The sequence below is a fragment of the Kogia breviceps genome, chromosome 13, assembly GCF_026419965.1.
Source record: "Kogia breviceps isolate mKogBre1 chromosome 13, mKogBre1 haplotype 1, whole genome shotgun sequence".
NCBI classification, from domain to species: domain Eukaryota; kingdom Metazoa; phylum Chordata; class Mammalia; order Artiodactyla; family Physeteridae; genus Kogia; species Kogia breviceps.
In genome coordinates, this window is record NC_081322.1 from 5,270,293 (window position 1) to 6,423,725 (window position 1,153,433).

Sequence of the window (1,153,433 nt, forward strand, 5' to 3'; positions counted from 1 at the left end):
GGCTAGGAGCTGGTGTCTTTAATTACTGGGCTCTGGGTGAGCCTCCCAAAATATGTGATTCTAACACAGGATGGCTTTTCTCACATATTTAGTTTTAAAGATTTGTCCTGAAGGGCAGAATCTCTGGGAGACTCTATTAGTTTCCTAGGGCTGCCATAACATATTACCATGTACTTTATGGCTTAAGACAACAGAAATTTATTCTCTCACAGCTCTGGAAGCCAAAAATCTGAAATTAAAGTGTTAGTAGGCTGCAATCCCTCTGAAGGCTCTAGGGGAGAATCTTTCCTCACCTCTTCCAGCTTCCAGTGGCCCAAGCATTCCTTGACTTGTGGCAGCATCACTTCAATTTCTGCCTCCATCTTCACATTCTCTTTTTCTGTGTGTGTGTCTCTGTGTCCTTTCTTCCTATAAAGACACCTGTCATTGGATTAAGATCTAGGATGAGCTGATCTCCAGATTCTTAATTTGATTATATCTACAAATAAAGTCATATTGGGAGGTTGTGGGTGACTTATCTTCCATAACCCATTATGGAAGCTGATCTATAGATAAGTAAGAAATGTTTTTTCATATACTTAAATATCTATTAGTGAGAAAAATTATACTGTACTCTTTCAATATCATAATTTAAAACATAAAAACTTATCAACCCATGATATTTAATGAAAGGAGACATTTACATCTTGAGTTGATTCCTAGTCACAGTATAAGTAAATACAATTTTATTAGCATGAAACAAATTTTGTTTTAGAGAAAGTTGATACTTCAGAATTGTGAAAATCAGTTTCTTATACTGGGATATTGGGATAATCTTGTACCCTAAAAATAAAAGCAAAGTCAGAAAATGTCAGAGGTAGTTTTATAAAAGAATTTAGTTTAATGTTTTCATACTGGGTCATAGCTATATTATTATTATTAAAAGTTTTTACATTGTTCTCATTTGGGTTCAGTCAATTGTGAGATCAGTGACCTGTGAATATGAAATACAACCAGAGAATTTTTAAATAAGTGGAAATTTTCTATAACATAAAAAGGAAATTGAAGAGAAAAAATTGTTCCCTTCAATTTGAGGATTCTTTTTTGTATTTTCCAAATAGGAAACCTCAACAAAAATTGCCAACTTATGAATAAAAGGAAGACATCTCATTCCTAATGTGATGAGGCAGAAGAAAATTTTAAATAAAAGAGTAACAGAAAGGAGAAAATTATTGCATGTGTTATTTTTGTCTTTAATAGAGCAGAGAGTCTTCAAGTGCAAAAGAGTAAGAGGAGGGGGAAAGAAAGAGGGAAAAGTATGGAGGTAGGAAGAGAGAGAGAGGGAGAGACAGAGAGACAGAAAGACAGAAAGAGAGCAGAGAGATGGGGCAGGGAATGCGGGAGAATGTTTTGTGTCACATTCAGCAATGTTATGTTTGCTAATCCTCTTGTAGCCTAGTAGGAAATACTTGTGTTTCTCTTCCCCAAGAAGGAAAACTAGCTAAAAGGGAAGAAGGCAGTAAAGACTAGAACACAGAAGTGGGGAGCGTCATTTGTTTGTAAGTCTGACTACCCTCCTTTTTGATTCTTTCTCCACCAATAAGTTCCACATAATCAAAATCTTACCCTATCTCATAGAACTCTTTGCATGTAAACTCTAGGAATTAACCTTTTGGAAAGAGAATATTGGGAATCGCGTGCTCTTCCCCAGCGCTGGCTTTTAAAATGTCTAATAACCTAATTTAACAAAGTCACAGATGCTCAACTCACATTTTATCTGGACCCCCATTTTCCAGTCCCCTGCAATGAGAAGGGACCATGCAACTAGTCCTGGCCAATGAGATGGGAGCTGAAGCAATAAGTGTCATTTCTCATCCGAGGCAGGAAAAAAAGCCCTCATGATTCTCCAGTTCTGTTCTTATACCTTGAGGGTAAGAAGAAAAGTCACGTGTTATTAACAGCAGAGCTACACGTTTTACACAGCCTGGATTTCTGAGTCACCACATTTAGTTTGTACACTGCAGAGTTCTAAGGCCCTACGGTACATTTTACATGAGTGAAAAATAAACTTTAGATTTTAAGTCATCAAGATTTGGGAATGGAGTATAGCCACAGTATAAACCTATCTTAATATGTCTAATATTTCTAAGCTGTTTGGGATTTGCTGAAGTTAGCCCTTAATAGATGTGAATCAAAATCGAAAGCTACAAAGTAGGCAGCCATTAGATAAATTTGCTTTTTAAAAACTTCACTCTCTTTGATGCTTTTGGATATTTCAGTTACTGTTAAAAAGAAAAACATTCTTGTGATTCTGGACATGGTTATATTAGTAATAATTGTATTCAATTTTACTAACAGGAAGGTCTGTGATTGCAAATTCCTCTTATACTTTTCTCAACCCTCATTAAGTGATTTTCTGCCACTTTTTAAAAGTTGTCTGGGAAAGAATAGAAATCATAAATTTCTTGATATCAAAATTTTCTTCCGGATATTTATAAATACTATATAGTAAACCTCATAATCTGGCATGGCTGGATGGTATTTTTAGCACAACCAAAGTTTAAAATCACATAAAAGTTTTTTTTTATCTTTGATGAACCTAATAGGATGGATTTGGGAAAATCACCAAAGCCCTGACCCACCCATAAAAAATCATTCTCCTTTTTCATGGGATTATATGAGAATTATAGACTATGGTCATTGTTCCTGAGCCCTGTGGGCCATTTAAGTGACTGAGCCCCTTCTTGAATAAATTTTTGTTATCTGCATTGAAATATCACCCATTAGACATCTGGATAGAAAAGGGACATATGACCCACACCTACCTACTTCTAACCAGTGAAGATTACTAATATTTACCAAAATAACTTGCAACCTTAATGTGTTTTGGGTATTAAACTGCACACGTACCTCAAAGCAATGATAACTACTTGTTGTACAGGCTCTCTTAGTAAATATTGGTAACCTCCACTGGTTAAAGATAAGTAGGTCAGAGCTGTATATACTTTTCCTTCCAAGATCTCTTGGTTAGATGAACGTATATCTCAGACTAAATTCTCCCAGGCAGGAAGAAGAACATTCTGTCCTATAGGTAATGGAAGGCCCTCACTCCTATACACCCTTATAATACTGTTAAATTATCATTTAAACAATTGTTAAAACAATTGTTAAATTGTTAAATTTAATTGTTTAATTTAATTGTTAAATTGTTATAAATTGTTAAAATTAAATTGTTAAATTGTTAAAACAATTTAACACTGTTTTCAAGAAGTTATATTATCAAATAGGCAGGTGCCAATTTTAAAGGGCATCCCCTGCTGCTTCGTGTAGACATTATGAACGGGAATCAGGGTGAGGTGTGGGAGGAGACTATCCCTTTGCTTCTAGAATTCTTCTAGAGGCCCCCAGCATCTTTTTTTTCTACTGATGACATATTACAAGGACTGGAACAATATATACTTGTATTATAATCCCAGAAGTTAACGTCTGTTGTGGGATTTTCTTTTTGCTGTGAATGTCAGGAAACAGTAACCATCTCAAGCCTTTTAGACTAAGCCATGAATTAAATTAAAAAGTCCACAGCTAACTATATTTATATGCACATTTCCATGCCTTCAAATGTACCAATAATTGTCATTCTAAAAAAGTGTTTTATTCATTTAAATGAGAAGTGAATGGAGCTTTTGGAGACGCGAGGACTTCTTATTCCAACAAAAAAATGTTATTTCTGAAAGATAAAAGGAAAATCAGTAAATCCATCATGTGTGCTCTGAAAGGGCCTCAAAAGCTACATTCCCCTGCCAGGTGGATGACTGACCCAATACTGACTGTATCTATGGATTGCCCTCTTTTGCAGGAGAATTAAGGCAATATGGTACTAAAATGAATAATTAATCTTAATTAAGCTCCTGGGCTGGTAATTAGTAGGCACTAGTGGTGGCATGCTCTTCATTATAAACAGGCACATACGTGCACGTTCATTTATTTTGGTTGCCTAGTGCTTTTTGCAGAAAGACAGGGTAAATAACCTGGGGAAATTAGTAGCCTTTTTGACTTTGCCTACCTCAAGTCAGCAAGTTAGTTTCGCTGTTTAATTTCAGTTGAGGTCAGAATACTGAGGGTGAATTTAAAGATCAAGGAGAGAAAATTTTCATACAGAATATTTAACAAAAGAATAAAACCAACAAACTTTATCCTATTGCTATCCCCATTTCTAATTTGCTCCTGCCTCGCCCCTGCCTCCACCCTGTACTCAAACTACTGATAGCTCCAGCTCATTATAACCTGAGCTTCCCTTTCCCTTTAAGCTTTCATTCCCTAAGAAGTGAAAGATGATCAGAGACCACTGAGAAACAAGGAAAGCGCCATAAATAGGAGCATATGTTTTGTCGCATGACCTGGTCCTGTTATTGAAAAGGAGGTTCTTGGTAGATGCAGGTCTCAACAAAAAAAGAATCTTTCTCCTGATGTGTTCTCTCTCAAGAATGGAAGGGAAGATTCCATTCCCTTTTAACAGGCTCTCTATGACTACTCTTTAAAGAGAAAATCGTAGGGCTTTTAATAAAAGTCCTTTCAGTTTCCTTCCCAAACTGCATCTGTTGCTTTTCCTATTGCCTGATGGATCACAGTTTATTAAAAGGATTCTGTCTACAAAGGATGAGAGAATTATAAGGCTACTTCAGGACCTGTTTCTGGAGGGGGCAAGAATGCCATAAACCAGTATCTCTCTTCTATTTTAACTTGATTCTACACTTCAAGTTGAGTCTCCTTGAATCAACAATAATGAAATAAACAGACTTCTACATTCTGAAGAAAATCATTCCAGTTAAGGTCTTTGAAAGGTGAATAAAATTATAACTAGAATATATTTATAATGTGCAAAGCGTTATATATACATATATGCAAACATATATCTGTATAGATAGGTAGCTATTAATAATTACCTAGTAAAGTAAGTTATAACCAACAGTTGATTTTGAAAACATGAAAAACTATAAACATTAATATAATAATAAAAGAATAAGAGCTAACATTTTTGAACTGATATATATAAACCAACTACAATTTTGGGTGCTTTATATGCACAGTTTCATTTAAACTTCAAAATAATGCAATTAGTGGATATTTTTATTTTCTTAGTCTTACAGGTGAGGGAACAAGACACAGAAAAGTTAATTAATTATATAGAATAGGGTTTAATAAATACTTGTTTTTGATTGATCGAATTAACTCTTTACCAAGCAGGTTTATTTAAGCATGTACTTATATATTTATATTCTATTTTAAGTGTACATTTACATTATATATTACTTATGTTTTATATATTATATCTAAATATATGCTTTCATATTGTTATATATTTCTCTATATTTAATTAGATCTCTAGTTGCTAAATAGTTAATTCAATCAATGAAAAATTAGTATTTATTAAACTCTATTCTACATAGTTAAATAACCTTGCTGTGCCTTTGTGTGTGTGTGTGTGTGTATACACATACACACACACACACACTAAGTAGAGAATATATAAAGATATATTTAAATATTTATATATACACACTAAGGAGAGGGAGAGAATTCTCATGTCCACGAGTGTCTTGCATTTTACACATCTTGCAAGTTTGCCCCTTTTATTCTGAACTCTTCTTTTCAAGGATGTCTGTATAGTAAACAGCCTTTGACGGTAGAAATAGTGTCTTTGTCTGGACCAAAGGTAGGCTGGCTTACAGCCTTGGAAGATAGAGATAGTGTTATCCTCCAGAGCAAAGGACTGCATGCTGTCCATTATGAAAGATTCATATTCGCTCAACTCTGGGTTCCTCTCCTGTAAGGCAGTCCGTAATGTGTGCCCGTATTACCTCAGACTCTTCACATCAGTGTGGAAATTAAGTATCATGCTGATACTCTCACTACTGATAGTGGTACAAATAAGTCCCGTTGCCTCTGACCCAGGTGTCTTGTGTCTTTTGCCGGCATCAATAAAACTGTAAGAGGCTAACTTACTAGCTTACAAATGAGGTAAACCCTCAGACCCTTCATAGGTTCTTTCCTGCTTTCTGATACACAGATATATTGTGCCTCCTTTCTGATCTTTCTCAAGGTTCCCAAAGTAGCAAAATTCACTTACTGATACTTTTATCACTTTTTAAAAAATCCCTACCAAACGGTAGAAAGGACAAACAGAGGGGAACATAAGAGGGGGATATAACAAAGGGCTCAAGAAATGACATCTTGGTCTAACAGAGACACACAGACTCTGTGACTCTGCTTTGGGTGTCTTACCCTGTATTACACGCTCTGGGAGCATTTAGGACTGACTAATCTGCTAACAAGACCCATCTTCGCCTAAAAAGCTCGTCTATCCCGCCTTCCTTCTCTAAGAAGGCCCTGAATATTTCCGCCTTTAAGCATAAGCCGCCAGCATGGATCTAACATGGTGATAGAAAAACGGCTCTTTAAAAGAGCTGTTTTAGGGCTTCCCTGGTGGTGCAGTGGTTGAGAGTCCGCCTGCCGATGCAGGGGACACGGGTTCGTGCCCCGGTCCGGGAGGATCCCACGTGCCGCGGAGCGGCTGGGCCCGTGAGCCGTGGCCGCTGCGCCTGCGCGTCCGGAGCCTGTGCTCCGCAACGGGAGAGGCCACAACAGTGAGAGGCCCGCGTACCGAAAAAAAAAAAAAAAAAAAAAAGCTCTTTTGTTGAACCATAGCAGTTCCCCGGAAACCAAGTAATAAATGCCACTCTTTTTTTATGGCTAATGAAACTGATCTCCTTCTTAACCCCTGTCTTTCATAATCCTAGGTGTATTAGAAAAATGATACTTCTAACAGCAATTGCTTTTTTTAGGTTTGTAACTTACAATAACAGGTGCCTTCTATGATCATGTAAAGATTATTTTACTTGAACCAAAACATCACTATGATTTTTAAGGGTGATAATATTTAAAGATAATGGTAAATATACATAAGTCTCTCTAGCTGTAGGAAACAGACCTTTAAAACATTTAGGAAAATTCTATAGTAACTTTCATGTTTTTTATTTAGACCTGAGACAGCTGGTTTATTTTGGGTTTGTCTGCATGGGTTGATTTAACTGTCTTAATTGAAGGCCAGTGCTCAAGTTTTCTGTACCCTCTGCACACCTCAGATGATCATTGACTTGTGAAGCACTCTCATCTTTTTCTGGAGGTTTGGGTAAAATGTGTCCTTGCTCTGTTAGCAAAGGTAACATAGGTAGGACAATGTCTGTTGTTCTAACAAACCAACATCTGCATTTCAGTGCCCTAAACCAATAAATATTGATTCTTCACTGATATGAAGTCCTATGCAGGTGCTTTCAGTTGGTGGGGTAGAGAATTCTACTGCATACGGTCATTCAGGGACCCAGAATATTGGAGATTGTACAATCATCAACACACGTCTTCTAAGATCATCCTGGCTGGATACTCAGCTGGCAGAGAGGCAAAGCAAAAATACAAGAACTATTCGCACTTCAAAACGACCTTGACCCCAAAGTGTCATATACTACATCTGCTCATATTCCATTGGCAGGAATTCATTGCAAGTCCCTAGTGATGTGTAAGGGTGACTGGTGAGTAGAATCCGTGATGGGGCAGTCACTTCTCAAAAATAACTTCAAACTACTGAATTGGGTTATGGCTCTTTGACGGAAGAGCTGTCCCTGCCTCATTCCCCATTCTTAGCAATTACTTCTCAAGCCACCTTTAGAGACCTCTCAATACTTTAATAATGTATTCATTTTATTCTTAGGAAATACTGTGAATGAGCCTGTCAATCATTCTGTAGAAACACCGATTCATTATACTACAAATAAACTATAAACTTACACAGGCTTACACTGGTTATGACCAATGCAGTCACAGTGGAGCAATCTGCACAAAACAGGATGACCTGTGATACTACTTTCATGTACCCTTACCTGTAGGAGGCATGATCTGAAGTCCATAAAGTAAATATGTATTGCTAACCTTGTTTATATAATATATCCTTCTCTAAAAAATAATTCTAAAAAAATCCTTTCTAGTTATCAATCTGTTTTTTTCAGAACAATAAGCTAATGTACATTTTCAAGAAAGGAAAGGGAAATCAGTAGAGTATATTCATTCATAGAAAAACATAATTTCGTTCTCATGGTAGATAGTTATTAACTACTGAGTGAATCCGTTGTGTTTTACAGATGGGGAAACCAAAACTAGAGGTTCAAGCTGTTGCTCGTGATCGTGCCACCTATGGTAAGATAAGATCTGAGAATTAGCTCTTCCAGCCCTGTGCTTGCTCTGAATACAGCTGACATCTTAGGCAGCTTAAGGCTGTCTAGGGCCGCTGCGGTGGAGCCCTCAGGTCTACTCTATGGCTACCTCTGAGTCTCTGTATTGTAGGTTACAATGAATTAGAGTGCCATCGGCTATGAGGATTAAAAATAATAATGGGGGCTTCCCTGGTGGCGCAGCGGTTGGGAGTCCGCCTGCCGACGCAGGGGACGCGGGTTCGCGCCCCGGTCCGGGAAGATCCCACGTGCCGTGGAGCGGCTGGGTCCGTGAGCCATGGCCGCTGAGCCTGCGCGTCCGGAGCCTGTTGCTCTGCGACGGGAGAGGCCACAGCAGTGAGAGGTCCGCGTACCGCAAAAAAAAAAAAAAAGAAAAAAATGGATTTTTGTGGGAAATGCTTTTATTGTTCATCTCTTTTCTTGCTATTCAACAAAATCTATTAAAAAATGAAGAGTGTAAAACTCACAAGAGAAAAGAATATTCCAGATAGTCATTGCCGTATGCAAACGAATACAATAGCAATGGTTTCTCTTCCAGTAGTAGGTGCTTTACATAATGTTATATCAAGGAATCATCAAATAATCCTTTGCAGTACATACTGGCAGCACATATTACCTATTTTACAGATGAGAATATAAGTAACCGAGTAAATTAGGGACAGAGTTGGCATTCATATTGAGGCATGTCTCATTCCAGGCCACTCCCTTTCCCACACTCCTACTTTATTCTCATGCATTTCAGAGGAGAACATGCAGCTAATCTGGTGTGTGGTGCTATTCGTGGGAGATTTTAGGCATACTGGAGCAATGACTGATTGTTGTGCATGCAATTAAATTTTTGGTGCTGAGGCTTGAATTGACTGCGAAAGTACCTGAAACCTTGAAAAGCTTGTGCTTTAGAAGGTGCCCTTTGACTGCCCGTATGTGGTAATACAAAGGTATGAGATAATTTTTAGGATAAACCGTTTAAGGAGGTAGAAATGCCGTTCAATTAATATGTTCATTCGCATAAGAGAGCTTTCCTGAAAGCACAACACAATTTCAAAAGTTAAGTTTTGAAAAGGATTCAGAGTAAAAGAAAGATACAACATGAAAATGATACCTGTCAAAATTCAATTTTTGGAAAACTAAGAATTGTCATTACGGTCTTGAGAGTAACTCCCTTTGGCCAGCACCTTTACTTCCTACTTACATTAGTTCTTGATATTCTACTTGCAATCATTTGTCTACTATCTGCCCAGGTAGACTGTAAGCTGCATGAGGACAGCAACCAGGTCAGTGTTAGTCATCAACAGCCCTGCCTCTGGCACAAGTTTCTTCCTCATTTATGTTGGCTATTAATAATACCTGCTAGATGAATCGATGGACAAGGTGCTGAAACTCATGAAAAGTATTTAAATAAATTAATACAGGCTAATGGTAAAAATTCAAGCAACACAAAAAAGTATAACGTACTTCCTCCCAGGTTTCTATCACCCGAGTGAATCCCCCAGAACACTTGTTCATCATTTCTTATAAAATTTTCTGAGCATTTATAAGCATGCAGTTACTTCTCTTTTTTTTTATTGAAGTATGGTTGATTTACAATATTATATGAGTCTCAGGAGTACAGTATAGTGATTCTGTATTTTTACACATTTACTCCATTAAAAGTTATTACAAGGTAAAGGCTATAATTCCCTGTGCTATACAGTATAAGTCAGACAGAGAAAGACAAATACTGTATGATATTACTTACATGTGGAATCTAAAAAATAAACGAATGTATATAGTAAAACAGAAACAGACTCAAAGATACAGAAAACAAACTAGTGGTTACTAGTGGGGAGAAGGAAGGGGGGAAGGGAAAGATAGGGGTATGGATTAAGAGATAGAAACCACTGTGCATAAAATAGATAAGCTGCAAGGATATACAGTACAACACAGGGAATATAGCCAATATTTTGTAATAACTATAAATGGCATATAACCTTTAAAAATTTTGAATATTGTCCACCTGAGGCATATAATATTGTATATCAACTATACTTCAATTTAAAAAAAAGAAATAGGTATAAGCAAAAAAGGAAAAGGATATACAGGTAAGCAACAGAGATATAATGTATTTACTTCTTGGTACACTTAATTACCAGATAAATATAGTGACTTGCAATGTAAATATATTTATTTGTTTATATAGTATCAAATCAACAATCAATGTTCTAGACAAAAGATGTACAGTTTGGTTGAATTCTTCCAGTCCCTAATAAGTCATAGTCTACATATTTCTAAAAACAAAATCTTTATATCAACTCATTTGTTTATGATTTATCTCTTTCTTATAAAGGTAGTAAGCCGAAGGTAGACCAAGACAATTGCATTTCAACATTAGTTGAGCTTTCAGGTTGTTTGGAGTCAGGAGAAATAACAATAGACATAAAATTTTACACATGGCTTACAACAGAAGTTCTTGATTGTAGTTCTTCTACAGTTTTAGCAATGACCAAGAAATTTATTGTATCTGGGTCATGTGGGCGTAAGCAATGGGTTCATTAACTAACAAGTAACCCAGTCGATGCAAACAATTCTGGCAAAAGGAGCCACAGGAGGGCGCTCTGACACTGCACAGATCTTAGTGGACTTCCTTAAGTCGAATCGTATCATTTGGTATTAGGCAATTTAATTTTTTTTTGTGTGTATAGGAATATTTTTATGAATTATGACTTAATATAATAGGAGAATCAGTTGTGACCTGGAAATTTTTGTTCTACATTGGTATAATGAGGTATGGAATTATTTCAACAGAAACTAAACTATAGATATAGGATCAGTATTATCTACTGACATGTAAAAATATATGTAGAAAAACTGTATTTTTCCTTATGAATGTATAAATGCAACCACAGTAGAATTCATCTTATAGCATAATGTAGCACATTTCATAATCTATAGTAGTTGTACACAAAACATTCTTTGATGCACACCCAGATCTGAATCATGCTGGTCTCTTTTTATAATTCTTTTGTTTGTTTATTTGTTTTTGTTTTTTAAAACATCTTTATTGGAGAATAATTGCTTTACAATGGTGTGTTAGTTTCTGCTATATAACAGGTGAATCAGTTATACATATACATATGTCCCCATATCTCTTCCCTCTTGCATCTCCCTCCCTCCCACCCTCCACATCCCACCCTTCTAGGTGGTCACAAAGTACCAACCTGATCTCCCTGTGCTATGCGGCTGCTTCCCACTAGCTATCTATTTTAAGTTTGGTAGTGTATAGATGTCCATGCCACTCTTGCACTTTATCACAGCTTAACATTCCCCCTCCCCGTATCCTCAGTCCAAGTCCATTCTCTAGTAGGTCTCTGTCTTTATTCCCGTCTTGCCCCAGGTTCTTCATGACCACTTTTTTTTCTTTTTCTTTTTTTTTTTTAGATTCCATATATATGTGTTAGCATACAGTATTTGTTTTTCTCTTTCTGACCTACTTCACTCTGTATGACAGACTCTAGGTCCATCCACCTCACTACAAATAACTCAATTTCGTTTCTTTTATGGCTGAGTAATATTGCATTGTATATATGTCCACATCTTCTTTATCCATTCATCTGTTGATGGACACTTAGGTTGCTTCCATGTCCTGGAGATTGTAAATAGAGCTGCAATGACCATTGTGGTACATGACTCTTTTTGAATTATGGTTTTCTCAGGGTATATGCCTAGTAGTGGCATTGTGGGGTCATATGGTAGTTCTATTTGTAGTTTTTCAAGGAACCTCCATACTGTTCTTCATAGTGGCTGTATCATTTTACATTCCCACCAGCAGTGCAAGAGTGTTCCCTTTTCTCCACACCCTCTCCAGCATTTATTGTTTCTAGAGTTTTTGATGACGGCCAATCTGACCGGTGTGAGATGATATCTCATTGTAGTTTTGATTTGCATTTCTCTAATGATTAATGATGTTGAGCATTCTTTCATGTGTTTGTTGGCTATCTGTATATCTTCTTTGGAGAAATGTCTATTTAGTTCTTCTGCCCATTTTTGGATTGGGTTGTTTGTTTTTTTGTTATTGAGCTGCATGAGTTCCTTATAAATTTTGGAGATTAATCCTTTGTCAGTTGCTTCATTTGCAAATATTTTCTCCCATTCTGAGGGTTGTCTTTTGGTCTTGTTTATGGTATCCTTTGCTGTGCAAAAGCTTTTAAGTTTCATTAGATCCCATTTGTTTATTTTTGTTTTTATTTCCATTTCTCTAGGAGGTGGGTCAAAAAGGATCTTGCTGTGATGTATGTCATAGAGTGTTCTGCCTATGTTTTCCTCTAAGAGTTTGATAGTGTCTGGCCTTACATTTAGGTCTTTAACCCATTTTGAGTTTAGTTTTGTGTGTGGTGTTAGGGAGTGTTCTAATTTCATACTTTTACAGGTAGTTGTCCAGTTTTCCCAGCACCACTTATTGAAGAGGCTGTCTTTTCTCCACTGTATATCCTTCCCTCCTTTATCAAAGATAAGGTGACCATATGTGTGTGGGTTTATCTCTGGGCTTTCTATCCTGTTCCATTGATCTATATTTCTGTTTTTGTGCCAGTACCATACTGTCTTGATTACTGTAGCCTTGTAGTAGAGTCTGAAGTCAGGGAGCCTGATTCCTCCAGCTCCATTTTTCATTCTCAAGATTGCTTTGGCTATTCGGGGTCTTTTGTGTTTCCATACAAATTGTGAAATTTTTTGTTCTAGTTCTGTAAAAAATGCCAGTGGTAATTTGATAGGGATAGCATTGAATCTGTAGATTGCTTTGGGTAGTAGAGTCATTTTCACAATGTTGATTCTTCCAATCCAAGAACATGGTATATTTCTCCACCTATTTGTATCATCTTTAATTTCTTTCATCAGTGTCTTATAGTTTTCTGCATACAAGTCTTTTGTCTCCTTAGGTAGGTTTATTCCTAGATATTTTATTCTTTTTGTTGCAATGGTAAATGGGAGTGTTTTCTTAATTTCACTCTCAGATTTTTCATCATTAGTGTATAAGAATGCCATAGAGTTCTGTGCATTAATTTTGTATCCTGCTACTTTACCAAATTCATTGATTAGTTCTAGTAGTTTTCTGGTAGCATCCTTAGAATTCTCTATGTATAGTATCATGTCATCTGCAAACAGTGACAGCTTTACTTCTTCTTTTCCTATTTGGATTCCTTTTATTTCATTATTTTCTCTGATTGCTATGGCTAGAACTTCCAAAACTAGGTTGAATAAGAGTGGTGAGAGTGGGCAACCTTGTCTTGTTCCTGATCTTAGTGGAAATGGTTTCAGTTTTTCACCATTGAGGATGATGTTGGCTGTGGGTTTGTCATATATGGCCTTTATTATGTTCAGGAACGTTCCCCCTATGCCTACTTTCTGGAGGGCTGTTATCATAAATGGGTGTTGAATTTTGTCAAAAGCTTTCTCTGCATCTATTGAGATGATCATATGGTTTTTCTTGTTCAATTTGTTAATATGGTGTATCACATAGATTGATTTGCATATATTGAAGAATCCTTGCATTCCTGGGATAAACCCCACTTGATCATGGTGTATGATCCATTTAATGTGCTGTTGGATTTTGTTTGCTAGTATTTTGTTGAGGATTTTTGCATCTATGTTCATCAGTGATATTGGCCTGTAGTTTTCTTTCTTTGTGACATCTTTGTCTCGTTTTGGTATCAAGGAGATGGTGGCCTTGTAGAATGAGTTTGGGAGTGTTCCTCCCTCTGCTATATTTTGGAAGAGTTTGAGAAGGATAGGTGTTAGCTCTTCTCTGAATGTTTGATAGAATTTGCCTGTGAAGCCATCTGGTCCTGGGCTTTTGTTTGTTGGAATATTTTTAATCAAAATTTCAATTCCAGTGCTTGTGATTGGTCTGTTCATATTTTCTACTTTTTCCTGGCTCAGTCTCAGAAGGTTGTGCATTTCTAACAATTTGTCCGTTTCTTCCAGGTTGTCCATTTTATTTCCATTTAGTTGCTTGTAGTAATCTCTCATGATCCTTTGTATTTCTGCAGTGTCAGATGTTACTTCTCCTTTTTCATTACTAATTCTATTGATTTGAGTCTTCTCCCTTTTTTTCTTGATGAGTCTAGCTAATGGTTTATCAATTTTGTTTATCTTCTCAAAGAACCAGCTTTTAGTTGTATTGATCTTTGCTATCATTTCCTTCATTTCTTTTTCATTTATTTCTGATTTGATCGTTATGATTTCTTTCCTTCTGCTGAGTTTGGGGTTTTTTTGTTCTTCTTTCTCTAATTGCTTTAGGTGTAAGGTTAGGTTGTTTATTTGAGACGTTTCTTGTTTCTTAAGGTAGGATTGTATTGCCATAAACTTCCCTCTTAGAACTGCTTTTGCTGCATCCCATAGGTTTTGGGTCATCGTGTTTTCACTGTCATTTGTTTCTAGGTATTTTTTGATTTCCTCTCTGATTTCTTCAGTGATCTCTTGGTTATTAAGTAGTGTTTTTTTTTTTTTTAAGTAGTGTATTGTTTAGCCACCATGTGTTTGTATTTTTTACACATTTTTTCCTCTAATTGATATCTAGTCTCATAGCGTTGTGGTCGGAAAAGATACTTGACAAATTTCAATTTTCTTAAATTTACCAAGGCTTGATTTGTGACCCAAGATATGATCTATCCTGGAGAATGTTCCATGAGCACTTGAGAAGAATGTGTATTCTGTTGTTTTTGGATGGAATGTCCTATAAATATCAATTAAGTCCATCTTGTTTAATGTATCATTCAAAGCTTGTGTTTCCTTATTTATTTTCATTTTGGATGATCTGTCCATTGGTGAAAGTGGGGTTAAAGTCCCCTATTATGATTGTGTTTCTATCGATTTCTCCTTTTATGGCTGTTAGTATTTGCCTTATGTATTGAGGTGCTCCTATGTTAGGTGCATAAATATTTACAATTGTTACATCTTCTTCTTGGATTTATCCCCTGATCATTATGTAGTGTCCTTCTTTGTTTCTTATAATAGTCTTTGTTTTAAAGTCTATTTTGTCTGATATGAGAATTGCTACTCCACCTTTCTTTTGATTTCCATTTGCATGGAATAACATTTTCCATCCCCTCACTTTCAGTTTGTGTGTGTCCCTAGGTCTGAAGTGGGTCTCTTGTAGACTGCATATATACGGGTATTGTTTTTGTATCCATTCAGCCAGTCTATGTCTTTTGGTTGGAGCATTTAATCCATTTACATTTAAGGTAATTATCAATATGTATGCTCCTATTACCATTTTCTTAATTGTTTCGGGTTTGTTCTTGTAGGTCTTTTCCTTCTCTTGTGTTTCCTGCCTAGAGAAGTTCCTTTAGCATTTGTTGTAAAGCTGTTTTGGTGCTGAATTCTCTTAGCTTTTGCTTGTCTGTAAAGGTTTTAATTTCTCTCTGAAATATGAAAGAGATCCTTGTTGGGTAGAGCAATCTTGGTTGTAGGTTTTTCTCATTCATCACTTTAAATATGTCCTGGCATTCCCTTCCGGCTTGCAGAGTTTCTGCTGAAAGATCAACTGTTTGCCTGATGGGGATTCCCTTGTGTGTTATTTGTTGTTTTTCCCTTGCTGATTTTAATATTTTTTCTTTGTATTTAATTTTTGATAGTTTGATTAATATGTTTCTTGGTGTGTTTCTCCTTGGATTTATCCTGTATGGGACTCTCTGTGCTTCCTGGACTTGATTAACAAGTTCCTTTCCCATATTAGGGAAGTTTTCAACTATAATCTCTTCAAATATTTTCTCAGTCCCTTTCTTTTTCTCTTCTTCTTCTGGGACCCCTATAATTCGAATGTTGGTGCATTTAATTTTGTCCCAGAGGTCTCTGAGAGTGTCCTCAATTATTTTTATTCTTTTTACTTTATTCTGCTCTGCAGTAGTTATTTCCACTCTTTTATCTTCCAGGTCACTTATCCATTCTTCTGCCTCAGTTTTTCTGCTATTGATCCCTTCTAGCGAATTTTTAATTTCATTTATTGTGTTGTTCATCACTGTTTGTTTGCTCTATAATTCTTCTAGGTCCTTGTTAAATGTTTCTTTTATTTTCTCCATTCTATTTCCAGGATTTTGGATCATCTTTACTATCATTATTCTGAATTCTTTTTCAGGTAGACTGCCTATTTCCTCTTCATTTGTTTGGTCTGGTGGGTTTTTACCTTGCTCCTTCATCTGCTATGTGTTTCTCTGTTTTCTCATTTTGCTTAACTTACTGTGTTTAGGGTCTCCTTTTCGCAGGCTGCAGGTTCGTAGTTCCTGTTGTTTTTGGTGTCTGTCCCCAGTGGCTAATGTTGGTTCAGTGGGCTGTGTAGGCTTCCTGGTGGAGGGGACTAGTCCCTGTGTTCTGGTGGCTGAGGCTGGATCTGGTGGTGTGTTTTGGGATGTCTGTGGCATTATTGTGGTTTTAGGCAACCTCTCTGCTAATGGATGGGGCTGTGTTCTTGTCTTGATAGTTGTTTGGCATAGGGTGTCCAGCATTGTAGCTTGCTGGTCGTTGAGTGGAGCTGGGTCTTGGTATTGAGATGGAGATCTCTGGGAGATTTTCACCATTTGATATTATGTGGAGGTGGGAGGTCTCTTGTGGACCAGTGTCCTGAACTTGGCTCTCCCACCTCAGAGGCACAGCCCTGACGCTTGGCTGGAGCACCAAGAGCCTGTCATCCACACGGCTCAGAATAAAAGGGAGAAAAAAAAAGAAAGAAAGAAAGAAGAAGATAAAATAAAATAAAGTTATTTCAACAAAAAATAATTATTAAAAAAAATTTTAAGTAATAAAAAAATTTAAAAAAAGAAAGAATGAAGAGAGCACCAATCCAAAAAGCAAATCCACCAATGATAACAAGTGCTAAAAAGTATACTTAAAAAAACAAAAACAAAAAACGGACAGACTGAACCCTAGGACAAGTGGTAAAAGCAAAGCTATACACAACAGAAGCATACACACTCCCCCAAAGAGAAAAATATTTATATATCATTGCTCCCAAATTCCACCTCCTCAATTTTCGATGATTCGCTGTCTATTCAGGTATTCCACAGATGCAGTGTACATAAAATTAACTGTGGAGATTTAATCCGCTGCTCCTGAGGCGGCTGGGAGACATTTCCCTTTCTCTTCTTTGTTCACACAGCTCCTGGGGCTCAGCTTTGGATGTGGCCCAGCCTCTGCGTATAGGTCGCCGGAGGGCGTCTGCTCTTTGCTCAGACAGGACGGGGTTAAAGGAGCCGCTGATTCGGGGGCTCTGGCTCACTCAGGCCGGGCGGAGGGAGGGGCACGGAGGCGGGGCAAGCCTGCGGCGGCAGAGGCCGGCGTGACGTTGCACCAACCTGAGGAGCGCCGTGCATTCTCCCGGGGAAGTTGTCCCTGGATCCCGGGACCCCGGCGGTGGCGGGCTGCACCGGCTCCCGGGAGGGGAGGTGTGGAGAGTGACGTGTGCTCGCACACAGGCTTCTTGGTGGCGGCAGCAGCAGCCTTAGCATCTCATGCCCGTCTCTGGGGTCTGCCCTGATCGCCGCGGCTCGCGCCCGTCTCAGGAGCTCCTTTAAGCTGCGCTCTGAATCCCCTCTCCTCTCGCACCAGGAAACAAAGAGGTAAGAAAAAGTCTCTTGCCTCTTCGGCAGCTCCAGACTTCTCCCGCGCTCCCTCCCGGCCAGCCGTGGCGCACTAACCCCTTCAGGCTGTGTTCGCGCCGCTAACCCCAGTCCTCTCCCGGCTTCCGACCGAAGCTGAGCCTCAGCTCCCAGCCCCGCCCGCCCCGGCGGTGAGCAGACAAGCCTCTCGGGCAGGTGAGTGCTGGTCGGCACCGATCCTCCGTGCGGGAATCTCTCCGCTTTGCCCTCCGCACCCTGTTGCTGCGCTCTCCTCCGCGGCTCCGAAGCTTCCCCCTCCGCCACCCGCAGTCTCTGCCCGCGAAGGGGCTTCTAGTGTGTGGGAACCTTTCCTCCTTCACGGCTCCCTCCCACTGGTGCAGGTCCCGTCCCTATTCTTTTGTCTCTGTTTATTCTTTTTTCTCTTGCCCTACCCAGGTACGTGGGGGAGTTTCTTGCCTTTTGGGAGGTCTGAGGGCTTCTGCCAGCGTTCAGTAGTTGTTCTGTAGGAGTTGTTCCACGTGTAGATGTATTTCTGATGTCTCTGTGGGGAGGAAGGTGATCTCTGCGTCTTACTCTTCGGCCATCTTGAAGCTTCCTCTCATACCAAGTTTTCTATAATTCTTTTAAAATTTCTCTTGTTATATGTGGACCTGTGAAGGACTGCTCCTATTTTAATTTAAAATTTACATTTTTTTCAAGAATGTGTTTCTAAAACCATAATAATGGAATGTGTCTAAACGTGTTTGGGTAGTTTGATTGGTGTCTGTTTGTTGCCTTTGCCTGATCTGTATCTTTGACTAAATAACAGTGGTTTTCAAAGTGGTTCCCAAACCAACAATATCAACACCACCTGTTATCTTGTTATAAGTTCAGAATTTCTGGTCTCACTCTGAGTTGTTAAATGAGTATCCACTTTTAAAAAGGTCCTCAGTTTGATTAAATATACATTAAAGTTTGAGATGTACTGCTGCTGCTATATCACTACTCACCTATACCTGAAGAGCTCCTTGGTTTTGGGTAGAGTTGATCATGTTTTTTCCTGGCACCACAAAGATGGCATGTGACCCAGCCTTGGCCAATCAGAGCACCACAATTGTAAGAACTCCTTGCTTGATTCAGAGATGCTTAGGCCACCCAGCCCATGCAAATCAGTATCTCCCAGGAAACCTTTGCCAGGGCTCTCAAAAACAGCTCTCTTTCTATTAAGTTGCTCAGCTTTCAAAATTAGGTTCCATAATCCCAATGGCCAATATTTCATTATAAAGGGAGAGCCCGCCTGAGAATGAAGCCAACACAGAAGAAATTAAAGCCAAGAGATGAGGAAGGAGCAATGGGCTAGACAGAAGAGAAAGAAAGAAAGGGGAAGATAGCAGAAGGGAAGAGGAAGCGGGAAGAAAGATGTATCATTAGGCTCTGGAAACTCTCTGCGCCTTAAGCCAGCATCGCCTATGGGATTTCTGAATTACATAAGTCATTAAATTCCACTTCTTAAGTTACAGTTGGCTTTCTGACACTTGCAGAGGAAAGTGTCCTAATTGTACAGATGATAAAAGTGTTTCTATGAGGAATTTAATTACTAAACTACCAGTCAGCAGTCTCCTAGTGTGCCTTACATTTAGAAACATGCTTTAATTGTCAGCCTCATCCTAATTTATGCTCTAATGTATTCAACAAAGCAAGATCATGTTTTACGTTCTTGAATCTCAAAACATGTGCTTTATCCTTAATAATTAAAAATGTGGTTGCTGGTGATCTTGCTGTAATGGCTGCCTTGGTAAGGATTGACAAAAATGCCAGGGATTAGTGTTTTCACTTGGTTAATAAAAATCTTTAGCCTGGGGCTTCCCTGGTGGCGCAGTGGTTGAGAGTCCGCCTGCCGATGCAGGGGATGCGGGTTCGTGCCCCGGTCTGGGAAGATCCCACATGCCGCGGAGCGGCTGGGCCCGTGAGCCGTGGCCGCTGAGCCTGCGCGTCCGGAGCCTGTGCTCCGCAACGGGAATCTTTAGCCTGAACTAATTCTTATTATCTTCATGATTTTTAATTGTCTTAACACTATCTAAAAACCTGTTTCATGATATTGACATACTACAAGTAAATAGATTTAAAGAAGCAGATGGAAAAAACAAATCTTCCTTTCCTTCCCACACTTCCTATTCCTTGCTTTCTCCTGACTCACTTCCCATCTTTCTCCACTCCTCATCCTTTCTTTCTTTCTTTTTACTTTTATTCCTAGGCCACATAGTGGGCATCCTCAAATACCAAATTCTGTTTTTTAACCAAATTATAATTAAACAGTTTTTCATTTTTCCTACACTATGAAATTCTAGTTATCAAATTGTCCAATGGATGTTAGATATTACATGTCCTTTTCCTGGGAATGTTCAAATAGACGAAGCTTTGCAAAGGAGAGATTAGTGTTAATTAATACATTTACATTATTGAACTAATGTATTAATTTGGAACTTATGCTGTAGATTCTTAAATTGTTTAATTTTTACATAACATTTTCACAAAAGTTGATTCAACACAAAATAGCAAGTTTCAATATGCCACAGATATATATATCTATTTAATAATAAAACACATATATATTTTCCATAATAAAATACATATATATTACTATAGTAAGCCAGACTTTTGAGTGTTGAGTGAGGCCAACAGCAGTTATTAGTTCCGGAACCTAAAAAGAGAAGGTCTCCTTGCCTATATCCTATAAATCCATTTTAAGTTAGAAATATATTCTGGAGAGGAACAACAAGCACTATTTTTCATTTAGTTAGTCAAGAAGAATTTACTGAACACTTGTAATGTTTTAGGTCCTGTGGTTAGAGCTAGGGACAGCAGATAGTTAAGTCATTGTTCTTTCTTCTAAAACAATGTAATATGTTAGGGGAACTGTTGGGGGTTGGACAGGTCTGGGAGGAGGAGGCCTTATAAGTCTTTCTGGGGATTTGTATCAAAATATCCAGAAGCTTGGATTTTCTCCTTTCTCACCTCAATCTAAGGATGTATCAAAATTTGGAGTGGTCTTCCTGAAAAAGTTTTCCAAGACCTGGGTCCTTCCAGTATACTCCAAACTTGCCAGGATTCTCACCTACTTGTAACCAATCGATGGTGTTTCCAAGGTGTTCTGGGAGCAGAGAAGAGGGGGCAATTAGTTCTGTGCAGAGTGGAGTTGGAGAACTCAGAGGAATTTCTAAATTCTATTATGATTATTACTCTTGTATTTGAAGTGGGCCTTGAAGGATTAGAACAATAAAAACAGGTGGAGGGCTTCCCTGGTGGCGCAGTGGTTGGGAGTCCGCCTGCCGATGCAGGGGACGCGGGTTCGTGCCCCGGTCCGGGAAGATCCCACGTGCCGCGGAGCGGCTGGGCCCGTGAGCCGTGGCCGCTGAGCCTGCGCGTCCGGAGCCTGTGCTCCGCAACGGGAGAGGCCACAACAGTGAGAGGCCCGTGTACAGAAAAAAAAAAAAAAAAAAACAGGTGGAGAAGTAAAGGAAAGAGCATTCCCACCTATGGAAATAGAGACATAATGGTTATTAAACTTTTTAAAGCTTTTATCATTTGCCATGCAAACTCTTCAGGTCATAGACAAGAAGATAAAGGACAGGGATTACACGATTTTCCTATGGTTTCATAAGAAATGAAACATAGGGCTGGTAGGTGAAGTCCAACTTTCCCGTCCAAAAAGTATGTTCTAAACCTCCGCACTTGGCTTCATAAAGGTTTAAAAAACATAAAGCTCAATGTGCCAGGGTTGATTTTTGCTCTTTCACAGCTTACTATCTAAATTAAAGCACTTTCCTCAAAAATCTATTTCTTTTCTATGCCATATTTCTTCCTCATAATGAGTTCTCTGTGTGTATGTGTAGTTCTCTGTGTGTATCACCTTGTGTGTACACTTACAAATGTATACATGTATGTTTGTGTGTATTGTGGATAGGAGCTCCACAACCTGGGTGTCGACCCTCTAGTTGCTTCTGTCTGGATGTATTCTATTACCAGGCAGATGGTGTGTTCTTGACAAGGCACATGCTATGGGCTAGTGCATGGACAGATGTTTAGCAGTTTATCAAACTGTGGATGAATGAACACCAATGAAATGATCGTTCAGAATGAAAATTTCTTTCCAAAGAAAGAAAGTCGGGTGGTTTGGTTTTTTAAAACAGATTTTGATAGGCAGTATCTACTTTGTAGAGAAAATAAACATCTGTTCTCAAAATGTTTTTTCACATGTGAAAGTCATGCCAAGGAATCTTTCTTTGCTCTCATTCTTCATAAGCTGCTTTATTCAGTCCCAAATTCCTTATCAAAATCCCCTGACGTTTTGGTATCCATCCCTCAATTTTATTGCATGCAAACTTGAAAGGACAGAGGAAATTTCAAATATGAATAGAAAAAGGGTATGTGGTGGTTAAAGTATGCCAGACATCTTATTTAGCCCTCTTTGGAATTTCCACCTCACTGCTCACTGAGACTTGGGAAGAGGCACGTTTCACCCAGCTCGAAAATTCCACACTCTGCCTTGATCACCCACCCTGCTCTCTCTCTGTCAGACAGAGATGGCTCTAAATGCAGTGAGATATGATTTAAAGGAATGAGCAGTGATATTTTAAAGGATTTTTTAGAGACGGAAAATAATCTGTACATTTATTGTAGCCAAATATTACATTCAGCTCATTCAAAAATAATTCAAGTTGTTGAATAATTCATAAAAATAATTCATACCGTAATATATGCTAAGGTCAAGGAGATACATGAGAAATCCTCAGTAAATGTTAGTTATGTAAAGTGAAGTTATTTGTACAGCTTTCATTTATTTGCACTTCCATTCCCACGATGGAAACATTTGATATCATAAGTAAGTTTAACCTTTCCATTTTGATCAGGTTTTCTTTGGGGGGCAGGGCCATCTTGTATTTTCACTTCCTGCTTGGTTATTATATTATCTTTATAGAACTCACATGAGAAAAAGGATTGTTTTGCCTAAATTGACTTGAAAAAGGTATTTTATGCTGCTTTCCATACAAATATGGTTAAAGGCTAAGCTATTTCAAGGAAAAGGGCAAGGACACATATAGCCTCGAATCCCAGTTGAGAGAAAAACCCTGTTTCAGTGGAAGTAGTTCATTAGTATTCCCCATAAATATTATCACTAAGTGATATTAGATCTGTTAAGTTATGCATTTTAAAAATTCTACATGTGCTTCTTTTTCCATTTAAAATTCTGGCATGTGCTGTTTTTCCATTTGCTTCCACAGGATACTTTCCCTTTGGAAGTAGATTTGTGGTCAGTGAGTATCTTTTCTGTTTATAGAATTCTGCTTTCTCATGTAAATGGCTTGCACTAATGAAAAGCAAGGCAGTTCTACTTCTATGCAGTAGAGAAATATGAGAAATTTTCTAGGGACAAAACAGAGAGAGGAGAGGCAGAATAGGGCAGAAATAAATAGAAATTCTTTCTATTTATTTATTTATTGTTAAATGTATTTTTCTTTGACGTATAGTTGATTTACAATGTTGTATAGTTTCTGGAGTACAGTAAAGTGATTCAGTTATATATATATATATTCTTTTTCATATTCTTTTCCATTATGGTTTATTACAGGGTATTGAATATAGTTCCCTATGGTCTACAGTAGGGCCTTATTGTTTCTCTATTCTATATATAATAGTTTGCATCTGTTAATCCAAAACTCCCAGTCCATTCCCCCCCTCCACACCCCTTCTCCCTTGATAACCATAAGTCTGTTCTAAATAGCCATTTCTCCAGAGAAGACATACAGATGCTCAACAGGCACGTGAAAAGCTGCTCAACATCTCTAATGATTAGAGAAATGCAAATCAAAACTACAATGAGGTATCACCTCACACCAGTCAGAATGGCCATCATTAAAAAGTAACAAATGCTGGAGAGGGTGTGGGGGAAAGGGAACCCTCCTACACTGCTGATGGGAATGTAAATTGGTGCAGCCACTATGGAAAGCAGTATGGAGTTTCCTCAAAAAACTAAAAGTAGAACTACCGTATGATCCAGCAATCCCACTCCTGGGCATACATCTGGAGAAAACCATGATTTGAAAGGATACATGCACCTCAGTGTTCACTGCAGCACGGTTTACAGCCGCCAAGACATGGAAGCAGCCTCAGTGTCGTCAAGCTGATGCTCATAATTGTTCATTTATTCTTGACATGATCGTTTCATTGGTTTTGAGAGCTGTGGTGTTATCAGTTATTCCAACAATTTGGCCAGAGTCCTCTTAGTAGATAAAATCCTCTAGAGTCCTGTTCACACTGCCTTTTGTTCATCTGTAGCTATGTTCCTTGTTATTTGATCAAACTATTTTCTCAAGGCATTGAGCATTTATATATGCAGAAATAAATATAAGCATTATTAGACCCAGTCCCTACATGTATGTGTTTGATCTTATGACTTATGCCATTTTATTTTTTAATTTTTATTTTTATTTTTTTTGGCCGTACGCGGGCCTCTCACTGTTGTGGCCTCTCCCGTTGCGGAGCACAGGCTCTGGACGCGCAGGCTCAGCGGCCATGGCTCACGGGCCCAGCCGCTCCGCGGCACATGGGATCTTCCACGGACCGGGGCACGAACCCACGTCCCCTGCATCGGCAGGCGGATTCTCAACCACTGCGCCACCAGGGAAGCCCTGCCGTTTTAAATTGAATTCTTTTTCAGTCATAAAACTGAAGATTTACTTTAGTAAAACATCAATAAATAACACAAATACAGAAGAAGAGAGGTTAAAGGGGAAAATAGGGATTGCAGAAAATGCTTTCTCAGTGTTTATTCAAAATAGACTTTTTAGTTTAGAATACTTTTAGATTTACAGAAAGCTTGTGAAGAGAGTACAGGGAGTTCCCATATACCCTACACCTGGGTTTCTCTGTTGTTAACATCTCATACTACTGTAGTGAATTATTTATCACAACGAATGAACTGATATCATTACATTATTATTAACTAGAGTCCACACATTTTTCAGATTTCCTTTTTCTATTCCAGGATCTATTGCAGGATGTTAGAGCCATCTCTGACAGAGAGAGAGCAGGGTGGGTGATCAAGGCAGAGTGTGGAATTTTCGAGCTGGGTGAAACCTGCCTCTTCCCAAGCCTCAGGCTACCACATTACATTTAATTGTGATGTCTCCACACCTCCTTTTGGCTATGCTAAGTTTCTCACTTCTCTCAGAATCGGACTGCAGTGATGAGTTTTGGGGAGGTGTATGGTCAGGGCACTCAAGATGGCTGGTCTCTTGCTGGCTGTACATCCTCTGCCCAGCCAGTGCCTGCTTCACCTAAACCCTATGCACACGACTGACCTTCCTACGAACTTACCCCACGCCCCAGCTGGTGCTAATCTATCAAAGGGGCTGCGAAGGGCACGCACTCTACTGGTTTCCCTGGTAACTAATGAGCCCACCTGACATCAATTCCCCGGTAATCCCTCCTTCCTCCGGTGAGTTAAGCCTGCTGCCAAGTCCTGTCCGCTCGCCACTGCAGCGTGGAGAGTGGGGTGTCGCTCTAGGACCTTGCTTCAGACAGGTAAGCGCCCCCATCCATTAAACCATTGAGGTCTCTGTCACTGACTCAGCTCTCTCTTTGGTCTTGAAGCTGGGTAAGCACAGGCCTTGTAGGCCTTCGGGGTGCAGCCCAGCAATTGGCAGAGAAGCCAGGAGACCAAGGAAACTCCCGTGAGCACGGAAATGTTGGGAGATACAGGACGGGGAATGGAAAGTTGCAGAGACCTTCCACTAACACAGGGGGCCCCAAAATTCCAGGGGTAATCCCAGAAGTTTCAGGGGTAATGCCGGGGTGGCTGTCCACTAAAATATGGGGCCCAAAAGTTCCAGGGGTGATCCCGAAAGTTGCGGGGGAAATCCTGGGGTGGCTGTCCACTGGTATGTGGGGCCTTGTGGTGGCTGTCGTTGATGAACGGGAGCTGCCAGGAGATCTGGAGATCAATGGCCTTAATGGCTCAGATATTGTATCCAAGTGAGACGTTTGTAATTGGTTAAGCTCGCTTTCTATTTATAGAAGGAATTGGTATTTCTCTTGTGCTTTTGAGATGTAAATGATCTACCTGGGTTCTTTGGAACTTTAATCTTAAGTGGAAAGGAGAAAAAAGAGCTTTTAGGTAAACTCTATAGAAATATAATTACGCTTTGGGAATGTCAGTCTAAATTAGTCTCTCTAGATTTTGGTAACTTGAAACTAAGCTAAGTTAAATAAAGAAAATTCATTAACTCAGGAATCTCAATACTTAGGGGATGTCTCGAAGAGAAAAATCCACCAAGGCAGAGTCTGATAGCAGGCCTTTGGCATGTCCTTCCCGGCCTTGAGAGGCCTTTTGGGAATTCAGTCTGAGACTCCTGAGGAGTTCCCCCTCAGCCAGTTTGGAGGAGCCTCTGCGGTCCATTGACAAGACTTATTTTGCAAACAAATCAGTTTTGATTTGGCTGTGTTTGGTGGAGACGAGGAGGGTAATTTTAGCACGATCTTATGTTTCAGTGGATGTTAAATTCTAGTGCTGTTAATTGAGGTCTGTATTTATGAAAGTTATTGTGTTAGCCATACTTTTACCCTGATGCTCTGGATGGAGAGAAAATTATCTAGTGACACTGTCACAGAGTATCACTGTTAGGGGAACCGCTTTCCGAAACTGCGCGCCCTGGCCGGGCCCAACAGTAACCACTTGCGTAAGTTAACACACAACAGGAGGTCCTCATAAGGGAAGCGGACCTAACAACCTACCACCAACTGGAAGAATTCGGGAAAGGTTAAAAGGAGAGAGGAGATGCCAGTCCATATGTCCTGGCCCACGTGTCAGTATGTCAGAAGGACCCCCGTTGGTAAACATCACTGTACAGCTGGCCGCCCACGAGCCCCCTGGGCTATGCTATGTGGGTGGTATAGGCTGGCTTCTGGACACACAAGTCCAGCTAGTGGGATTAACTGTGTTTTGTTTGGAAAGACCTACTAGGTCCACCCCTAATGGCACTCAACGTAACATGGGGTGGCAGACCTATACTGTGACTGCTGGCTCCTGGCTAGGCCACTAGAATGTTTCTTTTAAAGCTGGGCCTTCCCCTCCCCATGCAGGTGGCTCTGGGTTTGTGAAAATCCGGGGTGGCCTTGCCTTCCTTATAACCGGACTGGTCACTGCTGCTATTGACTCCCTTTCCATTGACCCGGTAAGCGCTTGGCTCCAGAATTTGCCCACATCCTGGCAGATGACTGTTCTGAACGTACTAGATGTCTTACTCGTGATGCTCTCTGGCTGCTGCTGTCTGTAGTGTACTTACGGTGTCTGGTTGCAGTGCCCCTACAAAACCGACCCCGGGGATATTGCGGAAGAGGGGTGGACCAAGATCATAAGGGTCAGTCGTGCAGGGTATATAAGTGTGGAGTTCATGGTCAGGCCACTCAAGATGGCTGTCCTCTTGCTCTCTGTAACCCCCCTGCCCGACCAATGCCTGCTTCACTGATACCCTATGCGCATGACTGACCTTCCTACCCACTTGTCCCAGGCCCAGCTGGTGATTGTTCTTATCCAAGGGGCTGGTGAGGGTGTGTCCCTCTACTGGTTTCCCTGGTAACTAATGAGCCCAGCTGACATCAGTTCCCCTATAACTGGTAATTTCCCCTTCCCCTCCAGAACCAAGACTGTCACCTTGTCTTGCTTGCCTTCTGGGAAGAAAACCACAGAGTTAAAGCACCATTCTCATCACAGCATATTAAGGTAATATCCTATCAATATGACTATCACTCTTGATGTTAACCTTGAACTCCTGGCTGAGGTAGTATTGGTCATGTTTCTCCATTGTTACATACTCTTTCCCCCCCCTTTTCCACACTGTACTCTTTGGAAGGAAGTGACTATATGCAACTCACGCTAAGGAATGGGGAGTTCTGTTCCACCTCTGTGAATGGTATTATATAAATTATTGCAATTCTTCTGGATGGGAGATGTATCTGTTCTACTGATTTATTTATTCAATCACTCGTGTATATCAATGTGGACTCATGGATGTTTATTTTACATTTTGGACTGTTATCCAATTCAAGTTTATTTGTTGTTCAAGTGTTCTAGCTTTGGCCATTGGGAGCTCTTTCAGTTAATTCCTGTATCCCTTTGACATAACATCATTGGGGGTTTTTGGTTTGTTTGACTGGTTTTTTTTTTTTTTTTTTTTTTTTGCGGTATGCGGGCCTCTCACTGTTGTGGCCTCTCCCGTTGAGGAGCACAGGCTCCGGACGCGCAGGCCTAGCGGCCATGGCTCACGGGCTTAGTTGCTCCGCGGCATGTGGGATCTTCCCGGACCAGGGCACGAACCCGTGTCTCCTGCATCGGCAGGCGGATTCTCAACCACTGCGCCACCAGGGAAGCCCACTGGTTTTGTTTTTTAGGGGTTTTTTAGCACTACAAGATGCGCCAAGTGTATCTTATATATCCACTGACCCAGTCCTCCAGGAAGGCATTTCTCTAAGGGTCCCTACTTCCTTTTACTGGGAATCGTATTAGAATCCAAGATCTGTGTCCCAGTTTGCTCATTGCAACTCGACTGTCAGTACCACTAGGCCCTCTCAGCTGACAGAGCAAGGAAATATATGTGTGTGTAGTGATACTGTATACACACATATCTGTAAGTATTTATATTAAGCTAAACATGAGTTCATGCTGACATGCTCAACTCTAATCTCTTACCACATGGGTCATTCTAGACTTCTCCCCTTTTGCTTGTCCGTAACTCCCCCTCCAACAGTAAGAAACCTGGCCCCTAACATCTGCCATCTTTTATACTCTCTTGATGACTAATTTCTTAATAAGTCTTGAAATCAGAGAATGTGTTGTGGTTCTTCAATATTTTGTTGAGCCTTTAGATCCTTTGCCTTTCCATATAAATTTTAGACACTATGTTGATATCAGATTTTGATAGTGATTGGGTGGAGGAAACAGATTAATTTGGGAAGAAGTTTCATCATAAGACTATGGAGTCTTTCAGTGCAGGAACATGGAATATCTCTCCATTTATTTAGATATTTGATTTCTTCCATCAGGGTTTTAGATTTCTGCATATAATTTTGTACATGCTGTTACATTTACACCTAAGTACTTCATTTTTGGTGCTATTGTAAATATTTTTTAATTTCAAATTACAATTATTCATTGCTGGTATACAGGAAAGCAATTGAGTTTTGTATTGATGTGTATGTTGTGCTCTTGCTATATTTGCTTATTAGTTCCAGGAGTGTTTTTCTGCAGGTTCAGTGGAGATTTCTATACAGTCATGTCATCATCAAAGAGTTTTATTTCTTCCTTTCCAATATTTTCTTGTTGTATTGCACTTGCTAGAACTTTCAGTATGATGCTGAACAGAAGTGGTAAGAGAATCTCTGCCTTTTTCCCAGTCTTAGTGGGGAAGTATCCAGTCTCCTATCATGAGCTACCATTGTTAGGTGTAGGTTTTGTGTAGATATCCTTTATCAAGTTGAGGAAGTTCCCCTCTATTCCAGAGTATTGAAAGTTTTTATCATGAATGGATGTTGGATTGTGTCAAATGCTTTTCAGCATCTTCTTTTTCTTCTTTTGCCCACTTATGTGTTGGCTTACACAGGTAGATTTTTCAAATGTTATACTAGCTTTAGGTACCTGGAATAAATCCCACTTGTTCTTAGTGTATAATTCTTTTAATACATTGTTAGATTCTATTTACTGATGTTTTGTTGAAGTTTTTGCATCTATGTTCATGGAAGATACTGATCTGTTTTTTTTTTTCTTTCCTTGTAATATTATCTGCTTTACATGTTAAGGTAATTTTATTTTCAGAGAATAAATTAGGAAGTATTCCATCTGCTTGTATCTTTTTGGAAGAGATTACAGAGAATAGGTATTGTTTCTTCCTTAAATACTTGGTGGAATCATCAGTGAAAACATCTGGGCCTGGTAATTATTTTTAGAAGGTTTTAAAATATTATTTCAATTTTAATATGCATAGAGTTATTCAGGTTATCTATTTCTCTTTGTATGAATTTTAGTTGTTTGTATCTTTCAAGGAAATGGTTCATTTTTTCTACATTATCAAATTTGTACAAATAGAGATTTTTGTAGTGTTTCCTTATTATCATTCGTGTTGTTCCCTTTTTCATTTCTGGTATTGGTAATTTCTGTCTTCCCTCATTTTTTTCTTGGTTGGCTTGATTAGAAGTTTATCAACTTTGTTGATTTTTTTCAAAGAACCATATTTTTAAAGCAATGTTCTCTGTTGGTTTCCTTTTTTCAGTTTCATTGATTTCTACTCTGATTTGCATTACTTCTTGCGTTTTCCTGCTACCTAAAGCTTAAATTGCTATTCTTTCTCTAATTTTCTAAAGTGAAATCTAGGTTGTTCATTTCAGATCTTTCTTATTTTCTAATATAAGCATTTAATGCTATAAACTTCCTTCTATACACGACTTTTGCTGCATCTCTCTAATGTTCATGTTGTGTTTTCATTTATATTTGGTTCAAAATATTTAAAAAATTGGGGGGGGACTTCATTTTTTACTCATAGGTTCTTTAGAAGTATGTTATTTAATTTCCAAATATTTGTGGATTTTCCAGCTATCTCTCTATAATTTATTTCCACTGTGGTTTGAGAACATGCTTTGTATGTTCTTTCAAATTTGCTAAGATGTATTTTAACGACCTGAATTTGGTATATTTTGGATAATATTGCATGTAATCTTGAGAAAAATGTATATTCTGCTATTGAATGAAGTATTGCATACATGTCAATTAGATCAAGTTGATTGATAATGCTGTTTAAGTCATCTGTATCCTTAGTGATTTGCTGCCTGCTTGATCTATCAAATAGTGAAAGGGGTGTTGAAATCGCCATTGAGAATGGATTTGTCTATTTCCCCATTTAGTTCTATCAGTTTTTGCCTCGTGTATTTTCATGCTCTTCTGTTAGGTGCATACACAATTAGGATTACTATGTCTTCTTAGAGAATTGACTCTTTATCATCATGTAATGCTTCTATTTATCTCTGAATCTTTTCCTTGTCCTGAAGTCCTTTTTGTCTGAAGTCAATATTGCTTTCTTTTTATTAGTATTAGTATGATGTAGCTTTTTCTATTCCTTTACTCTTAAACTATTGAAATATTTGTTTGTTTGTTTTCTTGCGGTACGCGGGCCTCTCACCGCTGTGGCCTCTCCCGTTGCGGAGCACAGGCTCCGGACGCGCAGGCTCAGCGGCCACGGCTCACGGGCCCAGCCGCTCCGCGGCACGTGGGATCCTCCCGGACCGGGGAACGAACCCGTGTGCCCTGCATCGGCAGGCGGACTCTCAACCACTGCGCCACCAGGGAAGCCCCAAATATTTGTATTTTAAGTAGGCTTAACCTAAATGGGAAAAAATTTGAAAAAGAATAGATACATGTATATCTATAACTGAATCACTTTGCTCTACACCGGAAACTAACACAACATTGTAAATCAACTATATTCCAGTATAAAATAAAAATTATAAAATAATAAAGTAGACATTTACAGACAACATGGAGTGGGTCATTTTTACTTTTAAAACCACTCTAGGGCTTCCCTGGTGGCGCAGTGGTTGAGAGTCCGCCTGCCGATGCAAGGGACGCGGGTTCATGCCCCGGTCCGGGAAGATCCCACGTGCCGCGGAGCGGCTGGGCCCGTGAGCCGTGGCCGCTGAGCCTGCGCGTCCGAAGCCTGTGCTCCGCAACGGGAGAGGCCACAGCAGTGAGAGGCCCGCGTACCACAAAAAAAAAAAACAAAAAACAACACTCTAACAGGGATGAAGTGAGAGAGTGGCATGGACATATATACACTACCAAATGTAAAATAGATAGCTAGTGGGAAGCAGCTGCATAGCACAGGGAGATCAGCTCGGTGCTTTGTGACCACTTAGAGGGGTGGGATAGGGAGGGTGGGAGGGAGATGCAAGAAGGAAGGGATATGGGGAGGTATGTATGCATATAGCTGAGTCACTTTGTTATACAGCAGAAACTAACACAACATTGTAAAGCAATTATACTCCAATAAAGATGTAAAAAAACCCACAAAAAACACTAACAACCTCTGTTTTTCAATTGGTTTATTTAGACTATGCACAATTTATGTGAATTTTAATTGGATTAATACCTACCATATTTGAAATTCTTTTTTATTCATAGCATTTATTTTCCCCCTTTCCTCTCTGACTTCTCTAGTTTTAATTGATCAATATATATCATTTTATCTCCTATCTTAGCATATTGATTATATTAAAAATTCACTGATTGCCCTACAAGTTACAATTTACATTTTTATCTACTTTAAGTCCAGTTTCCAATAATACTATGCTCAAAGCAAGTATACTCCAATAAAATTTAATTTTTAAAAAAGCAACTATACTACAATAAAAATTAATTTAAACAAACAAAGAAAAACAAAAACAAATAATACTTTACTCTTACCAAGTAGTTTAGGTACTTAAAAAAAATTGTTCTCAATTTCTCCCTGCTTCCTCCTGTGACGTTGCCGTCAGTCATTTCACTCATTTATAATCACCTAATACATTGTTATTATTATTGTTCTTAAAAGTATCTTTTAGATCAAATAGGAATTAGAAAAAAAGATTTTATTTTACCTTTATATGTTCTTTCTTCAATGCTTTCCTTTCTTTATGTAGATCCAAGTTTCTGACCTTTATCATTTTCCTTCTCTCTGAAGACATTCTCTTAATATTTCCTGCAGAGTAGGTTGGCTGGTGATGAATTCCAGTTTTTTGGTTTTTTGTAAATTTCTAATTCACTTGCAGAGGATAATTTTGATAGATACAGACTTTTAGGTTTTTGAGGTTTTTTTGTTTTATTTCAACACTAACTCACTCTCTTCTTGATTTCGTGTTCTGTGATGAGAGGTCCACTATAATTCTTATCGTTGTTCCTCTTAAGTAAATGCTTTTCCCCCCTTTTCTTTTTATGAGTTTTCTTCTTCTTTTTTAATTTCCTGTGGTTTGAATATGACATAGCTAAATGTAATGATCAGAACCGAAGGAAGGAATATAGAGCCTCTCATTTGAAGAGTAGGTCATTTGTAGAATAAATACTTGAGGAGAGATGGATTTATGGAAACTGCATTGTACGACTCTTGCAGGTGTCATTCATGCGAAATGCTATGGGATTGACGTGTCCTGGACTTGTGGCAAATCTGGGGAGATAAGACTCATTTTTCCCAGAAATAGGACTGAGGAAGAAAAACAAAGAGAGTGGAAAGATTCTTATTTCTGTGTATCCTTGGGAGAGTTATTTCACCTCTGAAAACTGTGTCTCATTGTCTGGAAAATAATACTCAATACCCATGTTTATTTTGAAGATCATAATACTATATAGACATACTGGAAATAAAGCAGCTGACACATAGTATTGATTTAAAAATTTAGGTTTCTCATCCCCCCCTGCCTCTTCATTCAATTTTTCCTCTTTCTCTCCTTCTTTCTCTTCATCTCTTCCCTCTCCTCCTCCTCCTCCTCTTCTCCTCCTCTTTTCTTTTGCCTCTCCTTCGCCTCCTCCTTCCACTTCCCCCTTTTTTTTCTCTTCCTGCTCCTTCTTTTCCTTATCCTCCTGTTCTTTCTTCTCCTGTAACCTAAAGCACTGACTCTTCTTATCTGGGATTTAACTAGAGAGATATTGTGTAGACTAGAAAGAGATCCCATGTGGCCAGACTATGCAGTTAACCATATAGGGGATAGGTCGAGTAAAAGCAACTGAGAGAAATTAGCCAGACATTTACAACTTGTGCCGGGGTTGGAGGGCGGGAGTGTAGTTGTCTCAAGGCAAGCGGGTGGATTGGAATAGGCTTGGCAAATTAGCTGACAAGGCATAAATAGATTTTTGAAGTTTGTCAGCATGTCTGGGATTACACTCTTTAGATCTTACTGACTTACTGTTATTCACTCTGGGAGTTCCAGCTTGCTTCCAAAGAGAAAGGACACAGATTGGAGCCAAAGTGCTGGAAATGGGGTCAGGGCAGCGTCCTTGTATGTCCCAGTCAGGTGGTGGCATTATAGTAAAAAATGATACAACTCTAAGGAGCAGGTGAATCTCAGGGTGGCAGCGTCAGAGCTACTTCGTAACCTAAAGATTGGTCTGTTTCTGGTAGTTTTAGGAGGCTGTGTTTGGTTTTGTAATGAGTAATCCCCTACGGGAAGCAGGAACATAACCTCAACTCCGTGTCTAAATTCTGGATCAGCAAATGGCACTTGTTTCCTTCTGAAACCACAGATATGGAAAAAAATTGAGAGCTTCCTCTAGGGATGAGACTTGAAAAAAAACATCTTTAGAGAACAACGGGCATGTTTTCTTTGTCTCTAACTTATGTGCTCAATTCTTGATATGCTTTAATGACGTCATTTCATAGAACATTCTTGTCTGACACTTGCTCTCAGCCTTACCTGTATATTAGCATACCCTGAGAGACTTTTAAAAAATACCAGTGCTTAAGCTGATTTAATTTTTCTGAGGCATTGGTAATTTTTTAAAATTAACTTTTATTGGAGTATAGTTGCTTTACAGTGTCATGTTAGTTTCTTGCTGTGCAGCAAAGTGAATCAGTCATATGTACACATATATCCCCTCGTTTTTAGATTTCCTTCCCATTTAGGTCACCACAGAGCATTGAGCAGAGTTCCCTGTTCTATACAGTAGGTTCTCATTAGTTATATATTTTATTCATATTAGTGTATATATGTCAGTCCCAATCTCCCATTGCATCCCAGTCCCCTTTCCCCCTTGGTAACCATAAGGCAATGGTAATTTTTTAAAGCTCCCAGTTGAATCAACATGTACCTAGGGTTGTAAACTACTGCCTTACACACTTAGAAACGTGTTCCCATGTTTCTACTGGAATTTTAGCCCATTGTCTCTTGGTTTGCCCTTTGTGGCAATAAAGGACATCTGGCCACTGGCATCCTAGAACAGTTCTCCAAATGTTTGAAAGTAAATCCACCCCTCAGGCACTTCCCTGAGCTAAATCAACCTAGTGCCTTCACCTCACGTCTTAGAAGCCTTTCTATCCTTTTCATTATTTTTGTTAAGTCTCATGAGGAATTCTTGCAAGTTTAAATCTCTTGGAAGGCAAAAGACAAAAGTTTAGGAAAAAAGTAGGCTTTACTGTAATGATAGTGGTAAAATTTATTACCAACTCACACCATTATTCCCTGGTCACAACATTCTTAGAGTGTATCAATAGTTTCTATTTTTGAAGTAGTTCTTGTCTATTGGTGTCTAATATAATTCAGTTTTTCCCAAAACATATGTTAGAGATTTTCCTAGTATTTTGAAGCCTTCTGTTGAGAAGAGACCACTTATACATTTCATTAAATTTGGGGGGATAAGAGAAGGCACTGTTGAGCAGTAAGTCTCAAGGAAAGATTCTATGGAAAGCCCATTTCTATCTTATTATAGCAACGTTTAGGTGTACTGGATTACTGCTTTAAATTCTGCCTGAAGCTTGTCAAATGGAAGTAAAAGCTAGGCGGGAAAAGTATCTTAAATTTCAACTATTGAGCAAAGAGTACTATTTCCCCCCAAAGCAATGAACCATTTAATTTCTACCAATGTAATCTGAGGGAAAAAATATCAATAGAAGAAACTTAGAAACCAGAATATGCATTCAGCCTTCAGAGACTCCAAAAATTCTGGTTCAGGGAAATCAGAAAAGAAATCCTCTCAATACGGCCTTGATTGAATTTTTGGCCTTTATTTACAAATTAAACTTAATTTGACAGAAGATTGGCAAGGACACATAGCTCTTTTAGGAATTCAAAATCTGCTCCAAAATCAGCATAGCACTATGTAAACTGGACAAGCCCTGTACTATGAAGGGGTAAAGAGATTTATCCTAAAATAAAGAGTGGATGGTATTTTAAGATGCCACATAAATGACAGTTACAACTGACTATATGTTAGGTTTTAGGCAAGAGATCAAATAAGAATTCCTACCTGTGAGCATGCACACTATACACTGAGAAATAAATTTTGTTTATTTTTTAGATCAGCCCTAAAATCGAACTTTCGGAGACTGGGTGGTGACACAAAGTGCCTCGAAGAATCATAGTAAATTTTAAAATAACTAATGACAAAGAAATGTTATTGAGCACATAATAAGAAAAAGTTTTAAATTAGTCCATATCTATTTCTGTCGAGGAAATATTAGTTGGGCCCGTTGAGGCAGATTGAACTGGAAGAGGATTTTATTTAATGTGGGGTCTGGGTTGCATGGGGGAAGGCATACAAACTGATTTTTATGACCTATAAAATTAAGTTGTAAAAGTTACTGAGGTCAGTATTGACTGAACAGATAGTATTTTGAGGGTCATCTAAGATTAATTCTCATGTCAGTAACCTGCCATTTGAATTTTTTTTTAAAAAAAAGAATGGTTGATCTTAATATTGGTGATTAAAGAGTCAAAAAAGTATCATCTACCTAGAATGCTCTCCATTGTGTGACGTCAAACTGGTGCTGATGTCAAACCTACTGTTTTAGATTCCCTGGGATGGAAAGTTTCAGTAGACACGCTGAGGAAGTTATTCTTGGTCCTTTTCTCTGAGAACAGTCTCCCATCCATAATGGTTGGTCCACAGGGACCATAGTTCTCTCACATCACCCTGGTTCTCTGGCAACATCAGGTTGTCCCTGACTCACCTTGGTTAGTCATATTATCTCAGGAATGTGAACCGAGGGACAGAGCCTGGGCCTTGGATGCTGAGTCCCCTTAATGGCAGTGCTCTAGGGAGAGACCCACAAACTCTTGATGCTATGAGCCCTAGATCCAGTTTCATCCTTTCTCAAGAGTTGCTTCTTCAATATTTAAAAATTTTTTCTTACCATGAATTTCCTTTTAATAGTGAAGATTTCTCATGCTGTATCTGTTATTTTTTAAAAAATTCTTTACTAAGTAAGCAATCATGACATTAGAGCTTAGGAAAGGCTTCAAGGAGTCAGCTAGTTCAGCTCCTTCATTGCATATGAAGAAACTGACTTGAAGTTTTTGAGTTAATTCTAACATCTACAAGAAGTAGAGATGAGGGATGAGAGCTTGGTTCTTTTGCTGAGTGTTCCATTCTAGTTCCTGTGGTTTACCCAGGTTACAACAAAGACTTATGGAACACAGGACAGCCTCTTGGTCCACATATTATGATTCCTTCTCCTCATGCTAAATTTCTCACTTTTCATATTTCTTAATTTTTTTATTGTTTTCACTTTATGACTGAAGCAAAAGAACCGAGGATTTTCACAAACACTCTATCTAGAAAAAACCCAAAATTAAGTCTCATAGATTATTATTTGTAAATAAAATATATTTGGATAGGGAGAATTCAAAATTATAAATTAATCAATTAATTCAAAATTACTTATTACATCTTTAGCGTGTACCAGGCACTATTCTAGTGTCTAGGGGATACAGTGGTGAATATAGGTAAATCTCTGTCCTCTTGGAGTTTCTATTCTAATAGAGGAAAAGACAATTATGAAATGTATATAAAATATACAGTCTACTACATTGGAGTGAATACCAGGAAGTAAAATACAGCAGGAAGGGAGATAGGCGCGTGTGGTGTGGTATGGCAATTTTAGAGAGGGTGGCCTCACTTAGAAGATGACTTTTCAATAAATCCTCAGAGAAATAAAGTAACGAGCTATGCAAATATCTGGAGACAAGCAAACCAGAAAGCGAGAATAGCATATGCAAAGGCCCTGAGGCAACACCATATCTGATTTTTGCCAGAGACATGGCTGGTGCAGAGTGAATAAAGGGGAAAATCATAGGAGATGAGTCTAGGAGACACAGGTCACATAGTGCCTTATATTCGACTGACTTTGTCTTTTACCCTGATGCAAAACCATTGTGGGGACTGAGGAGAGGAGAGGTGTATTTTTACCTGCCTCCCTGTGGCTGCTGAAGTCAGAAGCAGGGAGACAAGCTAGGGAACTTGCAATATTCCAGGAGAAAGATAATGATGGCAGCAGAGCAGTGAGAAGCAGGAAGATTCTGGGTGTATTTGAAAGATGGAGCTGACAGGATTTATTGATGAATTAGATGCAGAGTATGGGAGACAAAGAGGAGTTAAGGAGACTTCCAGTGTTTCCACCCAAACAACTCAAAACCAGAATGGCCATTTACCAATAAATCCCCTAAGATTGAAACAGATTCCAGAGGCAATGTAAAATGTAAAAATAAGACTGTGATGTAGGGTGCCAGGGATTAAGGATATTCCAAGAAGGAGTTTCTTTAGTGTCTATCATGTGCTCAGACATCACTGAGTGTGTACTGTAAACCTGTGTCTGAATGTGGGTATGTTTTTACCCCAAATTCTCAGAGACATTATAACCGTCCACAATTACTCATCAGGACATCCTTAACCATCTTTCCAGGCAAGGTGAATTGCATGCATGCTTGTGACTCGGACACAGTGACACTGTCCATTTTTTCCTGATTTTCCTATCCAAAGGCTTGGTTTATGAGTGAAACTGATTGTTCAAATGTTAAATTTCTTGTGGCCGGGACTGAATTGGGATTTTTTTTTTTTTTTTTTTTTTTTTTTTTGCGGTATGCGGGCCTCTCACTGCTGTGGCCTCTCCCGTTGCGGAGCACAGGCTCCGGACGCACAGGCTCAGCGGCCATGGCTCACGGGCTTAGTTGCTCCGCGGCACGTGGGATCTTCCCGGACCGGGGCACGAACCCGCGTCCCCCGCATCGGCAGGCGGACTCTCAACCGCTGCGCCACCAGGGAAGCCCTGAATTGGGATTTTTAAATGAAGTCCTAAGCACAGTCTTGTTACAAGTGCTTCTTGGGTGATTAATCATTGTATTTAGGACGAAAGTTTATTCTTTATTGTTGTTTTGCCAAATATAGCAGAAAAGCGTTTGACTAATACATAACAGAAAACATAAGGCATCAGAGAAATTGATTTAAATTCAATATGTTCTCATTTTTGTGCCAACTTCAAGTATGCCTGTGAAAGTGAAAATTTTCTTCCCAAGTTAAACTAATTTCAGGTGAGAGATTTGTTTTCTCTCACCCCAATAATGGACCCTCTGCTCAATGGCCTTGGCTTTCTGTAAGCCCCAAAGAGCACAGTACCACCCATTAAGAGAGCAGGAAGGAGTATTTCTCTCTTGTTTAGAAACATTGCCCACTTCCAATAAGTGTGAGCCATTCTTTCTTTCTGTTTCCAATAACTCTTAAAACCAGTTGGTCAGTTTTTGCAGAATGAAGCCATCTTCACGGCTGTACATTCATTTTTGGTGTTGGAACACGAGTAGGACCCAACTTTTCCAATTTCCTAACAAAACAACAAATTTGTTCCTTTCACTGAAAAAACGAGGAAGACTTTTCTTTTTGTATTGTTGTTTGGAAAGAGCAACACTTTCCCATCTGAGTTTCTTTTAACTAGATTCAAGAATCATCGTATTCATTAATTATTTACTCAATCCTTCCCTCCTTCCTTCCGTAAGCACTTATTAAACATCTACTAAGTGCCAGGCATTTGCTGGATACTGGCAATAAAAAAATGAATAAATCAAGGTCCACCTTTAAGCAATTTACAGTAAAAAAACATAAGCAACTAAGTACAAAATAAGTGACACCAGTATTTCTCAGCAGGGATAATCTCCCTCTGAACTTGCTGCTTCCACTCCTGTCCCCCTCCAGTCTCTTCTCTACATAGTGGCCAAAGTAATCTTTTAGATGGTGTAATTCTCATGTCCAAAAACTTCCTATGGCCTCTCATCACACTTAAATTCTGAAGTCCTTGGTAAGGTCACCACCGTATGACGGCTCAGCCATCTCTCTGAACGCCTCCCCCACCATCATGGTGCTCAGGACACATTGACCTACTTGCTCTTCTTAGAGCTCCCAAACACGTTCCTGCCTCAGGGCCTTTGCATGTGTTTCTGCATGCAAAGTATCCCTTCAAGTGTCTGCTCAAACGCCATCTCCTCAGCATCCTTCCTTGATTATCCCATTCCTTTGTATATAACAAGGAAATCAGGGAGGGTCTCTAATGATGTTACACCACTTTATTTTAAACGCCATTTATCACCACTTGACAACGTATTTATTTCTTTATGGCATAAACCATGTTCCAGATTTTAAGTGTCATGCAGGAAGGAATTTTCTTTCTGTTTTGTTTATATTTACGTTCCCATACTTTAGAGATAGGCCTGATAGAGAGGAAGTACTCAACTAATACTAGTTAAGTGGTGTCACAAGTTATGGAAGCACAGATGGGTGAGTGGATTGAGTGGCAAGCTAGGGAGTTCAGGGGATAATTCACTGAAGTCGCATGTGAGTGGGGCATAAACGATGAGCAGAGATTTGATTGATGGGGAAGGAAAGAAAGGGAATGTCTTGAACAATATATGCATACGAAGCAGGTACCCAATAATGTGATGAATTAAATTAACTCAGAGCTTGGTGTGCTTGGGGGAAACTGTGTATCCAGAAGATACAGACAGGGCATTCGTTACTGTTAGAGAAGTGACAGAACAGTGGAGTTTCTTTGAGGTTAAGCCTCAGGGAAAACCAAGAGAGATTCTAACTCCGGATAATGCCTTGCTTTAAAACAATCTGTCCTTTCCCCTAGCCTTCTTACTGATGACAAGTATCTCCACGAAGAATTTGCATTCATCTCTAATGAGTTTATGGTAATTAGTGGTTTTAAGGAATAAGCTTCCTGCCATTCTATTATTAAAATTATCTGTAAGCAGGCAGGTGTACTGTCTGCTCCTACGGGCTTGAAATTACATCCTCTTTATCTTTCCTTCCCTCTCAGCTCCAAGCACAGTGCCTGACACGTGGTTAGGCGCTCAGTAGGTAATGACTAGAGCCGAAGTTTAAAATGTTTTATTTCAAATATAAATACTGGTTCTGCCACCCACCTGTATATGGCGTTCCCCAGGGACGAAAATAGTTATTCCTTCTTAACTCTGTGTCAGGCATCTAACGGAATGTCTTTCATTTATTCAATTAACACATGTTTCTGAGGTCTGTGTAAGTTAGGCACTGTTTACTGTGTTTTCTATGGGACATAAGTCGACGAACAAAAAACCCAAACCTCTTACCTCCAGTGTCTTCTATTCTGATGGGAATAGACAGGAAATAAAAAATAAATAAATAACATATGTGGTGTGTGAGAAGCCGATACATGTTAAGAACACTAAGCAGGGGAGAAGGTTGGTGATGTGGTCAGGAGGAGGCTTGCAAGTTCACAGAGCGTGGTCCGAGCGACCTCGGAGAGAAGACAGCATTTGTGAACAGACCTCAAGAAAGTGAGGTTGTAGGTATATCTTTAGCCATTTTCAGTTGCCTGGGTTCTGATGGATATTTAGGAAGAGGAAATCTCCAGATATGGAAAGCAACAAGTAGAGACGACTTGAGGTGAGGGTGTGCCTGGAATGTTCTCGAACAATAAGGAGGGCTGCAGCAGCAGAAGTGAGGAGGAGAAGGAGAGGAAAGAGGTCAGAGAGACGATGGGCGTTCAGAGAGTAGAGCGTCTTGCGGGTGGCGCAAGGATTCTGGCTCTTGTTAGAGTCTGTCTGGGGCTCTGGAGGATTCTGAGCAGAGTAGTGGCATTATTTGACTTACACGGTTACTCTGACTTCTGTGCTGAGGACCAGGCGTAGGTGCGTGAGGCAGGACTGAGAAGAGTGAGTGCTCATGGGACGCTGACCAAGCCACATCTCCACCAGAGGTGGGAGACGGCTTGTGCACGTGAGCGGGCTTCGTGACGGGCTCCTGAGTTCCAGAGCTCTCTTAACTGTAGTCTCTGGACCCTGAGCTGCCTGCCCTTTCAAATCGCCAGAACCTCTAGCCGATCCTGAGCTTTCTCTCCTGAAAGCTGAATTCTGGCAAGTTTTGCCTCGTACGTCTAAGACATCTTTTTTTTTTTTTTGACAAGAAGGTAGGATTTATTGGTGGGCGTGAGTAAGGAGGGGACAGCGCCAAGGCTCTCCCGAGCTCAGGGCCAGCCATGTGTCCAGAGGGGGTCACGATTAGGGATGTATCCGACCCCACAGCCATCGGGGATGAGCCGCTTTTCTGCCACCATGTTTTCAAACTCGTCTGCATTAAACTTAGCAAATCCCCACTTCTTGGAGGTGTGGCTCTTCTGGCGGCCAGGGAGCTTGAACTTGGCCGCGCGGAGGGCCTCAGTCACGTGCTCCTTGTTCTGCAGCTTGATGAGGATGGACATCATGACCCGGTCAGTGTGGACCCTGGCCGCCGTGCTTTCCAAAGGCACCGCGCACACCTGTCTGGAGCCTAGACTGGGGACAGCATGCCGGTCCCGAATGTCCACTGGAAAGGGCTGTCTCCAAGGTCCCTTAGGGCAACCCATACAGGCAACAGGCTGCACACACTATACCCAGGGGGCTGCTCTTTGCAGCCGTTGCGCACAGGGCCCCCCCATCGGGGAAAAGAGCGCAGTCAACTTCATCGGCTGCCAACACCTAAGACATTTGTTACTTGACATTTGTTTCCTTTGAGTGTGGGCAAGGCACATTGGATTAGCAAATTCCAATGTACTCATTGTACATTATCTCTCCTAAGAAAAACAGATGGTTGTGTTATTAAAAAAAAAAAAAAAAAGAACGATTTTAGAAAAATAACCAACTGTGAATGAAGGCGTGTCTGAGGATAACCTAGTGCCGAGGGTGGGCCTTATCTAAACTTGTGAAACTGTCCACATTTGCCCGGGGCTCCTGCTCCTGCTTTTCTCTTACTCGCTTCTGCAGTGAGTCTCCTGGCCGCTCAGGGCTCGCACGCCTGGGTATCTCCACCTTCCTCACTCTCACGTAAATCCACACGTTACAGCCCCCTCTTTACGCCCTGTGCTCCGCTAGGTGCCCAAGCGTTGAGATCATTTTCTCACGAGATACGGCTCAAGGAAAATGACTGCGTTACCGCTCTCAGACGACGGCGTTCCTTCACCTCGTTAAAATGCCTAGTATATACGTGAGCAGGTTGGTCGCAGGTAGTTTTGATTTAGAAAACCTGTTGACACCTTTCAGATCAGCTAGAAAGGAGACGCCCACTCGGACCAAATGAATGGCCATTAGCACCCCTGGGACGACTGTGCCACCTAGGGTATCATTTTAAAATGTAGGGTTTGTTATTCTTCAGGTATGAGGAGGCCGAGAGCTCAGAGGATGATAGTTCTTGAAAAGACAGATCATTAAAGTCTCAGGTGCCAGGAGGAGAGGGGCCCGCGCCGTCCCCTGAGCACGTGTGGAAGCCGCGGGGCGAGGTAGGAGGCTGAAGGGGTGGGGAGCGCAGGGCGGTAGCCTCTCCGGTGGGCAGCACGGTAAGCATGCTCAGGATTGGTTAGTTTGGGTCATTTCAGCAGGCTCTGGGGCCTAGGGACTGTCCCTAGTTGTCTGGCACCTGGCCCTGGAGTGATTGGGGCAGGTGGAGGGTACCCAGAATCTAAGAGGTCTGTGAAAGCCCCTCCGGGAGCGTTGGGGTATGGGGTTTGGATCGGATGGTTTGCACATGAAAGCTGTGCTCTCAGCCCAGTAGTTCCCTCCCTTTAGGAATTGGCTAGCCCTGGCAGGGACAGCCTCTCCAGGATCATCAAGGGCCCAGATGGCAAAGATTCAGAGACATGGTAAATAGAGACATCGATGCGTATGTCCTGACTTACTGCATGTCTCCTGGGCCTAATGACACACACCCGAGAACGCTCAACGGAAGAAAACATCAAGTGGATCTTCCCGGAGAGTGAACCACGATAAGCAAAGCAGACGTACTGATGAGGTTGTCTTTATCTATTTTTGGCTGTACCACACGGCTTGTGGGATCCCGGCTCCTCAACCAGGGATCGAACCCGGGTCCCTGGCAGTGATAGCGTGGCGTCCTAACCACTGGATCGCCAGGGAATTCCCCGATGAGGTTTTAAATTTCCTCTAAATTTCACTACAAGAGAGATTTTTCAGAGGTTTCTGATTATAATTATACTATTTTTGGAACCTGCCAGGCTGTAAACCTCTCTACTTGGAATGAAATCCTTAAAAGGATCTTTGACCTACTCATGATGGTAGACAAATAGTTTTGTCCACAACAGAAGTCTAAGCAGTTTCTAACTCATACTTGGACCTAAAAGTTACGTGTCCTCTAAAAATCTCTTCGTATAGAAAAAATCATTGCAGATAATACTTCAATTACACTAAAGTGTTCTGTAAAAATGTGGCAGAAGACCACACTGCAACTGCATTTTAACTCCTCCCCCTTGATGTTTGCTGAGAAGCTTGTGATTTCTTTATTTCTCTGAACAATATCCAGGCAGCTTCATGAGAAAATCCATTAAGGCCCCTAAATTTGCATTTGTATAGCAGTTTCTCAATTGTTTAACATGGTATGGAGGGAAACATTATGACAGCTGCCATGCACCCCTAAAGAAACACTGTGTTGGAAAGTAAGAGAGGTCCGTGGAGGATGTGGATTCACTTGAAAAAATCAGCTGCGGGACCTGCCAAATTGCTGCTAGCTATCGCAGACACGATGCTCATTAAGAAGCCCCATTGGCTCACGATTTATTGATTAGAGACCAAATATCCTGGAAGACTCATAAATTACTCTTTAAATGGGCTTTTAAACATCCCTCCTACATCCCACCAATGGATTATGCTTCAGATACATTTGCAACTGACTTAATCTATGTGAAAATTTATCTGTTCTTCCTATCTCATTACTTAGATTGTTATATAAAAAGAATATGTAGCTGGAATATATTTAAACAACAGAGTTTTTGTTAACAAGATATTATCAGTCCTATTAAATTCTAAAAAAAGATTTTCAGAGAGATGTTATTTCATTCAAATCTAGGTTTTAATATTTGAGTGATTTGCTAAAATGCTTTCTGGATGTAGGGGTTAGGGCATTCACACGGGTCAAGCTATGGATATTTTTATTCTAAAATAGGCTTTCTTTAATTTGGAGGAGAAACAAAAATCAAAGTATCAGAATTTTCTCTGCCTCCCCAGATATGGAGGATATTTAATAGTTTCTGCAAAAGCTTGAATCCAAAAAACTGTCAGCATTCTGTGCATGAGGCATGAGAATTAAAGAAACCAACAGCTGGTTTCCAAACAGTCTAGATAATTGAAACTAAAATGATTCCATGCTAGCAGTAAGCTGGACATAAGTAGAAAACTAAAACAAAATAAAGAACAGATGGGCAAACAACATCATGTAAACAACAAACAACGGTAATTTTTAAAACTATGAAGTTAAAAAATAGCTGTATATGGGCTTCCCTGGTGGCACAGTGGTTAGGAGTCCGCCTGTCAATGCAGGGGACACAGGTTCGATCCCTGGTCCAGGAAGATCCCACATGCCGCGGAACAACTAAGCCCGTGAGCCACAACTACTGAGCCTGCGCTCTAGAGCCCGTGAGCCACAACTACCGAGCCCCCGTGCCACAACTACTGAAGCCTGCATGCCTAGAGCCCGTGCTCCACAACAAGAGAAGCCACCACAATGAGAAGCCCGCGCACCTCAACAAAGAGTAGCCCCCGCTCGCCGCAACTAGAGAACGACCGTGCGCAGCAACGAAGACCCAACGCAGCCAAAAATAAATAAATAAATACATTTATTTTTAAAAAAAGAATTTCCTTCCTTTAAAAAAAAAATAGCTGGACATAGACTTAAGTAGGTAGAACAACTGAAAAACTGGAAGATGATAAAGCTGTAAAAGCGTCTTCTAAGTGTCATTCATTTATTCAAAGACAAACCCTCATTCAGAACAATACTATCGATGGCCTTTGTCGTGTCAGACGCTGAAGAAGCAACGGCAGTCTAGCCAATGTTTTCTTCATCATGGAATGTAAAGACTAGTTTGACAAAACAAAGGTAAGATACAACAAAAGGACGGCATGAGCGAACATTAAGGATGAAATACTTTGGGAGCATATAACTGGTCCAGAGGACCGAAGATGAAGACTTGTTTCCTGAGGCAATAGCATTAAACAGAGATGTAGATGAGACCCTGGCGGTAGAGACTGAGCGATGCCGTAAGACAGAGGTGGTGGTGGTAGTAGTGGCTGTATTGGGTGGTTGGGGAAGTGACTACAGGTAAAGGATACAACAGCAGAACACAAGCTCTGAGGTGAGGAAAAGGACAGCAAGTCTTCAGAACTGAATGCCAGTCAGCACTTCCAGAGAACAGTATGCAGACCTGATGAGCAAAAACTAGACCATGTAGAACCTTCAAGCTCTCAGTCAGGAGTTCCAACTCACACTAAGAGAAATGAGAAGCCATCGGCGGCTTTTAATGAAGAGGTTTTAAATCTATACTTAAAACTAAACAAGTCAGCAAAAGAACCATGTTGGCAGTAGCATGGAGGCTGGCTTGCAAGGCAGTCATAAATGGGGGGTAACTAGGTATGAGGTTATTTCGTTAAATTATGTAAGGGATCAGGGGTGTTTTTTTGGACTAGGCTATTGGAAGTAGGGTCCAGGACCAGAGAAACATAGAGGAAGTGAAAAACCATAGCACCTGGACATTGACAGCATGTGAGTAACAGGAAATAGGAAGAATCGGGAGAGATCCTTAAGTTTTTAAATTGAGCAAACGTACAGTTGTTGGAGGATTTATTGAGGTAGGAAACACTGGAGGAAGAATAACTTATGGAAGAGTTCACGAGTTCTGTTTTGGACATGTTGAATTCGAAGTGTCACACAATAGCCCTGCGTCACGACTTGCAAGCTGTTAACTAGGTATAGTGTAAAAGGTGCAGTCAGAAGAGAGGTCTGGGCCCCAGTCAGCATGGGCTGGATTGTGTGACAGCCGAATTTCAGGAAATTAGAGCGAGTTTTATTTCTTGCTTTTGCCATGTGTCCATTGTAGATCAAGAAGGGAGTTTTCCAGACCATTTAGACACCAGGCTGACCGAAGCCTTAGTTTGTTTTCATGCTGCCACCTCTATTGGGAGCTGCAGCTCTGACCGTGGCAAAGGCAAGAGAGCACATAGAAGGCATATCAGCTCAACTGTGTCCTGTCCTGACGTGACACTTGTCACTTCCATTTACCTTACGTCAGCCAAGGCAAGTTATATGGCCTCTGCTACACTTTCCAATTATTTTCTAGGCAGAGGAAGAGATCCATACATTTTTTGGTGAGTGCTAGTGATGGCTACCACAGAGCTGATGATGTCATTTTAGGTGTTCGTAACATATGGCCCATGTAGTGAATACGTATCATGTGTGATGCCCCAATATTTTCCCTAAATTTTGGTAACTCCTCATATTATTAATCTGTCTTCACAAGACAGAGGACAGACTATTTATATTCCAGACCCCCTTGGAGTTTTAGAGGCGGGCGTGCGACTTAGATTTTCCCAGTCATTTGAACCCACTTGAGGTTTGCATTAGAAAGTTAGCATTGTGAAGAGGGGACCGTGAAAGGAAGAATACACACTCTAGCACAGTGATGACAGAGACGTTGGTTCTTTCTGGGTGTGGAGGAAAGGAAGGTAGTGGAGCATCAGGCATCCAATCCCGAGGGCGCTCAGTCCCCAGTGGCATGGCCATGGTATCTTTTCCAGAGGCGCCCCTGTGGTGCAGTGTCATTGCTCCTGGATGGGTAGCTTCAGAATCGGATCCTCTGACTCTTCCCTAATTTACATTAGCTCATAAGTTCCCTTTAAAGATCCATTTTCTCTTTAAATCAATGAGAATATTTTACAATACTTGCAATTACAAGCCTGACCAATATGGCATTCGATTCCAGGAAAGGCAACAAGCCCTCAAAGAAATGGAAGTCGGTGAGTGGGTTATTCAACCTGGTTGAGCTTTTGGGTATTGAAGATCTAGCTAGTCCAGAACCGGGAACTCTGGTGGTTGATGGCAGAGCAAGTAAAAAAGGCACTTCAATCATCCTCTACAATGAAATGGCTTTTGAAGACGAGACTTTGGAGAAACATGGAGCTGTTGATAAAGAACGAGTAGGGAAGACTAAGGATTACAAAGAAGAGAAGGAAGCCTGGCTGCTTCTAGCTGTCCTGGGGGAGCTAGGGACAGAAAATGACAAGATCAGAGTTTGAAATTCTTGGCTCAAGGCAGATGTGAAGAGAATCAGGGACTTGCTGTGTCTGTCAAAAGTATTTGTTGCAGCGGCAAGATTGACATAGTTAAGAATCAAACATCAGGGCCGATGCTCTGGGTTGCTGAAACTCAGATTAGCTTGAATTCACCTCTTAGTCAGACTCCTTAGTCATAGCATGGCGCACGGAAAACATTTGGACACTAGCATCAAAAAGAAGGCATTTGGGGGAACCCTAAAGGAAGAGAAGTACCCAGGCATTTTGTTGAGTCTTGGACACCAACTCTGAGTTTATACTACTGGCTGAGCCACTTCTGTAATTCACCAAAAATGCTGGGTTTATTGGGGGTCAGGTGATTAGCGGATGTCTCAGTCAGCTTGGTCTACTGTAACAAAATACCACAGCTGGGTGGCGTACACGAAAGATTTTTTTCTCCCAGTTCTGGAGGCTGGGATACGCAAGACCAAGATGCCAGTAGAGTCAGCCCACCTTCAAGACTCATCTAAACGCAATTACCTCCCAAAGGCTCCACCTCCCAATGCTGTCACATTGGGGTTTAGGGCTCGACATAGCGATTTGGGGAGGGACACAAACGTTCAGTCCATAGCAAGGGAGGTTGGGCACGAATATATTTCAAAGTAGGCCCTGTGGGTTTGCAAACATCCTCTTGCTATTTCCCTAGTTCCCTGTGATAGTTGGAATAAATACAATCAGTTACTGGAATGATTTGCAGATTGGATTCATAACGCATGGAGCAAGCTCTATTATGGCTGTGGCTAAGTAGAAGTTCCTGGACCCATTCTTTGCCTTCAAATTTTAAAATTAAAAACCAAAGTGTTATCATATCTCAGGTGGAATTATAGGGATTTATATTCCTACCAAAGTAATAGTTGACACTAGACTTTCCTACATTTAATTAGGTATTAATTCTAATTTCAACTACTGTTTTAGGCTCAGTCTTATTTCATGAGGAACATTTTAAAAAACAGCCTTGGAATAGCACCTGGAATGCAGCTATTGATATGGTAAATACCATTTCCTATCCTAATAACTAGAGAACAACAGTAACGGTTTGCTTTCACCTGGTACAAACAGCAGTACATCTTTACTATCTTGTCTTCAGAACTGCATTCTATCTATGCCTCTGTACCATAATTTATTCTAGGGGGACCTTGATCTTCTCACAATGTCAGGGAGCATCAGCCAAATTCACTATATTGACAACATCATGAGGAAAGGAATTTGAAAGCAAGTACTCTAGATTTTGGGTGGACAAGTTTTGTATGCATGCTAAAGTTCGGGTAATAAATACCACGGAAATACAGAGGTCTGCCACCTTAGAAAAGTTTCTGATTATCCTGTGGTATAGGACGTGGTACGATATACTATTTGAAGTGAGAGGCAAGTTGCTGTACCTTGCCCCATAATTCTCTAAAAAAGAAGTACAGTGAACTTCACCACATTTGTGTTGGCTGCTTGATTGATTCGCCAAGGGACCCTAAGGACGCCATTTTTTTAAGGGAGTCTCAGCAAGAGAAGGCTTTTTAGTTGGACCACACGCCATGGAAGCAACCCTCCAATGGGCCCTATGACAACCAATCCGATTGTGCCCAAAGTATCTGTGGCAGAGGAGGTGTTGTATAAAGCGTGTGTCAGGTCTTACTAGGAGAATCATAGTATAGGTGCCCAAGGTTTTGAAGCAAAATTGCAACCTCTTTGCCAGTAACTCTTTCCGTTTGATTAACAGTTTTTGGTCTTCTGGTAGAAACAAGATCACGATAGGCACTGAACAGCTAGCAATAGAGCACCAAATGGCCTGATCTTATATTCATAAACTTGGTGTTACCTAATAGTCCAAGCTCTAGAACTGATTACGCCCAGCAGTAACCCATCAATTAGAAATCATATATACATGTTTGACCTCAAGCAGGTCCTGAAGGACAAATAAGTTGCATAAACACATTCGTCAATCAAAAATAAGAGAATCTGGAAATTGAAGTGTGGCCAAGATGGCAGAGTAGGGTGTCCCTGACCTTAGCCCCTCCCATGGGCACACCAAAATTACAACTATTTACAGAGCAGCTATCTATGAGAATGACCTGGAGACTAGCAGAAAGGATTTTCCACAACTAAAGATACAAAGAAGGAACCACAACAAGATGGGTAGGAGAGGTGGAGATGCGATATAATCAAGACCCCCCCCCCCCAGGGAAGGATAATGGTAGGATAATCACAGTTGCAGAGGTTCTCCCCAAGGAGTGAGGGGTTTGAGCTCCCCAGCATGGGGGGCCTGCACCAGGAAGATGGGTCCCCAGAATGTCTGGCTTCGAAGGCCACTGGGTTTTGCATGCTGGAGAGCGATCCCTATCAAAATATCAATGGCATTTTTCACAGAACTAGAAAAAAAAATTAAGTCAGTTATTCTTTTATTTTAAAAAGGGCATCAAATGTAGCCACAAAAAGACAAATAAAAAATAAACAAAACTGGACAATAAAGTGATAAACACAGTTTTTAATCAATATACTATATAATACAGCATAATTATTGCAATAGGGAAGGGGGTTCAGGGTAAATTAAACTCAACGTCAATGTTTACAGACGTGGCTGGGCAGAAGAGCAGATGATGGAGTGAGGTAGGGGCCTGGAGGAGGCCTGAGCAGAGCCAGGGAAGAGGAAAAATTGCAAAGGGTCGGTCAATATAAATGCACTGAGGCCAGCTGTGGCAACAACGAAGCCCCAACGCGGCCGAAACCAAAACATAAATAAATTCATTAGAAAATATATACAGGATACATTAGAAACAACATATATGGAAATACCTCAGACATTCAGACACGTACTCACAGCCTTTGACTCTTTCAGCAAATTTAACTTAATATCCATAGATTATTTACTTTCTCTGTGTTACCTCCATCGCTTTAAATTTTAGACTACTTTCCAGATGCCATAACTGGTACCTTTCACCATAGTGCCTTTGGATGTGAGACCTCCTATGAAACTAAGTTACTGATATCCTCATCACTCACCTAGCGCTAGAAAGTAAAATCTTAGCGTGTGTTGAGAAACACAGTTCCGTTTGTTCATTTGTTTGCCTTGTTTGCAATCATCTGAGGTTGAACGCTGGTTGATGGGTTTGTTATGCAGTGGGCCACGATCGCCCACCCGGAGCTCTAGAGGCACAGTGATCGATACTAGCGACACACCTGAACGCAGCGGTAACGTCTTGTGTAAGTTGGCCTGGACTCTCCAGTTGGTCCCAGTATCAGTGACGAGATGGCCATACGAGATTGCTGAATCACTGGAACAGGATGTGCAACCCCAGTTTAGTATTTATTTTGTGGGAAATATTTATGACCTATTTCCCTACATTACTCAGAAGGCACAGCGTCGATTATCCACACCAAGACATTTTCATACAGGTTGACCCTTGCCCTGCGTACACTCCTCGCGTCACACACAGCCCGTCCTCGGTCTTCCCAGCGCCCAGTCGAGGGGCGCCTGTCTATGAAGTGGTCGCCCAGCGGGGGGGAATCACTTCCCGCTGTGCCACCACCACGGCCCGCGCTGAGTTTTATCACAGGGCGTGCTCATCTCTGTCCTACCGACAAAGACGGTGGCGGGTATCTTACATCTCCATTTCTGCAACTCTGGATGAGGGCTGTGATCCGTCTTCTGTGTCCTGTACCCACCTGCTGAGTGTGCCTGGAGAAAATCACACAGGAAGGCCTAATCGTGCTGTTATGTTTTCACGGTTACCAACTTCAGCGTAGCTGCACACTGAACCTCTTCTTTTTTCCCTCATTCTGTACTCAACTCTCATCCTCGGGCACTTTCTCAAAGCACCTCTTCTCTCCTCGGCATTTTGACCAAATTCTCCTCATTTGCCCTCATTCTCAGCAAATAACTTTATCTTGTACTTTCGACAGAAATTAGAAAAAAAGAGAAAGAAAAAGCCAGAGATTCTCTTAAATTCCTGCTAGCAAACATAAGCCTGTCCATCTACAACTATCTTCTCCTCTTTATCAATTTTATAATGATAAAGTTATGCTGGCCTCCTCCCATCAACGGTGATGAGGTTGCTGACATTTTGTTTCACGTCCTCTGGATGTCCTCTCTCCACTGTCCTCAAATGTTTCCAGATTTCCACACCACAAACAAACAGACAGCCTCCCAGGGTGCCACATCTTTCTCATTAACTTAAATAATTGTCTGTGGTATCTACTGTTATTCCCCTGTCATCTTCATTCTCCTCAATTCATATTAGGAAATATTACCTCTCTGATAGGGTTCTCGTGACGATGCCGTGTGACAGGCAGGTAAATAGCACAATAAAAGACTACTGTTATTCCCCATTACTCTTTCAGGACACCCACTTCAACAAGGACGGCCACTCGCCTCGGGAAACACTCTCCTTTCTGGACACAAGGCCCCGTGCTCTTCCCGTGGTGTCCCCACCTCCCCAACACCCCTATATCCTCCTCCCTTGCTGGCTTCCCTTTCTCCACCTGAGGAGTCACCGCGAAGGTCCTCAGAAATCTACTCTCAGGCCTTCTTTTCGCTTCACACAGTCTCTCTCTCTCTCTCTAGGAGAGAGATTTGTCCCCATGGTTTTAGGGAGCATAATTTTGCCCTGTGGGTCAGAGAGCCTAGATGAAAACACCTGCATATCAACCAGCTTCAGCAGAAAAGGAATTTATTCATGTTAGAATGCTCACAAAATCTGGAGGCGGGTGAGAGAGACAGTCTGTAAAGCTAATCCCAGAAACAGTACCCATGCTGGGAGAAGATGTGTTAGTGAAAGTGCTAGAGACGCCTCTGCGGCATGGGGGGCTCTGCCACTGCGCTTCCCCCTGCACAGCAAGCGCCTCGCATTTCTCACGTATGCATCCAAGTCTCTCAAAATTGTGTCTGATTAGGGGGACTTAGGTCACACGTCTGCATCTGTCCTCACTCAGACAGCAAAGAGTCAACAAATGTGAGTTTTCTGATTCCTAGCTGGACAGGATTCATAATACAGAGATTATAAAAAATAGGGAGAGTATTCTAAGACATGAGGTGACCCCAAATGGCAAAATCCACAGCAGTCCACTCTTCCTGACCCGACATTAATAGCCTTCTTTCAAAATTAATCTTCCAAATAGCCGCATGCCACCAGCCATCCCATTGCAACTACCTATAAACAAATATATCATCACCTTCTCGAGAAGGAAGCGTTTCGTCAATCGTAGTATCCATAGGACCAGTGATTTTCATGACAGTTGGCCCACTGCTTTATTTCTTTTACTGAAAAATGAGTTCTCAAAGAGGCAGAACTGTTATGTGCAAAAGTCTTAACACTAAATATAATATTTCATAAAGTCTGTGAATGGCGGTGCTGGAGGAAGGAGAATGAGCGTGGATGCAAAAATAAATCCAGGGGCTTCCCTGGTGGCGCGGGGGTTGAGAGTCCGCCTGCCGATGCAGGGGACGCGGGTTCGTGCCCCGGTCCGGGAGGATCCCACGTGTCCCGGAGCGGCTGGGCCCATGAGCCATGGCCGCTGAGCCTGCGCGTCCGGAGCCTGTGCTCCGCAACGGGAGAGGCCACAACAGTGAGAGGCCCACGTACCGAAAAAAAAAAAAAAAAAAAAAATTAAGCATTTATCCTACCAAGGACAAATTTCTATTCCATAATGGAAGCAGCCTTGCACAATTAATTGACCACCCCAAACTGGATAGCTTCCCTGTGGTACAGAGCCCCACTGGGGGCTGAGGATTGTCTCCTGATGCAGAAAAATCAGGTAATCAGCAGCTGTGGTGTCCAGGCCAGCCCTGTCGTGGGGAAATCCATGGAAATCCACTGTCCCTGGCACCGTGGTCACTGTATCGCTGAGTGTTCTGGGTAGGTTCTGGGGTGACAGGGAAGGGAGCAGACTTTCATCCATCGGGAAGGTCATTTCGTCCAACTGGTTACCCAGAGCCTCTTCCACGGTGGGGGCCTTTCACAGAGTATTCGCTCGGGATACGTTTGAGAAATAAGGCCATAAGATCTAAGCCCAAACTTCCTTTTCACCAACACTTCAAGTTTCTTCCATCGAGTGCCAGACCAACTAGTCAAAACGGTTGCTTATCACTCATGAGTCAGCCCTCGGCCACCTCTCTCTCTAAGCAGAACACAAAATATGAACTTGAACTTCTGTATTTCGAGAGGCTATTCCTTTCCTACTGTCTTCCTGGCCGCCCCCCCGGGTGGGTTTAATGTGGCAGATGTCCAGTTCTGATGAGCGCCGCCATGTGGCGCCACGTGAACTAGGCTCAGATAATTTCCTTCTCAGTCTGGTTGTTACAGGACCTCCTCATGAGATATGGAAGTAAGCCGATGGGGAACGATAGTAGAAAACCAGTGCGACACTGGGATTATGACATGACAAAAGTTCTCTCCTTGACCAAACTCCAGCCAGTCTCCTCTGACCCCTCTCTTTGACAAAGCCTCAACTTTGGCCAAAAGGACTGCAGACTCTGAGAGCAAATTATTTAGTTCATCACCTACACAAAAGCACACACACACGCACACCCCACATTAAAAGACTTGAACAGCACTAGCATAATTTCTAACAGCTCAAGGCTGCATCCCTAGGATGACCCTAACCCCCTAGGATGAAAGAAAACTCAAGGCTGCTCAAGGACTATACTGTGTGTTCTAGCCAATACCTCATCAGGTAGGCCTCTGACTTTCTCAGAGCATTGGCTAAAAAGAGCTTACAATGCGAATCCTCCCCCTACTCCTTTGAGATATACAGGTATCTCCTTTAACTTTCTCTAGTCGTGGAGAGCAGGGGCTACTCTTCATTGCGGTGCGTGGGCTTCTCATTGCGGTGGCTTCTCCTGTTGTGGAGGACGGGCTCGAGGTGCGTGGGCTTCAGTAGTTGTGGCAAGTGGGCTCTAGAGCGCAGGCTCAGTAGTTGTGGCACACGGGCTTAGCTGCTCCACAGCATGTGGGGTCTTCCTGGACCAGGGCTCGAACCTGTGTCCCCGGCATTGGCAGGCAGATTCTTAACCACTGCGCCACCAGGGAAGTCCAATCCTATATTTTCACACTTGCTTTTTTTTCTTTTTTTTAACAGTGAGAATAGATCACTTTCATTGTTAGTATTTAGGGAATACTTAATGAGTGTTGTAGCAGAAAATGAACGGACTTTAAATGTAAAATGTTACAAAGTTTCTTGACTTCTCAAATATTATAGAATTGCATGTAGGATTAACATTTCTTTCCAACAAATATTATGTAAATTATTATATCATTCAAAACAGAAGTTGTAAAGGAGTTAGACTTTGCTTTATAAAACTGTTCCACAGCAAACTTTGCGCTTATTTCATATTAACTGAAGGGTATATTTATTTATTCTCAATGAGCTCCTCCTTGAGATTCTGATGGAGCTCAGTTTCACCTCCTTGGATGCCCAAACAAGTTCTTTGCTCACTAACTCAGGGTAATATAGGGTCAGAGTGTCACTCCATAGGTCAGCTAGTGACCCTGAACTGTGGCCAAAGTATATGAGCTGCCTGTTTCTTGGTATGAATAGACAAATGAGACTTAATCAGGCATGGTAGAAAGCAGGCTTAACCTAATTTACTTTATGTGAAAATAGAAATTATTCATTAAATGCCCTCAGTATCTGGTTAAACAGACACTATAGTGTACAATTTGCTTATTTTTTTCTTTTCAACTTGAAAAAACTAAAGAATCAAATTCAGTGTCATCAAAAAACAACGCTATGTATGCAGATTTTGCACTTTGGTTATATTAGGGCTGTTTTTGTTCTGTAGGTGCACAGAACTGGATTACTCATGATCCTGGGGTCATGATACGCTCTCATTGTTGCTCCATTCATATCCTTCTTTTCCTTTCCTTTCTTCCTTTTATTTCTTCTGTTAGTTATCTTCTCATAATGAAAGATTCATAAATCTAAAACAAAATCTAAGAAGTCCTTCATAATAGCCTACGTATAACCATACGGTTTATCTCAGCTAAAGTGGTCCCCAGCCTTCCGCGAACTTGAAGTTAGCATTATTCTAAATCATACTTCATTATTCACTAAATTTCCTTTTTATATAGTTTACCATATCTATATGCATTCATGAAAAAAATATTTTAAAATTATTTTTAATTCTGTAAAAAAAAAATGTTTTCATGCTATATGTAATCTTTGGGATTGATTGATTTTTACTTCATTCACATTGCTGAATATCACTATAGTTCCTTCGCTTTAACTGAGTGAAGATAGCACAATTTATTCACCCACTGTCTAATTTATGAGCATTTGGGATTTTGATATTACCAGCAGTGATGCTATGAACATTCTCGAATTAATACATGTTCCCTTTTGCACATGTGCAGAGGTTCCTTCCAAGTATATACTTCGAAGGGCAACTACTGCATCAGAGGATACTTGTATATATTTGCTCTGAATATTTGTCAGGCTTTAGCTTTCAGGATTTAAAACTAAATCAAGCTAAAATAAGAAAGGGAAAAGCATCGACTTTCTTCTTTAACGGTGTTTTGAAAATAATATGATCTCTTTGTCTTGGAAAAGTTCAATAGTAAATGAATGTAGAAAAATCACGGTGGGCTTACTTGTACTTTGAGAAGCTCATGGTCATGATGCTCTTTGCTTTTTTGTAGTTGCTGAGCAGTAATTCACCTTAATCATACATCAAGTATCATACTGACATAGTTATGACCCAACATTTGGCAGATATATGATGCTATAAGGAGTCAGACAAGGAGCCATTATATCTAGAAATATTTTAAATATTTACTCCTGTATAAAGAACAACTTTCAGGAAAGAAGACCTCTATATTCATAACTATATAACTTCTTGCCTCATTAACATTTATTTTAGCATTTTAGATTTTCAATATTTGCTAAAACGTGATGTACTAAATGCTTTTTGCGTTATCTCTACCCACTTAGCCATTTTCACAGTTGCCAAAATGCCAGTAATTTTATATTCAAAAATGAATCTGGTGAAAGTCAAGTCGTGTTGAATATTCTTCCAGTGGGATCAAAGCTAGTTCTTGCTACGTAATTGCCTGTTCAGAGGTGTACTCTGCTTGTAAACACCGTCTTTATCATAGATGCTTTCTGACGTTCTAATGGATTTTCCGTAGTCTGTCTCAATAGCAGCATGACTTGATGAGAGTCCTTCAGACTGTTACTGAATCCTGCCATCATTGATCACATTTACTGCTATGCTTCCCTTGCCCCATTTTGAGAAGAAAATAGAGATAAAATATTTTTTCCATATAATCTCTTTGACCGCACACTAGCATTAGCTTTGTACTATCAGCAGAGGTATCCAGGAGCAAGAAGGGAATTACCTGTTCTTTGAATGATTCAAGGTTTAAAGCAGCCAAAGTAAACAGTGATTGTAAGAAGTGAAGCAAAAGTAAACTAAGCCCTTCTTTCATCCTCCTTATTTTTGTCCCCATTTTGGTAGAACCCTTCTTCATTCTCTTGAGCTGGCGAGAAGTAGAGGTCCTAATGGAGGACCCTCATGTAGTTTCAAAAGTGTAGAATCATGCAGCAACCTGTGCGGGAATGCACTGGCCACCTGGTCCTTCCTTCCCACCACCAAAAGCAATAGGAATTATCAAATGATCAAAACATTATAAAAGCAGATCAAAACATTATAAAAGCAGTAGAAAATACTAAACAAAATCCTGTCATATTTGTTCATTTATTCAAGTCAATCACAATATTATGAGCCAAATATGAAAATCCTATGACCTTCTTCCCACTATGTCCAAGCAATACACGTAACTTCCTTTAAGACATTCTTTAAACAGTACTTTCTTTTAGATATTAAAGGTAAAGAAATATATGACACTTTTGTCATTGACAGTTGCACAACTCTTGATGAAGAACTGTTCTTTAGTAACTTAGCTAAAAACAATAACCACTCATGGTTGTCAAGGGTGGAAAAGGTTTGAAGTTTCTATTGACAGTCTATATGTAACATGCTGACAAATGAGTTGGGACACAAAAGTTCATTTATAAGGAGGCTAACTGGAAAGTGGAATATATTTTACGTAAAAATTCTGCTATATTACACGGAGATAAGATTTTTCCATAAGGACCCAACGTCAGCTTAATCTAAGATGCAGCTAATGTACCTTGTACTGTGAGTTAACCTGTAATTACTCACAATTGGTAATATTCTTTTTTTTCCCTGAGGAAATCAGTTACTGAATTTCAGCTCATGCTTTTATTTATATGTTTTATGAGTTTTTATTTATATGACAGGGATAGAATGATACCCTCATCTTTTAACTCTAAATACTAGAACCTGTCACATGTGTAAAAATACACATCGAGGGAGGACTTCCATGAAGACAGAAAAGAGACAGAACTTCCAATGCTGGGCAGTCACATTTAGTCATCAGGGGTAGGAGGTACCTTGCACAATTGTAGTCGAATCGTTTATGCGTACATTCAGAGAAACACATTTTCCAAGCAGAAATACAGACATTCTTTGTACTTTCCACTTGAAAACTGAAACACAGACGCTCTATATTGCAAGGAGAAACCAAGAGTGTTAAATTACTTGTCCGAAGTCACACGGTGGCTGGGCCAGTGACGGCGCTCCGTCCTCTGTCCTTCCATCCGCTCCCCAACACGTCCCCCCGCATCTGTGCCTTCCACAGCCTGTGCCTTCCCGGGCTTCACTGCTGCCTCCCTGTGGGAAAAATACAAACGCTCTCAAATGAAACTGGGTGCTGTGAGAGCTGATGGACAAGGCAGAGCGCCAGTCAAGTCCCTATATCTCTTTTCCCAGGTCAAAGGACCACGAGTCAACAAGAACTGCCTGAACTTTTGGGGGGAACATGTCACTGAGATGCTTTAAATTATTTATTTATTTATACCTCTTTTTTCCTGTCATGTATAGAGTTATAAAGACATTTTCTTTCTACTTCATAGGATTGTTTAGAAATGTCAAATACTGCCAACAGGCTCATACTCATCAATTTCAATCATGAAACAGAGATATTTTTCTTTACACTTACAACAGAAAAGTATGATTTTGGAGCCAGTATAGAGAAACTGTGCTTCACATGTATTATTTATTTCCATGTCTAAGACTTAGGAATTAACAGTAATCCATATACGGTTGTCTGATCTTGATCCTCGCATTTTGAAAGATTTAACCTCCTTTATCCTCGGGACGTGTTACTCATACTGGCTTACAAAACAATCAGATTACTAGAGCAGAATTTATATCCATTTCATTTAAATAAATGCCACCGATTGGATATCTCTGGTGTCTCTCTGAACTTCTTTTATTCTTCCAAATATAAAGGAATGTTTCAATCATCCCATCCCAGTTTTACTTAATGAAGTGTAAATTGCCCAGCCCTGTAATTATCACAAGCACATGCTGTGTATGTCTAAAATGAACTCCTAAAAAAGAGTGCACACTGGAGTTTTACTGTCAGGGTAACTTTATTCTGTACACTTAGTTTCCACTTTTGCAGAGCACATGGCAGCTGAGGGCAGCTGAGTGCTCAGAATGCAGGCTCTTGACTCAGTGGCTCGTTGCCTCTTTGAATCTTGGCTCTTGTTTTTTTTTCCCAGCCTTGTGATTATGAGCTAGTTACTTACAATATACACAGAGCATGTAAGCAATGCATGCACTACTTACATGCTCTCAGTTTCTCCTTGCAATATAGCATGTAAGGAATGCATTCCTAAGTATATTATCATCCAACTGGGGATGACAATATACTTACCTCATAAGGCTGTTAGAAGGATTAAGCAAAGTAAGAAATGTCAAGAATTGAGTGGAGTGTCTAGCACACACCAGGGGTTCACTAAATGCTGGGTAGTACAACCTGCCTTAATGAAGTGGTGGTGCAAAGACACACGGATTAGATGATCTGTATGGAAGAGACTCTAATTAAAAGGAAAGTATGTCATGAGCCAAAAGCTCCTACTAGCCTTAGAAATTATTTTTAACTTTTCACACGGAAATAATATCAGTATATTCATTTGGAGTTGGAGACATCCTCACATTTCTATAGTAACTTCTAGCTCTGTTTTTTTGTTTGTTGGTTGTATAATGGGAATTGCTGTATTTTCTCAGCCCGGTCTCTGGAACTCTCGCCTAGATTTTATCAAGTTGTGAGGTAAGATGCGTAGCCAGCTGTGGCGGGCTGCGCTTCTTGGTCACGAGCCTCTGTGGAAGGGGACGGACCACACATTTTCATGGACCGTGGTCGCTCCCAGGAGAGTGCCCTGGCTCTGGGGTCCTGGCAGAGGGGAAGATCATGTCAGGGTCGCTCCAGGACCTGCCCCCCGTCCTCGATGCAAGTTAGGTATCAGCACTTAAGGACCACGAGGTAAAATGTAAGAAAGGATAGTTTGTTTTTAAAACAAGAGACTTAGTTTCAAGAGGTTTGGATCTCTTTTTACGAAATGAATGTTGAAGTCGAGTGTGAGTTTGAAAGAGAAATAAGAACACATACGTCCTTCTCCACGCTGGTGGAGTGTCTGGTGTTTCTGGTGTTCCTGAAATGATTAATCACTCATGAAAATGTCTTAGCAAGTCGTTACAGCTAAAAGGAGTGATGGTTCTGTTCCCTCATCACATCGGGGGTGCTGTCCTTAGGTCACTCTGGAGGTTACAGTAACGTGGTAAAGACTCAAAGTGGTGAAAATAAATTAAGCACAAGAGTTGAGAACAGGCGACTGTTTATTATTTATTTATATATTTACATCGCATCATATTCCAGGATTGAAAGAAGACAGAATTTCGTCTCTAGGGTTGAGAAATAGAATCGTATATTTATAACTAAACTGTATTTACTGTATGTACAAAAACAGAACTCCTGGAATAAGAGAAATATTCTGATACTATTTGGGATGCCCAATATCTTGACTTAAAAGTAACATCCTGTCTGCATCTCTCTGCATGCTCCATACTAGGACTAATGCAGAAAGCTGTAATTAGTTTATATCTCTTAAACTCAGATTATAATAATTTTTAAAAATACCACCAACAGAGTATTTTAGTGAAGGAACTAAAAGCTAAGTGTAAAGATGCTCACTTTTAAAGTGCTATTAAGGTTGATATGTTTATAAATCTGCTACTCATTTTAAGTAAATCATGAATAATTTAGGTTCCCCAAATCCTCCTTTGAAATTTTAAGGCACTCATTGGGGAAGTTTAAAAATTCAGTAAAGTAATTTGGGATGAGTGAATTTCTACTTTCTGAATGATATTATATGTGGTAAGCTCTCCTGTTCAGTAAAAAACAATGATTATGGCAGTGGTTCTTCTTATTTTTTAATTTTTATTGGAGTAGAGTTGCTTTACAATGTTGTGTTAGTTTCTGCTGTACAGCAAAGTGAATCTGTTATACATATACATGGCAGTGGTTCTTTTTTTTTTAATGAAAAATTCTGTTTGTTTATGGAGCAGGGAGAGAGTGCAGAGGAAATGTTTATATTATAAAAGTGCAAACAACTTTAAATGCAACAGTAGATTTCACAGCTCTTAAAATGTCCTTTGACCACTTTATTCTTTTTTTTAACATATTTATTTGAGTATAACTGTTTTACAATAGTGTGTTAGTTTCTCCTTTACAACAAAGTGAATCAGTTATACATATATATATGTTCCCATATATCTTCTCTCTTGCATTACCCTCCCTCCCACCCTCCCTATCCCACCCCTCTAGGTGGTCACAAAGCACAGAGGTGAACTCCCTGTGCTATGCTGCAGCTTCTCACTAGCTATCTAATTTACATTTGGTAGTGTGTATATGTCCCTGCCACTCTCTCACATCGTCACAGCTTACCCTTCCCCCTCCCCGTATCCTCAAGTCCATGGTCTAGTAGGTCTGTGTTTTATTCCCATCCTACCACTAATCTCTTCATGACATTTTTTTTCTTAGATTCCATATATATGTGTTAGCATACGGTATTTGTTTTTCTCCTTCTGACTTACTTCACTCTGTATGACAGACTCCAGGTCTATTCACCTCATTACAAATAACTCAGTTTCATTTCTTTTTATGGCTGAGTAATATTCCATTGTATATATGTGCCACATCTTCTTTATCCATTCATCTGTTGATGGACACTTAGGTTGCTTCCATGTCCTGGCTATCGTAAATAGAGCTGCAATGAACATTTTGGTACATGACTCTTTTTGAATTATGGTTTTCTCAGGGTATATGCCTAGTAGTGGCATTGTGGGGTCATATGGTAGTTCTATTTGTAGTTTTTCAAGGAACCTCCATACTGTTCTCCATAGTGGCTGTATCAATTTACATTCCCACCAGCAGTGCAAGAGGGTTCCCTTTTCTCCACACCCTCTGCAGCATTTATTGTTTCTAGAGTTTTTTATGATGGCCAATCTGACAGGTGTGAGATGATATCTCATTGTAGTTTTGATTTGCATTTCTCTAATGATTAATGATGTTGAGCATTCTTTCATGTGTTTGTTGGCTATCTGTATATCTTCTTTGGAGAAATGTCTATTTAGTTCTTCTGCCCACTTTTGGATTGGGTTCTTTGTTTTTTTGTTATTGAGCTGCCTGAGTTGCTTATAAATTTTGGAGATTAATCCTTTGTCATTTGCTTCATTTGCAACTATTTTCTCCCATTCTGAGGGTTGTCTTTTGGTCTTGTTTATGGTATCCTTTGCTGTGCAAAAGCTTCTACATTTCATTAGATCCCATTTGTTTATTTTTGTTTTTATTTCCATTTCTCTAGGAGATGGGTCAAAAAGGATCTTGATGTGATTTATGTCATAGAGTGTTCTGCCTATGTTTTCCTCTAAGAGTTTGATAGTGTCTGGCCTTACATTTAGGTCTTTAACCCATTTTGAGTTTAGTTTTGTGTGTGGTGTTAGGGAGTGTTCTAATTTCATACTTTTACAGGTAGCTGTCCAGTTTTCCCAGCACCACTTATTGAAGAGGCTGTCTTTTCTCCACTGTGTTTCCTTCCCTCCTTTATCAAAGATAAGGTGACCATATGTGTGTGGGTTTATCTCTGGGCTTTCTATCCTGTTCCATAGATCTATATTTCTATTTTTGTGCCAGTACCATACTGTCTTGATTACTGTAGCCTTGTAGTATAGTGTGAAATCAGGGAGCTTGATTCCTCCAGCTCCATTTTTCGTTCTCAAGATTGCTTTGGCTATTCGGGGTCTTTTGTGTTTCCATACAAATTGTGAAATTTTTTGTTCTAGTTCTGTAAAAAATGCCAGTGGTAATTTGATAGGGATTGCATTGAATCTGTAGATTGCTTTGGGGAGTAGAATCATTTTCACAATGTTGATTCTTCCAATCCAAGAACATGGTATATCTCTCCACCTATTTGTATCATCTTTAATTTCTTTCATCAGTGTCTTATAGTTTTCTGCATACAAGTCTTTTTTCTCCTTAGGTAGGTTTATTCCTAGATATTTTACTCTTTTTGTTGCAATGGTAAATGGGAGTGTTTTCTTAATTTCACTCTCAGATTTTTCATCATTAGTGTATAAGAATGCCAGAGATTTCTGTGCATTAATTTTGTATCCTGCTACTTTACCAAATTCATTGATTAGTTCTAGTAGTTTTCTGGTAGCATCCTTAGGATTCTCTATGTATAGTATCATGTCATCTGCAAACAGTGACAGCTTTACTTCTTCTTTTCCTATTTGGATTCCTTTTATTTCTTTATTTTCTCTGATTGCTGTGGCTAGAACTTCCAAAACTAGGTTGAATAAGAGTGGTGAGAGTGGGCAACCTTGTCTTGTTCCTGATCTTAGTGGAAATGGTTTCAGTTTTTCACCATTGAGAACAATGCTGGCTGTGGGTTTGTCATATATGGCCTTTATTATGTTGAGGAAAGTTCCCTCTATGCCTACTTTCTGCAGGGTTTTTATCACAAATGGGTGTTGAATTTTGTCAAAAGCTTTCTCTGCATCTATTGAGATGATCATATGGATTTTCTCCTTCAGTTTGTTGATATGGTGTATTACATTGATTGATTTGCGTATATTGAAGAATCCTTGCATTCCTGGAATAAACCCCACTTGATCGTGGTGTATGATCCTTTTAATGTGCTGTTGGATTCTGTTTGCTAGTATTTTGTGGAGGATTTTTGCATCTATGTTCATCAGTGATATTGGCCTGTAGTTTTCTTTCTTTGTGACGTCTTTGTCTGGTTTTGGTATCAGGGTGATGGTGGCCTCCTAGAATGAGTTTGGGAGTGTTCCTCCCTCTGCTATCTTTTGGAAGAGTTTGAGAAGGATAGGTGTTAGCTCTTCTCTAAATGTTTGATAGAAATCGCCTGTGAAGCCATCTGGTCCTGGGCTTTTGTTTGTTGGAAGATTTTTAATCACAGTTTCAATTTCAGTGCTTGTGATTGGTCTGTTCATATTTTCTATTTCTTCCTGGTTCAGTCTCGGCAGGTTGTGCATTTCTAAGAATTTGTCCATTTCTTCCAGGTTGTCCATTTTATTGGCATAGAGTTGCTTGTAGTAAACTCTAATAAATCTTTTGTATTTCTGCAGTATCAGTTGTTACATCTCCTTTTTCATTTCTAATTCTATTGATTTGAGTCTTCTCCCTTTTTTTCTTGAGTCTGGCTAATGGTTTGTCAATTTTATTTATCTTCTCAAAGAACCAGCTTTTACTTTTATTGATCTTTGCTATTGTTTCCTTCACTTCTTTTTCATTTATTTCTGATCTGATCTTTATGATTTCTTTCCTTCTGCTAAATTTGGGGTTTTTTTGTTCTTCCTTCTCTAATTGCTTTAGGTGCAAAGTTAGGTTGTTTATTCGAGATGTTTCCTGTTTCTTAAGGTATGATTGTATTGCTATAAACTTCCCTCTTAGAACTGCTTTTGCTCTATCCCATAGGTTTTGGGTCGTCGTGTCTCCATTGTCATTTGTTTCTAAGTACTTTTTGATTTCCTCTTTGATTTCTTCAGTGATCACTTCGTTATTATGTAGTGTATTGTTTAGCCTCCATGTGTTTGTATTTTTTACAGATCTTTTCCTGTAATTGATATCTAGTCTCATAGTGTTGTGGTCAGAAAAGATACTTGATATGATTTCAATTTTCTTAAATTTGCCAAGGCTAGATTTGTGACCCAAGATATGATCTATCCTGGAGAATGTTCCATGAGCACTTGAGAAAAATGTGTATTCTGTTGTTTTTGGATGGAATGTCCTATAAATATCAAGTAAATCCATCTTGTATAATGTATCATTTAAAGCTTGTGTTTCCTTATTTATTTTCATTTTGGATGATCTGTCCATTGCTGACAGTGGGGTGTTAAAGTCCCCTACTATGATTGTGTTACTGTCGATTTCCCCTTTTATGGCTGTTAGTATTTGCCTTATGTATTGAGGTGCTCCTATGTTGGGTGCATTAATATTTACAATTGTTATATCTTCTTCATTGATCGATCCCTTGATCATTATGTAGTGTCCTTCTTTGTCTCTTGTAATAGTTTTTATTTTAAAGTCTATTTTGTCTGATATGAGAATTGCTACTCCAGCTTTCTTCTGATTTCCATTTGCATGGAATATCTTTTTCCATCCCCTCACTTTCAGCCTGTGAGTGTCCCTAGGTCTGAAGTGGGTCTCTTGTAGACAGCATATATATGGGTCCTGTTTTTGTATCCATTCAGCCAGTCTGTGTCTTTTGGTGGGAGCATTTAATCCATTTACATTCAAGGAAATTATTGATAAGTATGTTCCTATTACCATTTACTTAATTGTTTCAGGTTGTTCTTGTAGGTCTTTTTCTTCTCTTGTGTTTCTTGCTTAGAGAAGTTCCTTTAGCATTTGTTGTAAAGCTGGTTTGGTGGTGCTGAACTCTCTCAGCTTTTGCTTGTCTGTAAAGGTTTTAATTTCTCCATCAGATCTGAATGAGATCCTTGCTGGGTAGAGTAATCTTGGTTGTAGGTTTTTTTCCTTCATCACTTTAAATATGTCCTGCCACTCCCTTCTGGCTTGTGGAGTTTCTGCTGAAAGATCAGATGTTAACCTTATGGGGATTCCCTTGTGTGTTATTTGTTGTTTTTCCCTTGCTGCTTTTAATATGTTTTCTTTGTATTTAATTTTTGACAGTTTGATTATTATGTGTCTTGGCGTGTTTATCCTTGGGTTTATCCTGTATGGGACTCTCTGTGCTTCCTGGACTTGATTGACTATTTCCTTTCCTATATTAGGGAAGTTTTCAACTATAATCTCTTCAAATATTTTCTCAGTCCCTTTCTTTTTCTCTTCTTCTTCTGGGACCCCTATAATTCGAATGTTGGTGCATTTAATGTTGTCCCAGAGGTCTCTGAGACTGTCCTCAGTTCTTTTCATTCTTTTTTCTTTCTTCTGCTCTGCAGTAGTTATTTCCACTATTTTATCTTCCAGGTCATTTATCCGTCCTTCTGCCTCAGTTATTCTGCTATTGATCCCATCTAGAGTATTTTTCATTTCATTTATTGTGTTGCTCATCGTAGCTTGCTTCCTCTTTATTTCTTCTAGGTCCTTGTTAACTATTTCTTGCAATTTGTCTATTCTATTTCCAAGATTTTGAATCATCTTTACTATCATTCTGAATTCCTTTTCAGGTAGGCTGGCTATTTCCTCTTCATTTGTTAGGTCTGGTGTGTTTTTATCTTGCTCCTTCATCTGTTGTGTGTTTTTCTGTGTTCTCATTTTGCTTATCTTACTGTGTTTGGGGTCTCCTTTTTGCAGGCTGCAGGTTCGTAGTTCCCTCTGTTTTTGGTGTCTGTCCCCAGTGGCTGAGGTTGGTTCAGTGGGTTGAGCAGGTTTCCTGGTTGGGGGGACTAGTGCCTCTGTTCTGGTGGATGAGGCTGGATCCTGTCTTTCTGGTGGGCAGGTCCCCGTCTGGTGGTGTGTTTGGGGATGTTGGTAGCCTTATTATGATTTTAGGCAGCCTCTCTGCTAATGGATGGGGCTGTAGACCTGTCTTGCTCTTCGTTGGGCATAGGGTGTCCAGTACTGTTCGTTGCTGGTCCTTGAGTGAAGCTGGGTCTTGGTGTTGAGATGGAGATCTCTGGGAGATTTTCTCCATTTGATATTGTGTGGAGCTGGGAGGTCTCTTGTGGACCAGTGTCCTGAGGTTGGTTCTCCCACCTCAGAGACACGGCCTTGACACCTGGCTGGAGTGCCAAGAGCCTTTAATCCACATGGCTCAAAATAAAAGGGAGAAAAAAGTAGAAAGGGAAGAAAGGAAGGAAGGAAGGAGGAAGGGAGGGAAGGAAGGAAGAAAGGAGGGAAGTAGGAAAGAAAGGAGGGAAGAAAGGAAGAAAGAAAGGGAGAAGACAAAATAAAGTAGGATAAAATATAGTTATTAAAATAAAAATAATTATTAAGAAGAAAAATTTCTATTAAAGAAAAAAAAAAACAACGGGTCGGTCTAACCCCAGGACAAATGGTGAAAACAAAGCTACACAGACAAAATCTCACACAGCTGCACCCACATACACACTCACAAAAAGAAAAAAGGGGAAAATAATAGTATATCTTGCTCCCAAAGTCCACCTCCTCAACTTGGGATATTTCGCTGTCTATTCAGGTTTTCCACAGCTGCAGGGCACTTCACGTTGACTCTGGAGCTTTAATCCGCCGCTTCTGAGGCTGCTGGGAGAGACCTCCCCCTCTCTTTGATCGCACAGCTCCTGGGTTCAGCTTTGGACTTGGCCCCGCCTCTGCGTGTAGGTCTTCCGAGGGCGTCTGCCCTTCGCTCAGACAGGACGGGGTTAAAGGAGCAGCTGACTCGTGGTCTCTGGCTCACTCACGCGGAGGGGAGGGAGGGGCACGGATGCGGGGCGAGCCTGCGACGTCAGAGGCCGGCTTGACACTGCGCCGTGCGTTCTCCTGGGGAAGCTGTCCCTGGATCCCGGGACCCCGGCAGTGGCGGGCTGCACAGGCTCCCGGGAAGGGCGGTGTGGAGAGTGACCTGTGCTCGCACACAGGCCTCTTGGTGGCAGCAGTAGCAACCCTAGCGTCCCACACCCGTCTCTGTTGTCTGTGCCGACAGTTGACAGTCGTGGCTTGCGCCCGTTTCTGGAGCTCCTTTAAGCGGCGCGCTTAAACCCCTCTCCTCGCGCACCAGGAGGCAAAGAGGGAAGAAAAGGTCTCTTGCCTCTTCGGCAGCTCCAGACTTCTCCCGGACTCCCTCCCGGCCAGCCGTGGCGCACTAACCCCTTCAGGCTGTTTTCACTCTGCCAACTCCAGACCTTTCCCTGGGGTCCACCGGAGGCTCAGTTCCCAGCCCCGCCCGCCGAGGCGGGTGAGCAGGCGAGCCTCTCGGGCAGGTGAGTGCCGGTCGGCACCAATCCTCTGCGGGAGTCTCTCCACTTTGCCCTCCGCACCCTGTTGGCTGCGGTCTCCTCCGCGGCTCTGAAGCTCCCCCCTCCTCCACCCGCAGTCTCTGCCCGCGAAGGGGCTTCTAGTGTGTGGGAACCTTTCCTCCTTCACGGCTCCCTCCCACTGGTGCAGGTCCCGTCCCTATTCTTTTGTCTCTGTTGTTTCTTTTTTCTTTTGCCCTACCCAGGGACGTAGGGAGTTTCTTGCCTTTGGGGAGGTCTCAGGTTTTCTGCCAGAGTTCGGTGCGTGTTCTGTAGGAGCAGTTCCACGTGTAGATGTATTTCTGATGTCTCTGTGAGGAGGAAGGAGATCCCCGCATCTTACTCTTCCGCCATCTTCTCGCTCCCCGGCAGTGGTTCTTAAACATTGGTGGAGGGCTTGATCCAACACAGATTTCTGGGCTCTACCCCAGCCTTTCTGATTCTAAAGTAGGTCTGGTGTGGGACCCTAGAACATGTACTTCTAACAGCTTCCTAAGAGTTGCTGATGCTTGTGGCCTGGGGCCCACATTTGAGAACCACTGCTTTACATCAGCGACAACTGAGGTTAATGTTATCACCATAAATCTGGTTGCTCAAATGGATTGGCTATGGAACACTTAACAACTACGGACTAAAGTACAACAGAAGTTCACCAACCAGTTAAGCAGCTACAAGAGAAATTAGATTAAAATATCAAGAAAATATTACAAATTCAGAATGTACACCTATGAATTATAAAATGGAGTTTGATGTCTTGAATGTTAGATTCATATTTTCTGTTTACAAGCTTTACTTCCTGTTAGTAGTTGATTCTTAAAACAACTTAGAGCACTTTCATATTAAATGAAAGACAAATAAGAGGCCAACGTCATTTCCTATGTGTCAATCATATTCTATAATATTTAGACAATTCTTAAAAGAGTAGCCCATTCTTTGGCCAGATAAATTTAGTGCTGTCCAATTCTGTAAATAATTTTAAAAGAATAAGTTGACTTTCAAAAATAATAAAAATCCTATATCTTTTTTTTTTTTCAATATTAGGTAAATATCATCACCCTAGTAATCTCCTTCAGCAAATACAAACTGACTTTTTATTTGGTTGTTATATTGACTGTTGGATTGTTACATTGACTGTTAAAAGAAATTTCTGTTTTACAACCATGATAAAAGGTAAAGTTTAGTATGCTTTTCATATGTGCAAATAATTCATTTGTACAAAGTTGGTGCTTAATAGTTGATGAATAAATGAAACCACATTATCACAAACCAGAGCCATCAATATTTTTTAAAAAATCTACAAATGTACATAAAAATATGGAAACGTGAAAGGCTTTTTTGCTTGCCTCTTTAGGAATATCCTGCCCTTATTTATAGGATGACAACAGACATGATTAATCAGTACGACAGGTTGTGAAAGAATTGCATCTATTTATAGATCCAAGAACAAAATAATCAGATTTGTTTCCTCTCACCACTGGGCTGAGCACTGCACCCTGACAGTCCACCTACCCCACCTTTAGAGAGAGCTTTGCACTTTTTACAACATTATTGTTGGAAGATGCTCTATAGCATATCTAAAGAGTCTTGACTATGGTAAAATGCTACAATCCAGAAAAGGACAGCTGCTCAGCATGGGTTGAAAAATCCAAAATAAGCTAAAAATGAACTGCCCCACTGTAAGAGTTGTAGTTGAGCGCTTATAAAGCTTTGATGACAATCGCAAAGAAGTGGTATTTGTGAAAGTTTCATGAAGTGCCAGGACAGCTGATTAGGGGAGTCGACTGCAAAGACAGAATTTCTGGGGGTGAAACCCAAGTCTTCCCTTCCTGCTTTGCCTGAGTTCCCCATCTCTAAACCGGAGGTAACAATGTTACCTATCACATAGAGTTGTTGGGGGGATCGAATGAGTAAATATACGTAAAATGCTTAGATCAGTGCATCTATTTATTACATATATATGTATACTACATATAATAAATACTATATGAGTGTAAGCACTTAACATTTTTATTATTTCCTCCATTTTTAGGAGTGTTCTATGGTCATTATTTCCCGTCCTATCCTACATCCAATTTCATTGCTGCCTAAATGCTAACGTCTCCATTATCATTACCCCCCAAGTCTTAATTGCTACACCATTCTTAGATACTGTTAATTCTAGCTTAAATCATTCATTCATTCATTCTCTGTCTTTCACCATTTTACTGAAACACAGAGATACAAATGTCACATTTGATCTTTTTCACCAGCAGGCAATTTAGGCCTCAGTACTATTGGGTTCACCAAGAAGTTAGTTGGGTCAACTTTTCAGCCAGCCCAATACATACACTGCACAGTTAACAGTGTTATAGACCTCAACACAGGAAATGAAGGGTTAGGTATTGTAGAAATGACCGAAGTGAAGTGTTTACATAAACGTAATACCAAATAGAAATAAAATGTATCTCCATATTGTACATTAATGGTGACCCCAACATCTTGTCTCTTCTTCTGTAAAAAATACATTTTCTAGGCTAATTTTCAGGCCATGAAGCTTTGAAGCTTTACTGGAATTATTCTTAGGGTCACTATGTTGTCTGACTGCAGTGGAAAAAGGGCCGCTGCTGTTGCTTGTATATTTATCCACCTTGTCTACTCATTATGGAAGAGAGATGATGGGGTGGTGTTGTGGGTAGTGAATTTGTACAAATCTTCAGAGACGTTCCCAGGAATCAAATAAATAATAGGAAAAATTCCGTCTAATTCAGGATCGGGAATATCCTTTGTGTGCTCAACTAGGAAGTGCGGTGGAGCAAATTATCTGCCCCAACTCTTTAGCCTCTTGTGTATCCACACCCTTTGACACGTAACTTTGCAAGTCTTCCCGCTCCAGGTGGAGGGTGCTTCCCTGTCTCTTTCCTCTGGGCTTGACCCTTCGAAGTACGTGGCCCGGGCATGTGGGCAGGAGTAACCATGTGTGATTTCTCAGCCTAGCCCTTTTGCTCTTGCCCAGGGTAAGCCCATGTGGAAGAGAACAAAGCCCAATCTATAAAAAGGAACCTTGCCCAGTGGGAGCTGCCCACAGAGGCGTTTTCCAGCAGAGCCCAGATGAACTGACCCTGAAGCAACCCATAGACATCTGAGAAGAAACACTTATTGCTGTATACCATTAAGATTGTGTGGTTCTTTGTTACGTAACAATAGCTGACTGATACATTTTGTTTCAGTACTATAAAAAAGGCTTTATCTTTTCTAGTGATAGAAAGCTAGAAATAACTCCACAAATGTGTGTCAGATAATGATCCGATTTTATATAAATTGTTTTTTAATACCAGTGACATTCAGGAATGGTAATGAACTTATAAACAATATCACATACAATTAATAAAGCAAATTTGTATTTGTTGTGCCCTAAATTGCACTATAGGAAAGTAAATAATGTGTTCTCATTAAGTTAGTTGGTTAAATGAAAGTCAATGAAACTGTGTGACTGGAAAATTCAACCAATACGTTCATAAGTATAAATATACTTTTAATAAATATAAAGTATATTTCTAGACAGATGTTAGACTTAATTACACATAACAACTACATTTTAACGATAGGAATATTTTATATAATCAACAGAAACAAAACAATTTGTTGAAAATCAAACACAGAACATTTTTAACAACTAATTAGTATTTTCAAAAGGACTTGACAAATATGTTGATTATATGAACTTAAAGGCCATTAGGTTTACAAATGTTAAAAACTTTTCTCCTTCTACATGAGTCCCCTCTCAGACAACAGAATGTTATATAAGTGAAACTATTTAAGAAAGAAAAGTTTTTAAAAATCTCATTTATAACCACTTATTTTAAATGCTCTATTGATAAAGTAACAAAACATAAGATCTCTTCTGTTACCTTTTAGCATCTATTACATGAAAATCTTTTAAAATGTAACTTTAAAATAAAAGACAATTAATGGTCCATTTTAGAGAATAACAGAGCTAGACTATATTGAGTAACATATTGTAAGATATTGTTCCATAAGAATAAGGAGGGCATTCTCAACTGAAACTGGCTGATTTTAGTATAGAAATATGACTCAATCTTTTATACACAATTTAAGACTATTAAGTTGAATTAATGATTCTATTTAGAGATGCATTTACAATGCTCATTTAAAAATATTCTTGAAAATCTGTTAAGCCCAAGATCTTCATATATTCAGGCTTAGTGTGCTGCTGATATTTGGTGAATTGCTAAGGGAGTGAGTTATTTTCAACAGTTCCCATCTCTGCTGAGTTCAAGAGGGTGCCCAGTCTCCATAAATAAAAAGTAAATAAAGGAAAAGCATCAGAGAGTTGCAAAATAGTTTCATCAAGCTTCTGAAGAAATTTCTTGATTTCTTGGTCCTCATGCCCTATTCTTGAAGCGTTGCCTTCTTCGGTTTCCTTCTGAAGAAGTTGTTCCAGAGCCCAGAACACAGAGAAAATATTTTCATAGCGTGTCACGTCGTAACTGGCCTGCACCTACAGATAAACAACAAACTAATGAGAACCTACCGTAGAGCACAGGGAACTCTACTCAGTGCTCTGCGGTGACCTAAATGAGAAGGAAATCCAAAAAAAGAGGGGACACATGTATATGTATAGTTCATTCACTTTGCTGTACAGTATAAACTAACACAATGTCACCACAATACTGTAAAGCAACCGTACTCCAATTAAAAAAAAAACTCCCTTAAAAAATATTGGTTGTAGCTCAGATCAGCCAAAAGCCAAATAAAGAGATCAAATTTCTGAACAAAAAGTAAAATACTTGACTTAGTTAACACCCTCTATCCTCCCGTTCCTTTGATTGGAGTGGGGGGAGAGAGAACAAAAGAGAACATTTCCTCTTCCAACCTTGGTGGATGACTTTTTCTCCTTATGGTTTACAAAGTTCTGAATCCTTTCTCTACGGTGCTGCTGTAATTCGTTACTGAGACGTATCTGCAAATACTTGGCAGAGAGTCTGACACACAACAAACCTTGTGTGTTGAATTCAACGTTTCACCAAAGACTTCCAATGCCTGATAACTCCTGTCAATGATAACAAAAGGATCTTTGGCAGCAGGATTTTAGGAACATGTGTCGAAGCATAACTCAGTCCTAAAGCAGTTAGGGTTATGACCTGTAAGCGGCTAGACGGGATCTCATCCTTAGGCTACACAAACTGGGGAGGAGGAGGGTTAGACTGGGTGCAGTCAGATACGTGGTCATGAGAAAAAAGGTAGATGTTTCTTGTAGAAGTTATTTGGCCTAGATGGCCGAAAGTGAGGAAAATCAAAGGAAGGCCTAAAAAGTGCGCGATGGAAAGCAGAACATGAGGGGATACAGGAAGCATGTAAAGATATAAACTGGCTTTATCATTTGCTTGTTAAGAAATATGCTGGAAACATTCCAACAGATTTATCCACTGTAATGACACATAAATGAAGAAGCATTCTTTCAGAGCCCAGAGGAATTATCTTCAAGGTTGTCTGATAAAGGAATCAAACATACACAGATAACTGATACTTTCTTCTTCTCCACTGAGGTATAATTGACATCACATTAGTTTCATGTGTACAGTGTAGTGATTCAATATTTGTATACGCTGCAAAACGATCATCACAATAAGTCCATTAAAAATCCATCAGCCTACGTAGTTACAAAATTTTTTTTCTTGTGATATTTTAAGATTGACTCTCCTAGCCACTTTCAAACATTCAGTACAGTGTTAACTATAGTCATCAAGTTGTACATTACATCCCCATGACTTATTCATTTTATAATGAAATCTGCACCTTGTGACTCCCTTCACCCATTTTGCCCCCTACCCTCACCTGAGGCAACCCCCAATCTGTTTTCCATATCCAGGAGCTCAGTTGTTTGTTTTTCGGTTTCACGTACAAAAGGGATCACACAGTGATTATCTTTTACTATTTGACTTATCTCACTTAGCGAAACGCCTCAAGGTCCGTCCATGTGTTGCAAATGGAATGACTTCATTCTTTTTTTTTTTTTACAGCTGAATAATAGTCCATTTTACATACATATATATGTGTGTGTGTATATATATGTGTATGTGCACGTGTATATATATATCCCACCTTTTCTTTATTCATCCATTGACGACATTTAGGTTGTTTCCATGTCTTCGCTATTTGGCTGTTGTAAATAATGCTGCGGTGGACACAGGGGTGCAGTGCATATATCTTTTCTAATTAGTGTTTCAAATTAGTTAACACTAATACTCAGAAGTGGAACTGTTGGATCATACAGTAGTTCTATTTTTAATTTTTTGAGGGATCTCCATACTGTTTTCCATAGTGGCTGCACCAGTTTTCATTCCCACCAGCAGGTGCACAACGGTGCCCTTTTTCTCTACATCTTCACCATCATCTGTTATTTCTTGTCTTTTTGATAATAACCATCCTAACAGGCGTAAGGTGATATCTCATTGTGGTTTTAAGTTGCATTTCCCTGATGATAGTGATATTGGGAATCTTTTCACGTACCTATTGGCCATGTGTACATCTTCTTTGTAAAAACGTCTATTCCGCTCCTCTGCCCATTTTTAATTGGATGGATTTTTGCTATTGAGATATATGAGTTCTTTGTATATTTTGGATATTAACTTCTTAACAGGTAGATGATTGGCAAACATTTTCTCCCATTCAGTAGGTTGCCTTTTCGTTTTGTTGACGTTCTTTGCTTTGCTGAAGCTTTTGAAAAGTTTGAAGTAGCCCCAGGTTGATTTTTGCTTTTGGTGTCAATCCCAAAAAATAATTGCCAAGACCAATGTCAAGGCACTCACTGCCTGTGTTTCTTCCAGGAGCTTTATGGGTGTAAAGCAGGCAGAGTATGTCTTGGTCCCTTTCCATTTGCTTGGAGAATCTCACTTTGGGCATGTTTAGCTCTGCTTCCAGGTGGGCTGGGGTTCCCTGTAGTGTCCCATTTCTCTACATTGTTTGGGACTTTGCTTTTACCAGAATTTATCTGTCTTGGGTTCCACCTTTATCCCAAATGCCTATTCTCATGATATTAACTGGATAAACTCTTTTGCTCCAAGATATTGACATCTCATAGAACATTAACCTGAAACTAACTCCTCCACTTAGAGACAGTACACATTTAACTTACACCCCTCAGCAGCCCTTCCGCTCAACGTGACTCGATGGCATGTCTGTGGGGGGAGGTCTTTCCTCTGGTTCCCAAATTTTATCACACTGGCAGCTGCCTGCTCTGCCTCCTCATGTGTTCAGACACTTTCTGAAATAGTGCATAAGCTGAATAAAAACTAACATAAATGGAATTAAGATGACAGCTGATACCCTTCTACTATATTTTGGTGTAATTTTTACATTCTCACTGTCAAATTAGACTGAACCACACCAGTGCTGGAAAATCCCCAACACACATGAAACATACTCACCTGGAAAATGCCCACGTGTTTTGCCTGAACACCTACCAGGAAGACTGAATGAAGCCCAGTACACAAGCATGATGGCTCTGCACATCCAACAGAAGGCTATCAATTTGTCTATCTGGGTCTTTCTGAACTGAAGGGCCCCTGAGAGGCAGCTTCGATAGTCCCATGACTACTTCTTATACCTAATCCCATTTTATACAGTAGGGGACCTTCAGAAGAGGAAATACTTTCCTGGTAGGAAAATCACCATGTATTTTTGTAGGTCACTTTTAGAATTAAATATTTCTTATGATTATTTTTCTATTTCTGAGTTGGGCTTGAGAAAGTCAAAGTATCCAAATATTTGTTTAAATAGTAAAAAAAAAAAAATATTTCTTTATATGCTGCAAAATTTTACTTCAAAAGTTAGATCATGAAATTAAGGCTAGAGACAAATGGTGCCAGTTTCCTAATTGTTGTTTCAGTTGAAATTCAGTCAAGGTTAACTTGATATTTTTATAAAGACGTATTATCCTTGAAGCAGACATATCTACTTGCTTACTCCATACCCATTTCTCCCTCATTTTTCATCAACAGAACCCCAGTTTTGTTCAGAATGATAACGGATCAACCAAAAATGTATATTTTCCAGTCTCTCTTAAGCTAATTCTGGTCAAAGAAATGGAAATATAAGTAATTGGGTGGGGCTTCTGGGAAAAAGTGCTTTAATAGCAGGCAAAGTCTGGTGGAATGCACTTTTGCCTTCTCTCTTCACCATTGGTCCTGCTTGGAAATACAGATGTAATGCTTGGAGGTCCAGCAGCCTTGTTGTGAGCCTGAGGATGAAGGCTGCCCGTGGATAAGTAGAAAGGGCCAGATTCTGGATGGCACTGTGCAGCTCCATATACCCACGCAGGACGCCTGTACCTGTACCTCCCTGCACTGTGCTGGGGCTCCCTTCTTCCATTTTGGTCTTTTAAAATCGGAAGCTTGAGGCTTGATCTAGGCAGGAAGGAAACTCTTAAGTTTCCTTTGTCTTGGAAAGGTGCTGCTTGCTGCTGTCTCTGACACAGAAGGGACAGAGGTGGCTAAAGGGACAAAAACAGTCACAGTCCTTGGCAGCTGATCATGTAGCAAAAGGTACTGTACGTTTAAGGTGTGGCTTGTAGTTTGGATGCTTATATTTAATGCTGAAAAATATGAAAATGTAAATAGTTCACTAAATACAACACTGACAATTTAAGTGTGCTAACCAAGGGCATGCAGAAGTGCAGTCTGAGGGCTTCCCTGGTGGCGCAGTGGTTGAGCATCCGCCTGCCGATGCGGGGGACGCGGGTTTGTGCCCCGGTCCGGGAGGATCCCACGTTCCGCGGAGCGGCTGGGCCCGTGAGCCATGGCCGCTGAGCCTGCGCGTCCAGAGCCTGTGCTCTGTAATGGGAGAGGCCCGTGTACCGCAAAAAAAAAAAAAAGAAAGAAAGAAAATTGCAGTCTGACTCTTTCAGAAATAAGCATGCTGCTATGGAAAGGGTAAAAACACAACACGACATTTTTCTTATTGCTCCAAATGCAAGAGATGAAGGAGAAAACTGGATCATTAAAGGGCAGAAAACCAAGTCAAAGAGTATAGGTGCATGGCCTAAATGTTCAATTAAATGTTCACGGAATATAATATGCCATTGGCTCAGTATCCCACATGCCAGATTTTATTAGGCAGAAGCAATAAGTAAGATACAATTAAAACAAGCAGTTTCTAAAAGAATGAATTCAACACAGTACTGTAAAGGAAAAGGTCAGTTATCTACCTGATAATTAAGTGAAAAAGCTTACCCCTAAGTTTTAATAACTTAGCCTTTTTTTATCTACTAGAAGGCAGTAGATTTCAGTCAAGGAGCTGAGGAGGATGAAAGTTAACTCTCCAGCAGCTGTTTACTAAGCAGCTTGCAGCTTCTGAAGCACACGAGAAGGTACTGAAAGAGCCCAGTGCAATACTGCATGCAACCATGCTAGCAGCAGTGCCTGAGAACAGAGTAGGAGAACCACGTGCATATTATATATCATCTATATAAAAGAGAAATCACACACACACACACACACCAATCACACACACACACATCAATCACACATACACACAATCACACACACAATCACACACACATCAATCAATCACACACACACACCAATCACTCACACACACACACACACACACAATCAATCAATCAATGAACTTATGGTTGCAATAGAACCCTGGCAACCTGGGTGCCAGACCCATACCGAGGGAGTGTAAGGCAAAAGGCTGAGTGTAGTTAGTTAATTAGGGAAGACTTCCTAGAGACGAATTGTGAGCCAAGGCCCAAAGGGAGTGAGGGGTATAGACTGGTGAATCACCTTTTTTTTTTTTTTTTTTTTCCAAATCTGACCTCTTTTTCTGAGTTTGTTTGTTGGTATTTTTTGAAGTATAACTGACCTACAATACTGTGTTAGTTCCTGTTACACAGCATAGTGATTTGATATTCCTATACATTTCAAAATGATCACCACAATGTCTGCTTACAGTATCTCACTCACTATACAATGATATTGTATAGTTATTAACTATATTCCCCATACTGTACATTTCATATCCATGACTCACTTATTTTGCAACTGGAAGTTTGTACCTCTTAATCTCTCTCACGTATTTCTTTCCTCCCCACCCCTTCTACTCTGGCAACCACCTATTTGTTCTCTGGATCTATAACTCTGTTTCTGTTTTCTGTTTGTTCATTTGTTTTTAGTTTTTTAAAGATTCAACATGTAAGTGAAATCATACAGTATTGGTCTTCCTCAGTCTGACTTTTTTCACTTAGCGTAATACCCTCTATGTCCATCTATGTTGTCACAAATGGCAAGATTTCATTCTTTTATGTGTTAGCAATATTCCATTATATATCTATATCTACCTCTATCACATCTTCTTTATCTGTACATCTACTGAGTGAATCACCTTTTGATCAAAGTGTCAGGGCAAAAAGAATAAAAAGGATTCAGCGGCTATTAATCCATTTTGCTTTAACAGATAATGGTATAGTTATCTGCCTAAAATGTTGCATCCTAGAGACTGGTTCTAAGGGGCTTATTTGTAGGTAACTAATTTGTAGGTAACTTAGATGAAAAATTCCCAACTATTAAAATTACTAGCATTTAGGATCTTGATATTTTGCCATGTTTCCAGTGGGAAGTAGGAAGTAGTTTAATCTTTCAGTATAAATCTGAAAGATTTATACATAAAAATATCAATGAAAGGAATAGAGATAACAGAATTTTTCAAAAATCTGTCATAATTAGCCTTGTTTAAAGATGATGGTTTTCTCATTACCTACGTTTCTCAAATCTGTTTCTTGAGGCTGAATATTAAAAACACAGCACAGGGTCATACATTTTCAAAGAAGTATTATCTATTATCATTTATCATCATTATCATCATCGTTATGTTTTTACCCAAAGTGAAAAAGATATCATCCCTATCCATAAGGGCCTTTGAACCTAGAGGAAAGCTACTGGTGTTATTCAAGTACTGTACTAAGGTGAACTGCTGGGGGCGTTTCACGTCCGCTGTGAACTGTTCCTGTAGACACGTGTAAGAACCTGAAGATGCCCCTTCATCTACTTGCCTCTACCAAGAAAATCCTTCATGAATAGCAGTCATCTAGCAGACAATTCCTTTTTGCATAGAAGGCTGGTAACAAGGAACCTAAATGTGAGACGATTATTTTAAAGTCTTTCTGATATTAGAAGGCCCCGAAGTAGGCGTAGGTGTGGGTGAAACACGGCATCTTATAGGAAATATAAAAAGGTCCAGTTATTTGACTAGTGTGAGATGAATCAACTTGTTCATCTATTCTCTTGGTAGGCTGGTAAAAATGACCTTCTAAGCAGTACGCCCGTTTGGTGACTAACTCAATAACGTCACAGATTAAACCCCGAGTGCTTTACATTTTATATTTGCACGTTTCTCTGGGGAAATCGCCTGGGGTTTGACTCCTATTCATTCTTTTTTTGGTCATCAGAATAGCAGATTGTTGGACACAATAATAAGATAGATCCCACGTCAATTTTAATTCTCAAATCTCTTCATGTAAAGAACAGAGAGTTCCGCATACAGGGACAAAGCATTTCTTTGTTCTATGAGATCCCCTGAGTCAACGTGAAGTAGCTTTATCCTGCACCCCCACTGCTCTCTTAGGATCTGCGCCCTTAATTATGGGGTCATCAACCCCACTCAGAGAAACTTTTTCACTACTTTATACCACAATATCAAACCTAGTCTCAGGCTGGAAATGCCTTTCAAGCATTTTGAGAAGCAAACAGATCATTTACTTGTCTGGACTTCCATCACAGTAGTTCTTGACCAAGCAGTACAAACCGGATGACTTTGTTATTATTATAAGAGTCTATTAAGTGAAAGAACAGGGCTCACAGACTGGAATGAAAGTAGCTGAATTCATGAAGGATGAACTCAGCTGCGAATACTTAGTTAGCACTTTATGACGTCATGTTTCTGCCTGCCTCACGCACCTCCTCGCTTGTCTCAGTCCTGTTACAAGCACTGATTGGGTCCCTTCAAGTGCCAGCCCCCACGGTGAGTGCTGAGAGCGCAGAGGTGACTAGGACGGGATCCCTACCTGCAGGAGAGCTCCTCGCTCGTATGCATCTAGGGAGACAAAGAAGTAGAAAATAATGGCAATGCAGAGTGCGTGCCCGCTGTAAGGGCCACAGAGGAGCGCTAAAGATAGCCGAGTCACGTGTGTGAGAAAGACAGCTGAAGGGCAGGAAATGAGTTAGTCGTGGACGGTCACCCGGTGGGCTCGGCTCCTTCTGGATGGGATGGCAGGATTCTTTTGGAGAGATGACTGCAAAGTTATTGTCAGCACCTCTTTGGCTTCTACCACGGGGCTCTCAGTCTCTGGTCGTCCGGTATGCACTGAGGCAGGGGTAGGAGCAGAGAGCGTAGAGGGGGCGTTGGGGGGTGTCAGCACTCTCCGCGACAGCTCACTCGGCACAGACCCCGCCTCTCAGCCTTCTTTAAGGCAGTGGAACCAGACCCATCTGACTGGTGCATGCAGTCAAAGGCCAAGTCAGGTCTATATGCTAAGAAAATCTTAAAGACTGTGCTGGGTTCCGTGAGGTCTATAGTCACTTACATGGCTGACACTTATCTTCCGGAAGGAAGGCGCGGAGGACAAGAGAAATGACAAAAGTGTAATTCTGGGGAGAGAATGCACTGCTAAGTTACTAAGTTAAGCCACCACCGCCATGCAGTTCAGACACCGCGTGAGTAGAAGAAATCAGAGCTGGTGAAATGTCTGATGTATATTAGAAACAGAGATCCAGATGGCCATTATTGATGGCAAACGCATGTCCAAATAGCCAGTGGGGATAAAATCAACAAGAAACTTTCTTCTTTAGGACTCTTAATAAAGGCTATCCAAGACAGCATCAAAACCTGCACAAGCAGGCAGGAGGAAGGAACCAGATTTGCTGGAGTAGAACCGATGACGGCCCAGACTAAAAAAGAATCTCCTAGAGGCTGCTTAGCTAAGCTTTGATAAATGTGCCAAAGTAAGCAAGAAACGTAGATATATTTTTAAGAGCACTGGATCCAAAGCCCAAGATTAGTGACAGCAAGGGGGTGGACTCATAATACTTCTGTTTGGAAACTGAAAGCTAACTTTGGCCTCAGATAAATCTACTAATTATCTCCCAAAGCACAACTGAACGGGCTTGTATTTACAGAAATTAAAAGCCAACACATTTGTCCCTTTTTCTTCCTATTTTAAACATGTGTCACCACTGATTCAATGAAATCATTTTATCAGAACTAGCTTTCAAAGGCTAAGTGAAACTGCACAACACCCAGGAAAGTCTGGAAACACAAAAGAGAAAAAACTGAATGTGTTCTCACGAACATTTATTGACATAGAGACTGTGTCTATAGCAAAGGGAGTACCGCATTTCTTGTTCTTTTGTTCTTTTTTAAAAATCAACTGACCACCATTTCTCTTTTTTAAAAAAATCAGATTTTTTGAGATATAATTGACATACAGTAAAACTTACCCTTTTTAAGTGTTTGGTATCATGAATTTGATAAGTTACTTTTAAGAACAAAGAAGTGTCCTAATAGAAATAATCTTTGAATAAAAGAAAAAGCAATCATGCTCCAGACATGTGATATTGTTTAACAACATTTTAAATGTTTTGCTACCTTCTAGTTGATTTTTTATTAAAAAATATATATTTAGTGGTTTTTTTTACTACTATATGAAATACTTCTATAACCATGATTATAATAACTATAATTTGTTACTTGAAGATACTCTAGAGAATTTTTTTAAAAGAAAAGATCCATATGTAACGCAGAAAGTTTAGGAGAAGGCACTAGACTTCAAACCATGAGACAGTTATCTGGTTTGACTATTTTCATTACCTTTGTGCTGAGAGGCTGCTGGAGAAATTTATCTGTTACAAAAGTGCTAAGTGGTCCTACAGAAAGCTTTGGTATGTTAGTGCTGGTGAAAGTCGCTACCTGATGACAAATGTAAAGAAAGGAATATAGAACCAGAGGACCTAACCTTCCGTGTCTCCTTCAAAGAACATCTCCTCAGTAGCTACAGCCAACTGCATGCTGAGATGGAGATTATAAAAAGATGACTAGAAGTATGGCTTCATATCCTTTAGGCATCACGGTTCAAGGTAGAATTACATATGGGAATAAGCATAATACAATGGGATGTATATTGTAAGAGTGTTATCGTATTTGCATTGCTCCTGGATGAGTTACAGTGAAAAACATGAAGAATGCGCTCAGCACATAATCTCAATGGAGAATGCTAAATGCCCTGTTTTAAACTGGCAATGGCTTACAAGGAAAATTAAATACGTTATGGGGAATTAAGATAACTTAAATGCACTGAAAATAAAACAAGTTGGGAGAACAACTCAGTATACATATATTAATACACAGGTTATAAAAGTGTTTCTCATCTTTTTTAGATACATGTTGCAAAATGAAAATCAAGTATTCTGAGGAGTACCCACATTTATAAGACAGATCAGTTAGTTTGCTTAATCAGCACCGTATGGACTTGGTTATATGCTTTATAAGCAATTATTTTCAGGAAAAAAAAAAACGTTCCCAAGTAAGTTGACTATCATTGGTTAATTTCAAAGAAATGTTTAAAATAAACACCACATTTTAAATGTAACTGTATTTGTTTCTGAATTTTAGTCTGAAATTACAATAAATTTTACCTTTTTTAGAAACTAAACTATGCTGCTAACATTGGAAAAGTGATTGATTCTTTATTCAAACTTAACCCCAAAATGTAATATCTGGATCTGATATAAATATGACATTAAAACTTTAAGATGATACATTTCACTAATACAACCAAAAAACTCTCCAAATACTTCAAGAAAGTGGCTTCAGCAATGAAAAATGAGTATTTCATTCAAAACTTTTTCATACTCTAATTTATCATGTAAGGAAATACAGCAGTTTATTGTAAAATGTTCCACTTTGGGGGAATAAGAAGCCAACGTCTCCGGATGTCTAACTTCCAGACATCAAGTGTCTTGGAATTTGCAAACCCCGAGACAGTGAAATGTCCACCAGGAGACAGTTCCTGGTGGACTGCGCATGTGGCTCTGCAGGAGGGTCTCCGGGTCCTCACTCAGATCCTCTCAGCCCCCTTCAGGGGCTCATTCTGAAGGTAACAAGGACAGAGGAGGAAGTCCTGCTAGAGGAGAGGAAAAGAAGGGAGAACTGACAGCAAAGGAGAAACTATAAAACTCAGACTGGGTCTTCTAGAATGGAAAAGGAGCTCTGGATGTTTGAATGTGCCTCCAAGGACATAGCTAACACTGCCCAATTCAAAAGCAGATGATGGGTATGACAGATGTATAAATGATGCTTGATTCATTCAGTTTAATAACTAGAATTTACTACAGCATTCCATTAAAATGTTAAAGTTTAAAAAGTATCTTATTCATGTGGGAAATTTTCTTACGCAGAATAGTTAATTTTTGTAGTGATTTTAGATGACGTGATGTACCACCAAATAACGTTGCTTATTTTAGCCTAATATGTTCCTGAGCATTACCCACAGAAAATTAGTACAAAATAGTTATTCTTGGCAAGTATACTAGAAAGTTTAGTGGCAGTGTCTTCTCAAAGATACATTGCGTTTTAAGAAAACTCAGAGATACCATATGCTAACACATATATATGGAATCTAAAAAAAAATAATGGTCATGAAGAACCTAGGGACAAGACGGGAATAAAGATGGAGACCTACTAGAGAATGGACTTGAGGATATGGAGAGGGGGAAGGGTAAGCTGGGATGAAGTGAGAGAGTGGCATGGACATATATACACTACCAAACGTAAAACAGATAGCTAGTGGGAAGCAGCAGCATAGCACAGGGAGATCAGCTCGGTGCTCTGTGACCACCTAGAGGGGTGGGATAGGGAGGGTGGGAGGGAGGGAGATGCAAGAGGGAAGAGATGTGGGGATATATGTATATGGATAGCTGATTCACTTTGTTATACAGCAGAAACTAGCACAGCATTGTAAAGCAATTATACTCCAGTAAAGATGTTAAAAAAAAAACCTCAAGAGTACCCAAACTATATACACAAATTATTTTAGAAAAATTGTGCATGTATACACATACACACATATATGTTTATATGTGTGTATACAATTGCATATAATATGGACATAATTATTTTAATGATTCATGAGTATGTATATAATATCTTTGCAGCAATGTTTTATATACATATATACAAGGTATACATATATACATATATACAAGGTATATATACAAGGTAATTTCCTTCAAGCAATTACCTTGAAGGAAAAACCTGCATAGGCTTCCATTAAATAAGAACTTTGGTTTAAAGGTATATTATTTTTCATAAAAGTGTGGGGAAAAACGTTCAGTAAGCACATATTGTATAATGAGGCATCTGTCTGATCTTTGTCCTTGGAATATCCTGAGTGAAAGGAGTGTCTTTGTTATGCATGGTGGGCCCTTGGCTCCTACCTGACATTATGCTAATGAGATGAGTCAGTAAGGGGTTGGTCACCTGCAACACCAACCATGTAATCAAAAGACTGAGGCTTTGAGCCAGCCTGACCTCTGGGGAGTTGGGGGTGGGGGTGCTGGAGACTGAGTTCAATCATGTGGCCAATCATTCAGTCAATCACGGCTACATAAGGAAGTCCAATATAAACTCTGGAAAACGATGCTGAGTGGAACTTCCCGGTTGGTGAACACACTGATATACCTGGAGGGCGCCGCACCCTGATTCCAGGAGGGGAGGGCACATAAGTTCTCTGCCTAGGACCCTCCCAGACCTCACACTGTGTGTCTCTTCCTTTGGCTGATCCTGATCTGTATCTTTTATGATGAAATAAGTTTAATACTTTCCTGAGTTCTGTGAGTCATTCCGTTAAGTTTTCAAGCCCAGGGGGGGAGTAGGAACTCCCCCACCTTTGTAGCCAGTTGCTCAGAAGTGCAGACCCCTGAACCAGTGGCTGGCATCTGAAATGAGGGCAGTCTTGTCGGGGACTATGTCTGTACCCTGCGAGGTCTGCACTAAGCCCAGGCGGCTAGCTCCAGGACGGAACTGACCTGGAATACACCAGTTTGTCCTGAAGTTGAGGCAAGTTACACGAAGGTATTCAAAACATCTAAGAAGTCACAAGAATGTAAAATAAACTTCCCAAGGTTTCTTCCTCATCTTTCACACTTGTTTTTACTGAGGTATAACATATAATATTAGTTTCAGGTGTACAACATAATAATTCAATATCTGTATATATGTGAAATGGTCGCCACAATAAGTCTAGTTAACATCCATCACCACCATACAGTTACAAATGTTGTTTTCTTCTGAGGAGGACTTTTAAGATTTACTGTCTTAGCAATTTTCAAATATGCAATACAGTATTATTAGCCACAGTCACCACGCTGTATATTACATCCTCATGACATGTATTTTATAACTAGAAGTCTGTCCCTTTTGACCACCTTAGCCGATTTCACCCATCCCCACCCCCCTGGCCTGTTGTATCTGTGAGCTTGCTTTTTTCGGTTTGCTTATTTTGTTACCATCCATCACCATACAGTTGACCCCCTTCACCCATTTTTGCCCACTCCTAACCCCCTTCCCCTCTCATAACCACTAACTGATCTTTGTATCTATGAGTTTGTTTTTTTTTGTTTTGTTCTTTTAGATTCCACATATGAGTGAAATCATATACATTTCATTTAATATAATAACTTCAAGGTCCATCCACGTTGTGGAATATGGCAGGGCTTCATTCTGTTTAATGGCTGAGCAGTATTCCACTGGACTCATATACCACATCTTTATCCATGCATCATCCATCAGTGAACACCTAGGTTGTTTTCCCTATCTTGGCTCTCATGAATGATGCCGCAATGAACATTGGCATGCGTGTATCTCTTTGCATTAGCGTTTTGTGTTCTTTGGATAAACACCCAGAAGTGGAATAACTGGGTCATTCTTTATTTTTCGAGGAATCTCCGTACTGTTTTCCACTGTGGCTGTACCAATTTACAGTCCTTCCAAAATGTACAAGCATTCCTTTTGCTCCACAGCCTACCAACATTTGTAATTTCTTGTCTTTTTGATAATAGTCATTCTAACAAATGTGAGGCGATCTCATTGTAGTTTTGATTTGCATTTCCCTAATAATTGGTGATGTTGGGCATTTTTTTCATGCACCTGTTGGCCATGTATATATCTTCTTTGGAAAAAAGTCTACTCAGATCTTTTGCCCATTTTTTTTTTTTTTTTTTTTTTTTTTTGGCGATACGCAGGCCTCTCACTGTTGTGGCCTCTCCCGTTGCGGAGCACAGGCTCCGGACGCGCAGGCTCAGCGGCCATGGCTCACGGGCCCAGCCGCTCCGCGGCACGTGGGATCTTCCCGGACCGGGGCACGAACCCGTGTCCCGTGCATCGGCAGGTGGGCCCTCAACCACTGTGCCACCAGGGAAGCCCCTTTGCCCATTTTTAATCAGATTGTTTTTTTGTTGTTGCTGTGTTGTATAAATTCTATATATTTTTTGTTGTTGCTGTGTTGTATAAATTATATATATATTTTGGATATTAACCCCTTAACAAATATGATTTGAAAATATTTCTGATTCAGTTGGTGGCCTTTTAATTTTAATCATGGTTTCTCCTTCACTGTGCAGAAGCTTTTTAGTTTAATGGAATCTCATGTTTATTTTTGCTTTTATTTCCCTTACTTTTGGAGCTAGATTCGCAACAGCATTGCTAAGACCAATGTAAATGAGTTTCTGCCTATGTTTTCTTCTAAAAATTTTATGGTTTCTGGTCTTACATTCAAGTCTTTAATCCATTTTAATTTTTGTGTATAGTGTAAGATAGTGGTCTAGTTTCATTCTTTCACATGTGGCTGTCCAGTTTTCCCAACACCATTTACTGATGAGATTGTCCTTTCTCCACTGCACGTTCTTTGCTCTTTTATTGTAAATTAATTGTCCATACATGTGTGGGTTTATTTCTGGGCTCTCTATTCTGTTCCATTGATCTGTGTGTCTTTTTTGTTGCACCAGTACAATGCTGTTTTTATTACTGTAGCTTTGTATTACAATTTGAAAAACACGGAATATTGTATCTCCAGCTTTGTTCTTTTTTTCTCAAACTGTTTCGCCTATTCAGGGTCTTTTGTGGTTCCATGTGAATTTTAGGATTATTTGCACTAGTTCTGTGAAATATGTCATTGGAATTTTGATAGGGATTGCACTGAATCTATAGATTGCTTTGGGTAGTATGGGCAACATTTTAACAATATTAATTCTTCTAACTGAAGAACGTGGAATACCTTTCCATCTACTTGTGTCTTCTTTGCTTTCTTTCATTAGTAGCTTATCATTTTCAGGATACAGTTCTTTCACCTCTTTGGTTAAATTTATTTCTAGGTATTTTGTCCTATTTGATGCCATTATAGATGAGATTTTCTTAATTTCCCATTCTTATAGTTCATTATTAGTATATAGAAACAACATGATTTCTGTACATTGCTTTTGTATCCTGTGACTTTCCTGAATTCATTTATGAGTTCTAACATATTTTCTGGTGGAGTCTTCAGGGTTTTCTATACGTACTGTCACCTACAATGACCTACAAATAGTGGCAGTTTTACTTCTTCCTTTCTGATTTGGATGACATTTTATTCTTTTTCTTACATAATTAGTTGCAGCTAAGACTTCCAAAACCATATTGAACAAAAGTGATGAGAGTGGGCATCCTTGTCTTGTTTCTGATCTTAGAGGAAAAGCTTTCAGCCTTTCACCTTTGAGTATCATGTTAGCTATTGGTTTTTCATATATGGTCTTTATTTTGTTGAGGTACATTCCCTCTATACCCAGTTTGTTGACAGTTTTTATGATAAATGGATGTTGAATTTTATCATATGCTTTTTCTGCATCTAATGAGATGATTTTTACTCTTCATTTTGTTAATTTGATGGATCATGATGATTGCTTCACAGATGTTGAACCATCCTCGTATCTCTGGAGTAAACTCCACCTGATCATGTTGTGTGAGCCTTTAAATGTATTGTTGGATTCAGTTTGCTAATTTTTGTTGAGAATTTCTGCATCAATGTTCATCAGGGATATTGGCCTGATATTGCTCTAACTAAGTGACAAGAATACAAATAAATTTTGCAAAATGTTCACCTCATATTTCATACTCTTGTGACCTCACATGGTACTGTTTAATTAGGTGCCCCTTGCTGTTTCAAACCCTTCCACACCATCACTTAGATGTCTCTTCCTCCAGCTCAAAATCTTTCAATTAGATCAAAACATGACATAAGCAGTCCAAAAGGTAAATATTTATAACTAACAAAGGTAAATATTCCCACAATATTTATGTCTGCTCGTTGTTCTGCTTCTCTGGAGCTTTTCTGTTTTTCATCAATAATAAAATCTATGTCATTCTAAGGCACAGCTGCCCCACCAGAATAGCTTTTCTGGGATAGTGGAAGTACATCGAACAGTTCTCTTTGCTCTGGGTTTGCTCTAGACACTTTCAGGGTCCAAATATGGATTCTGGGGGATCGAATGTGAATGGAGAGACAAAACCAGAAGATCAAGACCACACTCAAACAGATTTACTTGCTTTTCCTAATGAAACCAAGGTGTAAAAGCAGTGGCAAAAGGCCCCCAATGTGGAGAAATCAAATTAGTTATGTTTCTACAAATTTGATTTAAGCTATTATTCAACATATACAATGAGTCAGACAGAAGTCATTAGAAAGAAAAATTTTTATTTCCATTTGCCATGATTTTAGACAATAAAATTTTAAAATTAGTGTACTTTGTCTAGTGTTTTTTGCTGAACACTAGACCTAGGAGTTTTTTCCAGAAGAAAGAGTTCTGTCATTGGAGAATTTGGAAAACAGTATATACTACAACTCTCCTCTCCAAATTCATATTGAAATTTTTAGAAAGCTTCAGCAAATTAATCAGTTTAATACAGCATTTTGAACATACAACACTTTTAAATTTATTTCATGGAGAATTAGCATTCTGCAGAACATATTGTTGACATTAACAGATGACAATAAATATCTGACAGGCTTTAAAAGACAGTAATGGAATCACAGGAAAATATATCTAGCTATTTTCAAATGTTAAAGACAAATATGGGATCATACTTGTCTGATATCAGTAAATATATTTATTCCAAAAACAGAAATCATGTCCATGGGCTGCATTTAATTTTAATGGAAAATTTCATATAAAATCGATTTGATTTTCTAAGTGTAGACTTTGTATTTTCTAGTGCAGAGCTAAAGGACCACTTCACTAAGGTGAACAACTCGGAAAGGAAAATTTCTATCCATTTGCCTGGAATTGTTTTTTTTTTTTTTAAGAGGAATCCATTTGTAAGCTTTCAAGCATTTTTCTCATGTTTCAAAAAGACATTTACATTCCCCCAAAGCCAGCTTGTTTCTGAAGTGTGCAGAGAAGGATGCGTGGTGTCTTCTTTCATAAGTAGTGTCACCCAGAAGGTCAAGAACACTTTGCTGAGTTCTTTGCAGATTCTTTCAGAATAAGCAGAAAGAACAGTGGAATTCTTTTCTTTTTGTTCATACTTTTATGTTTAACATAAATCTTTGGGAAAGGTGGAATGCTGTCCCTATTAATTTTTCCCCCAAAGTTACAATGATTAAAACACATTCTTTATGAAAAATGGCATAAGTATAAAAATGTATAAGTAATTAAAAAAATATCCAGAATACTACTACCAAGAGAAACACACAAAGTTCTTGCCATGATAGTCATTATACTCTTGCAAAGTATACATAGACATTAAATGAATGATTACCTAAATAATCATTCCAATTGTGTTAAGTGTTGCGATGGAAAAATGTAGTTCTTTGAAAGCAGAAAGACCTCCACTTATTTATGTCTGTTGTTCTGCTTCTCTGGAGCTTTTCTGGTTTTCATCTATAATAAAATCTATGTCATTCTAAGGCACAGCTGCCCCACCAGGATAGCAGAAGTACATCGAACAGTGTCTGTTCTCTTTGCTCTGGGTTTGCTCTAGACACTTTCAGGGTCCAAATATGGATTCTGGGGGATCGAATGTGAAGCCTCAACTACTCAGGGAAGAGCAGTCCTTAAAACAGACCCTGAGGCCCTTGTTCTCATGAACTTCCACAGATCATTCCCAGCATGGCATGTCCTCGTTGTACAGATCGAATCCAAGACAACTTCTAAAGTAGCAGCAGAAGTCTACACTGAAGATGGCTACAAAGGTCACTGGTAGGAGGGCGTTCTTCTCTCTTCAACCACTAATGGGGCAACTGCAGCATGTAGAGAGGGACTTCTCAACCTTTATATGAGACAAGGATGCTGTTTACTGTGAAATGCTGTGAGGATGCTATGAAAGGATGCTGTGAAATGAAAGATGTAAGCTTGCATGGCCTGTGTGTTCTCAATTCAGCCTTGGCGCAGTTTCAGAGGATACCCAGAAGCTCGATTTAAAGGCGGAATAAAACACTTATGCTTAATTTCTAGTTTGGCTGAATTTAAGCCTTGTGATTTGGTGTTTTAGGTGTCATTGATGTGCATGGTGTTTTCTCCACATAATACAAGACAGTCCCTACGTGTACTTTTCATGTCATCATTTCCTAATTCTAAATGTTTGACTCAGTTTTAGAGACATAAAAACAGGCAGTTGATATTGAAACTTTAAAAATTTGATAGCCTATAAATATAAAACAGCATCACATTTTGTTTAATACATTTACTTAATATGAGGAAATATTATATACATATTTTCTTTTGAATCCAAAAGAAATGAGATGTTTTGTGTGTGTGTTTGTTTTGGTTAGTTTTCCCAGGTTACTCATGTTTAAAGGGACATTATAGCCTTGTCATGCCGAAGGAATATCTGGTATCCTGAAAACTTCTATCCTCAGTATCACTGAATAAATTTGGATTCTGATTGTTTTTAAATGTTGACAATTGTAGAACAGATATTTAGGTCACTGACTGTGGGAACCTCATGAGATTTCAAATGTTTTCCACCTTAAATGTCTATATGTTGCCACATCATACAGATTCTTACACAAAAACCTGGAGTGTAACCTAACCTTTAGGAGGTCCAGACCTAGACCTATATCCTTGTTGTATTAGGTTAAGTCATATCAAATTTTCTATATTTGGCAGTTGTGACCTACAAAAACAGCAGTTTTATATGGTTCAATGTAATACTATATGTTTGTATCCCTATACCAGTAAATAAAATTTACTTTAATGGTTCATTTGATTAAGAACAAAATGAAAAGACAACCTATGGACTGGGAGAAAATATTTGCAAATGATGCGGCTGATAAGGGCTTAATTTCCAAAATGCACAAACAGCTCATGCAGCTCAGTATCAAAAAAACAAACAGCCCAACTGAAAAACAAGCAGAAGACCTAAATAGACATTTCTCCAGAAAAGATATACAGATGGCCTATAGGCACATAAAAAGATGCTCAACATCACTAATGATTAGAGAAATGCAAATCAAAACTACAATGAGGTATCACATCACACTGGTCAGAATGGCCATCATTAAAAGTCTACAAATAACAAATGCTCAAGAAGGTGTAGAGAAAAGGGAACCCTCCTACACTGTTGGTGGGAATGTAAATCGGTACAGTCCCTATGGAAAACAGTATGGAGGTTCCTCAAAAAGTAAAAATAGTAAAAAATCATAAAAATATGATTCAGCAACCTCACTCCTGGGCATATATCCAGACAAAACTATAATTCGAAAAAATGCATGCACCCCTATGTTCATAGCAGCACTATTCAAAATAGGCAAAACATGACCCTGATACCAAAACCAGACAAAGATGTCACAAAGAAAGAAAACTACAGGCCAATATCACTGATGAACATAGATGCAAAAATCCTCAACAAAATACTAGCAAACAGAATCCAACAGCACATTAAAAGGATCATACACCATGATCAAGTGGGGTTTATTCCGGGAATGCAAGGATTCTTCAATATATGCAAATCAATCAATGTAATACACCATATCAACAAACTGAAGGAGAAAAACCATATGATCATCTCAATAGATGCAGAGAAAGCTTTTGACAAAATTCAACACCCATTTGTGATAAAAACCCTGCAGAAAGTAGGCATAGAGGGAACTTTCCTTAACATAATAAAGGCCATATATGACAAACCCACAGCCAACATTGTTCTCAATGGTGAAAAACTGAAACCATTTCCACTAAGATCAGGAACAAGACAAGGTTGCCCACTCTCACCACTCTTATTCAACCTAGTTTTGGAAGTTCTAGCCACAGCAATCAGAGAAAATAAAGAAATAAAAGGAATCCAAATAGGAAAAGAAGAAGTAAAGCTGTCACTGTTTGCAGATGACATGATACTATACATAGAGAATCCTAAGGATGCTACCAGAAAACTACTAGAGCTAATCAATGAATTGGGTAAAGTTGCAGGATACAAAATTAATGCACAGAAATCTCTGGCATTCTTATACACTAATGATGAAAAATCTGAGAGTGAGATTAAGAAAACACTCCCATTTACCATTGCAACAAAAAGAATAAAATATCTAGGAATAAACCTACCTAAGGAGACAAAAGACTTGTATGCAGAAAACTATAAGACACTGATGAAAGAAATTAAAGATGATACAAATAGGTGGAGAGATATACCATGTTCTTGGATTGGAAGAATCAACATTGTGAAAATGACTCTACTACCCAAAGCAATCTACAGATTCAATGCTATCCCTATCAAATTACCACTGGCATTTTTTACAGAACTAGAACAAAAAATTTCACAATTTGTATGGAAACACAAAAGACCCCGAATAGCCAAAGCAATCTTGAGAATGAAAAATGGAGCTGGAGGAATCAGGCTCCCTGACTTCAGACTCTACTACAAGGCTACAGTAATCAAGACAGTATGGTACTGGCACAAAAACAGAAATATAGATCAATGGAACAGGATAGAAAGCCCAGAGATAAACCCACACACATATGGTCACCTTATCTTTGATAAAGGAGGGAAGGATATACAGTGGAGAAAAGACAGCCTCTTCAATAAGTGGTGCTGGGAGAACTGGACAGCTACCTGTAAAAGTATGAAATTAGAACACTCCCTAACACCACACACAAAAATAAACTCAAAATGGGTTAAAGACCTAAATGTAAGGCCAGACACTATCAAACTCTTAGAGGAAAACATAGGCAGAACACTCTATGACGTAAATCACAGCAAGATCCTTTTTGACCCATCTCCCAGAGAAATGGAAATAAAAACAAAAATAAACAAATGGGACCTAATGAAACTTAAAAGCTTTTGCACAGCAAAGGATACCATAAACAAGACCAAAAGACAACCCTCAGAATGGGAGAAAATATTTGCAAATGAAGCAACTGACAAAGGATTAATATCCAAAATTTATAAGCAACTCAGGCAGCTCAATAACAAAAAATCAAACAACCCAATCCAAAAATGGGCAGAACTAAATAGACATTTCTCCAAAGAAGATATACAGATTGCCAACAAACACATGAAAGAATGCTCAACATCATTAATCATTAGGGAAATGCAAATCAAAACTACAATGAGATATCATCTCACACCGGTCAGATTGGCCATCATCAAAAACTCTAGAAACAGTAAATGCTGGAGAGGGTGTGGAGAAAAGGGAACACTCTTGCACTGCTGGTGGGAATGTAAATTGATACAGCCACTATGGAGAACAGTATAGAGGTTCCTTAAAAAACTACGAATAGAACTACCATACGACCCAGCAATCCCACTACTGGGCATATACCCTGAGAAAACCATAATTCAAAAAGAGTCATGTACCAAAATGTTCATTGCAGCTCTATTTACGATAGCCAGGACATGGAAGCAACCTAAGTGTCCATCAACAGATGAATGGATAAAGAAGATGTGGCACATATATACAATGGAATATTACTCAGCCATAAAAAGAAATGAAACTGAGTTATTTATAATGAGGTGGATGGACCTGGAGTCTGTCATACAGAGTGAAGTAAGTCAGAAGGAGAAAAACAAATACCGTATGCTAACACATATATATGGACTCTAAGGAAAAAAATAAATGTCATGAAGAGATTCGTGGTAGGATGGGAATAAAACACAGACTTACTAGAGCATGGACTTGAGGATATGGGGAGGGGGAAGGGTAAGCTGTGATGAAGTGAGAGAGTGGCAGGGACATATACGTACTACCAAATGTAAAACAGATAGCTAGTGGGAAGCTGCCGCATAGCACAGGGAAGTTCACCTCTGTGCTGTGTGACCACCTAGAGGGGTGGGATAGGGAGGGTGGGGAGGGAGGGTGATGCAAGAGGGAAGAGATATGGGAACATATGTATATGTATAACTGATTCATTTTGTTGTAAAGGAAAAACTAACACACTATTGTAAAACAGTTATACTCCAATAAAGATGTTTAAAAAATAAAAAAATAATAAAAATAAAAAATATATATATATTAAAAAAAAATAGCCAAAACATGGAAACAACCTGAATGTCCATTGACAGATGAATGGACAAGGAAGAAATGGTATGTATATACAATGGAATATTACTCAGCCATAAAAATGAACGAAATAATGCCATTTACAGCAACATGGATGGACCTAGAGATTATTATACTAAGTGAAGTAAGTCAGAAAAAGAAAGACAAATGCCATATGATATCACTTATATGTGGAATCTAAAATATGAAACAAATGAACATGTCTATGAAACAGAAATAGACTCACAGACCTAGAGAACAGACTTGTGGTTGCCAAGGGGGAGGGGTTGGGGGAGGGATGGATTGGGAGTTTGGGATTATCAGATGCAAACTATTATATACAGAATGGATAAACAACAAGGTCCTACTGTATAGCACAGGGAACTATGTTCAATATCCTCTGATAAACCATGACAAAAAAGAACATGAATAGTATATATATGTATAACTGAATGACTTTGCTGTACAGCAGAAATTAAAACAACATTGTAAATCAACTATACCTCAATAAAAAATGAAATAGAACAAATAAAATAACAAACCTCTGATCAAATATCTGTAGGTCATCTGAAATTAAAACATCCACTCTAAATTGACTATTTCTGACTTAGCTAGCTAATGGTCAACAACTAATTGCATGAAACTAACTTTTAAAAAGATTGCCATCTAAAGATTTCACCATGTCCCTTTAAAATGTATTATTATGCTTACCTTTTCTGAAGACTTCTATGCTCATCTCCTATCTATTAATTGTGCATTTTAGAAATCTATTTCAAATCATTTCCAGTATTCACTAGGAGAAGTCCTATGATGATTATTTATTGTTGAACACTTCAAGTTTGGAATACTGACAATCAGTTAATTTACTAATTAATTCCTTTTTATTTGTCACCTACAGGTAGAGCCAGGCTTTCGAATCAGGGGGTTATTTATCCTAGTAGGGTGTGTGCGTGTCTGTCAGGGGTGGTGGGAGAGAGCACACGTGAGCAAGAGAGCTATAAATGACAAAACACAGGCAGAAGCCCATGGAATCAGCTCTTCTCCGCCCAGTGACACAGCAGTGCTGCCCAAGATGACCGCTCAGGGCCCGGTGCAAAGCAGTCTTTCAAAAGTGGTCACAGCAAAGGAATTAATTGTTTGATGCATTTTATTGCTACGTTGCTATATTAAATTTTAATTATTAAAGACTGAGGATCATTAAATGCTCTCTTTCCACTGCCTTACATCAGGTTCAACATATTATGACTTCACCTCTACTTCACAGTGAAAGCAATAATGCAGTTTTCAAAAAAGTCGTACCATGGATTATCTTTTCCAAGCAATCTTCTGATTCTCACATTTTTTTTTAATGGTGTTTCAATAAGAATAAGAGATTTTTGAGAGGAGGGAGAATCATTCTCACATTTTTCCAGTGCCTTTTCCGATGCTCCTTACCCAGTGAGTTTTCCAGAAAACGGGGCTGGCTACTCGGTTTCTGGAGCACAGCATTTTCAGCTCTCCAAATCAAAACCAGCAGGGGGACAGACCGAGTCAGTGCTTCCCTCGGTCACAGCAACTGATAGTTTCAAAACACTCATTTTTCAAATGGCTAGATTTGCCATTTCTGATAATCAGTATTTAAGATGGTTATCCATGTCCTGAACTATAAGCCAATCTACTTGACTATGTATGTGAATTTAAAAGGTTAGCAAACCTAAGCGTGAGAGGAATTCTTCCCTTGTCAGCCATCAACTGTATGACACTCAGGGGAAACGGCATAATTTCTTTCCTTTTGAATACTGGCATTTCAACCGTCGAAAGACTATCTTCCTAAATATTTGGCCAAGGAAATCTGAGCAACGCCATCTGCTAATGGGCTCTTATCAATACAACCTGGAAGAATCATAAGAAACTTAGAAGGAAAGATATATTTTTTCTGTTTGTAGCTCGTAACACTAAGAGTTAAGTGTGATTCCGTTTTATTTGCTTCAGACAAAAAATAAGTATATATATTATATATATAATTACTTATATATTATATATATGAATATGTAATATATATGAACAACATGAATAAATAAGCAGTTAAAAGCAAAGTGGGTATTTCTAGGATTTCCATCAGAATGTACTTTAAAACTCCATTTTTTCTTAAATGTTCCACATTCCATCCTGAGCCTTAAATCAGTGCTGCTTCGTAAGTAGTATCCATTATACAAAAGATTAATAGAGTCCTTGTACTAATGGGCACGACCCTAGTACTTGAAAATTTCACTGTGCATCTCCCTTTTCTTTTCTTTCTCTTCCTTCTTTCTCTCCTCTTCCTCCCTCTACTTCACACTTTTTCTATTTCTCTTTCTAATTTGAGAGGCACTGCCTGAGACATTTTGTCATTGAAGTTGTTACGGTATTTTGTCTCGTATTTTGCTAAGTCGTTATGTTTTATATTTTTAATGGCTTTAACTGATCAGTAAACAGATTGTCTTGGCAGCAACACTGTGGGGTTGCTATTACTGGACATGGTACGAGGAGAGGTAATATTGAGGAGAAGGCAGAGGAAACTAATATTTATTGTCAGGCTAGGGGCCTGACATATGAATTCTTATTTAAATCACACTGGGTTAGGCAGTTAGTATTATCATCGTTATTTTATAGATCAAGAAACAGTGCAACTGACCTGGGTCATGATACAGCTGTGATCCTCTCCAGGTCTCTATGGCTCTGAAGCCTGTGTTCTTTTATATCCTAAACTCCAGTATCTGGTGTCATCACATTGCAGAAAAAGGATTTGAAGTAGATAAATTACCTAATCTCTCTGGATTACAGTTTCTTTGTCAAAAAATGAGGATTTCCATTCAACTATCCCTTGAATACTGTGGTTTGATAACTTCCATATGGACTAGTCCTCCCCAAAGTGCCCAGATTAAGTGGTACATGCATCTCTTATGCTGTATGACTGGCATTTTATCATGAAATACGTAATTCAACGCAACTGTTAATTCTTTGCGCAGTCTTAAGATCTGTTAAATTCTGTTGCCACAACAGTATTACAACATTTATTTAGTATAAAACTATATGGATCAGTATTAATCCAGTGCTTGTCATTTAGTATAGAAATCCCTTTCCAAGATTCTGAATTTCTGAACTTTTGAAGCCCTAAAAATCACTGACAATGGTTAAAACTACTCTTTGTCCAGTTTGCAGACCATTTGCAAAGCTTGTTTCACAATTTCAGAGATGTATAATGTGGTTGAAAGGCTCCTAGATCTTTTGCAGTCATGTCAAATAGAGCAAAAAACTACAGCTATTGCTAAACTACACTTTGTTCATACTTATCACACAGTCAGTTATTCAAGGAGTCATTCATTCACATAACATTTCCTAACTGCCTATTGGCCACATAAAATTCAGGCCTCTATGTAGTAGTGAACCAAAAAGATGTAGAATGTGCCTCGTGGAGTTTACAGTCTAATAAAGGAGAAAGAAAAGAAACAACTAAACATGCACACACACACACACACACACAGTGATCAGGGCTCACAAAAGACAATTTTACCTTCCTGTGTAAACATTTCTCCTGAACGTAACTTTTTATGTTATTGTGTAACATCTGTATCTAAATCTACAAAATTAAATTGAAATTAAAATGAGTATATTCTCCAGCATGATTATAATTTCTCAAGGTTTTTTTCAAAGGACTTAGGGTTCTTTCTGGTCTTTTTTTTTTTTTTTTTTTTTCTAATAGGACAAAAGAGCACCAGATGTCAAAAGCTTCCAATCCTAGCTCTGACTTTGCCACTTGCTCGATAAAGTCCTTTGTCTCCCTTGAGTTTTGTCTCTTCATCTGTAAAAAGAAGGGTTGGCTGTGAGGTATGTAAGTACTTTAAGCCATCTCCAGCTGTAAATTCTATGATGATCACAAACGAGGTAAGGCTCTGTCTGAATGTTAAGGAATCCAACTCATGGTGTTAAGTCTACAGATATGAAAATATGTATAGGAGGTGTGTGATTATGACTATAGAAGTCTTCTTTAAACAGAATTCATAGGCATTTGCCAAAAAAATGCTTAATTAACTAATGAAATCTCCCTCAAAGGAAACCTACGGTTTTGAACTTAATCTAAAACGATGGTATTTCAGTAGTTAATTTAAAAGGAAGAACTAGTTTCAATAATTTATTATCAGAAAGCTATATGCTAACCAGATATTCACTACAAATTCAGGACACATTTTAGAAACTACACTTCCCTGCTGTAAAAAAAGAACTTTTAATAATGCAACTACCTGACGAAAACGAGCATGTCGCGGCTTCATTCAGTGTGATTACAGTTTTGCTGGCTCTGTAACATTCATGTTTGTAAACTGTTTGAATGGCGTGTAATGAATGATCTGTTTTCTCCTAAAACTCTCCCTGAACCTCTCTGGTAATGTCAAACCCCCCCCCCCCCCCCCAAAAAGTCGTTTCAAAATTAAAGGCAGTCAAATTAAAGCGGCATCCATTTAACTTCACAGTTTGGGCACACGGCTTTCGGAAGTGAGGTGATATTCAGCCGTATTGCATAACTCACTCTACACTTAACTGACGATTCTTTTGTTCATCCCCCTTGGCATTTAAAACGTGGGTTTAACACGCGTCATTAAAATGCTTACTACATTCGAAGGGAACCAATTTACCCGTGTCCCTTCTGTCTCTCCTCACCCCCTCTGCCTGCAGCCCGCGCCCGTTTCCTCTCCGGGCGATGGCCGACCGCCCTCAGAAGCCTCCCCGCGGAGCAGTTCCACACTGAGCCCGGCCTGAGCTCGGGGCCCTCACCGGGGGGCGCGGCCGGCCGCGGGGCGGGGCGGGGCCTCCACCAGCCCCATAAATCCCCACTCGCCAGGTACCCACTGCGTACCCAAGTCCCCCGTCCACGCGGCCACTCACGTGCTCGCCGAATAGCCACGCCCAGCGCTCCGCGCCTCAGGACTTCCGTGCCTGCTGCTCCCTCTCCCCGACAGTCCCCTCACCGAATAGTCGCAAGAGCCCATCCCCTTGCTTCATCCAGCCTGGTGTTCAGATGTCACCTCTGCGGCGAGGTCCGCCCTTCCTAATGACAGGGCCCCATTCCGTTCCGTCTCCTCACTGCAACTTACTTTCCCTCGCAGCACTTACGATGGGACGTTATTTATCTGTAGCTTTTTTCTCACGTCAGGTCCGGGAAGTACTTTGTCTGGCTCACCGCGCAGTATTCCCACCGTGTCAGCTGGCCTCCGGTACGGAGTCGCCATTCAGAATATAAAAGCTGAACGGGGGACTGACTTTTCTGAGGACCTCCTCTGCCTAAGGCAGGGGTCCCCAGCCTCCGGGTCGCGGCCTGGGAGGAACCGGGCCGCACAGCAGGAGGCGAGCGGCGGGCGAGGACCGAAGCTTCATCTGCAGCCCCGCATCGCCCGCATCGCGTCGCCGCCTGAAGCCGTGTCCCACAGTCCCCGCATCGGCCCCTTTCCGTGGAAACGTTATCTTCCACAAAGCCAGTCCCTGGTGCAGAGAAGTCTGGGAACCGCCCGCCTAAGACACTGGACTGGGCCAAGTGGGAGATGCAGCCAAGAGGAGGCCGCGCCAAGCACAGGGCTCCTCTTCAGTTGCCAGTACCTGCTTTTCCACACCGGGCGCCACACTGCGCTCCATCCGGGCACTGCTGGTGGGGACCTTGGGATGACCCCAGAATCAGGGCAAAGGTGAACACCTACTTCATACGTAGCCTAGACACTAATCCAGTCTTCGATTCTTTCTCTCGAGAGTTTGCCCAAGAGCTCTGTCGTTTGACTTAAAAGACAGGGGACGAGAACTTGAGAGGTGGCTTCTTACCTTCCTTCCTTTCTCATTACCTTCAACATCTATACTTTTTCCACTTTTGAGTAGAAATCACATAACTGTTCTTTTGGAGAAACAAGGGGGCATCGAGAGGAGAATTTATTGCACAGTGCTCTAGACTGTGCCCTTAATAGCTTGTTTGTTTAATTTTGCAAAGTAAAAAAAAAATAGTTTTAAATACACACACACACACACACACACACACACACACACACACGCATGGACATGGAAGACTTTATTTACATATATATTACTGCTGGTGTGTAATGGTTTAACCTACCCAAGTTTTCCTTTTCTTCAAGTATGTGTAATGCTGATCTGTTCACAGAAGCCCTGCAGTCTGATTGCCAAAAGCACATAATATCAGTGTCTGAACATAACTAGGGAAAGCAAGGCAAACTGATCAATGTTGTGTATCCTGAGTTTTCTTATATAATCTAAAAAATTAAAACTACTGTACTTACTTGCCTAATTAATGAAATTAGTATAATATTTGTAACCAGAAAAATGCTACTTCTACTCGACAGTTGCGTATCTTTCCTGCTATTGGCAACTTTTCTTTTTAAATTTTTCCTGCACACGTGCCTAGGCTTCTGAAACTCACTGGCCACAAAACATGTCCTAGAGTAGTGTTTCCCAAGCTGTGTTTGATTAAAAGGTGCTTCATCCCTCACCTCTGTGCTTTGTGACCGCCTGGGGGGGTGGGATAGGGAGGGTGGGAGAGAGGGTGATGCAAGAGGGAGGAGATGTGGGAGCATGTGTGTATGTATAACTGATTTAGTTTGTTGTAGAGGGAAAACTAACACACTATTGTAAAACAATTATACTCCAATAAAGATGTTAAAAAAAAAAAAAAAAGGTGCTTCATCCCAAGAAAATAAAAAGATTTCATGGTCAATAAGCTTGGTAATATTCATAGTAAAGGCTCCGATAAGTTCTTCAGCAAATACATATGAATAACTTTCTTTTCCTATACTCTTATTTTGAATGCCTTATTCACAGAACAGCAAGATCTAGTGAGACAATGATCTGTGGGGTATTGATTTGGGAAATGCTAGTTTCCAAGCCTTTGGGATCATACTCCTCTTTCTGTTATCCTTCCCCTTCTTTCCTTCTCCCAAGTCTTTGCATCTGCCAGGACACTACCCGTCACTTAGAGCCCACTACAAACATCCTCCTGGGGGATTACTCTGCGTTCCTTCCTCCACCCTCTCTGTCCTTCCCTCCAATAATTATTTTTCCCACATCCACTGTGTACCAGGCTCTGTGCTTGGCTCCCACGATGTAAGATCAACACACTGATTACCCTTGAGGAGTACTGGGGATGTGGAGGAACATGGAACCCCAGCTAAGCTGATAACTGGGCTGAACAAGGATGCATTAGGGAAGTGATCCAGATAAAAGGGGATACAGGACTGTATGTGTGTGTAGAGGAGTAACTGGGGGAGGGTTATCGGGTGCACGTGACACATTCTGTGCAAAAATAGCTTGACCTATAGGAATCTGCAGAGTTCCCTGCCCTCTCTAGAACCCAGGGAGAAAGTAGGGAGGTGGGTTGCGAAGGAGAATGATAGGAAGGTAAGAATTAATGTGATCACAGAGGGCTCTGCATGTTAGGCAATACTGAATTTATCCTCTCAACCAGAGGTTCTCAACCTGGACTCCGCTTTTGCATTACCTGGAGCTTTTAAGAAATGCTTATTCATGCACCTGGCATCAATTCAGGGGGCATCGAGAGGAGAGTCTACTGCATAATGCTCTAGATTTTGTCTTTAACAGTTTAATTTTGCAAAGTTAAAAAAATAAGGTTCTATGTATCTTTTTTGGCATGGAAGATTTATTTTATTTCCATGTGTATTATTGTTGTTATAAAATGGCTTAACATGCCCAAGTTTTTCCTTTGTTTTTAAGTATCTGTATCGCTGCTCTGTTCACAGAGGCCCTGCAGTCTGACTGCCAAAAGCACGTTATATCACTGTCTGCGGTAGGGCCTGTTTTTCTGTTTTGTTTTTGAAACTTCACAGGTGATTTAATATGCAGCCAGAGTTGAAACTGCTGTTGGATGCCTTGGAAACTTTGAAAGCTATGGAAAGATCTTGAAAAGTATGAAACATGATCAGATTTCTATTTCAGAGATATTACTTTAAAGGAAAACAAAAGACGTCTATGATTACAGAAGGATATTTAACCCTGAGAATCCCTGGCACGCAGGAGCCATCCAAGAAACATTTGGCGCAAGAACACACAGGAAGCGAACAAAACGTTTGTGGTAGACGCTGGAGCCCTTGCTCTCCAAGCTGGTCAAGGGAGGAGAGGCAGCGACAGGAAGAGAGCTCTCTCATAAGGAAAGAGAGCAGGACAGCGTTGGCTCAGATCTGACCCTTTTTGTCTAAACGTTTCCCTAAGGGCTGTCTGGTACCCCGGGTAGGGGCCTGAGGTTGGAATTAAACAGACCTGGTTTCTAATTCCTACCTAACACATACAACTGTTTACTTTTGGATGAGTTATTTATTCTCTTTAAGCCTCAGCTTTCATATCTGTAAAATGGGGATGAAGATAAGACAAATGAGGTAATGGTTAAGAATCATTTAGTCTAACGCCTGATATAGAATGAAAACTCATTAAGTGTTCACGGAAAAAAAAACACAAAACCTTATGATTGACACGTACTTCCTGGGAATGCATCAAGGAATTTCTCCCCTTTCTGTTCTATGTGTAGCCACCAAACACACCAACTATAAAGAGAAGTTTCACCTACCAAGGATAGCTGTTAGCATACCCTAGGCATATGCTTAGTCTTTCTTAAAGCAAACATCTTGGGATACCAATATGGCAACACAGAAACATGTACATAGCTCAAAACTTTGCCCAAATGCATTTCTAGGTGAACAGTGAATGAGTAGCATGGTATAGAGAGATTGTGGAAGGCCTGGAGAGGTCAGGCCAGTAGATGGTATGGCAGGCTGCAGGACCCAGTATCAAAGGGTCTAAACCAAAGAAAGCTATAGAGAATACGAATATTATAAAACTTTGCGGCTGTTTTAATCATTATAAAATGTCAACCTCATAGAAAATATAGTATTTATTCAATTGTCTATGAAATATTCACAAAAGGTGATCATATATATTCTATATGATTCAATATATAAAGTAAACACAAAAAGAAATACATAGGCCTCGATCTAACCAGAACACAATAGAAACAGTAATTAATAATAAAAATATAAATAACCAAAAATAATAGTTAAGATTAACTAAATACTACAACTACTGCTTTGGGCATTTTATATGTTTTTGTTAATTTAATGCTACCAAACACCCCTTGAAGTATTTATTACTATTGTCTGCATTTTACAGATGACGCTTAAAAAAGATGAATGACTTGTCCGGCTAATTAGAGGTGAAGACAGCACTGAAATTCAAGAAGTCTTATGTCAAAACTTTCAGTTTAACCACTATTCTACACTGCCTCTCAATCTCTTGGAAATGAAATTTTCTTTCTCAGAATGAAGCTTTAAGTTAAAATAGTTTTTTTTTTAAACAAAAGAAATACAATTCAAGAAAGAAGAAAAAATAAAGTCAAAAGCAGAAGTTAATGAACTAAAGACTGAAAACCAATATACATACCAAAGATTCAACATGGTTTCGTTTTTGAGATGTGCACAATAATAACAAATGACCACATACTCTAATTATAGAAAAAATAATTAGCAATACTGCTTCTATTAGCAAGAGTAATGACAATATGAGAGCCAAGTGTTACGCAGAATTTACTATGTGCCAGGCACTGAGCTAAGTGCTTCAATTTGTACTACATCAATTAATCCTCACAACAAACCTTTATGAGAAATACTCTAAAAGAACTCTTTTTACAGATGAGGAAACTGAGTCTCAGAGCAGTTAATTGACTTGCTTAAGTTCACCCAATTACTAAGTGCCTGCGTCAGCTTTTGAACTCATGTCCTTTTGATTCCAGAACCCCATCTCGTATGATTATACATGTAGCTACTCAGAGGAAACAAATATCTAAAATTAAGAACAAGAAAGTACATGTAACAAAGTAAGTGAAGAATGTTAAAATGTATTAGAGAACACTAGGAAAAAAAAATTTTGTGGCACAGAAGTCAAAATCTCTATTAAATGACTGATTTTTACCAGGAAAATGGTATTGACTCAAGCTGATGTAAGAAGGAGTTTAAAAATGCAGAACCATAAAAAAATGGGAGCTGCTGTTTTAAAATAAAACAAAACAGAAACCTTGCAATAAAAGAACCAGGCCTAGATAGTTTTATACGTAAATTTTATCAAGCTTTAGGAGGCAGATAATTCCATTACTTGTAAATCTCTGCAACCCATCAAAAGGGCACTAGGGAACAAGACAGACAAACGAAGATGGCATTACAGAGTGTGAGGTAGACAATGAACGGTTACAATGAAGTCACTTTAAGCCTAGCTCTTGCACTCCACACTCCGAAGCCCTGAGGGGCCAATGCAGAAGACCTTGATTTAAGGTTGGAGATCAAAGGGCATTCCCCAAACCACATGACATGCTCCTGGGCTCTGTCTCTAAATGGCTTATCATTAGTCTGTTTCCCTTCTCCATGTCTCCATTTCTCAAATAGTTCCCAGTGTTAATTTCATGAAGCCTGTCCTTCCTGATACATCTGGGTAACCCTTCATGTGTACAATGGCATAAAGAGATGGGGTTTCCTGGGAACGTAAGACAGGGATACCCAACAGAGTCTGGGGAGAGTCAGGTAGGCACCTGAGTTGAATTTGAAGGATGAGGAGTCAGCAAAGAGAAGGAAGGCTGGGGATAGGGAATGACATTCTAGCGGCGAGGGAGTAACCAGGGCAAGGATGTAAGAAAGAGAACACCGCCTGTCAGTACACACTGTGCCAGACTGGCTGGAAAGGCCAGTTCACACAGCGGCTTGGCTATCATGCGAGGGAACTTGGGTTTAACCATGGGACTAATGAGGTGCCGGGGAATGGATGCAGCTGCAAGAGAAGCGCTGTTGACAGAGCCCTGTGGGAGCTGGGTGAAGAACTGATGCCCAGGGTAAAATTATGAGAGTAAGGAAATCCTATTAGGAGAGAAATAGCAACTTCTTCTCCCAAGAATACAAAGCGCCTATTTTGAATTCTAATTCTTTGTTAAAGTTATAGTTAAGCCAGCTGTCTCAATTACCACCTCCTGATTCTACTGAGATGAGTAAACCATTACAGTTATGTTTCCTTGACAGTGTGATTTCTTTCCAAAGGGAGAGCGGGGAGACTTTTTGAAACTACCTTCTTAGTGATGGCAGAGTTTTTCTCCATTGTATCTTAGCAAAACAGAAAGTCTTTTAAAATTCATCTGCTTTGACCTCTCCCAAGAAGAAAGCTTACTAGTTAAGGGCCCTGAGTTTGGAGTCAGACAGACCTGAGCCTTACTATCCGTGTGACCTAAAGCAGTTTATCCACGCTCTCTGAACCTCAGTTCCTGAGCAGTAATGCGAAAATAATATATATCTTGGGGGGCTTGTAATGTTTAAATGCAGTAATTTTCTTAAGTACTTAGCACAAGTCCCACACATAGGAAGGGCTCAAAAAATAACAGCAGCTATTATTATTATTATTATTATTATTATTATCGAGGTAGCATAGGTTGATACCTAAAATCATGAGGCTTTGAAATTAGTAAGGTTTGAATTCCAGCTCAGACACCAAGTTTCTGATCTCAAAAGTTATTTATCATCTCATCTGCAAATTGGAAAAAGAATTATACCTACACCAGAGGGTTGTTTTCAGGGTTAAATGAGACAATGTAACTCAGGTGCATCTCTGGGCTGGCACACAGCAAGCCGTCAGGGTGTGTTTACACTACCACGTTCACCACCACTACCACTACCCCTGTCATTAGTAACCCCTTCTCGGCTCAGTCGTGAGTATAACAGGCTAGACACAAACATCTTTACATGAGCTACTGAAATATGGCTATTACTGGGGCAGACATGTATTTTGGCCCAAATTACTTCCTTTCTTTCCTCCTTATCTGTGTTTATAACCATGTGTTTTATAGTCTTTAAGGAAAAATAATACTTTTTTGCCTCTCTAAAAAAGACATACCACATGATCCATGAAAGAAATAATTGGTGAGCTGGAGTTTATTAAAATTAAAACCTCTGCTCTAGGAAAGACAATGTCAAGAAAAGATGGCAAGCCAGAGGCTGGGAGAAAATATTACAACTGACACATCTGATAAAGGACTGTTATCCAAAATATACAAAGAGCTCTTAAAACTCAACAACTAGAAAACAACCCAATTGAAAAATGGGCCAAAGATCTTAATAGACACCTCACAAAAGAAGACATGGCAAATAAGCACAGGAAAAGATGCTCAACATCATATATCATCAGGGAAATGCAAATTAAAACAACAAGAGATCGTTATGCACCTAGTAAAATGGTTAAAATCCAGAACGTTGACAACACTAAGTGCCGATGAGGAAGGAATTCTCATTCACTGCTGGTGGGAGTGCACAGTGGTACAGCTACTTTCAAAGACACTTCAGTGGTTTCTTACAAAACTAACCATATCCTTATCACATGATCCAGCAATTGTGCTCCTTGGCGTTTATCCAACGGAGTTAAAAACTTGTCTACACAAAAACCTGTACACAGATGTTTACTGCAGCTTTATTCATAAATGCCCAAACTTGGAAGCAACCAAGGTGTCCTTCAGTGAGTGAATGGATAAATAAACTGTGGAACATCCAGAACATGGAATGTTATTCAGCACTAGAAAGAAATTAGCTATCAAGCTACGAAAAGACACGGAGGAACCTAAATGCACATTACTAAGTGAAAGAAGTCAATCTGAAAAGGCTACATACTGTGTAATTCCAAGTATATGACATTCTTGACAGGGCAAAACTATGGAGACAGTAAAAAGATCAGTGGTTTGGGGAAGGGGAAGAGATGAAGAGGCAGAGCACAGAAAATGTTTAGATCGTGAAACTGCACTGTATGATGCTACAATAGCGGGCACACGTCATTATACATTTGTCTAAACCCATAGAATGCACAACACCAGGAGGAAATCTTAATGTAAACTATGGACTCTGGGTAATAAAGATGCGCTAGTGTAGGTTCATCAGTTGTTACCAACGTACTACTCTGGTGGGGGCACTAATAATAGGGGAGGCTGTGCCTGAGGGGAGCCAAGGGGGTATATGGGGAATCTCTGCACCTCCACCTCAATTTTGCAGCGACTGTATAACTGCTCCAAAAATTAAGCGTATTGTAAAAAGGCGTGCACAGTATAATGGAGATTTAGAGAGTGCAGATTAACAGACAATAAATAAAAATCATTCATAATCCATCACTCTACAATTACTGCTGACATTCACACTGTACTGTACATTATTTCACTCATTTTCACATTTGTTTCTGTTGTTTTCTTTTTTTAAAAAAAAGATTATTTCTAGACAAAAGTCTTATATTGAGCATGACGGCCAAGGCTTTCATCTCAAACACTGAAGCAAACAGTTGGGGTGAGTGATACCATCTCTCGTTTAGATTTAAAGGGTAAATTTAATAGCATGTCTTTAATAGAGCAAATTCTCAAACAAAAACCTTAACTAGAATCCAAAGGATTTAGAATCCTCACTTAACTGCCCCCTCCCGCTTCCATGCTGTGCTTTTAGGAGAAATATTAAAATAAGAGTATGAAAAAGAACACATGATTTATTTTTTAAGAGGAAGTTCACGGTCACAAAGAATCACTATTAATGCAGTCTCTTTAGTTCAGCTGAAGCCCAAGGACAAGTGATATTTACCAGCATCACACTATTCAAGATTATCTAGAAAACATTTAATTATGTTGAATTGATTCATAGTTAAACATAAAATCCAATTAACCAGAATAGCCCATTACTTGGATATTCCAATAAAATATTACCTAGTCTTTGAAGAATGAGAGTCATCAAAAATGGATCTTCTTTAACATAGCTACCTTTTATATTGTACTTTCTAAGACTCTCATTATTTCATTTGCTAATCTTCTAACAGAACCTATTTATTTATGTCTGTGTGCCGTGCAGCTTGCGGGATCTTAGTTCCCTGACCAGGGATTGAACCCATGACCACCCCCCCACCGCAGTGGAAGCAGGAGTCCTAACCACTAGGGAATTCCCTAACAGAACCTAATTTAGACCCTGAAATAGAAAATTCCTGAGACACACATTCAAGGATTCAGGCCAACCTTCGGATTTAACTCTTCTGGAAGAGACTGAGCTTTTAGTACTTTGAGGGAGAATAAGAATTCTGCAGACCTTGATCTGTCACAGAGTTTCAGTATAGTTTTCAAAGCACCCAGATACACACTGTCTCATGTGCTTTTCACAGCCATTTAAGTTATGTAGTGAAGATATTGTTATCTTTCACTTACAACAAAGACACAGATTCAGGGATATTAAACGGCTTTTCTCCTATGGGCACAAAACACTGAAACTGCTGAGTTAGCACAGCATTCCTGTTTTTCCTACTGTGAAAGTGAGCAACCTTGGGCATGTCACAGAATCTCCTTGGAGTCCTTCTTTCACTAGTAAAATGCAGGGATCAGGCTAGACGACCTTTTCTTTCCCACCCAGCAGCATGATTCTGTGAGCTACCACCGTCCACAGCACAGTGCTCTTGGGCCCTAACAGTTAGGTAGTAGGAAACCTTATTTTGCTGGAATTAACCTTTCCTACTGGCTTTATTGATCCATTTTCCTCTCAAAGTGTGGCTCACAAACTCCTGGGGGCTGAAGACCCCTTCATAGTGTCTGTGAAACTTAAAAGCTTTCGCACAGCAAAGGATACCATAAACAAGACCAAAAGACAACCCTCAGAATGGGAGAAAATATTTGCAAATGAAGCAACTGACAAAGGATTAATCTCCAAAATTTATAAGCAACTCATGCAGCTCAATAACAAAAAAACAAACAACCCAATCCAAAAACGGGCAGAGGAACTAAATAGACATTTCTCCAAAGAAGATATACAGATTGCCAAGAAACCCATGAAAGCATGCTCAACATCATTAACCATTAGAGAAATGCAAATCAAAACTACAATGAGATATCATCTCACACCGGTCAGATTGGCCATCATCAAAAACTCTAGAAACAGTAAATGCTGGAGAGGGTGTGGAGAAAAGGGAACCCTCTTGCACTGCTGGTGGGAATGTAAATTGATACAGCTACTATGGAGAACAGTATGAAGGTTCCTTAAAAAACTACAAATAGAACTGCCATACGACCCAGCAATCCCACTACTGGGCATATACCCTGAGAAAACCATAATTCAAAAAGAGTCATGTACCAAAATGTTTATTGCAGCTCTATTTACGATAGCCAGGACATGGAAGCAACCTAAATGTCCATCAACAGATGAATGGATAAGGAAGATGTGGCACATATATACAATGGAATATTATTCGGCCATAAAAAGAAATGAAACTGAGTTATTTGTAATGAGGTGGATAGACCTGGAGTCTGTCCTACAGAGTGAAGTAAGTCAGAAGGAGAAAAACAAATACCGTATGCTAACACATATATATGGAATCTAAGAAAAAAAAATGTCATGAAGAGATTAGTGGTAGGACGGGAATAAAACACAGACCTACTAGACCATGGACTTGAGGATATGGGGAGGAGCAAGGGTAAGCGGTGACAATGTGAGAGAGTGGCAGGGACATATACACACTACCAAATGTAAAACAGATAGCTAGTGGGAAGCTGCCGCATAGCACAGGGAGTTCACCTCTGTGCTTTGTGACCACCTAGAGGGGTGGGACAGGGAGGGTGGTAGGGAGGGTGATGCAAGAGGGAAGAGATATGGGAACATATGTATATGTATAACTGATTCACTTTGTTGTAAAGGAGAAACTAACACACTATTGTAAAACAGTTATACTCAAAGATGTTAAAAAAAAAAGTGAAAAATCCTGATTTGATCAACACATTTCTTTCTTTCATAGGTGAGTTACAGAGAGAGAACAATGGATAAGACATTTTCACTAACCTCAGTACATTAAAAAAAAAAGCATGTAAATGATATTGGATTCTAATTATTTCCAATAAAATGTGTTAATATCTATCATATAGAGACAGGGGTGGGAAGGATTTGCGTGCTCTTGCCCTTGGTGATTAGAGAAGACTTCCAAGAAGGCATTAGGTTTCAGCAGTTGTTCAGAACAAATATAATTTTACTTGCCACAGGGAGCAAAAACAAAACAATCAGGAAAGGATACATTATTGAAATACATTTGGATTTTCTCATGACACTGAAGTGACTCTGATCATTTCTTTTCAGTACTGATAGATCTCAATCCGACAGCCGTTAAAACTGCAGTAATACATTCTCCCGCTTACGGAAGAAAGATATAATTAATCATATTTAATTGACATTTTATTGCTAGCCTAGCCAAGTACAGTGGAAATAACTGGCTTTATTTTCTGTACTTACTCAAAACTTCTCTTATATTAATTGTACTGTAAGGCACAGAACTGTTGTGACAGCCACTGTTCACCTGGTCTCCCCACAACTTTTTGCTCCTGCATATAACGAATGACTCCATATACCACCTCAGAACTTGTAGAAAGAGCCCCACTGATGCTTTTATTTAAGCGCATTTACATTTTTTAAATTAACTTTTCAAAATAAATGAATAAGGAAGTGTTCCCTCTCTCCTTTCAACTCCTTATAAGGGCACAGACCCTTTAAAGGTGATAGGAATTCTTGTTAAAAATGACTTCCCCAAGAGTCCTCCAGTTTCACACTAAAGAATCTGTGATGGGAAAAGAAACTCCAAGCGAGAAGCTGACTGAGCAGAATAGAGAAACATAATCCATAACCTCCCCCTACATTCTCCCGTGCTTGCCAAACAACAGGCTGGGGGCTCAGGGGGCACTGGTGCCATGTACATGGCAAGACGTGGCAGAAGCTCTGGAAACTGTCAGTGCTTGGCACTCTAGTCCTACTGTTTCTGGTAAACTCATCAAAACGCTATGGTCAAGGCTACCGGAGTCCGTGTCGGGTCAACAGAAAAGCACTGACCACAAGGTGCCACAATCCGCTCTCCAGGACAGGAGTGGGAGGGGTGTTTCTCCCGTCATCGAGGGCACTGACCAGGGACAAAGGACACAGGCAATTGTGGGAAAATTCTGGTCAGATCCAATGATAATTTTCTCATTAGATGATGAGGGAAAAGGAAAAAGGCAATGAAGCAAACGAAAATATAGATCCCATGAGAAACACTGAGGTGACACAAGAAAAGGGATAGCATCCTAAATACAAGGAGGAAGAGCACGACGGAAAAGACTTACTAAGGAGACCAGAGTAAACAGAGGGAAGCGGATGTGGTAAGCTGGATGGCTGGCAAGGATGTGTATCATTATGAGAGGGGGAAGCCAAGAGGAGATAAAAAGGCAAGCATATTTAACTACGGAAAGCATATAAAAACTGAAATAAAAATGGAATGTGGTGAAATGATGAAAATTTATGAGAATTAAAACTCCAAAAGGAAAACTGAAATCCACCATTGAAGATAATAAACTGAAGAAGCAATACTACAGAAAATCAAATAAACAATGAAGGAAGAGCGTGAAAAGTTCTACTTGATATATAATGGGTAAGGACAAAGAAATTAAAATAATAAGAAAATATGATACATACAGAGAATGTCAACTATAAACTACAATGACTGGTCTTTTTGAAGACATATTTTTCAAAAATGTTTCCTTGAAAACATTCTCAATGAAAATCTATACAGTTTTATTTTTGAACTTGAAAAATATTATTCTCAAGGCCATTTAGAAGTATGAACAGGAAGAACACCTAATAAAAAGTAGTTATAACAATTGGGTATTAAAATATCTAATAAAGCTAAGGTAACTAAGTTAATGTGGTGGTAGCATAGGCACCTACAGGTTAGATTACTAAACAAATGCTGCATGTGAAAACAAAGTATAAACTAAAGGAAGCATCACAAACCAAAGGAAAGGCGTTAGAGTGATTCAACAAATAACTGGGAAGTTGACTTCTTTTTCTACTTAGAGCCTCAGTTCACTCTATGCATCAATATATTTTCCAAATATATTAAATAAAGGTAGGAAACTAAGATATGAGATGAATCAATTTTCAGCAATATGATGAACCAGGCTACCGAATTAACCCTCATGCTACAGAATACCTAAGAGCATTAAATAAATACATTCCTCCTCACAGACCCATACAGACACGCAAACCTAGAATTAACAAGAGGAGGAGAGGGGCCGAACTGTCTAGAAAATAAGGATCAGCTGTGGGAGTCGGAAATAACAAGAAAGAGCAACACGAAGAGCTGATCTGCCTGACACTGCTGAAGCTGTGCTACCGGGGAATTTACCAATTCCTTGCTGACAAACATTTTGGGTTTTACCCGGCTACCTCCACACAGGATGGAAGACAAAGGCTGCTGCCTGTACAGGGTGAGATTTTGGAACTGAGGCAACCACACGAGGCTGAAGCCATCAAAAGTCACCGTAAGTAGGTGAACTATGAAAAAAAAAAACAAAAGGAGAGTGTGACATCTTCTCTGCTTCACTTGGTTCCCAGTGGATAAGACAAAAGGAAAAAGAATTTCTGAAAATTCGGAGTTGTAAAGTAACCCTCACGCAGGTTGGAGACGAAGTTCACATCTATTTTAACATTTATATGGACTGTCTTATTCCTTGAAGGTTAAGTAGTCATAGGTCCTAAAGCCACTTGCATGTATTGCTTTGTCCAGGAGTCTAGGGAAGGGTGTGGAGATCTTGGCTTCCCTTTCATTTTTTACTATCCATATAATATAAATATATTTATGGATTATAATAAATCCACATAAAATAAATCTACATAATAAAATATAAAACCATTGCCTTTAACTTCCTTCCTCAACATGTGGCAAGGAGTGGGCGATAGATTCAGGCATCATAAGTATTGTAAATATAACAATAAATATACTCTGATAAATTCACTGCATATTTTAAATTTCTGCATCAAAAAATTTACCAAATTACTGATTTCTGTGTAATTATTTAGTGTTTTGTATTTGTCCCATCATTCTTTAACATAAAGATTTCAATTTACAATACACACTTCTGAATTAATAAGCAAAAATTTCGAGAGCTGAGAAAGCTTGATTAATCATGGAGAAATGACTAGCCTAGATCTTCAAGACAGGAAATTAACTCCAATGTGTTCATGTATTGCTAGAAGGCTTCTGTTAGGTTTTCAGGGTTTGAAAGACTGTGACCTTTCAAGGTAGACAGATCTGCTTTGCAAGGGTGTGAAAATACTCAGAAATTCCACATTTAAATTTTAGGACATGGCTTTGTGATCACGAACTCTACTCTTAAAAGAATTATTCATATCATGATTCAAAAAGTTATGAACAATGATTGTGTCAAGAGAAACACAAACAGAAACAGATTCATGATCCATTCTAACAAGCATCAGTAACGTCGCTATGCTTTGTGTGGGCATCTGCTCTATACAACCCTTGAGATGTTCTCCAAACTAAAATGGTAAAATGGCCAGAAAAGTGGAGTGACCATGATGCAATCTGTTTGAAGAACACCCATAAACCACATGTTGGATTGGCTACCACACTGAGTCTTTGATTCAACTGAAATATACCTTTATAAAAACATTGTCTTTCTCAGCTGTCTTGGTTCCATAAATAATTCTAGCACACCGAGGCCTTGGGAACTTAACAGCCAGTTGGGAGGAAGAAGACAAAGCTGCTGGTACTTACTGGGGATATGCCCCCCGGGAGAAAGACAAGAAGCTGATGACTAGGCCTATCTCCTCCTCAGGTGGACCTCCTGGTATCTGCTAGTAGGGGGAAATTTTATCTATGGAACATCCTTAGTTGGACATTCCTAGCAAAAGAATTACTTATTTAAATGGACCCAGAATCTATGAGACATAGCTCCTTGAAGATGGTCATACAAGCTGTAAAATTCTCCGGGTTGTAAAATGGAGATGCTTAACAACTTAAAGCTCCCTCTGTGTGAGACACCCCACAAAATCTCACTTGGGGACCTCATCTACTGTTCGAGGATAGAGAGACACATCTCCCAACAAGGACCCTGGGAAACACAGAGAATGTCTCGCATCTCGTTCTGATTCACCTTTGCCCTGTGACTTTCTATCTCTTTGAAACAACTAGTTAAGCTGGTACTGAATAAGGTCTCTCTGATTCATAGGATTCAATCTGACGATACAATCACAAGTACGGGCAGCGATTTTGCCTGGATAAGCGGATAAGCCTGACCCTCACTGAACCTCTGTATTGTCTACTTTCTGCCTTGTTTCTGGACTCTCTATTTCTGCCTCTGACTTTACTTGAAACAACATAGAAACGGTCTTTCTATTGATTTCAGTTTCTTCAAAAAATACTATCTTTGCCACCTTCCTACTTATTCTCGCCTCAAGACAACCGGTTTGTTAATGAGGCCCAAATTGGAGCCAGGACTGGAGTTAGGATTCTTCAACATTCATGTAAAGTATAAACTAAACAGTTATGCCTCTTTTTCCATGTTGCCTTTCTGCATTAACAAAACACTCCACTTTTGTTAAAATTTAAAAATAGAATACACTGATAAACCAGCTTTCAGTAGTATAATATTTTTGTAATGCCTGATCAAAAGGATGGTTCTGTGAGAATCAGGTACCATCTAGATATCTAGACAAACCTATAACCTTATTAATAAAATTCTAATAAATAAGACAGAAAACTTACTAAAAACACGTGTATTGTTTTTTATAGAGATATCCACCCCGTGCATTCTCTGTAACTATTTGTGTACTGGCTGGCTTTTCCTAGATGGCAGCTGCTTGAATTCTATCTGAAAAGAGGAAGAAAGCCATTCAAAGAAGGAGTTACAAAATTTTCCCCCACAAAATCCCAATGGCATAAGGATAAAAAAATTAAAATCAATGTCTTGATTTTGTTCTCTGTTTTGAACAGCCAAACAATGCAGGCCCTTAGAAAATCAATATGTCAGCAGTCTATGGAATCCTATGGGAGCCACCTTGTCAAAGTTATTTTAAAAACAAATAGAAAATCAAGGTGATTACGTCACAAGGTGGTGAATACACAATAACTGTGGTGAGAAGATTCTGTCACTCCAAAAATGAATGACAGACACAAATTCTTAATTTTAAACAATTGATAAAGACTCCAACAGGAGAATACAAAAACCAATTTGTCAAGATAGTAGGACAGCTTTATGCTCAGCATCATGTAAACAATTTTTTCAAGACCTAAGAAAACTGCATTCAACTAAGCACAGCTATAGAAAAGGATAACAAAATAAGAGGATACAAGCCCACTTTATCATAAATCTGGTTCACAGAATACAGATGAAGGATACATTAAAATTGACACAAATATATTATCTACTATAATTTTTACCTCTACAAAATAGGTGAGACAATATACATATCAGATGAAGACAAGTTAAAATAAAAACTGTGTCAGTGAAATACAAAGAACTAAGGTGGGCAGTCAGTGGCTTATTTACTTTATAACTGGAGGTTTATACCTCTTAATCTCGTTCACCTATTTCCCAGCTGCCCTGGCAACCACCCATTTGTTCTCCGTATCTATAAGTCTACTTTTGTATTGTATTGTTTGTTTTTTAGATTCTCTATATTAAGTGAGATCATATGGTATTTGACTTATTTCACTGAGCATAACACCCTCTAGATCCATCCATGTTGTCCTAAATGGCAAGATTTCTTTCTATTGCCAAGTAATATTCCATTGTAACAGCTATTTTAAACAAAAAATATACGTAAAAGCCCTGGAGGAGTATGAAATGTTTAGAATAGTGTTTGATATACAGTAGGGCTCAGTAAATATCTACAATAGTAATTATTATTGAATTTCCACTAATTATCTAAAACAGGATCTCTTCTGCTTCTGATATACAAACACATTGGAAATTGAATCAGATTCATATACACTGAATTATATATATTTATAGCTTTTGACTTAATGACCACTTAGAAAACTTTTTATCACTAAAAACTAAAATAGTTTTTCATAAAGTCCTTGGTGACATCTTTGCATTCATTACGATATCAACAAAGAAATAAAGTCTTTAAAGTGAGCTAAAGCACTCACTTTATAAAAGCACTGAGAAAATTATTGTTATAGTTATTTTGGATTCAGCAGAAACTCTTAACTTTCAAATAATGTATTTTAATTGAGGCATAGTTTACACACAGTGGAATGCCCAGAACTTCAGTGCCTACTTTGATGAGCTGTGACATTTGCAGGCACCCTTGTAAGCACACTCTAGTCCTTCCCGCCCCTTTTTAGTCAATCTCAGGCCCAACTTCGAATCAACCACTACTGTGGTATCTTGTGCCATACATAAATTTTGCCTGTTTCAGAACTTATTAGAAATTTAGTCAAATCATATGTGTTCTTTGGGGTCTGGTTTATTTTTCTTAGCCTAGTATGTTGCAGGTTCATTCACGCTGTTGTATGCACCACTGACTCAATACATTTTATGGTTGAATAATATTCTATTAAGTATGTTTAAGATAATTTACTTATTGATCCTACTGTCAGTGGAAATGAGTCATTTTCAGATTAATACTCAAGATTAAAGACACTATGAACATTCACAGACAATTGTTCTTGTCACCATAGCTGCTGAATTGCTAGGCCATGTGGTAAGTGTACGATTGGCTTTCTGAGGAACTGCCAGTCTGTTTTATATGCTCACTAGCAATTTATGACTTCCTACAACCCCAGTAAAATTTGGTATTGTTAGCCTTTTAAATTTTAGCCATTCTTGTAACTGTCCATTGTATTTCTCTTCTGACTAATCAGACTGCACATTATTCATGTATTTACTGTCCATTAGTATATATTTTTTCATGTGTTTAAATCTTTTGCTCATTTTTTTATTGACTTGTTGATCCATTCTTTCCTGATCGAATTACCTTAAGATATATATACAACCAACTGGCTGTTATGTGTGTGCTCTATTGCAGGATTATCTACTTGGTAGCTTTTTGGTAAACTCTAGGATTTTCTCTGTTCCTGGTCATGTTGATTCTAAATATAGTTTTACTTCTTCCTTTCTCAAAGTACTGCAGCCTTATTGCAATGGCAAGGAGGTCCAGTACAATGATAACTAACCCTTGTTTCTCATCTTGGGGGGAAAGCATTTAGTCTTTCACCGTTGGTATATCTGTAGGTTTTTCATAAAAAACAAAATTTCTTAAGTTGGCAAAGTTTCCTTCTATTCTTACTTTTGTATTTTTTCTAAAAAATCATGAACGGGTCGTGAATTTGGGCAACTGATTTTTCTGCATATACTCAGATAATATGGGTTTTCTGTTAATATTATGAATTATATTGATTGTTTATGAATGAGAAAACAACATTGCATTCCTGGGATAAATATCACCTGATGATCATGTAGGTTTTTTTATATGCTGCTGGATTCTATCTATTAATATGCAGTAAGGATTTTACTTCTGTGTTCATCTGAGATATTCTGAGTTTGTTTTTGTTTTTCTTTGTAATGTCAGTCTGGTTTTGATACTGAAGTACTTATGGTCTCATGAAATGAGTTAGAAATGTTCCCTATTTTTCCATTCTCTAAACAGCGTTTGTGTAAGAGTGCTATTATTTCTTCCTTAAATGCATGATCATTTGGTCCTGGACTGGCCTTTGTAGAGAAGTTTATAAATTTAAATACACTTTATTTAATCAGCATAGGGTAATTTAGGTTTTCTATTTCTTCTTGAGTCAGTTTTCATAATTTTCAAATTTCAAGGCATGTGTGTGTTTAATCTAAATTGTTGAGATTAATGTCAAAATTTTTTCATATTTATCTATTATATTTTTAACAGCTTTATTGGTATACAGTGCTTTTATATTTATGTTGAAATTTCCTATTTTCTCCTTATTATTCATATTTTCCTTTTTTTTAACTGAATGAAAGGTTCCTTAAATTCTATAATGCTTTACAATTTTCAAAAGTTTCATACACATGATTTTATGTAATCCCATAATAACCCTTTCTTTCCTCCTACCCCTATACTGCCCCTACCCCTTCCTTCTCCCAATTGGTAACCACTGGTTTGTTCTCTGTATCTGTAAGTCTTCTTCTTTATTGTTTTATTCACTAGTTTGTTGGGTTTTTTTTGGGGGGGGGTTCTTTTTTTTTAACATCTTTATTGGAGTATAGTTGCTTTACAATGTTGGGTTATTTCTGTATAACAAAGTGAATCAGCTATATATATACACATACCCCCATATCCCTTCCCTCTTGAGTCTCCCTCCCACCCTCCCTATCCCACCCCTGTAGGTGGTCACAAAACACTGAGCTGCTCTCCCTGTGCTTTGCACTAGCTATCTGTTTCACATTTGGTAGTGTGTATATGTCAATGCTACTCTCTCACTTCGTCCCAGCTTACCCTTGCCCTTCCCTGTGTCCTCAAGTCCATTCCCTACGTGTGTCTTTATCTCCTGTGCTGCCCCTAGGTTCATAGGAACCTTTTTTTTTTTTTTTAAGATTCCACATATATGTGTTAGCATATGGTATTTGTTTTTCACTTTCTGACTTACTTCACTCAGTATGACAATCTCTAGGTCCATCCACCTCACTACAAATAACTCAGTTCTGTTTCTTTTTATAGCTGAGTAATATTCCATTGTATACATGTACTACATCATCTTTATCCATTCATCTGTTGATGGACACTTAGGTTGCTTCCATGTCCTGGCTATTGTAAACAGTGCTGCAATGAACATTGTGGTACATGACTTGTTTTGAATTATGGTTTTCTCAGGGTATACACCCAGTAGTGGGATTGCTAGATCATATGGTAGTTCTATTTTTAGTTTTTTAAGGAAACTCCATACTGTTCTCCATAGTGGCTATATCAATTTAAATTCCCACCAAAAGTGCAAGAGGGTTCCCTTTTCTCCACACCCTATCCAGCATTTATTGTTTGTAGATTTTTTGATGATGGCTATTCTGACCGGTGTGAGGTGATACCTCATTGTAGTTTTAATATGCATTTCTCTAATGATTAGTAATGTTCGGCATCCTTTCATGTGTTTGTGGGCAATCTGTGTATCTTCTTTGGAGAATGTCTATTTAGACCTTCTGCCCATTTTTGGATTGGGTTGTTTTATTGATATTGAGCTGCATGAGCTGCTTGTAAATCTTGGAGATTAATCCATTGTCAGTTGCTTCATTTGCAAACATTTTCTCCCATTTTGAGGGTTGTCTTTTCGTCTTGTTTATGGTTTCCTTTGCTGTGCAAAAGCTTTTAAGTTTCATTAGGTCCCATTTGTTTACTTATGTTTTTATTTCCATTTCTCTAGGAGGTAGGTCAAAAAGGATCTTGCTGTGATTTATGTCATAGAGTGTTCTGCCTATGTTTTCCTCTAAGAGTTTTATAGTGTCTGGCCTTACATTTAGGTCTTTAACCCATTCTGAGTTTATTTTTGAGTATGGTGTTAGGGAGTGTTCTAATTTCAGTCTTTTACATATACCTGTCCAGTTTTCCCAGCACCACTTATTGAAGAGGCTGTCTTTTCTCCACTGTATATTCTTGCCTCCTTTATGAAAGATAAGGTGACCACATGTGTGTGGGTTTATCTCTGGGCTTTCTATCCTGTTCCATTGATCTATATTTCTGTTTTTGTGCCAGTACCTTACTGTCTTATTTACTGTAGCTTTGTAGTATAAGCTGAAGCCAGGGAGCCTGATTCCCCCAGCTCCATTTTTCTTTCTCAAGATTGCTTTGGCTATTTGGGGTCTTTTGTGTTTCCATTCAAATTGTGAAATGTTTTTTTCTAGTTCTGGGAAAAATGCCACTGGTAGTTTGATATGGATTGCACTGAATCTGTATCTATAGATTGCTTCGGGTACTATAGTCATTTTCACAATGTTGATTCTTCCAATTCAGGAACATGGTATATCTCTCCATCTGTTTGTACTGTCTTTAATTTCCTTCATCACTGTATTATAGGTTTCTGCATAAAGGTATTTTGTCTCCTTAGGTAGCTTTATTCCTAGGTATCTTATTCTTTTTGTTGCAATGGAAAATGGGCGTGTTTCCTTAATCTCTCTTTCAGATTTTTTATCGTTAGTGTGTAGGAATACAAGAGATTTCTGTGCATTAATTTTGTATCCTGCTACTTTACCAAATTCATTGATTACTGTAGTAGTTTTCTGGTAGCATCTTTAGGATTCTCTATGTATAGTATCATGTCACTGGAAAAAGTGACAGTTTTACTTCTTCTTTCCTAATTTGGATTCCTTTTATTTTATATGATTGCTGTGCCTAACACTTCCAAAAGGATGTGGAATAACAGTGGTGAAAGTGGGCATACTTGTCTTGTTCCTGATTTTAGAGGAAATGTTTTCCGTTTTTCACCATTGAAAACGATGTTGGCTATGGGTTTGTCATATATGGCCATTATTATGTTGAGGTAAGTTCCCTCTATGCCTACTTTCTGGAGAGTTTTTTTTTTTTTTTTTTTATCGTAAATGGATGTTGAATTTTGTTGAAAGCTTTTTCTGCATCTGTTGAGATTATCATGTGGCTTTTATCCTTCAGTTTGTTAATATGGTGTATCATATTGATTGATTTGCTTATATTGAAGAATCCTTGCATTTGTGGGATAAACCCCACTTGATCATGGTGTATGATCCTTTTAACGTGCTGTTGGATCCAGTTCTACTAGTGTTTTGCTAGAACTAGTAGAATGAGTTCCTCCCTCTGCTATATATTGGAAGAGTTTGAGAGGGATAAGTGTTAGCTCTTCTCTAAAGATTTGATAGAATTCACCTGTAAAGCCATCTGGTCCTAGACTTTTATTTGTTGGAAGATTTTTAATCACAGTTTCAATTTCAGTGCTTGTGATTCATCTGTTTATATTTTCTATTTCTTCCTGGTTCAGTCCACAAGGTTGTACTTTTCTAAGAATTTGTCCATTTTTTCCAGGTTGTCCATTTTATTGGCATAGAGTTGCTTGTAGTAATCCCTCATGATTCTTTGTATTTCTGCAGTGTCAGTTGTTACTTCTCCTTTTTCATTTCTAATTCTGTGGATTTGAGAGTCTTCTCCCTTTTTTTTCTTGATGAGTCTGGCTAATGGTTTATCAATTTTGTTTATCTTCTCAAAGAACCAGCTTTAGTTTTATTGATCTTTGCTATTGTTTTCTTCATTTCTTTTTCATTTGTTTCTGATCTGATCTTTATGATTTCTTTCCTTCTACTAACTTTGGGGTTTTTTTGTTTTTCTTTCTCTAGCTGCTTTAGATGTAAGGTTCTGTTGTTTATTTGAGATTTTTCTTGTTTCTTGAGGTAGGGTTGTATTGCTATGAACTTCCCTCTTAGAACTGCTTTTGCTGAATCCCATAGGTTTTGGATCACTGTGCTTTTACTGTCATTTGTTTCTAGGTATTTTTTGATTTCCTCTTTGATTTCTTCAGTGATCTCTTGGTTATTAAGTAGTGTATTGCTTAGCCTTCATGTTTTTGTATTTTTTACATATTTTTTCCTGTAATTGATATCTAGTCTCATAGCATTGTGGTCAGACATGATATTTGATATGATTTCAAATTTCTTAAATTTACCAAGGCTTGACTTGTGACTCAAGATATGATCTATCCTGGAGAATGTTCCATGAGCACTTGGGAAGAAAGTGTATTTTATTGTTTTTGGATGGAATGTACTATAAATATCAATTAACTCCATCTTGTTTAATGTGTCATATAAAGCTTGTGTTTCCTTATACACTTTCATTTTGGATGATCTGTCCATTGATGAAAATGGGTTGTTAAAGTTCCCTACTTTTACTGTGTTACTGTCAATTTCCCCTTTTATGGCTGTTAGCATTTGCCTTATGTATTGAAGTGCTCCTATGATGGGTGCATAAATATTTACAAATGTTATACCTTCTTCTTGGATTGATCCCTTGATCATTAGGTAGTGTCCTTCTTTGTCTCTTGTAATAATCTTTATTTTAAAGTCTATTTTGTCTGATATGAGAATTGCTACTCCAGGTTTCTTTTGATTTCCATTTGCATGGAATATCTTTTTCCATACCCTCAACTTCAGTCTGTATGTGTCCCTAGGTCTGAAGTGGGTCTCCTGTAGACACTATATATATGGGTCTTGTTTTTGTATCCATTCAGCCAGTCTATGTCTTTTGGTTGGAGCATTTAATCAATTTACATTTAAGTTAATTATCAACATGTATGTTCTTATTACCATTTTCTTAATTGTTTTGGGTTTGTTTTCATAGGTCTTTTCCCTCTTTTGTGTTTCCTGCCTAGAGAAGTTCCTTTAGCATTTGTTTTAAAGCTGGTGTGGTGGTGCTGAATTCTCTTAGCTTTTGCTTGTCTATAAAGATTTTAATTTCTCTGTCAAATCTAAATGAGATTCTTGCTGGGTAGAATAATCTTGGTTGTAGGTTTTTCCCTTTCATCGTCTTAAATATGTCCTGCCACTCCCTTCTGGCTTGCAGAGTGTTTGCTGAAAGAGCAGCCGTTAACCTTATGGGGATTCCCTTGTATGTTATTTGTTGCTTTTCCCTTGCTGCTTTTAGTATTTTTCCTTGTATTTAATTTTTGATAGTTTGATTAATATTTGTCTTGTAGTGTTTCTCCTTGGATATATCCTGCATGGGACTTTCTGTACTTCCTGGAGTTGACTATTTCCTTCCCTATTTTAGGGAAGTTTTGAACTATAATCTCTTTGTATATTTTTTCAGACCCTTTCTTTTTCTCTTCTTCTTTTGGGACCCCTATAATTTGAATGTTGGTATGTTTAATGTTGTCCCAGAGGTCTCTGAGATTGTCCTCAATTCTTTTCGTTCTTTTTTCTTTATTCTGATCTGCGGTAGTTATATCCACTATTTTATCTTCTAGGTCACTTATCCATTCTTCTGCCTCAGTTATTCTGCTACTGATTCCTCCTAGTGAATTTTTAACTTCATTTATTGTGTTGTTCATCACTGTTTGTTTACTCCTTAATTCTTCTAGGTCCTTGTTAAATGTTTCTTGTATCTTCTCCATTCTAGTTCCAAGATTTTGCATCATCTTTACTATCATTACTCTGAATTCTTTTTCAGGTAGACTGCCTATTTCCTCTTCATTTGTTTGGTCTGGTGGGTTTTTACACTGCTCCTTCACGTACTGCGTATTTCTCTGTCTTTTCACTTTGCTTAACTTACTGTTTGGGTTCTTCTCCTTTTTTCAGGCTGCTGGTTCATAGTTCCTGTTGTTATTGGTGTCTGCCTCTAGTGGGTAAGGTTGGTTCAGTGGCTTGTGTAGGCTTCCTGGTGGAGGAAACTGGTGTCTGTGTTCCAGTGGATGAGGCTGGACCTTGTCTTTCTGGTGGGCAGGGCTGGGTCTGTTGCTGTGTTTTGTGGTGTCTGTGAACCTAGTATGATTTTAGGCAGCCTCTCTGCTAATGGATGGGGTTGTGTTCCTGTCTTGCTAGTTGTTTGGCATGGGGCGTCCAGCAGTGGAACTTGCTGGCTGTTGGGTGGCGCTGTGTCTTAGCATTGAGACAGAGATCTCTGGGAGACCTCTCACCAACTTATATTATGTGGGGCTGGGAGGTCTCTGGTGGTCCAATGTCCTGAACTTGGTTTTCTCACCTCAGAGGCCCAGGCCTGACACCAGGCCAGAGCAACAAGACCCTGTCAGCCACACAGCTCAGAAGAATAGGGAGAAAAAAATGAAAGAAAAAAATAAGAATAAGAAAAAAAAATTTTAAAGATAAATAAAAATTATTAAAATTAAAAAATTATTAAAAGAAAAAAATTAAAAATAATTTTAAAAAAAGAAGAGACCAACCTAACCAATAAACAAATCCACCAATGATAACAAGCGCTAAAAACTATATTAAGATAAACATAAAAATCAGAAACATGTCAGTCTCTGACAGCAAGCCTCAAGTCTACAGTTGCTCCCAAAGTCTACTGCCTCCATTTTGGGTTGATTCATTGTCTATTCAAGTATTCCACAGATGCAGGGTACATCAAGTTGATTGTGGAGATTTAATCCACTGCTGCTGAGGCTGCTGGGAGAGATTTCCCTTTCTCTTCTTTGTTTGCACAGCTCCTGGGGCTCAGCTTTCATTTTGGCCTTGCCTCTGCGTGTAGGCTGCCCTTCGGCTTCTGTTCCCTCCCAGACAGGATGGGGTTAAAGCAGCAGCTGATTAGGGGGCTCTGACTCACTCAGGCTGGGGGCAGGGAGGGGTAGGAATGCAGGGCGAGCCTGCAGTGGCAGAGGCCAGAGTGACTTTAAACAGCCTGAGGTGCACCGTGTGTTCTCCAGGGGAAGTTGTCCCTGGATCACGGGAACCTGGCAGTGGTGGGCTGCAGTCTCCCGGGGGGTGTGGGCAAGTGGACAGTGACCTGTGCTCGCACACAGGCTTCTTGGTGGCTGCAGTAGCAGTGTTAGCATTTCATGCCTGTCTCTGGGGTTCGAGCTGATGGCCGCGGCTCGCGACCGTTTCTGGAGCTCATTTAGGCAGTGCTCTGCCTTCTGTCGGCAGACAGAGAAGGAATCCCTTCTCCTCGTGCACGCTGAAACAATGGTCTCTTGTCTCTTAGGCAGGTCCAGACTTTTTCCTGGACTCCCTCCTGGCTAGCTGTGGTGCACTAGTCCCCTTCAGGCCATGTTCATGCAGCCAACCCTAGTCCTCTCCCTGGGATCTGACCTCCGAAGCCCAAGCCTCAGCTCCCAGCCCCCCACACCCTCCGGTGGGTGAGCAGACAAGCCTATCAGGCTGGTGAGTGCTGGTCGGCACTGATCTTCTTTGCAGGAATCTCTCCGCTTTGCCCTCCGCACCCTGTTGCTGCGCTCTCCTCCGCGGCTCTGAAGCTTCCCCCTCCGCCACCTGCAGTCTCCGCCCGCGAAGGGGCTTGTAGTGTGCGGAAACTTTTCCTCCTTCACGGCTCCCTCCCACTGGTGCACGTCCCATCTCTATTCTTTTGTCTCTATTTTTTCATTTTTCTTTTACCCTACCCAGGTATGTGAGGATTTTCTGGCCTTTTGGGAAGTCTGAAGTCTTCTGCCAGCGTTCAGCAGGTGTTCTGTAGGAGTTGTTCCACATGTAGATGTATTTTTGATGAATTTGTGGGGAGGAAGGTGATCTCCACATCTTACTCCTCCGCCGTCTTGAAGGTCCCTCCCTGTTGTATTTTTTAGATTAAGTTATATCATATCTGTCTTTCTCTGTCTTATTTCACTTAACATAATCCTCTCCAAGTCCATTCCTGTTGCTGCAAACAGCAAAAGTTTATTCTTTCTTTATTGCTGAATGGTATTCCAGAGTGTGTGTGTGTGTGTGTGTGTGTGTGTGTGTGTGTGTGTGTGTGATCACATCTTTATCCATTCATATCTTGCTGAACACTTAGGTTGCTTCCATAACTCAGCAATTATAAATAATACTGTTATGAGCTTTGGGGTGCAGGTCTCTTTTCTAATTATTGTTTTTCAGATATATACCCAGGGGGTCATATGGTAGTTTTATTTTTAGTTTTTTAAGAAACCTCCATACTGTTTTCCATAGTGGCTGCACCAATTTACATTCCCACCAACCATGTACGAGGGTTCTCTTTCCTCCACATCCTCACCAACATTAGTTATTTGTTGTCTTTTTGATGATAGCCTGTCTGACATGTGTGAGATAATATCTAATTGTGGTTTTGATTTGAATTTCCCTGATGATTAGCTATGTTGAGCATCTTTTCATGTGCCTGTTAACCATCTGCATTTCCTCTTTGGAAAAATGTCTATTCAGTTCTTCTGCCCATATTTTTATTCCAGTCGTTTGGTTTTTTTGATGTTGACTTGTATGAGCTGTTTATATATGTTGGATATAACCCCTCATCAGTCATATCATTTGCAGTTTCTCCCATTCTGTGGGGTTTTTTTTCATTTTTCTTTTAACACACACATATGTGTGTGTGTGTGTGTGTGTATGTATGTATATATATATATATATAAATAGCTGTCTTTGTCCTTATATGCTTATTCCATTTTTTCTGTCATTTCTGGTTCTGTTTCTATTAACTGATGCTTTTTCTCATGGCTATGAGTTACACATTCTTTCTTTTTCACTTGCGTGATTTCTGAATGGATGTAGACATTAATGATATCATATTGTAAAGCTTCTGTATTATGTTGTTCCAGCAGGCAGCTAATCTAGCTGTGAATCAGCAAGAAATCTTCAAGGTGTGTTTCCAAGCTCTGTTAGAATCCCTCCAGCATAGCCTTTTCCTAGAACTATAAAGTACTATACTGCTAAGTTGTAACATTTTGAGGTCTCTACTGAATGCCTTATTAAGTAAGGTCTTGCCATTATATCTGGATAGAATTTGGATGGTCCCAAGCACTGTGTGAGGTCTGGCCATTATGTAGCTCACAATTTCTTTGTAATGTTTCTTTCCTGAGTAGTTTTTCTTTGCTTGGCCTTGTGAAGTGTCCTCCCACACATGTGCAGCTTAGTATTCAACAAATGATCCAGAAAACCTCTGCTCAAATTTCCTGAGTTCTTCTTTTCAGGGTTTTCTTCTCTCCATGACCCCGACCCAGAAATTCTCTGCATCAGTTCTCTGGAACTCCAGTCTCTGCCCCATCAGTTCAGTGAGACTGCTGGGACTTGGCTGGGCTTCACCTGTGCCACAGTCCAGAAAGGGCCTCCAGGCCAGAAGTCAAGGCAATCATGGGGTTCACATAGTTTGCTTCCCTTATTTCAGGAATTGCAATTTTGCACTGCCTGTTGTCTGAAATTCACTAAGTCATATATTTGTCCAGAGTTTTAGCTGTTTACATTGGGAAGGCTACTCTGTTAACAATGAACTTTATGACTTTTAAAATACTTCTTAATAAAACTTCCGAGAAATTTTATTTTTAAAAAATAATTAATTTTATTATGCTTTTTCCAAAAAATCATCTTAATATGCAAGTTTGAGATGCAAATCACTAGTAAGAGTTGAATGCAGTTAATGCAATAAAGTCAACTTCTGAAATGTTTCTCCATGAATCAATTTCAGAAAATAGTTAATGTTAAGTTTTATATCAGAGGTCAAAATGTATACAGCAATGACCTATATGTCCAACAATAAGACTATGTCTAAGAAACATAAAGAAAACTGGAAAGTCCAAAAATATGTAGTATGACTTTAATATTTATATTTTTATTTATAGTTTTTTTTGCATAATCCATATTATATATAATATATATTACTGTTTATATCTGATGAAAAATTAAATCATTTAAGCCTGACATTTATAATAGTCAGCTAACATCTAATATTAAAATAAAGCTTGTCTTCTTTCCTTGTTTGTACATCTGCCTCTCCCATTCCACAGTACTTTTCCCTGAGTCCCTGTTCTCTTTCTGACTATGATTTCATGATTGCCATACAGTTATATTCCCCTAATTTTTATGTATGTCCCCGCCTTTCCCTCAAGCTTTAATTTCATATTTCCATCTGCCTATATTTAGATTACTTCAATGTTTCCTCATATTCAATATATACAAACTCAATTTTTTCTGCTCACAAAGAAGCATTGCTTCCCATTTACCTAATTCTTCTTAGTGATATTTTTCTTATCTCTTAGTTTTATAATATTAATTTTTGCACTGATTCTTCTCTCTCCTTCACATTAAATCTTTTCTTGAGTCCTCTGGATAACACTTGTTATATACAAGTGGTTATTTCTACTCCTGCTTGTGGAAGCCTTATTACATTGCGAGTCCCGAATAAATAGCTTCCCTGCATTCATGCCCTTTGCCCTGTATTCCCTCCTAATCTGATGCCATCTCTTACCACCACGTTACTGAATTTCTGAGCTTTACATGTGATAGACTCCTTGGACTGACTATATCATTAGTCATTCTATCATCCTTTGAGAGTAAAGAAGCTGAAAAAGCATAAAACTACATTTTCTATACATCCTTGATGCTAGAGTTCTGAATATGTTGTTGGCTTAGAAATAAATGCACTCACAAAAACTGAATTAGTTGAAACGGAATCACATAATGAGACAGGACAACACAGGGTATATATCTGGCTGTTGTACATTGTAGCAGGACTTCTTTATGGACCCTGTGTCTGTAGTAGTAGCTCCTTGAGTCAGCAGGCAGCTTCCTGGTTATGATGGCAAAGGCAGCAATTCCTTTGGAGCCTATTCCTATTCAGCTGGGTAGTTGCAGAGGTCATTCATGAAAGTACGGCCTAGTCTCTTCTTCAACAATTCCAGAGCTATTCATGTATCCTTTTCTGCCTAAATTGACTGGAGTGAATTCTGTTATCCATTGTTAAGAATGCTGATGAATAGTTTTCTTGTCTTTAAACAACGATACTAATATCTTGAAGGGTTACTAAAAGGACTGAATGGGACAATTCGGGTAAAGCATAACACATATTACCCGCCAAAAACTAGTTATTGTTGTTGTGTTATTGTTACTCTTATTCTAAAGTGGCTTAACAATCAGAATGCCTGGGTTTGAATTATGGCTCTTAGCATATGTTCTTTCTGCAACCTTGGTCAAGTTGATTAACTGCTCTAAGGCTTGACTTCTTTATCTATAAACTTGGTAAATAATATAACTACTTCATGTATTTTGGTAAAAATTAAATAAGAACATGTAAATAAAATTTTCTTTTCTGTGTTTTGTTATTCTCCACACAAATCTGATTCCATCAAACTAATTTCCCACGTTGCTTCCTATTTTTAATGCCATGACATCACCTTGTCTCCTCAGAATTCTGGGCACACTTTTTAAAACTAACACCCAGTCTCTCAACATTATGTATTCCCTCCTTTTCAATTCAAATCCATTTTTCAAGCTGTTCCTTTTTCATGAAATCTTTTCAGGGACTTGCAACCTACCTTGATCACTTCCTTGATCTTGGAGCTCCTACAAACGGCACCATGCATTTTAACACTTCCATTGTTTTTTTTTCCACTAGTAAATGTGCCTTATTTCTTTCTCAAATGGATTTTTATAGCTCCTTGAGATCAGTAACAACTACTTTTTTTTTTTTCTGGTACGCGTGCCTCTCACTGCTGTGGCCTCTCCCGCTGCAGAGCACAGGCTCCAGACGCACAGGCTCAGCGGCCACGGCTCACCGGCCCAGCCGCTCCGCGGCACGCGGGATGCCCCCAGACCGGGGCACGAACCCGCGTCCCCTTCATCGGCAGGTGGACTCCCAACCGCTGTGCCACCGGGGAAGCCCCAGTAACAACTACTTTTTAAAAATATATCTCACAGAGCTCTTACAAGGGTTCACCATTTAACAGTCACTTGAAAAACTGCTGACTAGATGATTTACCATGACACTGAATGAATTCAAGTAGATTATATAATATTTTGGAATATGTTATTAAATGTAGAGAACTTAGATGTAACAACTTGGTTAAAAGCATTTAATATTATATAAATATATATATATATTTCTCTTATTAATTTTTTCTCTTTCCCCAAACATTTCTGTCTCTGATTTCCTTTATTTGTGTTTAATTCTAACCACAGAAACAATAATATTAAGTGAGCTGAGAAAGTGAACACATAAGTTGCCACTGTCAACATTAAAACATGGGAATGACTTCTGTTCCTTAGACACATTTGTCATCAGTGACATGAGATTTTGCACAGATAAAAGAGCCTTGTTTTCAACCTTGGATGCACACTGGAATCATCTGGAGAACTTCAACAATACCAACACCTGCGTCTTAACCCCCGAGACCTCCATTTAATTGAATTGGCAGATGGCTTGGCAATGGAATATTTAGAGTTGGCCACATGCGTGTCATGAGCAATTAGGAATAAGAACCGCTGGTCAGAGGCCGTTCTCCATTTACCATCCTCTCCTGCTCACTTTCCTCTCACTGCTTTGCTTTAGGAACACACTGCCTTCTTGGAGAGGTTTAAGGCCATTCCTTTGCCATCACTAGTGACACCTTTGGCACATATATACCAGTAAGGATGATAAAATGGCATTATTTTGAAAATTATGTTCTGAAAATATCTGTCTGTAATTTCAGCAGGCAGCAACAGTATTCATGTACATTAGAAGTAAGGTAACGACTAAAATATCAGCCTGGCAAAAAGAGACGGGAGGAGAAAGGGAAAGAAAAGTCCACAGCTGCATTAACCACAAAGGAAAGTTACAGTGTCAAGTTACATGTACCTGATTGGTGGTGCCCAGATCATCAGCGAAGCTGTTTACTTCTGACAGAAGCAGAGGTATTATAGATTTTCTCAACAGGCTGCAACTTCCCAGGGTGACCAGACTCTGAGAGACATAATGCTGCACCTGAAACTAAAGATCAAAATGAGTAGGTTTCTAATTTCTATCAAGTTAGCTCAAAATACATTTAAACACGTGTCTTTAAGCACTTTCTAAAATTTACTGTTGAGCTCCATGCTGCAGGGAGTACCAAAAGTGTCAACGTAATTCTGGGTCAGTCTCAGGCAAAACTGTGAAACAGACAGATTATCATAATAGAAGTAATGACATTTTATAGCAGTTAATATTTTGAAATGTGCGACGAGGTGCTAAAATGGAAGTTTTAGCTGAAGAACCAAAAGATCATATCATTTAGATGGAGTAGATACAGAATGAATCAAGATGATAAAACAAGACTCTCAAGCCCTTGCCCACGAAAGATATTGGGTGGGCCAAAAGGTGCCTTCTTTTTTTTAAGTAAAAATAAGACACAGCTTTCATTTTCCCCAAGAACTTTATTGAACAACGTATTCACCCTTTTGCTCCACTATCGTCTGCCATTTTTCAGGCAACTTCATAATTCCATCTATCCAAAACTTTTAATCTTTTTGAGCAAAGAACTGTCCCAGGTACCTTTTACAGTCTTCCAGGGAATGGAAAGTTTTTTCCATTAGGAGAATTTTGTAAAGACCTAAATCAATGGAAATCCAAAGGTGCGATGTCTGGTGAATACGGCGGATGAATCAGAACTTCCCAGCCAAGCTGTAACAATTTTTGCCTGGTCATCAAAGAAACGTGTAGTCTTGCGTTATCCTGATGGAAGATTATGTGTTTTCTGTTGACTAATTCTGGACACTTTTCATTGAGTGCTGCTTTCAGTTGGTCTGACTGGGAGCAGTACTTGTTGGAATTAATCGTTTGGTTTTCCGGAAGAAGCTCATAATAGAGGACTCTCTTCCAATCCCACTATATACACAACACCACCCTCTCCGGATGAAGACCTGCCTTTGGTATGGTTGGTGGTGATTCATTTCACTTGCCCCACGATCTCTTCTGTGTGCCACATCGTTGTACAGTATCCACTTTTCATTGCCGTCACAATTTGTTTTTTAAAATGGAACGTTTTCATTACATTCCAGTAGAGAATCACATGTGGAAATATGGTCAAGAAGGTTTTGTTCACTTAACTTCTGTGGAACCCAAACATCAAAGCGATTCACATAACCAAGCTGGTGCAAATGATTTTCAACGCCTGATTTGGATAAGTCGGATTTGAATATGTCGGCTATCTCCCGTGTGGTATAATGTCTCAATTATTGTTTCGATTTGATCACTATCAACTTCAACTGGTCTACCCGACCGTGGAGCATCATCCAGCGAGAAATCTCCAGGAAAAAACTTCGCAAACCACTTTAGACACGTTCAATCAGTCACAGCACCTTCTCCACACACTGCACAAATCTTTTTGTGTATTTCTGTTGCATTTTTACCTTTCTTGAAATAATAAAGCATAATATGCCAAACTGTTGTTTTTTTTCCTTCCATCTTCAATTAAAATGGATACACAAAAATTCACCAATTTTGATGTCTTTTTTTTTTTTTTTTTTTTCCGGTACGCGGGCCTCTCACCGCCGTGGCCCCTCCCGTTGCGGAGCACAGGCTCCAGACGCGCAGGCGCAGCGGCCACGGCTCACGGGCCCAGCCGCTCCGCGGCACATGGGATCCTCCCGGACCGGGGCACGAACCCACGTCCCCTGCATCGGCAGGCGGACTCTCAACCACTGCGCCACCAGGGAAGCCCCTGATGTCTTCTTTTTAAAAGCACGTTGATATGACACCTGTTACATACAGTCTTAACAAAATTGTTTCGAATTAAGTTAAAGACAACTAAGTGCTACTAAAGCCCATCGTACAGAAAAAATTCAAACGAACCTTTTGGCCCACCCAATAGATATGGAGATATAGAGGTAGAGGTGGATAAACAGGGTGAGAGGAAAAAGTTTGAAGACATTTTTTTTTTTTTTTTGTGATGTGCGGGCCTCTCACTGTTGTGGCCTCTCCCGTTGCGAAGCACAGGCTCCGGACGCGCAGGCTCAGCGGCCATGGCTCACGGGCCCAACCGTTCCGCGGCATGTGGGATCTTCCCGGACCGGGGCACGAACCCGTGTACCCTGCATCGGCAGGCGGATTCTCAACCACTGCGCCACCAGGGAAGCCCTGAAGACATTTTTGAGGAGAGTCCCACCTCCACGTTGCAGAGGGACAGGTGTGGGTGTGGGCATGGGTGTTTATTCTCCACTAGTCCAAAGTCTAAAGTCACAATGTTTTAGAGTGAGGAGAAAGAAATGTGGGACTCTGAATTTTCATCTAGAGTCAGCAAAAGAACTCGTCATTAAATAAATTTCAAAGGATTGTGGGAGACAATAAACTATATCCCCTATAGTTAGTAGGAGAACGGCCATTTGATTATAATTCACATTAAGTTGCATATAACTCATATCCGGAATTTCATTAAACCTTTCCTTTAATATATCTGGGAGAAATGAGGCTTCATGGAGTATCTCAAAACACAGAAACAGCATCTGCCTTCCATTGTTCTCTATGGGCTTAAAATCAGATTGAGGAGACACTGCTTTTATATGTAAAATGTATAAATGACAATGCTTAAATAACTAATGCCATATGAAACTAGGAAATGCCATCTGTGTCCTTTACGATGTATACTTAATATAGATATTTCTCAAACTGATATTTTAATAATATACTTTAACTTTAAAAGTTAATCAGGGCTTCCCTGGTGGCGCAGTGGTTGAGAGTCCGCCTGCCGATGCAGGGGACGCGGGTTCGTGCCCCGGTCCGGGAGGATCCCACGTGCCGCGGAGCGGCTGGGCCCGTGAGCCATGGCCGCTGAGCCTGCGCGTCCGGAGCCTGTGCTCCGCAACGGGAGAGGCCACAACAGTGAGAGACCCGCGTACCAGGAAAAAAAAAAAAAAAAAAAAAAAAAAAAAGTTAATCAGTAACACTAAGAAAGTGAATGGATTATAGACTTCATAAGAAATTTCTATTATAAATCTGGACATGCATAACTAGCTGTTAATAATAATTTCTGAAATCAACTTATCGAATTTAAAACTAAAACCACATCAGTTTATTATCATAGAAAATCATAGTTATTTATCATTGTTATTTCCTAACAATGTAATTAGCTAAGACTCCCATCTTTTGTAACTCTCCAGTATGACTTATTAGATGTCACATGTTTTACAACATTTTAATTTGTACCTGAAAAAAGAGTACTTTTACCTCAGCTCTAAAAAACTTCGGTTGAGTATTCCATTGATGCTTTAATTGTTTATTTATCTTTCTTCCTCAATATTTAATCTTTAGGAGATAACTTAAAGAGAAGGAAAATTTCACCATAGACGGAAAGAGACTTTACGGAATGGGGATGAAACGGAAGTGTGACCCAGGGCAGGCTGCAGGCTCTGGAGCCCACCCGAGCCAAATCCCAGCTCCATGCTTACTAACTTGTACTAACAACTTACTTCACCTTCTGTGTCTCAGCTTACACATCTGCAAAACGGTGACTGGGACAGCACCCACTACATAGAGTCGTGCATATTAAGTTAGACAGCAAAACTGATTAACACAGTGTCAAGCCCCTAGCAAGTGCCCAGTAAGCGTTAAATGTTATAAGGTAGGATAATAATGTAAAGGCATTGAAGGTTATACGTGTAATTCACTGACCCTTAAGAAGTTAAATACCAGAAATAAAATCCATTTGTCTAGAGTTAACACAGTCCTTTTAGAGGACATTGCTGAGACGGAAAGTTCACCACGAAGAGATTTTTCCACAATACAGCTATGAAATGTGACTGTCTCCCCAATATGACTGAGGTTCAAGCGAGAGCAAAGACTAAGTATAGAGCCATTAAGGTGATTTAAAATTCTGTGAATATTGTTATAAAATGGTCTCTCTTCTTCCTTACATTTTTTTTTTTTTTTTTTTTGTGGTACGCGGGCCTCTCACTGTTGTGGCCTCTCCCTTTGCAGAGCGCAGGCTCCGGACGCCCAGGCTCAGCGGCCATGGCTCACGGGCCCAGCCGCTCCGCGGCATGTGGGATCTTCCCGGACCGGGGCACGAACCCGTATCCCCTGCATTGGCAGGCGGATTCTCAACCACTGCGCCACCAGGGAAGCCCCTTCCTTACATTTTAATTGTCACTCGCCCTTCTGTAAATGCAGTGGAACTTGGAGAGAGGCTGACGTGAAGGCCCGGGCTCACATGATGCATGAGGCAACTGCAGCGGAAACCACGGAAGGACGTGCCGCACCCACACCGTCATTTTCTGCTCTAGCACATCTTGCTGCCTTTCAGGGACAGAGGAGCTAGAAATACATTTCCCCAGATTCCGCTGCAGTTAGGATTCTGGATGAGGCTTGAGTTCTGCCCATTGGAGCACTCATTTGAGAACCGGATTTGGCAGCGCATTAAGGAAGAAGAGAAGCGGCCTCAGGGCACGCGTTTTGCTGGCGCGGACTGTAGCAGAGGCGGCACAGTTCTGGCTTATCCTGCAGCTGGTCCAGAGGCTTCCTGCGTTTCCAGGTTCTTAATCCTAGTAGAAGCAGCGGGATGCTATCTTGGTGACCCACGGGTTTAGGGAGTCGTTGCTGTAAACTCAGTCTTCGCGAAGGTGCTTGGATCTATTATACCCACCTGGAGGATTCACAGAGCTCAGTGCCACGTTGAAGTCTTGAAATATTCAGGGGTGGAAATTCCTATCACATGCCCAATAAATTTGCCTCTTTGACCCGTCCAGGACATTGAAGGATCTTGGAGGGTAACCGTGAATTATCACAAAATTAAGCGGGTGGTGTTTGTAATGACACAGTGCTAATTACTGTTCCAGATGTAGCTCCCTGCCTCGGATACATATTAGACAGGTCTTGATCTGGGGGGTTTGCATTCACCTAGGAGACAGCAGGGCACTTTTCCTGTCCTGTTAAGGCTATGTTAACTTGCTGGCTCCGGGCCATTATTTAATAGTTCATAGAATTCTGATCATTGAAACCTTCCACGGGACATCGTGCTGATAGGGCAGGGGTTTCAAGGGCCCTGGTAAATCACATGCATTGCAGAGAGGGAACCCCAGAATTCAGGTGCCTGATACACTTGGGCAGTTTCTGGGTCCTAGGCATGTTGGAATACACCCCTGAACTGAAAAACATGTTGCTTTAGATGTACTTACTATCACTAATAAACAGATACAATGCTTGATGGGTCTCTGGATACTTGAGGCAACATATATCTCTTTGGTTTTCTACTCAGATGCATATATTGAGAAACCACAAGGCTGTGAACTTTGAGAAGGGCCCAGAGGAGCATATTAAGATCTCTAGCTGGTCTACGTTGGGGAACAAGAGGCTCTGCCACATGGACCTTATGACCAGTAAGAGCCAACATTCCCGGAGCTCATCAGCTACACCTGTAGCTGACCCTGATGAGACAATCACAAGGGCCGGGCGGGCACTTGGGTTTGGGAAGAAAGTCATAACTTTCTTGACAAGTAAATATTACCCTTTATAGAAAAAAGAAAAACTCCTTGCTTATGCTGTTTGGCCCCAGTAATGACTGAATGAGTGCCTGATAGTGGGACACCAAGTGACTATACGCCCAGAGCTGCTCATCTGAACTGGGTGTTACCTAAGGCTAGGCATACACAGCAATACGCCATCATCAAGCAGTTGTACTAGATACAAAATTGGGCTCAAGCAGGAACTAAAAACAGAAGTAAATTTTCCTTGAACAGTGAGTTCCCACTAGAATACCACTTCTTATAAGGCTGAGTGATAGGAAACTTATGTTCTAAACCAGTGACCGATATCTGATGCTCTTTTCTCCCACATCCAGAATATACAGGTTCAGGAGCCAAGGTATGAAAGTGAGACTGGGAACTCTCGATATTACATCTAATGATTTATTGGCAAAGTGTTATTCCCATCCTTGTGGCACTGGATTTTTTTTTTTGTGTGTGTGTGTGTGTGGTATTGGATTTTGTCTTAGAGGTCTACATAACCAAGTGAAAATGGTTCCGACCGAAGGACCGAACAATGGCTTTGTGAACTGGAAGCTGAGATTTCCACCTGGCTACATGGATTTCTTCATGCCACTGTACCAATGGCAAAAAAAGAAGCCAACCTGTGTTGGCTGGTGCAAGTGATCTCTATGGTGGAGGAAAACAGGCATTTACAATGCCATGTCAGCAGGGAAGATTACATCTGGAAGCCAGGGATTGCCCTCTATTTCTGACACGTCCAAGTGGCAGAAATAAATAGAATACCACAGCAACCTCATGACGCAAGATGAGCAAAAGGCCAGATCCTTCAGGGATGAAATTCTGGGTAGATCAACTAAGTGAGGTTCTGGCTGAGGACAAAGGGAGAATGTAACTGGCAGTGGAGGAAGAAAATCAATACAAATTATGGACTTACAACCAGTTATAGAACCGAAGGCCATGATGGGTTACTTCATTCCTTCTTTGTGGGTATGTGTGTGTGTGTGTGTGTATTTTATAACTTAGTCCATGAATTACAAAGTATCAAACTAGCATTGTGACTGAACTAGCATAGGGATGATCATCACGACACGCTAGATCACACGAAAAGATCAGGGTTGAATCCTTCCTTTTGATAAGAGGTCTGCAGATCTTTGCTTCTTTCGAGCACTGGTGCATTGTGTTTTCACAGCACACTGCTGTTGCTATTGAGATTTGGTGGAAGTTTGAATATGGGAAAAAGGGAGGGTGTGAACACTGAACAATTAGAGGAGCAGAGTCCACAGCGGGTAGACGGGGATCACCGCTCAAATATTCTGCAAGCCTGCTTCCGGTGCTAAAGGGGCTAAAACTCTCTTTTAGAGAGGGTTCTGGATATAATGTAAATGTCTGTAGTCACTCGATCTTATGTAAGACAATAGTCAGAATTACTTGAGGGGAAAGGCAGGTTGCAGGGCATCCCTTTTGAAGGACGACACGGTTCCTAGAAGATGCAGCAGGATTCTGCAACAGATGGCAGAAGTCTTCCTGATTCAGGAGATTCCTGATGATGATAGAAGTGCTATCGATCTGGGACTGGTAGCTTTGGAAACTTCTACCTCTGTGTTGCCTCGATCGTGGCAGAAGCAACAGCAACCCTGATTCTGTGGCATGGTTTACAAGAAGAGATTTTAAGACAAATTTCAGGACTGTGCTTAATGTGAGCACTGATCCCAAAGATACAAATTCAGTAGAGAAAGAGAAAAGAGTAAAAAGAGCCAAGCAGAGATTCAGGAACATGTGAAATAAAAACTCAAGGCAGGTGAGCTCAGGAGCAGAATGCAGATGACTGAGGAAAGAGTCTATGTACTTGAATACAGGTCAGTAGAACTTATGCCTGAGGAATGAACAGAACCTCAGGGGCACATGGGACAATAGACACAGGTCTATCAAGTATAATTGGGATCCAGAAGGAGAAATGGGTCAGAACAGGCAGAAAATGTTTGAACAAATAATGGCTGAAAGCTCCCTGAATTTGGCCAAAGACATACATTAAAGAATCTCACTGAACCCAAGCAATAAATATAAAAAGAAAAAACAAAGCCTAGGCATATCAGAGCCAAACCCTTAAAACTGTGGATAAAGAGACAAAGTTGACAGCAATCAGAGAAAAATGACACCTTACAGGGAACATAATACAAATAACTGTGGACTTCCCATCAGAAACTAATGGTGGTTAGAAAAGACTAGATTATTATCTTTAAATTGCTGGGAAAAAAAAAAAAAAAAGAAATGTCAACCTAGTATTCTATATCCAGCAAAAAATCCTTCAAGAATGAAGGTAAAATAGATATTTTCAGATAAAAAGTAAAAGTAAGAAAACAGGTAACCAACAGAGCCACAGGATAAGAAATGCTAAGATAAATTACTCTTTTTCTTAGTAGAAATGATACTAGTGGAAAAATTGAATCTTCATGAAGAAATGAAGGGCATCAAAAATGGTAACTATTTAGGTAAACATAAAAGTTTATTTTCCCCTTAATTTCTTCAAAATACAAGTAAAAAATATACAAAATTGTCTTGGATGTGGATGTAATATATGTGACAATTATAGCATAAGAAATAAGGGCATGAGCCAATGGTCAAGTTATCGCCTCTCAGCTCCAAATTCACCCTTCAATGTATGATCAGCAATAACGGACACCATTCTTTTAAATATCTCTCCTGTACATGAGCAACACAGTAGGCTTCTCAGCAGAGGATGCTGAGAAAGGATTAACTGCAGGAGAAAGGAGGTTTCCTGCTGTTTCTGGCTGCTGCACAGCGGGCCGGCGGCGTGGATGGGAGGACATCTGGTGGAGCTCAGCCCCAGCGGCCCATCCAGAACATCCGGTCCCCTGAAGACCTTGCAAGCTCACCCTAGCCTGGCGATAATCCTCCCACAACCCTCTCTCCACAGAAACCAGCAGCCTGAAGTCCTCCTGCCCTGGATGCCTGCTGCAGGCATCAGGGTGGCTCGTCTACAGCCAGAAGGTTCCTGCCAAGTTGATCCTTCCTCTGTGGCTTTCCTGTGACCTGGAGGGTTTCCTCTGAGCCCCCACTCCCTGTGTACACTCACTCCACTAATTGCTGACCACCTGAATCCTGCTGCGTGAAAATACAACATATCGACCCTTGTGTAATACAGCTGAAGACGCTCTTGGAGGCAAATTTAGGGGGAAAGCACGGGAAGAAAAGCCTAAATTGGATCGTTCACTATTTCTTACCTTCATTCATCTGGAAAGCAGAAGCTAAGCTGCCTTTGAGGGCCTTAGAGATTATATTGCCCACCTCTCATCAGCCAACAATGACTTTTGCAATTTGATCTTTTTCTTGTTTAGATAACAGCTCTCCATTTGCCACCCTCCCCCAACAGCCCCTGGCAACCACTAATCTACATTCTGTCTCTACCCTGTCTCTATAGATTTATCTATCTGGACATTTCATGTAACAGAATGATACTACATGTGGTGTTCGTGTCTGACTTGTGCTATTTAGAATATTTTTTCGAAGTTCATAAATTCTGCAGCATGTATCAGTATGCCGTTCTTTTCAATGGCCAAATAATTGTCCACTGTATTTATGAATATACCATTTTTGTTTACCCACCCATCAACTGACGGACATTTGGGTTGTTTCCACTTTTTGGCTATTAGAAATATTGCTGCTATGAACATTCACGTACATGGTTTTTTTTTTTTTTTTTTTTTCTGCGGTATGCGGGCCTCTCACTGCTGTGGCCTCTCCCATTGCGGAGCACAGGCTCCGGATGCGCAGGCTCAGCGGCCATGGCTCACAGGCTTAGTTGCTCCGCGGCATGTGGGATCTTCCCGGACCAGGGCACGAACCCGTGTCTCCTGCATTGGCAGGCGGATTCTCAACCACTGCGCCACCAGGGAAGCCCTCACGTACATGTTTTTAGATAGATACATGTTTCAACTCTCTTGAACACATACCTAGGAGTGGAACTGCTCAGTAACATGATAACTCTATATTTAACTTTTTGAGGAAATGCCGAACTGTTTTGCAGAGTGACTACACCATTTTATATTCCCACCAGCAATTACAAATGATGAGTTTCTCCACGTCTTTGTTCCATCCTCATCAACACCTGCTCTCTTTTTCACTCTAGCCATCCCACTGGATGCGAAGTAGTACCTCATTGAGCTTCTGCTTTATAACTCCCTTACGGACTAATGCTTCTGAGCATTTTTCATGTTGTTTATTGGCCATCTTGTATATTTCCTTTGCAGAAATATCTACTCAACTCATTTGCCTATTTTTATTGGTTTATTTATCTTTTTTTATTACTGAGTTTCAAGAGATCCTTATAGAGTCTGGCTATAGGTCCCACCTCAGATATATGACTTGCAAAAATTTTCTCCAAATTCTGTGGGATGTCTGTCTATCTTCCTGTTATCACACAAAAGCTTATTTATTTTTTTTCTTTTGGCATCTCTGTGTTTGGTTTCACATCTGAGAAACAAATGCCTAGCCCTAGGTCAGAAATAATTACTCCTATGTTTGCTTCTCAGAATTTACAGTTTTAGTTCTTTAACCTATGATCCATTTTGAGTTAGTTTTGGTATATGGTCCATTTGCATGTGGATATCCAGTTGTTCCAGGACCATTTGTTGAAAAAACTATTTTTACCACACTGAACTGCTTTAAGTACCCTTGTTACAAATTTAAGGGTTTACTGACAGAACCTCAATTCTATTACATTAATATATATATGTATCCTTAACCCTTACTCTTTGCTATAGATTTGTAGCAAGGTTTGTATTTAGGATGTGTGAATCCTCCAACTTTGTTCTCCTTTTTGAAGATTATTTTGGTTATTCTGGGTCCTTTTCATTTCTATGTGAACTTTAGTGTCAGCTTGTCAATTTCTGCAAAAAAATGTGGCTGGGATTTTAATAGGGATTGTGTGGAATCTCTAGATCAATTTGGGGAATATTACCATCTTAATAATATAATCCCTGAACGTGAAATATTTTTCTCTTTGATTTCTTTCAACAACGTCTTGTAGTTTTTAGCAAGGATATCTTGTACTTCTCTTGATAATTTATTCCTAAGTATTTCGTTATTTTCATTCTAATATAAACAGAATTATCTTAATTTCGTTTTAGAATCAAATCACTTTTTTTTTTTTTTTTTTTTTCGGTACGCGGGCCTCTCACTGTTGTGGCCTCTCCCTTTGCGGAGCACAGGCTCCGGACGCGCAGGCTCAGCGGCCATGGCTCACGGGCCCAGCCGCTCCGTGGTGTGTGGGATCCTCCCGGACCGGGGCACAAACCCGTGCGCCCTGCATCGGCAGGTGGACTCTCAACCACTGCGCCACCAGGGAAGCCCTCAAATCTCTTTTTGAATATGTATTTTATATATAACTTCCCTTAATATATATTTTTCTTAAACATGTGTAAGAAACTTGGGTGAGAAACAACTAAATTATCAATACATTCTTCCTATAGTATATAAATCAATAAACCTAAGAATTGTGCGTGGGAAGCAAAAAATAAAAACATACAGCATCTCCTTTGGTTCCCTTTTTGCTTCAAAGAAATTAACTTCAGCCATTAAAGATAGGAAATGCAATTTGTAACAGAATTATATCATCAAAGTGGTACTGCTGTGTAGCATTTTCATGAATATTTGGGATATACAATACTATGGATTCTGTAATCATCTCTATATTCTCTAAAACGTCCATCACATAACCTTTCAGGAGGCTCCCATAACTTGGGGTGTAACTTGCCTATCCCTCTGCTGCTGCTATAGCTACTACTAGGATACTTACAACTGTAACTACTACTATCCCCACCTCTGAGAGGTGAGATAATCTGGTCACTGAGAGTTCAGACTCTGAAGCCAGACGCCTGTTCAAAACTTGACTCTGCAAAGTACTCCCTGTGTGACCACTGGGAAGTTACCACACTTCTCTTCACCTCAGTTTTCTCACTTGTAAAAGGGGGATAAGAAGAGTTAAAATTCCATAGGCTTGTTTTGAAAAATAGATGAGTTAATACACATAGGTACCTGTAACAGTGCTTGGCACATAGAAATGCCCAATAAGTAACAGCTATTTTCAACTCCAAGAAAAGAAGATAACAAAATGCAAGTATGGAAATGTCTTTTTTTCATCCCACCTGCAGCTTTGTGAAGCGCTTACATCTCCTCTACCCTATGTCTTCTCTCAAGGAGGAGAAGGGCAGGAATGACTGGGTTCTGGACTGAAGTGCCAAAGAAGGAACAGCTTGGGTAAAGAGATAACAGGATCTGCGCCTTTGGCGTTAGCTCTCAGGGAGCATCACCTCTTTGTGACTGCAGTGATAAGAGACTCTCAGAGGGTGCCTATCTCCTGACCAAGAGTACACCCCAGTTAAAAAAAGAAGAAGGGAAAAAGGGTGACAATTAGGAGAAACGAGGTATGGTCAAGAAGGCCCAGATCAAGCACTGTTGTTGGCCAGAGATATGCACATATGCCTGACCCAGGTACATCCCAGTCCTTTAAGGCAACGTTACAGGTAGGCGTTCATTATACTAGGGCTTTTGCTCTAAAGACAGTGCATAGGTCTGTGGGCAGAATTCTGGAAATCTTCTCCTCAGAGGTGCCACTAAGGAGAAATCTACAAACTAGAGCTTAGCAGGTTTCCAAAGGAGGGAACTAGTGTTGGACAAAACTGGTCGGCAGGAGGGATAACTCCAACGGAGTGTGTTTAGAAAGACATTACAATGCAGTAATTGTAGACAAATTCAGACCGTGTCAGAAGAACAGCAAGAAGTGACAAGCACCCTGGCAATCAAGTTCAATAGAAGAAAGAAGGGTCTGAGGAGAGGTCATGTTTGAAAATCCATGATCAGCCGTACACTGCAGGATCTCAGTCTTGAGGATAAAGTAAGAAATTGGAAAGGCTGACAATGGGAACCAAGCTGAGAGAAATAAGACAGGAACTCAGTTCCCATGCCCGCCAGACAGGGGCAAAGCACAAAGTATGCTTACCGGGATTAGACTGTGGGGTCTGCAGTTCTAGAAGCACTACTGATTTGAGATGAAATTATCCAGGGCTCCTCGAATTCTTGCCATGGAACAGCCGGGAGCCCAGGGCTTGAGGAAGAGTTAAGCACACAGATATGGGTCAACTGACTGCTGGGGAAATAGGTAGAAGGGGCAAAGTCCCACTTATGTGAAGACACTCAAATACTTCGTGTATCATGGAGCTTCAAAATAAAGCAAGGCTTTAAAAAAAATCAAAAGGTAGGCAAACGGTTGATTAAGTTTAGGGCAAGGAGGATAAAGAAGGGGCGGTCTCACTGTAAAAAATGGTGGTACAGGGCTAACAGATGACCCAAAAAAACCCCTATGCACTTACTTCCCATTTTTCCCATTCAAAGGAAAAATCTTCAATCTGGAGATAATAAAAAATAGTATAAATAGAAGATAATATAATGCAGAACTAGAAGTTCAAATTCAGTGATTACTGGGTAGAGCAGATGTAAGTGCTTTGTAAAGCTGCAGATGTGATGAAAAAAAAAGACATACTGTGAGAACTGAACTACTTGAACTGAGCTCAAAGTTTAAAGAATTTTATCCTAAAGTATACAAGGTACTTGTAGATGTGACTGATAATATATTCATGATAACTGTTGAGAAATCAGAAAAAAAGGCCGTAAGGAATAGAAATGGGCAAGTGACACATGGATTTAAAAAAAATATGAGAGTAGACGTCTCGATTCATAGAATAATACATATGTGGATACTGGGACAATTCTAGACATTAATATGCAGAAAATTTTTGACAACTAAGAGAAGCATACAGAGTCCAGGAGAAAAGTGCATCAATTAACAAATGTCAGGCACACTAACCTTAATTCCTGTCCTGTTATGATGGAGTTGCTATACTCAATGAAAACAAGTCCCAGACATAGAATGTATTGATTTCAACAAAGCCTCTGAGCAAGCCTTTAGGATTTCTTGTGGATATAATAGGGGCCGTATGAGTTTCAGGCTGGTTGAATGAACTGCATATGAACTGCATGTGTGGATTGTAACTGCAGGGGCTCCTCTAACCCCATGCCACAGTATTTGGTCCTTTGGTCACATTTTTAATGAATAATTTGAACAAAATCTTGCAAATCAAAATTTAAACTATGCAATACTAGAAGAGACAGCTAGTGCTGCGGTAGCAAAATCAAGATTCAAATGAACTCCCTCAGCTACAATAACTAGCCCCAATTAAGTGAAATTTAATAGGGATATGTGAAAAGTTATATTTATTTAAATTCCTATAACTGCTGAAAACAAGAATTGTAACTATAGATATTGAAAATATCTTTTTTTAATAGGCTAAGTACCTACTCAGGTTGGTGCTAAGGACAATTAACATTCAGAAGAATCCAAGAGGTCCCAAAAGGGAACAGTGGTACCTTCATAAAGGTCTTCATATTTCCTATAAGATTTCTCACGTAGGCTCAGACACGGGATAGGCAGTGATTTCTGTCAGACTTTGTCATTTTGTTCAAGCCAATGTGACTGAGAATCTGGAAAGGTCTGGGTCCCTACCCAATAAACTTTAAAACAGCCATCTGCCTATATGCAGAGCGGATCTTGCTTATTTATGACCAACTTCTCAAAGGCAGCAGATTAACTGAACAAAATTTCATTTCCTTATCACCGGGGACTGTGTGACATTTGAATGGAAGTCAAAAGTAAATAATAATAACATGGCATTTTATATGCTCAAAGGATCTGAGGGGGTTGTAGAAGTTCTATGCTTTGTCATTTATTCAAATGGTTCCTATCCTTGAGTCACTGACATGTGTTTAAAGATGTACATGCTAGCAAGAGATACATCATATCACACTTCACAAAAGAATACCAGCAAACATGTGAGTGCTAGCAAGTTCACGCTGAATTCTGGGAAACAATCTGAAGAAAACAGTTTGAGATCAAAGGTACATAATTATCACTGAATAACCAAACAAGTAGTTGAGATTGGTTATATGGAAGGACTGCCTTGGATATGCATTAGGATGCTGAACCACGCCTTCTATTTCTATGATATCTATTTGTATAACTCTATTAATGAAGGAGACTAAGTTAAACTAACTAAAAATGTCTATTAGAACAACAAGAACTATGCTAGTTTCTTCTGCCTAAGAATTTAGGCAGAAGAGTTGAGATACTCCATTTAGTATCCTGACAACACTGATAATGGCATTCCTCATTTTTAAAAGAATTTGAAAAATGAGGCAATTAAGACTCAAAAATGTTAAGGTTACATGGTGAGTGGCAGAGTCTAGTATTAGATTCAGATTTTTTTTTTCAACTTGAACGCCTATTATCTCTCCTGCCAGTAAAGTAAAACTTACAGGATAACATGGCAACAGAGTAGCAGAAAATAATATCAGTAAAAATATACTGCAATTTATTAAGCTTTTATGTTGCATTATGCACAGTGTTTAGTGTCTATATATTATACCATTTAATCCTCAAAACAATCCTAGGAGGAGGTATAATCTCAATCTAAATAATAGGAATACGGTTGAGAGAGAGTAATCTGCTCAAAGTTAGATCAAATACACATTAGAATCAGAATTCTCTAGTGCTCTGAACCATTGCATACCTAAAGCTGTCATATCCCAATCTCTCATGGAGGCATAATTAATCCAAAAGCCCCCGAGAGCATTCATGGAGAATGTTCAACCACTTGCCATATTTTGATAAGAATGTTATTACCAATTTGAATTAAAGATACAGTTGCTGGACTATAAAGTATCGATTTCTGTTACTAGACCAACAACTGTAAGGGAAAAGAGACTCAAATACACAGGTACAGATGGTATCAGCCCTAAATCTGGGTGGACACTGCACTGATTATTGTTTCCTACTTCCTGAAACATCTAACGTTGTATTTCACCCCTTTATTTCCCTAGTATTCTATAGTTAACATGCATGAATTGTATAAAACAAGAAAACCAAAGTCTATGTAGAACAAAATACATATATTCTAGGGAATGTTACTCCAGGAAAGCTGGGGAAATAAACAGGTATGAAAACCCTCTTCCCATAAATGCTACAAGCACACCTATGACACTTCTGAAATAACCAAAATATTCAGCAATATAAACTGTAGCTATTAATATAAATCTAGATTATCAGAATGGAGGTGACCACAGTAGTCAAGCAATTTAGAGGTAGAAATGTCCAGAGAATTGACCTCTGGAACTAACCAAGGCTTTACACAAACCATATGAAGGGCCCTGCCACCAGCCTAGCCCTCCAGGACCTGAGCAGTGCCCATCTGTGGAAGAGAAGCGGCTTTACAAAGATCTTAGAACTTCAGCGCAACAAGAGTGAAGGTATGCAATCCAAACTCAATTGAACGTAAATCACAGTAAAAAATTTTCAAGGATCTCACTCATATGAAAAAATATATACTACAAAAGTAAATATGTTGTACAGTTTAGAGTAAAAGTTACTGCTGCAATTAATTACATAAAATGATTTTTTTTAAACAACTGCATGTGTTAAGATTTCCTTTGAGGTAGGAGATTATTCATGAAAATGCTTTGATTCTAAAAAATAGGACACAACAAAATTAAAGCTATAATAGTCAAAAGTAAATGGTCATACATTCATTCATTCTTCATAGCGAACTATGACTGACTGTAGACCTTGTGCAAATGACTGAGCTAGTCCTCACGGTCACTTAGAATTCAATAAAGAATAAAATAAGATTACTTTTGCTTTAGTGGTTACTTCTGCCTATGGTGGGCAAGATAATTTAAAAAGCTTTCAAAACGCAATCTGGGGCTTCCCTGGTGGCGCAGTGGTTGAGGGTCCGCCTGCCAATGCAGGGGACGCGGGTTTGCGTCTCGGTCCGGGAGGGTCCCACGTGCCGCGGAGCGGCTGGGCCCGTGAGCCATGGCCGCTGAGCCTGCGCATCTGGAGCCTGTGCTCCGCAACGGGAGAGGCCACAGCGGTGAGAGGCCCGCGTACCGCAAAACAAACAAACAAAAAAACAAAATGCAATCCGATTTGATTCTGATGTGAAAGAATTCTTTTCAAAAAGTTTAAAACGTGACTCCTACAAATTTGGAGTGAACACATCAGTGGTGTATTTGTATCATTAATGAGGGTAAAGAACATTTGAGGAATGGAGCATTGACTTTAAAGAAAAAATACTGTAATAAGACTGCAGGGTTAGATACAAAACTGGTTAGTACCTTACAGAATAAACCCCTAACGTAACCTCCAGGCTAATCTTTTTCTTTTCTTTTTAGAAGGTTTGAGAGAGTTTATGCATTTATGCCTTAACACAAATGGCTGTGCCTAGTAGGGCTTATCTTTTCAACTGTACAGAATCATTTGCATCTATACTAGACAAGAATCAATGTGTTTATACGGAACTTTACAGAGTCAGGGCTCTGATGAAGTACATTCCCAGACATTTCAATACTCCTTGGGTTAGCCTATTAGATAAGGCCCTAGTATGTCACTAAGAGGATGATGAGCCAACCTCTTGCCTTATTTCTAGCTCTTGATAATGTATCTTAACACTAGATAAAGCAGTATATTTTAATGCATTGTTGAATTCTTAAGAAAGAAAGAGGGATCCTCAGAGGCGAAAAGACAAAGAAGAAATAAAGAGAAACAAGATGAAATCAGACAATTAACTTTTAGAAATGGATAAGCTGGGGCTGCCTTGTCAGTAAACAAGTACTAACTGCACAGAATTCTCAACTAATGACTGGGCACTTCTGACGCAAGGGAAAGCCTGAGATTCCCTAGATTAAGTCTAAAGGGCTAAAGTACTAATGAAAGCCTTCCTGGGAAACATCTACTAGCAAAAGAAACTTCCAAATTAGTAATAATAATACCAGTGGAAGAACCAGTAATAATCACCTCTAAGGACGTGCAAAGTCAGCTATGTCTACATGGGGTCTGCAGTTCAAATTTATACTACTGAGTATTCCAGGACCCCAAGCTGAGAAAGTCAGCTAATTTCTTCTGGCAACTAGAAGATGCAAATATGAAAACACTTTTTTTCTGGCCTTTACTGAGATATAACTGATATATAATCTTGTGTACATTTCAGATGTATAATTTGATGATTCGATGCACTTACAGATTGTGAAATGATTACCACTGTAGGGTTAGTGAACACCTCCATCACCTCAAATAATCACCATTTCCTTTTTTGTACTAAAAGTTTAAGATCTACTCTCTTAGCATCTTTCAAGTACATAATAGAATATGATTAACTATAATCACCATGCTGTACATTAGATCCCTAGAACTTGTTCATCTTATAGCTGAAAGTCTGTACCCCTTGACCAACATCTCCCAGTTTCCTCCACCCAACCAACAGCCCTTCATAAACACCATTCCACTCTCTGTTTCTACGAGTTCAGCTTTTTTAGAATTCACTTATAAGTGATATCATATGGCATTTACCCTTCTCTGTCTGACTTATTTCACTTTGCATAATGCCCTCAAGCTCCACCCATGCTGTCAAAAATGGCAGGATTTCCTTCTCTCTTGTGACTGAATAATATTCCATTATATGTACATACGCCACATCATCTTTACCCATTCATCTACAGACAGACACTTACGTTGTTTCCTTCCTTATCCTGGCCATTGTGAATAATGCTACAATGAACACAGGAATAAGGATATCTCTTCGAGATCCTGATTTCGTTTCCTTTGGATATATAAGCAGAAGTGGAATTGCTGGATCATATGGTAGTTCTGATTTTAATTTTTTGAGGAACCTCCATACTATTTTCCCTACTGGCTGTACATTTTACATTCCCACCAACAGTGCACCAGGGCCCCTTTTCTCTACATCCTCATCAACATTTATCTCTTGACTTTTTTATGACAGCTGTTCTAAGAGGTGTAAGGTGATATCTCCTTATGGTTTTGTTTTGCATTTGCCTGTTGATTTGTGATGTTGAGCATTCTTTCATGTACCTGTTGGTCATGTTTATGCCTTCTTTGGAAAAATGCCTGTTCAGTTCCTCTGCCCATTTTTAAACAGATTTTATGTTTTTTCATTATTCAGTTGTACAAGTTCTTTATTTTCTCCCATTCTGTAGGTTGCCTTTTCATTTTGGTGATTCTTTCTTTTGCTGTGCAGAAGCTTTGTAGTTTGATGTAGTCCCACTTGTTGAATTTTGCTTTCATTGCAATGTGCTTTGGTGTCATATCCAAAAAAATCACTGTTAAGACCAATGTTAAAGAGCTTCTTCCCTGTTTTCTCCCAGGAATTTTATAGTTTTAGCTCTTATGTTTAAACCTTTAATCCATTTCAAATTAATATTTGTGTGCGGTATAAGATAGGACTAGGGATCTGATTTCATTTTTCTGCATGTGGTTATCCAGTTTTCCCAACACAATTTGTTGAAGAGACTATCCTTTCCCTATTGAGTGTTCTTGCCTCCCTTGTCAAATATTAGTTGACCATATATGTGGAGGATTTATTTCAGCTCTGTATTCTGTTCCATTGGGCTATGTGTCTATTTTTATGTCAGAACCATACTGTTTTAATTACTATAGCTTTGTAGCAGGGTTTGGAAATGTGTGATGCCTCTAGCTTTGTACTTCTTTCTTAGGATTGTTTTGGTTATTTGGGGTCTTTTGTGGTCCCATAAGAATTTTAGGATTGGGGTTTATATTTCTGTGAAAAAAGCCATTTGAATTTTAATAGGGATGCCATTCAATCTATAGATGGTTTTGGGTAGTATGGACATTTTAACAACATTAATTTTTTCTGACCCATGAATATAGAATATTTTTCTATTTATTTGTATCTTTAATTTCTTTCTCCAACATCTTAAGTTTTCAGTGTACAGATTTTTCACTTCCTTGGTTATACTTATTCCAAACTATTTTTTTGTTTAATTTATTTCTGGCTGTGTTGGGTCGTCATTGCTGTGAATGGGCTTTCTCTAGCTGTGGCGAGCAGGGGCTACTCTTCATTGTAGTGCATGGGCTTCTCATTGTGGTGGATTCTCTCATTGTGGAGCACGGGCTCTAGGCACACAGGCTACAGTAGTTGTGGTGTACAGACTCAGTAGTTATGGCTTGCAGGCTCTAGAGCACAGGCTCAGTAGTTGTGGTACACGGGCTCAGTTGCTCCGTGGCAGGTGGGATCTTCCCAGACCAGGGCTCAAACCCATGTCCCTAATATTGGCAGGCAGATTCTTAACCACTGTGCCACCAGGGAAGTCTCCAAAGTATTTTATTGTATAATACGTTTAGGAGTGTTCCAGCCTCTTCAATTATTTGGAAGACTTTGAGACAGATTGGCATTAATTCCTTAAACATTTGGTAGAATTCACCAGAGAAACTACTACAAAATCACTCTTGAGGAAAACATTCCCAACTTAGTTCTTCAGGATACACACAGATTAAATTCAAATATGGGCTTATAATAAAAACTGACCAAATAAACTTGAAAATAAGCCATCATCCATTAAACAGCAATTACAACCTAACAAATTTGGATCTCTGAAGACTTCAGACATAATTAGATTTATGAAATATAGGCTATAAAATAACTATGAATGAAATGAGATTTGAAAAAATAAAAGTAATTGAAGCTTAAAAATATTAAAATTATACACAGTTAATGAGAGAAATAGCAGTTTAGTCACAGTTAAAGGGAAAGGTGGTAAGTTAAAAATGGATATAAAGAAATCATCCAGAATATAGAAATATAGAAAACAGAAGATTTTTTTTGGCCATGACACATGGCTTATGGGATCTTATTTGCCTGACCAGGGGTTGAACCTGGGCCACAGCAGTGAAAGAACTGAGTCCTAACCAGTGGACTACCAGGGTATTCCCAAGAAAGGATGTTTAATATGTGAATAGAGATTAAGAGACATAGAGAATAGAATGACAAGATATATGTTTATAGAGTTTTGCTTTTTTTTTTTTTAAGAGAGAAATCTGGACAGGAAACAATATAGGAAAATATAAAGGAAGAAAGTTTTCCAGGCATAAGGAACAACAAGAATTTATAGATAAGGGAAGCATAATGTATACTAACAGAAAAGAACAGACTGACAACATAGTTCCACAATAGCAACAATTAAAGCCGTAAGTCTTTGGTATATTATCTTCAAAATACCTAGAAATAATTGTGTACCTAGAAGAACTATTCTTCAAGAACAAAGAGAAAATAAGACAATTTTAATGACTAAAACATGATTTCAATCCTTAACTGTACTGAAGGGACCTCTGAAAGTTGGACTTAAAGAAAAAGGAAAATGGTCCCAGGAGTCTCTTTTTGTTCAGTATTCTGAAGAGGTCTGTTTCCCTTTTCTTATGTCTATTTATTTTAAAGTTTTTTTTAGACATACTTTTATATTCATTTTAACCTGCATCAAAAGAAAGCTTATTCCAATACTGACATCCGTTGGATGTGTTAAGTACAGCCACACACTGAATAGTGAGAAAAGGGATAACATGATAAAAAAATAAATAAGGTTTATGCTCTCAGAAAGCTCAGTAAAAAGCAAACCCAAACTTAAATAATACATGGAGGACATAAATGAAGAAAGGAAAATAAGAAAAGCAGGTATATATAAAGGTTAGATATTGTGAAAATCAGACTTTCTTGAAGAAGAAAATAGAACAAATGAATCAGAATAAATTCTCAAAGCTCAAAGTAAATAAATCTTCCTAGAAAAAGCAAAAGATCAGATATAGGAAACCGAAGGACCTCTTCTTCCAAACAAAATCAATACACTGAAACCAACACCAAGATATGTGCAGGAAATATTAAATCCCAGTTAAAAAGAAAGGCCCTTATTATTTCCTTCCTAAGGCAGTTGTTGGATCTCTTTAATGGAGGAAAGCTACCAGCCAATTTGCAGTTCTCGAGCATCACTTAAAAGTATTTCCCACATCACAGATTAATGTATTCATGGGGGAAGACAAGGGCAAAGTGAAGAAAACTTTGGATGGAAAGAACTTGGGGTGATCAATGGGTAATCATAGACAGTCTTTTGGGGAAGAGCCTGGACTCTAGAGCCGGGGCTCGCACCTCTTCATTCTCTGATCCATGAGTAAAGCTTTCCTTTGCTTCTGAACCGAACTTGGTCTCATTCTACTGATGCAAGCGACACCAGACAGAAGGACCAACTCAAGAGGATCCCATTAGACCACTGCATTTATTTTTCTCATGTTTGTTTTTCCCTTCTGAGAAGATCTCTTAACAAGCATGAGCACCAAAAGTACTTGTTTTTGGCTTTAGTCTTCACTAGCTCTTTAAAAGAGCCATTATAGGGGAGAGACCTTCAAAATGGCGGAGGAGTAAGATGTGGAGATCACCATGCTCCCCACAAATACATCAAAAATACATCTACCTGTGGAACAACGTCTACAAAACACCTACTGAACGCTGGCAGAAGACCTCAGACCTCCCCAAAGGCAAGAAAATCCTCACATACCTGGGCAGGGCAAAAGGAAAAAACAGAGAGAAGAGAATAGGGACAGGACCCACACCTCTGGGAGGGAGCTCTGAAGGAGGAAAAGTTTCCACACACTAGGAAGGCCCTTCACTGGCGGGGATGGGGGGAGGCTTCAGAGCCACGAAGGAAATGCAGCAACAGGGGTGCGGAGGGCAAAGCGGAGAGACTCCCGCACAAAGGATTGGTGCCGACCAGATTCACCAGCCTGGGAGGCTTGTCTGCTCACCCATCAGGGCAGGTGGGGGGGTGGGAGCTGAGGCTCAGGCTTTGGAGGTCAGATCCCAGGGAGAGGACTGGGGTTGGCTGCATGAACACAGCCTGAAGGGGGCTAGTGCGCCACAGCTGGCCGGGAGTGTGTCCAGGAAAAAGGCTGGACCTGTGGAGAAGCAAAAGACCTTTGTTTTGGGGGTGTGCAAGGAGAGAGGATTCCTTCCCAGTGTGCCCACCGAAGCAGAGCACCAACTAAGTGAGCTCCAGAGATGGGTGCGAGCTGTGGCTATCAGCTTAGACCCCAGAGATGGGCATGAAATGCTAAGGCTGCTGCCACTGCCACCAAGAATCTTGTATGCAAGCACAAGTCAATATCCACAACTTCCCAGGAGCCTGTGCAGCCCGCCACTGCAAGGGTCCTAGGATCCAGGGGCAACTTCCCTGGGAGAACACACAGCGTGCCTCAGGCTACTGCAACGTCACTCTGGCCTCTGCTGCCTCAGGCTTGCCCCGCAGTTCAATTTGACAACTGTACCCCTCCTTTCCCTGGCCTGAGTGAGCAAGAGCCTCCTAATCAGCTGCTGCTCTAACCTCCTACCGTCTGGGTGGGTAAGACTCCTGCGGGCAGCCTACACACAGAGGCGGGGCCAAATCCAAAGCTGAACCCCAGGAACTGTGCGAACAAAGAGGAGAAAGGGAAATTTCTCCGTGCAGCCTCCGTGCAGGCTCAGGAGTAGCAGATTAAATCCCCACAATCAATTTGATAAACGCTGCATCTGAAGAATACCTGAACAGACAACGAATGTTCCCAAAATTGAAGTGGTAGACTTTGGGAGCAACTGTAGAGTTGGGGCTTTGTCTTCTGCATCAGATTTGTTTCTGACCTTTTATTTATCTTAGTATAGTATTCAGTGCTTATTATCATTGGTGGATTTGTTTATTGATTTGGTTGCTCTCTTCCTTTTTAAAATACATATATTGTGTGTTTCCTTTTTCTCTTTTTTTGAGTGTGTATGTGTAAGCTTCTTTGCTTGATTTTGTCTGTATAGGTTTGCTTTTACAAACCTAGGGTTGTCCTAGGGTTCTGTCTGTTCTTTTTTGTTTGTTTGTTTCTTTTCTCTCTCCCTTTTCTTCAGAGCAATGTAGCTGGCAGGGTCCTGGTGGTCCAGCCAGGTGTCAGGCCTGAGACTTTGAGGTGGGAGGGCCACATCCAGGACACTGGACCACCGGAAACCTCCCAGCCCCATGTAACATCAATCAGTGAGAGCTCCCCCAGAGATCTTCGTCTAAACACAAAGACCCAGCTGCACCCAAGGGCCAGCAAGCTCCAGTGATGAACGCCCCGTGCAAAACAACTAACAAGACAGGAACACAACCACACCCATTAGCAGAGAGGCTGCCTAAAGTCATACTAAGTTCAAAGAAACTCCAAAACACATCACTGGACATGGCCCTGACCACTAGAAGAACAAGATAAAGCCCACCCAGCAGAACACAGGCACAAACCCACTGGGGGAAGACACAAAAAATAACGGGAACTATGAACTTGCAGCCAAAAGGAGACGCCAAAAACAGTAAGTTAAACAAAAGGAGAAGACAGATGTATATGCAGCAGATGAAGGAGCAAGGTAAAAACCCAATAGAACAAACAAATGAAGAGGAAATAGTCAGTCTACCTGAAAAAGAATTCAGAGCAATGATAATAAGGGTGATCCAAAACCTCAAAACAGAATGGAGAAACTACAAGAAATGTTTAACAAAGACCTAGAAGAACTAAAGAGCAAACAAACAATGATGAACAACACAATAGGTGAAATTAAAAATACTCTAGAAGAAATCAAGAGCAGAATAACTGAGGGAGAAGAACGGAGAAGTGACCTGGAAGATAAAATAGTGGAAACAGCTGCCACAGAGTAGAATAAAGAAAAAAAGAATAAAAAGTATTTAGGACAGTCTCAGAGACCTCTGGGACAACATTAAATGCACCAACATTCAAAGTATAGGGGTCCCAGAAGAAGAAGAGAAAAAGAAAGGATCTGAGAAAATATATGAAGAGATTATACTTGAAAACTTCCCTAATATGGGAAAGGAAATAGTCAATCAAGTCCAGGAAGCACAGAGATTCCCATACTGGATAAACCCAAGGAGTAACAGGCCAAGACACATATTAATCAACCTATCAAAATTTAAATTCAAAGAAAAAATATTAAAAGCAGCAAGGGAAAAGCAACAAACAACACACAAGGGAAACCCCATAAGGATAACAGCTGATCTTTCAACAGAAACTCTGTAAGCCAGAAGGGAGGGGCAGGGCAAATGTAAAGTGATGAAAGGGAAAACCCTACAATCAAGATTACTTGATCAAGATACCCAGAAGGGAAGAGATATGGGAACATATGTATATGTATAACTGATTCACTTTGTTCTAAAGCAGAAACTAACACACCATTGTAAAGCAATTATACTCCAATAAAGATGTTTAAAAAAAAAAAAGATACCCAGAAAGCATCTCATTCAGATTCGACAGAGAAATTAAAACCTTTACAGACAAGCAAAAGTTAAGAGAATTCATCACCACCAAACCAGCTTTACAACAAATGCTCAAGGAACTTCTCTAGGCAAGAAACACCACAGAAAGAAAAGACTGACAATAACAAACCCAAAACAATTAAGAAAATGGTAATAGGAACATACATATCGATAATTACCTTAAATGTAAATGGATTAAATGCTCCCACCAAAAGACACAGACTGGCTGAATGGATACAAAAACAAGACCAGTATATATGCTGTCTACAAGAGACCCACTTCAGACCTAGGGGCCCACACAGACTGAATGTAAGGGGATGGAAAAAGATATTCCATGCAAATGGAAATCAAAAGAAAGCTGGAGTAGCAATACACATACCGGACAAAACAGAATTTAAAATAAAGAATGTAACAAGAGAAAAAGGAGGACACTATATAATGATCAAGGGATCAATCCAAGAAGAAGATACAACAACTGTAAATATTTATGCACCCAACATAGAAGCACCTCAATACATAAGGCAAATGCTAACAGCTATAAAAGAGGAAATTGACAGTGACACAATAATAGTGGGGGAGTTTAACACCCCACTTCCACCAATGGACATATCATCCAGACAGAAAATTAATAAGGAAACACAAGCATTAAATGACACAATAGACCAGATAGATTTAACTGACATTTATAGGACATTCCATCCAAAAACAGCTGATTACTCTGTCTTCTCAAGTGCACATGAAACATTTGCCAGGATTGATAACATCTTGGGTCACAAATCAAGCCTCAGTAAACTTAAGAAAAATGAAATCATATCAAGCATCTTTTCCAACCATAACGCTATGAGATTAGAAATCAATTACAGGGAAAAAAACAAGGAAACACAAAAACATGGAGGCTAAATAATACACTACTAAAAAAATCAAGAGATCATTGAAGAAATCAAAAAATACTGAGACAAATTACAATGAAAACACGATGATCCAAAACCTATGGGATGTAGCAAAAGCAGTTCTAAGAGGAAAGTTTAGAGCAAATAAACTAAATCTAACCTTATCAAATAAAAAATAAAAAACAAATAAATAATCTAACCTTACACCTAAAGGAACTAGAGAAAGAAGAACAAACAAAACCCAAAGTTAGTAGAAGGAAAGAAATCATAAACATCAGAGAAGAAATAAATGAAATAGAAAACAATAGCAAAGATCAATAAAACTAAAAGCTGGTTCTTTGAGCAGACAAACAAATTTAATAAAACTTTAGCCAGACTGATCAAGAAAAAGAGGGAGAGGACTCAAATCAATAATATTAGAACTGAAAAAGAAGTCAGACACCACAGAAATACAAAGCATCCTAAGAGACTACTACAGGCAACTCTATGTCAATAAAATGGACAACCTGGAAGAAATGGACAAATTCTTAGAAAGGTATAACCTTCCAAGACTGAACCAGGAAGAAATATAAAATATAAACAGACCAATCGCAAGTAATGAAATTGAAAGTGTGATTTAAAATCTTCCGACAAACAAAAGTCCAGGACCAGATGGCTTCACAGGTGAATTCTTTCAAACATTTAGAGAAGAGCTAACACTTATCCTTCTCAAGCTCTTCCAAAATATAGCAGAGGGAGGAACACTCCAAAACTCATTCTATGAGGCCACCATCACCCTGATATCAAACCAGACACACACATTACAAAAAAAGAAAATTATAACCAATATCACTGACGAATATAGATGCAAAAATCCTCAGCAAAATACTAGCACAAAGAATCCAACAACACACTAAAAGGATCACACACCATGATCAAGTGGGATTTATCCCAGGGATGCAAGGATTCTCCAATATCCACAAATCAATCAATGTGATACAGCATATTAACACGCTGAAGAATAAAAACCATATGATCATCTCGATAGATGCAGGAAAACCTTTTGACAAAATTCAACACCCATTTATGATAAAAACTCTGCAGAAAGTGGGCCTAGAGGGGGCCTACCTCGACACATTAAAGGCCATATATGACAGACTCACAGCAAACATCTTTCTCAATGGTGAAAAACTGAAACCATTTCCACTAAGATCAGGTAAAAGACAAGGATGCCCACTGCTATTATTCAACACAGTTTTGGAGTCCTACCCATGGCAATCAGAGAAGAAAATGAAATAAAAGTAATACAGATTGCAAAAGAAGAAGTAAAACTGTCACTGTTTGCAGATGACATGATACTATACATAGAGAATCCTAAAGTTGCCTCCAGAGAACTACTAGAGCTAATTAATGAATTTGGTTAAGTTGCAGGATACAAAATTTATGCACAGAAATCTCTTGCATTCTTATATACTAACAACGAAAGATCAGAAAGAGAAATTAAGGAAACAATCCCATTCACCACTGTAACAAAAAGAATAAAATACCTAGGAATAAACCTACCTAAGGAGACAAGAGACCTATATGCAGAAAACTGTAAGACACTGATGAAAGAAATGAAAGACAATACGAACAGATGGAGAGATACACAATGTTGTTGGTTTAGAATAATTAACATTATGAAAGTGACTATACTACCCAAAGCAATCTACAGATTCAATGCAATCCCTATCAAACTACCAATGGCATTTTTCAGAGAACTAGAACAAAAAATTTCACAATTTGTATGGAAACACAAAAGACCCCAAATAGCCAAAGCAATCTTGAGAACGAAAAACAGAGCAGGAGGAATCAGGCTCCCTCACTTCAAGACAGTATGGTACTGGCACAAAAACAGAAATATAGATCAATGGAACAGGATAGAAAGCTCAGAGATAAACCCACACACATATGGTCAACTTATCTTTGATAAAGGAAGCAAGACCATACAAGGGAGAAGAAACAGCCTCTTCAATAAGTGGTGCTGGGAAAACTGGACAGCTACATGTAAACGAATGTACTTAGAACACTTCCTAACACTATACACACAAAAAAAACCTCAAAAGGATTAAAGACCTAAATGTAAGGTCAGAAACTATGAAACTCTTAGAGGAAAACATAGCCAAAACACTCTATGACATAAATCATAGCAAGATCCTTTTTGACCCATCTCCTAGAGAAATGGAAATAAAACAGAAATAAATGAATGGGATCTAATGAATCTTAAAAGCTTTTGCACAGCAAAGGAAACCATAAACAAGACGAAAAGACAACGCTCAGAATGGGAGAAAATATTCACAAATGAACCAATGAACAATGGATTAATCTCCAAAATATACAAACAGCTCATGTAGCTCAATATCAAAAAAACAAACAACCCAATCCAAAAATAGGCAGAAGACCTAAATAGACATTTCTCCAAAGAAGATATACAGATTGCCAACAAACACAAGAAAGAATTCTCAACATCATTAATCATTAGAGAAATACAAATCAAAACTACAATGAGATATCATCTCACACCAGTCAGCATGGCCATCATCAAAAAATCTACAAACAGGGCTTCCCTGGTGGCGCAGTGGTTGAGAGTCCGCCTGCCGATGCAGGAGACACGGGTTCGTGCCCTGGTCCGGGAAGATCCCACATGCCGCGGAGCAACTAAGCCCGTGAGCCATGGCCGCTGAGCCTGTGCGTCCGGAGCCTGTGCTCCACAACGGGAGAGGCCACAACAGTGAGAGGCCCACATACCACAAAAAAAAAAAAAAAAAAAAAAAAAAAAAAAAAAAAAAAAAATCTACAAACAATAAATGCTGGAGAGGGTGTGGGGAAAAGGGAACCCTCTTGCACTGTCGGTGGGAATGTAAATTGATACAGCCACTATCAGAACAGTACGGAGGTTCCTTAAAAAACGAAAAACAGGGCTTCCCTGGTGGCGCAGTGGTTGAGAATCCGCCTGCCGATGCAGGAGACACGGGTTCGTGCCCTGGTCCGGGAAGATCCCACATGCCGCGGAGCAACTAAGCCCGTGAGCCATGGCCGCTGAGCCTGTGCGTCCGGAGCCTGTGCTCCGCAACGGGAGACGCCACAACAGTGAGAGGCCCGCATACCGCAAAAAAAAAAAAAAAAAAAAAAAAAAAAAAAAAAACGAAAAACAGGGCTTCCCTGGTGGTGCAGTGGTTGAGAATCCGCCTGCCGATGCAGGGGACACGGGTTTGTGCCCTGGTCCGGGAAGATCCCACATGCCGCGGAGCGGCTGGGCCCGTGAGCCATGGCTGCTGAGCCTGCGCGTCCGGAGCCTGTGCTCCACAACGGGAGAGGCCACAACAGTGAGAGGCCTGCGTACCGAAAAAAAAAAAAAAAAAAAAAAGCAACGAAAAACAGAACTACCATATGACGCAGCAATCCCACTACTGGGCATAAACCCTGAGAAAACCGCAATTCAAAACGAGTCAAGTACCATATTGCTCATTGCAGCACTGTTTACAGTAGCCAGGACATGGAAGCAACCTAAATGTCCATCAACAGATGAATGGATAAAGAAGATGTGGCACATATATACAATGGAATATTACTCAGCCATAGAAAGAAATGAAATTGAGTTATTTGTAGTGATGTGGATGGACCTAGAGTCTGCATACAGAGTGAAGTAAGTCAGAAAGAGAAAAACAAATACCATATGCTAATACATATGTAACATAACAGAAAAAAAACAAATGGTTTTAATGAATCTAGGGGCAGGACAGGAATAAATATGTAGAGGCAGAGAATGGACTTGAGGACACGGGGAGGGGGAAGGGTAAAGTGGGATGAAGTGAAAGAGTAGCATTGACATATATACACTAGTAAATGTAAAATAGATAGCTAGTGGGAAGCAGCTGCATAGAATAGGGAGATCAGCTTGGTGGTCTGTGACCACCTAGAGGGGTGGGATAGGGAGGGTGGGAGGGAGGAACAGGAGGGAGGGGATATGGGGATATATATATACACATATAGCTGATTCACGTGTTTTACAGCAGAGGCTAACACAACATTGTAAGGCGACTATGCTCCAATAAAGATATTAAAAATAATAAAAAAATTTATAAACAGAAGTGCCATTATCAAAAAAATAAATGGTTAATCATAATATCCACATCACATTGAATTAAGAGTAGATTAAGGAGTTAATTTTTTAATCTTAGGAATAATACCAGAATGTAATACTAATATACATTAGAGTTCTGATCAGGTAATAATTTTTCTAAGTTTTGAGCAGTAATATGATTAAGAGAAAAAAAAATCACCTATATAAAATGTTTAAGCTACAGTACCACAACTTTAAGTAAACTAAAAGTGAAAAAAAAATTGTGAGAAAAAAAATCTACTACACATGAGAAAAGAGTTAATGGTGCTAGTCAAAAAGCACTTAAACCAGTTAAAACATTATTGAGTACCCAATGATCAACAGCAAAATATTAATAGATAATTCATACAGAAGTAAACAGAGATAATACACCCTACTACATATAAAACAGATAACTAATAAGGACCTACTGTATAGGACAGAGAACTCTACTTAGTACTCTGTAATGGCCTATATGGGAAAAGAATCTAAAAAGAGTGGATATATGTATACGTATAGCTGATTCACTTTGCTGTACACTTGAAACTAACACAACATTGTAAATCAACTATACGCCAATAAAAATACAAAAAAAAGTAAACAGAAATAGTAAATACAGTAAATATATATAAAAAATGTTCTATACCTCAATATAACCAAATTTAAATTTAAAAAGGTATCACACTCATTAAATTTGAATATAATACTTAAATAATGTGAATGAATGAAAATACTGTATATTTACACTGAAACTGTATTTTTTAAACAGCTAAATACCCAACAATGTAGGAACAGTAAGATTAGGTTGTATCCACTAAATAAGTAGCATAAATATTAAAATTATATAATAACAGAATACTTATAATACACAGCAGAAAAGTATAAAAAATAATGGTGTAAAAAACTGATGGTTTTAAAAATAAATTTTTAAGATGTGTGTATATTAACAATGACCAAGAAGGAAATTTTAAGTTTCTAAAGAAGAAGGATTGTGGAAATTAATTCAGTGTAATTTGAGAGTTGTATTGATGTTGATATTTCTGTTTAAAAAGCTCAAGAGATCATGAATTTAAGAAACCAATTAGATTGATATAAATGTAACTCATAGGGGCTTCCCTGGTGGCGCAGTGGTTGAGAATCCGCCTGCCGATGCAGGGGACACGGGTTCGTGCCCCGGTCCGGGGAGCGGCTGGGCCCGTGAGCCACGGCTGCTGAGCCTGCGCGTCCGGAGCCTGTGCTCCGCAAAGGGAGAGGCCACAACAGTGAGAGGCCCGCCTACCACAAAAAAAAAAAAAAAAAAAAAAAAAAAAAAGTAACTCATATACTGCTATACATCTGAGACATATAAATTTTTACCATATGAAAGATAAGACTCCTATTTTGACAGATCCTCTAATGCTTTCCAAATACGATATAAAGGAAAATTAGATATAAAATAAACTTTTCCAGGGACACTGATTATAAACACTAGTTTCAAATGAAAACTTAAGGCAGTAAACATACAAAGTACCAAAACATAATGAAAGTCCTGAAACACAGGCTACGCAGCAAAGTAAATTTTCCAGACTAGTGGGTAGGTGGCAGAAATCATATTGAAAAAAAAAAAAAAAGACAAGCTCTAATTTAATAAAACTTTGAAAAAGCCTTGTTCTGTTGGTTTCAATGACTTGGTTTATAGATTGTGATGAGCAGGTCCTTACACACTGGCTAAGGGCTCTGCAGCCCATGAGCAATGAGGTTCAAGTCATTATCAAGACGACAAGGCCAGTAAACAGCAGGAAGAAGGCCCTGCCCGAGTGAGGGACAGGAGCACTGCCTAGTGCAGCCCTTAAGAACATGGTAAAGGCACGGGATATGTGAGATCTCTTCCCGTGTTACCTGAGGTCTGGGCCCTAAAAGCCAGCCTGCTTGCATTGTTCTGGCCTATTTCAGGGAGGAAAAGAAAAAGAGTGAAAAAGTAAAACCGTTTTTCGAGAAGAATCAAAACACTGTCAGAGTAGTTAAGAGTAAGACTAGAGAAATAAGAGGTTGTAGAGCCTACAAAGGCTGAGCTAATTATTGCTTTGACTATGGCACATGGCAAACTTCCTTTGAGATGGTACAGATTCATGGGGAATGAACAGAGGGCAGGCCAAGTCCAGAGACAACCCAGCTGGCCATTAATGACAATCAGAACTCAGGTCTGCAGAGGTGTAAACAGAACGGCAACTCTGATGAGGATTCAGTATCGGGCGGCTAAGGTTACCCTGGATGTAAGAATTGAAATCTAGGGATCCTAAGCTCAAGGATGCTCCTCACCCCTCAGAGAACTTTAGCATTCATTCCTCACAAAGGGAGACATCTTTCAGAAGGATGCAGGGGACCGTCAAGAAGGACAACTTAACCCACAGGGTGTGAGGAAGTGTTGCCTTTATTGCCTATCGTTTTTTCAGTACCTGAGTTATACCAAGGATAATATACATACAGTAATAATAAAACTGAGCTACAGATAAAATGCTGGAAAGCAGGAATATTTTAAAAAGTAAAAACAAACACACACACACACACACACACACACACACACACACACGCGCGCACACCAGTGTCATCCAGCAACAAATACAGGATGAATTACAGCTTCACTCAATAACATGATCAGATCTTACAGACACAACATTTTTCTCAACACATGAAAGACTATTTATGGTATTTTATTTGCAAAAAGTTCAAAAACAGACAAAGCTAAACTATATTCTTTAGAAACACATGCATAGGTAATATAATTATTTCAAAAAAGAAAGTTATTGGTGTAAAAGTCAGAAAAGTGTTTATGTCTGGTGGGGAGGGGGTGCCAGTCAAATTTTATTTCTTGACCTGGGGTGGTGGTTACATGGGTGTTCATTTTCTAACCATCTGTTAAAATGTGAATGTTTGTGTGTGTGGGGGGGTGTGTGTGTGTGTATGTGTGTGTGTGTGTGTAGCAAAGCACTTTTCTGTATATAAGTTATTTGGAAAGAAGAGGCCTAAAATTTAATAATGCCCTCATCATACTCTTGCAAATGCAAGAGAACATGACAGAAACTGAGCCCAGGAATGTGTGGGTCCATATAAAGGGCCAGCCACTAAGAAGCTTGGTAGAAGGCCCGGGCCTTTAGCACATTTGACAGAGAATCTTCTTGTGAGGTGACACTGAGCACCTCTTTAATGAGGAGAGTAAAACAGGAGTCCTGTCTAGTAAACTCAAGTAGAAAACCATATGGGAAAAGCATGTACAGATTTGCTGTTTGGGTGTACACTCTTTGGGATACTTCTGAGAGATTTTTCCCATGGTCCGAATTTAGAATTTTGGCCGACATGGTGTGGTTTCACTTAGCCACTCCACTGTCCCTTCACCACCCCACAGGGAAAGGGAGCAACTAGGTATTTGTTTACAGCTGGAACACAGTCTAGCTCTTTTTAAGACTCCACCCATCTTTTAATCAGCATTCCCTGTAATTGGCCCCTTGTTCTTCGATAGATGACACAACAAAAGATAAACTGATAGTGATTATAAGAAATGGAAGCGATGTTGGCTTCTCTAAGGTACTGATAACTTCTTTTATGTATCCAGGATGGAGCAAAGTCAGAGTTTGGGGTCAAAGGTAATAGCAGTAACAGTCTGGGAGGCTGTGTCAGGAGAGGCGCATGGGAAAGCCTAGGATGATTTCCTCTGACTCCTGGGGCTTGATATGATTTTGTTTCTCCTCATCTGGGTCTCCACTTTAATTTGGTCTGTGGGCTGATTTCTACTGAGCTGAAGGAGATTCATTGTGCATCAGAGGCCAAAACTAATATCCAAGTGTGCCCTCACTATGGACAGGACTGCTCAGAGCCCTATAGGGTGTCTCCATAATACCTTTTAGGTCACGTCTTTGAACACTTTAAGTATGGAGCTAATATTTTATGACCAAGACATTTTTATTAACAAAAAGTGTTACTGCTTCTTTTTCTTAGTGGTATTTTAGACTATGAAATTCTCTTTCTTATTTATAAAAGTTTGCTTTGTTTTGCTCTTGATTTCCATTTATTATTGTGTAGCAACTCATCACTTATTCCTTTCCATTCTCAAAATTTCTGTATACTATCTTGCTGTCTTCATTAGGTAGCTTCAGTTTTATTGTTTCCTCCTTAGCCATACATAGCAATGTGCGTTGTTATTCTCCCTTCTGAAGGCACTTAACTGTAAATACAATTAACTTCCTAAATAATATAAGTAGCTGAATTAAGCTAAAATACTACCTTGCCTAGATGTTTTAATACATTGTCAACCTGACTTTGGCTTCTTATTCATTCTCTTGTAAGTAGATATTTTAAATTATTAATAGTAAATATTTAAACTACTGTTGGCAAATTTTGAGCCTAAAATTGATCATTTCAGAATTAAATAACCCATATCCAATTCAATCCAATCCAATATGATTTTGTTATTTAGAATACTAAATCAAAGCTTTACATCAAACAAGAGCCAAAGATGGATTGTCAATACAAGTACTCTAACATGACTTCAAGTAAGCATTTAAACAGTTTATTCCCTAAGTGATGTTTTGAGCTGTAAACTTATTGCAATTGTGAATACCAACGCTTGGAATACTCTAGTGTTTAATGTTCAATTCCACTTGTCCTAATGAAATTATCACCATCATCTGAATACTGTCATCATCATATTTATCTTTTAAAGACTACATTTGCGGGCTTCCCTGGTGGCGCAGTGGTTAAGAGTCCGCCCGCCGATGCAGGGGACGTGGGTTCGTGCCCCGGTCCGGGAAGATCCCACGTGCCGCGGAGCAGCTGGGCCCGTGAGCCATGGCTACTGAGCCTGCGCGTCTGGAGCCTGTGCTCCTCAATGGGAGAGGCCACAACAGTGAGAGGCCCGCGTACCATACACACAAAAAAGACTACATTTGCTTACTCCTTCAGGCTATAATTCATATAACAGATCTTTTTCACAAAAAAATAAAAGACTCTACTTATTACCTGGTTAGAGACTACAGAGAATAAAAAATAAACATTAACTTTGTTATTCAATGTAAACTCTCAGGCACCATTATAATTCTGTGCATTATTACAGATCTTCCTTGACTTACAATGGGGTTATATACCAATAAATCCATTGTAGTTGAAAATATCATTAAGTCGAACATGCATTTAATATACTAAACCAACCAAACATCATAGCTTATGCTAACCCACCTCAAACGTGCACAGAACATGTGCATTAGTTTACAGTTGGGCAACATCATTTAACACAAAGCCTGTTTTACAATACAGTGTTGAATATCTCATGTAGTTTATTGAATACTCTACTGAAAGTGAAAAACAGAATGGTTATATGGGTACAGAATTGTTGTAAATCACTAAGAACTTCAACAAGGAGAAAATATGAGAAAGTTCATAACAGAAGTCACAGACCTGAAGAATACAATAACTGAAATGAAAAATACACTAGAGGAGTATATGAACCAGGAAAGGATCATGAAGGCAGAAGAACTCACCCAATCAAAGCAAGGAAAGAAAGAAAGAGAGGGAAGGAGGAAGGGAGGGAGGGAGAAGGGGGTGAGGAAGAAAAAAAGTGAAGACAGCCTAAGGGACTTATGGAACAACATCAAAAGGACTAACTGTCAAATTACAGGAGTCCCTTAAGGTGAAAAGAGAAAGGGGCAGAAAACTTATTTAAAGAAATAATGGCTGAAAACTCCCATAACCTGGAGAAAGAAAAAGACATCCAGATCCAGTAAGCTCAGCAAGTCCCAAATAAAATAAATCCAAGAAGGCCCACAACAAGATACATTATAATGAAGAAGTCAAAATTCAAGGACAAGAAGAGAATCTTAAAAGTAGAAAGGAAAAAACCATCTTGTTACATACAAGGGAATGCCCATAAAACTATGGGCAGATTTCTCAAGAGAAACTTTGCAGGCCAGAAGGGAGTGACACAATATATTCAAAGTGCTGAAAGAAAAGAATTCCAACCAAGAATATTCTACCAAGCAAAGATAAGAGTTTTCCAGACAAGCAAAAGCTAAAGGAGTTCATCACCACTAAGCCAGCCTTACAAGGAATGTTAAAGGGATTTCTTTAAGGTGACTAGCTAATAAGTAACAAGAAAATATATAAAGTGTAAATCTCACTGATAAGGTTAAATATACAGTATATATAGTGTATTAATCACTTATAAGGCTAGTATGAAGGTTAAAAGACAAAATTAGTAAAAGTAACTGTAATTACATACTTAGTTAAGGGATATACAAGGTGAAAGGGGTAAAGTGAGAGTAGCACTGACATATATACACTACCAAATGTAAAATAGTTAACTAGTGGGAAGCAGCAGCATAGCACAGGGAGATCAGCTCAGTGCTTTGTGATGACCTAGAGGGGTAGGATAGGGAGTGTGGGAGGGAGGCTTAAGAGAGAGGGGACATGGGGATATATGTATGCATATGGCTGATTTACTTTGTTGTAAAACAGAAACTAACACAGTATTGTGAAGCAACTATATTCTAATAAAGATTTATTAAAAAAATGTAAAACATGGTTGGGGGAGAGTAAAAATGTAGAACTTTAGAATGTGTTCAAATTTAAGTTTTTTATGAACTTAAAATAGACTTTTATATATATAAGTTTTCATACAGAAGCCTCACATTAACCACTAAGGTAAAATAATGGATAAACAACAGACAATGAGAAAGAAATCTAAGCATACCACTAAAGAAAGTCATCAAACCACAAAGGAAGAAAACAAGAGAAGAAGGAACAGAGAAACTGCAAAACAGACAGAAAACAATGAACAAAATGGCAATAAGTACATACCTATCAGTAATTACTTTAAATGTAAATGGACTAAATTCTCCAAACAAAAGACACAGAGTAGCAGAATGGATTAAAAAAAAAACAAGACCCATCTATATGCTGCCTATAAGAGACTTACTTCATATGTAAGAACACACACAGACTGAAAGTAAAAGAATGGAAAAAGATATTCGATGCAAATGCAAACCAAAGGAAAGCTGGGATAGCTACACTAATATCAGATAAAACAGGCTTCAAAACTAAGACTGTAATAACAAAGAATGGCATACATAATAACAAAGGGGTCGATCCAAGTACAGAATGTAACATTTGTAAATATTTATTCATCCCATATAGGAGCACCTAAATATACAAAGCAAATATTAACAAATCTAAGGGAGAAATAAACAGTGATACAATAATAGTAGGGGACTTTAACACCCCACTTACACCAATGAATAGATCATCAAGACATTAAATCAATAAGGAAACATCACATAATAATAACACATCAGAACAGATTAACTTAACACGTATATACAGAAAATTCCATCTGAAAGCAACAGAATACAAATTGTTCTCAAGTGCCCTGGAACATTATTTAGGATAGATCATATGATAGTCCAAAATACACGTCTTAACAAATTTAAAAAGAATGAAATCATATCAAGCATCTTTACCATTGTGGTAAAGATGGTATGAAACTAGAAATCAATTAGAAGAAAAAACTAGAAAATTCATAGATATGCAGAGATTAAAAAACATTCTACTGAACAATCAATGGATCAACAAAGAAACCAAAATCAAAATTTAAAAAATCTGAGACAAATAAAAATTGAAATACAATATACAAAAACTTATGGGATGTAGCAAAAGCAGTCCTAGGAGGGACATTCATAGTGATAAATGCTTACCTCAAGAAACAAGAAAAATCTCGAATGAACAACCTAACTTTACACCTCTGAAAAGCAACTACTCAGGGAAAACATAAAGAAAAGAAAACTATAAGTAATATGTTTTAGCTCTAACTTCACAGAAAAAGGTTGTTTGTTATCATTACATAATACCCCCCCCCTTTTTTTTTTTTTGCGGTACACGGGCCTCTCACTGCTGTGGCCTCTCCCGTTGTGGAGCAGAGGCTCCAGACGCGCAGGCTCAGCAGCCATGGCTCACGGGCCCAGCCGCTCCACGGCATGTGGGATCCTCCCGGACCGGGGCACAAACCCGTGTCCCCTGCATCGGCAGGAGGACTCTTCACCATTGTGCCACCAAGGAAGCCCTGTAATACCCCCTTTTGAACAAGAATGAGATATATTTCCATACACACCTCTCAGGATTCTAAAATGCACAATTTCATAGAGTGTAAGAGTTATTAACTGCCTGCAAAAAGATCTGAGAAATCAAGTACACACATTAAAGTTATTGTGAATGTCCAAAAGTAGCAAAAATTAGCTAATTGTTGCATATCCTTACTTGCATACATAAATACTATTTTAAAGATATTACATAGGCATTTTTACCAAATATATCTTCATACTGCTAAAATACATTATTAAGATTTACTCCTAAGGTGACTTATTTTAAATGCCCTTCTATAGAATATTTTGAAATTACTTCACCATCTCTAAAGCAATAAGCTTATCATAAACAATAGCATCAAAATACACTGTATAGAATTCATTATGCTAGATAGCATAATCCTCTGTAGATTAACTCATTCAATCCTCACAGCAACCTTATGAAGTAGATATGATGATTTGCCCCTTTTACAAGATTAAGGAATTGAAGTTCAGAGGGTAGAAGTGACTTTCCCAAGGTCACACAGTAAACAAACGGTGAAGCCAGGATTCAAACCCAGACCGTCTGACGTCTGATACAAGAGTCTCTTTTCTTAACTACATGCCAACCTACCAAATACATATGTATGCTTGAACAGATTTGTTTTCCAATACTGGAGATGCATCTATAAACAATGGAATGGTGTCTCTGATACCTATTTACACAGCTTTAATCAATTGTTAAAAGATAATTAGAGTACAGCTGAGCTTTAATTAAACACTCTTGAATATCCAATCATGAAATCAATTTCAATATAAGCAGTTCTGATTTTAAGTAAATAGACTTTTTTTCCTTTCTCTTCCTGCTCACAGCAAGAGATCTAATCAAGAAGATATATTCAAATGCATTAATTTGGAGACAGATCATGGATTGTTAGGATATAAAAGGAAACCATTTGTCACATCCAAAGTACAAACAGGGATAGATTCTGCTGCTTGTGCACTAGAAAAAAAAATGTATTTCATTTCTAGACCCTTCCTTTTATATTTTGTGACCTATTTATGTATTGACCTTTGATTATTAAGAATTCAGGGTGTCTATGACTTGTATTTTCCCTTTGATAGCAGTCAGACTCTACTAACGGGGCCAAAGCTAAAAAGGCCCCCCAAAATCTGAGTTTTAATTACTTTTTTACATTATAAAAATAAGGGCCTAGGAGCTTCATATAAGCTTTACATTAACAATGATGTTCAAACAGATGCTTGTGAAATGTACTAACTTGCCTTTACCTTTTATTCACTGGCACTAGGCAAATGCCTTCTTTACCTCTTGCCAAGCTCATAAACAGCTGTATTCCTATGATCATACTCCTCAAGACGCCTTCCCTGGCAGCAGCTGGCCTAGAGATCAGTGTCCAATCATGGTGTACGGAGACACACTGCTCCCATTCCCTTCCTTCCAGAACAGTTACCGTTCTGAGGCCAAAACAAGGCTGCCAGAGTCCCGAACAGGTGGGCTGAAGGAAGATTTGGAGATCCACTCAAGTGTTAACCACAGAGTTTCGCTGCTTGGCACTAAAAATGGTAGACCATCTGCCAGGTACACCTCCACACACATTTTGTCATGTTTCTCCTCACCTGGGAAGATTCGGTGGACATTAACGAGATATTCCACATCTGATCGCAGGCCACATATACAAGCTGGACTTGCTCAGCATGCACTGATTTAGCTCACTCTAACTTACATTCATTTACGCATGCCCAGCAACATGGCTCTTCTACTTGGCAGGTGTTACATTTCTAATGTCACCAATTGCAATTGCATATGCTATGAGGGAATTCCTTCCTTCCTTCCTCCCTTCCTTCCTTCCTTCCTTCCTTCCTTCCTCCGTTCCTCCCTTCCTTCCTTCCTCTTTTTTTTTTTTGGCACAGACTGTAAAGGCAGCAAATACCATCGTGTCATACAACCAGAGCTGCCAGACTTAGCAAATTAATAGAGGAAACCCAGTTACTTTGAATTTCAGGAAACAAGGAATCGTTTTTTTTTGTATAAGCATGTCCCAAATATTGCATCTCATTTGGTAACTCTACATGCAACCTGATTATCTGAATTTGATAAAAGATATTTAAACCCTGGTTAGTAGGTCAGCTTGATTTAACAGAAAGACTAGTGGTCAATAAGTCAAAAGATGGGTTTCTCAGCCTCATTCCACCTCCTCCCGTATGCTAACTCTCACTTTATCCCCTCCCTCTGTGAACTCCAGTGTTCCTTATAAAATAGGCTGAATGATGCTTTTCCTGTCAGTCTTACAGGGCAGAAAATCAACTAAATGAACAGAAGAAAAAGAATTCTAAAAATTGAATATAAGACAACCTTATCTGTGAGACATTATTAATCAGTATGTTTTTAATAAGAATAGTTGACATATTATCTTTCCACATAGAAACAATTCATCACTTACCTGTTTGAAAATAAAACTATCACATTAATTGTTCAAACTACTTCAGTCTGTTTCTCTCCAAACCACGCCATCAAACTACTGTTGTAAAGGTCACAAGGGCCTCCTTAAGTAAGCCAAGTAAATCCCAACCCAGTAGTGTCCATTACTTATCTCTGTTCCCTTCGTTCACTACAACTTATTACAATGGGTGAAATTGTTTTACGTGTTTATCCACCGGCGCTAAGCGCACTGCCTGGCACACCAGAGGTGTTCAATAAATATGTTAAGTAAACAAAGGTCACTAATTGGTCCTCATCTTGCTTGTCCTCTGTAGTCGACACGAAGATGGGTCCCCAGATCCCTGTCCAATGAAACAGCTGTTGCCCCAGCTGTCAGGAATGCTCTTGGCAGATAGCCTTCAGCTGACAGGGGCTTCAGACACTGCCTCAGCTACAGGGAGCTACCTCACCCAAAGTATCACCCCTTCTCTGGGTGCCCACACTCCAGTGGGAATACAATGACCTGGCCTTTTGGCCCAACCTGGGAGAGCTCTGAAGGACCATCCTAGCTCCGGAGCTCCGCTGAGGGGTCAGCCAAGGTTGCTGTTGGGCCTACGCAGTGGCTCCCCTTCTCCTGATAATCCTTCTCCCTAACTTTCTCTTCCACAGACTCTGATCCCGAAGACCTCCTGGATAAACATCCTGCACATTACACTCCTTCTCAAAATTGGCTTCCCAGAGAATTCAACCTGTGATAGTCTCACAATAGCTTCTAACAGAGATGAAACTCCCTCTTAGAAACAACCTCCTCCCAAGATTTTCATCTTTTGCCAGTTCTCTTTTCCCCTCTTACAGACATGAAGGTGCCAGAATTACCAGAGCCAGTCCTCCTGGTTCTCTTGCTTTTTATTTTTTTTTTAAATTGTTTTACATTCTCTCTTCAGTTGATCTCAACCATTTCTATATTTCTTGATGTTAAGGGTTCCCACACAGATCTCTAATCCGCACTGCTCCTCTGAATTTCACGTTCGTACACTTCACCTCAATGGCATCCCATTTGGAACCGTCACCTGGAAGCAGGGACACCCTTGCTGCCTTTCAAGTAATTCTTCACAGGCCAACCACTGATCTTTGAAAAACAAGTCAAACCACATTATTCTTCTACTTCAGTGGCTTTCCATTGTATTTTTAGGTAAAAATTCAAAACAGTTTCCATGACCTAAAAGGAAGCTGAATGCTTTTCATATCAGTGAGCATTTGCTTTTCATAGTCAACCGGATTCATAATTACCCAAACTGGGATGCTTTAGAGAGTGACACAGGGTGCTATTAACAATTACTCCAAGACAACAGACAACAAGCAGAACAAGCCCAGGCGATCGGAGACGTATGTTCAGTCTATGTATAAGAGGTCCACCACATTGTTTTCAAACTTTCTGAAGTTAGAGAATGCCTACAGCTAGTTTTAGTGTTCTCATGTTCACAGCTCTTAGTACTCATTTAGGTCCCCAATGCAGTAGCTACATACATTCTGTGTGTGAAACCATAAAGCTAAGACGTCTCATGGAGACGTGGTGTTTAACACAGCTGGTGCTTCACAGCCTTTGGTGCTCTTCAGCATCACTGCTGGGACATTTTCAAAATGTGTGACTGTAGGATCTTTCCAGAACCACAAAATCAAAACGTCTGGGGATAGGGCCAGGCATGTGCATTTTGGAAAACCTTTCCAGGGCGAGAGCCATTGCACAACTCTATGACTGTCAGCAAGTTAAAAGGCAAATACACTAAAACTGATGGTGAACCCTTATCTGCAGTGAGAGTATTACTAGACTTAGCAGTACTGATTACACTCAGACTAGTGCTTGGTTTTGCTTTAGAATACTCCAAAAATAATAGTATTTTTTTTAGGAGTGCAGAGAGATAAAACATGATTGGCAAATGTTGATTACTGTTGAAACCAGGGGCTCATTACATGGCTGCCCGCGCTTACAGTAAGTCCCCTACATATGAACCTTCAAGTTGTGAGCTTTCAAAGATGCGAACGTGTGTTCGCATGTCCAATCACATAAGTTAGTTCACGTGTCTGGTGTATATTGTCACGTGTGTGCATCCTCTACAAGCGGTTGTGCTTTTGTGTACTTTACTGCACAGTACTGTAGAGGGCACAGTAGTACAGTATCTTTATTTCAAGTCCAGGACATCCAGAAGCAGCGGTGATGAGGCTGGTACTACTGTACTTTTCAAGGCACTGCACTGTAAGATTAAAAATGTTTTATTTTTTGTGATTGTTTGTTTTTTATATATTATTTGTGTGAAAAGTATTATAAACCTATTACAGTACGGTACTATATAGCCGATTGTGTTAGTTGAGTACCTAGGCTAACTTGGTTGGACTTACAAACTGGACTTATGAACACGCTCTTGGAATGAAACTCCTTCTTATATAGGAGACTGACTGTACTTTTGCATATACTTAAAACTTTTTTTTTTTTTTTTTTTTTTTTTTTTTTTTTTTTTTTTGCGGTATGCGGGCCTCTCACTGCTGTGGCCTCTCCCGCTGCGGAGCAAGGCTCCGGACGCACAGGCCCAGCGGCCACGGCCCACGGGCCCAGTCGCTCCGCGGCACGTGGGACCCTCCCGGACCAGGGCACGAACCCGTTGTCCCCTGCATCGGCAGGCGGACTCTCAACCACTGCGCCACCAGGGAAGCCCATATACTTAAAACTTTTGATAACTAAATGCTTAAAAGATAAGATCCATTAGTAAAAACAAACAAATGACTGATTTACTAAAACGAACAAGCGAAGTCCAGCTATTTCTATTTCCCAAATAACTTTAATTTAGACCCTCTCTTTACTACCTCTCTTTCCCCTATCCTTATTTAAGGCTTTTATTAACTCTCACCTGAAATCTGAATTTACTTTTTAACTCACTCTAATATCCCATAATGAATATGGTCATTCATTTACTCATTCATTCTTCAAAATGCCTCTATGAAGCAGCATATCTATTTACAAAGAAGTAGGATATGACAAGAAGCTACTCTCCTCAATGCTGCCAATGTGATAAGTCATAAATCCGATGAAGCCATTTCCCAGGGAAAAAAGAAAACAAAACTACCATCTGTGAAAGAGGTGGGCAAACCTTTACTGTAAAGGGTCAGATAATAAATATATTAGGCTTTGTGGGCCATAAGAGCTCTCTTGTAACTACCCAATTCTGCCCTTATAATGCAAAAGCAGCCATAGATAATATATAAACAAATGCGTTGATGTGTTTCCATAAAACAAGGTGACAGGCTGAATCTGACCCGCTAGCATAGTTTTCTAACCCTGACCTGTATTAAGTAACCAAATTTCTTTAAAATAATAATCTAAGGTACTTCATGACTACCCCAAACCACAGTTATAGTTGTATTTCCTACTACTACCCCATGTCTGGAAGCTCACATTTTTTATGTTGCCACAGACTTGGGTAACTCTTTGGTTGAGCACATATTAATACTCCAATACCCAGAACAAATATAACTCTGTAGGTGAATCCTGCCCCATATTTTAAACATTCCTTGCATTTTGGTAGAGTTAACAGCACCCCATAAATGTATATATAAAATGCTGTGAAAGTACTTATTACATATTACAGATTCTCTGAGTTCTTATCTCCACCATCACTGCCCTGGTTAATCTGTAATCATAGGGTCTCTGAAGGGAATTCCTGGGTGTTTTAAAACATCAATAAATATAGAATCATGGACAGTACCGCTTCAGCCTCTCAGAGTAGATACTGCACTTCTTCTAGGAAAAGACAACCAAACAGTACTGATAAAATTGAACTTTATTTCTCTTTCTTAAAGTCCAAAGCAATATATATGCAGAAATAGGACTTCATGGAAATTAACAGCATGACTCATGTGCACTTTATGTATGTGCTCTCTAAAATCACTCCTTTAGTCCTCTTTTTTTTTTTTTTTTTTTGCCAAGACCTTAATGAGGTTTCTGAGCATGTTTTTTCCTCACACTCAGTAACCTGAAACAGGCCAGATGAAAGGTACAGTTCGAGTCAGCTTACTCATCCCTCTTCTCTTAGCAAGAAGCATTCCTAACATACCAGGAAAAGGAGAAATCATTTTATTTTTAGGGATCTCAGGAGAAAGCGATTTTACAACCTCCTCTGGTAATCTGTTCTAAAGCTTAACAAATTTTGCTGTCAGAAAACAATCTTCCTGAGTCCCTTATGCTACAGAATAAAATGATTTTTTCTTGCTCTGTTCTTGGGGGAAATGGAAAACAGCTTATATTACCTGTGTAAGAGACCTGAATACGTTTAAAACCTGTATGAAATTATCATCCCTAAGCTATCTGCCCTCATCCTTATAGAATTTTTCATTTCTTGAAGCAATAATCCTGGTTCCAAACTGCAAGGTATTTGAAACTTAATTCCAAATATTTATTTTTCTTGTCTAACGTACTGGTACTAAGTAACAGCTTATACTGGCTTTCTTTCCCTACATTTTATAAAAATAAGAATTATTCATCAGACTGTAAATTTCTGATTATTATTTCAGAGAAATTTTTAAATTAGAATTTAAAATTCACCTCATATCTTTTGCTTAGCCCCTGAGCAATAATGTTCCCCCAGCAAAGTTTTTTTTATAACTTGAGAAGATTCTTCAAATATCCATTTTTGTATAATAATATCTAACTGAAAATAAATGAACATAGCATTATCTAAAGTAGGTTTGAAAGCACATGAAGTTATAACGATTCACCTTGAATAAGAAAAACATATAGTGGTAATGAAATAGTTTGCAGAATACTATTTCATTCATATTCAAGACACCATTGTTTGAGTTCATCAGAAAGCTAAAGGGATGACAGAGGGAAGGAATTCTTATTTGTGTCTAAGTCTTATCATTCTTCTCTACTTATACTTTACTTTTCCAACCTGAAGACATTTTCTTTATCTTTCTCATCCAAGATCAAAATATCTTCTATTATTTTACTCTACTTTATTGTATAATAACAAAAGTTACAAATAACACACTGCTCAACAGGATTTCAAAGTGTTTTATCATTACAATGTCATATGCCTAATAGTGATGCTGAAAGTACAGATAAAGCCTGCTGATCGATGACCCATAAAATATATTTGATTGGCATATTATACCAATATTAAGATCTATAGGATCTTATAGGATCTCTATGAAATAAAATTGACAGATTCTTCTTATCGTAGAAGACTAGAAAACTATCATAGATCAGTGCCTCTCAAGCCTGGATATACTTCAGAATCACTTGGGAAGCTTTTAAAAGTGGATTGATACCTGAACCACATCACCCAGATATTTTGATTTGTCTGAGATGCATCCTGGACATCAGTATGTTTAAAAATTGGCCAAATAACTCGAATACACAGCAAGGGGTGTGAACCACCGATGGAGCTACACAACAGAGAAAGCACTATATTAAAAAATGGAAAAAGAAAGGAAGGAAAGAAGGAGAGAAAGAAAAAAAAAGCAGAAAGAAATGGTCTGGTAGAAAGGGGCAGTGTGCTGAACTGAATAGCCAGGCCAATGAGAAATGAAGTTGTCAATGGCTAGTTTCTCTGTCTCTGCTGGGAACCACTGCCTTTATTATAAGTTTCTACTTTTCTGTTTACTCCATTCTCCTCTGTAAAATCTGGATGCTACCATTTTCCCACAGCTCAACATTCTGATCAACCCTTGGACTGTATAACCCTAAAGTTCTAGCGTTCACCATCAGCTGACTTCAGTATCTTGTTCCAGTTCTAAACTCCTGGAGAGCAAACCTGTCTTTACTCACTTGAATTAAGCACCCTCTCCTGGTCACCTTATTAGTTGTAACCAAGAAGGAAGCAGGTACAAACATGGCCACCTACACCTATCCATCACCATGATCTGTGGATAGGGGAAGATTTGCTTAAAGGATGTTAGAGAGATGAACTAGAATCTAAGGACTGTTTTCCATTCTGAATATATTATTATATACATTATTATGTATTTTATTATTATATATATTATGTATAACATATTATTGTATATTATTATATATATATATAATATAGTAATTATATATATTCAGGTTTAGCCTGAATAGGTTTGTCCACTTTGCCAAACTTTGCTATTTATGGCTGACTCTAAAACTCAGAGAGTGCACAATATGCATGATCACCTTGAATTTTGCAAGCTCAAACTGCAATGTTCCCAACTAGTCCATCTGTAGTTCAGCATTCCCCAGGGTCAACTGTCTCTAGCTTGATTCTTTGGCTTTTATTTCTTTTGCTTATATTCTCAGTTATTACACTCCTACTAACTGCATAAAATCTAGTCCACTAAAGCTGGAATGCAACCTGAATGGCTGTAATTTTGGTACACCAGGTGAACTAACGCTCAAGTAGTCCCATTGACAGCACAGATGATAGAATATTTCCATCATTGCAGAAAGTTCTGTTGACAGTGCTGGAATCCTGTTCTATTATCCAGGCATCAGTATTTTAGTGTATTGTAGGTTTTCTGTGCTGTACGTAGGTAGGCACAATTATTTTCTTCAATTTTCGTTTTGGTTACCGTACCAGAACATAATGAACATACATAATGTTTTAAATGCTTGGTCCAGATATGATCAACTCCTGATTATTTTGGCTGTGTTGGGTCTTCGTTTCTGTGCGTGGCCTTTCTCTAGTTGCGGCGAGCGGGGACCACTCTTTATCGCAGTGCGCGGGCCTCTCACTGTCGCAGCCTCTCTTGTTGCGGAGCACAAGCTCCAGACGCGCAGGCTCAGTAGTTGTGGCTCACGGGCCTAGCTGCTCCGCGGCACGTGGGATCTTCCCAGACCAGGGCTCGAACCTGTGTCCCCAGCATTGGCAGGCAGATTCTCAACCACTGCGCCACCAGGGAAGCCCAACTCCTGATTTTTTGTGTGTGGATATCCTGAGAGCTTTGTCCAAAAAACTGTCCAATTCATCAGCACTGTTTCCGATAGAACATGTGACCAACCTGACCGTCTCGTACCTTGGTTTAAATTGTTTCCTAGAAAACTATAGCTTCCTCATGTTTGGAAGCTTTAAATAAAAACGTTTTTAAAGAAAGCTTTAAGCAAAAACACATCTAAAATAATAGCTAGGAAATAACCAGTCATATTATTTAACAGTCTTTTCAATACTCACCATATATTCTTCCCAAAGTATCACAAGTCATGGCTACCTTCCTGCAAGTAGAATGAAAATGTCATACTATTCTAAGTCTACACTAAAAACCAGAAGTTTTCTTTTTACATATCTCAAATGTAATATATAACAGATGCTAATGTCCCACTTTCAAGTTGGTTTGTAGCTTGGAAATATTGCATGGGATTTCTACCACCTACATATTTCTTTTTTAAATTATTGAAGTATAGTTGATTTACAGTATTACATTAGCTTCAGCTGTACAACACAGTGATTTAATATTTTTATAGATTATACTCCACTTAAATTTATTATAAAATATTGGCTACATTCCTTGTGCTGTACAATATATCCTTGCAACTTACTTATTTTATACATAGTAATCTGTACCTCTTAATCCCCTACCTGTATTTTACCCCTCCCCCTTCTTATATCCAGAATAATGTTCAGAAACTTGCCAACTTGATTTCATCAATAATAGGTAAGTGAGATCACTCTGAACAAAAGTGTCAAAAATCTATAGATCCCTAGTGAATAATTTAAATTATGGAAAAAGATAACACATAACCTGTATATTCTGAAAGGTAAAAAGAAACTACTTAAGAGGTAAGTGAATTTGGTTACTCATTGTTAAAGCAATTTCTTCTAAAACATATAAGAAGTATATTTTGAGCTGAATTTTTTTTTACCAATGTGAGTGACTGATATCTTCCTATTTTGAATTTGGTAACACCATTAACCATGTCAGAAATAAAAACAAAATAATACTACTAAAACAGTAAAGAAATATTTGTAGAAAACTGATACTAAATGAAAAGGCATACATATGGTAAGTTAATCACAGACAATTTTAAAAAACTGATCTAAAACTGAGGAGAGGGGTTGGAGCAAATCAGTGAGACTAGCCTCATTGATTTGAACATGCAAGTAATGACTATTAAAGACAATTTTATAAAATTCATAACTGTCTTAGTATCAAAATAATCATTTTTATCCCAAACAGTTCTGTTAAAGACATAAAATATTCAATCCACACTCCCTTACCACCATCCCCAGGTAACCACTGGCCTCCTTTCTGTTACTATAGTTTTGCCTTTTTCTAGAAATTTCATATAAGTGGAATCATACAGTATGTAGTCTTCTTCTGTATGGACTCTTTCACTTAACATGATGTTTTTAATATTTATCTATGTTGTAACATACAAGTAGTTTGTACCTTTTCATTGTTTAACAGTATTTCATTGTATGGACATACCACAATTTGTTCATTCACAAGCAAATGTACATCTGTGCTGTGTCCATTTGGGGCTTGTTATGAAAATTCACAAGCAAGCACTATTATGGTCTAGCATATAGCCTATGGTCATGAATGTATGAGGTATACTTAAAAAGAATGTGGAGTCTGCTGTTGTTGGACGGAGTTTTCTATATAAGTCAGTTGGGGTTGGTGTTTGATAGGGTTACTGATTTTCTACCTACTTGTTCTATCATTTATTGCAGGAGGAGTATTAACTTATCTTACTCCTTTTAATTCTGAAAGTTTTGTGGTTCTGTTATTCAGTGTGTATACATTTATAAATGTTATATCTTCCTGATGTACTGACACTTTTATCATTACAAAATGTCCCTCTTCTCTTTAGTATTATTCTTCCCTTAAAGTCTATTTTGTCTTACATTAATGTACCCACTCCAGGTCTTTTATGCTTACAGTTAGTATAGTGTATCTTTTTAAATCTTTACTTAAAAACTATTTATGTCTTTGAATTTAAAGTGCCTCACTTATATTATAGATAGCATATAGTTGAATGCAACATTTTTGTCTAGTCTGATAATCTCTTAATTAGAATGTTTAGTCCTTCACATTTAATGTATTTAAGGTTATTTATTAATATTTAATAAATTTATGTTCAATGTTCAATATAGTTAAATGATATTAAATATATAAAATAAATTATTATTTAATTAACTATTCAGATGTTGGGATTTAGTACTATCATCTTGCTTTTTTTTTTTAAACATCTTTATTGGAGTATAACTGTTTTACAATGGTGTGTTAGTTTCTGCTTTACAACAAAGTGAATCAGTTATACATATACATATCTTCCCATATCTCTTCCCTCTTTTTGATTTATATTTGTCTCATCTCTTTTTTTGTTCTACTATTCCTTCTTTATTGCCTTCTTTGTGTCAAATGTATAGTTTTTTATTTACCTGTCAATTTTTTAGTGGCATTTATGTGTTTGTTTTTAGTGTTATACTGAAAATTATAATATGCATCTATAACTCACCATGATCTCCTTCAAGTTACTACTGAAATTTCCAGTACAATACAGTAAGCTCCCTCCAGTTTAGCTCCGTTTCCCCCTTCTTGTACTATTGTTAAAACATACATATTTACTTACATTAGAAACACATTTATAGTATTTTGTACATAGGTGTGTGTTTATAATTTTTACTTTACTGAGTCATGAACAGAAGAAATTAACAGAAGCAAAATATAAATATATTTCCTCACACATTTGATACTTCCAGTACTCTTAATTCCTCCTAGGATCCCAGTTACACCTGTAGTCACGTCCCTTCAGCCTGAAGAATTTCCTTTAGTGATTTTTTTTTAAATTGAAATATAGTTGATTTATAATATCATGTTAGTTTCAGGTATATGGCACAGTGATTCAGTTATTTCTTCAATTTATATTCCATTATAGGTTATTACAAGATATTAAATATAATTTCTGTACTATACAGTAAATCCTTGTTGCTTAGCTATTGTTTGTATCTGTTAATCCTATATTCTAATTTGTCTCTCACTATGCCCTACCTTTGGTAACCATAAGTTTGTTTTCTGTGTCTGTAAGTCTGTTTCTGTCTTGTATATAGACTCACTTGTATTATATTTTTTGTTTGTTTGTTTTTTGTTTTTTGTTTTTATTTTTGGCGTTACGCGGGCCTCTTACTGCTGTGGCCTCTCCCGTTGTGGAGCACAGGCTCCGGACGCGCAGGCCTAGCGGCCATGGCTCACGGGCTTAGTTGCTCCGCGGCATGTGGGATCTTCCCGGACCGGGGCACGAACCCGTGTCCCCTGCATCAGCAGGCGGACTCTCAACCACTGCGCCACCAGGGAAGCCCCACTTGTATTATATTTTTAGATTCCACATATAAGTGATATGATATAGTATTTGTCTTTCTCTGTATGACTTACTTCACTAAGCGTAATATTCTCTAGGTCCATCCATGCTGCTGCAAATAGCAATATTTAATTATTTTTAGGGGCTGAGTAATATTCCATTGTGTATATATATATATATATATATATATATATATATATATATATATGTATGTGTGTGTATACACCACATCTTCTTAAGCCAACTGTCTGTTGATGGGCACTTGGGTTGTTTATAGTTTTTGTTTTTTCTGTATATATAGCCAGGAGTGGAACTGCTGGATCATATAATAGCTCTATTTTTAGTTTTTTAATGAACTTCCATACTGTTTCCCAACAGTGGCTGCACCAAATTACATTCTCATCAACAGTGTAAAAGGGTTCTTTCTTTTCCACACTCTCTCCAGTCATTCTGACAAGTGTAAGGTGGTACCTCACTGTGATTTTGATTTGCATTTCTCTAATGATTAGTGATGTTGAGTTCATTTTCACGTGCCCGTTGGCCATCTGTATGTCTTCTTTGGAAAAATGTCTTATTTAGATCTTCTGCCCATTTTTTGATTAGGTTCTTTTTTCAATGGTGAATTGGATGAGCTGTTTGTATATTTTGGATATTAACCCCTTGTCAGTTGCATCATTTGCAAATATATTTTCCAATTCTGTAGGTTGTCTTATTGTTTTTGTGGAGGTTTCCTTTGCTGTGCAAAAGCTTTTTGGTCCATTCAGTAATTCTTGAAGTACAAGTATGCTAAAAACAAATTCTCTCCATTTTGCTTTATCTGTAAACATCTTTATTTTACTCTCGTTTTTAAAATTCTGTTATTGCCTAGATATAGAATTTTTGTTGTCAGCTTTTTTCATTCAACACTTTGACGATGTCATTCCATTGCCTTCCCGCCTCTTATTTTTGATGAAAAGCCAGATGTTCATCATGTCATTGTGTCTTTCTTCTCTTGCTGCTTTAAATATTTTTCTCGTTGACTTTGCTGACAGTAGTTTGACTATATTGGGTCTATGTGTGTTTTTATTTATATTTATCCTATTTGACATTCAGTGAGCTTCTTCAATCTGCAAGGTAATGTATTTTTCATCAAATTTATATTTGTTTTCTACAGAAAGCCTCCATTAGCAGAAGTAAGAAGTGGTTCCCCAAATTTTAACTGGAATCATTTATGAATTGATGAATCTAGTAACCAGAACACAAATCTTGAACAAATACACATAATTACAAATCAACTGGAGAGAACTGACATCCTTACCATATTGAGTTTTATTATTCATGAGTATGGTATAGTTGTCCATTTATTTTACTTCCCTTGTTAATGTTAATCTTTCTTCCACAGAGATCTTACATAAATCTTCTGTGTTTCTTCCTGTTTGTTTTTTGTTGCTATTGCAAGTGGACTTTTTTCCTATCCAATTTGTTAATTAATCATTACTGGTATAAAAACCTTTGAATCTGAATAATGATTTTACATCTAAGAACCTACTTAAATTCTGACTTTACATCTGAAAACCCTGTTAAATTCTAATATTTCTAATCTGTACATTCTCTTGTATTTACTACATAGATTAATCATATTAACTACAAATATGGACAGTTTTACCTCTTCCCTTCTAATCCTTAGTACATATTTCCTTTTCTTGTCTTACTACATTACTTAGCACCTCCACTAAAATGCTGTATAGAAGCAGTGATACTATTTCTTATTTTAAAACAGGCATGTTTGAAATTGATTATCAAATACTTCTACTTATAGCAATGTTAGAGTGTTTATTAATATAGATTTATTAACAAATTTTTGACTGGAGACATACTACAGTCATAGGCATTAGTTTCTGCAAAAATCCCCTAGTCAATAACATGTTAAGGGAGACCTTCAAGATGCCGGAGGAGTAAGATGTGGAGATCACCTTCCTCCCCACAAATACATCAAAAAGACATCTACATGTGGAACAACTCCTACAGAACACCTACTGAATGCGGGCAGAAGACCTGAGACTTCCCAAAAGGCAAGAAAATCCCCACATACATGGGTAGGGCAAAAGAAAAAAGAGAAAACAAAGACAAAAGAAGAGGGATGGGACCCACACCTGTGGGAGAGAGCTGTGAAGGAAGAAAAGTTTCTAAACGCATATATGTGGAACCTAGAAAAATGATACAGATGAACTGGTTTGCAGGGCAGAAATAGAGACACAGATGTAGAGAACAAATGTATGGACACCAAAGGTGGAAAGTGGTGGTGGGTGGTGGTGTGATGAATTGGGAGATTGGGATTGACATATATACACTAATATGTATAAAATGGGTAACTAATAAGAACCTGCTGTATAAAAAAATAAATAAAATAAAATTCAAAAAAAAAAAGAAAAAAAAAAAGTTTCCACACACTAGGAATCCCCTTCACTGGTGGGGACGGGGTGTTGCGGGGGAAGCTTCAGAGCCACGAAGGAGAGCACAGCAACAGGGGTGCAGAGGGCAAAGCAGAGAGATTCCTGAACAGCGGATCAGTGTCAACCAGCACTCACCAACCTGAGAGCCTTGTCTGCTCACCCACCAGGGCGGGTGGGGGCTGGGAGCTGAGGCTCGGGCTTCGGAGGTCAGATGCCAGGGACGGGAATGGGGTTGGCTGTGTGAACACAGCCTGAAGGGGGCTAGTGCTCCACAGCTAGCTGGCAGGGAGTCCAGGAAAAAGTCTGAACCTGCCAGAGAGGCAAGAGACCTTTGTTTTGGGGTGCATGAGGAGAGGGGATTCCTTCCCCGTGTGCACACAGAAGGCAGAGCACCGCCTAAGGGAGCTCCAGAGACGGGCATGAGCTGCGGCTATCAGCACAGATGCCAGAGATGGGCATGAAAAACTAACGCTACTGCCGCTGCCACCAAGAATCCTGTGTGCCAGTGCAGGTCACTATCCACTCCCCATGGGAGCCTGTGCAGCCCGCCACTGCCAGGGTCCTGAGATCCAGGGACAACTTCCCTGGGAGAACACACGGGTGCCTCAGGCTGGTGCAACGTCACGCCGGCCTCTGCCCCCACAGGCTCACCCCACATTCCAATTATGACTGCAGTAACACTTCCCCCCAACAGCCTGAGTGACTAAGAGAGCCGTAATAAGCTGCTGCTTTAACCCCCTCCTCTCTCGGCAGGTAACAGACTCCAGAGGGTGGCCCATATGCAGAGGTGGGGCCAAAACCAAAGCTGAATCTCAGGAGCTATGCAAACAAAGAAGAGAAAGGGAAATTTCTCCAAGCAGCCTCAGGAGCAGCAGATTAAATCCCCACAATCAACATGATAAATCCTGAATCTGGAGAATACCTGAATAGACAATGAAATGTTCCCAAATTGAGGCAGTGGACTTTGGGAGCAACTGTAGACTTGGGGCTTGCTTTATGCGTCTAACTTGTTTCTGGTTTTATGTTTATCTTAGTTTAGTATTTAGTGCTTAATATCACTGGTGGATTTGTTTATTGGTTTCATTGATCTCTTCCTGTTTTTTTTCTTTTTTTATATATAAATATATATATTTTTCTCCTTTTTCTCTTTTTGTGAGTGTCTACGAGTATGTTTCTTTGTGTGATTTTGTCTGTATACGTATGCCTTTATCATTTGCCCTAGGGTTCTGTCTGTCCGTTTTTTTGTTTCTTTTTTTGTTGTCTTTTTTTTCCCTCCTTTCTTCCTTTTCTTCTGAGCCTTGTGGCTGGCAGGGTCTTGGTACTCTGGCTGGGTGTCGGGCTTGAGCCTTCGAAGTGGGTGGACCGAGTCCTGGACACTGGACCACCAGAAACCTCCCTGCCCCACGTAATATCAATCAGCTAGAGCTCTCCCAGAGATCTTCATCTCAACACAGACCCAACCCCACCCAAAGGCCAGCAAGCTCCAGTGCTGGATGCCCCATGCCAAACAATTAGCAAGACAGGAAAACAACCCCACCCATTAGCAGAGAGGCTGGCTAAAGTCATACTAAGTTCACAGACACTCCAAAACATACCACCAGACGCAGAACTGCCAACCAGAAAGACAATATCCAGCCCACCCACCAGAACACAGGCACCAGTTCTCTCTACAAGGAAGTCTACAAAAGCCACTGAACGAACCTCACCCACTGGGGGCAGACACCAAAAATAATGGGAACTACGAACCTGCAGCCTGCAAAAAGGAGATCCTAAACACAGTAAGTTAAACAAAATGAGAAAACAGAGAATTATGCATCAGAGGAAGGAGCAATGTAAAAACCCACCAGAACAAAAATATGAAGAGGAAACAGGTAGTCTACCTGAAAAAGAATTCAGAGTAATAATAATAAAGATAATCCAAAATGAAAGACACAGAATGCAGAAAATACAAGAAACATTTATCAAGGACCTAGAAGAACTAAAGAGCAAACAAAAAATGAAGAACAACAAAATAAATGAAATTTCAAATGCTCTAGAAGGAATTGATAGCAGAATAACTGAGGCAGAAGAATGGATAAGTGACCTAGAAGATAAAATAGTGGAAATAACTGCCACAGAGCAGAATAAAGAAAAAAGAATGAAAAGAATTGAGGACAGTCTCAGAAACCTCTGGGACAACATTAAACATACCAACATTTGAATTATAGCAGTTCCAGAAGAAGAAGAGAAAAAGAAAGGGTCTGAGAAAATATCTGAAGAGATTATAGTTGAGAACTTCCTAACATGGGAAAGGGAACAGCCAATCAAGTCCAGAAGCATAGAGAGACCCATACAGGAGGAGAAACACACCAAGATACTTATTAAGCAAACTATCAAAACTTAATTTCAAAGAAAAAATATTAAAAGAAGCAAGGGAAAAGCAACAAATAGCATACAGGGGAAACCACATAAGGTTAGCTGATCTTTCAGCAGAAACTCTGCAAGCCAGAAGGGAGTGATAGGATATATTTAAAGTAATGAAAGGGAAAAACCTACAACCAGATTTATTCTACCCAGAAAGGATCTCATTCATTTGACGGAGAAATTAAAACCTTCACAGACAAGCAAAAGCTAAGAGAATTCATCACCACCAAACCAACTTTAAAACAAATTCTAAAGGAACTTCTCTAGGCAGGAAACACAAGAGAAGGAAAAGACCTACAAAAACAAACCCAAAACACTTAAGAAAATGGTAATAGGAACAACCACATTGATAATTACCTTAAATGTAAATGGATTAAATGCTCCAAACAAAACACAAAGACTGTCTAAATGGATATAAACAAAAGACCCATATATATGCTATCTACAAGAGACCCAATTCAGACCTAGGGCCACTTACAGACTGAAAGTGAAGGAATGGAAAAGGTATTCCATGCAAATGGAAATCAAAAGAAAATTGGAATAGCAGTACTCATAATAGACAAAATAGACTTTAAAATAAAGACTATTACAAGAGGCAAAGAAGGACATTACAGAATGATCAAGGGATCAATCCATGAAGAAGATATAACAATTGTAAATATATATGCACCCAACATAGGAGCACCTCAATACATAAGGCAAAGGCTAACAGCCATAAAAGGGGAAATTGACAGTAACACAATAATAGTAGGGGACTTTAACACCACACTGTCACCAATGGACAGATCATCCAAAATGAAAAAGAATAAGAAAACACAAGCTTTAAATGACACATTACACAAGATGGACTTAATTGATTTTTATAGGACATTCCATCCAGAAACAATGGAATACACTTTCTTCTCAGGTGCTCATAAAACATTCTCCAGGATAGATCATATCTTGGGTCACAAATCAAGGCTCGGTTAATTTAAGAAAACTGAAATCACATCAAGTATCTTTCCTGACCACAACCCTATGAGACTAGATACCAATTACAGGAAAAGATCTGTAAAAAATACAAACACATGGAGGCTAAACAATACACTACTAAATAACCAAGAGATCATTGAAGAAATCAAAGAGGAAATTTTAAGAAACCTAGAAACAAAGGACAATGAAAACACGATGACCCAAAACCTATCGGATGCAGCAAATGCAATTCTAAGTGGGAAGTTTATAGCAATACAATCCTACCTCAAGAAACAAGAAAAATCTCAAATAAAAAAACCTAACCTTACACCTAAATCAATTAGAGAAAGAAAAACAAAAACCTCTACAAAGTTAGCAGAAGGAAAGAGCATAAATAACATATCAGGAATAAATGAAAAAGAAATGAAGGAAACGATAGAAAAGATCAATAAAACTAAAAGCTGGTTCTTTGAGAAGACAACACTGATAAACCATTAGCAAGATTCATGAAGAAAAAAAGGGAGAAGACTCAAATCAACAGAATTAGAAATGAAAAAAGGAGAAGTAACAACTGACACTGCTGAAATACAAAGGATTATGAGAGATTACTACAAGCAACTATATGCCAGTAAAACGGACAACCTGGAAGAAACTGACAAATGCTAGAAAGGTACAACCTTCTGAGACTGAACCAGGAAGAAATAGAAAATATAAACAGACCAATCACAAGCACTGAAATTGAAACTGTGATTAAAAATCTTCCAACAAACAAAAGCCCAGGACCAGATGGCTTTACAGGTGAATTCTATCAAACCTTTAGAGAAGAGCTAACACTTATCCCTCTCAAACTCTTCCAATATATAGCAGAGGCAGGAACACTCCCAAACTCATTCTACGAGGCCACCATCACCATAATACCAAAACCAGACAAAGATGTCACAAAAAAAGAAAATTACAGGTCAATATCACTGATGAACACAGATGCAAAAAACCACAACAAAATACTAGCAAACAGAATCCAACAGCACATTAAAAGGATCATACACCAGGATCAAGGGGGTTTATCCCAGGAATGCAAGGTTTCTTCTATATATGCCAATCAATCAATGTGATAAACCATATTAACAAACTGAAGGAGAAAAACCATATGATCATCTCAACAGATGCAGAAAAAACTTTTGACAAAATTCAACACTCATTTATGACAAAAACCCTCCAGGAAGTAGGAATAGAGGGAACTTACCTCAACATAATAAAGGCCATATATGACAAACCCACAGCCAACATCTTTCTCAATGGTGGGAAACTGAAACCATCTCCTCTAAGATCAGGAACAAGACAAGGTTGCCCACTCTCACTGCTATTATTCAACACAGTTTTGGAAGTTTTAGCCACAGCAATCAGAGAAGAAAAAGAAATAAAAGGAATAAAAGCAAATAAAAGGAATTGGAAATGAAGAAGTAAAACTGTCACTGTTTGCAGATGACATGATACTGTGGATAGAGAATCCTAAAGATGCTAACAGAAAACTACTAGAGCTAATCAATGAATTTGGTGAAGTGGCAGGATACAAAATTAATGCACAGAAATCTCTTGCATTCCTGCACACTACTAATGAAAAATCTGAAAGAGAAATTAAGGAAACAATCCCATTTACCACTGCAACAAAAAATAAAATACCTAGGAATAAACTTTCCTAAGGAGACAAAAGACCTGCATGCAGAAAACTATAACACACTGATGAAAGAAATTAAAGATGATACAAACAGATGGAGAGATATAGCATGTTCTTGATTTGGAAGAATCAACACTGTGAAAATGACTATCCTATCCAAAGCAATCTACAGATTCAGTGCAATCCCTATCAAGATATGAAATGCAATTTTCACAGAACTAAAACAAAAAATTTCAGTTTATAAGAAAATACTAATGACCCCGAATAGCCAAAGCAATCTTGAGAAAGAAAAACATAGCTGGAGGAATCAGGCTCCCTTACTTCAGAGTATACTACACAGCTACAGTAATCAAGACCGTATGGTACTGGCACAAAAGCAAAAATATAGATCAATGGAACAGGATAGAAAACCCAGAGATAAACCCACACACATATGGTCACCTTATTTTTGACAAAGGCAAGAATATACAATGGAGAAAAGACAGCCTCTTCTATAAGTGGTGCTGGGAAAACTGGACAGCTACATGTAAAATAATGAAATTAGAACACTTCCTAATACCATACACAAAAAGAAACTCAAAATGGTTTAAAGACCTAAATGTAAGGCCAGACACTATAAAACTCTTAGAGGAAAATATAGGCAGAACACTTATGACAAAAATCACAGCAAGATCCTTCTTGACCCACCTTCTAGAGAAATGGAAATAAAAACAAAAATAAACAAATGGGACCTAATGAAACATAAAAGCTTTTGCACAGCAAACGAAAACAAGACAAAAACAAGACAAAAGACAAGCCCTCAGAATGGGATAAAATATTTGCAAACGAAGCACCTGACAAAGGATTAATCTCCAAAATTACAAGCAGCTCATGAAGCTCAATATCAAAATAACAAACAACCCAATTCAAAAATGGGCAAAAGACCTAAATAGACATTCTCCAAAGAAGATATACAGATTGCCAACAAACACATGAAAGGATGCTCAACATCACTAATCACTAGATAAATGCAAATCAAAACCACAATGAATTATAACCTCAGGCCAGTCAGCATGGCCATTATCAAAAAATCTACAAACAATAAATGCTGGAGAGGGTGTGGAGAAAAGGGAACCCTCTTGCACTGCTGGTGGGAATGTAAATTGATACAGCCACTATGGAGAATAGTATGGAGGTTCCTTAAAAAACTAAAGATAGAACTACCATATGACCCAGCAATCCCACTACTGGGCATATACCCTGAGAAAACCATCATTCAAAAAGAGACATGCACCATAATGTTCACTGCAGCATTATTTACAATAGGCAGGACATGGAAGCAACCTAAGTGTCCATCAACAGATGAATGGATAAAGAAGATGTGGCACATATATACAATGGAATATTACTCAGCCATAAAAAGAAATGAAACTGAGTATTTGTAGTGAGGTGGGTGGACCTAGAGACTGTCATACAGAGTGAAGTCAGAAAGAGAAAAACAAATACCGTATGCTAACACATATATATGGAATCTAAAAAAAAATTTGTGATGAACCTAGGGGCAGGACAAGAATAAAGACGCAGACGTAGAGAATGGACTTGGAGACATGGGGAGGGGGAAGGGTACACTGGGACCAAGTAAAAGAGTAGCATTGACATATATACACTAGCAAATGTAAAATAGCTAGCTAGTGGGAAGCAGCTGCATAGCTCAGGGAGAGCAGCTCAGTGGTTTGAGACCACGTAGAGGAGTGGGATAGGGAGGGTGGGAGGGAGATGCAAGAGGGAGGGGATATATGTGTACATATAACTGACTCACACTGTTATACAGCAGAAACTAATACAACATTGTAAAGCAATTATACTCCAATAAAGATGTTAAAGAAATTAATGTGTTACAATTTATTAAGATTGCCTCTTAAGAAAGATGCTGATAATTTATTGAACATATATTATTCTGTATATTCTACAATCAAGCTTACCATTATTACAATTTTCTCTTAATGAGAGTTTGTTGATAATTAAGTAATCACGCATGAACTCACTGTCAGTTGTCACCGTGACAGTCACTCAAAATTCGGTTAATTTACATATTCCTCATAAAAAAATCCTTCTCTCCACTATTTCTCCCTTTAGTGAATTGTCTCCCACAGTTCCAATTTTAAAAAAAATTAAGGAAACAGTTTAACTGAATAGTTCCTGTACGTTTTTGTGTTTGTTTGTTTGTTTTCTACTTTGCAACAGAAATAGTGGATACTTGAAGAGCCATTTCGGTTTGTTGAGTAAGAGACATCAAAGGCAGAAACAGGATGAAATACTGGCTGTGCATCAGATGTTTTCGTGCCTCTCATTGAAAAGTAAATAGGCCACAGGTACTAAGATCCTAAACCTGTGTATCTAATGGGAACTATGAGGGCGATTCTGAGGTTTAGTGAGGACTGGGGATGTCTGGGCAAACCAACGAAGCTGATGGTGACTTACATCAACTGCAGGAAGAATGACAGCTCCTTGCTCAATTTCCTGCTTTCTATCCAGCTGCTTATTTCTCCACTTTCTCCTAATCCATTTCCTCCAAGCTACATCTGCTAGGTTATTCTTACCCTAGGGCCAAAGGTCTTCCTTATAAAGACAACTGAAAAGTCTACTCACCTCTCCTGTCCCCAAAATACAAAACTAGTAATTTCTCCCATATTCTCACAAAAATAAACTAGCAGATGTCCAGTGGAACATGCATACACAATATCTTGCTTTTGCTTGTCCATTCTACCTAAGTCCTTTATAGAATCATGTAGCAGAGTCTGATAAGAATGAAGGAAGGAATAGTGAAATGTGAGAAATTTCTAGCCTGTGTCCTACGGTTTTCCTTCTCAGTGACCTCTTATCCTACTTGCTGTGCCTTCCCTCATTCCTTAGAGTTTACTGCAAATATGTAAAGTATGATACCTCTGGATAGCAACTTAGGCCTATTACCCCCAAGCTATGATCCCTAGTTGTGGTTTGCATTGAAACAAATATTCACAAGGATTTTAATGATGAATTGGCTTTTATGTATCATCTCTCACTCCAGAGAGAGCTGCATTAATAATAAAATAATAGAATTTGCACAAAGCTTCAAAAATTTACAAACTGCCTCTACAAACACCGTTTTATCCTTCTCTAATCCATTTTCAAATGATAAAATGCAATGGCACAGAGGTTACATGACTTTCTGAGAAGTGACAAACTCTCTCACTTCCCACTCCAAATCCCTAGTGACTAGGATCCTATATTCTATACTAGCTTAACCCAAATGTTTATCTGTTGGAGAAACTGTAGAGCCAGTATGTTATTCATAAAGGTAACTGGGAGAGAAGGAAAAAGTATGGACAATTTCTAATATGCCTCAATCCTGAGCCAGCAATGTGCCTTGCCACTGATATCTTGGAAATTGTGGATAATTACCTCATTAGAAAGTAAGAGGAAGAAGTAGGATTTATGAGTTGCCTAGAATGAAAACTTAACAGGACCCAGATGGTGGGCTATGCTTCCTCTTCTATTTATCATGGGGTATAAAGGGAGAAATAATGCATATAAATATGGTACTCTGAAAAAACAACCTAGGGCAAGTCAATTTAATTCAACATTTACATTTAACCATGCTCGGCATCCAGTCGTTTGCTGTTACTTACCAGGTTGCAAATTTTATAAGAGCTTCTTAATAACCCCTGTGATTGAACTTTTGTTCTGCCAGCTTTAACTGACACTCTTGCACCTAAGAATGTAGTGTTTCTTCAGCATTAATTCCCTTGGTATTTAATTAATTCATGGAGAATGAAGCCTCATGTTCACAAACTTGAAACGCATCAAGGGCATACATTAATCTATTTTTAAATAACATTTGTCCATGAACAGAAAATCTCTCCTGGTTGCTGACTCAGGTTTTGTCAACGCAGTAGCTGCCAGAACCAACCAGCATGGGATGGCTCACAGTGGCTGCTTAGTAACAGCTTTCACTAGACGACACACAAACACAGCGTTGAGAGATCAGTGTTCATTTCAGCATCCGAAAACGTCGGGACCCACACCCCATCATCTAAAAAAAAAAATGTATCTGATCAGTTACTAAAAGGTGTGTGTGTGTGTGTGTGTGTGTGTGTGTGTTTGTGCACACGCGCCTGCATTTTGTTTTTTAAATAGACCAGCCCTCTAGCTCAATGGTTCTCCATCATACTGAGCGTTAGAATAATCTGTGAAACTTTTAAAGACATCAGATGCCCCAAATTCCATTTCAGTGGGTCTGGCATGGGATTCAAGCACCAGTATTTTTTTAAAAAACAGGTTAAGGACCATTGTTAATTTCATGTCAGTCAGTAGAAATTATTTGAAGGTGAATTCTACACTCAAGTTCTCTGTAATTCTGTCCAACTTGATTTCTCTCACATCAATTATTTAAGATTAGTTTGCTATAAAAAGGGAGTTTCAGTATTGTTTCTAGGAAACTCATCTCTTAGCAAAAGACTGAAACTAAGCATTAGTAAACATATTTATAAGTAACTATGTATAAATCTTCATTTAAATGTAGCATGTAATAGTGTTTAAGTGTTCATATCTTATTTTATTATTTGATTTTACTCTGAAGCAATGAAAAGATCAGACTGATGGTATTTACTTTCTAGTATTTTCCTCAATCGTGTTCTTTCTCAAACAGTTGCTTTGCATAAAATCACAGAAATATTCATGAAAATGGCTAAAATAAAAGAAAGTAATACTTTGGATAAAAATTTATGTCATATTTCTGAATAACTCTCTTCCACAATACAAGGTAAGACTCCTGGTGAAGGAAATTAAGAGACCTTTCTAATAAGCCTTTTCTGCTTTCAGTTATCTGAATACATATTATTGTTATATTTCCTGTTTGCCTTATGTTGAGAGATCAGCTTCATCAGATTTTTTCATGGCTTTTATTAAGACTCATGGAAAAAACTGAACGCATCTGAAAAGTAAACCAAGCTGTTTATCATTGAAGGAAGGTGTTGGAAGCCAACCTGGAGCCTCTGTGCCGTGACAGGGTCATGGAACAACACCAAGACGGCGCTGCAGGGCAGTGCTGCGCCCAGGAAGCTGACTACATCTCCTCTGATCTGCTTTGTAATTTTGTGCTTTTGCCTTGAAAAAGTACACGGGGGATTTGCCCCCCGTCCCAAGCTTAACCGTGTCAAACGTCCTCTTCCCCCTCCCAAACCAAAACCTACGAATTGGGACTTTTAAACAACAGCCCTTGGCTGGTGGGAGAGAAACACACAACCTGGAAATGTAGGGTTGTTTCTATGGAAAACACCAATAATAGAAAAACAATGGCCCTACATGGGAGTAATAAATGATTATGGGTATTGTTGGTTCTTGTATAAGGATAAATTAATCATACAGAGTCGACTGCCAACATTGGAATTGTTGACTCGTCTATTCAGACAAGGCTTCTTGCCCAGAGGAACACAGTGATAGATTAAATTGTGAAATATATTGTAGATGATTTAGGGGTACATTGTTAAAACTTGTCCATGCGGACCTCTGGGACACATAGGAAAGTTCAGGAAACTTCCTCCTCCACAGTTTCTTTTAATGGCTTGTTACATATTAGCTTGGCTTTGTTATTAGTATGGATTGAACCTACTCTAAGAAAAAAACAATGATGTTTTGAGAACCTTTAGAATTATTTTAAAAGTACATCTAGAAATATTAGGTACAATCTATTATGAATATCTTTTGAGGTTTTAGTTAAACACCTGATGATGTAATCACTTAGGGTATATAAACCTGACTGTAAGAAAATGAAAGAGAGAGACCACGCTTGTACATACACAGTGTTGTTGATTTATTTAACCTCCCCTCGCCGACGCTGTCCACCCCTCGGGTATTCCTGGACCTGCAGGAGCTGGACTCCCGCAGGAAGGCTGGGTTTTTTAAAAAATTATTTTGCCATTTTCCCCTTTTATACCCTTAGGTATATACCTATCACAGACTAAGGATATATTATTACATATATGCTCACCTGTACTCCAATTCATCCAACTAACTCCTTCTCTTAGATGAGCCTAAATTCATTGTTCTGTGATTGCTAGGGAATAGGTTGGAGGAAAGCCCCCATCCTTCAGACAGTGATCCCAGGAATGTACATGAAAGCTCAAGGCTTGTTTCCCAGACAAATACATCCCATGGTTTCCCTTGAAAGTGCAAAGCTGCAAGGGACAGCAACACAGGAGTGACAAGAAAACAAGAGATTTACACAGAAATATAATGACTCCTTCTGAGTTTCAGGTAGATGCCCTAAGGAGAAATAAAGTCCACTAAGATGCAGGCTTACTACTGTAAGTGCTATACTAACTCAGCAACAGACTGATAGGAGTTTGAAGTTGCTAGGCCTGTTGGTGAAAAACAGTAAGCAATTTTACAAATGTTCAGTAAGTTACTCATTCAAAACTCATAATTAGTTTGTTACTTTTATGTGCAAAGCAATGGATGAGCAATGGTCATGCTTCTAGTTCAGCCACAGCTACATACAACAACCCTTTTGTTTATACACATGATAATAAATGGGCTAAAACTGTCATATTAGAGAACTGGCCCCAATCTTCCTTCCAATTTCAGGTGCGCCCTGTTCCTTACCCCTTGAAGTCAGCCTGTGACTTCTCTCCTCTAGACCTCTTCCCTTATCAAAACAAAAAGATTCAATATCATTTGGCCAAGATCTCAACTTCTGTGGTATGAACTTTCCCACATAATTCTATGTATTTGTATTTTGTGGTGTAAGAGTGTTTGCCTCCTGTGAAAAGAATTGCAGACAAAACCGAAGAGATGAAAGTTTATCAAATTGGGTATTTTAAGCACATGTAGTTTACTTTACAACTCAGTAAAGCTGTTTTAAAAACCTGAGTAGATGAAGATATTTTTCTGAGATGGAAATCCTTTCCCTTATCGTAAAATTGTGTCTTAGGCTGATACTGAAGATTCATCTACTTCCATGGTTTTAGGGTATTTAGACCAAAAGGGACTCAGACTTCCTCCTCATTTCTCACCTTTCCCTTAAGGCTAACCAACAACTCCCTAAGGGAAATACAAATGCCAGAATCCAGACCATATTCATAACATTCCTCCCTCTCCATTTCTGTCTGCCTCCTGAGGGCTAACACACAGCAGCTACACAATCCATGCATGTGGCTCCAAAACCCTCAGGGACCAGGGCAGACAGAAGGTGAAGCTTCTCCTCAAACACTTCTGCGCTCAGGGTATGGGGAGGAAAGAGATTCTCTGAGCTTAGAGGACACACACCACACCACACCACTGGAGCACAGGTTACTAGGAGCTGTGCATAAGCAAAGCACAGCTTTGGGACGGCAGCCACTCTCTTGAAGAAGAACAGAGCCTGCTGAGCAGGACCTCCTGGGTCGGATCCAGGGTCTGCCTAGCTCTGTCTATGGAAAAGTCCTTATACCTCTTTACGCCTCAGTTTCTCCATCTATAAAATAAGAATAATAAAAATACCTTTCCTGGGTTGTTATAAGGATTGCGTGAAATGATCTGTGCATAGAACTTAGCAAGAATTCAATAAATATAGGACTTCATGACTGGGGAATTAGAATCAAAATTTATTTTTTAATTCAGTGCACCTCACACTTTAGTATGTATATGAATCACCTGGGGACTCTTGCTAACGTGCAGAATCAGATTCTGTAGATCTGGGACGGGGGTTGAGAGTCTGCATTTCTAACAAGCTCCCAGATGATGTCAGCATGGCTGGTCCCTGGACCACACTTTGAGGAGCAAGGCTTTAATGCATTTAGGAGCAAGCATTCATGTGCTATGGGGGAGAAGAGCACACAGTATTTGGAAAATCTAACTGCACTGATGTGAACAGATCAAAGGCATTAGGAAAATAACACAGAAAAGGGAAGGCAATGTCTGTCCAGCTCTATAAAAACAATCTCGAATTATCACACAACACAGTATCAGTATATTTTTTTACCATGATTTACCTTAAGAGTACATTCCGCATATAAATATTAATCTTCAAATGTGATGATTACTTCAGCACATTTGGTGATTCTGGCATGATGGCCTTGGCATATACTTTTAACAGAAGGAATACTGGCTACTCATTCATTAATTATTCAGTTCAATAAGACTATAGTAGAATTAGAACCATTTAATTCAATTAGACTACAATATGCCAGGGACTGTGCTTAGCCCTCAACCTAGTTTCAAGCACAGAACTGAAAGGTCATGATACACAGAAAAGAGATGAACAGTAAGCCAACATTACAAGTGAGCTAGAGAAGCAGATGAGCAGATTTACATCTATATAGCCTGAAAAGAGCAACCGTGAGAGGGTCACAGAAAGCACCTTGCTTTGAGCTGAAGGGGTTGAGGTTGGGCTTAAGGAGTCTCCGTTCCTTGCAAGCTCCCAAGAATGCCTGTTACTTTCCAGGGCACATCCCTATAAGGTGACTACTACCTAAAACTCTAACTCCCAGACGTCCCCAAATAACTTCAAGTAGCTACCATGCCATTCCAAAATGGTCATAGGTGTTTCTTCGTTAGGACGTAATACTTCTTGTTTGAACGTGCTAAGAATTCTTCCTATGAACATGAACAACTAGAGCCAGCTCAATGCCATGTTCTTCTGTTGTTTGTTTCTAAGAGTTTCTGAATAAAAGTGTAGAACTAAAGACTTAAAGTGTGGAAGTAAGGGGGTGTGTGAAAATAGCATTTGACAGAGAGAACTGAGAGACAGAGGCCCAGGAAAGTGGCAAATTGTGACCAACAGAAAGACAGCTGTGGTAAATGTCAACATCTTTCCTTACACACTAGTCACAGAAAGAGCAATCGACAGGTTCCAATCATATATACATATATTTTTTTATTTTTAAATTTAACTTTTGCCTCTCTGCCTGCTCTCTGAATCCACCAAATTGTTTTCAGGAACTGACTTTCGTATTAGACGCTTTCCTCAGACATCTGCTAATTCTGCTTCATGAGAGCCACAACTGGAAGCTCCCATTTGTGGGTGGGGTTGGTGCACTATAAGCTTTAGTACAGGATCTACTGCTGTTTCCTTTAGGGAAACTTTGATTTCAGTGCATGCGTGCTTTTCCTCTTGGCGTGTTCAATTTCCCCAGAAAAGATTTCTCATTTGCTGTCTGAGAGGTAAAGGTCTTGTTGCCAGTGTTCTAGAGCCAAATGGGAGACGAAAGTTGGGCAAGTGTCAGCAACTGTACGCGTAGGTTTATTTAATCCCCATTTAAAAAGGGTACCTTTACCCTCAACTCTGTCTAATTTCCAGAATAAGATGCCTTATCATTATTATTACTACTACTATTTCCAGAGAATAAATCCCCAGGCTTTTTCCAGCCGTGGGGGTGGTGCAGCCCTGCCATGGGTGGTAGGGGAGGGGATCCAGGGCTCGGATGCTTCCAAAGCACGCCTCTGACCAAACCTCCTTATTTTACCTACTGTCACCTGGTCTCCACGTCCTCTTCCAAAGGTAACTAGCAGAGCTAATTTCTGAGTCTTTGGCAAGTCTACTGTGTAAACTAGTCTGGATAATAGCTTTCTCAAATGCTCCTTTACAATTCTGTTTCCTTGGATCCACTAAGGCATTTCCCAATTGTCCGAGTCTTCTCCAGCTTCTAACAGTTCGTTGCTGTTCTCTGGTTTCCCACTTCCCCCATATGCTTATGCCTTTAAAAAGTCCTTGACTATTGTTTTAATCAGGGGGGAAGCCAAGTTACATGTCTGTCCTCACTCTACCAACTTTAAGGAGAAATCTTCCAGTGCATACTTTTGCCCCCAGTATGTATTTTTAATCTGTATAACTCTTTTCACGTCCACCTCCACCAACCTAGTGTAAGCCGTCATCCACTCTCACCTGGACTGCAACGGGGCCTCAATGGTTTCTCTACCTCCACCTCTTGTCCCCCTTCTAATCAATGACCTCAGAGGTACTCAGAGTGGGGTTCTGAAACCTAAAGCAATGACTTCCATTACACAGCAAATAAAATCCAAACTCCCTGCGGCAGCCTATCCAAAAGATGCTGCGGGCTGCAAGTTGCAGAAAACCCAACTCAAACCACTTTAAAGGCTAATGAAATGCACTGACTCCTGGGAGTGGAGATCCAGAGGCTGAGGAGGCTGCTCTGGCTGCTGACCGGCTCTGGTTGGAGTTCCTGTGATTTTTCTGGACTTGGCCCTCCTTTATGTAACTACTCTGCCCTTCGGATGCCAGCAGGATGATTGTGAGTCCCAGCTTTACATCTTCACAAGACAGTAGCCAGAGGAAGAGACGGAGAATTGCTTCTAGGAATCTCTCAGAGAATGAGAAGAAACTTCCCCAGAAGCCCAGAGAAACACATGCATGGCCTGTACATAGATAGGGATAGACATTTTAATAAAATCAAAGGGTAATAAGAGTGGAAACGAATAGTGGGTAGGTGCGGTAGGCTAGAACATGGCCCTCAAAAGATATCTACATCAAGTCCCTGTAACCTGTGAATGCCACTATCTTATTCAGAAAAAGGGTCCTTGCGGAGGTGATGAAGTAAAAGGATCTTGAAGAGAGAATCCTGGATCGTTCAGGAAGTCCCTAAACACCATCACCGGTATCCTCATAAGTAAGACGCGCAGGGAGCTTGGACACACAGTGAAGAAGGCAATGTGAAGATGACAGAGAGCAGGACGCGGCCACAACCCAGCAATGCCAGAAGCCACCAGGAGCTGTCAGAGGCAAGGAACAGACTCTCCCCTAGCATCTCTAGACAAAAACACCTTTATTTCAGACTTCTGGCCACCAGAACTGTGAGAGAATAAATTTCTGCTGTTAAGCCTTCGAGATTATGGCAGTTTGTTTCAGTGGCCCCAGGAGATAAACACAGTAGGCGTCCTACCAATCCATTACAGTCCATACTTTCCCAAACTCATTACGCAGCTCTCCGCCCTTCCCTCTCTCAACTTGAGCACATGCCTCCTTCCGATCACTCACCCATCCTGTCTCGGGGGCACATGCTGCGACCACTGTCTCAAAAGTCCTTACTCCAAACTCCCTCTCATTCTACTTAAAAGCTACTTCCTCCATGAGGCCTTGCATATCCCACCAATTTAAATTAGATCTTTTCTTTTATCCTCTCCCATTGCGCCCTGCTCATTTCTTTTCAGCATACCTGTTACATTAGTTTACAGTTTATGGCTAGCTCGATTATGAGCTCCCTAAGTCGGCGACTGTGTCTCATTAGTCAACCACAGTATATCCAGTATCTCTGACGGAATCCAGCCCATTAGAGGGGTCCCGTGTTTCACATGAGAGACCTCACACTCAAAAAATACCATGGGAAAAACAAATACATGAGTTAACGGTTAATTATATGCTCAAAGTAAAATGTTCTGCTTCAAAGTCATCATTGCATATAAATAAAGGAGAAGCAATTTAATGTTCTCAGAATTCTTTGATTTTTCCAGGTCTCACATTTGATAGCTATGACTTCAGCTTTTCCAACCCTTATGAGTACTGATAACTAAGTGGGGTGGGTACTTTAAGCAGATTCTGAACTCAGTGGGAAAAATAAACTAAAAAAAATGATAGCTTCAAATTCCTATCTATAAATTTATAAAGAGCAAAATTTAAATGTATTTCACAGAACTTATTAAAACAGGAAGATATTTTAATTTTTATGTAGACACAAGCAAAACCACATAGTTTATATACTCAATTAGAAACTAGTGCTGTACGACTCAATATACAATCATAAAGTCTCCAAAAGACTGTTATTTATAGCCAATAAAAGAAAAGGGAACAAGTAACCCTATATTATAATGCAGAGCAGTAGTTTTTTTTTCCATTTTTGCTTTCTATAAACATAAACCTTTGTACAGAATAAAATGCAGCAACTTACCCAAGCAAACTATACATATTCTTCTTATAAAATTGATAGAAATATTGCTAAGGTCTTCGATTTCCAATGAATATTATTTTATCCCATAAATTGAAGTAAGTTTACCTCTTTTGCATTTAGGACAAAAACATATGGATAATTTTTTTAAATTAATGATGAAAATAAGATATAGTAGAAAAGGGGAAGAATTTGTGGTCACATCTATAGGTTTGAGATGCAGGTGTTCCATGGCTGGTTAATTAAGTAACTTTACTGACTCCTTTAACCTACCTATCCTCAATCTTTTCCGCTATAAACTGAAGACAGTAATAACAGCCACGACACAGAGTTGCTGACAGAAGAGATAATAAACTCCATGTGAAACTGCTTCACAAGCTATGAAGTATAATATGAAGATAGACTGCTGTTAATTATCTTAGGAAGAGATAAACTATACCTTGAAAGTAAATTGAACCAAGTTCTGCTCTGTCTATTCCTGTTTCCTCTGAATGAGTGCTCCAAGTTAAACACTACTTAGAAGATCCAAGGAATGTCTGATTCATGCAGTGGTCAAATGAGTATTAAGATTTTAGTTTATGACACAACTTGTTTCAGTAAATGCTTATTAAACTACAACCGCAGGAATATTAGCCCAGAATTTTTTTTTTTAAACACAGCTCTGCAAAAAGATGCAAAGGGGCATGGAGGCTTAAACTTAGACATAACTTCTGTTTCTCCAGGAGTGTCCAAAAAACAAGCAGACTGTGAGTGGCCTTAAAACTCCAGGAGGCAAACTTTAAGAAACTGATGAACACCTATGACAAAATCAGAAACAGCAGGTAAGAAAAGGAGCAGAAGCCTATGTCATTACTACAACGATGCCCTAACTCACAGCAAAAAAAAAAGGTAAAACAAATGCTGCTACCTAGACAGAACTATAATAAAAAGTTAATAGGTTTTACTGGTTGATACGATTGTGGCATGATTGAGTTTTAGATAAAACTAGGAAACACCCATTGGTGAAAAAAGACATCTGATTTCATGAACCGTATCTTCAGATTTACCTAAAAACTGCCTGAAGGCCACATCATTGGTGATCTAAGCAAAAAGGACAGTCTGAGGGGAATCAACAGCTAGCAAATCTGACAGCAGAAACATAACCCAGACAGGAAGGGATGGGTGAAAAGAGTAAGTGAAACCAAGACACTCAAATAGTTAATTTACAATGGATTTTCTTTTAAGATTTTTTTTTTTTTTTTTTTTACGTGGACCACTTTTAAAAAAAATATCTTCTCGGAATATAATTGCTTTACAATGGTGGGTTACTTTCTGCTGTATAACAAAGTGAATCAGATATACGTATACATTTATCCCCATATCTCCTCACTCTTATGTCTCCCTCCCAACCTCCCTATCGTACCCCTCTAGGTGGACACAAAGCACCGAGCTGATCTCCCTGTGCTGTGCGAGTGCTTCCACCAGCTATCTATTTTATATTTGGTAGTGTATATATGTCCATGCCACTCTCTCACTTCGTGCCAGCTTACCCTTCCTCCTCCCCATGTCCTCAAGTCCATTCTCTATGTCTGAGTCTTTATTCCTGTCCTGCACCTAGGTTCTTCAGAACCTTTTTTTTCTTTCGATTGCATATGTATGCGTTAGCACATGGTATTTGTTTCTCTTTCTGACTTACTTCACTCTGTATGACAGTCTCTAGGTCAATCCACCTAACTACAAATAGCTCAATTTCTTTTCTTTTTAAGGCAGAGTAATATTCCATTGCATATATGCACCACATCTTCTTTATCCATTCATCTGTCAATGGGCACTTAGATTGCTTCCATGTCCTATCTATTGTAAATAGAGCTGCAATGAACATTGTGGTACATGACTCTTTTTGAATGACAGTTTTCTCAGGGTATAGGCCCAGTAGTGGGATTGCTAGGCCATATGGTAGTTCTATTTTTACTTTTGTAAGGACCTTTTATACTGTTCTCCATAGTGGCTGTACCAATTTACATTCCCACCAACAGTGCAAGATGGTCCCATTTTCTCCACACCCTCTCCAGCATTTATTGTTTGTAGATTTTTTAATGATGGCCATTTTGACCGCTGTGAGGTGATAACTCATTGTAGTTTTGATTTGTATTCTCTAATGATTAGTGATGATGAGCATCCTTTCATGTGTTTGTTGGCAATCTGTATATCTTCTTTGGAGAAATGTCTATTTATGTCTTCGCCAATTAGTGGATTGGGTTGTTTGTTTTTTGATATTGAGCTGCATGAGCTGTTTGTATATTTTGGAGATTAATCCTTTGTCCGTTGATTCGTTTGCAAATATTTTCTCCCACTCGGAGGGCTGTCTTTTCGTTTTGTTTATGTTTTCCTTTGCTGTGCAAAAGCTTTTAAGCTTCATCATGTCCCATTTGTTTATTTTTGTTTTTATTTCCATTTCTCTAGGAGGTGGGTCAAAAAGGATCTTGCTGTGATTTATGTCACAGAGTGTTCTGCCTATGTTTTCCTCTAAGAGTTTTATAGTGTCTGGCCTTACATTTAAGTCTTTAATCCATTATAAATTTATTTTTGTGTATAGTATTAGGCAGTGTTCTAATTTCATTCTTTGACATGTAGCTGTCCAGTTTTCCAAGCACCCCTTATTGAAGTAGCATCTTTTCTCCAATGTATATTCTTGCCTTCTTTATCAAAAATAAGGTGACCATATGTGTGTGGGTTTATCTCTGGGTTTCTATCCTGTTCCATTGGTCTATATTTCTGTTTTTGTGCCAGTACCATACTGCCTTGATTAATGTAGCTGTGTAGTATACTCTGAAGCCAGGGAGGCTGTTTCCTCCACCTCAGTTTTTCTTTCTCAAGACTGCTTGGGCTATTTGGGGTCTTTTGTGTTTCCATAAAAATTATGATATTTTTTGTTTTAGTTCTGTAAAAAATGCCATTGGTAGTTTGATAGGGATTGCACTGAATCTGTAGATTGCCTTGGGTAGTAGAGTCATTTTAACAATGTTGATTCTTCCAATCCAAGAACATGGTTTATCTCTCCATCTGCTGGTATCATTTTTAATTTCTTTCATCAGTGTCTTATAGTTTTCGGCAAACAGGTCTTTTGTCTCCTTAGGTGGGTTTATTCCTAGGTATTTTATACTTCTTGTTGAAATGGTACATGGGAGTGTTTCCTTAATTCCTCTTTCAGATTTTTCAGCATTAGCATATAGGAATGCAAGAGATTTCTGTGCATTAATTTTGTATCCTACTGCTTTACCAAATTCATTGATTAGCTCTAGTAGTTTTCTGGTAGAATCTCTAGGATTCTCTATGTATAGTATCATGTCATCCGCAAACAATGACAGCTTTACTTCTTCTTTTCTGATTTGGATTCTTTTATTCCTTTCTCTTCTCTGATTGCTGTGGCTAAAACTTCTAAAACTATGTTGAATAATAGTGGTGAGAGTGGGCAACCATGTCTTGTTCCTCATCTTACTGGAAATGGTTTCATTTTTTCACCATTGAGAACAAGGTTGGCTGTGGGTTTCTCATATATGGAGTTTATTATTTTGAGGTAAGTTTGCTCTATGCCCACCTTCTAGAGGGTTTTTATCAAAAACGGGTGTTGAATTTTTTCGAAAGCTTTTTCTGCATCTATTGAGATGATCATATGGTTTTTGCCCTCCAGTTTGTTAATGTGGTGTATCACATTGATTGATTTGCGTATGTAGAAGAATCCTTGCATTCCTTGGATAAACCCCACTTGATCCTGGTGTATAATCCTTCTGATGTGCTGTTGGATTCTGTTTGCTAGTAGTTTGCTGAGGATTTTTACATCTATGTTCATCAGTGATACTGGCCTGTAGTTTTCTTTTTTTGTGACATATTTGCCTCATTTTGGTATGGGGGTGATGGTGGCCTTGTAGAATGAGTTTGGGAGTGTTCTTACCTCTGTTATATTTTGGAAGAGGTTGAGAAGCATAGGTGTTAGCTCTTCTCTACATGTCTGACAAAATTTCCCTGTGAAGCCATCTGGTCCTGGGCTTTTATTTGTTGGAAGATTTTTAATCATAGTTTCAATTTCAGCACTTGTGATTGATCTGTTTATATTTTCTATTTCCTCCAGGTTCCGTCTTGGAAGGTTGTGCTTTTCTGAGAATATGTCCATTTCTTCCAGGTCGTCATTTTATTGGCATGTAGTTGCTTGTAGTAATCTCTCATGATCCTTTGTATTTCTGCAGTGTCAGTTATTACCTTTCCTTTTTTCATTTCTAATTCTATTGATTTGAGTCTTCTCCTTTTTTCTTGATGAATCTGGCTATGGTTTATCAATTTTGGTTATCTTCTCAAAGAACCAGCTTTTAGTTTATTGATCTTTCCTATCATTTCCTTCATTTCTTTTTCATTTATTTCTGATCTGATATTTATGATTTCTTTCCCTCTGCTAACTTTGGGGTTTTTTTGTTTGTTTTCTCTAATTGTGCTAGGCATAAGGTTAAGTCGTTTATTTGAGATGTTTCTTGTTTCTTGAGGTAGGACTGTACTACTATAAACTTCCCTCTTAGAACTGCTTTTGCTGCATCCCATAGGTTTTGGGTTGTTGTGTTTTCATTGCCATTTATTCTAGGTATTGCTTGATTTCCTCTTTGGTTTCTTCAGTGATATCTTGGCTATTTAGTAGTGTACTTTTTAGCCTCCATGTGTTTGTATATTTTACAGATTTTTTCCTGTAATTGATATCTGGTCTCATAGCGTTGTGGTCAGAAAAGATACTTGATACAATTTCAAGTTTCTAAAATTTACCAAGGCTTGATTTGTGACCCAATATATGATCTATTCTGGAGAATGTTCCATGAGCACTTGAGAAGAAAGTATATTCTATTGTTTTTGGATGGAATGTCCTACAAATACGAATTAAGTCTATCTTGTTTAATGTATCATTTAAAGCTTGTGTTTATTTTCATTTTGGATGATCTGTCCATTGATGAAAGTGGAGTGTTAAAGTCCCCTACTATGATTGTGTTACTGTCAATTTCCCCTTTTATAGCTGTTAGCATTTGCCGTATGTATTGAGGTGCTCCTATCTTGGGTGAATAAATATTTGCAATTGTTATATCTTCTTCTTGGATTGATCCCTTGATCATTCTGTAGTGTCCTTCTTTGTCTCTTGTAATAGTCTTTATTTTAAAGTCTATTTTTTTTTTTTTTTTTTTTTTTGCGGTACACAGGCCTCTCACTGCTGTGGCCTCTCCCATTGCGGAGCACAGGCTCCGGACACGCAGGCTCAGCAGCCATGGCTCACGGGCCCAGCCGCTCCGCGGCATGTGGGATCTTCCCAGACCGGGGCACGAACCCATGTCCCCTGCATCGGCAGGCGGATTCTCAACCACTGCGCCACCAGGGAAGCCCTTAAAGTCTATTTTATGTGATATGAGAATTGTTACTCCAGCTTTCTTTGCATCTTTTTCCATCCCTTCACTTTCAGTCTGTATCTGTCCCTAGGTGTGAAGTGGGTCTCTTGTAGACAGCATATATATGGGTCTTAATTTTCTATCCATTCAGCCAGTCTCTGTCTTTTGGTTGGAGCATTTAATCCACTTACATTTAAGGTCATTATTGATATGTATGTTCCTATTAACATTTTCTTAATTGTTCTGGGTTTGTTATTGTAGCTCTTTTCCTTCTCTTGTGTTTCCCGCGTAGAGAAGTTCCTTTAGCATTTGCTGTAAAGTTGCTTTGGTGGTGATGAATTCTCTTAGCTTTTGCTTGTCTGTGAAGGTTTTAATTTCTCCATTGAATGTGAATGAGATCCTTGCTGGGTAGAGTAATCTTGGTTGTAGGTTTTTCTCCTTCATCACATTAAATATATCCTATCACTCCCTTCTGGCTTGCAGAGTTTCTGCTGAAAGATCAGCTGTTAAGCTTATGAGGATTCCCCTGTATGTTATTTGTTGCTTTTCCCTGGCTGCTTTTAATATTTTTTCTTCGTATGTAATTTTTGATAGTTGGAGTAATATGCCTCTTGGCATGTTTCTACTTGGATTTATCCTGTGTGGGTTTCTCTTAGCTTCCTGGACTTGATTGACTATTCCCTTTCTCATATTAGGGAAGTTTTCAACTATAAGCTCTTCAAATATTTTCTCAGTCCGTTTCTTTTTCTCTTCTTCTTCTGGGACTCCTACAATACAAATGATGGTGCGTTTAATGTTGTCCTAGTGGTCTCTGAGACTGTCCTCAATTCTTTTCATTCTTTTTTCTTTATTCTCCTCTGTGGTAGTTATTTCCACTCTTTTATCTTCCAGGTCACTTATCCGTTCTTCTGCTTCAGTTCTTCTGCTATTGATTCCTTCTAGAGAATTTTTAATGTCATTTATTATGTTGTTCATCGTTTGTTTGCTCTTCTGGTCTTCTATGTCCTAGTTAAATGTTTCTTGTATTTTCTCCATTCTAGTTCCATGTTTTGGATCATCTTTACTATCATTACTCTGGATTCTTTTTCACGTAGACTGCCTATTTCCTCTTCATTTGTTTGGTCTGGTGGGTTTTGACTTTGCTCCTTGATCTTCTGTGTATTTCTCTGTCTTCTCATTTTGCTTAGCTTACTGCATTTGGGGGTCTCCTTTCGCAGAATTCAGGTTCATAGTTCCTGTTGTTTCTGGTGTCTGCGCCCAGTGCGTAAGGTTGGTCAGTGGGTTGTGTAGTCTTCTTGGTGGATGGGACTGGTGCCTGTGTTCTGGTGAATGAGGCTGGATCTTGCCTTTCTGGTGGGCAGGGCTGCATCCGGTGGTGTGACTTGGGGTTTCTGTGAACTTATTATGATACCAGGCAGCCTCTCAGCGAATGTGTGGGGTTGTTTGCCTGTCTTGTTAGTTGTATAGCATAGGGTGTCCAGCACTGTAGCTTGCTGGTCATTGAATGGAGCTGGGTCTTAGCAATGAGACAGAGATCTCTGGGAGAGCTTTCGCTATTTGATATTATGTGGGGCTGGGAGGTCTCTGGTGGACCAATGTCCTGGACTCGCCTCTCCCACCTAAGAGGCTCAGGCCTGATACCCAGCCGGAGCATGAAGACCCTGTCAGCCACACAGGTCAGAAGAAAAGGGAGGACAAAAAAAGAAAGAAAGAAAAATAAATAAATAAATAAATAAAGTTATTAAAATAAAAAATAAAAACAATATTAAAAATAAAATTTAAAAATAAACAAAAAAGAATGAAAGAATAGAGCAACCAAACCGATAAAGAAATCCACCCATGATAACAAGCACTAAAAACTATAGTAAAAAAAGAAAAAAAAATGGACAGAAAGAACCCTAGGACAAATGGTAACACAAAGCTATACAGACAAAAATCACACAAAGAAGCATACACATACTTACTCACAAAAAGAGAAAAAGGAAAAAATATATATATTTTTTTTAAAAAAAGAGAGCAACCAAATCAATAAACAAATCTACCAATGATAATAAACTGTAATTACCAAACTAAGATAAACAAAACCAGAAACAAATTAGATGCAGAAAGCAAACCCCATGTCTACAGTTGCTCCCAAAGTCTACTGCCTCAATTTTGGGATGAATCGTCATCTATTCAGGTATTCCACAGACGCAGGGTACATCAAGTTGACTGTGGAGCTTTAATCCGTGGCTCCTGAGGCTGCTGGGAGAGATTTCCTTTTCTTTTCTTTGTTTGCACAGCTCCTGGGGTTCAGCTTTGGATTTGGCCCTGCCTCTGTGTGTAGGTCGCCTGAGGGCGTCTGTTCCTGCCCAGATGGGACAAGGTTAAAGTAGCAGCTGATTAGGGGCTTCTGGCTCACTGAGGCCGGGGGATGGAGAGGTATGGAATGCGGAGTGAGCCTGCGGCGGGAGAGGCCGGTGTGATGTTGCACCAGCCTGAGGCGCGCTGTGTGTTCTCCCAGGGAAGTTGTCCCTGTATAACAGGACTCTGGCAGCAGCGGGCTGCACAGCCTCATGGGGTGGGGTCAGGTGTGGATAGTGACCTGTGGTTTCACACAGGATTCCTGGTGGCTCAGCAGCAGCCTTAGCATTTCATGCTGGTCTCTGGTGTCTGTGCTGATAGCCGTGGCTCATGCCTGTCTCTGGAGCTCGTTCAGGCAGTGCTCTGAATCCCCTCTCCTCGCGCACCCTGAAACAATGGTCTCTTGCCTCTTAGGCAGGTCCAGACTTTTTCCCAGACTCCCTCCCGGCTAGCTGTGGTGCACTAGCCTCTTCGGGCTGTGTTCACACAGCCAACCCCAGTCCTCTCCCTGGGGTCTGACCTCGGAAGCCTGAGCCTCAGCTCCCAGCCCCCACCTGCCCCAGCGGGTGAGCAGACAAGCCTCTTGGGCTGGTGAGTGCTGGTTGGCACTGATCCTCTGCACAGAAATCTCTGTGCTTTGCCCTCTGCACCCCTGTTGCTGCACTCTCTTCTGTGGCTCCGAAGCTTCCTCCCTGCCCCGTTTCCACCAGTGAAGGGGCTTCCTAGTGTGTGGAAACTTTTCCTCCTTCACAGCTCCCTCCCAGAGGTGCAGGTCCCATCTCTATTCTTTTGTCTCTGTTTTGTCTTTTGCCCTACCCAGGTACGTGGGGAGTTTCTTGCCTTTTGGAAAGTCTGAGGTTTTCTGCTAGTGTTCAGTAGGTGTTCTGTAAGAGTTGTTCCACATGTAGATGTATTTCTGATGTATTTGTGGGGAGGAAGGTGATCTCCACATCTTACTCCTCCGCCACCTTTAAGTTCCCCGCTATGTGGACCATTTTAAAAGTTTTTATTGAATTTGTTACAACAGTGCTTCTGTTTTATGTTTCGTATTTTTGGCCACAAGGCATGTGGGATCTTAGCTCCCCAACCGGGGATTGAACCTGCACCCCCTGCATTGGAAGGCAATGTCTTAACCACTAGAGCACCAGGGAAGTCCATACAATGGATTTTCTATAATTAAAATAGGAAGAAAAATCCATGATACCTGCTAATAAGCTCATCGGTCAGCGGGAAGCCGTGGCCATTGGAAGGGTAGTTAGCGACACCACGAAATGAGGCCCTGATGCCTAGTACATGGAGGTGCTTCAGGAATGCCATTACAGTGTCAGTAAGACAGAGCTGCTCCTCGGGAAGGTTTTATACACAGAAAAATTTGATCAAAATACAGAAGATGGTATTTAAGTATATAGGGGTATACGAAGTATAACTTGTCATTTACTTTCATTCTCTTATTTTCAGTTCAGAAAATACTTCATTTTGCTCCTGGAATGAGCTCAGCATTATATCATGAATAGTAGAGAAAACAGGATATGGTCCTTCCTCAGGAGAGCATACGATACCTGATATTATGCTAATAAGCACTTCATTTGCATCTACTCATTGAAAATTCCCAACAGCCCTATGAGGTAATCACATTTACTGTCCCCATTTTATACATGTGAAACTCGATATCACTTATCTAAGGCCAGTGCTAGTAAATAAAAGTTTGGGCATGCTAATCTAAGCTGTTAATCTCTGTGATAAAAACATTTGACAGGTTTAATAAAACATTAAAAACATTCAAGCCATACTAGATAAACTGAAATAATATAGCATATGGCAAACTGAAAAGTGAATTATGTAGACAATAATCACTACAGAAGTTCAGAAGAGAGGCCCATTTCAGGATCAAATTGATAAGAAAGGATTTATGAGTGAAGTAAGATTTGAGTCATGTTTTGAGGTATTTATATGGGTGGGGTGTGCAAGTCAGTCTCAATGGTTTTCCCAGATGTTGTTTACTTTGGGGATCACAGCATCATTTCAGAATCACATGAAAAGGATGAGCGCCCTCCTAGGAAAAATAGCACATGCTCCTACACACAAAATTGTGCACATGATTTTAAATTGTACACCTTATACCTCACGGCTGCAGAAGAAACTCAAGTATTTAAGAAAACAATACAAGAACCTTCACTACCTGGACCTTCTCATCACGTTAGGCGCATGTCTTCCAAAGCTCCACTCCTTCCCAACCGAACCCCCCAGTCTGCAGCAGTTCCAGCGCTCTCCAAGCTTTCCCCTGCCTCAGTGCCTCTCATCAAGCAGCTGGCATACCTCCCCCAAGTTATCTTTCAGGGGGCCCTTCTAAATCTTGCCCATATTTCCAGGTTAGTTCAAGGCACTGGAAAGTCTCAAATATGAAAAACAGTGATCAACTGAGATGGGGAAATCAAGACCAGAAGAAAATAGAGGCAAAGCAGGGAACAAGGAAAATATAAAAGTTTTACACATTATTGTACATAAAACAAGAACTGGGAGCTATGAAAAGGAACAATCAAGAGAACAGGAACTCATAGAAATGAAAAATATTTCAGCAGAAATAAAAATTCAATAGAATGGCTAAAAGAAAAAGTTGAGGAAATCTCCCAGGAAAAAGAAAAAGAAAAAACAGTACAAGAAAAAAAAAGATAAGAAATCTAGAGGATCAGACCAAGAACTGTTCTAGAAAAAGGATACAGAGAAGATAAAAGGCAGAAATATATGAGAAAAACTATTCAAAAATTTTTCAGAACTGAAAGATGGAATCTCAAATTCAAAGACCCACCAAGGACTCAAGAAAAAGACCCACACTGAGGTACATCATCCCGTAATTACAAAACAATGGAAACAGGAGAGATCCTAAGTGCTTCTGCAGGTGTGCGAGGCTGAGGGATAGATCACGTTGAAGGAATTACAATCAGAATTACACTGGAAATCTCATTAGAAAAACTGGAATCCAGAAGTTAGTAGAAAAATGTTTTAAATTCTATGGAAAAAATGATTTCCAACCAGAAAATCTATCCTAATCCACCAATAAAGTTTAAAGTTGGAATAAAATATTTTAAGCAAACAAATATTTTTAAAGTTTACATCCCAGGAATCCATTCTAAATGAGCTTGTAAACAATGTGCATCACCTAAACGAAGTTATAAACTAAGGAAAGGAATATATGAGATCTAGGGACTCAGAGAACCAGCACAAAAAAGCAGCAAAGGGAATTCCCAGGGAGGTGATTAAAAGAAGTCCATGGAGTAAAGCTGATCAGAAACACAAGAAGCCCAGCCCAGATGAGAACAGGAAGATGAATGGCTCCAGGAGGTGTATCTTAAAATAAATAAAAGATGGAACTGATAAATGACTTAATTTGTTTGGCCATACTGAGAGGATGTTTACAACCCTGTCAAAGTATCTGAAAGAAGCATCAATTATAGGTATGCAGAAAACTAAGCAAGTAGAAAAAAAATTCCTAAGGAAAAAAAAAGCTGTAAAAAAAAGGAAATGAAACCATTGTATATTAGATGTGTTGGTGTTAAAAAGTACATATTTATAATAATATAAATATGCAGTAACATATTTATAATAATACAAATACGTCATGGCATGTTTATAAATAATACAAATACGTCATGGCATGTTTATAAATAATACAAATACGTGATGGTATGTTTATAAATAATACAAATACGTGATGGTATGTTTATAATAGTACAAATACATCTTGGCATGTTTATAATAATACAGATACATCATGGCATGTTTATAATAATACAAATACATCATGACATATTTATAATAATATAAATATGTAATACTTATTCAACCAAAACTATGACAAAACTATGATTGAGGAGTATGATTGGAAGAGAGCAGCCACATATGACACAAATTTTTGTCTTCTATGATAAAAAGTGAACAGATAAAGAAGAAAATAACCTGAGAAATAGCAGCATAAGCCTTTTGTTTAAAAGCACAGGTGTAAGTGGGGGCAGAACAGGAGTACAGACCTGGCCATGGTGGTCTCGGGTGGGACAGAGAGCTAGCTCTTTGTCATCATAATATGGAATAGTATGTATTTTAAAAATACATTCACAGGTTTCCACTTCTGGAAAGTGGACTTGTGCATCTCTCATCCTCTCACTAAGTACTAAAAACCCTACGCATTATATTTAAAACACACCCAAGAAGACTGACAGGTGGACAGGCTATGAACCTTAGGACCAAAAGAAGGACTAGGTGGTGAGTTCTCAGGTTTTCTTTTCCTTTTTTTTTTTTCTGTAATTACTTTGTTTTTTGTTTTGTTTTTTTTAATTGAAGTATAGTTCATTTACAATGTTGTGTTAGTTTCAAGTGTACAGCAAAGTGATTCAGTTATACATATATACACATGTACATATACCCATATATATATTCTTTCTCAGATTCTTTTCCCTTGTAGGTTATTACAAAATACTGAGTATAGCCCCCTGTGCTGTACAGTAGCTCCTTGTTGGTTATTTTATATATAGTAATGTGTATATGTCAATCCCAAACTCCTAATTTATCCCTCCCCACCTTTTCCCTTTGGTAACCGTAAGCTTGCTTTCCATGTTTATGGGTCTATTTCTGTTTTGTTAGTAAGTTCATTTGTACCATTTATTTTAGATTCCACATATAAGTGATATCATATGATATTTGTCTTTCTCTGTCTGACTTACTTCACTTAGTATGACAATCTCTAGGTCCATCTGTGTTGCTGCAAATGGCATTATTTCATTCTTCTTTATGGCTGAGTAATATTCCATTGTGTGTATATATGCATATATATATATATACACACACACACATATATACCACATCTTCTTTATCCCTTCATCTGCCAATGGTCATTTAGGTTGTTTTCATGCCTTGGCTATTGTAAACAGTGCTACTATGAATATTGGGGTGCATGTATCTTTTCGAGTTACGGTTTTCTCCAGATATATACCCAGGAGTAGGATTGAGAGGGTGTGGAGAAAAGCGGGAATGTAAATTGGTGCAGCCACTATGGAAAACAGTATGGAGGTTCCTCAAAAAAACAAAAAAATAGATCTGGTTTCCTTTTTGTCTCGTTTATCCCACATTCGAAACTAAAAAGGCCAACAACCCAGAAATGCCAATGGGTATGGACATAAACAACAACAGTAACAATAAGAGTCTGCTCTCCTAGCCAAAGGACAGAAAAGGGGCATCCTAGCAAGATGGAGGGCTTGAAAAGATAACCTCCCTAAAGCTGCCCCACATCACAGGAAAAGACTGTGGCCCAGCCCCCTATGGGAGCAAAGGCCACGGGAGGAGCCTAGACCCCACCTGCACCAGCTACAATGAGACCCCCAAACCCACCCCACCAAGCACCGCACGGAGCCCTGAGGACACAGAGTGAGGACAGCCTGGCACCGGCCCAGAGACTGGATTCTGACGGAGGATAAATCCGAGTCAGGAGCCCCTGCACGGTGAGACGTGTGCTGCGGTGAATTCATGGGAAGGGTAATTAATCAGCCAAAGGAAAGGGAGACGGAGGCAGGCGACGAGGGAAGCTTCTCCAGGGAGCTGAGCCTCAAGCTCCGTCTGGAAAGCCTGGTGGAACCGGCTGGATAGCGGAAGGGCCTGGCGGGTCCTGCAGCACAGAGGGCAGGGACAGAAGAGCAAGTCCTCGGACAACCACAGACACGTCTGCCTGGCCGGGGGAAGAAGGGTTAGGGTGGAGTGGAGAGGGGTAAGGCCAGAGAGGCTGGATGAGGCCGTAGGAAAGAGCCCCACGGGCCGCGACGAGGCGTGTGGCTCCTCACGGATCCAGGGGGGCCACTGCCGGACTCCCAGCCGCGAGGCGGGGGATCAGACGGGGGTCAGACGAGTCGGGACTCTGGCAGGACGGGGTGAGCGTCAGGGAGCCGGCAGCAGGTGGGAGGAGGACTCTGTAGGCGATGCCTGCAGACACCTGGGTCAGCCCTCCGGATTAGAGGATTGTGGGGAGAGAGAAGGGAGCGGGCAAGCACAGCCACAGGCCATCCTCATTCAAGGGGCTGGTGTGCACGGCACCGCTAACGAGTTTTCTGAGCCTCATCTTTCCTATCTATCAAATGGGAATAAGAACGGCAACCAGACGTATCTCACAGAGTTACTGTATACAAATGGGAAACACAGCTTATTACGTCCTATTGCTGCTGTATCAAACTACCAGAAACTTAGGGGCTTAAAAGAACATACAATTTATTCCGTTACAGTTCTGGGGGTCAGAAGTCTGAAGGGGTCTCACTGGGCCAAAGGGAAGGGGCTGGCAGGCCTGCGACCCTTGTGGAGCCCATTTCCCTGCCTTCTCCAGCCTGCATTTCTTGGCTCTCGGCACCCCCTCCTCCATCTCTACAGCAAGCAGCGTAGCATCTTCAAAATTCTCTCTGATTTGGACACGGACTCTCCTGTCAACCCTCTTTCACTTACAAGCACCCTTGTGGGTACTGGACCCAGGTGGGTCATCCAGGAAAACTTCACCCCAAGGTCAGCTGATAAGCAACCTGAAATCCCACCCACCTGCTGTCGTGTAAGGTAACAAATTCACAAGCTCCAGGGTTAGGATGTGGACACCTCCAGGGGACCATTATCCTGCTTACCATACATACAAAAGATTCTAATTTAATGTCTATTTGATAATCAGTATTTTTTTTTTCAATTTCACAACTAATATGTCTAAGAGTTGTTTTATGGTTAAAAAAATAAGAAATCTGAAGAATATGCGTTCTAAGTAACTCATTATTATGTCTCTAAGATTTAGCAATGTATGCTAAATATCTAAAAAGCTCAATAACTATAGGTTTTGATATTTAACTTACTATAATCATTCCCATGTCTTTAAAACAAATGAAAATTTAAGACAAAGATACCACTGCAAAATCTAAATAGAACTATAAGCATTCTAGTGTTAAACTTCCATGATAGTAGAAATAGGTGGCCATACGATGCTAGGATTAGCTCATGCTGTTTCCAATCATAGAAATAAACACGTTCTCAAGTGTGGACGTACAGGAAAGGTCAGTTTGTCAGTCAAACAAAGGGTATGAAATAACTCAAAGGGAAACCTTCCTGACCCCAAGCAAGTACCCAGAGGAATGAGGAAGGTGCCATACTGGAGCCTGTAAGTGGAAGACAGTCCAACCCAAGTTAAGTCACCATTGCATCCCAGGACCCCTAGAACAGCCCCAGTCTGTCAAATGTCACACTATAGATTATACCTTCAAGTCCTACCTAATGGTTATCCTAAAAATATAATACAGACATGGAACTAAGATAACCATTCCTAAAAAACTTGTTATTAAATAAACATAACATAAAGTTCCTTAAAAAAAAAAAGCACAAAAATAAATAGGATTTATCCAAATGTAAAAGAATCACAAATCATATAGTTTCCCCTAAACTTATTAATAATTTCAGCCAAGCTAATATCAGAGAATTACTCAAAATAATTTCTAAGATATCTCATTTCAATCTCCTATTTCTTGAACATATGTGTGTGTATATATATATATGTGTGTATATACAGCTCTAATATAACTGATATTCATCATGATGACCTCAAGATTTTGAAAGATACCAAGTTCTTATTGGTATCATTAAAGAAAGACTAAGTTATGGTCAGAATAATTTTACTACTGAATGTGTTGAGAGAACATGTTGAATATTTATGTAAAACCTGACTGTACGTGAATTATAGATACAGGAAATCCCTCAGTCAGAATATTAAGGTATTCATACCACACCTTTTCCTATCACATTGCACAAACGTAGGTTCACTTTAATGAAATCAATAGCAGGGCTCACGTTTTTAACCAGTATAATTTAATTAAACACTTCCAATCTATGGAAACAAGGTTTTCAAAAGAAGTACTTTTTTCCCCTAAACTAGGATTTTTTTTAATAAATCAAGAATAGTATCAATAAAAAACATAATAGTAGGAGCTATCCTATATTTCATGTCAGAATATATTCTTTCCTGAGATTTTGTTTATTACTCAAGGAAAGCTAAAAAAACACAGAAACGCATTTATAAAGAGTAATTGTTAGTCAATTTTTCTACTGAAGAAGTTTTTTGAACATATCTGGAACAAGAGGACAGTGGCAATAATAATGATGGTAGTCATAACGACTAAAGTTTGAATGATTTAGTCTAAGATGCTTTTGCGGGGCTTCCCTGGTGGAGCAGTGGTTGAGAATCTGCCTGCTAATGCAGGGGACAAGGGTTCGAGCCCTGGTCCGGGAAGATCCCACATGCCGTGGAGCAACTAGGCCCGTGAGCCACAATTACTGAGCCTGCGCATCTGGAGCTTGTGCTCCGTAAGGAGAGGCCGCGACAGTGAGAGGCCCGCGCACCGCAATGAAGAATGGCCCCCGCATGCCACAACTAGAGAAAGCCCTCGCACAGAAACGAAGACCCAACACAGCAAGCATAAATAAATAAATAAATAAGATGCTTTTGCTGGGGAGAAGAAAAATCCCCAGAGATAAAGTCATTAAAACTTATTTATGAACCATCATCCTAACTGTGAATGCAGTGAGCGACTTTATGATCCTACTTTCTCTAAATGGCAGCAATGATCCCTCCAAGAAAAGTAGAGGTAATTTCAAGCAGAGGACAGCTTAACCTTCCCAGACAGACACAGGACTGAGAAAACGATTAGGTATCGGCTAAACAACAAAGCTGCTCATTTACTCATTCTTCCACTGCTGACCAACTATTCGACAATGGCTTGTACCATGATAAATGGTATGAAAATACACTTCAGACCCACCTGTACCATCACAAGTTTCTTCTACACATATAGTTCCCAGTTCTACTCTTGTGTAGGCCAATCCCTCAGTGAGAGAAAGACTAGACTGAAAAAATATTTGCATCATCTGGTAACTGATAAGGAATGTGAATGCTGGTATCTGGCAGGCTCCAAGTCACACAACACCTGTTTAAAGTAGTTTTAAAAGAAGAAAGCGAACATATGCAAGAAAACAGATTTAGGAATATTAAGTATTCGAGGTATTTATTGATGGCTAAGAAGCTGATTATATATCTCAGATAGATATCATGGAAAATCTGATATGTCATTCCTGATTGACCATATTAGGTAGATAAAAAATTCAGTTTCCTAGACAGAAAATTCAGTATCTTTCAAAATGCCAAAAGCTTAATGGTAAAGTTTTCTATACTACTGATCAAATCATACCTTAATAGAGATGGAAAGAACAGATGGACATGCAAGAAATTAGCTTTTTTTTTTTTTTTTTTGCGGTACCCGGGCCTCTCACTGTCGCGGCCTCTCCCGTTGTGGAGCACGGGCTCCGGACACGCAGGCTCAGCGGCCATGGCTCACGGGCCCAGCCGCTCCACGGCACGTGGGATCTTCCCGGACCGGGGCACGAACCCGTGTCCCCTGCATCGGCAGGAGGACTCTCAACCACTGCGCCACCAGGGAAGCCCGAAATTAGCTTATTATAAGTTCAATTTTGTCAGAGTTTTGAAAATTCAGGTAAAGCTGATATTGTACAAAAACTCTGAGCATTAGATAATGACACTGGGAACAAACATGAGACAGAGAGGTATCGAAAAAACAAGGTCCAACAACCTGGTGAACCTTTACCCAATGAAATGTAGTAAACAAGTTAAATGGACCTTTTGGTCTCCTCTGATATTTTTAGTAGTCAATTAAAAAAGATTAAAATATGAAGGCATTTACAACCATCCCAAAGGATCAGACAGTGAAGAAAATAGGAACTAATACCAAAAAGAAACTCTCCATTATGTCTCAAGAGCCAAACAACAAAACCACCTCAGTGTCACCTGTAAGAAAAGAATCCCTGAGTCAACTTTTCTAAGCCATTTTAAGTAAATAAGAAAAACAAAAACCCAAACAATGCTATATAGTATCCGTTCCTCAGCCAATGTATTCTATTAACCCACATCTGCAGTGGGTCCATGGGGTATTATGCCACTTACAAGGGAAATCCTAACAGAAGAGAAGAACATTCTTTGACCTCCAGGCATCTGCTAGTCAATGCCAGAAAAAGAACAAACTCAATACAGTACAGGTAATCCATCCTGAGGAATTTAATGGTCATAGATGTTACAGACTGGAAAACCATAAGTGTAAGTGGTGTTTCGAAAAGCATTGAGACTTTTTGAGCAATAGGAAGTAAATGTAGGCAGGGGAAAACAAAAGAGAAGTATCCAGGGCTTCCCAGGTGGCGCAGTGGTTGAGAATCCGCCTGCCAATGAAGGGCACACGGGTTCAATCCCCGGTCCGGGAAGATCCCACATGCTGCGGAGCAACTAAGCCCATGCGCCACAACTACCGAGCCTGCGCTCTAGAGCCCATGAGCCACAACTACTGAGCCTGCGCTCTAGAGCCCATGAGCCACAACTACTGAGCCTGCGCTCTACAGCCTGTGAGCCACAACAACCGAGGCCGCGTGCCACAAGTACTGAAGCCCACGTGCCTAGAGCCCGTGCTGCACAACGAGAGAAGCCACGGCGACGAGAAGCCCGCACACTGCGACGAAGAGTAGCCCCCACTCGCCGCAACTAGAGAAGGCCCGCGCGCAGCAACGAAGACCCGACGCGGCCAAAAATAAATAAATAAATATTTTTAAAAAAAAAAAGAGAGAGAGGGGAGTATCCAAAGATACCAATAAAAAAAAAAAAACAGGGAAGGTAACTCAAAGTGGAGAAGCATAAGCTCGAAAGCATAGGCATCTATGGAGAGAACAAAGCTGTGGCATCAGAGGCCACAGCTGGGCCGTGAGGACCCAAGCAGATGTTGCTGGGTCAGAACTCCAGGTGGCTGCAAAACAAGGTCCAGCTGGAGACTGAGCCACGAGGCCAAGGGACCAGAACCCAGTGGGTGGGCTCACCCAGACTACGGACATGGTATTTCATACACAGAAAAGATGTATTACTTACCCGATTGACACGGCTGCTCCTCAAAATAACCTGTAGCAGGGTCTTCTCAAATTCTTCCAACTTCTCGGAACACTTTTTAAGAATGTGATTAGATAAGTTACAATCACTGATCAGTCTAGCTAAAGTATCCACAGCTTCGATCCAAAAGCTTGAACAAGGAAGTTTGGGTTCTCGGTAAAAAGTGATCAAGCCGTCCAGCAACTGAAAAACAGAATCGGATACTATGGAAGAGGCGTTTTCAAAGTGGCTTAAGTCTGTCTTCAGACTCTCTGACTCGGTCAAGGTCTTTAGTCCAAGCAGATGTTGCAAAAACTGCATGTGAGAAGACAGAGGCTTTTCCAGAGAAGCACAAGGTCTGTTCAAAATGGACAGTGGTGGGAAGGGGGTGGAGATGCAGCTCTCCCCAGAATGCTCGGTCATCTCTGAAGGTTCAGTTCTCTGATCAATTGATAAACCGCACCCAGAATCTTCCAGCAGAGTCGAAGTGCTTTCAGAACTTCTAGGTTCCTGAGCCTGCAACTGGGAAGATGGACCTCCTGAAATAGAAAGGAACAGAAGTGTTATCTTTCTGTATCTAACAGTTCTTTTTTTTTTTTTTTTTTTGCTGCACTGCACAGCATGTGGGATCTTAGTTCCCCAACCAGGGATCGAACCTGCATCCCCTGCTTTGGAAGCACAGTCTTAACCATTGGGCCACCAGGGAAGTCCCTAACATTTCTTCATATAAAAACTAGACATTGATTTTTCTGACTTAAAATACTAAATGAAGCATGAAATATGTATTAAACGTTTGAAAAGCAGTAGTATAAAAATTGATAGAGGAGAAACTGAATGAAATTGCTTAGACTGACTGCAGACAAGGTCTTTATCTGGTAGAAAGCACGGATGATTCACCCATGTTTTGTCAAGTCACTATCTCCCAGTCAAGGCCATGCTTGAAAGATACAGAGGAGAGACCACGAAACCTGAAGGTCACTGTCTGGTATAGATTCCAACAGGTACCTGCAAAACAACAGGTGTACGTAAGATAGACATATGCTCAGGGCGCTTTGAAAATATGAGAAACACTGAACAGCCCACCCCAGTTAGATCAGTGCCTCCTGGAAGAAGTGATGGTAGAACTAATTTATAACACATAAGCAAGAATTCCAAGTTTAAAAGTTGGGGGAATGGAGGAAGAGAAGAGAATTCCATCTACCAAAGGGTACGCAGAAAAGCACTGTATATATAAGGACCCACCAGTAACTTCACGTTCCTTTTACAGAAAATATAAGGCAAGATACTAAGTTGGAGAAATACGTAGAGGCCGGTCACAAAAGATCTTAAAAGAGATAGTAAGGACCTCAGAATTTATATGTAGAGTGTAGAGTGAGTGTAATTTGGAAAAATTATCTATATACCCACACATATATCTAATATACAAAAATAAATATATAAACAATGTATATATGTATGTGTACTTATTTATAATTATATCTATGTATGTGTGTGTGTGTGTGTGTGTGTGTGTATGTCACAGATCCTTGAAACTATATATATAACCACCAGAATTTTCTGACATCAGCTGAGACATACTGCGGCTCAGGCTTAACTTAGTAACTTTAGGTCATTCTGTGACAGAGATGCATCGTAGACACAAAAAGGCTGTTGTTTGTAAAATGATTATCAGTAAAACGTACACACAAAATTCTCACTGAACGTTCTACAGCACGTGCATGTATCGATGCAGCCACGTTTGAGAAATACCGATGTCAGCAGCGGCAGCAGGAATAGGACGATAAACAGTATCACGTAGGAAAGTGAAATGGCCGCATTTTCATTTCACAGGTCACTCTGTGGGCTCTGTGAAGAGCACACTGGAGAAGGACCCAATGAGACTCTGAAAGATCAGTTCAGAGTCACCCCTAGCAGTGCTGGTATCAAGTGATGAGAGAAATGAAACAGGCAGTTCCAGTGGAAGACTGGAAAGGACACACAAAGGGAAGCCAGCTGACTGACTGACAGGCATTAGAGTAGGGTAGGAATAAATGCATCCCGCGGTTCTGAGTTAGCCGGCTGGGTGGATGACAGTGCTACCAACTGATGAGGAAAAATGCAAACAGAAAAATGGCTTAGGAGAGACAAAGAGAAGCTAGTCCTGGTCATGTAAACTTGGAAGCAACCAGAGGAAATCTAGGTGAAGATATTCACCTGGAAATTGGCCACATGAGCCAAAGGATGGGGAAAAGGTCTAGGCTGAAACTACGGTTTATGAGTCATCGGTGTGCAGGGGGGCTCTGGAAGGATGAAAATGGTCATGATCCCTCGGGGAGACGATGAGCAGTGACCAGGGCAGAGGCTCCGAGAAGGGACCCCGAGGAACATCCATCTGAGGGCTGAGTCGAGAAAAGACACTCATCAGGGAGGCAGAGGAGGAACAATTAAAGAGGTACAAGAAGAATAGAAACAGCAGTGTCATGGAAGGCTAGGGAATAGTTTCAAGGAGAATTACATGCAGGAGGGAAGTCCAATAAAATAAAGAGCTAAAAAAAAACGTGTCGGAATTACCAGCTAGGAAATCACCAGCGGTCAAGCCCAAAGCAGCTTCGGTCAGTCAGGGTGGCGGGCGGAAGCCACAGAGAGCGGACTGAGGAGTGACGGGGGAAGTTACAAAGACAGTGCAGAGTGGCGAAGGCTTCCGAGGACCTGGATCGGGACGGCGTGACACGGAGAGTAACTGCAGGCGAACAGGGCCGGACACCCTGGGAGAAACGTGAGCAATTATAGATTATGAAGAAAAAAGCTGGAGAAGCAAAAGCTGGAGGCAGGAGAGAAAATAGGCGGGGCGTGAGTCGGCCGCAGGCGGAAGGAGACCGAGTCGAGGACCCGTGGATGGGTTGCACTTACGGATGAGGAAGGCGTTGCCACCCCCCACCCCACCCCCAGGCTGAAGGAAATAGGATGAGAACGTACAGGGATGTAAAAATACCCCTGGCACATAGGAAGTCACAGGAGATCTCACCCAACAGTCTTTAACATTTTTTTTTATGTTGGAGATGGGGGACACTGGTTGAACAGGAGAACAATGGCAAAAGCAGCATCCTCTCCCTGCCCCGCCACAGACTGGAAATCTATCTAATTTACTGCTTTTTTTTCCCTTCAGCAAAATGAGAAGCTGATGAGGCAGAATCAGAGGATTAAGCTTTAATTTAGCGTGCACTCATTTAACAAGTGTCTACTGTGACCACTACAAATGTGCAAATATGCGCTTGGGAATTATCCCTACACTATCTGCCCTCCAAGTTAGGGAGGCGGCGCAGCACATTCTCAGATGTGGTGGTACCCAGAGCAGTGGCCGGTCAGCAACATGTTTAACGACATGTGGCTCTTTCTATATTAAAACAGGCAGACAACACGTTCATTTTAAGCCAACAGACACTTTCTTTTTCTTAAGAGCAAGGAAAAACATTTGAAATAACTTCTCAAGACATCCACCTCTCTCTTCACACAAGTAAAACAGCGGGTACTACGGTAATTATTCAGGTAGATTACATATTTCTTTCACAAAATTCAAAGAGGTCCTCCACTAAGAAAGTGAACATAGGGCTTCCCTGGTGGCGCAGTGGTTGGGAGTCCGCCTGCCGATGCAGGCGACGCGGGTTCGTGCCCCGGTCCGGGAGGATCCCACGTGCTAGCAGAGCGGCTGGGCCCGTGAGCCGTGGCCGCTGCGCCTGCGCGTCCGGAGCCTGTGCTCCGCGACGGGAGAGGCCGCAACAGTGAGAGGCCCGCATACCGCAAAAAAAAAAAAAGAAAGAAAGTGAACATACGTTTAAATACTTTATTAACCTACTCAATTTTCCAGCAAAGTAAGCTGAACTTCACAGGTGATGATTTCAGGGGAGACTCATAAAATGAATTCTCCCAACAACTGAGTTGGGAAGCAAAAGCTGCTTTCTTGTTTCTGCTTCTCACTCACTCCTCACTGGTGCGCCTTCGGGCAAGTAATCATCATGCCGTCTCATCTCCAGGTGCTCACAGGTACAAATCTGAAGGGAGTAGTTCTAACCACACCTGGGCTCTGGTGATAGGAATACACAGAACCAAGTACCGCTGCTCCTCTCTGGTTTGTTTCTGTGTCCTCAGGAAGGAGTGATAAGGCCATATGCTGAGGATGAGAAGGTGAAGACCACACGGAGAGCAGCCTCTCGGCGCCCTGAAGGGACTCAGGGCTCCGCAGGAGAGGACCATGAGGAGGTGTTACACAATGAGGCTCACAGCGCTGAAGTCATGCTACCAAATCGAAGAAAAGAATCAATATGCACATTTCACTTTACAAACTAGCTCCGGGGAATAATTCAACTGTTCAGAGGAACCCTGGAAAGTATGCTGTTATCCCTAATTTACCAATAAGGACATAAACACAGGTTCAACTTGATGAAGAGGCCTGAGAAAAGCCACACAGTGAGCAAGGAAAACCAAGTCTTCTGTTTCAAGGCTTTCCAACCACGGCAAAGAGGCCTGTGTGTTTCCATACCAGCTCCTGTACATTTCCACTATGGCATTCATCAATTTCTTTTTTTTAAAAAAAGAAATTTATTTATTTATTTATTTATTTATGGCTGCATTGGGTCTTCCTTCGTTGCTGCACGCGGGCTTTCTCTAGTTGTGGTGAGCGGGGGCTACTCTTCGTTGCGGTGCACGGGCTTCTCACTGTGGTGGCTTCTCTTGTGCAGCACGGGCTCTGGTCACGTGGGTTTCAGTAGTTGTGGCACGTGGGCTCAGCAGTTGTGGCTCACAGGCTCTAGAACACAGGCTCAGTAGTTGTGGTGCATGGGCTTAGTTGCTCCGAGGCATGTGGGATCTTCCCGGACCAGGGCTCGAACCCGTGTCTCCTGCATTGGCAGGCAGATTCTTAACCACTGCGCCACCAGGGAAGCCCCTATCAATTTCTGTGTGTTATCCACTTGTTTCTGGGCTCCTGAATGGCAGAAGTCCTGTCTCTTGTCATCTTTGTGGTCCCCTCCCTGAGGAATGTTATCATTTGTAGAAGACACCTTATCAGGGGAAATGCTTTGGGCAACAATCTGCTGCTGGCTGAGACAGACCTCCTCTCATCCCTCAATATTCACAGTGCACCACGATCTTACACCAAACCGCGACAATTACATACACGGATAAGAGAAATCAAACAGAACAGATAGAAAGACAGACAGAAAGAATATGGTTATTACAATAATAACTGATAATGTCTCAGAGTACTTGCTAACAAAAAGCCAATAATTTACATTCCATAGTATCTACTACTTCTGGTAACCAATAACCAATTAATTTCCTCTTCTATTTGTCCTCAGTGATGAAACTGTGTAGAATGCAAACAGCATTAGCACTGGAAACCAACACTTTCAGGGTGGAAACCCCTCACTGCCTACTAAATAAAGTAAATAATAGCGGGCAAATATTCCTACTGTATATATTCTTATAAAATGGAAAAGACAAACGGGGGGGGAAAGCTTTCTTAGAGAGGATTAAACATTTTCAGTGACACTGAATATAATAACAGGTTATAATCTTGCAATAGTCATAAATGAAATATTTATTCATAAAACAAGATTTTTAAATATCCACCCTTATTTGGGTAACACAGAGCATGGAAACAGAAAAGGATCCCTGTCTCTTTAAATGAATCTTACATAACCACAATCAGATTTCACACATTTGCTTGGATGACTTTTCTCAACATGAATCGCAAAGCATGGCTAACAAAGCATCATACCCAAAGGCGAGGAGAGAAAACGAAGCCATGCTCCTGCGACTTTTTGCAATTCCTGTTGTTCCAGGAGGGATTAAGGTACAGCAGAAGTCAAATGATGCTTCTTTCTTAACTTCTTATTGGGCTGAAGGGACTGAAGACTGTAATTTTCCTCCAAGTCACTGGATATGATCTAATTAACACGTGTTATTAGATTTAAAAGAGATAATAAACTACACACACACACAAACTGATCAAGCACAGTCCAGTACATATGAAATGCAAATATTATCTATTATTGCTAAATGATTATAGATATCAAGAATCTAAATTATGCTGAAGTGTGGGGCTTCCCTGGTGGCACAGTGGTTGAGAATCCGCCTGCCGATGCAGGGGTCGCGGGTTCGTGTCCCGGTCCGGGAAGATCCCACATGCCGCGGAGCGGCTGGGCCCGTGAGCCACGGCCGCTGAGCCTGCGCGTCCGGAGCCTGTGCTCCGCAACGGGAGAGGCCACAACAGCGAGGCCCGCATACCACAAAAAAAAAATTTAAAAATAAATAAATAAATAAATTATGCTGAAGTGTGAAACCATATACAAAAGTACATGAAATAAGACAGCAATTAAAACTACAGATTCTGCCTAAAATATTCTATAGTCTCTCCCGTACACTGGATCCCACAGACCTTCTATTCCACTCTCCTGGACCCTAAACTCTTCCATTTTCTTGCAGTTGTTAACTTCCACTTTAATCCACTTACCATTGCAGAGTGGATCGTGAACACACTTAACAGAGCCAGTGCCCTCTTGCCACACATCCCGCCCTAGAAATGCTCACCCTTGAACAGTAAATATATATTCTGCTGCCCCCCCCAAAATATTCATACCCACATCAATTTTTCATGCCTCTTCTCATCCATTTCCACAGTTCCTACTTCATTTATAAAAGAACCAGCTGTTTAAAATGCATCTTTACACCTTGCAAAGCCCATGAACTCTATGTTCATAAAACTGAACAAGTCATCTTCACACTCTGCACACGCAAACAACACAATTGATGTTTCTCCTACGTACTATGTATGTCAGCGGACAGCAGGACTATTCCTCCAGGCACCAGGCCTGGGGAGGGGGGCCATCCTCACCCCCGTCTCTTTCCTCCACACACACACACTGCCACGCCACACTCTGTTGCTTCTACCTTCCGCACGTGTGTAAGTCAGGACAAGCCAGAGAAACAGAACCAATGGGGTAGACAGAGAGACAAAGAAGTCAATGTATTATGAGGCATTGGCTCACGTGATTATGGAAAGTGAGAAATCCCTAGATCTGCAGTCAGCAAGCTGCAGCCCCAGGAGAGCTGGTGGTATGAGTTCCCGTCTGAAATTCAGAGGGTTCCAGACCCAAGAAGAGCCAAGATTTCAGTTCAGTTTGAGCCCAAAGGCAGGAAAATACAGACGTCCCAGCTCAGAACCAGTCAGGCAGGAGGACCTCTCTCTCAGGCAGCATTTCTGTTCTACTCAGGAGGTCAACAGATTGCATGAGGCCCATCCACACCAGGGAGGGCAGCCCACGTTACTGAGTCTGCCGATTCAAATGTTAATCTCAGCTATAAACACCGTGACGGATGTACCCAAAATAATACTTGACCAAATAGGTAGGCAGCAGTTCTCAGTCTGTCCTTCTTTAGTTCCTTCCGCCATAACCACCTCTTGCACTGAATAATGCAATACGCTTGCCTAACTGACCTACCCGTCTCTAGTTCCGCCCTGTTCTACACCGTATTCTGACTGGCCCTCATGAGAATAACCCCACTAAAATACTAGTTTGATCACAACCATAACCCCTTCCACAGGTTTCCCTTACGTTCCGTGATGGAGTCCTCTCAGCGCCTCTGCGTGGTCCACGAAACACCCCTGCCACTATGCCAGCTGCACCTCCATCCTCACTCGTATTTACACGCAAGCAGTATTAAGCCACTTACGGTTTACCAAGCCACACCAAGCTAACTCAGGCAACCATGCGTTTGCACCAGGTGTTCTCACCATCTGGTGTGTGCTTCTGCTGTGACCCACAGATGGACGGATTCTGCAAACCCTGCTTGAAGCCTCTGCTGCTCTCCCCGGGGAGGGGAAATCACTCCCATTCTGGGCTCTCTCGCACTTTGCTTCTATTACCGCTCATCGAACTGTTTTTACTTTATTAGAGACTCACTAATGGAAGGGAGAGATTCTTGAGGACAGACACAGAGTTTACCAATCCAGGTATTTCTGTTGACTGATGCCCGCCCTCCCATATGGTTAGAAAGCGTTTGCAAACGTGTTGAATATATATATATTAAGAAAAAGTAAAATCAAGTAGCGTCTCTTCAAGTACACTAAAATGTCATCACAGGTAGATATGGTTTGTCCCTAGTATGATTCCTTAAGTTTACTTATTTCTAAGATTAGTTATCTATTTTATACATATTAGTGTATATATGTCCATCCCAGTCCGCCAATCCATCCCACCAGCACTCCCCTATACCTCCCGCCTTTGTGTCAAACATTTGCTCTCTACATCTGTGTCTTTATTTCTGCCTTGCAAACCGGTTCATCTGTACCGTTTTTCTAGATTCCACATAAATGTGTTAATATACGCTTTTTGTTTTTCTCTTTCTGACTTACTTCACTCTGTATGACAGTCTCTAGATCCATCCACATCTCTACAAATGACCCAATTTTGTTCCTTTTCATGGCTGAGTAATATTCCATTGTGCATATGTACCACACATCTTCTTTACCCATTCATCTGTCGATGGGTATTTAGGGTGCTTCCATGACCTGGCTATCGTAAATAGTGCTGCAATGAACATTGGGGTGCATGTGTCTTTTTGAATTATGGTTTTCTCTGGATATATGCCCAGTAGTGAGATTGCTGGCTCATATGGTAATTCTATTTTTAGTTTTTTAAAGAACCTCCATACTGTTCTCCATAGTGGCTGTATCAATTTACATTCCCACCAACAGGGCAAGAGGGTTCCCTTTTTTCCACACCCTCTCCAGCATTTGTGGTTTGTAGACTTTTTGATGATGCACATGCTAACCATTGTGAGGTGATACCTCATTGTAGTTTTGATTTGCATTTCTCTAATAATTAGTGATGTTGAGCAGCTTTTCATGTATTTCTCTGTATGTTTTCTTTGGAGAAACGTCTATTTAGGTCTTCTACCCATTTTTTGATTTTTTTTTTTTTTTTAAATATTGAACTGCATGAGCTGTTTATACATTTTGGAGATTAATCCTTTGCCCGTTGATTTGTTTGCAAACATTTTCTCCCATTGTGAGGGTTGTCTTTTCTTCTTGTTTATAGTTTCCTTTGCTGTGCAAAAGCTCTTAAGTTTCATTAGGTCCCATTTGTTTATATTGATTTCTATTTCCATTTCTCTAGGAGGTGGGTCAAAAAGGATATTGCTGTGATTTATGTCATAGAGTGTTCTGGCTATATTTTCCTCTAAGAGTTCTATAGTGTCCAGTCTTACACTTACGTCTTTAATCCATTTTGAGTTTATTTTTGTGTATGGTGTTAGGGAGTGTTCTAATTTCATTCTTTTACATGTAGCTGCCCAGTTTTCCCAGCATAACTTATTGAAGAGACAGTCTTTTCTCCATTGTATATCCTTGCCTCTTTCATCATAGATTAGTTGACCATGGGTGCATGGGTTTCTCTCTGGGCTTAATATCCTATTCCATTGATCTATACTTCTGTTTTGTGCCTGTACCCTATTGTCTTGATTACTGTAGCTTCGTAATATAGTCTGAAGTCAGGGAGTCTGATTCCTCCAGCTCCATTTTTTCCCCTCAAGACTGCTTTGGCTATTTAGGGTCTTTTGTGTCTCCATACAAATTTTAAGATTTTTCATTCTAGTTCTGTAAAAAATTCCATTGGTAGTTTGATAGGGATTGCATTGAATCTGTAGATTGCTTTGGGTAGTATAGGTATTTTCGCAATATTGATTCTTCCAATCCAAGAACATGGTATTTCGCTCCATCTGTTTGTGTCATATTTGATTTCTTTCATCAGTATCTTACAGTTTTCTGAGTGCAGGTCTTTTACCTCATTAGGTAGGTTTATTCCTAGGTATTTAATTCTTTTTGTTGTGACAGCGAATGGGATTGTTTCCTTAATTTCTCTTTCTCATCTTTCATTCTTAGTGTATAGGAATGCAAGAGATTTCTGTGCATTAATTTTGTATCCTGCCACTTCACCAAATTCATTGATTAGCTCTAGTAGTTTTCTGGTAGCATCTTTAGGATTCTCTATCTATAGTATCATGTCATCTGCAAACAGTGACAGTTTTACGTCTTCATTTCCCATTTGTATTCCTTTTATTTCTTTCCTTCTCTGATTGCCGTGGCTAGAACTTCCAAAATTATGTTGAATAATGGTGGCAAGAGCAGACATCCTTGTCTTGTTCCTGATCTTAGAGGAAATGCTTTCAGTTTTTCACCATTGAGAATGATGTTGGCTGTGGGTTTGTCATATATGGCCTTTATTATGTTGAGGTAGGTTCCCTCCGTGCCCATTTTCTGGAGAGTTTCTATCATAAATGGGTGCTGAATTTTGTTGAAAGCTTTTTCTGCATCTATTGAGATGATCGTATGGTTTTTATTCTTCAGTGTGTTAAAATGGTGTATCACATTGACTGATTTGCATATATTGAAGAATCCTTGCATTCCTGGGATAAACCCCACTTGATCATGGTGTACAATCCTTTAAATGTGCTGTTGGATTCTGTTTGCTAGTATTTTGTTGAGGATTTTTGCATCTATATTCCTCAGTGATATTGGTCTGTAATTTTCTTTTTTGTAGTATCTTTCTCTGGTTTTGGTATCAGGGTGACGGTGGCCTCCTAGAACGAGTTTGGGAGTGTTACTTCCTCTGCAATTTTTTGGAAGAGTTTGAGAAGGCTGAGTGTAGGTCTTCTCTAAATGTTTGATAGAATTCACCTGTGAAGCCATCTGGTCCTGGACTTTTGTTTGTTGGAAGATTTTATTCACAGTTTCAATATCATTACTTGTTACTGGTCTGTTCATATTTTCTATTGCTTCCTGCTTCAGTGTTAGAAGGTTATACCTTACTAAGAATTTGTCCATTCCTTCCAGGCTGTACATTTTATTGGCATAGAGTTGCTTGTAGTAGTCTCTTAAGATACTCTGTATTTCTGTGGTGTCTGTTGTAACCTCCCCTTTATCATTTCTAATTTTATTGATTTGAGTCCTCTCCCTCTTTTTCTGGATGAGTCTAGCTAATGGTTTATCAATTTTGTTTATCTTCTCAAAGAAACAGCTTTTAGTTTTATTGATTTTTGCTATTGTTTTCTTTGTCTCTATTCCACTTACTTCTACTCTGATCTTTGAGATTTCTTTCCTTCTACTAACTTTGGGCTTTGTTTGCTCTTCTCTCTCTAGTTCATTTAGGTGTTAGGTTAGATTGTTTATTTGAGATTTTTCTTGTTTCTTGATGTAGGCTTGTATTGCTATAAACTACCCTCTTAGGACTGCTTTTGTTTCATACCGTAGGTTTTGGATCGTCGTGTTTTCATTGTCATTTGTCTCTAGGTAAATTTTGATTTCCTCTTTGATTTCCTCAGTGATCACTTGGTTACTTAGTAAGATATTGTTTAGCCTCTATGTGTTTGTTTTTTACGGTTTTTTCCCTGTAACTGATTTCTAATCTCATAGATTTGTGGTTGGAAAAGGTGCTTGATGTGATTTCAATTTTCTTAAATTTACCGAGGCTTGATATGTGACCCAAGATGTGATCTATACTGGAGAATATTCCATGTGCACTTGAGAAGAAAGTGTAATCTGCTGTTTTTGGATGGAGTGTCCTATAAATATCAATTAAATCTATCTGGTCTATCGTGTCATGTAAAGCTTGTGTTCCCTTATTAATTTTTTGTTTGGATGATCTGTCCATTGGTGTAAGTGTGATGTTAAAGTCCCCCATTATTACTGTATTACTGGTGATTTCCTCTTTTATAGATGTTAGCATTTGCCTTATGTATGGAAGTGCTCCTATGTTGGGTGCATATATATTTATAATTATTATATCTTCTTCTTGGATTGATCCCTTGATCATTATGTAGTGTCCTTCCTTGTCTCTTATAACATTCTTATTTTAAAGTCTACTTCATCTGATATGAGTATTGCTACTCAGCTTTCTTTTGATTTCCATTTGCATGGAATATCTTTTTCCATGCCCTCACTTTCAGTCTGTATGTATCTCTATGTCTGAAGTGGGTCTCCTGTAGACAGCATATAGATGGGTCTTGTTTTTGTATCCATTTAGTGAGCCTATGTCTTTTGGTTGGAGCATTTAATCCACTCACATTTAAGGTAATTATTGATATGTATGTTCCTATTACCATTTTCTTAAATGTTTTGGGTTTGTTCTAGGTCCTTTTATTCCCTTTTGCTTCCCACTTAGAGAAGTTCCCTTAGCATTTGTTGCAGAGCTAGTTTGGTGGTGCTAAATTCTCTTAGTTTTTGCTTGTCTGTAAAGCTTCTGATTTCTCTGTCAAATATGAATGAGATCCTTTCTGGGTAGAGTAATCTTGGTTGTAGGTTAGTACCTTTCATCACTTTAAATATATCGTGCCACTCCTGGCTTGTAGAGTTTCTGCTGGGAAATCAGCTGTTATCGTTATGGGAGTTCCACTGTATATTATTTGTCACTTTTCCCTTGTTGCTTTTAATAATTCTTCTTTGTCTTTAATTTTTGTCAATTTGATTACTATGTGTCTTGGAGTGTTCGTCCTTGGGTTTATCCTCCCTGGGGCTCTATGCACTTCCTGGCCTTGGGTGGCTATTTCCTTTCCCATGTTAGGGAAGTTTTCAACTATAATCTCTTCAAATATTTTCTCGGTTCCTTTCTCTCTTTCTTCTCCTTCTGGGACCCCTAAAATGCAAATGTTGGTACATTTAATGTTGTCCCAGAGGTCTCTTAGGCTGTCTTCATTTCTTTTCATTCTTTTTTCTTTATTCTACTTTGCAGCAGTGATTTCCACCATGCTGTCTTCCAAGTCACTTATTCGTTCCTCTGTCTCAGTTATTCTGCTATTGATTCCTTCGAGTGTATTTTTCATTTCAGTTATTGTATTGTTCATCTCTGTTTGTTCTTTAATTCTTCTAGGTCTTTGTTAAACATTGCTTGCATCTTCTAGATCTTTGCCTCCATTCTCTTTCTGAGGTCCTGGATCATCTTCACTATCATTACTCTGGATTCTTTTTCTGGAAGTTTGCCTACCTACACTTCATTTAGTCATTTTTCTGGGGTTTTTATCTTGTTCCTTCATCTGGTACATAGTCCTCTGCTTTTTCATCTTGTCTGTCTTTCTGTGAATGTGATTTTCATTCAACAGTCTGCAGGATTATAGCTCTTCTTGCTTCTGCTGTCTGCCCTCTGGTGGATGAGGCTATCCAAGAGGCTTGTGCAAGCTTCCTGATGGGAGGGACTGGTGGTGGGTAGAGCTGACTGTTGCTCTGGTGGGCAGAGCTCAGTAAAACTTTAATCAGCTTGTCTGCTGATGGGTGGGGCTGAGTCCCCTCCTTGTTGGTTGTTTGGCCTGAGGCAACTCTGCACTAGAGCCTACAGGCTCTTTGGTGGGGCTAGTGGCAGACTCCAGGAGGGGCTCACCCTGAGGAGTACTTCCCAGAACTTCTGCTGCCGGTGTCCATGTCACAGCGGTGAGACACAGCAATGCCCCACCTCTGTAGGAGACCCTCCAACACTAGCAGGTAGGTCTGGTTCAGTCTTCCCTGGGGTCACTGCTCCTTTCCCTGGGTCCTGATTCGCACACTACTTTGTGTGTGCCCTCTAAGAGTGCAGTCTCTGTTTCCCCCAGTCCTGTCAAAGTCCTGCAATCAAATCCCGCTAGCCTTCAATGTCTGATTCTCTGGGATCTCCTCCTCCCGTTGCTGGACCCCCAGGTTGGGAAGCCTGACATGGGGCTCAGAACCTTCACTCCACTGGGTGGACTTCTGTGGTATAAGTGTTCTCTAGTTTGTGAGTCACCCACCCAGCGGTTATCAGATTTGATTTTATTGTGATTGCGCCCCTCCTACCGTCTCACTGCAGCTTCTCCTTTGTCTTTGGAGGTGGGGTGTCTTTTTTGGTGGCTTCCAGTGTCTTCCTGTCGATGATTGTCCAGCAGTTAGTTGTGATGCCAGTGCTCTTGCGAGAGGGAGTGAGTGCACGTCCTTCTACTCCGCCATCTTGAACCAATCTCTAAGTTTATTAATAATCACTCACTTGTACATTGAACAACTTAAAAGTAATGTTTACACCACCTGGTGGACAATTTGGAAAAGCTATTTTAAAATGAATTCATCTTCTAATAGACAATTTTCAGTTTAAAGCAATTGTTTGACTTCTACCTCCTTTAGCATATGACAAAGCATGTTTAAGAAATTCTGACCAAGAAAAGGCTGCAGTTTTGTTTAATCCCTCTCTCGAAGCCTGCATTACAATTCTAAATTTGAATACACCAAGACAGGCAGTAATATCAAATGCATGAACTTATAAACTAATGAAATAATTGTCTTAGCTGGACTGTCTTCACTGCATGAGAGTCACAAAACAAAACAGTATATTTGTGTGCCTGGCTGGTTCAGGACTACATGACAGTACAATTCCTCGTGCCTTCGGATGCTCAAACTCTGGACTTTCCTGGTTATCCCCATACTCTTTCTCCCAAGTCATCCTCTAGTTCCCAAATTAAACCATCCTCATGGCTGTGCCTTTGGCTTTCCCCCTCTGTTCTAACTTCCTGGACATCCCCACCTTTCCTACAGCCTCAAAGAATTCCTTTGGGCAGATGATTCTCAAATCTCTATCTCCAATCCTACTCCTCTCCCAAGCTCAAGCCCCTAGGTATCTTGATGTGACTTGACCTCTCAATATTAAACCACAAATGTCCAAAACAAATCATCACCTTCACCTACACTTGGTCCAGCTTCCAAACAATGGTGCTACGACTTTCCAGTCTCCAATGTTTGAACCCCAAGAGTCAACTCTGACTTCTTCCTTGACCCCCCCCTTTACATTCCACTGACAAATAACATGACCCTGCCTCACCCTCTGCTCCTTGGAATCACTAAGTTGGTTCCCCTTTTAGGGCCTTTGTGCTAAACATTTGCTCTGCCTTGGTTGCTCTCCCCACAACCCATCCCTAATTTTCTCAAGGCTGGTTCCTCCTTATCATTCAAGTGTCTGTTTAAAGTCACTTCTTCAGGGAGGCCTTCCCTGACCACTCAATCTAAAGATGTCACCAGATCAGCCTCTGTCACATCTCCCTGTTTTAATTCCCTGAATCTCCTTGTCACTGCCTGATCATTTCCTGCTAGTAAAATCTGTCTCACCCACAAGAAAGTGGGCTCTATGAGAGTCTTGGACTGCCTGGTTTACTGCCATATCCCAGAGCCTGGAATACTGAGTAAGAGTTCAATAAATATTACTCAGTAATAAACAAAAATCTTTTTATATCACCTCTTTATTTCTATGCCAAAATAATTACCTGTCAGACGTGGGTTATGACAATGATGTTTCCATCTCCAATCTCTTCCCTCCCCAAACAATTCTAAACATGGCAGCCCATTTACGTTGCCTGAATATTATCCCTCAGGTCACCTAGAGGAATCACTTTCAGAAAGTATACTGCTTGGCACGTGCAGAGCACACACCCAATAAATGTTGGTTTCTCTTCTATTCTCCTGCTGGAAAATCTCCAAAGGCCCCTTACTGCCTATAGAATAAAGTACGTTTTCCACTGGCTGACACACCTCTACTTAATAGGCTCCAACCTAGTTTTTCATCTTATTTTCCAGAATACCTCTTCATGCTCCACATGCCCTAGTCAAATTAAACCATTTGCCAGTAGTAGATTCTTGTGTCCCTAATTTACATGATTCCTTCTTGCCTGAAATACTCTAGTATCCATAGCTTTCTAAATCCTACCCACCCTTCAAGGTCAGCAACTTCCTCCAAAAAGACATTTAAGAGTCCTAGTTCTCTAAGACAAAAAAAAAAATCACTTTCTCTCTCCTCTGAACATCAGTATCAATCTCTGAATCACAGTCTCACTGGGTACAATAAGTGATACGATTTTGTTCCCAATAGACTGAGCAGGGCTCAGACCTTATCCCTCTCTGTAATCTTCACTTTGTTTGTAACTGACAGCGAGTGAATAAAAAGGGGCTGATTAAATGAACAAGAGAATTTCTCGAAAGAAAAAGAATTACTGGGATGAAATTAGGAGCTGATAAGAAGAGGTGCCTTCTCTTTGGACGCAATCATTTAGGGGTCAGAGATGTGCAGTATAGGGAAAATGTAGAGTCCTACTTCCTAACAAATGGGAAGTGTGAGGCTGAGAGATGGAGGATACTTCTACTGATGCCAGTATCACAGCCCCATAGAATAACTGAAAACTATGCAAAGCCAACTCACTATCAAGTGAACTGATGACTCTACTGGCATAACTTCCACTCATCAGTGTGTGGGTGTTATGACACCACGGGGAACAGGCAAAAATAATAAAATGACTGAAGTCAGCAATATACCACATTCACTGGCCTCCTAACACCGTGGATGCCAAACCACATAGCTCTCTACCATCTCACCGCTGTTACCTTTCCTGTTGAGATCCCACATACCTGCAATCTCTCCTTGACCAAGCCTCTTCCAAGAGAATTTGCCTGAATTTGTCTTCCACCAAACCGCTGTAAGCACTGCTTTGAGTTCAGCTCTTGGCCTCAGGGCTCCCCCTGCTCACAGGGTACACTGCTGAGATGGCACCTTGAAGCTGGCTTGGTCCCCTAGCCTTCCTGCTACACAACTGAGATTGACATTCATTTCCACCAGATGTGTCCGCTTCACTCTCTTTACCAGAAAACAAAAGCACTGAGATCTTTTACCCAGTTCAATGTTTCTACAACCATAAAGGGAACACACTAAACATAGGCCTTCCTAGGTACGGTAATCAGTCTCCATGGGAGGACTCTAGGAACCTGGGTTTTACATGAACATCTCAGACGAGTCCCATAATTGTGAAAGCTTCAAAGGCACTGCTTTGCTCTGCTTCCAAATCATGCACTCGGCCCGCTCCATTAGTTTTTTGCTAGGCTCAAAGCCTCCTGCGTGGGTCTAAGAAGTTACACTGAACTATCTTACAGCAGTGGTTTTCAACCTTGCTGCACACTACAGTGACGTGCATACTAGGCCACACCCCATGCCAAGTACATCAGAATCTCCAGGGCTGGGGACCAGATATTAATATTTTTTAAACCTCCCCAAGTGATTCCAGTGTCAGGAACATGACCTTAGATCAATTCATGTTTGTTCTGCTTTCTTAGGAGAGCAGGGGAGTGGGCTGGGCCCCCTCTGTGCCATCTCCACCCCTGCCTTCCAACCTCCTAGAAAGGCCTTTCTCCTTCCTCTCTACACGTTCATGTTCACTTCACATTGAACCTTTCAGAGTTTAGCTCGGATGCCACTCCCTTTTCAGGGTTGACCTTTGCCACAGAATTTTCTCTTTTGTAAACAGAGAGCTTCATATAGCTTAGCTGTCTGCTTCCTGCCTTATCCTAAGACAGTGGCACCTGCCTTATGGACCGCAGGTCCATATGGATTCTACCCAGCAGCCCTGCCTCTCCTCCCATTTATGTTCTCCACATACCAGCCAGAGCAAGAAGCTTAAAACTCCTGCTCAATACCTACCAAAGGATTCCACCCTACTTAGAGTCCTACGCACTGGAACAAGCCCGACATAACCTGTGCTCCTGCCCTGCCTCAGGCCTCCTCCCACACCCTCTATTCCTCACTCTGCTCCCCAGCCATGCCATCCACTTTCTGCTCACTGAGTACACAGGCTACTTCCTGCCTCGGGGCCACCTGGATGACCCTGCTCCTTCAGGAGTCAGCTGCATCGCCTCTCCTTCTCACGAGGTCTCAATGACAACACAGTCAAACTCAGCAGCCCTGCCCCAGCTCCAGCCACTACATCACTTCAACCTGGTTTAGCATCTCCACAGCTTTTAACACTCTCGGAATTTTTCTTGCTTATAGGTTTACTTGCTACTGTCTGTCCCCCCCCCCCACTCCATAGGAATATAAATTCTATTTCTTCTGTTGTTTTCATCACCACTCCAGAATTTAAGTTTCTGTGGAATAAAGAAATTTATGAATTTATCAATGAATGAATAAACATGAATAAATATAACTTAAAACAAATTTATATACATCACATGTAGTATCTTTACAAGTGACTATCTCAAGAGCTCTTGCCTCTCTAATCATACCATAAACTCATTATGGCACCAAGTAAACCTCTTCTCCTTTTCCAGCCTGAAAAGTCAAGCATTGTACTGAGCAAATATCATCTTTAGTATATACAAGTAGATATTTCTTGCTATTTTAGAAGATCCTCTGCACTGTATTTTAAAAGATACGTGTTTTTCAGCATATTACACTTTCTTCTCAAGTGCTCATGGAACATTCTCCAGGTTAGGTCATATCTTGGGCTACAAATCAAGCCTCAGTAAATTTAAGAAAATTGAAATTGTATCAAGTATCTCTTCCAACCACAATGCTCTGACACTAGACATCAATTATAGGAAAAAATCTATAAAAAATACAGCCACATGGAAGCTAAACAATACACCACTAAATAACCAAGAGATCACTAAAGAAATCAAAGAAAAACTAAAAAAATACCTAGAAACAAATGACAATGAAAAAATGACAACCCAAAACCTATGGGATGCAGCAAAAGCAGTTCTAAGAGGGAATTTTATAGTAATAAAATCCTACCTCAAGAAACAAGAAACATCTCAAATAAACAACCTAACATTACACCTAAAGTAGTTAGAGAAAAAAGAACAAAAAAAACCCCGAAGTTAGCAGAAGGAAAGAAACCATAAAGATCAGAGCAGAAATAAATTTTAAAAGAAATGAAGGAAATGATAGCAAAGATCAATAAAACTAAAAGCTGTTTCTTTGAGAAGATAAAATTGATAAACCATTAGCCAGACTCATCAACAAAAAGAGGGCGAGGACTCAAATCAACAGAATTAGAAATGAAAAAGGAATAGTAACAACTGACCCTACAGAAATACAAAGGATCATGAGAGATTACTACAAGCAACTATATGCGAATAAAATGGACAACCTGGAAGAAATGGACAAATTCTTAGAAAAGCAGAACCTTCTGAGACTGAACCAGGAAGAAAAAGAAAATATAAATAGACCAATCACAAGCACTGAAATTGAAACTGCGATTAAAAATCTTCCAACAAACTAAAGCCCAGGACCAAATGGCTTCACAGGCAAATCCTATAAAACATTTAAAGAAGAGCTAACACCTATCCTTCTCAAAGTCTTCCAAAATATAGCAGAGGGAGGAACACTCCCACACTCATTCTATGAGGCCACCGTCACCCTGATACCAAAACCAGACAAAGACGTCACAAAGAAAGAAAACTACAGGCCAATATCACTGATGAACATAGATGCAAAAATCCTCCACAAAATACTAGCAAACAGAATCCAACAGCACATTAAAAGGATCATACACCATGATCAAGTGGGGTTTATTCCAGGAATGCAAGGATTCTTCAATATATGCAAATCAATCAATGTGATAAACCATATTAACAAATTGAAGGAGAAAAATCATATGATCAACTCAATAGATGCAGAAAAAGCTTTTGACAAAATTCAACATGCATTTATGATAAAAACCCTGCAGAAAGTAGGCACAGAGGGAACTTACCTCAACATAATGAAGGCCATATATGACAAACCCACAGCCAACATCATTCTCAATGGTGAAAAACTGAAACCATTTCTGCTAAGATCAGGAACAAGACAAGGTTGTCCACTCTCATTACTATTATTCAACATAGTTTTGGAAGTTTTAGCCACAGCAATCAAAGAAAAATAAATTAGGGGATTCCGAATAGGTAAAGAAGAAGTAAAGCTGTCACTGTTTGCAGATGACATGTTACTATAGAGAATACTAAAGATGCTACCAGAAAACTACTAGAGCTAGTCAATGAATTAGGAAAGTAGCAGGGTACAAAATTAATACACAGAAATCTCTTGCATTTCTATACACTAACGATGAAAAATCTGAAAGAGAAAATAAGGAACAAATACAATTTATCACTTCAACAAAAAGAATAAAATACCTAGGAATAAACCTACCTAAGGACACAAAAGACTTGTATGCAGAAAACTATAAGACACTAACGAAAGAAATTAAAGATGATACCAGCAGATGGAGAGACATACCATGTTCTTGAATTGGAAGAATAAACACTGTTAAAATGACTACTACCCAAAGCAGTCTACAGATTCAGTGCAATCCCTATCAAACTACCAATGGCATTTTTCACAGAACTAGAACAAAAGATTTCGCAATTTGTATGGAAACACAAAAGACCCCGAAAAGCCAAAGCAATCTAGAGAAAGAAAAACGGAGTTGGAGGAATCAGGCTCCTGGACTTCGACTATACTACAAAGCTACAGTAATCAAGACAGTATGCTACTGGCACAGAAATAGAAATATAGATCAGTGGAACAGAACAGAAAGCCCAGAGAAAAATCCACACACATATGGTCACCTTATGTTTGATAAAGGAGGCAAGAATATACAATGGAGAAAAGACAGCCTCTTCAATAAGTGGTGCTGGGAAAACTGAACAGCTACATGTAAAAGAATGAAATTAGAACACGCCCTAACACCATACACAAAAATAAAATCAAAATGGATTGAAGACCTCAATGTAAGAACAGACACCATAAAACACTTAGAGGAAAACATAGGCAGAACACTCTATGACATAAATCACAGCAAGATTCTTTTTGACCCGCCTCCTAGGGAAATGGAAATAAAAACAGAAATAAACAAATGGGACTTAATGAAATTTAAAAGCTTTTGCACAGCAAAGGGAACTACCAACAAGATGAAAAGACAACCCTCAGAATGGGAGAAAATATTTGCAAACCAATCAAGGGATAAAGGATTAATCTCCAAAATATATATAAAATATATAAACAGCTCATGCAGCTCAATATTAAAAAACAAATAACCCAATCCAAAAATGGGCAGAAGACCTAAATAGACATTTCTCCAAAGAAGACATACAGATGGCCAAGAAGCACATGAAAAGTTGCTCAACATCACTAATTATTAGAGAAATGCAAAGCAAAACTACAATGAGGTATCACTTCACAACAGTCAGAATGGGCATCATCAGAAAATCTACAAACAACAAATGCTGGAGAGGGTGTGGAGAAAAGGGAACACTCTTGCACTGCTGGTGGGAATGTAAACTGATACAGCCACTATGCAGAATAGTATGGAGGTTCCTCAAAAAACTAAAAATAGAATACCATACGACCCAGCAATCCCACTACTGGGCATATACCCTGAGAAAACCATAATTCAAAAAGAGTCATGTACCACAATGTTCACTGCAGCTCTATTTACAATAGCCAGGACATGGAAGCAACCTAAGTGTCCATCAACAGATGAATGGTTAAAGAAGATGTGGCACATATATACAATGGAATATTACTCAGCCATAAAAAGAAACGGAACTGAGTTATGTGTAGTGAAGTGGATGGACCTAGAGTCTGTCATACAGAGTGAAGTAAGTCAGAAGGAGAAAAAAACAAATACCGAATGCTAACACATATATACGGAATCTAAGAAAAAAAATGTCATGAAGAGACTAGGGGTAGAACGGGAATAAAACACAGACCTACTAGAGCATGGACTTGAGGATATGGGGAGGGGGAAGGGTAAGCTGTGATGAAGTGAGAGAGTGTCATGGACATAGATACACTACCAGATGTAAATTAGATAGCTAGTGGGAAGCAGCCGCATAGCACAGGGAGATCAGCTCGGTGCTTTGTGACCACCTAGAGGGGTGGGATAGGGAGGGTGGGAGGGAGGGAGACGCAAGAGGGAGGAGTTTTGGGAACATATGTGTATGTATAACTGATTCATTTTGTTGTAAAGCAGAAACCAACACACCATTGTAAAACAGTTATACTCCAATAAAGATGTTAAAAAATGCGAAATATTTTTGACCTCATAATCAATTAAATCAATAAATAGCATATACATGTATCACTGTCATCACTGTTAAATAAAAAGTTCTTTCTTCAAACCACCAAATTTCAAAACGTTGAATCCAACTTTGAGCACTCTCTTTTTCTTCTCTCCTTACAGCCAGTTATTTGATAAACTGTATTTTTTTTGTTTGTTTCAAAATGCATCACTTTGCCCCTTTTCATTCCCTCTTCCAGCATCCTAGGCCATGATCTTCTCATTGCATGCTTCAAACACTACCATCTTCTGCTACCAGGCTTTCCTGCCTTCAGTATAGTTTCTCCCCCTCTCCTGCAATCAATAACTTGCTGCTGGACTAACACTAGTCCTAGTGCATAACTTTTAATGTCTCCTCATTATTGGAAAATAAGGCCGGAACTTCATAAAAGCAATCATATATTCTGGTCCTGGACACACCACACCCACACCACGGGATGTTCTTTTCTCCCTGGGTTGTGTATTCCCATTTACTGAAGTTCTACGTGTCCTTCAAGGCTCACTCACATGTTCTCTCTTCCCTTAAGTGTTTCCTAATCACATTATACCAGTTACTTTTCTATTATTATTCACGAAACTCACTGCCTACTGCTTGTGGATGCTTCTTTCATATATATTCTACTTCTCTAGGCAAAGATGCTACTGAACAAAGGACCTCCTGGTCACTTGAATATGTGGACAGTCAACAGTTTCCACCTTGCATGACCTCTCTCACCTCATACATTTCCTCATTCTCAAATTACTCTCTTCATTTGGTTTATGTGATATTAACTTCAGATTTTCTCAAAACTAATTAGCCTCTTTTCTCTTTTCTATTTGCCAACTGCTGTGGTTTGAATGTTCGTGTCTCCTCCAAAATTCATAGGTTGAAATCCTAAGCCCCAATGTGCTGGTTTAGGAAGTGGGACCTTTGGGAGGTGATAAGGTCATGTGGGTGTAGCCCTCATGAGTGGGATCAGTGCCCTTACAGAGAGGCCCCGGAGAGGTCCCTCAGCCCTTCCACCACGTGAGGACACAGCGAGGAGGTGCTGCCTGTAAAGCAGGCAGCAAGCCCACACCAGACACCAGATCTGCTGGTGCCTTAATTTGGGACTTCTGAGCCTCAAGAAATGTGAGAAATCAACGCCCGCTGTTTATGAGCCACCCAGTCTGTGGTATCTTTGTTATAACGGCCTGAAAAGTCTAAGACACCAACTTTTACTCTCACCATTGTTCTCCATCCCAGCTGAGGCTAAGCCGTTCCCCTCTGTTGCCCAGTTCACTGCAGTGCCTCTCAGTGGGTCTGCGCCCACCCAGCCTCAGCCCTCTGCAATCTGCCTCAGGCTGAAGCCCAGTCATCTTCTCCCACAATCATACTGTGTCACCCACCTGCCGAAAATACCTCAATAATGGTTTTCCAAGTATCCAACAGCGTCTCTCAGAATGGGATCTAAGCAGTGACTTTTTTCAAACTCTTCAGGTGATTCTAATGTGCACCCAAGTTTGGAAACCACTCCCCTAACTATATGTACCTCCACACCTCTGTGTTTTGTTTTGTTTTTATCTGGAACATTCTCCTACCCCTTATAAGCCCACCTATCCTGACTACTATTCAATCTTCAGATCAGATTTTAATCTAAATGCCTTCTCTGATGCTTGGATCAGATCAGATTCCTCTGAAATGGGCTCCACAGGACCTGTTATTACACATTAACTGTCTCCTCTTTGTGACTGTAAACTCCAAACATCAGTCTTACACTATATCCTAAGCACTCAACACAGTGCCAGGCACAAGGTGGGTGGTCAGACGTCCCTGCTAAATGGATATTATAACAGCATTACAAGAAAAGGGTTAGGAGAGCTCAGAGGTGAAAAGATTATTTCATCATGGAATCACATAAATTGTTCTTTTCTTTAAAAACTCACAAGACTATCTGAAAATATGAATAACAGCCCTAGACTGACAGACAAACCAGAAATAGAAAAACACTGTAACTGGCCAATTTTGAATTTCATTTCACTGTGGAATAAGACAGTTGAAGGATGACATAATAGCTCATCATATGCCTTAAGTATGTGAACTAATTATAGGCTTGTTACAAAGACCAAGAGTCATTCACATGCCACTGTCTGGAGACATATGCATTTTCAGAGCTAACATTCTTTTTTTAAGTACAATCTATCTGCCAGTAAAGTCCCAAATGACAGCTCTGTAAGAACATATGGACATGGCCAAAAGTCACATACTTAATTCTGTAGAGTCTGTTCCCTAGTATAAGGAGACAAAGTAAAAATAGCCTTAATTCTGATAAAAGAGGCACAACCAGAAAGAGCTCAAATAGTCAATTATAACAATGTCAGTTACGATTAAAATATATTCTTTGGTAAAAAGGAAAGCTCAGGGCTTCCCTGGTGGCGCAGTGGTTGAGAGTCCGCCTGCCCATGCAGGGGACGTGGGTTCGTGCCCCGGTCCGGGAGGATCCCACGTGCCGCGGAGCGGCTGGGCCCGTGAGCCGTGGCCGCTGAGCCTGTGCGTCCGGAGCCTGTGCTCCTCAGCGGGAGAGGCCACAGCAGTGAGAGGCCCGCGTACCACAAAAAAAAAAAAAAAAAAAAAAAAGAAAAAGGAAAGCTCAAAGTCAGTTTTCTGCAGACAGCTTATTGCTAACCAAGCAGAACTCATTTCCACTGCTCTTTACTCTTGTGATATTCCTGAAAATAAAGTCCACTCTCAGGAGTTCTGGTTTCCATAACTTGCAAGGCTGAGTTATAAAGCAGTACAGCACAGCTTTAGTATTACAGTTCATCCGTCCATCACACCCACTGTAAAACTCAGTGGTCTAGGAAATTAAATAAACTTGACCAAAAGTGCAGCATAATCTCTTGCCATTAAAAAAATGAAATGAACACACATTTTTCAGGGAGAAAATAAACCAACCTAAGTATACCCTGCCTTGCCAGATCAGAGGATTTCACAGAGCTTACACTGTATTCGTTTTAATTCATCAGATATGTGCTGGGTGCCACAATGTGAAGGCACTAGACTAAGGGGTGAGAGGACTCAAAGGGTAAAAGAAGGCAAGGCCTCCTACCATCAGGCAATGAGAAAAAGGCGGGCCAAGAACAAGCTCTACCGCAGGCAAAAACGCATCACTGTCAAACTGAGGTCCGTGTGATGCTACAGGAACCTGAAGGAATCGGTTCTGACTAGGCAGAAGCCAGAAAGACTGCATGTGGTACGAGTGTCGGGGATCGCAGAGCTTTCCCCAGGGAGCCTTTTGCACGAGGAAGGAGCACGGAGGAAGGGCACAGAGGCAGGTGCGTGGGCAAGGGCTCTGTGAAGGCAGAGCTGGAGCAGAGGGAACGAAGAGGCACGTAGAGACGGGCACGTGGGGCTGAGGAAAACGTCCGGGCTCACGACAGGAGGGGACCGGAAGTACATCTCTTCCTACACAATGGAACGCTCTCGCTGCTTACAAACTGATCTTAACTGTGCCTTAGGAAAAACTGCGGCGGTAAAGTGGGTGGTAGATAACCTACAACGTGCAAGGAGAAATGAGGTTTTCACAAAAGACAGAACTCACGGGGCTCCATGTGGAAGGAGTACACTGAAAATTCTATGATTGAGAAATCATAGAATTCATCATAGAAATTCATCATAGAAATCATAGAAAACAGAAGACTAGAAAGGAGATTGGAATTTGTAATAACAATATAGAGACAGGGCAGAGAATGAAAATCCAGTTCCATTAATGTAACTCCCAAAATAATGAAACAGGGTAACAGCTGAATTCCTACAGAATGTTCTAAAGAGTTTACTTACTCCTAACAGAATCAGACTTCCAGGCCTGCAGCACACCAAGGAGCTTCCACTTTTGCTACCGGACCAAAGTGAAAACATGGCAATGATACCAATCATTCAATTTCACTCCTGGGAAAAAGAAGACTTACACACACCCTTAAACCTCTGTTCTTTCCTTTCCCACCGGAATAACCTGCTAAAAAGCTAGATTCAGCTCTCTGCAAGACAGAATTAAACAATAACATTCTCAAGTCAAAAAACAAAACACAAAAAAACAACAAACTTAAGTTCTTCTGCTGTTAAGGAATCAGTGACAATTCCCATCAGACTATAGAGCCGAGGAAGAAAACTAGTATTTATTTTCTTTCTATGTGTCAGCAAGCTTGGGGCCAAGCATTCCCCATCAAACCTCACCACTGCCCATCATTCTCCTCCTCCTCCTCCTCCTCATTTTACAGAGGAGCAGAGTGAGACTCACAGAAGGAAAGTGAGTTGTCTAAGGGAACTTAGCCAATGTCGGTAGAACTGAGATTCAACCCAGATTCCTCTAATTCCCAAATCCATGCTCTTTCCAGTAAGCCCTCCATCTCCAGAAGTTGTCCTCAGCAACCTTCCCGCCATCAATAATACCTCCTCTTCCTGTGCTGGTTCTTTTTTCATTCATTTATGTATGTTCATTCTTAAATTAATCACTGAGCACCTGCTAGGTACCAGACTTGCATGATGACCACTCATTAGTGTATTCGGGTGTTTTACACTAAGCATGGTGCTCTAGGCACTGCCCTTTTCCTTATTCACAAACAGGTCAGAATGGATGCCAAAATCACATCATTTCCACTTGCATACAAGATGCAAGTGGTAAACATAAATCTGGTAAACATAAATCCATGCTATTCAAGCCACCAAAAGTCAGTGTCTACTACCTTCCAGTAAATATCGAAGACTTTAGCTAGTTGGGGGGAAAAAAGCATTTACTTCAGAACTATCTGGAAGATAACATCCTAATTGATTAATTTTCGTAGCCGAGAATTCTTGGTAAAATTGTTCACAGCGTTAAAAGCAGCGTTAAAAGCAGAATATATGAATTAAGACCATGCTGCCACAACGTTTTTAGTGTAATTTTAACTAAAGCATTATGTAGTTGTGTGCATATATATATTACTCTATTAATTAAATAGTTATTTATGAATCATACAATAGAAAACATCTCTGCACCAACTGGTATAGGGTTTCTCAGTAATATAACACAGTATTGCTAAGATTTCATCTCCAAATGTTAGTCAAAGGGAGGAATAATACTTAACTCTTTCCTAAAAGGTATCTTAACTCATCATGAACTGCTGAGTATTACTGCTAATTCAAGGACCCTGAACAGTACAGTAATTACAGCAATAACCTAAGAAGGAGCATTTTAAAAGCATACCACAGATTGTTCAATGACTCATAAACTAAAGTGAGCAAATAATACTGGAGAAAGAGCAGAAATACAAGTATTCCCTAATTTAAAAATGATATGCCTACAATATCGCTTTGGAGCTAGAAAAAGCTGTCTACTACTATCACTCTCTGCCCTTACAGAATACAGGAAGAGGAGATTGAAAAAAAGTGCCATTTCATTTAACAGTTGCTCACCATCCACACCAAAGAGCTTGCGAACTCCACCCAGGGCCCAACCCCAATCCTAGTCAGGTCACCAGAACATCCAAACACGCACACAGGCAACTGGACAGCCCTTCCCCCAGCTGCCTACACACCCACCATCCCCTCCACCGGTACCACCCATGCTCCCAAATATCTCATAATTACAGTAAATCAGTGTGGACTAAATCTATCACCAGGTAACTCCCCCAAAGGGCCAATATCAGTGTGTTCTACTCTTTCTAGTCAATAACTGCAGCATTCCACAGAGAATATGCCAAGAAAACAGGGGCATTAAAACTACATGGGGGCTTCCCTGGTGGCGCAGTGGTTGAGAATCCGCCTGCTGATGCAGGGAACACGGGTTCGTGCCCTGGTCCGGGAAGATCCCACATGCCACGGAGCGGCTGGGCCCGTGAGCCATGGCCTCTGAGCCTGTGCGTCCGGAGCCTGTGCTCCGCAACGGGAGAGGCCACAACAGTGAGAGGCCCGCGTATCGCAAAAAAAAAAAAAAAAACTACATGGGATTAGTAATGAAAACTGGAAACAGGGGCATTTGGGTTGAACACAGAAAATAAAAGTTGGCCTTAAAGCAGTGTTTCTCAATCTTGGCTATACTTTAGAATAACGTAGGGATAGTGAAAGAATAAGGATACCTCAGTCCAACCCCTAGAGATTCTGATGTCATCCGTCTGGGGTGCAACCCAGGCATCAAGATACTTTCATAGCTCCCAGGGGATTTGAATGCAGGGGCAGGATTTAAGCCACTACCAGGAACTCTGGCCTGATGTCTACCAGCTCTGAAGAGGAAAAGCCTTTCAGAAATTCTCTTAAAAATAAAAACAAATTTTAAAACTGTACATTGCACATCTGATTAAACATACTTTTCTTTTTTACACAGACCTGTGGGTACAAAAGGCCCAGTGCATGTAGCATTTGCTGTCTATAAGGGAAGTGAGCAGCTAAGCTTGTCATCAGTGTTCACTGTCACAGATGCCTGTGCACGGACTAAGTGCTTCTTTAAAGAGAAGCTTCGGAAGGCCTGGAAAAGTACAGCTCACTAAGGCACAGAGCCCTCCGGGCCACCTCCTCTGTCTCCCTCACGCCGTCAGACATGAGAGAGCTCCGTGACCACACAGAACAGCCACCAGCACGGACATGGCCTACTTTGGACCAACTCCTGCCTGGAAATTACAGATATGAGGAGACGCTCTGTGGTTCACAAGGGAAAAACTAACCAGATCAGGAGAGACACGTAATAAAATACACAGACAGAAATAACTGCCGAGTTAGGAAAGGCATAATGATCAACAAAATTAAATATTAAATATGCAAAATGACATCTTATCTGTATGACCTGGGTTGGAGAATAAGGGTCATTCCAACAAAAATACTATTTTAGATAAAGAATGGACAAAATCACTCCCTCCTGCGAGAGCACCAGAATCACAACTAGCTGCTGGACAATCATCGACAGGAGGACACGGGAACTCACCAAAAAAGATACCCCACATCCAAAGACAAAGGAGAAGCCACAGGGAGATGGCAGGAGGGGCGCAATCACAATAAAATCAAATCCCATAACTGCTGGGTGGGTGACTCACAGACTGGAGAACACCTATACCACAGAAGTCCACGCACTGGAGTGAAGGTTGTGAGCCCCACGTCAGGCTTCCCAACCTGGGGGTACAGCAACAGGAGGAGGAAATCCCAGAGATTCAGACTCTGAAGGCTAGCAGGATTTGGTTGCAGGACTTCAACAGGACTGGGGGAAACGGAGACTCCACTCTTAGAGGGCACACACAAAGTAGTGTGCACACAGGGACACAGGGAAGGAGCAGTGACCCCACATAAGACTGAACCAGGCCTACCTGCTAGTGTTAGAGGGGCTCCTACAGAGGTGGGGCGTGGCTGTGTCTTACCGTGAGGACAAGGACACTGGCAGCAGAAGTTCTGGGAAGTACTCCTTGGCGTGAGCCCTCCCAGAGTCCACCATTAGCCCCACCAAAGAGCCCGGGTAGTCTCCAGTATTGGGTCTCCTCAGGCCAAACAACCAACAGGGAGGGAACCCAGCCCCACCGGTAAGCAGACAGGCGGATTAAAGTTTTACTGAGCTCTGCCCACCAGAGCACCAGCCAGCTCTACCCACCACCAGTCCCTCCCATCAGGAAGCCTGCACAAGCCTCTTAGATAGCCTCATCCACCAGAGGACAGACAGGAGAAGCAAGAAGAGCTACAGTCCTGCAGCCTGTTAAACAAAAACCACATTCACAGAAAGACAGACAAGATGAAAAGGCAGAGAGCTATGTACCAGATGAAGGAACAAGTTAAAAGCCCAAGAAAACAACCAAATGAAGTGGAGACGAGCAACCTTACAGAAAAAGAATTCAGAATGTTAGTGAAGATGATCCAGGATGCCAGAAAAAGAATGGAGGCAAAAATCAAGAAGATGCAAGGACGTTTAACAGAGACGTAGAAGAATCAAAGAACAAACAGAGATGAACCGCACAATAACTGAAATGAAAAATACACTAGAAGGAATCAATAGCAGAATAACTAAGGCAGAAGAATGGATAAGTGACCCGGAAGACAGAATGGTGGAATTCACTGGTGCAGAACAGAATAAAGAAAAAAGAATGAAAAGAAATGAAGACAGCCTAAGACACCTGTGGGACAACATTAAATGCAACAACATTCGCATTATACGGGTCACCGAAGGAGAAGAGAGAGAGAAAGGACCCGAGAAAATATTTGAAGAGATTATAGTCGAAAACTTCCCTAACATGGGAAAGGAAATAACCACCAAAGTCCAGGAAGCGCAGAGACTCCCAGACAGGATAAACCCAAGGAGAAATACGCCGAGACACACAGTAATCAAATTGGCAAAAATTAAAGGCAAGGAAAAATTATTGAAAGCAGCAAGAGAAAAATGACAAATAACATACAAGGGAACTCCCATAAGCTTAACAGCTGATTTCTCAGCAGAAATTCTACAAGCCAGAGGGAGTGGCATGACATATTTAAAGTGATGAAAAGGAAGAACCTACAACCAAGATTACTCTACCCGGCAAGGATCTCAGTCAGATTCGATGGAGAAGTCAACTGCTTTACAGATAAGCAAAAGCTAAAAGAATTCAGCACCACCAAACCAGTTCTACAACAAATGCTAAAGGAACTTCTCTAAGTGGGAATCAAAAGGGAAGAAAAAGACCTACAAAAACAAACACAAAGCAATTAAGAAAATGGTAACAGGAACATACATATCAATAATTACCTTAAATGTGAATGGATTAAATGCTCCAGCCAAAAGACACTGGCTCTCTGAATGGACAAAAACAAGACCCATATATATGCTGTCTACAAGAGACCCACTTCAGACCTAGGGATACATACAGATTGAAAGTGAGGGGAAGGAAAAAGATATTCCATGCAAATGGAAATCAGAAGAAAGCTGAGTAGCAATACTCATATCAGATAAAATATACATCAAAATAAAGAATGTTACAAGAGACACAGAAGGACACTATATAATGATCAAGGGATCAGTCCAAGAAGAAGAAACAACAATTATAAATATATATGCACCCAACATAGAGGCACCTCAATACATAAGCTATAAAAGGTATAAAATACAAAAGCTATAAAAGAGGAAATCGACAGTAACACAATAATAGTGGGGGACTTTAACACCTCACTTACACCAATGGACAGATCATCCAAAATGAAAATTAATAAGGAAACACAAGCTTTAAATGACACAACAGACCAGATAGATTTAATTGACATTTATAGGACATTCCACCCCAAAACAGCAGATTACACTTTCTTCTCAAGTGCACACGGAACATTCTCCAGGATAGATCACATCTTGGGTCAGAAATCAAGCCTCAGTAAATTTAAGAAAACTGACACCATATCAAGCATCTTTTCTGTCCACAACGTTATGAAATTAGAAATCAATTACAGGGGGAAAAAAAACGTAAAAACCACAAACACACGGAGGTTAAACATTACGTTACTAAATAACCAAGAGATCACTGAAGAAATCAAAGAGGAAATAAAAAAATACCTAGAGACAAATGACAATGAAAACACAATGATCCAAAACCTATGTGATGCAGCAAAAGCAGTCCTAAGAGGGAAATCTATAGCAATACAATCCTACCTCAAGAAACAACAAACAGCTCAAATAAATAATCTAACCTTACACCTAAAGGAACTAGAGAAGGAAGAACAAACAAAACCCAAAGTTAGCAGAAGGAAAGAAATCACAAAGATCAGAGCAGACGTAAATGAAAGAGAAAACAATAGCAAAGATTAATAAAACTAAAAGGTGTTTCTCTGAGAAGATAAACAAAATTGATAATCCATTAGCCAGACTAATCAAGAAAAAGAGGGAGAGGACTCAAATCAATAATATTAGAAATGAAAAAGGAGAATTTACAACAGACACCGCAGAAATATAAAGCATACTAAGAGAGTACAACAAGCAACTCTATGCCAATAAAATGGACAGCCTGGAAGAAATGGACAAATTCTTAGAAAGGTATAACCTTCCAAGACTGAACCAGGAAGAAATAGAAAATATGAACAGACCAATCACAAGTAATGAAATTGAAACTGTGATTAAAAATCTTCCAACAAACAAAAGTCCAGGACCAGATGGCTTCACAGGTGAATTCTATCAAACATTTAGAGAAGAACTAACACCCATCCTTCTCAAACTCTTCCAAAAATTGCAGAGGAAGGAATACTCCCAAACTCGTTCTATAAGGCCACCATCACCCTGATACCAAAACCAGATAAAGATACTACAAAAAAAGAAAATTATAGACCAATTTCACTGATGAATATAGATGCAAAAATCCTCAACAAAATACTAGCAAACAGAATCCAACAACACAGTAAAAGGACCATACACCATGATCAAGTGGGGTTTATCCCAGGGATGCAAGGATTCTTCAATATATGCAAATCAATCAATGTGATACACCATATTAACAAATTGAAGAATAAAAACCATATGACCATCTCAACAGTTTCAGGAAAAGTTTTTGACAAAATTCAACACTCATTTATGATAAAAACTCTCCAGAAAGTGGCCACAGAGGGAACCTACCTCAACATAATAAAGGCCATATACAACAAGCCCACAGCAAACATCATTCTCAATGATGAATAACTGAAAGCGTTTCCTCTAAGATCAGGACTGAGACAACGATGTCCACTCTCACCACTGTTATTCAACATAGTTGTGGAAGTCCTAGCCATGGCAATCAGAGAAGAAAAGAAATAAAAGGAATACAAATTGGAAAAGAAGAAGTAAAACTGTCATTGTTTGCAGATGGCATGATACTATACATAGAGAATCCTAAAGACGCCACCAGAAAACTACTAGAGCTAATCAATTAATATGGTAAAGTTGCAGGATACAAAATGAATGCACAGAAATCTCTTGCATTCCTATACACTAATGATGAAAAATCTGAAAGAGAAAGTAAGGAAACACTCCCATTTACCACTGCAACAAAAAGAATAAAATACCTATGAATAACCTACCTAGGGAGACAAATGACCTGTATACAGAAAACTATAGGACACTGATGAAAGAAGTTAAAGATGAGACAAACAGATGGAGAGATATACCATGTTCTTGGATTGGAAAAATCACTATTGTGAAAATGCCTATACTACCCAAAGCAATCTATAGATTCAATGCAATCCCTATCAAATTACCAATGGCATTTTTACAGAACTAGAACAAAAAATTTCACAATTTGTATGGAAACTCAAAAGACCCCAAATAGCCAAAGCGATCTGGAGGGAAAAAAAACAGAGCTGGAGGAATCAGACTCCCTGACTTCCAACTACACTACAAAGGTACAGTAATCAAGACAATATGGTACTGGCACAAAAACAGAAATACAGATCAGTGGAACAGGATATTAAGCCCAGAAATAAATCCATGCACCTATGGTCAACTTACGTATGACAAAGCAGGCAAGGATATACAATGGAGTAAAGACAGCCTCTTCCATAAGTGGTGCTGGGAAAACTTGACAGCTACATGTAAAAGAATGAAATTAGAACACTCCCTAACACCATACACAAAAATAAACTCAAAGTGGATTAGACACCTAAATGTAAGACCAGACACTATAAAACTCTTAGAGGAAAACATAGGAAGAACACTCTTTGACATAAATCACAGCAAGATCTTTTTTGATCCACCTCCTAGACTAATGGAAGTAAAAACAAAAATAAACAAATGGGACCTAATGAAACTTAAAAGCTTTTGCACAGCAAAGGAAACCATAAACAAGATGAAAAGACAACCCTCAAAATGGGAGAAAATGTTTGCAAATGAATCAACGGACAAAGGATTAATCTCTAAAATATATAAACAGCTCATGCAGCTCAATATTAAAAAAACAAACAACCCAATCCAAAAATGGGCAGAAGACCTAAATAGACATTTCTCCAAAGAAGACATAGAGATGGCCAAGAAGCACATGAAAAGCTGCTCAACATCACTAATTATTAGAGAAATGCAAAGCAAAACTACAGTGAGGTATCACTTCACACCAGTTAGCATGGGCATCATCAGAAAATCTACAAACAACAAATGCTGGAGAGGGTGTGGAGAAAAGGGAACCCTCTTGCACTGATGGTGGGAATGTAAATTGATACAGCCACTATGGAGAACAATATGGAGGTTCCTTAAAAAACTAAAAATAGAATTATCATATGACCCAGCAATCCCACTACTGGGCATATATCCAGAGAAAACCATAATTCAAAAAGACACATGCACCCCAATGTTCATTGCAGCACTATTTACAATAGCCAGGTCATGGAAGCAACCTAAATGTCCACCGACAGACGAATGGGTAAAGAAGATGTGTGGTACATATATACAATGGAATATTACTCAGCCATAAAAAGGAACAAAATTGGGTTATTTGTTGAGACGTGGATGGACCTAGAGACTGTCATACAGAGTGAAGTATGTCAGAAAGAGAAAAACAAATATCGTACATTAATGCATATATGTGGAACCTAGAAAAATGGTACAGATGAACCGGTTTGCAGGGTAGAAATTGAGACACAGATGTAGAGAACAAACGTATGGACACCAAGGGGGGAAAGCAGTGGGGGTGTGGTGGTGGGATGAATTGGGAGACTGGGTTTGACATGTATACACTAATATGTATAAAATGGATGACTAATAAGAACCTGCGGTATAAAAAAAATAAAGATAAGAAAATTGAAAAATTCAACAACAACAACAAAAAAGAAAATATCTCAAAAAAGAAAAAAAGAATGGACAAATTATACTAAATTCCAGGGGAAGTTCTAGATATAATCTGTTACTAGAATAACAAGGGAGGGAGGAAAGATGCTTAAATTCTGCATATTCTGTTTTATTAATAAGTTAGAAAAATTCCAAATACAATTAGAAGTATGTAGAGGGATCAGAGGCATTACTTAAATTTTTACCAGTTTCTTGTTCACCAAGTGGTTATTTTCAAATTGATACAAAATGTTAACATTTTACTTTTTCACCAAGTGGTTACTTTTTAAATTGATACAAAATGTTAACATTTTGTCTGCATTACATTACATTTTACACAGAAAAATCCCATCTTAGCTGGAAAATTATTTCTGCTACAAATATTTACAAGCCTAATCAGAGTCAATAATTTAAAAATCAAGCCAAGGAACATCTTTGAAAATCGACTGTGTGAAGATGGTACTGAATGAAGCACCAAGGGAAGACACGAACGCAACTTAGTCTTTGTTCTTCGTGTGACATTAATTAAAAGAGTAACGAGGAATGTTTAGAGCTGGGCTTTGAAAGCATAAGAACTGGCTTGCTCTGGCAGCAATCTTTTTCTTGTTTACGTCAAAGCACAAAACTTGGCAGAAGTTGTCTGGATGAATTAAAAACACACAGGCAAAAATATTTCTCTCTGACTCAGAGAAATGGGAGAGACCGGAAACAAGAAAAATTATCACAAGCTTACCATGAAATAACTACAATGTGACAGGACGGATCTGCTGGCAGATGAGAGCAGCTCCCAGCCTCGGGGTCCCCTTCAGAGCGCACACCCCAGCCAGGCACTCGCCCATGGATTTAATTTTCACACTAACTCTAAGAAAGGCTTACAAGAAATTCAATTTTTAAAAATCACAGAAATGAGGTCTCTAAAACAGGAGATTCGATTGAAAAGACCACAATTTAGGTGCAGTATGAGAAATATGTAATGATGCCCTTCTTCCTGAATGAGGGCTGTATCTCCATATTCCATTTAGGAATTCATTCAAATTCATTTGATGACCAGGTTACCTGGTTCGGCCCTTAGGATCACCCAGAATACAATGTATGTACCTGTGTTTATAGTTGTACATGTGTGACAGTCTTTATTTATGACTCAGTGTTTTTTGTCTTGTTGCTCCACCACGCTAGCATTCATTGTTGGCAATATAGTTCTTTTGAGGTATGTTACATTATATTCTTTTTGAAGGATTGGTAAAATATTATCAGAATTTAAGGTTTTCTACTAGTTTTTAGAATACAGTATATTGCTTCTCCTATGCAATATTTTCCCCTACAATATATCTCCAAAATTACTTGAAATAGATATAAGAAATATTTTCCCCTGCAAAAACGGGAGCTGTCTTATACAACTGTACATCTTATATACAGAAAACATGGCATATATTCAGGATAGCACATAGGATGCTTATGAGGAAGAGAAGAGGGAAGTAGGATGGAGGGAGGAGGAGAGGAGAGAGGGGTAAAGAGGGAAGAGAGAAGTTCTCCTAGAACAAGAACATACAATACTCATTCCCTGTATTCCCGTTATGCTTACATACGTATTTCACTGAACGGTATGGAATAGTATCAAACACGGTTGTTAGAGTCATGTTAATATTACTATTTTATATTTTTATTCATTTTCTCTAGGTTCTACTACCTGCCTCAGCTCAATCAGGCTCTAAACGAACATTTTCTCAGTTCTTTGGTGACTGAGGGTATCAGCTGGTATTAAGGAATCTTTCAGAGTCTTGCCAACAAGTCTCTTGATGTGTGGCATTCGGATGGTTTGACCCCTTTTCTGGAGGGGTCTCATTATGCTCCCTGAACATATATTTCACGTTTATGTGTTTAATTCAGTGGTTCTCAAACTGCAGTTTTCATCAGAATCACTGGGGGGCTAGTTAAGCCACAGATGCTGGCTCTCCCGCCAAGGTTTCTGACTCAGGTCAGGGGTGAGGGTCTGTAAATCTGTCACATCTCCACCTGATGCTGACACAGCTGGTCTGGGGACCATAGTTTGAGAAATACCTGTTTAGGAAAACACCTTCAAGCACTAGAAAGGCGGGGCTCAAGGATCCTACAGGAACCCCACTCCATTCACAATCCATTTAACCTCAGGCAAGTTAGCCAACTTGCCTTCCTCAGTCCTTTATCTATACAACCAAAGCAAGAGGTAGGGAGGGCTCAGACCACAGGTGAAACAGCAGGGAAAGAAATGTGAGAAACAACACAACCGGAAGTCATTAGGAAGCAGAGGCGCTGGGTGGGACGGGGGAGCCTCAAAGGGAAGGAACTCCTTGAAGAGCTGCCAGGAATGACTCAGAGAAACACAAATCAAGGGGCAGCGACTCCCTCCTTCGGAAGAGAGGACGGCTCCTTTTTGGGGCCCAGGGCCCGTCCCTCGGTAGCTCCGTGTGTGCTCTGTAATTCTTCTGGGTCTAGGGCCCCAAGCCACCTAGGATTCCTTTATTATCTTCCTTTTGTATCTTCCCCTTTCCTCTCTCTGCTAATTCCTTCCCACCAAAGTACCAGTGGGCTAATGTCTTTTCCATCCTAAAGAGAAAACTTTCCCTCCACCTTGCACGCCCTGCCCCCAACTGCCAACCTATCACTTCTTCCTTCCCAGACAAACGCCCCGCCAGAGATTCCCCAGCCCCGCGGCTCCTTGCACTGCGGTCTTCGGTCTTCGAAGCAGCGGCACCGACGTCACCGGCAGCCTATCAGAAATGCAGGATCTCAAGCCTACTCCCATCTACCCTCGGCATCTGATCTCCCGGCTTCCATCATGGAATTGATATCATTCCATTAATTTTCCCACTCCAAACTGTAGTCCGCAGCTACCTACCTGGATTCTCTTCACTGCACACTGAACTTATCTAAAAAAATAAATTTTAGGATGTTTAGGATCCAAGTATTGAATCCAAAATCCTCAAGGTACTTTCATATTTCTAACAGAATCTTGAAATTTGAAAACGAACTGCATTCAAAAAACACAAATAAAAACTGCAAAAAGTTAATATAATCCTAAACGAAAGGACTAGATTAAAATTTGCTACGGGTTAAAGTGTTCCAAAAAAAAATCACGATGAGCAAAGACCTAGGAACACCCAAGTACTTTGAGCAGTTTTAGCTTTCGTTCCGCAGAGGGGCCCTCAGCATTGTCACTCTTTGCCTATTCTGTTCAGATTACATGACTCTGTGCCTGCACGGCTCCCTCAGAGGAGGAGCCCTGATACTCACCCTACCTGGGCGGGTTCCCTCCCCTAGGATGCTGGACCTCGCTCCCTGAGGCTCCTTCCATCGTTACAGGGGTTTCGCAGATCTCCAGAAACGACAGATCAGCAAGGCCGCTTTGTTCGAGGTATTAACGCCCACGTAAACCTTTTCTAAACAACACATCCTCCAAAGAGAAACCACGTGTGTAAAAGCCTCGAGCTGAGACAGAACACGGTGGATTCAAGGAAGTGGAAGAAATTTTGCGCGTCGCCGAGCAGGACGTGGAGGACACAGTGCTGAGAGGCTGGGCTGCAGACGGAAGCAAGAACCACACTGTGGAGAGGCTTGGAGCCCGTTGTATGGGTTGGGGACTTCATCCTAAAGTAAGTGAGAGGACCTGAGACTAGGCTGCAATATGGACTTGAACACAGCAAGGCTACAGCCGCAGACATGGAGTCCAGTTGGGATTTTTCAGACAAGAGCAAGACAGTGGTACTGGGAATGCAGAGAAGTGCAGGGAATCCAGAGATGCACCGCAACTAGGGCATCACCTGGACATGCCAGATACCTACCTGAAACCCAGCTTAGGCTGCATCACACGGTGACATTGAGAGGCTGGTGCAGGAAGAGCACAGGAGGACGGACGGCCTCCACCTGGGACACTGCACATGTGAGAGGCCGGGCCGCCTTGCCTAGGCCCAGCCTCTGGGGCTCCCCCAGGCCTCGTCCATGTGCCCGGACCTGTTCGGCCCTCCTGACTCCCTACCTCCACCATTCCCAGCAGAGCCAGCGCCTGTGATGATGAGGAAGGTGTTCACATTTCTAAATTATCGCTGTTACTGTTAAAGCCATTTGATACTCTGAGCTTTGTCAGCCTTAACTTTAATTTCTTTGCATGTTGACAGTGGTCTCTAATGTCAAAAGTTTAATTCAGTTTTTATATATAATGAGTAAAGCATTTCTAACGTACAATTATAAATTGACTTTAAATTATTTTACAGACTTCCATTAGAATCCATACTAAACTAAGGGCATATTCTCTGATGTTTATGTACATTATGCATGTGTGCTTTAAAGCAACTGCCATTTTAGGCAAATTCCCATTATTATTATATTTGACAATTTATATCATAGGAGCTCACGTGAAGAAGGAAATGCTATGCATTCATGGTCTACGCTCTTTCAGCATCTGCAAAACAGGGAAGGCCCCAACATATAAATGCTGAGCTCCACAACTGTGTCTGCAAGGCTGTTATTTGTGGTGTCTCCCCGTTACGCGGTCTGGGACAGGGTGAGAAGGCAGGGAAGGGACAGAGGCTGAGTAGGCGGGACCACACGAGTGGCAGCCGGGAGCCAAGACAAGCTCCGAGCAGGGTGGTGGCGACGACCGGCCCCCGCCTCGACACCTCATCAGCACCCGTCAGCTGAGAGCCTTTGCCTGAACGAACGCAAAGTTACAGGAAATGAGAAGTGGGGTCTGGGGTAGGCGGTGCTGCAGCAATGGGAACAGCAGAGGACGCTGGACAAACTTGAACAGTGTCAGCAAGAAGGACGGGGAAGCTTCCACAGCCATCCGGTTTGCTGGTTGCTCCCCAGGTCCCCAAACTGAGAAGAGCTGAGTTCAACCTGATCTGACGGCGCTGCCCTGCCCACCACGCTCACCGGCCCCAAGCCCGTGACACCTGAGTGCCAGATTCAATGAGTATTTACTAAATAAACAGACAAATATCAATGAGTTAATTTGGTGTGATTTTCTTGTACTTTTTTTACTTTAGCTAGTTGCTAATCCAGTAACCTATGTGTCACTTATGAAGATACTGAGTGCCTACGTTGTAGGGGAAAAAGCATATGCCTGACAGCACATCCATCTCTGTCCCTCCCGTAAACGCCAAAGCACTGTACAAGTCTCACAGCAGCCGTCCAGATCCCACCAGCACATTCACACACACACTCAAAGCTTAGATCTAAATCTGCTCACTAAAGTCCTAGGCCAGTCTTCCCACGAACTAGGCCCTGTGCCTGTCGTCACATCCCTTTCAAACCGTGGTCAACATTTAAGAAGAACCACTAATGTCTTCCTGGCCAATCTCTATGCTCTGTGTCTCCCTCAACTACCTACTCAGACCCCACCTAAATCCTCGCAACATTCTAAGGCCATCATTTTAACAGGAAGCTGTTCTAGATAAAAGAACACTTTTTTCTCTCTCTCTCATTTTCTCCCCTATAAATCAAGAAGATTCTTGGGGGAAAAAACAGCTCTCTAATTTATTCATTATCCCCACCACTTCCCCACTCTTTTTTTTTGCGGTATGCGGACCTCTCACTGTTGTGGCCTCTCCTGTTGTGGACCATAGGCTCCGGACGCGCAGGCTCAGCAGCCATGGCTCACGGGCCCAGCGGCTCCGCGGCATGTGGGATCCTTCCGGACCAGGGCACAAACCCACGTCCCCTGCATTGGCAGGCGGACTCCCAACCACTGTGCCACCAGGGAAGCCCTCCTCACTCTTTAAGTTAGGATGTGTTCAGTTACAAGGAAGAGAATTACGTGAATAACATTGACTTAAACCATTATTTATCTTAAAAAAATAAATTCCTAATAAAGTAATCCTAGAGTTGCTTTGGCTGCTCAGCAATGACAAGAAGGACCAAGGCTCTTCTTCCTCCTGCTTATCATCCTCACCATGTTGATATTAATTTTTCAATATTGCCACATGGTGGTGAAACGGCTGCCGCAGTTCCAGGCATCACATCTTCATGTGGCGGTGCCCATACAGGAAGCAAGTGGTTGAGGTAAAAACATTTTAAAATTGCTATCTTTCACAGGCCTCAATCTGTTTATACAATGAGGTGAATCTTTACCAAAAGCTCTAAAGATTCCTCTTTAGCTTCCACTGCCCAACCATAGAACAATACTGGCAAAACAGGTCTAAGCCTTTCATAGATTAACCCACTAGGCATGGGCACATGTCTGTCAAAACAAAATTGGAGTGTTTTAGTAAAGAAGAAGGAAGCTCGGGCTTCCCTGGTGGCGCAGTGGTTGAGAGTCCGCCTGCCGATGCAGGGGACACGGGTTCGTGCCCCGGTCTGGGAAGATCCCACGTGCCGCGGAGCGGCCGGGCCCGTGAGCCATGGCCGCTGAGCCTGCGCGTCCAGAGCCTGTGCTCCACAACGGGAGAGGCCACAACAGTGAGAGGCCCACGTACCGCAAAAAAAAAAAAAAAAAAAAAAAAAGAAGAAGGAAGCTGGCTATTGAGTAGACAGCTGACCTGCCTGTCACACATCACCCAGAAGGTTTTAAGAAATGTGACACCGGATGTCTGGGCTTCTTTCATCCATTCTCCCTCCCTCCCTCCCTCTCCTCCCTCCCTCCATTCCTTCCTTCCTTCCAACCTTGCTCTACTAAGAAGCATTCAGGTAAAATTAAAATGTGGCATGATTCCAAGAGCAAGTTCTATTTATCCCTTCTCTATATAGTCTAGCCCCTTAATAAATACAATAAAGAAGAGTATTTCCCTTTAAGAAACTACAGAAAAATAAATCAGAATAAAGAAATAGCTGAGTTCCTGAAATGCTGTATAAACCATACCATACTTCCTTATTTGTTTACTTTGCCATTTCAGCTCTGCTTCATCTAATTCTGGGTTGTTCGGTTGCTTCAATGGATAGCTGACGCTGTAGATTAAGTTCGCCAGCCTCTCAACGCATCAGGAAGGACTCCCAGGACCCGCGCGCAGCCCCACCTGGCCGAGCCGCACGCAGCCATGCTCTCCGTCCGCGTCCCGCCCGCCACCGTCGCTGACCCGCAGCAGCAGCAGCAGCAGCAGCAGCATCCCCTCCAGCTCTCGCCTACGAAGGGGCTCAGCCTGGCGGACGAGGAGGACACGCCCCCGTCCCGCAGCGGGACCCGCGCGCTGGCCAGCAAGACCGCGAGGAGGATCTGGCAAGGAGCCCGCTGAGCCGAACCCTAAGCCACCTGCCCCCAGTGCGGAGGAGGAACCACTTCTGAAAGAAAACCCCCGCCGCTCTGTCATCTTTCCTATGGGACACCGCGGTATTTGGCAGATGCATGAGAAAGCTGAGGCTTCCTTCCGGACAGCTGAGGAGGTGGACCTTTCCAAGGACATTCAGCACCGGGGAGCCCTGAAGCCTGAGGAGAGGCATTTCACGTCGCGTGTTCTGGCTTTCTCTGCAGCAGCAAGTGACGGCAGAGCAAATGAAAACTTGGTGGAGCGGCTTAGCCAAGAAGTTCAGACTACAGAAGCCCGTTGTTTCTATGGCTTCCAAACTGCCACGGAAAACATACATTCTGAAATGTAGAGTCTCCTCATTGACACTTACATTAAAGATTCCAAAGGAAGGGAATTTCTCTTCAACGCCATCGAGACAATGCCTTGTGTAAAGAAGAAGGCAGACTGGGCCTTGTGCTGGATCGGGGACAGAGAGGCTACGTACGGAGAACGTGTCGTAGCCTTTGCCGCAGTGGAAGGAATCTTCTTTTCTGGTTCTTTTGCATCGATGTTCTGGCTCAGAAAACGAGGCCTGATGCCCGGCCTCACACTTTCCAATGAACTTATTAGCAGAGACGAGGGTTTACACTGTGACTTTGCCTGCCTGATGTTCAAACACCTGCTACACAAACCTTCGGAGCAGAGAGTCAAATAATCGTCAATGCAGTTAGGATAGAACAGGAGCTCCTCGCAGAGGCCCCGACAGTGTAGCTCATTGGGATGAAGTGTGCTTTGATGAAGCAGTACATCGAATTCGTGGCAGGCAGACTTATGCTGGAGCTGGGTTTTATTTAGCAAGGCTCTCAGAGTAGAAGATCCATTTGACTTTATGGAGACTATTTCACTGGAAGGGAAGACTAACTTCTTTGAGAAGAGAGTAGGCGAGTATCAGAGGACGGGAGCGATGTCCCGTCCGACAGAGAATTCCTTTACCTTGGATGCTGACTTCTAAGTGAACTGAAGATGTGCTCTTATTTTGCTGATTTTTCTTTTTTTTCCTTCTCATCAAAAGAGAAAAAAATCCGCTGCTTGAACTGTATTAAGCAGCTACACCATAAATCGCCCATAAAGTTCATTAATGGCACGTTTAAAACTGTGTAGCTACCTCAAAATCAATCCCGTTAATGCTAGTGGGGTCACCTAGATTGAAAGTGTAGACAGAAGCTACTCGGATTCTTACGAAAGATCTTGTCCATGTCTGGCATTTGCAGGCAGGCTGGCTGTACACGACTTCCCCCTGGCTCTTAACAGCACCTTCCTTGGCCTCCAAGTGTGGGGAGGCGAGCGAGTTTGATCCAGCAGGATTAAACAGTCACTGCCACAAGGCAGTAGGAAGGCCTCAGACTCACTGCTGCAGATTTTAAAGCAGATTTTAAAGTTTACTTACGATTTGTATATAAAACTGGCACTTTGCACACAAATAAACATAGTTTTTACTGTCAGGGTGAAGGCTTGATTTAACCTAAATTTGTTGGTTTCTACATCAAATACAAAAGTATTCTGTTTACCACTAACGGGAGCCAATTCAAGATTTACTAGGTGATCAAAGTAGGTTAAGCCTGTGTAAACTAAGGGTGTTATTTTTATTCTTTCTTTTCTTTGATGAATCGAAGAGCTTTTTAACTCAATCCTGTGCACACTTAGGTATCAGTATCAGCCGGGTGGTGCCACATAGAACACAGGTTGGTTTTGTGTTCTGCAGCCCATGTTGAGTATCGCGGGATAAGAGATGTGGAGAAAGGAGACTCTTAACTTAGGTCATTAGGAACTGAAGTGTGATCCGGACTCACTGTGGGTAACCTGGGTGTGCATGAGGGGCGGTATCATTTAATTTCTCAAATTGTCTGTCCCCCAACTTCGAGTTAGTATGAAAGATTCCTGAAGAGTTTTCCTAGCTGGGATCCAAGGTATTAACTTTGTAAAACGGTTTTCAAATCATCCTTGAATGAAAGGACCCACGAAAGATCTTTCTCCTATTAAGTGGTAAAACCAGGACTGAAATTGCTTCTCCTAAAAGTTGAGTGTTTATTCTGATTTTGTTTAATTTGTGTGTAAGTAGGTACCGTTGACTTAACCATTTGTACTTGACTTTTAAGTTAGAAAGTTGTTCTACTATATTTTTTTATATCATATCTGTAGTTCATACTTTGAAATAATTGCCCAGTATTATTTTGCAGTTCGTAATTGATTGAGTGGATATTGTTCAGTGCAATTGCTCCTAGGATTTGCCTAAATGTGGACATCATCTACTGGATTCTTAAACTTCAGTAGAAAGCTAGTGTTGTGTGAATAATTAATACATGTTCCACTCAAATATTAATTTCAGGGGCTTCCCTGGTGGCGCAGTGGTTGAGAATCCGCCTGCCGATGCAGGAGACACGGGTTCGTGCCCCGGTCCGGGAAGATCCCACGTGCCGCGGAGCAACTAAGCCTGTGAGCCATGGCCGTTAGGCCTGCGCGTCCGGAGCCTGTGCTCCGCAACGGGAGAGGCCACAGCAGTGAGAGGCCCGCGTACCGCACAAAAAAAAAAAAAAAAAAAAAAAATTAATTTCAGGAGAAAGTATAAACTTAATAGATATATTTAATAGGGCTAGTTTGAATCAATCTGCCTTCATGTTCCCTCCCCGCTCCGAAAAAGATGTTACGTGGAAGGTAATGCGTGACACACACCGACCCTTTGGCCACGTTTGTTAACACGTTGTGTTGTGTGTCAGCTGACCACTGGCCTGTTCCACTGTCAGTTTTCTTCATTTATTGTATTAATATAAATGGTAAAATAAGTCAATTTAAAAATGTCTGTAGTATGGGACCCTTTTCTACCTTTTAAATTATTGTTATAAAGTTAATCTAGATTTTACAGTGGTCCTTACACTTGTGCAACACAAAAATAAACACTTTGCCTGGCGTTGTCAGGTGCAGGTGGCACTTGGAAGCAGATTTTAGGATTCTACCTCCCATTAGCTGTGTGATACAAGCACTAGCTTCTGCCAGCTAAGATTCGGTTTTTTAATCTGTTTAAAGGGAAACAGATTTCGTCTAAAGCGTTTCAAAGTCCTGATATTGAGTACTGCACAAGCGTCAATGATTTAAATAAAACTGTTCTCATGTCAAAAAAAAAAAAAAAAGAAAGGAAGGACTCCATTCACCATTTTTTGAGGGCCTGTGGTCTCTGAACACTGGAGAACATGCATGTGTAAAGAAACACATAATATAAATACACAAAATATAAATACACCTATAAAATAGTTTGATTTTCAGCGATGGAGTTTTCTTAGAGCAAGGCGTGTCAGTCTTTCAAGTCATACATCTCTAAAAACCAACTATGTTCCTCCTTTATTTTCCTATCAATCTAATACCCCCCCCCTTTCTTAGGTTTTTTTCTTTTCCCCTTTAATACTGACTCTATTTATCTGAATCTATCCATTTATTCTTCATTTTTCAAGTTTAAGCTAACACATGGAGAGTCAGACTACTTCCAAACATCTGCACTGAAACGCTTTACCTGCAACTCTCGCTGTGAGTAAAAGAGATTTCAATCACATGATATTTGAAAATTCCTCTCACAGGCACCGTAAGTGAAAGATTTCAGTGTAAAAACAAGTCACCCTGGAGGCTCTCACCGTTAGGTCCACTCACGTGCCAAACAAATCACACACCCCACCATATCGGTGTTGCGAACAGACCCTTGATGGTAAACAACAGTTCTGATACCACGGATGTCTGTGATATTCACAGTTCAATATTACTGGGAATTTTTACATGTGTGCCATGGTATCAGTCATATGACTGCACAAAAAAAGTTAAAAATAATTATGTTTGCCATTCACAGATATTCTCAAAGAGGCCGTTGCCTGGAAAGACGAGAGAGACTAAAATGTGGCCATACATCACGTAACACTGTTGCTGCTCGCACAGTGATGAGATTTAGTAACACCGTGGGTGTTGGGTTAGCGGGGTTTTCCGGAACCTAGCAAGCACCCTACTTCCACCCATGGCGGCACTACACCTGCACACCTAACATGACAGCCACACGCTTCCCCACGGCTCCCTTCCCCTTCCCCCCTTGCAGTGCTGGAACCTGTAGCCTCCCTGTCAAAGCTGCACCCTCCCTGTAGCCTCACCCACAGTGATAACCTCAATGTCACGTAAATACCAAGAAACCCTTACTGTCCGTCTGTATTTCCAGTCCGCTCATCCCCTTTGAGATTTAGGACAATACTTCTACCTTCCTTCTAGGTAATGCCTATATACTCGGGGATACGTTCAGAACCCTCTCAGACAGACCTGGACTCAACCTGTTATCCCATAAGCTTTTTTTCTGTGTTCACTGTCTGGATGCAAAGCGTCGCAATCAATTTAATGAACAAGAACTAGAAAGCTCAATTATCCCACACGCCTCCAGCTCCCTTAAAACCCCGTCTTAACTCACTCACAAACGTCTAAAGTTTCTGCTCTGAAAGTGTGCCCTTTGGTTCTCCCCATCACAGATCTAGCTCAACGCGTCACTCTTCACGTGAGCTGGCTGCCTCCTCGCCTCCAATCACTGCCACAGCCAAAGCATCCTCTACGCTCCACTTCGTCTGACAGATATGGATGGCGCACCTTCCTGTGAGGCAGGCTTTGGGCTGGGTCTTGAGTAGAGAGTGGTGGGCGAATCAAAGACCCTCTCGAGCCTCAGCAAACCCAGACTCAAGTCAAAGACATCAAGCAGCAGCCAAGTAAGCAAACAGATACATAACCCATGGCGGGGGGGTGGGGGTGGGGTGGGGTGTTTAGGTAAAAAATAACTGTGAGTGGTGCCATACATGTAGTGATCGCTGAGCAGGGGTCACTTAGAATAAGACCTCTAGGAGGGAAGAGGCAGCCACACGTCAAAGAGACGAGCACGGCAAGGATCCGAGGCCAGAAGAGCCTGCACAGGCTGGAAGGAAGCCCAGGGAGACCGGAGCTGTGTGCACAGCGGGGAGGCTACGGGCGTGCAGGGAGGGCGGAAGTGAAATCACCATGGCGTCCAGAGCCACAGCCACAGGGGGCAACCTAGTGCGAGGCACGACGGGAAGTCGGGGAAAGGCTTTAGGCAAAGGAGTAACACGATGCCGTTTACGTTTTCAAATAATGGGCGGAGTTATTACGTTTCAGAAGCACAAGGTGAGGGTCAGTCCCCTGAGCCAGAACGGTGAAGGGCTCCCGAGGAAGGAGGCGCCCACGTGCTCTGGTTTGTCCTGGCGGGCCCTGGTCTCCCCTGCTGTCCTCGCGTCATTATTACAGCCCCCCTTTCACTCCCTCCCACGGGTTCCATGGAGATCACACGTTGTTTGGCCGCCTCACTGATCAGGAACATTCCACGGGCTGACGTCCAAAGCCCTTCTGAACCTGGTCCCCGCTCACCTCTCTGCCTCTCCCCGTCGGATCTCTACCTTAACGGTGTTCCGGGCTCTGGGAGGTCCCGCCGGCCACGGTGAACGGGGCACATAGTCTCCCGGCTGCCCAGCCCACCCTCCTGCCTCCTGCTGCAGGCTCTGACCACCTTACTATTGCGGACAGGCCCGCAAGGGCCAAACCTGGGAAGCCTTTCCAGAAACCAGGCGGAATGAATGGCTTCCTGCTCCGCGCTTTGCCACTGTCTCCGTGATAACGTTCATCACGGCGGGGTTAATCATCGACAGGTCTGTCTCCCCTGCTGGAATGGTAAGCACTTCCCGGTAAGGGCAGCACCCCTCTCCATGTGTTTTTGGGTCCTCACCACCCACTGCATGCCTGGTCCAGAGCTGGCACTTGATAACAGGGCTGCTGGATGAATGATGTAATATAAAAGCAACATAAAATACAGAGTGCAATCATATGGATGAGTGGGATTTTTAAATTAATTTCTCCAGTAAACTTAAAGGATTATTGCCTTTGCATCTAGACAATTTATTCTCCAACTTCATCCTCATGTGTAATGCACCCCATCCATTAGAAAGGAACAGTAAGTTTTTCATGAATGATTAGAAGCAAAAACTCTTTATAGGGTAAGAAGATGAAGTCTAATTTTAGGAAACTAAACAACGGTGTCTTGGTAACAAACCTCTAAATAACTGTGAAGCTGAAATACAACATGCCCAGGTTCCATCCACTCACCACTCGCAAATGATCCTGAACAAATCCTGCTCAGGAGAAGTTTTTGACGTAACTGCACAACTTCAGCTTCCAGGGCTTTGACTTTTGCTCTCCACTTTGATTCCTGCCCAGACAGCATCCTTGCAAGATGCTCTGTGTATTCTCTGCTGCTTTTGTCTGCTGGTTTCGAGTGGATAATGGCCAAGGCCAGAGCCAGCTTCGAGGTTCTCAGATACCACGCTTCATCATCCATCCTGGCTTTTGTCCCTATCATGTAATAAGAAAAATAAGTTACAGAAATTCCTTGCAGTACATTTCATTTGCTCAAAATTGATTTTGCAGAGTAACACTAATTAATACGTTTACAACGTGAAACCAAGTAGCAGAAAGATATCTCACGAACTGAAGACAGTTTGAAAAAAAACACGCAGAAGAGTAATGCAAACACATGCACATTAAGTGTATTAAGATTCAAAACAGTAGGTGAGGATAATCCGACAATTTCTTGCAATGCAAAAAACACAAATTAATTCATTTAGTGGTTTCTAACCAGAGACACACACTGAAATCTCTGAGGGAGCTTTTTAACATATATACCTGGTCTCATCCCTCCAAAATTCTGAATCGGCAAATCTGGGGTAGGACTGAGGCTTTTATATCTTACAAAGAGTTCACCGTGTAATCAGAATCACTAAATTATATCCTTCGTTTAAATGTAAGCCCTTCTACTCCTCTAATCCACTCTAAGTCTTGAAGTCAGTGCCCCCCAATCCTGAATTCCTTAGTGAACCTTTACCCACTATTCCTGCTTCTGACCAAGCCCCTCTAATCTATATTTAGAACAATCTCTCAAATACTTGCATCATTTTAGCTGTGACTCCACACCTCCAAAACTTTCCAACTGCCACCGTGAGGATACTTTTCCAAACCAACACTGTACCACAGTCTGATATTATGAGGACAACATGACACTACGTTCATTGGTTTAATACCAATGAATATTCACTGGTTTAATACAAATGAAGTATAAGCCCCTGTGGACCTCCACCGTGCTTTACCGAATTTAGGGGCTTTGCACATAAAACATGCTACATAAACATTTTTAATGAACGGTTAAAAAGTACAATGGAGCAGAAAATGCAGGACTTGTAGCTGCCACATCTACATACTAACATAATTTCAAATTCCACACTTCCATCTTCATTTCCTTCAGTTTCTCAAGGCTCTTCTCCACCATGGTTGGATCACAGTCATACAAGTAGATGTACACAGCTCAAGGTCATTCCCATTCACTTCTCTGCTCGTGAATTTTCCCCAGTTATGACGCCCTGACGGTCTTACAGCTGCCAAGGCCCTGTGTACACCTTTCAAAGAGCGGCTTGAAAGGCTGCATATACAATCGTACCAGATGTATCCCCACCCTCCACGATGAGTACCTATCTGATATCCTATAAATTTTCACTGAAAATATACAATCTAACAGGTAGCATAATGCTGTTTTATTCTACTCAGAGATCAACACAAGAATGTGTGTACAGTATGTTCACTACGGGATTATTTACAATATTTAAAACTGCGACCAACAACCAGTTGAGTACATAATCATATACCATACAAATGATAACTGCATATCCATCACATACTGAATTTTCAGAGATATTTTTATTAGCATGGGAAAGTGTCAATGATGTGCTGAGGGGAAAAACAGTGAGCTCATGAAATTATAAGTAAAACTCAGTTATGTACAAAAATGAAGTAGGACTTCCCTCTACTGTAGAAGTATGACTGATTTTTCTCATATTTCTCTGAATTTTCCTGATTTTCTGCATTGAATATGTATCTACTATAATCATAAAAAAGATTATAAAAAATGGATTTCTAAAAGCAAAACACAGCTGCCATTTTCCAAACGTTTGCAGCTGGAAACACACCAAGGACCAGATACCGTTAAGATGGACAAACCAGTAAGAGTTACAGCCCCACTTATTTCAGCTTTCACGGCCACCGCTTCCCTTGGCGGCTTCATCCCCGACCTGTCGGCTCGGCCACGGGGAGCAGCAGGACCCACCTCTCAGCCCTCCACAGAGGCAGGCTGTGCGAAAAGCACGCAGGAGTGGACGCCTCTCCCCGACGAGGGTTAATAACACTTATACACGACAGCGCTGACAGAAGATGACAACGGTAAGAGCAATAATAAGTGACCTATTTAAAGTGTTTCTGTTAGAAAAGAATCTGACATTCAATTATGAATGGTGGGAATCTTGGCTAAAAAAAAAAAAAAAAAAAAAAACCAGTTTATGAGCGTAAGAGGACAAACTCCTCTGATAATAAAACACAGCAAACTCCCGTCATTTTGCGGAAATATTTAATTAATTGATTCAAGCAAGCTGATTAATTAAATGTTCTGATTTTTAAGTCATCGTATGTGATTTGTTAATAGTCTTAAAACCATGCTGGGTTATCAGTGAATGGAAAAAAGATCGAATTATAAAGTCCTTCTGGGTCATAAATATCCCAGGGTCACTTTTCTGAACATTAATCAGAAAGAAATGTATCATAAATAAGCAGAATATGACTGCTAATAGACATCTGTGGTACAGACTTCTATGGTATAAATCACACTCAAAACACACACAGAACTCCAACCTACACCCAAACAGAGCAAGCTTTTAAACTCCTTCCTCATGTTTGTTTGGGGTTTTTTTTGTATGTGTGTATTATAAATATATGCCTTCTTTATTTTCGGATAGCATTCCTAGCCTCAAAGTACCATTTGCAAGGTGAAGATACTTCTATTTCCCCTAAAATTTCATGGAGAAAAACAGGAGCTTCCTAGATATATCCTCTGTTTAAGTGAGAAAAAAAATCAGCAGTAACTTTCAGAAAGACTTTTGTAAATTCCATTTATGCTCAAATAATTATACTAAATAATTAAAATAAACATTTAATGTTCCTCAATAAGGTATTTAGTGTCTTTCAATTCTTAATAGCTTAAAATATAAAATTTTAACAGTCTTTTTAGAATAGTGCATTTGATCAAATGCGCTTTCTTTATCTTGCATTTGGGAACAGTCCTCACCATAACGAAGTCCCCCACTGGGCTACGGAAAAATCTAGTCATTTTCCCTCTGTCCTCTACTCTCCTTCAGGCATGCGTGCAGAAACAGCTACTCAGCAAACAGTATTTTAGCAATTTTTATCTACCCTATTTCTGCTACCCTCATTTTCCCCTACTGAACTTAAATTTGTTATCAACTAACCAATTCTCTGTACTGTCAAAACTGTTTTTTTTTTTTTTTTTTTGCTGTATGTGGGCCTCTCACTGTTGTGGCCTCTCCCGTTGCGGAGCACAGGCTCCGGACGCGCAGGCTCAGCGGCCATGGCTCACGGGCCCAGCCGCTCCGCGGCACGTGGGATCTTCCCAGACCGGGGCATGAACCCGTGTGCCCTGCATCGGCAGGCGGACTCTCAACCACTGCGCCACCAGGGAAGCCCTGTCAAAACTGTTTTAAATTATAATCCTGAATTCTGAAGTTAGTTCATCTCCAAGATCACTGACAAAAATTCTATGAAGAGCCCCAGATCACTCATATATAAGAGTAATGGAAGTTTAAATTAGATAACCATTCAGGAAAATATTTTCCTAATATGTACCAAACATCTTCAAAACATTTATCCCCCTTTGGCCCAGCAATACAAGTCATAAGATTTTATCTTAAAGAAATGACCAGAACTACAATAAAACTTTATGCCCATAGATGGTCTTACAGGATTATTTATAACTACCAAAAGAAAACAAAAACAAAGCAAAACAAAACCTGTCACCAGCTTGAACATCTAACAATCGAAATGTATTAATTAAATTGTCACATATTATACAATTTAATTGAAAATGGTTTTGACAACATTTAAAAGTATGGGAAAATATTTCCCACATGATGTTAACTACAGATTCAAATGTTAACTACTAAACGCAAAACCACAATGAGATAACACCTCACACCTGTCAAAACATCTATCATGAAAAAGAACACAACAAATGTTGGCAGGGATGTGGAAAAAAGGGAATCCTTGTACATTATTGGTGGAACTGTAAATTGGTGCAGCCACTATGGAACAGTATGGAGGTTTCTAGAAAAACTAAAGATAGAACTATCGTATGACCCAGCAATTCCACTCGTGGGTATATATACAAAAACAAAAGCAAAAACAATAATTCAAAAAGATACACGCACCCCAATGTTTATAGCAGCATTGTTTACAATAGCCAAGATATATGGAAAGCAACCTACGTGTCCATCAACAGATGAATGGATAATGAAGATGTGGTACACACACACACACACACACACACACACACACAATGGAATACTACTCAGCCATAAAAAAGAATGAAATTTTGCCATTTGCAGCAACATGGATGGACTTGGAGGGCATTATGCTAAGTGAAGTTAAGTCAGACAGAGAAAGACAAATACTGTATGACATCACTCATATGTGTAATCTAAAAAAATACAACAAACTAGTAAATATAACAAAAAAGAAGCAGATTCACAGACAGAGAAAAAACTACTGGTTACCAGTTGGGGTAAGGGGCAGTATAAGGGTAGGAGAGTGGGAGGTACAAACTATTGGGTGTAAGATTGGCTCAAGGATGTATTGTACAACACAGGGAATAGAGCCAATATTTTGCAGTAACTGTAAATGGAGTGTAATGTTTAAAAACTGTATAAAAATAAATAAATTTTTTAAAAGTTAAAGTAAAAAGAGTAAATGCAATAAAATCAGAAAAAGAAATGAAATAACCACACATTAAACATGCTCAGAAATGTTTCACTGTCCAAGTGCTTTCAGAATTGAGGAAACACAGCCAATGGAATGAGAATTCTGCCTCCTAGGTTTTCTAGTCTCCCTTCCTGATCAGCCTTCACCAAATTCTACTAATGAAACCAAGTCCCCCTAAAACGGAGTTCCCTTACTCAGTTTATTACTAATCTCTCTATCCAAATCTTTATTCCCTTTCTTGTCCCCTCTGACCTCCGTCCTGTGCTAACTGAGCACTAATCCATCAGAGTCAGATGACTAAGATTGCTGCTGCCAGTAACAGCGTTGATGTCCTGACATCACTCTAACAGTTATCATCATTAACGTACAGACTCAGGTTGTTTCTCCTAACGGGCCCCTAAGCCGTGGACCCCCTGTCCAGAGAATAATAAACCAGAGTCATCCTGACCCCTGAAACTATGAGTGAGGACCAAGAAATAGCACAGAAATGTCACAAAACAATGACTGATCCCTGCACCTTCATTCTTTGCCTTTAAAACATCCCTAACCCAAAGACCAAGCTAAAGTGGATCTGAGGCTTGTCTCCCATTCCCTTGCCTGGAGCCCTGCAATAAATGCTGTGCTTTCCTTCACAACCTGGCGTCAGTAGATTGGTTTTGCTGCACGTCGGGTGAGTGGACCCAAGTTTGGTTCGATAACAGGCCTGTGGACTTCAGATCTTACCCTGTCCATAGGAGATGCATGTCCTTTCGTTAGATGTGTTTTGTGTTCCTTCTAGTTCAAAGTACACAGTGGATTCTGGAGGTAGTGGGGGCAGAGAAACTTTCCAGTGTGACTAAGCAGCAAGCTACTAGCCACTGTACCCCCAGTGCCGCGACGGCTGACTGGCTCATAGCAGGCATTCTACTGAGTACCTGAAGGACTGAGTGACTATATCGGTGCGCGTCAGGCACTCACAGAGGGCTGCTTGGCCAGCTCTTATCCCCTGCCCTCAGCTAGTCTTTGTTAATTACATACTAGGGAGAATGGCACTGCAGGGAGAATGGATTAGGAGGGGAATTTAATCAGTTAACCTGAAGGTCACATCTGTCTCTCTTCACTTTACAAAGCATCCCTTCTTGACTACCTCCAATGAGTCTACTCCCTCTAAACTTATGCCTTTCTAGAGTATACCCTTAAACTTTCACCATTATAACTCGAGTAAAGAAAGTACAAGACAAAATCTAGTTCATACACAGGTTTAGGTCAGAGGGTAAGCTATAAGGAAGAAAACCAGATTTTATCTCATGTAAACCCTAAGATAAATACTTGCTTTCCCAGTAAAGCAAGAAACTGAAGAACATTGGCTGAACATTCCCTAAATGACTGAGCTGACTACGGTAAGACTAGCCTGGATGTTGGAGGAGATCCCGAGGACCATAACGCCATATGCATTTATCAAATACCAGTCTGGAGACAGCTGGCAATGCCAGAACTGTAAGACATTACAAGACTTTTTCGATAGGTTCAGTGAAGTTTGGACAAGGCTTAACACGCACTTTTTAGATCAGATCCAGCTGACAAATTCTCTAATTGCGCTTATAGTTTCAGTACATACTGTACTGTGAATTGGTCTACAGATGAACATCATGTGAAATTTTACATAAAAGAATCAGGAGTTCCTCAAGATTTCAAATCCCTCCACTTTAATTATTAAGGGGGTCTTTAAAGCCTTCTCAGCAAAGAGTCTGTGTGTAACAAGAGGCTTAGAAAGATAAAAGGATACTTGCTTTTTCTCTTTCTGTTTCATTCCCATCATAACAGGCCAACCACCTGTAATCTTCCTCTTGTTGAAAGAATTAATTAAACATAGATTTAAATTGTCTACAGAGTCTCTTAACATGGTTTTCTTTTCATGTAACCCCCCAACTCTCACCTTTTGATTCCTCAATGCCTCTTTTTTGTCATAGAAAAGATTTTCTCTGGATTCCGGCAAGAAATACTGCAGAATTTCACACAGGAAAAGTGCATCACACACATTTCATAAGTCAGCAAAAAGTACACTGATTCAGAAATGTAGAGTCACGGATATTCAGCACAATCAGTAATCATCTTCCACTATGCAAATCCACAGAAGGAATGGGGATCTGATACGTACTATTAACACGTATTTAGAAAATAAATTGGAAGAATTACAGGTATTTCCTAGTCCCTAGCTACTTCACACACTGATAAAGACATAATCCTTATCACAAAAACAATCATATCGTTCTATTAAAAAGTCTGATAATCTACGTAACTCAAATTCACAAGCTGCACAAATTTAGAATCTTTGTTAGTCAGAAAATGAGGAAGACTGCAGAATGAAGCCAGAAACCAAAGAAACCACCAGAAGAGGCAACTGAGAGAGGATCAGTCAACCCCAGGAGAGAGAGGGGGGTAGCTGGGCCCACTGAGCCAGGGCCTGAGCTTCAAGGAAACCAGAAGACTAAAGAGGGAAGACGGTGAGCACAGAGTACCCTGCAAAAGGGGAAAGGCCCTATCCAAAGAAGCCCCCGTCTGCAAGTGACACATTAGGAAATACGATGTGTTTTCACCGCGCCGTCTTAGACTTCACTTGTGCACTTGACATGTGAACTCAAGGAAGCACAAGCAGCAGCACGGAAACATTTTCTTTAAGGCTCATCTTAGCTCTGAAGAAGTGCCCTAATTCCCATCTATCTCACTCATGTGAGTCTCACCAAGGAGACCACCACAAATTTCAAAGAGCAACTGACAATGCTCCATGGCCTCATTTCACAAGTAAGTCTTTATTAAGTAGAAAGTTCTTTTACTTTCTACTTAGGTTTGCATTTAAAATATTGATAGATTAGAGCTCTACTTTTTTACTTGCCTTAGAATGGCCCACAAGAAAGGGAGACCGTTTCACAGATATTGAGCACTTTGATGCTAGACATCCTCTGGCACTTGATCTTCTTTGCCCTTTTGTCCCTTTAAACTCAGCCCCTCAGCTTGCTGCAGACAACAAAAACAGAGGCAATGTAGCCCTTGCTGTAGGGAAGCCATCACTCAGGACTGGTCCTCATGCTTTCCTCTACAGTGTGCATTTCTACCTGCTCCTGCCCAGACTCTCAACCTAGTCCTATTGTTCCTCCAAAATCAGACAGTGACAAATATCTGTATCAATACACTGCTCTTCTCTACCAAGAACCTGTCAATGCACAGGATCCATACTGCTTCTCCTCTTCCCCTCTGAGTACTACTGTAGCCCTTAGCCAACGGAGGGACACCAGGAGCAGCAGGCCATTCCAGAAGATCAGCATGCAACCCTCTAGGGGAACGAGAGACAATAAGGCACGTGTCTCTGGGTACCAGGTGAGGGTATGGGGCAGGAATTGGTTCCCGGCTTTCCTCCCATCATTGTAACCAATACCTAGCTCTACCCATGTAACAGGAACCTTTCAAGGTCAGAGGCATCAGCAATCCTGTGGCCTAACAACTGCTGTCTAATTTCCCCAGGCAACTATACCACACTTTCCAAACTCCCTATTTCTTCTACCATCAGAACTTGCCTTCCTCCTTAAAATTTAGATGTGACTAACCTTGAGATTACCAACCCAAACAAAGTCATGATAGCTAAGAACTGGCCTCATGATGACACCATGTGTGAACCTTGGTGCCCATGGAAAATATAGGCAGAACAACAGCAGCTGCATAGGCATCTTCTTTTTATTTTAGTAATATCATTTGTATTAAGAATTTCTAGAACCTCTTTTATTATGCTATGCTATGGCCATGAAAGAGGCCTTTTACTGAAAATAATATCAACTACTTCATCTTCTAAATGGTATACTCCAACAAAAACTAGACTTAGCTGTATCAGGAGTTCAGTTTTACTCCAGGGTAATCAAGTTAAGTCATTTGTTTAAAACCATAGGAATTTCCCAAAGTAACTCAGGCTGTAAAAGAAATTCAGATCTTTAACTCATCATGGTTTCTGTATCTATTTGTCCTTTCAATTACTATAAGAAAATTGTAAGATTTGGGTTTTACTCCCTTACTAATTTTTCTGAAATAAAGAAAATAAAGGAGGATCATTAATTTACACATATATTTGGCAATTTATCTCAAAGTAAAACTTTTACCTGGATGCTCTACCTATTTTATTTGATTTGTGCCCAAAGGGCTAAATTGAAAATACGTAGGTTAAAGCAATTAACTATTTTCAAACAAATATGGGCTGAAAGTAACTGAAAATGCAAACAGTAAACATAAGAAATCTGCAACAGGTATGTTAATGTCAGACAAAAGAAACTTCATGACAAGAAAATATTACCTGAGATGTAGAGGAACATTTCATAATAATTTTTAAAGGTCAATTAATCATGAAGATTAACAATCCTAAATCTGTATACACATAAAAGCAATAACAGAACTTCCAAATATATGAAGCAAAAATTGAAAGTACTTAAGAAAGAGAAGGACAAATCCACAATCATATGTGAAGATTTTAACACATTTCTTTCAGTAATTGGTAGAGTAACTAGACCTTGAATAAAATGATGATTATATAAGACTTGAAAAATACTACCAACCATCTTGAACTCACTGGTATTTATAGAACATTATGACTTATAAATGCAGATGTATGCATATTCTTTGCAAGTTAACATGAGACGTTCAACAAGATAAATCATATGCTGAGACAAAATAATTCTCCTTAAATTTCAAGACAGAAATCTTACACAATAGGTTCTCTAACCGTAAGAAAAACAATTAGAAATTTTCTAGAAAAATCTCTCAACTATTCGGAAAATAAACAATACATTTCTAAATAAAATAGGGGACAGAAAAAATTGTAAATGTAATTAGAGTACTTTGAAAGCATATTTCAAACTGAATAATAATGAAAACACGGCATATCAAAATTTGAAGGAGGAAGCTAAAAGAGCCTGTAAAGGAAATTTTATTCTAAATAAATACTTATCTTTATAAAAGAAAAGGAGTTTAAATTCAATGACCTACATTTTTCCACCTTAGAAAATTAGAAAAAGAATAGCAAATTAAAACCAGAGGAAATAGAAGGAAGGATGCCATAAAGATATAATCAGAATGCAGTTAAATAGAAAATAAACAATTTTTTAAAGGCAAAAGCTATTTTTTAAAGATTAATAAAATTGATAAATGTATAGAAGAATTATGAAGAAAAAAGAGAAATAACACCAATCATATCATGATCAGGGGTAACAGAAGTGATTTCATTATATATCCCTTCAACCATTAAAAAAGCAAAATTATGAACAATTTATTTTAATAAATTTGAGAAGTTATGATGAAATAAATACATCTCTTGAAAAAAGATACACTGACCAACACTGATAAAAGAAGGCAAAGAACTTTGGGGAGCCCTATACCTATTAAAGAAATTCAATGTTTATTAAAACCCTCACCCTCACTCATACAAAAATTCCATTCCCATATGGTTTCACTACTAGATTCTAGTTAACAATGAAAGAATAAATTGTACTAAGTTTATCTCTTTCAAAAACTATGGGAATTCCCTGGAGGTCCAGTGGTTAGGACTCTGCACTTCCACTGCAGGGAACATGGGTTCAATCCCAGGTCAGGTAACTAAGATCCCACAAATCGTGTAGTATGGCCAAAACACACACACACACATGCACGCACGCACAAAAACAAAAAACTAATGGAAGGAGGGTAGAACAAACTTCATAAACTCTTTCTGTGAAAAACAGAAGAGAAAACACCACACATTGTTTTATAATTTGATATGTATACTGGTATAACCCTGATACTAATATTACAAAACTATTACAGGGGAAAAAATAAACACTACAAACCAATATATGTAATGAACAAAGATTCAAAAATCCTTTACACAATACTAGCAAATCAAACAGCAATTTATAAAAAGAGTAATCATCATCACCAAGGAGAGTTTTTCCAAGAATGCAAGATTACTTTAACATTTAAAAATCAATCACTGTAATTCAACATATTAACAAAATACGGTATTGTAAAAGCAACTTATGATCATCTTAATAGTTTCATAAGAAACATTTAAAAAATGCAAACTGATTCGTGATTTTAAAAAGTCTTCATAAACAAACAAAAACAAACAAACAAAAGAATTGAACAGAACTTACTCACTGTGATAAAGTTCTACAAAAGTGCACAGGAAATATCATACTTAATGATGAAACACTGAATGCCTTACCACTAAGACTGGAAACACAACAAGGATACCCACTCTCCTCAACTCTATTAAATACTTTACTGGATATAACAGGGAGTAGAATACAGAAAAGAGTAAGAAGATATATAGATTGGAAATAAAGAAGTAAAATTCTACTTATTAATATAGAGCATGAATGTCTACAGAAAACCCTCAGGAAGATGAGAACAAACAATTCTTAGAATTTATGAATGAATTTAGCTAGGTCTCAGGACACAAGGTCAATATGCAAAAATCCGTTTAAGTCAGAATAATAATAATGATGATGATGATGAATAAATTTAACAGCAGATGTGAAAGATTTCTACCTTGAAATCTATAAAACATTGTCCAGTAAAATTGAAGACCTTAATAAATCAAGAGATGTACAATGTTAATTGACTAGAAGACTTAACATTACTAAGATCTTAATTCCCCTCAAATTGACCCATACAAACAATCCTAAATCAAAATTCTAATCAACTACATTGTAGAACTTGATAAATTAATTCTAAATTTTATACTGAAATTTAAAAGAAAAACTAGAATAGCCAAAATAATCTTGAAAAAGAAGAAAGCCAGACAAATCAAATGGCTTAACTGCAACACAAGATACAGACAAAGCAATCAAGACAAAGCAATCTGTGGTATTAGAATAATGATAGACAAATATATCGATGGAACAAAATAGCGAGTTTAGAACTAGATCCACATTGTTAGAGTCAATTCATTTTTGACAATGGTAATTGGGAAAGTAAAGTCTTTTCAACACACAGTGCTAGAACAATTAGTTAAAAATATGGAAAAAAGGAACATTGCCATCTATTCAGATCTTACACAAAAATCACATCTAATTAAATCACAGGCCTAAACATAAAAACTAAAACAGACGAAAACAGAATGAACTAGGGAATGAGAAAGATTATTGATAAAAGTCATAAAAACCCTGATCACTGAAGAAACATTGATAAATTAGACATCATCAAAATTAAGTCTGCTACTCATCAAAAGGCATAATTAATAAAAGAAAAAGCAAAACCACAAACTAGGAGGAAACATTCACTATATATTTACCTGACAAAAGACCTGGATACAACTCTATAAAGAACTGCTAAAAATCCTTAAGGAAAAAGAAAAGCAACCCAACTAAAAAAATGGCCAAAAGACATAAACATATATCATAAAAGAAGCTAGAGAAATAGTCAATAACCACATGAAAAGGTATTCAAAGTTTTAAGTTATTAGAGAAACACAAATTAAAATCACAGTGAGATACCACTTCACATCCATAAGAGCTAAAATTAAGAAGTGCATGAAGTAATTGAGGCTCTCATACATGGCTGGTGGAAATGTAAAATGGCTCAACCATTTTTGGAAAAGGTTTCATAGTTTCTAAGAAAACGGAACATATAATCTCCCTATAGCCCAGGAAATCCACTCATTTATTTACCCAAGAGATAATATAAATACATGTCACAAAAGACTTGCACAAGAATGTTCATAGCAACTTTGTTTGTAATAGCCAAAAACTGGAAGTGGCCCAGGTGTCATCAGTAACAGGAGGGAATGAAACAAATTCTGGCATATCCATACAATGAAATACTACTCAGCAATAAAAAGTAATGAACTACAGATACACTCAATATCACGAATGAATGTCAAAATATTACACTGTGTGAATAATGAAAACATACATAGAAGTATACATACTCTAAGTTTCCATTTAAATGAAGTTCCAGAACACTCTTATCAATGGTGGAAAAAATAACAATAATGTTTCCTCTATGAGATGGGGAAAGGGATTAACCAGGAAGAATAATGAAGGGATTTTCCAGGGTGACAGTAATGTCCTATATCTCATGGGGCTGATATACACGGGTGTGTTAATTTATCAGAGCCACCAATGGTACTCTTAATCTTTTCCATTTCCTTGTACTTAAATTTTACCCCCATAACACAGGGGATTTCTAGCAAAGATGGAGTTTAAAAGGAGCAGATTTACAGTCCACCTTAAACAACTAGACAGCAAAACAAAACTGGACAGAAAGCACGCAGCGCTCTAATTTGCTAGAGAAGGAAACCAAGGTGAACCCCACACTGCACCAGCTTCTCGCCTGAAGGCCGTTTCCAGGCCACAGTGCAAGGAGCTGGAACCCAAACAGGGCCTGAATGTCTCGGAGAAAAGAGCAGACTGAGGTCGGCATTCAGAAGCCAGAGATACAAGAACTGTCAGGGCAGAGTCCCGCAGAGGAGGGAGCTGCACAGAGAGAAAGCTCTGGAAATCTGCACAAGGAGTCCCTCAGAATGTCAGCTGCTTATTTGTGCATGTGTGAAAGCAAACTATCCAAAGTCCAGGGCTTCCAATGTTTTTCCACTTACTGGTAAGTAACAAAGGCAAATCCTTCAAAAGAAGAATATGAAAAATATGAAAATATCGTTTTAGACAAAAACGATAGCACTCCACTTTGACCGTGTGTGGCCATCACCGTGGGCAAAACATCTAATAAAAGAAGGTCAAGAAGAGGCAACAGATGAAAAGGCAACCCACGGAAATGCCACAAACACAACGCAGTCCAAGAAATAACAGAATTGGTGCTTCCTTCTCCTTTATCCTATTTCAGTAATTCTTACACTTGAAGCTGCCTTGGAATCACCTGGAAGCCTTGTAAAACACAGATCCCTCGGGTCCACAACAGGAGCTTCTGATTTAATAGGTCTGGAGTTGGCCTGATAATCTGTATTTCTTACATGTTCCCAGGTAATAGCGATGTCGCTGGTCTGAGGACTGCACTTGGAGCATCACTACCACACTCCATTCCTGGAATAATACCACTTTCAAAAGTCTGTAAGTACTTTCTCTAAGCAATGCTCCATTCCAAAACTGTTATGACGTTCAGCCCCAAAACAAGAATAAAGCAAACAATAAAAAGCACTCATATTTTAGGTAGTTTCATAGTTTCAAAACGTCTGTTTTCTTGAGGGGAAGGGGTCAGGGAGAGAGAGAGAGAAGCATAATTCAATCTGGCAAGAGACTTAATCAGAGTCAGAGCACAAAAGATGATACCCATGAGGTCATCATAACCTCTGGCTCCAATCCAAAAGCTCTCCAACGCATACTCAATGGGTCTCTAAGAAAGAGAACGCCTGGAATACTGAAGCCAACATCCAACTACATCACTGCTTTATAGCAAAGCCCAACAAGATCATTTGGGAATCTTACTGAGGGCCTCATTGGGGTTTTTCATCCTCTTCTGAAATCCAGTAGTTGTTTAACTTTTACCGTTAATGGCAAATCATTACAACAATTACAACCATTTCATAGTAAACTGTAGCTATACGTTATGACTGATGATTTTTAAAAAAGGAGATAAAACAAGTAACTGAGACACGATAGATAAATTCAGACACGTCAAGAGATACACCAGTGGTTTTTATGAGCATCTCTCCTTACAAGACTTCACACGTGTGAACAGTTTCACTAAAGACAAGATTTCAGGAGTTCTGGACACTGAGCATTAAATCTTTGTGCAACTAAGATCAAACTTATCAAAAAAGATGATGAGAAGTAAGTAGAAAAGCGTGAGAAGGCCACGAGAACAGCCATAAGAATGAAACACTTCAGGGCCACGCCACCAAAATTATATCCAAAGCCTCTTTTTCCTCCTTCATTACAGCTAGCAATGGCCCATCTGAATTACTTATGGTTCCTATGAGCTTTCTGTACAGGAAGGAAGGTGCACATGTGTGAATAAACACTTTGCCATAAATGAAAAATGTTTTATTAATAAATAGACTGATAATTCTGTAAATATTGAGGTTTTACCATGGTTTCCCCTCCCTAAGCTCTCATTTCATAAAATGAATTATTGAGTTTGGACAGAACATTTATATATACAGTAGTAATGGTACAGTGGTGGGCTCCGTTTTGAGTAAACTGGTATTGATAAAAGATATGTCAAACTGCACTGAGCCAATTTTGACTTTTTTAAAAATCATGCTTGTCATCTTTACATTTAAGGATCACTTTTAAATTAAATTTCCTTCCCTCAATATGGAAGAATTCTTAAATTAGACACATATGGTATAAATGATAAAAGAGAAAATGACAAATTTTACTACATCAAAAGTAAGTCTGTTCATAAAAAGACACCACAAAAAAGCAAAAAGGTAGCCCACAGTCTAGGCAAAGATATTTTCAACACATATAGTCAATAAAGGGTAGATATTCATAACATATAAAAAAGTCTATAAATCAATAAAGAAAAAATCATCCACTAGAAAAAATGAGCAAAAGAGATGAACAAGCAAGTCACAGAAAAGGTAAGAAAATGGTCTGTAAACATATGAAAGACTTGCACATATTACACAAAGAGATATGTTCAAAACTGTTTATAACTTCATTGCTTGTAATAAAAATTATAAACTAAATATCTGCTAATAGAAAAATAGCTAAATAAATTGTGATATACTAATGCAATCAAATACTATTAGGTGATAAAAACAAATGAACTAAAGTTATACACATCAAAATGAATTATTTCATAGTTAAAAGAAAAAACAAGAATTAAAAATGCATATAACTTAATATAATTATTTCATATAAAGAGTACTATATATTGCTTAGAAATATAACCATATGTAGGAAAATACAAAGAAATGCATGGGGTGATGCATTCCAAATTTAGAACTACGATTACTCGTGCAGGGGAAGGTGAAATCAGAAAGAGGAAGGGTTTTTTTCCTGCCTTGCAAAGATCTAGTTTCGTAAGCTGGAAGTTGAGTACATTGGTTGGTGTTTGTTGTTATTATTCTTTATGTCTTTTTGTATGTCTTAAAATGTTAGAGTATATATGTATTTCGAAGATTATTTTCTGCTGGAATGATTGAATGAACTTACATGTGAGTTAAAAACAATGGTTCCAAGGTGAGATCTGAATAAAGCATTCGTGTAGTTAACATAGTCAAGACCAACCCAACTGCTAAAAGAAGGAGAAGCATCTGCTGTGGGTGTCACCACAAAACATGGAAAGTTGTCTTCGTAAAGCACTGTTCTCTCTTGCAGCAGAATACTACCTTTCAGTTCTTCCTAAACACCTCTCTGAACGCTGTTTCTTCCACTTCTATACAGAAGACACCATTAATAAGCTAATATTGTCTGCTTCCACTTTTAGAAGGCACAAGCAATAAGTTATATCAATTTTCAGAAATGAACTACATCGAAAGTATACACACACATATTTGAGCTATTTTTTAAAAGCATCCAAAACCCGTTTAAAGATAAACAAGGCTATAATTTGTTAGGGTGCAGTGCATAAAATTCTTATCAGAATCTGAACACTAAAGGATACAATATGCTGTGGCAAAAAGCTTATTCAGCACTTAAGGGATAAGCCAAAGTCCACCTCTTCCAGGAAGCCTTCCCTAATCAATTCAGCCCATAGTCATTTTTTCTTTTCTCAGCAGTTGTTGGAGCACTCATCACCTGAACCACTGATTCTGGCTCTTAATCAATCACCATCTGCTTTTCTTTTCTCTCTGGTAGGATTAAGTTCCTTGGGAATCAAGGGCTATGGTCTCCTTCCCTTTCTTCACTCCTCCACCAACACCCGCAAGAGGGTCCAAATAAGTAGGTACACATTTTCTCAAATGAATTATACAGCAGAGGGACTAAGAGCCAGATGTCAAAACAGAGGATTTGCATTTGCCCTTTACCAGCTGAATGACAGAGTAATTTCTACATCTCGCTTCATCCATAAGATGAAAAATAAATTAGTAACATTCTCATAAGACTGTCTTAAAGACTAACGTAAGTCATGGTTGAAAAGCACATGCAGCAGTATCTGGCACTCACGGCATGGTAGGACTCAAAGAGTTGTTAGTTATTTTTATCACTACTAGTACTGGTACTACTATTGCAGCTATGCTACTGCACCACTCTTTATGTGGAGGAAAAGAAATGAGCCTTGGAACCACCTAATTCCTAACGCTGTGTTCTCCTACCCCATTTTATCAGCTTAACCATGACATGGATCAACGTCTTCCCTGACACCCAATTAATAAGCATGAATCCAAACGCAGTTCTGGTGTAACTAGGAAAACAATTATTCAATTCTGTGCCCAAATGTTCACTTCCCTAGACAGGGGTATTCATTTACTTAACAAAAGCTTCCACCGTGATTGCTGCTATTGATAAAAGTTTATACTGACCTTGTATCCACGATATATTAATTTCGTTTAATTTCAATATCCGTTATAAAATCATAAAGACATTTTCATGCCTTTAGTACAATACAGATTCTTCTATAACACCCCCCCCTTCCCATTTAAAACAGAATGTAAACAAACAACTTGTTCACTTGGTCATTATTCTCCCATGCCAAGTATATTTGCAACGTTTGGTACTTAGCAATGATAGATTAACAGCATTCTGCTGAAAGCTCCTCAGTGATTAAAATACACTATAGAGCAAATTAAAAATTAGTTTAAATAAGCAGCTGCGGGATTTTTCAGGCACTCTGACCAAACATTATTCTGCAGCTTTAAATTCAGGACAGTTTGACTCAACACTAACTGCTGACAGCATTATTTGATCTGGGTAGACATGCAAAAATGTTCAACAACAAAAAAGTGTGTGTCAATAATTCACAGCTCTAGAGTCAACTCTCTGGTGGAAGGAAAGTGGATCTTTTTATTTTTGTTTCCCTGTACCCCAAGACTTTTTTTTTTTTTTTTGCTGTGAGTTAATTCTTCCCTCTTGAGTCTGCCAGGAGTCAGATCACCTGCTACAATCAGAGGTTCCGTCCAGGACAACCAGGCAGCCAGCTAGCTCAATGTGCAAGTCTCTAAACCACCAAAGACAGTCATCAGTGTGGAAATGGGGCACTCCTTGCACTTCCAGTTACCAGGAGCCCACCACCTCCTTCACGTAGATGAATGAAGTTTTCCCAACCCAATCCCGAGAACTCTATCTAGGCAGAAAACATGTTTCTAGACTCTGTTCATGCAGGAAGGCAAGCTAAGACCTCAGCACCCTTCCGGTCCCACTTAATCTCCCATTTGTAGGATTCTAAATGCATTTGCATTTGTGCCTCCCTTGCCCTGTTAATTCCCCTGCATCCAGTAACTCCAAAAACCATATTAACACAGAAACAGCCAACAAGTGGCAGCTGTAAGACACACTGTCAGTCAGAAACCGGGATGATGAGCAGCTACAGTGAACATATAAACAGAAAACTGAATGATCTGTTGTTACTTTAAAATAAAAATTTGTAAGGGGGCTTCCCTGGTGGCGCAGTGGTTGAGAATCTGCCTGCCGATGCAGGGGACACGGGTTCAAGTCCTGGTCCGGGAAGATCCCACATGCTGCGGAGCAACTAGGCCCGTGAGCCACAACTACTGAAACTGCGCGTCCAGAGCCTGAGCTGCACAACAAGAGAGGCCGCGATAGTGAGAGGTCCGCGCGCTGCGATGAAGAGTGGCCCCCGCTCGCCGCAACTAGAGAAAGCCCTTGCACAGAAACGAAGACCCAACACAGCATAAATAAATAAATAAATAAATTTTAAAAAATTTTGTATTTACCCATCAAACTGTGACCTTGAGTCATTAGAAACTGAAGCCAGTGATTAACTACATTTTCTTCATTTTCAGTAACATGTTTTAAGTTGAGAATTTTAATATTTCACTCCAGGAGTCCAGCTCAGATAACTGTTCTGTGAGAAAATACCCTCGAAGCACAAGGAAATCAACTGACAAATTAATTTATGAAACTGAAATATTAGAAGAGCAATTAATAAATTTGCCAGCTGTACTTTTATTCTGTTAAAAAAAACTAAGAAGCACCTCACTGGGCTTTTTGATGGTAAGACCACATGAGAAACATAAACATGATGGTAATTCATTCATTTATTCACCAAGTTGTTTTTTGTTTTTGTGGTACGCGGGCCTCTCCCGTTGCGGAGCACAGGCTCCGGACGCGCAGGCGCAGCGGCCACGGCTCACGGGCCCAGCCGCTCCGCGCACGTGGGATCTTCCCGGACCGGGGCGCGAACCCGCGTCCCCTGCATCGGCAGGCGGACTCTCAACCACTGTGCCACCAGGGAAGCCCTCATCAAGTATTTTTTATGACCTGCTCTGTCCAGAGAACATATAGCAGTGATGAAAACAGATGCATTCTTGAGCTCGCATTTTTTGCATTCTGGTTGGGGGAGTCACAAAATAAATACATGTAAAATAGATGTACATTGAATTGTCATAAACAAGCTGAGAAAACTAATGCAGGCAAGATGGAGAGAGAAGGTAAGGGATTAGTTGCCATTTAAAATACAGCACTTAGGGCTTCCCTGGTGGCGCAGTGGTTGAGAGTCCGCCTGCCGATGCAGGGGACGTGGGTTCGTGCCCCGGTCCGGGAAGATCCCACGTGCCGCGGAGCGGCTGGGCCCGTGAGCCGTGGCCGCTGAGCCTGCGCGTCCGGAGCCTGTGCTCCACAACGGGAGAGGCCACAGCAGTGAGAGGCCTGCGTACCACAAAAAAATAAACAAATAAATAAATAAATAATAAAATACAGCACTTAAGAAAGGCCTCAATTAGCAGATGACTATTGAGGGAGCAAGTCATGCTGACGCAGAGAGCGTGAAAGAGGGGGGCCGAGGAGAGGCAGGGGCTGGGGTACACAGTGCACTCTCCCCAGCACCAGCTTATCTGACCCCCATAATAACGCTGTATTTTAGGGCTGTTATCATGCCGGTGTTACATCAGGGTCTGAGGCTCAGCTATGTCACCACCTGCCCGAGGTCACACAGAAAGCAGCAGTGCTGACACCTTAACCCAGGGGTTACAGCTCAGGCCAGAAGCTTTTCCAAGGCGTCCAATTCCGTTACTACAACTTGTCAGAAACGACCGATTAAACTAGGATGTCAGAAGGGGCGACTGTCGTGGTGAGGGCTCTAGGGAACAGCAAGCGGAACTGAAGAAAGAAGCCTCGGAGAAGCCCAGCAACCGAAGGGCTGCCAGACAGAAGAGGAGAGAGAGGTGTTCAGCACTTCGCCAGAGGGCCGAACTAGGCCCAATACCTGGAAGTTAGAGTCAGACAAATTTCCAATAATTAGATGAAGAAGAGATCTAGCGGTAGGAGCTGTCCAACGATGGAATGGGTTGGCTTGTGAAGTTATGAAGCTCCAATTACAGGAGTTACTCAAGCAGAGGCTGAACGGCCACCTGCCTGAGATGAAGACAGATTCTAGCACCGATGTGAAGGCTAATGGCCGATGGCTTTTCCAATTCTGAGTCTGTGATTATACAAGCACCTGCGCAGTACAGTGTGGCAATGAGAAGTTCTAGCTGTGAAGTCAGGCAGCTTGGTTAAAATCCAGTCTCCGCCCCTTATAAGCTTTGTACACTTAACCTCTATAAGCCTCAGTTTGCTTATCTGAAAAAGTAAGCAAATAATAGAAGCTACTTCATAGCGGTTTTTGTGAGAATTAAATGAGATAATCCATGTAAAGGACTTAACATGGGGCCTGGCACCCAATCAAAGGTCAGTAAAGTTTAGCTTATACAGACATGTATATATGGGAGCATGTGTATAAAAAATAAATAAATATGTATATAATGTGTACAAATTTGTTTTTATATTTCTGTTTTTACTCATATTCAGTGGCAAGAAGAGTTCAATGTCCAAAGCTGAATTGTTACAGCATATTAAATGACAGCATGATGATACTAACCATAATAGTTATAATAAACATTTAAACAGTCAGCTTCTTAGCATAATCATTTCATATTAGACCTCTTTTAAATACCAGGAAATATGCAGAAACATTCATCTTTTAAACATCTGAGGTGCCAGTTTAAAACTTATAAAAGAAAACATCAACATTTTCTCAAATGAAACGACTATTAAAAATTCGGTATTTTAGCATAAGAAAGAATATCTAACAACCTGCACCTGTATTTAATATGCATTTATATGCAAATACGTGAGTGTGCCAGTGTGTGTGCGTACACACAGCTACACACACATACACTCTTACACATGCTTTCTGTTTTCAAATTATAAACTAGTAAGCCCACAGTTACTTTTAAATTACTTATTAATAAGCAAAAGGATTCCAGACATTTCTTATCAGGGTCAAGTATGTGTCTGTATTAATAGAAAATGAAGAAGAAATAACCATTGAATGTTGCATCTATATGCTAGAATCTAGAGGTGCTTCCAGATGGCAGAGAGTGAGTTATAACTTTAGATTAATTTGCCATCACTCTTTTGTCATTCTGGATAAACTCACATTTACTATTCATTGAAAAAATATTCAAGAATGGAGCTGATTGATAAAAGGAAGCCTCCACTTTAGGAAAAACTCAGGCAATGTTTTATTTCTTCACTAGGGTACTCAGTGCTTTTAGAAAGTGATAGCATGATACGTTACAGAGAGTAAAAAAAATACTTTCAATGATAGTGTTCGTATGATACAACAGTATATGTGTGGCTGTACACCCACCATCATACTGGACCTCCTGCTGACGTACCTGCTCTTAAATTCCTGCTCCATCAGCATGCACACAGAGGCCCAGGGAGTAACTTGCTCAAAGCCACACAGGAAGAAATGAAGATACACTCTGACTCTAAAACCTTTCATCTTTCTGTATTGTCTGCCATGTGGGTACATTAAGTTAACATATTTGGGCACAGATAATCGATATTAATAAATGCATTTAGCACCAAAACTCTGTTGAATCTATTTCCTGGACTCTTAAGAGCTTGGTGTCAGAAGGGATGATGCACTCTGTCACCCAAAGACAGCGTCAGGAATCCAACCCAGTCTCCACGAACAGTACCATATGGAAAATGTGGTGACCTAACCATCAGTTCTTAGAAATTCCTGCCAGACACTCTATAATGTCTGCTTTTATTAATCCCAGGTCCACCCTTAAAGCAAAATAATATAAAGTCCACTTTCCCAAATCACCCTTCAAGGATCTGAAGTGAGCAATCACTGTCTCCCCTTATAAAATCCCCCAGACCCTCTCTCATAACATCGTTAACATTTAGCCTCTTTTCATTCTGGCAGCCTCTTCTGGCTGTTCTTTGACTTGTCAAAATCCCTCTCCAGTGACACTCAGCGCTAAACCTCCAATTCCGCGAAGAACGTAATCAGTTACAACCCTTGAACCTTTCTCTTAATGTCACCCAAGATGGTATTAAGTTGTTGAACTGTCGGGTCTCAGTGATGGTTCAGATGGACATAATGGAAAAACAATTAAAATCTTTTTTCCAAAGTTGCTTTTAAGCTAGATCTCTAGTTGCATAACTGATTCTGCTGAGAACCAAAAACCTGACTCGTCTCCAATGCCCGTGGGCAATCTAGCCACAGAGCAACACACCGTTCTCATGACTGTGAGCCTCTTCCGTGACCCATGATGTTCACTCTCGGACAGAAACGCCCTTCCCCAAGCCGCTGTCTGCAGACTCTCCGCTCACCCTGCACTGCCTTGTTCAGCTGCCTGGTAGGAAGTCCTCTGGATTCACCCCTCCTTCCTTCCTCACCCTGGGCTACCCTCTGCTCCTTTGCCTGCATTCCCACAGCACTCTGGAAACACAGAAGCTTGTTCTTACCGCAAGGTAGGATCAACAGCCATCGGGGGGCCCCGCTCCCCTACTAGAGCAGAGAGGGAGCTCGTCAGACGTGTGGACTCTGCCCTCGTGTATTGTTTCCAGCGCTGGGCTCGCTGGGACAATCACGCCACGCTGTACGTGAATAACTACAGAAAGGGTTAGAAGTGGAACAGTTCACAGGAAGGAGAGCTAAGACAGGAGAAGTTCAGGAGACTTAGCTACACGGAACTGAGGGCCTGCTTGGATATATGGACAAAGGAAAAGATGTCGGCAGAGGGGAGAAAGCCTGGAGCATGAAACATGAGGAAGCATGAAGGCTGGAGCATGAAGCCTCAAAGGGAAATATAAACACCTCTTGGACACCTCTGCACACCAGACAACACACATTCACTTTACAGCCAGTACCTCGTGTAATGACCTCAGTTAATAATTCTGTGATTGCATAAACAACAAGGTCCTACTGTATAGCAGAGGGAACTATATTCAATATCCTCTGATAAACCATAATGGAAAAGAATATATGTATAACTGAATCGCTTTGCTGTATGGCAGAAGTTAACACAACAGTGTAAATCAACTCTACTTCAATAAAATTAAAAAAAATAATTCTGTGATGTAGAATTTAGTATCACTTTTTGGAGCTATGGAAATTGAAGTTCAGAGGGTAGCTTTCTCAAGGATATCCGGTTAACAAATGGTAGAACTGGACTTTTAAATATTTCTCTCTCGGCACGCACTCTTTCTACAACGCAGTTCTGGATAGCACTGGGCCTCCCTGGACTGCGCTGTGTTCCTGCATCTACCTTCACACGCATCTTAGCTTATCACCACAGCAACACACACACACACACACACACACTGACAGGCCCACTAACTCCATAAGCACTGCTAGATAAGGGATTTTTACCCCCAAAGACAGCCCAGTGAGACAGGAAAGAGCAACACTGCATATTAATCAACTCTAAAACACCCCATCAGAAATAATTTCAAATCTGTCTTCGAGAGGCAAGGATAACATAGGGAATAGGAGAGCAGGTTCAGGAGCCAGGCTTCCTAGCTCTGTCCTGTACGAGCTGTGTGACCTCAGATAGGTTACACAACCTCTCTGTGCCTCAGTTTGCACATCTGTAAAAAGGGGCTCCAAAGAGTACTCAACTTACAGTTACTGAGGAGATGAAATGAGTTAAGGCACATGACCCTATGAACTCTGTTGGGCACACAGGAAACACTCAATTCAACGCTTGGTCCACCCGAGACTAGTATGTGGCCATGAGTCAATCCCAGGCCTACTGTCTCCAAAGCCTGTGCCTCTGCATGGCGTAAATCTAGTAAGAGCTCAAGGAAAGAGATGCGTGTGAACCGATGTGAACAGGAGACGAACAGACCTCTGGAGCCAGTGTGGAAGATCCGAAGGATGAGTAGGACTCAGAAAGGCAAAGAGGAGGCAAAAGAGCACCCCAGATGGGGTGAACAGTACAATCAGCCAGCCGATAATGGCATATATGCATATATGTGGGAGAGTGCATGGACCTCTTTGACTAAAGAATAAGGTATTTTAGGGAAGAAAAGGAGATAATATAGAATAGGGAAGTTGGGATCTTGAAGGTGAGTTAGAGGAGTCTGAACTTACTGCCGTGGACGGCTGGAAACAGGCATGGTCTTCTGAGCGGATGAGTGCAATGGTCCCAGTGATGTTTCCGGAAGAGCATTTTGCTGGGTAGGAAGGACTTAGGGACTGTTGACGCCCCGCAGGGAAGAAGGGATGGAAGGAGAGGCAGGCCAGGACACTAAAGTGTGCACACGGAATATGACGTGCCCTGAAAGATGTTTGTGACATGGTAGGGCTTACTGCCAGATTGGAAAGAGGGAGACAAAGCGAGGGGATACTTGAATATGACTCCAATATTAGGCCAGCAATGTGATGGACTCCAATCAGAAACTCATACTAAATTACTGGAAAGTAGAAAACATACAAAATAACGTTGATAAAATATTTACTCAGACCACTGGAACTATTCTCGGAAGCTGTTTCCTTAATTCTTTACTGAACCTTCACTTTTTAACAATGAGTGATGAAAAGGAGGTAAGCACATTAATAATTAAAGAAGCCAGCTTCCTGCCAAGTAGTTTGAATCAGTGCCTTTCTCAGTGATCTTATGCAGTAGTCACATGCTGGGAAACTGGGAAATTGTCTATTATTTATCACTAAAGATTTTTACATTAGCAACCTAGTATGAAATGTACCTTCAGGGTCTTTGAGCTGAAACATTGCTTCATTTGCTATCCGCAACGATGCTGTAGTTACTTGCCTGTTTTTGGTTTGGGGAAACTGATTTTGATGAAGAGTTTGTGGGTAATATTTGCAATTTTTAAAATCTGTTCATTATATAGATGAAATAGTGCTTAGTAACTGTCAAATAAATAGATGAATGATGGATGGTGGATACTTTTTTTTTAGTTAAAAGACAAGACAATCATAAGAGTGGATGCTTTAGGGGCCATATTTATTTAAAAAAATAATTTTTTAGAAAGCAGCGACCTTTTGAGAACTACATAAGTGTTTTGTGCACTGTCATAAAAAGGCAGATTGGCATGAGAAACTTATATTCTGCCAACTAACATATAACACCATTTATCGGTTATGCCAGGCATTGGAAATAAGGATGTCCCTTCCCTCAGGAGCTTTCTTTCTGGGGCAGGCCACTAAATAAGAAAATAAATAAAATACCAACTAATGCATAACAACTTTGGATAAAGTATAAAACAGTTCAGAAGAGAAAGAAAGTAGGTTTCTCTTACCATTGTTGCAAGACATAAAAATAAATGGGTCATAAACAATCAGCAATTACAAACCCATTTGGGGGAGGGTTGTAAAGAATCATCAGTATGTTCTGTTTGTCTTTTTAATCTTTCAAGAAAAGGCTATTCATGAAAGTAGGAGGAAGGCGTGGGAGTAGGGGCCATCAGCAAGCAGCCTCTGAAATATATTTCCCAGAAATTATGAAAGATTAAGAAAGTCACATCGCCCTCTCCAACAATCAAAATTACTTTCTAATGGGTTGTTGTCATTCTTTTATTCATCCGAATTAAACCAAAGCATACATTAAATACAAAAGGATTTATTTTCCAGAGCTCTGTCAGGGTGAAAGCCATCTAATCAAGAACGAAATGGGGAATATGAGCTCACTGAATAAATCAGAAGGAAGAATTAAAGAAGCTGACAGATATTTTGGAGGCCAGTTAAAAGATAAATTGGACTTTCATTATAAAAATTGACTTAAATGAATGATACACTTAAGAACCTACTTCAGAACATTTCCTTAAAGTCAATTTGATGATCGACCCCAAGATACTGCGTTTCAATATATTTTGGCATATTTCCAAAATGTAAGAGGCACAGTAACGGGCATATACACAGTAAATGTCCAGAAAATAAAAGGAACGAAATACTAAAAAAAAAAATCTATGAGTCTGCTGATATCTGTTCAGATTTGAAACCTAAATAAAGTTAGGCAAAACACTTTAAATACTGCCTCCAAAGCAATTAAAGGATAATTAAGGTACATTTGACACCTGAGGAAAAGCAAAAGAAAACAGAAGAGTAGACACAGCCCTAGAAAATCTATAATTTATAAACTACTTTACTCTCTTGATGGCTAACCTGTAAGGATAGATAAATCTAATAACAGGGACAAAATTAAGCCTTCCTCAAAGACATCAAAGTTCATATGACATATGATACTTAAATCAGCAGACGTGGGGCATGGAGAGGGGGGTCGGATCTGTTCCCCTTATATTTCCAGGCAAGGAATGAGGAAATGTAGATCTTCTCATAATCACTGGAGGTAGTAAGCCTCCCAGATAAAATTATCATGTTCGTGCTCACTCAGCATGATCAGACGACACACGAGAAAAGAGATTCTGTTCTAGGCACCCTGCTTTTAAACAGATAGAGCTGGAAAAGGAACTCGAAACCGGCTGTCTGAAGAACAGAGGAGTGAAATGTAAATTGGACTTGTTCCATGAAACCCCAAGGAACAGGACAAGGGCAGGGGCTGGAAGTTGTGTATACATATTCTATCAGTCATGTGTCTAAAGCTGTGTGAGAGAGCCTTAGGAGGAGTGAGTTCCCTGTTGTGGAAGGTATTCAAGCACAGAGAGAGATGACAGGGATGGGGCAGAACGCACCCAAACTCTGAACAGAAAAGTTAAATGGATCACCTTCCAGGACAACTTTCACCCTGAGATCTTGTGATTATAAGAAATAGAAGCCACAGTCGCTGACTTTGGGGGACTCAGAAGTCATTCGGTGACAGTGACATACAATAGGTGCCTTTGAAAAAAGTGTGAAGGATGCTATACCCATCAGGGTCCAGGCAGAAAGCTAATGGTACCTCAGTTTGGGTAATATGATGAAAGGCTGATAAAAGAGACCATTTCTAAAGGCGTGGGCAACCTAAGGGGGTAACCCAATGTGCTAAGGGTCAGAAATAACAGCAGTGGGCCAGGGGGATCCTTCACTTCCCCAGGGCCTAAAGGGAAGAGAGGGAGGAGGGAGAAGTTACCAGAATGGGGAGAGACAGCACAGTGAGGACAGCAGCCCCTGGCAGGAGCTGTGACTTTCCATCCTAGGACCAGCCTCATGACAGTAGAGGGACCAGGGGCTGGTGAGAAGCTGCAGGGTGGAGGGGCGGGGAGGAGATCTGCAAGGCCAAACAGAAGGCATCCAGCACAAATGCCAGCAAAGCCACAGGAAACAGAGCAGACGTGAAAGCCCTGGACTGAGGAAGAGGCTGGACCGCCTTCTCTCTCAGGTCCCTTCCAAAGAGAACAACATGCATTTTTACCGGTGGGGAGTCACAGACCTGTGTTCTTTATCATCCTTTTATAGCGCCGGCTCTTTTTCATTCTTCAGGCACCACCACCACCACCCCCGCCCCCGTGGATTTGTTTTCTGAACTAAGCACTCAACTGCAATATATTTGCTCTACCCAAAGTTGGTAGTGCCATAGAATACATGTTATAGGACCTGAAAATCTGAATATAGAACCATCTAGCCTACCTTAGTTGGGTAGTTTTCCATCTGATATCCTTGCTACTCACTCCTTTATTCAACAGATATGTTTAATGATCTCCTATCTGTCAGGTGCTGTGCTACACCTGGAGACACAACAGTCAACAAGAAAAGTCCATCACTGTCTTCTTAGAGCTTTCAGCTGACTATCAATCATTCCAATCTACAACACTCTCTGTTCAGTAAAGCAATCTCGTAAGTGCTGTGCATCAGACGTCGGCAAACTATGGCCCACAGGTCGCATCTGGGTGGCCTTGCTTCCGTCAGCCATGTTTTATTGAAACAGCCAAGTCCACTAGCCCATGTGTTGTCTATTGCTGCTTTAGTGCTACAACCTCAGAGCCGCTACAGGTAGATTGCAAAGCCTGATATGTCACTAACTGGTCCCGCACAAAAAAAGTTTGCCAACACCTGCTTTAAATAAAACCTAATGTTTTAAGGACAAACATATTAAACGATACATACTGTGGCTCATAAAACATCCCTGGGGGCCCTAGTTACAAACCAAGTCATCAGGAGGGGGTTTGGCTTCCTGCAGGGTTGCATTTCTATGGTTTTAAGTTTTGTTTCTTTTATTTTTTCTTCTTTTATTATAAAGGCAGATAACAAAAAAGTGTCATGGGGCTAATGTCTTCTATTAACAGCTAGCCTCCTTCAGATGAAGCTCACATTCTCTTACGTTATGTCTAGTCTTTTGACTGATCAGAGTTCTTCCACATCATGGAAGGCCCAGTTTTACAAAGATAACCTTTTCCCTGAATCACACCAAACAAAATTTAACAGGGGTGATTTTAGGCTCTCTTTTAAACTGAACAATAAAATTGATTGTAAAAGCACTTAGCCAACACTCAAGTGCTATATAAAGGCAAGATCATAGCAGCAATGGTACCTTCACTTCCCTGGAGAGAGAAACATGAGTGGATATGCTTATTCCCCAATCACTTGACGCAGAGAGCATTAAAATTGTAGATGTAAGAAAAAAAAAAAAAACAACCAAATAACTAGCTTTCATTGGCTGTTACCAAAAATTCCTAAGAAGAAGTGACAGGATCTGTGCTTGCTGTGGTCCCTCCAAAGGATGTTAAAAGGCTCAGTCCCAAAACCCTTTTCATCCCCTAATGGGAATCAATGTAGCATGAATAAAATTAAATGGCCATTTAGTTCATGTTTAGTCACTATAACGAAGCAATAGCTGGCTTGAGAAAGATCCTTGCCAAGCCTTGGTTCTTGAAACTTTTCCCACCCGCTAACCCACTGATAACATACATTTCAAGTGTCAAGAGAAGGGAGACTGAGCCCACTAGTGAACCAAGAACCGGGAATAAGATGATGACAGGAGACAGCACGGGTAAGGCATGGCTGATCTGGTAGCCAGGGGGGATTCTGCTAGGTACCAGCTTAAGCATTCTACCTTGAAAAAGGCTTCCTTGATACCCTCAGACCACATCAGTTCCCTTTAATACATATGCTCTTAACATTCCATACTCTTGCATCGCAATTGCAGCTGGGTAATTCCTTACTGCATTGATCGTTTGATGTCAATGGCCCTCAGGGGCAAGTGAGTTCCACTGAGCTCATGACCTACCCGTGCAGAGCAGAAATCACTACCATGAACAATCAACGAGCACTGAAAAAAAACACTAGCTGGCTGACCTGACGAATGAATGGATGGGTAAGCAAGCTGGATCCCAGGCACTCTGCTAGTATATAAGAACGCCTGGTCGTCCTGTGACATGCTCCTCAAAACTAACGGCCAATGTCTCCTGTCCTTACAGACCCTGAGCTAGGCTCTAGGAATACGCGCGAACTGCCTACCAGCTCCTGGTAGCTTCACCCTCCGCCATCTCTTCTCTGCTCTTTCCATCTCTTCTTCTGTCCTGACTTCTATCTCTCAATATATAATCACGCTCAGATTACTCCCAGCTGTAAAAAAGAAGGAAAAAAAAGCTATCCCATCACCCCCCACCCCACCCAGCTGTTGTTACTAAGGCTGAAAATGACATCATCACAGTGGCCAAACCTGACGCCTACTTATCAACTCTCATTCCACTTCTCTGCAGCCCTGACCCTAAGACCACGCCTCTATTCTTAAAACGCTTTGCTCTCTGACTTTAGTGCCACTATTCCCCCGATTCTCCTTTTATACCAAGCCTTGTCAATTCTATAACCCGACGTATCTAAAAACGTGTCTACTTTTTCCCTCAAACCATTAACACCTCTTGTCTTTATGACCGCATAAGGCTGCTGCCGGACCTCTCAGCTCCCTTCAATCCATTCTGCACAGTGAAGTCATATGTTCAGCTCAATAATGCTCCAAAGTAATTTAACTGGTTCTATTAAGTTGTGACTCTGACCCTCAGCTTCAAGTGCCTTTGGACAGCAGAGTTTAATGTACATATGACATACACAGGCCCCATGAAAGAGCTGAAGTATTCAGTCCGAGCTTCACCACAATATCCAGTGGATTTGTAACATCTTTACATACGTCAAAACATATTTAAGGTAACGTTTTCTAAATCTTAACAAGGCCTCCAAAATACCGGTTTTGGAAAGCTGGTTCCAAATACTAGTATTCCCACCATCACCCAAGAAAGAAACAATAAAACCCTCACTCAGGGTCATCAATTTGTGCACCTGACCTTCATTCCCAAATTTTACCTCTGATTTTTGTCACCTGTCTTCCATTTCCCTGCTCTTAAAGTCATCCAGATTATGCATGTTCCAAATTACAAAGGCTCTTTATTGCACTTGATCTAAAACCCTTCTAACGCAGTTAAGTCTTCACAAAGAAAAACAAGTAGAAGGGTAGATAACACAATTCTCTGCCAAGTGACTGCGTCTCATTGCAACCACATGGTACACTGTAAATCTCTCGATTTTAAGGAGAAAAAAGGCAATGCAAACAATCCCAAGAAAGTGATCAACGTGTGTGTAATTAGACACAAATATTGCTCTTGAAAAATACATCCTGCTCATGAACACAGTCTATGTTATCCTGGGTTTTTTCTACATTATGAGCATTTTGTGAATATTAAACAACGGTGTCTTTATAATTTATGGATCCCGATGGAACTCAAGTCCAAAACGTGTTTCTGCACTTCCATAATAAAAAGCCTTTCATAATTCAGTACAAACCACTTTCCCACCTTATTTCCTGCCACTTTCAACGCTGTAGTTACACTAAAATTTTTCTCCACGCTTCTTGCCTTTACTCTTACCCTCCGTTTCATCTGTAATAGGGTCCCCATCTCTGCCCCTATTTCCCAAATACCTTGTACTTAGGCCTCCGTTAAGGTGCCATCGTCTCCAGGAGGCCTCTTTGTCCCGCAGCATTTTATCTGATCCTCCTACTGCAAGCCCGCCCTGTTCCCGAATGTCTCCTATCTCTACGTCCATCTCCAGCCCAGGCCTGCGAGGTCCCTGAGCGAAGAGGCCATGAGTGTCCCATCTTTGATACCTCCGGCACTTTACACGGTTCCTCCAATACAGTGGGGGCTCATTAAACGACCCACCAATGGTCTCCAAGCACAAGCCTCTCCTTCCCCAGGAAGGAGCCATCTTGGTGGTCAAGCCAGGCTCGAACCCGCCCGGAAGTTGGAACACACCTCAGAAACCCACCAACTTGGGGGCCCAGGCCTGAGTCTAACGCCAGAAGCTCCAGCGCACAGGCGATCGACTTGATTAGGTAGAGAGAGACACCCACGGTATGTGCTGAGCTCCCCGCGGCTCTGTGAACAGCGCGAACTCCGGTGGGAACCCACGCCACGCGCCAGAGGTGAGAGGTGCCTCCCCACCTACCTTCTTGGCTCCCGCAGAGAAGGGAGGGCACCCCCGGCGGGGAGCCGGTGCAGGCGGGGAGAGGGGCGCGGGGGCGAGAGCTCTGCGCCATTCCCGGGCGGCGGCTCCCCGGCCGGACTGAGAACGCCGCCCGGCGCCGGCTTCCGCCCTCCGGCGGCAGGCGGGGAGGGCCTGGCCACGCGCCCCACAAGGCCCCGCGGCGCGCTCGCCCGTCGGCGCCGGGGCTGCGGGTGCGAGGGGCCGGTTCGCGGCAGAGAGCGCGCCTCCTGCGGGGTGGGAGCAGGCCCGCCCGGCCGAGGGCCCCGCGCTGCGAAGGCAAGGGAAGAGGAAAAGCCAGGCGCTTTCCCCAGGAGGGCGCCCCCTCGGCTTTATAGCCGGAAGGGGAACTCGGAGCCTCAAAGGAAGGCCAGAAAAAGAAGGAAAACGTCCTCTGCGAGATTTCTGGAAAGAGGTACAATGCTTCCACTGGGGGGCGGGGGAACTTCGACGACTGAAGACAGCATGAATTCTGAAACGACTTTTCTTTTTTCAGAAGTGAAATTAACCTTGGATTTCTTCCCCTCAAAATGTGATTATTATAGAGTGATTTTGCTCGCTTTTCACCTTTCACATCGTATTTTTTATCTATATTGTCTTTTTTTTTTTTTCTTGCCTTTCGTCGTTCAAAAATTCTTATCCTGAGGACAGATTCTCCGTAGGCTTCTATAGTGTTACCCACTTGCTTGCTATTGGGTGGAAGTCTCCGCATATAGTTATAGAATAAAATACAGAGCATGTCTACGTGAAGATCTGTTTGGCTTATTTTACTAAATGGATGAACCTTCTTTATTAAGACATCCATTTGCAGCCGATCCATTATTGAAAATGTCTTTAAAATGTAAATTTCTTTAAAATATTTGCATTATTTTAAAAAATAAAATTGTGAAAATGGTAGTAAACTGTTCTATCAAGAAACAGAGAAACTTCCTCAGTAATTTGAGGGCCAACACCCATGTACACAGGAGAAAATTATTAGCTCTGGATTCAATTCAGTAGTTCAAGAAACATTTATTATGTTAGGTCCTAAGTATAAATAAGAAAATCCTTGTTCTGAGTGATCTCACCATGTAGTAAGGGAGCCAGATTTTACAGTCAGGGTAATGACTAGCAAACACCTAACACATTTTAATCCTCACAGAATGTTTAGAGGTCACAAGTACTGTTTTCCAGTCTTATTTTACAAGGAGGAAACTGAAACTAAAATTTAGATTGGTTCACTCATCCAAGGACATTCAGTTAATAGATGGTGGAGCTGGACTCCCACCTCACTCCCTCTTACTACAGTGCGTGAACTTAATCCCTTCACTCTAGCACATCCAGGAAGTCAGATCACTCTCTAGCTGCTGCCCTTTAATTTCAGCCCCTATACAGAGTGTTCCATCTGCTAGAATCTTAATATTCTCAGTGGTGTCTGAGGCAGCAAGCTCTACAATGCTTTTAACCGTTCGTCAGACTTCTTGGACCTAAATCTCTTGGTTAGGCTTCTACCTGATCACCTTCACACCTGCTTTAATTTCATATCCACATTTGTCAACACTCACTATTCCATCGCCCACATTTTCTTCAGGTTGATCTAACAGCATAACATAATTTTCAGCAGATTATGATCTCATGATCATTAGAATTAATATCCCACAGAATCCTACATAGCATTATCTTTAATAGTTCAGTTACTCTTAACGCAAAATTAGTCATTTGTTCTGTGGTGTATATAATTATTAGCACAGTCCAGATGTCATCTTGCAACTTTTCCCCTTTTTTTTTTGTCAATATGGTTGTTATCTTTGCTTTAAGAAGAGTAAAATCCATAAAAGTTTCCAAGTGTTTAGCACCAGTAAGCTACATCAGATGCATGAAAAAATAAAAAGTATGTTATTTAAAAGCACTTAATTTTGAATCTCAAAGTTTAGGATTCTAGAAAAGAGGAAAAATTGAGAACAAGGCTGAGGAAAGGAAGCTTTTGTATCTATGAATTGCATCTCTTTTCAATCTACCTAAAATGACATACTGTAAAGATAATTATTCCCCAAATTAAAGTATGCTACCCTACCTAACTATTTATATTTGAGAAGAATTTTTAAAGTATTTTTAAAGAGATTTTTATTTAGGATTTATAGAGAATCTTTGGTTTTAAAAGAAACATACCAAAAACCAAAAATCTATTTGTAAAGTGAATAATTTTTTTATGTGAAAACTATTTCCTAATTTATGTGATTGTAAACTCAATTTTTAGCATATTTTATCTTCTCAGAGCAGCACATTAGTGAATTTTTGTGCTTTTTTTAGATGAAAAGTTTCACAGTTTTGTCACTTTAAATAATGAAAAGATACACAAAATAAATTAGACTAATCCACCAGAATTCTAAACAGGACAGAAGGCGTTTTAGGTCTGTTAGGAAATAAAGGTACTCTATTAAGTATTCAAGTAAAAAAGAAACTTGGGCTCATCTTGGAAATCACTTAGGTATGTTAACAATTTGGAAAAGGGGTTTTAGAGGCACTATATATAGAAAGCGTTCTGGGGAGATGAAAGAGAGCTTGCAGAAGTGCAGATTGCTCAGTTGCTGCCGGTTCATTGTGATTTTCTGAAAGACACGCTAACAAAGAATGTTAAGGCAAAATAGGTGCTATGAAAAAAATGTACTTTCAAAGCATTAATTTTATATAAAAGAAATATAGGAATTAGGCAGAAATATCAAGAAACACTCAGAATGAATTCTGGTAAGGTCAACCATTAAAAATGCAAACAAAATTAATTTAGTAATGGTAACATTTTAAAGTGACAATAATTTGGTCTCATTTAATAACAGAAGTTATTCATCTGTGTCAAACAGCCTGGATAAAATACTATGTTAAAGAAAGGAACATTAAGATTATCTGAAAAAAGTCATACTCAGGGAAGAAAAAATGCACAGCAGTGGCAAATCTAGTGGAAGAGTGTGGATCTGACCATGGAGATGCCACAGTAAGAAATGAAAACCGTCTGAGTCAGAAAGATAGGTATTAAAAATACTGAGGAATAGAGAAAAGCGCATCTCATATTGTTTTATCTAACAATACATCTGTTTTATCCTTAATTGAGATGAATTTGTCTTTTTTTTTTCTTTGAACATTGATAGGAGGCATCGAGTGTAGTGATTATGGGCATAGCTCTGAACTAAGACTGCCTGGTTTCAGCTCCTAGTTTTACCTCTTAGTAGCAAGTGACACAGGATAAATTGCTTGACTTTTAAGATTTCAATTCCCTAATCTATAAAATGGAGATGATGACAATTGCACTCATAGTAAATGATATAATTTATACATAACAGTTCAGTCTGTCGACTGAAAAAAATGCACAGTCTAAAAGCTGAGAGTTATGTATTATTCCGTGGACAAAACTGAGGACTTAAGCCCGGGACACGGCATCTCAGATAGCTCTGAGGGACTGCTCTGAAGAGGCAAGTGTCCGGTGAAGGGGAGCCAGGATACATAGGAGTTTTTGCAACAAACACCAGGTAGTCAGAACATCAAAAGATTACTGCTAATTAAGGAGAAACAGACATCTCAAGTTAAGAAATTTAGTGCTTTTCTATGTATGGGAAGATGCAAGAGTTGGGGCTCTCTGAAATCACTCCTTTGATATGCGTCTCAGCTGTCTGGGGCCAGTATCCTGTGCTTTCTCACCCTGAGTCTCCTCGGGGTGCACTGTTGTCGGGGTGCCTGCAGCAGCTGACCGCTAGATAGGGGGGCATCCTGCCTCCACCCTGAGTTCCCTCAGGGCTCACCATCAGGGCGGCTGTAACGTGATGGCTTGATGGCTGCAACATCCTTTGCTTACGGATATAGCAGGCTATATTTTTCATTCACAAGTCTTTAGCACACACTAAGTTTTACATAAATATTAGCTATTATTACTACCTGAATTCTGACCTCCCTTGCATACTGATTTTTTTTTAGCAACTCAAATATAAAAGTAAATAGATTACTGTAGTTCATATTGCTGTGTTTCTCTGACCATTAGCAAAGGAGTATAGCTACTACTATCCATAAGAAAACCCTCAACTGCTTTTATCCCCAGGAACAAGAATTCGTAAGTAAATTTGGGTCTCCTAACAGAACACAAATTTTCCAATAAACTTTTCCCAAACACTTTCCTATGCACTGAGCCTCCCAAAATCACATAGAAAACCACTGTCTTTGAGCACATCTTTTAAAATAAGGTTTATTATAGAAAGGTGCGATAGAAATTGAAAAGATATTCCAACCAGCCAAAGTAACCTTCTTCATAGTGTCAACTAAAAAATTATTCACAACCTAAAAGTTGAGAGTTATGTTTTATTTGGCGGAAATTTTTAGGACTTCGAGCCCAGGAGGCAGCATCTCAAGTAACCCTGAGAGAGCTGCTCCTACCGAGGAGGTGAATGGGAACCAGATGATAAAGAAGTTTTGCAACAAAGGGCAGGTCTTCCGAACGTCAGAAGATTATTGTTAATTTAAAAAACCTGGTATGTCAAGTTAAGGAATTTAGCGCTTTTCTCTGTTTGGGAAGATGCAAGTGTCTGGGCTCACTGAAATCATTCCTTTCATAGGCATCTCCGCTATCTGGGGCCTGTATCCTGTATTTTCACATCCTGAGTTTCTTCAGGGCTCAACATAGGGAGTAGCTGCCGTCTGATGGCTGCTAGATGGCAGGTATTCTTTCCTTCCTGAGTTTCCTCAGGGCTCCCTGGCTTACGTTGGAGGGCTGCAATCACTGATGACTGTGACATCCTTTGTTTCCTGATACTGGCAGGCAATATTCCATTTATCAATAGTGTCCTTAAAATGTAAAATTTAAAGAGCTGTGTAAAGATTATCCAAAATCCAGTTTTTATTCAAAGGGAAGTTTACATAACCAACAGTATCAAATTTTTTATATGACATGCAGCCCAAGAGAAGAGAAAGAATCTACACAGTTATGATGTGTTGAAGACAAATTGTACACATTATTTTCTGCTTCGACTTCTGTCTTTTGAGTGTTTATTTGGGTACAGACCTCAGCCAAGGCTGTTTAAGCTGCACATCTGGAATGTGCACGCACTAACAAGTAACCACAATATCTATTGTTTATTGATGCTTCCCTCTTTGCTGAGGTCTTTGCATGCCTCTTCTCATGTAAAGCTCACCACAACTCTAGGAGATAAGTATTCCTATTTTCTTTTGCCTCCATTAACAAATCACAGAAGGTGAGGAACATTCACAAAGTCACCCAAGCATTTTAAGTAGCAAAACCGAGGCTCCAACCCATTTCAGACACTCCGAGTAGTCACTTTCAGCCTCAGGTTTATTTCTTCCAGCTAAAGCAAATACCCCTCAAGCTCCTCCCCAACCCGTCCCTCCCTGTACCACACACACACACATAACTCACACACACACTGAGATTTGTCGACTTTTGTCTATCTTCAAAGACTTAGTTCAGGCCAGGATTTCTGATGATGCACCTTCAGTGCCAAGTGAACCACAGTTGTATCTCCTGACAAACTGAGACTAACTGTACCCTAAAATCATATTCCTTTGTATTCTACTAGTTAGCCAGCAAATGATCTTGTATAAAGGGTTATTCATTTGATTCTAATGGTATTGCCTTATTACATCAGAAGGAATTTGTGTCACAAATGGTGACAGACATTTTCTACTTAAAGCAATAAACATCTGTTATTCCTATTGCTAACTTGGAGCCAGAAACATGCAGTTTCTACTTTCACTGTTGACGGGATCTGTGATATCCTGAAACAGACAGTGGATTGAGAGAGCACCTGGGATTTCATCTGTATTCTGCCATTTATTGCACTGTGACCCTGGGAAAATCTCTTTACCTCTCTGTAAAAGGAAGGACTTGGGCAAGATGACCTCAGAAATTCCTCTCAGCCCTGAAGTTGTAATTGTGTCCAGACCATATTATTAATTTTCAATTTCTGAAATTGTCATTTATCCTTCTGCATAACCTCCACATTTCCCACCATTTTTCTAGAAAAAAGAAAAAGTATTTCTGCACTCCCTGTTTAAAAAAATGTCACATATGACCTTATTAAGAAAAAATGGATACATGTGTAATACGGATTGTGTATAGAATTTAAGTACGTTCAATTTGTTACTAATCTTCAAGTGTTTGGTATATCGCTTCCAAGAATCAGGCTGCCTTAGCTGCTCCTGGAATATATAACTTGCCAGGGGGCCTTGGAGAGACTGAAAACCCTGTATTCATTCCTTGGTGGCCCGTGCTGGTTAGGCTCCTATGAGGTGCCATGCAAAACACTGGGCAAAGAATGTAGAAATTGCCATTAAGGAACTCACAGTGTCTCCGGGACGCAGACAGTTAACAAACATCACAGGGCAGCACGTGTTTTAATGATGGCCAACACTGGATGCTATGGGAAATATGGGAACAGACACCAGACTTACTTAGGGGAGGGAGTTAGGAGTGGCTTTTTAGAAGACGTGATGTCAAAGGTGAATTCTGATAAGATGAGTAAAGTTATGACAAGGGAGGATAAACAGTGTTTTGGGAGAAAAGTGCCCGGTCTCAGATCCCAGGACTAATGGAGTCTGGTATACCAGGATGTGTATCAAAGTAGATCTACTGGTAATTTTTAATTGCTTCCTCTTTAAAACAAACAAAAACACTTTCCAGTTAATATCCCTGATGTACATTATCAAAATGAACTGAGCTGTGCTGGTAGATTAGTAACAACTGAATATTTGTTTTCTTACCTCTATATACTACTTAACTCCCTGCTGGAAAAGCTGTCTCCAGTTGTTTATTGTGAAAAGACCTTTGGCCTTTTGTATGCTCTTCAGAAATTATAGTATTTTTACTTATTCTATTCTTACCTGTCCTTCCAAGTTGTACTCCTCAGGCTGAAAATCAATAGCTTTTGTTCACAAATAATCATTCATTTTAAGAGTTAAAACTGAAGATCTGATACTGTATCTTGAGATAACAAAAGCTCTTTGTCCTCAGTGATTTCACTATTTGATTATCTTTTAGACATGCTATGCTTTTGAGGATTACTTTCTATACCATCTAATGCCTCGTCCAGATAAATTTTAAAATCCCAGCTGGAGGTGAGTGTTTGCCTGCACGGTAGACTCACAAGAGGCTTATCGTCTCCATCCTTTTCTTACTCTAGCTTCAATCCATCCTCAAGCAAATCCTCTCCTTTTGTTTGTCTCTTGGTTTGATGGGACAGATGCAGCAACAGCAAGAAAATGTATTTGGAAGAGCTAAAACTTGATTTATAAATTGTCCTGTGCTAACACTTCATAGAGTCGCCATGTCTTTGTGCATTAGGTAAAGAAGCCTCTGCCATCCGTAATGGTCTCTTCCAGTTCTGAGTGACGTGGGGTACGAACGAGCCTTGGCTGTGATCCCTGTTTTACATCTTTACTCCAGCATCTCTAGAGGTGAGAGGGGTAAACCATACAAAAATGTTCATTAAAATCTTTATGCATGTGTCTTAGAATTAAGAAGGAGTAAGAATATTCTGGAAGCTACTTTTAAAATCAAATCTGTGCAAATATTAATATGTCAATGTGCTGCTTCAAGTAAGAGTTCTGTCTTTCAAAAATGCCTAATTTCCATTCAAAATATTCTGACGAAGTAAAATGGAGTGATTCCCAATATAAAGTAATAAAGTCCTTCAGGTTTTTTAATAAAAAAGTAAGAGGAAATGACAGTGGCGGTTGAAGAGGATGGTAAGAGAAAGTTATGATATTAACAACTCTTTTATTCTGTGTTCATTATGTTAATTCTCGTCCAAATATATTTAAGATATGACTAATAGGAGAGAAATGCTTTAAGAGAACAGTAAGGGAAATATGGAAAATGCTTCTTGAAATTCAATCCTGCTTTAAGCTTGAGGCACATAGATCTTCTATCCAATTAAGTGTTCATTCCCGTAAATGAGTTAAGAGTTTCAAAAGTACTGGAGCTTTTCAGCACTGTGGTTAAAAGTGCAAATTCTAGAGTCAGACAACTTCAACTCCAATGCCAGCTTTTCTACTTACTGGCTGTATCACCTTAAAAACCTAGCTTTTCCACCTCTCAGTTTTCATATCTATAAAATGAAGATGATAATAGGTTTATTGTGAAAATTAAAAGATACTTAATTCACTTGAAGCACATAGCAAAGAGTCTGGCACACAGAAAATGTCCAGTATGTTAACTATTATAAGCAGATAAATAAGGCTTGTTAATATCTTTACTATGCTCAAGATTGCCTACAGAGTGATTATGGTGCTTGTTCAGTAGAGCCATCAGTGGCATGTGAGTATGTGTCAGGGTGAATGTATGTGAACCAGCGGAGCTGGTAGGTAATATCATCCCTATTTGCAGGCCATCTATGATATTCATCTTAATTTTGCTGGGCAACACATTTGATTGTGATTTTTGTTTATTATGTCCACAAACCCAACTTATTTTAGAAATTTGGATTTGAAATATTATTTCTAAATGTCGAACAGAACAACAGAAGAGAAATTAGGTACAAATGTTCTGTACTTCAAAAATTATCGCCAGAGGCATATTACAACTACAAGCAGAAAAATTGCTGTATTAACTATTCATAACACATTAAGGTTATATATCACCTAAGTAGCTAATTAATTTACTTAATCAATCTAAAATACAGAGATTATTAACGGTGAAATATGGTTATATAACTAGTCATTTTTAATATCAAAATTGATAAGCTATAATTTCCTCATTTGTAAATTAAGATAAAATATACATAGTCAAAGAAAAATGTTTCCATTAAAACGTAAAAAGTGAAGACAAAATAAGTATATGCTTTAGGGTGGTGTCCTGCACATGGTAGGTGGTTAGTAAATATTTGCTAAATTGAACTGAGATACGCAAAATGAGGTTCAGAGTAACCAGAGTAGATTGAAAAGCAAAGTCAAGAACAGAGATTTAAGGGTAAGAGCCTGTTTGGGGAAATTTCAAAACTGGACCCGTAACCTTGGTCCTGTGGAGAGCACTGAAATTCCAATTAAATTTCTAGTTTTGCAAAGAAAGCCAGCTGCATTCAGCATGTATTATTTTAACTTTTCAACAATTAACTGTGTTACTTTTAATCATGCGTTTTCACCAGTCCAGGTTTCCATATTGCCTCATCTTTATTATTATTATTTTTTTACATGGATCATCATAGCATGTTTATTTTTAATAGACAGAATTGTAACAACCTCAAGCACCCATCAGCCGGCAAATGAATAAACAGACTGTGGTACACTCAATACAGCGAAACACTCCTCAGCAAAACAAAGTCATAAACTATCGATACCCACAAAAATATGAGTTACTCTCAAAATAATTACATTGAGTGAAAGAAACCAGACAAAAGAGTCCTCACTGTGTGAATCCATTTATATAAATTTCTAGAAAAAGGCAAACACATCTATAATGATAGAAAGCATATCAGTGGTCACCTGGGGATGTGGAGGGGTGGAATGTGGGGAAAAAAAGGGGGCTTTATGAATGAGGCATAAAAACACTTGCAAGTGAAGGATATGTTCCTTTTCTTGATTGTGTTGGCAGTTCCATGGGTATATGCATATTTCAGAACTTAAATTGTGTTCTTTAAGTATGTGCAGTTTACTGTATGTCAGTTATATTTTAACAGAACCATATAGAAAGGCTAAGAACAGACGTTTGTATCAACAAATAAATGTACCAAAGAACAGAAAAGTCAAGTATAGTATATTCTCTGTCAGTTGAATTTGTTTGTTTGTTTTTGTTTTCTTTTTTTTCACATTTTTATTGGAGTATAATTGCTTTACAATGGTGTGTTAGTTTCTGCTTTATAACAAAGTGAATCATTTATACATATACATATATCCCCATATCTCTTCCCTCTTGCATCTCCCTCCCTCCTACCCTCCCTATCCCACCCCTCTAGGTGGTCACAAAGCACCAAGCTGATCTCCCTGTGCTATGCAATTGCTTCCCACTAGCTATCTATTTTACATTTGGTAGTGTATATATGTCCATGCCACTCTCTCACTTTGTCCCAGCTTACTCTCCCCCCTCCCCTTGTCCTCAAGTCCATTCTCTAGTAGGTCTGTGTCTTTATTCCCGCCTTGCCCTAGGTTCTTCATGACCAATTTTTTTGTTTTTTTTTTTAGATTCCATATATATATGTGTTAGCATATGGTATTTGTTTTTCTCTTTCTGACTTACTTCACTCTGTATGACAGACTCTAGGTCCATCCACCTCACTACAAATGACTCAATTTCATTTCTTTTTATGGCTGAGTAATACTCCATTGTATGTAAGTGCCACATCTTCTTTATCCATTCATCTGTCAATGGACACTCAGGTTGCTTCCATGTCAGGGCTATTGTAAATAGAGCTGCAATGAACATTGTGGTACAGGACTCTTTTTGAATTATGGTTTTCTCAGGGTATATGCCCAGTAGTGGGATAGCTGGGTCGTATGGTAGTTCTATTTTTAGTTTTTACGGAACCTCCATACTGTTCTCCATAGTGGCTGTATTAATTTACATTCCCACCAACAGTGTATGAGGATTCCCTTTTCTACACATCCTCTCCAGCATTTATTATTTGTAGATTTTTTGATGATGGCCATTCTGACCAGTGTGAGATGATATCTCATTGTAGTTCTGATTTGCATTTCTCTAATGATTCATGATGTTGAGCATTCTTTCATGTGTTTGTTGGCCATATTGCCTCATCTTTAAAGGGGGATGGCAATAATGTCTGTGCTGTTGTGAACCCCCTGAATCAGGGGTACCTGATGGTGTTTGTCAACAAGCACAACCCAGGGCCTGTATCACGCCTCCTGAATTGAAATCTCAGGCTGGGCCTGGGGAGCTACAATTTCAGAAGCCCCCATGTGGTTCTTAGGCAGAATCAGCCCTGAGAGTCCCTGGTCCTCAGAGTTTCTGTTAATGACGGGGTGAGAAAAGGTACAAAGACATCCTTTCCTCTTGGAACAGAATTCAGAGACCTAATGCTTTGCTAAAAATTAAAAAAAAAATCATAAAAATACCTCTATAAATGGAAGTAAAAATAAATGATAGTATATAGTAAACTATTATTTACTGCCTCCCTAATCAAGGAAAAAGTAATGAAAAATAATATTTTCTTGTGTGATTAGTATATTACAGGTTTAGAAGTTTGTGGTTATTTCTTAAAATCAGGCCTCATATTACCCGCCATTCATGCCTTTGCTACTGTGTCCGTATTTTTAGTTTTCAGATCCATACAGAGCACATGCTTTGTGGCCAGACATTGTCATAAGCACATTACAAATTCTAACAAATTTAATAATCAAACAGCAGATATGCTGCTTTTTTGATACAATACAGGTTTCCATTCCCAACATATATTCATACTGGCTTATCAAAAGAAGTATTAATAGAAAATGCACTTTCTTCACACAGTATTCTGTCTTCAAAATAGGAATATGAGCAGAAGAATGCATTTCTGTTTGAATCAATTCTCTGGCTATTTGGCTACCTTGTTACAGTAAAAGTGAAAAGGCTCACACAAAATGATTCATTACATGCAGAAAAGAAATCCAAAGCTACAAGGGAAAAATAATTCAGAAAGATTTAATCTCAGAATTCATTTTCTAGTAGAAATTTTTTAGAAATTGCTGAGATAATTTAATGCTCCTAAATTTTCAATAATAAATGCTTTAAATAATGATTTTATGTGAATTTTTAAAATTTCTTTTCTTTTCAGAATAGAATATACTATTCACTGGCTCAGCTCCAGAAAAAATAAGGGAGAGTCACTTTTCCTCAATACAGCAAAGGCTTTGAATACAGTTACAAAAATGCTGCACACTTTTAGGGAATCTGACTACTTTTGAGCAGTAGAATATGAGGAGAAACTTGAAAGTGAAAAGAAAAATATTATAGTTTTGAATTAAATCAAAAGATTTTTCTGCTGGCAAGTTTTTCCTATCTCCTTATAATAGAAATATATCTGATTTTTCAGAACTTTCAGTGCCTATGTCTATTATCTTTTTACAAAAGACATGCTTGGGTATTTTGTTCTAATAAATGTCTTAACTGGAGTCTGAAAATCAGGTAGGTTTTTTGTTTTTCGTTTTTTTTCCCCACTTTCTTTTTTTTCTTTCTTCTTTTTTTCTTTTCTTCCTGCTAGTTCTATTGCCTCACAAGTCATTTGGCTCTTTTGATCCTCACTTTATAATCCTATTTATTCACTGATTCAACAAATTATAAGCTTAATATGTGGCACTATATTAGATATAGTCTGTTTAAAAAAAAAAAGATTCATTCCTTCAAAGAGTTGATCCCTCAATACCACAAACCCTTCCAGACATTGCTTTACATAAATCAGGTTGAACCAATCAGGTTCCAGGAACAAAATATCATATTCTAGTCAATGCTGCTTTTATTCCTAGCACTAATACGATGTATAACTCTGCCATGAATTTTCATATCCCATGTCCATGTGTTGAAATTCATTGATTTTCCAAACAACACCCTTATTTTGTGTGTGGAAAATGTCTCTCAAAAGCAATCAGTATTCCTTACTTAAAGTCTCTGAATGACCTGCAAACTGGCAAACTGCAACCCATTGTGTATTTTTTTGGAATTTTGACATGTAATTAATATATAGACGGGGTTTTTAGCCATCTAAGCACATAATTATAAACACTTTTTAATCTATGTTACCAGTCTGTCACTTAAGCTTATTTTCCATCAGTAAAAATACTGCTATTTCAAAATTAATGATAGCTCTTAGATAGCCTCATCCACCAGAGGGCAGACAGCAGATGCAAGAAGAACTACAATCCTGCAGCCTGTGGAACAAAAACCACATTCACAGAAAGGTAAATGAGGTAAAAACGCAGAGGGCTATGTACCAGATGAAGGAACAAGAGAAAACCCCAGAAAAACAACTAAATGAAGTGGAGATAGGCAACCATCCAGAAAAAGAATTCAGAATAATGATAGTGAAGATGATCCAGGACCTCAGAAAAAGAATGGAGGCAAAGATTGAGAAGATGCAAGAAATGTTTAACAAAGATCTAGAAGAATTAAAGAAGAAACAAACAGATGAACAATACAATAACTGAAATGAAAAATATATTAGAAGGAATCAATAGCAGAATAAAAGGCAGAAGAACAGATGAGTGACCTGGAAGACAGAATGGTGGAATTCACTGCCATGGAACAGAATAAAAAAAAAAAGAATGAAAAGAAATGAAGACAGCCTAAGAGACCTCTGGGACAACATTAAATGCAACAACATTCGCATTTTAGGGGTCACAGAAGGAGAAGAGAGAGAGAAAGGACCCGAGAAAATATTTGAAGAGATTATAGTCAAAAACTTCCCCAACGTGGGAAAGGAAATAGCCACCCAAGTCCAGTAAACGCAGAGAGTCCCAGACAGGATAAACCCAAGGCTACACATGCTGAGATGCATAGTAATCAAATTGACAAAAATTAAAGACCAAAAAAATAATTAAAAGCAATAAGGGAAAAATGACAAATAACATACAAGGGAACTTCCATAAGGTTAACAGCTGATTTCTCAGCAGAAACTCTACAAGCCAGAAGGGAGCAGCATGGCATATTTAAAGTGATGAAAGGGAAGAAACTACAACCAAGGTTACTCCACCCAGCAAGGATCTCATGCAGATTCAATGGAGAAATCAAAAGCTTTACAGACAAGCAAAAGCTAAGAGAATTCAGCACCACCAAACCAGCTCTACAACAAATGCTAAAGGAACTTCTCTAAAGGGGAAACATGAGCAAAGAAAAGGACCTACAAAAACAAACCTCAAACAAGTAAGAAAATGGTAATAGGAACATACATATCGATAATTACTGTAATGTGAATGGATTAAATGGTCCAACCAGAAGACACAGGCTTGCTGAATGGATACAAAAACAAGACCCATATATATGCTGTCTACAAGAGACCCAATTCAGACCTAGGGACACATACAGACTGAAGGTGAGGGGATGGAAAAAGATATTCCATGCAAATGGAAATCAAAGAAAGCTGGAGTAGCAATACTCTAAAATAGACTTCGAAATAAAGAATGTTACAAGAGACAAAGAAGGACACTACATAATGATAAAGGGATCAATCCAAGAAGATATAACAATTATAAATATATATGCAACCAAAATAGGAGCACCTCAATACATAAGGCAACTGCTAACAGCTCTAAAAGAGGAAATCGACAGTAACACAATAATAGTGGGGGACTTTAACACCTCACTTACACCAATGGACAGATCATCCAAACAGAAAATTAATAAGGAAACAAGCTTTAAATGACACAACAGACCAGATAGATTTAATTGATATTTATAGGACATTCCCTCCAAAAAACACCAGATTACACTTTCTTCTCAAGTGTACATGGAACATTCTCCAGGATAGATCACATCTTGGGTCACAAATCAAGCCTCAGTAAATTTAAGAAAATTGAAATCATATCAAGCACCTTTTCTAACCACAACGTTATGAGATTAGAAATCAATTACAGGGGGAAAAAATGTAAAAAACACAAACACATGGAGGCTAAACATTACATTACCAAATTACCAAGAGATTGCTGAAGAAATCAAAGAGCAAATCAAAAAATATCTGAGACAAATGACAATGAAAACACGATGATCCAAAACCTATGGGATGCAGCAAAAGCAGTTGTAACAGGGAAGTTTAGAGCAATACAAGCCTACCTCAAGAAACAAGAAAAATCTCAAATAAACAATCTAAACTTACACCTAAATGAGCTAGAGGAAAGAAGAACAAACAAAACCCAAAGTTAGCAGAAGGAAAGAAATCATAAAGAGAAATAAATAAAATAGAAGGAAAGAAATCAATGGCAAAGATCAATAAAACTAAAAGCTGGTTCTTTGAGAAGATAAAAATAATTGATTAACCATTAACCAGACTCATCAAGAAAAAGAGGGAGAGGACTCAAATCAATAAAATTAGAAATGAAAAAAGAGAAGTTACAACAGACACCGCAGAAATACAAAGCATCCTGAGACTACTACAAGCAGCTCTATGCCAGTAAAATGGACAACCTAGAAGAAATGGACAAATTCTTAGAAAGGTATAACCTTCCAAGACTGAACCAGGAAGAAATAGAAAATATGAACAGACCAATCACAAGTAATGAAATTGAAACTGTGATTAAAAATCTTCCAACAAACAAAAGTCCAGGACCAGATGGCTTCACAGGTGAATTCTATCAAACATTTAGAGAAGAGCTAACACCCATCCTTCTCAAACTCTTCCAAAAAATTGCAGAGCAAGGAACACTCCCAAACTCATTCTATGAGGTCACCATCACAAGGTAAGAATGAAAAAGAATGCAATAGTTACGCAATCTGAAAGACTGACTGGCAATGAATTAATGATTACTTTAATGGGAAACATTATGTTTACATAGATATTTTAACCACCCTGAAGTTTGATAGCATATATGGCATGAAGGAGAAGTTTTTAAGAACCAAATTGGTAACATTAAAATATGTGTGAAGTTTTCCCAGCAGTTGCTTCATGGAGCAAGGGATAGATTTCAGAAGTTTCCCTAAGGGAAAAGTAAATTTAGCCAAGTGAGATGAAAGAAAAATGATCATTGGTTGCACCTGATTTGCTTGCTTAAAGTCAGTAACAATAATGGGTGGGAAAGATGAGAAGAGAAACTGAGTAGAATTTTTTTTTTCTTTATGGACAGTCAAAAACACAACCTTGTTCATCTGACAGCTGAAAGGAGAAGTCAGATCTGGAAGTGTAGAATTAATGTGGGCCCTGTTCAGTTGTGATGAAAACAAATCAAATGATAGAAAATTGTAAGCTTCAGTTTAAAAGATTCCATTTAAAAATTTCAGTTTAGAAGATCAGCTGTCACAAAATAAACATCCACATTAAATAATGGAAAGAATAGCAGAGATGACTAAACAAGAGAAATTAAAGAAAAAGGAAAGACAAAGATTGTGGGAAAGAGTTTTTAAATTGTGTCACAATTGAAGTCACAATATTCGAAATCAGAATAGTTGGGATCACTATTTGTTAAACTTGTTACTAATGATCTTTTTATAACAACACAACACCTATTTAAAAGTTTTATCACTGTAATAGTTGCCATTAAAAACCAATAACTTCTTTCTTGTCTGATAAAATTTTCTTTGGAAAAAAAAGACATTATAATTGTTTGTTTGCCAGTATAATAGACTCTTTTAATGTTTATATTGATCAAATCACATAAGTTATCAAAGTTTTCTGCAGAAGATATTTCTTAATTTATGGATTCTAGTTTATGTTAAATCTTGTCATCTTAAATAAAATTTCCAAAGAGCAGATAAATATTCTATTATTTCAGATTGAAAGCAAACTACTAAATTGTTTAAAAATATTTTTACAGGGGACTAGAAAGTTCAATCTGTGGAGTTTTATGAATTTAGCCCTTTTTGGTTAACTTTATTAGATTGATGGGGAAAACAACACTCAGACAACCCCTGTGGCAGTGATTATGGATTTAATATACTATATTAGTTGAATATTCCAATACGCCACACAAGTTATTAACAGCAACCCAGAATGTAATATCCCTGAAGTACTGCTTCAGTGATTTTTTTTCACATAAAAACTTTATGAACTTCAAAGTAAAACTGATATGTTATTGGCACTTTCTTTCCTCTAATGTAAGTATTTGGGGGAAAAATCAAGAGACACAATTTAGAATGTAATACAGTAAATAAAATTTGCAAAAACTGGCAACCCTAAATATTCAAATGATGCTAATCAGTTACTTGTTTATAATGGTAATAATGATAACTTTAAAAACAAGTTTATGCTTTCACATTTTTCCCATTTGCCTCCCACACATCATTATCGTACTTGTTTTACACATAGGAAACCAACGTGTCAAGTGATTTGTCCAAGGTCATTCATACATTTTCAAATTAAACAACTTACGTTGTTTGCAAAGTGATCACTCAGGGATTGTAATTAAAAACACTCCTCAATGGATATGAAAGTCCGTAGTTTGATTACATACTTCTATCCATATTTCCTCCTGCACAAATAATTTAGGCATCTCACCACAGCAACCTACTCTGGTAGCAAGAGAAGGGAAAGCCAGTTTCAATGGTAATTTTAACGGCATAGTCCTGAGAAATTCCATGTGTGATGGTGTTTCCTAAATTAATGGAAGATGACAATATTTCATCAGTTAGTGCCTGTCAATTCCAGAATGTTCTGTCTTGCCCTTTTGAGATGGGGTAGGGGAATATCTTAGCCCTTTGTACAGAAATTCTTCTATAATCAGAGCTAATGGCTAACATTGATTCTGGAAAGCAGTAGGACATACATATTTGCTTTGCCTCTCAAAATAATAGTTATATTGTTTCTTTTTTCTCCTTATCATATTTAATTGAAATGTATTTGAATTTTAATTTAATAGAATTGTCATTCAACATATTATTACTGATGCAGTAATTCCACATCCAAGTAAATAATCAAATACGTGGGCACTGAAGTATTTTTGTACCCTCATCATAGCATGTTGAACAATGCAAAAAATCCTAAGTGTGTTACACTCGAGAGTGGTTAAATAAATCCAGGAGCCCTAAGACATAGAACATTATTGCACCATTAAAAATGATTTCAAAATCTTTTTGTGATATGGAAAAATTCCTAGATTGCAGTATTGGAAATGAAAACCAGGGCTCCAAAGGAAATATACAATATGACCTAAATCATTGTAAAAATTATGTGCATAGAATAAAATACTAGAAGCACTCTAATGAAAATAGTAGCTTTTTCTGAGTGGTAAGAATTGTAAATGTTCATCACTTTCTTCTCTGTCCTTATCTGGATTTCCAAATTGCATGGAATGGGTATGCATTTATTTTATAATCAGAAACACACTACTTTTAAAAAATGACTATTGCTCTTGATATTAACTTTTAAAAAGTAAATCAGTGTTTTTCTGCTAGCATTCGTATTCAGAACCAGTCATTTCTGTGACTACACATAATTTTAGTTCCTTCTGAATGTGGAAAATGAGAGACAATATCAAAGAAAGCCATAATTGTTGTTATTTTTGATAAGATCATTTCATACTTTAATACTTCTTGAGCACTTTCAAAAAACATGGGTCTTCATAAAGTCTGTGAAACATGGTATGAATGATGTACAAAAGGAAAAAAATGTGTTTAGTATTGAGAGAATAGAGAGTTCATGCTTTCCTACCTGAGTTACTTACATAGTTTAGTTTACAATATGTTTTGTTGCAAGGACTGAAGGAAGGAATTTCATTTTACAGTTCACATAAAACGTAAGAGATTTTGAAGTTTTTGGAAGAAAATCAACTACTAGAAAAAATGATACAAGATTGCATACAAGTGATTGAGTAAACACTTTTATTCCTCCCTGCAAAGATAAATTTTATATTAATGTGGATGCACTGTAAATGTCAACTTGACATTCTTTCATTGCTATATTAGTTTCTTGATGTTGCCTAACAAATTACCACATGCTTAGTGACTTAAAACAACAGAAATTTATTTTTTCACGGTCCTGGAGGCTGGAGTATTGACATCTAGTCTGCAGCGCCATGCTCCTTCTTAAGGCTCTGGGGGAGATCCTACCTTGCCTTTCCCCAGTTTTTGGTGGTTGCCAGCAACTCTTGGGGCACCCCTTGAAGTTCACTGGTTTACAGCTTTATCACTGCAATTTCTGCCTCTTTTTACTCATGCCGCTGTCTTCCCTCTGTGTCTGTCTGTGTCCAAAATTTTCCCTTCTGTGTACCCACAATAGTCCACGTCATCTAAACTTGATTACATCTGCAAAGACCCTATTATTGCCCAATAAGGTCACATTGATGGGTACCAGGAACTATGACTTCAACATATCTTTCCTGGGGACACAAATCAAAACTGTACTCCTTCTCTCTTTTCTGTCCTTCTGTCTTTCCCTCTCCTTCCTCCCTCCCTCCCTTCCTCACACAGATTAAACACTTTCTTCTCTTGTCATCCTTGAACCTACAATCTCCCAGATGTATTGATACCTCGTTGACTGCTTTCACTCAGTCTCCTTGCTAGAGCCTCCTTTTCTGGTCAGCTCTCAAAATTTGCTGAGTCCAGCACTTGATTCTTAGCTTTTTTACATTTAGAATCCTTAGATTTTTTCCCTAGATGATCTTATCCCATTTCTAGGCTCTAAATAGCATTTACAAAACCTTGTAATTTAGAATTGCTTAGGACTGGATATCAGACCATCTAACTCTGCACTACTATGCACCCATTCCCTAGATAATGTTATTAATTTCAGGCTTTCAGACATTATCTACTAGCAAAAAATTCTCAACTTATCCATCTCCAGTCTGGTTTCTGAACAACAATTCTTTTTCCCACCTGCCTACCGAGCATCTCTGTTTGGTGTCTCGCAGGCATTCAAAACAAGCATGTTCAAAATTCATCCTGAAGGGCTCTACCTCTCATTCCTAAGAGGTTTCCTCCTTTAATGTTTTCCATCTCAAGAGTGGCTTCCACTCAGTGGCTGGTGGTAGGAGTTGGTCTCACTTAGTTCCGACTTTAACCCCATTTCTCCTGGTTTGTTTGTAAGTCTTAGTGGAGAAGAAGAAACCCCAAGGAGCCTAAACACAGTGACCAGAGAGGTAAGAGAGTGGAGAGTTACAGGGGTGAAGGGAAAGGTGTCTTAAGAAGAGATTCATCAGCTGTTTTAAATGGTGCAACATTCCTTACAATGAAAACATTTTTTAAAATTTTCTTTAAATGGAACAATGTGGAAGTCAGTGTTTACTTTAAAAGGTGGGCTTTTAATGGAGATGTTGGGATAAAATATATCGAGGCATAGATGGAGAACAAGGAAGTGGAGACAGATGGCATCTAAGAAGTTTAGCTATGAAGGCAAGTTGAAAGTTAGGGTGATGGCTTGCTAGGAGGTATGGTGTAAGGATATATTTGTTGTTTATTTGTTTTTATTGTTTTTAATTTGAAAGAAAGCATATTTGAATGTTGATAGGAAAGGCCCAGTAGAGCCATCAGAGAATGATTTAAAGGCAGCAGGATACTTGATGGAACAAAAATCCTAAGAATGCAGATTAGGGTGGAATGCAAAAATATATGACAGATTTGACCCCTGGCTGAAAGACCTGCACCTGTAAGATTGAGATAGAAGACTCCTTACCCTGAAATAGTTACAGGTTCAGATAAATGTGGATGGAAGTGATAAGAAGATGAGAAAATTTCTGATGTCTTCTATTTTTGTTGGGGAGTGTGAGGGAAGGTCATCCACTGAAAGTGATTGATAAGGGGTGGGGCATGTTGCTTGTGGGGAGTGAAGAAGACGGGAGATCGTTTCCTTAGAGATTGGAAGAGTAATTAGAGAAGCATGGAAGAGTATCTGGCAGTATTGGGCTCAAATTGCAATTGGTAATCATGATTTCAGGGTAATATCAACATGCATGTTTTTAAATATATTGGTGTGACCTAGCCTGCTAACATACCATGTAGGTGTCTTAAGGAAGTTGGAGAGGTAGTATAGTAGCCTTGACAACAGGTACGCTTTTGTCATAAGGCCAGAGATACCAGAAAAGTTGGGCCAGGAGACTGTCTTTGGGCAGCAATGACTCGTGCACACCCAGTGGGGGCTTGCCACCTCACCTCACCTCATTTCCGGCTTTCCTAGCTTGTTCACCTCCTTCCAAATGACACATTTTTTTTTTACTTTGGCCTGGGACCCCTTATGTAACACCAAGTGGCTTTGCCTATCTCTACTTTATTCTGTTATGGGCAGATTCGTAATAATTCTCACATGGCAATCTCAATCTTCTTTTCCACATTCTTGGAATATATCATTAGCATGATTAAGAAATGTCATAATTTCTTAGTTTTCCCCTAATTTTACAATGATTTGTTATTTTCAGTTTGTGACCATTTAATGAGAAGAAAGGTAATAAAGATAATCTTAAAATTTACAGGTGATATATGAAAATTAACTTCAATTGTTTTCCTTAACATGTATCAGCAACTTCTAGAGAAAAACTTTTGAATAACTTACTGTTAATTAGCTCAGTTTACACAAGTAAATATACAGTACTCTTAACTACAGAACAAGTCACATCCTCTTAATTAGCCTGGTTTATACGAAGTAAACACACAGTACTTTGAACTGTAGCTGTAATAGTTTAAAAATGAAGTGTGACTATATAGCATTTCATCCTTTGAGTTTCCATACTAAAATGCTGAATAAAGAAGTTCTGAATCCTCTTCTCCCAGTTTATCAAACTAGTTCCAACCAAAAGATTTTCAAAAATCCACTTTACAAAATTTAGTGGTCAAAGGAACATGCTAAAAATCACTAACTTGACCAGGGACAGATCTCTGAAAGTCTTTTGCAGAGGCCTAAAGAATATTTCTATATCTTTTAGTCTTATCTTGCTCTGTTCCTTAAATCAATTCAGATATTTTTATGCTCCAGTTATTTCTTTCCCGGATACATGTTCAAAGACTGTTAAGTAGAAATCGTCCTTTAAACATTCTCTTCTAGAGGCAACCACGAGACCTAATTTCTGATCTTTTATAAGGCCATTGCTACCAGCTAGGCCAGAAGTAGTCAGTGTGGGTTCCCATTTCCACCAGTGACCTCAATACCAAGTTTTTGCACTCTGCTACCTTAAGGACAACAAAATTATAGCAGTCATAATGATAATGATGCTACTTTTCATTGAGCACCTGTGAATCAAGAACTTTCCTTGCACTGTTTCATTTAATTCTACTTAATCCTCAAAGCAAACCTTTCTGGAGTTCAGTGGCAGCATAGGCCTGGTAGCACAACTCTCAGAGACTTCTGGATAAACGTTCATCATTCTAGTTCCATACCCGGGAATTCTTGAATCTGCCTGGACCAGATTCTGTTAGCCTAGGAAGGCTGGTAATAAACGATGGGAAGTTCATTCAAGACTGACTGTGTATCACACATAGAATAATTCTTGGATTGGTGAGGGGTATCTGGCTCAGGTAACAAGATTTTCAGCATGTCTCCAGGCAAGGCTATTTGTAGGATGACCCCAGTCTTATATATGTAAGACCACATCTGTAAGAAAACACTGAACACTCAACCTCTAGAGGTTCTGATGTTACTTCATTCCCTCACTGCGTTATCCACCCCGTATATGCATCCTCCTACCAGCTGCACCAGCACCATGTGGTTGATCATCCTACCTCCAGGGTGAAGCCTCTTCCTCTGCCTTGGATGATGTATCCCTGCCAGGTATCGTCACCATACTGCTTCCTTCTGTATCCTTCAGATGAGAAAATTCTATTTGATGAGCCCAGTGTTTTCTCTAATTAGGTCTTTCCATTAATCTGAGCCTACTGTTAGCATGTGTATGTAGAATGGTTACACAGCATAACTATCCCTCTTTTTACTAATTAAAGGGGAAAAAAAAACCTGGAAGGCAGCATGCTTCTGTAAAGTTACAGGTCATCCAGCACTGAAACAAAGGTCTGTGTGGTTTGAATCACTGGGACTGCAGGGTGATATGATGAGACCATGGGAACCTCACTACTGAGGTATCATGAGGGATCACTCTAAGTATACTTTACATCTTAAAGGAACACTCATAGATCTAAAAGAGTGGCTCTAACCAGGGAAAATTTTGCCTCCCAGAGCACACTTGGCAATATCTTTAGGGGGGTGCTTCTGGAAACTAGTGGGTAAAAACCAGGAATGCTGCTGAGTATCCTACAGTGCACAGGACAGTTTCTTACAACGAAGAATTATCTGATCTAAAATATCAGTAATGCCAAGTTTCAGAAACCCTGCCCTAAAGATTTTTGGTGTTCTGTAAGATACAACAATACTTTGAATATTTGTGTTGAATATTGAATATTTGTGAGGCAGGTGCACTTTATCTCTGACCACTCCTCACCTCCCCATCTGGACATCTCTGCTGGGAGTGCTGTTCTTTCCTCATCTCTCTGGGACAATAGGATGAGTCTCACTTAAAAGTATTCACATTCATGTACTGGATGTTTATTTTTTAGTATTTATTTTTACAAATATTTTTTAAAGTGACCATAATAAATATGTTTTTTCAAACCCTTCTAAAACTATATGTGGAAAAAAATTAATTCAAATTCAGATGTTTTCAGTTTATAATCTGTGGCTCTTCTTTTGTTCCAAACATATAACAATAGTGGGTAACATGTAAAAAGAAAACTAAAAATTCATTACTGTGTTTAAAATAAAATTAATACCTTCATAGATCAGAAATGAGAGGAATCATACAGAGATAAGTGTGCTACTTTCTTACCAGTACAGAAATAAGCGGAGTTGAAGAAAAATTCTAGCCTTGCAGAAAGAAAAGGAGATTACAAAGTCTTCAGCCCCAACAATAACATAAAAGCATGCTGAAAAACAAAAAATGAGCAAAGGACTTGCATAAACATTTCTCCAAAGACATTACACAAGTGGCCAATAAGCACATGAAAAGATGCTCATCAACATTAGTCTTTAGGAAAATTCAAATTAAAACTATAATTAGATATCATCTCACAACTATTAGGATGGCTATTATAAAAATAAAAACAGAAAATAACAAATGTTGGCAAGGATGTGGAGAAATCCTTGTGCATTGGCAATGTGAAATGTGGAATGTAAAATTGAAATATGGAATGGTGAGAGTGTAAAATGGTACAGCCACTATGAAAAACAGTATGGTGGTTCCTGAAAAAAAAATAAACATAGAATTACCATATGATGCAGCAGTTCATCTTCTGGGTTTGGGTTTATAGGCTCCAAAATGGAAAGCAGAGACTTGGTTGGTCGTAAATCCATGTTCATAGCAGCATTATTCCCAATAGTCAAAAGATGGAAGCAACCTAAGTGCCCATCAACAGAAGAATGGATAAACAAAACATAGTATAGACATACAATGGAATATTATTTAACCTTTAAAAGGAAGGAAATTCTAATATATGCTTCAACATGGATGTACCGTGAAGGCTTATACTAAGTCTTGAAATAAGACGGTTACAAAAGGACAAATATTATATGATTCCACTTGTATGAATTACCTAGAATAGTCAAATTCACTGAGGCAGAAAGTAGAATGGTGGATGGCTGGGGCAAGGGGAAGTGGGGAATGGTGAGTTATTGTCTAATGGATACAGGGTTTTAGTTTGGAAAGATGAAAAAGTTCTGGTGATAGATGATGGTGATATACACTGCAGTGTGAGTATCCTTAATGTCGCCGAACAGTACACATACAAATTTAACACATACAAGGTTAAAATGGTACATTTTATGCTATGTATATTTTACCATACAAAAAAGTTCCCAGTCCCAAACTAGAAACAACCAAAATGTCTGTCAACACTCCAATGGATAAGTCAATTGTGGTACATTCATACAATGGAATACAATACAGCTACAACACGACAGCATGAATAGATTTCAGACATAATACTGAGTTAAAGGAGCCAAAGAGTACATACTGTAGGATTATACTTCCATTTATGTGAAGTATAACTTCATATAAAACTAGTCTATGGTCATAAAAATCAGAGCAATGTTTACCTTTTTGGAGGACATTGACTGGGAAGGGGCACTAGGGAAATTCCTAGGGCTGGAAATGAGGTACATCTTGATCTGTGTGGTAGTTACAGGGTGTCTGCATATGTGTACTTTATTATATATGTTATACCTAAATTTTAGTAGAAAAAAAAATCTCACCACGTAAGGCTGAGGATCTAAGTCAGTGTCACTTTCTGAAAAGAGTTATGTGACATTCTTATACTCATGAAAAAGTTGGAAAGACCTACACCTGACTTTGCCTGATACTATAATTAAAGGAGCTGCTGGCATGAGGAGGTGGCGTTGAAGCCAGTACACAAAGATGCAAGAAGAAGTAGACACTACTTGAGGCCAGGTTATTCCACTAGCTTGGTGATGTACAGGCAAAATTCCCAGTGTCACTGGAGTGGTTGCCCTGCACCATACACACACACACGTATATATGTATATATATATGTGTGTAACAGCAGCTATAATTTAAAACTTTAATGTATTTTTGCCTTTCTGAGTAATGACCTCCTACCATCTCCGTCCACCCTAGAAATCCTTTTGCAAGGAGAGGGTGGAAAAGCTAGAAGAGATTAGAATTTGTTATGGAGTATTGCCATGAGAAAAAGGTAATACCTTCTACATCTCAAAGTCATTTTTTATACATACGATTCAAGCTGAACTTGATAAGATTAATAAAATAGAGATGCTATGACTCCTGATATTTTGCTCGGTATTTCATGCCAAGATGTTATTTTGAATATATGCCACTTTTTTTCCCCCAAATATGAGGCTCCCACAATTATAAAAGCTAAGGGGAATTGTCTGCCCAATAGGATGCTGGTAAAAGATTGGGTATTCATAGTCAGAAGGTGTGAGGAGAATTTCAATAACCTAGGACTAGTCGGTGTTTTATGTTGTCTTCATTAGCCCTTAATGCATTCATTTATTGCCTCCTTTTTTTGTGGCAGTGATGTCTTTGGGCTGACTTTCTGAGAGTCAGCAGTATGAAGAGCCATTCACAATAAGGTAATCTGCTTCCTAAGGGAAGCTGAAGAGGGTAGAATTTAATATACGTAGTATGTCTTTAATTTCAAAAGTCAGAAGGAACAATATTGAAATATTCAAATAATTATTAGCTGATACTTTTGTGCTTTATACCCCACATAGGAATTTCATAGCTGGATGCTGTGAGATTGACTGATTAACTACCAGATTTTATCAATTCTAAGATGCATATTAGAAAATATTTTAGCATCTTTAAATTTAGATGCATGTTAAAATCCTGGTATTTTATGATCGTGGTCAGCTAATTAGAAGTCATGACCTTGTTATATAAAATTCTTCAGGAAATACCAATATCAAAGGCACTTTGCTCAATGAAATATGATAATTCACAGTGGCATGTAGAGTGCCCACTATGTGCCAGGTACTATGTGAAGTGCTGAGAGTAAAGAAAAAGGCAGACATAATCCCCGCTTCCCATGGAGTTTACAATCTGTGAAGGAAATAGTTAACAAACAGTATTAAAATAAAGAATAATGAGTGCTATAGCAGAAAAAGCATAGTAAAAATTATTCTGTATGTTACTGTGAGGGTGTTTGTGATGAGATCTACATTTAAACCGGTGGATTTTGAGTAAAACAGATTGCCCTCCGTGATGTGGGTGGGCCTCATCCAATCAGTTGAAAGCCTGACCTGAACGAAAGATAGACCTCTTCTGAGCAAGGGGAAATTCTGCAGTAGACAACTTTCATACTTGAACTGAATTATGGGCTCTTTGCTGGTTTCCAGCCTGCTGGTCTGCTCTACAGATTTTGGTCTTGCCAGTCTCCATAATTGTATGAGGCAGTTCCTTAAGTAAATCTTTTTCTCTCTGTATATACACATATTATTGACTCTGTTTCTCTGAGGAACACTGACTAATACAGCAACCTATTCCCTCGGTCAGGTGTCCTTATATCTAGCAAATGCTGTGCTGCATTTTGTAACAAATATATGTTAATACTTCCATATTTTCTTCCTAAAATTTAACAGTAGACAATATAACCTACCAAAACAAATGATAAAAGTCAATATGATGTTGTAACTGTACCAAAAGTAAACATAAAATGAAATATACTTATAATAAGATATTTTTCACCATGAAAATTCACAGTCTTGACTACCCTAAAAGACAGAATAAAGTAGGTAAATGCTTGCAATGATTTACAATAAGTATAGCTGAAAGATAAATAAAAAGGCCAGAAGTTATTTTGAGCCAGAAACACCAGTAAATGAAGAATCGAAGGTTTTGGGTAGACCCTAAAATAAAAACTACAGTTAGGAAAGGGTTAAAAAAAAAAAAAAAAAAGACCTGAGTTATTGCTCTATGATAAGGAAAGAGGTTAAATAACTTTAACTGAAGTAAGAGTAATGTTCCAAACCAAATTGGACTATTGAAATAACAGAAATGAGAAAATATGATACTCTCATATCATAAATGAGCTGGGTCATATTTATAAAAGTATTGTATCAAAAATATTCTATATGTTATACACATGTTATCACATAAAATACATCTTTACCAAGAAATTCACTAATTGCTTCTAGTATTTAATGAGATCTTGAAAATCCTATTGGCGTTACAGAGAAAAACAAAAATAAAACATAAAAACCCCACCTCTTTTAAAAACTGGTAGAGAATCCTGAATCCTACAGACATCATTACAGATAGTAAAAAAGCTGGTGTCTAGAAAAGATAAACATCTTTCACATCTCTCACCAAAAAAAAAAGGCTTATTTTTTTCTAGATGTGCTATGTATAACATTACTCTTAAATATATCTTCTATAAAATTTCTCATGTAAATAAATCATAAGAAAGTTAAATTTTTCATTTTCAGAGATAGAAAACAAATTAATTAGAATTTAAATTTATTTTGCATGGGTGATTTTGGTTATTGTTTTCTTCCAAGCAAACATGAAATGACTATATATTTACATACTGGATATATTCAAACTTCTCTTTGTGTCCTTTATTAAGCACACTTGTCTAGGGCAGAAATTTTGCTCAGTTCTTTCCAATTCACAAAATCTTCTCTTAGCATTAACTATGGCAATGAATAAATCATTTATAATATCTGATTTACAATGCCCTTCAAATTGTTAATTTAAATTGGAGTTCTGTTAGGTAGTTGATTTCTGTGGTTTCATTTTCAGATGGTATCAACATATGGACCAAATAATGAAGTAACAGATTTAGTGATTAATAGAACTATTAATAAGGTATGATTCACCACTCAGTGATTAGATACATTCTTTTCAAGAATACGTCGGCACAAACACTCTGGACTTCAAAAGACTGTTTAGATTAAGAGATATTTCTAGCTAGAAGCACTTGACGAGTTCATTCCTGTTGGAGGATCAGCTGTGACATGGTTCTGAATTTGCTGTTAGTAGGAAAACTAAATTGCGCTGAAGGAGGAGTCCAGAGAAGGACAGTGTATTTCTCAGGATTCATTCTTTGGCAAATAACAGAGACCCAACTCAAACAAGTTAAAGCAAAGCCGGGCTTCCCTGGTGGCGCAGTGGTTGAGAGTCCGCCTGCTGACGCCTGCTGACGCCTGCTGATGCAGGGGACACGGGTTCGTGCCCCGGTCCGGGAAGATCCCACATGCAGTGGAATGACTGGGCCCGTGAGCCATGGCCGCTGAGCCTGCGCATCTGGAGCCTGTGCTCCGCAACGGGAGAGGCCTTAGCAGCGAGAGGCCTGCGTACCGCAAAAAAAACAAAAATAAAAAAACAAAATCTACTTGCTGACACAACTAAAATATCTAGAGTTCCAGGGGCTCATCATCAGAACTCCTCTCCTCTCAATTTTTTTTCTAACTTGCACATCTATTGTCATTTTAAAAAATTCAAGTATAGTTAATTCACAATATTGTTATTTTCTGGTGTACAGCAAATTGATTCAGTTATACATACATATATATATATATATTCTTTTTCAGATTTTTTTCCCTTATAGGTTATTACAAAATACTGAGTATGCTACACAGTAGATCCTTATTGGTTATCTATTTTATATATAGTAGTGTGTATATGTTAATCCCAAACTCTAAATTTTGATTTCTTGCATGTGGCTCTACTCTCGGAAAAGCTTCTTCTTATAGTGACATGTCCACAAGCAACTCCATGCTGATATTCTCATAACTATGCCCTTGCCCTGCCAACAAAGTGAGAGACCTCTTTCCTCACTGATTTCAGCAGAGTCACGTCAAATATGTATCTCTGACGCATAGACTGTTTCCAGAAAGATGGAATATGATGATCGTTCAACTTGGTCACATGTCCGTTCCCGGAGTGGGGACTGGAAAAGGGGCGATGGAAAGAGTGGGGCATAGGGTCAGGCCAACCTAAATGATACAGACTGAGTGTGGGGAAGGGACAGTTGTCAAAGGAAGAGCCAAGCGTCCTCTGTAGACACAGGGAGGTTGGGTAGGTGAAAACCACCGGTTGGCCACGCTCATCTCCCTCTCAGGGCTTAGAAAGAGGAGAAGATGGGAAAAGGGTTAGAGAGTAGGAAAAAAAAAAAAAAAAAAAAAGATGAGAGAGAAAACCTCAACCTCCTAGCACAATGGGTGGGAGTTGTCTGAGAAAATAGTTCTGAAACCCAGTTTGGCAGAACATGTCAATAAGTCAAGAGACAAGGTGTTGGGGCAAGGAAAGTGACTTTCTTCTAGAAAGCCAGCTAACCGAGAAGATGGCGGGCTAGTGTCCTTAAAGACCATCTTAACATCTCGGCACAGGCAATGGGCTTTAAAGGCAGAGTGAGGGGTGCGCGAGCAGCTTGTGAGAGTTCTGGGATTGGTTGGTATCAAGGTGAATAGTCGAGTGTCACCAGTCTTCTGGTTCCAACCGGTCTGGGGTCTACCTGCTCGTGGTCAGCAGTTTTCATCTGGTTGGGGTCTGCTTCCTATAAAACAACTTAGGAATGTGTGTCAGACCTTCAGCTACATCTTTCAGGGAATTTGGTGACCTGGCTATGTGGCTGGTTTATCGTCTAAATTGTCACCGGTGTCCTGATCCAACAGCTGTTCTTTGTTTCTACATCTTCATGTTCCCTAATCATTAACTCTTGAACCAGCTTTTGACCCTCAGGGGAGGCCTGGGAGACTAAAGCAAAAGCCTTTTACTTCAAAGGATAGGGACACAGGGGCTGGTATACGGTTTCAAGGGTTCAGTCCCCCCTTTTCTTTGATATTCCTCAGTTTTGAGGGGAACGGGTTTGGAGCAAAAAAGGGAATACAGTTTTGTATGGAGAGGTTAATCATAAACTTGGCAACGGAACTCTGTGTCAAAAGCAGGCTTAATCAGCTCAGAAACAAGGAGCATGGGAGTGAAGTTCCCGGAGGAACTAACTTCCATTCCATACAGTCAATGTTGCATTAAATGTGGATGTCACTTTTCACAGTGACTGCCAGGACTTCAGGAGTGGAAATGGCTGTTAGCTAAATTATTTGAGCTTCCTGCAAACTCACACTTGCCAGATTATGTGAATGATGGCTTCCAGTTTTATGGTCCAGAGAGTAGTTCCAGTTTTTTCCTCAGTTTAGTATAATTATAAAGCAACCTTCATCTCTATGTCTCCTATAATGTGATGAGAGGCTAGCATGATTTTACTGGGCAGATCCTATATTACACTTTTGTACATGTAATCCAGAAGAATAACAGGCATCTGCTGGAAGAGTGAAACAGAATCCTGTAAGAAGTAAACACATTCCATTGGTTGTGTCATTGAGTTATTAGGGCCATGTATCTGTCTCCTGCAGGCTGACTAAACAGATTTTATAAACACCTTTGCTGTAGGCTACTTGCAGCCACATGCCAGCCTGTCTTAAACTTTCATGTTCTATTTAAAAACTTCCAAAAAATTTTTTCTGAGCCTGAATCCCACTTCTCTACTAGTCTATGTGTGCCTGTGTAGCTCTCTCACATACATACCAAGGACTCTAATTTGGTAGAGAATATTACAATGAGAAGAGAATGGACAGTTCTATCAAGGCCAGAAGCTCAGCCTCCCAGACCAGGGAGATTTTCAACTACACTGCCTTGAAAGTCTAGACAAGCCATAAAAGGAAAATAACAATGCATTTTTCTTAATATACTATCAGCATCCTGTTTCGTTATGGAATATGTGTGGAGAGCAACAAGAAATATTTTCTAATTAAATTTTAACAACATTTGCATTGTACTTTGGAAACAAAATCAAATATTTGTATCATGTGTGGTATACATATAGCATTTATGACAGGCTTTTTATAGAGGTTAATTATTTTTATAATCAACAAAGTTCTGAGTCCAGAAATTTTAGTGGTAACTCAGATACATATCAAATTTGAGTTATAAGATCATTTAAAAGTTGAAAACTTTTATTTTATATATGCATATTTAATGAGGGAGAAGCTAAGTTATTACCTTTTGTAAATACTCCTAGTTAATAGTGATGATTTTAAAAGAAGAAATTTGCTGACATAATAAATAGTTTGTTTGTGTATGATCAAAGTATTTAGTCTGATTCTACCAGCTGTATGACCTGGACAAGCCACTGAACTTCTAGGGCCTCATTTTCCCATGAGAGACTTGTATTGTATCATTTCTGTGGATCTCTGGAACTCTAAAATTCTAATTTCCTAAAAATGAGAATGTCTCTTGTTTAACCTGCCGCTAGACAGAATGGGATTTTAATAGTTCTGATCAGATAGATATAGTATATCATGTTTAAAAACAAAAACAAAGTAAATGTGTAAAATGAGAAAAGTTTCTCCTGAACTTCTGGTAACTTTCATCATCTTGAATTTGCTCCCTGCAGGAGGGAACAACTATCGATTTAGTAGCTTGTAGACAAATTTCACGCTTGGCATCTCTGCCCCTCATCTTGGTATCTAAAAATTTAAACTGTATTATTTATGAATATAGTTTAAGTTCTCAGATGCAGCTGAAACCAAACTAATGTCTGGAGAAATAATGACATTCTTCATCTTTCAGAGTTTCAGGCAAGGTGTTTTTTTTTGGTTTTTATTTTCTTTTAACATTTTTTTATGGTATAGTTCTGAGCCATATACAAAATTCAAGAGACTTCCCCCTTTCCTAAGGACTGATCAAATCTAGACTGACAATCCCTAGGACTTCCTTGCAACAAAGTGACCTTTTCTGTGTTCCCATATAAGATGAAGCCTTATTTCTCAAACATCTCCATAGGTTCGTGTAAGGCAAAATCATAGCACAACTAATAAAGACAATTTATCTCTAAATGGATAAAATATGTGAGAAAAATCAAGGTGAGAAGGAAAATGGCTCTCATACTCTGGGCTATGTTGATTCCTTCTAAGGAAAGCTAAAGTCAACCGATAATTTATCCATAGAAACCTCACAGGACTAAAGGCCTTATAGAGTAAGAGTGACACTAATAATTTTTCTAGACTTTACCACGTTCTGCTGCAAAGCATCTATTATGGACAGTTGCTACACAGTTGGTTGATTTAAGACTGGTTCTATACCTTTTATTCAGTTTCCCCAGGGCTAAATTACATACTAAGCTATATTTCTAGGCAGGACATAAGCACAAAATTTACAGATTTCATACATTAGTCATTACTAAATTTTGGAATCTATTCGAGGTAAATTTGATACAATCCAAATGATTTGATTTTGTGACGACTTTCCCCACTTATTTTAGATAATGCAAGGAACAAGGGGTGGGCTGTGATATTTAGCTTTCTATTACCTGTACTATTTGAAAGCATGAATATTTTTTGTGGAGACTGGTCAGGAGAACAAAGGTTGCAATTTGTTTTTCAATAATTGTGTTACTCATGTTAAATTTGCCTTTCAATTATTGCTGCATTTAAAGGTTTTTGATTGTCCTAGTGATATGAAAAAAAAACAGAATGCTATCCATACATAACCTTTGTAAAATTGTCACAAACTTTATAAATCAGATAACATTAATAATGTAAAGTGATGTAAATTCCAAGAAATTTTGTGTACACATTGTGAAGTGATTACCACATTCAGGTTAATTAACACATCCATCACCTCACATAGTTAGCGTTTTTCCTCCCACTGTGGTTGGCACTAGCTCTATCCTAGGCTAAGCCCTAATTATCTCGCGTTTCACTCTTCTTTTTTTTTTAAACATCTTTATTGGAGTATCATTGCTTTGCAATGGTGTGTTAGTTTCTGCTTTACAACAAAGTGAATCAGTAATACGTATACATATGTTTCCATATCTCTTCCCTCTTGCATCTCTTTACAGAGACTTTCCCAACCGCTCCTCCTGCCTCCAATATCCGCTCTTCCATTTCCTTCTGTAGATTATTGTCAGATCAGTTTTCTTTAGGACTGTTCTCAGTATGTCACCTCCTACTTGGAAGCTTTCCTTACTGCCAACTCTGTTAAGTCCCAGCAGCTCAGTCTGGCATCCAGTATCTTCTATGATACAGCCTTCTGCTACCTCTCTCACCTTACTATTCTGTTCTCTTGTCATCCTATACCCCTTCTCTCTATGTGCCCCAACATCATAACAATGCCATAGTTTTCATCCAGATGGTTAAGAACTCTCTCTTCTCTAAACTCCTGTAAAACTTGTGGTTTGTTCTCCTTTGGGACTTGATTAGACACTGACTTATGACAGCACATTTGCTATAATGATATATTTTTCTTTAACTTGTAGATTGTGATGTGTGGTGTGTCTCCTTACTCTGTTAAATGTTAAGCTCTTTGAAAGAGAGAATGTAGAATCATATCTCCCAAGGTTCCAGGCTAATCTAATTAGTGGATTTTGAGATATCAGCTGAATTAATGAAGTTAAAAGAGTAGACTCAATATTTTAAATTACCACAGTATGCATAAACAATACTAAAAGAATGTACAGTAAAATGTTTGTTATAGTTTTCACAAGGGGCAGAGCTGATTTATTCATTATTCAACAGTATTTGTGGGGTGCTAACTCTGTTCCTGGCACAGTTCTGGTTCTAAGCATACAGAGAGAGAAAGTTGGACTAAGTCTCTACACTCGTACAACTTACATTAAAGTAAATGGAGACACCCACACGAAAAACAAAAAGTGGGTAGGGGATAAAGAAAGAAGACATAAGATAGACTAAGTACTATGATAAGAATTAAAATGGTATCATATAATAAAGAATGGCTTCTTAAGTGCTCTAGACTGTGGTCAGGAAAGGTCTCTCTGAGCGGGTGTCATCTGAGATGAGTTATGATAAGCCATCCCAAGATTTTTTTAAAGAACATTGCTGGCTATAGAAACAACTGCTATTGCAAAGAGGCTACATGGATTCTGAGTGTGACATATTCAAGGAAATAAAAGAAGGCTGCATTGATGAGGCCTGATAAGGTTAGGAGGTGGGCATCCTCTAGACTGTTTTGAAAGCCAGGATAATGAGTTTAGATTTTAATTTCAAATGGAATTTTTACTTTTAAGAAAGGTGTGTGACTGATATGATTAGACTATTGTTTTTTAAAAGATTCCTCTGATTTTGTGAAGTAGACTATGGGAGGCATGGAGATTGTTGCAGTGGTCTAGGTATATAGGTTATGGAGACTTGGATCATGATGATTGTACTGGAGAAAGAGTGAGATGGAGATGTTCAGGAAATATTTTGGAGATTGACATGACAGGATTTGATTAGAGATTAGATATGGATCTAGGAAAAGGGAGTAACCAAGGATAAATCCTAGGTATTAGGCTTGAGCTGGAATGGAGGGGTGAGGATGGGTTGTATCACTTTTTGAGATGGGGAAAATTAAGGTAGAGTAAGTTGAGGGCGGGGAAGGAAATCAGTGTTTCTCTTTGGTACCATTTAATTTGTGATGCCAATTAAGCATCCAGCTAGCGATGTATTATAGGCCTTTGTTTTCGAGTCCAGAGTTCTGGGAAGATTGGGAGACCTCAGTGCTATAGATAAATATTTTGGAGTTGTTAATGTGTAGATTCTATTTATAGCCATGGAACTAGATGAGATCACCTTGGAAGACTATATAGAAGAAAAGAGAAGCAGAGGAAGGGGGGTTTCATTAAAGACCCAGAAGGAGAAGAGCTACAGAATTTCAGAAGGAGCACCCTAGGCAAATTGAACAACCAAGAGAGTGTGATGTCATGAAAGAACATATTTCAAAAAGGAGAAATGCTTAATGATGATTTTATTTTCTGTTGGTGCTTTCCTGTATTTCTCAAAATTTTTTCTTTCAGTGTAGTGAATATTTGGAGCATCTCCCTAACATATATTTCTAGAAAGTTGCCGTGTGGTTTGGATGGACTTGACCCTACCGCTGATTTCCAGAGTGTGCCTAGATCGGTATATGCCACTGTTTCTCAATGCAGGTGCTGTTAGTATTTTGAACAGTATAATCCATCATTGTGTAAGACAGTCGTTCAGGAATGGCAGGCTGTTTAGCTTCCTGCTAAATTCTACTAAATTCCAATAACACCCTCAGTCATTTTGACAATCAAAAGAACATCTTTATAACAATATAACTTGTATGGATTTTTATGTTATGAATGAGCCTGTCTGTATATAGAGATGTACTAGAATGTTAAACTGGTTTATATAGTTTGTTTGTCCATTCATTCATCATGCACTTATTGAGAGCCTGTCATGTCTCAGCCATTGCAATCAGTACAGGGAATACAAAGATGCTTCAGACGCATTCCCTCGGGGAGCTCGCAGTTATGGATCAGACACAGAGAAACCAATAATAACAATATAATGTGATGAGTGCAGTTGAAGTTGTGTACCCATTATGGTAGTGCTGGAAAGGAGAGTGATCAGTTTTATCTGAACGTCTAGAGAACTCAGATTTCAGCACTGCTCCTTCCATTCCCTGATAAAAATGCCTACACTGTTTATACAAACAATACACTTTTGCTGACCTTCTGGTTTCCTTCCAGGAGTCTAGAAATGTGACACGTGCCAAGGTGCTAGGTAAGGGGTGCCTATGTACCAAGCCCCCATTAAAAATTCTGGTACTGAGTTTTTTAACGAGCTTCCCGAATAGACAATATTTCACATGTGTTGTCACAACTTTTTGCCGGGGATTAAGTGCATCCTATGTGACTCCACTGGGAGAAGACTCTTGGAAGCTTGCACCTGGTTTCCTCCAGACCTCACCCCATGTGCCTTTTCCCTTTGCTGATAGTATATCAGCAAGCTGTATATATATCCTAACCTTCTATCCTTCAGCTGTAATAAATCACAACCATGAGTATGACTATATTCTGAGTTCTGTGACTCCTCCCAGCAAATCAACCTAAGGGTAGTATTGGAGTGACCCAGGACAGGATATATTTGGGGAGTTCATCTTTGGCAGAGGGAACAGTATTGGGTCAGAGACAAGAAGACTCAGAAAGAAGCAATGTATATATTGGGAATTGCACCTCATTTTGAATGATTCTGCTAAGATGGGGAGATCACTGTACAAGAGACCAAAGATGACCTTAATCATTATCTGGGTATTTCATTATCTGTCTTTTTAAGAGCTTTGGCTAGTCTGATTCTTCTTTGACCATGCCACCTTAAAATCTTGATGTTTCTTACAGGGAATGAAAACAGAGAGGTAGTAATAGTCCAGCTAAAGTCATGGACCCAACTGAAATATCACTGCTTTTATGAAAATTTTTCTGATTGTTACCAGTAAAAATGAAACCTGTCCATAGTCTTGTTTTTCAAGATATTTATTATAAAATAAGCTTCCTGAGAGAAGACTTATGTTTCATTTGTTTTATTTATCCTCAGTGCAGTGCCAAGGATAGTGTTTTGTCAATAGAAGACATTTAATGAACATTATGATCCTTTATGAGATTATGGGTTTCTTACACGATGGGACCATATCTTATTCATCTTTGTATCTCTGGAATCTAGTACAATATCTGGTTTACATAATCCATTCTTTCATTCTCAGGATACTTATTGAGCACTTCTTGTGTGGCACACACAGTTCTAGGTGCTTATAAATAAATAGCAAGCTAGGTAGCAGGGCTAACATGTCACATGGTAACTGGATAAATGTTTGTTGCATTCAGTTGTATTTGTCTGCTCTTACATAAGTCAGCCAGAGTACTCTCTCCCCACACGCTTGGCACTGTGAAAGCTGTACCTTTCTTTATCCTCTATGTTGCTTGCTATACTCCTTTATCAATTATTCCGGTTCTGAAACCTATAACAACTGCTGATCTTGTCATTCAGAGAGTTTTTTTTAGAAATAGCATAACATATGTGGGATCGACATACACTACTATATTTAAAATAGATAACTAACAAGGACCTACTGTATAGCACAGGGGACTCTGCTCAATATTCTGTAATAACCGAAATGGGAAAAGAATTTGAAAAATAATTGATATATTTATGTGTATAACTGAATCACTTTGCTGTACAACTGAAACTAATACAACATTGTAAATAATCTATACTCCAATATAAAATAAAAATTCAAAAAAAAAAGAAATGACATAAACTCCCAGTCTAAAACAGTTCTAACCAAAGACACAATTTCATTGACCAAGATGGAATATGACAATTATAAACTAAAATGTGTAACTTAGATTATATGTTCCAATGAGGGCAAGGATTTTTATTTGGTTTTTTGACTTCCATATTCTCAGAATTTATAATAGTGATTGGTATACAGCAATTGCTCAATTAAAAGTTGTTCACCAATTAGTGGAATAATTATGTTTGTATCCAAGCAAATTTTTATCAATGAAATATTACTTAGAATGATTTTTTTCAGGAAATACTATTAGTCATGAAAGCCAAAACATACAGCACAATGTAAAAAAAGCTGAAAACCTCAAGGTGATTCTAAAATGAAAAAAAATTTCCAAAGATGGGAGGCAGACCACTTAGGCTCCCAGTACTTTGCCATTAACTTGCAATAATATGACCTTTGGTCATTTTGAACTTTCTGAACCTCAGTTTTCTCTTCTGTGAATTAGAGGTATTAAAAGAGATTTCTAAACTCTCTTTCAACGTATTAAATCTGTGTGATTGTTTAAAAGGAAAGGTATCTCATTGGAGTTATGTAAAACCTAATTTGATTAAATTTTAGACTAATTCCATCAGTTGCTGGTCATTTTCTCATATTCAAAATTTACTAATGTCTCAGAGTGGGATGACAGTGGTGGATGGGCAGGCAGTGATACAAACAATGCTATGAACTTACAATGTTATAAACAGGAAAAACTGTTTCCACCAGATGAGGCTTTATCAGAAAATAAAATAAAGAGCTAGGCGATGGGAAAGTAGGGAACACAATAGGATGATGCATTTAAAAAAATAAATTTATTTACTTATTTATTTTTGGCTGTATTGGGTCTTTGTTGCTGCGCGCGGGCTTTCTCTAGTTGGGGCAAGTGGGGACTACTCTTCGTTGTGGTGCATGGGATCTAGGCACGCAGGCTTCAGTAGTTGTGGCATGTGGGCTCAGTAGTTGTGACTCACGGGCTCTAGAGTGCAAACTCAGTAGTTGTGGCACATGGGCTTAGCTGCTCAGTGGCATGTGGGATCTTCCCGGATCAGGGCTCGAACCCGTGTCCCCTGCACTGGCAGGCAGATTCTCAACCACTGCACCACCAGGGAAGCCTGGATGATGCATTTTTTATCTTTGTCTTCTATGATGTATTTGAATTTAGGTTGTGAAGAGCAGGAAGAAGGTTAGATTGACATAGACTGATGTAGGAAGACTGACTTTCTTTTCCAAAAAATTTATCATAGAATTTCACATTTCTAATTGATAGTAAATTTATTACCTATATTTTTAATAGTGATATGTCTTAGATCTATTACTTATATGTTGTTATAATAGTTTCCAGTAAAATTGTATAATTTCATAAAACAGTGTATTTGATGCAATAAAATGAATACCAGTGATATTTAATTTCCCTCTGTGCCAAGCTCTCTTGAGAATTAACACATGTAAAACACTATAACACATAGCTCACATTATTGAGGATTGCCATGGGATAGGCTGCTCTTGTTGTTTATCTAAATATATAATTATCCAGGGTTTTCATTGGGAATTAGAATTCTTGGACAAAAACAGGTATTTACCGTGGAGTCTGAATTAGGCAGACAAGTAGCTTAAACAGTAAGCAGTCTTTTCAGATTGATTTTTTTTTTCCCCCTCATCAAGAGTCTGTGCCAATGGGACTTCCTTGGTGGCGCAGAGCCCATCTGCCAACACAGAGGACACGGTTCAAGCCCTGGTCCGGGAAGATCCCACATACCACGGAGCGGCTGGGCCCATCCGCCACAGCTGCTAAGCTTGTGCTCTAGAACCCGTGAGCCCGCGTGCCACGGCTGCTGAGGCCTGTGTGCCTGGAGCCCGTGCTCCGCAACAGAAGAGGCCACCGCGGTGAGGCCACACCACAACAAGGAGTGGCCCCTCTTTGCCATAACTAGAGGGGGCCCGCGCACAGCAGTGAAAACCCAGTGCAGCCCCAAAATAAATAAACAAACAAATAAATGTATTTTAAAAAATAAAAAGGGAAGGCCAAAATTATTTTTAAAAAATTAAAAAAGAGTCTGTGTCACTGATGTCTGGCTTTCCTCAGGATTCATGTCATGAAATCTTTATCTTAAGAAATACTTGTTAAAAATAGAAAGTATTTAATATGCATTCTTATCATATGATGGCTATAATGTAGCACCAGGCATTAAGTTATATCTGCCCATAGTTTATTTATCCGAATGTAAGTTCTTAAAGGACCTGATTCTGTAAATATGTAAGAATATTATAAAGTTTATACTTGGGCTAATTAATACTAGCCCAAAATTAATATTATACTTTGGGCTAATTAATGAAAGGAGTGGAGGGACTTGTATAATTCTTCTAAGTCTTCTTTTAAAACTAAAAGAAAAGTTTATGACTACACAAGTGTGACCTCTTAAAAACTTCATAGCACTTACTTTTTGAAAAAAACCCTGTGATTTGTAAGCAACAACTATAGTAAAACTAATTTTAAAACACAATTTTAAATAATTCTAAGTTCAGTGTATCATTCATGAAGCTCTCTGTCGTGAATTTTCCAAGCATTATATATGAACCTAGTCACCTTTGTCCAAATGCTCGATTTTGATGTAACTCTGAAATACTAATTATTGCATATTGATTTCTTTAGACATCCCCTTGATTATTGATTCATGTCATTTCTCAAGGAAATTATGTCATCAGAATTTATATTTCATATTTTTCCATTCAAATTTTTCAACCATAGTCCTCTTGCCACAAAATTATCTCAAAAAAAAAAAAAATTATCTCATTTAATACCAGCATTCTCTTTTCTGTTTATGCAGTACCTCAAAGAATTCATCCAGCCCCAAGTCTTCAACTCTAACCTCTAAGCTAGTTATCACCAAATTCATTCAGTTATTAATCCCATTAATTGATATTTATTGAGTGTCTTCTGACCTGTTAGGCACTGTGCTGAGTACAGTGGTGAGATTCTCTGCCCTCCCAGACTTTCTTCTTGTTTTGTCATTCATTATTTCATTCAACAAATATTTAATGGACTGCTATTTTGTGCCAGGAAAAGCACTAAGTGGAAGGAATGACAACTTCTTGGAAAAGAGAGAAATGTAAACAGATAATTTCAGCTTCACGAATTAAGTGCTATTATGATAAAGATGTTTTCACAGGAAGCTGTGGGGGACTGATGGGCATGGAGGTTCAAGAAAAGGTTCTGCGTTCTTTAGTGTCTTGCCTAGGATATCAAACTCAACCCAGTTGGCATGGTTTCAGTTTCCCTAGACGTTGATCCTGAGGCAAGGATTCAAGTGCAAGTAATTTATCTGGAACACTGGTAATGAGCAGGGAGTTAAGACAGGGAAGAGAAGGAAGCCAATATAAAGTGTGTATGATCAAACCAGGTACCATCATAGGCAGCTGGGACTCAATCCTTCTAGGGAACTATGAGAGAAAGTGTGATACACAACTGGAGTTACCCTCCTCCCTCCGCTCCAGGGTGAGGAAGCTGGTTTTTAATCCATCAACCTCCTGCCCATCATTGTCTGCTTCTGGCTTTCCTTATGCATGACTGAATGTACTCCTGCGTTTAAATAAAACCTTTAGATCAATAAGTGCAGATATTTGCATTAAGCAGTCCCCACTGTGTATAAATGAATGTCGCAGGCATAAGCACTGGGAGCAACACCATCTGCTAAACCAGGTAATTCAACAGAAGGAATTTAACACAGGAAATTGAATACTAACTTGTCAGAATTGCCAAAAGGACAAACAGGAAAAGGCGAGGTGATATAAAATGTAGCCACTACAAGAAGTCACTTTAACCCCTCGACTAGAGGAACACAGGGAAGAGTGTCTGAACCTAGGAGCCAGGGCTGTGTCGCAGAAGTTGGAACCACTGAGGAAACATAGCAGCTACTAGAGACCTTGACTGTAGAAGAATAAGAGGAAATGTTACCCTGGTATCATCCATCCTTGTGTTCTCCAATATCTTGCCAGTTTCTCCAGTATCTTGCCAGTACTTTCCATTGGCCAAACCCCACATAAGAAAACTTAGTCAAAGGGGCCTGTAAGTGTGGCTTGAGGGATCAGGCCCTTGTAATACACAGCAAAATAGAGAAGGGCAGGGGATAGACCTCAGGGCCAGTAGGCAAATAACCACCAGCACAGGTTTCTTTAGGATGTTGCCTAAGCAGAGTTTTCAGGATTTCCCTGCTCCTAATTTTATTTTGCACTGCTGGCCACCAAATTAACTCTCTTGTGTTCAGGGTAGTCTCTTTCTTAGTCCAAAAGTAACAGTATGTTAAGGTTGTTTTCCCAGTCTACAGTCTTCCTTTCTACATTCTAATTATCTTTCAAAGTCTAGGTTAATTCCTTCCCCAGATATTCCAGTTGGCAATGATGTCCCGTTCTCTGAGGGTGTGTGTGTGTGTGTGTGTGTGTGTGTGTGTGTGTGAGAGAGAGAGAGAGAGAGAGAGAGAGAGAGAGAGAGAGAGAGAGAGACTTTTCCATGCTGTCAGCACTGGTTCCTGTTTAATAAGTGTTTTAGTTGCCCCTCCCCCGCCTCCCTGGAGGGTAGGGACCTGTATAAGTTAAGATGATGTTATACTGTTGGATAGGAAAGCAAAAATAGAACTGACTGTTTTTCTTTCTCATGGAAACATGGATCATTCTTGCTGATAGGACAGTGTCTCTCCATCATCCGGGATCTGTAACCTAAGTATATTGCTTCCACTTTCTGATCTGAGTTGGCTGCCGTGGATCTAACCATTATGCGGCTGTCCTAGTTAGTGGGGTGGAGACCATGGGAAGAGAAGGCCAAGACTCCTTCTGTCAGATCCCTTCAAGGCTATTACATATCATATCCACCTATAATGACATAGTTACACGTGGCCGCACCTGGCTGCCAGAGAGTCTGGAATATTGCTTATTCCACGTAGTCCTTTATGTTTTGGTGGGTCCTTTAAGAAGCAAACACCAAGATGGAAGGAGACATGCAAAAGCTTTACTAAGGGGAATGCCCACGAAGGCTAAAGGAGAGAGAGGGTAGGAGAAGGCAGGGAAAGCTTTCAATCACAATTGGTGCAGGCCTGACGTCTGTGAAAGGGAAGGCGTTGGATAGAAAGGACTTCATACTGCAGGGAAGCTCTGAGAAAGCTCAGCCAGGCCTATCAGAAGCCCCAAAGCAAAGACTTCCCAGTAAAGACGTGCTACGTTGGGCAGGAATTACCCAGCTTCTGTGCCCCCACTGTGCTCGATGCTCCCAGCTGGTTGTGTCAGGGAGGGAGACACAAGGGCACGTCGCCAGGTTGTCACGCCAGGTGACCGTGAACCCCTTGCTTCTATTGCTGGAGAACCTCCACAGGACCCTTCCTCACACTTCTTTCCTACCCTGTTTCCTACCCCATTAAAATTATAGTCTATGTTCAATATCTTGTAGTAAGCTATGATGGAAAATAATCTGAAAAATGTATATATATAACTGAATCATTTTGCTCTACACCTGAAATGAACACAATATTGTAAATCAACTAAACACCATTAAAAAGAATTAAAATATTCTATCAATAAAATTACGGTAAAGCTATAAGCCACAAACTAAAAGATATTTATAATACAAATAGCTAACAAAGGAATAAATTCATATATATATGTATATTCAATATAATGTCTATGAGTTAACAAGAAAAATACAAACATTACAGTAGAAAATGAGCAAAAGATATGGTCAGACATTTTATAGCAGAGGCAAAAAATGGTGCTTAATCATACAAAAAAGATGTTCAACTTATTTAGTAATTAGGTAATTTAGTAATTAGAACTATAGCTGCTATGATCTTAGTATTTCGTTCCTCCTCCAATTCATATGTTGAAGCCCTAACCTTCGATGTGACAGTATTTGGAGAAGAAAGCTTTGGGAGGTAATTAAAGTTACATTAGCTTATGAGGGTGGGGCCCTTATTATGGCATTAGTGGCCTTATAAGAAGAGGAAGAGAGAGAGAGATCCCCTAGCTTGCAATGTGAGTACATAGTGAGAAGGTGGCCAACCAGAGAGAGCTCTCACCAGAATCTGATCATGCCAGCACACTGATCCCCACACTTCATGACTGTGAAAAATAAATTTCTGTTTTAAGCTGCTCTTGGGCTGCACCCTGCAGGCCTACAAGGCCTGTACCTGCCCATCTTCAAGACTGAAGACTTGGCGGACAGGAGACAGGCAGGACGTGGCAGCTGTTGGCTCATTGGTTACCAGGGAAACCAGCAGAGGGGCATGCCTCTCATGACCCCTTTGATAAGCAGAGTGGAGAGTTCTGATCTAAAGTTAGAACAGTCACTAGCTGGGGCAGGGGCAAGTACGTAGAAAGGTCAGTCGTGTGAGTAGGGTGTAGGTGAAGCAGGCACTTGTCCAGCAGGGGATGTACAGAGAGCAAGAGAACAGCCATCTTGAGTGGCCTGACCATAGAGCCACCCAGTATATGGTATTTTGTTTTGGCAGCTGAGGCAAAAGTATAGATGAAATTGTATCGTACAGCAGATTGGCAGCTATTAAAAAATCAGATCATATCATGTGTATTAGCCAATTTGTGGATTGAAAGAACTCTCATCCACTGCTAGTGGGGGGGGAAAGTGTGTTATTCCCTAGAAAATTTAAATATGCAAATATCCTACACTTTACTCCTAGAAATCTACTCCAGGGGAATGCTTCCAAATGTGCACCAGGAAACAAGGACATAAATGTATAAAACAGCATTGTCCACAAGGGCCAAAAACTAGAAGGAGCCTGAATTTTTTGTAACAGCAAAATTGATATATTATGATACATTTATATACAATAACACCATACTACAGTGAAAATAAACTATAACCAGTCAACAGAATGAATATCAAAAAAATGGTATGAAATGGAAGATTTCTTACAATATAATTTCATCTTTATAGAGTTCAAAAAAACAGGGAAAACAAAATTTTATTTTAATCTGTGTTATGGAGGCAAAATTTACATACAATAGACTGCATATATTTTAAGTATAAAATCTGTCAGGTTTTGCCATATGCATACACCTGTGAAACCATCACCATAATGAAGACAGAGAACATAGTCATCACTGCCAAAAGTTTCCTTCTGTCCCTTTGTAATTCTTCCTGTTCATCTCCTTCTGCACCATGTCCCCACATTCCTAAGTCACCACAGATCTGCTTTTTATTGCTATACATTAGTTTGCCTTTTGATATAAATGAAAGCATGCAGTATGACTTTTTTTTTTTTTTTTTGGTCTATCTTCTTTCACTTGGAATAATTATTTTGAGATCATCCATGTTGTTTACTCCTTTTTCTGCTGACTAGTATTCCATTATAAGGATACACGACAATTTATTTTATCCATTTACCTGTTGGCTGACATTTTGATTGTTACCCGGTTTTGGTCATGGCAAATGAAGCTTCTCTGAACATTCCTGTAAAGTCTTTGTAAGCACATGTATTTCCTTTTATCCTCAAATGAAATGGCTCAATCTATGCTAGGTGTGTGCTTAACTATTTTTACCACATCTTCTTTATCCATTTATCCATTGGTGGACATGCAGGTTGCTTTTGTATCTTAGCTATTGTAAGTGATGCTGCAATGAACATAGGGGTGCATATATCTTTTCTAATTAGTGTTTTAATTTTCTTCAGGAACAGAATTGCTAGATCGTATGGTAGTTTATTTCATCGTAGTTTTAATTTGCCTTCCCTAATTTTCATGGTGACTGATGATATCAAGCATTTTTTCATATGATTATTTGCTACCCGTATACCTGTTTTGGTGAAATATCTGTTTGAAACTTTCGCCCATTCTTAAGTTGTTTTATTTTCTCTCATTGTTGAGATATAAGAAATATCAATGTGTTCTTAGATTATAGATGAGAGTTTTCAACCAAGAAATGTAAATGGCTTAGGAGTGATTTAGTGCAACTCACTGCATCGGTATACAAATTATAATTATACAAAATGAGGAGTCATCTTTACTCAGAAATTTGAAAGTCTGCTAGTGAAAGCATTAGTACACAGCTAAAACCTCTGGCTTTTAATTGACTTGATCAAAGCCATTTAAAGGAATACAAAATAAAGTATAAAGAACCAGAGAATCACTTAAAAGTTCAAACAGTAAGAAAGAAGAAGTTTATGTGCAATAAGCACCTTGAAACTATAATAATTAGTCTTGAGTTAACAGCTGAGCAAAAAACTGAACTTGAACCTGAGACAAGATAACTGCACCTGATTTCCGTGAAAGCAATTATATTCATAAAAAGGGTTTAAAATGAATTTTGTTCTCCAGTATTTACATACAAAAAAGACTAGAAATCTTTATGTTGCTGTATTAGCTTAGAGATATAGAGCTCTTGAGTTTCTTAAAGGAGATTAAGAGAAAATTCTTTGAAGAAACTCTAAAGAGGATTTGGAAATAACCCCAAGATATGAAGTTATATGTTCTTGGGATTCCATTGAAGAACATACCTGGTAAATCCGTCTTGTTAAGATAATGGGTCTGGAAACATTAAGTCTAACACAATTTTCAGTCCTTACTTTCTGTTCTTTCCTGTATAGGGCAGACTAAGAATAATCTGTAATCCCTTCCCTATTATTGTATTTATAAAGATAACAGGCCATCATGCTTCCCTCTCCTAATCAGGCCAGGTGTGGGGATGGTAGGCTTTTGTCTAATTCTCAGGTCTGAGCTGGGAAAGTTCATTGATGACAAAAGGTTTTGATTTCCCTTATTCACTGTAGAACTGTTTACTGTAAAATAACCTTTATAATTGAAATTTAAAGAGCTTTAAATTTAAAAGGCTTTGTCTAGCCTTAAGAAGATAAAGCTTAGAGAAGTGATACAATTTCATTCTGAAGTCTATTCAATGACAGTGGTTTTTAGCTCAATGAAAGGTCAGGGCAGAAGGTATAGACCAAAAGAACAAGTAAGATAAATGTAGGGTAGATGTTAGAAACTTTTGGATTTTGATTTGGGAATAATTAGGATTTATTTGCCAGATGTTTGCTCTTCTGAAGCTCTTTAAGGAAAGGGCATCGAATAATTGTTTTCCTGGGAAGGCTGGAGTGCAGTCTTTGCTGGACCAGAGTAAGCAGTGACTAAATAATAAATAATGCTATTCTTCTGAAGTTGAAAAGTCCTGCATCTCCCTATGTATTATCTATTTATCATCTCTCCCTCTCTCTAACTCTCTATCTTTATCATTATCATCTATCATTTACAGTTTTTAATAATTATAAGTGTATGTTATAAGTCTGAATATGTAAAACTTACCCAGTGAGCGGTAAGAACACCCCTGCAAAATCTAATTCTTCAAATTATATATTTGAAGATTTACACTAGCCTGAATATTTTGATGCTACTTGTATGAGGGTGTGAGTTAATACATGTATATTTGTTTTGAAAGCATCATATCAAAAAAATCCTGTTCCATCTAGCTAAGTGGCTACAAAAACTAACAACTACAACAAAGTCCCTAATTACGCTGGTGAGGAAACTTGGAAGGGGCCAGAGAGTTTAAGGAATATAAGGAAAGTATTGTTTCAAACTTGAATCACTAATTGATCTGTCTGGTGAATCCCTCAGTGGGTCAGACTTTAACCTGGAAGGTGATAATGACTTATTCCTCCACAAGTTTAAATATTTACTGTTTGGCAGAAACTAATAAAAGATCTGCCATTATAAGGATGTTTAATGTGACCATTAAGAACCTCAGCTCCCTCAGTGCCTGACTCTGGCAGGTAATCTGCCCAAGTATTAAAAGTAGGCACATTTATTTAGTTTTGCCTGTTGAGTCTCATATTTAACTTTCAATTTCATTGCTGACATTTTACCTTCAGTCGTAACACAAAAACATTTCAAGCCCTCCATTACCAGATTCAGTTTAGTTATTGTGCTAAAATATCAGCAGTATGCCAGCTACTATGACCATGTAATTGTTCAAAGATAGCTAGTTACTGACATTTCTGTATCACAAAAAAAGAGAAATTTTTGTTGCTTTGTTTTATTTCAAATAGCCTTAGCAGCATCTTGCTTCAGTATAGCCAATGAATGTTATTAAAAAGCAAATTCTAAACATGCCTGTGTGGTGAAACCTCCACAAAAATCTGAAAGGACAGGGTTCTGAGAGCTCCCGGGTTGGTGAACATGGGGAGGTGCTGGAAAAGTGACGTCTGGAGAAAGCAAGGGAGCTCTACCCCTTCCCCCGTACCCTGCCCCATGCATCTCTTCTATTTGGCTGCTCCTGAGTTATATCTTTTTATAATAAATTGATAATCTAGTGAGTAAATGGGTTTTCCTGACTTCTCTGAGCTGTTCTAGAAAATTAATCAAACCCAAGGAAGGGATCACGGGAACCTCTGATGTATAGTCAGTCTGTCAGAAGCACAGGTAACAACCTGGGCTTCGGACCAGCACCTGAAGCGGAGGAAGGTCTTGTGGTACCAGGCCTTTTACCTGTGGAATCCGACTCTATCTCAGGGTAGGTAGTGTCAGAATTGAGTGGATTCTGGGACTCCCCGCTGGTGTCTGAAAATTGCTGTTGGTGTGGGGAAGCCTACACACACACACACACACGCACGCACACACGCACGCACACACATACGCGCACGCACACACACACACACACACACACGCACATTGAAACTGGGTCCAGGTTATGGAGCCATTTCAGGTCCTGTGAGGAATCCAGAGCAGTGTGGAACATGGTTTACAAACAGGTCTAAGGTGAAACCTCAAAGCATTTTCATTTAAAAATGCTAGGCCATGTAAATGTCTACATCTACGCTGATGTGATCCTATTCAGTATGTAATTTAAAGGTGGTATCAATCCCTGAACTGTTACAATAAAGGAAATCAGTCCATCAGCGGTAGAATATACTTATTTTCAGCAGGATAATGGGAGTAACTGGCAAAGTCAGACACGACAGAAATTTGGACACTAACTGAGCTTTCTAAGGTCCCCAAAGTTAGTGTGGCCTTAGAACTTCCACAGGGAACCTTGATCAATTCACCTACAATAACCCTCCGGCCCTGTAGCTGTGTTATAAGATCTCTGCATGGGAGGAAATCTCTACTCAGCTTATTTTCACAGTATAACAGAAACAATTGAGATTAAAACAATAATCTTATCCCAAGGGCAGGAGGGGCCTATTGATTACAACAGACAAATTAAATTGTTAGCAGATTTTTTGTAGGATTCGATGTGTGACATTAGTATTGAATGCTTCAAAAATGACATTGAAATATACTAGTACTATACTAATGTACTTGCCCTGAAAACCAAGAAGATAAAACAAAAAATAATCTCTTTTTGTAAATGACGACAGTATTTTGAGTTGTTATTAGTCTAGAGTTATGTATGTAATTCAGATGCATAGAACTTACCACCACTCGGCTTTCGGTGCAGGCTTCTGTCTGTTTGATAGAGGCATGAGCAATCTGTGTTTTTACATGGCTAATGACAGTTTCTGATATTCCGTTATCTAAACTGTGCTTACCCAACCGATCCATTGTATTTAGGTGAAAAAAAAAAATCAGCTTCCATTTCCAAATTAAAGACAGAGAAGTTAAATTTACTCTGTGAAAGCAAAAGAGAAAAAATATTAATAATAATAAATAAAGTGCTGATGGGTTTGGTCCTTTAAACTGAATTACCGTCAGAATTAAAGATGAGAAAAGAATATACATGGTATTCCGTCTGCCTGGAATCCCTTTCTAGGAACCCTTAGATGGCAGAATCTGACCAAAACGTAAGGTGCAGATTAAAAATAAATTCCTCCATGAAGTTTTCTTAACATCTGCTAGTTTTTTTTGTTTGTTTGTTTTTGTTTGTTTGTTTGTTTTGCGGTATGCGGGCCTCTCACTGTTGTGGCCTCTCCCGTTGCGGACGGAGCACAGGCTCCGGACGCACAGGCTCAGCGGCCATGGCTCACGGGCTTAGTTGCTCCGCGGCATGTGGGATCTTCCCAGACCAGGGCACGAACCCGTGTCTCCTGCATCGGCAGGCGGATTCTCAACCACTGCGCCACCAGGGAAGCCCAACATCTGCTAGTTGTTGACTGAAAAGCAATGCACAACCTAAAAGTTGAGAATTATGTTTTATTTGATGGACAAAACTGAGGACTTAAGCCCAGAAGATATTCTATCAGATGGCTCTGAGGGACTTCTTCCAAGAGGCAAGGGAGGAGCCAGGATACATAGGAGTTTTGCAATAAAAATCAGGTAGTCAGAGCATCAAAAGATTACTGCTAATTAAAGAAAACCAGACATCTCAGGTTAATGAATTGAGTGCTTTTTCTACGTTTGAGAAGATGCAAGGGTCTGGGCTCACTGAAATAATTCCTTTGATATGCACCTTAACTATCTAGGGCCCTTACCCTGCTCTTCTCCACCCCGAATCCTCTTAGGGTACATAGGGTACTGATATGGCAGGCAGTAGTTTTCATCCACATAGAGTTAGATACTTTTCCTTCTTGTTCATGAATTCATATTGGGCTCAAATGGAGTTTAGAGATATCCGAAAGTATTTGGTAAAGTTTTGGGTGAAGATGGAAGAGCAGGTTTGCTTAAGCATTTTATGCTGTATATTAGTTTCCTAGGGCTGCATTAAAGTACTGCAGACTGGGAGGATCGGAACACCAGAAATGTATTCTGTCGCAGTTTGAGGACTAGACGTTCAAAAGCAGGGTGTCAGCAGAGCCACACTCCCTCTGGGACTCCGGATAAAATTCTCCTTTCCCAGCTTCTGGGGATAGTCGACAGTCCTCAGCATTCCTTGGCTTGTAGCCTCATCACTCCTGTCTCTGCCTCTGTCATTACGTGGCCTGCTCCCTGCATGCATCTGTCTCTTCACAAAGCAGTCTTCTTCTGAGTCTTCACACCGTCTCTTAGAAGGACACCAATCATTTTGGATTAAAGGCTCATCCTATTCCGGTATGATCTCATCTTAATGGATTTTATCTGCAGCAACCCTATTTCTAAATAAGGTCATACTCTGAGGTATTTCGACATATCTTTTGGGGGACACAGTTCAACCCACAACAGGCCAAAAGGAAAGGGTATGTTTTGTTAGGGATGGGAAGATACGTGTTTTCAGTCTTAGATATTGGCCCTTTAGCATAGCTCTTGGATTTGCTTCTGAACTCTGTGAGGAGAAGGCCTGTAGGTAGACACGCGAGGGGTGGAATTCACATGAGGATGGATATCTGTGCGACATGGGATGGATCTGAGAGTCTGGGGAAGTGAGGGTGGCTAGGGACAGAGTATCTAAGAGAAAAGACCTGGACAGAGAGAAGAACCCAGAAATCTGTAGATGGCCCCCTGGAGTATTCAGCTGAATACTGATTAGCTCATATGTATGAGGAAACTATCTAAGGCTAGAGAAAGAAGCACCTGGAATGATTACAGATAATAGTGCACTACAAGAAATGTTTAAATGTCATCCTTCAGGCAAAAGGGAAATGGTGACCCATGGAAATACAGATCTGCACAAAGGAATAAGGAGCTCTGAAAATGGTGTTTCTAAGGGTAAATATATTAAGGTGTTAAAATTATTGTTCAAATCTCTTTAAAAGATAATTGTTTAAACAAAAATAAATACAATGGGTAGAGTTTTCTGCTAGAGAAAGCAGTCATTAAGGACCCTTTGCTTTTAAGTGGGTAGCCCTGAGAAACTGGAGAACTTATGGATGATAAAAAGTAGATAACTCTTTACTTACGGGTGTCAGTGGAGACTCAGCCATAAATTCTGGTGGCAGATTGTCTTTATACTAAGGGACGTTAAGGGCTTGCCAAAAGTTTGCCCCTGACAGAGTAGGACTGCAGCCCTGATCAAAGGCTTGAGTTTTCCATTTCAACCTTGAAGCATGCCCTTACAGCACTTTTAAACTCCTTTCCTGGGCAAATTTGGGAAATTGAGACTACTTCACTAACGTAAAGTAGTTTTCAGCTGTTCTCCCATGAGAGATCTTGTAGAAAGATGTTTGTGAAGAACATTTTCTAGGTGCCCTTATGGTGACCTCATTGGCAAGAATTATGGAAGATTATTCAAATAAATATAAATTTGATAGAAATATACACTCTCAGAAAAGAACAGATAAGAAATTGGGAAAATGGAATTTCAAATCTATTTGAATCCTGAGAACCAACATAAAAATGACGCCAAGTTTTTCATCCAAACAGATGTTTATGTTAGGAAATCAATAACCGTTTAAAAATCTTTTTTAAAAAATGGGGGGGAAGGGGTAGGAGAAAGAAGATGAAATCAAAATAAAATCATGAAATAGAGTTTTTATAATAGAAACCCCTGTAGTATTGTTTTAATCACATATTCAATTGATGATGTTGACTTTCAATTAGAAACTTTTTTTATGAGGAATTGAACTATTTCTATTTCTTTTCTTATCTCTTGATTCTGCCTGAAAGCATAGATGATAATTTCATAGTAGTGCTGTAAGAAAATCAGTTTTAGAAATATTCAACATTTATCTCTGAGATTAATTTGGAGTTTATCAGTTTCTAGACGTAAGATCATACGAGTGGTACTGAATCCTGTATCGTGGGAGTGTGAACTGCAGTGGGGGTGTGGCAGTTGACTGCCACACGGTGCACAAGGGCATGTGAGCACTTGATTCCGTGGGCCCACAGTTCCCTCTTTGGCATTGGCATCAATGTGCCACTTGACCCGGAAGTAAAAGAATAAGTGTATTGCATGTTTCTGGAGCATCGATTTACTCAAAATCTGGTGGGGTGAAGTGTTAGGTGTAAAAAGTTTAAAAGGTTAATATTATAACAATTACGATTGTGCTACCGAGAAATGATATTTATGGTAACATTCGGGTTTAAGTACAGTGGAATCTGGCAGCATATCATAAAGATCTGCTGTGGTAGCTGTTTGCTCTTGTTTGCTTTTTACAGTACTTTTGAGAGAAACAATTTGGAAGTCTGTTGTACATAACAGGGTCTGGATTGAAGGGAAAGGGTCTAGGTTTGTTTCTTTATTATAAAATAAGGATAATACTTGCCCGGCGGCTTAGCTTTCCAAGGGCATTTTCAGGTTGAAAGATTTTAGCTGTGAGGGAGGTGAGAGAAAACCCCAAATGGAGGTGCTGGGAATTGAACCCAGGGCCTTGTGCATGCTAAGCACATGCTCTACCACTGAGCTACACCCCCTCTTCCTAGAGGCTGTTAAACAGCACCTTATAAGTGATAACAGGACTCCTGAACTGTAAGGGGAAAAAAAAAAACAACAGAGATGATAAAATCAAAAGAAGAAAAAAAATATTCTGAAGGTTCATGAACAATCCTCAGATTCAGGGAAAAGCTCAACTGCTTTTCTATTAGATTTCTCCATGATCACCTAGTACTCAACTGGGTGCTTCTCTCACCATAGGCTTCTGAGCTGTTAGAATCCTACCCAGGTTTTCTGGCTACTTTTCAGAGTGTAAATGTTATTTCTGTCTTGAATATCTTCCTTTCAATTCTTAGAACTTCTCCTTCGACTACTTCTTCCTCTCCGAGAGACAGTTTCCAATTTCAGCTAGTATTACTGAACTTGACCTACTCTGCTGGCCTCATGGCAAACAATAACAACAAAGAAACAAAAAACTTACTCTCTAAATCACTTCCTGAAAGTACGCCCCAATTGCAGACTTGTCAAATCTTTGCTTCTATCATTGGTCTTCAGATTAGACTTTATCTTATGAGCTGTTCTTACGTCTGTACAACTTCCATCCTCCTGCAAGGTCATAGCCACAAACGGCCAAATTGACAAAGCACACAGTCTAAAAAGAACCCTCTGAATAGAGTATGCCATTATGATTTTCAGGGGCAAATGAGGCTCAGAGACTACAAGATGATGGTTTTAAGCTAATAGATTTCTAAAGTTCATTTGTGACTTAATCATTTAATCACCTTCCAAGGCTGATGGTACAAAGTTGAAATTTGTTTGGTGCCTAGGACCTATCACAGCTTAAGCCCTGTCCACACTTCTAGCCTCATCTCCTGCCTCTCTGACCATGCTATTTTCTTGGCAGCCCAGATCTGCTTCCCAAACAGACCACAACCTACCATGGCTCCATGCTTTTGCATAGTTTGGTTATTTTCTTCCTTAAATTACATTATTAGCAAATTCAACCTTCAGCTCAGGTGTTGTTTTTACTGTGAAGCATTTTCTGCCCCACTCTTCCTCAGGCCCACTGAGACCCTCTTTTCATTTTTGGATATAATATATTCATTATATCATGATAAATTATTTTTATAACTACTGTATTATTGAGATACTGAGATACGTAAATACAATAAAATCCACAGATCTTATATGCAGAGTTTAATGAATCTTGATGACACGTGTATACTTTCTTAACCACCACTTGTATCATGATTTAAAATATGTCCATTATTCCTCAAAGTTCCCCTTTTCCAGACAGCCCTTCCTCCCCTACACCTGAAGGGAAATGCTTTTCCGATTTATATCACCATACTATGGTTTTGACTTTTTTAAAACTTCATAGACGTGGAACCATTAGAACATATACTCCTTCATGCCTGGCTTCTTTGGTATATTAAAGATTCTTACCCATGGTTGTGTTTACCAGTAGTTCATTTCTTTTTTATTATCAGAAGTATTCCATTGAATATGTATACCGTAATCTATTTGCCCATTCACTTCTCTTGAGTATTTGAGTTGCTTTTATAGTGTGTGGATACTATGTATACTGCTGCTATGAACATTCTTGTACAGGACTTTCTGTAGACACATGTTTTCACTGGTATTGAGTAAATAACTAGTAGCGGACACGCTGAGTCAAAGGGCAGGTGTATATTGAATTTTATAAATAAGGTCCAATTGTTTTCCAAACCGTTTTACACTCCTACCCAAAAATCTATGAGAGGCTTGCTTATGCCATATCCTTCTCAACACTTAGAACTGTCATTTTATACATATTTTAAAGTTGCACATACTTAAAGTATAAAATTGATGTTTTGACATACGTGAACTATGAAATTCTCACCACAATCAAGATAATGAGCATATACTTCATCCCTCAGAGTTTCCTTGTGCCCTTTTGGAATCCCATCCTTCCCCTCTCCTTCCCCTCCACTGCCCTTGAAATTATTGATCTGCATTCTGTCTCTAAGCTTTGGTTTGCATTTTATAGGATTTTGTATAATAGAATCATACAGTAAGTATTTTTTTGGTCTGGATTGTTCACTCAACATAATTATCCTGAGATTTTCCTATGTGATTACTTGTATCAATATTTTCTTCCTTTTTCTTGATTAGAAGTATTCCATTGTATATACTACATATAAAATACCTTTGTATATCCATTCACCTGTTGTTATACATTTTGATTATTTCCAGGTATTGGCCCTTATAAATGAAGCTAAAATGAGCATTCACATATAATTCTTCCTATGGATGCATATTTTATCTTCTTCTGTGTAAATATGTGGAAGTGGAATGGCCGAGTCATACAGTGTGTTTTTCTTTTAACATCTTTCTTGGAGTATAATTGCTTTACAATGTTGTATTAGTTTCTGCTGTATAACAAAGTGAATCGGCTATACATATACATATATCCCCATATCTCCTCCCTCATGTGTCTCCCTCCCACCCTCTAGGTGGACACAAAGCACCGAGCTGATCTCCCTGTGCTATGCGGCTGCTTCCCACTAGCTGTTTTACATTTGGTATTGTATATATGTCCATGCCACTCTCTCACTTTGTCCCCCTCACCATGTCCTCAAGTCCATTCTCTTCGTCTGCGTCTTTATTCCTCTCCTGCCCCTAGGTTCTTCAAAACCAAGTTTTCTTTTTCTTAGATTCCATAATGTGTGTTAGCATACAGTGTTTGTTTTTCTCTTTCTGACTTACTTCACTCTGTATGACAGTCTCTAGGTCAGTCCACCTCACTACAAATAACTCAATTTATTTTCTTTTAATGGCTGAGTAATATTCTATTGTATATATATGTGCCACATCTTCTATCCGTTAATCTGTCAAAGGACACTTAGGTTGCTTCCATGTCCTGGCTATTGTAAATAGAGCTGCAGTGAACATTGTGGTACATGACTGTTTTTGAATTATGGTTTTCTCAGGGTATATGCCCACTAGTGGGATTGCTGGGTCATATGGTAGTTCTATTTTTAGTTTTTTAAGGAACCTCCATATTGTTCTTCATAGTGGCTGTATCTATTTACATTCCCACCAACCGTGCAAGAGGGTTCACTTTTCTCCACACCCTCTCCAGTATTGATTGTTAGTAGATTTTTTGATAATGGCCATTTTGACCGGTGCAAGGTGATACCTCACTGTAGTTTTAATTTACATTTCTCTAATGATTAGTGATGTTGAGCATCCTTTCATCTGTTTGAGGGCAATCTGTATATCTTCTTTGGAGAAATGTCTATTTAGATCTTCTGCCCATTTTTGGATTGGGTTGTTTGCTTTTTTGATATTGAGCTGCATGAGCTGCTTGCATATTTTGGAGATTAATCTTTTGTCAGTTGCTTCATTTGCAAATATTTTCTCCCATTCTGAGGGTTGTCATTTCATCTTGTTTATGTTTTCCTTTGCTGTGCAAAAGCTTTTAAGTTTCATTAGGTCCCATTAGTTTATTTTCGTTTTCATTTCCATTTCTCTAGGAGGTGGGTCGAAAAGGATCTTGCTGTGATTTATGTCATAGAGTGTTCTGCCTATGTTTTCCTCTAAGAGTTTGATGCTTTCTGGCCTTACATTTAGGCCTTTAATCCATTTTGAGTTTATTTTTGTGTATGGTGTTAGGGAGTGTTCTAATTTCATTCTTTTACATGTTATCTGTCCAGTTTTCCCCGCACCACTTATAGAAGAGGGTGTCTTTTCACCATTGTATATTCTTGCATCCTTTATCAAAGATAAGGTGACCATATGTACGTGGGTTTATCTCTGGGCTTTCTCTCCTGTTCCATTGATCTATATTTCAATTTTTGTGCCCGTACCATACTGTCATAATTACTGTAGCTTTGTAGTATAGTCTGGAGTCCAGGCGCCTGATTCCTCCAGCTCCATTTTTCTTTCTCAAGATTGCTTTGGCTATTTGGGGTCTTTTGTGTTTCCATACAAATTGTGAAATTTTTTGTTCTAGTTCTGTGAAAAATACCATTGGTAGTTTGATAGGGATTGCATTGAATCTGTAGATTGCTTTGGGTAGTAGAATCATTTTCACAGTGTTGATTCTACCAATCCAAGAACATGGTATATCTCTCCATCTGTTTGTAATATCTTTAATTTCTTTCATCAGTGTTTTATAGTTTTCTGCATACAGGTCTTTTGTCTCCTTAGGTAGGTTTGTTCCTGGGTATTTTATTCTTTTTGTTGCAGTGGTGCATGGAATAGTTTCCTTAATTTCTCTTTCAGATTTTTCATCATTAGTGTATAACAATGAAAGAGATCTCTGTGCATTAATTTTGTGTCCTGCTGCTTTACCAAATTCATTGTTTAGCTGTAGTAGTTTTCTGGTAGCATCTTTAGGATTCTCAATGTATAGTATCATGTCATCTGCAAACAGTGACAGTTTTACATCTTCTTTTCTGATTTGGATTCTTTTATTTCTTTTTCTTCTGATTGCTGAGGTTAAAACTTCCAAAATTATGTTGAATAATAGTGATGAGAGTGGGCAACCTTGTCTTCTTCCTGATCTTAGAGGAAATGGTTTCAGGTTTTCACCATTGAGAACGATGTTGGCTGTGGGTTTGTCATCTATGGCCTTTATTATATTGAGGTAAGTTCCCTCTATGCCTACTTTCAGGAGGGTTTTTTTTTTATCATAAATGAGTGTCGAATTTTGTTGAAAGCTCTTTCTGCATCTGTTGAGATGATCATATGGTTTTTCTCCTTCAATTTGTTAATATGGTTGATCACATTGATTGATTTATGTATATTGAATAACCCTTACATTCCTGGCATAAACCCCACTTGATCATGGTGTTTGATCCTTTAATGTGCTGATGGATTGTTTGCTAGTGTTTTGTTGTGGATTTTTGTGTCTATGTTCATCAGTCATACTGGCCTGTAGTTTTCTTTCTTTGTGACATCTTTGTCTGGTTTTGGTATCAGGGTGATGGTGGCCTCGTAGAATTAATTTGGGAGTGTTCCTCCCTCTGCTGTACTTTGGAAGAGTTTGAGAAGGATAGGTGTTAGCTCTTCTCTAAATGTTTGATAGAATTCGCTTGTGAAGCCATCTGGTCCTGGACTTTGTTGGAAAATTTTTAATCACAGTTTCAAATTCAGGATGGTTAAAAGACAAAAATAGTAAAACCATCTCTATCCACAATAAGTAGTTAAGACACACACACACACACACAAGGATGTAAAATATGACATTGAAAACATAAAGCCTAGTGTAGGGACTAAAAATGTAATGCTATTAAAATGTGTTTGAACTTCAGAAATCATCAAATTAAAATAAACAACATATATATATATATATATATATATATATATATATGCTTTTATCTGTGAAGCTCATGGTAACTACAAACCAATAACCTACAATAACCTATAGTGAATACAGAAAAAATAAAGTGAAAGGGATCCAAACATAACACAAAAGATAGTCATCAAATCATAAGAGAAGAGAACAAGAGTAGAAAGGAACAGAGAAGAACTACAAAAACAAGCAGAAAACAGTTTAAAAATGACAATAAGTACATACCTATCAATAATTACTTTAAATGTAAACGGAATAAATTTTCCAACCAAAAGACAAAGTGGCTGAATGGATTAAAAAAAGACCTATATATATGCTGCCTACAAAAGACTCACTTCAGATCTGAAGACAAACAGCCTGAAAGTGAGGGTATATGATAAGGTTTTCCATGCAAATGAAAATAGAAAGAAACCTGGGGAAGAAATACTTATATCAGACATAACTTTGTTTAAAATCAGACTGTACAAAAAAGGGCAATACATAATGATAAAGGGATCAACCCAACAGCAAGATATAACACTTATATATGCACACCACATAGAAACACCTATATACACAAGGCAAATATTAGCAAACATAAATGGAGAAATGGACAGTAAAACAATAATAAAAGGAATTTAACACCTCACTTATTTCGATGGACAGATTACCCAGATAGAAAATCAATAAGGAAAAACTGGCTTAAGTGACACACTAGAGTGGATTGACCTAACATTCAAAAAGCAGAATATACCTTCTTTTCAAGTGCATATAGTGCAGTGTTGGTAGCATAATGGTGAGCATAGCTACCTTCTAAGTGCATGTGCAACAATCTCCAGGATAGAGCACATGCTAGGCCACAAAAGAGGTCTCAATCATTTTAAGAAGATTGAAATTATACCAACGTATTTTCTGACCAAAAAGGTTTAAGACTGCAATAAGAAATTGCAAAAAAAATACAAACACATGGAATCTAAACAATATGCAACTAAACAACCAATGGATCATTGAAGAAATAAAAGGAAAATTTTTTAAAAACCTGAATACAAATGAAAATGGAAACACAACATGCCAGTATTTATATGATTCAGCAAAAGCAGGTCTAAGATGGAAGTTTGTAGCAATACAGCCTACCTCAGGAAACAAGAAAAATGTCAAATAAACGATCTAACCTTATACCTAAAGGAACTAAAAAAAGAACAAACAAAACCAAAGTTAGTACAAGGAAACAAATAATAAAGATCAGAACAGAAATAAATGAAATATAAACTAAAAAAAAAGAAAAGGAAAGAAAAGATTAAGGAAACTAAGAGCTGTTTCTCTGAAAAGAAATAAAATTGATAAACCTTTAACCAGACTCATCAAGAAGAGAAGAGAGGGTCCAAATCAATAAAATCAGAAATCAGAAATTCCCTGGTGGTCCAGTGGTTAGGACTTGGTGCTCTCACTGCCAGCAGCCCAGGTTCAATCTCTGGTCAGGGGAATATGATCCCACAAGCTGCACAGCACATCCCACCCCGCCACACACACAGACAAAATAATCAGAAATGAAAGAGGAGGAGTTACAAGCAAAATCACAGAAATACAGGGGCTTCCCAGGTGGCGCAGTGGTTGAGAATCTGCCTGCTAATGCAGGGGACACGGGTTCGAGCCCTGGTCTGGGAGGATCCCACATGCTGCGGAGCAACTAGGGCCGTGAGCCACAACTACTGAGCCTGTGCATCTGGAGCCTGTGCTCCGCGACAAGAGAGGCCACGATAGTGAGAGGCCCGTGCACCATGATGAAGAGTGGCCCCCACTGGCCACAACTCGAGAAAGCCCTCACACAGAAACGAAGACCCAACACAGCCAAAATTAATTAATTAATTAATAAACTCCTACCCCCAACATCTTAAAATAAAAAAAAAAAAAATCACAGAAATACAAAGGATCAAGGTGATTACTGTGAACAACTGTATGCCAACAAGTAAATGCCTACAAATTAACAGTATGCCAAGACTGAATCAGGAAGAAACAGAAAACATAAACCGATCATGAATTGATTAAAGAAATTGAGTCAGTAATCAAAAAAAATTCCCAACAAGTAGAAGTCCATGACCGGATGGCTTCACTGGTGAATTCTACCAAATATTTAAAGAAGAATTAACAACTATTCTCCTCAAACTAATCAAAAAATTGAAGAGGAAGGAATGCCTCATAACTCATTCTGTGAGGCCAGCATTACCCTGATACAAAAACCAGACAAAGACACCACAAAAAAAGAAAATTCTAGGCCAATATCACTGATGAACATATGCAAAAATCTTCAATGAAATACTAGCACACTGAATTCAACATATATTAAAAGATTCATACACCATGACCAAGTGGGATTTATACTCGGAATGCAAGAATGGTTCAATATCTGCAATTAAATCAACATGAATCACCAACTTAATGAAATGAAGAATAAAAACCTTGTGATCACCTCAGTAGAGGCAGAAAAATCTTTTGACAGAATTCAAAATCCATTTATGATATAAGTTCTCAACAAAATGGAAACAGAGGGAATATACATCAACATAGTAAAGGCCATACATGACCATGCATAGCCAATATCATATTCAACGATGATAAGCTGCAAGCATTTCCTCTAAGATCAGGAACAAGTAAAGAATGCCCACTATTGCTTCTTTCATTCAACATAGTGTTGAAAGTCCTGTCCAGAGCAATCAGACAAGAAAAATAAAAGGAATCAAAACTGGGAAAGAAGGAGTATAACTGTCACCATTTGCAAATGATATGATATTATACTTAGAAAACCTAAAGCCTCCACCAAAATACTATTACAGTAAATGATTTCAGTAAAGTTTCAGGATACAAAGTTAACATACAGAAATCTGTTGTGTTTCTATACAGTAATAAAATATAGAAAAGAGAAATTAAGAAAATAATAACATTTATAATTTCATCAAAAAGATAAAATACCTAGGAATAAATCTAACCAAGGAGGTGAAAGACTTGTATTCTGAAAACTGTAAGATATTGATGAGAGAATGAAGACAACACAAACAAATGTAAAGATATATTGTGCTCATGGACTGGAAGAATTAACATTCATAAAATGACTATACTACCAAGGCAATCTACAGATTCAATGCAATCACTATCAAAATACCAATGACATTTTTCACAGAACCAGAACAAATAATACTAAAATTTGTATGGAATGACAAATGCCCCAATTAGCCAAAGCGGTCTTGAGAAAGAAGAACAAAGTTGGAGGTGTCATGCTCCCTGATTTAAAATATACTACAAAGCTACAGTAGTCAGTATAGTATGTTATTGGCACAAAATCAAACACATAGATCAATGAACAGAATAGAGAGCCCAGAAATAAACCCACATCTATATGGTCAATTAATCTATGAAAAAGGAGGCAAAAATATTCAGTGGGCAAAAGACAGCTTCTGCAATAAATGGTGTTGAGAAAACTGGACAGTTACATGCAAAACAATCAAACTGGACTACTTTCTCACACTATGTACAAAAATAAACTCAAAATGGATTAAAGACAAATATAAAATCTGAAACCATAGAACTCCTAAAAGAAAACATAGGCTAGTACACACTTTGACATCAGTCTTAGCAATATATTTTTGACCTGTCTCCTCAGGCAAAGGAAACAAAAGTAAAAAATAGACAAATGAGACCTAATTAAGCCTAAAAGCTGTTGCACAGCAAAGGAAACCATCAACAAAATAAAAGATATACTACTGAATGGGAGAAAATATTTGTAAATGATATGACTGATAAAGGGTTAATATCCAAAATACATAAACAGCTCATAAAACTCAATATCAAAAAAATAAACAATCTGATTGAAAAATGGGCAGAAGACTTGAATAGCCATTTTTCCAAAGAAGAAATAGATGACCAGCAGACACATGAAAGGATGCTCAATATTACTAATCATCAGGGAAATACAAATCAAAACAATGAGATATCATCTCACACCTGTCTGAATGGCTATCATCAAAAAGAAAAGAAATAACAAGTGTTGGTAAAGATGAGGAGACAAAGGGATCTTTGTGCACTGTTGGTAGAATTACAGATTATTGCAGCCACTGGAAAACATTGTGGAGATTCCTTGATAAATTAAAAATTGAACTGCCATACAATCCAGCAGTTTTTCTTCTGAGTATTTACCCAGAGAAAACAAATGAACAAACAAACAAACAAAAATTAATTTGAAAAGCTATATATACTCCTATGTTTGTTGCAGCATTATTTATAATAGTCAAGATATGGAAGCTACTTAAGGGTTCATGGACAGATGAATGGATAAATAAGTGGTATATATGTATTTATACTGTATATATAATGGAATATTACTCAGTCATAAGAAGAATGGCACCTTGCCATTTGCTACCACATGGATAGATCTAGAATGTATCATGCTAAGGAAAATAAATCAGACAGAGAAGCCAAATAGCATATTATCTCACTATATGTGGAAGCTGAAAAAAAAATAAAGGAACAAGGAAACAAAATGAAAACAGACTCATAGATACAGAGAAGAAAAGAATGGTTGCCAGATGGGACTGGGGTGGGGAGTGGTGAATAAAATAGGTGAAGGGGATTAACAGATACAAACTTCCAGGCATAAAATAAATAAGTCACAGGGATGCAATATACAGCATAAGGAATATGTTCAATACTATTGTAATAACCTTCATATGGGGATCAATTACTTATCATGGTAATCATTTCATAATGTGTTTAAGTGTCTAATCACTATGTTGCACACATGAAATTAATATAATATTGTACATTAACTAGATTACAATAAAAAGTGTGAGATATTTACCATGCCCCTCTAATATGTGAAATTTGAACTCCAAATGTTATCTCCTTAGTTGGGGCGACAGGATTGATATTTCTCCTGAGCTCTTTCAGCTTTCCAGGTATTTTCTTCTTGGCCTTAATTTAGTTTCCTTCTCACATGTACATTTCAAGAATCAGGCAAGGATTTAAGAAAATTTATATGCAGATTTTGGGTTCTCCTCTCAGTGTTTTTTCCCTTCAGTTTCCAGCCCCTCTGGCAGCTCAAACACTTCAACAAATGTTTCTTCAGGCTAATCATACTGCTGCTGTCTGCTGAAGTTTATCTGTCTCATAGGATAAAGAATACAGATCTTGCTTAAACACAACATGATTTTCTTCTTTCACATGTGGACTCTCCTCAATTTGATTACCTCCACTGCCATCAAAAGTTCCTTTTCTATCTCATCAAGAGTTAGTATTTGTTATAGGCAGGAGGATTCATCCCATATATGCTACCAATCCATGACTGCACTCAATAATATATTTTATTTCTTTTTTTCCCCCACCCTCTAAACTCTTAATACTATGAGGGGCAGCATCTTTATTTTTGTGCTTAGAACACTTTGTGACATCTAATGGATACTCAGTAAATACGTGTTCATTGAATGATGATGACATTTTTGACCAGGTACATTGAAATGGTGAACTCTGAAGGCCAAAATCACCTAATAATCTATGAACCTTATGAAAGGAAGGAATTTTCAATAGATTGAAAGATAAAGTTTTACTTCAGTATTTGTCACACTATGTTTGAGGTGAAACATCTGGATATTTATCAGTGCTGACTATGAATTCAATGTTGTTAAGGAAAGAAATCTATATCTTTAGCAATGCACTTGTTCTGTTTTGTTCTGTCTCTCAGAGTACTCTGAATTCTACTTACAGGAAGTCCAAATTTCCCCAATATCTACCAGTAACATGGCAATAAAGACACAAAAATAATTGTATTTTCATTTAAGGAATACTCCTTATCCTATCTGTAAGCAAAAGCAGTAGATTCCAAGCATGTTTAATTTAAAAGATCTTTTTTAGCTAGTGCTTTCTCTGTGAATGGCTGCTACATTCTGTTGCTTTCACAGCAAATAGCCCAAACTCAAATGCAAACTCAAAATAACCCAAACTCAAAAGCCTTTATGTCCTTGTCCATAGCATATGGTGTTTTACTTAGCCTTGTTTTTTTTTTCTTTTTCCCCCCACATAGTAGCAGAGATATAGTATAAGACAGGGTTTTCACATGCAAAGGAAAAGATTAATTTTGTGAAAGAGAAATTCAAGGGCTTTTGTGGCCCCAACAATCACTATTGTCTCCTGTTGATGTCTGAGCCTGAAAAAGAAACTAGATAATATATAGGGCACCATGTGAAAAGATGGGTAATATATAGGACACCATATGAGACACAGTTTCTGTGTCTCTGTCAGGACAGTGAACTACAAAATAAATGACATTGGGGTGAGTTCAATGTGATCCTCAGTCAACTGTTTCCAATGGGAAAGAATTTAAAAGGAAAAAAATAGAAATCAAAAGAACAAGAAAAGCTCCTTCTAGAAAACACCTGTCAAAGAAAATGTACCTCTGAATATATTCCTTTAATCATTTACTGAAAAAGAACAACCTGTGTGCCAAAAAAGACTTAATACAGAATACAAGCCACAAATACTACCTACTGAATCAACAATTGTACCTTCTTATGCAGGGTTTTCAGAGAAAACCTTCTGTCCCCTCTGAAGGACAGCAGATAAGAACAAAAGGTCATGCTCTCCTTTTGAAGGAATATCTGCTCTCTTACTACAGTGGGAAGGACTTATTAAAATAAGTTTATCTCCTAAAGAGGTATGAGGACCCAGTTTAATTAAATATTTGCATTTAAACATTTCCTCTCTCCCTTTTAAAGATAGTTTTTATAGAGCAAAGGAAACTATTTTAAAAAACTTTTTTATGAACAAGCTAGCATTTTTGTTCAATGTATTTTAACTAACATTTGTTGAATACCGACTTAGGCATCTCAGTTGCTGTAAAGATAAATAAGCACAATTCCTGACCTCAAGCTAAATGCCATACGGGATAGAATGCAAGCCATATTATTTTAAATGCCATTCTATATACAAGATTCTATATATATGTTGTGGAGGGAGAGCTGAAATCCAGTTAGGAAGCTAGAAAAAAATTCATCAAGGATGCAGCACTTGGGATAAAACATGACAGGATATTAGGTTTGGTTCATGGGAAGAGAAGAGAAAGATCAAGTTATAAAAGTAGGAGGATGGGCCTTCCCTGGTGGCGCAGTGGTTGAGAATCCGCCTGCCGATGCAGGAGACACGGGTTCGTGCCCCGGTCCGGGAAGATCCCACATGCCACGGAGCAACTAAGCCCGTGAGCCATGGCCGCTGAGCCTGTGTGTCCGGAGCCTGTGCTCCGCAACGGGAGAGGCCACAACAGTGAGAGGCCCGCATACCGCAAAAAAAAAAAAAAAAAAAGTAGGAGGATGACAGGTGTATTCGGAAAACAGCAAGTGAACTGGTCCTGCAAAGAAGCGGGAGCATAAATTACATGCGATTTCCACTAGAGGCTTTAGTCCTTCCTGTCATTCACCTCAAAACTGCCCTTAGCATGATGTCCCATCCCCCAAACAGATCCAGCGCCTCATCACATCAACTGAAACACGAAATTAAGTGAAGATTTACAAGGGGAGGTGAGGAAGGGGGTTCCCATCACACAAGTCAGGGAATTAGTCAAATTCCCCAATAGACAATTCTGGCTTTCCCACTAAGTTCATCTCCACCTGTTGCTACCACCTCTTCTCACCCACACCCTGCATCACCCCATCTTACCCCTTTTGGGTCAAGTTTCCTGCAAACCAGACAGTTTCTTCATCATTCTAGGCCCTTGTTGACTTGTTTCTCTGCTTGAATTTTCTGCAGCCACGCTAAACCTTTGGCCCCCATTATGCTCAGGCTGGCATGACCACTGCAGAAAGAGCAGAGCACAGCGACTTTATTTAATGGATCCAGGGGTGGGTCAGCTTTACTTCATGTGTTGCTTTGCTTATTTGAATAATCTGCCCTACAGAAGACTGGCCATTTTTTTCCTACTCTGTTCATCCTATAACTGGCTGTAGGGCATGCAGTAGCCTTCAGGGGTTGTGTATTCTTGTGAAACATGTATGTATCCGAATATGCCTAATGATTTGCTGTGAAATTAGATGAATTTATATTGCACTATAGTGCAATGGTTTTCATGAAAATCACAGGACGTGTGATCTCTTGCATTGGAGGAAGTATTTATTTCTCAATATAAGAATGATTATGGGGGCTTCCCTGGTGGCGCAGTGGTTGAGAGTCCGCCTGCCGATGCAGGGGACACGGGTTCGTGCCCCGGTCCGGGAAGGATCCCACATGCTGCGGAGCGGCTGGGCCCGTGAGCCGTGGCCGCTGAGCCTGCGCGTCCGGAGCCTGTGCTCCGCAACGGGAGAGGCCACAACAGTGAGAGGCCCGCGTACCACAAAAAAAAAAAAAAAAAAAAAAAAAAAAAAGAATGATTATGGATTCTGAGGGTCATTGATATTATGCCATTGGTCTTGAGCGTTATCAACAAAGGCCACAATGTGATGCGCTAACATTTGTTTAAAATATTCATCCATGACTAAGTATCAGTTCCTTTCCTTCCAGCAGTTTGTCCCAAACTAAAGCATAAAATGTCACATTATTGATGTGGCATTATCAGCTTTCATTGTGATTGACCTGTTGTCACACTGTTTTGTAACACAACTGGTTGCTGTCAATCAAAGTCACTAACAGAAACCCATTAAAAACCTAGGGAACAATTGGCACCAGCAAACAACCATCTGGTACACTCTTCACTTTGAAGATGAACCTTGTGGTTATTTAAAAATGATTAAAGTTTAAATGTGAATTTTTGCTATATTGAAGTCTTTGCTTGATCCTTGAAATGTTCAGCATTTTGGGGCTTCCCTGGTGGCGCAGTGGTTGAGGGTCCGCCTGCCGATGCAGGAGACACGGGTTCGTGCCCTGGTCCAGGAGGATCCCACAGGCCGCGGAGCGACTAAGCCCGTGAGCCATGGCCGCTGGGCCTGCGCGTCCGGAGCCTGTGCTCCGCAACGGGAGAGGCCACAACAGTGAGAGGCCCGCGTACCACAAAAAATGTTCAGCATTTTGGTAGTTCTTTGAGGTAGGTAAAAATGTTTGGGATTTTTCTTTATGTGAAATTCATATTTTTAATATAGGAGTTTTACTTGAGCTGGTGACCCATACCAGGAGGACAAGAGCTCAGGGGACATCCATGACTTTCCACTGGAAAAGGGGAAGCTCTTGTTTTTTGGGGTTTTTTTAATAAGCAGATATTCATTTTAAATTATTATTTATTTATTTTTGGCTGTGTTGGGTCTTCGTTTCTGTGCGAGGGCTTTCTCTAGTTGCGGCAAGTGGGGGCCACTCTTCATCGCGGTGCGTGGGCCTCTCACTATCGTGGCCTTTGTTGTTGGCGGAGCACAGGCTCTAGATGCGCAGACTTAGTAGTTGTGGTTCACGGGCCCAGTTGCTCCGCGGCATGTGGGATCCTTCCAGACCAGGGCTCGAACCCGCGCCCCTGCATTGGCAGGCAGATTCTCAACCACAGCGCCACCAGGGAAGCCCCAGGGAAAGCTCTTCTTGATGAGAATGAGAGACACAGATATATAGAGAGACAGACAAACAAGGAAGAAGAAGAGAGGGAGAGACTGAGAAACAGAGTCCAAGACAGAGAGATCCTTTGGCTAAACTACAAAAAAAGAAAAAAAAAAGGGGGGGGGGGGCGAGGAGAATACCCAGCAAAAGTGGAGCAAGGACTCCTGCTGATGCCCTGAGAAGCGAGCTGTGTTTCACAGCTCAGCTGTCATCTGGTTTCTGAAAACTGACCCTTGACCTGCTGCACTGCTTTCTGCCTGATGTGTCCTGGAGTTTCTACATGAATTCTCTTCTCTGGATTCCTCAACACTGCCATTTCTGCCACAGCCACTTTGTCTAGAAGTGACCTTTATGTGTCTGAGTCTTTGAAGTCAGTTCCCTGGGTGTGTGAAGAGAAAGTAAGGAGAGTAGTGGGTACAGTTTAGGGTGAATGTGATAGAAGATGGAGTGTCCACTGCTGCTTTCTCCCCACTCCCTCACTAGACAAGAGGTCGTACTTTGTCAGGATGGTTTGGTGTTAGGAGAAACCTCTATTTCCATGAAACTAGCAAGCAATGACTTTCCCTTTTCTCTTTGCCACTCTTCAGTGTCTTGGGCATTTTCCCTGATTGGAAGTCCTTCTGCTTCCATGGATATAAACCCCCTGATTTTCCTTTCTCCTAACAGTACCTTCTTGTACCCTAAAGAAAGGTATCTGGATTGGTCTTGTATTCTCTTTGTTTCTCTGTCTCTTTTTTTGAAATCTCACCAACCTCATGACTTCAATAATTACTCCTATGCAGATATCTGCTTAAGCCTTGAACATGCTCTTTTATGCAGAAATACTTGTTCACAATTTCTAATTTTCCAGTTCTTATTATGTAGGGTAAAGTCTGAAAAAATTGTACATATTAAGAGTTATATAGTGACCAATAAAAATAATAAATCTCCATTTTAATTGCTTGGTCCATAGCTATTTTAGAATCTTTCTCTTCTTCTTTTCAAATTACTTATTCCTCTGGATAGATAAGATTTTAATACTTAAAATCCTCTTTCAATCGAACATGGTATCCTAAAAGCTAGAGATGAAAAATATTCATAAAGACTTCACAAATTCTGTGGCCATTCCTACAGTGAATTCATTTTAGCACTTATTTCAACATTTTAGAAGTACGGCGTTGAGTAAATGTGATCCTTCAGCTTAATTTTCCAGTTTTTTTTTTTTTGTTTTACATACAAAGATTTAGCAAATGCTTTACAACACCTCACTCAATATTTCATCACAGGTTTGTGTGACAAGTCTGATAAAACATTATATTACTATGCATAATAACATAGAACAAATGACATAATTTGTATCCTGCCTAGTTTCCCCCATTTTATAGATAGGAAAACAATACAACATGAAAACTTGAAACTCAGAGAAGTGAATAGGTTTGTCCAAAATTACACAGCCAGTAATGATGACTTTAGGACCAGAATCCCAGTAATCTAAGACTCCAATACTTGTTTGTTTGATTATACAAAACACACTTTTCTGAGTGTTTTCCCAAAGATTTTATCAATATCTATGGCTCCCCTCTGTTTACCTGATTCTAATGTTCTCAAGTACTTTCCAAGAGTTCTTTGAAGGAGAAAAAGTAGACTAGAAAAGAAGAGGGGAAAATGGGAGGCCTGAGAAAATTTACCCCCAGATTAAAATGCTCCATAATGGCTACTTCTGTTGAGAGCCATTTCTAACACCTTCTTCTGTAAATATGGCTGCATTTGAGCCCTTTATGTTACCTTGAAAAATATGTTTCTTAATATTTAAAACATATTTACATAAGTATTTTTCTCTATATTTGCTACCTGGCTTTATTTATATTTGCATAATTTGTCACATTTTTAACTTTAAAAACTACTCATTCTCTTTTCAGCAGCACATGATTAAGGTCATTTTGCAACGAATTCACTCAACACAGTGAGATGTGTGCTATCTGGACGTTTTTAATGATAAAGCCTGCATGCTTTTAATCTGTGTTTTAATTGTTTTATTTTTTTCTCTCCATGTTCTCCATTGCCTTAAAATCATTACAGTTGTTTTTCTTATTAGAATTTTATACTGGGCTTCCCCGGTGGCGCAGTGGTTGGGAGTCCGCCTGCCGATGCAGGAGACACGGGTTCACGCCCCGGTCCGGGAGGATCCCACATGCCGCGGAGCGGCTGGACCCGTGAGCCATGGCCGCTGAGCCTGCGCGTCCGGAGCCTGTGCTCCGCAACGGGAGAGGCCACAGCAGTGAGAAGCCCACGTACCAAAAAAAAAAAAAAAAATTATACTTTTTCTCTCCTTACTTGAGTCATCATTAATCTCACCTTCCTCATTTTATTTAAACTGGCCTACGTCCCTTTAAGGCACTTCTTTTAAAAGATCCTGACACAATTCCATCCATACCTCATATCACAATTGACCTCACAGTTTTTAACAGGCAAAAAGTATCCCAGTTTGCTTAGGATGTTTTCCTCTTTTCTTCTACATTTCAAACACTTTCTTTTCTTTTTTTAAATGAGAATTTTTTTTACTTTTTCCATGTTTCCTTGGCAGAAAAAAGCAGAAAGACTGAAAACAGTCCTTAAGCGTTCCTCTAGTTCAGGCTTTTGATTTACAGGCTGTGCTGCTTCTACACTATGGGGATTTAAAAAAACTCACATCCTGTCTGACTCCTGTCCTGTTAGGAGAGCCACGCTTCTCAGATGCATGTGCACGTGGAGAGCCGCAGCCAATGTAGCCCTTCCTCTCCCTGACACCAAGCACTGACCAAGCATGTAGATTAAGTAATAAAGCAGTAGGGCCCCAAGGGCAGTGAGAGGGCTCAGTCTAGGTCTCACATTGGGAATTAATGACCCTGTGGTGCTTGTGTGATCAGACGTCCTTCATCATGTGATGTCCTGGCTCTTTGGTTTGCTGGGTACTCTCCTTTTCTTTTCTTTTTTTTTTTGTAGTTTAGCTGAAGTACAAAGGAAGAAGGAATTTATATCATCCCTCCCTCCATCAGCTTTACCAGCAGGTGCAGGGGTAGCTATACCTGGGTGTTCTCCCTCATACCTTTAGAAGATGGTCTCTTCATCCTTTCTCTCACCTTAATATCACTGCAGATGTTGGTTCTTAATTTAGGTGATGCCATTTCTTTTCTTTTAGGCTCTAAGGATGCTTAATTAGATTAACGAATGACTACACTGTTCTTTTCCTGGAATGTTGTATTAGGAACTAGTGGTCCAATGAGATCTACATGCTTCCATTTGGTAGTATATTGAGGAAAACAAGAGGTCAGCTTAGGCACATAATAATAATTTGTTATTATCTTAAAAGGCTAAGTGGTTCATCATGGTTAATTATCATTTCATATTTGAACCTGTTAATTACAGATTGTGTTGTCCTTGGTACTCTTGTCCAAAGTATTTGCTTTAATTTTTGAATTATGCTCAAAATTCTTAACACTTGAGATTGCTCGAGACCCACTTAATGTTTTGTAATTTACCTTAGAATGGACATCCACTGCATTACATCCTAGTCCTTTCACTCTTCCATAATTCCATGTTCCAACTTCTCTCAGCCCAGACATGGCCTGGCTTGACTGAGAAGATGTCTCAGTGCTGAAGTTTGTGGTGAAGTCATTGAAAACCCTACACCAATTTACAGTTCAAAAATATTCAACTATGTTGTTAGAGACGCATTCAGGCAGTTTTCGTTTGAATCCATTGTTAGTAATGGCAAGTTGTTAGACAAGCAATCTTCTTGTTGTATAAAATTAGACCAGGGGTTGTTTCTTGATAAGAAGGATGGGGCAACAAAGAACTAACTGAAAAAGAAATCTTTTTCTTGTTGGGAAAAAAATGTATCCTAAGGAGGATGGTGAACTAGAAGGGAATTATCTATTTAGTGCCAATTCTCTGTTTTGTTTTGGTTTTTTGCTTTTGTTTTTCTTTGTTTATTACCTTTCTGTGCTGAAGAGAAAAGAAATGAGTCTTCAGGTCTGTTAAGGAGTGCAAGAATAAAGAAACTAAAGTCACTAAGTAAGTTAACCCATTTATTGAGTTCCTACTGTGTTCTGGGGAGCAGTGTCATTTGCTCCCTTACCCAGCCTTGGCAGACAGCAAAATGTAATGGAGGCTTTTAATGTTGAGCAAAACAGAAGATAAAAGGCAAACTAATGGGAATAAATTTTCAATTCAATTTACAACATGTAGATTAAGTAATAAAGGAATATGCTAATGGGGGTATGTGTGTAAGACTATATTTTTTAAAAACTGATAATTAAAAAGTTAGGTATTAGTAAGAAAGGGGCAGATTGTATTAAACCATTTAAAAAGTAATGTTTGCTTACAAAAATAATTTCACTTGAGTCACTGTTAATGTGTTTATGGTTTTAATTTGAAAAGTGGCAGATAAAATAAATCTAGTTTTCTTAGTAATACGTGTATTGTTTTACTATAAGACAATATCACCACCTGAGGATAATGTGCCTCTGAGTCCAGATCAGTGATGATTTTTGCCACTGAGAAGTGAAGAGATTATTTTCTGAAAGCTGAAATAATAAAGTATAGAATCACTGACATTTTTGTATACTTAAGCTCTCTCTTTCTGATTAAGCAGTGGGAAATTGGACAATCGACATCAACCCCCTTTTCCTGATTTACTTTAGAAATGGACAAAATTCCCACCATTAACATTATGTAGATTGAGTTGATTTCAGCCATTTAGTAGTTATCTAGACCAGTGCTTCCCAGTCTTTTCCCACAACTGGTGTGGCATGATGGGGTATGAGAATATCATGGCCAGAGGTCAAATTCATAGCATCTCCAATCCCAGGAACCAACCTTGGACACCTCAAACTTTAGGGGATTAATGTGTCATCACCTATGTAATCTTTTTAAGAACAAGAGTATCAGAGAGTTCTTACCAAGATCATGGCACACACCTAGGCAAAGCTAGATTTATTTTGATGGGCTTTCCCCCAACCTGTACTGCTTAAAGCAGGACTATATATCCTGAGTAATAATTATAGAGCACATGTCCTTGATGCCAAATCTTGACAAAGTTTTTGAAAGATAACCTGCTTCCCTTGGAAAGCTGAAAGTGGCATGACTATCCAATTCTTGAGGATATTTTAATCCTGTGTTTTTAAAAATTTTATTTTATTGGAGTATAGGTGATTTACAGTGTTGTGTTAGTTTCAGGTGTACAGCAAATTAATTCACACAGAGAAAGACAGTATCATATTATATCACTCATATGTGGAATCTAACTAAAAAATGATGTAAATGAACTTATTAATCCTGTTTTGAAAAGCTTCTGGGGAAAATACTTTTAATGACTTCAATATTTGGCCAGAGCACCATAGTAGAGCCCACAAAGAATCTAGATTTGATGTTTTATTTTGTTGAGTATAAATGTTACAAGGTAAATTTGACTTCACTTGTTCCCCAGAAAAAAATCACTCTTGGGCCATTGTTATCAGACTGACTTCCAAAAGTAGCCCCCAAATCAGAGAAGAAATATCTTGATGAGACATAAGTTGGAAATACATACTAGAAGCTTTAAGAAATACAGAAAATGTTGATAAGTCTAAATTTTCAGAATACTTTTCTTAAAAACAATTGGCACAATTAAAGATCTAAATGGTAAATATCTGTAGACTTTTGTTTCTAGTACATGGAGCATATACATTATTTTTAAAGCCCTTGATATAGTCACCAAATGTGATCATACATTAGGTCACAAAGAAAAATCTCAATCAGTTTTCTCAAAAAGAAATTCTCTAATCACAATACAATAAATTTGTTTTGTAATCTATGAGTCAAAGGAGAAATCAGAATGAAAATTTAAAACAATATTTTGAAATAAATGAAAATGCAATGTAGTATAGCAAAACTTGGGGGATGAAGCCAAATGATTGGTAAGAAAGAAATTTATAGCCTTCAACTCATATGTTAGAGAAAAAGTGTATTAGTCAAAGATTAACAATCCATCTGTATAGGCTAGAACTATAACAGCTAATTAAATCCAAAGAATGTAAAAGGGAGAGAATAATTACGATAAGAATCAATATGACTAAAATAGAAAGTGAACTTCTACCACTTTAAAGTGAACAATTCAGCTGTAGGGTATTCACGATGTTGTGCAACCACCTCCTTTATCTAGTTCCAAAACATTTTCATGCCCCTAAAAGGCAACCCTGTACCCATTAAGCTGTTGTTCCCTATTCTCACCTCCCTCTACCCTCTGGCAAGCCCGAATCTGCTTTATGTTTCTATGGATTTACCTATCAAATGTTAATCAATGCCATTCATGATATTAACAAATAAAAAAAGAAAAAGAAAATGCTTAGATTTTTAAATAAAATCATTTACTAAATTTAAATACCTATTTATGATAGAAACTCATTGTAGATTAAGAACAGAAGAGACCTTCCTCATTCTTACAAAAGATATCTACAGAAATCTTCAGGATACACCATGTTAAAAGATGATATATTGAAATATTTCTTCCTGAGATCAGAAACAAGAGAATGATGACTTTTATCACCATTTGAATGGAATATTATATGAGAGGCCCTGTAATATGCAATAATGCAAGCCTTTGAATAAAAGATATTGACAGTACATTTATCTGATGAAGGGCATATATCTACAATATAGAAGTAAATTCTATGAATCAATAAGATGAAAAATAAACAAAACACTTGAATAAGAATTTCACAGTGAAGATTTCTAAATGGCCAATAAACACGTGAAAATACACTTGGATCTATTAACCATCAGGGGAATGTAAATTAATTCCATGGTGAGGTACAACTGCTTTCTTGCCAGGATGGCTTAAGAAAAAATAATACTAAGGGTTGCTGAGAATGTGAAACAATCAGAACTCTTATACATTACTGATGGCTGAGAAAATGGATGAAGTTTGGAAAACTTTGGTTATATACACATTGATAATGACATAAACTCCACTTCTAGATATAAAGGCAATATAAATGCATGTATGTGCACCAAAAGCATGTATTATTTATTCACTATAGCTAAAAACTGATAAAAACTTAAATGCCTATTAGCAGTAAAGGAACAAAATGTTGCTGTATGTAGCAGCATGGATGAATCCTGCAAGCATAATGTTGCACAAAAATAGCCAGATATTTTTTTTAGACAGATTTTATGATTCCATTTATATAAATTGAAAAAATAAGCAAAACTAATCAATGGAGGTAAAAGTCTGGGTGGTAGTTCACACAGAGGAGAATGGCAAGAATAATGATTGGGAATGGTTATGAAGGAGACTTCAGATAATTCTATTTCTTGATCAGGTGGTATGTAGGTATGTTCACTTAGAAAACTCATAAAGCTGAACATTTATAATTTGTGTACCTTCTGTAATATATCATACTTTAAAAAGCTACTTAAACTAATATTTTCTATGCATCAAAAATAACCAATCAAAAAATATTGTGGTAAAAGGAATCCATTCACAATAGCCACAAAACATGTATGAAGAAAGCTAATGTTACATGTGCAAAGCATATCTAGAGAAAACAATAAAATTATATTGAAGCATGTAAAGTAAAACAGGAATAAATAAACACTGAATCCACAATTTTCTTAGATGAACAAAACAGAATTGTTAGCTAATTAATGCACTCATATAAATAAGACCCCCCAAATATTATTTTCATGGAACTGTCCTATTCTTAAGTTCATGAGTAGAAGAAAATGCTCATAAACAGCACTTTTTTTTTTTTTGGCAGGAAGAGAATGGGTACTGATCTGCTCTCATCAAAATATAAAATACGTTTAAAGTAATAAATACAATATTTGCACACCAATAGTCAAATTAACAAAAGGGAATAATTTCTTAAAGAGAGATACAAGGAAATTTATAATAATAGTGTTCTTTCAAATCCATGTATAACGCATTCAACACATGTTGTTGAGATAACTATTATTCATGAGTAAAATATTAGGTTAACACTATTCCTTACATCACATATTGAAATAAATTCAGAAAGAATTAAAGAACTATATGTAGAACAAAGGATACAGATTAAAAACTTACAAGGACTTTTAAGATTTGGTCTTTGGTTAAGTCTAGTCTCATCCTCCACAATCGTGGCTCTTGCACATTTCTGAATTTCTCGTGGTTCCTCAAATATTTTCTTTAACCTTTACCCCTTTGTCTTTCTTTTCTCTCTCCTCTCCCTAACTCCCACTCATCCTTTAAACCTTAATTTATAAATGGCTTCCTTCTGACATTAAGAAGAAGGAAACATCCTTCCTATCAATTATTTTAAGACAGCCCACGTTTAACCATTTCCCTGCTTTCATTTCACGATGTCTTGTAGTTTTCTTTTGTTCTTGCTAGGGACAGTGTGTCTTTCATACTCTTGTTTTTCTTTACGCATTTCTATTTTCTCACTTAGTATCGTACATAACTTTGTTAACTATTCACAATTCATGAAGTGCCATTCTTTTGTAAAATATGCGGGGTTATTTTTAGTCATGTCCCTACACCCTGCAAAGCATTTCCTAATGTAGTATTTTTCTGAATTTATTAGAAAATTCTCCATTCAAAACTATCTCAGTAGAGAAGCAAATGAAAATGATTCTCTATGTTTAATTATAGGTTTGTGTCTGGGGTTTAATTTTGTTTGTAAGTATGCAATGAGTATATTGTATTACCTGTTATGAATTTGTGCTTTCTCAAATTTAATGCACATGTTTTCTGAAGAGCAGGAACTGATGACTCATTATTTCTGTGACTTGTATTTCTGTGGTTCTCATTTTCTCTGAAATTCGGTGTCTTTATCTTTAAGATAAGGGGTTTGGGTTTTCATGCCCTACATAGCTAAAATTCTAGAATCATTGAGTGTAACAGAAAATTTATATTCCACAATGGGGACTTTAAACCCAGTTAAGAATGCAGATTATCTGTGTGTATATGTTTGACTCCATCACATAAATTATGGTATTGCCTAAAGAATTTGTTAGTTTTCCTTGATTTGTGGTGAAAAATATTGTAGATATATATGTTATGTATAAAAATACAGGAATTTCCCAATAATAGCAGGTAGATGTCAGGAAGCATTAAACGTGTCTCATACATGCCATGGTTAACCTCTTTTGAAGGTGTTTCATCAAGGACACATAAAGTTTGCTCTTGAACCATGAATCAGAGAAAATAAAAAGAGATAGGGGAAACCAAGTACTTGTAGTGGTTAAAAGCAGGTTGATTCTCTAATTGCAGTGAAAATAAAGCTTCAGCATCATTTTAAGTTTATAGTTTCCTCATGGTTATTTATGCAAAGGAAATTATCTCTATAAATTTACTTCTGATAATGTTTAATAAATTAACCAAGTAGCGGTGTGATAAAAAAAGATGATTAGGGAGTAAGTCACAAAATTATTTTATGAAAAATATTTCTGTAAGTGAACAAAATGAATATGAAATGGACCTCTAGGCAAAGTAAGAATTGTGATTTATTTATACAGGATTTCATATGTTAGCTGTTGTTAATAATCTCAAGAGATAAACTGAGGCTACTATAATGGTCTTTATTACTTCCCATTCTGGAGCAAGAATTGTCTGTATTTGGGATTTGCTAATACAGAGCATCATCACCTCTGTCCACCTCCAAATGATACAGGACTTCAGGCCACAACGTCACCTGTTGCGGCTGTTTGCTGGGGCTTCTTAAATGCAGAGAGGCCAGACACATCACCAAGAGCTGCACAGAGCCTCAGGGTCCTCCCAGGTAACATTCCAGCAAGCCCAGATTCTGCATCAATTTAGTAGAGCTATTTCACCAAATTTTCAATGAAATCCTAACCCCTGTATGTGAACATCATTATTGCTTTGGTTTAAATATGCACTTGAATACCCCAGGCACCATCAGTGGCCTTTACAGCTTCTGGGTGCTGCTGCCACCTGGTTCCACTTGCTTCTCTGCTACAAAAACAGCCTCAGTCAGTGGATGGTGTGTATGTTCCCACTGCTCCCAGTATTCTTGTTTCTGGGAGTCCTCCCACTCTGTGGTTTCTGGCCAGTGGTGTTTGGATAAATGTTTAATTACTGGCTCTCTGAGGGAGGTGGGGGAGCCCTGATCTGTAGCATTTGCCAGTTTTCATGGTGTAAATACTCCACCATGGCCAATTTCAACCCAACAAAGTGACATCACAGTAGATCTTAGGATGAGATGCACACAATTGGCCCTGAGAGCTGATACACACTGGCTCCAACACACTGCTGCTTTTGGCTGTTGCTTTTTTTTTTTTGACTAAAGCTTTACATTTTCTCCTTCATCCACTTAAAACTACTTATTGTCCTCATTAATAAAGCATTGACCACTTAAAACTACTTATTGTCCTCATTAATAAAGCATTGGCCACTTAAAACTACTTATTGTCCTCATTAATAAAGCATTGGCCACTTAAAACTACTTATTGTCCTCATTAATAAAGCATTGCCCAGTTCTTTCTATTTATAGTCCTCCTGCTGCTGCTATTCCTCTTCTGTCTGCTCCTAGTTCTCCTCCTCCATCTCTCCCTTTTCTCCTTATCCTTTTCCTATATTTAGAATTTTGGGGGTCAGAGAATATTTAAGTGGTACCACCCATTATCTCACTCAGGGGTGTATATTTTCACTCACCACCGTTTAAAAGCACAATGCGTGACTTTATTTATTTATTTATTTATTTTTTGTGGTACGTGGGCCTCTCACCGTTGTGGCCTCTCCCGTTGCGGAGCACAGGCTCTGGATGCGCAGGCTCAGCGGCCATGGCTCACGGGCCCAGCCGCTCCGCGGCATGTGGGATCCTCCCGGACCGGGTCACGAACCCGTATCCCCTGCATCGGCAGGCGGACTCTCAACCACTGTGCCACCAGGGAAGCCCACGATGCGTGACTTTAAATACTCCAAGGTGAATTTATTGCCCATCCTGAGCACACCTCCAGAAATGAACTCAAAGGAAACATGGATCAGAATGCACCGCCTTGGGGTCCCCCCTGCATTTAAATAGATGGCACCTTGCCCAATCCTTTTCCCACATGGTTATGAGAGAGGCAAGCTCAGTTACAGACAGTCGTGGAGCAATGCTCAAAGCCATTTAAGTAATTATATCTTTTGCTTATTGATGCTTTCTTTGCTGTCTCTATACTAGACCTTGGAGCAGGAGTAGAGTGAGAAGAATATCAGTGGAGCATATATATAGTTAATTTATTTGCTTATTTTATTCTTTTCCCTTAATCCAGGTATTCTAGCCTTAGAAAGCCTTGGCTCATCAGAAAAAAAAAAAATTCTGATCCTGAAGACTTCATCTCCTCTTACCTAATCAGTGGTAGATTCATAAAGGTTCATTACAGTTGGTTATTAGGAAAGGGAAAGGGGGTTGACCAGAGAAACAATAGAAATTTCTGGAAGTGTGAGTGCCTGTTTGAGGCTGCTGATCATGATTAATTTAGAGTGATACAAATCTATCCTGCAGGCATGAATAAAGGTAGGGGTGGGGTAGTAGAATTCATCCTAGTTGGTGCAACACATGTCAGCATGCAGGTGAGTTATAGTGATGAGACAGTAAACTTGAAGCAACTCTAATTTACATGAAATATATCATCTAAAACTTTAATATTTTTGTTATGACCAATAACACATTACCAAGTCAAACAACAACAACTGCTAATAACTAATTGTTATTAATAACACATTATTTGTGCCATCTGGCCTTTCCACTCCAGTGCTCAGTGGGTTTTGATGAACATGGCTCAGCATTGCTCTACTAGACTGAAAGTTTGAATCTGAGTCTTTTCATACTTAGTACTGTTGGTCCTACTACACCATAGTATCTTGCTTGTGGATTCTTTGGCTTTACTTTATTTCAGTGTATTTGGAACTATAATATTTTCCACTCTCCTTTGTTAGGGAACCAACGGAGACATTGACAGTCAAAAATCTCTGTTATTGGTGCTTCATTTCCTTACTGTCTACATAAGCAGCCTGGAAGACCAAAGATATTTGGCTACGATATACTTTCCCTTAATGAAGGTCACCAAGAAAACTCACAAGATCTTCCTTTACGTTTTAAATTCCGGAGACGCATGAGACAGTTGTGAAAAATCACTTTAAGTCTGCACTGTTATTAAAGGCAAAGGATGAGGGCATCTAACCAGACTTGTCACCATCATCATAGATGTCAACATCACGCTAGGGCAGAGAGTAAAGGCAGAGAGTTAATTAGGCTTAAAGGCAGTTAGGGGAGTAGGGAGATTTTGTATAAAGCACAATGGCTTTCACTCAGATTGTCCTCATTCTGAAGTTTTAGGGTTTAAAAAGGACTGCAATGTAGGGAGAGTGAAAGTTCTAAAAAGCTAATTAGAGCACTAGGGTACTCCGCTTTGAGGCATATGGTGAGCAGTTAGAGTTGAGGAAAATGACAGCACACACCCAGACCATCTGAGTCAACTTTTGGGGTAAACTTCTGTAAATAAGAGCAACACAGCTGCGTGTGAGGGTCTCCCTTGTCTGGTACACCATGGGGCAGCACAGAGAAATCTAGCAGTGCTGGGTGTCAGACTCTGGGAGATGGTGTCTGGCGTGGGCCACAGAACTTGTATGCTACATGGCTGGGGAAACATCACCCCTCCCCTGGTGTGATCATGGCTTGGGACCCAACAGCAGGATGACGGCAGAATCTTGGCTTCTCTTCCTGTTTTACCTGTTCGCCTTTCTTGGTTGGAGTGAACAAGCTCCAACCCTGGCATGGTCAGAAGGCTGAGTCCCAAACTGTAGGTTTTGTGGGCCAGTGATTCCCAGTCCTGGTTCGCACGTCAGCATCGCAGCACCAGATCAGGGCAGGCTGATTTGACCCCTTGGCTGCAGCTGGTTCTTCTGGTGCTCTGCGGGTGCTCTCCAGGTCACACAGGAGAGAATCAGTCTTACCAGGTTGACTCTTACCTCTATCCCAGCCCATGCAACACAAGAGAAAGTCAAGGTGCTTTTCCCACTTGAAGTCTCTGTCAAAATATAATGAGGCTCAGAACGCTCAGAGCAGCCTGAGTGTCTAGTTGGACGAGCTTATGTGCAAAGTGGAGGCCAGGTATTGCCTGTGCTGCATATTAGCACCATTGCCTGGCGTGATTAGAACCTTTGATGGCTGCAGGGGTGTCTGAACAAACAGCTGAACGATGTGAAAGTAGAAACTTCATGGGAATCGGATTAAAGTTGGACCCATGAGAGGAGAGTGATAGGAAAGAAGTGGTGGTGGTTTTTGTTCCTTTTAGCAGTACTTGTTTAAAAAAATGATGTGAAGGAATTCTTTGATAAATAGGTTTTTAAAGTTAGAAAATAAGAAAAATACATTTTGATAAACACAGAGAACAAAAAGCAGTTCTAATGGAAGCACTAAAACATAATTGTCCAGGAGAAAAACTAAAATGATTACAAGATTAGGGACTTGATCTACCTATTTGTACCTATTTATATATGTCTATGTATCTAATACCTGTACATCTATATACCTATATATCTATATCTATATCTACATCCTCTATATCTATATCTATATATCTCTCTACATACCACCAAACACCTTAATTTTGTTTGGAAATACTCATTTCTTTCCAAATGCCACCTCTGCGATGTTACAAATAGAACACACAGGATTGCTTTCAGTGCCGCTGACCCCAACGTTATCAATAAATTTAACCTGTAAGGAAAATTTACAAGGCAATACCTGCAGGCGTTCACCTTCTCTCTTGACTCTCTTCAGAAACAAGCCTTAAGCACCAACCCTAAACACTCATTTTGGCTTCCTGGCTCCCCAAGGGGCCCATGTTTCCACTGTTCAGATGTTGCCCAGGGTAACGTACTGAGGGAAAAAAGAACTCACTCTGATGGATTTGTCACTTCGCCACAGAAGGTACTCATTCTTCTGGATTTTCAAACCTGTTGGGCTGTCTTATCCAAGCTGTGAGCAATCATACAAGAGTGACCTCAGTTCTGTCAGGGGTCACTACCTCCAAACAGTGAGAACAACCAATTTCTTGGACTAAACCTGTATGACTGGCCAATACCATCTGTTTTTTGAAAGAGAGAGACAAAGTTTTGACCGGGATAGTGAGCTTGTGACCAGAATCCTGGCTCTGGATTGTCTTTTGTTTCCACGAGTACTGGGTGAAGTACTTGTTATTTTTATTTTTGAATTTGGACATTGAGGCACAGTAAGGAGATGCTGGAAGTTGGTTCAATCTCCTTTCAACCTTGTTCAACCAAGTCACTTTGATCAAATCATTTTGACCTCTCTGAGTCAGAGCTTTGAAATGGGGGTAAATATACTTTATCTGGCAGATGGCATCCTTTGAAACATAAAGCCTCAGAAAGTAAAGTGTAAGAACTAGTGAAAAAATCCGGGTTTCTTTTCCTTCTACTTCATTCAGTTTATTCTCTTCTAGTTGGCCCTCTTGACTTTCAAGGTTGGTGGCATCCTACAAACATCACGACAACACATATCCTTGGAATAAATATTAGGTGACACAATCTTAAGGTCAAAACACCTTTATGACTGGATTTTTTGTTGGGTTGTTTTAAGTTCAAAATTTCCAGTTTTAAATAAGTCATACACAGTAGTAGTCCCAAAGAATAAAAGAGAACAGAAAAATTTAAAAAAGGATCTTTGAGAGAATGAGCTAGAAAATCTATGTCATCTTTCCTGCTCATGCACTTTAATAGTAGCAAAAATAGCCTGGGCTTTGTGAAAGGGGAGATACCACGCTATGCCTTCATTCTATCTGGGACAGTTACTCATTAATTCCCTAAATATTCAAGGAGCTCCCACGTACTAAGCACTGTGCTACACACGAGAGGTACAGAAATGTATGAGATCTGTGTCTTCTTTCCAGGAGCTCACAGCCTACCCAGCAAGTCACTTCCACAAGTAATTTATTTATTTTTTTAATTTAATTTTTATTTTATACTGGAGTATAATGGGTTTAAAATGTTGTGTTAGTTTCAGGTGTACAGCAAAGTGATTCAGTTTTACATATGCATATATCCACCCTTTTTCAGATTCTTTTCCCATATAGGTTATTACAGAATATTAAGTGGAGTTCCCTGTGCTCTACAGTAGGTCCTTGTTGATTATATCTGTTTTATCTATAGTAAGGTGTACATGTTAAGCCCAAACTCCTAATTTATCCCTCCCCACCCCCAACCACCTTTCCCCTTTGGTAACCATAAGTTTGTTTTCAAAGTCTGTGAGTCTGTTTCTGTTCTGTAAGTAAGTTTATCTGTATCATTTTTTTCAGATTCCACATATAAGTCATATCATATGATATTTGTCTTTCTCTGTCTGACTTACTTCACTTAGTATGAAAATCTCTAGGTCCATCCATTTTGCTGCAAACACAAGAAGTTTAGACCAGAGCCCTATGTTTAAAACTTTCCAGATTGTTCTTGGGCTGTTTTCATGTTTCCCTGGCAAATCAAGCTTACTTTGCTGTAGCCCTCACAGGTACACTGAGTGCCCCTATTGGCTGAGCTTTCTGTTAGGCATCAAAGAGAGACCAATGAGAAGAGTTAACAGTACCTTCCCCTTCGTAGGAGTACCAAATCCTCCAGTTTAGACTTTTGACCTCCTTCTTCCATATTCTCCTGCTTTGGCCATTACTGTGGTCTCAAGAGCAATATTCTGCCTGGATCAGTTGATTTAAACTATACTATTATTCAGTCTCACAAAGGAGAAAGAATACTTATTAAAAGTAACATAGGGCTTCCCTGGTGGCACACTGGTTGTGAGTCTGCCTGCTGATGCAGGGGACGTGGGTTCGAGCCCCGGTCTGGGAGGATCCCACGTGCTGCGGAGCGGATAAGCCCGTGAGCCATGGCCGCTGGGCCTGTGCGTCCGGAGCCTGTGCCCTGCAACGGGAGAGGCCACAATGGTGAGAGGCCCGCGTACCGCAAAAAAAAAAAAAAAAAAAAAAAAAAAAAAAGTAAAAGTAACATAGAATCACATTACAGAACCATTAGTTTCAATCTTCTTTACTACAAAATCTTTTTCAAGCTCCACTAAAAGTAGTAAAATAGGTTGCTGAGTTATACCTTCTTTCCAACAATCATCAGTTAATTTGCGCTAGAAAAACAGATATTTAACATATTCTTTTATTAAAATTTTACTGTACACCTGCTATCTGTGCCCAAACGCTTTGCTGGGCACTCAGGATTTAAAGAGACCTCAATTTCATTTCCTGTTCTCCAGGGATTTATTAGGAGAGATGGAGAAGTAAATGAAATTCTTAGGGAATGAGGTTTAGAGGAAATAGGAGAATTTCTATGTGGGCTGTCATATTCATGCACATTTATGATCAATTAAGATTTAACCCATGGATGTCTTGGTAGTAATATCAAGCCCAAGAGACAATATCTAGAAAAGTTCTTATATTTTGAGCCACTTCTCCCTTTTGGCTGTAACATAGAGACTTTTTCTCCCTGGCAGTTTATATAGATTTTCAACGTAGTGGATTTTCTGTTAAAAATGGCCCTGGTTTGTCATAGACAAAAATGTACATGTCTCTGTAGGAAATTCTTTCAGTGACTGAAATAAAAACCAGTGCAGTCCTGTTTCATTACTAGTCTGTTGTGCATTTCACTTCTGCCGCTCCCTCAAATACAGTGATATTCAGCCTGTTTTCTTTGAAAAAACTCTCGATATACCATACCACTGTCCCTCTCCTGCAGGTTGAGGAGGTTTCTGCAGGTTTCTCATTCTCCAGTGTATTGTTTCTCTTGGATAATGACGGCTGTATACTTTGTGTTTTTCAAATTCACATTGCTTGGAAGAATGCACATTTCCACTTTCCCATTTTTGATTTGGTGTCTGCAGATAATATGAAAAGCAATTGGATGTTTTAGGCACACAGTAAGATTCAGTGGCATGGCTTTGAGTTAAAATGTTTTCCCTCTCCTTTCTGAATCATGCTTCTCTTGGCAGTCACTAAGATTTGATGAGGAAAAGATGCTGGGCAGCCCTGAAACTGACTGGTACTTTGAATGACTAGGAATGAAAAGTGACAGTTCACTGATCTTTACTGTCTGGAGGAGCTAGATCACTAGACATGCCAAGTCCCTTGAGGAAATGCAAGTCCCTCTCAAACATCATTCCCACCCTTTTTCTGCTTTGGTATCAAGAATGCTTATAAAGGGGAGATTGATTCAAGTTGGGGGAGTAGAAGAACGTGCTCTCACTCCCTCTCGCGAGAGCACCGGAATCACAACTAGCTGCTGAACAATCATCAACAGGAAGATGCTGGAACTCACTAAAAAAGATACCCCACGTCCAAAGACAAAGGAGAAGTCACAATGAGATGTTAGGAGGGGTACAATCACAATAAAATCAAATCCCATAACTGCTGGGTGGGTGACTCACAGACTGGTGAACACTTATACCACAGAAATCAACCTATTGGAGTGAAGGTTCTGAGCCCCACGTCAGGCTTCCCAACCTGGGGGTCCGGCAACAGGAGGAGGAATTCCAAGAGAATCAGACTTTGAAAGCTAGTGGGATTTGATTGCAGGACTTCGACAGGACTGGGGGAAACAGACACTCCACTCTTGGAGGTCACACACAGAGTAGTGTGTGCATCAGGACCCAGGGGAAGGAGCAGTGACCCCATAGGAGACTGAAACAGACCTACCTGCTAGTGTTGGAGGGTCCCCTGGAGAGGTAGGGGGCAGCTGTGGCTCACCCTGGGGACAAGGACACTGGCAACAGAAGTTCTGGGAAGTATTCCTTGGTGTGAGCCCTCCCAGAGTCCACCATTAGCCCCACCAAAGAGCCTGTAGGCCCGTGCTGGGTCTCTTCAGGCCAAACAACCAACAGGGAGGGAACCCAGCCCCACCCATCAGCAGACAAGCAGATTAAAGTTTTACTGAGCTCTGCCCATCAGAGCAACACCCAGCTCTATCCACCACCAGTCCCTCCCATCAGGATGCTTGCACAAGCCTTGTAGATAGCCTCATCCACCAGAGGCAGACAGCAGAAGCAAGAAGAACTACAATCCTGCAGCCTGTGGAACAAAAACTACATTCACAGAAAGATAGACAAGATGAAAAGGCAGAGGGCTATGTACTAGATGAAGGGACAAGATAAAACCCCTGGAAAACAACTAAAGGAGGTGGTGATAGGCAACCTTCCAGAGAAAGAATTCAGAATAATGATAATGAAGATGATCCAGGACCTTGGAAAAAGAATGTAGACAAAGATCAAGAAGATGCAAGAAATCTTTAACAAAGAACTAGAAGAATTAAAGAATAAACACCTAGAAGAATTAAAGAACAAGCAAACAGAGATGAGCAATACAATAACTGAAATGAAAACTACACCAGAAGGAATCAATAGCAGAATAACTGAGGCGGAAGAATGGATAAGTGACCTGGAAGACAGAATGGCGGAATTAACTGCTGCAGAACAGAATAAAGAAAAAAGAATGAAAAGAAATGAAGACAGCCTAAGAGACCTCTGGGACAACATTAAATGCACCAACATTCGCAGTTTAGGGCTCCCGGAAGGAGAAGAGAAAGAGAAAGGATCTGAGAAAGTATTTGAAGAGATTATAGTCAAAAATTTCCCTAACATTGGAAAGGAAATAGCCACCCAAGTCTAGGAAGCGCAGAGTCCCAGGCAGGATAAACCCAAGGAGAATCATGCCAAGACACATAATAATCAAATTGACAAAAATTAAAGATAAAGAAAAATTATTAAAGGCAACAAGGGGAAAATGACAAATAATATACAAGGGAACTCCCATATGGTTAACAGCAGATTTCTCAGCAGAAACTCTACAAGCCAGAAGGGAGTGCCATGGTGTATTTAAAGTGATGAAAGGGAAGAACCTATAACCAAGATTACTCTACACAGCAAGGATCTCATTCAGATTCAACAGAGAAATCAGAAGCTTTGCAGACAAGCAAAAGCTAAGAGAATTCAGCACCACCAAACCAGCTCTACAACAAATGCTAAAGGAACTTCTCTAAGTGGGAAACACAGAGAAGAAAAGGATGTACAAAAACAAACCCAAAACAATTAAGGAAATGGTAATAGGAACAAACATATCAATAATTACCTTAAATGTGTATGGATTAAATGCTCCAACCAAAAGACACTGGCTCTCTGAATGGACAAAAACAAGACCCATATATATGCTATCTACAAGAGACCCACTTCAGACCTAGGGATACATACAGACTGAAAGTGAGGGGATGGAAAAAGATCTTCCACTCAAATGGAAATCAAAAGAAAGCTGGAGTAGCAATACTCATATCAGATAAAAATAGACTTTAAAATAAAGGATGTTATAAGAGACAAGAAAGGACACTACAAAATGATCAAGGGATCAATCCAAGAAGATATAACAATTGTAAATATATATGCACCCAACATAGGAAGACCTCAATACATAAGGCAAATGCTAACAGCTATAAAAGAGGAAATCGACAGTAACACAATAAGAGTGGGGTACTTTAACACCTCACTTACCTCAGTGGACAGATCATTCAGACAGAAAATTAATCAGGAAACACAGGCTTTAAATGACACAATAGACCACATAGATTTAATTGATATTTATAGGACATTCCATCCGAAAACAGATTACACTATATACTCCAGTGCGCACGGAATGTTCTCCAGGATAGATCACATCTTGGGTCACAAATCAAGCCTTGGTAAATTTAAGAAATTTGAAATCGTATGAAACATCTTTTCTAACCAAAATGCTATGAGATAAGAAATCAATTACAGGGAAAAAAAACCGTAAAAAACACAAACACATGGAGCTAAACAATATGTTACTAAATAACCCAGAGATCACTGAAGAAATCAAAGAGGAAATCAAAAAATACCTAGAGACAAATGACAATGAAAACATGACAGTAAAAACCTATGGGATACAGCAAAAGCTGTCCAAAGAGGGAAGTTTATAGCAATACAATCCTACTTCAGTATACAAGAAAAATCTCACATAGACAGTCTAACCTTACACCTAAAGGAACTAGAGGCAGAAGAACAAAGAAAACGCGAAGTTAGTAGAAGGAAAGAAATCATAAAGATCATAGCAGAAATAAATGAAATAGAAACAAAGAAAACAATAGCAAAGATCGATAAAACTAAAAGCTGGTTCTTTGAGAAGGTAAACAAGATTGACAAACCTTGAGCCAGACTCATCAAGAAAAAGAGGGAGAGGACTCAAATCAATAAAATTAGAAATGAAAAAGGAGAAGTGACAAAAGACACCGCAGAAATACAAAGCATCATAAGAGACTACTATGAGCAACTCTGTGCCATTAAAATGGACAACCTAGAAGAAATGGAAAAATTCTTAGAAAGGTATAACCTTCCAAGACTGACCCAGGAAGAAATAGAAAATATATAAGGAAAAGAAATGGGACCTAATGAAACTTAAAAGCTTTTGCACAGAAAAGGAAACCATAAACAAAATGAAAACACATCTTTCAAACCAGATCAACATGCAATTTTTTCTCTTTTGTCTGTGCAATGTGATTTTGCTGGGCTGAATCAACAAAGGCAAATTTTAAAAAGTTTCCTTTTAAATTCAATCTTCCTCTTTATCATTCAAAGTAATATTTTTGTCTAACATAACTCAGTTCTTTCCTTTCCCTTCCCTTCTTCCTTCCCCCTTTCCTCCCTCCCTCTCTCCCTCCTTCCCTCCCTTCCTTCCTTCCTTCTTTCCTTCCTTCCTATTTTTCACCCAACTTTACTGAGGTACAGTTTACATACAATAAAATTCACTCATTTCAAGGCATAGCTTGTTGAGTTTTGGCAATTTTAAACAGTCATGTAACTACCATTACAATCAACATATAGAACATTTTCATCACTATAAAAAAGTATTCCCATGCTTTTTTGTATACAATCCCCTCTCCAAACCCCTGGGCTTAAGCAGCCTTTGATCTGCTTTATGATATTGTAGCTTTTCCTTTTCTAGATTTCACATAATTATTGTCATACATTATAGTCTTTTGTTTCTGGCTTCTTTCATTTGTCAAAGTATGTTAAATATTTATCCATATTGTTGCATGAATTGATAGTTCATTCCTTTCTATTGCTAATATTCCATAGTATAGTTATACCACAATTTGTTTATCTGTACACTAGTTGATGTGTATTTGGTTACTTTAAGTTTTGGCTGTTATAAAGCTTTTCTGAACATTTATATAAAAGTCTATCTGGATTTTTCATTTTTCCTGAGTACATACCTAGGAGTGGAATTTCTGGGTCAGTGGAAAGAACACATTTAGCTTCATAAGAAACTGCCAAGCTATTTTCCCAAGTGGCCTCTCTTTTTTTTCAAGCCCGTCAGAAATTTTGAAAATTCCAGTTTCTAACATACTTGTTAACACTTGGCAGCATTCATTAGTCTTTTAAATTTTATTTATTATTTATTTAGGCTGTACCAAGTGGCTTGCAAGATTTTAGTTCCCCAACCAGGGATTGAACCCAGGGCCAGACAGTGAAAGCACTGAGTTCTAACCACTGAAATACCAGGGAATTCCCAGTCTTTTTAATTTTAGACAATCTAGTGGGTATGTAGTGGTATGCCACTGTTATTTTAATTGTACTTCCCTGATAACTAGTGATATTGAACATCTCTTTATGGGTTTACTGTTTATTTGTAAATCTTTTTATTTGAAATGTGTTCAACTATTTTGCTCATTTTTAAAAACTGGGCTGTTTTTCTTTTTATTATTGTGTTCTAAGAATTCTTTACATATTCTGCCTAACAGTTCTTTGTGAGATAAGTGTTTTGCAAATATTTTTTCTCAGTTCATGGCTTCTCTTTCCATTTTTTAAACTGTGCCCCTAGAAGGACAAAAGTCTTTTAACTTTGACAAAGTTCACTTAATCTATTTTAGTATGTTTCATGATTTTTTTCCTGTTTAAGCACTCTTGCCTAATCCAATGTCACAAAGATTTTCTCCTATGTTTTCTTCCAGAAGTTTTATTTTAGATCTTCGAATGAGGTTCATGATCCGTTTGACTTAATTTTTGTGCATGGTTTGAGTTCATGTTTAAGGACAACTTTTTTATATATACAAAATCACCAGCTTTTCCAGCATGCTAGTTGAAAAGACTGTCCTTTTCCCATTGATTCCCTTGGCATCTTCATCAAAGTCAGATAACCTTGTAGGCATGGATCTATTTCTTGGCTATTTTATTCCATTGATCTAAATGTCTGTAATTATTCCAATAGCATATGATCTTGATTAGTGCAGTTGTGTACTATGTCTTGAAGTCTTCCAGTCTTGTTCTTTAAAAAAAATGGTTTGGTTATTCTAGTCCCCTTGCCTTTCCATACAGATTTTGGAATTAGTTTGCCATTTCTTCAAAAAAGCCTACTGGCATTTCTATTGAGATTGAGGTAGAATTAAATCTAAAGCTGAATTTGAGGAGAAAGATAATTTTAACCATAGTGAGTTTTCCTTAATTACATTTGCTGTCTTCCAAATTACTCCAGGTGACACTTTTGTCAGTTTCTGGTGCTACTTAACATAAATAACTCTTTTTAAGCTTATCTATATAGCAGCCTCTTTATTGTGTCTCCAGCCTCGACAAACACTTCTCTTGCTAAGGCCACGTTTGAGATTTTTACAGATTCAGCACTCTGTGTACCAAATTTTGTCAGTTTTCTCTTTCTGAATAACAAAACACCAAACAATTTAGTGTCTTAAAACAGCAACCATTTATTTACGTACGTTTCTTTGGGTCATTGTTTTGGGCTGTGCTCAACTGGGTCATTGCTTTGGGTTCTTCTCATCTCAACTGGAGTTACTCAGGCAATCGGTTATCTGGTCCCTCAGTGGGGGCTGAATGGTCACATGGTTGGCATTTAATGTTGGCTGACAGCTGGGTTGCCATGTACTCTCTCATTCATAAGAAGGTTAGATTGGGCTTCTTCACGTGGTGACAGCAGCATTCCATGAGAGAGCAGAGGCCATGCTGCTTCTAGAGACAGAACTCCCACAGTGGATCTTCGGCCACATTCTATTGGTAAAGCAAGACACAAGGCCCACCCCAATTCCAGAGGGAAATAGACTCTGCCTCTTAATTGGAGGACTAACAAAGCCACGCTGAAGAGAAGTGTGATGCTGGAATGAGAAGAATAATTGCAGTGACCTGTGCGAACAATCTACTAGAGAAGCTTGATAAATATGTTTTGGTATAAGGGAAATAAGCTAACACTTAAGTATCTAAAATATAAATTAAACTATCTAGCCAGTATAAACATCATTTTAGATTTGATTGATAAACCTAATGAAAAAAATCTCAACCACTATATAGTTTTTTTTTCTTAATATATACTTCCATTTCATTATATGTGGCTTCTGAGTAGCACATTGGCTATTTTATACTTAAAAAATTCTTTCTATAGCAGAACACTTTCAAACTTTCTAGAATGAAATATTACCTTAAATTCCATTACATATATTTTCCAAGAATGTTATTGGTGCACAATGCAATGAATGGGACTTAAAATAACAGAAATAACATGACTTCAGTGAAAAAAATTTAAGGAGCGTACTTTAGTAAGAAAAAGCTATTGAAAACAGAATTTGTACATTTTCGTTTAAGTGGTTATAAACGTATTGGCTTACATTATTTAGAAATATCTAAGGTCTATAAGATAAACTAGATTGAATAGTCAATAAGTAAAGGTTTTTAATAAGCCATTATAATTAGAATATTTTCATCAAGAACAGGCCCTCTGTTGTAATTCATGGTTATTATTATGTACATTACTCAGTGGAAAATATTTTATGTTCTGTAATAAAAAATTTTAGCTTTGCTAAAATTGATGAAAAATTCTTTTTCATCTTTTATTGCATACTTTTAACAACCATCAACTGACTCAGGAAAGGAAAGGTAGCATTTTTTACTTGACTTATTATACTACCTATAACCCAAATTATTTTCTTAATGATTTTTAGTGTTGGTTTTTTAATTTAGGTTTTTGAGAGTCTAACCATGTTAGGCTCAGTGGAATTTGCATAGATATTGGAAGAAAATTAATATTCTCAATTAATTCACACTTTTGGTCAAAATAATGTCAACATTTTCTATATATTAATAAGTTGATTTCAGTTTCATTTTGCTTATTACATTTCTTTAACACTTATAAAAGGTCTATTTTTATCAGACTAACTCTGCTATTAATTTTTAGAAAGATAAGTGGCATACTGTCTGTGAATTACATCTATATTTTTAACAAATATACCTATAATTTAATCACAAACTATTTTGTCTTAATTACTTCCTGTTTTTTGACCTTAGAATGCAAAAGCTTAAACTCTAATATTCTCTCAGTAATAAGAACAAATATAAAAAATAATCCTGATACTTCTGGAAGAGTCAACACATCTTGTCACAAATTTTGAATTACAGAGTTCAATTCATCAACTTTAGGCTCTGATTTCTATAGCACAACCAAATAATAGTAACTATTATAAACAAACCTTATAATATTTTAATAGTATGATATATTATAAAATTCCTTGGAAACAGTCTAAGATATGATTTCAGTAATAGATGCTTAAAGTCTAGTGTGGAAGAAATTCAGTTCATGAGAAATTACAGCCAAGTTGGTCCTTTGAAGTGATGTGGTAGTTTGCATGGTTATGTTAAAAAAATAAGGACAGTATTTTAAATTAATTAAGACTAAAATTAATGGCCAGAGTTTCTACTTAATCTTCCAAATTTAACACACATCTGCACCATGTTAGCTTCATGCCCTTAATTGTTCCTGATGTTCTTGTTCATACACTTATTGGCCTGATATGTAGCCAAAGCAACTTGGACATGTTTTTAGTATCATGGGATAGTTTAATTTATGTTTCTTGAAGGTTCAAGGAAATTGGTGGCAGCTGCTTTTCAAGCTATACTCCCTTGACGTAGCACACTTTCTGCTTCCAAATTCTTGACTTGCAGTCTTTGGCTATAGACACTGGCTTCCTATTTGAAGGGATGGTTTCCAAAGTGTCAGACTCCTGATTAATTTATATATTGCTTTATTCAGATGTCTTTTCAGATTTTTCATCTCACATGATCTAATCTTATTACTCCAAAATCATGAAAATATTCCTAACCCACTGAAAGGATTAATGTGTGAATCACTGACTGTGAAACATAGCATATATATATATATATATATATATATATATATATATATATATATATATATATATAACCTCACTGAATACTTGACTCATAATAGACTAACTGTCCATCAATATAATTCTGCTCTATTAAGTTATTACTGAGAAACATCAAATGGCTTAAATCTTGTGTCAGAAATACAGAGGTGGTTTCATGGCTCCCAGGAATATTCTAGAACTTTGGTAACTCTTCAGCAATCACTGCTCTAACAGCTAAGCTTGTCTGCCACCTGGGCAAATTCATGGCATGGAAGGAGCAGTCATTGCCCCTTCCATCCCCACAACAGTCATTTCCAATCAATCATGGCACTGTCTCTGACTGAGCCCAGAAACAACCACGGAATTCTCTGAAAATACAGTGTTCCAGGAGCCACAACCAATTGATTTGAGTTGGCATGAGATTTGAAACCTATTTGTCATTTTCGACTTAGTTTAGCAGACTAAACGTTTTGCAACCTTGACGCAGCTTAGAACCTTGTGTATAATGACACATAATAACTACTTGTCAATTGATGTTTTTGAAAATATTATGAATATAGATTGTGACTATTGTTATATTACTCTGATAATATCAAAGATGAGTCCTTGGAGGGGAGAAAGTTTTTGCCTAGTTCAACATATTTGTAAGAAATAGAGAATTGTTATTTTTAGCTATGTATTGCTCCATTTTGTTTCAAAATTTTGCTAATTTAAAATGTGTGTTTTCGGGCTTCCCTGGTGGCGCAGTGGTTGAGAATCCGCCTGCCGATGCAGGGGACACGGGTTCGTGCCCCGGTCTGGGAAGATCCCACATGCCGCGGAGCGGCTGGGCCCGTGAGCCATGGCCGCTGAGCCTGAGCGTCCGGAGCCTGTGCTCCACAACGGGAGAGGCCACAACAGTGAGGCCCGCATACCACAAAAAAAAAAAAAAAAAAAAAAAAAAAAAAAAAAAAAAAAAAAAAAAAAAAAAAATAAAATGTGTGTTTTATCTTGCTCATACTTTGGATAGTAAAAAATATGAGCTGTCTTCGTGGTATCTAGCAGATGTACCCAAATCCCTGCACTGCTGCAAGTTGTGTGACTAACTGCAAGTTGTCTCCTTCAATTAATTAGCGGGAAGTTGATGACAGCAGTTGTCTTTTTGCTCCAGTGAGGCAATCTTTCAGGATGAAATTCTGGCGATGTTACCATGATTAATAGCAGACTTGTTTTTCTGCCTCTATTTACCTATTGTGAGGGACATTTGGGTTCATTAAGGTTGAGTTTCTACATAAGCAGCAACTATCGATAAGTCTTAAAGTGACATGGATTTCAAGCAGGGCTACATGGCTATGGTGATGTGCTTTGTCCAAAACAGCAGGTCAAGTAAGTGCCCTGGCTGCCAGCTGGTGAGATGCGAGAGGCAGATCATTATGCTTTTGTAGTGGTACCTGTCTATCTCTCTCCATTTAAAAATCAGAATATTATTTTTCAAATTGGATAGGTAGATGGCTGGTCACCTTATAGATTTAATCCAGTCCCACATGAGAAATAACTTTAAAGATGAATTCACCAGGTACAGTTATCAACGAGATGTTCTTCATGCAAGAAACTGATGCAGGGTTAGGAGCAACAGGTCTTGAATGTAGCAATAGGAGGAAACAAAACAAGACATACACACATAAACCAGTTGGTGGTGTTAAGGAGGAAAGCTATGGTTTCACTATTACTTTATTCAGTCACATGTAAAAGGCAAATCTAAGATGCAGCCCATCTTATCTAATCACCTAGGACAGCACAGTGGAAGTTTCCACAGCCAACCTCAGCATGAGAATTGGGTGATACCTGTAGGATTCCACATGGAATCTGGAACTTTTCTTTGTTTTAGATATTAGAAAAAGGCATTGGAAATAAAAGAGCTAGCCATAAATGGAAGGTAGGGACATCTTATATGGTTTAGGAGCAAATATTCTCCTTGACTATCAGTTTCTCCTAGCCTGCCATAAAGAGTCAACTGCCTCGGAAAAATTACTTTTAACATATGGGAACAAGGAGGTTTCACAACTTCTGTGTCTTTGGTTTAATCATAAAACCTACCTAGTAAACCCATTCACTACTGAAATCGTTTTCTAATACGTTGCTACAGATTGTTGATTCATGTGTTTTACTGTCTCCTCTCCTTTGTGGGTGAACAATTGGTTAATTAAAAAACAAGTCGTATAGGACAGGTAAAATTTGCTCATTCTACAGTGGTGTTTGGAGGTTTTAATGACTTCTCATAGTTGTAATACAGTACAAATTAGAATATATTTACTACCACAGCTTGCCTATTTCATAGCAGACTGTTTTCTCTCTGAAGGTAAAATTCAGACATTTTTCTCACAGAAGCTCATGCATATGTCCTGGTAAATATTTTTTTCTTATTTTTTATTTTTATCTCTCTTTTTTTAAAACTGAATTAATTGTGCTGCTATCACATCATCTTCAATATAGCCCAACACGAACTTATTTTTCATTTTGAACTACGATCATCTCTCATTTCCTGTCTCTGTCAGTGGTACAAACATTTCTCCATGTATCTGAGTTTGAAATTTTGTTATTTTTCTTTCACTGGTAATTATCTATTGTCTCTCATTCTACTCTTAGCACTCTTGTCTCAGTTTGAAATAGCTTCCTCATTCTCTTATGTATTTGTTACCATCTGGCGTACATATTACTTGTCTCTCCCAACTAGATTATAAACTCTTTGAGTGCCAGGACCCTGTCCATGTTTCATACCTCTGTATTGCAAGGACAAGAACAGTGCCTGGCACACAGATATTTATCATTCAATGAATATGTGCTGAGGGACTTCTCTGGTGGTCCATCGGTTAAGACTCCACACTCCCAATGCAGGGGACCAGGGTTTGATCCCTGGTCAGGGAACTAGATCTCACATGCCGCAACTAAGACCGGCGCAGCCAAATGAAAAAACGTTTTTTTAAAAAACAGATAATAAATAAATAAATATGTGCTGAAAGGGTGAATGAAAAGTAGGTCATCACTGGATAGTGGTTGAACCCAAATCTGAATTCTGTTCTGCATTCACTGTCTCCCAAATACAGTGGTTTTCCCTTATCTGCAGTTTCGTTTGCTGAAGTTCCAGTTACCCATGGTCAACTGCAGTCTGAAAAATATTACATGGAAAATTCCAGAAATAAACAATATATAAATTTAAAGTTCTGCGCCATTCTTAGTAACATGATGAAATCTCACACCGCCCCTTGCCCCCCACATCCTGCCAGGGATCCCGGACCACCTACATTGTCTGCTCCTGACATCTAACCATATGTCATGGATCAATGACCCAGGATCACCCAAAGCAGGCAATCCTCTGAAGCATCACCAAAAGGTCAAAAGTAGCCTAATGTTACATCACAATGCTTACGTCATTCATGTCCCTTCACCTCATCACGTAGGCATCTTATCATCTCGCATTATCACATGAAGGCCGTACAGTACAATAAGATAATTTGAGAAAGAGATCATATTCACATAACCTTTATTACAGGACACTATTATGATTGTTCTACTTTACTATTAGTTATTATTGTTAATCTCTTACTGTGCCTAATTCATAAATTAAACTTTATCATAGGTTATGTATGTATAGGAAAAACCATAGTATATATAAGATTTGGTACTATCCACGGTTTCAGGCATCTGCTAGAGATCTTGGAATGTATCACCCGTGGATAAGGGGGGACCATTGTATTACTTAAATACTGATTTATGACATTCATCTTAGAAAGTGAAACTCCTTTTTGATTCTAATCGTCTGTTACATTAAATATAAATATGTACATATATATTATTTTCAGCTACTTTAGAATTATGTCCTCACCCCACTTAGTCAACTTAATTTTCTTTTCTTTTTTAACATCTTTATTGGAGTATCATTGCTTTACAATGTTGTGTTATTTTCTGCTGTATAACAAAGTGAATCAGTTATACACATACATATGTCCCCATATCTCCTCCCTCTTGCGTCTCCCTCCCACCCTCCCTATCCCCCCCCCTCTAGGTGGTCACAAAGCACAGAGCTGATCTCCCTGTGCTATGCGGCCGCTTCCCACTAGCTATCTATTTTACGTTTGGTAGTGTATATATGTCCATGCCACTCTCTCACTTTGTCCCAGCTTACCTTTCCCCCTCCCCGTGTCCTCAAGTCCATTCTCTAGTAGGTCTGCGTCTTTATTCCTGTCCTGCCCCTAGGTTCATCAGAACCATTTTTGGTTTTTTTTTTAGATTCCATCTATATGTGTTAGCATACGGTATTTGTTTGTTTTTCTCTTTCTGACTTACTTCACTCTGTATGACAGTCAACTTAATTTTCTACTGCTCCTCAACCACTTAAAAAACTATGATATTGGGCTTCCCTGGTGGCACAGTGGTTGAGAGTCCGCCTGCCGATGCAGGGGACGCGGGTTCGTGCCCCGGTCAGGGAAGATCCCACATGCTGCGGAGCGGGTGGGCCCGTGAGCCATGGCCGCTGAGCCTGCGCGTCCGGAGCCTGTGCTCCGCGACGGGAGAGGCCACAGCAGTGAGAGGCCCGCGTACCACAAAAAAATAATAATAATAATAAATAAATAAATAACTGTGATATCATTTATACGTGGAATCTAAAAAAAATGATACAAATGAACTTATTTACAAAACAGAAATAGACCCACAGACAGAAAACAATCATGGTTATGAAAAGGGGAGGGGGAGGGATAAATTAGGAGTTTGGGATTAAAATATACACACTACTATATATAAAATAGATAACCAACAAGGACCTACTGTATAGCACAGGGAACTCTACTCAGTATCTTGTAGCAAACTATAATGGAAAAGAATCTAAGAAAGAATATATATATGTACACACACATATATATCAATATATGTAACTGAATCACTTTGCTGTACACCTGAACCTAACACAACATTTTTCAATTAAAAAAAATAGTGTCCCCACTGTCCAGAGAACACATCATGTTTAGCCACACCGTTGCCTATGCTCTTTTCCCCTAGGACTGGAATCCTCTCCTTTCTGTGTATTTAAGTTCTACACAGTCTTCTAGACGCAAACCACTTCCACTAACTATGAAGCCTTTTTGCACTACTCACCGATTTCTCTTCTGAACTTCTCTGGAGTAGACACTCAATGTTATATAAATTTTAGCACTGAATTATATTATGACATACACATTACTCACTGTAAAACAGTATGCTTATCTCATCTCCCTTTAGATATTATTTCCTTTAGGCAATACTTGCTAAACGTCAAAAAAGCAATCAAAATTCTGGGCTGAGAAATGCACAATAAATCACCAAGAGATGGACATATAATACATCCATATTTTTATCCACTAGTGTTCTCTTACATTTCAAGTCTGTATATTGAAATACTACTGTATGCTTATTTGTAGCTGAGTTCTTGCTGATGAACGTGTACAAAAAATAATTTATTATGTCATTTCCTCAATATTTTTCTCTTCCTTTAAGTTTAGAATATCTTAACTATATTATTGTTCATCTGCCAGGCACTCAACAAGACATTCCCAGGGATACCTTTGGCCTTTTCCCATTTCTTTGACTCCTACCAATCACCTCCCAAATTCTATCACTTCTACCTTGGGAATCTGTGATAATTATAATATGATAAGAAATATATATTTGATCTTCATCCCCAGTTTCCTTCACAGAGCTCCTTATAAAACATTTAGAATTTCCTGAGTGATAGAAAGAGCAACCTGTTTTATAATTTATAATAAACCCCTTTCAACCACATCTGAGTTTATGTTAATGAAATGACTCTTGAAGGATGGGGGCTGCTTGCTAGAAGAATCAACCATGGATTAGAGGGCTGCAAGTTTCAACCCCATCCCTGACCTCTGGGGAGGGGAGAGGGACTGGGGATTGAGTTAGACGTCAATGGCCAATGATCTAAATTGTGCCTAAGTAATGAAATTAACATAAAAGCTCTAAATAAAGAGCTTTGGAGAGTTTTGGGGTTGGGAGGATGGGATACCCCAAATTCCACAGAGACAGAAACTCCTGTGATTGGGACCCGTCTAGACCTTGCTCTATGTACCTCCTCATCTGGCTGTTATTTTTCTTCTTCATAATATTCTTCATAATACACTGGTAAGAGCAAATAAAGTGTTTCTCTGGGTTCTCTGAGCCATTATAGCAAATTATCAAAGCTGAGGAGGGAGTTGTGGGGACTCTTGATTTGGACAAGTTGGACAAAACTGTGGGTAACCTCGGGACCCACCACTTGCGTTTGTCATCTGAAGCGGGGTGCGGTCTTGTGGAACTGAGCCCTTAACCTGTGGGTTCTGCACCAACTCCAGGTAGTTAGTGTCAGAATTACTCAATGTGAGGAAAAAGGCGACACATTTGGTGTCAGAAGTGTTGTGTGTATAGAAAGGGTTTTCTTTTAGAAGCACTCTTAACTGTCTTTCTTTCTCTCCTTTCCGACTTACAGTGCTAGTGCAGGCTTTATTATATTTTTTTCTCACCTGTTTAAAACTTCCTCAGCTAGGGGACTTCCCTGGTGGCACAGTGGTTAAGAATCCTCCTGCCAATGCAGGGGATACGGGTTTGAGCCCTGACCTGGGAAGATCCCACATGCCGGAGAGCATCTAAGCCCGTGTGCCACAACTACTGAGCCCACGTGCCACAACTTCTGAAGCCCGCATGCCTAGAGCCCATGCTTCGCAACAAGAGAAGCCACCGCAAGAAGCCCACGCGCCACAACGAAGAGTAGCCCCCGCTCGCCACAACTAGAGAAAGCCAGCATGCAGCAATGAAGACCCATTTTATTAATTTAAATAAATTAATTAATTTTTTTAAAAAAGAAAAAAAGAACATTGCAATGGGAAGGAAGTCCCCTCCCCTTAAAAAAAAAAATAAAGAACTTCCTCAGCTAGTGTTTAAACTTCTAAGCTTGCAAATGCCCCATTCTATCTTCATATCTCCTCTCTCATCATCCTGTCAGGTTATGCTGATCTCAGAGGAGAACACCCCATTCCCAACACACTATGATTTTTTTGTCAAACCATGCATGCCTTTGCTTTTCTATCCTCTAGTTATCCCCTCTACTTTTAAAAAATTGTTAAATATCTGATTTAAGATGTATCTAAAACATATTCTCCTCAGGGAAGTTTTCCCAGATTCCTTTTGAATCAGAGCCCGATATATGGTGCTGTTTCTCTCTTAGTCAGGATTCACAGTTCCAGGAATAAAAAGGATGAAAACGGGAGTGGTACCACCTACTATGACCCTTAGTGACCCATTAGCAAAATTTTTGCTTCCCGTTCCTGTGACTTTATGCTCTTTTGGCCTAGAGGTATTGGTTCCAGAGGGAGAAATGCTTCTACCAGGAGACACGACAAAGATACCACTAAACTGAAAGTTAAGACTGCCTGCTGGCCGCTTCAGGCTCCTCATGTCTCTGAATCAATGACATGGAAGGGAGTTACAGTGTTGGTTGGGGTGATTGATCCTGACTACCAAAGGGAAAGTGGGCTCCCACTCTATAATGGAGGTAAGGAGGAGTATGTCTGGAATATAGGAGATCCCTTAGGGCGCTTCTTAGTATTACCATGACTGTGATTAAGGTCAACGGAAAACTGGAACAACACAATCCAGGCAAGACAAGCAGGGATAGACCAATCTTGTCTGGATTGGGCTGTTGCAGTTTTTCAGACAGCACTGTACCATTTCTCCTGAAAAGCTTTGGTGATCAGTGTTGTAGTATCCATCTTGGAGAAACTTTCTGTGCTAGAATTTTATAGCCACCAAAAGCAAGGAGGTAAGGTGCTTGCTAGGATCAGCGATCTTTTTTGCCTGAGGGAATCCTGCTTGTCCTTGGGGGGTTTCAGTATTTAAGGAAAACCGTCTTAGGCTAAATGTAAAATGGGATGTAAATAATTTTCTGCTTTTTTTGTGAGTCATATTTACTTTGTAAAATATTACATTCTAAAAAAAAAAAAAAAATTAGTAATCATCCAGACCCTTCCAGATTGAGGGTTTGGGTCACCCCACCAGGTGAAGACCCATGACCAGCTGAGGTGCTTGTTGAAGGTAAAGATGACGCAGGCTGTGTACTCGAAGAACGTAGCTGTAGATACCACCACATGATCAGTTACAGAAATAAGGACTGAAATTGTCATGACCATTTCTTCCTTATTTTGTTATGATTACATTTGTGTGTATATACGAAACCTTATGGTCCTTCGTCTCCTCCATGTCCTCTGCCTGCCTTTTGTCTGTACAAAATCTTTAGCCAAAGAATAAGTTTAATCAGAGAAGTGAGAAAATGCAAAAGCAAAGGAAAACAGTCAAACAGGACAAAATAACAATAGTTTAGTCCTTAAACAAAGTCAGGGACTTTAGTTCCTTCTCAGGGGCTATAGGTAATATTCTGAGCCATAACCTGAGCTGTTTTATAGATACTAAAACCCCTGCCAGGTGGAAGAAGTTAACTAGATGATGACCAGACTATAAGCCATGACATAAGCTGCCACAATTCCGAGAACTGGCCTCAAAGAAACGGGAACAAACCGACGCTGGAACAAAAGACTAACTGTACTGAAAACAATCAAGATAACACTGATCAGACCACTGCATGGCCAGTTTCAAGACGACTGTCAGAGCTGACTGTGCTGTTTCTGCATGCAGCCCCCTCCCTCCATCTACAAAAGCTTTTGCCCACCGATTGTCAGTGGCGGGAGTTGGCAGTTGGACAGGAGTCTGCCCTCTCCACTGGTTGCCGGTCTCTGAAATAAAGCAGACTTTTATTTCCACCAGCCTTACCTCTTTATTGGCTTTAGAGCCATGACCACCTGGACCCTACTTTCAGGAACATATATACATACATTTAGCAAATATTTTTGTTTCCTTTCCTCTCAGTCTCTTATGTAAATAAGATGTATAAGATGTATTGACCTTTTATCATATTAAAATATTGTTAATTTTACATCATAGAATTTAAGTGCCAGGATATCAGGAGAAGAGTAAATATCATTCAAAGACTTTACCTCCTCTTATGGAGAAGGGATTAGTGTGTTTTCAATTGTACACAGCATAGTTACACGTTTGGTGTGATTAAGACCTTGTTATTGTCTTTATTGGAGGTTAAGTGTGGTTTAAGGAGATGTGTGTAGGTGTAAAATTGACAAGGGGTGGACTTATGGTGGTTAATTTCATGTGTCAATTTGACTGGGCAACCAGATGTCCAGATAGCTGGCAAAACATTATTTTTGGTTCGTCTTCAGGGGTAGTTCCAGAAGAGATTAACATTTGCGCTGGTGAACTGAGTAAAGCAGATGGCCATCCCCAAAGTAGATAAGCATCATCCAATCCACCGAGTGCCCAAATTAGAACAAAAGCCCCAAAAAAAGCAAATTTACTCTCTCTTTCGGCTTGAGCTGAGACATTCCTCTTCTGTTCTCAGGCGTTTGTTCTTGCTCCTTTGGCTCTGTGACTCAAATCAGATTTACACTGTCAGCCTCTCCCAACCCCCTCCCCCTGAAGCACACCATCAGCTTTCCTGGTTCTCCGGCTTGCAGAGAGTAAATCATGGGACTTCTTGTTTTTCATACCCACATGAGCCAATTCCTAGAACATATCTCCCTCTCGCTTTCTCTTTTTTATTTAAAAAAAAATTGAGGGGGGGGGGCATTGCACGGCATGTGAGATCTTAGTTCCCCAGCCAGGGGTCGAACCCACACCCCCTCCACATTGGAAGTGCAGAGTCTTAACCACTGGACCGCCAGTAATCTTTCATATTACTTTATTATATTTATATTATAGCTCTTCTTATGTTTTATTGTAGTCAATTGCTTATATGTCTCTCTCCCTGCAGGACTCTGTCCCCTGTGGAGTCCACTGGAACTTAATTTTGCTAATTTTAACAAAATTACCTGGAACACTGACTGGCTATGCAGGGGACACTTTTTACTGTATCACTTGCCTGTCTTCTCAATTCTAGCTCAGGCCTCTACTAGTGATGATGAAAGTGTGTGATGTAATTCATACACGGCAAAAAGTTAGTCACGTGTTCTTTTCAGTTTCTGTTCAGTGTTCACAAAATTGTACCATTTTCCCAGTTCAAGAAATCCTCTTCAGGCTCCCCTGGTGGCGCAGTGGTTGAGAGTCCGCCTGCCGATGCGGGGGACGCGGGTTCGTGCCCCGGTCCGGGAGGATCCCACGTGCCGCGGAGCGGCTGGGCCCGTGAGCCACGGCCGCTGAGCCTGCGCGTCCGGAGCCTGTGCTCCGCAACGGGAGGGGCCACAGCGGTGAGAGGCCCGCGTACGGCCAAAAACAAAAAACAGAAAACAAACAGGGCTTCCCTGGTGGCGCAGTGGTTGGGAGTCCGCCTGCCGATGCAGGGGACGCGGGTTCGTGCCCCGGTCCGGGAGGATCCCACGTTCCGCAGAGCGGCTGGGCCCGTGAGCCGTGGCCGCTGAGCCCGCGCGTCCGGAGCCTGTGCTCCGCAGCGGGAGGGGCCACAGCGGTGAGAGGCCCGCGTACCGCCAAAAAAAAAAAAGAAATCCTCTTTAACAGTCCCTGCCATTGTCTGCCTTTAACTACATCTCACAGATTTTGCATGGTCACCAATACCTTATCTGTGGGGCATCCCTGAAACTATGCAGCAGCACTGGAACCAGCAGAGAGAATTTGACCTTCATTGGGAGGAAATTGTTATTCAAAATTCATGTGAACTCATCTAAGATTAAAACCCACCAAAACAGAACTACCATATGACCCCGCAATCCCACCACTGGGCATATACCCTGAGAAAACCATAATTCAGAAAGTCACATGTCCCCCAATATTCATTGCAGCTCTATTTACAATACCAGGACTTGGAAACAGCCTAAATGTCCATCGACAGATGAATGGATAAAGAAGATGTTGTACATAGATATAATGAAATATTCCTCAGCCATAAAAAGAAATGAAATTGGGTCATTTGTAGAGACGTGGGTGGACCTAGAGTCTGTCATACAGAGTGAAATATGTCAGAAAGAGAAAAACAATTATCGTATATTAATGCCTATATGTGGAATCTAGAAAAATGGTACAGATGAACCTATTTGCAGGGCAGGAATAGAGATGCAGACATAGAGAATGGATGTGTGGACACAGAGGGGGTGGGGAGGGTGGGATGAATTGGGAGATTAGGCTTGACATAAATACACTACCATGTGTAAAATAGATAGCTAGTGAGAACTGCGGTATATAGCACAGGGAGACCAGCTCGGTGCTCTGTGATGACCTAGATGGGTGGGGTGGGGGTGGGGAGGGAGGTCCAAGAAGGAGGGACTAGTATATGAATACTTAGAGCTGACTCACTTCATTGTACAGCAGAAACTAACACAGCATTGTAAAGCAATTATACTCCAGTAAAAAAAAAAAATCCACCAACAATTTATAGGAAGAAGAGGAAATCCCACCAATTTATAATTATCAATTTCCAATATCTACTTCACTTTTCCATATCAATTCATAAATGTCAATGTTCTCCATCAAATAGCATGTCTCAAATATGGTTAGTGTAGGAAAGTGTCTGTTTTCTGCCGTATTTTTCTGGCAGGACAAACTCCCGTTAACTGAGAGGTCGGTGAAGATCCTTACTAACATTCTTACTAGTTTTCTTCTCATAGACACTTTTCCTGCTTTAGTGTGAGTCCTCCCATTGCTTCCTTGATGAGGAAAGCCTCTCCACCTTGGCCCTTCTTTTAAACCTGTTATTTCAGGGAGTTGTGGGGCTTCACTTGATTTTCTACCTCTCTGCAAAAGGGAGTGCCATGCTCTTTATAATCAGAATTCTGGGTTCAAGAGGGTAATGCTGGAAAAAATCTCAGCTTTTTGAGACTCAACTCTCTCCAGTGTTCAGTGATGGTGTCTCTCACCCCTTTCTCATGTGGCAGTTGGGAGAATAATACCAGTAATGGATCTTAAAGTGCTTTGTAAACTCTGAGGCGGGGTTTCTCAATCGTATCACTATTGGCTGGATACTTCTTGTGCATTATAGGATGTTTAGCAGTGAAACGGAGCAGAACATTCCACCCCAAAATGACTGTCGGAGTTTGGGACCTGCCACCCCAAAACATGCCCCTTGGGTATCATGATCATTTTGAGCTGTAGGCCCTTGCAAAACAGCAAATGCAGGGAGAGGCTCGCTTGGAACTCCCTTTACTGCCTGAAGACAGATTCTCCAAAAGGAACTCAATGATCATAAATTCCCTTCCAGGGAGTTTCACGGGCCAGGGAAGGTTGACTCATCACAGTAGCGGAGACTAGAAGTTGATACCACACCCAGACACACTTTGCCATAAACTAACATAACTCCCATCTTTTCTTGAAAGGGCTCATTTATCCATCCTAAGAATCACTTACTCTCCCCTAAGAGGCCAAAACCCACCTCCCCTCTCCCCGTTAAGATTGTGTTTATTCCTGAATTCAAAAACTACTTTTTGTGTTACTCATTTCTCTAGGTATCTCCCGTGTGTATATATGTTAATCAGCTTCTGGTGGTTTTTCTCTTGTGAGTCCATCTTTTATTGCAGGGGTCTCATCCAGGAGCTCAGAGTGGGTGGGGCCCATTATTCCTCCTCCTCTACAGCAGCATCCCCCAGCCTCTACCCACTGGATGTCATTAGCAGTACCCGCCTCCTTCACGTGTAAAGAACGAAAATGTCTCTAGACGTTGCCACCTGTTCCCTTGGGGTAACGTTGTCCCTGTTGAGGACCACTGCTCTAAGACGATCCATTCTTACCGCCCTCCTAGGACCCCTGCCTGGCTTGAAAGTATTGAGCGTCTTCCCTCCTGGTTTTTTGGAGAGATAACACTTACCTTCCTTCAGCCCTCCTCAGAGACTGAGCAGGGGAACAGAGCATGCTCAAACACAGTCCCTTCTGAACACTTTCTTCTTGAGTTACTGAAAACCCCTAGCAGAATGTTCCTTTCAAGCCTCCTGCTCCAAGAGACTTGACCAAACTTTAACAGGACCTCTAATAGCTTACGGTTGCATCCTTAGGGCAACCCAGCCAGCCTGCTTTTGAGTTTTTGTCTGGACAAGTGCAGGGCTGTCAGAGCATCGACTGTTTGTTCTAGCTAACACCTGAGCTAGACCCCTGTTCTCCTTTCCTTAGAGCATTTACGAAAAGGGCTTTCAACTGTGAATCCTTTTTCTGTATATGCAGCTCCTACAACTCAGGAGTGTCTTTTTCAACCCAAAAGCCATTTCTTTGAAAGGGAATCATCCAGAAGCATAGAGCCTCTGTCTCCCAGGGTCCTGGGGAGGATAGTCTAACTTCCATTGGTCATCAGCTGAAAGACACAGCTGGCTCAATTGGCATTTACACCGACTGACCCTCAGTAATTTTTCAGTGCCCTGACTCTGCTCAAGCATGTGCCATCCCCCCTCCTTACTCCTTCACTCGTCTTTAAAATGCCAGTCACCTCTAAACAAATCCAAGTTGAGTTTAGTTCAAGCTGGACCCTCTTCCCGATTGCAACAGTATATTACTGATTGCTCTCTGTCCTTAACATTTCAGTGTCTGGCTTTGTTTCTCTTGGGTACCACACTGTCCAAGAGAACAGGACATCCCCTCCATTCTTCCTTGTTTGAACTCCAGAGCATTTCGGGAGTGGGTAGGTAGAATCCTGAGGTAAAGTACTCAGAAGTACATTTGGCTGCTGGTCAAAGCTGCATCCTCAACCCAATTTTGTAGAATTGGTTCTTCATCAGTGTGAATCTATATTTCTTATTTGGTTTCAAATTCAGGAAAGAAGTGCGATTTAATTAGCCCTCACCAGCCCCAACAAAAACTATAAAACCTTACACAAATGTCTATTTATGTCATCACTGATTTATTCTACCTAATCTTTTTTGGTGCTCACGTGTGTATGCCTCAGTGCATTACAAATGTCTCAAGGATGTTTAACTTTTAAAGAGATTACGCTGAGTTCTTAATATTTTTAACTCAAAGAATGACCTTCTCTGGTAGGAAATTTAAGCCATGTGACAGTCTAAAGGGAAAGAGGATTGAAGAGGGTTTGGGGCACTTAAGAAGTTGTTAATAAGTCTCCTCAACCCTTTCCACTGTTGTATCTACTTTATTGACTCTGATTTTTTATCTGGGTAAGAAATGCTATTTCCAAGGGACTCCTGATTTGCTTTTAAGAGAGGTAAAATTTTTATCAGGCTAAAACTTTTGCCAAACTATTTGGCTAATAAGTACTATTATTTCGGGGCACAGTTGCTGTTATTTTTTTTCTTTCATAGTTTATAATCAACAGAAGTTACATTAAAATAGGATTATCTGAACATCAGAAAATATGTCCAAACCAGTGTAATTATGAAGACTTTGTATTTTAATTTCATTGTCTAAGAATTTGAAGGCAACATATATACAGTCAAAAACAAAAAACAAAGGTGCCACCAACTGTTTTGATTGTAAATTACAGTTTAGGGACTTTATCATGTATTAACACAGGCCATTAAATGTTACCATATTCTTCACTGCTCTCAAGTACTGGTGTTCTAGGAAACCAATTTCAACCATGTGCTCCTGGTTTCTAGTAAATTTCCAGGCTTAACAGAATGAAATCCATGTTTCATTTTGGTTATTGTAAGTTTCTTCCTCAGTAATGGCCACAAGTAACATGATGCTCATTTAAGAGTTACATGTTTTGGGGCTTCCCTGGTGGCGCAGTGGTTGAGAGCCCGCCTGCCGATGCAGGGGACGCGGGTTCGTGCCCTGGTCTGGGAGGATCCCACGTGCCGCGGAGCGGCTGGGCCCGTGAGCCATGGCCGCTGAGCCTGCGCGTCCGGAGCCTGTGCTCCGCAACGGGAGAGACCACGACAATGAGAGGCCCGCGTACCGCAAAAAAGAGTTACATGTTTTGAAATATATATTTAAGGAATACTTGACACCATTTCTTAAGGAATTTATTAACAAGGAAGAAAAGAAACATATATGAGTCACAAAATTGTATATATTGAGTTAAGTGGAATAGCACGGATTATACCTGTAGTTTGAAAATAACTAAAATTCATCAATAAAATGCTTCTGCAAAGTGTGAATTTTGACCTGAAATTCAGAGGCAAGAAAAGATGCATACATGTGTTTTATCCTGGGCCAGCCAGTGGATGAGCTTGAAGACAGCGTTCAGAAGTATATATTTAAGCTGAGGGCAACAACAAGGATAGAAATTGCAGAAATGAAGACAATGTCTAGCTAAAATGACATTAGCTAGAGGAAATAATTCTATAGGTTTAGAATGCTATGTCTGAGAAGAAAGGAACAAAGAAGACTGGACATGAACCATTTTCATGTCCACAAAGAACTTTCTATTGGATGACAGAAACCTTTCTGATGGATCCAAGATTATCAGCTAAGGGTAAGAAAAAAAAATCATTGTTTCTTTCAAACAGTGTTGCAAAAACAATTCTCTGCTGTGTTAACTACTGTACTTAGCTGATAAAAATCAATTAATTTTTAAAACTAGTCCCTGTAGGAGCAAAAACATATTTCATAATAAAAGATAATTGCTCTCTGTGACACCAGAGCCCTGTTTAAATGTTTAACTTGTTGACCAAGTTCATAGATAGCCTGGGAATCTTATCTAAAGTGAGATATGTTTTGAGCCATTTGTTTGATTCAGTAAATCATTGCCATGAAGAAAGTGCATTTTCATTTTAACAACAGCTTTTTATTTCCCCAGACATATTAGTATCTTGATAAGCTTGTTCTGTACCAAATATTTAATATATATAGTAGCACAGCTGCTTTAGAGCTAACCTCTATAAATAATAAATCCCAAACTATTAAATTTTGCTTACTCTGGTTGTATGAAACACATCAACTGTTGAATGTATCAGTTTAAATTCAAAGAATTCTAGGATTCTTAATTACCTTATAATTATTTATTTATTATTTTGTACAACTGAAACTAATATAATGTTATATGTCAATTATGCCACAATGAAAAAAAGGAATCAAACAATAAAAAAGCTTTGTCTTAAATGATAGAAAAATAATACACAATATTCAAAGTAAAATGCTGTTTCCAAGCCTCTTAACTGCATACTTCCTGACCTTTTAATAAAAAAGTGGATTGATACAGCCACTATGGAGAACAGTATGGAGGTTCCTTAAAAAACTACAAATAGAACTACCATACGACCCAGCAATCCCACTACTGGGTATATACCCTGAGAAAACCATAATTCAAAAGGAGTCATGTACCATAATGTTCATTGCAGCTCTATTTACAAGAGCCAGGACATGGAAGCAACCTAAGTGTCCATCGACAGATGAGTGGATAAAGGAGATGTGGCACATATATACAATGGAATATTACTCAGCCATAAAAAGAAACGAAACTGAGTTATTTGTAGTGAGGTGGATGGACCTATAGTCGGTCATACAGAGTGAAGTAAGTCAGAAAGAGAAAAACAAATACCGTATGCTAACACATATATATGGAATCTAAGAAAAAAAAATGTCATGAAGAGCCTAGGGGTAGGACGGGAATAAAACACAGACCTACTAGAGCATGGACTTGAGGATATGGGGAGGGGGAAAGGTAAGCTGTGACAAAGTGAGAGAGTGGTATGGACATATATACACTACCAAACGTAGGGTGGATAGCTAATGGGAAGCAGCCGCAGAGCACAGGGAGATCAGCTCGGTGCTTTGTGACCACCTAGATAACTGGGACGGGGAGGGTGGGAGGGAGGGAGATGCAAGAGGGAAGAGATGTGGGGACATATGTATATGTATAACTGATTCACCTGTTATAGAGCAGAAACTAACACACCATTGTAAAGCAATTATACTCCAATAAAGATGGTAAAAAAAAAAAAAGTGGATTGAAAGCACATCTGATGTAAATAAATTAAAATTTCACTTGCCCAGAACTTTGTGTATTACAGTAATAGGATTTACCCAAAACACTATTGTTGGTTTAATAAATATTAAAGAGAAAAACACACACAACTATTTAGACATTTACACGATCATTTTATTGGGACTGTTGCATAATTCTTTACTTAATTTTGTTTATGGCCATATATTTTTCTCATTTTGACAATGAGGTATTTCACAATATTTTTAAAATAATAGTTTCTTTGGATCCCTGAATATTAAAATTTGCTGGTGGACTAAGGAGATACTAAGTTAGATGTAACTCCAAATCCCATTGAAGACAAATTATCTTGTAGAATTACTTTTGAAGCTTTTATGTTTGAGGAAAAAGACAGTTCAATCTGAAACATTTGTGTAGAAGAGTAAAAAGATGAGTGGAGACTATGGAAGGATTCTTTTTTTTAAAAAAATTATTTCTTTATTTTTGGCTGTGTTGGGTCTTCGTTGCTGCATGTGAGCTTTCTCTAGTTGTGGCGAGAGGGGGCTACTCTTCATTGCGGTACTCAGGCTTCTCATTGCAATGGTTTCTCTTGTTGTGGAGCATGGGCTCTAGGCGGGCAGACTTCAGTAGTAGTTGTGGTGCTTGGGCTTAGTAGTTGTGGCTCGCGGGCTCTAGAGTGCAGGCTCAGTAGTTGTGGTGCATGGGCTTAGTTGCTCTGCGGGATCTTCCCGGACCAGGGCTCGAACCCGTGTCCTCTGTATTGGCAGGTGGATTCTTAACCACTGTGCCACCAGGGAAGCCCCCTTTGGAAGGATTCTATGTTGTGTTTGGTAGAGAAGAATGATATAATATGTGGTACCAAGAAGGCAGACTTAGTTGGCTAGATTTTGAGATAAAACAATTTTTTAAAGATTTAACAACAATAAAAAGTAGCTTGGAAGTGCAGATAAACTCATTTGTTAGCAGCAGTAGGGAAAAGCCCCCAAAAAGGTGAGAGCACGTGCTATAGAAGAATACAAATAGTATTAATGTAAAACGTCATTATCTAGTGATTTTTCAGGAGTAGGGGAGGATATACTGTGTTGTAGATTTTTGGTTTTTTGTTTTGTTTTTTTTGCGGTACGCTGGCCTCTCACTGTTGTGGCCTCTCCCGTTGTGGAGCACAGGCTCCGGACGCACAGGCTCAGCGGCCATGGCTCACGGGCCCAGCCGCTCCGCGGCACGTGGGATCTTCCCGGACCGGGGCACGAACCCGTGTCCTCTGCATAGGCAGGCGGACTCTCAACCACTGTGCCACCAGGGAAGCCCTGTGTTGTAGTTTTATATACAAAGAACCAGATATAAATTTGGAGTTAGGTTGATATTTCTGATTTTTATCAGAAAACAACACTTATAATTTTAGTAATTCTGTGTTAGCTATGTAGTATATAATATAATATATAACATATACTGTATATAATGTTATATCTATCTATAATTCATGATTGTCTATAAAAAACTGATTTTACAAAATAATTTTGACATCTTCAAAGATTTTGGAGATATTGCCTTCAGGTATTAGGAAACTTAAGATAGTATGCTCTGAAAATGATGCATATTTTTTCTTGATTTTGTGAAGTATATCAAAAACCCTAATAGTTGTCAGTTTGCGTACTTTATTGATGTGTCTTGAAATGTACCAGATGAAGACGTTAGCTTAAGAAAAGGGAACAAAATATTTTATAGGACTATAATTATGCTAGTAAGCTTTTTGCTAAATGTAATAGTTTAGCGTAGAGAAGCATGAGAAAGAGTGCAATTAAATAGGTGTAACTACAGTCTAGATTTAAGAAGTCCTTGTTTTCAGTGTCCTTCACTTAAATTGTCAACTCCTGGGAGCCATAACAACTGGGAGCTTTCCATTTTTAAACTAAATTCAAAGAAAGATTAAATATTAGATCTAGCAGAGCCTCTCCTACCCAAGTCTCAAATATTCAATCTGTACATAAAAAAGGAAATAAAAAACAAATCATGAGAGTGACTTGCATCACAGTTACTGACTCTTCTTTCTGATTAGAAGATTTGTTATCTTCTCTAGATGGAATTATTTTGTGCATCATCCTTTATACCAAATCTTAGTTCATCCAAAGAATTGATTAAAGCTTACTTCTGAGTATCTAAAATTCCCATTACCTACAATACTCTTAGTCCTTTTACTCTAGATACAAAGGCCCTCCTCTCTTCCACAGATGGAGAGGAGCTGTAATATATTTACGTGGTAGATACAAAATCCTAGCTGCACGAGTACACTTGTCAAAGTTACACTGGTTTTACATTCTGAGTAGCTCATTTGGGGACTGCCAGGGGCAAGGGTTTGGTGTTGCAGGTCTGGGTGTGGTCCACCTCTTTCAGCAGGCACCTGATAGGTGTCTCTGCTCTGTTTGGATGTCAACATTTTGAATAATTAAATACGGAGATGTGTCCAAAGACATATCTGTTGCCTGTAAGAGAAAAGATTAAATTTGGTTGGCATCAAAATTAAAAAATATATATTTATAGTCATGACATTTATCTTTGCCTTTAACAGTCTGTTGGTATTAAAAAGTTAAATGTGCTCCAGGCTACTCCTAATTGAACCCCTAATAATGGATTCAAGTTAATTTCTATTTCAATAGGGCTGGATTTTTGTTGCTTTCGATTTGTAATTGAGTCACAAATACCATTGTTGTCATTCTTGCCTGGTGCAGCTCCTCTCAGTTAAAACATTCTCCATTCTTTTTGCACTTAAGTTTTCAAAGCACTCACTTCTTCTGTGAAGCCCCCACTGAATACATTAGCCACCATTGACTTCTCTTCCCTCCCACGTTTTATGGTGCACACCATGACATTTGGCTTTGGGTCACATTTACATATCTTCTTTTAGCTTCTGGTTGTCACTGACCATGATTTCTCCCCTATGATTCTTGGCAACCCCTCAGAAGTGCTCTATAAATACAGCTGGTTAAGTGCTAGAAGTGCAAGGGCAGATGGCTTCCCCTCACTGATGAGCACAGTAACACCGGAATCATTATCGCCTCAATGTTCCATGAAGATCAAAGAACTAAGAGGAGAACATCCTCAGATTCACTACACAAAGAACCTGCTCTTGTATCTCTAGAAAATAGAAGTACAGTATTCCACAGGTTTAATTAATTTTAGGTATAATTAATGTAAATATTTAAACCTTTGAAATAAATCAACATAAATATATTATTAAATGACATCCAGTGCTAAAGTCATTGTTTCTTCTTTGATTCTTCTGTTCATGGCTTTAGCTCCCATTTTAAAATTATGTTTAGGACTTCGCTGGTGGCGCAGTGGTTAAGAATCCACCTGCCAATGCAGGGCACACGGGGTTTGAGCCCTGGTCTGGGAAGATCCCACATGCCGCAGAGCAACTAAGCCCGTGCGCCACAACTACTGAGCCTGAACTCTAGAGCCCGCGAGCCACAGCTACTGAGCCCGTGTGCCTCAACTACTGAAGCCTGCGCGCCTAGAGCCCGTGCTCCACAACAAGAAGAGCCAGTGCAATGAGAAGCCCACGCACCGCAACAGAGTAGACCCCTCTTGCTGCAGCCCGCACGCAGCAATGCAGACCCAACGCAGCCAAAAGATAAATAAGTAAATTTATTTTATTTATTTATTTTTTTTTTTTTGGGTATGCGGGCCTCTCACTGTTGTGGCCTCTCCCGTTGCGGAGCACAGGCTCCGGACGCGCAGGCGCAGCGGCCATGGCTCACGGGCTCAGCTGCTCCGCGGCATGTGGGACCTTCCCGGACCAGGGCACGAACCCGTGTCTCCTGCATCAGCAGGCGGATTCTCAACCACTGCGCCACCAGGGAAGCCCAAGTAAATTTATTTTTAAAAACCCCAAACTATGTTTAGCATGTCGTTTTTATTAAACCTGAAGTCATTGCTTTTTCCCTTTTGTTCAATGAATAGTCAGAAGAAAACATCAGAAAATTATAAAAATCTCACTATTTATGCAACACTTTTTTTTAGGTCTTGTTGTTTGATTAATTATTAGATAACTGTTACCTCCTTCCTAAGAGTCCATACTTCCTACTCTATCAGAAATTCTGAGACTTTTGACACAAATTTATTTGCAGAGAAAATAGTTGTCTTTATTTTGGGAACGTGTGTGCATATATTTTTTTAGGATAGAATTTGATAGATGAATTGAACTTTGGACTTGGGCAGCAGAGACTTAAAACCACCTATTACCTACTATTTATAATTGAACAAACTTCCCTTTTTTGTTTTTTTTTTTAAATCCTTAGTACATTTTTTGACTCTTTTGGGTTTTGTTTCCCCTGTTTTATTTAATAGAGCCGATTAGAATCACACTTTCTTTTTATAGTGGGGATATCAATTTTGAACCTTTAACTTGGGAATCCTGGTGACCCAGAATAGGCTACAGACCTTGTCACTGCACAAGGACAAAGACATAAAGTAGGCTATGATGCTCACTTTCAAAAACCCCGGGATTAAAAAATCTCAAACCATGAGACAAAAGAAAGCACTCTCATTAGCACAGAGGTGAGGAATCTGGGTGGGTAGACAGCTTACCCTGAAGTTAGAGATGTTGCTATTTCTATTGATATGTTCTGTGATGGACCACCGGCTGATGTTTAATACAGAGGAAGACATTTGGTCTTATTTTTATTTGAATCAGCCCAAAGGAAACTTGTGTAATGTAAACGAGTTGGGGCTCAGTTCTGCACTATTTCTCCATTGTAGACTCTTCCTCCCATCACTCTCACTTATACCCATAGTTTCATCTAGAATCCACAAGCAGAGGTCTCATTCATTTATATTTCTAGCTCAGATTTCTTCCCTTGGCATCCATCCATTACACTGGCCCAGCTACTTAATACATATCTTCTTGAATATCTCAAAGGCATTTCAAACTCAACATGTCAAAATCAACTTAGGATCTTACAATAAGATCTTCCTCTAGCATTCTCTCACTCAGTAAATGCCACCCTCCAGTTGCATGAGTTGCATAAGAAACCCAAGGGCTACCTCTCCTTCAACGCAATATCCAAATTTTTCATCAAATTCAGTAATTTTTATCTTATAAATATCCTGTGATGCCATATCCTTATCTCTATCTCATCGTCACCACCCTATCCCAAACTACTATCATCCACAAACCTAAAATTATTTGTAATATCCTATGTGGTCTTTTGGCCTCCACTTTGTATCTCTCCAACCCTTCCACTACAGAGCACACAGAGTGGTTTGTTTTGTTAGGAAAAATATGATCATAGTACCATCCACATTTAAAAATCATTTGTAACAGGATATTTTCATGGTCTGCATTCTACCCCTTGGTCCTTGACCTTTTGATCATTTGGGACATTCATAACTTGATGTCTCTAGGCTGGGTACACGGGTGATGATGGCATGTTTGAGTTAATGATGAAAAATAGAGGGCTTCCCTGGTGGCGCAGTGGTTGAAAGCCTGCCTGCCGATACAGGGGACACGGGTTCGTGCCCCGGTCCGGGAAGATCCCACATGTCGCAGAGCGGCTGGGCCCGTGAGCCGTGGCCGCTGAGCCTGCGCGTCCGGAGTCTGTGCTCTGCAACGGGAGAGGCCACAGCAGTGAGAGGCCCGTATACCACAAAAGAAAAAAAAAAAAAAATAGAGCAAGATTCATTTCCCTGGATGCAGTTGACGAGAGAGGACCCCTAAGAAATAGATGCAACTCTCAGGATGGGTTGTAAGAAAGTGTTACATTGATTGAGGAACCTTAAATTGATAAAATTTACCGTGAATGGATAGTGATTAACTATTTTCCATCTGGGGGTTCGAGATCGAGATGGTGGAGTACGAGGATGCAGAACTCACCCCCCCCCCCCAACCAAACACATAAAAATGCATCTACATGTGGAACAGTCCTCACTAACTGGAAACTGGCAGAAAAACTCTGGTACAACCAACAAAGGTCCACACGGAATCAAGTAGGAAGGGAAGAGGAGTATGTATTTACTATCTGGTGGAATGGGCTTGAAATAGAGATTAAGGTGAAACGTTGAAAACTATGGGAATAACATGTTTCTTTACAACTCGGGGTTTTGCACCTGAATTCATGTTTGCTCTACCTTTTAGTGGTTCCCCATTGTTAGGGGAAAAAGAGGAAATTCCTAAGCAGGGCCAATGAAGAGCCCTTTCTGGATCTGGCTTCCCTCCAGCTTCATCTTCCCCCAACATCCCATTACTTCTCTGCTCCAAACACATTGGACTTCTTTCAGTCAATCACCCTGGTCCAGCTTTCACCACCGAAGGACACATGCAGTTGTCTTCTCTGCCCCAAATTAATCCCTGTCCTTTTGGCACATCTTTGCTAAAGCAGCCATTCCCCAGGGGCGCCTCCTCTGTCTTCTTTAACAAGATCAAATCCCCTTATGATATTATATTGTAACAGAGAATGGCTCTTATGTTATGATGTACCTCTTATTGGCAGCAGTGGTTCCAGTGGTTGCATTTTACATTTTTGTTCACTTGAATTTTTAAATAATATCTGTCTCCCACAAAGATTCAAAGCTCCATGCCTGCATGGATCATGTCTGTTTCCCTTCCACTTTTGCCTTCAGCTCAAGCATTGGCCTGCCACATAGGGGATCCTCACCAAATGTCTGTTGACTGGATTAGTGAAAGGGGTCATAGGAACTTACGAAAAGAAGATCATAGTCTTAAGGGCATAATGAAAGCTCTTCCACTAGTGGGGCGTGTCGGATGCTGGACTGCAATGAATCGAGCATGTAAAGGGAGGATGAATGCGACCCTGGTATGTGAGATACCTTTGTTCTTCAAAGGTAGCCCAGTCATTTATACCAGTTTTCCAGAAGATTCCAACTCTATCCTCACCTTCATGATACCTTAGCTCTTGGATTTTGCTTTCAAACTGCTCTGAGACTCTTATCCTGCTCAGATCTGAGTGACAGACATTGCACCTGGGATCTGACTCTGGCTCTGGCTCTGTGGGCTTCCCAGGTTAAGCTTTGAAGGCCCCCTGTGCTCTGGCTCTCCCTGGCGCTGGTTTCATCTTCCCACTTCCATCCCAGTGCTGCTGGCACTTCTTTCCTGAGATAAGTTAGGACCACAGATGTCTGTGAAGTCTTACGGCAATTTTTCTAGGGAGAAAGTAAGAATGGGTTTGAGTTCCATTGTAACACTTGTGGGACAAGGCAGCAATGGCGGTCAGCACTGTGTTTTCACATGGAGACTTTCCAGGTGAGGTTCATGCAAATTTCAAGTCAGACTGACAAGTGCAGAGAGCTTTGAAGTTTGTCCAAAATCCTCAACAGAAATAACCACACTAAAGGAACTGTCCATATCAGATAGAATAAAATGGCTTATTGTAATATTCAATGGTTAATGATGTTTCTGATGCCTTGGTTATGAAATATTTTGAAATATTAAGCATAAACTGGAAATAAAGCGTAAGTAGTAAGTCGATGACGGATGTCATTGGAGAGAAGAAGGAAAACGATCATGGGAAAAATGGACAAGGGCGATGATGTGAACACATGACTAATTAGTACATGGCCTCTAATTAGCAGGATATTGTGACAATGAAGACTTCCTAAATTTGATTTAAGCTCAAATTTCGAAAAAATACTCTGGTAATTGGGAGAGAGACCTCTGAAGAAAAACCAAGTGGAACAGGAAGTACGACACTTCTGTTATCTAATTTCTTCTGATAAGGATCCTCTGAAGGACAGCTGCAGTGTCATGGAATTCCCCAGCCCCCCCTCCGCTCAATACGACCTGAAGTTTCAGGTTTATTTCAAAGGCAAATGAAGAGATCCAGATCATCTTCGTTTGGTCAGAAACAGTAGATGAGGGAAATACAGCCTCAAACAGGGAAGCAAATGAGACCAGCAGAGGCTCAATTGGATCTCATTTATCATTCACTGATGAGGTTCCAGAGGAAAGTGGAACCACTTGCTGCTACTTCTTTTCTGAGGATACATTGCGCTTCTTTGCAAGAGTAGCTGTCACGAGAGTCCGGCAACTGGGCCAATACAAACCCTCTGTCAAAATTTTATTTTCACTCTCTTCAGCTAATCCCTCATTTCAGAAGTCCTATTGTTTAGGAAGTAAGTGAGGTCTTGGGGATCAGCAAAACCAATCTTGCAGTTACTGATGTCGTTCAAGTACTTTCCTATATATAAAATAGATCACTAATAAGGCCCTACTGTAAAGCACAGGGAGCTCTACTCAGTACTCTGTAATGACCTCTATGGGAAAAGAATCTTAAAAAGAGTGGATATATGTATAGGTGTAACTGATTCACTTTGCTGTACACCTGAAACTAACACAACATTGTAAACCAACTATACTCCAATAAAATTTTTTTTTAAAAGTACTCTCCTGATAGTTCTAAGTACTTGAATTAAAAGCCCTATGCCTTTTAACACGTGCTCAGTATTGCAAATAATATAGTTTAGCTTGTTTTAGGCCAGCTTCTTGGCCTGGAAACCACCTGGGACTCTTCCTGCCTCCATTTTCTTTTACTGCCCCAAATTTCATTCTCTGTGTAGAGGCCGGTAGCTCAGCACACTGTCAGTGTACATCTCGTTGAACCTGGGCCTGACGGAGAGAGAGGCAGCCTCTACCAGAGTGTCATCTAAGACAATTTCAAAGACTTCCTTACCTATTTGGGGCCTTCAGAGTCATTGAATTTCTCCTCTTGGTCAGAGAAGAGGAGCTTTGTGGACAGGCGGCTAATGAATGTGTGGGGGGAAGTCACAGGCCTACATGGAGCTTTTCATACCACTACCGCCGCTTTCTGCCAAATGGCCTCATACCCACATTGCTGGATCTCACTGTTATCATTGGTTTCCCTTTCTTAGCTTCCCTATTTCTTACACCCTCATTTCCCAGATCTGTGATAGCAAAGAAAAGTTAGAAATAAAAAAATGCGAATTATAAGAGAAATGTTGAAGGCAATATCAAGCACATGGGATTAAGAGAAATATGCTGTTGTCACCACTGCCATGACCTTGTGTTTGCAGGGTTTGTTCGCCTTTAAAAAGCACTTTATAGATCTCGTCCCGTTAAACTTCCACATCAGCTCTCAAAGCCTGTAGCCCACTAAGAATTGTATTTTACTTACACTTTGCACTTTCTCTCTTAGTGGTCTTACTACTTTACTCCTTGCATATATGCAAACACATCATAATCTAGCCAATTGCATCGTAGTTTAAAATTTATGTGAATGAATGGGTCTTTTTTTTTTTTTTTTTTTTTTTTTTTTTTTTTTGGCGGTACGTGGGCCTCTCACTGCTGTGGCCTCTCCCGTTGCGGAGCACAGGCTCCGGACGCGCAGGCTCAGCGGCCACGGCTCACGGGCCCAGCCGCTCCGCGGCACGTGGGATCTTCCCGGACCGGGGCACGAACCCGCGTCCCCCGCATCGGCAGGCGGACTCTCAACCACTGCGCCACCCGGGAAGCCCAGAATGGGTCGTTTTTAAAAGAAGCTTATATATAATCTCACGATTGTCTCCCCAGAGGCTGTGGTCCAGAGCTGAGCACTACGTTACTATCCATACATATATGATGCCCTTCACCAGAGCCCCGAGCTAGGGGTGTGTGCATTAACTCACACTAGTTATGACACAATGGGAACCAAATTCTCCACTGAGTGCAAACTACAGAAGCTATTTTGAGACATTTCCTGGTGATGCTGATGAGTCTGAAAAGCCGTCTGTGAGAAAGCTATACGCTTTGCAACATTTTCAGCCCCTAGGCACCCAGCAATAGGTTGAATCTGCTCGCTGAGATGGTCAAAGGCTTTGACTCTTTGTCTTAGCTCCTCCTCCCACCCACCTTGATTGATGACACGCTCTTGTTCTTCTCATCCCCAAGGCACGTTGTGTATCTCTTTTGTTTTATGAAGTTGTTCAAGCACAGGTGTGGTGTGGTGACTAAAGCCTCCTGGAGATGTTTCCTCTATGGAAAATGCTGAAAAATATCTCCATGCGCTGAGTTTTCTTGGCCCGCTTTATAGAACTGGGCAGACCGGGTACATTTGAAAGGACAATACTTTAGCTATTCCTTTTCTGCACACAGGATTACTTACTTTATTTAAGCCATGATTTACATCGTTTTGGTTGGAATAGTCATTTCCTATGTGTTAATCCCCCCCCACCCCCCGCCAGACCACATGCCTTGTTGTGGGTTTCAATACTTAATGCTTGGAACAGTTCCTGGACAGTCAGTACCCAAGAACTATTTGTACACTTACGGACTGAATCGGGCTACTCTGGAGGATTGATGGTGGCACCGACAGGGGAAAGCAGATTGCACTGGTGGCGAGAGAGAGAGTGTGTGGTGTAGTGGATTGGGACAGGATCATTCTAATGCTCGTATAGGACATCCTTGTGGAAAGATTTAGCAGGCAGTTTGTGACGTGAGCCTAGAGCTTGAAAGGTCCGTGTCACTGACACAGGGACCATCATCTGAGAGCCACACGGAAGTGTGTAAAACCACTCCGGGATGGGGAAGGATGTGGACCGCTGGCTCTTTTCAGGAGCTTGCAGGGAGACCACACACCTGGCTCTAGAAACGGTTTCCAGAGTCTACAGTTACCACTGCAATCAAACAGGTGTGGAAGTAAGGAGAATTTTCCAGTGACGTGTGGGGTTTGAGCTGTTTTCCTGGTTAAAGCAATAATTAATTCTATCTGTAGTAGCTGTACACTCATTTCCTGGTTCAAAGCATAGATGAAAGGGCTTGAGGAAACCAGCAAGAAAAACACTGAGGAGGGAGAGGGACATTAAGTTCAGTGTCGAGAGTTTGGCAGGAAAATTCTGCGTCAGAATCTTAGCAATGTTGTTGACAAGATCTCTCCTGACGACCAAAAAAAAAGAATTATAATATTACATCTTCTTTAATTCGTAATAGAATGACTGCACCAAAAAGACTGATGTCAAAGAGTGGTTCTTAGTAGACTGCCCCAGAGCACTATTTTCAGCTGTCCTGCTCAATGATTTCTATCTGGAATTCAAATGAAGAAGTTGCACACTTAACCCACTCATTGGTGACATCAACCTTAGCAGCAGAGATAGTACAGTGAATGACAAAATTAAAGCTCAATATTTTCTTTTTTCTTTTTAGAAACCAACGTTATGTGTTGCATATTGAAAGCACTTAAGAAGTGGGTTGTTTTGTGTTTCTTTTTTTTGAAGTAGAGTTGATTTACAATGTTGTGTTAGTTTCTGGTGTACAGCAAAGTGACTCAGTTATTAGAATTCTCCTCGATTATAGGTTATTACAAGGTACGGTGCAATACAATAGGACCTTTTTTGTTTATCTATTTTATATATAGTAGTGTGCATCTGTTAATTCCAAGCTCCTAATTTATCCTTCCCCCCACTCCCCTTTTCCCTTTGGTAACCATAAGTTTGTTTTCTATGTCTGTGAGCCTGTTTCTGTTTTGTAAATAAGTTCATTTGTATCATTTCTTTTCGATTCCACATATAAGTGATATCATATGATATTTGTCTTTCTCTGTCTGACTTACTTCACTTAGTATGATAATCTCTAGGTCCATCCATGTTGCTGCAAATGGCATTATTGCATTATTTTAAATGGCTGAGTAATATTCCATTGTGTGTGTGTGTGTATACACACACACACACACCACAACTTCTTTATCCATTCATCTGTTGATGGACAGTTAGGTTACTTCCATGTCTTGGCTATAGTAAATAGTGCTGCAATGAATATTCGGGTGCATGTATCTTTTCGCATTAGGCTTTTCATCTTTTCTAGATATATGCCTAGAAGTGGGATTGCTGGATCATTTGGTTAACTTTAGTTTTCTAAGGATCCTCCACACTGCACCAATTTACATTCCCACCAACAGTGTAGGATGGTTCCCTTTTCTCCACACTCTCTCCAGCATTTGTTATTTGTAGACTTTTTGATTTTGGTCATTTTGACTGGTATGAGGTGATACCTCATCGTAGTTTTGATTGGCGTTTCTCTAATTAATAGTTACGAAGGAAGAGTCAAGTTAAGAAGAAAACCAAACATTACTCCCTTTTCACATTAACTGAAATCTTTTTTTCCCCCAAGGAGCGCAAATATTGCTTTTTATTCAATAATCACATCGATAATAACTCATGATCATTATTAAATAGACATACTAGATAAACACTTGAAGAGACACTGCTGAAATCTTTTTAAAATTTTTTTAGTTTATTTATTTTTTTCCATTTGTATATAAGCAGACCTGTATTGGGGTTTGTTTTATGTTTTACTTTAATGCAAGTCTTTGGATCCATATTAAGTTTTGGTTCCTTAAGCAACTTTACCAGTCCTAGAAAGCTTATTTCCAAACCCCTTGTTAAAAGAAAAATAAACTCTTTTTTTCAAACTCCTGTGTTTAGATTTTATGTCATATGTGCCAATTCCTAATTGAGAGATAAGATCTAGGTCATTTAATCTTTATAACAACCCAAAGAGGTAGGTTTTATTACAAATCTCATTTTTAAGCTAAAAAAATTAAATTTTAGAGGTTAAGTATGTAACATGCCTTAAGTCATATAGAAAGTAAGTGGAAAAAACTGCATTTCGACTCAGCTCTGCCTGTTTCCAGAGCTCATGCCTGCCCCTCACTGCCAGGGAATGGCGTCTGCAGGAGCTGTGGAGTCAGGACATAGCCAGCTCTACCACCGACCAGTTGTGTGACCTGTTCCCTCCATTCTACGGTGCAGCTCCTAATAATGCAGCTGCTACACATGCATGGATCGGTCATTTAATGAGTGTCCACTGTGTATTCGGCACCCAGCTAGGCAAAGGGGAGACAGGAGCAAACAAGATATTAGAGTTCCGCTTTCATAGAACTTCGTAGAACATATATTCACTGCAAAGTGATGAGTAAACAGTATATCAGATAATGAGAAGCATCATGGAGAACATTGAAGCTGGGAAAGGTAGGAGAGTGCTAAGCAGTGCAGGTGTGAGCTCCACTTTAAAATATCGTCGTCAGGAAGTTCCTCTCCAAGAAAGAGACATTTGAGCAAAAACCAGATAGGGATGGGACAGTGAGCCTGGCAGATATTTGGAGGAAGGGATATCCAAGCAGAGACCTTAGAAAGGGCAAAGCCTTAAGGCAGGCATGTCCCAAGAACAAGTAGGGCGATATGGCTGCAGTGCTGTAGGCAAGAGAGAGAGAAGTAGGGGATGAGGCAGAGAGGGCATGAGAGACCTTGTCAGTCTTGTAGACCATTTCCCAAACTTAGTTTGACTATGAGTGAGGACACTGGAGTGTCCTGAGCAGAGGAGCTAGGTGATCTTTCCTATCTAAGAGAAACACAGGCTACTCTATTGGGATAAACTGTAGGGTTAACGAAGACAGAAAAAGGTACAAGGCTAAGAGGTCGTTGTAATCATCTAGTTGAGAGAAGGTAGCGGCATGGCCCAGCGTGGTGGCAGCAGAGGTGGAAAGTGATAAATTCTGCATGTATTTCCAAGGTAGCATCAACAGGATACACTGATATACTGGATGAGGGGTATGAGAGAAAGAAAGGAGTCGGTGATGGCTCCAAGGTTCCTGGGCTTAAGCGTTTAAAAGGATGAGTTGCTATCAACTGAGTTGGGGGAGGCTAACGTTTGGGGGCATCATGGGCTCGGTTTTGGACAAGGTGAGATTGAGATGCTCATTTAGCATTTAGGAGAAAACATTAAGTGAGGGTTGGATATAGGACTCTGGAGGTCACAGGTGAGGTCTGTGCTGCAGGTATGAAAAATTGGGAGTCCTCAGTGTATGGATGGTGTTTAATTGGGAGTCCTCAGTGTATGGATGGTGTTTACAGATAGGAGACTAGCTGAAATCACCAAGAGAGTGAGTGTAGACAGGAAAGAGAGAATGCTCTGGAACCAAGTGAGCTGCGTGTTTCAAGGAGGGAGGGGATCCTCAGTAGGAAGTGTTGGTAGGACAAGTGAGATGATCGTTGAGAATCGACTAAAGGGTTTTGGCCACTAGGAGGCACTGGTGACTTGACAAGAGCGGTTTGGGTGGAGTTGTAGAGGTGAAAGACTTTGTCAAATGTGTTACCCCTCCCCCCATCCCTCAGAGAAAGAGAGAACCAAAGTGCTGGAATCAACAAGTAGCTATAAATAATTTTCTAGAAATTTGATATCAGGGAAAGCTGAGACATAAAGCAGTAGCTAGAGGGATCTATGGTCAAAAGAGGTTCTTTTGTTTGCTTTTAAATAAGAGAAATTAAAGAATATTAGTATGCTGCTGAGAATAATTTAGAAGGGGGAAATGGGCTTCCCTGGTGGTGCAGTGGTTAAGAATCCACCTGCCAATGCAGGGGACACGGGTTGGAGTCCCGGTCCGGGAAGATCCCACATGCCGCGGAGCAACTAAGCCCGTGCGCCACAACTACTGAGCCTGCGCTCTAGAGCCTGTGAGCCACAACTACTGAGCCCGTGTGCTACAACTACTGAAGCCTGCGCGCCTAGAGCCTGTGCTCTGCAATAAGGGAAGCTACCATGATGAGAAGCCTGTGCACCACAACTAGGGAAAGCCCGCACGCAGCAATGAACACCCAACGCAGCCAAAAATAAATAAATAAAGTAAATAAATTTATATATAAAAAAAAGAAGTGGGGGGAAAATTTAAGATTTAGTTCTGAGAGTTCACTCTGTTAATATATGTAAATCACTTAACACAACACATAAAATACTCCATAGATACTAGGTGTTAGTATTATTCTCTATTATTATCTTCCCTAAACTGTTATTGCATGGTTGTTTATGGTGTTGCATTGAAACTGTCTTTATGGATTCCTTTGCTTCTTATTTATTATAGACAATTTATTTTTCATGCAGTGTTCTTAAAATTGCTTATTAAAAATGCTTTATCTATTGCTTAACTTACTTTGCATTTTTTCATTTAGATCCATCCCTTCCACAAAATATAATAATTCCCAGTCCCCAACCCAGTCGTTTCATGGTATATACTGTAGCTATACATCTGCAGGTGAATTATTTCAGATTGTTAAATCTCATCATTTTGATTAGCTGATGGTCACCTTGAAACTATGTCAGCTGCAAGCCTGGGACCCACAGATTCCGATTGAAATGCTCTATATGAGCTGGGGTGATATGGGGAGCGAAGGAAATATAGATCATTGGAACACTGTGCTAACACTATTTGTTATAGGGTAGAACTTTCTAGATTGGGGCTTGTATAAAGCAGATTCATTTTGTACTACAGGAAAGGTGTGTTAATTATTATAGTATCCAGTGTACTTTCTTATTAGGAAGCTTCATCTGAAAGAATTTCACAGTATGTACCTTAGAAAATGGAATGTATTATGAATCTAAGTTTGTTTGTCAGATCTAAGAACGCAGCACAGTTGGGTATTCTCAAAGTAATAAAAACCAGTGAAGAACTAGTATTTCCAGATTCTTCCCTGACTTAGTTATTCATTGTTGCATTACAAATTTCCTCAAAACTTAGCAGCGTAAAAGAATAACAAGTATGGATTATCGCACACAGTTTCTGTGGGTCAGAATCCAGGAGTGGCTCTGCTCGGTGGTTCTGGTTTTGATCCCTCATGAAGTTGCAGTGGTCTGAAGGCTTGACTGGGCCTGGGGGGCTTTGTTTCCAAGCTGGCTCACTCATATTCCTGTCACCTGAGTGCTGGTAATTGGCCAGAGGCCTCAGTTCCTTGCCATGAGAATTTATCTCTAGGGCCGCGTGAACATCTCACCACATGGCATGTGACAGGCTATAGAGTAAGTAGTCTAAGAACGAGCAATGACTCAGCCTCAGAAGTCACACTCTGCCATTTCTATCTGTTAAACAGATCAGCCTGCTCAGTTAGGGAGGGGAACATTAAATACCAGGGCACAAAAGTCTTGGAGGCCTGTCTTGGAGGCTGGCTACCGAGTTGCTCCTCAGAGCGCTGTAAGGACCATGGCGACTCACATCCGTTGAAGTTTAGTCATGGTTGAGGTTTCTTTGCTCGTGAACATTTTATCTGCCTCTATTTTTATTATTACAGTTAGTGCCCAGAAACGGACATAGCCTTACAGCTATCCGTTTTTTTGAGTATGCAGACAGTATGCATATAGATGTTGGAAGTATCAAGCAAGGGTGGATGTATTATGATTATATGTCTTCCTTTTCAAGAAGAAATAACAAATAATGTAAGAGAGAGCACTGCACACGGGTTTAAGTCTTTGCTCTGCAGACTGTTAGTTGTGTTGATTTAGGGCAAGCAGTCCTAATGTCTAAAACAGGAATGATGATAATAATAAAAATATCGATGCCATAGTATTATCGTGAGAATTAAACGTATGTGTTGGGCTGGCCAAAAAGTTCATTCCAGTTTTCCGTAAGATGTCATGGAAAAGCTGAATGAACATTTTGGCCAAGCCAGTATATGTAAGAAAGCACTATAAAACCATAAGGCATGGTGAATATTGCCAAATCAGAGTCCTTTTTGATTAAGTGGTGCTTTATATCACATCTCCTTAGCCCAAGTCTGGTTTTAGCTGCATGAACAACAATGGCAGCTATTAACTATTACTACTACTCCTACTGCTACTACAAATAATACATTTTTTAAAAAAAAAGAAATGCATCAGATGAAGCAGAGGGTAGGAGTGAAACAGTGAGAGGAGTCTAGCCAGGACACAGGCGATCATGGGCTGCAGGGTCTGCAGAGACTACAGAAACAGTGATAAGTCAGACGAAAAGTCAGTGTTTTTCACGACTACTACGCACCAGCAATTCTCGGTAACTTCGATGGTAAAATGCTCTTCCCTTCAGAGCAGGTTGATCCCACCACCCTCTTCTCCTTCCCGTGCTTCCGATTGTCGATGCTACTTTTCTTTTTTTTTTTTTTTTTTTTTTTTGCAGTATGCGGGCCTCTCACTGTTGTGGCCTCTCCCGTTGCGGAGCACAGGCTCCGGACGCTCAGGCCCAGCGGCCATGGCTCACGGGCTTAGTTGCTCCGCGGCATGTGGGATCTTCCCGGACCAGGGCACGAACCCGTGTCTCCTGCATTGGCAGGCGGATTCTCAACCACTGCGCCACCAGGGAAGCCCTCGATGCTACTTTTCAAATCCAATCACAGTCTGTAAGCTGGATGTGTCGTGTTGGTAGTTTGAGCATTTAAATGTGGGTGGGTGTTGGGTAGGCAGCTGTGTCCGGTCTCAGTTTCAATAAACAGGACGTAAGAGACATAAGTGACTTTGAGAAATAAATGATCACTCTTTACATCAAGCATGCTAGAGGTTCTTTGTGTACTCCCAAACAGAGCAGCTTTGAGAGAGAGAGAAGCAAATTCTTGGGGGCTACTAAGATCCTAAATATTCCTTTGAAGTTTTTAGGTATTTCAGAATCCTTGCAGTAAATCATGTGCAAGTCAATGCATTTATATCCAAGAGTGTAACTGACTTGCCCAAAAAGCAGAGCTGTAGTTGATACAAGGGAATCTCAGAGCAATTATCTGTGGTATGGAGTTTCACTGGGCATTATCAATTTCTCATCTGAATAAAATTAGCTATAGCATTATATACATTCTATTGTCTTCTCTATTTTAGCCTACTTCATTGTGGTTTTGAGAGGAATCAATAGCTTTACTCACCTCTTTCACATAGCATTCTTTCCTGGATATTTAGTAGTTTTAAAATGGACATTGATCCATAGTCTTTTCAATATTCACTCTTTGATACAAATTAAAGCATTGAAGTGTTTGGCCATTTGTTCTCAAATGTAATTAATCATTGACCTCAGCATAAGTCTCCCAGGAAAGTATGGTAGTACTAATTAGTGTTTTTCTCCTCTGTGCCAAGGAAAAAAGAAAGAACATATATGGACTGATTATATAAAATGTATGTGTCTTCACAACTCTTCCTGTCAAAGAAGGCATGACTAAGTCTGGTTGATTTATCCCCCACTCTAGTCTATGTTGAAAATGTCGTCACCAATAAATGTAGGTGTATTTATTATAATGTATTTCAAGCTCACAAAGCAGTTAACGTGCTGGATCTTTTTCCAAACATTAGTGCTTTTTTTTTTTGCTTTGTTACATATATATATATATATATATATATATATATATATATATATATATATACACACACACACACACACACACACACCTACATATATATGTTTTTGTATGGCCTAGGCCTAATCTTATAATAATTTATTTGCTGTTGTTGAAGTCCCTTATTTTCTTTAAGATAATTTTTTTGTATTACTATACCAAATATGTAATTGACTTATTAAATTTGTGGTTATATATGCCATCTAAGAGAATCAGCCTCATTACCAATTGAGATAACTTTTGCTTAATAAAATATTTGAAAATAAAGAGACTATAAAATTCATTTTAATAGAAGAATAATGTCTTCACAATAGTGATTTTCGTAGTTGTGTGTGTTGGGTTTGGATGGGTGGGTGAGAAGGATAAGGCCTAAAGAGGTCCACAGAGTGAGAAGAGTTATTCTTATAGGTTATTGGAAAACAATTTAGAGGTATAAACTTTGGGAGTACATCAGAATACATGCTAGGATGACAATTTATAACATGAAAATTAAAGTGTAATTGGAATCTGTCCTTGGGATGCAGAGAGAACTATGAAAAAACATTTTCACCTGAGAATCTGAGATGTGAATGTTCTTTGAGATTATCAAGTCCTTTCAAACTTGTTGAATGTTTGCTGTAGGGTCACATTTGAAGGCCATGCCCCATACCGTGTAAACAGTTCTCTCTAGGCCACGTTTTCTAGTGACAGGCTTAGGCATAAACTCATAGACGCAGGTTGGAATGGCATTCTTTTAGGTCTGTTTAAAGGGAAAAACATTTCTGTGTTTCTCCTTTGCTCTCACACTATGCTAAAACAGTGTGATTTCACTTCTGGTCACCGAATGTGTGGGCTTCTTCCTACGCCAAGTATTTCTGTGACGCCGGCTCAGAAGTCCCACAAGTTCGTCTCAGTTTGGACACGGTCCACCTGGAGAGAGCGTGGGATCCCCCAGGGGAAGGGCTCGGCGCTACGACACTACCTTTCTCCACTCAGATGCCAGCCACAGGTTCGGGTTGTTACCTGTGCTTCTGCCTGAAAAGCTGTGGAGGTTCCCATGACTCCCTCCTTGGATTTAATTTGCTAGAGCAGCTCAGAAAAGCTCAGAAAAACATTTTGCTTATTAGATAACTTGTAAAATTATCATTAACATTTACTTACTTTATCAAGGAAATGTAATGTGCCTGAATCATCCCGAAAATATCTCCGTGGAAATACTGTCTTCCACGAAACCGGTCCCTGGTGCCGAAAAGGTTGCGGACCGCTGCTCTAAAGCCTCCAGAAGGAATACAGTCCTGCCCGCACCTGGCTTTTAGTCCATGAGATCCATTGTGGACTTCTGACCTCCAACATCATAAAAGTATAAATTTGTAATGTTTAAAGCCACCGAGTGGCAGGAATTTAGCAGAGCAGTACCAGGAAACTAACATAAGTGCCCATTTTATAGGAAATACTCAACATGAGCCAAACTCTTATCTTTCTTCTTACTAATCAGTTTAATTTCTGATTCAAAGCTCCTAATCAGTCTGATAAAGAAAAGATAATCTAGTCATTTTTGTAATGGTAGATGAGAAATAGTAAATTTTAAAGCACCTTCATAGAGATCTCCATACCAGCAATTATAAACTTTATGCCCCTGGCTCCATTTTGGAATAGCTATTATTGTTTCACGATACAAATATTTACTGAATTTCCTACTGCAATCCCAGCATCCTACTTGGTTCTGAATCCATGTGGACAATCATGACCCCTGTCCTTACACAGCCATAGAGCATTAGAATTTCTGCTCTATTTTGTTAGTAAATATTAACATTGGACTATTAATGAAGTTTTGCTGATGTTTAAACAACTTTATAAAGACAGTAAATTGTCAAGAACCTATTCAGTGCCCCCTGGAGGAAAAGGCTTTATATAAAAATGATGTGAGACTGAACAGATATAAAATATTTTTATTGAGATATGACATTCAAATACAGAGAAAATGTTGTTATGATTTTGAATACAGTATTTAGAAAATTAGAAATTCATGATAAGCTGACATCTTATTCCTGAGACTCAGTCACCTTTAATGTGAGATGTAAAACATTTTTCTCAAATTTGTAGTCAATATGAACATGAAATTACAGTGAAATTTTGTAGTGTTTAAATCAGTCCATTCTTTCTGGAAATGTATTCTAGGCTGCAAATTTTCTAGGTTGTAATATATCGGTGATAAGTTACAATTACTAAATATAATTTTTAAAGGTATTACAAAGTAATAGATGCACATATGTCTACAAATCAGGTACTTGCACATAATCTATACATAAGCTCTCTTTACTTAAAAAGGGTTTTAGTTGTGTTTCACATGCAGATTTTACCTTGGGTAAATTTTATTTTTAAGAAATAGCGTGTAATTTCAATACCTGTTAAAATTGAACTAATTTGTTTCACTTGTGCATAATATGCATATTACATAATATTAAATAAATTCTGAGGGTTAGGATGATGTAGCAATATAATTTCTACATTGCTATAAGGTGCTTAATGAATATCTTCTAAAAATAAAATTAGTTTTATTTTTGGAAATAATAGCAATTCATACTTAATTTCAAATGCAAATAACAATTCAAAAGAGAATAAGGAAGTGAAAATCATTTGTAATCCTTCTACCTACCCAAAGAATATCAATGGTTAACGTTTTGGTATATAACATTCTAAACTTTTCAGTTAAATATAGCTTTGATTTTTTTTTAAGTATATAATTTCTTACATATCTACGTCTGTCTTCATGTTCCTTTTGTTTTTTTTTATTATTGGAGTATAATTGCTTTACAATGTTATGTTAGTTGCTGCTGTACAACAAAATAAATTAGCTATATGTATACATGTATCCCCTCCCTCTTGGACCTCCCTCCCACCCCACCCACCACCCCATCCATCTAGGTCATCACAGAGCACTGAGCTGGACTCTCCGTGCTATACTGCAGTTCCCACTAGCTATCTATTTTACACCTGGTAGTGTACTTATGTCAAGCCGAATCTCCCAGTTCATCCCACCCTCCCCTCCCCCTCTGTGTCCACACATCCATTCTCTATGTCTGCATCTCTATTCCTGCCCTGTAAATAGGTTCATCTGTATCATTTTTCTAGCTCCCACATATATGTGTTAATATACGATATTTGTTTTTCTCTTTCTGATTTACTTCACTCTGTGTGAGACTCTAGGTCCATCCACATCTCTACAAATGACCCAATTTCATTCCTTTTTATAGCTGAGGAATATTTCATTGTATATATGTACCACATCTTCTTTATCCTTTCATCTGTCAATATAGGAATATTGAAAAGCAATTTGGCTGGATATAGAAATCTGTTTTTGCAAAATTTATTCTCTCAGAACTCTGCAGACATTTCATCATCACCGGAAGGTGATGAAGTACTGATGAAAGAAACATCCCCTACTGATCGTTGAAGGCAATCTGTTTTATTTTTCTCTGCATCAGTTCTTTCAGGATTTAAAAAAATAGTATATCCTGGAAATAAAACAAACAAACAAACATGATGGGCTATATTTATATGTATGTCTTTTCTCATTATTTGGCCTACAATTTCTAAGTGCTTTCAATAAGTAGACTTTTCAATGAGTAAACATTTTCTTCAGTGCAGTAAAGTTTTCTTCATTTGTATCATTGATTATTGCATGTCTTCTGGTTTCTTTCTCCAGAATCCCCATAGATCTCTCTCATCTTTCTTTCCTTTTCATCTCTTGCTTCTCTTTCTCTATATTCTAAGATATTCTTAATTCTGTGCTTTCTATTACTGATTCAGTATTCTGTGGCATTACTGCTTTTTCTTAATTAATTCTAGAATGGACTTGCGTATTGATATTTTAAGGCTTTCTTGCATTCTTGTCTCATTTAAAAGTCTCTTGGAACTCTGGCTTCACATTAAACAATCACTTCCGTCGATCTCCCTTAGTTTCATGCTCTTACACATCTTTTTGGATGTATCTAGCAATTCTGAAATTTCCTTTTCCTTTTAAAAAATCCTCCTCTGTGCTCTTTTGTTACTTTTTAGATGGACAGTATTTTTTTCTCATCATAGTTTTAAAGATTGTATTCAATTTGGATTTTTCCCCGTTTACTCATGAAAATTCAGATTACCAAAGTTAGACTCACAAAGTTAATTCACAAATTATACCTAACTTCTCCTGATTTGTAATTTTCATTCTAGCTCTTGGCAGATAAACAATGAAATTTTAAATTTTTGTCAAACTTCTGAGTTGGACATAATATCACTTATAGGTTTTAAATATTTATAATTAGAATATGTGCTATTAATACTTGAGAAATAGTTTGATTTTCTCACACAAAACAGACTATGTAAATACCAATTATAATGAATATACAGGAAAGGCTGATAATCATCAGACCAGTATAGTCATGCAAGCTGTTAAACATATTGAATTTACTGTATTTTATCAAGTCTAACAAGAACATTTTTTCCCATATTTGAGCATCTCTGGAATAGGTTGTGTTGTATATTTACTGGGGAGAGTCGTGATGTGGTTGTCACTCACTACTTGTTTTTACACATCTTGAAAGAAAGCTAGCAGAATATTGCGTTGGAGAAAAATAGCAGAGATAACAGTGCGGTACTCTCATAAAAATGTTGTATTACTTATGCTCTGGGTGACACAGATGATGATGTGTGAGGAAATATGAAAACTGATGGCATGTTGGAAGTGATTCAGAAGACTGATATTCTTAATATAAATTCATGAGTATGCCTCAACCAATTAATTTCATTTTTTTATGTATGCAAACAAGTGACATATAAGTTAAAAATCTAAATTAATTTCCGCATGTCTAGAGATCTCTTTCAATGGGGTAACGTAAAATTCTAAATAATAAGGAAGCTCTGTGAATTTAATTGGTGGCACTTTTCTTGTTTTTAGTGATACATAAAATAATGGTTCTTTTTACCACTGATGACTTCTTAGATTGGATGAAATGTAGTATACTTCCACATTGGTTGGTAGTTCTCATCTAAGCCCACTTAGTGAGGTCTTCTTTCCTACCACAGCTACTCAGACCTCTCAGCTCAGATCTCTTCCACAGTGCAGCAGTGGGCCCCCAAAACCCTGTTCCGGCATGATTGCCTTTTCTGACTAGTTGAAGCCATTTGCTCCTGTGAATGAACCTGAGACTTTTGACAAGGAACATTGAAACGTCTAACATCCGTGATGTTTGCAAAGTAACTACTAGGTGGGGATACAAAATCAGAGCTTTCCAAAAAGCGTGCTGTGAAAGGGTTCTAGCTGTATGAAGGAGTGATTCTTCAGCCTTCAGGTGGCTGTGTGGCAGCAGAGACCCTGAAACTTATTAAGCACTGAAACTAGGTACAAAAATAATAACACATTGTTCTCCCCGAATTATTTCAAATGAAATGAAAATTCATTTAGGTATTCTGTTTTAAACTCAATAGCTTAAACTTAACGTAAGTTCAATGAAACATCCCTTCAAAAAGAAGTTCGCCTGAGGGATTTGAGGTACCAAGGAATTCTTAATCTGTAAGTCCTTATTCAGTGAAACAAAAAATGTAATATACACATTTGCACACAAAGGCAAATACTACAACAACAATAACAAAATCACCCTGCAAAAACATCCAGGAAAAAAATGTCCTTCCATTGGGACACAAACACAAATTTGACGGGAAAGTAAAATTTTCCAGTAAGAGAAATCAACACTTTAATCTAGAATTTCCCATTCAAAATTGAGAAAAAGAACATTTCAGAGGGACTGATCCAATCACATAATCTTTACTGTGTAAGAAGTACTGATAAAAAAAAATTGTTTAGCTGTTTCCATAAGCCTGGTGTCAGAAATCAGCCTTTATAAATCCACAGAAGGAATCTGGAAAAGTTGTATGAAAAGCTGATAACACCCAGCTTTATCCTCAGACTTGATGAGGAGAGCAAAGCTGATTTGGGCATTGGCAAATCCATGAAGCAAATCATGGCTGTAAGCTACCTGGCATTAAGGAAAATATGACTTAGCATTTCTTGTGACTATTGTGTTTTCCCTAAGCGCATGGAGTAATTGCATAAAAAAGGAATATGTGTCCCAGTTCATTTTTTGGCAGCCAAATTGATTTTAAATTCATGTAAATTGAGATATGAAGAATAATAACAAAGAATATATAATATAAAGAAACCATTGCCTGTTGGGTGGCATGGCCATAGAGCAGCTGCCTCTTATCACAGAAGAGATACAGGAGCACAATCATGTTAGTATCTCTGTCAACAGCTAAACCTCACTAGCAAATATGGTCAGGGCTTCCCTGGTGGCGCAGTGGTTGAGAGTCCGCCTGCCGATGCAGGGGACACGGGTTCGTGCCCCGGTCCGGGAGGATCCCACGTGCCGCGGAGCGGCTGGGCCTGTGAGCCATGGTCGCCGAGCCTGCGCGTCCAGAACCTGTGCTCCACAATGGGAGAGGCCACAATAGTGAGAGGCCCGTGTACAAAAAAAAAAATATATATATATATATATATATATATATATATATATATATATATATATATAGTCAAATTAAAAAATCTGACCTTTAGGTACACAGTAGTGTGCAATTGGCATGCAATGGCACATGCAAATAAGAGAAAGAATTTAATTATTCTGTACAATTAAATAATTGCAAATCTGCAGACCCAAACCCTGTACTTACTATTGGATTCTCAGTTAAACATGGAAATACAATTTTAGGGAAAAAACACATGAAAAGGTTTTTATGATCATTATTCCCCTCTAATCAATTTTCTTTCTGTTCATTACTTCATGTACTCAAAGTGTATTTCAGTCTACGGAGAGGCTGCCATAAAACCTTGCTCCATCCTATTTCCTTTCTGCTGGCAAAGGCCATCTGAGGTCTGTAGAGGAGAGGTAGAGAAAAGCAACACTGAGTCATTCATTGAACATTTACTAGGAGTCTGATTAAGGCAAAGCATTTATATTTTCTCTAAATTATTGTTGGCAAAGCTGGTGATGTAATTTTGTACTTTATAAGCAATAGCAATGGGAACTTCATTTTGATATTAAATTAGAATATGATATCCTAAGGACTGAATACTTTCTGCAATAAACTCTACATAAATCCTTTTAATTTATTTTACTTTATTCATGATATCTATCTATCTCTTCCTTCTAATAGTGTATATTATTGCATCATATGTCACATGAACAGCCTTGTATATACATCTTCAGACAAAATCTAAAGAGTAGCTAAAGAATAAATTCCTTAAATCTTTCCTCTTATTTGTATTTCTTTTAAAATATTAAATTTATTTATTTATTTATTTTTTATTTTATTTTATTTTTTTTTTGCGGTGCGCTGGCCTCTCACTGCTGTGGCCTCTCCCGCTGCGGAGCACAGGCTCTGAACGCACAGGCTCAGCGGCCATGGCTCACGGGCCCAGCCGCTCCATGGCACGTGGGATCTTCCCGGACCAGGGCACGAACCCGTGTCCCCTGCATCGGCAGACGGACTCTCAACCACTGCGCCACCAGGGAAGCCCTAAATTTATTTCTTAATGGTTCATACTTACACATGGTTCAAAAATCATAATTACACAAAACGTATTCATTAAGAAGTCTCGTGCTTACCCCTGACTCATTATCCTAAATCTTTCAGCCCTCTTGTAGGTAAAAACTTAAAAAATTTTTGGAAATAATTTCAGAATTATAAAAGAGTTGTAAAAATATTACATTGAATACTTACATCCCCTCACCCAGTTTCCCTTATGTTAACATCTAACATAATCATGGAACATTTACCAAAACTGAGAAATTATGTGACATGTCTCATTTGTCTCCTACACTCTATGACACTTATTTTATTTTATTTTTCATTTATTTATTGAAGTATCCTTGATTTACAATGTTGTGTTAATTTCTGCTGAACAGAAAAGTAATTCAGTTATACATATATGTACATACCTTTTCATATTCTTTTCCACTGTGGTTTATCACAGGATAATAAATATAGTTCTCTGTGCTCTACAGTAGGACCTTGTTGTTTATCCATTCTATATATAATAGTTTGCATCTGCTAATCCCAAACTCCCAACCCATCTCTTGGAAAAGAGAGTTATTATTTTAGGTTTTTATTTTTTAAAGTTTACCCTGGATTCCCCCAACTATTTTGCAATAATGATAACCGCTGTGACATTGTAATGCATTCAATATGTTTACCTGACATAATTTCTCATCTGTTTCTAATGGGATGCTTCTAATCTTCAGGGGTCTTGCAAATCACATAGCCAAACATGTTAGAAGTGTATGTAAAGCAAGAAGAAGTAAGATCTGATGCAGAAAACAAACTTATTGTTACCAGGGGGGAAGGCAGGGAGGGATAATTTGGGAGATTGGGATTGACATATACACACACTACTATATATAAAATAGATCACTAATAAGGACCTACTGTAGAGCACAGGGAACTCTACTCAATACTCTGTAATAACCTATATGGGAAGAGAATCTGGAAAAGAATGGATATATGTATAACTGATTCATTTTGCTGTACACATTGTATATTATACAACATTGTAAGTCAACTATATTCCAATAAAAATTTTTTAAATAAAAAAATTTTAAAAAAGAAATAAGATCTGAGTGGGGCTGAGAGGAACTCTTTCATGCATAAAGGGCAAAAATTTTGGTACATAGGAATCTAGATTCATTTTGTTTACATTCCTGGTTTTGGCAAGTTCTTAGTAGATGAACTTGCCAAACTGCTGATATCTGCTTGATAAGATGTCCTTAAAAGAACTTTTATCTGAATAATTTTCTTTCAAGGAAATGCCCTCTTTTTCTTTTTTTTTGGTTAAGTCACTGACTGACCCACTGGTGGGAAAAAAGTCAATTACATTCAACAGACTTAGCAATTCAATTTTTTTAGTTTATTTTTTTAACTGATATTTACATTAACATGGTTAAAAATGGAGAAAAGGGAATGTCACTGTATTTAACGTATTTCTTCCAAACAAATTTTCAAAGCTTTCATTTATTGTTTTGTTTTTTATTTAATGCATATGTGTGTCAGGCTTAGGGGGAAGTGATTAAGGATGAGAAGACAGGGAAGGATAATGAAGAGGAGAAAAAAAAAAGGTAGATGAGATAGAAAAGCAAAAAAAGCGAACCCTGAAGGTAACTGAATGGGACCAGGAAAGGAAGTCAAACTGTTTGGACTTCAGAATATGTGGCATATGGTATGTGATCACCTAACAGTGCTACTTAGGAAGTGATGGTTAACTGGCTAAACATAATCACGGTGCACAATTCTCTACCTGATTTTTACCATTACCACCCCCCCCCCAGAAAAAACGTATAGGCACCTAACCAAAGACTATTCTGGAGATTTAAATATCTATCAACATTGATGCCATTTCACAAGTGAGATGAAATAAAGCCACAGGAAGGATGGTTAAAAGGGCTGCAGGTGCTGAGTTGCCTGGCTGACTGGGTGTAGACTCTTGGCAAAGAGGAGGACCTTGAAACCAGAGAGGCTAGTTCTAGCCTTCTCCAGCTGTCTGGCGTTGGCAGACTTACTTAAATTCTCTAAGCTTCAGCTTCCTCATCCAGAAAATGAAGATGATAATGACAACTGCTAGTGCTGTTATAGGAATTAAGTGAGAGAATATATGTGGAACATGCAGTATAAGGTTTAGTTAGCGCGCAGCCCTCAATAAAAGACAATGCTTATTATTCGTTATTTACAGATGAAGAAGCAATAAAATAGCTTGGCTTGTTTTTTTTTTTTTTTTTTTTTTTTCAAAACTGGAAAGACTCACACAGTGATGCAATTTTTCCTAGTCTGAAAATTAGGCAAAACCCAATTTCGATTGCTTCTTTCCTTAAGCCAGTGGACAGTTTCACTATTAAATTCTTGGATTTCATTTTTTAGAAGAGACTTCATCCTGCACGGAACTGCCTACTGGTGGCAGCAAGCTGTTCTCAAATTTGGGGGATTCACTGGCATTGTTTTCCTATTCAGTGATTTCTTTTTTTTTTTTTAAACATCTTTATTTGAGTCTAACTGTTTTATAATAGTGTGTTAGTTTCTCCTTTACAACAAAGTGAATCAGTTATACATATACATATGTTCCCATAACTCTTCCCAATGATTTCTTATTATTGCCAAAACCTGCTCTTTGTAAAAAAAAAAAAAAATCAGCACTCTTCTCCCCCATGCAACCTTAATTATGTTACTATAAGCTTTAGGTTAGAAATTATCTTCTAAGACCTAGGTCTTCAGTCAGGTAATACGTGACTGAGATCTAAGTTGGGAGCTGACTCTTTTACTAGTTGGAACTGGGCTAGCTTTGAACCAGAAGTAACCTACCTGTTGTGGGTATCTGTTGGAAGTAGCAAAGTGGCTGTTACTACAGACACAGGCATTAGAACATGTCTAAGTTATATATATGTGCTCTAATTTTTGTCTGCACTCTTCTTTAAATGCAGATATAGCTTATACAATATTTGTATTCATACACAAACACATAGCAGAGTTACTAATTCTCAGGCATTAATTTATGCCAGCCTGGCATTTAGAGAATAAAGCACCCATTTTTATTATTTGGCTTAAAGACCCCTTAAGGAGCACACAACACATAAGTACAATGACACGGGTACCAAGTCAGAAGCCCAATGTTGGGTCAATAATATGGAGAGGGATCTGAGTCTCAGAAGGTCTGGTAAACCCCAGAGGTTGTCTGCAAAAATTGTATGTATACATCTGTATGTGTGTAAGTGTTCATTTATCAGAACATCTCCGTAGTTTCAAGCAAGACATAAGTAAGAGGTAACTTTCATTACTACCAGTATTTTTCTTAAGGACTCGTTACTGGAAGAAATATAAGAGAAACCTAGAAACAGGCTACCACCATGCATGAGGATGTACAGAGCTCATGGTCATCTCTTGCTGCCCATTTCCTGGGTGGAAGTTAAAAAAAAAAAAGGCAAGCAAACAAAAAAGAACATGGCCATAGGTAGAGGAAGCAGCATCTGCAAGAAGTAGCTTGCCAGGCCCTCACCCTTGGTGGTTAGGGACTGCTTGTGGATTTTTCAACTGGTAGGGATGGAGCGTGTGAAGTTGCACTTTGCTTTATCAAAGGAGCAAAGCGACGAGAGAGTGAGTGTTCCAGGTTTTTTTTTTTTTTTTTTTTTTTCTTTTCTGCAAAGCAAAGGTAAAATTCACAAGGAAGTTCTTTGCTCTTGTGTCCTGGAGTTAAAGTCTCTTTCTGGGAAATGCAGGAAAGAGTCTAGGGACGTTGCAAGCGCCCAGACCAGAGGGCTGGCTGGCTTCCAGCCAAGCCAGAGTTGAGCTGCAGCAAGTTCTACCGGGTGTCTGTTGGGGCTGCGTGGAGGTGGAGAGGGCTTGTCTACACGGCGTCGGGTCTCGTTAGCGCTGCGCTGCGCTGCGCTGCAACCCCGGAGGAGCGCGCCTCGTGTTTCGCGGCAGCAGCCGCAGCATTTCCTTCTAGCATAGATTCGGTCTCTTGGAGGCGCGATTCTTCTGTGGTCCCTCCGCAGCTCACCTTCTCAGGCTTCGTGTCTAATCACAGGCGTCGCTGCCATTGCAGCGTTATCCTCCACCTCCACGGCTTCTGCTGAAAGGCCACCCCGCTTGCTTGGAGCTGATGAGGGGAGCACATTAGTTCGCAGTTTCAGTGCCCGGTAGTCAAGCAGAAGCTCAGTACCCCACCTCGGTTCCCTCTTTGCCCCTGCAGCCGAGTCTGGGTCGGCTGAACTTCCTGCAGACTTGAAGGGACGTTGCCCAGCGCGGCTGCTGCGGACTGCAGAGCGGCCAAGGGACCCTCCTCCGCAGGGGCGACCCTGGCAGAAGCGACTTAAAAGATTTCCTGGTCTCTGGAGTGTTTCACAAACATGCACTCATGTGCAAATATCTATACTTTATATGTTTTTAAGTGCAAAAAAAAAAAAAGTGAGTGAAACAAGGGAGCCAAGTTAATGAACGACGGTTCTCCACTAAATTCTGCCCAAATCCCATCCGTGTGATGGCTGGGTGTGTTCACGCCAATTCTTAACCAAAGGAGGAAAAATCAAACTCCTCCCAATGGTGGCAGATTGCACTCAGGGTCCGGGACTCGCGAAGCAGCGAAGGCGTGGCTGGAGAAAGCCACAGGTCCCCCCACTTCGCGCTAAAGCCAGGCCCGAGGAGGAGCAATTGAATTGCAAAAGGAAAGGCTGCTTGCGGCCTCTAACGTTCCTCTTTGCCTTCCTCCTCCCCGAATCCATTCAGCAGTTCTCTCCAACCTTGCCCCGCTCCCCTAAGGCAGCAGGAAAACAGTTTCCAGCCCGTCCCCCTCCCGCCGCCTGCCCCGCAGCAACCACATGCACTTTTGCTCCGTCCTGACCAACGCCTCCACCTAGCGGTTTCGGCTCGCCTGCTTCGCTTTCCTTTGCTGCGGTTTCTCAGAGAGCTGTGCAGTTTGCGAAATAAGTAACTCTCTAGGGGCCTGATGTAGGTGGGGGGGTGGTGGTGGAAGGATGGGCAGGCCCCCTTAAAATGCGGTGCAAATGACGCTTAAACTTACCCGAGCGATGCTGGGCGCTAGGGAAGGCAGGAGAGGCCAGAGAAGGTGGTGCCTTTGTACCCAGCGTGGCTGCTGCAGCCCAGACTGCAGCCAGAGGACGTGTTTGGAGAGTTTCCACCTAAAGAAGTACCCTCACCCTCAAGACATGAATGTGTTTTATTTTCTTCATAACACTTAACGCTATATGAAAGTATGCTAATTATTTACTTGTTCATGTTGTTATTGCATGCCTGCCTCTTCTAGAATGCAAAACTGGGTCTACCCCATTGGCCTTTATAACCCAGATGCCTAGAGGAATTCCCAGCATAGAGCAGGCACTAGACTTTTTGCCCGTCTGGTTGGCTTAGAGACGCGGGTATCAAGGGAACTGGGGTTAGGGTTGTGTCACCTTGGGTACAAAGCTCTTCTTTCAAAGGATCTCAATGACTCTTCTAAACTGAACGGGCCAGATAGTGTCCGGCCCCAAACTGAATAATTCTTTTTAAAATGTGCTTACACTTATCCTGATAAGTGCAATTATAAGGTCGTTTTTATTGAAGGCACTCGAGCTGCCAAACACGGAGCTAGACGCTTGGAACTCGCATTTGGGATCACTTAGCTCTCACGGCTCACAAATACGGTGTCCTTTCCTGGTACTTTTCTTTAAAATGTTCTCTGACTGTACTTCTACTCTACATGTGTTTCTGTTAGGGATGGAGTTGGAACGGCGGGCGTACAGAGCACCTGCTCCGGGGTCCTGGGACTTAGGTACTGGTGTTGCTTGGAGCCGCGTATGGGTGATACCCCGACGTATTTGTTGAAGCCGAAGGAGACGCACGGATGGTGCTGGTGGTCGTGGTCCCAGAGGCCGTTTGTTTCTTGAATTCTGATGACCTCCTTTCCAGACGGGCTGTAGGAGCGGCCGTGCTCACTGCAAACTGTTCTCCCGAGACACTGAACTGCTGAGAGGCTGGAGTGGGAGGGTGGAGCGGACGGTTTAATGTCACAGTGTGCTTGTGTTTGTGATACTTGTACATGTTTGCAGTTTTTTTTTCCTCTTCTTTCCTGTTGACTCGAGGGATTAAATGGAAAGCACAGATTCCTAAAATCAGATATGAAAATATGAAAAATTAGTTTGTATTGTACCGAGAGTTTTTGACTTGAATCCCGAAGTATAAAATGCAGTAGTGGCCATTTCCTTCTAAGGCGATATTACTGGCGCCTCCTTCTAACTTGGGTGTGGCCCGCAGGGCTGGATAAAATTCCAGAGTGGAGAGGTCAGAGACTGCGGCTGGCTCCACCTAGCGCTGGCCGGGCCTGCTGGGGTCGGGGGGGCGGGTGGGGGGACGACGGTACTTAGGAGCCTAGTAAAGCTGTGCGCGTGCCCGCGGCTGAGGGTGCGAGTCTAACTGGAGGGGCGTGCAGCGAGCTCGGAAGAAGACAGAAGCATGGACCCGACGTCGTCATCCCCATCCCGGCCAGAACCGCGGCTCCCGGGGATTCGGATTGGGAGGGGGGCCAGGGCCTGGGGCCCGCAGAAGACGGCGATAGGACCCGGCGGGAGCTTCCTTGGCGGGGAAGGGAGCCGGGCGGGAGGACAGGAGGGAGGGAGAGAGAAAACGGGAAGGTGCTGGGGAGCGGGCGTTGGCCCTCGCCGCGCGGCAGGAGTTGCACGGCTCCGGCGGACGGGACGCGGACTCTATAAAAGGAGCCCGACCGCTCCGCCGCTCACACGCTCCTGCCGGGCCGGCGTATGCCGCGTGCCTCCAGCTCCCCCCCACACCTGCCCCCTCCCCGCCCGCCGCGCCAGGTCCCCCAGACCCGTGCGCCCAGCGGCATGGCTCCGAGCGGCGCCCGTGGGAGCGAGGTGGCGGCGGCGGCGGCGCGGCGCGAGCAGCCGCAGCCTCGGCCCCCGAGTCCCACCTCTTGCGGCCCCTGCTCCGCGGGGCAGCTCGCCGGAGTGGCCAGCGCGTGAAAAGAAGGGCGGGCAGAGCCCCGGCGCGAGGCGCGGTGCAGCGCGGCTCCCAGGTTTCACCCCGCCCAGCGGCTCTGGCGACCGCGGCCGCCGCTGGAAAACTGCCCCAGCCTGGGGAGGAGGGCGGGAATGCAAGATCAGGACCCCTCGCTGGCCTGCAGGGTTTGGTCTCGACCGCTAGGAAACTCGTGCGGGCCGAGTCTGCAGATCCCGGGGCGCCCGGGCGAGGAGACGCTTAGCCCCGAGCAACTGGGGTAAGACCTCGCACCTGGCCGGTGCACCCTCCGCAAACAGAACCACAGCCTCCTCCTCTAGACGGCCCGGTGGGAGCCGGAGCGCAGCGGGGCTCTGTGGACCGGCCCTCTGCAAGCCGGGGCCAGGACGGGGCGTAGAGACCAGCAGCCAGAGACGCGGCGGCAGCGACGGGCGCACCGAAGTGCAGGGGACGCGCCCGCCGGCCTCGTCCGCCTCGCCCTTGACCTCTAGGTTCACCTGGGAACCTGGGCGGAGGAGGAGTCGTCGTCGAGGAACCCAGGGAACCTACTAGCCACCCGGGGACAAGACTCTGGCCCCTGGGGCGGTCCTTCGCTCTTCCTCGTCCGCTCCGTGCCCGAGAGCTGCGCCCGGAGCGACATGGAGGAGGCTGGCGCTCGGTGTGCCCCGCCGCTGCCCGCGAGCTCCCAGACAGGCCTTTCTGCAGCCAACCTCTCCGCCGCGCCCCCCCACAACTGCAGCGCCGAGGGCTACATTTACCAGGACTCCATAGCCCTGCCCTGGAAAGTCGTCCTGGCCGCGCTGCTGGCGCTCCTCACCTTGGCCACCACGCTCTCCAACGCGTTTGTGATCGCCACTGTGTCCCGGGCGCGGAAGCTGCACACCCCCGCCAACTACCTGATCGCCTCCCTGGCGGTCACCGACCTGCTGGTGTCCCTCCTGGTGATGCCCGTCAGCACCGTGTACACGGTCACGGGCCGCTGGACGCTCGGCCAGGCGGTGTGCGACTTCTGGCTGTCCTCGGACATCACCTGTTGCACCGCTTCCATCCTGCACCTCTGCGTCATCGCCCTGGACCGCTACTGGGCGATCACGGACGCCGTGGAGTACTCGGCCAAAAGGACCCCCACGAGGGCGGCGCTCATGATCGCGCTCGTGTGGGTCTTCTCCATCTCCATCTCGCTGCCGCCCTTCTTCTGGCGTCAGGCCAAGGCCGAGGAGGAGGTGTCGGACTGCGTGGTGAACACGGACCACATCCTCTACACCGTCTACTCCACGGTGGGCGCTTTCTACTTCCCCACCCTGCTCCTTCTCGCCCTCTACGGCCGCATCTATGTGGAAGCCCGCTCCCGGATTCTGAAGCAGACGCCCCGCAGGCCCGGCAAGCGTCTGACCCGAGCGCAGCTGGTCACCGACTCCCCGGGCTCCACGTCTTCGGCCACCTCCATTAATTCGCGGGCTGCAGACGTCGCCAGCGAATCGGGGTCTCCCGTGTACGTGAACCAGGTCAAAGTGCGCGTCTCCGACGCCCTGCTGGAGAAGAAGAAGCTCATGGCCGCTAGGGAGCGCAAAGCCACCAAGACCCTGGGCATCATTTTGGGAGCGTTCATTGTGTGTTGGCTGCCCTTTTTCATCATCTCCCTGGTGATGCCCATCTGCAAGGATGCCTGCTGGTTCCACCTGGCCATCTTTGACTTCTTCACGTGGCTGGGCTATCTCAACTCCCTCATCAACCCCGTCATCTACACCATGTCCAACGAGGACTTCAAACAAGCGTTCCATAAACTGATACGCCTCAAGTGCACACGCTGACTTGCCGATTGCGGTGGGGTCGCCCCAGCGGCCTTTGGGGCACCGTGTTGTGTCCGGTCCCACAGGTAGGTCGACACTTGGACCGTTTCTGGGTCGGAGTGAGGCTCTCTCTTCCGAGCGGGGGTCGTGGATCCTGAGAAGCCGGGACAGCCCTGCGAGAAACTCTAAAGGAGAACTGTTCGAACAGCTGAGGAGGGCGCTCACTTTCTCCCCCTCAAGCCCCGGTTTCAGCACCGACCCCGCCGCGGCCCACCTCAAGGAGGGGTTGCAACTTTCAGAAAACCGATGATAGAGAAAGGATCCCTGCCCTGCTTCCGTATCATGGATGATGCCCTCTAGAACCAGAAGTACTTGTAGTTCTTGTCTGGAGCCTGTCTGAGACACGATCTACATACAGCCTGGTAGTACTTGAACTAGACACGAATACCCCGTGTTTGGGGGAGAACTTTGTGTTACAGCTTCGTTTAAGAACAGTTACTTTGGCATCCTTCGGTCTTCATTCAGTTTTTGTTCATTTAAACTTGGTTGGAGAAACTTGTGGATTTGGTGCTTCAAACCCTGTGTGTGGCTTGAAGAGTTAACAGCAAAATTCTGATGTTAAGATCTCTATTTTTATTATAAGTGAAACTATATGGGGTGGGGGGGTGGTGGATGGGGAGCATTAAGCTGAAAACCAATGCCTACGATTGTTTGTTTTCTGCAGATCTGTAATTTTTTCATTCCTATGTAGTGATCGTCAAACCTCATTCCTTAACAACTCAAACAAAATGTTACGTGTGCTAGTGCCAAAGTCTGCAGATTGCTTTTTCCTCCTGATTTCATGTACCTGTCATTTTACACAATTAAATCCCCAGAAATGGGGGATATGATGGGTGACTCAACCCAAGCTGCTGCTATATTTCTTATTAATGCCACTGATGAAACGGATGGGTATAAGATATATAAGTTCCTTTGCAAGAAAAGTATTTTTAATCCCAATTGAGTGAGCTATGAAGGAGACAGATGAGATAGGAATGGTTCTTATACGATTAAGGAATGGGTGGCAATAGGAGGATGTATATTTTGACTTGTAAAAAATCTTAAATGCATGAGACTTTTTTCTGACAGTCATTTGCACTCTCCTTCCCATCTGTAATTCCTTTGTGTGCCAACATATAAAGTAACCAAGAGAACTAGCTCCTTTCTCCAAAAATCTTCAAAATAGTAAAACCCCTAAAAACCATGGTAAAGATAAAAACCTGTTTCTTTTCCCTTGCTATTGAAGTTTGAGTAGGAGCAAAGATTATTAGAAAATGACATGCAAGGACTTCCAAAAAGCTTCGAGAACCTAAAATTGAGCCCGTTTTCCTGTAACTCATGGAACCAAACCTCAGACTTACTGGGCAACCAGGGAACTAACAAGCTTTTGAACCTTGGAAATTTGTCATTGACCCGACACTTCAATGAATATACATACTATCAGTAATACTTTAAATTTATCTCTTTTTTTTTTCTTCAAATTCCAAAAATACTTAGGTGTTATCTCAAATTCCCTCTGGGGACTCCCCGACACAGGGCAAGATCACACACTAATAGATGAAATATGCATGATCTAAATAAAATGGAGTAGCCCCTACAGATCACCTGCATGGAAAATGAATGTGTCTGTGGAACATTTATTATGCCAAAAAAGAGTCACACTCCGTTCTTTAGAGAGCTTTCTGCAGGTGATACCTTTTGTCTGCAGAAACAAGTTGTCTTTGTAAAATGGATTCACTGCCTGCTTGAAGCTCCCCAGTCCAGACTGTCAGACAATAGATGTATTGAGCTGAAGTGCACTGCTTCCCTGCCGTGCAGCCCTTTACTCTGGCATAATGACTCTTGAAAATATCCTATTCAAAGATTCACAGGTAAACTAAGTACAAAAGAAAATTTTGATCAACATTGACACCTGTCACTGGAGTAAGAGAGAATTGTAGGCATTAGATAATCCTATATTTCTGCTGTATTCCCCACGTCTCTCTGTTCATTTTTTTGTGACATTTCTCCTATGGAGAGATCTAGCTTACTACCGAGAGGACTGTGCACAGAGCATGATATTTATTTTTATGTTATTAATATGTTTGTCTTTTTGTTAAGGCTTTTTCTTGGCCCTAAGAAGCAATTAAGGCAACTTCTAGGAGCCTAAGAGGGCAAACTGAATTGAAACCAATAGCCATTTACAAGTGATTTCTTTATAGGGCACCTGCAATGATTGTGTCCTCATATTAACAAAACATGGTCAATTTAGTCAAACGGGTTGTTTTGCCACTTATAGATGACCTGCCTAAATTTTTGCTTGACTATTTGGCTGAATTGACTGGATTGGGGGCATCCTGTATGAAGTAGAAGCTTGTAAACCCTTGTAGTTATAAGAGATCCAGACTTCTCATCCACCATTGCACATGATTATGCAAAGTGTATTTTTCATCCTAGGGGTATGTAGTTAAGACTGGTAAGCGCCTTTTCAGTTACTGCTGCCTATAGCATAGTATGGCTTTTCTTGCAGAACATTATATGGGAGACAGAATTATTTCACCGGCATAGAAATGAAAATATATTTTCATTGGCTGTGGTAACAAATAACATTTTCCACACTGTTGAACTGCACAAAATTTCACACAAATATATGAATGTATATTCATCCCCAAATACCAATATTGTCTTGTGTTTCTAGGAATTTTAGAGTTTCCTTTTTCAGAATGGACACTGCACCTGTGAATGAACAGTTATTGACTTCAACAAATTTTCTACAGACCAATCTTCTTCATTCTTCCTCTCTATTATCTTAGTATTATCTCCTTGCGTCAGGAGACCCTGAGTGGACTGTAATTCACTCCAGCAGCAAAAGCTCAGATTATGTGTATTTGATGGAGTTAATGTGACTGCAAACTGCCTTTTCCACCTTTCAAAAAATGTGTACTTGAAAATGAAGTTTAGGAAAATAATGAAATAAAAGCCCTTTTTTGTGTTCTGAAAAGCATTGGGTGGTAATTCTATTTTTATGGAAAGACTGGTTCACTGGATTCTGGGTTGCAGTTTGGAGTCTGAGCCTTCAAGAGAGAAAAGTTGATGGTAAATGTTACCGTGGTACAAGTACTGCCACAATTGGGGAGATTTCGTTTATATCCGGAGGAAGAATTTAAAAGGAGTTAGACACAGTCTGCGAAGAGGGCAAGTCAGTTCCACTATCCCAGGGGCTTTCCAGATCAGCATTCTTAGAAGGAATGTCTAGTCTCTAGGCTGGGGAATACGATTCCAAGGCCCTACATGGTTCTTGAAATACAGAAGAAGGAAAAGGAGGAGCTGAGTTAGAAGCAGGCCTGGGGGAGACCTAAGAGGAGGAGACCAACCTATCTGAACACTGGAGAAGTAGACAGAAAAAATAGCTTTTGGGATCGGAAAGTTCTAGGTTTGAATTGCACGTAGAGCTCGTTTTCGCTGTGTGGTTCGCGATTTGTTGCAGAGGCTTAGAGCCTATAGGGCACGGAAAGCGCTTATCAAGATTCCTAACACTTTTTGATCTCTCGACAGATGATACTTCCTCTTTAGCCACGATTTTGTCACGGCCTTCTTTGTGGATGCAGGGGCACCTGTAGCTGAGAAAACCTTGAGGGCTCTTTGAGAAAGGTTGCACTGGGGAAGACCAAAGTAGCCCAAATGGGAGGAACATGGCTAAGCTAGAAGCGACTGAGGCTTGGAGCCTTTCAGACTTACTCCCTGGGCCGGCGACAACACAGCCAAGAGGCCGAAAGGGAGCAGGAGAGACGTTTTGCTGTGGCTCTGGTGGCCCAGAGGAAACTGCTGAAGATTCCATTTCCTGTAGCGTCCGCTCAGTCACTTTTAAACTCTCTTTTCTCTCTATTGTCTAGAGATTTCCAGTTGTTTCCCAGACTCCAAAGGCCCTCACCACGTCCACGTCTATCCTCAGTGTCTCATTTTCCACTTCTCTGCTTTTTTTCTTACCTATGGAAAGCCATGATAATCAACGATAATGTGTTGATCTCATACGGTTCTTATTTTAGCCGTGCAGGGCTGATTAGGTAGCCGAGGGTTTTTATATTATACCAAAGGAAATTTTTGACCGAAACGAATGGGCCAAAGCTTTCAACTTGGGGGCTTCTACTGGAGTTTTCAGATGAGGAGAGGCCAGTAGGAGAAGGGGGGCGGGAAATGAGGCTTCCACACCCTTTCTCAAAGCCTATGCTTGAACAGTCCACCAGGGGGCAGAGCGCCTCTGAATTGCGCACAGGACGCAGGTGCTCGCCGCTCACAATCTGACTCTCTCTCTTCGCGGACCCTGCAAATGGTATCAACTTCTCTGGACTCAGTGAATGAACATGAAGCTCCCTGAGCCAAGGGATAAGGGGTTTATCGTTTATTTAAAATAGCAGCTTTTTCATAACTGCAAATTCAGGCAGAGGATCCCTAAAATAAAACTAAAGTTTTTCTTCATATTTGCAAACTTATTTTCTTATTCTTCTCTTATCCTGAAGTAATGCTAAAACCTTAGTGCTTTAAAACATTGTGACCTTTGATTAACGTGCCATTGGGTGAAGTCAGATATTAGAATACACAGAATTTATATGCAAAATAGAGAGAACAAATGATTTACTTAAACTCTTTCAGCATCATGATTTTTCTCATCACTGTGTTTTCTTTTCAGAATTTCATTGGCTTGAAGTTAATGTATCCATAGTTCAAAGGTAGAACACTGCCATCTACCATTTAAAGAGAGGGTTGCTTTTTTTTTTTTTCTTTCCCACAGAAGTAATGTGTGTTATATATATTTTTTTCCCAGAAGGCAGACTTTCCAATCTGTGTAATTTTGGCATTTACTTTAAAAACAGGTGTTTATAAATGTGAGTACAATCTTATGTATCACAAAAATAAATTTCTGTGTTAGAAAAGGATCCTATATAATGAGAAAATAAGTGAGCGTGTATCACTGCCATTCTTCTTAACTGTTACTCCCTAGCCTTTTTACTGTCCCCAATGGGGAGTTTTCTGTGTGCCATTTCACACATCTGTCAGTTAAATTAGACTTTCACAGTCAACATCCACATTTTAGGATTACACTAGGATTTCCAGTGGTCCCTGAGACAGACCCAGTCCCTGGAGTTGGGCCAGCTGACAGAGAGATTGTCTTAACACCATTGCAAGTACAGTTGGTAAAAGAAAATGCCCATTTCTCCTTACTTATTTGCACATTTTTCAAAAGATAGGAGAAACGCTTTTCAAAACTGCAAACTGGAAGTCTATATAACGAGAATGATCTTATAATATTTCTTGTACCTAAAGTGAACAGATGGTGATATAAGGAGCCATTTATGGCAAATGCTTAAAAGAAACTACACATGGCTTGTTTAAATGATGCATGAAGTCATGACTCACATCCTCCCTGACTCTGTAGGAACATTCCACACATTAGCCTCTGACTGGTCATCCCATGTTGGTATAATCAGTTGAAATTTCAGGCTATCTTTTGCTCACAAACGTGGTGATGGGACTGCAGTGATAGAGCAGCCCACAAAGGGTAGGTTACTTGGTCCAGAGTCTGTGCCCAGGGTACTTTTTTTTTTTAACATGTTTATTGGAGTATAATTGCTTTCCAATGGTATGTTAGTTTCTGCTTTATAACAAAGCGAATCAGTTATACATATACATATGTTCCCACACCTCTTCCCTCTTGCATCTCCCTCCCTCCCACCCTCCCTATCCCACCCCTCTAGGTGGTCACAAAGCACCCAGCTGGTCTCCCTGTGCTATGAGGCTGCTTCCCACTAGCTATCTATTTTACGTTTGGTGGTGTATATATGTCCCTGCCACTCTCTCACTTTGTCCCAGCTTACCCTCCCCCCTCCATGTGTCCTCAAGTCCATTCTCTAGTAGGTCTCCGTCTTTATTCCTTTATAGTAAAAGGTTCTTCATGACCATTTTTTTTTTTTTAGATTCCATCTATATGTGTTAGCATACGGTATTTGTTTGTTTTTCTCTTTCTGACTTACTTCACTCTGTATGACAGACTCTAGGTCCATCCACCTCACTACACATAACTCAATTTTGTTTCCTTTTACAGCTGAGTAATATTCCATTGTATATATGTGCCACATCTTCTTTAGCCATTCATCTGTCGATGGACACACAGGTTGCTTCCATGTCCTGGCTATGGTAAATTGAGCTGCAATGAACATTGTGGTACACGACTCTTTTCGAATTATGGTTTTCTCAGGGTATATGCCCAGTAGTGGGATAGCTGGGTCGTATGGTAGTTCTATTTTTAGTTTTTTGAGGAACCTCCATACTGTCCTCCATAGTGGCTGTATCAATGTACATTCCCACCAGCAGTGCAAGAGTGTTCCCTTTTCTCCACACCCTCTCCAGCATTGGTTGTTTCTAGATTTTTTGATGATGGCCATTCTGACTGGTGTGAGGTGATATCTCATTGTAGTTTTGATTGGCATTTCTCTAATGATTAATGATGTTGAGCATCCTTTCATGTGTTTGCCAGGATACTTTTGTAAACACACCTGGTTGTCTCTTGTAAACTCATGTGCTAATCGAACTTGGGATAGTGTGTGTAGATCCACACCTCCCCACTTTGATTCACCAGCCCATTCTTGGTTTGTTGAATACTCTCAGTGGGTTCAGCACTGGGCTGGGCTGTTTTTGCGGAGAAGCGATTGTATGGTTCTTCATCTTTCTATCCTAGTCTGGCCCAACCTTAAGGTCCCAGAGTCCACGCTTTTCCCCTTTCTCTCAGAGGCTTTCCAACAGAGTGTAGCATGTTGGGATAATCACACCTGTGGAGCTTGCAATCGGATGGCATGAAGGTCCCCAACACTTTGGTAGATTTAAAATGCAAGAGTGAGTGCTCGAAATCATAAGGACGAGTTTACATGCATGTTTTGCAACCACGAGCAAGCTCCTCTGCAAATGTAAACATACGTACCTTTATGTTTGCAGGTAAAAATTAAATGGGATAATGCAGTCGGTTTCAACCTTGACTGCATATTTGATTTATCAGGAGAGCTTTAAAAAGGCCTTTGCTCAGACCCTGTCTCAGACTAATTAAATTACGTTATCTGGATTATCAGGGTCTGATAATCTTGTTTAAAAAATTCTCTCCGGGTAATTCTAATGTGTGAGCAAGGTGAGATACACTGAGAATAATTATATAAAACTCTTAGAACAATGCTTGGCACATGCAGGATCCTTGGGTGTGAAAGGGGCCCCTGAATGATATAGAAAGTCAAGTGGAGGGCTTCCCTGATGGCGCAATGGTTGCGAGTCCGCCTGCCGATGCAGGGGACGCGGGTTCGTGCCCCGGTCTGGGAAGATCCCACGTGCCGCGGAGCGGCTGGGCCCGTGAGCCGTGGCCGCTGCGCCTGCGCGTCCGGAGCCTGTGCTCCGCAACAAGAGAGGCCACAACAGTGAGAGGCCCGCGTACCGCAAAAAAAAAAAAAAAAGAAAGTCAAGTGGAATTGGTTTTTCACAGTTGTGCTTCTTGAAATTTAATGATCATGAGTCATCTGGGTTAAAATGCAGATTCTGATTCAGTAGGTCTATGGTGGGGCCTGAGATTATGCATTTCTGACAGGCTCTCAGGAAACAGCAATGATGCTCATCCGTGGACCACACTTTGAGTATAACAGCCTAGTTATAGAGTATCTGTCATTTCCTAAGGAGATATGTATATATGTCTCCAAAACAAAAGCAACATAAAGCTTGCAGATGAGAAAATGTGCTTTTTCACGTACAATACGTTGTTTTCCTGACTTGTTTACATGGTATTCATGTCTCAGCTTCAGAAGCTGTTGAATGCTTCCCCTTTCATGCTTTCCCCCAGACGCTTCAAATCCCGTCGACCCTAAAACAAACAGCTTACTTCTGGATCTTGATCAGCAAAGCATGACTCTCAGATTCAGTCCTTTGTTTTTACATCACTTCCAAATAAGGGCTTTGTCTTCTGTTAAAAAAAAAAAGAGAGAGAATTATTTAAAAATACAAAACAAATGATAAAACAACAAATAAAGGAAAGAGATAACAATTGTGAGCATATGGAAAATGGCATGATTTCCTTGTAATCTGTTTCACTTAGTAAGCCCAGTTGGATTCCGTCTGTTAACACACACAGACACGTACACACTTACGTATTATATAGAGTTCATCTTTTGTAAACACAAGTAACTATATAATCCAAGGTGAAAGCTCTGTGCTTTCCATCTGCTCTATTTTTTTCTTATTATAGTTTAGAGACAACATCCTAGAGCAGTGATCTAGCAGCCTTTTGATTCCAGGGAAAACCCTTCCCCATTTTTTATTTCCAAAATATCTTGTGATTTTTGTTGTTGTTGTTTTTTTTTCAGTGACAGTAATTTGAACTATTTGTGAGAAATGTTTGTCAATTTCTTAGTACCCACCCATTCAACTGGAGACACTGTTGAGTTTCCTAAGCCTAGGTTGGGAACAAGAATCAAAGGATACTCCACAAAGGATCCTGTCTTCTATTTATTTATTTATGTATTTATGTATTTATTTATTGCTTGAGTGTTTAAAATGAAGCGAGTAGTGTCAGTATCCAACTAGGTTTTCATTCTACATTACAAAACATAGTTCAAAATCTTTCATCTCTTCCATGTGTAATCCTGACGCTTAGAGTTGGATTCCAGACATGTTGCTGGGAATTTAACTGCTTCACTTTAAAAGAGATTGGGGAGGAAGTAGCGTTATTGAGGACTTACTCTGTGCCACATACTTTAAATAACCGCCCTCCCCCATTGGACCTTATAACACTATCGTGAATTGAGTATTATTTTTTTTATGTTATCATCATCACAATCATTATCATGAACAAGGTATTACAACAATTTCATCCAGTTCTGTGATTTAGAGAATTATGGCAGCAGCCCCAGTTGAATGATTTGTATCATTATACTTGGAAAGGAGATGTATTATCAGGTCTGTTTCAGTTCGTCTTTGAGAAGAGCATTTTCTAAATGCTAATCTGAAACAGTGGAGTAGAATAGAACTTGAAGGGTTTATTCGTAAGTCCAGTGTTGTGTCTAGGGAACGCAGGTTTCCTTCTCGGTCCTCTCCCGGACTCTTGTCTCTCCCTGTCTGACCACAGTCTTGACCAGCCACGGAGCACATCCTGGCCCCTGACCTCTTCCAAGGGAGCTGGTATGGATTAAAAAGGTACGTTTAAACTGCTGGATATGGCAGTATTAAATATAAATGCTTTGGCTGTGATGAGTAATGCATGGCAGGAGGTATTTGCCTTTTATGGAAAGTTACAGAGCTATATACATATGTCAAAAACTTGGGCACTTGAGACATATGCCTATTTTTACATGGAGTCAAATTTCTGAGTGAAAAGTAAATTCAGGCAAGTAACAGGATATTTTCAGGTATTAGGGTTGGTTTTCTCGTTATATAGATAAAACTTTTAAATTAATGCTATTTTTTCCTCTGTTTTTAAATTGTGTGTATTATTATTACAGCCCCTCTTTGCCAAGAGCTTTACCTTTCATTATTTTCCTCTCCCCTCTGTATCTGTCCCCAGAATTCTAAAACACTACCACTAACAACAGAAGCAGTAAATCCTGGAGACAAAAACTGATCAGTATTCACAAAACTGACATAAAACCAATACACTTAGACTAGACGTAAAAGAAAAAATGTGCTTCCATCAAGGAGCAGACATTACAATAGTGAGTATGGGCTGTGGACTCTTCTCTGTTTTGGATAAAAAAGATATATAAATTGGAGAAAATTCTGCCCCCAATACTTTTTGCCCTATGTCTTTGAGTATCATCACCCATTTTTAGTTGAAACAAAAAATACACAGCATAGAAACTTTGGTAAATTTGGAATTAGAATGTAGACCCAGGGTGACCTTGGCTCAAATTCCAGATTTACCACTTGCCAGTTCTGTGACCTTTACCACACTGAGCTTTCATTTCTTCATGTGTTAACGTGGGCCAAATAGTGTCTTGTCCACAGATTTGTGATGAGGATTAAACAGGCTGCCATGTGGCCGTGGTCAGTCCAGAGAGTGCTTCAAACATGGTGGTTGTTGACTGGATTCCCTCTGTCCAGACAGACTAGGCCAGCTGTCTATCCAGAGACCATGGACTTTTGAGTCAGGAAAAACTGTTTAAACTTCTGTTTTTTTCTCCTTATTAGTATGCAATTTGGAACATGCTATTTAATCTCTGTAAATGTCAGTTTTCCTATACCTAAAATGGGGCTAATATGTCCCTCTTGAAAAGATTTTAAGATTGCATTATACAATAAGTGCAGACATCTGAGACAGGTCTTGGAGCAATGTGATTGCTCAGTAGAACTTATTATTCTATTCTGTCAGCTTCCTTTCCTGTCTTTAGGAGCGAGGGTCTGATATTGTATGCTATGCTTCCGTGTTGGTAAAATCCTTTTTTGTCGTTTTTCTTCTTCCTGAGGAGGAAAAAATATTTCATTACAAGTTCTTCAAATGGAAGACTCTTTAAGCCTGATGCAATCAATCTAATAGACACTAGACATACAACAGCACATATAAGTTACATGTAAGATCTCGGGTCACTCAGACATCCAAGGAAGGGAGTTGCCAACATCTGCTGGAAACCGTGAATGTTTTGGGCCATTCATCATTGTGACCCCTTTTATTGTTGAAAGTGAGAACTGTACAGACTTATGATTTGGAGCCAGTTTTATTGATGCTATCGCAAATCAATTTTATGCTGGAATTTAAGAGATTCTAGAATACTTACCCTGTTTCCTGCCTGATGTTTATTAATTAAGGATTCATTTCCTTTGTTTTAAAATAGAAATACTTCTTGAAGTTTTATCACATTCCATTAGCCATCAGTCCTTTACACCTTAATGTAAGTGAGTTTCTGAGTGCTGTAGATTGTTGGAGCCCAGAACATTAAAATAATCTGATTTTTGAATATTAGGGGATAAGAAAGGACTAGTTTTGAGCTATAACTCAAATACTTGTAGATAGACAAAAAAGAATAGCAGCATGTCACAAGCAGTCATGTGAGGGCCCCAGGGGAAGAGTGAAATTTAAGAGATTATTGAAAACAAAGCTTACCTTCTTTATAGTTTTAGTTAACAGTATGGTTGCATTTTGTACTGTATGTTTCTGTAAGATTTTTGATTATTTTAGATGCCACGAACATTCAAGTTTGCCGGAAGAAAAAATAATTTGGGATGGTAAATATATCACTGTATTCAGCTAGAAAAATAGAACTGAGCACATATAAGCTGTCTTGCTGTGCTTCTTAATGCTCACTGTGGGTTTCTCCATATTAAAGGTAGCTAGCTGGTGTGTATTTCTAAGAGGAAAGACTCTGGCAGACACATGGAGGGGGCTTTCCTGGCCTCATGTAGATGCAGCCTTAAGTACCACAAGTATCTACGGAGTAGCTATTTGTCCACAATAACCCAAACCACTGTCCAGAAGCAATTAAATAATTTTAAAGGTCACTTAGTCTGCATTTAATCAAGTCTGTTTTCATCTTTGACTCCTTGTGTTACTTGGTGATATTCATTAAACACAGATATTTGCTATAGCAACTGCCGCAGTCTAACGCAGCAGGGAGGATGGTCTGGCCAGTTTATTTTCATTCACGAAGGAGTTCCCTCCCCTACCTTTAAGAAATGATATCTATGACCTATTTTAGATCAAAAGAAGGAACCGAAACAAGACAGGTAGGAGGGGTAAAGACAAGGTATAACCAAGGTTCACACTTCCACAAACAAGAGGATAATCACAATTGCAGAGATTCTCCCCAAAGAGTGAGGGGTATGAGCCCCACATCAGGGTCCCCAGCCCAGGGGTCCTGCACCAGGAAGACAAAACCCCAGAATGTCTGGCTTTGAAAGCCAGCAGGGCTTGCATATGGGAGATCCAGAGGTCTGTAGGACACAGAGACTCCACTTTTAAAGAGCAAACACAAAATCTCACATGTTCTGAGTTCCAGTGCAGAGGCAGCAATTTGAAAGAAGCCTGGGTCAGATACATCTGTTGATCTTGGAGAGGAAGGAAGCCACTGGGATACCCCCTGGAGACATAGATACTGACAGCAGCATTTTTTAGGGTGCTCATTCTACCACAAGGACACTCCATTTCAGTGTCCTTTCTCTAGCTGGTTAGTACCGGGGGGTTACCTTCCTACCAGCAAGCCAGCAACAGTCCTGGGACCCCCTGGGCCAAGAACCCAGTCATGCCAGAACCTGGACCCATCCTCTGGCAGGCTGGCACCAGCTCCAGGACCCACCAGTCGCTCAGGAAGCTGCCTCAGGACACAGTCCTGCCTGCCAGTGGGCTGACAGCAGCCCCAGCCCTTGCCCTCCACCCCCAGGCCCTTTACCAGCCATGCCAGGACACAGACCCACCTACTAGTGGGTCAGCAGCCACTGAATGAGGCAGGGCCTGGCGGCCAACTAGCCAAGGGCCAGCCCCACCTACCAGCACATGCATAGTAGTTGGCTCTTCCACTCTAGAAAGGTGCATACATCCCACATAGAGGGCAGCCCTAGAGCATATATCTCTAGTGGCCAGAGGGAAGTGAGCTACTGGGCCCATAGGACATCTCCTACATAAGGTCACTTCTCCAAGATTAGGAAATGTAACCTATCTACCAAATACATAGAAATAAACACAGAGAATTACACAAAATGAGGTGGGAGAAGAATATGTTCCAAACAAAAGAACAAGACAAAACTTCAGAAGAACTAAGCAAAGTGGAGATAAGCAATCTATCCAATAAAGAGTTCAAGGTAATGATCATAAAGATGCACAATGAACTCAAGGAAGAATTGATGAACACAGTGAAAAGTTTAACAAAGATTTAGAAACTATAAAGAATAACTATACAGAGCTGAGGAATACATTAACTGAAATAAAAAATACACTAGAAGGCATCAACAGTAAATTAGATGATGCAGAGGAATGGATCAGTAAACTAGAAGACAGAGTAGTGGAAACCATCCAAGCAGAAAAGAAAAAAGACTTTTTAAAAAAATGAAGATAAATTTTAGAGACTTTTGGGACAATATCAAGTGTACTAACATTCACATTCTAGAGGTCCCAGTAGAAGAGAGAGAGAGAAAGAGGTGGAGAACTTATTGAAAGAAATAATAGTTGAAAACATCCATAATCTGAGAAAAGAAACAGACATCCAGGTCTGAGAAAAACAGAGAGTTCCAAGCAAGATGAACCCAAAGAGTCCACACCAAGATACATTATAATTAAAACAGCAAAAATTAAAGATAAAGGGAGAATCTTAAAGATAAAGGGAGAATTCTCAAAGGATTGAGAGAAAAGCAGCTAGTTAAGTACAAGGGAATTCCCATAAGACAATCAGCCAACTCTTAAGGAGAAATTCTGCATGCCAGAATGGTGTGGCACAAAATATTCAAAGTGGTAAAAGAAAAAAAACCCCTACAAACAAGAATATTCTATCCAGCAAGGCTGTCATTCAGATTGGAAATACAGATAAATAATTTTACACATAAGCAAAATATACAAGAGTTCAGCACCACTAAGCTGGCATTATAAGAAATGTTCAAAGAATTTCTCTAAGCTGAAAAGAAAAGACCACAACTAGAAATACAAAAATTTAAAAAAAAAGATCTCATAGGTAAAGGCAAACATACAGTGAATGTAGTAGATCAACAACTCATAAAGCTAATAGGGAGGTTATAAGACAAAAAATGTAAAAAATGATGTTGAAAACATTGAACATGGGGAGAGTAAGTATGAAGGGTAGTTAGAATGTTTTTGAACTTAAGGGACCATTAACTTAAAATAATCACATATATACACAGGTTATTATATATGAACCTCATGGTAATCACCAACCAAAGCTATATAACAAAACTACATAACAACAACACAACATAAAGAAAGGAATCCAAATGTAAGACTAACTATAGTCATCAAATCACAAGGGGAGTGAGCAGGGGAGAGAGCAGCAGAAGAAAGGAACAAAAAATAACTACAAAATCAAGCAGAAAACAATGAGCAAAATGGCAATAAGTACATGCCTATCAATAATTACCTTAAATGTAAATGAACTAATGCTCCAGTCAAAAGACATGGAGTGGCTGAGTGGATAAAAAATCAAGACTGATATATATGCTGCCTACAAGAGGCTCACTGCATATCTAAAGACACACACAGACTGAAAGTGAGCAGATGGAAAAGGTATTCCATGCAAATAGAAATGAAAAGAAATCTGGGGTAATGATACTTATATCAGATAAAATAAACTTTATTTATTTACTTTCAAGATTAGAACACTTGTTTTATTGGGAAAAGTTCATATTGAAAACTACAATTGCTCACTCTAAATGAACTGTTTTCATTATGTAAGTACAAATGGTAAAAAAAAATCCATATGGTGTTATCATATATTTGCCATTCAGATAAATCTCACATCCCTGAATTCTCCTATTGTATGTTTTGCATCAGATTTTTTAAATCTCTTTGTCAAGGAAAACCAGGTTTTTAACTAGATTAAGTTTTTGCTTATAGTTGCAATCTATTAGAAGCTGAGTCTATATGATTAGAGCCCAGTCAAAACTAAGATAAAAAATTCAAGCCATTTCTTCTCTTTAGCCTTTTTTAATGTTACTTTTGTTATAGGAACCAACCCCTGATGCTTTACTGAACAGCCTAATCCTATCCATCATTCATGACCAGTGCATCTTTCAATCTCATCTATTCTTGTACTAAATACACACATACACACACACACACACACACACACACACACACACACAAAGTACAGATTTATTAGTATAGCATTTTCCCACACTCCAACCCTATAAACCACTTTAAATGAGAAAGTTTTATCTTAAAATTTTACTACTTAAGGAGGCCTTGCTACTGCAACAGGCTATGGCCATGAAAAAATACTTTCCTCAATGCCATATCAAGTTAACATGAAGCTTAGAAAGAAGTCAATTGTTAAGGTTATTAATTAGAAATTCTCACGAATAATACACATTTAAGAAATATTTTTGCTTCTTTAAATAGCTGGAGGCTTGAAAAATATTTATTTATTGTATTTTTTTTGAATATTGGGTCACTAACAACTTTTACTAATATCTCCCTCTTTTCCTTAGTGCTTATTAATAGACCTAGTCCGTTCCATCTGGGAAAAACAAAAACTTGATTAGGTTACTCAAATTGCTGAAGCCTTCTTATTTTTACCTCATGAAGTGGTATGTTTAATATTCACATTCTTTTACAAATGCAGTATAAATCATATAGATAGTTATAAGAAAATATTGGCATATTATAGATAATTAGTTAAAAGAGTAAGTCTTGTTTAACTCTACAAGACACATGTAAAATATGAATAGAAAACTATAACAGCATTTAAGAAATATTTTCTCCCAAATTATTTTAGCACTTTGCCTAGTTTAACTCTATGAACATTGCCATAAAAATAAGTTCAAATTATTCTGAGGAAAACAGTTTCTTTGTAGTCCATCTCAGTAGCAGTGATTTTCTTCTGCTCATTTCCCAACTTAGGTGGATGTGTACAAATACTTGGGCTTGGCATTTCCCTGGAGGCCACCTTCATAGTTGGGAAGGAAACAGAAGAAAGCACAGCCATCAGGATAATTGTGGCTGCCCATCTGAAGACTTAGGCCCAGTTATAGATGTAGTGACAGGAGGGTTGGTATGAGGTTGAAAGTCTAGGTGTACTTCACATGGTAAATTACAAGGGAGATGATCTGGAATACAGCAGCCAGGGTTAGGAGGCCACTATTCAGTCTCAGAAGGACAAGCATTTGGGATCCACAGAGGGCAAAGAAGGAGAGGATGAAACATTACCAGGATGATAAAGCTGCAGAAAGGCTTGGTGGCAGCTCCCCTTCCCCACATGTACATCATGACGATCTGGCAGCCATCCTTGTAAGATCTGCTGTAGCCACCCTCACATCACAGTGAGAACATGTGGATATTGTCACCCGACTTAAGCCATCTGTGGCTGGCCATCACAATGATGTCCAAGGCAATGGTGCTGAGCAGAAGCAGGTGCAGGCCAGGCTGCAGGACAGCATCATGTCAGTGGCAGTGTGGAGGAGAGGAGTACATGGGGATCAGACACCACTGGAGAGTGGCCCATGAGTGTGGGCAGCACAACAAAAAGGCCAGAATAGACTTTAAAACAAAGTCTGGGGTTTCCCTGGTGGCGCAGTGGTTGGGGGTCCGTCTGCCGATGTGGGGGACACGGGTTCGTGCCCCGGTCCGGGAGGATCCCACATGCCGCAGAGCGGCTGGGCCTGTGAGCCATGGTCGCTGGGCCTGCGCGTCCGGAGCCTGTGATCCACAACGGGAGAGAGGCCACAGCAGTGAGAGGCCTGTGTACCACATTAAAAAACAACAACAACAAAGTAGTCTGTAACAAGAGACAAAGAAGGACATCACTTGATGATAAAGGGATCAATCCAACAAGAAAATATAACAATTGTAAATGTATATGTACCCAACATAGAAGCACATAAATACCTAAAGCAAATATTAACAAACATAATGGGAGAAATTGAAAGTAACAGAATAATTGTAAGAGACTTTAATGCTCACATACATCAATGGACAGATCATCCAGATAAAAATACAATAAGGAAATATTGGCCTTAAATGACACATTAGATCAGATGGAATACATATAGAGTGTATATATATACATATATATATATATATAAAACATTCCATTCCAAAGCAGCAGAATACACATTCTTTTCAAATGCATTCTCTGGGATAGATCACATGTTAGGCCACAAAACATGTCTCAGTCAATATAAGAAGACTGAAATCATAGCAAGCATCCTTTCTGACTGCAAGTGCATAAGACCAGATATCAACTACAAAAAAAAGTGGAAAAAACAAACGTGGAATCAGAACAATCTGCTACTAAGCAACCAGTGGGGTCATTGAAAAGTCAAAGAGAAAATAAAGAAATACCTTGAGTTAAATAAAAATGGAAACACAACATTCCAAAATGTATGGGATTTAACAAAAGCAGTTCAAAGAGGAAAATTATAGCAAAACAAGCCTACCTCAGGAAATAAGAAAAATCTTAAGTAAGTGACTTAACCTTACACCTAAAAAAACAAGAAAAGGAAGAACAAATACAATCCCTATCATAATACCAATGACATTTTTTCAAAGAACTAGAACAAATAATTCTAAAATTTGTATGGGAACACAAAAAAATCCTGAATGGCCAAAACAATATTGAGAAAGAAGAACAAAGCTAGAGGTACCCTGCTCCCTGATTTCAAACAATTCTCCAAACTACAGTAATTAAAACAGTATGGTGCTGGCACAACACAAACACATAAATCAATGGAACATATTAAAGAGACCAGAAATGAACCTACACATATATGGACAGTTAATCTATGGCAAAGAATGCAAGAATACACAATGGGGAAAAGACAGGCTCTTATATAAATGGTGCTGGGAAAACTAGGCAGCTACATGCAAATGAATCAAACTGGATTCATTTGCATGAATGAAATGAAAGTGTGATATATTTTGCATATATGGATGGTAATGCTTGCAGGTCTACAAATGGGTTTTCGGGAGTGTTCAGCAGTATCTTAAGAGAATATAAGGTGAACTTGGCCTGCACGTTCTTCCTTTTTTAGAAGTTTTAGTGTTCTTCACCATTGCATTCCAGAGCCTGGCACAGTGCTTTGCACTTTGTAGGAACTACTTAAGTGCTCAGTAAATGAATGCATGAAGAATAAATGAATGAATGTTTCACCTTGCAGGATAATGCTTAGTAAAATATTTTTCAACCACATAGTTTCCTAAAAGTCTTTTAGTTAAAAGCATACAAGTGAAAGAAAAATGTGTTACCTTAAAAGAGAAACTGCCTATCTGTTCTTAACAAACTACTGCAAGATGCTGAATCATCAAAAAAGGCTAAGTGATATTACTTAGGATGAAAAGTGCACTAATACATTCTAAGAAGATTTTCAACAGGAAAGTTCGCAATTAAAGGTCATGGTACTTTAAGAGCCAAATACCTCTCAGCACCAGAAAGCAAAGTTAAATGGGCAACCTCATTTTCTCTGCTTTCTGCACAATTGTACTTCCATTGTCATTAATGTTTTAAATACAAATTTCCATACACTGGTCCTTCATGGGATCACATTTTCCTTCTAGAAATGCCTACTGTACTTTTGCACAGGATGGTGAAGGAAGATTTTTCTGAAGGGATGAGGTTATGATGAACTAAATGAGTCTTATGGAGGGAAACCTAAAGCAGGAAGGATGCTTGGCAGGAGCTAGGATGGGAAGGCCATGCCCCCCAGAAGGAAGGCATGGTTCTGGCTCTTGGCTGTTCTGTCCCTCCCACTGAGTCCCTGATATGCAGTGGGAATTGTGATGAGGGAGAGCCTGGTGGGGATCCTGGCTGCAGCCATGTGGGTTGGGAGTTCATAGGTCCAGAGGTAGAGACAGTAGACTTTTATGGGCATAAGACCTCAGTCTGGCCCAAAAGATAAAGGTTTCTGATCCCTGTTCTATGTAATAAAGCCCTTACATCCTTTCAGACAAACATAACTAGCCCAAGTATCTCCCTTTACTCATTTGCAAAATAAACACTTCTTCAATTAGAATACAAAATCATTTTTTTGTCAGGCACATTTATGTCAACAAAGGCCAAGCTTTCATGTAAGGTTAGGATAATTTTTTTTCAAATAATTTAGGCATTAATACAATAACAATAACAACAACAGATTTTGATAGCCTGAATAATTAAATTTGCGGTTTGCATTGATTGAATTCACTGGATACGTGCACATTTCTCTTCTTTCTCCTCTCGTGGACCCACAGCACAGTCTTTGAACAAATGTTAAATGATGGGAATTTTTTGTTTATTGTGTAATTCAATAGCCCGGCATCAGAGCTGCTCATTGTCACGGAAAATTACAATTTTCTTGTGCAGACTGGAACAAACAGTGGAATTAATTCCTGTTGTCCCTCAGTCATACAGAAGTATGAAGTTGCCATGCAAGGATCGAACTGAAGATTTTTTTAGGGGGAAACAATAGAAACGGGGAAAAAGAGAAAGATTGTGACAGAAGATTACGTTTATTGTGACAAGCTTTATCGCTCCAATATCAAGTTCGCTCCTTGGGGCTGAGTGAAGAGGAGAAGTACAGAGGCAAGAACCAATAAGAAAAGCAGTGGGATGGGAGCAGCAATATTTCCAATCATTTATCATTGACACTCCCAAATGAGTGTTTGAGAATTAAATTATCTTGTCATTTCCCTAAGGATTGAAGTCATGAGTTATGAAAAAAGAAATCAAACTCACACCCTCTTCTCTGTAAAATCAGCCTGCTATTCAAGCAAGTGAAGTCCATATCACGGCTGGTTCTAAATACAGGATTGCTTCATTACTTCTTAAACTCCCTGTCACGTAGATCGGTTCTTGCTGAAACCATCAGATGAGATTGCTATCCGGATTCCCTGGTTTTGAATACTGCTCTGTGTAAATAATAGGCATGCCATTTCTAAACAAATGGGGACCCCAATAAAGAATTTTATTTGATAAACACTGGATTTATTTTTATACCAAGAGGCATTTTTTTTTTCTTTTGGAATCGTGGATATATAAACATCTCGATTCCTCCATTCCATTCCAAGTGCCAGCATTTATTCAGTACATAGTGAGGCACTATGCTGATGGTTTTACACGCATCATCTCACTGAATCCTCTTAAGAACATTTAGGTGGTATTGCTATGCTCTTTGACAGTCCATCTCCAACTGCACCTCCTCAATGTACCTGATGTCCAGACATATTAAATGTTCTAGTCCTTGAAATACACATATCATTTCCCAACTCCATATATTTGCTACTCCCTCTAGCTATTGGACCTGGGAATGTCTACTTAGCTTCCAAGATGCAGCTCAAACTGCAATTCTTCTGTTTGATGCTCCCAGGCAGAACTGGTTACGGATTCCCTTTGCTCTCCCAACAACTTACAAAAGCCTCTGATTCCATTATATTGTATTTTTACTTACAGGTCTGTATCTTGAAGTGGATTTAACACTTTTAAGGACGTGGATTATTATTTATTTATCTTTATAACTCCCTGGCCTTAGCAGAGGTTCTGACCTATAAAAGATACTCTATAAATGTTTAGTAAATAGTTAAATAGTTGCAGTTAATTTCATTGATTTGTTAATGTCCTTGCATTAGCATCTAAATTTATCCTGAAAAGTGACACTTTTTTTTTGTTTCCATATCATTCTTTTTTTTTTTTTAACATCTTTATTGGAGTATAATTGCTTTACAATGGTGTGTTAGTTTCTGCTTTACAACAAAGTGAATCAGTTATACATATACATATGTTCCCATATCTCTTCCCTCTTGCGGCTCCCTCCCTCCCACCCTCCCTATCCCACCCCTGTTTCCAGATTATTCTTAATTATAAGTATACTTAAATATCTGTCTTTGTTTCTGGAAAAAAAAAAAAAAGGTTTTTGCTGTGCACATGAAGGAAGAATTATATAACAAACTAATTTTAAAACTACGTGCTCTTTTTAGGGGGACATTTACTCTTCACAATGCTCCATTTCCACAAAGACTTGATGATGATTTCCAGATTTAAAGTAATTCCCAGTACCAAAATGAGAAGCTGCGTGATATGCTGGAAAAAAACATAGAATTTAGAACTCAGAGATAAGGCTTTGAGTCATAAAATGTCCCCCTGATCCAATGGGTAACTTTGGGGAACCCAGTTTTTTTTAGCATCCATTTACTTACAGAATCATTGTGAGGTTTAAGTAGAAGGACTTACTGAGTTATTGCTTTTCCAGATACTGGGTACATAGAATTGAATCAAACTGTCCAATCCCTGTCCTTATGGAGCTGACATTCCTGAGGGAGATTGAGACAGTAACCCAGTAAATATAAAATAGGCAGTGGTGATAGTGCTGAGAAGAAAACTGTGAGTGATACACAGTGGTGTGCTCTTTCAGTGAGGAGTAGCAAGGAAGGCCTCTTTAATAAGGGGACATCTGAGCAGAGAGGGTAGAGGAGTGAGAGCATGGGTCAAACCGGTATGGGTGAAAATTGACCAGGCCAGAGAGGTCAGCTATTATCGTTCTTCGAATACTTGCTTTGAATGTCCCCAAACTTGGAAGACATGCTAGTCTTGACCATGCTAGTCTGAGACCATGAGACCATGGTCTCAATGGAAGAAAGTGTGTACAGAGGGAGACTCTGTTCCCAGACGTGTTCCCTCTTCAGAGCACCCTTCCTGTAGACCCTCTGGCCTCACTGGGTCGCTGCCATTGAAATTCAAGACATTTGCCTTTCCCCAGTCAGGACAGATTGTCCAATTGCTAACACATTGTGTTCTCCCATGTGTACTTAAACAACAACAACAACATGAATTTAGAGCTCTTAAATTTGCTTTCATAGTTTCTTAAAGTCTGTTCCTTTTCTCCCGCAAATATCTGCTAAACTGATCACTGCTTTGTACATATATTGAAAGAAGCAATGAGAAACGTAAATGCGTAGACAGCTAATATCAAAATTAGCTTTGAGAACTCCCTGGCGGTCCAGTGGTTAAGACGCTGCACTTTCACCGTGGAGGGCGTGGGTTCAATCCCTCGTCAGGGAGCTAAGACCCCACAAACGCTGTGGTGTGGCTAAATAAATAAAATTAGCTTTGCTACATAAAGCTTAGATACCTAGAAAAATGGCTCTTTAACTTAGCAGGTAATTGTAGTTTTGAATGTGAATAACCTCAGAGTATCTTTAATATTTTATTGGTCTAAGTTACCAACTTTCACTTTTCTCTGTTGCATCAGATAAATAAAAAAGCAGAGATTTCCATCATAGCAGCACTATGCACATTGACATTTATTGATTTCCATTAGTATCTGAGGTGGCTGGCATTTTACTTTTATATGCTGCATTAATAAATTGTGCTTAGAGGCTGCCTGTGCATTTTTTATTGAGGCCCCTCATTTGCTCTTGACTGTTTCCAAAAATTCTTTTGAGTTTTGAAATTTGCTTTTCTCTTGTTCTTTGTTTTCTTTTTGGGAAATGTACAACTTGTACCACATAAGTCTATCTCCCAAGGAACACTAAAGCAGAGAGAGGCATATTCTATTTCAATTTCTGGAGGTTATTTAAAGGATCCCTTTGTTTTTCCTGTTTCTAAAGTCCAAAAGAACAATGCTTTGCGTATGCTGAAGCCACAGTACTGCACATCAAAAAGAGATTCATTTTGGCACCTGGGTAACATTGGTGTGAATGAATGCAGTGTTTCCTGAGTGTTATTTTCAAGACCAGCCCTGACCGGTGGTCAAATTTCCTTAAATCCAGAGAAATAAGACAAATAACAATGAAGTAAAATTTTAATAAAGTAACAATAATTAAATTTGAATACCTGACCTAAATCCAAGGTTATGTCATTCAAATTTTTTTCGTGTTGCGTTCTTTTATGAATGATGGTCATTATAATTATTTTTATGCCTAGAATAATAATTATTTACTTTTTAAAATAAGAAATAGATTAACATGGTTCAAAATGTAAAATATATATATATATATATATATGTCTTTCTACATCTGTCTCCTATTTGCTACGGTTCCCCCAACCTACAAACATTCAGGTAATCACTGTCATTAGTATACTTTTGTAGTTACTTTATGGATACATAAGCAAAAACAAATATGTTATTTCCCCGCTCCCCTTTTCCACAAAACAATCGCATATTATACACAAAATTCTTCACATTGCCATTTTGAAATGATTTTGGTAAATATATATGAAACGATATATGAAATATATTTGTATTCATATAAAAATATATAAATGATTATCGATGCACTGAAAGTAGCAAAAAATGTATAGGATGGTCCCTTGTACCATTCTTCCAGTTTACCCAGTGCTAACATGTTGCATAGCTTTAACACAATATTGAAGCCAGGAGATTGACATTGGTACAATCTACAGGGCATATTTAGATTTCACCAGTTTTACATGTATTTGTGTAAAATTAGTGAAATCTGGTAATCATTAATCTGTTCTCCATCTTTAAAATTTCATTTTGAAAATGTTATATGTGTAGAAACTTACATATATACCTTTTGAGATAGGCTTTTTCACTCAGCATTATCACCTTCAGATTCATCCAAGTGGCTGCATGTATCAACAGTTAGTTTCTTCTGACTGCTCTAGTTTTCACAATAAACATGTCCCTTGGTTTGTTTAGCCATTCTTCTACTGAAGGACATTGGGTTCTTTCTAACTTTTGGCTATTACAAATGTAAAGCTGCTATGAACATTTACGATTATGAACATTTATGTTAACGTAAGTTTTCATTTCTCTGGGATAATACCCAAGAGTAAAAGTGCTAGGTGAAGTGACATATGCATGTTTAGGTTTATGAGAAACTGCCAAACTATTTTCCAGAATGGATGTACCATTTCACATCCCCACCACAACATACGAGTGCGAGCATTTGGTGTTGCCACTGTGTCTTTAAGCTACTCTGATAGATGTGTAGTAATATCTCATTGTGGTTTTAATTTGAATTGTCTTTATGGCTAGTGATGTTAGCATGTAATTATTTACCATGTGTATGTTATTTCTGTAGACATGTATGTTCATGTCTTTGCCCATTTAATATTTGGACTTGGGGGGTTTACTATCGAATATTAAGAATTTTTTACATGTTCTAGATATAAGACATCTGTCTGATATATATAGCTTGCAAATATTTTCTCCCAATCTGCAGTGGGTCTTTTGACCCTCTTCACGTGGGCTTTCAAAAAGTTTTAAATTCTGATTAGATCTAATTTATCAATTTTTTCTTTCATGGATTGAGTTTTTTGTGTCAAGGCTAAAATCTTTTATTGCTAGGTCTTGAATATTTTCTTCTGAGCATTTTTTTCTAAAAGTTTTATAGTTTTGTTTCATATTTAATCCCATGTCCCAAATTGAGTTAATTTTTGCTTAAAGTGTGAGTTTTAGGTTGAGATTTTTTCTTTTTGTCTGTGGGTGCCTAATTGTTCAAGCACCATTAGTTGAAAATACTATCTTTCCTCCATTGAATCACTGTGTACCTTTATAAAACATCATTTGACTATATTTCTATCCGGGTTCTCTAGTCTGTTTGTTGATATATGTGTTGACACCTTTGCCAATACTGTAGCTGGAATACTGTACCTTTATAGTTCTGTACCTTTAGAGTAAGCCTTGAATGCTGAATACTTTATAGTAAAAATTGAATAGTGTAGCTTTATAGTAAGACTTAACTTTGGGTATAGTAATTTCTCCCACTTTATTCTGCTTTATCAAAATAGTCTTAGCTTGTTTAGGTCCCTGGCTTTTCCACATAAATTTTAGAATAAGCTTGTGTATGTCTATAAAATACCTTCCAATTTTGAGAGCAATTGCATTAAATCTACAGATCAATGTGGGGAGAATTGTATCTTTACTATGTTGAATGTCCAAACCATAAACATGGTTTGTCTCTTAATTTATTTAGATCCTCTTTCTATCACCAGCATTTTGTAAGTTATAACATATAAATTCTGTATGTTTTGTTAGCTTTATACCTAAGTATTTCATTTTCTTTGGAGTGAGTATTGCGCATACTTTTTTTCTTTTGTCTTAGTAAGATATCATTAAAAACATCACAGTTTATTGAGAGATTCCGCATTTCTTTTTACAGTTTCATTATATGGCATTATGAAGTACCATACTTTAATTAAGTAATGGTCTACAGATGGATACTTGGATCATTTCTAATTTATGGCTATATTAAAAATAATTATACATATTTGCGGTAAATTTATGTGTATCTGCGTGACACATCCCCAGGAGTGAGAAGCTCAAGTTGAAGCGTATGTGATTTGTAATTTTGGTATTTGATTATTGCCTTCCACAGAAACTCTGCCAGTTTATACTCCTACCAACAATGTATGAGAGCAACTGTTTCCGCACAGCCTCCTCAACAGAGTTTGAGGTCACACTTTCTGACACTTTTACATAGTATAGTTTTAATTTAATTTTATCTTACATGTGAGTCAGTTTAAGCAAGCTTTCCTTTGCTTAGGGGCTATTTGTGTTTATTTGTTTGCTTTTGGTTGGTGTGGAGATGGGCTGCCATTTCATGTCTTTATCCATTTTCCTGTTGTGTTATGAGGATTTTTCTTGACAATTTACAGAAATCTCACTATGTGTAAGGGAGGTCAACCCTTTCTCCATGCCAGGAGTCAACACTTTTCCCGTTGTGTCATTTTCCCTTTGACTTTGATTATGATGTGTTCGGCACGGTATAACAAACAATGTCACAATGAAGAGTCATGTACTTAAAGCATTTCATACATATGCACCACATCTGCAGGATAAATTCTTAGCAGTTCAAAATTTATACACATTTGCAACAATATTCTGAAGACCGAGCTTTCAGAATATGTTGTTTTTTCTAAGTTATTTTGTAACTTAACACAATGGCAATAAAATCCCCATGAAGCCTGTTTTTTAACTGGACAAACTGAAGTTAAAATGGAAAAAATAAACAAATGAAGTTTTGGAAAATTCCCCAAAATATAAAGAGTCTGAGAAGACTAGTTCTACCAGACATGAAAACATAGTAAAAGTCCTGTGTAATTATAATAAGACGATGTTGGCAAATGGATAGACAAAACAATGAAATGAAATGGGAAGTTCAATAAGAGATACAGCAACATGTAGAAATTTGGTATATGATATACCTTGTATCTTAAACTACTGAAGAGAAAATGGGGTCGGCTACATTAGGATACCATTTTTTACTTTTCAGCTCAGCAAATTTCAAGAGTTTTATAGTTCTGTAAGGCGGTGGGAAAATGGGTCCTAGTGTATTGCTGGTAGGTGTCTAGGTGGCTACAACACCTGTGAAAGACCATTTGGCAATCCATTTTTTTGCTTGGCAGTGTGTATTTCTGATCTTTGACAAGGATTTTGTTCTTGTTTCAGTGATTATCTTTACAAGTTTACAGAATTGTCCTCACCTTGTACTGTGTACTTTGTACACAGATCTATAAATTTGCTACTCTGTACCATGATCTATCTCATGTGTCTTATTCTTCCTCTTCACTCACCCTTTCTTTTCCTCTATACCCCAGTGTTATTCACTGTAAGTACTTTTTGAGTATCTGTCTTTGTACCTCTGTGTCATAGCTTTTCCTTGACCTCCCCGTACGTACTTTCCATCTTATTCCACCCTGATCTATGTCCCAGAGGCTACTGACAGGTACGGACCAACAGGTAGGTCCTTTGCCACGTGGTCTCCAGTTAGGTTCAGGAGACCCGAAGGAGGGAGGAGAATGAAGTCAGGGACCTTCTGAGAGGTTACCTCAGACTGTTGTACTCTTTGATTTTTCAAGGTAGCCTTCTTTATAGAACTTTCTCCTTCAGGTTCTATACCTGCTCCTTATCCTCATATTTTTGCGTCCTAGGGTGGTAACAGCTCTGCTGTTAATATCGTCACAGTGCCCACACCTTTGAAAATATTCTCTTTATAAGCCTTCCTTGAAAGACCCTAATTTGAGTGTGAAGCTTGTTTCATGCCGAGTACCTGAATAATTCAACTGTTACATATGCGTATTTAGATCCACCATATCTTATCTGCAATTCTGATATATAAGAAGTTCTAAAAAGTAAATTTTGGGGGGGGGGGGGTAAATTTGTTACAAATTTTCTTCTTGGCAAAATCTGAGCAAAACTCTTTACAGTCTTTTTTTTCTATGATGTAGAATGAATAGTCATATGCCGCTCCGCGGCACGTGGGATCTTCCCGGACCAGGACACGAACCCGTGTCCCCTGCATCGGCAGGCGGGCTCTCAACCACTGCGCCACCAGGGAAACCCCAGACATATTTTTTAAAGCTGGTTTAGCTGTCTTCTTACTATGGAGAATTCAGTATATACACAAAAGTAGAAGAATATAATAAACCCCCATGCATCTATTTAACCAGTCCCAGGAACTATCTATTCATGACCAATCTGGTCCCATTTATACGAACATTCATTCTTTGCCAGGGCCCAATCAGGCAACAGAAAACACACAGTAATTAAAACAGAAGAATTTTAGTATAAAGAATTACTTACTGTAATAAGACACTGGAATAATCAGGGATTGGATAGTAAAAAGTAAACATTTTGTAGTATTAAAGGAAAGGGAAGGGTTAGAGCACTTTTGAAGATTTTCCACTCTAGAGAATACATTTTTTGTTATAACAGAGACAACAAACATGGCCCTGAAAATACAGCTCTCTGGCCAAACTATGCAATTTTTATGCATCCCCCCAATTTTTGTTTCTCTGAATTAATTAGTGTGGAGAAAGGTTTCTGCAAACAGTTCTGGTAACCCCAATTCCTATATCTGCTGTTAAGTAGGCAATGTATTATTTCAGGGTGAGCCTCTCACCAACAGGAAGTGAATTTTTGCTGGTGTTTCTGAGTTTTCTTGGTACTTCATCCTCGTCTTTCTATTCTTCTTTTCACTTCTGCTTAACATCAGCAGTTATATTTAATTTGGCATCTGCAGATTATAGAAGATTACATTTATCTCTTTATTTGGCAGAAAATGAAGTTTGGGTTTTTGTACTTTTTCCTCCCTGCTGCTTTTCTATAATTTTTCAGCATAAGCAGAGAAGAAAATTGCTCATTTGATTTTTAATGTCCACACTCAGTAAAGGAAAAATTTGGCAATCTTATAGTTCTAATTCTCTCTCTCTCTCTCTCTTTTGAAACTTGAGTAATAGAAATGTGAATACTGGAGAACCAGTAACACTGTGAATAAATACATATTTTGGAGATACAGAAATCTGAATTACAATCTTGCTTTGCTACTTACTGTTTGTGCAACTTACTGTGTTGAGCAATTTATTATTACTGAGCCACAGCTTCCCCAGATATAAATTATGGATAATAATAACCATTTTATAGGATAGTTGTAAAGACTACATGAGGAAACCTATGAGCAACATATGCCCTCTTAGATGATCAACATTTATTAGTGTTCCCCTGCTGTCAAGGACCCTACTGAACTTTTTAGCAGGTGCTTAAGTAGTATAAAAAACCTTTTTTTAAAACGATTTATTTATTTGTTTGTTTATTGGCTGCGTGGCATGTGGGATCTTAGTTTCCCAACCAGGGATTGAACCCGCGTTCCCTACGTTGGAAGTGTGGAGTCTTAACCACTGGACTGCCAGGGAAGTCCATAAAAAAATCTTTTTAAAAAAAAACAAAACTAAATTCATCTAAGTAATTCATTTTAATATCTTAAACAGTTGTGCCTCTTGGTAATTGTTATAATCTTTGGAAAAGTAGAAAGTCTGATTTTTAAGGGAAACATAGGCATGAAACAGAAGTTTATTCTTGTGTCAAAAATCACACCAAAATGCAAATTTATGGTTAAAAAAATAGATTGCCTAGGTGCCTTCAAAAACATGATTGGGATTGCATTGCCTTCACTTGAGAGTTCTATAAACATCATGAGATCAGGTAAAAAAATATATCACTATCTTCTTTCCTTCTTTTATTTGTGAAAAATACAAGTCATCTCCACAGATTGCTGAGAAAATTTTCTGCTGCTTCTAGATGATTATAACTTTATGTATTGTATTTATGTAGTGCTCAATGGCTTCTGAGAACATAAAGTATAATATAGAAATTTTTCTGACAGTTTATTTTATGAAACTATAGTCTTCATATTTCAAGGAAGGAATGAAAGGAAATGAATGAGACAAGAAACAAGAATGTTTAAAGGAAGGATGGTTGATAATAAGGTCAGCAGTTTCCTGGAAGCTTGCACAGAATATACTTCTGTCTCATTTCCCTTTTCACCACCATGCATATATATGTATATATTACATATATATGTATATGTATATGTTACTGTGCACTAACATAGATGCAAGAAAGGACAATAGAGGTGTATTTTCCCATTTTTGAAATATTAAATATTAGATTCATATACATACAAATAGTACTGTTCTTGTTTTCCTTGTGCTCTAAATACATACATTGCCTGTCTACTGATAATCCAGTGCAGGGTGAAGCAAACATTTTTATTTACTTTTAGGATACACAAGTCTCTTCTACCTAAGTCTCATTTATATTTTAGTCATAAAAAGGCATTTGAAAGATAATGTGGTTTTTCTGAAGGAACTCTGGGTAGTTCCTCACAAATAACTGGAAAAAATTTCCAGCTACAATACTTTATTAACTTCAGAGAACAACCTTCTTTCATGTCAAATGGTGTGTATTGTCACTTTGCTACGACTTAAAAAATTCACAGATCACATTATTTCTGTTCAAAATTAAAATGTATCTCTACTTAGAACCCATAAGTAAGTATCAAAACATGAAAACATGAGAACCTTAATTCTATGGATAGATTTGAGCTATGAATCATTATGGCAATGATGTTTGGTTTTTGTAAGAGTATATTTTCGAAAGTGTTTTATGAAAGTGTCACTTTTCTTCTGTAAAAATCTCATTTATCATGTAGAAAGAAAACATGGTAATTAAAATGAAAATGTCTTGCGTATAAAGAGTCTTTAAATGATAATTCCAGAAAAGGAATTTTGAAAATAATTCTAATCCAAAGTGGAATTTAGTAATTTACACATGTAAGTTAAATTCAAATTATATACTTATTTTTGAAAATTAACATTTGAAGTCTAGTGATACATTTTACATTATATATCTTTAAAGTATCCTTTGTGGGCTTCCCTGCTGGTGCAGTGGTTAAGAATCTGCCTGCCAATGCAGGGGCCATGGGTTCGAGCCCTAGTCTGGGAAGATCCCACATGCCGTGGAGCAACCAAGCCCGCGAGCCACAACTATTGAGCCCGTGTGCCGCAACTACTGAAGCCCGCATGCCTAGAGCTTGTGCTCCACAACAAAAGAAGCCACTGCAATGAGAAGCCTGCACACAGCAATGAAGAGTAGTCCCCACTGGCCACAACTAGAAAAAAACCTGCCTGCAGCAACAAAGACCCGACACAGACAAAAATAAAATAAATAAAGTATCCCTTGCTTTTCTGAAAGAAAACACTTGGGGTTCTTTTGGAACAACATTGAATATTCAAATAGAAAATTTTTTCCCAACTTTGATGTTAAATCACTTTAAACTTCAGTTGTCTACTATGCATACTACAGATGTTACTGCCATAGTATAGAGGTTGATTTCCTGCTTTTACTTTGTTGACTGAAAAAAAATGCACAACGTGAGAGTTGTGAGTTAAGTTTTATTTGGGACAAAATGAGGACTGTAGCCCAGGAGACAGCATCTCAGAGGGCTCTGAGGAACTGTTCTGAAGAGGTAGCAGGGGAAGTCAGTATATATGTGACTGGTGAAGGGGGATACATGCAATCAAGCACATATATTTTGCAGAAGGTTTCTAGTCATGAGGAGCAGATGTTTCTGTTAATAATTTTAGTGCTTTTCTAGGTATGAGAAGATTCAAAAAATGGGGCTCATAAAAATTCCTGAAAGTATCGAGCTATCCAAAAACCTGTTCTGTCACTTTTTCACAGAGCACAGAGTATGTCATTCCTGATCTCCACCCTGAACTCCTTTCAAAGTGTGTTGAAAGTCAGTGGCTGCAGTGGCTAGTGACTAAATAAGACCCCAGGAGAAAAGTGACTGCCCTGAATTCTCCAGCTATTAGTACTGTGATTTCTCTATGGGATAACTCATATAAAACTTCAGAATAATAGAACTAGTAGTTTCCCCACTGATCGAGACTCTCATTCTTGCTAAGTCAAATGGGAAGGAAGCTGATGAGTTGGCATAATTTTATTTCAACGCTTGGTCTTCTCAAAGCAATTTTGGCCTTTTTCCGTATTTCTTACATTGAGTGAAAAGAAAGGAGGAGTTATATTTATTCTTGAAATCCCATTTATTTACCCAGAAGAAAGTTTTGCACTGCATACATTCTAAGACTAGAATTCTTTGTCCTTTTCTTCTGTAGTACACTTTCCAAACTTTTGAAGCTTTTCCTGCCATGTTGTATTTCACCTTAGGGACCTGCTGCCTCTTAAAAATATTTGAATACCACTTGACCATATACAATGTTCTTTCACAGTCATCTTACTTGATATCTGAAACAACACTGTGAAATAGATACTACTGAACTATAGGGAAACCTGACTTACCCGCTTATAAAATTAATAGAATTTAATTACAAATCCTGTGGACTTCAGACATTACACTCAATTCCAACACACTCTACAGACTCTTAGAGAAAAATTTCTGTGTAACTTATGCCAAAGAAACCACCTACAGTTTCTTAGTTGGAGATGAGAAAAGGAGGAAAAGGACATAAGGGACAATAAATGTTAGATTTGTTTAAGGAATTAAGAGCTCTTTCCTTAATTGACAAACTTACACAAAGACTAAAAAATATGGAAGGCTGCTAAGGTAATTTGAAGCCACTAAAAGTCGCTAAGCAGAGAATGAAGAAAACCAGTATTTACTGAATACTTTCATGTGTTGGTCTCTTTGAAAAGTGCTTGTAAATTACTAATGCATCGAAGATCTATTGCTTTCTCTGTCTGAACTTTCTCCTTTGGAAATGATCCATCCCTTCCTTTCAGATAATCTGTCCCCCACTCCTTTCTCCCTCTGGCAAAAACTTTATACATATTATTGCAGATGTTGCAACCATATTATCAGCTGACCCAACTTCTGGTCACTCTTGATTCATTCAGGAGGTGGGCACCAATTGGGACAATGAATCTCTTCTTATTTTGAACTTGAAAGTAAGAGTCAGGTAGTAAAGCAACAATACTTAGGAAATGTACAAAACCATGTTTTCTGCCATGGGGACCAGGAAAAGTGTATAAGACTCATATGAAGAGAGAATATGTTAATCAAGTAAAGATGGAAAGTAGAATAAATTAATATAGGTATGATATAATCACACTTCTCTCTATATATAGTACAAGTGTCTTAGTCAGATCAGGTTGCTATAACAGAATACCATAGACTGGGTGGCTTAAACAACAGAAATTTATTTCTCACATACCTGGGGGATGGAGAGTCCAAAATCAGGGCATCAGCAGACCAGGACATATAATTAAAATGGCAAAAGTTAAAGATAAGGAGAGACTTCTAAAGGCAGCAAGAGAAAGAGAGAAAGTCATATCCAAAGAAATCCCATAAAGTTATCAGGTGATTTTTCTGCAGAAACTTTGCAGGCCTGAAGGGGGTGGCATTATATAATTAAAATGATGAAACAGAAAAACCTGCATCCCAGGATACTCTACCCCAAAAAATTATCATTTAGAATTGAAGGAGAGATTAAAAAACTTCTCAGACAAGCAAAAACTAAGAGTTCATCAATACTAAACCTACCATAAAAGAAATGTTAAAGGCTCTTCTCTAAATGGAAAAGCAAAAGCTATAAAAAGAAGTAAAAATCTATAGGAAAGGAAAAATCCCTCTAGGGAAGACAAATATATACTGAAGCCTGAGGAACAAACAGTTAAATAAGCTAGTACAAAGGTTAAAAGGCAGAAAATTGTAAAATCAATTATAACTACAATAAACAGTGAAGGGATAAACATGAAGGTACAAAATATGACATCAAAACACAAAATGTGGGGGACAAGAGTTAAAAAAATATAGATCTTTTAGAATGTGTTTGAAGTTAAATGACTACCAGTTTAAAACAAGTAGATATAGTTATAGGTCAACATATATGAATTCCATGCTAACCACAAATCAAAAATCTGCAGCAGGTACACAAGACCTAGAGAGAAAGGAACACAAGTATACGACAAAACAAAATCATCAAACTACAAAGGAAGAAACTGAAAGAAGAAAGAACAGAGAACAATTACAGAAACAACCAGAAAAAAAGTAATAAAATGGCAATAAGTACATACCTATTAATAATCACTTTAAATGTCAGTGGACTAAGTGCTCAAATCAAAAGACACAGGGTGGCTGGGACTTCCCTGGTGGTGCAGTGGTTAAGAATCCGCCTGCCAGTGCAGCAGGCACGGGTTCAAGCCCTGGTCCAGGAAGATCCCACAAGCCACAGAGCAACTAAGCCTGTGTACCACAACTACTGAAGCCCAGTCACCTAGAGCCTGTGCTCTGCAACAGGAGAAACCACCACAGTGAGAAGCTTGCGCACTGCAATCGCAATGAAGAGTAGCCCCCACTCGTTGCAACTAGAGGACACTCATGCACAGCAACGAAGACCCAACGCAGCCAAAAAAAGAAAAGACACGTGGTGGCTGATTGGATTAAAAAAAAAAACCTGTATGCTGCTTACAAGAAGACTCACTTCGGAGCTAAAGACACACAAAGACTGAAAGTGGGAGGATGGAAAAAGATATTTTATGAAAATGGAAATGACAGGAAGGATCAGCTCCTTGTGTGTACTCCTGAGAGTAACAGTGGGAGTGAGCTCAAGTAAACAGGGAATGTGTACAGAAAACAGTCCAAGGTCTGTGGGCAAGGGAGGAACTTGCCCACAATCTTGAGCTGTAGTGCCATCTTTGGGAAAACAAAATAGAAGTTTCCAGCAGCCAGCCAGCCAGCCTGGTGCATTGTAAGATCAAGAGGAAACATAAGAGTTTAAGATTTATGCCACAAGAGGGAGAAGGAGGCATGGAGCAGGTACATCTATACAAGGCTGAAGAAGAAAGTCACAGATTACGTAGCAGGACTAATGAAAAGTAACTCTTACCTGAAGGTAGCTGGTAAAGATTGGAGGAGGTGACTGCTACTTCAAATGTGACAACATCAATGCAAAACTCCAAGGAACATGAAAAATCAAGGAAATATGACATCACCAAAAGATCACAATATTCCTCTTAAACCCAATGACATGGAGATCTGTAATTTACCCAATAAAGAATTTAAAATAGCTGTTTTGTGGAAACTCAATTATCTACAAGAAAACACAGAAAGACAACTCAGCAAAATCAGGAAAACAGTACAAGAACAAAATGAGAAATTTAATAAAGAGATAGAAAAGATAAAAAATAACCAAATAGAAATTCTGAAGCTGAAGACTTCAATGAATGAAATAAAGAATACAGCAGAGAGCATCAACAGCAGAATGTTTAAGTTCATGAAGGTAATGGATTATCTCATTATTTCAAACCAAAATAATCTTCTCCAAGACACATTGTAATGAAAGTGTCAAAATTCAAAGACCAAGTAAGAATCCTAAAAGAAGCAAAAGAATTAACAGTTTGTAAGCTACAAAGGAACCCCCATTAGGGTATCAGCAGAGTTCTCAGCAGAAACCTTATTGGCTGAGAGAATGGGATGGTAGATTCAAATCACAGGAAAAAAAAAAAAGCCAGCCAAGGATACTCTATCTGGCAAAATTATCCTTCAGATATAAAGGAGAAATAAAGACTTTCCTAAATAAATAAAAGCCAAGGGAATTCTTTATCACTAGACCTGTCTTATGAGAAATTCTAAAAGAAGTTCTTTGAGCTGATATAAAAAGATACTAGTTGGTAACATTAAAACATATGAAAGTATACAATACACTGGTAAAGGTAAATATACAGTATGACATAGAAAACTCTAATCTGTAATATGATGATGTGTTAACCTCTTAACTATAGCATAAAGATTAAAGGAAAAGAGTATTAAAGTTAACTATAGCTTTTATAATTTGCTAATAAATACACAATATAAAAAGAGGTAAACTGTGTCATTAAAAATATGAAAGCAGTTGTAATAGGGCTGAGTTTTTGTATATGATGAAAGTTAAGATTCTATAAGCATAAAATAGACTGTTATGTCTTAAAATTTTTATGTATGCCTCATGGTAACCATAAGGCAAAAACCTACAATACATTCACAAAAGATAAAGGAATCAGAGTATACTACCACAGAAAATCACCCCTCCACAAATGTAGGCAGCAGGAGAGAAAAAATGGAACAATGGAACTATAAAACAACCAGAAAGCAATTAATAAGTTGACATTATTAAGTTTTTACATATCAATAATTACTTGAAATGTAAATGGATTGAATTCTTCAATCAAAAGACATAAAGTGGCTGGGTGGAATAAAAAAACAAGACCCAAATATTTTCTACTTACAAGAGACTCACTCTAGCTTTAAGGACACACATAGGTTCAAAGTGAAGCAATGGAAAAACATATTCCAAGCAATTGGAAACCAAAAAAAAAAAAAGTGCAATAGCTACACTTATATCAAACAAGGTAGACTTTAAGCTGAAAAAGGTAACGAGTGACAAGAAGGTCATTATATAACGAAAAAGAGATCAACTCATTAAGAAGATATAACAATTCCAAATACATAAGCACCTAACATCAGAGCACCTAAATATAGTAAGCAAATACTAACAGATCTGAAAGGAGATATAAACAAAAACACAGTAACATTGGACTTGAACCATACTTTAGGGCAAATGGACCTAACAGACATATATAGAACATTCCATCCAATAGCAGCAGAATACATATCTCCTCAAGTCCACAAAGAACATTCTCTAGGATAGATCATATTATGGGCCACAAAAAAAGTCTTAGTAAATTTAATAAGATTAAACTTACACTAAGTATTTTTTCTGACCACAATGGTATGAAACTAGAAATCAACAAGAGAAAAGCTGGAAAACTTACAAATATATGGGGATTAAACAACATGCTCCTGAACCATAAATTGGTCAAAGAAGAAATAAAAAAGGAAATAATATCTGGAAATAAATGAAGATGCAAACACAACATATCAAAACCTATGAGATTCTACAAAAGTAATTCTTAGATGAAAGTTTACAAGTGATAAATGCATATATTAAGAAAATAGAAAGATCTTAAATAAACAACCACAATTTACTATGCGAGGAACCAGAAAAAGAAGAACAATCTAAGCTCAAAGTTAAGAGAAACAAGACAATAACAAAGGTAAGAGAGGAAATAAAAATATAGATGACAAGAAAACAGTAGAAAAAATCAATGAAACAAAGAGCAAGATTTTGTGAAAAGATATACAAAACTGACAATCATTTAGCTAGCCTAAGAAAAGAGAAGTCTCAATAAATAAAATCAGAAATTAAAGATGAGACATTACAACTGATACTACATAAGTATATTGGATCATAAGCTTCTACCCTGAACACTTACACACCAAAAAGTTGGATAATCTAGAAGAAATAGATAAATACCTAGAAACATGCAACTTACCAAGACGGAATCAGGAAGAAATAGAAAAATCTGAATAGACAAATGACTAGTAAGCAGATTTAATCAGTATCATAACCTCCTCAAAAGAAAAGTCCAGAACCAGGGAATTTTACCAAATATTTAAAGTATTAATGCCAATTCTTCCCAAACCCTTCCAAAAAATTGAAGAAGAGGGAACACCCCTAAACTCATTTTACAAGGCTCATATTACCAGGATACCAAAGCCAGATAAGGACACTACAAGAAAAGTAAACTGCAGACTTAAATTTCTGATAAATATAGATGCAAAATCTCTCAATGAAATATTGCCAAACCAAATTCAAGAGCAAAATATTGCCAAACCAAATTCAAAATCTCTCAATGAAATATTGCCAAACCAAAATCAATAAATGTGATACATCACATTAATAAAATAGAAATCATTGATCATCAATAGGTACAGAAAAAACATTTGACAAAATACAACATCCTTTTATAATAAAAATCCTCAACAAATTGGTACAGAAGGAATATACCTCAACATAATAAAGACCATATGAAAAACCCACAGCCAACATCACTCAATGTGAAAGTTTTAAAGCTCTTCCTTTAAGATCAGGAACAAGGCAAAGTTGCCTACTCTCATAACTTGTATTCAACATAGTCCTGGAATTCCTAGCCAGAATAATCAGCCAAGAGAAAGAAATAAAAGGAGAAATCAGAAAGGAATAAGTTAAATTATCTTTACAAATGATGTGATCTTATATAAAAGAATCCTAAAGACTTCACCAAAAAAACACTATTGAAACTAATCAATGAATTTAGTAAAATTGCAAGATGTAAAATCAACATACCCAAATCAGTTACATTTGCACACATTAGCAACAATATATCTGAAAAAGTAAAAAGTACAATACCATTCATAAGAGCATCAAAATCAATATAATATTTAGGAATAAATTTCACCAAGGAAGTGAGAAATCTGAACACTGAAAAGTACAAGACTTTGATGAAAGAAACTGGATAAGACAACAAATGGGAAAATATGATGTGTTTGTGGATCAGAAGAATTAATATTGCTAAAATATCCATATTACCCAAAACCATGAACAGATTCAATACAATCCTTATAAAAATTCAATGGCATTTTTCACATAAATAGAAAAAAAAAATCCTAAAGTTTGTATGGAATCCCAAAGACCTTAAATAGCCAAAAGCAATCTTGAAAAAAATAAAAAGAACAAATCTGGAGTCATCACACATCCTGATTTCAAGTTATATATTACAAAGCTATAGTAGTCATAGAAGTATGGCATTGGCATAAAAATAGACACATACCAATAGAACAGAATTGAGAGCCCAGATATAAACTCTTGCATATATGGTCAACTATTATTTGACAAGGGAGACAAAAATATTCAGTGGAGAAAGAATAATCTCTTCAATAAATGGTGTTGGGAAAATTGTATTACCATATGCAGAAAAGTGGAACTAGACTCTTATACCACTCACAAAAATCAATTCAAAGTGAATTAAAGACTTAAATATAAGATTTAAAATCATAAAAAACCCTAGGAAAAAAATGTAAGGAAAATGCTCATGATATTGGTCTTGTCAATGATTTTTTTTGATATGACACCAAATGCACAAGCAATGAAAGCAAAAATCAAAAAGTGGGACTATATCAAAGAAAAAGCTTCTGCACAGCCAAAGAAAAAAATAGAAGAAACCTATATAATGGGAGAAAATATTTGCAAACTATATATCTGAAAAAGTGTTAATATATAAAATACATAAAGAACTCCTATAATTCAACAACAAAAACAAACAATCCAAGTGAAAAATGGACAGAGGAGCTGAATAATCATTTTTCAAAAGAAGACTTCCAAATGGCCAACAGGTACATGAAAGGTGCTCAACAGCACTAATTACCAGGCAAATACAAACCAAGACCACGATGAGCTATCATGTCACATCTATTAGAATGGCTAGTACCCCCAAAACAAGAAATAACAAGTGTTGGTGAGGTTGTGGAGAGAAGGGAAATGTGTGCACTGTTGGTGGGAATGTAAATTGGTTTATTCACTTTGGAAACCAGTATGGCGGTTCCCAAAAAAATTAAAAATAGAGCTACTTACTTTCCTTACCAGGGTAGTTCAGACACATGGAGGAGTCTGTGTACTTCAGTCAAATGGAGGGCACCACCAGGTTTGCAAATCCTACAGAAAACAAATCTAAGAACAATAATAATATTGGTGGACAATTTTGCAAGCATAATCATAATTTGTACTTATTGTGTTTTTGTTGTTGTGTAGATAATAGTAAAAGTGGAAACCATGGCAAACTTGAGAACCTCTACTAAAAAGAACAGATCCAATTTTACCCTGATGGTTACCATTTGGGTTGATAGGTCTAATATCACTAGATATTTCACATTTTCAATAAAATCAGGAAATTGAAATTGGTTTGTGAAATCTATACATTGAAAAATAATTCCAAATCTGAAAAGGAAAACATTCTGTGGGCCAAATACTGTACTGTCTGCCAAAAGACACATGTCAGCCTGTTTACAAAATTTATGTGGGTCATGACTTTGTTTTCTAACTTATTCCATTACCTCACTGTGATCCCCATCCTTTAAAAATACCTACCTCTAGGGTATGACTCAAGAGTTAATAACACTAAGAAAACATTTATGAAATGGTTATTAGATGCCAGGCCCTATGCTAGGTGCTGAGTACCTTATCCCATTTAATCTTCACAGCTACACAGCTATCATTGACCTTGCTTCAGTGAGGAAATTGAAGATTGGTGTTAAATAATATGCCCAGCTTAACCAAACTAGAAAAGGTAGCTGAGTGAAGCAAACAAAGGAAGGATACTCAGTAGTAGTAATCCTTATGCTATGACTTTTAAGGAAGTAGTCCTGGTGACACAGGTATTGTGTCTTCACCGCAAATCACCCAGGTGTTTAGTACCATATTTCTTCCCTTCCAAACTAGGCCTTTCTCATCAATCAGGATTGCCTTGAGTTTTAAAGTGCCTTGTCTCTGAATTCAGTCATTTTAGCAAGTTGTTTAAAAAGTAATAAGGCATTTCTTTTTGTCTCCTTCCATCTTTATATAATCAATTTATCAGCCGTGCATGAAGCAATTTTTTTCAAGAAAGTGGATGGAAGAAATTCTGCTGTCACATGCTTCTCAGGAGATCCTTTCTTTATAAAACAGTTTCATGAGCACATATCATTTTTCTCATATTTCTTAAATCTGCTTATACTAAATAGGTATATTTCTTTCTTGTGCTTCAAAGATTTAAGAGGAAAGTATTGGTTTACTCATATATTTCCCGAAGGACTTCACCAAATATCTCACAAATCTTAGAGAATGTATCTCTGGGGCTTTATGGAGGAATATAACTTCTTTACCAGAGAATGGTTAGCCAAAATTTCAGAGTCTCTTGATAATAATATGTCAAGAATCACGATTTTTAAAAAGTTAAATGCCTCCTATTTCAGTCTTTTTTTTCTTGACTATTTCCCTCTTACAAATGTTAAGATATCACTTCTAAAGCCACTTATCTCTTCATATTGTGCATCTTGAGACGTGATTTAATATTTCTTTATTATAGAAGCATAAATAGTAATGTTCACTCAAGGGCTATGGACTTGTAACTTGGTTGTTCCAGTGTCCATATGTGGAAATCAGATTTAATGGTGTGACAACTGGAACTCTATGTTGTCACACAATTCATGAGTGTGAGATTTCATGTCACTCACTTTACTAGTGTTTATATAGCATTTATTGTTGCTCTGTATGGTGCCAGATATTGAGTCCTGAATGTTGCAGACTCACATTTTTTGTCGTTGGCATAGTTGTTACTACTTCAACTTATATGGCTATTCATAATTATAGGTATAATTACTTTTCTCAAAACACCTAATTCTTAAAATGAAGGCAAATACTTTTTGGCTATAGAACATAAGCCATATAAAAATTGAGTTGTCTTTTATAATTTATCATATAAATTTCTTTTAAGAATTGTTTGGAGAGACACACATTCTGTTTGCACATTTAGACAATATTACCATTTTTATGCTTTTAAAAGTGAGCTGTCTTTGTAGAAACAACCATGCATCTCTGAATAGTTTTCTGTGTAAAACAAAATATCAAAGAAAATTATATCTTTCTAAATAGAAATAGGCCACAGTTGTCAGGAATTATGTACCAGAGCCTTAGTTACCAATATGTCTTGGGTAATAAATAAGGCCCCATTTAAAGATGAGATTTTTTAGTTGAGTTACTTGGAACACTGTTTTATGAAATCCAAGCAATATATATGAATCTTGGGTGACCCCATTAATACTTTTAAATTAAAATGTTACAGGTTTTGGTCTTAATTCAGGCCAAATATAATTTATCATCTGCAAATAGGATTGAGTAAAATCATAGGGTCAAATGGGTGAAAATATACCAGTAATTTTTGCCATAAACTCATAGAATTATAGAAAAGAATTGGAAATCATCTAACCCAATCTCACAGACCTTAAGGAATTTTCTCTTTAACACTCTTGGCTAATGCTCACCAAGGTCCTCATCAACTCTTCCATAATGGGGTGGTCCCTTCTCACAGGAAGTATGTCCAATTATTGAGAGGCTATAGCCTTTAAGAATCCTTCCTGATATTGAACCTAACAGTGTTTCTCTACCATGTCATAATAAGTTCAACTCCTCTAGTATTTTCCCCTTCATTTACATTACTGCCCTTCAAGTATTTAAAGACAGCTAGCCCTCATGCACCAGTGAGAAGACACCAGCCCCAGGACCTCCTGTACACTGCCCACCCACCAGCCCGCCAGCACCAGTCCTGGGATATCTGGGCCAGGCAGCCAGAGAACACAGGACCTGGCTCCACCCACGGCGGGCAGAAACTAAACCCAGGACCTGGCTTTACCTACCAGTGGGTGGACACAAGCCCTGAGATCCCCTGGGCCCCAGCCCTACCCACCAGCATGTCGACACCAGCCCCAGGACCACCATAGCCCCACAGTCTGCCATGTCAGGACCAAGCCCACCTACCAGCAGGTCAACAACAGCCCCAGGACCCCTGGGCCCTGGTCCCATACACCAGACATACCAACTCTGGGACCCCCAGGGATGTACAGCCAGAGACCCTGGGACCGAGTTCTTCCCACCAGTTGGCCTGCGCTAGCCTTGAGACCCCCAGGGTCCTGCAGCCAAGAGACCCTGGGACCCAGCTCCACCCACAAGTGGCCTGGCCCTAAGCCCAGGACCAGCCTCACTCACCAGTGAGTAGGCATCAGCTCAAGGACTCCTGGCTCCTGGACCTTCCCACCAGCTGGCCAAAACATTAACTATGGTACCCCCTAGACCCTGTAAGCAGAGACCCAGGGACCTGGTTCTACCCAACAGTTAGCTAGAACTAGCCCCAGGATGGTCCTGGGCCTTGAACCCACCACCAGGGGCTGAAGAAAGCTCCGAGAACCCTAGGCCCTGGCTCTACCCACCAATAGGCATGCTTCAGCCCTGGAACCTCCTGGACTCCAATCCCACCCACCAGAAGGACAGCCCCAAGGCTAAGACCCCTTGAGCTTGGGTCCTGCCCACCAGCAGCCCAACATTAGCTTTGAGACACCTTGGGGCCCTCAGCCCCAGATCACACTGGGATCCAACCACACCCACCAATGGGCAGAAAACAGCTTTAGGACACACCAGACCCCACGGCCAGCCATGTTAGGAACTGGACCTGACCACCAGTAGTCTGACACTAGTTCTGAGATCCCCAGCCCCTGCAGCTAGGAGAGTCATGACCTGGTCCCACACACCAGTGGCTGGGAGTCTCCACACAAGGTAGGGCCCACCAGGTCACCCACGTGATTACCCTGTCACAACAGAAGGACCAGTGTAGCACAAATATGGGGCAACTCTAGAGTATATAGCTCTGGTGACCAGAGAGAATTGTGTTGTTGGGATGACTAGGACATCTCCTATGAAAGGCCACTTCTCCAAGGTCATGAAACATAACCTACCAATCAAACACATAGAAACACAAACAACATATTAGGCAAAGTGAGGGGACAGAGAGGAAAATGGTCCAAACGAAAGAACAGGATAAAATCCCAGAAGAGGAACTAAGTGAAGCGGATACAGGCAATTTACCCAATAAAGAGTTCAAGGAAATGAACTGTAAAGATGTTCAAAGAACTCAGGAGAAGAATGGATAAACAGACTGAGAAGTTAGAAGTTTTTAACAGAGAAAATATAAAGAAAAACTAAACAGAGGTGTAGGATACAGTAACTGAAATAAAAATACACTAGAAAAAAAATCAACAGTAGAAGAAAGCGAAAAACCAACAAACACGAATACTCTACCCAGCAGGGCTGTCATTCAGATTTGATGGAGAGATCAAAAGCTTTACAGACAAGCAAAAGCTAGAAGAGATCAGCACCACCAAACCAGCTTTACAAGAAATATTAAAGGGACTTCTCTAAGCAAAAACAAAAAGACTACACCTAATAACATGAAAATTATGAAAGGAAAAAAGCTTATTGGTAAGGGCAACTATACAGTAAATGTAGAAAATCAGCCACATATATAGCTAGTAAGAAGGTTAAAAGACAAAAGTAGTAAAATCATTTACATACACAATAAGTAGTTAAGGTATACACAAAACAAAAGATGTAAAATATAGTGTCAAAAACAGTAAACCTGAGGAGGGAGTAAAATGCAGGATCGTTAAAATGGGTTTGAACTTGAGATCATCAACTTAAAATTTATATACGTACATATATATATATATATATATATATATATATATATATATATAAAATTATTTTTCTACACACACAGAAAAAATAAAGGAATCCAAACTACTACTCCAGACTACTCTATCTCTGCCTTGCAATTTATGCTTTTGAGCCCATGCACTGAACTTTTAATTTCAGTTGTATTTTTGGTTTTAACATTTTCATTTTGTTCTCTTTATGTCTTCTATTTATTTCGAGACTCTTTCTTGCCAAAGCTTGCTCTTCCTTTCTCTCTCTCTTCCTTCCTTCCTTCCCTCCCTCCCTCCTTTCTTTCTTTTCTTTTTCTTTCTTTTCTCTTTCTTTCTTTCTTTCTTTCTTCCTTCCTTCCTTCCTTCCTTCCTTCCTTCCTTCCTTTCTTTCTTTCTTCCTTTCTTCCTTTCTTCTTTCCTTCTTCCTTTTTCTTTCACTTGTTTCAAGCATCATTTTTGTCATCTTGCTATTGGCATCTTTTTATTATTTTTAATTTCAGTTTAAGTACTTTCTGTTTCTTGGCATGATGAATGATTTATTTTTCTTTACTGAAACCTGGACACTTTCATATTATGAGACACTGGAACTTATTTAAAACTTTTGTTTTAACTAGCTTTCTTTGATACCAGTCAAGCAAGGGAAAGGGAGAGCAGTACTACCTCATTATTAGCAGGTGGAGTTTAAAGTTTAGGTTTCCTAGTGGCCTTAATTGACACCCAGAAGAAAGAGGATGCTCCTCTTTATTGCCAGGTAGGAGTGGGATTTCTGGCTTATCAACTGTTCTCCACCTCTTCTTACCATCACCCAGTGGTAAAAAGACCACCTACCATGGTGTCAATTGACACCATGGTAGGTGGTCTTTTTACCACTGGGTGATGTTGCAAGTCTGTTCTCCACTAGGTCTCCTCAGACACTAGCCCAGCAGAGAGGAGCTATCACATGATGCTGAAAACCAGGCCTCCCATGTGACCTTTACTGATGGTGGTCAGCAAAGGATGAGAAGGTGAGGAATATAAGTTCCACCTTTCTACATGGCCTTGTCCACATCACTCAGTGGAAAAGTTTTAGTACATCCTCACAGATTCACAAGGGTGGTAGTCTAGGATCATTACTAAGCCTTTGTTTTTATGTATGCAGGTAGGGCCGCAGTTCTTACTTTTTTTTTGTGGTGTTTGGCTGAGTAAAGTGATTATGGTCTAAAAGTTTTCTGACTTGCTAGGCTGCTCCTTTCCCTGTTCCTTGATTAAAGGTTTTTGTTGGTGCCCTTTTTGTCTTTACTTGTTGGTATGTCTGGTTTGCAGTTTTCTTCAGCTCCGAAGTTGTGATATGTGAGGCAAAAATCAAATCTAGAGAAGTCACCACCTTATTGTTCCTCAAAGGTCCCTAGACAATCTGTCTTCTCTTCACCTTTCAGAATCTTCTTGTGTTTGTCTTATATATAATGTCCAAGGTCTTTAGTAATACTTAGTAGGTGCAAATGGACAAAATACAACTACTGTGTCTTCTCAGAAGTAGAAATCCTGGAGGTAGTTTCCTACACAATACCTATTTTCTCTTTACTAGCATAACCTCATTTTTGTTTGGGGAGGCAATGTGCCAAATTAAAAATATTCACCTTCCTTGCTGCTGAGGGTGGCCATGTGATCAAGTTTTAGTCCATAATAGAACAGCTAAAGTCTACTGTATAGGACTTCTATAAGTGCTGTTGTTCTAGTAAAAATGGACAGATGGAGAGGCACTTTTTTTTCCCTTCATCTTTCTCACTTTCTTTCTGACTAAAGTGCAGACATGATACCTGAAGTTACAACAGTCATCTTATGCCCAAGAGAACCAAAGCTACTCATTATGATTGGCAAAGAAAGAAGCTAAAAGGAGCCTGAATCCTTCACCAACTGCTTGAGCAGTTGCACCAACCTTAAGTTTCCTACTCAAGGAGTATTTATTATGGAAAAATATTCCTATCGATTTAAGCTGTGCTAGTTGACTTTCTGTCTTGCTCACTAAACACAGTCCTAACAGTTATCCATTCTGTCCTCTCCCCCACAATTTGGAATCAAGCTATATTTTACTTCATCTTCAAAATTCTGCTCAGGGCTACTTCCACTAAGATGACTTCCATGTTCTTACCCTAAAACAGATGCTCTGCTCAGTTGAGCCAGCACCAAGCACCACCCTCTTTTATGCTTTATACAATTGTATTTTTTAAAAATTTATGATCCTCCCAACTTTACTAGATAACTTTTTTTTTTTTTTTTCGGTATGCAGACCTCTCACTGTTGTGGCCTTTCCCATTGTGGAGCACAGGCTCCGGACGTGCAGGCTCAGTGACCATGGCTCACGGGCCCAGCCGCTTCGCGGCATGTGGGATCTTCCCGGACTGGAGCACGAACCCGTGTCCCCTGCATCGACAGGCCGATTCTCAACCACTGCGCCACCAGGGAAGCCCTAGATAACTTCTTGAGAGCAGGAATTATGCCTGCCAGTTATTTACTAGCTATGCAGTAAATAGTTGTCAAAAAGGCAGACGAACAAAGTTTTTTAGATACCATTTGTGTCCTTGCAATTTTTTGTTATTTGCAACTATTTTCCAAGTAATTAACTTCATAGAGTATGGCTGTTTTGGCATATTTCACTTTTCTCAACACTTCTGGAGATAGCTGAGACACTGGACAGGAATTATTGCCACAGTTACATTGCATACATTTAATTAAAGTAAAACTACATTAATTCATCTGTTCTTTATGAAGTTGGCAAGCCCACTTCCTTTATGGTGCCAGTTTTTCGATATATATGTATTTTGGATCTAAAAAATAGTTTAAAATAGCTGAGGATATGGGGGAGCTTCCTGTACAGATTTTCCCAATTTTCTGCCTCCTTGATGTCGTCATGTGATAAATTGAATTGTCCTTCTGGGATCCGTCTTGGAATCACTATGTGCTTGCTGTTTGCTTGCCTTGGGTGATGCTAGGATGCCTTTATGACCACTCCAAATCCACACTGATTTTGCCTGAAAAGGAATGAACTACTTTTCCTTTCTGTTGAAGTCATCATCTTCCACTACTGAAGTTTACGTCTCATCTCTCTCCTTTCTTAACTTCTGGCTGAGTTCTTCTGAGAATATAAAATGAGTCCAAAGGAAATCTCAAATCTGGCAGCTCCCTAAAGGTAGAACCAAAAACTCTGAGTGCCAGTGTCTTAGTGTATGCTGAGGATAGGGTGAAAAGTGTGAGTCTTCTGAAGTGAAGCATGGAAGGGCTGAAGGAAAGGTCAGTTGGCTAATGTTTGCCTCCTATTTTCTTGATTTTCACACCTGGATCCTTTCGGTGTTTGCATTTTTTTTTAAGAGGCATGGTATACATTCTAATACACTGAAGAACTCTCTAGAGTAAATATATATTCATGCACTTTCTTTCAACAAAGTAGAAGTAAAATTATAAATGCATAAATAGTATATATATATTAAATATATACATATTTCCTACATACACTTATATAACAAGGAAATTGCCTTTCACAGTGACATCGATGGATATATTGAGTACACGGTGTTATTTTTGAAATTTTAAAAATGTCAGATAAAAATACACAATACCTTGACTGTCAAAATGGGACTTGATCTAGACATTCCAAATAAAATAAAATATTATATCCAGGAGAAAGCATGGTGTGATAAGAAGTGCACTATGCTAATGTTAGAAGATTGGTTCTAAGAAAAACATAATTCTGAGTATTTACTTAATTCATGAACTTCAATTTCTTAATCTTTACAATAGAATTAATACTTAATATTAATAATTAATGTGTATATTTAATGACTATTCTGCCTTCATTACAGTTGTTGAAGGATAACTAACATCAGATAAGCTGAAATGCTTTAATACTTCCAAAGTGCTACAAATGTATGTTTTCCTTAATATAATTAATAAAAATGTATACCAACCATAATTAGCACTAGAAAAAAGTGGGAATCAAGAAGTTTCAATTTGTTAGGTTGATGGTGGGGTAAACTAACATTCTAACATGTTAAAAGCTTAGCTTTCGGTGTTTAACAAAACATTGCAACAGTGTTTTTTTTTTTCCAAAAGATTATCTGAAATTCAGTTATGATGCAGCCAACAGATGCAGGAGATGTTCTTTATGGTGCAAAAAATATAAGCACACTACTAAAATAAATCCAATAGTAACAGAAAGCTAATAATGAGAAAGAGCTGTTCCCATTCTAGTCTCATTCCTCAAGCAAAGTTTTGACTCAGCTGTTTCTTTGATATTTTTCCAAATAATTTTTTTCTAAGACTATTTCTTGGTTGATGATTTTTAGGTTCTACCTTTTGACTTTCTATAGTAAAGATGAAGATTTAGCTCTTTGAACTCTCCCCACCGCTCCCCCATTTCTCCCAACTTTATCCCTCCAAACATTGGAATTAAATCAATGATCATTGGAGCTTCCCTAGTGGTGCAGTGGTTGAGAATCCGCCTGCCAATGCAGGGGACATGGGTTTGAGCCCTGGTCCGGGAAGATCCCACATGCCACCGAGCAACTAAGCCCATGCGCCACAACTGCTGAGCTGGTGCTCTAGAGCCCGTGAGCCACAACTACTGAGCCCATGTGCCACAACTACTGAAGCCCACGCACCTAGAGCCCATGCTCCACAACAAGAGAAGACACCACAATGAGAAGCCCACGCACTGCAACGAGGAGTAGCCCCCGCTCACCGCAACTGGAGAAATCCCACGCACAGCAACAGACCCAACACAGCCAAAACAAAACAAACAAACAAACAAACAAAAATCAGTGACCATTGCCATCTTCATTACATATATGCAAATACTTCTTCCAGAGCCAAAGTAATGCACAATTTGTGGGTTTTGTATTGTAAATAACTGCCCCACTTTTCACATGCCCAATTTTCTGTCTCAATATTTTTAATTTATATATTTAACTTTGTATCTCTCAATTAGCTTTCTATAATCTAGACTTCTTGATTTGATCCCATATTCCCTGAATCCCATCTTTCCCTTTCTTGATTTATTCATGAATTTGCTGGAAAATGTTTTTCAGGACCTCTCAAAAAAATGTGTCATGGGTGGTAAGTGTTCAGAACCCTGGCAGACATGAAAATTCCTTGATGCTTTTCTAGCCTGACATGCAATGATGGTTCAGCTGGGTGAAGTTTTAGTTTGAAAAGCATTTTCCCTCAGAATTTTAAAGTACTTACTCCAATGGCTTTTAACATTTGGTGCTGCTGGTGAGACATATCGATCTAGTTTCTTTATTCATGACTTGTTTCTTTTAAATCTCTAGAGACTTTAGGATTTTCTCTCTATTTCCTATACTAAAATCTTATAATGATGTGCTCTGCTGTAGATCCATTTTTGTTCTTTTGCTGGGTACTGTAGCCCTATTCTATTAGAAATGTATATTCTTTATTTCAGGAAAATTCTCATTTACTTTCTTTAATTTTCTTCCTCTGAATTTTTTCTATTCCTTATAGAACTCCAATCTGTTGAATGCTGAATTTTCTAGACAATTTCCCTAAGTTTCTTGATTTTTTACTCATGGTTTTGTTTTCTCTCTCTCTCTCATCTCTGTTTCTGTTTCTCTGCAGATTCTATTTCCATATCATTATATTTCAAAATTTCTATTGCAATTTGTCCAGCAATTATATTTTATGTTATAAATAATTATTTCCTGTTTTCTGATTTTTTTTTCTTTTCCAATGGGTGGTAGGCAGATTTCTAAGATGGTTTCCAAGCTTCTTGGCCTCTCATATACACACCTTTTCTTGAGTGTGGGAGGAAACTATAAATATGATGGTATATTGTTTCCTTGACTATATCACATCATGTGAAAGAAAGGATTTTGCACATGTATTTAAGGTCACTAATCAGTAGACTTTGAGTAAATTGAAAGGGGGATTATAGTGGGTGGTCTTGAGATAAATTAGTTGAGCTCTTCAAATGGGGGCCCAATGGACAATGATAGAAGAAGTCAGAGAGTTGTACTCCTTGCTGGAGGCAAGTAACATTCATGCTTCTGGGGGCCACCCTGGCAAGGAACTGATGGGTGGTCTCTAGGAAACGAGAGTACTGGGTTACAGCTAGCAAATAGTAGGATCTCAGTCCTCTAACCAAGAAAGAATTGAACTCTTTCACCAAAACAAGTTGGCTTGAAAGAGGAACTTGAGCCTCAAATGAGGGTGACTGCAGTCATATAAGACCTGAACAGAGATGCTATGAAATAATAAATTTGTGGTGCTTTAAGCACAATAAATCATGTAATTTATTACACAACAATAGAAAACTAACAACTTGTTCTTGTTTTGTGGATGGAATATCTTTCTCACCCTGCTCTGAGGATACTAATAACAGTTTTCTTTGGTTCCCTCCTTTACTTTTATTTGTTCTTTCATTATTTTAGACATTTTCTTGAGTTAAAAATCCCATCTTTCCCTTTCTTGATTTATTCATGAATTTGATGAAAAATGTTTTTCAGGATCTCTCAAAAAAGGGCTACTCTTACTGTTTCTTATGTTTAAATGTGAGACACTAAGAAAGGGATCAGGCACCTGAGTGAAGCACTGTGACAAGGTAGCATTTACGTAGACATGACCAGATATATCAAGGTCTTTTCACTGTTCTTATTTCCTTTCTCCAACAGGGGAACATTTGATATTCTGGCTAAGTCCTTAATTCCTGGTTGTTAGAATTCTGCTTGTGAGATGGGTGAGGAAGTCTGAGTGTTTGACAGATTTATAGGCTGTCAATTCCTATTTTCAGCCTAAGCCACTTTCTATTACACTATGATCACCTGCAGTTTAAAAATTCCAGAGAAAATGCCTCAGATTCATCTTTCCTAGGGGGTAAATGTTTGGATGCCACTGTTCTGTGTATGACTTGTGACAAATCTCCTTTGCAATGTGACTTCTCAAAGCTGCCATCCACTGTACACGTGGCTGGCCTCTGAGAAATTCTCCAGTCTGAACCATACAATGGTTGCCTTCAACATCATTTGAACAATTACCATTTTTAAGGATGGAAATTAAGAAAGAACATACTATTAAATACCGCTTACTATGCTGCAGAACTTTACTAAGATTATTATTATGCATATGGTGATTAAACTAATGTTTACATTACAGAAGTATTTGAATTGTGAGGGAGTAGTGATATAACTGATTTTTTTAAATATGGTTTGGAATACGGATTTGAAAATATGGGTTATTTTATACATGTTTTGAGGGAAGCTGAAAAAATAATGACTGGCATTGGAGAGAATCGGTTGTCATAACTGCTCTCCCCTTCAGCTGTTGTCTAACTGAAGGCACCTGAGTATTTACCGTACGGCTCCTTCACCAGCAGCAGCTGATATTTGTCACCAGCTATTTCAGTTGTTCCACTGGTCATCACCCCCACCTGCCCAAATGGCAGCATTTCTGATGCAACAGCAGTGAAGCTGCTCTGCTTTGGAAACTCGCCTATCAAGTCAGATAAACATCTCCAGGTAGGCAGCTCAGATTAATCAGCCCCCAGGTAGGGTTAGGGAGATGCTTAGCTATTAAGGAAACGTTAGGTATTGTTTCTGCCTTCTAGGTGAGTCAGAGGAAGAACAAAAAAAGTTAAAGTCATAGAAGTGTTCTAATTATTTGGAAAGAAGCTATGGCTCTATGTTAAGAAATCATAAATACATAAATAGAATTCATGGAAGCTATTTTTAAGAAAGATATAAATATCAGAGGTATGAAAGACTCTTCATGCCCTTAACACCAAGTTCTAATAAAATCTAAGCATATGCAATATAAGCATAAGTAATATAAGCATATGCATATAAGCATATATAGGCTAAACTATTACTAGTATTATATAAATACATTGCTGGAGTTATATAAATGAGCAATGAGGTTTTAAAATGGAAAGATTCCATGTGAAGGGTGGAATTGGAGCAGAGTTTAATAATGTGCAATGAGTTACAAATATAGTGTACTATTGCCACGTTCCTTGTGTGTGAAGATAATTATATCTTCAGAACAGCAAACAAAGAGAAGGATTTGGATTTATATCCAAAAGTTCTGGAGAATAAGGAAAAAACTGAAAATAATTGTTTCAAAATTGACACATAACTCATTCTTATTTCCAAAAAGCTTCTAGACATTGAGGAAAAATTCATCAAAATAACATTTGAATTGTTCACTTATTTCAACTCTGTTTCTGGATTTTTGAAAATATGATACAGCATTCATATTATTATTGTTTTTTGTAGTGAGGGAGAAAGCGATTATTATTATTAATATTAGTAATAACAGCAGTTGTGATTGTAGGGAATAAGATCAGTAAAAGCAGCAAAAGTAAGTTATATTTTATTTATTCATCTGACTTCTTAATATATACCTATTGCAACATCTTGTAGGCACATAAATAATATAAAAGTAAAAAACACTAATTATAATTATAGATTAAAATATAAATACAATGAGGCACAACAAATATGTGAAGACAAAAATATGCTAAATGCCCAAAGGGACTAAGAAAATCAGATTGGTTGGTGGCTGATCATATATAATTTTTAAAGCATATTACTTAAGCTTCTACTCTTCCCAAGGAAGAAAAACCTAAGCTCTTTCTCCCTGTACAGGTGATTTTGTATTTTTCTTTTAAAAATATACTTAGAGGTATTCTAATAGGTTATTTTGAGCATATAAATAGAATGTGATACTACCATCTATTTTTCAGGTGCTGATAATCATCTACTGAAAAAAAAAGTAAAGCAGGAGATACAGTGACTAAATTGTTTTTTTAGTGAAACGATGAAAAAATATTCTTTGAAATAAAATATTCACGTAGGTGAGGTAAATTATCTCTTCCAAGCAGTTTTAAGTATGTTTATTCTTCTCTCAGTGCCCTGAATAACAATATTCAGACACCTTAAGAGAGCAAATTAACTGCATATGGGATGACACTTTATTTCAGAACAACACAGTTTTACTTGTGAGGTTGAAACTCTTCACATGCCTGTACAACTTCGCCAGTGACTTGACGAGCCTTATGTTAATGACAGCAATAGATTCTTTTACATTTTGCCTTTGCTTTTCTTCTTTTTATCTTTTTCTTTATTCACTTACTGGTATTGTCTTAAAGACCTAAACGCTTCAAACAGATCTGTAGTCGACACTAAAAAATTTAGAAATTCTTTATGGGGTCAAATGTGCTTATGTCTAACTTTTGCTTTTCTCTCATTTTATAAGTGCTCTCATCATACAGAACACAGCATTGGAACATGGAATAATGAAAAATAATTGTAACAGAATTCCTTTTACATGGAACTTTTCTTTTGGCATATATATGATTCTTTTTGTCAAAATAGTAACATCTATTGAAAATTAAATAGTTACTTCCTCAACAATCATTAAGGTTTTGGAATGCAAGTGAAATAAACAGTTTTTTAAGCCACATGCCCAGGAAATCAGGGATTTTATCCCTGTGTATCTCCCATTAAAGATCAGCAACACTTTTTTGTATATAAAACAGATTTTGTATTAATGATCTGGTTTACAATGTATATGAACTTTGACTTGTTAGAAATTAATTTGCCCACATATTACTGGTTAATTAGCTTTTAGTTTCATCTTATTTACTGTCTTTGGCTCTAATAGGACTATTTACTTAAGTGTAGTTGCTGTTTTATAAAATATTCTATAACAAAGAATTTTTACAAAGTCAAACTTGCAATAACTCCATTATTCCAAATCGATGAGTTTTTAAATTGATTTCACTAATTCATTAATTCTAAAGTAGATATTGGGCTCTTCGTGTTCATCAGACGCTGTAGATATCTGCCAAGTGGATCTCAATCCTTTCCTTCAGAGGAGTTCTCATGTGGATTGGGAGATACAGCTAAATAGCAATGCAATAAATGCAATTATGATGCGGCATGCAAAGTTCAGTGATGTCCAGAGGCTGGAAGGTCAAGAATGTATCCACAGAGGGATCGTCTTCTCTGTTGAAAGTCAGAGGTTGACTGATTTACTGTGTAAAACAACTGTTAGAAGAACATTCTATTCAAAGAAGTCAATATGCAAAGGCATTAGGGAATCAAAATACAATTCCGAAGAAACTTAATAAAATGATTAAAATCACTGATGAAGTCAGCCTAGACATAATATTGCTTAGTTAACCCAGAACTTAAGGGTTAAATGGAGGTGAGATTGAGATCAGAGTTTGGTAGATACAATGATGAAAGTCTTCTAAACGCAGGGTTTCCAAAAGACCAAAAGGATATCAAAGCTTCAGGTGAGCTTGAAATAGTTCATAATTTCAAGGAAAGGTCAAAATGGCCACAGAAAGGCAATAGGATGTTTCAAATATATAATCAGTCTGGGGAGTGGGAAACTGCCCTAATTTTAAAGCCAAAACAGTTAACGGAAGTGAAACATACAAGAAGTCTGCATTTAAGGAAATGGGGTTACCAGGAAGAGAACAGCAGTCTTCTACATTCTGGTTGACTGAAAATGAATCATTCATTTGTTTTGGGAAATCTGTGCTTAATTTTAGATGATTTCATCAGTGGCATGCATTTGGCTTGCATTTCTTAGTACTGTGAGAAAGCTCTAGCATTCAGCATAAGTCAGCCCATTGGAACTATGTTTATGAAGTGAGTTACTATGGCAGGGACGTGTGGGAGGAACTAGGTGGAGAACTTATCATGCAACTCAGATCTATTCCCAGCTTTTCCAGGTGACCTTGGGAAGGTCCTCTACCCTCTTCAGGTCTGAGTTTCTTCTCTCTGACGCATAGAAAATTTTGTTCCTGAATTATAGAAAATGACCAAAACTCATGTCCTTTGTAGAAATAATCCCAGGATAATGGAGGATTTGAGAGGGCTTTGAAGTCTTTATATAGTGTTTTAAAAATTTCAATATAAAGTGTATCATTCAATCAAGACAGGAGTAGGAGTTATACTGACATAAAACTAATTATATTGGATTGAAATTTTTATTTTATAGTTTAATATCTTGACATTTTTAATGTGGCATTTTGTGGTCCCACAGAAGTGGCCTTGCAATCCTATACAGTTTATTGTAGTGGTAAAAATTCAGTCTCTATAGCTAGATTCTCTAGGGTTCAACTCTCAGCTCTACGACTTGACCTTGGACAAGTCATTTAACTTCTCTCTGCCTCAGTTTGCTCATCTGTAAAATGGGAATGACACTAATAATCCCTATCTCACAGGATTGTTGTGAAGGGAAAAATGTCAATGAATGTAAGGTGCATAGAACATTGCCTGTCACATAGTAAAAACAAAATGCTTTATATTCAAGAATTTACCTAACCCCTTAGAGTTTTTATTTCATTACCTGAAAGAATAGATTATATCTCATAGGTTGTTAAAAGAATCAAATTAAAAATCTAAGAGTAAACAGTAAGCAACATCCAAAGTGAGTGGTTGTATTTGCCTTCTTCTGTATCTACTTCCAAATATTGATGCATTAGCAGACAAAGTGGTGAGACACACTGCCCTGGTAACAAGAGAGGCCCTAACTCAATGCTCATCCTGTCCTACTAATGCATTATTTTCTTAAAGATACTCTGGAAATCTCCTTTTATAGATATATTTGAGAGTAGCTGTCCAAATCAACTTCTAAATCAAAAATAATTATTTCCTCTCCCTTTTCCCTTTATATTCTAGGAAGTCATTCTATATAAGGAAGCCAGATAACTTTATTTAGATTTTTTTTTTACCAAGCTTCAATTTTTAGTTTTAGTGTGGCATGCATAAGAATTTGTACTTGAGAGTAAAGGCTTTCTTGGGTTCAATTCCTGACTACCACTGATTGTGTGGTGATGGGCAAGTTACCTATGTTTTGGTTTCTACATTTATAAAAAAGGATACTTAGAATAACTTAACCTGTTGAATTGCTCTTTTAAAAGACTCACTATATATATATGAATAACTGATTCACTTTGCTGTACACCTGAAACTATCACATTGTAAATAAATTGTACTCCAATAAAATTTTTTTTAAAAGACTCATTATACATAAAAATGTTTACAACTAGGAATGGTACATACTAAGACCTTGATAAATATTAGCTACTGTGGTAATTACTATTGTTCTTAGTTTTTAGTTGTGGAGTAGATCCCAGCAATAGAGTAAGCTGAAGTTTGTGTAATTTGATGTTGTGCATAAAAACGTTATAAAACAAAACAAATCTAAACTAAATAAAAAATGTTAGCAAACATAGTAGAATGAGGACCTCTGAATATTCTCCCCTCCATAAACATGAACAATGCAAAAATTGTCAGATTTTTTTCAGAACTCTATAAATTAACCAAAAGCTTTACAGAATCTGTAAAAACAGCTGAATTTCAGTAAAAGAAGTAAGTGTTGTGGCATTTTAACTTTCCCTATTCCCATGCCCTCCTGCCAAGCTCAGTGGTAGCTTTAAAAACAAATAGCCCATAATCATGGTGAAAACCAGAAGAGTGGCAGCATTTGGAAGTGCACAATGGTGCTGGAGCAGCTCTGAAGACCCATCCTCAGAGGACTGTCATTGGTTTGTCTGATGGTTCTTGCTGGCAGGGCTGTTTTTACTTTACCTGACTTGGAGTTCACCTAATGAGAATAGCCTTTTCTCTGGGGGCATCCAAAAACAATCAGAGGCAATTGTTAAATATTCTCTTTGCCTGAGATGGTGGTTAAAGGTTGGAGCAAACAACAGACTAACCAAAACATTTAGGAAAATCTGGGGAATGAGCTGACCCTAAGGCTGACATATTTCTGGGATCTAGAAGGCTGCATGAATGCATATGGTTGTTCACATGCCCAGGGCTGTATACATGTTAAGAAAAAAACCTGAGAAGGATCTAAACCCTTATATCAGTTTGTTTGGGCTATTTTAACAAAAATACCATAAACTGAATGGCTTATAAACAACAAACATTTATTTCTCACAGTTCTAGAAGCTTGGAAGTCCAAGATCATGGCATCAGATTTTTCTGATGAAGGCCTATTTCCTCATAGATGACACCTTCTTGCCATGTCCTCACATGGTGGAAGGGACAAGGGATCTCTTTTAGGCCTTCTTTATAAGGGCACTAATACCATTCACAAGGGCTCTGTGCTTATGGCCTAATCACCTCCCCAAAGCCTCACATCTTAATAACATCACTTGGGAGGTTAGGATTTCAACATGTAAATTTGGGGGATACACAGACCTTTAGACCATAGGTTCTCTGTGAGCAGGAAGTAAAGGCAAGGACAGAATTGTCAGTTACCTGGTTGAGTGTTGAATACACGTGCAGCCTCTTAGCACCAAATACACATAGCCCTTCAGCAAAGATTGGGAAACAATATTTCCATGCATTTAAGGAAATCTCCGCTCAATCAGTAGCTGACTACTAAGATAACTGAGCAGAAACTTCAGTGACATGACAAAGAACACGTACTTTACAGATTAGTTCCAAAAAGTCAATAATAAACAACCACAACAAATAGACACAACAGCAAAGATCAGGGACGGAGGAGAATCTGATCTCCTGAGTTGTCACAATATATTGTTTAAAATGTCCAGGTTTCAAAACAAATGCTATGAGATATGCAAAGAAATATGAAACTATGGCCCATACACTGGAAAAAATTCAATAGAATGGTCCTTGTGGAAGCATAGATGTTTAACTTACTAGACAAAAACTTTAAATCAGCTATTTTAAAAATGCTTAAATAACTAAAGAAAGCTTTTATAAAGAATTAATGAAAAGTTTGAGAATGGTGTCTCAGTAGAGAATATCAGTAAGGAGGTAGAACTTATTTTAAGAAAGAATAAAATAGAACATCTGGAATTGAAATGCTCAACAGCAGATTTGAGCCAGCAGAAGAAACAATCAGCAAATTTGAAAGTAGACCAATTGAGATTATCCAGTCTTAGGAACAGAAAAGCAAAAGAATGAAGTAAAATAAAAAGATCCTCAGACTTGTGGGACACTATCAAGTACATTAACATATGTATAATGGCATTCCTAGATGTAGAAGAGAGAAAAGGGCAGAAAGAATATTTGAAGAAATTCTGGGTAAAAACTTTTCAAATTTGATTAAAAAGATTCATTGAAACATCCAAGAAGCTCAAAGAGATCCATACCTAGACACATCATAATCAAACTGTCAAAAGCCAAAGACTAAGAGAGAACACAGAGAGTATCAAGAGAGAAGCAACTCATCAGGTGCAAGAGATACCTAATAAGATTAATAACCAATTTTTCATCAGAAACAATGGATGCCACAGGCAATATGAGAATATATTCAAAGTGCTGAAAGAAAAAGACTGTTAAACAATAATTCTATTTCTAGCAAAACTATCATTCAAAGATAAAGAAGAAATTAAGACATTCATAGATAAACCATACTGAGAGTATTCATCGCTAGCACACCTCCCCATAAGAGGCCATAAAGGGACTCCTTCAGTATCAAATGAAAGGACACTAAATAGTAATTCAAATCAAAATGATGAAATAAAGAGAACTGGTAGGGGGAACTATATAGGTAAATATTTTTTTAAGTATGAACGTATTTTTGATGGGAGTTTTCTTTCATAACCAATTTAAAATAAAACTGCATAAAGCAAAAATTGTAAATCTGTGTTGATAGTAATATAATATATAAAGATGTAATTTGTATATGAGCCCAAAGGAGAGGGAAGAAAATGGATTGTATAGAAATGAAGTCTTTGTATAATATTGTAATTAAGTTGGCATTAATCTGAAGTTAAAATTTTTATAAGTTAAAATGTTAATTTTAATCCCCAGGACAACCACTAAGAAAATAATTACAAATATATAGTAAAAAAAAACAAGGAAAAAAAAACTGTACACTAGAAAATACCCACTTAACCCTAAATAAAGGTGGTATTGGGGGAATAGAAAAACAGTAAGGAAATAAATAACAAAATGGCAGAGTTAAATCCTATCTTATTAGTAATTTCATTAAGTGTAAATGGATTAAATATTACAACTGAGAAGAAGAGACTGGCATAGTAGATATTTTTTAAAAATCATCCAATGTTATGTTGTGTACAAGAGACAACATTTTAGATTCAGACACAAATATGTAAAAATAAGAATGAAAATATATATACTCCACAAACATTAACCAAAAAGGAGCTGGAGTGGCTATACTAATAGCAGACAAATTACACTCTAAGACAAAAATTGTTACTAGCAACAAAGAAGAACATTTTTATAATGGCGAAATGGCAACCCATCAAGAAGGAAAACAACTAAAACGTATAACATCAGAGCCTGAGATATATGAAGGAAAACTGACAGAATTGAAGAGGGAAATGGACCATTCAACAATTATAATTGGAGACTCTAATACCCCACTTTCAATAAGGGGTAAAACAACTAGACAAAAGACCAACAAAGAAATAGAAGGCTTGAACAACACTGTACATGAACTAGACCTAGCAGATATCTATGGAACATTCTATCCAACAACAGAATACACATTCTTCTCAAGTGCACATGGAATATTCTCCAGAATAGACCATATCTCAATAAATGTAAAAGGATTGAAGTAATACAAAGTATTTCTCTGACCATGATGGAATGAAACTGGAACTCAGTAACAGAAGGAAATTCAGAAATCCACAAATATGCGGAAATTAAACAACATACTCCTAAATAATCAATAGGTCAAAGAAGAAATCACAAGGGAAATCAGAGAATACTCTGAGATAAATGGAAATGTAAATACAACATATTGAAATTTGTGAAGTGCAGATAAAATAGTCCTTGTAGGGAAATTTGTAGCTACAAATGCTTAAATTATAAAAGAAAAAAGATGTTAATTCCACAACCTTCTACCATCAGACATTAGAGAAAGAAAAAGCCTAAAACACACAGAAAGAAGGAAAAATGAATACTAGTGTGAAAATAAATGAAATAAATAAACAGTAGAGAAAATCAATGAAACCATGAGTTGGTTCTTTGAAAGATCAACTAAATGAACAAACTTTAGCTAGAATGACCAAGAATAAGAGAAAGGACTCAAATTAGTAAAACCAGAATTGAAAAGAGGGAATATTACTACTGGTATTACAGACATTAAAAAAAAAAATTATAAATGAATATTAGAATAATCATGTTAACCAACTAGATAAATTAAAGGAACAAATTCCTAGAAAGACACTCAAAGAACTGAAACCGACTGAAGAAGAAATTGAAATCCTGATTAAATAAACAAACTGAAAGAAAATAAAAGAAGGAAGAGAAAAAGAAAAGAAAGAAAGAAAGAAAGAAAGAAAGAAAGAAACAAAGAAACAAAGAAACAAAGAAAAAGAAAGGAAAAGAAAGGAAAGAAAGAAAAAGAAAGAAAGGAAAAGGAAGAAAGAAAAAGAAAGGCAGAAAAAATACATGGAAAATGTGGTCTTCTTTTCTGTTCATTTGCTTATTTTCCTAAACTTGTGTCCAACTTTTTAAAGAGGTCATCTTTGTTAACTGAGTATTCTGGTTTGTTTGTGTCCAGCTAATTTTTGAGATAAAACGTCTCCCTTTATTGCTGGCCTACACCATACCGATAACTACTCAAAGTGCTGTCTATTGTTTTCCTAATGTTGTCATCTGCTAACTAGAAAATAGAAAACATGCCCAGGTTTATGACTGGGAAAGGAATACCGCCTTCATACTGGAGTCTTTCATTTTAAGGTAGCTTATCCTTAAAATGTGATATCCATGATATCAACAATAAGCTCTTCTTTTCAGCTTTTACAGTGGTTTACAGGTATCTGAAAACTGATAAATTATGCCTTCACAGTGGTCATTCCTCATAGCAGCAGGGGTGATTTTTATTGTGACATAAACTGGACATATACTTCTGATTTACACAAATGATTAATATCTGATACTTGGCTCCCCATGGCATATTTGAAATTAATTCAAGAGCCTGTGAAACTCTACTTAGAACAATCATTTATTCACTTTTCCTGCAAACAGAGGCCCAAGCATGGAATAAATATGATGTCTGGACTGAAAGTATACTCTTGATAAATAACAGTTTTTAAGTAATATTCCATTATTTTTAATGTGCTTTCAAAGACCATTTCACTTTCCTAGACTGAATAGCAACAATGATGAGAGAAATGCACTTGAGTGTCAATTCAGAAAAGCAGATGATTATCCTCCAGAAGAAGTTGCAGGTGTTTTTGTCTCCTGTTTTCTGTTTCGAAGGCCCTTTAGCTAACTGTAATTGCCACCTTAGTGCTTGGCCAGAAGGCTGTTATAGAAATCAATCAAACAAATAAATGGGTAAGTTAATTACTATTTTTTGCTGAGAACTATTTAAAAAAATTATAGCAAAGCAATTTTGATTTTCAACAGTCCTACTCACCACCTGCATTTAGCAAAACTCTTGGCATCAGTCTGGGTTGCTAAGCAATAAAATATCTCTGCCATGACTCCAGAGTCCCCGGGATCATCCCATTATTTGGTCATTCAGGCATGTCACACAGCTTGATGTGGGCCTCCAGTTCCTACACACTCAGAAATGTAGTCCTGCTGCTCCTGTATAAAGAGGATGGTGGGACAGAGAGATGATTAAAAAGGTTAGGAGAGGCAAGGCTACATAAACCTCAGAATTGGGGGGATGCACTTTTTAAATGAGAAATAAGTCATTATAAACTCAACAGCTTCATCACTTAAAAAATGTAGATAATTCTCACACCCAGCAGAAACTCACCACATTTAGGGATAATGATACTAGCTTTGCTATCTCAGCCATACTTCTCAGATAAAATATGATACGTTTTGTAAAATCTTCTGTAGTATTTTCTATTTATCAAAGGGTTGTCCTGATCATTTGATCATCAGATATAGTCAAGTCCTGACTTCAGTAAAGACAGGAAAGACTGGTGAGAGTCCTGTGCTAATTTAAAACTTTTTGGTGGTAGGCTGACTAGTTTAAGAAGCCTCCAACTATTAGAATCATACGTAATTATTTATTTAAGAACAATTTCATTTTTTTCTTTATACCTGTGTTAGATTCTGTGAAAACACTTCTCTTACTGACTTTATCTTGCAATATAGGTACAGTTATTTACTTCTACATTGTTTGACCTATAAAAAGGAAAATGTGTCCTTTCACACTGACTTATTGAGGTGTTTGAAAATGGGTAAGACTTTCTCTGAGTTATAGGAATAAAGAGTAAAGAATATGTGAAACGTAAATTTGAGTATCTTTTTCAAATTAGTAACTGAGTTCTTTTGAAGAATTAATGTATGCTACATAGCATAGATTGGTCTTGAAGAGATGAACTTAACCATATTCGATACAACTGAGCTGAAAAAGAATACCATTCCCCCAAACTCCTTGACCTCACCTTCTGAGGTTAGTTTTCTAATATGTAAAATAGTAGGTTTGATGAAGATAATCTCTTAAAACTTTCTCATCTGCAATATAGGAACTGAATTAAAGAGTTAAATTAGCTTTATTCAATATGGTAAATTCAGTTAAATCAAAGATAAAAATTCTGCTCCATGACTGTTTGATTACCTCTATTTATGCCATGTTTTAATTTGTCATCAAAATATCTGAAGGCATTCTATTTCAGACATTCTCAATATTCTGACCGTGGGCAGGCAGAGAGGTGAAGTGCATTCATGGAGTGAAATGACCAAGAAGTAAAGTGACCTCCTCAAGATCATGGAGCCAGAAAGTGTAAACCTAAGTTTCAGACTGGCTCCTTCTTAAAGCCAGGCCAGAGGTTTTCACAGTATAACACTCTTCATTATACAAGAAGATATATTGCAGTATCCTTATTTTTCAGCTAAAATAACTGAGCCTTAGAGTCGTAAAATGACTTACCCCAAGGATGACTACAGAATGAAGACTAGAAACTACACTTCCTGACTTCCATTCTGGAGCCCCTTCTGTTTACATCATCCAGATTTATAGCTAATCTTCACTCTTATTCTGTACATTCCATTTTGAAGGATAAACGTGGGGAAAAAGAAGTGAAAACATTGAGATTTAACAATATCTTTCAACTAAAAATTTAGACAACTTTTTTGAATTATCCAACCTGGAGTTTTTTGTGGTTAATGAATTTTTTCCTCTTAAAAGATAACCCAGCAGATAAAATATCTACAGGTTTGCAGATGCTGATTACAAAAAGCAGGACCTCAGCCTCACCTTCCTGCAGCTACTTTATGATGCTCCGAAAGGGTTAGAACTTCTGTATTCAAGGCCATTTTGTCAGCTAGCCACTGGAGATGATCATCTATTGAGCAATTATTATGTGTGAGGAGTTATGCCATGCTTAGTATGGTAATTTAATTGTATCCTCACAACAACCACATACCATGGGTACTATTAACTCCCTCATTTGACAGGTGAGAAATCTGAAGCACTATGGGATCCCAGGTTTCTTAGCCATTTTTTAACCCAGATAGGCTGCCTCTAGAGCTGATTCTCTTCCTGCAACTCCACAGTAGACATGTGCTTATACAGTTCCATGAGCTGCATATTCACGTATATGGCAAAAGGAGTAGCTTGAAATAGCTGTGATGCTCCCTTTTAGGGGCTGCAGACTACAAGTGCTTGCCAGGTTTCCAGTTCTCGGCCAAACCTGGGTTATGTTCCATGACTGAGAGGCCTCCTCTCCAGCTCATGCTGCTGCATTTGTGGCATAAACCCTAAAAATAGTTGAGCATATATATAGTTTCACAAAGTGAACAATTTTGACATCTTCTCCCTCCTTATTCCTTACTCATAGGAGATCAAACGCAGTCCCAGAGACCGTAGGAAGATCAGATACTCCATTCTCCTCTTTCTTCTCTCTTTGTAGCTTCTCTTCCACAAAACCTTTCTCCCTCTCCTTCTCAGACAAAAACTTTTGTACATATCAGTGTGTGTGTGTGTGTGTGTGTGTGTGTGTGTCTCCATACACTCAGCTTCTGTAGCCAAATTAGTATCTTTTAACAAAAATTATATTAAATGTCATAACACTGAATCCAATTACCAATGAGCAACTACAGTGAAATTCTATCTATAACAATTTGTATATTTATTATTGTCAAAGGCAGTTATGTTCCTTGAAGAAGCTGCAGATATGCATGAAGATAGAAAAATCACTAATAATACCACTGCCAATTTAGAAATAGTTATTGTTAACTCATTGACACACACCAATCTAGAACCACACTGTGGCTCATGATTAACGCGCATTTTTCTTTTTCTTTTTTTTCTTTTTGCATTTCAGGTTGATAACTTTCTATTGACCTGTCTTTAAGTTCATTGATCCTTTCCTCAGCCATGTCGAGTCTCCTGATGAGCCCACTGAGAGCATTCTTCATTCCTGTTACTGAGTTTTGATTTCTGTTATCTCCTTTTGACTTAGACTTTGTACCTCTTTACTTATATTATTCATCAGGTTTTTTTCATAGTATCTACTTTTTCCATTAGAATATCACTTTAAATTCTCTGGTTATTCCACCATCTGTGTCATATCTGAGTCTAGTTCTGATGACTGCATTTTCTCCTCAGAGTGTTTTTTCTTGCCTTTTGGCATGTCTTGGCTGGACCTATTGTTTCAGGTAGTAGGAACTGGGGTAAGAGGCATTGTGTGAGGATTGACGTTAATCTGGCTAGGAGTTGGGCTGTGTTTAATGTTTAGTGTAGCTACAGGTATCGTTGGCTTATATTCCTCAATTGTCTTTGTTTTTGGCTCCCCTCTTGACTTTTGGCTTCCCTAAGTACTCTTACTCAGAAAGTCTATGTTTTATAACTTCTTTGGCTGTGAAACACTGTTATTATCTTGGAATCCTGTTGGTATGGTGGTAGGGTATATGGAAGAGGTAGTGTTCTATAATCTTCTGATTAAATTTCAGGCTTTTAGGGGACCCATCTGTCGGGACCTTCATAAGTCTAGTAATGTAGATTTTATCTCCCCTTCCTCCTATTCCCTTCCCTAGTTGCAAAGTTCTCAATCTATTTCCTTGAAGCCCTGATCCCTGTTGACTATTCTTTTGTTCCTCTCTTAGGTGAGGGGTTGGAATGGATAGGGATTCCCTCTTCCTGATGGGATAGAGTTTCAGAATTGAGCTTTGACAAAGTCCTTTACTGTGGAGAGTGAGCCTTCATTATGGAAAAGACTCTTGGCTTATTTCACAATGGTTATTTCCCACTCTTCCTATGTCAGAGCCAAGAGAAGATCTTATCATATTCTCACTGTGAGGACCTGGTGGAGTTCTTTAAGGAAAATTCACAAAAGTGCAGTGGGGTCCCCTAAGACAGTGGCCCTAGGAGTTTCTCACTCTCAAAGCTAATCAACATTCAACATCCAGAAATTAATAAAAATTATCATGTAATTCTAAACAGTTTGTGGTCCCAGAAGCTTCTTTTCCAGATCTCCATTGCTGTATCTCTCTATATGCACCCAAATCTCCAAATTTAAGTTACCAGTGTGTCCTATGACCACATTTCCCTGATGGGTCCAAACAAAATCATTGATTTTCTGTTGTTCAGCATTTTCTTGTTGTAAGGACAGGAGTAATAACTTTTAAGTTCTTTTCATTTGGAGCTCTATAATGTGTACTTATCACTTAAAAATATATCCTGAAGATTTCCATGTCACCACATAATCTTCTATAACAACATATTTAATGACTATGTATCATTATATTGTGTAAATTTATATTGTTCATTAAACCATTCAACTCTCTTTGGGCATTTTTCACTATTCTAATGAGAACCATCATGAACATCTTTGAAGCTAAGTAAATATGTTCACATTGATTATTTCCTCAAGATAATTTACTATAAATAAGATTTATAAGCCAAAAATCTACATTTTCAGTCTACTTTAAAAAATTGCCAAATTGCTCTTAAGTTTGTTTATAACCCCTTCTAGTCATCGAGAGACTCTGATTTCTTGCACCCTTACCAGCATTGGATAAAGTGTTTTCTACATTTCTACTTTTGTGTTTTATGTTCATATATCAATTTACATTTCTCTGATTATTTAGGAATTTGAGTATTTTAATTATATTTTAATATACTTTCTACTATTTTTTGTTTGAGATTACCTGATTTAATTGTCCATTTATATAAATTACTCAAATGTTTTGACTATTCAGAATTTAAAATTTTTTCTTATTAAAACTGATCAATTCTTTTCTTTTAAATTTTCTTTGCATTTTTTTTGTCTTTACTATCTGAACATACTCTTTGAATTTGAAGTTAAAACAGAGCGCAGTTAATAAACAGTGAATAGAGTTTAAGAACATTTTGCTATGGGTTGTGAAGTGTGCCTGTCTTAGGTTGGCAAAGATTACACTATAGACTCAGCTAAGCCTGGGAAAAGAGTAGCTCTCCTTACCCTAAATCTGAAATTATCCCTATTTTCTCATTATGTCCACATCATCCATAAATCATTGTACAGTAGCTAGAATGCCTTTTATTACAAGACCTCTACTTTTCAATTTTAAAAGATTTGCTATCTAATAAATATCTGCAGTGTTCAGTGTTGAGCCACTGAAAGCATTGGGCCTTATACTAGTGCAGTAATAATACAGAATTAAACAACAAAAAGACAAGGTGAAATGCGGTGGAAAGCAAATCAGTTTGGTGGCGGAGATTAAACAAATATGCCATGCTTTTACTATTTTGTGAACAGTTTAATCTGAAATGAAGTTTAAAGTCTCCCAATAGCTTAAATATAGGTCAGCTACAATAGTAGATATTGATAACTGAAACTGGGGGAGGGCAATGTGTTTTGTATTATCTCTGGCAATAACTGATAAAGAATTAATAAATAAAATTTTATTTTATTTTTATTTCGTTACTCAAATCAGGCCTGTTATTCTGTGTATTAGATTTTGCTTATCAAGTGAGAAAGTGAATGAAAGAAAAATGTTCAGATGATGAATCTCCAAACATAGGCATTGGGTAGCAGCTTTGGTATGTATGAAATGGGCTTTTGTGCACTTTGGAGTAGATTGTATTACTTGGTTAGGAGCCTATAAATCAAAGCCACTGAATGTAATCAAAATACTTAATGCCTTGTAGAATGAAGTAAAAAACATTAAATCTAAGAGATATCTTTTTTTAAAAAAAGTAAATTTATTTATTTATGGCTGTGTTGGGGCTCCATTTCTGTGCGAGGGCTTTCTCTAGTTACCGCAAGTGGGGGCCACTCTTCATGGCGGTGCGCGGGCTTCTCACTTTTGCGCCCTCTCTTGTTGCGGAGCACAGGATCCAGACGCGCAGGCTCAGTAGTTGTGGCTCACGGGCCCAGTTGCTCCGCGGCATGTGGGATCTTCCCAGACCAGGTCTCGAACTCATGTCCCCTGAGTTGGCAGGCAGATTCTCAATGACTGCGCCACCAGGGAAGCCGTAAGAGATATCTTTTATTCTACAATTTATGTCTTAGTTAATACTTAGTGATTACTCTGAATAGTCAAACTATTCTGATTAACCTTCAAGTGAAGTTTAAATAGATATGTGTGCAGTCTGAAATAAAGGCATTTGCATGCATCTGAGATTATTTCCTCTAGGTAAGTTCCAATAAATTGAATTTATGGATCAAAAAGTATGCAAATTCCCACCTCTAACCCAATTTCCTCACTAGATGATGAACATTTTAAAGTCAGAACTCTGTCTCAATTGTGTGTAAACCCCATTGCCTAACAATCTTACAGATGAGGAAACAGAGTTTAAGTAATTTCTCATTTAATGTTTATTGAATAAGTAAATTTGTTAATTTTAAAAAACCTTTGAAACATTGAATAGAAGAAAAAATAATGAGCTTTCAAAACAGGCCATACAAGTTAAGCTATAAATAATTGTTCAATTTTGTTTAATTCTTACTCTTACAGTAAAAATATTGATCAATTATTTTTTGTTTTCTTGCATTAATTGTAGTTCTGATGTGAAAACGTTTTGAATATTGCTGAAATTAATAATAATATACCACTAAATAAGTAAGACTAAACACAAATCTTCTTAGAGAAACACACACATCCAAATGCCCACCTAATGGCCACTTTCAAGTGTCATCTCAAATGGCATTTTGAAAAAAATGGAACATTTACTAACTCATCATTGGATGTTTTAACACATCATTTAGTCAACATTTATTGAGAATATTTTGCATGCAATACTTTGTATCTATTATGAGAACCACCAACTAATAGAAAACGTGGTCTCTTTCCTCAAATAAATTACTATGCAATTAGATCTGAAATACAAAAAGCTGAAACGACTGCAGACTGTTATTATAGGTCTAAATATTAATAAATGCAAATAGAAATGTTTCTAATTGAACTCAAATATGCTGACAAGGTGTTGGCTGGAGGAACAAACAGTCAGAAAGTGTTACGAATGGAAGAATGATTGGAAATTGGAAATTGGCACCTGAGTTTGAGAAGAAATGAGAGCTAATGAATTGACAAAGCTGTGGGGAGCAGATGTTTTAATTGCAGCCTTGTTGTATTTCAAAACAGAAAGATTGTTGAAAGGAGAACAGTTTTGTAGGAAGCAGAAGCGTTATTCACCTGATTGAGAATGAGGTTGATAAAAAGAATGAGAGGACAATTGGTTGAACAACTCCAATGGTGATCCAATGAGACTTGAGCCTGGGCGATCGGCATCAGCAGAGAAAACAAGGATGCTGTCGTGGTGGGAAGGGCAGCACACTTCTAGCTTATGTAAATTGGGGGAGAGAGAAAGAAAGAAGTGGATATAGATGATCTGACAATAACTCTGTGGGAAAAGAATCAGATAGCCTTATATCGAGATAAGAAAGATATTTTGAGACTGCTGATTCTGGATGATTCATTGTGTGTGTGTATGTGTGTGTGCACAACATTTGTATATTTACTTCCTGGGAGAAATAAAAATAATAGCATTCAGTTAATGACTTGAGCACTGAAGGGTCTTTTGAGCTAAAATCTTGAGTCATAAAAAATATCATCCTGCTAAATTTACCCTTTATTTAGGCACATGATATGGCTTGGATAATTAACCCTAGCTATTAAATATGTAAAAATGTTTTTCATATAACCAGTGTAACTGTGCTTGATGCAATGGAGAATATTATTTAACTCAGAACCACCTAATTTGCATCAAGGACTTACCATTCATTTTTCCCTGCATCTGCACAGAGTTAATCTGAGTCCTGAAGTTATGTGGAACTCTATGTCCTTGAAAGATAACTGAAAAAAAAAGTATGAGAAAGTACCGTATGGAGACAATGAGGCAAAACTCCAAAATTCAGGCTTCCAAACAATGGGGCAGCCTGATTTTAGGAGAACATGCTAAGCAAATCACCTGTATATTTACAATGTTCTCAATAACCTTAATGGAAAATTCATATAAAAATGCAGTGTCTTCCAGAAATGTCATAGCAAAATTAAGAGATATAAAATGACCAAGTGAACACTTTTAAATTTTTTAAAAATTTAAACAAGACATCTAAATCCTCCTGTTTTATTTTTTCCCACATCACTTACTTCTAGCCATCAAGATATTAAACCTCAAACATACTAATTTACTAAAAAGAATTATTTCTCAATTCTCTTAAACTTACCTTATGAAGTACAATATTTTCCATTCAAAATACCCAATTTAAGAAAAGCAGCAGAATGGAGTGCTGGGGCCCAGGTCACACCACCCCAAAATATGCTTCAACTGCACATGAATTATTTTGAATTAAATTTACTTAAGGAAGAGTCAAAGTGAGAGGGATACTCTCACCCTCCTCTCTGTCTCTCTGAAAGCAGAAAATAAATCTCCCATATGAAAGGTGCCCTCCCTGCATCTGGAAGTTTAAGGACACCCTTATCACCAGAGAGAGGAAATTTAGGATGAGAAACCTGAATAAATAAACCTTGGTACTTATTTAATTTAGTAACCCAAACTCTGTTTAGAATCTTCACTAATTAAGCACCCAAAACCCAAGTTCTTTGTTCTGTTAATTCCTCACAAATTTATTGTTTCTTTGTCTAAAAAGTAAAAAGCTGCCTGCTTTGGCCACTTAGGCCCCATTTTTATGAGACCTCCATGTGCACAAGTTCAATTAGTTTCTTTTTCTCCTGTTAGTATGTCTTGTGAATTTTATTATTAGACCAGCTACAAGAGCTCAAGAGGGGTAAGGGGGTAATTTCTCCCTCCCTGATGGGAGTTATTTCTAACTGTTTATTGAAAGTAAGAGAAAAGGCTATGGAGTTCCTTAATTGGTTGTGAGTGAGGCCTTGGCCATGAGCATGAAGGTAATAGACAAAGATAATTGTGGGAGGGGATGAAAAAATGATGAGAATGCAAATGGCAGACATGTGGGGAAAAGGAATATGCATCTGACAGACTGACTCGAAGTTTCAATAACACCTGCCACAGCCAATGAGCACCGTCCTGTAAACATGATGGCACTTGGCACTGCCATCTCGGATCCAGTCAGCCATCTCCAATACAGTTGTACAGGTAACTTCCTCACAAGTAGATTTTACTTTAGATTTTACATTATCAATGCTGACGACAGAAATGGAATATACACGCTTTTTCCTTTTAATTTGTGATATTCTCTGGGATTTCTGTTTGCGTGTGTGGATGCTCAAAATGGATGTCTTGTCAAGTCATGCACAAAACTGATCTATTCTTGCAAAAATGCTAGCTGTTCATCTCCTCCAGAGAACACGACACTGGGTAAAAGGACGAGCAAACTGTACTGTCATATTAGGATTATATTTTCAGGGAATAAGTCAATAACAGAGAAACGCAGACTCTTATTGAGGTTGTCTAAAAAAGATAATAGAGTTAAAAAATATAGTTGACAAGAGTGAAATAATAGTGATGAAATTTATTTCCTTAAATAGTGAATGAAACTTCATTTCAAATGTCAATGGGAAGAATGAGAAAAAAATATCATTATTTCTACTATACATGACAATATACATAGAAAATCAGATTATCAGTTGGAAAATGTGATTAATTAATATGAGTATTCAATAAAATGACTGGGTAAAAAGTGAACAATTGATCTTCATTATTCATGGTTTCAGCATTTGTGAATTCATCTATTCAATAAGATTTTTTTTTGTAATCCCAAATCAATAAATGCCATGTTTTTGTGGTCATTCGTGGATATGCACAGAGAGGCAAAAAATTTGAGTCATCCAACATGCACATTCCCAGCTGAGGTTCAACAAGCTGATACTCTGCCTTTTTGTTTCAGTTCTGTAAATGTGTACTTTTTGTCATCTATGTAGTGTCATTTTGGGGGCGTTTTTGTACTTTTCTTTGATTAACTGTCTTTTCACTGTGTAAAATGGTTCTGAAGCATAAGGCAGAGCTGTTGCCTACTGTTCTTAAGTACAAGAAGACTGTGAAGTGTCTTATGGAAAAAAATACATATGCTAGATAAGCTTTATTCAGGCATGAGTTATAGTGCTATTAGCTGTGAATTCAATATTACTGAATCAATAATATATGTTAAATAAAGTGTCTTTAAACAGAGACATATAAAACAAGGCTAAACGTTGACTGGTTGACAAAAATGTCATGACCAGAGACTTTCAGGAACCTTACCCTGTATTTCCCCTGGGAGCAATTATTCAGTATTTGCTAATTCAGTGTTTGTGGTGAATTCATACAATATAACTACTGAATGAATAATTGGAATAATTTGTATACAAAAATGGATCTTATTAAATAACATGTTTGAAAGTGTAATATAAAAATATTCAACTAAAGATTCAACAAAACTATACTAAATTTAGTAATGAACTTAACTCACTTTGGTAGTATGATGTTCTTTGTTCTTTTGTCCTTTAGAATTTAAGTTGCCTGGGGACAGATAATATCAGATTCTCTTCTACAACCCCAACTCTAGAATAATGTTTGGCACCTATAAGGAACCTAATAAGTTGTTGTTGTTGTTACTTTTCCATGGAGATTTTGCCTGCATTTATTTTATTTCTTTTTTATACTGACTGCAGAATTACTGAGATAAGATTTAAAAATTTCAGAAGAAAAGAGTAGTTATAAGAGCAATGGAAAAATTTTAATAAGAAATATAGATCAATTTAATACACACACATTCTATAAATTAAAATACAACAAAAATTAATACCAAAGAACAGTTTGCAAAGCAATAAATACAAATGCATGTGACTGAAAATGGGTTAAGTTTATTGATATACTTAAAGCTCATATGAATAAATGAGAAAACTGAAATCTCAGTAAACAAATGGGAAAAAGTAGACTATTTACACAAAAGGAAATTCAAATAGATAAAAGTAGAAAATTTCAACTTCATTTATATGCTGAAAATTAGAATGGAAACATATCTCAACCTTATAAAGACCACAATGTGATAAACCCACATCCAAAATTACACTCAGTGACTCTAAATCAGGAACAAGACAAGGATGAACACTCTTGCCACTTTTATTCAATATACTACTGGAAGTCCTAGCTAGAGTAATTAGACAAGAAAAAGAAGTAAAAGGCATCAAAACCAAAAAGGAAGAAGTAAAGTTGTCTCTGTGGATGACTTAATAAATACAGAAAATTCTAAAGATTCCACTAGAAAACTGTTAGAGTTAATAAATGTATTCAGTAAAGTGGCAGGATAAAAAAATCAGCATACAGAACTAACTTTATTTCTATACACTAACATGAACTATCAGAAAGAGAAATTAAGAAAACTTCCATTTACAGTAGCATCAAAAACAGTAAAATACTTAAGAATAAATTTAACCAAGGATGAGAAAATCTGATATACTGAAAACTATAAGACATTAATAAAGGAAATTGAAGATGACAGAAATAACTCAAGAGATATTCTATGTTCATAAATTGGAATAATTAATATTGTTAAAGTGCCCATACTACCCAAAGCAAACTATTAATTCACTGCAAGTCCTGTAAAAAATTCCAATGGTATTTTTCACAGCAATAGAAAAAACAATCCTAAAATTTGTATGGAACCACAAAAGAGCCTGGATAGGCAGAGTATTCTTGAGAAAAAAAGAATAAAGCTGGAGGTATCATACTTTCTTATTTCAAAATATAATATATTGTACATATTACAAAGCTATTGTAATAAAAAGTACAATATTGGCATAAAAGCAGACACAGAGACCAGTGGAACAGAATTAAGAGATCAGAAATAAACCCATGCTTATATGGTCAACTAATTTTTGACAAAGGAGTTGTGAATATACAATGGGAAATGAATAGTCTCATAAATAAATGGTGTCGGAAAAACTGGATAACCATAGACAAAAGAGTAAAATTGGACCCATACTTACACTATACACACAAATCAATTCAAAATGGATTAAATACTTGGACATAAGATCTTAAACCATTAAACTCCTAGAAGGAAAAAAAGAAAGGAATAAGCTAATCAGCATTGGTCTTTGCAATGATTTCTTGGGATTTGACAACGAAAGCAAATACAACAAAAGTAGGAATAAACAAGTGAGACTACCTCAAACTTGAAAGCTTCTGCACAGCAAAGAAAACTATCAATGAAATGGAAAGCAACCTACCACACAGGAGAAAATATTTGCAAATCAAAATATATAAGAATTCATACAAATCAATAGCAAGAAAACCTCAAACAATTGATTAAAAACTGGGCAGAGGTTCTGAAATTTCCCAAAAAGACATACAAATGAACAACAGGTACATTTAAAAATGCACAACATCACTCATTATCAGGGAAATGCAAACCGAAACCATAATGAGATGTCATCTCCAATCTGTTAGAATGCCTATTACTAAAAAGTCAAGAGATAAATGCTGGTGAGAATATGAAGGAAAAGGAACCCTTGTGCACTGTTGGTGGGAATGTAAATTAGTACAGCCACTATGGAAAACAGTATGGAATTTCCTGAAGAAATTTTAAAAATGAACCACCATATGCTCTGACAATCCCACTTTTGGGTATATATCCAAATGGAATGAAAGCATTATCTTGAAGAGATATTTGTACTCTCATGTTCATTGAAGTATTATTCACACTAGCCATAGTATGGAAACAATCTTAAGTGCCCATGGATGGATGAATGAATAAAGAAAATGTGGTTATGTATAGACTGGCATGTTATTTAGCCTTAAAAAAAGAAAAATATCCTGCCATTTGTGACAATATTTGCCTTCCACAAACTTGGAGGGCTTTATGCTAAGTGAAATAAGCCAGATAGAAAAAGACAAATACTGCATGATATCATTTATATGTGGAATAAAAAAAAGTCAAACTTATAGTAACAGTAGAAAAGTGGTTTCCAGGGGACAGAAATAGGGAGAGGCTGGTAATACTGTATTAAACTATAAATTGAATAAAAGTTTGATGTTCTAATGTATAGCATGGTGACTCTAGTTGATACCACTGCATTGTAAAATTGCAATTTGCTAAGAGAGTAGAATTTAAGTGTTCTAACCAAAAAGCAAAAGGGAAAAAGTAAATATGTGCAGTGATAGATGCATTAATTAATGATGCGGGGGAACACTTTTGCAATGTACGCAGGTATCAAATCATCACATTGTACCCTAAATATCTTACAGTTTTATTTGTCAATTATATCTCATAAAGCTGAAAAAAATTGCTTTTCAAAAAACTGAAATGAAAAAAATAGTAAGTTCATACTTTTGAAGGCTATCAAGTAACCAAATTTTTTGCTTTTAAGTGAGATTAATCAGCACTAACAAGTAAGGACATAATGCAATGAGCACTCTCATATACTGCTATAAAACAGTCTGAGATTGAGCTGAAAAAGTATTAGGAGAATTTATGTCATATAGAGGAAAACTGCTCAGATGTGTTCATTTCAGCATTATTTAGAGAAGCTGAAACTTGGGAACAAATTCTATTCCAGTAAAGTGGAATGTCTATGCAAATCATGTTATAGCCATCTGATGGAAAATTATGCATCCATTAAAAACAATATTTATAAAATTTTTAAACACATGGGGAGGTGCTTAGGTCAGCATATGTGTTACCAAATCAAACTTGGGTCTGTTCAATTTCTCTCAGCAAAGCTAATCTACTGACACCAGGTTTTGGTGGAGGGAAGTGCAGTGTTTATTAAAAGACCAACCAAAGAGTACGGGTGGCTAATGCTCAAAAAAGAGCTAAACTCCCCAGTGCCTTTCAGGGAAGGGCTTTTAGAGATGGGTGAGGGAGAGGGTTTCAGGGTCCCTGATCAGCTGGACATTCTTCTGATTGGTAGGTGATGAGGTAACAGTGTAGTATTTGGGGAGTTAATATCATCAACCTTCTGGTTCCAACAGGTCTGGGGTCTACATGCTCGTGGTCAGCATGCAATTAACTTCTTCCACCTGGTGAGGGTTTCAGTATCTGCAAAACAACTCAAGGATATAGCTCAGAACATTATCTATAGACCTTGAAAAGGAGCTAAAAGTCCTTAACTTTGTTTAAAGACCAAACTATCATTATTTTGTCTTGCTTAACTGTTTTCCTTTGTTTCCACATTTCCTCATTTCTCTGGTTAAATTTGCTCTTTGGAACTTGGAGAAGGCTTAAAAGACTAAAGTTTTTCAACAAACAAGAGGCAGGGACTTCCTTGGTGGAGTAGTGGTTAAGAATCCACATGCCAGTGCAGGGGACACAGATTCGAGCCCTGGTCCAGGAAGATCTCACATACCATGGAGCAACTAAGCCCCTGTGCCACAACTACTGAGCCTGTGCTCTAGAGCTGGCATGCCAAAACTACTGAAGCCTATGTGCTTAAAGCCCATGCTGCACAACAAGAGAAGCCACCGCAATGAGAAGCCCATGCACAGCAACAAAGAGTAGCCCCCACTTGCCACAACTAGAGAAAGCCCGTGCGCAGCAACAAAGACGCAACACAGCCAAAAAATAAATTAATTTAAAAAAAAGAAAGAGGCAAGTGGAAGACATGCAGGGAGTGGGGGCGTCCCAGGAAGGTACCGTAAGGTCTTGCCTGGTTACCTACGTATTCTGCAGTACACTAATGATTTGATATAGAAATCAATGTTATGGAGAAAAGTTTCCATTATGAAATAATTTTGAGAAACTCAGGATCAATTGCACACATACAGAAAAGTTTCCTTTTCTGAAGTTTTTCTCAAAGTCTTTTATATGCCATGCATGTTTTTTCATTAACAAAATCACTGACATAAATATAAATAAAGTTATGTTCTGGAAGAAAATGAGAGCACACACACACAAACCCTTAAAACTTAAAGTTATAGTAATTATCATTTATATATAGTATATATATAGTAATATATATAGTATATATTTATATATAGTAACTATCATTCGGCAAATTTTTATAGTTTACAAGTACTTTCTTACAAATAGCTTTACTTTTATAGCAAACTTTAAAAATAAACGTTTTTGAGTTAGACTATCTGGACTGAAATCTATGCCCAGAGATCTGTATCCTTTTTGTTGACCTGAAACAAATAGACTGCCACATATTTCTCCAAAAGAGATGGGTTTATTCAGGATCAGCAGAGAATTGCAATTTGGGTTCTGCAGCCATGGTGAGATTCTTCCAAGTCCTTACAGGACAAGGGAAAGGGAACATTTTTATAGAGAGGAAAAGGAAGCTGGGAGGGCTGTAGTAAACTAAGAGTCCATGGCTTTTCATTGGCTGAGTCCTCGCCAGGAAAGAAGAGGAGTCTTTCTCCTTCCTGTTGGGCTCTGCTATCCATGCAGGGCACGAGAGCTCCCCCTTCTGGGCTCCCAACTCTATTTAATTGAGGTTTTCTGTTTAATTTTTTTATACTTTAGCACATTACTTTGTCTTTTTTAAAACTAAATTCCTTATCTGTAAATTAGGAATCATAATAGTAATCCATGTCTTATTTTGGGGTAGTTTTAATGATCAAATGAAGACTAAAGCTTTTAGCAGGGAGTAAATAATCTATAAATAGTAGCAATTATTATTATTGCCTCCACATTACCAATAAGATTTAGAGAATTGACGATTCTAACACCCTTGACCAATAAATAGAACCAAGATTCAAACTTATACCTTCTGATTTCAAATTCATTGTATTTGCATTGTGCACAATGCCTTAGAGAATTTGAGGCAAAATGACTTAGAGACAGAAAACTTGAGTATAAACAGAGCATTTTGAAATGGCACTGATTATTTTCCACAATTTTTTTTTTTTTTTTTTTTTTTTTTTTTTTTGCGGCACGCGGGTCTCTCACTGCTGTGGCCTCTCCCGTTGCGGAGCACAGGCTCCGGACGCGCAGGCTCAGCGGCCACGGCTCACGGGTCCAGCCGCTCCGCAGCACGTGGGATCTTCCCGGACCGGGGCACGAACCCACGTCCCCTGCATCGGCAGGAGGACTCTCAACCACTGCGCCACCAGGGAAGCCCTATTTTCCACAATTTTGTTCCTTTGAGGTGCTCCCTTCCCTCTACCTGTGACTAAAGACACCTTTCTTAAGTAAATTCTTTAAGTGTGACTCTCTCAGCTCAGCATTGTCTTCAGGGCTTGTTTTATCAACAGTAATTACCAGAGGATGGGTTTTCAGGCCACTGAATTAGCCAAGCTATAGAACTTTGTTCTCTCAGGAAGTCTATTTTTTTCACAAGATATAAAAGCTTCTTAAAATCTCTGGTTTAAGAGAAGACAGGTAGGTTCTCATATATGCTTCTGCCTTTAATCTATTGCTTTAATACATTATCCCATTTCCTTAAGTCTCTGGAAAACTCCACTGTATACTTGTAAGAGAACGAGAATAAAAAAGTAAAATGCCTTGGCATTATCCTGAAAATAGTTTTTATCTTAAGAATCCCTAGTCCAAAGTTTGATAAACAGTGATTTAAAATATTTCTAGATATGGTGTAGGAAACAGAAAATATATAAACAAGTAAAATAAGTTTGTTTTGTCCAGTTACAGTGAAGTTCACTTCACCAAAAAATTCAGTTTTAACCTAAAAGTATGTACCAGCCACTATTTTAGAAACCATTTGTAAAAAATTAGTTACATAGATTATCAACTTTTAAGGTTCTAATCAGTTTAGTAGAAGGAAATCAGATATATTTACAAGTATCTCAAAAGTGTGAGAGAACATATCAAAGGGCAAAAGATGGTCAACAAAATACCAAAAAAGGTCCAAAGGAAAGAAAAATCAAATCAACTTTGGGAGTCTCAAGAGGTTTCCTATTTCTGAGAAATTAGTCAAATTTTGGTACTAGGTATTGATTTTTGAGAATATAGTTTGTGTCAATCACTCTTCTGGGACCTTTGCATATACATACTCATTTAATCCTAGTGACAATTCTATGAAGCAGGTGTTATTATCCCTTGCAATAGAAGAGGAAACTTTGGCCCAGAAAGGTTAGCTAACTTGCCAAAGGCCACACAGGTAATATTAAGTGGAGCTAGGCTATAAACTCAACAATGTGGCACAGGTGCCTATTTCTTTAACGAACACAGTGACTGTTTCTTCAGTAGGGATTTTTTAAAACATGTATATGTTTGTATGAATGTGTGTTAGCAGAATGCAGTTACAAGAGGTTTGGGGAATGTAGTTCTACTTGGCTGGATAATCAAAAACTCCAAGTAAAATGGAGGGACATAAGTTTTAAAAAGTCATTTCAGATTATACTGTAGGGACTGTGACCCAACAGAGGAAGGTATACACCTAATTTGATGAGCAGTGGAAAGATATCGAAGACATTTGGGGAAACTACTGATGTAATTAACAGTAGGACTCAAGCAAATCTGGCAAAACAGATGGATTGGGAGGGGAAAGAACTGGCAGATGGACATTATTGCTGTTGAGATTGTGAGAATGGGTGGTGGTGGTGAGAATGGAGAAAGACAGCCACAGGGGAAGCTGAATATACACGACCCTGTACTTGATTAGATGTGTGACATTTCTGTGTGTGTAGGAAAGAGGTGAATTCGGGCCGGACTGCTAACAAGAAAAGTCAAAGATAGTGGCCTATATGTTTCTCTGAGCCATGGGCTTCTAAGCCCAATTTGACGGTGTCTGATCTCCTTCTGTAGGCTTAGAGTTGTCCTAGGTTTTGTTTTGTTATAGCTGGCCATTTTACTTCAAAAGCAGTTCTTGATCACCCATTATGTGCAAGACATCATACCAGATGCTTTAAGGGAAATAAAGGTGGATGAAACATACTCTCTTTAAGTAAGTTCACGTATAGGAATTTACTTGAGATGGAACTTCACGAAGACAGGGTTTTTTGTCTGGTTTCCCAGTCTCTATAGTGCTTGCTAGCAAGTGCTCATCAAATATATGAATAAATGGATTCATGAAGAGGCTACATTCAAAGTAAACCAATGAGAGAAGGTGAAAATCTGGAACATGATGACCAGGAAATGAATGGGGAAATAGCCAGCTCTTGATCTGACATTAGATCGTTGGATATTATAAGTTAGAGAGACAGTTTTAAAATCCTTTCCCTACAGTGTGGCTTATTATAAAGTATCTATTCTGGGTCCAAGAGCAGCAGACAAGCATGATAGAAGGAACACTTCTAGCAATATTTTTCAAAAGCTTGACCAATTTAGTTAACTTAAAAGAATTCAGTGATTCCTTCAATCACTTATTCAAACAAAAAAATATATTGATATTCTATGTACTAAAAACTGTGCTCTGTGGTGAAAATATAAAGGATAAAGTAGGATAGAAAATTTCTTATCCTCATGGAATTTATAATCCAGTGAGACAAAAGTAAATAAGGAGGGATACAACTATATTGTGATATGTGGAAGAAAATAATAGAGTATTATCATGGAGAGTAGGATAATACTTAATTAAAGACTGTTGGTTTTCTCAGGGTATATGCCCAGTAGCGGGATTAGAGTCATGTACCACAATGTTCATTGCAGCTCTATTTACAGTAGCCAGGACATGGAAGCTACCTAAGTATCCATCAACAGATGATGGGTGGGATAGGGAGGGTGGGAGGGAGCGAGACGCAAGAAGGAAGAGATATGGGGACATATGTATATGTATAACTGATTCACTTTGTTGTAAAGCAAAAACTAACACACCATTGTAAAGCAATTACACTCCAATAAAGATGTAAAAATTTAAAAAAAAAAAGACTATTGGGAAAGTCTCTCTGAGGAGGGGACTTCTGGATGAGAACTGATGGATATGTAGGAGCTAGAAAATGGGAGCAGAGAAAGAGTGTTCTATAGAAGAACGTGGGCAAGAGCCTCAGGTAGGGAACAGCTTGATCTCTTTGGCGGTTGGTGGGCCACCTGTTTGACTAGAGCATCATGAAGCAGGTGGAGAGCAGTATCACATGCAGTCATGTGACAGGCTGAGCCACATGATACAGTGTCTTAGGGGCCAGGGTAAGAATTTTTAAAGCTGAAAAGAACCCCAGAAGTCATGCAGCTCAACTTACAGTCAAACAAAGAGGATGAGATTCAATACCACCACTGATGAATGACAAATGTGGGTCTTGAAAATATAAAGATAAAAGTCATGGTCATATTGTGATGTATTTGAAAAAGAAAAGGAAATTGGGCTTTTTTGTTTGGTTGGCTTTTTGCGGTACGCGGGCCTCTCACTGCTGTGGCCTCTCCCGTTGCGGAGCACAGGCTCCGGACGCGCAGGCTCAGCGGCCACGGCTCACGGGCCCAGCCGCTCCGCGGCACGTGGGATCCTCCCGGACCGGGGCACGAACCCGCGTCCCCTGCATGGGCAGACGGACTGTCAACCACTGCGCCACCAGGGAAGCCCAAAAAATTGGGCTTTTTAATTGATAGAAAACCCATTATGCTATTGATAATTTTTTTTAAATACAGTTTTACCAAGTCAGTTGATTGGTGCACTTATAGGAGCAAATAATGAAAAGTATTAATAAAAGCCAGGATCTTAGTTGTGCATTGCCTCATAAACCACAAATTACCATCTCCCCAGAATGTAATGAAGTTTATTTGACGGAGGTTATCATTGCCATTGTATGCAGTAGCTGAGTGCAGATTTCCACTTCAGTGGAAATAATGCTCTTTTTCATTTTTATGGAATTTTATTTGTTTAGCTTTTTCCTCAAATATATTACTTAAATTTCAAAGAACAATTTACTGAGATGCTTAAAAACCATGATCTAGATATGCCTGTACATAATGAATTAGAGAAAGTTATAAATGTTAAAACAATTTTATTTTCAGAGTTATAGTAAGGTAGACTCTAAATGATCAATTTGTAGATATAAATAAATACATTAATTAGTAATTAAATCGCTAGTGCTGCAGTGGCATTTTTTCACAATGTAAAACTTTCCTGCTGTGTTCGGGCCAAAACGAGAGATAACAATTGTCGAAATAAATTGATCTAAAGGAACAAATAAGAAAAGAACCAGAAAAGCAACTTAGAGGGTGATTTTGGCCCCCCAAAATTATCTGGATTCTTAAAGTTAAAGGTAAATCATCTATAATTCCAAATGCAGTCATGTATTAAAGCAAGAATTTTGGTGGGGAAGACAGGAAAGACATCTGAACAGTCGCTTACAAATATTTTTAATGTTAACCCACAGAAATTTGTTTTACATTATGGTCCATATAGATACAAAGTTTATTATCAGAGTATTTCATATATATATATATATATATATATATATATATATATATATATACACACACACACACACATATATTAGAGTATTACATACATATAACACATATAACATAATGTAATGTATATATATGTACAATGATATAGATAACTGTGTGTACTCTAGTAGGTGTGATGAACTCTAATATTTTCTTCTTATCTGCCTTATTTGGATCTATTCCATTCCATTCCATTAAAAAAAGCTTATTTTGATCAACTAAATGGATATTATGCCCTAACTAGTGGGATATTAATGCAGAACTTGAAAAATACTGCATGAAAGAAACACCTGGGGCTTGTCTATGCCGCAGTGTTCCAGAGAAGATAAAAGATTGAAAAAGGAATAGAAAAGACAAGATGGCAACTATACATAATAAAAGAGATTTTGTGCAGACTTGACAAAGACATTAGGATAAATTTGTGGAATTCTCCTTGTCCTGGGGTTTGAGAGCCCACAGGTAAGGAGCATGGAGTCCCAGTTCAGTTGCTTTCCAGGGAAATTTTAGCTAAGACAGAAATGGGTGGAGAAAAATAAATAGTATTGTTAAAGAGCAGAGGAGTAATGCATGTTTGATTAAGGAAGAACTGAAAGAATTCTTGGTTTCTTCTAAGTTCTTGTGTCTGAGGTAGTCCTAGGAAACAGAGGGTATAGCCAGGGGCAAGTGAATTTATACTGAGGAAAGGGTATAGAGCATCAGTTAGTAGCCTGGGTGATATAAAGGGGTCCCCTAACCCTTGGTTCCTTAGGAATTCTTAAATGTCTAAATTTAGTCTACTTACCTAAAGTTTGTTATATTGTTATACAGTAACTTCCGCTAATTAAGCCACTTGACACAATTGTATCACAAGACCACCGGTTGCGGGAAATGCTGGAAAAGTACATTACTTTCCATCTAACAATATTCCATCACAATAGTTAAAATGAGTTATCTGATATAGTTATGAAAGTTTGCATGGTGTTTTTGTGCTATCCCAGGGCTCACAGGGGATATTTTTGTGATTACTTGCTTTCTATAAATCTCATTCTTGCATCCCTAGCCAGCACTGAGGTGATCTTGATGTGAGTAGCATGTAGCGTACAGCAAGAAGAAAGATAATCAACTGATGAGCTTGTTAAAGGTCTGATGTAGTGGAAAGAATATAAGTTCCCTTGCCCTTGGACGATGAGGGAATAAACATTGAGAGGATGTCACTGAACACATTGGAACTTCTATGGTTTAGGAGGTCAGGTTTTGCAGTTGACCTCTGAGCTAGAGTTACCTTGAAGACCCTCTAAAGCAGGGGTCAGCAAACCTATTCTGAAAAGGGCCAGGCAGTAAGTACTTCTACTCTGTGGCCCATATTGTTTCCGTCTCAACTTACCAACTCTGCTGTCAAAAGAAACAATTGATAACCAAACAGGTGTAGCTGTGTCAAAATTTTTTATTTGCCAAAATAGATATGGGGTTGGTTTGGTCTATGGGCTGTAGTTTGCTGACTCCTGGCCTGGAGAGATATTTAAGTGTAGGCAGACCAAAAATACTTTTACATAAAACTGTTTTCATTTTAATGGTGGGGAGGACTCTTATTTGGTATTAAGATACTCCTTTTAGCCACCCAAAGGGTAAAAACAATAGAAGAGAGAAGCAGAAGCATATGTACAGGCATGTCTTGTTTTATTGCGCTTCATTTTCTGTTGTATATATGCATATATTACACTTTTTACAGATCGAAGTTTTGTGGTAACCCTGTCTTGAGCAAATCTGTTGGAAGAAGATGCCATCTAGGACTTTCATAGCTAGAGAGGAGAAGTCAATGCCTGGCTTCAAAGCTTCAAAGGACAGGCTGACTCTCTTGTTAGGGGTTGATGCTGCTGGTGACTTTATGTTGAAGCCAGTGCTCATTCACCATTCCCCCAATCCTAGGCCCTTGAGAATTATGCTGAATCTACTTCGCCTGTGCTCTATAAACGGAACAGCAAAGGCTGAACTGCAGCACATTTTTTTTTGCAACATGGTTTACTGAATATCTTCAGCCCAGTGTTGAGAAAAAAAGATCCTTTTCAAAATATTACTGCTTATGGGCTTCCCTGGTGGCGCAGTGGTTGAGAATCCGCCTGCCGATGCAGGGGACACGGGTTCGTGCCCTGGTCCGGGAAGATCCCACATGCCGCGGAGCAACTAAGCCCGTGAGCCATGGCCGCTAGGCCTGTGCGTCCGGAGCCTGTGCTCTGCAACGGGAGAGGCCACAACAGTGAGAGGCCCGCATACCGCAAAAAAAAAAAAAAAAAAAAAATTACTGCTTATTGACAATAATGCACTTGGTCACCCAAGAGCAATGATGGAAATGTACAATGAAATTAATATTGTTTTCATGCCGGCTAATATAACATCCATTCTTCAGCCCATGGGTCAAGGAGTAATTTCGACTTTAAAGTCTTATTATTTAAGAAATACATTTCTTAAGGCCATAGCTGTCATAGACAGTGATTTCTCTGATGGTTCTGGGCAAAATAAATTGAAAACCTCTGGAAAGTACTCACTCTTCTAGATGCCATGAAGGACATTTGTGATTTGTGGGAAGAAGTCAAAATACCAACATTGACAGGAGTTTGGAAGAAGTTAATTTTAAACCTCATGGATGACTTTAAGGGGTTCTTCAGTGGAAGAAGTAACTGCAGATGTGGTGGAAATAGCAAGAAAATTAGAATTAGAGGTGGAGGCTGAAGATGTGACTGAATTGCTGTAATCATATGATAAAATGTGAACGGATGAGGAGTTGCTTCTTATGGATGAGTACGGAAAGTGGTTTCTCAAGATGGAATCTTTTGCTGTGAAGATTGTTGAAATGACAAGAAAAGATTTAGAATATTACATAAACTTATTTGATAAAGAAGAAGCACGGTTTGAGAGGTTTGACTCCAATTTTGAAAGAAGTTCTACTTCTTTATTTAAATAACTCACAGCTATCACTTATCTCCTCCCTGCCTTGATTTTCCCTCTTCCACCAGTGCAAGGAAGAGCAGTCTTTGATTTTAATGAGTCTCATTTGTGGAAGGCAATGGCTGGTCTACTGACTTGGAAGCTTCAACATTTGAATTGTGACTGTGAATTGCTTCTTATATGATAAAGCAAAGCCAATTGGTCTGATCCAATTCCCTCTCTGAGTATCAGTTTTCTCAAGTGCAAATTGAGATTTATAATATATAACCTGAAGAATTACTGTGTATGTACACTGTCAAACACAGTAGGAAGTTCTAGCAGTTGCACAGTACATTAGGGATATTATGATTATTTTATTATATTATTATTCTGTGGCACTCTCTGCTTTTCATGCGAAGTTTGAAGAAAGGAACTGTAGATTAGAAGATTGTGGTCAACAACGTGAATTTTGGACCCAGCTCTACAAAATCTGTGAGACTCCAGGAAATTCACCTCTCTTTTTCATACATTTCTTTTCCCTTTAAGAAGATAAGGAGGGCTTCCCTGGTGGCACAGTGGTTCAGAGTCCGCCTGCCGATGCAGGGGACACGGGTTGGTGCCCTGGTCCGGGAAGATCCCACGTGCCGCGGAGAGGCTGGGCCCGTGAGCCATGGCCGCGGAGCCTGTGCTCCGCAACGGGAGAGGCCACAACAGTGAGAGGACCGCATACTGCTAAAAAAAAAAAGAAAGAAGATAAGGAGGTTGCTTTAATCATATTACCTAAGTGAGGCATGGTGAGACCAGAGGCAGCTCAAGACAGAGGAACCATCTTTATGGTTCTGGTACTCACAATTCCCTGGGTAGACACAGAACACCACTCAGGGCCACTCAGCGGAAGCATGGAGTCGGGGTGGGCGTCGGTCACAAGCCACAGGGAGTGGGCGAGATGTGCGAAAGTAGCTTTAATGTGTTTTCTGTGGGAAGGAAACGCGAAGGAAGGGTGAGCAGGTTTCAGATTGGCTAATAAAAATCTCAGCAGGCTCTGAGTCATAGGGACTATTTCTGTTCCTGCCTGGTCCTGGCGCCATCAGGATGGGTGTATAGTGGCCTAGCGTGTGAGAGCCCCATAAGGGATATGGTTGGCGGTGTGGGCTTAAGCAGCTGCTCAAGAAGGGGGAACTGACTGGCCTCTAGCCCAGGGCCTCAAAACGGGATCAAGATAGCACGAAACACCTGTTATTACAGAGGTTAAAATAGGTGAGCTTAATATTCTTTGCAAGCTTAATTTCTGATTGGGGGTACAATGATTTCCTTGCCTGGTAATTCTTGGGCCAGAATATACACGCCACATTCATATAAGCAGAGATGCTGTGGTCTTCCCTTGGATGCATAAGCCAGTGTTTCCCCTCCCAGACTTGCCAACAGAAGGCACTAGAGATCCTTTCCTCTGGCAAGACATCCAGTCAGGAGGGTCTAGCCTGGAGACAATAGTTCTTTTCCAGTTTACAATAAGGTCAAGTTTCTCATTTTCTTCTATGCCCTGTGGACCTGTTTTCCAGGTGGACTTTCTGTTGATTTGCTCAGTAAGAACAGAAACTGGACTCAAATACTCAAAGGACTTTGTACACTGATTACAAAATAATTGATATGTCAACTCATTCCTGAAACTGCAGTTGCCTTTAGCGTGGAAGGTAGCAAGCAGTAAGCAGTGCACAGCATCACAAAATATCATTCTGGATCGCAAAATAAAGACTACCTGATCCAATTCAAAGGTTGACAGAATGCAATTAATAGCAAATTGAATTCAGCCTGGGGTGAAAGAGCAAAGTTCAGAAAAGAGCAGTAGCTAAGATATTGGCCAATTTACATTAGGTCTTGGTATTTTGGGAGAAATTTGCTAATTTAAAGACTGAAATATGTAAGATATTTTACTTCTTAAAGTTGACAAAGTAATCTTATCATGAAATAGAAAAGTAATATTAAAACAGAACAAAGGCAGAGCTCTTTTAAAGTTTCTAATTGCTATAAATATAGACTCCAAACTATAGATTATCTTTGTAATTTTGACCAAAAAAACTCAGAAGGCTGCAAATAAGAAAGTAGTTTATTGGGGATTTTAAGGATTGCAATTTGGAAGGCACTGATTTGAGCTGAAACTCAAATGTGCTCCAAGGGAAGTAGAAAATCGTGAGGGTGTATAAAGAAAACAGACAAAGACAATCCAGAAAAGTACATGGGATGTTTTACAGAACTGTGATTGGTACCAGCAGGCATTCGGTTACTTACCAGCAGCAGATTGGTTGATAAGCTGTGGTTTCGATGGAGTAAAGAAAATTGAGTTCCAGGTGGTCTGTGGATGGCCAGGTCAAAAGTTTAAATAGCATCCGTGTGTGGACTTCTGTACGTTCCACTTCACGAATGGCCTCACGGCTCCATTTTAAGTCTCTTTGACATAAGTGACTCCATTTTGTTGTTCGTAGTCCACAATATTTAGGACCATGTCACTCACTAACTCTCTTGTTTATTTTTTCCATAGTACCTATTTTTTTTCTGGTTTACCAATAAACCTTTGTTAGAATTTTGGGTTAAAACAACAGCTTTATTGAGGTATCTTTCACATGTAAAAATTGTGTATATTTAAGGAATACAACTTGATGTTTTGAAACATATATATTATGAAAAGATCACTGTAATCATAACATACTAAATAAGTAACATATCCATTACCTCTACACAGTTACCAGTGTGTGTATGTGTGTGTGTTGAGATTTAATATAAGATCTATCCTCTTCCCAAATTTCAAGTATGGAATGATATGTTGCTAACTATTTCACCATGTTGTACATTAGATTTCTATAATTTATTAATCTTGCATAACTGAAACTTTGTAACCTTTGACCACTATCATCCATTTCCTCTTTTTTTTTTTTTTTTTTTTTTTTTGCGGTACGCAGACCTCTCACTGTTGTGGTCTCTCCCGTTGCGGAGCACAGGCTCCGGACGCGCAGGCTCAGCAGCCATGGCTCACAGGCTTAGCCGCACTGCAGCATGTGGGATCTTCCCGGACCGGGGCACGAACCCGTGTCCCCTGCATCGGCAGGCGGATTCCCAACCACTGCGCCACCAGGGAAGCCCCTATTTCCTCTTAATTCTAGCCCCCAGCAACCATCATTTTACTCTTTGCTTCTATGAGTTTGGCTAATTTAGATTCCACATATAAGTTAGATAATGCAGTATTTCTCTTTCTGTGTCTGGTTTATTTTGCTTAGTGTACTGTCCTGCAGCTCCACCATGTTGTGGTAAATGGCAGGATTTTCTTCATTCATAAGGGCTCAGTAGTATTCCATTGTGGATACATAGATAAGTAGATAGACAGATACATTTTCTTTATCCATTCATCCATAGATAGATGCCTAGACTGTTTCCATATATTGACTGTTGTGAATAATGCTGCAGTGAACATAGTAGTGCAGATATCTTTTCGAGATGGTGATTTCATTCCCTTTATATATATACCCTGAAATGTGTTTGATGCATTATTTTTTTGAGGAATTTCCATACTGTTTTCCATAATGACTGTACTAATCTACATTCCTACAAACAGTGTACAAGGGTTTCCTTTTCTCCACATTCTCTCCAGCATTTAAAGTTTGTAGATTTTTTCACGATGACCATTCTGACTGGTGTGAGGTGATAGCTCATTGTAGTTTTGATTTGCATTTCTCTAATGATTAGTGATGTTGAGCATCCTTTCATGTGTTTGTTGGCAATCTGTATATCTTCTTTGGAGAAATGTCTATCTGCCCAGGTTTGGATTGGGTTGTTTGGTTTTTTGATATTGAACTGCATGAGCTGCTTGTAAATTTTGGAGATTAATCCTTTGTCAGTTGCTTCATTTGCAAATATTTTCTCCCATTCTGAGGGTTGTCTTTTCATCTTGTTTATGGTTTCCTTTGCTGTGCAAAAGCTTTGAAGTTTCATTAGGTCCCATTTGTTTGTTTTTATTTCCATTTCTCTAGGAGGTGGGTCAAAAAGAATCTTGCTGTGATTTATGTCATACCATGTTCTGCCTATGTTTTCCTCTAAGAGTTTGATAGTGTCTGGCCTTACATTTAGGTTTTTAATCCATTTTGAGTTTAATTTTGTGTATGGTGTTAGGGAGTGTTCTAATTTCATTCTTTTACATGTAGCTATCCAGTTTTCCCAGCACCATTTATCAAAGAGGCTGTCTTTTCTCCATGTATATTCTTGCCTCCTTTATCAAAAATAAGGTGACCATATGTGCGTGGGTTTATCTCTGGGCTTTCTATCCTGTTCCATTGATCTATATTTCTGTTTTTGTGCCAGTATCATACTGTCTTGATTACTGTAGTTTTGTAGTATAGTCTGAAGTCCAGGAGCCTGATTCTTCCAGTTTCGTTTTTCTTTCTCAAGATTGCTTTGGCTATTCAGCGTCTTTTGTGTTTCCATACAAATTGTGAAATTTTTGTTCAAGTTCTGTGAAAAATGCCATTGGTAGTTTGATAGGGATTGCATTGAATCTGTAGATTGCCCTGCGTAGTATAGTCATTTTCACAATATTGATTATTCCAATCCAAGAACATGGTATATCACTCCATCTGTTTGTATCATCTTTAATTTATTTCATCAGTATCTTATAGTTTTCTGCATACAGGTCTTTTATCTTCGTAGGTAAGTTTATTCCTAGGTATTTTATTCTTTTTGTTGCACTGGTAAATGGGAGTGTTTTCTTTTTTCTTTTTTTTTTTTTTTGTGGTATGCGGGCCTCACTGTTGTGGCCTCTCCCGTTGTGGAGCACAGGCTCCGGACGCTCAGGCTCAGCGGCCATGGCTCACGGGCCCAGCGGCTCCGCGGCATGTGGGATCCTCCCGGACCAGGGCACGAACCCGCGTCCCCTGCATCAGCAGGCGGACTCTCAACCACTGCGCCACCAGGGAAGCCCTGGGAGTGTTTTCTTAATTTCTCTTTCAGATTTTTCATCATTAGTGTATAGGAATGCAAGATTATTGGCACTATAAAACTCTTAGAGGAATACAGGCAGAACAAACACTCTATGCCATAAATCACAGCAAGATCCTTTTTGACCCATCTCTTAGAGAAATGGAAATGAAAACAAAAATAAACAAATGGGACCTAATGAAACTTAAAAGCTTTTGCATAGCAAAGGAACCTCAATCAAGATGAAAAGACAACCGTCAGAATGGGAGAAAATATTTGCAAATGAAGCAACTGACAAAGGATTAATCTCCAAAATATACAAGCAACTCATGCAGCTCAATATCAAAAAAACAGACAACCCGGTCCAAAAATGGGCAAAAGACCTAAATAGACATTTTTCCAGAGAAGATATACAGATTGCCAACAAACACATGAAAGGATGCTCAACATCACTAATCATTAGAGAAATGCAAATCCAAACCTATCTCCTCACACCAGTCAGAATGGCCATCATCAAAAATCTAGAAACAATAAATGCTGGAGAGGGTGCGGAGAAAAGGGAACCCTCTTGCACTGTTGGAATGTAATGATTCAGCCACTATGGAGAACAATACGGAGGTTCCTTAAAAAACTAAAAATAGAACTACCATATGACCCAGCAATCCCACTAGTGGGCATATACCCTGAGAAAACCATAATTCAAAACGAGACATGTAACACAATGCTCATTGCAGCACTATTTACAATAGCCAGGACATGGAGGCAATCTAAGTGTCCATCAACAGATGAATGGATAAAGATGTAGAACATATATACAATGGAATATTACCCAGCTATAAAAAGAGATGAAACTGAGTTATTTGTAGTGAGGTGGATGGACGTAGAGTCTGTCATACAGAGTGAAGTAAGCCAAAAAGGTAAAAGCAAATAACGTATGCTAATACATATATATGGAATATTTTAAAAAACGGTTCTCATGGGGGCTTCCCTGGTGACGCAGTGGTTGAGAGTCCGCCTGCCGATGCAGGGCACACGGGTTCGGGCCCCGGTCCGGGAAGATGCCACATGCCGCAAAGTGGCTGGGCCCGTGAACCATGGCCGCTGAGCCGGCGCGTCCGGAGCCTGTGCTCCACAACGGGAGAGGCCACAACAGTGAGAGGCCCGCGCACCGCAAAAAAAAAAAAAAAAAAAGTTTCTCATGAACGTAGGGGCAAGACAGGAATGCAGACAGAGACGTAGAGAATGGACTTGAGGACACGAGGAGGGGGAGGGGAAGCTGGGACGAAGTGAGAGAGTAGCACTGACATATACATGCTATGAAATGTAAAATAGCTAGCGGGAAGCAGCTGCATAGCACAGGGAGATCAGCACGTGCTTTGTGGCCACCTAGAGGGGTGGGATAGGGAGGGTGGGAAGGAGGCTCAAGAGGTAAGAGATATGGGAACATATGTATATGTATAGCTGATTTACTTTGTTATAGAGCAGAAACTAACACAACATTGTAAAGCAATTATACTCCAATAAAGATTAAAAAAACTATGTGTTTATTTTAATAGTGTCTGTTGTGCCACCTGTAAAAAAAAATCATGTATTTAACAGCATCTGGATCGCACTATAGCTCTTTCCATTACATTACCATAGAAACCATCTTAACGAAATCGTGTTCAAAAGATGCTTATGACCGCCGAGGAGATTCTTGCCTATGTATCAGAATTCCAGTGGGATATTTGCAATACCCTGGTGTTTTGGAGGTAGCTAAGACTTTTCTGGGACATCCCATAATCTTATCACTGTATATTTCATTACCTTTATAAAGATGAATGTTCAATGGGCCAAGGAAAGTTAATATATATTTTAACATACTCTGTGCTTTGATCATATCTGTATATGTGGTTAAACCACATACTGACATTCAGAAAATATATCTTAAAGAGGTAGCAAAGATGTTTCTCAGGGAGAAAATACAATGTGAACATTAAAAGCTGTGAAATAATAATTAAAAAACCATATTAAACGTTCGTTACTTGTTTTGCTGAAAAATAAGTTCCTAGGCCATAAAGATGTTGCATGGGATATTATGATGTTTGATATGGAACTAAGTAAAACCCACAGATGGTATTACTGTCAGAAGATTGGCAAGCCAAGAAACAAAATCCAAATCCATATGAAGTGTCTATTCCAGTGTGGACAAATTACTACCTTATTCATAAAACAAAAAGTGTCTAGCATAATTAATCTTCCATGAGTTGGGTGAAGGATCCCCTTAGGTTTTGTTACTTATAAGAGGATCAGGGTCAGACACAGCCACTGGCCAATTGAATATTCAACCTTAATAGTAGCCAAGTGAGTATTAGAAAGGGAAAATCCATGTCACTGAGCCCATGCATGACATCTGTTCCTACCAACATGCACTCCTTGCTAATAAGCTTAGTGAATAATTATTGGGTTGGCTGCACAATGAGGCAGATTGACATCCACAGGGAAGATCATTACATACACTTGATTATGAGAGTTTTATTTGCAGTGGAGACATTTCTGGCAAACACTCACATTAGCTAAAAATATTCTTACATTTAAGACTCATTCTATCTACATAAACTGTCTTCAAACATCCTTGTCTCCCATCCTCTAATCTTGTTCTTTCTAAGTCACTGATTGTTCATGGAAATTGTAACCATTATCCAGGAATCAATGAACCACAAGAATAACTGTTGGAATTTCTGCTTATCATTAATATTTCCTGTCTCCAGTGCCCTTCAGGGTCACATGAGTGGGACTGTTTCCCCAAAAACCTGCTTCCGTCAAGTGTCAGTGTGTACTGCTGAGTAACATTGGAAACAGGCTCAAATGTTCTCTTCTGAATCATCTGGTTGTAGAGAACTCCACGAGATTGAGCTGCAGATTGAGGCAAGTATGGCAAGGGAAGGGCAGAGCCGACATTTACAGGAGAAACTTGCTTATGGAACTCACTTGTGTACCTACCTACACGGCCTCATATACACAAAATCCATTTGCTATGCTGCTGTTGACCCCAAATTTTATGGCTTTGATCAGATGATCAGATGATCATGTCATGAAAGGCAGTTCAGGCTCGTGGTTACCTTTACTCCTAGAGTTAGGCATTCCATTTTCATTGGAGCTCAGAAGCAAGGCAAAAATCGCCTCTTGGGAGGAGACTATTCACTTTCAAACTTTGGAGACATCTGCTATAAATTTCCAGCTGAGGTTTGTAAGAGTCAGTACTCAGCATCACAACACGCCGTAGATATTTCAAGAACATTGCGTCTGTGGTTTAGTCATACCAGTCAAATCAGAGAGCCTTCTCTTGTTTAGGGCCCAGTCAAAACTGACAGACTTTGGGTCATTCAGAAAATGGGTTGCAATAGCACATCCAAATGGATTTTTTGTTATCGTGAAAGTCCAAGGAGTTTCACCAAATATTATGTCTCCTACTATTCTTTGCAGTGTGCAAGGCAAATGCTTTCTGGAGCATTTATCTAAAGCTTTAATTACATCACTTCATATTCTCTCAGCCCACCTTTTGCTCCTGATACCACTCTGGCAACCAGTTGCAGCAACCCCCCCCCCCTTGCCTCAGCTGCATTGCACAAATGGACCTTGCTTCTTGTCTCTGGGCCCTTCTGATGCATTGGCATGGGAAACCCACAAAACGTCACTCGGTATTTATGCATGGGCAATCTGGAAGTGCAGAGGTAATAATGTCCCACGGGCAGCCTATAGCTCGTTAGGGCTGGGCAATGCTAGATATATGCTCAAGCAGACAAGTTTGAGGCATATTTTACTGCTCCACAGAGAGTCCAAAGTTACTATACATTTCTTACTTCCTATCCTGGGGCAACTCTGACGATGTGGTATGGGGCCCTGTGGAAACCCATTCAGGTGTCATGCATTCACAACTTAGAATTACAAACTTTGACCAGTGGCAGATGGAACTGATGAATAAATCATCCTCTTGCCTTCTCTTAGGTGGACAGTTCCGAAGTGCATTCTCTACAGTTCGGAAGGTCCATGTAGAACTGACAAAACAATAAACTGTCTCTCCCTCTTTTCCTGTTTTACTCTCCTCATTTACTCACTTCTGTTTCTCGGAATCACTTTCCAAATTAACTACTTGCATGTCTCCAGCTCTGCTTTTTGGAGAGCACAGGCAAAGAAAAAGGGCATCTCCAAACATGTCTCAAGGCTCTGAGCCATTAGCTTTACTTGAGTGGCAAATGCCATTTATCCCCTGCTTTTGGACATCTGTCTTACAAAGATGTCTAGAGCTCCATTTTCCATTTCACCATTTTATCTGAGCAGGGAGTAATCACTTAAGTAGATTCAGGATTATGCCTTGGAGACAGTGAGGTAATAAAGGTTCCCATAGACTAAACCGTGGCTCAGTTACGATGAGCTGGCAGAGCCCTGTTGTGGGACGCTGGATGTGTGCAGCTGTCCGTGTGAAAGCAAATCACTTCTGGAGTTTCCTGATAATTGTGATAGAAATTTTTAAAAAGCAAGATCAATAAATACACTCAGGTATTTGGAGTTGTGGTGATTTGCTCCAGGAAAGAGTCTCCATCTGGAACAGCAGCTGCAATTACATTCACTACCTGATTAAACTTATGCTAATCAAATATCACTTCCAGGACTCTTCTGTCCACAGAGAACAGTCAAGTTAAATGGTGATATGTTAGAAATCCTCACTCTTGCTTTTTTCATTCTTTGGTGGTGATTCCCCCAGAGAGGTGGTACTGATTTTGGTTTATTATTTTGGTAGGGAGGGGGAGCTGAAGAGACCTTTCCTTTTGTTTATTGAAGTAGAGTTGATTTACAATGTTGTGTTAGTTTTAGGTGTACAGCAAAGTGATTTACATATATATTCGTATATCATATTTATATATTATATATAATTCACATATATAATAATTCATATATAATATATAAGTCACATAATTATAAATATATATTATATTACATATAATTATTATATATTAATTATATAACATATATTAAAAATATAGGTGATTCATATATATCTATGTATATTCATTTATATTCATATATTCATATGAGTATATATTATATATAAGATATATATTATATAATATATCATACTATGATAATATGAGATATAATATATTATATATAATTCATATATATGATAATTCATATATAATTCTTATATAATATATAAGAATTCACATAATATATTTTATATAATATATATGTATTGCATATATTATATTCATATATAACATAGGAATTATAATATACTATATGAATATATGGCTATATATTCATATTTGAATATATATGAATATTATATGAATATATATGGTTATAATTCATATATATTCATATAATACATTATAATTCATATAATTATAAATATATAATATATTTAGTATATATAATATATATAATTATATAACTTATAATTATATATTAAATATATATCATATATTATATAAGTATATAAGATATATTATATATTAAAAATATGAGTGATTCATATATATTCATACATATATCATATATTATATATAATTCATAAATAATATATATGAATTCACATCATTATAAATATATATTTACATAAGATATAAATATTGTGTAAGACATAAATTTAATATATTATCTATTGTATATGAATCATGATATATATGAATTATATTTCACTATTATAATTATAATATTATAATTATGATATATCATAATTCATATATAGATAATTTATAGTATATGAACTATAATTAATTATATATGAATTATGTATTATATTAATTATATATTCATATATATTTCATATAATATGAATATAATTCATATAAGAATATAATTCACATAATATATAATTAATATAATTATAACTATATGATATATATTTAATACATATATTAAATATATATTATATATTATATAAATTACATGTTTTAATATATGAGGTATATAATTATATATATTTAATGTATAATTCATATATAATATATAATTCATATATAGTCACATATATTTTATTCATATATATTCATATATAATATATATTCTTTATATAATATATTCTTATACATTCATATATATAGTATATATATATTCTTTTTCAGATTTTTTTCCCATATAGGTTATTATAGAAATTTGAGTAGATTTTCCTGTGCTGTACCGTAGGTCCTTGTTGTTTATCTATTTTATATATAGTAGTATGTTTATGTTAATCCCAAACTCCTAATTTATCTCTCCCCTCCTTTCCCCTCAAGAGGACTTTCTTAGCTACCACTAGCATGATAGCCGTTATTCCATTAGTGACTGGAATTTCTTAAATTTATCTGTTTATACTACATCCTTAGAAACTATGGTTTTCGCAAGGTAGGCATGGGATCCCACAGGGCCCCACATGAGACGGAAGTTGATCAATCTCCATTTTACACTTGAGGTAAGGAGATTTTCTACCTGAATACCCATTCAAACCTGCTTCAGCGATGCTGTTTTCTGCTAGAAGCTGACCATATCGTGGTCAAATTCCTAGCCTTTCTGCAGTTACGACTATGTGACATATTTCTGGCTAATGGGAATCAGAAGTACTGGTGAGGACTTCAGTTCCTGAGAAAAACCTGGCAAAGTCTTGTGAAGAAAATACTCAACAATTTTCTTTGCCATCTTATTTTTCTTGCCAAAATGTAGTGCCCCGAAGTACAGCACTCTGATCTGCCACCTTCTAATCTTCGTACATTAAAAAATGAGTTTGGTAGGCGTTTCTCATACTCGTGATTCACATAGCTGAACAGATAGACCACACAACTCATATGAGCCTCTACTCTGAACAGAAACCATGGAGACCAAGCACCTTGGAATAATAGGGGTATTTCCTTTTCCCCTTTTCACAGTTACCCCACTATCGGGACAGAAGTTTCACTGAAAAAGATGAGGAGAAGAATTTACCATATAGACCACGATATTATTGCAAGTCTTTTTCCTCTTGGTATATTCAAGGGACTCTCAGTCTTGAACTGACTCAGATCTGGGGTTAGGCAAGGTGCTATGACTCTAATGTTATGATATTAATGTTACATCTCTGTCATCAGATTTAGAATGTATTTGCTTATGCAAAGCACATAGACCTTAGTTCACTTTGCATCTACCTGAACCTATACATTTATCCTCAGTAATGATTTCAGTAATCTCTGTAGACGTTACCATTTTAATGACCACTCAACCCTGCTGTGTATTATAGTAAGTATGCCCAATTCTGTTAAGTACCACAACTTGGCCTCTGTCAGTCCAGATTCCTTCATTATCTTTGAAATTAAGGAGCCCATTTTAATGTCCAGCAATTCTATCAATATTCTTGCCATACAACAGTTAGCCACTGCAACACTTATCAAAGGTTTAGAACACTTCCAGATCCAGTGTGTCTTTCAGCATTATGGCAAAAGATTATCTTCTGGTTACAGCTGATAAAAATTTGGTTATAAATCAGTATTCTTATTTTCAAAATCACAGTACATTTCACATAACATATTTACATGCCTTTTTGTTCTCCATAAGCTTTTGGATTCCTTTATCTATGATATAAAAAGGAATTTCTTGTATCTCAAAATTGTTTGGTCTAGTACACTATGAAGTACATATTTCAGTAAAACCATAGAGGAGGTTAAAACTACTTCCATCTATCTCAACTAGTGTATTGAATCCAAAATGTCTGGTAGGTAACATCTGTCTCACTAAATTCAGTCAGATATAACAATGTTTCTCTCTGTTTAGTCCCCTGGAACCCATTCTCATACATTTTCTCCAAGTCTTCAGTGATATGGATTAGCAACATATTGAATTTTGCTTGTTCTCCCCTTCCACATTAATCTCAGAACCCACGTTTTATAGGAACAGTCACATGCCCTAACTAAAATAGTACCTTTCCCTTTGCATCTGGGTTTGTCACATGATCAAGTCCTGCCAATGAGAGGCATAAAGAAGTCACATGGCCTTCCTGAGAAGTTCCTTAAAAAATGGGGTTCACTCTTCTTCATCCTCTTCTTCTCTTGTGGGCTGGAATTAGAACTAGGACAACGTAACAGTTCACTAAAGATGGGGAATAGAAAAGTAATTGGACCCTGGGGTATTGGTGACCATGGAGGACCCTTTCCAAGTCTGGATTACCTGTGTTTGGACCACTTTTAAGTGAGATAGAAAATAGTTCTATTGGGTTTTAAATACCGTTAATATCTTCTCCTGGTAATGCAGCTAGACTTAATCCTGTTTCATGTTTCCAGGTAAATGTTCTGGTAGGGTTGTTGATGGGTCTTCAAGCATGACTGAAACAACCATAATTGCCAGGAGACCAGGAGAAGGTTCTGTAGGCAAAGGAGGCTCAGTCAGACTGGAGAGTACTTACCACTCAAAGCTAGTGCTTTTCAATAGGAGGGCTAAGTATAATTTAGGCGAGAAAATTTTTCTTTGTGCACGGTTTTCCCATATTTTTTAGAGCATTTACAATCACTCATACCCAGGTGATAAATGTCATTAGCATCCCCAAGTAAAAGTACCTCCACATGTTTACGGAAACCCTCTGGGACTGGTAGCACCTCCAGTTGAGAACTCCTGCTTTAAACCATGTATATCTTTCCATGAGTCCTGCTTCCAGTTCTCGGTGCCCTATTCATTTTGAACATTTACGTAAGAGATGTGGCAAAAGTACAATTCAACTGATGTAAGTTTTCAAGCCACAGGATTGTGTGTTAACTTTTATTTATTCCACTTTCAACCCTGTGGCTGCAAGTGACAAGAAATTCGGTTAGCACAGCATAGAAAAACCTTGATTTTCTGACTCTGCCTGAAAAAACAATTAGAACTTTGAATTTGTCATTTTATTTCTGGAACATCCCAGCGCAGTTAGAGGCCATCGATCCATCTGGCACTCTTCATGCTCATCATATTGTTTTACAGAAATGGATATTGGGGCCTTCGAAGTCTTGCCATCAAATGGGCACTTAATGCCAGGTGACCACAGGTGAGAGTAAATAAGTTATCCGTTGGGCCAGAGAATATTTACAGTTTATAAGTTATAATCTTACCACCTCAGAACCAGTCAAACAAGAAAAGTAACGTCAGATTTCTTCTTTTAAGTATCAGTTGTCTGCAACTAGTACCAGCTTCTGAATCGGTGTTCTTAGTGGCAACAAACAGAATTCACTCGAGATTGTCTCTGATAAAAAGTAATGACTGAGGGCACGGGGCAGGGGGGGAAGCTGGGATGAAGTGAGAGGTTAACACTGACATATATTCACTACCAAAGGTAAAATAGGTAGCTAGTGGGAAGCAGCCGCATGGCACAGGGAGATCAGCTCGGTGCTCTGTGACCACCTAGAGGGCTGGGATAGGGAGGGTGGGAGGGAGATGCAAGAGGGAGGGGATATGGGGATATATGTACACATATGGCTGATTTACTCTGTTGTACAGCAGAAACTAACACACCATTGTAAAGCGATTATACTCCAATAAAGAGGTGAAAAAAAAAAATGACTGAGAATCAGTCTTGGAGGATATGAAGAGAGGAACAATTCCTCAATTATAGCACAGAGGTTGCTTCAGCAAAGAAACCCCATGGAGGCAGCTTAGCCCAGTACAGATACATCAGCAAGTCCAGTGATGCGGGGGACGGGACTCAAAAGCTTCACCATCTCCATTCCTAAAAAGAGATTCCATTGGGTGCCCACTTCAGTTGATTCCTTTTGAGCTGGCCGCACGTGGGTGTGTTTGATAAAATAATTTTTGCATTATGACCACATGATTTTTAAGAATCCTTTTTTCACGCCTATGCTTGGGGTAGATCACTGCTATTCAACATCTTCGTGATCTTTGCTAGCTAGTTAGTGATAGTGCTTATTTTCATGTTTTAACTGCTTTATTATCTTTTAAAAAATATGTAATGCTTTGATTACTGTGTAAGTTGAGAAATTTTCATATATCAATGTCTCATTTGTATATTCTCCATATGGATTTCTGTGCCTTTTTTCCCCACCAAAATTTCAATTGTAGTGTTTCCTGAATTTGTAATTAAAATTTGCATATTTATTGAGTCTATAAACCATTCTTGGGCTTCCCTGGTGGCGCAGTGGTTGAGAGTCCGCCTGCCGATGCAGGGGACGCGGGTTCGAGCCCCGGTCCGGGAAGATCCCACGTGCCGCAGAGCGGCTGGGCCCGTGAGCCGTGGCCGCTGCGCCTGCGCGTCCGGAGCCTGTGCTCCGCAACGGGAGAGGCCACAGCAGTGAGAGGCCCGCGTACCCAAAAAAAAAAAAAACTTTTTTTGTCATATTTTCTATAATTATATTGCCAGCTCTTCGTGTTTCCTAATTTATTTTCCATTTTTATTTTTCTTTATGATTTTTCCATTGATTTTATCCTGAGCACAGGATGTTATTCTATTAAATGATCAATTCTTTTTCAAGGTCCCCATTATTGTCATGGATGATTCCTTTAATGTGCTCTTGAATTTTATTTCTTAATAATTTAGAATTCTTGTGTTACGGTCTAAAATGAACTTGGTCTCTGGGGTGGCTTGGTATGCTGTTTTTACCCTGCTTGGATATCAGAAATCTGCTGGTAACTTGACTTGGCTGACTTCTATCTTCTTTTTAATGCTCTGGAGCAGTTATTTATTTATTAAACATTTTCTATAACATTCTAAGTGCATTTGGTTCAGATATTCTTTGTGAAGATCATTTTTTGTGCATTTTCATGTTTTAACCATTACTATTGGAGTCAAATTTGGTACCATAATTTTAACAGAAAATCGAACAAATAGGAATTTAAATAGTTTTTTAGTGGAGAGCAGTAATTCTCAAACTTTAATGTGAATAAGTATCACTTGATAGACATGCAGATTCCTGGCTCCTTCTCCAAACATTCTAATCCATTCATTAGCTCTAATTCTGAGCGACTTAAACTTTTGCATCTTTAATATTACAGGTAATTCTTAATTTAGAAGAGTTGAAAACTATGTCTTGAGAAATATGGGGATAAATTTCACATATTCTCTTATAAATGCTATCTCCTTGTATAGGTGATTGTATCTTTTATCTCATTCCTAATTTTGTTTTCTTGTGTTTATATTTTCTCTTATTTAGAGTTACCAGGAATTATTGCTAAATTTTCATAAGTACAATTTATTATATTCATTTTTATTTGTACTACGTTCTATAATTTACTGATTTCCTTTGTGGTTCTTATTATATTATCCTTTATGTAAATTTGTTTTGTTTTTCTCAGTTATTGAGTTGGGTATTCAGTATACTTATTTTATTTCTGCTTAAAAATGAAAATATTGAAGGTCATGATTTTGAGTATGCTGTTTTCATCTCCCATGAGATCTAACGTGGTATTCTAATTTTAGTTATTTTGTAAAATTCTGGGATCATAGTTTTGAATTTTATTTAATACAGTAGCATTGAATAGCTTTTCCCTAAGCTTCAATTGCTTATTAGCCCTTTGTTAATGGTCCTGATTTATTGCATTATGGAAAAATATTCTAGTTCATATGATTTCTTTTTTGAGGAAATTACTGATGTTGCCCCATGGCCTAATATGCCATCCATTCTTTTTAGTGGCTACTTGAAAAGAAAAGTTTTAGTTTTATAAAATAAATTTCCAAGTTTACTATATGATTTACATTCCTTATATCTTTGTTTATCATATGCATATTATGCAAAGTTTTTTAAGGTATAGTTAAATCTCTCACAAAACTGTTTCAATTAACATCTATGAGTTTTTACTGTATATAATTTGAATAATTTTTATTTGGTTGTAAACTTTCTTAAATATTATACTCTAAATTCTACCTTTTCATGGCATACAAGCATTCTTAAAATCCATTAAATTATTGAACTTGGTTTCTCTTGAATTCTATTTTGTCTAAAATAGTTTTCCTATGTCTACTTTCTTTATGTTGATATGTGTTTGGTAAATCTCTGCCCACCATTTTATTTCTAACATTTATTGGTTATTTTATTGTAGTTGTGTCTCTTATAAGCAAGAAAGGTTAGAAATGAAATTGCTTATTAAAACTACCTCTTACTTTGGTTTTATAATTTAAAAAATATCTTACCTATATATATATATATATATATATATATATATTATTTTTTTTTTGCTTTTTGGTGTGAAAATGTAATCTCATTTTATTTTTTAATTTTTTAAAAAAATTTTATTTAAATGTAGTTGATTTACTATGTTGTGTTAGTTTCAGGTGTACAGCAAAGTGATTCAGTTATATATACACACATATATGTATGTATATTTCTTTTTTAGATTCTTTTCCATTATAGATTTTGTTTTGTTTTTTCTTGTTTGTTTTCCATTATAGTTTATTACAAGATATTGAGTATAGTTCCCTGTGCTATACAGTAGGTCCTTTCTCATTTTTCTATAGTATATAATATGACCCGCGTTTTTAAAAAATCATAAATTACCACTTTTAAATCATCTTTTTTACATTGCATATCTTACTGTGGGCAATATTGTTTTATCTTTTTAAGCACTGCTCCATCCTAAAGAGCAGCTTCTTACTCTAGGCAACTGCTTCTTTCTACACTCCAAACGTGTCTTTCCAATGGGGATGCCATTTGTAGTGTTTTGTCTGGATAGTCAGAGTTGATTTGCATAGCAGTTGGCCCCTGATTAAAGATAGGCTAACCTGAGTCCTTCTTCAGAAAGTTTTGGAGCAGAATTGTGTCAAAAGATGAAGTAAATGATCTTTTACATTTCATATATAAAATGTATTCTTGTGGTAGACAAGTGGGTTATCAATCATGGGAAGAGCGAAAACCTATGTTTCCAGACCTCTGGAGAAGATGCCAGTCTCAGGGAAGAAATATGACAAGCAGAGAGAAGCAGAGAGAGAGAGGTGAAAAGGTGGTCCTGTTGGTGTTTGGACCCCCAGCTCCTGATGTCCCTGACCTCCAGCTGTTTTTCTGACCTTGCTGAGGGTGTGTTGGCCATCCAGTCAATTCTCTAGACCCAACAGGAAAAGAGTGTTTCTGGTCAGGGTCAGCAGAGGTTGAACAGTCCTCTAAATCCTTAAAAAAAACCAAGAAAAAACCTCACAAATTACCTGTTGGTTAAAACCTTATATGCCCAAACCCAATAACAGACAGGAAGCAAAGCAAAAAGATATATTGTACTTTCTGTTAAACAAGCACACTTTTCTAACAACATAGGGCACTTTGGTCAAAAGTGGGCTTGTCAGTCTTTTCCATTGGCTTCATAGAGGAAATTTATTCTGGGTTTTTGAGAAATATTATGAGAGTATTATTGTTGCTTTTTTCCTTTTTTTTTTTTTTTACCTTTTCTGTGTAGTTAGCATATATTAAAGGTAACCTGAGAGAGGACATTTTAAATCAAATACTATCACATGCATCACATCTTGTTTGTTTATTCATTCATATAGTTGCTTCAGCCTGCAATCCCCGTATCCCATTCTCCGTGTATATTTAGGCAAAGCGTATACAGTTTAATTGCTTCTCCGTTTATTGCATTGTGTAAAGAATCACCCAAGTGAAATGTTATTATTTTACTTCTTAAAAAGCTAATAAATTGAAGTTTAATTAGGATTGATATGGAAACATACTGATTAGGTGAACAGAATTTGTTCATCCCTTAATTGCATTGAAAACATTTCTGAAAATAAGGAAGAGCAGCTCTGACCTTAAGGAAATCCTACTAGAAGTGCCAGGGTAGTTTTATTTGAAATGCAACCTTTTCCAAAATTGATTCATTGTAGTTCATCACCATTTGATGTAAATGATGCAGTTTCACTAAGCACAAAGCACTGTATCATTTAAATTCAGAAAAATGTGCCATATTGTAAAAAACTTGAAGCCCTGATTGACATAGATCTGAGTTCTATTACTAACTGCTTGTATAATAGCTATAGCTTATTAACAAAAAATAAAGATTAAAGAAAAGTAACATCTGATTTATTGCAGTGTGGTAAATGGGGGGTACAATCTCTAAGAGGAAGACATCACAGATAAATTATTTGGGCAACTTTGATAATTAATTTCCAAAATCATATAGCTCCTGAACACTGTGAAAAATATAATATCTTAGTAAAACATTACATAAAATTCATATCTGCATAATTTTTACTTATTTTCTGTGATTTTTGAAAAGTGAAGATACAAGTTATAGGAAAGTTCATTTATAAGGCCACAACGATGATTAGGACCCAATTGGGAAAATTGTTTATTTTACTATTTTGGCTTTCTAAGCCAAGTGTCCTTAACTTGTGGTAAATCATTTAAGAGGTCCTTGAATTTGGCAGGGAAGAAATGCATCTTTATTTTCACAAATATCTAATTGAAATTTAGGTTTCTTCCTCTATTATTTAGGCTGCATGTTTCAATAAGATTAGCAGTATCTATGATTTTGTTACCGACAGAAATTATAAGTATTTTTGTAACATAAAACTCAAAATACCATTACACTTAAAACTACTTCAAAGTTATAGTAAACGACTTGCTATATTTTGTAACTTAATGCATTTATAAAGCAGCATATATATTACTATACCACAAATTCATTTTCTAATAATATTTTAATGCCTGAATCTCAAAATAAGAAGTTTTATTTATTTATAATTCTATGTATTTTTATGCATTTAAAGACATTAAAATAAATGGTCCATGATTAATAATAGAATTTTAAGAATCTCTTTTGCAAACTCATGAAAGTGAAAAAGTAAGGAAAAGAAAGAATAGTAGAATGTAATTTTTTCCAGGACCCTTTCATTATTCTTTCAATATTTCATAAAAAGGGAACAAAATTAACATTTTGAAAGAAAAAATATATTATGGAGGCAACTATATTTCCTGGTTTGCCTGGGACAGTCCTAGTTTTCCTAGGGTAATTATTAAAGCATTCCTTTTCACACTCCAAAGTGTCTTGGATTGATGATAAATGATACTAGCATGCCACATATTATGTACTCAAACTCACTAGAGAGAAGGTTTGGCCTTGATTTAATTTAGAGGATTAACAAATGGAATGCTTTCCCTTAATTTTTTTGCCAAAATCTTCCATTTCTTACATGCAAAAAAGCAACCGAATAATAAGATTTATTACCTTTGACACTCAAAATACTGGAAAACAAAGGCAGAATCTCAGTAAACGTCTGTTTAATTAAGAGCTGTCTTAGGTAGGAAAGGAATATTCACTGATTTATTGTCTTGCCTCCATCTCTAGTTTAAAGTAACGCACACAACAACCATAATCTAAAATCTAGAATAATCATAAAAAGGCCATGCAAGATGGCATATGGCCTGTTATTCACGGTGGGGTCTTATTCAGACATCTGAGAAGCAAGCAGGCACTACTGACTTCTTAGCATAGACTTCACTTAAGAAAAATGAGAAATGAGTCCTAAAATACTTATGAAAAAACAAATACTATATATGAAGGAAAAAAATTAGTGGAAAGGTACAACATAGGATAGCAAGAGTTCATGATATAAATAACAACTTTATCATGCTAATGGATTATTCGACACTTTCCATGGAAAGCAGAACAAACAGTTTATGCAACAATGGTAACATTTCATTGCCAGGAGAAAGAAACATACAACGGCAGAGATCGGCAAGAGTTGACACAAATAAGTGGGACAGCCAGTGTGCTTTTCCCCCTAACCATTAGATTGCCCTGCCCCGATACTTGCAGGAAGAGAATTTACATGTACAATCTACTGGCTGGCTTGCCTTCAGGAAGTACATATACACCTTTGACAAGTAAATTGTAGATGCCTCTTTCCACACTTTGTTGCCTTACGATAATTTTTTGTTCTCTCATTTTGGCTTTAATCAAGAGTGGATTATTCTTGTTTTGTTTCTTCTTATTTAGATATCTGCCAGCAAAGATGTTTGCTCTGTGGCCTTATTCCCTGCATCTATTTCCATGGAAATACCTAAAACTTCCAAGTGAAAATCTATATACCATGATTGTTTTAAAATTGAGGTAAGTCTATTCCAAAGTGAAATTTCCTTTGTGGGGAACTGTAAACAATTCTACAAAAGAAATTAGCATTATGTTATGAAATGGACTTAAAAAACAGAGTTGTCTTTTTAAAATAAATTGTCTTAGAAAGCAAAGCAGCCACGACAGAGTGTAAATAAAATATTCTATAAAATGTAATGTGGGATATCTTGATGAAATATTGAGGAAGACAGTAGAAATATGGCTTTGAGTGACACTGGTGGTAAAGCAGTTGAATTTTTGTTTTGTTTTGTATTCTGTATTCAAATAATTAAATCCTTGAGAGACAAGGAAAGCCAAAGGAATTAGAGTGCATCACCAACAGAATAAACTTTAAAATACCCACGCAATGAAATTTGCCTCAAAATATTTGTACAGTTCACTCTTGCATCCCCGGAATTGAACATCCATCCCCGAAGCACTAGCACATAAAGTTTTCCTTAAGTTACATTTTCTAGGGCCCCCCAGAGGAAGATATTATGTTTCTACAGTTGTGATGAGACCATCACTAGTATTTTTGATTTCTGTCTTTATGAATCATTCACTATTTCATTTGCCCTCAGCCAGGATTGCAGGCAATTGAGACTGTTTTCATGATGAGGTAAATCAAACAACTATTTCTGAGGAATAGAATTAACCGATGGTCTTACCTGTATGACGTTTGGTCTTTCTGAAATTTCTGGAGTCTTCCAACAAGTGTTACTACCAGATAGGGAGGAACCCTAGGGAAGGCTTTGGGTTCTAAATGTATTACGACCTTACCTCCAGCAAATCTGTTTTCCCTTGATAATCAAGGTCAATAACCCTCGATTTTGTGACTTCGTCCTACAACAAAAAGAAGAGCTTGATCTGGACAAATGGAAAGAATAGCCTCCAACTCACTGAGACCATTGTAGAGTCCCCTGACGGAAGAACTTATCCTTGTGTTCTAAAACCTCCTGGGTGAACCCTAAGACAGAGAGCTGGACACAAAGACATAAATGGAAACCTTAACTTGTGAGGGATTCACTAGGTATGAGAGTGAGAGGTGGGAAACGTACTTCTATTCTTTGTTTCCTGTATTCCAGGTCTGGTTCAGAGAATATACACATTTCACATAGGACAGCGCGGAAATTGTATAAGATGTTATCTTCTATCTTATTTCCATTCAGACTATTTCAACCCTCTGTAAGGTCAAGTGATTTGGGGCGATAAGGTACATGGGAAGGCAGTAAATTCTGTGAGTGTTAGGCTATTGCCTTAATTTGTCTGCATGAAATTAGTTGTTTGATAAGAAAAGATGTTGTGAATAAGGCATTCGGTAAACCCAGAGGTGGGGTTAATGCAAGAAGCATGTCAGAAATGGAAGGAAAACCTAAATTCAGAATAAATATTTGGTACCGTTGGGGAAAATTATTCTTCCTTTCATGATGTAAAAGGTCTAATGTTTCAATTCACAATCAGATATCCGGCTAGATCCCTAGGGAATAATAACTTTACTTTTGGTCTTTTTCACTGCTGCTGGAGAATTGGGTACTGAGTGGAGGCTGTAGCCAGTGGGCCGTGGAGTGGGGGAATATTTGTTGCTACATAGCTCTGACCTTGCCCTCAAGGTCATGGCATCCTTTGGCCAAGCAGTAAGAAGGCTTGGGAAAGAGGTGACTGAAAACCACCAGTGTATGGAGAGTGCCCACTGCACTGGGATCCTTTTGGTGAACATTCACGTGGTGCATAATATTATCGCACTCTGAATCCATTCCAAGAGTTCCGTTCACACGCTTCTTTCTAAAACATCCTAGAAACCTCCTCCTACGTACCAGTCAGTTTTTCCAAGTTCTTCTCTGTCCGAACAATTATCCACCACTTCCTTGTATAGATCCTGATCTTTGTCTTTTCCAGCCTTCTTCTCTTTTGCCAAAAGAATTAGATGCCGTATAATCTCAGCTTGGGAGTAGGACTGAAATGCCATAGCTCTTGCATTCCTATTTCCAGCATACTATGAAAGCTCTTCAGGAAGTCTTTCGGTTCTTTTTGACAGCGTGTTCCTCTATCTGCAGTTGTGGCTTGAGGGAGGGGTGGGCATATGGCAGGGCTAAACACAGTGGGAGCATGAACTGCTCGTGAAGGTAACACACGTCCTGTTCACAGTAGTATTTTCTGATTCAGTTTGAGGAACGTGCCTGCTTTTTCTGGTTTATAACATCTGATGACACTCAGTTCATGATAGGCTACTGAAATTACTGGGCTACCTCGTTCTATAATCAGGTATTCAGTCTCTGCTAGGGTTTAGCCGCAAACCGATAATTATTTCTCTAAGGGAAAGTAATTACTTGTTAATGACTTGTTACCTGGATTTATGCCAAAACATAGGATTCTCTGCGCCTGCCATGGCTCGTCACAAACACCACATAACATCCAAGTACGACACAGGCACTTTGAGTAGCACTGACTTCCCTAGTCATAAAGTCCCGGTGAAAAAGCTACAGACATACAGCCCAACTCCGTTAAAATATCCACTCTTTTCTATTTTTCTCTCAACACCGGTAGCATTTTGAGCTACGCAATAAATGAATCAGAGCAACACACCCCCAAACAATTACATTTTTCCTGCAAAATACAAAAGGATGTATCATATGTTTTGTCTCATTCTTTGTGGTAAAGAGTATGAGGTACAGCAAATTATCATTCATTTTGGAAAGAATATCCTATAATTTCCAGGCTTCTAAATTCCCCCAGAACTCTACTGAGGAATCAGGCCCCCGGATTTTAATAAGAATCATTTCTCATCCTCTGGCAACAGGAGCTTACAGACCTGACTTCTGACAGACCTGCTGTTTTCTATTCATTGGGTTCTATCAGCCTTATGCAATCAAGGTTTCAGAGCAGCATACAGATTTGGGAGGAAGATAAAAGGTCTTGAGGGGTACAGAGCCAACAAAGCAAGTTCATGAAGATATAATATTACTCCTATTAAATTAACACAAACAAATCCTGGGTTTTGCTGACTCGTGAGATGGAGAAGAAATACATATGTATAAATAAGTATAAGCTATTTAAATATATAAATGGTAAAATGATAACAGATATGATGTGAAATAACACCAGCAATGGGAATTGCTAGCTAATTGAGTTTAGGATAATCCACTCATTCTCTAAGATAGGTAGATCTGCTCAAGACAGTAGGCACAGTAAGTCATGATGTGATTGGAATCATCACCTCTATATCTGTTGCCTTCACTGGTGGCGCTAATCTCCAGGACTCACCCAGGCATGTGATATTGCTACTTATTTTACTCTTTAGAGATTAAGTATGTGATGGTTAATTTTATGTGTCAACTTGACTGGGCATAGGATACCCAGATCGCTGGTAAGACATTATTTCTAGGTATGACTGTGAGGGTGTTTCTGGAAGAGATTAGCATCTGATTGAGTAGACTGAGTAAAGAAGATCCACCCTCACCAGTGTGGGTGGATACCAAACGATCCACTGAGGGCCCAAATGGAACAAGAGTTGAAGGAAGTGTGAATTTCTTCTCTCTTCTTGAGCTGGGACATCAATCTTTTCCTGTTCTCAGACATCAGACCTCCTGGTTCTTGGGACTTAGGACTCCAGAACTTTTCCTATACACCCACCCCACCCGGGTTCTCGGGCCTTCAGACTTGTGTTGAGTTATATCATCAGGTTTCCTGGTTCTCCAACTTACAGACAGCAGACTGTAGAACTTCTCAGTTTCCATATGTGAGTCAACTCCTATAATAAATCTCCTTATATCTGTATGTATGTATGTATCTATCTATCTATCTAATATCTATCTTCTGTGTTTCTCTTCCTCTAGAGAAACCTGACAAATAAAGGGGTGAAGATCAGGACCTTCCACTTGGCTCTTTCAACCATGTTAACCGCAGGACAGAGAGTTACTGTGGCATTGTCTTACTTGCTGATTACATTTACTCTCATCTTAATTTGGGAAACAGAGTGACACCCACTTGTTTAGTCAAAGAGCCAATGGGCCACAGGAACACTTTTAATTTCAGTACTCATTCAGCATCTGATTTCAATACGCTACCACTTGGACCAAAGGACTAAAGTGTTCTAGATTCCTAGGGATTAGTATTAGTATAGAGACAGTAATAATCCACATCGTCCATGAAACATATGTATTTTTCCATTTTGGGGTGCATGAGTGCCCTTGTAAACGTCTGTCGGACCTTTTGAGGAGAGTCAGGATAACATTTGTAGCTCGTGATTCTGTTCTTACAACAAAATCCTTCGCTAATCGTGTCCACTATTTCATGTCTACTGTCCTGTTCTCTATGCTCCACTAAGAGTTCAAATATGCTACCCTGGGGCAAAATTATTGTAAGATCATCAAAGTTTTAATAAACTTGCCTAATATCAATATTATTTTTCATCTCATTACTAAGAAATCGATCATGTTTGAGTTCTAAAGCATAAGCAGGAATTCACATCAACGTGATTCTTTCATTTAACAGCTACCAAAACAGAATTAATTAAATGTAATTTCAGAATGGAATGAAGAAAATCCAAAATGTCTTTTAGAGAGTCATAATACACAAAAAAGATTTTTAAAATCTATTCAGTGTATTGACAGGTCAATAAAACAAGCAGCTTTTAATGCTGATTTACCAATTATCTCTAATAGTGTTGTACCTGTTGCTTCTGAGCAGAGCTTCCATTGGTGATTTTTTTTTTTTTTTTGCGGTACACGGGCCTCTCACCGTTGTGGCCTTTCTCGGGCTCACGGGCCCAGCCACTCTGCGGCATCTGGGATCTTCCCGGACCAGGACACGAACCTGTATCCCCTGCATCAGCAGGCGGACTCTCAACCACTGCGCCACCAAGGAAGCCCAGTTATGCTTTCTTGATGCTGGTTTGTTGTTGTTGTTTGTTTTTTGTGTTTTGTTTTTGCGGTACGCGGGCCTCTCACTGTTGTGGCCTCTCCCGTTGCGGAGCACAGGCTCCGGACGCGCAGGCGCAGCGGCCACGGCTCACGGGCCCAGCCGCTCCGCGGCACGTGGGATCTTCCCGGACCGGGGCGCGAACCCGCGTCCCCAGCATCGCCAGGCGGACTCTCAACCACTGCGCCACCAGGGAAGCCCCATTGGTGATTCTTAATTGGAAAAAAAAAAAAAAAAAAAAAAAAACCTCACTTATGAAGACATCAATTAATTAAATATATATATACTTTTTTACTTTAGCAGTTTAGACACTACGAGCATCTGTTTATCACATTGGTCAAATGCTTAAAAGAAGAAAAACCTGCCTTTCAATAATTTGTGCTAGATAAGATTGTTTTTGATGTTTAAAGCTGATAAGATGTGATTCTAAAATTCTCTAGGCATGCAATTTCATTAGAAGGCAACATGTTATAAAGAAAGAGAACAAGTTTTTATATCAGAGAGTCCAACTTTGGCCTAGTGGATCTGCCACTGGCTTTTTTTTTTTTTTTTTTTAAACACAGACGAGAGATTTAACTTTTCTGAGTTTTAATTTATGAATCTTCAATTAGAAATAGAAATACCTATCTTGCAGGTTCAGCAATAAAGTATAAAAGGCATGTGGCCAGAGTCTGGTGCATAGTTATTAATGTAGTTATGGATTATATGATTTAAAGCAGACAAATTATGATATCATGGTTTCATAAAGATGTATTCTGCCTTTACAAAGACAAGTAGTAGGGTATCATTGATCTGTATCTTTGTCAAATATTATGGCAGCAATATCTCCCTTTCCATGTCCTACCTACTTTTCAATCACCCTTTATGAATGACTGTGCAGAGTCACACTGAGACTTAATTAATACGGAGCTTTGGGGGACCCTCAGCAGTAGTTGAATATGTGAGCAGAGGCGCCCAGGAGGCCAGGGTCAGGGACTTGCACACCATCTTTAATTAGCAGATCAGTGTTTTTAACCATTTTAAATTTGGGTCTTTGGAGTAAGATTTAATCTGAAGGAAGAATTCTATGCTGCCCGTATTTTGAAAGCCACTAGCCTAGACCATTTCGTCTTGGCCTTTTGAGGATAACAGATGTTGGTTAAAACCACAGACAAGAGCCATATGGATGTCACTTCCCATTTCTCCATTAAATATCTTCTCTATCTTTATATAGCGGTTGGATATTTAATAGCGTCTGACCTGAGCACAAAGCCATGGTCAATGTGTCTTGTGCTTTTTGTCCCTGTAAAAGGAAATTTATGTTTTGTTCTGGTGTTTCCCCTTATATTAAAACGAAGTAAATTACTCTAATATCATCATTCAAAATATAAATATAATGTTTACTTTGAAATGTATATTTTTCCTTTTACAATCCCCCAAGCCTCTGATGTCCATTTCCTTTCTCCGTGAGTTTAAATACTAATAGCTGCTGATGATACAACATCCCACATTTGTTTCAACATTTCCTGATCTCTTCCGAAAAATGCCTACTTTGTCAAGCATTTTACTGCTACTCTTCCAGCCTGTTCAGGTTCCTATTTTTCTTCCATTTAGCATTTTACAAAATGGATTTGGTCATTTTTGTTTTTCTGGAAATGAGCGGGTCTGGGCTGAAATAACAGGTCTGGGACTTCCGGAAAGGGGGTGCAGGGCTCTCGCAGCCCCCACCCCATGAGGAGAGCTTTCTTGACTCCTCTGGGAGGCTGAGCCTCTGGCAGCGGCAGCAGCCTTGACCACCTGCCCCGCTGCCCTCCTCGTGGGGTACCTCCACGCTGTCTCAGCTTTCGGAAACACCGCTACCTCCTGCGAGGTCTCCGGCTCGGGGGAAACTGCACTGGCCAGGCAACAGCAACACAACTTTCCCAGGGCCCTGAGTTTCAGCACGGATAATTGTTTTTCTTCAGAGAAGATGGTGCCTGTGGCTTCGATCCTGACTTCCTGGAGAAAACTCATGAGTGGAACCAGAAAAGAACAAGAAAAGCAATGAGGACTGGTATATCCCCCATCATCACTGATATTATTACTGATGATGCCAACTTCCCACGAAATACCAACGAAAGAATCTTTTCAGGCTGTAAATGTAAATATTTATAGAGTCCCAAGAGAGACAGTACACCGAACGAAAGGCATGAACTTGAGGTTACTTTTTCCAGTGTGCTGCATGCTGGAAAAACGAAGCAGAGCCAACAGAAACCAGGACAGGAATAATGCATCTCCTTCCGAGGGTGCAGGGTATGGAACACCTTCGCAGAGTTCCCAAACCGGAGGGCCCCTGGTGGCTTCACTAATGAGAGCTCCTTTGACACAAGGGATGGTTGTTGCCACGGGTATTGGGCAGTCACGCTTTTCCTAAATCAGTTTTTCCTTCACTTTTTGGTCTTTATCCTTCATTCAGTTGTAGTCAGAGCTCTCATCCCAGTGTTAATTGTCAAACCTGAAAGTGTTTGAGCAGAAATCATTACATTCCTCTTCAACAAGCATTTGTTAAAATGATCCTGTGTGCATGGCCCGATGCTGGGAATTCTACCCATTTGATGAAACAAAGTCCCTTTCTCTAGGGAAAGATTTCATTTGAAACTGAAACCTGAGAACGTATCCAAGAACCTAATCAGCCACATGGGTTCATTAATGAACTGAAGTGTTTATCTAAAGCTTCAGTACCACCTTCTCTGAAGCAATCTATTGTTTCAGGAAATTCACCTCCATCAGGAAGTTGGAAAGGTGGGGGAGAAGTAGGAGGCAGGAAAAACTTTAGAGCCATTTGATTCTTTGATCATCCATGTACCCAAAAAATGTGAGATGTGTGGCTGTAATGATGATAGTGATTTTCCTTTAAAATGAATATGCTAGGAAGTACACAACCTAAGGGAACATTGTCCTTCAAAACAGACACTTTGGGAAACTGTTCCTCTATTTTAGCAATGTATCATTGTTAGAAATGTCTGATAAAATCCTTCTTAATAGCCATACAACCTACTGGGGAAAATCAGTGTCATTATGTAAAGTCACATTGTGTGTTTTAACTACCACTTTATGGAACAGGGTTAAACCTGAATAACTTTTGGCTGTTGAGCTAATAGTGAAAACAAAACAAGCCTGGCTTTATAAAAACACCAATTTTTAAGAGGAATAATTAAGCAGTTTTTAAAATTATGCCTATTAACGTGTATGATCAGTTGGCAGCCCCAAAGTTTGGGGAGTACGAGGCATGAAGTATCCCAGGATGCAGACCCTATGGTGATATGGAAAAGTCAAGCTCATCTTAAGAGGAGCAGTCTTGGTGTTTTATGCGGCATTAAGACAAATTTCTACCACAATTCTTACACTAATACAGAATTTATGAATCCAAATTAAGTTTTAACATGTTGGAATCAGATTAATTTGGTGTGAGACCATGATAGATGAGATCATGTAGGATGCATGCTTTATTTCTTGGCCGACAGCGTCTTTCTAATGTTTTGTGGAGTATTTTTTTAAGTGTTGTATATAATGGTGCTTTTATGGTTTTTAAAATTATATATAGTATTGCTTTAAAAAAATAAAATAAGGGCTTCCCTGGTGGCGCAGTGGTTGGGAGTCCTCCTGCCGATGCAGGGGACGCGGGTTCGCACCCCGGTCCGGGAGGATCCCACGTGCCGCGGAGTGGCTGGGCCCGTGAGCCGTGGCCACTGAGCCTGCACATCCGGAGCCTGTGCTCCGCAACGGGAGAGGCCACAGCGGTGAGAGGCCCACGTACGGCAAAATAAATAAATAAAATAAAATAAGATGTCTAGAGTCCTTAGAGATATTCCTGGAAGCAATTGAGTTGTTGAGTCCCTACTACCTGGATTTGGGGTGCTTCTACTCAGGGGAATAGCAGATGCGTATAGTTTGGGGCTGTCTTTATAAATCTCTACTGCATAAACATTCTTGGATACAACTCTTCCTTTCCCTTGTACTCTGCACTTATCCTTAAGGACACTGCTTGGCCTAACTGTAGCTATTGTGCCTTTCAACACCACCTTTCTGAAGCATCAAGATCTTTTCTTATCTATGATGACTTTCTGTCCAAAAAGGTCTCTGAGGTCTCAGCAACTTCCTTTTATACAGCACTTGCAGTATCCACGAACAACAACAAAATATCCCAGTACAAAATAACAACAAGAACAAAAGTCCAAAACCTTTCATTCTAACAGGCACTTAATCTCTTCGGATCACAATTGAACACTGTTTTAAATCAAATCAAGGTTAAATTTTATCTCTTCAATAGCCATTAAAAAGCTGCAAAACTATCATAAAATGCTACCAGAAATTTTTACTATGGATGTGTAACCTAAGAGAAAAACTTGATATCCATAAATACCTCTCTGGGCTTCCCTGGTGGCACAGTGGTTGAGAGTCCGCCTGCAGATGCAGGGCACACGGGTTCGTGCCCCATTCCGGGAAGATCCCACATGCCGCGGAGCGGCCGGGCCCGTGAGCCATGGCCGCTGAGCCTGCGCGTCCGGAGCCTGTGCTCCGCAACGGGAGAGGCCACAACAGTGAGAGGCCCACATACCACAAAAAAAAAAAAAAAAAAAAAAAACAACAAACATAAATACCTCTCAGAGCAAAGATACTCATTCTCATATGTCTTATCACGGAAACAACAGAAATAAAAAACAATAACAATGACAAATCTAAGTCTGTAGTATTTACTTGAATAATGTATAAGCTTACCATGGAATTATTTCTGAATGGAATAGTGTGAGTTCCTATAAAAGTATGATAACTGTATTTGTATCAACGTGAAAAAGATTTATGCTGCCATGTTAAGTGAAAATAAAACCGAACAAAAGCAGGATGAAAGTATCAATACCTATGAGATTGTGACTATGTAAAAATGCAAAAATTCATAGCAAAAATCTAAAATGTCAATCCCAGTCTCCTCATTTATCCCTCCCCACCTCATCCCCCGGTAACCATAAGTCTGTTCTCTACATCTGTGACTCTACTTCTGTTTTGTAAATAAGTTCATTTGTACCCTTTTTTTAAGATTCCACATACAAGTGATATCATATGATATTTGTCTGTGTCTGACTTATTTCACTTAGTATGACAATCTCCAGGTCCATCCATGTTGCTGCAGATGACATTATTTTGTTCTTTTTTATAGCTGAGTAATATTCCATTGTATATATGTACCACATCTTCTTTCTTCATTCCTCTGTTGATGGACATTTAGGTTGCTTTCATGTCCTAGTATTGTAAATAGTGCTGCAATGAACATTGGGGTGCATGTATCTTTTTTTTTTTTTTTTTTTTTTTTGTGGTACTCGGGCCTCTCACTGTTGCGGCCTCTCCCGTTGCGGAGCACAGGCTCCGGACGCGCAGGCTCAGCGGCCATGGCTCATGGACCCAGCCACTCCGCGGCACGTGGGATCTTCCCGGACCGGGGCACGAACCCGCGTCCCCTGCATCGGCAGGCAGACTCTCAACCACTGCGCCACCAGGGAAGCCCCATGTATCTTTTTGAATTATGGCTTTCTCTGGGCATATGCCTAGGACTGGGATTGTTGGGTCATGTGGTAGTTCTGATTTTAGTTTTGTTTTGTAGGGAGCTTCCATACTGCTCTTCACTACTAGGTATTAAATAGGTAACTAACAAGAACCTACTACATAGCAAGGGAACTCTACTCAGTACTCTGTAATGATCCAGATGGATAAAGAATCTAAAAAATAGAGAGGATATATGTATAGCTGATTCACTTTGCTGTACACCTGAAACTAACACAACATTGTGAATCAACTATACTCCAATAAACATGTTAAAAAATCTAAAATGAAATGCTCTACATTTTATTATGTTGTCTGAGGAATGAGGGATTTAGATAACTTTCTTCTTTATTTCCTGTGCTTTTAGGTTCATTAATTCAAAGAAATGTCTAGAAAGAGATTCATTATAAGCTATGGAGGCTGAGAAATCCCAAGATGTGCCATCTGCAAGATGGGGATCCAGGAAAGCCAGTGATGTAGTTTGAAGGCCTGAGAGCTGTGTGGATTCCAGTCTGAGTCTGAAGGAAAGGTAGGAAAAGATATATGTCTCAGCCCAAGTGATCAGGCAGAGAATGGATTCAACTTTTCTCTGCATTTTTGCTGTGTTCAGGACCTCAGTGGATGGGACAATGACCTTCCACATTGGGGAGGAGAATCTGTTTGACTCAGTCGACCGAACAAAATGCCAGTCTCTTCTAGAAACACCCTCACAGATACACCAAGAAAAAGTGTTTAACCAGATATCTGGCCATCACATGATTCAGCCAACTTCACACATAAAATTAACTATTACACATATAATCTCAATCTCTGAATGGATAACTTTCATCATGGAATTATTTTCTTTTATAATAATAAACATTCTTGAGCACAATGATCAGTCCAAGAATTAAAATAACACCAAAAGTTTAAGTGTACCTCTATGTTCTTTCCCTGTGTCCCTCAAAAGACACGCGCCATGCTTAATTTTATATGTATCCCATTTGCTTTTTCTGCCTTTTATTATCATTATGCACTTTTAACTACCTAATAATTATATAGTTTAGTTTTACCTGTTTCACTCCATAATAAGCTCCTTATGCCATGTATAATCTTCTGGGACAGTTTTGTTTATTTATTTTTTTACTCAGTATTATATCGTTAGCCATTCCTAGTGTTCACAAGCGTTCTTACCTCTTTCCCTAGCTTTCTCATAGTTGGTTAGGGTCATAGGATACATTCTGACCAAGATATTCGAGGGAGTAGTATGCGTAACTTGTGGGCTACAATAATCGTTGATATACAACCACCTCCAACGCTCTCTTTTCATGATACTGTGATCTTGGAGGAACCCTGCTGTTGAGACGGTGAGAGGTCAATGGGTCAAAGCAGCCTGAATCTCTGAGCTACTTCAGAAAGGCCAAGCTCTTGAGAATCATCTAGACAAGTGATTGGCAACCATTGTCCATGAACCAAATCCAGCCCACTACCTGATTTTGGAGACTGAGTTTTATTGGAACACAGCCAGGCCTGTTCACTAATGTATTGTCTATGGCTACTTTCACGCTATGATGACAGAGGTGAGTAGTTGCAATAGAGACCCTGTGACTCATAAAGCCTAAAATATTTACCATCTAGTGCCTTACAAGAAAATCTGCTGATTCCTGCTCTAGACTGACAGCAGTCTTAGAATGAGAAATATTAAATCTTTGCTCTGCTTAGTCATCAAGCTCATCATATATTATTTTTGCAGCCCCATAATATGTCTTATACTAACTACTATACTAATATTCATCCACATTGTAGAATATGGCTGTAGCTCATTCATTTTTAGTACTATTCAATACTTCTTTTTGTGATTATAGCCCAACTTATGTAACCATGCCTCTGCTCGTGGACACTTGCAAATTTTGTTTTTGGGGTTTTTTTTTGCTACCAAAAACATTGCTTCAAAGTTTTCAATTTCCTGTAATGGCAAAATAGCTCCTATTGGACCAAGCTTCCCACAGATAACAACTTTAAACTCTGGACACGATATAAAAAACAACCATTTGGGGGCACGGGAGAGTGGCCAAAAGCAGAGAGATATTTGCTGGGTCACCACTTGGAAGAAGGAAATTGTACCATATGAACTTTTATGCCTTTTAGACTAAGGCCCCAGTATGTGCTATGCTAGGTGGGTAACACAGACATAAAAAACTTCCATTGCTCCAGGCTTGAAAAACCAGAGGTTAGAATATGGGAAAATTATGTCAACTGAAAAACAAGGACAGAAATCATGGAAAGGAGAGAGACAAAGAGGGAAGACTAAAATTATTTGTATAATCTCTACTCAAATCTCTGTGTGACCCCTGAACTTCACAGGTACTAGAAAGATTTCGAGCAGCCCAGTTAGGCAAAAAGATCTGAGGTGAGGGCTTCCCTGGTGGCGCAGTGGTTGAGAGTCCGCCTGCCAATGCAGGGACGCGGGTTCGTGCCCCGGTCCGGGAAGATCCCACGTGCCGTGGAGCGGCTGGGCCCGTGAGCCACGGCCGCTGAGCCTGCGTGTCCGGAGCCTGTGCAAAAGATCTGAGGTGAAATTTCAGTAGTCACTCACCACAGGGAAGACTATTTGCAATTTGAATTTCAGTTAAGACAAGATAACTCCCTGAAAACAGTTTTTCTTTGGAGGAACATAACAAAGTCTACAAAGTGTCTACAATGTATAATTCACAAGACTCCAGACAAAGTATAACATACCCTGCCATATAAAAAGAAATAGGAAATTGTTATTTATACCCAAGAGAAAAGACAAGCAATAGAAACTGAACCTGGGATAAGATGGTGGAATTAGTTGACAAGGATTATTAAAGCAGCTGTTGTATGACCATGGGTATGAAGGAAAATTTGCCCCTAATGAATGAGAGAGAAATCTCAGACTGTCAATAGAAACTTTAAATAAGAAACAAATGGAAATTCTAGAACAGAAAATGCCATATCTGAAATAAATATCTGGATGGGCCTAATAGCAGATTAGTGATGACCAAAAAAGCCAATAAACTTCAGGACAGATGAATAAAAATAGCCCATGCGGATAGAGAAATTTTAAAATATTCAAAATCCTGTGGGCCAACTTCAGAAATATTAAACGTATGTAACTAGAGCCTCTAAATTAAATGAGAGGAAAAAAATCAGCGAGAAAAAATATTTGAAATAATAATGCCTTCCAAATTGCTAAATTTGGCAAAAAATGTACCTGTAAATTCAAGAAGCTCAGCTAACCTTAAGCTTAATATGTATAAGCAACCACACCCAAGGAAATCATAGTCAGACTACTGAAAACAAAAGATGAAGAAAAATATTGGAAGTGACAATTAAAAAGTGGGCAAGGGCTTCCCTGGTGGCGCAGTGGTGGAGAGTCCGCCTGCCGATGCAGGGGACACGGGTTCGTGCCCCGGTCTGGGAGGATCCCACATGCCGCGGAGCGGCTGGGCCCGTGAGCCATGGCCGCTGAGCCTGTGCGTCCGGAGCCTGTGCTCCGCAACGGGAGAGGCCACAGCAGTGAGAGGCCCGCGTACCGCAAAAAAAAAAAAAAAAAAAAAAAGTGGGCAAAAGATCTGAACAGACATTTCACAGAAGAAGATATACAAGTGGAAAATAAGCATATGAAAAAATGTTCATTATCATATGTTATTAGGGAATTATAAATTAAAATGACAATGAGATACTACTACACCCCTATTAGAAAGGCTAAACCCAAAGCACTAATAACAGTAAATGCTGGCGAGGCTGCAGAACAACAGGAACTTTAGCTCGTTGTTGGTGGGAATGCAAAATGGTACAGCCACTTTGAAAGATAGTTCGGTGGTTTCTTACTAAACCAAACATACTTTTACCATAGGATCCTGCAGTCACACTCCTTGATATTTACCTAGGTGAGCTGAAAACTTTTTTCTACAGAAAAAACTGTATACAATGGATATAGCAGCTCTATTCATAATTGCCAAAACATAAAGGCAAAAGAGATGTCCTTTAGTAAGTGAATGAATAAATAAACCCAGACAATGGGCCATTATTCAGCGATAAAAAGAAATGAGCTATCAAGTCAGGAAAAGACACAGAGGAATCTCAAGTAAAAAAGGAAGCTAGTCTGAGAAAACTATACACTGTATGATTCTAACTATATGACATTCTGGTAAAGGCAAAACTGTGGAGACAGCAAAAAGGTCAGTGGTTGCTAGGGATTCAGGGAGAGGGAGGGACTTATGAAGAGGTGTCACACAGGAGGTTTTTAGGACAGTAAAACTATTTTGTATGTTACTATAATAGCAAGTACTTATATATTTATCAAAAGCCATTGCATATACAGCACAGAGACAACTCTAATGTAATGAGAATTTGATCAGAATTGCACTAAATTTAGAGAATAATTTGGGGATAATTGACCTAATGATTACAAGGATGTTTCAAAGTGTTATTTTGTAAGTACCAAACAGGAATATTGTTGAAAGACATGTGTCATGTTTATGAAATTCTTAAGATAGTTTTATTAGTGACGGTAATACAAGTAATACTTCAATAAATTAATATTAGCACTAATGTTTACTAGGTATTCTTGAAAACATATATCATGTCCCATTCTCTGTCTTCACTTTTATTAAAATGTATGATTATATTATTCTAGAAAGATTTTTTTTTCTGTTTTGATTATCTGGCTTTAAGTTCCATCCATGTTAGTTTATTGAGATATTAGAAGTTTCTTTGTAAAGTTAGATAAAGGGAAGTATATTTCATTAGTGAAGTGAGGACAATATTTTGGATTTGAGTTTTGATCCCTAAATGAACAATTAAAAATAGTTACAACTTTGCATTTTATTTATCCCCAAATTGTTTTAGCCCAAGGACCTTTGGTTTTGGAGCTTTGCTTCAATTTTCTCACATCTGTATACCAGTAATTTTCAAATGAAAAAGCATAGCGTATAACAACACATTTTTATATTAATATGTCCACAGTATTCTTGCACATTTCAGAAACTTAATTAAAATAAAAAAAAGAAACCTTAACTATGAAGCAATGAGTTGAAATATAGTTACCTGTAATAGAAAGTTTTATGCTAGAGAACTGAAAAGGAAGTTAATGTGTCTCATTCATATCCTATTATTGCACAGTGTCAGTTAATTACTATAGAGGTGGGTAGGTGTTCTGTTCAATCTCCTAGTGTACTTTGGCATTGCTCTCTCCTTGTTCATTTTTTTTGGTCTATTTGGAAAAGCAGTGCCGACTTTAGAATCTTCATTGAAATTTGACTGTTTGTTTTGATCGTCTTTTTACAGAGAAGGTGTAAGAGCCCCGAGGAACTGTTAAATAACAGTAAGGTAGAATTAAGTGGATTCTGATTAACTGGGTAACACCATTTGTTCGGAGCAGAAAGAAAATGGTGGATACAATATGAAAAATTAAAATGCTGACATTTGTTCTTTCAAAGTAGAAATGACTTACTTTTATATAGTTTTCTTCAACATGAAATAGTTACTGGATCTAGAAGAACTGATGCAATCTCATGGACTTCAATTAGAAATGGGTACCGCTTTTACATTAATTGGTGGCTGTTGAATGTAGAGGAAAACAAGACCTTGAACTAGGCATTTCTAAAGAGGTCCTTTTGAGTTCTGGTTTTGTATTTTAGCGTTGGCATATGGATTGATATTATCCAATGGGTGTTCATGTAAAGGATGGATATGTCTAATCCTTAGCAAAGAATCATACTGATATATTTTCTCTATTTGCAGCAAAGAAGGATTTACATTCTTTCTCCTTAATCTATTCCATTGCTTTGCATACTTTAGAAACTGTCTGTATAACAAGCCAGGCCCGTAACAAGCACTTGTTCCATCAAACAAGTTCTCATCAAACCTTAGTCTAAACACACATTCCTTTATGAAGATGATTATGGCCAAAATATGCCAAATCTTCAGAAAGTATCACTCATAATGTCTTCATGTAGCTCATAAATTGCTGAAAGAGAATAAACAAAGAGTAGACTTGGTTCTCAAGTGATGGTGACGTTGCTTTTACTTATATGTTCTCATTTATTCTCTGCCAGAAGGTTTATGTGCTGCTATATAGTCTCAGGCACGCCATCTGTTCCTATTGTCAGGGCCAGTAAGCTTTGATGATGACAGGGTGCTACATTTTTTTTTTTTTTTTTTTTTTGCGGTACACGGGCCTCTCACTGATGTGGCCTCTCCCGCTGCGGAGCACAGGCTCCGGACGCGCAGGCTCAGCGGCCATGGCTCACGGGCCCAGCCGCTCCGCGGCACGTGGGATCTTCCCGGACCGGGGCACGAACCCGCGTCCCCTGCATCGGCAGGCGGCCTCGCAACCACTGAGCCACCAGGGAAGCCCAGAGGGTGCTACATTCTTGCTTTCTGAAGAGATTAGTTAGCTACACACAGAGAAGCATTCTGTTTTTTTGGCTACTTCCTATACTCTCAAACATATAAATCCTCCTGGAAATATGGACAATGTGTTACATGGGACACTAGATAAAAGAGTATGAAGCCAGTGGCACTCTAGTATAATCACATTACTTTAACAGTTAAGGGCATGGTCTTTAATCAAACACACTGGACTAAAATTTTGGCTCAGCTATTTACTGGCTCCATGACCTTGGGCAAGTTAATAACACTTTAAGCTGTAGTATCCTCATTTGTGAATACTAGAGATAACAAAAGTACTTCTCTGTAATGTCTGTTTATGAAGTAATGCAGGCAGAACTCTTATCAAAGTCCCTAGCTTATTGTAAGCAGTCAATCTTCGTTAGCTATTATTATTATGTGCTTTACTAAGTACAATAGCAATTTAAATCTTTTATTACTGACCTCAACCATACTGCAAAATAAAATTGAAACATGTAAAGTATATTGTGCTTTATTGGGGATTGAAGTAAAGATAAGTGATAGTATATTGTCGAGCTCATATAATGTTATCCACGGCTGATTTGGGTTAATATCTAGTTCTCTGACACGATCCAGATTTCTTTCCCCCAGCCTAGGATACCTGCATAGACATAGACATGTTTTTTTGTTGTTGTTGGGGGTTTTTTTTGTTTTTTTGTGTGGTACGCGGGCATCTCACTGCTGTGGCCTCTCCCGTTGCGGAGCACAGGCTCCGGACACGCAGGCTCAGCGGCCACGGCTCACGGGCCCAGCCGCTCCGCGGCAGGTGGGATCCTCCCGGACCGGGGCACGAACCCGCGTCCCCCGCATCGGCAGGCGGACTCTCAACCACTGCGCCACCAGGGAAGCCCCGAGACATGTTTTTTAAAGGCATGTAAGTTGGTGTGGTGCAGACACTTTGTTTCGCGTGTTTTGGTTGAAGTAAAATATCCGTATCGTTATTTGATTCAGAATAAGCATAGTTTCAGAGTGTTGGCAGCAACTAGCAGTACTGGAGACAATAGCAGAGATCACATGGGGGACTGTGTTATGACAATTCGGAGAATCATTTGGAGAGGATACAAGTTCAATGAATGATTTTTGGCCAAATAACATCTCGTCATTTATTCAAATAAATGCTAAAAGCCAGCGTGCACATACATAAACAAAATAAATTAACCATTTTGAGAAATTTTAACTGAAGTCAATTAGCCAACAGAAATCCACCAGGGGCAGACTCCACTACCCCTTCCTCAGTAAAAAGAGATTTTCTCTTTTCTAGATAATGGTTTTATTTTTTGTGAATCACATTCCCTTTTTAGATATGTTTTTAGATATTTTATTATCTTTTAACTTTCTCTCCTAGACATTCTAAGAACTTTCCTGCAAGGAGTTGCAAGAGTGTTCTGTACCACGATGTACTTTATATAAAGTTAGCAATGCCTTACAAAATGTTTACTGTGTTCACATGATCATTTTCCCAAATGTAGTGTTTTCCATCATTCTTGGTCAATGTCTCGTAGTAACTGCAATCCAGATATACTTAACTAAGTGGTACAGAGTTTGTAATATAAAATGTTTGCAGAAAATGTATTTAGCTTATAACGTTTGCATTTGGCTCAGTTATATTTTCTGGTACTACTCACTCTTCCTCTACATCCTTCTAGTATTATTTGCCATTCATATCAGTAGATTGTGATATAAACGAATGGGTTATGTAAGATTTTCTTTAGTATATGATGTGTTTCAAATATGACTGAGGTCCAAAGCACAGCATGAATAATACAGACTTTCCCTTAAGGATCAAGGATTTCACAGTGCAGCGATAGAGACAGAGATGAACAATTGATCAGAATTAGCATCGTGAGGAATACGCTAAGATGGTGACAGAAGGCACCATGAGGCTAGACAGGGCTGCATTTGACTGTGGTTAGTATTCCAGTCTCCAAGCCTGGGAATCAGTCAGATCTTGTCATAAATTGCAGCTTCAGGGGTGTCCATCCGAAGGCAACAGGCAGCCCTCTAGGAGGGAGACATCATGTTGATGAGGCTTTGCCTTATTTCGGTTCTTCAAGTCTATCAGGTTCATCCCTTCCTTAGGTCTCCAGCTGATACTATGGCCTCTAACTAGGAATCATATTTTGTAAGGTTATTATCGTGGCCAATTCTTTCCTGCCATTCAGCTCTGAGCGCAGATGTCACTTTTTCAGGTAGGTCTTCCCCAGTCTTTTTTGAGTTGACTCATTTATTTTCTTTATGGCACTTCTCAATCTTGATCATTTACTTGTTTTCTTATTGATCATCTTTCTTTCCACTCTAATGTGCCCCTCCCATTTCAATGCAGATGTCATGAGGATAAAGCTCTTGCCTTATTCCCTGCTCTGTCCTCAGCAGCGAGGGACAGTACTGGATCACTAGAGTTGCTCAAAAACTTTGGATGAGTACATGAATGCTAATGAGTGAATAAAAGCATTGGAGATCAAGTTAGAAAGTCTTAATTTTAGGGTAGTCCTTCGCCCACTGAAAGGATTGAAGAGTAACAGACATATAAGGGACTTGCAGTGAGGCTGACTAATGTTGAGCTGCCAGTGTAGAATTTCTTCGAATTCTTCCTTTGGGGACTGTTAGAGTGTGGCAAGGGCCTGGACCTATAGGTAAGGATTAAATGAATCTTCAAGGAACACAGGGGCCGAAGGGTGAAAAAAATCAATTCATTGTTTTACCTACCCCTTAAAAAAGAGTAAAAATCTTCAGGCAAAAGCTTCACTGACATCTGAGTTAGCTGAAAATTAGCCTTCCAAAAGAAGTGTACTCATAATTGACCCATTAGACAGAAGTAACTGGTTCTTTCAATTAACTGGCACTGTCTTTGCCTTTGTACATCACCAGCACAATAATAGTATTCTATCACAAACATCATGTTTTAATAGAATTAAAATCTGGACAGTAAGAGACATGAACATAATTTCTTTTTGGCCCTTCACACAGATTGGGTTAAGGTCCTGGGTCCTTGCAATGCCAGTTTATTATTAGGCTAGTTTATTCTGGGGATGATGCCCAGTAGTGTGCTTCTAAAGAGACATTAATATTGTAACCTTTTTTTGTTGTTTTTCCAGCCACACTATCTGGCATGTGGGATCTTAGTTCCCTGACCAGGAATTGAACCCTTGCCTGCTGCAGTGAAAGTGTGGAGCCCTAACCACTGGACAGCCAGGGAATTTATTTGTCATAGTGAGTGAAGTAAGTCAGACAGAGAAAGACAAAAATATTGCTTATATGCAGAATCTAAAAAAAAAAAGACAAGATACAAATGAACTTATTTACAAAACAGAAACAGATTTGCAGACTTGGAGAACTTGTTACGGGGGGTGGGGGGAAGGAGGGGAAGGGATAGTTAGGGAGTTTGTGATTGACATGTACACACTGCTATATTTTAAATGGATAACCAACAAGGACCTACTGCATAGCACAGGGAACTCTGATCAATACTATGTAACAACCTAAATGGGAAAAGAATTTGAAAAAAAAAAAGATACATATATATGTATAACTGAATCATTTTGCTGTACACCTGAAACAAACACAACATTTTTTATCAACTATACTTCAATATAAGATAAAAAGTTAAGAAAATAAAAAATAAATTCAAAAAATAAATAAACATAACCATAACACAGGGAACTCTACTCAATATTCTGTAATAACCTATATGGATAAAGCATCTGAATAAGAATGAATATAGGTTTATGTATAACTGAATCACTTTGCTGTACACCTGAAACTAACACAACACTGTAAATCAATGATACTCCAACAAAATTTTTTTTAAAAACATAAATATTAGAGACATTGATAGACAACATCACACTATTATAGAGGTTATTCCAGAATTTCAAGGTTTAATACGAAGGCTTCAGCTAAAATTTGTTTACATATAATTTAAAAAATTAAATTTCAGTAAGCTAGGAACACAAGCAAAACATCTCACTCTGCTAAAAGGCAGAACCCGAAAAACTACGCTAAGCTTCATATGTGATAGTCAAAATAGAAATATTCTCACCAAAGTCTGTAAAAATGAGATGAGGGTACCCATTGTCATTGCTTTAGTCAATATTTCAGTGGAGACAAACTATACAAAATTCTTAAAGCATGTAACTATTTGAAGTGACTATTATTGTCTACTTATACAATCTAAGCAAATTAATAAAAATTTTAAACTAATTAGAGAATCTATTAAGATAACTAAATAAAGATCAACACTTAAATAAGTAGAACTCTTCTGTGTAAATATATGCCAGAATTTATACAGGAATATACAGGAATTTATAAATAAATACAGGAATTTATACAGGAATAAAATAAAATAATCTAATTTACTACTGTAAGAAAACCAGTAAATCACATAGGAATGATCCTAAGAAATGGTCATGAAAAAAACTATGAAACTTTTCTGAGTGACACATCCAAATCAATTAATCAGTCCTCAATGAATAGGCTTAATATTAAATGTCAATCTTATGAATTTAATACCATTTCTATCAAGATCCAAGAAGAATTTTAATAAAATTTGACTAATTTTCAAATCAGTTTGGAAGGAAAAATTCCAAAATAATTTCAATATTTTGAAAAGCAAAAACCAAAATCAGGAACAGTCTGTAGGGGTGTGTATGCCCATATATATAAACATACTTAAAGGCCATAGTAATTTAAAATATTGTATTGGCACATAAAGACAAGTAGAGAACCATAAATTTAAAAAATGTTCAGAACGAAATATTAATATCTAACATTTGTGAAATAGGTGGCATTGTAAATTATGCTTATAAGATGGGTCAGGGAAAATAAATGATTAAATAAGTGATATTGTGAAAATAGGTTATCATCGGGGGGGAACAAACAGGTTAAATCATTACCTTGCTCCCTTCCGAAACATAATTCTAGATAAATTAAAGAACAGAATATAAAATAATGAAAAGCAAAAGAAAACAAAATTAAAGAAAATATAACTGACTTTAAAAATCATCTTAAAATGAGAAATGCCTTTCTGATTAAGATACATAACTTGGAGGACATAAAGGAGTACACTGACAGATCAGATGGCATGTAAATCAAACACTTGAGTGCAATAGGACACCACATGCAAAGTTAAAAGACAAATAACAGACTAGAGGAAAATAAATGCAATACATTTAACTGAAAAGGGTTCCTGTGCAGAGTACATGCAGACTGAGAAGAAAAGCAGACCAACTGAAAAATGTGAAAAAGCTGTCATCACATTTTCACAAAAGAAACATGATGGAAAACAAGCATGTAAATGTCATATAATTTTTTTCTTATTGAGAGGGTTCTATTTTTACTAGGATGAAAATAAGGTTGCCTTGGATACTAACCTAAGATCCGTTTTAAGGAAACCCTGCACCTAAAGTAGTTTTTCTAACACAGTTGTATGTATGAGACTTTTCTGCTATAGATTAATTTTAGCAGAATATGAAAATTAAATTTTAGGGCCATTCTTTTTCTGTAATGGTGTGCTCGTTGGACTGACTGCCCTAAAAATACATAAAGGTAATCATTTATGTAGTCAGTGAATGATTAAAAAAATAGTAGTAGTTGTTAATCAACTTGATTAGTCTGTCTTTCAGCCACAATCTGACATTTAGACATTGGTATTGGAATAGTTGACTCGTAGCCACTTTCATTCAACAAATAATACTTATGTGCCAGGTAATTGTTTACTAGAAGTGTAAAAAATAGACAAAAATTTCTCTGTCTAGAGATCTACTTGCTTTTCCAACTTCCTGTACATCAACATCTGTAAAGCTGTAAGTTAGATGTAGCTCTTCCTGCCTACTCTTGGCTCTCATGAAATTTTGTACATTGTTCTATTATAATACTTATTATAGTACACATTGAGAAATGCAAATCAAATTATTTGCATTTCTCTAATGTCGTTGGAAATCTGTATATCTTCTTTGGAGAAAAGTCTATTTAGGTATTCTGCCCACTTTTGGACTGGGTTGTCTGTTTATTTGATATTGAGCTGCATGAGCTACTTGTATATTTTGGAGATTAATCCTTTGTCAGTTGCTTCATTTGCAAATATTTTCTCCCATTCTGATGGTTGTCTTTTCATCTTGATTGAGGTTCCTTTGCTGTGCAAAAGCTTTTAAGTTTCATTAGGTCCCATTTGTTTATTTTTGTTTTCATTTACATTACTGTAGGAGGTGGGTAAAAAATGATCTTGCTGTGATTTATGTGATAGAGTGTTCTGCCTATGTTTTCCTCTAAGAGTTTTATAGTGTCTGGCCTTACATTTGGGTCTTTAATCCATTTTGAGTTTATTGTTGTATATGCTGTTAGGGAGTGTTCTAATTACAATCTTTTACATGTACCTGTCCAGTTTTCCCAGCACCACTTATTGAACAGGATATCTTATCTCCATTTATATTCTTGTCTCCTTTATCAAAAATAAGCTGACCATATGTGCGTGGGTTTATCTCAGGGCTTTCTAACCTGTTTCATTGATCTATACTTCTGTTTTTGCGCTAGTACCATACTGTCTTACTGACAGTAGCTTTGTAGTATAGTCTGAAGTCTGGGAGTCTGATTCTTCCAGCTCCGTTTTTCTTTCTCAAGATTGCTTTGGCTATTCAGGGTCTTTTGCGTTTCCGTGCAAATTGTGAAATTTTTTGTTCTAGTTCTGTGAAAAATGTCATTGGTAGTTTGATAGGGATTGCATTGAATCTGTAGATTGCTTCGGGTAGTGTAGTCATTTTCACAATGTTGATTCTTCTACACCTACACATAGGTAGAGATAATACTATATTAAACCCCTATATTCTCATACCTAACTTCAACAGTTATGAACATTTTACCAATCTTGTTTCAACTATTTCTTCTTCCCATTAACATTTTATTTTGCTTAAATGTTTTAAAAACAAATCTCAGACATCATGGCATTGCCAGGAAACACTTCAGTAAGTATATATAACTGATAAAATGTATATATATACATAATTACATACATCATATACATACACCTATGTATAATCACTATGCCATTATCACACATAACCAAATTAATAATATTCCCTTAATGTTACCCAACCTCCAGTCTGTAATAAAATATCCCCAACTGTTTCTGACATATATGATTATAGATTATAGTTGTTTTGTCAAATTAGAATCTAGAGTCTAGAGTCTTCTTACTCTTATGGGTTATGTGTCTTTCTAAACTCTGTATGGTGTAACCTTTCATATTATTGCTGTGTTGGAGAAAGCCATTCTCTTGTCCAATAGAATGTTTCAGTTTCCATATCTGGCTGATGGTTTCATTTGATGTTATTAACTTTTCCTCTATTCCCTGTAAGCTAGATATGGGGGTGTGATTAGATTCAGATACATTATTTGGCAGGAATACTTCTATGGATGCTTTCAACTTCCTTTTGAAGTACCTCTTAAAGCACAAAGTGTCTTGTTTTTCCATTTTTAATGAATGTTAAAGTTAATCAGTGGTTACAGGTGGGGTCAGCCTGATTTCTCCAATATAAAGTTCTTCATTAACGTTTCACTTAACGGCTTTAGAATCCATTTAATAATTGTTTGTTGGATTTATTATTTCACTTTGGTTGTTTTCAAATTCTGTCATTCTTTCTGCATGTTTTTAAAAGCTGAACATTTTCTATAAAGAACAATTTTTCCCCATTTACTATTGATTACTTTGAAATTATAGGAGTATAGGATGAATGCTTGGCCATTTTCCTTTACTTTCTATTTCAAAGTAATGTGTTAGTGCTCTAGTAGCCAGCACTGTGGGCCAATGAAGGGGTTTTTTTTGTCATTAAAAATACAAAACTTTATATAAAATGTGTGTTAATTACTTGCAGTCAGTATCCTTTCTGATGATCAAATTGCTCCAAGTGTGGCTAGCGTGAGCCCCTTTGTTTTGTTTTTGGTTTTTTGTGGTACGCGGGCCTCTCACTGTTGTGGCCTCTCCTGTTGCGGAGCGCAGGCTCAGCGGCCATGGCTCACGGGCCCAGCCGCTCCGCGGCATGTGGGATCTTCCCGGACTGGGGCACGAACCCGTGTCCCCTGCATCGGCAGGCGGATTCTCAACCACTGCGCCACCAGGGAAGCCCCTAGCGTGAGCCCCTTTGAGTTGGCTCCTGTTAGTTTGTCATGGCTCCACTAGTCATTTGAAAATTTGCTTTGTTTCTGGTAAAAAAGCTGTCTCAGGCTCATCTTGTATATTTCTTACATATATGGAAATAGTCATTTCTGCAAGGAGATTGGTTCCTTCCCATAGGAAATAGTATTAAAAACTATAATCTATGTCCAATCCCACTTCACTTTTAATTTCTCATATTAATATAAACAAATAAAATTAGTAATTAATATCTGTTAAGAAAATCCCACCATATATTTTGCAGTGTAAATATTGTGTATATATTTTGCTTACTGGTAGGATTTGGAAGAAGCCATGTGATTGCTTAATGTTCATTTTTCCTCCATGCACTGTGATTATTAAGAATTGATCATACAGAGCCTAAACTAACACAACATTGTAAAGCAATACTCCAGTAAAGATGTTAAAAAAAATTGATCATAAATTCAATTTATATAATGCCTTTCAGTTGCCTAAGACAAACTGATTTTATTCCTTAATACCCCCCCCCATCCAAAAAAAACCCGGAAAGGATCAATTATGTTAAAAAGTTGGTCTCTAGATTTATAATACAATATTAATGATATAATCAAACAAAAATCTTGCACTCCTTATAGATTTTTTCAGATTTAAATCTGTGAGTGCCTCAACAATTTGGAATTCCTAAGTATCTAGGACAACAAAGATGGATAAAATGGGCTCTTGAAATTTTCAGATTTTGAACCCGTAATGTTTAGCTTAGATTTTCCATTTGATCAAAGTACTCAGATAATTTACAAACTTCATTTCACTCTTTTTAGGTTAGGGAAGATGTACAGTCCAGTGCTTTACCATTTTGATAAATACTTTTAAAAATTGACAATTTTCAACCTCCTTTCAAATGAAATATTACCCACAGGCCCAATACTGGCAAAGATATAAAAATAAAACATGGGGGTTTCCCTGGTGGTGCAGTGGTTGAGAATCTGCCTGCCGATGCACGGGACACGGGTTCAAGCCCTGGTCCGGGAGGATCCCACATGCCGCGGAGCAACCGGGCCCGTGAGCTACAACTACTGAGCCTGCGTGTCTGGAGCCCGTGCTCCGCAACAAGAGAGGCCGTGACAGTGAGAGGCCCGCGCACCGCGATGAAGAGTGGCCCCCGCTCGTGGCAACTAGAGAAAGCCCTCACACAGAAACGAAGACCCAACACAGCCAAAAATAAATTAATAAAATTTTTAAAAAAGATAACAGAACTGGGTATTTATACACTAAATTCAAAAAATAAAATAAAATAAAACATGCCCAACTGCTCTGTTTAAAGCAGAGATAGTCAAGGAAAAAGGGTGAGACTGAAGCCCTGAATGTCGTTTCAAATACATTGATTTTTCTCAGTTATTCTCAAAGTGTGCTATGCAGACATGCAGCTTCAGCCTCACGTTCTCCAGCCCCACCCGGTCCGAGCTGAGTCAGACACCAGGAAGTGGGGCCTAAAGTAGGTGTTGTAACAAATCCCGATGCACGCTAAAGTTTGAGAACCACTGACATAGAGCACTCTTACGTTTTTCAAGGTGCACTTACCCATATCCGCTACTTGTATCTTTATAACACTTCTGCGGGAGGCAGTTTCTAAACCTGCTTTATAGTTAAGAAACCTGAGAGACCCAAGCAAAGTGATAACCAACCTTCTGGTCTTCGGACCTTTGTTTTTATTTGTTTTTTTGTGTGTGTGTGGTAGGCGGGCCTCTCACTGCTGTGGCCTCTCCCGTTGCGGAGCACAGGCTCCGGACGCGCAGGCTCAGCGGCCATGGCTCACGGGCCCAGCTGCTCCGCGGCACGTGGGATCCTCCCCGACCGGGGCACGAACCCGCGTCTCCTGCATCGGCAGGCGGACTCTCAACCACTGCGCCACCAGGGAAGCCCTGACCTTTGAATTGGACACATTTTTACAATATCATGCGGCCACATGGTAAGTCTCCTTTGTCTTGGATATTCTGTATTTCGAATGCTGAGACCTATTTTAAAGAGATACTTGGCAACCATTAATGCAAGGAGAACAAGAAATCCTTCTCCTGTGAAACTTCTTATGAAACAGGAGTAATCTGAAGGCAGAAGTGACACAACCTTACAGGGCTTTAGGAGTTTCGTATGAAATCAAGCTCTGGCCTCTCTAGCAAGGGACAGCAGTGTGCTGCCTGCATGTTCAGATTTAGCTACTCCTATAAACCCACTTCTTATAAAGTGATCACCTATTCAGGGAATTGGTCAGTGTTAAGATGCCTCTATATTTAGTGACTTTATTCTTGAGGTACCTTGGACTATAAGAATCATTTCAGTTGCTCCTTGTAAGACATGCAAGAGCCTGACTTGAAAGATAAGAGTATATTTCCTCCTTCCAAGAGACAAACCCCTTGATTATTTGTTCAGGTCTCCTCAGCAGCTGGAGTAGCGCTGCCACAGCAGACAGCTGCAGCGTGAAAGGCATGGTGTGCAGTGAAAGAGAGATTTGGTACCCAAGGAAATGAAAAAAAATATCAGAACTGTTATCTTCTGTACTTACAATAGAAGTACTGTGGGGCAGATAACAGCATTGGAAGATTTTTTAAAACTTATCTGGTGTTACATCTTCTGAACAAAACCAAGGTGTAGACAACTGAGGCTTGTTCTAATAACAAAATTGTTGCCTGAAATGAAATTTTTGACATACCAATCATTCTCTGTAGCCAAATCATTTTTCTTTTCATATAAAACATGTTTGGAGAACACTTTAATGAACGTTTTGCACTTTGTCATCCACTTTATTTTCTTTGCTAAGAGGTCCTTCAGTCGCCACTAAAGAACAAATCTCTCCTGGGAGGTATATTTCCTGGCATGTTATTAGCAAAATGTCTTCCTAGCTAGTTTAGAAGAAACTGACAATGATTGGGACCAAACATGACTTTTCCTCTGCAATTAAAAGGAGTGAATGAGAAATTTTGTGATTGCTGTTTTTGATACTGTAGCTGCAGTTTTGAGTTAAAGTGTTCCAAGGGCAAGGTCTGATAGATCGCAGAAAGGGCCAATACTTACTTAACTATTACTTGATGGAGAATAGCCATTCCGGGTTAAGGCCATGGTCCTTGAGTTTGAGGTGAATGCCCAGAGACACAATTTAGGGGAGAAGGGAGTGTCCCTGGGTTTAGTCCAGATAAATCAGAGTTGTATGTGTGCTGTAATTTCCCTTGAGCAAGACACTCTCCCTACCTCATCCTGAACCTCACTAACCTAACACTTGAACCTTTCATCCCATAGTTAGAAGTAATAATTCACATGAGCTACCCTTGAGGAGAGTAACACTTTGCTTATTTTTAACACTAAGATCAATATCAGCTTCTTTTCTGAGAGCGAATTTTGGAAACTAGGTGGACAAGGAAACTCTAAGGGCAGTGGTGGCAAAGGGATAATATCTCCACTAAAGTCTCTGAGGCCAAGGCCACACCTGCCTTGCTCACCGCAGAACACTGGTGACCAGCCTGATGCCTGCAGCAGCTGATTTGTTGTTTGAATAAAGGCACGTATGAAGGGTGAAGGCTGAGAAATGTCACTGAGAGTGCAAAGGGAGTTCCAGGTGCCCCCAAACAAACTTGATATCACAGTGTCTGCAATTGAAACTGATGCTTCACTTAGTAGCTGCTAGGCAGCTGCTCCCTCTGGGTTTTTCGAAGTAGCTACAAACATTGCTAGAAAAGCCATCCGATGTACTGAAGCAGTATTTCTCAAACTACTTGTGGTGAAGGACCAGTTTTGTTTGGTTTTTTATTCACATTCAGTTGCTGGCCAATACTTTAGTAAAATATAGTAAAAATGAATTAACAGAGCACGTGAAAAGGCAAAAGAGGACGCACAAAATACAAGCCAATTTGAAGAATTATTGTTACCGAATCCAACTTCGTACTTCTCGCTGCACGACAGGCCAATAAATCAAAACATGAGGCGTTGGGGCAAGGAATAGGGCTCCTTGTTGCGAACTTCTTGTTGCCAGCTAGACCCCGGCAGGCATGTGATAATCCTCTGTTCTTACAGCTGTCCATGTAGGTCTGGTCACGATGTTCCTGCAAACCTCCAACAAGACAGATGTTATTTTCTGTTCTGCAGCTTTATCTCTGTAAGAATGTAAAAGTGTTATACATTTAAAGGTCAATCCTGGGAGGCAGAGCCTTGAGATTGGGCTATCATGTATATTTCAGGCATAGGCAACATTCCTTTACAAAGGAGCAGAGCCAGCATGGCTTAGCACAGGCAGCAGAGCACAAGGGTTAGAGCTAAAGGAATCGATCCAATATGGAGTCAGGTCCGTTCTCTGTTACATTTTGAGTTTCCACAACCTAAAATTACTCTGTAAGATAACTATAAGAATAGCTCTAAGCATTCCCTCCTTTGTTGCAACCCTGGAACAAGAGCCTCCTGGAGGGCACAGGTGCACAACACATAATGAGTTGTGCTGCCCAAACACTTGGCACCAGTATCCTTTATTTGAAGGGTGGGAGTGGAATGATTTGGGCACTTTCTAGAGATTAGCTATTCCACTAAAGAACGGCAGGGTTAGTAGTGATTTAATGTGTCATAGCTCTGAGTGCCAACCCTGCCTTCTGAAATATAGGTAGAAAGAATTAAAGATGCAATCATCTTTCAACAGAATTACTTGCTGTAAAATGATGTCCAATAAACTTCAGATTAAACTGATAAGAAACAAAGACAATTGCTTTGCTCTTCTATTCTCCCTGTGTTCCTCCAAGGGCACTGGCTACAGTTAGAGTGAGGGGGGAGTACAGGTAAACCAAGGACTTGCTTACTACATGCATACCTTATTTACTTCCCTTAGAATGTAGGTTCTATAAAGTCAAATGCATTGATTCTTCTTAATCAGACTTGCCAGGAGTTTTCTAGTAATAGATTTTTCAACCCACTGGCAAATTGCAGGGGGAGAGTCAACTAACTTGTTTTTATTTATGTATATTTTAATAACTAATTTAAATCATAATTATTTACTTACTGTGATGATATGGATAAAATTTATGGCTGATTATAGGTCTAATTCCTAGAATTTAAAACTTTGTTCATTGAAAGCATTTAGCATTTAATTTTTTTCATATATAATTTTGTTACACTCAAGAGATTTGATATATTGTACTTTTATTTTATTTCAGGCCTACATATATTTCTTTCTGATATCCACCTTAGGTTATATATTATTTTAAATTGAATTTTTAGCTTCCAAATATTATATTTTCATCAACATTTTGTTTTGAGTTCTAACTTCAATGAATTCTAGTCAGTGAACATGGGACCTATGATATTGATTTTCAAAAAAATGTTGTGAAGATTCCTTTGTGGTCTAAAAAATATATAGTGCAGATTTTATATCACACATTTCTTTATTATTAATATATGTCTGTGAGTTTCTGTAAATAACTTTTCCTTTGAATTATATTTTGCCCAATGCAACTAACTTTTGGTTAGTACTTGAGCAATATAATTAATTCCACTCCTTTTTCTCATCAGCTCTATATATTTTATTTTTAGTTGCATTATTTATAATCTAAAAGTTATATTTAAAAAAAATATATATATATATATATATTTTTTTTTGTGGTACGCAGGCCTCTCACTGTTGTGGCCTCTCCCGTTGCGGAGCACAGGCTCCGGACGCGCAGGCTCAGCGGCCATGGCTCACGGGCCCAGCCGCTCCGCGGCACGTGGGATCTTCCCGGACTGGGGCACGAACCCGCGTCCCCTGCATTGGCAGGCGGATTCTCAACCACTACGCCACCAGTGAAGCCCTCCCCTAGGTCTTTTTATGTCAAATAATTTTAGATTGCTTAGACTGGACACACAGACGATTTTGTCATGAGAGTCCAGATCCTGTAAGATCGCTCTGGAGAATGTTGACTTACTGTTGGTGCTGCTGTGACTGTAGTTTTACCAGGCAATCAACCTACGCAGGTTCAGCTGCAAGTTCTTTCTTGCCTTTTGCCAGCATTGATTCTTTTGTCAGTTAAGTTTTGAAAGCACTTGCTATGGTGCTTAGGTCTGATCCATCTATGCCACTCATGGCAGTGGTTCTCAAAGTCTTTTCTATGCTTTCGTGAGGCTTCTCCACACTTGCCCAGATTGGGGTGAGTCCATTGTTTGTGTTACCTGAAAACTGCGTTTGCCTCTTGGTGGGTGTCTAGCCAAATGATACAACGAAGGCAAAGTGTGGGAGAAGAAAGGATTTATTCCCTGCAGCAAGTAAGGAGAACATGCGGGATCTTTCCCCAAACAGTGTCTCCTCTAACAGCAAAACGGGAAGTTTTAAGCTAAGCGCGCATGCATATTTATGAGGGGCCTTGGGTGGTGTATGCATATTCATGGAGAGGCTTGATCAAAGGAGAATTCAGCATAGAATTGGGGTAAAGGTTGACAGAGTAGATGATTAAAGTCATGAGGGTCAGCAGAGGTCAGCATCATACATCTTTATTCCTTATGGGGTTTTGGATCCTGCAAAATAGCTAAAGAAAGTGCTTCAGGCTAACCTTTACCTTCAAAATAGAACTGGGAGTCTTTACAACTGATTTATTGTCTCCAATATGGTTGTTTCCCTGGCCTGGCCAAGAGCAAGCATTGTGGCGAAGCTTAGATCACAAAATGACTTACACCTAAAATGGTTTCTCTTCTGTCAAAGAAATTGTCAGGTTCTTTTCCTCTGGGGACCCCTTACTCTACCTGGTTACACTTGTGTTGATTCATACATGGAATCATGGTGTTCCTTCACTTGTTCTATCTTCTCCAATATTTCACCTACAAGTTCTGACTACCAAGGGCCCTCTTTCCTAGTTCCTCTAGCTCGAAAGTTAGGCTCCTTTCATAGTTTTAGCCTCCTGAGCTGTTACATTTGACTGACTGGGGATCACCTTCAGGACAAAGTTGAGAAAAAATAGAGAAAAAAATAATGGAAATTTCACACCATATGCCCTTTGGCAATAGTGGCCCCGTTCCTCTGTTCATCTGGCCTGAGATACAGGTTTAACTTTGTGATTTTTATATATACCCATGACTCTACCTCCAGTAACTGCAGGAGACATACATTCCTGCAGTGGTTTGATGTTGCAGCAGAGCAAGAAAAGAAAAAAAAGAAAGAAAAGAAAAGGAATTCACCCTTGTCAACTGAAAAAAAGGCACAACCTAAAAGTTGAGAGTTATGTTTTATTCGATGATCTTACTAAGGACTACAGCCCAGGAATCAGCCTCTCAGATAGCTCTGAAGAACTGTTCCAAAGAGGTAAGGGAGGATATATATAGAGAGAGGATATATAGGAGTTTTTGCTGAAAAACAAAAAGCAAAAGCAAAAACAAAACACACATGTAGTTGAACATCAAAAGATACTGCTAATCACACACACAAAAAAAATACTGCTAACCTAAAGCCAATGATTGTAATGCTTTTATTGGTACGGGAAGATGCAAGAGTCTGGGCTTCATGAAATCATTCCTTTAATATGCATCTTAACTATCTAGGGTCAGTATCCTGTTTTTCTCCATCCTGAATTCCCTGCAGGGTGCACCACTGGGGTTGGCTGCAGTGGCTGATGACTTAATGGTCACAACATCCTTTGTTTATTGAAATGGCAGGCAACATTCTTTGTACACACCCTGAATTTTCCACTTTTTCTGGCCTTATGGCCAGAAAGAGGCAGCTTCTCTTAAAGTTTTTGCTGTCTGTATCCACTACACAGTTCCATAACTATAGCTCTAGGTTTTCCTTGGGTCAAAGTTAGGAAACAAAGGAGAAAAAAAAAGATCATTGAGGAACAGTACTGATGTTAATTCTTCCTCAAGTTTTGACCGTCTCTTTTATCTGCCTGTTATTTTTCATTTTTTCAGAGCCCTCAGGTAGTTTTTTTTTTTTTTTGTACTGTCCTCAGAATTCATAATTGTAATCAATGACAGAGATAGGCTCTTGTGGTCTTATTCCATGGCATTTAAAGTCTTCATTCTTGTAGGAAAACCTCATGAAATATTAAAAGGTAAAGTGGCACATTTTATTCAACCTGTTCTTAAATGGTCCAGAGAAAGTGATTACATATATATACATAATCTAAATATATATATATATATATTTATATATAGTTTTAGAACTAATGTTAAAATATAGCAAAATGTTAAAAATTAGTGAATGATTTGAAGGGTGTAGAGTTCTCTCTTCTATTGTAATTTTTCATTACATTTTTAATTATTTCAAAAAATTATTTTAAAACTAAAAATAATTCTGAAACATCTGCAATTTAAAACTATTTTCTAATAAAATTGTTCAGCACACGGCATTTAGCAATACAATTTTGAAAGAGCTTGGCATCTTCTTTATAACTTGTGCTTTCCTGGAAACAACTTTAACACAATAAATCTTCATTTTTCTTGGAACAGAATGTTTCTGGAGCAATAGTTCTTGCTATTGCTTTTGTACCATCAATTCGGAAGTCAATGTTTTGTTATAAATTAATATGATGGGGTTCTAAACACTGACAGAAACACTTTTGGACACCTTTCTTATACATGTGTCAACTGTTTTTGAAATTACTTTTTTTCATTGTATTCACTTGCGTAAAATTTCTGTATCAAAACAAGCAAAGTAGAGCTGGATGCAGTGACTGAGCTTTATTCCAGCTGAACTGTGATGTCCTGCTGAATTATAAGAATGTCACAAAATTTTTTCCTTTAAATAAATTCATCAGTTATTCCAGGTGTTGATTCTTGGATCAGACAATGGTAAGAGCTACATTTTTTGATAGTATTTTCTCATAAAAACACTTGTTTAATTGTCAGTGGCATAGGATTTGAAAGATGTTTTTTCTTCCTGAAAGTCTATACTTCTTGCTTTCCTCAAAGCAAGCAAACAAACTAAAAATAAACAAACTGTAACATCACAGGGTTCACAGAGGTTTCTTAGCAACACTTAATTCTGAAAAATATTGAGTAATTTCTCTTATTATAAAATTTAAAGAGCTGTGTATTACATTCAAATGACTTCATGTGGGTGTATTTGGTGACACACGCTCTAATGTAGTACCTCTGATTGACAGTTGTTACACATTTGGTTGCTAAATGTTACACATTTAGTGTGCTTGAAGAACCAAAAGAGGGCCAATAAGGTTGGAAAAGAGTGAATTAGAGGGAGAGTGGGAAGACCTCAGTGTAGAAAAGTAAACTAGGGAAACCACGTGGGACACTAAAGGCCATGATAAAGGATTAGGATTTTATTTTAAACCTAAGGGAAAGCACTATTTATATCTCCATATGTAAATATCTCCATATGATATTTACAATAAGAAATATATATTTCTCTGAATGCCGTATGACTAATTGATTAAATAGAACAAGAATGAAAGCAGGAACACCAACTGAGAAGCTTTTCCTTCAATCAAGAAGAGATGCCAGCTTACACAAAGGCAGAGGCTATGGGGATGGAGAGATATAGATGAACTAGGGACATATTTTTGAAATAGAATCAGCAAGAAATGCTAAAATATTAGATGTTGTGTTTTGAGAGAATAAGCGGCATTATTCCCAGGTTTCTGGCTTGAGTAATTGGTTGGATAATTATGTGGTTAATTGAGATGATGAAGAATGAGGGAGAAACATCTGGAAAGGAATTTAATCAGGGATTTAATTTAAGTATCTCAGAGGAAGTAGAAGCGGGTGATATTTAGGTCATATATATATATATAGGTTACCCTGGAAAAGAGAAGGGCATTTGATCTTTTTTTCTGTTAGAGAATTGGCTGAGGGAGTGACTCGGGGTTTAAAGAGAGAGAGGTATATTTTGAATAATTATTGTGAAAATTTTACTAAATAATCAATGAAAATAAAATGAAAGGTCAACAGAGACATTTTGAGGTGTCAATATAGGTCAGATATGAATTTGCAATAAGTATCCTGGTACATACTAAAATGTATGGTCTTAGAAGTAATTTTTGAAATTTCGTATTAGCCATGAATTTCTTTTCATTTTATCTAGAGCTGTAAACAACATTTTTCTTGAGTAATTAAGAGACTGGCACTTTACACACACCAAAGAGGAGAGTGTGCACCCATAACAAAGTAGGTCAATAGCCAGGACCTCAGTAGCTTCCAGTGAGCCCATGGTTGGCCCTGGCCCCCATCACTGTGAGTGTGTTTGCAACTGGCCCCTGTCACTACATAGGAACTAGCAATTGGCCTCTATAGCTGATTGTGTGCGCACCACCGGCTCTGGCTACCACTGCTGCCACTGGTGCCAATTAGAACCCTAGCTATCAGACTAGAGGTGCCAATTAGAACACTAACAGCCCTTGTAGCCACTGAATACCCCCAGAGTTCTCAAAAAGGACCACACTGTTGTCAATACAGTGGACACTAGGGGACTGACCCAAAGACATCACATCACCTCCAGACCCAGTGCCACCATATGTCCGCACAATTGGTACCTCCACCACTGGACCCAAGGTATGGCATGATCCAGGCTGCACCCACTCACAGGTGAAAAGCCTTCGTTACCAAAGTCAATCTCTAAAATCTGAAAGAGATAACTTCTTCTTCGAATGTGCAGAAAACTACACAAAACTACAGGGATCATAAAGCATCTGAGAAACAGTATTCCCCCAAAGGAATACAGTAAATCTGCAGTAACTGGCCCCCAAAAAATGGAGATCTAGGAATTGCCCAACAAAGAATTCAAAATAATTGTTCTACAGATGCTCAGAGAGCTACAAGAGAATACAAATAACTTAACAATGGGGGAAAAACAATGCAAGATCAAAATGAAAAGCTCAACAAAGGGATAGAAATCATAAAAAGAACCAAACAGAAATTCTGGAGCTGAAGAATACAATGACCAAACTAAAAAATGCAGTAGAGAGCTTCAATAACAAATTTGAACAAGCAGAAGAAAGAATCAGAAAGCTAGAAGACAAGTCAATTAAAATTATCTAATCAGAGGAGCAAAAAAATAAAATGAAATGAAATAAAAAGGCATGAGGAAAGCGTATGGGAATTTTGGGGCACCAGCAAAAGAAATAATGTGTGCAACATTGTAGTCTCAGGAGGAGAAAAGAGAGAGAAAGAGATAGCTTAAATGTATAATGACTGAGAACTTTCTTAACCTGGGGAGAAAGTTAGACTTCCAAGGTCATTGAAGCCAATGGGTCACCTCAAAATTTCAATTTAAAATGATCTTCTCCAAAACACATAAAAATAAAACTGTCTGAAAACAAAGACAAAGAGAGAATTTTTAAAACAGCAAGAGAAAAAAGATTCTTATACAGGGAGCCCCCATAAGGCTATCAGTTGATTTCTCATCAGAGACCTTTCAGGACAGGAGGGAATGGGATGATATTTTCAGAATGGAAAAAAGGAAAAAAAACAAAAACAAAAAACCCTGCCAACTAGAATACTTAATACAGCAAAGTTGTCCTTCAGAATTGAAGAATAAAGAAAAACATTCCCTAGTAAAAAAAGAGCTAAGAAAATTCATCAGCATTAAATCTGCCTTACAAGAAATGCTGAAAAGAGTTCTTCAAGCTGAAACAAAACAACACTGATTAATAACATGAAAACATGTGAAAATATACAACACACTGATAAAGGTAAGCGTAGTCAAGTTCAGAATACTCTAATACTGCAATATGGTGATGTGTTAGCTAAACTCTAGTGTAAAAGTTAAAAGAAATAAGTATGAAAAATGGCAACGGCTTCCACAAATTGTTAGTGGATGCACATTATTAAAGTATTAAATGGTGACATCAAAAACATAAAGTGAGAGAGCAAAAGGGTAGAGTTTTTGTACGCTAAGTTAAATTGTTATTAGCATAAAATGAACTGTTAATTGTATAAAATGTTTTATGTAAGCCTTGGAGGAACCATGAAGCAAAAATATACAATAGATACACAAAATAAAAACAGTAGGGAATTGGGGTTTCCCTGGTGGTCCAGTGGGTAAGACTCCATGCTCCCAAAGCACGGTGCCCAGGTTCAATCCCTGGTCAAGGAACTAGATCTTACATGCATGCCACAACTAAGACCCAGCACAGCCTAAATAAATAAATTAGTAAATAAATAAATATTGAAAAAAAAAAAAGTAGAGAATCAAGCATACCACTATGGAAAATCACCAATTTACAAAGGAGCAAGAGAGGAAGAAAAGTAAAATGAAACTACAAAACAGCTAGGAAAAAATTAATAACTTGCACTGGTAAATCTTGACCTATCGATAACTACTCTAAATGTTAATGGATTGAAATTCTCCTATTAAAAGGTATAAGAGTGGTAGAATGGATAAAAAAACAAGTCTGAACTATATGCTGTCTACAAGAGACTCACTTCAACTTTAACGACACATAGGCTTAATATGAAGGGATGACATAGATATTTCTTACAGTTGGAAACCAAAAGAAAGCAATAGTAGCTATGCTTATATGAGGTAAAGTAGATTTTACACCAAAAACAGTCATGAGAAGCCAATATTGTCACTATATGATGATAAAGGGGTCAAGTCATCAGGAAGATATAACAATCATAAATATCTATACACCTGTCATTGGAGTAAATAATATATTAAGCACATACTCAGAGATCTGAAGGGAGATATAGACAATGACACAATAATGGTAGGGAACCTCAATACCTCACCTTCAATAATGAACAGATCATCCATACAGAAAATCAACAGGAAAACATTGGACTTGAGCTATACTTTAGATCAAATTTAACTAACAGATATAAGCAGAACATTCCATCCAACAGCAACAGAATACACATTATTCTCAAGTGCACACAGAACATTGCCCAGGATAGATCATATTATAGGTCATAAAACATGTCTTAGAACATTTAGGAAAACTGAAATCAGACCAAGTGTCTTCTCTGACCACAATGGTATGAAACCAGAATTAAGTAACAGGAGGAAAACTGGAAAATCCATAAATATGTGGAGATTAAATAACATGCTCCTGAACAACCAATGAGTCAAAAAAGAAATTAAAAGGAAAATGAAGAAACATCTTGAAACAAACAAAAAAGGAAGCAGAGCATATGAAACCTATGGGAGATTGCAAAAGCAATTCTAAGAGGGAGGCTTGTCGTGATAAGCACCTACACTAAGAAAAAAAAGATCTAAAATAAACAACTTCACTTGACATCTGAAGGAACTAGAAAAAGAAGGACAAACCAAGCCCAAAGTTAGCAGAAGGAAGGAAATAACAAAGATCATAGCAGAAATAAATGAAATGAAGACTAGAAGGACAGTACAAAAGATTAATGAGACTAAGAGTTGGTTTTTTTGAAATGAAAAAAAAATTGACAAAACTTTAGCTAGACTACCTCAGAAAGAAAGATAACTCAAATGAAGTCAGAACAACAAGGTCCTGCTGTATAACAAAGGAAACTATACTCAATATCCTGTGATATACCATAATGGAAAAGAATATGAAAAAAGAATATATATATATATGTATAGCTGAGTCACTTTGCTGTACAGCAGAAATTAACACAACATGTAAAGTCTGCTATATTTCAATAAAATTAAAAAAATAAAATTTAAGCTTTAAAGATAAAAATAAATAAAGTCAGAAATAAAAGGGGAGACATTACAACTGATATCACAGAAATACAAAGGATCATGAGATACTACTATGAACAATTATATGCCAAGAAACTGGACAATCTAGAAGAAATGAATGAATTCCTAGAAACATACAACCTGCCAAGACTGAATCAAGAAGGGATAGAAAATCTGAAGAGACCAATAACAAGTAAAGAGACCAAATCAGTCATCAAAATCTTCCCAACACAGAAAGCCCAGGACCAGATGATTTCACTAGTAAATTCTGTCAAAAATTTAAAGAAGAATTAATGTCGATCCTTCTCAAACTGTTCCAAAAAACTAAAGAGGAGGGAATACTTCCAAACTCATTTTATGAAACCAACATTACCCTGATATCAAAGCTAGAAAAGAAAATTACAGACCAATGTCCCTGATGAACACAGATGCAAAAGTTCTCAACAAAATATTGGCAAACCTAGTTCAGCAGCACACTTAAAAGATCATACACCACAATCAATAATCAGGGGCTTATCCCTGAAATGCAAGAATGGTTCAACACATGCAAATCAATACATGTGATATACCATATTAATAAAATGAAGCTTAAAAATCATATAATCATCTCGACAGATGCAGAAAAAGCAGTGGACAAAATACACCATCCTTTCATGAGATAAACCTTTAACAAATTAGGTATGGATACGATAAGGTGAAGTTTCAGTTGAAGAAAGCAAGAGCTTCTGAACAGCATGATGTTCTAGAACACAGATGGAAGTTGATACCTTCTTGTCATTCTGGAAAACTGCCACTGCTGAGAAGTTCAAGGACTGAGACTCTTTTCTCCATTAAGCAAAGTCATAACCTTTACTTGTTGTGGTAAAACTGGAATAAATTTAGGGAGGCTCAAAACTCTTGCACTGTTTTGTGCAACTGTTCTACAGTTTGTGTAAGACACCAGAGTGAGATTTTAACAATGTTAGATACTTTTATAATTAAGTCTGTGAGAAAACCTTTTTCCTCCACATGAAGTTTCTGAGAAGACTGAAACTTCAGGGAATAAAGTGGATTGGAATTCAGACCTCTCCATTACTAGTTCACTTGGTGCTTACACCCCCAAAGCAGAGCCTTGGTAAAAGGCTGCCTTAAAGCCGTCTGTTGCTTTCTACCCCTGCAATGTGTAGTCAAAACTCATGCCTTTCATCCCTTTCCTTTCTCTTTGATTTCAGACTCAATATTTATTTTTGTAAAGAATCCTATCCATTCTTGCTGTGGAGTGCCCCACAGAGAGAGAGAGAGAGAGAGAGAGAGAGAGGAAATCAAGTAGTTTCTGTTCTATTAAAAGCCATCTTCCTGACCATCTTCAGTTGGGTTGGTGCCCCAGGAGAAATCTTCTGGGCTCCCTATATAACCCAGGCCTAGATTTGATGTATCGTAGCATTTCTATTCACTTCCATCATGTCTTATTTTCCTGGTAACTTTCCCCCTTTCATATGGTCAGGCTATTCTTATTTCTTACCTGTAATCACTATGAAACCCAGCTAATAAGGCCTGACATATTTTTTGGTGAAAACTTAATCTTCACTTCTTAACGCCATCCATATGGGATTTTCCGATTTTTCTTCTTATTTTCTCCCTATGGGTCATCCTCAGAGGGCAATTTTCAGTTCCCTGGATCCAGGCATTTGGGGTAGGGGATAATGACACATGGCTCTCTGAAATTTTGTCTCATCAATAGTTGAATCTCTTTGGGGCTTAGATATACCCATATTCCTAGAACCATTACTAAATCCAATAGCATATGAGCATGTCTTTTTTTGTTTTTTTCCTTCCTTGTCCATCTAGCCTTTGTTTTAGAATGGACTCCCTTGGTACTAATCACTTTGATTCCTATATGTAGCTTAAGGACACCACATCCAGTTAATGCTAAATCTCTACAGCTCTTAGAGTGAAAGTATATTTTTATTTTTAAGTATGTTGTAACATTAACTGGAATGATACTGACACCTCTTGCAAGCACCTGGATTCTTGGGGAAAGTATCCCTCAGACATGTTAGTACATTCTTACCCTGGGAATCAGTTTCTTAGTGACAGGGTCAAGTATTTCAGGAATAATTTGTGCTATCCCCCACTGAGTGTAAGTGGAAAAAAAATCTCTGTGAAGAAGCCACTTTATAGCCATAACATACTGTTCAATAATATCTACTCAGTGATCACTAAATTTTAAAGTATTCAGGGTATGTCAACCATGTTGTTAGAGAACCTCATGAGAAAATATTTTAGAAAATATTTTTACTGATTATCGACAGAACATAATAAACTCAAATTTCATCGTATATTCATGTCTGTGACTGAACGTTGCAAATCCTCCTATTTCGCAGGGAATTCTTTGTTGGGCGTTCTTCATATGACGCACATCCTGGGCTTTGCTATGGTGTGGACAAGCAAGATTACCTGAGTAGGGTAATGCGAACTGCTGCACAATTTTGATAACTTTATTCCAAGTGCTTAGGGGCCACACCCTCTTAAAAAGTCCAAGGTATTGGAGTCATTTGCAGAGTATAGCTCTGCACACTTGAAATGTTAATGAGAACATTGTATTATTCTGGTACTGGGCTGAGGAGTCACTTACACGAAGAAATATGATGATGTTCTGGGGCCAAATTACTTAATTTTTTTCTAATAATGTTGACAAGGCTTTACCCTATATGTCAAGCAATATTTACATTCAGAGTTGTCTTTGAAATTTCTGTAACCTGGAATAATTTGTTTTCTCAGGTAAGGATGTTTAAATTCCCTTTTCTTTCAGAGCCCTACAGGTAAGGCAAGTTTGTGGGCTGGGCTCTAAGAAGGGACTGTGTTGAAAACAAAGGAAGAGAATTTGGGATGATTGTGTAAACATTGAGAGTATGGTAGGCTTATGTTGTCATGTGTGCTTAAAATATAGAATTAGAACAGGTATTATCCCTCCTTGATCTTCTTGACCTTGAGATTCTTCTGGTCTATACCCTTCCCATGGAATCAGCATTGGTTGCCATAGAAATGCTCTGTTGATCGGGTAGACAAGTCAGTTGTTTAGGATTGTAAGGTTGTACATAAAAGTTGGATGGGAGGAAATGATTTAGATTTCTTAATGAAGCTGAAAGTAATGGACGAGGGTGTAAATTTGTATAATTTCAGTAAATAGTGATGACATTTAGTAGATACTAATGATCTTGAAGAGGTCTAGGAAAGTCTTCCATATTTTTAGCATAGATGCCTGGCAACAATGTGCTTAGATAAGACCCCCAATAGGCGTTGTTTTTCACATAACTAGATCTGTTCACATGTGCTTTGTAGTACTGTTTAATGTGTTAAAGAATAACTTCAGATTCTTCTAATATAGAGCAGTGACTGAATTGCAGAAGTATTCAGAGATTCAGTCAATGAGAACATAAAATCACTACATAAAGCTGTGTTTTCATTATATCTCAATAAGCTGACTTTTAAAAAAGCCGTCATGTACTATTAAACATAAAAATAAATAAATTTTCAAAATTAAAAAAATGCTGTGTTTTTGATAAAGGATGAAAGAATGTTCCATACTAATTCTGCTGTAGTAAGCAAATGAACCATTTCCTCTTGTCGCATATACCAGACATCCAAATGTACCAATGAAATGACAGTGGACAAACACAACTGATATATTCTATTCAGCCATCAAGAAGAAATGCAATGTGATACGTAATGATAGCTCTGCAGCCAAACCACATAGCTTTGAATCTGGCTCTGTCCCGTATCAGCTGAGTCTTCTTGGAAATGCTATTTCATCAACTTGGGCATCATTTTACTTTTTTATTATTTTTTTTAAATGTATTTATTGATTGATTTTTGGCTGCATTGGGTCTTCATTGCTGCGTGCAGGCTTTCTCTAGTTGTGGCGAGTGGGGGCTACTCTTCATTGCGGTGCACACGCTTCTCATCGTGGTGGCTTCTCTTGTTGCAGAGCTCGGGCTCTAGGCGTGTGGGCTTCAGTAGTTGTGGCATGCGAGCTCAGTAGTTGTGGCGCGTGGGCTTAGTTGCTCCACAACATGTGGGATTTTCCAGGACCAAGGCTCGAACCCGTGTCCTGTGCATTGGCAGGCAGATTCTTAACCACTGCATCACCAGAAAAGTCCCCTGGGCATCATTTTAAATTGGAGAGAATATTAATACCTACCTTGTAGGATTGTTGATGGATTAATACATACAAATATTAATATTCAATATATTATTGCACATAAAGGAGTGTCTGAGAGACCGCAAGCACAAAGGAGTCCTCCACTATCATTATGCTTATGAGAAGAGGAGCAAGAATGGGCTTGTAGGCTTTTATTTATTTATTTATTTTTTTGGTACGCGGGCCTCTCACCTCTGTGGCCTCTCCCGTTGCGGAGCACAGGCTCCGGACACGCAGGCTCAGCGGCCATGGCTCACGGGCCCAGCCACTGCGCCATCAGGGAAGCTCCCTTTTTTTTTTTTTTTTTTTTTTTTTTTGCGGTACGCGGACCTCTCGCTCTCGCGGCTTCTCGCGTTGCGGAGCACAGGCTCCAGACGCGCAGGCGCAGCGGCCATGGCTCACGGGCCCAGCTGCTCCGCGGCACGTGGGATCTTCCCGGACCGGGGCACGAACCCGCGTCCCCTGCATCGGCAGGCAGACTCTCAACCACTGCGCCACCAGGGAAGCCCTGGGCTTGTACGCTTTGAACAGTGCCTCGTTCCTACCCCTAACCATTTTATACTTTGAGTCAGGTTCTATTTGGTTCCTAGTTTGTATCTCAGTTTGCTTTTGTTTTGTTATCTCAGTTCCCTGACACTAGTGTCAGATTTGCCTCTGATATCTGTGACTCCTCTTCCGAGTCCTCATCAAGGAGACTTTCCTTGGATTCATTCCACTTCTCAATTTTTTTCATCATGTCATGTGTTCACTTCCGACGTCTGGGACACCTGGCTCTCAGCTGATCCAACAGGCAGAGGATTCATGAGAACAGGTGAGGACAAGAGATGATTCCTCCTTTGAAGCTACGTTGGGCTTGTCAGAGCTGTCTTAATAAGAGCACAGGTTGTTGGTTCAATGAACTGGTGCCGAAAGAGGACTTTTGGCTCCAATATCGTATGTACTCTGTTCGTGGGGACCTGACCTGTTAATTAAACAGGTGAAGTCCTGATGTGCAGGTAACACCACGGTGAAGGAGGCAGGCTCCGTATCTAGATGGCCTGGATCCCCGTATCGGCTCTCTCACAGCCCTGCTGGGTGAGCTCGTGCAGCTTCTCCTAGAAATCTGAACTATTCTTAAACCTTAAGTTTCCTTCCCTGTAAAATGGGAAACAATCACATTTCCCTCCTAAAGTTCGTCCAAGGTTGAAATGCATTCGTGCATGCAAGATAGAACAGGGCCTGCCATATGTGGTACTTACAATTACAATTACAGAGATATTTGCTATTGCTCATAGTATTAACTTGTTAACTACCCCCTCCTTTGTAGGATTAGTGTGGAAAGGATTATGGCAACCCACAGGGCTTATAAACAGGGAAGACACCGCCCCTCCGGGTCTGAAGGATATGGTGGGATAATGCCTCTAGCGCCAGCGAAGTGCGGACGGCACCCACTTGCCATGTCCACTCCTCCTCTCTGAGTACGTGCTTCAGCTTTAGTACAGCTGAGTCACTGGCCCAGAGCCGGGCTGCAGAAGCTACCAGGTACCCCTAGTGCATGACATGGAGACAAGCCTTGATTTTCTTCCAATGGAAGTCAAAGCATGGATTTGGTGAGCAGAGTTCAAATCTGGGCTATGGGAAGTGTGATGTTCCTCACTGGTGGGGCTGACGTTCTGGAGGCACCCACACATCAAGTGGCCTGGCTTACTGTCAGCACCAGCCTGGTATGATGCCTATTCCATACTCTTTCTGCCATCACAGCAGACTGAGTACTTGTGCTCCAGGACGGGATATGCGGCCATTAAAACGTTTGTGAGGGCTTCCCTGGTGGCGCAGTGGTGGAGAGTCTGCCTGCCGATGCAGGGGACGCGGGTTCGTGCCCCGGTCCGGGAAGATCCCACGTGCCGCGGAACGGGGGGGCCCGTGAGCCGTGGCCGCTGCGCCTGCGCGTCCGGAGCCTGTGCTCCGCAACGGGAGAGGCCACAGCAGTGAGAGGCCCGCGTAACGCAAAAAAAAAAGAAAGAAAACATGAAATTCATTTTACAGTGTTATTTCTTTTTTTTCCACCCCATTTAAAAATTTGGCCTTCCTCTAAGTGCATATTTTCATCCCAATACAGATAAGTGCATTTTAAGACTCATAACACCTTTTAATAAAGCATTTGTTTACAATTGCATTTTGAATTAAAAATGAGCTCTTTAGGGTAAAGTTTCTTCATTTTTCTACCTCAGCCCCTAATATATTGCCTAGCACATAGCAATTATCCAATAAGAATTCACTGAAAGAATGAATCAGCAAAAAATCTTTGCCACTAGGCTAATTTAAAAATTAAGATACACTTTCATTTTTTGAATATTTTGAACACTCTTTTTAGAGGCACGGATCTGGCTTTAGTTTCTTTAAGTCCTCAGTGGTCAGCTGGTTTGTTTTTCTGAGCCCACATGAATTAGACGAAATAACATCTATTTTTCTTTGGCGCAGTGGTATTATTGTTCAGAATCATGGGTCTCTTTGACATTACATCACCAACTTACACACATTAAGCTCCTTAGCCTAACTTGGAAATGAATATTTCTTCTCCCCCATCATTTCTTTTGCCTGTCTTTTGCACTCTTGGTAGGGTTATATTAGCTCAGACACTATTATCAGATGCGGTGTCCCCAGAGCCTTGCAGAAAAAGGCTATTACTTTCCTAACGTATGATCAAATGTCTCTTTATACACAGCTTTGAGAATCACTGCCTGTTTGGGTACTGTGTTCCACTGTGTGTGCAATTCTAATTTGTCCTCAGTCTTCAGCCATTTGTCTCCTTTGGTGATATTGATTTCTAGAGCAATTCTGCTCATTGATTTCAGACTATTTTCCTGAGGTCTATTCTTGTTTGTTCTCTTCAGCACTTATGGAGTACTTCAGAACTTAGCTTCAAATTCTTATACACACCTTTTAGGAAAGTCTTACAGCATCTTTGAGGTAGTTCTTTGTCTTTTACAAATGGATATGAACAAGTCACAAGAAGGTAAAACAAACCTCTCTGGAAGGAGTGATTTTGGGCTCAAACAAGGTTAGGAAAACGTATCAGGTAAGCTGGGGTGCGGATGGTGATTCCCCCCCCCCAAAAAAAAAAGTTTCCTCATATGCCCTTGGAATAAATCTTAAATCTCAGTTTACAAACTGTAAAGAAGAAGGATAAGGAAATGCTTTTCCCTCCCTATCCACTACCTACCTTACCAAATTGTTGTAAGGATCAACTGAGATAATGGATATAAATATTTCACAAAGGAGAGTTTAGCTCAGAATAAAGAAGCAGTGAGCATGTTTGATATATTCTAACTCAAATCTTAATAAGAAGTGTTACCAAGGAAATAATCACTAATGCTGATGGCCAGTTGAAAATTGTTCTACAGTGTTTTCAACTAAAAGAATCAAGAATTCAAGCATGAAGATTCTCTGTGTGCTCAGTAAAAATGCATGAGATTCACAGATTTAAATAAAGCTCCTCTTAGATGTGTCCTACCTCCTAGAAATTAAAATGATCTATGAGGATTTAAAAGTACCAAATCAGACAGACCTGGTTTGAATCTCAGCACCGCTGCTAACTATAGCAATCTAGGTACTCTTGGAAGAGTTACTTACCTATAGCTTCCTTAACTATAGTGCAAGGCAAGGTGCCAGCATCTGTTTGAGGGTGAAATGAGAATGCAACCCAAGGACTGAAAGCAGGGTCTGGTTGGAATGAATACGTGTTATTATTAGTTTTCCTTTTAGATACATTTGACTCTGAGTATTCCTTTTTTAGTTAGATATCACTTGAAAAATGGCCTCTCGTTCCTTTCCTCTCCTATTCTCCAGGTTTGTGCGTTAGGGGGTACACAGATGGGTGAAATAGAATCGTGTGTTAGGGGGTACAAAGATGGGTGAACTAGAATCTGAGCAATCACTAGCTAGGATGTGGACCTGTTCATTGGTGCATCTCCCTGAATAACACTGTATCTGGTACCTAGTCCATACTCAATAATTATTTAATTAAATGAGTTAATCTCTCATAGTGCTTTTGGCTGAGCAGCAGAGGCGACTATGTCAAAAATTTTGCAAAGTGCTCTAATCTAGGAGTCTACTGTCTCAATTTAATTTCAATTCATCATAATATTCCACTGTTGTTTAGTTGAATTTCATTTGTTTTATTTTCCTTTTTATGGCTACATTGCTACTGGTTCTTAGGCTTTTCAACCTTTGCAGTGCCTCCCAATTTTGTGTCATGTAAATATTTCATTTACTTTGTATTTATTCCTTCTGTCTGATGTTGAATAAAAATAATTTTACACAACCATTACGAACACCCACCTTCACTCTTTGGATGCCTCCCCATAGCCTATTAAATACTGCATTTATCATATGCTTTGATCTCTGGCCTTTGAGCGAGTTTGAATATTCACAACTATAATTTCATGAAGAGCGATTTCATAAGCGTATTTTCCAATAATATATTTAGGAAGAAACTTAGGAGACCTACATCAGAGCATGTGCACACGCACGTGTGTGTGTGTGTGTGTTTGGGAAAGAGAGAGAGAAAGAGACAGAAATTCAGTCCATTTAAATCCAAACCAAATTGAATGATTTATCTTTAATAATTATCAGGTAATCAAATGACTTAGAAATTACTTTCCAAAGCAGAATATACAGTAGATCACGAATAAGGACATTAAGTCTCAGATAAAATAATATTAGCTGATGTTTTTTGAGTACTTACAGACTGTCAGGCACTGCTCTAAGTTTTTTAATGAATTAAATCAACACTTGTATGAGATAATTCTAGAATTTTCTTTCATTTACAGATGAGGAATATGAGGCACAGATCAGTTAAGTAACTTGACAAAAGTCACAGAGCCAGTGAACATGGCCGAGTTTGAACTCCAACCCCCACACACTGGCGCCAGGGCTCATTTTCTTCTGGAATAGGATTTTTAGCTGTCACAACTTTGTCCGCCAAGAGTCCATTCCTCCCGTTTCTTGTAACAGCACTTTGATTTATCTTTGGGCACCATCCCAGACCCAATGAAGAAAGACTCAGTAGAACTGTTTATCAACTTTCTTGACCTCCCTTTAAAAAAAGAGAGATGTGCATGACTTGAGAGCCATCAAACGCGCCCCTCCAAACTTTTATCTTTTTTTTTTTTTTTTTTTTTTTTTGTGGTACGCGGGCCTCTCACTGCTGTGGCCTCTCCCATTGCGGAGCACAGGCTCCGGACGCGCAGGCGCAGCGGCCGCGGCTCACGGGCCCAGCCGCTCCGCGGCATGTGGGATCTTCCCGGACCGGGGCACGAACCCGCGTCCCCTGCATCGGCAGGCGGACTCTCAACCACTGCGCCACCAGGGAAGCCCCAAACTTTTATCTTGATGGGAGGTCTAGAAAGACTGGAATGACTGGAGTCATTCAAGATGGCACACTGAAGAGACTCTGTTGGTTCCAGCTTTTGAAGTCTCTGGAAATTCTCTGATTTGGGGCCTTCCAAAGTCTGGTTTTTCATTCCCTTCAATTCTCCAAGGTTCTTGACTAAGGCCATGAATTAGGATCGTACAGGCTATTCACTGCCCAACTATAGTTGGGGACCAGCGGTACCAGGCTCAAGTAAAGGCAGCTTTGTCCCTAACATCCGCTCAGCACACTCCGTTTTGTCTAAGTAATCATGGTCAGTACCTATTGCTTGTGATTCAAGAAGCCTAATGAAACTCCCTGGATACAATGGCTGTTATGAACTGAACTGTAGTCCCCCAATGTCAATATATTGAAGCCCTAACCCCCAATGAGACTGTATTTGGAGATAGGTTTTTTTTTAGGGAGGGAAAACCTCATCTGAGGTTGAATGAGGTCATAAGAATAGGGTCCTAATCTGATAGAAGCAATGTCTTTATAAGAAGAAGAAGAGACACCAGAGACCTCTCTCTGCATACACATAGGGGGGAAGGCCATGTGAGGGCACAGTGAGAAGGTGGCTGTCTACGAGCCAGAAAGAGAGATCTCACTAGAAACCAACCCCGACAGCACCTTGATCTTGGGCTTTTAGCTTCCAGAACTGTGAGGAAACAAATTTCTGTTGTTTAATCCACCCAGTCTGAGGTATCTGGCTACGGCAGCCTAACAGACTAATATGATGGCCTTGAACTCTTCCAGGTTTGGGGGAATGTGCTCTATCTCCTGCTATGGCTGTCCAGAGACTAATATCTACCATGTAAGGCTATTTTAGCTATTCCTCCCAGAGTAATCATTGTGTGCTGAGTGATGAGGAGTCAGAGGTGAACAAAGTAGATGCAATGTCTGCCCTCGTGGAGGTGGATTAAAGTATGTAGTATTAACTTCATGGACAACTCCTTTACATCCTTAAGATTTCTGCTCAAACGGGGCCTTCCTTGACCACCTACCCGAAGAGGCAATCTCTTAACTATGAGTTCTCCCTGTCCTTCCCTGGTATTTTCCTTCTATAACATTTCCTACCGGTTGACAGATTAGATATTAATTTCTTGATCTTCTCATTGCTCTTTCCCCATGAAAATGTAAACTCCATGAACTTGTGGGCCTGCTTTTCTTCATTGCTGCATCTGTTTCAGCTACACCGTGTTGGGCATCGAAAAAGAGTCAGTATATCTTTATTAACTTGAATTGATTGGGGAGTGAATAAATGAGGTACATAGCAAAGTGAAATTCTCAATTGCTATCAATTCACAATTTCTCTAACTACTCTCTATATGCTTTCCCAGTGTGTGAATGGCTTCCCTCTTCCAGGATGTGTTTCTTTCCAGCACCATTTGTGCTCTCTGCCTTTTTACTCTCTCCTGGCTTCTCTCTTTCTTCTCTTTTCATTTATCTTGAAACCTGCTTCCTATACTCACTCTCCCATTCAAACTTCTCCCTCTTTCTAGTTATAATTTTAATAACAGATCATAACATAAGGTATAAAGCATATTTCAAATTACCTGATTAAGTGGTATATCCATTCTTGTTAATTAAAAAGCTAATGAAGTCATTTAGGTAAAATTCTGTACTCATAGAAAAGGGCAAGCCAAGTTATATTTGATTTCCATCCTGACTAGTGAACCATGAATTTTTAAAAAAATGGTTCCTCAGTCCTATAACAAACCCACGGCTTCACGCTGAAACCACTGATATTCCTACTAACATGAATTTATAAAATTAGATTTAGTTGCCAATATTAAAAATTGTTTAATGCCATGCTTAAAAAACGCTCAGGACCTGGATTTCTGGATCTTCTTGAGAAACCGCATCCTGAAGAGGCCCTTGTTGTTGTCTAACTAGCAGCTGCTCTGTGCGATCTACAGTTCTCCCCTTCTCTTCACCCAAAGCTCTTTATTAGATTCCCTGCATCTGACTGCTTTTGTCCAATTGCATCTCATGGTTGGCCCCTTGAGGTATGTGACATCCTAACACTGATCTACCCAAGGGGATATTTTTATAGGATATTAATGTCTACTTAAATAAAGCTACTGCACTGAATGAAATCTTTCTGGATTATTTTAAGTGAGTAAGAAGGATTTTAAATTGAAATCAATTTGGATCAGTATTAATTAATTCCCTGTCAAATTTATGGTCTTTTCCTGTCCTCCAAATGGCTACAGCAAGTGTCAAACAATCCCTCACTAAGACATTCAGTGCTTCTTCAGTATCTGGGCCTCGTGTTATCTCTCCTCAAAATGGGCTCTCATCCAACGTCTCAGTCTTACAGCTAATTCTGCTCTTCCTTTCCATCCCAAGTCCCAAGAACTAAGATCTTGCATTGTTTGTGGTGCCAAGACCACAGCTTGCAGCTCCATTTAAGTAACAAGACTTTCTCTTCCTGGCTTTCTGCCTTTGCAATTTGATGGTCCACCTACTCTCACCAGTTCTTGTAGGGACTAGATTCTTGAATTTGAACTCATATACATACACTTTATACACTCTTCCTTGGAAATTTAGGAATCTTTAGTCCTCTGTGTTTTTTAACAAGGTGAGACGTCGATGCATAATGCCAGATGAAAGCAAAGTTTTGATACAGAAATACAGCATCGGTTCTATTTTGTGTAAAGTTGCATTGGAGACTGTAGCTACGGTTTCATTAAAAAGGAGGCGTCTCTCTTTCCCCAAAGCTAGATCTTGAGGCATTTGTCCAGAAAGTGAGCATACAGAGATGACCTTTATACATGAAGAATCCACATGGCTTCATCAAATATACAATCTCCTAAAGGATGGATAGTTTCAGAGAGAAAGGAAGAAAGGTACAGAACAAGGTAAGCCTCCAGGTAGGCCTTTAGAAGGTCTGTTTTGCTATCTGGGCCAACAAGATAAAAGCCTTCCTTAGTGATTAGGGTAGCAGAAGGGAGGTAAGCCCCAGACCCCTTCCTTTTTTTTTTTTTTTTTTTTTTAATGCAATGACACTGCTCAGGGTTGATATGACAGTATATATCAGGGTTTCCCCCATGTTCAACTGGCATGTTATTCTCCTTTGTACATTGATTAGCAAAGGAAAAAGTGTTAGAGAAGAGGTAGAAATATTCAAGACTGCCTTCTCTTAGGGCTACAGGGATCAACCAAAATTGGTAACATAAGGATAGAACAATGCTTCCTCTGAAATCCATAACAAGTGAGTATATATACTGTGTCCATTTTACAGGTGAGGAAACTAAGGCTTAGAGATATTAAGCAAATTGCACAAGGGCGTATGCCTAGCAGGTGGAAATGCAGAACTTGAACTTGGTCTCTATTTCTTTTTAATAAACTACTCTGAATAGGAACTCCTGCCTGCCTAGAATTTCATTTTCACAACTGTGGATGGAACCAAGGTTCCTACCTCTAACTGATATGAAGATCTATTCTGCAGGTTCTTCTTTACCTCCCAGTCATTCACACTGACACCTGTGTCTCAGTTCTGACCCTTTCAACAAACTAATGTGCTTTGGATACAGCACAGGACATCAGAGAGAAAATGAGAGGAATAACATTAATGTTTCTGTTTAATTTCTAGAGTTCAGAATGAGAGTAACATTCTTTGCTTAAAGGCATTCAGTGTTTATTATGGGAGGTAGAATTGTGCAGAGGGATTGGACTGTTTTTTTTTATTTTTTTATTTTTTAAACATCTTTATTGGAGTATAACTGTTTTACAATAGTGTGTTAGTTTTTCCTTTACAACAAAGTGAATCAGTTATACATATACATATATTCCCATATCTCTTCCCTCTTGCATCACCCTCTCTCCCACCCTCCCTATCCCACCCCTCTAGGTGGTCACAAAGCACAGAGGTGATCTCCCTGTGCTATGCTGCAGCTTCCCACTAGCTATCTAATTTACATTTGATAGTGTATATATGTCCCTGCCACTCTCTCACTTTGTCACAGCTTACCCTTCCCCCTCCCCATATCCTCAAGTCCATAATACTGGTTTGCTTTGTTTTGTTTTTTGTTACGCGGGCCTCTCACTGTTGTGGCCTCTCCCGTTGCAGAGCACAGGCTTCGGACGCGCAGGCTCAGCGGCCACGGCTCAGGGGCCCAGCCGCTCCGCGGCATGTGGGATCTTCCCGGACCGGGGCACGAACCCGTGTCCCCTGCATCGGCAGGCGGACTCTCAACCACTGCGCCACCAGGGAAGCCCCTGGACTGTTCTTTCTTAACAAGAGAAGTTGATGCCCTGGGACAGAGAAATGAGTTCATTTATTCCTTCAGAGCAAAGACATATTTGTAAATGATAAAATATTTTATTTATTTCACTACTTGTGAAAACAGCCCATAGAAAGAGACCACTTGTAATCCGTAAGCAAAACTGCCCTGTGGCTTTTGGATAGATCTATGATAGATCTAGATGATAAGAAGTGGTGTAGGGCTTCCCTGGTGGCGCAGTGGTTGAGAGTCCGCCTGCCGATGCAGGAGACGCGGGTTCGTGCCCTGGTCCGGGAAGATCCCACGTGCCGCGGAGCAACTAAGCCTGTGAGCCATGGCCGCTAGGCCTGTGCGTCCGGAGCCTGTGCTCCGCAACGGGAGAGGCCACAACAGTGAGAGGCCCGCATACCGCAAAAAAAAAAAAAAAAAAGAAGTGGTGTAATGAGATTTGATTTAAAGGAGGTATTTTAAAGCTGGATGTAAATCTCCTGAGTGAATTTTGTCCATCTTGTTCACAGCTGTTACCCTAGCACTTAGACTATTGGAAGGTACGTTTTAGACACTTAAACGTTTGTTGAATAAATGAGTAAAATTTGGGGAAACTATTAAGTCATGGGGCATTGGGGCGTAAGTCGTTCACTAGAGTGTGCAGCTGAATAGTCTAGCCCTGTGATAGGATATTATTATCCAGAATTTATTTTCCTTTTTGTTTTACTACAGTTAGCTCCAAGCATGTCTCTGAATTAGCCAAAGCTTGCATTGGCTTCCAATGCAGTTGAGCCCCTTGAAGAATTCCCTTTCCACGTACATTAGGTGTTCATTTCCCTTATGGTCCGTCCTTTCATTTTCACTTTATAGTTCCTGGATCTAAAATATGCTCTGGAGAAAGCATTTCCAACTCATATTAAATGTATACACATCAGACATTTTTACACTTTCGGTAGGGATGAACATATAAACCCAAGACAAAAGAAAAAAGAAAAAGCATTTGCCCTGGTTGATTTTCACGTAAAGGAGAGCAAGTACGGATGTCTTGATGGCGCACCAGGTACTTGACTGCCTCTCTGTCACCGCAGGACAAGCAGTTGCCTATTCAGTCTGCATATTTGACCAGTCTTGGGACTGAGTTTCTGATTTCTCAGACACAGTTATTAATATTAATTTAAAATATTTAGTGCTACGTAGAGTGTCTCTCTGGACAATAAGAACTACTCAACTCAAAATGGTGGTGTTTTAGCCTTAAAGGATTTTTTATTAAATGCAGCTGCTTTTTTTTTTTTTTTTTTGGTGTGCGGGCCTCTCACTGTTGTGGCCTCTCCCGTTGCGGAGCACAGGCTTCGGACGCGCAGGCTCAGCGGCCACGGCTCAGGGGCCCAGCCGCTCCGCGGCATGTGGGATCTTCCCGGACCGGGGCACGAACCCGTGTCCCCTGCATCGGCAGGCGGATTCTCAACCACTGTGCCACCAGGGAAGCCCAATGCAGCTGCTTTAATTACAGATTCATTAAGTTTCAGGGGAGAACCTTGAGAAAAAAGAGCAGAAAGAGTCATCAGAATGGCAAGTTTCCTCACTGTATGGTAAATCTAACAAGATGGAAAGATTCATCGTGCTGAGATAGCAGAAGTGATCATACAAAGGCTCAAGGCACAAGGAACAGAAATCCATTATCTAAAAAATACAGCTCCTTCAGAGATTTATAAACACTAGTGCATAACCTAAGGAAAGGTGAGTCATTGCTTTCCGTGTAGTTAGCCTGGTATTCACCCACTGAAGGAAGGAAACTAAAAGTTTATGAAGAAGTTGTAGAAATGGCAGTATGGTCCTTGTGCTATTTGGATGTCAGATTCTGTGCAGTTTCCAAATCGCCAAAATGGAGAGTATGGACAATAGGTAACTATTTCCCCCTGAAAAATATCATTTTATACATGCATCTTCAATTCTTTTAAGTCAAAATAGTCTGTGGATATACTGCTTTCCTATCTCCTAGGATACAGATTATAACAGCTGTCATCTAGTAGGTGCTCAATAAATATAGACTGGAAGAATCAACAACCTTTTCCTACCACTCCATTATTTTCTCAATTTAGTTTTATATCTGAACATTAACATTATTAAGATAGTAAAAAATATATAATTAAAAGTACTTCTAAGAGTCCCTTACAATTTTTTCACTGTTGTATTTTCAGTTCTTCTGATTACAGGAAGAGTATATCTAAAGATTCCTGTATCAAGAACATGGAAGGGCGCTGTGTCCTTTTTATTATTGAAGGTGTATTTGGGAAGCAGGAGAGATAAAATTGTTTGTTCAGGATGAATGCCGTTCTATTAAGCGTTAGTGAAAGTTTCTGAGTCTCTGCTCAGGCCCATGAATTCTCTGATAGCCTTCCCTGTGGTCCCTGCTTCCAAGTTATTTAACTCTGGAGCAGCCTCAGAAAACATCTTCCTGATATTTTAAAGGTCTCTACTGGATGCCACATGGAGGCCATCAGAGGGTCCCCTCTCCTGTGCTGGGCAGGTCCTGAGGAAGAAGCTCTCCAGCTCCACAAATTGGCAGCCCCAGAAAGAACTCCTTTCAGTACCTCTGGGGGTTGCTTCCATGACCTCTGACGGTGACCAGTTTCTAGACTCCATTCAGTTATCTCAAGCGCGTAGACCTCAATAGCACTTGACAAGAGAATGCAGAAAGCAAAAATGACAAGAAATTAAGGGAACGAGGAACTTTCCTGCTCATTTCAGAACCATCAGTGGGGCAGGGAGGTGGTGGGGCTTAGTGGGGAAGCATGCCAAGTCTGGAGTAAAACACTTAACGTTTGAATTCTGCCTCTGCCTGTCTGTTTAGCCCTGATATCCTTGGGCAAGTTGGTTAAGCCTCTTTAAGCCTCACCTTCCCCTATACTAATCCTTCCTTCAAAGAGTAGGTGTTATGACCTTGAAGTGGGATAGTATATGCAAACTCTTAGTACACAGTAAGTGCTCGGATTAGTATTGTTGTTGCTTTGTTGTCTTTTCTGAACTAGCCTAACCCCTGCCTGCTCGGTAAATTCTCACCCACACAGGCACAATTCTTGCCATTTCTGATACCCGTCTTTGAATCACAAAAACAAGTGGAAGTTTTCTGATTTCCCAATAGTCCCAAGTATGACTTTCATTATGTTCACCGAAAATAAACCTTGCACAAGATGTGTCTACAATTTCGTGGGTGCTTTTAGTTGTTGCATAAAACCTGAACAAAAGAGGAGTGTGAATAACGCCCGAGTTCCCGTTCATCAACTTCCCCTCAGAGACATTTACAGTCTTCAAAACATTTCTCCCTACCTCAGAGTACTGTCTGCGGTTTCTCATTTTCCTGGACGAATGACTAAGTTCTACGTGTCTAATTGTTCTGTAAGACCTTCCCTTCTCTCTTGGGAGGGAGAAAACCAGTCCAGCGTGCGAGTCATTCTGAGCCCCTCGTTCAAAAGCACAATGCAGGGGGGAGGAAGTGGCTTTGAATACTTCACAGGCGCGGCAGCTCTGAAGCTCCCCAAAGAAAACATTCTGTCTAGAAAGCTTCTAAAATGGTTTGTTAGCAATAGCCGAGAGAATGGCAGTTCCCTCTGGTTTTATTTAAAGATATAAAGAACGCAAAGGGAATTGGGTTTTCAAAACGCAGCAGAGAACGTTCTTTCTCTTACTTGCTCTCAAGTTTGATTTGGTTATGTTGCAAAAAGAAAAAAAATAAAAGAAAGAAAGAAAGAAAGAAGCAAACCTATTTTGGGGATGGCATGTTTCCCTTCCATGTGTTTTAAGATCACCGAGTTCTGTAGTTATCTGTACACAAATCTAATGCTATGTACCCTTCCCACTGCTGTCCTGCTGAAATCCTTATAATCCCCCCACCCCTTAATGAATACATTTGGGAAAAGCAGTTTACTTTTCCACCTCCCTGTTTCTTCTCACAGTGTTCACCCTATTTGGAATTCCCTCTCCATTTCTCGCCATCTATCCAGTTTTCAAAGATTTAAGCTCTTCCCAGACCAACCCCCAAAATCTCAAGCCCAGCTGGGCGCTTCTTCATTTGTCAGCTGTTACCTGAGTTGCCTGTACTTCTCATTTCGCACCTATCGTGTACTACGTTAAGGGGGCAGGTCTGAGATCGTTTTGGGATGCTACCAAATTTGCCATACAGTGCAATTTTGTCTTCCAATCTGGACAGTAGTTATTTGGGTCCTACTCTGCCTTATACAAAAGAAGTTCCTTAGCATTTGCTACTTTTGAAGCAGATGATTATGACTCTATTTTGTCCAAGTTTTGTTTATAAACCCCATTTTGAGTGTCTACGTGGCAAAGGGTCATGGAGGATTGGACACACACTCTGATTTGTTGCTTAATGAGTTTCCACAGTATCCGTAGGAAAGCTGATGTCTCCTGGAATCCTGGCATCATTGGGCAACCTGCCAAGTCATCCAGTCCTGCACTGACCATAGGCTCGAATCACAGGTCTGTGTCTTCTTCCAATAAAGATGTTATATTTATACTAAAACTCATAAAGGAATGTTGGAGAATTAGAAGGAATCATGAATGTCAAGTTGACTAACCATTAGGGCTTTGGAGTAATAAAAATAAAGTTGGGGCATTAAGCTTTCAATCAATAAAATGAATTCATTGCTCTGAAAGAGACTGGTCCATGTTAGTGTATCTCAACATAGTTCTTGCTCACAGAATTTCTTTGGATATATAGGTAAGTCATGTAACAAATTTGAGGATGGAGATGTGATGAGAATATCGAGCCCTATAATTATTAAGTAGACCAAGCTAAGGACCAATGCATTCGTTATATTGATTGAAAGCTTACAGCCCTGATTTTATTGTTATTATCCCAAAGCCCTGATAGTTAATTAACGTGAGGTACATGATTCCTTAGACTCTCTGACATCTCTAAGTTTTGTGGTAAATATAACGTCTTCACTGGACACGTCAGGAGATAAACAGATGGCCCAGCCCTCCACATCGGCCTGGAAGGAGTCAGGAGGTGGCCCGGGAGCTGGCAGTGAGACTACCTCTCACCCCAGCACGAGTGGGCAGTACACAGTCCAGGCAACCCCCCTCCTCCACCTTTACCTCCCTCCACCCAAATAAAACCCTCATAGCCCCATCACTAACTTTCTAGAGGCAATAGGTCTAACCTCATGCCCTTATGTCCCGGTTATATCAGTATTCAAGATGCACTGGACACCCAGACTATCTCTTTCCCCATAGAGGTTCTCCTCCCGAAGCAATCTGATGGACAGTGAGGTCACAGGTCACCAATACTCTAGTTTCCTCTTCTCTCCTTTATTTTTCTCCATCTCCACAGCACATATCACTAGATGAAGTACTATACGTTTCACTAATTATCTGTCTCCTCTGACTTGAATATACGTTCTGTAGGAGCAGGTGTATGTGTGCACGTGTGTGGGAAAGTCTGTTTCTGCATCTCCAGTGTTTATAATGGTGCCAGCACGTTGTAGGCACTGGGTAGATGATTGTTGAATGAATGGATGAATGCATGCATCAGAGTTTCCCTGGAGAGTTTGTCTGCTAACAAGGTCAGGGCTCTGCAGAGGCAGGCCTTGCTGATGATTCCTGAAGCCCATCTCCTCAGCCTCAGCTGCTTGTTTGCAGCTGACACCCCTTGGTTATTTCTTAAAATGTCTGTGAATGTTTCAAAAGCCAGCCCAATATTTAAACTCTCTGAACAAATGTCACTTCCAGGGCTTTATGGTGGTAAGGAAGAATCCGAGAGAAGGACAAATTGTAATGCCTGTAAATGTTGACTGCAGTCTTTTTGAAAATAACTAGACATTTATTCATTCATCTCTCTATCCAGCCATACCTCTATTCAACAAATTTTCATTGATCACATATTATGGGATGGAAAATGTGTTAGATGCTGGGCATATCATGATGAGCAAAGCCAAGGCAGTACTTATCCTCATGGAGAATTTACAGACTAGTGAAAATGATCTAAATTTTCAACCCCGATACAATGACTCAGCAGATTGAATAAAATTACCTATACTATATTTCGATTTTGATGACAAAATAATTGTGTGTTGTCATATCATTATCCCTGTCCCTCTCTCTATCCTACGTAATGTCCACCCCAGACCTTTTCTTTATTATATTTCTAAACTTGGAATGCCTCATAATTTTCCCTTCACTGACTGAGTGGTTATATTTATGTTTTTCTATTATTTTCTAATAAACTGCATATCTCTATCATAAATTTACCACATGGTTTTAAATTATTTGCTTATTTGTTAGTACTCTCTTGTTCAGTATTCAAAATAAAGTGTATGCCTTATTAGTTATTGAAACTCTAACACTGAAATCACCCTCTTGATACATAGGAGAGTACATATATGTTCACCAATTCATGGATAAATCAATAAATGAATGAATGATGGAATTTTAGCACTACAGAATGATGGGTGAAACTTGAAATTAGATATGGTCATTCTTTAACAATTTTAATCATATGCAGTAAATATATTTAATCTGTAATGTGAACTTGCATCTTCTTATAATTTCTATGCTTATGTATGCATGACAAATTTGAGTTTCTCTGCCCTAGGCTGATGGCTCTAATTGTAAGTGATAATGAGAGAAAACATACACTATGTTTCAACACAATCTCTCAATATACTTTCAACTCTCTATTTCTGAATCTTACCTCCATTTCCGTAGAGCCTGCTTGAATTTGCATTACCAGTAGTACTATAGACACAGCATTGTATGTTTAGGACCAACACCCTTTAGGTTTACCAAATTACTCTGGTTAAGGTTTCTATTTTTAGTTTAGGATCTAGTCAATCGCATAATTTAACCAATATTTACTAGGAGTCTGAGATACAGCTGTCACTGTGAGGGGCCATAGTGAGAAAATGTATCAGGCAGGCAAACTGCACATCAGAGAAAATATTTCAGAATCTTCCCATTTATTTAATATCTTGTAGCATGGATGTCAATTTCCATTATCATTTTTTTCCCTGCAAAACTGCCTTCTGGTAGGTGAATTAGTTGTCAGAATTCACATTTGTCAATTTTCATATAGTATAAGGAATGTAGTTATCTCAGAGTAATTAGAAAATTACACAGAAAAATGAACTTTATTGCTTCCTTTGCTTCCTGTTCATTGTACTTTTAATCTTTTTAATGGAAACTATCAAACATTTAAAAAGGAGATAAAATAGATAGAAAGGGTAGCACGGTGAATCCCAAGAACCAATAACACTACTTTCATAATTATCAACTCTCATCCAATCTTGTCTCTTCTGTACTGATACTAATTTCTCTTTCTCACTCTACTGCTACCCTGCATATTGTTTTGAAGTAAACATATGAATTCGTCTCTAAATATTTGCGTATATAACTCTAATATCATATAAAGGCACTAAATTATTATTTTGACAATATCACAAAATAAGTGTCATACTAAAAGTTTTAACAATAATTTCTTAATTTCAATACTCATATTTCCAATTGTTGCATAAGCAATTTTTTTTGTCCTATTTGCTTCCATTTGTATAAAGTACAAGAACAGGTGAGACTAGTTTCTGCCATTGTAACTTGCTTATACCCTTTGTTTAAATCAGGGTATAAACAAGTCACACACATTGAAATTGGTGAATATGATCCTTAATTTTCTTCTGTGTTATAGGTCTCTTCTCCTGTAACTATTTTCCTTTGCAATCTGTTGTTAAAGAAACCTTATCATTTGTTCTATAGAGCTTTGCAAAGTCTGGATTTTGCTGATTGCATTCATATTTCATATTTTGTGTTTGGTTTCATACTTTGTGTTCTTCTGTCCTCTGTGTTTCTTGCAAATTGATGGTTGGATATAACAGGATTTAGGTTCAACATTATTGGCAAAACTTTTTCAAAAATGGTTGTTTGAGCTTCCATCATGAAACAAATAATGTCTGATTATCTCCATTTTTGTGATGTCAGCAATTCTTGATGCTCAGTTTTCTAGATCAGTTTATTTATTAGTAGCTATGAAAAAGGGACATTCTAAAAACTAACTTTTTAAGTCTACTGACTGAAATATTTCTATAAAGAGAAATATCTCTTTCTTTACTATTTGTTTCCCAAGTGGTACAATTAGTATAGGGAAGTCAGATTATGCTGACATTTATATGCCTAATTTATCTACTGACCAGTTTTCAAAATAGTAAGTTAGTTTATTGACATCTATCAACAACAGCTTTTTTGTTTTCTGGTTTTGGTATCAAAAAGAACTAATAAGTTTAACATATTTTGTATTTTCAATACATTGCAATTATTATTACTATTAATCAAGGTGTCCCAGCTTTGGCCAATGGGAAACTCTTCAAATGGCCTTTGAGTCCCTTAGGTAGAGCCCTAGTAGACTTTGACAGGGATTCCTTGTTATTCGATATAACAAGAGAATCTGGGGTATTTTTTTTAACATCATTATTGGAGTATAATTGCTTTACAATGGTGTGTTAGTTTCTGCTGTATAACAAAGTGAATCAGCTATACATATACATATACTCCTATATCTCCTCCCTCCCTCTTGTGTCTTCCTCCCTCCCTCCCTACCCCACCCCTCTAGGGGGTCACAAAGCATCTAGCTGATCTCCCTGTGCTATGCGGCTGCTTCCCACTAGCTATCTATTTTACGTTTGGTAGTGTATATATGTCCATGCCACTCTCTCACTTCATTCCAGCTTACCCTCCCCCCTCCCCATGTGTATTTTATGTCTCAGTGATGAAATTAGCCCTTATTCCAAAGAACCCTTGCTTCTTTCAGTGGGAAATGATGTTTAAAAAAATCTAATCTACACACTAGGGGTGCTCATTGCTATTAGTTCATAACGATTTCTGGGCCTCTTCAGTGGATGGACAGAGGAAGGGAATTAAATGTTTGTATTTTTAAAGATAAAATACTAAAGAATAAATATTGATAACTACAATTAAAACGACACTATAGAATTTTTACTTAGTTCCTTCTATTTTACATCTGTTTCTCCTTTCTCCCACAAGAAACCTGACAGCCACTCCGGGAAATTTAAATATCACATACTCATTTACTTTATCCCGTTCTACATACATGATTTTCTCAGAATAAAATGTCAGTGTTACCAGCAATCATATGATAATTAAAACAGGTAATTTTTAATACCGCTTTTGTCTTTAGGATATGTCTCTCTAGAGATGACTTATCAAATTACTTTGTTTTAAAGGCTCTTGGAAAAGGTGATTTCTGTTGTGGTTATGCTATAAACTAGAGAAATACTGGGGTTGATTTGTTTTATTTTAAAATTTTAAGGATGTCTTTTAAAATTTAATTTTGTTTTATATGTATCCATACATGTTTTTAGGTCATTTTTTTAAAAAAAAAACAACAAGAAATAATGACGCATAGCTGCTACCAAGGTCTTTTCTAATCTATTCTCTGAATGCCTCTACAGATAAACATTAAAACATGTTATGGTTTATGCTTTCATTTTTAATATTAGTATATAATTCAGAAATATATATCTTTTAAAATCACTTCTTGGATACATATTATTTTATCAGTCTTTCCTCTTTCCCTAAGTTTTCTATTTTATTTGCTTTCTAGAATTGTTTTCGTTTTTTTTTAAAAGAAAGGCTGTATTTTTTTTTACAATCGTTATTTTTATGGTAGTCCAATCCCCTTAAAGTACTCTAAGGGGCTTCCCTGGTGGCGCAGTGGTTGAGAATCCGTCTGCCGATGCAGGAGACACGGGTTCGTGCCCCGGTCCGGGAAGATCCCACATGCCGCGGAGCGGCTGGGCCCGTGAGCCATGGCCGCTGAGCCTGCGTGTCCGGAGCCTGTGCTCCGCAACGGGAGAGGCCACAACAGTGAGAGGCCCGCGTACCGAAAAAACAAAAAAAAAAACCAACCAAACAAACAAAAAAGTACTCTTAGATTTTTTACAGTTATTACCTATTGGTTCACTTTGATGATCAAAATTAAAATAAACTAATGGCTTCTTTTTTCCCCTTGAACCTAGTTATCACTATAGATATGGTCCTTTGGTTTATGGCTTTTTTTGTTTAGTTTCTCTGACTGTTTTTATTGAGGGGTTCAGGTGGATGAAAGAACAATGCAGCGTCCACCTCTGTTTCCCCAGATAGTACACTAATACATTACTTACTTTGCTATCTTTATTGTAGCACATTATTGGGAATTTACTGTGGCAGAAAGAGAAATCAGATTTATGATTTGACTTTCTCTTTTGCAGCATTTCCAATTTAAAGAAACCAAATTTATAATATGTTATAATCAGAATAAAAAGTAAATAGCTTGAAGATTCTTGCTGGTCAGAAGGTAAATGTTCATCATATTTGATCCTTAATATTACAAATTTCTAGGTAATTACCTTCTCCTGAATGTTAAAATCCTCTAAATAGTTTTACACTTTTGGTATTTGGCAAGTGTCGTCCAGGCTATTTTGCCTTTGTTCTTTTATTTTAAAAAGTCAATCTCATAATTAACAAAAAGCCATTATAAAGTACTTTATAACTCATAAGAGTTGTACTGAATAATATCTGTGAACTCTGCATGCCTTTTATAATTTGGAAAGTTTTATTTTAGATAAAAAACAATTACCCTGGAAACTAATGGATAGCTCCACTGTGATGAGTTCAATAACCGGGCATTAGGCTGAGGGGGTCTTGGAGGAGGAAAGTATAAAAAGGATGTGAGCTGATTGCAGTGGGGATAGAACTTTTGTATTTTTCAACCAAGTCCTTTCAGTAATGGAGCATAGTTATATTTTTTGCTTTGGGTCATCCTCTCTTCAGCTTCTTGAAGTGTAGACTCCCAACATTTGTACAGTGGAAGAGATACATCTGAAAGTTCTTCCCTGCTTCTGTTGAATTTGGATATTGCGTGTGTGTGATCTAGCCTGAGTCACAATCATTTGATTCCAGCAGTGTGATTACCTTATTAGAAAAACTAAAAAGGGGAAATCAGACTTCTGATGGCAAACACACAAAATGTGTTCTGTGATATTCTTTTCAAAATGAGAAATACTTCTCTTCAAACTGTTTAGCTCTTATGTAAACATCAGGTAACAGAGAGTAAAAGACACCTGTAGAAATGAAGAATAGATTTTTTCCTTGTGGCTTTACTCTACCATGTATGCTGTTTGAAGAGTATTGTGTGCTATACACATGAGGCATTGGTTAGGGGAAACATTTATGCAGAAAAAGTCTGCCTCTACCTCTGTCACTGTCTCACGAACTCGGGCAGGAGAAAAAAAAAATCCCGTTTTGGAAGACACTTTCTGTAACACTTCAACGTTTGCACTAACAATTTCGTTCCCATCTCTTTCCCCAAATGCTAACCAAAGAAACATTTTGGCTACTGCAGCTCAAAAGGCAGATTATTTGCACCTTGAACATGAGCTCTGTGATGCTTCATTTCTGAACTGAGATGTGTGTTGCCACTGTCTTGGTCTGCCACTGAGAAGGATCTGGGTTCTTCAGGACTCTTGCATTCTTGGGACCTCCCCAGAATGGAAGGGGTCAGAGCCCTGGGCTTTAGAGCATATCTGAGCCTTACCAGGAAGCAGAAATGGTCCAGCTTCCTTGTTTCAGTCCTGCTGGGCTACTGAAGCCGGATTTTCCCAGATCCTGCACTCTGTACCTTTTGGTGATCATTTCTTTTCATAAAGTCTGACATAATGACACCGCCACCTACTCGCAGTGCAGTCGAAATGAAGGTGATGTGTTCAGAGAACAACACGCCCAGCAGCTAGCAAGTTCAGCAGAAGCGAAGTGATGCAGGCCTGCCTCAGAGCAAGCCGGTGCCCGTGGATACAACGCGCGGCAGGCGAGCTCCCAGCTCCTGGTTAGGCGCTCAGGAAACTCAGATCATCATCTCTCATCTCCTCTTCCCACCGACTTGATCTCAGCCGATCACCACAGCTCACCGCTCCAGCTACCTGGCCGCCTTGTGTTAAGGCATCACACCGACTCCCTTCCTGCCTCAGGGTCTTCTAGGACTCTTCTCTCTGCCTGGAATGATCTGCTTCGGGTCTGCCTCTAGATCTTCCCACGGACAGTTCCTCGGGTCAATCAGTTCTCACAGAGGCTTTCTTTCCACATCTAGGCGCTCCCTAGCACACCGTCTCACAGCACTTCTTCGTATTCTCCTAAATCGTGTTGCTTATCTATTTAGTGAGTTATTTTGTAAACTTAAGCCCCTCCACCCCCCCCACAAAAAGACCGTAAGCTTCATTAAAAGAAAGTCTCCACCTGACTTGTACATTTCTGTGTCTCCAGTGCCTAGATAATATGCACTCAGTAAATATTTGTTGAATAAATGATTACTCTATATTTTCTGCCTTTGGGTGCAGGTGTAGCTCTAAAGAGTCACTTTAAAATCAATAGCATTCAATTTTTCTGGAATATAACTCTTATAGCAAGAACTAAATGACTATGCAAAATGTGAACACAGTCTTGTGAAAGCTGGAATTCTGATAAAAGCCTAAAGACACGTTGGTGGTCCGTGGGGGAATCCGTATGGATGATGGTGGTTCCCCTCTTATCCGCTGACTCCGGTGGAGCTGATGACACAGTCTCTACTCCCTCTTCCATGAGCTCGAAAAGAGTGTGTTTCTGTGGTATGTGTACATTTGTGTTCTTCAATTGAGTGGTTTTACGTGTTGATTTTATTTGTTGATGTGTAACTGACGTGAATATATGTTCTTTGGCATATTTCAGAGTAAAGGCAATGAGAGTAACACTGACTGATGCCGTTTGGAGAATATATACATAAGGACTCGTTACTTGCCTTTAAGTGGTTTTCAGTTTAGTACAGTGGTAGAGGCCTGAGAAGGAAGAGACCCTGGGAGAATCCTCTTCTGGCTTCCTCAGATTTAATCCTTCTGTTCTGTGACTTGCTAGAATTGATCATTACACCATTGAGTAAATCGGTAGAAACATTTGGAGTTTCCTCCCTCATCCATAAAGGGTTTTATCATGTTGATGTAAATGTCGGTCTAAATTTTGAATTAGCGGAGTTGAGAGGTTTGTTTGGTTAAGTTGGATATGTGAACTGAATGAGCAGATGGTAGCACCCGAGTGACTGATGGTAAATCCCAGGTGTTTTCCACTTCATAAAAGAATGGATATCTTGAGACTCCTTTTTCTGACAGCTCTCTGTAATGATCTCCATTTTGCAGCCAGGCAACCCCTCCTGGGTCAGAAATGGTGAATGGAAGGAGCTGATTTAGCATCGTATTGGAGTCACAGACTTCTGGGATGAGCTGCTACCTTCCCTCCCCTCCTGTGTGTACTGACTAGTGCGTGAAAGTGCGAGAGATGCCTCCACCAGAGACCCACTCTCTTACTCTTCTGGACCAAGCGTTTGGGGAAATGATAATAAGTCATTTAGAGCATTTGCTTAAAAATGTGAGTATTGTTCTGTCTTCTGTCATTAGAAATAGATGAACGTTTCATAAAAGACTAGATACAAATATGCAACCAGATCTGTGACGTGATCATAACTGATACACAACTTTCCATCTCAGATATCAATTTGGGTAACTAAGTTCAAAAATTTCTTGAGCATAAAACTGCCATAGAACTCTAAAGGACGATATAATAGGCTGACCTATAAATTTGGAAGATGTGAAATTTTCCTGTTAATCATCAATTTTCCCCTACCCAAAAGTTTCGTGAATTTAATTATGGCAACTTTTTGTCAAGAATTGTGACCTGCAGTTAACACAGTATTTATATTCTAAATACTTTTCGGGCCAATAAAATCTCCAAAGTCTTTTTCAAGATCATGCTGTTTAAAATCAGGAACTTTGTTTCAAGTTCTGACTTAAACACATGCTAGCTGTATGAATTTGGGAAAAATACTCAACTTATTTAATTTTACCTGATTCAGCTTTAAGAAGGCCGTCCCTCCTGACACTCTAAACCAGAGACCAAATCCAGAATATAGATGGGACCCCACTGCAACTGTATCCCACCTCACGGAACTTTTCTGCAGCTGTGTAACCAAACCAATCATACTGCTTTACCAACACCACCTGTATCATTAGGGCTGTGTGGGACCTCTGAGAACTACCTCACAATGACCAAAGCCGTTGCTCTCTCACATCCAGACAGCACACTTCTTATGGAAACTGCACCTTGGGTACTGTGGCCCCAGCCCAAACAACCATCCACATTGTAACCCATGGGAGACAAAAAAAAGGAGCTTTGGTCTGGCGCTAAGAGGAATTATGGGGACCCTAGCCGCAGCTGCCCCTTGGGGAGGATTTGCCTACCATGAGGCAACCTCTTCCCTGGATAGTGCACTAAAGAACACTGGAGACATTCTCACACTCTTACAAAAATCCCTAGATTCCCTGGCAGGGGAGGGCTTTGACAACCACCAAGCCCTAGACTATCTCCTAGCAAGCTAAGGAGGGGTTTTTGCTGTCATAAATAAAATCAGGGATTATGACCCCCAAACCCTTACCTCCCTAATGAATATTCTGCCCCTTCATTTCTACACCCCAGATAACCAGCTTGCTAAAAAAAAACTCGGAGCAGCTACTCATCTGAGTCTACCTGCTCTCCCCTTGAGAGCATACTATCACTTAATAAAGCCTCACTTTGCTTTCTTGACCTCCCTGTCTTGTCTCTGAATTCTTTCTGCAACAAGACAAGAACCTACTCTCTGGTTACATTTTTTTGAGATTAAGATGGAAAAGTTATTTAAAACTTGTACCACAAGTCAATTAACAGAAGTCATTATTATTACCCCATATTTAAAACTGCATTGAGTTACTGGTTCCCGGTTGAGGAGATCTTTTAAAGCCACAGAATAATTAGTGAGTATTGTTAGAACTGTAGAGTTGAGTAAAATAACATATATAAAGCATAAAGAGTTACTTTCTCACAAATGAAAGAAAAATTAGAAGACTTCTGAGCATTGCCACCTTTAAATCTATATCTATAACCAATCTATACAGGTAAAAAGTTAAGAACTTGGTCTTTGCTCTGAATTTAGTCATTGAGAAATGTAACAAAACATTATTAGTCTAAGTAGAGGCATACAATTGCCTTTGGGACTTAAGATCAAATAAGTTTCTATGCCCGATAATAACCTATAAGGGAAAAGAATCTGAAAAGGAATATATATATATATATATATATATATATATATATATAACTGAATCACTGTGCTGTATACCTGAAACTAATATTATACTGTAAATCAACTATACTTCACTAATAAAGAAAAAATAATTGTGCCTGAACTGTTGGACCTATGCTTTGCTACAACACATTAATCCCATTGGTTAATGTGGGGGGAATTTATGGTTTCATGACTGATTCTATCTCACCAGTGGAGAAGACATAGAAAAGGGGACAGCCTGAGGTACAGATTGATTGGGTCTATGAATAAGGAAAGATTTTAACCAGAGAAGCAAACCATCAATGGGAGAAATCCTTGGAGTTGGGAGGACCTATACAGACAGAATGATTGATGATACAGGATGACACAGGTACTGGCTATTTATTTCAAAACATAGACTTGTGTTTTCTCTGAGCATAATTTCTCAGTCTATTCTCAGATGTCAATATGGTCTCATATGAAGTCTTAGAGGATACCAAGTGAACAAAGAAATTAAATATCATAGGTCTTTATATCATGAGCGATTCAGTGAAGAGGTCCATCTGACTTAAATCAGGTAATCTATTTCAGGGTACTTAAGGAAAGCTCTGAAAAATACATCATTTTATAATCAGAAAAATATAAAACTGTTGCTACTTTGGAAATAAAAACGGACTAGTCAGGTTTCAGAAAAATCAGTAATTAAGAATGACTTGTTTAAGATGGATTGTCTATTCATTGAGTTTTGTGCCTTTCTATATGAAAGCAAATCTGACACCTCCCCTTGCCTCTATTATAAGTCAGTGTGCAAATCACATACCACAGTTATAGAGTGAAAAAGAAACTTTTCAAACTGAAATAAACTGAAAAGACAGTTAACTCTCGGTAGTTCTAGTCTCCAGAATAAATTAATCTTTGAGACTTTCCTGAAAGTCACTGACTTCTTAATAAACAATTTTATCCCTGACTTTCACATTGCTGATGTGAAAATATAGAAAAGCCTTTGCAAATAGCATATATATTTGAAGAAAACTGCTAATATCCTACCATCAATTGGCTAACTCTAAGGTAACCTTCATTATTTTATGGGGATCTTTTTCTTTAATTTTCTTTCTTTCTTTCTTCCTTCCTTCCTTCCTTTCTTTCTTTCTTTTTCTTCCTTCCTTCCTTCCTTCCTTCCTTTTAAATTTGGATTTCAACTTCTTCTAAAGCCTGGACTCCCTGGTAAAACTTCTTCATAAGTAAACTAGTTTGCTCTTCTAAATAATTTTACCTCTCTAATCCTTCCTTCACACGGACAAAAGTAAAGATAATCAATATAATACTTCAGTATAGTAAAATATTTTCCTAGAATTATGTACTCTAAGGCAACATGGGTGTTAATATATGTTAGAGGCAACAAATGATTCATCCTAAAGCAGGATTTTAATGAGGCTTGGTTGCATTATTCCTCTATACAAGGAGAAAATCAATAGTCAATATAATAAAAGCAAGATAACATTTATACTAGTATAAAAAACCACTACAGGACCTAAAATCAGAATACCTAGAGACATGTATCCTTATTATTGATAAGCACGCTTAATATAGGAATATCCACTCTCACTCAAAACTCTAAAGGAATCTCAATCAAAATCCCAACTAGATAACTTAGAAACTTGACAAACATATTCTAAAATTTATATGGAAGAATAATATACAACAAGTACATAAGTCAACTAAAAAAAAGAAAACAAAGAATGAGGAATTGCCCAACCAGATAAAATAATGTACTCAAAAATCTATGACAATAACACAGAATGGATTGAGGCAAGAACAGAAAAATAGAAAAGGAGAGCAGAATAGTGAAACTGATTGTAGGTAAAACTAATACCACTAAAATTGAACAAAGTTTGGGAAATTGGATCAGATATGAAGAAAATGAAATTGAGGTCCTTACCTTGTATCATATATAAGAGTTTTAAATGTAATAAGTAAAAGTATAAAGCTAGTGAAAGAAAATTTGTGAGAGTATCTTTATGACTTAAGAGTGGGGAGAGGTTTTTTTTTAAAGATCCAAAAAGCGTAAATCATAAGGTAATAAACTGATTTGTGAATATCAAGATGAAAGCTTACAGGTCAGTGAAGGACTGGATAGACAAAATTAATAGGTGATTATTTAGGAAAAGATGTTTGCAAAACCAAAATGGAATTTATATATTTATTTTATAATAGAATTCTCCAAAAAAAACAAGGAAAAATAAGGAAGGATATCTAATAGAAAAATGGTCAAAAGGTAAGAAGATTTTAGAGGCAATTTGTGAATGGGGAAACCTACGCATAAAAAGTGTATGTAGGGCTTCCCTGGTGGCGCAGTGGTTGAGAATCCGCCTGCTGATGCAGGAGACACGGGTTCGTGCCCCGGTCCGGGAGGATCCCACGTGCCGCGGAGCAACTAAGCCCGTGAGCCATGGCCGCTAGGCCTGCGCGTCCGGAGCCTGTGCTCCGCAACGGGAGAGGCCACAACAGTGAGAGGCCCGCGTACCGCAAAAAAAAAAAAAGTGTATGTAGTTGCTAAAACTCAGTAGTAAATTTGAGAAATTCAAACTGAAATAAGATAACGTGCACACCTATCAGAATCATAAAAATTAGAAGGGGGACGATGACAATTGGCAAAGAATTTTAGGAGAGAGAATTCTCCTGTCCAGCTTGTGGGAATGTGAGCTAATACAAATCACATTTTTTTGCGGGGGGAGATGGTTTTTTGGAAATCAATCTGGCAATATTTAGCAGAATTAAGAATGTGTGTAATCCAGGTCCCTACGGTAGCACTTCTGGATATATGAACCAATTCATTCACATACAGGTTGTAAGGAACATAAACAAGAATGCTCATGTTCAGGGTGGTGTTGAGGCAAACTAGGTGTCTTTCACATGAGGAAGGGATAAGTAAAATGTAGTCACTGTATGCGATAGTATGCTTTGCAATAGTTAGAATCAACACATCAACAACACGCTGAGTGTGCATACAACAGCATGATTAGATTTCTAGTTATAAGTGGAAAAGATTTGTAGTATAATACCATTCAAAACAAAACAGTGCTACTTATTACGTAAAGATATATGCACATTTAAGGAAATTTCCAGCTTTTAGATGGTTTCTTACAGGTACAGAGGGGAGGGCTTGGTAATAAGAGAGAGAAAATAAAATAAAACAAATTGAGGAATGGTGTATGGACCAGTGATGAGAACATGCTATGAAATGAGACGTGTGGTCATCATAAACGTCAATATCTGAATGCCACACTCTCGCCATCACAGATCATTTTGACTTTTACTGTGTCAACTCTTCTACTTTAATGTGTTAATGAGAGAAGGCCCCTGCCTTCCCCAGCTGTCTCTCTCTCTCTCTGTTTATCTGTCTCTTTTTCTCTGTCTCTCTGTCTTTGTCTCTCCTTCTCTCTCTCTCTCTCTCTCTCTCATCATGGAGAAAAATGAATTTAGACTTCTGTGAAGACTGTGTATTGTCTGGTCCCAAGAGATCACTAAGAGATGGGATTTCCAGTCACATGCTTGGGCTCTTGCAATGCACCCGAAGTGATGTGAGGCGTCCCAGTTGAACGAACCTCTGGAGTTTGGCTAAGAGAAGCTTTAATTCTCTCCTTGGTTGTAACAATGTTATTGCTCATTTCCATTCCTGTGTTAAAGAGGGAGTGAACGATTATACTGACCTCCTTCAGCGGAGGTTGAACTATCAGTATTATTATCTTCATATGGCCTCATGACAACAAAGTCTGTGTGGTTTTGTTTTCATTGATAATAGACCAGCCTCTTTTGGCATAAAACTCATTATTCTTACTACTTCATATTAAAAATAGAAGCCCTCTAACTCTGCCCACCATCTAAGATCCATATGGGTTTTTTGAACTTGGATGTGCAACTCTGCACTCAGTTACATGTCCATCTATCTTTCATTGTTGTGGAATTAAAAGGACATTTTTACATAGAACTGTCCCCAAATATGTAACTATTTCTAATCTCTGTTAATGCTGTCTTAATTGTTTCTAATTGATGTATTTTGAGAACCAGATACAGAGTGTATCCAATTAACCTTGACAGGAGATGGCTGTCTTTAATCCGGGGTGCCAGGCTCTGCTCTGAATCTTATTAAAGAAAAGAAGGAAAAGAAAACTCCTCTCTCTTCTCTTTTTATATCTTAATGCAAATGCATGCCTACATTTTTTGCCTGTTAACAGGAAAGAGAAAACCAGGGATTTGAAAGTAAGGATTATCAAATAGATCCCAGGAAATTTAGGGCAATATAAGTCCTGGCTTCCTTCTTGTGACCTTATAAATTAGAAGGATGGTTAGCTTATCAAGCTTGATCATATAGAAAAGCAAAGGTTTGGATCCAAGCTCTCTGACTAACTACTTGCATTTTCTTGAGAAAGAAACAGCAACTTTCTGAGTGTGAGTTTCCTTAATCATAAACTAGATAATTTTTCAGGTTTATTTGAAAGATCGAATGAGATACTGCATTCAAATTTTATTTATAAGTAGAGCACATGGCAAGTGCCTATGGTACCATAAATAATATGATATTTTCAGTTTTTCTTCATTTTAACGTCTTGATGTGCATATCAGCTTGCCACTTTTGAGAGTTTACGGCATATGACAGAAGAGTGAAGTAAAAAAGTGTTAGTTAATGATAATTTTTGAAACTTGACACTTTAAGTTACAGAATATTTCCAAATTTTGCTTTTTTGGTAGGTCATTACTTAGAGAACATGGTGATACCATCCAGTCTCCGTAAATGGAATCCTAAGAGACTCCTTTCAATCTCTTTGATATTTAGTTACTGATTTGCACCACTTGTTTAAAAGCACAGTATAATGAGAAAATCTCAAAACGTACCCCAGCCAGCTCGTGAATAGCATCTTTTATTCCAGTGATTTATTTAAGAGCATGAAATTATCGGCACTGGGCTTTGATTTTCTTTAAAACAACCATTACATGAAAATGAGTTACTTACAAAGAAACTGGAAAAATGTGTGTGTCAGACAAGAACTATTTGTAAATATTAAGTAAAATGAAACACACTACAGCAGGTAAGCAACACAGAGCCAATATTTAAGCATTTTCAAATAAATATATACTAGGAAGTGATTGTCATTAAAAGTATGCAATATGAGTATTTATAATTTGAGGAAAACTGCTATTGGATTATATACCAGTTAACTGCCATAATCATCGTTCGTCTAAAGTGTATAACATTAGGAAAACTGTTTTGCTTCCTGGATATCAATGAGGTATTTTCATATAATGAGCTTCTTAGGAAAAGGCCCAATTTCTTAGCAGTTTTTGACTGACACGGTGACCATTTAAATCTTCCCAAAGTACATTGAAAAAACCTCTTTCCCTCCTTCCCCTTACCACTTTCATTCAGGATTCCCAGCACCAGAGATTTATTCTATTCCACTAGAGGTCTAGGAACCCGTTGTTAAGATATAGGTGTCCCTGGTACTAAACAATAATTATCCATTAACATCCTAACTGGCCATATCATTAATTGCATTCACCTAGCTGGACTCTTCAGGCCATGTTGAGAAATAATCATCCACAGGTCTCTTACATCTCTGCATGTCTTGAAATTAAAGGTACTGACAGGCTTTTGTTCTGGACAATCTTTTCAAGGAAGTTTGTATAGTAACCTGCCTTGGAAGATAGTGTCTTTCTTGCTTTCTGTCCAGTATAATAAAGATGATGTATTCCATCAGAGCAAAGGTCAGGTAAGTTTGCTTGCAGCCGATTGGAAAAGACGGAGGTTTCTTCAGCTTGGAGTTTCTCAACAAAACCCTACTGTGTGCACAGCATCCACCCAGGCTGCTATGTGTCATCTCCGTGTGACTTGAGGGTCAAAGGGCTCTGATATAACCATTAAACTTATGCCTGTGCTGTAATAAAGTCTTTTTGTCTGACCCAGTAGATCCCACTACTGGGCATATACCCTGAGAAAACCATAATTCAAAAAGAGTCATGTGCCACAATGTTCACTGCAGCTCTATTTACGATAGCCAGGACATGGAAGCAACCTAAGTGTCCATCAACAGATGAATGGATAAAGAAGATGTGGTACATATATACAATGGAATATTACTCAGCCATAAAAGGAAAGAAATTGGGTCATTTGTAGAGACGTGGTTGGATCTAGAGACTGTCATACAGAGTGAAGTAAGTCAGAAAGAGAAAAACAAATATCGTATATTAACGCTTGTATATGGAATCTAGAACAATGGTACTGATGAACTTATTTGCAGGGCAGGAAAAGTGAAGCAAAAGTAGAGAACGGACTTGTGGACACGGTGGGGGAGGGGAGGGTGGGACAAACTGAGAGAGTAGCACTGACATATATACACTAGCACGTGTAGAATAGCTAGCTAGTGGGAAGCAGCCGCATAGCACAGGGAGATCAGCTCAGTGCTCTGTGATGACTTAGACGGGTGGGATAGGGAGGGTGGGAGGGAGACGCAAGAAGGAGGGGATATGGGGATATATATATATATATATATATATATATATATATATATATACACACATATAGCTGATTCACTTTGTTGTACAGCAGAAGCTAACACGACATTGTAAGCAGTTATACTACAAGAAAAAAAATTCTTAAATAAATAAAAACCTGCTTTGTACATTTGATTAAGTTACATTTGTCAGTAAGCAGTTGATCATTACGTCCTCATTTACACTTTGGTGTAAAGGAGTTTCACTCTGAAAAAGGGGTCTGATATTTGACAGAAAAAGTGACCATAAAGTCTCCTGTTCAAATAAAGCCCTTTTGAGATTAAAGGACACAATTATAATCTCTTTAGGATAGAGATGATCTTGGATGTCCTGGGCAAACCAAGGTGCCTAGCCATCCTATTTATATGGGACTCAGTGTGAGAAATTCAGGGAGGAAGCTCCTCCCCACCCCACTTCATCAATGTCTGCCCTTCTGCCCAAAGAAAACCTATCCTTCGAGACCCACCACATCCTTCCTTCCCTCCATGGAACCTTCCTGGTTACCATTATATCCTCCAGCTCCAGCGAAGACGGTCATTGTCTCTTCCAGATTGGCAGTTCATATTGGTGTTCATTTGTGATCCCTCATGACCCAGCCCAGTGCCTAACTCACATTAGATACTCAGTAAATCTCCAATGACTGAGTGACTTCAGGACTTGAGGCTCGTTGGGTCCTGTATGTCTTAGCACAAGAAGGTACATATCTATCTGGGAGTGGGCCTTGGGTTAGATAGCAGACCACAACACCACTAAGAGGTGGATAAAGAGTTGGAGTCAAAGATCTTCTGATGCCTTACCTGGTCCTGATTTTATTATGATGTATAAAGATTCTGACCTGGATATCTAAGACAGTGACTCTCTATACAACACAATTCCAAGGGAAAGGTGAAATATTTTTGTTTTTGTTTTTGTGGGTTTTTTTTTTTGCCAACTTCACATTTTCTGAAGGCAAGAAGCCAACTGCTGTTCTTTCTAGCAGCCAGTTGAGCTGCCTGTTTTACTTCCCTCTGGAGCCTGGCAATTAAGCACTGCTTGAAGCCCTCCTGTCAGGACTCTAGGAACAATTTTAACACCATTACTTCTTCAATTTTCTCTGCTAAGGGAGTCTTCACAGTTCATTAACCAAGTACCAATCTTAGCTTAATCTTTTTTGCATGTTTTTCTTAAACTTGCAACATTTTAACCTTTCTGCATTGGAAATCCATCACATAGTTTTTGGTTCCTGTTTTATTTTGTTGATGTTTTCATTTAAAAACATTTTTCTTAATCTGAAGACGTCTCTCCTTTTCTAGTAAAAGGAGAATTTTTCAAAAAAGAAATCAATGCACAAAAGCTCATTTGTCAGAAAAAAAGATTCTGCGAAGTAGAGAATCTGTAGAGAGAGGTAAAGAATTAGAGTAACTATGCAACAAACATACCAAAACACATACGTTCAAATAACTAGTGTATATTTTGAGGTAGTCACACTTTTTATTTTTATGAAATTTTTAACCACCTATATATTTTATGTATATTTTCTACAAGCAATGATTTTCAGATAATTTTGTGAAGTTCATGTATTGCCTTTTACAACTTCTTCCAGAAATACTGTATATTTGGGGGACCTATTCACCCTGCCTTCATGTTAAAGTGTTTAATTAAGAGAATACTATCAAACATACTTATTCAGCACTTTGTGGCTTGCATATAGGCAATGACTATTCCTTAGAGGCCGCCGTGTTCAAAAGCTTTTTCACCCCACCTGCAACCGGTGTGCTCCATTCAGCTTGGTCTGGCCAGTAAGCCTATGGAATACACTTGCCTTTCAAGTTGGGGCACAAGGCTTATGTCTTCTGAAAATTTTCTCAAGGCCTTAACCCATAGTAGGACTAGCTAGCCCGGCCATATAACACACAAAGCACCTCAGAGGCAGAAAGGCAAACCCTCCAATGTGTCTCAGGTGAGGTCTCCCAACTGTAGAATGTCCATAGGCACAGGTAAACTCTCCACTTGAAGGATTTAATCAGGAAGGAAGGAAAATCAATACTCATTTTTACCTTATGTCTTTTTTTTCATTTCTCCCTGTTAGTGTTGAGTGGTCTCCATTGCCATCTTATTTCTCCCATTTCTCCTCTGATGACCTCTCTTTGACATTTGTGCATCAGACTAAATCTCTACCACCTGGTCCTCAATTTCCTCATTGCTCATGTCATTGAAAAAATTTCTCTTTTGAGACCGTATTCAAAGGCAGTTTTTGAGCACATAAGCACAGTCGTCTTTTGTATAATAACAAGTCATTTATTATCAGCCTTGCGTGACTTAGGCCAGTGGTTCTAACCCTTGAACCTGCATCAAAACCACACGGAGGCTGGTTAAAACTCAGAGGTTCTGGTTTAGTAGAGCTGGGGTGGGACGTGAGAATTTGCATGTCTAACAAGTTTCAGCCGATACTGATGCTCTCAGTCCAGAGATCACAGTTTGAGAACCACTGACTTAAGCAGTGCTGTGTGGGCCCTTCACAAAAATTTGTTCGGAGGGGTAGAATTGCCATCTCCAGCTTCTACTCAGGCTTCTGGTTTATTGCACTACTATCAAGATGTCCAACTGGGGAGTCTGAAGGCTTAACTAGTTTAGGATAGTGTTAGGCCAGTGCCTCATTTGGTCTATGAACAATGGCAGGGGGGACTAGTATATTAGTCGGGAATATATTTTTCAATGCTTTGATGTGAGAACTCCTTGGTCACTGCAAAGGATTATTTGTCTTTATTTCCATGTGTCTATTGTGTACTTGCTACTTAAGTTGGAGAATCTATAGAATACTGCCTAGAAAAGCAGGGATGTGTCATGTTTTTCACGTCTGACCAAAGCAAACCAAAAGAAAAACAAACAAAAATTCAGATAGACTATCTTTTATCTTCTTTTTATTTAACCTAAAAGAAAGAAGGAAGAGAGTGTAGGGGAAATACTAAGCTGTGCCTTTTTTCATAAATTCAGCTTTTCAGCAACTTTACCCTTCCCTAGAAAACATAGCCTGTGGGCTCAACATTATAGCCTATATTGTCTTGTTTCTCAATCCTCTCCTATTTCTCTCTCCTTTTCTCCTTCTCTCTGATATTTGTGTATTCCTATGGTGACTCAGTTATCAGTAACAATATCTTAGCGTAATTTCAGGAGAAGTGTGGATGAGGCTTTTGGATTAGGTCTTCCAACCCCTAAACAGTAATGTGTCACAGGGGGCATCAGTGCCCATTAAACAGCAACTGACCGATGCAAACTGAACTACTTGTCACAAAATAATACACAAAGAAGTACAGTATTTGGAGAATCAGGGAAGAATATATTTTTCTAATATGATCTGGAAGTGTGAGAATGGCAATTTTCTTTCTCTTCTTTTATTATGTTTTAATTTTTAAATATAGTTTAGCTTGGAATGGATTCCAGCAGTTGATAGCTCAATTAATGTACTGACTGGGGCCAGTAGCGTAGAATGAACTCTAGTTCCTTATTTTTAAAAAGAAATAGTTTTCCAGTAACACCAGGAACTGTACAGTACTACAGAAACAGACTCAAAGATTTAGCAAATGAACTTATGATTACCAAGAGGGAAGGGTGGGGGGAAGGGATAGATTAGGAGTTTGGGATGGACATGTACACACTTCTATATTTTAAATAGATAACAAACAAGAACCTACTGTACAGCACAGGAAACTCTGCTCAATATTATATAACAACCTAAGTGGGAAAAGAATTTGAAAAAAATAGATACATTTATATGTGTAACTGAATCAATTTGTTGTACTCCTGAAACTAACACAACATTGTTAATCAGCTATACTCCAATATAAAATAAAAAGTTTAAAAAAATGTACTACTGTAAAAAGGACCTGCTAACTAAGGCTCTTACGTAGTTACTGTTTAGTTCCCTGTGGGTTGTTTTAGGTGCATTCATGTCAACATTACCTTTCTGAGTGGATAAGTACGGGGCTCTTCTATACAGCTTGCAGTTTAGAAAGTTAAAATGATCTCAGTCAATGACTTAAATGATGTATTTCCCCTTGCCAATCTTCTTAATATCAACCATTTCCCAACTACCTAAATTCCCGCAAGTATTCAAATTATCCTTTAATTTTTAAATGACTCATGTGTTCAAGATCTTAAAAGAATGACAACACAACCACCATCATCTTTCCCAAACTGTGATTATTAAATATAGCAACTCTTGTACTCTGATGGCTAGTGCAGAGAGGCAGTGAGAGGAAATTGGATGTGTTAAGAATCTTATCCATTAGTTATAACTTTTTTTTGCCTTGTTCTCATCACATTATGAGGTCTGTGTGTGCTAGTTTTTTGAAGACAAAGAATAAATGAAAATTGAGGCCCAGCATATTACTGTTAAGGAAAAGTACGTTTTAATAAGCATATTATGCCAAAATTTTAACGTTTTTCTGTTTACCTTGTAAATTTGCCAAGGCCATGACTACAAATTCAAGCTGAGAAGGTGTGTAATTGTCTAGATTACCAACTTAAAATATTTTTGCAATTAGTTCTGTAATGGGGGAGTTTACCTTGAAAAAAAGTTTTTATCCAAAGCTACTACCATCCCACTGTTGTGTAATCAAACTGTGGGAACCATACAAAGGGTTCCATAGTTATTATCTCCTATTGAGGTCAGGCCAGGCTGTAAGGTCTCTCTTCTCATAGTTATAATTTATAAGGGGCTGCTAAGGTGATGAGGCATGTATAAGTTAAGCATAGCGATACAAGTTTGCTTCGAAGAAATAAACAAAATATTTGCTTTTTAACATAAAGAATGACAAAGAATCTAAACTTTTAGGCCCTTAAAAAGGATATGAGGCTTTCCCTATCCTACTTCCATATACACACTCATATATGGCCTAGAAATTTCCATAAAGTCATTCAAGCTTCATTTTTTGATCTTATTTAATGTACGTAAATGAATAAATAAGCAAACTTCTTGTTGTCATGTGACATATTCGCAATCATGTTGAGACTAAGTGTCACGTATCAAAACTGAAAAATTAAAATCCTAAAAGAGAAAATGTTTAAAGAAAATCACAGAATAATGATTTCATGCCTTTTTTTGTTTAAGGGATAGAAGGTGAAATGGAAAGCAGCCTTCCTACAAATTCCTTCTAACTTCTATTTGCTCTTTTTAAAAAGAAATACTAAAAATATATAGAGTCATAGCAGTAAATTGCTTCAAGCTAGAAATGTACACACAACAATATTGTTGCTCCTGAATTCTTCACCAAGAATTGAGCAGGTATCAGTAAAGCAAAACTGAAACATTAAGTGAACTGCTATGTATTTTCAGTCTGAGATAACACACAGTGGGTGCATAATGAATGTCTGCTAAACTGAAAGAATGTCCAGGCTTAGTTTCTTACCACTACAAATAGTGGGGTGCAGGGGAGAAGCAAAGAGAGGTGGTTGAAAGAGGAAAATGGCATTCCACACAGACAGGAATATATCACATACCCCCAACTAGGAAAGTGTCTTCTACCCTTCATGTCCTCTCCCTTTCATCCTTCCATCACAGTAAATGATGCTTCTTTCTGAAGATCAGATTTGTTGAAGGCTGTCTTGATCAAATGGTAGGGCTGAGGCCATAATGATGATGAAGCCTCATTGAACTAATTCTTCACTTATTATAGCCCCACACATCCACGCTTTGGAAGCTCCATCTAAAACTTAAAACCATGTCTCCCCTGTCCATCTTGAATAACCACAGTTCAGCTGATACTTAAGGAATGATTCTCATCATGGTTTGCTCTGGATGAGCAACTAGATCTTTAAGCTACTGTCATGGCCCAACTTTAACTTCTCTGTGGCCATGCAGAGGAAGTCACATCTGGCAGGTGCACGGGTGAGCCCTGCAGACGACTGGGTGTAGAAATCCAGTAGCTGGCTCAGAATCATCACCAATTAACTTCATATATTCTCACATTCTTATATTGATGTAACTAAGCTAGATTTGATCAAGTTGAGCCACTTAGCAATTGCATTTTTTGCCAACACCAAACTACAGAGTAATGTTAATGCCTCAATAGTAAGTTTATTCCCTTGGAACAAGAGAGGCCTCTTCTTAGGTTTTAAATTTATGTATTCCAAAAGATATGAAATTTGAAAACATCCTAAATTCAAGATCTTAAAGCTTTTCCACCTTCCAATTATGAAAGAAAATATAATGCCATAAGTTATAGCATAAGAAAAATATTGGCTTCAGGCTAACCACTATGACTGCAGTCCTCAGGGGACTGCTGTCACATTCTTACAACAACAAAGCCTTCTTGATATGGTTCCCTAAGAAGCTGGATACTTCTTAACAAAACACACACTGTTGGATTATCTGTTTAATTGAACTTCAATAGACTCATTATTTATTTACTCTTAGTTTCCCATGTTGGAGAAGATTATCTCTGTATTCTTGGGACATCAAGATCAAAGGGCCAATGAAGATGGGATTGAAGTTGCTGAAATATACCCAAAAATACTTTTCAATGTGCCATTCTCCCATGGCACATATACATAAGTGTATTCTGTGAGACCCTCTATTTACATGCTAATTCATGAAATAAAATGTTTATGAATTATTACAGAATATACTCAGCTCCCATCTTAAAACGTCACAGTGGGTCTTCACATATGAACTCTGAGCATGCACTTCGAATAGCCAAGGCTTCATTAAAAAGAATGTAATAACTACATCACATTGTGAATTTTTAATTGCAACCATTGCATCATAAGCAACATTCTGTCCTGATAAGCAGTTTATGCTGGGACAGGAACAATGTGAACTTTGGCGTTGCATGAGGTTGGGCTTCCTTCTCTTTGGGAACTCGGGGGATGTGGGCAGAGACTCAGAGGCATTTTCTTGTGATAGACTGTGGCGATGTCATTAGAGGGAAAAGTTGTACCTTTTCAGAAGAAGGCAGGTGTAGACCACACACCTCCCCAAGCATCCACTTTCCAAAGGTTTGCAACTGCAATGACAAACACTAGTATTCCAATAAGCAGCCAATTCCTTGAGCAGCTCAATTAGGGGTGGCAATGAGGAACTCCAGCCTCAGCGGCAGGGGGTTGCTCAGAAGGAAGCAGGAGTAGCACATCAGGAGTTGTCATCAATAGAGGCAGTGGTGCCCATGACAGTAGACACAGTAACAGTACCAGCACCGCAATGGCAAGGAATGAAGGCAGAGAAGAAGGGCCAAAATATTCGCCTCCAGCACCGGTGATGCAGTAACAAGGGAAATTCTTAGACATCACTGGTGGGGGCAGGGGAGAGGGAGGATGGAGAGGAGGGGTAAATTCTTTAAAAAGAGCTAGTTTTGATCTTCATGACAATAAATATGTGAGCTATAGTTTAAAGAATAGGAAACAATTTAAAGATTCTGTTCATGACATCCTGTTGCATGAAGAGCTTGTGAAACTCCATCTCAGATGGCTTAACAGAGAAGTTCTCCTATAATTTCCTATTAATGGGGTTATAGCAAGCTGTAGCTTTGTTCTTTCCTTGTTTAGTGAATGTGACCCCACTGTGAACGGCCATAGTAATATATGTAAGCTTAGCAGGTGGCTAAAAAAATGGTACCTAATTTAACCAATATTCAGTTTTTCTATTTGTTAAAAAATTTACTTCCTCTGTGCCAGGATAAAAAGTAATTTCCTATCAATAATAATTGTACATCCCTTTCCTTATGTTCAAGATGAGGAAAGTGTCTATTACAAGTGAATTTCTGTTTACATGAGAGGTAATAATTGAAGAATAAATATCTTGTGTATTTTAGTCTGGTGATCCTTTGATATTTTGCCCAGAAAGGTCTACTTAATTTAGTACAATTAAACAAAATTAATCAAATTAAGTAAATCTCCTCTATACGTTTCTTTGCCATTATGAAAATGTAAGCACTGTTTTTTCATGGACGATTCACTCCCGGGCAATTAGTTTGTCTTTGTTACCTCTTCGTGTTAGATTCCTACTAAATGAATTCAAAGTCAAGCTTTGTCAAAAAGCCTTGACAGATTAGATGATTATTTCATGTCCGGAGAATAGAATTTTGCTCTAGGTCCTCTTCCTTTTCATAGATGCTTAAAAGCCTGAAACCTCTGACATACGATTTGGGTGGATGCCTCTTCTCCCTCCATCCTTCCCAAATCTCAACTCTCTGATCTTTTTCTCTCCATCTCTTAGAAAATAGAAATAGGTTACTATTGTTTACACTGGTTGTCAAACATGGGAGTCAGTTCAATAGATAAGTTGGCCTGTTTTCTAACTTCAGAAAGAATGGCTCAAGGTCAACCTCATTTAATATATCATTTTGGGGAGATGTCTTCTAAAATTAAATTAGTTTGGAATGTCGAATATAATTGAGGAACATATTTCATGACATATTTTTTCAGGTATACTCACAGAGAAACTATTTATTAAGCTTGCTTATTTTGTGGGAAATGTTTAACTTATTTCATTGAACTGCCATATATATATATGAAAATATTCTAAAAGTAAAGCGATACTTCCATACTCTATGTCTGTAGAACTTTGGGGGCTTAATCATTCATGCTTTATATTCTGGAACAGAGGAAGACCGGTTTTCAAAGGAAAGTACTGGTTCTATCTGTAGAGATATCCACAGCCTTCTTTATGAAGATATCTGTCTATTTTTTCAAGTGAGACACTCATGTGAGCAACCAAAATTTTAAGAGAATATAAACTTACTCTTCTCTGATCTGGTTTTTAAAGTATATTTTCCTTCCTTTAAAAGTTAATTAAAAATAATATATTGCTAAAGAATATAAACCCACGCTGTTAAAGTTCTGTATGTAAATTAAAAACAAACTAAATTATATATAATCCCATCTATAAAACAAGAGATGGTCCAGAGATTTTTGTCTCACTGTGATTTTCACCATTATCATTTAAAACACCCGATCTTCTATTTCTAGTGATATTTCAACTTTGGCAATAAAAACGTTACTATAAAATGAAGTCTCATTAAATTAATGAAAAATATACTGCAGTCAAACGTATTGTATTAACCTTAAAAAATATGTGAACAAAAGAGTATATACAGAATGAAAGAAATTTCTGAGAGGCTATTTGGTCATCCTGCCATGTGATTATCCATGGAAAGAATATTCTCCCTCAAAAATATGAATATTTGCCCCCCAGGGAAGATCTATCACCAGAGCAAGAGAGAAAACCTCTAATTATCTTTGCTGAAGACACTTCTAGATGGTCTCTTTCCTGGTGTTCTGATATTGTAATAATCCAGCTATCTTCAGATCTTAATCTGACTACCCCTGTAGCTGTTCCACAGGGAGAGACCATGCTAACTATGAAATGTAGACATTTAGTCTAATTGAAAGAGGTTTCTTTAATTATAAATGAATATATTTTAATTACAATTTTGTACATCTGTCCCTTGAGCTTGCTTAGCTGGAATTTATCTGAGAGAGACTGATTGATTCTCAGTCCTTGATGAAACAGAATTTCTGGTCATTCACAACTGAGAGCGAAATCTTGGAATTAAGGATCCACCTGAGGTGTTCCTTCAGAGGCAGCTTCCCAGATATTAAAAGACTGAGCTATATTAGTGGTGGAAAGGGTGGCAAATAATGTACATACTGAAAAATACTTGGGATGTAAAATCAGACATCACTATTTAGCATTTTGTAGACCACAGCATTATAATACAGTTGATGGGGAAATGCATAAAATATGATAACCTCTAAAATCCTGGAAAGAAAAAAGTAACAGATCAGTTAAACAGCCAAATCTTCTAACAATGCAATACTCTTCAACCTTTCTTGCAGGTGGGCAGGTGAGGTCATCGTGTGACCACCAAGGGGCCAGTACTTAAGAAGCAGAAGCGTTATCAAGGAAGGGCCAACATGAACCTAAGCAGATGCCAGGTCTAGGCCTGCCAGGGGAACAGAGAGGCGGGCAAAGCCAAAGCTGAGCTTCTGAAGGAAGAGGTTGAGAATGATGAGATGAGAAACGTTAGAATTTGAACTAATGACCAGTGTCATACGGCTGAGTGAAGGATATTACTGTAATCCAGGGTGGATTGGGAAGGACGTAGGAGCCTCCTGCTCTGGATTTTCTCATCTATCTTCAACAGAAACTATGACTTTCTAACGTGTAACTGTATCCAGTCAGCAGTCACTTGGGACATCAGGTGTGTGATACTTAAATTTATGTGTCAACTTGACTGGGTCATGGGGTACCCAGACATTAGACATTTGGTCAAACTTTATTCTTAGGTGTGTCTGTGAGGGTGTTTGGGGATGAGATTAACATTTTAATTTGTCAGCTGAGGAAAGCAGATTGCCCTCCCTAATGTGGGTGGGCCTCATTCAATTAATTGAAGACATGTGGGACCTTCCTGCAGAGCTGTGGGGTCAGGACTTCCAGGCAGAGACTTGAGGGTGACACGTATGCCCCCGTGGGACACGGAGGCAAAGAGGATTATTCTTGAGTCCTAAGATCCAGTGGAACTTGTCTTGCTAAATTGCGGGCTTGCTCAGGACCCATCATCCCTTTTTCCTTATGATTCCTCCCCTTTGGAATGGGAAAGATGTCTGTTCCACCTTTTCGATGTCTGTTCCACCTTTGCAGTTTGGAAGAACATAACTTAGGTGGTTTCTCAGATTCATAGCTGGAGAAGAATTTTGCCTCAGGATAAATCATACCTTGAGTTTCACCCATATCTTATTTAGATGAGACTTGGGATAATCCTGGGACAAGTTAAGACTCTTGGGGCTGTTGTGAAGAAATTATTGTATCTTGCATGTGAAAAAGACATGAATTCTGCTGAGCCAGGGGTGGAATGCTTTGGACTGAATTGTGTTTCCTCAAAACTTGCATGTTGAAGCCCTACCTCCCAATTTGGCCTTAGTGCCATTATAAGAAGTGACTCCAGAGAACCTGAGCGCTTTCCCTCTCTGTCATGTGAGGACACAGTGAAAAGTTGGCCAGGAAAGAGAGCCATTGCCATATTCAACTCTGCTGGCATCCTGATGTTGGATTTCCAGCCTCTAGAACTGTGAGGAAATAAATTTCTGCTGTTAAGTTATACAGTTGATGGTATTTTTCATGGCAGCCTGAGCTACGATGAGGTGACATTGTCCAATAGAGAACTGGACACACAATACTGAAACTCAGAAGAAAAGTGAAAGAAAGAGGACTAATGAAGTAATCGGGGAAGAATGAGAATTCTAATGGTATAGCAGTGCTCACGTAGTCAGAAAAGTAAGAGGGGAAATTTCCAGGTAAGTTATTGGCTCAAGGGAAAGTTTGAAGCCAGGAAAGAGGCTTATGATATGGTTGTAAAAGGTAAGTCAAATAGCTAGCTGGAGGGGAGGGTTTTTAAAGTAAGAGATAAAGGCTTAAAGTGAACTTTGAACCACTGCGTAATGATTCATGTATGAAGACAATGCATGCATTTCGGAGGCACTGTACATTATCTGTTTTTCAGCTGTGGAGATAAATTTACACTGATCCTGTGCTATTCCATACATACTACATCTCGAAGGTTATATGGTTACACCATTAAAATCCTTTCAAATCCCAAGGTATTCTGATTCAATTGTACATTTTGAAGATGCCTGACTTAGATGAAGGGCATACATAGTCTGTTGCTATATATAAGAAGGTATTAACTGGCAGAAAGAGCTATCAAAACTGTGACCTTGACTTTATTAACAACACTCTTTAGTCCAGAGATCACCAAAGTGGGTTCACAAACTCCTCAGGAGTACACAATAGGACCTATGAAGGCCAGTGTCAGAAAAATACTGGAGCTTCTATTTGTGTTCATTTTAATCTCACATTGTGGTGAATATTCTGTAATATGAATAACATATTAGCTATTATATGCATATAATTATAAAGAAATATATACTTATGAGGATGTATTTCAAATATTTACTATTAGGGCTCTGCAACATAAAAGTTTGAAGATCATTGCTTCAATCAACTGTATTATTCTGTAGGTGAAAGACTTGAATGATTTGAATGATCTTGAATGGCATTTCTCAGGAGTTGAAGATGAGCTGAAGAGGTTTAAGTATGGGAACGATCAGGTCAGAACAGTTCATCTTACTCTCAGTGGTGATGGAGGGTTCCACCTTCTTTCCACTTGCTTCACCTCATCCATCCCAACGAAAGGTTTTAAAAAGCAAGAAGAAAGAGTAGCTCCCTGCAGCAAAGAATAAACACACACTGTCATTGTTTGGTAAGCAAATGATTATATTTAGAGAAACTGCTTCTTTTCTAAGTGAAGAATAAGTTCTTCCAAGTTTTAAATTTTATCATGTGAAAGTGAAGGAAATGGGTATATATTCCATTAGAGTCTTTCATTGACATGGAGTGTTTCATTGACATGCTAAGTCACTACTTCTCTGTTGTTTTTTCATGATCTTTATGATCTTTGCTCTGTTGGTTGAATGACATTGGAAGTTACTTTTGCAGAAGTTTTCATGTTTGTTTCTCCTGTGAACATTACTCATTAAGGGCTCCTTTTTGGATCAGAGTAGTGGCCATTTCTCAAGGCTGGCATTTCCATTTTGTAACGTGGCTCTCATGAGAGGGACTCTGCTACTTTTAGTCACCAGTGGAAGTGCTTCATTAGATAATGTTAGACATAAGTTAATACATTTTGCTAGCTACAGGGAAGCAAGTGCGCTCCAGGGCTCTGTATGTGATTCGTTAGTGCATCAGAGCAGGATAGGTCTTTAGCTGAGTTTTGCTGGCTGTTTAAAAAAAGTAAAAGATTAAAGACAAATAAATTTTTCTACGTGCAAAGCTTTTTTAGAGTTGTACTGTCTGGTTCTTCTCATGGATGAATTCACAAAGAGATATGGAGAAAATGTTTCAAGATCTCCTAGCAAGTATAGATAGCAATAGTGACAGAGACCTATATAGATGTTTATACCTCTCATCATAGTGAGAACAATTGAGTCTTTCTGTAAAATTTGATGTCAAAGAAAGGAAAAGATGTAAGAACTGGATATAGACAAGTTTTCAACTGTAAAAAGAAACAAACTTGTATTTTAGCTTGTAAGTCCATTAATTTTTTTCTCCATTGAGATATAATTGACTTATAACATTGTGCAAGTTTAAGGTAAACAACACATTGATTTGATGAATCTATTCTTAAGGAGCCTGGAATTATTCCTACTGTATATGTGAATCCCTTTGCTTTCCTTTTTCCTCTCTCTCTCTGCCTTCTATGACCTTGACAAAGAAGAAATAAATTCACAACCTCCATTCAGAGTAAGCTCATATCTCCCATATGATAAGAACACTGTGTGGAAATGCAATAGGCATACATTTTAAGGAGGCTTTGTAAGATGCAGATCCAATGGTGAACAGAAAAACTTGCTTTGCATTTTGTATTTTATGTTTCATTTTCTAAAATTCAACCAGAAGTTTTACATACTTTGAACTTAAAAGTTTTTATACACACATGCGCGCATGCGCGCACGCACACACACACACACACACACACACACACACACACACACACACATATATATGCCCTTGCTTACACCAAAGTTACATACTTAATGTTTGTATTATATACATTTTAAAAAATTGGTTCAATTAGGTAATTCAAAGTGCCTGGAAATAGTCCTGGACAATTTTCAACTTTAAAGTGCTTTAATGGAGTCAAAGAGTAGGAACAGTATCCTACTGAAATATTCAGAAAGGCACAGCCATGGTCTCCACCCTCCAGACACTTTCTATGCCAGATACTAACAAATGTACAAAGTTTTTATTTTTATTTTATAGATTCTGATCAATAGCTCTATTGGCAAATTGTATAGGCTAGGCCACCCAACATCTAAAGAGAACATTTACATTATAGTTAATATTAGAATGTATCTGATGAATGATGAGGCTGTGTGTCACCTGGGGTTGCAATTCATATTTTTATGCCTCAAAGGAAGGAAGCTATACTAATAAGTTGTACCTCTGTGAAGGGTTTTACTCAACAGTTTAGAAATAAATCTATTTTTTTTCTGGGGGGGCCGAAGCATTTTTTTAATTGAAGTATAGTTGCTGTACAATATTATATGTTACAGGTGTGCAATCTAGTGATTCACAATTCTTAAAGATTATATTTCATTTATAGTTATTATAAAATATTGGGTATATTCCGTGTTTTGTATAATATATCCTTGTAGCTTATTTTATACCTAATACTTTGTATCTCTTACTCCTGGTTATCAGTAAGGAGAGGGGAATGCGGAAGGGCAATATAGGGGTAGGAGAGCAAGAGAAACAAATCTACTTTTAAGCTACATATCCACTTATTGATATGATCTGACTTTATTTTACTAAACCATGAAGACAAGTTGTTGAGGAGGAATGGTAGAAATACATAAAAATAAGAAAACTGTAAATAAAAGAGAAAAAATAATAAAAATGGTATGTGGCAATCTGTAAGAAATGACTTTGAGGGTTAAGAGACAAATGATCAATACAAAGATTGAAATTAATAAAGATTTTCTCTAAACATTTTAACAGTTATTTACTGTACATGGATACACATTTCTGGTTTTAAACATTTGCTTTAGTCTATAACAGTTTTGCTTTCTGTATATAAAATTTTTGGAAAATTCAGAAGCATGTGAAAAAGAAAAAAACAAAAAACATCCGTTTTCTCACTATCATTCAAAACCCCTGGTACCTTTGACATATTTACTACCAGGCTCCTTTCTATATACGTACATGTAGTTGAGATAATTTTGTGTGTGTGTATATATGTATATATATTTTTTAAAGTTTTTTTTTATATTTGGTTTTATATTTTCAAGGTTTTTCCTTAGTATTGCATCACTTCTGTGACCAAAACTTATTCACCAGTGGATTTCTCTCTTGCCAAGGGCTGAATGATCTTGGCTCACCTTGGGACCTCATTGCCTTCCAATTTCCCTCTTTCATTCCACTTGCCACGTGGGTCTCCTTTCTCTTCCTATTACTTGCCAAGTCTGACCCTCTTTGGGGTTCTTTGTCTTTGCCACGCCTCTGCCCACAGCACCCTTCCCTTTGGTGTAAATGGTTTTCTTCCTAATTTCATTCAAGTGTCTGTTCTAATACCACCTTATAGGAAAGGATATTCCTAACCAGCACATGTAAGTAAAGCCCCTCAGTCCTTCACTATCTTCCCACTTTACTTGGTTTTCTTCATACTTCTTGTCATATATATTTATTTCCTTAATATCTATTTTTCCTTCATCTTACACACACACTCACAGACACACACCCCACAAAATCTGGGAGAAAGTGGTCTTTGTTTTGTTCACTGCTCAATTAACAGTGTCTGATACATAGTAGATAATAAATATTGAACAAATGATTAAATTTATTGGCTGTATAGTATTCCATTTCATAGATATGCCTTACTCTGCTTAACTCTATGGCTGGACAATGCTCATAATAAATAATGTGATGTTTAGCATGTTTATAAGTAAGTTATCTACCAAGTTTATGTCCTTAAGATTAAATCTTAGTAAAAAATTCTTGGGTTAATAATATAAAATTTTTGTAAAATTCCCTTTTAACAGTATAAATCATCATCATTAACTTTAGAAAAATTTGTAAGCAATTTATACAGATTTTCAAATTGCCATTGTAATAATCTGTACTAATTTATACTTTACCATTTTGCATATAAATGGCTATTTTTACGACAATCTAGCCCAGAAGAATATTGCTTATTTTAAAGCTATAGTAATTTGAAAATTTGTTATTTTTTGAATAGTAAAATAGCAAAATGTATTTTCATATGTGTTAGTGATTTTTTTGTATTTATTCTGCTTTCTTTATTGAAGTTTTGCAGTTTTAACTGCCACTTTCTTCACAAAATATATACATATATACGTGATACACGTATATATATTTTCCATAGTTAAAATACATGAATATCAACATATAAAATATTCACCTATATAAGTAATAAAATTTAATGGCTATCTGATATTTAAGAAACACCTTATATTTAAGGTATGCATTTTTTCTTATATGTAATCCCTAATTGCTAAAATAGCATGGAAATTTGTATTTTATCATCATTATATTAAAAGGAAGGTATCAAAATTTACATATTAAATACCTTTCACACTCTTGGTGAAGTAGGAATTTGAAGTTGGCCTCCTAATTCATACTGTCTCTCCAGTATGACATATAATCAATACATTTTTAGTCTGTTATTGGACTTGACTTTTGTTAATGGTGCTTTTGGCAAATAAGAATTTTACTTCTCAATATTATCAAATACATTTAGTTGGAGCACATAACACATCTAACGACCAATATTTGACCATTTTTAACTCATGAAATGGCAATTTCATATACTTTAACCTAATATTATTTCTTTATGATTTTTCCCTTTGATTAAGGCTTTAGAAATGTTCTAATATTCATATATTTGTCATTTCACATTAGAATTTTATGCTTCAATATTCCTCTTTATTTTTAAATCCCTCAGGATATATTTTTTTCCAAGTAACTAACCTATTTTTCCAATGGCATTTGTGGATAATTTTTCTTTTCCTTCCCAGAATTTGATGTCATCCTTATATACTATAAAATTCGAATATATACGAATTGCATTAGTTTCTGAAAGCCGCCATAACAAAGTATCACAAAATGAGAGGCTTAAAAGAACAGAAATTTCTTGTCTCACAGTTCTGGAGGCTAGGAATTCAAAATCAAGTTGTCATGAGGGCAATGTTCCCTTTGAAACCTGTAGAGTAGCATCCTTCCTTACTTTTTCCGAGTTTCAGATATTGTGCCTGCGATCTTTGGTGTTTCCTGGCTTGCAGAGACATGTCCCAATCCTTCATCTTCAAATGCACTCTCCCTGTGTCTTCACATCATCTTCCTTCATTATGTGTCTATGTCTCTCTAAAAATAAATGTCTACTTTTTAGAAGGACACCAGTCATATGGGATTAGGGCTCACCCTAATGACTTCATTTCAATTTGATTGCTCTGTAAAGAATCATTTTCCAAACAAGGTCACATTTTGAGGTATTAGAGGTTAAGACTTCAACATAGTTTGAGGAAGGAGGAGTCTTGGGGACACAATTTGATCCATAACGCTAGTTTTGCTAAAAATATATATATATATAGACTCTTCACTCCATTTTATTCATCAATAGTTCTATTTTGGGGAACTGCCCTGAGATAATTATTTTAGTTTTATAATAAGTTCTATTTTTTTATGATAGTATCAGTCTTCTAATAGCAATCTTTTCTTCAAAAATGTCTTAGTTATACTCAAACATTTTTATTTCCACATGAGTTTCAGAACATTGTTCTTCAACTTCTGCTAAATCTATAAATTAATTTGAAGAAAACTGACATCTTTGTAATAGTAATTCTTTCTTTCTTTTTTTTTTTTTTTTTGCGGTATGCGGGCCTCTCACTGTTGTGGCCTCTCCCGTTGCGGAGCACAGGCTCCGGACGCGCAGGCGCAGCGGCCACGGCTCACGGGCCCAGCCGCTCCGCGGCACGTGGGATCCTCCCGGACCTGGGCACGAACCCGCGTCCCCTGCATCGGCAGGCGGACTCGCAACCACTGCGCCACCAGGGAAGCCCGAGTGATTCTTTTAATTTAGAAGCACAGTAGGTCTTTCAATTTGTTATGTCTCCTTTTTCCTATACACACTTTTAAACCTTTCTTCATAAAGTACTGTCAGAATACTTGCACAGGTTATTGCCAGGTGCTTCACTGCTGTGTTGCTATTGTGAGTAGGATCTTTTCTCCTTTTTGTTTTCCAAATGGCTATTGTCAGCACATGTAAATATAGTACTAACTTTTACACATTGGTAAAATGCTTAATACATTTATTAAACACTATCTAAACCAACACGTAAGCTGGCTTTCTTGTGTTTTCCAGGCATGCAATCATATTATCTGCAAGGCCATAGGCAATTTTTTTCATCTTTTAAAAGAATGTACTGTTTTGTTTTCTTTCCAGTCTCTTTTTTTTGGGTCAGAACTTTTAGAAATAACAATTATATAATGAGGGCTAATATTGTGGTTCTCTTCATATGCATTTTGTTATGACTGTCTATAGTATTCCACCATTTTAACTATGATTTTGTTTGCCTGATAGAGAGAAATATTCATTTTCCTGTTAGCAAATATTCTTCTTTGATTTTGAGCTTTTAAATAAAGAATGAATATTTTAGCTTAACAACTAGTTTTTAATTTTACATATATAATCCATTGTATTACATAATAAACCTACTGAGAGGATACATGGAACTTTACCATAAATTTCTACCTCGTGTGGAATTGCTTTATCCTAAGCTAATGACATTGATTGTGAAATACTGCTTTTTGATTAGAGTACCTGAGTTATATGCTAAGAAGACATTTTTTCTACATATGCATATTGGAATTTTAATATAAATGGGTCTATAATATAAACCTGTTCTGAAACTTGATTTTTTAAACCTGACATTCCTTGGGGAATGTCCTTGCATATTAGTACGTTTAGATATAAATCGTCTTTTTAATTACTACATAGCATTCCAAATCTCTCAGTTAGTAGCTTTACTTTATGAGGGAGATACCTTTGAATCAGATTGCTAAGTGATTTTCAAAAGCAATCCCAGAGACTTGTGCATGTTATATCATAATTATGAATTAGTTTTACTCCCCATTCAACTGAGTTTCATTAATCTTTGACTTTTTTAGTACGCACGTCTGTGTAATATTCTAGGTAGTCATGTTTTCAAGCACTACTCTGGACATTTCTATGTATCTAAATACATTGTTATTATCATTTTTAACAATTACAGGGTGCTCTATTTATAATGCATGTTTAAGAAGTTAATGTGAATGACAACTTCTCTAGTATTTTTCTGTTGAAATTACCCGTAGTAAATATTACTATATTCTATTTTGAAACTGAAAAAATAAATATTTGCACATCTTGAAGGTTTTGTATCTTCCACGTCCCAATTTTCAAACTCATTTTTAGGCTTACTGGCCATCCCTCTAACTCCCAAATTTATATTTGTGGCCTGAATTTGTACATCCAACTGTTCACTCGTATATCCAACTGCCTCCTTCACACCTTAACTGGAATGTCTTGTAGGCAACTAACACTTCATGCTTCCAAAAGCCGATTCCTCCTAATCTTTTCTTTCCGTGGCCTCCTTCTCCCACAGTCTTCCCCATCTCAATTAAGGGCCACTCCGTACTGAATCCAAAAATTTAAAGTTACCCATGAATTCTCTCTTTTGTCTCACAACATAGAGCAAACCCTCCAGAAAATTCTTTCAGAATATACCCAAGAGTTTCACTTGTAGTTGGCACCTCTCCTGCCACCCTCATCTATCACAGGGATCATTACAATGGCCTCCTCTCTGATCTCCCGTCTTCTATTCTGGCCCCCACCTCTGTCACAGAGCGGCAAGAATAATTCTCTTAAAATTCAATTCAGTGTATATCTTTCATCTCCTCAAAACTTCTGGTGTATTCCATTTCACTCATTAAGAAGCCAAAGTTCCTAGAATAGTCTGCAGGATAATAGTCAATTTTTGGATGCCTGAAACCTTTCTGACTTCATCTTCTACTACTCACCTCAGTCCCTCTACCCCAGCCGAACTTGGTCTCACTGATGATTCTAGAAGATTAATAATTAAACCAGGAGATGGTAGTCCTGCTCCTGCTCTTTGTACTACCCATTCCCTCTACCTGCAGCTCCCTTCTCCTCTTATATATAAAGCCACACCTCTCACCTCCTTCATGTCTTTATTTAAATAATATCACCTTGGTAGGTCATCTCTGAGGTCAGGAACAAGACAAGAATGCCCACTCTGGCCACTTGTATTCAACATAGTGTTTGAAGTCCTAGCTACAACAATCAGAGAAGAAAAAGAAAGAAAAGGGATCCAAATTGGAAAGAAAGAAGTAAAACTGTCAGGGTTTGCAGATGACATGATACATAGAAAATCCTAAGGACACCACCAGAAAACTACTAGAACTCATTCGGTAAAGTTTCAGGATACAAAATTAATGTACAAAAACCTGCTGCATTTCTATACTCTAACAACGAACTATCAGAAAGAGAAATTAAGGAAACAATTCCATTCACCATTGCATCTGAATACCCAATTTAAAGTGGACCTCTCAAATTATCTAAGCCTCCTTTTCCAGTTTCTGGTTTGCTCTTTAGTATTCTTGACTTTTAAACATTTTTTCTATTATCTTTTCTTTTTTAATATACTACAATATAAGTTTCCTGACAGCAAGAACTTTGGTTGGTTTCGTTTATTTATCTGCACTATCTAAAACAGAGCTTGGGGGAGGAGCTTCAAGATGGCGGAAGAGTAAGACACGGAGATCTCCTTCCTCCTCACAGAGACATCAGAAATACATCTACACGTGGAACTTCTCCTATAGAACACCCACCGAACGCTGGCAGAAGACCTCAGACCTCCCAAAAGGCAAGAAACGCCCCACGTCCCTGGGTAGGGCAAAAGAAAAGAGAATAAACAGAGACAAAAGAATAGGGACGGGACCCGCAGCAGGGGAAGGGAGCCGTGAAGGAGGAAAGGTTTCCACACACTAGAAGCCCCTTCGCGGGCGGAGACTGCGGGTGGCGGAGGGGGAAGCTTCGGGGCCTCGGAGGAGAGCGCAGTAACAGGGGCGCGGAGGGCAAAGCAGGGAGATTCCCGCACAGAGGATTGGCGCCGACCAGCACTGACCAGCCCGAGAGGCTCGTCTGCTCACCCGCCGGGGCGGGCGGGGCTGGGAGCTGAGGCTCGGGCTGCGAGGGTCAGACCTCAGGGAAAGGTCTGGGGTTGGCGGCGTGAACATAGCCTGAAGGGGTTAGTGCGCCACGGCTGGCCGGGAGGGAGTTCGGGAAAAAGTCTGGAGCTGCCGAAGAGGCGAGAGACCTTTTCTTCCCTCTTTGCTTCCTGGTACGTGAGTAGAAGGGATTTAAGCGCGCCGCTTAAAGGAGCTCCAGAAATGGGCGCGGAGCTGCCAAAGAGACAAGAGACATTTTCTTGCCTCTTTGCTGCCTTGGGCGCGAGGAGAGGGGATTAAGGGCACCGCGTAAAGGAGCTCCAGAAACGGGCGCGAGCTGCCGAAGAGACAAGAGACTTTTTCTTGCCTCTTTGCTTCCTTGGGCGCAAGGAGAGGGGATTAAGAGCACCGCCTAAAGGAGCTCCAGAAATGGGCACGAGCTGCGGCTGTCGGCACGGACAGTAGAGACGGGTGTGGGACGCTAGGGTTGCTGCTGCCGCCAGCAAGAGGCCTGTGTGCGAGCACAGGTCACTCTCCACACCGCCCCTCCCGGGAGCCTGTGCAGCCCGCCACTGCCGGGGTCCCGGGATCCAGGGACAGCTTCCCCGGGAGAACGCACGGCGCGCCTCGGGCTGGTGCAGCGTCACGCCGGCCTCTGCCGCCTCGGGCTCGCCCCGCCTCCGTGCCCCTCCCTCCCCCTGGCTTGTGCCAGAGCCCCTGAATCAGCTGCTCCTTTAACCCTATCCTATCTGAGCGAAGGGCAGACGCCCTCGGACGACCTACACGCAGAGGCGGGGCCAAGCCCAAAGGTGAACCCCAGGAGCTGTGTGAACAAAGAGGAGAGGGGGAGGGCTCTCCCAGCAGCCTCAAAAGCAGTGGATTAAAGCTCTACAGTCAACTTGATGTACCCTGCATCTGTGGAAAACCTGAATAGACAGTGAAATATCCCAAGTTGAGGAGGTGGACTTTGGGAGCAAGATATACTATTATTTCCCCCTTTTTTCTTTTTGTGAGTGTGTATGTGTGTGCTGCTGTGTGAGATTTTGTCTGTATAGCTTTGCTTTCACCATTTGTCCTAGGGTTAGACCGACCCGTTTTTCTTTGGTTTTTTTTAATAGAAATTTTTCTTCTTAATAATTATTTTTTATTTTAATAACTATACTTTATCCTACTTTATTTTGTCTTCTCCCTTTCTTTCTTCCTTCCTTTCTTCCCTCCTTCCCTCCTTTCTTCCTTCCTCCCTCTCCTCCTTCCTTCCTTCCTTTCTTGCTTTCTTCCTTTCTTGCTTTCTCCCTTCCTTCATTTCTTCCTTCCTTTCTTCCTTCCTTCCTCCCTTCCTTTCTTCCTTCCTCCCTTCCTTTCTTCTTTCCTTCCTTCCCTCCCTCCCTCCTTCCTTCCCTCCCTCCTTCCTTCCTTCCTTCCTTCCTTTTCTTTCCTTTCTATTTTTTCTCCCTTTTATTTTGAGCCGTGTGGATTAAAGGTTCTTGGCGCCCCAGCCAGGCATCAGGGCTGTGTCTCTGAGGTGGGAGAACCAACCTCAGGGCACTGGTCCACAAGAGACCTCCCAGCTCCACGCAATATCAAATGGTGAAAATCTTCCAGAGATCTCCATCTCAACACCAAGACCCAGCTTCACTCAAGGACCAGCAACGAACAGTGCTGGACACCCTATCCCCAACAAAGAGCAAGACAGGTCTACAGCCCCATCCATTAGCAGAGAGGCTGCCTAAAATCATAATAAGGCTACCAACATCCCCAAACACACCACCAGACGTGGACCTGCCCACCAGAAAGACAAGATCCAGCCTCATCCACCAGAACAGAGGCACTAGTCCCCCCAACCAGGAAACCTACTCAACCCACTGAACCAACCTTAGCCACTGGGGACAGCCACCAAAAACAACGGGAACTACGAACTTGCAGCCTGCAAAAAGGAGACCCCAAACACAGTAAGATAAGCAAAATGAGAAGACAGAAAAACACACAGCAGATGAAGGAGCAAGATAAAAACACACCAGACCTAACAAATGAAGAGGAAATAGGCAGTCTACCTGAAAAAGAATTCAGAATAATGGTAGTAAAGATGATTAAAAATCTTGGAAATAGAATAGACAAATTGCAAGAAACAGTTAACAAGGACCTAGAAGAAATAAAGAGGAAGCAAGCAACGATGAGCAACACAAGAAATGAAATGAAAAATACTCTAGATGGGATCAATAGCAGAATAACTGAGGCAGAAGGATGGATAAGTGACCTGGAAAATAGAAAATATGAACAGACCAATCACAAGCACTGAAATTGAAACTGTGATTAAAAATCTTCCAACAAAAAAAAGCCCAGGACCAGATGGCTTCACAGGCGAACTCTATCAAACATTTAGAGAAGAGCTAACACCTATCCTCAAACTCTTCCAAAAGATAGCAGAGGGAGGAACACTCCCAAACTCATTCTATGAGGCCACCATCACCATGATACCAAAACCAGACAAAGACATCACAAAGAAAGAAAACTACAGGCCAATATCACTGATGAACATAGATGCAAAAATCCTTAACAAAATATTAGCAAACAGAATCCAACAGCACATTAAAAGGATCATACACCATGATCAAGTGGGGTTTATTCCAGGAATGCAAGGATTCTTCAATATACGCAAATCAATCAACATGATACACCATATCAACAAACTGAAGGAGAAAAACCATATGATCATCTCAATAGATGCAGAGAAAGCTTTTGACAAAACTCAACACCCATTTATGATAAAAACCCTGCAGAAAGTAGGCATAGAAGGAACTTTCCTCAACATAATAAAGGCCATATATGACAAACCCACAGCCAGCATCGTTCTCAATGGTGAAAAACTGAAACCATTTCCACTAAGATCAGGAACAAGACAAGGTTGCCCACTCTCACCACTCTTATTCAACATAGTTTTGGAAGTTCTAACCACAGCAATCAGAGGAAAAAAAGAAATAAAAGGAATCCAAATAGGAAAAGAAGAAGTAAAGCTGTCACTGTTTGCAGATGACATGATACTATACATAGAGAATCCTAAGGATGCTACCAGAAAACTACTAGAGCTAATCAATGAATTTGGTAAAGTTGCAGGATACAAAATTAATGCACAGAAATCTCTGGCATTCTTATACACTAATGATGAAAAAACTGAGAGTGAAATTAAGAAAGCACTCCCATTTACCATTGCAACAAAAGAATAAAATATCTAGGAATAAACCTACCTAAGGAGACAAAAGACTTGTATGCAGGAAACTATAAGACACTGATGAAAGAAATTAAAGATGATACAAATAGGTGGAGAAACATACCATGTTCTTGGATTGGAAGAATCAACATTGTGAAAATGACTCTACTACCCAAAGCTATCTACAGATTCAATGCTATCCCTATCAAATTACCACTGGCATATTTTACAGAACTAGAACAAAAAATTTCACAATTTGTATGGAAACACAAAAGACCCTGAATAGCCAAAGCAATCTTGAGAACGAAAAATGGAGCTGGAGGAATCAGGCTCCCTGACTTCAGACTGTACTACAAGGCTACAGTAATCAAGACAGTATGGTACTGGCACAAAAACAGAAATATAGATCAATGGAACAGGATAGAAAGCCCAGAGATAAACCCACACACATATGGTCACCTTATCTTTGATAAAGGAGGGAAGGATATACAGTGGAGAAAAGACAGCCTCTTCAATAAGTGGTGCTGGGAAAACTGGACAGCTACCTTTAAAATATGAAATTAGAACACTCCCTAACACCACACACAAAAATAAACTCAAAATGGGTTAAAGACCTAAATGTAAGGCCAGACACTGTCAAACTCTTAGAGGAAAACATAGGCAGAACACTCTATGACATACATCTCAGCAAGATCCTTTTTGACCCATCTCCTAGAGAAATGGAAATAAAAACAAAAATAAACAAATGGGACCTAATGAAACTTAAAAGCTTTTGCACAGCAAAGGATACCATAAACTAGACCAAAAGACAACCCTCAGAATGGGAGAAAATATTTGCAAATGAAGCAACTGACAAAGGATTAATCTCCAAAATTTATAAGCAACTCAGGCAGCTCAATAACAAAAATACAAACAACCCAATCCAAAAATGGGCAGAAGAACTAAATAGACATTTCACCAAAGAAGATATACAGATTGCCAACAAACACATGAAAGAATGCTCAACATCATTAATCATTAGAGAAATGCAAATCAAAACTACAATGAGATATCATCTCACACCGGTCAGATTGGCCATCATCAAAAACTCTAGAAACAATAAATGCTGGAGAGGGTGTGGAGAAAAGGGAACCCTCTTGCACTGCTGGTGGGAATGTAAATTGATACAGCCACTATGGAGAACAGTATGGGGGTTCCTTAAAAAACTACAAATAGAACTACCATACGACCCAGCAATCCCACCACTGGGCATATACCCTGAGAAAACCATAATTCAAAAAGAGTCATGTACCAAAATGTTCATTGCAGCTCTATTTACGATAGCCAGGACATGGAAGCAACCTAAGTGTCCATTGACAGATGAGTGGATAAAGAAGATGTGGCACATATATACAATGGAATATTACTCCGCCATAAAAAGAAATGAAACTGAGTTATTTGAAATGAGGTGGATAGACCTGGAGTCTGTCATACAGAGTGAAGTAAGTCAGAAGGAGAAAAACAAATACCGTATGCCAACACATATATATGGACTCTAAGAAAAACAAAATGTCATGAAGAGATTAGTGGTAGGACGGGAATAAAACACAGATGTAGTAGAGCATGGACTTGAGGATATGGGGAGGGGGAAGGGTAAGCTGTGACAAAGTGAGAGAGTGGCAGGGACATATATACACTACCAAACGTAAAATAGATAGCTAGTGGGAAGCTGCCGCGTAGCACAGGGAGATGATCAGCTCGGTGCTTTGTGACCACCTAGAGGGGTGGGATAGGGAGGGTGGGAGAGAGGGTGTCGCAAGAGGGAAGAGATATGGGAACATATGTATATGTATAACTGATTCACTTTGTTGTAAAGGAAAAACTAACACACTATTGTAAAACAGTTATACTCCAATAAAGATGTTAAAAAAAAATAAAAAATAAAATAAAACAGAGCTTGGATCACAGAAGAAATTTAGTAATTAATTAATGTTTCAGTGAATAAATTTACTGTTCCCCACTCAATGAATCCTGAATGTATATGTGAGTATATATTGGTAGTCTACTGTTATTTAATATTAACTCATCATTAGTCATGTAAATGCAAATTAAAGCCACATGATGACAATTTTTTTTCTGCAACATCAAAGAAACTAGAAAAAGAAAGAAAAAAATGATAAAACCCATGCTGATGAAGATGTGGGGAAATCAGTACTTGCTATCACCACTTGTAGGAGAATTTAAATCAAAAGCTTTAAAAATGTGCTTCCTTATTGACACTAAAAAAGTATTCTAAGAATATAGTCAAGGTATTTGCAAATCATTATTTCTAGTTATAGTAGACCCAGAACAGTTTATAGTTGCAGTTCATTTGAAACAACTGTTTATCCAAAAGCGATCAGTAACATGTGTTCCACGTTTAAGATGGAGTGTGAGGCAATTATTGAAAATAATGATGTGAAAGATTAAATGATAACATGGAAAACATTTCCATATATTGTTAAGTGAATCAAAGCAAGTTACAAATCTGTTTATACAGTCTGCTCTTTAAAGTACCATAGACCAAGAGTTTCTGTCTCTCAATGGTTCTATTACTTTGGAATTTAATCTTATAATAAGTAAAAGTAAATTCCTCTCTCACAAGCAAAAAGTGCATTCTGTTTAGCATAATGGCAATGCCCTTGTTGTCAGTGAGTGTTAGTATTTTGACAAAATATATTATGTATGCTATGATTTGTTTTCCATTTTAATTAGGATGACTGTTTAGTAATAAGCTGATTTCTAGTGTAAGTTATTTTGAGCCTCAAATCACTAGCCTTTTTTCTAACTTGAACTGACACAAAAGAATTAGTGATAAATGTTAATGTCAGCCTTTTTTTGTTATTTAACACAGTTGAATAATCCCCATTTAAATCTCTCAATGTCTTGTCTTCCAAGACATTTCATGGTCTAGCTTTCTCCCTTCTTGACCTTTCTTTTTTCTGGTTTTTTTTCCTTCTTATTTCTCACTCATCAAAAGTGTTCCCCAAAATTCCATTCTTGAGACTTTCTCCTCTTTCTCCTTCTCTCCAATGGCAATAGAAATGTATTCATTTACTCACTTATTCATACATATGTTCTTTCAACACATATTTATTTATTACTTAAATGTTCCAGGCACAGTGTGCTTGATGCTAGAATACAATCTTGAATAATTCAGACTTACTGCTATGAATTGAATTGTGTCTCACTAAGATTTATATACTGGAGCCCTAACTCACAGTGTGATACTATTTGGAGATGGGGGTCTTTGGGAAGGAATTGGGTTTAGGTGAGGGTAGAGCCCTAATGATGGAATTAGTGCCCTTATAAGAATAAATAACAGGAAGATTGCTTCCTCTCTCTCTTTCTACCCTCATATACTAAGGAAAGGCCATGTGAGGACACATCAGGAAGGTGGACATTTAGAAGAGAGTTCTCACCAGATACCAACTATGCTGGCACCTTGGCCTTGGACTTCCAGTCTCCAGAACTGTGAGTAATAAATTCCTGTTGTTTAAGTTGCTCAGTCTATGGTATTTTGTTGTGGCCACACAAGCCAACTAAGACAGATTTTGGCACTAAGAAGTGGGGTGATGCCGTAACAAGCACCTAAACATGTGGAAACAGCTTTGAAACTGGGTAATGGGTAGAGGCTAGAAGAGTTTTGAGGTGTACGCTAGAAATATAGACATTCTGGTGAGATCTCAGACAAGAATGAGGAACATGTTACTGGAAAATGGAGGAAGGACTATCTTTGTTACAGAGTGGCAAATAATTTGGCTGAACTCTGTTCTAGTGTTTTGTGTAAGGAAAATCTTGTGAAAGATGAAATTAGATATTTAGTTAAGTAGATTTCTAAGCAGTATTGAAGGTACAGCTTTGCTCCTCCTGATTGCTTATAGAAAAATGCTAGATGAGAGCTGGGTTGAAGATGGAATTGTTAAGCAAAAGGAACCAGAATTTAAAGATATGGAAAATTTTCAGCCTGTCCATATTGTAGAAAATGAGAAAGCATGTTTGGCAGAGAATGCCTACAGTGTGGATACCAATTATTTGACCAGGTGACTACAGTGGGTATAAACTATAGACCTTATCAGCCATCTCAACAGAAGCCAAGAATATAGATAGGATTATACCAGCAGAAACACTGTCAGCTGGGATTAAAGGAAACAGAAAATGGATGGAGTGGAGACTGTGAACATATGCTATCTTTCAAGAAAAGGGAAGAAGTACTCCAAAGGTGACTCAGGGCTGCTACTCCCATCACAGCCCCAGAGTACACAGGGGTGATTGAAGGTGGGGGGAGTTGGTAAAGATGCCCCCACTTGGGTTTCAACGGGCAGGACATCCGTCCAGCAGAGCTGCATAGTCAGGGCCCTTGCAGAGAGCGGTGTGGGTGCTGTTCCTTTGAGCCATGTCTGATTTAGGTAATATTTACATGAGACAACGGACTGTAAACTTAGAATTGATGCTGGGCTGAGTTAAGACATTAGGAATACATTGGGGTTGTTGGGATGGAATAAATGAATGTATTTCGCATATGAGAAGAATGTGAATTTTGTGGGGGGGCGGGGGCAGAATGCTATGGACTTAATTCCATTGCCTCAAAATTCATGAGTTCCTAAGTCACTGAAGTCACTCAAGGAATTTAAAGCCTAGTAATGATGATGATGATAAAAATAATAGCCAACATTATTGAGCGTTCACAATGAATGAGATGCTGTTTTAACTGATTTACATGTATTATATTAAATTCTCACTAAACATAATAAAGTGAACACTAATTCCATCCTGATTTTGGAAAAGAAGGAAATAGGCATAGAAAGACAATAGGTACATTATTATGAAACTAATTAATGAATTTAACTTGAAGTAGATGCTCTGATGAAGAATTATAATGCAGTAAGAGAACATAACTGGAATAGTTCACCAGAGGAATTAAAGTTTAAAGAGAAAGTGACACTTAACCTGGAGGTGAGGCCTGAGTAATTGTGAGGGAGGCAAAGTCGTATGAGAACAGAAGAGGGAAAGCAGCTTGTGAAAATACCCTGAGATGGGAAGGAGTTCCAGGAAAGAAACGAGGCGTATGTGGACACATTGTGACAAGATGCACAACCAGAGTGAAGAATGAACTGGTGGAGGGCAGGACAGAGGCAAAGAGACCACTTTGGGGTCAAATCAGGTAATCGCTGACAAGAGTCCACAGTGCCCTATGGTGGCAGTGGACGTAAAACAAGTTGACGCATTTGGAATATATACCTGATCTGCAAAATCTACTAAAGGAGTGGTTGTGATACGCGAGGGAGAATAAAAATTTAAATTGACTCTCAAGTGTCCATGCTGAACATGGTGGGATCAACTGGTGAGAATAGAAAAGCAAAGAAAAGAACATATGAATTGTATAGCTCTTTCTAATGTTTCTAGAATGCATGGTGTGTGGCTAGGATACATGGTGTTTAATGTATTTTCTACATCCATTCCTTCATTCACTCACTGATTTATTATGCGCTCGGAAGCATGCCCTCTGCTAGGTGATTAGAATGCAAAAGTAAGGGATGACCTCAACAGGCTTGGACATGTGATGAGACTCAGACCTCTGAGGAGGAGGCCACTGTTTTGTTTTGTTTTGTTTTGTTTTGGTAATTTAACCTCTAAAGAGATGCAATGAAGATGTTTCTGTGAGTGAAGGAAGAAGGTGGAATCTGGACCCAGTTGTTAGTGAAATAAAATGATGCTTCTATGGCGAAGAACTATTTCTGAGAGAGGGTGGGTGCTGGCAGAAACATCAGGTAAATCAGAAAGTGTAACTCCCTTTCCCATCCTCCTAACTTTCAGTGAACCCCAGAACCCTTTCTTTATCTTCCTTCCTTCCTCTTTCTTTCTTTCTCTTTCTTTCTTTCTTTCTTTCTTTCTTTCTTTCTTTCTTTCTTTCTTTCTTTCTTTCTTTCTTTCTTTCTTTCTTTCTTTCTTTCTTTCTTTCTTTCTTTCTTTCTTTCTTTCTCTCTCTCTCTCTCTCTCTCTCTCTCCCTCTCTCTCTCTCTCTCTCTTTCTTTCTTTCTTTCTTTCTTTCTTTCTTTTAAACAAAAAGGCCTTAATTATTGCACAAAACACTGCACTGTTAAGCAGGCAGTGTTTGGTGAACTGAAGACTAGAAAACTTCATCGAGCCATCATTTGAGACCCACTATGTCCCTGAAAAATCTAGTCCTTTCCCGCAAGCCACCAGCTGAACTCAGATGGAGCCCACTGCACAAAAGCAGGGTCAGAGCCGTGTCCTCACTAGTAAAAAGAAGGGAATGAGGACCATCAAAAGGCTCATGTTTCTCATAGTTTCCTGGAGCAAATGGGAGAGCACAGAGGTCCGACTCCCTGGGTACCTTGGGGTGTTGAGTGATGCACATTGAGCAGATGTGCCAGGTGGCAGAGGTGAAATATGTTAGGCCACAGAAACTGGCAGTGACATAAGTCTGGAAAGGGCAGTAGGCAGCATAATTCAGCTCTTCAAAGCTTCCCACATACCTGGGGCTTATGGGGAATATCACACTCATGATGATGTTCGGATGTATGAGGATGCACTCAAGTTATTTATGGAAACTATCAGAGATCCACTTGTCAAAGGAGGAATGAAGTGGGTGGAGTTTTAGTTACAGAACCACAGAGTAGTTAGAAGCTTGAGCTTGGAGCTGAGAGACAATAGCTAATAATCCTCATACTGTCATGAGGCTCACACATTTATATTTCCAGTACAGAGCTTTACCTTGAACTCCACACTTATTTACCTAACTGCCTACTCAGTCAGGATTCATGCTTGAATGTCTAATAGAAATTATGCATAGGGCTTCCCTGGTGGCGCAGTGGTTGAGAATCCGCCTGCCGATGCAGGAGACACGGGTTCGTGCCCTGGTGCGGGAAGATCCCACATGCCGCGGAGCAACTAAGCCCGTGAGCCATGGCTGCTAGGCCTGCGCGTCCGGAGCCTGTGCTCCGCAACGGGAGAGGCCACAACAGTGAGAGGCCCACATACCGCAAAAAAAAAAAAAAAAAAAAAAAAGAAATTATGCATATAAAATGTTCAAAACTTAACTCCTGATTTTCCCATATAAGTTACTTCTCCCATATGTTTGTCCATCTCAATAAAAGATCTTTCCGTTCTTGCTTCTCAAGACAAATCCCCTGAATTCATTCTCGAATCCTCTTTCAGTCCCCATGGATAGTCCTTCAGAAAATCATGTTAGTTTTGCTTGAAAGTATATCCAGAATGTAACCCCGTCTCACCAGCTCCAAGCCGGTATTATTTTTACTTGAGTAGCTGAAATAGCCTCAATTAATCTGCCCTGCTTCTGATCTTGCTCCCACCTCCCAAGAGCCAAGTAATTCTTTTAAAACCTAAGTCAGATCGCCTTAGTCCTCTGCTCAACATTCTTCAGAGACTCCTCATCTCACTCCGAGCAAAAGCTTTAAGACCATCAATCATCGTCTCTGTCCCATCCTCTCTCTGCTCTCATCGCCAACTTCGCTTGCTCCCCCTCAGTCCTTGCTATTCCCCCAGCATGCCAAGCACTCTCCTCCATCAAGGTGCGTTCGCAATTGCTGTTACCTCTGTCTCAAATTCTCTCCTCAAAGGCTTTCTAGAACAGTGTCTGGCGCACTTAGCAACTCGATAAAGATTTATTGATTGAACTAAAGAGTCAGAGAAGGCTTCCCCCCCAAAATAACATTTTATTCAAGATCGGAAAAATAATCAGAGTACTAAAGATGAAATGTGGGTGAGGGTTGATTAGGAAAGAGAGATACTGGCAGAGGGAACAACATGTGCAAAAGGCATGAGGCAGGAGTGAGCATGTATTCCGTGTATTTGAGGCACGTTAAAGAGGAAAGGAGTAAAAATAAAGCTGGAGAGAAAATTAGAAGCACGATTATATGAGAGCTAAAACTAATACATAGAAATGCATGCTATACTTTTCTAAATAGTATTTTTATTAATTGCATTATCATTCTTCCAGACAACAAAGCATTAAATATTTGAAATATCCTGTATTTCTCCTGTGTCATTTATTTAGTCATCTGACCCTATAGATCTGAAGATCTCTCTTCCATAAACTCTTTTGTTTTTATTTCTACCACTGATTCTTTAATTTGGGTCTACATCTCCTTTTCCTAGACTATTTTAATAACACTGATGCTTCACTGCTTCTGAGTTTCCTTCTTTATCTGAAGCATGCACAACAGTCTCTGGTAGATTATTTTTAAAAAAATATTTTCGATCCGTCCCCTCTAGCTAACTAAACTTCAGCAGTTCTACTTTTAATACGTTAAGACTCTTGATTTTGGCATTCAAATTCCATCAGCAGACATTCTCAGCCTACTTATCTGACATTACTTCTCTACCACGCTGCATGCTCCAACAAAACCAGACTTTCCCAAAGTCTAATAGAATTTCCCAAATATATTACATATTTCATCCATCTGGTCATCTATCAAACCATATTTATTGAACATATCTATGCCTCTATGTATATTGCTCAAAATATCTGATGCCCTATTTTCTACTTCCATCTGTTAAATTACTGTGCATTTATCAAGATCTTTCTCAAGTAGCTCCCTAGCTACTTTATAAGGCCAGCTTTGGTCATCCTACCGATAATGACGTATCTAGTGTTTGAATCCCTAGTAGCATTTTGTTTATCTTCTCTGGCTATATTATACTATGATTTTTAATGTAACTATTTATTTTATTGATTAAATAATTTAGTAAGCATAAAATTATATTGCAAATAAAATTTCAAAGCAAATGTAGAACTTCATTTTTGCCATTTTAATTATCAATATTAATCATCTTACCCCTCACTGCAAGTCTGAAAGTTCATTGAAACAGGTTATAACGTAGTCTTTGTCCCAGTCCTTGAGGTAGTTTTTACAGTGACATGAATATAAATAGCAAACTAAAAATATGTTTTTAATTGAATTAATACCACATATCCTATACTGGAGTATTTAAATATATACATATTTTTATTGAGATGTAATTGATTTACAATATTTTTTATGTTTCAGGTGTAAAACATAGTGATTCACAACTTTAAAAGATTATACTATATGTAAATTACTTATTTCAGAGTCTTAATCATCAGAGTATGTCTTATAGGTTCTGCTTATAATGCATTTATAAGAGCAAGTGAAGCTCTTCCCAATTGGTTAGCTCTCCTCCCCTGCCTATAAACACATACGTCAAAAGACTTCTATGCAGAAAAGTTAAGTTAAGCAGTGGTTCAAAACTAGTAGTTACTACATTGAAATGATATTATCATCCCCTGAGGAACTTTTGAGACTCCCAGGATATACCTCAAACCAATTAAATCAGAATCTCTGTGGATTGCACCCAAGCATTAGTGTTATTTAAATCATATCCATCAATGTATAAAAAGAATAATGTGCCATGACCAAGTGAGATTTATTCCAGATATGCACAACTGGTACAATATTAGAAAATCAATAAATGTAATTCACTATTTTAATAGCCTAATGAAGAAAAATCACGTGAGCCTCTCTATTGATTCAAAATAATCATGTGATGAAATCTAACACGCATTCAAGATAAAAACTCTCAGTCAACTAGGATTAGAAGCTAACATCCTCATATTGAAAACAAAGCATCTACAGAAAAACTCTAAATGAAATGATGGTGAAATCAAAATGCTTCCTTCCAAAAAACAAACAAACGAGCAAAAAAATGAAGCAAGAGTATTTTCTCTCATATCACTTTTATATAGAATTGGAAGTCTTAGTCTGTGCCATAAGGTGAATATAAAAATAAAAAGCATACAAATTGGAAAAGAATAAATAAAATTCTTATTTCCAGATGACATAATTTTCTAGGTAGTAAATCCCAAGTAATCTATCACAAAATTAGAACTAATAAGTGAGTTCAATAAGGTAGTACGATACAAAGGTGACAACACAAAAATCAATTATAGTTCAGTATATTAGCAATGAAAAATGGAAATAAAAATTTAAATACAATACAATTTAAAATCACTCCAAAAATGAAATAATATAGACTTTAAAAATGCATAATATCCATATACTAAAAATTATAACTGCTGAGGAAATAAACTGTACCTAAACAAATGTAAAGGCATACCATGTTTATGTATTAGATAACTCAACATAGCAAAGATGTTAGTTACTCCTAAATTGATATATATGCTTGATGCAATTTCTACTGAAATTCAAGCAACTATTTTTTTGAGACATAGACAGGTTGATTCTAAAATTCATATGGAAAGGCCAAGAAGTAAAATAGCTAAAAGAATTCTTAAAAGGAAGAATAAAGGTGAACGAATCATAGCACCCAATTTTAAGACCATATAGCCATAGTAATTAAGATAGTGTTGTATTGGAGGAGTGACAGACACATTGATCAATGAAATAGAAATAGTCCCACACAAATATACTGAACAGAGTTTTGACAAAGGTACAAAAGCAATTCAATGAAGAAAGGGCAGTATTTTAAATAAATTATTTTCAAACAAACTTTCATAGGCAAAAATATGAATTTGACCTCAATTTCACTCCATAAAAAAATTAACTCGGGCTTCCCTGGTGGCACAGTGGTTGAGAATCTGCCTGCCGATGCAGGGGACACGGGTTCATGCCCCGGTCCAGGAAGATCCCACGTGCCGCGGAGTGGCTGGGCCTGTGAGCCATGGCCGCTGAGCCTGCGCGTCCGGAGCCTGTGCTCCTCAACGGGAGAGGCCACAACAGTGAGAGGCCCGCATACCACACACACACACACACACAAAAATTAACTCAAAATGAATAAAATATTTAAATACTTAAAATATATAACCATAAATAATTTAGAAGAAAATATAGGAGAAAATCTTTGTGACTTAGAGTTAGGTTAGGGGTTATTGGACATGACACCAAAAATGTAATCTAGAAAAAAAAAATTGATAGGGTATATTTCATCAAAATTAAAAATATATTTTCTTTAAAACACCCTGTTAAGAGGATGAAAAGTTAAGCTACAGACTGGGAGATAATATTTGTAAAACACATAAGAAATCAAAGGAATTCTATCCTGAACACATAAAGAAAAATATTTTACCCAAAAGGTTGTGCAGATGGGAAGTAAGTACATAACAAGATGATCAACATCATAAGCCACACTAGAGCAGAAATTGGAGCCACAACAAGATAGTACATATACCAAACAAAATGGCTAAACTAAAAAAACTGACAATACCAAGTGCTAACAATGATGCAGAGCAAGTAGTGCACTCTTATGCTGGTGGGAATGGAAAATGGTACAGCCAGTCTGCAGAACATTTTGACTGTTTCTTATGAAGTTATACATGCACTTGCTATACTACCCAGGAATCATTTTTGCATGTATATTTATTCTGGAGAAATAAATATAGGCATCCATCCAAAGCTCTGTACAGCAATGTTCATAGCAGCTTTGTAATAGACAAAAACTGGAAACTAACCAAATGTCTTTCAGTGGGTGAATGGATACACAAACTGTGGCAGATACATACCATGAACTATTACTCAGTTGTTAAAGAAATAAACTATTGGTATACACACACCAACTAGGATGAATCTAATGGGTACTATGCTGAGTGAAAAAAAAGCCAATCTCAAAAGGTTACATGCTGTAAGATTATATTTATATAATCATTTCAAAATGAAAAATTATCTTGATGGAGACAAAAGTAGCCAGGTTTAGGGTTGGAGAAGGATATGATTATAAAGGGGAAAAAAAGAAAATTTCTTTCTGGCAAAGGAACAGATTTGTGTCATTGTTGTGGTGGTGGTTAAATAAATCTATACATGTGATAAAATTTCATTGCACGGCACTCTGAAACAAACAAAAATGAGAGCATGTAAAAACTGGTGAACTACAAGTGACGTTTGTAGTTTAGTTAATAGTATTATACCTATGTCGATTTCTTGATTTTAAAAATGTACTTTGGCCAACTAAGATGTTATCGTAGGGGAAAGATGGGTGAAAGCTACACCAAAAATCTACTATTTTTGCAACTTATTATGAGTCAAATATCTTCAAATAAAAAGTTAAAAACAAAAATGGAGCTCCCACTATGACCAAAGTTAGGTCTTATGGGCTAGAGATAACAGGGGTATACTTCCCTTCAACAAGCTCACAGTAAAGCACTGTTGGATCTTTAACAAGAATATTAGTAAACACAGGAGGGGAAACAATTTGAATGGGCAATTTTGGAAAGGCCTGTGAATTCTAAGTGTAAGTACAGGAGATAGTTGAATAGAAGTAAAGTTCAGAAGAGAGGATGAATGTATAGGTTTGGGAGTCATCAGTATAGCATGAGATTATCGTGAGAGTATGTTTTATGAAAGATGACCTAGAAAGGTACCCTCCTAATCGCTGGCCTGTCCTCTTCAGCCACACAGCTACACAAGCTTGAGGGAGTGTCTCCTCTCCTTCCATTAATGTACATAAATATGTGATTTGAGCTCAGCAGAAAGAAGATAGAAAACCAGAGGGCCACTGGAGAATGGGAGAAAGCCTGCCTTGTTTAGTCATTAAATTCAAATTTTGTGCAAATACGTTTGTACTAGCCAAACAAAACAAGACTGCAGCCAGATTCTGCCAACAGCTGCTGATTTCCAAGTTATGTCAGGCATGTAGCTCTAGTTCACTAATCTCTGATTAAATGATGCCACATCCACATTTTAATATGTTACCCAACTAGGATATTAGCATTCTGGGAAAGGGTTTCATGAGAGCCAATCTTTTTAGCCCTTGAGAACTTCACCTCAAGAAATGCTGTTAAGATGTTATAGGAGAGTCCTTTGAGCAATGCTCTCTAAATTACAATGCAAAGAGCAAATAATGTGAAAAGCCAATCCTTGTTTAAAATGTATGTCTATATAACACCACGTGAAAGTGACCCTTAGAAATTATTTGACCAAAATCAGCTATTTTTTAGACACCCTTTTGTTGACTGACTTAGAAATGCTGTGTAAGTACAAGCACATCTTCTTCTTTGCACATGTTAATTTTTAGGATATTTTCATTTATCAATTCAGATAGCAAATTAATCAACTAACAAGGATTTGACACATGGAACATGGATCAATCAATTTTACAATTATAATTAGAATCAGACACTTCACATTTTATGCTAATATTAGTGATTCAGGTGACTGAGTAATTAGAAATAAATTATTTCTGCAAAGATCCATCTCAACACATAACAAAACAGGGGTTAGGAATAAACTAATTTATTTAAGAAAATCAGAGTGTAGTAAATATTTAATGAGAAGCATAATAATGTACACTATTTAAGAAAGATAGATGTAATGTAAGATGAAATCTGAACATAGTCATGGCTCAACAAGAAACTCCTTACCCTGGTTTACAAAGCCCTCTATGAGTTGCTTTTAGCTATGTGGTTTGTATTGTATTGTACTGTATTGTATTTTATTTTATTGGCCGCACTGCACAGCATGCCGTATCTTCCTGTATAAGTTGGTTCATGTCTACACTGCTAAGCATATCTGCTTTTTTTCATCTGCTATGTTCTAGCTATGTGGTTTTTATTTTATTTTACTTTATTTGATTTTATTGGCTGCACCACACAACACATGGGATCTTTCCGTAGGAGTTGGTTCATGTCTACATTGCTAAGCATATCTGCTTTTTTTCAACTGCTATGTTCTATGTGATTTTGATTTTCTATTATTTTATTTATTTATTTATTTATTTATTTATGGCCATGCTGCACTGCATGCAGGATCTTAGTTCCCCAACCAGGGATTGAACCTGTGCCCCCGGCATTGGAAACATGGAGTCCTAACAACTGGACCACCAGGGAATTCCCTGTTTTTCTATTATTTTAATATGGCAAACGTGTTGTAGCTTGAGAGCCTTTACGTCAGCTGTTTCCTTTGCCTGGGATGCTCATTCCCCAGATGTTTGAACTTCTGACTCCTTCTCATCACTCAGATTATTATTACAATATTACTAACTCAGAGAGGCCTGTCTAGAACAACTAGTCTAAAATAGTTACATAATGGCTCTCTATAATATTATTTTATTTTAATTATCTGCATGTACTGGTCCCTAGCTGATATTTTTAAATTTGTTCATTTATGGTCTTTCTTGCATTTCCACCCATCTCTAAGCTTCATGAGAGCTGGCAAATAATATAAGCTGTATGTAGTAGGCTGAATGGTGTCTCCAAAAAGATATGCTCCAATCTCCAGAATCTGTTAATGTGAATTTATACAGCAAAAGATGTGAGAAGTTAAGGATGTTGAGAGGAGGAACTTATCCTAATCTATCTGGGTGGGCCCTAACCACACACAGAGGAGAAGATGATGTGAAGGTAGAAGAGGGATTGGAAAGATGAAACTATGAACCACGGAAAGCCAAGGCATGCCGGCAGCCACCAGAATCTAGAAGAGGCAAAGAATTCTTTCCCAGACTGGCCAGCAGCAGCATGGCCCTAACAAAAACTTGATTTCAGATTTCTGGCCTCCAGGACTTGGAGAAAACAAATTTCTATTGTCTTAAGCCACCCGGTATGCAGCAATTTGCAACAGCAATAGGAAACTAATATACCTTCTTTAAAACAAAACAAAACTTAAAATAAATAAATCAAGATACAGAGTTGTTAAGAAAGAGTTAAAAATAACAGAAGGAAAGCTAAAGGAATGACTGGAAATGTTGCTAGGAAGCAATATTAAAAGCAATGAAAATTAAATTAAAAAGTGACAGAAAACACAGAGACCTAGGGGACAGATATAAGCCATTCTCACAGAAAGAAACTGTAAAGTAAAAATATTTCAATGACTATGGAGACTATGCTTAATACAGAAAATGGCAAAGATGAAACACATGTTTTTGGAGTCCCTGAAAAAGAGAAAAGAAAAATAAGATTGAAAGAAATAGAAATGCCATACAAACTTCCCTGAGTAAAAAAATATAAATTTATTTATCAAAGGAAATACCACTTCCCCAAAACTAATATAATATGATTAATGAAGAAATATCAAGCTATCATTTATGTATTTCTATAAAAATAAAGGCATATGGTTATAGAGGTAGCAAAAATAAGAATTGTCCAATATCATAGGTAGAAGAAAGGTAGCTTATTTAATCTCAGACTTCCTCTGGACCACATACAACTTCAGAAAACAAAAAGCTGTTTGTGCAATTCACTGAATTCAGGAGCTAAAAGAATACAGCATCCATGAGCCTTTATTGGAATATGGTATTTGAGGATGAAGTCTGACTAATCAAGAGATTAATGATAATAGTACAAACGTTAGGAAAGTAAAATAATAAAACTTCTTGTAGTAGAAAAGGATTTCTAACTGTGGCTCAAAATCCTGAATCCACAAAATAAAGATTGATTTTGATAACCTTAAAAACAAATTTCTGATTAGCCATTCAAAAGATAAATTACATTTTCTGAAAATTATTTGCAATTTTATAACAGACAAGGCCAAATATCTTGAATTTGTAAAGAGTTTCCAAGAGTTGATAGGATAAAATCAATCACCTAATAAACAAATGAGCAAATTATGTGAACAAGCAATGAACAAAAAGGCAAAACAACTTGTCTGTACACATAAGATGTCCAACCTTGTTTAAAATAGAGATGGACAGTAAAATTGCACTGAAATATCATGTTTTCCCTGTCAGTGAAATGAAAATCTAAAATTTTTATAACACTCCCCATTTGTAAGATTTAGGATATCAGGAACTTTTCTACTTTGCTGTTGGAGGGTAAATTTGTACACATTCTCTGAAAGAAAATTTGTCAGTAGTTATCAAAAACAAATTCATATACCTTTTGTACAGCAATTTCACTTTGGGAAATTTATTTTACAGATGTACTTCCAGAGGAAAGAAATTAAATGTTGCAGTATTGTTTGTAGAAACAAAGTATTTTAAACTTCCTAAGTGTCCATTAATAGGGAACTGGTTAAAAGAATTGACACATTGATACAACAGAAAACTATGCAGTTATAGAAAATTATGATTCAAAATCAGTGATATGTTGTGAAATAATAAACATGTATATTCCCACATATATTGTGGAATGATTAACATAAAATGAAATAAAAGTGAGTATACTGTACTATATTTTCCATTTTAATTACAATGTGTCTAGGTGTGGACTCTTTGGATTGATCTTGTTTGGGACTTTCTGTGCTTCCTGGATCTAGGTGTCTATTTCCTTTCCCAAGTTAAGGAATTTTTCAGCTGTTACTCCTTTAACTCAGTTCTCTGCCTCTTTCTTTCTCTCTTCTTCTACGACCCCTAGAATGTGAATGTTTGTATGTCTGACGTTGTCCCAGGAGTCACTTAACTATTTTCATTTTTAGTTTTTTTGTTAAGCTAAGTTTATTTGCACTACTCTATCTTCCATTTTGCTGATCCATTCCTCCTTATCATCTAATCTACTATTGATTCCTTCTAGTGTATTTTAAATTTCAGTTAATGTATCCTTCGGCTCTCCTTGGTTCTTTATATTTTCTAACACTTTGTTAGTCTTCTCACTGCAGTCATCCATTCTTCTCCTGAGTTCCTTGAGCATCTTTATAATCATTACCTTGAACTCTTTAATAGGTAGACTGCTTATCTCTACTTTGCTTAGTTCTTCTTCTGGGGTTTTATCTTGGCCACTCCTCAGCATTGTCCTTATAATGTTTTTATTTTGTCTGTTTCTCTAATAAGAATAAAAGTTTGAGTTTCCTGGAAATAGACCTAAAAGAAAGACTTGTCTACAGAAACTTTCTTGGAGAGTGTTCTTGTGAGATAAAAGTGTAAGGAAGTAAATAAGGCAAAATTGGAGAGAGATGTTGATATAATTGTAACAGAGACCACATCCAATCTTTAATATGCTCTGAGCACCCTCCAAACTTGAAGTGGTTACCCTTAGGGGATGTTAACGTGCTATACAAAAGTGTTCACAATTTGTGCATACTCATATTTCCAACTACATTCCTTTCCCTAAAACTTCAATTCCCCCATCTTTCTTTTCATGCCCCATACCATCCATCAGGCCATTTATCCTGTCTATGCATCTATACAGACTATTAGCTCAGCCCATTTCTCTCACCAAAAATGAATGACAAAATGTGTCATCTAGACCTCTTCCCATAGAAGGATGTCATTCAGGACCATCTCGCTGGGGCTGTAACGCAGTTGCCCTCCATTAGTAGCTCACATAAACTTACTCGACTGACCCATTCATGACAGTCAAAGCCATCCTTTTTCCTTCTTCATGCATTGGCCATAAAGAATCTCTGACATGATCATAAGCATAAGCTTAGCATGAAGCACTGGTGCAACATTGAGGGATGACATAGCAGTCTGGGTAACCTACTCGTGTAGCTTGTGTGGACACTCTTGCACTGCTCACACATGACCCCAGATGTGTCACTTCCAACTCATGATGGATTGCTGTTAAACCCACTTAACTTTATGATATGTTGGGTCTGGCAGAATCCAATGCATTATGAGCAGCTTTGGCTAGATAATCAGAGTGTTTCACTCTCTGTTACTCCATCTCTCTCAGGTGGATTAGCAAGATAGGATTACCTTGCTAATTGGTGGATTACCAAGCTATTTTTGGAATGGTGTATAGTTCTCTGTAGGTATCATGGCCTTACTCTAGAACCATATGGTCTACATTGTCATTCACTATTGGGTCTATCATTAACTGCACATATCTTTCCATCAATAAATAACCCCCTGCACTGCCCAATATGGTAGCTACTAGGCACAGGTGACTATTTAGTTAAATAAAATTACAAATTCAGTTCCTTAGTTGCACTAGCCACATTTTGAGTGTTCAGTAGTCACGTATGGCTTGTGACTGCTGTATTGCACCGTACAAACATGAAAGAATTTCATCACTGTTGAAGGTTTTATTGAAAAATGGTGCAGAACCATGAGGTCTTCCAGGCCATAGGAATTAAGTGGCACGTCTCCTTTCACCATAGGTGGGACCCTTTTGAGCTCTTTCCTGTACTAGGTCCTTCTCAAAGCTGACCATCTTTTATGGCACTAAGGAATTGAATTTGAACTTATTTTCCCGAGTTAATAATATGCTACCATCTAAAACAAGCCACAGCCTAGGAGAAAATATTTGCAAAAGACATTTCTGATAAGGGACTGTTATCCAAAATACACAAAGAAGATACATTGATGGCAAAGAAGCATATGAAAAGGTGCTCCACATCATATGTCATCATAGAATTAAAGTTAAAACAACAGGGCTTCCCAGGTGGCGCAGTGGTTGAGAGTCCGCCTGCCGATGCGGGGGACGCGGGTTCGTGCCCCGGTCCGGGAGGATCCCACGTGCCGCGGAGCGGCTGGGCCCGTGAGCCGTGGCCGCTGAGCCTGCGCGTCCGGAGCCTGCGCTTCGCAACATGAGAGGCCACAACAGTGAGAGGCCCGCGTACCACAAAAAGAAAAAAAAAAAAAATTAAAATAAAGAGATACCACTACATACCTATTAGGATGGCAAAAATTTAAAACACAGTCAACATCAAGAACTAGCAAGGATGTAGAGCAACAGAAACACTCATTCAGTCCTACTGGGAATGCAAAATAACACAGCCACTTTGGAAGACAGTTTGGCAGTCTCTTACCATATGATTCAGAAATCATGCTCCTTAGTATTAACCCAAATAAGGTGAAAATTATGTCAACACAAAACTTGAAATTGAGGGTGATGACAGCTTTATTCATAATTGCCAAAACCTGGAACCAATCAAAATGTTCTCAGTAGAAGAATGGGATGAATTCCATACAGTGGAATATTATTCAGTGTTAAAAAGAAATTAGCTATCAAGCCCTGAAAGACATGAAGAAAATATAGATGAATACAAATATAAGTGAAAGAAGCCAATATGAAAAGCCTACATAGTGTACGATCCCACCTATATGGCATTCTGGAGAAGGCAAAACTATGGAGACAGTGAAAAGATCAGTGGTTGTCAGGAGTTCGGGGAGAGGGAGAGGTAAACAGGGGGAGCACAGAGGATTTTTAGGTCAGTGGAACTATTTTGTATGATACTATAATGCTGGATACATGTCATTATACATTTGTCCAAACCCATAGAATATACAATACCAAGAGTGAACCCTCATATAAACTATGGACTTTAGGTGATAATAATGTCTGTGTAGCTTCATCAATTGTAAGAAAGGTACAGTCTGGTGGGGGATGCTGAAAATAGAAAAAACTATGAATGACTTAGGAAAGGATGTATTTGGGAAATCTCTTTACCTCTGGCTCAATTTTGCTACGAATTTAAATTTACTCTAAATAAAGTCTATTTTTAAAAAAGGATATGCTTTGTAGATAAGTTCAAAAACAGAAACAGAGTTACAGATGTAGAAAATAAACTTATGGTTACTGGAGGGTAAGGGGGAGGGGAGGGATAAATTGGAAGTTTGGGATTGACACATACACATTACTATATATAAAACAGATAACTAATAAGGACCTAATGTATAGCACAGGGAAGTCTACTGAATACTCTGTAATGGCCTGTATGGGGAGAGAATCTAAAAAAGAGTGGATATATGTATATGTATAACATTCAATTTGCTGTACACCTGAAACTAGCACAACATTACAAATCAACTATACCTCAATAAAAAATTTTTTAAAAGGGTATGCTGCCTCCAAAGCTCAGAGACCTACCGAGTTTCTTACTTGTGGGTCATGCAAGATGTGATATTTTGTCCTATACTTTAGATTGCATATCACAGTATGACATAGATTTCTGGATGCATAAAATTCCATTTACATGGCTGATCGTTGAATCTTTATGCAGTTTATCTCCCATCCTCTGGAGTCTGAGTATCTAACTAAGCCCTGTGTGCCCCTGGCCATTTCTTGTTCATCTGCCTGTCAACATGATATAAACACTATACTGGACCAAAGTGATGATCTGAGGAATGTCCAGAAGGTCAAGTTACTTTTGGAAAGTTAATATAGCTCTGGGACAAAAACATAATGTATACTGTTGTCCATATCTTGTGATGTCGACAGTTTCTCATGATACTTCTGAATAGGTATGAAAAATAATCATACCTGCATGTGCCAGAAGCTAAATTAATATGCCCTATCAAAGATACCACATTTGCACGACTTCTACAATTGGAACTACTACTTAGTTGTTTGTATTAGGCTACTTTCATCCATAAACCTATCCATTTTTTTTAGGGGTTAGACTCCTGAACTATATGGGGATGGTAAGAACTACCACACCTGTCATCTTTAAATATTTAAGGGTGATAGTAAGTAACTCATTCCTTCAAAAATGTGTTGTTGTTTTTTATTTACTATTATTTTCTGGGGAAGTGGATAGTTTTAGAAGCTTCCAATGGGCCTTCTCCACTATAACTCTTACCATGTGGACAGAGTTGGAGATATCACACTGTCAGACCTCAGACTATAATACAAAGAGACAGTAATCATAACAGCATAGTACAGGCACAAAAAACAGAAACAAAGATCAGTGGACCAGAATAAAGAGCCCAGAAATAAAACCACACACTTAGGGTCAATTAATCTATGACAAAGGAGGTAAAAATACACAATAGTGAAAAGATAGTCTCTTCAATAAGTGGTGCTGAGAAAATTGGACAGCTACATGTAAAAGAATGAAAATAGAACATTCCCTAACACCATATGAAAAATGAACTCAAAATGGATTAAAGACCTAAATGTAAGACCTGAAACCGTAAAACTCCTAGAAGAAAACATAGGCAGAACACTCTTTGACATATATCATAGCAGTATTTTTTGAATCTCTCTCCTCAAGCAAAGGCAATAAAAGCAAAAATAAACAAATGGGACCTAATTAAACTTAGAAGCTTTTGCACAGCAAAGGGAACATTTGACTAAATGAAAAGACAGCTTACTGAACGGGAGAAAATATTTGCAAATAATGACCAATAAAGGATTACTATCCAAAATATATAAACAGCCTATACAACTCAACATCAAAAAAAGAGCCAGATTAAAAAGTGAGCAGAAGACTTGAATAGACATTCTTCCAAAAATACATGCAGATGTCCAATAGGCATATGAAAAGATGCTCAGTATTAATCAGCAGAGAAATGCAAATTAAAACCACAGTGAGATGTTACCTCACCCCTGTCAGGATGGCTATCATCAAAGACCATGATAAGAGATGTTGGCTAGTATGGGGAGAAAAGGGAATCCTTGTACATTGTTGGTGGGAATGTAAACTGGTGTACCCACTATGGAAAACTGTATGGAAGTTTCTCAAGAGACTAAAAATAGATCTACCATATGAACCAACAATTCGAGTCCTGTGTATTTATCCAAAAAAAAATCCCCAAAACACTAATTCAAAAAGATACATCCTTGATTTTTTGTTATAGAAATTAAGCGATATCCTGGTTAGCTTGAATATATTAAACATTTTTCTCCCTTTTCTTGTTGCCTAAGTATATAGCTCTTGAAATCCTTGTGATAATCTATGCTTACCCATATGAAATGTATGGTAAATTTTCTAGATGAAAAATAATTTTTCTTGTAATTACTTAAAATCTAATAATTTTATTTGAATGTGGAAATGGTGATTCTGGAATAAGATTCTTGGGTTCATGATATGCTATCTCAATTTGTGGTTTCAAATATATTTCTTAATTATTATTTTGGGAAAGCTGTTTTATCACTTTGCTTTGGTTTTCAGCTCCAGAACTCCTATTATTTTAGTTTGGACTTTCTTTTCCTATCTTTGATATGTTCCCTTTTTTCCTGAGACTTTTTATCTTTTTCTTCAAGTTTTTATATTTTATTTTAAAAAATTTACTTCTTTACATCTTCTCTGTCTCTTAAGGTATCAGTGTTTATTCACTCGTATTCTTTCTACTTTATTACTCTTTTCTAAACAATAATAATTTTCTTTTTCATTTTTTCCTGAGTACTGACACATCTTTTCAAATTTTTCTAATTCTTCTTTATGTTATGTTTTTCTTTCATGTTTTATATGATTTTTAAATGTCATTTAATTATTTTAAAGGCATATGTTTATGGCATACTTTCATTGTAAGGTTGTTATTTTTCTTATTTTTTCTTACAGTAATTTTATAATGTACATTTTTATTCAAATATTAGACTTCACAAACTTTTAGGATGAAGCATATTTAAAGAAAACTTTGATCAGTTCACATGACTCCTCCTCTGTTGGTTTTCTCCAATGCTCAAATATATGGCAGCTTATTTTCTGAAATATTCTGAAATATATTTTCTGAAATATTCTGACTATAGGCTTCTCCCTTACTTTGGTTTAGATCTTTCTTTTTCCTTTGCCTTTACTTTTCCTGTCATCCTCAGTTTTGATTCTACTCTCAGAAGCTTTCCTTCATTCTTAGGTCCTGTCCAAAATGAAGCTCTAGCGGATCAGTTTTCAAGTTTACAGGGGTTGCACTGCCCAGCAGTTAAATATCCCTTTCTTAGAAAAATTTGAAGCATCTCTTCAATCATTCTGGGAATGAGTAGGATGAATAGATTAAATTGTAGAAATATTAAACTTTTAAAATGTACTTACATATAATGCCAAATTTATTTCCAGATATTTTCTACCAATCTACACCATCTATCAGCATGGAATAGCAATCTCCATGTCACCACACCCATGCAGGGACTGAATGGTATTCTTTTCCTTTGTCTGACAATTTAATTCAAGGTTGTTTTTCAGTGTTTTAATCTGCATCTCAACCTCAATCTCACTCTACCACATGTTTTTTTTACTTTCAACTCTGGCCCCCATAATCCTAGGATAGAAGCTGAAGTTTCATGTTGCAGGACAGAAGTAAGAAAATTCAGTGATTTATCTGAAGTAGTAAAAACAAGAATTTTGAGTGTAGTACCTGGGCTACCCGCAAACCAGCAGGAAAGAAGTCAGAATTTACTCAGGAACTTATTTTCCTGATACTGTGCTTGGCACTTTTCATGCTATGTTGCTATCAGTCTTTAACAGTAATTCAGTGAAGTAGAAGTCATTATCCCCAGTTTACAGAAAAGGAAGCTGAGACTTAGAAACATGTGAACTGCCCAAAGACAGAGGTATCAAATCACACTTGCACATTAATATGTGTAAGAGTTGAACTCTAAGTTTAGACCTGACTCCACAGTCTATGCCTTTTTCCCATACTGTCAAACTACAGAGAACATATTTCTGTGAGGTCTTTATTAATGATGCTGTTTGGGTTATGGTAAACAGTGTCTCTGTTTTAGCTTACTGTGCTTTGCAGAAGTAACCAAACTCTTTTTAAATCTCTATTTCCTCCTATGGGCATACTTCTCTAATCATATCATATGAATAAGGAGTTTTCAAATACTGTTCACGGAGATAATTGAGACAGTTCCTAAGTGAGCAAAATTAGAAACCTAAGTCCCGTGTTTAACACTTAAAGTATACAAGTATTTATGGTTTGTGGACTTCAAATATTATTAAAATTACTTACCTTATTAAAATGCATTTTAAACTATATATTAAAAAATAGAGTGGGCTTCCCTGGTGCTGCAGTGGTTGAGGGTCCGCCTGCCGATGCAGGGGACGCGGGTTCGTGTCCCGGTCTGGGAAGGTCCCACGTGCCGCGGAGCGGCTGGGCCCGTGAGCCATGGCCGCTGAGCCTGCGCGTCCGGAGCCTGTGCTCCGCAACGGGAGAGGCCACAACAGTGAGAGGCCTGTGTACCGCAAAAAAAAAAAAAAAAGTAGAGTGATTCATAAGTATAAAAATAACTTGATATTTTTAAAATCTGATATAAACAGGTCATATCTTGCTTTGATTTAAATCTGTCCTGTTCTCAAGTCTATGAGCATTGCTGTGAAGAGCAAAGAGGAATAAATGACTAGGTGTGTGTTGAGGTGGGCTGCATGCTTCTTCTGCAAACTTGGTCTCTTTTCTAGAAGTTTGGTTAACTTTTATGCTCTGTCTACTTCTAAACTAGGCCTAGATACATTAACATGACATTTTGATGAGAAATTTGCATAAAATTTGCTAAATTTACCATTAGTTGAAGACTTTCTCCTTTCTTAACACACTCCTCCATTCTGCAACACAAAGGCCTTACTTAATTTAGTAATTTAATTAATTTCAGTATACAGTAATAAGGGAAAGGAGAGTTTTTTCCATATTACCATGGTGAATACTTCTAGATTTATGTTATTTTAATTTTTTAAAGCTAAGTTTTATTGATTCCATTCAATAAAAAACACTTTAAGAGTAATAAAAGAAATTACCCATGTTGAGACTACTATTTTGAAGCCATGACACTAAACAAAGAGGGAAACCAAAATGCATGTTAGCTTTAATTTTATTCTTTCCCTACATTTTGCTTACATGGGTTGAATTATGGAATTCATCACTTGTTTCCTTCTGAAATTAATTTTAAAGGAAATAAAATGATCATTTTTATGAATACATTATCATATTTAAGAATGTTAACTCTTTTTCCCTGCATTGTGACTAGTATGTCATAACTTTGTTCATTCAGCATTCTGATGAAAAAAACAGTTAAGTCACCCCACTTATGTATTAGTCATTTAACCAAAATATAATATAAGAAAATAAAAATTCTCAATTAGCATAACCTAGCTTTGCCCCTCTAAGTAATTTTATTTATCTCCTTAAATCTATATGCATGAGGAAAGTAGATTGATTACAAATTATCCTTTTTGCTAATGTCAAAATGTCACCTAAAATCAGCCAAGCATTCCTGACCTGGATCTTGATAGTTTAAATACTCAGGCAAAGTTATTTTAAAAACTTGACACTATCACTTTTTTGACACAGAAAATTTTGCTTTGATTTCCTCAAACCTGTACCTTATACAACAACTTCTGGTCTGTCCTTCACTAAAAGACATGAGTTTGTTTACAATGGATATTTTAATTGCTAAATTATATATATGTATCTATACATATTATATATGTCATATTAAATATTTATAAAATTATATGTCATTATACTATTATTAATATTAATAGTACATATAAAATTACCTATAATTCCAACAAATATATAATTTAAATAAAATAATTTTATAATAACTCTTCTATACTGCTGTATCATTTAGATATATGTGTATGTGTGTAGTGGCTGTTTATGTATTCTTCATATGAAAAGGGAAGGTTAATATATATTCATTATTAGATATTAAACCCCTTGACAAATATTTTTAGATGAATAAATGAAAGACTTTGAGGAACATATTTCATAACCTCTGTTTTTCAGATGAAGAAACTGAAGATCAGATAGATTGAAAAACAAGAACAGGATCCTCTAGCCAGTTGGAATAAGAAGCTCACTTGTACATACAAATAAGTTTTATTTCAAAAACTTTTGTTCTTACCAGATCAAGTTGTATAACAATATAGTAAGTTGGATTAAATGCATTTGGAGACCTGAGCCGAAGGAATGCAATTACAGACATTTAAAAAAGTCTAGAAAAAAAGTACTGTATATAATACATAGCTAGCTCATTTTGCATTAGAACTGTATTTTATATAATACCAGCATTAATTCTGTTTTCATCTATTCATAAAATTCTCCATTTATCAGAAGATTTGAGGCGTGAATTAGGTAATACTAACTGAAGAAGAAAAAAGTAAACATATTTGAATTTTTTACTTTTTGAGATCTTTTTGATAAATCTGGAAAAAATTAATATTTCCAGAGTTATTCAAACTTATTACTGCTAATATACAACTCATTTGGGAGGAAGATAACACTGCCTGATGTAAGAGCTACTAAAAAGATAAGCAGAAGTGATATTTAAATGACTTCTATAATCTATATAGAGAAAATACACTATATTTGTATATTTCTGTTCATATGTACTTTAATTTTTAAAGAAAAACATCACTGTGTGAGGAATAGAGACACAATATTAATGATCAAGTGTCTAAGGCAGAAAACAAAATGCATAGATACTTTCATGGAAGATGAGGTTCCCAGGTGCCTCTATGAATTCTGCTCAGATTATTCAATAAATGATATACAGCTTCCTAACATTCATTCAACAATTTAACAAATATTTATTGAATATCTGCTACAGGTCAGGTAATATGCTAGGCTTCCTAGATATGACAATAAGCCAAATCATTCATGTCCTCTGAATCTTGCTGAGCATTGAATAAATCTCAACCAAATTGTCTAAAAATAAATGGTTGCTAAAGAAACGTTTAAAGTCCATGCATACTATTCTCTAGCATTGAATTTCTTGGTAAATTCTGTTGGCTTTACCTCCAAGATTTATTGAGATGCCAACCACTTCTCATCATCTCCGTCCCTCCTTGGTCGGCACCCTCATCTTCTAGCTCCAGAATTATTATGATGGCTTTCTAACTTGTCACCATCTTCTGCCCTCGTCCCACCTCCTCTCTCAGTGTCTTTTCTCAACACAGTAGCTACAGTAAAACTTTAGTGAGGTCTTTCCTTATCTCTTACAGAGAAAAGTAACTCCAACCTCTAGACCTTTTCTTCCCTTGATCTGCTTTATTATTTTCCATACCGTGTGTCACAACTGGACATGATTTGTTCCCCAATAATTCTCCAATGACTTAGAATACTACCTGTGGCACATTGTAGGTATTTCAGTGTATTTGTTTTGCATGAATATTGCAGGATAATATATTTCAATTATAATAATGCTATAGAAAGGTTATTAGTAATGGAATATTTATAAAACCTATTAAGCTAAAAATAAGATAGATAAATAATAGATAGGTAGATATATAAGATAGCTTCAAAATATTATCTTTCAGTGGACTTTGATATGGATAATTTTATTTTCTTGTGTAAGATTTTTCTATTTATTCCAATTTTTTTTACAATGAATGTGCAATAACTGGTTGGTAAAACACAAAACATCAGTAAAAATGCAAAAATATTTTTAAATAAGGAAAAAGTAACTTGAAAAGTGATAAACTATGTAGAGACAAAATTAGGAATAACGCACCGGGGTAATGTCAGCATACATCTGTGTTAATACCAATCAGTCATTCCCAGTATGGTTTGGGGATGAAGCCTCTTTGTTAGGAGGGGGTAGAATTGTGGCCTTGATGTCCATCTAGATAATCTGCTTTTATCATCACATTTCTGTGGCTCTAACTTTTATTCTTCCTTTTCACTCTCTCATTTTTCCAGCCTATTACTAATATCAGAGACTTCTGCTCATGCAAAGATTGTTAGTTTCTTTGATGTAGAGAGCATCTGTTCTGTTTCCAAAAGGGCTCAACAACTCTACTTCTATTGTTCTGTTTTGTTTTCTAATTTTAATTTCATGAACCCTTGCTACATCTTCAGAAAGGGAAACCTTCTTGTATAATTTATTTGGAGGGTGGATGTACAGTGTTTGGGTTGAATGACTGACTGACTATGTGAAATGTTCTATTTCTTATATTGAACATTTCCAATAAAGTTCTGCCCTGCTATTCTTTGAATGCCCTTCCTGATTATATTTTCCCACCACAGACATTTGTACGATATTCAGCCCTAAGACTGAATTAATTTTAGCCCTCTGGGATTTTGCTCTTTCACTACTTGATAGCAAGTCACACCTAGGTTGGGGTGGCCTTGACTTTCAAATATATACTAAAATTCTAGGGATAAAAGAATGATGAAATGACTTAGTGTAAACTCTTATTTATTTTGATGATTAGTACTTGATATTGAGTAGATCCAGGTTAGGAATGCTTGGCTGATTTCAGGTGACATTTGGACATTAGCAGAAAAGATAATTTCTCTCTCTCTTTTTTTCTGTAAATATTTTCCCCTGTGTTCTAGTGTGGTATTGAGAAGCCCAACACTAGTCTTTTTTTTTAAAATTGAAAACCATATTTTTCTCTGTGGAAGCTTGTAAAGTATGCTTTTTATTTTGGGGCTATAGAAATGTTACCAGGATCTATCTAGGTAGAATCTGGGTTTGTGCCTTTTTTTTTCATTAGCCCTATATAAAATGGATTATATATTTCCATTAGGAGAACTAGCATTCCTATTCATGGAAGATCTCGTCTATCATTTCTGTATTTTAAGGGCTTTCACACTTGCTTTGTATGAAAATTATTTAAAACAATGTAAGTTCTAAAATTTAATGCAAAATTCTGGTGAGAAAAAAAGGGAAAAGATGGATGGTTTTGTTGAGGATGGCTTCAAAGAGATGGATCTTGAAAAACAAATAAGAGTCACATGAACAGAGAAGAGTGAGAGGAACTTTTGGATGTCTGTCAAATAAAAATAGACTGACGCGAGATCAATTTATCCTATAGATCAAAGAGAAACACCAATCAATAAGTAATTTGGTCTTAATGGGAGGACATTTATGGTGGCAGGGAATAGGGAATCGTATCATGTGATGAAAAGTAACTGCATAAACTCAGCATTATTTACATGTTTTCAGCATTTTTTTTCTTTTTCTTTAGCTCTGCCTCAAACCTACCAACACTAAACACTTGTGTGTGGGTACACACATACATACACACAACATACAAACACACACACACGCACACACACACGAGTATTCCTCTTAACTCTACTTTCTGAATGTGCATAAGAATACAAAGCATCAGTTTTCCAGGGGACTGTCTTGATGCCTCTAAGGTAGAATATGTGATGATTGGAAATCATGGCATGAGATAAGGTAGGATGGTAGGATGAGAAAGTCTCTTCCTCCCTTTCTAGAAGTTTGAGCTCAATCTGCAGAAATTGGAGGTCCAAGCCTTGATAACTAATTAGAAGATACTTCCTATTCTTACCAATATGTTTCTAGATTTATATATTTCTGATACTGCAACAACATCATTATTAAGGAAAGCAAAAAGTGGAAGCCCGTATTAGATTGACAGTGAGACTAATTATCTCAGCTGCTGTTGAAAGCTTATCAATTAAACCTCTCTAAAGTTAATAAAGTAGCGGAATTTATTTATTTATTTTTTCTGTTTGGATTTGCCTAATGAAAAAATGGTATTTGCATAGGGATTGCTTTCCTGCAAGTGCCCTCTCCTAATACTATACCATGTGCAATCTTGCCTATGAAGACTAAAATATACTTTTAGGCAAAAAATTGATCCCCATGTCTCATGTTTATTTCCTGAAAAAAGCAAAGAGTGATGAAATATTTAATCTGTGGGAGCCTCTTAATTTTGAAGAACAAAAAAATCTGAAGGAAAAAATAGAAGAAACGAAAATTGTTTATATTTTTCCTGGTTATCTTTTAAATGATATATATACTCATTAAAATTTAACTCGAAGGAATTATATTCTTTTTTTTTTTTTTTTTTGTGGTACGCGGGCCTCTCACTGTTGTGGCCTCTCCCGTTGCGGAGCACAGGCTCCGGACGCACCGGCTCAGCGGCCATGGCTCACGGGCCCAGCCGCTCCGCGGCATGTGGGATCTTCCTGGACCGGGGAACGAACCCGTGTACCCTGCATTGACAGGCGGACTCTCAACCACTGCGCCACCAGGGAAGCCCAGGAATTATATTCTTAAGCAATTCTTTCACCAAATTCATAGAGACGTTTGAATTACATTGTTTATATATAATGTATATATACTATATTTATAAGTATATATTATGTATTATAATATATATTTAATTGAAGTATAGTTGACTTACATATATTAGTTTCAGATGTACAGCATAGTGATTTAATGTTTTAATAGATTATACACCATACAAAGTTATTATAAAATATTGAATATATTCCTTGTGCAGTACATTATATGCCTGTGATTTATTTATATTATAACTGGTAGTTTGTACCTCTTAATCCCCTTCACCTATTTTGTCTCTCTCCACACACCTTCTTTTCTGGCAACCACTACTTTGCTCTCTATATCTGTGAGTCTGTTTCTGTTTTGTTTTGGTTTTTGTTGTTTTTTTGTGGTACATGGGCCTCTCACTGCTGTGGCCTCTCGCGTTGCAGAGCACAGGCTCCGGACGCGCAGGCTCAGCGGCCATGGCTCACGGGCCCAGCCGCTCCGTGGCATGAGGGATCTTCCCGGACCGGGGCACGAACCCGTGTCCCCTGAATTGGCAGGCGGACTCTCAACCACTGCGCCACCAGGGAAGCCCCTCTGATTTGTTTTATTTGTTCATTTGTTTTGTATTTTAGATTCCTCGTATAAGTAAAGATATACAGTATTTGTCTTCTCTGTCTGACTTATTTCACCAAGAATAATACCCTCCAGATCCATCCATGTTGTCAATAATGGTAAGATTTCATTCTTCTTATGGCTGAGTAGTATTCCACTTTGTATATATATATAAAACCCACATCTTCTTTTCCATTAATCTATCAATGGGCCCTTAGGTGCTTCCATATCTTGACTATTTTATTTTATTTGTGTGTGTGTGCGTGTGGTATGTGGGCCTCTCACTGTTGTGGCCTCTCTCGTTGCGGAGCACAGGCTCTGGACGCGCAGGCTCAGCGGCCACGGCTTACGGGCCCAGCCACTCCGCAGCATGTGGAATCTTCCCGGACCGGGGCACGAACCCATGTCCCCTGCATCGGCAGGCGGATTCTCAACCACTGCGCCACCAGGGAAGCCCATCTTGGCTATTTTAAATAATGCTGCTGTAAACATTGGGGTGTGTATATCTTTTCAACTTAGTTTTTTCATTTTTTTTAAGTTACTGGCACAGAAACAGACACATAGATCAATGGAACAGAATAGAGAGCCCAGAAATAAACTCACACACATATGGTCAATTAATCTACAACAAAGAAGCAAGAATATATAATGCGGAAAAGACAGTCTCTTCAATAAGTGGTGTTGTAAAAACTGGACTGCTACATGTAAAATAATGAAACTAGAACATTTTTTCACACCAAATACAAAAATAAACTCAAAATGGATTAAAGATCTAAATGTAGGACCAGAGACCACAAAGTCATAGAAGAAGACATAGGCAGTAAGCTCTTTGACATCAGTCTCAGTGATACTTCTTTTTGCATCTGTGGGCTCAGACAAGGGAAACAACAGCAAAGATAAACAAATGGGATCTAATCAAACTAAAAATATTTTGTACAGCGAGGGCAACCATCAATAAAATGAAAAGGCAACCTACTGAATGGATATATTTTGAAGATAAAGCCAAAAGGATTTCCTCAGGGATTGAATAAGGGTGTTAGAGAAAAAGAATGGGCAAGGATAACGCCAAGGTTTGTAGCCTCAGCAACCTGGAATGATAGTATTCATGGTAGACTTCTCTCTACCTTGATTCTTTTTTTTTTTTTTTTTTTTTTTTTTGCGGTATGCGGGCCTCTCACTGTTGTGGCCTCTCCCGTTGCGGAGCACAGGCTCCGGACGCGCAGGCCCAGCGGCCATGGCTCACGGGCTTAGTTGCTCCGCGGCACGTGGGATCTTCCCGGACCGGGGCACAAACCCGTGACCCCTGCATCGGCAGGCGGATTCTCAACCACTGCGCCACCAGGGAAGCCCTACCTTGATTCTTAAGGAATGTGATTTCCACTTAAGGAGGTTGCACTTTGATGACTCTTAGCATGAACTACTTTTATTCAACTTTGTATCAATTCAGAAATCCTGGTTCCAGAATTTTCTCCCTGCAGTTGTATAACCTTTTGGGTAAATCATACCCAGTGACCCAAAGCCGTCTATAGCAACTAGAAAAATGACCTTCTGGCATTCCAATATGACATATGTAACTACAGTGTAGGTTTGGATATTTATCTGAATCCATCTGCACGAGGACTGGGCTGAGGACATTATCCAGGACTGGCTGAAGCAGCATCTCTGCTCTGGGTGGCGTCCAGAGGCAGATCATTCTAAAAGCCAAACATAGGATTGGAGTGAAGCCCAGCTAAGTTTGAATTCCATTTCTGGCCTTTATGGAGTTAGCTTCAGGCTCTCATCTATAAAATGAGGAACATAATATTATTTCCTGAATGTTTTAAAGTTAACGTTTAAGGAAATGCATATAGAGTTCTTCTAATTGTTGATTCTTAGTCTCTCCTCACCCTTCTCCTTACTTTGAATCATGTGCTAGTATTAACAGTCTTTGTACCAAGCATCAGTGTCTGTAACAAAACTCATAAAAGCCTGCATCATCTTGATAGCCCACCTGTCCTCTCTTGGGTATCTTTTGTTAATTACAGAAAGGTTTCCTGCCTAGACTTGGTCACATTCCCAGTCCTTAAAACAGGCCTTTTGTTTCTGCTACCCAACTTTTCATGTCTAATTCTGTTGCGCTTATGATTTGTATAGTTGTTCCCGTCTGGTATGTGGCACACAGCAAGAACTCAATAAATGTTCTCTATTGCATAATAGTAATATTATTATTAGACAAATTAGGTGATGGATGTCCATAAGTGTGTGAAATCTGTTGCATTTTCCTAAGGGAAAGTGGTTTATAGATTTTTGTGACATTATATGGGAAATGTAATTCTACTCTTGCATGAGCTGAAGATCTCTATCTCTTTACTTACTCATCCTTTCCCCATCATGTTGTTGTTTCTTATCTTCAGTTGGAAATGCCCTTGTTGCCTGTCTCAGGACAAATTTAGCTGATCCAGCCTTGGGTTTACTGCTCATAGGTTTTGTGTTCTCTTCATACCCTCCACATAGGTGTGGATCTGAGAGTTGTTCAGGTGAATGAAATAAAAATGATGAGGATTGGGTAGAGTTAATGGGAGAAGAAATTGAGTATGGGAATAGAATCAAGGTTCTATATAAATTGGGGGGTTGGAAGATGCACTAAAAAAAGCAAAGTCAGTTTAGACTTTCCACTTTCTAAAGTGTCAATTTGATGACAAAAATATTTTGTTGTATTTTGATAGACAAAGTCAGTCCTGTTCACAGTAAAATTCATGAAGTAAATTTTAAATTACTTGTTAATTTCAAAAGCACTAATGGATAACATTTTTGACTCAACTCTTTTTCCTTAAAAGAGAAAAAATAAGTTTTTTTCATAAAAATGTTTATTTCATGCCTTTTTCATAGCTGGGCTAATCTTTAGCTGTCTTAACTCTCCACATTGACATAAGGCTTCCCTGGATTTCAACAAGTCACTGTTTGATGCCTTTCCTTGTATACCCATCAAGTTAGATTCTGACATGAGTTAAATTGGGAAATGCAGTCAATGTAGAGTTTTCCAGAGAAAACAAATGCCATCCTGAGATTGAGAAAGTTAATTCATCAGCTTCAAAAGGAGAACAAGAATTCTTCATTCAGCGTTATTACCAAGTGTGTTCATATTCTGTACATATTTTTTCAGTGAATGCAGATGACACAGTTCTGAGTGGAGGCTGGGAAAATTATTACTTTTAGTCTCTTACAAAGTCTTTGATTTATCTTTGTATTTCATGTCTGTTTCCTTACTGCTAAGACAAAGATGTCATGTGCCTTGCAGAGATGCTATAAGAATCTCTCTTTAATAATTATTAAAGCTTTTAGAAAATATATCCCTTTGTTGTTACACAAGAGTCAAGTAAGATGATAAATATTTTGCATTATACAAACTCTCTCCTCAAATAGATATTCCTGAATATGTATCTGAGCCATTATGCTTGGACAGTGGTGACTCATGCAATACTAAGGGAAATTTTATCTAGTGATTCAAATTCTGGGTTAATTTTAAACAAAATGTGATCTATGGATTAATTACTTAGGTAGGCATATTTCTCAAAACCATTAAATGCACTTTTGTTTACATCAATGGAGGAGAGAAAATTAGTAAGGTTTTCTCTGTTATTTTCCCCCAGACAATGTGGGAGAAATAGATAGACATGAAGACTTTTGTGAATCAAAGTAGCTAGATTAAGAATTTATTTTAAAATACCTGAAAAGTACAATTAAATTTCATAACTAGCCAGTCTGTTGTTTTGGTAATTCTGTCCTTTGTTATGACTTTTAAATACATATTTTCTACACAGCTCCTTTTAGAGACTGAAAGCAAAAGAAAACTTCTCAGTAATAAATGCTCTTTAGCGTCCCTAAAGAAAACAATAGCTCCCCAAAAAAATGTTTGAAAGAGGACTGTGCCTACTATTTCCACTGAATATTTAAGCAGAGAACAATAGATTTATTATGATCAATATCATCATATTTTCCTGGCCATATTCATTGTTTTTTTCTTTTCTCAGCTTTTGGGCTTGTGTCACTGTCATTATCTTTCCCAAATTAGTTTTGGAAAAATAAATAAGTAAAAATTAAAAACTGTTGGTCATTTACCTTAGGTTGATACAACCCAGGGATTCACTAAAAAGTTCACCTGCATTCGGTACATGAAGATTTTATGCATGTGCCACATCTTCTTTATCCATTCATCTGTTGATGGACATTTAGGTTGCTTCCATGTCCTGGCTATCGTAAATAGAGCTGCGATGAACATTTTGGTACATGACTCTTTTTGAATTATGGTTTTCTCAGGGTATATGCCCAGGAGTGGGATTGCTGGGTCATATGGTAGTTCTATTTGTAGTTTTTTAAGGAACCTCTGTACTGTTCTCCATAGTTGCTCTATCAATTTACATTCTCACCGACAGCGCAGGAGGGTTCCCTTTTCTCCGCACCCTCTCCAGCATTTATGGTTTCTAGAGTTTTTGATGATGGCCAATCTGACCGGTGTGAGATGATATCTCATTGTAGTTTTGATTTGCATTTCTCTAATGATTAATGATGTTGAGCATTCTTTCATGTGTTTGTTGGCAATCTGTATATCTTCTTTGGAGAAATGTCTATTTAGTTGTTCTGCCCATTTTTGGATTGGGTTGTTTGTTTTTTTGTTATTGAGCTGCATGAGTTGCTTATAAATTTTGGATATTAATCCTTTGTCAGTTGCTTCATTTGCAACTATTTTCTCCCATTCTGAGGGTTGTCTTTTGGTCTTGTTTATGGTATCCTTTGCTGTGCAAAAGCTTTTAAGTTTCATTAGATCCCATTTGCTTATTTTTGTTTTATTTCCATTTCTCTAGCAGATGGGTCAAAAAGGATCTTGCTGTGATGTATGTCATAGTGTTCTGCCTATGTTTTCCTCTAAGAGTTTGATAGTGTCTGGCCTTACATTTAGGTCTTTAACCCATTTTGAGTTTATTTTTGTGTGTGGTGTTAGGGAGTGTTCTAATTTCCTACTTTTACAGGTAGCTGTCCAGTTCTCCCAGCACCACTTATTGAAGAGGCTGTCTTTTCTCCACTGTATATCCTTCCCTCCTTTATCAAAGATAAGGAAGGAGAAAAACAAATACTGTATGCTAACACATATATATGGAATCTAAGAAAAAAAATGTCATGAAGAGATTAGTGGTAGGACGGGAATAAAACACAGACCTACTAGAGCATGGACTTGAGGATACGGGGAGGGGGAAGGGTAAGCCGTGACGATGTGAGAGAATGGCAGGGACATATACACACTACCAAATGTAAATTAGATAACTAGTGGGAAGCTGCTGCATAGCACAGGGAGTTCACCTCTGTGCTTTGTGACCACCTAGAGGGGTGGGATAGGGAGGGTGATGCAAGAGGGAAGAGATATGGTAACATATGTATATGTATAATTGATTCACTTTGTTGTAAAGGAGAAACTAACACACTATTGTAAACAGTTATACTCAAATAAAGATGCTTAAAAAAAAAAGATTATATGCATGAAGCACATTGTGATGTGAGTATGCAAATGTCATGCTTGCAAGAGTCCTAATAAAACAAGGTGAATGAGAGCTGCCTCATCCTCATCCTTGAAGAAATGAGCCGATCTGGAGGACATGAATCCCACATTCAACATGGATAATGTATTCATCAATTGTGACCACGTAAATTCAGCACCCCTTTCTCCTTTTAACGTCCCCTTTAGTGTAAAGTTTAAAAGGTCATTTAACTGATGAGTTTCAAAGAAAACTAAATCACATTGGCTGAAAATATTGGGCTTGGTGTGTTACCAGTGTCTACGTATTTTGATTTTCTGTTTTCTAAGCTCCCCCAGTTCAGAGCGATTGGCTGATCAGTCGCTTTCATACAGCCCAAACCTCTGCAGGGCACATCTGAGATAAACACAAAGAACAGAAAAAAGACCCCATGGTACCCCTCTGCTACCCCTGTTGCCACCCTGCTGCTGCATTCTTTAAAAACAGCTCTCCATGCATCAGTTTCAAAGACTGAAATGGCTCTGCATATATTAGTTTCATATGTTGAAATTCTTGTAAGGTTTCATTTGAAGAAGAAATTCTTCAGCTTTTCACAAATTATGAAAACTACCTTGCTAAGCTATTGAACATTAACAGTTTTGATGCTCTGCCAGAATCCAAAGGGCAGAACTCCTTGTTGACAGCAGTGCATATGAGGTCAGAATAGGAAGGAAATCAGGAATTTACATAAGAAACCCTATGCTAAATGGCAGGTAGGTTTAAGATGTCTGAGCAAGTGAAAGTTCTATTTTTTTTTTTTTTGCTCAAACTATTTTTTAAAAGAATTTTTAACTGAAGTATAGTTGACTTACAATGATGTGTTAATTTCTGCTGTACAGCAAGGTGATTCTGTTATACACACACACACACACACACACACATTCTTATATTCCTTTCCATTATGGTTTATCATAGGCTATTGACGATAGTACTCTCTGCTATACAGTAGGACCTTGTTGCTTATCCAAGAAAGTTCTAAACACTTTACAGAGAGGTAAAGTGGAGCCCAGTGAAATGGAATTGACCCTTTTCTATGTGGTAAAATTGGATTGGTACCTGTGTGTGGGTTTCCTGAGCCTATGAGCAGAAGCTGATTAAGTTCTCTACTTGGTTGCAGAGCTGGTGAGAACATGCTCTTAATTTGACAAATATGATTTCCTCATGTGCTGTGCTGTTTTGTTAAATACTCAAACATATTATGGGTTGTAGGGTATAGTTTAGGCCAGTGGTTCTCAAACTATTGTGTGTTCCTCATAATCAGCTGGAGGGCATGTTAAACTTCAGCATGCCCGATACCACAGTCATAGTCCCTGATTCAGTAGGTCTGGAGTGTACTTCTAGCAAGTTCCCAGTAATGCCTCTGCTGCTGTTCTAGGAATCATACTTTAAGAATGAACCAATGGTTTAGAAATTACTGTAATTTGCTTTTTAAGAATTTTTATTGGAGTATAGTTGATTTACAATGTTGTGTTAGTTTCAGGTGTACAGCAAAGTGAATCAGTTATACATATACGTATATCCACTCTTTTAATTTTTTTAGATTCTTTTCCCATATAGGCCATTACAGAGTATTGAATGGAGTTCCCTGTGCTCTACAGCAGATTATTTTATTAGTTATACATTTTATATATAGTAGTGTGTCTATGTCAGTCACAATGTCCCAGTTTATCCCTCCCCCCATCCCCTGGTAACCATGAGTTTGTTTTTTACATCCCTACCTCTACTTCTGTTTTATAAATAAGTTCATGTAATTTGCTTTTTAATTAAATTATTTCCACACATTCAGGGTGACATTTTCTTCTTTCCTGGATGACTACTCTCATCTTAATTCCCATCCTTTTTCTATGGGGACCCATCACAAACATATGTTAAGTTTGTGCTAAAGTGATCAAAATTAGCAAAAGGAGAGATTTGCTTTTTTTTTTTTTTAACATCTTTATTTGTGTATAACTGTTTTACAATAGTGTGTTAGTTTCTCCTTTACAACAAAGTGAATCAGTTATACATATACGTATGTTCCCATATCTCTTCCCTCTTGTGTCACCCTCCCTCCCACCCTCCTTATCCCACCCCTCTAGGTGGTCACAAAGCACAGAGGTGAACTCCCTGTGCTATGCGGCAGCTTCCCACTAGCTATCTAATTTGCATTTGGTAGTGTGTATGTGTGCCTGCCACTCTCTCACATCGTCACAGCTTACCTTTTCATGAAGATCCTTCACCACACCAAGAGCTCATACACAAACCAGTAGGGTCAATGAACTATACTGGGCTAAGTAACTGAACTGTCTCTCCTTCTGAGAACAGTCAAAGATACTAGATTAAAAATATTTGTTGTGATCTGGCTTCTGTCCATGGATGTAGAAAGCTGGAAGGAGTGTTGTTCCCCTGCTTATAATTTTAAAAGAGTCAGATTAACTTCAAAATCATGACTTTTTAAAAAACTACTGGAGAGCTGAGGTCACAGAGAAACCAGCTGAGCCAAAATGTTAGAAGAGGTGACAGTGACATCAGGGATAGAAAAGATTTAAGCATTCACTCGCTTGGAGTACAGGCAACCAGACAATCATAAGGAGAACTAAACTGAAATAGTTCCTAAAGGCTGGTGGGACAAAGTAAAACTCCAGGGGAAGCACAGGTATTGGGGAGTCTTAACTCTCTTGCAGGCTTTGTCTACATGACCTCTACTGAGCACTCACAGAGAGATCATAAAAATCCCTAGGAAATGCAATTGTGATTCCAACCTGAGGGAGTCCTGCAAGAGAATCAAGAAACTCCTCCCATATCCTCTTCTATCTCCCCTACAAAAGACTTTACATGTGGGGTATGGGAAAGAATCAAGAAGTACTTCTTTAATCAGATAAAAGATGTCTACAAAAATCCTACAGCTATCATTATACGTAATATTGATAAAATGAATTCTTTTTTTCCAAGATCAGGAATAGGGCAAGGCTGTCCTCTCTCACCACTCTTATTTAACATTACACTGGGAGTTTTAGCACAACAAAGTAAGAAAGATAAAATAAAGGGTGGACATTGGAAAAGAATAAAGAATACTGCTTATTTTTGCAGAGGACATGAGATGGCTGTCTAAGTAGAAAATCCCCCAAAACTGTTAGAAGTAATAAATTTAGCCAAGTAGTACACTATAACAGCTAATTTAAAAATCAACTATACAAGCATACTAGCAATAAACAATTGAAATTTAAACATTTTAAAAGATATCATTTATAATAGTACCTCATAAGGTGAAATATTTCAATATAATCTAACAAAAGATATGAGATCTCTATGCTAAAAATTATAAAACATTGATATTTTAAAAGTCAAAGAAGTCATAATAAAAGGAGACATGTACTGAGTTCATGGATTGGAAGCCTCAGTATTGTTAAGATGTTAGCTTTCCACCACAGATTCAACAAAGGTTCTAAGCCAATCATTAGGAAGTAGAAATCTTTTAAAAATTGCTCTGAGAGTAATTTGATATTCAACTGGATAAATTAAATATAAAACAAATGTATAACAGTGAAAATTGCAAAGATAATAGTTGACTCAAAATATTAATGAGTTATCCATCTTCTTATTATATTGACTAAGAAAAACTTTTAAAAAAAGAGGGCTTGAAATAGAATAAATTTAAAATGAGACATGAATACAGATGCTGCAAACATTAAACATATAATAAGGAACTGTGTGTCTTTGTGTCAGTATATTTGGATATTTAGATAATCAAATAAAACAGATATAACTAACATATATAACTAGTAAAAACTGCCATAAAAAGACAAAACATAGTCATATAATAATTAAAGAAATAGAATTAGTAAAAATTTTGCCACAAAGAGGACTCCAGGCACGAATGTGCTACTGATAATATTCAACAAATATTAGAACATTCCATCCTAGCAAACGATTCACCCCAAAATTCTACTCTCAGAAAATTATTCTAAAAGGAGAAAAATTCATTAACTCATTTTTTTTGTTTTTCAACTTCGTGTTGGTTAATTTTATGTGTCAGCTTAGTTGGGTCACAGGATGTTCAGATATGTGGTTAAACATTATATCTGTGTGGGTCTGTGAGGATGTTTCTGGATGAGATTAACATTTGAATTGGTGAACCGGGTAAAGCAAAGAGCCATGTTCCATGTGGATGGGCACCAGCCAATCCACTGAGAGCCTGAATAGAATAAAAATGTAGAAGAAGGTTGAATTCACTCCCTGCCTGACAATGTGAGCTGGAACACGATCTTCTCCTGCCTTCAGCGCTCCTGATTCTCAGGCCCTCAGACTTGGACAAGAATCTACATTAGGCTCTCCAGCTCTTGGTGATTTGAACAGCATCACTCGCTTTCTTAGGTCTCCAGCTTGTAGAAGGCAAAATGTGGGACTTCTTGGCCTCCATGATCATGTGACCCAATTCCTTATAATAAATCTCACCTATATATATATATATATAAATGTGTATATATATATATATATAAATATTCTATTGGTTCTGCTTCTCTGTACAACTGATTAATACAGTCTTACATAGCTTTGATATCAAAACCCAACAAAAAGAGTTTCAAAAGGAAAATCACAGGCCATCTTACTTATGGGCATAGATGTAATATCCTAAACAAAATTTTATATTGCTGAATGCAGCAATATTAAAAAATTATAATTTATCATTATGAACATAATTTATTTTAGGAATGAAAGTTGATTAATAATATATTACCTGAGTAAAACAGTAATCCATAAAATAATTTTATTAGATTCAGTTAAAGCCTTTGAGGAACATAGTACATCATTTTATGAGAGATTGGTAGCAAAATACTAATAAAAGTGAACGTCATTAACCTAATTAAAGGTACTTACAAAGACCTACGGCAAACATGCTTAATAATGAAGTGTTAAAATACGGGTCTGAAATCAGAAATGAAACAAAGGTGCATACTTCAACCACTTCTGTCCATAATTTTACTAGAGGTCTTAGGCAGCTTAGTTTTAGTTGGGCAAGAAACAAGAGATGGTACATTTACCATGTAGATGTGTTGCAAGGAAGAAACAACACAATGTGTGCTGTGTGCCTTATTCATAATATACAAATATTTATATAACTGATATTATCAGTTATAACAATTGCTATTTTCAGGGTTCATTTTGATTTTCTCCTTTACCATAATTCAACCAAATAGGCAAAATATTTTTCTTAAATGTAAAAAACGTCCATAATGTAATCATCATGTTTGTAAATCTCAGAAGTAAAATGGTTCACCAAATAAAATAAAGATGTGCTTTTATTCACTTATGAAACAAACAAACTAAGATTGATTTTTACCATTTCAGAAATGTTATAACTGGCTTCAAATATGTTGACTTTTTTGTATTGATGTATTGCATTGAAAGTGCAACTGTGAACATTGAGAGATAGACGGCTTATTTCCTATCCTGTTGCCTTTCCTCCTGCTGACCTAGGAGACTGGTCTATTTTCAGTCTGTTAGTGCAGCTGTTCAGCTGGCAGAGTCCCTTAGCATACAGACAGGCATCTGGAACCCAACCCAAGCATCTCTTAAATTGCCACCAATGCATCTTTTTCTTTTGCAGCCAAATTCTTGAACAGCTCGACTCACATAATTCTTTCATTGAGTTTGCTGCAGTACACCTGCTACATCATCTCATGTTACTCCTACCCTGTTGCCTTCTCCTTTCCAGTCTCAGCTCCCACTTCACAATAGTTCAATATCCCTGTGCAATGGCCACAGCCTTCAACCATACTTGGAGTGCTCTGCTGGCTTCACAAAGTCTCTGGGCTTCTTCTTTCTCCTTCTATAGCAGATGCTCTCATCTGGCTCACTCTGTTCTCCCAGGTAGAACTGAAGAGATGAAGTTAAATGAGCAATGTTTGCAGCAAGATGAATCATACTGGAAGTATATTGCTCTAGATCAGACACATAAGTTATCTACAGCCTTAAATCAAGTATGTGAAAAAGTTGTATGTTCCAAAATTGTTCTCACTAAACTTTGGACCAAAATCTTCCTGTTATAGTCATAATCATTGCAGTCTATAACTGACTCTACTATTTCCCCTCTTATCCTACCCAGTAGGGAAAGGCAGGTAAGATAAAGACATAAAGAATATTGGATGGCCAACTGAATGGTTCATCCACACTTAATTCCTACCTACTCTTCTCCAAGAGATAGTTAGTTGCATGTGGAATGAGTATTCTATGTTTTGAGATCTTCTTTTTGAAAAGAATCCTGATATTTATAAGTGAAATACTGTAATGTTTTACTGTTTGCAAGTAATTAAGATTTTTTGTTCATCCACACTTAATTCCTACCTACTCTTCTCCAAGAGATAGTTAGTTGCATGTGGAATGAGTATTCTATGTTTTGAGATCTTCTTTTTGAAAAGAATCCTGATATTTATAAGTGAAATACTGTAATGTTTTACTGTTTGCAAGTAATTAAGATTTTTTGTGAATCTCACTGCAAGTCATACAAAAAAAAAAACAACACACCCATGTGAGCCAAGTTTGAGCAGGGGACCACCAGTTTGAGGCCTCTATTTTAGGAGTTGGCCTAAAGGAAAAATCTGTTTTCTAGTACCCCAAAGGATTTTTAAGGCTCCATGACTTTGGGTTGGGTTTTATGTTCAGTGCAGAAATATCAGACTATAACAGCTATATTTCCAATTTTCCTATAAAAGCTTTGAGAACAGGAAGGATTATTTTTGTTTAGACTGGTGTATAGCCTTAGTCCCTTCAAGTTTATCGTCAGTTTATGCTAAAAATCCTTGTAAAGCTGTTTGCAACATTAATGCTTTATATGAGTTTGAAAAATGATTCATTTCTAGTTGCCAGGTTTTAACCACTAATATTATTCTTTTCTGTTATAACTCAGTTTGTGCCTGAATCTTAACTCCTTATCTAAGCTCTTGAAGATGTGACAGCAGTACAAATGAGATTAGTATAATGCACTAAGGCATTATAAACCTCTGTAATGAGAAAGATGCCCAGAGACAAAAGAACAAATATAAAGGAAGCAATACATATTCACTGGTTTCACAGATTCATTGAGTTTCCTCACTACACAAAGGAAAGAGTCATGACTTCTGAATTCAAATACATTCAAAATCAAACTGTTATACCTAAGACATGATAGCAACCACTGATATAACTCATGAAAAAGACCTTAGGGAAATTCATTGATTGGCAGGCATAAGGACTTTCTATGGGTCTCCCACTCATGTAGGTCAAAGAAGGACCTGAGTGTTGCTAAATAAAAGCCTAATACCAGATTGCTTTGGGTAGCATAGTCATTTTCTCAATGTTGATTCTTCCAATCCAAGAACATGGTATATCTCTCCATCTGTTGGTATCATCTTTAATTTCTTTCCTCAGTGTCTTATAGTTTTCTCCATACAGGTCTTTTGTCTCCTTAGGTAGGATTATTCCTAGGTATTTTACTCTTTTCTTTGCAATGGTAAATGGGAGTGTTTCCTTCATCTCTCTTTCAGACTTTTCATCATTAGCGTGTAGGAATGCAAGAGATTTCTGTGCATTAATTTTGTATCTTGCTACTTTAACAAATTCAACAGATTCAGTGCAATCCTTATGAAACAACCAACAGCATTTTTCACAGAACTAGAACAAGAAATTTCACAATTTGTACGGAAACAAAAAAGACCCCGAATAGCCAAAGCAATCTTGAGAAAGAAAAACAGAGCTGGAGGAATCAGGCTCCCGAACTTCCGACTATACTACAGTAAACAAGACAGTATGGTACTGATACAAAAACAGAAATATAGATCTATGGAAAAGGATAGAAGGCCCAGAGATAAGCTCATGAACATATCGTCACCTTATCTTTGATAAAGGAGGGAAGAATATACAATGGAGAAAAGACAGCCTCTTCAATAAAGTGGTGCTGGAAAAACTGGACAGCTATATGTAAAAGAATGAAATTAGAACACTCCTTAACACCAAAAAAAAAAAAAAAAACTCAAAATGGATTAAAAACCTAAATGTAAGGCCTGACACTATAAAACTCTTAGAGGAAAACATAGGCAGAACACTCTATGACATAAATCACAGCAAGATCCTTTGTGACCCATCTCTTAGAGAAATGGAAATAAAAACAAAAATAAACAAATGAGACCTAATGAAACTTAAAAGCTTTTGCACAGCAAAGGAAACCATAAACAAGACAAAAAGACTACCCTTAGAATGGGAGAAAATATTTGCAAATGGAGCAACTGACAAAGGATTAAACTCCAAAATATACAAACCTCTCATTCAGCTCAATATCAAAAGCCTAATACTAGGCAGTCATGGGATGACTGCAGTATGCAGTGAATAAGCGAAGTCTTATGGGTCCCTTTCACTATTACTTTTAATAATTCAGGAAAGGCTTTATTCTTTTGGCTATTGTAACCTTAATAAAATCTTTAGACAACGTTTAACTTTGAGGTCAGTATCTTGGGGCATTTTTATGCTAATTCCTTATGATTGTCATTCATGGGGACTTATGATTCAAAAAGATCATTGTCATCTTCTACCCCTAAGACTAACTAGTGAAAATCTTCTTAGTAATTCTTATCCCAAAGCTTTTTATTAAAATTCTCATTTTTGAAATTTCAGAGGAGTCTGGATTCAATCCAGGTCTCCCATTTCTCTATTTTGAAGAAATAACGCTAAGACCTGGATTGCATGTAAAGTGTTATTTGTAAATTAAGAATCTGAGCTTGCCTATAAACTCCAAATTTCTACCAAATAAATCCAGTTCACCTAAAGGTTTCCAGACTTGTATAACAAACATAATCCAAAATATTCCTCCAACCTTACTTTCAAAATACACATTTTTGAATGATGGACACAAGGGAGTTTAGCATTATAGAAATTTGTCTTGGGGGAAATATAGCAATCTCATGTTCAGTTAATATGTCTAAGAGGTTGAATGTTCTAGTCAGTCTGGGGATGGCACTAGACTTTAGAAAACAGACTGACAAGGTAAAATACGATTCTCAAGAGAGAGAAATTTTCAGACACCATGTTCTTTGGTAGAGGGTTCCAACAGTGAGTCAGTGAGAAGAGAGAAAGCTTCAGAGGACTAGTTGGCTTCACATATTGACGGCTACCACTTAAAAGACTTTCTGGTTCTGAGTTACTCTAACAAGCAGAAGTAGTACCAAAGGGTACCCAGAGACATATTTTGACTTCCATGTGGGAAATATTTCTAAGAATTAGAAATGATCAGCAATGAAATGGCCCATTTTATGAAATAAGCAATCCCATATTTCAAAACATTCTGGACAACTGTCTGGGTTTCAAGTGCAATTCCTTCAAAATGTCCAACGTACAATGCCTTCTTCCTCTACCATTACATGTCTACTCATTTCCAGTTTCTTTGCCATCTTTCCCATGAGAGAGAATCTTTTACCATTGTCCTATTCTTCCAACCTGGTCACCACCACTAACAGATTACAGTGGAAATTTGGTACAACAGAACTAATTCCCTGGGGTCCATTACACCAAGGTACTTTACTCCCTAAGATCACCAACATAAAGTTATCATACAGAACACTTATTCCTTGAATTGGGATGATTCAAAACTACTTTTCAAAGCTTAAATATTGAAAGTTTACTATTTTCCAGGTACCAGGCCCCATGGCTTGGTAGGCGGAATGGACGATATCCTCACTGACTGACAAGGTGTGTTAAGTGACCTCTGATCCCTCCTAAAGTATACACACTCCAAAATGGCCTATCTGGTTCTCTAGGCAATTTCCTTTCTTTTTTCTTTTTTTTTCTTTTCTTTTTTCTTTTTCCTTTTCAATTGCCTTTTTTTTTTTTTTTTTTTTTTTTTTTCGGTATGCGGGCCTCTCACTGTTGTGGCCTCTCCCGTTGCGGAGCACAGGCTCCGGACGCGCAGGCTCAGTGGCCATGGCTCACGGGCCCAGCCGCTCCGCGGCACGTGGGATCCTCCCGGACTGGGGCACGAACCCGCGTCCCCTGCATCGGCAGGCGGACTCTCAACCACTGCGCCACCAGGGAAGCCCTTCAATTGCCTTTCTTGACATTATATTTTGCAGGTTTCTACAGAATGAATGCCTAAATTCTAGGAATACCTACGATCTTGAATATAGTACCGTGTAGCTATCACAAGTGTAACTGATCGAAGGAAAGATGATAAATATATATTTATCAACTATATTATACTAGTTCTCTTAATGTATATGAAGGATACACATATGTAACTCTGTAAAGGCAACATCATCCATACAGGAAGTAGATCCCCAAGTTCTATAACCACCTCACTGGGGTGAGGTGGTTATAGAACTATTCAGTGCTTTAGGGAAACTAAACCAATTCCTTTTATCATGGAGTTGTGGATTTCTTTATATCTCTGTGACTGCTCTTGGGTGTTTTGAAATGACTTGGCGATCCTGCCAGGCTGGTACAGCAAGGTACAAGCAATAAACCTGCTGGGTGGGTTATGAGTGCATTTGCCGTGGAATCATTCATACCCATGCCTCTTCTTCATTTATGGTTCTTATAGCTAGTACAAACTATTGCTGGCTCATGTCTACATTATTTTCTGTTTAGTAGGTTGAATCAGAGGCCAATACTAGGTACTTCCGGGTTCTGATGGTCCCTTGGAACCAGATTTCAAACACGTGTAAAGTCCCGTCTCTGTCAACTGAGCAGATATTTCTCAATATGTTATAGTGCATGTATTTTGGAATTTCATTCAATTACTCTGGTCTCTGTGGATTTGGTTCTGAAAAGACTCTACCAAGCACATTGCTAGCATATAAATATAAATGCTGATGGTGCTTCAAATCATCATCATGTCAGGTTTAGCAGCTCAAGACTTAAGCAGTCAGTGGTTTCTTTTTCCCAGTTTTCAAATTAAGTCCCTTTCTTGAAACACTGGCTCACTCACAGACATAGCCCCACCTGTACACACCTGTACTTCATATGAAATAAGCGTCATGTCAGAGAGTGACTTCTGTTCTGAGTTGGTCTGGATTCCTCTTCTCTCAGGATAAGAAGATGCTTTTCCATATGCCCGTATTATTCTCATCCCAGGTCGTCTGAACTTCATCTAAGGCACTCATTAGTATTTACAAATGGTGTTAACCTTTGCACTTACAAAGGTTCAGTGTTCACAGCTACCATTTGGCTTCTATGCAAATACCATATACTAATAATTCTCATAAGTCTCTGAGCCATATTGCTTCACCAAAGTGTGACATATGGCCCAGAAATATTAGCATCACCTGAGAGCTTATTAGACATGCAGAATAGCAAGGCCCATTCCAGACCTACTATATCAGTCAAGGTCACGTAAGTAGACAAAAGACATACCTGTCATTTTAACAGAACTTAACACTAAAAATTAACTAGAATTAAAGGTGTTACATAGATGAGTAAAAAAGGCAAAAGGAAACACAAAGGTATTATGATGGAATAGTGGTAAGAAGCATTTCTTACTCCAAGGGCTGGTTGGAATTGTTAAATATTGGGACATGGAGAAGCTCCGTGGAGCTGAAATCCAGACCAATGAAGAGACTGTGCTTGTCAGCTGATGCTAATGACCTGAATGTGGAGGAGGAGCCCCACTGAGCTGGGACCCCAGGGAGAGTGCAACTGAGGAACTGGTGGTAGCATCTCAGCTCAGAGAAGGGGCTTCTTGAATCGGAAAATCAGACTCCTGAGTGGGGAACTTGAATGGCCCATTGCAGCTTTGCTCCAGCAGAGTGATGTGGGGAGACAATGAGCCTGGTCCAATGAACGTTCAATAATCCAAACTGGATTTAGCTGCTGCTGCTGGGGTGAAATGGTATCGTTAAAATGGCATTCCCAGTAGCATGAAGCAGGCAGGAAACCTGAAGGATGCAGAAAAAGAAACTTCCTTCATCCTTGCGGTCTACATTCTGTGCCCTGTTGGCAGAGCCCAGCATAGACCAATCTGGTAGACACAGAATCCTGAAGAGTGGGTGAAGGGCTCAGAGTCAACGGATCACCCACAGAATAAGAATCCGTATTTTAATGAGCTCCACCTCCTCACCCTCTATGCCCTGGGATTCCCAAGAGCATTCAAACACAGGAAGCTCTCATTCAGTGGATGCTCTAAGTAAACATTCTTATTTGGAATGGATAATTTGAATTCTTCCCCAAAGACTAGCAATTACTCTGTCCTACCATTGTTGGTCCTTAACTACATATCTTAAGCAATATTAATGTTCAATAAACAGTAGTCTAAGTTTCCATTTTTTGAAACAATGAAGCTGATAGAAGATTACATATCTATGACGTCATATAACAAATTCATGAAGATCTGGTTGATTTATCCAGATAGTCTGATATCTTTAGAATAAGAAGAACTGCTAATTGTGGTCTCTGAATCCTTGACGAATTCAAGTATAATTTTGTGCACAGGTACATAGGACTCTGCCGCAAGATCCAGACATATTTTGCAGGTGGATATTTAGGCTCTACCTTTGGTTTCACCCTTGACTTTTTTAATCCTTTGGGGTAAATCCATTAACTTTTGCTACCAAATAAATGGAGAAAATGTGATTATTTGCTCTAGATCTCAGAGGTTGTGTAAGATCCTTGGGCTTTAAAGTTATGCATGCATAATGCACGTGTCGAGGTGAAGTACAGCTATAAAGAAATAGTAGTCATTTCGTGCAGAAGTTCGAGACTTTACTTCCTAACTTCAAAATTGTCACCCCGAGAAGCTATAATGTTTGGATATTCCTAACTAGGACTGCTCCCTGGATTTTGGATTTTGGATTTATGAAATCAGATTCAGTTTCAGAGACAAATTTGTCTGAATATTCTCAGTAGTGGCACATTGCTTTTGAGTGGGATGTATTTTAGAAATAGACCCTTTCAGTACTCTTAGTAACCCAGCACTCTATAAAAATATATCTAGGGACTTCCCTGGTGGTGCAGTGGTTAAGAATCCACCTGCCAATGCAGGGGACACGGGTTCAAGCCCTTGTCTGGGCAGATCCCACATGTCGCGGAGGAACTAAGCCCATGCACCACAACTACTGAGCCCGTGAGCCACAACTACTGAAGCCCATGCGCCTAGAGCCCGTGCTCTGCAGCAAGAGAAGCCACCCAGTGAGAAGCCCGGGAACAGCAACGAAGAGCAGCCCCCGCTCTCCGCAACTAGTGAAAAGCCCGCACGCAGCAACAAAGACCCAAGGCAGCTAAAAATAAAAATAAATAAATAAAATTTTTTAAAAAAAGAGAATATATCTAGATCTTAACTTCTCTAATTCCAGTGCCAAATTTGGGCCTGGCATGTAAAAGGCTGTATCAAGACTTGTTAAGTAATAGAATATATGAACGGTTAAATGAAAAAACATAAGTGAGTCATAAAGTTTCATTTTAGCCAAGGTATAAATGTAAAATTGTTATAAATGTGGCTAGAAAACAGATACAAAAATGTTTCCTAAATAGAAACTTCAAAACTACTTTAAGAAATGGAGTAAGTGTAGAATTGCAAAGGAAAGGGAAAGTATTGACCTTGAAAGACAGTTTCTTCTAGGTTTGTTTAAATCAGCCTGATTTTAATAATATGCGCATACATTATACATAACTTAGTTACATATTTTATTATATGTTTCTATAATTACAAGGAAAATGATGACTAAAGGTGATTTTTATTATATTTGTAAGCATATCTCTTTCTGAATTGTTTTACAAAATTGCTCAAGTGCTTGGAAATCAGCTCAGATACACTAAGTCCTCAGTAGTACCATTAGCCTTTTTAGTGCAAATTGCTAATTTTTGTGTCAAGTCGATAACTGAGTTTGTGGTCTCAGCAGCCGAGAAGTCTACTTAGCTTTAGTGAACCACAAAATGTCATGCCACTCCAGGATACAGTAGCTCTAGAAATCTTGGCAGCTGTAGGCTGACCTATACAAAAGAGATATTTGGCCAGTTAAGACATGTCTGGGAATATTTTAGGTGGGAAGAAAGGGCTATCATTAGATAGAAATATTGAAACATTCTCCATGGAAAGCCCAGAGACTTTGCTAGATCCACATGGCAAAGGCAGCGTAGGGGCTGAAGCTTCAGAGATGGAGGGAAGACCCTTCTCTGTGAGTTCTCTGGTCCACAAAATGCTTAGAAAACCAGTGAGGTCATTTTGACGCGAAATGTTCAACCAATGGTATAAATTTGCTGAGATAACACAACGATAAACCAATCTGGAAATGCAGGAATTGTAACATAAACATCCTTATCTGGTGACTTAAAGAACTTGTTATGTATTACTGCTCCTTTGCTAGAGATGCTCTGAGCCACTTGTCTCCAGATTCATGATGACTTATCATATGAAACAACTTTTCCCATATTTATTAAATATATGATAGAGCACTAAGAATTTTAAAATGACTGTCATGATTGTGGTCTCTATTCCTGTCATCTTTCATGGGAGAAAAAGTTCTTCCCAGGCTGGCCTTAGGCAACATTGTGGAAGAAGCTTATTCTTCCTTCTCTGATTCCCTCTCATCAAAGAAGAAATTCAATGACACGAAATCTTGTGAATGATGGTTAAAACAACCACTGAGAAGTTACTGAAGGCAGGCAAGGTGCTTTAAGGGTGGCAACAACATTAATCCTCTCCCAACCCCAAGTGACACCCAGTCCTTTCTGCATTTGACAGATGCATTTTACAGACAGAGACAGGTTAAACAATTTGCCCGAAACCACTCAGTGGAGAATCCGACGGTGACTCCAGAATTACCACACACACGCTTTAGCAGGGGTAGCAAATGCCCTTGCATAAAGACATTTGCATATTAGGAGATTTGGTTCAAAAACTCTCAAAGGAAATAGTCTATGAGATTTCACTCCCAAGAATTCATGACCTGAATCTGAACTGAGTCAGGAACTGTTTTGACTGGGAGAGGCCTCTCTAATGTTCCTGGAGCAGAACCCCTTGGGAGCTAACCTCTCTGCCTAACCCGGACTCGTGGAAAGGAAAGCAAACAGCGAGACCAGTATCTGGTGAAAATACCATCTTCTTTTCCCATGTGGTCTGTTGAGAGGTTTTCTTTTTTTGTGGGCCTTGGTGTGTCCCTGGCTCTGGAGAGATGTGCACCTTTGAGGCGTCCTTACAACTTCCTCTTCCACTTCCCAGCAAGAGTTTATTACTCCCTCTCAGCCTACGTGCACTTCATTCTCTTCAGCACTTCCTCTGCGACATTGATGCTGTTTGTTTGTCTGATGCTTCTTTCTCATTAGAGGTGAGTGAGTTCTGCAGAGCAGGGACCACTGCGCCCCTCCTGGTACCCAGCCTCTAGCATGGCCCTATAGGTGTCAGGTGTCAGGACTCATAAGAGCTTTATGGCACTCAACAGAAATTTAATATAGACGTGTCGCTGATGTGAGGTCTCAAATACTGCTGATTTCACAAGTGGAATAGAGCTTAGAGAACAGTATTAGAAATGGACTATGGCAGTATAGGTCAGCCAAGATCTATATAGCTGTCAGCCTTAAGAACCCGTATGTAAGGCTGATGAAGATAAAGACAGAGACAGTTAGAAGAAGCAAATTATAATAAACTATGGCATCCTCCCTTTTGAGGTGTAAGTCCAGGCTGTCTAAGTCAGTAAGAGTCTCCTGAAGGCTATAATTTTTGTGCATAGTATTGTCTTCTTGAAACAGATTATTTATAAAGCACTTTAGACAGCAGACTTCAAATTGGATGTGTTGACTTTGCGAGTTTTCACGCTAAAATTATACAAAGTCTGGTATAAAAGTCTATTTTAGTCTCTCCTACTTAAAGCACTCCCTAATTAATAAACTAAGGCTTTAGGCTGCTGATATTCCATGATTCTGGTTCTCTCCCTCATGGCTGTGTCACATATTTTTGTCTCTCAAGCACACACATGAGAAGGTTTTTTTTCTCATACTGAAAAGTTATCATGCGCCTTCCACCTAAATAGATCATAATAAAAGATCTAATGATCATAATAGATCATTTAGGGACTTTCTGGCGTTCCAGTGGTTAAGACTCTGCACTTCCAATGTAGTGGGAGTGGGTTCAATTCTTTCTCAGGGAACTAAAACCCCACGTACTGGCACGTCCCCCCCCCCGAAAAAAAATTAACATTTATTGAGGGGTAATTACATGTGCCAGGCCATAAACCTAGCACTCTATGTAGGCTATCTTTATCCTCATAAGAATTCTGGAAATCACCTACTATTATTATTATATTTTTTACAGATAGGAAAACTGAGATGTGAAGTTAGTTACCTGAAGTTGCTCGTCTAACAAATGGTGGAGCGGTATTTATTCTCAGACCCTCTGAGTTCAAGGAAGGTATGTCGAGGAGGAGAACCAGAAACAGTCACCTTGCCTTCTTGGAAAGTAATCAGCCGTAACTTAAATGTATAAAACCATCTGAAGGCAGCTGAGGAAGCAGAACTTGGGACACAGTCACAAAGTTGTGCTGCAGTCCTTCTCTTCTGTTTACATCCGGGTAGCTTCAGGGCACACGTTAGGCTCTAACCTTGAAGTGACACACAGGAAGCGGTGTGAAGCTTGGTTGGGCCTGCGTGTCCCAAAGTCCTGACCCTTTTTATTTGTTATTTTTTCCATGTAAGCATTTATCTTTTAACTAAAAATTTCTATATATTTAAGGTAGAAAACATGATGATTTGATACACATAGGCATAGTTGAATGATTACTACAGCCAAGCCAATGAACACATCTTCTTACCTAGTTACCATTTTTTGCATGATGAGTGAACCTGAAATCTACTCTCTTAGCAAGTGTCCGGTGTTCAGTAAAGTCGTATTAACTCTAGTCATCACGCCGTACATTTTACTCACCCTACAGCACTGCAACTTTGTCCCCTTTGACTAACGTCTCTCTTTTCTCCCGCCCCCTACCCCGGTAACCCCCATTCTACTCTCTTCTTCTACGTATCCAGCTTTTTTTGGTTTTACACGTACATGAGGCTGTGCAGTTTTTTCTTCTTTCTGCGTCTGGTTTCTTTGACTTAGCATATTAGCTTTCAGGTGTATCCATATTGTTGCAAACGGCAGGATCTCCCTTTTTAAGGCTTAATAATATCAATAACTTAATAATATTTATTTATTTCCACAATTACTGAATCTCCTTGTAAAGGTCATATGTAATGTGCGGAAGCTGTATCTTGGAAGAAACTTTTATAAAGTTTAACTTTGTAAAAGAAAATCTAACCAGTCTCTCTGAGTGCTGGTTGGCCTTATAGCTCGAAGTAGGAAGGAGAAACGTATTTGAAAATAATGTTTCTTACTTAGTGCACCAAATTCGACCTATTCTCGAGACTAAGCGTATCCAGTAGAATACTGTGAATCACAGACACAAAGGATGAGAAATCCGAACGTAAGTGTCCAAATCAGAGCTCTCTGAGCACAGCTCCGCCAGCCACACGTCCCGGTGGTGTGGTTGCCTGGGCTGGAGCAGAGCAGCGCACATGCACACAGATGCTCTACTCTCGCCCAGTAGAAGTGATCCTGCTTGGGGTTTGACCGCAGAGAGAGGCAAACTAAGAGGACTTGCAGTATATCAGACACAAAAAGGGCATATTAGATCTCTTTTACCTAAAGGAATCAAGACCCAGAGATGGTGAAAACATTGTCCAAAGCCTCATAGCTCAACAGGGACAGAACTCCAAACTTTTACCTCTACCCTGTTTTACTGCCACTGGGTTTGTATCTTTAAGGTCAAATGATGTACCAGATTACTTTCGAAAGGAATTTTATTTTTGTGTGAGATCCAGATTTCTTTTTTCTCATCATACATTTTCTTTCTTGCTAGGTGTTTCCCCCCCGCTCCTTTTTTTGTTTGGACATGATTTCACTTAGCTGTCCCAAGTGGCTAGCATTTGTATGGTTGTTGGTTATAAAGTGTGTATCTAAACAGGGAAGAGCAGTACTGAATTTGCTTTGGACATAAAAGGCATAGGGATAGAATTGGACCTAAAAATGCACAGGATTGCAAATCCATGTTCTCTCTAAAAAAGGAGGGCATATTTTCCATCCCTCTAGAATGCTCTTTGTAACTACAATGAATATTTTATTGTTGTGTCCATATGCATACTTTCTCTAATTTGTCTTGAAAAAGCTTCTTAGTTGATATGGCACTTTAAAACCCTCCGATCCACCAATGAAAGCATCCAATAAACAAAATTAAGCCTGACAGCAGACATTTAAGGACCATCTCATTCAGTGTCTTGAAATCATAGGCCACACTTGCCTCTAACCTACAAGCATAGTAAACCCAGTAAACATTGGCTAAGTGTGATGCCAGCTATGGTTGATGGATATCAGATTTACAGTCAAAGGAAATCCGTGGAAAGTAGCTTTGTGGACAGTCACAAAAGCCAGCTGGCCTTGGGCGTAATATCAGTAAGGATGCTTTTAGCAGCACGTGTCTCTAACAGTAAAGACATTTGCCAGATGCCATTACTGGAAGTTTGTTGACATCAGGGTTGGTTGATTCTTTTGCTTAGCAATAAACTGAGTTCTCAGGTTCTTCCAATCTCTCTACTATGTCAGCAAGTGTTGGCTTCATCTATAGCCACATGGCTGAAGAAGTACCTCTTACCATATCCAGACTGGAACTCTATCCAGAGGCTAATAAAATAAAGCATTTTCTTACTCTATTACTAAACTGTCTAGTAAAATCTTATCATTGATTTATCCTCAGTTCTTATGCTTAAACCAAATTCCCAGTAGGAGAAAGGATTGCTCTTTTAGGACAGGATGTCTATTGAAGTCAGGAGTGGGTTTTATGTACGGTGTTGACTACAGCAATATTTCAGATTGAAAGATTCATGGAGTCCAGCTTAGGAAATTCCACAGATAGATGGAAAGTATGGGCACATTTCTTTCCTCCACTATCCTTGAGTTTTATATGATACACATTTCCAACTTATTGTTGATCTCGTATACTTATTACATATTTAACATTAAACATTTCCAAAGTAATTTCCAATACATTCCAGTAACTTATCTAATTTGCCCTCACAAAAATCATGTGGTCAGAGAGGGTATTTGTTTTCTATGACTGCTTTAGCAAATTACCATAAATATAGTGGCTCAAAATAACATAAATATATTATACTACATTTCAGAAGGTCAGAAGTCTGAGGAAGGTTTCAATGGGCTAAAGTCAAGGTGTTGGAAAGGCTGGTCCCTTTCTGGAAGCTCTAAGGAGGACTATGTCTCCTTAACTCTTTCAGGTTCTAGAGGTTTCCATAGTTCCCGGGTCATGCATACTGCCGTATTCAAAGCCAGGAACAGCAGGTTGAGTCTTCACACTGTATAACTCCAACCTTGCTTCACCATCTCCTTATGGTTTGCTGTGCAATTAATTTCTCATGTTCCTTTTTGCTATTAGAAATAATAGCATAAATAATAGCACAATAATAGCATAAATAATTTTACAAAATTGTTTTCCTTTACTTTGATTTTATCCTTGTATTAAATTCCTACAATTAAAATGACAGAGTTAAATGATCAGTGCATTTTTAAGATTCTTGATAAATATTGTCTCTTTACTAGAAAGGTTGTATCAAATGATATTCTTACCAGCATGTGTGGAATGATATCTGTGATTATATTATTGGAAACTGAGCATTTTTTCTACTTTTATTTTTTTATTGAAGTATAGTTGATTTTCAATATTATATTCGTTTCAGGTGTACAGTATATTGATTCAATATTTTTATTGAATTTGTACTCCATTTAAAGTTTTTACAAAATAATGGCTATATTTCCTTGTGCTGTGCAATACCTTCTTGTGGCTTATCTATTTTATGGATAGTAGTTTGTATCTCTTAATCCCACACCCCTATATTGCCCCTCTCCTCCCTCTCTCCGCTGTTAACCACTAGTTTGTTCTCTATATTTATGAGTCTGTTTCTGTTTTGTTATATACAGTCATTTGTGTTATTTTTTAGATTCCACATAAAAGTGATAACCTAGAGTATTTGTATTTCTCTGACTTATTTCATTAAGTATAATACTCTCTAGGCCAATCCACGTTGTTGCAAATGGCAGAATTTCATTCTATTTTATGACTGAGTTCCAGTTTTTTTCACACTGCTTGGTATCAAGCAGTGTTTCATTATTTGATTTGTATATGTCTACTTATTAGTGAAGTTAAGCATTTTTCTTTCCTATTCTTAGCTGAAGGGAAGGCGTCTATTCTATGAATTCTCTATTTTTATCCTTAGGCTGATTTTTCCACTGAGCTTCTTAATTTTCTTGCTGGTTTACAGAAACTCCTATAAAATCTCGATGCAGATTCTTTCTTATTTTTTTGACATTGCAGATATCTTTTTCTCGTGTTCATGTTGTGTGTAGTGTTATTCATGGAAGAGACAACTTTAAATTGATTCAGTAAAATCCGCCAAATGTAAGATATGTACCGTTATATCTTACACTTTGGGGTTGTTAAGAAATCCTCCCCTACCCAAAGGTCACAAAGATATTTTCTTACATTTTGTTTTTCTAATACTATTTATTACTTTCATATTTAGAACTTTAATACATTTAAAGTTTATTTTTACATATATTTTATATTTATTTTATATTTTTATATATAAATATTTATATATAAATAATTATTTATTTATATAAATATTTATATATTTATAAATATTTTCTATTTATATCTTATATCAATTTTATCTTTCTTTGGATCAGAGCTAATTTTCTTTATACCATCAGATACAGAGTCAATTTTTTTCTATACTGATTTGTGATGCCATTCTATACTTTTCTGATTTTTCTATTTTGTTATGCACGTCTATTTGTCAGCACATTTGTTAATACAACACTGTTTTAATCATTTTTGCTTTATAATGTCTAGAAGGTCAAGCATCTTTTTCCAGCCCTTAGCTCCTCATTTTCAAAATTGGTGTAGATCTTCAGAGGTCTTTATCTTCCCATACATATTTTGGATCATTTTGTCAAGTTTTCAGGAAAAAAAAAACCAACAACAATGCTTCTTCCAGTCAATTGAATTGAATTGCACTGAATTTTTAGACTAATTAGCACAGAATTTACTCCATAGCAGTTGTGCTTATGTTATCTTTTCCTATCCTGATAGCAGATGTATTTTCACATATATTTTTATAATCCTGAATGAGTCTATTTTTACACATTTATATCAAACAATTTGAAATTTATTTTGGTAAGTTATAGGAGTAAATATTTAATCACATTTTTGTAATAAGTTAATTACTATTTGTCTAGTTGCTTCTTTACTGATTTGTGATATAAATTTATTCAATTTTAATTTATTGCAGTACAAGGATTATCTTTTCCTCCTATCTATTCTGTTGCAATGACCTGTTAACTGCATCTTATAAGCATAATATAGTAATTATACTTAGACCTTGGGAAGGCATGACCTCACTGGTTATTTTTGTTCCTAAACATTTTGGGAGGCTCTTCTTGTTCATTTATTCTTTTATACAAGCAATTGAAATAACTTGTCAATTTTAATTTAAAATTCCCATTGGAATTTTGTTCATAATTGTATTAAACTTCAAATTAATTTGTGGATTTACATATTAATTCTATATTTTAATATGCATTTTCATTAATCAAAATCTTATTCTGTGTCACTTATATGTGCTTCATATGTGTCTGCCTTAGAAATGATCTTTCTAAAGTGGTCTTCAATCCCTTTTATAATGGCAGGGGTTGATTAGAATGAAGGATTATTTGAAGGTAATGTGTCGACTTAAATATATTGCATAAGAATATCTTTGAATGTTAGCAGCATTGACTCAGGGCTATGTCACCCCTAAGATCAACTGTGATGTATTAATAGGAAATACCACTTTATCCAAAATCAACATGTAAATGGTCCACACATTAACTAGGAAAGGGATTTTGTATAAAGAAGTTGCTCAATGGTTGCATAATTGAATGATAGAATGCTGCAACTCTAACTTTAAGCTCCCATTTTTCTAACTTTTATAGACTAAGAAAATTTAGTTAATGATGTAGTAGGATGGGCCTATCACAATTTAAAAGTATCCATCCAGAAGTCCTGCCATATCAATGCAAATAGTCATCCTTCTGGTGGAACTAATTAAAGCTTTGTAAATCATACATTGTTTGCATTCACTTTTGATCTAGCAACAGCTCCAGAAATTTTGCACACTGCAAATATTCTCTACACATGACTTCACTAATCATTACTGAGCTGGGAAAGAAGCCAAACACTTGATACCAATGCTGCTTTTTGTTGAAAATCTTCATGTGCAGTGTGTGCCCCTTTCTTTTTCCTGCTATGTGTTATTTAATGATTTTAATTGCATTGTAGAAGAGGTCTGTATAGATTGAGTGGGAAAAATAAGATTAAGGAGATCCCTGAGAATCAACTCTCCAGGCAGCTCATTAATCTACCTAGGCAGCTCATGTTACAGCGCTGATGCCAATCATAAACTGTTACAAAACCTAACTGAAAGTTTGGAGCAGCAACAAAGTTACCAGGTGAACCATTTATATGCCTGTCTCCTGAAAGCAGTACCCATTTTCAGTATTGGGAGAGTAATTTTCCTTTTCGTTTCCAACTACAGCAGTCCTAGACGATTCAACGTTGAGTGTGGACACTGGCTATAGTAGAGAAATTGTTGTAATCCACATCAAATAATTTAAGTTCAAAGGATTTAAAACACGGAGCTACAGATATGTTTCTTTTTTACTACCAGTAGACCTATAAGTGCTTGAAGTGGATTAAATTCCAAACCTGCTAAATTCCAAACCACACTCCATTCTAATGCTGAGTTCATGGAGCCTCACTTTGTGTTCTCCTCGAATCCAGATACAGGGCTCACCTTCTTGCTTTTAATCGGACTTCAAATATCTTGCCCGTATCTCATCCATCCCTTGCCACTCTTTTTGTCTCCATCAGCTACCATGTTCTCCCATATAAAAAAAATAAATGATAGTGCATCATTTCTATGTTCAAAAAATCAAAAGGCGCCATATGATCTCACTCTGGCTTGCTTTCTGAAGTCATCTGCTATTGCTTCCCTTTTGGTTCAGTTCATTCCAACCATATAGTATATTTGTTGTTCTTGGGACTTGCCAACCTTATTCCTCAGGTGCTTTGCCTCTACTAATCCCTCGGTCTGTGCGTAATCTCCCCAGGTTTTCACCTATTTGCTTTTTCACTTAATAGAAGTTTAGTGGGTTTTTTTAGGTTCAATGTCTCCTAGAATCTTTTCTTAAACACTCTATTCAAAACTTCTCCCATCACTTTCTTGATCTGTCCTGTTTTTTTATCTTTGTCTTCATTGGCTTTCTTCTACATTAAAATTTTGGCAACATGAAACGAGGATTATTTCGTATTGTCTCACTGTGTCCTCCTTTCCATCACTCATATATATTTGTTCAAGAACTCCAAATATATGTGAGAACCAAACCCATATTGGGTGCGATTTATCTGATTCGGGGTGGGGAAGACTTAGACAATATCACTCCTAGGTTTATTCAGTCATGGAGACATTTGACTTACTTGTTAAACAGTCGACAGATATTAATTGCGCACCGACTATAACCTGGACCCTGTTCTAGGCACTGGCGGTACAGTGGTGAGCAAACCAGATGTGTTTCCTGATGTTCAGAACGTACATCCTGGCGATGTTGCTCATATTGAAATTATGGCAAGTTTTTACTCATTAGGAAAATCTATGTTCATCTGGGGTCCTAATAAGAAGAAATCCTTTGTTTACAATCAGAAGAGATCCCTGAGAAGCTTGTTCTGAAAACGTCCGTTCACCTTCGTCTCCTTTGTCTGCACATTCTAGTGAAATATTTCTCTAATATTTGTTGGCTTCTGTTATACAAACAGAAACACACTGTGAAATATGAGCATCAGTTTTAAATACTTATTAATTTGTGAGAGCTAGAGACAGCAGCACAAAAGACACTGGCAGTAGCTTATTATACATATATATGTATATACATTATTATACATATATATACAGAGAGAGAGAGAGAGAGAGTTTTAGGATCGCATGATCTCTGTCAACAGCAACTTTCCAAAATTCTTCACTCACTCTTCACTTTTCACTCACAAAACCATCAGTCACTTTTATTAGTATCACTACCTGTTGCCTTAAAGGTAATGAAGTATCACCTGAAGAACTGTGGTAATGACCAGGCTATTATTGAGGTTTTAAACCATTTATACCCACCAAGTCCACCTAATCCTATGGATTGGTTGTATGTCGTAGTTTGCACTGTAGTCAAAGTCTTTGTATTGTGGAATTAAAATATTTTCCCCAGGAAAAATTTTTAAAAGAAGAAATCTGGCCACTTAAAAGACTAGACTTTCCTACCATAATAGTCTCTGAAGAATAGAGATGGAAACAGAAGCCCATTACTGCGTGCAGAGACCAGCAGACTCAGGGCCCCGAAAAAACTGATAAAAGCTAATCCTGGGGCTTCCCTGGTGGCGCAGTGGTTGAGAGTCCGCCTGCCGATGCAGGGGACACGGGTTCGTGCCCCGGTCCGGGAGGATCCCACGTGCCGCGGAGCGGCTGGGCCCGTGAGCCGTGGCCGCTGAGCCTGCGCGTCCGGAGCCTGTGCTCTGCAGCGGGAGAGGCCACAACAGTGAGAGGCCCGCGTACCACACAAAAAAAATAAAAAATAAAAAGCTAATCCTGGAGAAATAAGAGATTTGAAGCAGGTATTCAACAGCATATGTTTGTAAGGGAATAAAAACTTCCTTACAAATACTCTTGAAAAAGATTGTTTTTAAGTAAAGTTTAAGGAGTTACAGGTACATAGATTAATAATTTTATACAAAAAGTTAAAATGTTATAAAGGTGTTAAAAAGGAGGAAAAACGGGCTGTTAAGTCAATTCACTGAAAGTTTTCTTCCCATTAAAAAAAATTAACACCCAAATCAATTTCTTGATTTAAGGCTAATAATCAGAGACACATGAATCAATGGAAAACATTATCAGTATCAGCACCTTGTTGATTTACTACTTTATTTGTGTTAGATATTCACTAAGTGAGAAATATCTATATCTCTAAATATTTTTCTTTCTGATTCTCCCAGTATGAGATTCAGTACTGTTGAAAGTAACTGGTTTAACTTTTAGCTCCAGAGTGCATTTCTGTTCATAGTAGATTGTATGTATCAAGTCCCTTTTCTGATTGAAAACCTACAATTACCACACAGGGGTCTGATATGCTACTGTCCTTTGCCACAAGTCCTACCCATAGAAGCTCTCAAGAGCTCAACAAGGAGGCTCGCTTGGACTGTTTACTAACTAATTAATAGCACTAATTAATCCCTCAGCTCTGCCCTCAGCATGATGCCTTTATAACTCTGTCAAATGATGTATCTTTTTTTTACTCATGGATTTGAAGCACGTGTTTGAATTCCCAGTAAGATTCCAGACATAGAGCATGTCACATTCTTATCTGGCCCCCTTTGCTTTTTCATATGTTCCTATAACTGAGCAGAACCCCATGAGGCCTTCTCAGAATAGACCTCCACCCATGTCCACCTGCCTTTTGTCTGTGGAAAAACTTTAGCCAAAGAATAAATTTAATCAGAGAAGTGAGAAAAAGCAGAAAGAAAGGAAAACAGTCAAGCAAGACAAAATAATAATACTTTAGCCATTAAACAAAGTCAAGGACATTTGGTTCTTCCTCAAGGACTCTAGGTAATATCCTGAGTCATGTTCTTTGAGCTGTTTTGCAGAGTCTGAAACCCTCACCAGGTGGCAGAAATTAACTGTATGCTGCCCACAAGCACAGAGACCCCAGACCAGTTGGAACCAGAAGGTTGGTGATGCAGACTCCCCATTACCTCACCACCAACCAATCAGAAAGAAGAATGTCCACAAGCTGGTCACGCCCTGCTCCTTGAACACTATAAAGACTCCTCACTACCCCCTCCAGGGCAGGACACAGTTTTGAGGGCATTAGCCCATGTTGGGCCCCTTTGCCTGGCAAAGAAGTAAAGCTACTCTTTTCTACTCCACCCAAAACTCTGTCTCTGCATTTCAATTTGGCACTGGTGAACAGAGGCCAAGTTTCAGCAACACTCCTAATATATATGTACGTGGTGCTCAATAACATCTTTAAAAATCTACTAAATTGATGAAGAAGTAATTCTTTGTCATTACGAGGCTGAAATATTTGCTTGGAATCTAAAGGGAGATACTCATAAAATATTACAGTGGTTCAGAGGAGGAAATTGTTTTTAGAAAACCATTTATGACTTAATTTTCCATTTACTTACTCTACCCCAATTTCAGATAAATATTTCATATAAGTACTCCAGTGTGTACCTACTGGAAAACTGATAATAAGCCCTCAATAAATGTTTGTTGGCTATTTTGGCTATCTTTTTTCTTTTTTGATATTTAGAACTGTTTACATTTATAAGGAGTTTAAGTAAGAAAGTCTTTTGGAAGCTATAATTAGAAATGTACAAAGCAATTCATTGTTGACAAAAGTAGTTAAATCATGGAGATTAGAGGATATTTTTAGGAAGTTTCCTTTTTCCCTTAGACGAGCTCATTGTTATTTCTGGCTTCAGACATTTGGACCACTAGAAGTACTTCTGGAATCCAGAATACGAAGACCCTGAAATATGTTTGTGTCTGCTTGAAGACAGTAAACTGTTCATGGGAAACTCAGTGGAGAGATGTGTCAACCTAAACATCCCATATCACCAGCAGAAATATGGGATCTGCAGTTTTTGAATTATAATGGAGGATGTTTTAAATTTTGAGGGTTGGTAAGTCAATGATTTATTTTCATAGCATGAGAGAATTTGTCATAGAGACATTTAATAAAACAGCTAAAGAAACCATAATATTTTCTAACTTCTTCCTCCACAACTATTTCTTGGAATTTCATTCAGTAATTAATGTTCTAATCCAGGGCACTTCTCTCTGAGGTAATCACATTGGAGGATAGGACTTAGGGGAGTATGACTTGATCAAAAATGATTCTCTTAGCCTGGGCAGAAAACATTTCTTTGCAAGCTATTGAACCATTTAGGTTTGGCACTCTAGCCATCATTTGGTCTGCCTTTAGACATATGACCATGTCTAACACGAGCTTTGCCTCTTGCTTCCAAAGAAGGAGGAACTTCCCTGAAAACAACAACTGTGTTAGGTAAGAGAGATCAAAACAGAGAGAGTAAAAATAAGACACAGAACCATGCAGCCTCATTTGCGTGACCTAGCGTGTGAAAAGCGTTGGAAGTAAAATTGAATTTGATTGAGCAGAAGATAATGAAATCTGTGACTTTCCAGTTGAGAAGGGATTTGTTCTGCCCTTTCGTTTATAACTGCAATTATATAAGCATTGTCGCAAACAAGAGGAAATTATCTTCAGTCATCAGAAAGTATAACTGGCTGGCCAGAGGTCAGGAAGTTCAGAGGCGGTTCCAATAGGATACTGCTCAGACAATGGTGACAGGCCCACACTCGCTAATTGAAAAGGACAAAAATTGTATAAACTATTCTGGTGGTTTAAAAACAAAACAAAAGTTAAGCTACTTCTGATATTAGGAAGACTTCAGAGTAAAATAAACAGAACAATTAAACAGATATTACCATCGAAGGATCAAATAATTCTGAACAATATTCGGTGGCAAATGTTGAAAGTTTTGAAGTAAAGATGCTAGAGAAAATCCTCCAATAAGTAATGGGATGAGACATGACATCTGGTATAGTGACGTAAACTGAACCTCTGAGATTTCGTCACATACAAGGTGCCAAATGCCTCCATTGTCCCAGTCTGTGTGCTCTCTCAGAAGAACATACGTTGAGAAGTTCCGCGTGGTGGTTATTAAAATGCCTCTACTTTTAAGACAAAGGCCACGCCAGCCTTTCCTAAGGCAAGCTTGGGGTTATTCTCTAATCTGCTCACTTCATACTGGCACACTTAAAAGACTCTAAAGGAGAACCTACAGGGAAAGGCATTCTAATTCAAAGCAATGAGGAGTTGACACAGCTGTGACTGCTTTTTCTCTCTACCCGCTACCCTGAAACTCACATATCCCTCTGCAGATTGAACATTTGATTTTTTTCTCCACTGGAGACCTTAGATGAGGTGAATATCCCAGAAGAATAATTCACCCAATAGAATAAGAAAGGTGTAAGGTATATGGTGCTTGTCCCCAATCCAGGTTGAAAGAGGGGACCAAAAAAAAGTTAGTGCAAAATGTTTGCTCTTAGAAAGTACTGTCCTTCTGACAATTTATCATATTTATGGTCATATTTAATGTTAGTTGTATTTTCTTTAATTAATTAATAAACTGAAAGTTGGCTGTTTTCATTGATCTTTGTATATACTTTAATTTATGGTTAAACATCACTGAGTGTTGGAACTTCCCTAATTAATGTAACTCAACAATGAAGTTGACCAAGTAAGCTGAAAACTGTTGCAGAATGACCAAAGGAAGTCCAAGCAGCCTAGCCCACGTAAGAGAGGACACAACAGAATAGGCTGCAAGAAAGAATTTAAGACCAACAGGTAAAATGAAATAGTTCCATAGTATAAGCTAAATTTACATTTATTTAAGGACCTGAGATATCCCTTAGTCTCACCCCCTCAATTAGCAGAGGAGAGGCTCAGGCCATTGGAGGCTCGCCAAGCTGGAGAGTTAGCTCTGGGAAAACTGAGAACCAGAAGCTTGATCTGCTCCTAAAGTACATTCATTCGCTTCCAGCAAGCTGCTTCATTCAGACAACACGGCATTAAGCTTGCTCATTTGTAGTAGGAAAGCGGAGGCATAGGAAATTTGTGAAACAAGTTCTAAAGAAAGAAAATTTGAATGCTTGCACTGAGGAAAATAAGAGGAGCATTATGAGAAATGAAAAAGCCTATCTTCAATGAAAAGAGAAATCCAGGAGCAATGGTGAAAGAAGAACATGAGAAAGAAAAGCATCGGAAGATCATTCTGGGAGAGTAGATGGGACTGATCAATTGAGCCCCGATTCTGAACAAAACCATCAAGTACAGGGGAGGCTCCTCTTGACCATTCCTCAACCCCAGTCTATACCCAACTCTGCCAGCCGATACCTGAAACCTTTTGGAAGCAGGTGGCTTAGGTAAAAAGGACAGAACTTTGTGTCACAAAGGCTCCCAAAGACCAAGGAACACCCTATGAAAGACATTGTCATGAGAGATGAATTTTGTTAACCAGGTGGACAGAAAGCAGGAAGCAGTATAGGCAAAAGACTGAGGGTGATGTGAATATCGATTGAATGAATATTCAGGAACCTATACGCAGCAGGTTAGTAATAGCCAGTGAACAGGACTGTAGAATGGCAGAGAGTATCTCTGATAACTTGCAAGGAAATCCTTTCACTCCTAGGGATTTTTAAAGGAAGGAGCTAAAGACTCACAAACTGCTGAAAGGAGAAGAGCTAGAAAAAAATCTCATAACAAAGCCCACAATTTTATGGGAATAACAGGGAAAGGGTATTTCCTTGGGAAAGTATGGGCTTCTTACTAGGCAGAGGGCTAGGATTCCAAGCAAAACTACTTGGGGTATTTGTTTAAGCGTGATGCTTTTATATCCATAGGCCACCAAATGTTTATTTGGTTTTACTTACATGTGAAGATTGACAATGGAGAAAAGGCACACACAAAAATAAGGAAAAATAAAATACAAATGAAAGTACCAGTCTGAGGCCATTTGGCATAGACAAGCAACTCCATAGAACTGACTAATTCTCTTAGTCTGACACAAAGATTAGATTCCCATTCTAGCAATTCTTTAGGATATAACATGGCTTGAATGACTCTTCACTTTATCTGTAGAGCTCTGGCTTTTCCAATGCTCTTTCCTCATTTTTGTGACTAACCAAGGAGAAAGTTGTTAATAGCCTTTAACACACCTTGATCTCCCTTTTTACAGGAAAAGCTCAAACCATTTGGAAGTGTGGTAGTAGCTAGAGAGCAGTCATCAGAGAGAGGTAAAAATAGGAGCAATACGAGTCCAAGAAGAAAAATAGCAAAAACTTATGAGGCTCAACTTACATTGCACTGCCCTAATTTAGAGTTGACCAATAAACCTCCTTCCTCTCTCTAACTTCTTTCCATAGCATAACTAGCTAGCGATTAGTATTTATACCAGATAGGAATTGGGAGTGTGGGGGAAGTAGACACCTTGCCAGAGACTGACCTAACTCCACTTTCCAATGCAGAGTACTGCAGAAGAGACTGCATGTGGACGTGAAGCTGACCCAGTTTAAAATAAAATGTTTCCTGTTTCCTCACTGACTCATTTTACTTCTGTATGTCTCATTTGAGGGAGACACCCCACTGTAAGGGATAGTGATAGACAACACAGAATTAGGTAGTTCCTTGGTTCCAAATGCTAATACTATTTGTTATGGGTTGAATTGTGTCCCCTCAAAAAAAAAAAAAAAAAAAAAGATGCATTAAAGTCCTAACCCCAGGTTAGGACTGCCCTGGAGTGTAATCGTATTTAGAAATAGTGTCCTTGCAGATGCAATTAATTAAGATAAGGTCATACTTGCAATAGGGTGGGCCTTTGATTCAATATGCCTGATGTCCTTATAAGAAGAGGACATTTGGGGCACAGAGAAGACAGTCAAATGATGAAAGAGGCCGAGATTACGGTGATGTATCTACAAAGGAAGAAATTCCAAGGATTGCACCAGAAGCTGAGAAGGGGCAAAGAAGGATTCTTCCCTAGAGCCATCAAAGAGAGCATGAACCTTTCAACAGCTTGATATTAGACTTCCAGCCTCCAGAACTGAAAGAAAATTAATTTCTGTGGTTTTAAATCCAGGGAATTTTTGGTTCTTTGTTTCTAAGGCACTAGGAAACCAATAGGCCGTGAATACCAAAAACAACCGTGTGTCATTACCAAATCCAAGCTCCTACTGCTTTGCTGCAAGACAGGCCAATATATTAAGAGATGGATTATTAGGTCAAGGAATAGCAACTTTATTTGGAAAGCCAGCAGACCAAGAAGATGGTGGACTAGTGGTCAAAGAACCATCTTACCCAAGTTAGAATTCAGGCTTCTTTTATACTAAAAGGGGAGGAGACGTAGTTGGTTGCTGCAGACTTCTTGGTGCTGGAATCCTTTGTTCTGGCAGCTGCCCACCTAGGTCAGGTCACCATGTTCCTGTGAACCTCCAACAAGACACATGTTCTTCTCTGTTCTGCAACTTCTTATCTCCATGTGAGTGAAAAAGTGTTATACCTTTAAAGTTCAGAGCCTTAAGAATGAGCTATCCTATGTATCTCAGATTATAGGCAACATTCTTAACTTGTGGCAAAAGCAATAGGATACAAAGGTTGAAGAAACAGATCTAATATGAAATCATATTTATTCTTCCCTATTATATGTCCCTTCGTTGCTAACACTTTCCTCATGGAATATCGCCCAAATTAGGAGTTAATCATATTTTTAAGCCAGCAGTCATAAAAATACAACCTTCAGGCCAAATTTCACCCTGTGTCTGCTTTTGTAAACAAACTTTTATTGGAATAGCTACATTCATTTGTTTATGAATTGTTTGTGGTTACTTTCATACTGCAACAGCAGAGTGGAGTAGATGCAATAGAACTGTAGGCCTCACAAAGCTGAAAATATTGTACTTCATGCTATTTGAAAGATAAGTAACTCCCTGAATCTTGTTTAAGCCATTGTTAATTGCAATTTCTATGAAACGTAGCCCCAGCACCACCACCACCATATTCTTAAAATTGGAAATGAAAAGACTCAGAATTGTTCACCATCACTCAGACCAATGCCTTTGAAAAGAGAATGACTAGCAAATGTACTTCAGCAAGAAAAAAAAATGAATTCAAGTGATACAAAAAGCAATGATAGGAAATAATAAACATGTATTATTAAATATAAATAAAATTTTGTTTAAATAAATGGGGGTGAAGATAGAGTATGATATTGGGAAGTAAGTAATGGGAGACAGTGGAAATAGATATTCTTACTCTAGACTTTAATACAAAATATATTACTTCAAGGTAACCACTAGAAGAATCAAAAGGTATGACTTTTAAACATTTAAAACATTTTATTGCATGTGTCTGCATAACAATTAATGCTATTTTGAACATATACAAAAGGAGTTGGATAAAAAGGTAAAACAGGGTTTCCCTGGTGGCGCAGCGGTTGAGGGTCCTCCTGCCGATGCAGGGGACACGGGTTCGTGCCCCGGTCCGGGAGGATCCCACATGCCGCGGGGCGGCTGGGCCCGTGAGCCGTGGCCGCTGAGCCTGCGCGTCCGGAGCCTGGGCCCCGCAAAGGGAGAGGCCACAGCAGTGAAAGGCCCGCGTACTGCAAAAAAAAAAAAAAAAAAAAAAAAAAAAAAGTAAAACATATGCCCCAAATATCCTAATATCTAAATTATGTACTGATTTAATTTTCTTAACCATTTATACATTCGGTCTATATACCACCTATTATAAACATACTCACATAAGAGAAAATAATATAGTTTTCACATATAAAAAATGTAGAAGTTTTTGCTTGTTTTTTTCCAAATGAAAGGTTGCCAGCCATTTGGGAAGCTACAGCAGTGCTTTTAAGCTCCAAATTGCCATTTGGGTCACAAAGCAATCAATTCATTATCAAATTTTAAGTTCTGGTTGAATTGATCTTAAATTAAGTCAAATTGCGACAAATCTGATAAATTAGAACATTACAGAAAAATCATATGGAATATTTCAAGTTTGGGCTCAGAGACATCACTGATAGGTGATATTATTCAAAAATCATTGTGCTTTTACTAATTAGCTTAGATAATTTTAAAATGATATGTTTTCTCCATATATTATTTGCTTACTACTTGATACACTTCATATGGGAAAGACACTTTCTTTTTATTTACTCAGTTTTCAAGAGAAGGGATTGCTTCCTTGCCATCCTCAGAAGTTTTTTTTTTTCTTTTATTAAAAACTCATTAATATTTAGTAACTTGCAACCCATTACAATTTCATATATATATATGAAAATCTCAAATTTGTCTATCTTTGGCCACTGGGACCTCTTCAAATTGACTTGAGACTCTAGTTATTTTTAATGGCTATTTTGCCATCTGGTATAGATCTTCTGTGCTCATATTTTACAATTTCTGCTACAAACCTGGGTCAGCCAGTTATCCAAAATTCCCTGATATTTAATAATATTTAATAGGAAATGGTGTTTCAAGAAATCAAAAGGAGAGGACACCGATTTTTTTTTAATGCAACTGATTTATTGCAAAGTTTCAACTTGGTTTAAACCATGAGGTGGTATTATTTTCCCCAATAATTGCTACTAATTGTGCTCTATTTTTTCCCAAAATGTTGTTATAAAATTTTCAAACATAAAAATTGAAAAAAAAAATTTGCTGTGAAACCCATAAACCCGTCATCTAGATGTTACCATCAGTATTTTGGTATTTTTGTTTCATTGCATATGAATTTATCCAGTAACTCTACCTAACCCCAAACCCTTCACATTTATTTATTTTTAACTCCACATATATTTATTTAGCTTTATTGACTTATAATTTACATAGCATAAAATTCTTACACTGTAGGTGGAATTTGAGAAATTTTAGAACATTTATACAGTTGTTCAACCACCACTGCAATCTGCTGTATACTCCCGTCACCCTAGAAAATGTCCTTGTTCATGCATAAATTCTAAATAAAATAAATAACTGTTGAATAAACAGCACCTAAGACAACAATCCTCATCTAAGCATCATCATCTTGTTAGTTGCTTCCAGTCTGGCGTGGGCTGACAATCTATTCTAGTTATGTCTAATGATAGAGATGTTCAGATTCTTGCTGACTACGGTATGTGAAATTCAGTGTAGATATTAACATCCAGTTAATAGTCTTAAAGAAAGATTTTGTTTTCGTATCCTCGTTCTCAGCTGTATTTTTGGTGAAGCACTGAAGAAGAAATTTCTTGTAAAGTGAGATGTCACATATTTGTTTCATGAATTTGCATCGTGTTATTCTCCAAGCCTCCAAATACTGTGTTGAACATATAGTCAATTCTAAATTAAGTTTCATAATGAATTATTATTACTTTTTTATTTAACATCTTTGTTGGAGTGTAATTGCTTTACAATGGTGTGTTAGTTTCTGCTTTATAACAAAGTGAATCCACTATACATATACATATATCCCCATATCCCTCACAGGTGTAATTTTAGTACTTTCTAAATTGAAAGGAATATAAGAAATATGCTTTTCATTACTTACAGATTCTCCGTCAAGCCAGTAAGGTAAGCACAATGGCTTCAATAAAGAATCACTTCATTGATGATATGAATATTGACTTTAGGTTATACATAAATATTTTATGTATTATAGGATATCTTATTTGCACATTTTCTGTTCACTTAAGCATGATCGAAATCTTTTGATATATTGCATACACTGTACTTAATTTACATTATAAATAAATTTTTGTAAAACAATTCCTACTGACTATGTCAAAGGGCAGGTTTGAAGATTAATTAGGACTACAAAGAATGCCTCCAGGGCCCTGCGAGCTCCTTGGAGTTCACATAGGAAATGCCTCTCAGGCCTGTGGTTCTGTTCATTAACTACAAATTATTCATTGCTGTTTGTGAGGTCATAACCAGTGGACAGATGAACTTGAATAAGAAATACTGGAGGCCGAGTTTGCAAAAGGCTCTTACGGTTTTTAACTTATGAAAGGCAGGAAATGATTCTAAATACCAAAAAAGAGTTTATTGAATTTGTCCCAGATAAATCCTTTATCATGTCCACTTAAAAATTCTCCAATTTTTGTATGTAACCGAAAAGTAAAATCACAGTTATTTTTCTTAGATATAAATCCCTCTTTGACTCTAGAGTACTTATAGCTAAGGTTACTTTTAAGGCCAATTTTATTAGATTTTTAATTAATGTGCTGGTGAGAGGAAAATCAAACTCTTTCCAGTGTAACATGACCTAGGAATATATTTTACCCATGTCATAAATATAGGACAATAATTGACGTCATCTTGAACTTCATGTGTCGTAATGCAAACACTTTTTTATTTTTTTTCTCTCAGCCTTTATACTTATGGTGATACTTTGGCCTTCATTTTAACTCCTAATCTTTCTGGTCAGGAACAGAATGGTAACAAATCTACTATAAAAGCAGTGTCGGGCTTCCCTGGTGGCGCAGTGGTTGAGAATCCACCTGCCGATGCAGGGGACACGGGTTCATGCCCCGGTCCGGGAGGATCCCACGTGCCCCGGAGCGGCTGGGCCCGTGAGCCGTGGCCGCTGAGCCTGCGTGTCCGGAGCCTGTGCTTCGCAACGGGAGAGGCCACAACAGTGAGAGGCCCGCATATCACAAAAAAAAAAAAAAAAAAAAAAAAGCAGTGTCACAGCATCCCTTGTGTAATTTTTCTGTTTTGATTTTAGGGCAATTACTTAAAAGTAAAATAACTGGCTGAAAAATGGGTAAATAGGTAGTAATTCCTCACTAAAATGTTTCATTTTAACAAGGATAATGACACTCAGCAGAAAGTGGAGATTGTTAACTGGTTTCTGACAATATACTATTTCGTTGTAATCATGGTCTTCAGATTCCAACGACGTTGAGTTTTAGGTTATTATAAACTTTATACCATCTGGATTTGAAACATTGCAGTAAAAACAGGGTCATGTTGTCATAAATTTTGTACACATTTTATTTTTTTCTGACTAGCAGTCAATTATCTTCCAAATGGAAAAAAAATTACCTAATGATTTCTACAGAAGAAAACTGTGGATAGTGTCAAAACATTTTTTGGCAGTTCTGTAACCAGGATGAACATTTCAATAATAAATGTCTCATGGTTAGGTTGGGTAAAGCACTGACCAAGGGTAAAGCCTTTGTAAAAGTGATGATGTCATATGTTTGTGACAGTAAATGAATATAACTAATTGATTAAGCGTTTGAAATTCCATGTTTCCACTTTGGAAATACCTACACTTCAAAAGCATTTTATAAGGTAGGAGTCCAAGAAGTAGCAGATTGAGTCAATAAAATTTTAAACATATATTTTCAGTGCACTTTATACTTGAACGATGTGACCACAAGCATAATAAATTATGTAAACAAAAATACTGAATCACTTTTTAGAAGAAAATTATTTTCCACAACAAGAAATTTGAAGGTGGAATGACATAACCATCATCGTTAGACCAGTAAATTATAACTTATTTTAAAATTACTATGAAAAATGAAGTAGCAACATTTAAAACCTCCTGGGCTGTCATCAAGTTTGAATGGATGTTAGAGGCATCATCTTTCCATTCATACCTAGAAATTTATCAAGTGTCTGTTGTGTGTCAGGAATTGTTCTCAGTCCTGAGCAACAAGACAGATACTTGATGTGACATTTTCTTTGGCTATATCATTTCCAATAGTTTCCTTTTTCCGTAACACATTTCAGGTTTTGTCATTTATTTATGATCGTTTTCTTTGTTTCTATTATTCCAAAGATTTGGTCTTACTTCTATTTGCTTCCCAAAAGGATTTAGATTCTTTTCTAGTTACACTCTTCAGAAACATGAAGTATGTCCAGTATCTAGGTTTTGGATGGTGTTTATATTCTCTCATCTTTTCATCTTTAATTTTCTTGTCTTACATTTCAAAAATGTTTCTTGGTAGTCTTACATAAAATACAAATTTTATTTTTCTCCCTTATATTCATGTTAGGAATTATGAACAATGAACTAAAATGTTTATTCTTTCAAGAATATTTTGAAATTTCCTAGAGCTAAACAAGTTTTTAAGCTTTTAATAGCCAAACATTACAAGTTTATATTTTTCTAAAAATGGCTCAATCATTGATTACTAAATTTCCCTTAACAAACAGGAAAATTTGTAGAACATTTGCGAACTACTTTTCCCAAGTAAAAGATTACTTTGATATTTTGTGTTAATTTATTTATTTGTACAGGCAAAACCTAAGAGGCACTAGGCAAAATGTTAATTAAATCAAATTTAGAAATTTCTGGCACAGAATCTCTTTCAATGAATGGATGGCATATTACCTAAGGGTATTACATGACACATTGCATTTGGTTATTAATGTGCATAATTATCAGTTTTCAGAACTAATCTTTAGGTTGAAACATTAACATTATATTTATATAACTCTTACTTTGAAGTGTGAATAGTGTACATCAGGGAGATTAACTGATATGTAGCATTTTGTTGTGTTTTTTTCTGTCCAAAGCCGTCTTGTACCAGAATAGCATTTTTTTTTTAATTTTTAATTTTTAAATTTTTAAAATTTTTTTAAAAACATCTTTATTGGAGTATAACTGTTTTACAATAGTGTGTTAGTTTCTCCTTTACAACAAAGTGAATCAGTTATACATATACATATGTCCCCATATCTCTTCCCTCTTGCGTCACCCTCCCTCCCACCCTCCCTATCCCATCCCTCTAGGTGGTCACAAAGCACAGAGGTGAACTCCCTGTGCTATGCGGCAGCTTCCCACTAGCTCTCTAATTTACTTTTGGTAGTGTGTATATGTCCCTGCCACTCTCTCACATCGTCACAGCTTACCTCTCCTCTCTTTTCTAGGCACAACGTCGATGCATGTCTGTTTAAATAAATCAGATTTATATTTCTATTGTCTCATTTTACTGGGGGTGGGAGATTGGCAGTTACATGACCATAAGCTAGCCAATTGTACCTATAATATTTCCATTTACAATAGTTTCCTTATATATTCTTATACTCCATTTATTTAAATAGTATCCACTATCTATTCCTGAATAAATTCCAATATGAAAATTAGTTAGGAAAAGTTGAATTCCTTATCTCTGCCATGACATAGGCACTTGTTTACTCAGCCCCTGGGATGCTATGATTCTCCAGGGCTCTCTGTTGCCCTCTCCCACTAAAGTTTTAATGAAAACTTTTCAGGTCCCTTCTAATAGTTATGAAGGAAAATAGCCACACTTACTGCAGCTTTCAGGAAATCTTTGTCAACAAGGTCATACAATGGACCTTTTTGTCAGACTTCTTGGAGCTGGGCTCTCCAGCAGGAGTTCATATGATTGACAATACCTATCCCCTCATTCAAATGTTGACCAAGATTCGGGACTTTAAATTAGAGATTCCACCCTCAGGCCATTGCCATATTCTATTAATATTTCCTGTCTTTCTCTTGAAGTTACATTATTTCCTTTCCTCTGTACACGTGTCCCGGTCTAAAAACTTAAAGACCGACAAGGTTATTTCGGCTCACTGGGGTTTTTTGCTGCTCCTCAAACAAGCAGTCTTAGGACATTAATGGAATTATAAAGATCTCTTCAAATGCAGTTTATTTGCCATAAAATACACAAAATGAATTGAAGATAATGAGACTCGTGGCATAGCTGGCAGTTCCCATGAAAGAGCTGCATCTCCCATCTTCCGACCAAAGAAGTTTCTGAGCAGGGACAGCCTGGGGGTGGAAACACCCCTGCCAGTTCCTTGTCTAGCTTTTATTATGCGGTTATGAACACTTTTCTAATAATGGTTCCAGTCAGATTAGACGCTAAACCTTACTATTACACAAGCCAAATTCACTCCAGCTTTAGGGCCTCTGTTCTTGTTGTTTACTCTGCCTGCCTTTTTTCTAGGTCAGCATATTGGACAAAGGTCATTTCTCATCTTCCAGCTCTCAGCTCAATGCCTACTCCCTCCACCAAGCCTTCCCTATCCCTCCTAGGGTACCGTCCATCCATTATAGTCTCTGTTCCACTGTCCTATTTATTTTTCTTTTAATGAACTCTTTATGCAAACCGAATTATCTTATTTGCTTTCATATTCATTGCCAGTTCATCTCCATCAGAATGGAAGCTTCATTAAGGCAGAAACTGTGTCTGCCTTCTCAGGTTCTCCGCTAAATTTCTAGGTGTTCGATAAATAGTTCTTGAAGCGATGCAATAAAATTGCAATGAAGCTACCAAAATGCACACTCTTTTGAAAATAAACATTACAATCAATAGATTTTGAGTTCATTTTCTGTGCTTCTAGAGCACAGCATTTTTCCATTACTGTAGTACTGTTCTTAGTGAATTTAATTGCCCATGGATTTATCATTATCCTTGGGATCACAGGAGTGCAAGTGTCCTGACTTTGACACCGTGTGGCACGGCTGTCCTTCCTAGAAACAAAGAGGAGCTCAGTCTATTTGTTGAATTATTGAGTGGGTAGATGGAGTCACTGAGTATTTATGAATAAGTGCTGCAATTTGGTTATTGATTTTTCTAAATAACCTCATCATATTTGCAAAAATAATCATTACTAGATCTTGGAGTTAATATAGGACATCTCTAAGTAAATGTTTACAATGTCTCAGATCATTGTCACTTAATACCTAGTACCAGATTATGTCTGCATATCTTCAATTTCTATGGGAGGATGCATGAAACAGATGCCAAGATTAAGGATTGGTAAATAATTCCATAACCAAATTAATCACTGACTTCCTATCACCTAGTTTCGGAAGTGATCCAGGGTCTTCAGGACCCTTATCAGTTTTTAGATTCCCACAACCAAGCCACCGTTCTTACATGCACCTTCATACAGCAAATACGCTGCATCTTTATCAGGTCCAATTTTTTCTTCTGTTTTCTTTGTTTACAGTCTTCCTGATAACTTTATAGACAGAATATTATTTTTTTCTTAATTCTAGTATTTAATAGGATATGTCCCTAGCTTTCATTATTATTATTATCATTATTGTTACTATTTTCTTCGTCGAGAGTACAACTGTAAATAAGCCATCTTTTCTACGTGAAGGGCTTCCCTTAAGTGCTTCTTGAGCTATTAGGTGGCAGGTTATCTTTCCCTTACATTACACACACAGTGCTAAGGACACTGAAAGTAGGAACATGCGTCATTAGTAAAAGCTCTGTGAACACATGGCTCCCGGATAAGGAAGTTTCCTTTTCACACTCAACCTCAGACATCTGAGAAAGGGGAACCTGCAAGCAAATGACATGAGGATTTCAGCTGGTGCATCCTGCCCCCGCCACCAGCCTGAGTTCTTCCAGAATGTTCTGGATGTCATAGATTGGAACAGAAACTGGGAGCTGCAAAAGAACAGACTGACTGGGTAAAACTTGGTGGGTTTAAACAGATAATAAGTGCTGTAGAAAAAAATCCATTTTCATGAATGAGCTAAAAGGGGTGACTGTGGAAACAAAGAATTAGAATGGCAACACTAATGAGCTGCTTTCAACAGGTCATTAAAATAATTATATTACCATAGTATGACTGCCGGAGAAAAGCCACATACTGTAGATGAAAAATGAAGTTTACTGACTTCTGAAAGAAGTCCAGATGGCTTTTTTCGTTCTTTTTTCCTCCCTACTGTCCTTCCGATCTACTTTCCTCCTTTTCTTCCTCCCCTACACTCCCTTTCTTAATTTCTTCCTTTTTGAAAGTTTGGATGTCTTTTATTTTTGAAAGAATATTTTTCTCTCTTTCTTTCTTTCATTTTTTCTTTAAAATTGGGGGCAAAAAGAGGCTGTGGAGATGCAACAAATTCAAACCAGGGAAATGAGTAGAAGCTATTTTGCAGGGCATGAGATAACACCTCACATTAGAATGTAGTTAAACTACAGAATTCTGAATGACACACAATAACTAATGAGTAGTTGTTATTAATTATTTTTGAATTTTGCTGTGATAATGAGATTCGAGAAATAACACCTTTCATGTTCCCAGGGCTGCAGACTTGAATTTCACTGTGCTCAGAGATGTATCTTTTCTAATTGTAGCGTTTCACAGGATTCTGACAGGAATTTTTTTCTTGACAGAAAATGTGTGGGTGACATTTCATATTTGGTTTAATAATTATTTTTGATAAATGAAATATGAACACTTTATGCCAACAAATCAGTTTTGAATAAGCTTTCCATTTTCACCAACAGGTTTAAAGAAGTTGTTTACCAAGTTTTCTAGAACGTTTTCTTTCATTCATCCAGTAATCCAATACACACATACCACACACTTCTATCCATCCACCATTTTTTTAGTTGGACAAAGACTCTGCTTAAATGAGTTTTAGTCACGTTCTTCTGAGACTTTGTCTTGAGTAGGCCTTGATCTTGACTCCTGTCCTATCGTCAGCCTGCCTAGCCTGGTTTTAGCATCCTTGGTGTCTGATCATCCTTGATATTTGATCAAGTTCTTCATCCCCCACATTTGATGTCTAAGTCCTTGGCCTGCCTTTAGCAAGAATCCTTTTAGGTCAGTTTAGAAAGAATCTCCCTACCCATAGTAATTTTCTACCTACTGACTCCATCATCCTACTACTTGACCATAAAATCCCACTTGTCCTTGTATTTGGAGGTGAGCTGGATTTTTCTCCCCTATTGCAATCGTCTTGAATAAAGCTTTCCTTACCATTTTAACCAGCATCAGAATAACTATTTCTTTAAAAGTATAGTCCCATAACTTCGACAGAGTCAGATCCATCCCTGGACTCCTGGCCTCTCACCCAGGACCCCAAGTGCACTCCTTTGAAGCCTTTGTCTTCACTCTTGACTGACTGATCGAGGATCCATTGGTGAGCCCAGCTTCTGATCCAGTCTTGTGCTCTAGATGCCGGTCCATTGAAGCAGACCAGGGACAGAGTATGATTCTTAAGATTCTAAGGGTACTCTCTGAGGCCAGGTTAGAGTTTTACCAATAATTGCTACATCAAAGAGTAATTCCCATGTGCCAGTAAACACCCACACGACTCAGTAAGATGATACAGGCCAAACGTAATAATAAGAATACAGAAGATACTACACATTTTCCTAAATATGGGAAAAAGAAAGTTTCTTGTCCCGGGCTTCTGTGTCAGTGAGGCACGATTAATTAAAATCACAGGAGCTCTCAGTGAACTGAAACTTCCCTTCTCAAACTTCTACCATTGTAATGCTAGCTCTGTTCACTTTTTTGTTGTTGTTGGCATGATTTTACTAGGGATAATTTGGAACTCCATGGGCTTCTGTGAGAAGCGTAAGATCTCCCCACACTGGCTCATCTAAGACCTCTCCCTCCCCATCACGTCCGTGGTACCTCTTTTTACCATCTTCAGTCTTCCCTTTAGTTCCCTTGAGTCCTTTAATGTGCTGCCTTCCAAACCCTTACCTCCTCCCCCTCCACCCGCCCGGGAGAGCATTCCCTCACACTCCAGCCCCCCAGCTTCCCACAGTCACATGAACTTTAGGCCCCTGCCCGCCATGGGGAGCTCCCAATCGACCCAGGATGCCCGAAAGTAACTACATATCCGGACAAATAAAACTCTTAAAAGTCTCTTGCAAATAACATTTTATTGATTTTTGTCATGAAAGTTAACAATACATGCGTATCCCTATGACAATTTATCGGACTGTATGGTAACAATTTGTGCACTTTTCTCCTTTTAGAAAACTGACCGCAAAAGTGCTTTTTCAGGTGAATATTCGATCGTCTTTTTTAGTTGGCATATTCACACTTGTTGAAATGTGATTTAATTCAGTAAGAACCTCCTGAATGCCCTCTTTAGAATATCAGGAATAGCTGCTTCTCACAACTGGAGTTGATTCAGATAATCTGACTGGCTGGCAGACACATCCGCTATGTCCTCAGCCTCGTATGCCACTTAAAGCTGCTCAGTGCATTGATGAATATGATCTTCCCAAAGAGAGAGAGATTTTCTGGGGCTTATCTCTGGATACACTAAATTAAAATCCATATGGATGGATTAAAAATCTTTATTTTTAATCCCCCACATAATTTTATATGACTTTAAAATGGTGATATATTTGCCTTATTTAATAGTTATCATGAAGAAGTAAGTAACGTGGAAAGCCTTAGTAGTGTATATTTATAAATCTACCACCACTGACATATCTTATTAACAAGAGTCCTTAGCTTTTCAAATAAATCAAAGCTGAATGAAATAAAAATTAGAAAGAAAGAATGAAGCAAAAGTACACTCTGTTTCATTATGCTTTTATTTTTTTCCTCATCATGAAAACAATACATGATAATTATAGGAATTTTATCAAATTTAAGAAAAAGTAAAATAAAATGTCACTAAAAATTGTACCACCCAATAATTACTGCATCAAAGAGTCATTCTCTCCGCCGTATCAGTAACCATCCACACAACTCAATGAGATGATACAGGCCAAACATGATAATTAGAGTACAGAAGATAGTATACATTTTCCTAAATATGAGAAAAAGACATTTTCTTGTCACATAAAAAGTTAAAATGGTGGATCATTTTTCAGTTATATTCATTAAGGAAAATTAGAAATAAAACGTTAGTTGTAAATGTTTTCACACGATGTCGTTAATAATGAAAACTATCTTTTACACTTTAGAATGTCATTAAGTGAATAGCCTCTCTGTTTTTCTTGCTTCTTTCACCCCATGTGAAACATGAAAAAAAGATGTAAAGAATCTTTTCAGAAGCTCTGAAAATATAAATTAAATAAGGTATTGTCAAGCATTTAGTACTCTCTTTCACTCTCTCTCTCCATCCTTTATCTCTATCTCTCTGTCTCCTTCTCGTCCATTATTCAACTTTCAACTGGAGTGAGAGATGATGTTTCCTAAACTTGCTTTCGTGAATTGTCAAAACTTGCTTGCATTTCATTTCCACCAAATGGACTTGTGATAAAACTCTACTTCCTATTTTTATTGCCTACATCACTCGTCTTTTACCCTGAGCGTCAGTCACACACCTATTCGCGTCTTCATCATTTTACTGGGCTCTTGCAGCTTCAGGATCACCAGCTCCTACTTCCTTTTGTCAGATCTGTTCGAGGACTGTATGTCTTCTCTTCATCGCCACGGAGCAATTTTGCTGAGAAAAATAGCTACTGGCTCTGCTTCTCATTGTTCTTACTTGACACGAATTCAGGCTTCACTTATGGCAGCTATTCTTCTTTTGGAGACGGGAAGATTATGTATCCTGGTTTGAGCCTGTTTATCCCAGTATCGCTTCCATTTTAGCATTTGTCTTGTATTGTTCATTTTTCAACAAAAAAGGAATGGTATTTTTCAAAAGCAAAATTTTAACTTAAATTCCTTTTTTTTTTTTTTGGTAACTTCAATAACAATCATCCATGGATCTCTTCTTTTGTCATTTTTCCTTTGATTTTCATTCACTTGGTACTATATTTGAGACAGTCTTCTATATATTTTAAGCTTAATCCTAGACAGTAAAAAAATAAATAAATAAAAGCTCTGGATGATATTATCTTCTTCCAAAAGGGATAATTTCTTTTTCCAAAAGCTTTTATAGTGTCAGATATATTTCTGATCATCATAAAGGCTGGATTTCAGATTTTTCAGAGATAGCATATATGCTTGTCTTTTATTCCTAGTGTAATTTCTCATTTCCACTGTGTGATCTTTTTGGAGCCTCAACAAAAGCCCAGGGGTTTTACCAAGCCCACCCTGCCCCATATTAGCAGGGTTTGTACTCCAAAGTCTGCTTCTGGAACATTTTGTAACTGCTAAGCTATCTCCTTGCTTCTTTAATCTTCCATTCACTGTTTCTACCTGGAGTTATTGAACTCTTACTCTGTGCCCTTTTAACTTAGAAGTAAGTCACTGCCTTGAGAGGGGAGTTGCAAATGGCTTTTCAGCTCCTTCCCCTGAACTCTCTCTTTTCAAGTCTTAGCTGCTTTGGTAGATTTCAACTACGGATTCTCTCTACTAATCCCAGTAAAACTGTCCTTTTACTTTTCATTTTGTGAATTGGAAAAATGACCCTCTTTTTTTAAAAAAAAGGCATGGGTGAGTTTGGGGCTTACACTAGTGTGCCTTTAGCTCAGTTTCATAGACCCTAAAATCTTGCTTTGATTACTTCGAGTGATTTTTATCTATTCTTTTTAATGTTTCCTGGCTTCCATAGTCTCTCTCAGTGAGAGGGCTATTCTAATGCATCTATTTCATTATAATCAGAAAAAGAAGTGGCTTAATTTATTTTAAGGGTAAATTTTTAGAATTAGAATTATTATAACTTGCTGGTGGATTGACCCTTTGGATATTATAAAATGTCCCTCATCCAGTGTACTCAGGCATCTTGCTTAAGTGAATTTTGCCTTTTTAAATTTCAAAATTATATATATATGTATGTATATGTTCACATATGTATGTATATACAGTATATGCATATGCATATAAAATTATATATATATTTAATGAGTATGTTTTTAAACAGCTTGTACTTTCTAAAGTGTGAAAAATCTTTGTGTTTAAATGTTAAGTTCACTTACATTTAATGTAATTTTAGTGTATCGGGTTTAAACTTATACCTCACTATTTTTTACTTGTACATCATTAGGGATTCTGTTTCTCTTATTTCCCCTTTTTTGTTATAAAAAGCAGAATAATGCTACCCCCGCCCCCATATCCACCTAATCCCTGGAAGCTGTGAATATGTTACCTTATATGTGCAGATAGGATTAAGTTAAGGACCTTGAGACAGAGCGATTATCCAGTTGGCCCCACTATAACTTCAGGGATCCTTACAAGTGAAAGAAGGAGACAGGAGAATCCGAAGAGATGTGAGGAGAGAAGCAGAGTCAGAGCATTATGATAGAAAAAGACTAGACAAGCTATTGCTGGCTTTGAAGATAGAAGAAGGATATGAGAGTAATGCAGGCAGCCTCTAGAAGATGGAAAAAGTAAGAAATGAATTTGTCTCTAGATCCCCCGGAATAAACTCAGTTCTACTAACACATTGATTTTAGATAAGTGAGATGCGTTGGAGACTTCTGACCTCCAAAATTGTGGGATACAAAAATTGTATTATGTTAAGCTACTAAACTTGGGATAATTTGTTAGAGTCAATAGGAAACCAACGCACTTGTGTTTCAGGTAAACCAAGTATACACATTTTAATTTCATTTTCCCCTTTTGTGATTTATTAGCTGTAGATTCTTTAACTGCTCTCCTAGTGCATTCTCTTAGGATTACGACATGTGCTCCCATAAGGGTGCATTTTTGAGTTCTAACATGAATGATTACTTTTACCAATTTCTGGGCAATTCAAGAACTTTAAGACACTGGAAATCTGGTTATGCTTCTCACATTTGTGCTACTGCTGTACTGTATTTTAATCTTATATATTTCATAAACACCAAAAGCATTAAAGTTATATAGTATTCCCATATTTTTAAATTTCCATTAAGTATCATTGCTTAATCTCCCTACCTAATTTATGATCATTTTCTTTCTGCTTGAAGACATCTTATTTTTAGTTATCTAGTGCAGATTTGCTGTTGATAAAGTGCCATTTTTAGTTTACCTTAAAATGTCTTTAATTGTCCTTTATCTTCGAAGGATATTTTTACTGATGATGGTATCCTAGAATGGTAGTAATTTGTTTTCGTTATTTTGAAAACGTCATCTACTGCCTTCTGGCTTTCATTGTTTAGGTAAGAATTCAGTTGTGTCCCTTATATTCACTTCTTTGGAGGAAATGTGTCTCTTCTTATTTTTTTTGCTACTTTTAACATTTTATTTTTTAAGTTTTAGTTCAGCATATTTGCTACTATGTGACTAGGCTTAGTTTTCTTTATGTTTATTCTACTGGGGTTTTGTAGAACTTCTTGAATTTGTAGCTTGATACTTTTGGTCAATTGCAAAAATCCTTAGCTGTCATCCCTTTGATATTGCTTCTGCTTTGTTTTCTTTTTCTCTTTATCTTTGATTCCAGTTACATGTATGCTAGGCCTTTTAACTGTGCCCAATAAACCTCTTATGCTCTTTTCTGTATTTTGCATCTTCTTTCTTTATTTTCTGTCTCTTTTTGCTGCCTGCCACAAATCTGATGTTTGAAAATGACTGAGCCTTTGAAGAATTGCTTTGAAAATGTAACAAAATTCTATACACCCATCTTGTGTGTTTTGGATATTTAAAGATTTTTGTCTGCTTACTTCTCAAATATTATTTGAAAATCTTTAATCAACAATTAAAATGTCCAAGTAATTCCAGCTCTTCATGTTTTTGGTAAGTTGCAATTACTGTAAGAAAGCTTGTAAATAGGAAGACATTTAAATGTCTCCATAAGAAGCAAAGAGAAATTGAACAAATTAAACAGAGGGAGCTCAAAAGGTGTATACTATTTAATTTTGAAATATTATACAGTACCTGCTTTGAATATTTTGACTTGTGGGAATATTTTAATGAAGCTCCAACATTCAGTTGGATAAAATTATATTTTGTTCTAGAACAGAATAAAATTCAGAAGGCCTATGATTTTGCAGTATCCAAATTTAGCAAATCATTTGAGAGAATCACAAATAAAAAAACGTATTGGGCTTCCCTGGTGGCGCAGTGGTTGAGAGTCCGCCTGCCGATGCAGGGGACACGGGTTCGTGCCCCGGTCCGGGAAGATCCCACATGCCGCGGAGCGGCTGGGCCCGTGAGCCATGGCCGCTGAGCCTGCGCGTCGGGAACCTGTGCTCCGCAACAGGAGAGGCCACAACAGTGAGAGGCCCGCATACTGGAAAAAAACAAACAAACAAACAAAAAACGTACTTGCTGAGTTTTGTACTCCAGAAAGAAAGTTGTTGAGAAATGGTAATTTTAAGTAAGTCATATATTGAAACTTAAAAATATTGCTGTGAAATTTACAAATTTCACTATTAAAAAATGTTGGGATCGACATCTTCCACTTAGCAGAATTCTCTTTGAGCTTACCTGGGACTTTAGTAGCTGTAGAGAAAATATTTTCTTAATTAAAAACATTTTAGTCTACAGCGAAGAATCAATTAAAGGTATCAACACATTCAATTCTACTAAACAACAAAAAATGTGTGTGTGTGTGTGTGTGTGTATGTGTGTGTGTGTGTGTGTGTGCCTGTGTGTGTATAAACTTTTGAAGAAAATCACAGGCAAATTTATTTAAAAAGCGACCATTTAATATAAAAGTAGAGTTTTCTTTAGAAAAACATCATATCTCAGTGAGATGGAACTGAAGTCAGATATGGCTAAGAAATTAAGATATGTGAAAATGTAACAAGAATAAATGTCCTACTTATGTTATTTTTTTAAATTCTGATAATAAAATTAAGGAGGGTTTAAATTTTGCCTTAATGTTCATTAATATAAATCTTTATTTTTTTAAGAGACAATTTTTGAAAATACTCTCTAATAATGCCAATATAATAGATTGTCATTCAATTAATAAATTGAATGAATTTCAAAAATCATCTTAACTATTTTAGCATCTCTGAATTTTTTTATTGGTAAAAAAACAACATGAGACATATTCTCTTATCAAATTTTTAGCTTATACTATAGTAGTGTTAACTGTAAACACAATGCTGCTATAACATATCTCTAGAATTTTTTCATCTTGCGTGAGTAAAATTCTAGATCCATAGAGTAACAATTCCCCATTTCTCCCACCCCCAGTCACTGGCAACCACCATTCTACCTTCTGTTTCTATGAGTTTTGACTAATTAATTACCTCATATAAGTGAATTTATGCAGTATTTGGCCTTCTGTGACTGGCTTATTTTACATAATGTCTTAAAGGTTCATTCATTTCTAGCATATGACAAGATTTTTTTCTTTTTTAAGGCTGAATCATATTTCATTGTGTGCATATACCACGTTTTCTTTATCTATTCATGTGTCAATGGATATTTAGGTTTTTTCCACTTGGCTACTGTGAATAATGCTGCAGTGAAAAATATCTCTTAATGATCCTGTTTTCAACTTTTTTAGATAAATACCCATAAGTGGGATTGCTGGATCACATGGCAGTTCTATTTTCTTTTTAAAGTTATTTATTTATTGATTTATTTTTGGCTGTGTTGGGTCTTCGTTTCTGTGCGAGGGCTTTCTCTAGTTGTGGCGAGTGGGGGCCACTCTTCATCACGGTGCACGGGACTCTCACTGTCGCAGCCTCTCCCATTGCAGAGCACAGGCTCCAGACGCACAGGCTCAGTAGCTGTGGCTCACGGGCTTAGTTGCTCCGCGGCATGTGGGATCTTCCCAGACCAGGGCTTGAACCCATGTCCCCTGCATTGGCAGGCAGATTCTTAACCACTGTGCCACCAGGGAAGCCCCCGGCAGTTCTATTTATAATGTTTTGAGAAGCTTCCATATTGTTTTCCATAGTGGCTGCACCATTTACATTTCCAACAACAGCATACAAGGGCTTCAATTTTTTCACCTCATTGCCAAGGCTTCTTTTCTTTTTTGGGTTATTACTATCCAATTTGTAATTTTTATTTTAAAATTTAATTTCTTTCATGCAACTGATCCCTTTAAAGAAAATATTAGAATTCTTAAATAGTAATAATCCAAAAGTCCTAAATTTGTCTGAATCCTATATTACTGACTGATAATGGCAACATCTACATAATAATAAGAGTAATTATTTCCATTGTTTGTGTGCTCAAATGCTAGATTAAATATTTTATTATATTGTCTTCATTATTTCTGTTTTTTGTTTGTTTGTTTTTTGACAAGGCTATTCTAACAGGTTTGAGGTGATATCTCACTCTGGTTTTGATTTGTATTTCCCTAATTATTTGAGTTGTTGAGCATCTATTCATATACCTGTTATCCCTTTCTATGTTTCCTTTGGAGGAATGTCTATTCAAGTCGTTTGGTCAATTTTTATCAAGTTTTTGCTACTGAGTTGTGAGTTCCTTACATATTTTGGATACTGGCTTTAGATCAGATATATGCTTTACAAATGTTTTCTCTAATTCCTCAGTCTACCTTTTCAAACTGTTGACAGTTTTTTTGTTATGAAGAAATTTTTTAGTTTGATGTAGCCCTGCTTGTCTATTTTTGCTTTTGTTGCCTGTGTGTATGGTGTCATATCCAAGAAATCATTGCCAAGAGCAATGTTTTGAAGATTTGTCTGTATGTTTCTTTCTAGAAGTTTTACAGTTTACATTTAACCCTTTAAGCCATTTTTGGTTTAGGGTTTTTTTTTTTAATGGTGTAGGATAAGTGTGCAATTTAATTATTTTGTATGTGGATATCCAATTTTGAAGAGACTATCATTTCCCCATTGTGTAGTTTTGGCACTCTTGTCAAAGATCACTTGCCTGTATTTACATGAGTTTATGTCTCTTCCATTGATCTTATGTCTGCCTTTATGGCAGTACCATGTGGTTTTGGTTATTGTAGCTTTGTAATATGCTTGAAATCAAGAAATGTAAGGCCTCCAAGATCATTTTGGCTCCTTGGGGTCCTTTGTGATTCCATTTAGGATTTTTTTTTCCTGTTCCCATAAATAATGCCATTGGGATTTTGATTGGGATTGCACTTGGTCAGGGATTCTCACTTTTTATCTTGGAATAATAAGTAGAGACCACAGGACTTTACACATGAAAGAAATGCAGAAATTTTGCTAAGTTAATAAATATACAAACAAGTGAATGGATATATTGATGAGAAAAAATGAATGAGACCATTCACAACTAGATGGAAAAAATATTAATATTCCTCTTTTACTCAATGACTGGCTCATTTACCTCTAAAGACAAATATTTCCTGGTCTCTTCCTAGACTCTTAGCTCTCTCAGAACAAGTGCTTTTTTTCTTCTCAATCAATGAATCATAAAGCCTAGCACATAGAAGGGGCTTGATAGAAATTTGTTGACAAACTAACTGAACAATAAACTCTTGTGAAAGGAAATGTGAAATTATGGGCTTGGCTTTTGCTCTGCTGTACACTTTTCTTTTCCATGTTGATACCTCTGCTAACCTCCACAAGACTCTCTCCTAGAACTTTGCCATTTCAGTCAGCTTTGTGTGGTATTCTGCTCAGAGTCAAGAGACATTCTGTCACTAATGATAGTGATGGATTATAGAATGTGCTAAATTTTTGTTTCATTTTATTATTTCTTAGTAGTTTGGGGAGTGATAATTTTTATTAGTGGTATTCTCTTGGAATACCTCTAATAAATTATAATTATAGCAAATATCAAAATACAAAATTCTTGCTCTTTAAAGTCATTTCCTCTCTTAAAATATAAGACACTTTATTGAACAGAGTGTCTAAGAGAAATAAATTTTATCTTTGTACTAAAGTCAGGTTCTGCTTTTAGCTCCTGTTATGTCTTAATATGGCACATACTATTTTTCATCTTAAAATTAATGTTGATAATCTCTTCTTGCTTCACCTCTAATTTCTAATTCACTGGAGAAACAAATTAAATTGTTTTACATAAATACTTATTTAAAATATTTTTAAATCAACTGAATTAATGTATAATGAACATATCATAAAATATAAAAAGTTTAAATGTACAGTAAGATAGGTTTGACAAATAAACTCCCCTGTGTAGCTACTACATCAATCAAGTATAGATTATTTCATTAGGCTAGAAAACTCCCTCATGCCCCTTTTTAGTTAATAACGTCTCTCCTTCCTAGACAAATTGATCTATATTAGTTTTAACTGTTCTACAATTTTACATAGACTCACACAGTATGTAGTATTTTTTTCTTTCAGAATTATTCATTTTTTGTGAATATTGGCAGTTTGCTCATTTTTATTCTGATTCCATTGTATGACTATACCACAATTTGTTTTCTAGTACATCTGTTGGTGAACATGTGGAATGTTTCCAGTTTTTATCTGTTATAAATACAGCTGCTCTGAACAGTGTTTATAACTTCTTGAAGACATGTTTTCATTTCTCTAGGAATAAAATTACTAGGTAGTAGACTAGGCATATATTTAATTCAATAAGACACTGTGAAAGTGGCTATACCATTTAACAATGGCAATAATGGTATATGAGACTTAACAGTTGCTCCACAACCTTATAAGAACTTAGTATTGCCTGTATTTTTACTTTTAGCCTTTTGGGTGAGTGTGAAATTGAATCGTGTTGTAGTTTTAATTTGCATTTACTTGATGGATAAAGATGTTGAGCATATTTTCGTATTCTTATTGTCCATTTATATATCTTCTTATGTGTCTGTTTATATATCTTCTTATGTGCCCACTTAAAAATCAACTTGTCTTTTCTTATTTAATTTTTTTGTATGGTCTGGATACTATTCCTTTTTCAGGTATATGTATTGAACATATTTTCTTTCAGTTTGTGGCTTACCTTTTCATTTTCTTAATGGCATTTTTTTGAAGACCTTATTATGTATAAGATTAATGGATTTTTATAGATTTCTTGAGTTTTTTATCTAGATAATATGTCATGTACAAATAAAGATGGCTTTACCTTTTCCTTTAAACATTTTACATATTGTCAGATGACTATATTTATTGAGTTGATCATATAATTTTTATCCCTAATTAGACTAACATGATTTAATAACTTAATTGATTTTCAAATATTGAATTGATCTTGCATTTTGGGATGAATCACACTTCGCCATTATATATTTCCTATGAAGAAAACCTAAATAAAGCAGATCCATCTTACAGAAAATCTCAACTTCACAGACAAGGAAGCCGATATCATTAGCTCTAAAGTCTCTGTTAACTATTGAGATCTGAAGTTCCAGATGCCAGCATTTCTCTCAAGTTCTAGATTGACTTTGCCCCTGTTGTCCGTGTTCTTGATTTCTTCCTACCACTCTAGCTGTGGGTGATTCCTTTATTCAATTCAGTCTCTGTAGTTCATATTTTCACTGCCACTGGCTTGCCCTAACCTGTCATTTGACACCTCAACTGTCACTGATTCTGATTTGATCTTCCAAAACCAGAAAATGCAATCCCTTTACCTTACCTCAAGTGTCCTAGAATTATAGGTATTAATGTTTATTTAGAGCACAACTACCTAAATTTAGTTTCATTCCTGTAACTACATAGTCATACCCAGCAGCAAGTGAATCCTTGCTGCTCATGTTGTTCCAGACTGAAATGTCTCTTACTTCAGAGTGATTTTCCTGCTTCAACTGGGGCAATATTCTTAGAAAATGTGTTTACAGTTTTATTTTGTTTTTAAATGTTAATCTTGGAAATTTGTGACCTGCATATCTGTCAGTTCTCCTTCCCATAAAAACACTCTTCCTTCAATATCCTGGAGTCCTCAAGCAAATAGAAAGCCAAACAACTTTCTCTAATTTCCCAATGGTGCTATGCAAAGTATGTATGTAAGGCCCCCATCGTTGCCCTTGCCACAATCAGAAGAAAAATAGTAATAATAATGATTAGGAAGTCATGTGTTTTTTTTAATGCTTTCTGTACACCAGGCATTTCCCTAAGCACTCAATATACAGAAACTCATTTAAAACTCACATAAATTCTGGAAAGTAAGCTCTGTAAAACCTACTGGGCAAAGGGAGTAATTTGCCCAAGGCAATTTGGAACCATGGAAGAACTATACTTCAAATTCAGATTGGTCTGGCTCCAAAGCACTTTCTCCTAACCTTATGCTACATTGCCATAGGAAAATCACAGTAGCCTTAACTCCCACACCCACACATTCATGTATCAAAGAAACACAAAACCACCCTAATGATTGTTCCACACATAAACTAGTGATGCTACACTTGCCTTATATCTGGCTTGATTAACTGTCTTAAAGAAGGGTCATGACATCACTTTTGCTGAGCAGGGGTTCATTTTGTGCTTCAGTTCTTAAGTTGCACCAATTCTGACCTTAGCTTTCAAATGTCTTATTTTAGGACCTGAGCTTTAATTCCTGCATCTTGACATGGATTAGTGTTTGACTCACATATACTTTTTCCTAGACCATGAACCAGTCTTTTAATATTTGTAGGCATTTTGTCGTATCCACAGTGGCCCCCAAATTTCTACATTACCTTGTACTTAAAAAATAAGTTTGGGACCTTCACCCACTTTTTAATCCCTTATTTTTTAATTCTTTATTTAATCCCTTTCTATAAAGTATGTTTTGGCAAAGTATTTGCTGTTTATCTAAACTTCCAAAGCATGATGCTTCTTTCCACAAGTATGTTCTACTTGATTATTACATTATTACAAAAGATTGTATTAATTCTTGCAAGGAATAATCAATTTGGAGGCCAATCTTCTTGGAGCATGTTATGAAACAAAACTAGTAATCAACAACCATTAGTTACTTTAATTCATTTGACCAATTGTTTTACTGTAATTCAATAAGACCAAACTACCTTGACTGCTTCAAAAGAGTGATGATTCACCCCAAACAGATCATAATATCATGTGATCGACTGCAGTGCAAACAAATGTAAGAAATCAACAAATAAACTGCCCCATGACATACTAAACAAGAAATATAAAATATATTCATAATTTAACTGTAGGACCTAATAGGTGTCTTAATCTCACTCAAAAGAGAACTCCTGATATCTATACACCCTTATCAAATCTTTTATTCCCCCAATCTCAGTTATCTCAAAAAAATGGTATTACTATTAATCTGGTTGCTTAAGCCAAAGTGTACACTTATGCTTGAATTTTCACTTTTTCTCATCCTCACACCGAGAAATTCTATGAATCTGTTTCCTCCTTTTCATCTCTGGTACTCTCATCTTAGTTGGGTTGCGTCCACCTTTTGGCTATTGTGAATAACATTGCTATGAACATGGATGAAGAAATATCCCTTTGAGTTCCTACTTTCAATTTTAGGGGGTATATACTCAAAAATAGAATGGCTGGGTCATATGGTAATTCTACGTTTAATTTTTTGAGGAACTGCCATTATATTTTCCATAATGGCTGTACTCTTTTACATTCCCACCAACAGTGTACAAGGTGTCCAATTTCTTCACATCATTGCCAATACTTGATATTTTCTGTTTTGTTTGTCTGTTTTTCATTTATAGTAGCCATTCTAATGGGTGTGAAATGGTGTGGCTATATTTTAAAATACTAATTGAGTAAGGAAAAAATGTCACCAATTAAACTGCTTATTTTTCTAGTCAGAATAGTTTATTGCATTGAGTTTAAGCTGGCCTTGTGACTTACCATGGTAGAATAACAGAATGCAAGGAGAGGAACATTATAGGACTTCAGAGAAGTCTCAGTAGGCATTGAAGTTGCTTCTACCGTCCTCTTGGAAATCTGCCCTGGAACCACCAAGTAAAGACCCACATTAGCTTATTATGGTATGAGAGTGCCTGGTGAGTACCAACTGCCAGACATGTAAGTGAGACTGTCTTAGTCCACCCAGTCCGTACTGAGATGCCAGTTGACTGAAGGCAATAACTGTAGTTTCTCAGGAGTGGTCTCAGGAGAAAACAGCTGGGGAATACCTAGTGATCCCAGACAAAATTACTGTCCAGAATTTTAAGCGAATGAGTTTTTGTTTTAAGCTGGTATGTTTGAATGGTTGGGTTATGTCACAACAGATAACTGATACTGTCAAGTCAGTGGTGTGTTGGAGACTGCTCTTACCACATCACAAAAGCCAAGTGTATGCAACTCGACTCAGCTCTATATCTGCGATATATACAGATGAGTACAAATGAAGTCATCTTGGGAGACAGCAAACAAAAGAAGCAGGCCTAGGGCTTCCCAGGTGGCGCAGTGGTTGAGAGTCCGCCTGCCGATGCGGGGGACGCGGGTTCGTGCCCCGGTCCGGGAAGATCCCACGTGCCGCGGAGCGGCTGGGCGCGTGAGCCGTGGCCGCTGAGCCTGCGCGTCCGGAGCCCGTGCTCCGCAACGGGAGAGGCCACAACAGTGAGAGGCCCGCATATCACCAAAAAAAAAAAAAAAAGTCATTATGGTATAACTGGGAATATTAAAATGTGGCTGTCTATTAGTTAATAATATTGCATTAATGTTCATATCTTTAGACAGTGTAATACTATGGGAGGAAGTTAGAATTGGCACAGGAAGATGAAAAAATTGAAAGAGTTGCCTTGAACCAATGAGCATTAATTATCCTAACACTTTGCACCTGAAATTCAGCTAGAAAACATATAAACAGATAGTAAAAATCTCCTGGGGCCTCAAGCACGAACTGTAAGTCCCTTAGCATTTTCCATGAATCTTTCAAGATCTAGCATCTGTCTTCTGCTCCTGCCAATCTTCTATTCCACACAGTGGGCCAGTCCATAGTACAATGATTCTTGTAGGCAGCTATGCTCATTCATGTTTCTGTTGCTTTTTTCATACTACTTTCTCCAGCGAAAATGCTCTTCTCCTTTTCTAACGCAGCATAATCTTACTTATTTTTTCAGACTCAAGGACTAATTAAAACTTTCTTACCTCCCTCTCTCACTTCTGTCACTTTTTTGAACTCTAACCTACACATACACATGCATACACACACAAACTTTCCCCTTAATGATATCCTAGACTCTATAACTGTTACTTCCTCTGATGAGTTGCCATGTCTCTCTAGATTGATATTCCTTTAAGGTGGAGGCCATGCTTGCTTTCCAGATACTGAGCATAATGACTGATGGGCAAATATTCAATAAATATTTGTTGCACAAATGAATTGAGGAAGGAAGAATATCATGGTCTCCTCACATGCTCAGGCTGCTCACCAGAAAAGTAAATTATTTGCAAGGTCATGAAGCTAACAAGTGAGACAACACTAGTTAAATCCTAGAACAGACCTCCGTGATATAGTGCATTATGTAATCATACTGTTTTCATTCGTTTTCAAACATTTATTGGCTATCCACAGTGTCCTCAAAATTGTTCATGGATCTGCAAATACAAAGAAATGAGGAAGATGCAATTCCTGTGCTTGGGAGTCCTAAAATACAGTGGAATCAATAAAACATACCATGTATTTATAATAGTGCAGGTAATATCTTGAAAGAAAAAAAATGTTTGAGAGGTTTAGAAGAGAGGATAGTCCAAATTTAATGTAGGAAAGAGAAAAGTTTGAGAGCAAATGTTTGCAGAGATCTTAAAAGATGCATGGAATTTAGGCAGGTGGGGAGAGAAGGTAAGGAAAGAAGAAATAGTGAAGGGGATTCCGCAGGGCAAGACAGACCATGGTAGAAGGTAGGTGAAGAAGAGGAGGGAGTGAATACCTCTCATCTTTTCCCTCCTACTCCATTCCCACAGCCATCGTGGCCTTAGTTCAGGATGTTATTACGTCTTGTCTAGTTTACTCGTTGTTGTACCTCCATAGTGCCTCCATTCCCTATATCCAACACTGTTCATTTTCTACTCCACCATTGTGAATTATGTCCCAAATGCAAAAATCACACTAACTAATGTTTTGCTTAAGATCCTTCAAAGAGTCGATTTTCCCTTTAGGTTAAAAGCCGCACACCTTTGCTTATCATAGAAACTTCCTCAGGATTTCCCTGCTGCCTCCGGTCTAGTCTCAACTCCTGCATATTTCCAACTGGACCCTTATGTATCATGCCAAGCTCTTGAATCTGCCTGAACATCCTAAACTCACTGTCCTATATCTTAACACATATTGCTCCCATAGCCTGGCCTGCTCTCCATTCCCTCTCCTTTTCTTTGCTGTCCCAACTTTCATTCTCTTTTAAAGCAAATATTTACTGACTGCTAACTATGTGCCAGATATGTCTAGATGTAGAGGTACAACTGCAAACAAGATGCGGGTAGTTCCTCTCCTCATGGAGCTTACGTACATTGTCCTTCACAAATATGTACTTGTCCTCACCCAAGTGAAGATTAATGACGTCTCCTTTGTGCCCCCAATAGCACCTCTGGTTTAAAAATCCTTTCCTGTTTTCTGTACTATATATATTGCATTATAATTATCTGTTTATTTTGTCTAGTACTGATAGTTATCTGTGATATCTTCTAGGACAAGAATTGTGTCTTTTTTAACCTCTGCTTTCCAAGTATCTTAAACATTTAAAATAAATAAATAAAAATTTTTGTGTTTTTTAAAACAATTTATTGAAATGTAGTTGAATTACAATGTTGTATGAGTTTCAGGTGTATAACAAAGTGATTCAGTTACATATATATATATATATATATATATATATATATATATATATATTCTTTTTTAGATTCTTTTCCATTACAGGTTATTACAAGATATTGAGTATAGTTCCTTGTGCTATACAGTAGGTCATTGTTGGTTATCTATTTTATATATAGTAATGTGTATATTTTAATCCCAAACTCCCAATTTTTTACAAATTAGGAATTTGGGAATGAAAGTTTTGAAGTGAATGAATGAACAACTTATCTTTGCTAAAATTAAGTAAGGCCAGACACCTGCTCAGTATCTAGTCCCCCTTTCTCCACACTGACAGAAACCTGAATTGTGAGAGTGACAATTTACCTAAATAAAAACTCCTTTGTCCTTTCCCTGGAAGACTAGGGTGACCAATGTTAAGTAAAGGAAAGTTGTAGAGTGAGGTCTCCAAGATAGGTCTTTGAAGGGGCTGACTCTGCTAACCTATACTGCCATTTACCCCCAACCCCTTCCTTCTTCTTTCTCTCTGGAAACCACCATCTTGGAGGTTGGAGCTGGAGCCACCATTTTGCTACCTGGAAGATGAAAATCATGCTCTAAGGGTGGTGGGGAAGGAAGATGGAGGGAGGTTGAGGCATTGACAATATCGTAGAGCCACTGCACTCCCTCTGGACTGCCTGCCTCCAGATTCAAGTGAGAAGGAAATACTTCCCTATCTCCAGAGAAACCAGATAGGAGACTGGAATGATAGTTTGAGAGAAAGACAACTTGATTGCCAAGTGGTCTGGTGGATGGTAGAGAAGAACGCAGCTACAAAGAATAGCCCAGATTTTAACTGAGGTAGCAGCCAAGGGAGAAATCAAAAACAAGATGAAGAAAGGAGCTAAAAGCATTGAAAGTAGGTTGGAAATATTGTCAGAATTGAGTGGAATTTTATTTGGTAAGGCAGACTCGAGGTTATTTTGGATAAACTGGTATCGGGAAGCCAATGAGGTCTCCAGGAGGTGACGTCTATAAGGATAAGAGACATTGGAGAATGAAGTTCACAGAAAAGTCTGGATTCAAGCTTAATGTTTAACACTAGATGTTACCGGAAGGAGACTCAAGAAACAGGAAGTGGATCCAGCTCTGGTCCATGAAGAGCAACACCATGAAGAGGCAGCAGGAAGAGGGGAAGCCAGAGATACCATTTTCACCAGGAGAACCAGAACTCAGTATCACATAACAGCATGTAACAACAACAAAAGCAGTGTTATGTGTGCCTGTAAACACTTCAATAAACTTGGTAATATTTGGATCGTAGGTTCTTTGAAAGTTTAAGCTAAAGACTCTAGCTTAAATAATATTTTTAATTACCCCATTTCCTAGCAAAATCTAGTACATAGTTGGCTCTGAAAAATTTGCTATTTTAATTTTTGTTGATTCACCCAGAATAGGGAAAGGCTCCCTGCTTTGCAGACAACGAGGCGCTTCCGGGTATTTTCAGACTGTTGATGCTGAACTTTGCACATAAGTTGCTCCCTTCCTTAGAATACTTTAGAAGTGAGGTATAAATATTTTAAAAAGGAAAAGGTTATACTGTGCTTTCCTTGATTGACATAACCGAGGAAGGAGAAATTGACATTTTAAATATATTCTATATGCTCTGCCTTTAAATCAACTGAAATAACTTCAACTCCAATCACCGCTAGGTTGCTCTGTGAATCAGTCTTTCCTAAGGTGACATCTAAAGAAACATGGATTCTATAATATTATTTTAAAACATGACTAGATTCTGAGAAAAATAGCTTCTCCCAACATAACTGTAAGAAATCAGTAAGTGTTAAAATAAGCAAGCTGCTATAAAAAATAACCTGACTTTTAGCCACAACAATTCCCTCAATTTGTAGGTAGGAGAAATCTTTCTCTAAAATGGTATGAATTGAAAGTGAGCATTTTCCAGCCTTGTACCATAAAGAATAATAACCACAGAGCCCAAAGTATATATTTTTTTATTAGTATTAGGGACGTTGAAAACTTGCAAAAACTGTACTTAATAGAGGTTCACATGTTTTCTGCATCATAACCCATTCCTCTTTACAAACCTCATCTGTTTTTGCACAGAGCTGCTATCCTGAACCCCTTGGTGCCTCCTGGTATTACTATCAACCATCAAGTTATTTCTATCATTTCACATGTTTGCCTCCTCCAGTATCCCTGAACCTTAGCTCTATTATAATCTCCATGATGGAAAAGACAATACACGAAAGTAGGAAGATTTCATCCTACTTCAAAGAGACCACTGTTTGTTTTACTATTTTTCTCTTTTGCTTAAACCCTTGGGTAGCAATACCATAATTACTGAGAAATTTCTATTGATCTTTAACTTCAAATTTCCTGAAAGTATTTGGTAGAGTTATTTGGCGTTTCTTCATTCCTCAGAGCAGAGCCCAGAGCTGGGTTCAAATCTGTATTCTTCCAATTACTGGCTCTGAGACGTTAAGCAAGTTAACTTTATCAATTTGCACCTCAATTTTCTCATACACACAATGGAGAAAAAGCAATACTCAGACTAGGAGTTTGGCGATAATCAGTATATGTAAAACCCTTTGCAGAGGCAGTTGCTGGATCAGAGTAAGCCATCACAAAATTTTAGCAATTGTTCTTTAAACATTTATTATAATTTCTACTCCTAAAGTATATATATATGTATATATATATATATATATATATATATATATATATATATATATATATATATATATATATATATATTGCAGTGGAAAACAGAAAGAAAAGACCAAACAGTTCATTGGTCACTCCCTAGTCATGTTGACTATGCTATGATAGTGATGCCTCTTCTGAAATACTTCATATTCAAAATGTTCAACCATATACTACTACAGATAATTCATAATCCAAAACAAATGTCCACACAGAAAACATGCTGTGAGACTATCATGTTAATTTCTAAGCAGAAGAAATCTCAAACCTGAATATTTATTTCATTTACATTTATATTAAAAGTTGTTTGGGGGCAGAGTAGAAGGATGTGAGCTCACTCCCTCTTGTGAGAGCACCAGAATCATAACTAACTGCTGAACAATAATTGACAGGAAGACACTGGAACTCGCCAAAAAAGATACCCCCCATCCAAAGACAAAGGAGAAGGCACAATGAGACAGTAAGAGGGGCACAATCATGATAAAATCAAATCCCATAACGGCTAGGTGGGCAACTCACAAACTGGAGAACAATTATACAACAGAAGTCCACCCACTGGGGTGACGGTTCTGAGCCCCATTCAGGCTTCCCAACCTGGGGGTCCTGTCAGGAGGAGGAATTCCCAGAGAATCAGACTTTGAAGGCCAGCAGGATTTGATCTCAGGACTTCAACAAGACTGGGGGAAACAGAGACTCCACACTTGGAGGGCACACACAAAACAATGTGCATATCAGGACCTGGGGGTAGGAGCAGTAACCCCATAGGAAGCAGAACCAGACCTGCCTTCTAGTGTTGGAGGGTCTCCTGCAGAGGCAGGGTGTGGCTGTGGCTCACCATGGGGATAAGGACACTGACAACAGAAGTTCTGGGAAGTACTCCTTGGTATGAGCTCTCCCAGAGTCTGCCATTAGCCCCACCAAAGAGCTGGGTAGGCTCCAGTGTTGGGTCGCCTCAGACCAAACAACCAACAGGGAGGGAATTCAGCCCCACCCATCAGCAGACAAGTAGATTAAACTTTTATGGAGCTCTGCCCACCAGAGCAACGCCCAGCTCTACCCACCACCAGTCCCTCCCATCAGGAAGCTTGCACAAGCCTCTTAACCTCATCCACCAGAGGGAAGACAGCAGAAACAAGAGCTATAATCCTGCAGCTTGTGGAATGAAAACCACATGCACAGAAAGATAGACAAAATGAAAAGGCAGAGGACTATGTACCAGATGAAGGAACAAGATAAAACCCCAGAAAAATAGTTAAATGAAGTGGAGATAGGCTGAATTCTTTTTCTGGAGAAAATGATAGTGAAGATGATCCAGGACTTCAGAAGAAGAATGCAGGAAAAGATTGAGAAGATGCAAGAAATCTTTAAAAAGAACTAGAAGAATTAAAGAACAAACACCTAGAAGAATTAAAAAACAAACAAACAGAGATGAACAAAACAATAACTGAAATGAAAAATACACTAAAAGGAATCAATAGCAGCATAAATGAGGCAGAAGAACAGATAAGTGACCTGGAAGACAGAATGGTGGAATTCACAGCTGCGGAACAGAATAAAGATAAAAGAATGAAAAGAAATGAAGACAGCCTAAGAGACCTCTGGGATAACATTAAATGCACCAACATTCACGTTATAGGGGTCCCAGAAGGAGAAGAGAGAGAGAAAGGACTCAAGAAAATATTTGAAGATATTATAGTTGAAAACTTCCCTAACATGGGAAATGAAATAGCCACCCAAGTCCAGGAAGCACAGAGGAGTCCGAGGCAGGATAAACCCAAGGAGAAACACGCTGAGACACAGAGTAATCAAACTGACAAAAATTAAAGACAAAAAATTGTTAAAAGGAACAAGGGAAAAATGACAAATAATATACAAAGGAACTCCCATAAGGCTACCAGCTGATTTCTCAGCAGAAGTTCTACAAGCCAGAAGGGAGTGGCATGATATATTTAAAGTGATAAAAGGGAAGAAACTACAACCAAGATTACTCTATCTATCAAGGATCTCATTCATATTTGACAGAGGAATCAAAAGCTTTACAGACAAGCAAAAGTTAAGAGAATTCAGCACCACCAAACCAGCTCTACAACAAATGTTAAAGGAACTTCTCTAGTGGGAAACACAAGAGAAGAAAAGGACCTACAAAAACAACCCCAAAACAATTAAGAAAATGGTAATAGGAACATACATATAGATAATTACCTTAAATGTGACTGGATTAAATGCTCCAACCAAAAGACACAGGCTCGCTGAATGGATACAAAAACAACACCCATATATAAGCTGTATACAAGAGATCCACTTCAGACTTAGGGACACACACAGACTGAAAGTGAGGGGATGGAAAAAGATATTCCATGAAAGTGGAAATCAAAAGAAAGCTAGAGTAGCAATACTCATATCACACAAAAGAGACTTTAAAATAAAGAATGTTACAAGAGACAAGAAAGGACACTACATAATGATCAAGGGATCAATCCAAGAAAAAGATATAACAATTTTATATACATACCTATATATGTATATGCACCCAACATAGGAGCACCTCAATACATTATGCAAATGCCAACAGCTATAAAAGAGGAAATCGACAGTAATGCAATAATAGTGGGGGACTTTAACACATCACTTATACCAGTAGACATAATCCAGACAGAAAATTAATAAGGAAACACAGCTTTAAATGACCAAATAGACCAGATAGTAGATTTAATTCATATTTATAGGACATTCCATCCAAAACCAACAGAATACACCTTCTTCTCAAGTGCACATGGAACATTCTCCAGGATAGATCATATCTTGGGTCACAAATCAAGCCTCAGTAAATTTAAGAAAGTTGAAATCATATCAAGCATCTTTTCTGACCACACTGCTATGAGATTAGAAATCAGTTACAGGGGAAAAAAAATTTATAAAAGAAGCACATGGAAGCTAAACAATACATTACTAAATAACCAAGAGATCACTGAAAAATCAAAGAGGAAATCAAAAAACACCTAGAGGCAAATGACAAAAAAACACGACAATACAAAACATATGGAATACAGATAAAGCAGTTCTAAGAGGGAAGTTTATAGCAATACAGGCCTACCTCAAGCAATAAGAAAAATCTCAAATAAACAGACTATCCTTACACCTAAAGGAACTAGAGAAAGAAGAACAAACAAAACCCAAAGTTAGTAGAAGGAAAGAAATACAGATCAGAGCAGAAATAAATGAAATAGAAACAAAGAAAACTATAGCAAAGATCAATAAAACTAAAAGCTGGTTCTTTGAGAAGATAAACAAAATTGATAAACCTTTAGCCGGACTCATCAAGAAAAACAAGGAGAGGATTCAAATCAATAAAATTAGAAATGAGAAAGGATAAGTTACAACAGACATCACAGAAATACAAAGCATCATAAGAGACTACTACAAGCAACTCTATGCCAATAAAATGGACAATCTGGAAGAAATGGTCAAATTCTTAGAAAGATGTAGCCTTCCAAGACTGAACCAGAAAGAAATAGAAAACATGAACAGACCAATCACGAGTAATGAAATTGAAACCATGCTTAAAAATCTTCCAACAAACAAAAGTCCAGGGCCAGATGGCTTCACAAGTGAATTCTATCAAACATTTAGAGAAGAGCTAACACCCATCATTCTCAAACTCTTCCAAAAAATTGCAGAGGAAAGAAAGCTCCCAAACTCGTTCTATGAGACCACCATCACCCTGATAATAAAACCTGACCAAGATACCACCAAAAAAATTACAGACCAATATGACTGATGAACATAGATGCAAAAATCCTGAACAAAATACTGACAGAATCCAACAACACATTAAACGGATCGGATCATACACTATGATCAAGTGGGATTTATCCCAGGGATGCAAGGATTCTTCAATATATGTAAATCAATCAATGTGATACACCATATTAACAAAATTGAAGAATAAAAACCATATGATCATCTCAATAGATGCAGAAAAATCTTTTGACAAAATTCAACACCGATTTATGATAAAAAGTCTCCAGAAAGTGGGCAGAGAGGGAACCTACATCAACATAATATAGGCCATATACCACAAACCCAGCAAACATCATTCTCAATGGTGAAAAACTGAAAGCATTTCCTCTAAGATCTGGAACAAGACAAGGATGTCCACTCTCACCACTATTATTCAACATAGTTTTGGAAGTCTTAGCCAAGGCAATCAGAAAGAAAAGAATTAAAGGAATACAAAATGGAAAAGAAGAAGTAAAACTGTCACAGTTTGCAGAAGACATGATACTATACGTAGAAAATCCTAAAAACGCTACCAGAAAACTACTAGAGCTAATCAGTGAATTAGGTAAAGTTGCAGGATACAAAATGAATGCACGGAAATCTCTTGCATTCCTATACACTAACAATGAAAGATCAAAAAGAGAAATTAAGCAAACAAACCCATTTACAATTGCAACAAAAAGAACAAAACTACCTAGGAATAAACCTTCTTATAGAGGTAAATGACTTTTACTCAGAAAACTATAAGATACTGGTGCAAGAAATCAAAGATGACACAAACAGATGGAGAGATGTACAATGTTCTTGGATTGGAAGTATCAAAATTGTGAAAATGACTATACTACCCAAAGCAATCTACAGATTCAATGCAATCCCTATCAAATTACCAATGGCATTTTTTACAGAACTGGAACAAAGAAATCTGAAAATTTGTATGGAGACACAGAAGACCCCAAATAGCCAAAACAATCTTGAGAAACAAAAACAGAGCTGTAGGAATGAGACTCCCTGACTTCAGACTACACTACAAAGCCACAGTAATCAAGACAATATGGTACTGACACAAAAACAGAAATATGGATCAATCAATAGGATAGAAAGCCCAGAGATTAACCCACGCACCTATGGTCAACTAATCTATGACAAAGGAGTCAAAGATATACAATGGAGAAAAGACAGTCTCTTCAATAAGTGGTGCTGGGAAAACGGGACAGCTACATGTTAAAGAATGAAATTAGAACAGTCCCTAACACCATACAAAAAAATAAACTGAAAATGGATTAGAGACCTAAATATAAGGCTGGACACTATAAATCTCTTAGAGGAAAACATAGGAAGAACACACTTTTACATAAATCACAGCAAGATCTTTTTAGACCCACCTCTTAGAGTAATGGAAATAAAAACAAAAATAAACAAATGGGACCTAATGAAACTTAAAAGCTTTTGCACAGCAAAATAAACTATAAACAAGACGAAAAGAAAACCCTCAGAATGGGAGAAAATATTTGCAAACGAATCAATGGACAAGGATTAATCTCCAAAATATATAAACAGCTCATGCAGCTCAATATTAAATAAACAAACACAATCCAAAAATGGGCAGAAGACCTAAACAGACATCTCTCCAAAGAAGACATACAGATGGCCAAGAGGAACATGAAAAGCTGCTCAACATCACTAATTATTAGAGAAATGCAAATCAAAACTACAATGAGGTATCACCTCACACCAGTCAGAATGGGCATCATCAAAAAATCTACAAACAACAAATGCTGGAGAGGGTGTGGAGAAAAGGGAACCCTCTTGCACTGTTGGAGGGAATGTAAATTGATACAACCACTATGGAGAACAGTATGGAGGTTCCTTAAAAAACTAAAAATAGAACTACCATACGACCCAGCAATCCCACTACTGGGCAGAGAAAACCATAATTCAAAAAGACACATGTGAGGGTGGGTGGTGGTGGTCGGATGAATTGGGAGATTAGGATTGACATATATACACTGATATGTATAAAATAGATAACTAATAAGAACCTGCTGTATAAAATTCAAATAAATAAAAGAAAATTCAAAAAATAAAAGTTGTTTATCTGTTTTGCCTTGCTTTTATAGTTCCAAGAGAAGATACTGTTGCCGGTAAATGTTTTATATGTTTTTATACAAGTAAGTGAAATTGCCAATTCTTTACAGCTTTCTCTCAGCCTAAGTCAGTGTCATATTCTTTCAGTGGGGTCCGTCAGCAAAAGATCTCTCGATGGTCCCAGTGCACCAATTTAAAAGGAAATAGTTTCAGGTGGAATTTTATAGTCAACTGAGCCAAGCTGAATGTAAGAAAGACATGTTAGAAAATGGTATGGAGGGGCTTCCCTGGTGGCGCAGTGGTTACGAGTCCACCTGCCGATGCAGGAGACACGGGTTCGTGCCCCGGTCCGGGAAGATCCCACATGCCGCGGAGCGGCTGGGCCTGTGAGCCATGGCCGCTGAGCCTGCGTGTCTGGAGCCTGTGGTCCACAATGAGAGAGGCCACAACAGTGAGAGGCCTGCGTACCACAAAAAAAAAATAAAAAATGAAAAAAAAAAAAAAGAAAATGGTATGGAGAATAAAGTCTCAACATGCTCAGTCAGTATATTTTAAATTATATTCACCCTAAGTCAATGATTTCCTGTACTCTTTAGGAAGATTTCAAAGAAGATATTTAAATACATGGTCTTTTCAATCTGAAAATTAGCATGCCATGCTGTAGATGAAAATGCATTTCCTTTCTTCACATGTGACATATTCATCCTGCCTTTGTTTGCAATAAAAATTAGGATGAATACTTACCTTCCAGGTTTCAATTCAAATAATTTTCAATATATGATGATAAGTTCCATTTCCATGAGCTGCTGCCACCAGAGAAGAGTGTATATATTCGCCTTTATATTTCAAATGTACAGCTATAATGTTTCAAAGTCAGGAAACCCTTGGACTTTTATTTTTTTAACAGCAGTTACACATACCTCTGAGAAATACACAATTCTTAATCTCAGGGTGTTTTCTCCACATATGCACAAAATCTATACTGCAGTTATTTTTCTTCTAGTTCAACTGTTTCTCTTTAGCAAAATAAATTTACATTGGCATTTGAAAAAAAAAAAAAAAGAATATCAGGACTGAAGAAGCAGAAGTAAATGGCTCTACATGCTATTTGTAATACATAAACTTGTAAATAAACCAGACAAAGTGAATTTGGGGGTAGAGGGGTGATTTAAAGCATTAATGGAAAATGATGTATTTATTCATTCTTTCAACAAAGTTTGCCAATAGATTTTAGATGCCGAAAATAAAATGGAAAATAAGAGAGAGAAAACTCGTCCTTCTGGAAATTAGCATCATAATGACAGTGTTGTCTAAAAAATTGTGAGGTACATACACTTAGATGAGTTAGGATGCCTGAGGGTATTTCAATGCGGGAGGGCAGGATTATCTTAGAATCCTTTCTGCTTTACTATTTTGGTGCTTTGAATATGCTGTGTGTCTTTCTATATAAAGATAAATATCACCTAATAACCTAAAACGCTATCCTTTCTGCCTTTAGATTTATAATGTCTACATGTAGGAAGTATATGTGACAAAATGTTGCAATCATAACATCTTCAGATATTTTTTTATATTGGTATGTGTAGCCGTGATTTTAATCTGATAAAAAGGGTAAGGTCTGGCATAATGACAATAACCTGTTCACAACTAAAAGTAAAAACATGAAATGGTTGTTAGAAATATAGAGGGTAATTGTATAAGGGCTAGTGATTTAAATGCAGATGTGATGCCTGGACCGTAGCAGCCGTTTTTGACCACGAAGCAACAATCCTGATGAAAAAGAGCAAACATGGTGAAAATGGTGGTAATAAATAGTTAACCCCTGAACACTGCATGGGTTAGGAGCAGCAACCTTTCAGTGCAGTTAAAAATCCAGGTAACTTATGATTGGCCCTAGGTAGAAGCGATTCCTCTGTATATGAGGTTTTGAAACTGTGGATTCAACCAACCTGGACCCTGTATTGACTATTGAAAAAAATCTGGGGCTTCCCTGGTGGCACAGTGGTTGAGAGCCCGCCTGCCGATGCAGGGGACGCGGGTTCGTGCCCCGGTCCGGGAAGATCCCACGTGCCGCGGAGCGGCTGGGCCCGTGAGCCGTGGCCGCTGAGCCTGCGCGTCCGGAGCCTGTGCTCCACGAAGGGAGAGGCCACAACAGTGAGAGGCCTGCGTACTGCAAAAAAAAATAAATCTGGGTATAAGTGAACCTGAGCAGTTCAAGGATCAACTGTAAACTCATTTGCTTAGGGTACCGTCAAACAGTGTTTTCCTATTTGCAGATGAAGGCGTTGTTTCTTCAATGTTACAGCTAGCATGGGTGAAAAGCAAGGTTTGGATTAAGAAGTTTTCATACCTTGACATGGAGGATGTTTAACGTGTTGGTTACACGCTTACACTGGGGCCTTGGTTTGACTGAATGAGAGGAACCTGGCTACCCATCCTATGGGAGAGAATCAGACTGGGATGCAGGGATAAACAGCAGGCACCGAAAATAATGTGTGAGTTTTGCATACAGAGTGAAAAGTGGCAATTTGCTGAGGTAAAGGAAGTTCAGAGAAGGCTTTGCCTCTGATGAAGGTTTCAACATAAGGGGAAACAGCAAATCCTTTGGCGGTGGCAATTCTTTTTTTTTTTTTTTGCGGTACGCGGGCCTCTCACTGCTGTGGCCTCTCCCATTGCGGAGCACAGGCTCCGGACGCGCAGGCTCAGCGGCCACGGCTCACGGGCCCAGCCGCTCCGCGGCACGTGGGATCCTCCCGGACCGGGGCACGAACCCGCGTCCCCTGCATCGGCAGGCGGACTCTAAACCACTGCGCCACCGGGGAAGCCCCGACAGTGGCAATTCTTAAATCCTCGCTTCATCTCTATGCTCTGTACATCCAGCTGGGTAGCTAATCAAGCTTTCCTTTCCCTTATGTGTATTCATTTCTTCCTGGTATTAATTTGTATGCAGCATTGATTGCATCAAGCAACAAACCTTCAAGCAGTAAGCATTATTTTCTAACTAACTTGGAACGAGTAAAATTAATTCACACTTTTGGCATTTTAAGACTATAAAACTTGCCTAAGATCACCAAAAATGAACACTCATGGGTCTTTATTAGCAACTTTTTGCTTAGTCCACTGGGTACCTGTAGGTCTATTCTTGTTCAGAAGTTTTAAAGAAATAAACTGTTTATATTCTAATTATAAATAGTTAATGTTTCAGCTGGTTATTAAAAATGACCACAGGAAATATGTTAACCTATGAAGTAAAACTGAATTTATTGAACATAGAAAGATTGAAGCTTTTTTTTTTTTTTGAGGAAAATATGAGATGGAGTTTGTGAAAGTAAAGATATGGATAAAAAGATACAATTTCAAAAAAAAAAACAGGAAAACTAGGAAAGATCCTTAAGATAGTATGCTCCATACTAGAGAGAATATTAGAAAAAAATTAGCAGCATAAGAAAGAAACCGTACAAACATCTCTTCAGTTTATCCTTACAAAGCAAACACTGAATACTTAAAGATTTTGTAAATTGCTTCCAGACACTAGCTTGACTGATTTTGACGGAGTTCTTTTATAAGAATTAAGAATGTCACAAGTATAATACAACCCATAATAGGATCTATATTGTAATGCAAACTCCCTCTTTCAGGAATATTGCCAATGATTTTGCTTTTCCCTAGAAATGTACAAGGTAAAATCAGTTCCAAGTCCTCAGCTTATTATTGATTTTTCTTTGTTCGACATATAACCTTCCTGTTAAGAGCTCTCCAGAATGGTCAGAAATTGAGTGAAAGTGAAAACAATGTAATATACCTATTCATAAAAGCTTTAAATTGGAATTCTAGATGCAACGCCACTTAAGAACAATACTATATTTCTAGGCACCACACTTTTTTCTCCTTTCAGTACATTTAACTTAAAGGCATCTAAGGGGTATTAAATAAAAGGTAGAGTAGGAACTTAACAGCCTGTAACTCATTGCCAATTAATTGGAATGTAAAGAAAACAGTGCTCTCTTTCATAGCATCAGCCAACCTGAAATAGTCTATAGGCTAGTACTAGATGCCTTCATCTGTATGCCTTAGTCATTAGGAAAAAATTCATTTTATATAATAATTGCTAAATTATAAAACTATATTTTATGATTTGGGGAAAATTAATTAAATCCGTTGCAGTTTTTAAAGGATATGCACCTGGGCATATACCTGGGGAAAACCATAATACAAAAAGATACATGCACTTCCCAATGTTCATTGCAGCACTATTTACAATAGCCAGGACCTGGACTCAACCTAAATGTCCATCAACAGAAGACTGGATAAAGAAGATGTGGTACATACATACAATGGAATATGACTCAGCCATAAAAAGGAAGGAAACTGTGCAATTTGCAGAGACGTGAATGGACCTAGAGACTGTCATACAAAGTCAGAAAGAGAAAAACATCATATAATATTACTTATATGTGGAATCTAGAAAAATGATACAGATGAACTTATTTGCAAAGCAGAAATTGAGACAGATATAGAGAATGGACATATGGATACCGGGGGGAAGAGGGGGGTTGGATGAATTGGGAGATTGGGACTGACATATGTACACTACTATGTATAAAACAGATAACTAGTGAGAACTGACTGTAGCACAGGGAACTCTACTCAATGCTCTGTGGTGACCTACATGGGAAGGAAATCCAAAAAAGAGGGGATATATGTATATGCAGAGCTGATTCACTTTGCTGTACAGCAGAAACTAGCACAACATTGTAAAGCAACTATAGCTCAATAAAAGTTTAATTAAAAAAGGATATGAATAAAGATTTTTCTTAAAATAATGTTGATCCTATGGAAAAACAAATGTTGATCCTATGGTTATTTGTAGATGGCAGGAAAATGCAGATAAAGACCAAAGTACAAAAAATAGCAACTAGCTAAAATGTAATGGTCTCACCCTGTGCAATATTATGAATTATTTAAAACGTTAATGTAGAGCTCATTTATTGGTCAAGAAAGTTGTGCACTGTATCTTAAGTGGAAAAAAATAATATTTCTGTCAATAAAGTCCTATTAAAGAAAGAGGGTTTGATTTGTGAAGAAAGGTAAAATGTTGCCTCTGCCTTTCCAGTTCTACGGGGATCAAGCCACTAGCCCCTGAGTCACACTGCGTGAAACTGAGGGGAACTCAGGATGGAGAAAATTTGTTTCTATGTATCTTCCCTTTTCTGTGCATCTTCCCATATAAAAAAGTACTAAAATCATTAACTCGAGAAGTCTGTTCTTTGTGATTAGCAGTAATCGTTTGATGTTCCATTACAAGACTTTTCTAACAAAAAAAATTCATAAATATCCTGGTTCCCCCCTCACCTCTTTGGTGCAGTTCCTCAAAGAGGTTGCCTCCCAGGCTAGTGTCCTCAATAAGATCCCCCAATAAAACATTTTTGTTGAGCATTTTCTTTCAGTTGATAGTTCGTGTATATGGTATTTCTGCATCCTTGAAATACACAGGGAAAAACATACAGAAGTCTATACAATTGTAACAGTGATATCTTTGTTTTTTCTTTTTTTTTTTTAATATTTATTTATTTGGCTGCATTGGGTCTTAGTTGCAGCAGGTGGACTCCTTAGTTGTGGCATGTGAATGCTTCGTTGCAGCACGGATGTGGAACATAGTTCCCTGACCAGGAATCAAACCCAGGCCCCCTGCACTGGGAGCACAGAGTCTTATCCACTCTGCCACCAGGGAAGTCCCCAACAGTGATATCTTTGAGTTGAGATTTTTGAGCAGACTTTTTTTTTTTTTTTTTTTTTTTTTTTTGTGGTACGCGGGCTTCTCACTGTTGTGGCCCCTCCCGTTGCGGAGCACAGGCTCCAGACGCGCAGGCGCAGCGGCCACGGCTCACGGGCCCAGCCGCTTCGCGGCACGTGGGATCCTCCCGGACCGGGGCACGAACCCGCGTCCCCCGCATCGGCAGGCGGACTCTCAACCACTGCGTCACCAGGGAAGTCCTTGAGCAGCTTTTTATTGACTTCTTTAAGCTTTGTTTTTGACTGATGAAGAGAAATACAAATGCCATTTTTAAAAACTGATACTGTAGAATTTAAATTCAAAGAGAAATGAAGAGTTGATCCAGACCCATCGTCTACCTAGTATTAGAATGACCTGGGCAGTATTCTCACCATATGTTAATAACTCAGCTGCTAGCCAGATGCCTCCGAGCAAGTATAGCTCACTTCATTTCTAGGCAGGATGAATGGAAAGTTTCAAGCGTGAAAAATGTCTTTTTCCTTTTCTTTCCAATTCCACTCTCCCTACTTGTGACTCCTCTTTGGCTCTTCTTGTCCTCCATAAGTAGTGTGTGGGTCGAACAGGTTTATTCTTTATTTTAACAAGCAGGCCTCCCAATACTTCAAGACTGATAATCAAGTCCTTTCTTTCCCATGTCTCTTCAATCTCTCGGCCCAAGATAAGAAGAGGGGATGGGGAAGCAGGGAAGACAGAGCAGTAGAGAATGCTGCTTGAGCAAACCACCTGCCGTAGACAAGGCGCCAGGCGGCCCCTCTTGCAAACAACCCATTTTCTACGGGCACTTTTAGGGGTTCCTTCACAAGGCTGGGGGGTAGAGGTGGGGTGGAAAGCACCGTAAATGAGGAGAGGTAAAAACATGTGCGTCCATCCTAGTCTAAGAACATGGAATGCTAACTCACCTTCTGCCTATAAGAACTTTTTTTGTATCCATATGTGTCCAAATGTTTTTTTTTTTTTTTAAGATTTTATTTTTTTCCCATGGGGACCATCTTTTTTAAAGTCTTTATTGAATTGGTTACAATATTGCTTCTGTTTTATGTTTTGGGTTTTTGGCCCTGAGGCATGTGGGATCTTAGCCCCTCAGTCAGGGATCAGACCCGCACCCTGTGCATTGGAAGGTGAAGTCCTTCTTCACCCCTGGACCGGCAGGGAAGTCCCCCAAATGTTTTATGAGTCAGTTGTGGATTTCAAAAAATAAAGAGTCATTTTTTACTTTCACTGTGAGAGTAAGAGAGGAGAGGGGAATTGGACATAGCAGAGTTAAAGACAGTACCTGGAGAAAAAGACAAAATGATTCTTTTTGAGATCCACACTGATTCCATGTATTTTAAATATTTCCACTGTTAGATAGTCAGCTACTGGAGTCATTCATAGCACCTGATTCACTTTGCATGTAGTACACTCAGGGATATTGCCTGTGCTTAACACATTACGTTATTCAAACATACATGTCCTTAGTCGTGTATACATGGACCCTCACAATTAGAATCACATGCACGCAGGTTTTTTTTTGAAACCACATCAGAAGATTGACAAATATCCACACTGAAAAACACAGTCCGTAGTTACCCTGGTCAGTTGAAATATATGACATACATGAATGAATACATTCACAATTAATTCTGTCCTCTGTGGTTATGGGCTTTATTATAGCATTATTACTAAATCAGCTTAGAAAATAAATTCCCCATAATATCTGCAAGGGATCCAGTGGGCATCTGCTAGCTAAAGTTAGGCATTTTAAATTACTGGGTGCTCTTAGTTTGGACTCTGATGTAAACCTTGGTTTCCAATTGTCCCCAGAACCTTCTTGGCCAAGAAAAGTATAGCGATGCAAGAACAGATTCCAATGTAGCCAAAAATATGCAGTGAAAAATACTAGATCCTTTGGGAAATATTAACTCATGTACAATATATCAGTAGGTAGTAATTCAAAATGCTCTTTTCTAGGATCCTAAAACTGCCCACAGAGCCCCTACTTAATTGGGCTTTCAAAATAGCTCAGCCTAGGATGGAGCATGAAGTGCATTGGGGCCGCTGAGTACACAGGAAGTCCACAGTGAGTTAGCAGTCAGTCACAGTCTTCTGTCCCATGCGCCAGAGATCAGTCTGCTCAAAACTCTAAGAGGGAACATTCCTGTCAGGTCACACAGGGTGAAAAATTCTCCTGTCACTTAAGCAGGAGGAAGGCAGCTCTCCACAGAACTGTGTTGGTCCTTCTACTTACGGCTCATCCAGGGACATCGCCAGCTCAGTTCCTGAGGACAACCAGAGAAAGCTTGTGTCACTCACCCGTGCACCTCAGAACAGAGCAGAAATGGAGCAGAACCAACCCTGGTTCAGCAACGCAGCCTCACGCCTGAGAGCAAAGGCAGCTTCCTGAACCCAAGGAAAAGCTGAGTCCAAAGAAGAATAGAACCCCGCAGGGAGAGATTCAAGGCTAAGAGAAAAAGCCATGTAAAGAGGGAGACATAGGGCTTCCCTGGTGGCACAGTGGTTGGGAGTCCGCCTGCCGATGCAGGGGACACGGTTCGTGCCCCGGTCCGGGAAGATCCCACGTGCCGCGGAGCGGCTGGGCCCGTGAGCCGTGGCCGCTGAGCCTGCGCGTCCGGAGCCTGTGCTCTGCAACGGGAGAGGCCACAGCAGTGAGAGGCCAGCGTACCGCAAAAAAAAAAAAAAAAAAGTTACTACTCCCTTGAAAAGGTTCATGTTCTGATAGATTCTGGCTTCTTTTGGTTGTTCCTGTTTGTTTTTCTCACTCCCACATCAAGACATTTGCAAAACCTATTCCTTCTTCACCTTCTATGTTCAATCATTCCAGCTCAGAGATCTCTTCCTTAAGAAGCCTTTCCAACGTTCAGACAAGGTCAAGCCTGCCTAATTTATATTTATGTAACACTCTGTGCTTCTCTTTTATGGTGTTATCACCATTCTAGGGATGAGTTGTTTGATGTCAGTCTCCCTGATAGCTGGAAAATAGGCTCCTGAGGAAAGGAACAGTACATAACTTGTTCATGGAAAGATCTCCAGTGCCTACCATGGTGCCTGACATAAAATAGTCCTTTGCTAATTTCTTGTTGGGTGGATTCTAAAATGAATAATTGAAAGGTGTTACACAGACATACTGAAAAGGGGGAATTGCATGGTAACCTCTTTTCCACTTTTTACTTTAAAAGTGTAGCAAATGTGGGAATAAATAGTCGTGTAGATGATCAGTGATGTATAACCAATTCTCCCTTCTAATGAGGCAGGCAGATGCAGCACAGTCAGGAAGGCAGCTAGGAATTCCTTCCTCTGTTCAGGCCCCAAGGAAGCTGCATTACTTACAGTTTCAAGCGTTTAAAGTGAAGAACACTTATTTCGAACAATTTGCATGATTTAAGCTTTTATCACCTGAAATTTATTTGAATTAAGATATTGCATGCTTAATGTATCTAATTATTTCTATTTCAGCTTTGTAATAGCCCCTGTAGGGCATTATAACATAAAGATAAATATAAAAGATAACTGCTGTGTGTATAAACAAGGGAACGCACCAAAACACTAGCACCAGTAATCAAATACTTATTTTCCCCTTCACTGAGTTGTATCATTTTGGGGGTCAAATAAACCCTCATGATAATCTCACTTGATAGATTCCCATTATATTCAATCATGAAACAAAACTTTAAGAAAAGAAAAATCAACAAAATAAAGTAATGCTGTCAAGAAATATCGTATTTACTCTGGATTCGTTTAATGACATTCTCTTTATGGTTTGATGAGAATAAGAAGCTCATCTTAAAGATACTGGAAACGAATTTATGTTAAAACCCGAAAGCAACAGCTGAATATTCCATAATAAACTTAACATAGTCACTTCTATTAGAAAATTCCACAAGTATATTTAACTCCATATATCTGCATTCCCAAAGGACTTTTGTTTCCCATTTTTGTTGTGAAAAACAAAAATAAAAGCAAACCCCTTAAAGCAAAATATATAGATTTACATTGAAAAGAGTATTAAAAACTACTTATAGGGCTGGAGGCCAGACTCACCACACACACCACTCTCTTTTGAAAGGGTAAGAGAAAGAAGAGGAAGAGAGAGAAACTACAGGAATTTACATCAGGGCTGGGTGGTAGTCCATTGTATATAGGTGCCACATCTTCTTTATCCATTCATCTGTCGATGGACACTTGGGTTGCTTCCATGTCCTGGCTATTTTCTTCCATTATAGGAAATTTACACAATTATGAAGCATCCCTATATAGACATATCTCTGATGACCACCAAACTTACTGAAGCAGCCAAGATGCTGAAACCCCCGACAGGTGGAAGAGGTTAACTGCTGCCCACAAGCACGGAGACCCCAGACCAGTTGGAACCTAAAGTTTGATGATCTTGACTCCTGATGACCTCACCACCAGCCTATCAGAAGAATGTCCATGAGCAGATCACACCCCCCCAAACCCTCCTCCCTCACCCTGTCTTTAAAAACTTTTCCCTGAAAGCCTTCGGGGAATTTGGTTCTTTTAAGCACTAGCTGTCCTGGCCACCTTGTCCAATGCCCTTCAGTGAACCCTGCACTTTCCTTCACCAGAGCCCACCCAGTGTCAGTAGATTGGCTTCACAGCGCGTGGGCAAGCGGACCCAAGTTCAGGTGAGAGCAGTTGACGTGCCACGGTTTGGAATCATTAGCCTGGATCAGAATCACCTGACGGACTTGTTAAGTCCCAGAGTCATGGGCCTCACGTGCAGAGCCTTTGATTCGAAATAAATAGGTTGGGGGCGGAGCGTTTGCCCTTCCTACCAGTTCCAGAGGGAGGACGACGGTGCCGCGGTGCAAGGACCACGCTTAGAGAACAGCGGAACAAGAGAGGTTAGTGCTTATAAAGATTTCTATATGATGCAACTTCGGCTACTAGCAACCCAGGACCAGTCTGGCTTTATGTATATCCCTACCCCGTCCTCCTCAGCAAATTGTTTTGAAATGAATATCAGAAATTGTTATTTTGTTTGTAAATATATCAGTACTTATCTCTAAAATATAAGAACGTTATTTTCTTCATTGTTTTATGGGAATATATAGAAATGCGATTGATTTTTGTGTGTTTATCTTGTATTGTGTGACCTCACAGAGCTCGCCTACTTGTTCTTGTTTTTTTTCTTTTGGTGATTACTTGGGTTGGTCTACATAGATAATCATGGACACCTGCAAAGAGAGAGTTTTATTTTTTCCTTTGCTGTCTTTGTGCCTTTTATGTCTTTTTCTTGCCTACTGTAGTCGCTGGAACTTCCTGTAGTGAGGAGAATGAGCGTTGTGAGAGTGCGTCCTTGCCTTGTTTCCAGTTTTAGAGGGAAAGCTTTGTGTCTTTTGCTATTAATTAGGAGGTTGGTTTTGGAGGTTTTTTTGTTTGTTTTTTGTAGATTATCAAGTTGAGGTAATTCCTCTGTAACTTTCTGAGAGTTTTTATCGTGTTGGATTTTCTCAAATAATTTTCTTTAGCATGTTGGAATCGTGGATTTAATTTGATTTTCAAATGTTAAATCAACTTTGCATGGTGGTTTTTTGCAGAGGGGTCGGTTTCTTTCTTTGTACTGTCTTTGGTGTCAGGATAATACTGGTCTCATAAAATGAGTTGGGAAAACTGCAAAGGAACCTTCAAATTTGGCCACGGAATGGTAATTAGTGACCGTAGAGCAATGTAAATGATTAGAACAAAACTTTCACTAAACTTTGGAATTAACATGAGGTTGAATATTGTCAACGTCAATATTATGAAAATGATTTTCGTTAAAATGAGCCTAAGCTGGGACTGAGTGAGAGATTTTAGTAAATATAAGTGAGTTTTTATTGAGGAGAAGTAGCCAGTAAAGATGGAGACTGTGGAGTAACCCAGATTAAAGACAAGCACCTGGGAGTGCGAAGTGGAAAAGAACCAGATTTGTAGGCGGAAAGATGTTTGTGTTTTTTTTATTGGTGTGGTGGGTTTGGCTCATGCTGGCTCAGGAGGGCCCACTGTTAAAATTTCAGGCAGTTTGCAAGACAGTTGACTTCACGTTCGTAGCTTAAAATTAACCAGAGTAGGAGTATTTACACTATGGAAATTGGAAAAGAGTACAAATCAGGATTTGAACTTCCCGTCACTGCCAGAGCCTGTTTTAAATATTTCCCAACATATCTCTGATTAGAAGACTCAGCTGATGAAAACACTATCAAATTAGATAAAACATTTAACATGAAGTTTACAATTGTAATTGTCTCTATATGATGGTAAACAAGTCTCTAAAATTTCACCTTTAAAAGCAACAAACTGATGTGTAGGTACCAAACACAGGCCAACTAAGTACTGGGAGGCTTGGGGAACTGGTATAAATTTTAGTAACATTTAGATATGTGGTTTAGGATTTGATTTCTTTGTGAAAGCATCATAAGGAAACAGAGCTATATGTATATTTTTAAATGCAAAAACTGTTAGGTGATGCAAAAATTGGCTATATGATTGAGGCCAGTACTGCAAGTCAAGAGCCTAGATAAAATTCTTTAATATGAGGTAAGAAAGGAAAACAAATGTTGTATTTCTAAATAAAAATATTTTATGTAATATTATTTAAGATAGTTGTATATAATTGTACCAACAATTATCAGTAGATTTTTATTTCATAAGTTCCTCAGTGTTCATATAAAAAATTTAGATTTGTAAAATAAAGTATCACATTATTTTCAAGTTTCCTTTATAATTAGGAACGCATGCTGTATTGTACAAAAAGGATCATGAATAAATTGTATTTTTAAACCTGAAAAAAAAAATCTACTTATAATACAAAAGTGAACCTGTAATCTTCTTTTGAGACATTTTCATACAAAGAAATTGTTCTAATTTTCTTTGTTAACAAAACTAACAATAAACATATGGGACCACTTACTGTTTAAAGAGAAATAAATCACTTTCTATAGCCAGAAGATCCAGAAAACCCAGAATTATGTGTGTTGATAGGTGCAATGATTTCAAATAGCCACAGCCAATTCATTTCACAGAGTCAGCAAATTCAACTGATTTTACTTGTCTAAAAGAAAGTTTGAAGAGGCAGGGTTTTTTTTAAAAATTAAAGAAAGAAAACCACCTGGAGTGATAACTGAATCTGAGGATAACAAGTAATATTTGTGACCCATTTCATGATTTATAAACTACTTACATATCATTTGACTCATACAAAAATCACACGTAATGACTCGGGGAAGGCGTCAGTCCACATTTTCTAAAAAGTAGGCATCTTAGAAAGCAAACCCCTTTTCCTTAAGATCAAAAAGTTAATGAAGAGTAGAATCAATACTGGAGGCAAGGTCTTCCTACAACAAGTTGATGTTTTTCCCATTACTCTTGTTGATTAAATTATGCCTGAGAAAATAAACTATTCTAGCATAGCATGGAAAGATATGGTTCTGCAACAGAAATGTAAAAGGTATGATAGAATATCAGAGTATAATGTTAATTTAATAGTGGGATAGATTAATAGAAACATAGACTGGTGTGAAGGAGCTAGCTTTAGTCTGTATCGTTGTACTGAAGTAGAAATATTATGCTGGGTTCTGATACCTCTGCTTTAGGAAAATTATAGATCAAGGGCTACTACTGATAGCAGGTCCAGCCAAATCTGGCCCAGAGATGTTATTTTCACAGCCAAAAAATAATGAAAACAATTTACAATAGCCAAGACATGGAAGCAACCTAAATGTCCATCAACAGAGGAATGGATAAAGATGTGGTACATATATGCAATGGAATATTACTCAGCCATAAAAAAGAATGAAATAATGCCATTTGCAGCAACATGGATGGATGTAGAGATTGGCATACTAAGTGAAGGAAGTCAGACAGAGAAAGACAAACATCATATGATATCACCTTTATATGGAATCTAAAAAAATGGTACAAATGTACTTATTTACAAAACAGAAATGACTCACAAACATAGAAAACAAACTTATGATTATCAAAGGGGGGAGGATAAATTAAGAATTTTGAATTAAGATACACACTACTATATATAAAAGAGATAACCAACTAGGACCTGCTGTATAGCACAGGGAACTATACTCGGGTTCACCACCAGAAATAGAACCTACATCTCTTCTCTTGTTGAGGAATAGACGTTAGGATCTTCAAAGGCTCCAGGGATCTGGGCACCTTGAATTAAAATTTATAAATAAAGACCAAAAATAAATATATTCTACAATCTGGAGATAAAAATCATTTTAGAAGTTGTTTTCTGTAAATTTTTTTGGCTGCTGTAAACTAACACACACTCTCTCTCTCTCTCCTCTCTATTCTCTTCCTTTTGTCTAAGCTTCTATCAAACTTACGTCCTCTTCCTTCCCTCTTTCTTTACATCCATCTATATATCTTTTTATTGTCTATGTTGGTGTAGGTTATTGATCTCCAATACTGTTATTCTTTTCTGTGTTTAGGTGTAGAAAGATTCTCTACATTCCTTTCAAATTTCACTGAATTACAGAGACAGGACACTGCCTAAAACTGTTTATTCTTCTAACCCAGTCACAACAATTCTACCCAGAGACCACCCACATGGATAAACGGACAGATTTCAATCCCTGCTTCATACAACACCCTAAGTTTCTAAAGGTCCAGAAGAATGTTGTAGATTTCTGTAATTTCTGGAAGCCACAGTTTTAAAGACTAGAGAGGACAGAGGTAAGACTAAGAGCTGGTCTACCCAATTACAATGAAAACTCATGAAAGTCGACTTGTGGAGCTTTTATGAGGCAACTCTTTTCAGATGAGTTTCCATGGCCTTTTCTCTGAAACAATTGCCAGTGGTGTGTTTAGCGCACAGATGCTGGAACCAGGTTGCTTGGATTCATGTACAGGGTTTGCCACAATAGCATCTGTGTGCTTATGGGAAGCTTTTATATTTTCTACATCAGTTTCCATATATGTAATGATAATATTACTTACATCATGTGGGGGGTTTTTTGGTAAGGATTAATGATATTTAGCCTGATGAAATGCCTAGATATCTTGAGTGTTTTAAAATGTGCCTTTAAAAAATTGTTTTAGTATTAGAGTGCAACTGAGGTTAAACAACACCAAGGTGCTGAATTCACTGCAATCCAGTTAACAGAAGAAACTTCAGACCCTGCTGTGCATTTTAGTATAAACAATTGGTTATAAGAACTGTATGACATTGTAAATGAATCAGTACAAAATTATTCCTACTGCTATGGAGAAAGAACTCAAATAGTTGTATTGGATATAGATTCGTTCATTCTTTATTCAGTTGTAACTCACACATTTTTACTAATTGCCGTCTAGGATTTATATGAAGACCAGTTCTTTCCCAGTAGAGCTGATGGGCTGCAAGTTTGGCAACTGTGGGACAAAATGAGCAAAACAGACCCAACTTATATCTTTATTTTAAACATATATTTCCAGTATGGAGGACCTAATGAGTGGTCCCCATGTATCCCTCAGTATTTTTGTTTCCTTGGGTAAAAGTGAATTGATTCCATATTATATAATAAAGTACCTCTGAATAGTCAGGTCCAAAGTGATGTAAGCATATGAAACACAAGTAACGGCCTGAAGAAGCGTTTCCATTATCCACACATGGCTAAATTTTTATTGTGATCCAATGTGATTGCAGTGCCCAATATTCATTGAATGTCTAAGTGGTGTGCACGTGGTGGATGGGCAAAGATGGTCCTGATAAGGTTTCATAGCCCAAGTTCATAGAAGTCATACAGCATACAGCAGTGGGATATCACAAATAAGACCTAATGTCTGTCTCCCTCCCTCCCTCTCTCCCTCTCTCTCTCTCTCTCTCTCTCTCTCTCTCTCTCTCTCTCTCTCACACACACACACACACACACACACACATAAATATACAAATAAAAACTATGTGCCATGAGAGGAGAGTAATTGCTTGTTAGCTCTTAGTTTCCTGAAGAATTACTGGATTTAGATTAGAAATATTCTAACGAAAAACTTTATTCTCCCCAATGAACATTTCCATTTAAAGAAATTTGAGTTAGATTGTCTGTTAATATTAAGAAACTTCCATTCTGTGACTATAATGAGTGATTCCATTTACTCCAGTAATGCCAGTTTCCATTTTCTTTTGATTTAAGCAAGGCTTTCAAATCTAACTGTAATTTGAAAAATTAAAATCTAGTAGTTTCCCACCCTCCAAATAAATTTTCATTAGAGACGCCTTTCATTCCTAACTCTGCTTCAGTTCTTATAGATTTTCACTTTTGTTTGCCTTGGATGGTTGGGATAAATTATCCTAATGATGCTGTCTGTGTTGAAGCTAATAACCCGTCTAAAGGAATTGAGATTTATTTTACGAAGTGAGCAATATGGCTACCAAAACAGGAGGCAAGAGAAACCCTGTCTGAAATGACAGTTTTTGTGCTGAAGTGTGATTTTTTCTTTTCTTAGATTGGCTAAAATTACACCGTCTGACTAGCGGTTATAGTAGATATGAAAGGTGAGCTTCAGCATATTGAATAAAATCTTTGGTAGAAAGAGTACACCAAGGATACAGCTTTAAACAATGAGAAATGAAAGAGATATGTGTTTCAGGTAATTTTACAGAAAAGGTCAAATTAGATTTGCTTTAATACAGAAGATATTGAAACTTAAAAGAAAATGGTTCTTCATGGTTTCGATGTACTGAACAATGCTTAGTTTTCAAAAAATAAAGCTATTTCATCTGGTTGGTGCATGAAGCATTGTTTTCTATTTAGAGAAGTTCAAAATGATTCTTTATATTACATGTTTCAAAACTTGACCACACCATTCTGTTCCTTTGATGAATCCAACTTTAATGTCTTTCACGTGAAGACTCAACTCAAAATACCAACATCAAAAAGAAATTCCCTTCTCCTTAGTCCCATATTTTTGGTTTAGAGCAAGCAAATTAATTTTGGTGTCCACAGATAAAGTTATGAAAGTTAAACTATCTAAAGATTTGGGGTAATTTGGCTCATATAGTGTGGGAAATTTTCAATATGGAAAGGAAAAGAACCCCTGAAATAAAACTTAAAATCTACTTTCTAAAGAACTCAACTGAGAAAAACCTATGCTGTATATTCATAGTTGCAGTTTAAAGAGTAAAAAAGATCAGATGCCATAATTTAATTTGCAACAGAAACTTGATAAATATAAGCATTGGTAAATAAATGTAGATCACATTTTTTAAATGTAGCCTAAACATATCAGTCAAGTTCGTACATCTCACATTTTTTGTTATGAAAAGAGTGTTATTTTGGATCTGAAATTTCTACAAGTATCCAGGTTTGACAGTTACACATGCATAGCCTCTCAGTCCCCAAATCACCCTTCAGTATATGCCCTGTGATAATGATACTCTTTTAAGCATCTCTCCTGTACCGTGAGCACAATGTTAGGATGTCAGGAGATGAAAGAAGAAGCGAGTCCACTGTTGACTCTGGCGCTTGGTGCCTCCATCATGTGTCTATGAGAACGTCTGGTGGAGCTCTGCCCTTGGTCATGGTCCTTTGGTAAACTTGCAGTTTGTTCTGGCAATAACCTAACAGCAGACCTTTCATTCCAGAAACCAGCACCCCAAAGAGTTCTTATCCAAAACGTTACCCAAACCCACTCCACACTACACATTAAAACTTGAAGTCATCTAACGAGTCCTGGCACCCATATTCCTGACGCAAGCACACTCACAGCCTGCCTTCCTTAACTTCCCGGGGTTCCCATTGAAACTGTACCCTCTGTAAGCCCTGTACACTTGGCCTGTGGCCTGGAAAGGTTCTGAGCCCCCTGCTCGTGCCTGTGCTCCAGGTCACCTTCTGATTACCCAGTAACTGCATATCGGCTCTAGCCTAGCCAAACCAGCAAACTTCTTTGCTCTCCAGTGAGTGGAAGCACAGCTTCTCCCACAAGTTCTGAACACCTTCCAAGTTTGTCCTTCCTTGGATACTCTTGCTCATTCCCGAGATACTATATTGAGTTTTCTTATATCTTAAGGTTACTCTTTGACCATACTTAAATAATTATGTATATTAAACTTACGCTGTTTAACCTACTGTGGGGTTTTTCTTTCCTGAATTAATCCAGACTGATACATCAGAATATACAGCTCTGACCTGTATATTCATGTTAGAAATAAAAATAAAATTGTATGTCAAATTCAGGACTTTCCAATTAGGCTTCATTGAGTTTCTTCCAACTTTTCAAGATTCTAATGCTGAAAGGTGTGTCTATCTCTCCTGGCATGAAAAAAATAATCTGGTATAAAATTTTACATGACAGAGATAAGAAGTAACTTACCAATGTTTTAATACTTACTATTTAATTTTCTGTTAATTAAAAAGAATGACCTTTGAAATTTTGCACATGACCATGGTATTAGATTTGTTCTCCTAGCATAAACAACTAGAAAAGTGGACAAATTATATGAAAAGCCTTTTTCAAGCTTTGGACAGCATGCAACACCAGAGTTTCATGTTTAAGAGAAGGGAAGCAAACAGTATAATAACTCCGATTTTATGCTTTGAAGCAATTTCAGACCTCAATATATAGAGAGGTAACTCAAGCAGAGGATATCTCCTCATGGAATTGAGGAGACAGAGATCAAGTACAGGCGGACCAAGATGTCGAAATTTACAGCCCTTGATATATGGGATATACATGAGGAAAAACTCCACAAACTGAACATTGAGAATTCACAAACTTAATTTTTCTTTTTTCTTGAGGATTACTCTGATTTAATTTTATTACATTCGAGACCATGGTTTTTTTTGTTGTTTGTTTGTTTTGTTTTTTTAACATCTTTATTTGAGTATAACTGTTTTACAATAGCGTGTTAGTTTCTCCTTTACAACAAAGTGAATCAGTTATACATATACATATGTTCCCATATCTCTTCCCTCTTGCGTCTCCCTCCCTCCCACCCTCCCTATCCCACCCCTCTAGGTGGTCACAAAGCACAGAGGTGAACTCCCTGTGCTATGCGGCTGCTTCCCACTAGCTATCTAATTTACATTTGGTAGTGTGTATATGTCCCTGCCACTCTCTCACATCGTGACAGCTTACCCTTCCCCCTCCACATATCCTCAAGTCCATGCTCTAGTAGGTCTGTGTTTTATTCCCGTCCTACCACTAATCTCTTCATGACTTTTTTTTTTTTTTTAGATTCCATATATATGTGTTAGCATTCGGTATTTGTTTTTATCCTTCTGACTTCCTTCACTCTGTGTGACAGATTCCAGGTCTATCCACCTCGTTACAAATAACTCAGTTTCATTTCTTTTTATGGCTGAGTAATATTCCATTGTATATATGTGCCACATCTTCCTTATCCATTCATCTGTTGATGGACACTTAGGTTGCTTCCATGTCCTGGCTATCGTAAATAGAGCTTCAATAAACATTTGGTACATGACTCTTTTTGAATTATGGTTTTCTCAGGGTATATGCCCAGTAGTGGGATTGCGGGGTCGTATGGTAGTTCTATTTGTAGTTTTTTAAGGAACCTCCATACTGTTCTCCATCGTGGCTGTATCAATTTACATTCCCACCAACAGTGCAAGAGTGTTCCCTGTTCTCCACACCCTCTCCAGCATTTATTGTTTCTAGAGTTTCTGATGATGGCCAATCTGGCCGGTGTGAGATGATATCTCATTGTAGTTTTGATTTGCATTTCTCTAATGATTAATGATGTTGAGCATTCTTTCATGTGTTTGTTGGCGACCTGTATATCTTCTTTGGAGAAATGTCTATTTAGTTCTTCTGCCCATTTTTGGATTGGGTTGTTTGTTTTTTTGTTATTGAGCTGCATGAGTTGCTTATAAATTTTGGATATTAATCCTTTGTCCGTTGCTTCATTTGCAAATATTTTCTCCCATTCTGAGGGTTGTCTTTTGGTCTTGTTTATGGTATCCTTTGCTGTGCAAAAGCTTTTAAGTTTCATTAGATACCATTTGTTTATTTTTGTTTTTATTTCCATTTCTCTAGGAGATGGGTCAAAAAGGATCTTGCTGTGATGTATGTCATAGAGTGTTCTGCCTATGTTTTCCTCTAAGAGTTTGATAGTGTCTGGCCTTACATTTAGGTCTTTAACCCATTTTGAGTTTATTTTTGTGTATGGTGTTAGGGAGTGTTCTAATTTCATACTTTTACATGTAGCTGTCCAGTTTTCCCAGAACCACTTATTGAAGAGGCTGTCTTTTCTCCACTGTGTTTCCTTCCCTCCTTTATCAAAGATAAGGTGACCATATGTGTGTGGGTTTATCTCTGGGCTTTCTATCCTGTTCCATTGATCTATATTTCTGTTTTTGTGCCAGTACTATACTGTCTTGATTACTGTGGCCTTGTAGTATAGCCTGAAGTCAGGGAGCCTGATTCCTCCAGCTCCATTTTTCGTTCTCAAGATTGCTTTGGCTATTCGGGGTCTTTTGTGTTTCCATACAAATTGTGAAATTTTTTGTGCTAGTTCTATAAAAAATGCCAGTGGTAATTTGATAGGGATTGCATTGAATCTGTAGATTGCTTTGGGTAGTAGAGTCATTTTCACAATGTTGATTCTTCCAATCCAAGAACATGGTATATTTCTCCACCTATTTGTATCATCTTTAATTTCTTTCATCAGTGTCTTATAGTTTTCTGCATACAAGTCTTTTGTCTCCTTAGGTAGGTTTATTCCTAGATATTTTACTCTTTTTGTTGCAATGGTAAATGGGAGTGTTTTCTTAATTTCCCTCTCGGATTTTTCACCATTAGTGTATAAGAATGCAAGAGATTTCTGTGCATTAATTTTGTATCCTGCTACTGTACCAAATTCATTGATTAGTTCTAGTACTTTTCTGGTAGCATCCTTAGTATTCTCTATGTATAGTATCATGTCATCTGCAAACAGTGACAGCTTTACTTCTTCTTTTCCTATTTGGATTCCTTTTATTTCTTTATTTTCTCCAATTGCTGTGGCTAGAACTTCCACAACTAGGTTGAATAAGAGTGGTGAGAGTGGGCAACCTTGTCTTGTTCCTGATCTTAGTGGAAATGGTTTCAGTTTTTCACCATTGAGAACAATGCTGGCTGTGGGTTTGTCATATATGGCCTTTATTATATTGAGGAAAGTTCCTTCTGTGCCTACTTTCTGCAGGGTTTTTATCATAAATGGGTGTTGAATTTTGTCAAAAGCTTTCTCTGCATCTATTGAGATGATCATATGGTTTTTCTCCTTCAGTTTGTTGATATGGTGTATCACGTTGATTGATTTGCGTATATTGAAGAATCCTTGCATTCCTGGAATAAACCCCACTTGATCATGGTGTATGATCCTTTTTTTTTTTTAAAAATTTTATTTTTTTAACATCTTTATTTGAGTCGAACTGTTTTACAATAGTGTGTTAGTTTCTCTTTTACAACAAAGTGAATCAGTTATACATATACATATGTTCCCATAACTCTTCCCTCTTTTGTCACCCTCCCTCCCACCCTCCCTATCCCACCCCTCTAGGTGGTCACTAAGTACAGAGGTGCACTCCCTGTGCTATGCTGTAGCTTCCCACTAGCTATCTAATTTACATTTGGTAGTGTGTATATGTCCCTGCCACTCTCTCACATCGTGACAGCTTACCCTTCCCCCTCCACATATCCTCAAGTCCATGCTCTAGTAGGTCTGTGTTTTATTCCCATCCTACCACTAATCTCTTCATGACTTTTTTTTTTTTAGATTCCATATATATGTATTAGCATACGGTATTTGTTTTTATCCTTCTGACTTACTTCACTCTGTATGACAGATTCCAGGTCTATCCACCTCATTACAAATAACTCAGTTTCATTTCTTTTTATGGCTGAGTAATATTCCATTGTATATATGTGCCACATCTTCTTTATCCATTCATCTGTTGATGGACGCTTAGGTTGCTTCCATGTCCTGGCTATCGTAAATAGAGCTGCAATAAACATTTTGGTACATGACTCTTTTTGAATTATGGTTTTCTCAGGGTATATGCCCAGTAGTGGGATTGCTGGGTCATATGGTAGTTCTATTTGTAGTTTTTTAAGGAACCTCCATACTGTTCTCCATAGTGGCTGTATCATTTTACATTCCCACCAACAGTGCAAGAGTATTCCCTTTTCTCCACACCCTCTCCAGCATTTATTGTTTCTAGAGTTTTTGATGATGGCCAATCTGGCCGGTGTGAGATGATATCTCATTGTAGTTTTGATTTGCATTTCTCTAATGATTAATGATGTTGAGCATTCTTTCATGTGTTTGTTGGCGACCTGTATATCTTCTTTGGAGAAATGTCTTTTTTTTTTTTTTTTTTTTTTTTTTTTTTTTTTTTTTGTGGTATGCGGGCCTCACTGTTGTGGCCTCTCCCGTTGCGGAGCACAGGCTCCGGACGCGCAGGCCCAGCGGCCATGGCTCACGGGCCCAGCCGCTCCGCGGCACGTGGGATCCTCCCAGACCGGGGCACGAACCCGCGTCCCCTGCATCGGCAGGCGGACTCTCAACCACTGCGCCACCAGGGAAGCCCAGAGAAATGTCTATTTAGTTCTTCTGCCCATTTTTGGATTGGGTTGTTTGTTTTTTTGTTATTGAGCTGCATGAGTTGCTTATAAATTTTGGATATTAATCCTTTGTCCGTTGCTTCATTTGCAAATATTTTCTCCCATTCTGAGGGTTGTCTTTTGGTCTTGTTTATGGTATCCTTTGCTGTGCAAAACCTTTTAAGTTTCATTAGATCCCATTTGTTTATTTTTGTTTTTATTTCCATTTCTCTAGGAGATGGGTCAAAAAGGATCTTGCTGTAATTGATGTCATAGAGTGTTCTGCCTATGTTTTCCTCTAAGGGTTTGATAGTGTCTGGCCTTACATTTAGGTCTTTAACCCATTTTGAGTTTATTTTTGTGTATGGTGTTAGGGAGTGTTCTAATTTCATACTTCTACAGGTAGCTGTCCAGTTTTCCCAGCACCACTTATTGAAGAGGCTGTCTTTTCTCCACTGTATATCCTTCCCTCCTTTATCAAAGATAAGGTGACCATATGTGTGTGGGTTTATCTCTGGGCTTTCTATCCTGTTCCATTGATCTATATTTCTGTTTTTGTGCCAGTACCATACTGTCTTGATTACTGTAGCCTTGTAGTACAGTCTGAAGTCAGGGAGCCTGATTCCTCCAGCTCCATTCTTCGTTCTCAAGATTGCTTTGGCTATTCGGGATCTTTTGTGTTTCCATACAAATTGTGAAATTTTTTGTGCTAGTTCTGTAAAAAATGCCAGTGGTAATTTGATAGGGATTGCATTGAATCTGTAGATTGCTTTGGGTAGTAGAGTCATTTTCACAATGTTGATTCTTCCAATCCAAGAACATGGTATATTTCTCCACCTATTTGTATCATCTTTAATTTCTTTCATCAGTGTCTTATAGTTTTCTGCATACAAGTCTTTTGTCTCCTTAGGTAGGTTTATTCCTAGATATTTTACTCTTTTTGTTGCAGTGGTAAATGGGAGTGTTTTCTTAATTTCATTCTCAGATTTTTCATCATTAGTGTATAAGAATGCCAGAGATTTCTGTGCATTAACTTTGTATCCTGCTACTGTACCAAATTCATTGATTAGTTCTAGTACTTTTCTGGTAGCATCCTTAGTATTCTCTATGTATAGTATCATGTCATCTGCAAACAGTGACAGCTTTACTTCTTCTTTTCCTATTTGGATTCCTTTTATTTCTTTATTTTCTCCAATTGCTGTGGCTAGAACTTCCAAAACTAGGTTGAATAAGAGTGGTGAGAGTGGGCAACCTTGTCTTGTTCCTGATCTTAGTGGAAATGGTTTCAGTTTTTCACCATTGAGAACAATGCTGGCTGTGGGTTTGTCATATATGGCCTTTATTATATTGAGGAAAGTTCCCTCTACGCCTACTTTCTGCAGGGTTTTTATCATAAATGGGTGTTGAATTTTGTCAAAAGCTTTCTCTGCATCTATTGAGATGATCATATGGTTTTTCTCCTTCAGTTTGTTGATATGGAGTATCACGTTGATTGATTTGCGTATATTGAAGAATCCTTGCATTCCTGGAATAAACCCCACTTGATCATGGTGTATGATCCTTTTAATGTGCTGTTGGATTCTGTTTGCTAGTATTTTGTTGAGGATTTTTTCATCTATGTTCATCAGTGATATTGGCCTGTAGTTTTCTTTCTTTGTGACGTCTTTGTCTGGTTTTGGTATCAGGGTGATGGTGGCCTCGTAGAATGAGTTTGGGAGTGTTCCTCCCTCTCCTATCTTTTGGAAGAGTTTGAGAAGGATAGGTGTTAGCTATTCTCTAAATGTTTGATAGAATTCGCCTGTGAGGCCATCTGGTCCTGGGCTTTTGTTTGTTGGAAGATTTTGAATCACAGTTTCAATTTCAGTGCTTGTGATTGGTCTGTTCATATTTTCTATTTCTTCCTGGTTCAGTCTTGGCAGGTTGTGCATTTCTAAGAATTTGTCCATTTCTTCCAGGTTGTCCATTTTATTGGCATAGAGTTGCTTGTAGTAATCTCTCATGATCCTTTGTATTTCTGCAGTGCCAGTTGTTACTATTCCTTTTTCATTTCTAATTCTATTGATTTGAGTCTTCTCCCTTTTTTTCTTGATGAGTCTGGCTAATGGTTTATCAATTTTATTTATCTTCTCAAAGAACCAGCTTTTACTTTTATTGATCTTTGCTATTGTTTCCTTCATTTCTTTTTCATTTATTTCTGATCTGATCTTTATGATTTCTTTCCTTCTGCTAAATTTGGGGGTTTTTTGTTCTTCCTTCTCTAATTGCTTTAGGTGCAAAGTTAAGTTGTTTATTCGAGATGTTTCCTGTTTCTTAAGGTATGATTGTATTGCTATAAACTTGCCTCTTAGAACTGCTTTTGCTGTATCCCATAGGTTTTGGGTCGTCGTGTCTCCAATGTCATTTGTTTCTAAGTACTTTTTGATTTCCTCTTTGATTTCTTCAGTGATCACTTCGTTATTAAGTAATGTATTGTTTAGCCTCCATGTGTTTTATTTTTTACAGATCTTTTCCTGTAATTGATATCTAGTCTCATAGTGTTGTGGTCAGAAAAGATACTTGATATGATTCAATTTTCTTAAGTTTGCCAAGGCTAGATTTGTGACCCAAGATATGATCTATCCTGGAGAATGTTCCATGGGCACTTGAGAAAAATGTGTATTCTGTTGTTTTTGGATGGAATGTCCTATAAATATCAAGTAAATCCATCTTGTATAATGTATCATTTAAAGCTTGTGTTTCCTTATTTATTTTCATTTTGGATGATCTGTCCATTGGTGACAGTGGGGTGTTAAAGTCCCCTACTATGAATGTGTTACTGTCGATTTCCCCTTTTATGGCTGTTAGTATTTGCCTTATGTACTAAGGTGCTCCTGTGTTGGGTGCATAAATATTTACAATTGTTATATCTTCTTCATGGATCGATCCCTTGATCATTATGTAGTGTCCTTCTTTGTCTCTTGCAATAGTTTTTATTTTAAAGTCTATTTTGTCTGATATGAGAATTGCTACTCCAGCTTTCTTCTGATTTCCATTTGCATGGAATATCTTTTTCCATCCCCTCACTTTCAGTCTGTGAGTGTCCCTAGGTCTGAAGTGGGTCTCTTGTAGACAGCATATATATGGGTCCTGTTTTTGTATCCATTCAGCCAGTCTGTGTCTTTTGGTGGGAGCATTTAATCCATTTACATTTAAGGTAATTATTGATATGTGCGTTCCTATTACCATTTACTTAATTGTTTCGGGTTGTTCTTGTAGGTCTTTTCCTTTTCTTATGTTTCTTGCTTAGAGAAGTTCCTTTAGCATTTGTTGTAAAGCTGGTTTGGTGGTGCTGAACTCTCTCAGCTTTTGCTTGTCTGTAAAGGTTTTAATTTCTCCTTCAAATCTGAATGAGATCCTTGCTGGGTAGAGTAATCTTGGTTGTAGGTTTTTTTCCTTCATCACTTTAAATATGTCCTGCCACTCCCTTCTGGCTTGTAGAGTTTCTGCTGAAAGATCAGATGTTAGCCTTATGGGGATTCCCTTGTGTGTTATTTGTTGTTTTTCCCTTGCTGCTTTTAATATGTTTTCTTTGTATTTAATTTTTGACAGTTTGATTATTATGTGTCTCGGCGTGTTTATCCTTGGGTTTATCCTGTATGGGACTCTCTGTGCTTCCTGGACTTGATTGACTATTTCCTTTCCTATATTAGGGAAGTTTTCAACTATAATCTCTTCAAATATTTTCTCAGTCCCTTTCTTTTTCTCTTCTTCTTCTGGGACCCCTATGATTCGAATGTTGGTGCGTTTAATGTTGTCCCAGAGATCTCTGAGACTGTCCTCAGTTCTTTTCATTCTTTTTTCTTTCTTCTGCTCTGCAGTAGTTATTTCCACTATTTTATCTTCCAGGTTTCTTATCCGTCCTTCTGCCTCAGTTATTCTGCTACTGATCCCGTCTAGAGTATTTTTCATTTCATTTATTGTGTTGCTCATCGTTACTTGCTTCCTCTTTATTTCTTCTAGGTCCTTGTTAACTGTTTCTTGCAATTTGTCTATTCTATTTCCAAGATTTTGCATCATCTTCACCATCATTATTCTAAATTCTCTTTCAGGTAGATTGGCTATTACCTCTTCATTTGTTAGGTCTGGTGTGTTTTTATCTTGTTCCTTCATCTGCTGTGTGTTTTTCTGTCTTCTCATTTTGCTTATCTTACTGTGTTTGGGGTCTCCCTTTTGCAGGCTGCAGGTTCGTATTTCTATCTATTTTTGGTGGCTGTCCCCAGTGGCTGAGGTTGGTTCAGTGGGTTGAGCAGGTTTCCTGGTTGGGGGGACCAGTGCCTCTGTTCTGGTGGATGAGGCTGGATCCCGTCTCCTTGGTGGGCAGTTCCACGTCTGGGGGCGTGTATGGGGATGTCGGTAGCCTTACTGTGATTCTAGGCAGCCTCTCTACTAATGGATGGGGCTGTAGACCTGTCTCGCTCTTTGTTGGGTATAGGGTGTCCAGCACTGTTCGTTGCTGGTCCTTGAGTGAATCTGGGTCTTGGTGTTGAGATGGAGATCTCTGGGAGATTTTCGCCGTTTGATATTACGTGGAGCTGAGAGGTCTCTTGTGGACCAGTGTCCTGAGGTTAGTTCTCCCACCTCAGAGACACAGCCTTGACACCTGGCTGGAGTGCCAACAGCGTTTAATCCACACGGCTCAAAACAAAAGGGAGAAAAAAATAGAAAGGCAAGAAAGGAAGGAAGAAAGGAGGAAGGGAGGGAAGGAAGGAAGAAAGGAAGGGAGGGAAGAAGAAAGGAAGGGAGGAAGGAAGGAGGGAATAAAGAAAGGAAGGCAGGGAGGAAGAAAGGAAGGGAGGGAGGAAGAAAGGAAGGGAGGAAGGAAGGAGCGAATAAAGAAAGGAAGGGAGGGAGGAAGAAAGGAAGGGAGGAAGGAAGGAAGGAATAAAGGAAGGAAGGGAGGAAGGAAGGAAGGAGGGAAATAGGAAAGAAAGGAGGGAAGAAAGGAAGAAAGAAAGGGGAGAGACAAAATAAAGTAGGGTAAAATACAGTTATTAAAATAACAAAATAATTATTAAGAAGAAAAATTTCTATTAAAGAAAAAAAAATAAAAGACCAAAAAAAAAAAAAAATGGTCGGTCTAACCCCAGTACAAATGGTGAAAACAAAGCTACACAGACAAAATCTCACACAGCAGCACACACATACACACTCACAAAAAGAAAAAGGGGGAAAATAATAGTATATCTTGCTCCCAAAGTCCACTTCCTCAACCTGGGATATTTTGCTGTCTATTCAGGTTTTCCACAGATGCAGGGCACTTCAAGCTGACTGTGGAGCTTTAACCCGCTGCTTCTGAGGCTGCTGGGAGGGACCTCCCCCTCTCTTTGTTCGCACAGCTCCTGGGGCTCAGCCCTGGACCTGGCCCAGCCTCTGCGCGCAGGTCGTCCGAGGGCGTCTGCCCTTCGCTCAGAGAGGGCGGGGTCAAAGGAGCAGCGTTAACGGAGCAGCTGATTCTTGGTCTCTGGCTCACTCAGGTGAATGGGAGGGAGGGGCACGGATGCGGAGCGAGCCCGAGGCGGCAGTCTCCGCCCTCGAAGGGGCTTCTAGTGTGTGGGAACCTTTCCTCCTTCACGGCTCCCTCCCGCTGGTGCACATCCCGTCCCTATTTTTTTGTCTCTGTTTATTCTTTTTTCTTTTGCCCTACCCAGGTACGTGGGGAGTTTCTTGCCTTTTGGGAGGTCTGAGGTCTTCTGCCAGCGTTCGGTGGGTGTTCTGTAGGGGTTGTTCCCCGTTTAGATGTATTTCTGATGTCTCTGTGAGGAGGAAGGAGATCCCCGCGTCTTACTCTTCCGCCATCTTCTCGCTCCCCCTCCACAAACTTAATTTTTAAATTAAATTGTGAAGATATTGCACAGTCCTTCTGCATTTGGGAACAAAAATTATTTATATTTTCTTAGAAAAACAAATTAAAAATAAGAAATTAAGAATTATTATTTCTAATCTATTTGGATTTGTATGTTTTGCTTTAGCATTATTATGTTTCATACATTTAGCAATATAATATTTGAAATGTATACTTATAATGACATAATACATTCTTAAAACTAGTAATATAAAAATCTTAAAGACTGTTAGAATAAAAAGAGATTACACAAGTAACAATTTGATAAATGAAGTCAAAAGATTAAAGAAGAGTAGAAATTTTTTAATTTATAAATTTTAAAAGAAACATCTTTATGTAAATGCACAGAAAACAAAAACTCACTATAATCTCACCATACAGAGATAAACATCTTTAACATTTTAGTACTTCCTATATTTATATTTTCCATGTATTCATATTTTGCTCGAAATTTCCATGGGAATTTGGAAGGAGGAAAATTAGGCAATTGTGCGCAGAAAATAATCTCAATCAGAAAAATCTGAACACGTCTATTTTTAGGAGTGATGATATCTCAAAATAAGAACACAGTAAAATATACCGTGGCAAAAAAGAATGAATTGCCATTCTTCAGGGAGTAGGACCTTTCTATAGAGGAAGTAACTGAAGTTAATAAGAGGAAGAGGGCTTCCCTAGTGGTGCAGTGGTTGAGAGTCCGCCTGCCGATGCAGGGGACACAGGTTCGTGCCCTGGTCCGGGAAGATCCCACGTGCCGCGAAGCGGCTGGGCCCGTGAGCCATGGCCGCTGAGCCTGCGCGTCCGGAGCCTGTGCTCCGCAACGGGAGAGGCCACAACAGTGAGAGGCCCGCGTACCGCAAAAAAAAAAAAAAAAAATAAGAGGAAGAATTATACGAAAAAAGGCCTTCCTTCTGAGTTGACTAACATAGCTCCATGCACCTCTGCTGTAGCTATTGCTATCAGGAACAGGAAGGAGAAGGAATCATATCGTCCTCCGTCATTTCTTTCAGCATGACCTCCAAAGCAGTCTGCAGTCATGTAAGACACTTGAAAAACAAAGCATTGCGTAACTTCTAGCTAATTATCTAAGACGAGAAGGTAATTCATGCCTTCTCTTTCCATAGTGAGCAGAAGCAGAAAAGATTTGGGTTCAGTACATTCTAATCTCAAGTTAATAAAGAAGACATTGAGGGCTTCCCTGGTGGTGCAGTGGTTGAGAATCTGCCTGCCGACTCAGGGGGACACAGGATCGAGCCCTGGTCCGGGAAGATCCCACATGCCGCGGAGCAACTAGGCCCGTGAGCCACAACTACTGAGCCTGCGCGTCTGGAGCCTGTGCTCCGCGACGGTGAGAGGCCCGCGCACCGCGATGAAGAGTGGCCCCCACTTGCCGCAACTAGAGAAAGCCCTGGCACAGAAACGAAGACCCAACACAGCCAAAAATAAATAAATAAAATAAATTAATTGGAAAAAAACTAATCAGTTCTGTGTGAGATACACTTGATCTCTCTAGATGTTAGGGTAACCAGAGACTGAATAAAAAAGAGAAAGAAGAGCATAAAATGCAGCGCAGGATTGCAACCACTGTCCTTTTTCTCTGCTTCCTTTCCTAGCATTTAAGTTGGCCGTGAGTTCTCCCTCCCAGGAGCACAGGTGGTGGAGAGAGTTAACTCTTGCTGACAACCCAAGGAAGGAGCAGCACATTGTGAAATTTTGGATTACAAATAGAGGCTTGGATGATGTTAATTTCTAACTGGCAGGGCATTGAGCCTGAGCAGCGGGGGGTTTAGTGAGGTGAGAGGAAGTTACAAATTTAATGGCAAGGAAGGGCTGCTGGGTGCGCAGAGAGGAGAAATCATGAGAGAGAATTGTTCAAGTGGAACACACTCACTGGCCTAGAAAACGTGTGTGTGGACATCTCCAGAGTGTGGTCACTGAATTTATATAATCGTTTATAGATGAAGGATTAGAGTGATTGTACAATCCTAAGCTTTTACACCTGAGTTCTCTTACTGCGTATAAATTTAATTTTATCCCTGGCAACCTTAAATAAACAGATGCTAAAGACTTCGTTGAAATAAATGTGTGAATATTTACCAGAGAGACTGAGGTGCTAACTGGTAAATGGCGAGTTGTATTTCCTCTGATCCTTTGCAGTCAGTGTCAGGATCATTAGTGGAGAAAGAGAGTGATAAGAAGACCATAGATAAAGAGAGTAAAAGGATCTCCTCTCCAAATCCCTGATACTCCCCTGCATCTACAAAAACACCCCAGGAGAGTTACAAGCACCATGCCCAAACCAAGTCCGTGGCCTTGGATACATTTCCAAATGGCAGGTCAGAAAGTCTAAAACTTTTATAGACTCCACTTGACTAAATTACTTATGTTGAGGAAATCAGGACAAAGTACAACTTTTAAAATTTTTTAAATTCTAGGGCAGCCGTCAAATAACATTAAGCTTAATAATTACATACATTTTTTAGTAAGGCTGTCATAAGACGATAATGCAAAATGACACTGTGCTCACCCACTTGAATTCTACAATGCAAACAAAAGGAGACCTGAATACATAGATGATTCTCTCTCCACAATTGTGTCAATCTAGTGATGGAGAAATGGATGGTACCAATGAGTACTGACATCAACTTGGGCATTGTGTATCTGCAGCAGGGGCCATTCTTTTTTTTTTTTTGACATCTTTATTGGAGTATAATTGCTTTACAATGGTGTGTTAGTTTCTGCTGTATAACAAAGTGCATCAGCTATACATTTACACATATCCCCATATCCCCTCCCTCTTGCGTCTCCCTCCCACCCTCCCCTCTAGGAGGTCACAAAGCACCCAGCTGATCTCCCTGTGCTATGCGGCTGCTTCCCACTAGCTATCTGTTTTACATTTGGTAGTATATAGAAGTCCATGGCACTCTCTCACTTTGCGGGGACCATTCTGACAGTAACTTTTCATCTTGCTAAATGGGCAGGACTGTCAGGGGAATGGCCCCATAGAAGGATGAATGCACCAGGAAAACTTGATTGTTCTGCATCAGCTCTAAGCGTGAGTAAGTAAAAACACTCTATAGTTTTAGGTAATCTCTTGAATTAATAGTGCATTTCAACAACTCTCAACTGGCAATGAAATGGGACACTTTACAGTGGGGGAGTTTTGTAAATAAAATATAGTTAAATAATGTTAAATGCTGGTTTTTTCACAGACCATAAAATTTTGCTCCACTTAAGTGGGTCAAGTGCCTCCATTTCCAAATGATTTCTCTTGATTATAGGGGAATATTTTTTGTGCATACAAAAATAAAAGTTTAAATGATTTTCCAATCATTGCTTTTAATTGTGTCCTCCTGGCCTCACATAGCAACGAAATAGTGGCGTTTTTTTTAATGGTATCTCAGAAAGATTTCACAATTTTCCATCTCTTTCAGTATTTACATGAACTCATTTCACTTGCTGAGAGTTGGTCCTCCTTATTTCAACATCAGTCTCATATCTGATTGAAATTCTTTCTATTCCCTCCCTGAAATGCAGATCCTAACATCTAGGAATGGAGTGAGAAAGACAGGAGCTTCTTTCATGTATTTCCTCCTACTCCTTCTCTAAGTTATCCTCTGAAGTTGAGACAGTACTAAAAGTCAGCTCCATGGAAATTAGTTTGCTTAAATCAGTTCACCAAAAACCAATTTTCCCAATGGTCAGTTTGTCAGAGAGTTAATTGAGTGAATAACCAATTTGTTTCTCTAACTACATATAAATTTTACGGCAATTCTTACTGAATGCTAAGTGTTTACAGATTTGAAGTTTTTTATATGACGATTATTTGAATGGCTTTCATTTTATTTTGTCTTCTTTTATATCATTTTAAGCTTACCTGCCACATACAGCTTTGCAGGTTTTTGACTGCATCAGGGCTCTCAGGAAGAGAGAGGGCAGTGCTAAAATTCAGGCCATTTTCTGATTGTGTGGCCATGAGCGAGTGGGGCTGCTTTCAACGGGAAGGAATGATTTCTAAAATAATTCACACAAAGTTGTGCTCTGTGGACTAGTAGTAGGTGCTTCAGCATTGAAAAGAAGGTGCAGGGAAAAGGACCCTTCGCTGGGAGCAAGGTAAAGCATCAAAATACGGCATAACTTAGGCTGCTAAAATAGGGGATGGACCGATGGACAGGAGAAGGTCAATTGAGAAGCCAAAGACAATAAGAGATGGAATGAATGTGTTGAGACCGAAGGCCTGAAAGGGAGTCAAGGTATTAGGGAGTAGGTGTTTCCGATCAAGTAGCCTTCCTCTTCTTGTCTTTGATGTGGACAGGTGATGGCCGCCTTGTCCTGCTGAGAAAACGTTTCATTCTTGTGTAGCTCCTCCAAGCACGCTGTGTTCCCTTGGCCTCAGACTGGTTGCATCCCACTACCTTTCCCTTGGGTACAAGACTCTTGGGCAACCACGTGGTTGACGTCCTGGCAAGACGGTAAACTCCAACCTCATCTAGCCTTCACAGTCAAATGTCAAGCCTACGGGAAGGTTAAGGATTCCCCCGCTCTTCTTCGCAGCAGTCTTACTTAAGGGGGAGCCGTCCCGGTCCCCGTTCTGTAGACAGTCTGTCTACCATTTGATCTTGTCCACACAGTGTTTACTGGTCAATGGGCAAATCAAGGCCAGCCTTCCGTTTTTGAAAGCAATCTCCGTTCCATCTTTATAAGTGATTTCCTGGTGCTCTCCTTTTTTTTAGCTTTGATGGGAAGGAATTGCATTGCACAGACTTAATATTTGCTCTACTAATCTTCTCCTGATATTACTGGAGGGTAAAAGTGGAGATATTATTAGGTTTTATGGCTATACTGATTGTTATAACTAGCATCCATTTGAGTGAGTGCTGTACCAAACTGGTTAGTAAATGCTTGAAATAATCCCTGGTGAAGTGTATTCCTCGAGCTTACACCTTTCAACAGGTCCTGTGCGAAGGTTGCTGGCCCTAATCACAGGTCAGTCTCAGAACTTACAGACTGGGATATTTGGCTCCTCTGATCTCCAGCTTTGGCAAGTTTTGGTAACAATTCTAGGGCCCAAGAAAAGTTCCACTGGTCATTCTATACCATTCTTTAATAATGCTGCTATGACAATAAGCATTTTATTACTTTTTTGAAAAAGCATATAGTTATGTTATCCAATGCTTTCTTTGATCAGTAGTAGAGAGTACGTTATGATGCTTAGCATTTATTCATATGCTTATTCAATACGTATATACTTAATTTTTATGATGCTCCAGGCAATAAGAGAAACAAAAATGAATATAAATAAATAAAATTAGAACCATGAGGTCAAGAATCTTAAGTTTTCAGGGGAGAATAAAAAGACCTGACCTTAATATGTGCACATAATATATAGTGACAGTTAAATGTGGGCGATTACACATACATGATGGAGCAGATTAATTTGACCTGGGTCTTGAAAAAGAGAGAAAAATTGGAACCAAAAACTAGAAAAATAGAAAGGAAATAAGATGCTCTGAACATATCATCAGAGCATCTATCTTCTAAAGTATAGTTGATAATAACGTCTGCCACTTTGAATTATTTTCCTCAATTCTTATGAAATCTTAAATCTATATGTAGATTGATTTGGGCATTCTCAGTAATATCATGGAATTTTAAGAGAACAATTTCTCTATTATATATTTTCGCCAAATTTTTGAGTGCCTAATACTTTGTGCCTTTCAAGAATAAAATATACTGTCTCTACCTTCAAGAATTCAGCCTAATAATAAACAAATATGATGAGTGATTCATAGTATATTCCATTCAACTTTTCAGTTTTTTTTTAACTTTCTATTTTATATTGGAGTATAGTTGATTAACAATGTTGTGTTAGTTTCAGGTGTACAGCAAAGTGATTCAGCTATACACATACATGTATCTATTCTTTTTCAAATTCTTTTCCCATTTAGGTTGTTACGTAATATTGAGCAGAGTTCCCTGGGCTGTACAGTAGGTCCTCGTTGGTGATCCATTTTAAATATAGCAGTGTGTACATGTCAATCCCATACTAATGTGTCAGTTAGTTACTCCAAGGTATGGGAGATCTTCCCAGACCAGGGCTTGAACCTGTGTCCCCTGCATTGGCAAGCGGATTCTTAACCACTGCACCACCAGGGAATCCCCGGAATTAGCTTTTTCTCAATTCTGGGTGACGAATACTCTCTTTTTAGTGAAGGGCAGTTTTCTATTCATCTTGCCCCTCGGAGTTCTGGACTGCGATATAAATGTGTTCACTTCTTAAAACTGACAGAATTTGAGCAGCCTGTGTTCAGTCAATTCTCAGCAATGAATATATGACCTAATCTCGGGTGGCCTTGGCCTGCGGCGGCTTGAAGCAGGGTTTCGGTTCCCAGCCAGTGATTGAGGTTGGGTTGCGGCGGTGAGAGAATCAAATCCTAGCCACTAGACCCGTGGCCAGTGACAAGGCCCTGGCCGTATGGCTTTGCAGAAAAGAATTCCCACAAAGACGGAAAATAGTGAAACACGTAAAGTATTTATTAGGAAATAGGGAGGGTGGGAGGGACGGAGACGCAAGAGGGAAGAGATATGGGGCCATATGTATACTTATAACTGATTCATTTTGTTATAAAGCAGAAACTAACACACCATTGTAAAGCAATTATACTCCAATAAATATGTTAAAAAAAAAAAAAAAAAGAGTACATATGAATAGACACACAGGCAGGCTCAGAGAGAGCCGCGCCCTCCTGGCTGTTTGTATCACTTTCATGGGGCATTGCTTCCACGTTTCCTCTGGCCAATCATTTTTATTTGCCCGGTTCAAAGTCTGTATTTGGTATAGCTCAGGACTTTTCCATGTGTGCGGCTGCATCTTTTAGCCAAGATGGATTCTACCGAGGAGGCCTATGGGTAAGTGAGTATTAGATAGCATCACTCCCCTTTTGACCTCCAAGGAACCTTTCTGAGCATGCGTAGTTGGAGAGGTCTCCTGACTTCAGGAACGAGGAATATGGGGCATCTTATCTTCTATCTGGGCAGGGCCCATCCTCCTCTCTCAGTTGTCCTGTTATTCTTGTCTTGGAGAATCAGTCCACAAGGAAAGAACTCAAACCATTTGCCCTGGGGGCCCGTCTGTCTCCAGCCTGAAACCCACCTAGCACCAACTTGATACCAGGAATGATTTAGAAAAAGGTCTTTGTTGAAGCCATAATTTTACCTGATGTGGAATATATATCCACAGTGTGAATAAGAAGATTCAAAAGCAGTTCTTGGTCCTTTTAAATTACAAAGTGAATATTTATAAACGTAACAAAAAAAGAATAGACAGATTTTTTTTAATTCCATATGCACAAATTTGAAATGTTAAATACAAATGATGAAACAAAAGCACTTTCTTCAAGTATGACAATGTGATTAGTTTTACTATGAAATGAAATTTCATAAACCTATTTTTTTTGAAGTAACTAAAACACACAAGGAAAATAAAAGGATCAAGACATCTTTATATAGTTCATCAGGAAGAAATAGAAATAGTAATTCATCATATAAAACTTTTATCAATAGCACCTAGAAAGTAAATAACCCAAACTATTAAGAGAAATTAAGCTCACTGCTGATTTTTTGTTTATAATTAATTGTATTTTCTAAACTTTCTAAAACATATGCATATTATTTTTATCATCACAAAATAATATTTCTGTTATGAAAAGCTTCAATCAGTTTCCACATACCCAATTTCCTGAATGAACAAATTTCAAGATTTTGCAAGAACTTCATCTACACCTTATTTTTCTTCTTATTTTTTGTTGTTAAAATTATTTTAAAACAAATTCTGGCCATCATATTATTTTACCTCTATATACGTCAACATATACCTTCAAAAAGTATGAACAATTTCCTACATAAAGTCAATGTCTTTTTCATACATAACAAGGTGAGCAATAATTCCTTTATATCAACTAATACCAAGCATGTAATAACTTCCTCAGATTTTTTAAAAACTCTTTTTCATATTTGGTTTATCTGAATCAGGATCCCTAAAATCCACACATTAGTCACATTTATTTAGGTGGATCTCTTTCGATATGGAGCAGCCCTTACTAGCTTTTTCTAAGCCATCGATTTGTTTCAGAGACAAATTCTTTTTTAATTCTGGGGCGTTCTTATCTTTAACTTCCTCTTCATGTCTTATGCTAATTATAATTATAATCATTTTTATGCCATCCAGTCTATTTATCTGTCTGTGAAGATTTCCTTCATTTCCCTGTTTTCATTTTAGAAGAAATTCCTTCAGTCAAGGATTTATTTCTATTTTGTCATTTTCTCTGACATATTTAGAGGAGTGGGATTCCCACTATCATTTAGAAAGAGAGAAAAATATTTTCCTTTTTTCTAAAAAAGTGGGGTTTGGGGGTCTGTTTTTTGTTTGTTTTTTAGGTTGGGAGATGCAGCAATAGTGAATTTGAAGTATCTGTACCAATAATACTCACTAGGTGAAGAAAACCAGGACTCCAAATGGCTAAAAATTTTGTTTTTAAAAATTTCTCTCATCATTTTTTATTGATTAAAATGTTATTTTCTTTCCCAAGACTGATTTTTCTCTGTAATAATTTTTTTTTTTTTTTTTTTTGCGGTACGCGGGCCTCTCACTGCTGTGGCCTCTCCCGTTGCGGAGCACGGGCTCCGGACGCGCAGGCTCAGCGGCCACGGCTCACGGGCCCAGCCGCTCCGCGGCACGTGGGATCCTCCCGGACCGGGGCACGAACCCGCGTCCCCCGCATCGGCAGGCGGACTCCCAACCACTGCGCCACCAGGGAAGCCCTCTGTAATAATTTTAAAACATATCTCACATGAACTTGATTACTTTTTTGCCTATTTTTTCTTTTGTGTCTTTTCCTTCAAATTTACGGTCTATGATTAATATAGGAGTCTAGTTAATATATACAAATGCAAATGAGTATTAACCTGATTTTGTTTTTGAAGGATGAACCTTTTGCTAAATATTTTAAGTATTAAATATGCCATTATCTCAATTTCATATTCCAAAAATAACTTTAATAAAGTCACTAAGCACATTTTTTAGTCTGATCTTTTATACATTTTAAAAATAATTTTTTGTTGTTTAAAAAAAGACTGTTTTTTTCTCTGAACTTAGGTGAATAAAAATCAGCTGTGACATTTCAGCAGGATTTCCAACATAGCTTCATCTTCTTTCCTCTAGAATCAGATTTGGGTCCCATGAAGAAAATAGGGCGCAGTAGAGCAAATTTCAGTGGCTTTTTATGACCATCATGTCTCAGTCTCCTTAAAGATTGTGCCCCCCCATTTGTATATGTGTTTAGCTTTGTGTGAATATGTATCTGTTCTGTTTAACCATGTGGGATTATATTGTTTTGGAAACATATATAGTGCAATTAAAAAAATGCAGAACACTTGTTTCTGATGTTTTGTTTTGAGAACTGTTTTCTACAAAGAAAATGTAATAGGTCCTCTTTTACTCCAGGATCACCGTAAATTTTCCTGATTCCTGGCGCAGAGGCCAGTGGTTTCTGATCAGGCCGCTGGAGTAATTCATTGATTTTTACCTTCAATTAATGAAGGTTTTTGTTTTTATTTTATTTTTGCTTTAGTGAATTATTTCAAATACATGAGACTCAGGAGTAAACCAAGAGAGGATCAATAAGGAATTTAAATTTTTCTTCTATTTGTATCCAAAGACTGAATTTACATTCCTAATCCAGCTTTTTTTTTTTAAACATCTTTATTGGAGTATAACTGTTTTACAATAGTGTGTTAGTTTTTCCTTTACAACAGAGTGAATCAGTTATACATATACATATGTTCCCATATCTCTTCCCTCTTGCGTCTCCCTCCCATCCTCCCTATCCCACCCCTCTAGGTGGTCACAAAGCACAGAGGTGAACTCCCTGGGCTATGCTGCAGCTTCCCACTAGCTATCTAATTTACATTTGATAGTGTGTATATGTCCCTGCCACTCCCCCACTTTGTCACAGCCCACCCCTCCCCCTCCCCATATCCTCAAATCCATGCTCGAGTGAGTCTGTGTTTTATTCCCGTCCTACCACTAACCTCTTCATGACATTTTTTTCCCTTAGAGTCCATATATATGTGTTAGCATACGGTATTTGTTTTTCTCCTTCTGACTTACTTCACTCTATGACAGACTCCAGGTCCATCCACCTCATTATCAATAACTCAGTTTCATTTCTTTTTATGGCTGAGTAATATTCCATTGTATATATGTGCCACATCTTCTTTATCCATTCATCTGTTGATGGACACTTAGGTTGCTTCCATGTCCTGGCTATTGTAAATAGAGCTGCAATGAACATTTTGGTACATGAGTCTTTCTGAATTATAGTTTTCTCAGGGTATATTCCCAGTAGTGGGATTGCTGGGTCGTATGGTAGTTCTATTTGTAGTTTTTTAAGGAACCCCCATACTGTTCTCCATAGTGGCTGTATCAATTTACATTCCCACCAGCAGTGCAAGAGGGTTCCCTTTTCTCCACACCCTCTCCAGCATTTATTGTTTCTAGAGTTTTTGATGATGGCCAATCTGACCGGTGTGAGATGATATCTCATTGTAGTTTTGATTTGCATTTCTCTAATGATTAATGAGGTTGAGCATTCTTTCATGTGTTTGTTAGCAATCTGTATATCTTCTTTGGAGAAATGTCTATTTAGTTCTTCTGCCCATTTTTGGATTGGGTTGTTTGTTTTTTTGTTATTGAGCTGCATGAGTTGCTTATAAATTTTGGAAATTAATCCTTTGTCAGTTGCTTCATTTGCAAATATTTTCTCCCATTCTGAGGGTTGTCTTTTGGTCTTGTTTATGGTATCCTTTGCTGTGCAAAAGCTTTTAAGTTTCATTAGGTCCCATTTGTTTATTTGTGTTTTTATTTCCATTTCTCTAGGAGATGGGTCAAAAAGGATCTTGCTGTGATTTATGTCGTATAGTGTTCTGCCTATGTTTTCCTCTAAGAGTTTGATAGTGTCTGGCCTTACATTTAGGTCTTTAACCCATTTTGAGTTTATTTTTGTGTATGGTGTTAGGGAGTGTTCTAATTTCATACTTTTACATGTAGCTGTCCAGTTTTCCCAGCACCACTTATTGAAGAAGCTGTCTTTTCTCCACTGTGTTTCCTTCCCTCCTTTATCAAAGATAAGGTGACCATATGTGTGTGGGTTTATCTCTGGGCTTTCTATCCTGTTCCATTGATCTATATTTCTGTTTTTGTGCCAGTACCATACTGTCTTGATTACTGTGGCCTTGTAGTATAGCCTGAAGTCAGGGAGCCTGATTCCTCCAGCTCCATTTTTCGTTCTCAAGATTGCTTTGGCTATTCGGGGTCTTTTGTGTTTCCATACAAATTGTGAAATTTTTTGTTTTAGTTCTGTAAAAAATGCCAGTGGTAATTTGATAGGGATTGCATTGAATCGGTAGATTGCTTTGGGTAGTAGAGTCATTTTCACAATGTTGATTCTTCCAATCCGAGAACATGGTATATCTCTCCACCTATTTGTATCATCTTTAATTTCTTTCATCAGTGTCTTATAGTTTTCTGCATACAAGTCTTTTGTCTCCTTAGGTAGGTTTATTCCTAGATATTTTACTCTTTTTGTTGCAATGGTAAATGGGAGTATTTTCTTAATTTCCCTCTCGGATTTTTCATCGTTTGTGTATAAGAATGCAAGAGATTTCTGTGCATTAATTTTGTATCCTGCTACTGTACCAAATTCATTGATTAGTTCTAGTACTTTTCTGGTAGCATCCTTAGTATTCTCTATGTATAGTATCATGTCATCTGCAAACAGTGACAGCTTTACTTCTTCTTTTCCTATTTGGATTCCTTTTATTTCTTTATTTTCTCTGATTGCTGTGGCTAGAACTTCCAAAACTAGGTTGAATAAGAGTGGTGAGAGTGGGCAACCTTGTCTTGTTCCTGATCTTAGTGGAAATGGTTTCAGTTTTTCACCATTGAGAACGATGCTAGCTGTGGGTCTGTCATATATGGCCTTTATTATATTGAGGAAAGTTCCCTCTATGCCTACTTTCTGCAGGGTTTTTATCATAAATGGGTTTTGAATTTTGTCAAAAGCTTTCTCTGCATCTATTGAGATGATCATATGGTTTTTCTCCTTCAGTTTGTTGTTATGGTGTATCACGTTGATTGATTTGCGTATATTGAAGAATCCTTGCATTCCTGGAATAAACCCCACTTGATCATGGTGTATGATCCTTTTAATGTGCTGTTGGATTCTGTTTGCTAGTATTTTGTTGAGGATTTTTGCATCTATGTTCATCAGTGATATTGGCCTATAGTTTTCTTTCTTTGTGACGTCTTTGTCTGGTTTTGGTATCAGGGTGATGGTGGCCTTGTAGAATGAGTTTGGGAGTGTTCCTCCCTCTGCTATCTTTTGGAAGAGTTTGAGAAGGATAGCTGTTAGCTCTTCTCTAAATGTTTGATAGAATTCGCCTGTGAGGCCATCTGGTCCTGGGCTTTTGTTTGTTGGAAGATTTTGAATCACAGTTTCCATTTCAGTGCTTGTGATTGGTCTGTTCATAGTTTCTATTTCTTCCTGGTTCAGTCTTGGCAAGTTGTGCATTTCTAAGAATTTGTCCATTTCTTCCAGGTTGTCCATTTTATTGGCATACAGTTGCTTGTAGTAATCTCTAATAATCTTTTGTATTTCTGCAGAGTCAGTTGTTACATCTCCTTTTTCATTTCTAATTCTATTGATTTGAGTCTTCTCCCTTTTTTTCTTGATGAGTCTGGCTAATGGTTTATCAATTTTATTTATCTTCTCAAAGAACCAGCTTTTACTTTTATTGATCTTTGCTATTGTTTCCTTCATTTCTTTTTCATTTATTTCTGATCTGATCTTTATGATTTCTTTCTGTCTGCTAAATTTGGGGGTTTTTTTGGTCTTCCTTCTCTAATTGCTTTAGATGCAAAGTTAAGTTGTTTATTCGAGATGTTTCCTGTTTCTTAAGGTATGATTGTATTGCTATAAACTTCCCTCTTAGAACTGCTTTTGCTGTGTCCCATAGGTTTTGGGTCGTCATGTCTCCATTGTCATTTGTTTCTAAGTACTTTTTGATTTCCTCTTTGATTTCTTCAGTGATCACTTCGTTATTAAGTAGTGTATTGTTTAGCCTCCATGTGTTTGTATTTTTTACAGATCTTTTCCTGTAATTGATATCTAGTCTGATAGCGTTGTGGTCAGAAAAGATACTTGATACGATTCAATTTTCTTAAATTTGCCAAGGCTAGATTTGTGACCCAAGATATGATCTATCCTGGAGAATGTTCCATGGGCACTTGAGAAAAATGTGTATTCTGTTGTTTTTGGATGGAATGTCCTATAAATATCAACTAAATCCATCTTGTATAATGTATCATTTAAAGCTTGTGTTTCCTTATTTATTTTCATTTTCGATGATCTGTCCATTGGTGACAGTGGGGTGTTAAAGTCCCCTATTATGATTGTGTTACTGTCGATTTCCCCTTTTATGGCTGTTAGTATTTGCCTTATGTATTGAGGTGCTCCTATGTTGGGTGCATAAATATTTACAATTGTTATATCTTCTTCATGGATCGATCCCTTGATCATTATGTAGTATCCTTCTTTGTCTCTTGTAATAGTTTTTATTTTAAAGTCTATTTTGTCTGATATGAGAATTGCTACTCCAGCTTTCTTCTGATTTTCATTTGCATGGAATATCTTTTTCCATCCCCTTACTTTCAGTCTGTATGTGTCCCTAGGTCTGAAGTGGGTCTCTTGTAGACAGCATATATATGGGTCCTGTTTTTGTATCCATTCAGCCAGTCTGTGTCTTTTGGTGGGAGCATTTAATCCATTACATTTAAGGTAATTATTGATATGTGTGTTCCTATTACCATTTACTTAATTGTTTCAGGTTGTTCTTGTAGGTCTTTTCCTTCTCTTATGTTTCTTGCTTAGAGAAGTTCCTTTAGCATTTGTTGTAAAGCTGGTTTGGTGGTGCTGAACTCTCTCAGCTTTTGCTTGTCTGTAAAGGTTTTAATTTCTCCATCAAATCTGAATGAGATCCTTGCTGGGTAGAGTAATCTTGGTTGTAGGTTTTTTTCCTTCATCACTTTAAATATGTCCTGCCACTCCCTTCTGGCTTGTAGAGTTTCTGCTGAAAGATCAGATGTTAGCCTTATGGGGATTCCCTTGTGTGTTATTTGTTGTTTTTCCCTTGCTGCTTTTAATATGTTTTCTTTGTATTTAATTTTTGACAGTTTGATTATTATGTGTCTTGGCGTGTTTATCCTTGGGTTTATCCTGTATGGGACTCTCTGTGCTTCCTGGACTTCATTGACTATTTCTTTTCCTATATTAGGGAAGATTTCAACTATAATCTCTTCAAATATTTTGTCAGTCCCTTTCTTTTTCTCTTCTTCTTCTGGGACCCCTATGATTCGAATGTTGGTGCGTTTAATGTTGTCCCAGAGATCTCTGAGACTGTCCTCAGTTCTTTTCATTCTTTTTTCTTTCTTCTGCTCTGCAGTAGTTATTTCCACTATTTTATCTTCCAGGTCACTTATCCGTCCTTCTGCCTCAGTTATTCTGCTACTGATCCCGTCTAGAGTATTTTTCATTTCATTTATTGTGTTGCCCATCGTTGCTTGCTTCCTCTTTATTTCTTCTAGGTCCTTGTTAACTGTTTCTTGCAATTTGTCTATTTCCAAAATTTTGAATCATCTTTACTATCATTATTCTGAATTCCTTTTCAGGTAGGCTGGCTATTACCTCTTCATTTGTTTGGTCTGGTGTGTTTTTATCTTGCTCCTTCATTTGCTGTGTGTTTTTCTCATTTTGCTTATCTTACTGTGTTTGGGGTCTCCTTTTTGTAGGCTGCAGGTTCGTAGTTCTATCTGTTTTTGGTGGCTGTCCCCAGTGGCTGAGGTTGGTTCAGTGGGTTGAGCAGGTTTCCTGGTTGGGGGGACTAGTGCCTCTGTTCTGGTGGATGAGGCTGGATCTTGTCTTTCTGGTGGGCAGGTCCACGTCTGGTGGTGTGTATGGGGATGTTGGTAGCCTTATTATGATTTTAGGCAGCCTCTCTGCTAATGGATTGGGCTGTAGACCTGTCTTGCTCTTTGTTGGGTATAGGGTGTTTAGCAGTGTTCGTTGCTGGTCCTTGAGTGAAGCTGGGTCTTGGTGTTGAGATGGAGATCTCTGGGAGACTTTCGTCGTTTGATATTACGTGGAGCTGAGAGGTCTCTTGTGGACCAGTGTCCTGAGGTTAGTTCTCCCACCTCAGAGACACAGCCTTGACACCTGGCTGGAGTGCTAAGAGCCTTTAATCCACAGGGCTCAAAATAAAAGGGAGAAAAAAATAGAAAGGAAGGAAGGAAGGAGGAAGGGAGGGAAGGAAGGAAGAAAGGAAGGGAGGGAGGAAGAAAGGAAGGGAGGAAGGAAGGAGGGAATAAGGGAAGGAAGGGAGGAAGGAAGGAGGGAAATAGGAAAGAAAGGAGGGAAGAAAGGAAGAAAGAAAGGGAGAAGACAAAATAACGTAGGGTAAAATAGTTATTAAAATAAAAAATAATTATTAAGAAGAAAAATTTCTATTAAAGAAAAAAACAAAAAACCGGGTCGGTCTAACCCTAGGACAAATGGTGAAAGCAAAGCTATACAGACAAAATCTCACACAGCAGCACACACATACACACTCACAAAAAGAAAAAAGGAGAAAATAATAGTATATCTTGCTCCCAAAGTCCACCTCCTCAACTTGGGATGATTCGTTGTCTATTCAGGTTTTCCACAGATGCAGGGCACTTCAAGTTGACTGTGGAGCTTTAATCCGCCGCTTCTGAGGCTGCTGGGAGAGACCTCCCCCTCTCTTTGTTCGCACAGCTCCTGGGGTTCAGCTTTGGACTTGGCCCCGCCTCTGCGTGTAGGTCTTCCGAGGGCGTCTGCCCTTCGCTCAGACAGGACGGGGTTAAAGGAGCCGCTGATTTGTGGTCTCTGGCTCACTCAGGCCAGGGGGAGGGAGGGGCACGGAGGCGGGGCGAGTCCGCGATGTCAGAGGCCGGCGTGACGCTGCACCAGCCCGAGGCGCACCGTGCGTTTTTCCGGGGAGGCTGTCCCTGGATCACGGGACCCCGGCAGTGGCGGGCTGCACAGGCTCCCGGGAGAGCTGGTGTGGAGAGTGACCTGCGCTCGCACACAGGCCTCTTGGTGGCGGCAACAGCAACCTTAGCATCCCACACCCGTCTCTACTGTCCGTGCCGACAGCCGCGGCTCGCGCCCGTTTCTGGAGCTCCTTTAAGTGGCGCGATTAAACCCCTCTCCTCGCGCAGCAGGAGGCAAAGAGGGAAGAAAAGGTCTCTTGCCTCTTCGGCAGCTCCAGACTTCTCCCCGTCTCCCTCCCGGCCAGCCGTGGCGCACTAACCCCTTCAGGCTGTGTTCACTCTCCTAACTACAGACCTTTCCCTGGGATCCGACTGAAGCCTGAGGCTCAGCTCCCAGCCCCGCCCTCCCCAGAGGCTGAGCAGAGGAGCCTCTCGGGCAGGTGAGTGCCGATCGGCACCGATCCTCTGTGCAGGAATCGCTCCGCTTTGCCCTCCGCACCCTGTTGGTCTGCTCTCCTCGTGGCCCCGAAGCTTCCCCCTCCGCCACCCGCAGTCTCCGTCCGCGAAGGGGCTTCTAGTGTGTGGGAACCTTTCCTCCTTCACGGCTCCCTCCCACTGGTGCAGGTCCCGTCCCTATTCTTTTGTCTCTGTTTATTCTTTTATCCCCTGCCCTGCCCAAGTACGTGGGAGAGTTTCTTGCCTTTTGGGAGGTCTGAGGTTTTCTGCCAGCGTTCGGTGGGTGTTCTACAGGAGAAGTTCCACGTGTAGATGTATTTCTCATGTCTCTGTGAGGAAGGTGATCCCCGCGTCTTACTCTTCCGCCATCTTCTCCGTCCACCCCTAATCCAGCTTTAATCACTAAGACACACTGAGCCAATTCCTTTCCTTCCTTGGAATTTCCAGCCTCTCTACCCATGATTCTCTTTCCATCCAGCCAAGGGTGCAACTTATTTATCAGTCTCTGTTATGCCCTGGTGCCTTCATGTATAAACCTAAGGGACGGTCTTGGGAGACTGATGAATTATTTGCAAGACAAAAATATTAGAAGTGTCCAGATACAAATTGCTGTCTATCTAAAGTTATTTGTTGTTAGCAATTTTTAAAAATCACCTATTCAAGGTTTCTAGCTTTTTAATGCAAATTTATTTACCTACATTGCTTCAGTAGCATCTGTGTCAGCATTTTCAGCCTTGGAAATGCTCTTGTAAATTCCCAAGAGACAGATTATGTCTGTCTGTTAATACAAGTTTGTATTCCTGATGCATAGTGAGGCCAAACAAACTGAAAAGTTGGAGCTTGGAGCAGAGAAAGGTTTATTGCAGGACCGCGCAAGGAGATGGGTGGCTCATGCCCTAAAAGCCCCAACTCCCGAAGGGTTTTGGCAAAGCACTGTGGGATCGCAGGGTATGTGATCAGCTTGTGCATACATAATTCTCTGACTGGCTGATGGGGAGGTAGCAGGGTGGTGTCACAGGGGTTGACATTACCAGTCCTTAGGCTCCAGGAGGCCTGGGGCTATGTGCTCCAGGTCCTCACACAAATGTGACACATCTGCAAAACAACTCAGGAAATGTGCATCAAATACTATTATCTAGGTACTTCAGAGACAAGTCAGAGCAGAGGATATAGGGGAAGAAGGCTTGTCCTCCCCCCAAGCCCCCTCCCTCCTGCAGGAAAGCCCCATGGGGTCCTGCTCAGTAACTGGCCGCTTGCACAGCAACTAATAAAGCATGTTATGAAGATAGATTCTCAATGTGTTTTGACGGTGAAAACTTTTACTAAGACCATTTTAATATTTTATTCCAGTTACCATTTAAAAGAGAAACATCATTATCTGTATACCACACAATTAACCCTAATGCATTTGAAAAGAAAACCAAGATATGGAATGTTTTTCAAGTTTATATCTGAATTCTTTGAACTATATTAATTTTTCAGGGAAATTTTTGTACAAGATATAATCCACTATTGTCCACCATTATTGTCCACTATTGAGTGGACAATAATTTTAAAATACCTATGAAGGGCTTCCCTGGTGGCGCGGTGGTTGAGAATCCGCCTGCCGATGCAGGGGACGCGGGTTCGTGCCCCGGTCCGGGAAGATCCCACGTGCCGCGGAGCAGCTGGGCCCGTGAGCCATGGCTGCTGAGCCTGCGCGTCCGGATCCTGTGCTCCGCAAAGGGAGAGGCCACAACAGTGAGAGGCCCGCATACCACCAAAAAAATAAAATAAAATAAAATACCTATGAAGATTAGACTTCTGTTAGTATCCAGTTAATGACCCAACTGTTTCATCATGGAAATAAGCTTAATTTAGTCTTTATTCATTTAAAATTCTAAGTTAGATTTGACTCAAGGCTATTGCACTTTTTATGGGCTGGCTGATACCAATAATTCTGTGACTCTCAAGTGGTCAGCTTGCTGCTGGTTTTCTCAGTTTGTTTTAAGGTTGCAGTTGTAAATAGAAAGGTATTAAAAGAACTCACTTGTAAAACAAGTAAAGACACGTCACAAAATTATTATCTGAAATCAGTAATGCAAATTATACCCCGATGAATTTAGTTACCAATATTTTTGCCAAATTTACAAAGGAATTTTTATTTTAGAGAATTTTTTTAAACCTATTGTCCATTGTAATCAAAAAATAATTTTTGGACTTAATTTTTAATACATAGTCATCTTAGAGTATGCTTAACTTATTTGAGCTTCAGAAAAATGTGCCAGAATTTTTCAAAAAAAAAGAACAACTCAGTTTTGCAATATACATCTCCAGGAGGTATTGTTTATTTTTTGGATGGAGATGAACTAAGAAAAAGCTCCACAGGTCTTCCATAATCTAAGCTCTGCAGTGTCATAGCAAACACAGTTTTATTTGAATTTCAATACAAAAGCACATTCCAAAGGGAATTAAGCCTTTCCATTTTGAATAACTTAGAATTGTTCCTCAATATTAGTTAATTAAGGAGTGGAAAAATATGTAGATTGTTCTAAAGTCAGGTTCTTTAATCATTTTCTAAATCAAAACTCTGAAGGAGAAGTCCTTGGGTTGCCTGTTTGATCTCTCCAAATGCTGTTTCCTTGCAAGTATCTTCACTGCACCTTCTTGAATTAACAGTTAGACACTTAGGTCCTCTGGGAAGGCTATGTTTTCCCCTACCGTGGTGCTTGTGCTTTGGTCCCTTTCTTGGAATGTTTTCTTTTCTCATCTCAGGACTGATTTCTTGCACCTCTTACACGTTTTCTTTTCAAGTCCTTCAACTTGAGGGCTTCCTTGACCAGTCTTGTTCACAGTCCTCTTAGGCCATTCCAGAACCCATTTATTTGACAGTTGTAAAAAAAATTGTCATTTGACACTCATATTTTTGTTATTTAACTTTTTTATTAGTGTTAAACTTCGCTTGTTGCAAAACTTCTCTGTAGAAGGTTGTCAGTGAACTAGAATTCTATGTATTCCTTTCATTGCCAAGTAGAGAACAAAGAGAGATTCAGTAAATGTTTGCTGAAAAGAGTGACCAAAGAAAGTGAATGAAGGGGGTACGTTCAGAGCACTCACAAACTGAGTTAACATTGTGTAGCTCAAGAAGTTGTTTCATTTGGGTAACACCAGGCGGGAACTTCAGTGACAAGAGCAAAGGGCCTTGTCAACTGAGGCTGGCTACACAGAACTCTTGGGCATGTAAGGATAGTTAATTAAATACTACGAAGAATATGGTTTGCTACTAGACATTGTGTCTTCGATGGATTAAAACTCGTCCTATGTGCAGAAGTTTTGGCAACAAACACACTTTTACAAATTGGAAAAATAATTTAAAATAATATTTCTTTTATATGGAGAGGTTGAATGAGAAAGGAAGACAGAGCAGTCACAAGTGGTTATTTGAGATAAGTCGGGTTCAACATACCCTCTAACTGGAAAGCACTATCTATATTCTTTTTCCTGTTAGAAATAAACATGAATGAACATTCCTATAACTTAATTTGAAGGACAGGTAAGTTACTGAGAAATAATTTTCTGTTGAAAGATAGAGGTTTGCCATTTTAGGGCTGGGACTTTTCATCTTTAGCTCATTTCGTTTCTTTGCTTGTTTATTTGTTGTTTGCTTATTTTAACTAAAATATTACATACACATACACACATGAAAATAAGCAGACACAATTGAAGTGACTGCAGGAAAAAAGGCAAACCATAAGAAAATTGTGTTTTTTATAATATTTTTGTTCTGTAGTTTTAAAAAATATTTATAATAATAGGGCCACACAGGAGAAACAGAGTAAAGAATATATACATATATACTATTAAGAGGAAGAGGGAGAAATTATAAATTGACCTTACCTCTGAAGTCCTTCTCTTACAACCACACCTCCACCTTCAACTTTGATTCTGAATCCAGAGCTGTTATGTCCCTGAGAGCCCTGCATGGCTAAGGAAGGCTCCTTCCTTACCTCTTCTATTTTTCTTGTAGACCTTACAGAGGTATATGAGGCTTCTCATTACATAGTGAAAAAATGAAATAAAATACAGTAACATTTCATGGGAAAACTGATTTTTTTCCCCAATGATTTTTATGTTTTACAAAGAAGACTTAACTGAGCTTTTGGGTCATGGCTGCTAACTTTGGGACAATTCTTGTATTTTTCACACTGGGGTTAGCAAACACATTGTCAGGATTTTCAAGGAATATTGAATTTTACTTCAGTAATAACATAAAAAGAAAAAGAAGCTGAAAATGAGCTGGAGTGTTTCATAATCCACTTTCCATTGGATGTTACATGTACCCTGACACAGATAGCAACCAAAGGAATCAAAAGTAAATTTCATTTTTTTAATTGACATGTTTAGAGGATATCAAAATCAATCCAACTTATAATTCAAAATAATGCTCCATGGGAATTCTCTCTCCCATTCCTCCAGCTTCTAGTATTGCTTACACCCTTCAGCCTCTCTCAAAACTGAATTCCTCTTATTAACCCTCACCTAAGCCCCTGCATGTACAATGGATCTTTTCATTTTTTCCCCTTCCCTTCCCCCTTTTCTTTCTTTCTCTTTCTTCATTTTTTTCTCAGATAACTGAATATCCTCTTCCTCTTTTTAGTATTCCTTGCCCACAACTCCACTCTCACCAAAGCTAAGTTTAATATAGTTAAGTAAACCATATAATCTGTACAAGAACAAATAAGAGAAGAGGGATACTCCGGTGGTAAGAAAGAGAAGAGGTCATGAATATACTAGTAATTTTTGTGACTCTTAAGCATATTCCAACCTTGTTTGGCCAAATAATTTCTATTTCATATTTGACTTACAGTCTCATTTATGTTGAGTGACCATATAAATGAAGCGTATTTGCATTTAAAATCATATTTTAAAATATTTCAAGCTAAGGACTGAAGTTCTCAAGAGACCCATGGTAATTTTTTAAACAGCCCTCAAATATTTACATTTGAGAATGAGCATTCTGAATTGAAAGTAGGATGAACTCTCTAAGATAGGGTAGATGGTTGGATAGATTTGCACAGTATGTGTGGGATAGAAGAAAGTGAGAATAGAAGTGAATGAAGAAGTGAAATTTCCAGGCGTCACGGGGCATAAATGCCAAGCATAAAATAATAGAAACAGTAAGAGAAGTGCCAAGTGTGTCCTACTGAAAGAAGGAATAATTTCTACAGCCGTCCAAGCTGACAGGCTGGGGCAAGTAGATAGTGGAAATTAATTTTGTTAAGGGAGCCAATTTAATGAATATTTTTCAACAATATGTATCCACTTATTCCTCAAAAAACATTTATATTAAAGTTTTATAAATGTTCTATTGGAATAAAATGTGTACAGAAAAGAATAAACATCTTAATTGGAAGCTTAATAAATTGTCACAAAATGAACACAGCCATGTAACCATAAACAGATAAGGAAACCACAATTTTATACCGTTTAACACACACTAGGATGGTTATGATAAAAAAAAAAAAAGAAAAGAAAAGGAAAATAACAAATGTTGTCAAGGATGTGGAGAAATCGGTACCCTGATACATTGCTGGTGAGAATGTAAATGGTCATTGTAGACAGTGGTTTGGCATTTCCTCAAAAAGTTAAACAACGAATTACCACATGACCCAGAATCTCCCTCCTACATATATATACTGTCCCAATTGAAAACAGATACTCAAATAGTTATGAATAATTATAGCAGCAGTATTCACAATGGACAAAAATCCAATTGTCCATCAGGGACCAATGGGTAAACAAACTGTGGGATAGACATAAAATAGAATATTACTCAGTCATGGAAAGGAATGAAGTACTGATGCATGCTACAAAGTATATGAACCGCAGAAACATTATACTAAGTGTAAGAAGTCAGACACAAAAGGGCTTATGGGGATGGGATTCTTGTTACCGAACCAGACGTAGATCCACTTGCCCAACACACAGCAAAGCCAGTCTACTGACGTAGGGCTGTGATGAAGGAAAGTGCAGCTGTTACTGCGGGGTGTCCAACTATGGGGCCAAACAAGGAGAATGGGCAGCTCACACTTTAAAAGTCCTGACCTCCCTAATGGGTTTCGGGGAAGGGATTTTAGAGGCAAGGTAAGGGAGAGGGTCACAAGGTGCCTGATCAGCTCATGGGTATTCTTCTGATTAGTTTGCCATGAGGTATCAGGGTGGTATTTCAGGAGTTAACATCATCAACCTTCAGGTTCTAGTTGGTCTGGGGTCTCTGTGCTTGTGGTCAGCATGCAATTAACTTCTTCCCCCTGGTAGGGGTTTAATATCTATACAACAACTCAAGGATACAACTCAGAATCATATCTATAGCCCTTGAGGGGGTTCTTGAATTTGTTCTATGGCTAAACTATTATTATTTTATCTTGCTGGACTCTTTTCCTTTGTTTCTGCAGTTTTGCACTTCTCTGATTAACTTTGCTCTTTGGAACTCAGGGGAGGCCTAAGGAGCTAAAGTAGTTCTACAAACAAAAGGCAGGCGGGAACATGGGGGTCCGTAGCCAGGAAGGCTCTGCAGGTCTTTCTTGGTTTCATTTTCTTTCAGGGGATAAAAGTGTTTGGAATTTGATAAAGGTGATGGTTTCACAACATTGTCAGGGTACTAAATTTCACTGAATTGTATACTTCTAAAAGTTTAATTTTATGTTATATGAGTTTCACTTATTTTAAAAAAACATATTTTTGAAAACTATTCTGAGATATCAGTTTCAGTTTATCAGATTAGAAAAAATGCTGTTTCATAATGCACAAAGCTGCCTCAACTGTGAGAAAACAGTCAGCCATACACATTGCAGCTAAAAATGTAAATTAGCGCAAATATTAAGGAAGGGAATGCCTTTTAATAGAGAGGTTCCAATTACCTCTTACCACAACATTATGTATAAGAAGAAGATAAGGCATAATTCTAACAGTTAAATAAAATATGATGCAGTCTTACATTGGAAAGCTGTGCAATGTTGCTATAAAATGAACAGGAAACTCTATATGATATGGAGCACTTCCAGGATGTACTGCTAAGTATAAATAATCATGATCCGGGTGAATTTGGTGTAAAAGAAGGGAAATTGGATTGTATATTTGTGTATGTTTTTTATGCATATAAAATCTTTGGCAGAAAAAAAAGGAAGCTATATGATGTTTACATATAGGTCTTCACTGTCTCCCTTCCCTAATCTCACAAGACCGTTCCAACCTGGAATTTGTTATTCCCTAACACATCACTGAATCTTTTTATCAAAGACACCCAGTTCCAACAAAAACCTCGTATACTTCTTTGTCTGCTTCCTCCAAGAGCTTTCTCAGCAACTCTTGACCAGATAGCATCTTGTCTCTTGAAATTCTCCCAGCATCACACTCTTCTGATTTGCTTATGGGTTTGTTTGTCCTCTTTGTTCCAACTTCAAAAGATTGTATTCCTTGGGCTTCCCTGGTGGCGCAGTGGTTGAGAGTCCGCCTGCCGATACGGGGGACACGGGTTCGTGCCCCGGTCCGTGAGGATCCCACGTGCCGCGGAGCGGCTGGGCCCGTGAGCCGTGGCCGCTGAGCCTGCGCGTCCGGAGCCTGTGCTCCGCAACGGGAGAGGCCACAGCAGTGAGAGGCCCGCGTACCGGCAAAAAAAAAAAAGATTGTATTCCTCAAGGCTTAGTCCTAAGCCCTCTTCTCTTTCCATGCAGAATCTTAGCCCCCAGGAAATCTTGTCCACCTGCATGGATGAGATTTAAATATCATTAATTCAATGTGGGTTTCCTGTGTCTCCTCTTCCACAAGTTCCAGGTTCCTATGTCCAATTAGGAACTCAACATCTATTTTAATTAACCATTTGTTGTTTTGGGGGAGGGGTGAGAACATTTAAGTTATACTCTCTAGTAGTATATACAATTTCAATTATACAATATAGTGTTGTCAACTGTATTCACGTTATAGCTTAGGTCCTCCAACCTCATTCATTATATAAATGAAATTTTTGTACTCTTTCACAAAGTTTTTCCTATTTATTCCGCCCCTTATTCCTTGTCAACCACCTTTCTATTCTCTGTTCCTATGGACATCTGCTCTTAGCTATCACATAAATATCTCAAATTTAGCCTGTCAAAATGGAACACTTGATTTTCCTTTATGCATTCTTCCCTCAATCTTTCCCACCTTAGTGAGAAGCACTACATCTATCTTGGTGCACTGGAAAAAAATATATAAAAATCATCTTATGCCTCTCTTACTCCTTCTCAGGTCCTTTCTAATATACCTCCAAAATAGATCTGGGTTCTCTTTGTTTCCATGTCCACTCCCTCCATCCATCTCTTCCCTAAGCAAGCACAAAAGTACTGTAACTCTTCTCATTACTTCCTCTGTTGTTTCTTCTAAACCATTCTCCACAAAGCAGCCAGAGTAATATTTTAAAAGTGTAAATCATATTATATCACTCTCTCACTTAAAAGTTTTAATTTGCTTCGAACTGCCTTTAGAATAAAACTTGCATTTCTCATCATACTGCTAAGCATGACATGACCTGACCATGGTCAGGCTAACCTTCTGGTTTCCTGTAGTACCTTGATAAACTTATTTTTAGTCACTTTGGCTGCTTTCATTTCTTGAATCCATCAGTCCTGCCTTGGCCTCTTTCCATTTCTATGGAATGAGAATGTGTGTGTTTCTGCTTCTTTTCATGGCTGGCTCCTTCTCCTGATTTATCTCTGGGCTTTAAGTTCTTCTTCCCAGAGGGGCTTCCTCTGAACTTGCTGTGTCTGAAGCAATCACTCTCCCTCCCCCATTACTGCGTATATACTCCTGCAGATTTCGTTTATAACAATTCCAAATTCTGTATTCATTTGTATATTCTTATTCTCTGTCTCCAATATTGGAGTGCATGGGAGTCAGAGAAATAAAGGAAAAATCAGGGTATCTCATGTCTAGCACTGCTTCTACTACATATTATTTTCCTGATAAATATGTTAGTTCAGTGAATCATTTCTTATTGATTTATTACATGCCTGGCACTCAGCAGTGAACAACAGTTTACAGTCTTATGCAGACTATTGATAAGTAAAAAATCGATTCAGATGCTGTGTGCCCAACAGGGGTCAGTTTCAAGTGTCAATTATTCCCTTGAAACTGGGTAAGCCCTGCATCCAGTTCTAGATGGAAGCTCTGAACTGATCTGGCAGCTTCTGCTTCCTGCCTCCCTGCGGAATCTAACTGCTATATAGGGAGACACTTAATCCTCGTGGATAATCCACATTTAAGTGTTCCAGTCTGAGGCCAAGCCACGTGAGTAAACTCTGGGATATCTTTGTTGAGCCAAGCCTTCAGATGACTCAGATGACGATTTGATTGTGACTGCAGGAGAGATCTCAAAGGAGAACTACCCAGCTGGACCCAGCGAACTCAAAGATGAAGAGACAATGATAGTTGTTGTAAGCCACTGTGTTTTAAGTTCGTTTGTTATGTAGCAATGGATAACTGCAATAGTGACTACAGGCAAATCTCTGAGATACTGCAGGTTCGATTTCAGATTACTGCAGTAAAGCAAATGCTGCAACAAAGTGAGTCACACGGACTTTTTGGTTTCCCAATGCATAGAAAAGTTCTGTTTACACTGTACTGTAGTCTACTAAGTGTGCAATAGCACTGTGTCTTAAAAAATGTACATACCTTTATTCAAAATATAGATAAAAAGTGCTAACCATCATTTGAGCCTTCAGCAAGCCATAGGCATTTTGCTGGTTGCTGAAGGGTCTTGCCTGCATGTTGATTCCTGCTGACTGATCAGGACCGTGGTTGCTGAAGTTTGGGGTGGCTGTGGAGACAACAGTGAAGTTTGCGGCATCAATTGACTCTTCCTTTCGTGAATTATTTCTCTATAGTATGCAATGCTGTTTGATAACATTTTACCCACAGTAGAACCTCTTTCAAAATTGGAGTCAATCCTATCAAACGCTGCCACTGCTTTATCAACTAAGTTTATGTACTATTGTAAAGCCTTTGTGGTCATTTTAACAATCTTCACAGCATCTGCATCAAGAGTAGTTTTTCCCTCAAGAAATCACTTTCTTTGCTCACCTATAAGAAGGAACTCCTCGCCCATTCAAGTTTTATCATGAGATTGCAGCAATTCAGTCAATTCAAGCTCCAGTTCTAATTCTAGTTCTCTTGTTATTTCCACCACATCTTCAGTTACTTCCTCCAGTGAAGTCTTGAACCCCTCAAAATCATCCATTAAGGTTGGAATCAACTTCTCCCAAACTCCTGTTAATGTTGATATGTTGACCTCTTCCCATGAATCAGGAATATTCTTAATGGCATCTAGAATGGTGAGCCCTTCCCAGAAGGTTTTCAATTTAGTTTGCCCAGATCCATCAGAGGAATCACTATATGTGATAGGTATAGTATTATGCAATGTATTTCTTAAATATTAAAACTTGAAAGTGGAAATTATTCCTTTATCCATGGGCTGCAGAATGGATGTGGTGTCAGCAGGCATGAAAATAACACTAGTCTTTTTGTACCTCTGGATCAGAGAGCTCTTGGGTGACCAAGGTACATTGCCAATGAGCAATAATTTTTTGCAAGGAATCCTTTTTTTTTTGTTTTTCCCTGAGCAGTAGGTCTCAAGAGTGGGCTTAAAATATTCAGTAAACCGTGTTGTAAACAGGTGTGCTGTCATCCAGACATTGTTGTTCCATTTAGAGAGCAGAGGTCGAGTAGATTTAGCTTAATTCTTAAGGCCCTAAGATTTTCACAGTGGTAAATGAGCATTGGCTTCAACTTAAAGTCACAGCTGCATTAGCCCTTAACAAGAAAGTCAGCTTGTTCTTTGAAGCTTTGAAGGCAGGCATTGACTTTTCCTCTCTAGCTATGTAAGTCCTAGATGGCAACTTCTTCTAATGGAAGGCTGTTCTGTCTACGTTGAAAATCTGCTATTTAGTGTATCTACCTTCATTCATTCTCTTACCTAGATTTTCTGGAAAATTTACTGCAGCTTCTACATCAGCACTTGCTTCTTCACTTTGTACTTTGATGTTATGGAGACGGCTTCTTTCCTTAAACCTCATGAAACAACCTCTGCTACCTTCAAACTTTTCTTCTAGAGCTTTCTCACCTCTCTCAGCCTTCACAGAATTGAAGAGAGTTAAGGCTTATCCCTGGATTAGGCTTCGGCTTAAAGAAATATAGAGTCTGGTTTGATCTTCTTTCCAGACTACTGAAACTTTCTCCTTACCAGCAATAAGGATGTTTCACGTTCTTATCATTCATGTGTTCACTGGAGTAGTACTTTTAATTTCCTTCAAGAACTTTTCTTTTACACTCACAACTAGAGGCCTAGCTTTTGGCCAATCTCGGCTTTCAAAATGCCTTCCTCACCAGACTTACTCATTTCTAGCTTTTAATCAAATGTGACTCTTCTTTTCACTTGAACCTCTTGTAGGGTTACTAATTGGCCTAATTTCAATATTGTTGCGTCTCAGGGACTAGGCAGGCCTGAGGAGAGGGAGAATAACGGGGAGGCAGCTGGTCAGCGGAGCAGTCAGAACACACACATTTATCCATTATGCTCACCATCTTAAATGGACGCGGTTCGTGGCATCCCAAAACAATTGCAATAGTAACGTCAAAGATCACTGATCACAACCTAGGGGCGGGACAGGAATAAAGACACAGACGTAGAGAATGGACTTGAGGACACGGGGAGGGGGAAGGGTAGGCTGGGACGAAGTGAGAGAGTGGTATGGACATATATACACTACCAAATGTAAAATAGCTAGCTAGTGGGAAGCAGCCGCATAGCACAGGGAGACCAGCTCGGTGCTTTGTGACCAACTAGAGGGGTGGGATAGGGAGGGTGGGAGGGAGATGCAAGAGGGAGGAGATATGGGGATATATGTATACGTATAGCTGATTCACTCTGTTATACAGCAGACACTAACACACCATTGTAAAGCAATTATACTCCAATAAAGATGTTAAAAAAAATCACTGATCACAGATCACTCTAACACATATAATAATAATGAAAAATTTTGAAATATTACAGAAATTACCAAAATATGTCACAGAGACACAAAGGGAGCAAATGCCATTGGAAAACAGTGCCGACAGACTCACTGCATGCAACGTTGCCACGGGCCTTCAATCTGTAAAGAAAGCAACATCTGTCAAGCACAACAAAATGAGGTATGCCTGTACATTTTTTACTATAGTATTATTAGGCTGTACTTGCTAATAGCATAACAGGAAAAGAAAAAACAATTATTAATTATTGTTTAACGGAGGACACCTGAGGCTGAAGAAAACACTCATATCAGCCTCACATTGCTTTGTGGAAACTCAGGTTTATTTAATACCTCTGAAGACAACTATACATGTATCGGTCTACTCGTCCATTCATTCATTCATTCATTCTCCCAACTCTCCATCCATTTGTTCTTCCATCCATCGATGCATCACTCCACCAGTCCATTCATTGAACGTTATGGAGCTCTCACTCTAAAGCAAGCCCTTTAATAGACAATAAGAATGCACAATTGAAAGAAAGAAGATTTTTGCTCTCAAATAGAATCTGTCTCATTGGAAAAATATTATATAAAACGAAATTTCAGACAGGCTGTAAGAGTTATAAAAATGTTTTTTGTTGTTGCTGTTTTACTTTTTGGGATTTTTTTTTTTTTTTTTTTTTTTGGTGGTACGCGGGCCTCTCACCGTTGTGGCCTCTCCTGTTGCGGAGCACAGGCTCCGGACGCGCAGGCCCAGCGGCCATGGCTCACGGGCCCAGCCGCTCCGGGGCACGAACCCACGTCCCCTGCATCGTCAGGCGGACTCTCAACCACTGCGCCACCAGGGAAGCCCTACTTTTTGGTATTTTTGAAAACAGTTATTTCCCCTAAAGTCTTAGATAGTTCTCAGTTACACCAGAACCTCAAACACACTTCTCTCTTCTCCCTATCTACTGGAAAAAACAAGTCTTGACTGATAATAGAAAATAGTTGTGAATCTACTGAGGAAGCTGGCCTGCTCTGGGAGCTATGTCTGGAAACAGAACAGAGTCATTGAAAAAGAGAGTCTGTGCATCACCCCCTTTATCCACCACCCTCCAAGAAATTCCAGCAGATACAGGAGAAAAGGAGTCAGAGAAATAAGGTAATGATTGTCTGGTTGTCTTTAGATACATCAGGTGCCCTATCCACGTCAATTATAATTTCTAACTTTTTATCAACATTTATTTACTTAACTTTATATGTACACAGCTTATAGCTAATCAGTACCAAATATTAAAGTAGGTGAGTTATTTGGTAACAGTATGTCTACTTGATCAATGTAGGCCATATAATAGTTGATAATAATTGGGGAGTCATATTAGCTCATTTATGATATTATTCAGGCAGTTCTTCATTTCCCTTATATTTTTAACATCTGTGTATCCTTCTTCAGTGACAATGAGAGTAACCTAGAGTTTTGATCTTGTTATAAATCCCTTTGCATTTTATTTTTTGTGTCTTTTCTTTCTGCCTAGTGGCTTTTCTACAAATACGTTTATCCTTGGTAGTCAGACCATGCGGTATGCAGTTAACCATAAAAAATTCATGTTTCTCAAATTCACTCCAAAAGAACTACCTGATCTGTCAAAGTATATTTTAAAACGTCAAAATGCCTTTCCATTCTGGCCTTATTTGGAGCTGCGGTGCTTTATAACCCCATCCTGCAGGGGAAAGAGACACATAGGTTCTCTCTGCCGCAGAAAGACAAGTAGCAATACACTGATGTATGGCAGGAGACTCACAAGCCAGCAAAGATTTAATAATTGATGTTTATAAATTATGTAAAAGAGCTTGCGGAAAAACATGTTTCGAAAACTGAAATAAAATTAATCACTATGATGTTTCGGTTGTGGAAGATAAAACCAGCAATGAGTTAGCCCCTCATTGTTGACACTTGATTTTAAGGTGTACATTAATTAGTAAAGTTTCTCTCTCCAACCAGGGATGAGATGCTGAGTTTCAGGCTTCACGTGTACTTTCATATGAACCTAAATTTGAAGTATGATGTAGTAGAATGAATATCAAATAAAATGATAAAGAACTTTGGAATATTCATGCCACAAGCCATGGTCACTCAACTTGATTTACGGTTCAAAATATGTCATATGACTGCTAACCTCATTTGTTTCCTGCCCCAGAAGGGCTAGTTAGCTTTGTTCCCTATCTTAAGAGCGTCTAACACTTCAACATCACTATCACTCTTTTACAATCTATTAAGAAGTCTGTGTAATAAGGAATATATATTGTATACATCGATACAACTTATCATTATAGAAGAAAAAATCGTCTCATGAGGAGGCTATCTTCATAGTAAATCCATAACTGCAATTACACATGTGCAAATCCACCATCATTATTACATGACTATGCACCTTAATTTCTATCGATATTAAACAAACGTGTTGTATTATGTGAAGGACACTGTGCTGGACTTGAGGGTACTTTCGCTGAAAAGCAATGTAGACGTGTTGCCTGCTCACCAGAACCATCCAATCTAGTAGGAAAATATAATGGAGAGGCAAGTTTAGAGACCTTATCTTCAAACTAGGACTTTGCATAAGGTTTCCACTTTTGCTGAACTCTGGATTTCACTCGTTTGTCTACCCCTACTGCTGTTTATCACCGTCCCTTCCACAATCACCCCCGATTTATAGGCCTGCTTCTTTTTTTTCTTTTTTTGTTTTTTCCGGTACGCGGGCCTCTCACCGTTGTGGCCTCTCCCGTTGCGGAGCACAGGCTCCGGACGCGCAGGCTCAGCGGCCATGGCTCACGGGCCCAGCCGCTCCGCGGCACGTGGGATCTTCCCGGACCGGGGCACGAACCCGTGTCCCCCGCATCGGCAGGCGGACCCCCAACCACTGCGCCACCAGGGAAGCCCTAGGCCTGCTTCTTTTGTTTGCTATCTCCCAAGATGACTTCATTTGTACTCATCCGTATGTATAGCAGATTTCATTAAAAGTTTTGAAGTAAGAGATGAGCTTTAAACACATTTACAGTGCTAGGCTTTAAAAGTTTGACCATCTTTCTCTGAAAGTTATGGTTGCCATTTCCTTCCAAGTTGTGCAGCAATCTTTCTGCTGCAAAATTTCCTTTACACTATCATGCAGACCTTCTAACTCCCTCAACCCAGTTCACTCAGGCTTGCCTGCTAAGATGCAGCAGTATCGGTTCCTGACCTCAGTCTCCTAGGACAAAAGACCTCCTCAAAAGACCTCCTCAAAATTGTGTTTTTTTTCTTTACCCTTTACTAATCAATCTCTGCTACAGGATAGGTGAGAATGTATTCTAAGTGATTTAATTTCCCACTGATATGAATTATGCTGTTCTCCAATGGAAGACAGTTGTGAATAAATCCACATTGGATTTTAAATAATTTTTCACTTTATTACAAAACACAATCTGAGTTAGGTAGCTTCTGCCTAGTCCCACAGATTTCATCAAGATGCAGATTACACTGTATTGCCATGATCTATTTAACTGTCTTTATCTCCCACTAGACTGAGACTTCCATGAGCAAAGAAACCCTGTATATTTTTTCACTGCTTTTTCGTAACCCCCAGCTTTGACTGGAAGTAGCCAATCAACAAATATTTGTTATGTGAATGAGTGAACAGTATCATCTCTCTCTGATAATGACAAGACCTTGATTTTTGACATTTGCTATATTTACAATATAGAAGATATTATGATAAAACAATTAGAGTAAAAACTACAAAGCAAAACCCAAAAAGATACCCCTTACCCAGGTTTCTCGTTCTTTTCTTTTTTTGTTTTTTATATATACGTGTATATATATGTATGTATGTATATGTATATATATATTCCTTTTCATATTCTTTACCATTATGGTTTATCACAGGATATTGAATAGAGTTCCATGTGCTACACAGTAGGACCTGTTGTTTATCCATCTCATATATAATAGTTTGCATCTGCTGACCCCGAACTCTCACTCCATCCCTCCCTCCCCCTTAACCCCTCCCCCTTGGCAACCACAAGTCTGCTCTCTATGTCTGTGAGTCCGTTTCTGTTTCATACATATGGTTTCTCATTCTAAAGCTGAGGACGTTGTGACCAGAGAAGAGAAGTGGCATAGCTTAGTTTTGTCACATTGTAAGGACTGCGCTGGTTGTAGAAATCTGACTTCCTCTCCCTCTGGCTCTGCATCTCCTATTACACTGCAGCTGTGCCTGAGGGGTAATGCATCTTGCCTCTATGAACTATGAGAAAGGTGCTAGTGGACAAGTGTTTGGGCATCTCTATACAAGTGATGTGGGATATGAAGCAGCCTCCCCACTCCTGGTAGGCTGAGATGTCTTTTCAAGTGTAGAAAAGTAACCCAGGAAATGTACGTTTCTTGGCAAAAGTACATGGACTTTCCAAGGGCATTTCAGATTTTCAAAAGCTGTTCTTGGACACTGGGAAGGTTTAATTCCATGAAGGTGGTTTAAGCTGCTTTCTCTAGGCATGAAAGGATTAAGATTCAAGAACTATAAGTGGGGGGACGGCTTAAAGATGGCGGAAGAGTAACACGAGGAGATCACCTTCCTCCCAACAAATACATCAGAAATACATCTACACGTGGAAGAACTCCTACAGAACACCCACTGAACGCTGGCAGAAGACCTCAGACGTCCCAAAAGGCAAGAAACTCCCCACGTACCTGGGTAGGGCAAAAGAAAAAGCAGAGACAAAAGAATAGGGACGGGACCTGCACCAGTGGGAGGGAGCCGTGAAGGAGGAAAGGTTCCCACACACTAGAAGCCCCTTCGCAGGCGGAGACTGCGGGTGGCAGAGGGGGAAGCTCCGGGGCCGCGGAGGAGAGCAGACCAACAGGGTGCAGAGGGCAAAGCGGAGAGATTCCAGCACAGAGGATCAGCGCCGACCAGCACTCACCAGCCCGAGAGGCTCGTCTGCTCACCCGTCGGGGTGGGCGGGGCTGGGAGCTGAGCCTCGGGCGGATCCCAGGGAAAGGTCTGCAGTTGGCAGAGTGAAAACAGCCTGAAGGGGTTAGTGCGCCACGGCTGGCCGGGAGGGAGTCCGGGAAAAAGTCTGGAGCTGCCGAAGAGGCAAGAGACCTTTTCTTCCCTCTTTGCCTCCTGCTGCGCGAGGAGAGGGGTTTAAGCGTGCCGCTTAAAGGAGCTCCAGAAACGGGCGCGGAGCTGCCGAACAGACAAGAGAATTTTTCTTGCCTCTTCGCTTCCTGGGGAGCGAGGAAAAGGAATTAAGGGCACCACATAAAGGAGCTCCAGAAACGGGCGAGGAGCTGCCGAAGAGACAAAAGACTTTTTCTTGCCTCTTCGCTTCCTGGGGCGCGAGGAGAGGGGATTAAGGGCACCGTGTAAAGGAGCTCCAGAAACGGGCACGAGAGCCGCGGCTGTCGGCACGGACAGTAGAGACGGGTGTGGGACGCTAGGGTTGCTGTTGCTGCCACCAAGAGGCCTGTGTGCGAGCCCAGGTCACTCTCCACACCGCCCCTCCCGGGAGCCTGTGCCCCCCACCACTGCCGGGGTCCCGGGATCCAGGGACAGCTTCCCCGGGAGAACGCGCGGAGCGCCTCGGGCCGGTGCAGCGTCACGCCGGCCTCTGCCGCCACGGACTCACCCCGCCTCCGTGCCCCGCCCTCCCCCTGGCCTGAGTGAGCCGGAGCCCCCGAATCAACTGCTCCTTTAACCCCGTCCTGTCTGAGCGAAGGGCAGACGCCCTCGCACGACCTACACGCAGAGGCGGGGCCAAGTCCAAAGCTGAACCCCAGGAGCTGTGCGAACAAAGCGAGGGGGAGGTCTCTCCCAGCAGCCTCAGAAGCAGCAGATTAAAGCTCCACAGTCAACTTGAAGTGCCCTGCAGCTGTGGAAAACCTGAATAGACAGCGAAATACCCCAAGTTGAGGAGGCGGACTTTGGGAGCAAGATATACTATTATTTTCCCCTTTCTTCTTTTTGTGAGTGTGTATGTGGGTGCGGCTGTGTGAGATTTTGTCTGTATAGCTTTGCTTTCACCATTTGTCCTAGGGTTAGACCGACCCGTTTTTCTGTTTTTTTTTTTTTTTTAATAGAAATTTTTCTTCTTAATAATTATTTTTTATTTTAATAACTATACTTTATCCTATTTGTCTTCCCCCTTTCTTCCTTCCTCCCTTCCTTCTTCTCCACCTTCCTCCCTTCCTTTCTTGCTTTCTTCCTTCCTTTCTTCCTTCCCTCCCTCCCTCCTTCCTTCCTTCCTTCCTTTTCTTTCCTTTCTATTTTTTCTCCCTTTTATTTTGAGCTGTGTGGATTAAAGGCTCTTGGCGCCCCAGCCAGGCACCTGGGCTGTGTCTCTGAGGTGGGAGAACCAACCTCAAGACACTAGTCCACAAGAGACCTCGCAGCTCCACGTAATATCAGATGGTGAAAATCTCCCAGAGATCTCCATCTCAACACCAAGACCCAGATTCACTCAAGGACCAGCAACGAACAGTGCTAAACACCCTATGCCCAACAAAGAGCAAGACAGGTCTACAGCCCCATCCATTAGCAGAGAGGCTGCCTAAAATCGTAATAAGGCTACCAACATCCCCATATACACCACCAGACGTGGACCTGCCCACCAGAAAGACAAGATCCAGCCTCATCCACCAGAACAGAGGCACTAGTCCCCCCAACCAGGGAACCTACTCAACCCACTGAACCAACCTTAGCCACTGGGGACAGCCACCAAAAACAACAGGAACTACGAACCTGCAGCCTACAAAAAGGAGACCCCAAACACAGTAAGATAAGCGAAATGAGAAGACAGAAAAACACACAACAGATGAAGGAGCAAGATAAAAACACACCAGACCTAACAAATGAAGAGGAAATAGGCAGTCTACCTGAAAAAGAATTCAGAATAATGGTAGTAAAGATGATTCAAAATCTTGGAAATAGACAAATTGCAAGAAACAGTTAACAAGGACCTAGAAGAAATAAAGAGGAAGCAAGCAACGATGAGCAACACAAGAAATGAAATGAAAAATACTCTAGATGGGATCAATAGCAGAATAACTGAGGCAGAAGGATGGATAAGTGACCTGGAAGATAAAATAGTGGAAATAACTACAGCAGAGCAGAATAAAGAAAAAAGAATGAAAAGAACTGAGGACAGTCTCAGGGACCTCTGGGGCAACATTAAATGCACCAACATTCGAATCATAGGGGTCCCAGAAGAAGAAGAGAAAAAGAAAGGGACTGAGAAAATATTTGAAGAGATTATAGTTGAAAACTTCCCTAATATAGGAAAGGAAATAGTCAATCAAGTCCAGGAAGCACAGAGAGTCCCATACAGGATAAACCCAAGGATAAACACGCCAAGACACATAATAATCAAACTGTCAAAAATTAAATACAAAGAAAACATATTAAAAGCAGCAAGGGAAAAACAACAAATAACACACAAGGGAATCCCCATAAGGTTAACATCTGATCTTTCAGCAGAAACTCTACAAGCCAGAAGGGAGTGGCAGGACATATTTAAAGTGATGAAGGAAAAAAACCTACAGCCAAGATTACTCTACCCAGCAAGGATCTCATTCAGATTTGATGGAGAAATTAAAACCTTTACAGACAAGCAAAAGCTGAGAGAGTTCAGCACCACCAAACCAGCTCTACAACATATGCTAAAGGAACTTCTCTAGGCAAGAAACACAAGAGAAGGAAAAGACCTGCAAGAACAACCCGAAACAATTAAATAAATGGTAATACAAACATACATATCAATAATTACCTTAAATGTAAATAGATAAATGCTCCCACCAAAAGACACAGACTGGCTGAATGGATACAAAAACAAGACCCATATAGGGCTTCTCTGGTGGCGCAGTGGTTGAGAGTCTGCCTGCCGATGCAGGGGACACGGGTTCGTGCCCTGGTCTGGGAGGATCCCACATGCCGCGGAGCAACTAAGCCCGTGAGCCACGGCCGATGAGCTTGCGCTTCCGGAGCCTGTGCTCCGCAACGGGAGAGGCCACAACAGTGAGAAGCCCGCATACCGAAAAAAAAAAAAAACAAGACCCATGTATATGCTGTCTACAAGAGACCCACTTCAAACCTAGGGACACATACAGACTGAAAGTGAGGGGATGGAAAAAGATATTCCATGCAAATGGAAATCAGAAGAAAGCTGGAGTAGCAATTCTCATATCAGACAAAATAGACTTTAAAATAAAGTCTATTACAAGAGACAAAGAAGGACACTACATAATGATCAAGGGATCGATCCATGAAGAAAATATAACAATTGTAAATATTTATGCACCCAACATAGGAGCACCTCAATACATAAGGCAAATACTAACAGCCATACAAGGGGAAATCGACAGTAACACAATCATAGTAGGGGACTTTAACACCCCACTGTCACCAATGGACAGATCATCCAAAATGAAAATAAATAAGGAAACACAAGCTTTAAATGATACATTACACAAGATGGACTTAATTGATATTTGTAGGGCATTCCATCCAAAAACAACAGAATACACATTCTTCTCAAGTGCTCATGGAACATTCTCCAGGATAGATCATATCTTGGGTCACAAATCTAGCCTTGGCAAATTTAAGAAAATTGAAACTGTATCAAGTATCTTTTCTGACCACAATGCTATGAGACTAGATATCAATTACAGGAAGAAATCTGTAAAAAATACAAACACATGGAGGCTAAACAATACATTACTTAATAATGAAGTGATCACTGAAGAAATCAAAGGGGAAGTCAAAAAGTACTTAGAAACAAATGACAATGGAGACACGACGACCCAAAACCTATGGGATACAGCAAAAGCAGTTCTAAGAGGGAAGTTTATAGCAATACAATCATACCTTAAGAAACAGGAAACATCTCGAATAAACAACCTAACTTTGCACTTAAAGCAATTAGAGAAAGAAGAACAAAAAAACCCCCAAATTTAGCAGACGGAAAGAAATCATAAAGATCAGAGCAGAAATAAATGAAAAAGAAGTGAGGGAAACAATAGCAAAGATCAATAAAACTAAAAGCTGGTTCTTTGAGAAGATAAATAAAATTGATAAACCATTAGCCAGACTCATCAAGAAAAAAAGGGAGAAGACTCAAATCAATAGAATTAGAAATGAAAAAGGAGATGTAACAACTGACTCTGCAGAAATACAAAAGATTATTAGAGATTACTACAAGCAACTGTATGCCAATAAAATGGACAACCTGGAAGACATGGACAAATTCTTAGAAATGCACAACCTGCCAAGACTGAACCAGGAAGAAATAGAAAATATGAACAGACCAATCACAAGCACTGAAATGGAAACTGTGATTCAAAATCTTCCAACAAACAAAAGCCCAGGACCAGAGGGCTTCACAGGCGGATTCTATCAAACATTTAGAGAAGAGCTAACACCTATCCTTCTCAAACTCTTCCAAAAGATAGCAGAGGGAGGAACACTCCCAAACGCATTCTATGAGGCCACCATCACCCTGATACCAAAACCAGACAAAGACGTCACAATGAAAAAAAACTACAGGCCAATATCACTGATGAACATAGATGCAAAAATCCTCAACAAAATACTAGCAAACAGAATCCAACAGCACATTAAAAGGATCATACACCATGATCAAGTGGGGTTTATTCCAGGAATGCAAGGATTCTTCAATATATGCAAATCAATCAACGTGATACACCATATCAGCAAACTGAAGGAGAAAAACCATATGATCATCTCAATAGATGCAGAGAAAGCTTTTGACAAAATTCAACACTCATTTATGATAAAAACCCTGCAGAAAGTACGCATACAGGGAACTTTCCTCAACATAATAAAGGCCATATATGACAAACCCACAGCCAGCATTGTTCTCAATGGTGAAAAACTGAAACCATTTCCACTAAGATCAGGAACAAGACAAGGCTGCCCACTCTCACCACTCTTATTCAACATAGTTTTGGAAGTTTTAGTCACAGCAATCAGAGAAGAAAAAGAAATAAAAGGAATCCAAATAGGAAAAGAAGAAGTAAAGCTGTCACTGTTTGCAGATGACATGATACTATACATAGAGAATCCTAAGGATGCTACCAGAAAACTACTAGAACTAATCAATGAATTTGGTAAAGTAGCAGGATACAAAATTAATGCACAGAAATCTCTGGCATTCTTATACACTAATGATGAAAAATCTGAGAGTGAAATTAAGAAAACACTCCCATTTACCTTTGCAACAAAAAGAATAAAATATCTAGGAATAAACCTACCTAAGGAGACAAAAGACTTGTATGCAGAAAACTATAAGACACTGATGAAAGAAATTAAAGATGATACAAATAGGTGGAGAGATATACCATGTTCTTGGATTGGAAGAATCAACATTGTGAAAATGACTCTACTACCCAAAGCAATCTACAGATTCAATGCAATCCCTATCAAATTACCACTGGCATTTTTTACAGAACTAGAACAAAAAATTTCACAATTTGTATGGAAACACAAAAGATCCCGAATAGCCAAAGCAATCTTGAGAACGAAAAATGGAGCTGGAGGAATTAGGCTCCCTGACTTCAGACTCTACTACAAGCCTACAGTAATCAAGACAGTATGGTACTGGCACAAAAACAGAAATATAGATCAATGGAACAGGATAGAAAGCCCAGAGATAAACCCACACACATATGGTCACCTTATCTTTGATAAAGGAGGGAAGGATATACAGTGGAGAAAAGACAGCCTCTTCAATAAGTGGTGCTGGGAAAACTGGACAGCTACCTGTAGAAGTATGAAATTAGAACAATCCTTAACACCACACACAAAAACTCAAAATGGGTTAAAGACCTAAATGTAAGGCCAGACACTATCAAACTCTTAGAGGAAAACATAGGCAGAACACTCTATCACATCAATCACAGCAAGATCCTTTTTGACCCATCTCCTAGAGAAATGGAAATAAAAACAAAAATAAACAACTGGGACCTAATGAAACTTAAAAGCTTTTGCACAGCAAAGGATACTATAAACAAGACCAAAAGACAACCCTCAGAATGGGAGAAAATATTTGCAGATGAAGCAACTGACAAAGGATTAATCTCCAAAATTTATAAGCAACTCATGCAGCTCAATAACAAAAAAACAAACAACCCAATCCAAAAATGGGCAGAAGAACTAAATAGACATTTCTCCGAAGAAGATATACAGATTGCCAACAAACACATGAAAGGATGCTCAACATCATTAATCATTAGAGAAATGCAAATCAAAACTACAATGAGATATCACCTCACACCGGTCAGATTGGCCATCATCAAAAACTCTAGAAACAATAAATGCTGGAGAGGGTGTGGAGAAAAGGGAACCCTCTTGCACTGCTGGTGGGAATGTAAATTGATACAGCCACTATGGAGAACAGTATGGGGGTTCCTTAAAAAACTACAAATAGAACTACCATACGACCCAGCAATCCCACCACTGGGCATATACCCTGAGAAAACCATAATTCAGAAAGACTCATGTACCAAAATGTTCATTGCAGCTCTATTTACAATAGCCAGGACATGGAAGCAACCTAAGTGTCCATCAACAGATGAATGGATAAAGAAGATGTGGCACATATATACAATGGAATATTACTCAGCCATAAAAAGAAATGAAACTGAATTATTTGTAATGAGGTGGATGGACCTGGAGTCTGTCATACAGAGTGAAGTAAGTCAGAAGGAGAAAAACAAATACCATATGCTAACACATATATATGGACTCTAAGGAAAAAAAAATGTCATGAAGAGATTAGTGGTAGGACGGGAATAAAACACAGACCTACTAGAGCATGGACTTGAGGATATGGGGAGGGGGAAGGGTAAGCTGTGACGAAGTGAGAGAGTGGCAGGGACATATATACACTATCAAATGTAAATTAGATAGCTAGTGGGAAGCTGCCGCATAGCACAGGGAGTTCACCTCTGTGCTTTGCGACCACCTAGAGGGGTGGGGTAGGGAGGGTGGGAGAGAGCGTGATGCAAGAGGGAAGAGATATGGGGACATATGTATATGTATAACTGATTCACTTTGTTGTAAAGGAGAAACTAACACACTATTGTAAAACAGTTATACTCCAATAAAGATGTTTAAAAAAAAAAAACTGTAAGTGAAATTCATTTAAGAATAATAAGAATTAACCTCCAAATACTTCTCGCTCATTTATTTGTTCTGCAGAGATACCTCCCAGGAAGTATTTTCATTGCACATACCAGATGAGAATAGTTGGAAAATAACTGATAACCCATAAGATTAGAAAAATCGTCACCTTGAGGAGAACAATTATATATTTAATCTCCACTGTGTCCCTCCGCACTCCCTTAAAGTTTCCCTGAATCCTGTTTACCCCTTTGGCCTCACTCCCAAACTCTCCTTCACTCACACCCTGCATACAAGCTATAGATAAGTGACTGGAGTGTATTACGAGAAAGGCAATATATCAAAAATTGCCTTCATTCAAATTCTTGCTCCATCACTTTCTACTGGCTGTGTGACCTTTCCAGCTGTGTTGCCTCTGCTCTTGTTTTTCCCCCATTTGAAAAAAAAAAGGAGAGTAATAAGTAGAGCTAATTGAGTTATTACATGTAAAGCACTTGCCCAGCACATATTTAATTGATCAATAAATGTTACCTAAAGTTGACAACACCTTTGTTTGCAATTCTACAGGTTTGAACTGTAGGTATTTATGTAGTTATTTTGTAATAAACCCTGACCTGACACGAACTCATTTGTCAGTAAAACACAACTTGAACTGATGTGAGACTGTATCTAGCCTATATTTATTCCACTCAGTAGGAATATGTTTACTTCAATGGAGAAATTAATTAGTTTGATTACTGGGTGCTGTACCAGACCCCACTGGGTATTATAGAGTGAATTATAACTCTGTATTGTGTTTCTCAACTCTTATAAGCTCTGAATTCTGAGACACATTGGGACCCAAGAGTTTTGTATAAGACACCACAGGTTTGGAGTATAATTATTATTATTATATATTATTACTATTTCAGTATAAGCCATCAAATAGGCTAAGTTTGCTTCACATACCCTTGCCTCCCTGATATAATATTTGTGTTAGTGTCACCATACCCTTATCCTGCTCATTCAGTGAGACCCAGGTCCAGTTTGTAAGACTGTGGAACTTCCTTCACTATTCTAATCAGTGAGACTGTTCTCCTTTTTGTTCCTTCATAGTTATTAACACTGTACTCCATGCAGTTTTCCTTCCTATATTTTGCAAATTGTATCCTGAGAAAATTAAGCAACACTTAAGAGAACAAATAAAATTGTCCGCAATGAGTATTTTCTGCTTACACCGTTACCTGATAAAAGTAAACGTGTAATATTTTAAAAATCTGTTTTAAACATACACTGAAGTGCTAAACATTTTTAATAATAAAGGTAACTGCGAACAGCAAAATGTTTTCTTCTTTGTGGTTTGACAAAAATAGTTATTGTCATGAAATACGTCCTGACAAGTACTTGCACATAATTTCATGAAAACCCCACTACCAGCAAAGCAGCAACCTTCCCATTGCCAAAGGAAAAACTATTCCCATTGAAGACTGAACAATCAGAGATGTTTCCATGATACACTACTTGAGATAGTTATAAAGGAATAATTCCAACAAGATATCAGAGGGCATTTTAAACCTTTATGGATCTAAAAAGTCATTGTACTGACTTTTATTCATTAGAAATATCTCCGGGGAAATAAAAACATCTACAATGTATAACCATTTGCCTAAACTCCAGCTAACTACTCTCTTTCAGCCCCATATACCTTTTCTGATATTGAAGAGCAAGTGTAATTATTGGATGACTCAAACAATTGCTTTTAAAAAACTCTATTACTATTTATTAAAACATAGCTTATGCCTGACACTTGACTGGGCCTGGGGGTAAGTTGTGATCAGATAAGAGTACATCCCTGTTCTCTTCAAGCTTAATGTCTTTTAGGGAAGATAATAAGTATGGAATGAGTTAAATGCAATAATGATTGCTCCAAAAGATAAGCACTTCCTGACATGAAAATACTAAATGTGGGTGTGTAGGTGGGATAAGCCCTGTCTGGGGTACTTAGGGGAGACTACCTTCCCTCTTACTAAATGCATCCTCAGCATTCGTTTTTTTTTAAAAGTCCATTATACTTCTGCTAAATTGCCTTATGAAACTTTAACCTGGCTTAATGGGATTGACGTACAATGTGAATCAAATCCATAAATGTATTTTTGTCCTTTTACCACGCTTCTCTAAATCATGATTTAAAGAACTGTGGTCAACCTTTAAAGAAATCAGAAGTAGGGCTTAAGCCAAAAATTAAATAAGTAAATATATAAATAAGTTCTTAACATATACACTATATTTTGATGCTTTTATATTTGAAATGCATTAGGTGGGAATGCAGTTTATAGAACTCAAAATCCCTCAAATAATTCACTGGTGGGGTTTTAATTTTTAAACATAGAAAAGGGTAAATAATTCACTCGAGACATTTTTAGCAATACAGTAAGACCATGATCAGAATAAACTTTTTCCAGACTTTACTACTGAATTTTAAAAAGTGTTTCAAGCAAAGAGATTTAAAAACTAAACTATGATACTGTGAAAATGACCATACACTATCCTCTGCAAATGAATGAAAAAAAAATGTGTGCATTTTGCTTTTTTAAAATGACTAGTATCAAAACTTTAAGATAGTATGAATAGCAATTGACTAAGATGTGGGAGATGATTCAGTAGAATGAAGAACATACTTGTTATAGTTCAGTTCTTGGAAACTATTCCAGATTTAATGCATCTGAATGTCCTGAGTCAGCTGCTCCCAAGACTGATTTTAACAAAACCTTTTACATGATTCTGATGCAGCCAAAGAAATGTTTTGGAGTCACTGAACTAAAATGCCCATCCAACTCTAGCATTATATGATATTATGTATAAGGCAAAGGAAAAACTACTAGAATAAATATATAGACATACATAATAATAAGATGTAGCACCTGTCAAAAAAAGGAATACTGCTATTTTGTTGATTTTCAGGAAAACACCTTAATCATCTTTTTCATAAAAGGAAAGGTTTACTTATGAAACTCTGAAAGAAGGTTGACCAAGAGAGAAATATACAAAGGAAAGATGCATAAAAGAACATGTTGCATTCAGCACACATCAAGTAGTATCTTTAAAATAGTATATGGCAATTTATATATACCAGGAATGGTTTTTAATGCTTTTTAAATATTGATTTTTAAGAAATGGAGGACAGTTTTGTCCCTCTTTTACAGATGAAGGAATTTAGGCAAAGAGGGGTGAAGTTACCTGCCAAAGCTCAAAGAACTAATGGGAGACAGGGTAGAATTCAAACCCAGACAATCAAGATGCAAAGGCCACAGTGTTAACAACAAGGCTATGCAGCTTCTCCAACAGAGAGCGTCGAGCTAACCAGGAAGGATTATAAAGTGCAGAGGACACTGGCTTCAGATAATTAAAGGCTTAGATAATTCAGACCAAATTACCTGCAAAAAAAAAAAGAAAATTAGAAAACCTGGAATATGTATGGAATCTGCCAGAAGTTATCAAAGAACTAAGACTACTGTGAAAAAAATAACTGGTCAATAAATGAGACTGACATCTTGACATATTGGTATGGAAAAAGCAGCAAACAAGGCCGAGCAGCACTTTTGATAGTCTCAGGGATCTAGGCCACGAAAGTTAGAGCACAGAGCCCATGGAGAATGGTGTTTCTAGCAACCCACACTCTATTTGGAGCTAAAAGACAAAGGGCTACACCCAAGAAATAAGGATGAGCTGGATATACAACAGTATTTGAACAAATTATAGCTAATTTCAAATTTAAATGTTCAAAACATCCAATGCTTGAAATTTGATTATAATGATACCACATTTTTAGTCATCTCAGAATAAGGCAAGCAAAAATTCTCCCAAGAAGAAGAAAACAGTATTCTTTCTCTCAAAATATTTGTTTTTTCCAAACTATTTAGTACAGCATCAAAAAGTACAAGAGACATAAAGAGTAACATGAATTAAAATCAGCAGAAAAACTAACAATGGAATCAGTGTCTTCAGAAAGTGAACATTTCTGATACAGACTTCAAAAAAAAAAAAATCATCACTACATTAAAGAGAAAAACATCAAGACAGAATATTGAAAGAGAACTGGAAACAAAACACGCTTAAAAGAGCAAAAAATAAATTATAGAATTAAAAAATATAGTAACTGAAATGAGGGACTTGGGGAATGAGTGTCATAGCAGGTTAGATACAATTAGTGAGATACTAACAGAACTAGAATATAAAGTCAGGAGAAAATAAGTAGGAAAAAAAGCACAGAGAAGTAAGAAGACGGAACAAAAGAAAAGAGGCACATGGTAAAAGATTTAATGCACATATAGTTGGCATCCCAAAAGGAAGGAATGGAAAATAGGGCAGAACTAAATAGATATGGCTACAAAATTTCCAAAACTCATAAAAAGACATCAACCTACAGATTTGGCAAGCTTATTCTGCACATGCAGTGAACCTATAGATACAAGAAATCCATACCTACACATATCGTTGTAAAAGTACAAAAAACTAAAGACAAAGACAAAATATTAAAAGTCACTAGAAAAAGAAAACAGGCTACAAGGAGTCGTAGCAGTCACTTATAAATGACTTCTACACTAACAGTGCCGATATACAGGGGGATGACATGTTCCTAGCCAAAAGAAAATCATTGCCAAAGTAAAATATTAACTAATGAAAATACATGTCCACAGATGAAGTGAAATAGAGACATTTTCTGTCTAAAACTCAGAAAAAATATGTTACATAGCAGACTGCGCTAAAAGAAATATTAAAATAAAGGATGTTCTTCATCCAGAAGAAACCATAAAGGCCACGGTAGGTTAAAGATGCACAAAGGAATGAAAAGAGAGAAAACCAGTAAATCTGTGATCTAATACAAAAAATACTGACCGGATGATTATTAATAATGATGTTTACAATAGCATATAATCGTAAATAGTAGCATCTTCATAAATAGTAACAAAAATCATAGGAAATTATAAAAATGGAAACTAAATCTAAGATTTTAGTGTCAGCTGAAAAGAGAGAATTGAACATTACTGTTAGATTTTAACTAACCAAGGACATGTAATCTGGGTTAACACTAAAATAATAATGCAGGAGTGCATGACTTATAAATAACAAAGGAAAGCAAATTATTGATAAAAGCAAGAATGTATTAAAAATTGATCATAAAATGGTCAGGAGAAATAGAAAGTATTCATTGACATGGTAAAAATTAGTGATTATGCTGAAATTAATTGGACAAAGACACATTTACAAGTAGCATTATATTCTGGTAATAAAATTATATTTTGTTTGAATGTGACACATGTAAAGCATATAAACGCTGAAAATTAGAAAAGATATATGATACAAACAGTAACTCAAAGAAACTGGTGTAGCTATATTAAAATTTGAGGAAAGGTAGACTTTAAAGCATTATATATGAGTTTTATTCCCAAATCAAAGTTGTCTGTGTTTCCAGACAAAGATAACGTTTTCATCTAGGACACTTTCCGGAAATCTATACGTTTGTTGTTGTTCGTTTAACTTTTTTTTTTTTTTTTTTTAGCTTGGGAATAAAGACTTCCTTTTTCAAACGACATAATCACTGGTTCTAAATTGTCTCGGGAGAATTCAATACGGTATGTTTCTCACACTGCATTATTCAAATGATACTTCAAAACAGATTATTTATGTTGATATAAACTAGATGTATACCTAAATCTCTGTATACTTAGTACACAAGGGCATAAATGTTTCCTTTTCTGAAAAAAATAGAAATTTAATTTAAAAATTCAAAATTATTTGTTCATTCATAGTTTTTTTTAATCTAAATACAAACTTTCTCTTAAGCAGTAATCATTAGACTTACAGGTCACAGAGGAATAATGGTATGAAACCATAAAAACATTTTATTCTGATTACAGTTATTAAACATATATTTATTTAGTAAATGTTCTCAACTAGTAGGAATACTTCCTAATTATGTCTGCACAATACAGTGTAAGAGGTTATTCCTTGGGGATTAAGTATCACTCTGCAAGAACTTGTTTATAGAATGAAACCTTGATGCTTACTGTTCCACTAATCTCCTAAACCTATAATTCTGTATCTAATAAATGCTCATTTTATTCTCCTTTGCTTCGTTAATTGAATAAATACTTCACTTCTCACTACATGTGGATTGCCACGAATCCCTAGTTACATTAAATTATATTTATCAGTATATTTCCAGTAGCGTTCCGAGCTGAGAGCATGCCTGTAGCTAAAAGTATCTGAGAGTAATTTTCTCTCTGCCAGACAACTACCTGTGTTGCCCTTCAGGAGCTAATGCAGGGACAGCTTGTGTTACAGGAGAGTGACATTATGGTGTAAATTGTAGGGTTGTATGTATATTTATGTATTTTTTAATCCCACACTCCATTTCTTTGCTCTTACCCTAAAGTTCCATCACTGACTATAAGTAGTCTCTGACCTCAGCTATTCTATAGTCATTTTCCCAAGGAAAAACTTAGACTTTTTCTGATCTTGGCATGATGTGGCATTTCTGATAATGTAAAAAAGGGGGAGAGGAGAGTATAATCCAAAGATGCAAGATGGGAAAGATCAAATGTCAAGCAAAATTCTGATGATTTGATTACTTAATATTTCTATAAATATTCCATGAGAATTCCTTAATTAAACCTCCACCCCGCTCCCCAAAGTTTGAGATAAAGAGCGGATAACATCACACAAAATACTACAGAGTGGAAATTTTCATCTGACCTCAGTGTACAAAAATGTCTTCTGGATTTTTCCCTCTGATTTACAAGGTCTATGTTTAGAAATCTGGTTATGAGATGACTTTGCAAAATAGCACTCTGAAAAAACACACAGTCAGTGCTTAGGCAAACTCACACCAGCTCCTTTCTAGGACAAGTGCTTAAGTATTTTTTTCCCAATTCAAAGTTGTTATTCTAGCCGGAAAGTACTCTTTTAGTCTTCATAACAATCCTCTGACTATACAATAACATGATCTTACATATTTTTGTATGAAATAAAAGATCCTGCTATCCTTATTATTGAACACTTGGAAAGAAAAGATGAAAACGTTCCAGAATAGTTCCGTGATTTTATAACTAAAGGATGGAAGTCCTTCAACAAAAACTCCTGCTTCTCACCTGTCAGAGCTCTGTAAAAAGATGAAATCTGGGAACAAGTTCTCACAGACATCACAGACCCTGTTCTCTAAACAGTTTTTACATCCAACACAAGATTTAGAGAACACAAATACTTAATGCACAAAGATATGACTTACATATATTCAATATATGTCACAGACTTTATATTCATTCATATGTGAATACATATATATGATATATACATGTATGTATGCACACTTTATATTCAGAATATATAACCGCGGAATAGGAGCGCTATGTAGCCACAGTATATAAAACATTTTGCAATTATATTGAGGACGAGGCAGAATGAACTAAGCTAGAGAAGTTTACAGAGATAAATTGAGATAAATAGGAAGGAAGAGGATTACTTTTTGCACTGTTTCTAAGACAGGTAAGTGGTCTATTAATAATAAGTACCACGTGTAAGTGTGTTAGACCTGAAAGTTACTTAAAGTCAGACACGTGCATAATAGTTATCTTAAATGATAGACTGGATTGTCTTCAGTGAATGATGGAAGTGACCAGGTGACAACAATAAAGGAGTAGCAAGATGGAGAATGATAATGGTGTTAGCCTCAAAGTAACAGTAGCTGTCATTTGCAAAAAGAAGAAAAAGTAATAGCTTGCAAGAAAGGGGGCTTGCAACAAGGCTATTGACTCAAGCTGTTACTGAATTAGACTTCCTTTTGAGAATGCAGTCTTCATGGCACAGTTAGAGTGGATTAAGGTAGAAGGTAGAACAGGTGCTCAGAAAGAAAGCTGAGGATACAGCGCTGATCACCTAGCCACCCTTCTGGGAACACGGTGGAAGATTTGCGTAGCACAGGAGGGGTGCACAGATCAGAGCAACACAGAGGTAGGAGTTCCCCCGATAATGGGTGACTGTGGAATCTCAGAAATCTCCCAATGTCTAGGTTAAATGTGCATGGACCACAGTGGGGTTTGTTCTGACAGTTTCTTAGAGAGGAGTGTGTGCTCATTCCGGTACTAGAGTAAGACGACATCTGTAAGATGGCTTCCGAAAAGCCCTTCCCTCTCAATGATTGATGGCTTGAAAAGGAAACAGCACGAGAGAGTCGAGTGAACAAATGAACCGGTGGTTGCAGATGGACAAGTTGATGAGAGGCATGCTCCTGAAAAGAGAACTGCTAACAAATAAACCGGCACCATCCAGAGACTCCAAATGGTTACATATGATTGAAGTGAAAACTGGTAGATAAGCTGCCTTTGCAAGAGAGAGCTAGAGACAGGAAAAAGCGGCTGGACCGTGAAAGGCTTATTGGTCATACCAAGGCAATTTTTCTGAGCGGTTTAAAGGCCACCTGTACCTAAAACGCCTTGAGTGCTTGTTAAACTTGCAAAATTTCAAATCCCTCTCCAGTCCTAATAAATAAGAATCCCTAAGATACAGGGCGTGAGAATCAGGTCCTTAAGAAGGATACAAGGAATTACAAAGGCCAAAGTTTGAAAAACACTGTTTCATTACTTAATTTTGTAGACAAAAGGGAGGAAACAGAAAGTACTCAGAAGAATATCACCATCATGGTCAATCTCACCACCATCATCTTATACGTGGTGCTTTATATGGAAAAAAAACTTCTGTGTACATAAAAATGAGCACGAGTTTAATGTAATTTATAAGCTTTAAGTTAAAATAAAATTTAGATATAGCTATTTCACTTTTATGATGTTTTCCTTTTACCAACTATTTCAATTAACTCACCCAGATAAGACAGCTTCTATGTATAAAAATATTAATAGTAGTCAGCTGTGGAGTTGGGATTGTTAGAGAACTATTTTTCTTTTATTATTGAGTTGATGTTTTCTCAACTTGGTTGAAAATTATATTATTTAAATAATCAGAATAAATAATTTATATACAATGAAAATGAAATTAGAGGCAAAATGTTATCAATCTAATGCAAACACTGGAGCAGCACTATTTAAATCAGAGTGAGATGTTAAAGATGAAAAATTACTAAATGGAAAAGAGAAAGTCATTTTTCACTGCTTAAACTAAAATCTAAAACTTGTGTGGGTCATCAAATATATATTTAAAAAACAAGAAAATTATAGAAATTCATTTGATATAAGTAATGCTTTAATATAAACTGTAGATTACAAAAACTAAAAAGTGTAAATGAAACAAAATTTAATTATATGAAAGAATTTTAATGTAACAAACTTTGCACTCTATAAATAGAAACTATCCATTCTCTTAGACTGTAAGATGTTGAATGTTTACTTGTTAACTCTATCATTTAGAGGCTTGGAAAGGAACAAATTACACATACACACACAAAAAAAGGAAAATTTGAGCTGAGTGTTTAAGAGTGTGTAGGGAAACCACTGGTTTAATGTAACATCCAGGAGCTCGTCCTAGCTTCCTGAAAGGGTGAAGCAGAGTCTGCAAAATCCAGAGAGAAAGAGTTGTATGGAGACCTACCCCAAAGAAGCTGTAACATTTAGAAAAGGGAAGGAGCTGAGGAAACAAAAACCTCAGTCATCCTCTCTTCCCTCTCTCTGATCTACGGAGCTCACTCCCTGCTTTCTGACAGCTAAAGACAATCCGAAGCTAGTAGGCATGGTGTCCATTGGTTCAGCCCATACAGGTCAGCCTCCAGGGTCACAAGCAGTGTAGAGAAGCATGGAAATTTGATATATAGAGTCAAACAGAAGATAGCCAGCACCATCACAAAGGAAAATTCCAATATAAGGATAAAATATGAGACATTTTCTGATCATAATTATTTCAGTTTACCCCCAATTTAGCTAGAAATGTTATGGATTAGATAAAAATCACTGTAAGGAAGTTATTAATTTTGAGGTAGCGTAAGACTGAATACATATCCAACACCAGAAACCATATCTGGACTGATCTCTCATCCTCAGTTACTTGGTCATAAATAGAAAGCTGAGGACCAAGTCTTCACACAACTCCATGACCAGTTTCCAGGCCATTTTTAGAGTTTTCCTCAACTTCTCTCTGTATAAAGTGGGACCTCACAAATCTATTCCAAAGGTTGGAAAACTATGATCCACAGGCTCAATCTAGTCTACCACTTGATTTTGAAAAAAAAAAAAAAAAAAAAAAAAAAAGTTTTGTTGGAACCTAGCCAGCCTCATTCATTTCCATGCTGACTATGGCTTCTTTCATACTACAATGACGTAGTTAAGTAGTTGCAACAGAAGCCATCTGAAAATATTTACCATCTGACCCTTAACAGAAAAAGTGTTGGTGACTCCTTCTCTGTTCCCTCTGTATTTGTTACATCTGTAGTAAGTAGAGGTATATTTTCTACAGACATATTTACTTCTATAGCTTGCTAATTAGGAATAGGGGCTGAATTTTCACTAGCTCAATTCTTTCCTCTTAATTGGACAAAAGTCAAAGATATTAAAACAGTATTGGGGTGACTATTTTATGATTAGTACATAGTATTTTGCCTTTTATCATAATGCTTGTAAACAAATATGAAGATTATCATTTGATTGTTTATGAAAAAGTTTGAAGTTTGTTCTTTCTCCTAAATATGAGAAAATTATGAGTCCAAATATGAGATAATCACAAACAGGATTCTATTTCCTATAATAGTAGTTGAAAGGTCATTTATTTTCAGAGGGTGGGTGAAGTTGATGAAACGTTAAAGCAATAGGTAATGAATTTCTAGAGTTATAACCAACTCCACATCTGTATAGTTTTAAATCACATCTCTAACACTGTACACAAAAATAAACTCAAAAGGTATTAAAGACCTAAATGTAAGACCAGATACCATAAATCTCTTAGAGGAAAACATAGGCAGAACACTCTCTGACGTAAGTTGCAGCAAGATCTTTTTTGATCCACCTCCTAGAGTAATGAAAATAAAAACAAAAATAAACAAACAGAACCTGAGTACACTTAAGAGCTTTTGCACTGCAAAGGAAACCACCAACAAAACAAAAAGAAAAGCTGCAGAATGGGAGAAAATATTTGCAGAGTAACTGACAAGGGATTAATCTCCAAAGTATACAAACAGCACATGCAACTCAACATCAAAAAACAACCCAATCAAAAAATGGGCAGAAAATCTAAATAGACATTTCTCCAAAGAAGCCATACAGATTGCCAACAGACACATGAAAAGATGCTCAACATCACTAATTATTAGAGAAATGCAAATCAGAAGTACAATGAGGTACCACCTCACACCGGTCAGAATGGCCATGATCAAAAATATCTATGAAAAATAAATGCTGGAGAGGGTGTGGAGAAAAGGCAACCTTCCCACACTGCTGGTGGGAATGGGGGTACAGCCACTATGGAGAACAGTATGGAGGGTCCTTAAAAAACTAAAAATAGAGCTACCATATGATCCAGCAATCACACTCCTGGGCATATATCTGGAGAAAACCATAATTCAAAAAGATACATGCATCCCAGTGTTCATTGCAGCACTATTTAAAATAGCCAGGGCATAGAAGCAACCTAAATGTCCATTTAGGAATGGATAAAGAAGATGTGGTACATATACACAATGTAATATTATTCACCCATTACAAAAGAACAAAATAATGCCATTTGCCGTGACATGGATGTACCTAGAGATTGTCATATTGAGTGAAGTAAGTCTGGAAGAGAAAGACAAATATCATATGATATCACTTAAATGTAAAATCTAAAAAAAAATTGTACAAATGAACCTATTAACAAAACAGAAATTGAGTCATAGATGTAGAAAACAAACTTACAGTTTCCAAAGGGGAAGGGGGGAGGGATAAATTGGGAGATTGGGACTGACATATACACACTACTGTATATGAAATAGATAAGTAATAAGAAGCTACTGTATAGCACAGGGAACTCTATTCAATACCATGTAATGACCTATGTGGGAATATAATCTAAAAAGAACAGACATATGTATATGTATGACTGACTTATTTTGCTGTATAGCAGAAACTTAACACAGCATTGTAAATCAACTATAGTCCAATAAAAAAATAATTAAAAAATAAAATAAAACTACCTTAGTTGCAGAAGAAAATTTTAAAAAATACTGTTCAGACATAACAAAATTCCTAAATAAAGCATGTCTATGGATGGAATGAAGCCCTGAAACCAACAGGGTGAGGCACCCATCATACAGAATAATTTTAAACTATAATAATGAAAGTGCACAGAAGCAAGGTAAATTACTTAAAAAATAAAACTATGTTCCTATTAAATACTGGGTCAAAAAGTAAATTAGGGGCTTCCCTGGTGGTGCAGTGGTTGGGAATCTGCCTGCCAATGCAGGGGACGCGGGTTCGTGCCCTGGTCTGGGAAGATCCCACGTGCCGCGGAGCGGCTGGGCCCGTGAGCCACGGCCGCTGCGCCTGCGCGTCCGGAGCCTGTGCTCCGCAATGGGAGAGGCCACAGCAGTGAGAGGTACCTTTCACTGTTGTTTTTTTTTTTTTTGAGGTACCTCAAAAAAATAAATAAATAAATAAAATAATTGCAAATAATTTATAAAATTATAAAAATGATAACATTATTTAAAGAATTTTTTATAATTATAAAATTTATAATAATAAAGTCAAGATTCCACATAAATATAAAATTATTGCACACATTTTTAAACAAAAAACTATTAAAATAAATTAATATTATAAGATAGTAGAAAAATAACAGCTAAATAAACCTAGAAAAAGCAAATAGGAGAAACTAACACAACATTGTAAAGCAATTATACACCAATAAAGATGTTTAAAAAAAGAGAGGAAATAGAAATTAATAAAATTGGATTAGAGTTTCAAAATAAGAATGGTCATTGTAAACTGAAAAAAAATTATTATTTACAGGTAATATTTGTCTTCCAAGGGCACATGGGAAATATCTGAAAAACATCTATTAGAAAAGAAAAATACAAGTAGCTTTCTAGTTACAAAATAAACATTCACAAAATAAAATTTATTTACGTACTAGAAAATCTCAGGAAATTAATGAGCATAAAATATTGTCTTTTAAAATTCTACCAATTTATTCAAAATAACGTGTAACCATCTTGGCAAGAAATATAAAAAAAATATAGCTATCTCTAAAATCTTTGCTAAGAGATCTTAAAAGAAGACATACAAAGTGGAGAACAGAGGCTTATTTTCTTGAAAATCAAACCATAATATTGTAAAAATTCTTCTCAATAAATATTTATAAATATTAAATGTACTTGCAGATAATATCCCCATAGATTGTTTTTAAATTACTTTGAAGTTTATTGATGGGATAAATAGGAATGAATAGGTTTATTTCTGAAACAGTGATAAATGAGACACTCCTATCTCTAGAAAATGTAAGACTGTAATGTAAAGACAAAATAATTAGCTTCTGGTTATAGGTAGTAGATTAAACATATGCATTTTTCTTTGCTCTTTATTGAATGCCCTAAAAAAAAAAAAAAGTAAAAATATGTTTTCTTAAGTCAAGAAATTACAGGAATAAAGGTACTGAAAGAGAAGATGGTAGAAACAAAATTTGAGAACTTAAAAGCAGGAGATAAGTGGTAAATGACTTAGCAGAATCCAGAAAACAGAATCCTTAGCAGGCAGTGTAGCAAGTTCAGTTTCACTGCAGAACCTCCTGAGGCCCAGGAATCAATCGAATCCCATATTTCTGGAAGTGAGAGTGAAAGTAGGGCAAACAGGAGGATTGGTTAAAACTGCAATAAAAATAAATTAGGCCTCCAAATCCCCTCCCTGATTCCAGGCAGAGGGGTCACTCTTAACTCATTGTCTCTTTTGCAAGAGACAGTGGGTTTTCTCTAGTGAAGATCACAGAATTCTGGCCTAGGAACCACTAGCACAGTTGAAGGCGAGATTCCAGCACTTAAAGTAAACAGGGGCCTCAGTGAACCTTTACTCATTGAAATTTTGACATACTTAGCACGCCTTCCCCACTGAGTTCCCAGAATATTGACACATTATACCGTGTGGATAGCTGAACGAAAGATTCTTTTCTGGGAACATTTTAGACCAAGATAAAAGTTCTAAAGGTACACTAGGGCCAAAGTAACCCTTCTAAACTAGGTTCCATGGGAGAAGTAAGCCCAAATGCTCTAAAGCTTCTATTATACAAGAAGAATTCAACTATCTTCTTGGAATCTAGAATGATACTAGCTAAACAACTCCCTTGAGAAAGTGAGAAAATAGTCATGCTTAAACCTTCTGTGGTGCTTATTTCTCTCCCAGAACCCTGTTGAGAAAGACCGGGCCTACAGCAAAGTCCCCAATCTATAAAGGCCACCCACACATAGAAAATGTTGATCAGCTTCTTTGTGTTCTTCTCTTATGTATGAAAAATGGCAAGGAGGGTGTCTGAAGAAATGTCTAATATAAAAGAAGAGACACCCCAAAAAACAAGCAAACAAAGAGGAGAAAAACCTTAGAAAACCAGACTCTGTGGGGTCTCTAAAATATTGTATCTATGGAACAAGAAAAAGGTGCTTTGACAAATAAATATTTGAGAAATAAGAACTCTGGAAACCATCTGTTGGCAGAAATGAAAAAAGTTAACAGAATGATAAGAAGATGAAATTGATACAATATCCTGGGAAGCAGAACAAACATAGAAAAATGAAGAAAAGTAGTGAAAAGATTTTTTCTTTAAATCAGTTCAGTTGGGCTTCCCTGGTGGCGCAGTGGTTGAGAGTCCGCCTGCCGATGCAGGGGACGCGGGTTCGTGCCCCGGTCCGGGAAGATCCCACGTGCCGCGGAGCGGCTGGGCCCGTGAGCCATGGCCGCTGAGCCTGCGCGTCTGGAGCCTGTGCTCCGCAACGGGAGAGGCCGCAGCAGTGAGAGGCCCGCGTACCGAAAAAAATAAATAAATTAAAAAAAAAAAAAAGAATCAGTTCAGTTTAGGAGGTCTAACATGCAAATTAGAGTTCTAGAAAGATAAAATCAGTAAAGGAAATCATCAAAAAATTTTCCCAGAATCAGAATCACAAACTTTCATTTTGAAATGACTCATTCAACAGAATAGGAAAAAAATAGACCCATACTAAAAGTACATTTTCATACAATTTTAAAATTCAAGGGACATCCTTCTACTGTATTTACAGGCTTCTTCCTGATTCTCCAGTCCTTTCACACACTAACTTGTACTCAATTTTCACTTCCTCAGAAAAGTATTCCTGACTTTTCTTTTGGAGCTTCCTCACAAGCTTCCAGTTAGTGCAGATTCTCCTATTTTTGTCCCTCATGACATTGTAAACTCTTCTTTGTAAAGTGGACACTGGTTCTAATTGCTCCTTGTATTGTCACCTCCAGGAGTTCAGGGACCACGTGGGTTTTTTGATCCACTGTACTCCTATAGCACCCAGCATACTGACTGTAAACGGGAGCTTGCTATGCATTTGTGGAATAACTGAATTAAATACCGCAATTTAGCACAAAAATGCAAACCATAAGCCAACTTTAAATATCATGAATTTTAAAATCCTAAATCATATATTTGCAAATAAAATTCAGCCATACATTAAAGAATTGATTCACCATAATTTACCAACAATTATTCTGGAATGCAAATATTAAGACAATGTATCTAATTAACATGACAAAAATATGTGATTACCTCACCACCAGAAAAGATGATTATCTTCAATATCAGGAAGTCTAGAAATAGACCCCATTATTAAATAAATTATATACTTTAAAAATAAAACAGAAATAGAAGAATAAACACGAGACCAATAGTCATCATTATGTTTGTCAGTAAAGCAATATTAATTCCCTTTAAAGTAAGGAACAAGAAAAATGTGCTTATTTTCTCAACCATTATTTAACATTGTTCTTTGTGGTGTAGAGACGGCAATTGAAAAACTAAATGAAAAATTATAGAAAAATCTTTCAGTAGGATCAAATTCTTTTAGAACATGTCTACAAGAACCAGTAGGAAAGGTATAATGAGAACGTGAAAGAAGATTCTATTTACAATAGCAAAAACAAATATAAAGAAGTTAGGAATGAAATCATGTAAATGAGTAGTCAGAGATATTGGAGGAAAACCAGTAGTGAGGCATCATTAGCTAAAACAGAAAAGAATGTTTTAAGATGGAGAGAATTAAGAAGAGTGTCAAAAGCTGGTTAAGTTCCAGTAAAATGGGGACCTCAATATAAACCTTGGATATCAAGAAAAAGAGGTAATTGGACCTTTAGTGAAAATTCTATATGAAGAAAACCACAAATTTTTACTGAAGAACATAAAATATTTAGCCAATAAGTAGGTATGCTCTGTTTCACGATAAGAAGAATTTTAGTTTCCTAAAACTAATATTTTAAGTTACTGCAATTTCATTCGATGTCAAATTGTTGTTTTATAAACTCATTAATAAACTCTAAAGGTTTAGATTATTTATCAGCATGATAATATACATCTATGTTAGCCCAAATTCTTTATCCTTAATAGAGAAACACTAGAAGATTTTCTAGTTAAATGAAGAAAAAGAAAAAGATACTGTTATTTTTTGACATTTTACTGGCAGTAAAGTAAGCTATGCAAATTGCACAAGAGATAAACCTAGGGGCTTCCCTGGTGGCGCAGTGGTTGAGAATCCGCCTGCCGATGTAGGGGACACGGGTTCGTGCCCCGGTCTGGGAAGATCCCACATGCCGCGGAGCGGCTGGGCCCGTGAGCCATGGCCGCTGAGCCTGTGCATCCGGAGCCTGTGCTCCGCAATGGGAGAGGCCACAACAGTGAGAGGCCCGCGTACCACACACACACACAAAAATAATAATAATAATAATAATAAAAAACCTATCACTATTTGCAGATAATGAGAGCATGTAACATAATTCAGTAAGGTAGCAAGGCAAAAAATTAATATACAGAGATCAATGTCATGTATATAAGCATAATCTAATGTGAATAAAAAGCCTTAATTTCCAATAGTCACGCAAAATATAAATTGCCAGGAAAGAAACTTAGTTATAAATGTGTAAAGCCCTTATGAAGAAAAAATTTTAAATACTCCTAAAGACACAGGGGAAGGTTTAAACAAGTTGAAATACATAACATGCTCTTATTTGAAAATTCCAACATCAACATTATGTTATTACCCCTAAGTTATTTTTCACAACTTTATTATGTTTCTAATTTTAAAAAAAAGATAATTTCATTAGAAATGAAAATTTGATGTAAAATAAGTATAGAAGTATAAACAAAAAGGAAGTCTCAGAAGAAAAGAGCAGTGGGTGGGAGATGCACTGCCAGATGTTCAAATGTGTTATAAAATCTCAACAGGTAAACAGTAGAAAATGCACATGAAGAGAGAGATCAATGGAATTAGAAAAGAAAGCCCAGGAATAGAAGTCAGTATAAGTTGCAATTTAATATATGATCAAGGTGGCACATCAAATCATTGGAAAAACAGGGTTGGAACAATTTCATAGCCAATTAGACCAAAAAAAATTAGATCCGTACTTCAAATCGTATAGCAGATAATTCCAACAGAATCAGTAGTTTATATTTTTAAATGACATAATAAAAATATAAGAAGAAACCATACAATTCTTTTAAAAAATTTTAGTTAGTTAATTAATTAATTTATTTATTTATTTTTGGCTGCTTTGGGTCTTAGTTGCTGTGCCTGGGCTTTCTCTAGTCGCGGTGAGCGGGAGCTACTCTTCGTTGCGTTGTGTGGGCTTCTCATCGTGGTGGCTTCTCTTGTTGTGGAGCACCGGTCCTAAGCGCACGGGCTCAGTAGTTGTGGCGCACGGGCTCAGTAGTTGTGGCGCACGGGCTTAGTTGCTCCGCGGCATGTGGGATTTTCCCAGACCAGGGCTCGAACCCGTGTCCCCTGCATTGGCAGGCGGATTCTTAACCACTGTGTCACCAGGGAAGTCCTAGAAATCATACAATTCTTTATAACTTTCAAGAAAAGAAGGCCGTCTGATGACTCAGACTTCTGAAGCCGTAAATAAAAGATAGATATGATTTAACCACAGTTTTAAAAAATTTTGAAAGTGTAAGTTCAAAGGACTCTTATTTATAAAGAGTTCCTAGAAAAAAGAAAACTCCATTAAAGAAATGAAGAAACCAGGCTGAAAAATGCCATACACTATGAATAAATAATCGCTACAAAAGAAATAAAATGACCCTTAAGCATGGGAAAGGTGTTTAGTATTCCCCATATAAGAAAAGTGTAAGTGTGATATCATTTTTCACTGTCTGATTAGCAAAAATCCAAAACTAGAAAATGCACAGTGTTAGTAACGCATGAAGGAAACGAGTGCCATATACATTGCTGGAGAGAGGGTAAATGTTTATAACCCCATAGAAAAGGCAATTTGGTAAGAACTATCAAAATTATAAATATGCTTGTGCTTTTTGAACAAATGATTTTATTCCTGGTAGATTAATTCTTCTCATACAGTTATCGTGCTAATTTGGGTATGTACAAGTTTAATCATGGTAGTCCTGCTTATAATGGCAAATGACTGGAAAAATATAAATGTCCATTAATAGGGGACTAGTTATATAAATTATGGTACCTCCATAAAAATACAACCAAATTGTAAAAAAAAGAATATACTAAAATGCCCATATACTAAAATGAAGATATCCTCAAGTTATACTGTTAAGTGATAAAAGTATACTGTTAAGGAGTAGCTTTTGTTTAAAAAAGCAGAAAATTAAGAATCTATAATTGCTTTAACATGCACAAAGAAATTCAGAAGGATATAGGTGAAAAAATGTTAGTGTTTACTGGTCTGCAGGACGAGGGTGGCATGGGAACCAGGAAAATGGCAAACGGGATGAGAGGAAGAACTTCCACTCTATACCTCTTAACACTTTTTGGCTTCTGACTACCATGAATGTTAAAAATATTTATTGTCATATTGACAAATGATTTTGAAATTTACCAGGAAGAATAAGTTATTAGGAATACACAAAATTGCAAATAAGATGCCTTCCCCTATTGAATATTAAAACACCCTCTAAGAATGCAACTGTGCATTAAAAATAAAACTGTGGGGCTTCCCTGGTGGCGCAGTGGTTGAGAGTCTGCCTGCCAATGCGGGGGACATGGGTTCGAGCCCTGGTCCGGGAGGATCCCACATGCCGCGGAGCCACTAAGCCCGCGAGCCACAGCTACTGAGGCCCGTGCGCCTAGAGCCTGTGCTCTACAACAGGAGAAGCCACCACAATGAGAGGCCTGCGCACCGCAGCGAAGAGTGGCCCCCGCTCACCGCAACTAGAGAAAGCCCGCGTGCAGCAACGAAGACCCAACGCAGCCAAAAACAAATAAATAAATTTATAAAAAATAAAATAAAATAAAATAAAACTGTGTTATATTGGCCCAATAAGAGTCGGCATGGCAATGGCAAAGAACATAGAGATGTACCTACATATTACAAGATATAGTATATGAGAAATATGATAAATGTCAGGAGAAAGGATTGATTATTCAATAAATGGTAATGAAATTAACAGGCAACAATAAGAAAAATAATACACTTAGAGCCCTACCTCATACTGTATTGTAAACTAATTCTAAAAGGACAAAAGATTAAAAATTAGACATTTTCAATAATGGTCCTAGTGCCAAGAGAATTCTAGGTATTGTTTCCGAGGATGGGGTGATTATATTTGGAATCCATGTTCTAAAACCACTTAAAACGTTCTGTGAGTGAGCTTTCAGAGAACCCTGCTGATATTGGACTACTTTGCTAAAAGGGTTCTTGATTTGCACTGGAACTCCAAACCTAGATTCTCAGCACGAAATCATCTTTCCTCCACTCTTTTTTTCTCAGTATCATGAATTTTTATTTTACTGCTAAGTGCACTGCCTTTGTCTAACAGTTTATCTTGTAAATTTAGCAGAAGACTATAAAAAATAAAACTTTCATCTTAGTATTTATTTTCCCTTTCCTTTCTCTGCTCTCCTTCCTATTTATTGTGGACTTTAAATCATCAACCCTCAAATCTGTCAATTATACAAAAAGAGAAAGTTGTGCAAACAAGTAAGGTGTCTGGACATACCAGGAGTATTCCTCCTAATTTTTGTTTGTTTGCTTCCTTGCTTCCTTGTTTTAATAAAGCAGAGGTAGGGCTTCCCTGGTGGCGCAGTGGTTGAGAATCTGCCTAAGGCAGGGGACACGGGTTCGAGCCCTGGTCTGGGAAGATCCCACATGCCGCGAAGCAACTGGGCCCGTGAGCCACAACTACTGAGCCTGCGCGTCTGGAGCCTGTGCTCCGCAACAAGAGATGCCGCGATAGTGAGAGGCCCGCGCACCGCGATGAAGAGTGGCCCCCGCTCGCCGCAACTGGAGAAAGCCCTCGCCCAGAAACGAAGACCCAACACAGCCAAAAGTAAAGTAAAATAAATAAATGAATAAAAGAAATGCATTTCCATTTTTAAAAAAAAAAAGAAGCTTCGAGCTTCATGTTTAAATAAATAATAAATAAATAAATAAATAAAGCAGAGGTAGGGTGTATAGATGGAGTCAAAATATACCTGGGCTCAATTCCCATATTTACGTGTTACAGGAGAGATCACAGACACCTTGCTTAATTGTGCTAAGATTCAGATTCCTCACCTATAAACTAGGGATAACACCCACCTCATATAATTGTTGTGAGAATTAAGTAAATTTCACTGTAATACTAGGTATCTTGGTACTAACCATACATCTTAGTTGTTTATTTTCTCTTTTATATACCTAAAATTTTTGGCAATTATGAATATTGGTACTGTTTCCTTCAAAAGGATGATGTGAAAAGCAACAGTGGCTTCAGCAATCTAACAGCCTCTGTGAGAATGCTTGTCTGTTGTTATGCAAATCTTACTATCACCCTTTTGATGTAGGTCACACAAATGTATTCTAGACCCAGAAAAAGTAATGTTTTTCCCTGGCTGTGATTCCATGGGGATACTCTCAGGCCGAGAAGCTGAGTTCTTTGGAACCATCCTCCCATTCCAGAAACCACACAGGGTGCTGCCCAGCTGCCCACAGAGATATGTACTCCTGCGCATGGGAAGACATAATCTCTGTGGAGCCGACCCGAAGAGACGGGTTATAGAGTCAGTCAGGAAGATTAGGAAACGGATTGTGAGTACCAAACGCTCTTGTTCAGGAACCCACCCGAGGCCCGGGGGCCAGCCCAGTGCCCAGAGCAGCACTGCCAGCTCCCACTGCAAACTGTAACCAGATGCATTGCTCCCCAGGAAGGGATCTGCTTCAGGACTGCACACCTGGCAGCAGGTGCGCCCTTCCTGAAAGCACACTGGTAACCTATGCAAATCAGTGCTTTAAAGGCTTGGTGAATACAGCTCTGACAACACAGCAATTTCTCCAGCTTTAGCCACAAGTTTGGAAACCTAAACCTACATGGTATACAGCGGCATCCACCCAGCCAAAGTTACCTAGCCCAGTCCGTCTAACTTCTGATTAAAGTAATGCATATACTTGGTGAGAATAAGGAGTTCCGAGGGCATCGCGGACGCCAGAAATTACTAGACCCCCATGATAAAGAACCATGGGTCAGGTAAGAGTGGTGCTTCTCTCGTGATGAACAAAAAGCAAGGCCCTTAGAGCTGGATCTGGGCTGTCTTAGATATGGTGGGTGATTGGTATAGATGCACTGATATTCTTCCTCAGATTTTGTCCGATAAGAATTAGCAAGGGTTTGTACAGAGGTGCTACAGAGAACAGAGAGGAATTTCTTTAAGGAAGATAAGACAGTTCATTTTCTTCAAAAATCCAGTGTGTTTGTATATCTTCTCATCCATGGGTCCATAGCAAGAGGTAACAAAGGGAAACCAGATAGGGTTGAAGGGAAAGAGAGAAATTCCCTTCCCTGAGGTCTCATCACCTGGTCTCAGTGTGCACACGGGGCTGTCTCCCACCATCTTTAAACACGTCATTTTGAAATGTATTTGGAACAAAACCAAGAGTTTTGTTTCAAATACCAACAGATATTTATGTGGTTTAGCAATGTGACAGATGCTTATAGATTTCACTCTTAATGTGAGATGATTTCTGACTGAAGTCTTTAGGACATCTACTCGAAGAAAAGAAAAATGTCTTAAAGGCAGAGTACACAATGGCTATCACCCTATTGGGTTCAACTTTTAAAATAAACTTTTTTATAATAGATTTAGGGACCTAAATGTATAGAAATAGATTTAGATATACAGAGACGTTGCAAAGATAGTCCAGAGTTCCCATATATCCTGCACGTAGTTTCAACTACTATGAACATCTTACATTGCTACAATTCATTTGTCACAGCTAATGAACCAAAAATGCATTATTATCAACTAAATTCCATATTTTCATTAGTTTTCTCTAGGACACTGTATTACATTTAGTTGTCATGTCTTCTAAGGCGTCTCTTGGCCGTGACAGTTTTTCAAACTATTGTTGTTTCTGATGACCTTGAGAGTTATGAGGAGTACTGATCAGATATTTTGTAGACAGTCCCCTCCATTGGAGTTTGTCTGATGTTTCTCTCATAACTGGACTGAGGTTCTGAGTTTTGGGAAAGGAGACACCAGAGGTGAACTGCCATTCTTATCACATCATATCAAGAGTACATGCTGTCAAGTCTACAAACAGTAAATGCTGGAGAGGGTGTGGAGAAAAGGGAACCCTCCTACACTGTTGGTGGGAATGTAGATTGGAACAGCCACTATGGAGAACAGTATGGAGGTTCCTTAAAAAACTAAAAATAGAGCTACCATATGATCCAGCAATTGCACTCCTGGGCATATATCTGGAGAAAACCATAATTTAAAAAGATACATGCACCCCAATGTTCATTGCAGCTCTATTTACAACAGCCAAGACATGGAATCCACCTAAATGTCCATCTATGGATGAATAGATAAAGCTGTGATGTGTGTATACACACACACACACACACACACACACACACACACACACACAGACACACACAGACACACATATACATATAATGGAATATTACTCAGCCATAAAAAAGAATGAAATAATGGCACTCACAGCAATATGGGTGGACCTAAAGATTATCATAGTAAATGAAGTATGTCAGACAGAGGAAGACAAATATCATATGATATCACTTATATGTGGAATCTAAAAAAAAAAATGATACAAATGAACTTATTTACAAAACAGAACAGACTCACAGACTTAGAAAACAAACTTACGGTTTCCAAAGGGGAAAGGTGGGGAGGAATAAATTAGGAGTTTGGTATTAATATACACACACTACTTACTGTATATAAAATAGAAAATCAACAGGACCTACTGTATACCCCAGAGAACTCTACTCGATATCTTACAATAATGGATATGGAAAAAGAATCTGAAAAGGAATAGATATATGTACATGTACATGTATAACTGAATCAGTTTGCTGTACACCTGACACTAACACAACACTGTAAATCAACTATCAACTATACTCCAATATAAAATAAAAAATTTTTTAAAAGGGTACATGCTATCAAATTGGATCATCACTGATTAGGTTAACCTTCATCACCTGTGTCAGATGTGTTGTCAGTTTCTCTACTGTAAAGTCACCCTTCTTTCCCCTTTTCCATATTATATTCTTTGGGATCAAACAAATAAGCACAGCCCACACTTGAAGAGTGAAGGATTTATGCCTCACTTCTTTGAGGTGAGAGGGACTACATAAATTATTTGGAATTCTTCTATACAAGAGATTTGTATCTTCTCCTCCATTTTCTTAGTGCATCACTTATTTATATTACTGTGGACTCATGAATATTTATTTTATGCTTTGGGTAATAATGTAATACTACTCTGTTGTTGTTGCTGCTCCCATGGCTCCAGGTTTGACCATTAGGAGCTCTTTCAGTTGACTCCTGTGTTCCTTTGACAAGCATTCACTGTTTCCTTCTTAGATCCCGTCATTACTCTCTGCCACTACAATAGGCCCCAGGCTCATTTTGTATATTCCGTGGCCTAGCAGGAGATTGTTTTTCAGCCTAGCTGTGTTATTCTAAGTTTTCCATAACATACTTTCCTATACAGAGTTAAACTATAACTTCAGAGGAACAATGTTTTGCAGACTAGTTCTCACTAAATCTAGTCAAAGTAAAACAATACCCTTCAGTATATTCAATGAAATGTAACATTGCATCCAGTGCATTTTACTTATTCTCTGCTTTCATGGGCTGTGTCTGAGAGACATCTTCGAATTCTCCACAGCTGATAGGTAAAGAAGATATTATTCAAGCTTCCTAAGATACTGGGAAATATTTCTTACCAAAAGAAGCAAGAAAGAAAAAAAGACAAAACAAGGAGAAAATAAATTTTTAAAGGTGAGGGAAAATATGAAGCCAAGAAAATGGATAAATATTAGGAATGTCCAGAGGGGCTGACAAAATCTAGATGGTGTGGGGAAGGATGAAGCCAGGTATGGGGTCAGAGTAGCCACAGATATGTGAAAAGTGGGTACAATGAGCAATGGGTGATACCATTAAGCAGACTTCTGGAATAGAAATTGTCTGTTGTAGAGATCCTGAAACTTTTATAGGATGAGGATGTCAGCTAGAGAGAGCACTGATTTTAAAAGTCAAGTTTTAAATCTTGGATTTTTACTCCTATAAAAGAGAAATTTTCTTAGTACTCTTACATCAACTATAGCCAAAGTTTTAGCACTAAACTAACAAAAATTTCATTTGACTGCCTAAGTATTCAATGGGCTACCCATCCCTGTGGAGGACCCCTTCTAGGTACAGTGAGTAAAGCAGTGAAAGAAACAAAGTACCCAAAATTGGGAAACTTACATTCTAGTGGGGAGAGATAAGCATAATAACAATAATAATAAGAGTAAGAGTAAGAGTAGAAAAAGTAGTCGGATGGTAGTTATAAGTACTAAAAGGAAAAAAGAAACAGAAATGAAGATGTAATGATGGAATAGAGGATGCAAGTTCTACTTTATGTATAAGGGGAAGAGAATATCTTTGTAAGAGCTATTGGAGTAGAAACCTAAGGAAGTGAGGAAGTAAGATTTGTGGAAAAGCAGGAGAACAATATTCTAGGCAGAGGAAAAGCAAATGCAAAGGCTGTGAAGTGAGCAATTTGACTGGTTAAGGAATACCAAGAAGACCAGTGAGGCAGAGATGAGGGAAGTACCTGAGAAGGGAGGAACAGAATCTGTCATGTCTTGTAGGACTTAAGAGAAATGGGAAGCTATTGGAGGATTTTTAAAATATAAATGACATGGTGTGACATGTTTTAAAGGCTCATCGGGCTGCTCTATATAGATTACAATGGGTGAGAGAAGGAGGGAAATCAAGGATGTTTTCTGGTTTATTTTTTTGTTTTTATTATTATATACTTATTATTATTTTTTTTAACTAATGAGAACCCACTGTACAGCACAGGGAACTCTACTCGATGCTCTGTGGTGACCTAAATGGGAAGGAAATCTAAAAAAGAGCGGATACATGTATACATACGCTGGATTCACTTTTCTACACAGCAAGAAACTAACAAAACATTGTCAAGCAACTATACTCCAGTAAAAATTAATAGAAAGGGATTTTTAAAATGTAGGTTTTACTATAATTCATGTAAGGTGAGCCCAACATATTAGGACACTACTGCCATTGAAAAGATTGTTACAGTTCCCAAAAGGAAGGGGCACTGATTGTGGTTTCTGTGGGAAGAGAAAGGCAATGCAGGGTACGCAGGTATTGAATTGGCTAGTTTGAATAATTTCAGCAAGCTATGTAGGGGACGCCTCTGGTAGTTTGGAAGCTGGCCCTAGGGTGATTAGGGCAGAGAGAGAACGGTCTGGGATGTAAGATGTCCGTAGGAGATGGCTGAAGGCATGCGCTTGGGTTGGTTGGCTTGCTTGTGAAAGGAGCACCCGCAGGCCAGTACTATCTCTAAGAAATTAGCTAGCCCTGGGAGGGCAAGCTCTCCAGTGTCAGCAAGACCTCAGATGCCAAAACCCCAAATAAATATGCATAGTTAATAGAGAAAGGAAGCAGAAAAAATACTTAGTGACCCAAGCAAGAGAAAATGAAGAGAAATTACTGAGTTTGGGTACACTTTGCAAGTACAGCTGGCAGACTTTGAAGATGATTTAGGGGTGGCAAGTGAGAAAAAAAGAGGGAAGTCAATGATGATTCCAAGATTTGGGGTCTGATTTACTAAAAGAATGGAGTTTCCATTGACTAAGATGGAGAAGGCTATGGAAAGGAAAATATGAAGAGTTTGGTTTTGAACTTTTTAATTTTATGAATCCTAGTAGATATTTAGATATCAGCTAGGCAATTGGATGTGTGAGTCTGGAGTCCAGGAGATGGTCTTGGCTGGAGCTACAAACTGGAGTCACCAGTATATACATTACATCTTAAACCATAGAAATACTTCAGAATCAGTTTAGAATTGATAAATAAATGTATGAGGACAGAGACAGGGTTGCTCAATTGTATGCACTTCAGGAACAGGAAAAGAATCCAAAAAATAAAAATAAAAGAATCCAACAAAGAAATGGAAAGGAGCTGCCAAACAACAACAAAAAAGGAGACCAAATTGAGAGTGGTCTTGTTTGCTGCGGGATCTGAATCTTGGTCTTCCTGTCTATACTGGGTTTCTATAGTCTTCCACTAACTTTATCACTGGATGTGGTAATGTTAGGAGACACATCAAGAATTCCATGAGATCGAGACATGTTTTCCTGCCTCAGCAATCATAATGATTAATAATGAAAGTCGATCACCCTAGCCAATGTAGCCTTTTTGGCTTTAGGGTCCGGTAGTATTAGGTGCCCAAGATGGCACTGTGGTGTCCCAACTTCCAGTTGAGTGAAACTATTGTTGTTACTCAACCTTTAAACCATATTCCACTAAACAGAACACCAAATGACATACTTAGTTATATTTCTTTGTAGTAAAATTGCTGTACTTTTCTAAATTCATGTTAGACTTCTGGGAACTTAATACAGTGAAGAGTTACTTAATGTGAATGATGTTTACAACTTATAAAATGCCATTGCAGTGGAAAAGGTTGAAGAAAATATCCTACGGGTATTGTCAGCCTTTCACTGCGGGAACTATAAAAGATGAAATATTCCATACTGTTGAAGTAATTAGAAGTAATTCATAAACACACATGCACAGGAAAAGATGATGCAATTTTTGTCCTTCAGATACTACCACTTGCGTGCCAGGTAAGACTGCCTCTGCTTGAGTTTCCCTGAAACTTTAAAATATTCATGGCCAAAGCAGCCATACCTTCTCTGATCTAAGTACTGTGAAGGAGAGAGAAGTTGACAATAACTTTTCCCGTTTTCCTCCAAGTATGTATTTGGGTTTTGCTGAAAATGGAAAAGTAAGCTCAATTTTCTTTCCTTTCTCCATTATCTCTCTTTCCACAGGAAGATGGGGCAGGCCCGCAAAATCATAAAATCATTGTGTGTTTAGACAAAGACCAGAAGCGTCTCTATGTGGGACGTTCCCCATCTGGGCCGCTGTACCAGAATTAACAACGAATGTTCTCTCTGTGCACACTCTTCTCTCCTGACACCATCTCCCCACACACGGAAATTGCTTCCTCTCTACTCAGTTTGAAGGGATGTAATGATAAGGCTTAATGCAAAACTGACCCAGTCAGAAGGCTTTTGTTCTGTTCTCAGGAAAACTCTCCTCAGCGTGACAGAATAATCACTTGGGAACAATGGGTGGAAACAAAGAACAGAAATGATTTCCACCTCAAAATGCTAATGCACCTGTTAATTCCCTGACACAGTCATTTTTAAGTCAGCACTTAAAAATAAATCTTATTCAAGAGATTCATTAACCCTGCCATGGTAGATATGAACTAGAAACAATACTTATTTACTGCATTGCAGAGTCAGCCATAACTAAGATATAATTTAGGGGACCCCAAAATGTGAGTTTTGATATTCAAAAAACTAATGAAAAACAAACTTTATCAACTCTGTAAGTTTCACTTGCGTAAGAAAATATTTTCATGTTTGATGTGTTTAATCACTGCACTAAAACTCTGATTAAAGATTGAAGACAAATTCAAACTTACCTCTATAACTTAGAAAGCAATTAATTTTTTACAATAATTTTTTTGGGGGGTTGGTATATGTTGTGATTCCTTCCTTATCTGAGAATATACGTATACTGCCTTCAGAGCGAATGGCAACTTAGCTTTATATGGAAAGCCAAGGTCACACATTCTCTTTTCCCCTTAAGATTCTGAAGAAGTTGCACCATTACCCTCAGATTTTTAGTACTAAGAAGTCCGAGGCCAGTCTGATTTTCCTGTTCTGTTGCTTAGGCTTAATCCTATATAAGTAACATGTAGACACTTCAAGGGAAAATATTTTGAAGTCAGTTTCATTCCATTAACTTCTTCTATAGTCAGGGGACTCTTTGGATATACAGATTCATATCTTGATGTTATTCGTAAGTGGGAGGGTTTTTTCCATTTAACTATATTTATATATTGCCATCTTTCCCCTCTGCCTTCTTGCTCACAAAATTTTCAGGAGTCACTGAGGTTCTTGTAGGGTTTCTCCCACTGGTACTGTCCAGTAACAATGATGTCTATTTTGAGGGAGAGTTGCAAGTTGATTCAGTGTGTCTGCTATCCATACTCTCTCAAGCACAAATTCCCAGAGTTTTAGTATACGGGAGATATTATTCCATCATCACCAGAAATGATGTGGGTTATCTTTAATCTGTGTCTTCTATTGGTCATTGCAATGAGAACTTGGAATCAGGGATTAAAGAGCACAGATGGGGCTCATTTTACTGTTTCCTGTAAGTACAACTGATACTTTTTAACCTATTTTTACCTTTGCATTAGAATAATACATAATGCATAAAATACAAGGTCTGTTGAAAGCTTAAAGGACATCTCGTTGACTTATTTGGTGCTCTTATTTCAATTTTCAAAATTATTTTATCAAAATCACTTTTGTCAGAATAATAGAGAAATCAGAATTAGAATAAAAAGCTATTTTGTACTGACCTCCAGACTGAAATGTCACTGAGATTCCCAAAATCCGATATTTAAATTCTCTGTATTAAATAAATAAATAAATAAATTAATTTTAATCTGAAACTTTAGATTGACTGGGGGAGGGAGCTTTCTCATGCAGAAGTTTCACACTCAACTGTTCACCCATAATACCATATTTAAGGGTAGTGACCCTCTGATGGATGTTTGTATTTTTAAAATAAAATACCTAAGTTTCTCATCATTGCTAAGATGGTGTAAACCAACTACACTCTACCTACCCATTGATTACAATTTAAAAATCTGGATGGACTACAAAAAGCAACTCCCAGGGCTTCCCCGGTGGCGCAGTGGTTGAGAGTCCGCCTGCCGATGCAGGGGACGCGGGTTCGTGCCCCGGTCCGGGAGGATCCCACGTGCCGCGGAGCGGCTGGGCCCGTGAGCCGTGGCCGCTGAGCCTGCGCGTCCGGAGCCTGTGCTCCGCGACGGGAGAGGTCACAACAGTGAGAGGCCCGCGTACCGCAAAAAAAACAAACAAACAAAAATTACTGCTACCGAGAAATCAGTCTATCTGTCAACCAAGTCATCTCCTGAGACAGACTATCCACAATAGTCAAGGCTTACCATAAATTGCGTCTCTTTTGGTAGTCACAAACCCATAAGATGGTCAGACAGGTACTAGTGTCTCTATATTTCATATGAGGAAACAACAAAGTGATATTTCCCCGAATGCAAAGCTAACATCATTAAAGAAGGCATTAGAACCTTGGCCTCTGTCAAGAGAATCTCTCAGGCATCCAAAGAACTTTAAAACCAAAAACTCCACAGTGCACTTCAGTCACTGCTTTTAATGGTGAAAAATCCCTTACAGTCAGAGATAGCATCCTTTTAGTTAACACAAATTCCTGGGGTATTTATGTAAGTCGAGGAAGGCTAAGAAAACTAGAATGTTTAAAAAATAATATTGTAAAAGCATCTTGAAAGCAGGGAAAACATTTGTAAATCAGCGCTCCTTGTTATGTATCTGGCTTAAAACAGAAAGTTAATATACTTTTTAAATAACTGAGTTTGTATGTCTTGGATTATTTATGTTACCTTTTTTTGTGTGGTATCTCCAGCTGTATAATGAGATACTTCAAAGTGAGAACTATTTGGAATGCCAAAGAAACAAATTTAATTATAGCATGTCATCTGAGGGAAACCCACAACAAACAAGGAAAAAAATGTATTTTAATAACTCAAGAAAAGTCATTTTGTAAAACAAAACTATAAATCTAGCCAGAAATTGATTCCAAGAACAAAAAAGCACCTGACCTTTATATTGTCTTCCTCTCCAATTAATGTGTGCCAAACCAATGCAAAAACTAATAAAGTCATTTAAATTACATTGGTAATGCTTTAAAACGTGGTTAAGAAAGCTCCAACTTCCTAATAATTGATATATCAAAACATCTTTTTTCGGGGTTTCCCTTGTGGCACAGTGGTTAAGAGTCCGCCTGCCAATGCAGGAGACATGGGTTCGAGCCCTGGTCTGGGAGGACTCCACGTGCTGTGGAGCAACTGAGCCCGTGCACCACAACTACTGAGCCTGCACTCTAGAGCCCGCGAGCCACAACTACTGAGCCTGAGTGCCACAACTACTGAGCTTGCATGCCTAGAGCTAGTGCTCCACAACAAGAGCAGCCACCGCAATGAGAAGCCTGCACACTGCAACAAAGAGTAGCCCCCGCCAGCCACAACTAGAGAAAGACTACACGCAGCAACAAAGATCCAACACAGCCAAAAAAATAAATTAATTAATTATTTTTTAAAAAAATCTTTTTTCCTAAAATACAAATTATAGTGTTTATTATAAAACATATCTCAGAACATAATTCATAATACAGAATTTTTAAAAATACATTTTAACTTCAAACTCCTGCCATCATGAAATAAAAAATAAATGCTCAGGCTTTTTAGCAAAAAAAAAAAAATAATAATCATCTGCAAAGCATCATCCATCCAAAGTGAAGAATAATGCAAGCAATAAGACTATATCTGAGGGGCTACCATTTTATATGAGCAGAAAATACAGAGACGATACAATGACTCAAATGCTTCAGATGAGTGGAAGGGCCACGCTGTGTGTGTGTGTGTGTGTGTGTGTGTGTGTGTGTGTGTGTGTGTCCTCCCAGCACAATGCTCGAGTTGCTGCTCACAGCTCAGTCCATCGCGTAGAACTAGTCAACAATACCTCGGATTTATTGGGCTTGGACCAGGTTACTAATTAAAAATAAAATTCTAGCTAAGTCATTAGGTTACTCACAAAGCCCTCTGTCCATGAAGGTTACTTTTTCTAAGAGAAAATTATTGTAATTCTACTACACGTTTCAGTATTTATCATTGACATTTTGTATTAATATACACTGTGAATTTCCTGAAAGAGAATAAAGCATGTAACATTTCCCAAACTTACTTGGTCATTGCATTAGTTTCCTATTGGTGCTGTAACCAATTAACAAAACCCAATGGCTTAGAACAATACAAAGCTACCCTTTTACAGTTCTGGGGTCCAAAATGTGCCAAGAGGGCTGTGTTCCTTCTGGAGGCTCTAGAGAAAAATCCATTTGTTGCCTTTTCTAGCTTCTAGAGGACACCTGCATTCCTTGGTTCGTGGCCCTACCCTCCATCTTCAAAGCCAGCAAGGTAGCACCTCGCAACCTTTCTCTCTGTCGCTCTGCTTCCATGGTCACATCTCAGACTCTGGTCCTCCTGTCTCTCTTTACATGAACCCTTATTATTACACTGAGCTCATTTAAATTATCCAGAATAACCTCTTAATCACATGTGCAAAATCCCTTTAGCCACGTAAGGTAACATATTCATAGATTCCAGGGATTAGGATGTGGTCATCTTTGGAAGGCCATTATTCACCCAACCACAGCTGTAGAATCCTGTTTTTCATGGAAACCCCCTCAATAATCTCGCTGAAATAGTGTTCTGTTAAACAAAGTTTGGGAAACTTGTGCTTTTATAAGAATACGAACAAGATCCCAGACTCTGGAAGCAGAAATGATATAATAAAGAATACTCTGGGGCTTCCCTGGTGGCACAGTGGTTGAGAGTCCGCCTGCCGATGCAGGGGACACGGGTTCGTGCCCCGGTCCGGGAAGATCCCACGTGCCGTGGAGCGGCTGGGCCCGTGAGCCACGGCCGCTGAGCCTGCGCGTCCGGAGCCTGTGCTCCGCAACGGGAGAGGCCGCAACGGTGAGAGGCCCGCGTACCGCAAAACAAACAAACAAACAAAAAAGAATACTCTGTACAGCAAAGACCGGTTCACTGTGGAGAAGCAATAATCTCTGGAGCTTGTGGTTTGTGACTTGAACCAGTTGTGTCAGCATGAATGGTCAAATGCAGGAAGGGAAAGCACCGGGACCCTGTCCTGACATGCTTCCAAATTCCTTAACTGGTATGCTGAATGCTCCTTAAAATGATTAAGAAATTATGGAAAAGTGTAATAAAGGAACAAAAGACGAATGTGAATATTCTGACCTGTTGGATTAAGGGAATTTGCATGTTTAATGAAAATGTGCCATGATGTATGGTTAATAAGGGTTATTCAAAGATGGGATTTGTAAAGTTCATAAGGTTATGTGAGGCTGAGGTGAGTTAGGTATCTTATGTCATGCTAAACTGCCCCCAGCCGCGGCGGGTCCTCAAAGTGCAGCAACAATCGACGAGAGGGGGTAGGGAACGGAACGCACCAAGGTACGGGATCAGAAGGGCACAAGCAACTGACAGTCGCAAGGCAAGTTTAACAACAAAGCGTAGCCGTATATATACCCCTAAAGCAGGGACTTTGCTTAGTCACGCCTTATCGGCATCAGCTGGTTGATTGGCTTCTCGGCTTCTCCCTCAAAGGCACCAACTTCCCCTCCAGGGTTGCTTTTCCTAGCTTTAGGGAACAACCAGGGACTCCCAGTAACTGAGCAAGTCCCTGGAGCAATTTGGCCAAAGGCCATCTCCTTTTTTACGTTCACACCATAAAGTCCAGGATGCATACCAAGGAGAGTACAGTCGGGCCCTGAGGCTTATGAGGGTCTTAATGGCGCCTTCCTCAGAGGGCAATGCTCGCCCTCTGCATACTCCCTTGGCTAAGCCAAGGCAAAAAAAAAAAGTAAACTCTAGTTTCAGTTAAAAGGCAGTGAGGTATGGTGGTTACCAGCCCAGAGTCTAAGACCAGGTTGCTATGTGGAACTATTGTTCCACCACCTTAACTGCCCTTTACCTCTTTGTTTTGAGTTTCCTCATCTGTAAAATGAGGCATATATCTACTTTCATAGTATCTGTAAAGATTAATAGTTAATTTAGATGCACTCCATCCCATGGGCTCAATACCTTTTACTTACTGTTATTACAATTGCTCTAGTTTCCCAGAATGAAAGTGAAGCGCAATAATGGCAGGAAAATGTGGCCCAGAGCTGCATATGACATGTCTTCTTCTTACATTGTCTTTTCTGATGAGAATTGGATGAATGTCTGGATATACTGTGAGCTGAAGGAAAGAATAATTCTCCTCTGAAAAATCCTAATTGATTACGTGAAATCACTGTTCATCCTACATCCATTAACAGATATAAAGAATGTCCTGAAAAAAGAAATTCCCTCATCAAATGGTTCACAAACATTGGTGCATTTTGGAATTAGCTTGGGACATGAAAGCACACCGATGCCTGGCTAGGGCACATCCTTGGCACCGGTATTTCTATAAGCTCCTTGAGGATTCTAATGTGCAGCAAAGTTTGGGAGCCACTGCCCTGGCTGGTTAAAATATTGTTAACTAATGAGGATGAAGCATGAAGTTTGCCATGGAGCAACGTGCTTCAGGTCTGCACTTTATTACTTTTGAGTTCATATCAGAATTTAATTTTCTGAGTTTCTATATAGTATACTGAATCATATTAACTCACTAGATAGTCAACGATTTTGACCAATTATAAAATGATAATTTCATATGCAGTGATTCTGAGCAGTATTTATGCAGAACAGCTCTTGTTCAAGACACCTAAATGTCCAACGGTGGATGAATGGATAAAGAAAATGTGACATATACAAACCATGGACTATTATTCCACCATAGAAAAGAAGGAAATCCTGCCATATGTTGCAACTTAGATGAAACTTGAGGATATTATGCTAAGTGAAATATGACAATCACAGAAACATAAATACTGCATGATTCCACTTGTATCAGGTATCTAAAGAAGTCAAATCCATAGAAACAGAAAGTAGCATAACAGTTTCTAGAGGCTAGGGGGAGGGAGAAATGAGGATATATATATATAAAATATATTACATATATAATGTTTTATATATAATATATGATATAATGCATATATCATATATTATATATCATAATTAATCACATATAATGTATCATATATAATATATATCAAGTATTATATATTATATATAATTATATACATAAAATATAATACATTATATATTATATATCCTGTATATATTATATATGATATATATTATGTATATAACATACACATTATATATTATAAAATATATTACATAATATACATAATATATATTGTACATGATATATTATAATACAATAGATTTTATATATGATATACTATGTATATGATATATATATTATGTATATTACATATACTGTATATAATTTATAATGTATAATATATATATTAATATAATATATAATGTGTAATATATTACAATGATATATATTGTATAAAAATATATGATACATTATATATGTATTATGTAATATATATGTAACTTATATATGTATTCTATATTCTATATTAAATATATATTATAATAATTATAATATATAAGTTATTATATATAATAGATTATATATCATGTATTTTATATATTTTATATAATATAAAAAATTATATACTAGTATATCATTTATATATTATATAGTATGTGCTAATATATTATATATAATATATATTATTTATATATTAATACAATATAACAGGAATGTATTATTATATTATAATATGTAATATAAAATATATAGAATATATAATATACCATATATTATATATAATTATTCTTTATTATATATATTACATATAATATTATATATTATTATTTTTTCAGATTCTTTTCCTGATAGGTTATTGCAAGTTACTGAGTATAGTTCCCTGTACTATATAGTATGTCCTTACTGCTTATCTCTTTTATACATAGTACTGTGTATATGTTAATCCCATCCCCCTAATTTACCACTCTTGCCCTACTCCCCTTGGGCAACCATTAGTTTGTTTTCTCTGTCTGTGGGTCTATTTCTGTTTTGTAAATAAAGAACTCATCAAATCTTGAAGTCCTACTTCCAATGCTATAGTCTCCATCAGTGCTTATGTTGTAAAATGTCACAAACTTTGCCCATGGAGATAACATCCCAGGGATATGGCAGTGACAAGAGAAAGAAGAAAGGACATGAGCTTCCTCTAGAGAATCATCAGAGTTTAATAAAAAAAAAAATCTATTGAGATAACTAATGAGTGAGAATTTGTGGGGAACAGAACACTTGTAGGACTGGGGAGAAGACTGGGAATAAGAACACTGAATTCTGCAAACTGTAGGATAACCCAATGCAGGCGCATGCACAGCGGAAGTGAGAGGTGGGCAGCACAGCCCCAAACACTGCAAAACATTTGATGTTAAATTGGTAGTTTAATATTTACAGGTGATTAGTATATAAAGATCAGTTACTTGACCAGCCATTTAGAGTATGTGAAAAACCACGTTCCCTGGGGAAAAACGTTTGCTAAAGATAGACTGGATGTTAACAAGGTGTTCCCCAAGACACAGTGGGAAACAGCAGTAATGGTTAGAGAAATGAAGGCCGAATCTCCAGTTCAGGACGCTGCCACTTGTGTTTTGAGTACCTTTGTATCCAGAGTCACCAAAGGACACTGGATTCTGGGTCTGAGCCTGTACCTGCCGTTATACTGCCTGCTTTAGCCAAGAGGGTATCAATAACCAAAAAGGTCCTAGACTTCTTGAAATAGGAATCAGTGAGTAGAGGTAAAAACACTAAAAGTATAGTCAGCCTAGTATATTCCCTTATGTGCGTAGCATATTCCTTATACTAGACAGCAAACATCTTGAGGGCATACATGATGCCTGATGTATACTGAACCCCAGAAGAGACTTGTGCTAATTATACATTTGTAAGATAAAAGCGCGGAAAATTGTAGAAGCTCCTCTATAATAAGAGTCAGGGCTCCTTGGAGAATTTGTATCTAGTTTTGTTCTATAGATACACTTATTCTCCAATTATAATTGGTACATCCCCGCCACCTGGCATATTTCATGGCTAGGCAAAGCACCTTCTCCAGAAAGTGAAAAGCCAGTGGTAATAAAAACTAGCAGCCTGTGTCTACTGTGAATCAATAACATAGTTTCTGGGCTTTAATCCGCTGCCCTAGAATAGAAAAGACATAAAATAGGAGCATCGAAAAGTTTAACCACCATCAAGATGTATCATGACAAGGAGAGGGACAGGTATGTAGCATGAGGAATACTCCAGTTTGGCTGGTGGTAAAGCGATTTGTTTCTTAAATGCCTTCAGCACTTTTTACCCCTGTGACTTCGTTCGTGCAGCTCCTTGCCGCCTCAAATTCCTCCCGCCAGCACTAATGTGAAAATTCCGTTCAGACTTCAGGGTCAGGAAAAACGGCATGTTTTATGAGAAGCTTTCCCTAGTCCCCAAAATCCATGAGTGGAGTCTCATTGCCCTTTTTGACACTCCTTATTCAGATGTCTAAATGTCAGGGGTCCCTGGCCTGGCTGTTTGGGCATCTTCGTTATCTATGATATGCCTGGTAAGAGACCTCATCCAGCCACAAGAGTTTCAGTGTCATCTGTCATTACTGAGTTCCCCTTTCTCCTAACTCTTAGCTCTCTGTTGATGTAGTCAACTACCTACCTTACGCCTACACTTATATATTAACAGAAATCTCAAATTTACCACGTGTAAAACAGAACTGTCCACGTTGTCTTCTCAAATGAGCCTCTCCTATTGGCCAAAAAGATGAGGAGCTATTTTTTTATTCTTCTCTTCTTTCACACCACACATCCAAAATACTCTGAGCCAATCTCGTCACGTCTGTCTTACAGATGCACTGAAGATCATCAGATAGACCATTTCTCACCTCTCCGCCACCACCCGAGCCTAAGCCATTATCTAATCCAGCCCAGACTCTGCCGGAGCATCCACACGGATTACCCAGATTCCACTCCTTCCCCAGCCTTTCTCCACGGAGCTGCTGGAATAATTATTTCAAAACTTAAATTAGACAATTTGATACATCTGCTCAGACCCTTCCAATGGAATCTCAACACACTTCAAACAAAAGCCCAGGTCCTTCACCGCAGCCTTTAAAGCCCCACGTTCTTTTCTCCCAGGCCTGTCTTCCAAACTTGACTTCTAACACCCGTCTCACCCCAAACCCACTTATCTCTCCACGAACTTGCCTCCTTGCTGTTCTTCGGACACCCAGGTTCACTGCTCCTTTGGCCCCTCTCCTTTGTTGTTCCCCTTCCCAGATGCTCTTCCTTACATCCTCCTATGGTCCCTCCCTCACTTCACTGGGTCTCTGTCACATGTCCCGTCTTCTGAGGTGCCTTTCCAGACTTCACTTCCCAAAAGAGCAGCCCTGACCCACTTTTTATTCCTTTATCCTAGTTTATTTGTCTCCATATAAATTATCTCTATGTGGCAACATACTACATATTTACTTACTCATTATTTTAATTATCTTTCTAACTTCTTTGGAATATTAGTTCCATTAGGGCAAGTTTTTTGCTCTGTCTGCCATTATATCCCCACATCCAGAATACGGACAGGCACAGAGTGGGTAATTCAGTAAGTATTTGTTAAATACATTAGTGTAGGGCTATAGCAACTTGTTTGAAATCTGTTTAGGATGTTTTTAGTTCTTATAGTTATTTAATTTTATATTTAGTCTTCCCTGGAATACTCTAAGCTTCTTGAGGGCAGGAAAGGTGTCCATCCATGTATCCTGTACAGAATCCAGCATACAGCTTTGATTTAATGATACACAATAAGCATATTTTTACTAAATTCATTAATTAAAGAGGGATGGAGGTAGTGCTTGGCAGCTTAGCGTTTTAAGCAAAGAGAGTTGAAAGTTGAGAGATAATTACTGTGGAACAATTTTTATAGGTTCTAGGAGAAAAACAAGGCTACCTGATACCTCAATCGAGGAATACCATCCTCTTAACTGAAATATTTCAGTAATTACTACTATATTAAGCCTGTGATATAGAAAGAATTGGAGGTGAGGGAAAAGTAAAGACAAAAGATCAGTTTAGAGATTATTACAACAGGCTAGGTGAAAAGTCATGAAACTCAAGGCAAGCAAATACCAATGAGATTAGAAAGAAAGAGAAAAGTACAAGATGCTCTTTAGAGGTTTACTTGGTAATATTGGATCAGTTTGGTCACAAATTAGAGGTAAAGGTCATAGAAAAAAAGAGGAATCATAGCAACTTTAAAGTTTTGTACATAGATAACACAGAGAACGGTAATGTCAATAAAATAAGAAGGTAACAAGGAGGCAACAACTTAAGGAGAAAAATTAATTTGGTTTGGGCATTTGGGGATCAGGAAAAAAAAGGGGTAAAAGTATAAAGATAAGAATGGGAGGGAAAAAATAGAATGGGAGGAAATACATAAATAATTATTGTGCCAGGGACTAAAATTCCAAATTTTAAAAGATGATCCACGTTTAAGATGTTGCAACTTGCTTCCATGTCCTGGCTATTGTAAACAGTGCTGCAATGAACACTGGGGTGCGTGTATCTTTTCAAATTATGGTTTTCTCCAGATACACACACAACAGTGGGATTGCTGGGTAATATGGTATCTATTTTAGTTTTTTAAGGGCTCTCCATACTGTTCTCCATAGTAAATATCCATCAAAAGAGGAACGAATAAAGAAGATGTGGTACATATATAGACTGTGGAATATTACTCCACCATAAAAAAGAACGGAATACTGTGATTTGCAGCAACATGGATGCAACTACAGACTGTCACACTGAGTGAAGTAAGTCAAAGACAAATATCATATGATATCACTTATATGTGGAATCTAAAAAGAAGGGTATGAATGAACTTCTACAAAACCGAGTTACAGATGTGGAAAACCAACTTATGGCTTCCAGGGGGTAAAGGGTGGCGGGTAATTTAGGAGATCGGGATTGACATATACACACTACTATATATAACTAATAAGGACCTACTGCATAGCACAGAGGACTCTACCCAATACTCTGTAATGGCCTTATAGGGGAAAAGACTCTAAAAAAGAGTGGATGTATGTATATTATAACTGAGTCACCTTGCTGTACACCTGAAACTAACACCACATGGTAAATCAATTGTACGCGAATAACATTTTTTTAAAATTATTCTTGAAAGAGTTCACCTAAGAACTCTTATCCCATTTACATTTAATTTACTTATGAAAATTTCATCATACCAAGTCACTTTTCTTGAGGACAAATTTTGTAACAGAGACAACATGAACTTACTTGACTTTTAATAAACTTTGGTACAATAAAAGTATTAAACTTAATGTTCATAACTCTAAAAAAAAAAAAATAAGAAAGAAACTCTGGGGATGGAGCCCAGCTCTCTGTTCTAACAAGTTTTCCAGGAGATTCTCATGCCCACTCAGATTTGAGATCCACTTCCCACATCTGGAAAAGTCATACCAGAAAAATACAAAACACTGTAAGGTCTGTGTCCCCCTCTGTCCCAGGCACCCCTTCGGTGGACAACTACAGAAAGTAGCCCACTCTCCCTCTGGTAGACCAAGTGCATTGCCATAGCAATGTGGTTGCTTCTGATGGGTCTCATTCACTCCAAGAACATCTTTTCTTAATAAACTGAAGAATTTGTATATATAAAAAAAAAAGATGTTGCAACTTGACAGATGATGGGGGATGTTGACCCCAAACTGTAAGAGCTGAAAGAGGTGAAAATCAGACAGTGCTATGAAATAAAGAAAACACTTTATGATCACTATATCACTATATCACTATATAATATTTATATTATATATATTATTTATATTATATATTATATATACTATATAATATATATTACTATATAATATAGTAATATATAATATATAGTATATATAATATATAGTGTATACATTACTATATATCATATACTATAATATATAGTAATATATAATATCACTATATATCACTATATATATAATATATATATCACTATAACATTATATAATATCACTATATTATATCTTGCATAAATAGCCTAAGCTAAATGGTCTTAGAAAAAAAGAACAATCCACCAGAATGTCGTTTTCTTGTGTTTGACATCAGTACACCTGAATGTTGCAGTAATTTTTTGTTAAATTTCAGGTGTTTGGGCAGATAATGAATCAGTTTTGAGTGTATGGTTTTATAACACATTTTTAAATGGTCTTGGATATCCACTGATATATCCTGAACGATTCTATTTTCACCTCATGTATTGCTTCTATTTCAGTCTAGAAAATTTGCTCAAATATTTGTTACTTCCTGGTAAATTCTGGACAAAACTGTGGCAGAGATAAAATTAGCTTTTCCAAGAGTTTCGTATTTTAATGTCCATCTAACTCCAAGAATACTATGTCTTTATGTTACATGTCACTTGCCTGTGTCCTCACTGCTTGAGGACTTTAAACATGCTCGGCGTGCACCCATAAGCTGCAGATGAATCTTTATTACACGCTTTGACGGGTGCCTGCACTTTTACTCGGACATTTCTCTGGAGTTATTCTTTTTTGCCTCTGCCAGTACTTTGGCAAAATCCCTTGTCTGAGACTGAGTTGCTAGATGTGCTTTGTCTAGTTAGTAAATACCCAGAGCAAAAATCATTCTGATAATTTGATAACTTGCAATTGCACCTAGCTATGTGTGCCATTGTAAGTAGTACATGCGACTCACTGTGAGATTCCAATAATCCCAAACTAATCCTTCATCATAATTTATAAATTCTGAGAATACGTAAGTGTATGTTAGGTTGCCATGATTTTCATGGTAACCCTCTCAAACGAGCTACGTCAGGTCACTATGTCACTGCCCCTGAAAGGTATCTTTGCACATCAAGAAGATGGCATACGTTACAAAAATCAATACAAATAGAGAATTAACAAGAGACTGACAAAAATTTTATCTTCATAACTGTACCCTCACACTTTATAAAGCTAAAAATGGAAGGCTAAGCAAGTCACTCATTTTTTTTTTAAGGACTGTCCTTTTATATGTGCATTTGTGGCGTACCAACTTAGCGTGAGCTGCTCCATTTTCCCCTTGGTGGCTACATTTAGGAAGTTTACATCTTTTCTTGCAATAGTTTTGTTGATTCATGAGAAAAAAAGTGATCACAAAAATTACCAAATTTACTTTCTTCAGATCCAGCACTCAGATACTGTTTACAGACTTAGGTAGTAAAAGTTCCTGAAGAAAGTCAGTTTCATAATATGGTTTGAGCAACTGAAAGAAGAGATGTAATGCAAGTTACCTTGCAACGTTGCTACTCTTACTAACTCCGCTGAAGCCAATAATAAGTGACCTGACCCTAACCCTAACCCAGTCAGGCATAAATGTCTCTACTATACAGGCAAGACGAAACCATCCCTATGACCTAAATTCAATCTCACCTGCATCATACAATCAAGGAACATGCTGATGACGGCAGCAACAAAACACTTTTTCTTACACCTGGCAAATCAACACTGACCAACTGGCTCCCAGGTGTGTGGGCAGCCGCCAGAAGCCATATTATAACTAAATCATCTGTCTCTGAATCACAGAAACCCTTAATATACAGCACTGGAAACTTCTGGTCACCTTTGGGAGCTTTATGAAAATACCATCTCAAAAATATTTTCAATTAGTTCTTACATCAATGATAAGTTCAGCGGGGCTCACTTGACAGCAGGAACAAAGGTAGAAAACCCTCAGGGAGAGGATCCCAAGAGTATAACTTGATGAAAAGATTTTAGAGGCTTTTTTTTTACACCCACAAAATAAATAAATGTTACAGTGTGATCCCCAGATAAAAGAAGAAACACTTTTTAAAGTTTAATAATAGCTCTGGGTTCTGAAATTAAGCCCAGCAGGAAATGAGCATTATGAATTCTAAAAGACATTGCACAGGGGCTTCCCCGGTGGCGCAGTGGTTGAGAATCCGCCTGCCGATGCAGGGGACACGGGTTCGTGCCGCGGTCCGGGAAGATCCCACGTGCCGCGGAGCGGCTGGGCCCGTGAGCCATGGCCGCTGAGCCTGCGCGTCCGGAGCCTGTGCTCCGCAACGGGAGAGGCCACAACAGTGAGAGGCCCGCGTATCGCCAAAAAAAAAAAAAAAAAAAAAAAAGACATTGCACAGTCCTCTATAAGCTTCAGTTGGCATATTTCTGTGTAACCTCCAACACTGTTGTGTAACTGAAAACACATCACGAAGGCAACATGGAGACTCTATGGAATGTGGAATGCCAGTAGGTGCATTGAAGTTTGTTTTTTTTTTTTTTTGGCAGCGCCGATCTTAGTTCCCCTACCAGGGATTGAACCCAGGCCCACGGCAGTGAAAGCACCAAATCCTTACCACTGGACCACCAGGAAATTCCCACACTGAATGTTTTATAAAAATCTGTATGTCCCTGGAATTTCCTCATGTTTCATTTCATTAAGAATTCTAACTGGAACATCAATGGACATCTCTGATTGACTTCTAGAAACTCTAGTGCTAGGGATCTAGTGGTCGTCCTAGAAAGTGATGTATTAAGTTAACAAGAATTTATTATTCACATTACAAGTAGCAGGCAACATCGAAGATGCTAGGAATATAGAGTGAACAAGACAAAATAAAATTCATGTCCTCAAGGAGCTTACGTTCCAATTGATATAGAATAAGTTGCGTAAGATATTCGTACATAAGGTGATGATAAATACTACGAAGATAAATAAAACCCGGAAGGAGAGGAGGAGTTCTGGGGAGGGAAGGATGTTTGCAGTTTTAAATAAGGTTACCTGGGAAACCTTTCACTGGAAAGGTGAGCTGAACAAGGGTTGAAATCATGCAGATGTCTGGAGAAAAGCATTCTAGGCATAGGGAACAGCAAGTGCAAAGTCCTGAGATGGGACCCTGGCTGGTAAGACTAAGAGCAACAAAGAGCCAGTGGAAAGTTTGGGGAATAAGCAGGTGTACGGGAAGAATAACCGACGAGGGTCTTGTGAGCCATTTGCTAGATGGTGGCTTTTATTCTGAGTGAGACGGGAAGGAGAGATGTGGCTTGACTGATGTTTTCAAGAAATACTTTGGTTGCTGAGCTAAGAATAGGCAGGAAGCGAGGGCAGAAATAAGGGCACTTGCAAGGCTATTGAGATGAGAGAATAGGGTAGCTAGTACCAGGATTTTATTAGCAAGAGGTGGTAAGAAGTAGTCATATTCTGAATACTTTGAATGATTGGATGTGAGCTGTGAACGAAGGAGAGGAGTGAAAAACTCCAAAGTTTTTGACCCGGATAACTGGGAGACTGGAGTTGCCATTTACAGAGAGAAGGAGAATCAAGACCAGAGTTGCCATTTACTAAAGGAGAATCCAATTCAGGCGTGGAGAGGAGAACAGGAGTTTGGACTGGACATATTAGGCTTGCTCTAACCGTTGATACTGAATGATTAGAAATCCAGGTGAGAGACATAAATCTGGTTCTCATAGGAAGGAAGATGGTCTTTAAAGGTAGGACCTGGGTAAAAATACAAGGTAAAGAGAAGGAGTCCTAGGACTGAACCCTGGAGCACATCAGCTTTCAAAGGTTGGAGAAAAGAGAAAGGATAAGTTTAAAAAAAAAAAAAGAAGAAGAAGAAAGCAAAGAGTGATCAGTGAGGTATGAGGGAAAGTGCAAGCATGGATTGAGTCACGGAAGCCAAGTGAAGAAAACATTTCAAGGAGGTGATACAGATCAATTCTGTCTAAAAATGCTGATAGCTTAGTACGAGGGTCATTGGATTTAACGCTGTAAAGTCATTGGTGAACTTTGCAAGAACAATCCCAGTGGATGGTTCAGGAGAAAATAAGCAAAGAGGAGCAGGAGTCAGCAAATATACGTAAATTTTAAGAAGTTTCGCTACAGCAGGCATAAGAGAAATGAGATAATCCCTAGAAGTAGATGATGGGGAGATGGGTCAAGAAAAGGTTTTGTTTTCTTTGAAGACAGAGAAATAATAGCATGTATGTATGTGGATATAAATGATCCACTTGAAAGCATTATCAAGTCAGCTAGCAAGAAATATCTGATATGTTCTAATAAATGCTACCCTTCTTGTCTAGGCATAGCCTGGCCCACTAAACCATCAATTGCTAATGGAGAACAAAAAACTTTTAACACATTTTTACAATACAAAATTGAGAGTATAAATGGCCCATTCCTATACCTCGCCATTTTTCAGTATGCTTACCCAAATAATCATCATTGTTGAGTATCATTTTTGCCAAAAATTTTCCCACTGTTTCTATTATCACCATGAGCAACTTCCCTGATGAGTATACTTCAAACAAATTCTTTCCAAATATTTTATATATTTTATGTATTCATAATGGCCCATCTCATAGGAGTTCTTATCAGAAACCCTGTGTAAGACGATAGTTTCCAGGAAAAGGAGCAGTTCCTTTTAGGAGCTAGATATGACTGAGGAAATGCAGGAATAGAGGCAGGGTTTACCTTGAGTGATTGAGAAGCAACCCTAAAGGAGCTGTAGAATCACAGAGGTTTTTAAAACACTGACACCTTACATTCATCTTCAGACATTCTGAGGTTTACTTGGTTTTGGATGGGACCTTGGCATCTAAATTTTTAACAGCTCTCCAGTGGATTCTAATGAACAGTATTTAAGAACCACTGTTCTTTCATTTTTTTTTTTTTTACCATCTTTATTGGAGTATCATTGCTCTACAATGGTGTGTTAGTTTATGCTGTATAACAAAGGGAATCAGCTATATGTATACATATATCCCCATATTTCCTCCCTCTTGCGTCTCCCTCCCTCCCACCCTCCCTATCCCACCCCTCTAGGGGGGTCACAAAGCACCGAGCTGATCTCCCTGAGAACCACTATTCTTGGCACACATTTTCGATTGTCATGCTTCCAGCAATCTTTCCAGTCCTGAGGTTTAGTGGCAGGGAACAAAGAACAGTAAGAAGTGGGCTCAAGAGGCAGTGCAGTGAGAGAGGGTCTCTGGTTCCAGAAGGACATTTATCTCAGTAAAAGTCTTACAGGTCCACCTTAAACAAGCTTGTGATGATCTAAACTGCTCTTAACAACTGTTCCTCTTCTCAGCTCAGTTCTTCCAAACCTGTTTAAATGTAAGATTCATGTGCTAAGTCATGGGCTGAGACCATTTATCTATCCATACTATTATGTCTTTCCATACTACTTATAGAAAGTAATTTGTATTTACACGACCCAGTCGAGCAGAAGCCAGGACACATAAGTAAGGCTTCCTTGGGATGCTATGACCCTGGTATAAACGGCATGCTTAACTTCCTGTTTCTGTCTTTCTTTTACTATGTTTCTCTAACCGGTTCCTGGCCTCCTTTAGCCTATTATTTTCTACTCTTATGGTTTTTTCTACATTCATTTTTATCTTTCTCTGCCTTTCTCTTCATTTTGTGGTATCTTCTTTCACTTTTATCATGTGGACAATAGGTGGAATAGAGGGATGGAAGAGAAGACATATTCTAGGAATGCAGCACCTTGGAAGGTCCTTATAATCATTTAGAAAGCACTTCAAAAAGAAAAGAGGTGCTAAAAATTATGTATCAGAGCAAGAAATCCTAAAAAATACATTGAATGCAGTTGCATAATTTACTCAAAATGAAGAAACTAAAAACTATAAAATCACATATACCATATATGCATACAAACTTTAAATGTACAATCTACTTATTCATTAGAGAATATTATCACCTGACTCTATTTTAAAAAATTGTAATGGTGGTCCTCTGAATTTTAAGGTACCGGCATTCTCTTGGAAAAATAATTTACAATGCATTCACAGTGTAATCAAGAATCAGGCTTTTAGATCCAGTGTATGTATAAACAACATTCTTTAAAAGAAATTATTTGATAAAGAGAAAAAATCATGCATTACCATCTACAGTACCTAACTCTCAGTCCTATACACATATTAATTTAGTACTTACTAAATATTAGTAAAGTAACAGAGCTTTATAATCATTCTTAAAGAATTTAGATACAAAAAAATTTTTAAATCCCTTTTAACTCGACAATATCACATCTCTATGATACATCAGACTGTTTTCAAAACCAGTGAGACTTTTGGAGAAATTGCTAGAAAACTGTAATATCATTTAACTCATTGAGATAACTTTATTAAACAGGTTGATTGCATATCAGAAACCACAGACATCAGCTGATTTAGGATGAATCCAAACAATATAAAAATGGTTCTAGGAGACAGGAAAAAGCATAGCTAATTGAGCTCCACAAAGGAAATTATCGTCATGATTCCAACTGAGGTAATTGTTTCATCTTTTGCCAACACTATTAGGAAGTTCAAGTGAATCTGTGAAAAGAATCATAGCTAATCAACTGTGAATTACAAAATATTAGTCCTTTTTTCCACTTATATAACTTGGTCAATGGACTTTCAGAATTTGGGTCTCCTACATAAAAATACTGAGGAATTTGGAGCCGTTTGAATTTAAGCCTTAAAAGAGTTAGCTCATTACCTTACATAAAGTTATTGTGTCCAATACAGAATACCTCAATGTCTAACAAAAAGGATCCTACAACAGGTATACATCTTGGACACATTCAATTATATGTTCTCAACTATTATTTATTTATTTAAACATCTGTATCCCTGGTATTTTGTGAGTTTCTTGAAAATAGAATTTATTCAAATCTTTATCCCCAGTATCTAGGACAGTGAACATACATAGGAGGCAGTTGATAAATGTCTGTATATCAAATTTCTTAGTTGCTTGGCACAAAAGGACTACAGTGTCTTAAATTTTGTTTTCCATATATGGAATACAAAAAGCCATTGTCTATTAATCATTCTCTTCAATGGGTAATCCTTGAGCAAGTCCTCAGTCTCTGGTCCATGAGATTTATATAGTCCTAGAATGTTTCTAGTCATGTCATTTGGCCTGAAGAATTTTTTTTTTTTTTTTGCAGTACGCGGGCCTCTCACTGTTGTGGCCTCTCCCGTTGCGGAGCACAGGCTCCGGACGCGCAGGCTCAGCGGCCACGGCTCACGGGCCCAGCCGCTCCGCGGCACATGGGATCCTCCCGGACCGGGGCACGAACCTGCGTCCCCTGAATCGGCAGGCGGACTCTCAACCACTGCGCCACCAGGGAAGCCCCAAGAATGTTTTTAAAAAAGAAAAAACAAAAAAATGTAGTTAGCAGGTGGCAATGCCTGCAGTGGTAGCAATGGGAGAAGTGCAGCTCTTATTTTATTCTACAACTGCTTCATACTCTCTATGCCACAACATAAATCCTGCACGCGTTCAAGTTCATGAGTCTTACCTCCTGCAGCCCAGAATTTTAGAATGAAAGAGCCACAGTAATATATCTACCTAGCTTAGAGTCTAGAAAATGTCTGTGTGATTCTATAAGAATATGTGGCATATATTACTTTTGAAAAAAAATCATTGCATTTTTCTATTGCTGCATACAAATTTCCACAAATGATGTGGCTTAAGACGGCACACTTTTTGTATGTTTCTGTGGGTCAGGAGTCCAGGAACAGTTTTATTGGACCCTTTGATACGGGTCTCACAACGTAGCAATCTAGAAGTCTCTGGGTTGCAGTCCTTTCTGGAGTTGGAGGTCTTCCTCCAAGCTCACACGACTGTTGTCAGATTTCAGTTCCTTGCAGCTGTAGGACTGAGGTCGCTTTCTTGCTGGCTATAAGCCAGCTGCTGCTCAAGGTCATTTAGAGACCCACAGTTCCTTGCCATGTGACGCTCTCACAGGCTGTCTCATAGCATAGCACTTTACTGCTTCAAGACCAGCGAGAGAATCTCTCTCTTCATTAAGGGCCTCCCTTTTTTAAGGACTTTCGTATGATTAAGTCAAGCCCATTCAGGATAACCTCCCTTTTGATTAACTCAAAATCAACTGACTTAATTATACCTGCAAAATCCCTGACCTTTGCCATATAACATAAGCCAGTTACAACTGTGACACCCCATCATACTCAGAGGGAGGCCAGAAATCTTGGGGACCATCTTAGGATTCTGCTCCCACAATGATACACATGTCTCAGACAACCTTGTTTCCCAGAATGCAAAAGTGTGTTGGTGCGGGCTTTCCTGGTGGCGCAGTGGTTGAGAGTCCGCCTGCCGATGCAGGGGACACGGGTTCGTGCCCCGGTCCGGGAGGATCCCACGTGCCGCGGAGCGGCTGGGCCCATGAGCCGTGGCCGCTGAGCCTGCACGTCCAGAGCCTGTGCTCCGCGACAGGAGAGGCCGCAACAGTGAGAGGCCCGCGTACGGCAAAAAAAAAAAAAAAAAAAGTGTGTTGGTATGTATATGTATACATGTATACTTATACAGTACATAACATATGTAATACATATTATTAGTTTCAATTAAATTTTACATGTACTGTTATATACATATATATGTAGGTATACATTTGTAGGAATATATACATATATTTTCCCCTTCTACTTCTCTCTCTTCTACTTGTCTTTCTCATCTTTCTCCTCTTTTCTCCCTCCTCTCCTTTGGTTTTATTTCTTTTTTTATCAATTAAATACAAACTAAATTCACATGAATTTACAACAAGTAAGAGACTATCATGATTATGAGAAACTGGGCTGAGGTTTTCAATTTCATCCGTAAGACAGCATTTCATGGAACAATGCGATAGACAGCGTGTTTGCACACTATAAATGAGATGAAGTTTACTTTTGACATTAGAGAGCTCTCTAGAAAAGAAACAAATGTATCCTTTTAATCGTGCTTGATTATATAAAGGAAAAGACACCATGTGTAAACCAATTTCCTTAGGGAGATTAGGGACACTTTTAGAGGATTCACAATAAAGTAAAATAAAAGTTTGATAGAGCCAATTCTCTACTTTGTTCAATTTTTTAAAGTCTTGTTGTAAGAAACTATATTAAAGTGACTTTGCTCAATGTATTTATCGAATGGATTTTCTCAAACTTGCAAAGCTTGAGAAGATAACACGAGTAAGAAAGTGAACCATGAGATTTTGTTATCTAATCAGACATTTAAAAATCATTTTATTTGTAATATTCAGGAGTAGGAATTAAAGGGAAGACTTTGCAGGTTTCTTACCTTGAGATGGTGAGAAAAGCAAAATATACATCATAAACTGGGCCACCGAGGGGTCCAAAGGAAGGAACACCGCTCAGCGACTCTAGAGTCCTGGTTAAAGGCCAGTTCTACTATTAACTAGTTCTGTCATCTTAGACAAAATAGTACTCTCTTCACATATGAATTATGAATAAGTCACTTCTCTGTCCATTTCTCAAGGTTATTGTAATTAACCACTCTGATTTAATGAAAAGAGCACAGAGATACATTTCGTAGAATATTGGTACAGTTTTACCACTTTCTAGCTATGTGGACCTGGGCAAGTTATTTATCTAATCTTAACCTGAATTCCTTTCTGTGGAAAAGAATACCTAGTCTCAGGGTTGTGTTAAGGATTAAACAATTTCTATAAACAAAGTAGATAATCTGTAAGTGCTGTCTATTATTAGGATTATTAATTTAAAATATCAAAAATGTAAAATGCAGTTCTTAATAACCTATATTTACAGAGATTCCCCCAACTAGAGCAAAGGTTGACTAGTAGAATTTATTCTGCATGTGCAGAGAAGACAGGCTTTCCCATTCTCCCACCAACTTCATTTCTTTATTTCAGATCCAAATGCATGAAGTAAGAAAGACTGGGCAGTGGTTAGAATTTTTTCTGTGATCAACAGGGAACTATATCCAATATCTTGCAATAAACTATAATGGAAAATAATTGAAAAAAAGAATATAGATATATACGTATATATGTATAACTGAATTGCTTTGCTGTACACCTGAAACCAACACAATATTTTAAATCGACTATACCTCAATAAAAAACACTATGGAAAAAAACTAATAATAATTCATATATATGAACTTTAGAATTAATATTTTATTTCACCATTGTTTCATAATATTACGATCAATAGTCTATACTGATTTTATTATACACTATAAGGAATAAATGTTTGGATCACCTTTTCTCCCATAAAACATATTCTAAACATTTTGTGACTTATTCATTCTTTCTAGATCACTGTTACATCAGGTTTAAAAGCAGGAAGACTTATCCATGCTGTTATATTTTGCATGCTCAGGTTTAAAAGCAGGAAGATTTATCCAGGCTGTTATATTTTGCATGCTATAAGTGTAAAGAATGATTTTAGTAAGAAGGAATTCACCTTTTATTCCAAGTTTGCACAAAATGTGTTTTAGAAAACTCATTTACATAGTGATCAGAGTGATCCTCTGACAGATAACAGATAACATGTTAATATCCAGGTAACAAGGGGAAAGAAAATAATTCTGAGTCTACATTTTTGAACTGAGGGAGGGGAACCCTTCCAGTCCAAAATGGTATGCACATTTTCAGTATGGAAAATTTTGCTATAAAACCTTCACTGAAATTCTTTCTTAAAACCTAAATTGCTTCTAAAGAAGATTAAGGGTATCTACTCTCTTACATTCCCACTGCTCGGTTTTCAATGAAAAAAAATCTCAGACTCAATTCTACCACATATCCTGCCACTTGTAAGTCAAATCCTTATTAATAAGCAGGCACAAAACCCCTCTACAACCTGTTCCTGTCAGCTTGATGAAGTCTCAGTTCTCTGTTTTCTGAGATTAAGCAACATCTTTTTGCATAAAAGATTTTCTTTGCTCAGCAATGTTTTAGAAGCAAGATTCAATTGATCTAATATTTGACGGAGCCGACACAATATTCTAATGTTCATAAACATTCAGGAGTGGGGTGACTGCGTTAGAATCATGCCTTGAATGGCATTCCGAAAAGGGGGCGGGGGGGCGGTTAAAAAGCTTCCTTGACTCGATCATCCTACACAAGCAGTGACGGGGAGGCTAACATCATTTTCCAAGTTTACCAATCTGCATATGTTGAATACAACTAAATCCACACATAATTTATTTGCATAGCCATTATGCTCATTAAAAAGCCACTAAATTCACCAGTGAAAATCCTCTTCCAACAACTATTTTCAAAGCCTCTGGTGTTTATCAGAGATATGATAGCTGAAACACTTGTAGTCGCGTTTCGGCTAAATGTTGTCACCCCTCCTATGTGTAAAGTATTCCCTATTAGGAAAGCTAACTGCCTCTTGCATAAAGTTGAATATATAATATATATATTATATATATATCTCCTATGCTGAAATGTTTTAAAGCATATTTCCATAAGACTTAGAAGTGTGCATCTTCTATAAACTCTAGACTCATTGCATCAGCTGCCTACTAAACATAATCAATAGCTTCCGAATTGGTTCCCGTTACTGCCCTTAGCCCAACTGTAGTCTATATCAATACCACAGACAGAGTGATATTGGTTCCTTTTGGAAGGAATCCTTAAGTCCTCTGACCTCTTGTCTCCTACTACCTTCTCCCTGCTCACTGCACTAGGGCCTCAGTGCCCCCCTTCCTATTTCCTCAATCCTGTCAAGCATGCTTCCATCTCAAGGCTGTTGGATGTGAAGTCTCTCTCTGCCAGGAGATCTCATTCTCTAGACATACACATGGCCTGCTCCTTCACCTCCTTATGGGTTGTGCTAATGTCAATAGTCTTTGGATGCTGCTGTAACCCATCACCACAAACCGGGGGTCTTAAAACAAAGGAAATCTATCCTCTCGCAGTTCTGGAAGGCAGAAATTCAAAATCAAGGGGCCAGGGTCAAGGTGTTGACAGAGCCACACTCCTTCTAAAGGCTTTGGGGAGAACCCCTTCCAGCTTCGGATGGAAGCTGGACTTGTGTGCACAACTATCAAATATCTGCCTCCCTGGTCACTTTGCCTGCTCCCCACCTGTGCAAAATCTTCTCTGTCCCTCTCCTACAAAGACATCTGTTATAACATTTAAGGCCCACTGGATAACCCAGGATTATCTTTAAATCCTTAATGTGATCATGTCTGGAAGGACTTTGCCATATAAGCTAATGTCTACAGGTTCTGGGGATTAGAACCTGATACCCCTGGGGGAAGCCATCTGTCAGCCTTCCACGGCCATCTTCTCAGACAGACCTCCTCAGATGTCCACACTGAAAATTCCCACCCCTTTCCCACAGCTCCTCCTCCCCCTTCTCTATCTTCTTCCACAGTATTTCTCACTGATGGCACTCTATATATTTATTCATTTATTTCTTACAGTATTTGGCTCTTTCAGCTAAAACATAAGCACTGTGAAGGCAGAGTTAATATCTATTTTTCTCATTGCTCTCTCCCCAGCACATTGAAAAACATCTGCCACATAGCAGGCCTTTCATGAATATTTTCAGGTAAATGGATGGAAAATCTGTTTAGTGGGTTGGAAGGTGACCCCCAAAAGAGATTTGTCCATGTATTAATTCCCAGAACTTGCCCATATTATGGGCAAAGAATGAATAGTACATTACAACTATGAAAGACATGATTAATTGAAGACCTTGAAAGAAGGAGCTTATCCTGGATAATCTAAAAGTGAGTCCTAAATGAATCACAAGTAAACACAGGAGAGAGAGAGAGGGAGAACAGAGAGAGACGTACCAAGAAGACGTACAAAAGAGGAAGCAGTGTGACTACGGAGAGGATTGGAGTGATACAGCCATAAATCGAGAAGTGCCGACAGCCACAGGAAGCTGCAAGTGGCAAGGAATGAACTCCCACTAGCGTCTTCAGATGGATTGTGGCCCTCCTGACGCCTTGATTTCAGACTTCCGGCCTCCAGAAGGATAAGGGAATACATTTCTGTCCTTTTAGACCTCCAGTTTGTAGTTATTTGTTACAGCAGCCCCAGGAAATTAATACAACGTGGGTGTTCTAATGGTTTCTAATATGTACCTTATTTTTACCATAGAGAAAGTCATTCTTATTTTGCAGTTATACCTAGAATTATCATCTGGGTTCCCATCACCCTAAGAAGAACACAGACATACTCTAAAGTCAGATTTGCTATGTTTCAGTTCTGTCTTCACTTCTGAAGATCTTGGGGAGATGATCCTATCTTTGTGCCTCAGGTTTTTCATCTGTAAAATAAGAATGAACTAATGCTTACCTCAAAGGTAGGCTGAGAATTGAGAATTAAGGACTACAGAGTATCTAGAAATGTGCCTAAGCCTAGCATACAGCAACAATTGTGTCATTTTTGCTATAATTTTATTACTATACTACAAACAAATAGAGTTTATTAGGAGTATCCTTGAACCGAGGTGACGTTTCACCCATAAGATTGACAAAGGTCTAAAAGCAAGAGGACACACTTTGATAAAGGGGGTGTTGAGACAGGCATAGACACATGCTAAATATAGGAGTAAATCTCTATATCCTCAATAAAGAGCAACTTGATGACATTAAAATACAAATTTACTTATATTTGTGAAATAACTTGGATAGGCATCATAGCACTGTTTTAATATCAGAAGACTAAAAACCTAAATTCCAGCAATATAGGACTGGTTAAAATAAGAAACTTTTATTCAATTGACAGGGATGCATTTATATATATATATATATATATATATATATATATATATATATATATATATATATGTATAAATAATTCAATCAATCAATCAATATATATATAATTCAATTCAATCCCTATCAAAATCCCAATGACACTTTACAGAAATAGAAAAAAAATCCTAAAATTCATACGGAACCATAAAGGATTTTAACTAGCCAAAACAATCTTGAGGAAGAGGAACAAAGCTGTGTCTCACACTTCCTGATTTAGAAAGAATTCTAAGCTATGGTAATTAAGACAGTGTAGTACTGACATAATTATGGAAAAATAGACCAATAGGACTGAACAGAGAGCCCAGAAATAAACCCACACACATATAGTCAAGGTTAAGGTATACTGATCAAGATATACCGATTCTCAACAGAGCCAAGAACACACAATGGGAAAGGATAGTCTCTTCAACAAATTGTGCTGGGAAAACTGAATACCCACGTACAAAAGAATGAAATTGGACGTTTTTCTTACACCATACACAAAAATCAATTCAAAATGTATTAAAGATTTAAATGTAAGTCCTGAAACTGTAATTTTCTGAGATGACAACACAGTGGAGAAGCTTCATGACTCTGGTGCTGGCAATAATTTAGTTTTTGGATGTGACACTAAGACATAAATAACAAAAACAAAAGTAGACATTGGGACCACATATGCTAAAAAACTTCTGCACAGCAAAGAAAACAACCAACAGAGTGAAAAGGCAACCGATGAAGTGGTAGAAAATATTTGCAAGCCATATATCTGATAAGGGGTTTATATTCAAAATATATAAGGAACTCATAAAATTCAGTAAGAATGAATGAATAAATAAATAAATAACTTCATTTTTAAATGGGCAAAGGACTTGAATACACTTTTCTCCAAAAAAGACATAAAAATGGTCAGCAACTATATATTAAAGTGCTCAACATCATTAATCATTAGGGAAGTACAAATCCAAACCACAATGAGACGTCACTTCACACCCCTTGCGTGGAACCCTTCTGTTGGTGGGAATTTTAAAGGGTGTAGCCACTGTGGAAAACAGTATGGAGGTTCCTCAAAAAATTAAAACTAGAACTACCATGTGATCAAAAATCTCATTTCTGGGTTTTGATCTAAAATAATTGAAATCAGGATTTCAAAAAGATATTTGCACTCCAGCGATCAGTGCAGCAGTATTCACAATAAACAAGATGTGGAAGCAACTTAAACGTCCATTGACAGATGAATGAGTAAGAAAATGTGAGAGATACATACAATGAAATATTATTCAGCCTTAAAAAGAAGGAAATCCTATCATACATGATAGGATAGGTTCTTCCATACATGGAAGAACCTAGCGGACATTAAGCTAAAGTGAAATAAGCCAGGCACACAGAAGGACACATACTGTGTGATTCCACTTATGTGAGGAGCTAAAGTAATCAAACTCTTTGAAGCAGAAAGTACAGTAGTGGTTTCCAGCAGTGAGGGAAACGGGGAGTTGCTGTTTAGTGGATACCGAATATTAGTCAAGGTAGATGAAAAATTTCTAGAGAACTGTTGTACATCCTTGTGCTTACAGTTAACAATACTATACTGTGCACATAAAGATTTGTTAAGAGGGTAGATCTCATGTTATTTTTCACCACAATAAAATAGGGCAAATATTTCTAGCTTTAGTAACAAAATAACAGATTGTTGCTGACCACTGAAAATAAAGAAAAGTTAGACAAATACGTGTGTGTGTGTGTGTGTGTGTGTGTGTGTGTGTGTGTGTGTGTGTGTTTGAAGGCATTGGAACACTACCAATTCATCTACGACTTAAAATTATCACGTGACCCAGCAATTCCACTCCTAGGTATACACCCAAAGGAATAAAACACAAATACTCAAACAGATACTCATAAACAAATGTTCAATACAGTATTATTCATAATAGCCAAAAGTTGGAAACAACTCAAGTGTCAGTCAACAGATGAACAGATTAATAAAATGTAGGCCGTAAACAAAATGAAATATTATTCAATCTTAAAGAGGAATAAAGTTCTGATACATACAGCAACATGGATGAACTTTGAAAGCATTCTGCTAAGTGAAAGAAGCCAGACACAAAGTGGCAAATACTGTACAATCACATTTATACGAAATAATTTAGAATAGGCAAATTCATAAAGATAGAAAGTAGATTAGAGGTTACTAAGGGCTGGTGAGAGGAAATGGAGAGTTATTGCTTAACGGGTACAGAATTTCTGTTCGAATGGCGAAAATGTATGGAACACATTTGTGATGGCTGTGAAACGTGTAATTAAAGTCACTGAACTGTACACTAAAAAACGTTTAAAATGGCAAATTTTATGTTGTATATAGTTTATTACAATGTAAAAAAGAAAAAAAGAAAAGTATGCTGGGAGAAAGGTCCAAACGAATAAAAAACAAAAGCAACCACCACACAAGAGACTAATGTGTTGGAATTGTAAGTATGGACTTATATCTGTAATTCACTTATATAAGGAAATACATAACATAAGGCATAATCTTTTTATATCATAGCAAACTACAAAATAAAAAGAGAATGAAATTAAAACTCTAGAACCAAAAAATACCATAAGTGAAATAAAGATCACATGGATAGAATTAATAGAAGACTACAAATATCAGAACATAGGATTAGCAAATAAAAAAATACTAATAGAAGAGATTCAGACAGAAGCTCAAAGAAAGAAAAGTAGAAAATAAATTATAAAAAAATGGATGAGACAGAGAGATGTGGCTGATATAGTGAAGTAGGAAAACCTAAAACTCGTCTTCTCCCATAGGCACACCAAAATTACAAATATTCACATGGCAACTACTGATGAGAATGACCTGAAAACTAGCAGAAAAGGTTTCCCACAACTAAAGGTGTAAAGAGAAACCACAGCAAGACAGGTATGAGAGGCAGAGACTTGTCTAGTGAAGACCCACACCTCTGGGTAGGTGACCCACAAATGGGAGGACAATCACAATTGCAGAGATTTCCCCCACAAGGAGTGAGGGTTCCAAGACCCACGTAAGGCTTCACAGCCTGGGGTCCTATGCCAGAAAGACAGGCCCTCAGAACACCTAGCTTTGAAAGCCAGGAGACTTGTGAATAGGACAGTGGTAGGGCTGTAGGAAACAGAAACCCTGTTCTTAAAGAGTGTGTGCAAAATCTCACACTCTGAGTCGCAACACAGAACAAGTAATTTGAAAGGAGTCTGGGTCAGAACCACCTGCTGATATTGGAGAGCCTCCCAGAGAGGCAGGAGGCTGAAGGAAAGCCCCCTGGAGACATAGAAGCTAGCAGCAGTCATTCTGGGGAGCTCATCCTGTGACAGGGACACTGTTGGTGGCAAGTGCCATTCTTGGAATTCTCTTTCTAGCTATTAGCACAAGGGGCTTACTGGCCCACCAGTGGACCAGCATCAATCATGGAAGGCCCCAGGTCAAGCAACCAGCCCTACCGGGACACAGCCCTGTCCACAAATAGAGCAGAGGCCACTGCAGGAGTCTGGCAACCAATCATACTGACAGCCAACCCCACCCACAAGCATGCCCACAGTACAACAGAAGAGACCATGCAGCCCACACAATGGGCACTCCTGAGGAGAAGAATGGATGGACACAGTGAAAAGGCTAACCCAAACTGGAGACTATGAAAAAGAAGCAGAGAGACCCAAATAATACAATCACTGAAATAAAAAAATATACCACAAGGAATCAACAGTAGATTAGATGATGTAGAGGAATGAATCAGTGACTGCAAGACAGAGTAGTGCAAATCACCCAAGACGAACAGAAAAAGGGAAAAAGAATTTTAAAAATACGAAGATAGTTTAAGAAACCTCTAGGACAACCTTGAGCATACTAACATTTGCGTCCTATAGGACCGAGAAGAAGAGAGAGCGAAAAAGAGAACTTATTTAAAGAAATAATAGCTGAAAGCTTCCCTAACCTGGAAAAGGAAACAGATGTCCAGATCCAGGAAGCAGAGAGAGTCCCGAAGAAGATGACCTCAAAGAGGTCCATACCAACATACCTTATAATTAATGGGCAAAACTTAAAAACAGGGCTTCCCTGGTGGCGCAGTGGTTGGGAGTCCGCCTGCCGATGCAGGCGACGCGGGTTCGTGCCCCGGTCCGGGAGGATCCCACGTGCCGCGGAGCGGCTGGGCCCGTGAGCCGTGGCCGCAGAGCCTGTGCTTCGCAACGGGAGAGGCCACAACAGTGAGAGGCCCACGTACCACACACACACAAAAAAAAAATTAAAAACAGAGACTCAACGCAGCAAGGAAAAAGCAGCTAGGTGCATACCAGGGAACTCCCATGAGACTGTAAGCTGAACTCTTAGCAGAAACATTGCAGGCCAGAAGGGAGTGGTACAATATATTTGTAGTGATGGAAGAAAAAAAGTTACAAGCAAGAGTACTATACCCAGCAAGGTTACATTCAGAATTGAAGGAGCGATTAAGAGTCCTACAGACAAACAAAAGCTAAAACAGTTCAGCACGAGCAAACTGACTTTACAAGAAACATTAAAGAGACTTTTCTAAGTGGAAAAGAAGAGACCACAAATAGAAATATAAAAACTATGAAAGGAAAACATCCCACTGGTAGAGGCAAACACGCAGTAACCATAGTAAATCAAATAATTATAAAGCTAGTAGGAACCAAAGATAAAAGCAGTAAAATTATCTATATCAAAAATAAGCAGTTAAGAGATACACAAAACAAAAAGATGTAAAATGACATCAAACATGCACAGTTGTTAGACTGAGTTCAAACTTAAGAGATCATCAAATTAAAATACTCATGTAAATATTTAAGTTGATATAGATGAACCTCATGGTAACCAAAAATCAAAAACCTAAAATAGATATACAAAAAATTAAAGAAAGGAAGCCAAATGTAGCACTAAAGATAGTCATCAAAGCACAAGGGAAGGTAGCAAAAGTAGAATTAAGGAAAAATAAAGAACTTCAAAAATAAGCAGAGGATAATTAACAAAATGGCAATAATACATATCTATCAAGAATCACCTTAAATATAAATGGATTAAATGCTCTAATCAAAAGACATACAGTGGCTGAAGAGATGAGAAAACATGACCTATGTATATTTTGCCTACAAGAGATTCATTTTATTTTATTTATTTATTTATTATTATTATTATTTTGTGTGTGTGTGTGTGGTACGCGGGCTTCTCACTGCTGTGGCCTCTCCTGTTTTGGAGCACAGGCTCCAGACGCACAGGCTCAGCGGCCATGGCTTACAGGCCCAGCCGCTCCACGGCATGTGGGATCTTCCCGGACCGGGGAACGAACCCGTGTCCCCTGCATTGGCAGGCAGATTCTCAACCACTGTGCCACCAGGGAAGCCCAAGGGATTCATTTTAGATTTAAAGATATACTCAGACTGAAACTGAGGGGATGGAAAAAGGTATTCCATGTAAATGGAAATGAAAAGCTGGGTAGCAATATTTATATCAGACAAAACAGACTTTAAGACAAAGACTGTAACAAAGAAGGACATTATATAATGATCAAAGGATCATTTCAACAAGAAGATATAAAACTTGTAAATACATGCTCCCAACATAGGAACATCTAAGTACATAAAGCAAATATTAACATACATAAAGGGAGAAACTGAGAGTAATGCAATAATAGTATGTTAACATTCCGTGCACTTCACTGCACAGATGATCACACAGAAAATCAAAAAGAAAACTTTTTTTGGAAAAATTTTCAAAAAGAAAAAATCTGAGGGGAAATATAATTAAAAACAAAATCTCCCAGCCCAGATATCCTCTCCCCAAAGTAGTAGAGAAAGAAAATGCTTTCATCTTTGACTAAGCATTAAACCAGGATGTGATAGACATCACAGTCAATCAACTAAGTGAGCAAAGATGGAAAGAATTCTCTCACCCTTTTATACAGCCAAGCAGATACAATGTACATGTTATCAAGATAAACAGTAACTATTCCTCGATTAAGATGAATTTAAAACTCCATTTGTCACACAATTCATCCTAACCTTACCTGGTCATTAGGGTGACCATCTGTCTTAGCTAATTAGCTTTAACAGGAAGAAAAACAAACACTCCATCTTATCGTAGAAGGTAGTTTTGTGTCTTGGAGTAAGGCACCCACAAAGTTAGACCCCTACCCTCCCACAGAAACTGGAAGATATGGGTGCTATCTCTCGATGTTTTCATGTCAAAGAGTTGGTTCCCCAGGTAATTGAGAAAGACACTTCTGGGTCATAAAACTGACAAAAGTCCTATGTAGTCTTCAAAATGATTTATAAACATTTCAAAGAGATGAGAAAGTACTTAACAATTTCACTTTCTATGTGCTAAATAATCTAAGAAAAAGATGGGGAGGGAAATCTCTTCCCCAATCTTCAACAGGGAGAATAAAGCCTCTTATTTCAGATTTATATTGTCCTTACAATATGTAAAATATATCTCAGATTTAATCTACTGAAAATTTTTCACAGTGTATATTCACAGTATATTTAGTATATTACTCTACAATCATATGTATGTGTACGTATTAATGGATTTTACATACCCACTTTATTATTACTTAATACTATTATTACATATGTATTTCCTCATGTATTCAAATCTTTGTTTATCCTAAGGTTAATGGTGACTTCCATTTTTGTGAAAGGAGTTAAAACCAAAGTAATTCCTAAATAACTAAAGGTTAAATTTACTCATAGAATATTTTTTCAAGTTTTTCTACCAATGGCAGCTCTAACCTCCAGGATTTCAGTATGATGCTTGAGATGACTGATACACCCAGTCAGGTGAAAATTGCAGTCTTGGTATTCGTTCTTTTAAAGAGTGTTTATTTCTTAGAGAATTCACAATCTAACCAGGAAAATAACATAGCAATATTAATTGCTGTATATTATTATATTTGCGTTAATAATAGACATGTAAGCAAAGTGCTAGGGGGACACAGAGGTAGCAGTGGTTAAGTCAGCTTGGGAAGTTCAGGAAAGACTCCACAGAGACGGTTAAAAGTACAGTCTAGGGCTTCCCTGGTGGTGCAGTGGTTGAGAGTCCGCCTGCCGATGCAGGGGTCGCGGGTTCGTGCCCCGGTCCGGGAGGATCCCACATGCCGCGGAGCGACTGGGCCCGTGAGCCATGGACGCTGAGCCTGCGCGTCCGGAGCCTGTGCTCCGCAACGGGAGGGGCCGCAACAGTGAGAGGCCCGCGTACCACACACACACACACACACACACACACACACACACACACACACACACACACACACACACAGAGTACAGTCTAGGCAGAAGGGGAGCATGAACTAAGGAGCGGACGTACGGAAAGTTCTGGAATATTTAAGCAATGGATTACAAATTCCAGTAGCATTAGATCAGAATTACCCAGGCAGTTCATCAATGATATGGCTCCTGAGGCTCTGTACCAGAGTCAGAATGCCTGGGAGGTGGTCCCAGGAATCTTTATGTTAATATCCACTCATTTTGATTCTAGTGTTCACTCACATTTGGGAATCCCTGCTTGACAGACTGTGCTTACAGCCCAGTGCAGACAAGAAGTGAGAGAGACAGTGGAAGCCATAAAATGAAAAGCTCTGTGGGATGTCCATAAAGAGACTGAATTTATCCTGCTGGTTTCTGACCAAGACTTGTCATTAATTCCAGCCAAACTGGGCATTAAGAGCCCCCAGGAGATGGGAGAGCAGAAAGAAAACAAGAGGAGGTAAGAGTCAGGATAGAGACGTGAGTGTTAAGTTATGCCTTCCCTTTCCCCACCAGCCAGGGGCAAGCTGCTTCTGCTACTTTAACTGTTTTGTGCCCTAGCAAGGAGGGAGAACTATTTATTAGGAAAGACTTCTGCAATCAAAGCATTTTTGCTTCAAGCTGTGAATCTGACTGCTATTCTTTGAGTCACACAGAAGCCTCTGCTGGTAAACATGGTCACTCTTTCTAGGAAGAAAATACAAGTCTATGGTTTGAACATTATGGGGGAAGAACACGTTTCTTCTATCAATCTGTAGAATAGCTTATATAAGTAAGAAAATACATTGTATAAATGGGATATTCAGGAGAAGTCACTAACTTTGTACCTTTCACATATCAATTTTGACAGAGTAAGGAATCCATTACATATATATTTATATGTATATATGTATTTAATAACGTACAAAAATTTTTAGAAGAAGACAGCGACATTCCAACACCTATGGAGAATGCGTGAGATTTTCTAAATACGTCATAAGTTAAAATGACGTCAGAACCTGTTAGAAAACTAGCTGTTACCTGGGACTGCTCACTGCATGGTCTCTCAGCCTCAGAATTACTGACATTTGGGGCTGGAGAATTCTTTGCTGTGGGGACTGTCTTGTGTATTGTAGCTGTTCATCAGCATTCCTGGCCTCTACTTGCTAGATGCTGAGTTGCGTCAACTAAAAATGTCTCCAGACATTACCAAATGTTCCTTGGGGAGAAGAGAGAAATCTCATCCCTGGTTGAGAACCGATGACTTACTGGTAACCTGTGAAGGCGAGATGCTTCCTATAATTTCAAAATCATGTCCCACATTTAGAGTGTTCAAATCTAGCCCAGATCCAACTTAGGGAATAAATGTTTACTAAAGGCCACCAAATCCAATAATGATAACACACAGGTAAATAATTATGACCATGAACAGCCTAGATTAAATATCAAGGAGTTGAGGCTTGAAGACAGGCTTTCATAAAAAGCTTAATGACACACATTCCACAGATTTTTTCCAAGCATTAAATTGTATCCCAGTATCTTCAAAAGTTAATACTTCTCAAAACCATCGGCAATGTGTTCCTTTCAAGGCCCAGTGACCTACCTGGCCCATCGTGAATCCCTGCAGCTCCCAGAGATAGGATGGGGGGGAGGCAACAAGCATTCTCTAGATATAATTTCTGTGCATTCTACAGACTCTCACCAAATTTAGGCAGTCAGGATCTTTGAACTCCAAATGTTGCTGATTCAAAGTGTCTCCTCTAACATATGGCTCCGACCTATCCTTACAAAATTTGTCCTTTCATTTTTTTCTGGTATGATTGTCCTTGAACCTAAAGGTAAATTTGGCTCCACAAAAGAATCCGGGACTGACTGACCTCTCTAAGCATTCTAGTTTTACTTCTATTGATCTTATTTTATTTTTTTTTTCTCTAAAGAGTATTAAATCTAACATACTTAGTTAAATTTCACAGCAAATACTGCCACCTTCCCAGTGTTCAAAAATCCATTTCTAAATGTATTTTTAGTGACATGTTACTTGTGTAAAATTTATGTAATCTATTTATGGGAACAACTTACCTCTCCAATAATAAGGGTATGGTTAAATAAATTACTCTCCATCCATATACATTTAAAAATCATAGTTGAGGGCTTCCCTGGTGGCGCAGTGGTTGAGAGCCCGCCTGCCGATGCAGGGGACGCGGGTTCGTGCCCTGGTCCGGGAAGATCCCACGTGCTGCGGAGCGGCTGGGCCCGTGAGCCGTGGCCGCTGAGCCTGCGCGTCCGGAGCCTGTGCTCCGCAACGGGAGAGGCCACAGCAGTGAGAGGCCCGCGTACCGCCAAAAAAAAAAAAAAATTAAAATTAAAAAAATAAAAAAAATAAAAAAAATAAAAATCATAGTTGAGGAACCAAGAGGGCAGAGTAGGAAGACCCTGAACTCACCTCCTTCCATGGGCCAAGATCACAACTCCTTACAGAGCAACCATCCATGTGAATGACCTTTAGACTAGCAGAAGAAAAGTTTCCACAGTTAAGGATACAAATAAGGAGCCAAATGAGACTGTTAGGAGGGGCAAAGATGCATTCTAGTCAGGACTCACACGCCCAGGCTGGCGGCCCAGAAACAGGAGGGATATCACAACCACAGAGGTCCTCCATGAGAAGCAAGGGGTCTAAGCCCCACATTGGGTTCCCCGGCCTAAGGGTCCTGCACTGGGAAGATGAGCCCCCAGAACATGCAGCTTTGAAAAGCAGCAGGGCCTACATTCGGGAGAGCCAGAGGGCTATTCGAAACAAAGACTCTGCTCTTACAGGGCGCACACAAGATCTCACATGCTCTGAATCCCAGCACAGAGGCAGCAGTTTGAAAGGCACCTGGTCAGACCCACTTGATGATCAGGGAAGGCCTTTTAGAGGGGCAGGAGGCAGCTGGGTCTCCGCCTGGCCACAGAGATGCTGGGAGAAGCCACTTTAAAGATGCTGTTCTGCCATACTGACACCAGAGCGGGCAAGAGCGATTTTGGAATCCTCCCTCCAGCCTATTAATGACAAGGGTATGCCTTGCCCACCAGAGGGCCCAGTGGTATCGGGTCAGTTCGCTTGCAGGTGGCTGCCCTACCCACCAGCCATCTCAGGTCATGGGTCATTGTCACCAGCTGCCATAGAGACATGCCCCACCCACCAGCACAACCACAGAAACCACACAAGGGAGAGAATCACAGCCGGTCAAGGGCCAGCCTCACCTAACAGTGGGGCAAGAGCAGTCAGACCTGCCACAACAGAAGGGCACATACAGCCCATACATGGGACATCCTTCGAGCATCTACCTCTGGCGGTCAGAAGGGAGTGTGATGCTGGGCCTCAAAAGCCATCTGCTGTGTAAGGCTACTTCTCCAAGAGTAAGAAAGGTAGCCAGTTTACCCCATATGTAGAAGTGAACACAAAGAACTAGGCAAATGAGCAGACAAAGTTCTAAACAAAGGAAAAAGTAAAAAACAGAGGGGAAAAAAATAAATGAAATGGAGATAAGTGATCAAGCCAATAAACAGTTCAAAATAATGATGGTAAATGCTCACCAAACTCAAGAGAAGAATGGACAAAGTGAGAATTTCAACAGAGTTAGAAAATATAAAAAATAACTAATTAGAGGTGAATAATATAATAAATTTAAAATATACTAGAAGGAATCAACCATAAATTAGCTGAAAGAGAGAAACAGATCAGTTATCTGGAAGACAGAGTAGTGGAAATCATCCACTCTGAACAGGAGAAAGAAAAAATATTTTTTTTTTAACGAGGGTATTTTAACAAACCTCTGAAACAACATCAAGCGTATTAAGATTTGAATTATAGGGATTCCAGAAAAAAGAAGTGATAAAAGGGCCAAGAACTTATTTGAAAAAATAATAGCTGAAAGCCTCCCTAACGTGGGAGAGGAAACACATCCACATCCAGGAAGCACAGAGAGTCCCAAATAAGGCAACCCTAAAGAGATCCACAAAAAGACACATTATAATAAATGGTAAAAATTAAATATAAACAGAGAATCCTAAAAGCAGCAAGAGAAAAGCAACTAGTTATGTGCAAAAGAATTCCCTGGGCTTCCTTGGTGGTGCAGTGGTTAAGAATCTGCCTGCCAGTGCAGGGGACACAGGTTCAAGCCCTGGTCCGGGAAGATCCCACATGCTGTGGAGCAACTAAGGCCATGCACCACAACTACTGAGCCTGCGCTCTAGAGCCTGCGAGCCACAACTACTGAGACCACGTGCCACGACTACTGAAGCCCACGCGCCTAGAGCCTGTGCTATGTAACAAGAGAAGCCACCACAATGAGAAGCCCGTGCACCACAACAAAGAGTAGCCCCCGCTCGCCACAACTAGAGAAAGCCCGTGCGCAGCAACAAAGACACAACACAGCCAAAAATAAAAATAAATAAAATTTTTTAAAAATTCCCTTAAGACTATAAGCTGACTTTTCAGCAGGAACTTGGTAGGCCAGAAGAGAGTGGCACAATATATTCAAATTAATGAAAGGAAAAACCTACAACCAAAAATACTCTACCCATCAGGGCTGTCCCAAGGAGAGAGAACGTTTTAAACACAAGCAAGAGCTAAAAGACTACCAAATGTAAATTAGATAGCTAGTGGGAAGCTGCTGCATAGCACAGGGAGTTCACCTCTGTGCTTTGTGACCACCTAGAGGGGTGGGATAGGCAGGGTGGGAGGGAGGGAGATGCAAGAGGGAAGAGTTATGGGAACATATGTCTATGTATAACTGATTCACTTTGTTGTAAAGGAGAAACTAACACACCATTGTAAAACAGTTATACTCCAATAAAGATGTTAAAAAAAAAAAAGAAAAAGACTTTAGCGCTACTAAACTAGCCTGACAAAAATTGTTAAAGCAACTTCTCTAACTAGAAAAGAAAATGTCAGAGTTAGAAATAAAAAATATATATATATAAATGGAAAAAAATCACTGGTAAAGGCAAACATACAGGAAAGGTACTGGACCAACAATTTACAAAGCTAGCAGGAAGGTTAAAAGACAAAATAAGTAGTTAAGAAATACACAAAATAAAAAGATGTAAAATATTATGTCAATAACATAAAACAGGGCTTCCCTGGTGGTGCAGTGGTTGAGAGTCCGCCTGCCGATGCAGGGGACGCGGGTTCGTGCCCCGGTCCGGGAAGATCCCACGTGCCGCAGAGCGTCTGGGCCCGTGAGCCATGGCCACTGAGCCTGCGTGTCCGGAGCCTGTGCCCCGCAACAGAAGAGGCCACAACAGTGAGAGGCCCACGTACCGCAAAAAACAAACAAAAAAACAAACAAAAACATAAAACATGGCAGGGAGTAAAAATGTAATGCTTTTAGAATTCATTTGAAACTAAGACATCATCAACTTAAAATAGATACCTGTACATATATACTTTGTTATATATAAACTTCATGGTGACCACAAACAAAAAACCTATAAAAGAAAACCAAAAGATGACAACTAAACAGTCATCAAATTACAAAAGAAGAGAGCAAGATAAGTAAACAATAAACAATAAAAAACTGCAAAACAACCATAAAACAACCAATGGCAATAGGTACATACAAATCAATAATTACTTTAAATGTAAATGGACTAAATCCTCCAAAGATATAAAGTGGCTGAATGGATTACAGAAACAAAAACAAAAACCAAGAACCATAAGTATATTTCCTACAAAAGACTCAATTCAGATCTAAATGCACTCACAGACTGAAAGTGAGGGGATGGAAAAAGGTATGCCATGCAAATGAAAAGAAGCTGGGGTAGCAATATTAGATGAAATAGACTTGAAAACAAAGACAGTAACAAGAGACAAAGAAGGACACTACATAATAACCAAGGAATCAATCCAGAAAGATACAACAATTGCAAACATATATGCGCCCAACATAGGAGCACTAAAATATATAAAGCAAATATTAACACCTATAAAGGGAGAGGTTGTACCTCTAAGCTTGGAGCTAGGTTGTGTCCTTTTTATTCTACATTGTCACACACAAACCAACATGCCCTCCTTCCTCCTAAAGTCTTACTGTTCCCTTAAAGCACATGCCTTCCGAATATGCTACTCACACACTATCCCCACTGGCTGGCAGTTATTTACAGGGCTCCTAGCCCTGTAAACATTCAGCAGTTCCTAGAATTTATACCTGCATCAATCATTTTGATCTTTCCATGCATAAATCTTTCCCCCTCATCATTCTTTGCCTCAACAACAAGTCAAGTCCAACTCTCTCATACACAGTTAGGGTATTGAATTGAGGTATGAATCTACTATGCTGGAAGAAGGCATATACTTTTTAGTAGAGACTGAAAGTGTTGTATCGGGGAATTTAGGGTCAACATTATGTATAGTAGTTAAAAGTAGAAACCCCAATTTTTCAACAATAAAGGAATTCAAGCAAAACAAACAAACAAAAGGAAAGAATTTTATACTTTATATTGATTTGACCACAAACGGAGGTGATACAAGAGCACAGTGATGTGCAAACTAATGGTGCAGAAGATGTACATACATGAGACGGAAGGATAAGGGCAGTTCTCCTTATAGCCCTAGTATGGAGTCCCTGCTCATGTTAGTGACTTCATTGTGATGAAAGCAGTAATGTGCACAGTAACTGACAGTGGAGTTAACCATGATCTAACTAGGTCCACCTTGGGAGAGAGTCTGAACAGGACTTTGGGAAGGGTTTGAGTAGGTGATAAAGAGTGATTTCCCAAGGGCATGATCTAAGGTGGTAACTAAAACCTGATTGTGTTGACCTATCAAGTGATCTGCTAAAGTGGTGGTGGACAGTGAAAATATACCGAATGCTTATCAATCCACTGTCACCTGTGTTCTACCAGGTGACAATGGCTACATCTAAGGAGGCTCCAGTACTGGAATACTGCTGGGCTCATCCTCCCTGTGACCTGGCTTTGGCTAATTTGGTATTACAAGCAACTGCATTGCTGTTCCTGCTCCCTTCTGTCACCGATAAAGATAAAATATTATTGACCACTACCTTTTATTCAGTTCTTACAAAGTGCCAGGCACTGCCCTCTGTGCTTCTTATGTATCATCTCCTTCAATTCTCACAACCCAGATAAGGTCTACTATCGATATTATCTCTTCCTGCAGTTGAAAAAACTGACATACAGATATTAAGTAATTTATCCAGTCACACAGTTAACAGGTAGAAGTGAGATCTGATTCCAAGCAGAAGGGCTCTCGGGGCCCATGCTTTTATTCAGTAGGTTATACACCAAGTGACATCAAAACTACCCTAAGGGGAGAGAGAAAATGGAAGGAAATAGTTCCAAATGCCAATTTTTCCAGTATTTTTAATTTTTCCATAATCATGTGTTACATGTATATTTAGAAAAAAAATTCAATTATTTTATAATTTTATTTCCATTAACCATACACATTTTCCCCTTCTGACGTAAAAATGGATGTCGAGTGTCAGAACTATAAGTGAGCCATAATGCAATGCTTACGGAGGGTCACAGATTAAGGATAAAAGAGACACATGGTCCCTTGTCTACATGGGATGGAAAGAATAACACAGACAGTGAATGGACCAAGCTCTCTGGAGGTTCTCTTCATCCAAGCTGGCTCTGAAGGGACCTGTGAGACATTTCAGGGGACCCCTCCATTCTTAATAATTGCTCCACACAGTACAAAATGCTATCCTGACCTCTGTGGCCTCACCACAGAGTCCACTAAGTAGATCCTATATGAGTCCACTCTTGTCCACCATAGTTGCTTCTTATGTAAACAAAGGAATTTCTGTGAGGTTTCTTCCTGGCTGCTCAGTATATCCAATTATCAACAGTATGATCTCCTTCCTGAGAAACACAAAGAATCAGACACACTGAGGTAGGCATGGCTCACTTTTTCCCTCAGCTAATCCTTGATCTCCAACCACAACCAACCTATACGCAAACCACCATTTGCTTACAGTTTCTACCAATGTAAAAAATGTCCTAGTACCTTCTCCACTGTTATTTCAGTGTATTTCCCTCAGCTAATCCTTGATCTCCAACCACAACCAACCTATACACAAACCCCCATTTGCTTACAGTTTCTACCAATGTAAAAAATGTCCTAGTACCTTCTCCACTGTTATTTCAGTGTATTCTTGCACAAAATAAAAACTCTAAAAATAATCTACTTTTTCCACTACTTTTGAATCCCATCCTAAACATCACATAGTGTTAAGCAATGTTTAACACTATGCTATGTTTAAACAAAAATGTGTATTTTTACACATGTCTATTCATACATATATATTTTATTCATTAATTTTGTAAGGCAATAAGTTGTATTTGTTTTTATCATCAGTACTTGAGATAGAGGAAGAGATCCCTTCACCTTTGTGTGATGTAGAGAGCCAGTCACTGGCTCATAGTTGACTTTTAACCAAGGAGCGTAACAGTGGGTCCCGGTTCTAACCCAAACAAGCTAGATAACTTTGGGCCAGCTCCTCAGCTTTTTCACCCTCTGTTTCTTCACTTGAATGGGGGAAAAATAAAAAGAAATCATTATCCAAAAAACTGTATTTCCTATTCAACAATCAATTATTGAATACCAAGTCTGTGCCATGAACTTTGCTAAGCAGGGTGTAAACATTCTGTGGTGACTTGTAAATTCATTCCTGGGTAAATTTGCCTTTTTTTTTCTAAGATTTATTCTCATTGAATTTTAAGAGAAACAGTTGTGATTGATCTTTTAGATACATTCCATTATTCAATATCAAACTCTTGCTAAGATTTCAAACACTATTCACTTCAAGATTTTCAAGATTTTCAAAATATAATTATATGATATATTATATAAATAAGAATGTTCCTGGCTTTCATGTATCCATGAGATATTTAAGGAAGGGTAAAATCGACATGGTTGGCAGAATTATTAGGCAGATTTGGGTAGGGATGTTATCTAGTCATTACTGAGAGTGTACCCCATTTGCTAAATTCTGTACATATGTCTATCCATTTAGGTATTATTCTTGTTTTACAACTGAAAAAAAATAAAAAGCAGGATTCAGAGAGAATAAGTAATATTCGTAAAGTCACAATGCCAGTGCATAGAGCCAAGGTTCATACCTTTACCTCCTCTGACTGCAAGGCCTTCCATATACTGAAGTACTATGTTTCTGTGGAAGTGCTATGACTTATTCTGATCTTTTTCTAGCATATATAATATTGGCCAAACTTACTAGCAACCAACTATTGTTTAAATAAAATGTCACTTAGTGTCAAAAGGTCATTTCTTCTGTTGACTTCCTTTTCACATACTGACTTACTGTATCTTTCTGGCTGTTCTTAAAACTCCTAGGATAGCATTCTTGTTGCCTAGAGTAGATGTTTATAAATGTTTGGAAGGAAATCAGAAATGCAATAACTGCTTTATTAAGTGTAAGAGATTACACTGAGTTCAGTTAAAACTATGGGAACTGCTGCAAGGGAGAGACGGATAGCCCAGATGGAAACAGTTTCCACAAATTCCACTCACCTCTTGGGTTCACATCGTGAGAATAGGATAGTGTCCCCTGGAATCAAAGAAAATGGCCAGATCTCACAGATTAACCCTTGCAGGTACATTGCAAAAACGAAGAAAGCTTTAGTATCATCAGTGCCATCTTCAGGGGTATGAATGAAACAGCAAATAGCTCTCTTTTCAAATGTTTTTGGAATTACTTAATGTTTGAGCAGGAATATATGATACTATGCATTTTTCATGCATTTTATTCTTCAACAGATGCTGTCCTTTAATTTTTCATTATAATCTGTTCCATTGATAAGGAGCTATATGCTGAGATTTCCTCACAAGTGACGGCTTTTTAGGCCCAGTCAAAATATGTGGAGAATTTGTAGCCAAATATAAAATAGGCTAAGGAAAACTTATTGGTGATTTTCAGCTATTTAATGCCAGTCAAATTTGGTGTCAAAAAGGACTTTAGTTGGCAATATGGAGGCATTTTTTTTTTTTTTTTAACTCACAGAAAAATATAGGAGAATGAAATCATGTGTCTTTGAGAAATGTTACCCTGGCCCCTGCCAGCCACTGCAAGTATCTGTAATATCATTTATTAAATTAATGTGGGTGTGGGAGGGGATTCATGTGCTCCAAGAAAAGCTGAATCAGGGACTCTACAACAACAAAAAACTATGCCATTCAGTGTCAAATGTGCAATAAACAATTCTAGTGAATTTATTTAGTTAATTATAAGTGCTTTAATCTTTATCAAAGCTTAGAATTAACTACCGGACTTGGCTTAGGGTTGAGTCTCCAATTTCTCCCCTCCCCGACCCCATTCCTGCCCAGATGACTGCACTCACTAGGCCCCAGGGCCCCTTAGCCACCCAGCAATACTGCAAGGGACTCCCTCAAGGACCAATTCTTCTAACTCTCTGGACCACTTCATACTGATCAAGATTTCCCTTTCCCGAACATATCTAACTCTTATTTCATTGCTTGAGCTCTGTATATCACTATGGCTGGGCGGTTCTATTAATTTGAATGACTATAAATGCCCTTTCATGTCTACTCTTCCAGCGTGACTTTTAACAGAAGTTTAAGTTCAGTGTTTAACTTCAATCCAATAGAGTCTGTACTGCTGGGAATTTCCATGTCATGGCTTGTGTGTGAAAGAGCAGCTAGGAGAATGATATATAGTTACATGTGGCAGAAATAAGACTGAATACATAGGTAAGAGACATTCGACTTTATTTATGTCTCTACCATTCACCACCTATGTGATATGGAGCAAGGCACTCCCCACTATCCCAGGTTTACTACTGTAAAAGGAGGCTATGAGCCACACAACCTCTAAGGGTCCATCTAAGCTTCTAGGATTCTTGCTTCAAAGAACCACATATACAATACTAAACATACGCGGAAACATAGGGCCAAACTCTTCAGGAGGGTTGCTTTAGACTTAAATGCTGCAAACAACCTATAATTACGACATGCACTTGATTAACTTAACTTAGTCTCCAATGGGGTCCATGTGCCTGTCAGTTAAAATAAGCTAGGTAACGCTTCAGTGACAAGTAACCCTCAAATCTCACTGCCTAAAAACCGCTTTATTTGTTGCTCTTGCAAAGTCCACGACAACGCAAATAACTTTCCACGATAACTATCCTCCCTGTTCTGGCTCAATGTTCCAAGCTGTCTGGACCTTATGCCACCTCTGTATCAACATGCGATTCCATGAACAAAGGGGCAGAGGAAAAGCGGTGTGAAGAGCTGAACGCCGTCAGTGACCGCTCCCTCACCATTTTGGTCACATGTCTACACTTCATTTTCCAAAGGAAGTCATGCAGTCACACCTAACTTCAAAGAAACAGAGAAGTATAATCCACCGTGTAAGCAGAAGCAGAGGAGAATCAGATATTGGTGAAGAGAAGTAATGCCTACTACAATGCGACACGGTAATTGAGTATCATCAGAAATTCAAACAACAGACATAACAGGTGGGTGTGAACATAATATCTGTCTATATGAAAAGATAGTTGTAGTGTAAGCCCTCATGATTGCTTTTGGATCTTTGGTTTTTGCCTCTTTTTTTTTTTTTTTAATGCAAGTATCTGACTTCAGCTTTGATTGTCAAGGTATCCATTTCAAAGAGGCATCCACTTCAAGAGAGTTATCTCAAATAAAGACGTTGCCAGCTACGCACTGAACAAGGAACCTGGCTGCCTCTCCCCACTGAGGCTCCTTTGTTTTAGAGATCTTAGTTGACTTCAGTAACCAACCATTTGGGCTAATTGTTTTTTTTCTCTTCCCATGTTTAAATCCCTGCCGTTATGTTTTAAATTCATGAATAAAGAGTGAGACTTCAAAACCCTGGGCTCCCCACTTTCAACCCCAATTAAAGCAGAACCCCAGGCCCATGTGGTCCCTCTTTCTCCCCATGACCTCGCTGTATGGCCACAGGTGTGTTGTGTAATTTCCGGGTCTTATAAGTAATGACCCTCTATTTTTTCGAAGTTTCTTGATGCTTATTACTGAAGGGCTAGTCTAAGCACAATGTGATAAGACTGGTACAAAACAACAGTGGATACAAACCACAGTAACAAGGCTACAAATGCCTGCTGGAAATCCTGCTGTAAAGATGCACGTGGCCTTTGCAATCATTTATTCATTCATTTAACATTTATTTTTGAGTGCTCACGGTGTGCCAGGTGCTATCTCTCCCTTAGCAGATTTAATGCATTCCTGAAAACCCTGCTCCTAAGTGAAAAGTCATTAAATAAAAAATATATTTCCATTAATTTCAGTGGGAACAGTTATGGTGTATTCAATCCCAACACAAGATGCCCAAAGAATTTTCGCAAATAGAAAAAGATATCGATTGAATAATTAAAACAAGCTTAAATGGGTAATAACTTGAAAGTGAAAAAATTAGTTTGCACATAAATGAGCAGAAAAGTTCTTATTATGATTATTGAACCAAAAGAAAAAATAGAATACCAGTAGCAAACTTGACCTAATTGACATTTCTAAATACTGCTTCCAATAATTTCAGAATATACATCTTTTTCACCTGAATGTAAAACATTTCTCAAAATAGGTCCTAGAGCAATTAAGCAAGGCTTACACATTTCAAAGCTTGCTACAGTGTATATTTCCCTGTCACTGTGGAAATTAATTAGAGCTTAAATTACAGAAAAACAACCATTAGAAAATGAAAATTGGGAAACAGCAAATACATTAAAAGTAACAATAGAGTCCAGAATACTATGAAACAATGTCTTCACTTCACAGTGCTGATAGTGAAAATTAGAATTTTATAGTCAATATTTGTTCAAGGATGAGAATAAAATAAAAGCACTTCTAGAAAAGAAATTGGAACTTCTAAAGGGTGCACATTAAAAGGAAAGAAAAATTGTTCCTGAAGAAAGAATTTATGCAAAAAAAACAGATGAAAAAGATGAACTGGGCCATTTTAATCTGTAAAATCATACTGTTCAGTACTGGATATTTTTCTTGTATTATTTCCTTTATAATTTCCTCTCTTCTATTTTCTCTATTCTTTCTTTCTGGAACTCATTCTTTTGATGTTTACCTTCCTGGCTAGATTCTTTAATATTATTCTCCTTTTTTTCTCTTTTCTTCCCACATTTCTGCCTTTTGTTCTACTTTCTCAGAGATGCCTCAACTTTATTCTCCAATTTTCCAAATTTTCTATTTACTTTTTTAAAATGTCTGCTCTTTCATTATTAATTTTCATTATCTCTTTTTGCTTGTGAATTTTTTCCTTCTGTGAATAGAATCCTATTCTTATGAAATAAATGCAATATCTTGTCTTATATCTCTAAGAATTTTAAACATGTATTTTTCTGTTTCTGGCACTGCCCCATGTTAACTGCTTTCCTTTATTTGTTCATTAAAAATATTATATATGCTATACTAAAAAAAATAGCTTGGAAGTGAGGCAGGAATTCACGTATAGTAGATATGCTGGATAATCATTTTATTTTTCACTGAAACCAGGACAGTTTTGAGAAATGAAGTCAGTGCTATCCATCAATACACTGGGACAACAGGCATAAACCAGAACCATCTTGGGAAGAGTGGGAAGTATTGTCACCCTACTCAAATGCAATGTTGTTTATGAGCAAAACTTAGATAAACGTTACAGCTGGTCCTTCAGATTGCACCCCACTGACACTGACACATGTAACACAATTTCAGTCTACACAGCTCAGCACACCTTTACTCTGACAAAAGTGAGACAACACTGAGGGATGTTGACTGAAATAAAAATGTGCAACGCGAGAGTTGTGGGTTTCAGTTTTCTTTGGGGAGTTACTGAGGACTCTAGCCCAGGAAACAGCCTCTCAGAAAGCTCTGAGGAAGTGCCCTGAAGATATAGTCGGGGAGGCCAGTATATAGGTAATTTTGATGGAGGGGTATGTGCAATCGAGCACACAGCTCGGTACAAGGTTGCTGCTAGTCACGAGGAACAGTTAATGGTTTTAGTGCTTTTCGAAGATGCAAGTATCCAGGTTCATAGAAAATTTCTCCTGAAATATTTCTATCTAAGGGCCTGTTGTGCCTGCTTTCCCAAAGCACAGAGTTCCTATTCAGCTCTCCATCCTTGAATTCCTTTCAGAGTGTACTGTAGGTCAGCATGGCCACTGCAGTGGCCATGACTCAGTTCTTGTAGAACTGGGTGATGAGTGACATTGCTTAGTTGATTGACAGGGAAAAGCCAGCAACCAGTATTAGTTTGCCAAGGTCTCCTGACCTCCCTCTAGTCCTCAGAAATATACAAGCCAGAAGACGCAAGGGGATACCCTGAGGCAGATTTCATTGCAACTCTGAGTGACACCAACCCCTTGCTGCAGCACCTTATTTTCAGGCAGGCAGTTCCTGGTTATCAGAAGCCCACTTGATGCTTACCTCAAACTAATCTATATACATAAATGAAGATATCTGTGTACAAAGACCTTACCTCGACAAGATAAACCTATAGACATAACTTGAATATACATTTTTATCCTAAAGATGACTTTAATGGAACTTGTATTATTGAATCTCACCTGAACCCCACCCACCACAAAGAATGTCACCGAAAAGTTTGATGTAAGAGGGTGAAATAATTCTACCTGGCGTGAAACCCTGTTTTGTCACTGACAATTTGCCTGGCTGTGAACTAGTTATTTAATCTATCTAAGCCTCAGTTTCTTCATTTGCAAAATAAAAATAACCATGTCTATATTTCAAAGTCATTGGAAGAATTAAATGAGTCAAAGTGTGTTAAAGTACCTGACATATTAACACTTATTTTCCTCCTTCTAAAAATAGAAAAAGAGCAACACAAAAACAAAGATGGTGACATAGGAGGCTGCTCAATTTCCCTTCTCCCACAGACACACCAAATATACAGCGACACACAAAACAATTCCCTCTGAGAGAAATCCAGAAATTTGTTGAGCAACTCATTCACATCAGGCAACTAAGAAACTTAGTTAAATCTGTAGCTAGACTAAGTAAGAAAAATGGAGAAAGGACTCAAATAATATCAGAAATGAAAGAGGAGACATTGCAACAGGCAGAGGATACTAAGGATCTTAAGAAACTACTGTGAACAATTATACACCAAAAAGTAGATAACCTAAAAGAAATAGATAAATTCCGAGAATCATACAACCTACCAAGACTGAATCATGAAAAAAGAGAAAATTTGAACACCAATTACCACTAAGGACATTGAACCAGTAATCAAAACCCTCCCAACAAAGAAAAGTCCAGTATCAGATGGCTTCACTGGTGAATTCTACCAAACATTTGAAGAAGAATTAACACGAACCCTTCTCAAACTCTTCCAAAAAGTAGAAGAGGAGGGACCACTCCCAAACTCATTTATGAGGCAAGCATCACCCTAATACCAAAGCCAGACAAGGACACAACAAGGAAAAAATTATAAGCCAACAACCCTAATAAGCATGCGTGCAAAAATTCTCAACAAAATATTAGCAAACTGAATTCAAAACGCATTAAAAGGATCATACGCCATGATCAAGAGGGATATATTTCTGAAATGCAAGCATGGTTCAACATATGCAAATCTATTAATGTGAGACACCACATTAACAAATGAAGGATAAAAATCATATGATTATCGCAATTAATGCAGAACAATTATTTGACAAAATTCAACATACTTTCATGATAAAAACTTTCACATATTAGGTACAAAAGAAATGTACCTCAACACAAATAAAGACCTTATATGACAAGTTCACAGCTAACATCATGCTCAATAATAAAAAGCTAGAACAAGACAAGGTTGTCTGCTCTTGCCACATATTCAGAATAGTGCTGGAACTTCTAGACAGAGCAAATGGTGGGTTGGGGCGCAGAAGAATAAAGGAATCCAACCTGGAAAGCAAGAAGTGAAACTGTCCCTATTTGTAGATGACATATTATACATAGAAAGCCCTAAAGACCCACTCAAGGTGTTAGAACTAATAAATGAATTTAGTAAAGTTGCACAATATAAAAATAATATACAAAATTCAGTTGCATTTCTATATAATAATAATGAACTACTGGAAAGAGAAATTAAGAAAACACTCTTATTTACAGTAGCATCAAAAACAAAACATTTGGGCTTCCCTGGTGGCGCAGTGGTTGAGCATCTGCCTGCTGATGCAGGGGACACGGGTTCGTGCCCCGGTCCGGGAAGATCCCACGTGCCGCGGAGCAGCTGAGCCCGTGAGCCATGGCCACTGAGCCTGTGCGTCCAGAGCCTGTCCTCTACAATGGGAGAGGCCACAACAGTGAGAGGCCCGCGTACCACACACACACAAAAAAAACCATTTAGGAATAAATTTAATCAAGGAAGTGAAAGATCTATATACTAAAAACTATAAAACATTGATTTTAAATATCTGAAGGAGACACAAATAAGTGGAAAGATATTTCATATTCATGGGTAGAAAGAATTAGTATTGTTAAAATACTACCCAAGCAATCTACAGATTCAATGCAATCCCTATCAAAATTTCAATGGCATTTTTCACAAAAATAGAAAAAAAATCCTAAAATTTGTATGGAACCAAAAAAGACCATAAGTAGCCAAAAAAAATCTTGAGAAAGAAAAACAAATCTGGAGGCATCAAACTTCTTGATTTCAAATAGTATTACAAAGTTACAGTCATCAAAACAGTATGATAGTGTCAAAAAGTCAGATACATTGATCAATGGAACAAAATAGAGAGCCCAGACATAAATCCACACATATATAGTTGACTAAACTTTAGCACAGAAGCCAAGAATATATGAGGGGGAAAGGGCAGTCTCTTCAATAAATCGTTTTGGGAAAACTGTTGAGCCACATGCAAAAGAATAAAACCAGACTATTCTCTTAAATTATACACAAAAACTAACACAAAATGGAAAAACTACTTGAACATAATGTCTAAAACTAAAACTGAAAGAAAACATAGAGTGTAAGCTCCTTGACACTGGCCTTAGAAATTTATTTTTTTTTTAATTCGACGCCAACAGCAAAGTCAACAAAAGCAAAATTCAACAAGTGAGACTACAACAAATTTTAAAGTTTCCGCACAGCAAAAGAAAACATCAACGAAATTAAAAGGCAGGCTACTAAATGGGAGAAAATATTTTCAAATCATATATCTGATAAGGGGTTAATACCCAAAATACATAAAGAACCCAGATGCACCTGGTTTAGACGTCTGATGGTCATTAGGGCACTAAAGAACAGGATCCCCCCAAAACGGGGAATTGGGTGACTGGGATTCATACGCACATTCCTAAGGAGAGAAACCCTGAGTCTGGTCAGGTGCTAGGCTGTCACCCCAACAGATGATAAATTAGGGAGGTGAGTTCATCGAAACAAGTTTGGCCACAACTTGCTAAAACAAATGCTTTTTGCCAAGTGCCCACAAAGGGAGTTAACCTATAGTCACTCTAACACTGCAAACCGCTACCTCAAGAAAAGCCGTTGACTCTCAGAACCGAAAGCAGAAAAAGAACAAGATACTTTCTCATGAATCAGGGCAGCTTCTTAGACAGGGAGTGAGAAACAACCCAGGCAGGGGAGAGAAAGGAAGAGGAGCCCTGTGTCAGCCGAAGTGGAGGCAGCAGGAACAGGAGCCTCCCTGTCTGTCTGTGGTACCACAGGACAGCGGCCACCATAGCGTCCAGGTGGGCCCCACCAGCAGAGCAAGTCCTGAGGCACGTGCAGGGCAAACAGAGCTCCTGGCAGCCCGACAGGTAACAGGGACAACAGGGGACCACCTGCAGCCCAAAGGTGAACGTTCCCAGGCCAGAACCAAAGAAAGAATATTTGCCCACGTTAAGATTTATGGGGTAATCATACATCCAGGACTTAATTGGTCCTGTGGGGAAATGGGGCGCTGAGAGACAGGCCTTTGACATGGGCAGAGCCCAAGCCTCTAGTGGGGGAAGAAACGAGTTTTGGTGATTAAGCGCATCTTTGCTCATTATTATTCAAGTGTGATTCCAATGAAATAGAGTTCCCAAACTTAGATCACACGTGATTCTTAAGATATCAATGTGCTTTGATTATTATTATATTTATAGCATATAAACTTGAAGATAAATCTCATAGCTGATTTATATCTGAGTTTTAGCTTTTTGATTATATTATTCCCAGGGACTGCTGTTCACATTTTCAAAAGACTCTGTGTTGTCTTTGTTAAGAGAAAACAATATGGTTGTTTATTTTTTTATTCCTTGGACGCAACTACAATACAGTTAAAAGAAATTTGAAAGCGTAAATAGTTTGCCTCTTTACTCTTTGAAATATACATTACCCTCAGTAATAAACAGTGTGTCTATACTATGGAAATCACTCTTCCAATACAGTTTAAGTAGTAATTGAAAGTATTGCTGATTATAAAATGACTAAATTTGGAAACAGAGAAGCTCTAAGCTGTTAAACTACTGATTAAACATGTAAGAGGAATTTGAATTTGAGTTTAGGTCATCTATGACTGCATGAACATATGCGTATACATTTTGGGTATATTTGTGGTATTGAGATTTTCTAACTTTTGCTCTCTTGAAAAGTTATCAAAGTTTAAAAGTATTTTCCTCTTTTTTTAGATACACACAGACAAAAGATGTTGCTTCTCTTGCCCTGTCAGGTTGAGAACATACATGTGAAACCAAAGGAGAAAATAACATTACCTACTTGGCGACATTTCTCTAAACACGGTGGTTTGTTTTTGTGGGGTTTTGTAGCCTGAGAAAATAAAAGGAAAATTTCTCTACTACTGCCCCCTCGTGGTTAACATATACGAAACGACTGGAAAAGCTGCAATATTTTGAATATTTTCTTCTGGAAGTCTTTTTTTGTTTTTGTCTAGGAACTGTGTGACTGGTTATTTGAAAATAAAAAATTCACCATAACTCTGACACATGAGAAATACATTGGCATACCTCATTTCTCAACTACTTATGGAGATTATGTGTGTTTCATAGCATAGATTTCTAGAAATTGTAGCTGAAGGAATCTTAGGGATAATCTAATCAAATCTAATTCTATAAGTAAGAAAATCAGGAAATAGGGAGAAAGCCTCACTTTGCTTTCTACTATATCACGACTGGGTAGATAGAAAAGGACAATGATAGAATGTGGCTCTCTAAGCCACAAACAATTTTAGAAAATAAACTTTCTTTAGTTTTATAATATTTAGAAGTAATATTATAAGATAAAATCAAAGTGATTGAGTTCACATTTTAGAGTATAAAGCTGATTTTGAAAAAAATTCCTTCTTCTCTCCAATAGTAGAATCTCCACTTGTTAGTTTGTGTTGCCCCCGCAGCTAACCTTAAAGGCAGGCAAGGCTGTGCGCCTAAGCCCCGACCTATGTGTGTAAAAGCATGATGTGTACAGTTTTCAGGTCACTTCCTTAAAGGGCAGGTTGTGCCCCTTCTTCCTCTTGAAATGTAGACACGGAGATAAACTATTTGGGATCATGAGGATGGTGGAAAAGCCCAAGGATGGCAGAGCAAACGATTAGAAGGAACTTGGGTCCCTAATACCAGCTCTGAACTTACACACAGACTCTTAAGTGGAAGAAAAGTATATTTCTAACATACGTCTATTATTTGGGGACTCTAACTCCAGCTAAATTTATACCTGAACTAAGAAAAGTGACAGTTTTTTTAAACAGGCAGTTGACAATTTCAGATGCTGCAGAACAATAAAGTAAGACAAGGGCTATGCATTGATTTGCTAGGGCTCCCAAAACAAAATACCATAGACTGAATGAAACAGTAGAAGTTTTTTTCCACCAAGTTCTGGAAGCTAGAAGTCCTAGATCAAGATGTCAACAGAGTAAGTTTCTTCAGAGTCCTTGTTCCTTGACTTTCAGATGATGACCTTCTAACTGTGTCCTCACATGGTCCTCCTGTTCTGTGTACACATGCCTGTGTCATAGTTTCCTTGTGCTATATGGACACCAATCATATTGAATCAGTGCCCCTCCCCCAATGACCTAATTGTAACCTAGGTATCTCTATAAAGACCCTATTTCCAAATACAGTCACATTCTGAGGTACCAGGGGTTAGAACCTCAACATATAAATTTTGGGGATATATAATTCATCCCATAATAGAGTGAAAGTGTTTATTGGTTAAATTTAAAATGATATATACCAGACACTTGAGATCAAAATGCCAGGAGCCCATACCAAAACAAAAATATTTTGGTTAAGTACCCCTTAAAGAAAAATATCAGAAGCACTGCTTTTGTGGCCCCTTATTAATAATTTGTTTTCTCTGCCCTTACTATGTCTCCTTAGCATCCTTTTCTGTTTCCTTCTTTAGCCTCAAAATGTTGGTCAGCTCTCATTCTCCCTCCTTGGCTTGGTCCTAGGCCCTTCTCGCCCCTGCATCTACTTTCATCTCACTAGGACAACTCATCCAGTCACATAGCGTCTAATATCTCTGCATCAGTCTTTCCACCCAGCTCCAGACTCATATACTCATAATTTCCTACTTGACATCTCTACATGAATACGTAACAGATATCTCACACTTCATGTGCCCCAAAAGATCTCTTGATTTCTTCCTCTAAGCTAATTTCTTCCCAAGCTTTCGCACCTGCATAAATGGCGCCACTATCCAAACTTTTCTGAAAACAAAACCTAGGTATAATCCTCAATCCGTCCCGTTCATTACTCCTTACTCTCCATCACTCCCATACATGAAATTCAACCAATTCTTCTACCAAAACATACCTAGATTCCGTACCCTCCTGTGCATGTCTTCCGTGACAGCTGTAGCCCACGCATCACCATGTGCCCTGGGAACCACTCCTCTATCTCCTAATGGGTCTTTGTGCCTCTACTCCTGCCTCTTCAGTTTGTTTTCAACTTAGGTGCCAAAGTCATCTTTTTAAAATGTAAATGGGATCACATCACTGTCTTGCTTTAAGCTCCTTCATGGTCTTCCATTGCATGTGAAGTACAATCCATGTCCCTCACCATGGGAGCCCTCATGGGGCCCTATGTGAACAGCTCCCTGTCTATCCCTCTCATGATGAGACTTCATCTCATGCCATCCTCCCCCTTGCTCACTGGGCTCCTCTATGCTGGTTTATTTTCTCTCTTTCGAATGCTTTATGTTTGACAATTTGGGGTTTTTTCACTTGTTATTTTCCCTGTTTGGGACGTTTTTCTGCCAAAAGGTCATTCAGGTTTCAGCTCTATGTCATGTTTCAGTGAGTCCTTCCCTGGCTACCTGGTATAGACATATCATTCTTTGTCACACTACTCCCTTTAATTTTCTTCAGAATACTTACCACTATATATTTGCTTGGTCAAACTACTTGTCAACTTGGGAATTTTTTATCCTCTCCACTATAACACCACTGCCTGAAAGCAAGGACCTTATCTACTTTGTTCACTGTATTATCCATAACACCTAAAGTAGGGTCTGGCAATAAACATTTTTGGCTGAATGGAGGTATGAATGTTGAGAGCTGCTTTGTGGGATGTATATTACTATGATGCTGGGGCAGAAACTGGGTGAACAGGAGCTTGAGGAAGATAATGTAATGTTGATGGTCAAGGCCCAAGTCACATTTGTGAGAATTTCCTCTTTTGAGTGAAATTTAAGATATCTAAGTGCCCTTTTTAAGGGACATTCTTCACACTCATTTATATTCTAATATTTCTGAAATCCGTATCCCTTGAACTAGGCATGGCCTTGAAATTCAGACATAATTAACAAAGCATTTCAAGACATCATCTGCAAATCTCACAAGCACCTCAAACTCAGCATATCCAAAAAATAGTGCTTTGTTTCTACCTCTTCCTCAATCTCAAAGTCCAAAAAATCTGGAAAATTTTGGTTTTAATTCCACTACTAGTTAAATGACTTTGAGCAAGTCATTTTACCTCCTGACTCTGCTCCATCAATAATATAAAAGGGTGTGTTCAGGTGGACTCTATTGTTTCTTATAACTTTATCTTACTATGACGTCATGATTGAGTAATATTGAGCCATTTTTCCCTCCAAATCACTACATCCGAGGAGCCACAAAAACGACAGCCAATTGTTCTGCTGGACCCAGAGTGGACATAGTCAAATGAACACTGAGTATAAGATAATTTACTGACAGGACCCGCCACTCCAAGTACACTCCCTGTAACTCAAGAACATTCTTTTGCTCAGCGGCCATGGCTCACGGGCCCAGCCGCTCCGCGGCACGTGGGATCTTCCCGGACCGGGGCGCAAACCCGCGTCCCCTGCATCGGCAGGCGGACTCTCAACCACTGCGCCACCAGGGAAGCCCAAGAACATTCTTAAATAGACAAACTTCTAAGCTCATACTCTCTGTTTGTTATTTATGTACCAGGTAATTGGGAATTTAGAACCAAAAACAAACCCATATTTCCCTCCATGGTATTTCACTTTTCTAAATCTTACCTAAATCCAAAATTTTAGTTAACATCTTTCTTTTCTTTAAAGAGATCCTGGAATACTTACACCTCCTCTCGCTGCCTTTAACATTCATTTGTCAACTGATGCCTTTTTTCTAACTCACAACAGATACATAGACAGACAAGTAGATATAGATATAGATGTAGATAGAGTTATAAATACAGGCTCTCCTACAGTTTACTTTTTTCCCTTGGTGTTCAGTATTGTTTCTTGTATATGGCGGGTGATTGGTAAATACCGGAGAATAGGGATTGCTACTGTACCAGAAGCTTACCTTATCCCTACAGAAAAACATCATGAAGGCCAATTTGGGTGCCATCGATTAAGAAATCTAGGAGGGTGGGATCAAGATGACAGAGCGCAAAGAAACTGCGCTCACGATCCTGCACAAATACGTCAAATCTACGACTACACATAGAACAACTCTCGCTGAGAACAACCTGAAGACGCGCAGAACGACTCCTATACTCACGACAGTAAAGAAAGAACTGAATGAAGTCTTGCAGGAGGGGAAGAGACGTGGTCTTGATTGGACCCACGCCCCTAGCCGGGAACCCAGAAGAGGAAGGAGATATCACAGGCTCCAGGCTCCTTCAGAAAGAGTGAGGGGTTTCAGCACCATATCGGGCACCCCAACCCTTGGGTCTGGAACCAGGAAGAAGAGCTCCCTTAACTGGCTTTAACACCAGTGGAGCTCACCAGAGGGCTGTAAGAAGACTCCGCTCTTGAAGAGTACATGCACAGGCTCACTAGCTCCCAGTCCTAGAGCTGAGGCAGCAGATTGGAAACGGCCCAGGCACACCCACCAGCCCCCACTGGGCTCCTGCTTCCACCCCTCTGACTCTGTCCCTGCTCCCTGGTAAGGCAGCAGCTCCACCAAGACAGAATGCAGCCAGCTCAGAAGTGCAGCTCTGATTCCTCGGGCCCCGACCCCATCTATAGCTGAGGCAGGGGCTGCCGTCACCTCCGTGCGTGCGTGCACCAGAGCAAAAAGGGAGCCAGCTCAGAAGTGCAGTTCCAAGACCTCAGGCCCTGGCCGTGCCCCCAACCCAAGCAGAGCGTGCCATTATACTCCAGGGAAAAGCCCAACTCCCTCAGGGCTCCGGCCCAGCCCCTCAGACCCCAGTCCAGCCCCCCTGATAGGGTGGGGACCACCCCTGAGCCTGGGAGAAGCCCCAGCTCACACCTGGCTCTGGCTGCAGTCAGTCAGACTCCAGCCCCACCTACCACCAAGACAGAGGCTGCCTGTGCTCAGCTCAGGGCCGTGTCCACCACCAAAGACACTGGGCACACACAGGCGTCAAAGCTCTGCTCCCACATAAGGACGTGGCTTCAAGACCAGGATAGGTCACCGTTTCAGCCAATTTCATAGACACAAACAAAGAAAGTCAAACAAAAAGAGAAAACAGAAGAGTATGTTTCAAATGAAAGAACAAGATAAAACCCCAGAAAGAAACCTTAATGAAATGGAGATAAATAATTTACCTGATAAGGAAGTCAAAGCAGTAGGAAAAAGAACAATTACTAGGGCTTCCCTGGTGGCGCAGTGGTTGAGAGTCCGCCTGCCGATGCAGGGGACGCGGGTTTGCGCCCCGGTCCGGGAAGATCCCACGTGCCGCGGAGCGGCTGGGCCCGTGAGCCATGGCCGCTGAGCCTGTGCGTCCGGAGCCTGTGCTCCACAGCGGGAGACGCCACAGCAGTGAGAGGCCCGCGTACCGCAAAAAAAAAAAAAAAAAAAGAACAATTACTAAACTCAGGAAAAGAATAGAGGAACACGGTGAGAACTTCAAAAAAAGAGCTAGAAAATATAAAAGAGAGCTAATGAGAACTGAAGTATACAGTAACTGAAAGATTCACTAGAAGGAATTAGCAGATTGGGTGACACAGAAGAATGCATAAGCAAACTGGATGATAGAATAATGGAAATCACCCAGGCAGAACAGAAAAAAGAAAAAAAAAAAACTTAAATGAGGATACTTTAAGGGACCTCTAGAACAACCTCAAGCATGCTAACATTCACATTACAGGGGTCCCAGAAAAAGCAAAGAAAGAGAAAGGGGCAGAAAACTTATTTGATGGAATTATGACTATAAACTTCCTTAACCGGGGATAGAAACAGATATCTGGGTCCAGGAATGTAAGAGAGTCCCAAACAAGATGAACCCGAAGAGGCCCACAGCAAGACATATCACAACTAAAATGGTTAAAAATTAAAAATAAAGAGATAATTCTTTAGGTGGCAAGAGGAAAGCAAAGAGTCACATACAAGAGAACCCCCATAAGGCCATCCACTGATTTTCCAGCAGAAACTTTGCAGGACAGAAGGGAGTAGATGATTTATTTAAAGCGCTGAAGGAAACAACTTACAACCAAGGTTACTCTAGACAGCAAGTTTATCATTCCGAGTTGGAGCAGAAGCAGCTCCTTGCAGGAAACTGCCCTCAGCAGGAAAACTCCTTTTCTTGTCACTTTAGCAAAGCTACATTGTAACTAACTTTTAAACCAGGCGCCCCCCCAACCCCGGGCTCTACTCATCTCCAACCCAAGCACATCTTTCAAATCTTTTGATCACACAATACCTTGCCTAACCTGTCGGTTCTTTCCATAGATCAAAGAAGTATTGTGTTGGCCAAAAAATTCGTGTGGGTTTTTCTGCAATAGAAATGAAGAATGAGTAATTAACAGATGACCAGGTCTCTTCCCCAGCTTCCCCTTCAGTAATCTCAGGAGCAAACTGTGTGAACAAGACAGCAGCATCTAAAGAAAAGATCACTAGACGTCAACAGGCCTGCATGCAGTGATCTGAGATAGTGACCCCCATCTCAATGATTCACTGAGATGACTCCCCTTTTTTGCTTTAAAAATTTTCATAGCTGAGGAGAAGCTTGGGAAAGGTTCCGGGTGGGGGACAACTGAGTCCACTATCTTCCCAGATTGCTGGCGTTCTGACTGAAAGCAATTTTCCTGTCCACCAACAACTGCCTCTTGGGTATTGATTTTCTAGCTATAAGCAATATGACCTGAGGAGAGATACAGTTCCCCAGCAACTTGAATTTATCACCACTAAATCATCCTCATAGCAAATGTTAAAGGGTCTTCCTTAAGTAAAACTAGAGCCAAAGGAAGCTGATCAGGGTACCAGGAAACGTTAAAAGGATTCTCTTTCTTAATTGGTAATCCAGCACAGCTACCCATGTGGCAATGAGGATTGCTCTTAGAGGGCCTTTCCATGAATGATGATCAGGATTATATTACTCCTCAGAAGAAAGAGGAGAGGGCTTCCCTGGTGGCGCAGTGGTTGAGAGTCCGTCCGCCTGCCGATGCAGGGGACGCGGGTTCGTGCCCCGGTCCGGGAGGATCCCACGTGCCGCGGAGCGGCTGGGCCCGTGAGCCGTGGCCGCTGAGCCTGCGCGTCCGGAGCCTGTGCTCCGCAACGGGAGAGGCCACAGCAGTGAAAGGCCCGCGTACCGGAGAAAAAAAAAAAAAAAAAATGAAAGAGGAGAATCCTAGAGACACTCAGAGAAACATAAGTAGAACCCAAAACAAAATACAGCACTGGCATTATTGTCTTCACTTAACACGTGATAGGATGAAGGGCCAGAGATACTATGTCACCAGCAATGAATACAACAAACAAAATAAGCAGTCAGTTTAAATTTAAAATATATTTGCAACGTAGGATACAAAGGGCACACACTGAATCTATTAGTGGTGGTGGGTGGAAGTGGTCGCAGCTTTTAATTCCAAGAAGAAGAGGCCTACACAGCATCTTTGACAAGGAGGGGAAAAAAATAATAAAAATGAGAGGTTAGGTGACTTTGTGAGAAAGGAGAAAAAAAGGGAATGACACCAATATTCTCTCTATGTTGAGTTAATAATGAAAAGTAGAGGCAGCAATGAAGAAGAAACCTCCCTTTGTTAGTTTCTTTATAGGACTGAAGAGAGATCATATCTGAGTCCACACCCCCACCCCACCCCACAATTTCAAAGGGGCAAACAATCAGACTGAAGGTCAGGACAAGACAATAAACACTGCATATAGTTCTAAAGAGAAAAGAAATATCCTGGGAGGAGGGAGGGCGAGGTGCCAGCTAGCACAGAGAAAACTGGGACTTAGAGTCAAAGTAATCTGGAATTTAATTGTGGTAACTTTACCAAATTCAGACATCTGAAGGAATAGAATAGCATTCAATGAGATATGCTAAGGTACCCAAACATTACAAGTGAAAAATCCTGGAGTCATTAGAAACATTTACTTTTTTTGCTTTCATTGACAAGGGAAAGATTTTTTTTTTTCTTTCGATTTTTCAAACGCTGCGGCAGAAAATTTCCTTAGGACAAATCAGTGTCACAGATAGGAAGCATTTAAAATTTTAAATCTGTTTTGATCTTTGGTCAGCAGACCACTTCAGGTCTGCCTCCTTTCTTAGGAGTCAGTGGAGGGGAGGTGAGCTCCTCGGGACCTTACAAGGCAGCTCAGGGGCAGCAGAAGGCAAAGGTTTATTATTTGGACCACTCTACTGAGATGGCAGTCCCTGAACTTGCTCCCGGGCTCTAGAGCACAGGCCCAGTAGTTGTGGCACACGGGCTTAGTTGCTCCGCAGCATGTGGGATCTTCCCGGACCAGGGCTCGAACCTGTGTCCCCTGCATTGGCAGATGGATTCTTAACCACTGGGCCACCAGGGAAGTGAGTTCTTTGGATGAGAGGCATTGTAGATTGAAATTATTATTTGATTTTGACACTCTTCCCAAGGTACTGACTTTGTGTTTCTCTCTAAAGAAAATGCTATCTGTTCCCAGGAGGGGAAATTTTTACCTGTTCAATACTCAGTGGTACAGGATGGATACCACAACTCTCCAAATTATATTTTCTCTCACTTTTAACAAGTTATGAATTTTATAAGTCAATGTCTTAAGTAGTCTCTCAGCAGGTCTGGGTTTTGCAATTCACCAAGATTCTATTGAAATACCCTCTCTCCCCATTATTTAATTTTCATTAAAATAAATTCTTATAATCATTCTACTATTTGAATTTAATAAGTATGTGGAAATTACTTAACATCCACTAATATAACTTTTTTGGTATTAATTTTATTCAGGACTTTACAAAATACCTGATGCAAAAATAAGCTTTTGTTTTGTTTTGTTTTTCATATTTGCAGTTTGAGATAAGTGCCATATGGAGGGGAAAATTGTAAAATTAAGAAAAGCCGAGGATAAAGGGATAAACTACAGGTGGTTCTCAATTTTGCCTTGAGTTACACTTGAAATGAAGCCAAATAACAATCTCCTCTAATACATAAAATTATGAAGAAATCACATTCAAGAGTTGTCTCCTAGGCCTTGCTTAGAAGCATTCTTTATCTACCTAAAATGCTTCCACGCCCAAACTCCTGTTTTGAAAGATTTCCTTTATATTGGGACTAGAATCATTATACCTTAAAATAAAGATTTATGGGATGTATTCTTCTTGAAATTGGCCTAAGGACAAAAAATCTAGATTAATTGTTTGTTCCGTTTTATCAAAAAATTAAATGTTTATTATTCATGTTTTTTTTTTTCCCTGCTACTGTCAGAAAGTCTAACACTTAATGTACCATTAAAATAAATTCCTCAAGGGCCTGCTCTATATCTTTTACCTTCCTAAATCATTTTCATATTCTTATCTAGTTCTGTATTACTGTATTTCATTAAGTTTGAAAAGCACATTGAAAGCACGTTTTCCCATTTTAATATCTCTGAAACTAGAATGGGTCTTACACCCAAGGGCATCCTGCATATTCCCTGGTTGCACTCAACATCCATTCTCCATCCACTGGAACTTCTCTCTGGCTTGAGGTCTGGCCAGGGTGTGCTGTACCCTCTGGGTTTTCTCATTCTCTGGCTTCTGGTAGGTCCCGTGGGGGCGATGCTCCAGCAGTGGATCAGAGGAAAGAAGTCAGAGAATGTGTTCCCTCAGCTCCCTATTGACAGGCTTTGGTACAGCAATTGTGCTCCTCCACCTAAGACGGTGGCTCTTGTCTGGCTGCTGCCCTCCCATGGCATTCAGCTGTAACAACAGCTTGTTCCTCCAAGCCCTTCCAAGTAAGGTTTGCCAAAGGCTACCAGTTGTTGCTAGATCCTGGTTGCTTTGCAGTCCCTTATCCTTCCCACACCTCTTAAACTGCCCTTTCATTTAATTTTCTTTACCTTTTCGAGTGTGTCATTTCCTTCCTGATGAGATAATCCAACAATCTTTCCCAGAAGTGGCCTGAGGAAACAGCCATCACAAAGGAATTCTGGGATTTGGTTACACACGTCAACGATCACGTTTGCTGGGGGAAATAAGACACTGGTAGACTGTGGCATGCACCGGCATCAAGGTTGCTCCATGTGTCACTAGCAATGGTGGGGATGGAGAGCAAGGCGAGGCAAGGCATTGGAAGGTTAAGGGGCTGGTATAAGGTTGCCATGGTGACAATGGTGATCACAAGATTGCAGGGTGAGATGGCTGCTCTGATCGCCCTTCAGAAAATACACACATAAAGAAGTTTCTTTTGAAAGTCGTGAATTCAAAACTATAGGTACAAGTGGAAAATCAGACAAAATATATCAGCTTTAAAGGAATATAATATTGCCTGTAACAGCAAATCACTTATGAATGAGCATCAAGTTCAGGTATTAATAAAAAGAGTTGCAGATTTACAACCTCAACTTTCAATGCCCCTTATGCTCAAAAAACATCCTTGCTAGTGAAAGAAGTCCCTCTTTCTCCACCTAAAAGAAAATCATACATTGATTTCACTTGGAGAATTTGTCCCATAAAGTCATACAAAATCTGCTCAGGCGCCTCCCTTACCACCTCCTTGCCTTTGGGTCCATAAATAGAATTAGGACACAGAATATCCCAGAAGAGACAAGATGTGTTCTTTGAAGATACAGCTTATAGCCCAAATTGGTAGGATATTGTCAACTTGTAAGTATAGAAATCCAGAGAATGTGTATCTCAACATATTCTCAACATATTAAAACTAGGAGGAAAAAATATACTGGCCCAAATGTATTTGAGTACCTTTACCTAGGATTCAGAATTTAATGTGTTGGCTCAAGCACCTTAGACTTGGGTCAACAATCTGACAGGTTGGTTAACTGAAACCTGTACTCAAGAGTGCCTACATTTGATTGAGATGCCAGAACTCCCTGGCACACTGAGAAGGAAATTCTAGGGTCCAGGGAGTGAAGTGGAGTCATTATGTACAATCTAATCAACCATTTCTTAACCACATCTTCTAGGAGGACCCATAGGACACTCACCTCACTAAGACATAAATTATTATTGAGGACCCACCAGCATTCTTCAAAACTTTGCAAGCTAGAGGTGAGGGGGGATGGGTGCACAGTGATAATGATTTCCCTGTTATGAACAAAAATAACAGGATCCCAGAGTGTAGGTGCAGGATAGCAACAGTCACCACCAGAATCAAAGGGGTTGACTGAGGCCACATGGGGGTTGAAAGAGTAGTAATTAGGGCAGTTTGAATGCAAGGTTCTGTGACAACAGCTACTTGATCATGGTGTCCCTAAGGAGAAAATAAATGACCAGACTAGCAAGCCTAAGATGCTTCTTGATTAAATTAGTGGGAAATTCTAGATTTAGCAGACAACAATGTAAGTTCAGATACAGTAGTAGGGATTCATGGCATCCCATTGTATGGCATCTGGCCCCAGCTGCTCCAGAATGCAAAATTAAACTTCACGGGTAGTTATGGCCACCTGGGGAGTTTCCTGGAACAGAGGAGAAAAGATGCAGGCCAGGTATATAGATGGGTCTGCAAGGTAACATGGAACCAGTTGGAAGTCAAGAGTTGCTGCATTACCTCCCCAGTTAGGGTGGCCATGGGATACAGCAATAAAATAGTATGATCCTAGTTGGATGAAGTCCACATAGGCTATTTGGTCGTTTATTTTACAACATGGAAAATATGGCCTGAGGCAGGAATCTACACTCATTCAGAGTCCCTAACTCATTGGTCAAGGACTTATATAGAAGAATATCTGAAGATGAGTGTGACAGCACAAAGAGCTGATTGTCACATCAGATTAATACAAATCATGGATAATAAGATGTTACTCAGTACCAACATTTGCACATAACTCAGTGGATAATCGGTAGGCACAGGCAGGGATAAAAGTTCTTCATGTATTTAACAGCCTAGTTTAAACAGCGCAAGTGCCAAAACTGCCAAATGCAAAGGACACGGCTAGGTTCCCATTATGGCATCATTCCAGGTCAAACGCACCCGACACTCCAATTACACTGAATACCTTCCACAATGGAGAGGGTCTCAATTTGTCTCCATGGGAAGAAATACATATTTCATATTTATACTTACCTCCTCGGCCTACAAAATTTCTGAGAGCAACATCATTTTCAGATTCACGTAATTCCTTGATATACTACACTAATATTGTCTCTAACCAAAAAATGTATTTTACAGTGAAGAAGGTATGCAATGCGCTTATGACTGGAGTATTCACTGGTCTCATATGTATACCAACACCAGAAGCAGCTGCACTGATAGAACAATGGAATGGCCTATTGAAGTCTCAGTTATCTGTCATGGTCCAACAGAATATGGAAAATGACTTCAGTCGGCAACCAACATATGACAGCATTCCCCCAAAGCCAGAATGCATGGGCTTAGGAATCAAGGAATGGAGGTCAGAATGTCCCGTCCCACTAAAGGAATTTCTTTATTCTTTTCCTCTCAGCCTTGGGCTCAGTGGATTTGGAGTACTTATTTCTCAAGACAGAAATGCTTCCACCAAGAAGCAGAATCATAGGTCCATCGAATTGGAACTGACAGTATATGCAGAAACTTATTTCTACTGTTGTTGTGACGAATCATCACAAATTTAGTGTCTTAACACAAATTAATCATCTTGCAGTTCTGTAGAAGTGGAACATGGATCTCGTGGTATTAAAATCAAGATGCCAGCAGAGCAGCATTCCTTTGTAGAGGCTCAAAGGGAGAATTCCTGTCCTTGACTTTTTTACCATTTCTGGAGGCTACACATATCCCTTCACTCATGGTTTCCTTCCTCCATCTTCAAGGCCAGCAATGTGACTTCTCTCTAGCCATTCTTCTGCAGTCACATCTCCCTCTATCTCCCGTTTTCCACCTCCCTCCTTCCACGTTTAAGGACACTTGTGATTACACTGAACTCACATAGATGATCCAGGATAATCTCCCTATTTTAGAGGCAGTTTACTCACCATCTTAATCTGCAACCTCAATTCCCCTTCACTATGTGAGGCAACGTATTCACAGATCCCAGGGATTAGGACACAGACATCTTGGGAGTGATAGGATTCTGCTAATGCCAATGTACTGTGGTTACTGAGGGCTCCTCATGGTGCTAAAACAATTGGCAGAAAATAATGCCACTTTACTAGAAATGGTGATTTATCCTTATCGTCAAAGGGAAGTTGCACAGTAGCCATTTCTGAAGTCCAAAGGATTCACTGGGTCACCTTGTAAACTTCCATGCGCAGTGGAAAATGGAGAACTGCAGCAACCAATAAATATAGGACTACTGCGGACTTGGATCCTCTGGGAATCAAGTTTCCTCCATCCCACCAGATTAAAGATACAACCAGTCAACATGCCGGTGGAGGGTAAGAGAAATACAGAACGGGTCATGGAAGATAAAAGCTATTTATCAACTTAGCTTTGAGATCAACTATATAAGAGGGGACTATAGTAGCTATGTTTCATGTAAATTAACTATGTTCCCTCTTTTTTCTTCTATTATATCTGAATGGCACAGCAGGTCCTACTATTTTAATTTAAGTAAAAGGTAATATTAAGACTATAGTGGGGCTTCCCTGGTGGCGCAGTGGTTGAGAGTCCGCCTGCCAATGCAGGGGACGCGGGTTCGTGCCCCGGTCCGGGAGGATCCCACGTGCCGCGGAGCGGCTGAGCCCATGAGCCGTGGCTACTGAGCCTGTGCTCCGCAACGGGAGAGGCCACAGCGGTGAGAGGCCCGCGTACCGGAAAAAAAAAAAAAAAAAAAAAAAGAGCACAGTGATGTTATTCTGTAATGAGACAAACGAGTTTTCCCTTTGTTAGATAAGAATGAAGAATTATGGACAAAAGGAGTAGCTATTCCCCATTTGTTCTCTATAACCACTTTCCGCTCTTCTCCAACCTACTCTGAAAGCTGGTATCTACGAGCTGCCTCATCCAGGCTCTCTGGAGTCTGGCGTCTGTTTGAGTTCACACAACAAAAAGCACCAGCAGGAGAGAAGAGGGCAGGAGGAGACACAGGACAGAGTATTTACCGCCTAATTCCTCCCCGACAAGTATAGAGCAGTGACTGCATTTCTCTAACTATGGTTACCCCTTCCAAGAAAACTCTGCAAACTCGCTACACTGTGTGTCTTGCTGTGGGTTCTAATAACTGCTGCTCTTGCCGCTTCAAGCGCAGGGATGGGAACGGCTCTCAGCTGCTGTGAGTCCCTTCGCGTTTCAGCATCCCTCGCTACTTTCCTTACCCTGCCAACCCCTTTGGAAACAGTGCCTGCATTAAACTCTTTTTAGTTACTCTCGTAGCATAACATCTGTTTCCTGCCTGAACCCTAATTGAGACATATGAAAAGTACATATTTTTAATGATGCAAGCCAGCTCACATCTACCTATGCTTCTATTTTATTGCCCTCTCTCTCTCTCTTTTTCTATTTATTGACTTTTCTTTTGCTCTAGCTCTTGTTCTCTTTCCACTATCTCCAGGTAACACAACAGAAAAAATAGGTCGCAAGTCTTTTGATTTTGCATAAAATATATAAAAGTAAAAATTATGCTTTATATGCAAGATGTGGAATACAGTGATTAAGAAAGGGGCTTTAGGGCTTCCCTGGTGGCGCAGTGGTTGAGAGTCCGCCTGTTGATGCAGGGGACACGGGTTTGTGCCCCGGTCCGGGAAGATCCCACGTGCCGCGGAGCGGCTGGGCCCGTGAGCCATGGCCGCTGAGCCTGCGCATCCGGAGCCTGTGCTCCGCAATGGGAGAGGCCACAACAGTGAGAGGCCTGCGTACTGCAAAAAAAAAAAAAAAAAAAAAAAAAGAAAGGGGCTTTAGAATTATCTATACTAATATGTGTCTGAATCCTCATTTACCATCATGAAGCCAAGGTTATTTGAATTCCAGTGCTGGTCAAGAGGTAATAAATCTACCAAGGCCTGTCTCTCCCAAAGATTACAACTAAAGCCCCCGGACAAAATGCTAAAAGCAACGAAATGAGGACTCTGAAAAATTAACAATAGGCAGATTGAGGAAGGGGGTACCTATCGAAGAACAGTCTATAATGGGGCTAAATTTCTGGGCTTTTCTCCTCTTTTGTCTTGGCTTTAAGCCACAGAGAGTCCCACTGCAAAACTGTGCAGTGGGCCGTGAGCAGCCAAGATCCTGAGAGAAACTTTGTCTTTCTGGCCAGAGGATCAGGACAGGAGGTCCCTGGGAGCTAGAGTGCATGAGGAAGAAGTCCCACATTTTTTTTTTCTTTTTGCACTGCCCCAAAGGCAATCTCATTCATGGAGTGATCCAGTGGTGGGGTGGCGGTGGCACAGGCGTCAGAACCCCGAGAGGAAATCTAGAAAAAGGATTTTGTGACTGCAGACTGTGGAAGGCATCTCTGTCATTTTTTTTTCTCTCTCTCTCATTTCTTTCACTGGTTTGCCCAAAAGGGACACAGGCAGAACTGTAAGGTGGCATGAGTGGCTGGGTCTCTGAGAGAAGTATCATGTTTCCAGATCGATCCACCAAGAAGAAACATCATAAATGGGTAGATACACACACACACACACACACACACACACACACACACACACACACACACGTTTCAAAATACATGAAGCATAAATTAAGAGAGCAAAAAGGGAAACTAAGCAAAAACACAGTTACACTAGAGCATTTCAACATTCCACTCTCAGTAATAAATAGAAAATGTAGACAAGAAAAATCTGCAAGGGTATAGGACAAGATATGAAGAAGCCTATCAACCAGTTTGACCTAATTGACATTTGACCTTCAAAAATAGGTGATTACATATTTTTATTTAACTAAACATGAAACATTCACCAACAAAGACTACTTTCTGTGCCATAAAACAAACCTTCACTAATATAAAAGAATAATAAAAATTCAGGGTATGTCTACTAACCCTGACATAATTAAACTAGAACTAAAAAAAAGAAAAAAATGGATGGATAATTCCCAAGTAGTCAGAAATTAGATATATACTTCTAAATATCCCATATGTTTAAGAGAAATTCTCAAGGGAAATAAGAAAATATTTTGAACTGAATGAAAATGGAAAATACAACATATAAAAATGTATGGGATTTAGCTATTACAAGGCTTAGAAGAAAATATATTGCATTAAATGCATACATTTTAGAAGAGGAAGGATTTCAAATCAATAACATAAGCATCCACCTTAAGAAACAAGATAAAAAGTTGCAAATTAATCCCAAAGCAAGAAAAAGTATGGGAATAAATGTAAGAATTTAAATCAGTGAAATTGAAAACAGAAAAATAATACAGAAAATCAATGAAACAAAATAATTCATTTTAAAAATAAATGCATAAAATTGTTTATCCTGTAACAAAATTTGTGAGGAAAAAAGACACAAATTATCAATAATGGGAACGATAGAGGAGACATCGCTATAGACCCTTCATATATAAAAGTACTAATAAGGGAATATCATAAACACCACTGTGCCCATAAACTTAGCAATTTATATATAAAATGGACAAAATTACCAAAGCTCATTCAAGAAGAAATAAGTTGACTTATCTTATGTCAACTGAAATTTACTTCCTAATTAAAAAACTTTCCAACAACAAGAAAACACTCCAGGTCCAGATGGTTTCCCTGATGAATTCTAACAAACATTTAATAAGTGAATAATGCCAAATTTAAACAATATCTTGCAGAAAATCACAGAACAGGTGGTAACTCCTCCCAATTCATTTTATGAGGCCAGCATTACTCCAATACCAGAACTAGACAAACATATTACAAGACGTGAAAACTGTAGACCAATATCCCTCAAGAATATAGACAAAAATATTGTCAACAAAAGAGACAGATCAAGATGGCTGATTAGAAGACTGCTGAGCTTGATCAGGCTCATGGAACGATGAGCAACATGATTAATAGGGAAAAACAAATCAAAACTGCCGCCAGCCGCGGCGGGTCCTCAAAGTGCAGCAACCATCGACGAGAGGGGGTAGGGAACGGAACGCACCAAGGTACAGGATCAGAAGGGCACAGACAACTGACGGTCGCAAGGCAAGCTTAACAACAAAGCGTAGCCGTATATATACCCCTAAAGCAGGGAATTTGCTTAGTCACGCCTTATCGGCATCAGCTCGCTGATTGGCTTCTCGGCTTAGTCACGCCTTATCGGCATCAGCTGGTTGATTGGCTTCTCGGCTTAGTCACGCCTTATGGGCATCAGCTGGTTGATTGGCTTCTCGGCTTCTCCCTCAAAGGCACCAATTTCCCCTCCAGGGTTGCTTTTCCTAGTTTTTAGGGAACAACCAGGGACTCCCAGTAACTGAGCAGGTCCCTGGAGCGATTTGGCCAAAGGCCATCTCCCTTTTTACGTTCATCCCATAAAGTCCAGGATGCATACCAAGGAGAGTACAGTCGGGCCCTGAGGCTTATGAGGGTCTTAATGACGCCTTCCTCAGAGGGCAATGCTCGCCACATTTCCCCCTCTTTTATTTTTTAAAGCTTGATAATGCAATTTCAACCCATACACCTCCTGAGGAAGAGCAGCGAGACGGCCAACAATAAAGCGTAATAAACAAGGTAATGCAATTAACATCAACAATACACATGACCCCACGGTAATCAATCCTGTGAGTCCATTTTGCAACCAATGCATTGGGTTTAACCATTTAAGCTGATCCAAGAGTCCTTGAATCAATTGTTGGGGCCCGTCTTCTTGTACATGAGCTTCTTGAATTGCTTGTATTTCCGCATTAAGTTTTTGTATGTCTAAACTAATGTGTCCATCAGTCCATACACTTAAAAAGTGCATTTTTACTTTGTTCCAATCCCAGTCAGTTTCATTATAAGCGTGTTGAGTCACACAAATCCAAGTATATTTAGCATGGCAAATCAAACGCATTTTCAATTTTAAAGCCATAATTTGGTCTTCTAAACCTATGAGCGCATTTTTTTTTTAACTCATCAACCTCAGTTTTTAGTTGAGTATCAATATGACTTTGTAATGCTAATGCAATACTGGTATTTTTAGACAGCTGATTAACATAATGTGCTTGTTGTACAGTTTTACTTAATGCTAAACTGGCGCTAGCGGCTGTGGCTGTTAAAGCAGCTAAGGCTAATATGCTACATATTAATATTCCAACGAATCGTTTAGGTCTTTTTAAAGCTTCAGATAATTCTAGCCAAGCTTGCATGCCAGTACTGATACCATGGGGTTCAGAAATATTTACAGGTAGCATTACATAGGAAGGTTGTTTTAACATCATAACAGAAAAAGTTCCTTTCATAGGCAGAATGCAAGTACTAAAAACACAATTCTGACAAGTTATATTATATCCTAAGGAACCAGAAGTAAACTCAATCTGTAAGTCTCCTATTAGCAAGGCATATGAGGGTGTAACACAAGTAATCACCGGTTGATAAGAATAAGACAATGCAAACTTCCCCAAATCCCAATGCTTATAAAAACCAAACTATTATTAGTAACAGAAACTGAAGAAATTAAAATGGTACCATTACTATAATTTAAGGTGCACCAGATTTGAGAATTCAAAATCAGATTGGGGAAAATCAGAAGGAAAAAAGGAGGGAAACTTCAAACTTGTAACAGCTTTAACTAGCTTTAAACTATGGCCGGCCAGTAAAGTCCCTTGTCCTCCTACATATACTTCAACACAAAAATAGTATCTTTGACTTTGCAGCTTCTATTACACACTGCTTGGGCAAATTTTTCTTCAAAAGGTTCTATGAACTGATAAAGTTTTTCACCAACGGATATGGCTCCTATATACTGTCGGACATGATACAGGATGACTGCTTGATTGTAATACAACATACTGTTTTCAAGATAATCTAATCCATCCATTTCTTCAACAGCCGAGTGCACCTGATTCTTCAACTGGTTAAGTGTCTGTCTTAAACTATCTGTTGTTGTCTGGTTACTTTTGAAAAACTCAGCTACTGCTGTATTCAAAATTATTTTATAATTGTCTTTGTTTATATCTTGTAGACAGACACCATAATTTCCAGCTGTGAAAGCCTGGAAAGCACTGGTGGACAACTCCTTCTCTTGATCAGTAATCTCAGGTCGCTCCTTGGATAATTTTTGTCCCATAATTTTTTACTTCTGACTATTGCCCCGAGTTACTATCAACTTTACTATGTGACCACACTTTCACTCGTAACTCCGGAGATTCACCTACCGAGATTCAGACGTCCCTCTCGTCCGGTCCCTGCTCGGGCGCCACTTGCCGCCGGCCGCGGCGAGTCCTCAAAGTGCAGCAACAATCGACGAGAGGGGGAAGGGAACTGAAAGCACCAAGGTACGGGATCAGAAGGGCACAGACAACTGACGGTTGCAAGGCAAGTGTAATAACAAAGCATAGCCATATATATACCCCTAAAGCAGGGAATTTGCTTAGTCACGCCTTATCGGCATCAGCTCGCTGATTGGCTTCTCGGCTTAGTCACGCCTTATCGGCATCAGCTGGTTGATTGGCTTCTCGGCTTAGTCACGCCTTATGGGCATCAGCTGGTTGATTGGCTTCTCGGCTTCTCCCTCAAAGGCACCAATTTCCCCTCCAGGGTTGCTTTTCCTAGCTTTAGGGAACAACCAGGGACTCCCAGTAACTGAGCAGGTCCCTGGAGCGATTTGGCCAAAGGCCATCTCCTTTTTTACGTTCACACCATAAAGTCCAGGATGCAGACCAAGGAGAGTACAGTCGGGCCCCGAGGCTTATGAGGGTCTTAATGGCGCCTTCCTCAGAGGGCAATGCTCGCCACACAAAACCATAATGAGATATCACCTCACACATGTCAGAATGGCTATTATCAATAAGACAACAAAGAATAAATGTTAGGGTAGGTTTAGTATTGATGAACTCTTTTAGCTTTTTCTTGTCTGAGAAGTTCTTTATTTCTTCTGCAATTCTAAATGGTAACCTTGCAGTGTAGAATATCCCAGGTTGTAGGATTTTCCCTTTCAGCACTTTGAATATAACATGTTGGTAGGATTTTAAATTGGTAGAGCCACTATGGAAAACAGGATGGAGGTTCCTCAAAACTAAAAATATATAGAACCACCATACAACTCAGTCATTTTTCTCCTGGGTATATACCTAAAGAAAACAAAACACTAATCAAAAAACATATGTGTGGGCTTCCCTGGTGGCGCAGTGGTTGCGAGTCCGCCTGCCGATGCAGGGGACGAGGGTTCGTGCCCCGGTCCGGGAAGATCCCACGTGCCGCGGAGCTGCTGGGCCCGTGAGCCATGGCCGCTGAGCCTGCGCGTCCGGAGCCTGTGCTCCGCAACGGGAGAGGCCACAACAGTGAGAGGCCCGCGTACCGCAAAAAAAAAAAAAAAACAAAACAAACAAACAAAAAAAACAACATATGTGCACCCTTATGTTCATTGCAACATTATTTACAATAGCCAACATATGGAAGCCACCTTAGTATCCATGGATAGATGAATGGATAAAGAAGATGTGATATTATATATGTACAGTGGAATATTAGCCATAAAAATGAATGAAATCTTGCCATTTGTGACAATAAGGATAGATCAAGAAAGTATCATGCTAAGCAAAATAAGTCATACAGATAAAACAAATACCATTCTACTGTACGATCTCACTTATATGTGGAATCTAAAAAAGTAAAACAAATGAATGAATACAACAAAACAAACAGACTCACAAACACAGAGAACAAACTAGTGGTTACCGCTGGGGAGAGAGTTGGGGGGAAGGGCGAGATCGAGGAAGAAGATTAAGAGGTACAATCTACTAGGTAAAAAATAAGTAAGTTACAAGGACAGCACAGCGAAGCAAGTCACGATTTTATAATAACTTTAAATAGAGTGCAATCTATACAATTATTGAATCACTCTGTTGTACACCTGAAACTAATGTAATATACTTCAATTAAAAATATTCCAGATAAAACAGTACCAAATCAAATCCATCGATATATAATAGTTCCCAAACAAGTTAGGTTTATGCCAACAATGCAAGGCTGGTATAGTATTCAAAAATTAATCAGTGTAATATATTAATAGTCCAGAAAAGAAAAGTCACGTCACTATATCAACTGATGCAAGAAAAAAGTGACAAAATTCAACATCTATACATAATGAAAACTGTCAATAGAATAGAAATAGATGGCAACTTTCTCAACCTAATATCCTTTCCTTTGATTCTTTGTCCTTTTTTCACTTGACTGTAGTTATTTTCAGACCAAGTATGTGCAAAAATGAAAGCTACCTTTCATTCAGTGTGTACTAGCAGAGACTGCTTAAATGCCTTATGTACATTTGTGAATTTAATTCTAAGGTAATTCATCATATGTATGCATGCATATGTGTTTGTGTGTGTGGGTGTGAGAGTGTATATGGGGTATTTTTTTTCATTGAATTGCCTTCACACCTTTGTCATTTGCATATGTTTAAACTCATCAAGTTGTATATGCTAAATATGCACAGTGCATTCTATATCAATTATACTCAATAAAGCTGTTATAAGAAAGGATAGAGAATTCAGAGTTAGCTGTCAAGGTGAATGAAGAAGGGGAAATGGTATTGACAACAGATGTGCACAAGTCACCTCAACATTTTAACCACTTGGGGTGTGGGTGTAATGGCCTGTCTTCTTTCTGACTAAAACAGAAACAAAGGGAATCAAAGCCTCCCTACTCTCTCAGCAGAAAGCTTCTGAGAAGCCAAAAAACAAAACAAAATACACTTAAGATTTTGTGAAGTTAAGGGATAGCTATCAGCAAGGTTAATCTCAATATGCCTTGGGGAATTACCAAATTTCCAAGTATACACTAATATAATTTCCCTCATTCTTTTCAGTCAACCCTGAGTAAAATTGGCCAAATCAATTTTAATGAAAAATCCTGGAACAATCCAAGACAAGTAGGGTTTAAACCACTCTTTTTCACTGTCAGGGAAAAAAAAAAAGAGAGTCATTCTAAGCAACTGATCTGAAGATAACCACCACTCACGCTTTTGTGTTTAAGTATCAGTCCAGCCACAATCATTGTTTTCACAGATCCCGCCCGTATACTGGTATTTTTAAGATAAATTTTAACCTACTCCCCCATATTTAACATAAGGGTGACAAATTTGTCATTCACCTCTGCCACTTGATTACGTAGCACAATGCCTGAGAGATAATAATTAATGAATATTTATAAAATAAAGAATGAATTATGGTGTTTGCTTTGCATATCTAAAGTATTTTCCATCTATAATAATAATAATGCTAACTGCTCTATATAGAGTGCTTACCATGAGCCAGGCACTGTTCTAAACAGTTATGTGATATTAACTCATTTAATCCTTACAATTACACTATGACATTAACACTATTATCTCCTTTTTCTCCATATAAAAGAGTACCTGCAAATGCTTAAACAAATAGCCATTTATTTTTACTTCTTCATCGAGAGAAAAGACAGAAATAGTTTATATCCCACCCACGTTTTTGGTTAAGTATCTCTGAAGGGCAGAAAAAAATATGCCCTTGATGTTTCTCCTGCACCACTTTAGTTCCCCGCGTCCTCTCTACTCAGTAACTAGAGATACTATTAGACCCACAGTCCTAAGGCGGTCATCCTTTCACCAGGAATCATTTATGTAAAAGCTGTTTCCAGTGCACCAATCGTAACACTGGGACGTAGTAAACCAATTTGTTGTTGGATTTGCCAAGTTCAGATATGTGTAGGGGAATGTTTAAATGGGACTTCAGAAACGAATGAGTTGTTTCCAAATCATCTATAGAAATACCGAAAGTATTAACATGCTTAATTCTCTATGCAGTATATAGATATGTTTCACATTCTTACTGCAGCCTCTCTTTTCTCTCCCCAAGGACTTAAGTGTGAGCCTCGATCTTGCTTCTGGTCTGCTTCTCTCACTATGGCATCCTCTTCCTCTTATTCCCCATTTGTTCTTTACCTAATGCAACGGCTGTTGTACTTTCAAAATCATCCCAATGTTAAAAGGCTGTGCGAGGATTTTTCTATACTTAACGACAGAAAACTTCTACTGTACTCATCTGTCACACTTACATATGTTTGCGTCTTTTACACTTCCTCTTTTTACATGGCACGATCTGTCCATTGCCGGAAATTTATTGACTGCTAAAAGAGAAGCAATTTCTGAACTGCTGAGATTTGGGGGTTGTTTGTTACCATAGCATAAGGCTCATCCTTTATGGACAACTATAGAATATACCTACAGAGGAGGATGAAAGAGTCAGAAAAATAAAATGGAGAAACTGATCTTTGGATCGGTTCTAAGATCAATTCTGATCAGTTCTCCTAAGCAACTGATCTTTAGGATGTCTCGAATCTAATAAAGCATTTGATAAAATGGTATGAAGTCTGAGATTTGCTTTAATATATTTTAGGGGAAAAAGCTTAAATAGATAAAACAAATGTGCCAAAATATTGATAACTGTTAAAGCCAGTCTATTCTTCTCACTTTTAAATATATTTGAAAAATTTTATAAAGCAAATTTTGAGGTAAATTTCCCCAAAGACATGACTAAAGTATAATTGATATGAAGGAAATTGTAATATACCTATGATGATTGGCATGAAATAATGATTCTTATAATAATGGATGTAAAATACCTTGAAAAATAAGATTTTTTCAGGATTATTTTGCTACTGTCTGAGAGATGTACTACAAAGCACATACAATCCCTTTGTCTTCCTATTGACTCAGATAAAATATACCTCAACATCATTTATCAATTGATTTTATAATTATTACTTTGACACCTTGATACTGTGAATGGGTAGCTATTCTAGTCGCTGGAAAGGTTCATTCTATCTTTTTAAATGAATATATTGATGCAGTGTCACAGTCAATGCCCTGACTTTGAAATAAGAAAGGTTAGAATGGTCAACAAATATTTATTAAGACCCCAGATGTAAACTATTGGAGGGGCAACTATGAACAAGACCGAGTTATACGCCCTTAAAGAACATTCCAATATTTTGCCTTCTGTGTTTTTCTGCGAACTTGAGGAGACTGTTTAATTTTGTTGGGGCTCAGTTTCTTGTCTAAAAAATGAGGTTAATCCTGGCTAACTTGTAGAATTGTTGTAGAAATTAACTGTGATATAGTGTACTAGTAAAGATTCTCCAGAGAAGAGATTTATCAAAGGAATTGGCCCATGGGGCAGTGGGAGCTGAGAAATCCTATGATCGGCACCTCTGCAAGCCGGACGGCCAGGAGAGCCAATGGTGCAATTTGGTGTGAATCCAAAGGCCTGAGAATCGGGTGGAGGGGATGGGGCAATGGTATAAGTAAGTCCAGGTCTGAATCTGAAAGGTGAAGGCCAAGAGCACATTTGTCCAAGGGCAGGAGAAGTACCAGCTCAAGCAGAGAGAGACTCCACGCTTCCTCTGCCTTTCTGTTCTATTCAGTCCCTCAAAGGATTGAATGATGTCACCTCGAAGCGGTGAGGGTGATCTTCTTTACCTTTGAATCTGTCTATTGATTTCAAACTTCTTCTAGAGACACTATCACAGATACAGCAAGAAAAAATGATATCTTACCAGCTGCCTGGCATCTCCAGTAGACATTTAAATTAACCATCACATACACTATTGTTGCTGAAACTCGGCCTCTGTTCACCGGTGCTGAATAGAAACGTGGAGACAGGGTTTTGCGTGTAGAGAAGAGTAGCCTTGATTGCTTTGCCAGCAAAGGGGACCACAGCAGACTAATGCCCTCAAGACTGTGTGACCCACCCCGGAGGGGGTAGTGAGGAGTCTTTATAGTGTTCAAGGAGCAGGGCGTGACCAGCTCGTGGACATTCTTCTGATTGGTTGGTGGTGAGGTAATCGGGAGTCTGCGTCATCAACCTGGTTCCAACCGGTCTGGGGTCTACGTGCTTGTGGGCAGCGTACAGTTAACACCTTCCACCTGGTGAGGGTTTCAGTATCTGCAAAACGGCTCAAAGGACACGATTCAGAATGTTATCTATAATCCTTAAGGAAGAACTAAACGTCCTAGACTTTGTTTAAGGGCTAAAGTATTATTATTTGGTCTTGCTTGACTCTTTTCCTTCCTTTCTGCATTTTCTCACTTCTCTGATTAAATTTATTCTTTGACTAAAGTTTGTCTACAGACAAAAGGCAGGTGGAGGACATGGATGGAGGCCTATTCTGGGAAGGCCTCATAGGGTCCTGCTCGGTTACAGTATGAAGCACATAATAGAGTCTAGAACATACCAAAACTATTTTTATTCTCTGGCTTATAGGTAACGGATTTGTAGGTTTTGTCAGCATGAAGAAGCATTTCAAATCTTTCTACTTTTTACTGAATTCACAAAATAAAGTTTCCGATCCAACAAAGTTGAGAAGGTATGTAGTTTTCATACAATGCCTACGTATATGAGACTTTGCCTAAAGTAGATACATAGTTACTATTTCTTACTTGTTTAATTTAAAGTTCTAAGAGAATGCATTGTAAACATCAGACAATTAGAATTCACCTTCATGCTCAAACATTAACGTCCTGGGTTTCTGAGCAAGTAATTAGATTCTTTTGTGAATTTATCCAGTTAGAATAAGAGGGACTGTAAGCTTTATGTTAATTAAATTAGTATATTATTTAGGCTACATTCTCAGGGGAAAGTTCGCTACTTAAAAACTAGATGAATGCTTCCCTTTTCATTGGTTTGAAACTGTTGAGGAATTTATTTGGTGTTTGAATATACATACTTAAAAAAAAATACATTATTTAGGTTTGAATTACATTGCCTTTTCTTTTTTTTTTTAACATCTTTATTGGAGTATAATTGCTTTACAGTGGTGTGTTAGTTTCTGCTTTATAACATAGTGAATCAGCTATACATTTACATATATCCCCGTATCTCCTCCCTCTTGCGTCTCTACACTTGTCTTCCTTTTACCTTTCATTCCTGTTGACAGGTTCAGAATACATTTTTCTCAAAAATGTTTCAGATGAACAGTGCCAAAAATATGAGTGAACACTAAAATAATAGCTAACCAAAGGTTTCTTTAAATGTTGTCGAATGTGTAGATATTTGGATACATCCAAATGATTCATTAAGTCTTCAGACGGTCTCATTTAACTCACTTTAATTAAATCTCATTTTATTTTAAGTGAAGTAGCTCTACGATCTTTCTAGATCACCACAAAAAGGGTATTGTATTTTGCTGGTCAAACCAAAGTAATCTGTTATTTATGAAATGATGGTCTGATACTGTTGTGAGGTAAGAAAGACAGGGACAAGGACAGCGTCCTCATGCATAGGCATTAGGCGGAAGGCACTTAACGAGACCATGACATACAGAGGCATGGCATCTAAAACAGAAACTCTGTAGCATCTGAACAAGAAGCTCTGCCCATGAAAAGCACGGAGAATGGGCAGTAATCATGTACACGTTTCTGATGTCCCTGTACAATCGTCCACGTGTGGGGCTGGAGTAATAAGGGCAAATTGAAGTGGCAAACAGCCACATGTACGGTGGCTTCAGGACCAGCAGGTGATGCAACCTGGTGCGATCCAGGCCACACCTCAACCCTCCCCTCAGTGAATAGTCCACCCCTCATCAAAAAGACCCCCCTCCATTCAAAGGGCTAAAAAGAAGATAAAAGGGGGATCAACAACCCTGTGGCGCTCTCCCCACTCTCAAGGGTGCCTGCACCCTTCTCTGTGTGTGTCCTCTCGCTTTTGCCCCAAGAACTGCTTCTTTGCTCTCTTTGCGCCTCAGCGTGTGTCCGTGTGTGTGTGTCCGTGTGTGTGTGTCCGTGTGTGTGTGTGTGTGTGTGTGTGTTTCCCTTTGTGTTTTGTGTTCTTCGCCCAAAGTCTTTTGGACAGGTTGAACAAGAGCCTGGACTTTTGGTAAACTTTTTCTGGTATCAGTTGCTCATCGTATTAACGGGGTTGAAACCTAAATGACTTCTTTATGGTTTTCTATAACCGTAGTATAGATAGATGCACGGATCAAATTCTACTATTTAATATGGAATTTAAAAAGAAATATGTGTTTCAATGTCTGACCATTACCTGCAGAAATAAAGTTTCAGAAATACTTGTACGTTAGCACAAAGATTTGTTTTCAGATGCTCATTGAAGCAGTGCTAACAACTGAGGAAATTTAATAACATTCTGAATATCCCTGAGTAGGTGAGAGGTTAAATAAACTGTAACATATCCACCTTACAGAACATACACAGAAGCCTCTATTTTTAACCATCTCTAAGCTAATAAACATATACTGGTATGTATCAAACAATAGCTTCTTAACCCTACTCACCACCAAATGACGACTTTTATTGTCCCTCACATTTGAGTTTCAGAACAAACAGATTTTCAAACCCTTCCAGAACCTTTACTGTTTATAAGCTTATATACTACCTGAAATATAAGTTGTTCGAGTCATTACAAACTATGAGAAATCTGTATGTAATGCTCTGAAAACAGTGTCAACACACAAATTTTAATGAAAATAGAAAGTTGCAGAATGCTATGTTATTTCACAATTTATCCAAGAAAAGAGTTATAGACACATATGTGAATGTGTATGTGAATACACAGAAATTCAGTGTGAGGATGCTTATGGAACAGCTAATCACGCTTGTCTCTAGGTAAGGTAATGGATGATTGATGAGGAGTACGATAAGGAAAAGGAAGGATGCTTTCATCTTTCTCATTATATATTGTTTTAATTCATTACAATGATTACTTATGCAATGAAAAGAGAGAAAGAGAGGATATGAATTTAAAAGAAACATGTGCATAACGAAACAGAACTAGAAACAGAAAAAGAGAAGCTGCAGTCTTGACTGGGATCAGTAACAGGTCGGGTAGCACACTTGTATATGGGAAATGCTGAGGAGCTATCATCTTAATTGAAATGGAAGTCTGAAGCTTTTTCGCATAATAATGTGCAAGAGACTGAAAAATAGCCTAGATTTCATGTGAAAAATCAGGAGACTGAAATTATGAAGAGAGCTAGAGTCAGGCTATTTTTGAGGAGTAACAAAAATGGGGAAAGAAACAAAGAAAAGTACAGAGTAACTGAAGAGGTCTTATGTGCAGAGCCGTTACCTGGAGGCTAGGCATGGTTGCGTGATGGGAGTGTTGCTATGGAGAAGTTAGTGCAAACCATCCGTTGCTATGGCTTCATTCTCCAGGTGGACCATAAAATGGGCGAGGTGGGGTGAAGAGGGCTGAGGGGTGTCTGCTTTGTTACACTCAGCTTGATTTTAGTCTCCAGTCTATTTGCTTGTAAAGAATTGCCCGTTGGAACGTGTCGTATGGAGGAAAACTGACCCAGGGACACTTTTCTGTCAAAACCTCTTTGAGCCTCTAGTCTTCCACTTACAAAATATGGAAAACAAGACCTACCTCACAGTGTATTCTGAGTGTCACACGATACAATGTAAGTGAAGGTATAGCAAGTTACAAAGTGCCATACAAAGTATATATGTTATTTCAAAGGGAAACAAATAAAGTTCTATGGATGTCAATAAAAAATCTGGTAGAAATCTGAAAAACATGGGCTCTAAGTGCAACGTGAAGCCCTATATAAATTTCCCTCCTTAGGCTTGCAAGTTAATTTTTTTTTACAATATGTGAAACAAAACCAAATAGAATAGTAGAAAACCCGTAGTAGTGATTCTGCTGGACTTAAATTAGCCCTCTCCTTTTTCATTACTGAAGATTTCTCTTTTCGATTAGAAAAAGATACACCTAACACAAATCAATTATGGATTTACCCTTGATTATATACCCAAAAATTTTCTTCACAGCATACTCTCTTAATTTCCTTATTCTAATGCTCATTAGATTATAAAGGATTTACTAGCACTTCTGTGATATTGCATATCATAATATTTAACTAAAAACAGGATAAAAGTAAGATCACTTCATTCGAGAGAATTTTTCAAAAGGAAAATCTGCTTTTTGGACAATCCCTGTCTTATTTTTGTGCCAAGGATGATGTGAAAGATTCAAAGTGCACATAGTAAAATGCCCCTCAAAATATTTTCAGTTTCAGCATCATTAAATGAAGTAAAAATCAAAGTAACAAAGTCTTCACATCAATTATTTACTCCTTTCTAAAAAAATATGATTCCAAAACATAGTTTATCAGGTATCATTTTGTCTCATAACATCTATCAAATGTTTACTATTCCAGGAACTGTGTTTTCTACTATCCTGTGGATTATATCATTTAATCTTACCATACTCCTACAAAATAAATTCTATTTTTATCCCTACTTTATAAGTTTAATAAAAACCTGTCATAGAAGGCAATTTGGCAGTATCTATAAAAATATTAAAAATGATATTTATCCTTTAGTCCAGAAATTCTACTAATGGCATTTTCTTCTAGAAATATATATACATACTCACATATGATTATTACGATATGGACCATGTAAGGGGTCACTCATTGCAGTTCTGTTTGCAATTGGAAACCATCCAGGTTTCCATCAACAAAGAAATAGTAAAATAAATCATAACTCTATTGCAATCACCTGATGCTGTTTAACAACCTACTCCAAACTTAGGGAGTTAAAACAACAACAATCATTTATCTTTCACATGAGCCTGCAATCTGGGTGGGGGTCGGCAACCACAGGCTATTGCTACCCCATATGCAACACGAGCTGAACTCACCTGACTGGGCGCTGGACGAGCCACTTGCACTTCGATTTTTTGACAACACCCGGCAGGTAGGAGCTGCCTGTCAGCTAGCAGCTCAGGTGAGGCTGTGCGCCAGGGGTCCCGATGGTTCCTCTTTACCCAGACTGCTTGTTTCCTCACAACATGGCAGCCGAGTCCAAGAACAAGCATCTCACAGGAACCAGAAGGAAGCTAAATCTTCCTTTATACCTCCCCTCCAAAGTCCACTGTATCACTTCCACCTAAGAACCTAAGACGCCAAATCCTCCCCAATTTAAGGGGAGGTACAATCGGTCACATTTCCTGAGATACAGTAGGAAAAAATTAGATTTTGGATTTTCTACCCTTTCATATTGTTATTGATTCTTGAACTGTGTGAATGTATGGCCTACTTGAAACGCATGGGTGTATGTGTACGTGTGTGTGTGTTTCCAGAGACACTTAAAGAAGTTAAGTAACCTACATAGGCACACCCAGGTAGCAAGTCACAGAGTTGGGAATTAAACAGTGGTATATCTAACTCTGAAATGTAAGCTCTTGCCCACATTGTGATCCTGCCTCCCTCCCTGGGATCAAATCCACTCTCTAGATCAGGGCAGCTACTCTGCAGGATAATTCCCTGACACACTGGACTACATCCTTCCTTCCCTGTAGAGAACGATTGTGAGCTAGCTCTCAGCACATTCCTGATTCCTATATCTGCCTGAGGCCTGCTCTCCGTCACACTGAACGCAACAGACTGCTTTGATACTATGACATTTTATTAGTTTAAAAAACGGAAAGAGAAAAATGATGCCTAAGAAGAAATACTTTTACATTTCCAGGATTCTCAGTAGCTAAATAAGATCTTCTCCTAAGATCACACGTAAGAAAAATGAGCAATGTCTACTTTATATATCTCATTGGGACTGTCTGAAAATCCCACAATCTGCAACCAAGTTCGTTGTCAGTATTATTTGTTTTACAGAGAGAGCATCCCTTTATATTTAGAAACATCAAAAATCAAAAGCAGTCTCGTGAGGTAAACAAATTGCTAACCACTAATGCTTGGAATGTTGTCTCTCCACCGAATCCCACCCATTGGTGTTTTCATGGTAAGAAGAAAACACGGAAGAGAATGACTTCCTGCCTCGGACAGGCCACGGTACCACCACGGGCTGTGAATTTTAGAAGGTAACATGGACTAGGGCAGGAAAAAGAACGAGGTGAATGGTGAAATTAACGAGCACCCTCCCCGCAGCCACCTTCCTACCCTTCTTGGGGCTCTTTGGACTGTGACGAGCTCTGGGAAACAGGTTTGCTCCGTGAGTGATCTGGTGCATTTATTTGTGCTTCGGTGCATGGGGTCAAGCCACGTGTTATAGTGTGTTGGGGGGAAGTGGGGGGAGCACTGACTTTAGAGTCAGAAGACTTGAGTTCAAGTTTTAATTATACCACTGAGAATAATAACACACTTGTCCTGCTTATTTCACCGGGTTGATATTAGGCTCAAAAGTACTTTGTAAACTGAACGACAGTAAGGCTTTGTTATTATGAAATTAAGGAAAACAAGTCAAGCAGCAGCTGACTTCATGGGGTTATATGGCTTGAATCAGAACTTTACCACAGTAGGAATGAAATAACCAATGTTTCTTTTTTACAAAGGGAAAAAGAGAGAAATTCCATTTCCATGATGATTGCATCTTAATCCATTTTTGCTTTAAAAACTGCTCTAAAATGGAGTCAAATAAAAGAAATGCTGCTGAAAACTGGAAGGTATGTCGACACGCTGTTATTATTGTCGTCGTCATTGGTGTTTCCCCTAAATGGTCAATTGGGGGGAAATTGAAAACAAACAAAAGAAAAAATAAAATAAAATGGAGACACTTGTTTTCTGTGTTTTAATTATTTTATTCCTTAGTGCAGGAGGTCAGCCCTCTTCTTCAAGTCTGTCTTGGATACAAACTTAGAGAAGGAGAAGGCTCTAGTAGCTCTTTAAGTGAGAGAGATGAATTCGTCTTACTAAATACGAGAAACTGTCCATGCAAACCAAGTTTCCTGTTTCCCTGAAAAGTTGCCAAGAGACAACGATAACATAATATAACCCTAACATCCAACCAACCCTAAAAGAGAACAAAAAGGATGATTTGGAACAACCTTTTTTTTTTTTTATGTAGAGGTTGAGCTAACATTTTTATTTCTCTCTGTGTGGGGAATAGGAGCCTTTGGACAACATTAGAATCTAAGTTAGCTTAATTTAATCTCCTAGGAAAAAAACTAAGACAGTATATGTGACAGTCTTATTGAATTCATTTAAAAGATTCCAGATATCTTGGGTGTCACATACTCATAAATCATCGGCTAAGTCTTTAAACAGCATATATATTAATAAATGCACTTCAACAAGAAAAAAAACGTTACCCAATTTAAAAGAAATGAAGTGAGGATTAAGCTAATGTGATTCAACACTTAGGCACTCAAATTATCAGAAAATTGCTTTAGGTTTTCCATTAAGAAATGATCAGACATTTATTCTGTTTAGCATAAATGGCCTTATCACGGCTGATATAAATCACTATTTCAATACAGTTGCTACTTGATCAAATCCACAAATGAATTGCAATTTGTTTACAAACTAATCATAGAAGTTTTCAAAATCTTGACTGGCACACCTTAAAAGGACCCTGCAGTGTAACTGCATGAGCTACTCCTAGCAGGAAACAAACAGAATTTATGGTTTTACTGCCTTGGTCTACTTCAGCTGAAAATGATCAGGGGGAGGAAAGTGCAGACAGGCAAACAGTCAGAGGTTTAGACAAAAAGATGCGGAGGAATGTAAGCGTAAGCAGAAGGCTTTGTTGCAAATGCCGTTCGAGTAGCTTTCATTTCCATCTTTTTGCAATAACGTCTTATATAACATGTGGGGTATTTGTTGAGAATCATGGACCCTCCTCATAGAACCCTGACAACTCTTCTGATGAGACTGCCCTCCTTGAGTGGTTGAATTTAGTAAACAGAACCAAACCTACAGAGACAGCATAGGTCTCTACAAAACAAATCTCTTGATAGGTATTTATAGAAATAAAAAGGGAGAAGAAGATATAGAGTCCAGATCCTTTTTGCATTTCCATCTTAAGGAGAAATCCCTACATATGCAGTCTATACTGGGAGACACACTGGGCCACATCCGTTCATTTTAATTTGTATTATATGTTTAATGATGTAATTTCAGACTTAAATAAAGCAATATTTTTCAGTACTGAAAACATGGATTCTTCCATAAGCCATTTAGAAAACACCTTACAAACATGTCCACTTTGAGAAAAAGACAAATATTTATAACAGGGATATGAATGTAATTTTATTTGGCCACCAACCCCCTGAAGCAGGGGTATTTTGCCACCTACACAACTTACTTCCTTTGAAATACTTTGCGCTGTGCAGCAAGCATCTTCAAGCTGAGCTCTTTAAATGACAAAGGCAGAAAATAAAGTCTTCATTTCTGATGTATTATTGTGAATGCCACCATAAAATCCACAAGAACCCAAAAAGAAGCTTTTAGGGAACATGTTGTTGAAGTTTTCTTCTTTTCAACTAAAGTACTTAAAGAAACCTTCCTGAACAGATGGACTGCTACAGGCAAGAAACTAACATATATTTGAAACAGCACGACACGTTGTGCATGTCAGGAGCGTTCAACAGGCTAAATTAATATATGATGGTTTTCTCTTCCCCCTCCTTGTTTAACACCTGCTGTGATGAGTTTGAAGTCTGAGTGTTTCTAGCTTTCAGTATTAGAACATGGTAAGCTTAAACAGTAAATATTAGCTTCTCCCCTGCTTTACAGAGAATGTCTATGCATTTTGTTGATACCCTACCATGGTCTCCACCAGTGGGGTACAGAGGAACCCAACCAGCCACAGCAAATGGGAGGTTTAAACTACTGTCTTGAAAAACAAAATATGATGTTCATAAAAGGCAAAATTATTTACTGAGGTTTTCCACCTGCCAAGTATTGAAATAGTAAATTGTAAGTATTCTCCCAGATGCTATAAATTCAAAACATCTGCGAAAATCACTGTTTGATATTTCCTTACACCTACAAATATAAACACTGTTGAAACCACAAGGGGAAGCTCCTCCGCATTTTGTTAATTAATTAATTTGTTCTCAAGCGCAGTTGGCTTCATAACTCTGAATTTTTCAACTAACTGGTTAAATGTTTAATTTTGTAAGTAAACAGGCATAAGAGATTTTCTTTCATTTTTTAAAGCCAGTTTCTATCATTGCAACTAGAATATTCAGGATCATTAGGAGCACAGATATTGATTAGTGTCATGAAAAAAAAAAAAAAAAAAAACTGGGACCAGTGCCCATAAACTAGATTTGAAGTCTTAGAAAACTCACAAATTGATGTCAACTTCAATATCAAATAAATTAGTTTTTCCATAGTAGTAACTTGTATTACCCTAGTTTCTTCAGTTTCTTAGCATGTTAGCACTTTATTGGTCAGCTTGCTCCTGCTCTTCCAAATTGTGGCCAAATTTTGTTTTTCGGGACCATGGCAAGTACTGTTTAACCTATAAATCCAAAATATATATTATTGAGCTCAAAATTGCATGAGGCAACTTTTTTAAAAACTAGCAATCTAAACAATACAGCTATATTTATGAAATGATAATATGAATACAGATTTTAGTTTTAATTACTAATCTGACTGTAACTAGATAGCATTTTTAGAGAGGTCATCGGTATCAGGACAAGACTGACTGGTCTACTTTCTCAGCTTCGTTTCTTAGGCTAATGAAGTACTCTTTACTAAATTAAGTATACACAGCATGCTGCAAAGATTTTCCATCCTAAAGGAGTAAAACTAAATACTTAACCAGAAAAAAGTTATTTGTATAGTTTGCTTGTAGATATTGTTTGCTAAAATCAAAATAAAATTCTACTCTAAGGTAGCATGTGAGACTCCTAAGTTTACTCTTATTTCTTCCATTATCAACTGAGCCAGATGTGCAAGTAGCTTTACAGTAGCAACAACAGACTCCATAAAACTGAGAACAGCTTGCCAGCCATATTTTTTACCTATGATACAGGAACAGGACTTATTTAATTTCAAATTAGGCACATATTTCCGTAAGTGCAAAACTGCATATACAAAACTGTTATAGACTAGGCATCTGAAATAATGCAGAGGGATTTGAGATATGCAAAATAGAATACCAATCCTTCTCAAAGTTTTAAAACCAGGAATTAACAATTAAACCACTTTTCAGTCCCTAGGGTAACAGTTTTGGGTTTGAAACGTAAAAGCTGAAATTATTTTAGGTACCAGACAAATCAATACAACATAAGAACCTTATTAAGAGCAGTCACCAGGAAAAATGGTCATCACTGCAGCTGCAGGACAGCAAGTTGCTTACTCATGGTTGATTAGAATGGTACTTTGATATGACAGTTTGGAAAGCCTCTCTCCTATTTCATGTTCTCCAAACTGGTCAATTGTAAGATTACTGAATCAGAAAAAAACAGCTGACAGGCAGGAAAGAAAGTTCACAAGCAAAAATAGGCATATCATTAATTTGTGGTGAATTTAATGACAACATTTATATCTATCTTTCTACTTCTTTCAAACTTAATAATGTGTATTGCTACACATGATTAATAAGGCCAGGTCTTTATGGAGAAGGAAAATCTCATTTAATTCTTAAAAACCCTTCAAGAGATGTAAAATTATCTCTTGCTATTCAAAATCTCACCATCCATTCACCATAGCGATTTGTCAAAAATTTTACCAAAGGGCTTCCCTGGTGGCGCAGTGGTTGGGAGTCCGCCTGCCGGTGCAGGGGACGCGGGTTCGTGCCCCGGTCCGGGGGGATCCCACGTGCCGCGGAGCGGCTGGGCCCGTGAGCCGTGGCCGCTGAGCCTGTGCGTCCGGAGCCTGAGCTCCGCAACGGGAAGGCCACAGCAGTGAGAGGCTCGCGTACCGCAAAATAAATAAATAAATAAACTGGATGAAGTCCCATGAAGTTTAAAAAAAAAAAAAAAAAAAAAATTTACCAAAAATTCACTATCAAAATCAAAACACCCCTAAACAAAACTACATGTGCATATCAGCAGACATCTAAATTGGGTGTTTCTTGTCATGAGAGAACTTGGATCATATTGCAGTTCTAACCCTGCTGTTCTCCTGATGGGACTATGATGTGTTAAGTTTTTTAAACTTATTACATATAGTTGCTATTGTCTTCTCTAGCTTTTACTTAGAGGTTTATGCTGACGTGGATTATTTGTTTTTGTCCGGTATGGGAGGGCGCTATGAACAGACTTCATTTTAGTCAGTTTCTTTTCTATATTTAACATATTGTTTCGCTGTATGGTTGCATTGGAGTACTAGCTCCTTGCAGTGGAAAAAGAAAACTCAGAGTAACCTTGTCTACTCCAATGACTTTATTACTTTTCAAGTAATTAGATATTCTGTATTTTCAGTGCTTGATGTTATCCAGAAGTCATTTGTGGACTGTTATTTAGGTATTTAAGAATGTGGCTTGGAACCCATCATGATTTTCCCAATGAAAATAATGGAATATAGGCTCCCGCTCTCTGAAAATCTACAATAAAACACTTCTGGTAGGAATGAAAAAGATTTGCCTACTACAAGATACCTATACTATCGTTATAAAAAATTTGCAGGTAAGGAAATAGACCTCTATGTTAGTTCTTTTATTTATTGAACAAATATCTGTGTGTCAGATACTGATGATACAGTAGTGAATAAACAATTATACTTGCCCTCATTCTAAGGAATCCTAGGGAATAAAAGACAATTAGCAAAATAAGTAAATTAGGCTATATGTTAAGAGATGACATGGAGAAAAACAAAGCAGAGAAGAGTAATAGGGAGAGAGTGGGGAGTGTATATGATTGGTCATGAGAGTTTTCGTTGTTAAATCATTCTGAACAAAGTGCTACATTAAATGTAGACCATTTTTCTCTGATTCTTGCCAGCTCTGAAGTGCTCACTGTCTGGACAAATTGCGAGAGAGTCCATTCTAGGAAGAATAAGTGGAAGCTTGAAGGTCTGTCTGAGAAATTGGAGTCAGTTGGACTTGTGGATATAACTTTAGGAAGACGATCCAGGTTTGGCTCAGTGGGTTAATCTTAGGGGCAGTAACTGGAGCAGAATGGCCACGAATGCGCCGAATAAATCAGCCACTAGAGAGAGTGACTAATAGAGATGAATGTGAATATTCAGTAAGTAAGAAATAAATCTATATCACCTTGGACACAGAGTTACTGAACTAGGCTGCTACACTATGCCACAAGGATAAATCTCCTAAATTAAGAGAGCACTATTAATTTCAACAATTATTATGATTCCTCTAATGACACGTGTCACTCCCCACAGCACTTCTCCTCTGGCACAGATCTTCAACTATATTTAAAATGAAATAGCAATGCAGTCACATTGCAGCTCTCACAGGAGCTCCCGGAGCAGGAGTTGCTCTAGGGAATCTCTCAGTGACAAACACGACTGTTTTGTCTTGCTGAACTGAACTGATCTGGCTGCTTTTCTCTCTTTGGGGCGTGGTTGGCACGCTCCGTGGTCCACAGGCACTAAATGTACTTTGCCCATTAGGATCAGAGCTGCAAATAGAGAGGTCATTGTGATGTGACCACTATTTGAAGGTTGGATTAAAAACACCCTACCGTATGTTACAAATCTTGCCCTCCAAATTCATGTTGGATTTTCCTCTTCTCGGTTTAGTCCAATTTGTGTTGAGGCCTCTCTAATCAATTTTATGTCTGTTCTTCTGTTACATTTTTGTTTTCTTGCAAGCATGTGCATGCTCTCTGTCTTATTGAGAAATCCAAGCTAATAAGAAATTATGATTATCTAGTAGAAAAACATTATAGGAAAAAGGTTCAGTAATTGGTGAACCAGCCTTTGCTATTTCAACATATTACCTTTTTTCTCCATATCCCCTCCACTTTCAGACGTAACTGATTAATTTACCACATCAACCTTGAAATATTAAATGCGGTTAAAAATTTATAATAGCTAAAGATAAACATATGCTTATGAGTAGAGAATAAGTAATAGTTCATTCCTGTAGAGGACAAAAGTGGGAGTTAGTACACTCTGTAAGCTGTCCTGGATCCAAATCCCAGCAGACTTACTTTCTAACTCTGAGACAGTGTAAGTCACTTAACTTCTAGCCCTACTCTCCTACTCAGTAAAAATGCATATACACCACCTCATAAGGTTATTTTTAGGCATGAATTTAAAACTATCTGGAATGTAGTATTATGAAATGCCCTTTTTTGTATGTAAAAAAAAAAAAAATCTTAAAATACTGGGAATTTCAAGCTAATAAACACTAAATTAGTATCTCTCTTAATTTTCAAGAAAGCTTTATAGAGCTCTTTCGTGGAAAATAAAATAAACTCCAGTAAGAGTCTGCAGTTGAAAAGCAATTAGCAGTATATACAAATATAAGGAGTCCAGACCCGGCCACTGACAGGAAATCCATATCTGGGCAAATTGCACACGTCTCTGAAGCCAAGCAGATCGTCTCTTGGATAATGCTTAATAAGCCAGGATAAATGAACAGATGATTATAACTGAAACTGTAAATGAAGATATAGCTTTATAAGTAAATGTGATAAGTAGTCTTTGCTTCTGGACAATAGTCATGAATCATAACATACCACTAAATAACACTAATTTACATTAGCTGTTTCAATGACTTTAGTAATGGTGACATGGCAACTTTCTCACCAAAAAAAAAAAAAAAAAAAAAATTCAAGGAGGCACATCTCCACTTTCAGATCCTGGGAAAACTCTTGAGATGTACTTTTAAATTTTTTTTGAGGTAAAATTGTCATATAATATTATATTAGTTTCATCTGAGATGTGCTTTTGCTGGGTCACCCATATATAATTCAATGCATTGCAAAAGTTTGGTCTGCCATTGATCTTTAGATTAAAAGCAGAAAAAAAATTGAGATATACATAGCAATAGTTACAGAATACTAACAATTATAACAGTATAAAAATAAGAATGGGGCACTACAACTTGTAATTTTAAATTAAACTTGAATTTGAGACTATATGTTGTTTCTGTTACATAAGACTATGTAACAAATTACCCCCAAATCGAGGGGCTTAAAACAACAATTTGTTATTATCTCTTATGATTCTTTGGGTTGACCAGGTCAAGCTGGTGTTCTCACTTGGCATCTCTCATGCACTTTTACACCCTTAGAGTCTGGGGTTGGGGTTATCAGAAGGTTCACTTGGAAGGTTCATCAACAATGACCTCTTCACTCACATGCCTGATGCCTCCTTAATCTTCCATGTAGCTTCCCTCTGCAGCCTGAATTTTTTATAAAGGAGCCCAGAGCTCCAAGAGGTAGGAGGCAGAAACTGCTAGTCTTCTCAGAGGTTAGGTCTGGAACTGAAGCAGCATCACTACTGCAGTATTCTCTTGATCAAAATAGGTATGCCACATAGAGAATCCTAAAGATGAACCAGAAAACTACTACAGCTAATCAATGAATCTGACAAAGTAGCAGGATACAAAATTAATGCACAGAAATCTCTGGCATTCCTATACACTAATGATGAAAATCTGAAACAGAAATTAAGGAAACACTCGCATTTACCACTGCAACAAAAAGAATAAAATACCTAGGAATAAACCTACCTAAGGAGACAAAAGACCTGTATGCAGAAAACTATAAGACACTGATGAAAGAAATTAAAGATGATACAAACAGATGGAGAGATATACCATGTTCTTGGATTGGAAGAATCAACATTGTGAAAATGACTCTACTACCCAAAGCAATCTATGGATTCAGTGCAATCCCTATCAAACAAAGAATGGCATTTTTCACAGAACTACAACAAAAAATTTCACAATTTGTGTGGAAACACAAAAGACCCTGAGTAGCCAAAGCAATCTTGAGAAAGAAAAAAGGAACTGGAGGAATCAGGCTCCCTGACTTCAGGCTACACTACAAAGCTACAGTAATCAAGACAATGTGGTACTGGCACAAAAACAGAAATATAGATCAATGGAACAGGATAGAAAGCCCAGAGATAAACCCATGCACATATGGTCACCTTATCGTTGATAAAGGAGGTAAGAATATACAATGGAGAAAAGACAGCCTCTTCAATAAGTGGTGCTGGGAAAACTGGACAGCCACATGTAAAAGAATTAAATTAGAACACTCCCTAACACCACACACAAAAATAAACTCAAAACGGATTATTAAAGACCTAAATGTAAGGCCAGACGCTATAAAACTCTTAGAAGAAAACATAGGCAGAACACTCCACGACATAAATCACAGCAAGATCGTTTTTGACCCACCTCCTAGAGAAATGGAAATAAAAACAAAAATAAACAAATGGGATGTAATTAAACTTAAAAGATTTTGCACAGCAAAGGAACCATAAAGAAGATGAAAAGACAACCCTCAGAATGGGAGAAAATATTTGCAAACAAAGCAACTGACAAAGGCTTAATCTCCAAAATATACAAGCAGTTCATGCAGCTCAATATCAAAAAACCAAAAAAACCAATCCCCCAATGGGCAGAAGACCTAAATAGACATTTCTCTAAAGAAGATATACAAATTGCCAACAAACACATGAAAGGATGCTCAACATCACTAATCACTAGAGAAATGCAAGTCAAAACTACAATGAGATATCACCTCACACCAGTCAAAATGGCCATCAACAAAAAATCTAGAGACAATAAATGCTGGAGAGGGTGTGGAGAAAAGGGAACCCTCTTGCACTGTTGGTGGGAATGTAGACTGATACAGCAACTATGGAGAATAGTATGGAGGTTCTTCAAAAACCTAAAAATAGAACTACCATAAGACCCAGCAATCCCACTACTGGGCATATACCCTGAGAAAACCATAATTCAAAGAGTCATGTACTACAATGTTCATTGCAGCTCTATTTACAATAGCCAGGACATGGAAGCAACCTAAGTGTCCATTGACAGATAAGTGGATAAAGAAGATGTGGCACATATATACAATGGAATATTACTCAGCCATAAAAAGAAACGAAATTGAGTTGTTTGTAGTGAGGTGGATGGACTGTCATACAGAGTGAAGTAAGTCCAAAAGAGAAAAATACCGTATGCTAACACATATATATTGAATCTAAAAAAAAAAAAAAATATGGTTCTGAAGATCCTAGGGGCAGGACAGGAATAAAGATGCAGACGTAGGGCTTCCCTGGTGGCGCAGTGGTTGAGGGTCTGCCTGCCGATGCAGGGGACACGGGTTCCTACCCTGGTCCGGGAAGATCCCACGTGCCACGGAGCGGCTGGGCCCGTGAGCCATGGCCGCTGAGCCTGTGCATCCGGAGCCTGTGCTCCGCAACGGGAGAGGCCCACGTACTGCAGAAAAAAAAAAAAAAAAAAGATGCTGACGTAAAGAATGGACTCAAGGACAAGGGGAGGGGGAAGTGTAAGCTGGGACAAAGTGAGAGAGGGCATGGACATATATACACTACCAAATGTAAAACAGATAGCTAGTGGGAAGCAGCCGCATAACACAGGACGATCAGCTGGGTGCTTTGTGTCCACCTAGGTGGGTGGGATAGGGAAGGTGGGAGGGAGACAAACGAGGGAGGAGATATGGGGATGTATGTATATGTAAAGCTGATTCACTTTGTTATACAGCAGAAACTAACACACCACTGTAAAGCAATTATACTCCAATAAAGATGTTAAAAAAAAAAAAAAAAAAAAGGTATGCCAGCCCTGGTTCAAGAGGGTGAAGAAATAGATCTCACTTCTCAGTGGAGAGGGAAGTTAGTAATAGTTGCCATCTTTGGAGACAAAGATGGCAACAACAAAATCAACAGATAAAAGCTGAAAAGTCCTAGCAGTAAGACATAAATCAGAGTCCAGAAGATTTAAATTACCACAGTGACATGTTTTGTATATCTTGTTAAGTCCTAACTGTCACTTATGGTTGGAAAATCATGGGCAATTTAGTTAATCTCTCTAGCCTTAGTTTTCTCATCTATAAAATGGAGCTAATTATCACCAGTTCATAGGCTCATTGTGAAAATTCAAAGTGTAATGTCCTGATGGTGATTAACATACTTCCTGGCTCAAAAAATACTAGTTGTTGCTAGACTTGTATTTGGAACTTAAAGTATTATTACATGTATGAAAATGATCCTCCACACACAAAAAACATGTTTTAGAGAAGCAGAAAAATTGCTCCCATGATGAGTTATTCATTCATTCATTTCAAAATATGTATTAATATTAGAACAGTTGCCACAATATATCCTGGGCACTAGGATAACACAGACAACCTTGATACCCTCTCATCTAGTGTTCAAAGTCTGGTGGAAGGGAAAGAACTCTGAACTATTTGGAACAAGGTGTTGCGTAAGCTGTATAAAAGAAACACCAATGAGGGGATAGCAAATCTTGGGGAGTTAGGGTCAGTTCACAAGAATAGATAACATTTGAAAGAACTATTAAGGAATGAGTAGGAAAATTCTTGAAATGCTATTAAATGACACTCCTAGAGTAAAGTGGGGTTACAAGAAGTAGAAATAGGTCAACAAGTCATCAGATAAATTAGAAAATATGCAGAATGGACTAAAGGGGAAACTTTCGGATCAGCAGCAGTTATTCTCCTTTTATCAGTTCTTCCCATGTTCAGATCCCCAACCCAACCTCAGTCAGCAGTGCCAGCTTCTCCCCACCCCACCCAGTCCCATTTAGGGATAAGGATGATATTCAGCATCTTCAGTTCTCCACTAGAATTAACTCACTGCATGAGAAGCGGATGCCACCCTTGGGGTGGAGAATTGGGATCCTCTCTAGGGGTCCATTGCTAGATAACCTCTTTTTTAAAAGCAGGCTTGTTTTAACCTCTTTACTTCTATATATTTCTGCATTATTTTTACCCTTCCTCATCAGCATGAATGAGACTGAAAGATTTGCTTCATTCTCTTCTTCTAAGTTCAGTTCAAAGATGGTTGGGACTATGTTTTGGTAAACTTTGCATCTCAGTTCTGTTGTTTAGACATTTTGTTGTTTGTATGTGTCTCTGTTAAATGGAGTAATAAATCTTACCTCATACAATTGTTGTAAGGATAACACATGTCATGGATCTAGCACATATGAATATACACCATAGAAATTCAATAAACTGAGCATTTATTCCTTTTAAGAGTTTCCACAGCTGGGGAGTTGGAAGTGCCTCTTACAACAGAAGGTCTTATTCATTCTTTTATTTACTTAATAAGCAACAATTGTTGCTAACTATGTGTAGGATGCTCTGTAGGCCTTTTAAGAACTTAATGATCCTACTACTGGAGTCTTGAGCTTCCTTATTTCCATGTTTTGTTGGTAAACATTCATCATCTAACTCATTTTGATCTCATAATACTTTAAAATTGTTTGTTTTTTGTGTCCCCTAATCAAATACACGTATTTCAATTTTAACTGCAAATTTTCTTCTAACAGATCTTTCCCTCTATTTCTACCATCACTTTTTTTTAATGTAGATTTTCATTTATTTTTCTGTTCAATGTTTTGCAGATTTGGGGTAGAGGCCTTAACAAGTTTTTATAAGATTTATCCCTAAGTATTTTGGTTTTTGATGCTATTGTAAATATTATTTTAAGATATTATTTCCACTTATTAATTACCAGTAGAAGGAAACACAAATTATTTTTATATTTGACTTTGTGTCCTGAAATCTTGCAAAGTTCATGTGTTAGTTCTAATACTTCGGCTTTCAGTATCCATAATGATATTGTTTGTGAATACAGAGAGGTTTACTTTTTCTCACACAATAGTTATGCCTCTCATTGTATTATTTCCCATCATTTAGGCTAAGATCTCCAGTACCATGTAGAATAGAAGTTGTAAGAGTGTTCATAAAGTGTGCTGTTTGCTTTAGGATTTTTATAGATGTCTTTATCAGGTTGAAATTTCCTTCTATTCATATATTATGGAGTGTTTTTTTGTGGTACACGGGCCTCTCACTGTTGTGGCCTCTCCTGTTGCGGAGCACAGGCTCCGGACGCGCAGGCTCAGCGGCCATGGCTCACAGGCCCAGCCGCTCCGCGGCACGTGGGATCTTCCCGGACCGGGGCACGAACCCGTGTCCCCTGCATCGGCAGGCGGACTCTCAACCACTGAGCCACCAGGGAAGCCCTTATGGAGTGTTTTTTCATGAAAGGGTTTTTGGATGTCATCAACAATTTTTTTTTTGCATCTTTTGATATGACCATATGATTTTTCTAATTTACTTTGTTAATGTTATGAATTACATTGACTAAGTGTCACATGTTAAACTAATCTTACATTCCTGGAATAGATCTCAGTTGGTCAGCATGTATTATGCCTTTTTCTATTGCTAGACTTAATTTATTAATATTTTGTTGAAGACTTTTGCATCTATATTCATGAAGAATATGACTTTATCATTTTCTTTTCTTATATCTTTTCCGAGTTTTGCTACACTGGGCTACTATTATTTTGCACACTGGGTTGCTACTATTAGGGCTATACTGGGCTACTGTTACCACTTTTTAATCATTTTTTTACTTAGTTTTTTAAAAATTGTATATATTAACTTTTTTTTTATATCACCCATAAGCAGTTCTGATGAATTTCATGTCCTTTAATATGGTATTTTGTAGACTGTTATATCCATATATTTCTCATTTCACTTTTTCTTTACTTCCCTCAGCTAGAAGGGCATTGAAGCTAATATAACACTATGGTTGGTTGGAACCCTCTGGTGTACATGCTAATGGTCCTCCAGGAATAATTACCATCAAAATAAAAGAACTATTAAACTTAGAAAAATCAGTGGGGTATCTAGCCTGACATTCTGTATCTTTCAGTGAGTAATGTTTAATGCTTTGGGGAAGGTGTAGAACCCATTACGCTCCTAACTGTGCAAAACTATTCCAAGAAAAAAATAGTTTTCCTCTGTAGGCTAATCATCAGCTTGAGGCCAAAACATAAGGACAGTAAGAATCCAGTGCTTGAAAAATATTCCCCATAGTGAAATTGCAGAAGCTGTTCTTATGCTCAGGTGTTCTGCTATAGTCAGCATCTTCCAGGATTTATTGTCTCATATCACACCTGGCCAATTATTTTTTTACAAATAAATAAGCCCATCTTTTTCTTCCTTCTCTTTAAGTCCTAACATTAGTAGGAGGTAACCTCTGAAATAACTGATGAAGTTAAATATCTGCTGAAAATAGGAAAAAGGAGTGCTATTGTGGTTTTGTTTTATAAAACATGCATTTTATTGACATCGTCTTTCCCTCATTTTTTTCTAACGTTGCCCCCCTCGGCACAAGACTGTTCATGAGAAAGGGCTTGAGTCTACTCAGTATATGGATAATACAGCAAAGCCAAAAAATCCTCAAGACTGGAAATAAATTGTTCTCCAAAACTTACCCCTGGACTGCAGACATGACATGAACTCCTGGTCTTGTTTCATTGTCTGTAAATAGAGGGGGGTCTTACTAGATCCCCTTTCAAGTCATGTAATTTTTACTTTGGGTTATTCCAAACATGGCCTTTACGTGGGCCTTACCAAAATGACAAACGGCAGTCAATAAAAGGACGCCAATACAATGTCTCCAAACACCTTCACATGAGAGGATCACCCTCTGTATGTGTGCTATAATCATTTGAATCCCTTAATTCCTAAACGGTAATAACACGTTACTTGTCTTACAGATAAACGTTAATGAAACCTATTGTCTGAGACATGTAAATTAGCTTTCTTATTTAAAATAAAAGTTAAACTGGTAAAACAGAAACCAAGATAGAATCAACCTCACTTTAAAGCAAATGTCACTGAACAGATCACCGGAAACAAACAGGACACAGATTCTTTAGCATTTGAGGCTGGGAAACGGGGTTATATTTTCTGGTAAGTTTAGCATAATGGAGAGGTGATTATATAGAGAAGTGGCCATTCTTTGAAAAAATAACAATAATTATTTCTATACAATGTGGCTACTCATTTAATCCATACTACAATACTAATAATAGATATTATCCTGTTTTTTTCTATCCTTTTTTTCAGTAAAATGAGTCTTAGAAAGGTTTGATAATTGAACCAGTCACACAGTTCGTAAATATGCTCCAAAACCATCTTCCTTTCCAATTCGTCACATTGCCTTCTCAACCCAGTAATTTTATTTAGCTTTATTAATGCACGTTCAGCGATGTTCTTCGTGTCCACAATGTAAAGCATTAGATTGTTGGAAGGACTTTGTTGGGGTAAAAAAGGCTAACAAAAAGTTTTTTGTAATAAAAAAAAAGTCAGATTGGGTTAATAATAAGAAGCTACCATTAAACCAGTATGTATTTGATCCCAGGAACTATGCTAATCCCTGGATCGTATAACACATACAAAATATAACACATACAACACATTATCATTCTTTCAACATTAATAGAATGCCTTTTATGTTGTGTTTATATTTAAAACACCATGAGGTTGTTATTCTTATTCCTATTTCACAAATGAGGAAACTGAAGTTTCAAGGCTTTAAATATCTTTCTTAAGGTCACACAGCTCCACATGATGGAGTCGGTTCAGAGCTACGGCTCCCAACCACTAAGACTCACAATCGGGGGAAAAGTACTCAAAGACTATCCATGAAACTTAGGATGGCTATCTTGATAGAAAATGGAGGAATGCTCCAAAACACGTAGCTTCAAAAAGAAAGGCATGGAGTTCCAAACTCCTCTCACCCAAGACACACATAATTAAATGACTTTCATCTAAAAATGTTTTAAGTTTCAAGTGAGACATCAGCAATTATCAGCTCACCCTGCCCTTGGTCCTTATCTCTCTGGTTTGTACGTGTCATCTCATTTTTATTCTCTCATTTTCTTGCCTCTTATCTTTCCGCCCCTTGCATGTGAAATCAAATCCATATATATTCTTTCTAGGGTTTATATACAGTAAGAAACTTATTTTTTTAAGTGGAAGCATGATTGTAACCTTTTTTTTTTTTTTTTTTTTGCTGTACGCGGGCCTCTCACTGTTGTGGCCTCTCCCGTCGTGGAGCACAGGCTCCAGACGCGCAGGCTCAGCGGCCACGACTCACGGGCCCAGCCGCTCCGCGGCACGTGGGATCCTCCCGGACCGGGGCACGAACCCGTGTCCCCTGCATCGGCAGGCGGACTGGCAACCACTGCACCACCAGGGAAGCCCAATTGTAACCATTTTTAACATAATCACAGAATCTAAAATTTCAAAAAACAGAAACCATAAACATCAAACAACAATGGACTTTCCTCCAGGACTCCTTTGAAGCAATCAAATGTGCTCTTCTGGATCCTATATGTTGGCCTTTAATGCTTTTCTCTACTAAAAGGAACCAGAACTCCTTGAATAATAGCTGATTCAATGATTTTGGCCAGGAAAAAGCAAGCTGAGTCTGGGTTGCTTTTTGTTAAAGAATGCTCCCAGAGTACACTGCGGTAATAATAATAATGACAGCCTAAAGCTCGGCAGCTACAGTGGGAAACAATTAGAACGCGCTGGCATTGTTAGAATAGTCCATAATGATGCTGACAGGAAAAGGTTACAAAAATTGTGTTAAAAGGTGGTTTTATGCAAACATGGCTTTATCACACTTTCCATAAAAATGTGATACATTGAGAAATCCAAATTACAGGGTAACACTGAATGTTCAGCCAACTGCAAAATCTTAAAATGCAAACACATATTTGTTTTTATAGGGAGATGAAATTTAGAAAGAAAAGGAAGGTGAGTATTAAATAAAAATGATCTCTGAAAAATTTCAAAGGATCAGAAATGAGATGAGAAAAAAATCACATGGTGTGTGTATTTATGGTAACTAGCCCCTAAGATGGCGCTTAATGACTCTTGCTTCTTGGTGTTCATACCTTGTGTGGTATCTACTACACCGAGATGGAATGACCTGGGTAACCAATAGTGTGACTTCTGAGGCTAATCCACAAAGGACATTGCAGCTTGTACCTTGCTCTTTCTTGGAGCACTTACCTGGATGAAATGAGTGCCCATATCATGAGGAACTTCACCCTCTGGAGAAGAACACATCGCAAGGAACTGAGGCCTCCCACCAATAACCAGAACTAATTTGTCAGCAATATGAGTGAGCCTCCTGGGTTGTGATAGTTAATTTTATGTGTCAACTTAACTACATCAGGGATTCCCAGATATCTGGTAAACATTCTTTCTGAGTATGTCTATGTGGGTGTTTCTGAATGAGAGCAGAATTTGAATTGGTGGACTCAGTAAATTAAATTTCCCTCTCCAATCTGGGTGGGCATCATCTAATCTGTTGAGGTTCTATTAGACAAAGAGGCAGACAAAGGAGGAATTTGTCCCTTTTTTCTGCCTCATTACTTAGACTGGGACATCTCATCTCATCTTCTCCTACCACTGGACTGGGATTTACCTCATCGAACCCCACTGCTGGTTCACAGGCATTGGGACTGGGACTGAATTACACCACTGGCTTTTCCTGGGTGTCCAGCTTACAGACAGCAGATCATGGGGCATCTCTGCCACCATAATCTCATGAGCCAATTCTTCATAATAAGTTTTCTTTTACAATCTTCTGGTTCTGTTCTCTGGAGAACCCTGACTAGTAAGGAGGTTGATCCTTCAGACTCAGTCAAGCCTCCACTGACATCTTGCCTGGAATTCATGAAAGATTCCCAGTCAGAACCACCCAGCTAAACTGTCCTGAATTCCTAATCTACAGAAATGGAGTGAGGTAATACATGGTCATTGCTGTTTTACCTGACGATTTTAGGGGAAATTTGTTATACAGCAATAGATAACTAGTACAGTATTGGAGGAGAAAAATTATCCAGAATAGTCTGTAGGAAAAAATAAAGTTGATATAGCCATGAAAATGGAGAGTTAGGCAAAGAAAGAAGAGAAAACTATGTTTAGAAAAGAAACAAGCCCCTCTGAGCATTTTACCCCCTCAGAGAATAAAAAAGAGAAAGCAAACCATAGTAAATGTGAAAAAAAAAAAAGAAAAGGAAAATTAGATCAAAGCAGAAAGTAAAAGAAGCAAAGAGATAAAGAACAAGAGAAAAGTCCATTTTGATTTTTAAAAAAATTAAGAAATCCAGAATGGCCTAATTTTTAAAAGAGATTTAAAACAGGTTTACTTAACATCAAAAATAGCAGTGACATAGCAGAAATAAAACATAAAATTACATTTTGATACACAGAATCAGAAGTACAGGCTTCATATGGTTTTAGGTGAGGCAGCCCCAAGAGACATATGGGGCAGTAATTAGGGTAAAGAGAGAAAACAAATGAAGAAAGAGTTTGTTATTGTTGATTTGTAGAAATATTTAAATATATACATCCAAACCAAATACTTGAGTGTTTTCATACCGCCAATATGGTAATCTTCCTATCGGCACTGGTCATATAAGTATAAGTAATGAATCAATGTAGTCAAGTGCTCTGCTAGCCAATCAGAGTTGCTATGACAGGAGAAATGTGCAAACTTGGTTCTCATCTGCCTTCTCACTAACATGCTTATATGCAGACCCATGGGTACTGCATCATCAGGCAGTATCTAAAGCGACAGGGATCCCTCCAGCTTATATATTTTATGTCTTTTTTTTCAACTCCAAATAAAATTTAGCTAGGTGTATATTTGGATAATAATTTTATAAGTGATAAGGAAAAAATTGTACCTTCTTTCAAATACAGTCCCTAACCCAGTGATTTAGATTGAGTTGTATATTCTCCCCAAATCTTGAGTTGTGGGAAGAAGACATGATTGCAACCATATAAAGTTTCATATAGGAATACATTATTAGAATTGATTTTCTTTCTTAAAAATTCAATGGTAGTGAGTCATTTTTGTACTAAAGTAATCAGCAAAATTGTCAAATTAAAAATATAAGTCAATGGAATTCCCTGGAGGACCAGTGGTTAGGACGCCGCACTTTCACTGCAGGGGGCACAGGTTCGATTCCTGGTCGGGGAACTAAGATCCCACACTCCATGCAGTGTGGCCCCCCCTGAAAAAGAAATATATATGGCCTACCACTGATAAATAGCTTAGGTAAATGACATGTTTTGTTTGGTTTATATCTATGAAAGAATTGCTTCTTAAAATGTGATCACTGACTTGGAGTAAGTCTACAAAAAGTCATTTTAGAACCTTCCCCAACGTCATATAAATTCCTAGGCTCATTAACTGCATTAAAGAATTAACCAACTCAAAAGTTAATAAGTACTTCAAATCTTCCAGAATTTATCTGCTTTCCATTTTATGGAAATGGAGTAACACATAGTTATAAATTCTAAGTGAAATACAATTTAACTCAAACTGATAGATCCAATTTGGGATATATTTTAATGACAAGTGCTAATTACATCTAATTCCTAATAACTATACAAATTATTGTGTAGAGGAAATGTTCTACGTGAAAGAAAGTTTCATCTTTCAACATCACTAAGAAGCCAAAACACAGGTGATAAGTAACTGTACTTTGTGATTTTATTATGCTTTTTTCATTTCTTTATTCTACAAACTTCTGGAAAGCTGGAGAGGTGAGCCTCTGTCTAGCTTTGATTCTGAATTCCACATACCTAAAATGCTACAGTCAATTAACTGCATGGGCTGCAACAGAGGCTTCAACATCTTTCTGTCACTGACTCTTTGGGTTTTTTTCTTAAATAATCTTACATGGATAGGCTTAATTTTCTATATTTCTTACTCAGTATACATTTCCCTTTGAACACTACATCCTACTTTGATTCAACATTTTGGCCTCTACTTCAATAGTGCATAGGCAAAAGTTTTAATTTCCCTATTATTCTCCTGGACCTTGAATTTATTGTTTATCTATTCTATTTATTTCTTGATAGGCAATCACAAAATTCAGGTATTTATGCGAGTTGAAAAAGAAGAATGCCTAAAAAAACAATTTTTGTACCTAATCTCAATACAGAAATGTATTCTAAAATATTACCTGAGAGTTCATTCTAGCAAATAACATCCAGGTCCTAAAGCTTAATCCTTAAGGACTAAAAAGGGTAACTAAGTTTCATCTAGTCACTCAATCACCATGGTTTTCTAGCGGCAACAAGAGAGACACCTGTCTCTCCCACTGGTTAGCTCTAAACTCTGAACAAAACAGAGAAGTCCTGTAAGCCAAACGTGAACTTCTGCACGAGTATGTATGAGTATTTTTATTGAAGCAAATAAAGTTGAAATAAAGTCTTTCTCATGTAGCCTTTTATGAAAACATATTTCTACTGTCCAATGAGTTGCTAATATCTCTACAATCTCTTAAATCTTTATTTGTGTTGTAGCTCTTGCTGAAATTAATGAACCATATGAATTTCATAAGGTGGTACAACTGCAACACAACATAAAGCATAATTCTTCAGATTTCTTTCCCTTTCATAGCTTTTTGCTATATGACACCTCAGTCTTTCATGTTCAACTTTTCTATTATTCTGTCAAGTACCAAGCACTGGAATTTTGATTTTATATAGTATTTCATATTGAAGAGACAAAGCCAAAAATAAGAATATTTTACTAGTAAAATATAAATCAAACAATTGCAAAACCTATTATTTAAATAATTTTGAATATTTAAAATGTAATACTCATGGTTATTTTGAGAAATGACCAAGAACATCATTTCTAACACCAAACTTGATTAATTTGATGGGAATTGTCTTGTTAACTTATAAGAGAGGAAGACACAATCAATAATTATTAATTTGACCTGTGATCTACCAACTGTGTATTCAGCTATAACAAATGTTGGTAGTTATAAAATTGGTATTGGTCCAAAATGATATCAGTAAATTTTTCTACAAAAATAGGAAAGTACCAACAGTCATTTACTTTATGATTTCAATAGGTTTAATATACTTTTTCTTTAACTTTGAAAAAATTCTAGCTTAATTGATTAAGTAATATAGCAACACACCTCTTTGGAAATATTTATTTCCACCCCAATTGTCACTATCTGTTATACGTTTATAGATTTGCTGAAAATTAAGCAAGAATATTTTATGTATTTCTATTTATCAATATCTCTTTAAAGTTCTTTAACTTTAAATTAAATCAAATAATGGCTTTTTCATGAATTATGAAAATTTATATGCCAAAGTTTTTCTTCATATAATAACGTTTTGCTCATATGAATTTTTGAAATGTATTTACTATTTTAACATTTAAACAAATCTAAAGATTGAATTACAGTGTATTTTATTAGTTATTTTAAAGCCTTTATGTGACCTGCAATTTTATTACACCTAGACTTAGATATTTCTACACAGTATTAGGCTAATGCAAACAAGCAAACAAATCCACAACCCCCTGCTCCTTTGTTGGTTCCTGAAGTTTCCACATTTGAGCCAGTAACTTATAGGCTTACATGTAGCCCACATCTTATGAGCTCTCCCCTTTATGTTCATCATTTAATTCTGTCTTGTGTATATTTCCCCTAGAGCATGACATTTCAATTCTGTCTGACTTCTAAAGGCTTCCTTCAGTAGATGTTCCATATGGAGCTAGAAGAAGTTGCCTAGTATTTCAGTTTCTGTAACTTTAATCAAATGCTCAGTCATGTGAAGCCAGAGGGAGTTTCTGTTTGAGTTACTATAAATTTCACAAGGAGATGCTATATGGTGCAAAAAATCTAAAATCTGATTTTCTAAAATGTTATAAAGTCAGTTGGACAGTAAAAAAATTACAAAACAGAAACCTCAATTAAATATGTTGGGAGATCAGAAGGGGGGCTCTCATGTCCTGAAGAGCAGAGCCCAGCAGGAAGAAGAAAGACTGCCTTCCTGTCAAGGACTCAGTCAATGAAAGCCACGGACTCTTTGTTTACTACAGCCCTTCCAACTTCCCTTTCCCCCTCTATAAAAGCGTTCTCCTTCCCTGGCTGTACGGGGACTTGCCGGTGACTCACCATGGTTACAGACCTCAAGCTGAAATTCTCTGCGGATCCCGAGTAATCCCATCTTTGCTGGAGAAGTATCTGGCAGCCGATTTATTTTAGGTCAACATTTTAGTGGCCTGTATGGGTACCAGAGAAGACTCCTGATAGTTCCAGGGCTGCTGAGCAAACAGGTGCAGTACCCACGTTGAGCCCAATGTTACTCATTGCTTTCTTGCAGACCCTGGGGGTTGAAGGTACATACTTCTCCTGGATCCGAGTTCATGCCCTCTTTGCATTTGAAGCTTTCCAAGTTTTATTTGGGGTCTATTTTAAGGTTATGTCTTTCTGGTTAAGGTCTTGTTCTGTGTGCAAGTGTTTGTTTGGCACTTCAGCCTTATTTTGAGATCAGACTGTTTCAACATAAGCTGGCTGAAAATGTCTTCAGCTCATTTCTTCCAGAACAGGGACTGCTCCTCAGAAATGGCACACTTTTTCAGACTTCAGCCTATTCCTTTGGAAGGAGCTGTTCCTTTGAAACTGGCTGAAAAAGCCTTCAGCCTGGCTCATCCGGGACCAAGCTCTTTCCTTAGAATTGGCTAGTATTCAGGCTTGCAGGCTGCTTAAAATTGAACTTTTTATACTGTAAGCTGTTTGAGCTGTCAGAAAAGCATTCTTTCACTCTAGAGAAAAACTTCTGAGAAAAGAGGTTCCAGTTATCTAAATATTATGAGGGTGTCCCACCTACAGGGACTCCAGTTGATTTTATGCTTAAAAACCACGGCCCTTCCTCATGTGCATTTCTAACTAAATGGACTGGCCTGAACCAAAGCCAATTTGGAATTTTAAATGGCCATCATGGGGAATTTTTTGAAATCCCCCAAATTAATCTCCTTAAAACTAAATTGGATTATAATAGCTCAAAATTTTCCAGACTTTCATGGAATGTTTATTTCAACTGGTATTTTCATGCTTCCGAACGAACATTATCAGTAGTCTAAAATTGCCTGTCTGCAAAATAAGATTTTAAGCGTACCCGAGGCAAGGAAACAAGTAAAAAGATAAAATGGCTTCCAAAACCCCAGGTTCTTCTGTGGCTTCTTTGTGTCAGGCTCTATATCTAGCACCATCTTCCTCCTTCCCTACTACACCACCTGTGCCTCCTTTATACCCTCAATCCCCTCATAATAATTCTCTTGCCAGACTTTTCCTTTTCTCTGAAACGCTCTCCACTCCTGTCTCCTCTGAACTTGCCAGAACCTGTCCCTTTAAAATTAAGCCTTCTAAGGATCCAGATGCTAAACTCTTGATTTCTTATATTCCTTGGACTAAATCTGAACTGTGAGCCATAATCAAAGATTTTCCCAAAGTAACTAAAGAACCTCACAGATTTGCTGAGGAATTTAATATGGTCATTAAAACATCAACCTGGATTATCTGACTTGTATCAGCTAGTTCCTATGCTTATCGGTGAGGACTAGGCCCGACAGTGGATGAAAACTGCTAATTGGGAAAATCCTAAAAAGTATCTAGAATTACAACCAGGAGATCAGTCTGCTAACTTACAGTATTAGAAGGCTCAAGTAATCACTGGGTGACTTCACTGAACTATTCCTTGGGCTCTTCCAAAATTCTATTGATTAGAACCAAATTTACGCTTACACACAAAAATCTGATGAACCCATTTACGATTATTACAATCGACTTCAGATTATTTTTAAAGAAAATTGTAATCTTCCTTCAGATGTTGATTCCACCAGTAGTCTTTTTAACTCTGTTGATTAATGAGCTGGAACAAGACCTTTCCCTTCTAATAAAAAGGACCAGGATGAAATAAGAAACTATGTTCACTCCAGATTTAATTTGGCAAACCAGCTCTTTGTCATCACAAAGGAAGACTGCCAAAATTCTTCATCTTCAACTCCAGCAAATGAAGGCTCCTACAGAGAACCAAAACTCTCGTGGTTTCTGCTATTATTGCAGCCAGCCTGGACATTGGAAAAGAGACTGTAACAAATATAAGTGCTTTAGACACTTTTAGCCCTCTAATCAGGCTTTTCAACATCCTCCCAATTCTCACTGATGGGCTCCAACAGGGGCTCTAACGAAGCTTCCCTCTTACTCAGCTTGGACAAACATTTCTTGAGATTGCCAATGAATCTCCTCCAGTCCTAATTGATACCGGAGCTGCAATCTCAGTATTCAACCCCATTACTATAAAGCAGCCCCTTCCTTGGAGTAATAATACACTTCAAATAGTGGGATCTCTAATGAACCTCCAGAGGCTCCTGTCTCTGAATCTATTCCCTTTTGTTTAGGCTCTTTGAGAGATAGTCACCCTTTTCTCCTTAATTCCTCTGTCCCTGCTCGTTTATTGGGCTGAGATTTCTTAAAGAAGTATCATGCCAGAATCTCTTTCTCCCAGAAAGGGGAAGTAATCCTAAAATTTGACAGTAGTCATCAAAGTAACCAACCAGGTGAAGTAAGTTACTACTTGACATCTTTTATTTGTTCTGTTTCTGAAAGTACTAGAGCAGATTCTTAAAAACACTGACCATCTGTCCCTATTGAATCAGCAACTACTTTCTTTATGGGCAAAATCTCCAACTGATGTTGGCAAAATTCATAGCGTCCCTCCCATCAAAATTCAAACAGATCCTTCAAATCCTCTTCCCCAACTTAATTAATATACTATAAGTAAAGAAGCCCTTCAAGGCATAAAATCCATAATAGAAGATTACAAGGCTCAATGCCTCATTATCCATGTACTACTCCTATAACACTTCCATTTTACCAATGAGAAAACCTAAGGGCCGAGGGTGGAAGTTTGTTCAGGACCTCCAAGCAGTAAACATTGATATCCCTTGACTCTGTTGATTCTAACCCTCATACACTATTTTTTTTTTTTTTGGTTTTGGTTTTTTTTTTTTGTAGTACGTGGGCCTCTCACTGTTGTGGCCTCTCCCGTTGTGGAGCACAGGCTCCGGACGCGCAGGCTCAGCGGCCATGGCTCACGGGCCCAGCTGCTCCGCAGTATGTGGGATCCTCCCGGACCGGGGCACGAACCCGTGTCCCCTGCATCGGCAGGCGGATTCTCAACCACTGCGCCACCAGGGAAGACCCCTCATACACTATTAACATCCATTCCCACCAGAAGCCAATTCTTTACTGTAACTGATTTATACAGTGCATTCTTTAGTATTCCAGTTGATGAAGCTAGCCAATACATTTTTGCTTTCTTTGGGGAAGAAAAATAATTCATCTGGAGAGTAATGCCTCAGGGTTTTACTGAGAACCCTTCTTATTTCTTGCAAATCCTGAAGGCTGACCTGGATGATATCAAGTTCCCTAGAGGTTCTACTTTTTTTGTAATACGTGGATGATTTGCTTCTTTACTTTCCTTCTCAAGCACCCTCACAGGAAGACAACATCCACTTGCTAAAAAACTTTTAGCTTAAAAGAACATGTGTTCACCAAGGAAAAAATACAGTTTGCCCAAACCCAGGTTTGATATTTAGGGCCTCTGATATCAGAACAAGGGATATACCTATATCCAGATAGGCTTGATGGTGTCCTAAATTTACCAAACCCCCAAACTAAGCATCAACTCTGAGGTTTTCTCAGGCTAGTTGGTTATTGTCAAAACTGGATGCCAAATTTCCCTCTTCTGGCCATACCTCTGTATGTTTTACCCAACAATAACAGCCCCAACCCAATTTTATGGGAAGAACCAGATAGCATAGCCTTCAAGGCCTTAAAGGAGAGTTTGATGAACCCACCTGCCCCTGGGCGTCTCAATTATCAGATTCCCTTTTTCCTTTTTTTATGTGAAATGGAAGTAATGCCCTTGAGGTATTCACTTAAAAACACAGGGACCGCTATTGACCCATGGGGTAGTATAGACAGCAACTGGACCCTGTGGCAAGGGGATTCCCTTAGAACCATTAGGCCCCCTGAGAAAATCATTGTGGAATCCCTTTCACCATGTTTGTACCTCATGCAGTAGAAACCCTCCTGAATTCTCATCACACTCATCATTTCTCAGTCAGCCGCCCCAACCTCCTATGAAGTCCTTTTGTTAACTGCTCCTCACATAACTTTTGTACATTCGAATAACCCTTAACCTGGCTATTTCTCTCCTCTCTGTCACTGACTAAGTCCCTCACAACTGCTTAACTCTGGCAGATCACTTCTTGACTCCTTGTGATGAACTACCGGAAATTGCTCTGAGCAACATTGACTTCTCATGGTTCACTGGTTGTTCTTAGTTAAAAGGTGACAATGGCAAATATTGTGTTGACAATGCTATTGTAACTCCTTTTGAGGTAGCATCATTACCTATGGCTAATTCAGCCCAACAGGCTGAATTATATGGTTTTACCCAGGCTTATACTATAGCCAAGGACAAACTACTAATATTTATACTGAGAGTAGATATGCTTTTGGAGTAGCTCATTATTTTGGAATGTTGTGGAAGCAACATGGCTTCCTTACTTCCGATGGAAACAAAATTTTAAATGGCCCCTATGTGCAGAAATTACTGAATTCAATACTTTTACCTGATATTTTGGATTATTTTTATTATTAAGATTCCAGAGTATTCTATTCTTGACTCTCTGGATGCTAAGGGAACTCACCTTGCTGTTATTTCCACAAGGCATGCTGCCCTTAAAATGACCAACAGCAGCCGAAGCTCTCTCATGGTCCAAAAGGATATTTTCCCAAAAGATAACCTAGAAAAACTTGTTTGAGAAGCCCAGCAATTGACCTCAGATAAGGAAAAAAAAAAGACTGGAAATTTAACAATTGTTGGTTTGATAAAAAGAGAAAGCTCTGGTTTGAACAAAATAATAACTCGGTCCTAATGGAGACTCTAAAATTTCCATTCCTCACCATTGTACATCCATTAAACCATTGGTCCACTGACAAAACGGTAGTCTCCATGGATCAATATTGGTGAGGAAGCATTAACAAGGATACAAAAAGTGCCTACCTCACTTGCCTCACTTGTCTGAAGTATGAGAAGTACAATCTGAAGTACAAGTACTGCCCCTGGACAATTTATACTGCTTAACGGACCATTTGAGGTTCAGCAAATGGATTTCACACAACTTCCACCATCTCATGGATATAACTATGCTTTACTCATGATCTATATGTTTTTTGACTGGACTGTAGCCTTCTCTTGCAGACAGATTACGTCTTTTCTGTAGCCAAAGTCATTTTGGAAAAATGATCCCTACCAGGGGAACTCCTCGCAACTTTATAGTGATCTAGAAACTCATTTTACTGGCCAAGTACTTAAACAAATGTATGCTGTTTGGCCAGTTTTATGACACTTTTTTTTTTTTTTTTTTTTTTGCGGTACGTGGGCCTCTCACTGTCGTGGCCTCTCCCGTTGCGGAGCACAGGCTCCGGACGCACAGGCTCAGCGGCCACGGCTCACGGGCCCAGCCGCTCCGCGGCACGTGGGATCTTCCCGGACCGGGGCACGAACCCGCGTCCCCTGCATCGGCAGGCGGACTCCCAACCACTGCGCCACCAGGGAAGCTCCTATGACACTTTTATTGTACTTAACATCCTCAATCCTCTGGCTAAGTCGAATGCACTCACAGTATTATTAAGACTCAACTGGCAAAGTTTGTAGAGACCCTCAAAATATCTTGGCCATAAGCATTGCCACTGGTCCTTTTAAATCTCAGATCCACCCATTTTGTAACTTATAAACCCTCACCCTTTGAGGTATTTATAAGATACCCAACGCACTTGGTTCCTGCTTCTTTTGACCCGCAACTGATAAAAGGAGAGATACTCCAATATTGCAAAGTTGTAATAGCTTGTATTAAAAATAACCATTCTCGGGCTTCCCTGGTGGCACAGTTGTTGAGAATCCGCCTGCCGAGGCAGGGGACCCGGGTTCGTGCCCCGGTCCGGGAGAATCCCACGTGCCGCGGAGCGGCTGGGCCGTGAGCCAGAGCTACTGGGCCTGCGCGTCCGGAGCCTGTGCTCCGCAATGGGAGGGGCCACAGCAGTGAGAGGCCCGCGTACAGAAATAAATTAATTAAAAATAACCATTCTCTAGTAGAGCAATCTTTTCACAGTTCACCCACAGAAGACAAAAACCTTAAGCGTTACACCTTACAGCCTGGAGATTCCATCTGTTGGAAAAGTCAGCTCCAGAAGAACCTTCTTCAATCTTACTAGAAAGGTCCCTATCAGGTACTGCTGACTAACCCTTGTACCACCAAACTTCAAGGAATGGATTCTTAGATTCACATGACACATCAAAAGAAAGCGCTGAACCCTGACTGGTCCTGCATATTATTTGGTGACCTGAAATTTTAGATTTCCCAGAATTGAAGCAGATGACATGTGATGAGACAACTTTCCCAGGATATCTGCACCAAGCCTATTGGAAGTCTGTTGACAAATCTTTGATGATGATATAACAGTTCAGATGATCTCCAATGTCTATGATTTTGACAATGTAAGGACTTTAGATAAAAAGTACCTGACAGTTCTCCCTCCCTACCCCTCCTTGTTACTCGAATGTGATATCAATAGGTTTCCAACCTATGCACTTGCCATTTGACATAAGATACTATACCTAGAAAAGGTCCTTCCTGACACTGAGGGACAAAAAACTGCTGAAACTGGAAAAACACTCTTGATCAGCAATGCTTTTAGAGAACAATCTTGATCAAAGAGGGGAAATGTAAAAAAATTAATAAACAGAAACCTCAATTAAATTGAATTGGGAGGCCAGAAGGGGAGCTTTCATGCCCTACAAGTGTAGCAGAGTTCAACAGGCAAAAAGAAAGACTCTTCTTCCTGGAAATGACTCAGTCAGTGAAAAGCCATAAATTGTTTACTATAGCCCTCCCAACCTCCTTTACCGCTCTGTAAAAGCCTTCTCCTTCCCTTGCCAAATGGGGACTTGCCATGATTGCAGACCCTGAATTGCGATTCTCTGTTGATTCCAAATAAACCCATCATTGCTGGAGAAATATCTGGCAATCTATTTGTTTCAAGTCCACAAAATACTGTTGAATACTAATAAAATGATTTATGCAAGTGGAAGTAGCCTGATTCCCTCGTTTGCATTGTCTAAACCTCAAAGCCAAGCTGCTTTCAACTGTTGGCTGAAAAATATCCACAACAGAGTATTATTTGAGAGGTGTTAGAAATCACCCTTTCTTCTCTAAAATCCCTCTCCCATCTAATGTCTGAAATTTTTTTCAGAGGATACAAATGATCTTCCTACCATCACAGATACATTTGAAATGCATACACTCTGGAGAGAAGTAAAACTACTGATTTCAGTTTGAAAGAAGGTATACATTACTGGCATTAGACCTAGGAACTGAATCTGTGACTATCTTCACATGATGTGTGAAAATCATGGCAGAAAGGAGAGGTATTGATAGGAAATAAAGCAAAAGGACAAAGAAACAAACGAGTCCGAGGTAACAAACCCAAACTTTCCCTAATTTACCACTTTACTTAAGACAAGCTCTTTGTTAAATCTCGGATGAGATACTACAAATACAAAGACAAATTCTGAAGTAAAACTGTTGAAGTGAAAAGACAAAGAAGAATTAAAATGATTAAAATCAAGCTCATCTACTGATTTTACAGTTCTCATGACAGCAGCCCTACCTGTACATTGTTCTGCTTTATAACCAGGCTCAAACATCAACTTACAGAGAAAAATTTAAACGCTTAAGATGGTGGAAGCCATATTTTAGATTTATACAGCTATCCTTGTGTTTATTTTAGGTAATATGATATGCAGTTTAATCTAATACAATAGTTTTAAGTCAAATCCATTTATGGAGCTGTCTGAGTCTTCTTAAATCCTTCCTGTTTTATCTTAATAATCTGACCTAATTCTTTCTTAGAGAAGTGTATTATAATCTCCAATATCATGGTAGGTCTTTCTATTACATAAATTTTTGGTTTATGTATTTTAAAGTTATATCACTGGGCACATGTAAATTGAAACTATTTTCAATTCAAAACTATCTTCAATTCAATGTACTGAATCTTTTTAAAAAAATACAGTGGCCCTCTTCTCCCCTTTAAAGATTTCTGCCTTAAAATCTATTTTGTACAGTATTAATGTGATTACAAGAACTATAGTAGGTTGGTTTATCCTTGATATGGGTTTTCCATTCTTTTACGTCCAGCCTGCTTTTCACTGCCCTTATGTTCTAGCCGTGTCTCTTATAGAAATTATTAGTTTAATTGATTTTTGACAATCGCTTATCTTTTATTAGGAGAGTTGAAATCACTTACAACGATTATGAATTTTATATATTTCCATTCGGGCTTCCCTGGTGGCGCAGTGGTTGAGAATCCATCTGCCGATGCAGGGGACATGGGTTCGTGTCCCAATCCGGGAAGATCCCACGTGCCGCGGAGCAGCTGGGCCCGTGAGCCATGGCTGCTGAGCCTGCGCGTCCGGAGCCTGTGCTCCGCAACGGGAGAGGCCACAACAGTGAGAGGCCCGCGTACCAAAAAAAAAAAAAAAAAAAAAAATACTTTCATTCCTTTGCTTATATATTTCCATTCACTTTCCATTCACTTCTATCACCTAATTTTGTCCCTTTTTTTCTTTACTCTTTAACAATCCTCTTGCCTTACTTGGATTGACTTTTGCTTTCTCACATTTCATTATTCTATTTTCTGTTAGTGATCATCCAAGATATTTTTACAGACACATTTAACTCTGAATAAAGTTCAGTGATGATCAGCACCTTTGCCCTCTTCCTGAAAAAATATAAAGCAGGTTAGAATGTTCAAACTACTATCACCGAACTCTCAACTTATATGATGTTTTCTAGGATTTCAATTCTAGCTTGATTTTAACCCTACAAATTCCATGTTTATTATTATTATTATTATTATTTTTTTTTTTTTTTTTTTTTTTTTTGCGGTATGCGGGCCTCTCATTGCTGTGGCCCCTCCCGCCGCGGAGCACAGGCCCCGGACGCGCAGGCTCAGCGGCCATGGCCCACGGGCTTAGTCGCTCCGCGGCACGTGGGATCCTCCCGGACCAGGGCACGAACCTGCACCCCCCGCATCGGCAGGCGGACTCCCAACCACTGCGCCACCAGGGAAGCCTCATGTTTATTATTTTTATCCAAGTAGTGTTTCTTCAATTTAGTCACCAATTTTCATTTTACATGTTGACATTTCCTTCTTGTACCCCACACCTATTTCCCGCAATTATTTTCCTTTTCCCTGAAGTTCACCTGAAAGATGAGAAGTTCCTGTAGTGAGAGGAGCTTTGTGAGAGGGATAGTGGCAATGGCGTCTCTCTATACGTGCTGTCTGACAATGCCTTTGTTCCAGTGTCTTTATTGAAAGGTATTCTGAATTTACATTTATGACTTATTACCATCTCTCAGCACAGAAAAATATTATTACCACTGTCTTTCAGCTTCCATTGTTTTGGGGGCATTAACAGTCAATATTTAAGTAATCAGTCTTTTTTCTCTGGTTGGGTTTAAGATCGTTCTTTTGTCTCCTGGATCCTTCCGTTTTACTACAATTTGTCTAGGTGTGGATTTCTTTTCTTTTTCATTATCCTGCTTGAGATGTGTGAGCTTTTCTGATTCTGAGAGTTTGTGTCTTTAGTAAATTCTGAGGGAAAAATTCAGCTGTTGTCTCACGTAATGTAAGTCTTTACCTCTTATTGTCTCCTGGAATGAGCTGACACTGGACGCCTCTAATCTTTATGTGTTCTAACCTCACTTTCACTTTTTCCATTTCTTTCTTTTGTAGTTTTATTATGAATAATTTCTTCTGCACTTGGATTTTGTCAATTACATCTTTAATTCTGTAATAATTTGCTTTTGTTTCCATTACTATGCTATTGTGATTTCCAGAAATCCCATTAATTTATTTTAAATCTACTTGGTGAATTTGCGGAGGCTCATTCCTTAATGATACTCTCAATTCTGTCTTTAATTCTTTTAACACAGTACCCGCATTTATTTTCTTTATCTCATTATTCCAGTACTCTCATCTCTGTAGGGGTCTGATTCTGCAGCTGGTTATTTCTGCTGAATCTTGCTCATGGTGGATTGTTTCTTCATATAAAAATGTACCACATTTTATTTATCCTTCTCCCTTTTGATGAATATTTAAGTTGTTTACAATTCATCCCTGTTGATATCTCCTTAGGCAGATGTGCTAATCTCTGGCAGATACTCAGAATTGAAATTGCTAGTCAGAGGGTTTACACTGTTATTTTACAGCCTCTAAAATTGCTGCAGCCATTGGGAGAACAGTTACTTCCGAAACAACCACATCAATGCCTGATATTTTCTGAATTTTACATTTTTTATCAATCCTATGTGTTACATAGCTATTTTTAAGTTTATACTTCTCTAAATCACAATGTTACTATGCATCTTTTCAAATGGTTATGGCCAGAAATTGTTTTGTTATAACTTTTGTCAGTTTCTCTAAAAAACAAGTGTTTATTAGTTGCATAGCATATTGTTTTGTACTGAAGTTTCTAGTGAAAACTCATATTTGGCACTGCTCATTTGAAAGAGATCTATATTCCTGTGTTCCAGGCATGGATATAGCAATGTTGAAATGTTTTTGCGCACAACCTGTATTAAGAATTTACTTGCAAAGAAACCTTCCTCTCTCAACCTTCTCTCTCCCCAAATCTCTACTTCTTATAACAACTTTGTTTCTGAAGTGGCACCTGGGAATAATATCACAGTAGGTGGCAGGAAAAATAATTTGCACACATATGCTTCTTAAGTGCCATGTGACAAACAAAACTCTACACATAATAAGATTTTATTTTTTTAAAGTTATATAATGGCTTCAGTAAAGAGAAATAGACTTTAGATGAGTTTCGTCTTTAGCTATTTTCTCTTTTTAGAAACTGAAGTTAATATCCTGAATTGTAGGCGTTAAGGAACCATCTATCTTCCTAATGCCATAACAGAAGATCTGAAAGTGCAAATGTCAAAACTCAAGGTATTACTTATCTCCAGTATTACACCAGGTTTAAAAATGGATAGCATGATTGCCTCAAAGATTTTGGAAAAGAACAAAAAACAATCCCAAAGCAACAGTCAGCCAGTCCTACATCACTTAACATATCCACAAACTGATTAGCTAGCTCTACTGTGAACTGTCAGCTCTATTTTCAGGTAAGATTGCTGAGAAATGTCTGATTATTCCAAATGCCTGCACCTTTTCAATGATTTACATAGTCGTTCTGATAAAAACGTGCTTCAGCAGAATCTAAGAACTCCAAGTATTAAAAACACTAAAGAAATTATATGAGGGCTCTCTTTGCCTAACAAACTGAAATTATATATGAGCAGAGCTATTCACTTTGACACCTAATAAAACTAAAAGCTAACATTAGGCTAAAAGCCAATTTGAACTTGTTTCCATAACCAGAATAACCATTAATAAATTTATTAATCATCAAGGGCCTGTTTATAGGTCTATTGTGAAGCATCATTATTTGCTAGCTTAAATAAAACTCTGTGCTTTGACTACTACTATTATTACACTAATATACTTAATAAGGCTGACTATCTCCCAGAAATATAGAAAACACAATTTTGTAGATGCCTGTGAAATTCAAGGACTTTAGGTGTAATCTGATAAGCAATAATAGTTGTCACAAACAAAGGAGACATCAGTTCAAAAAATAAATTACTACACTTGACAAATAGGTAAAATCAAATGTCTAATAAAATGTTTAAGAATTGTTAACCCATGCATGCTCCTGAGTCATGGTCATTGAATTTCCATTCATTCGATAAGCTGTAGAAATTCCACATATGTGTTTGATGAAGGTGAATAAACTCCTAAACTGTGACATGTAGTGTGTACCTGTGTCCAGAAGCTGTGATGCTGCAGAGGGCGGTCAGGAAATGCCGTTGCTAGGGAACAGATGTCTCCTAACTGCAGCCAGCCATTTTGAAAGAGCCACGGTAAGACTATGAGAAAGTATGTCGAGAACGTAAACAATATAACCAGTATTCAGTCCTTCTACAAAAATGAAACCATTACTTGATAACCAGCTGAATCAGATAACCACATGAATTTTCAGTTTAAGAAGCATTTTTAAACCATCTCTGATTTGATCCTTATAACATCAGGCAACAAGACACTTATTCTCATTCTGCAAACGAGGAAACCGTGGCCCAGAGAAGCCACACGCCTCTTAGGTTATAGGCACACAATGCAAACTCAGGTCTTTGGTACTGATGTCCGGTTCTTTCTTTCTATTATACATTTTCTCAAGTATATGACTTTTACCATAAGACAAGCAGATATTCCAGAACAGCAATTCCATCACGACTGGCAAGTCCAGTTTGACATGGAAGGAGATTAGGGAAGAGCATCCAATGAGCTTCACCAGCTGTTGCTTCAAAGGTAAAAAATAATGAATGGACAACAGCCCAAAACAGAGAAATAACCACTGTAGCACAGAAGTAATTTGAATGTTATCATACTTGCACGCTCACACTAACCCTTCAACAACTCTGTTTTATGAACAAATAAACTGAAGCTCATCAAAGGGAATGAGTGGTGCTCTGCCACCAGTAAGTGACAGAGCTGAGGTTTCAACTGTCTAACATCAAAGCTAATGCTCTTTTCAAAACACCACATGACATAACAGAACTTGATGCATATAAGAAAATAGTCAGATCTTTCCAGATAGCAAGAGACAATGTTACATGTGACCTACAGTGATACAGAATTGAAAATCAGCACTCTCATTGCATTATCTACACAGACTTTGATTTATATCAATAGGTAGCAACTACTAAGTTTGTATGACAAACGTATTTACGTGTACTAAAATTAATTTTGTCCATTTTTAGTTTTTGCAAATAAATATTTTCTTAGGTTCACACACGTTCAAATATTCATGTTATTCTACTAAAGTTACTCAATCTACCTCACAGTTTTGAAAGAGAATCTGGAGATTTAAGCAAAAGTGTTGACTCTAATATAACCATTTTGTGGACTTTACTATGTACCGTTAAATTAATACATTTGTATGTAACTCAATTTTTTGCAGATCATTGTGGGATAGGAAATGTGATATAAATAATGTTTTAAGAAAATAAATATTTTCTATGAATATCTGTTCCCTAATTTGTAGGCTAAATTTGAAATGTACATCCATATTGTTTTCTTAAATAAATCACAATATAATTTCATGTCAAGAGATTTGTTTAGTAAGAAAAAGAGATCATAATAGCTAATATTTATTAGGCACCAGACACTGTGCTAGGCATGTCACATGTACCTCTTTACATTTAAATTTCAAAATGTCTCTATGCCACAAGAACTATTATTTGTCCCATTTGACAGATTTACAAATGATACATAATCAAGTTCACATTGCTAGTAAATGGGACAATCAGAACTTAAACTCATTCTAACTCCTGAATTATTGCTTTCAACCACCATGAATCATGCTTCCCATGGAGCACCTAGCAAGATTATACAGTGAAAGAGATCATTATAAACATTTCTATATTCCTTGCCAAGATATAATAATTCCCATAGATTTCACAAAAGGTATTATCTTTCCTAAGCTATAACTGGCATTACAAGATACGTTATTAATGAATGCAATTCAATACTTATTTATTTGGCAAAAATATATATTTTTTCCTGCCACAGAACACAATTCTACTTCATTCTAACATATTTTACATTTTCTGCGACAATACTCTAAACTGCAAGAAGTTTAAACACACAGCAGGAAACTGCTTAGGAAAGACAAAGAAATCCATTCAATATAGATTTAATTATAAAAGCATTTAGCTGCACTGGAAGCTATCATTACATGGCAGTTCACACAGCATTAAATGGAGAGCCTGTTAGGAAAGACAGATTACTCAGAACGGAAAGCCACTTACGTGTCCCTAAATTGTTAGGCATCTTACGTGTCTCACGTGGTTATTTCTTAAAAGTCAAAGGCCAGGCCTGTTCAAAATCCCTCAGCCTGACCTCAAATTTTTGGGGAAGTAAGTTGGAATAATCATATACTTTCAAGTTAAATATTTTTGTTGAACTAAGTTAAATATGTTCTAGAAGACTATAATATTCAATGATGAGGAATTAATAATGCACATTACTAAAAAAGGACTACTTGGGCTTCCCTGGTGGCGCAGTGGTTGAGAGTCCGCCTTCCGATGCAGGGGACACGGGTTCGTGCCCCGGTCCGGGAGGATCCCACGTGCCGCGGAGCGGCTGGGCCCGTGAGCCATGGCCGCTGAGCCTGCGCGTCCCGAGCCTGAGCTTCGCAACGGGAGAGGCCACAACAGTGAGAGGCCCACATATCACAAAAAAAAAAAAAAAAAAAAAAAAAAAAAAGGACTACTTGCATCTCTAATAGGTAGATCATTTTATATTCTACGGCTCTCACTAATTTAATTGAAAGAAGCAATTTAAGTTATATAATAATTTTAAAAGAAAAGCCATTTAAACTTTATACTATACACACCACATCACACTAGTTTAATTCCATTAGTGGTAGGATACACGTCCTCAAGGATGTACGTATAGAAGAAACAAGACAGTACAATCAGTGGATCAAGGTTTGTCACTGAAAATGACTTTAACACATAGAAGAAATGTGATCACAAGACTTGGAGTCAAACCAAGTTTATTAAGAGAGACCCAAGTGTCAAACCATGATGACCAAATATCAACATGAAGATCAGAAATTAAGAAACAGGACAGTAAACCAAAGGTCAAGGCAAGAGTAAGAAGTTAAGGAGAGAAACCTGAGAGACAAAATGAGACATCTGCCACTCACCTATGTTGGTCAGTAGACTCGAGTCAAAATAGGTAGGGCTGGCTTTATTAAATAGATGGCAGAATAACAGAATTGGTGATGTTTCACTGTATTAAAATCTTCAGGCTTACAATGACAATAGCGCACCATACTTATCAATACAAGTGAAAACAGAAATTCACATGTAAAGACTGAATTAACTAATTGGGGTATTTACTGGTCAGAAATTAAAACTCATCACCAAATGAAATGTATGTATGCAGCAGTCAGACCAGATTCAAAAACTTTGGATTCTGTGATGGGGGGTCGGGGGATATCTTTTCAGATGGAACTCCAAGAATAAAAATGGGGGATGGGGGATGGGGGGTTGAAGGAAACAAGAAGAGAGAAGGGAGAAATCTGGAGAGAGAAAGATGACTTTAATCAATTTGTCTTCTATAATTTTTTTTCTTAGTGTTTTTCCAGGTTGTTTGATTTTAATCATTTTTAAAGTTTTTTTTTTCATGTTTAATGATTTGAGATAGTCAGGGTGGGTATAAACTAGGCATATAACATGTTTTTATACATGAGATGATAAATATCTTTATTCTCTCATTGGTTACATTATAAGCCATTAAGTGATGAAATTCCATTTTCCACCACTTCACTTTTACAAATGAAGAACTGTCATCTTTTTGCATCTCTCCTCTAAGGGATGCACTAAATTTTAGCTTATTAATTCACTTGGAATTTTATACTCAATAGCAAATAGGATATTAGAAAATCAAAATGATTTTACTTATGTAATTGCTCACTGAAACTTGCCTGATACATTTGGAGAAACAATGGTGACAGTTTCATCATTAATAAACACATTTGGATGTACAAATACCTGAACCCACAAATGAGCTATTTTTCTGAAGCAAAAAATAAAAGCAAAAAAAGTGTACCTTTGGTTGAGATAAAGAGAGAGAAGGTTGCAATTACACTAGTTCAATGGTACTTTACCATTTGAAAGTCTCAAGTCTGATGAAAGCTGAGATTTCTCTCCAGAAATAAGCCACTGCACATAAACACATTTTATAAACACTTTTAGGTGGTGAGGTTTGGTGGCAGTGGTGGAGTTGGGGAACCTAACGTTTAGTGCTATCTCTCATTTCCTTTTCTGCTTTCTCTCAAATAGCACCACAAAAATCTCTACGAATATTGTAGTTTGGGAGCCATAATATGCAAATACTACTCTTACCTCTTTCTTGTATAAATTGTCTGACATCCTTGCTAAATAACCCATGATAATATCTTTAAAATATTTATCATCTATCTCAGGTGATAAACATGTCCCCAATAAACGGAATATTTCAATATCAGTAAATAAGCAAAAGAAAACATCTCACACATTTGACCCGTTACATCAATCATACACATCAATCTCAAAATAAACAATCATGAATTAAAGTGCATTCACCCTTCATCTGGCTAAGTTTTTTTTTTTTTTTTTTTTTTGTGGTACGCGGGCCTCTCACTGCTGTGGCCTCTCCCGTTGCGGAGCACAGGCTCCGGACGCGCAGGCTCAGCGGCCATGGCTCACGGGCCCAGCCGCTCCGCGGCACGTGGGATCTTCCCGGACCGGGGCACGAACCCGTGTCCCCTGCATCGGCAGGCGGACTCTCAACCACTGCGCCACCAGGGAAGCCCAATCTGGCTAAGTTTTATATAGTTACCTTGTGAGATATTTTTGAAAACTGAGTCATTTTTGAACAAATAAAACATATTCAAAATGTGAGGTGTAGTATGTGCTTAGTAAATATTTGTAGAATAAAAGAATTAATGTTGCCCTTGGATTCTTCATTCTGAGGGGTGTGTGTGTGTGTGTGTGTAAGGGAAGCTTACACAGCATTTCACTTGTTTTCTTAACAGTAATCTTCCTTATTCACATTTAATGTTTTTACACATCTTTCTCTAGTAATACCACATATGCATATATGTGATATCAAGATGTTTCGAAGTATTCAAAATACACTTAGGTTTCCGCTAGGGGACAGATGCCACTTGAGTCTATATATCCATGTAATAACTTTTATAAATTCTTCCCATTTAAACAGCCAATACTATTAATAATTTAACCTTTTCTCAGTGACTGATTTCTCACCTTTAGCAACATCAATAAATGCAAGATTTCAAGCTTCGAAGGCCTCCCTTCCAGGGTTCTCAAGTTGGGGATGACAGATTTTTTTTATATATATTAAACAACCACAGAAAAACTTTTAATGTATTTTGTCTCAATTATATGGGGTATTTTTGCTAAATTTTGGTTTGCGTACAAACCAAATAAAATTTATATAACAAACATTTCCACCTAGGACTGTAGGGACACTTGAGCCTTCCTCATTGATCTCAGGGCCGTTTCACGCAGGCGCTTTTCTAAGCCATCAAGGTTATGTTCAGCCTCCCTTTCAGCCTCCTTCTTAGGCTCTGGCTCTTCCTGTGCTGACACAGTTGTGGGAGCAGCAATGGCTGCAGGGGTTACAGCAGCTGCAGCAGCTGCAGCTACAGCCTTTTCCTTCTTATGCTTTCTGTGCCTCTTGTGCTTCTTATCCTTTTGGGGTTTCTTATCCTTCTTTTTCTTTCCGCCTCCTTCTGGGTCTGAATTCCTTGCCAGTGATGGGCTTGGTCTTGGGCTACCCAGTTGGTAGAGGGTGACTGAGACTGGACAGGAGATGGAGGTGCTGGGGGGTTTTTAGATGCTGGCTCAGGAGATCCTGAGACAGATCGGGGAGATGAGACCCCCCCCACACCCCCACCGCTTACCAACTGAGGGCTTGGTGAGGCAGCTTTTTTTGTCTTTTGGGGTTCTGGAGTCCTGGAGATTCTCCTAATGGGCCTAGAACGTGGAGACGGGGACTGCCTTCTTTGGGGTGATGATGATGACCGTCTTCAAACAGCTGGAGGGCTTGAGGAGGTCTCAGGAGCTCGACGCCATGGGGAAGGCGAATGCTGCTTGTTTGGCGGTGGTGACCACGCCTCCCGGGTAGATCGGCTCTGGGAAGACCCTTTCCTGTGCTTTGATGACAATGAAGGCGAATGTCTCTTGGGGACTGGGGAGCCTCGTTGTTTGGGAGGTGGCGAATGGGAGACCCGACAGTTTGGTGGTGGAGACGGCGAGGTCCTTCGTTTAGGAGGGGGAGGGGGTGGGGCTGTTCTCCTCTCTGGAGGTGGAGAAAGAGAATATCTCCCCTGTGTTGGAGGAGAGTATCTTATTGGGAAAGGTGAGCAACCACCTGGGGGGGGAGGAGGGGAGTCCTTCGTTACGGTGGCGGTGCGAGACCCGCAGCGACGAGGCGGAGGCAGGAGGAGAACGCCGCCTTCCGGTGGCCGGGGAGCAGGGACTTCTCCGTCTACCGCGAAGGGAAGTCTCTTTCTGGCGCTTTCGAACTGCTGGAGAGGCACTTCGGGAAGAGGCATGTCTCCGCCGCCTGCCCAGCTCACCATTCTTCACGTGGGACCTTTTGGGTCGCTCATCTTCTGAGGAAGAGGAGGAGCCAGAATCGGACGAAGAGGGCCGCTCCCGTCGTCTGTATCGGCGTCTCTGCTGCACAGAATCTGCTGCAGCCATTTCACCACCTTCATAGTCTTCTGACTCAGATAACTCTACTTTGCTAGGCTTGGGTGCTGGCGAAGGGGACTCTCTTTTCTCAGTACCCTTAGGTTTTGTCACTTTACCTGAAGCTCTCCCTGGAGAGCCAGAAACACGACTTTTCCCGGTACGGTTTGGCTACTGGGGGGCCGGGGAACGACGCGTTTTTGGAGGTGGAGTTGCTGGAGGTGATGGCCTGTGCCTTCGCCTTGGAGGACCTGCTGAAGGAGGTAACCTACGAGTGTTTCGAGGCGGGCTGGATGTCCTCTTTGGAGGCTTCTTTGGCGGTGACCGGGAACGAGACGAAGAAGATGATGAGCTGCTCCCAGACAAGGCTGCCGATGAATGCCTTCTTCGTCTCACTGGAAATCGACTCCTTCTATGCCTTGGTGGAGGGAGGAGGCGTGCCTCTCGGTGGAGTTCTTCTTCGAGGACATGGCCGTCTCCTTGGGCTTGGCCACCTTCTAGGTGAGTATGATCTTGATCAGGATCTATGGCGCCTTCTCGGTCAAGTATGAGAACGTCTCCGGGATCTTGACTTGGAACGCGACCGAGATCTTGGTCGGGTCTTCTCCTTTTCCTTTTCCTTTTCCTTTCTGGAGTTCTTCTCTGGAGAAGGTTCTTTAGGCTCTGGTAGTGGTTCAGGCTTGGGAACTTGCAGGATGTCACTAGTAGAAGTGGCCTCTTGTACTGAAGGTTCTTTTACTTTCACTGATGGCTCTGGGAGTTCTGTTTTTTTTTCTTCTCTGGAGCAAGGGAAGGACTCTGGCTCTTGGCTCTGTGACGGAGAGATTGAGAATGCCTGTGCTTTCTCTCTCTCTCCTGACCGGGGAAGATAGTCTTCTAGAGCAAGGAGATCTGGATTTGCGTCTTCTTGGGCTTTGAGACTGCTCCCTTTTTTCTCTGCTGCTTTCTTTTTCTTCCTTATCCCTCTTATCCTTGTCTCCATCTTGCTTTTTCATAGATGCCAACTTTTTTTGTGCAATCTGTCTCTCTTTTATTTCTTCTTTCTTCAGTTCTAGGAAAACAGAAGGGATTCCAGCAATGTTTTCCTGTGCACTTAAGAGCAGGGGCCACAGTTCTCCCATAAATTCTGTAGCATTTTTTCCATTCAAAAACCCAGTCAGGTTGATTTGCATCATTTTGGAGTCTGGATTCTTCACTTCCAGCTGGTTGAATATAAACTCAATCACAACATCATCTTAAAACCCAAGGATTTCTGTTACTCGTTTTGTTATCGAAGGCTTTATAAACTCCAAATTTACTTTGCTCATGTCCACCTGTTTTCGTAGGCATTCTGCGAATTTCAGCTGTTTCAGTAGCTTCTTCTGTTCTGCGCTTGTTCCGCGGAAGGATCCCACGTCCATCTTGCGGCCTCGCTCTGAGATAGCTCCCTATCCCAAGGTGCACCGGCGCCGCGATGGAGGGTGGGACCTGCAGGGAAAGCCCAGCCCGAGCGCTGGGTCGCAGAGCGTGCCAGCTCTGATTTTGTAGATAGAAATTTTACTATCTTCCTGTTTGTGTGCTTAGATAATTTGCTACAAATATTCAAAAGTTGGAGTTTTTAATACCCCACTAGTTGAATATTTTGATTAAAGATTCTCAACTGATCTGGGCAAAATGCAATAAATACAGGACACATTTATAAAAATATTTAACACCAATATCAGACACTTAGGTTGGTTAATGAAGTGTTTTGTAAAGTCTCAAACATTTTAAAAATCTGGTATTATATGAACAGCAAAGAGAGAAAGCATGTTCTACAGTACCATTTATGGTTCAGTTACTCTATTTATATATAAAAATTTCGTTAAGCTTTGTCATCTACAGCTGATAATTTCAGCACTAGATGATTGGAACTTATTTGGATGTAATTATGAATTATGTGTTCATACTGCAAGCCAATTTGAAGTTCATTTTTTTGGTCCATGGATTTCTTAATTTAGCAAGAATACTACTTTTATCATTATGCTGTAGCCCACCAACATGTTCATTCCTGTTATCACCACAGAAAAAAATACTTTAATGTTTAAAATGTTCACCAAATTTAAGTAGCGATCACATTGTCAAATGTTTCATCTTCAACAGGGTGAACTTCTAGATACATCTGATTCCACGTTTCAGAAGAAAAATATGAACAGTTATTAGAATTAATTGATTTTTATTAGATTAATACTTCCATTTCTGTTGACTTCTAATAACATTGATATTAAAATCAGCATCTTTTTTTTTTTTTTTTTTTTTTTGGTGGTACGCGGGCCTCTCACCGCTGTGGCCTCTCCCGTTGCGGAGCACAGGCTCCGGACGCGCAGGCGCAGCGGCCACGGCTCACGGGCCCAGCCGCTCCGCGGCACGTGGGATCCTCCCGGACCGGGGCACGAACCCGCGTCTCCTGCATCGGCAGGCGGGCTCTCAACCACTGCGCCACCAGGGAAGCCCGTTATCTCTTAAGGTTACTGTGAAGATTGAATGAGCTGATAAGATTGAGGGTATCCTATAATATGTGACAGAAATGTTAACCAGTATTATTAATACTAACTGCACACACTTCTCTAAGTACTCTGTGTGAATTAAGTCATTTTAAAATGAAAATAATTTTTCCTTTCTTTTTAAAAAAAGTCCTTTAGTTTGTAAGCTTTGGTCATGGTGAAAACTAATTTTTGAAGGTGTCTCCACCCATTTTGATAAAATTCAGTACCTACGTTGTGCTTGATGTTCTTCTCTCGAAGACAGAACCAATCTTTATAATAGATTTTATTATGCAGCATTTTGTGAGGTGTCATAATTAAACCATCAGATTTCTTTGCAAAAGGGGTGAAAGAAGCCACTTCTTCTACCAAAAGTTATTGAAGAGCTTAACACTGACCATCACTTGAATATTATTTCGAAGATTTATTTTCCAATAAACTTGAGCATTTCAAAGCTGAAGGAATCTTAGGGAGAAAATTCTCTAGCATACATTGCACTACTCACTGCTCAGTTAGCGGCAATGATTTGGATTAATAATCAAAGTGTCATGAGACACGGCAAGCTTCACCCAATCCCAGATTAGTTAATGATAAGAAAAAGCCAGGACAGGCAGTAGAGCATAGAGACCCACAGCAGGGCAGAGGCCCTGTGGCTACACCCCAAACCTGGGTGCTCAGGAGAGACAAGGCTGGGTGTATACAGACCACCTCCCTCGAAGGAAGCCACCGGCAGTAAATTCCCTGCAGCATGTATGCACGGCGAGTCACATTGGCCCCTTAGGACATGCTCTCCTTCTCTGGTGGAGCTACTTCTCATCAGTTACAGTGGTTTGGCAATTACAGCTTACTCGATAAGCTATCCCTAAGATGAGGTACAGGTGCTCTGTAGGTATGTACCTACATTGTGCATCTTGTATACTTGTATACAGTCCCTTGAACTTGAGTCACAAAAGGATTCAATTCAGTGTCAAATTCTCAGGTGTTTCAGAGGTTTGAGGAAACATGTATTCTATATCTACATCTATATCTATATCATCTATTTCTTTCCATAGATCAAAAAAGTCATCTAAGACCCTAGGACATATTTTCTGTTTCCACTTACAATTTTTCTCCATTCATTTTGCCCTTAACTTTCTTCAGGTGAGTGTTCATACCCACCACTTATTTACAATGACCCACAGAAGATTCTCTTGAATTATTGGGTTGGCCAAAAAGTGCCTTCAGTTTTTAAGTAAAAATAAAAGACACATTTTTCATTTTCACCAAGAACTTTATTGAACAACGTATTCAATAAACAACCCTCTTGTTCCACTACCTTCTGCCATTTTTCAGGCAACTTCATAATTCCATCTTCCCAAAACTTTTTATCTTTTTGAGCAAAGAACTGTTCCAGGTGCATTTTACAGTCTTCCAGGGAATGGAAATTTTTTCCATTAAGAGAATTTTGTAAAAACCGAAATAAATGGAAATCTGAAGGTGCAATGTCTGGTGAATAGGGCAGATGAATCAGAACTTCCCAGCCAAGCTGTAACAGCTTTTGCCTGGTCATCAAAGAAACATGCGGTCTTGCGTTATACTGATGGAAGATTATGCGTCTTCTGTCGACTAATTCTGGAGGCTTTTCGTCAGGTGCTGCTTTCAGCTGGTCTAATTGTGAGCAGTATTTGTGAGAATTCATCTTTTGTTCTCCAAAAGGAGCTCAAAACAGAGGACTCCCTTCCAATCCCACCATATACACAACATCACCTTCTTTGGATGAAGACAGGCCTTTGGTGTATTTGGTAGTGGTTTCGCTTGCCTCAAGATCTCTTCCATTCCACTTTATTGTACGGTATCCACTTTTCATCTCCCATCACAATTTGTTTTAAAAGCGGAACGTTTTCATTACGTTTAAGTAGAGAATCGCATGCGGAAATACGTCAAGAAGGTTTTTTTCGCTTAACTTATGTGGATCCCAAGCATCAAAGCGATTCACATAACCAAGCTGGTGCCAATGGTTTTCAGTGCTTGATTTGGATATTTTGAGTATGTCGGCGGTCTCCTGTGTGGTACAGCATTGATTGTTCTCAAGTAATGTCTCAATTTGATGGCTGTCAACTTCAGCTGCTCTATCCAACTGTGAAGCATAGTCCAGCGAGAAATGTCCAGCACAAAACTTTACAAACCACTTTTGACACATTTGATCAGTCACAGCACCTTCTCCATACACTGCACAAATCACATTTTTTGTATTTAAGTTGCATTTTTACTTTTCTTGAAATAATAAAGCGTAATATGCCAAAAATGTTGCTTCTTTCTTCCATCTTCAATATTCAAGTGGCTACACAAAAATTCACCCATTTTGATGTCTTTTTTAAATGCATGCCGTATGTAGGGGACTTACTGTAATACCTAATACAATGTAAATGCTACGTAAATAGTTGCCAGTGCCTGGCAAATTCAAGTTTTTCTTTTTGGAGATTTCTGGAATTTTAAAAATTATTTTCAAACTGCTCTTGGTTGAATCCTCAGATACATTACCCGCGGATACAGAGGGACACTCCATAAGGAGCCAAAGGCTTACGCCTGAACATTTTATGTTGCTTAGCAGCTATTCAAACCATCCTAGCAGCCAAGGTCACGTGTCCTGTCATTGCTACCCTACTGTCACGGGTCCAGAGCTGCTAAAATGGTGTAAGAAGGTCAGACAGTCCCTGCTTCCACACAGCACACCCTTCCCTTCAGACCGCCTCTCCTCCATTATAGAGCACCTCTCCTCTATATTGGAGCCTGCCTGCAGAGCCTTTAAGAATAGAGATCCAATAAAACCAGCAAAGACGCTGCAGACTATCTCCTCCATCTCCTCCTCTGCAGCTAAGCAACGCCGAAAAAAAAGAGAATCCTGGGCGGAGATTCTGGATCTCCTATATGTTGTGATTATCAAAAGCTCTTATTCCTTTAAATGAGTTATCCAGAATTTCTTTCAGATTATTGCACGACATTATACAGCTCTACAAAGAAAGGGAAATGTGTGACGATGCCTACAGTCTATACCATCGTGCTCTCATCTATACCATACTGGGGGAAAAAGTGTCTCAAACTTGTAGGGGAGAGCTGGCACATCCTTTACTTTCAGAGCTGGTGAAGATGTTGTCCCTATTTTTTATTACTTTTTGTTATTTTGGTGAGTTTCTAGGAGAGGGTTCAGACCTTGTTCCTCTGTCTCCATTTTTTCTGGAAGCTAAAATTCATTTTAAACTTCAATATGTAAACCAGAATCACAGTTGAGATGGAAAATAAATAATAATAATCAAGTTATTGATAAGCAAGTCACAATTTTCTTAGAACAAAGTCCACAACCCTGCAGAGGAGACTGTTAAACTGTCTCTAACTTTTATATACACAAGAAAATAACAAGATAACCAAACGTAGGTCTCCTTTGCTCACTTTACCATGAAGCCCTCGCCTCCTAATTAACACGTTTCTCCGTTTAGAGATCAAATTGAGATTACTCCTATTCTTGTACATTGAAAATAAAACATAGAAGGTCAACATTTTAAGCCAATTATTAAAGTAAATACACTGATGGATTGGGAGTTTTGATTTGTGGAGGGGAGTTGATGGAACAGATAAGCGAAGGTATTCAAAACCTGACAGGGAAATGGAGACCAAGGTTTGCCACGTCCACCGCCATTGCCCCCAAAACTGGAATAGAGCTTCAGCATGAAAGTTGGGATAAATGAAGGCAAACTTTCTTTCATGTATTTTTTATTTTCCCAAAGCAAGAGTGGCTCAATGTGGCCTCTCTTTCTTTCTCAAGTCTCAATAAAAATCAAATGTAAAACCAGATTAGAATTCCAAAGAAAGAATGGTTTTATAACCCACTGGAAGATTTCCTCCTCCATAAAAGTTCTAAATTAAATAATATCAAAGCCATACTGCAGATAAACCTCTCACATATTTTTAATGATCCATGAAGTTATCAAATAAGTTATCGGGTAAGTAGAGTTTTTTATTAATGTGGTTAACGGACTAGATAGAAATTTTTCTTCTGTGTCATACTTTGCCTCTTCAGGATACAAATCTTAAGTCCAATTTGCCTTGCTAGATACATTTAGATTGCATACATGTCTTAACTTTATAAAGTAATATAGAGAGCTTTCACACTGTTGCCTTTTTCTCCCAATTCAAAATCTTCTTATCTAAAGCTAAAAATACTCAAGGTATTTGTTCATATTTTACTGCATTCTGTACACTCCAGAAGTTTTCATTATGTAACTCTAAAATGCTGCAGTGTATATCTGTCTAGGGAGCTAGAAATAATTATATGTTTTGAACACAGTGTATGCAAACGTAATGATAATTACAGGTCTGCACTGGCTTTCCAATGTAGCAATCTATAGTGATAGTAGAAATATCCGATGACGGTATCTGAAGGTCTTATCTGTTAATGCAAACTGGGCATAACCTTGGGTGGGGGTTCTTATTTGCAGCCAGACCATTTATACTTGAAGTATTTAGTATTTAATGACTTTGCAGGACCTTTTACTGCAGTACATGTGATTTCTTTCAGAATATACACCACAGTTAGGCTTTCAATAACAACTTCATTCTAGCATTTGGGCTGCTAAGGTAAGATTTATTATTTTGTCTTCTAATTATATCATGTGTGAGAATTTCTCTTTGTGAGGCGATGGCTCTCCTTTTACCTCTAGTTAATATTCATGTCGCTAAACACCTTTCTTTTCTCTTACATAAGTAAATTTTAATAAATGGAGGATGCAGACAAGTTGGGCATTAAGGACCAAAGTGATGACCTGTAACCTAACTCTTGACTCACCTGGATAGCAAATGACTTCACCTCCAATTTGTTCTTCCCACCCTACTTCAGAGAGCAAAGAGGAGTCTACTCAATGTACATTGGTTTGAAAGGTAGAAACTACTTCATGAAGATATGAAAGAACGTGAATTTGAGTTTAAAATAACTATGTCCATATTTTCATGGGACAAGAAATACGAAGGTAGCACAACTAGAATGATGCGAATTGATCATTATTCTAATTCTCTTTGACACAGATGTTTATAGGATAAACCTATGGAATCAATATAAGTAAACTAGCTACAGGAAGTGTATATATTTTACGGTGGGCATTCTGCATGTAGAAATGACTTGTATGTACTTCATCAGGACATTACAAGCAGGAAAGAGTTAAAAGGTAAAAACTCATAAATGCTTGTTTGCTTTTGTCTCAACCACAAACGCTATGGGAACAGCAATCTGTCATAAAACCTTAGCTTAATTTCGAAACGTTTTCTGAAGCAAGAAGAGATGGCAGTGTTTTGAAAGGGGAAAATACAATTTTGAAAATTCCAGAAATAGAAATCCTCTATCTTCCAGAAGCTGTTTCCTGAGTAGACTCATGGTAGAAGCAAGAGATAGACTCCTTGCCACTCCAAGAATACTATCACGAGAACATACGAATCTGCCCTCCTATCACACAGACAAAAGCAGAGCAGATCTGAAGTAACCAGGAAGAGTCTGCAATTACTCATCTCACCTCATCTCACTTCAGTTAAGTCCAGGGGAATGAGAACTTCTTTCTCTACTACAGAAAGTACAAGTCCCATAAGATCTTGATTAGTCAGTTGGGTCATGTGACTCACCCTCGGCCAGGTTCCAGAGGGTTGTGTTGACCTTCTCCTTTCTAGAATCCATGGAGTAGGGGAAGAGCATTTCCCCAAAGGAAAGAGTGCTGTCATCTCCAGAAGATGGGCAAGAACTTCCGGTCAAACCAAAACCAAGTGATGTTCTCCACATGTGACAAGGTAGATATGAGCACCGCTGGAAGGAAATAGAAACAAACAAGATTTGACTCACTTCTCATCTGCACTTTCATATTTTAAATATTTCACAATTTTAGCGATTATTTAAATTATAAAGATAAAGAGAATAAAATGCATTTTATAACCACTTTAGGAAGTTTTCAGAAAAAAACGAAGATGTCTTTCAGAATGCTCTTCCAGGTGAATCCAGCATTTCTCAGCCCTGGGTGGGGAGGTTTCAAAGACAATTATTAGAGAGGGCGAGCACTGGATCCGTTATTGACATGAATTGTCCTTGAAGATGCTGCATGTGATGAGCCATAGTTTAATAACTAAAGCATTGATCAGTAAGCAGTCTGGGCATGGAATGGGTAGGATATGCAGGCCATGCAGGACCAAGCCAGAACCAAAACGGAATTCTGCTTCATATCACATCTACCCACTAAGCCATACCCAGATTCTAGGGCAGCTGTTTTCAAAATATTTTGTAGCTACATGCTCTATTCACATTTTTTATTTTCAAATGAAATTTACTCAGAAGTTCAATATACATAAATAAAAGTGAAACTCTTTGGATTGAGTGTGGAGAGAAGGGAAGCACTTTTCCACTCATCCAGCCCCAACTTCCTCCTGCCACCAGCCCCAAAGCACCTGCTTGGAGCTGGGGCTTCAAGGAAACCAGCTGGAAATCCACTGTCCCAGTGCACAGTCAGAGTCAGCTTAACAACAAATGAAGGAGCAGGACCTATAGACGTTAAAATCTTTGCTCTGCTTTATGTCAACTTGCAGTCTGATGATATGATTTTAAGAGTAATTTTTAAATATGGACAATTTCAGTAGCCACAGTTCCCTCAAACACTAAACATGTCATGACCAAACAAGCAGAGAAGCAAATCAATATGGGAGACTTCAGAACAAAGATCAGAATATCTGGAGAAATTTCTGTTCTTAACGACGGATATGCCATTATGGAAGGTTTGGAGGCGCCGAAGCTTAGTCCCTAAAACTTACTCTTTCGAGGGACCCAGCTCTCCAGTGATGTAGCCACAGTCCAGGGCTTACAGTGATTTAGAAATCTCTGCAGAGAGAATGCCAGCAAACAGTTTAAGGAGGTTAATTAAAGAATTGGAAAGCAAATTTCCCATTTGGAAGTATCTTTTAACTGAATTGATTGCAGAATAAGATTTCAAATAGCTTTCTGGGGAAAAAATACAACTTGTTGAATTTAAATTAAAATAGTTGGAATACACTTATCATAGTGCAATATGTCCCAGAATAACCACAGAGATTATAATTTGTACTCCTAAAAATACAGGCAGCAACTGCTTTTCTCACACGGATACAGTTAGAGAATGAAAGTATATAGAAAAGCAGCTTTCTTAGCCATGTGTAATTCCTACAAACCATGTAAAGTCTAGTAACTTGAAAAGAGCTTTACAAAAGCTGTTATAATGCTTCAGAATATACAAGGCAGTCAATTTAATACTCTTAATAACCCTAAAGCAATTGGAGGTATCATCTAATCCACTCATTCCTTTTGAAGAAAAATTTTACCATCCCATGAAATAGTCATCTGCTCTGCTGAAAATATTACTATGAGAAAATCAAGGAATGTGTGACAAAGACTCAGATGATTTCACTCATCCATTTAGTAAACAGATATCAGGCAATGCCAGCATCTGTCCTGGGCATTAGGGATGCACAGTGAATAAGATACAATCTCCATGAAGAATGTATAGTCTAGTGGGCAAAAGAGTAAAGACGTAACTTCAGCCTAATGTATGTATTCAGAGAAGCAGTTAAAACATGTCTCTGGAAACATGAAGCTGGCACTTAATGACTCCAGAAGAGAACATTCAAGGAAGGGTTTACCATCTAAATGGAGACCTGTCCACAAGTTTGCCAGGTGGGAAGGTGGTTGAAGACTGTTCCAGTGAGGGGGGACCAAACATGCAAAACCCTAAGGACAAAAGAGGAAGTGGCTTATTAGAGGCTCAGGAGTAGTTTGGTGTGGTTCTAGTGGGGAGTGTGTTAAGATACCAGGCCGGTGAAATAAGCAGAACCTAGATAATGAAAGGCCTTGAATATTATGTTGGGGGATTTAGGGCATTATCACGCAAGCAGTGAGGAAGCAATAAGGTTTGTAAGTAGAAAATGTATTTAATCAGATCCGAGTATAAGAAAGGTTTCTCTAGCTGGGAATGGAGAACAGCTTGAAGATGGGTAACACCAGGTGCAAGGAGAGCAGTGAAGGGGCTGTTGTAGTATTTTCTCAGTGACAGGATTCAGAATTCAGTTCAGATCAAACCAAGATGGCAGTTGTGAGGACAGAGAAAACTTCCCTAATTCTATTGCTCTTTTAGAAGCAGAACAGATCCGATGTCACAACACACAATAAGTGGAGAGTCAGACGAAGGAACTGGGATGCCTGCTGTATTTTTGGTCTTGGGACTGGGTGTCCTTAGAGGGGGAACACAGAAGGAGTGAGACTGAATTAAAGATGATGAATTCCATTTTTAATGTTGAATTTGGTGTTCCTGTGACTCACTCAGTGGGGAATTTTTATTCTTATATTTATCCTGTCTTATTGAACTCAGCTACATTATATGAAGTGAGGCAAGGGGAAGGAAAGATTATATAGTGAAGGCAAACAGTGATGAAAAAAGAGGGCAATTGGAAAACAAAACACTAAACCAGAAATGGAAGAGAGACACTTCTTGGTGAAATATAATTACATAATCATAATAAGTGCTGTTATTAGTTTTCTAAATTTACAAGATCAAAGAAACAAGCAGCATCTGAATTGAACGTTTGCAAAGCTTCACTGCTGGCACAGTGTGCAGACGAAGAAGTCAATGAATACACGGGTTCTCCAAGGACCTTTTGGGGGGGTATTTTACACAGGATCATAGAAAGTGATGCCAGGCTGTTTACCGAGGATAGGATTGCTTGTCTGGACATAACTGGCCTTAGTGTCTACATTCACATCTTTAGGACACAGTGTGCATGCAAAGTCATCCTTAAACACATTTCGGGTTGCATATTCTAAGACTTCTTGCCTGGAGTTCTTAAGCAAAGCAAGGTACAGGCTGTGAAAGACCATGGTTATTTGTCACAAAACTCTTCCTTGGTCTATATTTTGCTCAACAATCAACTTATGAACAGAATGCAGATAATATTAGTCTTGGGCCAATGAACATTTTCTTCCATATAATATGTAGTATTATATGTCGTAGATAATTGTTATCAATCTTAACAAAGTAAAAATTAAAGTACAAATAGAAGCTGCAGTAGGGGAGTGCTGAAAGGAAGTGAGAGGCACAAATATCCATATTTTATAAACTAGGGAATAAAAATTACTATTTATAGTTGGCAGAACAAAACGTAAGGCATGAGAATATTATTAATGTTACAAATGTAAGAATTTAGTAAAAACAAATACAACTGTGTTGGAGTGAAGGAAGACTGCTCAGTTATAAGTGGGCTAAGTCCTCATCTATCTTAACAAGAGGCTAATAGAAAATATCTAAAAATTGACAATCAAGAGAGCCCATTTTATTCATATTATTTGCAGAAATGCAGGTAATCTCAGAACTGTGAGTGGTAGTGATGGGGCAGTGAGTTATTTTTTTTTGTTTAAGTCCTCTTGTTTGTCAACCATCGGTGAGTATTACCTTGCCAAAAGTTTAAAAATGTAAAGATATATAGAAAGGTTGTATGTTATGTCACCTGAACGATTAAAAATGACTCCCAGTTTGGCACAGTGTTTGAATACAGCCATACCAATGGCATTAATATGTGTGAACAAAGAATGCGTCAATCAGAAAAAAAATACATGCTGAATGTGCACGTGTGCACGTAGCGACGTAAAGAGAAAATCAAGCCTCTACCACCAGACACAGGGAAGAGTGATTTGACTTAAATTAACTGCAGAACTTTGCTTAAGCTCACATGCTCTGTTATGGTCCGAAAGTTTGTATCCCCCCCAAACTCATATGTTAAAATCCTAACCCCCAAATTGATGGTGTCAGGAGATGAGGCCTTGGGGAGGTGATTAGGTCCTGAGGGCATCTGGTCCCTCTCTCACTGGAACTGAGCCCTCACAAATGGAATTAGTGCCCTTCTCAAAAAAGCCTGAGAAAGCTTCCTTGCCCCTTCCACCATGTTAGGTTACAGTGAGAAGCCAGCCCTCTCACTGTGGGCCTCACCACAGATCAAATCTGCCAGCGCCATGGTATTGGACCTCCCAACCTCCAGAGCTGTTAGAAATAAATTGTTGTTTACAAGCCACCGAGTCTGTGATGCCTGGCATAGCAGTCAAACAAACTAAACACGCTCCACGCTCTCGTTCCGTACTCAGCAAGCAACCTTGTGTTTCTAATCAGACTTGTCACTGAAGCTAGCCTGTAGGGAGAGAAACCTTGTCACAGCATGACAAGTATTCCAGTCTGTGTAGAGTTTTATTTTACTATAAATTAATACTTTGGCATTCGGAATTATACCGAAGTCTCTGGAGAACCTAGTTATTCTATGGGAATGTCTTTTAGTCTGTTAAACTCTGTGAGACTAACAGAAACCGTGGCCTGGGAGACTAAGAATAAGGTTTTGGACAGCGGTTAACTCATCATGGACCTCCTGCTAGACAACCACTGGGTGACTTCTGGGAATTCCTGGGCTTTGCAACGCCTGTCTTTCTGCCTTCAATGGTTTGACTAGGCCTCCCTTTGTACACGTCTTTGCTTTCCTCCAACTTCCTTGATGTCTATAATGCTGCGAGTCGCTCATTTTTGAATAGTCCACACAGAACTGGTGCTCTTAAGAAACAGGCAACAGTTCTTGGGTCACGATCTCAGTCCCTTGGATTTCCTCTTAAAGTCTGAGAAAAAGCTGAAGAGGAAAACACAACCAGACGCAAAATCAAGTGTGGCATATCTGAGACTGGAGAAAGCGGGCCCCTCCGGGGCAAACCTTTTACTCCGAAGGTCCTGTAATCAGAGCAGATTTGCTGTGAAGCTACTGAAGCCGAACTTCAAGGCAGCTCACTTAGAGGAGGCCCTTGCTAGGCCCTAGGGGGTTCCTTCGCAATGTGTCCATAGAATCACTGGTTTCTCTAAAACGTTCAAGAGTGAGAGACTTTAATACAACCGGTTAGGCTGCTGTCTCTTTCCTCTCGACTTCCTCGCCATCACAAATCCCCTGGAGTGTGGTGGCAATGGAGGAGCCACAGGCATCTTAGAAACTGGCTAAGGGAAAGTTGAGGTGGGGATATATTTACTTAGGTTTAATATGTTTACATTTCACAGTTTTTTCCACATATAGTTCAATTGTTGTTGATTCACCAGGCATCACTGAGATGAATGTATATATCCAGAGAGCATATCGTGATATGAACAGGCCCTATGATTCCCAGCACAGGACATTTGTAAGTCGGAAAGACGAAATAAGGTTTGAAATGTATGGAGCAAGAAGAGCATGGGGAAAATTCTTCTAATTATCAGACATGTAACTGTAAGGGGAGTTCTCATTGACACCAATCAAAATGGAAGCTCTATTCCTTCAGGAATATCCTCAATAATGCAGCACACATCCTTGTCAGCACAATATAATGTTTTAGAGAAATCTCTCAAAATGAAATGTATTAGAATTCCTGTGTTTGTGGCGCACATACAAGAGCAGCAATACAAACAGTAAGTATAGCTTATTGTAATAGCTCATGTTGAATGTATCCCAGCTCTCGGTTATGAAAAACAGACTTTAATCAGCTACGGTAGAAAAACAGCTTAATTATCTTCTGTACTTGTTATAGTGAATATTACAAAATCATCTGTCAGAGAACGAGATAATGAAAGAGCATTCAACTAAATATATGGGGAACGGTATCGTGGGATTTGTGAGGTAGTTCATTACTAAATGTATTAGAGTAAGTTCGCTTCTAGATGTTTAAACATTCATAGACGATGTAAGTTTTTAAAATTTTGTGGGCTTTTCTCTTATCCTATATAAATGTTCACATTCGTATCTAACTGTGTGGTTTAAACATTTTATTCCTTTTATTCAAGGGGTCCTCCCCCTCACCCCAAATTGTATAATCTTCAGGCAAGACGAAGTTGAGCTCCAACCCTTCATGTAACATCGAACTTAAAGTCGTCTCTTAAAATACAAAGTAAAAGATAAAGGGTACTCCGTGCACAAGTGATTACCAGCCCTTACACGGCATGTGCACAGGGAATTAAAAAAAAAAGTAGAAATATTCAGTTTAAATGTCTTGACAAATTATACCAACACAAGTTTCAATCAGTTGCGCCTAATTTTCCCTAACTTCCTCTTCTAGGTTAACTTTTGCAAAGACAGTTTGTTTATTAAAGGAAAGATGCCAAGAAAAAAAAATCTATTTGGATGTTCTCTAATATTCCAGACACTTTTACAAGGTAAAAAGTACCTCATTAAAAAAAAACTTAAGGCATGTTCCTCATTGGAAGGTTGTCAGTGGCATTGCAACAAAAGAAGTCCCATTTAGGAACAAGTGAGGTAGCTGTCCTAAGTGATTTCCAAAAATCATAAAAAATGAATGCAACCATCTAAGTAGAAATGGATGATAAGTTGCACTCCAATTCCGCATTTATGAAAATCAGGAAAGCACAAACTGAGATAGCTAGTAATGTTTATTCTCTCCAGGTAGAAGCCCAAATTATACAATAAAATGTAATAACAAATATAACCATCCGGACTAGAATACTAAAATGTAACAACCTTTGGCGTGTCTCTGTGAAGGGCTTATCATCCAAATAAAATGCAAAGAGAAAGCATAGAGGCTCCTACTGGGACAAAAAGAAAGAAGGGAGAAAAGAAGGCTAGTTCGGTCATAAGCAGAAAATTAGGAAGTGATAGAGAGACAGGAGGCATGACGGAGTGAAAGAAGGAAGGAGGGCAGCTAAATGGAGGACACGTGGGTGCCCAGCCATGAATTAAGTGTTTTATATCCTTGGACATCATTTAACAGTCACAAACCCTGAGTGGTAATTATTATAATAACCATTTTACAGAATAAAAAATTTAAGCAAAGAGAATAAAATCACTGTCTGGAGAACACACAGCTGTAAGAGATGAAGCCTGAGTTCACAAGCAGATCTGTCTGACTCAAGTCCACGCTCTTTTCATTCTCAGGGTCTAGATGTCATGGATCGCACCGGAAGCATAACTTCTACGTGCACACTGTTGGTTGGCTAGACTTGGTAACGACAACAAATATACTACTGCTAACACAGCACATATATTTAGTGCTTACTATGTGTGAGACAGAATTCTAAGCACCTGACATATATTGCTTTATTTAACCCTAACAACTGTGTATGGAAAGTACAATACTGTTAATTCCCTTTGACCAAAGGGGACATTTGTAGCACGGAATTCTGCTCCCTGGGCTTCTTCTTACCTTACCCCCACTGGATGATCTGAACTAAATGATATTAAGGGTGCCAATGAGACCCTTTATCTGTTGTGGCAACGATGGAGGTGAGAGAGGAGATTAAAACAGATCAGAAGAAGGAAGATAAATCTCCAAGAGCCATAGAGACCCTCTTTTTATATTTTCTTCTCTTTAGCATTGTAAAAGCAGTATTGATTGTAATATAAATGCAAACTCTTTGAAGGGATTAAAGAGTGCATTTCCTGCCACACCCACTGTAATCCCACTTGCAAGCAGTTAGACTGATGCACGTAAACATACATACTAAACTAGAGCTCATGCATTTAAGTTGGCTTCATGATACACAGTGCTATTTTATAAATAGTAGTCCATACTGTGTATGTACCATAATTCATTTAAGCAGAACTCAAAGGATTTAAATCTATTCAAGATTCGTGTATCAACAAAAGAAATTTCCCCTATGTTTCTGTAGAAACACTATCACAGGGCTCCTCTAGTTCCATCACCCTTCCCTACTCTTAGTAGATGCTCAGAGCTCTACTGTGTCCGCAGATCTCTTAACGGACCTCTACAAAACTGACTCCCCAGATTAGCCAACACTCTATTTCCCCAGTGAAATACAGCCAGTGATGACTGCAGTTCACTAAGTACTCAAAGCTGCCAAACTTTCTATTGGGTCTCTTCTGCTTCCACCGGTTTCCAAGAGTCAGTTGTGTTTCTACCCAGATAAGTTTGTGCCAGTTTTACATGTTATTCTAATTATATTCTAATTATAAATTAAAGAAATACGAGTACAAATATAACCGTTTATATGAAAGTGAAATTAAATTTTTTTAACTTAATAAAGGTGAGTCGCTAAAATAAAAGTGCTACGAAATTAGATACAAAAGAAAACTATAAAAAATTGGTGGGAAATTTACAAAGCTCTACCAGGATTGTGCACTCAGATTGCTTTGCGCGTGCCTTTAAATTTTTATTTTAGTACCAGAAATGCATCTACATACTACGGAAAAATATTGTCCTTGAAAGGACAAAGTTCATTTCTTCCCTAGTCACAGTAAAGAGCTAAAGAGGTGTGGGAATATTTGTCTACTCTACAAGGAATGCTTAAAAGGTGAACCTTATTTTAGAATATATATAACTGACACAATTTTAAAAGAGGAAGCATCACATTAGTTAATATGCACTTTATCTCCTTACCTCCCTGCCAAAACATGTGAAAGGAAATAAGTATTTAGGAAATCTTATCCTTTTACTGAGTATATCTTGAAGAGTAATGAGAAAGAAATGATAGATTTTAAGCTTTAATTGAAAAAATGGAGAAACAATTAGAAAAATAAATAAATATAAATAAATGTTCAATGCAAAGATGTAAAATATATGCTGTCAAAATGTCAGTGATGCAATTTATGTGAAATGTCTTTAAAAATGTAAAGCAACATAGAAGTATAATGTATGTAGATGATAAATGAATTCTTTTTCAGAATTGAAATAACAAGAAAGTTTCTGTGATCATTGTTAGAAAAAGGCTACACGCATACAAAGAAATAACAGTCTTTCCAGGGAAAAACAAATGGCTTAAGAAGGTAGAATTAATACTATAAACGATATTTACATCTATTTTTTTAAAAATATTTGTTTATTTGCGCAGGATCTTAGTTGCCATATGTGAGATCTTTAGTTGTGTTGCAGCCCCTTGCATTGGGAACACGGAGTCTTAACACTGGGCCACCAGGGAAGTCCCTACATCTATTTTTTTTTTTTATTGGAATATAGTTGCTTTACAATATTGTGTTAGTTTATACAGTACCGCAAAGTGAATCAGCTATATGTATTAGACAATACAGAAACAGAATAGTTTATCATGCGCAAGTGTAATTTATCCAGGAGATGTAGAGTTAGTTTAATTTTAAAAACTCAATGTAATTCTACCATATGACCCAGGAATCCCACTCCTGGGCATATACCCGGAGAAAACCATAATTCAAAAAGACACGTGCACCCCAGTGCTCATTGCACTATTTACAAAAGCCAGGACATGGAAGCAATCTAAGTGTCCATCAACAGAAGAATGGTTAAAGGAGATGTGGTACATATATACAATGGAATATGACTCAGTCATAAAAAAGAACAAAATAATGCCATTTGCCACAACTTGGATGGACTTAGAGATTGTGATACTGAGTGAAGTAAGTCAGATACAGAAAGACAAATATCATATGATATCGCTTATACGTGGAATCTAAATAAAGGGGTACAAATGAACTTATTTACAAGAACAGAAGTAGAGTCACTGATGTAGAAAACAAACTTATGGCTACCAGAGGATGAGTGGAGGAAGGGATAAATTGGGAGACTGGGATTGATTTATACACACTACTATATATGGTAGTGAAACTAATAGGTTACTAATAATAACCTGCTGTAGAGCACAGGGAACTCTACTCAATACTCTGTAATGGCCTATATGGGAAAATAATTTTTTTAAGAAAGAGTGGATATATGTATACGTATAACTGATTCACTTTGCTGCTCACCTGGAACTGACACAACACTGTAAATCAACTCTACTCCAATAAAAAATTTTTTAAATCAAGAAAAGATGAAATTAAGCAAAGTGCCTATAATGTTTCCTCAATAAATTCCATTCTTTCTGCTCCAAAAAAAATAAAAAAAATTAGGTAGAATTTTTCTAACAGCCATTCCAAGCTTTATAAATCTTAGGAAAAACTTAAACACATACATCCATTTGTCCTAAATCAATCCTACCAATAACATAGAGAATAAAACAATAAGTAGCAATCCTGAATCTTAATATAAATTGTTAATTAAAATATTTAGAAAACATTTACAAATTTCGTAATAATCAACACTTAATCATTTGCTTATTAGAGAGAGACCCCTAAGTATAGAATATAAATTAAATAAGTTTACAGCCCAATACCAGCCCAGATCTTGTTGCATAGAACAGAAGCTATTCTTTTAATTGTAATTTTATAAAATACTGACTTTAACAACCCCTCCATATAGTCATCAACATTCTGATCCTTAAAGGAGACAAAACAGGTGAGCAAATAAATTTGGTTTTTAACAAGGCATGTTGTCTGGACAGGTAATAAATCATTTGCGAAAATAAAATTTCATTAAAAATGGGCCTCTGCTTAGATAAATATGCCCAATAACATTGGCTTTTCTAGCCAACCCAGTAAGACAAAGATAAGCTATCTGATGTATCGAGGTACAAATACTGGAAAGGAAGAAACAATGTTATTATTTGTAGAAAATCCTGCTGGAAGAACTGATTAATGCAACGTGTCGGGGTACAATTTGACAATATGGGGAAAAAAACTTACCTTTGACGCAATCATTTTAGCACAAGAAATTTACTTAAAGTAGATAACTAGACAAGTGAGCAAATATTTGTGTGAAAGATGTTTATCATAGCTTTATTGCTTTGGTTAAGAAAAAAATAGAAACACCCTTTATGGCCCAAACCATAGAATTAGTTGAATAATACCTATAAAATGAGAGGGGAGATATCATACAATCAGTTATGTGGACTTAATTCTTCTGAATCCAAATCGGCTGGAAAAAGTAGTTGGCCGTGGGTGTTGAGCACCTTCTGGTACATCCTTTCTCAGTGAGCTCAGTGACAAGGCTAACCTCCTCTGCCCTGAGGCTGTCTGGGTATCTAGACACATGGGCTGTAAAGTAGGTCAAGGGGACCACAGCATGAAAACATGAGACTGCTCAGGTGGGGCTTGTTTATTGCCTACTACAAAAGATGCTGAGCCCTTAGCCCCAGGTTCCTGAGATAAGTCGCAAGTTACTGCATGTAGAGCTCTCATCCAAGCCATTGAGTCGCCCCCTGAGGCTTGGGGTCAGGGAAACTGGCGTTACCGTGCTAATGCTCCTCCTGCTCTTTGCTGCACCGTGAGTAATGAACTGTCTTGTTCTGACTCACTGGGAATCTTAGTCTACCTTGGGCACCTCTGTCATGAGGGTTGAGGTTTTTCCTTAACCAACTCCTTGCTTCTTCGTCTGCCAATTCTGTGTCACCTCACTTCTTTGTGTTCTGCTTTCTGTTCCTCAAACACGGGGCAATAATAATGCGTATTTTCTAGACATATGTGATGATTAAGTGAGATAATACATGTCAAGCACTTAGGACAGTGCCTGGCACATGAAAGTGTCCAAAAAGTATTTAGCAATCATTATTATTAACAACATAATCCCCATTATCATTAGAATGATACAATATATTTAGTAAATACCAGAAGCTGTGTTATATTTGCTAAATAAAACATAAAACTCTGTGCACAAATGGGGAAAACGTAAACAATTGCTGAATCTGAGTAAAGAGTACACTGAAGTTCTTTGTGCTGATCTAGCAAATTACATGTAAGTTGAAAATTAAATCAACATAAAGTTACCTAAAAATCCAGGGAGTACAATCAATACCAGTATGAATTTACCTATATGTAATGCATTTATATATGTGTATGTGTGTGTGTGTGTGTGTGTGTAAATACACAGACATCCTATGCACACTTATAAACACACATAGAAAAAATAAATAAAATGTCTCATTGATCAAAAGCAATTGCCCTCCCTGATGTGATTTGGTACAACTTTCTTTTCTTGCATTATCTCATTATTTTCCAAACTTCTAAATAGACGTAAATTGTTCTTAAAATAGAAAAAAAGAGCGTCTTATCAAAAAAAGGAAATTAACAACTTTTTATGGGAAGTTTTGCATAAATAAAGGCTTCAGAATACAACTCAGCCCCTATGTCTTTATATCAGTATTTAAATGAAGAAATTTAAATGAGGTATTTCAAATAATGTTCATTATTTGAGTAAGTTGGGAAATCAGTCATTCAGAAACTCATGAAGGTAACGACTGAATAAATACATTACTGTGCAGGAAGTTTGGGGTTCCAACTCAGTTTGGACTCCCAGAAAGTTTACCGCACGCCCCAGCCTTAAATAACCATGGAAGTGAAGGAGCTGGTGCCTTTGAACCAACCGCCAGACTTTACTTGATCAGATGAACGCATGTTCAAGTTACATAGGGTAATTCTAATTATAAATTAACACATTGATCAGAGGAAAAGATCTGGCACTAAGTGAGAAGATCAGAATACGTGAAATTCCAGTACTGCCTGCTCGAAACAAAGGAGAATGAAAGAATCATCAGGAGTGAAGAAAAAAGAGTAAAGCCTGAGTTGGCAGAATCTCAACAATTCGAATTTAGGTTCCAAAGGAGTCTTTGTTTTCTGCTTCGGTTTCCTGACCCACAGCACAGATCTCAAAGGGCTCTCTGGAATGAGAAGAATAATCTCTTTCAGGAAAACTTTGCCAAAAGTTTGTTTTCTTCAAATGAGAAGACTAATAAAGATGACTGTCATTCTCCCAAGTAATGCAGAAAGTACCAATATTCACACGTTTCTGCTGAAAACTTCATATTATTCAATAAACAACAAAAGCACACTCTAACATATGACACTCTAACATATGACAAATATATTCATGACATATGAATATATTTGACATTTTTAACCATTGGACTTTTTTCCATAGTCATCTATTCTATCTACTCTTGGATATAGCAACCGAATAAATGTTTAACAGAACTTCAGAGAGTGAACTTGTTCCTAAATAAAAAAGGTTTCAATTATAAAAGTAATTCTGATAAACAAGAAAAAACTTCCTACGTAGAGTGACAGATGAAAAAGTAAGCACTACTTTAATTCCGAATGTAGCATTGGGTCCTAGCAAGAGAGAGATATCACTATAGACGCTTTCAGTACAAATAATAAAATATCAAAGGAAAAAAAATGCTGCCCCAAGAAGTAAAATTCCTCATCTCTCATAACAATAAATGCCCAAGTAGGTGGCTCCAAGGTTGGCTACTTCAGTATCTCAGTGTAGAGAGAACTCTACATGGACCCACATTAATTGCTACTTTCCCAAGCAACACAACCCCAGACAACATCCAGAGGCTGGAAGGATCAACTTACAGTCTTGGCTTCCTTTACCAGAGGCCCCCAACATACGTCCCATTCCATCTCACTGACTGAGGTTTTATCCCATTTCCACACCTAATCCAATCACTGCAAAGGGGGAAGGAATTACTGTGATTGGCTTAGACATTCAACCCCTGGGGTGCCCAATAAGGAGAAAAAAAATGGAGATTCTGCTGACAAAGAATACTTGTGGGAGAGGCACAGGAGAGTTCCAGACAGTGTAAGACCAAAGCCAGATTCTTTACCATAATATATGATGTCAGCCCATCTTTTCAGCCCTTCAACTCCATTCCTCTGCAAACCCTATATTCTTCTGTTGCAGCTTTACCTGTTTCCTGAACAGACCAAACATACCCATCTCATCTTGAAAATTTGCTCCCATCCTTATATGGCATGTCTCCTCACTTTTTCCCAATTATAGTTATTGTTCTCTCCCAAAGCTTAGTTCAAAAGCAACCTCATCTTATCTCCCACAGAAGAACACACACCTCCTTTCTCTAGCCTTCTGTAGTTTGGAACTTCTCTTATTTGGTACCTTTCTGCTTTGCATGAGTCTAACGTCGCCGACTCCACTGGAATAAAAGCCTCTTCAAAACAGAAATGGCGTCATCTTCATCTTTTACCTGTGACTCTGGTGCTTTCAATGTAAAAGTGATTTAATAAGCACCTGTAGAACTCATCTAAAATGTCATCTTTTTTAGAAACACTCAGAAAAATTCCTCAACAGGGCCCTGACCGCCATTCTCAATTTCTTTCAAGAATCTAGGGGATAGGTCACCTTGAAACTAATTTCAGAGTAAATTCCAACTAGACTGTTAAGGTTTAATGGCATCTTTTGGTTGTCCATTTTTAGAGAAATACAGTTACACTTTTAAAACATCTAGAGGATTTACAGTATTACTCTACCTCACATGAATCTTCGGGATATTTCTGCTAAGAAGTATAAAAAGAGATCTTAAACAACTCATCAGATCCTGCTCTGACTCTGCCCTTTTCCATTCACCAAGTCTTATTTTTTGTCTTCTTTGTGTCTAGTCTAACAATCTCTCCTCTCATTTAATAATACAACTTTCAAAATAAGGATGAATTAAATCAAATATTGCAAATTCAAAGAGATAATATAGAACAAACATTTACATCTCTCCAATCAAATGAGAATCTTATTTTTAAAGATATCCGGAAAGGAGACACCATAATCACCTTGGTAAGTCATGTTTAACATTTCCTAATCAGGTAACTTTCCTTCTGATCTGGTCTAAATCTTTTGTGCTGCATCTTGAACCCCCCCTCAAACTTACTCTGTTTTGTAATAGAGATAATACTAGACTCTTTGTATCTCTGTTAACCATGACTAAGGATTGTTTGGGTTTTCGTCTTGGTTTGGTCACCCAGCATCTAAATATTCTGGCTTGTCTGTGGAATTCTCAAACGTACGAATCCTAACAGAAGTAGCGTGTATCTATCTTTCCCCATAGAAGCAAAAAAAAGTCAGATCCTCTTAACCTTGAACCCCTTCCAGACAGCATATAGGCTTGTAACATAGACTGGAACAGTGATTCAGCCACTAGTGATACAGGAGAGATTCCATCCTTGAATAGCAACGGTGGCACTGGGGCCAGCGCTGTTACCAGTGTCCATGGGAGGTCTTGTAAGCTCTGGTGTCCAGTGTTCCGAAGTACCAGCAGCAGGGTCCTGCGTCATAAGACTGGCCCTGGTGGCCTGGCCTCTTCTTCATTCCTGCCTGCTTCCCAAGACTGTTTCTCCAGTATTCTCAGAAATTCTGTGAGTTTCCCAGTCTCCATTCAAACTTCTCTTATGCGTCAGCCTCTGTTACTTGCAGATAAGAGCCATAGCCTGTAATTTATGTTACACTGCAAATGTCAATGCTGATATTTGTCTGGTACTTAGTCTCAAATTACTTTTTCTTTTTAAAATGTATTTTTTGGGGGCTGTGTTGGGTCTTCGATGCTGCGCGTGGGCTTTCTCTAGTTGCGGCGAGCGGGGTCTACTCCTTGTTGTGGTACACGGGCTTCTCACTGCGGTGGCTTCTCTTGTGGTGGAGCACAGGCTCTAGGTGCACGGGCTTCAGTAGTTGTGGCGCATGGGCTTAGCTGCTCTGTGGCATGTGGGATCTTCCCAGACCAGGGCTTGAACCTGTGTCCCCTGCATTGGCAGGCAGATTCCTAACCACCAGGGAAGTCCTCAAATGACTTCTAAATCATTATTTTATTTGTATGTGAAAATTCAAAAAGTTAGTGGTTTTTTTTTCTTCATTTTGGTCATCTTTTTACTTCTGATTTATGAGTTTAGAGGAAAACGTTAAGGATGAACTCTGTGTAACTCTTTTCTACATTCCTTTAAAGTCTGAAATTCAGAAATGGATATAGAACTCGTGTGAAGTTCTGTGAATGCTACTGATACGGTAAAGTTATCACTGACCTTTAAACATGCCATAGAAAGCAAGCAGGTACACGTTATCCATGCGTGAAAGGCCAACTGATTTTCTCTTGACCAGCTCTTCAACAAGGATGGCTTTACGTTTCCTGAATAATAATAAATCTCAAAAATGGTCAAGAGACATTATTTCGTTCTAAATATGCTATTAATACATACATCTTTGTGTGCAGGCGTTTATGTTTTTGTACACCGCATGGACACTGTGAAGTCTTTACTTTTTGACCTTCTGCCTGGAGCACCTCAAAGAGAAACAAATATCCAAGAAAATCAGTCTGTTTTGAATTCAGTGGAACCCTGGAACTTTAAAAGAGCCCAGCTGCTGCTCTCAGAATAAGAACCTTTCTGCAGTGGTCAGAACTAAGAATTTTGATACATCACAGTTATACGCAAATCAGCATTTCATTGGTCCTGTCAAAATTATATGAGAAAACAAACTCATACATTCTGATCATAAAAAAAAGACAGATAATTGTCCACCTGGGCTACGTCTCACGCTGCTGCGTCTCCTCTTGCCTCCCTCATCACACCCCACCCCATCTCACCCACCTCCCCTTCATCGCCTGCTCTGTGGCTTGAGAGACTAATTTCAGATAGCATCTCCTGGGCCCTCTGGCTGGCCAGCTTCATTCAGGCCAAGGGAAATGATGAGCAAATCAGAGGGCCAGAGGGGAGAGAGGCTGTGGTACTCTGCCCTGTTCTTCTCTGCTCTAGAAGCCAACCTCTTAAAAGCTCCGCTTCCCTCCATGACTACAGCTCCCACTGGGTCTCCTCTCCTCCATGGTTCTAGCTTTCATTGGACTCCAATAACTCCACTTGCCTTCCTTGTCCTGTTGGCACTAAGGGTGAGGCAGACGTTTCCTTCTGCTCCCTGTGGGTACCTCACCAGGCCCTGCTCATTCCCTTAACTGTGACCCACACCTGGGTGGGTAGTCCTTTAATTAAGTCTCTCCACTGGAACCCCCCCCCGGGGTATACTCTATATTCTATCAAAATCCTAACAGCTTACAGGATGTAACAGTTTATGTGACTGACGTATTTAACATAAACCAAGGCCTTTTTTCAAGCATCCTTTCGGCCCAGGAACCTGTCTGGTTAGCATCCTGCATCCATTCTTTAGAGAGGGACTCGTGGATGCAAAGCTCAGGAAGGCATGATAAACTCAGAATGCTAATTTATTAAAATATAAGACTAAATATTGTCAGGAGGATTGGAAGCCTGTGTCTTCCTGCCGGTTTGTCTTTTTACTGTAGCATTTGCATGAAAAACCAACAGATAGAGTCAAAATATTCAAAAATGGACTTGGTTAGTCTCGATTCAGACCGAGGGTAGCTAATGATATTACTCAAATATTTTATGATCTCGAACTAACACAGCTTGGGGCCGCTTCCGTTGCCTGTATGTCGTCTCCCGAGACTCGACAGGCCAGGAGAGCAAGTTCTAAGAGTGCCTCAGGCTGGGCTGCTAATGTTTATCACCCTGATTCTTTCACTGAGTTTTTAAGGCAACAAATGTGTCCCCCACCTTACCCAAACTCTTTCCACATCCACAGTTCTGAGGGGTACATTTCTTCTTCAGAATTTTTTTTCATTTCTATAGTCGAATCATATATGATTAAGGACTATTTATATCTCAATAAAATGCCTTTCATTCATTCATGTTTTTCATAAGTATATGCCGAGAGTCTTCTCTGTGTCTGACAGAGGCTGGGTTTGGGAATATACCTTGAAGAATAAATGTCCTCTCTCCCCCATTATGTAGTGGTTTCTCATTTTAACTGTCCGAAAATACACCCCTATCCTTCATTCCAAGTTCTTTGGGGACAGCACTCCCCAACTACTGAAAATACAATTTCCTACATAAAGATCAAAGAAGGATCTAACCAGGTAGAAGGGCAATACCAGAGGAAACCGAGAAAAATTTGGCAGAACCATTTTGAGCATTCCAGATATTCTGAATTTAATGAACAACAACAAGCTATATTTGCTAATAATTTTCTTAGGGAGTTAGACATTAGCAGCAAGGAGGGGACAGTGGTGAAAACAAACAAACAAAAAAAAACAAGAAGAAATCGAGTCACACACCAGCCGTCTAGGGACTCTCCCCTGACTCCACCCAGAGGGGGCGAAACTAGGGTCGTGGGGTGGGCAGTTGATCCTGGTAAAGAGGGGCACAGTGACACGAAGGGACTTCCCTGGGCCGCGCATGCCCAGACTAGACGGATGTATAATCTATAGTAAACGCAAACTCATTATACCATCATTATAATAAAATCTACATAGGGTTTTTGCTTCCCCCCCCCACCCCCCGCACCACCCCGCAGTGGCGTTTCTTAGCGATTCAAGGGTGAGAGCATATGCGCAGCTGTAAACTTGTTCCATACCTCGGGACTGTCAATCAAATAATGTTTCCCTATCACTCACCCCCGCCTTCTTGAAAACTGCTCCTTCAAAGCACCCTTAAGCCTGTATAGGAGTGGTGCTTTCAATTAGCAGAAACAGCCCAGGTATCTCTCTGAGAGTGTACATTTGCTTCCATAAACTAACTTTGCCTTGGGCTTGCTTCACTTCGCTGAAACCACCTGCTCTCAGAAACAGCCCACTGCCTCCCTCTCTCTCTCTCTCCCTCTCTGAGAGTGTACCTATGCTTAAATAAACTTCGCCTGGTGCTTACGCTTAACGTGGTAGTCTGCAATTCTTTGCTTACTATCATGGAACCAAGATTGCTGGTCCAGCCTTCCGCGGACCTCCTCGGTTGAAGCTATTTTTGTTACAACGCACGACCACCCAGTGACAATTTGACCAAATTAAGACATTATTTTTTTTTAATTTATTTTTTTGAAGTATAGTTGATTTACAATGTTGCATTAATTTCTGCTGTACAGCAAAATGATTCAGCTATACATATATATACATTCTTTTGCCTATTCTGTTCCATTATGGTTTTTCTCAGGATACTGAATACAGTTCCCTGTGCTCTACAGGAGGACCTTGTTATCCATTCTATATATAATAGTTCCCATCTGCTAACCCCAAACTCTCACTCCATCTCTCCCCCAGCCCCGCCCCTTGGCAACCACAAGTCTGTTCCCTATGTCTGTGAGTCTGTTTCTGTTTCGCAGATAAGTTCATTTGTGTTAAGACATTATGTTTTAACTTGTGGTCTCCCACTTAACTGTCAAATGTGTATGTACTGGTTGTCATTAGAAATCAGTCCACATCAAATTGTGAACTAGTAAATCTGACCTCCTCATCTCCATCTTCATCGAACCATCTACAAAGCAACCGTCCTCCTTCGGTATGCCATGCCTAGACATCCACACACACACTCAGCCAGTACTTTTGACTATTCTCTTAAAATAGTCTTTACCAGCTTCCATGCTTCTACTTTTGCTCCTCTGTAATGCTCTCCTCACTCAGCAGTAAAAATCAAAACTTTTAAATGTAAATCAGATTATGCCACCCCCTGCGTTTGAACTCCAGACCTGTCCTTTTCTAGCTGTGTGACCGCAGCTTCGTTTACTTTTCCGTGCCTCCGTTTCTGTTTCCTCATCTATAAAGCAGGGATATTCATAGTACTTCCCTCACGGGATTATTCTGAACATTAAGTGAGTGAATCCATGTGAAATATTTAGATAAGATTCCTGACATTAGCAAGCTAGCCATTATTTTTGATTTACCAAAGTGGCTTTTTCCATATTTTCTATAATAGCCTAACTGAGGCAGCTGCTAGGATGTTTTATGCTTACTGCCTCAGGGAAAGAATGACATCAAGGAAATGAGGATTTTGAAACTCTTGGCAGAGGCATTTGTTTTGAAAAAACAAAAGGACATTTTTGAGTTTCAAAGCTTTCACGGCATGAAGTTTGTACTGTAAACAGATAATTTGTTATGTATGTAATGTCTCAGAGAACATTGAGAGGTGGCCCCAAGCCTCGTCCCCAACTGCTAGGCTGAGTCCAGGGAGGGAAAAACACAACTCTCAGCATATTGGGGAAATCTGAGAATAAGAAGGGATCCTGTGTTCTTATCTCTGAACAGAGCCTGAGACAGTTGCAAAACCCCCATGTTGTGAGCCCAGCATGGTCTAGGAATAAGGGAGGGGAAAGGCTGCCTCTCAACGGAAGAGGAACTAGAAGATGTCCAAAAGTTCACCTCATCCCTAGACCACCCCAAGAGAGCACCCCAATGTGTCCTGTGTCTCCCAAAAGGACACAGACTGCGCAGGGAGTGCTGGCATCTGTAGAGTCCCTGTGGTTGAGGTGAGGGACCAAAAGAAGCAGCCAGCATGAGTCATAAGCAAGGACCAGATGGAAAAGAAGGACGTTTCAACAGAGGCTCACATCGGTCCCCCCCCCCACCCAAATCCCCTGGCGCTTTATGAGAAACTCTCCCAGGATAATGGGTTATATTTAGTTGAAGGGGTCTCAAACATTCACTGTAGAAATTTAAAACTATCTATATCTTTTTTTTTAACATCTTTATTGGAGTATAACTGCTTTACAATGGTGTGTTAGTTTCTGCTTTACAACAAAGTGAATCAGTTATACATATACATATGTCCCCATATCTCCTCCCTCTTGCGTCTCCCTCCCTCCCACCCCTCCAGGTGGTCACAAACCCCCTAATGCCTTTCCGTTGCTCTCCAAATAAACGACAAGCTTCTTTCACCTACGAGGGCTCCATGACCAGGTTCCCGCCTCCCTCTCTAATCTTGTCTCACACCATTTTTCTCCTGTCAGAACATTCTAGCCACACTAGCCTCCCTTCTCTTTTGGGAACAGGGCAAGTCCTATCCCATATTAAAGCATTTGCAGTTGGTTGTTTCCAGTGCTCTTAAAACGTCTAGGTCATTCTAAGCTTCTGGCATCACTGAAAATGTCTTCTCAGAGAAGCTTTTTTCTGACTTACAGTGGACTTCCCCTTGTGTTCTCCGTATCATCACACTAATTTCATCCACGGTACTGAACACAACCAAATTACCTTATTTATTTACTTATTATTTATATACTTTTCTTTTTCTAATCTTTATGAGAGCTAGAACCTTTCTGTCTGGCTCTTTGCAATGTCCCCAGCATCTTGCCTAGAGCATCTATCCTAGCCTAGAACAGGTGCTCAATAAATATTTGTTAAATGAGCAAGTGAATGCTTTCCTTCACCCAGCCACAGTGGGAAAGTTCACACTATAGTAATAGTGAACTTTAGAATAGTGAAGTTCCGGGCTGGTGGCGCAGTGGTTGAGAATCCGCCTGCCGATGCAGGAGACATGGGTTCGTGCCCTGGTCCGGGAAGATCCCACGTGCCGCGGAGCAACTAAGCCCGTGAGCTATGGCCGCTGAGCCTGTGCGTCTGGAGCCTGTGCTCCGCAACGGGAGAGGCCACAACAGTGAGAGGCCCGCATACCGCAAAAAAAAAAAAAAAAAAAAAAAAAAAAGAATAGTGAAGTTCTTTCCTTTTCATTTAAAAAATAGTGAATTTTTTCATTTTCATTTAAAAAGTATTTTTGAAAAGAAATTTTAAAGGATTTTTTTTAAAAAATTTTTTTATTGTGGTAAAAGTCACGTAATATAAAACATATGATTTTAACCACATTTAATTGTACAGTTTAGTGGGTTTAGTGGCACTAACTACATTCACATTGCTGTGCAGCTCTCACCATCTTCCAGCTCCTGAATTTTTCACTGAAGGATATTTTCTATCCCAAATATATAATTTTTTGCATATGCGTCCAAGGACTCCCCAAGACCATCTTCAGGTTCAACGATTTACTAGAAGTAATCAGGGAACTCAGCAAAGCCATTATATGCATGGTTAGTTTATTCCAGAAAAAAGAAATCCACAGACTAAAAACCATCAAGGAGAAAAGGCAGCGTCCAGGAAAGGTCAAGGGCGAGCTTGTAGTTGTCGTCTCCCAGGGGAATTACGTGGACAGTGCTTAATTTTCCCAATAAAGCGGGGTGACAGTACACAGTAACTACTGCCAACCAGGGAAGCTCACAGAAGCATGCAGGGGTTTCACTGGGGGTCAGTCATGTAGGTGTGGCTAAATGCCAAAGGTCAAGCTGATACCATGTGGCTCAAGGCCCCTGCCATATATCACATCCTTAGCACTGAGAGGATGGGCCATCAGCTGTGGCCCAAGGCTCCCAGATAAACAAAGACATTCTGTTTAGGTCTTTATTCCAAGAGCTCAGAGGTTACCTCCAGGAGCCTGGCAAATACCAAGCCTTTCTTTGGAATACGCAGGATTTGAACCTCCCATGTGTGCCAGGTTAATTCTTTACTGCATACAATAATAGATCTTTAGTCATTAAGGCAACGGGGGATACTGAGAGCTAGATAGCACAGATGAGACCCTTTTCCAAATCCCTAAAATCAAACCTAGTAAGACAATAATAAGAAATTACTGGTGCTATGTGTGTGTGTGTGTGTGTGTGTATGTTAGCACAGGACATAGTGATGAACGAACATATCATGATAATGACCCTGAAGTAGAAAATCTGAACCTCCCTCTGAGGAATGGAATATCTTGGAATGGCTCTAAAGTTCCCTCCAGGAAGAGAATTTCCTCCATATAGAGCAAGAAGAGCTTACATATAGCAGTCACCTATTTGAGATTTTCCCTTGAGAAGTAAATTATCCAGAGGATTCTAGAAGGCAATTGGTTAACACAAGTTCACATCTATTATTTCAATGCAGCAAGATATCTACTGAGATGGACAGAGTCTCAGGAGAGAACAAGAGTGAAGGTAGGAGGGGAGGTTCAATAAAATCAATCATCTCACATAATCTTGATAGCCAGTGGGACCGCACACATCCACATGCAATCAAAAAAGGAAGGCACAAACAGGGACAACTTAGTTCAACTTCTTAGAATTGTGGTTATTTTCATTTTCCTCTTTCAAATTCCTCAGAACTTAGCAGAGAGACCTGTAAGGCAGAAATGGCTTATATATTTAGTTTTTGTGAGCTAAAATAGAGTTCCTGAAGAAATTATGTCCTATTTGTCTGCAGTTCTTAGAAAGGAACCCCAGGAGATAATGTAGGTGGTGATAATTGTAATTAAGAGAGAAAAATAAATCGAATTTCTGAAGGCCTATAAGGTTCATGGGCCCATAACTTGCAACCTTGAAGTAGTACATGCTGCTGAGGAAAAGGAATCCCTTGTGATTCCTTCCTACACACTTACATACACTGCTTTGCACCAAGAACATGTGAGCACAATCCAAAATAAATCTCTGTTGCTTCAGAATTCTGTTAATTTATATTCAATCTCAGCCCAAAAGAATATGACACAAGTTGTTTTTAATAATATGACAAATGTAGAAGATTCTAGATAAAACATCTGCATGAGGCAATGATACAACATAGAAGACTCATTTTGAGACATGTTTTGACAGATTTCAAGAACCCTAGATGAGCATTCACTACCTCCAGTGTGGATGAATCCTGGGACTCAAGGTGATAGTGAAAGGGAGCAGGACCTTGTGCGGCTCCTGGGCACAAAAGCTTTTCTGTGTCTCTCACTTCTTGATTACAGGAAATAGACTTCATTCAACCTCCATGACCTTTCCTGAGTTCCAACTGGGTGAGTTCAAACAGATGCTAATTAGGGATTCGGAGACCAAGGAGGAGCAGTCAAGAAACAATAGTGCAGCCTTGGGGCAGGGTCCTGGTTCCCCCTCAAGGGATATACATAGCAATATCTTTATGCTGCTTTGCAGGTACTGAAACCCCCAGCAGGTGGGAGAAGTTAACTCTATGCTACCCACCAGCACAGAGACCCCAGACCTGTTGGAACCAGAAGGTTGATGATGTTGACTCCCACTTACCTCACCATCAACCAATCAGAAGAATGTCCACGAGCTAATCACGCCCTCTTTGAAGCATTACTATAAAACTCCTCACTACCCCCTCCAGGTCAGGACACACAGTTTTGAGGGCATGAGCCCACTGTAGCCCCCTTTGCCTGGCAAAGTAGTAAAGCTATTCTTTTCTACTTCACCCCAAACTCTGTCTCTGAGATTTAATTTGGTGTCGGGGTACAGAGGCTGGATTCAGCTTCACTATCTGGATGCCCCTCTGTATGAATTACACGAACTAGTGGACTCACTGCAAAAACAAAAATAATCATAATGCACCAACCACATTATCCCAAAAGATAATGTTTTGTGTTGTCTATTAACAAGATATTATATTTTTATACTGTTTATGTATTAGCGATGTATTATATTGTTTTAAAGATAAAGTAGTAAAAATTTTCCCATTTATTTGGCATTTTCCTAGTAATATTCCAGATGGTCAGGTCTGAGAAGTATACTCAGGATTATTCTGAGCAACTGTGAATCCATGCTGTTTGGTGCGCCCTCCAGAAGGTAGCCAGAGAAGAAGTCAGCACCTTGGTTGATGGATGTACAGTCACTGGAAGATCTTTGCCCTAATCAGAGAGCTCAAATATCTCTTGATTCTTAATCTTATTAAAAATTTTCATTAAAAAGCAGACAAAAATTCATTATATTTGCATATGCAGCCTTGCATAGTGTCATGAGAAAGGAATCAATATCAGAAGCAAAATAAATTAGAAACTCATTTTAAAGCACTTACTGGTCATGGAACATAAAGCCTCTGTAGGCCATTATATTCATCACAGTTCTCTGAACAGTTTAACCACATCCCAAGCCGAAAAATGAGGAGGAGATGAGTGGGCTGTCATAGATAGAAATCTTCCATAGCCTTTACTTCCAAAGAGCTCCTTAAGGGCTTGCTTTCTTAAAGAGACAAAAGCAGGGCTTCCCTGGTGGCGCAGTGGTTGAGAATCCGCCTGCCAATGCAGGGGACACGGGTTCGAGACCCGGTCTGGGAGGGTCCCACGTCCCACGTGCCACGGAGCAACTGGGCCCGTGAGCCACAACTACTGAGCCTGCACGTCTGGAGTCTGTGCTCCGCAAAAGGAGAGGCCGCAACGGTTAGAGGCCCGCGCACCACGATGAAGAGTGGCCCCCGCTCGCCGCAACTGGAGAAAGCCCTCGCACAGAAACGAAGACCCAACACAGCCGAAACTAAATAAATTAACTAATTTTTTTAAAAAGAGACAAAAGCAAATGTTCTGAAGAGTGTTAGTGTCACAGGTGATACGAGAAAAACCAACTTCTTTTGTTGTACTAATGTTACTGACCAAGAAAGAACAAACTTGGGCTGACCTATGATGACCCTACAGAGATAATGGCAGAGGAACTGAGGCTAGATCTACATTAATTTGAGGGCAGAAAGTCGGGACCTGAAATTCTACTACCAAGTTGATATTGATGTTCAAAGGCAAAACAAAGATATTCTGGGATATTCAAGACTTCAGACAGTGCACAACTCAAATGCCCTTCCTACAATAAAACCATTTCAAAATATTTCCTTGTAGAGGGTGGTTAGTCAAATTAAAAAAACTCAAGTGAAAAAGCTGTTGCCCTTTGTTAAAAATTCCTAATCAAAAAGAAAAATAAGAAAAAAGAAATGAAAATTAAAAAGCAAAGTTCCCAATATTTACATATGAAAGGAGTGTCCTTTTAGAAAGCCCAAGATGATCCAAAAAAAAATTATTTGAATAGATAGCTCACTCAAATAGCCAATTGAAAAAACATACATAGATATTCACACACCTTTCTTTTACAGCTTAAATAACAAATTTTTTAAATCCCGGATATAAATTACCATTCCCAAAACAAGAACAGATACCTGGGAATAACAGAACAAAATCACGGGACCTATATGTAGAAAACTACCACAGTTATCAAGAAATGTAAATTCTAACTTGAAACAGAGAACTACCCCTGTTTCTAAATGGAAAGGCTGAAGGAAATACAGATGAAGATGAAATGAGAATGAGAATGTAAAGCTTTTTTAAGTGTAACACCGTAAGGCAAAAATTGCAAAGGAAAGCACTAGAACATACGATAGTATTAAAAAGTTTAATATCTGTATACCCAAAAGCAAAATAAAATCTATGCATCAATCTGGGAATAATACTTGCAATCTATATGACAGGCATATGGATAATGCTCATTAATATACAAAGAACACATACAATTCAATATAAAAATGCACTTTCCAATAGAATAATGGGTAAAAACATCAACAGACCATCTACAACAAGTGAAAATAAGTGACAAATATAAAAAATTTTCAAACTTACTGGTTTTTTGGGGAAAAAATTTGAGTTAAAGCTCTTCTCGTTTTTGTGAGTCTCCTCATCCCTCTTTCAACAAGGATGAGGTAAATTCTAAAACTCATACTGCGTTCCCAAGGAGGGGAAGTACAGTTCCAATAGTACCACGATCACAGGAATTGATCTTTCGAAAGGTTAAAATGTTCGTCACACATGGAAACCACGCCTTTTCTACTGTCTCTCTTTTCAGTTGGTGAGAGTGCCATACTACATCCACGTGATAAAGAGAACCAGTACTCTCTCTCTCTCTCTCTCTCTCTCTCCCCCCCTCCCTGTGTGTGTGTGTGTGTGTGTGTGTGTGTGTGTGTGTGTGTCTCCCAATTCGGACACACTTTATTCTCTGGCTAAACTATATAGGGCTTGAGGTCCACTCCCCCAATAGGATATAAAAATGCATGATGTTTTAGATACATATTTATTGCATAGACAGATAATGTGACATTTAGCTAAGGGAGAGGAATGCTTAGATAGCAAGATGTATAAAAAAACATATGTAGATAGAATGGCGAATTGATTAAATGGTTGACATCAAAAAGTCTCAAACGGCTTACATTAAAATGCCAACAATGCCATGTTTCTGCTTGATGCTGTTATTCCCCCATCATTCTAGTTGTGTTTCACGTGTGGATCCTCTTCTACATCCCACAGTTGTTCCCATCTCATAATTATTTCATTAAAAATGATTATTTGTGGGCTTCCCTGGTGGCGCAGTGGTTGAGAATCTGCCTGCCGATGCAGGGGACGCGGGTTCGTGCCCCGGTCCGGGAAGATCCCACGTGCCGCGGAGCCATGGCCGCTGCGCCTGCGCGTCCGGAGCCTGTGCTCCGCAACGGGAGAGGCCACAGCAGTGAGAGGCCCGCGTACCGCAAAAAATAAAAAATAAAAAAGGTTATTTGTATGCAGAGCACGGTGTTAGTTGCACCTCCTTTTCTTAAATCGCCTTCAATATATCTAGGAAAGTCTGTAACTTTACAATAAAAGCTACTGTTTATCAAACATTTACTATATTGCAATAATTAAGCCACTTGTTTTAAATAATGAACTCATTTATTTATCACAGCTACTAAGATAGGTACTCTTATTATTTTTTAGCAAACGAGTGAACTAAGGCTCAGAGATATTAAATAACTCTAGGTTAGAAGAATTTAGACAGAATTTGAGTCAAGGTGTCTCTGAATCCAAAGTGCATGCAGTGTTTAACCTCCATAGTACCCTCAGTATAACCCAAATCTCTCACATCCTCAGCTTGGAGTACAAAATAAGGTCACTGGGCTTCCCTGGTGGCGCAGTGGTTGAGAATCTGCCTGCTGATGCAGGAGACACAGGTTCGTGCCCCGGTCCGGGAAGATCCCACATGCTGCGGAGCAACTAAGCCCGTGAGCCATGGCCGCTAGGCCTGCGCGTCCGGAGCCTGTGCTCCGCAACGGGAGAGGCCACAACAGTGAGAGGCCCGCATACCGCAAAAAAAAAAAAAAAAAAAAAAAAAAAATAAGGTCACTGACTTTTAACAATAAAATGAATATGACTTCAAGCTCCATTAGCCACTCTGAGAAAAAGCTTCTTGAATTCCTGAGGCGTGACTTCCCAGGAAGTGTGTGTCTCTTTATATCCTTAGGTCCTAATTGAACCCTTGGTTTTTTTTTTTTTGTTTTTTTTTTTTTTTTGCGGTACGCGGGCCTCTCACTGCTATGGCCTCTCCCGTTGCGGAGCACAGGCTCCGGACGCGCAGGCGCAGCGGCCACGGCTCACGGGCCCAGCCGCTCCGCGGCACGTGGGATCTTCCCGGACCGGGGCGCGAACCCGTGTCCCCTGCATCCGCAGGCGGATTCTCAACCACTGCGCCACCAGGGAAGCCCCGAACCCTTGTCTTTAACACAGGCCACTGAAAGGGCTCCCGGAGGCTACGGATCCTCAGCCTGTGCACAGCAGGTTTCTGAGAGGCTCTCGAAGCACAGCTGCCACTACCATCAAAACAATGCAGAGCCAGTGGCCAGAAGGTCAGTACTGAAAGCACCAAGACAGCACCATAGCTGATGAGTCATCCCAGGGGAAACTGGAGTCTTTATCTCACTCATCCGATGCCGTTTCTCTTTCTACATCAACGCCACTATGGTTCAGTGGAGACACCCATCCCCCTCAGTGTGAAATTCAGCAATGAGCACCCCCTGCCACAAATAGCCTCAGATACCAGCATTCTCTATTAGATACGATAACCAACCATTAATCCCAATGCAGGCCAAGGAGAGACCCCTGAGTAAGAGAATGGAGGAATTTAGGAATGGCTGAAGTTAAGGAAGAGCATTTGTTTTTATTTTTAATTGATGAAATTTCATTTTTGTCTCTTTTTTGAAACATTTTAAGTTCCCATAGACGTAAAACACTGTGCAATTGTCCCACAGTCTTTCCAGAATATGTAATTCTCTGTAATTCTCCCTGGATAAATCTGTGCTCAGAAATTTCAAAAAAAAAAAAAAATCCTTTAGACAAAGGAGACCATAAATATTCACAAAGCCTATGTTTGAATAATTAGGATAATTATGTTCAGACTAGTTGTTCTTACATGTAAGGGAATATCATCTACCTCTCAAACTATAATATACTTCAAGTACCTTATTTTTTTTATATTTATTATAATAACTTTTAACTATTCAGATTATAAAAGTAATACATGGTCAACATAAAAAATACGGAAAACAGAGAAAAGCATAAAACTTTAAAATGATTCATGCTCTTACTCCTTAAAGATTGCAACTCCAAGTCTTGTATGTATTTCTATACTGTATGTAAGGTTACCCATCACTAATACTCAGACATTTTCAGGCTTCTTTACTAAACTGTTAGGATAAAGTAGGGTAGCGTAGTCAGGATCTTATTGCCAAGAATATCTGAAGAGAGCTTCTCGGGAATAATGTACCCTGAGGGAGGAGGAAACCACAACGAACTTGACCTCCCAACAGAGCCAGCCGTCAGCAGAGAGGGACACCAGGTCTGGCCTGGAGGCTGCCACTCAGGTGTGTGTCCTGATCCAGCCCCGGGGAAAACTCAGGGAACAGGATGCTACCAATGAGTTACTGAAGACGACCGTCTCCACGATCTCAGGAAGGTACTGTGCATGCAAGGCTGTTCCCCTTGGATCCCTTTCTGGCCGAATGCAATACAATAAGGATGGGGGGGCATTCTCCTCACTTCAACAAAAACAGGTCTGGCTTCGGCACATAACTTTGGGAGTTAGGATTTCCAGCTCACTGAACAGCATTTATACCTCAAAAACTCTAATATGTCAGCAGCACAGGAGACTCGAGAAAGTAAAAAGGGGAGTTTGGAGTAGCAGCAGGGCTCCATTTGAGAAAAGAGGAAAGAAACAGGAAAACAGAGATTGGTACTGTCAGTAAGAGTCCATTTGCACTCACATGCTTGTGCAGACTGTCCAAAACACTTGATGTCTATTGATATATAGTAAGGGGAAAAAAAAAGATATTTATGCTCCTTTTAGAAAGAAAACCAATGAGCCATTTTGCTAATAAAAAGACAGCCCCAGAGCATGCTCCTGAAGACAAAGAAATAAAACCAAACCAAGAGAAAGTTAAATTGTACTGTATTACAAAGAATCTGGAGTTTCCTAAACAAATTTGTAGAAAAAGAATGAAGGTGTCCAGAAAAGGGTAAAGATGAAGGAGGTCTAGAGAGAAGGGCTGAGAAGTTGGCAGAAGCAACTACCCACAGTGAAGGAAGAGTCTGTGATAGCGGTGCCCAACCTTTTTGGCACCAGGGACCAGTTTCACGGAAGACAATTCTTCCATGGACAGCAGGTAGGGAGGGTGGTTTGGGGACGATTCAAGTGCATTCCATGTATTGTGCACTTCATTTCTATTATTATTACATTGTAATATATAATGAAATAATTCTACAACTTAGCATAATGTTGACAGGAGGCGGAGCTCAGGTGGTGAGCTGAGAGACGGGGAGCGGCTGGAAATACAGATGAAGCTTTGCCCGCTCGCCCGCCGCTCACCTCCTGCTGGGCAGCCCAGTTTCTAACAGGCCACGGACCGGTATCAGTCCTTGGCCCAGGGGTTGGGGACCCCTGGTCTATGAGAAATGCCTCGTGGAAGAAATGGCTAAGGGACTTTGAGAAGAGGGGTGCTATCCTGTGATTTTAGGTTGAGAACTTGATGTGCTAAAGCCCTTCTCCACGGCCCTCAAACATTCAATACAAGTGGTCCGCTACACACAACTGCCCTGTATACATGATGCTCAGGAGAAATGAAAGAAGAGTATGTTCCACATTTTGTTAGAGTGAAAGGAAGGACAGCAGGTGGCAAGACATAAGGAGTCTGTAGAAATAGGATTTGAAGAGGAAGTAAACATGAGAATATAAACTTTTAGGAAGTAGAAGAAAATTACAAATTACCATATGATTTTATCATAAATATATATTTATATGTAAATATATAACATTGGACCGGCTTCCCCGGTGGCGCAGTGGTTGAGAGTCCGCCTGCCGATGCAGAGGACACGGGTTCGTGCCCCGGTCCGGGAGGATCCCACGTGCCGTGGAGCAGCTGGGCCCGTCAGCCGTGGCCGCTGCGCCTGCGCGTCCGGAGCCTGTGCTCCGCAACGGGAGAGGCCTCAACAGTGAGAGGCCCGCGTACAGAAAAAAAAAATAATAATAATAATAACGCTCATTTTAGGGTTGTTTTGATAATTAAATAAGTTAGTGGATATGAGACGTTTAAAACAAAGACTGGCACATAGTAATTCACCAAATAAATATGAGCTGTTTTTTACACTAACCATCAGGAAACCCTGATGCACCCACTCAGCTATGTATGGTGGTTTGGATAGGACAATTAAGGGACATGAGGGCAACCCATATTCACCCTTCCTTTAGCACACACTTAAAGAAAGCAGCATTCTGCTGAGGACATTCTAACCTGAAAATGACCTCTTTCCTTGTGAACGATCAGTACTACAATCACGAGTAGTCCAAGGTGATGCCAAAAACAGCAGAACACCATGAATTTCCCTGGCCCGAAAGCTTATCTCTAAGCACCTAAGATTGTCCAGCACCACCATCCCATGCTACAAAGATGGCCATTCACCTCCCAGACAATGGTGTTTCACCTGTGCATTACCCAACAATATACTACTGTATTTGCTGTAAACACCTGGACACAATGAAAAATTTTCGTTGAAGGTATTATAAGCAGAGCGGAGTCCCAAGGAGTTCTGTGACTCTAACTTGAAGACACAACTTACATAAACAGAAGAAGGCAGAACACCTCATTCTGGCCATTGAGCACTGGCTCACTGTTGCTTTGTGTAAGCTGGTCATTTAAAATGACGGATTTTATCAATACTTGCAAACCCAAAACAAAAATGCAATTGGTCATCCAGGAAATCAATGCTGCACAGTCAATACAAGCAAAGCATGATAGAAAGCCAAGACAGCAAGACGATAGCATTTTATATTCTCTGCATTTTTAAATGTCTAAGTCACTTCTAAGGGAACGTTCAGTGAGAAATGAGGTAAATTTTGTAGAATGCCTTTATGAAAAACAGAAATCTTTTCAATCAGCCACATTTCCCCAGTTGTTGTTTGTTCTTTTTTTTTTTTTTTTTTGTGGTATGCAGGCCTCTCACTGTTGCGGCCTCTCGCGTTGCAGAGCACAGGCTCCGGACGCGCAGGCTCAGCGGCCATGGCTCACGGGCCCAGCCGCTCCGCGGCACGTGGGATCCTCCCGGACCGGGGCACGAACCCGTGTCCCCTGCATCGGCAGGCGGACTCTCAACCACTGCACCATCAGGGAAGCCCTCCCCAGTTTTAATGGGGTTCTAACATTCTCCCCCAGGACTTAACCCCTGGCTGAGTTTATATAATAGCTCATGGCTTTTCAATTTCCATTAGCTCTCAGCTAATGACACATGGATTCCACAGTCTGGGAGTACGTTTGCTTGAAGCCTGTCATCGCCTCCTATGAGTAAGGGTATAATTAAAGGAAAGACAGTAACCCTACCTTGTATATCTGATACATGGGTGCTAGACAATTAAGCACATCAGGATTTAACATATTATAAGCTTCCAAGAGTCTAAAAACTTCAGAAATTCAAATTGTTTTGATAGAAGATACCCAAAAGGACAAAGAGAAGAAACATTCTGCTCTCACCACTTTTATTATTCTGTATCTATACATTTAACAAATTTGTATTAAGCCTTTACATGTACTAACTATTCTGGCCTTGAGATACAACATGACACAAAAGATAGTTTCCTTGATCTCTGTTCTATTGGAGAAGTAGAGAGTGGAAGGATGCAGACAATAAAAAAAATGAAAAATGCAGACAATTTTATCTAGCATTTTTTAAAGTGTGCAGGAGATGACATGAGAGTGACACAGAGAGGAGGCCGCTACTTGCAACACTGAGGTCACACACACAGGCTGGGGAGGTGACTAGGAATGAAGGCCCCAGTCACCTAGCATTCCAAGCGGACAAAACACGTGGTGCGTCGCCCTAGAGATAGGAATAGCTTGCTTGGTTCACGAGACCAAAAAGAAGCCTCAGTAAGACTAGAGGGAGTGAACAAGGAGGAAGGAGAGAAATGTGGTCAAAGTGCGGGTAGAGGCCTGAACATCGGCAAACATTGGACGATTTCAAGCAGGAAAGTTACGCGACTGGATTCTTATTTCATTTATGAGTTTTACTGGTGTCCAATAGGGTTCTCACTGGTGTGGGAGGACAGAACTGAGAGAAGATGGCCACAGTAGTGATTTGTGAAGCACATGATAATTCATCTTCAGAATTCTGCTAACTTTCCGCCCTGTCTCGATTGAGGCTGGAACACTGCATACTTCCTCCGGAATGTAGATAAAAAGCTCAGCTCCACTTACTGACCAGCGCTTTTTTATTCTAAGTTATCTCAAGATCCGAATGGGCCATAACACCCAAATAAAGAAGGCGGCAGAAAATAATACAGGTCAAATCTCAGGGAATCGTCAAATAATGACCTAATTCGTTTTCTGAGTGGTAAAACTAAACTTCTCTTTTTCATTACAATAAGTTTGGGAGACTTCAGAGTCATCGTCATGACCTTTACCCTGTAATATTTATGGACAACAGAAGAACACGTTTTCTACTTGTTCACAGTCACAGCCTGTTTTTGTGTTGCCATTGTCATTCTTGTTCTTAACTTCAAAATGTGATACACATAAGGAAAAGAGCTTGAATTGTCTTAACTAAACGCACTCATGAAACCACTGCTCAGATTACAAAGCCCCAGAGGCCCCCTCCCAGTCACTACTTAAGTTGCACACACCCCCCCGTAGGGGGGTAACCATTATAAATTCATTATGCCTATTTCTATATTTTATATAAATGTGACAATACAGTATGCTTCCTTCTATGCCTGGCTTCTTTCATTCGATATTATGTTTCAGATTTACCCATATCACTGTATCGTTGTAGCCCAATCCTTCTTACTTATGGTAGTTTCCCGTTGGAGCTACGCTAGTAGGTGTCATTAGGTGAAAAGAAAAAAAAAAAGAAATGTATTTACACACACACACACACACACACACACACACACACACACTCTTCAGTTGGGTAGATACCTAGCAGTAAAATTGCCAGGCCATAGAGTATGTGTATTTTAAGCTTTAACAGATACTACCAACTAGTTTTCCAAAGAGATTACACCAGTTCACACCAGCAGTGCATGCGGGTTTCGGTCATTGCACACCCTGGAAAGGCCTAGTTTTGTTTTTTCATCTGGTTCTGCTTTACAGATAATGAAACAGATTATGAAATACTTTCGGAATACGTAATCAATCAAAATTCGTGTTTCGCCTCTCCCATAAGTAGGATATTTCTTTATGGAAATCATTTGTATCTTCAGTCACACATGTTACAGAAATGGGAAAGGCATGAGATGCTTGTTTGGATCTGATATCACGCTGCCACCATCACTAGTGTCCGGAGCACTCACTCCGCTCTACATGTCGCAGCTCCTGTTGTAAGGACAATAGGATGGCAACCAGACACCCAAGCACCTGATGATTTGATCCTCTGGCCAGTGACAAAATCTTTTCCAGAGTATTGTTTTCAGACATACTTCTTAAGAAAATACTGAATTTGGTCAACTGTTACATTGCAGTCAAACCTGATTTTGTTTAAGAACCATCTCCTAACAGTTCAGAGTAGGCATGTTTTAATCAGTAAAGAAACACACCGATTACAAAATTATAGTTTGGGGGACATTTTGTCTGAAGTCATTTGGCCTCTTAAAGAGTTCCATCCTTCTACAGTTTCAGAAACAGATGCAACCTAAACAGCACTGCATGAAAATAATTGTGTTCGATGAGCATAAGGAATAGCTTACTAAGAAAACTACACACTCAAACTGAGAATTTAGCATCTAATCTATGCTGAACCATTGTGCCAGGTTTACTGGAACAGTCAGCCATTAAGAGAGGTACAGCACCAACACCAAATGCTCATGAGTGACTCAAAGTCATGACCTGTGGGTGGCAGCTGCTTCTCCTGTCTTGGTCAACTAGCTCAGTGATTAATATGGTATATTATTCATGTATTTGTCAAGGAAAGGTAGAATATTCAATAGGACAAAGTCCATTAATGTCATGTTTAATCATTTCCAAGTAAGGGAATTACATGTATTCACCTTTCCCCACCAATTGTTTAGAAAACAGAGACTGGGGTATTACAGTCCTTTATTCAAGAGAAAACACTACTAAATTTTCAATGAGATTGAGAATGGTGATACGAAAAATACGATATTTTCCGGGAGACAGTACGTTGCAAGCATGTGTTATTTTAACGTGTGTTGTACACATATTCCATATTATGTGTTGCAAAGAGTGCCCGAAATTTACAAAGCTCTGGTATGTCACTTGGACACTTTTTGAAATGCAAGAGTCTCAATCGGTTCATTATCTTGTCTACCTCCCAGGGTTCATTACTGTGGTGGTAGCAGTCGTGGTTAGCTTAAGTCATGTAAAATATTCTGAGCATAAACTATCATAATCAGTCATTAGGGAGGAAAACATTGTACTTGGTATCTGGAGAATGCTGGAATTTCATTTGGCTGTTCAGTATTTATCATGTTTTTACTCTTCTTGTAAGATGGGTGCTTCTGTAACACGCCAGGCAAAACAGGAGTTCCATATGCCAATTTGCACTGGCCCGTGGACTTGGTTTTCACGACTGCCAACCCTTAATTACCCCAGCACATACCTAAGGATCTGCTCTGTACTTCCTCCACTCGTTCAGACTCTCTTTCAAAAATTGTTTAAGCCACAATGAACTAAGTCTTTTAAGACTCCAGTATTGCAGTATTTAACTTAAAAGAAATTTAAGAGGGTTTTGGTTCAGTTGTCTGCTGAGAATTCACTTCCCTGGTGGGACAAAGAATTAGGCAATTGAGCACTGTGGCTAAAAGCGCAGGTGTTGAGGGCAGATTCTGGGATCGGGTCCAAGCTCTGCAACTTGCGAGCGTCCGGATTTGGGGCTCAGGAAGCTGACAGAGTCGGGCTTCTCATCTCTACAATTTGGGTGACAATCTTTACCTCCAGGATGTTTCATAAGAGAAGAACATGAGAAAACACGCATTTGCCCCTTAGCTGTTATCTAACCTCTCACCAAATGATAGCAATTATCGCTGTTTGTTCATCTTCCTGAAGAGTGCCACTTCAGGGAGAAAAATCTTTATTGCCATGATCTGGAGAAAAAGATCCCTCCACCAAAAGCAGCTGCCAGGAAACAAAACTAGTAGAACTGCACACCTCAGCCAGAAAATGGAGTCTCTTAATTTTGGTGTCCCTAGCCAGCCCTCAGAAAGCGGTGATAAAATGGAAAATGGTCTTCAAAGTGATTACCTTTCTGATGTCTAGTCCGAACAGCCCATCCGAGTGGAAAGAGCACTGAAGTGAGAGAGCCTGGCAACCCTGATGGCACCACAGCCGGCTCTGCCTCTGGAAAGTTCTGCATCTTGGCCAGTCAATCACCTGCTGGGCCCCCACAGCCACCTGGGGCAAAAGAGAAAGCCAGTGACACCAGGGGTGTTCGAACTTCCCTGAGTCCGGAGAATCCTTTCTCAGCCGTTGTCTTACCGAGAGCAACAAGTATAAACAGAGCTGGTCTCCGCGGTGACTGTGCCCTCCCCAGTCTGTCCTCCACCCTCGCGTGGCCCCCCAGGAGGCCCCTCCAGGACAGTCTGAAACCACCCGACCGGACAATTAAGCTACTCCTGGCTGAAATGTTCAATTCTGATGCTGCCATTCTTAACAGTGTAACTTGGCTCTCGGCATGGGATTTTTCTGAATCAAAATGGGAAAAGAACAGTGCTTTGGAATTAGACCTGAGTTTGAATCCCTCCACATTTAAGCTTTGTGACCTCGGCAAGACCAGCGAGGTGGGGCCCTGTCCCTGGCACAGGACTGCGACTTGCCACTCAGGGTGGCTTCTTTAACCACGGGTCCTTTCCTCAAACGAGGCAGCTTGTAAACTGAGGTTAGTACTTTGACGGCAGCAGGAGACCCGCTGGGGCACCTGGACGCCCACCTTCCCCTCCAGCCAAAGCAGCTTAGCTTATTGTATATCGTATCATATACTTGACTTCCTCAGAGGATGGCATTTGAACAAAGGATTCTGTGCCCCTGGAACGGAAAGCCACCGACTGAACACCCACCCCACCCTCAGACCTCCTCTGTCTGTGTCCTGCTGCACTTTTATCTGAGAGGTGTGAGTGCAGTTCCAAGGACAGAAGCAAACAACTGAGACATTTTTAGAAGGATTGTTGTTACCCTGTACTGGAAGTTTCCTGAACAGTCAGTAGGGTGAAGATATTCCAATGCCTTCCTCCCAATATAATTGCTATATTTGAACAGTATTTTGGAAGGATTGTCACAAGCATTTTTCTCATTTGCTCCTCCTCAAAAAACTACAGCAAAAATAAGGAAGATATTATAATTTCTACTAAAGCCAGGGCTAAGAGAAATTAAGCATTTTACTAGAAACAGGAAGCCGATTAGTGGAAGAAAAGAAATATCAATCTAGGAGTCCTGATTCTTTCCACTGCACCCTGACCCCTCTAGATAACTTTTTTTTTTTTAAACCTGGCTATCCAAAGACAATCTGAAGTTTAATTAAATAAGTATAAGATTAAAAATCCACCTCACCTAAACCCCTCACAGAATTAATAATGCTTACTATCTGCAGCGTTCGGTGCTGTAAAACATCTCAGGATCTCCCCCTGGCAAACATAAACTTCTGAATCAGCACTCCATGGGCGGGCAGTGCCAGCCTTGGTGCCCTGAGGGGGAGAAGCTCACTCGGAGGGAGTTCCCACCCAGCACCCCTCTCTCTGACAGGTGCTCCTGGCATCTCTTGCCCTGAGGGGGTTCCCTCGCTCTAATGGGGGTTGCCAGCACCCCTTCCTAACAGCATGTTCCCAGGATCCCTCTCTTTGTTCAATAACTTCATTCTGATGAAGGACAAAGGTCCTGGACAAAGCAGAACGAGATTTAAAAAGTTCCTTATATTTTTCTCACAAATAAACTTTACTATTACATTTCACTGTAAATGTACTTATAGGTAGATATCTGTATATGTATAGAAAACTTTTATCAGAGAACTGAAATTCACTTACGCGTTCCACATTTTAAAAGTAATTACTTTGCTTCACCTCTTCAGAAACCTGGGTGGGAGTGCTTTTAAGCGCAGACAATTCAGGATCATATTTTTTAGACTTAATTATGAATTTTTACATTAGGCTTCATCACTCATGACCCCTTCAGACCAGATATCCAGAAACAGTTCAGGAAATATCGCAATGATTAGGGACACAGCAACCATCTTCCTAAGTGAAAACTGTTGAAGGAGACGGACAGTTGACAGGAATGACCCGAGCCCTTTGGCAGGATTGCTTATTCTGCTATTTCATGTACGGGACGGGCCTTTATTCCTGAGGAGAACACATTACTGTAGGCATGAATTTCCGTAGGATCTGAAGCCCATCGGCTTTTCGAAGATGCCTTGAAGAAGTCAGGGAGTGCATACTTTGGCGGACTGTACAACCTCACACACGTAGAAACAGAATGCGCCTTCAGGAGTCAAGTATCTAATTAGCAGATTCTTGGGCTCTCCCACGTGAGAGTGACTTTCCCCGGAGAGTGACTACTGTCTCTTTGGGCCCTGTAAAAGGAAACAAGTACTCTGCTTCTAAGATGACAAATCAAATTAATTTGCAGAAACAGATGGATTCACACATACACTTTATAATTCTCTTCAGGATGCTCTGAAAGCAAACATTTTACATACTCTGTAACCTTTTTTTTTTTTTTTTTTTTTTGTGGCCACCCCACGAGCCTTGCAGGATCTTAGTTCCCTGACCAGGGATAGAATTTGGGCCCATGCAGTGAAAGCTCCGAGACCTAACCACTGGACCACCAGGGAATTCCCGTCTGTAACCTATTTTTAATCTTCTTTACTTTTATCTAAGCTATAAATTAGAATAACTACTTTAAAATGAAGGATGGGTATTCCCAGGTGGCGCAGTGGTTGAGAGTCCGCCTGCCGATGCAGGGGACGCGGGTTCGTGCCCCGGTCCGGGAAGATCCCACGTGCCGCGGAGCAACTAAGCCCGTGAGCCATGGCCGCTGAGCCTGCGCGTCCGGAGCCTGTGCTCCGAAACGGGAGAGGCCACAACAGTGAGAGGCCCGCATACCGCAAAAAAAAAAAAAAAAAAAAAAAAAAAAACAATACTATCTTATAGTTTCAGTATTTTCCCTACCTGTAACTTTCTATCTTAAAACTAAACCTCTGGGGAACACAGCCCCAAAACGCAACTCGAAGTAGTCAAAAAGGGTTACAATTTATTTCATTTGTTGACACATTCATTCTTTCAATCATCAAAAATAATTATGTTTTATACTGTAGGCCATGCACTCGGCCACGCACGGAGAATAAAATGATTAGCAAAAAGGATCTCTATTGTCATGAAGTTTATGATCAAGTGCATAGGCTTTCCCTCGCGACCTATTTATTTTTATTTTATATATAATTCTAACAGCCCAATATATTTAAGGGCCTCACCTATATCACAAGAGAAATATCAAGTCACAAAGGGAAAAGGCTACCTGAAGAGGTAATGAGAGCAGCGAGAGAGGAAGAACTAGCCAGAAAGGAGAGAGGAAAGTTAATAAGATTCATTCAGTCAACAAATACTTATTGAGTATCTAGTATGTGCCAATACTGGTCCAGGAACTGGAGACAATCACTGAACAGAAAGTCGAAAAATCTCGCCTGGTTCTTATAGGGCTTACCTTCCGGTGGCAAGCAGACGAACGTCGGAAGGCCCATGAAGCTGAGGAGATTTAGTATCAGGTAAAGATGTGCAAGTAATAATGTAACAGTAATGACTGCTAACAATTTTCTAACACCACACACCAGATACTGTTCCAAGCATTTTCCCTATAAAAATTCACTGAATCCATACGACACTCTTCTGAGATGCGAACCATTACAGATACCCATTTAACAGAAGAGGAAACTGAGGCATTTCTACAGAGATGAACTTTTGCAGAAGCGTACATACAACAAAGGTGCGGTTGTCCTGGTGGAAGCAGCAGTGAGCAGCCTGTTCACAATGTGCCTCCCCCTCACACTCCTAGTTGCCCTTGGAGACTCTTCGAAAAACGGGACCCCCTAGGCTCTGCAGAAAATAATTTGAAAATCACTGACTTCTGAAAGCTCATTTCTTGTGAAGCTGAATAGGTGATACAGCACCTGCTCATTCTATTCTAAAGAGCTAGTGGGTACTTTAGACGTATCCTTTCATCTTTTCCCTTCATCTTCCTATGAAGTGACAAGCTGAAAGAAAGGTATACCTATTTTATATAAAGAGGCACAAAGAAGTAGTGGCTAACACTGTTTTTACCAGCTACGATGAGACTCATTGGCTCATAGAACTGGAAAAGTTCTTCTAGTCTTTCCTCCGAGTACCAACAGGACTTAATTCCTCTATCTAGATAAAAACAGATACTCTAGAGAAGGTCATTTCACAAACATTCCAGTAATGTTTTTCACTTGGGAGTTTTAACCTTTACCAGTATTTATTGAATATTTATTATATGAACCTCTCACAAAATTAGAAGTTGAGACCACACAGAGGCCTATGGTCTGTAATATTGAGGTTAAAATATAGTTGAGGAGAAAGAATATACTATATGCTATATGTATAGTATATATGCATATACTATAGATGCTATTTTTGATATATTTTATATCCAAAGCAGGGTGTCTGTGTGTAGGGGTAAACTGATGGGTCAATGGATGAACAGATGAAAAACAGAAGGAAGTAGGTACAGATGGATGCATGGAAGGAAGGATCCATGGAAGGATGGAAGGATGGGTGGGTGGATGGGTGGGTAGGTGCATGAAAGGATGGATGGATGGGTGGGTGGAGAAGAATGGATGAGTGGATGGGTCACAGGTTGATTAACAGATGGAGTGAAGGTGAAAGGATACTTATAGATAGACAAACTGACTGCTAAATAAATAGTAAAGATATGAGTGCTGTTTATACACAAATCATCGTAGTTATCATTGAGGCTGATTACATGGTGTTTACTGTTAAGTGTTTAAGAATGCAAGAAAACAGGTTATGAACACTTTAGAAAAGTTTTCGTTTGTCTAATGCTACAAGAATGATTTCTTAAATGTCTCTAGAATAACCATGAAAGAAAATCATTATTCATAAATCCAACTTCAACAAATAATTACTTAAGAAAGTGGGTTGAAGTTGAGCCTTTAAAAATAGATACCTTGGAAAAGTGGAAAGCAAGACAATCCCGACAGGAAGAAGGAAGTAATGCAGAGGCGGGAATATAGCATGTTCATAGGCAAGAAATAAATTCGTGTGTATGACGTGGAAGTTACACACTGGGAACAGGTGAGAGATGAGGTTGGCATTGAAGCAGGCACCAGGATACAGAGCACCTCACACACCGGATGTGGTGTTTATTTCTCCCCCAGATGCTAAGGAGACCCTGCAGGCTTGGGGATTTGTTTGCTTGATTGATTTTTAAAAGTAATATACGCCACTTGCTGTCTTGGGAAAATTACTCCATACGATAAAGACCTGATGCATACGATAAAGACCTGATGAATGAAGGGAGAGAAAGTCTATATTTGCCAACAAAGACCACACCAGCTCTCTGCTCAAATATCCCTTTGGAAATGTCTTCAGTGACCAAGCAACATGAGATAGGCTCATCCCAATATGTACCCCACTAACTCGCTATCTTTTCACTTTGCTTTATTTACCTCTATAGCACTTATGTTTATCTGATATAAACATCTATACTTGATTTTTACTTGTTTGTTTTCTGTGTCCCACTAGAATATATGCTTCAAGAGGGCAGGAAATTGAATTTGCTCACTTGATTTATTTCTAGTGTATAGGATAGTGCCTGGCATTGAGGAAACATTTGTTTCAGAAAGAATGAGTTTAACCAATAAGGAGTCATTTATCGAAAATCCACAAATCTGTATATTCAGCTATCATGCATATATTAATGTATAAATCATCAAATGTGCTCTTAGAAACTACACCCCTTACTTAATTATTTAGCATGTCTTTGAAATATTCATATTTATGGATTGGCTCACAGAGCACCTGAATAGAATCATTCAATAGCCAACAAGTGTCTGTGGTAACAAGTTGTTGAACTGATAGAAAACTCACCTTGGCTCTTTTACTTGATTCTAAGGCAGCACTTTACTAAGTGCTGCCTTAGATTCTAGAGGAAAATATAAATTAAAACTTAAATGCAGCAACTAAAAATTGTGTTTTCAAGAAATAAAAAATGTGGAATTATATTTATAATACCATATTGTTTATGATAGAAAATGGGAAACTGTTATGATACAAAATGAAACAACAGACACAAGACACCTGTTTATGCAGTATGATCTCTATTTTAGTGTGAAACAAATATATATGTATGTGTCTGTGCATGTGTGTGTATATAATAAATAGTAAGAAAAAATAACTAAAAATACATCAAACCATGATTTATCTCTGGGTATTTTATTTTGGATATTTCCTTTCTTCTTTAGAATTGTTATGATTTATAAAATTTGTATAAAAACATATTGCATTAATAACACTTTTTAAATGAGACAAAACTATTTTAAGTGAGAAAAAATTCAAAGCAAGTTAAATAATGTCATATTTTGACAAAATATACAAAGCTAAGCTAATTATAGAATATGAAATTCAGTAATTAATAATTTTAAACATCTTTGCTATAAAAAGTATTAAGAAATAACAGAGGATTATATAAACGAGCAATGACCTTTAAATCCACAAAACTCAAATCTCAGACCTGGGAAGGAAAGAAAGATCACAGAATCTGGATTGTAAATCGGCAGAAAGCTAAAGGAAAAGAGCCAGACAATGGCTTCTCTCTTAGAGCTAGCAAGATTTGGAGGAACTTTGTATTAAATGGAAACCTACCTCCAAGTCTGCCTCATCTAGGTTTCCCACATAGAAGAACAAATTTGCTGGCAGAGCCAGAGGTAATAAATCAAAAGTCCATCCAACTCATTTAAACGTAGTCTTTTGGTTCTGGTATATTATGGAAATGTTCTCCCTCAAGAACTTGCAGAGATAGAGTACTCCTTGTCCTCATCCCACATCCCTCCTTCCTCCAGAATCCAGGTGGCAGTTTTTGGTCCAAGATTCTAAATGAGTTGTATAGCTGCCAACATCATTCCCCAAAACACAAAACATTAAGGGCAAAAGCAATAGATTGCAAAGCTAATCATTTTACATTGGGAATGAAAGAATATATTTGACTTCCTCAACATTCATAACTCTAGAAATTCTAGACCAAGAGATAGGGTATGAAAAGCAGCAAGGTAATCTTGCTGAGATACTATGAACTTTCAGCTGATGCTTCACCAAAACCCCTTTTCAAAGATCATTTGTTAAAACGAACACACATACACAAACAAAAATCTTTTCTTCTGAAGGTTAAAGAATATGCACTTGAAGAGCATTCTACCTCATGGCTCATGTTTGGGAACGATCCATCTGTATCCACAACTCTCCTATCCTCTGTGCCCTTTCCACTCAGCTTCTCCAATCTTCATATTGCAGCAGGGATAATATGTCATCCCTATGTATATAGACCAGATCTATTGTCCTTTAACAGAAAGGAACTTTTTAATCATCCTTCCCCAGCCACTTAAAGTACAGTGACGCCCAGATCAAAACACTGTTTTGGCTGTGACTCTATCTTTGTACCTAGAAATTACCCTCAAATGCCAACATGTCAAAAATTTAAATATTCTGGCCACACATTCAATTTTCATTGCAGAGAAGGATCACATCAGATTTTGGCCAAATATAATACTCAGGAAGAATCAATGCTCCAAGGGGAGTGGCTTTAGGCATCAGGCTTACTCACTGGTATTATTTTCATGACACGTTTCCTGGAGTGCCACTGCATTGATCTGGATTAGTATACGTCAAATTCCAGACCATCTAAACTCACATTGAAATTAATGACATCCCTATGTGCATTGTTTTTATCATTCTATGAGCAAACGAGTATATTTATATATTTATATATATATATATATATATATATATATATATATAGAGAGAGAGAGAGAGAGAGAGAGCGAGAGAGGACATAATATACAGCAGAAAATAAAGCCATTGTAGTCCGTCAAAAATTTGAAGAACAGTTTGGCTTACCGAGGCACTAGCTCTGTCTTCCAATAACAAATCCAATTTAGCTCAGTCTCTGGTGGCTAGTCATGTAATTGAGCACAATTTGTCACAATTGGCCCTTCTGACTAGAGAACCATTTAGGATTGAACTAGTATAAACATTGAAAACCTCTTGTCACATTCCAGTTAAAAATAGAAAAGACGTAACATGGCAATCTGCCCTACCCCCAAAAGCATCTACTAAACTATAACATTTTCCCCTGTTTCCTTATTTACACTGAATATTCCTATTGCCAAAACAGTACTATTTGCATAAAGTTCTGATTCCTGTCCATAGAGGTAATATTCACATTTAACTCCTCAGTGTCACGTGGCCTGAAATTCAGCACTTATGTAGCATCTTTCATCTGAAGATTTTTCTCCAATGTGTTTGAAATAAAAATTTTGACAAGTTGATTGCCTTCACATTGACGCCATTTGACTACATAAATCTCTTGACTCTGACATTTCCAAATGTACTAAACAGAATACAGTTTCCCTCGGTATCTGCAGAGGGATTGGTTCCAGACCCCTTCAGATGCCAAAAATCCAGGCATGCTCAAGTCCTTTATATAAAATGGCCATTTTATTTACATATAACCTATGCACACTCTCCCATATACTTTAAATCATCTCTAGATTACTTACAATACCTAATACAATGCCAATGCTATGTAAATAGTTGCCGGCACATGACAAAGTCAAGTTTTGCTTTTGGAACTTTCTAGAATTTTTAAAAATATTTCCCATCCTCAGTTGGTTGAATCCACAGATACAGAACCCGAGGATATGGAGGGGCAACTGTATATGAAAATGAAGGATGAAGCACCCATGTATTTCTTGATCAGAGAAAAAAATATATCATGACATTTACTGTAAAGGCATTATACAGTTAATGGAGTTAACTAAAGTAAAAACAACAAGGAAAAAACAACAGTAAGACTTCAGACACAGTTTTTCCCAATCATCATGGCTGAGGACATCACAACACCGTGACATTCTGTACTGGGACAACCTCTTGGAATACATAACTTGATAATATACAGGTAACGATAACAGTAATAATAATGGTAATAATAATAATAACAATGTGTTAGCATTCTCTAGTTCTACCTATGTGCCAGGCCCTATGGAAAGCGCTTTGCAAACATTCAATTTATAAACAAAACCTTATCCACAACCCCACAAGGCTGGTGCAATTATTTTTTAGTTTGATTGATGAGATTAGGGTTTAGGGAGAGAACTTGCAAGAATGCAAATCCAGGTCTCTCTGATTCGAAACCTTAAGCTCCTAAGCATTAGATATTCTATTTTTAAATGTTAATGAATAATCATTTAGGAAGTCTTTGCATGTAAATTTAAAGAATTTTTAATTATTTAAATTATAAAAGATTTTTATGATTTTTTAAATCAAAGTATAGTTAATTTACAATGTTGTGTTAGTTTCAAGGGTACAGCAAAGTGATTCAGTTATACATATATATATACTCTCTTTCAGATTCTTTCCCATTATATGTTATTACAAGATATTGAGTATAGTTCCCTGTGCTATACAGTAGGTCCTTGTTGTTTATCTATATTGTATATAGTAGTGTATACATGTTAATCCCAAACTCCTAATTTCTCTGTCCCCCCTACTCCGATCCTCTTTGGTAACCATAAGTTTGTTTTCTATGTCTGTGAGTCTATTTGTTTTGTAAATAAGTTTAATTTGTGTCATTTTTTATATTCCACATATAAGTGATATCATATGATACTTGTCTTTCTCTTTCTGACTTACTTCACTTAGTATGATAATTTCCAGGTACATCCATGTTGCTGCAAATGACATTATTTCATTCTTTTTTATGGCTGAGTAATATTTCATTGCATATATGTATCTTCTTCATCCATTAATCTATCAACGGACACTTAGATTGCTTCCATGTCTTGGCTATTGTAAATAGTGCTGCTATGAACATTGGGGCCCACATATCTTTCTGAATTAGAGTTTTCTCTGGATATATGCCAATGAGTGAGATTGCAGTATCATATGGTAACTCTATATTTCGTTTTCTAAGGACCCTCCATACTGTTCTCCATAGTGGCTGTATCAATATACATTCACACCAACGGTGAAGGAGGGGTCTTTTTTCTCCACATTTTCTCCATCATTTATATTTGTAGACTTTTTAACAATGGCCATTTTGACTGATGTGAGGTGATGCTTCATTGTAGTTTTGATTATAAAATTATAAAAGATTTTAAATTAAATTTTTAAAGTTTTTGCACACACCCTTAACTAAAAAATTCATATTATTTTTTCAAAATGTATATATAATACTTTTTTATTTCTCTTGTTGAATGAAACTTCTAAAGTGGATTCTTCTCCTTGAGGATTTGTTCACTTCTTCCCTTGTTTACACCTGGTAGTGGAAAGAGAACAGTGTCGAGAACGCAAAGGCTTGAGCTTTAGTCCCAACTAGGCTACTAACAAGCTGTATAACTTTGGGGAAGTCACTCCACTTCCTGGCAATAGTCTTCACGTCTGTAGGAAGAGAAGGTTGGACTACAGATCTTTTTGTTTCTTTCACATTTCTAAGATTTTATGTTTTCAAGGATATTTAGCTACTTATTTTTCATTATATTTTATTTTTGTGTGATGCTCCTTAGGTTTTTTGATTATGTGATCAATATACAAACCTGCACTATTTTTTGACTGTTCTGTTTTAAATATGTATGAGTAGATTTATTCACTGACTCTATTCTTGCCATGGCTTTGCCTCATTAATACAGAGACCAGGGTTTGGTCAGCGTGGCAGAGAATGTTATGATTTTTGCTGATTTAAATAAATTATGATTCAGATTCCCGAATTTTCAGCTCACATCCATTTCAATTTCATATAATGGAAACTCCAAAACATAGTGCCTTATAGATGTTTATTCCTGTATCACATAAAAACAAGTCCACAGTTTTGCCATCCAGATATAGCTATTCCAAGTAGCACAAAGAATCCAGGCCAGCCTCCTATCCAGGCTCTACCGTGCTCTAATTGTGAAGATCAGAGGAAAACATTCACTCTCCGAGACTTTCTACCTCTGAAAGGGAAGCTTTTTCATTTTTAAAAATAATGGCTTCTGGGAAACTTGTTCTTAGGTCTAGAGACTTGGTTGGATTCAAGGAAACTTTTCTGGCCAAAAAATTTCAAAGGTGATTTTGTGTATTTCATATTAAATCATATCAGGAGGCACATAATGTCAGGTTGTTCCTTATTAGTGAGGAGGAAAACAAAATTTTCCAGCTATCTGAAATTTTTTATTAAAAAGCCTTAGAATCACCCAATAACTTCTATTAGCATGTAACTGGCCACCTCTAGCTATGAGGAAGTTGAGAAACATGGTATTTTAGCTGAGCACATTCTTCCGTGGAAAAGTCAGAAATCTGTTACTATTTTATTTTATTATTATATATATTTTTAAAATTTATTTTGGCTGTGCTGGGTCTTTGTTGCTGCGCGCAGGCGTTCTCTAGTTGCGGCAAGCGGGGACTACTCTTCATCGCTGTGTGCGGGCTTCTCATTGCGGTGGCTTCTCTCGTTGTGGAGCACGGGCTGTAGGCACGTGGGCTCAGTAGTTGTGACTCACGGGCTCTAGAGAACAGGCTCAGTAGGTGTGGCGCAGGGGCTTAGTTGCTCCACAGCATGTGGGATCTTCCCGGACCAGGGCTTGAACCTGTGTTCCCTACATTGTCAGGTGGATTCTTAACCACTGGGCCACCAGGGAAGCCTGGGAATCTGTTACTATTTTAAAAGATGAAAACGGTCACTGAGTAGGTAACTAGAAGCCTCAAATATACTGGTAAACACCGGGGTCCCAGAAAACAGAAGCATTGGTAACACTGACTAAATGTTCAATAGTTATTCTTCCTCAGGTCTGTTAGACAGAATATTTCCTGTTTTATTAGGTGTGTATCACAAGCCTGATGCTTCATATCTTTTTCCAGCAAATCATCTTAAGAAACTATAAGGATAATATTCTTTTAATTCTTATTATATTTGTCAAAATTAATGGGCTACTATTAACCCACACAGTATATTCAAAGTACCATATATTTGATGTAAAATTTGAAATCTATCTTTCCCCAAATACACAACACCTAAATAATGATGTTAAATAAAATAAAACAAAGAAAATATTTAGGGTGTTATTGTTTCTAGAATATAATCTGACCCACCACTTTAATTTGGTTTAATAAATTTGTGCTTTAAGAATGAAGACAGAAACCTTAAAAATCTGTAAGAAAAAACTTTTAATGAATGACCTTCAGACTGTATTTATTAGAACTGGATCAAATCAGAACAGAAAGCTCCAGATCAGTCCTGTCCGCCTAATACCGCGTTTGTGTGTTTGTTTCAACAAAGAGTAGAATTTTCAATAAAAATCATAGCTCTTCTTATTCATTACAGCATAAACTGGAAGAAAAGTTTCAAACCTCAGAAAATGCTCCTAATTAGGCAGGGCCAGCTTCCAACTGAAATTAGCATTCTAAGTTTTCACTTGGTACAGCTGCTTCTCATTTTAAAATAGACCACAGATAATCTTTCACATTTTCTATATAATCTCCAAACAACCAATGAAGAGAAAAAATCAGGAACTCAGATTTATAATCATGATGTACATACATTTGCTTTCCAGACTGTGTTTTCTCACTACATTTTTAATTCTCATCTGATAGCATTATGAGAATATTCTACAGATAGCCCATATTTACCATGCTTTCTTTATTTCACTCCTAAAATACTAAGAGAATTTAAAAACATATTTAAAGTTATCTAAATAAAAACTTTGTATATTATTTTTCTAAATTTTCAACCAAATATTTCAGCTTAATTCACCCCAAAGTGCACAGATCAAGTAAAACACTTATATTGCCTAATTATGAAAAGATTTCTTAATTAATATATATGGTACCTTTTAATAACACATAATATTTATTTAAACTGAATATTAATTAAATACCTAATATCGATTTAGGGCTGAGAATACATAACTATATATAATATGCAATCTCTGCACAGTCTATTAAGGGACATAGATAGGTATCAACAATTAAATACCATTTGATAGAATTGTTATCTAATACAAACATCCTTACTATATAGGATCTTCACCCATGAAACAAAAAGTGACCCAGAGTTTCCATCCACTGTAAGTTGTCTTAAAAGACTTGGTTTTTGAAATTGAACTGAAAGGTATAAAGAAGTCCTGCACTATAGCAAAATGCAAGGAAATTTGTCATCTTATTGTATCTATCTTTCCAAATTATTCCATTTGAAAAGTTTATATATGTCAGTGGTCTCAAGACAATGAAGGAAACTTCTCTTTTACATTACATTCCATCAAGACAGAAATATATTCTATTCTTCTAAAATGTTTTTAATTTAAAAGGGAAAGTATTACATCCCTTTACAATGAACATTCAAAAAAATGTGCTTTAATAATTCTTTTTTGAAACGATTTCACCCACACCGATGCAGAACGCCATCCCAGTACACCACACCACACTGCACTTAGGAGTGCAATTTTCCATAATAATGAGCCTCCACTGCTGACAGCCAAGGAAAAGGACCACCAGGACTCCCCAGGCTGCAAATGAAACTTAAAACTTTCATAACACATTTTTTTCCTTGAGAATTAAAGGATTTCTTTTAAGCCTTAAGATCAATAATGAGATGTCAATTTTCAGAGTTTCCTGGACCTGATGAGAGACAGATCAGTTGTCCTGCTAGAGTAGGTGAATGCGCATCACTCCACAGCGAATTCTGTGAATTGAGCTGTTACAGTTTGACTCCTTTCATCTGAAGCTTAAACATCATTGGGCATGGAAACATAGTTCACACTTTGTTTTTCTGGTTGGCCAAAGGGAAGATTGACTGCTGTCACGTTACATCAATAGAATTTATCAATAACCACCAACAGTGGTACTCATGGGACCGGAGACGGGGAGCTTTCATACCTGGTTGGGGAGCGGGGAGCGTGGTACCTTCTAGAAGCCAGCGAGCCAGCTCAGCAGGTGCCACTCAACACTCATTCTCCTTCCGTTCACGATGCTGTTCCCTCACACCTATACATGACTTTCTCATCTTCACCCTAGAGCTAACACTGACAATTTCCCTGGGAATTCTCAGGAAAGAAAAATCTACCATTTATTAAGCAATACCTTTTTTTGGCAAGCACTATGCATTAGGTCTGCATATACAGTAATTTCATTGAAACTGAACGACACTACATTGAAAAGATGGGGAAACTGGGCTTCAGTGTGACAAACCAAGAATTCCAACCCAAATCTGTCCAGAGCCAAAGCCTGTTCTCTGTCCATCCTCTGGCGCTGGATGTATAAGGATACTTGAGACCACTGTCAACCACTTATAAGAACAGTAGACACAGCAAGGGTGCTTCCCTTTTACCATTGTAGAATGGAACTGGTCGTGTTAGCTAGCTGTTCTCACTGAACTTATCAGACTGTAAACTTGAAGTGATTCAAACATGCCTAATCTTTTTTTTTTTTTTTTTTTTTTTTTTTTTTTTTTTTTTTTTTTTGCGGTATGCGGGCCTCTCACTGCTGTGGCCTCTCCCGTTGCGGAGCACAGGCTCCGGACGCGCAGGCCTAGCGGCCATGGCTCACGGGCTTAATTGCTCCGCGGCATGTGGGATCTTCCCGGACCAGGGCACGAACCCGTGTCCCCTGCATCGGCAGGCGGATTCTCAACCACTGCGCCACCAGGGAAGCCCCAAACATGCCTAATCTTTCCCATACTTCGCTTAGAAACAGAAACCTGTGATGACCCTTCATTACTATAGAGCTCCCAGAACTATGTATGAAATGTTTGGATTTGAAGCACTTTTGCAAAAAAGACACAATACTTTGTCTAAGTCAGGGCTATCTAAATCCTTACCAGATGAATATACGAAAGTGTAAATATACGTTATCAACTGACAAGCTTCCAGGGGCTTTCCTGGAACTATGTTTTGCAATAATTCTGCATTTCTCTCCTTGTAACAATGTCTTTGAGAGCCAGCAGTGTGGAGCATAAATAATTTTGAAATGTGGGTAATGGAGGAAAATCTGTAATGCATTTCAAAGAAATAGCATGAGTTTGAGCCTGTCAGAAAATTAATCCAACAAGCTGTAATACTATGTGAGAACAAAAAATACTCAGGTTTTATTTGTGCAAGGTGAGTTGACGTCTATCCAGGAATAACCTTATATTATACTGGTTGCACAGACTTTACTTTTGAACGTATTTGGTTCTTGTGACTTTCAAGTAGTAAAAACCAACGAAAATCGTCTACTCAAAGAACAGAAAATAGTTTGTCAACTACTTATAGCAAATAGAGCTCCAATGAAGAATGATCCCTTTTTCATGTGTATGTGGTATCACTCAGCCACTTCATAGCACTTTGCACAAGATAAATTACAGGTTAAGAAACAAAAGTTTGTCACACCATGTTCTGGAGTGGGCATTGTGGGGAAATTATTGCAAAAACTATGACGGACCATCTGCAAAAGCAGTTTGGAGCCTGTAAAATTTTCTCTGAATATTACTACCATCCTTACTGTCCTAGGAACTTGGTGATAAAATATTTTGACTTCTGGCAAAGAGGTCAGTAAAGGAAAACCAGACCCAACATCACAGGAGAATTGCGGCCTTTGAGAAACAAATAAAAGCTGAAACGTTTATCATCCGTGCATGGCCAAAAGAGCCGATTTTTGTTTTTTAAGCCAACGCTTTGGATCAAAGCGAACATTTGAGTCAATTTCACAAATGGGTGGGACCTAAAATAGTGGCCTCAAGTGAAAATCAGCCTCATTATCTACGTGAAGGTGAGTCCTGTTCTCCATCCACTGCAAACCCAGGGCTCAGTGCTACAGCCAAAACCAGCCCAGCTCCCCACACAAGGCTGTTTGTATGTCTGAAGGGCAAAGAATGAATCAGATGATGTCCATAAAAATGGATTTTGAAAAACTAATATATTGGTCTACCCTTTTTATTTCAAGGGATAAGTGCTTTAGAATGCTTTCTTTTCAAATGCATCCACGACCCTGTACACAAATTCCTTGAGCTTCCAAAGAGAGAAAAATTATTTCCTAGAACAATTTGTGGGCAAGTTGTTTACTGGAATTCAGCCTGCGACTCGTATTTCCAGCTTCATGCTCCCCTGAATGGCAGCTGAAAATATTATATTATGCTAGTGTGTGTTCATAAATGATGTATTGGGGAAGAAGTATGCAATGTTAGAAAAGGCAGAGACTGCTGAGATATTTTCAGAATCAGTGTCATAAGTACCAAAGGTTTACTGAAGGTCTTGGTTTCCTTTCTTCTGGCTGATGTTTTCTATAGGACAATAAGACAACTAAAATCCTGAGCTGTGTTGAAAAATATGCATTTTCAGGAAGGCGGATACAAATAAATTGGGCATTTGAAATTTACAGAGAAACGTGAACTGTTCAAGATGACACAGAACAGGGATGGCGTGTAGGAAGGAAATCCTTGCTAATTATCAGTCGTGCCTCGGTTGGCGTTTTGTCTCATTATAACGATGCAAGTATTTACCAACCTCTAGGAGGTAGAAAAGCAATATATCTGGGAGCTTTTCTTACAATAAAAACAAAATGTTAACAGCTACAGCAAGTTTAGTAGCTAGAATGTGCTACACTGTGCCAGGCGCTCAGCATATATATACATATATATATATATATATATATATATACCCTTAATTAATAGTCTATTCTCCAAATTACTCTGTGAGATAGGCATTTGTATTCCCTTTTTACTCATGATGGATTGAGAGACAAGAATAAGTCACTTGTCAAAGGTCTTGTAGGAGAGAGACAAGATTCAAAGCGGAATCTTTTCTCACTCAAAAACTATGGTTATTCCATTAGGCTCCGTTGCCTAAAAATAAATATTTCAAGAGTTAACATCAGATGAACCTCAGCAAATACAGAAATTAGGCCAGTTTGCTGGATTGATATTGCTCAATACTGCTTTTTATTAAAGTCTCTGTTTTTTTTTTTTAATTTTTGAAACTTTTAGTGCTTTTGCAAGTGAGCTTTCACTATACCCACCCCAAAACCTAGGAGAATTAATGTGTTTAAGTTGAGTCACTGTGTTAAAAGGTGTCATTATTCTGTCCTTTTGTGTCTAAATAATCCTCCTGAAGGGTTGCCCAAGGATCTCAGACACATTCCTGCTAACAGACTCTCCTGTCCAATAGCACTGCAACACCAGGAAACCATATGGCAGTTACGGGTAGAAAGCAGGTTAGGTTAATTTCAGACCTAAGAAAGGATTACCTTCTTTGAAGGTCACCTGTGAGGGAGCCTGCTGTACTTATAGATGACATTTGTCAAAATGGGCAACTGCTTCTATGAGTTACTGACTCAGTTGCTGAATGGAAAGAGATATCTCCCATTTTCACGGTCACTGCTGAAACTTAACATACTCACATATTAGAGATGTAATACATCTCTTAGGCAGTCTCTGATTACACCTTTGAAAGATAGCAAAGGAAGGCAAGAGACCATGCTTCTCTCACACCCAGTGAGAGGGGAGTATGTGCAGGGAATTTTTGCTTACAGAAGAAAAACTATGTTCATTTTAGAAAATTTATAAATTCACTGAAATATAAAATAACTCAACAAAGGACCTAGTTTGGTCCATTTCTTCACTATCATTTTGAGGACTTACCCACTTCCTTTAAAGTCTTTATTCTTTGAATATGTATTCTTTAATTAGAATCATTTTGAATGTATCTATCATGATGTTATTTTTAGGTAATACTCCATTGTGGGGATTTTAACACTTCATTAAATATTAAATATCTATGATAGTACACCATGCATGTTAACATAACTCACTTAATCATTCCCTTGTTGTTAGGCATTATTTCCACTATTCAAACAGAATGATAATAAGCATTTTCATATAAATCTTTGATACATCCCTGATTATTTCCTTAGAATATGTTCTGAGGTCACAGAAGTGAAATTAATAGGTCAACGGGTATATTATTTAAATAAGTCTGACACATATTGACAAAATGATTTCCTGAAAAGTTGTGCCCAGTTATATTTATGAATTGTCATTTCATGACATCCTTATCAAATTTGGAGCCTTTTACAGTGAAGCTTTCCCCAAGAGGTAAGGCATTCCTGGCAGGTTCTGTCTCTCTGTGTGCAGTATTTTCCAGCACAATGCTTACCATACTGTTAAGTGTTTAATAAATATTTGTTAAAAGGAATGAATGAATGAATAATCTAATTCTGCCAAACTTGAACTTGGATATGCCAGCCAATGTGTGTTTTACAAAGGGCTCTAACCAATATGTATCTCATTAGATTGTCACAAGTACCTAGTGGGGAAATACTATGACTCCAGTTTTAGAGATGAGAAAAATGAGGGTCATTCAAGTTCCAGGATTTGCTTCAAGTTATAACTAGTAAATGACAACACTGAACCCTGTCCCAGAATGTACACTTGGTTTCTGGCGGGTTTCTCTGTGCCACAGACAAGGGAGACAGGCCAAAGGGATTCAGGAATGCAAAGAGTGCTCCATACCCACTAAGTGAAACCCAAACAATCACCCAATATGTTGAGTTTTCTAGAAAGCACTTCTAGATAATAAGACACTTGCTTCTTCCTTTTAAATAAGTATAATGTATTTAACAATCTTAGTTTTATGTTTGTAAGAAGTGCAAATGAGTATTAAACCCAGGTATAGTCCTCAGTTTTTTATGGGAATAACAATGGTTATTGTAATGTTATTGAGGTAGTAAAAAGAGTTACCATCTACTGAGGACCAAGCAATAAATACTATGTCATTAAAACCTGCCAAACACTATATAAGTTAAGCGTTACTCTCATTCTTGCATGGAAAGGTACGTTATCAAGTCCATATCATACATCAGTAGTTCTCACACTCTAGTGTGTGCCAGTATCACCTGGAGGGCTTGCTAGAAAATAGGTTGCTGGATTCTGCCCTGAGTGTCTCTGATTTAGGAAGTCTAGGCTGGGGCCTGAGAATGTGTGTGACTCAGGTTCCCTGGTGATGCAGCAGGTCCAGGGATGCCACTTTGAGACCCACTGACTTTCCTCCAATAAATGGCAGAGCTAGGAACTGAACTTGGCCTGACTTCAAAAGTCATGCATGTTACTAGCATTATCCTAAGTAGATTCTAAGGTAAGACTTTGAATTAAAATGTTCCGTCTTTATTTGGCCTTTGAGACTTGTATATAAGTTAAGAAAAGAAGGGTTAAGAAATTCACATTTGAATTCTAAGAAATAGAATTCAACTGAATTAATCAACTCTCAATGAGAATTACATTAGCCACCACCTGCTCACTTTACCTCTCCTATTTCATGCAACAATATTTTAAAGCTAAAAGTAACCTTAGATCTCATTTGGTTGAATTCTTTCATTCTACAGATGACTGAGTTGAAGCCCAGAAGGTTTAAGTTCTTAAGATGCTTCAGGGGTCCCTCTACTATACCGGTCAAATACACACACTTCAAGGAAGTTTAAACTCTTCTCTCCCCCACCACACCGTAGAGTTTACTACTTCCCTCTCTGCTGCGATTGCTTCTTATCTTTTTAAAAACATTTTTTTTTACTGAAGTATAGTTGATTTATAGTATCATGTAAGTTTCAGGTATACTGCACAGTGATTCAGTTATATACCTATATATGTATATATTCTTTTTCAGGTTCTTTTCCCTTATAGGTTATTACATAATATTGAGTATAGCTCCCTGTGTTATAAAGTAGGTCCTTGTTGGTTTTTTATTTTATGTATAATAGTATGTATATGTTAATCCCAATTGCTTCTTATCTTGTTAAAAGTGCAACAGAAGTCTTTATGTGATTGATATTATCACCCATATTTTAACTTAGTGGTTTATATTTTTGTCTCCTCTTCTGGACTAGAATCACTTGAAAACCAAGTATTACATTTACCCACCCTCTGTAGAAAATGATTGTTGAATTAAATAAAATTGAATGGGATATCATTTTGTTTTCCTCTTTACTGCTGCAGCCATTTCTCCCACCATGTTTAGCTTGCTTCTAAAATGCAATCACTAGTAAATACTTTTTGCCATGTTTAGTGTTACTTAAAAGGTCATTAAGTAATTTAATAATAATTAAGTATTAACAAATAATAATAAAATAATAAATGAATAAAGTAATCAATAATTTAAATTAATAAGTACTGATTAAATAATTTAATATATGACATTAAATAATTTAAAAGCATTACTTTTAGGATGATTGTTCTCCATGATATTTAAGGTATCAAAAAGCATTTTACATACATACAATATGTGTGTGTGTACATATTGATGTATACGTACATATCATTAAAATATTTTAACGTCTCTTATCTTTCAAATATGTCCATCTCCCACTTTCTAGGGAACATGATTAAAAATCAGTCCATTTGGTTAATGGAAAAAAAATAAATTATTTGGAGAAAGTACAGTGACAGAGTTATGGCAGGCATAACTTCAAGTTCTTAATTATGATCTTTGACTCTTTTAGTCTAATTCAAAATAAATAACGACTTAGATCACGCAGATTAGACAAAGGGGCTTTGCCCAACTATTGCAGTGAAATCAGCAGAAAAGAAAACCCTGTCGATGCTTCTTACTGAATTAATGCAAAAGCTAATATTACAGCACACAGTGGGAGAGTGGGTGATGGCTAAATCACAGGTCTCTGACATTCCTGACATCTTTTGTGTAATATGGTGTCACACCTAATCCTTTCTTAAAAATGTCTGGACCAGAGGAGTTTTACAACCCGTATGTTCAACGCTATCCAAGCGTTGATACTAAGATAAATAACACCATCCCTTAGAGAAGGGGTGCATTTCAGTAATAATAGAAATGCAACAACAATAATGATAGTAACAGCAACCCTTTAAAGGGCAGTTTTCACATGCCAAGCACTTTGCAAACACTTTCTAAATCCAGCCTTGGAAAAAATCCTGACAGGCAGACATAAGCGTACCCATGCTACAAATGCAAAAGGAGGCAGTTGAGGTGATCCATTTGTGGTCACAGAACTGGGTGTGAGTCTAGACTGTTTGATTCCAAACACTGCTATTCATTTAAACTGTTACTTACTCCATTAGAAGTACAAAGAGACATCTATATTTCAGTGGAAAGAGGATACTTCAGAGGTACAATACCATGCACACCTTCCTTGGATATTCTTTTTTTTTTTAAACACCTTTATTGGAGTATAATTGCTTTAAAATGGTGTGGTGTGTTAGTTTCTGCTTTATAACAAGGTGAATCACCTATACATATTCATATATCCCCATTTCTCCTCCCTGTTGCGTCTCCCTCCCACCCTCCCTATCCCACCCCTCTAGGTGGTCACAAAGCACGAGCTGATCTCCCTGTGCTATGCGGCTGCTTCCCACTAGCGATCCACCCTACGTTTGGTAGTGTATATATGTCCCTGCCACTCTCTCACTTCGTCCCAGCTTCCCCTTCCCCCTCCCTGTGTCCTCAAGTCCGTTCTCTATGTCTGCATCTTTATTCCTGTCCTGCCCCTAGGTTCTTCAGAACCTTTTTTTTTTTTTTTTAGATTCCATACATATGTGTTAGCATACGGTATTTGTTTTTCTCTTTCTGACTTAGTTCACTCTCTGTGACAGTCTCTAGGTCCATCCACCTCACTACAAATAACTCAATTTCATTTCATTTTATGGCTGAGTAATATGCCATTGTATATATGTGCCACACCTTCTGTATCCATTCATATGTCAGTGGACACGTAGGTTGCTTCCATGTCCTGGCTATTGTAAATAGAGCTGCCATGAACATTGTGGTACATGACTCTTTTTGAATTATGGTTTTCTCAGGGTATATGCCCAGTAGTGGGATTGCTGGGTCATTAGGTAGTTCTATTTTTAGTTTTTAAAGGAGCCTCCCTACTGTTCTCCATAGTGGCTGTATCAATTTACATTCCCACCAACAGTGCAAGAGGGTTCCCTTTTCTCCACACCCTCTCCAGCATTTATTGTTTCTAGATTTTTTTAATGATGGCTATTCAGACTGGTATGAGGTGATACCTCATTGTAGTTTTGATTTGCATTTCTCTTATAATTAGTGATGTCAAGCATCCTTTCATGTGTTTGTTGGCAATTTGTGTATCTTCTTTGGAGAAATGTCTATTTAGGTCTTCTGCCCATTTTAGGATTGGGTTGTTTGTTTTTTTGATATTGAGCTGCATGAGCTTCTTGTATATTTTAGAGATTAATCCTTTGTCAGTTGCTTCATTTGCAAATATTTTCTCCCATTCTGAGGGCTGTCTTTTCATCTTGTTTATGGTTACTTTGCTGGGCAAACTTTTAAGTTTCATTAGGCCCATTTGTTTATTTTTGTTTTTATTTCCATTTCTCTAGGAGGTGGGTTAGAAAGGATCTTGCTGTGATTTACGTCATAGAGTATTCTGCCTGTGTTTTCCTCTACGAGTTTTATAGTGCCAGGCCTTACACTTAGGTCTTTAATCCATTTTGAGTTTATTTTTGTGTACAGTGTTAGGGAGTGTTCTAATTTCATTCTTTAATATGTAGCTGTCCAGTTTTCCCAGCACCACTTATTGAAGAGACTGTCTTTTCTCCATTGTATATCCTTGCCTCTTTTATCAAAGATAAGGTGACCATATGTGCATGGGTTTATCTCTGGGCTTTCTATCCTGTTCCATTGATCTATATGCCTCTTTTTGTGCCAGTACCATACTGTCTTGATTACTGTAGATTTGTAGTATAGTCTGAAGTCTGGAGCCTGATTCCTCCAGCTCCATTTTTCGTTCTCAAGATTGCTTTGGCTATTCAGGGTCTTTTGTGTTTCCATATAAATTGTGAAATATTTTGTTCTAGTTCTGTGAAAAATGCCATTGGTAGTTTCATAGGGATTGCACTGAATCTACAGATTGCTTTGGGTAGTAGAGTCATTTTCACAATGTTGATTCTTCCAATCCAAGAACATGGTATATCTCTCTAACTGTTGTATCATCTTTAATTTCTTTCATCAGTGTCTTAAAGTTTTCTGCATACAGGTCTTTTGTCTCCTTAGGTAGGTTTATTCCTAGGTATTTTATTCTTTTTGTTGCAATGGTAAATGGGAATGTTTCCTTAGTTCCTCTTTCAGATTTTTCATCATTAGTGTATAGGAATGCCAGAGATTTCTGTGCATTAATTTTGTATCCTTCTACTTTACCAAATTCACTGATTAGCACTAGTAGTTTTCTGGTAACATCTTTAGGATTTTCTATGTATAGCACCATGTCATCTGCAAACAGTGACAGTTTTACTTCTTTTCTGATTTGGATTCCTTTTATTTCTTTATCTTCTCTGATTGCTGTGACTAAAACTTCCAAAACTATGTTGAATAATAGTGGTAAGAGTGGGCAACCTTGCCTTGTTCCTGATCTTAGTGGAAATGGTTTCAGTTTTTCAACAATGAGAATGATGTTGGCTGTGGGTTTGTCATATATGACCTTTATTATGTTGACATAAGTTCCGTCTATGCCTACTTTCTGGAGGGTTTTTATCATAAATGGGTGTTGAATTTTGTCAAATGCTTTGTCTGCAGCTATTGAGATGAGCATATGGTTTTTATCCTTCAATTTGTTAATCTGGTGTATCACATTGATTGATTTGCATATATTGAAGAATGCTTGCGTTCCTGGGATAAACCCCACTTGATCATGGTGTAGGATCCTTTTAATGTGCTGTTGGATTCTGTTTGCTAGTATTTTGCCAAGCATTTTTGCATCTATGTTCATCAGTGCTATTGGCCTATAGTTTTCTTTTTTTGTGACATCTTTGTCTGGTTTTGGTATCAGGGTGATGGTGGCCTCGTAGAGTGATTTTGGGAGTGTTCCTCCCTCCGCTGTATTTTGAAAGAATTTGAGAAGGATAGGTGTTAGCTCTCCTCTAAATGTTTGATAGAATTCGCCTGTGAAGCCATCTGGTCCTGGCTTTTGTTTGCTGGAAGATTTTAAATCACAGTTTCAATTTCAGTGCTTGTGATTGGTCCATTTATATTTTCTATTTCTTCCTGGTTCAGTCTCGGAAGGTTTGCTTTACTAAGAATTTGTCCATTTATCCCAATTTGTCCATTTTATTGGCATATATTTGCTTGCAGTAATCTCTCATGATCCTTTGTATTCCTGCAGTGTCAGTTGTTACTTCTCCTTTTTCATTTCTAATTCTGTTGATTTGAGTCTTCTCCCTTTTTTTCTTGATGATTCTGGCTAATGGTTGATCAATTTTGTTTATCTTCTCAAAGAACAAGCTTTTCGTTTAATTGATCTTTGCCATCGTTTCATTTCCTTCATGTCTTTTTCATTTACTTCTGATCTGATCTTTATGATTTCTTTCCTTCTGCTAACTTTGAGGGTTTTTTGTTCTTCTTTCTCTAATTGCTTTAGTTCTAAGGTTAGGTTGTTTATTTGAGATGTTTCTTGTTTCTTGAGGTAGGATTGTACTGTTATAAACTTCCCTCTTAGAACTGCTTTTGCTGCATCCCATAGGTTTTGGGTTGTCATGTTTACATTCTCATTTGTTCCTAGGTACTTTTTGATTTCCTCTTTTATTGCTTCAGTGATCTCTTGGTTATTTAGTAGTGTATTGTTTAGCTTCCATGTGTTTGTATTTTTTACAGATTTTTTTCCTGTAATTGATATCTAGTGTCATAGCATTGTGGTCAGAAAAGATACTTGATATGATTTCAATTTTCTTAAATTTACCAAGGCTTGATTTGTGGCCCAAGATATTATCTATCCTGGAGAATGTTCCATGAGCACTTGAGAAGAAAGTGTATTCTGTTGTTTTGGGATGGAATGTCCTATAAATATCAATTAAGTCTTTCTTTTTAAATGTATCATTTAAAGCTTGTGTTTCCTTATTTAAATTCATTTTGGATAATCTGTCCACTGGTGAAAGTGGAGTGCTAAAGTCCCCTACTATTATTGTGTTATTGTCAATTTCCACTTTTATGGCTGTTAGCATTTGCCTTATGTATTGAGGTGCTCCTATGTTGGGTACATAAATATTTACAATTGCTATATCTTCTTCTTTGGCTGATCCCTTGATCATTCTGGAGTGTCCTTCTTTGTCTCTTTAATAGTCTTTATTTTAAAGTCTATTTTGTCTGATATGAGAAATGCTACTCCAGCTTTCTTTTGATTTTCATTTGCATGGAATATCTTCTTCTATCTCCTCATTTTCAGTCTGTATCTGTCCCTAGTTCTGAAGTGAGTCTCTTGTAGACAGCATATATACGGGTCTTGTTCTTGTATCCATTCAGCCAGTCTGTCTTTTGGTTTAAGCATTTAATCCATTTACATTTAAGGTAGTTACCAATATGTACGTTCCTATTACCATTTTCTTAATTGTTTTAGGTTTGTTACTGTAGGTCTTTTCCTTCTCTTCTGTTTCCTGCCTAGAGAAATTCCTTTAGCCTTTGTTGTAAAGCTGGTATTGTGGTGCTGAATTTTCTTACCTTTTGCTTGTCTGTGTTTTAATTTCTCCGTCTAATCTGAATGAGATCCTTGCTGGGTATAGTAATATTGGTTGTAGGTTTTTCCCTTTCATCACTTTAAATATGTCCTGCCACTCCCTTCTGGCTTGCAGAGTGTCTGCTGAAAGATCAGCTGTTAACCTTATGGGGATTCCCTTGTATGTTATTTGTTGCTTTTCCCTTGATGCTTTTAATATTTTTTCCTTGTATTTAATTTTTGATAGTTTGATTAATATGTGTATTGGCATGTTTCACTTTGGATTTATCCTCTATGGGACTCTGCACTTCCTGGACTGGACTATTTCCTTTCCCATATTAGGGAAGTTTTCAACTATAATCTCTTCAAATATTTTCTCAGTCCCTTTCTTTTTCTCTTCCTCTCCTGGGACTCCTATAATTCAAATGTTGAATTATAGGTGTGTTTAATGTTGTCCCAGAGGTCTGTGAGACTGTCCTCAATTCTTTTCATTTTTTTTTATACTGCTCTGTGGTAGTTATTTCCACTATTTTATCTTCCAGGTCAATTATCTGTTCTTCTGCCTCGGTTATTCTGCTATTGATTCCTTTTAGAGAATTTTAAATTTCATTTATTGTGTTGTTCATCACTGTTTGTTTGCTCTTTAGTTCTTCTAGGTCCTTGTTAAACGTTTCTTGTTTTTTCTCCATTCTATTCCCAAGATTTTGGATCATCTTTACTATCATTACTCTGATTCCTTTTTCAGGTAGACTGCCTGTTTCCTCTTCATTTGTTTTGTCTGGTGAGTTTTTTCCTTGCTCCTTCATCTGCTGTGTGTTTCTCTGTCTTCTCATTTTGCTTAACTTACTGTGTTTGGGGTCTCCTTTTCACAGGCTGCAGGTTCGTAGTTCCCATTGTTTTTTTTGTCTGCTCCCAGTGGGTAGGGTTGATTCAGTGGGTTGTGTAGGCTTCCTGGTGGAGGGGACTGGTGCCTGTGTTCTGGTGGGCAGGACTGTGTCCGGTGGTGTGTTATGGGGTGTCTGTGATCTTAGTATGATTTTAGACAGCCTCTCTGCTAATGGGTGGGGTTGTGCTCCTGTCTTGTTAGTTGTTTGGCATAGGGTGTCCAGCACTGTAGCTTGCTGGTTACTGAGTGGAGCTGGGTCTTAGCATTGAGATGGAGATATCTGGGAGAGCTTTCGCCATTTGATGTTACTTGGGGCTGAGAGGTCTCTGGTTGAACCAGTGTCCTGAACTCAGCTCTCCCACCTCAGAGGCCCAGGGCTTGACACCCAGCCAGAGCACTAAGACCCTGTCAGCAAACCCAAACCAAAAAACAAATCCACCAATGAAAACAAGTGCTAAAAAGTATACTAAAAAACAACAACAAAAAACAAACAAAACCAAACAGACAGAACTCTAGGACAAATGGTAAAAGCAAAGTTATACAGACAAAATCACACAAAGAAGCATACACACACACACTCACAAAAAGAGAAAAAGGAAAAAATACATATATATTAAAAAAATAAAGGAAGAGAGCAACCGAATCAGTAAACAAATCTACCAATGATTATAAGGTCTAAATACTAAACTAAACATAAAACCAGAAACAAATTAGGTGCAGAAAGCAAACCCCAAGTCTACAGTTGCTCCCATAGTCCACTGCCTCAATTTTCGGATGATTTGTTTTCTATTCAGGTATTCCACAGATGCAGGGTACATCAAGTTGATTCTGGAGATTTAAGCCTCTACTCCTGAGGCTGCTGGGAGAGATTTCCCTTTCTCTTCTTTGTTCGCACAGCTCCTGGGATTCAGCTTTGGATTTGGCCCTGCCTCTGTGTGTAGGTATACTGAGGGTGTCTGTTCCCGCCCAGACAGGACAGGGTTAAAGCAGTGGCTGATTAGGGGGCTCTGGCTCACTCAGGCCGAGAGGAGGGAGGGGCATGGATGTGGGGTGAGCCTGCGGCAGCAGAAGCCAGTGTGTCGTTGCACCAGCCTGCGGTGCGCCATGCGTTCTCCCAGGTAAGTTGTCCCTGGATCACAGGACTCTGGCAGTGGCGGGCTGCACAGGCTCCTGGGAGGGGAGGTGTGGAGAGTGACCTGCGCTCGCACACAGGCCTCTTGGTGGCTGCACTAGCAGCCTTAGCATTTCATGCCCATCTGTGGTGTCTACACTGATAGCCGCAGCCCACGTCCGTCTCTGGAGCTCATTTAGGCAGTGCTCTGAATCCCCTCTCCTCACGTACCCTGAAACAGTGGTCTCTTCCCTCTTAAGCTGGTCCAGACTTTTACCTGGACTCCCTTCCGGCCAGCCGTGGTGCACTAACCCCTTCAGGCTGTGTTCACGCCGCCAACCCCAGTCCTCTCCCTGCGATCCGTCCTCCAAAGCCTGAGCCTCAGCTCCCAGCCCCGCCTGTCCCGGCGGGTGAGCAGACAAGCCTCTCGGGCTGGTGAGTGCTGGTCGGCACTGATCCTCTGTGCGGGAATCTCTCCGCTTTGCCCTCTGCACCCTTGTGGCTGTGCTCTCCTCCGTGGCTCCGAAGTTTCCCCCTCTGCCACCCCATGTCTCCACCAGTGAAGTGGCTTCCTAGTGTGTGGAAACTTTTCCTCCTTCACAGCTCCCTCCCAGAGGTGCAGGTCCCATCTGTATTCTTTTGCCTCTGTTTTTCTTTCTTTCTTTTGCTCTACCCAGGTACGTGGGGGAGTTTCTTGCCTTTTGGGAAGTTTGAGGTCTTCTGCCAGTGTTCACTATGTCTTCTGTAGGAGCTGTTCCACATGGAGATGTATTTTTTATGTATTTGTGGGGAGGAAGGTGATCTCCATGTCTTACTCCTCTGCCATCTTGAAGGTCCCTCTTCTTATTAGTTTTTGTAAGCTGTTTTTTTCTAGATTATCCATTTGATCAAAATACCTTGTCACTAAGTTGTTCACAATATCCTCTTATCATTTGACTGTGTGTTGGATCTGTAGCAATGAGCATTCCTAACAGTTATTTGTGCATTCTTTATTTTTTCTGACCAAGTCTCTCAGAGAATTTATTAACTATAGTTGGTGCTCTTTATTGTTTATGTTTTCTATATCCATAATTTCTGCTCCTAAATCTAATTTTCTTTTTTCTATTCTCTTTGGAGTCTTGTCATGGATGCTATGCTCACCGATTTTTTTCTAGCGTTTTAAAAACTCCTAATATATGCATGTAAGGCCATAAATTTCCCTCTAAGTGCAGCTTTACTGGTATCCCACAAATTTTTATATAAAGTGGTTTTATTATCATTCAGGTCAAAGTATTTCTAATCCCCACTGTATTTTTTCTTTGATCCATGGGTTGTTTATACATGTTATCTCTTATTTCAAAGCACACTGTGATATTATAGTTATCTTTTTTTGCTATTAATTTCTCATATAAATGCATTATGATAAAACATCATATTCTGTGTGTCTTCAATCCTTTCAAATGTGTTGAGACTTACTTTATGGCACAAAATATGATCAATTTTTGTCACTCTTCCATGTGTTCTTGTAAAGAATGCATATTCTGCAGTTTGAGAGGAGCACTGTTATACATATATTTATTAGGTCACGGACAGTTGCTAATGGTGTTGTTCAAGTCTTCTCTACCCAATCACTGTGCCCTAGCCCATGAGACTCCTGAAAGCTCCACTCTCAGCCACCCAGTCAGAGTTGACAAATGCCCCCATCAAGGAGGGAGTGGTTGAGGGGAGCAAAGTTAAACAGTAAGTTCACTGCCCAAAGTCCATGTTTTCCTCCATCCTGGCCCCATAATCCTTCACTCTCTTGTCTGCACTCTGATAACTTCCAGTAGATTTTTTGTGTGTCCAGATGTTTTAGCTAAATTCAGTGAGATATTTTATTTGAAATGCTAGTCTGCCCTCACCAAGAACAAAGCCTATTTGTTCTCTCTCTTCCCCTGGCATGTGAGGTCTATAAGATCAATGACTGTATCACTGTTGTGACTCCAGTGCTTAGAAGAATGCATAGAGTAGGTGCATAATAAGTATATGTTGAATGAATGATTAAATACATACTTCCACTACAACACTACAAATGATTCTTCTTGGCTCAGCAACTTTCCAAACACTTTTTTCCAGAAAGAAAGCCTTTCAGAGGCCCAACTTTTTGGCTGGCTACTGCAGATATTTAAGCTCTACATCTAGAATAATTGGATAGTTACCCTTTCTAATCATGTCTATAAAAGCCCCAGGAGTGTTTAATTCATTGACCATTATAAAATGCTTTATTATCTTCAAATTTAAGGTTAGAAAGTACCAAGTGATATGCTTAATTAAAAGAACTTTAATTCCACATGGGCTTAAGATTAATGTGACTGCACAAAAAGTAGAAGGAATAGGGACTCTCCACGTGAGAAAATAATGTTAATTATTGTGTTTGGGTTGACAAGTCTTTCATCTGATAAATTCTGGGAGTGTGAAGACATTTGAAATGTCTGTTTATTCCCAGTTATTTCCCCAGGGAGTTTTAAAAGATTTCTCCAAGCAAGATAACTTTTGCCTTCATTTAAAACACAGTTCAGGTATTAATATACAATTTATACAAAGAAAAAAACAGAGATGGCATAAACTTATTCAAGGTCATAAAAGTAAGTCATTAACTTTTGAACCCATGGCCCTATCTCTCGACTGGGTTCTGGGCCATTATATAAATGGTCGAGTTTTAAATTGTTAGAAGGACATTTGAAAGACCAATAAAAATCAAAGAAGATTCTAACTTTGAAAAACAAGTGAAATAAGATTTGTAGGTAAGTGGGTATCAACCTCCTGGGAAATCTCCGAGAAATGAATCATCTCAAAATTTTTTCACACTTGTTCAAGCCTGTTCTTCTATTTGTTTTCCTTCTATCCTTTTCTAGGAGTTAAAAGGACAGGCTAAGGGGTGAGGGGCATCTACTCTGCTCTCTGTGGACAGCCCCACTGCTGACTGACCTAGTGCCACAGAAGCCCTTCATCTCGGCCAGTGATTAGTGGTTTGAGGATCCCTAAAATTGGATGTCTACAGTTGGGTATTCAAAGATGGCAAGGCATTTTACATGTCCAATGAATTACAAACTTCACTGGCTTTAGTTAGATCAGAAAAAGGTTAACTGTCCAGAAGTCCTAGATGAAGAGCTAAAAGAGGTGAAGTAGCCAGCCAAAAAGTGTAGTCTTCAAGGATCTAGGTCCCGAAAGCTAGATCTCATGCAGGCTGCTCAGCTGAGCTAACTTAAGAGGGTGGATATATTCTATTCACTGTAAACCTCCTGGACCTAGGCTGACCCTGGCACATATTAGGAGTATCACGGTGGCAAGTGGCAAGTTGTAGAAAGCCTGGCTCATTTAACCCAAATAATTAAAGTATATTGGTGCCTGGTAACAATCAGTGGACTTTGTTATTAGTATTATCATTATGAACTCAAGAATTTTGTGTATTTGATACTTTTCAACCCATTGCAGTCATTAATGCTTTTTCAATTTAAAATGCCATCATGATGGATCTAGAGATTATCATACTAAGTGGAGTAAGTCAGAAAGAGAAAGACAAATAGCATATGATATCACTTATATGTGGAATCTAAAATATGACACAAATGAACTTATCTATGAAACAGAAACAGACTCATAGACATAGAGAACAGACTTGTGGTTGCCAAGGTGGGGGGGTAGGGACTGGAAGTCTGGGACTAGCAGATACAAACTATTATATATAGGATGGATAAACAACAAAGTCTTATTGTATAGTGCAGGGAACTATATTCAATATCTTGTAATAAACCATAATGGAAAAGAATATATATATGTGTGTGTGTGTGTGTGTGTGTGTGTGTGTATAACTGAACCACTTTGCTATACACCAGAAACTAACACAACATTGTAAATCCTGCTTACTCCACATACTTGCCAACATGTGACACTTGAAACTTTGAGAGTATTCTTTATCTTCTTAATTCTAGGTATTCTGTGAGGTGTTCAGCAGGAATTTATTGGAGTTAATTTGCATTTTCCTGCTAACTAATGAAGTTGGGCACATTTTCCTATGTTCATTTCCCATTTAGATATCATCTTTTCTTACATTTGCCAGTTAAGTGAATTAATTGCAGGTAGGGCCTTTGGGTTAGCATTCATATGGGGTACAACATTCTCACAATCCTGGGCCCACTTTGAGAAGTCTATCTATCTCTTCCCCAAACCTCCTTATTCCTCTCCTTCAATTGTGTATCTTTTAACTTCTGGACCATTCAGCTAACCTAATTGCCACATCCTGTGAATTGGGATAGACCGATGCGTCCAGGTGTCTCTCTTTCTAGAAAACGTGGAGAAAGTTTGAGTTACTACCTACTAGGAATTGTTCCTTCTCCACTGTCCTGCAGACCACACCTGAGGAGACTCAATGCTTCACCAGGGCACCTTGGACTGATTCACCTCAAACAACCTCACGCAGCCAAAGCTGTGGGCCACAGAAATAGGCACACTAGGAGTGTGAGTCAACTCTGCAAGTATCTTATTTATGCCTCAAGATCTGCTCAGATCTAACCCCATATGTCTGCTCAATCTGATAAAGGAATCCTACTGGGCATGCTCCAACTTTATAGCTTGATATACATCAACCGATGGGCAACTTTTGTTGCACGATCACCCAGTGAACTATGATAAGACTTTTGGTCTCTCCCAGAGCCTAGTAGCAAAGCAAGAGCTCTTTCTCCTGCTTGCTGAAGAGGATCTGATTTTTCTCTAAAGTCCTAGAGACACTGCTATTATCTTTCTAATTGGAGTTGAGCAGAGCTACATAAAATTCTGATTTTCCCAGACACTTCAGACACCATTGGGTCTTAAGGGCTGACCAACCAACTAAAAATCCACAGAACGGATCCAGTGAAAGGCCTACACCCATAAGTCTTGACAATAAACTCAACATCTTATACCTCTGATAAGACTGACAGAGGGCAATACTCTTAGAACTACAGTCACTATTGTGTCTAGATAATAGATTTGTTTCGTGGTACCTAACAAAATTTCTGGTTGTGGGTGTGCCTCTGACACCCACAACCAGAATGGACTCTGCACAGGCCCTGCTTCTTCACATCACTAGCTTTGGACCTAAAGTTCTGCGGCAGGGGTCTTGACCAGCAGAGCCTAGACCCGATGTCCAAGCCATAGCTGAGAGGGACACTGAGAAAGCAAATACCTAGCTTTTTTCAGACATTTCTGAACATAAGAAGGGGATTCATACTCTGAGCAGTCAAAGTGAAAATAAAAGTCCACTTCATTAAGCATGGAAGAGATGTTTGTTGATCTGAATTAAACTAACCCCGCTCCTATCCTTTCACATCATGGTAAAATGTGAGAAAGTGCGAGCCAACGTTTAACAGCCAGTCCCACAGCAGAGGGATGCCTGGGAATTCGACCCTGAATTTACTCCTTGCAACACTGCTCTCCAGAATATAGTGAGTTAAGATGAATATATGATTTAACCGTATGCCATTCTCTAACAGACAGATTGAACCTTGTTAAGAAAATAAATCATAGGTTCCTTAAAAAACTAAAAATAGAACTACCATATGATTCTGCAATCACACTCCTGGGCATATTTCCAAAGAAAACTCTAATTTGAAAAGACACATGCACCTCAGTGTTCACAGCAGCACTATTTACAATAGCCAAGACATGGAAGCAACTTAAATGGCCATCAACAGGTGAATGGATAAAGAAGATGTGGTACATATACACAATGGAATACTACTCAGCCATAAAAAAGAATGAAGTAATGCCATGTGCAGCAACATGGATGGATTTAGAGATTGTCATACTGCATGAAGTAAGTCAGACAGAGAAAGACAAATATCAGGTGGTATCACTTATGTGTGAATCTAAAAAAATGATACAAATGAACTTATTCACAAAAGAGAAATAGACTCACAGACATAGAAAACAAACTTAAGGTTATCAAAAGGGAAAGGAGAGGGAGGGATAAATTAGGAGTTTGGGATTAATAGATACACACTACTATATATAAAAAAAGATAAACAACAAGGACTTAATTTATAACACAGGGAACTATATTTAATATCTTAAATAACCTATAATGGAAAAGAATCTGAAAAAGAATATGTGGTGAGCATTGCCCTCTGAGGAAGGCGCTATTAAGACCCTCATAAGCCTCAGAGCCCGACTGTACTCTCCTTGGTCTGCATCCTGGACTTTACGGTATGAACGTAAAAAAAGGAGATGGCCTTTGGCCAGATCGCTCCAGGGACCTGCTCAGTTACTGGGAGTCCCTGGTTGTTCCCTAAAGCTAGGAAAAGCAACCCTGGAGGGGAAATTGGTGCCTTTGTGGAACAAGCAATAGATCCGCTGATGCAGATAATGCAGATAAGATGGCGACTAAACCGAGAGACGATAAACCCAAACCCGCTGATGCAGATATGGTGGCGACTAAGCCTAAGATGAAAGACTAGTTGCATAGAACAATGGTTATACAAAGTTTCTGCTTTACAATGACTATGCAAAGTCCCTGCTTTAGGGGTGTATATATATGGCTATGCTTTGTTACTAAACTTGCCTTGCAACCGTCAGTTGTCTGTGCCCTTCGGATCCCGTACCTTGGTGCGTTCAGTTCCCTACCCCCTCTCGTCGATCGCTGCTGCACTTTGAGGACCCGCCGCGGCTGGCGGCAAGAATATATATATGTAAATACATATATATATAACTGAATCACTCTACTGTACACCTGAAACTAATACAACATTGTAAATCAACTATACTTCAATAAAAAAATAATAAAATAAATTATGTCTTTGAATAGATGGTTGAACTTCCTGTTACAAAAATCTTGGAATTCTGTATCAGTTAGTGCTATTTATGTTGTAAAAAATCAAATGAGCTTAATAAAGTGAATCTATAACCAGAAGTAGTTCTTAGTTCAGGCAGACTGACTGTCCAGTTCAGAAAACGTTGCGTAGGATCCAATTTATCTTTACTTCTGTGCACTGCCTTCTTCAGTTTCCCGTATGGGCATTACACATACCCACCGACCCCTCCCACCAACACACGCACACACACACACACACACACACACGCAGACTCTACCTGTAGTGGTAGCCAAATAGATGCCTTAGTTATAAACCTGAGAGACTCACATGCATATTTTAGTAAGTGTTGTAGAAGAAAGTGGAAGCTTCTCTTTTCCAGAAAAACTTAGCAAATATCTCCTCACATCTTAAAGCCTTTGATTGGTTGATGTGTCCAGCTCTGAACCCAGTATTATGATGGGGAAACTGGGATGACCAGCTTAATTTAAGATTATCAAAACCCAACCTTGAAAACAGGAATAGGTAAATCAACCCCCCCCCCCACAAAACTGATGGAGAATGAAAAAGAATGGTTCCATCAAAAGAGATATCTTAGAAAGGCAAGGGGCTATAGGTATAAAAAGAAGGAAATAGGTATGAGAAGACACATAATAAAAGCCCAACATGGACTGGTTTGAATTTTTTGTGTAATTGCAGCTACCCCCTTTTTTGAGTGATAAGAACTATGAGGTCCATTAAACACTATTACTACTATGCCATTTTTAAAGGATTAACTGATTTTTCAGTGATGGAATCCATTCATTGTTCCTAAGTGATCATCTTTCTCAAATGTTCATATGCTAACTGTTGTATGTCAATCCAGAAACTCAGAGTGGATGTTCCTATTTGACTCTGCACTGATGATATTAAACACTGCTGTTAGGGACACCAGGGAGTGTCATATACAGACTCACAAGCTTTACCTGTGTCCTTAGGCACCATGCCCTTTGACTATTCTTTAGATCAGAATTCCTCAAGATGTCTCCAGTGCTAAGAATGATCTCCAAAATTATTGTGAAAATCATCTCTCTAGTTCAAACATCCCAAATTGAGGGTCCTGAAAATCATGATCACTTGGCGACTTCTGTCTCTAAAAATGTCTTGAACTTGTGGATTTTCACGTCCCAATAAGCGACACCACCTTGTGCAGTGTATCTGCTTCTTTCTTTCTCCAAGAGTTCCCTTGAAACATCAACATCAATCCCTGAACTGTCACAGCAGCTTAAGAAGTCTGTCCTTCTACAGTACAATTATATTTCATGAAAAACCAATGGTATGCTAAAATATTTTTTAAAACACAACTAAATTTTGCAGCACCAGTTGACACTGACTTATCGTAGCTAAGCTCACCGTCTCTGGCACCCAGCTGAGTAACTGGGAATAAAGCATTTTTATCTACCAGTGACAATCTTTGAATTGGAAGCAGCCTAGGAAGGAGGGAAAGGAGACAGGTCCATCGCTTGGTGCAGAAACAGGCAGCAGGACGTTTGGCTTCCTCTGTACCTGGGCTCTGAAAGAACAGCAGGCAAGCCGCCAACTTTCATTCTCACTCCCCAGAGGCAAAATGCATGCTGGGATCGCACTGCCACTTCCAAGAGAGGTAGTTTTGCCTTTGTGGACGCCCTATCTGGAAGTCCACGGCTTAGAGTCGCTGGCTTTCTCCTCTGCCCATCCTACTCAGCAAAGCCGAGAGGAGAGAGTGCTAGGGAAGCATTTCCATGTATTCACTTTTCACATCCTGTCATCTGCCATGACCTCAGGGAGAGAGTACGTGGCATTTGTCAAAGGAGCAGAGACAACTTGTCTGGGGAACTTTTCTTCAGGCTGCTTTCTAATTTGGGATGGCAGCAATCTGTAGGAATAGCTCTGGCAAGTGTGGAGGAGAAGAAAACCAGAGGCTCTCTGCCTTTGTAGCCATGTTATCTCTGAGGGTGCGGAATTATGTTAAGAGAATTAATACTGTGAAGTTGAACCATACTTGTCTAATTGTATCGCCCCCTGAGAAGTAAATGTCTTTTGTGAAGTAGCAAAATAGACCAAGTGTTTCCTTTAAAAGTCTTGCCTTTTACATATCTAGCTGTTTACCAAACCACAGAGATTCTTATATTTTTACATTACTATTCATCATTAGAACATTAGAGGAAATACTGGTATCGCTTCCAAACCTCACCAACATCACAATAACTTTTATTATCCCATACATTTTGGCCTTTCACAATGTGTTAACAGAATTTACATCATAATCATGGTATAAATCACTGTAATCTTAAAACAAATAATATTTTATGTTCTCCCTGATTTCATAGAACATTATTTAATAAACATTATCCCAACTTGTCTGTCCGTAATAGAAATCATTTTATTTTATATTATTCCATTGAATATTGGTGAACAATATTTCATTAAAGAATTCTTCCATTGTTGGACATTTAAGTTGTTCCAAATTATACTATAAATAATGCTGCAATTAATATCTTGTGGCAGGGAAATTTGGGGCGGAAAAAGACTTGTTTTTCTAATTACAAAAGCAACATGTGTTGCTCATTGCCTAAAACATGGAAAACAAAGTAAAACTTAAAAACCAAAAAAATTATCTATAGACCCACTACCCAGAAATAACTATTTTCACTTTGGTGATGTCTTTCCAGCTTTTTTCCTCCATGCATTTAAGGAATTTTTTCAACATGATATTATATATAGTACTTTGTATTTTTTCCCTTCACAGTAAATCAGGTGTATTTCTCTATGTAATTACATATTCATAAAGTCTGACAGGCTTCAGCTTTATAAACAGTCGTACGTGAGTCTGAATCAAATTTCCATAATTTACCAGATATGTTGCTTTCAGGTGTTGTATAATACCTCCAGGCATTAGGTTGTTATGAGGATTAAATTTTGAAATATATTTAAGTGCATTAAGTGGTACATATTAAATACAGGAGTCCCCTCTTACCTGGAGGTATATGGTCCAAGACCCCCCAATGATGTCAGAAACTGCAGATAGCACTGAACCCCAACTATACTATGTTATTTTCTACACACACCTACCTGTGATAAGTTTAATTTACATATTAAAAAGTAAAGGAGTAATGACAATAGTAATAAAATAGAACAATTATAACAGTATGCTGTAATAAAAGTTATGTGAATGTGGTCTCTTTCTCTCTCTCGAAATATCTTTACTGAACAAATTTGATACCTTCTCCATCTTAACTAAGCACAAATCATGCACTGTGGCCGTAACTTTTGGAGTTGGAGGTGCAACAACAAAACTAGCACAAATTTCTTTTTCCTTCTTCACAATTTCAAGCATAGAAGATTTATTCTTACCACAGATCTTAGCAACCTGAGCATAAAGTTGTTTTTCTTGCCTTATTCAGTGGAGAACTTTTACCTTTTCACTTAAAGGAAGCACTATATGGTTTCTCTTTGGCTCATCCGAAATGCCAGCATCGTTACTCTTGCGAGCTGGAGTCACTATTTAGTAAAATCAGGGTCACTTAAACACAAGCACCGTGACACCACAACAGTGGATCTGATCACTGAGATGGCTACTATGTGACTAACAAATGGACAAAGGGACGAGTCACGTCCCGGGAGGGGTGGAGCAGGTGCGAGAGTTCATCCTGCTTCTCAGAATGGTATGCAATTTGAACTTAGGAATTATTTCTGGAATCTTCCATTTGACGTTACAATTATTATTACTATCAGTATTATCCATGATTTTAATTGCTCCAGATAATTTTATTGCATAGAGAGCATAATTAACTCATTCCTAATTACTGAATATTTAAGTAATTCCCACTTTTTCAGTGTTATAAAGAAAAAGACCATAAACATCTTCGTATGACTAACAACGCATGTATCCCTCTAATTCCTTAGCGTAAGTCCATAGGAACATAATTGCTGTGTCAAAGGATATAATTCTTTTTGGATTTTTCAATGCATGTGGCAAAAAACAGTCCAGAAAATTTGCACCAGTTTATACTCCTACACACAACTCACCGCCCTTCCAATGTGTTGGCAAGAAAAACTGATTGATATAAGGAAAGATTAAAATATATGAGCCAAGTTTTCACAAAAAACCTCTGCATAACTGAGGATGGAACTGATATAATTTGGTAAATGCAACCAACGATGTACTTCTTTCATTCAAATTTTCATGTGCTATTACTGCTACTGAGTTTGAAAATCAACTGCCTTAGAAGAAGGTCTTCAAATCACAGCATCCAAAGTGTCCAGCTGGGGCTTTTAAAAAGTAATGAAGCATATTCCAATCACATTACTTTAAAAATGTATTACTAACAAACACTTTTGTAAGAACAAATGTTTGAGCACATAACAAACCAAGACTCAAGAAGGAAACAAATATTCCTGATAATATTGTTCCTGATATTAGTGACAACCCATCTCACATTTCAAGAATCTATATTGTAATTTAATAATGTAAGATATTATATTGTTTCTAAAATATTCACATATCACAGGATAGATATTTGACACTTTTTACTTAAATGCATAAAACCAACAGCTTAAGAAATTCACAAATGTCTCATTATACAAAAGCTATACTATATCATTCAATAAAATAAAAGAGTTGCATTGAATTCCTTACATTTCTGAATATCATTATTGGGTCTCTGTCATAGCAAAAGCTTACACTGTACAGGGAAATGTTTTAGTATCTTTTATTAAGAGATTCCTTCATGAAAACTTTAAAGAAGGAAACTTGAGATTAGGTAGTCTACAGAGATTACTCAAACAGCCCCAAATTAAGACACTTTATTGATTTTATAAATATTGGGTTGAAACTTACCATAAAGTCCCTGAATGAACAAAATGTTTTGACTGCCAGATACATCAGAGTCTATGAACTGTCAGACAAGTATATCTCCTGAACTCTCAAGGAGAAAATCCTTCTCCTAATGACCAATGGATAATGACATGAAAAAGAAAGCACCTGTCTTAGCAAACTATGCAGTCATTTAAAATAAATTAGTAAAGTCCCATAAAGATTTTAAGCCTTGATAACTGGAAGGGTGATCTTTCTACAGTTCAGGCTAAGACAGTAATGACATCACCCTGCAACCCTCTACTCTCTGCAGGCTGCCACCTTCCAGATGAGAATCCATCTGTTGCAAAGTGAATTAGAAAAAAGTGTGGTTGAATCGCCAAAAATTTATCACCCCCCTTCAGAAAAATGACTCCATTTATACATGCCTTATACAACTGTACTAGTAGCATCATTCACCCCTAAAGCAAATCAAATGTTGCTGCATCTTAACCTTGTAAGGTACTTGCCAAGAGTAAGATTTCATGCTGCCTGCCATGACACTGTGACTTCATTTGTCATTAACCAAAGTACAGGTCATTGCTGTTTTAGTTTTCATCTTATTACATACTCAAATTCTCAGATTTGCTTTCATATCTGTGTCCCTACTTAGGATACAAAATGATAAGTTAAACATTCTCTGCTCTCTTCTATCTGCGTTATCTTGAATAAGTTTCTCAATCTCACTGCACCTTAGTTTTCTCATTTGTAAAATAGGAATCGGAATACATTTCTCGTAGCACTGCTTTAGAGATCTCTAAAGATCTAGACCAAAGTTATAGCACAGTATCTGGCACATAATACACCGCTCAGTAAATCATAACCATTATCATTCATTTCAGTGTTTCATAATTGATACTGATCGTTAGATTGTTAATAATACACGCTTAAGATCTTTTTCTAACAGACATTAGGTGCACCAGGCAATTGGTGAGCAAATGAGACGTTGGCTTAACAAAAATAGTGCCATTGTTAAATAATACTTTATGCAGTTCAGATGAAAAAATATCTATTTAAAACTAACTCAGTTCTAGACATGCATGCACAGCAAGTAGTAAAAAAAAAAATTTAAGAAACAGGCTGTTTCTGACTTGCCTAAGTGGGAACCCCGCAGTAGTCAATTTCACATCGACAGAAGCGAACAGTCCAAGGCAGAGATGGGTTCAAGCCCATCTGCGCTCAGTGGACCACCACCCCGCACTGTAGGTCACGCTGTTGGAAAGCTGACCTTGACGGCAAGCAGAGTGTCACTAGAGCTTACAGCCCACTCTGCTCTTTGTAGTAAACGCTCACTAAACTCAAGCCTCATGCACTCAACAAGACGAAATGCAAGGTTTAAAAAAAATCAAAACCGAATAAGGTATGCAAAAGTTGATGGCAAACACTGAAAATGACCAAAGGACAACAGAACACATAAATTAAAAGCCTCTAACAACCAAAAATAATGTTTTACATACTGAGGTAAAATTTCTACCCCACTAACTGCTCAAAAAACTACTGGGTATTCAATTTTAACCCCTTTTTTTTCTACCTTTTTTCTCGCTCCTCTGACCTATTCTACACACCATGTCCAAGCTTACCAAACATTAGTTAACCTATCAATTAAAAGTCGTCAGTGATTTTCCATAATCCACAGGATGAAGTCTCCAATTCTCAGTCTGAGCCCTCCCTAACTCTGTGATTTCACGTCCTGCCCACCTCTGCCTGCGCTTACCCTGTATTTAAGCTTGACTGCTTCTTGTACATCAGATACCTGCCGTATCCTCTCTCTCCTTTGCCTGCCTTACCGCTTTTCGTTCTCTTCCATTATTATCTAAATATCTTACCTTTCCCTGCAGACTCAATCCAAAAAAATCAAACCTCAGAGCCCAGCTGTTCACGGTAAATGAGTAGATTCAGAAACCAATGAGGGTTGCAAGGCTATGGGACTAGGGTTGCCCTTTGACGCTTCAAGAGAACTCCAGGTTTTCACGTGAAAGCTTCCCATGGTCACATGATCTAAGACACTTTAATGTGTAAGGAGATGATGCTCTGACTAACCGCTGTGCTTTGCATTCTCAGTAATTTCTGACGGAACAGCGTCTCTCTTTTCATCCTCCCATCACGGCCACGTCCCCACCCCCATGCAGGTGCCACAGAAAAGGTGCTCCTCTCACACCCACACCCACCTTTGACACTCTAGAAGCAGCAACGGGTGGAGGGGAGAAGCAAAACCCAAACCGACCGAGATTAAACATCCACTAATCCGAAGACTACAAGCTCAAAATATAAATTACGTCCACTTACTGAAAAGTTAAGTTCATTGCTCAGCTGAGTTTTGCGTCCGTGGACGGACCTGTCCCGCGTATGCAGGTGAGACCGGCACAGTGTGATATCCCCAAATATCCTACGGCCACGCGCTTCCTCTTTCCTCCAAAATACTGCGGGGGTGTTGTTGTGAGCAGTTACTGAAGGCAATTTCTGTTTTTATCTCTTTGGGGGCCTCTTCCGCTACAAGACCATTCCTCAAGTTTCTGGAGGGGCCACATCTCTGGTTCCACCATCCAGCCCCAATGCACAACACTCCCGAGTAAGTCCTTTGTATTTTGCTGAGAATGATAATTAGGGAAAAGGACTAAAGGTATGAGAGGGAAGCAGGGAACATAGAGAGGCACACTGCTGCAGAGGCTGAACTAAATACTCATGTTGAACAAGGGACCTTAACATGCACCATATTCTTAGAGGAATCTAAACCACTCAGCACCCGTCAAGTCCCTAGAGCCACGGCCCAAGGCTCTTCCCCAGCTGCCTGCCAGGACATATCGAAAATGCTTCCTTGGAAATTAACTTCCTGCTGCACGAGTGTAACATAGCCCTTTTGCAGAACATCAGCAGGTTTCGCCGACATCAAGGAATTTTGCAGCCCAGGGATTTATTGATAAATTCCATGGGAGTACAGTTCTATTAGGAAAGGTTTTATATTTGCAACAAAAAACCCAGGATATGAAGATGGGAAGAAAGGTGTGTCTTTACATAGGCTAACTTCTGTCCTGTTTCCTGCCAACACTTAATTGTGAAAGAATGAATCCCACCAGAAGAGTCCCTCCCAAAATAGGGTGCTACATTCCCAGCTGTCTCCCTAGAGCTTAGGAATTCCATTTTTAAAAACACCTCTCTTCCCTGGAGTGATGGTATGTGGTGGGAAGGAAAGAAGGAAGGAAGGAAGGAAGGGAGGGAGGGAGGGAGGGAGGGAGGGAGGGAGGAAGGAAGGAAGGCAGCCCTCCAGGATCAGTTAATGTCATGAACCAACCACAGCTGAGTTGCCAAGTTTTTCTGTATTCTCCTAATATTTTTCTACCCTCTTTTTAGCCTTTCCTATAAACAGATAGATCTTGTTGAGCAAACCTGTATTTTTTAATTCTGGGGCAACCATAATTGCTACTTTAAAGCCTCAGTGTCACACTCCTTATTAAGACATGTGATGGGAGGGAGGGTGACACAAGAGGGAAGAGATATGGGAACATATGTATATGTATAACTGATTCACTTTGTTGTAAAGGAGAAACTAACACACTATTGTAAAACAGTTAGACTCAAATAAAGATGTTAAAAAAAAAAAGACATGTGATGGTTTAATGAAGTGTTTTACTTCTGCATTTCAATATTCTTTACCTTAAATGTTAATCATCAAAATTTGAAAATAGATAAAAAAAAAAAAAAAAAACCAATCTCCAGACCATCCTGTATCATGACTTAAGTCTAACTTTGGCTATTTTTAACTTTCAAAAAATGGGTGTTCACAGAGAAAATGAGAAGGAACACATTTCTGAGGTGATGATGATACAGATGCTCTTGGTACCGGGCTTGCAGCTGCCCATGCTTTATGCAATTTATCCTTCACAACAACCCTGAGTCAGCTGCTATTATTATTCCAGTTTTAAAGCAGAAGGGGACTGAAGCTTTGGAGAGATTAATGACCCCGACCAATGTCACACAGCTAGAAACATGAAGCAGGGGTCTGGCCCCAGCTACAGGGTTCCAGGGTCCACAGCTACATCACCACACAGAACTGCCTTACAGTGTGCCACCACTGAAGAGGGACATCCAGTAAACTCTGCTCCTACACTGAAGAAGCCCAACACTGCTGATTAAGGAAGGGAATTTGATTCCCTGAGTTACATTGTCAAGACTGAGTCCTTATTGCCCAGACCATGTATTCCAAAGACCTGAATGCAATGAAGAGATAAAACTGAGCAAGCCAGTGTCCTAGCTTTCACATATCTCACTTGATCTTCAAACTGGAATTTCAGGTGGATTTTGTTATCTACACTGTCATAAAAGAAAAACAAGGGCTTCCCTGATGGCGCAGTGGTTGAGAATCCGCCTGCCGATGCAGGGGACGCGGGTTCGTGCCCCGGTCCGGGAAGATCCCACGTGCCGCGGAGCGGCTGGGCCCGTGAGCCATGGCCGCTGCGCCTGCGCGTCCGGAGCCTGTGCTCCGCAACGGGAGAGGCCACAACAGTGAGAGGCCCGCATACCGCAAAAAAAAAAAGAAAAACAAAAAGAGACTCAGATAAGTTATGCAACTTACCCCTGGACTCACAGATAATAGAGAATAGAGCTAGCTCCAAAGGTCATTCTACTCGATGGACCCACATTGGTTTGGGGCCAATTAAAAGCAGCACAAACCATGGTAATCAGACGGATTTTTGTTCTAGGATTCTATCCAGTTCCAGTGCTGTAACAGCCCGAACGGCAGAGAATGGTGGTGGATTACAAGCTCCGATGATCCCCTGAAATGGATGTTCCTCGTGCGACACAGTTCCCACCCCATTCCTAGTGGTTTACGCTATTAGGAGTTCCATTACACACACACACACACACACTCACACACTCACACACTCTCTCTCTCTCTCTCTCACCTCCTTCCAGAGATTTTTCCTTTTTTATGCTCATACAAGCACTACAGGATTTGCTGAGAATTTTGGCGTGTAACCAAACTGGGTTCTTGCCACAAACTTTGAGAACAATTAGTTACGGCCACAGAAGACAATTAGAAGCTGGCAACTAAGGTGAAGTAAAACACGACAAACTCTTTTTGTGTCCCTAGAAGAAACTGCACATTTTAAATGATTCACTTATCTAACTTTGCATTCCAAATGGATAATATCAGCGCCAGCCTAAGACCAAGACTCTTAAGGATTAAAATTTTTTAGTAGTGATATGAAAGTTGTTCAACATCTCCACTGGTAGTGAAAACCTTCAAATATCATCCTTACCACTTTGTACATCTCACCAATTTGCACACATCAAAAACCTAGTGGGCATCTTTGATAGCTCCTTACCCTTTGTCCTTACACAAGTCCTTGCCCACGTGAAACCCTGCATGTAGAAACTTCACATTATGGGGGGGGGAAGGGTAAGCTGGGACAAAGTGAGAGAGTGGCATGGACTTATATATACTACCAAGTGTAAAATCGACTTCTATACACTACCAAGTGTAAAATCGATAGCTAGTGGGAAGCAGCCGCATAGCACAGGGAGATCAGCTCGTGCTTTAACCACCTAGAGGGGTGGGATAGGGAGGGTGGGAGGGAGATGCAAGAGGGAGGGGATATGGGGATATATGTTTATGTATAGCTGATTCACCTTGTTATACAGCAGAAACTAACACACCATTGTAAAGCAATTATACTCCAATAAAGATGTTAAAAAAAAAAGAAACTTCACATTGAAAACAGAGAACATACCAACTAAAAAGGACCTCTATAATAGTTCCAAAAATTGATCATATATTATATGCAAAGAAACCCACAAAAATTCCCGAAATTATAACCAATACAAACTCTAGTCTCTGATCACAATGCACTAACACCACAAATGAAAGAAAAAAACAGGTAAAAAAAAAAACTGTCAGGATAAGTGAAAGCTCTATCTTCCTAACTCTTTAGTTTAAGAAAAAAATTACAAGAACTAAAAATAACAATGATGAAAATATCACATATTTGAGCCTATAGAACACAGCAAAATTTGTAATGCTCAGTAGCAAATAAGAGTGAACATAACTGAATTAACCATTTCATCTCAAGAAGCTAGAACAAAAATTTTAAATAACTTAAGAAAAGCAGAAACAAATTGATAAAGAAAGTCAGAAATTTATAAATTATAAACCAGGAAACAAGTAGAACTAATAAATAGTTGTTTCTTAAAAATAAAATAATGAACTAAAATAAATAAGCCATTTGCATAATTAATTGAAAAAAAGAGACAGGGACAGAGAAATCACAAATATACAAAAATTAAAAATATAATGGGGAAAAGTATAAACAGGAAATTCATTATTAAAAAACAAACTATATCTAGCATAATATACACCGTTCTAGCAGAACTTAAGTCATTAATGAAATATTAATATGGTCTATTCATTCAAGTGTATAATTAGCACTGCAAATTAAAGATTCTTTTTCTTAGATACAATTCCTAATGAATCTAATAAGTGAACTCCTGAAAGACCAACATATAGATGCTTATGAATAATAAGCATTTCAGAAGGAATAAGAAGATTTTCTCATAAATCTATCCCTGAGAAAAAGTCAGAAGCTCATACAATTTCCATAAAGTATCTTATGTTCTGCATTAAGTTCAGTTAGATGTCAAGAACTTCACAGTTCTTGACCGTAAAGAAAATCTCAGACTTCAGAGTCTGAGATTTTCCCAGCTTGTAAGCTAACAAGTTAGCCTGCTGCAGTTTCCTTGATGACGGCGGAAGACATGAGATTCCCAGGTCAGAGACAAAGGACTGTATTCCTCATGGCACCCAGGCAGCATGAGCTCCACGTTTGCACTGTTTCTCCTCAGCCTCTAACTCCCAAGGCGGCAGGAGTTAGAGGGGGGAGTCCAAATGCATGCTGCTCACCCCAGGGGTTTGAGTCACAGCTGAGAAACTCTGAGCTTAGTCAAACCTACCTAACCTTTGTCTCAGAGGAAGACATTGTCTTTACTGTCCTGGACAGACAGCAAATCCACCTCTGCCCCAGAGGGAGATACTATCTCTATCCTCCAAGACTGTTCACTTATAAAAACATCTTTGAAAAGTTAGCCCAGAACAAAAGTTTTCAATGCTTCTGCTCATAAGACATGTAGAAATGTGAGATACCCATAGCAAGTTATCTCCCAACAGACAGCACATGCAATGCATAAAATACCCATTTCAATAAGGTCAAATACAAACTCAGAAACACATGTAATGCTTATAACCAGGCAATACCCTACACCTAGAATGTCAACATTCATAAATTGTCAGGTATGGTTTTCACATGTGTATCAGTTAACTCATTCCGAGTAAAAATTCAGCCCCAAACTCAGAGGCTAAACACAGTGGTTTATTATCTCTCATAAGACCCTAGGTTGCCTAAATGGTTCTTCGGCAGGTTTTACCTGGTTCACTCACAGGGCTGCATTCGGCTGGAGGTCTGATTCTGCTGGAATGTCCAAGCTGGCCTCACTCATATCTAGCAGTTAGGTAGGTATCTGCTGGCTGCTAGGTAGGACATGTCTATTTTCCTGCTCATGGCCACTTACCTCTAATAGGTAAGATAAGCTTCCTTATCTTAAGCTTCCTATTTCAAAGCCGGCGGGCAGCCTTCCAAGAGGGAACAAGGCCTCGCACAATGTCATTTTAGCCACATTCCCTCAGTCAAGGCAAGTCACAAAGTCAGCCTAGATTTAAGGAGTGAGAAAACAGTTTTGTCCTCATGATAAAGGAGCCGTAAAGAATCTGTGACCATATTTTTAATCTACCACAACATGACTCCTAGATATTTGGGATTTATTGGGATTGATTTATTTATTTATTTATTTATTTATATATGGGATTTATTTATAATCATGCAAAGCAATGCAACGCCCAGTTGAACGCTGAAGAAATGTAATACAACCAGGCTCTGATGAACCAAGAAGTTTCACAGTAAAAACTACAACATAAAAACCTTAACTCCACATAATATTAATCAGAAAGAAAAGTCAGCATAATAAAAAGTTCGGGCCAATCTGGTTAAACATAATTAAACCATTTCCTCTAAGGGAAGAAGTTTTCAACCTTAATTAAGCAGAGAACCCTTATTTGTTGGTGAAATCTCTCACTGGCACAGCGTTCCAAAAACACGCACTGGGAAAGCTGATATAATGACAACTGTGAACTTCGGAGTCTAACAGACCTGGTTTGGAATTGAAGCATTGCCACAACAAGCTTTTGACTTAGAAGAAGTTGCTTAACTTCTCTGAACTTTAGGTTCCTGAAGCAAAAATTCAAGGTTCATTGTAAGGACTGAACGTAATCATGTATGTATTAGACCAACCTGTGAAACAGGTAGTTGATAATACTGAAAAAAATACTACTTCTTTTTTGCTACTTTAAAATTGGCTCATTTATTCATCTATGTCCCAGTATCTAGATATAGAGGAATTTATTATTCTACTTAGTGATAAAAGATATAAATTTGGGTTACCAATCTAGGGGCATTAGTAAATTATTATCTGCCTTTGTATATTATAGGTAAGAATTCTCATCTCGGGCTTCCCTGGTGGCGCAGTGGTGGAGAGTCCGCCTGCCGATGCAGGGGACATGGGTTCGTGCCCCGGTCCGGGAAGATCCCACATGCCGCGGAGCGGCTGGGCCCGCGAGCCATGGCCACTGAGCCTGAGCGTCCGGAGCCTGTGCTCTGCAACGGGAGAGGCCACAACAGTGAGAGGCCCGCGTAACGCAAAAAAATAAAAAAGAATTCTCATCTCTCCTAAATAATGGCTCTGTCATTCTGCTATGTGCATATATAAACTATTCCCTAAAATTGGCAGAAGAAAATGAGAGAACTAGCCTTAAAAGGTCACTCATAGCTCACAATGCTAGCTGCTATCTTTTTAAATTTAATATTATCTATTGGAGTATAGTACATGAGTTCAAAAAAAAAAAAAAATCTTGGAAGGCAACGGAGAAGAGAAAGATCTAAGGAGACAGAGGATGAATATCTGAGGATAAGGAAAACGACGGAGACATCTGGGAAGAGGCAGAAAAATAAATAATAAATAAAATGATTTGAGAGCAAGTAATTTTCTTGCCCACCACTCTGGCAGAGCAGACAGCGTGATACAATTGGGAAGCCGAAAGCAGCCACTGAGGGCCCTTGGGGAGTCTTGAAAGTGTTGATGGTGAATCACAGTGCAAGCTGACTAAAGACTGGTGAGGAGAGCAGGAGGGAAGGGTGGCTCCCCATGGACAGGAGGGAAAGGGCTTCCTGTCAGGCAGCAAGATTGGGGGCACTGCTGTTTGAAAGGACCAGCTCTAATCCTTGCTTGCCCCGTCTTGATAAACTGCCCCCAGTGCGCCCCCTAGAGAGAACCAAAGTCAGCACAGAGGTGAATTCTGCACAGCCGGAAAAGTGCAAGGTCTGAAATACAAGGTCTCCGGCAGGCAAGAATGGGCATTCAAAGGTGAAAGTTACCCAGGGATTTGCGACGCCTATTCTTTTCACTGAAATTTTAATAAGTGAGTTATATGACATTAATTCTCTCAAAATACATTCACGGCAAGAAAAGCTCCCGATTCCATGTTATAAATCTTCCAATGCATTCTAGAATATCCTTTATTTGAAATGATCCACACAAAAAAATTATCTGAGAATTTACTTTTTAAAATGCATTGGTTTAAGAATTAAGGAAGTTATTTAGATATAAAATTTAAAAATAGCATAGTTAATCTTTGATAAATTTTTATTGTTTTAAATCTTTCCCTCATGCTTCTATATCTATTTGAAGAAAGAGTTATATCTGTGTCCTTTATACTCAGATATATTCCGGAAATAAGTTTTAAAAGTATCTCCAAAGTTCATTTTTTTCACTTTAGAAACCCTTCCATTAACACATTAGAGAACAAATAAAATGAGAAAGTCAGCTGAGCAGCAAGTTCTGTATTTAAAAGAACACACCACATAATTTTCATTAAATACTTATTATAAGAGCAATATGAGAATATAATATGTTTGATGATGGAATCTAGGTATTTTTGTTATGAGATCCTGTGTGGTTATAAGTATATCTATGTCCTCCATTAGTGATCAGATAATTCAAAAACTGATGCAGAAGTGAGAAATGGACATTATCCATATCTCAAAGAATATAAATTCCAAATCCACTGGACACAGGGGGCCTTTGCTGGGTACCGAAGTGAGCGGGTGCTGGAATGCAAAAGAAATATAAGATATAGTGATATAATACTATACAAGACCTCTGACACACCACATTCTACTTAAGGCCGTGAAATATTTTTAGGAACAAATAATTTAAAAGAAACGGTAAAACAACAAAAGCTATATGGTTATGCACTTCTTTCTTCCCAACGCAAACTTGCCCTGCTCCTCACCTAAACCCATCTGGAGCCCCTTTTCCATGGTTAACAAACTGCCTCTCTCCTTACATTCTGCACTTACACACTTCAGGCTTCCCCCAAACCTCTGAACTGGAGGCCAGTTATTCTCCCAGGCCCTTCAAAGCCAGGAAGTGAGGTAGACATTGCCCTTGAAATCAATGTTATTTATAAACTGTACAAGGCAGGCTTCCATGCTTTCCCCATCCAGCATCAATTGGAGCTGAAGTACACTGAGAATCTTGAGAGTTAGTCGTGGGCACTTGACATGAGACGTCCCTGGACTCAAGGGTGGGTTGACACTGGGTATCATGTACTAATGTATCCTTGGAAAGATGGACACCAAGAAGAAGCTCAGCTCCTGAGAACCCATCTACATCCCCCAATGGCCCTACTTTGTTTCTAGTGTCTGAACATTAAACATCCACATCTCAAACTAGTTTAAACTGTATTGTTTGTTTTCTCCGAAGGGTCATAGCCGGAACATAGACCATTACCTCACTGCATTTATAAAAATCCTGTCTATTTTGGGCCTCACTAGTCAATGCCTGCTCCCAACATTGATTTCTTCTAAAATCCTGATCACTCCTGCTAATGCACAGAGACTTTGACATGTCACCTCGACCTTCCCCCAGTACTGCAACCGTCTTAGGTAACTTCAATATCCATGTTGATAACTGTGATGGTAAGTTCTATACATCGACTTGACTGGGCTAAGGGATGCCCAGATCGTTGGTAAAACATTATTTCTGGGTGTGTCTGAAGGTGTTTTCAGAAGAGATTACCATTTGAATCAGTAGACTGGGTAAAGGAGATATACTCTCATCAATATGGACATCACACACTTCTTTGAGGGCAGCAGAGGAAGGGTGAACCTTCTCTCTCTCTCTCTCTCTCTCTCCATCCCTCCCTGGCCACTCTCCTTGAGCTGGACACCATCTTCTCCTGCTCTCAGATATTGGAGCTCCTTCTTTTCAGGCCTTCAGACTCCAGGACTTAACACCAACAGCCCATCCCACAGCCTAACTGCTTACTCATTTGTTCCCCTTCATTCCCATATCTCAGCCACCCTCGTCGTGACCACATCCCAGCATGGCCACCACTGGAAACTGCTCTAAGTCCACCTTTCCCTGTCTACAAAGTCCTCTCTGGGACCAACTCCATTCATGACAAATTCAGTGGGCACCTTTCTGCCCATGTCTCACTTGGCCTTGCTACAGAAGTGGCATCACTGGCCACCTCTAATTCCTTGACATACTTCTGTCTCCAAGCTTCTCTGACACTGTGACTTCTTGAGCTTCCTCCTCCTTCTCTGGCTGATTTTTTCTGAGTCAGCTTTACGGCTTGGCTTCCTCTTCAAGTTCTACCCCTACATGTGGATGCTCCTCGGGGCTCTGTCCTCTGCCTGGGAAGGGTGTGCAGAGAAAGGAGAGAAGCAGGCTACCCCATTTAATGCACTTACTATCTTTATGACAATGACTCCCCAAATCTGTAGCCCAGATCCATATGTTTAACAGATATTTCTGCTCTATGTCCTTAGAGAGCTCAAATTCGATGCATTCAAAACCAAACTCATCTTACTTCCAAATCTGCTTGTTCTCTTTCAGTTACTTCAGTCAGAAACATGGCATCCTTCTTAAATTTTCCTTCTCTCTTCCCTGCTGCTTCCAATCCATCACTGACCCCTGGTCTTCCTAGCTCCTAAGTATCTCTGGACTGAACTTCTTCATGCTTTCCATTCTCTCTGCCACCTCTGTAGTTCAGGTGAAGCCAAACATAACAAGAATTAAACAAATCTGAAGTTGATGTAATGTCCTTTATTTTTATTTAAACATATATGCAGTGATATTAAAATAATCAAATAATATATCAAGATTTAAAATGTTTGCTTCCAGGGATCTTGACAAAAGCCTTGATATTTCAATTTAAAGGTGGCCTCATTCCATTTGTGTGAATTGCATTGTTAGAAGATAGTCAAGCACACTCTTAAATAGTTGCATAAGCTATATTTCACCACTGTGTGCATGTTATAGAATAAAACTATTATACACCTCTAAAATGACAGACTGCTTTGGAAAAAGAGTGAAGCTATACTGCAAAAGCACTCAAGCTCTCTCAAATAATATGCTATCACAATTTCTTAAGGAAATAATGCCAGAGAGACAAGAGGCTCCAGCTCCTCAGATTGCATGGCCCCATGCAAATATCTAAATCCCAAACCTTACATGGTCAGGACTACTTTCTTCACTATTTTCCATTTTAACTTCTAGCCCTGATGTAAAGGCTGTTTCTAAATATTTCTAAAATATCAATCATACTAGAAACCTAAAAGAATGACTATATGAAAGAAAATAGTTTAAAAATTCTTTGAATTTTAGAATTCTTTTGTAGAACAATTGAGATAACAAGACTTTTTCTTCATAGTCATGGCACTAAAGACTTGGTATTGAATATATACCATCACTATCAGGTTTCATTCTTACACCTATAAGAAGGAAGCTGGGCTTGCTCTTCCCACATTAAATGAGAAAACTGGAACACCTGGCATATTCTGCCTTTAGAGTTCCTAGGAAGGTTGATGTGCCCTTGCCCCATAGCTAGATAACTACTGACTCCATCCTCCAACATCAATTTAGTCCAATGGGCTCTACACTGTTATTTGCTGCAGTTTTATGCATTATGACTAATTTCACCAGTATATATTCCAAAAATTTCACTCATTCTGTGAAGCAGAATTTCTACTAGAAGGCCTTGGGGAAGCACATTCACCACAGCTCCAAAGCATTCTTGCAAACTGCTTAACCATTGATCAGTGACTGCAAAGTGCACAGCTGCAAAGAACATATTGTTTTACATGAAGGCACCAGGGATTTCACAATAAATGCCAAGTTTAATTTGAATACTGGAAACAAGAAGTTCGTGGCTAACCTAAGACATGATCTGACAGCTCAGCTCTGTCCATCAACCTATAGGATACCTCCTAAAGACACGCAAGGGCTAACTTACATTACCTGGCCCAAAGCTAGGAATTTTCTCAATGAAAAGCAATGGCCTTAGCAAATACTTCAAGCCCTTGCTTCTTTTCTTATACAAATCAATCTTACTGTGTGTATGATTTAAATAATTCTTTTGTCCTGGATTTCTATAATCTTGACTTGATTAATACACATACAAATATACTGAGTCCCACTCAGTCAAATGAAATTAATGCTATGAAATTAATGCTACGAAAACACTGCAAAGTCTGGCATCTATGTCTAGGTGCCTAGAACTCTGACTTTTCCTCTTCGGTAAATATTTCTGGATAGGAATATTGATTCCAGAACCAACATCTACTTGGTTTCAGTATGCCCGTGGCTTAGACCTGCCATCATATCACGTTATGTTATATGCCTTTCTTGAAAAACCACCTTGTCAAATACATTTCAAAAATGTCTCACATGTGGCCCTGGCGAAATTCTAGGTGTCACGTGACATTCTGTGTCTAGTAATAGGGCATAATTCACAATACGTCTCTTACTCACTTCCAAGTCAGTTCTGTTGAATGACGGGGAAAAGAGTATTATATGTTTTTTCCTTAAAACTATCACAGAAGCTTTTCTCAGAGCAAACAAGGGCCAAGTGTCACTGAGAACCAGTGTCTACTAACAAGCGTTAAAAGTTGATCAGTCTAGCTCTACTCATTGAGAGCCAGCAAGTCACAAAAATGTTCATTTAACGTGTGTCCACCTCCAGAACCATTAAGTTTGCCTCAAACATCTAACTTCCCCTCTATTTCACTTGGCTCAGAAGCAAAATCGGCACAGAATCCCTCATTCAGCACTGGAGATTAACTTCCAGTAGCGCCTTTTGAGTACATATATGCATATGAATGGTTTGCCGTTGTTTCAGAAAATGAAGAAGGGGAGACTGGAAGAGAAATTGGCACCCAGCTTCCAAATACTTAGAACGAGCCTGAAAAGTACATTCCTGAAAGCCTTCTTTCAATTTAAGGAGAAATAACGAAGCAAGCATTTACAAAGAAAATAGCACAAAGAACCATTAGCAAAAGAAGCAAGCACTTTCAGGGAATAAATCAGACCAAGCTGATAGCTTTTCAGCGCAATTATAACATTGATGAATCAAGAAAGAAGTTATCTTATACGCTGTGGATATATGTAAGAAAAGAATGATTCTCTACTGCTCAAGTATTCTAACAACATAAACAGTGGAAGAATAATAAGCAATTCAGTCTTTTGATCGACAAGGTCAACATTGGTCAATGAAACCCTCCGAAAGTTTTGGGGTGTTTTAAAATTAATTCTTATTGGAGAACAGTTGCTTTACAATATTGCGTTAGTTTCTGCTGTACAGCAAAGTGAATCAGTTATACATATACTATATCCACTCTTTTTTAGGTTCCCTTCCTATTTAGGTCACTACAGAGCACTGAGTGCAGTTCCCTGTGCTATACAGTAGGCTGTCATTAGTTATCTTTTTTTTTTTTTTTTTTTTTTTTTTTGCGGTATGCGGGCCTCTCACTGTTGTGGCCTCTCCCGTTGCGGGGCACAGGCTCCGGACGCACAGGCCCAGCGGCCATGGCTCACGGGCCCAGTTGCTCCGCGGCACGTGGGATCTTCCCGGACCAGGGCACGAACCCGTGTCCCCTGCATCGGCAGGCGGATTCTCAACCACTGCGCCACCAGGGAAGCCCTAGTTATCTATTTTATATATAGCTGTGTCTATATGTCAATCCCAATCTCCGAATTCATCCCATCCCCCTTTCCCCCTTGGTAACCATAAGTTTTTTTTCTACATCTGTGACTCTTTTCTGCTTTGCAAGTAAGTTCACCTGTACCATTTTTCTAGATTCCACATATAAGCAATATTATACGATATTTGTTTTCTCTTTCTGACTTACACTCTGTATGATAATCTCTAGGTCCATCCATGTTGCTGCAAATGGCATTATTTCGTTCCTTTTTTTTTTTTTCCCCAAGGAAGTTGAAACCTTTATTTTTTTCTCTCAAAGAAATTTTGTCAATTACCAAACATGAGCCATGTCTCCTATTCCCATGAAGTGCAGAGAACAGGAAGGGAAAAAAAGGCATCAACAGATGGGGTGTCAATTAGTGAGGGCTGAGACCAGCAATCGCCCTTTCAAAAATACATTTTCTTCTTGCCTGTAAATTCTACAATGCAAGACCAGACATTGGGATGTGGGCTGTCTCTTAATTAAGTCTTTATAGAGCCAAATTAATCTTCCTCTAAAACATGAAATGAGGACAAGAGGAAATATATGTACATTGTATATATGTGCCACATCTTCTTTATTCATTCCTCTGTCGATGGACACTTAGGTTGCTTCCATGTCCTGGCTATTGTAAATAGTGCTGCAGTGAACATCCTAAAGTTTTAACAGGGAAGCACTGGTACTTGTAATTTCCCAGTTCAAGTAAACATTATTATTTCTAGTCTGAAAATGAGAGTATACCACATACTGAGATATTTCTAATTCACTATTTAGGAAACCTATCTATAATATTCCCAAAAGCAGAATACAGTAATGCATTCATTTAGTTTTAAGATACTTATACAATTTAACAAAAAATATTTATTTGAAGGAAATGAAAACACTAACTCAGAAAGATATGTGCACCCCCATGTTTACTGCAGCCAATGTTTACAATAGCCAAGATATGGAAACAACCTAAATTTCCATGGACAGATGAATGGATAAAGAAGTTGTGACATATACAGAAATATTCACCCACAAAATAGAAGGAAAGCTTGCCATTTGCGACAAGATGAATGGATCTTGAGGGCATAATGCTAAGTGAAATAAGTCAGCCAGAGAAAGAGAAATACCATACGATGGTTGCCAGAGGCATGGCGGGCAGGGGGGGGGGGGGGTGTAAAATGGATGAAGGGGGTCAAAAGGTACAAACTTCCAGTTATAAAATAAATGTCACGGGAATGTAATAAAGAGCATGGTGACTGTAGTTAATAACAGTGTACTGTATATCTGAAAGCTGCTAAGAGAGTAGATCTTTAAGTTCTCATCACAAGGAAAAAAATGTACAACTACTTGTGGTGATGGATGTTAACTAGACTTATTGTAATCATTTTGCAATATATACAAATATCAAATCATAGTTACCAAAAGGAAAAGGGGGGAGGGACAAATTAGGAGTGGCATTAAAATATACACACTATTATACACAAAGTAGATAACCAATAAGGACCTATTGTATGGCACAGGAAGCTATACTCAATAACTTGTAATAACCTATAATGGAAGAGAATACAAAAAAAAGAATATAGGTATATATATATATATATATATATATATGAATCACTTTGTACACCTGAAACTAACACATTGTGAATCAACTATATTTCAATACAAATTTAAAAAATTTTAAAATATCAAATCATTATGTTGTACATCTGAAAATATGTCAATTATAGCTCAATTTTTTAAAAAAGAAAAAAAAATTTAGAATCCTTGTCTTTCAAGTGGTAACATTAAAGTGACAGCACCAAAAAAAAAAAGAAAAGAAACTTTCAGAAGATATGCCAAAAGGAAACATGTACCAGAATATTTGTGAAACTTCTTGAATAGCAAATGAAAACTGGAGAGAAACTAAATGTATATGAAGAGGGGAATCCCATATTAAAATGTGGCATAGTCAGCGAAATACCATACAGATAAATAAAGAGGATTAAACAAATCTACGTGAGTAAATCTTAAGAAAAGCAAATTGTTGGACTGTTGAATTAACAAACAAACACCCAGTTGCAAGATGATATAAGATGATTCCTTTAAAAACCACACACACACACACACACACAGAGAGATAACCATATATTTTTCATGGATGCATTTATACTTACATAGTAGGCTAAAAACATGCCAAATGAGAAGTTCAGAACACATTTAGCTAAGAGTTCAGTGATTCTCAGAGAGCACAGCTTGAGTGCAAGGGCTACTACACTCCAGAGAGCTGGGGCAGGGGAGGGGAGTGCTACCACATGCGGAAGCCATGAAGCTGCGCTGGGGGAGGCCAGCTTGCAGGAGCTTGGGGTCCCTAGTCTGCCTGTTGACAGGTGGGAACACAGGGAAATGAGGATTGGAAAGGGAGATCTGTGAACTGACTGTGGGAGACCTTAGCCAGATCAGGCAGTCTGACCTCACCTACAGACAACTGGGAATAACTGACATGGATTGTTCAGGGAGGTACCGACACAGTTTGAGTCATTTTAGGAAGACTGGACTGGGAACTGTGTGCATGATGGAGTAAGATAAGAAATTTTAGAGGCAAGTGCCATTAAAAAGCTGTTGCAGGGCTTCCCTGGTGGCGCAGTGGTTGAGAGTCCGCCTGCCGGTGCGGGGGACGCGGGTTCGTGCCCCGGTCCGGGAGGATCCCGCGTGCCGCAGAGCGGCTGGGCCCGTGAGCCGTGGCCGCTGCGCCTGCGCGTCCGGAGCCTGCGCTCTGCAATGGGAGAGGCCGCGGCAGTGAGAGGCCCGCGTACCACAAAAAAAAAAAAAAAAAAAAAAAAAAAGCTGTTGCAGCAGCCCACGTGTTAAATAATAAGGGTCCTGAATTCAAATGTTCTTAATCAGAGTGGAAAGGAAGGTACAGGTGAAAGCACTATCACAAAGAAAGACTTGGCGGGCTTCCCTGGTGGCGCAGTGGTTGAGAATCCGCCTGCCGATGCAGGAGACACGGGTTCGTGCCCTGGTCCGGGAAGATCCCACATGCCGCGGAGCAACTAAGCCCGTGAGCCATGGCCGCTGAGCCTGTGCGTCCGGAGCCTGTGCTCCGCAACGGGAGAGGCCACGGCGGTGAGAGGCCCGCATACCGCAAAAAGAAAAAAAAAAAAAAAAAAAAAAAAAAAAGAAAGACTTGGCAAAACTTAGTGACTGAGAAGAAAAGGGAGGCTGAATGTTTGTGTTCCCCCAAAATTCATATGTTGGAGCTCTAACCCTCAAAACCCCCTAATATTTGGAGATGGGGGTCTTTGGAAGGTAATTAGGGTAAGATGAGCTCACGAGGGTAGGGCTGTCATGATGGCATCAGTGCCCTTATAATAAGAGATCTTTCTCTCTCCCCCTGCACACAAAAAGAAGTCATGTGGACATACAGCAAGATGGTTGGTAGCTACCTACAAGCCAAGAGAAGAAGCCTCATAATGAAAGCTGCCTTGCCAGGACCTTGATCTTGGATTTCCCAGCCTCCAGAACTGTGAGAAATCAAAATCTGTTGTTTAAATCACCCAGTCTTGGTATTTTTTATGGCAGCCTGAGCTGACTAAGACAGGAGAGGTCAAAGATAAAACTCAGATTTTCAATCTATATTCATGGGGATAATGACTGATAAATAGGAAGGTAAGAAGAGGACCTAGTTTGGGGAGAGACCAATCTAAATCCACAAAATTTGGGTCAACTTCAGCTGCCCCTATGATATGTAGATCAAATGGAGCTATAGGTCTAGTACATAATAAAAACAAATATAATTGAGAATAAAACGAAAGCGCATGGGTATGTCTCTGTAAGATGATCACACAATGTTTTTCCTTTTGAGACAAAAGGATTAGCAAAGCTGGAAGAATGTAAAAAATCATTTGAAACTCTCTGCTACTGGTTTATGTTTGAGTATGTGATTCTATTTATTCTTCTCTAATGGTGTTGGTAATAAGCTTGCCAAACAATTTTACTGCCAGGGTTTGAAATATTATATTCAAGTTGTTTTGATTTTTATTATGTCTTATTATGATGTGACAGTGACACATAATAAGAGGAAAACCACTTAATACCCACTCCGACCAAGAAGAAGGTTTTTCCATTACCAAACTTAAAATTATAAAACTATCATAGGAGGTTTTTTCAAAGTGATCACCCATGTATCAATCTGATATTAACACCAAATCTTCTGGACTGATTTTTTTTTTTTCTCTTACTGGGTTTGTGTTGTTTAGGACGGTTCCCAAATGATTGATGGACGGTTACCCAATAGTGGTCCATGTAAAAATTAGTCTCCTAGTATCAACAAGACCACACCTGTGCATGAGCTTTAATAATTTAGAATTAAGAATTTGAAATAAATAATTAATTTTCTCCTGTTGGCTTTCATTGGTGTTTTATCAAAATCAACACCATTTTCTCCATTCAGTCTGATGAGGATATTAGTAGAGATAAGCTGAAACAAATCTCTTTTTTTTTTTCTCCTCAAAAAAAAAATTCAGGGTTTCCCTGGTGGCGCAGTGGTTGAGAGTCCGCCTGCCGATGCAGGGGACGCGGGTTCGTGCCCCGGTCCGGGAGGATCCCACGTGCCGCGGAGCGGCTGGGCCCGAGAGCCATGGCCGCTGAGCCTGCGCGTCCGGAGCCTGTGCTCCGCAAAGGGAGAGGCCGCGACAGTGAGAGGCCTGCGTACCGCAAAAAAAAAAAAAAAAAAAAAAGTTAAAAGAACAGAAACTCATGTCATCAAAATCAACTAGAGGCTGAAATAGTCTTTTTTTAAATTAAGAGAGAAAGGGAAAAAAGGACAAACCAACTTGTATAGATTTCATGAAACATTCAGTGGAACGTGATTCAGCATAAATCAGTAGAAGGCCTGCTATGTAACTAGGCTGCCGTCATCCAAAGCAGCCGCAGGTAATTAAAAATTCCAGTAGTTCAAGAGCACCATTTTAATTTGGGTAACTCCAGAAGCTGCCTCTGAGACAAGTGCAAGTATTTCATTTGGAAGGTGATTCTGGGTGCCAGGTGAAGTGAGACAAGGACATCTGAATCATGTGGCGGGCTTGTTGAAGTACAGACGACTGTGTCCCAGCCCCAGAGCTTCTTCCCACGCAGTAGGTCTGGGTTAGCTCTGAAAGTCTGCATTACTAAGGAATTCCCAGGTGATGCTGTTGTAGATACAGCGACCCACTTTGATAGCAACAGCTTTAAAACAGTCTGGGCAGCAACTCCTATGAGAAGCCTTCTCTGATGCCCTGTATTTTCCCCTGTACTTCACTCTGGTGGTACCTTGCATTTCTCGCCATCTTAGCGCACTTACCGCTCTGTATTATAACATTCTCTTTCCTGTTCTATCTCCCTGAATAAACAAGGAGATTGAGATTCTTGAGCACAAACAAAAAACAAAAAAAACTGTCTTCCATCTCTATTGTTTGGGGATTGGCATAAAATAAGGCATTCCACAAATATTGGATAAGGAAGGGAGAGGAAAGTCACAGGGAAGTGGGAGAGGAGAAGAGAGTGGGAAAGGAGAAGGAAAGAGAGGTGGGGAGAAGGGAAACCACGCTAAGGGCTTTAAATCCTTGATTAGCTCACTGTCTTAAGTTCTTCAGAAACCAGCCACTGAGTCGAGGACTGAATGCATCAAGCTTATTTGGGAGGGGCAAGGAAACCCACATTGACTGGAGCAGGTACAGGAAGGAAAGGGAAGGCAAACAATTAAGGATGCATTATTAAGGCAGCAAGCACCGTGGGTGAGGAGAAGCTATTGGAAACTGTGTAAAGTGCATGCCTCACAGCCAAGGCTGGGGGAACTAAAGTGAATTTACACTCACATCCTTCAGTAATTGGATGCTCACAAGAGTACATGAATTCTCAGCACCTTCAGTTGGCTGTGCAAAGGTCCTGGATTTTGGAAGTCAGGCTGGCGTGCGCAGAAATGGTAAAGGGATCCCAGGAGATATGAGTGAAACAACTGACAGCATCTGCTACACTCAGAGACCAAAGAGAAACTTCCATTATGGTCCGAGAAAAAAAAGAGAAGCTGGGTTGGAATATGGAAACTTGGCATGTTCTGGTGCATCAATTAACAAAATTTAGGCATTTCTATTAGAAGAACCTATTTTACAATGGCAGGAAGCAATCCAAGGCAAATTTAAGGAGAGACACCATCATTTAAAAAGATCTATACCTAAGCCTCACCAATATCAAGCTTTCTTAGAGACAATTTCCTGACTCAATCCTCCTGAGGGAAATGGGTGTATAAAACAGACAAAAGAGGAAGCTCTGTTAAATGGCTCATGGAGAGGTCTGGAGAAGCCAAGATTCTTTCTGATTCCTTGTGGTCCTTAGCTAATAACTGATAAGCAAAAAAAAAAAAAAAAGCAACCCCCTGCAGCATCCTCTCTCAAAGAATGGCTAATCAAGGTGATTGTAAAAAAATCTATGAAAGTATTCACCTGGCACTTATTAAGCGAAAATATGTCCTTATAATCTCTTTACACAAGCCATACTGTTGTAGGGAAATGGGGCAGGAGAGGATGGTCACATCCCAGGTCTCAGGTGAGTTCCTGGGACAGGCTGCCAAGTGAAGTTTCCAAGGAAAGAATTTAAGAGCGAGCCATAGTAAAGTGAAAGCAGGCATACTGAAAGAGATACACATTCCATATGCAGAATGCAGTCCGCCTCAAAAGGCAAGAGCAGCCCTGAAATACGGGGTGGTTAGTTTTTATGGGCTGGGTAATTTCATAGGCTAAAGAGTGAGAGGATTATTCCAACTATTTTGGAGAAGGGGCAGAGCTTTCCAGGAACTGGGTCATCACCCACTTTTTGGCCTTTTATGGTTGGCCTTGAAACTGTCATGGTACCTGCGGGTGTGTCATTTAGCATATGCTAATGTATTATAATGAGGCTCAAGGTCCACTGGAAGTCGAATTGTCCGCCATCTTGGACCTAGTTGGTTCTAACCAGTTGTTGTCATATCCTTAACGGCTATGTCATTCTTTTAAAGGTTGTGCCCTGCCCCCTCCCCTCCTGTCTCAATATGAGTATACTGTTGTTGGTAAAGCTACATTTTCTCCTAACTTGAAGGCACATAAATCCAAAATAATTACATATGTATCCATGTACACTTTTTTCATTTCAGATGATTTGCAGTCATTTCTAAACCTAGTTAATAAAATCACCTACAGGTGGAGTTTAACTTATGATTCATTAAGCATTCAGTAAATGCCATTATGAGCAAAGCCCAGGGCTAAGCTTTGTGACACAAAGAGGAAAACACAGTCCTTGTTCTCAAGAAATGTATCATCTAGTAGAAAAATTAAGATTGCTAAGTGCCATCACAGAAAATAAGCTGTGGAAAGTCAAAGAGGGGAAAGCTTACTTCACGTGACGGAAGACAGGACCTCCTGGAGCAGGTGGCATTTGAACAAAGCTGTAAACACTTGCAAGGTTGGAAAGTATGGAGGGGAAATAGCATTCCACGGATACAAAACAGCACAAAGACATGGTGGTAACATAACCCAGGTGATTTACAGACATGAACATGGAGTTCAACTTGGATGGAGCATGTTGTGTATACAGAGGAAAGAAAATTAGACACAGAAACAGGTTTGTAGTAAGCAGTGAAAGGTCTAGAGCTTCGCTGTCTAATTAATGGGGTAGCCATTACCCACACATAGCATTGAGCCCTTGAAATGCAGCTAAAATCACATTTCAAAGACTTAGAAAAAGAGTGTAAAATTTTAATAATTTTATATTGATGACATGTTGAAACAATAATTTAATAAAATATTGGGTTAAAAATGTATCACTTTAACTTTTTAAATGGAACTAGGACAGAGTTTTAAGTTATGTGGTGCAAATTGTATTCTGTTGGAAAATGCTGTTCTAGAACAATAGCTAGAATGCTTGTACTTCTTTCCAAAAGAAGTTGGGGACCTTAGGACCAAAAGTGAATGACTGGGTGATGTAATTAGATGTCTGCTTCGAAAATGATCTGAAGAGAGCAGATATCCCTTGACTGAAAAGGGAAGGACCAGGGCAGAAAGAAGAACGAAAAACAAAGACACGAGATGCAATGAAGCACGTGGTAGGTGGGTGTGCAGAAAAGGAGACGGGGTAAGTGATGCTGGGAAGGTAGCACTGACAGTATTTGGCCGTGGGTCAGAAAATGCCTGCAGGAAAGTGCAGAAGTCAAGCACCATGCCAAACTACTGGAAGAAGTAGTTGGAATAAGTGTGACGATGTTAACAGCAAGGGGGAATTGACTAAAAGAAAAAAGGATGGGTTCAGCTTGAAACATAATGAGATTTAGGTCCATGGGACATACATTTGTGTCCACAGTGGAGCAGCCGAGCAGACAGTTAGAAATGTGTGAGAACAGACTCTCCTACAACTTGGGAGGTTTTCAAAAACCATAAAAAAGAAGGGAAAAAACACTAGAAAATTTTCTTAAATAGTACATTTTAGCCAAGAAATGGAGCCCTCTTGTCCCTCTTAGATCAGGCATGGAGGCCACAGTTCCATGTGCTATCAAAACCACTATAACATGGTCATATGTCACCAGGCAATGGTGTCTTTACAAGTTCAAACTACAGAGAAGAAAAAATAAGGAAAAATGTGTCCTTCATTTAGCCACGATTTATTGAGCTCCATGAAGAGGTGGACATGTCCTGAGAGCATTCACAGTCACAGTTTTTTTTCTCAGGGAAATCGAAAATGTTACGAAATGACGAAGCTGATATGAAAACGTGTTAAACATTTTAGCCATAAAGATTACCACCTCAAACAGAAACAAAGCCTGAGGCAGAGCGGGAAAAAGAACAGTACTATTTTCCTTTCGTTGTGCAACTGGTTTTAGTAGGAAACAAAACTAGCCTTAACACTTTTGCGCATTCTGCATCCTTAAGCATCTACTGTTTTTAACGTTGATATTCAGGAACCATTTCTTTCCAGTGGAAACAAAATCTGCTCTGTGCTCTATGTGAGGTCACATCTCTAATTTTAAACTATCATCTCCATGATCAAAGATACCTAAAGGATTCTCCTTACAGCTGAGAAGACTACACCTTGCAAACTAGAAGCAATATATATCCATTTACTAGTGAGACAAATGAAAACACCACATCAAATTCTCAAAGCATCACCTGGAATTGCATCATGGGCCAGATGCAGTTGCACGGGGCTTGGTCAGAGGCACTCCAACAACCATAAAGAGGACATTTTGGTACATTTGGGGGAAGGGAAATAAGAACACTGAAGCCTTAAGAAATCATTACCTTATCCTCAAAGTCTGACCCCTGAGTTAAGGGAATAGAGAACACACACGTTTTCCAAACAGAGAGGTGGCAGCGGGCAGCCACAGTTTAAGAAACCGAGTGGCCGTAAACAGAAACTAATCACGTCTGACAGAGCAAGCAGGGTCTGCACAATATCAGCATTGAGCTCCGTCATTTTCATCAACTGAGGGTGAACCCACAGTTTTTCCAGATCTGTACTGGTGGTTCTAGCAGAGCACGATGCAAAATTCCTTAAGAAAAGAAGACACGGGTCGAAAAAAGTCCAAGTGTGATGATTTCTGACTACTGACAAGTTATATAATCTCTTTAACTCACTTCCTTCCAAAAACAGAATAGGAAAGATAGATGTAGGTCCAAGATCCTGCTTTGTCAGAATCTCGATGAAAGGTTCTAGGATATAGTCATGGCACTGGGGAGAGAAGCTGATGGCAATTCTTTAAGCTTATAATTAACCCTAAAAGAACAAAATAAGATTGAATGATCATTCTAATAACAGAAGAATAAATGATGATACAGTGAAAGATCAGACAAAGGAGTTCTTTCTCGGAGGAAAAATATTACAGTGATTTCCATTTTAATTTGAGCTGAACTATTATTTGATAAAACCCTATAGAACCTTAAAGAATATTAATTCAAAGCTTCTAAGCTGTCAGTGAAATACACTATAACTTTTTTTTCCTCCTCATTACTTCAGAAGTCCGAACAGTAGAATGCAGATGTAGCCCCCATTACCGGGAATGACGTTTTGGGTGACCCTCATAGTGATTATGGAAAATCAAGGCCTTGACCTTCCCTCATTCCTCATTTCAATGATGGCACAATCAATCCCATTTTCCACTGTAACATTTGTTTAATTACTGTACAATTAGAAAGCCATCTTTTTACATTAAATGCAAGACATTAATTTTAAAAGAAATAAAATGTCTATATACCATGCTTCCTAAATACCAGCTAGGTGAAAGTCCCATAGAATGAAGAGAATTTCTTAATCTTGATATTAAAATAGGCTTTTTGGGGGGGCTTCCCTGGTGGCGCAGTGGTTGGGAGTCCGCCTGCCGATTCAGGGGACGCGGGTTCGTGCCCCGGTCCGGGAAGATCCCACGTGCCGCGGAGCGGCTGGGCCCGTGAGCCGTGGCCGCTGAGCCTGCGCGTCCGGAGCCTGTGCTCCACAACGGGAGAGGCCACAACAGTGAGAGGCCCGCGTACCGCAAAAAAAATAATAATAATAAAAAAAATAAAATAAAATAGGCGTTTTTTGGAGGGAGATAGCTAACCTTTACTGATCTGATACTGAATGCCAAGCACGGGCTGAAGTGCTATACATAGATTATGTCATTTAATTCTCACTCTACCTTATGAGATCCTAAAACAGGCATGTCAGGGATGGAAGTGTGGAGACCCAAGAGAAGTCTACCCGCCCCCACAGACCCCGACTTCCCAGGGTTGCTTGGCTGGCTGCTACGACATAGGCTACCACTGCCCTGACATCCTGGCAGAAGAGAGAATACAGGCTTAAGGGGCAACAGTAAACATGTATCATGGAGACTCCCCGGGAGAGGAGAGTACACTCTAGATGTGCTGCTTCTGTATTTATCTCACCCTAGTAAAAAACATTTTTAGGGATTTTCTTTCCTGTTACTCATCATTTTCCCTATGAAAAATAAGCAGAAAATGGTAAGAATGTAGCAGAAATGTTTTACAAAGATAGCAGGGTGGAGCAAATGCTGTGGTTAATTGCAAAGTCAGAGGCAGCAAGGAATCGAGTCTAGGAAAGCGGAACCAGAAATGATTACAAGTCACAGAAACCAAGCTGAAAGAGTTTAAGCAGACAAGGGAGTAGAAGGATGCTGGGGATTCTTAGGAAATGTGAGAACAAGTGGAACATACTGACCTTGGAAAGGTCAGAATTAGAATTAAACTCTGATTACAGGAGTTCCTTTAGAAATCTGTTAGTGATGGCCCATGAAAAACTCGTGAAAAGAGTTAACATCACTAATTATTAGGGAAATACAAATCAAAACCCCAAAGAGATACCACTTCACACCCAGTAGGATGATAACTATTTTTTTTTTTAAAGAAAAGAAAGAAAAGAACTAGTGTTGGTGAGGACGTGGAGAAATGGGAACCCTCTGCATTACTGGTGGGAATGTCAAGGTGCAGCTGCTGTGGAAAACAGTATGTCAATCCCTCAAAAACTTAGACAGAATTACCATATGATCTAGCAGTTCCTCTTCTGGGTACGTACCCGCAAAATTGAAAGCAGAGACGTGTTCACAGCGTCACTATTCACAATAGCCCAAAGGTAGAAACGACTCAAATGTTCACACATGGGTGAGCGGATAAATAAAATATGGTATATACGTATAATGGAATACTAGTCAGCCTTAGAAAGAAAATCTTGACACATGCTACAACATGGATGAACCTCGAAGACATTATGCTGAGTGAAATAAGCCAAAAAGAGTGTATAAAAAAGTACAATCTATTGTATTCAGTACTGGAGTCGTCAGATTCATGGGGACAGAAAGTAGAAGGATGGTTGCCAGGGTCTGGGGGAGGGGCAGCGGGGAGTTACGGTCAATGGGGACAATTTCAGTTTGGGAAGGTGCGAAAGCTCTGGAGATGGACAGTGGTCATGGTTGCACAATAATGGGAACGCGAGACAGGCTGGGACCTGGGACCCCTTTGCTGCAGAGCTGCAGTGCTTGCACCCGGACACACCTCACCTCAAGCAACAAAATACGAAGAAACTACAAGCGACTAAAAATAACTGCGTGCATGCCCAGTTGGGGCAAATTAGGAACAAGATACAAACAGACCAAAAACCCAACTGCCACTTCGGAGGTGTCGGGAGCCAAAGCAGGTACTGCACGTGCCCCCTGCACACAGCACCGCCAAGAGGGTGGGCAAAACACCCAAGCCCCCGCTCCAGCCCGACCCCTGGGCCCGCCTGAGGGGGCTTCTGACTTCTGGCTTGCCGCCCCCCTCAGGGAGTGAGGAAGGGCACCCGTTACTTGTTTCTTGCTCCCTCCCGCTGCAGCACGAGTCCCAGTAAAGCTTTGCCCCAATTTCTTGTCTGGCCTCTTATCAATTTCTATTGATGAAGGAGGTCAAGAACCCTGGCCAGTAACATACGTACTTAATGCCATTAAACTGTACATCCTAAAATGTTTTTTTTTTTTACAAAAAGATCACTAGATCTGGATCTGGAGCTGATCGCTGAAGTGTTCATCAGTTGCCAAAGGAGCGATTTCAGCAGAGATGCAAGATGAAAGCCAGGCGGCGAAGACCTAGGGTTCTGACAAGGGTAAGCAGGGAGTGGTGGACAAGTGTGTTCACAGAGGGCAGGTAGGGCCCTGGGCCATGGTGGTCAGATGGGAGAATAAACTGGAAATAAATGACTGAATGAAAGTGAAGCTCCTGCCTTGGGATTAACAAGACGCACCCTGCAGCTGAGGTCCAACAATTGATGTTTTGTGTTCAGCAAATAGTGAGTATATGAACTACTTAAGAGCAGCTCATATAGCTGTTGTATCCAGGGCATTCCATCCTGACCTTCTAATTGTCTCAGGAGGAAAACACTTTATTGGATTAAACAAGTCAATTAGGGGCCATTCAGCCATGTCTTTATTGTGGTTTCTGTGGTTTTATCCCTAGAGATAATTGTCGGTTTGGCTAAGCGAGACTACTAAGAGAAGGCATAGAACATTATCATCTAAAATTCGAAAGTAAAAAAACAAAATGAGACAAAGTAGAGGAAAAAAAGGAGAAACAAACATTCAGGTATTTACATTTTGGCAGTCTTTAGACAGGTAACAGCTAACAGATGATATTTAATCTGTTCCAGATGTAATAATTTCCTTTTGAAACTAATTGTGCTTTTACTTCAACTACATCTTTCTGGAAAAGTAAAAAATTAAGAGAAGTAAAGTGTAACTACTTGTTATATCACTGCACAGAAATTTCTCTATAAAATAACGCCTTCTTTATTGAAGTATAGTTGATTTACAATGTTGTGTTAGTTTCAGGTGTACAGCAAATGAGTCAGCTATACATACATATATATCTATATTTTTTTAGATTCTCTTCCCTTACAGGTTACTACAAAATATTGAGTATAATTCCCTGTGCTATGCAGTAGGTCCTTGTTTATTATTTATTTTGCATATAGTAGTGTGTATATGTTAATCCCAAACTCCTAACTTATCCCTCCCTGCCCTTTCCCCTTTGGCAACCATAAGTTGCCAAACTTATCAATAGGGAGAGTAATTAATTAAGTAATTAATTAAGTAAGTAATTAAGTAAGTAATTAATTAAGTATTACTTAATTCTCAACATTGTTCATCCTGCCAGGGGTGCTACAGTGTCGGAGCTAATCACTCAAGCTTCACGGCCACACCCTGCGGGTTTGGAGCCCACCTGTGACAGTACCTGTCACTTAACCTCCCGGTGCAAACTACGAACAAGTGACAGCGAGGATGATGATGGTGATGGTGGTGGTGATGATAAACCTACCTTACAGGTCTGTTGTCAAGATTAGACAAGGTAAGGTACATAAAGTGTTTATAATGGTGCCTGGCACGTGGAAAGTGGTATAAAATTGTTACCATTGTATCTTCTTGTGACTGCGGGTTCTGAAATCTGAAAATAATGTTTGCAGGTAGGAGAGCAAATGGTACCTTTTTACTACCTCCTGCTGATACCAGTTATTCTTGTGTCACGTGGCTGTCTTTGGAAACATGCTCGCCAATTGTTCTCCCAAAGAGTAGTCTCACACCAGCCCAGCAGCCCTCCCTGTCTTGCCAGCCTGCTTCATTCAATAGATGCGGGATTCTCTCTGCTGCTTCTCATAGCATTCAGCAGCTTCTTTAATTACTGTACAACTGTATACATGAATGAACACACAGATATACTAGAATGACATGACCTTCTGAGTAAACCCAGAGAAATTAAATAATTACATATAGCAAATAAAATCACTGCTGCCAAAATGAACTACTTATGTCAAAAAGAAAAGGAGGAGAATTGAAGCAGGAATTCTTATAAAAATTACATTGCTCAGCACTAAAATATTTCTTATTATACATTGTTTATTGATAGACATATAGTAGAAAGTGAGTAGATGAATATACACCAAACTCATGCTAGTGGTTGCTTCTGAGATAAGGGTAAGAGAAACGTGACTGGAGCATGTGGTTCAAAAGAAACTTCACCTGTATCTGGGACTCTTTCTAACTGTAAAGTGTGTATAATAACAGTATGTACCTCATAAGATCACTGTATTAAATAAACTAACACAGTAAAGTGTTATAGTAATATATATTTTTTCAATACCCAGGTATTTTCCAATAAAATGTGTATTACAATGTTACCTTGAAATAAAATTATCTGCTTGTATAATTTCTAATGAATAAATGAAAGACATTTATTTGAAATAGTATTTCTAAATACAATATTTCACTCTTCCAACCTCTCATATTTTAACATATTTGCTCATTTTTATGTTTATAACAGATATACTGATTAGAAGTAGGTGAAAATATTTACTCTAAAGAAGCTTACTTCAATGTTGTAATAATTTAGAATCCTACTCTATCAGTAAATATATGAAAATATTATTTGCATTTCTTAGTTATAATTTAGACATGTGTTTAATCAAATGAAAGCATTATTTGTCAGGTTAATTTTTAAGCTTCAATTTAAGCCCAATCAAGCAATGGTATAAACAAAATGAAAAAAATAAAATATTTTTTAATGTAAAGTATGTTTAAAATATTAATATTCTACTAATGTGTTAGCTATTAGGCACTGATCACTCATATTTTGTGCATTTTTAAAATTATATTTATTATTATTGTGGTCAATGTTTTCATCTAATCCTAAATGTCAATGTCTTTATAACTTTTAAACAAGGAATCATCAAAACATAAAATGAAAATATTTTTTAATTTATTTTGTTGAAATATAGTATATTTACAATGTTGTGCTAATTTTTGCTATACAGCAAAGTGATTCAGTTATACATACATACGCATTCTTTTTCATATTCTTCTCCATTATGGTTTATCAGAGGATATTGAATATAGTTCTCTGTGCTATATAGTGGGACCTTGTTGTTTATCCGTTCTATAGATAATAGCTTGTTTCTGCTAATCCCAAACTCCCAGTCCATCCCTCCCCCTTGGCCACCACAAGTCTGTTCTCTATGTCCCTGATTCTGTTTCTGTTTCATAGATAGGTTCATCTGCATCATATTTTAGATTCCACATATAAGTGATATCCTATGGTATTTGTCTTTCTCTGTCGGACTTACTTCACTTAGTGTGACCATCTCTAGGTCCATCCATGTTGCTGCAAATGGCATTATTATAATGAAAATAATTTAATGATACACTGGAAGAGAACAACCTTGTTTGGAAACTAGCATAAAAAATTAGTGAGTCGTTAGGTAGAAAGAACCACACAACAAACCTCAGAGGGTGGGTCTACTCATTGCTGTATCCCTACTGTCAAGAGAAGTAGCTGGCACACAGCGGGCATTTAATAAATAGTTGTCTGCGTTCTGAATGAATGAAAGAATTATTAACCTCTAAAGCTATCATCAAGCAGAAAGCTCTGGACTTTGTAAAAGAGGTCAACAGTCTGAGAAGCGGTTCTCAACTGGGGGAGGAGCAACCTACTTACAGGTATTTGGAAATATGGTATGGGGTTGGCTGGTCAGGATGACCGTGCTATGGACGGTTAGTAGCTGGGGGCCAGGCACGCAAAATTCTCTGCAACGTGGAGAGAGGTGGAGAGGATACCAGCAGGACAGTCCAGCACAATAAAGAGCTTTTCCACCCAAAATGCAAACAGCAGTCCAACAAGAATTACTGGAAGCAGAACTGGGGGGGAAGGGATAAAAGAAACAAAAATAAACAAAACCAGAATAAGGAGACCAGAAGGTAGGAGCAGGGCTTGGGCATCTTTTATAGTGCTCAGATTTCTCTGCTAAGAGTGGGGAAGGAACTGTTTTGAAAACTAAGCTGGCCTAAAAATGCCTAAAAATATTTAAACCAGACCTTCTGGGATACAGGCACTAGCCACAGAAGCTACACCAAGCATTTACTTTTTATAATAAGTAAAAGAATATGGAATAATTATAAAGTAGAATGCAAATTTACTTTAAATTCAAATAAGAGATTCAAAGCAATTTCATGTTTGTGGCAAGCATCTGGGGCATGTTCCCAGAGCTCGATATACACCCACCTCCACACCATCAGTGGGTGGTACTTTGGTGGAAACTCTACCTCAGGCCCTGAGTGGTGAACAGTTCATCAGAGACAAATATCAGTGCTAAGTATGGAACGCTACAAGGGAAGAACCAGGAGAGGAGCAAGCAGAAAAAGCAGCATCAAAAGGAAGGTGAATATGGTCAGGAGAATACAACAAAGACAAGTTTCAAGGTATAAAATACACCAAGTAGGTAAAGCAACAACATTAAGGCCCTGTTTATTTCACTTATTAAGTACTTACTGAACATTTCCATGTGCGTCAGGCATCGTGTTGGGCCCTAGGGATAGAGATGAACAAAAGACATGGCCTGGCCCTCATGAAGCTTCCAGAAGAGGAAGACATTAAACAAATAAATCATAATTGAAACTCACAGAGCACCTAGAGGGAAGATAGCAAAGGGATCTATTTCAGACTGAAGTGTGAAGAAGGACTTCCCTAAAGAAGGTATCTTCTGTAGTTCTGAACAATGATCAAGAAGGAGGTGGTCTATGCAGACATGCATTTGGGGAGAGAGCTCATCCTGTATCCAGGCTCAAGGCGGAACAGTCTCTCACCCTTCCTGGAGCAGCAACAAGGGAAATGTGGCTGCTGTCTTGGTGAGCTGGGAGGAGAGACATGATATAAGGTTGAGGACAGGCTGGGGACAGACTCCTCCAGCCTCCTATAGGAATTTGGGTTTCACTGTAATCAAACTAGGAAACCACTGGAGGGCTCTCATCAGACATGAGTCAAGTTTCGTCTTAAGAAGATCCCTGCCTACAATATGAGGAAGAATTAGAGAGGGGACAAGAAAAGTGGTGGGGAGACCATTGAGGAAGCTAGTGCAAGGGTCCAGGTGAGGGATGATGATGGCTTGGTCAAGAGTGACAGCAGGGGCTTCCCTGGTGGCACAGTGGTTAAGAATCTGCCTGCCGATGCAGGGAACACAGGTTCGAGCCCTGGTCCGGGAAGATCCCACATGCCGCGGAGCAACTAAACCCGTGCGCCACAATAACTAGACCTGCGCTCTGGAGCCTGCGAGCCACAACTACTGAAGCCTGTGCGCCTGGAGCCCGTGCTCTGCAGCAGGAGAAGCCACCACAATGAGAGGCCTGTGGACCGCAACAAGGAGTGGCCCCCGCTCTCAGCAACTAGAGGAGGTCCATGTGCAGCAGCAAAGACCCAGTGCAGCCAAAAATTAAATAAATGAATAAATAAATAAAATTTTTTTTTTAAAAAAAAAAGAGTGACAGCAACAGAAATAGGGGTACAGATGGATATGAAACACAGAGTTGGGCATGAACTGGATGCAGGGTGAGCAACTGCAAGGGTGACTGAAGCTGCCATTTCCTAGTGGGCAGGCTGGAGGAAGAAGAGTTTCAGGAGAGGTTGATCAAAGACTCAGTCTGGGGCTTGTTGACCAGCAGTATCTGAGAGCCATCCTAACGGAGATGTTTGATAATCAAATCTCTAACTCCGAAGCGAGCTCTGGATCAGGCTGTGAGTTTGAGAGTTCCAGGCACACATATAGAGTCTATAAAGACATGGCATTCGTTAGGATCACCTAGGAAAAGTGTGTTTGTCTCAGTCCATGGAAAACACACTATTATGATCCCATGGGAGAATAATTTCATTTTCGATACTTTTTCCATTCTATTTCTCTTGGTAACCATTTTTTTCTGGTCTTTGTTCCGATAGACTAAAGTGTTAAAAAAAAACCCAAACAAAAAGAAGAGTCTAAATGTTGTGGCTCTATGTGCTTCACATTTTCATGACTGATTCCATCTCAGAATGTAGTAATAATTGCTTTTTGTTCATGTGCTTCCTGTATTATTTGTGAGTTGAGTAAAGCAGTCACTAACAAATGTTTTTCAGAAGCTCACTGTGAACCTAGAACATAACAGTATGTTAGTGAGGGAAGCATTTGCAGTCTACTTGCACGTCTATGTTTCCATAATTCAAATCCTGCCGGCCCCAGCATAACCTACAAGGTAAAATCTAAACTCCAGTCTGCATATGCTTCCAGTCCTTCCCTTGCCAAACCCACCTAACAGGGCATGAGTTAGCAATAAGCTCTTACACTGCTTCCCAGTGCTCTGCCTTTGCCCATGCTTTCCCTATGCCTAGGCAAAATGAAAATGCATTGCTTCTTGTTCAAAAATTAGGATTTTCAAGACGGTGACAACATGGTATTAAACCAAGCGCAGGGTCTCTCTGAAGCCCTGTGAAATTGTACAGATTTGCGGGCCCAGGAAGCCAGCCCTGGCCTGTTTCCTGCCCTGGGAATAATAATAGTATCCGCCTCACAAGGTTGGTATGGGGATTAAATGAGGCAGTACGTGAACAATTAAAGAGTAGCTGGTACATAGGAAACATGATGTCAGTGTGAGCTATATAGATATATTCAACAACAAAAGATACTCCAAGGGACTCTCAAGTCATTTTTGAGTTCAAAAGAGTCATGTCTTCCAAATCTTAATTTTATAATATAAGTATAATTTTAAAAAAGAATGCAAGAAAAGTTTTCAGGCTGTGCATCTTTTATTCTTTACTCTCCTTGCATTGAAACCTTCTCCTGGTACAACTCAGCACTCAGCCCTTCCAGGTCATTCCCTCTTTGGTAACTCAAGGGAAGGGAAAGGTGTAAAGATAGCATCTATATTTCAACTTCTTCAGGAACTCCTGGAGTACCTAAAATTCACTGGTCAAACCTTGCTCTTGGAAAGAGGTTCGGCAAAAAGAGGTCTTTGAGAAAAGACTAATGGAAAGCAACCCAGACCCAACAAAACGGAATCTTCTCATCTCTGTCAAACTTGCAGGAGAGGAATCAAAGGAGGAAAAATCTGCAACACTGAGCTATGGCCCCAAGGCCATTTTTGTCCCTGGTCTGCCTTTTTTGTGGAGTAAAAAGTACTCGAAATTGGAATACAATATTGGAATTCATCATGTCTAAGTTGATTTTTAAAAATATCTTCTGTTTAGATTTGACACTGAACTACATTGGGAAAATTTTAGGATTAAAACAGAACAACCGATTTGCTAAAGAAAGAAGGTGACTGGAGTCTTATCACTCAAAGTTCTTAATTTCTTAGAAGCAGAAAAATGATTTCAAGTATTCTGTCAATGGATCTTTACAAAGGAACAGCATTTCTTGCTGAATTTACATGAAAAAGAGCGTAGGCATTTCCCTTTTCCCAGACATCTTCTTTATATCCTAAAAAGGAAAAAATGACCAAAAATAGTAGCAATCATCATAATCACAGTAATAGTGATTTTCTTCCAAGAAGCTTAAAATACTTCTTAAACAGCATTTTATAATGAAAAGAAAGCAAATGGACTATTCAGCTACTGGCATTACCATCATTATTTGGATAAGGTAATAACATCTGTAGTGAATTTTAAAATAGCTGAGTCAGACATCTAAGAAATATAAAATGGCACAGGCATTTCTTTTATTTTGAACTCTGAACTTCTATAAAAACACCTGTGTGATTGAGTTATGACAGCTCATAATGTCAATTACACCAGCATGAGCTTAAGACAGTATAACAATTTATAAAATGAGTGGCCAAATGGGAAATGTCACATCAATCTATCAGTCTGGTTCATGACTCATATATGAAGCAGATATTTCAATATTGGCATCCATGACGAGCCCCATACCACTTCTCCACGCAAATTAGATTATTTGGGAGTAAACACTTAGGCAGTAGCATAGGTTTTATTAGTCAGTTCTTATTAGTGAATTTAGTCCATCACTATGGATGTGGAAGGCCTTTCCCTTTCGTGTATAGGTAGGAATGATGTCATCTGCCTGAGGTTCTATTAGCACATTGTCACGTTGTCACTAATCCCTGTCAACTAAGTATTTGATGCTCAAATGTAGAATTTTTGTACAGTTATTTGAAAGTTCTCTTTTGCTGCATAATAAATTACCTTAAAAAGTAGCGACTTAAAATAGCAAGCACATGGGCTTCCCTGGTGGCTTAGTGGTTGAGAGTCCGCCTGCCGATGCAGGGGACACGGGTTCGTGCCCCGGTCCGGGAGGATCCCACATGCCGCCGAGCGGCTGGGTCCGTGAGCCGTGGCCGCTGAGCCTGCGTGTCCGGGGCCTGTGCTCCGCGGCGGGAGAGGCCACAACAGTGAGAGGCCCGCGTATCACAAAAAAAATAAAAAATAAAAAAAATAAAATAAAATAGCAAGCACAGAACTTCTGAAGATAAGAAATATGGGAGCAGCTCTCCATGAGGCTTCAACCAAGCTACTGTCCAGGGCCACAGCCATCTCAGAAGTCTGTTGTTACTGAAGGATTCACTCCCAAGCTTGCTCGTGTGGTTGTTGGCGGGCCTCGGTTCCTCCTTACTGATTGACTGGAGGCGTCAGTTCTTCTCCATAGGACTTCTCACTCCACGGCAGCTGGCTTCCCCTCTTCCCAACTTTGCGGCCCGCCCTCCTCACACAGTGAGATATCCAAAGCAGAGAAGGCACGAGCAAGAGAAGACTTTCAAGATGGAAGTTGCAGAATTTTTTAACCTAATATCGTAAGTGACATACCATCACTTCTTCCATGTGGGCCACACAGACCAACCCTGGTACAGTGTGGGAGGGAACCACACAAGTAAGTGAACATCGGGAAGGAGGGACCCTTAGGAGGCTGGGCAGGAGAGGGGGCAAACTGTGACTTCAGTAAAGGACAGGTTGACATTGAGGGGTCTCTAAGATATTTAAGGGGACATGTCAAGGAAACACTTGGGGTGGGGGGCAGTTCTAACAAATGAGAACAGGTCAAGAAAACATCCTAATTTAAGTGTGCTTCAATGATAATCACAGCCCATGATTCATATTTATTATCAACAACACTGAGATTAAAGTTGATCTACCTTCGCTTCATTTTATACTACCAATATTATTTCTTTTTTTCATTGAAGTATAGTTGATTTGCAATGTTGTGTTAGGTTCAGGTGTGCAGCAAAGTGATTCAGTTATACATATATATGTATGTATACATATATATATATTTCAGATAATCTTGTTCTGTGTATGAATTTTGAAGATTGTATATACTTATTAAAATTTAGGAAAATCTTCCACTCTATAACTAATAATTAATACTAATCTATATAATTAAACGAACTATTAATTCATTCTGGTAACAACACTTTACTTAGTGGATTAAGGAATATTTATAAAGGATAAAATCAGAGCACATAAAATTCATTTTCCATTTATCCTACACCACTGTGAAGTTTGAGATCATCAGGCAAAAACAACCCAACATTCCCCTACCTGAATCAAATCTCTATTACCTTCCATTTCAGAGGGAAAAAGAAAAACGGATAATGCCTCTAATCATGCCATGGATGTCACCTGGCCCAACCTTCTCTGAGAACTTGCTCTTGAAGCATTTTCCCACCTCTCACTTCTCAGATCACATCCTCTCAAAGGACTCGTCCCGCAGCTTGTAAATACGTGCATGTGCCCTCTTCTTAAAAAACAACCTTTCCGTATTTTTGTTACTTTTTTCTTCAAGTACAATCTTATCTGCTTCCTTCCTTTTTCTGCCAAACTTTACCAAAAAAATACACTAGCAAATTCCTATATTTTTAATTTACCGAAATCCAGTATATGTTCTCATCTGCTGTACTGAAACTGTTCTCCCAAAGCCATCAGTGACCTCAGAGCCATCAAGTCCACTGTCTTCTTCTCACTTTCAACTTTCTCTGCAGCACTCAATTGTGTCAACAGCCTGCTTGCACCAAAACTCCCGCTTTTGGTTCACTAGGGGCGCTCTGCTCCCATGGCCCCTCTCTCTGCTTTGTGGATACTCCCATCTCCTAACACCAACTGACTCCCTTGTCAGTTTCAGCCAGGCTCATGATTTCAATACCAGCTGGATGTTGATAATTCCTATCTATCTATGCATAGCTCTTATTTATCTCTCAAGGTCAGTCCCACTGCTTCAACTACAACCCCCCATTTTTTACTGAACTAGATACATTTCCTTCGTGGGGACACCATCCTCCTGAGCCCTAGGCTGAAAACATTTTCACACCCTTAACACCTCACTCGCCCTCGACTGCCCACATGTAATCAATATTCATTCTGCCTTCATAACAGCTTTAACGTCCATTTCATCCTCCTTGTTCTCACCACCACTATCTTACTTTAGGCCCCTGTAGAGTCCTCATTTGGAACACTGGTGAAGGATCCAAACTGTCTCTATTTCTCTCCCTCCACATTCTGTTTTATACATGCTGCCAGAATCTTCTAACACCCTAGAAAGGCTTCAATGACCCCCTATTATGAAATGAAGTCCAAACTCTTTATTCTGACATTTTATTCTCTCCATTAACTGATATGTACTTAGATGCCACATTGTTTACCAGTCTTACAAAACTCGGCCTTTTTGATTTGGTTTCTGCTTTTGCTTAAACTCGATGACTCAAGGTTCATTACCAATAAAGTAGCAGTTTGGCTTCTGATTAATGATCAAATAGTTCATCTGTTAAAGAACAAAATTCTTGACACTTGTTAAAGACCAGTGAGTCAGACTTTATTCAGGGGGACTATCGTGATAGATATAGGGGCAAAGGAATTTTGCAGCAGGGAAGAGAGATTGGACTCAACTCCAAATACAATAAGGAAATGTGGGAATTAATAGCCAGGAACTATAAAGGAGCAGGGTGGCGGTCAGTGGATGGAAAATTACTAAGGGGAAACATGGCAGTTGGCAGGGATTCTGGCTAAACCAACCTAGCAGGATTCTTGCTGAATGCAGGCATGGGCTATCACACAGCACCTGGGGATGGTGGAGGATGAGGAACTTGAGCAGATACTGAGAGTGATTGGATCCCAAGGGTGAGGGGATCCTGGCTACAAGGACAAAGCGCGATTGTTCTTAAAATTAACAAGGCAGAAACTGACATGGAAGCCCAAAGTCAGGGCCTGACTGAGAAGAGTTCAGAAAAGTCTGAGAAGAGTTTGGTCAAGGAGAAGGTCTTTGTCAGTCTTAGCTGAGTCAAATACTAACAACCTTCAAAAATGATCCCCGTGTCTCATTTTTCGAAGATCCAGAAATGTTTTCAATTAAAGCTCTTCCGTTGGCAAGTTTAATTATTCTTTTCTGCAAGAGAACTGGCTTCTTATCACACACTCGAGTGCAAAGCTTTGCTCTGTGTGTCTCTGTCTAGTTGGAAGGGTAATAATTCAACCATGTACCTAATTTGAAATGCATCCTTTTCCTAGTTTTCTAATGAAAATAAAATCTTAACTTATATGAAAAACTGTGCCATTGAGACATACTTCTGTGCTCACAAAAACAATTAGCTAATAACAAAATATTGCTTATTTATTTGGTAATAATATTTCATGATTTAATCTATGAACTTAGAGGTAAAATTATTGATAATTAAAGTACCAATGTTTATGAGCTAGAAATCCACCAAAAATACATAAATTCTAATTCTCCAGAATGTTGGCTAATTCCAAATGAGTCAGTATCAGATACCACACTGAAATTTAAAACCACTGTAAACAGCAAATTTGACAAGAACACAAATTACTCCAAGGAAAATGTTCTCCTTTTCTGCCTGATATTAGACTAAAACAGAGGAAGGTGAGTGAACTGAACCATCGGTCCCACAGACCACTTTCTCACACTCCACAGGATGATTCTTTCAGGCTCTCCAGGGTATTTTCAGCTCCACCAGCCCTGTCTTGGTCCTCACATTCCTGGCTCTAAGCCCGAGCCTAGCAGTGGTGGGTACAGAGCTGCTTTCTTAGTACAGCTGTTCCTAATATGATTCAGTTGGGCATGGAGGAAACACTTTGCCTTTGTAACCAAAAGAAGTCTTCTTTGACCCCAATTCTTAAGACTGAGCAATTTTTTTGCTTCCTAATATTTGTAAACTTTACAAATCACATATAGTATGTGGACCTGAAAAGAAATATTTTACCAGTACACTTTGACAAGCATTGGTGGGTCACCCAGTAGAGGTCTGTCGAGAAAACACTGGCCATGGAGCCAGAAGACCCAGAGTGAATCCCGGCACTGCCCTGTTTCAGCTCAGTGACCAGCATGTCACATGCCTCCTTTGATCTTCAGTTTCCTCAGGTTTAAAACAGAGGTAACCACTCTCTCAGGTAAGAGCTCTGATGCCAGTAAAAAGTGAGACACTACATGAGACAAGCTTTTTGTGAAAACCGTAAAGCAATACACAAATGTAAGGTATATTTTTTCGGAGGCCTCAGAAAATCTCTCTTTATAAAACCAGGCTCCTCATGCCACATTCATATATTCTGGAAACTCAGACTTCTCAGGTTGAAAAAACATCCAGCTCTGTGTGTCTCTGTACAAAACTGAAAAGCAAATACACTTTGATTGACCAATAGCTGTATAACTTTGAAGAAAACTGAGCTAAAATAGGACTTAGGTAATATTAAGGTGAAACTGAGCAATGTTAGAAGCAAGAAGTTCTGCTAGGTTTCAGCTTAAGGAGACAAAAGCATGAAATAAAAATACATATTTCTCTCAAAATCCCTATAGAAGTTACATTTATTGGTGTCAACAGACACGTGTAAAACTTATAGATCACTTAAGGACCAGCAATAATCTTCTTGGAGAAGAAGAAAACTTCATTTCTTTCTCTCCAAATCATCTCTTCTCTCACATGGCAACATCCTTCCTGAATTAGAAAGCCAATGGTGCATTCCTTTTTTTCCAATAATTAATATACCTCTCTCTATATTTTTCTTAAATCAAACCACATCCACTTATAGTGATGTGGCTAAGTTTGCAGACGAGAGACATCTAGCTTATATTTACAAATCCATCATAAATAGAAAGCACGACACATGCATATGTCTGATCAATTGAAGCTAATCAAGTATCTAGTCATTCGATACAGGACTACACCCGAAAGCACTGGTTGGCAATAATGGCTAAAATCTTAACACTTGAAGGAAAGGACTCACTGTTGGACAATCATTACAGAAGATGTTAGAAGCAGGACTAATCTTATCGAAAAGATGAAATTAAACTTTCCCTCCAGCTCTTCCACTTTTATGTCTTTCTTCCCCCATAGCACTTTCATACTATTCTCTGTCCAGATAATATAATAACACACACACCCCTACCATGACCCTTGTTAAATGCCATAAAAATCTCTGTCCACCTCCTTTCAAACACAGCTGCTTTAGCACCACTTAACTATCTTCTGCTTATTGCAATGCCCACACAAATATAAAAGGTAAATATAATATTAATATCCATTAATATTTTAAACATTTATGCATATATAAATTAAATATATTAAATAACCTTTATATTCTTATAATTAAATATATTAATTATATATTAAATAACTTTTAAATCTAAAATGCCAACTCTGGTAGTGGCTTTCATGGATTGTGAGAGTCTAAGTGCAAAAGAGATATGTAATGATAAAAAGATAGACAGACAGACAGATACAGACTGCTAGACAGATGACAGCCAAGCAACTGGAAATTAACTGCATATATGTCTGTGTATGTTTCTATATATATCTGTTCCTATTTGGGGGAGGAGACCCTATGTATCACGCTACTTTAGAATTTTATTTTATTTATATTTTTTTATACAGCAGGTTCTTATTGGTTATCAATTTTATACATATTAGTGCACATATGTCAATCCCAATCTCCTAATTCATCACACCACCACCACCCACTGCCTGCCCCACTCTCCCCTGCTTGGTGTCCATACATTTGTTCCCTACATCTGTGTCTTTATTTCTGCCTTGCAAACCAGTTCACCTGTACCATTTTTCTAGATTCCACATATATGCATTAATATATGATATTTTTTCCTCTGTCTGACTTAATTCACTCAGTATGACAGTCTCTAGGTCCATCCACATCTCTACAAATGAACCAATTTCATTCTTTTTTATGGCTCAGTAATATTCCATTGTATATATGTACCACATCTTCTTTATCCATTCATCTGTCAATGGGCATTGAGTTGCTTCCATGACCTGGCTATTGTAAAGAGTGCTGCAATGAACATTGGGGTGCAGGTGCCTTTTTGAATTATGGTTTTCTCTGGGTATATGTCCAGGTCATGGGATTGCTGGGTCACATGGTAATTCTATTTTTAGTTTTTTAAGGAACCTCCATACTGTTCTCCATAGTGGCTGTATCAATTTACATTCCCACCAACAGTGCAAGAGGGTTCCCTTTTCTCCACACTCTCTCCAGCATTTGTTGTTTGTAGATTTTTTGGTGATGCCCATTCTAAACAGTGTGAGGTGATACCTCATTGTAGTTTTGATTTGCATTTCTCTAATAATTAGTGATGTTGAGCAGCTTTTCATGCCTCTTGGCCATCTGTATGTCTTTGGAGAAATGCCTGTTTAGGTCTTCTGCCCATTTTTTGATTGGGGTTTTTTTTTTTTAATATTGAGCTGCATAAGCTGTTTATATATTTTGGAGATTAATCCTTTGCCCATTTATTTGTTTGCAAATATTTTCTCCTATTCTGAGGGTTGTCTTTTCATGTTTATAATTTCCTTTGCTGTGCAAAAGCTTTTAAGTTTCATTAGGTCCCATTTGTTTATTTTTGCTTTTATTTCCATTTCTCTAGGAGGTGGGTCAAAAAAGATCTTGCTGTAATTTATGTCAGAGTGTTCTTCCTATGTTTTCCTATAAGAGTTTTATAGTGTCTGGTTTTACATTTAAGTCTTTAATCCATTTTGAGTTTATTTTTGTGTATGGTGTTAGGGAGTGTTCTAATTTCATTCTTTTACATGTAGCTGTCCAGTTTTCCCAGCACCACTTATTGAAGAGGCTGCGTTTTCTCCACTGTATATCCTTGCCTCCTTTGTCACAGATCAGTTGACCATAGGTGTGTGGGTTTACCTCTGGGCTTTCTAACCTGCTCCATTGATCTATTTTTCTGTTTTTGTGCCAGTACCATGCTGTCTTGATTACTGTAACTTTGTAGTATAGTCTGAAGTCATGTAACCTGATTCCTCCAGCTCCGTTTTTCTTTCTCAAGATTGCTTTGGCTATTTGGGGTCTTTCATGTCACCATACAAATTTTAAGATTTTTTGTTCTAGTTCCATAAAAAATGCCATTGGTAATATGATAGGAATTGCATTGAATCTGTAGATTGCTTTGGGTATAATAGTCATTTTCACAATATTGATTCTTCCAATCCAAGAACATGGTATATCTCTCCATCTGTTTGTGTCATCTTTGATTTCTTTCATCAGTGTCCTGTAGTTTTCTGAGTACGGGTCTTTTACCTCCTTAGGGAGGTTTATTCCTATTATTTTATTCTTTTTGTTGTGATGGTGAATGGGATTGTTTCCTTAATTTCTCTTTCTGATCTTTTGTTGTTAGTGTATAGGAATGCAAGAGATTTCTGTGCATTAATTTTGTATCCTGCAACTTTACCAAATTCATTGATTAGCTCTAGTAGTTTTCTGGTAGCATCCTTGGGATTCTCTATGTATAGTATCATGCCATCTGCAAACAGTGACAGCTTTACTTCTTCTTTTCCAATTTGGGTTGATTTCATTTCTTTTTCTTCTCTGATTGCTGTGGCTAGGACTTCCAAAAGTTTGTTGAATGATAGTGGTGAGGGTGGACATCCTTGTCTTGTTCCTGATCTTAGAGGAAATACTTTCAGTTTTTCACCATTGAGAATGATGTTTGCTATGGGTTTGTCATATATGGCCTTTATTATGTTGAGGTAAGTTCCCTCTATGCCCACTTTCTAGACAATTTTTATCATAAATGGATGTTGAATTTTGTCAAAAGCTTTTTCTGCATCTATTGAGATGATCATATGGTTTTTCTTCTTTAATTTGTTAATATGGTGTATCACATTGATTGATTTGCATATATTGAAGAATCCTTGCATCCCTGGATAAACCCCATTTTATTATGGTGTAGAATCTTTTTAATGTGTTGTTGGATTCTGTTTGCTAGTATTTTGTTGAGGAAATTTGCATCTATATTCATCAGTGATATTGGTCAGTAATTTTCTTTTTTTGTAGTATCTTTGTCTGATTTTGGTATCAGGGCGATGGTGGCCTTGTAGAATGAGTTTGGGAGTATTCCTTCTTCTGCAAATATTTGGAAGAGTTTTAGAAGGATGGGTGTTATCTATTCTCTAAATGTGTGATAGAAGTAACCTGTGAAGCCCTCTGATCCTGGACTTTTGTTTGTTGGAAGATTTCAAAGAACAGTGTCAATTTCAGTACTTGTGATTGGTCTGTTCATATTTTCTACTTCTTCCTGGTTCAGTCTTGGAAGGTTATACCTTTCTAAGAATTTGTCCATTTCTTTCAGGTTGTCCATTTTATTGGCATAGAGTTGCTTGTAGTAGTCTCTTAGGATGCTTTGTATTTCTGTGGTGTCCGTTGTAAATTCTCCTTTTTAATTTCTAATTTTATTGATTTGAATCCTCTCCCTCTTTTTCTTGATGAATCTGGCTAAAGGTTTATCAATTTTGTTTATCTTCTCAAAGAACCAGCTTTTAGTGTTATTGATCTTTGCTACTGTTTTCTTTGTTTCTATTTCATTTATTCCTGCTCTGATCTTTATGATTTCTTTCCTTCTGCTAACTTTGGGTTTTGCTTGTTCTTCCTCTAGTTCCTTTAGGTGTAAGGTTAGGTTGTTTATTTGAGATTTTTCTTGTTTCTTGAGGTAGGATTGTATTCCTATAAACTTCTGTCTGAGAACTGCTTTTGCTGCATCCCATAGGTTTTGGATCATTGTGTTTTCATTGTCATTTGTCTCTAGGTATTTTCTGATTTCCTCTGTGATTTCTTCAGCGATCTCTTGGTTATGTAGTAACATATTGTTTAGTCTCCACATGTATGCTTTTTACATTTTTTCCCTCTAACTGATTTCTAATCTCATAGTGTTGTGGTCAGAAAAGATGCTTGATATGACTTCAATTTTTTAAAATTTACCAAGGCTTGATTTGTCACCCAAGATTTGATCTATCCTGGAGAATGTTCCATGTGCACTTGAGAAGAAAGTGTAATCTGTTGTTTTTGGATGGAATGTCCTATAAATATCAGTTAAGTCTATCTGGTCAATTGTGTCATTTAAAGCTTGTGTCTCCTTATTAATTTTCTGTTTGGATGATCTGTCCATTGGGGTAAGTGAGGTGTTAATGTCCCCCACTATTATTGTGTTACTACTGTCAATTTCCTCCTTTTGAGCTGTTAGCATCTGCCTTATATATTGAGGTGCTCCTATGTTGGGTGCATATATATTTATAATTATATCTTTTCTTGGATTGATCCTTGATCATTATGTAGTGTCCTTCCTTGTCTCTTGTAACAGTCTTTATTTTAAAATCTATTTTACCTGATATGAGTATTGCTACTCCAGCTTTCTTGTGATTTCCATTTGCATGTATCTTTTTCCACCCCCTCACCTTCAGTCTGTATGTGTCCCTAGGTCTGAAGTAAGTCTCTTGTAGACAGTATATATATGGGTCTTGTTCCATTCAGTGAGCCTGTGTCTTTTGGTTGGAGCATTTAATCCATTCACATTTAAGGTAGTTATTGATATGTATGTTCCAATTACTACTTTCTTAATTGTTTTGGGTTTGTTTTTGTAGGTCCTTTTCTTCTGTTGTGTTTCCCACTTGGAGAAGTTCCTTTAGCACTTGTTATGGAGCTGGTTTCGTGGTGCTGAATTCTCTTAGCTTTTCCTTGTCAGTAAAATTTCTGATTTCTCCCTCAAATCTGAATGAGATCCTTGCCTCGTACAGTAATCTTGGTTGTAGGTTCTTCCCTTTCATCACTTTAAATATATCATGCCACTCCCTTCTGGCTTGTAGAGTTTCTGCTGAGAAATCAGCTTATCCTTATCCCTTGTATGTTATTTGTCATTTTCCCTTGTTGCTTTTAATAACTTTTCTTTGTCTTTAATTTTTGTCAATTTGATTATTACTGTGTCTCAGGCTGTTTCTCCTTGGGTTTATCCTGCCTGAGACTCTCTGCATTTCCTGGACTTGGGTCACTATTGCCTTTTGCATGTTAGGGAATTTTTTGACTATAATCTCTTCAAATATTTTCTCGGGTCCTTTCTCTCTCTCTTCTCCTCCTGAGACCCCCTATAATGCAAATGTTCATGTGTTTAATGTTGTCCCAGAGGTCTTTTAGGCTGTCTTCCTTTCTTTTCATTCTTTTTTCTTTATTCTTTTCTGTGGTCATGATTTCCACCATTCTGTCTTCCAGGTCACTTATCCATTCTTCTGTCTCAGTTATTCTGCTATTGATTCCTTCTAGTGTATTTTTCATTTCAGTTATTGTATTGTTCATCTCTGTTTGTTCTTTAATTCTTCTAGGTGTTTGTTAAACATTTCTTGCATCTTCTCGATCTTTGCCTCCATTCTTTTTCCAAGGTTCTGGATCATCTTCACTCTCATTATTCTGAATTCTTTTTCTGGAGGGTTGCCTATCTCCACTTCATTTAGCTGTTTTTCTGGGGTTTTATCTCATTCCTTCATCTGGTACATAGTCCCCTGCCTTTTCATTTTGTCTGTCTTTCTGTGAATGTGGTTTTCATTCCACAGGCTGCAGGATTTTAGCTCTTCTTTCTTCTTCTGTCTGCCCTCTGGTGGATGAAGCTATCTAAGAGGCTTGTGCAAGCTTCCTGATGGGAGGGACTGGTGGTGGGTACAGCTGGGTGTTGCTCTGTTGGGCAGAGCTCAGTAAAACTTTAATCCACTTGTCTGCTGATGGGTGGGGCTGAGTTCCCTCCCTGTTGGTTGTTTGGCCTGAGGCGACACAGCACTGGTGCCTACAAGCCCTCTGGTGGGGCTAATGGCAGACTCCGGGAGGGCTCACACCAAGGAGTACTTCCCAGAACTTCTTCTGCCAGTGTCCTTGTCCCCCCGGTGAGCCACCATTGCCCCCCGCTTCTGCAGGAGACCCTCCAACACTAGCAGGTAGGTCTGGTTCAGTCTCCTATGGGGTCACTGCTCCTTCCCCCTGGGTCCTGATGCACACACTACTTTGTGTGTGCCCTCCAAGAGTGGAGTCTCTGTTTCCCCCAGACCTGTCAAAGTGCTGCAGTCAAATCCTGCTAGCTTTCAAAATCTGATTCTCTGGGAATTCCTCCTCTCACGGCCAGACCCCCAGGTTGGGAAGCCTGACATGGGGCTCAGAACCTTCACTCCAGTGGGTGGACTTCTGTGGTATAACTGTTCTCCAGTTTGTGAGTCACCCACCCAGCAGTTATGGGATTTGATTTTATTGTGATTGCGCCCCCTCCTGTGGCCCCTCAGAGCCCCTCTCTCTGTGGCTTCCCCTTTATCTCTGGATGTGGAGTATCTTTTTTTGGTGAGTTCCAGTGTCTTCCTGTTGATGACTATTCAGCAGTTAGTTGTGATTCTGGTGGTCTCGCAAGAGGGAGTGATTGCACATCCTTCTACTTCGCCACCTTGAACCCTATCACTCTACTTTAGATGATGTTCTAGTTTGCTGTATGTGAGGTCAGCCATGAGATGAAACAATCATTTTCTCCCTGAACCAAATAAAACATCAAACAATGGACAAGTCATTTGCAAAATGCTTCTTACCTTGCAAATTGATGTCTTTTTAAATCTTAGGTATAAACGATTTCTAAAATTGGTTTTGGATCCTCAAATTGCTCATGATTGTAGCACTCCTTATTGTGAAGCCTCTTTCTGAGGTCTTTGTATCTATGACAGTTTTTCCAAAAAAACTATTCTTTCCATTTTCTGAAAAAAAGTTACTTGCTTCAAGAAACTCTCCTTTAGGGTTCTCTTTCAAAGATTAATCAGTTGGGAAAACAGCTATAATATTGAGACCTATGTATAGAGAATTACATTATTACATTTGTGTTAATCATGCATTTATGTTTTATGCAATCCTTGAAACCAAGGAAGTAAGTATAATCCCAGTTCTATGATGAAGGAAAGCATATGTACAACTTAAACTGTCAGAGCTAAATATAATGTACGACTAACAGACCACTCAGAGAAGCATCTGACACACACAGTTAGGAATCAGGAGTCCTTTTTCCACTCCTCCCTGTTACTTAGCAAAACAACCATTCTGGATTTCAACTTCCTCCTAGCGATACTAATATTTGCCCTGCCTTTCTCAGAGGGCCATGCTGAGAATCAAATCAGATAATATATTTTAAAACATTGTATTGCCTTATTATTACTATTTAGGCAAAGAGCACTATAAGTTGTTTTTGGCTTTTCAGAAAAACAAGCTCCCAGACTTTATCATTAACTTCCAGAACTAAATACTTTTATAACTTAAGTTGTTTTACTATCTGGTAGAAATGCCAAATCACAGATTTGGGGCATAAAGACCTTGGTAAGGATAGGATTGGTTAAGTAATGGCTTCAGATCTTGTAAGTTTTAAGGCACAGATTTTAGGGACAGTGGAGGACTGTAGGTAGTTGAAGACCATAAGATGAAGTCCAGGAAGCTTAGGCAGCCCTAAGAGGTCAGCACAATACTGCTACACCTCTCCACTCCCTCATCATCTCTTAACACCCTAACGGCACCCATGCAGGTAAATACTCATGTCCACTCCCTCCCCAACCCCAAATGCAATTCTTTCTCTACCGATTCAAGTTCTACCCAAGGTCACTCTAACGATCTCTGCCTTCCTTGACAACCTCTATAGCTATTCCAAACCAATGCCACTGAACAACACCAGAAGTACTTTTTTGCATCCCTCCCTCATTTTTGCTTTTGTTGCTGATTGTTTAATGAATACATGTCTAGTTTCCACCTTTAAAGTATAAGGTCCTGATAAAGGGATAAACTTGAAAGTATGGACAACCTTCAGAACAACTGTAGGAAAAAGCAATTAATAGTATAACCAACAAAAGATGGAGGTAAACATAAGGGTTTATACTGCCATCCTCATAGACCCTCAAAATTTTCATAGTGTTGTTTTATTAGAGTGGATGACAATTTTGTTCTATTTGCTATGGAGGACACACCTTACAGTGAGATTTAGTTTCCATCCTCCAATGCTATACTTAGACAATTTAGTCTCTACTTTCTTGAAAATGCAACAAGTCTCAGAACAGAAAGACCAATTGTTCCCATTAAGACTGTCACCAAGGCATATATCCACATCATTAAAGACAAAAAAGCAGGTTTGAGACTATTATAGCTTAATTTATACCGAGTGTAGGTGTTGATAATATTTCTGAATATCTTTAGCTATTAGTCATTCACTTCTTCCACTTGAAATCTTCATCTTTTGAAAGTCAAGGAGAAATGAGGAAAATAAGTAGAAAGTTTCACCAAATTTTAACCCTTCCTCCCAGCTTCATCACAGTTCCAGGGCTGGTCGAATTTTAGAAGGTTGTGAAGAGACCACTATCAAATAAAGACCTTTGACTTACAAGAAAAAAACAATATGCACAGAGATTGATCATGTTTCTCAATTGTATTTCCTAAGTCTTTTTGAAGAAAAGTATTATGAAATGAAATTAAATACAATACAAAATCAAGATATAAACACTCTGTGTCTATGTATACCACTTAAAAGGCATTTTATATTTTATAGATTTTATAATTTTCTACAATTTAATATATTTTAGTTCTTATCTGTTGGAGCAGACTAAAGGTAAACTAGAACTCTGGTAAAAAGTGCCAAGGAGAAGTGCCAAGGAGGCTAAACTTTGTAATATTGAGAAATAATTACAATACTTTATAGAAACTGCTGTGATATACCTGGTGTTGAGGCCAAGTTGAGTGTTCTAGAAATTGTGAAAGTAGGCTTGACTTTATTTGGACTGACAATTACCATCCCCCTAAGAAAGTTCTCTGAGGGCCCTCAACTGAGATTGCACCACCCACAATACTCCAACTTCATCTGACACAAATATGCTTGTGTACAAGTTTCCTCACCTGACTCCCTCCTCCACCTGACCTAAATTCCCTCTTGGCCTCAGATTCATATGTTCATGATTATTCAGGTTTGGAGATTCAGTTAATAGCTTTTTCTTTCCTGTTGAGCTTCTCCAAGTCTGCTTTCATGACCTACCTCTACCCTTTATCTGACCTGTGTTCAGCTCCTACCATTTTAGCATGAACATCTCACAGGAGACACACTCTACTACCCACCTCATGTTATGGCAATAGACCAGTTTTATCACCACGAGAATCAGTGTTATGAAAGAATGATGTACTGGCATGCCTTGAAAAAAGAAGGAACAACTGTATTGTGCAACATAAGACCACAAGTTTTGAAGGGTTTTGAATTCTAACTAATTGAAAAATGTCCAAAAAATTTGAAGATTCAAGATAGCTTCCTTAAGAACAAACATTCTTGACCCAACAGAATCCTAAGACTTCCCTTCTGCTCATGCATTCCCTCCAAGAACTGCCCTCAACCTATTTGACTTGGCCTTGTGAGTAGAACACATGTAACTTCCTTAAGCAATCCAATTTTATAATACTTTTTGTAAATGTAAATGTCAATTTCCCTTCAGTTTCCATTTTCTCACCAGAATCATAATTTGGTATCACATGAGTTCAATATACCTTTACCTTTTCTCTCCCTCTATCACCCAGCTATTTGAACATACTGAATGCCAAAATAAGTTCTGAAAGATAACAGAATATACCATAATCTAATACCATATAAAATGTAATCGGAAAAAAATTTTACTTTGTAGGCTTCCAATTGTTATAAGCAAACTGGTCTTCACTCTACCAATGTAACACTTCAGATAATATATGTATTAGATGATTCATAGCTCCTCATTTCTTGCAACTCTCTTCCCTCAGCCAAGAAATTCCTCCATCTCATGATTACATTAAATCCTGTGTATTCTTCAAACTTCAGCAAAAGAGTGATCCCCCAAAAGGAGCCTTCCCAACACCACCAAACTTCCCTGGTCTCCTGCTCACTCTCAGGGTCTTTGTTCCTCCATGTTGTCTTCTATGCATCACAACAACCCTCATCCCCCAGACCTCGCCCCCACAAAAACATACCTGTTCTGCAATGCACTCCCTCAGAACTCTGCCAGGTAACTGAAGATAATATAATGAAATCAGATGTTGTATCTAGAACAGAGTCAATTCAATCACTAATAGGCTTTATCATTGTGAAGTTAGATTGAGTGAGCTCAACAGCAGTCTGTGTTCCTTTAAACTACAAATGGATTAATCATGGGAAATTTTTGGACACAACACATGAAATTTTTAAGCACAAGATGCAAAAGAGGATATTTTAGAGTAAAAGGGGACTTTGTAACTCCTTAAGTGAGCCATTCATAGATGTTATCAATGCCAACACTATCTTTCTAGCAACTTGTAGCCAACAAAAGCTAGGCTCTGAAATCTAAATCCAAACAGGAATCAAGATAAACATAGAATTCAGAAAAACTATTCTAACTCTTGAAGATCCTCTTTTGAATCTTCAACATATTTTTCAAATTATTACTACTATTTATCAGTCCTTAGAAAGAATATTAGCTTTATTACACCTCAATTAATTGAATCAATCTAAGCTTACTCTTACAGGTGGGGTGCTTTTAAGAATGTTACATAAGCCCCGTAAGTATTAAGAGCTCTTTCTTCATTTCCTTTACACCTGAATGTAATCTGGGTTCATCTCCTTCCACACAGTAACTCCTGAAATAAGTCTGATCCCTGCCATTTCAGTTAGCTTCACACAGATAAAAAGTTTACATGTGCTGAAAACTGTAAGACATTGATGAAAGAAATTGAAGAAGACACAAATAAATGGAAAGATACTGCATGCTCATAGACTGGAAGAATTAATTGTTCAAATGTCCATACTACCCAAAGCCATCTATAGACTCAAAGCAATCCTTATCAAAATTCCAATGCCATTTTTCACAGAAATAGAAAAAAATCCTTAAAAATTTTTGGAACCACAAAAGATCCCAAATAGCCAAAGCAGTACTGAGAAAGAAGAACAAAGCTGTAGACATCACACTTCCTGATTTCAAGCTATACTACAATGCTATAGTAATGAAAACAGTATGGTACTCTCTGCTCTGCACACCCCCTCAGGGTCAAAGGGTAAGGGTAAGTTGATATAAAACTCAATATAAATTTTAACTGGTTAAGGGAGGTGTGTTAGCCTGTTTCCTCTGTTTCTCCAGAGAAACAGAGCCAACAGAATGTGTATATATACAGAGAGATTTATTTCAAGGAATTGGCTCATGCAATTGTTGAGGTTTGGCAAGTCCAAAATCTGCTGCAGTAAGCTAGCAGGCTGGAGACTTAGGGAAGAGTTGCAATTTGAATCCAAAGACAGTCTGTTGGCAAAATTCCTATGTGCTCAGGGTAGGTCAGTCTTTGTTCTATTAAAGTCTTCAACTGATTGGATAGGCCCATCCACATTATGGAGGGCAATCTGCTTTATTCAAATTCCACCAATTTAAATGTTAATCTCAGCCAAAAAACACTGTCACATCCAGAATAATGTTAGAACAGATATCTGAGCACTGTGGCCCAGCTAAATTGACATATAATTTTAACCATCTCTGGTAGAATTTGAGAGTCACAGAGATTTGCCTCACTTTCAATCTGGAGCTCTAGCAAAAAACATCCTCACTTGAGAATATACAAGTTGGTGGGTAAACTCTGGGGAGAGAGTGGAAGATATGAGAAAGCTGAAACTAAACAAGAAGTACTGAGTTACAAACTTGTAAAATTTGTGTTATTCATGTTTAAATACAGATCCACAGAAGTTAATTTCAATTTTAAGCAATAGTATTTTTTAAGTTTACCAAAAAACAAAGTATATAGAAACACACACATAGACCAATGGAACAGAATCCAGAGCCCAGAAATAAATCCACACATACATGGTCAACTAACATTTGACAAAGGGAGACAAGAATACTCAATGAGGAAAGGATAACCTCTTCAATAAATGGTGTCGGAAAAACTGGATATCCACATGCAAAAGAATGAAAATGGACCCCTATCTTACATCACTCACAAAAACTAAGTCAAAGTCGATTAAAGACTTCAATGTAGGAGCTGAAACTATAAAACTCCTAGGAGAGGTGCTTCCCTGGTGGCGCAGTGGTTGAGAGTCCGCCTGCCAATGCAGGGGACACGGGTTCGTGCCCCAGTCCGGGAAGATCCCATGTGCCGCAGAGCGGCTGGGCCCGTGAGCCATGGCCGCTGAGCCTGCGCGTCCAGAGCCTGTGCTCCACAACGGGAGAGGCCACAGCAGTGAGAGGCCCGCGTACCACAAAAAAAAAAAAAAACAAACAAACATAGGGAAAAAGACCTTGACATTGATCTTGGCAACAATATTTTGGACATGACACCAAAAGCACAGGAAAGAAAAGCAAGAATAAACAATTGGGACTACATCAAACCAAAAAGCTTCTGCACAGCAAAAGAAGCAATCAACAAAATGGAAAGGGAAAAAACATTTTCAAATCATGTATCTTATAGGAGGTTAATATTCAAAATATATAAGGAACTCATACAACTTAATAGCAAAACTACAAACCGTCTGACTTTTAAACGGCAAAGTACCTGAATAGAGACTTTTCCAAAAAAGACATACAAATGGGCAACAGGTATATGAAAAGTTGCTTAACATGACTAACCATAAGGGAAATGCAAATCAAAACCACAATGAGTTATCATCTCACACCTGTCAGAATGGCCATCAGCAAAAAGACAAGAGATAAGTGTCTGTGGGGATGTGGAGCTTTTCAACAGTGAACACTTTTGTGCTGTTGGTAGGAATGTAAACTGGTGCATCCACTATGGAAAATGTTATAGAGGTAACTAAAAGAATTAAAAATAGAACTACCATATGATCCAGCACTCCCACCTCTGGGAATATATATGAAGGAAATAAAGTCAGTATCTTGGAGAGATAACTGCACTCCCATATTCATTCACTGCATCATTATTTACAATAGCCAAGACATGGAAACAACCTAAGTGTCTGTCAATGAATGAATGGATAAAGAAAATGTGGTATTTTATATATATATTTTTTTATATATATATATATATGCTGATATTTTATATATATATATATATATATATACACACTGGAATATTATTCATCCCTAGAAAGGAAGGATATCCTGCCATTTGCAACAAGATGGGTAAACCTCAAGGGCACTATGCTAAGTGAAATAAGTCAGCCAGAGAAAGACAAATACTATATGATCTCACTTATATCTAGAATCTAAACACTAAACTCATTAATGGAGTGGTTGCCAGAGGTGGGGAGGTGGGAGAACTGGATGAAGGTGGTCAAAAGGTACAAATTTCCAGTTACCAGATGTATGAACTCTGGGGACTGATGTACAGCACGATGATTATGGTCAACAATACTATTTTGTATACTTGAAAGCTACTGAGAGAGCATGTCTTAAAAGTTCTCACCGGGCTTCCCGGGTGGCGCAGTGGTTGAGAGTCCGCCTGCCGATGCAGGGGACGCAGGTTCGTGCCCCGGTCCGGGAAGATCCCACGTGCCGCGGAGCGGCTGGGCCCGTGAGCCGTGGCCGCTGAGCCTGCGCGTCCGGAGCCTGTGCTCCGCAGCGGGAGAGGCCACAACAGTGAGAGGCCCGCCTAGCACAAAAAAAAAAAAAAAAGTGTTTAGAGTACTTTGAGATTGTAAAAACCCATTCATACATTAAATGTGTTTAATTCAAGCATATTTATATAATTTTCTATATCCAAAAGTTGAAATCTACTTTTAGAATTTTGATGACTTAATAAAACAATACTTTTAGACTTCTTGCTGCTTGTATTTTTATATTTCGTTATTAACTAAACGGTGAATAAAACTATTTCAGAATGTTTTATTAGCTTTGATGTTATGTAAAATAAAGCCTTTGGCACTCTCCTTGCCCTTCCTTACTATGACTTAAACAGGATATTCCAGGTATCTCAAAAAATAACGCTACCTTTTTCTTTTCTTAAACACAAAGTCCAGAAGCTTTTTTAAAAATTCACTGTCAAAATTGCTCTTTATATTGCAAGAAGACCCTAGGGTTTTTTCTAATTATTTAATTAAAGGTCTTCGGCTCCCCTCAATTGTCAGTACCATATACACCATACCTTGAGTTTGGATACACATTTACCTAGAAAATGGCTGTCAAAGGCCATATTCCCCTTCAGAGACTCAATCTATTTAGAAGGGAAATTTCTAGGTAAAGAGTGTGTATGGGGCTTCCCTGGTGGCGCAGTGGTTGAGAATCTGCCTGCCGATGCAGGGGACACGGGTTCGAGCCCCAGTCCGGTAAGATCCCACGTGCCGTGGAGCAGCTGGGCCCGTGAGCCATGGCTGCTGAGCCTGCACGTCCGGAGCCTGTACTCCGCAACGGTAGAGGCCACAACAGTGAGAGGTCCGTGTACCACAAAAACCAAAAAAAAAAAAAAAAACAGATTGTGTATGAAGGAAAGTTGATACCAGAAAGTTTAATCACCCAGTCCTGTAGGATTGCTATAACCCTACCAGAAACTAGCCCCCTAAATATTCAGATAGCTCTTCTTCATTTCCTTTACCGCTGTACATGATTTGGATCCATCTCCTTGCACAGAATTTCCGGTTATCTTCTAGTCAAGTCCTAACTACGTGACTCCCGGAGGAACCACTGTACTGAGAGAACGCACCTCAGGCTGCGGCAGCCACGCAGTAGGGATAGAAAATCCAATTCTTATGATCAAAGTACAAACCAACACATTGTATGGAGGTGGGGTAGAGTCATTTGCTAAATAATGAATTTTACATTATTTGTACAATTCACATTAAAACAAGTTAAATATGACAAAGTGCGGAAATATAAGAGATTTGGATCTGGCACATGGTAGGGTTAAAATAATTACTTGCTGAATGAGTAAATGAAACGTAAAGCAATGTAGGCACCGAAGAGGGTTCCACATATAACACAAAACAAGAAAGACAGAGTGGGAGGTGTCCACTCTCTCCATCCCACTAGCAAGTCAAACCCCCCCCTCCACACATTGCCTTATTTTTCTACCCTCCCTTACGACCAATTTTATTGAGCTGTCTACACTCGTTGTCACTACTTCACCACCTCCCATTCATTTTATACCTTATTTTTTAGTCTGAGGCCATCTTCCTATAAGCCCCAGACTGACACGAGATGACCACAGGGGAACAGAAATGGGGGCAGGGCAACTGTGGGGCGACAGGGCCTGGGATATGACAAACGTACCTGGAGTTTCTCTCCACCTTGCCGAGACGGCTCGAAGAATAACCAGCCGCGCTGAGCGGAGGCGTGGCCTGCCGCAGACCACGTGAGCTTCTCTAATTGGCGGCTGAATAAGACTGACAGCAAGATCTCAGGCCGATCTGCAAGCGAAAGCCAATGGGAAGGAAGGAGGATCCCACATCCACGGAGCGGCTGGGCCCGTGAGCCGTGGCCGCTGAGCCTGCGCGTTCAGGCTCCGCAACGGGAGAGGCCACAACAGTGAGAGGCCCGCGTACCGGAAAAAAAAAAAAAAAAAAAAATCACGGTGTGATATTGGTAAGCAAGGGCACTCCTAACACCAGATACAGCAGGCAGCAGAGGAGGAAAAACAGAAGCAGAGAAACCCTGAAAGCTTGAGTGTTTACTCAAAAGAGGCTGATGTAACCTGGACAGAACTGAGGAAACCGGGACCATTATATTTAAACATTATATTTAAAGAGCAAGACTGGGCTTCCCTGGTGGCGCAGTGGTTGAGAGTCCGCCTGCCGATGCAGGGGACACGGGTTTGTGCCCCGGTCTGGGAAGATCCCACGTGCCGCGGAGCGGCTGGGCCCGTGAGCCATGGCCGCTGCGCCTGCGCGTTCGGAGCCTGTGCCCTGCAACGGGAGAGGCCACAACAGTGAGAGGCCCGCGTAACACACACACAAAAAAAAAAAAAAAAAAAGAGCAAGACTGGTCACTTTTGCCACACAAAACAGGGCTCAGGAACAGGTTGAGTTCACTTGCAGAGAAATAAAGTTATAAGTCTGCATATCTGAGTTGTAACTGTGAATGTTAAACTTACTACATTTGAAAATGGAGAGCCTAGAACCCAGAGAAATCTGTATTTAGCACCTTCCCCTGCCAGATGGATCTACGGAGAGACTGAGCAATTCAAGTTCATGTGGCCGACAACAATTTCCCCTCCACAAATGGCAGACAGATGTGACACAATTTCCTAACTCTGGAGAAGGGAAATTGAAATGCAAAAAATTTTAATGATTAACCTAACTAAATTCTGTGGTCCTAAATACCCAATTTATCAGTCACAGAAATAAAATCTAGACTGTTTTTCCAACTAGTACCAGTCTGGGGGGGGGGGGGGACAGGAAACAGAGGGTGAGGGCCTGAGCGCTTGGTCCATGAAAGTTAAGGTTAGGGAAAGAAGACAGCTAGGCCTTCAGTTAGAGCACAGTTGAAATTACTGTTTTGAATCTGAGTTTTATGTGGCTTTTATTAAATTAGGAGCACTCTCTCTCTCTCTCTCTGTCTCTCCGATAATTGTTTTAATCACTCAAGAGGTTATTGAGGACCTATTTCTGATCAATTCAGTTTATTCCAATTAAGTGTTGACTGGGAATTAGCCATGTGGCTGCCATTGTGCTAGATTCTGGGGACAGAGGAGTGATCTGGACCGACACAGTCCCCACCTCCCTGGCCTAAGGCAGTGGGGAGGAGGCTTTAAAGAGCTTATGATGGCTGTGATGAGTGTTAGACAACATAAAGTATAAGGTGCCATGGGGAGCACAAAATAAGAGTCTAATCTGGACTAGCCTTACTCTAGTATGGGTCTTCATAGGCTTTTATTTAGAGAAAATAGATACAAATTCATTTTTATTTGAGGTTAAAACTAGAATGTCAGTTTTTTAAAGGATGACATTTTAAAATCAGACAGCATAGAGAACCGAAGTAATTTATAAAAAGTATAGATTGGGATTTGAACATTCGTTGAACACAGCCCCTTGTTCAACATTTGAATTCCCTAATTAGTATTATTTCCTGAAGGATTATTTTTATATACATAACATTACACATATACACCATATTTTATATCCCACCACTCTTTGAAAGAGAGTGAATCCAAAACCACTTTATTATGTAAACAACATAAATTAATTTTGTACATTGTATATTATGACAGGCATGGTATTATTATGTTTTCATCTGTAATGAGTTTTAAGACCTAAAACTACAACACTGATTGTGCCAACGTTGAGAATGAATTAATTGAAGAAAATTTTACTCTTTTTAAAACCTTAAAATCTACCTAGTCTGGAACTCTTAGCCACAGAATTTGGCAACATGATAGCTACTTCAATTATTGGGAATTACAAAAATTATTTGGCACTAATAAATACTTTCGCAATAAATTAGAGTATATGTGATAGTACTGACGTCGTAAGATTATTCTCACTCATTTGCATTCTGGTATGCTTTCATAAGACAGATAAAGAGCTGACGTATGACTAGCACATTGGTTAATGGCCCTGGAAGTGGCCCCATGGGAGTGTCAGACGTGGGGAGAGCAAGCGTGTTCTACAGATTAAAATGTTGAGGACCTCTGTTCTAACTACTACTGGGCCTCCCTGTCAAGGACTCTAGCCCCTGACCTTGGATATTTCCAGGAACAGAAAACATCTCTACCATGAGTCTGTTTTACTGACGGTTCTCATTCTGTAGGTGAACCGAAGTTCCACAAGGCAGACCAATCCCAGAAGCAGCGCGTCAGTAGCGAGATGAAGCCTTAACGTGCAGGGTAAAGGCGGAAAAACAGCAGTTCCATCCTTGTGTATGTGGTGGGAAGGAGTAGGGAAGTTTTAGGAAAATGTCACTCTACGATTTTCTTTCCAAGGTGAGTTAAAATAAGCCTGTGAGACAGTCACAGAGAATGAAATTCCATTTACGCAGGTTGTAATGCACTCAGGCATTGCTAAAACATGGGGCTAAATATTTATTTCTGTATAGCTCTGAAATGGTCATGTTTATAATTACTAAGAATTTTAATTATTAAACCTTATTAATAGATAAAAGAAGAAACATTATGAAACATTATGAAATTAATATAATCAAGTCTATCAATTGGACCTTTTAATATCATTTTAATTGGATACTTTCTTTAGCCTACCAATGTTATACTGAAATTCTTATTTTCTTTTCTTAGATTTCCATTAGTTGCAGTGAAGGCTAAGCTACTTCACTAACACAAAGAAAGACAAACATGCAATGGCTCAACCAAGATAGAAGTTTCTTTCTTCTCACTGTAGTAATTAAGCACAGAAAGGCGAACTCTGCCACAGATGGGCTCAAACAAGTGGAGGGGCCCCTCCATCCTATGAATTCTAATAGTCCATTTAGTTCCCATTCCATTGATGATAACTTAGCCACCTGAGCATTCATACCGACAAGGGGGGCTCATCTCTATTACCTCTTGCTCGGCAGCCAGCCACGTGCCCAGCCTCAGTCGGTAGCCTACACCACAATACTTTTGGGTCAACTTGTTTATTATTTTAGAATTTTAAGACCCTCTTCCTTCGTCGTTATCTGGTCCTCTGGATATACAATGACACAGGATGTAAAGGTAGTGACACTGACATGCAAAGAGTTTGGGGACATTGTTCCCGGTCTGCAGTAGAGTCTGTAAAGAAAGAATCAAGGAGTTCTACTCTAAATTTACTATATGCATCTGCCTTTTTTATTGATAAATACTCTGGAATTTTGTCAAGAATGACTATACTTGTAAAGGTATTGGTTAATAACTGGAATAGCAGCTAGGTACACTTTATTCAGCAAACATGTCAACTAATTAAAGCTATGCTCATGTAATGGTTTTTTTTTTTTTTTTGTGGTACGCGGGCCTCTCACTGTTGTGGCCTCTCCCATTGCGGAGCACAGGCTCCGGACGCACAGGCTCAGCGGCCATGGCTCACGGGCCCAGGCGCTCCGCGGCATGTGGGATCTTCCCGGACCGGGGCACGAACCCGTGTCCCCTGCATCGGCAGGCGGACTCTCAACCACTGCGCCACCAGGGAAGCCCTTTAAGATTTTCTTGATGTGTACCATTTTTAAAGTCTTTATTGAATTTGTTACAATATTGTTTCTGTGTTATGTTCTGGTTTTTCGGCCGTGAGGCATGTGGGATCTTAGCCCCTCCACCAAGGATCAAACCCGCACCCCCTGCATTGGAAGGTGAAGTCTTAACCACTGGACCGCCTGGGAAGTCCCCATGTAATGGATTTTAGATCTGATTTTAACTGAGATTTGGGATCTAATTTGCAGAAACCCAAATAACATTATGAAGGTTGCATGGACTTAAAGATATTACCCAAATAAACAGTTAAAATTAAGGTCTGGCATATATTTCCTGACTACTTTTAATGGCAGATTTGATTGGATTTGATTAATTGGGGAATTTGAGATTTCTGATATCCTTACCTGGTTATTTTTATCTTTTGAGGATTTGGAAGACTGATAAATGAGAAAAAAATTAGACCACATGGGCCACTGATGAAAATACAATTGGGTTTTAAATTATTGATGGACCTCCAAAATGTAATTGTTGTAGCAAAGCCTATTTTATATGGTCATCTGTGTTACGGTGTGTATCCAAGTCAGTCTAAAGAAATAAAACTCTATAGCAGAGACCCTCAAGTGTTTGGTCTTAAGACCCCTTTAAACCCTTAAAAATTGAAGATCCCAGAGAGGTTTTGTTTACGTGGATTCCGTCAAATGATATTTACTGTATCAGAAAGTAAAACTGAGAAATTTTCAAATATTTATTTATTTAACTATTTATTATTAAACATTTTTATTTAATTCAATTATTTATCTTAATATTATGTAAAGAATTATTAAATGTTTACTTATTTAAAATAACAATAAATATAAAAATAGCCATATTTTCCAAAACGAAGATATTATGAGAAGAATGACATTGTTGTATATTTTTTCAAAACTTTTTAATGTCTTAACAGAAGGCAGCTGAACTCTCAGGTCAGCTTCTGCATTCAACCTGTTGTTGAAGGTTGTTATTTGCATTTACATGGATGAAGAAAATTCGGCCTTGCAGAGATAGGCAGGTGGAAAAGGAAGAGTCGTAGGGACCTCGTGAAAGGACCTCAGTGACTCCCAGGGGTGCTTCAACCACCTTTTGAGAACCACTGCTCTACACAGCACCTGGGCCCGGGATCTAGATCTTCTTTACACCCATCTCTTTAAAGGAATCCAAGATTCCCTTGACCAGGAAAGAGCAGTCCTGAATCCTCTGTGAGGGAAGAGGTCAAGCCTCAACCATACTGGGGCCCTTCTCTCTAGCTTGAACAAGAGTTTTAAAATGGCTGCTAGAGAATACTCTGAGACTGTTCTAAAGCAAAAGGAAAGTACTCAAGGATGAGCAATAGGACAAAATAAAGGGAAATCAGAAAAGAAGAAGTGGGGGGGCGTCCCTGGTGGCGCAGTGGTTAAGAATCTGCCTGCCAATGCAGAGGACACGGGTTCAAGCCCTGGTCCGGGAAGATCCCACATGCCGCGGAGCAACTAAGCCCGTGCACCACAACCACTGAGCCTGTGCTCTAGAGCCCGAGAGCCACAACTACTGCAACAAAGAGAAGCCACCGCAACGAGAAGCCCGCGCACCGCAACTAGAGAAAGCCCACGCGCAGCAACAAAGACCCAACGCAGCCAAAATTAATAAATAAATAAATTTTCAAATTTTCAAAAAAGAAAAAGTGGGAAAACTTAAGGTTAAACATGAGTGGAGTTTGTTGAATGAATATGATAGTTTAAGGATAAGAGAATGAGAGAGATAACAAGATGTAAAATCTGTCATTCACGTGTGTCCCAAATTTTCTGAACAATTCTTCACATTTGAAAATATGTATATATACTTCCTCCAAACATAAATAGCCCAAGAAAAAAGTTTCCATCCCCTCTTGCTGCTTAAGTCATGATAGGTGTTTAAATCCCACCATTAGATGTACCTGTGTATGACTTTAATTCAGAACTAAGTTACAGGAAGGGATGGGAGCAGAGGTTGTCATGGATGTGGGTCACAGCCATGCCAGTGGTGTTCTGAAGTCCCTGGCCATGGAAGAAGCTCTGATTCAGCATCTTAGTGATCATGACACGCATGGCATGCTTCTGGAGCTGGCAAGTGGAGAGGCACCTTCATAATTGGAAGCTCTGGTCTTTGCAGGGCTAGAAGATGGTGCTGTCAGTCTCAGAAACTCAATCTGCATCAATCAGGCTTCCAACAGGAAACAGTCGATATATTCAGAAAAGTTTAGCTGAAGAGAATTTAATGAAACGACTGATACAGAGGTATGAGAGAATTTAAAGGAACAAAATAAGATGGTTAAGCAGCCAGGGAGTAACCACCATTAGGTTTGAAGGGACAATAGAGGTAATGGTAAAGGAGCCTGGGAAAGGTATGGCCAGGGAGGAGGGGCCACCTGACAGAAGATACAGCCTTAAAGAAATGCAGCCGCTGCCAGAACGCAGCACGGCAGAAAAAAATAAGAAGGAATAAATACCTAACTTCTCTCTTCCTCTGAACTCTAATCTTCTGCTTGCTGCTCCTATTGGCTGGACCCAACCAGAAGCCAGGGTGCAGAAAGGCCAGCTAATACAATCCACGGAGGTCCGTGTCCTAGGGTACAGCAGGGCAAAGAATGGAGAAGGGGTAGGGCCGGGTAGTCAGCTAGCAGGGAATAACCATCACATAGCCTAGTCTATTTATTCATCTTGAGCTTTTTATGTTCCTTAATAAATCTACTTAAGTTACTAGAGTGGATTCTGTTGTGTACAACTTAAAAACCAGGTCTGTATGTCGTTTGTATTTGAAGGTGAAGGACCCTTAGGGAAATGAGATGGATTGTCTTACCTAGTTGGGTTTGAAGGCAATAAAGATGAGGTTAACATTAGAGGAAATGGTACACCACTAATCCTTGGCATGGGGTGCAGTGGCAAATATTACCTAAAGTAGCATGAGGTAGCCTGGGATAGAGTCACTTGCCTTCCAGCAAGTATTTGGCAGACGAAATGGCTTCTCTGAAAACTCATTAAGAGGGGCACAAAAAAACACAGGAACTAGAAATCAGACTAATTGCTTCTAAATGCACAGAACTTTAAAAAAATTAAGTAATAAGTTAAAGGTTTTAAATTCTCAACTCCAATTATTTGAATCTTTGGTCAAAGATTCAAATAATTTTTGAAATATGTAGATAAAGAAAAGCACTGGTTATCTCTGAGAAATGCAGTAGTACCTGTCCTTCGTAGGTCAAGGAGAAGGATGAAACATGCTGCCTTTGAAACTGGCTCCTTGATCTCAACAAATAGAATGGGATACTGGCAGAGGCCAAAAGAGAGCCCCAAAGCCACTGGACCAAGATGCATGTGGTTAGTGAGATAGTCAGCTGGACTGGTGTGCAATACACATAGTTTATCCTATAGAAATCTTTGGTATTATCATAATAATTATAAGGTCTCTAGAAGCAAAATAAATGGGTAGTTAATATCCTACTTGATTGTTATTATTAAAAATGTTAAATCTGATGAATTATGCCAGATTTGAGTCACCACAGTAAACAGCCTAACCCATTACCTAGATCTGAATCAGTTTCCAGAGCCTCTTTATTACAGAGAAGAATGGGTAACTTGATGAAGGACCCCATGACAGCATCACAGTAGTTTCTAAGTATGAGATTTTTCTTTTTTTTTTTTTTTTTTTCCTGGTATGCGGGCCTCACACTGTTGGTGGCCTCTCCCCTTGCGGAGCACAGGCTCCAGACGCGCAGGCTCAGCGGCCATGGCTCACGGGCCCAGCCGCTCCGCGGCACGTGGGACCTTCCCGGACCGGGGCACGAACCCGCGTCCCCTGCATTGGCAGGCGGATTCTCAACCACTGCGCCACCAGGGAAGCCCTAAGTATGAGATTTTTAAAAGTGATTCAACTTTATTAAAATGTGGAGAAAGTATTATTCTTCTAGCAGTTGGTACAAGAAATTCCCTTAAGCAGAAATTCACTTTTGTTGAGAAAAATCACTAAATCATAGGGTGAGAATCTCTACAAAGCCTGGCTATCTGCTGATGCAAAGGTTTGGGACAAAGAGGAATCTGTCCAAAAGAAAGAAGGAAAGAAAAAAATGATGGAAGTGGCAAAGAGAAGAGAGAGTCCAAGAGTTGGTGAGAGGCTTCTTTGTGGAAAAGTGGTAAAGATTGATACCCAGTTTGACATGCAATAAAATAGGCAACAAGTAACAAAAAAAATCTCTCAGAGATGGAGAGGACAGACCAAATGGGTAAAACCTAGGAAGTTTCTGGCATTTTGGAAGGCCTGGGCCCTCCAACAAGCCATGGTATTAATAGTTCAAGTCAACTTTATGCATCTTGAGTCAGAGAGGTCCCAACTGGCAACTGGCTTATGAACAAGAAGGCATAACTAATAACCATTATGCCTGAATATTGCAAAGAAAAACCAAATCCTGTAAAAGATCACTCTTTAACCCTCTATCCATAACACTTAGTGTCTAGAGGGATGGGGAGATTTCCTGTTCCAGTTCCTATTTCTTGGATGTATTTGTCATGATCCCACCCCTCCTTCCCCAGGAATTCTGCTAAGTGTTTTCTTGAGCGCCTCCAGAACCCACGTTTTATTTGTCCTCTGTCTCACACCTTTGATGCCAGCCAGGCTTCCGAGGAAGGGGTTGGAATGGTCAAAGTAATCACCTCCACTCCCATAGCACCACCACTGTTTTCTTCTTTCTCCAGTTCTAAAAATCATCAGCTTCCTTCTCTTTCTGGAGTCTCAGTCATGAAGTCCTAGATGGAATTTAGCCAAGATTTAATGTCCCATGGTACTTGGCTATTCCATGAATGGAGATCCCAGAGTCTGGGGACTGACAAGACTCCAGGGACAACTGCAAGACCTGAAACTGAGGGTAGCATTGAGTGTGGAGGGCCCACAATGAGCAAGAAGTCAAACGATGAAAGAATGAGGGGATGGAGAGTTCCAGAGGACTATCTAGGAAAAAGAATCACAGAAGGGGGCCCAAGGATAACAGATACAGCACCCTTCACGTTTTATAGAGACTAAGGCCAATTATAACTCGGCTTCTGTCTTTTAGGACGTCTTTTTTTTTTTTTTTTTTGCGGTACGCAGACCTCTCACCGCTGTGGCCTCTCCCATTGCGGAGCACAGGCTCCGGACGTGCAGGCCCAGCGGCCATGGCTCACGGGCCCAGCCGCTCCGCGGCACGTGGGATCTTCCCGGACCAGGGCACGAACCCGTGTCTCCTGCATCGGCAGGCGGATTCTCAACCACTGTGCCACCAGGGAAGCCCCTAAGACGTCTTGAACCTTATAGTTTCCTCAGTGCTTGCCATTTTGAAATTAACCAATATTTCCTTTTCTTCTCTGTGATGTTCATGGTACAAATTCTGCAGAAATTAAAAGATGTTTTTGAGTTTTCATTTTAAAAGCAAGGAAGGAAAATATAGAAAACCTGTGTTATGTCCATAGTGGCTCTTGACACAAATTAATCACAGTGGTGGCTTAAAAGAAATCCAAATGCATTACATGCCTGGGGAGCTGTGAGAAGGAAAGGAGGGGAGGGAAAGGAGGTGATGGACAGTCAATTTAGGAAATCAACTGACCCTAAGGTCTTAATGGGCAGAAAACCCTGTGATCTTAGCTTTTGATGCCCTGTGCTGCACCTATCGATTCATCAATATGGCCATGGCCGACAATTGTAGGACATGGATCCAAGCACCTAGCTTTGCCACTTGGGGCTCACGGCAAGTTACACAAGCATAACTAGTTTTAGTTTTCTTGTTCAAAAAATAAAAATAACAATACCTACCTTCCAGAATCTAATGAAATGACTTGTGTAAAAGAGCCTTCTCAACCCCATTAACTTACACGTGTATAGTACTTCCCAGCTGGAAGACAGCCTGCTCCAGTAGGCAGCGCTGGCATTTGCAGTAGTCCTCAGGTGCATTTGGCATTATTCGCTGTGCAATCTGTCATAGACTGCTTTGCTTCTCCCAACATTGAGCTCCTCCTGTCTGTAGCTGGGATTTCACAGCCTTCTTCATAGAGTTGTGGTTCAGAACCATTAGTACTTACAACAGTATCGAGCACCTAGATACTCAGTAAATGTTGGTTCCCTTCCCTAGACTGGATGAATGGCCTTGAAGACATCCCAGTAAATGACCTGAGGGAGCCTGCACTGGCTTTCTCTACCTTGCGTAGAGCCCAGGACATCATGAATATTTTTCCCCTGTGAATGACCACATCTGAGTGTAAATATGTGATGCTTTAGTTAAAATAACTCATCTTGCATTAGAATTCATATGCAGTTTGAAGTTCAGGGTCTGGATATTGCATTTTAATGCACACACAGCTTTGCTCTTGAATTTAATGGCAAAAAAGAGTGAAAATGCAGACCAAAAAACGACGCTGTGGGAAAAAAATAATTTTTGAAAAGGGTTGAATAATAGACTCCCAGTTTCTTTCTCTGTTTTACTTTCCTGTTACTTAACTACAGCTATATACGCAAGAATTACAGACAGGCAGACTCCCCAAAATCACATTTAAATTACCGTAGTTTCTTTGCTTTTTTATTCTTTTCTTCTTTTTTTTTTTTTGCGGTACACGGGCCTCTCACTGCTGTGGCTTCTCCCGTTGCGGAGCACAGGCTCCGGACGCGCAGGCTCAGCGGCCACGGCTCACGGGCCCAGCCGCTCCGCGGCACGTGGGATCCTCCCGGACCGGGGCACGAACCCGCGTCCCCTGCATCGGCAGGCGGACTCTCAACCACTGCGCCACCAGGGAAGCCCAAGCTTTTTTATTCTTGAATCCCTCTCACCTCTTTTTTTCAGAGACGCTGCCTTTCTTTCCTGTGGCAGAACCTCTTGCTTCAAAGGAAACTCGTTTGCCATGGCTATGGAGAGCCGCATGAAAGCGATGACTTTCCTTCTTCTGCAATCCTCCTTCTCCTCAGCTCACACTGAGACATGCACCAAGTTATGGAAAGTGATCTTTCCCAGGGAGTTCAACCTGAATTCATCTTGAAGTCCTGACTGTGTTCTGGCTTTTGGATGCTGTACATTTCTAATTTTCATCTTCCTTCTTTAAAACTGAAGATTCTTTGCATTATTACAGAGATAAGGAAGTTGAAACAGGAAGCATGTAATGCAGGTGAGACACTGAGATCTCTGGTTCAGTTCTGGTTTCCTCTAGGCTTCGTATGTGTCTTTCGGACAAATGCCTGGACACAGAATTTTTTCTTCCTAAAGACTCTCTAAACAGTTCTGCTATTAATTAAACCAGTCGGTTTCTTAAAATAACTTGGCATCGCTAAAAGTAGCAGAGTAAGGAAGTTCTGACATATGGTGAAGTTCTCCAACAGCAATTATGGGATTACAGTTTAACAGCCACAAATCTGTGTGCACATCTATTAAATGTGTCTTGAGACGTGAGGAGGAGGAAAGCCCCAAATACTGCTGATGGCAGCCACGCCCAAATTCCCATTCCAGGGATCTGCAGAATGTGAGTGTTTAACACAGGCTTGTGAAGGATGATTAAAATAGTTTCTGATTCTGTGCCTGCAAGAATATAGACTAAGCTTTTTTCTCGAATAGCAACTTAATTCCATATCCCTACCTTTTCTCCTAAGCTGACCTAGGGAGAAAGGCCTGTCAGAAAGTCAGTTCCAGGACTTACAAGAAACTGGGTGGGGTTTTTTTTTTTTCTAATTTTGTCTCTAGAATATTTAAGAGCATCTAATCAAACCACAAAATGTAAAAGAAATTAATTCTCTAATCTATCGTTACTGCTAAAAAGAAAGAGACAAGAGCAAAATTCAACTCTAATGAAAGTTTCAATTATTTCAATTACAGTACATGTCTTTTCAAAATGAACATTCTTTTACATCAGACATCTGCAACGTAGTGCTAATTTGCTGCCCAAAATAGCATAAATTATAATACTTTAACCAAAAAAAAGGTCAAATACATTCACAGATTATTTAATGGTATTTAGAAGTGTATGACTTATAAACATTTGATTGGTAAAGTTTTATCTTTAGAGTTTATTCAATTATTGCCAAGGACAGCATGTAATTATATATAAATATATATATTCTATATATGTAGTGTGTGTGTGTGCATGCGTATATCTGTATTGTCCACATGTGCAGATAAATTGCTCTCTTCTCACAGTCATAAATACCCAAAGAAAAACATTTTATTTATTATCATGTCTTTGCCTTCTGAATTTCCATGAATGTCCACAAGCATGGAAGAGCCAAAGAAGTAATTCACTGACTTTTTCTCTTCTGTGGGTCCGTCTACTTTGTATCTAAGCATTTGTAATTCCAGTAAGGGAAATAGTAATTCTTTCCATGGACCTTACATTTGGCGATAAGGATTAAATCTGCTTCTCAAATCAAGACGAGTTATCGCACAGTAAGCCTGTCTTACTGTCCCCAGGCCGTGTGGGTGTAACTAGTTTTCAATGACAGACAGGAATGGCCTCGAGAAAGTGATCTTCAAGAAATCCAAACTGGGGTGAGCAGAACAGAACTTGGGCAGTGCCGGGCAGGAGCTCGCTCCTACTGGAGACCTGACTGGTAAATACTTAGGACCTAGGAATTAAACTTAATTTCCTAGAACAAAAGTATTTTTAATTAAAATGAAAACGAGTCATGATATTTTACCTCCCCATACAAAGGTTCATTAAACTATCACTATCTAAATAGTAATCATTACTATTACTGTTGAGTACCTGTTATATATTATAAGGTACTTTAAACTATCACTATCAAAATAGTAATCATTACTATTACTGTTGAGTACCTGTTACATATTATAAGGTACTTTAAACTATCACTATCAAAATAGTAATCATTACTATTACTGTTGAGTACCTGTTACATATTATAAGGTACTTTAAACTATCACTATCAAAATAGTAATCATTACTATTACTGTTGAGTACCTGTTACATATTATAAGGTACTTTAAACTATCACTATCAAAATAGTAATCATTACTATTACTGTTGAGTACCTGTTACATATTATAAGGTACTTTAAACTATCACTATCAAAATAGTAATCATTACTATTACTGTTGAGTACCTGTTACATATTATAAGGTACTTTAAACTATCACTATCAAAATAGTAATCATTACTATTACTGTTGAGTACCTGTTACATATTATAAGGTACTTTAAACTATCACTATCAAAATAGTAATCATTACTGTTACTGTTGAGTACCTGTTACATATTATAAGGTACTTTAAACTATCACTATCAAAATAGTAATCATTACTATTACTGTTGAGTACCTGTTACATATTATAAGGTACTTTAAACTATCACTATCAAAATAGTAATCATTACTATTACTGTTGAGTACCTGTTATATATTATAAGGTACTTTAAACTATCACTATCAAAATAGTAATCATTACTATTACTGTTGAGTACCTGTTACATATTATAAGGTACTTTAAACTATCACTATCAAAATAGTAATCATTACTATTACTGTTGAGTACCTGTTACATATTATAAGGTACTTTAAACTATCACTATCAAAATAGTAATCATTACTATTACTGTTGAGTACCTGTTATATATTATAAGGTACTTTAAACTATCACTATCAAAATAGTAATCATTACTGTTACTGTTGAGTACCTGTTACATATTATAAGGTACTTTTTATCACGTTGCTACGCTACCCTATGAGTCAGAAATTATGACCATTTTACAGCAGCAAGAATGAGAGACCTAGGGAGTTGAACGTACCTAAAGTTTCAGAACATGTAAGATCCCAAGCTTGGATTACAACCCTCTCTCTGACTCCAAAGTCCATTGAGCGAACCACTGCTATTTTATTGCCTCTTGTGCATTCATGGGTCCCATGCACTCACAAATATAACTGTTTCTTTATACCAGCTTAAACCCTTCAGAACTGTGTGCTGAGCTAATCACAATAATTATTGACATGTTCGACACTGATGTGCAGCCACAGGCTGTTTAAATTGATGGCCTTTGAGAGTTCGTGCTAAACTGAGTTGTTGGTTTTCATTCATCCATCAACTAAATATTTGTATCAAAATTGCCACAATAGTCAACATCTGCAAACTCCTTCCTTATATAGTGACACTATGGTCCCAAATCTTCCCTGCTTTTCCCATCTCCTCAACATTCTGCAATGAAATTTCAGTTTAGTACCAATTGCTGCACACACTTTAAAAATTCCTTTTAAGTGTTACCTTTGATCCAAGTCACAAAGCCCACACTTTCCTGTTGGTTTCTATATCTAAAAATTGAATCCTATGATTGAATGTGGAAAATGAATCTGATCCTACAATCCATATATCAGTTTTGTCCCCATCTTTATCAGTAAGAGTAATGTTTAGAATGAAAACAATATGTTCTTAGAAATAATGCCAAGGCATAGCTGATAGAATTCCACAACAGCAATTGACAGGAAAATATCATTTACTTTCTGAAACTGGCAAATCAAATAGTGCCTAGCATGTTGAAGATATCTTACAAATGTTAGAGAAGGAAAAGCTTAAACCTTGGGGAAGTCACCGAAAGTTCAACCTTATAATAATCACACTGTGAGAAGAGAGATGCCCCAGGATTTCAGGGATGTTATGAAGCCGTGGGCAGACATCCTATTGGTTTGCAAACTATTCGTTAGCAGTTCACCTAAATCCTGAGTTCTCTTGAAATTGAGAGACCCTTACCCTGCCCACTTATTTTCAAGTAATTCCAATAGGAGTATGTTATTAGATGATTTTTAAGGGTGAATAAGGGAGTTTTGAGGGTGATCAGCAACTACTCTTTAGCTCAGAGTCATTCCTTATACCTTCTTAGCTCAACTTCATTTTTGGTGAGAAATAGTTATCTCACATATGCAAGAAAAAATTGTATTAAAAATTCAATTACTTTGCTCAATTGAGATTACCTCCCTAGATGGAACGGGTCATTACCATAAAAATGTGTACTCCACACAGAAGCTTCTCAGATATTATGAGAAAATATATTTATTTCATTAAAAAGGAGGTGAATTTGAAACCTTATGATGTCTACTTAGATTACCCTGCCTTTCTCCTGATCCCAATGTAAGTTTCCACTGTTCACTGATTTCCCACAAGAAATTACACATGCAGTTTGCTGAGGAATAGTGCTATATATATATTTTTTTGTACATTAGAACAAGTTAATAGTTTATACTAGATTATTTCTAAGGTCCCTTCCAGGGCTAAATTTTAATGACCTTATATTTATATTCCATGCATTTTTATATTTATACTGAATTAGTGCACAAAAAAGCTCTGTACATCATGTCATTTACTTATCTTTCTTTTCTATCTTTCTTCTAAAATTTCCATATCTCATATGATGCCAATATTCCATTTTGTCCTTTTCCAACTAGTGTGACAATGAGTCTTATGTTAATGACACCTGTTCTTAAATAATTATCCTCATAAACAATGGTCTTATCTTCCTGCTCAGCAAATGGTCTTATCTTCCTGCTCAGCAAATGCACTGCTACATCTGTGAAAGCACAACTGTTGCCATGACAACAGAGGTGGCCAACAAGGAGAAGAGGCAAAGCTTTTGTGTAACATCAAGTAGAAACAGCATGTAATTTCAAAAGTTGTTAGTCAAATTAGAGTTCGCGATCTGTTTCTAAAAAAGAGAAAGAAATCTGTAACTTTCCCAGTTTTGTTCTCTCTTATAGGTTAAATGGCTCTAGGAAAATATCTCTGCATAAGATAAAATAATTCCAGTCAAATTCAATTTTTGTAAGCTTAATTGGCCTAAGTCACCTGGCCTGACCGTATGTATAAAATAGAATTGATGCAGCACTGCTGCTATTGCTTAGTAAAATCAGACCAACCCAAATTACCCTCTGTTAACCAGGGCCTAGTTTCACCCACTTTGTTAAAATTTCTGGGGTGGTAAGAAGGGAGGATTTGATGTAGGCGTGTTTTTCTATCTGTCAGCACGTACTGCCCTCCGAATCAGAGCACAGCAGGGCTGCAGGGAGAACTGAAAAGATGGGTGCAGAGGTCTTGCTAGACACACAGACAAGGGCCCTTTGCTGTGCAGCTGAAGGAGCTTTTCTGCACTTGGCTTTTCCTCACGCTGCCTCTTAGATCCCCAAGGATTTCAGAGCCTCTGATAAGAAAACAGATAAGACTCAAGGCCAGAGTCTATATAAAAATGACAACAAGCTCTCTGAAGGAATGTGGGCTGACACAAATGAATAAATCTAAAATACAAATCAAAGCCAGGGACGTGTCACGGAACACTGACATCCCTCCAGGATGAATTGTGAGAAGCAGCAGAAACGTTTGACACACTTGAAGTCAGTGTGTTAAGAGAAAAGACACAAGAGGGAGGGGAAATGGGGATATACGTGGACGTGAAGCTGATCCACTTTATTGTACAGCAGAAACTAGCACAACACTGTAAAGCAATTATACTCCAATAAAGATGTGAAGGAAAAGAGTGAACAGAGCAGCACCTGTCAAACTGAGTAATGTAATTTGGGAAGAGACAGGAGTGAAGGAAACTCATAGGTTACACAAGGTTTCAGGGCCTTCCCAGAATACAAGTAATTTTCGCCAGACACAAACAATCCCAAAGCCCCAACGCCAAAGTTATAAGAATTACCATGGGCAAACACTGGTTTTCCTCGCCCTGGGGATAGTTGAGTGTCGGGCACTATTGTTGCTCCTGCAGAGCTGCTGTACCATGATGAACTAGCTTTTATTTCTCTGTGGACATCCTGTGTTTTTTTTGTGCTCAGATTTACAGTTGGATTGCGCCCTAGGTCCCACCCTGAGCCCAAACAAGCCAGAGAAAAACATACAACCTTAGAGCAGTACGGAGTCCCCCTGGGAGTGAACACATCTCAGGATAGAAAAACTCCCCCAGGTGCAGAGATGCCAGGTCATAGGAAAGGAGGTAAATTCTGAAGACATTCTGGAGTTTGTCACTCTAACCAGCCTCCAGATTCCCGGGAACTCCTGTCTACTCTATTAAGCTCCTACTCCTCACTGGACTGGGCTCTCAGGCTACAGAGCAAGATGAAGCTGTCAGTGAACAATTAAAACTTAACCCGTAGCACAGAGACCAGGCACTAGAGAGCAAGCTACTACAAGTAGGCTCGGTGTGCAAGGAGCTACGGGACTCTCTAAGAGCACTGAACAGGGAGATCTAACCTCGGGGAGTCCAAGGAAGCTTCTCTGGGGAAGAGACAATTAAATTGAGATGTTAACCAGGCAGGAGCCAGGGGCCAAGGATGGGAAGGTGAAATTGTGCCAAGGGCCTGAAAGGTTCCATGTGATGGACTCAACTCCAGTAAATCCAAAATGGGGGTCGACAGGCATCGGATTGTGTGGCTCTTCTATCTTGTTTTTAAGGATATAGACTCGTAACCTGAGGGTAAATGAAGCCATTGAAAAGTTTCAAGCAGAGGAGATAGAGGGTCCGAGATGTCAATTAAAATGGAAACAACTGTTCTTGGTAAACCCTGGGACGTACCGCTACACAAGCAAGCTGGTTCGGGTAACTCCCCAACAGGTTAGGACACAAAAGGAGGAGGGCTGTCTTTTTCCTGCTTTGCGATACACACGGTCCGCGCAGCCTGGGCTCCTGGAGGACTCAGCACATCCTCACCTCGGGGGGCGGGGGGCGGGGGGGAGCGTGGGAGACGCTGATTCCAGGAGCACAGGACTGCGCAGACTGCACCGCCTTGTCAGGTTGGGCTGCTCATCTCTTTTCCCTGGTTTGTCTCAACCAAATACAACCCCAAATCTTGTTCAGACAGCATTTGTAAACATTGTAAGTTTGATGGAAATTTAGGGGCAACACAGACGCCACGCATAAAACAACATAAAACAGTGAACATTCCTTTTCTTCAAAGCCCTCTACTGCCCTCACCCCTGGGAAAAAAAAAAAAAAAAAAAAACCTCTCAGGCTTCAGCCTCCTGCCCTTTATTTTTATTTATTTATTTTTTTGCGGTACGCGGGCCTCTCGCTGTTGTGGCCTCTCCTGTTGCGGAGCGCAGGCTCCGGACGCGCAGGCGCAGCGGCCATGGCTCACGGGCCCAGCGGCTCCGCGGCACGTGGGATCTTCCCGGGCACGAACCCGTGTCCCCCGCATCGGCAGGCGGACCCTCAACCACTGCACCACCAGGGAAGCCCTGTCCTTTAGAATATTCACTCCACTGGGGATTTTTATCTGATGACCAATGAATCTCCAGTACCTAGAACAGTGCCCGCCCATGTCAGGCAAACAAATATTTGTCCATTCAAGCAATGAGCCTCCAGGCTCCTGTTTCCTGGTTTCCCTTCCAAAAACTCCACTTTCTCACTTCCTTAGGCAGAATAATTTACATTCCACCTCCTACTCTTTTCCAGAGCTGCCCTTACACACCCAAAGATTCACTGATATGCTCTGACAGAGCTTCTCACGCCCCGCCCCTCACTGCAGGGAGGGGCTGGCAAAGCCTGGATTCCAGGCTTCTCTACCCCTAAGTCTCTGCAGATAGTCCGCGTGGGATTAAAACAGCCTGCTTTCCAACCAGCTACTCACAGGTTATCGAAAAACAAAAGTTTTCTCTTTAGAGTAGTTAGAATGACCTGTGTGGAAATTATACTTCCTAATTTCACTTACATGAAATAATATTCATGAAAATATCCAAACTGAAAATGAAATTCATTCAAATGAAAGTTCATTTTAAAAAACTTCATTTTTGCATTAAATTGCGTTTTTAAAAGAAGTATACTGCCTATTTTATAAAATAACATGACATAGTGATTAGACCTTGTCCAAGGAGACTCCTTTTTTTTCTACATATTTCTTTTGTGTTCTTTTTCCTTTTTCCTCTGAATACACATGCTCCTTGTAGAACACTATATATACACACATGTTATACACACCCACACATATATATATACACACAAAAATTAAATCAGTCATTATTCTTTCCTAAAATTCCTTTTTTATGCATTTTCTATCCATTGTTGAAATGATACTATGTACACAAAACTGTGTCCTGATGCCTTGAGCCTCCTGCATGCTAGGAGTCTACTAACTAAAAAATATTTACACCACATTAAATCAGATGCCAAGATTATGATACAAATAATGTGGGTTGTAGAGTGAAGAGAACAAAGAAATCACTGGGATAGTTTTTCAAAAGAGCTGTGACTTCGACATGAAGGAGAAGGGAAGGACATTTAGAGAGAGGGAAACTCGAGCAGGAAGTGGTTCTCTGAAAATGGTCAGGGCAGGCATCTGGGCGAAGCAAGCGATTCATACTTAAGTAAGGGTCACGTGGGAAGGATGTTGGAGATATGGTCTGGGTAGCTCTAGGACAAGGCGTGCTGAAGAGCAGCCAGGTCTAGATGTATCAGCAATTGCACTTGAGGAATAGGAAGAAATATTGTCTTATTGGAGGAATCAAAAGAAGTCTGTGTGGTTGAAGAGCTGTGACCAAGGGGAAAGGTGGTCCACGATGAACTGGAGAGATGGGCCAGGTACAGACTAGGCAGTGCCTTGAGGCCCATAATAAGGAGTTTGAATTCCAAGTTCGGTTTCTCGTGGAGATCTTTGGTAACTATGGACAAAGTAAGCTGCTCCACGGACAGAGAATACGTCTGTGTTTTTTTATGCAGAAAATTGGTCTCAGTAGATATTTGTGTATCTGTACTGGTTTAGGACACTCTGTCTTTTTTGATCAAGATTATTTAAACAACAGATTCAGTGGCTTTGCCTCTAGAAGCACTCTTGAGGTACCAGTGCTCACCCATGAGTGAATTCTCTCTGAGTTAAGACCTAAGGACATGAAGAGGTAATTTATAAGACAGACGTTTTGGAGGTATCAAAATGAGTAGGAAAGCCAAAACTTAAAAATCCTCTATTTAACATTTCTATCTAGAAACAACAGTGCCAGTAGAAACTTTTGAAGACTCTTACCTTGAAAATAGTAACTAGTCCTAGACAAAAAAATTTTTATATTGTATTACTTCATACAATGTTAGCCCATATCCAACTTGCACTGTTACTTTGTTTTTAAAACTAAGCTATTGGGGAGGGGACGTTACTGTATAGTTATTAAAGGACCATAATATGATCAAAAGGTATCAGTAAGAGAGTCAAAAGGCAAGCCACAGACTGGGAGATAGTCATAATATATGCATCTACCAAAAGAGGGATACCCAAAATATGGAAAAAATGCTACAAAGCAATAAAGAAAAGACAATCCAATTTTTAAATGAGCAGAGTTGAACAGGTATTTCAAAAACTGTATCCCGATGGCCAATAAGCTAATTTTAAAATGGTCGACATCATTATTTATCAGGGAAAAGAAAATTGAGACCAAAGCCTTATCAGAATGGCTAAGGTTAAAGAGGCTGGCAATTCCAAGAATTGAGCTGGATAAGGGAAACTGGAATTCTCGTTACTGCTGGAGGGAGTGTAAATTTGTGCAGCCACTTTGGAAAACTGGCAGAATTTACTAAAGCCAAACAGAGATCCGCTCTATCACACAGCAATTCTATTTCCAGGTGTATATTCAAGGGTGATAAATTCACACATTTACCAAAAGACGTGTACAAGCAAAGAGACTAACCATGGTGTTCCCTTTCCCAAAATAACTTGCTCGTTGAGAACAGTTACATTTATACACCACGGGGATTAATTCAAACCTCAACAGAGCAAAGCTGTCACCCCAGCAGCACTTCTGGGTGTATATCCAGGTGAAATCGGTATCTCAAAAAAAATGTCTTTAACTCCCATGCTCACTGCAGAATTATTCACAATAGTCAAAATATGAGAACAGTGGAAGGTCTATCAAAGGATGAATGGATAAAGAAAATGTGGTATATAGATTCAACAGAACAGTATTCGGCCATAAGAAATTAAGGAAATTCTTCCATTTACAACAACATGGATGAAATTTGAAGGCATTATGCTAAGTGAAATAAGTTCTGCAGAGAAAGACACATCCTGCGTAATCTCACAGGTGGAATCTGAAAAAAAAAAAAGGTTGAACAAAGAGCCAAATGGTGTTTCCAGGGGCTGGGTGGTGGTGGAAATGGGCAGGTGTTGCTCAAAGAGTGCAAACTTTAATTTGTAAGATGGATCAGTTCTGAAGATCTAATGTACAGCTAGGTGACTATAGTTAATAATATTGTATTGTATACTTGAAACTTGCTAAGAGAATAGATCTTAAGTGTGTTCACCATATACACACACAAAAATGGTAACTGTGTGAGGTGATAGATGTTTTCATTAACTTGATTACGGTAATCATTTCACATTATATACCCATATCAAATTATTTAAATACATACAATTTTATTGATCACCTATAACTGAATAAAGCTGGGGAAAATAAACATTTTTAATTTTAAAAGATATTAAAGGATTAAAAATCACACACAAAAAAATTACTTCTGAGTGGTAGGATTTTGGGTAGTTTTTATGGTGATTTTAAGCTTTCTGTATTTTTTCAAACTTTCTTCAGTGAACATACATCATTGTAATAAAGTACTCTTCACTACCAAAGCATGTCATTAAAACGCATACTATTTACTTGTTGTTTCTGTTCTTTGTATTCTGACTGAAAAAAAAAAAACTATGAATCCTTTACAAGAATTATATGTGAGACCTTTTTATCACATGCACACAGATTATTTCTCAGGTAAATTATTGCTTAAATACTAGCTATTTCGTCAAAATCTTGCCCCAGCAGATAATGAGCATCCCAGCTGAGAAAAGTATATAACCCTTCTTCACAGCTTTAGTCATTGCCTTAATTAATTATCAAAAATGCTCGGTTGTAATACTAATGCTTTCTTAAAGTAATACAGGTTCAAGAAGAAACCACTACTATTTACATCACTATATGATCGCTAATAATCCAGTGCATTGTAAAAATCTTAAGGTGTTATAAATTAGGAGACCTTGTGAATTCATTAAATGTCCCAGATTCCCATGGACCACTAAAATTAGCATGCCATTTTTGTCCATTCAGAAGACCAATGCAGAAAAGCACTACAAAAGACAGCAAGGCAGTATTACAAACCAAAGTGCTAATCCCATCAGTAAAGTTTAATCTTCATGTTTTTATTCATATGGGTTTATGATAATGTTACTTTTGTTCACACGGTGTCTCTTCAATATAGTGCAGAGAAGAGATAGGAATTTTTGTTTGTTTGCATTCTGCTTCGCTTTATCTGGTTTGTTGGTTTCCACTTTACATCACGTGGAATGAAGTGGAAGCCAGTCTGTGGTCCCACCGCCTTCACCTGAAGACAGCTGTTGCATGGTGACTATTAAGGGGTAAAACTGGTTCTAGGGAAAAGTTCACCGTTCCCTTAACTATTGCTTTCTTAAGCGCAATTAGAGCTGGTACTAAGCAACACAATGTGTACCAGAATAGACTTTTCTGGCCCTAAGAGGCTGTTGTTCAGGCTGTCTACAAGCCCCTGATTGACTGGTTCACAGTCCTGACTGGAATACTGGAAATTAGCTCAGAACTTTTAACAAGTCTCAAGAAATGGGAAGACTGCATTACATCTATGATCTATAAATGTCTTATGCTCTGTCCCGTCTGAACTCTTGTACGGAAGTGGACACGGCAGACATAGTTGGAAAAAATCCCAAAGGGCTACTCAATACCTTATGTTGAAAGAATTATACTATCACTAGTGGATTAAAGACTAAGACTCAAAGCCAGAATGGGTCAGAGACTGACCTTGGGTCAACCCACGCGGTCTCTCAAGCCTTGCCTTCTGTCCATGACCTCTCCTCTCTGGCTCTGGTATGAGTCCCACGTTTCACATTTCTGTGAGCAGCATCTCTTTTTTTTTTGACATATTCACCAAATCTTTATAGAAAGAATTAATACTCAAAAAAAGAAAAAAGACAGGAGCTAAATACAGAGATGAAATGTACAAAACAAATGGGCACACAGACTAGAAGTTCTAGAAAGTATTTAACTTCAGAATGAAAAATGAACAGCTCCCACACTGTTCATTGCCAGATACCCGATATTCATGAATACAGTGCTGGTCATTTGAGGAAATGCACACACCTCAATTTCTCCTTCATGCTTTTTCTTTTAGAAAGATACTGTTTACCAAAAAGAAACTTCCACAGTACAGGAAAAATGATTTTCCCAATAAATTTACAAAAATTAAGATTCCCAATGGAATCGAGGTTATCTTCCTCCACCATCACCTTAATATAATCACATGCCTATTGGAACACACAACTCTGTACCCTAAGAGTTCATTTACTTTCAACAATGAGTGTGACTCTCAAAAAAAAAAAAAAAAAAAAAAGATTGGGATTGACTTATACACACTAATATGTATAAAATAGATAACTAATAAGAACCTGCTGTATAAAAAAAATAAATTACATAAAATTCAAAAAAAATTAAAAATAGTATTTGCACATTCATATAAAAAACTTCAGTGTGGTAAATGCAACATGGATTTCTGCAAGTGTTAAGTGTCTGAAATAGACAGCTAATACTGGATTTAATATTATTTTATAAATAATTGTCCCACAGCAGTAAACATAAACCTACCCATTCACAATAGTCCTAGAAAAGAAATACTGATTAGGCGCAATATGTTATGACAAACTAGTTTCAAAAAACAAAAACTCAAGGGACTTCCCCGGTGACTCAGTGGTTAAGAATCTGCCTGCCAATGCAGGGGACGCAGGTTCAAGCCCTGGTCTGGGAAGATCCCACATGCCGCGGAGCAACTAAGCCCGCGAGCCACAACTACTGAGCCCGCACGCCTAGAGCCCGTGCTCCGCAACCAGAGAAGCCACCGCAATGAGAAGCCCACACACTGCAGCGAGGAGCAGCCCCCACTCACCGCAACTAGAGAAAGCCCGCGCACAGCAACGAAGACCCAACGCAGCCAAAAATAAATTAAATAAATAAAGAAAGAAAACAAAAACTCAATATCTTGATAAAAATTCTGATAAAAAATGTGACTCTAAAATATACAACATTGGCAAAAAAATCACATTTAAAATCTTCCACGGTTTACACAAACATGCATTTCCAGTTTTGGAACAAAATTTTCCATTGTGAATTAAAATATCTATACAAACATATTGAAAGCTATTAATTTCAATGATGATATCAGCTTGGGTTTCAGTTTAGCATTATTTTCTTTATAAAAAAGTTGCAGTAAGTGTGCATTAATGGTCTGATTGGTTTCAATATTTCATAAATGTATATAAAAGAAATTCTTAAAAGCCTACATGTTTAACTACTGTGGGAGACAATAACTATAAACAGCTTTAATTAAATCATACTTATACAAAACTATTTTCTTATACTCCACCTTATGCTTTTGGTATTGTTGATCGTTAAAAATTAAATGGTCTTTGACAATGGATCTATTTTGTATTGCTTGTTAAGACAAAATATTTCTTCTCCTTTCATGGGATTGTTATCTTTAACTAAAACTTTTTTTGAACATGGGCTTGTTTCAATCATACTGTGAATTTTGGTTGTGGTCAGCTTCGAGTGCCAGTAAGATGTATAATTCTGTTATTCGTCACATGTTGAGTTTGAAACTCAGTTGGAAATATTGAATAGAATGTGACATTTCTGAAAATGCTTTCTCTCAAGGTGAACGCTCTTAAGCTTAGCATCTAAGGTGTGCAACTCTGTTAATTACGGCCATTTCTGGGATGATTCTTTCATATATATACATATGAGACCAGAGCCTCTTGAACCCAACTCTCCCAGTCAATCTCAGCTCCATCAGTGACTCATCGTGTGGCCTCCAGTAAATTATTTAATGTCTCTGAGCCTCAGTTTCCTCACGTGTGAACTGAAAACAATAACTGTACCTCCCTCTTAGGGTTCTTGGGAGGATTAAGTGTGCACACAGGATGGTACACAGTAAACAGTCATTAAATACAGTGTAGGTGGTACTACTCATTCCACCCCTACCTCTACGTGAGCTAAATGCCTGAGAAAGGAACTGGAGATGTTTGCTTGACCTTCTTTGCCCTAGTAAAATTCAGACTGAAACGTGATTGAATGGCAGATACAAATGAAAGTGTGCAGGAATGTAACCTTATTTTACTTTAGCTAAAAATCCATTTAAATCAGTCTTTTTCAGGTACATACTTACATCAGTGAAAGTTCAAAGTGTCTTTCAGTTCTGTTTCTCCCCACCAGCCCCCATACACAATTTGGTGATTACCTCTACATACTGGAGACAAAACAGTTCTCTTTACTCCTTATGGGTTCCTCTTCTGATATAAGTTTTCAAATCCCACCCATCTTTAGCAGTCCATCCTGAATAGAACTTCTGTCATCAATCCTTTCTGGCTACAACAGTCAACCTTGCACCTTGACTTTCCTCAACTTCTATGGCACTTATATAATCTGAATGTCACTTGATTCTACTGTCTCAGATTGTTGCATATTTTAAAATTTAAAACATTTACCTTTTAAAACAAAAACTGAAACTAAGTCACTTGGAAATTGTATCAGTATTTTTAATTATGTTACTTAAACCATGGGGAAAACACTCAGAAATATTTTCTTATTTCCTCAAATTCCATAGGTATAAGTTGTAAAGTTTTAGCTCTTAAATAAGAGCTAAATAATTCACTAAATAGTGAATGCATTCTATGTGCCATACTATAGACTAAGTGTTTTTCCTATCTTGTTTAATTCAAACCCCATGGGTTTGGGTAGTGGAGAGGTAGATTAAGAAAGATGGTAAAATAGCTAGCTAGTGGGAAGCAGCCGCATAGCACAGGGAGATCAGCTGGGTGCTTTGTGATCACCTAGACGGGTGGGATAGGGAGGGTGGGAGGGAGATGCAAGAGGGAGGGGATATGGGGATATAGGTATATGTATAGATGATTCACTTTGTTATAAAGCAGAAACTAACACACCATTGTAAAGCAATTACACTCCAATAAAGATGTTTAAGAAAAAAAAATAAAAGGAAAGAAGGGAAAGGAAATTATCATTTGTGGAGCCAAACATTATGGGTTTTGTTCGTGTTATTAACTGAATTCTCCTAACAACTTTTGATGGAGACACTAAATTCTCCCCTTTATAGATGTGAAAACTGAAGGTAAATGGGTTTAAACAACAGATCCAATTAGCAAACGTCAAGCCCAAAGTCAGAATCCAATGATTTCTGACTCCAGCACCTGTGAACTCAGCCCTGATTCATTCTCTGACTGGCTTGTGACCTTGGGAAAGCGAGTGAAACCTGCCAGACCTCACTGGAAAGGAACTACTAAACCCACAAGCTAACACTTACTGAAGATGTACGTTGTTCATGAGCTGTGGTAAGTGCTTTATGGGAATTATTTCACTTTCCCCTCAGAACAAATCCACAAGGTACTTATTATTATCCCTGCTTTACAGATCAGGAAAGAGAGGCAAAGAGAGCGATGGAACTTGCCCAGACCACACAGCTAGTGTGGTTGAACTGGACTCCTCATCCCACTTTCCTCTCCACCATGTACTACACTGGCTCCAGGGACTGGAAAGATCTGTCGTAAACACTGAACCTGGTATTAGAAGCACCAGGTCAAAGAACATATATGAAATGCCTAGCACAAAAATGTCAGCTTTTGGGCTTCCCTGGTGGCGCAGCGGTTGAGAGTCCGCCTGCCGATGCAGGGGACACGGGTTCGTGCCCCGGTCCGGGAAGATCCCACGTGCCGCGGAGCGGCTGGGCCGTCAGCCGTGGCCGCTGCGCCTGCGCGTCCGGAGCCTGTGCTCCGCAACAGGAGAGGCCACAACAGTGAGAGGCCCGCGTACCGAAAAAAAAAAAAATGTCAGCTTTGCTTACAAAATCGTAGGTAATACCAACTAACGTACTAAAGGACAAATCTCAGCTCTAAAAAATCCTTGACAGGCTACAAGTGTTGGCCAAATTAACATAATGAAATTTCACAGGATAACAGCCAGGCCTATAATTAAATTTTAAAAATCAAATGTACCAGTTCTGAAGGGAGTCGGCCTGGTTAGCAGCTGGTACATAAAAGGATTTTAGTAGATTTCAAGCTCCAGTATAAGACAATACTGTAATATAGCAACTCCCCCCCAAAAAAAGTCAAAGTAATCTTAGGCTACATTAATAGAAATCCGGTGTCCAAACAAGACGGACCATAGTAGGACTGAATTTGTACTGTCTGGATCACGTCCAAAGCACCGGGGTTCACTCAAGGAGTCACATTTTAGAGAAAATGAAAACGGAAGGGAGAAGAGAACTACGAAATCTGTCACACTGGACCCTGAAGTTATGACACTGTACCATAAAACTCACACTAATGATCATTAAATATTTGAAAGATTTATATTCTAGATGGCCCTTTAAAGCAAAATAAGAATCATGGTTGAAAGGTACAGGGAAGAACGTTCCAGTCCAGTATAAGGACAATTATAAGAAACAAAGATACGTAAAATTGTACGAACTTTCTTATGAATGCGAACGTTCCCTGTCATTGCAGGTGTTCAAGCAAAAGGTCTGCTATCACTCCTCAGAAACATTACACAAGCGATCCAGGCAAGAGACAAGGGCTCAGCATACATGGACTTGATACATCCCTTCCGGTTTTGTAATTCCGTGTGTGAACAGGAGTAGGGAGAGGATTTTAATCTGACGAAAGGTACACACTCTGCCGGCTTAAATTATTTTCGGCAGCACATTGATGGTATAGTGCCATACTCGTAAGTGGCTTAAGAGTCTCTAAATAAAGAAAAACGTTTTCTACACATCAAAATAAGGTGTTTTCTCATAAGTTAAGTTTAAAATGCAGTTTAAGTCCATCCTACAAGTTTAACACTTTTATAGGTTATACAGTCTACTAAGTAATTTACCATTTTGTGTGGCAAACCATATATATAGGCTTCCTTTTGTTCTCACTCTACTTTTTTTTTTTTTTAGGGGATTGAGCTGACAAGCTCCCCTCCCCACAAGATGTGAAATGACAATTACTAGCCCAGACCACTTTTCTGAGCTCCATATCTGTATCATCCTAGAGACATTTCCATTTAAAGGGCCAACAGGTATCTCAAAAAATTATTATTGTTTCAAAATATTCGTATAGCTTTTTTCTTTTTTTTTCTTCGATTTTTATCGAGATATAATTGACATACAGCATTGTAGAAGTTTAAAGGGTACAGCATAATGGGGACTTACCTATATCATGAAATGATGACCACGATATGTTTAATCAGCTTCCATCATCTCATATAGATACAAAATAAAGGAAATTTGATTACGCGCTCAATATTGCATAGTATTAATATATCAATTTTAAATTTGGGGAGTATGATCATGGTATTTTGGTTATGGAAGAAATTATTGTGTTCTTAGGAGACACTGCTGATGCTGTTAGAATTAAAGTGTCATGATAACTGCAACTTTTGAATTATTTTAAAAGACTATATAATACACAAAGAGAGATATAGCAAACGTGTAAAAATGTTATCCAAAAAAGTTAAATAAATTAAAATTGAAATGTACTTCCCTGTCCGTATTTCCTAAAAGGCTCTCCTTCCCTTTACTTGGAAATCATCCAAGGGTCCAAGCAGGAGAGAGGACTGAGGAAGCACCCAATGTGTACCCTGGACCAGAAAGGAAAAAAAGACACTGTGAGAACAGCTGCCAAAATTTGAATGAGGTATGTGGATTGGATACTACTTATGTGGCAATAGTGATTTCCTTGTTTGAATGGTTATACTGAAAGTTACATAGGAGGATACCCTTGGGTTTTTTTGGAAAAACAAACCAAATGATTGGAAGATCATAGGCCATCCTAGCTGCAATTGGTCTCAAATGGTCCAGAAAAAAAATAATGATTTTGGTTTTATTTACCTTCTTTGATGAAGTGTCTGTTCATTTTGCCTATTTTTTGGACTGGGATGATTGCTTTCCTATGGAGTTTGGAGAGTTCATAATATATTCAGGATACGAGTGTTTATCGGAAAGGTGATATGTAAATATTTTCTTTCCTTCTGTGACTTTTATTTTCACCCTCCTGACAGTATCTTTAAAGAAGCAAAGGTCTTAATTTTAATGAAGTCCAACTTGGCCATTTTTTCTAAAAAATAGAGATTGTGTTTTTGATTCTGTATCTAAAAGTATGTGGCCTAATCCAAGGCACAAAGGTTTTCCTTTATGTTTTATAGTTATAAGTTTTACAATTTATCATCCATTTTGAATTTATTTTCTTTATTTTTATTTTGTATCCCTCCCCCTCACCCAGCTTTCCCCCCGGTAAGCATAAATCTGTTTCCTACATCTGTGACTCTATTTCTGTTTTGTATGTAAGTTCATTTGAGAGGCATGGATCAAAGTCCTTTTTGGTATATAGAGATATACAATAATTCCAGTAACATTTGTTTAAAAGACAATCCTTTCTCCACTGAATTAGCTTTGAACCTTTGTCAAAAATCAATTATCTGTATGTATGGGTCTAAGTCTGGGCACTCTATTCCATTTCATTGACCTACTTATCTTTATACTGGTACCACAGGGTCTTGATTGTTACAGCTTTATAACAACTCTAGAAATCAGGTAGTCATCCACGTTTGTTCTTTTTGAAAATCAACCTAGCTATTCTAGATCCCTTTCATTTCCATATGAATTTTAGAATCAGCTTATCAATTTCCACAGGGGAAAAAAATCAAACTCTGCCAGGATTTTTATAGGGACGGCATTGAATCTAGAGGGCAATTCAGGGAAATCTGACATCTTCACACTATTTGAATGTTCTGCTCAGTATATCTCTCTATTTAGTTCTTCAGTTTCACTCAGCAATGTTTGTAGTTGCACTACAGGTATTATACAAATTTCTCAGATTTATTCCTAATTATTTTATATTTTACATTATTATAGACGGCATTTTTCATTTAAACTTCCAGTTGTTCATTTTAGCATTTATTAAATATAATTAAGTTTTACATGTTTACTATATATTCTGCATACTTGCTAAACTCACATATTAGTCCTGGTAGCTTTTTTTGTAGATATCTTAGGATTTTCTTCTCAAGTTATCCTGTTGTCTATGCATACAGACAGTATTTTTCCTTTCAAATCTGTATGCCTTTTATTTCTTTTACTTCCCTAGCTAAAACCTCTAGCAGACTGTTGAATGGAGTGGTAAAAATGGATATTCTTATCTTATTCTTGTTTTTTAGGGGTATTCAGTCTGTCACCATTAGTGTGATATTGGCTTTAGGTTTTTCATAAATGCCCTTTATCTGGTTAAGTTCCCTTTTATTTCAACTTTACTGAAAATTTTACTAGGAATGAATGTTATATATTATCAAACGCCTTTTCGGCATGTATTCAGATGATCATATGATTTTTTTTCTATTTATATGGTGGATTACATCTATTAACTTTCAAATGTTAAACTAACCTTGTATTTTCAGGATAAATCCTGCTTGGTCATGATTTAGCATCCTTTTCCTATTTGTTGTATTATATTTACTAAAACAATCAAAACTTTTATGTCTAAGTTCATGATAGATATTGATCTATAGTTTTCTGTTTTTGTAATGCCTTTGGCTAGTTTTGGTATCAGGGTAATGCTGGCCTCATAAAATGAGTTGGAAGTATTCCCTTCTTTTCAACTTTCTGAAAGAGCTTTATAGAATTGGCATTAGTTCTTCATGAAATATTTGGTAGGGTTTATCAGTAAAGCCATTTTTGTGACTGTAATGTGTGTGTGTGAGTGTGTATGTGTGTGTAAGATTTTAACTACAAATTCAATTTCTTTAATAGACATAGAGGGCTTTTAAAATCATCTATTTCTTCTGGAGCAAGCTTTGATGGTTTGCATTTTTCAAGGAATTTGTCCATTTCATCTAAGTTAATTCAGTAGAATAAAGTTGTTCATAATATTCCCTTTTACACTTGTAATAGCTACAGAATCTATTGTAATGTTCTTTCTCTTATTCCTGACATTAGTGACTGTGTCTTTTCTCTTTTTTTCCTGATCACCCAGCAAAAGCTTTGTCAATTTTATTAATCTTCTCAAATATTGTTTTTTTATTTATGAATTTTATCTACTAATTTTGTTTCTATTTTATTGATTTCCATTCTGAACTTCATAATTTCTTGATGATTTTCTTTGTTGTGCTTAGCTTTTGGTTCCATTTTCTCTTCTTTTTCTAGGTTCTTCAAGTGGAAACTGAAGTCATTGATTTATGACCTTTCTTCTTCAACAACTGAGTTTTTAGTGCTATCAATTTCCTTTTAAGTACTATATTAGCTGTATCTGACAAATTTTGATATGTTATTTTTATTTAGTTAAAAAATGTTCATTTCTTTTTCTATTTATTATTTGACTCACAGATTATTTAGGAGTGTGTATTTTACTTTCCTAATATGTTAGGAACTTTCCAGATATATTTCAGTTAATAATTTCTTATTTATTTCCATTGTTGAACATCTCTCAAGGCAATAAACTGAGGGAATTTTAGGGTTCACCTTGTTTCTTGTCACTCAGGGACCACTCTCTTTCATTGTGCAATGTACAATACCTTGAAAAATGTTGATTTCCATATTATATTTGGGTTAGTTGTTATAGGCAAGTGAGTAAATTCTGTCCGTGCAACTTCATGTTACCAGAGCAAAAGTTTCCCCAGTATCCACCTGAGCTCATATTTTTAAAAGATTGGATTAGCTGTTAAGGGACTTTCATTCTTCTGAACACATTCCAGAATTTACTGGGTTATTTTTTTTTAAGAAGTATGACTCAGATATCAATTGAGATTGTATTGAATTACATATTCATTTTAAGAAAATTGATACTTTTGTATATTAGGTAATCTTATGAAAGATCATGGATTTACCATTTATTCCGATTCTCTTCCATGTCTATTATCTATGCACTTAAGAAGCATTTTAATATTTTCTCCATGGAAGTCTTGGTCAGATTAATTCACAAACATTTTATAGTTTCTGCTATTGAGAATGGATATTGCTGGTGTGAGAAATGCTACTGATTTTTGTAGATTGATTATATATCCAGCAACCTTTCTGACCTTTTTTAGTAATTCTACGAGTCTATTGATTTGGTTGGTTCTTCTGGGCAGATGATTATATAATCTACATATTATAATTATACCTTCCTTTCTAATGCTTATATCCCTTATTTTCTATGGTAACATTCAAGATTTTGGTGCTTAAATAAATGCATGTAGGTGCATGCATCCTTTCAAATTATGGTTTTCTCTGGATATATGCCTAGGAGTGGTATTGCTGGGTCATACGGTAGCTCTATTTTTAGTTTTTTAAGGGACCTCCATACTGTTCTCCATAGAGGCTGTACCAATTTACATTCCCACCAACAGTGTAGGAGGGTTCCCTTTTCTCCACACCCTCTCCAGCATTTATTGTTTGTAGAATTTTTGATGATGGCCATTCTGATCGGTGTGAGGTGATACCTCATTATAGTTTTGATTTGCATTTCTCTAATAATTAGTGATGTTGAGCATCTCGATGTTCATTGCAGCACTATTTACAATAGCCAGAACACGGAAACAACTTAAATGTCCACCGACAGAGGAATGGATAAAGAAGATGTGGTACATATATACAATGGAATAACAGCCATAAAAAAGGAATGAAATAGTGCCATTTGCAGAGACATGGATGGAGCTAGAGATTGTCATACAGAGTGAAGTAAGTCAGAAGGAGAAAAATATTGTATAAAATCACTTATATGTGGAATCTAGAAAAATAGTACAGATGAAGTCATTTGCAAAGCAGAAGTAGAGTCACAGATGTAGAGAACAAACTTAAGGTTACCAAGGGGGGAAGGGAGGGGTAGGATGAATTGGGAGATTGGGACTGACATATGTACACTACTATGTATAAAATAAATAACTAATGAGAACCTACTGTATAGCACAGGGAACTCTACTCAGTGCTCTGTGGTGACCTAAATGGGAAGGAAATCCAAAAAAGAGGGGATATATGTATACATATGACTGATTCACTTTGCTGTACAGCAGGAAACTAACAACACTGTAAAGCAACTATACTCCAATAAAAATTAATTTAAAAAAGATCATATTCACAAAAATCTGTTAATAGATTACTATGAAGTGGGTGAGATGCTCAGGACAGGGCAGTTTAGCTTTTGTATCATGATATTTTGTATATTCTGTTTTCATAAAATTAAACTGAGACTTTACAGTGTGATAAAAAGAAGAGAAAAGAATGTAAACTTTCCCCTAAATATAATGTTTGTATCAAGTCCTTACCAAGTAAAGAAGTTCTTTTCTAGTCTTCATTTGCTAAAAGATTTTATAACAAATATGAATTGAATCTAATCAAATGGTTTTACACCAATTGAGATAATCCTATTATTTTTCTTCTTTAGTTTAATAATTATAAATTTTATAGCAGATTTCTTGTGTTGAGCCATCCTTGCCTTTATGGGCTAAACCTCACTTAAAACTGATATACTACTTTTCTTAATACACTAGTGGATTTGGTTAGGTAATATTTTATGTAAGATTTTTGCAACTACATTCATAAGTTAATATTTTCTTGTCTTGCCCACATCTGGTTTTGCTGTCAAGATCACACTGGCTCCAAATAGTAAGATGTGAAGCTTTTACTCTTTACTATATTCTGGTATAACTTCTAAACAATAAAACAGAAATTAGTCATCAAAATTTGATGCAAACTCACTTGTAACGCTGTCTGTGATAAATTGTGAAGAGGAAGAAATGCATAAACTTGAATTAACACTTAAGTAAATGGATGGCAAATGGTGGAGCCAAGTTTTTCACTGTTGGAGTGGGAGGCTACAACCAAGCAAGGGAAGAAGTCTAGCATGATCCATGCAGTAAAATAAATATCAATGAGTCCATACTACTACAAATAAATGATTCAATTAATTAAGAGAAAGAATCAAATATCTTGTGCAGAATTCCCAATAATTTATGTAAATACTCCACCCCTCAAGGAGGTAGAGTATAACTCTCAATGACTTAAGTGTGGACAGTGCATAGGGACTTACTTCCAAAGGGTACAGAATGGAAAGGAAGGGAAAAAGAGTACTATACACTGAGAAAACCTGAAAAAAAAACCTACTTCAGCCAGGTGATCAAGGTCAACACCAACAATGAAGTCATATTGATAGTATGCACCTGAATGATGAAATAAGAATGGTACTTTACCTCTGCGGTCTTCCTTCCCACAACCTATAACCACACTCTAATCATGAGGAAAATATCAGGCAAATACTTATTGAGGGACTAAAGAACTAAATGATCTTTAATCTTTAGTCTTGAGCCCACATGTCTGTTTTTTACCTTTTCTTTATGGGTCATATTTTTACCTTCTACAAAATACCTGACCAGTACTCCTCAAAACTGTTAAGGTCGTCAAAAACAAGGAAAGGCTTAGAAACTCTGACAACTAAAAGATGTCCAAGGAGGTATAGCATCTAAAATGTAATGTGGTATACTGAATGGGATCCTGGAATAGAAAAAGGACATTAGGTAAAAAATAAAGTAATCTGCATAAACTTTGGACTTTAGTCAACATAAATAAATCAATATTGGTTCACTAGTTGGAATAAATGCACCATATTAATGTATTGTACTGTAATATACACACTAATATGCTTCCCAATAGGGAAAACTGGGTGTGGCATATATGGGAACTCTCTGCACTCTCTTTGCAACTTTTCCGTAAATCTAAACTTATTCTGATAACCTAAAATCTAAAAAATAAAAATGTATTAATAATAAAACGACTAGAAACACAGTCAAAGACACTCAGAAGCATGCAGTGTGAATACTGAAATGATTATTCATATTGAATGGCCAGGTAAATGCTAAGAGTTGCAATAATAGATAGAGCCATAAGAAATCACTCCATTCCTTCCTTTTCTCTAAAACAATACCAAATGTAGTTTTCTCCTGTATTTTAAAGAACTCAATAGAAGACCAAAAGCTTTCATCAGTTGATCATTACAATTTTTAAGTTCCTTTACTGTTCCTCCCAAAATTCGTCCTTACAATCTAATTAAATTCATTATACTACAATTTCAGCTCATCTTCTTTTTGATTTTTCTTGGTAAAGATATAAACGTGGAGTACCATACTTTGAGTAAATGCTATACAAGTACTTAAAGACTATTATGAAAATGACCTTTAGTCTTGAGGCCAAATAACTTCTGTACTTTTACCTTTTCCCTCACAGGTCATATTTTCTATCTTTAATCATCTTTATGATTTTTTTAACGTCTTTTATTAGAAAGTCTCAACAGTGAAAAAGAACACACTATTTAGCAAACTTTCAGTGTTATAATGGCATTGCTAAATTTCATCATTCAGATTTGCCCTTTTTTAAGCCATACTCAGACTTCTGTAGTTGAAAAAAATGCCAAAATTTGCCCTAAGGAACAGGAATTATATTATTGAAATAGTATCTTTCTCCAAAATAATGCTGTGCAAATTGAAACATCACTATAACTTTTCCAAAACCAGGTATATAGCATTCAAAATGCATATTTTGACCTACCTTAGTACATGGTCCATAATTAGGTTATTATAGGCAACACAGATGTCAATAAATCATAAAGAAACTAACCTCATAAAATAAAGTAATTACTTTTCAAAAATTCTGGCCTGTTCCTTTCTACAAGTAGACTCACTGACCTCTCCTTTTATAACTGCTTATGTTAAGCAAGATATGTCTGACAATGAATTATAATATTATAAGAGTCAATCCAGATAAATTGATCTGCAAAACGAATCATTTTATCTTCCTAAAACTACCTATTATTTTTTAATCTTCACCTCATGCAGTTAATTTGACTTATTTATGTGTAAAACTACCGGAGTCCTACCAATGCTCAGGAAGAAAGTGCCAATATGCTAATTTCTTGCATGGCTTCATCTATCCCAATTTCTACGTCTTTTACATTTACATTTTCATAACTTTTTTGTATCTAATGTGTTCCTCCATTAAGCTCATCATACCTGTTACAAACTGAGAATATAATAAAATTCATCAAAATATGACCTATAAATCAATTCATATGTTTTATTTTAATTGTGTTACATGGGTTAACCCCAGTGTGGAAGCACCAGATCCATAGCTTGAGCTGGTCACACTTTCTAATCAGTTCCTCACCATCTCAAATACACTATGATTCCTCATTTACATGGCACTAATCTAAGAAGCAAGAAGATGAAAATCTTTGCTCACATCTGATGAAAGTCCCTGTTTCTTTCCAGTTTTCCTATCTTCTTTCCCATTTTCTATCTATGTTCTGGAAATTCTCTTCTCCCATAAGATTCCTTCTGTAACAGACGTATTCTGCCTGATTCATATTCCTCAGCTTCTGGCATTCTCACTTCCTCGCAAGCACCTGTAACTCTGCCTGAGGAATGTCTCTGTCTGAAGAAGCTTGTCTCGATGGGAAGGACAGAAATGCCGGGGAGTTAACGCCTTCAAGAGCAGCCCTTCACCAGGGATGGACAGGAGTTAGTGAGTAATTACCCCAGGCTTGTTTGTCACTCTGGTGGACAACGCAGGTATGTTCCACACAGTGTTTAAGAGGTCTACACCGGCACTGAGCGCTAGGTGCCCACCGTGGCAATCTGCTTATTAATGCACTTATTGGTTTCTTCCTTTTCTAACAGTGTTCCCTGGGATCACCTCTCAAACAAAACTATTTATACTCAAATCCTTGTTGCAAGGTCCAATCTGAAAAGACATGATCTTTAGGTAAATATTTACTTTTCTTTTCCATTCTCACACCAAATACAGAGAAGTTGAATCCCCTTATTGACAGTTTTAACTCTGTTTGAGTTAAAACTTAAATTATAATCATGTAACTAAAAGCTTTGCTTGATTGCCATAAGATCTATACATTTAAAATTATTATAGAACTATGTTATCAGATTCCAAATAGTTTGAGCTAAACTTTGCAATCATGTTACTAACTCCTACAGTCAGACATGAGTTTTCAGATTTCATAAACATACACAGTAATACTTTCCTATTCAAAGCATGAGATATCGTTTAAAGTATTTGTGCATTCTTTACCACATGGGACATGACGTCACTACTCTGTGTAACCATTTCATGGATTTTGTGATGTCTAGTCCGACCTTCATGAAACGGTGTGCTAATTTTCTCCGTTGCCGACAAAATGGACAGCGATTAGAATTGCAAGTAGTCTGATAAAATATTAAAGTTTAGTGAAATATTTTAAATTAACTTAAAGACCAGCTTTCTTTAAATAATTTTGAATACACATATGGTATGTGTTTTATTTTAATTGTGTTACATGGGTTAACCCCAGTGTGGAAGCACCAGATCCATAGCTTGGTCACATACCATATGTGTGGATACACATATGGTATGTGACTGTCCACGTGTGCTCTTGCTTTGGGACTGACAAATCTTAGGAGGGACCGAATAGGGATGGTCAAGGTCCTCAGTTCCGGAGACCCACACCAGCTTCACAGAACCACGCCCACAAAAACAAAGTCAAAGCTGATACCAAGGGACTGGCAAAATTGGATTTTTATGAGAGAATTTAGATGGAGACTGGAGAAAAATCTCTCTTTCATTTACCCTAGGCCTTTGATTTTTTTCCAAATAATTGGTGTCGTTTTGAGAAAGAAGAGTTAGTCCTCATTTAATAGCCAAAGGTATCCAGTAAGACCAATTGCTGCTTCTTGACACTCACCCTGAGAGATTACTCTCTGGGATAACTTACAAGTGCTCTCATAGCACCAACCAGAGCTTCTAGAGAAATATTAAGGGAAGTGGTGTTTGCTCCCTACTAAACTTCTAAAAGAATGAGGAGAGAGGGAACTGTCATTTGGAGAAAAGACAAACAGTGGTGTTCTCGACATCAACTTTTCTATGTGAGTTATGCTTAATAAAATAGATTTTTAAAAATATATATTAACATTCTTAGGGACAGAAATATAAAAATGCAGAGGGTTAGAATGTTCCTCTTATGAAGGGCCCCACCACTGCAGAGTACTGACACTTCCAAGTGCTGAAGAAGCGGAAGAGACAATGGGTCCTGAGCAAGCCACCTATGAACCAGCCATCAGTCACCTAGGACTTTCTCCTGTCTCTCCCTGAATGGCATCTGCACGCAGATCTAGGTGCCATCACACATTCTAAATTAGCCCCCTGCAATGCAACACCATTGCAAAGCGAACTTAGAAATCAGGTTGCAAGGAGTACTTACATGTCAACATGTGGTTATACAGAAAACTGGTCACAGAGCTTTTTAATCTCATTAAGACAAGAGTGAACACGGAGGCTAGGTTGGCTTAAAAATGTAATTTGTATTACCATCAACTTGGCAGTTAGCAGCCACAAGCATATTTTAACCACGATAGCCCAAAGAGGCCAAACTGGGAAAGAGAAACTCTAGCTAACTGAAGCAGAAGAGAAGCTAACCACAGAAATATAGACCGGTACAAATTGTGCCTCTGTAGCAGAGAACAAACCTGCCTTCGTATTGGATCTACTCCTTTAGCTCTGACCCTTGTGCTCTGCTGCCTGTGCTTAGCCATGCTGGCTCTGCTCCTTTGTGAAGGAATGTTGCCTATAATCTGAAATATACAGGATAGCCCACTCTCAAGGCTCTGACCTTTAAAGGTATAACACTTTTCCATTCACATAGTGATAAAAGGTTGCAGAACAGAGAAGAACATTTGTCTTGTTGGAGGTTTACAGGAACTTTATGGCCTGACCCACGTGGACAGCTGCAAGAACAAAGGATTCCAGGACCAAGACGTTTGTAACAACAAGGCACACTCCTTCCCCTTTTAGCATAAAAGAAGTCTGAATTCTAACTCTGCTAAGATGGTTCTTTGGGACACTAGTCCACCACCTTCTTGGTCCACTGGCTTTAGGAATAAAGTTGACATTCCGTGACCCAACAATTCATCTCTCAATTGGTCTGTGGCAAGCAGTATGAGCTTCACTCAGTAACACCTCCTCAGGCCCATTCTGAAGCTGGCACAACCATTCTTTTTCCAAGTTTACTTTTTATTTTCTTCATGTAAAATGCATCAGGAGAAACCTTTTTCATTTTTTTTCACAAATTTATTGGCGTATAATTGCTTTACAATGGTGTGTTAGTTTCTGCTTTATAACAAAGTGAGTCAGCTATGCATATACATGTATCCCCATATCTCCTCCCTCTTGCGTCTCCCTCCCACCCTCCCTATCCCACCCCTCTAGGTGGACACAGAGCACTGAGCTGATCTCCCTGTGCTATGCGGCTGCTTCCCACTAGCTATCTATTTTACGTTTGGTAGTGTCTATATGTCCATGCCACTCTCTTACTTTGTCCCACCTTACCCTTCCCCCTCCCCATGTCCTCAAGTCCATTCTCTACGTCTGCATCTGTATTCGCATCAGGAGAAATCTTGATCAATGAATGATTTATTACATTAATAGAACATTATAAAATACATGTTAACACAGTTTACAGCTGGAACATGACTATAATATTAAAATTAGTGTCCACCTATGATTTCCATTATGTGTAAGAACGAGAAACTAACTCAGGTGAATAAGAAAAAATTTGATCCTGAGCTCAATGACTCTTTCTAATTTCAGTTTCACATAGTAAATGACCATGACAGCAACTAACCCTCTTCCTCTAGGCTACCCTTAATGTCTTGTGACAGGAGAGGGGAAAAAAATCAATTAGTATTGTTATCATTTAAATGATGATTTATGATGTATTACAATATTCATGAAGGAAAATCAGCCTTTGAAAATCGTTTGAGGTACCCAAAGTATGGGTGATGCAAGTCTGTTTACTGCCTTTCAGTGAATGTACAGACCACAAATGATATTTACCTAGAGTAAGACACCAAGTATCTAGTGAACTTTAATTTCTCCAACAGAATGTATACCAGCTAAAAATTTAATCAAACATGTCTGATGCACTGTGATGAGAGAGATAAATGTCTCCTATCATTTTCCCTAGGCCACGTCCCCACATCTTGCCTGATATTATCTTTAGGTTCCTTTATTCCCTCAGGAAAGCATGCCCTGACTCCCAAGTCTGCATGAAGTATCCCGACATGTGATTCCATCATATTAAAAAACCTGCACTTATATTACAGCTCCTCTCTCCATGCACCCTAAATTCCTGTTTACTGTCTAGAATCCCCACTGGCCGGCGCACTTTGGGAATGTGGGGACCATGTCAAGCTCATTGCCTTCTCTCTCCTCAGCATCTCCCAAAGCACAAATATTCAAGCAAAATCTGTCTCAATGGATCCATAGTCACACTTTAATTATTAACCTTTGATTATCCACCAAGTCACCTTTGTTGGATCAAATTTGTTAAAATTTAGCAGTCAGTCATATATACTAGCCTGTGTTTGGGTCGTTCCTTTACACCATTACTTACTGTCATTAGGATAGTCATGGTAAGTTTAATTTAAGACAAATCACAAATGATGCGAAAAAATAAAATCTACTTCCAGAAGAAAACTTGTATCTAGCCCCCATCCTACCTGGACCCCAGTTTCTGCATTGCTCCAACTCAAGTCCTTCAACTCTAGTAGTGTATGATTCTCTGATATGCAGTTCAGCCTAATTAGCTTCTACAGTGTCCTGTGGGATGACCCCACCATCACCAAAGGCCAGAGTGATTACAGCCCTCAGCTTTCTCATAGCCTGAAAGAGAACATATAAATAGATCACTGAAACGTAATATGACATTGTGAATGAGTTTTTAAAAGGAGGCACAGTATATACAAAAGGCAGAAGTAGAGAGCCGGAAGTGATTACATCTGCCTATGGCAGTGAGGAAGGCTTCTGAAAAGAAATAACACTTAAGCAGTGTTTTTAATTAAATGAAAATTTTGTTGATGTCTAACCTATGTGTGCATATGTGTATATATCAATATAAATATATATAGTATATATATGTATATACCTTGAGTATACATACATTGAATATGTACGTATACATAGAACATGTGTGTGTGTGTGTGTGTGTATATATATATATATATATATATATTCAACAGGAAAAGAAGAGGGAAATGGCTTAGCATCCAGAGAGACAAGGGTATTCAGAACTGCCATGACATACAACAGGTGGCTGCAAGTAGTTGAGGATCTCAGAGCATAACGTGTGGGAGAGGATCCCAAGAGATGTGTCCAGGGAAGCAGCGAAGGCTTGAGATGCTGTCCTAAGTGCTGATACTTGTGTGTTGTAAGCAGAAAAGTAAAACAATTCAGCAGTATTTATCCCCTCAGAAACAGCACGCTAGCTGACAAACCTAGAGAATGAATTTGAGTGTTACCAGAAGAGAGGCGGGGGACCAGCTAAGACGCTGCTGCAAAAAAGCAGGCAGTGCTGATGGACCAAGATGGTACTTTTGTGTCATTCCTCTCCTCTCATCAGTAACAATCGTCAGAAGGTACTCATATTACATGTTTCCCTAAGCCCAACTACAACTGCTAACCTTAGGGAAATGCAGAGGTGGACTCCTGTTCCAAGGGGCGGGGGAGGGGAGCACCAGGGGAGAGAAGAACAGGACATTTTTTTTCTCCTACAGAATTCTTTTTCCCCTTAGAGGTACCATTTGACATTAACTATAAGATGTCACTCTATGGTACTGAGTGTCTTTGTCCAAGGTAAGCTTGTGAGACTCCCTCCATCTCAACACCTCCTTCCCTAGAGCACCTCTATAGTACAGAGGACCAAATGAGATGCTGTTTTAATTAAACTGTTTCAATTAAGAGATCAAAAACTTGTTCAATTACTGGAGACAATTCAACAAGGGCTGATTTAAAAAGGGAAACCCAGTAAGGATTTTCATAATCTGCCTTGTACTGCATGAGAATGAGAATCCTGTTTTGGAACAATCTGAAGTGACTTGCACACAACACTTGTTCATTAAGATGATGATAAATTAATATAAACTGTAAGAACGCATTTAGAATCCTCATATCTCACTTTTTAAGAAAATCAACTGACTCACACAAATATAGTCACCTGATCTTTGACAAAGGAGTAAAGGCAATGCAATGGAGAAAATATTGTCCTTTTAACAAATGGTGCTGAAACAGCTGTAAAAAATGAACCTAGACACAGAACTTACACGCCTCACAAAAATTAATTCAAAATGGATCGCAGACCTAAATGTAAAACACAAAACAATAAAACTCCTAGAGGATAGCATAGGAAAAATCCTAGATGACCTTGCGTATGGCAATGACTTTTTAGGTACAACACCAAAGGATACCACAAAAGAAATAATCAACAAACTGCACTTTGTTAAAATTAAAAATTCTGTATGTCAAAAGACAATCTACTAAGAGAATGAAAAGACAAGCTACAGATGGGGAGAAATATTTGCAAAAGACTATTATCCAAAATACACAAAGAACTCTTTAAAACTCAACAGTAAGAGAAACAACCAGATTAAAAGATGGGCCAAAAACCTTAACAGACACCTCACCAAAGAAGATCTACAGATAGCAGATAAACATATGAAAAGATGCTCCACATCATATGTCATCAAGGAGATGCAAATTAAAACAACAATGAGATGCCACTACACACCTCTTAGAATGGCCAAAATCTAGAACACTGACAACACCAAATGCTGGTGAAGATGTGGAGCGACAGGAACTCGCATTCTTTACTTATGGGAAGGCAAAATGGTACGGCCACTCCGGAAGGCAGATTTGCAGTTTCTTATAAAACTAAACATATTCTTACCATACTATCCAGCAATCCCACTCCTTGGTATTTACCCAAAGGAGTTAAAAACTTATGTTCACAAAAAATCTGCACATGGATGTTTATAGCAGCCTTATTTTTCATAATTGCCAAAACCTGGAAGAAATCAAAATGTCCTTCAGTAGGTGAATAGTTAAATAAACTGTACTGCATCCAGACAACAGAACGTAATTGAGTGCAAAAAAAAGAAATGAGCTATCAAGTCATGAAAAGACATGGAAGAAATTTAAACGCATATTACTGAGTGAAAGGAAGCAATCTGAAAAGGATACGTACTGCATGAGTCCAACTATATGACATTCTGGAAAGTGCAAAACTATAGACAGTAAAAAGATCAGTGATTGCCATGGGCTGGAAGAAAGGATGGATAAATAGGTGAAGCATGGAGGATTTGGGGGGCAGTGAAATTAACACTGTCTGACACTATAGTGATGGATACATGTCCTTATATTTTTGTCCAAACCCATAGAATATACAACACCAAGCATGAACACTAATGTAAACTATTACGCTGGGTGATGTTAATGTGTCAATGTAAGTTCATCAGTTGTACCACTCTGGTAGAGGATGCTGATAATGGGGGAGTTTACGAATGTGTGCAGACAAGGGATATGGGAGGGAAATCTCCGTTCCTTCACCACAATTTTGCTGTCAACCTAAAACTGCTCTGAAAAATAAAGCCTATTAAAAAAAAAAAAAAAACCTAAAGATTTCCTAACAAGCCAGATCCACACAGAAACTACTATACACTGTAGTCTCGTTTCTGTTTTATTTTGTCATATACTGTGTTTATTCAGTGGAATTATGATACAGTTAAAATATCATTATCTATTTTTAAAAATGCTACTGAGAATTTACATGTTATTTTACCAAGTTGTTAATCATTTCAAAGTTGACTCGTTCGAAATTATTTTGCTTTCTTATATTTGAGTTGCAGCTTTAAGGACAACCACCTTAATTTTCAATTAATCAACAATTCTTCAGCACTACAGGGCACAACACTAGGAAATTTGGGGTCTCAAAGAGCAACAAGACCTAGTTTTTGTCCTGGATAGCTTATGATATATTTGGCAAACAAGGAAAGCAAACATGGCAGTCCACCAATGTTTCTTGAATATTAATGTAAACCAAAAATGAGTTAAGAACAACCAATGATGGGCTACAGTGTAGTAAATGATTCATTTCCACCTGGTTGAATTAGACAACAATTGTGTTCAGAGAATGTGAGCAATAGGGATGGAGTGATTCATCCATAAGCATTGGTGTATAACAGAAAACTCGGATTTGTCACTTTGATAACCCCAAGTCATATGCAATGCTGCTTTAAAATAGGGCTTCCCTGGTGGCGCAGTGGTTAAGAATCTGCCTGCCAATGCAAAGGACGTGGGTTCGAGCCCTGGTCTGGGAAGATCCCACATGCTGCGGAGCAACTAAGCCCGTGCGCCACAACTACTGAGCCTGCGCGTGTAGAGCCCGTGCTCCACAACAAGAGAAGCCACGACAATGAGAAGCCCGCGCACCGCGATGAAGGGTAGCCCCCGCTCGCTGCAACTAGAGAAAGCCCTCGCACAGAAACGAAGACTCAACACAGACAAAAATAAATAAATAAATTTTAAAAATAATAATAATAAAATAAAATATACAAATATTATTCTGATTTCTATTTTCTGCTTAAGAGACCAGTACTTGTTTGCAGTTTAGTATTTGTGGCTCACAAGTAGTGTATGTCCTCTCCAGACTGTATGATCCCCACCCCATAAGAGGCAGTCTGGGAGGTGAGGCTTCAGCTAGAGCCCATCCTCGTGGCCACATAGAGCCTTAGGTCATGCTCACACTCTGTCCATCTGTCCACTTCCTCTTTCCATCTGGCTTCCTTTGTTTCCCCATACAGCAATGCTTGGGGAAAAAAGAAAGCATTGATTGATCTAAATATACCAATTCTAATCTCCAGAGCTAAAAGCAATTTTAGTTAAAGCAATACGACCAAATGTCCCTAGAAGAAATACCAACCCAAAGGAACTGCAGGCCTAGCAAAACCCTTTTCTAGCCCTGGTTGACAGATCACACCAATTAAGCAATAGTCCCTAAAATAAAAGTACTACATAAATATAGGAACTGCACATTAACTGCCATAGAATATTAGAGTCATGTTCTCGTCTTGAGGTCTTTTCTCCAGTTTGTACTACCACAGTTTTGTTTGTTTGTTTAATTTATGTTATTGAAGTATCAATTTATACCATGTTAATTTCTGCTGTATATATACTACCACATTGTTAACTCACAGTTAAGCTCCATAACTCCACTGCTTGCTATTTTCTTCCTCTTGGTTCTATCAGTTTTACAACTGTAATTACCTCTATTTCCTAATGGCCTCTATTTCATTCTTTCACTCTTCAATATATAACTTCTATGCCTCAAAATGATAAGTAAATATCTTAATCCTCAAGGACATCCAACAACAAAAAAATCACTCAAGTGTGTACAGTCTTTGTACCATTGGGTAATATAAGGTTATGTATACATAATTATCTTGCCTTCTGCAAATTTTCAACACAATTTTCAAAGTTCTTCGATAGACTCAACTGTAATTGCACCTGTATGTTCCCTAAATATATGGAAACACTTTTTCCAAGGTGTTCAATATATTGAAGTCAAAATCCATGGCTCAGAGGTAACAATCATCTGTTCAAGCACTAAACTAGGGATTTTATATATATTATCTCTTTTAATCTATGTAACAACCCTGAAAAGTAACCATTCTTATTTCTATGTTACCAAAGAAAAAATGGAGCATCAGGAAGTTTATGTTCCCCCTTCCCCCAAGGTCTCATGCAAAAATTTGGTTGGTTCTGGGTCCACCACAGGCCTCTCTGCCCCCCAGCATACATCCTTCTCGCTCTTCTACTGCTAGGCTTCTCTCCCTCAGGCAAGGAGACGGTGTGTCATCACACTGGCATATCAACCTGGTAACAAACTTTGGATTTTCCATGATATTCTAGAATTTTTCCTCAGAAAAACTTACTTAAGAAATGCATATAATTGGGCAGGTCTAACAGAAAATGATGGAAAATGAAACAACCTCTCAAAATGAATGTTTGCAAGTTTATGAAAATTCATTGATTTTGATCTGTTTAACTTTTGGTTCCTTTAGGATTTATGGAAGGGAGACAGCATGGTGTTTAGGGAAATCAAGTTCCAGTCAGCTGAACCATCTGGGTCTCCACTCAAGCTCAGCCACTCCCAGTGTGTATACCCCAAGCAAGAAACAACTACTCAGAGCTTATTTTCTAGGCTGTAAAATGACTAGTGCTGCCTTGAGGGTTTCATAAAATAACAATACCTGAGACGTAGCAAGTACACAATAAAAAAAAAGTCCCTGCTGATGATTATCGTGATTCCTGCAGCATAGAAATGCATCTTTGTAAGTAGAAATTTCATCATTTCACTCACCTACCTAAATCTTTCAAGGTGAAGTTCTAATTTCGTAGTGTGTCATGTAAGACCTGTCAGAATGTAGCCACTGCTTCCTCATCAGTGCCATCTCTCGGCTTTCCACACTCTGTGAATTTTGTGCCAAATGTGGGCCATGGCCACAAGTTCCTTCTTATCTCTTATGCATTCTGCTTGGACCCTACACATCCTTCAGCCCTCGGGTCAAGCATTAATCCCTCCAGTATGGTTTTCTTAGCCCGCGTTCCACCTACACCCCACTCAATTCAGTTTTGCTTTCCCTCCTCTTCTCCCATCATACCCCATGCAAGCCTGAAGCACAGTAATGATCCCCTGGGGTTATAATTGCTATTGACTTGAGTACCTCCTCCATTAAAATTAAGGTCAATGTTGACTGATTAAAAAGT

General features: G+C 38.7%; 2 protein-coding genes, 2 long non-coding RNA genes, 2 other non-coding genes and 4 pseudogenes across 10 annotated transcripts; 5 read left to right on the forward strand and 5 right to left on the reverse strand.

Annotated features, from left to right (window-relative positions):
* Positions 1-42,229: 42,229 nt before the first annotated feature.
* LOC131740300 (small nucleolar RNA SNORA70) lies at positions 42,230-42,369 on the reverse strand. Its single transcript, XR_009330892.1, has one exon. It is a non-coding gene; the product is annotated as a small nucleolar RNA SNORA70 (small nucleolar RNA).
* Positions 42,370-58,349: 15,980 nt separating this feature from the next.
* MEI4 (meiotic double-stranded break formation protein 4) lies at positions 58,350-299,492 on the reverse strand. 4 transcript variants are annotated; one of them, XM_067011282.1, is made up of 5 exons: positions 299,139-299,317; positions 267,678-267,923; positions 219,716-220,251; positions 130,965-131,096; positions 58,350-58,682 (listed from the first exon to the last, which is right to left on the reverse strand). In XM_067011282.1, the coding sequence occupies exons 1-5, from the start codon at positions 299,227-299,229 to the stop codon at positions 58,542-58,544; spliced, it is 1,146 nt and encodes a 381-aa protein (XP_066867383.1). In that variant the 5' UTR covers positions 299,230-299,317; the 3' UTR covers positions 58,350-58,541. The 4 variants fall into 4 exon arrangements, with proteins under 4 accessions (XP_066867383.1, XP_066867386.1, XP_066867385.1 ...); XM_067011285.1 differs by lacking the exon at positions 58,350-58,682 and adding an exon at positions 71,588-72,816 and having other exon boundaries at positions 299,139-299,492; XM_067011284.1 differs by lacking the exon at positions 58,350-58,682 and adding an exon at positions 71,594-73,368.
* On the forward strand, positions 261,312-262,509 carry LOC131767723 (ribonucleoside-diphosphate reductase subunit M2 pseudogene; annotated as a pseudogene).
* LOC136792417 (uncharacterized) lies at positions 299,350-641,961 on the forward strand. 2 transcript variants are annotated; one of them, XR_010836189.1, is made up of 5 exons: positions 299,356-299,589; positions 306,490-306,602; positions 547,250-547,363; positions 558,201-558,362; positions 641,796-641,961. It is a non-coding gene; the product is annotated as an uncharacterized lncRNA (long non-coding RNA). The 2 variants fall into 2 exon arrangements; XR_010836188.1 differs by lacking the exon at positions 641,796-641,961 and having other exon boundaries at positions 299,350-299,589; positions 558,201-560,975.
* Positions 351,414-351,485, reverse strand: TRNAA-AGC (transfer RNA alanine (anticodon AGC)). The gene has a single exon. It is a non-coding gene; the product is annotated as a tRNA-Ala (tRNA).
* HTR1B (5-hydroxytryptamine receptor 1B) lies at positions 440,707-443,740 on the forward strand. Its single transcript, XM_059083312.2, has one exon. It carries the CDS (start codon positions 441,687-441,689, stop codon positions 442,857-442,859), a length of 1,173 nt encoding a protein of 390 aa, XP_058939295.1. The 5' UTR covers positions 440,707-441,686; the 3' UTR covers positions 442,860-443,740.
* Positions 458,427-527,456, reverse strand: LOC131768219 (p53 apoptosis effector related to PMP-22 pseudogene; annotated as a pseudogene).
* Positions 548,977-554,767, forward strand: LOC131768220 (NEDD4-binding protein 2-like 1 pseudogene; annotated as a pseudogene).
* A 6,884-nt stretch (positions 641,962-648,845) lies between the features above and the next one.
* On the forward strand, positions 648,846-836,921 carry LOC136792418 (uncharacterized). Its single transcript, XR_010836190.1, has 4 exons — positions 648,846-648,946; positions 804,435-804,574; positions 822,088-822,160; positions 836,744-836,921. It is a non-coding gene; the product is annotated as an uncharacterized lncRNA (long non-coding RNA).
* A 129,419-nt stretch (positions 836,922-966,340) lies between these two features.
* On the reverse strand, positions 966,341-968,985 carry LOC131767706 (serine/arginine repetitive matrix protein 1 pseudogene; annotated as a pseudogene).
* Positions 968,986-1,153,433: the final 184,448 nt, after the last annotated feature.

What these genes read in the sequence shown, in the direction of transcription:
- HTR1B (XM_059083312.2), top strand. Translation starts at nt 441,687, where the DNA reads ATGGAGGAGGCTGGCGCTCGGTGTGCCCCGCCGCTGCCCGCGAGCTCC.
- MEI4 (XM_067011285.1), bottom strand. Translation starts at nt 299,229, where the DNA reads ATGGCGCAGAGCTCTCGCCCCCGCGCCCCTCTCCCCGCCTGCACCGGC. An exon ending in TCTCTGCGGGAGCCAAGAAG is followed by an intron (nt 267,924 to 299,138) that starts GTAGGTGGGGAG and finishes ATTACATGATAG; the next exon opens with GGACAAAAGCCAGGATGGAT. An exon ending in GGAGCAGCCGTGTCAATCGG is followed by an intron (nt 131,097 to 219,715) that starts GTAAGTAATACA and finishes TTTGATCTTTAG; the next exon opens with TTTCAGGTGCAGCATTATGT.